This window comes from Furipterus horrens, unplaced genomic scaffold (genome assembly GCF_987537825.1).
Source record: "Furipterus horrens unplaced genomic scaffold, mFurHor1.1.pri manual_scaffold_5, whole genome shotgun sequence".
Lineage (NCBI taxonomy): Eukaryota > Metazoa > Chordata > Mammalia > Chiroptera > Furipteridae > Furipterus > Furipterus horrens.
The window spans coordinates 146,371,660-147,525,092 of NW_028327175.1; the positions used below are offsets into that span (position 1 = coordinate 146,371,660).

General features: G+C 34.6%; 1 protein-coding gene, 2 non-coding genes and 4 pseudogenes across 13 annotated transcripts; 5 read left to right on the forward strand and 2 right to left on the reverse strand.

Annotated features, from left to right (window-relative positions):
• The first annotated feature begins 51,874 nt into the window (after positions 1 to 51,874).
• On the forward strand, positions 51,875 to 52,446 carry LOC150010079 (ubiquitin-conjugating enzyme E2 L3 pseudogene; annotated as a pseudogene).
• Positions 52,447 to 150,838: 98,392 nt separating this feature from the next.
• On the reverse strand, positions 150,839 to 837,799 carry PCDH15 (protocadherin related 15). 11 transcript variants are annotated; one of them, XM_090279289.1, is made up of 37 exons: positions 837,704 to 837,799; positions 749,658 to 749,672; positions 749,078 to 749,143; positions 639,037 to 639,197; positions 628,392 to 628,547; positions 601,740 to 601,859; positions 591,575 to 591,685; positions 577,552 to 577,722; positions 493,540 to 493,648; positions 481,179 to 481,291; positions 467,714 to 467,920; positions 464,309 to 464,329; positions 460,585 to 460,719; positions 458,474 to 458,623; positions 437,485 to 437,678; positions 421,039 to 421,171; positions 396,850 to 396,929; positions 386,892 to 386,985; positions 376,225 to 376,353; positions 331,487 to 331,792; positions 328,934 to 329,158; positions 317,140 to 317,256; positions 297,645 to 297,785; positions 295,798 to 295,910; positions 274,762 to 274,871; positions 272,796 to 272,936; positions 241,094 to 241,221; positions 208,910 to 209,125; positions 200,003 to 200,091; positions 184,482 to 184,658; positions 180,057 to 180,275; positions 171,215 to 171,223; positions 170,219 to 170,368; positions 168,521 to 168,526; positions 152,620 to 152,719; positions 150,976 to 151,651; positions 150,839 to 150,903 (listed from the first exon to the last, which is right to left on the reverse strand). In XM_090279289.1, exons 1-37 carry the CDS (start codon positions 837,792 to 837,794, stop codon positions 150,839 to 150,841), a joined length of 5,244 nt encoding a protein of 1,747 aa, XP_090135415.1. In that variant the 5' UTR covers positions 837,795 to 837,799. The 11 variants fall into 11 exon arrangements, with proteins under 11 accessions (XP_090135415.1, XP_090135414.1, XP_090135407.1 ...); XM_090279288.1 differs by lacking the exons at positions 168,521 to 168,526; positions 749,658 to 749,672; XM_090279281.1 differs by lacking the exons at positions 150,839 to 150,903; positions 150,976 to 151,651; positions 152,620 to 152,719; positions 464,309 to 464,329 and adding an exon at positions 164,922 to 166,413.
• Positions 155,648 to 155,785, reverse strand: LOC150010081 (U4 spliceosomal RNA). The gene has a single exon (XR_016511526.1). It is a non-coding gene; the product is annotated as a U4 spliceosomal RNA (small nuclear RNA).
• On the forward strand, positions 654,030 to 654,589 carry LOC150010082 (SUMO-conjugating enzyme UBC9 pseudogene; annotated as a pseudogene).
• LOC150010083 (TIMELESS-interacting protein pseudogene) lies at positions 694,244 to 695,614 on the forward strand (annotated as a pseudogene).
• Positions 836,773 to 836,908, forward strand: LOC150010084 (small nucleolar RNA SNORA48). The gene has a single exon (XR_016511597.1). It is a non-coding gene; the product is annotated as a small nucleolar RNA SNORA48 (small nucleolar RNA).
• Positions 837,800 to 1,115,576: 277,777 nt separating the features above from the next.
• On the forward strand, positions 1,115,577 to 1,116,288 carry LOC150010085 (large ribosomal subunit protein uL30 pseudogene; annotated as a pseudogene).
• Positions 1,116,289 to 1,153,433: the final 37,145 nt, after the last annotated feature.

Here is a 1,153,433-nt window from a genome sequence, read left to right on the forward strand (position 1 = left end):
ACATACAAGAGTCAAGCAGCAAATGCATAAATAAGTGAAACAACAAATTATGTTTCTCTCTTTCTTTCTTTTTCACTCTCTTCCTCTATCTCTCTAAAACTTAATAAAAGTTAGAAATATATGTCCACCTTAAAAATAGATAAATAAGCTTTTACAAGTTATAGTTCTTTGGGGTCACTCTCCTTTTCCTAAATATTTCATATTACATAAATGAAAGATTCTGACACTCTTTTAATTTATTCCTAGGAAAAAAAAAACATCAGTAGCTTATGAGCTCTGTTTCTAGTTAGATGGTGTATTGTCCAGGTAAATTCTATTCATGTGGCATTGGCTTACTCTATTCCTTTGTAAGGTAACTGGAACCCAGTTTATTCCATACTCCTTAAATTGAGGCTTCAGTGTCCATGAAGGTATAATCTCCAATCTTTCATGGTTCTTTTCAGGGTACCCAAAAAGCCATATAACAAATATGGGCACCTTGTTAAAACACAGAATGAATAAAGGTCATTCAGTTGCACAAGTTCCTGATATGCTGATTTATAGGAATGTTGAAATATTTATTATAGGAAATATAATGTAATAAAATAAAGATATTAAAGGAGAGCTTATTTAAATGTCAAAAGAATACCAAAGGGCATGATTGCATAAGAAATAATCGTAGCTGAGTTGTCTTCTAGTGTGATGAGTCTCCATTTGTTGATCATATACAGTTTTTGTACTACCTATTGGGGAATCAAAAGTTTGGATACAGAGCTAAGTGCTCTGGGTTTGAGAAAGTAACCCTCACTTTGAGTGTTATGACGATTTCCTCTGATTACTTTTGTCCAAGGCAGAACTCAGCCTCTCCACTAAATATATGTTGAATGTGATTATCACCTTTGTTTTAAGTAATGTACAATTATTCATGTACTCAATGTAATACATTTTTAGTTTACTAGATCTTTCATTTGTCTAGATCAATATATTTATACACTAAAATGCAAAGTAGGTTTTTTAAAATAAAGTATGCATATTAAAAGAGATTTTTCCCTGTTACAGTCTCTGTCTTTACAGTTCAGGATACTAATATATTCTCTTTTGCCCTTAGAGGCACTCAATAAAGGAATTGGCAAAACTAAGTTCTCTCTGGCTGGATGAATTTATAATTACTCTCTTTGCTAATTTACATAATCACAGCATGCTAAACTGTGGAACAAAACTTGAAATTAGAAATAATAAGTGTAGGTAAATGAATAATAAATTTAAAGAGTTGAGTTACATTGTACCATGGCAGTAAAATTACAGAACTCATTGCCCACATGTAGATACAAAGTCCATATAGAAAGACATGTATATCAACAAGTTTAACTCATGAATATCTAGATATATGAGGATAATTAAGGATCTATTATTAATTTCTAAATTTAAAGTATATAAACATTCTCCTCCAAGACCATATTTATCTCAGTTAGAAAAGGAATTGTGGGAAATACAAATATGAAAAGTCTTGAGGATTTAGCAAAGTTTTCTCTGAATGGAGATATACTTCTTTTGTCAATGGTTTACGTCCTGAATTTTGGTGTAAGCCAGCAGTCAAAGGTAATTGACTCATGCCAGCTAATTGGATCTTGCTGGTAAACCACAATTGCCATTAGCATCTTTTGTCTAAGCATGCAATTACAATTTACATTACAATGTTCTTATAGACACATTATAGAGATTCTTTCTGTTATAATTCATGGGAAATAACTTAATTTGGAGTCCTTACCAGGGATTGTCCTAATAGAAAGTATAGAGCCAAGGAGTTTGGTTCTACAACTAATGTTTAAATTGTTCTCAGTTGATTGTCCTCACCATTCCAAATGACCAGTTTATGCTCATTATGTGACAGATATTAAGGAGGTCTTTTAATTCTCTGAAATTATAAGCAAAATGCCATGTGAATGCCCATTTTTATAAAATCCAGAAATTAAATCTCAAATGGGTTGATAATTTTTTTAAATGTTAGAATTTTTAAGAACCCTTTTTAAAAAAGCAATTACTTCAAGATTTGGTTCTTCCGATTTAAGGAAGCCCTGATAATAACTGAAAATTTAGAAATATAAACCAAATTACATGAAAGTGTCTCTGTACTAGCAGGAGCTCATTGCAACAATTAAATGTTTCAGTGACAATCTATCCAGTTCAAGTCATACACACATAATGCTAAAAACCTAGTGGTTTCCAGCCCATGTCTTTTTTTGTTAAATGTGTCTCTTAGTTAAATAACCAGATATTGTTTTTCTAGTGTAACAGAGATTCTTGCTGTTTTATCAGGCTGACAGTAATCTTCATATTTATTCATTTGCTTGTTTATTTTTTAAGATTATTAAACAAGCCATGATTCTAGGCCCTTAGTATATATAGGTCAGACTCTTTCCCTTGCTCAGCCTATTGATAAAGAAATGATAATTAAACAAGAAGGGTCATTCAGTTGTATTAAATGCCACAAGAGAAATATGACCTTGTGCTCAGAGTATTTTACTGGTTCAGCTAACTGATATCTAGGAGAGAGGAATACTATACAAGAGAAATAGTATTTCAGTTGATACCAGAAGAGTGTTGGAGCAAGGAGCAGGACAGAATGAAGAATAGAATACTCCATTGGGAGGGAACATAAATGTATTCATACATTTATTATTTGACAAATCTATGATTTCCCATTTTAGAAAAGGTTTAATTATTTTTTCGTAATTATTAGGAGAAAAATGTAATGCTTAGGTAATGTCTTTAAGCAATTCCAGGCAGAATCTAGGAGTATGGGATTTAAAGAGAGGTGCTTAATAACTAGAGTAAAACAATATTATTATCTATTTATCTATCTATTGACAGAAAGAGACAGAGTCTTCACTAATTTATAAACCAATGTACATTATTCTAATTTAAGGGGAAAACATAAGGCTGGTAAACATCAATCATGGAAGATACAATTAAAAAAAAAAACACAAAATAAAATAAATAGATCTCTTAACATCAGAGGGAATCAAGGAGGTTTTCTTTCCTAAGAAATTTTAAGCTGGGAACTTTGAGAAAATGACAGGTCTGGAGGAAAAGAGAAAACTGTTTTATGAAAGACCATTAAAATGACTTTGGCTAGTTTTTTGAGTAAAGTTTTTTTTTTTACGTATTAATTTTAAAGACCTCATTAGAATTTATTTAAAGACATGTCAGTGTAACACCTGACATGTGAAAATTTTATGTATTTAGTTTATAAGATAAATCAACTGAAGGAACATTGAGATAAATTTTGCATTTTGATATAAGATGAAGGATAAAGGGATATGAAATTTTATTGAAAGTCTTCATATACTTTATTCATGTGGTTTCTGTGATTCTTTTTCTTCTGTATGATTAGGCAATAACAAAGACTAAATATTAAAGATATCTGTTGATCTTTGAAACTTTTAAACCAGATGTGTAGTTCTGATTTATTTTATCTATGTAGTTTCAGTTAAAGAAAATCAAGAGCAACTTTGCACTTATTGGTTTATTAGAAGAAATTAATAAAATCAAAATGACTTGATGAATCCTTGTTTTAGAGGGAACAATGCCACTTATAACTTCCTCAGATTTTTATTGCCATTTTCAACTTCTTTTTGAGCCAGCTTTCAAAGCAGAGGGATCTCAAAGTAATTCCTTTTCAAATCATTTTTCCTTTCAACACATCTTTTAATAATATGTTATTCTCAGTGTCAAAATGGCTAGATTGTCAATGTTTTCTTTAATAATTCAGAGTACAGTTTTGTGTATGTTGGCCTTTGCCCATACATATAGCTGGAATGCAAATGTACAATCTGAATAATTTTCATTCTAGAGCGATAACCATGGATAAACAGAAAGTAGTTATGAGGGAGTGGTGCACCTTGACAGCAATGAATCTCAAGTGAGCCTGTTGTCTAACAACAAAAAATTAAATGCCCCAAACAACTAAAGCAGATAGATGTCTATTGAATGTATGATATGGAGCCATCAGACAAAGTGCATGTTCCCACCACTCTTGGGAACCTGTCATTTGACATTGTCAGCAGAAATCCCTTCACTGAAGAAAGCAATTTTGTTTGTACTCTAGTCTTCAAACAGCATCTCTGCATAACATCAAATACATTGATACAGTAGAACTTTATATATCCTAGTGTCTGGCATGTAATAAGCACATAATAAATTTTTGAATGGTGATAGGACCTACTTATTATTATTATTTTTTTTTAGTAATAGCTGATGATGCCACAAATGTATGGGGACTGTGAGGGAATTATCTTTGGTACTTTATGTCACTCATAGGTTAAATTAGATAATCTAGCTGACAAATTCTATGAATCAAGAGAAACAACCACATCTCCTCAAGGTATTAATCTATTTATGACTTATTTTAGAGTTTTGTTTTGTTTTCATTTTAATGACTGGTTAAAGGGTGAGAAACAAATCTGAGAAAACCAAGAGTAACAAGAAATATGGGCTCAGACTCCTTGCATTCAGCCACTAAACAATTGCAAAGGGCATTTTTTGGTGCCTTTCTCTCTCTTGTTGGCTCTTGTTGTTCCCTTGTAAAGGGATGAATCACAATGATGACTCAATAAAAATACAGAACATGGAATAAGGTCAAAGTTATAGTTTAGTTTTATCTTTCAGAAGACATATGAGGACATAGAATTCTAACACCTAATTTTTGTGAGAAAACTTGTAAAAAGAAGAGAAACTAGTGCATCATAAATCCAGCTTCCATCACTGACTGGAGCAGAAGGGAACCTGGTACAATTTAGTCTGTTTCAATTGCAAAGTAAGAATGTAATCTTGTGACATGCAGTCCTGTAATCAAGACTAAGTTTCAATATCATTTTAATAAAGAGCTTTATGATAGAAAATTGTACAGGGGTTTTCTCAAGCTAACTTCATTCCACTCTTTCTTTTAGGGTTTTGGTGGGGGTTGTGAAAAAAATATGAGATGTAACACATTTAAATTTGGATAATTTAAAATTTCTAATTACACGAAGGAAATTTTAGCCATAACTACCAATTTATATAAAACTTTCAATTTATAATATATCTACCAATTTAAAAATATTTTTTATCTAATCAGGCTTTATTTTTAGGTCTTTGTAAATGCAAATTATTTGAAATTATTTGAGAATGTATTAATTTATGCTGACATAATTATCTTTATGGTTAAGTCAGCATTATCTGAAGAATATTGCTCTTTAGATTTGTGTTTTATATTTTTGCTTCTGGCCTGAATAAATTTCCAGTCAAACTTTCAGAAAAGTCATTCCTATTTCAGAATTTTGAAATCCTTTGATGTTCTTTCTTTTCAGTTCTTAGGCTGTTTTCTCTCTTACGAGATTCTCATAATTTCATCCATTACTGTGACTTTATTTGTCATTTAATTACTCCACAATCTATATCTTAAACTCACATTGATTTACACCAAGACCAAAAAAAAAGGATTAAAAATATTCTGGGACATTGGCCTCATTATCTTCTACTCATGTGATTCAATCTTCATTTACTGTATTCCATACCAGTGAAAGGCACTCTCCCCAACCCCAACTCAGTTGTACCAGGAGGAAACCTGAGCCATTTTTATACATTTCTCTAACTACTCATATCCAATTGATTACTGAGTTCTGTAATGTAAACCTACTAAACATTTGTTAATTAGTATGCCAGCTTCCATAACCATTACCTCTTCCATATTTTAGATTATTATCTTGTGCAGAATTTACTGCAATAGCCTCTTAATTGATCTTCCCTTGAATAGTCCATTTCCCTTCCATGCTGAATTAGAGGGGTGTTTATTTAAATCTGAACCTGTTAAACTCATCAACATTTTCTCTCTCTATTTTTCTTACCACCAAAATGTATTTCAATCACACAATTTTTAAAATTCTTCTTTCTTTCCTCTGGGCACATCTGGATGAACCCCTCAAAAGGAATTTATCTACAAAAAATTGTACATTTATTTTTATATATTTAAACTTCAGTCACCTTCAAAGTACTCTCCATTAGATGCAATACACCTATCAAGATATTTTTTCCACTACTCACAACAGTTTTTGAGCTTGTCAATTTTCATGCCTTTTAGTGTGTTTGTTCTCTTTTGTTTTACCTCTTCCACATATACAAAATGTTTCCTTTGAGGACTAGTTTTTTCATCCAGGAAAGCAAAGGAAGTCTCCTGGGGTAAAACTGGGTGAAGAGGGAGGGTGGAGCACTGTGGTCCTGCCATTTTTGGTAAAAAATTACTGAACACTCAACAGGGTGTGAGCAGGTGTGCTTGCAAACCACTCCTCATGAAATGGGCAAAAAGGTTGAGCCTTCAGAAAAATTCACTAAAGCTGAATATAGCCTCTAACAACCATGCCAGCTGGTACACTGATACAGATGGGTTCTTAGAGCACTCACCTAGAGGGGGAAGCCTGTACTACAAGGGGCCCACCCTTCAGAAGATAATTCCCATTTTGGGGGGGTCCCCTTCATAGCTATTCTTTATGCTTTGAATTCCCTTTTTCCCTGATTTTTGCTAATTCCACCTACTATTTTTTTTTTTCATATCATTTTACCCCATCCCAATTCTGAACTGGTCCTGCTTCATTATTTATCTTCTGGCAACTTTTTTAGCACCTAGTTATTTCTCTTCCATAATATTTATTACAGTCTATTATACCTGTGTGATTACATATCTCTACTGAAGACAGATATTATATCCATCTACTTTATCATTACATATTCAATGACTAACACAGGATCTAATACATTTTTTAGCACTTAGCTGCTCCTCAATAAATACCATTAGAATAAATAAATTAGTGAATGAATAAAAAATAATTACATTCAAAATGACATTTGGTTTTATCACAGAATAAAATGATTGTGTCTTTATTTTTTAGACATGGAATCTCATTTTAATTAAATCCCTAAGGATATAAACTATTCACTTCTTTAGTTCTTTGTTTTGTTTTTTCTCATTACCTTTTTCTTTCTTTCTTTTTTTGTCTGTTTTTTTTTTTTTAAGACATGAAATTGGTTTGTTTCTCATGGATAACTATTTTCAAATACTTCTCCACCCTAACATCAACACCAGCTTTATTTTGTATTATTATTTTTAAAATATTCACCCAAGGGTATGCTTATTAATTTTAGATAGGGAGGAAGGAAGGGAGAGAAAGAGGGAGAGAAACATCACTGTAAGAGAAACATTGATTGGTTGCCTCTCTTACATGCACCCGGACCTACATGGAACACACAACCTAGGCATGTGCCCTGACCAGGAATCTAATCTGTGACTTCTTGACTTACTGGGTGATGCTCCAACCAACTAAGCCTGGGCAAAACTCAGCATCCAAATTAAATTAAAGCACCATCCAAACTTATTTTTTTCTTACAAATGGTGCACAAGCTTATATACTTTTTAAAATCAGGAGACTTATTTTAAGGGCAGTTTTAGGCTTACAGAGAATTGACCAGAAGTACATAAAGTTTCCCCATACCTCCTCTGTCTCCTCACCTAGTTTCCCCTATTATTAACATATTGCATTAAAATGGTAAATTTATTTTAAGTGCTAAACAAATACTGATACTTTATTATTATCTAAAGTCAATTATTTGCATTAGGGTCTACTTTTTAATGCTTATAGTTCTATCTACCGTTATATTACCATACAGAATAGTTTCACTGCCCTAAAAATCCCCTCTGCTTCCTCTATTCCTTCCTTGCTCCCTCTCCCTGAGTCCCTGCAACCACTGACCTTTTTACAGTTTCACAATATTGCCTTTTAGAGAATATTGTATAATTGGGATAATACAGTATATAGCCTTTCAGGATGGCTATTTTCCATAGCAATATGAATTTAAAATTCCTCTATAGTTTTTTAAGGCTTGATTATTGATTTTAGTAGCTAATATTCCAGTGTATAGATGGAATATTCCAGCTTTTTTATTCTTTCATACAGTCAAGGACATCTTGTTTGCCCCCAGATTTTGGAAATTATGAATAATGCTGCTATAAACTCTGTGCCCTGGCTGGTTTGGCTCAGTGGATTGAGCGTCGGCCTGCGAGCTAAGTGTCGCTGGTTCGATCTTCCAGTCAGGGCACATCAGAGAAGGAAAACTCTGACTCCAAAAAACCTCCGCTGCCTTGCGGCATACCTCTTCAGGGGAAAGGCTAAGGGAGTAAACCCCGACAGAAAATCCGGAGCCGGAGCCCCTAAGGTGGTTTGACGTTGTAGTCAACACCGGCAACTCCTGCGGCGCACCTGAAGCCAAGCTGTATTGACTCCGTCTTTCCCTTGGACCCTTCAGCTGCGAAGAGAGGGGGGGTCTGATGCATGGGCAACAGAAGACCCTCCATATTACCCTGCCCAGGCTCTGTAGCTTCAGCGTCATCGCAAGATGTCGATTCAACACGGGAGGAGACAGATACTACCATGTCACTCCCGAGTCAGACTGCACAGCCATTCTCGGCGGTGCAGATAGACTCTTAAGAAGCTACACCATCGTCTCTCGAGACGGACGGCTGCCGATGACGGAAACTCTGTGCCAGTATTGTGTGTGTGTGTGTGTGTGTGTGTGTGTACATAAGTTTTCAATACACTTGAGTAATAATTGCTGGGTCTTATGGTAAGAATAAATTTATTTATTCTTGCAAGAAAACACTTGTCTTAAAAAGTGACTATCCCATTTTGTATCCCTACCAGAAATAAACAAGAGTTCCTGTTGCTCCATATCCTCCTAAGCATTCGGCGTTGTCAGTGTTTTGGCTTTTAGCCATTCTAATAGATACTCAATGGTATCTCATTTTTGTTTTATTTTGCAATTTCTTTATGACAAATGATGTTACGTATCTTTTTATATGCTTATTTTCCATCTTTATATCTTTGGCAAGGGTCTTATTTAGATCTTTTGCCCATTTTAATCATGTTGTTTTCTTTTTGTTGAGTTTTTAAAAATTCTTTCTATATTTTGGGCACAGTCCTCTGTCAGATATAAGTTCTGCAAAATTTCTATCTTTGGTTTGTATTAGTATCATTTTCACAGTGTCTTTCACAGAGCAGAGGTTTTTCATTGTAATGAAGTCTAACTTAGTCATTTTTTTCTTTCATGAATCATATATTTGGCATCATACCTCAAAAGTCATTGCCAAACCAAGTTTAGATATATTATCTGCATTATCTGCTATGTTATCTTCCACAAATTTTACAGTTTCGTATTTTAAATTTAGGCCTATGACCTAGTGTGTGTGCGTGTGTGTGTGTGTGTGTGTGTGAAAGATACAAGATCTGTGTCTACATTCTTTTTTTTTTCTTTGACAGAGGCATGTTCAGTTGTTTCAGCACCATTTGTTGAAAATGCTATACTTTCTCCATTGAATTGCCTTTATTTCTTTGATAATGACCAGTACACTATATTTGTCTGAGACTATTTCTGGCTCTCTGTTTCATTGATCTATTTACCTATTATTTTACTAATATCACACTGTCTTGATTATTGTAGATTTATACTAAGTTGTGAAGTCAGGTGGTGTCAGTCCTCCAACTTTGTTCTTCACCTTCAATATTATGTTGGCTTCCTTGGGTATTTTGAATTTTCAAATAAAGTTTAGAATCATTTTATTGATATTCACAAAATGACATGTCTTGGAAGAACAGATATCTTTACAAGGAATTGGTTTGATATCTTGAGTCCAATGCCTTATTAGATTTATGCCCTGTGTTTTCTATAAGGAATAAAGTTATGTATGAAGGAATCATAGTATCAAGTCAGAAGGGATATTTTAAAAATTTAATATATTTTAGTGTTTAGAGAAATTATAGATTTGTAGAAAAATTTCAAGATAGTACAGGGAGTTTTACATAATAAAAGATTAATTTTAATATAATAATAAACAGAATATGCTACTTGCTAAGTACACATAATTATGTAAAATCAATTGCTCTGTACTTGATTTAACAGTGTTAAAGTACTTATTGACCTTTCAAATTATTTTTGTGATATCAATTATACTTAACAGGAAACTTCATATATTTCCCTTATAGTTTTCTTTAATTTATTCCTTTACTCATTGTAAATGTTTTTATAAAATTAAAGACACACATCTAACAGATTGTATATAAAAACTCTTAATACCGGTTTCTTGTGAAGCAATGGAGCTCCTATGTTGGATGCATATATGTTTAGAGGGGTTATATCTTCCTGTTGGACTAGTGACCTTTTTTGTCCATTTTTATGAATTTTGTTTTGAAGTCTGTTTTATCTGTTATAAGTATTGCTACCTCAGCTTTATTTTCATGTCCATTTTCTTGGACTATTTTTTTCATCCCTTCACTTTCAGTCTGTATAGATCTTTTGTTCTGAGGTGGGTCTCTTGTAGGCAATATATATGTGGGTTGTGTTTTCTTATCCATTCAGCTACCTTATGCCTTTTGATAAGAACATTGAACCCATTGACATTTAAGGTTATTATTGATAGGTACTTACTCATTGCCTTGTTTCTGTACCTGTGTTTCTCTCACTTTCTCTCTTTCTCTCTTTATAACAGTCCCTTTAGCATCTCTTACAGTGATGGCTTAATGGAGATGTATTCTTTATCCTTCTTTTGTCTTGGAAGCTCTTTATTTCACCTTCCATTTTAAATGAGAGCCTTGCTGGATAGAGTATTCTTGGTTGTAGTCCATTGCTTTTCATTACCTGGAATATTTCATGACAAGCCCTTCTGGCTTTAGTGTTTCTGTTGTAAAATCAGCTGATAGTCTTATTAGTGCTCCCTTTTATGTTACTAGTTATTTCTCCCTTGCTGCCTTTAAGAGTCTCTCTTTGTCTTTAGCATTTGCCATTTTAATTATGATCTGTCTTAAAGTAGGCCTCTTTCAGTTCATCTTGATTGCTACCCTCTGTGCTTCCTGAACTTGTGTGACTTTTCCCCTCACCTAGTTAGAAAAGATTTCTGTTATTATTTTTTCAAACAGGTTTTCTGTCCCTTGTTCCTTTTCTTCTCTTTCTATTATTCCTCTGGTGTGAATGTTGTTACATTTCATGTTGTCCTGAAGCTCCCTTAAACAATCCTAATTCTTTTTGAGTCTTCTTTCTTTTTATTGCTCTGACTGTGTATTTCTTCCTACATTGTCTTATAGCTCACTTATTCGGTCCTCTGCCTCATCTAGCCTATTTTTAATTTCTTCTAGTATATATTTTCTTTTCTGATATTATATTCTTCATTTCTTCCTGATTCTTACTCATAGTTTCTATGTCCCTTTTCATGCTGCTTTAGTTCCCACTCAGTTCCTTGTAGCTCCCATAAAGTTTCTTATAGTTCTCATTGGGTTTCTTGAGCATCCTTACCACCATTATTTTGAATTCTATGTCTGCTAGATTGCTTGCCTCAATTTCACTTAGCTCCTTTTTTGGGGGATTTTTCCTTTCCTTTTGATTGGGGTTTATTTCTTTGTCTCCCCATTTTAGGTGACTCTTTTTGTTTGTTTCTGAATCTCAGGTTGCTCTGCTTTGACTGCTTGTCATTCTAGGGTGGGCTTCGGTGGTAAGAGTTCTGTGGGACTCAGTGGTACAGTCTCTTTGATCTCCTGATCTGGATGCTCTGGGGTTGCCTTTATTCAATTTATGCAAGCTCTCTTGCTGGACTTGGGCTTTGATTATTAATGGCTCATGTGTTGGTGGGTTCTCCCCTCCAGCTGGCTGACTGGGAGTAACAACTCCCACCATATCTTGTATGCTGTTGTACAGGAGCTGGTTAACAAAGCAATACTACCCAGGACACTAAACCCACACCAGCAAAAATAACCCCCTACTACATCAGCAATATCAAAAGCAATTGAGCAAAAATTAATAAAGGTGGAGAGAGATTAAAAATTTTGTAAATAGGAAAACTGGAATATGAGATGAGTAAATGAGAGAAAAATGATTTTGAGTGGGAAGAGGGAGGACAAATAATAAGAGTAGGAAATAGAAACAAGATGAAGAAAGGAAGAAAGTAAAATTTAAAACATAAGTAAAACAGGGAAAGGAAATGGCAAAATGTAGTAAGAAAAGAGTAGACTTTGAGGTTTGAAATAAAATTTAAAAAGTAGTGAATCAAAGGGAAAAAAATTGCAGAAACACCACAACAAGGTCAATGATGATGCTGATCAAAGATTAATAAAAGTGGAAAGAGAATAAAAACATTAAAAGAGAGAATATGAGATGTCTACAATAAAGAAAAATGATTTTGAGAGAATAGAAGGAGGACAAATTAAGTGTAAGAGATTGAATTAAGGTAAACTATGAGATTTTCAATAAAATAAAATTGTGAACAAGTTGGAATACAATTGAACAAGAACCAAAATAACTTAATATCCACACAAAATGAGTCACAGTTTATAAAAGTGGAAAGAAATAAGAATATTATAAGAAGTGTAAAAAGAATGTGAGTAGATTAAAGTAAGGAAGAATGATTTTAACAGGGTAGAGGGAGGAGAAATAGTAAGATTAAAAAATGGAGGAGAAATAGTAGAGTAAAAAATAGGAATGAGGCATAGCATGAGAAAAAATAAGATTTACAACAAAATTAAGAAAGCGCAAGAAGAAGGCAAAATGGAGTAAGACAAGGGAAGGGTACAATGTGAGATACGAAATAAAATTTATATAAAAATTAAATAAAAAGAATAAAAAATAAGACAAAAATAGTGAATTAGTTGGAATACAATGAAGCAAAAGAAGGAATATTAAAAGGCTATGTGAAAGAAAAAAAAATAACACAAATTCTGAAGAAGAGTAAAGTGGAGTTCATCTCAGCAATTTTGTGTTTGCCTTCTGTCTTCTCTTTCTGGATCCGCCTCTGGTTTTTTATCAGCTCGAGGTCCAGCGGGTGGGTCATCCAATTTCTGTAGCACCACCCGTATCACCTTCACCTGCCTCCAGATGGGGCTTCTATTGCTATTGGGAAGATGGTACCCCTGGGTGTACCCTGGGAGGCAGTGTTGAGTCTTTTGGGAAAATTGTGGGTGTGCTACTCCTGCCCCTGCACCTCCTGTCTTGGTCTGTCCCAGCGTAATTTCAGTAATGTATAGTTTCTGATAAATTCGCTGTCCGTTTTAGGGGAGGAGCCAATCTTTATTAAGAGGGTCAGCTCTTTCCTGCTTGCTGCTGAAGGCAGCTCTGTGTACAAGGTGAGGCTGAGTGGGGCCGCAAGTCCCCCTTGTTGTACTTATTTCTGGTTTCCCTGTTTTGCTGGCCTCCGTGGATTCGGGTCCTAGGAACCGGTGTATTTTGTCTCCCTCAGAGAAGTTCAAAATAGGCCTTTTAGGTATTTGTCTCTCTGTCTTTTTCTTGTGGCTATGCACCCTGTGGGGCATACTTGAGCCTGTCCTGCTTATTTTGCAGCGCTTGCCATCCTGCAGGAGGTTGGGGGCTGGGTGCATCCTTCCATTCCCAGAGATTCGATCTCCACCAGGGAAGGAGGCTCTCTCTGACTGTAATCTCAGGTGCTCAACTGCCACCCTTCCAGTTCCCAGCCCACTGCCCTCGCAGCAGACAGTCCTAAACTCTCCACTCTGCGCAGTCTCTGCCCCACCAGCTGCGCTGGGTTGGGGCCAAGAAATCCCCTCGCTGTGCACTCTTTGATCTCTGCCCAGCTGCACTCAGTGGGAGCAAACTGCACCCTCAATCCTTTCCCCTTGCTGGCAGGGCAGCTGCACACAGGGTCCCTGCCCAGCACGCCTCAGCTCCCCTTTTAAAAAGTCTCTCCGGGCCCTCCCATTGCAGCACTGAGTCACTGTCCAGCTTTCCATACTAACCATCTCTCCAAAAAGCCAAAGTCTCTCACAGTCATGGCTGGTAGCAGCCTGCCTCCTCTGCCTGACCCAGGTGCCGGAAGAATCCCCCCCCCTCCCTCTCTCTCTCTCTCTCGACTCTCTCCTGGTTGGTGTTTGCTGCTGCAGCTATGAGTGTGCTGCTTGCTGTGCGTGTGTGTGCGTGCGTGTGTGTGTGTGTGTGTGTGTGTGTAAGCTTCATATCAGCTAAGGTTCTGTTGAATGTTGAGTTCATTTTTTTAAGATCAGCCAAGTATCCAAGTTGGGGGCAAGAGCAAGTGGACTCAGCTTCCACCTACTTGGCCACCATCTTTTCTGGTCAGCATAAGCTAAGGGGACATGAAAGATCAAATGGGACCTGCGAGCCAAGTGTCGCTGGTTCCATTCCCAGTCAGGGCACATGACTAGGTTGCACATCAGGTCCCCAGTTGGGGGCACGAGTGAGAGGCAACCACACAGTGATGTTTCTCTCCCTCTCTTTCTCCTTTCTCCAAAAATAAATAAATAAATAAATAAATAAATAAATAAACAAATAAATAAATAAAACTAACAAATAGATAAATTAATTTAAAAAAAATCAAATGGGAGTATTTCCCTCTAAGACTCTTTAGAGTCACATATTCTTTAAAGTAATCAATAAAATATGTAGCCTCTTAAATATAAAAATAAAGCCCTCTTCCAAAAAATTTATATCTAGCTTTCTTTTCAAAATATTGCTGCCACTGGAGGTGAATAAAATTAAAATTATCTTTCTTTGGATTTCTTTTTTTTTAGTGTGTTTTATTGATTAAAATATTACATTTGTGCCAATTTCCCTTCCCTCTGCTCCCCTCTACCCGGTGGCCCCCCTCCCTCCAGTTGTCCCCCCCTTTTAGATCATGTCCATTAGTTGTGCATACAGTTCTTCTCAACCTCTCTCTGTCTATTCCATTCCCTCCTACCATGATCCTTAGTTCCTATATCATCTCCCTCCCTCTCCCCATTCCCCCTCCCTGTTGACCTCCCCCCAATATGTTCCCCGTACCTAAAGTTCTTTTTCCACTCTCGTTGCCTGTTTAGTTTGCCTTTGTTTCAATTCCCTAGCTTCTGTTGTTTCTTGTGATGCAGTTTTCATTTTAGATTTCATTGTCTTGATCCTCCTTTTTCTAAACCAGTCCCTTTAACATCTCATATAACAATGGTTTGGATCTAATGAACTCTTTCAGTTTTATTTTGTCCTGGAAACACTTTCTCTGCCCTTCTATTCTGAATGACAATTTCGCTGGATAGAGTATTCGTGGTTGTAGGTTTTGGATTTTCATTACTTTGAATATTTCTTGCCAGTCCCTTCTTGCCTGCAGGGTCTCCCTTGAGAAGTCAGCTGATAGTCTAATTGGGACCCCTTTGTACATGATTCTTTTCTTCTCTCTTGCTGCTTTTAAGATTCTCTCTTTATCTTTAACTTTTGACATTTTGATTATAATGTATCTTGGAGTGGTTCTCCCTGTGTCCAGTTTTTTTGGAATTCTCTGTGCTTCCTGGACCTGCAAGTCTATTCCCTTCCCCAAGTCTGGGAAGTTCTCCTTTATTATATTTTCACTCAATTTTTCAAGTTCTAGTTCATCTTTCTCGCTCTCTGGCAAAACAATGATTCTTATGTTGGGCCTTTTATAGCTGTCCCAGAGGTTTCTGATCCTCTCACCGTTGCTTCCCATTTCCTCTCGCTGCATTGGTTGACTGCTTGTTCCTTCTCCATATTCCAGTTTGTTGAAATGAACTCTGGATTTTTTTTCCTCACCATCTGTCTCGTATGTGGTTTTGTTCCTTTCGTTATGAGTGTTTTTCGCTTCTTTCTCATCTTTTTCCAGATCTTTTGTGAATTCTGTAAGCCACCTGATAACAATGGCCCAGAACTGAGCATCTGACAGGTTTCTTATCTGTTCATCTGTCAGGTTCTCCATCTGTTGCCTGGTGAGCTGTGCCACCGGGATTTCTATAGTTGTCTGCCTCATTTTGACAGATGCGTTTTGTTTTCTTGGGCCGGCTGTAGGGGGCAGTGCCTGTGTACTCGTAATGACCCAGCGACCGGCCGCTGTTTGGCAGCCTTTCTTGCTGTGCCGTGGTGCTTTGTCGTCACAAGCCAGCGACCTGTGCCTGTCCGCGACCTATTTCGCAGTCCTGTGGCACTTTCTTTGGGGGCGGGGGTCCAAGATGGATTCACACAGTTATTCCGCTAGAAGACCGGGATCCGTCCTCCCGCCCCCCTGGGCCTCACTGTTCAAGGCGATGTGGTGGCTGCTTCTCCCAGCATTGGGGTCGCGAGCTGCCGGGGGTTCGACTGCAGCCGGGATTGTTCTCCCCGCCGCTGTCCCAGGTGCGACCGCAAACAGCGCCGCCCTCTTTTGCTCTTACCTGCCCAAAGGGCGCCGCTGGTTTATAACTTCATATGTTGGGCTTCCGTGTAGTTTTATTTTCTGGAATTTCTAGTTATCCTTTGTTTTGAAGTAGTTGTATTCCTCTCTAGTTGTAGAGGGAGACCTAGCGCGTCCGTCTAAGCCTCCATCTTGGCCGGAAGTCCACTCTTTGGATTTCTTTAAGTATAATATATTACCCTGAAATGAGTGGCAAGCAGGGGAAAAAAAGGATTTTTATACTTTGCTATGCATACGTCTTTACTGCAGTAACAATATAATAGTTTATACCATTATATGGTTTCAGGGGTACAACATTATAAATTGCTATCTGCATACACTACAGACATAATATAAAATTTCTGTGTATAAAAGGTATTTCTGTGTTTGCTGTAATTTGTAGATGAAGTTGGTCATGTGTTTAAATGACACACAAAAGTACTTTAATTCTTTGCAAATGACTAGTTTTTGAGAAAAATATTTTTCATGTGCTCTTACCCTAGGGTCTCATCTTGCCATATTATTGGTTGGTGAGACAAAGACAATATTTTTGAATAATTAACTTTTTTTCTTGCATCACTTGTGACTTTAGACCATTGGTTCTTAATTTCATATCTCTTTACTAACATCAAACTGGATATCAGGCCTACTAACCTAAGTGCTTTACCCCAAGAGAAGGATGTGTAAAGGCAACTAACTTCTCATTCCCCTCAACCCCCCAAAATGATGTATCCAAGGTGTTTTTCTTTCTAAAACCAGGCCCTCCTAGGAAATATAAAGATTCATAACAAAGACAGTTTGGAGGTGAGGTAATGTTGACAAGATGAGCAGTTTTGATTTCTGAGGTTACAAAAAAGAAAGGATGTCCTGAGAAATAAGGTGGTTTGGAAGCCCATGCAAAAGAAAAATGAGGTGATGTTATTTCTTTTTGTCAGGCTAATTTTCAGAGGAAGAGAAAAATCACTCAAAATGAGATCTAAATAGAGTAAAGAAATTTAAGAACAGAGGAGTTTATAATGTATTAACCTGTTTATTAGTTCTGCTGTCTCATGAACGGAGTAAAGAGAAGTGGAGGACTGAGACTTAGAATGTGCCCCTCTGCCATTTGATGTCCAATACACTTATTTATACTGAGGGTAAGTCATGTACTTCTAGGATTCACATGGGTGGAGAAAGAGAGCAACAGATTTAAAAGGGGTGAAAGATGGTGGCTCAGTGTCTGTCTATAAGAACTAGTACTTAAAGTCAAGATTAGATCATGTACATGAGGGTGATGGCATGGCAGAGGTCTCTGAAGGCATTCAGTGTCCCCTTTTTTTTAAGTGTATTTTATTGATTATGCCATTACAGTTGTCCCAATTGTTTTCCCTTGCTCTCCTCTGCCAAGTAGCCCCCTTCCCTCCAGTAATCCCACCCCCCTTAGTTCATGTCCGTGGGTCATGCATATAAGTTCTTTGGCTTCACCCTTTCCTATATTCTTCTTAATATCTCTTATTTTGTACCTACCAATTATGCTTCTTAATCCCTTCAGCTCTTCCTCCTCTCTCCCTCTTTCCCTTCCCTGCTGATAACCCTCCAAATGATCCCCACACTTATGATTCTGTTCCTTTTCTGTTTGTTTGCTTAGTTTGTTTTTGTTTTTATTTTTTAGATTCTGTTGTTGATAGTTGTGAGTTTGTTGTCATTTTAATGTTCATAGTTTTGACCTTATTTTTGTTAGATAAGTCCCTTTAACATTTCATATAATAATGGCTTGGTGATGATAAACTCCTTTAGCTTTACCTTGTCTGGGAAGCACTTTATCTGCTCTTCTATTCTAAATGATAGCTTTGCTGGATAGAATAGTCTTGGTTGTAGGTCCTTGCTTTTTATCCCTTTGAATGTTTCTTGCCAGAAAAGTTTCTTTTGAGAAATCTGCTGATGGTCTTATAGGCACCCTTTTGTAGGTAATGCTCTTCTTTTCTCTTGCTGCTTTTAAGATTCTCTCTTTATCGTGAACCTTTGGCATTTTAATTATGATGTGTCTTGGTGTGGTCCTCATTGGGTCTAGCTTGTTTGGGACTCTGTTTCCTGGACTTGTATGTCTACTTCATTCTCCAAATTAGGGAAGTTCTCTTCCATTATTTTTTCACATACATTTTTAATTTCTCACTCTCCCTCTTCTCCTTCTGGCACCCCTCTTATTCCGATGTTGGTTACATTTAAATTATCCCAGAGGTACCCTAAGCCTTTCCTTTTTTTTTTTTTTTTTCCCCAATTCTTGTCTCTTAATTCTGTGCCGGTCAACTGTTTATTTCTTCCTTATGTTCTGAATAATTTATTTGAACCCCAGATTCCTGCCTTTCACCATTGGTTTTGTGTAGATTTTCCTTTGTTTCAGTTAGTGTAGCCTTCATTTATTTTATGCGTTTGCCATACTCAAGCATGTCTATCAAGTCTGTGAGCATCATTATCACCAGTGTTTTGAACTGTGTGTCTGTCAGGTTGGTTATCTCCTTGTCGCTTAGTTCTCCCACTGGAACCTTGATCTGATCCCTTTTGGGGGCCATATATCTCTGTCTCCTCAACTTGACAGGCTCCTGTGTTTTCCTCTGTGTCTTAGGTAGAGCTATGGCCCCTGTTATGTTATAAGGGGCAGAGCCTTAGGGATTCATCAGTTCAGGGCAATCTGTTTCACCACATTGGGGTGCTGTATGTGGGGGAGGGGTCTGAGAGGGAACAATGTTGCTTGTTCAGAACTCGCTCCTTTTCGAGGCATTTCTCCCACTTCACATATGGGACTGAAACCCCTCTAGTTGTTGCCCCCATTGTGGTTCCCAGGGTAGATGGGTTTGTGGATGTCTGGGACTGTGGGTACCCTTTAAATAACCAGACTCTGCTGAGAGACTGGAAGCTTATTCCTCCACACCAACCCCCACTGGTTTTCACAGTCAGAAGCAATGAAGTTTTATTTTCCCCAGCACTGGAACAAGTGAGCTATGTGGTCTGGCCTGGGACTAGGATAACTCCCCAGGAATCCCTCCTGACTTTTATAAGATGTGACTGCACTTTCTGCCTGCCACAACTACTGCCTTGCTGCTGCTGCCACCACCACTGCCACCACTCGATGTCCTCTCTGCCCCAGCTCTGCCCCTCATACCTGTCTGGATGAGTATTTCTTCTTTATATCTTTGTTTGTTGGACTTCCATGCAGTTCAATTTTCTGGTACTTCTGTTTTTTTTTTTTTTTTTTTTTTTTTTTTTTTTTTTTTTTCATTTTGAGGTAGTTTTATTCCTTCTTATGGTTGTGGAGTGGGGCAAACTGTGTCTACCTGTGCCTCCATCTTGGCCAGAAGTCCCAGTGTCCCTTATTTCTTTATGGCATGGTATACTGTAAGGCTTCCTTTGGATCTTAGTAACAAACAGGAAATGGATGAGATCCATTAATTTCAAGAAAATGTTTTAACATAACTCATATAAATGCTCAGAGAAAGTTTTGGCACTACTACTGTGACCATCCAGCATACATGTATTCTTCTGTGACAATATGGGCTCCGGGAGTAGTGCTTGGTCTCTAAACCATACAATTTCCATCAGAGACAGGAACTTAGAGCTTTCCATTCTCCTAAGATAGTTAGCATTTACCAAGAGCTAACTGTGTGCCAGACAGTATGTTTAGTGAATACACTATATTCGCATTTAGGGTAAATATAACTATCCATTTTCAAGTATACACATATTAATAAATTTCACACAAATTTTGAGAGATTGAGCTGAGATTTAAAGTCAGGCAGACTAATTCTAGGTCTTTCTTGCCAAGTCTGCTATTCTACATGGAGTATTGTCAGTACTGCAGCCAGTGATACTTAACACATACATGAATTGACTGGATTTTATTTTTTAATCAAGTTTCATTGCAGATTGAAAGCAGGGAAAATTTAATTGCTTTTAACATTGTTTATAGCAAATACAAAGGATTAGAACTGAAGAGACTTTATATCTACACAAATTTGTTCCAGATAGTAAAATTACCAAAAACATTTTAGCTTTGACTCACAGAGTATTTTTTTGCTCAGATCTGTCAAGAGACATTAGCCCTGAAAAAACTGTTGATATTTTATTTAAAATAATTCACCTTGTAAATGATATACTGTTATTAAAACATATATAATATAAATTGTTTAAAACACAAATTAATAAAATATAATGTATATTTGCATGCATTGGTAGAATTTTTCTATCAAACACATCAACAATTTACTTATTTTAATTGATTTACATTTCATTTCTTCAAATAATTCAGATTTTAATTTTTCTTCAATTCCAAACAAAAATTACATATAGTATTTAGAGTATGTCCTTTTAGGTAGAGAAGTATCTGTCTTAAAAAGGTATAAGCACAACAATTTAATAAGCGATATCAATTTAATAAAATATCACAGCAATAAATTGTCTTAGTGAAGTCTTTATATATAGTTGAATGCATTGAAATGCTAACTAATGTCTCATACATAAGGTGAACTCTCATTCAAAATGAGTGACTTGGTAAAGATTTACTGGAAATTTGGTCATAAATATTGCGATATCCTTTTTCTCTACTAATTTTTTCCCCTTTGTGATTGATAAAAATGATACATTGAAAGTCCCAAATCTCTGGTTGATTAGATGCTCTAGTAAAAGACAACTAATTTATCTTTATGATCATACTTTCTTTTATAATTTAGTTGCCCTTAACCAGATCTTGTCCTGACCTTCGTGTTAAATGGCAAACTCCTTTTCCCAGTACAATTTAATTTCCTGCCCTTATTATTTACAACCCTACCTCTTGCTCTTTATAAGGATTATGTGAGATATTTCAAATAAGGGATGCACAAAATTACAGCTTGGCATTTTGAGCAGGTAGAACAGAGTGTTTGTGGGATTTCCAGAATCATGTCAAAACTGGAGGTTACTCTCTTGCTATGACAGATAGATCATTAATGCTGAAGTTGTTGATTGTTTAGCCAAATGACTGTCTGCACAAGTTTGACAAGTGGTCCTTAATAAATGTTTCTTAAGTAGGAAATTTTCCCTTAGTGTTTGCTTCTGTATTGGTTCCCTAAAACCAACAAATCATTAACTTAGAAGCTGAAAAAGCCATATATTCACCTGCAGAAACAGTCAACACATTCCTGTCATTTATTAACAGTATATTTTCAATTTCTTTTTTCCCTTCTATTTTATGATATTAAAAGTCATTAGTTTCTTAATCAGTTCAGTGATCTTTGGCTTTCCCAGAATACATCATAGGGCATATTCTATGGTGTCTAGCATAACACAATAAAAAGATAAGCAGTATATAGTATATAACCAAATGGAATTTGAGAGCCGATAGATACATACAATAAACCACCCACTTGTGTATGCACAGGTTTTAATAATTGCTGGCTTTTCTACCACAGAACCTCATTTGCAAATGAGAGTAAGAGGTTAGGTTTTCAGCTACTAATGTTTTCAATCAAATTAATGCTCATCCTCTGAAGGACTGCTATGTTTCTAAAAGTCCATAAGTTTCTTTCTGCTGTTTGAAAATAAGGTTATAATATTCTGTTATAAGTAGTTGTTAACTGTAATTGATGAAGTATTTCAAAATTTAGGCACTGAAATAAAATAATATAGTATTTTATTTTGCCTTTTGATGAAATAGTTTCTCTGTCAAAGTGTTCAAATTTATATGCAATATTTGCATCCTCAATACAGATTTAAGGGAATACTTCACTAGTTTTATATTTATTTGACTGTAGAAGATTGTTAATAAACTAGGTTTCACAATTCATCTAGGAAATCATATTAAAACTTTCAATTATTTATTAAGTTCATTTCATAATAAGCTAATCCTTGAAAAAGAAAAATTGGAAAGGCAGACAGTATTAACTCTGAAGTTTCTTATCAGGGTAAATATGAGAAGTGCTTCTGCAAGCACATTATTATAGTTGATAAGGAAATTAAGTTATTTTAAAAGGGAAAATGTTACATATTTAATGTAGGCTTCTGTTCAACACAAGAAATGGTAAATGCTGTATTCAAGTCTGATGCTGCATTAAATGTTAAGACATTTTCATGGCACAGAATACAATTGAAGTAATATCCTTAATTTCATCAGACTTTGGCAACAAGGACCATAGAGTTAAATCAGATTATCTCATTTTGGGGAGAAGAGAGACAAAACGCTATCATTCCTTAAGCTTCAGGTTGATGAGACCTAAAGTTCTGTTGACATTTGCAATATCATACAACGTGCTGCACCCCTGACTCCTGGCCCACTTTACATACCAATGTGAAAGTTGTGTTCAATAATGTTGATCTTCTTGTATAAACTTTAAGATACAGGACAATCAAACAGGTCATTTTTTAGTATATACATTTTCATTGCTTTTTAATAAAATATTTTGCTTTAAAATATTTTAGATTTCTTATTTTAAAAGAGTAAAATACTAATTTAACCTAGAATCATACTAACATTTGGCCACTCCTATTTGCAATACAATTAAAGGAAGGTGAAAAAAAGAGGTCCCTGATCTAAGAAGAAACTATCTCCCTGTTCACTGATGTACTCAATTAGAGATGTTTTCCCTTGGTATAAAATATGTTTGTACTGTGCTTGCTTCCATTACCTGTCCTGAATGACTGTACACTTATCTTCGCCAGTCACTTTGCCCATGATATCAATGTAGTATAGTGTGTTCAATGTGGACACTGGAGTCAAGCATTCTTGATGTAATCTTGGCACCACCTCTATTTAATGTAAAACTTTATTAATTTTTCCCCGCTTTAGCTTTTAAAGCAGGGGTCATTAACTGTACTTTCTGGCTTTATATAAAAATCAAATGACATTTCTCGTTTGATTCCTAGTCAGGGCAGAGAATTGGAAGGTTGTTGGTTTGACTCCTGAGCAGGGTACATACCTGGGTTGTAGGCCAGGTCTCTGGTTGAGGGCGTGCAAGAGGCAACCACACATTGATGATTCTCTCTCTCTCTTTCTCCCCCCCTTCCCCTCTCTCTAAAAATAACTTAATAAAACATTTTTAAAAAATCAAATGAGACTCTGAATAAAGCTTTCAGACACTACCTCAGTAAATAAGAATAATTATTATTATATTGTCACTATTGTTATTAGTATAATTACATTTTGTAAGACAATATATTTAAACCATAAGATAGAGCAATATAATCTCCTTTTAACATTTGATAGAATTTTGTTTCTATTTCTCTCTTCTCCAAATTAACACAGAGATATACAAACTTTTATAAGACATTAGACAAAACTTACATATCTGAATCCCATTTGATTTTTGCAGTCAGGTCCATGGACATTAGTCTAAGAACCACTATCCAAGAACACATTTTGACCAGGACAAGGTGAGGAGAACATGGAAAATTGACAGGAAATATGAGAACATAGAGGAGGGTTTGAAAGCTGCCCATAACTCTGAAGATGAAGACTAAAATATATACATGAATGAACATAAATTTAGAATCAAATAGACATGAGCTATAATGTGGATAATAAAATAAGATGCTAATGTGAACATACATTTAATGAAATTTGATAATATCTTCAGAAAATCAACCCCAGAAAACCAAATTCAGGCTATTACCAATCGTTGCTTCTCACACAGGTTCTGAAGAAAATATTTGTACAGAAACATGAGAGAAAAAACAAAGGAATCCTCTATTGTTATTCAGTACTTTGGCCTCCAGTCTAGTGGATCAGGCTGAATTGAATTTTTTTTTTATGCCACTTAGGTCTATGCAACTAGGCACCTATACAAGTCTTACACATGATAGGTACTCAGTAATTATACATTTTTAAAATTTTATATTTTACCTTTATGATGACTTTTTCTACATGTTTTAAATATGATAAGCAGTTGAGAATTATGGTTGATACACATTTGTTCTTCTCAACTATTGCGTATACTTCCAAAACAAAGACAAACTTCTGGTACAGTTTGTATTAAAGAGACCCTGTTTGGGTATTGTCTAAACATTGTAGTAAAGGTTCCACTGACAAACCTTTAACAGCATCATTGACTATTTTTACATGGCATAGAGACTGATTATTTGTTAGAGTAGAATTAATCAGATGACAATAGTTGTAAAATTTAGCAGGGTCATTATGCTTGTGATACAAAGACTGAGATAGCATCAGTGCTTTTGAAAACTGTTCTCCTTTAATTAATGTAATTAATATATGACATGATTTTATTTTCCAGGAATCTCTTATGAAAAATAAATCTATAAAATTCTTTCTAAAATGCTGTGGGGGAGGGAAAAACTTGACTCTCAGGTTCTTAGCTGATCTAATAACCAAATGGACATGAGACAGATTAGCAAGAAAAAAGGACATTTAATTACATACATATGTGTGGGACCCCCTTTTACATGAAAAGTTCAGAGTTAGAAAGAGAAATTAAATTATAATGACATTCTGAGCTAGGGATAAAGTAAGGCACTTTGGGACTTCCAAAGATAATTGCAGGGAGAGAACATGTTCAATAATTACTAGTTACCTTACATATAGATAGGTAAAAAGTCATTTATGGTGATAACTCTTACCATGGGCCAGACCTTTAATTTTAATTCTATATAGTTAGGTAAGGACAGAAGTTTTTCTTGAACCCTCAGTTTCCTGCATTTAGCTCAACATAATCTGCATACCACTGATGCACATCTTGGGATAGCTCATTCTGAACCCCTACAATGCACAGACATATATCATGTGAAAATTCTCAAAGGCCAGAGGATGTTAAGTATATCTTAATTTCTTCTATAAGGTTGTAAAGAGAGTAACCTCATATTTTGGAGAGCAACCGACCATTGTTTAAGGAATTCATACAACTTTGGGTGTTGTCTTCATTAAACTCTCTATATTAAAAATAATTTGTTTCAACTCATGTAATAAAAGACCCAAATAATAATGGCTTATGTATAATATATTTTTCTCCATATATAAGAAGCCCATGAGCCAATAATAAACATAATATTGGTTCCACAATGTCACAAGGGATTCTACATATATCTTGCCATCCTTTTTTTATTACGATAGCTGCTAGAAATCCATCTTTCACATACACAGTTCCCAGGGAAAAGGAGAAGGGGAAATGCAAAAGTAGTCAGAACAGTGGAGTCCAAGACTACATAGCTATCACAGTAGTCCTTACCAATAATTTGACTTAAAGTTCATTGTCTAGAATTGTGTCATACAAGCACATTCAAGTGCCAGGTAATCTATGAAATGTACTATCGTAGCTAAATACTAAAATATTTTGAGAAAATTGGAGTTCTTTAATGAGAGGAAGCAATGCAGGCCACACCACACTTACACATTTTTATCTTAAAAAAAAAATCACTAGTGTATTATGTACTCTTATGAGCTAAATGTGTCACCCCCAAATTTATATGTTGAAGTCCTAATCTCCAATACCTTGGAAATTGATTGTGTTTGAAGAAAAATCTTTAAAGAGATAAGGAGGTTAAAATGAAATCATTATGGTTGGTCTAATTTAATATGACTGGTCATCTCATGAGAAAAGGAGATTAAAACACACACAGAATTAAAATCATGTCAGGAGAAAGGGAGAAGACAGTCATCAATAAACCAAGCAGAGAGGCCTAAGAAGAAATTGATTCTGCTGACATCTTGATGTCAGACTTCTAGCCTCCATAATTGTAAGAAAATAATTTCTGTTGTTTACAGGCATGTGGTACTTCGTTGTGGCAGCCCTAGACAGCTAATATATCTACTAAAACCAAATCCATATTGAAGAAATGTATAACTTAAAAAATTACAATGTCCTATAATTTCAACTCCAAAAATTAAAACCAATGAGAGATGTTCTGTGTGTAAATTCATATAGTTTGTTTTTCTAATGTATATACTGTAACTTTGGAAGTGGAAATGGCATTGAACAATACACATTTCAACTGCTTGCCTATAATATTATTTTTTATGTTTAAACTTAGTTATGTATCTAATCCCCTATTCTTATGCATGTTCTTTTTTCTTTGTGATTGCAAGATTTTGCATTTTATCTTTTGTTTTGCTTTGTTTTACTGTTTCAAAAGATTGCTGAAATAAACAGCTTTATAAATTATTGTTGAGATTCCCTATTATTTACAATAAACTCTTAGAAGTGTTTTTATTAGGTCAAGTAGTTGGATTCCAAAATCTTTAAGATTATTAACTTATTTAATCATTGATATTCAAGTAGAGAGGTAAAAAATGACATTTAATCATTGCTGTACTCTGAATTAATTTAATTATTAGTGAGTCTTACTAGGGAACTGCTTTAAACTGAACAGGTTATGTGTAAGAATTTTGTATAAGCTACTTTTTTTAATATGAGAGTATTTCATGTTTATTCTGCCCTTACAACTTTAAAAATTATTAATATTATATTTTTCAACTCAAAAGAAATCAAAATAATTTTGAATTACCCATTTGTGCAAAATATTTAAGACATTCGTAAACTTTTGGGTCCATAATAAAGAAATTTAAAAAAACAACAAATATTTATTGGGGGTCTCTATCAGAATCATTATATTAGTTTACCCAAAACTTGAAATATAAAGAAAAATAAGTCACATCTCTAAAAAAGCTAATAATACCATTAATGCATTGAGAATGAATGCAATCAATATGAAGTGCTACAGGTATACTAAAAGCAGAGAGCTTCTAAGGTCATCAAAAATAGCTTCCTTTGTACTTGAAGAATGATCTTTAAAATCTTCTCAGGTTCTGGCTAAATTATCTCTTCTGCTCCCAGGACTCATTAGTTACACAGAACTTCATGAATAAGTCACTTATTCTTCTGTAACTCAAGGTCTTTCTTAAATTGTGGATGGTAATTTCTGCCTTGACTCCTTTATAGGATTGTTTATAATTAATACAAATGTCTTCAATAATACTATTTAAATAAAAATGCTTCTCAAATTCTGGGTACCATTATGTTTTAAACAAAAGAACTTTATTGTATAGCTCTGTACCAAGCACAGTGGCTTTGTTAAAGTGTTCATTATATGTTATATTTGATCTGCTTTTATTTTTAAAGTCATAACTTGGATGCTGTCTGAGTGGACATGATGTAAAGAAAGAAAGAAAGAAAAAAAAAAGTGACAAGACACTAAAGAAAGATCTTCATTTAAGTCTTTTTATGTTAACCAGAGTTTTAAAAGCATGTGGATGGCAGATATGTGACTTTCAATAATGCAACAAAAATTTCAAGCAATAATATAAGAACCATTTCATATGTCTTTTGGATTTATTATGGTATGATTAATAGAGAAAAGACTAGAATTAGCAAAGCTTCTCTAATATTTGTCATGATAAATATTTGTTATCATAAAAAACATTAACCTAGAAATGTTCTTCAAATTTATTTATTTTTTTTTTTGGTTTTTTGATTTGGTATCAGGTAAAGCATATTATGCTCTTGAAAGTTTTGGTTAACAACTTTAAAGCATGCAACATGTGGAAAACATGTTAAATGAATAATAATTTCCCCAGGAAAGAACATTGACTATAAAAACAAATGCAACAGTGCCTTTGATAAAATATGATTTTGAAGTGATAAAGATATTTTAATACATCCAGAAGTGATTGTTGCTATAATAAGGTTTAAATAGTTGGTAATCTGATTTTAGAAATAAATGAAAAAAAATCATTTTTATGTTGACTCAATGTGCTCGTGGTATCAATTTCCATCCTATAGAATCACAGGCAGAGGGATATGATTCTCAGAAGTGAGACAGCCCAATCTGTCATTAGCACTAACAGTGACATCATTCCTGGTAATATCGAAAGAGATCAAGAAAAGTCAGCTTCCTTGATTACAGTTTAGATAAAATGATTTCAGATTACCTTCCAATATTAATGTTGAAAAATAGCAATAATTTATTTTAGAAACAGAGATACTGAACTAAATTACAAGGCACAATAATTATATTTTATTGAAAGTTAGCCTTATAGGTTTAAGGATGACACATTTGAGGTTTAAGTATTTTAAGATATTTTTCAAAAACATCACTGCATTTTGCCCCTGCACACTGGCTCACTTTTCTTATGCAATATGTTGTGCTTTAAGGTGTGTTTGTGTGTGTTCATACATGTGTTACGTTATAGAAGTTTCCACATACTACATACCTATTTCGTGTCAGTGTCTTACACTCACATGTCACACCAAGTGTGCAGAATATAAAATGTTTAAAGGTAAACTGAGGCTTATCGAACATGTCAAGAGTTTATCTGAGCAAAAACTGACTAAAAGTGGGCAGCCTTAAACTGCAAGTTGTTAGGAACGGTCTATGAAAAGAAGCTTGGAGAGAAACTTTCATAGCTAAAAGGCAGAAACAAGGTAAGATGATTATTGATTGGCTATAGCTTGAAGCCGAGTTCGTTGACTGTGATTGATTGTCCTTTAGGTTTCAACTTCATAACCTTGAAGTATTCAAAAGCTTAGGTTTTGCTTTGCTTACACAGGCTGCCACAGCATCAGCACCACCACAGTCCAATGGCCTCCTTGTTTCAATGATTGAACAGCATCCTCATCTTTGTTTAACAGGAATAGGAAGATGTTGAAGTTCAGAGACATTTGATACCTCTAAGGTACCCGACTAATAAGTGGTGGAGTCATTATTTGTCAGACTGGACATTTATATTTTTTATGTAGCATGAAGACATTCGATGACTTGTCCCGAGTCACTGAACTAGGGGTTGACAGACAGAATTAGAATTCTGGGCTTCAGCTCTGGGTTGCATGCGCAGAGCCAAGAATCATTGATCGGAAACCATCTGCATAGCAATAAACCATTTTCCACAGTAGGAAGGAATAATTAGGTAGGTGGGTATATCTTTTCAAAAATGACCCTAAATGTGACTTGAAACAATATCAAAATAAAAATGTATGTATATATGAGTGTACATGCATATATGTGCAGTGTTTTAATGGGATCACATGTTTTTGTTTGTAACCCATCTTATCAACCTGAAGAGGATAGGAACATGACCCTGAAGAGAATAAATTTGAGCCTTGTGCTGGGAAATTTTTACGATATTGGACAAAAACATCAATGCTTTCTACTTCTGAGAACTGTTATTATTTCATCTACCACTTATTGGAGGAAATAAAGGACTCATTAAACTTCACTATCCATCCATCCCTAACCTTTGGAATGGATTGATTAAAGTTTGGGCAGTGTCAAATTGCTGCAATCCATCTGTCTATGGATTTATGTTTGAAAAATTGAAAAAAAAACAGGCTTATTATGGAATATAAACTGGTTGATATAATTTCTAGGTGTGAAGACTATTTTAGCGATAGAGATAATCATAAAAAAATTAGATGTCTCTTCTTTGGTCTTGCAATTATCAGAGAGAGCCTATCAAAGTTCACCAAAGATGTTGATAAATATGCAAATTGCTTATACAAAACAAAATGAGCTAAAATATGATGCCAAAAACTTGCCTCTGGCAAGAAAGAAAATGAAGAACACAGTAACTAAGATGATAATTACTTATAAGATAGTGCGTGGAGTCAGTTACAATATGAAATTTTGATGATGTTAAATCTTCATAAGGCCATTGCCTGAATGATGGTGCAGTGCCCTTTAGTGCTCCACAGGGGGAAAATGTTACCACAAGGCATCCAAAAAGAGGTATTAAATTGCTCATGTAAGAACTGATGTGCTCTAAGTATATGTTAATGAAATAAATATAGACAGTGGCAAAAACAAACAAACCTACAAACAACACATTCTTTTTTACAATGTATTTTTAATTTATGTTTAGAGAGAGGGGAAGGGAGGGAGAAAGGGAGGAAAAAATCAATGAGCAAGAGTAGTATCAGTTTGCTTCCTGTTGTACGTGCCCCGACTGGGGACTGAACCTGAAACCCAGGCCTGTGCTATGACTGGGAATCAAACTGGCAAGGAACCTTCACTTGGTAGGACAATATCCAACCAAGTAAGCCACACAGGTCAGGGCCAAACAATACATTTTTAATAAGAATATCCAGTTTATAGATCCTGAACCCAGTACCTGGTATGAGTAACCTTGTGATTTCCTCCTAGATGGAAGAGTGTGACTTCATTAAGTTCTCTGATGTGCTCTGAGAGAAATATAAAGTTAGGGCAAATGCACTCACACACATTTAGACAGTCTAGAAGGACAGATGCTATGAAAACAAAAAAACAAAACAAAACAAAACATTCTAGGTATACTTTAGAATCACTTGTCCTCATTTTCCTGGTTCACTCTTTAAGAGCTATAATTCCACTTCCTCTACATTTTCTAATACATACAATATATTTCTGATCATAATGTCCATTTCTTTCTTTTCCTCTGGGGAGGTAAGCTATTCCACTTGAGAAAAGCCTGAGCTATTATTGGGTGTGGTTTTCCCCAAACCACAAGACACAAGAAGAGATACAACTAGTATCAAAGCAGCAAAATCTATTTAACAACCAGATTTTAAATTAAGAAAACACAAGGTAAAAGAAAAATAAAACATCCAGTAAACAAATAAAAATGTAAAATAGTACTATCTGCTTCCTAGTTCATACTGAAATTCTTATTTTGACGTATAATTATTGGCATTATAAATAGTAATTATTTTGGGAGGAGTAGTTTGGAAATATGCAATAAGAATTGGAAAAAGTATTATTCTTTTTGACTGTTTGGTTTTAGATATGAACATTTATCCTAAGGGGTAAATCCTAAATAAGAGAACAACTATTCATAAAAATGTTTATTGCTGTATTATTTACAATGAGAAAATAAATGAATGTCTAATGATAAGAGAATAGTATATTAACATGATTGGTTTTTATGCAACATTTCAACTACTAAATTTGTGGGTCACGTAACAATACAGCTACCTCAATTATCTCCTCAGTCAGAAGCATGTTAGCTACTTCCTACACTGCCTATTAAAATTTTGAAGAGCCTGCAAGGCATGAATTGTAACAAACAACACAGCAGAAATTTTTCAAAATATTTTGCCATTTTATTAACACTTCTGCTCCCTAAGTTCTCTCTGCTATGCAAAATTCCTGCCCTATTTCACCTTGATCCTTGTCCCCCAATTTATCACTGTTCCTTTTTTCTGCTCTTAGCTTCCATACTTCCTTTTGTAAACCCCATCCCCTGTAAATTATTTCAATCCAAAGCACAGAAGCCTATCTAGGCACAGAAAGGAGATGTTTTTAGATTTTTATTTTTTAATATTTGTATTTCTATCACATAGTTATAAATAACCTTGGTCTAAAAAAAAAAATAAAAAGACCAGATTAACAAAACAGAAGTATGTTATGGTCCTATTTTACACATAAATATATTAAAAGGTACTATTTCATTTTTAATATTAAAATGAAAGCAATACAATGTAAAGAAAAGTAGAGATTATATGTAACATTTCATAGAAAACCAAGATGTATTGTTTTGAATACATTAAGATGATAAATTGAACATAAAATTTTTGATAATTTTTTATATTAAAAAATAAAACCTAAAAATATAAGGTTGTAGAGTTTTTTTTTTCTATAAAAGATCTTGGAAAAATTGGCAATTAATAAAAATATAAGCTCAACTTTACTCTTAATAACATAAATAAAAATAAATGTAAAATAGTATATAAAAACAATGGAAGTGTATTAAAAAGTAGAAGAAAAAAGTGATAATGATTGATTTAGGTTGGGGAAAACTTCTTAAACATGAAAAGGAGTATGTTGTACAAGTTATGAATATTTTAGACTAGTAAGATAACAAATACCTTGATAATTATTAAAGCAAATTTTAGAACATTTCTTTGTACCAGAGTTACAGATAATGGCTTAATATGCTACATATGTGAAAAGTTTTATAGATTTATTTAAAACATCATAAAATTCCATTCAGGTAAACAGACAATTTTTAGAAAGCAAATCACTTATAAACATAATATTGTTCACTCTCATGAATTAAAGAAAATTCTTAAAATACATTGTCAATTCCCTAGTATAGTTTATGAATATAATAAATAAGTGTACTTCAATAATAAATGAATGAAGAATGTTTTATATGTTCCGAAGATATTAAAGTAGAGATATTATATAGCCAGTCTTAAGAGCCTGCAGTTTAAATGCTACTCAGAATAATTATACAAAGGTAGTATTTGTATTTAAAATGCCAAAAGTTAACAGAAATATGGGTCAAGAACAAGAATATTCTCAAATTTCTCTAGAGACTATTTTTATAAAACAAGTTTCTCAGAACCTCACTTCTAGATCACCTTTTTGAGATTTGACTATTCTATTTTATATAATAGCAATAGATTTTATTTTAATTCAACTGTATCCACTATAAACCACCAACCATCTAATATATACTAATCTTCAACCATCTTTATAAATCCCCTTAACCTGCTGTGAGTATAATTTTATGTTTATTTGCTTATTTAAATGATCTGTTAGTTAAATTATATCTTTCTTACCCCATATTATTTTAATTAAACACTCTATTTGTTCATATGCATACCCATCCTGTAAGCTGATCTCCTCCTGCTGTTCTCTCACATGTCCCCGCTAGTGCCTGCATAATGTACTCGTATGGAAAGTGTTCACATAGCAAATTTTATAACCGAAAGAAATTTATGAAAAGCAGTATATCTCAGGAAAGAGTCAAGGACTAAGGTGCCTACACAGGATTGCTAGTTTATCTCTGCTTTGATCTGATCATCCTGCTTTGTGTACTAGAGATAATCTAATGACATTGAAACTTAAAAAAACTATATATATATATATATTTTAGGCCCTGGCTGGTTTAGCTCAGTGGATTGAGCGTCGGCCTGCGAGCTGAGTGTCGCTGGTTCGATCTTCCAGTCAGGGTACATCAGAGAAGGAAAACTCTGACTCCAAAAAACCTCCGCTGCCTTGCGGCATACCTCTTCAGGGGAAAGGCTAAGGGAGTAAACCCCGACAGAAAATCCGGAGCCGGAGTCCCTAAGGCGGTTTGACGTTGTAGTCAACACCGGCAACTCCTGCGGCGCACCTGAACCCAAGCTGTATCGACTCCGTCTTTCCCTTGGACCCTTCAGCTGCGAAGAGAGGAGGGGTCTGCTGCATGGGCAACAGCAGACCCTCCATATCACCCTGCCCAGGCTCTGTAGCTTCAGCGTCACCGCAAGATGTCGATTCAACACGGGAGGAGACAGATACCATGTCACTCCCGAGTCGGACTGCACAGCCATTCTCGGCGGTGCAGATAGACTCTTAAGAAGCTACACCATCGTCTCTCGAGACGGACGGCTGCCGACGACGATATATATATTTTAGAGAGGGGGGAAGAGAGAGAAAAACATCAATTTTTGTTCCACTTATTTATACATTCATTAGTTGATCCTTGTATGTGCCCTAACCTTGGTGTATCAAGACGATGCTCTAACCAGTTGAGATACCTGGCCAGGGTAAAACTTTTCCTTAATAATCTAACTTCTTTCCCATTCAACACCAAGTATTAAATCATGAGTCTAAATGATGTCATAACTAGAAGTTAATGTGGAATTGGGACCCACATTCAGATGACAGATATAGCTCAGGAAGGAACTGGGAATTTCTTTAAACTTAATAATGGCTGATCCATAAAAGTATATTAATAGGAAATGTGAATATCATTGTTATTTCCACACAGGAAGAAAAAGGTAGGGTTGATTCTGAAGGCCAACAATTTAAGTCAGCTTTTAAAATATTTTCTCTGGTGTTACTATGCCATTCATGTAAGTACTGAAGACAAATGTAATGATACCTCTCTAAAGAACAAGCTGTTTCTTAGTTCTTTTGCCTAAATTGTTAAATCATCCCACAAGCTATCCAGGGTAATTGTTCATTTAATTTAGCATTTTCTGGAACATGGATTCCAAAACAAAGACCTTTTCATTTAAATCGAGTGCCATTTATGTCCAATTTTTTTTTCCCAAGGAGATTTGTTTCCTGTCATGGATCTGGGTTTTGAACCAACCAGCTGAAAAATATTGTAGATCCAGGCTAACATTCTACACTAAACACAGGTACCCTTCTCAGCTCCACTATATGCTCCATATCTTCATACCCACTATAGTTCTCTGATTCACACCACGCCTGCTCACATAGAAAATGGTAGTCCGAAAATAATATCAAAATGCCAATGAAGTAGAATGAATGTATATGCTCATGTCCATGAACACACACACACACACACACACACACACACACACACCCCAAATATATATACCAAACAAAATAGTGAAGGTCTTAAAGATTTTCTTATGACAATATTAATGATATACATCTGTGAAAGAGTTTTTTATTTGATTATTGAGTGGCTATAACTTGCTTAATGAATAAGTTAAAAACCTAATTTCTATTTTGATGGGGTTTAATTTAATTTTAGCTTTTGTTTCAGCCATATAATAATTAAGCCTAGATTTACATCTGCATTACTCTAGGTATGTACAAAACCTATTATGATAGCCATAAAAAGTCAAAGATGTTTTTACTAAAATTATTTAATTTGGTTACATTATAAAATGTGTCTATTAATGTGTAAGCTCTTTCTAGGTGAACAGGAAGCAGTTGTTTCTAAAGTCCTCTTGAAAATTTATTGTCCATTGTATCCTCATCCCTTCAACACATGTAAAAACCTCATGTCTCAAAATTTCAGAAGAATGAAAAATATGGAACCACAGAAAAGATGACAGATAATACAAGGACTCTATGGTATAAACTGTAAAAGATACATTATATATGTAAGTTGTAAAGCAAAGTCACATGTCTCAGTATAGTAAGAGGACAAACAGTGCTTCATTTTTTAAAGTATATTTTATTGATTAAATTGTTACAATAGTTTTAATTTTTTCTCCTTTTCTCCCCTCTGCTCAGCACCCCCCTTATCTCAGCAATCTTAACCCCCAACCCCCAGTCCATGCCCATAGGTCATGCATACAAATTCTCTGGCTTCACTCTTTCCTATATTATTCTTTTTTTATATAATTAATTAATTGATTAATTTTTATAACAATAAAAATAACAATCCCCACCTCTCAGACTTAAGAATCTTTATATTCTTATAAAGAATGATGGGTGAAGGTCTCATGCTCCTCTAGCTGCTTCAAGCTGGACATGGTCATCATCTTACCTATTCTTGGGTCCATAAATCCCTAATAAGAGTGAGGGTGTGGAGGCGGGGGTGGTCTTCCCACATGGGGAAGGATCGTGCAGACTCCAGGTCAGTTGGCTGTCCCTGGACAATGGCGTGCTTGGTTTAACAGGCTGGCATCCTTGTTATATTCTGGGGGCAACAGGTTTGGCAACAGGGTTAAAAGACATCATTCAATCCATAACCACTAGATGACAAGAGGCAGGGATTAATTTTTCAATGTCTCACATTAGTGAAAAGAAGGGCTTCTTTGGAAGAAGGTGTGCAAGGCATGCCACACTTGTCCAAAACCCTTTTGCCCACTATACTTAGTTTGGGCTGAGGGGAATATTTTAGGTTTCTCCCCTCTTAGACCTCTGGGCTCTTTCTGTCCAAGCCATTAGGATAGAAAAAAGAAACCAGTTTTAAAATGAAGCCCACAGACCACCCCATTCTTCACCAACCTAGCGAGTTAGTTCAGCCAAACCGTTGAATCTTAGGAGGCGGTGATGCAGACAGGATTAATTGAGGACTATACATACATACAATCACTCAGATAATGAGATCATAGGTGTATGCCCTTTGAAAACAGAAAACACATGTTAATTTATGTAACATGACCCACAAACCAGTCTCTAAATTTGTAAGACTGTCTTATTGGGAAGACATCCAATTGCAAGGCATTTGACATTCTTCTTGCCTGTAAATTAAGCATCTTTGATGATTCCACAGACCTAGATTAACTTTCAAATGAAAACAAACTTTAAATGAAAAAACAAAACAAAACTTTAAAGACGGTTAGCTGCACTACTTTATAGTGTACCTTAACATTGTAATTTTCCTTGAATCATGATTTTTCTCCTTAAGATTATCCTCCTTGTCATCAAAAGGACTACATTAAGTCCATTTTTAATTTATCCTGTTCATTTGCATAAACACAACAAGAGCAGAAAATGATCACTTATGATCTTTAAGGCAGCTTTGCTGGAACTTACACAGGGAACATTTAGGGTGACCTTTAGTCTGCCATTCAGGGCACAGAAGCTGCAGCATATACCTGCCATTCAGCCTTGCGTGTACACACCTGTCTTTTCCAAGTCCTTCAGGTTTTCCATTGTGTGTTAAAATCCTTTCTAGCCATCTTTCAGGAAAGCAACCTTCGTTCATTCCCTGGAAAGATTGCCATGGACCACACAACCAACCAAGGTATCAGGCTTTTTTTCTCGTGGGCTTTTATTACCTTTGAAAGTCAATTCCTAGTTCCTCAAGGCTTTTTGGTAACAACCAGAGCCCAACCATGTCTCCTTTAGGCATGACATTCCAGTCAAAGTCTTAGTCAACAAAACCTCTATTAACAACTGGTCTTATTAGTTTTATGCAAAGAAACTTATGTCATTGCTTACTTCTTCAGAATGCCAAATTCTGGAGGGATCAGGTAGGGAGAGAAATATACAGTGTGAAGGAAAATCTATGTCCTTCTAATATTCACTAAAATTGCATTTCCAGTCTTTATATTTTCTTTTATTCCCTCATTAAATTTTTTTGATTGTTTGTTTTTCTATTAGAGTTGCCCCACTTATTTCCCTATTGCTTCCCTGCACCCTGACCACCCCTTCTCCCACAGTCAGTCCCCATCCAATTGTCCATGTCCATGGGTCATTTATACATGTTCTTAGATTAGACTCTTCTCCTTCTTCCCCTTCTCTCCCTCCCCCCTTGTCACTGTTAGTCTACTCCTTGTTTACATACCTCTGGTTCAATTTTGCTCATTTGTTTGTGTTGTTCATTGGTCTCCTGTAATAGGTGATAGCTTAAGGTATTTTTCTTTTGTTGCCTGACTTATTTTGCTAAGCATAATTCTCTCTAGTTCCATCCATGTTGTTGCAAATGGTAGAAGTTCCTTCTTTCTTTCTGGTACATAGTACTCCATTGTGTAAATGTACCACAGTTTTTTGATCCACTCATCTACAGATGGGGACTTAGGTTATTTCCAGCACTCGGCTATTGTAAATAGTGCTTCTATGGACAGAGGGGTGCTTAGGTTCTTTTGAATTGATGTTTCAGGATTCCTTGCGAATAATCCTAGCAATGGAATTGCTGGTTCAAAAGGCACTTCCATTTACCATAGCAACAGGAAAAATAAAATACCTAGGAATAAACTTAACCAAGGAGGTAAAAGACCTGTACTCAGAAAACTACATAACACTGAAGAAAGAAATTAAGGAAAATATAAATAAATGGAAGCATATACCATGTTCATGAATTTTTCTTCTAGTTTCTATCTCTGAAGTTTATTGTTGGTGTACAGAAATGCCTTCGATTTCTGAATATTGACTTTGTACCTTGCTATTTTGCCAAATTCATTATTAGGTCGAGTAGTTTTTTTGTGGAGTCTATAGGATTTTCTTTGTACACTATCATGTCATCTGCAAATAATGACAGTTTCACTTTCTCTTTTCCAACTTGGATGCCTTTTATTTCTCTTTCTTGTCTGATTACTGTGGCTAGAACTTCCAAGACTATGTTGAATAGGAGTGGAGATAGTGGACATCATTGTCTTGTTCCTGATCTCAGGGGGAGTGCTCTAAGTTTTTGCCCATTGAGTGTGATGTTGGCTTCAGGTTTTTCATATATGGCCTTTATTATGTTGAAGTATGATCCCTCTATTACCATTTTGCTGAGAGTTGTCATCATAAATGGGTGTTGTACTTTATCTAATGTTTTTTCTGTACCTATTGATATGATCATGTGGTTTTTGTCTTTCATTTTGTTTATGTGGTGATACATCTCATTTTTATTCTGGTATATGGTGTAAGTTGGTGGTCTAGTTGCATTTTAATTATGATGTGTCTTGGAGTGGGCCTGTTGGGGTTCATCTTTATTGGGACCTTCTGTGCTTTCTGGACCTGCATGACTCTTTCTCTTATCAAGTTAGGGAAGATTTCTGTCAGCTTTTCAAACAGGTTTTCTAACCTTTGCTCCTCTTCTTCTTCTTCTGGAATTCCTATGATATGGACATTATTACATTTCATGTTGTCCTGCATCTCTCTTAAAACCTCTTCATTCTTTTTTAGTCTTTTTTCATTTTGTTGTACTGTCTGGGAATTTTTTTCCACGTTGTCCTCCAGCTCGCTGATCCGATCTTCTGCTTCCTCTAGCCTGCTTTTAATCTCTTCTACTGTGTTCTTCAATTCAGAACTTGTATTCTTTATTTTCTCCTGGCTCTTATTGATAGCTTCTATGTCCTTTTTCATGCTGGTGTAATTCTCCGTAAGTTCCTTGTAGTTTCCCTGGAGTTTCTTGTAGTTTCCCTGGAGTTCTTTGTAGTTTTCTTTAAGCTCGCTCATCTCATTGAGCTTCCCTATAATCTATCTTTTGAATTCCATATCTGATAGTTTGCTCCCCTCTATTTCACTTATCACTCTTTCTGGGGATTCTTCCTTTCCTTTTGACGGTTGGTTGTTTTTCTGTCTCCCCATTTTTGTGACTCTTCTTGTTTGCTGCTGCTTTTTAGATTGATCTGCGCTTCTTGGATCTGCTCCTGATGGCGTCAGATCATGTACCATCTGGGCCCACACAGCCTGTTGGAGACTTCCAGGGATCTACTGCTTTTGTCTGTCTCCTTTAGCTATTAATCTATTCAATCTGTAATCAGCCATCAGGCTTAAGGATCGAGGGTGTGGCAGCTTAATTCCTGTAGGCGGGGCTTTTGCTTCCCCTCAGGCTGACGCTGGGAATGGTCTGCCTGCAGTAAGGGGAATGAATCAGCACTGGGACATGGTTGGCTACTCCCTCAGTTCTCCTTTCAAAGCCACCACCCCAAATTCTCCCCAAGCGTCTCTAGTCCTCTCTGCCTTCCCTCTGCTTGAGCTGAAGGTAAGTGGTTGCCAAAATATTTTTGTATATGATCCCCTGAGAGCTCTTTTTCTCCTGCTGTTTCTCTCTGGCTAGCAAGAAACGCTGTGGCTTTTTGCTTTTCACAGCTGATACTATTTTACTTTCCACTCTGTTGCTGTAGGCTAGGAAGCCCAGCTGGGGATTTAGACCCCACCCTTCTCAGGGGGGGAACCCCTGGCTGCTGAGCTGTTTCTCAGTCCCTTCAGCTGCCACCCATGGGATCCCAGCCAGCCCTACCGGTCACGTTGTGATGAAACGGCCTTTTCTGTCTCTCCGTGGTTATAGGACTTCTCTCCAGCTAGTGTTCAGTTGGTTATTCCAGATGATTTCTCCACAATTAAGTTGTAAGTCCAGACTGGTCCTGGGAGGGAGTTAGTATAACTTCCACTTACTCCATCATCACCTTGGATCTCCCAGGGCATTATTTTTATTAATAGAGAAGATAGTTCACAGAATGGTCTATCCTACTCTAAAACTCCTCTATTTGTAATACCCTTCGACCTCTGATATTCAATGAGACAATGAATTATGAATAAAGAATATGATATTGTACTCTGATGCTCTTCCTCCATTAGACACATACAATGCTGTTAGAATACTATCCAAATACCTTTTTGTAATTGTTTTGCTTTTATTACGTGTTTATCACCATATAGTTTTTATCAGGCTGAGGAGCAATATCTTAAAGAACCTGCTTATATTTTCAACAGATAAGACAAAATTTATTAAAGGTGTGGTATAAAATGAAAATTAACAATTTATAATAGAGTGAGATTATAATGTGAACAGATAATTCATAAAATAAAGAATATAGAAAAGAAAAAAGACAAATAAAAAGCAGTTATAGTAAAACTTCATAAAATAATTCATACATTAAACTTGGTGAAAATAAAGATTAGTAAGCCTTCAAATACATTTTTTTTTTCATTATGCATCACATGTCTTTATATGGTCAAGCTCTTTGACCTGGTGATTCTACTCTTAGAAAATAATCTTAGGAAATTAACCATAAAAGCACTCAGATATTTATTTTACAAGATTAAACACTACAGCCTTATTCATAATGAAGAAACACTTTAAAAGCAATGTTTATGTAATTAAAGTACTACAATGTATTTATTCAGGGGAGTAGTATGCAAAAATTAAGAATAACATTTAAAAATTGCTATTTCTTAAATGTATTTATTTAGCTATATGTAATGATGTGTAACTCTATTATGTCAAACAAAAGGAAAAGTTACAGAACCATATACTGAGTAAGGTAAAATTAATTCTGTTAGCTGGATTCCCCTCAGTCTCCAGTGTGATTATAAATGCTGGAGAAGTGGCTGTAAGTTTAATTTCTCTTTGATAACTATTGATAGTTGTTACTAATAATTGCTTTGCTTTTCCACCTGCTCCCAGCTTTGTTACATGCCAGAAGGAATGACAAAACTTAACAAGAATTTAGGACCCTGCTCTCTACTAATGTCTAGCTTGTCTTTCACTAAAACACACAACCACTCTGATTTCATTAATATAATTAAATCAATATCATCTGACCCAATCCCGAACTCAAGATACTTTGAGGATTGCATAAAATAATGGATATGAAGAGAGTGATCATACAGACAGTAGTCGTTATTTATATTATGTATCTTCTCTTTATGTATCTTCATTATTTATTCATCCTTTTTCCTTCATTGTGCTAAAATAATAACCAAGAAAAGGCAAATAAAAAAACCAAATACTTACATTTCTCCTCTTTTAGAAAAATGAGACAAAACCAAACTTTTCAGAACTTTTAATTTCTTGCTCTATAAAAAAAGAAAGAGATTCTCTCAACTTCACTTCTAATTTCTCATCTAAACCTCAGTATGAAAGAAGTAGACTGGAAAATTATTTATTTCAAATATGATACCCATCAATACTCCAGGTGCAAGAGAAGGTATGTAAACATCTGCATATTGGTTTGTATTTCAAACTTTGGAGGGGAAAAAAGTTTATCATATGTGTCAAAACTTGTTCAATCAAATAACTATTTGTGTCATGTATTGTACATAATATGCAGGCAACATATAGTAATTATTGCCAGATTTGGGCATTAGAGTACTCATTTTCTTATATATTTTTATTTTTATTTTTCCAATAAATATACTAGTCTGTATTTTCCTAAAACTAAATTGTTTGAGCATCTCCTGAGACATGTTTAACATGTTTCATACATCCAAAGTTTAATAAACATTCTAGATTAATTTTATTATCTTTATTACTCTAAAAAGCGGAAAAGTATTTGATTTTATTGGTCCAGTAATAGAATGATAAAATATGAAGAGACAAAACAATTTAATTATTTCATGAAATTTGCATTTTTTAAAGAAGAATTTCTGGAAATTTCTAGAAATCCCAATCTAAGAAAACTAATTTTTAACAAAAACCAAATCAGTTATATTTGGTTGTGTAATTAATGCTCAATTTATATTTTTCTTACCTTCCTGACTGGTTTTATGTTTTAATTATAGCTTCTCTTAAAAATTTCTTTTTCTTTTTTATCTTCTGAAGAAACTGTTTGTAGCTATAATAAATATACTGACCAGGGAGTCTGAAACCAATTATCTGCCCTACTTAAGGTAATCCAGATTAGTTTTTGCAGCTGAAACAACACTAGAAATGATATTATGATAAAATGAAATATAAATGGATAGATTATATGACTATATATAACTATATTATCTTTTCATGATTTCTTATGAGACTAGAGCACAGCAAGACTATATTTAATTAGACTAAAATGTAGTATAACCTAGTGGGTTATATATGCACTAACTGAATCAAATATTGCTCTAAATATTTCCTAAATTTGCTTTAATGCTAAGATTTTGGTTATGCATCAGATATACTCAGTGCTTATTATGCACCAGCAAATACCTCAATCTTGACACTTCATTATTGACAGGATAAAGCACAGTTTCCTGATATGTTGCAGCATGTCTACAGAAAAGTCACATATTAATCTTAAATTTCAGCTTTAATTATCAAGGTTGTCTACCTACAGTCTGAATTCACTAGTTAATTTTCACATTCTCAATTTATTATTCTTATGAGGTCTCAATTCAATATTATTCTTATTTCTAGAATTCAAAAGCCACACAACTTATATTTATACATACATCTATATTTTATCTGCGATAGTTAAATGTAAAAAGAAATTTCTCTTTACATTTAAATATGTATTATAGATTTAGCAGAGGTTTTCATATAAATTACACAAACTTTTACTTTTTTTTGACTACTATGTCAGATGCAAAGGAGGCAAAGTGATGAATGCATGGTCCACATTCTCCATCTAATAAATTATTGAAGACACAACAAAACTGGATCATCTACTTAAATGGTGACTTAATTCCATCCTTACTCTCCCTGGGCAAAGGCTTTCTATAAAAAGAGTGAAACCTTCAATATTCTTGATCTTTGTATGCAGTTCACAAAGACCATAATTACAAGCAAATGTTCCTGTTAGTTTTTTCTTCTTTTTCTTCCTTATTGATTTAAACCATTAAATTGGGACCCACACATTTTACAAAGATCACATTAAAATTTGAGCTCAGTTCTCCAAATCCTCCTTGATTGCTATATTCATAAAACTGCACTGCCTTTATCAAATGTCTTAATCATTAAAGTTGCTTACACTTTCAAATATTTTTTGAATACATTGAATCTAGAACATCTCACTTTGGTGTTTATTCCATTCATTATTTTCATTTAAAAAGTGTTCCAAAAAAACTGATAGGATTGTTAGAAGCAAGAAGTTGCACCAGGCAATTTCTTGCGTACATTCAAGATCCACTTACATAGATTTAAAATCAGGCATCAATTTTGCACATCTTTTAAGAGTTTCACATATTAAATATGTTAGATACATTTACACATTTAATCAATGACCTTAATATCAGTTGGAGAATAAAATACTACTTAAGAAGGATGAAGAGGGATCTATGCAATGGAAGACATTGCCATAGTTCAGTCTAGTTTAGTAACAGTAGTTATAGTAGTAGTTTTTAATCAAATAAGTACATCAGCTTTCACACAAAGGTAAAGAACCAGCTGTCAAAGACCCTTACAAATTTTTATTTTATGCTTTTGCTTCAATTACTATTGCTTCTAAACTGTGAAAAAATAATTTTATGCTTGATCATAAAGAATGCATGTGACTGTGCAATACAGGAAAGCAACTGAGGAAAACACTCAATCACAGTTGTAAAATCTGTTCTCATGGCTTTTCTATGCAAGATAATTATCTTTTAAGATATGCATTTAATTCATCTCTTGACAAGACAAAAGTAGCCTTTTCCTTAGAATGTGGTCAGTCTATGAAGTGTAGACACTTGATTGCTGTGGTTAACGCATATGTTTAAACTGCATTTGTACTCAATATTTATTTGATGGTCATAATGCAATGACCTTAGAATATTTGATTTTGACAGATCAAGGGCTATTTATTTTAAAAAGAAATACTCTGTCATCGAGCCAACTATGACCTTTTCTCTCAACAGTCAGTCACACTTTGTGCCTTCCCATACAGTCTGGCAGGGTTTTCCCAGGATTATTTTTAACAAAACAAAATCAATGACATATTGTTATTACCAAACTTTCCTCTAGTTCTGAACAGCTATGTATTCTAAGGAGATATCATATAAGTAATAGATGGAAACATACAACATAGATAATCTCTCTGTTCAACCTCCTAATTAAATCTAATTAAGCATTTTTCTTCCTTTCACAATGACTGCTGTGTTGTAACATGACTATATGGACTTCTTCTGTGATTTCACTATTCCATCATATAAGATAAATATCACAAGCCCTAAAATACAGGATCCTCAGAAGTTAAATTGAGCATGTTAAAGTGAGATATTATAGGCTTGTAACCACAGACCTTTTTAGACTTTCTTTAGAAGAATCCAGTTGATTTTCTGACATGCGGCCTCTTTGAGAAACACAAACCCATTACACCCTTTTCCAAAATCCCATAACTTGCCGACAGACAACCCAACTTTCAAACAAGGAAGTCAAGTTGATTCTGCCCTGTAGCAAAAGTCTCTATGCACTTGACAAATACATAGAATATCTTGAATTCAAAGGATAACACCACTAATTTACCAATAATCTTTTCCAAAAGTATTTTCATTCTGGATGTTACCATGTAAGAAGTCTGAATTCAATGAACTGTTATAAACTTATCACAAAAAGCAGTCACTCAGCCCAGCTTTCAGCTGTGGATCCTAGATGCACGTAGTCCCTCACTCTTCCATGCATCCCTGTGACAGTTAATGGCAGCTTTAGAAGTTTCCTTTGGGAAATATTCATTTATGGATATTTTGAACATTTCTTCTCTGCTGTAGACTTTAAGGCTCAGGTCTTTATAATTAAAAGCTATAACAAATTTTACAAACTTTAAGTGAATGCTTCATGTAAGACTGTAAGCATATTTATTTGAATCTCTGATTGAAATATTTTGTAGAAAACAAATTTGCCATAAGCAACCTCCCTAATTTGAATTCCCTTCATAACAAAAGTAAACATTTTAAATACCTTAAAGTGTAGTCTGGGAAGAAAAGAGATTACAAAAAATGTTAACAACCCTTTTAAAAAGTTGAGTAAACAGCATATGTAATTAATTTGCAGGGAATTTTGGCTAATTAAAACCAAACCGCTCTGTTAGTATACACACTTGCTACTGCACAAACAATCTGTTTCTTACAGAGCTTAATTCTGGAACAGAGATGAATTTTCAGTTCATCTCCTGAAGGAATTTCCACTTTACAATCCAACCTTAGTCTTGCCCATGTTGATTACTGATTTCTTTCACAGTAATCATAACGTGGTACCAAAGGGAAAGCTTAGTTTTTATCAAGATAGTTGTCTCTGCAGACTTTACATACTGGGTGGAAGAGAAATAAAAATCAATCTCTTCTCAAAGTATTCGGACTCATTTATCTCTGTTCTCAAGTCAAAGAATTTTCTCAAAGACCTCAAAACAGAGACAATATTTTAATCAGCACAGGAGGAGAAGTCATGTCTTTCCTTTTATCTTGAGCAATAGTCTTCTGGCGTTTTATTTAGAAACATTTTAAAGGTCACTTCTTTTTTTGAAATCATTAACATGTTAGATGATGTTATTTTCCCACATTAAAAAAATATTTTGTTCGATTTGAACCATATTAAAAAAAGTTATGTATGATATAGTTTAATATCAACAGCAGCAGTAATAACAAAAATAGCAAAAGATTTAAAACATGTAGAATGTTGATTCTATACCAAGAACTATTTAAAATAATTTGCTACTTGCATGCATGTGTTTTCTGAATTGTATGTTTTTGTTAATATAATCATATTTATTTTATTTTTGTAATATAAATGTCAAAATCACACAAGAACATTTTTAACTTATAACCAATCCCTAGTGTCAGTGCTAGTAATAATATATTTCCTTTCATAATATATAATTAGAACACATATTGGATATTTTATTATATAATAAACTACAAAGAAAATACAAATCACCCATAATTTTACTGCCTAATAATCTCTTACTTGCTTAACCAATAATATCATATTATGTTATTAGAAAACTCAAATAGTATAAAAAAAAACACAAAATGAAACATGGGAGATTCTCTTCCCAGTCTTCATGTTAGGTAATCAAATATTTTTTGATTCTTCCAATATTAAATATATACTGGGTGGGGAAAAATAGGTTTACAGTTGTGAGTTAGCAAAACACAGAGTTTATTTTTTTATTATTATTTATAAATTATTGTATTATTTTCCATATGAACAACTGTAAACCTACCTTTGTCCCAACCTGTATATATGTACATATTAAATAACAATATGTATGTACATACATTTGTGTGATATATGTACTTATCTCTTTTCAAATCAGTAAATTAAAAAATCTATGTCATTTCTATAACTGCATAATATATAGTTTTCATGGAGTATTATTTAGTTAAATACTTACCGATGGGTTTTTTTGTCTCTTAAGTTTTAATCATAAAATTGTGGTAATGGGCACATATATGAATGACTGTGCAGAGGTTCCATTGTATTTTTCCTTGAGCAGAGGAGGAAAGGAAGTTAGAGAACATTAAGATAGCTTGCCCAGGATCATTCACTTGTCAATGGAATGAAAAAAACTCATTCAGGCAGTCTTATTGCGGATTTCAGGTTCTTCTACTGTATATATCTCTAGTGGGCAAAGGTGGCTCAGCTGGGAGCTTCATTCTCCAGTATTTCAGGATACGTAATAAGCATTTGTTTATAACTCAATACATGTCATATACCTCTTATCTGCTAAGAATAAAAACAATGGATTTTTATAATTTTATGCTGACAGATGAGACTCCAGAATCAAGATACTTTTATTAGCAGAAATATTAATGAGTTTTAGGAAATCTAAATATGTGTCTAGACCTGGTAATATAGAATTTAATGGTATATTAAAATAAGATAGGATGAATTGATCTCGAGGAAGGAAAGATCCAAGAGAAGAGGGGGCCAAACAAGATGGGGAAATGTAAACAGTAAGCTATTTCTAACAGTTCATAGTGTGATAACAGAGAAACTTTGTGATGAGGTATGTTTCATTTTCATTTTACACTTTTTCATTTGGTACTGTGTGTGTGCTTAATATTTCCTGGAAAAGAGGTTGGGTTCCATACGTGGATTGGCAAGGAGTGGAAGAATAAGGAAAGTTACAGGAAAAGTAAGTGATACAATGAAATGAGACTTCAGCCGCCTAGGATATCCAATGTTAGAAGGGAAAATAAAAGTAATCCCCACCTCCCACCACATGTTAGAACTTGAAGAAATCTTATCGATAATTTAGGTTTCCTCCAGGACCTGGGAAAGAATGCTTGAAACTTTATTTAATTGTCTGCAAGCAACTAGGCCTCTTCTGACATCAGAATTACAAAATGACTGAGGGAGCAGTCTGAGAAAAAGAGATCAAAAGAGATTCAAAAAGGAGGAGAACTTGGAAAAAATATAGAACAGAGCAAGAAGTCAGCTAAGTGCTCCCCACTTCACTCTCCCTTATTAATATTTTTACATAGTTTTAGAATTATGAAAAATCTGAAAAGCAAAAAGTACAATACATTCCCAAATAGCCCTGATCCAGATTCACCAAATTTTAACATTTAATTACAGCTTTTACTACAGATGCTTACTCATCCCTTTTTCTTTGTCACTCTCATGCTATCTATCATATATTTATCCATCCATCTGTTTATATTATATATTTCTCTGCAGTAATATTGTTAAAGAGTAATAATCAGATAAAATACTCCTTTACAAAAGCTGCCCACCCCAAAAAAGTCTTCAGTGTGTATTTCATAAAAATAAACAATTATTTCACATAATCTCAGTACAATTACTAAATTAGGAACTTAACATTGATCCAATACCATTATCTAGCCCTGGGGGAATCAGACATTCTATTAAGGGTCAGACAGTAATTATTTTTGGCTTTGCAAACCACATTGTCTTTGTATAAACTACTTACCTCTGCTGTTGTAGTTCAAAAACAGGCAGATGAAATATGTCAATGAAAGGGCATGGCTATGTTAAATATAAATTCATTTTCAAAAGCAGGTGGTAGAATGGCTTGGCTCATGGGTCATAGTCTGGTTTCTAATCTAATATACAACCCTTATTCAGATGTTCCTAGTTGTCTGTAGAATATCACCCATAAGAAAACGTCACATATAAAACAAGAAAATAGTTTTATCTTTGTGAAGCCCAGACTTGGAATCAGTCATTTCTCCAAAGAAGTCTTTGCTCCTTTTAAAGGAGAATCATCATCGTCGTCATCGTCAGCAGACGTCCGTCTCGAGAGACGATGGCGTAGCTTCTTGAGAGTCTATCTGCACCGCCGAGAATGGCTGTGCAGTCCGACTCGGGAGTGACAATCCCTGCCGCACTTGGTACAGGTGAAGGCAGATGGCTGTTGTTGCTGCTGCTGACGCTGCTTCCGCCTCGATCTTTTCTGGGCCGCCTCCTCGTTGTGCGCAGCCTCTGCACGTGACGTACCTTGCCTGACCGCGAGCCTCCAGGCTAGGCGGTCGTCTGCTTGAACTTCCCATGTGTTGAGATTGGTGGAGCATTGTGTCATGTCCTTTTTGCAGATGTCTTTGAACCGCAGTTTTGGGCGCCCTGTCATCCTCTGGCCTTCTGCTAGCTCGCCGTAGAGGAGGTCTTTGGGAATATGGCCTGCATCCATTCTTTTGACATGGCCGAGCCACCTGAGGCGTCTCTCACTAAGAACTGCATGCAAACTGCTCATGTTGGCTCGCTTCAGCACCTCGGTGTTGGGGACCTTATCCTGCCAGGCAACATGCAGGACGCGTCGCAGGCACCTCATGTGGAAGCTGTTGAGTTTCCTTTCGTGCCTTGCGTAGGTGGTCCACGTCTCGCTGCCATAGAGGAGAGTGCTGAGTATGCAGGCTTGGTAGATGCGCAGTCTGGTTTTCTCAGTGAGGCTGGAATTGTTCCACGCTCGCCGGTTCAGTCTGGCCATAACTGTGGCTGCCCTGGCGATTATCCGGTTGACCTCCAAGTCGACTGACAGAGAGCTCGAGATGGTGGACCCGAGGTAAGTGAAATCGTTGACAACCTCCAGGGTGTATCCGTCGATGGTGATGCATGGGGGAGTCCCCGTGCCTTGAGCCATAACGTTCGTCTTCGTCAGGCTGATGGCTAGTCCGAACTCCTTGCATGCGTGGGAAAGGCAAGTGACTAACTGCTGGAGTCCCTCTTCGGAGTGTGATGTCAAGGCTGCGTCGTTGGCGAAGAGCATCTCACGGATGAGCACCTCTTTGACTTTGGTCTTGGCTCGTAGACGGGCCAGATTGTAGAGCTTGCCATCGGATCTGGTGTGAATGAAGACACCCTCGCTGCAGTCCTTAAAGGCGTATTGGAGGAGCATGGAGAAGAAGATTCCGAACAGCATAGGCGCGAGGACGCAGCCCTGCTTTACTCCGTTGCTGACTGGGAAGGCCTCAGAGGTTGCGCCGTTGTAGGACACCGTGCTGTGCATGTTGTCGTGAAAGGACATGACCACAGCAAGCAGATGTGGTGGACAGCCAATCTTCCGTAGCAAGCTGAAGAGTCCGCTTCGACTGACCAGATCAAACGCCTTCGTGAGGTCGATAAAGGCGAGGTAGAGTGGTTTATGCTGCTCGTGACACTTCTCCTGCAGCTGGCGTAGGGAGAAGATCATGTCCACTGTTGATCGGCCAGCTCTGAAGCCACACTGGGACTCTGGGTAGATGCGGGAAGCAAGGAGAATGGTATTTAGCAATCAAGATATGTAAGCAGGCATTGCTATTCTTGCTAGGTTTTCATTGCTTCTAGGTTTTCATCAATTCTAAATCTCTTTCAGCGGGCAGTGCCAAGACATGTAACACATACATATATATGCATATACCCACATACACGAGCCCTGGCTGGTTTGGCTCAGTGGATTGAGCATCGGCCTGCGAGCTAAGTGTCGCTGGTTCGATCTTCCAGTCAGGGCACATCAGAGAAGGAAAACTCTGACTCCAAAAAACCTCCGTTGCCTTGCAGCATACCTCTTCAGGGGAAAGGCTAAGGGAGTAAACCCCGACAGAAAATCCGGAGCCGGAGTCCCTAAGGCGGTTTGACGTTGTAGTCAACACCGGCAACTCCTGCGGCGCACCTGAACCCAAGCTGTATTGACTCCGTCTTTCCCTTGGACCCTTCAGCTGCGAAGAGAGGGGGGGTCTGCTGCATGGGCAACAGCAGACCCTCCATATCACCCTGCCCAGGCTCTGTAGCTTCAGCTTCACTGGAGAGGACACTCCAGCGTCATCGCAAGATGTCGATTCAACACGGGAGGAGACAGATACCGTGTCACTCCCGAGTCGGACTGCACAGCCATTCTCGGCGGTGCAGATAGACTCTTAAGAAGCTACACCATCGTCTCTCGAGACGGACGGCTGCCGACGACCCACATACACACACATATAGATACATAGCTCCACACATTTATATTTATTTATATATGTAAATATATTTGCATATATTACCATGCATTTACACTGACACCTTTAATAGCAGTCCTACATGACAGGACCCTTCCTTCTTCCCTCCCTCCCTCCCTTCCTTCTTTCTTCTTTCCATAGCTATAACTCTCTGATAGGAGAAACCTGGCTCTTATTATCCATAATATATTTACTTATTTTCTCATACTGGAATTTGCAAAACTAGTCTTGGTATTACTGTGCCTAAAATTCTGGGAAGGAGAATTGGTTTGTGGGAGAAGCTCTGAGAGTGAAATAGGGCACGGGCATCATAGAAGCAGATCAGAGCTCTTGGATTCAACTACTAATTGAAAGAGAGGCTGTAGACAGCCTCTGAGTGGAGAAAAGAAACAAGAGATGGAGAAATTACTCTCTTCAATCCTGCCAGCGCCCATTTAAGCAACATCAGCAGCAGAGATTTACTGATACAAAATACCCTACACAAAATCACATGCGGAACGTAAATCCTTTGCAGAAATTGAGCACTAGGCTTCAGGGAACACAATAGCAGCTTGTGTAAATTTCTGCCAATTAAACTGGTAAAAGTATATAAAAGTAGTTGAGTTAATTTGAATGAATGTTGTGCCTTTTTTTCCTAAAGAAAATAATGTAAGCAGTGTGAAAAGTAGTCTTAAAAGTGGGGGAGTCACTAAGAAAAAATGAACAAAATTATGATGTTTACATGGGCTCTTATTTGGCAGTGGTGTATCAACTCAATACAAGCCTGTACCCAGCTTTTAAAAATCTGTCACATGCTTTTCCATTTGACCACTTTTCATTCTTAGTTCATAGTCAGAAAAATATTAATAATGCATAAGCGCAAATGTTCTCTCTATTTTGGTTAGTAACACCACGATGAAGTTGCTGCTTATTTTGGCAACCACATTTTTCTAAGAATTATCTCTCTGTCTTTTCACAATTTCTTAATATGATGTTTGCTCCCTTTCAAGCCCAACATATGTGTTGTGAAACCATAAGTATTTATTTTAAACACTTAACTTTGTTAAAATAGTCCTCTAGTCTATAATTTTTCTTGGCATTTGTACAATAACATAATAGCTCAACAGTATTGCTTGCCCCATACTTTCACATTTATAAACATTTATTAGGTACTCAGCATATATTACCTGTTTTTATTTAATGTGTCATCTTAAAATCCCAGGCATAGTTGCTATTTTCATCTGCATTTTGCAGATGTAGAAATTGAGGATCAGAGCTATTCAGTAGCTACCTCATGACAGAAGTCAGAGGTGGTAGAACTAGAGTTTCAGTATGACAATATTGCCTCCACTTTATATGGATTTGTCTCTCACCATCCCTTTAATAATGATGTTGATCTTGCAATGTTTTTTACTAAGCCAAATTGTGACAGCACAATATTGGGTTAAAACGCTTAAGCCTCACTCTCCTTGTTGCCCTTACAGAAGTTAAGTAACAGTTGCACTGAAAGAGGTAGACATGGCATTCTCTGCATGATGTTCATTATTTTAAGACCAGAGTTAGAAAATTACCAAATGTAGACCAGATCCAAGATGGCGGCCAGCAGGAGGCTGATGAAGGAGCTTAAAGAAATCTGCAAATGTGGAATGAAAAACTTCCATAACATCCAGGTTGATGAAGCTAATTTATTGACTTGGCAAGGGCTTATTGTTCCTGACAACCCTCCATATGATAAGGGGGCTTTCAGAATCGAAATCAACTTTCCAGCAGAGTACCCATTCAAACCACCAAAGATCACATTTAAAACAAAGATCTATCAGCCCAACATCGATGAAAAGGGGCAGGTCTGTCTGCCAGTAATTAGCGCTGAAAACTGGAAGCCAGCAACCAAAACTGACCAAGTAATCCAGTCCCTCATAGCACTGGTTAACGATCCCCAGCCCGAGCACCCACTTCGGGCTGACCTAGCTGAAGAATACTCTAAGGACCGAAAAAAATTCTGTAAGAATGCTGAAGAGTTTACAAAGAAATATGGGGAAAAGAGACCTGTTGACTAAAATCTGCCACGACTGATTCCAGCGAGTGTGAGCAGAGACCCCGAGCAGTGCATTCAGACACCTCGCAAAGCAAGACTCTGTGGAAAATTGACATGTGCCACCGCCTGGCATTCACTTGTGGCAGTTACTAACTTTCTACAGTTTTCTTACTCAAAAGTGGTATAGGTAACCTGTAAAGAAAGGATTAAAAATTTAAGATGTTCTAGTTCCCTCTTTGTTTTAAAAATCACTGCTTCAATCTACCCTAAAAGAATGGTGTTTCTTTTCTTGGTCCAAATTTATCCAAAATCTTCAACTTACATTTAGACCTTAAGGTTTAACATAAAATGTTGTGGTTCCCTTTCTTCACCTGCCCTTGCAACTCCCACTTCCTTGCATTCAGTTTATTTTTCACTCACTCACTTCCCCAGACCCCAGGCCCTGTCTCCTGCACAAAGGAGAAGAGACAGTTCTGTCCAGTCTGGTGGCTTCTCTTCTCCCATGTTGCACTGCCTGGTGTGGGAGTTTGTTCAAATTTTCCTGGTTCCAATTTATAACATCCTTTTTTAAAAAAAATTAAAAACAACCAAACTACCACCACCACCACCACCACCCAGAAAAGCTGAGGAAAGGGAGGCCCAGCTCTTATGCAAAAATCTGACCAATGTTACAATAACATTGGTTAAATGGCAACCTGATGTCTGTGTGTGTGACTGAACTCCAGCCTGGCCCAGCCTGCTTGGGAAAATCCTGCAATAGGTCTGTGGCCACCCCAGGGGTGGGCCTGCCAGCCAGAGGACACTGCGCTTCCGTGAGGAATTTCTCATCAGAGAGGCTCCTGAGATCAAAGGTTGGCGCTCCTCCCTGCAGCCATTTTAGAAGATGTGCTGGTCATTGCAGACAACGCTAAAGCCAGAATGTCCATTTGAAATTCCATGGTCACCTGTCAGCAAGCTCCATCTGAACGTGCCACCGAGCTTGCTCTCCAACTCCTCAGTGCAGCAGCCCCGCCTCAGCCCTCCCTCAGCACGGTTTGACCTTTTGCGGGGTTGGAATTGGCAGGACTCAACTATAGCCAGCACCAGTCTGGGGTCCCTGGCACCCTGCTGGCCTCTTCTTTCAAAGCAGCCAGCCCAGCCCAGCCCAGGAACAAGACGGCCTTCCCTCTCCCTCTGGACTCACAGCCTTTGCAGAGTCAAGCTCCACTTGAAGCTCACTCAATAATATCCTTTACATGTGTTTTATATTGTTTTGACTGCCTTTTTTTGTAGAAATAAAAATTGACCTTAGAATTAAAAAAAAAAGAAAAAAAAAAAGAAAATTACCAAATGTAAATTTCTCTGTACATTCCAATTTTAAAATATTACCCATTGTATAAAACCTTGTAGTTATTGCATTTATAGTACAGATTAGGCAGTAAGGTGTGCATTAAAAGTGATGTATATCATTTAGCCCTGATCACTGTCAAAACTCCAGGTGTATATATTTAGCCGTATACTTGACAGTAACACTTTGAGGTGTGCATATCCCACCCCTCTGACAACCTGTTGTCTTCTATTCTTCTCCATCTCAGAACTGGGCACCAATGTTGCCTAATTATTTAGACCAATATCCTAACAGTCAGATTTGAGTGTGTTCTTTTCCTCACCTCCTGCATCCAATTTGTTATGAAGTCCTGTTGATTTCAGTTATTTTAAATGTATCTTAAATTCAAGTACTTTTCTTCATCTTTATTACTATCACCCTAATCCAGATATCTACTGGCTTTTCATCCTTACAACTCTCTCTGCCTCCATCCTTGACTCGTTTGCCTCAAGGTAGTATGAATGATCTTTGAAAGCATTCAGCAGATCATATCCATTTCTTGCTTGAATGTCTTCCTATTTATCTTAAATTGAATCCTACAGCCTTCAGCAAAGCCCCTGACTAATACTTCAATCTTGTTTTCCAGAACTTGTTGTCCTTGTTCATTTTCCTCCACCCATAACATCCATCTTTCAGTTCCTTGAAAAGTCTTAAGATTTTCTCGGCAGAGGGAATTTTTATTTGCTGTGCAGTTTGTTTGTTTGTTTTGATTTGGAAAACTTTTCCCCTAAGCTATTTACAGAGAAGACATTTTCAGTTCTCAGAGGGCCTTTTATGGTGATTCTATCTAAAATGATCCACTTGTTTACACACTGTAAAAGCATAGTACTTATAATACATATAGTACCTATAAAAATCTAAGCGTAAGTATTGTTTGTTAATTTGTTTAGTAGCTATCATTGTAAGCTGAAATACATGATATAAGAGGGAAAGGTCATTGCTTATCAGTGTGTCTAACACAGGTTAGGTTTTAATAAATAGCTGTTCAATAAATGAATAAATGGAAACTCACAACTACTCCGTGTGATATAAGTTATTATAACCTCATTGAGGGGCTCAGAAAAGCAAACCTCAGAACATTACATAAAATTTCTGAGGGTCATAAATCTAGAAAATGATAGTGCTATGATTCAGACACAAGTCTGGTACACTCTAGAGCCAATCTGTAATCATTTTAACCATGTCTTGCTAAAAGTGAATCTTCCCCTTAAAAAAAAAAGAAAAGAAAAGAAAAGAAAAAAGACAGTGAGTTGGTAATTTCAAATACTGTAAATATGAGCTTGTACTTGACGGGAAAATGTGTTTGGGAGGTAAGGACATTATGCCAACATAGCTCCATAAGCCTTTGAGATTAAATCTTGTTACTTTGAGTATCAGTTAGAGTCTAGAGTGAGCTGGGATGTCACTGCCTTTCTTCCAGATGAGTAGAGAGTTCTGGAGTGGCCAATTTATTTCTCAGATCATTACTAATCTGTGCAGCCTAGGTATGCAGGTAGGTCTGATCAATCTATGTGTCAAAATAATGAATCACTTTTTATAGTAGCACAGATTAGGGACAAAATTTTCCCACTAAATCTCTAGGAAAACAATTTTTACAGTATGTACAATATATCACTTCACATTATAATAAATTTTGTAATACCATAAAATACCATAGAACCTACCTAGCTAGGAAACTACATTTCTCCCTACTCTTACAAAAGATACAGTGATTTGTCAGCAAGAACTCCATATAGAGCATCTGTTAAAATGTAACTTCAGGACAACATGAAATTTTGTGATGACTCAAGGCAAATAGTTTTCTATTCCAAGATGTCCATTTGATTTATTACCCATATATAGCTTTAAATATTTATTGGATAATTTTTAGAAATTTTGAGATATTTCTATATATCTATCTGTAGATAAATATACAATAAAATAAAGCAAATGGACATTTTATTATTTTTTTCCACTTCCACCAATTTTTACTTGTTCAAAATGGAGGTATTTACAGAGGTAGCTCAGGAATCCTAGATTTATTCTCTGCTCTGCTGATACATAGTTTTCTAATCTTAGATAGACTAATGAAGGAATCAAAAACCAACTTTATAAAGTGGTGGATAAGAACATGACTCTCTTATTTTTATTGAATTTATTGGGATGGCATTTGTTAATGAAATTATATAGGTTTCAGGTATACAAATTTCAATGTGCATTGTAAATACGAATCTTGGAATTTACTCCCCTGAATTTCAAAATGTTCCTAACTGTTGTGGCTTTTTTTGTGTGTACACACTGTACTTAAACATATAGTAAAACATGCTAGACTGGATTATGGCAGCTTATTTACCTGTCTGTGTTGCCCATAAGATGTTTAGTTCTTTTAGGCAGGGATGTGTCTTAGTCATTATTTAATTCAATTAGCTTCATGCTTACTATCTGGCACCAGCTCTGCAATCATTTGTTAATGAAAGGAAGAACAATTTCTCACTTCTTCCAATTGTGATAAATATACTTTTGGTGAACAGTCAATACTATTAATAAATTCAAGTTTTAAGTAACCAAGTAAAAGGGGCCATTGTTTAAAATTAACTTGGCAGACATGACCTCACTGATAGTGAGTGTAAATTATAGGGATCATTTTAGTAGACATTTGCTAGCTAGTGTTTCATGGTTGCCTCCCACTGCCCACCCTCCGAACAGCAGGAACAGCTTTATATCCCATATTTTATGTTAAAAACTGAAAGTAGAATCAAAGAAGCCAGTAAGGCAAGGGGGTTCAGGGTTCTAAATATAGCCATAATCCTGTTTCACCCAATAAAAGAGAGTTACAGATCAGATTTTAGTACAGCAAGGTATTTTCTCACCATTAAAAGTAGAGCTCTCTAAAATACAATTTTTTTATGAGTAAACTTAAATGATCACTTTATTCAATCAGCCAGATTTAGAAGACTGTAATATCAAAATAATCATAGTGCTTGACTTTTTCAAATCTACTCCTTCAAAAGCCAAATTCAGAAGAACTGGATATTTGGAATGAAATTGAGAATGAAACAAGCACTGTCCCTCCATTTCACAAGGGGGCTAATTTATAGAACACTGAAAGGTGATATTCTGTAACTCAAAATGTCTCATAATGAGGTCTCTAATAGAAAGAACCTCTTATTTCTTTAGGAAATAAAAGTCACAGCATGGAAATGACTGAATTAAATTACTCACTGGCAAAAAGGCACTAACAATTTCTCTTTTCTTTTTACACATCTAAGAAAGAAAATGACAATATATGCTATCACATTGCTTTACCAAAAGGATACATTTCTGAGATGTGTTTTTAAAAGGATGATGGATGATGTCGAAATGTGTTTTATGACAGGAGAATGGATGTTAAGCCATAACTAGTGAGTTTGAGAAGTAACTACTTATAATTAAAACATGTCAGTGGTTTCAACTCAGGCACCCTATTTTGGAGACAAGAATAAGTGTTTGTGAAATAAATAAATAAATAAGTACATAAGTAAATAAATAAATAATTTACATCTTATTGTTGAAAGTGCCACATGTAATTAATGGAGAGTGGCATTCTGCCTGCTACTGACCTGACAGGATCTTTCTGGGATGAAGTCAGAAAGTTTCTGCATTAACTGCCAACTAACCTCCTTCTCCAACAGTTAAACTGATGTTGCTGAATTTAGTTTAAACTGGATTAGGACTTTATGCATATTAACTCATATAAAGGGAAGTCTCATTTTTTTACCATATTTAGATGAGGAAACCACAGTATTGAAAGGTCAAGTATCCAAAAGCTTAACTACTTGGCAAGACCATAATTCAACTCTGGCCCCAAAGTCTGTGTGTAAGATACCACTCTATGCCTGTTACTCTTATATGGTTATAGATCTCAGTAGAGCAAGTCCACGTTGAACTTCGGGAGGTTTTATGCTAACAAAACTGTGTAATGACATATAAGAAAAAAGAGTTCTTCCTTTTATTTCGTATTCATTCAGATCAAAGGAAGAAACTCAACAAATAAACTCTAAACCATCAGATGAGTAAAACTACTATAGTAGAATAAATTCTTCATACTTTTAATTTCCCATCCTTTCTCCTTCCCTCCCTCCTTCCGTCCTTTTCCTTCCTTTTTTCCTTCCTTCCTTCCTTCTTTATCTTTAATCTTTCTCTCTCTTTCCTCTCTCTCTTTCTTCCTTTCTTTCATCTTTTATTATGTCTTCTGTTTCTTTTTTCTTTAAACCACATTCTGCCATGTAACTAACATCATTGTATCATCTATAATCTAGAAGGACTTAATCTGTTTCCCAAGTGTGGTTTTCTAATTTGGGCAGAGTAGAACTGTGAATTGAATTGACATCCAGAACAGTTTGGAAATCATGTTAATGGAGAAAATGTTAATGTCCAAATGGAAGCAGTGTTCACGGATGCCTTTAGCAATGTTCAATTCAGTCTTGATGATGCCTTAAATCCTCTCCAACTCTAAAAATAATTTCTCTTTATTTTTCCAGAAGTAAAGGCACAAAGGTATTGACACTTTAAATATAATTACATAAGATTACTTCTTGCATTTCTGTCAAGGCTTATTTAAGTGACCATTTTTCTTCTCTTTATTACATGGCTTTGCCTCCTGGTGACAGCATCATTGTGTGGTTTATTTAAATATGTTTTCTTTGAGCTGATTAACACTCCCAATACACTACACACACACACACACACACACACACACAGTTTTCTTATTCAAACCTTTACTTTTTTGCAGCTTTTATTGTGTCGAAATGTGTGGCTTTTATAAACACCCATCATGGGTAGTGTCTTTTTCTGTAATTAGATTTTTTATTGCTTTTGCTTATGTATCTATAACTCATTTATTTTAGTACAAATAAATCAGACAATTGGGTCCTGAAGTTGGTAGTTCACATGACTGTAAATGTTTTTCTTTTTGAATTCACCTTGTTTCATTTTTTATTTTTGTCATTGTAGGATGGGTTCCTCTTATTAACCTATAAACTCTAAAACAAAAATGGAACTGTGTCTTTCTCTGTACTCTGTGATAGCTAGAAGCAAAAGTCCTCTCCAGACTCTTTCTGTACATATACTAGGCAATGGAAAAATGTTTCTGACAGACTTCTGTGAGTTTCAAATGACCATACTAGGTAAATTGAATTTCATAATATCATAAGATCATATTGTGTCCAGATAATACTGAAATGCCACCATAGGATGGGGTCAATGTGTAACTAGGTCCTAACTTACTTAAAAAAACTCTGATATCAATGTATCAAAGGTTGGTGTTATAAATTCCCAGGCTTTGGATTTACCAGCCTACAAGTTCTTTTACACTCATCCATATGCATACATGATTCTATGGGCCTAACTCCACTTCCACTTATATTTAGGCAGATGAGTGAGAACAGTGATTTTCTAGTGGCAATACTGTAGATTATTTAGCCCATAGACTTTGGAAATAAAATACCTGCCTCTCTCTAACTTGTGACCTTAAATTTTCTAGGATGTTCTTATATGGTTTTGCTTTCTTATACTCTTTTATATATTTGCATTAATAACTTATTTCTTAAATGACACAATCACAAATGTCACTAGAAATTTTTTCGTTTTGCTAGTCATACCATTGAAAGGCCTTACCTACACAATAGAAGGCCATTTTTAATATTTATTAAAAATATGTATTCTGTATTTTTTAAAAAGTAGCTAGGCTATTTGGAACTGAATAGCAATAAAATCTGATCTGAATTATCTAGGTTTTTTTAGGTGTGTGATTATTTTTCTCATTAGCTATTTACCATTGTTAAAATGAATTGAATTAAATTACTGACTTATAATTTTTGGTGGACAAGGAGTCAAGAATAATGAGTCCTGTTTTTAGATCTGTCATTAATAATCTGTATTATCTTGGGCGAATTGTTTATTCAATTAATTTTTCATTAGTGATACGAGATTATTTTACTAGATATGCCCTAGTTTCAATACACTGATGGGGGTCTGACAGGTTCTATTATCAGTCTAAATAAAGAATCCAAAAAGGTCAAGTCAGGAGGAATCTTACCTAATATAGACCAAAGATTGAAAACTGGAATGCCTATAGAGCCATGTAGTTAATTAAGATGAAGAAATTATAAAAACAATAGCATAAGCAAGATGATAAATGGAATTTAATAGACACTGTTGGGAATGTAGGATTTAATGCTTTTTATCTGCAGTTAAATGGTCAAGAAAATCTGTCTAAAGTGGTTACTAACTCCTTGCTTCCTATTTATCATTGCTACAATTAACACAGTACAGTTTTGCCAGATTTACTGAGGTACAAACATCAAAAGATATTCCAAGAGATGTGAGAAATCAAAATTTTCATGTGAAATATTCTGAATTTTATATGTTTGCAAAAAATTTGTTACTTTTAAAATAATATTTTATAGCCAAACTGGTATATCATTTGGGCTGCAGTTAGCCCAGGAACCACCAAATTGCCACCTGCTCAAATATAGCTTCCCATCTAATGCTTGAATTCCTCCACAACATCCCTAAGAAGAGATTAATTTTATGCCTATATAATAAATTTGTATCTTGGTCCACTATTTCATGTTTGGGTAGTTTTGATAGAAAGTTGTTTTGGGTGAAAAAGTAGTCTCAATTATATATATAATATTATATATTATAGTAACATATAATATATTGCTTTTCTTAAACCCATGATAGAAATCTTATATGCTTATTCTTTTATCTACTGAAGAAAATTATCACATTCCTGCTCCCACAATGCCTAAATATTTTCTAATTTCAATTATTTCACATGAAGTTAGAGTTTCTTCACCTTTCTTATTGAAACTGCTAAACTGATATGCTCTCTTAGGAGTGTTTTGGAAGAGCTAACCCTACTGTAGTCTAGTTGTAATGAACCCAACAGCACAGTACTGAAGGGCTATCTTTTTTACCACACCACTGTTAAACGTAACAAAAAATTCCTTTGATTCTGGAATTATTGTAATACTTTACTTAATTATTGCAACTATCATATTAACGTTACTGTTCTTTTGGTTTCCAAAATTTTCTTCACAATATATGCCAATTGAGCCAACAAGGAGATACCCTCAGATTCCTACATCCAATAAAATCTGTTAAGACTTAGGCTCAAATAATGCCATATTCCTCAAAAGTTGAAAAAATTTTTCACGTCATTGTTTACATTTTTAGGCTTTGTATGTTTAATTTGTTTTTGTGGTTATAGACTTGGACAAAAATCTACAAATTATTTTTAAAATCAAAAACATTACAAATAGAAGGTCCAAACAGACAAATAATTGTTTAGCTTATTAGGAGTTTGATGTAGCTTATATCTATTTTGTTTTAAGTATATTTTCTTCATTATGTTGTTACAGTTGTCCCAATTTTTGACCCTTTGTCCCCCTCCATCCGGTATTCACCTTCCTTCCAGCAACACCCGTCTATTTTGTTTCTACTAATTATGCTTCTTAATCCCTGCACATTTCCCCATTTCTCCCCTTCACCATCCCAGCTGATAAACCTCCAAATGACCTCCATATCTATGATTCTGTTCCTGTTCTGGTTGTTTGCTTAGTTCGTTTGTTTTTATTTTTTATGTTCAGTTGCTGATAGTTGTGAGTTTGTTGTCTTTATAGTGTTCATGGTTTTGATGTTTATATTTTTCTTAAGTAAGTCCCTTTGACATTTCATATAATAATGGCTTGGTGATGATGAACTCTTTTAGCTTTACCTGTCTGGGAAGCACTTTATCTGCTCTTCCATTCTAAATGATAGCTTGGCTGGATAGAGTAATCTAGCCTGTAGGCCCTTGCTTTTCATTACTTTGAATACTTCTTGCCAGCCCCTTCTAGCCTGCAAAGTTTCTTTTGTGAAATCAGCTGAGTCTTATAGGAATTCCTTTGTAGGTAAGTCTTTGCTTTTCTCTTGCTGCTTTTAAGATTCTCTATCTTTAACCTTTTGCATTTTAATTTTGATGTGTCTTAGTGTGGTCCTCTTTGGCTCCAAATTGTTTGGGATTCTCTGCTTCCTGGACTTGTATGTCTATTCCCTTTTCCAAATTCAGAAAGTTTTCTTTCATTATTTTTTTCAAATAAGTTTTCACTTTCTTGCTCTTCATCTTCTCCTTCTTCCACTCCTATGATACAGGTGTTGGTATGTTTAAATTGTCCCAGAAGTTCTTTATCCTCTCCTAGTTTTTTTTTTTTTTTTTAACTTTTTGTTTCTTCTTTCTGTTCCTGGTGCATTTTTATTTCATCCTTTTGTTCAAAATCATTTATTTAAATTTTGGTTTCTTTCCCATCACTGTAGGTTTTCCTGTATATTTTCCTTTAGTTCATTTTGTAAAATGTTTACTTCTTCCTTTATTTTGTGGCTATATTCAATCATTTCCCTGAGCATCCCAATCACTAGTGTTTTGAACTCTTCATTAGATAGGTTGGCTGTATCCATTTTATTTAGTTCTTTTACTGGGGTTTTGGTCTGTTCTTTCATTTGGGCCATAGTTCTTTGCCTCCTCAATTTGGCAACTTCCCTGTGTTTGTTTATGTGTATTGGGTAGAGCTGCTTTGACTCCATGTCTTGGTCCTGTGGCCTAATGTAGTTGGTGTCCTATAGGGTCCAGTGGCACAGCCTCCTCTATCACCAAAGCTGGGTACTCAGGGCATGCTCTTTGTGTGGGATGAGTACACCCTCCTCTTGTAACTGAGCCTTGATTGCTGTTGGCAGATCAATGGGAGGGATTATACAGACTAGTCATCTTCCAGGACTGGCTTTGACCACTGACCACCAACCTCTGCCCCCAGTGGAGAATCAGCTGTGCAGGGGCAGGGTGTTGGTGCTCCAACAAGATGTATAGCTATCCACTGCGTATACTGGCCCTGGGGTTTCCTAGGTGGTGCAGTCCAAGGTCAGTCCCCACCTGTGTTTTGTCTGTGGCCAACCTTCCTGGTCTACAAGGCAACCTGAGATGGCTGCTACTTGTGATGGGCTTTGAGATTCCCAGGCAAAGCCAAGCTGTGAATATAAGATGGCTGCTGCTAATGCCAGGTCTGGGGCTCACTGAGGCCAGCTAATGGCTTGTTTGATAGAATTAGGAAGTTGTAAAGAATAAGCCAATATGAGCCATTCATATGGAAAAGCAGCTTGGGTGAACCTATAAATTGGATGGAGCAGAGTCTCCAAAGATCTCCAATGCAGGTCAAACAGTGTTAGTCAAGTTGATGGAATCTCAGATTTGGCACTACTTGCCAGCTCTATAGGGGGATGAATTAAAAAAAGAGAAAATGACCTCTGCTTGCCTTGATGGCAAACACTTCAGTTTCTTCCTGTGTACCACTGGTACCTTTCAAGCTACTATCCCCATGCTGGAGCTCAGTGGGAGTGAGTCTGAGTAGGTGAGTCCATGTATGGGCTCTTTTAGATGAACTGCTCAGGGCTCCAGAAGTTTCTTCCACTGACTCAATCCCCACTGGGTTTTGCATCCAGAAGTTGTTCAGATTTATTTTCCTGGCACCGGAACCATGGGCTGAGGGACCTGGTGTGGGGATGGGACTTTTCACTCCTGAGATATCCCTCCTAAATTTTTATCCACCACATCTGTGTGGGAGACCAGCCCATTCCTCCTCTGCACCCCTCCTACCTATCCTGATGGATGTGGTTTCTTTAATTCCATAGGTGCCAGACTTCCATTCAACTTGATTTCTGACTGATGGGTGTTCTATATTTTAGTTGTAATTTTGATGTGATTGTGCAATAAGGTGAGCCATGTCTGCCTATGCTGCCATCTTGACAGGTTCTTGCTTATATCTATCTTAAGAAGCTGCACAGAGTTTGTGAGATTCTAAGTATGGAATTTGAGATAATGTTGATTAGCATACCAAAGTCAAGTTCTCTCCGTATTCTAAATTTATGCCAGTGTATGTCTGGTAATCAACTGACAACAGTCAATTACATCATTTTTCTAGACTCAACACTAGTTACTTCCTACTGGATTTTTATTTTATTCTAATTTTCTTTATTTTTCCTCCTTATACTTTGTATATTCTTCCTTTGTGGGAAAGATTCTTTGTATCTCTAAGAACAGTTATAGGTTCCATTTTCTGATCTACTAATAAGTCATATAAGAGGCTATCACCCTGTGAAGGACATAAGGATCCTTATTAATTGTAAAGCAGTGAGGTAATGTAACACTGAGCGAGTCATATAATGTGGCATTTTCAGCTCCTGGCAATACATCATCCACAACTTCCCTATATCTCTATGTTAAAGGCCTAATGAGGTCATTCTGTGGCATGCAGTTTTAGCCACAACTTTGAGAGTAATTTATCACTAACTTTACATAGAAGAGTTTTTCCCTCATATGTTTCCTAGGGAAATATATAGTGTGCTGATCATTTATGTATTTTTAATATATTTAAATAAATCCCATTATAGTGGGGGGCAGGTAGTGAGAGGCATGTATGTAATGCCCCATTCCCAGTTTCCTAAATACCTCATTTTGCAGAAGGATAAGGAATGGTATTCTTTCCACTGCAAAACCCAAGAACACATTTGTGGTATGAGTGCTCTTTTCAGGCAGAAAGAACTCAGAACTTCAGTGGATCAACCCCTCTACTCTCTAGCTGTTTACTTATTTATTACCAAATTTCCATTTGAACTGGTCCTGAAATCCAGATCCTCAGTACTAACATATTTTTCTAACCATTCGGCATCCAAATATCTCATCTTATTTTCTTTCTATCACATCCTTCCTGCCAAATCACAACTCTGAATATTTTTATTCCTTTTCCTAATCTTGCTTCTGTCCTACCAAATATTTCAAAAGAAAATTGCATGTTTTTGCTGACTGGTTTTATTCCAATATACGGGACAGTTGAAGAAACTCTGGTCATAGGGCATGAGCTTTCAGTTATAAGTTGAATAAGTTATGAGGACCTAATGTACAGCATGGTGACTATGGTTAATCATACTGTATTGCATACTTGAAATTTGCTAAGAGAGTAGATCTTAAGCATTCCACCCCCCCCACACACGTTTTTCAGTCCTTATCTATAGAAGATATTTTTGCTTACCCAGAACTCTTTGCTCCAATATTTGTCATTGCTCTAAAATTCCCAAACCATTAGCTCTTTTTCTAAAGCCTACTTCATTTCATTATTTTTGTAAAGTTCATTTTGGGCAACAATTCATTTCTATTCATTTGAATAGAATAAGAATTGCTGTTATAAGAAGAAAAAATATCTGTGGAAAGCCTTCTTTTACCCGTAGCTTTAGGTATTCTAATGAAGGGCTAACAATAACACTGAACTAGCTGAATGGATTTTACTGTTTCTCTGTATACTTCTACAAGCCCACTGGTCACCTTAGGCTTCATAATGTAGTTACTCTATTACTCTCCATTTTGAATGCTGGGTTCTAGTACCTTTATTTCTGTCTTTTTGCCTATTATTGGCATCTATTTATCTTTCCAGCCATTAGGATATATGCTTTCTACTAGACTAGTGTTTATTGTAGACATTGCTGTTCAATAATATGAAGTGCAAGTATTATGAATTCTAGGGACAAAGAGCCTTGAGTTGTAAGCCCACATGAATTTGGACAAGTTATTTAATAGCCTTAAGTATTAATTTCTTTACTTGAAAAATTAAAAGAAACTTAAATATACAAAGGCCTTTCATTAGATTTCTATTACTATGCAGCAAATCTCCACAAAATTATCAATTTAAAATAATACAAACCTATCATCTCACAGTTTTTGTTTTCAGAGTATGCAGAGGCTCACCAGGCTAACTCAAATGATCAATCAGGACTATAATTTCACCCCAGGCTAGGAGTCCTCTCCTAAGGTCACAGGTTCAGTTCTAAGCATTATTTAAGGCTGAGATCTTTGCCTTCTGATTTGCTTGTTGTTAATGAGACACCTATATAGCTCCTAGATGTCACCAAATAGGTTCATGTCCATTCTGGATAATCTCTCTTTTCATTAACTCAAAGACAAATAACTGGGAATATGTATATGCCTACAAAATCCCTTCTGCTATATAAAGTAATATGATCATGAGAGTAATATTAATTCATATTTATAAGTCCTGTAAGAGATTACTCATAGACACCAGGGACTGGGGATCTTGGGGCCATCTTAAAATTCTGCCTACTGTAGACATTTGATTCATAAAATTACTGTGACGGTTAACCTATAATGCATATAAAATACTTTATATTGTTTCTGACTCATAGTAGATACTTAATAAACTAACTCTTGCTATCATTATGTTTTTACCATCAGCTAATCAACATCATTCCTGAGACCTTCCTCTATAATTTGTGGGAGAATAGTAACCAACCCATTTTTTCAAACTCAGAACCCTTATCCTAGTTTGGTTCCCACATCTAGAACTTAGTAATCAAGAGACTAGTAATAGATTAATACTTTTTTCAATTTTATGCTCTAGATTTTGGTAGCATCTGTCTTGTTTGTTTTTTTAAACCTACATATACTCTCACAATCTGAATATGGCCAAATTTCTGTTATAGGTTTTAATGAAACAATGAACTGCTAGTCAAATATAACTTTATGGCATTAAGTACCACTGGAGCAACTGAAGTGAAAATCTGAAAAGGAGATTACAAACTGCTTAGAAGTATAGGATTTTAAGTGAGGAGGAGTGAGGCAACCTAGAAAAGGGACGAAACAAGAAAAAGGCAGATAAAACTGAGTTGCTGGTTTTTCCTCTGATTGTTTCTTTTGTCTATTTTTTGCCAACGTCTCCCTTGATTATTTTTGCTCAAATATTAAGGCAAATCCAAACGTTCCTCACTTCTATGTGTAAAACAAGTGAAAAGTCTCTAGGTTTGAGATGAAAATCCATCTTTTCTTTCATTATTTAAATCAAGACAGCTGTAGGTCACAACTGAATGCTTGGCAGGCCACCTTTTGGGCCCTATGATTAATTTTATTGATAAATTGTTACTTTCAACACAGCTACTGCTATTTCCATGCTCTAAATAGTAACTGTTGTGATCTAGGCTTATAGTGGCCTCATCAGTCACACTCGTCCTTGACAGTCTTCAGAGCAAAATTTCCAAACAGAAAACAGGTATCTGTCACACAATATCTCATCCCATGAACTCAGTAATTTACATTTTCATGGTTTGTAATACGTGACATGCTGATCTTAAGCTAATTAATTTCCATTCCAAACAGCACAGCTATATATATTTTTCCTTGGTATTAGGCTCTAAGAAAGTAATATTTTTAAATCATTTACATTCAGTTCATCATGAATGATGGCCCAGCTGTCATGAGCAAGAGGGAACAAAGGTGTGAGCTGTAGCTCCCCTGGTAAAATGAGGATAGATAAAATGAGGTTGTATGTGCTTTGATCAGGGAAACATGTAATTTGGACTCCATGGCAACACAAGTGTATGAGGTGGGGCTGGGCCTTATCCTCTGTCATGAAGAAGTAATTCAACATCACTTAGCAAACTTTCAACTACGTTCTTGTCACTAGAAATGATGAATTAGTAGTAGAAGTGGTAAGTCATGTTCCTTGATTAATAGAACAAAGTTTTTCTGCAGATATTGGAAACTGAACTTTCAAAACTGGACTAAATGATTTGATCAAGATGAAGGCATAAGAAAACATGACTCACCTCCTCACACAATCACAGAAAAAAATTACAACTAAATTACAAAACAGCTATCACCCAGAATCATCAGAAAATCAAGCTCTATGGAAATCTGAAAACCAAGGAATTAGAGAAGTCACATTCATTCAGATGGGTAGGAGGGATGGAGATGCAGAGACAGAGGTGTGGAATGGGCAGTTCCACACCAATGTGTGGTGAATAAAAATCTGGAGAGATACTTCAGGAAGGAGAGATTCTAGCCCTATACCAGACCACCCATCCCAGGATTCCAGTGCTAAGAACATAAGTTCCAAAACTCCTGTCTGTAAAAACCAGTGGGGACTGGGGCAGCAGAAGAAACAACAAGATTCTCAGATATTTCCTGTTAAAGAGTCCACAACAGTCTTAAGACTTATATAGACTCACTGCCTCTGGACTCCAGCTGTGGGGCAACAGCTGTAAGAGTACCAATGGCATATGAGCAAAAACTGAAGTTTCTGGCATCAGAGCAAGTGTAGTGGAACAGCTTCCTTCTGGACAAAACTCAGAGAACAAGCAAAGGCTATCATCCCTTTTCTGAGCCCTCCCCAACACAGAATGGCAACACCACATCTGAGATGCCATCAACCTGGTTCACATGGGTTGCCCCATCCTGGAGATTACCTTAGGCTCTGCCCCATTCAACTTATGGGTGTTCTTTTCTATAATAAAACACACTACTAAGACAGGGAGTCATAGCAGCTCTACCAAATACATAGACACAAACACAGAGAGGCTGCCAAAATGATGAGACAAAGAAACATGGCCAAAATAAAAGAACAGATGAAAACTCCAGAAAAAGGACTAAACAAAATGGAGATAAGCAATCTATAAGAAACAGAGTTCAAAACACTAGTTTAAGGAAGCTCAAGGAACTTATTGGGTACTTCAGCAACATAAAAAAAGACTCAGGCAGAAATGAAGGTTACACTAAGTGAAATAAAGAAATATTTTCAGGGAACCAACAATAGGGTGGATAAAGCTGAGAATCAAATAAATGATTTGGAACATAAGGAAGAAAAAACATTCAATCAGAACAACAAGAAGGAAAAATAATTTTAAAAATGAGGGCAGGGTAAGGAACCTTTGAAACAACTTCAAATGTATGGACATTGAAATCATAAGGGTGCTGGAAGGGGAAGAGAAAGAGCAAGAAATTGAAAATTTATTTTAAAAAGTAATGAAAGAAAACTTTCCTAATTTGGTGAAGAAAATAGACATACAAGTCCAGGAAGCACAGAGAGTCCTAAACAATTGAGACACAAAGAGGATCACACCAAGACACATCAAAATTAAAACACAAAAGGTGTTTTAAGATAAAGAGAAAATCTTAAAGCAGCAAGAGAAAAGCAGATACTTACCTACAAAGAGGTGCCTATAAGACTATCAGCTGATTTCTCAAAAGAAACTTTACAGGCAGGAAGGGACTGGCCAGAAGTATTTAAAATGATGAAAAGCAAGGACCTACAGGCTAGATTATTCTATCCAGCAAAGTTCTCATTTCAAATGGAAGAGCAGATAAAGTGTTTCCCAGACATGGTAAAGCTAAAAGAGTTCATCATCACAAAGCCATTATATGAAATGTTAAAAGGACTTATTTGAGAAAAAGAACAAAACTATAAACATTAAAATGGCAATAACTTCACAACTATCAACCATTGATTCTAAAAACCAAACTAACCAAACAAGCAGAACAGAAACAGAATCATACATATGGAGATTACTTGGAGATTTATCAGTTGGAAGGGAGATGGGGGAGAATGAGGGAAAAGATGCAGGGATTAAGACATACAAATTGGTAGGTACAGGACAGACACGGAGATCAAAGAACAGTATAGGAAATGGAGAAGGCAAAGAATTTATATGCATGACCTATGGACATCAACTAAGGGTGTGGATTTCCAGAGGGAATGGTGAGTACTGGATGGAGAGGGGCAAAATGGGAAAAATTGGGACAACCATAATGGCATAATCAGTCAAATATATTTTTAAAAACTGGGCTAAATAGTTGTCAACTATGCTCTCAATGGGTCACTTTTTAACCATTATCATAACCCTTATTTTCTCAATGTTAATTGTCTTTTTATTTATCTCCCTCATAGATTAGAACTTTGGAAGCCACATTATTTTGACTTGTTTCTCAATTACCCTGTTCCATACTGAGAGCTGGTAGACAGATATTCAATAAATGTGTTTCTGTGTAACATATACTCAAACAAATACAAATACTGCCCTTTCACATTTTACTGAGGGATGTCAAAGCTAATAAATCTTTCAATTATAATTTGCTCAAACAAATCAGTAAATTTTAATGTCTGACATTATGCTTTGCAGGGAAATTCATTGTAACATGCTTTATTACAGCTCTAATTTTAAATTAGTAAGGTAGAGTTGATCTTTTGTTAGAATAGTTTTTATAAGCAATATTATACGCTAGAGCTGATCATTTTACAATGTATACAAACATTGAATCGTGTTGCACACCTGAAACTAATATAATTTTGCATATTAATTATACTTCAGTTAAAAATGAACTGATAAGGGGAGAAACAAGATGGCGGAGGAGTAAGTGGAAGCTACACTAACTTCCTCCTAGAACTAGTCTGGATTTACAATGTAATTTTGGAGAAATCATCTGGAATAACCAACCAACACCAGCTGGAGAGAAGTCTTGTAACCACAGAGAGACAGAAAAGGCCGCTACATCACAACGTGACCGGCAGACCATTCCCGGCCAAGTGGCGTCAGCCTGAGGGGAAGCAAAGGCCCTGCCTACAGGAATTAAGCTGCCACACCCATGGTCCTTAAGCCTGACGGCTAATCACAGATTGAATAGATTAACAACTAAAGAAGCCAGACAAAGGCAGTAGATCCCTGGAAGTCTCCAACAGGCTGCCTAGGGCCAGACTGGTACAGTCTGCCCACCAGGGGCAGATCCAGGAAGTGCAGATCATTCTAAGAAGCACCAACAAACAATAGGAGTCACAAAAATGGGGAGACAGAGAAACAACTCCCCATCGAAAGGAAAGGTAGAGTCCCCAGAAAGAGTGCTAAATGAAATAGAGGGGAGCCAACTATCAGATACAGAATTGAAAGCACGGATTATGGAGAAGCTCAATGAGCTCAGCAGAAACTACAAAGAACTCCAGAAAAACTACAGTGAACTCCAGAAGAACTATAAGGAACTATAAAGAACTTACTGAGAATTATACCAGCATCAAAAAGGACATGGAAGCTATCAATAGGAGCCAGGAGGAAATGAAGAATACGATCTCTGAATTGAAGAACACAGTAGAAGGAATTAAAAACAGGCTAGAGGAAGCAGAAGATCGGATCAGCGAGCTGGAGGACAACATACACAAAAACTCACAGACAGTGCAACAAAATGAAAATAGACTGAACAAGACTGAAGAGGCTCTAAGACAGCTGCAGGACAACATGAAACGTAATAATATCCGTATCATAGGAATTCCAGAAGGAGAAGAAGAAGAGCAAGAGATAGAAACCTCTTTGAAAAACTAATGACAGAAAACTTCCCTAACATGAGGAGAGAAAGAATCATGCAAATCCAGGAAGCACAGAGGGTCCCAATGAAGATGAACCCCAACAGGCCCACTTCAAGACACATCATAATTAAAATGGCAACATTCAAAGACAAAGAGAGAATCCTAAAAGCAGCAAGAGAGAAACAACTAATAACATATAAGGGAGCTCCAATAAGGCTATCATCAGATTTCTCAGAAGAAACACTACAAGCCAGAAGGGAATGGCAAAAAATATTCCAAGCAATGAAAAACAAAGGCCTACAACCAATAATACTCTACCCAGCAAGGCTCTCATTCAAAATGGAAGGTGAAATAAGGAGTTTCCAAGACAAAAGAAGGCTAAAAGAATACATCTCCACCAAACCAGCATTGCAAGAGATGCTAAAGGGTCTGCTTTAAGAAGATGAAGAAACAGAGAGAGACAGAGAGGAACACGAGTACAAAGGGGGAAAATGACAATGAATAAGTACTGAAAGAAAGAAGGAACTTCTACCATTTACAACAACATGATTGGAACTAGAGAGAATTATGCTTAGTGAAATAAGCCAGGCAATGAAAGAAAAATACCTTATGCTATCACCTGTTACAGGAAACTAATGAACAACACAAACTAATGAGCAAAATTGAACCAGAGGTATGTAAACAAGGAATAAACTAACAATAACAAAGGGGGAAATGGGAGGGAGAGAAGGGGTAAGAAAGGGAAGGGTCTAGTCAAAGAACATGTATAAATGACCCATGGACATGGACAACTGGGTGGAGACTGAATGTGGAAGAAGGGGGGGCAGGGGGCAGTGAAGTAAGAGGGGGAAAAAAGTGAGACAACTGTAATGGAAAACAAACAAACAGAAAATTTTTTAGTGGGGGGGGAATAAAAATATAAAGAATAGAAATGCAAGTTCAGTGAATATTAGAAGGACAAGGATTTTCCTTCACACTGTATATTTTTCTCCCTATCTGATTCCTCCAGAATTTGGCATTCTAAAGAAGCAAGTAATGACCTAACATTCTTTGCATAAAACTAATAAGACCAGTTGTTAATAGAGGTTTTTTTTTTTTCTTTTTTAACTAAGACTTTGACTGGAATGTCATGCCTAAAGGAGACATGCTTGGGCTTTGGTTGTTACCAAAAAGCCCTGAGCAACTGGGACTGACTTTCAAAGGTAATAAAAGTCCACGAGATAAAAGGCCTGGTACCTTGGATGGATGAGCGGTCCATAGCAATCTTTCCAGGGAAGGAATGAAGGTTGTTTTCCTGCAAGGTGGCTAGAAGGGACCTTAAGGCACAATGGAAAACCAGGAGGACCTGGAAAAGACAGGTGTTTACAGGCAAGGCTGAATGCCAGGTATGTGGATCTGCTTCTGTGCCTTGAAGGGGAGACTGAAGGTCACCCTAAATGTTCCCTGCGTAAGTTCCAGCAAAACAGAACTAAAGATCATAAATGATCATTTGCTGCTCTTGTTGTGTTTATGCAAATGAACAGGATAAATTAAAAATGGACTTAATGCAGTCCCTTTAATGACAAGGAGGGTAATCTTAGGGAGAAAAATCACGATTGAAAGAAGATCACAATGCCCAGTGGTAGAATATAAAGTAGTGCAACTAACTGTCTTTAAAGTTTCTTTTCATTTAAAATTTGTTTTCATTTGAAAGTTAAACTATGTCTGTGGCATTATCAAAGATGTTTAATTTACAGGCAAGAAGAATGTCAAATGCCTTGCAACTGGATGTCTTTCCGATAAGACAGTCCTACAGATTTAGAGACTTGTATGTGGGTTATGTTACATAAATTAACATGTGTTTTCTGTTTTCAAGGGGCATAAGCCTACCTCACTTAATCCTGTCTGCATTGCTGCCTCCTGAGACTCAATGGTTTGGCTGAACTAAGTGGCTGGGTTGGTGAAGAACGGGGTGGTCTGTGGGCTTCACTTTAAAACTGGTTTCTCTTTTCTATCCTAATGGCTTGGACAGAAAGAGCCCAGAGGCCTGAGAGGGGGGAAACCTAAAATAATTTCCTCAGTCCAAACTAAGTATAACGGGCAAAAGGGTTTTGGACAGGTGAGATGTACCTGGCATACCTTCCTCCAAAGAAGCCCTTCTTTTCCCTAATGTGGGACATTGAAAAATTAATACTTGTCTTTTGTCATCTAGTGGTTACGGATTGAATGATGTCCTTTAACCCTGTTGCCCCCAGAATACAACAAGGATGCCAGCCTGTTAAACCAATCCTGCCGTTGTCCAGAGACAGCCAACCAACCTGGAGTCTGCATGATCCTTCCCCTTGTAGGAAGGCCACCCTCCCCTCCACATCCCCACTCTTATTAGGGATTTCTGGACCCAAGGGTAGGTAGGACGACGACCATGTCCAGCTTGAAGCAGCTAGAGGAGCTCGAGGCCTTCGTCCATTGTCCTTTATAAGATTGTAAAGGGTCTTAAGTCTGAGAGGGAGGGATTGTTATCTTTTATTGTTAAAATATTTAATTAATTAATTATTTTTTAAAAAGAAGAAGAATATATGAAAGGGTGAGGCGGGAGAGCTTGTATGTACAACCCATGGGCATGGACTTGGAGAGGGGATTGTTGGGGAAGGGGGGTGCTGGGCGGAGGGGAGCAAAGGGGAAAAAATTGGAACTATTGTAACAATATAATCAATAAAATATACTTAAAAAAAAAACTATAATAACCAAAACAGTATGTTAGTCAAATAAAAACAGACAAATAAACCAACAAAACAAAATAAAGAGCCCCCCCCCCCCAAAAAAAGAACTGATAGGTAGATAAAAACAATGTTTTCCTTAGAAGTATAGTCACTTTACCCTTTAGTGCACTTATAAATACTTTTGGAAAAACAGTCATGATTTCCAGGCTAAATTTGAGATTAGGTTCACAATCATGTTAACCAATAGAATGAGACATTAGATGAATTAGGTTTTAACTAAAAAGTCATTCAGGATGCAATAAGGGGGTAATTTATTTAACAATAGTTTTCTGTAATAAAATTAATATTTATCAGCAGCTTGTGGGCTATACCAGTCACAACAAAAACAGTTCACTGAGACTGTGTTTCATTCGTGATAATTTCGGACTTACAAATGTTCATTTACTTGTAGAGTAGGAATGAATGGACAAGAGAAAAAGGTATACTTGGTAGGGAGGAAAACAAAGTCCTTCTTATAGCTATGTGCTAAGTCTCTGCAGTACAAACCACCATGTCGGTAAGAGAGATGTACACTCTGTGACTTTTTACCTTACCTGCAAGATCAAACATACATAATCTTGTGCCCTTCTTAGAGCTGAATGATTTGTTTGCATGGTTATGATAAGAAGACATTTAGGGACTGCTGGTAGACCAGTTCAGCCACTTCAATGTCACTGAGAAATGGTCCTAACCCAAGGCTGCTGCTCCCTGGTCATGGGAACTAGAACAGCTAGAAGAATGTGACTTTGGACCAGAGTTGTGAACAGAGCGCTCTGCATGCAGGATATCTGGGCTCCAGGCTCCAGCCTCCTCTCTGTTGTGTTGTGTTTCTGTTACTTCACCCAGGTCACATGATCCATGATGCCTCCTGGGTGAACACTGTGATAAAGCTACAAACTATTGTTTGAAGTCTGTGTATGAGGCACCTGATGGGTGTTAGTTTGCTTACTTTCAAAAATAACCGCCCAAATGAAATGGAAATATAAGCTTTGTCAGTCAAACATATTCCTAAAAATAGCATATTCTTCTGGGATTTGCTACTAACAGTGGACATTTAAATGAAGTAAAATAAGTTTATCACAGCTGCTACATAAAGGTGTATTTAAAAAAAAAACTATGTTGGGATAAAATTAACATATTATAGAATTCATCAGTCATAGATGTTTGCTTTCAATAGCCTTTTTCTGAATAAAAGTAGTTAAGCATTTTATACATGTCACCAGATACAGTAATCCTATTCAGGCAGGTTAGTTAAGAAACTAGGAAAATTCCCTGGCAAGTGGAATGAAGAAGCAGACAAATGGCTGAACAAATGTCTGGAACCACTGAGCAATTAACAGCCAGCTGATAAATGACAAGACTCTATCCTCCCTAATCAAAGATAAGTAAGAGCAGGTGGTTTTAACCTATTCTCCATCACCAAAGATATCTAAGAGCAGGTTGTTTCAACCACCTTAGGGAGACAGATAAAAAACAAAAACAAAAACAACGAGAGCCAGACTAATCATCAAGATAGAGGTGAAACTATCCAGAAAATGGCCCCACAGTCCATCACACTCATTTAATGCATTACCAAACTAAAAGACATACCCAGAGGTCTGATTAATATTCTGTTGAGCTCCTCCTCTAAAATTCCTGCCCATAGAAAACAGATCACACCTTCAGAACAATGCAGCAAGTGCTCCCTCCTTTCAGCACACCTGCATCCCCCTTTCCTCAAGCCCTTGTTTTGCTTCTTCTTTGCTAGGCTGTAAGGGTCTGGAGGAGACCTATACCCAGAGGAGCAATGGGCTGCAGCAGCTCCTTCCAAACTTACCCCAAATTCTGTCTACAGGGGCTCTTCCTTTGCTTCACTCTCCCTAGCTTTAATAAACTTACTCCCACTTAAAAAAAAAAAAAAAAAAAAAAGACAGTAGGGATGTTAATAGAAAGCAATTTGCTTTCTAACGGAACTATAATGTCTAAAAAGAAAAAAAAAACTATAGATATATTTTTGTACATATATGTTAGCCACTCATGGATTGAGTTTTTTTTTTTTTTTTCTTGTACATATGAAGAAGGCTCCTCAGCGAATAGGAGATTATGAAAGGAAAAAGTATTTCTCTGAATGACATAAGAGGGCCTGAAGTTAAAGAATGTCTAAGTCCATGGAATCAAGAATGACTTCCTTGAGAATAAAATTAATTTTAAGGATCTCATGATGATAAAAGCATATGTTTGAGGAAGAGGAAAGGAATCAAGAATAACAGCATTTTGAAAGGCAGGGATAGCATGATGAACAGAAGTCAGTGAGAAACTGGCTGGCAGGAGACCAGTTAACTGCGGATGCTGAGGAGGCTTTCACAGAGCCATATGCTGCTCACAGGAAAGGACTTTGTGTTCTTGCAAAGGTGAGTGGCATACAAAGGGACATTTCTCAATATGATAATAACAGCTAACATCTATGGAATGCTTGCTTACTTACCAAAAATGTATCTTAACTCATTACAAGGCAGATGCTATTGTTAATTCCACTACATAGAAGAAAAATAGCAACACACCAATTTCATAACTTCTCCAAAACAGTGATAATAAATGATACAGTGGGTATTCAAATCCAAACAGCCCGATTCAACAACCAATAACAGTCACCAGGGCATTGTGCTATTCAAAATGTTATTCTAGAATTTGGCATAAAGTTGAGAGGAATTGGTCGAATCTCATTAAAATGAAATCAACTTAAAGCTAAAGGCACTACATACTTCCTGTCCTGAGGGAAACAGCCTTTGGGGGAGGAAAAAAAAAAACTTCTTTACCCTGAATGTACTGCCATCACCTTCATTAAATTGCCGCTGCTTTTGTCAGGGTGAAGAAATGTTCATTCATATTCAGGAGTCGCTAAATTGAAAATAAAGTATAGTTCAAGTCAACACAAGAAAAAAAAAAAATGCAGGGAACAAGTACCAGCTAGAAATTCTTCTCAATATAATAGCATTGATTCTTTCTCTAGACACAGACATATGTAACCAGAAACTAGAAGTGGCAATGAAATATTTCAGAGAAAGGGTAATCTCTAGGAGAAAACCTGGACATGGGAATAAAGGGGAACAAAAAGTTTGACAGGGGAAGATGTCTAAAAGAGAGTTTTTTAATGTCCTAAAATGTGAACTAAAAAATAATTAGTGGTTAGTGAATTATTGCTATCTTTAGGGAGAAAATGAGATTATTTAAATCCTTTCTCTGCCACCAAAACAATTCATTTCAAAGAGACAAATATATTACTTGCCTGCTATATTGTCATATGTTTCTATCTTTAAATAGCAATAACAATGAAACTTTAAAATGGTATGTTCTCATTTATGTTTGGAATTTTGTTTTTTACTTTGATTTTCATGACTCTCAGAATAATCCACATCACTTGATCTTGGTTCCTTTTTATGGTGTAATTCCTTGATAAAGTTTCTATCTTCCTATTCGTTCCTTACTTTATTTCAATTTTCTCAAATTTAACTTTTTTTCAGAACTCTCACTATCCAACACAGTGAGGTGTGTTGGTATCTTTTAGGTCAAGGGAAAAGCTGGTTCTAATTCATCTTTACAGTACATCTCTACATGAAGAATAATGTCTGTCTGGAGAAGGAACTCCAGTAATAAGAGGTATACAGCTGGTGCAGGAGTGGATGGAGAGAGGAAGAGGTGAAGAGTCAGAGCTGGACATGAATAAAGATCTATTGTCTTAACAGCATATTGTCCAATGTAAACATACCAAAGAATTTACACAAGTTCCTCATTAGAGGTCCAGTATTTGAATTCATGTCACTCAATTAATGTCATCCAAAAAGAAATCAGTAACAGTAGAGAGAAGACTGAGATAGCAGGAAGTTAAATGAAGAAATATTTCCTTCAATCTCACTCCAATACATCAGAAAATTATTGAAAAGCCTTGGGAGAAGAGGTATTTCAAAACTAGGCCATGCATCTTACACATTTGTAAGCTGGGTATATTTACATACACTGAAAGCTATCTATTCCAAGAAGTTCACATTCTTGCTTAAACCTGCTCTAGGTTGACAAGGGAAAGAAAATAAGTAAAGCAAAACCTAGTTCATATGTCATAGCTTACATTAAACTAAAGTAATCTGATATTTTGGTAATTTCCCCAAGAGACATTTACAAATAGAAAAGGAGATTCACAAAAGCATGGTTGACAAAAATACGTATTTATTTTTTTACAATGGGAAGGTTTTCAATATTAGACACCAGAAGAAAAACTGTTCCATTCATTTTAAAATTTAAAAGTATTACATTTTAAACATACACACACAATAAATGTAAAGGTAAATTATACGAGAGGATCAATATTTTCAACATACATAGTAGCAGACCTACAAATTAAAGGTAACATTTTTGGTAAAGAGAACACACAAATACAGTAAGACTTTTATTTTAAAATAATGATTATGGGTCCACTGAATAGATATAAAAAGTATCTTTATCCCAACCTAACATCATGCCCCCCCCAAAGTCATTTAAGCATAAATTATAGATTAAAGCCCCAAAACGAAACAGATTTTTTCTAAATATTTTATATAAAATGTAGAAAAATATGTTTAATAAAATGAGTTCTATAAAATATTTTGGAAAAACAACAAAACAAAGCCTAGTATAAAAGAAAAATGACAGATGGACTGGTTTTAAAATTAAGATGATTGGACTATCAAAACATGCCATTTAAAGAATGAAAATACAAACCACAGAGATTTTGGGGTTTAGACATACCTGACAAAGAATTTACATCTAGAATATATAAAGAACTTCTACAAATCAATAAAAGACAGCAACACATTAGAAACAATTAGTCAAATGACCATAATAAGCACTTTATAAAATATAATAGTAAATGATAAACATATTTAAAAGACATGTAATACCTTTAGTCCTGAGGAAAGTATAAATTAAAATCACAATGCAATATCAGTTTATAACTACCTAAAATGAAGAATTGACCTTATCTTATATTAAGGCCATGGAGCAATTGGAACTTCATTTCTGGTGGGAATGTAAACTGGTTTAACCTCTTTGAAAAACTGTTAACATTAGAAAATAAAGAACATTGGTATATTTTACATACAACAACTAACTTATAGCTATATATCCTAACATACATTTACCAAAAGAGATTTAAAGAATATTCATAGCAGCATTGTGATATGCAGTAACTAGCAATAACCAGCAATAGTGTTTGTATTCAAAAACAGCAAGAGGAATAAATTAGTGGTGGTATAGTTATACAATGTAATGTTATGCAGCAATAAGACAATGAATTACAACTACACTCAAGAATCTTATTAAATTTCACAGGTATGATATTTCAAACAAAACTTTTTACTAAAACTTTTTTACTTAAAGCAAAAAAAAAATTAAATGTTTAATCAAAAAATCAAATAAGGCTTTATTCATAATATCAATGGAAATATGCACCATTATAATGATAGCATAGAGCAGGGATCAGCACATTGGCCAAATCCAGTCTGCTGCCAGTTTTTGTAAATCAGATTTTCTTGGAATACAAGTATGCTCATCTACTCACATTGTCTCCATTCTGCTTGCAATCTACAAAGGCAGAGTAGCAACAGAGACCAAATGGCCTACAAAGCCAAAAACATTTAGTACATGAATCTTTAAAGAAAAAATTCACCTGCTTTGGCATAGAAGAACAACTAATATTATGGAAATTGTTAAGAATCAAGTCATATGATTAGAAAAATACATCCAAAAAAGTTCTTTGTTTTCACAAACAAATAAATGCCTAGTAAAATTTCAAATCTGACAAGGGAAAGACGGAGTCAATACAGCTTGGCTTCAGGTGCGCCGCAGGAGTTGCCGGTGTTGACTACAACGTCAAACCGCCTTAGGGACTCCGGCTCCGGATTTTCTGTTGGGGTTTACTCCCTTAGCCTTTCCCCTGAAGAGGTATGCCGCAAGGCAGCGGAGGTTTTTTGGAGTCAGAGTTTTCCTTCTCTGATGTGCCCTGACTGGAAGATCGAACCAGCGACACTTAGCTCGCAGGCCGACGCTCAATCCACTGAGCCAAACCAGCCCCATGATTCCAAGTACATGACATTCTGGAGAGGAAAAAACTATGAAGACAATAAGAAGACCAGTGATTGCCAGGAGCTGGGGAATGAGCGATGAATAGGCAGAGCACAGATGTTTATTTGAGCAGTAAGAGTACTCTGTATGATATCATAAAGATGGATATAGGTCATTATTAATTGTATAGTATAATATTATAAATGTCCAATTCCAAAGAATGTGTAACACCAATAACACACTATTATGTAAACTCTGGCTTTTGTGTGATTATAATGTCAATGAGGTTTATTAATTATAACAAATGTACCTCTGATGAGGGATGTTGAAATGCGGGAGGCTATGTATGTGTGGAAGCAGATGGTAATCAAATACCTCTTTACCTTCCCTTCAATTTGCTGTAAATCTTAAACTGCTCTAAAATAGTAGTCTAAAAATTCCAAATTTCTGGTTTTGTTAAGAGTAGATAACAAAAAAGAATAATTGAAAGTATGTGAATCATTGCTATATAGACAGACTGTAAATTTTAAAGGTGCTACTTTTTAAAATATCAAATAATAAAGTCCCAGAAGTATACTAATTTTAGAAATAGTAAACACAAAATTTGAAATAAATCCCTAATAGAATTAAGGGTTCATATATGTAAAAAGTTTGACATTAAGAAAATGTTAAAGTGTTAAAATTATGTGAAAATTTGATATTTGTTCAAGATGTAAGCCAACTTTAGATTCATAGACTCTCAGTACAGAAAATAAATTTAAAAGACGTTTCAGTCAAGTACCCATCCTGTGCTTTTATGACTACCATTACATCTGTAGAAAATATATATTGAATCTGCTTAAACTCATCAGAAATCTGGAAATTAATTTATCATAATGCAAATTTGTTGCTGGACATTCTCTAATATCTAGGAAATTTTTAGTGTTGCTGAGAGAAAAACTATGTCTTGGTTCTTTTTTTTAGTAACAGCAAATTGCTTCAAATTATTTACCTCCATAATGCATAATTTGCATGCTATCCAGGAGAGCTCTTTCACCCTGAGCTCACTTTCACAGTGAATCTTAAATTTAATTTTTTGACATTATTTCCACATCATATCTAGGCTTTTGAGACCATTTATATAAACATATGAATTACCATTCCCTGGCATGTTTTGAAGAGTGTGATAAATCTGCATTTTACATTCGTATTTTATACCTAAAAGATAATATTTACTTAATCACTGAACATATTTTTTTATTTCCTATTATCATTCCAGAAGATAAGAACATAGTTGTGAACAAGGCAGGCTAAATTTGTCCTTCCAGAACGTACATTTCCGGGCAAAGAAAAATAAGTACATAAATATAAATAAAATAACTAAATAATATAACTTCAAATAGTGATAACACAAAGATAATAAAAATGTACAATGGAATAAACATTTATTGGGTTTGGCTCTTCAAGAAATATATTTTTGAGGAAGGGACTTCTAAGTAAATCTGTAAAGGAGAAAGCGTCAGCTCTGCAGTGCCTCAAGTGAGAGTTCTTCCCACAAAGCATGTCGGCAAGGGCAATGACCCTGGAGCAGGAATGAGTTTAGTGACAGGGAGAACCATAAAGAAAATATTAGGACATTAAGAAATGAAGAAAATATTACTATACTAAGACAAAGAAGTAAATAGATTCTATTCTAATTTCAGTGGAATTCCGACACTGGGTAAGGTATGATTCAATTGATATTTTGGATACTATCTCGAATGCCCAGTGTATTTGTGATCTGTTAGAGTAATTTATTTCCACTAGGAAGAAAATAGACAGCATGTCTCTTTGACATGAATTTTTTTTGTGTAAAAGAGAATAAATAGGTTATAAGAATCCTGAGAATAAGAGCAGGCTATTTAGGAGTTAAAGCCAAAGTTGACAATTTGTCTTGGGTTAGGATAGAAGCTGTGGAGACTGAGAAGTGGACCAATTGAGGATATATTTTATAAACAATAGGTATAATGAAGGGTAGAAAGGCTGAAGAAAAGCATGAAATCAAGGATTAAACCTTATTTGGGGGATCATAGTGTCAGAGAGAATGACAATGACATTCAACTGGACTGGGAAAGCTTGGTGTAGAAAATGAAAGAGCATAGGGGGAAGGTGGTGGACAGGTGTTTTCAGTGGTTTGTTACATGTTAAATGTCAGATATAGGTAATTCATTTAAGTGGATGTATACTAATGCTATTTATAGGTAATCTATGTGAGGTAAATTTAGTGGGGTGTGACTGGGGATTTTTAAGTTAATTAAATATAATAAAATATTGGGTTGGCCAAAAAGTCCATTTTTTCCCCATTACATGAGTCTAGTAGCTCTTAGTTGTCTTTAACTTCTTTTAAAACAGTTTTGTTAGATTGTATTGTCACAGCTGTCATATCAGTGTGCACTTAAAAATAATCAAAATTAGTGAATTTTTGTGAGCCATTTTAATATTAAAGATAAAAGAAATAAGCAACATGTTTGGCATATTATGTTTTATTATTTCAAGAAAGGTAAAAGCCAACTGAAACACAAAAAGAAAGATTTGTGTAGTGTGTGGAGACGGTGCTGTGAATGACCAAGTGTGTCAAAAGTGGTTTGCAAAGTTTTATGCTGGAGATTTCTCACTGAGTGGTGCTCCAAAGGTAGACCAGTTTAAATTGATAGCAATCAAATCAAGACATTAATTGAGAACAATCAACATTATACCATACAGGAGATAGCCAACATACTCAAAATATCCAAAATCAATAAAATTGTTGGTAAAAATAAAAAATGTGTCATTTATTTTATGGAAAAAACAGAAACTTTTGGCCAAGCCAAGATAAAATTTAAGATTTTATCACATGTAATAAGTATTTTATTTGTAAATTTTTTGTTTTAGTTATGAATTCATAGATACATGTGCAATGGATCGTACTATAAAATGTGTTTCTTATTCTGAGTCACAGTCAAGGAAATGTGAAAACCGCTGACAAGATATAATTTATAATAGTGACTTTTACACTGAACTAAAGCACTTTTCAAATGATGTAAAATTTGTTTAGAAATGTTCTGCAATAAACAGCCTAAGTGCCCATCAGTGGATGAGTGGATCAAAAAACTGTGGTACATTTACACAAAGGACTGCTATACAGCAGAAAGAAAGAAGGAACTCTTACCATTTGCAACAGCATAGATGAAACTGGAGAGTTTTATGCTAAGTGAAATAAGCCAGGCAGGAAAGACAAATACCATATATTCTCACTTTTAACAGGATCCTATTGAACAAAACAAACAAATGAGCAAAATAGAACCAGAGGCATGTAAACAAGATACAGACTGAGAGTGACCAGAGGGGGTAGAGAAGGGGAGTAATGGGGTAAAGAAATGGAAGGGTTTAGTCAAGGAATGTGTATAAAGGACCCATAGACATGGACAACAGGGTGAGGATTGACTGTGGCAACAGAGGGGGGGTGGGGTAAAGCAGAACAATGGAGGAAAAATTGGGACAACTGTAATAGAACAATAATAAAAAATGGAAAAAAAAAGTAACAGTTCTGTTACATCCTACTACTTTATATTGTTTTGGATATATGTATTTTTAAATCAGCTGGTATACAGTATTTCCTCACTTATTGTTGGTATTACATTCTAGACCGCCCCCCCCACCCGCGAAGTAGGAACCTTACATTTATTCTACACACTTAAAGCTGCATAACTTTAACAACATACGTATACAGTACCGCAAAATTCACGATATAGAGAAAAATCTGCGATAAATAAATTTAATTTTTAAAAAAATCCCGCGATACAGTGAGGCTGCAATAAGTGAACTGTGATATAGAGAGGGACTACTGTAATTTAATTGTGCAGAAGCATCTTTCAAGAGGCCTTTAATCAACCATAATCTTTTTTAAAGAAAGGAGAGGTATGAATAGGAAATAACAATATAGCCATAGTCATGGTGACAATAAAAATCAGTCATCGAAGAAGCATGATACGTAAGATAATTTGGTATGAGAGGCATGCAAGAAATATAAAAGGAAATAATGGCTTCCAGTAATAAGAAAGAAAAATGGAAACAAAAACAACTTTTGTATTATACTACAAGCTGCTAGCATTGGTTATTGCTTTTGTGTCACTCTAAATCATTGTAGGTTCACCTAACTCCACCCACTGCTCTGGCAACTGTCTCATGTGAGCTTAAAGCAATTTGGAGCAAGTAAATGCTGCTTCCTGCCCAGAGGCTTCTTCGATATTCCCGCTGGTGTGTTCCTCTGGGAATGCAGTCAGCAATCACTTATGAGGAAGCTGGAATTGGTAGACAGTTAATGCCCCAGTGGACAATGCTTGACCAAACCGGAATCACTTGATAAAACTATGACCGTTTCTTCCTTGAGCAGGTGTTTCTGAGTTATTTTTATAAGCCACTTAGAAAGATCCTTTGAGATCAAGCAACAGATCATTTGTAGCTGTGGCCAACATAAAAATACATTCTTGTATTGGCTGTTTCACTCCCCTGTACTCACTCTTACTTCCTGGCATCAAGTTTCAAAATAAATTTCTTTTTTTTTTTTAATGTGTTTTATTGATTATAATATTACATTTGTGCCAACTTCTCTTCCCTCTGCTCCCCTCCACCCGGTGGCCCCCCTCCCTCCAGTTGTCCCCCCCTTTTAGATCATGTCCATTAGTTGTGCTTACAGTTCTTCTCAACCTCTCTCTGTCTATTCCATTCCCTCCTACCATGATCCTTAATTCCTATATCATCTCCCTCCCTCTCCCCATTCCCCCTCCCTGTTGACCTCCCCCCAATATGTTCCCCGTACCTAAAGTTCTTTTTCCACTCTCGTTGCCTGTTTAGTTTGCCTTTGTTTCAATTCCCTAGCTTCTGTTGTTTCTTGTGATGCAGTTTTCATTTTAGATTTCATAGTCTTGATCCTCCTTTTTCTAAACCAGTCCCTTTAACATCTCATATAACAGTGGTTTGGATCTAATGAACTCTTTCAGTTTTATTTTGTCCTGGAAACACTTTCTCTGTCCTTCTATTCTGAATGACAATTTCGCTGGATAGAGTATTCGTGGTTGTAGGTTTTGGATTTTCATTACTTTGAATATTTCTTGCCAGTCCCTTCTTGCCTGCAGGGTCTCCCTTGAGAAGTCAGCTGATAGTCTAATTGGGACCCCTTTGTACATAATTCTTTTCTTCTCTCTTGCTGCTTTTAAGATTCTCTCTTTATCTTTAATTTTTGACATTTTGATAATAATGTGTCTTGGAGTGGTTCTCCCTGGGTCCAGTTTTTTTGGAATTCTCTGTGCTTCCTGGACCTGTAAGTCTATTCCCTTCCCCAAGTCTGGGAAGTTCTCCTTTATTATATTTTCACTCAATTTTTCAAGTTCTAGTTCATCTTCCTCACTCTCTGGCAAACCAATGATTCTTATATTGGGCCTTTTATAGCTGTCCCAGAGGTTTCTGATCCTCTCATCGTTGCTTCCCATTTCTTCTCACTGCATTGGTTGACTGCTTGTTCCTTCTCCATATTCCAGTTTGTTGAAATAAACTCTGGATTTTATTTCCTCACCATCTGTCTCATATGTGGTTTTGTTCCTTTCAGTATGAGTGTTTTTCGCTTCTTTCTCATCTTTTTCCAGATCATTTGTGAATTCTGTAAGCCACCTGATAACAATGGCCCAGAACTGAGCATCTGACAGGTTTCTTATCTGTTCATCTGTCGGGTTCTCTATCTGTTGCCTGGTGAGCTGTGCCACCGGGATTTCTATAGTTGTCTGCCTCATTTTGACAGATGCGTTTTGTTTTCTTGGGCCGGCTGTCGGGGGCAGTGCCTGTGTACGCGTCACAATCCAGCGACCGGTGCCTGCCTGTCCGCGACCTATTTCGCAGCCCTGTGGCGCTTTCTTTGGGGGCGGGGGTCCAAGATGGATTCACACAGTTATTCCGCTAGGAGACCGGGATCCGTCCTCCCACCCCCCTGGGCCTCACCGTTCAAGGCAATGTGGTGGCTGCTTTCCCCAGCGTTGGGGTCGCGAGCTGCCGGGGGTTCGACTGCAGCCGGGGTTGTTCTCCCCGCCGCTGTCCCTGGTGCGACCGCAAACAGCGCCGCCCCCTTTCGCTCTTACCTGCCCAAAGAGCGCCGCTGGTTTATAACTTCATATGTTGGGCTTCCGTGTAGTTTTATTTTCTGGAATTTCTAGTTATCCTTTGTTTTGAAGTAGTTGTATTCCTCTCTAGTTGTAGAGGGAGACCTAGCGCGTCCGTCTAAGCCTCCATCTTCTCAAAATAAATTTCTTAAGAATCAACTTTTGTCTCAGGTTTTGCTTTCAGAAATACCGTGCCAAGAGATCATATTTCTATCTGCTTTATGAAATTAATTGCCATTATTTTAAACTCTTCTGGTGATATAGAAAAATATACCTTAATTAAAACATTGTTGTGAAATTCTTGCTGGAAGACTTAAATGAAGTTTTATTCTAGCTTAATGTTGTCCTTAGTATAAAAATAACACTGCCTTTCTTCCTTACTCCCTTTCAAGATCTTTGCCTAAAAGCAAGTAATCAAGGCACCCTTTGCTGCAAATTGTTCTCTTGTTAAAGTTAGAAGAAGTAAAAACTCAAATTTGGCTTCAGGCCTAAGCCATGCTCGACTAGTCTTTTTTTCCCCCAGACAATATCTGCATTGAGATATATTGAATAGCTTTTTATCCTATACAATTTCAGTTCTTGAACATACTTTGACAGAACTCTTAGTGGGGAGGATGGCTGAGACTTAGGCCCTTAATGTGTAATGATCAAAGAAGCAGATTCATTAATTTGGGGAAGGAGACCTACACAATTATAGCAGTCCCTCTCTGTATCCAGGTTCACCTATCGCAGCCTCACTGTATCGAGGGATTTTTAAAAATATTATATTTAATTATTTATAGCAGATTTTTCACTATATCACGGGATTTTGTGATACTGTACAGTAAATACTAAAATGTAAGGTTCCTACTTCACGGATTTTCTCCTATTGCGGGGAGGGGGTGTGTCTAGAATGTAATACCCGCGATTAGTGAGGGATCACTGTAATCAAAAAATATTTGGATGTTTTCTTTGTGCTTACCCCTATGTTATCCATAGTGCAGTTAATAAAACTGTCAAAATGTAACCAGGAAACTGAGGTTTATAACCTCATTTGAAAAGGCAAGTCATATACCCATAAGACAACTAAAACACATTCCAACTTCATTCAGAGAAGCAGTTAAGGGAGTTTCTCATCAAAGTGAAATTTCTGCTGGGCCTTGAAAAATATGCTGGAATAGTAAATGAAAAATTGGGTTGAGGAAAGTGGCTTGATTTTCATTTAAAATGCAAAATGCCTGCTTCAGAAGAAAGTTTGACTTTGGCTGGGTAGCAAAGTTAGAGTGTTGTCACCATATGCCAAGGTTGTGGGTTTGATCCCCAGTCAGAGCTTAGATAAGTGGAACAACAAATTGATCTCTCTCTTTCTCATTCTCTCTCACTCTCAAATCAGTTTTAAAACATTTTAAAGGAAACTGATTGATTATGAAATAAGTATATACTATATCGTCACGAAAAGAAATACGTGAAATACTGTTAACTTTTTTTCATTGCCTGATATTTGACTCATTGGGGAAAATGCCTTAGGTTAATATTATGAAATCTGCTCCTCTATACTTGCATGCACCAGAAGTCTTCAGATAAAGGCCATTAATTAATCATAAACCAGTTAAAAATTAGTTCCTCCTGGAAATGTAATACAGTGCAGAGTGGTCTTTGAGAAGGTTCATTCTGCTGATATATCTAAGAAATTTAAGGATGGAGAAATCTCATCATCTAACGTTTTCTTTAGTGAAAAGCAGATATAAAATTACAGCCTGAGTTTCTGAATTATTGCATGATTTATGTCTTTAACAGATCAGTTATTTATATTAGGAAAATAAATGTTTTCTTCATATCATAAATAACAATCATCTCGGGTTTAGTGGTAGAATATACCTGTGAATTATAAGAAAGTATGTAATAACTAAAAGGTGATTTGTATGAGCCATGCTTGAATGAATACACGGTTGGGTCAAACGCAATTCTTGCTAGTTGGTCAAGTTTCTTCTTTAGAAGAGTGCTTGGGGGCACAGAGGAACAGAAAAGAAAGAGTACAAGTTACTATATTTTTCAGGACTGCATTAGCTTTGCCAAATGTTTTCATTTGCTCATTATTTCTCTTACTAAGTGTAATTTGTCTAGGACTCTGAAGGTTATCCCTTTCAGACAGTGGTTCTCAACTTTGGCTGCACATTAGAGTCACACAGAGAGGTTGTAAATTTAATATCAACACTACACACTAGAGCAATTAAGTCATCATCTCTGCACATAGGACCAAAGCACTAGTATTTTTTTTTAAAGCTCCCTGATGAGTCCAATGGGCATCCAAATCTGAAAACTAGTATTTTGTAAGTATGAGAGTTTCCTTAGTTAACAGTTATTTAGAACAAGAGTTTTCAACACTATATCTAAACGGGGATTTTTAAAAGTCACGTTTTCATCTCAGCCTTAAAATAGCATGCAAGTATTTTCCATCTATGAGGGATAACCTTTAAAAATAAATGTAAACCAGTCTTTCTCCTAGAGAAAAATTTAAACGAGGTCATCTCTTCTCAGTTTGAGGAAAAAAAAAAATTTGTACTTTTAAGAAGCAAAGCTACCTGGCGTACCTCCCACATGTTCTAAGGACACTGATTCCTCTAATTCACTTTCAGTTGACAGCAAAGATTTGTTTTCCTCCCCACAAATGGAGGCCCATTGACAGTGGTAATACACTAATGTGGTTAAAATGGGCTTCAGCGGGTATGCCTTTACCTGGACAGCCTTAACATTCCTCCGAATGCCTGAATTTTAGACACATTTGTTTCTGACCATAGGACACTGACCTCCTTTTTCTTAGAGCATTCACTTAAGAAAATTTGGAATTGTAAATTCTTTCTCTGAGCCTTTGGAATGTATTTAAATCTGCTCCCAATCTCTTGCCAGTTTTACAACCCAGGAAATAGCTTTCTCAAGGAAGTGGGACTGTTTCTTTAAAATAAAAACTGAAGATAATAGCACTCCTATCCTCCAGGCTCTGTGGGAGGATAGGAGCCTAACTTTGATAAGTAACAATTAACAGGCACGGATGGACCATCACAAAACAACAACAACAAGAACAATCAAACAAAAACAATCTAACAAAAAAACAGAATCAAGAATATGTCAATTCAACCCGATGATCAATCTTCCACCCTGCGAAATCTTTCGTACTTTTTTAGTCCCTAAAACTCTCTCTCTTTTTTTCGTTTCTCTTTAGAGGATATTTCGATCTTCTAAGGAGCTTAGATACAGAGATATGCTGAAAAACAACCTTTTCAAATGTTTTTAGTTTAAATAATTAAAAAATAAGTCATAGGAAAACGTCTCTTGATTCTCCATTTTTACTCTTGACTACTTTATTTTAAAAGTCACATTATGTATTTCTATAAATTTGAGGAGAATTAGTGCCTGTACCTCAGAAACCTGGGCTGCCCACATGTGTCTTAATACTGTTCTACTATGCTCTGTCTCTGTGATTAGCATTTTCTATTCTTTCATCAAAATCCCTGAAGCATTTTATTGTAGTTCCTTCCAATTTGACAATATTTCCATCTAATCCAATGATGAAGTAAAATAATCTTCAAGTTGACAATAAACAAAAAATAAACGCTGTTATTCGAAGTGAATTTACACAGCACAAATATTAAAAGCTTACTTCACATATTTGGATCAACAAATGATAACACATTCAATTTATCCATTGTCCCCCTATAGTGTTAATTCAATAATTATCTGTTTAATGCATATTGTTTGCCCGTAGCTACAAATGTATAGTTCTTATACTGTTTATGGACTATTGGAGAGTCAAAAATTAAAGATAAATAAAACACAAGTAATTATTTAATTAAAATAATAATGATAATAATAAATAATATAGGGATCTACCTTAAAATTCTATGAAGCTATGCAAAAGAAGGCCCTAAACTAATTAAGCATGCATATTACTCAGAGGGAATTTAAATTTCAAAGTTAGGGCATTACACTTGTACACACACACACACACACAAATACACACACATATGTTTCATTGACTGTAAATTAAAATTTCATTGAATTTCTACATGTTCTTTCAAGTATGAGAGGCTCTGTGAGGGATGTAAAAATATTCCTTTATTCAAGTATCTATCCTCATTGGTCAGAATAGAGCCACTCTGCTTGGTCAAAGCTATGCAGCTCTGATCAGATGGGGACAGTCTCAATCCTATTGGCTGAAATGGGATTTCAGGAAACCTTTGTAAAGGCTGGCTCAGATGGCAGAAAAAACAATGCAGGCAGACAGTTTAGCATAGAGGCAGAGAGTTCAGTGCAGGCTTCTCTGTCAAGTGCCGTTTGTGAGAGAGGCCCCTGTGCTGAAAAGGTTGCTAGGCTTTTTTTGGGGGGGGGTTGTTTGTTTGTTTGTTCGTTTTTTAATTTGATTCCAGTTAGCCAGCAAGAGCCCTTAACAGATGTCTTTTTTTTCCCCCACAAGATTTATATGCCTCATTTGAAGTATTTTTACTTTCTTGATTTCTTTTCCATCAGCCTATCAGCAATATGAATGCCAGTATTAACTGATATTGTAAAGTTATACAGTAAAATGATTTATCTGCTTTGCAGTCAGAAACAACCTACTTAAAATGGAAAGCTTTAAACCTAAGTATGTTTAGCAAAACCTTAATTCTTCATCAAATATAAGTGTTTGTACCTTTTGTACAGACACATTATAAGACCACGAATATAATCATAATTTGGTTATAGTAATCACCCATAATAATTTTTAAATTAACTTCGAGCACATACAGTATGCCAAGTATTAGGCACTAGCCAATCACAAATAATTGTATGTACTTCTTAGACCTTATCTACACACATTTAACAGAGTTAGAAAAAAACAAAAAGCTGTAAGCTCTGAAAGTTACAGTATGACTTGCCAAAAACTATATGGATAGAAAGTGACAGATCAATAATTGAAGCAAGGGTTTGTAAGCTATTGCCAAATCATTCAGGGATTCCCATATAGATAAATGTTTCTATTAGCATGTATTATTCATTAGATAATAGACATTGTAAATATCCTAGAAGACAACATTGTGTACATATTACTTTCATTTCAGATTCAGTTCACTTGAGCGAATTTTTCTTCCTCAACTAAATAAAGATGTCCCAGATACAAAAATGGTACAACTAAGTTTATTTTAGTAAGTCATAAGAGGAGATAGCTTGTTTTAGTAGTCAAAGCGGTACCTATAGCAACCTAGTTGAGATCCACTGATGTAAAGGCTAGCATCAGCTGGGGGGCATTTTCCAGTTTTATCTCTTAATAAATATAACCCAAAATGCAAAGAAAATATTTCCTTTAGTTACAAGACTATTTCATATAGTTATAGTTTTTCATATTTATTTATAGGAAAACAAGAACCTCACAGTATAAATATGTCTGAAATAGCTCATTAAAAACAGGCTTTTATAAAATATGGTTATTCAGATGTAATGTGGTGCAACATGTATGGTTCAAGGTACATTATTGACATAAATTTTACTGAAACAACATATAAGCAAGGGCCTATGTGAAAACACAGGATTACTTGAGTACCTGTAGTCAATCTTTTGGCAGCAAGCTTGGACTAGTAGAGCTGGACATGTCGCTAAGAATATTCTAGTAGAAGGAATCTCGCCCTGATACTGCTTTACATGCAGATATTTATTGTTTGATTGTGGAGACACCAGGTGCACTGATAGAGAGAGGCAAGGGGGCTGGATGCCAACATAGCTGAGGAAATTAGAGGGATGGAAGTGGAGAACATGCTGAGGACCATTATTGTTGGTCCCGAAATGTCACTTGGTTGCCAAAACAATCTCTTAGAGAGCTCAATTCAACCTATAAATGATCAAAGCATTTTTTTTGTTGCTTTTGCTTTCCTTTTTCCTCTTCTACTGTCTAACAAATATCAGTTCAGGGTACAAAGCCTGGAGTATTTGTCACATTGCAACAATCCTGTGAGTTTGAAATAATCTAAGCTGTCTGCATGTTATTTAATTTGTCAAAAATATAAAATATTTTTGGAAAAGGCATGTCTACAGGAAGCAAACACATAGGCATAACTCTCCCTAGATGGCCGGAGACCATATAAGGAGTCATGCTTCTGCTGCTGTCACTGTCACAACCAAGGAGCCTCTCGCCAGCTGTGGAAGTCCCTCTTGCTTCCTCACTGCTTTTCTCATTCAAATCATTCATTATTTTTCAGGAAGATCTTACACAAACCATAGTGCTTTTTAACTTAATGCCATAATTTACATATAACAACAGCTCCTGATTTTTGAATATCATGCTTAACATCAGCAAGATCAGAGTCTTATCTAAAGGAAAGAAAAGAATCTGTGCTAAGGTGAACTTGAACAATATTTCTGTCTCCAGCTTTATGTTCAAGGACTCTGTAGCCCAGCCCTGAACTCTAATTTATGTTTCTTCACCTGTGTAGTTCTGACACTGAGTTGGTTTCCAAAGCCATTATCACAGCTGCATTTCCTCTACCTTTTGTAGAGCTCAAAGTCACCCAACATTTTTATCTGTTTAATCCTTGCAGCTCTCCTGGGACACATATCATGGCCTTGTTCAACAGCACATTTTTATTGTATTTATTCTAGTAAAGTTGTTGGTTGCAATGGCAGAAATCTATACAAATTATGTAAAGGGTGAATGTGTTGTTTGGAAATGAATGAAAAAGACAGGTGATGAAACTAACCCTCAGAGCTAGGAAGTTATTGTGATCCAAGGCAGTATCTAATGCTTACGTAAGTTTAGCTAATTAAAAAGACTCACAGACTCCACAGAAGAAATTCATGTAAGACTTGTAAGGTAAACAACATGGTAAAGCAGGACAAAAAAGGACAGGCTAGCATCAGAGGCCGAGGGCCTTCTAAGAGACACTTCCTAGGGTTTTAGTTACAAGAGACATACTTTGTCTCTGGATTATGAAACAGTGTGTTATATGCAAGGAATCTTGGTGTCAGAAGACATTAGACATGAGTGTTCCAGCAGGATTTATTACACACCACTGGTCACATATACACGTCAGGTTTTGTGATCACTTAAATGATATATAGGCCATTGATCTACACACATTGCTAAATAATGTAGGTAAGTAATTAGTTCTGAGTATCTGTAAAAGCTTTTAAAACTTTAACTAGTACAGTAAAAACCACTACTTAGCTGTGTTTGCCTCAGGCGAATACCACTCTTTCAGCCATACTCATAGTTGGAGCTATTACTGCCCAACTATAAAGAAAAAATTATCTTACACACGCAACTGCTTTCTTCTTTTGTCTCATTCTAGAGCAGCGTTGTTTCTTTCATTTCCTCCTTAACTCTTCTCTGTCTTAGCACACTCTCTTTGGACCTGGCCCAATGATATTTGTTACAGGTGCTAACACTAAATGACTTTAGTGGTCTTGTGCCCATAATCAGTGTAGGTTTCATCTTAAAATTTGCATGTGAGGGAAATTTGAGGTTTTCTGGCCAGGGAATGGGCTGTGTCCAGTTGCGGTAGATATCCCCTAACAGTCTGTTCAGCTGTTGGTGAATGTGTTTGGATCAAACATACATCAGAGAAAGTTATGAAATGTGCAGATTCCTTTCCAAATTGCCACTACTGTCTTATCCAGAAGAGTTATTTACAAATGACAGGGGTGTGGAGAGAAGTCGGCGGCCAGAACAAAAATGATGTTAGGTAAACCAGCTGAGGTCTGGGATACTAAACTCATAGAACTCCTCCACTTTCATCTATTTTAATTTAAAAGAAAAATAGATTCATTGGGGAAATATGTTTAAATTTTATTCCTTAAAGTTGAAATATAATTTCAGCCCTCCTGGGAAATATATAAATTTTTTTGATAGATTAAAGCAAATTTTAAAAATTATATATTCTATTAATTAAAAATCTCTAACTTTGAGGTTATAAATTATTAATTACCTAAGAGTACTAAAGTCAATATACCTGCCTAAGCAGTTTACTCATAGACAAATACATTATTCATTATAGATTGTCAATAAAATTTATCTATACTTCTTTGTTATTAAAATTCACATACTTAGGTTTATCTAAATAAAATTAACACAAGGAAACTAAGAAACGATGGTTATTTACTGACTCTAATTCTCTCTTATTCTATTTAAAAAGGGGGAAAAATAAACCCATGTCAACTCTTTCTCTTTAGAAAAGGAAAAAATAAAATGTTATTTTATGCCCTCAAGATTTAACTCCTCTTTTGCACAACAAAGAGAAAACATTAGATGCAATAGATCAAATAAAATTAAAAGAAATTTCCCATAGAGTTCCAATAAAAGATAAGTTGATTACCAACTCATAATAAGGAGGAGTGTTAAGGCAAGGAGGTATAAAAAAAATACGAAAATATCATACCAGGTAACCGAGAAAACATTTTATATTACTCCTTTCCCCTTGCCTGTAATTACAAAGGATTAAACGCTCCATGATCCCATTGCTATAACCTTAACAACAGGCAAAAGCACTATAGCGTGGTAAAAGACATTAGAGTGGTTACGTTTGGGACAGAAGGAGCGGCAATGGCAAACCAACAAGAAAGAGTTCTGAGATAATTGTAATCCTCAGTTTGTTCTGAGTGTGGCTCCACTACTATGTTCACTTTGGAACTTCGTCTAGCTATATTCTAATGATCTTTCTAACTTTCCTAGTTATATGTTATCTTTTAAGTTTATTTGAAAGCATACAAAAAGTAGAGGTTGAATTCCAAGGAAGCAGATGTTTTCCCAAGGCAGCATTCAAAGTGATCACCGTAGTATTTTTAGGACGTGGCTTAATAATGACAAGTATACACTAAATAAATATTTGTGAAAGGACTGAGTGAATAGATGGATGTCAATTACCGAAGAGAGCTATTAGGACTAGGAAGCAATAATTAGATTTTACAAAAAAAATAAGTAACTAAAATGAAGGAAGAGACTAAGGAGACTAAGGCTCAGAGCAGTTATTGAAACTCTTCACAGATGATCAGCAGCTGCATGGAAGGGCAAATGCCTCGTTTCAAATTTGGCACAAAGGGCATGCTTAACAAACACTTGCCAAATTCTAAGTAAAAATAATGAATGGAAAGAGAGAAAGGAAAGAAGAAAGCCAAGCTCTTTGAATATGAAGTCCATACTCTTTTTCCTATGACATGTGTATGGTATATTTAGATTTTCCATGAAAAAAGGAAAATAGTCCTTGAATCTTTAATCGCATATGTGAATGCAAAAAATACCCTAAAAACTAAAATATCATTGCTTCTAAATCATGTTAACATCCAAGATGTGCTAATGTATGCTGTAAAAGTAAAAAATCTCTTTTTCCTTGTGGATATTTTTCTTGCAACATCATTTACTCTATGGGAAAAACCTCTCACTGTAAGCTTCAATTAATACACACAAGACTAATTCCCTCACCCTAAGTCCCACGATAGAACTGGAGTTTAGATTTATAATAAGATAAACATCTTTGTGAAAAGGTAGAAGATGAGATTTTGACAGCTTAGCATTGCTCATTACATATTGTAACAGGCATATGCTGTCTGTGTCTATCAAATAGAGTAAGATAAGGAATAATCAGTTTTACCTCCTATGTATACAGCATTTTATCCTCTTTCATCTTTTAGAATTCATAAAACTACTTGATAGCATTCTTGAGCTTATAGTCTTAAAATTATAACTATTGTATAATTTAATTGCAAATAACTGGGTCATCTCATTTAAATTCTCATTACTTTGACATTTCTAAACCCATGGAGTCCTGTGAGATTATCTTAGTATGCGAAAATATTATCAGACATAATTTGGATCCATTATAAAAGTTTGAGAATTATTACCTTTGAGAGTCTCTTTTTTGTTTGGTAAAAATCCCCGATGCTGAAAACCTTCAGTTGTCTATTTTTTATCTGCTTCTTTAACATTGATCTCAGCACTATAATCTGAATCCAAAAACTCTCTGAATATTAGATTAAGTAATTCTCTGGAAAAAGATGAGTGAGACAGACAGACACTAGCGGTACACATACTTTCATGATTATCTTCATCCTCCTCAGTTATTAGTGGACAAAAGAATTCAAAGAAATTGGTTCCAAGACGTCAATATGGGGAAGAGGAGAGTTGCTATAATTAGAAGCAAAAACACTATATTTTTTAGCTTCAGTTTCTTGGAACAGCAGTCCCAAACACTTCCTTTCAGTGACCCAACTGTTTTTGAAATCAGCAGACATTCAATCCAGCTCCTTCCTTACCTGATGCTCAGTGATTAACTTACAGGTTCACTCCTTTCACTTCCATGTTTGTGTCATTGAAATTGATGAATGAAAAGACTGCTTTACAGAAACTCGTGCTGATACATCTGTCCTGTATGACACTGCAATGGATGAACATTTGCAAGATGATGGTGAAGTTACATTGTTGCCGGGTGTGGAGCAGACACTCCTAAACACCATGAACTACCTTTTAAGGATTCTTTATACAGAAAGGAATTTATATCAATTGGTCTGGTTTGTAAATGCTGCATCTACAACATTGGAACAAATGACCTAAAATTTTGATCACATTTTGGAGGACAGGTGCTTCTCTTTCCAACAATCTATGTTGCGTTTATTGAAGACCATAATTTTAATTCTATTAAATAAAGAAACATGTTTTTCTTTTTTCTTTCTTTCTTTTAAAGATTTTATTTATTTATTTTTAGGGAGAGAGGAAGGGGAGGAAAAGGAGAGGAGGAGTAACACCAAAGTTTGATTGCCTCTCACATGCCCCCAAATGAGGACCTGGCCCGCAACCCAGGTATGTGCTCTGACTGGAAATCGAGCCAGTGACCCTTCCATTCACAGGTCGGCACTCAATCCACTGAACCTCACCAGCCAGGGAAGAACCAACTTTTCTATTGAGTTTGATGATTTTGGCTTCACTTACAAAGACTGTAGATACATATAAAGACATACTCTTAAAATCGTGGAGAGGAAAAATTCTGCAAAATCTGAGAATATCAAAATTATTAATGATGTATTTCTTGAAGTTAGTATAACTTTGATAACAAGGTAAAGTAGATGAACTAACACATTTTCTAGGTAATTTTATTATAAATGTAGAGACAAAACTCCTAAATAAAACCATGTTTAACCAACTCCAAGTGTGTACTTTTAAATATATATATATATATATATATATATATATATATATATATATATATACACATACATACATATTATAGATATGTATATACATGCAATGACCCAGGTGTGTTTATCCCAAGAATGTAAAAATGGTTTAATTTTAGAACACTTATTAGTATAATGTACTAGTTTTTTTGACTAAAGAAGTAAAACAATATAAGGTAATTAAATTTTAAAAAGCATTGCCAAACTTTATACTTATTTTGGGTGTAATATTAAGCAAGTTATTATCTAAAATTTTGTATCTCTTTTCTACAAAGTTTTTAGAAAAATAAAAACTTAAGAGAATTTTCGTAATATGTAAAACTAATAAAAAAACTACAGTAAGCATCATTTTCAGTGGGGATCATATTAAGAAGCAATTTAAGAGAAAGAGGAAAACAAATACTTGCATTGAAGAAGGAGAAAAATAAGATTTACTATTTGGAAAGGGAATATAATGGTATAGTTATTTTAAGATGATTTACAATGTATACAGAATACCCTAAAAGACCAAAAACCTGTTAGAAATATTAGGAAACTTTAATATTGCAAAATATACAATTAGGATATCATCTACACCATCGAAACATATTCAGAAAATGTAGTAAAAGAGCTTTACAAATCAAAACAGCAACAAAAACTTTAAAATACCAAGGACTTGACCAAATAAATATAATTGTAGAGTAAGTTTTATGAAAAATAATGTCAATAAATGGACAGAAATGCCAAATTAATGAAATGAAAAACATAAGAATATGAAGATATTAATTCTCCCCAATGGAATGTCAATTCAATTTCAGCTGAGTTATTTTAGTGGGGTGGGGTTAAAATTTTATTTAAACAATATATTTTTACAGAGAACAAGTGCATTGTGAGAAAGAAGAGCAAAATCAGATATACCTTAATGACAACGCCTATTAAAGAGTCTCAGTATTTAAAATTTGTGACCAAACACATGGAAAATAAACAAAACAGCCAGTTCTCCTAGTCTACAGCAGCTAAACTTTACTTACTGGCAACAATTCCACACCATGGTGTGGAAAAATATTCCATTTTCAAATGGAATGTGGATCTTCAGCTCTCTCAATAATCCAGTGAGCTATCCAATATTTTTATAAACCACTTTTTTCTTTTTCTTAGGCTCAGTCTGCTTGCATTGCTTATAATTAAAATCCTATTGACAAAATACCCATAATTAACAATGAATCTTACAAATTGGCAAGAAAGAGACAAACAAGTCATTAAAAAAACAAATTAGAAATAACAATTAAGTTCTAAATTTGGTGTAGCAAGTCTATTTTCTTGTTATTTTCCAGGATAATCAATCTTAGCCTGAACTATATATTCTACATCTTTCTTCAAGCTCAAAATACATATATGGAAAACATAGTTTTTCCTTTTTATCATTGATAAAAAGATATCATATAATTAATATGTTTCTGTTATTTTCTTAGGAATCAAATTATAGACAGCCTCAAAGTTAGTAGTTAAATATTTCACTTTTCTTTTGTGCCAGTTCTGTAGTAATTCATAGTATGATTTATATCAAGAGGAACTCAATTTTTCTTTTCTTATTGTGAATATTGAAGGCATATATTTTCTTTCATTTTTAATTTCTTCTTTTTCTTTTCTTTCTTTCTTTCTTTCTTTCTTTCTTTCTTTCTGCTTGTTTTCTTCCTTCTTTCTTTCCTTTGTTCCTTTCTTTTTGTTATTTTTCCCCCCATTCTTTCTTTCTTTCTTTCTTTCTCTTTTTTAGAAGAGAAACAGTAAAATTAGTGCTGCAATAAACATCCTGGAAAAAATACTGGAGGCTTTTCTGGAGCATATGTTTTCAAAATGGACTTGCTATGTCATGCCAGTTAGTGAAACAAAACAAGAATATAAAGAAAAGTTTGTGGTTTCCGTCCACATTTTCACTGATTGGTATGACTACAAATTCATTTTTATCCTTAAAATAAATATTTTTAAACCTGGTTCAATTTGTATTTAACATGCAAGAAAGATGTGTGTTAGTAAGAATAATTATTATTGTACAATGCTGGATTTTCCATCATTATCTAATTTATAATTTATGACCACCATGTGATAAAAGCAAGCATGCTTTGCTATTGAAACCTCACTAGTCAACAAATAGGATTGTTTAACTCCAGCATCTACAAGGGAATTTACATTCTGTCATTGCTAAATGTCGTAACGACTTCTACTTTCACATTTCAAACTATAACCAACATGGTTGATTGAATTTCAGGATTGAACAACAATATTCACACCAGTGCTGTTGCTTTCTGATATTCCTAATGATTTCGGTGTACCATGAAGAGGTCAGAACTATAGTAAAATGTCTCTGACCCTAAGTTCATGTCCTGCTTTGTCCTCCTATCCTTAAATTACTGCTTCATGTTCTCTGATTCCATGAAATCTTTCAAGAAATCGGCTCCATCGGTTTCTGTCCTAACCTATTTTTCTGGGCTCAACACCAATTCAAGGAGCTTAGTGAAGGGAACTCATGCTGGCCCATGGGAACTGGTTTTCAAGTAGATATGGAAACAATAAAAATTCTCCCCTTTCAGTTCCAATTATAATGCAACTTTTTATTCATCACACATCATTTAGATGCATTTTTGGGCTCTCCCAGGCCACCCCAATACTTTAGCCAAAGTTTTATATATTGGGATAATAATTTTATTTTTTGGTTGGTGGGTTGGGAGTTTGGTTACTATAGACATGATTTTTAAAAAACATTTATCAAATATTTGGCAGTGGAGAGGTCTTGATAGCTGTAATTTTCTAACTGTATGCAACCACCTATATTTTTATAATAACTGCACCACTAAATCAGGTGATGATAAGCATTTATTGGTTGTAAGCTTTAGGAAATGCTCTCAGCCCTATATTTATGTGAGGTTACGAGTGAATGTAATATTTCCCAATTAAAAATGATCAGAGATACAATGATCAGTTATAAATCAACTTTTTATTTCATAAACAATATTATTCTGAGAACACAAATGCAGTAAGCAAAAATGGTAACTAAGAAAAACAAAAACAGTCAACCAATGCAGCGAGAGGAAATGGCAAGCAACAATGAGAGGATCAGAAACCTCTGGGACAGCTATAAAAGGCCCAACATAAGAATCATTGGTTTGCCAGAGAATGAGGAAGATGAACTAGAACTTGAAAAATTGAGTGAAAATATAATAAAGGAGAACTTCCCAGACTTGGGGAAGGGAATAGACTTGCAGATCCAGGAAGCAAGGAGAGTTCCCAAGAGACTGGACCCAGGGAGAACCACTCCAAGACACATTATAATCAAAATGTCAAAAATTAAAGATAAAGAGAGAATCTTAAAAGCAGCAAGAGAGAAGAAAAGAATTATGTACAAAGGGGTCCCAATTAGACTATCAGCTGACTTCTCAAGGGAAACCCTACAGACAAGAAAGGACTGGCAAGAAATATTCAAAGTAATGAAAATCCAAAACCTACAACCACGAATACTCTATCCAGCGAAATTGTCATTCAGAATAGAAGGACAGAGAAAGTGTTTCCAGGACAAAATAAAACTGAAAGAGTTCATTAGATCCAAACCACTGTTATATGAGAAGTTAAAGGGACTGGTTTAAAAAACAGAAGCTAGGGAGATGAAACAAAGGCAAACGAAACAGGCAACGAGAATGGAAAAGGAACTGTGGGTAAGGGAAACATAGTGGGGGGAGGCCAACAGGGAGGGGGAGTGGGGAGAGGGAGGGAGATGATATAGGAATTGGGGATCATGGTAGGAGGGAATGGAATAGACGGAGAGAGGTTGGGAGGAACTGTATGCACAACTAATGGACATAATCTAAAAGGGGGGGACAACTGGAGGGAGGGGGCCACCGGGTGGAGGGGAGCAGAGGGAAGGGAAAGGGGCACAAATGTAATATTTTAATCAATAAAACACATTAAATCTGAAAAAAAAAAAGAAAAACAAAAACAAAGTGTGCCACTTGACAAATTAAACATGAATAATTTATCTACCCATTTGAGTTGCTAACTACAGGCTGAATAACTTTAAGAAAATATTCATATCAAACACGGAATTCTCACCAAGTCTCTTTTACAAAATTGCTATTGGCAAGGAGAAAGAAAGAACAAGATGGGAAAAAAATAAAGAGAAATATAGAAGAGTGTGCTGACAGGAAGAAGAAAAAAATAGTAGTAGGGCTAGTATCTAGTTCTCTTCTTTGTATTTCATTATTCAGTTATGTCCTTCCTGTTTCATTTACTTAATCAATTAATTTTAAACTAATTTTTTCTTTTGTACCTGGCTCAACTATAAAATTTATCCTCATGCCTATGTAAGCAAAACACATGAAAAGTTGAAATTTTTTTAAATATTTAGTTGCATGTGGCTAATCTTTTCAGGGTCTAAAATGCCCCTCCAATGTTGTATTTCCTGATTTAATATTCTGAATAATTATTATTAATTATTCATTATATACCTTCTACCTTTATTATTTCTACTCAGTATAAATAAAAATAAATATCAGTTATGTAATGCCTGTGATTATTTTTCTTTTTATTTTAACTAATTGAAGATGGTATTAACAAATTATATTTCTTGATATTTAATTGTTTTCCAAACTGGACTTTGTTGTTTATTCTTTCTTTTGTGATTATGAGACTAGATATTATTTATGTAATTTATATATTATGTGGTATGTATCATATAAATATATAATGTATTATTTCTATATATTGTTTATATATAGAAAACTTCTCCTAACTTTCACAAAGATGAGCTCAGTTTAACTTTATTTAAGTCAAGCTAAACACCTTAGCTATGTTCTCCTCAAATGGACCCCCTTTTGTGTTTTCTTTAAGTTAAAATGCTCTCATAACATCTGAACTTTCCTATATATCATTTGTTATTGAATCCCATTATTTGAGCCCATCCATCTGTGTGCACTGGCCAAAAGAAATGCATGAGCAGCAGTTTGCAACGAAGAAAAGAAGATTATTATAGAATTGGCCAATCTGGAGTATTCACGAGCTCATGACCTGAAAGACCCAACTTCCCGATGGCATGTGTAGTAGATTACAGATTTTATCGGGTGAAATCACAAGACATCGTGGGTTCAGTGTTCAGGGTAATGTTAGGAGCTGACTGGTTAGAGGTGGTGAGGTAAGGGTAATTAAATCATTTCTTCAGGTCTAAAGAAGAGGTTTGAGGTCTGCTTCAGACTTCCATCTGACTGCTTTCATGGATAAGTATCCAGCTGTTGTTCCATTTGGTCTATGGCCTGCCAGAGGCCCAGACCTTGTGACCACCAGCCAGGTTCAGGTTATTTGTTCTTTGTTGCCACAGAGGTTTATGATTATCAGGGGGGAAGGCTAGGTCTATGAGATGTGTAGACAGACAGGAAAAAAAACATGATTTCTGAAGCTATCATCACAAAACAAATCAAAATCATGAGAATGCTTGGTTTCACAATTATAATAATAATGAAATAATTGTATACAATATATTGGTTATGGCTCTTCATTTTTAAAAAAATAATTTATTTATTCGTTTGTTTGTTTTATTTTTAGAGAGAGGGGAAAGGAGAAAGAGAGGGGGAGAAACATCAGTGTGGTTGCCTCTCATTTGCGCCAAGTGAGGACCTGATGTGCAACCTAGTCATGTGCCCTGACTGGGAATCAAACCAGCGACACTTGGTTCACAGGCCGCTGCTCAATCCACTGAGCCTCAGCAGCCAGCGTTGGCTCTTCATTTTTAAGAGACAGAAACCCAACTCAAATATCTTAAGAAGAGAGGGATTTCACTGACACATGTAACTGGGAAGTCCAAAGTGGCACTATTTCAAATGATTAGATTCAGGAGCTTCAGTTATGTTCTCTCTCACACAAAAGCTTAAAATCACCTCTTTATCTCTGAACTCCACTTTTCTATATTCATTCTTTCCCACTGAACACATATTTTCTACACAAAACAAGGAGAATTCTTCTCATTCTAAAAATCCCAACTGATGTTATGGACTGTCACTCAAGGAACTGCAATCCAATCATTCAATTTCAAATGTCCCTTATATGTCATTATTAAAGTTTCAAATTCCCCACAAAAATTGGCCAAAGTTGAGCCAATAGCCACATAGACCACCTGAATATGAAATAAATGGTTTTCCAAAGAATAAAGAAAATGTAAAGAAAAAAATGATGAGCTATTAGAAAAAGATGTGAGATTTTATGTGTGTGTATATATATAAAATTATATATATACACATATATATATATATGTATATACACAAGTGTGTGTGTGTGTGTGTGTGTGTGCATATGACGAAAAGAAGAGCCGGATTTAAACCCATTACAGTGAATTTAAGCCCATGGACACAGGGTTTTCTTGTTTTCTATAACATGTTTTTGTATTCATCTCTATTCATGGATATATATTTACCTCTTAACATGGGTACTTGACATATAGGAGATACAAAATAAATAGTTGTTGAATAATTAATGGTAAGTTAAATATCGAGGTACCTCATCCATACCTTACAGTTGCTAAAATGCTTTTCTCATTTTCTTCTGTGACTGTAGTAATTTAGACCTTAGTGACATTTTCCTATTTGTGTCTCACCATCAGAAAAGCATGTCAGATTTCATGTCATCAGTGTGAAATATCAAATCAGTATACATTCTGATTTTCTATCACTATGCTTGCCAAATTAATATTTAGTATTACATTTAATTTATTTTTAAGTGTAATATTTATTTTGTCTTATGCACATTTATTATATCAATAGAGCCCAACTTCTCTAAAACCTAACCTTAGAACATTCTTTACACACACTCCCCATTTTCTACCTTATTTTTTTGGGTGGGGGGAACCTAGATGAAAATCTCTTTCGAGAGACTTTCAAAATCCCTCTCACAATATCCCTCTTTACCTCTTTAAGTTTTTTCCACCAGTACTTATGCTCTTGTTTATACACTCTGGGGTATATAACTTATATCTACCTCCTCAATACAAGATACAGTCTTTTGGGTAACATTCTGTTTTGTTTCAATTCAACAGCCATACATACTTTAGCCCCTACTTATATGCCTGGCTCTAATGTGTGTGAATATGAAGATGCAAAATCAGTCACCAGGAGAAGGTCACAAGTTGTAAGAGAATGTGGTAACTCTTCACATGGACTATGTCTTGAATGCTGTTTGATGACATTACAGGGAAGCATTAAAAAAATTCCCAGAGCTTCCATTCTAAAGTCTGCTTCTCTTATATTTTACTAACTAACTATAGACTTTCTTGTCACTACATGCCAAAGAATAATTGGATTTCTGAACACATTGTCTATAATTCTTTTATTGTAGTATTCTCAACAGAACATAAGCTTGGTTAGAAAATACACTAAGGCCTCTCTATTGCTATATACTGCCAGTGCCTAGCACATAGTATTCAATAATAAGTTTGATAATAAATGAACTAATAAGAAAAAGAAAATGTGCTATAGATGTAAACAGGTAGAGACATCTCTGATAAAGTTAGTGTAAATTTTTTGAAAGGAAATTATGTTTGTGCTAGAACTTAGAACATCATAAGAAATTGGCAGATAGTGAAAATAAGAAAGGGCAAGAAAAGTGCTTAAACTCTGCAAGAATAAGGAAACAGAAAAAGATAAAAAGTAAGGCATATTATATGTCATATATGCACGCAGATATGCACATACAATACACATATTACCCATATATATGTGTGTTAACAGAATCATTTATGTTAAATAAAATTATCTCTGAAGACACAATTTAAATTTAATTTTCAATTGTTCATTCTAGTTCTATTTTCCTTCAGCTTTCCCATGCCAGTAGGTTCAAGAGTTTCCTGAAGTGCTAAATGTGCACCCACATATAATGGGCTGCCAGCTTGTTTTAGCAACAAAATCTGGCATTATGGTACTTTTTGACTACATTAAATGGTGTATTTTAGCAATTACTGTGATGCTTTTCTCTATAAACTTCAAATGTGAGCTATAATCTCATCATTTTCTTAATTTAATAGTTAGGCATCAAAACAAATTAAAGATAATCATTCCCCAGCATGAAACCTGATATTTAACTCTTGTGAAAGGGATTTGTCTCTTGAATGTATGTTGAGTTAGTCTTTCTGGGATGCAAATTTGAAGCCATTACCTCTCCAGAATGGAATTTCAACTAATGAAGCTGGTAATGGAAATTGTCACTATCAAGTACTTATATTTTTTGTAAAAATTTGAATTAAATTACGCTAGTGATGCTAATGTGATTTAAGCATATTTATTCTCCACATACCCTTAAATCTCTGCATGATTAGTCTATTTAATCAACAGAATCTTCAGTTTCATTAGAATGTGTTTAATTCATTTTTTTTGTGATTATTAGAATTTCGTACACATGTAATAACAGAAATGAAAATACTCAGTTCAAAACCAAACTACAACAATATATCTTTTCAGTGGTTATAGATCCCTCCTATTTCCATAAAACCACATTAATTTATTACTGTAAATGTTGGTTGGCTCTTTTATGTAAGGACAAATTCTGCATCCCGTTTGCTTTAGTATTAGCAACAATAAATGGAAGAAATAGTAATGTATAGTATACACATTAATACCTCCTTTTATCCTTACCTCCTTTTCTTTTTTTCTGGAACATCATTAAATAATAGTATCTGTTAATTTGTAGTGGAATTATTTTCATAAGACGCAGGAAAACAAGGTTAATGTAGGAATCAGAGTGGCATGGGCCAGATACATTGAAAAAAAGATTCAGTGGATATCCTGAGTATGTTCTTTAAATCTTGATAGATCAGAGACAATGATATCAAGGATTAAATTAAAAAGTTATTAGGGTAAATTTAAAAGCAATTAAGTTATTTAGTTTCTAAAATCTTTTAAAGACTATCCTTGGTTAAATGGCTATTTCGATGAGGTCTTACAAAAACTCATTGATTACATACAATTTTCTCTATAATTATGCATATGTTTCACAAACTGATAATGAAGTTTTTCTTTAAATAGTGTTGAATGTAATACAGACACCATTCTTAACAAACCATATATAACAGTACAGAGAATAAGTAGTGCTCAGAAATAATTTATTCTCATTTATGGTCGAAATCACTAGTACTTTTCATAGGATAATAATTGCAATTCAATTGCTATATTTAAATCACATATTTTGGCAAATAAACAAAACCAACAAAGAACATTTAAACTATTCAAATATCCATTTGTAAAGTGTGAGACCATGGTTAAGAAATTCAGGATATTTTAATAAGCTTAAGTCATGGTTGCAAGAGATAAGAACAGAGATTTAACACTTAATATGAAAGCAGAGCCTGGATGTTTTTGTGGCGAAGCATAGACTAGTCTTATGTGTACAAGTATAAGAAGTCTAGACTTCAGCATAAAACCAGTGAGGAGCTGTCAAAAGATCTTAAGCAGGGGACTGATAGAATCAGCCGTTCATGCATTATCAAATTTCAAGTAATTTGTGACTCGGTTTAACAGTCAATAGTCAATCAAATTTTCTGATAAGTATCTGTTTTATCTAACTCATAAGATATAGATTATATCTCTGAAGGAGATGAACATAGAAGTAAATTGGCAGAATATGGGAAGAGAAATTTAGCTTCATTTCCCCATCTAAAAGTAAGAATTAATGTAGTATTATTTTTATTGTTAATATCAGGATTTTGTTATATTGATTTAAACATGAAGGAATTTAATATTTGCCAATGAAATTTGAGTACTTTAAAGGAGTAATAATAAAAATATTTTCAAATAAACCAGTGTAAAGTCAGGAGAGTGGTTAACTTTGAGAGATTGTTGACGACTTGAGGGGTTATTGGAGGTTCTGCATTTTTGGTAATGGCATTTATTCATCTTGGTGCTCACTAGCATATGTGAAATATAGATAAATATCAAGCATACAAATAATTGAAATCTCAGGGTTAAAGGCCAAATTAAAAATGCTAGATATACATATAAAAAATATGCATGGAATTTTTTTCCAAAATTGATGGGAGACATCCAGTAATACAATCAAAGCACTGCATTTAAAAAGCACAAAAGCAAGATAAGGTAGAGGAAACCAAATCTAGGCACATTGTGATTAATCTTAGAGATAAATCTTAAATAGAAATAACTATATTATTTTCAAAGACACATCAATGACAAGAACAGCTGACTTATAAACGGTAATAACAGAAGGCAGGGACAATGGAGTCATATACTCAAATTATTAAAAATAATTGCCAACTTTGCATGAAACAATGAACACATCAGTCTTGAGGCCGTCGTCGGCAGCCGTCCGTCTCGAGAGACGATGGTGTAGCTTCTTAAGAGTCTGTCTGCACCACTGAGAATGGCTGTGCAGTCCGACTCGGGAGTGACATGGTATCTGTCTCCTCCCATGTTGAATCAACACCTTGCGATGACGCTGGAGTGTCCTCTCCAGTGAAGCTGAAGCTACAGAGCCTGGGCAGGGTGATATGGAGGGTCTGCTGTTGCCCATGCAGCAGACCCCCCCCTCTCTTCGCAGCTGAAGGGTCCAAGGGAAAGACGGAGTCAATACAGCTTGGCTTCAGGTGCGCCGCAGGAGTTGCCGGTGTTGACTACAATGTCAAACCGCCTTAGGGACTCCGGCTCCGGATTTTCTGTCGGGGTTTACTCCCTTAGCCTTTCCCCTGAAGAGGTATGCCGCAAGGCAGCGGAGGTTTTTTGGAATCAGAGTTTTCCTTCTCTGATGTGCCCTGACTGGAAGATCGAACCAGCGACACTTAGCTCGCAGGCCGACGCTCAATCCACTGAGCCAAACCAGCCAGGGTAGTCTTGAGACCACTGTACTTAAAAAGGTCTCTTTCTAATTTATTCCCTTGGATGACATTTTGAAATATGACTTTTAGGGTGTTGCTAGTAAACAGTTAACTGAAAAGAATGGTTCACTGGGTAAATTTTTATGAAAACAATATGGTTCATGTTGAACACCTGCTTTCCTCTGGGAGTCTGGAGTTTTGGTATTTTTTAGGCAATAGGTGCCATTTTTATAAGCTCTAATAAGGATCTTGGGCATTGAGTCACATATAGGCTTCCCTAGGCAGAAATGTCACCCATATTGCTGCATTTTTCTTGCTGAGGAAAAAGTATGCTCAGAAGAAAAAGAGCATAAGGAAACCTGCACATGGGATCCCCTCCAATCTGTCTGTATCTGTCTCCCTCTAGGTGCATATCCTTACTAGGTCTCTGTGATAAATTTCACCTATGAGCACACTGCATGCTGAGGCTAATGTTCCTTCTGGTGAACTTACAAATGTGAGGGTGATCCTGGGTGACACAACAAGGAAGAAGTGTTTACTGAAATTATCTGTCAAGATTCAGGCTGCATAAGGAAGTTTAAAAACAAACAAAAACTCATAATCACTAAGAGAACAATATTGAAGAAATGCCAAAAAAAATGTTCTTCTAGCAGAAATAAAATGTTCTTCAGGAAGAAATAAAATTTTCTCATATAATTGCTGCTGCAGAAAATAAATTTTAATAAAAAGTTGAATACATCAATGGGTTTGATGAAGAAATTTATTCTATAGAACAATAATATTGGGTATACACATGCTGACTATATCCAACAAGAGTGATATATGTATTTAAGCAATAAATATATTTAACAGAATTATACATAAATATACACATGATATCTGTAATATTAATTTAAAAATATAAGAAAGGAGTTATGATATTCTACAGTTATTGAATTTCCTGGGAAATAGTAAAGGTATTAAGAAAACACAGTGAAGTCTCTGATGTAACCAATAAAATAATAGTAATGGAATGCATAGAAAATAGAAAGGTAAAATGAAATAACAAAAGCAATAATTAATTTGCAAGAAAGAAGAAAAAAGCATTGAACTAAAAAAAAAAAAACAAATAGAAGGGAAAAGAAAATAGTAAAATATGTTAAACATAAGTTCATCAATAATTTTATTAAATCTAAATAGGCTAAATTCTGCAAATAAAAGACAACTTATCAGACTGGATTTTAAAAAGTCAACTGTATTTTAATTACAAGAACAAAACCAAAAATATAATATTATATAGAGAGGTTGATAGAAAAGATTATGAAATATTGATACATAATGCAAGAAATAGACAAGATTAAGATAAATAAAAAATGTCTTGATGGAAAATAATGTATTTCTCTTAGTACCTTATACAACAAGCAGACAAAACAGCACCAAGTTTTAAACTGAAAGTTAATAAATGTCCTCTAATTGACATATTTATATAAAACATCATCCCACAACTTCAGAGATTGCACTTTTTTCAGAGTAACAGTGTTTTTTTAAAAACTGACTAATGTACTGTGTACCTCATGGGAAGGCCATAAAGAATGTCTAAACAAGTGTTAAGTGATGGAAATAAAAATGAGTATGTTCTCTGACTAAAACAGAATTAAGAGGAAAATCAACATCAATAGCTTTTTTAATTCCTTATATTTTCTGATAAGTATATGCAATCTAACCTGAGTATTAAAAAAGTCGAGGAGAAACAAGATGGCGGAGGAGTAAGTGGAAGCTACACTAACTTCCTCCTAGAACTAGTCTGGATTTACAATGTAATTTTGGAGAAATCATCTGGAATAACGAACCGAACACCAGCTGGAGAGAAGTCTTATAACCACGGAGAGACAGAAAAGGCCGCTACATCACAACGTGACCGGTAGGGAGTGCGGAGACGTGGAAGGGCTGGCTGGGCTCCCACGGGTGGCAGCTGAAGGGGCTGAGAAACAGCTCAGCAGCCGGGGATTCCCCCTGAGAAGGGCAGGGTCTAAACCCCCAGCTGGGCTTCCCAGCCTACAGCGACAGAGTGGAAAGTAAAATAGTATCAGCTGTGAAAAGCGAAAAGCCACAGGCTTTCTTGCTAGCCGGAGAGAAACAGCAGGAGAAAAAGAGCTCTTAAGTGGATCACATACGAAAATATTTTGGCCACCACTTACCCTGGGCTCAAGCAGAGGGAAGGCAGAGAGGACTGGAGACACTTGGGGAGAATTTGGCACGGTGGCTTTGAGGGGAGAACTGGAGGAGCAGCTGACTGGGTCCCAGTGCTGACTCATCCCCAGTACTGCGGGTAGACCATTCCCCTCCAAGTGGCGTCAGCCTGAGGGGAAGCAAAAGCCCTGCCTACAGGAATTAAGCTGCCACACCCACAGTCCTTAAGCCTGACAGCTAATCACAGATTGAATAGATTAACAATCAAAGAAGACAGACAACAGCAGTAGATCCCTGGAAGTCTCCAACAGGCTGCCTAGGGCCAGACTGGTACATGATCTGACGCCACCAGAGGCAGATCCAGGAAGTGCAGATCATTCCAAGAAGCACCAACAAACAATAGGAGTCAAAAAAATGGGGAGACAGAGAAACAACCTCCCATCAAAAGGAAAGGTAGAATCCCCAGAAAGAGTGCTAAATGAAATAGAGGGGAGCGAACTATCAGATATGGAATTCAAAACATGGATTATGGAGAAGCTGAATGAGCTCAGCGGAAACTTCAAAGAACTCCAGAAAAACTACAAGGAACTCACAGAAAATTACGTGAGCATGAAAAAGGACATAGAAGCTATCAATAAGAGCCAGGAGGAAATGAAAAATACGATCTCTGAATTGAAGAACATAGTAGAAGGAATTAAAAGCAGGCTAGAGGAAGCAGAAGATCGGATCAGCGAGCTGGAGGACAACATACACAAAAACTCCCAGACAATGCAACAAAATGAAAAAAGACTGAACAAGACTGAAGAGGTTCTAAGACAGCTGCAGGACAACATGAAACGTAATAATATCCGTATCATAGGAATTCCAGAAGGAGAAGAAGAAGAGCAAGGGATAGAAAACCTCTTTGAAAAACTAATGACAGAAAACTTTCCTAACATGACGAGAGAAAGAGTCACGCAAGTCCAGGAAGCACAGAGGGTCCCAATGAAGATGAACCCCAACAGGCCCACTTCAAGACACATCATAATTAAAATGCCAACATTCAAAGACAAAGAGAGAATCCTAAAAGCAGCAAGAGAGAAACAACTAATAACATACAAGGGAGCTCCAATAAGGCTATCATCAGATTTCTCAGCAGAAACACTACAAGCCAGAAGGGAATGGCAAAAAATATTCCAAGCAATGAAAAACAAAGGCCTACAACCAAGAATACTCTACCCAGCAAGGCTTTCATTCAAAATGGAAGGTGAAATAAGGAGTTTCCAAGACAAAAGAAGGCTAAAAGAATACATCTCCACCAAACCAGCATTGCAAGAGATGCTAAAGGGTCTGCTTTAAGAAGATGAAGAAACAGAGAGACAGAGAGGAACACGAGTACAAAGGGGGAAAATGACTGACAATGAATAAGTACTGAAAGAAAGAAGGAACTTCTACCATTTGCAACAACATGATTGGAACTAGAGAGAATTATGCTTAGCGAAATAAGCCAGGCAACAAAAGAAAATTACCTTATGCTGTCACCTGTTACAGGAAACTAATGAACAACACAAACAAATGAGCAAAATTGAACCAGAGGTATGTAAACAAGGAATAAACTAACAGTAACAAAGGGGGAGATGGGAGGGAGAGAAGGGGTAAGAAGGGGAAGGGTCTAGTCAAAGAACATGTATGAATGACCCATGGACATGGACAACTGGGTGGGGACTGACTGTGGGGGGGGGCAGGGTGCAGGGAAGCAAGAGGGGGAAAAAAAGTGAGACAACTGTAGTGGAAAAACAAACAAACAGAAAATTTTTTAGTGGGGGGGGAATAAAAATATAAAGAATAGAAATGCAAGTTCAGTGAATATTAGAAGGACAAGGATTTTCCTTCCGATAAGACAGTCCTACAGATTTAGAGACTTGTATGTGGGTTATGTTACATAAATTAACATGTGTTTTCTGTTTTCAAAGGGCATAAGCCTACAATCTCATTACCTGAGTGATTATCTGTATGCATAGGCCTCACTTAATCCTGTCTGCATTGCTGCCTCCTGAGACTCAATGGTTTGGCTGAACTAAGTGGCTGGGTTGGTGAAGAACGGGGTGGTCTGTGGGCTTCACTTTAAAACTGGTTTCTCTTTTCTATCCTAATGGCTTGGACAGAAAAAGCCCAGAGGCCTGAGATGGGGGAAACCTAAAATATTTCCCTCAGTCCAAAATAAGTATAATGGGCAAAAGGGTTTTGGACAGGTGAGATGTACCTGGCACACCTTCCTCCAAAGAAGCCCTTCTTTTCCCTAATGTGGGACATTGAAAAATTAATACCTGTCTTTTGTCATCTAGTGGTTACGGATTAAATGATGTCCTTTAACCCTGTTGCCCCCAGAATACAACAAGGATGCCAGCCTGTCAAACCAAGCATGCCGTTGTCCAGAGACAGCCAACCAACCTGGAGTCTGCACGATCCTTCCCCTTGTGGGAAGGCCACCCTCCCCTCCACATCCCCACTCTTATTAGGGATTTCTTGACCCACGGGTAGGTAGGACGACGACCATGTCCAGCTTGAAGCAGCTAGAGGAGCTCGAGACCTTCATCCATTGTCCTTTATAAGATTGTAAAGGGTCTTAAGTCTGAGAGGGAGGAATTGTTATTTTTTATTGTTAAAATATTTAACTAATTAATTAATTAATTTTAAAAAAAGAAGAAGAAGAATATATGAAAGGGTGAGGCGGGAGAGCTTGTATGTATGACCCATGGGCATGGACTTGGAGAGGGGATTGTTGGGGAAGGGGGGTGCTGGGCGGAGGGGAGCAAAGGGGAAAAAAATTGGAACTATTGTAACAATATAATCAATAAAATATACTTAAAAAAAAAATAAAAAAAAAAAAGTCAATAACAACTAGATTATATTTTAAACTGAATGATAGTTAAAATAATGACTAAACTATGGACTCCGTAAAAACCTGAAAGAAAATTTATAATTTAAATGCACATATTTTTAAAAAGTGTAAAAGTTTATATAAACTTACATAAAACTTTGTTTTATTACATTCTCAGAACCTTATGCAGATAAGGTTTATTTCTTTATATTTGAAGCACCTACTATGAATCCTAAAAAGATTTATTTTCAATAATTTTTACATAAATGATACCCGAAAAATCATTTTACTGCTTCTGTGATTTATTATTTATAACCTGAAAAGGTAGTTTTACCCTTGTTTCTTTCTAGTTTTCAAGTTCAATGATTCTAGTCTTCTTTAATTAGATCCTCATATAACTTAATTCTGTGAGTAACCTGTAAAATAAAAATGTACTATTTATGTATATGTGACCTTTTACGCTGAGAAATTTTAAGAGGAACCCAGGAATATGCATTTATAACAGGAATCAATATTTCATGTATAGACAGTTCTATGACCATTATTTGAGAAACATTGAACATTACACTTAATGTTCAGCTTATTTACCACCATAGCTAAGGCCCTATATCCAGGTTAATCAAAACTGGTTTTTGGCACTCCACCAACTCCTTTCTTCATCTGCTACTTTATTCTACCAATGTGCAAATCTAACATAAATAACAGTAACCCACATGGGGTTTGGAAGAATTACAGAGCCATAGATATAAAAATCTTCAGGCATAGAAAACTTTTTGAAAAATACAAGGACACTTCTTTCCTCAGATCCTTTAAATTGCTTTCATCTTGACTAACTATGAGATTTGCTGTCTATCCTAGTTTTAGTTCATGCAATTTTTTCTCCAAGGGGAAAATAAAAAGCTCTGGCACTTCTTCCTACGTCAAATCCTCTCCCATCCTTTTAAATGGTTTACGAGAGGAAACATGAATTACTGTACAAGTGGGCCACAAGGAAAGCATACAGAAAGGCTGGTTTCATCTCTCCACTTCACTTCATTAGTTGAGTGTTTAGTACTTTATCTTGTGACATTTGACTGGCATTTAATATTGGAGAAGGACAGACCTTCACTTCCATTGTACATTTAATAATGCCACATACACAGAAGTTTTCATTAAAAAATATAAAATATGTATCAATTTGGGTGTATTTCTTGTCCAGATGTTTTAGAAATATGCTCTTTTCTAAGTGAAATACATTTAACAATAAATAGGTGGAATAATAGCCACTAAGTCACATCTTTATAAACTAGTTCATATTATTTTATTTCACCCACAAAATTATATAGATGATTTATAAATCCTGTTTGCAAGTGATTGAAAATGATAGATGAATACAAAAATTTCTGTCAAAACACTATCCTAAATTTGTAATGAATTTCTCATTCGGTCATTTATTTTACAAAATATTTTCAGAGCCCATTATGTATACAAGGTGAATGTGACAAAATTCAGCCCCTGGAATAGCTCTCAGTTTGGTGGCAGAACACAATACATAAATGAGTAATTATAAAATAAGATAATACATAGTCTGATTGACACATAAGGGAGTATCAGTCTCTGTTGTCTCTGTTTCACTGAGTCAAAGAAAGCTTCCCAGCAAAGGTGACACTTCGAAGAATTAGTAGGAGGGAGGGGGATAGGACACTTTCCTGTACGATAGAAATATAAGCAAGCACACTCATCAAACCTTCCATACATTTTCATGTCCCTGTGAAATAACAGCCTAATATAAAAATGCAGATAAGGAGAGAGTGGGAGGAATGAGATTTGCATAACACTGGGAAGTAGGAAAATAGCAATCTCCCAGAAATATGACTAACCTTTCCATGATACAGAGTAGGAAAAAGGTCTCAGGATGGCCTACAGAGAAGTGAGAAGTATTTATCTAGAGACAATTATAAATGGCAAAAAGGACTCAGTTTAGATGCCCCCAGCTGCAGGGATGATAAGGTTGCGTTTGCTACCTTCTTCTCTCTGTACCAGTGGAAAAACTGTAGACATTCCTGAAGAAGAGAAAAAGTAAGAGCCTACAGTGATTATATTTTTCTAAATTTTCATTGCTAATGAAAAGCCTTTTGTACAATAGACCAATACATATTTATTATGAGGCTTTAAATTGGCTTATGATTTTAGCTCCTGTCCTGCTTAAAACCAGAAAGATCCAGTTTAGCTTGATCCAGTTTAGCTTATCCACGAGAGATATATATAAACTCTAAGCTTGTCAGAGAGTCTGATAGTTACTGTTTTTCCGTCCCTGGGTTTAATCCAGCCAGTTTATGTGTGAATGCATAATCTAGCACTGTGAATCCCAGTTGTCACAAAACAGTTTGCAAAACAGCTTCACTGAACCTTTGTATGTCGATTGCCACAATCCTGCCTGATAGTGTGTGAAAAGATAGACAAAACAAGCCTCCTAATGGTATATAAGTGTCCAAATGCTATCAAGATAGAAGACAAACACAAAAATTACTTCGCTTACATTTTCACAGGGTCATCTGTGCATAACTAGCCTCTTTAAATAGGCTGTTCTTTTCTCAACCACCCTTGGTGAAGTTAATCAGGGAAATCTCTGGACCAGGGTGTCCATTGGTAGCTAGAGGTATTCAGTGCTGACAAGCATATTAACTAAAAGGAATTAATATTACCATGCTATTATTTGGAAGAGTAGGGCTTTCATGAGGTTTTAATTCCTATAACTTTACAAAGGAAAACATCAGAGTGGAAAAAATGTTAAACTAATATAAGGAAGAAAACAAATTGTTCCAAACCATTACTCAATGAAAAGTTCAACACATTGACCAATATTACTATTTTAAAAATGGTTATGGCAATTTAAAATATTAGTCCTAACTAATGAAAGAATCAATGAATAGATTCATCAATTAATATTAATGAACAGACTCAGACATTTTTGAAGTGGTACAATAAAACTTTTAAAAAACTGTAAACTATATTTATGTATATGATTATACTGTAAACCTAAAACAGATTTTTCATGCCATTTCTAACCAGCATGCAAATCTGACACTCACCAGTGACAAAGGGATATAGGACAGGGTCTCTTTGATTATGGATCCTAGCAGAATGCTCAGTTCCAGAGCTGGAGTTATACTGTTGAATAGAGGGCCTGAAACATAGCTTCTCCTCTGAACTAACATCATGCACCTGTAAGTTCTCATTCAAAGACCATTGTCTATATTTGTAAAGTGGTTCAACTCAGGTTCTGAAGTCTGTCCACATGCTTCCAAATCCTGGCTTCATGATGTAGTAGATATGTAGTATTGGGTAAAAAATGTAACCTCTGCATGCCTCCATTAACTCACATTTATTTGTAAAATAAAAATAATAAAGATAACATTTTTGTAAAGTTGTAAAGTTAGTGGGAAGTTCATTACATGTTCAATACATCATAGTTATTGTTATTATTGGTGATTTAGCTTACTGAACATCTACAACCCCAATTCATTTTGAAGCAGTAAAATACTGGGATCAGAAAGGCAAATTAAGGCAGAGACCAGAAAGACTCACTGAAGAGTAATAAAACGGATCAGTAAAGGGAGATGTTATTGTAGGATGTCCCCAAATCTTGGGAATTCTGTGAATACACTTATAGTTATGGGAGCAAACTACTCCTGAGTGGAGAGGGAATAAGAGGGAGGCACTCTCAGAAGAGAGGAATCATGGGAGAAATAATTATGATAGATATTAGTAGATAAATGTTTTTTAAATTATTTAACTTTTCAATTCCAGTTCACATGCAATAATATGTTAGTTTCAGTTGTACGACATAGTTGTTATACATTTACATAATCTATGAAGTAATCACCTTAATAAATCAAGAACCCATCTTACACCATACATAGTTATTACAATATTATTGACTGTATTCCCTCTGCTGTACTTTACAACCTCATGACTATTTTATAACTACCAATCTGTACTTTTTAAATCCCTTCACAGTTTTTAGAAAGGAACAAAGCTACCATGCTTCAGGAATTTCCTGGAATATTTACCCATGTATTCTAATCACAGATGTATCTAAGAAGCCACCTGAATAGCCATCCTGACACCATGACTCAGTTGTAGGTACCCCTTTTCGGAGGCCAGCCTTTTCTCCACCAAATACTTCAGTGAATATTTTCAAGGAAATCTGAAGGTTTTAAAGCTATAGTATTTCCTATTACAAATGGGCTCATCATCAGCTATGAATTTATTTTTGCCACAATAATAAAACACATAGCTCAGAGTTTAGTGTGATTCTCTGTGAGAGGTGAATCATTCAAAAGTCAATTGTTTATCTTTAATAAAATATGTGTTCAATTGAATTGTTCTCAGCCAAGGAAGTCTGGTACTTCATCAAGCACCCAGTATGCTTTCAGTGCTTTACTTATAAATCTCTCTATCTGCACCACCTAAGTGACGGATCAAGTGAGTGGATTTTGGAGTGTGACTGGTGAAGGTGAAAATTACTCTGATTAAAAATAAATATGAAAGAAGATATAAATAGAATTTCTGTTCCTGAAAGTGAAACAATAGTTGGAGAGAAAAAAAAAGGGGGGTGGGCAGAATGTATTTCTGGAGCTTTTACAGAAAAAACTCTTAGTCACACCAAATCAATATTTAAAATGTTATATTTTTGAAGTATAAATTGTACAAATAAGTTTTATGGGGAGGCAATTACTGTGCTTATCAGAAACATTTACATAAGAATTTTTGATTAGGGAAAGTGAGTTCAAGGGGATGACTAATTATGTGAGATCAAATAATTTATTTTGAAACAGAACAGAATGCAAAAACAAATATAGCAAACCTCAGACAGATGATCATATTGGGAGGCCCCTCAAAGAAGCCACCATTTGAATATCAGTCAAGTCAGAAAAGCCTTTTAACTTCATCTTCCCCTTCACCTCACTTCAGTGATTAGTTTTCAGAAATCCTCCAAGGTGTACAAAACAAATTTATTCATGAAATCATAAGCACCACCAACATTTCCTAGTGCAGATTCCCCCATTTAGTCCTCTGCAATTTTATTTTGAATCCCTATCACAAAGTCACATATAAATGATTGCATTATAACTGACAGCATTTCTAGATTGACCAGCCCTCTGGCTGTCCTGCAGCCCACAGCCACCAAACCCACAGAAGCAATCTTTATTCTGAAGAGCAAAACCTGTTAGCTTTTCCTTCCACCCACATCAAAAATGATGCACCAATCCCTAACTATATGCATAATGCTCTATTTTCAATACTTCATGTAGCCACTGATTCCCAGTTCTTTGTACAGAGCTTATTCTCCATCTTTGAGGTTACATGAAATGTGTGCTTCCTCAGTGCTAGTCACTGTACATAGTCTTTAATCACATCGTCGGCAGCCGTCCGTCTCGAGAGACGATGGTGTAGCTTCTTAAGAGTCTGTCTTTAATATATTACCACATTTACCACTTACAATGTGTAACATTCAGATTATTAGCTCCATTTCACGGTATTAGTTAATTTGACCAAAGTTACTTGGCTAGTAATAATAGACCCTTGAATCAGACCCAGGGCAAAAGCTGTTAATTCTACTAATTTATGAGGATAATTATTGCATATAGGAAACTGAGACAATACCTGAAACATATTAAGGAATCGATTAATGGAAGTTGCTATTATTCTTATTTAAAAGAACATTGAAACACAACTTACTCTGTGATATACCCAGGCTAATTATTTATATGTGAGATAATTACTCCAGCTTTGCAGTATATTACATTTTGAATATGATCTGCCTGATAATAACTTATCTTCAGTCACTAACCAGAACACCTTTAATGCAGACGTTCCTTCTATTTCCATCAATACAATCTACTAGTCATATTAGTTAAGCGGAGTTAGAAACTCTGTTATAAATATGTTAAGGTAAATAAATATTCAGTGAAGTTAAAACTTACTTTAGAGGGATAGTTAGTGCCCTTCTAGTTAATTAAATAAGGCAACAGTAACAGTATTTACATTTTCTAGGTGCTCTGAAAAAGCTTTCCTGCTGATCCTCCTCAACAGACGAAAGCATGGCTCATTAAATACTCAGAACCTATGGAGTTTTTGAAGATCTCCAATGGGGAGAAATTGTACATGCACATGTACAAGCTCAAACATATTCTCTCCAGTATTTGCATCAAAAAGAAGCTTTTAAATGAAGTAATAAAATCATGTTCATTTTCTCCTAGTTTGAATGCAATCATCCTGGGATTGCAGGAGGAAAAGCTCTGAGAACAGGAATGCCCTTAGACATAATCATGGAAGGTTTAATTTGAGGTGATTTCCTCAGAATTTTCTTAGTCTCCCTCTGGCACTGAGGACTGAGAATGCCTCTCTGGCAGGAAACCTTGAACCTGCACCTGGGACCTCATTTTTCCTGTTCAGAAAACACTGTGATCCTCTATGTTCCCCCTTGTCAGATTGAGCGGATGCCCCAAGGAGCTCTGGGACTTAAGCCCAAAGAAGATTTCTCTGTGGGACAGCAATTTTAATATTTTTTGAAGAAGCCCATAAAATTGGGTATATAGAATAATTACTAACTGGCTGATGTGAATGATTCAAAGTGTTTACATGGATGGATTCCCTTGATACATTCCTGGAACACCCCAACACACACCCTAGAAATAGCGCTGTTTAAGATAACATAGATCTAATTTATTTTTTTAAATAGTACTTTTAGTAAACTAGAACCCCTAGAAATTAAACATCTAAGATCATATAGCAAAAACAGAGCCTGGACCTGTTATGTAGAATAGCTAGCAGACCAGGGCAGGGAGGAGGAGAGATACATGTAGTATCCATTAATTCAGCAGTCCTGAACCCAGTCAGGTAAGATTGCCAGGTGTTCTAAAAATCACAAGAAAAACCATCATAACACAGGAAGAGGGGAGCCTTTGAAAATCTATGTGTATCATTTCCAATATCTAGGTGGGGGTGGGGTGGAGGCTTTGAAACAGTTTGTTAATCCCAAGGTCCTGAGAATGGAGGAAGAGGGGAAACCTAGAGGTTGACTACAAGCATAAAACCCCTAAAATCCCAATAGTTGGTGCACTCAGACTAGCCGGCTGCCTGCATACAGCTTTGTGCTCAAGTGTATTTTATAAATAAACTTGCTATCCCATGTCTACTATATGTGTTGTCTCTCACCTGAATTCATCTCTCGTGAGTGAGACAAGAACTGAGGAGTGGAAGCCCTCTCACTTGTGTCTCCCAGTAACAGCACTAAATCCTGGTCTCTGTCTAACAGTTGATGTTCTGTTGATCATATAAATTGTTTGTTGTCTCTTACAGATATTAAGGCACAGCTCTGGATAATCTGGAGGAATACAGAGCCCTGACCACTCTGCACTTAGGCCAGTTCCCACAATTGTGTTTACAGTGAGCAACTCTGCAGAATATTCAGGAACCTTGGTAGATTTCCTTTATCAACAATCTACCCTTATATCTGATATTTGAAAATCCTAGAAGTATGCCTCTTAGTTGGCCATTCTAATTAACCTGACTGACAGAAGCCAGGCTCAAATGCTATTATAACACAAGGGAATTATCAATAAGGTGCTAAGCAGCATTATGAAGTCTTCCTGAACTTTGCCTACAGTTATATTCCCCAAGGTACTGGACTGAGCCAAGTAGGAACAAGTCCTATATAGATCCATAAGGTCTAATTTAGATAGCCAATATGTGGTATGAAGTCAGGCCATCATCTATTGTGAACTTTGAGAAAAAAACTTTAGATTGAGAAGCTGATTTTTGGTGTTACTGACCATAATTAAGGAGGCAATAGATGGGCTGAAATGAACCTCAGTTGTATCCAAGATATTCTGCGGTCCATACTTGATCACAAAGAAACACATAACCCCAATGGACACAGGTAATTTTGGGATTTGTTGTACAACTTGATTTGGACTATCATCACATTGGTCTGGTAAAGAAGAATGGGCACTATTACCAAGAAGTTGTAGAGTTGATAGTTATGTATGGTTTCAGGGAGAGCAGAATAATTTAGTTCCTGCCATATCTACATGCATTTTTCTATTTCTATGACATGTGAGAAGAACTGACAAATCCAGGAACAACTCAGATTTTTAGATGCAGCTGACATTTGATTTAAGGACCTTTTTAATTCCCAGGGTCTAATCCCAGGTACCAGGGATGTTGCTCTTGCTCCAACACAGCAAAATGTGTGTGTGCCATTTTAGTTCCTATGCTTTCACCTTTTCTCTAATCACCCCATATCTGCAGCCAGACCATTCAACTGTAAGTGTCAAGTGCAAGAGGAACAAGGGCTTTTTTAATCCAGAATTAAAATCGAATCCTTCTGGCTCCTGTTTCATGCTCCTGCCTAAAGAATGTAAAACCAGGCTAGTCTGGGGTTGCTTTTAGGGGTAAGGAAATATAAACACATTCGTTCTAAAAATTTATAGGCAAAACCTCAAAATTTTAAATAAGCTTATTTTAGCCCCCCAACTTCTTTGGTTCTGCTCATTACTCAGAAAGCAGCCAAGATTAGAAGAATGTTTTGGAGAGGACAGCCTCAATTAGTTACCAAGCTGCCTTCAAGTTATGTGGACTGGAAAGGGATGTAGAATTAGAAATATTTTTGAGTTGGTTTTTAAGTAGACCATCCCAATAAGCTGTATAATTCTATATGTCTGTGGGACATATAAGGAGCACAGAATGTCCCCTTAATACATTGATTATTGGGCCTAGATTATTAGTCTTTGTGAGAAAAAAATGCAAATATTTCTGACTGTGAATGGTCCAGAAACCCAGAAACATAACATAAACAACTTTCAAGGGCCACAGTGTTTTGTCTAGAATAATCAAGCTGGAACAACGGCACTGTAACTCGAGATATGTCAGTAGTGGAGCGATCCCATCTGTAGCTCCAAGAGAGGGTTAACAATCTGAAATAATCAGTCTGGAATAGGTAAAATAATCCCCAAACACTAACAACCTTTATGGTTATATAAACAGAGCAGATTCTGCCAAGAGTTTAATTTAACATGCAGAGATGCCTTTTATATCAGGATTATATGTCATTGCAAAATGAAGCCATATTATAGGTATTTATATGAATTATCCAGACAATCTGATTAGCAGGTATGATATGTTTCCATAATTTGTGGCCCAAGAGTCAGTAAAAAATATAACAAAGCTTGTTAAGAGGACTGCTGGCCAGAACTCTGAGTCTGACCTTAAATTCTGCCCAATGAAATGAGTGAGAATGTTCATTTTCAGTTCTGCATTGCTGACACTGAGTTTGAACAGCAGCAGGATCTCAGTGAACATGAATGGGTCTATGCTCAGCCATATTCAGTGAACCAAACCCTACATTTAGGGGAATCCTTGTGTGTAGAGGGCTTCACTGAGCTAAGATTTTTCTTCAGGTGCTGGAGAGGGGATAAAGATCCCCTTAAAGAAGCAGTTGCTATTAATCTGTGTAAAACCAAGATGGTATGTGGACTTGTTAGTGGAATATATCTTTTTTATTTGACTAGCAAGCACTTCTGACTCTTTTCTTACTAGTCATTAATTCTGAATGAGGACAAACAGCCAAAAAGTCATAAGATATCCATCTATCAGGCAGGCATTCAATTATCCACTGCCCACCCTCACCCCTCCCTAACACCCCACCCCTCATCTCACACCAAGAATAAATAGATAGAGAGGGAGAGAAGGAGAGAGGAAGAGAGAGAGAGAATATACCTGGGACTGCATCAGGCAGGTGGCACTGCTGTTCTAGGAAATATCTCTGAGTAGTCAAGCAGCCACCAAGTCTTCAATTAAGTAGTTGTTTTCTTTTCTCCTCTGAGATTCTCTAAAGTCATTGTTGGACCACATGGGAGAGGACAGGGATTGCCTTTCTGTATACAGTGGATGCTAAACAAAAGGATCTCCTCTGACTCTTTATAAATGTTTACAATGCAAAACACATTATTGACAGCTATACATTTCTCCACAAAATATACTGAATCAACCTAGAAGTCCCTATCCACCCATCAGTTGGATTCAGGCACCATTTCTTTTTTCAAATGGAGCCATGAACCTCACTTTTTTCAGGGGGCTAAAACAGCTGCCAATATATTGTGCACTCCCCTGCTTAGTAAGGATAAATTGGGTGGGGATGGGGAGATGATGGGGCTGGGGGTTTAAAATTGGAGGAATAAAATTGGAGACAAGGGCTTGGTTAGCTGAGAAAGATGTCTGGGGACTGGGAAGGCTTTCTGTTTCCTTTGGCCTCCTGGATGGGTGCCACCTCACCCTCTCTGTACCTTCCAGCTCCGTCAAATGCCTTGGCCCTGGGGTCTCATCTTTAACCTTATCTCCTCCCATGTTTGATATTGTTCATGCAGTCCACAGTGCTGCTGCTGTGCATTTGGTGACTGTCTGTGTACACAGAGGTTATCTAGATTTCTGGATTTCGCCAAATGCAAATATGAAAGCAAGGGAGGCTTCTGGTCTTGTATTATCATGTGTTACTACCGAGATACCCATGATCCTGGTTTATAGGGTCTATGGCTTAGGTGAAATTTTACTTCTCTGCAGCTCTCTAAACATGAAACACTTCAATTTGTCATAAGGCTATCATCCAAAAGATCATAACGCTTCCCAATACCTAAACTGTTTCTCACTATCTAAACTATATAATGAACTATGCTTGCTTACAGGAACTAAGAAGGATTCCCTACCACAAAGGTCAAGGTGCGAAGTGCAAAGACCAAAATGCTGATGGGTCATCATTTGCAAAACCGTGGCAAAAGGCCCAAATGTAACAGAAGGATAACTATGCAAGTCTAAAAGAATGTAATCACTCCATGCCACAGTCCATAGCTAGAGAAGTTTCCTTCCCAGTTGGGCGAAGATGTTGTTATAGCATAAGCTCACCGTTCTCAATTCCTTTATTAAATAATAAAAAGTATGCTGTGCTTTACTGAACTGAGTCTTGTTCACCATCAACACTGGACAGAAGGAACTTGGTTTGGGTCTCTGACCCAGAAGGGTCAGTAACAAATTCTCAATGAGAATTGAAGTTGGTTGTTTAAAGCCATTTCTTATCTATGGCTTTATTACTCCACTAACGTCTCTGCCAAAACTTCCCAAATGTTCTTATCTCTATGAGAACTTGGGAAGGTTAGTTTCAAGTCTAGTTGGAGAAATCTTGCCAAGATACTAAGATGAAATACATGTCTAGAAAGACAGATTCAGCTGTAGTCTAGAAATTCTTAAATGCTATCTATATTGCATTATATTCTTTAAGCAGTGAGAAGACATAAAAAGACTAAAAAATGATGTTATGTGATGAATTTATATTCCACTAAGTTCATTGTGGCAGCATTGGAGTGGAAAGCCATTGGAATAGTCATGGCCAGAGATGTTGAAGGCTGAGGCCAGGGACCCAGCTGTGGAAATGTGGACAACTTTCTCTGTTAAAGGGTAAACCCAAAGGAAGATCAGCAGGTTGTTGTGCCTGTTATTGTCACAGAGAAGAAATTACGGTAGAGGAAGCAGCGAGACAAAAGTGTGGATGCCTTAGAGAAGAGTGGGGACATTAAATAAAATAGGACTTAAGTGAGAAGCAATGTGTTTGATAAGATTTGAGGGAGATGATATAAAATATTTTCTTTTAAAAATATGTTGTTTGAAATCTGTACAAGTTTAAGAGGATACATCAATGGATAGTGTGGCTATCCATAATTTATCTAGCACCCAAATGGGCATATTTTACAGTGAAAGTATGTATACTTATTAATAGCAATTACCATAAACTTGGACTATCTCAGGCTAGTCAGATATATTGACATCCTATTTATTGGGCATTATATGACTATTGATATCAGGAGAGATTAGAGATGACATTTTTAATCATAAGAATCAATGTTAACAATACCCAGGGAAAATGAATAGAGATATTTTTGTGTTACATTTATCTTTGTTTACAGCAATTAATACACTCCTTTACTGTTTACAAAGTGCTTTTTTGTATAATACCTGATTTGATTACTAAATCTATTAGGCAAGCCAGAGGAAGATCTCGTTCTTAACTGGTAAAATATATTTAGTTGGCCTCTTTTCCTATCAGATGTGTAATATTGCTTGAATACTGGAGTAGATAATAACCTCTATGAGGAATTTTCTTGTTCTATTTAGATCTCTTCACAAACAATAAATGTAGTACCCAGCTATTAAAAGCAATCCATGAGTTTTGAATGAACAAATATAGGAATTATCCACTGTAAAAAATCACTGTTTTGGAGACTCCTGTGATTCAAATGATCAATTTGAGTCTCAGGGTAGTTTTTTGTTTCATGTTGATTGTATCTTCAAGTTTACTTTCTGATATGTGTACTTCTCTAAAGGAAGAAGACCAGAGATTTGGTAAATAAAAGCAGGAAGAAACTTGAAATTAGAATGTGTCATGATATCAAATGGAATTAGAAACTTTATTTTCCTTCACTATTTTTTGTAGATCAAAATAGAGATTTTAATTTCTGAAAATGAAGCACATATGCTAAATTAAACATAAAACAATAACAAAAATGTCAAACCACCTTTGAGAACACTACTATATCCAACTTGAACAATAGGGAAGGGGCGAAAAATCCAATATGACTTTAAAATATAGCACTGAGAAGAGACTAGAAGGGTTCACACACCCCACTCTCTCTGCCAAGCAGGGAAGACAGGGAAGGCTCATGATGGGTTGCGGACTCTATATGAACCCAGATAACACACACATGTTCCAGGAGAGCCTTTTGTCTCTGACACTGCCTGCTTTCCCCAAAAGCTTAATTTATTACAAATGTATATTTTATAGCCACAAGATAAGAGTGGATATGGTCACTGTATACACTGTTTGCATAATAGAATATTTTAAACAATAAAGTTAGTTTGCTTTTGACACCAAAACCTCCTTACACAGCACCTACACACACACACACACACACACACACACATACACACTTCACCATGTCATTGCTTGGTTCATTAACCAGACCAGTCCAGCCATGAGAACAGCTCATTTTATGGACTTGAAATGGAGTGGAAAGTACTCATTCCTCAAAGCTGGTACTGGAAGATTGCTATTTTCCTGCTCCTGGCACCTTAGGTGCTCAACAAATTCTACGGACATCACTGGTCTCTAAAACATGAAGACAGACAGCAAGAGTGACAAGGCCAAGTTTAGGACCCATTGAGGTGAGTCCTCATCCACAGCAGGTTATGTACAATATGAGAAGAAGCAAGGACATCATTTCCAAACCAGCCCTAGGGAGTTTCCAAAAGGCAGAGATCTCAAAGGTCAATAAACTTTCCCTTTGTGTGGAGATTGGCAAGGGGTCAACCAATTGCTCCCACAAGAGGCATAGAATGCTGAATCCTGGTAAATGCCCTGGGTCCAGCATAGTTACCCTGAGGTTCACAGAGACCACAGTCTGGTGATGTCAGTTGTCCTGAAGCCCAGGACTGAAAGCAAGGCTGCCCACCTGTGCTTCTAGATGGAGATATACATACAGTACACACATATGCACACAAATACACCACATTCACACATATGACTTCCTCTGTCCACATATTTCTTGCCAATAAAGCTTCTAGAACATGCATGGTCATACCTCTGGAGAGAAACTACCTCTTTTTTTCTCCAGTGGAGGGAATCAGAATTGCTCTATAGGCAGCAGCGTCACAAAACGAATGCTGTCCTCCACTGCCCTGCATGAGGGGGCCTGCCTTTTTTTCCCAGGGCTAGGCAAGTGCCATCCTCTATCTCTGGCCCTTTGCCCTGATGTTGCCGGCTTCTGATGTCTGTGGGAGCCGAGGAACTGCCTAGCAGGAGTGGGCACTGGAGCAGAGCCCTGCAGGCCTTGTTTCTGACTATTTCCTTCAGCTAGCTGATCGGCCAACACAGCACCGGCCACCTGTGGCCCCTGAAGGAAAGAAAACCAGCTAAGGTTAAAGTAAAGTTCCATGGAGAGGCTTGGATTCCATCATCACTTTTGTTTTTTAATTACCTTTAAAAAAAAAAGTCCTTCCTTCTTACTTTGATAGACCGAAGCTATTTTTTTTGTAACTGGAACTGAGGGAGAAATTATGGCTGGTTTAAGTCCTTAGAATCTGGCCCTCTGACACCGTGGGCTCCGCCAACCATTTGATGGGAGTCACCTGTGGATATGTCCTCAATTTTTTCTTTTCAAGGCCTCAGTGGTTTACTAAAAAAAATGGCGCAGGGGACAACCCAGAACAGCCCAGAGAGCCTCTCTTCGCAGAATTTGCACTCAGGAGTTCCCCATGTTCTAGAATAAATTGCAGCACAAATGAATTTCCTGGGCTGAATGCCAACACAAAGGAAGGGGGCTTAGAAGTGCCCTGAGGATAGTAAGAACATCAGCAATACCTTAGGGAGGGAGAGGGACTCACAGCATTCAGGGCCCCCTGTCTACTGGTGAGGCAGACGATGGACCATGGTGGAAGAACACATCCAACTTCTGCCAACAGAGCATGAGGCCAAGATCTGGAGGGACAGAATGACTGAAACAAAGACCTTTAAAAGCTGCCCTAATCCACTCCTAATTTCTTTCTTACTAAGAGAAACTCATTTTCATGGGGGATGGTTCCTAGACTCCTTGCAGATGTAGGGGACTCATGGGACACAGTCCTGACCAACGAGATAACAATAGAAGTCTAGGTGGAGTTTCTGAGGAAGCTCAGGGCAGGTTTAGTTAGCTCATCTCCTTTTTCCTATTGGGAATCCAGATAAAATATCAGAGGTAAAACGAGAGTCTTGGGCCACGAGGTGACTATGAGTAAAAGGAGAGAGAGATACAGAAACCTGGGTCTTGACATCCTTGAGATGAGGAAAGGATGTCAACAACTTCCCACCTCTAAATTTCCCAGGGTGAGGGAAAACAAAGCCCTTCATTTGTTGAAGTCACAGTTTATGGGAAGGGGGTTATGATACTTGTGGCTGAATCTAGAGATTTCTCCTCTGGATAGGAGCCTATCATCAACATTTCAAGTAGCATAGGATGTTCTAGAGGTAACCTGCTTTTTTACCAAAGGTTGGGGGAGGGTGGCAGGGGACCCACTCAAGCTATTAACAGAAGAGCTCTGTCTCCCCCTTGTCTAGCACTCAGCAGTGTCACCATGTCACCCAATGTGTCCAGAAGTCTAACCCCCACTTGTAAAACTAAATCCCTGTATTCATTGGGTGAATAGGAGTTGTTGGGACCTCAGTTTTCTCACCTATAATCTGAGCACAAGTTGGAACAAGACAATCTTCAAGAGTCTTTCCAACTCTGACAGCCTGAAAAACTGGGAAGTTAGTATTTCCTACTTCATTTTGCTTCCCCTAAAAGAGCTACCTGGTAATTCATCTCAATACCAGCTCTCTGGGGTCAGCTTGTCTCACCCAGGTACTTAACTAAGGAACATAAGTTTTTATTAGAACATCCTAATTAAAAAAAAAAAAAAATTAAAGGAGTGGGCTAAAGTTGAGAGTTTTCTGACCAGGGCGGGTGCTGGTATCAGGTAAAGAATGTCAAACAGGTACAGAAAGAAAGACTGAGGGCAGGATGTGTTCTAGGCTTCTCTCCTTCACTTATATATGATAAACAAGTTCAGAATTGTCTGGGCACAGAATTATCTAGATATAGAAAGAAAAAGAAAAAATATTTTCCTTGTGTTGATAACTCTCAGGATTTATTCACATGACAAATGTGATTAATTGATAGTACTGCCTAAAATGACTTTGAAAATGATTATGAGGTCCATTCTGGCTGGAGAGGGAGAGGGGAATAGTTTGGTGATCAATTAGTGATGTCTGCTATGGATGCAGTAATGTGGGTATATATCCACATATCTAATGCTGGGCCTGTGCTCACAGTTCACATACTCGCCATCTCTCTCTTGTTGCTGTCACCAGACTGATAATAATCAGATTAGGGTGACGGTATTGCCTAAGTTCTCATGAGAAAAGGAAATAGGGCATGATCATGACTGAGCCAGGGATACAAGAGGCTAGCCTGAGGTCACTGCACTGCTACCAGTGAAAGACTCTGATAACATACCTCAAAGGAAGCAGCTGCTCCATGTATATATGTCTATGTCCAAATTTATCCTTTTTATAAAATTATTTGTAGTGAAGTAAGGTATAAAGACCCTATTTCCAAATAAGGTCAATTTTGGAAACATTGAGGTTTAGGACTTCAACATTACACACACACACACACACATACACACACACACATATTTGCAGTTGACTCTTTCATGTCCTCCCCCAGATCTATTGAGATACAATCAACATATCATAGTATAAGTATAAAGTTTACAGAATAATGATTTGACTTACACATATTATGAAATAATTACCACAATAAGTTTAGTTAACATCCAGCATCTTTCATATAGCTACAGAAAGAAAAAGAAAAAAATTTTTTCTTGTGATGATAACTCTCAGGATTTATTCTTATAACAATGCTCATATATACTGTACAGCAGTGTTAACTACAGTCATCATGGTGTACATGCCATCCTGACCACCTTCACCCAATCCCTTCTCCCTCTGTCCTCCATCTTCCTTTTGTTCGTTTGTTTGTTTTTCTATGCTGAGTGACTTCCCAGACTAATCCCCCTGACCAAAGTAACTGAGGAGGAAGGGTTCATATTTATCTACACCTTCTTTTCTTTGTGACACTCCTTTTCTTCATGATCATTTAGCCCTGATTTACTTGCCCAACTATTCTGAACATGGCCATCATATATATATGATGAGGCCTGGAACAGATCCTGCCCTCACAGCCTTCAGGAGAAACTAACCCTGCCAATATTTTTATTTCAGACTTCTTGCCTCTAAAACTGTGAGACAAGTATTTGTTGTTTAAGTCACTCAACTTGTGGTATTTTGTTATGACAGCCCTAGCAAACTAGTGCATGAGTCTTTATTTGAACAAGTGAATTATCTAGATATATGAAAAGACATAAATGCATGCTGTCCAAAATATTTATGTATTTTTATTATATCATAAGTACGTTAAAATGTGCATGTATAGATGTACTTAAATTCCTCTTTACGTAGAGGGAGCTCACGTACATCAATAATGTAGACAGTAACCAAAATAAATAAATAAATAAATAAATAAATAAATAAATAATAAACAAACAAACAAACAAATAAATAAATAAAGTGGCTGGTGTCTCAGGACTCAGAGAGCAGGAGGGTGCTCTCAGGGGTCTCCTACCTTCTGTGCTGTCTGGGGTAACAGTAAGCAGAAGATGGGTAGGGACAGGAGCTTATGTTAATTAGTGGACAAGTTGACCCCTGAAACTTATACTACCAACACAGAAACTCTCCAGTGGGGAAGGTGGGTTCTCAGTTTGGTATTTCCACCCACACATTTTTACCATGAACCGTGATTGTTGACTACTGACTGTGCCAGTAATAGAAGTAACAGGACACTTGCAGTATTTGAGGGCTTGCATCTGTGAGGAAGAAGCTTGCCATTTTGAAGCCTGCCATTTTAAACAAAAGCCATCCAAAAGTCTGCCATTTCAAAAGCCTGCCACAAGGCAGCTCTACTTTCCTCCCCGTGCCCCTAGCTACCCTAGACTCAGGAGGCAACCAGGAGGTTGTAACTGGGCCAATTGCCAACCCGTTGGCCGTGTAAGGAGGCAATTTAGCCTATCCTGTGCTGTGTCTGCATTCCAAGACTCAGAACTCCTGAACACTCACCTGCCCTGCCCCTGGTTGCCGGTGTCTGACTCCAAGACCGCAGCCCACACCGTCGCATACTCAGTAAACCATCTTGTTCAACATTTGGCTGCTGGCCATCTCTACCTCCGCCAACCCCCTGAAACTTAACAGCACCCAGTTTGTGGATAGCAATACACCAGGGGGACCTCGGTTGGTACAAATGGCCCTTTTTCTGCTCTGTGTCTGTCATTCACCCTTGGTCCCTGGACTGCAAAGGGATCCCCAGCTTCCTCCCGCTGAAGCTGCCCATTGAGGAGTAAACCCGATCCACTGCTCTCTGCTGGGAACTCCATCCAGCTGCCCAGAAAAGAGGTCATGGGAGATGATGTGGCTTCCATCAACAGGATCAATTTTCTCTATCTAGGAGGGGATCTGGGTGTCAGAAAAGACAACTTGCTGCTGGGAGTTTTCATGCCATTCAACAAACCACAGCTGAAGTGTCTGCCTACGCTGGGTGCTGGGGTTACAATTATAGCAGCCATGCCCAGGACCTCACAGGAGGACACAGGGGTGCTTGGCCCCTACCAAGGACCTCACAGGAGGACACAGGGGTGCTCAGCCCCCAACCGAGCGAGTGAAGTGACTGGTGTAAAGATGACCACAGAGGATCCTTGTGACTGTGTTACTGGTGGCAACTCTTTCCAGAGCTGAAGGCCAGCTGCATAGGGAAGTTGACAAAGAAGCCTCACCAGCCCCATTCCCACAGAGCAGAAGGGCGGAGCTACTTGCTCATGAATCCCAACCCCAAAGCCTGCAGAGGCTGTGCTCTGGTAGAATCTGGTGGAATCCTCCCTCTAACATGGATCTCAGGCTCAGGCAAACCTGAGTTCAAATCCCACTTCTGCAGGCAGAGGCAGATTAAGGTTGGTTGGGGCCCCAGGGGCGGAAGAAAATATTGGGCCCCTTAAAAAAAGAGAGAGAGACAGGGAAAATAAAAATACATGGTTTTGTGGGGCCCTTCAGAAGTTGGGGCCCAGGGCATGTGCCTGGTGCATCCGCCATTAAATTCACATCTGCTCTGAGGTAAGAGAACAATCGAGGGTTTGGACAGAGAAATTTAAAAAAATAAATCAGTATTATAATGTGAACAAAGACTCTTCCCCTTTACTTGACCTTATCAAAGATTCTGACCATGGAGGTCAGATTAAGCCACTTTCCTACTTAAAACTATCCAATGTTTTACTAGACAAATCCTACCCCAGGTGTGCAAACTTGGCTGATACTGCAGCATTTTCATTGTACTCATCATCCCCAGTCTCCCATCTTATAGAACAAACTGACCAGATAGGTAAAATTCAATTGGTAAAATCTGTTGACTCTTTTAATCTACCTTGGCCTAAAGTCTTCCCTTTGGTATTGCTTAATTCAAGATCAGTTCTTTTTGGTGGATATTGATTGTCCCCTTCTGAAATTGGGACTGGAAGGCCTATCCTGTGAGGTTAGATCAGGGAATGTGGGAACTTGCCTTAATAAGGAGACCTTCTAACTTACTGCTAAGAACTTACAAAGGCCTTCAAATTAGTGCAAGTTCATAGGGCAATCTTTCCACAACGCATTTCTGGGAGATGGCAGTGAGCATCATGGCCCACAACATGGGTACATGGTCCATTAACAAAACATGTCCACAAGGACTCCCTCCAGCATCTCTGCAGTGGACTATACTGCATATTGGTAACTAATCCCTGAGTTGCAAGGTTAAATGGTACGAATCCATGAATTTGTATTTTTTTTTATTTGTTTTCCCTCTGGTACTCATTCAACTGTAAGTATGAGAAATCAAGATCTGGGTGCTAGGTATGCTCATTGTTACTATGTGACATTGCTTCTAGTCTCATCTGACAGAGCAGGAACATGTATATATATTATACACTAACTTATGTATATATACACATATCTATCAAGAGTAACAGTATATGTATAAATACCATGAAAATAGTGTAACCACCCATCTCTAAATTAAGCTAAATATGAATCCATACTAGGGTCTCTAATTTGTTAAGACATGGATTGTTCTAGATTTTCCCTTGCTTATCTGTAAACTTCCTCTCCAACAGTGAGAAACCTGTTCCTACTGTGTGCCACTCATTTACTTAATTGCAAATTCAGAATTGTCAACCTGTCTGCTGTGGGGCACAGTGCTTATGCACAGTTTCTTCTGCTTTCTGTCTTACAGACCCCATTCATTTCCATAGCTACTTAGTTCAGCACCTTTTCCCACCATCCTCTTCAGTGAGCTTTTTTTCTCCATACATTTGTAATATGATTGGAATGTTCTTGTTCTGTATTTTTTTAAAAGTCCTTTTGCTTAGTCGTGTTTTATTCTAGATACTTTTTTCAGGCCTATATTCCAGTTCATTAACTCTCTTTTTAACTGGGTTTACTGTACTATTAAAAACCTTGGGGTTCCTTATTTTGATTATTATATCTTTCAGTTATGTATGTTTCAACTGAGTCCTTTTTAATAGTTTCCAGTTCCCTGTGAAACTTTTCAATTATGCCTACGATCTCTTTAAACATATTAAACATTCTGTGTCTCATGACTTTATTATCTGCATCTCACCTGAGTTTGTTTACATTGTATTTGTTTTTCTGTTTGTGATCCCTTTGCATTATTTCTCCTTCTGCTTGGTTAAATTCTTATTGAATTCCAGAAACTGCATTTGAAAAATGATGTCAGGCAAAGTGAGATCTAAGATAGTCTTCCTCCAGAGAGGATATGTTTTTGCTTCTAGCAGGAAGCTAGGGCCACAAGAAGTCCTGGATAATCTTAACCTAAATTGGAGGATGGGATGATTTGAAGCGGGACTTTGCCATTGTAAAGATTTATTTATGTATGGTGTATTGTTCTTTTTCAGGTATCCAAACCAAAACATGGAGAATTTCTAGGGTTCCCCTTCCCTGGTGTCCTCAGGACTCTAATTTTTGTCTTTATAACACAACACTCTCAAAATCTCTGCTCAGCTTCTCAGTCATCTCTCCCGAGATTGACTGGTGCCCATTGAATTCTGTAAAAAGAGGCGGTTGGCTCAGGTGATCCTTAAGACCCTGAGCACAGGGCACTGAGATGATCTTAGACATAGTTCCTATCTATTTCTATTGTAGTCTTGAGACTAAATGTATACATAAGAAACACTAAGAGCCACTAAATGATGTGCTAAATTGCACTATAGATAAATAGAGAAGAAGAGAGTCTAGGTTAAGTAGGTGCTTATATGGTATAATGAATAAGCACAAAACAGATACATAAAGAAGAAATCGGTAAAGGTTGCTGTCTAAGACATGAATTGGAATGATTGAGATTTTACATTTTCATACCAGATATATTCCCTGGTAAAATAGATATGTGGCCCAATCTCACTCAATTTTAATGAAATAATCCCTTTTAATAAATTAAATCTATGTTTATGTTTGAAGTTGGAAAGATACCTCTATTTTTAGATATATTTCCCTTGGGCTTTTGGAATTGGACCCAATTTCCAGTTCCTCAACTTTCCCTTTTCATATTTTGTCATAGCTTTGGTGTGGTTAGAATTTTAGCTTTAACTTTGTGTCTCATTAACTATGTGGTATTTTGAGCTCCAGATTCTTTATCAGTAAATTGAGTGAAATGTAGAAATGAAAGTGAAAACTCAATGAAAGCTGAAAATCACATGTGAACTATGCATTATTAGTATTTTGGGGGCATGTCATCGTATTGGGAACCTGGAAATAATAAGATTAAAAAGCTCTGTACATGGGGTGATGATGATATTCTGTTAAAAGGTGTCTAAGACCCTTAGAAACTCAAACTGTGATTTTTTTTGTTTATTTATTTAAATACTTATTCCTCCATTCCACTATTTGACAAGTAACTACTGAGTGTCTTAAATGGATGTGGCGCTGTGCTGGATACTGGGGTTTGGAGAGCAAATATGCACACTGTTTTGTCCTTGTCCAGTTTCGTGAGTGAGATAAAAGAATAATCAAACAAATCTATGTAAAGTCCCAACTATGATGGATACTTTTAAGGAAAGGACTAAGTTATTATAAGAGTATATAAGGAGGGATGGAGTATTTTACCCGTTGAGCGAAGTCAGGGAAAACATCCTTAAAGCAAGTGATGGTTGTTGAGGGACTTAAAGTGTAGGATTTATCTCAATTCATGGAGGAGGAAGTAAGAGCATTCCAGGCCAAAAGACTACCATGAGCACAAGTCATAAGACAAGAGGAAGAAAGACATGTTCATTAAAGAAGTCTAAAATGTCTGGAAGGCAGGGAGCGAAGAGGAAGTAGAACATTAGATGGGGTGAGAGATATGCCGGGTCCAGACTATGAGGCCGTGGTAAAGAGTCTGGCCTCCATCCCAAGGACAATGGTGAGGCTGGTGAATGAGGGTGATGTAATAATGAGGATACTGTATCCCAGGAATCATTTGGGCAGAGCTGGTTTTAATCAGGCTTCATATCAGCTAGTTGAAACCTCTATTTGTTCTTATCATTATGTTTATAGAGAACAGTCATTTAATGTGAATTTTTTTTCCTACAAAGAGGGATATGTAAGTTTATGCCTAGGAGTGCATTATCAAAAAAGCACTGAATATTATTCCAGATAGCAGTAAGAAATCATCAGACTATGTCCATTTACTCAATAAATAAATAGTGGCTATTTTGCAGAAGTCAATCAGATAAAAATAAGCAAAATTTGGCTTCAAGCTACATCTATTAAATATCCATTTAAAAAAAATAAAAATATTGTTATATACAAACTATTAAATTACTACATCAATCGAGAATATGAATTTCAGTAAAATCCTAAAAGAGGTGAAAGGAATAGGCTTATACGTATATAGAGAATATATTGTGTATTTTCCTGGCATCAGGGCCAGGAAAAGCAGAGGCTTCAGGTGGGAGCAGGCATGAGTGTTAAAGGAGCAAAGTAAGTGAGCAGAAAACTGGTAGGAACTTTGGGAAGAGAGAGAAGTGTGAAAGATCTTTGCAAGCCTCCTAGAGTATTGTGAGGACTTTGACTTTGACTCTGAGGCAGAGGAGGATTAAGGTCGGTTGAGGCCCTAGGCATAGAAGAAAATATCGGGACCCTTAAAAAAAAAAGAGAGAGACACAGGGAAAATAAAAATACATGGTTTTGCGGGGCCCTTCAGGAGTTGGGGCCCAGGGCGCGCGCCTAGTGATTCTGCTGTTAAATCCGCCTCTGTTTGCAGGGGCAAGAGTCTTTATACCTATAAGCCTCAGTTTTCTCATCTCAGAAGGGAGGTAAATTAATACAACACCCTGAGAGTTGTGCGGATTAAATCAAATATGGCTTGTGAAGTACATATATAGGGGGCACCCACAGCACCAAATGGAATGAGCTCATTCTTTGTTTCTGATGTCATCGCTCTTTCTGTCTTCATATCTGAGCACCCCAAAGTCTCCCAGTTTCATCTGCTGCCCTCACTAGTCCATTCCACCACTCCCATCTTTTCTTTATAAACACCTTCCAGATCCCACATGTGTCTTTCTTCACTCAGAGATCAGATGAGGTAGTGGGAGACAGCTAAGCAGGTAAGCAAGTAAGCAACATCTTTGGCCATACTTGCTAGTGTTTTTCTGCCCATCTCTGCTTCTCTTCCTCTCCTCTTCCTCTCTTCCTCTTCTTTTTCCTCTCTCTCTCTGTCTCTCTCTCTTTCTCTCTCTCTCTCTCTCTCTCTCTCTCTCTCTCTCTCTCTCTCTCTCACACACACACACACACACAAACACAGTGATATTCACATTTCTTATCATGGCTCTCACTCTGGGGACAGAAGAAAAACAAACACAAGTAGTTTCCACCATGGTGCCTCTCTCAGGTGGCACTTTGAAGCTCTTCACCACTCTTGTTAAGGAAGCTAGAAATGCAACTAGAAACTTCAAACATGTATTAGACCACAAGATAATTTTAAGACAGTAATGTAGTCTTCAAAAAGTTAAATCTGTTTCTCAGAAACAAATAGAGTGATTGAGATTGTATACAGCATGAATTTTTATAGCAGAATTGTTACAGCATGATGTGGAAAGTGTTTTTGTTTTTCTATAGCTGTTTTTTTTTAATCCACTACACAGATGCTCAGAAGAAAGATTTAAGCTTTCCAATTAATGTCTCAATATTCTTAAACGGTCTGCATTTTAGTAAATGCCAGATGCTTAGCAATCTCCTCTTCAGTTCTAGTCCAAGATGGTGCCTGGGTGAACTGCAGATTTGCTTACTTTTCTTCATGATAATGTGGAAACAGAATCATAGATGCAAGTGTAGGTATTGCAGCTCTATGGGTCCTTGCTGGCTTCTGGTGACAATTCCCTTATCCTCTAATCACTGTCCTGCCTGCTGACGCCTGCTACAAAAGTCTTCAGATAGTACATTAATGAAAGTTTCGCATTTTGGTCCAGATGTTGTGGGCTTCCCAGCTGACTGAGGTTCACCTCGGCATCTGTTAACACTATGTGTCCCTGGAAGTCTCTGAAACATTTGGTTTCTCTCTCTTCCTCCTTGTAATGCAGGAGTCCTGCCTACTGACCTACTTCAAGACCCACTGAGGTTACATGCTGCGTTTTCTCATCCCTTCCACATCCTTGCACAGAACTTGTGGGGACATCTGAACATGTTCCATATATGTGGGAGTAAGAGTGGATTCCCTAGAGCTACACTCAGGCCTCTGTCTGCTACCTCCTCTACTGGCTTTCCTCTGATAAGGTTGCTCATGTTGGTATGGAGCCCTCTAGGAAAGGGTTCTCAAATAAGAACCCATTCAAACACTACTGTCTTCTACCTTGCTTCACCATTCAGGGTCTTGGAAACAAGAGTAGAGAAGGACAGGGGAAATCACAACATATACACTTCACTGCCTTCTCACAATACACACAGGGATGGAGTCAGCATGTTTTCTATTTCCTCTGTCTACATGAGATTTATTCTTATGTCTATACATTTTCTACTTGAAGTGAGTTTTCTCCCTCCACATTTGCTTTTGTTTCACTTATGTAAGAGTCTGAGCCCGAGGTAGGTTGCCCCAAACAATGGCATATTGATTATTTTGAACTAAAATCACCTGAGAAGCAGCAAGAGCAGGAAAAACTCTCTTCTGTCCCCCTAAAAGCAGGACATAAATCTCCATGAAAGGTGCCCTCCCCACTTCTGAAGGACCGAGAGGCAACCTTAGCACAAAAGTTATAAAATCCAGAGTCCAGAAAGCATGTATAAACAAACCTTGTAACATATTTACTAATTTACTATTCAAGCCCAGACTTTAAATTACTCACTAATGAATACTCAAACCCACTCAGATTATTTTTGAAAGAGCACTTTCTTTGTCTTGTCAATTTCTCACAAATGTATTGTTTATCTAAAAAGTGTAAAAGGTGCCTAGTCAGATCAAATTTTGAGCCTCATTTTATTATCTGAACATCATATTGTGATTCTCATATATATATATATAATTTTTCTCCTATTAATCTAATATTGTGTCAAATTTATTGCAACTAGTTCATTCAGGAAAAATAAATGAGGGTAGAATGGGGGAATTCTCACCCTCTCTTCAACAGCAGTGTCTATTATATGCCAGCGTTGTTCAAAAAGCTCTACAAAAATTGGCTCATTTAATGCTTTTAACAACCTACAAGATAAGTGCCATCATTGCCTCCACTTTACAGATAAAGGATTTAGCTATGGTGTGGCACGGCCAGGATTTGGACCAATGTAGTCTAGCTAAAATCTAGACTGTGCTTCTTCCCCATTAGGTGGTTAAGTACTGAGAAAGATGAATTACTAGTGACTAAAAGGTGATGAATTTAATATTTCCAAAATTCTTTCATACTACTTTTTTCTTGAGCTAGGAAAATGAATGAGAGGATCTGGGAAGACTGTATTAGTCCTAAAGATGTTGGGAGATGAGCGAGACGTGAGAGCCACATTATATGAACAGGTGTTAGTACTAACTTTAAGAGGCAAAGGAAGTGTCTGGAAGTAATAACATTATTAGTAGTCCTTTGGTTTAACAACAGAAAGGCCCATTGGTGTGTTCATGGGTAAAATGAGGTTTGAACTCAAGCCTTTTATGATGGAATTTTCTGCTCTTTCTACTACTCATAACCTTTTTCGTATGAATCCTGCCTTTCATCTTATATACAAAACTTCCACATGATCTCTAATGTTTAGATTTTTAAAAAGTGATTGTCTGTATGATAGGATGGAAATAGGCTCTTTAATGATCAAGGTCTAGCCTGACATACAGACTTACCTTTCGATTTCCTAACCCCATTTCCTCTACTGCATTTTACTAAAAGGTAAAATTGAGGATGATTGGTCATTTTTGAATATATAATTTATCTTACATTTCTGGCCTTTGCACAGAATGGTATTTTTGCTTGATTGGTACTGACCTATATTCTTTTGGCCTCTGCTCTTCCTCCATTGCATGCAGACTTGTACATTTGACCTTTCTGTCTCCTTCAGGCATGTCCCTTTGTATAGCCTTTCCTGACTTTAGAGTTTCTGCTGCTTTTTTTTTAGAGTAAAAGTAAGAGTTAATAATTACTCTAGTACCATGTAAACAAGGTCCTTATTGGCTTGAGAAAGCCAATTGTAAAATTTTCAGAAATTTGGCAAGCTCATCATTTAGCCATAAGCTGATGAATATGGTGGGAGAATTTAAGTCATGGTATTCTGTAAAAAGAAAAGGAAAAAAAAAAACAAAAAAAAAACCAACAACAGTAGATCATTTTGATGTGTTTTAATTTTTATTTTATTTTTTTCTAAAAAGCTGCTTCACTGAGATATCACTGGAAAAAACAAAAACAAAAACAATTATGCCCATCTTTGTCCAAATACATTCTAGCTGGTGGAAGTGGAGTCCTTTCATACATGGGACCTCAAAGAAAGCATTCCAGGGATCCATGTATGGGAGTTTGTGGCATGGTAAAATGTGCTTTGAGTGAAAATAAAAAGGATGCCCCCAGGTTCCTAGTTTCTCATTTTCGTTCATTCCACCATGGAAAATGTCTAATCCTGTCTTCATCAAGCCCAGAACAAAGACCAGTGTCCTGAGATTCTGTAAAGCTTGGTCCTTTAGAGCCCACGCAGACTGCTGCAGGCCTCACGTGGCTGCTAGACCTGCTCAGCTCTTAGGGGAACAGAGTGTGCTACCAATGGGGTGAGCTTCTTTGTTAAGCTGATTTGTTAAGCTTCTTTGTTCAACTTCCATGTTAAACTGTTTATATTATCCCAGGCTTGGGTAGAAGTAGGTGTTCTTTCAAGCTAACCAATCAACTTCCCAATTTTTTGTGGGCTTGCACTGGACCCTCCCCCTAAACAATCTCTTTCCTAGATCTTCTGGGTTCCTGTGTCCCTTACCCAATCAGTCATTTTCCCAGGCTAGACAGACAGGCCTTCATGGTCACCATCTTTGCCTCCACTGGGCATGTAACCAATAGAGGAATTTCTCTTGTTATTTTTATTCCTTCCCCAAAATGCCAGCTTCAGGGGTTTAGGTCCTGAGGGTGGAGAATGCCTTGCTTCCAAGTTGATTATATCTGATTCCCTTTGCTCTCACTCTCTCTCTTTTTTTAAAGTATATTTTATTGATTGTTATTACAGTAGTTTCAAGTTTTGTACCCCTTTGCTCCCCTCCTCCCAGTACCCCACTTCCCTCCAGCAATCCCACTCATCTTCGTTCATGCCTATGGGTCGTGTATATGAGTTCTTTGGCTCCACGTTTTCCTAAATTATTCTTAATTTCCCCCTGTCTATTTTGTACCAAATGATTATGCTTCCTAATCCTTGCACCATTTCCCCATTTCTCCTCCTCCCTCCTCCCAGCTGATAACCCTCCAAATGATCCCCATACCTATGATTCTGTTCCTATTCTGGTTTGCTTAGTTGGATTTTGTTTTTCTTTTTCAGATTCAGTTGTTAATACTTGTGAGTTTGTTGTCATTTTAATGTTCATAGTTTTGATTTTCTTTTTCTTAAGTAAGTCCCTTTGACATTTCCTATAATAATGGCTTGGTGATGGTGAGCTCCTTTAGCTTCACTTTGCCTGGGAAGCACCTCATCTGCCCTTCCATTCCAAATGATAGCTTTGCTGGATAGAGTAATCCTGGTTGCAAGTTGCCTTTCATCACATTGAATACTGCTTGCCAGTCCCTTCCTGCCTGCAAAGTGTCCTCTGATAAATAAGCTGATGGTCCTATAGGCACCCCCCTGTAGGCAACTCTATGCCTCTCTCTTGCTGCCCCCAGGACTCTCTCTTTATCTTTCATCTTTGGGATCTCAATCATGATACATCCTGGTGTGGTCTCCTCTGGGTCCAGATCGCCCGGAATCTCCATGCTTCCCAGACCTGTATATCCATCTCCTTCACGAAATGTGGGGAATTTTCCTCATTGTTTTCAATTCTTGCTTCCTCATTCTGCACTGGTTGACTGTTTTTTCTTCTTCTTTATGTTCCAAATCATTGATTTGAACCCTGGTTTCCTTCCGTTCACCATTGGTTTTGTGTGGACTTTCCATCTTTTCACTTAGCATAGCCTTCACTTCTTCCCTTGTGCGTTTGCTGTACTCAAGCATATCTATAAAGCCTGTGAGCACCTTTATCACCAGTGTTTTTAATTCTGCATCTCTTAGGTTGTCTACCTCTTCATCTATTAGGTTGGCTATCTCCTCGTAGATTAGTTCTCCCACTGGAACCTTGATCCATTCCCCCTTTTGGGCCATACTTCTCTGTCTCCTCATTCTGACAGGTTCCTGTGTTTCTTTGCCTCCGAGTCCCAGGTAGAGCTGTCGCTCCTGTTATGTTGTAAGGGGCAGAGCCTTAGGGATTCGTCAGTACAGGGTGACCTGTTTCACCACGTTGTGGCGCTGTATATGGGGAAGGGGTCTGAGAGATAACAATGCAGCCTGACCAGCACTGGCCCCTTTTCCAGGCACCTCTCCCACTTCCACACTGGACTGGCACCCCTCTAGCTGCTGCTCTGGCCGTCGTTACCAGAGTGGGTGGTTCTGCGGACATTCTGAAACCACGCAGGCCCTTTAAACAAGCAGACTCTGCTGAGAACTGGTCTGCACAGTCAGAAGCAATGAGGCTTGATTTTCCCTGGTGCTGGGACTTCGAGCTGTGAGATCCAGTGAGGAGCTGGGAAAGCTCCCCAGGTGTCCCTTCCGACTTTTTAAAATGCATGACTGAGCTTTTCCGCTGGCCTGATGCTGCCGCCGCTGTTGCCATTACCACACCACATCCTCTCTGCCCCTCCAACCTGTCTGGATGAGTGTTTCTTCTTTATATCTTTGTTTGCTTCACTTCTATGCAGTTTGATTTTCTGGAACCTCTGGTTGTTTCTAGTTTTGAGGTAGTTGTATTCCTTCTTAGTTGTGGAGGGAGATGCAGCATGTCTGTCTATGCCTCCATCTTGGCTGGAAGTCTGATCTCTTTTATTAGTATTTAGCTAGCTACACAAACAATATGAGTATGAACTGCTAATAAAGTGGACATAATTAGGCTAAGTTGTGAAACTATTAAAGTGGTAGCATATTCTTTATATTTTTAATTACTTTATAAGAACCAGTTTCATCAGTCCAAATAAGGGTTTCTAAACTCAGGCTCAAGTTTCAAAGGAGAAATAAAATCTATGTCCTGAATAAATAAATAGACATGCATTTACATATTCCATCACCAGTGTATGGCACAGCTATACAGCTGAGAAAATTGCAGACCTTTACAACCCAGTTTCTGATTAATGACTTAATTAAAGTGGAATTACTATAACTCTGTTGGCAATGCTAGTGAAAGTAGAAAATATTCTGGAAATCTACTTTTCTACCAGTCATTATAGGAAACATTGGTAACAGGGTGACAGAGTCAGTGGCTGAAACATCTGAAGATTTGGAAGGAAGGATGATGTTTTGTGAGCTATGCAATCAAAAAATTGAGAAGCAAAGAAATAAAATTTAAATAACTACAACTAAGCCAAGATATCATATTGTGTACTTTTTGTAAAGACTCTTAGGAAACATTTCTTTCAAGTCTCACTAACAAGCAAAGCTGACTTCTCTGCAATAATTGTTTTATAACTTTGTGCACAATATAAATCTTGTAACTAATTCTATTTTCCTTTTTGAATTGACAGCTGGGGGAGATCAGAGCTAAATTTGTCCCTAAATAACTAATGTATAGAACCGTGGGGCACATAATTCTGGGTGCTAATCTAAGCACTGCATTTATTTACTCTTCCTTTATCTTTAATTCCCTTGGTAAGTCACCATAGCCCCTTGGTGTTCTGAAATGGGATATAAATAAATAACCGGCTGGAGATGGGCCCTGAGCGGGTTCTCTAAATCACAGTTACACATTGAAGACTTGCTTATTTCAAGCTGATAATGTGTCCATTATTGCTGCTTCTACTCAAAATGGCCCTAGACTCTAATATTCAGATTTATTTTGTAGCCACAGAAACTGTATCTATCTATCCACCTCTCTACCTACTTATCTATCCATATCTGAGTGGGCTAATATTTCACCTTTTCTCCCATTGTACTATGATAGAAATGTTTATAGGGTCAGAAAATTCAATAACCTTTATAATATGTAGCAAAGGTAAAGAAATCTGCTGATAAATAAATAGAAAGGGGAGTAAGAATATAGAGCCCCAGATATTGACATAATGATGTTTCCAAACCAACTTTTGTCAGTATGGTTATTGATGTAAATCATGCTGTTGCTAATTAGCTTTCTGATCTAATTTTAGGCTATATTTTGATAAAAACCAAGACTCATTCACAAATTCAAAAGAGCCATTATTAATTCATCAATTACTCTACATGAATGGCATGCTTCGGGTGAATTTTTAGATGAAAATGGGACATATTTTAGAGGAGGTTTCTCAGTATTCCCTCACATTCATACCTGTGAAACAACTGAACAGTCCTGCTGTAGTGCAAGCATTGCACATTTCATGTTCTCTAACAATAATTTTTTAAAATATACAGAAGCCCAAATTGGAGGGAAAAATTATATGGGTTTATTTTATTTCTCCGTAAAAATATATACCTTTTATGAACCATAGGGGATAATGCATTTTGTCTATTATGTAAACTAGGTCAGTAAAATTTACACTGGCATTAAGCAGTACAATATTAGAATATGGTCAAAACTGTGAAGAAAAATCTGAATAAAACATTCTAATCTTTAATTATTTACATATGGCATTAATATATGTTATAATATGTACAGATTAAATATACTATTTTCTCTCTCAAGTGAAGTAAATGTTATTGCCATTCACCAATGGAGTAAATTATAAAATAGCCCTGGCTGCTGTGGCTCAGTGGATTGAGCGTCGACCTGCAAGCCAAGTGTCGCTGGTTCGATTCCCAGTCAGGGCACATGACTAGGTTGCACATCAGGTCCCCAGTTGGGGGCGTGAGTGAGAGGCAACCACACAGTGATGTTTCTCTCTCTCCTTTCCCCTCTCTCTAAAAATAAATAAATAAATAAACAAACAAAAAACCAACCAAATAAATAAATTATTAAAAAAAAAATAAATAAATAAAATACCATGCCCAAAGTTATTCAGTGGTAGGGCAAGAAAACTCATTCTATTTACTGCAATATTTTCTCAACCAGTCTTGTTTATGCAAGAAGGTGTATAGACACTGGAAAGACAGGGATAAATAAATCTTCATTTTACAATATGAAGAGCAACAGGGCAAAGGGCTAAGAATTCTCTCTGTATTCAAGTTGCTTGTTTTTGAAAAATTATTCTTCCCAATTCTGACTGTTTGAGATAAAAAACAGTTAAAATTATTATGTCATCAGCTGCATTATAAAGCTACATCGCACATGGCCAGGGAAATATGAGCATATTTCATGTAAATAGGTAAATAGATGAATGGATAGGTAAATATGAATTAATCTAATTATGAATCTCTGAAACATCAGATAATCATGTTAAAAAACATAGTGTAAATTTATGTTGACTATGTTTCTTGATATTTTTATATTTTGCTATCATTTAGCATTTCTAACGTAACTTTAATTAGTGTTTATGTGATTATCATTTTTAAAAAATAAATGGATAAGCAGTATGTTAGGAAAAACTGTTCACTCTTCTTAAACTTTGTGACTTGTACATGGTATACATGACTGAAATGCATAAAAAAGAATGAGAGTTTAAAATATGCTCTTTCATATTGTTCAAGGATAAGAGTTCAAAGAAGAGAAGGCTCTTCTTTTATTATCAAACTGAAATAAACATGAAAATGGGAAAGTAGTTACTAATTTTTATCCCCACCCAACAGAATAATGAGAAATCATATTTTAAATGGAAATTTATTTTTGAAACACTGTGTAGTGAGTAACAATGCATTTTAACTTAAAAGTAATAATTCATATACTTCATATAGCAACATAATATTTGTTAAGGAAAAATATGTGTTTGGATAAGGAAATTGGGAAAGCAGTGAATGTTTTGATAATTTTCCAAACTATAGACAGTATTCAAATCTTTCATAAATGTGCTTAACTTATCATAAATTTAAAGTAGGTTGTGATGACAAAAGAAGTCTAAAAAGTAAAGATTGTTATTGTAAAGGTAAACAAATGTGAAATCAAGAGGAAATTGTAAAACAAAGAAATTAATGTTACCATTTGAGAAGGAGACATTACTGATAAAAGTAGAGGTCACCAATATGATATTGAACCTATCCCTTAGTCATATCACTTTTTATTTTCAGGCACCAATGGGCATCTGCCCTGAGAAGAGATTGTTAGCACTTTCTCCCTACTTTACTAAATTGAAGTGGTGATATAAGTCCCACTTCTGATACAAAGTGCAGAAAGCAAAGGAGAAAAAGAGAAAAAACAAGCTCATGAAATTAAGGGGAAAAAAAAAAGAAGAAGAAAATGTCTTTCCTCAAGAATCGATATTAATTTTTTTCTGGTTCTATGATACATAAACTCAATTAACAATATTTTAATAGTTTCTAGCAATCCCACTTGGAAGAACCACTTAAGATAAATAACATGCTTTAACATTCTTGTTGTGAATGTGTTCTAATAATATGAACAACATATCACAAAAAAATTCAAGGCAAACTTTTTTCTCTGGATTTAAAAAGATATTTTGGCCAACCTACAGTTATAATCCTATTATGACTCTCAGAGTCTATAATCAGTTGAAAAAGAGAAATCTAGACAGATTACATTCTGTGATTTGATGGTCATTGAGTCACAAATGTCTCATATATCATCTTGACACAATTTTTTTACTCTTCCTCACCCTGCCATTCATGCCTATGAGACTTTTTCTTGAAAACAGTAGGTTTAGCGATATTATAGTCATATCAGTCTATCCTCATTGCAACTAGCCAAGATTTGCTGTTTTTACTGCCTGGTAGGAATTTGGTGCTGACTAAGAACAACAACAAAAAATTGCTATTCCTATCAAGAAAAAATAACTACCAATTTCTTATAACATTTACATAGAAGCATCATTTATATGAAGTATGTAAATATACTTGGATACCTTCCCTGGGTTCCACAACTTTAATCCTGGGTCAGAGTTTTATAGAACAGTGCAAGTCCTAAAAATTAACTATTCAATTAATCCAGATTTATGTAACTAGCTGGTAATGTTTTTGGTGCCAAGTATACTTTACCTCAGAGTATACTGACCAAATATTTGATTTTTTGCTCTTTGTAAACTCTACTTATCTCCATACTATCCATTAACTTAGGGACAGATTAACTTCATGATTGCTTTGACTAAAACAATCAACTTTAAATTGTTGAAATATGTCTGCTGAGTAGCTTATAATATTTTGTATATTTTATTGTACAATTGAACTTCAAAATACAGTGACATCTCATATATTAGGACATTAGTCTTTTGCTAAATTCAGATTTCTAGAACATGCTACTACATCAATAGTGATTTACAAAAAAGCTTCTGAGAATCACAAGACTTTGATTTTTGGAATCCACAGACCTGATCCCTAGCTCAGGTTTAATGATTTTTTAATAACAAGCAAAACAAAGAAACAAAGAGACAAAGTTTCTCACCAAGAGACTAGAACTAAACTAGAAAATAAATTTTAGGGAGAGGCACAATGACAGAATTAAATATCACAGACCGAATTTAGAAAAAGAGAAAACAATTCAGAAATCTGTATGTAAAGAGACTATCTAGGGAAAATAGTTGAGATGACCCTGGAACATCAGGAAAACATTAAATTATATTTAGTGACCTCTGATTGATCAAGTAAGAAAATATAATATGCTTAATCTAACTACTATTCAAAATATTTTATAGTAAAAACAGTTGCTTTGGTGCTTCAAAGAGTAAACCCTGGAGTTCAATGGTATAGATAATTCTCAAAATTTAATATGCATATAAGCACCCTTGGGATCTTGTAAGAACGTGGATTCTTGTTTAGTAGACCTGAGAGTGGGGGCAAGATTCTACATTTCTAATAAGCTCCAGTTAATGCTGATAGTGTTTCTAGCAAGATATGTATAGAATGCATTAATTTTAAATAATGTCAGGTAAATGAGATGTTACTGTATTTGATCTCAAATACTTTTTGAAACCTGAAATTAAAATGTACTACTCATATGTTGGCAAGTTTATGTTACATATAATTCATTCACTTTGGAAATAAGTAAATAGCACTATAATAAACTTTTTAAAATATGAAATGTGAGAGCAAAATAAATAGTAGAGTATTATTCAGTCTTTCAATCACATAATAAGCATGCATGAGATAATTTTATTTAAATCTAAACTTGGTCAATACTGTGCAAAATTTGCTGTGAGTTGTAGCTATAGCATACTAAGTCATATTTAATATAATTCTGAATTCTCTTCAACTATATTGCTTCATCCTTTTTATAATTGAAAAGTATGCAACACACAAGGCAAATTTAGGGGACTTTCAAAAATGATACTTTGTTTTCATTTATATTAATGGTAAAACACTGTGCTTTGTTCAATGGTAAACAGTCAAGATTTGCTCTTTGATTAAAAAATGTCTAGTGATCATTTTCTGGTTGTATCTTATACATGCAAATAGTATATGTATTAAAATATTCTATAAATAAACTGGAGCTGGGAGAAGTGATATACTATATTTGAGCTATGGATTTCTAGCCTTTAAGGGCATTTCACGTAATATGTAAATTCTTGAACCTGCCAAATTTCCATATACTGAGTTTATAAAATACTCATGTCCAGTGACATTAATATGAGACTCCTCTGACTAAAATATCTTTCATACCAAAATTGTGTTTCTAGATTTATTATTGCCAATCTGACCCATTTCTACTTCAGTAACATTTTGCTAAGGGTGAGATTTCTGTGATGTTCCAAATACTTATTTAACTTCAGATACCTAAACAAAATTACATATTATGTTTGATATGTATAGAGTGTTTTTAGAGCATGTTTATGTGTGGTGTGTGGGACAGCAGGTGAAATTGTAAATGATATTTATAAAAGAGATATGACTTTAAGGGTTTCTTAAAAGGTCAACATATACATATGTAAGAACTTAAAAAAAAACTTTATACTGGACATTAAGGAAAACAGACTCACGTTTCTAAATTATTTACAGAAGATTCCTACATTTACTATCACTTTGTAATTCTATATTAGATTTAAAAAATCAGGATGATATAGGTAGCAATTGTATAAACCCATTATTTGTAAAATCCTATAATGCAAAGTTTTCCCACTTTTTTAATAAAAAGGACAATGACACGTACTAAAAAAGTTCTGTGAATCTAGAGAGGATGAATAATTTATGTTAACCAAAGAAGGTATTAATGATTACTTAGTAAATTATTTTTGTTTATTAAAATTAAAAAAAATCATGACCCAATAAAACAATTAAATGTTTAAATGATATCTTATCAAGTGAATTGAGAGTCTGTCCAAAAATTTTTTCTGGGAAGAACAAGTAATTGCTACAAATATGAGTGCAAATCTGTGAATTTTTAAATCTTAAAGCATATTGTCAAAGTTTTAACTTGTGCGTGTGATAAAAATTCCATACATTGTTTTCTCAGTGACAATAAAAAGCACAGTTTATTAAAAACTAAAGTAAAAATCAAAATAACATTTTAAAAAATCAGTCACAGTTTTGTCATTGGTATATGGAGGTTGTTCCAGGGGCCCATCCAAAGCTCCTCGTCATCTGACTGTGTGTGGTCACTTTGGAATTCCAAAGCTTCCTTGATGTTCTTACTGTCAACCGTGGACTCCTGTTCAACTGTGCTTTTCAGCCTGCTCCCTAATGGCTTGACCACGTTACTGTCAGTCCCCAATGGGCAAGGGGCAAATGTAACCAGGGTTGGTCTCGTGTTCATTTTATCAGTAGAAAATGGCCCCTTTGATAAAGTGTTCAGGGGGACATTCTCCTCATGTGTCACTGCCAACTTGCCTAGTTTCTTAAAATGCCTCCCCAGTCGGACAGGAGAAGCAACTTGGAAGTTATCAGTGAGGCAGGCACGGCGGGTTCTCACCACGGACCCGTTCTGTGCAATATATATATTGCCATTAATATTATTGTGGATATTAGGGTTGTGAAGACGGTTTCTCTGACACTCAGGAGCACTGTCTTCTCCAGTTGAGCTAGTTTCATAATCTCGATCAACAACTAACTTGATCATTCTTTTTCTTGCCCACTGTCAAAATAGAAAGAAACACTATGTGAGGCCTTATTAAGGGGATTAAAAGGGCAAATATTATAATGCCTGTACAATTCCAAAACTTTGCTAGAAAGCAAAAAAGTATATAACTCAAAAGAGGTAGAGGGAAGCAACTCTTCCTTAGCAACAGTTTCTTTCCCAGCAATTCTTCACTGATTTTAGAGTTTTAGAACTTCTGAAGAAAGTGTTCCTGAGTTAGGAGGCAGGAATTTATTTTAGGAAGCACATGTATTCTTTTAGACAAAATTGCTGCTCTGAAAAAAAAAAAAGGTATATTATTTATATCTGATTAAGGATTGGACCCATTGTTTGACAGTTGCTATACTCTTCAGGAAAGTTAAGTTAAAAGGAACATGCAGCATTAGTATATTCCCTTTATATTCATACTTCCAGGGCAATGTTGTAAAGATATTTTTGAACCCAAGTTAGTCTAATTCCTAATTAATCCTTCACTGTTAATTAATTTTTGTGTGTGTAATTTAGTCCATTAATTCCATTGAAGTGTGCCGATTTTCCGTATCATCTCACTGAAATACATGTTAATTTAAAAGAAAATATCCTTCCCATCGTGATAATTTGTTTAGTAATACACACAACCAAAAACTAATTATTATGAACTTTCCTTTTGTAAGCAACTGGGACACAATGGGCATTATTGAAAATTTATTTTCCTCTTATCATTCCATGTTAGAAATGGTAAGGAGCAAAGGTTAAACAATTCTAGGTAATTCTCAGCAGTATTATATTTTCAGGATATGGGAACCGCCAGCACATTGCACTAAAAAAACCCATGCACTTTGATTTTCAGGTTTATATTGTAAAATTGTTATGTTTACTTACCTATGAAATATTGTATAACTTATTGCAATTTAATTTTTGTAAATTTACTTTAACTCATATCCACAACAGAAAATAAATGGTAGCAAATTTGTTTTAATTTTATTTAATGTAACTCCTAATATTTGAACATGCCAACTACAAATCTTTTTGAACCTGTTCACAATACTTTTGATAATGCCTTTGCCAGCTGAAATGTACATATATGCAAAAATGCAAAAGTAGACTCTTAGAGATTTCATTTGTTGCAGCTTGTCCTAAGGAGGTATTTTTCAGAGATGATATAAAAACCACCATATATATTCATATAACACATTCAGTAGAGGCATCCTTGTCATACATAATGCCACATTGTATTAGCAGAAGTCACACTAGAATATCTTAAATATTGATTAACTGATTGCATGTCTTCTGAATTACTAATACAGGAAAAATGAGACTGGTTTACCCTATACTCTAAAATACACATCTGTTTGGATAGCATATATATTCACTTTTCTGGCATGTTTCTAATCTCAAGCAGATCAAAGTCAAGATGAATTTCCTCCCCTTCAAGTGTCATTTCAGAGAACACACAGAAGGCACTGCACACAAGAGCACTCAGCACTGCAAAACTCCCACCTACTGTGATCTCTTTTAAAGTGCAGTGTTGTAACCTTCAGAGTTTGCTCTCCGAGGCTTCTTTTGGTCTGCATCCCGGTCTGCCTCCCGGTCTGCCTCCCGGTCTACATCCTGGTCTTCATCCCGGTCTTCATCCCGGTCTGCATCCCTGCCTCTGTCATACTCTGGCACCTGAAAGCCCCACGGACCTCCCGACAGACTTTCGATAGTGCTTGATGACTCTGATTCCTCACTTAACACCGAAATTGATTCCATGCTGCCCTCAGGGATGCCTTGAGACTCACTTTCCTCTCCTATGCGGGATTCTTCGTCTTCAGGTAGCTCCTGTTTTTTACCTTCGACTTCTTGGCCCTCTTCAAAAACAGGCCTTCTCCTTGCGATAAATATGTTTTTCCTCGCCTTTTCTCCTTCCGACTCTGTGGATGCCGATTCAGGGGTAGAACTTTCCACCTCCTCAGAGGGTGTCTCTGACTCAGACTCTTCTGTGGTCGCAGAAAAACTGAACTCGGATTCTTCTTCGCTGTATTCAGTGTAGTCGCTTGAGCTCTCCTCTTCGGATTCTATGGTGCTTTCTGTAGCTTCCTCTTCGTCCAGAGTTAGTCTTAAGTAATCTTCACCTTCCTCAAAGCGTCTCCGCCACTCTTCCTCCTCAAGGTCAATAATGCCTCTTCTTTCCGCTAGTCCTCTAACTTTCTTAAAAATCATGGGGAATATCCTGGCTCTGTCCCATGTTAAGGGTATGGGCTCAGCTTCTGGTGGCCTTTCAATAGTGACAACTACTTCTTCCTCCGCACTAGGCTCTATAATTTCAACTGTGGGTTTAACTTCCTGAAAATCATGAAAATGCAATTGAACTGTGAGCCAGGGGTTGGTTATGATGTGACCTTGTCCCACAGAAGTTAAACAGGAATGAATCTGTGGGCTGATAGCTTCATGCAAATTATATAACTAATTTCAGAAAACAATCACACAATTCTCTACTGTTGATCCTTACTGTATATACACAGAAGATGACCAAGAAAAAGTGAATTATTTTATTTTGGCTTGTATTAATGATACCAAATTCTAATGCTTTCTCATTTTTTCTTATACATTTATTTTGTATCTTATATCAAAGGAGAAACCATTAATCCTAACTTCTTCTCTCTCTCATTCAGAGACTTTAATATTTTTATGTATTTTCTTTTATTAAAATTTTAAATAATCAGGAAATTATGACAGTGTATCTGAAGAGCTTGTGAAATTGAACTCTATTCTTATTTTTGAACTGGATAAAGCTATAGTGATATTTCTTTGTTGTGTGTGTGGCAAAATATTTGAATTTTATACACATGACTCATACTAATTTAAACATAAATGCTTCATTAAATTATTGGTGGTAATATTTTATTTTTCTCATAACTGAAAGATGGAGACTATACTTTTTCAAATTTTTAGGTATGCTGAACAATGTAGAAATAAAGTAAACATTGTTTTGCAAAATAGTTTTTTATATGTTTTATTATAATATTAACTTTATTGGAAAACATTTAGGATTTTAGAAAATATAATTTTACTGTAGCTTTATTAAGGTGTCTAACATTTTATAGAAGGATATAAATTAAACTTATATAAAATTAATTTCTTTCTATAGATCAGAAAATGAAATTGTCAGTGTTATTATATTTCTATGGAAAACATGTATTAAGTGAATGGAATTGATGCTTTTTGGAAAAATATGTAGCCTGCTTTTATTAAATAGAGTTAACAAATTGTTCTTAGGTTATTAACCTTACATAGAAACTTATAGTAATTACCTCTGCTTCCTCGGGTGCCCGCTCAGCTTCACCAACCACCTCCTCTTTTTCAGCTGGTGGTAACAAGCGGCGTCGACTTCCATATTGAGGCATTTCATACCTGTAATAGAAACTTACACCTTTAAACATTTTTTTTAATGTGGTCTGGGTAGACTCTACCATGACTGATCTCTATTTTCTTCTTTTTCTTCATCATTCAGTCAACACATATTTATTCCTCACCCATTAAGTTCCTTGTAAACTAGTTACAAAACCATAAGGTAAGTACTACAACCTGGTGACCAATGATTTTTGCCATAATGGTACCCTGGAATAACAATAAAAAGAAGTTATTTCAGATTCGAGTTTTGGGAGAGTCTAGAATGAAGAGAAAGGCATATAGTTCCTTAATTGATTGAAGAATTTAGAACACAAAATAGGTTCTTTGTAAAAGTATAATAGCTTATTCAGAACAAATGGTCTCTCTTTATAGTAAAGATATGTTTCAAACATGATCTGTAGTAGTCCTTACATTTCTCTATGTATTTTTAGAAAGTAGTTAACTTATGTGTGTAGTAACACTTATTACTAAATTCTAAAGTATGTTTCCTTAATTTTGCTTCTCCAGATCTTGAGGAAACTGATTAGATAAAAGGTTAAACATCTCATATAACAATGGTGAATTCAGGAATTGAGCAAATATGTTTGACATTTTTTCCATTTAAGTAATTTTGAATCATTTTTACTGCATTTTAAGAGTTGTGGTCAACATCAACATCAACATCAGAACAGAACTCAATGTAGAAAAATGGTAAAACTTGACGGAAACTAAAACTGGATGTGTTACTTATTTTCAAAGATGAAACAAAATTATGTTTATAAAACAAATGGTAGTAATAATCATTTACTAGTTTTTTATTATTCATAAAAATATTAAGATACTGGATAAAAAATCTGAAGATGTACCCATGCTCATAACTGTAATAATCTTGTCCATATTCCTGGCCAGGATCAATTCCAGACTCCATGGATAACTCCTATTGTTCAAAAAGAGAAATTGCATTTGAAAACAAATTTTTATCACATTTCAGCTGAAACTCAGATTTCCAGACCTGGAATTTGATGACTCTCAAAAAAACTCCTGCCAGAATATCTTTAATCATGAATGTCAGTAAATGTATACAAATATTTTTTTTCTGGCTGTAACTATTTCATACAAAATAAGGTTATGTTGCTAGAACTGAAGGGTAAAATGGGAAATGTTTTATAATGGTAAATCTGTTAAAGGTTACAGATGAGCCTATCTCTTATTCTTGGATAAGTTTTAAAATTCTTAACTGGCAGTTAATATTTTATCTGATTTTTAATATATTATTAACAGAGTTTAGCCTTCAGAAAAATTAAAGTGTTCTCTTTAACACTGTTTAATTTTCCTGCTAACAGTTTTCTAGTACCCAGAACATTTCTATTTATAAAAAACTATTCTTAAGAAATGATCTTATAATAATAACTTATGCATTAAGTGATATTTTTCAAGGATATTTACATTTTAAAACATACTTGGTTTAATGAAATTTAATTAAATCTATAGTTCTGGATGCAATTCTCTCTTTATTAAAAGAAGGAATTTGTTAGAGAAAAACCTTCCAAGATTTTCAGTTCTAATTTCTAGACAATACCCATTTTTGTTGAACTCTACAGAAAGATGTTTTTTCTGAGATATACATATAAAGCTAGTTTTAACTAACAATTAAATTCAATTTCATTACATTACATTTCCCTTTTAAATTCTATTTTAAGTAGAATTGAAAAGGTTAAAATGGTTAATCAAATTAATCTGCAATGAAGAAAGGAAAGGAGGAAAAATTACAGGTATCCACAGGAAAATGGGTTGGTACTCTATTTTTAAAATTACCTATTTTCTATAAAATTAATTCTGTTGGTCCAGGTATAACAATAATTCAGGGGGAAAATTTCTCTGAGACCATATATACCATTAGAAAAATATGAAAATTCACCACTTGCATAACCTTCAGTTGTGCTGTTTGGCAAACACTATTTTTTTAAAAATTGAATTTGTTGCCACCATTCTAATCAGAAAATGCTATTAAAAAGTCTGGATTTTGATTATTTTTGAAAAAAAAAAATAAGATGGCAACACCGGGCTCATATTTTCATTTATGAGTTTAGTTACTGGTACTACTCCTTATAGCAATCATCTTCTCTACTAGCTACTACTATGTTCTCAATCATACTGTTCTACATCTGTACTCATAGTCACAATAGGATCTGCCATCTGCTCTTCTGTTTTTACGTCTAATAAACTAAGTTTACTTACACTATGTCCCTAGAGCAGTGGTTCTCAACCTGTGGGTCACGACCCCTTTGGGGGTCAAATGACCCTTTCACAGGGGTCACCTAAGACCATTGGAAAACACATATATAATTACATATTGTTTTTTGTGATTACTCACTATGCTTTAGTTATGGTTGCGGGTCACCACAACATGAGGAACTGTATTAAAGGGTCGTGGCATTAGGAAGGTTGAGAACCATTGCCCTAGAGGTGTAAGTTTTTAGTCCCCCAGCTCTACTAATGTATTATATCTAATGACTTAGCAGTTTACAAATGCTTTTTGAACCTATTGCAAAGGAATCTATTTTTGACATTAAAACTGCTTCATTTTACCCACCAGAACAGCTAAGAATAAAAAGAATAAAAAAAAAGAAGGATCATTAGCACCATGTTTTAGCAGGGACATGTAGCACTGGAACTCTCATGAACTTCTAGAGAGATTATAAATTAGTAAAATCCTTTGGAAAATGTTTGGCAATAATACTAAAGTCAAATATATGCATATCCTGTTTCACAGAAATGTAATATAGTTCAGTTTGTATACCCAGCATAAATATGCATAATTGTTCACCAAAATACAGCATTCAAAACAGCCAAAACCTGGAATGCATGCAAAAACATTACACAAGAGAGATGAATCTCCCCAAAAATAATGCTGAGCAAAGGGAGCCAGTACAAATGAAACACAGTATTCTGTATTATCTAGTCATAGAAATTTCAAAAACAGAGAAACTGATATGTACATTAAGAGCCAGATGAAAAGTTTTTAATTAGCATTAATCACAACTCATATAAACCTCAGTGGCTGCGATACTGCCACTGCACAATGAACATCTACGTTTAGAAAAAACAAAATCCTGTCATTTATAACAACATGGTTGGATCCTGAGGGCATTATGCTAACATGAAAAAGACAGACAGAGACAAATACTGTATGGTATGGTATCACTTATATGTGGAATCTAAAAATTATATGAATGAAAAGGCAAACGCACAGAACAGAGAGCAGGAAAGTCATTGTCAGTGGCTGGTGGTATGGGAAATAGGCAGAGTTTCGAAAAAGGTTAAAAAAGTTTAGTGATCAGATGAATAAGAAAGGTCTGAGGTTCTAATGGAAAACATAGTGACTATATTTGATAATACCGTATTGTATAACTGAAATTTTCTTAGAGAATGGAATTTGTGTTCTCACACAATAAAGGTAAGATGAGGGGACTATTTTCACAATGTACACATGTATCAAATCACCACCAATTACACATTAAGTATCTTACAATTTTATTTGTCAAATATAACTCAGTAAAGCTGAAATTAAATATATATGTATGTATGTAGAGCATTAAATATTTATGTTGAAAATGTAAAGAGACCAGGTGAAAAGTTAAAGAAAGGAGAAATAATATCTGATTGTTGACCTCGAGAGGCTCTTCTGGCAAGTTAGTAGGATATGTATGCTCTGTAAACACTCATCTAGCTACACAGTACGATTTGTACGCTTTCATACTGCAGTTTAATTTCAACAAAAATATTCTCTATAGGAAGGGGGTGGGAGGGTGGGAAATGAAGTGGAGAAAGACCAATAGTAAATTAGAAAAAAGTAAAGTCTAAATTTAAGTTATTCAAACTAAATACATATATATAAGAATATATAAAATATTGGTAGACTTAGACTTTTGAGACGTCTAAAACCCAGTGTAATTATACTGCTTTATTTTATTTTTATTTTATATCATATTTTTAATCCTCATCAAAAAGTAGGTTTTTTTAAATTGATTTGAGAGTGAGAGGAAGGGGGAGAGGGAGACAGAGAGAGAGAGAGAGAAACATTAATGTAAGAGACAAACATCAATTGGTTGCCTCCTGTATGCTCCCTGCTGACTGAGGATCAAACCCACAACCTAGATGTGTGCCCTGACTGGGAATGAACCCACAGCCTTCTGGTGGATAGAATGATGCTCCAGCTAACTGAATCATCTGGCCAGGACTATACTGGTTTAATACTCTTAAGCCATGTGGCCATTACATGTTTAATCTAATACATATGAACACTGAGAAAAGACCCCCAAATGATTCTGAAGTTGAAACCTAAATGTTCATCAGTGGAAGAATGGATAAAGAAAATGTGGCATATGCATAAAATGGAATATTTTTCAGCCTTAAAAAGATGGAACATCAACCATATGCAACACCATGGATAAATCTGGAAAATATTATGTTAAATGAAAAAAGCCAACCATATAAAGACAAAAGCAGCATAATACCATTTACAGGAAGTATCTGAAATAGTCAAACTCACAGAAGCAGACAGAATGATCATTGCCAGGAGTGGAGAGAGAGGGGAAGGGAACTGCTCTTCAACAGGTATGAAGTTTCCATTAAGAAAGATGAAACAGTTCTAGAGGCCTACTGTACAAAACTGTGCCAATAGCTAACAATATTGTTATATACTTAAACATTTGTTAAGAGAGGAGATCTCAAGGTAGATGTTCTTATAATTAAAAATGATTTTGAAGTTGAATTTTAGTAACTTAGTGATAATAAAAAATAAATAATTATGTAAACATAATGCAACTGAGTGAATGTCAGATTTTAAAAGTTAGAATTAGATAAATTTTTCTAGACACATACTTATTTTTTCCTAAAGGGAGTATAAAGCTCAGCTCTTAGTAGCTATAATATATATCTGGCATCAGATATCTTTAGGAAAATAAATAGAAGAACAGAGGCAACTTGGAAGAAACCCAGGAAACTTAGCCCTTGATTCAGTTAGTTGCTCTGTGATCCAATTTGAAAAGGAGGAACAGGTATTAGTAGAAGGGAATAATCTGAAGGGCTCCTCTTGGAGTCTTATGCCACATATTACTGAAGGGCAGAGTATCACCTCTTCAGAAAAAAAAAAGAAAAGAATCGAGGATGAACCTGGTGATCATTACAATTCCTAATTCAACTGGAAGAGACACTGAAATGCTCCACACAGTCCTTGTTACCCTTATCAGGTGAGTCCTAAATTTAGAAAATCATGCTAAGTAGTATACTAAAAAGTGATTTTATGGGCAGATAAAACATGGAATGTTATTTTTAAAATTTATTTTTCTAAGATAAGATAATTTCACATAGAGAAGGCATAGAATTAGCTTATCTTATTAACCAAAATATAAACATTTCTGCTGATATAAACAAAAAAACTAATAATAACTATCATTTACTGAATTTCTCCCAACTGAGCTGGGAGCTAATATGTTAAATTTTACTGCCACCATTTTATAAAAGATGAAATTTATGCTCAGGAGGGCTCATATCTTAATTAAAGTCTTAGAGCCAGTAATTGATACTTGGATTTTAAAACTGAGTCATTTGACTCACAGAGATTTCATGGAGATGTCTCCATGGAATTTTTTGCTAAAAATGTATGCAAATTAAATATTTCTACCACAAAACTTCCAAATTTTGGAAAGTAAATTTTAACCACAAAATTCCTCTCTTTAGCAAAGTGAAGATACTTTTGTTAAGGAAATGAAATAGCTTTTTTTTAATGCTCACCTGAGGATATGTTTATTGATCTTAGAGAGAAAGGGGGAGAGAGAGAGAAAAAAGGTGGACGTGAGAGAGAAACATTGTCTGTTGCCTCCCACACACGCCCTGACTAGGGAATAAACCCTCAATCTAGGCATGTGCCCTGACTGGGGATTGAACCCGTGACCTTTTGGGCATGGGATGATGTTCCAACCAATTGAACCATCTGGCCAGGGCAAGAAAATTAAATAATTTCTTTAAGTGGGGCTTATAAAATACTAAATTTGCCAAAGGAGATATATTTATATAACTTTTTATTTTCTAAAAACTTGAGATGTATATAAGCCTAATAAATGTAAATAATATTTATTTATAACTATGTATATCTTTTTTCTCATTGCAGAAGAAAATGACATAGGCATTTTGAAATAGATACATGTCCAAAGGCAATATTTTGGATTACATGCAATGATTAAAGACTGAATCATAACCAATTTTTACCTTTTGTTATTTCAGCACAGATGTCTGTATTCTTTCTTCAAACTTTGCCTAATCTAAATCTGATCTGAGGAACAGTTTCTATGACAAGTGATTGATCAGGTTCATGATAATTTCTTTAATGGTAGCTTGCTTTTAATAGGACCACATTCATATCTTTCTAATTCCCAGAGAATGAAGGAAAAACACAATCGAATTTATGCCATCAACAATAAGTAAGGAAATGATTTGCTCACATATTTACTTATCTATTTATTTAAATTTAAAACCACCTTTTCTCTCTCTTGTAACATTATGCCATGTCAGCAGCCACCCACTCTGCCTACCCGCATGATGGACATTAATGTCACATAAAGTATTGTGAAAACAGTGAGGTTGGAAAGAGAAAGAAAATTGATACCTCTGGTTTAAGAAGAGAGGGCCTCAGTAGTTGTTGTTGCTGCCAAAGGAAATTAAAATAGAAAAAGATTTAGAAAATAATTCCGATGCAAAAGGTAGACTATGACTGAAAAGAGAGAAAAAAAGGTGACAGTTTAAAACTGGTTACCTTAGGATTATCACTCATTTTTCATGTGATAGCTACCAACAACATTAAATAATATTCTTACTATTTATGTTGTAACATAAATTAATAAAGAATTTATTTTAACTTCATCATTATTTTAATTAATGCCAAAGTTAACTTCCTTAGATAAAAATCCATAAATAATTTTCTCGGTTTGAGTTTCACAACAGTACAGAGTCATTTATGCTTCTAAAAGCACTTTAAGTGTCACACAATTCTTCTTAACAAATTTAACCTCATTTTCAATTGCCCTTCTTTCTTTCTCCCAACCACATTAAATGTAATCAGGGTTCATTAGGAAGAAGAGGAGTGCACACAAAATAATGATATAATAGTAATATAGTCATCATCATAGTCAAGACATGCTTCCTATTTTTCTTTTCATCAAAATGTGGATTGCCTGTGCTCAAGCATTAAGCATGTTTTCAGAAATTCTTTTGTGATTAGGGAAGTTGTTCTTCCTCAGATTTTGCAGGAATCAATTCCTATCATCTCCCTATTTTACCCATACTTATTTAAAGAAAACACAGTCATCATTGGTTTGTTTCAGGATAATGTATACCTTAATGAGAAGGCAACAGGATTCACAATTCAAATTTTGGGAGAAATAGTTATACAACATGAATCTTAAAGTAAGCAGTGAGAAAGTGGGCAGAGAAGTTCTGAGAGGCACTTCCACCAATGAACCAACTGTTTGAAATGGCTAATAGAACAACTACTTGACTAAACAGATAGGCTTTCCATGATAGAGTTGTTAGAGAGTGAGTTTACATAAGGTATCCATATAAAAGGGTGAGAAGTTTAAATTAGATGTATTCTGAGTCAATTTGTTATTATAATTATCCCCCAAAAGGAGTTATTTTTAAAGTCATTCATCTTAATTTTCAAATAATTTAGAACTTACATTTTCAAACGTATTAGCCAATCAGGTAATATGTTTATTTCATTCCCTTGACTGAGAAACTGTATGCTAAACCATACATAGTAGGTTCTCAGTGAGTTCATTGCTAGTACCACTTACAGGGAAGCTAGCTAAGTACTACTGGCCAGAATGCCCAGTATTTTCACTGTAGGCTAAGAGCCAAATAACAAAATGGAAAAGCCAAAGCTTTCTGATAGTTTTTTAAAAACTCTTTAAGATCTTAAGCTCTAATGTGATAAAGGAAGCCTTGGACTGGTAATAAGGACAAAAGTCAAATCATGCTACAGTTTCCAAATTAGGTTTATAGAAAAATAACTTGGGGGGAATCTCATAATACTGAGTAATAGAAATTCAGGAAAAAATAATTGTGTCCTTGATAAGGTGAGTAGCTGATCTTTGTTCACTTTAAAAGAAAGGAAACAATATATTATACTTGTAAGTTTTGTTAAAGCACCCTAGTTTTGAAAATAGATTTAAATCAGTCCTTGATATAATACCATAATGCCCTTACCTCTGATGTATAACCTCTCCTGCAAGGCAGAAATGAAGAAATCAGTATTAAACATCTTGGCTTCTTAGGTCAAATAAAAATTTTGGTAATGGTGTTTTAAAAAATCCAAGAAAAACTTAGAAGGTAATTTTTACTAAAAATTATATCAGTGAGAAATATATTTTGTGGAAGCATAAAACCAGGAGGAAAGAAGGTTTCATGCCTACATTATTAAAAGCAATTATCATCCCAACCCTCATTCCATATAAACACCAAAACATACACAACCTATTTTATCTCAATGGTGTATAATAATACACTTTGACTCTGTTATAATCAATTGGAATTTAAAATATTCTACCTCCTCTCTGTCCTAAATGTCTTGACACAAGCAAAACACTCATTCGGGGATAGATGTGTTTTATACATGAAAAACATATTGGTTCAGAATTTTTTTTTAAGTCTCTAAAACTAGAATATATTCTCCCAAGTCTTGGGAAGATTATTTGTGTCAATTTGTTCTAAAAATAAGGAATGCAAAATATTACTAGCTTTTAAGAGTTAGACACCAAGTGTCTATTACATTATTAGATGCAAAAAGCAAAAGTTTTTAGAGATGTAATAGCCAAATGTTCAATTTTACATAAAGATTTATAAAGTTCATGGACCACAGGTTGGTGAAACATTTGACCATATTTGAAAGGAAAAAAGTATAGAATGTTTTCAATGGATAATGTCACTAATTATGAATACTTTAAATATGTTATTTATTAAAGAGTTGACCCAAAGCATTAAACCAATGCTGTTGACCATGTCATATGGGATTAATAAACAACTAACTTCAGTAAGGATTATGAAGAAGTAAGTACATAACTTTCTAAAGTTCAATAAAACAATCTCTGTAGAAAACTTCTTTAATTACAAGGCCTTCACAAGATGAATCTACTTATCTTGAAGCATCTTTAGTGGTTAAGGCATTGCTGATTGAAATGGTTGGTAATAACAGTATTATAGTATTAGCTATTTAATCCTATCAGCAATTTACTGCTTGTAATAGTTCTGTAGTGAGATTTACAGAGGGCTTATGTAGTTCTGCCAATAGTTATGGTAATGATAATTCTTCACAACATTTAGAAGTTTAGAGATTTTATTTTTACTCAATTCATATCTTTCAGAGGTATATAGAGAAAGCTCATGCCTAGATTTAAATAATGACAGCTGAGTCACATGTATAGTACAAAATAGCCAACCAAAGCTGGATTTTATTTTCTATAATATTTAAATTGCCTCTTTTCTCTAGCAGTATTTTTCATAAATGTGGGAAATAATCATTTTTTGTTGCATTTCATTTAATTTTGTGTATTGTTTGTTTAGTTTAAAGGCATAAAGGGACTTAGAAGAGGTGTACAATAGAATTAATATGTATAATTGTATGATTTCAATTAGCATGATACTCTGTTGATTCCTCTAAAGCCAGTCATATAATATTTATATATATTTCTGTGTAGTATATATCTAATGTGTTATAATTTTATTTTGTTATTTGTATGCATTACAGATTACTCCTTTAAATAAGGAAAATGTATAGTAATTTGTGTACTTTAATAAGGTATCTAATATAATTCTTTATGCATTAATTGGAGCATAATACATCAGTGAGGGAGAAAAAGTGCCCCTTTTTTTAGAGCCTGGTTGTCTGTTTGTGGAGACTTATGGGTTGAGGAGAGAAAAAATATTTTGGCTTGTGTACTCAAAGAATTTTAGAATAATAGGTATCATTATTTTAGAATAATAGGTAGCCATTTTTCTAAATGGCTTTTAAGATGAAGATAAGAATCTCTAAATATGATATGTCAAAAAAGACTAGATTAACTATAAAACAGGGGTACAGATGTTTCATTTGAAAAGTATAATGTACTAATATATTTTTGGATTATATAAATATTGTAAACATGTTATAGAAAAGGAAAACATAACACTTTTGTAAGACTATAAGTACCTACATAAATTGTTATTTAGATTTCTTAGAATATTTCTTTGGTGATTACTTAGAAATTTAATTATGAAATCTAAGGAATTATCAAGGAATTTCTTTCACATTTCCAAGAAGTTGGTAAAAAGTAGCTTAACCACACACGGTCACACATACACTCTCTCACATTGAAGGTTTACACAATTGCGAATAATACCTTGTTAGAGTCCTCCAAAAAGCACAAGTTCTCATGCATAAGATCAGCTGCCAACAAAAACTCCAACTGAAGTTTTTCAGTGAAAGAGAGAAAGAAAATCATATTCAAAAATCCCAAGAAAGAAATTAATCTTGATTTGGATGAAAAGAATCTGAAGCAGAAGAACTAATAAAAATAATTAAATTTATAAGTTGCTTTTGATCTGATACTATTAATTAGGGATGCCAGACCAAACTCTTAAAGAAATGTCACATAATATAAGAGCTGAAAAAAAACCCTTGAAATGATGCATTGTTGGTCCCTTGAACCATATACACGTACCATGGTAATTATCAAGCAAGACTTTTGCCTATATTTTGGAATTGGGCTTTTCTCTGTGAAAACTTACATGTTCCTAAAGTATTACAATTGTAGAGTAAAAAAGACTATACTTATATTTAAAGTAGGAATTTCCAATAAACAAAATTAATCCATGTGTTTGACAGGAAAAGGAAAGTTATTACTTGAAGGTTAAGTGCAACTTTCACTGGGAAGATATAATTTAACAAGTTGAAATCTAAGATACAAGAACCACTACAATTGCAGAAAATATTTTCTAGAATATAAATTTTTGTCTTCTTTGCCTAAAACAAAGGGTAAAAGTCTATATAAAACTGGTAATATTTAACAGATATATTCCCTCTTGACTTCTGTTTTAATGTTTTATATTTTATCAATGTACTATAGACTAAACTTGAATTATTTATTCATATTAATTAAAAAGTAACTAGGAATTAAGCCAATAAAGCCCTTTTCTAAAATTTCAATAGCTAAGCATGTTTTATATAATTGAAAAATTAATAAAAATATTTATAATTTTCATTAGTGAACTTGTAACTAAATTCATACTAAATACATTTTGACATTTACTTAACCTTCAGATGAAACTGATTAGAATTTCTTTATTAAATGAGATAAGTATTGTCTTTGATAGAGAATCTTATAATAAAATGATAATTAACAAGATAATGTAATAATATGAACAAGCAAAACTAAAAGAGCACTTTAACATCTGTAGAAACAATGAAATGTCTTACAAAAGTCAACAACTCAAGATTTATTTTCATTATAAAGAAGAAAAAAGAAATCACAATGAGAAATAAATAGATAAGACAACAATTGAAAAGAAGTAAACGGTTTATCAAATGTATAAGCATACTAGAAAGATAAAAGCAAACCAGAGTAAAGGATGCTCTCATAAGAAAATAGATGACTATGTCTTATAGCACCTGGGATTTATTTTGAAACACTATGATGTCTGTTGTCTCCTATAAATTAAGATTAATGACATTTTACTCTGGTACTATTTCTTCTTACCAAACACATAGGCTTGAGGGAAATAACAGAACCTATTATATAATTTTAGCTCATTTCTAACAGTCTGTATTTTTCCTGGAGCGCTCATAAAACTGTGATAAAAAAGTAAAAATTACTGTATTAACAAAGTAAACAAGTAATTGGTTTAAATTAAATATCTAACTTTCATGCCCATTTATTCCCATTAAAATATATTGAAATTACTTACTTTTTAAATAAATGTAGACAAATAATGCTACTTCGTAGTTAAGAAAATTAGGGTAAATCTATATGTTAATAATGATGAGGTTAATATTTTAAATAAAAATGAGAAAAAACAGTATTGCATTGAGCTTAAGGTAAAAGAATGAAATCTTCTTTAATGTTCAAATTTGCCTCCACTTGAAGATTATGATCAACAAAAGAGTTGTCCAGTTAAAATAGGAAAAGCAACATTACAGTGAAGTAGATTGACTGTGAGTTTGTTTTTCAAATTCCTCAACAATATTGTGCAAATTTTCTTGGTTATTTCCAGATATCATTTCCATATTTATTATCTCTGAAGGGTAGCTAACTTGAAGTTTTGGGATGTGTGTTGGTGGACAGTTTTTTTCTATGTGACTGTACATATTAGCTACCGACTTTTCAAGTTCTGCTAAGTTTTTAACATGCTTGAGGATTCCTTTTGGTTCTCTTTGAGGATCTGCATTACACACTGTTGTTGATGTTGATAGCTGTACCCCAGAGGACTTTATTTCCTTAGCTGGTGTCACACTGACAGTATGTTGAACAGCTGGTATACAAACACACTTAGTGAATAAGCCTGAAGTTGAAGGAGGTAGTGAAGAAAGAAGAGGACGGGGTGGTGGAGGAAGAGAAGAACGTGAAGGTAGAAGAGGCAGAGGAAGAGAAGAAGTAGACAAAGGAGAAGGGGGAACAGAAAGTGGAAGAAGTGGAGGAAGAGGAGGAGGGTTAGAAGGAGGAGAAGGAGTACAGGAAAGAGCAAAAGGTGTAAGAGAAAGAGAAGGAGGAGGAAAAGATGGAGGGAGAGGGAGAGGGGGAGGAGGAGGAGGAGGAGGAGGAGAGGGAGGAGAGATGTTTGGTAGATGGGAAAGATTTTCAAAAATGTTTCTCTTGGTTTCAATAGTCAACATACAAGTGGGTGTCTCTCTCCTAAAAGGGGGAGCATTTAAAATGCACGGCATTGAAGGAGAAAGTTCCAAGGAAGAGTCAGCAGGAGAAAGGATTATATTAGGTTCTGATTTGAGTTCCACAGTTCTTGAAACAGTTGGCAAAGTAGAGGATGAGGAATGAGACCAAGGAGAAGAAAATGAAGAGTCTGAAGATAGAGATTTCATCTGTTCTGTTCCTTGTGTAATCGGTGATTCACCTTGCCTTATTTCCTCTTTCTCTGTGAAACTTGTATCTTCAGTTGTAAGCAAGGGCTTACTGCTACCTCTTTTGTTTGGATAGATTTCAGTGTTTTCATTTTCAGCTTTCTGTGTATTGCTTTGCCATTGTTCTAGATCTATGGTTTCTGGTTTATTGGGAAGCCCCCATATTGATCTCCTAGGTAAGCAGATTGTCTGTTTCCACAGTCTTTGAAGTTTTTCTCTTGGACCTCTCAGAGACTCATTCTTGGTTTGTGTTCTAGATAAAAATGAGCCTACAGAGTCTGTTTTTACTGAAAAGTCTGAATTTGTTGATCTTTGATCTGTATTTTCCTTATAAAGGGTATCGTGGGTACTTAAGGCATCCTCATCAGATATCAATGTGAATTTTCGTGCAGACTTGGGTTGGTTGTTCTTAAGTGATCCATCTACATAAGCCTGCTTGTGAGCCTCAATAGTATTGGAAGAAAAGGGCATCACAACGTCCTGGTGTTTCCTGTCTTCTGAGACTGACTTATTTCCCCTGCTTTGTTGGAAATGGTAGAGAAGGAAAAGACTTGAAAGAGAAGAAGATAATGAAATGTAAGGAAACACATACATAGCTTTCATGAGAAAGATGTTTTTATGGTTCTCATTACTACTTCAAAATATAAAACACCAAATAACACTAATCTACTAAAGCGAAACATTTCTTTCATGTACCTTTTCTCAAAAAAAGGCAGAAAAGCTTGAGAGCTGTGAGTAGCATAAGAAATATTCATTGTTAAACTATCAATCTGTACAGTGATATTTAAAAATTATTTTGATATAGCAAAGTATCCATGACCACACATAACAGTTCTCTCATGTATAAATCACAATTCTCCAAATTGCAGACTAACATTTTGGTTGGTGGTTTCACATCCTTTGCCTTCATTGAGGATGCTCAGAACTGATCGTTTGGGGGAAAGGAGACTTAGCTGTATCTGACTCATACCTGTTGATTATCCCTCATCTCAATCATTTTGTCCTGGAACTAAAAGTGCTTTCCTATCTGAGATAAATCTTGCAAGAGAATACAGAAAGGAATTTTTTTCCCTATCCTCCAGATTAAGAGAATTAAAATCCCCAAGCATATGTGAGAATTTCTCTTTCAGAGTTCAAAATCACAATTGAGAAATTCACTTTACACTAGAATCTTGATAGAGAATATTTTCTTCTATTTCAAATTTTGCTTAATCAATTAAAAAACATAATATAACTTACAAATAAGAGAGGGGCTGTTGGAATGTCTTTTGAACATGATCTGGATCAAATTTTAGTAAGACTCACTTTACTGAAAATATTTATGCTAATAAAACATAGTTTTGATACAACTGGAAGATTTTCTCATATATGGATACTGGGTCATGGTGGCTGTTCATCATAAATAAAATTGAATAAGTCAGAGAACACAAACAAGTTCCTTGGGTGAAAGCATTGGGACCTTTTGCCCAAAAGCTCGGAGAACAGATTTATTTTTGCTATTGTCTAAAATTACTCACATAGAAGAAATAAATTAAAATATTCTAAATAAAAATTAAATAGCCACATTGAAAAATTAAGACAACAGACAAAGTAATTAATTAAATGATATATAAAGCCAAAGTTGTTATTGTGACATTTTGTAAATATACAAAGTGCAAGAAAGGATTCTCACAGGTGGACTTAGTGTAACAGGACCACTTGAATAATTTAGAAAGTATAGACTATGTAGATTAAAGAGACAGCAAATACTTTTCTTAATATTAAAAACTCACTTTAAAATTGGTTTGGTATTATATAGCAGTTGTTTTGTGTAGATATTTTCTTGGTTTAGTTTTTCTTGGAAAATATTATCTATATAATGATATATCACTTTTTATTGAATATCTTTATATTAACACATTAAAAGCAAGGATAATTTTGCTTTTGGTAGGGATAGGTACTATCCATTTGGTAGGGATAGGTACTATCAGTGGGAACACTTCTTAAAGCTCATATATAGAAAGGGAATGAGGCATGGAAAAATGTAGCTTTCTATTTAAAAGTAAATGACTCCATGATAAAAGATGATTACTCTTTATAGAGTAAAGCAGAACTTTATTCTATCTTTTTTAAATGTTTTTGAATTAGAATAATATTATTTACTTACTTATGCCTATGTATCCACAGGTAAGAAAGAGAAAACATGTGACAGAAAAAAAATTTTAACTATAGTTAATTTGAGATGCTTATGAAAATACTAACAGGAAGTAGCATTAAATACTTAATATGTATACCAAAAAAGAAATGCATATTTTATGTTTTCTTTGTATTTATTCATTGGAATAATATGTAATGTTTTAATAAAATCATATGGCATTTAATTGGCTGTCTTATCACATAAAATTAAGTCTAGCTATCTATTTCATATACATAGGTAAAATTCAACTTTCTTAAACATGAATCATTTTAATCCTAAAAGAGAAATTTTAAGTGAGATTCTAAGAATTACTTCTAAGTCCTATCTGAAAAACAGGTCTACACTGATATATAAAGAAGAGATAAGTACTGTTTGAAAGAAAGTAAATATACAAATATTACAAAAAATATTAGAGTAATTATTAAATTTTCTTTCAAAAACATTTGTCTATAATTTAATTGTCATTCATTTTTCTAGTAACTTATGCCTAGAATTCCTGTAAGTAGTTTTGAATAGATAAACATTCATTAAAGATAATGAAATTGTAGAATTTAAAATACTCAAAAAACATATTAGAATTGCAAAATTCCCTACTAATTCTGTAACAATTTTTCATATAAAAATAGCCTTAAGAGTTGCTATTTGAAAATTATCACCATTAAACTATATTGATTTCAAATGATGTTTCTTTATACCTACTTTTGTTAAATAAAAATAAAAATATATCCCTCTCATTTCATATAAAACAAATATAACTTTACATCTAAATCCTTTTTTTTTTTTTTAGTGCCTAAACATTTTTGTCAGAGAAAGGTGGTTAACATAATCAAAAAGAATCAAATCATATTGGCTCAATTCCTACATTCACCAATAATTTAAAAAGATACCATCGTTTTCAACCTATGAAAAATAATTAAAAAACTATATTTAAGGCATGAATCCTGTATTATATTATCATTTTAGAAATAGAATTACAAACAGTAAGTTTTTTAAAATTTAATTAGAGCATTAAAATATACAACATTGATATCAGTTTTAACATTTTAAAAGCTATTCTTCATATAACCTTCTATAATAGTATTAATGGCAAATTATATTAATACATATGTTTAAAACCAGTTTTCTCATTATGGGTAAATTTTGTAATTTTTTGAGGCTTGCTTTATTCTTTTTTTTTATAATTTATTTATTTGTTTGCTTTATTTTATTTTTAGAGAGAGGGGAAAGGAGAAAGAGAGGGAAAGAAACATCACTGTGTGGTTGCCTCTCACTCGCGCCCCCAACTGGGGACCTGACGTGCAACCTAGTCATGTGCCCTGACTGGGAATCGAGCCAGCGACACTTGGCTCGCAGGCCGACGCTCAATCCACTGAGCCACAGCAGCCAGGAGGCTTGCTTTATTCTTACTAGTAAATGCTAAAATGTAACAGTAGACTGTTTAATAACCTCAACTCCAACCAATTCCAGGTAATAAAATGTTTTATTTATTTAATTGATTATATTCAAAATTTTATAATATCCTTGGTTATTTTGCATGTCATGTCCAGAAATAGTTATTTTTGAATTTTAAAAATATAAACAAGTTAAAAATCATCAAAATAATCAGGTTTTGAGGGTATTATAGAAACAGTTATATAGTCTTTCAATAATAATTTAAAAGTCTCTTTCAAAAATGATGATTTAATATTGCTTAGAGATTCCAAATATTACGAGAAATATTAAGCTATTATAGCAGTCTCGTTTGAGGGGAATATAATAAAAATAAAATTATCTAATTGGTTTGGGTATTTAATGTTTAATCACTTATTTCTATTTAGATATTATTTTATTTTATGATATTGTAAAATAGTATGTTAGAAAAGTCTATGATTTTAGACCATAGAATTGTTTTATGTCACCAAGCAGGAGCTGGATTTTGATATGAAATGAGGAATTACTATATTATGATCATGCAAATATCTCCTTATATTGAATACATATTCTTTTCTCTTAGTTAAAGTAAGTTTTTGTTGTTAATTTTCAACTTATTTTCTTTAAGTTTCTTAAGAATTTTCTGTTTTAAAAATCTAAGAATGCACGCTGCAAACTACATTTTGACATCAAGTTAAAATTCAATACTCACCACACAGCATCCATCAAAACCTATTTACTTCTAAATGCCCCTGAAAGGTCTACTTACGCTGCGCTGTCCCCAACTTCTTCATAGACATGTGGAGGTGGAGGTGGTGCAGGTGGAGGAGCAGCCACTGGTGCAGGGGGAGGAGCTGCTGGTTTAGGCGGGGGCATCGTAGCTTGCAGTTTTGCTGCCTTGGTGCACTCCTCTTGGCGTCTTTAAGAAAGTAAGAATGTTTTTGTAAAACTATTTTAGAAATCATATACTTATCAATAGGCTATCTTTTAATAATAATGTACAGTTATCAGAGAAACTACCTGGTTAAAAATACTTTCCAACAAGTATTTGAACTTATAAACTAATATAATTACAAAAGTATCCCTACAGGATATTAAAAAGTACTCTCTCATAGTACTCAAAAGAGCCCTTAAATAGCAGATAGAATTCATTTGAAATAATTGCAAAGTTAAATTATAGTATTAAATGGAGAAGATAAAATATTTATTAAAATGTTATTGACAATTGGTAGTGGTTTAATGGATCTCTTTCATAATGTGAGGCAGGTAAAAGACACTTTTTAAATTATTTATCTTACATTTATATAAATTATTTATCTTATATAAAAAGGATTTGAAACATTTTTAACATTAGTTTACAGAGGTGGTGTAGATGTGTACATTTAAGAGGGGGATTTATTTCCTTTGTATACCTAGGGAGGCCCATCATTATTGCTATAGAGATAGGCTGTTCTTTTTACTGTCCGGGACGCTGATTGTTAACTTCTTCCTTGAAACCAAGATCTCAAAGAGTAGGAGCCATCAGAGCAAATTATCCTTTTCACATTTCCTCCACTTGTATCCAGTTGTATAAAACTAGCTCAATTATATATATATATATATAAACCACAAGAGAATTTGAACTAAAAATCATACACCTACTGCTAATACAAAGCAGACAAATAAAACATAGTCTAGATAGGGTGACTACTTTAACGGTATCATCTGGCATTTTTCTTTTCATATTACATACACTAATGAGCAAAATATTAGTAATTGTACTTACACTTTAAACCTGTTTTGGAAAGCATTGAGTAAAAGAAGAAAAGAGAGAAAGAGAGAAAGTTACATTAAAAATATTGCATTCATAATAGATTAATATCTGACTTATACTAAATCATGAACAATTTATTGGTTATACTCTGACACAGATTTAATGATATAGTAGAAAATTTATATCAATTCAGAAAGTGAAAATAGTGAGCACTTATTATTACTGTCACAGTCATATAAGTTGTTAAAATATTCATACAGAAAAATAAATGAACTAAATGGAATAAGGAAAACCTTACTAAAATATGGGTATGTGAATTTCAACTTTGATAGAGAAATAGAATATTAAAAGTGATCTGATATTTATAATCAGCTTCTTGGTTTACTAAGCTTGAAGAATATTAAAGGAATAGAGAGAGTAGAGGAGGGACATCAGAGGAATGGTGGCATGATGGATCCTTTTGGTCTCTCCCCTTGAAGTTTTGACAATTTGAATGAATATAATTCAACAATGATTTCTCTGCTCAACACACAAACATGCCTGAGAGATCTGCACATTGAAACATCCAAAAGTGGGCAAGTGGAAGAAAACTGGGGAGACAAGAAGGGAAAAGAGCACAAAGGAGCCATGGATGCTGTCCTAAAGCCCAGAGCTCACTTCGGGGCTCACCAGGGAGAGGGGAGGAGTGAGATTGTGGTTGAAATCCCTTCAGCAGGGAGGAGCAAAGAGATTTAGTGAGCATTCCTGCAAGAGTGGGTAGTATTACCTGCAGCTGAACCCAGGGATAAAGCACAAAGGTATGGGCACAGTTGTCTTGCAATCAGCATTCTGGACAGAGAAACAAAGCCACAGAGCCTGGCCATCTTCCATTAACCTCCCAGAGCTTGCCTCTTTTCAGCTTTTGTGTCAGGCTGCCAAGCACATTATTTGCAAACTCTACAACTGGTACTACAGAAACACCTTTCCTCTGAGCAAAGGGTACACTCTGCCATTATTCCCATGATCAGGCGGAGACACAGAGGAGATGCCACAAAGGTCCACTTGCTAAGAGGGCAAAGCAACAAAAGCGATAGCTGGATTCCCTCATCTTACTCCACCCATACACATCATGGTTGCACTGCTGATGATGTCTGGCTGCAAAGAAACTGCACTGTGATTTCACAGATTTGGAGCCCCATTGCCCACTGTGTTCCCTATCAGGCTGGTTCCTTACAACCCAAGCAACTGAATCACAGGGGAGGTGTCCACCTTTCCAGGGAGCACAGGCCATTTTCCATCACCCTGTAGAGATGTAAAAAAGCCATAGAAGGGAAAGAGAGATTAAAAAACACAACAATGTAATCACAAGTGCTACCTACTGGACAATAATAGAAAAACTTATCAATTTATTATAGAATTGCCACTTATACATAAGATGCCTAGACAGAGAAGAAATCCATCAAATACCATGAATAACCAAATTAATGAGGCAGCTCAGAAAGAAAATAAATAATCTCTAGAGAATAAACTTAAAGACATGAAAATATGTGATTTAAGTGACAGACTTCAAGACTTCAGTTCTAAAAAACTCAACAAGTGCAAGAAAAAATAGGTAATGAACCAAGAAACAAAATCAATGAATGAAACATGTACTTTACCAAGAGATTGAAATTTAAAAAAAGAAGAAATATAAATTCTGGAGAAGAAGAATTCAATAAAAGAGATAAAAATAAACTGGTGAGAATAGTAAATAGAACTGGCCAGATGGTGAAAATAATTAGTGATATTAAAGACAGAAATCTAGAAATGATGCAGAGATAAGAAGAGAGAGACTTAAGCATAAAAAATAAAAGAACTCTGCAAGAACTATGTGACTCTATCAGAAAAAGCAAAATAAGAATAATAGGTATACAGAAGAAAGGAAGCAGGGAACAGAGACCCTATTCAAACAAATATTTGATGAGAACTTCCCAAACCTATGGAAAGAGCTAGATCCTCAAAACAAGAAGCAAAGAGAACACCTAATCACCTCAATCCAAAAAGACCTTCTCCAAGGCACATTTTGTTAAAACTGTGAGAAATTAATGACAAAGAGTTCTCAGGCAACCAGAGAAAAGAAGAAAGTAACCCATAAAGAATGGCCCATTAGGTTATCATTGGACTTCTCAACAGAAACTCTACAAGTTAGAAGATTGGAACCAAGTATTTTAACTACTGAGAGAGTTAACTACCAGCCAAGAATAACACATCCAACAAAGTTATCCTTTAAATATGAAGGAGACATCAAGACTTTTCCAGACATACAGCAATAGAGGGAATTTATCATCAGAAGACCTCCATTGCAGGAAATACTTAATGGGGGTTATTCTATCTGAAACAAAGAACAAAAATGACATGAAACTAAAAGTAAAATCATCAACAAACTCACAGCATAAATAGGGATAATTTGTGACAACAAACACATAAAAGAGGAAAGGATAAAAATCTAAATTTGCAAAGGAGGATGCAGATTAGATGCATTCAAAAGAAAAACTAGTGTATATATGAAACATTTTTTTAAATAAATTTAATGGTAACCACACAAAAAACTCAAAACTAAGACACATAACATAAAACAAAGAGGAAACAGAGGGAAAAATGTGGAATACCATCAAACAAAAAACAACAGAGAGAAACACAAAGGAAAACAACCAAGGGAGGGACAGAGCTACCAGAAAAAAAAAAAAAAAGATAAAATGGTTATTGGAAATCTTTATACATTAATAATAATCCTAAATGCAAATGTACTGGGTTCAGCAATAAATAAGGCACAGAGTAGCAGATTGAATCAGAAAACAAAACCCAATCTTATGCTGCCTTCAGGAGACATATCTAAGCTGCAAAAACCAAGTCAGACTCAAAGTAAAAGGATGGAAAATGATTCTCCAAGCAAATAGCATCTACAAAAAAACCAGGTGTAGCCATACTTATATCTGACTAAATAGATTTCAAGATAACAAAGGTAACATGAGACAAAGGTGGACATTTTATAATAATAAAGGGGGACACTACATCAAGAAAACATACCAGTTTTCAGTATATATGCACCCAATCAGGGAGCACCAAAATACATAAAGCAAGTGTTAACAGAACTAAAGAGAGCAACTGGCAAAGACACAATCATAGTAGAAGCCCAAATGACTCCACTGATAGTGCTAAATAGATCATCCTGACAGAAAATAAATAAAGGAATATTGGCCTTAAATAACACATTAGACCAAATGGACATAATTGACATTTACAGAGCTTTCCATCCCATAACATCAGATTACACATTCTTCTCCAGTGCACATGAAACATTCCCATGGATAGACCATATTTTGGGACATAAAACCAGCCTTAAGAAATTAAAAGACTGAAATCAACCAAGCATAATTTCTGACCACACACTTTGAAATTATAAATCAACTCTAAAAAGGAAGTAAAAACACCCACAAACATGTAGGGATTGAACAGCATACCACTAAAAAGTGACTGGGTCAAAAAAAAGAAAAGTGAGATTAAAAGACAGACAAAAAAGAGCGATAATGTGACATCTCAAAACTTATAGGATGAACTGAAAGCAGTAACAAGAGGGGAGTTTATATCATGATAGGCCTATCTCAAGGAATAAGAAAAATGTCAGGTAAACAACCTAAAGAACTAAAAAAAAAAAAAAAAAAAGAATAACTAAAACAGCTTAAAGTCAGCAGAAGAAAGGAAATTGTAAAAATTAAAGCATAGTTGAACAAAAAAAGAGAACAAAACAACTATACAAAAATTAATACAATAAACAACTTTTTTTAAGTTAAATAAAATTGCCAACCCCCTAGCTAGACTCAATAAGAAAAAAAGAGAAAAGACTCAAATAAACAAAGTAAAAAATGAAAGAGAAGTTACCACAGACATCACAGAAATACAAAGGAATATACTAGAATACTATGAAACACTATATTCAACAAAATCAGTAACCTATAAGAAACAGATAAGTTCCTAGAAATATATATAAACTTCCTAGACTGAATCATGAAGAATTAGAGAATCTAAATAGTCTGATCAATAGTGAAGAAATTGAAACCATCAAAAATAAAAGTATAGGATCAAATGGCTTCACTAGTGAATTCAACTAAACATTCAAAGAAGATTTCATACCTATCCTTCTCAAGCTCTTCCAAAAATTGAAGATGAGACAGTAATTTCTAAAATATTTTATGACCAACATAATCCTGATACCAAAACTTGGCAAGTATAACACACAAAAAGAAAACTACAGATCAGTATCTCTGATCAATACAGATACAAAAGTCCTAAACAAATCAAGTACAACAATACAATACAAAAATAATAGATCACAATCAATTGGAGTTCATTCCAGGGGCACAAGGATGATTCAACATATGCAAATCAATCACTGTAATACACCACATTAACAAAACAAAGAATAAAATTTATATGATCTTATCAATAGAAACAGAAAAAGCATTTGATAAGATACAACTTCCATTTGTGATTAAATCACTCAATACAATAGGTATATGTAGAAGAAAAGTACCTCAACATAGTAAAGTCTATATAAGACAGATTCTCAGCTACTAACATACAATGTTGAAAAACTAAAATCTTTTTCTCAAAGATCAGGAACATGACAAGGATGTCCATTCTCACCACTCATATTAAACATAATATTAAAAGCCCTAGACAGAGCAATCAGGCAAGAGAAATAAAACAGAAGGCATACAGATTTGGAATGAAGAATTAAAAATGTCACTTTCTGCACATGACATGAGTCTGTATATAGAAAACCTTATCAATTCTACCAAAAAATGACTAGAAACAATAAACCAATACAGTAAAGTTGCAGGATACAAAATAAATGTACTGCATTCTTATATACTAACAATGGAATTTCAGAAAAAGAAATTAAAAAACAAACAAACAAATAATTCCTTTTGTAGTTGCAGCAAAAATAATTAAATACCCAGGAATAAACTTAAGAAGGTTTTGAAGGAGCTATATACTGAAAACAACAACACATTATTAAGAGATTGAAAAAGATACAATGAAATGGAAAGATATTCCATGTTCATGGACTGAAAGAATCAACATAGTTAGAATGGCCATATTACTTTGGGTAATATTCAGATTTAATACAATCTTCATCAAAATTCCAATGACATTTTTTAAAGAAATAGAACTAAAAAATTATCAGATTTGTATGGAAACACAAAATACCCCAATTAGCTAAAGCAATTCTGAGAATAAATAACAAACCTGGAAGCATCACACCACATGGCTTCAAATTATACTACAGAGCAACAATAATCAAAACAACATGCATTGGCAGAAAAAAAGATGCACATACTAATGGAACAGAATTGAGAGCCCAGAAATAAATACATATGTATATGGGCAAATAATTTTCAGCAAAGGAGCCAAAACATACAATGGAGAAAAGAAAGCCTCTTCAATAAATGGTGCTGGGAAAAATGCAAAGCTACAAGCAAAGGAATTAAACTAAACTACAGTTGTCCCCATGTACAAAAATTAACTCAAAATGAATCAAACACCTAAATATAAGATGTGAAACAATAAATTACATAGAAAGTAACATAGGTGCTAAACTATGGATTTGGATCATAGAGAATATTTTATGAATTTGACCCCAAAAAGAAATAAAGGCAAAATTAATTAATGGGACTACATCAAACTAAAAAGTTTTTGCAGAGCAAATGAAACTGCCAACAAAACAAATAGGCAACCAAACAAATGTGAGAAGATATTTACAAACAACAGCTCTGACAAGGGGTTAATATCCAAAATATACAAAGAACTTATATAATCAATGCTATTAAAAAATGGGCAGAGGACCTAAACAGATACCTCTCCCAAGAAGACATACAAATGCCCAACAGATATATGAAAATATACTCAACGTCACTAGCTATTAGGGAAATAAAAATCAAAACTACAATGAAATACCACCTCACACCTTTATCAGCCAGACAGGAATAATAAGTGTTGGAGAGGCTGTAGAGAAAAAGGGACCATCGTTCACTGCTGGTGGGAATGTGAACTGGTACAGCCCCTATGAGAAACAGTATGGAGGTTCCTCAAAAAATTAAGAGTAGAGTTACCATATGACCCAGCAATCTCTTCTGGGTATCTACCCAAAAAATTTTAAAACATTTATTCACAAATATATATGTACCCCAATGTTCATTGCAGTATTATTCTTGGTGCTCTAGACATGGAAACAACCAAAGTATCTTTCAGTAGATAATTAGATAAAGAATATGTGGTACATATACACAATGGAATGTTACTCAGTCATAAGAAATACTGCCATTTGGAACAACATGGATGGACCTTGAAAATATCATGCTAAGAGAAATAACTGACTCATAAAAAGTTAAGGGCCATATGATTTCACTAATATGTGGAATACAAAACTGAAATTCATCGACACAGACAACAGTATAATGGTTACCAGAGGGAAGGGCGGTAGGTGTAGCAAAGGTTAAAGGGGGTCAAATATATGTTGATGAAACCTATATAACCTTATTAACCAATGTCACACCAATAACTTTAATAAAAGATAGTAATAGAATAGAATCAGGCAGCACATTCTGATTGTACTCTTGGCTTCACTTTGAAACTGAACAATAAATTCATGATGCTGTCCTGAATCATGTGGCTCAGTGGGTTAGGTGTTGTCCTGAAAACTGAAAGATCACTGGTTCAATTCTGGTCAGGGCACAGGCCTGGGTTGCGGGTCAGGTACCTGCTTGGGGGCATGAAAGAGGCAACCAATCAATATTTCTCTTGCGTATTGATGTTTCTCTCTCTTGCTCCTTTCCTCTCTATCTAAAAATGAATAAATACAATCTTTAAAATATAAAATAAAAATAAATTAATGGCACATTTTTCATATTTGCTTCTTGGTTTTTCCATGCATTGCAAATTTTATTTTATTTTACTTTGAGATTTTATTTTTAGAGAGATGGGAAGGGAAGGAGGAAGAGAGAGATAGAAACATCAAGGTGTGGTTGCCTCTCGCATGCCTCCAACCAGGGACTTGGTCTACAACCCAGGCATGTGCTCTGACTAGGAATTGAACCAGCATCTTTTGGTTCTCAGGCCAGCACTTAATCCACTGAGCTACATCAGCCAGGGCTATGCATTGCAAATTTTAAAGATACATCTTAATATAAAAGAAAAACCATCCATTCTAATTTTATTTACAAGCAGAATATGAAGGTACAAGAGTTGGACTTTTAAAAATAGAATTTTACTTTGAAACATGAGCAGTGCAAAACTCATTTAGTTTAATTCTGTTAAACTATAAAAAGCAATAACTAACATTAATTCATAGTGTTGAACTGATTACTAGACTAAAAATAACTGCATAATGCATCTATAAATGTTTAAATATTAACTATCTTAATTATTTGTTAAATTTCATACTACTGAATTTAATATCCAGTGTTTGATCACTGCATTGCATGTCAAATAAAGGTTTTGTCATTGATAATATTGCTAGCAGAATATAATAAATCTCTTTTGGAAATAGTTGAATAAAAAAAGATAACTTTAATGCAAATTATATTTAATGTGAATATTCATACTGGGTTGATAGCTTAATAATTTAAAACAATTTTTCCAGTATTGAATTTTTTCTTAGGCCTTAAAGTTGAGATAACTATTGATTTGTTAAGAATACATGAAACACCAATATATCAACCTAAATATTATACAGGGTATTTGCAACTTCACATTGCTTATATGGTGGAAAATATTTTTATAGCATCTTGATGCAGAGGACACTTTTTAACTTTCATATTGTAATTACCTTACCTTATTCAATTCAAAAGGAAGTTCTTGGTGTTAGAGAACAAAGATAGTGGTAAAATAATATATAAGGACTTTCCTTGTAGGTATTTTAAATAATGAATAGCAGTTATAACCTTATTTCTTACTGTTTGTTATAACAGCATTTTTTAATATGATTTATTACTCTTATTTGCTATTTATTTTCATTTTGAGCCACTCTTATAGATACTTCTCTTCTTAACCTATTCCCAAGTATTCTTACCAATAAACAGAGATAAAATGTGAAAGTCTCTATCACAATGGTTCCTCATAACTAGTGTCAGATACAAATAGCTAACTAGCCTATCTCAAATATGTATGTTTAAATTAGGTATAATTGCATGACTTCTTTGAAGGGCTTAAATAAGAAAAATTATAGCTATTTTAAATGATTATGTTTTCCTAGAAAAACGTTGGCTTATACAACCAATATATACTGTTAGATGTGATAATACAGGTTCTGTAAAGGCTACCTAGGAAGACAAGAAACACATGGAAAATTACATAGTATGTGCTATAATTTTTTAATGATTTTGCCAACACTGATCATCTGCACAGAGGTAAATTTAACGTTATGGATAAAAACCTACCATGCCAATGTAGTTAAGCTATGGACTTTCCTTTGGAACTGGCTGAAAGGAGTATCTGCATGCCTTTCACTGCCTTTCCCCCAGGAGACCTATTACCTTCTCTCCCAAGGCTCTTATCCTGATGAAGAGCATAAACAAAGACATGGCAGCTAACCAAATATTCCTTTTGGATGAGAGTATATTAAGAGCTCAGAAACACTGAATGATCTGTGAAAAATGCATGGGAAGTTTACCTTGTTTTCCTTTAAAGGAAGATCATTTGGTATAGGAAAGATACAGTAATCCCAGAAGGGCTGCACCATTGATATTTTACAACCACAAAGCCATGTTACCAGAGCTGATTTTTCCAGAACACCTTCCTGAGGAACTATCCACATTTAGCATCTATGAATACTTACTGTCTGTAGCTGACCAAAACCACCAAGACAGCAGGAATACAGCAGATGATAATGATGAAGGCCAGGGCCAGCAAGGCCCCTTCTGTGTAGCCTAGAGTTTCTCCTCGCTTTTTAATGCTGGTCACTGCTGCCGGAGTCCGAATCTCCAGAATGCGTCCTCCTTCCCCATAATGTGGTTGAAAGTCTTTATTGATATCGAGCAGTTTGCCATCCAAAAATCTTTATTGTGAGATAAATAGCAAAATTAATAATATTAACCGAGAAAAGCTTTTTTAAAATAAAATCTTTTGTAATATTTTATATTTCCAATTGAAACACAAACTCAGACAAGTCTTGTTACAAATTAAAAAAGCATATATAAAAGAAAGAGCAATAAGAAGAGTAATTATGCATGTATATGCACATCAAAATATTGATAACAATGGGCCTTACTTAACATGCTTACAGGCTTGGGAAAAGTCATTATCAATACCATTGAACTTACTATCACTATATTGAGATTATTAATACTATTATGTTATTCAGGTATAATTAAATATAATTTTCAACTTTGATAGCATAATTTAAAATAGCGTTCTTGCATTTCATCTCCTTGGGTCATCAAAATAATCCTGTAAAATAGAACATAATAATATTGACTTACTGCAGTTATACAGTTATTGAAACAAATCTGAGGCACCAACTCAAGCTTTCAGACTCAAATATATCTGTGTTCTAGACACTACCTTAAATATCAACACTCTCAAATTCAAAATAAAACAATAGCTTATGGTAAATTTATTTTTTATTTTTTTTAGAGACAGGGGCAGGGAGGAAGAAAGAGAGAGGAGAAACATTAATGTTTGAGAGAAGCATCGATTGGCTCCTTACACATCCCCAACTGAAGACTTGGCCCTAAACCAAGGCCAGTGCCCTGACTGGGAACCAAATCTGTGAACTTTTTGGTTTGAAGGCGGGTGCTCAATCCACCAAGCCACACCAGCTGGGGCCACACATTTTTACTTAAGCTTCTTTACTATAATATAAGGCAATTAGGATTTTTTTTTAAAACAAATATACTTCTGAGGATAAAAGATATGCTTTTTAAAGCAATTTTCTTAGGCTATTTTTAGACATGTTAAAAATATAATAAAGTTTTACAGATTGCTAAAGCACTACAATAGAATGGAATGATGAAACTTTTTGTTTGAATTGTTTATCAGATAAAGTAATAAATTGCAAATAAAGTATAGACTTAGGGTCATTTCACAAGAAATACTATATTTATTAAAAACTGGGAAGGATCAAAAGTTGAGTAATATCATTAAGTGCAGAGAAAATTTTACACCTATTCTGCAAAACCCACTTGAGAGATCACAAATCTATTGGATTCCTGTATTTGATATCAAGTCACATAAAAGAAGATTTGTCAAGCATTCTACACTACAACAGCTACACTTTTTAGATATTTATTTTGGTTTATTTACCAATTTAGGTAAATTTTATAATTGTTTATTAGAAGAAGTTATTGTTGTAGAACCCATGCCTGATCTAGATTTTATTTTATTTTTTCTTTTACATGCAGAACAACTTGCCTAGGTTAAAAAAATCTTGAATTATATTTTCCCTTAAAATTTTGAAACTTTGATTTCAGTACCCTTGACACTTTGCACACAGGTGGGGTGTATAAGGCTTATCTAAGTTTTTTTCCTTTATAATCAAGTCATTTTCATTTCTGTTTCAATGGTTTCAAAACATATGCAGATACTTTTGAAGGAAACATGAGTACCTTTTCACTGATTTTGCCTGTAATATAATATAATAAAAACTTTTAGTTCTATTTTCAGTTTTCATTTCTGTGATAACTACTACAATTCTTACCTCAAGGATACCTATAATTATCAGGCTGTATCTTAATTAACCTCTAAATATTTTTAGATCTCTTTCATGATTTTTGTATCTTTTTTATGTCTGTGTAAATATGCTATTAGCTTCTCATGTATATACTTCATGCTGCCAATTTATTTTTCAGATAATTTATCTTTTCAGGGAGGGCTGAATCTAGACTTTCAATGCATTTTATATTTTCTCCCTGATTTCAGGACTAAGAATTCTTGTATCTCCTAACAAATATATCTGTCTTTGAAGAAATAATTTAATTGGTTCTCCCTGGAACATGGGCTAACCCACAGCCAGTTAATGAAAGCAGAGGAATGGCATACCCCAATTAGTCTTTTCACTCACCACCACATGGGAGAGGACCAATTCTCCCTTTGCAGTATTTTTAGCAGAAACAGGGGGAGGGTTCAGGGCATGTAAAACACATACATTGTTTCATAATCTCATACCATCTTGCTTTCTGCTAAAATGTTAAACTTGCTTTCAGTAGGAGAATATTTCCAGAGATACACAGTCTACCTCTGGGTCATCAGTATATTATCTGCTTTACTTTGTTTTTCAGTATTTATTACTAATCCCATTTTCCTTCTGTCTACTTATTCTTGAAAGAAAATAGATCTGCAAAACTCAACGTCATGAAGAAATGTGATTTCTTTATTCTCATCCAATTTGCTTAAAAACAGTTCTTAAGTCTAAGGGTGAGTCAAAGAGATCTTGTCCCAGTATCTAACCAACATTGATTACTGACCTGTTTTCCTGTGATGAGACAAATTCTTAAATCAAATTTCATGTCTTTTGATTCGGTCAACTGATGGAACACATGCCAACATGTATTCCTTCTCTTTTTACTTGAGTGGGAGGGACCCAACTTTAAAAGTACAGTGTGTTCACCACCAGTCTACCCTGCATTTCACCTTGATGATTCAGGTGTTGTAATTACATATTAATATAGAAATAAAAGGGACTGTGGGCAGGAGAATGTACTCTGTACTTTACAGAGACCCATACCTAAACAGTAGATGGGCAGCTGCCTATTTCCATGATAGGTACACAATATCAGTCTCTAATACAGTTTTACAGAATGGACAATGTTTAACACGTTAACACATCTGCTCACATACATTCATTCCATTTGGATATGTTGTTTTCCTTAATAAAGCCAGTCAGGGCTAGACCACTATTTCCTATGTACAATTCCAGATTATTTTAACCAGATTCTAATACTTAGTTTTCCATTTACTTGACTTTATAGTATTCTAAATTTAAGGCTTTTTTTTTTTTTTTTTTTGGACTTAGGAAGTTGATAGACATTTTGGAGCTTGATAGATTATATTTTAAAGTGTAAGTGTGTTTTTAGACACTGTATTTTAAACATAGTTTGTAGAATACACAGGCTTTCTCTACCTTCTTCATCTCCCATTTACCATCTGAATAGACTAGTGTTAAACAGATGGCATATAAAAAGGTATACAAGCTAAAATTTTATATTCTTTCTTAAAAAATAATTAAGTTTTATTTTAAAGTAATATAATCAGTTCTGAATGTAGTTTACTTTAAATCTGTCCATCAAGAGATTTTATTGCTCCTATTTCAGAAACAATGGAATAGTGATTTAATACAAACTTAATTTTAAATATATAGGTATTAATAAACAAATGGGTAAATAGGCATTTACTAAATAAATGCACCCACACATGCTGTTAGCATATATATATACAAAAAATAATAAATTCTAAACTTATGGATTTTGGAACATATGCGTGAATTTATGTTCACATAAATGAATACACAATTATGATTATAATCAATACATATTTTTCAACTAAAATGTGTTTCAATTTAGATAAGAATGATACTCCAACCATCTATTGTACACTAGGTGTCACTACATTAAAGCACAAACTAACATTAAAAAAAGTATAAACTGTTCTAGAATAACTTCTAAGGGAGAATATGTAGTAGCATTTTGTTTAAGATTCTGTATTTTCTTTATTTTTAAGATTTAAAACTTAAATATTCAAATTCAGACCAGAATAAAACATATCATAGGGTATGGCCTTAGATGAAAGTGATTAAGCCCCCAACCCAAATCAAGGGAAAAACCAGATACTAATTTTTGGTGATTCAATGAAACCTGAAGAAAGCAATATTTTCCCCCTAAATTTTAAACCTAGGGACATCACTAAAGGCAAATTGCCTCTTTAAGAAGAAATCTGTACTTTCCTCTCAAACATCCCATCCTTGGAGCAAGAGTGAGAGCTGATGTTAGCTGATCTCAATAAACTGCTTACTCGTTCATAGCTATAATAGACCCTCTGATGCCAAAAGGTGAAAAGATCCTCTGAAATCACTCAATTCCATGCTTGGAACTGAAAACTTCTATGTGTGTGGACCTCAGGTATGGTCTCTTAGAGTATTTTTGCTTACACTTCACTTTCAACAATAATTTGGTGGGTTTTAAACATTAAGTACTTTTAGCCTTAAATCAGGATTATCTATGGGTGATATTGTAACCAGAAAGCCATTACTGACAATAGAAGTACTTACTTAAAAAGCTCATTTCTGTCAATGGCTCTATTGGTTTGGGGGTCAATAGCATAGACAGTCAAGTCGCACTTTGAGTAGTCTTCTAGAGAAAAGGCATCTCCATACCGGCGAGCACCAATGGACTCCACCACAACTTTGGAACCAGGAATTTGTTCCTGAACATAATGATCCAAAATCCTATAAATCAAACAAAGTACACACATGACATCCTGACAGGCTTTCTAGTGGGAAAAAATCACTCTCAACTTGAAATGACATTTAGTAAATGAAAAATGATGACAGCCTGTTTTTTTGCTAATGTTTACTGAATATGAACCCTTGAAAAAGTCTCTATATTTTTTCAGCATTTAACTCTCAATGATGCTGGAAGCTGAATAAGGTAGAAAGAGGTCACTAACCATGCCCTATTTAAGTCGTGACTTTTTGAATTTATGATGCCATTTGAGCTTTTACATGGCTCATGGGAAATGCTAACTGTTGTGCAAACAAAGCTGTCTGTGCTGTATAAGAGCCATGGGGTCTTAGAATTTGAGTTCATATGTTAGTGTTATAAATTTTGCTTCCCATAAGATTTTGTGATACAGAGCATATAGTTATATGCCAAGGTGTAGATCTAGGATACCTGTTTTCCTAAGGATATAAAGATCCTTAGAGGATTGTAGCAATGGGAGAATGTAGAGATATTTTGTTAAGGCAGGTTTACCAGTTTAAGATAAAAATATTGCATGAAAATCTCAGAAGTTTTTTAGGTGAATTCAACAACCAAGTGCAAATAACTAAAAGCTATATAGAAAAGACAGAAAAAATTGTTAACCTATAGGCAAATTTCTAAAAATACAATATTTTTTCTAATGACATAACTCAATGTTAGTTGAAAGTACAAATTATTTCCATATAAGTATTTGTTTTCTACATTGCTACAAGTAGCAATTTCCTTAATGTTCTTCACCTTATTAAAAACTTTATATCATTAATCCTTGTAGATTAACACTAGATGCATATTTTAAATATTTATACATGTATAAATGTGAATCGATTTTAATAACTATATATGACAAATATTTAAAAAATCATCAATAGATTCAACGATCTTTTTGGAGTTCATGCTTTAAGGCGTTTTGGGGTAGGGAGGGGAAATAAATTTTGAATTATTTTGATACATCAGAAAATAACTTTTACTTCAGCTGCCAAAATAGACCTGTTTTTTTGCTCCATTAAAATCTATTGCCTTAAGGGTCTGGTGTATGCTTGATTTTCCCTTTTTAAAGGAACAACAGTCCACTAAACCTTGGAAGAACTGGCTGTACCACTGAACACAAGTCTAGGGTGTGCATGATAGGGGACATTGCCGATGAGAGCAAAGTGTTTCGTTTGTTGGTTTTTAAATTTGTGTAAACCAACACAGTTTAAGGCTCTCTTATTGGTGTACTGGCCATTCTTTTCCTTTTCTCTCACCACCTTACATCCACTGGTCTGTCTGTGTTACCCACCTTTGTGATGAGATCATTACTGAAAAATAAACAAAAGAAGATGTGCAAAAGAGCAGGAGGAGTAAATCCCCAGGTCAAATACTAGTTAGGAGCTGAATGCAGCCTCCCTGGGAATCTGAAGGGAATGGCTGTATTGCAAGACAGACTAGTCTAACATCATCCAGCCTGTGTTTCTGAATTATTTTCTTGAGAGACTTATGCTCCTTTAAAAATAAGAGAGGACATGTAGTCAAACCACATTATACTCTTGAGATTTTATAGGAGGCAAAAACAGTTTGTGGTAAAGAGAATGGAGGTCTGACTTAAATTTTCAACTCCTTTACTTATCAACAGCATAACCTTAGGCACATAATTTTAAGCTTTTAAAGTCTCAGTTTCCATAACTAAAAAAGTGAAGAAATCATCTACTGCATGGTATTGCTGTGTGCATTAAATGAACAAAGCTTTTACTCTAACATCTTTGCACAGTTTTTAGCAGGTAGTAACTGGTCATTAAAATATTATTATTATTACCAATTTGGCCTAAAATTTGCACTAATAGGCTACTTCCCTGTTTCTAATTCTTTCAAGACATTTAATGGATTTGTGGAATTATTAAGAAAGCATATTTCTCACTAGTACTATTAGTTTACTAATAAAAAAACAAAGAAACGTGAGTGTATTATTTAATATATTACAGACAGTGGCTATTTCAATAGTGTAATTTAACAGTTTATAACTGCTACACTGCATTTACATATTAATTTAAAATGTTCCATGGAAATCCTTTATATATGTACATATAAGTTATATGTTTTCCTATAAGAAAGAAACTTTTCTATAGCATTTGTGTCTTTTTCTATATTTCTGTGCAATAATGCAGACTTGTATGCGACTATAAATGTAGATATAGAATGAAATATAACTATACTAATTTGTTCATGGTAGCAGGGAATCAAATATCAATAAACTCTAAACATCAGTTATGTCATTTAAAGCATGTAACAATATCTTCTCCCTGAACATTTTTTTTTCCTGAAATGTTTAGATATCTTTTGGAATGAAATATCTGTCATGATAAAGAGAAATGTATTCACAGCAGCACTATTTACAATAGCCAAGTGCTGGAAACAGCCTGAGTGTCCATCTGTAGATGAATAGATAAAAAAACTGTTGTACATTTACACAATGGAATACTATGCAGCAGAAGGAAAGAAGGAACTCCTACCATTTGCAACAATGTGGATGGAGCTTGAGAGTATTATGCTTAATGAAATAAGCCAGGCAGCAAAAGACAAATACCATATGATATCATCTAATACAGGAAACTAATGAACAACACAAAAGAGCAAAATAGAACCAGAGGCATGTAAAGAAGGAACAGACTGACAGTGACCATGGGGGTGGGAGGAGGAGGAAAAGGAGAAAGAAGGGGAAGGATCTAGTCAAGGAACTAGTATAAATGACCCATGGACATGGACAACAGGGTGGGGATTGACTGTGGGAGAAGGGCTGGGCAGGGTGGGGGGAAACAATGGAGGAAAAAGTGGGACAACTGTAGTAAAAAAACAATAAATACATTAAAAAAAAAGAGAAATGTGTTCAAATTTGAGTTCTTTCCATCTTTTTCAAATAAATACCTGTGAAACTAAATTTAATACTTTAAAAATGAGAGGATATTTTGTAACAATTAACCTTTTCACTTAGTATCTATATCTGTACACTCAATCATTTCTACAATGTTTATCTCTCCACTACATATACACGCACACATATATACATATATAGATTAAATATACATATATGTATATACATTTACTGATCTTCATATGTACATAGATAGGAAGATGTTTGCTTCCTAAAGAATTTTTTACCTCAGATTTTTAAAAAATATGGCTCAATAGTCATCGACCTTCAATTGACTCATATAAATTAATGATAATGTTTAAATCACCCTTGTGTTCATATTTAACTTTCAATTATTACTCATGTCAGGTTGATTCATACATAAACTTTGGAATCAAGTATCATGAGAATATTGCATATAATTAACCCAGAAAAAACATGCCTCTCCAACCTGAGGAGTTTGTATGCTGCCTGTTCATCATTAATTTATGTGATTATGTTTATTGTTTAAAGCCCTTTATTAACAAAATTTTCTGTATTAATAAATGTAAAATACATTAATATATTACATATTAAATACAGTCTATATTATATATTAATATACTTAAATTATACATAGAGATCTATAATAAATTTTCTCTGATCTGTAATATCTGTATTATACAGATCACCAAGGGAGACATTTTCAATAATGATTATATAATGTCCAATACACTTAAGTCCAGGTGGTATGATTTTGAGTTTACTATAAAACATTTATAAAAACTTTCATCTTTATATATTATGCTACTTGAATTTCTTACAATGCACAAAATAAAACAATATAGTCATATTTTAAACAATTATTTAACTCCCTATTTTCTGTTCTCCAACTTCTGGAGAAAAACACTCTATAAATCTATATTTTCAGAGTTTTAGAAATTTATAAAATTAAGTCAGACTCATAGTTTTCTAATAAAGTTACAGCAAACTCAGGTAAGTGTTGAGTGGGAACTTTTCATTCATTCATTCATTCATTCATTCATTTATTCAACAGTACTAAATGCACATCATGGAGCAGGCACTGTTCTGGGCACTTGGAATATATCAGTGAACAGAACGAAGATCTCTGACATTACAGAACTTGCATTCTAATTGAGCAAAACAAGCGAAATAATAAAAAAAATATTGGTAGGATTATTCAGGAGAAGTGTGGTTGAGAAGTTGATATTTAAACAGACTTCCAGGAGACAATAACTAATATAGATATTCTGGGAAGAAGAACTTGCTTACTGCTTGTGCAAAAGCTTGAGGCAGGAGTATGCATCTGTAGTAGAAAAGGTTGGGAAGCCAATTACATGGGGATTTAAGGATTTTATGGTATTACCTTTTGCTCTGAGTAGAACAAGAATGAATTGTTAAATGTTAATCATTGAAGGAATATAATCTAGCTTACATTTAAAGAAGCACACTGGCCATTATGTTGAGAATAAGCTGTAGTGGTGGGCTGAGAGTAATATTAGAAAAACTGGCTAGTAAGGCTTAAAGGAGAGACAAGGGGTTTATTAAATGCTCAATCTATTCAACAATTTGGAAGAAGACAAGACACAAAATAATTCTTGATCATTAGTCATATATAAAGTTTATAATTGAGTTCTATTATATGCATTGTTATGCCTGATTAAATATGCAACAGGAATAAATTTTATAAAAGAAACCAAGATATGCAATGTTCAACTGGACAAATATTTATATTAATTGAGGGTTGACCTAGATTAGTGATTTTTGTTGTTCTTCATTTTAAAATGCCTCAACTTTCATAGATTATTCTCTGTTTAAAGGAAAACATAAAGGAGAGACTAAAGCTTATAAACCAATTTATGTTTATTATCTTCCTTGAAGTGTGTATCCAGGCATAGATGGCTCTTAAAATAGGGTGGCACTTTTCAGAATTCAGGCTGCTTCTATCATCTTTTGTACTGAATATGGAGCACAGATCCCTCCTCTGCTTTGTCTCAATTACCTTGAACTATCTGAATTGTTTCTTTGTGAAGTCCAGTGTTTTGCCTATGAGGAAAAGTTTTTATGGTGACAATGGTACCCTACACTGTTAAATAATATGGGGTAAAACCTGGCTAACATCTCGAGAATAGCAGAGGTTATGTAACAGGGTGCAGAGTGAGGGTCCCCGGAAAATAAGAAAAAACCCCACAAACCTTGAATAGGGGGAGGGGGACGTGGATGATACCACATGTAAGATAGTTTGCATAATAATGGCCAATTAATAGCCATGGTGTCTTTCTTGAAGGAAGAGTGTTGCTGCGCATGGTTAAAAGTGACTCTGAGAGCATTCAGGGACTCATGACAGTGACATAGTCAGAAGAGCTTATATAGTGCCTGGGTGAGAGGCAGGCGGCCGATGCCCACCAGGAAGTCACTGTGAACCCTTGCCCTGACTAAAGATGGAAGCCAAAGGAAGGTAAAAGATATGGGGGAACTGGAAAAGTGGCACATCATAGTAGGGACCAGATATGAAGTCACATAGGAGGTTCTGGGCCATGCATTTAAAATAAGGGTGGGCTGAGAGCAAAGGAAGAAGAAGCCACTCTGTCTGAAAGGGTGTAGATGGGAGTCAGCTATGAGGTCTGGTGTGTAAGGGGGAAGCTATGTGGTTTGGAGTAAGAGCCTGCCACGAGGTCTGGAGAAAGAAGAAGAACATAGCAGAGCTGATGGAGCTGTACAGGGACCTGCCTAATGCATGGATGCATGGAAGATGCTTAGAGCTGAACTGTGACTGGGAATGTTGAGCTGCAGAAGTCTGCTTCTCTGAAGGACCTGCAGAGAAGCCACTCTCTTGGGACGTGTGCGTTGCTGGACTCTACCATGATATAGTATAACACTGCACATGTTTTCCTGAACCACTTCATGGAGGCTGAGAACAATGTACTCCAGATCCTAGAAGAGAGAGCTGCTAGGAGAGGATGGCAACTCTGAAACCCACACATGCACATTCCGGGGAGGATGGAAATCTGTTTGTGCAGCCAGCTTAAGGACAGATAAGGAAATGGGGAACTTCTGGGCATGGTTTTGCCTTATAGTCTTTTGGGGAGCAAGGGAAGTGCTAGGTCTCGTGGGAAAGGAGGGCTCTGAGCAGAAGTACTCTCAGCACCCCTGACATTGGAATCCTGTTAATAAAAACCTATTTCCTTCAACATTAATTGTTGGTTCATGTGTCAAGGTACCATATGGCCGAGCCCTAGTTTGCCCGGTTCCAGTAATATATGACCACTAGTCATCATAAACATGGTTTGATGAAACTTTAGGTCTATAATATGAAAAAAAATGCATTCCAATCCAATGCACAAGTAATGATAATAAAAATAGAAACAGTTATTAAATACAATATTTCGCAACCTTCCACAAGGATCAAGAATTTTCTACCCTGGCCTACACAGATCTTAGTTCCCACAGGTGTTCCCCCACTTGCACTTGACCTTGATCCCTATCTGCTCCCCTGTACCCCATTTACTCCCCTGACTACCCAAACAGTGGCTGAGAATGCAAAAAGAATAAGCTTTCTGTTCTTAAAAGTAACTGAATTTTCCACCAATCCTCTCCTACTACAGCCCCATAAGACATTTTGCCTTCCTCCCCCAGGAGCCATGGGAGACTTCCCAAGCTTGGTATTTTCAAAGAAAAGCTTGTGCTAATAGTGCTCTGAGTGATTTCATTCTACAACCTTTCAGTCACATTCTCTATCCCTCAAATTGGATTTATAGAAGAACTATTTCAGAGATGTACTTAATATTTAAAAAAACAAAACAAAACAACTTTAAAAGACAATCTAAGATTCTTTTTTGGATAAGGATGGGGATGGGGCCTACATTTTATCCTATCATTATTGTTCAATGGTTTAATACCTGACATAAAATGCATAATATTTTAAGACCTCCAATTGAGTAATACTACCTAGGCACAGAACAAATATCTATGAGAGCATGCTTGCCATTTTTAAAACTATAAGATATGTGTTCACACAATAACCCCTTTTACACTTGAAAATCTTGAACTTTACCTAAGTCCTTTGATCCTGGACAATAGCCAGGGTTAGGATGTTCCCCCACATCCCCACCCCACTGTTATGTTCCAAGAAAATGCTTACTGCAAAAAGCCATTCTCTTCCCTGGCTTAGATAAGGTTCATAAAGACCTTTGGAGGCGCCTTTGTTTACCTAGGAGGAAGCCAGGCACAGAGTCTCCAAATTCTTTACAATATAAGTGATTAACTGAATTGTTTTGTCCTCACAGGTCAACCAAAACAAAATTCTTGTTACCCAAACACTGGTTAAGTCTATCTCCTATCTCAAAGCCCTTGAACTTTGACCTGCCCTTAGCCTGAGGCAGCATACTGCCGCCCTTACTAAAGGCCCCTCCCAGAAGAGGCTGAGGTCAGGGTAAAGCATTCCCTATTTAAAAAATAAAAAAAATGTCCTTTCTGCCTAACTTGTAATTGCTGGGCTCTCTTGGTCAAAGAGTTCTCCCAATTACAAGAGTCTCCCTCCCCTTAGTGCATTAGTTCCTTCCCTCCTCATGCCCCCAAATAATCTTTTAAATAAAGCTTCTTTTCTTCTAAATCCATTTTTTTTTTTTTGACACATGGTACAAGTAGACAGAAAATTGTTTTTTGTGCTTCTAGTGAACCTCAGGGTCCTCGTAATTCTGATTTGATTTAAACTACAGTTTTAAAACTATCCTTATTTTCCTTCTCTTATAGCACTTCACTGACCTGTCTTTAATATCTCACCATCTTTGACCCCTGTGGCAGCATATAGACCAAATCTGACCCAAGTAGGCTAAAGGGAGCATCTTGATCTAAGTTATGTTTCAGTTCCTGAGCTCTAAAGTGGGATGGCCCTCTTGGCTACCTCTCCTTGAAACTAGTTTTGGACACAGGACCTGATCTTGGAGTTGTCCTCAACACCTGAAGAAATGCTTTATTACCCTCATCTCACCTCTGATCATTTAGCTCCTAACAGGACCATGAACTCCTTACCTACAGTGTCTTGTGATTTTCCTATATAACCTATAACCTTTGCACCATTGGGGAGTTTGGTGTTTCAGTGAATGAGCTGGCCTGGCTCCAGATGGCTCAATTCTAATAACACAGTAATTTCTTTCTTTACTGCAAACATCCGCTCATGTAGTATTTGGCCAGAGTGCACAGGCAGATGAACTATTACTGGCCAAAGCAAGTAATATGCAAAGATTTTTAGCAAACTACAAATAGAAAACAAAAGATTATTTATTATTCCCTTTCCTTGATCTCCTATTCCCACAGTGAATCAGCCATGAAGTTGCAAAATTTCCAACTGCATACGCGGCTTTTCTCTCAGTTAATCTGCGTGAATTCTGGTCAGCACTGCTTAATTATAATTAAGACTTGTTCTAACAAACTGTAAATAAGTCTAAATTTTATTTTCTCTGCAACTAAAAATAACAAATACTAACATGTGAGTCTGAATGAAGTCCTCCACTTGGTAATGAAATGGCTCCCTATGTACTGTCTACTCATTGGCAAATAGAAACCACAGTGCTTTAGTTAATCAGTTAATCAGTTATTTACTTCATGGATAGTTCTGTGCTTGGGACTGTGCTCCCTATGCCACTGGAATTGTGTTTAGTCCTCATAAGATGCACGGAAAGATGACATTGATACAAAAGGTACTGACACCTCCATTTTACAAGTGGACTTGGATCCTTTTTGGATACAAAGCATTTATGCTCTTTCCCTAATTTGAAGAATTGGCCTTGTCTACAACAGTCACATCTTGTAGAACTATAATCTGTTGCCCTGTCTTGCCATCATCCAATGCCATCAATGGTTGCATGTGACTCGTTTTTCTCTCTGGAAGTTGGTTATTGAGTCAAAGACACAAGATTTTTAAGTGGTTGGAACTCATGCACTGGACCTGCAATGTTCTCACGAGGTAGAAACTGCATATCTGCCTGCCATTGTTTCTCAGGCCTCTGCTGCTGCCCTTGTTCTTGACTATCTCTCAGCCTGTTTTTCCATCCTCTAATTAATCTTGTCATTTCTGAACAGCCTTCTCATAAATTTCCCTCTGCTGAAGCTTGCCTGAGTCAATTTTTAGCACATTAGTAGTATTATGCATATTTCATTTTAAGATCCAGTTGTACCAAAGTCCGAATCATGTTTCTAATTCTCTCAGGTAGCAACAGCTATCCAATTTTCCTAGTCCTACTTTAATTGGTCCTACAAGAGTCTGAAATTCTATTGACTATATTTTGTATTCTGTTTAAAGTTGCAGGGTTGCTCATGATACGGTTTCATAAGAATCTGTATTATAGAAAAATCCAGGCATTTAAATTTGCCTTGAATCTAAATTCTTAGAAGCAATGTATCAACATAAAATACAAGTAATTCAATTGTACACATAGCAGAATAGTAGCTGATCATGGCAAATTGTTTCAAAACAAAGAACTGCACTTGACGGCTCTTCTAAGAAACAAATACAGTGCATATGAATTAGTATAATAATTGTACTCATTAAACAAAAATTAAAATTTCACTTAGGGCTTATTCTACTTTGGTTTAAAATATATGTAACTTATAATATTTAATAATATGTTAATATGTTATCCTTAAACAAAGTTTTAATAACTAAATTCCTAAGGAAATATATTAATATAATTACATATTTATTTTACAGTATATTTTATATGTATATATTTATATGTAAATATATTTATATATGTTTATGTTATACGTGTCTGTTATATATGTTTATATGTAAATGTATGTATATAAACCATGTTCCACTGTGCTAGCTCATGATAATTAATGTTCGGTTCAGCAATTGTTTATTTCAATGGTTTTCTTAGATAAACGTTGATAGGAACATTTTACTGAAACGTATTTTCTATTCAAAACCTTTTATTTTTTTAAATCTCAAACTAAGTGTACTAATATAAAACTGGTTCAGTTAACTAATCTATTCTCATATAATGTTATTTTTGGTAGCTACCCATATATTTTAACTTACAACATCACTTTTTTTAGTTACCTTTACATGTATCTTCAATTACTTTTAATCAGAAATTGCCTTATAAAAATTTGATGTAGAGTTTAAACTGAAATAGTTTTATAGCTATTTTTCACACTAAAATTATTTTAGCAGCTGTCTTCTCAAAACTACCATTTGATAAGAGTTTCTGGCATTGTGTGCTCAATCATTCCCAAGAAAAGACAGGTTGGGTTTTTTATTAGATTTGCCTCTTAAAGCATCAGCAGAGACCGTGTTTGGGAACCCAGCCTGCTGCTGTCCCATAGATGCAGATTAAAATTAAACCTACACCACTACTATCTATGTCTTTGTGGAAATTACTCCACTTCTCAGAGTTTTAGAGAACCCATTTGTACCATGAAGTAACCAAACCTATCTCCAAGGGTATCTATAAGAAGTTAATTGGATAGCACTAATTAATTGTACAAAACCCAGCAACTAAAAAAAGTGCCATAAATGTAAGACATTTGTTGTGGTGGTTATAGAAACTACTCCTCAGACTTTATGATTGTAAACTCTACTTAGACTTTTGTTCAGGTAAATTGGGTTATATTTAGCTAGTAATATAGGGGGCTCCATCTTAGGTACTTGTCAATATTTTTTCAAACCTGGCTAAAGGAATAAATAGGCTTTGCAGATGGACAAAGTGATACGCAATACAGGCTTTCCTGATGTTCTGAACTTATTTCCTGTTAGTACAGACCCACAGAGACTCTACACAGACCACATGCTAAGTAATGCTCTCGGTACCATGAAACATTTTTTTCGTGACATTAGAAGAACTCTCTCTATGATGACCACAGGATAAAAACATTTTTCTATAATCTGGCATTTAATTGAGAAATAGTTCTGCTTTTCCACCAGTAATGATTTGATTTTGTAACTGATTCTCTTCTTGTTCATTTTTTGCTTCTTTCACTTTGCCTCTGAAATGATGAAAACTACTCTCGTGATTTGGGGGACATTTTTAAAACCTCTATTACTAGCCTCACTCTGACTCATTTAATTTCTTTCTATTTTTGCGTATTTTTCTGACTCATGTTCAAGTTACTTTACCTTGTTTTCTGTATGAATCGTTGTAAACTGACAACATCTCTTTGAATGAGGTGGAACATTAAAAATAAACTTAGTACCTAGTACAACTAAGACTTAAGTAAATGTATCTAAAGCACCAACAATTTGTGTTGCGACAGATACAAATGAAATATTTTTATATAAACCTGAGGTTGAATTTATTTCTCATGTTAAAAAAACAGCAGCACAGACAAAGATGAATTGTGTTTAAATTGGAGAAGGTAAAGAGGGAACCATAAATATAATTAAGAGAATAAAGAAATTGGTTCTTGATTAGGGATCTGAACTAAGTGGCTATTCAATCAAATGGTATATTTACTTTGTACCTTAGGTTGGGATATATTATAACAAATAATAAGCTACTTTATTTGGCAAAACTTTTAGACAATAAAACATAAAAAAGTATTATAGAAAGAAGAATTTTGAAAGGAATAAATATTCATTGTATATTCTGGAAATTTTATAAAGCAACTCTGATTCAAATGTTTTAATGGAATCTTATATCACAATCTTATTTTAACCCTGCATGTGCTTTATAGTTATTTTCTATTTGAAGTAATATTTGGGGAAAAGCAAAGCAGCTATACCACTACGTTTTTCTGTTTCTTTCTCTAATTTCTTTATCAGCATTTCCACAGATTTTTCTGATGAAAAGATAAGTGTTATAGGAGGCTGGAAAATACCCCTTTTCATTGTTTTTATTAATGAATTTTACCTTAGGAATATGAATAACAACTTACTCCAAATCACAGGATAGAATATACCTGTATAAATTAATCTTTTCTCCACCATATACATATAAGCATTTATTTGAATTCTTCTAAAATATATAGCATAAATCATAAGTTAAAATAATAATCTTAGAGCCAATATACTGGTACTTCATAAAAATTATTACTTCTTAGTTATCAGAAGAACAGAATGAAGTAAAAATAAATAATTTTTCTTGCAAAGATGGGAATTTACTTCTTTTTTACCAAAATAAATCCCCAAAGTGAAAATTTCAGAAAAACAACAGATAAATTTCCTTTGTGTCAAAATAATAAATCACTAAGTTTTGAAATAAAACCAAATCGTACTTCTCTTTTTTTAACGAATTATAAATTATACCTTGAATGCTAAAAAAGAATTTTATTTTATAAAAGTTGGGGCAAAAACAAGCTTATAACTCTTTGCATGGAAAACAGTACAATAATTAATACATAATAATACAATAATAAACCATTTCACATACTCACAACTATAAACCTACTTTTGGCACACCTTGTATTGATGTTTTATTTTTGACTAGCCTCAATTTATTTTATAGCTATTATGTGTCAATTACAGAAAATTTACCAAAACAATCCTGTTCCTGCCATACTTACTGTACCAGAAAATTTATATTTAACTATATTAAAAGTAACACAAGCTTGACATTTTTATTCCAATATTCAAGATAAGGAAGTGTGGGCTTACATGTTAAACAAGTTGCTCAGAAATCACACAACTATAATAGAATTTAGACTTGTCTTTCTGAATCCATAATCTGAACTCCATTATTATTCTACCTGCTCTTTGATTACAAAGTGCAAAACTGGGGCCTCTCTCTCATCTTACCCTTCTAAGTTTGGGCTACTAACCTCATATTTGTCTAATATCTATTATTTATTAAATGTTTACAGTTTCCATTGTCTGAGGTGGCTTATTTCATTTAGCTCTCACCACAGTCCTTTAAGTTTTATTAGCTCTTATCAACAAATGGTAAAACCGAGTCTGGGGAAGATTGAATTATATGCTTAAACTCATGTTTCAAAACAAATGTTATATGAAATCAAAGATTCTTTCATAGTGAGACATTTCTCTCAAGACATTCAATCTTTATATTGACTTAAAAGGAATGTTATATAAATTGCTATGAAATTATACTTTTATGTTGCCATTTTTGGTTTTCATAAATTATCTCAATGTTAAAAAAGGGACATTATGATCTTGCTTGTACAAAATTTTTATTTAGTAAAATACATTAAGTGTTTATTATATAACTTAAATTACTTAACCTCATGGAGTTTATTTTCCAGTGGGAAATTGACACATAATTAAAATATTAGATCACACTTTGAAAATATAGAGAATAGAAGGGCAGAGAAAGTGTTTCCAGGACAAAATAAAACTGAAAGAGTTCATTAGATCCAAACCACTGTTATATGAGATGTTAAAGGGACTGGTTTAGAAAAAAGAGGATCAAACCTATGAACACTAAAATGAAAACTGCATCACAAGAAACAACAGAAGCTAGGGAATTGAAACAAAGGCAAACTAAATAGGCAACGAGAGTGGAAAAAGAACTATAGGTATGGGGAGCATATTGGGGGGAGGTCAGCAGGGAGGGGGAAGGGGGAGAGTGAGGGAGATGGTTTAGGAATTAAGAAGCTTCGTAGGAGGGAATGGAATAGACAGAGAGAGGTTGAGAAGAACTATATGTACAACCAACGGACATGGACTAAAAGGGGGGGACATAGGGAGGGAGGGGGGCCACTGGGTGGAGGGGAGCAGAGGGAAGGGAAATTGGAACAAATGTGACACTGTAATCAATAAAACACATTAAAAAAAAAGAATAAAGAATGAAAGCAGCAATTTTCAACCTTTTTCATCTCATGGCACACGTAAACTAATTACTAAAATTCTGTGGTACACCAAAATATATTGTTTGCTGATCTGACAAAAATAGATATGATTTTGATTCTTTTACACTAAACAGGTACTGTTGTGTTGGCTATTGTCATTTTTCTTTTTAATTCACAATCTAAGGGAAAGGCCAGTGCTTCTGACTAAATAGTCTGACATTACAGGTTTTTAAAATTCTTGTGGTATGCTAGTTGAAAATTCCTGGATTAGAGGTTGAAGAGAATGTCATCTCTTTTGGATAATGTAATTAGAGAAAGCCTACCCCAATAGACAACATTAAAGCAACAGGCACACTTCTAAAATTTTAGGGTGTAATCAGCTATTATTTTGATAAAGATTAAGAACTTTTGCAGAGGTAAACAGGATACTTTATTATTGATATTTCCATGCATAATATCGATAAGCACCTCATTCAAAGGTCATTTTTTCAAATCCTCACCCAAAGACATTTTTCATTACTTTTTTTTAAAGAGAGAGGAAAGAAAAGGGGAAGGGAGAAAGAGAAATATTGATGCAAGAGAGAGCATTGATCGGTTGCCCCCTGTATGTGACCTTACCATGATGGAATCTGCAACCTAGGTATGTGCCCTGACTAGAAATCAAACCAGAGCACTTTGGTTAAGGGATGATGCTCCAACAACTGAGCCACACTGGCCAGGGCATTTGTAGGACATTTTATGTGACATCCAACGTTTCAATTTTATAAAATATTAACAAATAATTTTTAGAAAAAACATATGCCTCATTACAAGGGAATCACTCATGCCTTAATCCATATCTATTCTATTTTATTTGACACCTAATTACTAAAAGTTTAGTTATCTATCTGAGGCTTCTTCTGGCAACTTACAAGTGGGAGATATTTTGCTGGAGAGAGAAAGATTAACAGTAATAATTGACATCTGTCAACCTAAACTGAACAGAAGATACAATAATAAATAAATATAAATATAAAAATTATGAAATGATGGCAGGATAGATTAGGGTAGTTAAGAGTGAAATAGTAAAGACATTTTAATAATCCTTGATAGCATTCAGAATATTAAAGAACTGAAGCTTAATAAATTATTACAACTTGGAGTCCACAATAACATTAGTTCAGTGTATACTCTTCAAAGGCAGAAGGGCATGATATATATTTTAGAATAGTTAAATTATCTATCTATCTATCTATATTTTAGAATTAGTCACTTGGTTTTTGAAAATAAGCTTTAGCTACCTAGATATATCACTCTGAGAGATACCATTCCTTGGGCAGGCTAGATTGCTTAGATATTGAGCTATCTGAATAATTTGGGGCCACAAAACCAAACTATGTACTTCAATAATTAATGTTAGGGTTTATTTTTATGTGCTGTATCTGAGATTATGCTGATGTATCAATCAAAGCATTCTGAAATAATAAGATCTCACATCTAATTTTCATTCCTATTTGAAAGTACTCTCAGAATCTTCACATATTTCAAATAAAACTACTTATTTCAGGAAAACAGCAAGCTAAATTATTATGACAATGTATTAAATATATGTTTAACCTGAACATTATAATAATTAAAATAATCTAATCTGATATAATTACAGCTGCATGAAAATACATATATAAGTAAACAAAAATTCATTACTCTGTAAGCTCTTCTATCTTTTTTTCCACCAGAGTGGGAGGCACATTAGAAACAATGACTTGCATATCCAGCTGATTGACAACAGAGACCTGAAAGAAGAAAAAACAGATTTTGTTTGGCTTTTACTCATTAACATTTCTATAACTAAAAACATTTTTATTTCTTCTCTGCTATGCATTTTACTCAGTAGTTTCCCATTTTTTAAATTTAGGAATAAATAACTTTTAATTGCACAGTTTCCACTAGATGTTGGGACAAATAACTTTTAATTGCACAGTTTCCACTAGATGTTGGGACACATTAAGAACAGCAGACCATTAGTTATTTTTACTTAGAAGTTACAGAACTGTAAGTGACTTCAGCTGCTGTTGATCTTATGTCTGTTTGCTTTCTTGATTATTTACTAGGACATAAAATAAGGTATTTCTGTTTGTTTTTTTTTATTTGTGTTAAGAACACTCAGAAAAATAAAAACACAGCTTTTAGATTTTATAAATCTCAAGAAATCATTTATCTATTTTGGCTAAGAATCTGTAGTATAGCTAGTAAGAATAACTCATTCCATAAAAGCATTATAGGTAGTATTTATGTCTGCTTTAGCCAATTTTATGTCTGTGGTTTTTTTTGTGTGTGTGTATGTGTGTGGATTGAGCGTCGGCCTGCGAGCTAAGTGTCGCTGGTTCGATCTTCCAGTCAGGGCACATCAGAGAAGGAAAACTCTGACTCCAAAAAACCTCCGCTGCCTTGTGGCATACCTCTTCAGGGGAAAGGCTAAGGGAGTAAACCCCGACAGAAAATCCGGAGCCGGAGTCCCTAAGGCGGTTTGACGTTGTAGTCAACACCGGCAACTCCTGCGGCGCACCTGAAGCCAAGCTGTATTGACTCCGTCTTTCCCTTGGACCCTTCAGCTGCGAAGAGAGGGGGGGTCTGCTGCATGGGCAACAGCAGACCCTCCATATCACCCTGCCCAGGCTCTGTAGCTTCAGCTCCACTGGAGAGGACACTCCAGCGTCATCGCAAGATGTCGATTCAACACGGGAGGAGACAGATACCGTGTCACTCCCGAGTCGGACTGCACAACCATTCTCGGCGGTGCAGATAGACTCTTAAGAAGCTACACCATCGTCTCTCGAGACGAACGGCTGCCAACGAACGTATGTGTGTGTATGTGTATGTCTGTATATATATGTGTATATATATATATATATATCTAAATTTACATATGGTGTAAAATTAATTTTTATAGCTGTTGATGAATCCATCCTATTCATTTAACATTTATAAGGTTTTTCTCTGTTCTCATTTAGAAAAACAGAATAAAAATAAAAGCATGTATTCTCTGATTACAGCATATGATTTGCTTTTTCCCTCAATATTCTATAGGCTTTAACTCAGTTAATTCTAACAATCACATCAGGTCATTATGACTAATATTTAATTTTAAATAAGAAAACTAATAAAATGAAGAGATATTTATAACTTGGAATCTATTAGCTCAGGCTGTCTGACTCCAGAACATGTGCTCTTTTCTATTACCCAATATGGATATAAAATGTAAAGTCAGCCCTGGCTGGTGTGGCTCAGTGGATGGAGTGCGAACCTGTGAACCAAAGGGCTACTGGTTCAAGTCCCAGTCAGGGAACATGCCGGAGTTACAAGCCAGGTCTGTAGTTGGCAGTGTACGAGAGGCAACCACCCATTGATGTTTTTCTCTCTCTCTACCTCCCTCCCTTCCCCTCTCTCTAAAAATAAATAAATCAAATATTTTTTTAAATGTAAAGTCAAGTCATATATTGTCCTGAATATACACTGGACACTATTAAAGTTTTTTAAATGCATATGTACAAAAATTATGAATTGAATACTCTGGATTAGGTATATTTAGAACCATATATCTGAACATAATTTATACTAGGAAATAATTTCATATTGCAAGTATTTTAGATATAGGCTCTAAGTTGTCTACATATAGTGACTCATAGATGTCCTATCAGGAGTCACAAACTCAGTGTCTTCAGAGACCAGACAGGTAACCTAAATGAGTGAAGCAGCCAAACTTATGAAATAAAATGGAGAAGTGGAACTGTGACAAATCAGAGAGCCTATGACTCATCTAAAGAGGTCAACTACTCACTCATCTCCAGTGACTATTGCCATGTGGGAAAACAAGTCCAGATTTGCTGGGTATGTCATGTTTCAGGAGAAGAAATCCAGACTACTATAAAATATCACAATGAATTAGCAATATTTAAAAACATTCTTTGAGCCCAGTAATTTATGTTCTGTAGTGTGCATTAAGCCGGACATCTGTCTTATTTCCACCTATGAGCAAACAGTTAACATTGGCTGTTACAACCCTGTATCTCTAACTCATTATAGGTGTCTGGGATCAAATGTTTAAATTTTCCTTAAACATAAAGATGAATCTTGATTATGTCTTCACAAAAAAATAATCATTTAACTTCATTAGAAAAGAGATTATCACAGTTTTTTGTATAACTTTCTCGTTTCTTATTGGTCCTGAATGAAAAAAGAGACAGTTACATAAACATAGTTTTGTTTTATTTGTTTGTTCATTTGTTTGTTTTTAGTAGTTTAAATACATGGCAAAAATCTATAGAAGAATGTATGTGACACTTGTAAAATTATTTTTCTTTCCCTTCCTCCCTTCCTATCTCTATCCCTTCCTTCCTCCCTCTCCTTCTTCTTTATCGACTTTCCTTCCTTATTTTTCCCACATTCTTTCAACTTTGGATCAGAACATGTAAAATAATGTAAAATAAAATTGAATTAAATTAAAGTCATGATCAAAAGCAAACAGCCTGGAACAAACAGTAGTCATGGATTGTTACCTCTACAAGGATAGATTTCTCAACCTACTTTGTAGTAGGTGGACCAATATGATGGAGTTCTGACAGATGTGAAGTTAGTGACAAGAATAAAATATGTTTAAATCTTTCCCATGTGTGAACTTCTCCTTTCTTTCCTCATCTATCTAAATAAAGAAGTCATAGATAGGGACAAAGTCATAAGTTGGAAGGAAGTCGAGTCCCTGTTTCTCCATTTGCTGGAAAGCTGTCAAGATCATCACCCAGCCAAATATACACTCTCATTGCTGTCACGTGAGAGAAAAATCTAATTTGTTTTTAAAAACTCCTGAAATTTTGTAGTTTTTTGTTACACAGTCAGTCTACCATTACAAATACCCAGACATCTATTACATGTAGCTGTTAGATTTTTACTGATTGTACTAAATGTAGGACAATTAAAAACTAAAATGTTAGTTATCTGTGGGTTCATAGAAATAGTAGAATTTCCTCATAAAGAAATATGTTTGAAATTTGGAAGCTTATTTAAAGGGACACAATCAATTCATGTGCTAGGACCCAACTTGGAGGAAAAAATTTGCTTAGCAGATATAGTAAATCAATTATTTGCCTTTTAAGGACAGTCAGTGATTTCCCAGAAGGATAAATTACTCACTTAAAGGGGATTTTTAATTTGTTAATGAGTTTAGGGGCTAAATTGTGACTAAATCAACAGAATAAATTAAGATTTAAGATCCTCTGTAATACACACACACACACACGCACACATATACATATATATAAGCTTATAGTTTATTTAAAAGACTTTCTGATTTTAATAACTTTTGAAAACACATTTTTGTATTTTTAAGATATAAAATCAATATAATTCTAATTCAGATAAAATAAGTCTTCCTCTACTTAACTCCAAAAGTAGTTGTCTCAGAGTTACCAGTTAAAAGTTACATTTAAAATTTTAAAGCTTTTTAAAGTGTTAATATATGAGTTATATAGAATGTACACATTTTGATTATGCAAATGAAGAATAAGTTATTATGGCTTAAGTTTTGATTTCTAAAATAAATCCTATATCCTGGAATATTTGATTTCTTCTATCATCTATAGCAAAGACACTTGAATTTTTTAAACACTAGATATTATATATATTACTTATCCTAGTATAGTCTCTATTCAAATAGTTCCAGAAATACATATCAGTTTATTATACCAAACCTTAAAAAATTCTGCTTAAAAATTACTTAATTTCATTATCTGGATATTGATTTAATGAAAGATTTTTAAGTAAATATTCCTATCATTGTGGGAATAAATCTTTGTTTCTAGGTATGATTAAAAAAATAAAAAGAGAAGTAACCTTTGTGTAGTACAGAATTCTAAAACAAGAGATTGTTAAGTTACATGTTTTATCTCTAAGTTTTAAAAATTCTTTGTCATAACCTCTTATCTTCCCTATTTCTCCCATTCAGTGCCATATAAGTTAGACAGTACTGCCCAATAAAAATAGAATTTGAGTGACAAATACATATCATATATATAATTTTAAATGTTGTGGTACCCAAAATAAAAAGATTTAAAAAATAGTGAAATTAATTCAGCAATATGTTTAACCCTATGTATTTAACATATTATCATTCCAACATGTAATCAACATTTTCTCATGCTAAGACTTTGAAATCCAGTGTGGATTGTATACTTACAGTACATCTTAATGTAACCTAACCACATTTCAACTACTCAGAAAATACATATGGCAAGTAGCTAACATACTAGACCCCCAAGAGGCCCTCTATAGCTTTAGAGACCTTCACTATTTCAATGGACTGGTCATTGTCCCTCTTAAATGTTTGCTAGTACAATCATATTTTTCTTTAAAAATAAGGTGTATTTTAATAGCTTGTTGATGTGTGAGTTCTTTAATATAACACCATGGTACAGCACTTGGAGAAGCATTTGAGGCAGAGGCACTACAAAATCTCTAATAAGACCATGGTTGCCTGTTTAAAGAAAATCAACTTGGCCAATATTATTGGGTTTGAGTGAGCTAGAAGGAGAAGAGTAGAAACTGAGGTTACTGGAGACCAGGTTTACAAGGGCCTCATACATAGTCTTTTATAATGACTTAAAGAATTCTCTGAGTAAATTGGTGTGATATTAGAATGTGTTGAGCTAGAAAATAACAGGACCTGAATCAAATTTGAATCACAGACTGTTATATTAAAACCAGACTTCAGTGGAGCAAGTGTAGAAACACAAGGGCAAGTAATGAGTCTGTGCAGCAATATAGGTAAAATATGATGGTGGTTTCTATGAGGTTGTAACAGTAGAAACATTGAAAAACTGTGCATATAAATGTGTGTATACACACACACATACACACACACACACACACACACACACACACACATATATATATATATATATATATATAATGACAATTACTGAGGGATTTATTTGAATGTATGGTTTAGAATTAAAAAGAATCAAGACATTTTTAGTCTAGGGAACTCAAAGATGATTTGGTCATCAGGTGAAATTAATAATACTATAAATAAAATAAATGTGATGAGGAAATGGAGTTCAGTTTAGGAAACATTAAATGGAAATCTTTATTAAATAGTCACATGCAATCGATAAATATACAAAAGGATATATGAGTTCGCTGTTTAGAAATAAGCTTTGGGGTGAAGATATAAATTATTATATATTAAAGTTATGGGACTGAATGAGTTTGTTGAGTCAATGAGTACAAGTAGAAAAGAGAATTAATGTCTGAACCCTAAGAAACTTACATAAATACTAAAAGGTCAGGAGAAGAAATTGAATGAGCAAATAACCAAGAAGGAATAAATAGTGAGGTAAGAGGTGACTAAGAGAGAATGTTGGCCCCAAAGCCTAGTAAAGGTGATTAGTCAAGTGCTGCTGATGGTTCAGATAAATGAATACTGAAATTACTAGTCTGTTTAGGAACAACAAACAATTGATGTTGACATCTTAAGTTTAGATAAGTGTTAAGTTTAGATAAGTGTTACGAGTCACATTATGATTAGTGAGAGTTTTAAATAGATTAAATGGTGGAAATTAGTCAACTGTAATAATGACTTTTCTTGGAAAAAGAAATAGAAATGAGTAAGGAATTAGAAGGAGATGTAGGTCAAGATTTTATAATATTTTTGAACATAAAAAGAGAAAAAGCATGGTTATGGGAATAATCAAATAAAGGATGGAAGACTGACATTAATGATGAATATAAGATATGGGAGAGATGTTGAAACAATGTCCTGGAGATGGTCAGTGGGATTTGGATCTGTTGCATAGGCAGAGATAATGGCTCCAGATAAATGGATAGAGAAATAATCTGAAAGAACAGGAAGTAAGGCAAAGAATATCAGTGCAAATCCTGGTAGGTAGGTGGACATAGTGATGGGAGTTGTACAAGTATCCTTCTAAATGCTTTAATTTTATTTTTCAGTGAAATACATTACCAGTTAATTAGACAACTAATTAGTGAAATGAGAAAAAGATGCTGAGGACTGTAACAGACAAGTTCTTCTAGGAGAGGAGTGTGACTAAACCAGGAAATATAGTGTAGTTACTAGACAATATAAGAGTTCACTGGGGGGTTTCATCATTAATTTAAAGCAAGAATAATTATACAACTGCATATTTTGCAGACATATTCAGCATGGGAGAAAGGAGAAAGTTGCAATAAACAGGAGTTATGGTTTTGCTAAGTGAGTATAATGTAGGAAGAGAAGGCAAGGAAGTTGAATTTTTATGTGACTGAGTGCTTATAAAAATTGATAATGCACTATAAAACTGGTAAGCAGGAAAGAAAACATAGGGTTAGAGGAAGGGTGAAAATACAGCACACTAAATGAATTAAAGGCCCAGAGGAGGACAAATGAGTGCTGACCTAGCTGAAGGCATTTGGCATTATTGTCAAAAGAGTGGGCGGTTCGAAATGGTGGTTATAGAGGGGTTGCAGTGATTGGTAATGGCTAAAATAACTATGGTTGTTAAGTGATTGTAATAGGGTGGATGGTAAAACCTTTAGAAGAAAGGCATTCAAGGAAATTGTGAGTCCAGGATAATGGAAAATTCATCTCTACATATAACAGAATTGCCAAAAATTAGGACAGGGAATTAGTAACTCAAGAGCTAAACTCATTGAAATACATTGGAGATTGACCAAAGACTTAGGAATTCACAATAGTAATGTGATGCAGTGAGTGAGTGACAGAGTCAGACGATGACAATCAAGACTGGATTCTTAGGATGAAGGAAATATCTAGAACATGGTGCACAGCAAACTCTACTTTGCCAGTATGTAGCATGAAGACTGACAAATAAATACAGAACAGAACACAAAAGCCATTGAAGGCAGCAGTAGTATTCTCAGAGGAGAACCAGATTTGCATTAAGCTCGAAGGTTTTATCTTAATTAAAAATCGTATCTTCACTCACCCTTACTAAAAATATACAACATAAATTATTTCTATTTGCTTTTAGGTGAGAGTTCCAACAATTTTAATAAATTTGTAGCTTTTATATGGACCAACTACTTCCACTGTCAGCCCTGGCTCTTACTCACTTTCCTTCTCTCAATCTTCCAAACTGACTAAATATCTATCAGTTACACAGACCTGCCAACATTTCTCTTCCTTCTTGTTTTGGATTCATTGTTGTTCCCTTTGCATAAAAGTTTTACTTCTTTCCATATATCCATTTTCTTGATATAAAGGATTTCAGATCTTACAAACAGTGTTAGCTGGGATTTATATTTATAAATGGGTATTTGTTAATATAGAACATTATAATTTCTTTGAATTTTTCTCAATATATTTTGGACAATTTAAAAAATATACTTCATAATTTCCACACAATAGTTTCTAGAGTCTAAATAAAAATCCCATACACTTTACATTGCTTATATACATATAACATATATAAGCTATATACTTATATTTGTTTACTTTTTATATTATTTTAATTATACCTAAAGAACTTATCATTTAGCCTTAAAGCTAAATGTGTATATCTTAAATACCATTATTTTATATAATGTTTACAGATATTTTTGATCAAAAATCTATGTCAACCTTAATATCTTCTATGTCAAAAGCTTCTTGGCTTAGATTGACCTTTGTTTATTCTATGTAGCTTTACTGTTATAAATGAGAATGTTCTGGCATTCATACCCAACATAGTCATGGTGATTGGGCTTCACCATTGTCTAGAAAGAAAAATATTTGATCACTGATGTCTGCATATATATTAAGGTTAAATTTGTCCAGAGAACTAAATGATGAAAACTGTAAAAAAATAAATATCTAATAAGATGTAAAGAGCAAAAGAAAAATTACAGTTGATTCTATCTTTAAGTGACAAATATCTCCAATAATAATTATTCTTACAATTTTTACTAGATTCACCCGAGAAAGGTCCAAATAATGGTAGAGATCCCATGGAATAGTTGCACTGGTATTAAATATTTGAATAAATGTTAATAGAAAATTGCCCTTGGGATAATCTATCACTGAGCTTGTGAAGAAAAAGTCAGAATTGATTGATGTTAAATGTAACAGTCGCAGGTCATCAATGTCATCAGTGGGGCTTTTGGTGAAATAAGGAATAAACATCCATTGGAAAATAAAGTTGCTCCAATATATTTCCTTTTGTTTTCTTAATTACAGAAGGCCTAAATGTAATTTAAAAAATAATAAAAATCATTTAAATTTTTACAGGGTAACTCTGTATAGCATTGTACAATTTTAAGTAGCACCAGCCTAACAGAGACTGAAAATAAGATCCACAGACCAAATAGAAATCCAACGCTTATGACATTGTTGTCACAATGATATATTAAAAACACCTAATGCATTCCCCAAATGTCAAAAAACCCATAAAGCTCTGTATTTTTTATATCCTAAACTATAGCTATCAATAATCTGGGTGAAAATTAATTACATTGATATCTTAGAAAGCCTATTTCAAACAAATTTAAAAGTTCTATCAGTAGTAAAAACTGACTCCAGACTAGTATGGCATGCATCTCTTATCTGAAGATTTATCTACTCACAAGTACATCTGCTTTGCCACTTAGTCCCTTCCCATAGTCGTCAGTTGCGATTACTTGAAACTTGAAGTAAGACCTCCTCATATTGTGGAAGAGCATAGCAGTTTTAATAATCCCTGAATATGCATGGACCACAAATCCTTCTTTTCCTTCTTTGATTGGTGGAATTATGAGTCTGTATGCCATGGCACTATAATTGCCAGTATCCTTATCAGTAGCCTAGGAGAGAAACAAAACAAAACAAAACAAAACACACGTTATAAATGATCTGAAAAAAAAAAAAAAGACCCTTATTGAAGGTCTTATTTCTCTTTGTAAGACTGATGTTCCTTATGTAATAATGATATTTTTTAAAAATGCCCTCCTAAAAGTCTATTTTTCTGGATGTTGTTAGGTGGATTTATACACTTTGCGTCCACAGGGTTGAATGGTTTCATTAGAATAATAACTACTGAACTGTGAGTAAAGTATATAGACAGCGACAGAGCAGAGTCCACTCGATGAAGCAGGTGTTTTGATTGGCATGTCAGATGGGTTCAGCTCTGAGCTATAATCCAAATTGGCTTAAGGATGGGATTCGTTGTTTACCTAACCATTTTCTTGTGGAAAGACAAAGCATGTATTTGTGTTTTTTATCTAACCTACTTCCTAAAAGGGAAAAAAAATAAGGCACTAAAACACCTCTCATGACAATAAGACAAATCAAAGTTTAGAGCACTTAACAAGTAAACCCAGAGATGCATAAAGAAATTCTAATTAGTTAATATCATACCATAATTAGAAAGGGTTAGAATAATAATCCAAGTTCTTTTCTTTTTTTTTATTTCATACCTTGTTTAACCAGATTTATTCCTGGTGGTAAGTACTTACAAATTACATGTTAAAGTGTCTTAACATTTAGAATTTTTAAATGGTAAATAGTTTCTTAGAATATGTTGTATGTATTTTGTGTTTAATAAAGCTGTGCACATAACATTGGCTTCCACTTCAGGGACATTTTTTATAATGCCAATTTGAGAATTATATCATAGTGAAATATCTGGAAGCAGAATGATTGATCGAGTCTTAGTGAATTTATACCAAGCTATGAATATTCTATTCATGATACAAGATATGTAAGCTCTATGTTTTTATTAGTATTTTATTATTTGGTTTTTCTTGGTTTAATTAATGATATGATTATTAAATATCATGTATGAAGCATTTATTATTTGTCATCATCATGCTAAGAATTCTATAAAAATAATTTTAATAAAATATCTGAAGAATGTATTATTGTATATATATTAGTGTTGTCCAGTAAAACTTTCTGAAAATGCTCTATGCTCTGATACAGTAGCTACTAGACACATATGACTATTGAGCATTTGAAATAAGGCTCATGTGACTAAGGGACTGAACTTTTATTTGGTTTAATTTTAATTAAATGTATACAGCCAAAGGCTGCATAATAAGTGGTAAAGTTGGGTTAAAAATAATGACAATACTAGTATATAATATAAATGCGTATTAAGGTAAAGCATGAGCCTGACTCTCTAGCTTCAAATTTGATGTATGTGTTTAACCAGTAAAATATTTCAGGATAACTCTACTCACCTGTCAGTCAAAGTAACTTAAACAACCCAGCTATTTCATTTTATAATAAAACCTTTCTTGAACTTTCTAAGTTAAAATTCTCAGCTTTAGAATAGGGCAAGCTCTACCAACTGATTGCTTTAGATGACTGGTATGGATTACATAATGGCATAGCTTAGTTTTGGCATTAGAGAAATGGTAATTAGATTTCAGCATAAGGTCATATTATTACTTAATGGGAAAAATAAAATAAAGAAAAAAGTTATCGATTTTTTTCTTTTTTATCTTTGAATCCCAGATATTTAATTCATTTAACAAAGCACAGATAAGAAATAAAAATCACTAAAGTTAAAATCAGAGTTTGAATCAAGTAATCAAAGACATTTCTTTACACATTATGAGCAAATTTGGGACTAATGCCAACCCAATCAAAGACTTAGTTGAATATTATCCTTTAACTGACATTCCCCCCAAATAAAAACTTTAATGTTAATACAAACTATTTTGAAGTATAACAACATGAAAAATGTTAAGTACACAGCTCAAAAAAATGTTGCAACACGTGGCTGAATAGCTCAGTTGGTTAGAGCATTGTCCTGACATGCTAAGGTTATTAATATTTAAGATATTAAAAGGGAGAGAATGAGACAGACCACAAGTGCAGATATAGGTGCTTTTAAAGATATAGGAAGAAAAGTTGAGATTTTTCACGCTGATATTCTCAATTTTAATGTGAATTACAGCTTCCTAATCTCAAAAGCAGACTCCGAAAAAATATGTGATTTGAAGAAAACGATCAACTTTTGGAGTGCGACAGAACATATAGCAAAAAGTTTCCAAGAACAAAGGCACAGTTGAATTCAGACCATAGACTTATAGTAACGTTAGTCTGCCTGATTATTTAATTTCCTTCATCACTTTTTAGTCACCTAGGAGTGGGTTGGTGGTTAAATTGATTCAAGAAAAGGAAGTTCCAGGTGTCGTTAAAGGAAAGAGGGAGAGAGGGAGAGAGAGAGAAAGGGAGAGAAGGAGACAGAAAGAGAGAAACATTATAACTCTATGAAATCTATGACAGAGAGGGAAGGAACATAAACCCTGAAGTAAAAAGAAAAGAAAACATATTTTTGGAACTGAAAATTCACTGATATCAAAGAAGATGTTTTAACTCAATAGGAAAGTAATAGAAGGTGGTGGTCAAAAATTTATATATATATATAAAGTTTACCCTACTCTAAATGGTATTTTTCCTTAGCAGCAATGTCTCCATAAACCAGAAGACTAGAGTATAGTTATGGGATTGAATTCATGCAGTGAGTCAGTTCAAAAACTGGTGCAAGTTTTTATGACTAAGAATTTGAAATGTGTTGTTGGGTGTGTCATCAACATGAACACTGAAATTCATTCAGAAGGAATTTGAAGTCTACAGCTGTATTATATTCATTAACAAGGAATGGTAAAATTTGTACTATATATAAATGCATGGATTTCAGTTGAGGAAAGGGTTTTGAAGGTTGGTTCAAAAGTGACCTGGAAGGAATAAGGGAGCTGAAAAAGAATAATATATTGATATTATGAGAGCAAAGTATATATATCATGAAATGTGAAGGAAAATAAAATGATTGCATTACTTTAAGGGATTTACAATCTTATGACAATATGTTTGAAGTAATAATTGATTTTTAGCTTAACTTTGCATATTTATTATTAAATGTCATGATATGTGAAAACAGGGTGGGGACTCACTGTGGGAATCTTGTATCTCATTTTGACAATTTGTTTCAAATGTACTGTGAAAAATAATAAAAGAAAATAGGTATTTCTGAGTTATAATTATTAATTCCATATCCAAAATTTGTAGTAATTGTTTCAGAAAAAGTATGTTTTAAAAGTGCCTTAAATATTAAAATAAAATATGGCAACTTTGTACTTATCATACTTCAATGCATTAACAATACTGTAAATTAATATTGCTTTTTATGAAATCGAAGTTAATCAGCAAGAACTGTGCAAAAAAGCATAATGTACCAAGCAATCACAATGATTATATTGCAAACACCTTTTCTTTTCTAAATATGACTGCTGTGTTGCAGGGTCTTTTATAACATCTAAACACACATATGTGGAAACCAATGAATAAAATAAGCTGACAAAATGGAACCAGAAACATGGATACATGAAACAGTCTGAAAGCTGTTAGAGAGGAGGGAGCTTTGGGGGCTGGATGAAAGAAGGTGAAGGGATCAAGCAAAAAACTATACACACACACACAGACACATAGACATAAACAACAGTGTGTTGATAGCCAGAGGAAAGGGGGTGAGGGGAGGTGGAAGTGGGCAACGTGAGGATAAAGGGGGATGGAAAGAGACTGCGTTGGTTGATGGGAGCACAATGCAGGGTGCAGATGTTTTGTTGAGTAGGACACTTGAAACCTGTATAGTTTTGTGGACCAATGTCACACCAATGCAGTCAATTAAAAAGAAATGATTAAAAATAAAAACTATATAAACATTTGGAACACCACAACACAAAATTGAATAAAAGAAGTCCGAAAGAAAACAAAACATATATTATGATCCCATGTACAAATGTTAAGTACACAGCTCAAAAAAATGTTGCAACATGTGACTGGGTAGCTCAGTTGGTTAGAACACTGTCCTGATATGCTAAGGCTGCAAATTCAATCGCTGGTCAGGGCACATACGAAAAGCAACCAACAAATGCAAAAATAAGTGGAAACAGGTCACTGTCTCTCTTCCCCCTTCCTCTCTTTCTCTGAAATCCATCAGAGGAGCAAGCTGACTCTTCTCTGCCACTGAAGATACTTATTCCTTGATCTGAATCTCTCCCATTTCTCCTTCATGTATTGCTTCGTCAGCTCTATTTATCTCTGTACTTTTAACCTTTACATCAACAGAATATAAGACATCCAGCTCTTTCTAAAATAAAACTAAACTCGTCTTTTACTTTATACCCACTTCTGACACTATATCCACAATTTCCATATCTATTTTTTACACTTAACTCAGATAATTTTTCTATAATTATTGCTTCCAATCTATTACTTCACAATTACCCCTTAACTGTAGCCAGAATTGTACCACTATTGTGTCATTGAATCTGTTAAAGTCAAAGACTGAAGCTGGTTTTGTCTTAGATCAACTATCAGCCCGGGGCTCCTTAAATTACAATGGCTATTTGCATTATTTGTATGTTATGTATTGCTGATGCTGGAAGCTAACACCCATTAAACACAATTATCCAGGTGTTATGTAAATTCTTTATATACTTTATCTAATGACATTCTTTTTTTTTTTTTTTAATTTTTTTATTTTGGTTTTTCAATTACAGTTGTCCCCTTTTCCCCCAATTTCTCTCCCCCACCCAACCCACCCCCTCTCCCGCAATCATATCCCTCCCCATTGTCCATGTCCATGAGTCTTCTAATGACATTCTTTATTGAGTAAATTTTATTAGTATTTCATAGGTGAAGAAATGGAGGCACAGATTTACTGGTGTAGGTGAACTTAAAATGTAATTTATGAGGCATTGAATGGCTCAGAGAATAGGAGACAAGACCAGAAGTCCACTTATAGAAGTGAGTCCAGTAAGACTTCCCTGCCAAGAGCACTCAATTCTCATTATGAGGGTGAATGAAAGATGCATCTCTTTTTTCTCGCCACCACTCACAGCTACCCCAAAACTACAAAGAAAATTACCTGGCTTACCACTAGATATTAAATGCAGTGGGGAAAACAACGTCCTTGAGAATCCATAACTAAATACAAGCCCTCCTTAGGGTTTTCATCATTTAGGAACATAATACCAATTTGGTCAAATCCAGGAGAAACCATAATATTCTGAATTTGTAGAACAAATAGTCCTTAACTTTGCCTAAATGAATAAAAACAACAAAAAACACAGCTAAGAATTGAAGAAAAGTGATCTTTGACTGATAATGACCTAGCTTTCTTAGAGAAGCAAGTTCTTAAAAAAAAAAAAAAAAGACACTTCCAACCTATAACTCAAATACTTCCAACAAATAAGTTCCAAGAAAGTTGAAAAGTCAGAATAAAGTAATTTCTAAAATGAAAAAGAAACAAAATATCATGAAAAATTATCTGTTGAACTAATAAAAGAAAAGTCACATACACAAGGTTTTAGAAATTTGAATACATGGACATAAAGTATAAAAAAAGTCCATATATTTTTAATAAATAACAGAGAAATTAAAATATGAATAAAGAATGAAAAAAAGTTTAACATAAGTAAAAACTATCTCTTATAAGTGAAAAATGTAATAACTGAAATTTAAAACTCAGAAATGAAGTTGCTAGCAGATTAAGCAGAGTTGATGACAGAATAAGAAAACCAAGTGACAGGGTAAAATAAATGATCCAGAAAGCTTCACAGAGCAAAACAGATAAAGAAATTAAAAACTAGTTTTAGAGAGAATTTAAAGTGATAATTTTTAGCAAACATCTAATTGGAGTTCAAAAAGAGAGAAGAATGGAAGATAATTGTCCAAAACTGATAAAAGCTGGCCACCCACACAGATTTAATACCAACAAACTATGGACAGGGTAAATAACAAGTAACCAACACCTAGAACACACACATCACGTAGAGACTGAAGAACATCCCCTACCCTCATTCTGAAAGTGGAATCTTAGAAGTACGAGACTGACAGTTGACTTCTAAACAGCATCATTAAATGACAGAACTAAGGAAATTCTATCTTCAAAGTGCAGAGAGGGAGTACTGTTCATTTAGAATTCTAGATCTAATGAAAATTTATTTCAAAAATAAAAATGAAACACATTTTTTTTTTCAGATGATCACTGAAAGAGTTTGGCATAAAAAGATAGACATGAAAAGTTCAAAATTGTGTAACTTGAAGTGAAAAGAATATGATTATAGATGGAAGATCTAAAATTAAGGGAAAAAATGGAAAAAATAGAAAATATTAAAAGTGTGAATAACTCTGTACAAGCACGAATTCTACAATGAATAATTATATCATTGCTTGTGGTTAAAAATAATAAATAATGCAAATACCTAGCAACAGTAACATATAAATTAGAAAGGGAATGACTGGAGTTAAATGTTCTGTCTCTAAATAACATTCATGATAGAGCGTCATCGTCATCGTCAGCAGCCGACCGTCTCGAGAGACGATGGCGTAGCTTCCTGAGAGTCTATCTGCACCGCCGAGAATGGCTGTGCAGTCCGACTCGGGAGTGACAATCCCTGCCGCACTTGGTACAGGTGAAGGCAGATGGCCATTGTTGCTGCTGTTGACGCTGCTGCTGCTTCCGCCTCGATCTTTTCTGGACCGCCTCCTCGTTGCGTGCAGCCTCCGCGCGTGACGTAGCTTGCCTGACCGCGAGCCTCCAGGCTAGGCGGTCATCTGCTTGAACTTCCCATGTGTTGAGATTGATGGAGCATTGTGTCATGTCCTTTTTGCAGATGTCTTTGAACCGCAGTTTTGGGCGCCCTGTTATCCTCTTGCCTTCTGCTAGCTCGCCGTAGAGGAGGTCTTTGGGGATACGGCCTGCATCCATTCTTTTGACATGGCCGAGCCACCTGAGGCGTCTCTCGCTAAGAACTGCATGCAAACTGCTCATATTGGCTCACTTCAGCACCTCGGTGTTGGGGACCTTATCCTGCCAGGCGACATGCAGGACGCGTCGCAGGCACCTCATGTGGAAGCTGTTGAGTTTCCTTTCGTGCCTTGCGTAGGTGGTCCACGTCTCGCTGCCATAGAGGAGAGTGCTGAGTACGCAGGCTTGGTAGATGCGCAGTCTGGTTTTCTCAGTGAGGCTGGAATTGTTCCACGCTCGCCGGTTCAGTCTGGCCATAACTGTGGCTGCCCTGGCGATTCTCCGGTTGACCTCCAAGTCGACTGACAGAGAGCTCGAGATGGTGGACCCGAGGTAAGTGAAGTCGTTGACAACCTCCAGGGTGTATCCGTCGATGGTGACGGATAGTTTCACTTGAGAGGACACTCCAGCGTCATCGCAAGATGTCAACTCAACACGGGAGGAGACAGATACCGGTTATAAGCTCATCCGATTGGCGAAGGAAACGAGCGCCAGGGGTCTCCTCTGACGGTGGGAGAGGTCATCGCACCTCACTGGACAGCTACCGTCTCGCCATGGCTCGCCTGCCCCACTGGGTGCGTGGGGATCAGAGAGGCGCCTCTCGAAAAGTGGGCCACAAAACACCCGCACCAGTTAATTCCAAGCAAACAACAAGAAAGAAGCCTCCGGCTCTTCGCCTCGCTAGCTGGAACATCAGGACCATGTGCCCCGGACTTACTGCAGACCTTCCGTGGATCAAGGGTGCCAGGAAAACCGCTGTCATCGATAGGGAACTGGCACGACTAAACATCGACATTGCGGCTCTACAGGAGACCCAGTTGGCCGACAACGGAACTATCAGAGAAACCAACTACACCTTCTACTGGCAAGGGAAGTCTCCGGACCAACCAAGACAGCACGGTGTTGGGTTCGCTGTGAAGAACACGCTTGTTAACTCCATAGAGCCACCCACAGGAGGCACAGAGAGATTACTTACCCTCCGATTGTCAACAACTTTCGGCCCAGTCAGCATTCTTAGCGCGTACGCCCCAACCCTCTGCGCCACCACCGAAGAGAAAGAACAGTTCTACCATGCACTGGACGAAGCGTTATCCAAGATTCCCAGAAGTAACGCTCTCTATCTCCTTGGAGACTTCAACGCAAGAGTAGGAGCCGACCACATGGCCTGGCCCACCTGCCTTGGAAACTTTGGGAGAGGAAAGATCAATGAGAATGGTCAGTGACTGCTTGAGCTTTTGTGTCACCACGGCCTGTGCGTGACAAACACATTCTTCAAGTGCAAAGAGATCCACCAGGTGTCATGGAGGCACCCCCGCTCCCGTCATTGGCACCAGCTTGACCTCGTCATCACCAGAAGAACGGATATTGGCAGCACCCTCCTCACCCGCAGCTACCACAGTGCAGACTGCGACACGGACCATGCCCTCGTGGTAAGCAAGGTGCGCATAATGCCGAAGAGGTTGCACCACTCCAAGATGAAGGGTCGCCCACGCATCAACACCAGTTGTGCCAGCAACCCAGTTAAGACCCAGCAATTCATCAACAAGATGGAAGATGCACTCGGCGAGGGAGTGGCGGCAGATGACATTATCGAATCCAATTGGCCACGTCTCCGCGATGCCATATACAACTCCGCCATTATTGCTTACGGGAAGAAAGAGCGGAAGAACGCTGACTGGTACGAGGCTCACTGGGAAGAAATGGAACCCGTGATCGAGGCTAAGAGGAAGGCCCTACTGGCTTACAAGTTCACGCCCACTCCCAGTACACTTCAAGCTCTACGGGCTGCCAGGAACAAAGTCCAGAAGACCGCCCGCCACTGTGCCAACACCTATTGGCTAAACCTGTGCAGAAGCATTCAGGAAGCCGCCGATATAGGCAACGCACGAGGAATGTATGAGGGTATCAAGAAGGCAACAGGCCCAATCCCCTCCAAGATCGCCCCCCTTAAGTCCAAGACAGGTGAGGTCATCACTGACCAGGAACAGCAAATGCGGCGGTGGACCGAGCACTACCTCGAGCTGTACGCAACGAAGAACACCGTAACAGACACTGCTCTTAAAGCCATCTCAGACCTACCAATCATGGAGGAGCTAGACACCCCACCTACTGCGGCAGAGCTCGGCAAAGCCATCGACCGCCTCGCTTGCGGGAAAGCACCAGGAAGCGACGGAATCCCTCCAGAAATCCTAAAGAGCGGGAAACCAGTCCTGCTACAGCCGCTCCACCATCTACTCTGTCTCTGCTGGAAGGAGGGTTACATCCCCCAGGATATGAGAGACGCCAACATTATCACCATGTACAAGAACAAAGGAGACCGCAGCGACTGCAACAACTACCGGGGCATCTCTCTCCTCAGCGTCGTCGGCAAAGTATTCGCCCGGGTCGCTCTTGCCCGCCTGCAGACCCTTGCTTCCCGCGTCTACCCAGAGTCCCAGTGTGGCTTCAGAGCTGGCCGATCAACAGTGGACATGATCTTCTCCCTACGCCAGCTGCAGGAGAAGTGTCACGAGCAGCATAAACCACTCTACCTCGCCTTTATTGACCTCACGAAGGCGTTTGATCTGGTCAGTCGAAGCGGACTCTTCAGCTTGCTACGGAAGATTGGCTGTCCACCACATCTGCTTGCTGTGGTCATGTCCTTTCACGACAACATGCACAGCACGGTGTCCTACAACGGCGCAACCTCTGAGGCCTTCCCAGTCAGCAGCGGAGTAAAGCAGGGCTGCGTCCTCGCGCCTACGCTGTTCGGAATCTTCTTCTCCATGCTCCTCCAATACGCCTTTAAGGACTGCAGCGAGGGTGTCTTCATTCACACCAGATCCGATGGCAAGCTCTACAACCTGGCCCGTCTACGAGCCAAGACCAAAGTCAAAGAGGTGCTCATCCGTGAGATGCTCTTCGCCGACGACGCAGCTTTGACATCACACTCCGAAGAGGGACTCCAGCAGCTAGTCACTTGCCTTTCCCACGCATGCAAGGAGTTCGGACTAGCCATCAGCCTGACGAAGACGAATGTTATGGCTCAAGGCACGGGGACTCCCCCATGCATCATGATAGAGCAGATATTGATATATTTAGGTATGTGATAGGTTAAAATTTCTGAGGTAACCCATAATTAATAAAATAGGGTATATAACTTCTTTAATATACTAGGGATATATTGGGTTAAAATTCATTCAAAAGAAAATTTTGAAAGGAAATATAGAAAAAAGGACAAAAGAATATCAAATAGGACTTCCAGCCAAGATGGAGGCATAGACAGACAAGCTGCATCTCCCTCCACAACTAAGAAGGAATACAACTACCTTGAAACTAGAAACACCCAGAAGTTCCAGAACATCAAACTGCACAGAAGTCCAGCAAACAAAGATATGAAGAAGAAATACTCATCCAGACAGGTAGGAGGGGCAGAGAGGACTCATGTGGTGGCAGCAGTAGCGGCAGCAGTGACAGGATGGCACAGAGCGCAGTCACACATTTTCAAAAGTCAGGAGGGACACCTGGGGAGCATTCCCAGCTCCTCACCAGACCTTGTAGCCCACGGTTCCAGAACTGGGGAAAATCAAGCCTCATTGCTTCTGACTGTGCAGACCAGTAAGGGTTGGGGTGGAGGCAGAACATGCAGGTCTCAGCAGAGTATGCTTTTTTAAAGGGCCCCCAAGTTCCTAGAATGTTCCCACTCTGGGAACAATGGCCAGGGCAGGAGCTGGAGGGGCGTCAGTCATGTGCAGAAGTAGGAAAGGTGCCTGGAAAAGGGGTGAGTGCTGAGAAGGTGGCATTGTTCCCTCTCAGACCCCTGCCCCACATACAGCACCACAACGTGGTGAAACAGGTCGCCCTGTACTGATGAATCCCTAAGGCTCCACCCCTTACAACATAACAGGAGCAACAGTTCTACCCGGGATGTGGAGGCAAACAAACACAGGAGCCTGTTAGAATGAAGATACAGAGAAGTATGGCCCAAAAGGGGAAAAGGGAGAACGGATCAAGGTTCCAGTAGGAGAACTAAGGGATGAGGAGATAGCCAACCTGACAGATGAGGAGATAGACAACCTAACAGATGCAGAATTCAAAACACTGGTGATAAAGATGTCCACAGACTTGACAGATATGCTTGAGTATGGCAAACACATAAGAGAAGTGAAGGCTATGCTAAGTGAAATGAAGGAAAGTCCACACAAAACCAATTAAGAAGGGAAGGAAACCAGGTTTCAAATCAATGATCTGGAACATAAGAAAGAAGAAAACAGTCAACCAGTGCAGCTTGAGGAAGCAAGAATTTAAAAAAAATGAGGAAAACTTCCCAAATTTTGTGAAAGAGATGGACATACAGGTCCAGGAAGCACGGAGGGTCCAGGGCAAGCTGGACCCAGTGTGGACCACACCAGGATGCACTGTGACTGAGATGCCAAAGGTGAAAGATAAAGAGAGAGTCCTGAGGGCAGCAAGAGAGAGGCAGAGAGTTGCCTACAGGGGGTGCCTATAGGACCATCAGCTGATTTCTCAGAGGACATTTTGCAGGCAGGAAGGGACTGGCAAGCAGTATTCAAGGTGATGAAAAGCAATCTACAACCAGGATTACTCTATCCAGCAAAGCTATCACTTGGAATGGAAGGGCAGATGAAGTGCTTCCCAGACAAGGTGAAGCTAAAGGAGTTCATCATCACCAAGTCATTATATAAAATGTCAAAGGAACTTACTTAAGAAAAAGATCAAAACTATGAACACTAAAATGACAGCAAACTCACAACTACCAACAACTGAATCTAAAAAATAGAAACAAAATCCAACTAAGCAAACCAGAATAGGAACAGAATCATAGGTATGGGGATCATTTGGAGAATAATCAGCTGGGAGGAGAGTGGGGGAGAAATGGGGAAATGGTGCAGGGACTAAGAAGCATAATCGTTTGGTACAAAGTAGACAGGGGGAAGTTAAGAATAATATAGGAAAGGGTGAAGACAAAGAACTTATATGCATGACCCATGGACATGAACTAAGGGGGGTGGCATTGCTGGAGGGAGGGGTGGTACTGAGCAGAGGGGAGCCAAGGGGGGAAAATTGAAACTACTGTAACAATGTAATCAATAAAATATACTTTTTAAAAAGTTGAAAAAAAAAAGAAAACCAAATAAAATAATAGAGAATAAATCTATTATATATATATAATTATATCAAATATCATTCAATGTTCCAAACAAGGTTAATCACACTGGATGGATTGTCCCCTGCTTTACTGATTGAAACATAACTCAAATTATTTTATGCTTTAATTTAGAACTCATTACTTCTGGGTAGAATTTTATCTTATTGTTTTTTTCTTTGGTGGGGTGAAGTAGGAAAATAATTAATATTCAATATTTCAAAATTTTAACAATATTAGAAATTAAATCTGATATATCTAGTTGTCTATGAAGAACCGATCTAAAAAGAAGCTATTTGCCTAAAATGTCATTAGTTAATTTATGCATAAAACAAGTCACATGATATTTAAAAAATAAATTATTATGAATATAATATGCATTGATTTCTTAAAAACTATAGAAAATTAATAGAGATAGTTTATAAAGGGGAAAATTAATAAAAATAAATCTATTTCACTATTTTTTAGATAGTAATAAGGGGATATGAGCCCTGGCTGGTTTGGCTCAGTGGATTGAGCGTCGGCCTGCGAGCTAAGTGTCGCTGGTTCGATCTTCCAGTCAGGGCACATCAGAGAAGGAAAACTCTGACTCCAAAAAACCTCCGCTGCCTTGCGGCATACCTCTTTAGGGGAAAGGCTAAGGGAGTAAACCCCGACAGAAAATCCGGAGCCGGAGTCCCTAAGGCGGTTTGACGTTGTAGTCAACACCGGCAACTCCTGCGGCGCACCTGAAGCCAAGCTGTATTGACTCCGTCTTTCCCTTGGACCCTTCAGCTGCGAAGAGAGGGGGGGTCTGCTGCATGGGCAACAGCAGACCCTCCATATCACCCTGCCCAGGCTCTGTAGCTTCAGCTTCACTGGAGAGGACACTCCAGCGTCATCGCAAGATGTCGATTCAACACGGGAGGAGACAGATACCGTGTCACTCCCGAGTCGGACTGCACAGCCATTCTCGGTGGTGCAGATAGACTCTTGGGAAGCTACACCATCGTCTCTCGAGACGGACGGCTGCCGACGACGACGAATAAGGGGATATCTAACAAGCTCAATTAAATTAATGCCTAAAATTTAAAACTGACACATAGTGAAAACTTTAAGTGAATCAAATTTTCTAAAGAATCAATATCATTTTACTTATTCCACCACCTTCTTATAAGCTACAATTCATAATGTGTTCCTGATAGTTATTATTATCTGGAATAGGTGCCCCTGAAATTTTTGATTCATTGACTTTTGTGAGCTTCTCTTCATGAGCAGATCATGAAAGTTATGTCTAGAGCTGTTTTAAAAAAGGAAAGTCAGAAATGAATATTATAATTATACTTGCTATAATAACATTTTTAAATGAAAGCTGAGACACAGAAAGCCACTAATGCATTTTTAAGACCTCATCTGGAAATTGGAATGCACACAGGTGCCCAACATTAAGAGAAAATCACCAAATAATTGCCTCTATCATACAGGGGAGTAGGTGAGCCCATTAATTTTCTAACAGCCTAAATAACTGTTCCCCTCTGCTGAGAAAATGAATACTATTGATGCAGAAATATTAGTAGAATCGTTAGTGATGTCCGAAGAACTTCCGAAGCCCATTAAATTCCAATAATGGTAACTTTAGCTTCCCAATTAGATCCAATTTTAACACTTAACAGAACTAAAGGCTCACTTTTCCGTGAAATATATATAATGAAAGTATTTTACAATGTTGGGGTGAACATACTCAAATCTCATATTTTTATTGATTAATATAAGTATGTCAAGCTGTGCTTGCAAGGGGCAAAAACAGAGCTTTTGCTTCTTATACTACTTTAACTGGTTCTTGTGTTTTTCAGGAATACAAAGAAACCTTCATTTAAAAACACTTAAAAGCAATATGTCCAACATATAAAATATAAATAAGAAAAATATCAGATAGATTGATCTATTTATAAGACAATTGAAGACTGCAAAAATAAAAAAGAAGAAACAGTTTAAATAAGAAAGGTTAATGTTTGATTTTTTTAATAAGAATATCAAAAAAATATCACTATAACATATTAATAATCCTTAATTTCAATATGTCCTTTAGTATTTGTATTGTTAAAGAATGTCTGATATAATTCAGAAATATTCTAATAAGCAAAATAGAACTTGGTGTATGACTAACAATTTAACAATGGTATGTAGAGACATGCAACATAGTTTAAGTTACAGAGACTTTTACAGGATTTTTATTATTATTAAATTATATAGAATTTTCAAGAATTAATAATTAATTAAAATTAAGTTTACTTTTAATTTAGAGTGATGTCAAATATTATGAGCTAACATCGATTTGAAAATTAAGAAAAGGAACTATGCTGAACAAAAGAAAAATGTTTCTTTTATTGTTTTTTTAAAGTTACACACTGAAATATTCTATATTACAGAAGGCATGAGAATTCAAAATAAGAAAGGCTTGCATTTATGTAATAATTGAAGCATTTTTTAGTTAATTTTCCTCTTCATGTAAATATTTTGGAAAATAAATATTGTTACCTTAAATATAATTATTTTTTTCGTCCCTTATTATTGCTAATAGGACTAATCATGTATTCCCTCAATGATGTTTTAAAGTGAATTCTAAAATTATTTGTTTTCACTTTTTATTCATGTGGGAAGATATGAATTGTGCTTTATTTGATAGACATAGTAACATAAGAAAACTCATGTACAATTTGAGCCCTTTATTTGAAGAGTAAACCAATTTTAATATTTATTTTGAATAAAAAAGTGTTATGCATTTTAACTACAAGCTTATTATTATGAAAATGTTTAAGAAATTTATACTTTGTAATAATTCTTAGTTATAAATCCTAAATCCTTCATCATTTAAAGAAAATTGTGTGACATACCTATTATTTTTAACTCTCTTGTTCATACTTACATTACATTCAATCAATCCAAACGAAATTTAGGTTTTTTTCCCTCAGTTCCCACCCATTCTTTTCTCTTGTGGCTACCGTACTTGTTCTTCCTTCTATATTCTCTTTGTCTGCTAAGGGTGTCACCATCTATGAATTGATTTGAGCTAAAAACAGTATTCTCTTTAGCTATTTTATTTCACTTCTTGTTCTCTACATTCAGTCTATCACTAAGTCTTCTGCATTCTACTTCTGCAATATTTCTCTTTGCAGTGACTATCAAGCTGATGCTGCCCAATTTCAGTCTCTAATGTCTCTCTGTCTCTCTTTTTTTTTTACTCCAGCAATTGCTTAAAAATAACTGATAGCTCATACCTGCCAGAAGATGGATGTTAAGATAAAACCAGTGGTACATTTACACAATGGAATACTATGTAGCAGAAAGAAAGAAGGAACTCCTGCCATTTGCGACGACATGGATGGAACTAGAGAGAATTATGCTTAGTGAAATAAGCCAGGCAAAGAAAGAAAAATACCATATGATATCACCTAATACAGGAAACTAAAGAACAACACAAACAAAGGAACTAAATAGAACAAAGAGCAGAATAGCAGTCAATAGAGGGGAGGGGGGAGGGAGAGAAGGGGGATAAGTAAGGGAAGGGTTTAGTCAAAGAATGTGTATAAATGACCCATGGACATGGACAATGGGGAGGGATATGATTGTGGGAGAAAGGGTAGGCTGGGTGGGGGAGAGAAATGGGGGAAAAATGGGACAACTGTAATTGAAAAACCAAAAAATTAAAAAAAAAAAAGATAAAACCAATAAGCACTCTCAATGTGATCCCACCATTCCAACTTCTGTCCCAAACCATGTTAGTTAGTTATATTTTCCTGAAAAATCTATGTTCTTTCATAATTTCCATCATGTGTACACATGGATTCTTCTGAACTGAACTGAGAGATTTCATTAAAAATTGCAATATAATATTTTTATTTCTTTTCTTCTATTGTGCAAATACTATCAGAGTCCAGTAGGAATTAAATTAAGACAAGTAGCTTCACCTCCCCATCTCCCTTTCAGGACAAAGCAGAAAATGAATGCTGGCAGGGAACAGAATTGTTTATATTCTTGTTCTAGTCGTGCTACTCCATTAAATGACATGTGGAAAGAGAATTCAATGTTTGAATTGGATTAAGTGTGAATCAATCCTTTATAAATGTATGTGAGATTACACATTTTCATTTTCTCATTAGTTATACCTAATTTTCATTATCTTATTAACATAACATTAATATGCTCAGGAGGTGCCAGAAAAGACTGCATCATGCTGTGATTCATTAAAGCCAGAGAAAGAACTACTTATTTTTTCTAATTTTTAACAAATAATTCCTTTTATAATCTTGAAAGATACATTTTCTGCTGTTCAGAACTTTCTATTATTACTTTCTTTGAAAAAATAGCCTTTTTGAGCATATCCAAGAGTAAAAATTAATATTCTATATTGATGTTAAAAGTGAGTTCTAAAAAGGCCCACTATTTGGTTTCAAGGGGAAATTGAGGAATCTTGTTTATATTATTCAATTGCTAACCATTTTATAGATAGCTTTAGTACAATTTGTTCTGAAAAAGTCTATGTTAGAAATTTTACCAAGTTGATTTTTAATTTTATTTAAGATATCCTCAAAATCTTTTCCCCAAACATACATTAATTACTAGAAGATAACCTCATTCAGAACTTTTTTAATCCTCACCCAAGGACACGTGTATTGATTTTAGAGAGAGGAAGGGAGAAAGACAGAGAAACATCTATCTGAGAGAGAAATATCTATCAATTGCCTCCCATGTGTGCCCCAACTGGCCATCAAACCTCCAACCTAAGTATGTACCCTGAATGAGAATTGATCCCAGAGCATTTCGGTGTAAGGGAGAACACTCTAACCAACTGAACCACTTGGCCAGGGTCCATGGTATGGCATGATAAGGAGCCAAAAACATCATTTTTTATTTTTAAATAATTTTTTATTTTTTTATTACAGTTGTCTCAAAATTACTCCCTTTGCCCTGCCCCACTCATCCCACCCTCTGCTCTCACAGTCAATTTCCACACTCTTGTCCATGTCTGTGGGTCATTCATGCATGTTCTTTGTCTAGTCCTTTCCCCTTCTTTCCACCATTATCCTCCTCTCCACGCCCCTCTGGTCACTTCCAGTCTGTTCCACATTTCCTTGCCTGTGGTTCTATTTTGTTCATTAAATTCCTGTTACAGATGAGATCATATGGTATGGCTTATTTCACTTAGCAGAATATTCTCCAGTTCCATCCATGCTGTTGCAAAAGATAGGAGTTCCTTGTTTCTTCCTGTGGTGTAGTATTCTATTGTGTAAATGTACCAAAGTTTTTGATCCACTTATTTAGTGATGAGTAGTTAGGCTGCCTCCAGCACTTGGCTATTGTAAATAGTGCCACTATGAACATAGGGATGAATAAGTTCTTTCGAATCTGTGATTCAGAATTCTTAGGGTATGTTCCCTTTTAAAATATATATTATTTTAATGAATGTTCTCTGGATAAGTTGATACTGGTACTACCTGAAAATGATTTTTGTCCTAGCTGTTTCTTATAACTTCATACCTGTATATAAACAGATAATTTTTTTCTTAAACTTGTTATGGCTTCCTGAAAGGGAAATCCCAAGCCATCAATAATTATTCATGAGGGAAGTATGTGCAAAAATACTCATCATAATGTTAACATAATACTATTTATTTAAAACATAAATATGTCTCATACATATTAATTGGATCATTGCTGATATAAGAGAACTATTTCATTTAACCTTTGCAAATTGAAATAGTTCTATTGGTTATTTCTGAATGGAATAATATTTTAGTTAAAATAGTACACTGAAGTTTATTCAAAGAGAATTTGTCTAGTCATCACATAATGAAGGCAACTGTACTTATATTGACTTTCTTATAAAAGGTTTCTTAACCTTCTTGTTTTGCCAATAAGAACAGAAATCAATATTCTATATTGATGCTAATGGTGACTTCTAAAAAGATAGGCCCATTATTTGGTATCAAGGACAATGACACTATATCTGAACATTTAATAGAATTGTACTTTTAATAATTTATATGCACTGTGTCTGCTTAATTAAGGAAATTTGAGTCTGAGGTTACCATTATTTTATAGGTAAAAAGAAGTATTCATATCAAACAACTAGCAATGTCCACAAACATTTATAGAAATTTCAGGGAGGTAGGCACTGTGCTGTGTTTCATATGTATTTTTTTCATTTACATTCATAAGAACTTCATCAAATAGTATTGTCATCACTTCTAGGCCTGATGTTTACAGATTAGAAAACTCATCCAAGGTTACCAAGCCAGTGGTGGTTAGAAGATAAAAACCTAGGTTTGTCTTCATCATCTGCTTTTGGAAATGAGATCAATACAGATTTAAGTATTACAACTTTGCTTTTATGATCTTTAAATTTTGTATTCATTAACCTTATTTTTCATAATCTTAGGATTTAGCATATTCATGATATTGGATTAAATTTTAATCAATTTTGATTTAAATAAAAAGTTTCCTACTTCCCTTAGTAGTTTTTGTCATGACAGAGGAGCAGGAGCTATACCATTAATTTCCTGCCTACAGATGTGGCCTTTTATTTTCCTTTTTTTGCACCTTTGGTCTCAGCCTCATCTCACCTTCTAATTTTTGCTGAAACCCAAAATAGTAAACTCACAAAGAGCCTCTCCCTCAAAGATGGCTGCCTCAGTATCACCTGACATTGCCCTGTTCAGATGTTACTTAGTTCCAAGTGCCTAAATCCTTCTTCCACTTGACTCTTCTAAAACTTCAATCTACTTCAATCTGGTCCCTTTTAAAAAAGTTATTTGTTGTTTTTCCATTACAGTTGTCCCATTTTTCCCTCATTGGTCTCCCCTACCCAACCCACACACACCCCTCTCACAGTCAATCCCCACCCTATTGTCCATGTCCATGGGTCATTTATACTGATTCCTTGACTAGACCCATCCCCTCCGTTACCCCTTTTTCCCGTCCCCCCTTTCTCCTGGTCACTGTCAGTCTGTTGCTTGTTTCCATGCCTCTGGTTCTATTTTGCTCATTTGTTTGTTTTATTCATTAGTTTCCTGTATTAGATGATGTCATATGGTATTTGTCTTTTGCTGCTTGGCTTATTTCACCATTGCTAGGATTATACCCGAAGAATCCTGAAACATCAATCTTGTCTTGTTCCTTTTCACTTACTGTTCTTTGTGAATGCCCTATAGTATGAAACATCAGAAAGGCTTCTGCCTGTGCTCATGGTCCTTCAAGCACTTATCGATCTGTTTCTGACCTATGACTATGATTACAGTATTTTCAGGTCAAAACCTTGCCATTCTGGCTTTCCAATCTGGATTCTGAAAGCAAGAACCAGATAAACCCATGTGCTTGTTCATCCTAATGTATATCCCTTCTACCAACCCCGTCTTACTGTCATCTCTCAATCACTGCCACCAATGATATAGTGCTCCATTCCCCCCAAACATGCTTTCTTGCTAGAAGTCATTAAAAAAATATGTGGCATTATTTCACCATGATTAAAAATAGGTAATTTCTTAATACTAACTAAATAGAAAGATTAATAGAAAAATATGAACTCTATTTTTGTCAGAATTATTTTATTGTATCTTCCATGAATAATAGCTTAAAATCACTAGAAATCTGAATAAACTTCCCTTTGTTTCTCTGTATTTTGAGTTTTATTAACATTTTAAAATATTATTTTTATAGTTCAAATTATATGTCTGGAAAGAACTAAGTATCTAGATTAAGGAATGGAGCATTATCAGTTGGTCTTCTCCCCTAAATAAAAAGTTTTTGATTGGATTAGTTTTTCCTGTTTATGAACTTCATATAAATGGACTTAGGACATTTATATTATTTCTGAATTCATTTCCTCACATTATATTTCTGAGTTCCATCAATGTTACTGCATGTAGCAGTAATATATTCACTTACAATATAAAATTCCAACATAAAAATATACTACAGTTAATATATTCTATGCACTGTTTAAGTTGTTTTTAGCTTTTTTATAGTACAGATAGTGTACATTTCTATAAATAATGGATTTGTGGTACGTAACTTTTGTGAGCATATGAATGCATTTCTATTGGGTAAATACTTATAAGTAAAAATTCTGAGTAAGGGAATATGTCTATGTTCACATTTAATAAATGATGCCAAACTTTTTTCCAAATGCTGTACTAATTTATATCCCATCAATAATTCAGAGAACTCTAGTTGTTTTGAATTTAACTTTGTCTTTTTAAAATTTAGTCCTTCTGCTGGTCTCTTGTAGTTTATATTACAATTCCCTAATAATTCATAAAGTTGAATGTCTCTTTACATATTTTTTCAAATTTTTATATTCTCTTTATGAATCACAGCTTCCAGTATTATTCCTATCTCTTTATTTTGGGCTTTTTTAAATTCATCAAGTTATTAGAACTTTTTATATACAGGGGGAGATCTTTGATATTAAATTGTAGCATATCTTGGGATCTATTCTCTTCAGGTGGTAATAAAGTATTTCAAGTTAGAACCTCATTTGTCTTTTTATATATTCCTGGGAAAATTTGGGCCATGAAACTATAGGAAAAAATTATGGGAATAAATAAAATGAAACATACAGAAAAGTAATATGTTTATAAAAACTAGTGTAGCTACCATATCAAGGTTCAGAATCTACTGGGTGGAGAGCTTTACTTTAGACTTTATTAGTCCTACTCATTAGAATGATTTTGTGAATCCAGACGTTTCTGTGACTATTTCTGAAAAAAAAAAGAAAATTTAAAGTCCCTTTGCAATTTTGAGATTTACAGTGATTTATGAACTAACTGATATAAATTGTATTTTTATTATGTACACAATCCAGGCTTGTTGGGTTTCATTAACATAAATTAATTAGAACTACTAGGGAGAGTCACCTATTTTTCATGACTTATTTGGAGTCACATTTTCTTAATAATACATTTTAAAGCAATCTAGTCCTTTATTCTTATATTGGCAATATTAAAAGGCAGTTAAAAATTAAAATGTACTTAGAGAAGTAGAAATAAAATCATTTTTTGGAAGCTTATTTACATCATTCTTTTTCTTAAGATTGGTGTTATATATCTCCCATTTCAGGTCAATTGAAAACAAAGTTAAATAGATATTTAAGAAATTACAGGGAATTTTCAGACAAAATTAATTCTTATTTGCCTACATTATCTTTGGGACTGTGTCTTGAAATGCAGTCCTCAATAGCAGAAAAATCCTGAGATTTTTAAACTGAATGTTAATATTCCAGACAGATCTCTGCAAGATAAGGAAAGATACAGTCTCTGAAACATAAGAGAATACACACAATCATCCCTGCTCTACATCATATAAAATCTCCTATAAAAATGCAAGCTTGACTTAAAAGATAATATTCCACATCTATCTGGATTGTTAGATATTAATCATCTGAAAGTCATGCAAGCATTAAATAAATTTCTCTTCCCAAAGGGTGTGATTTTACTTTGAAATACATGAGCCACCAGTAAACTTAGAAAAGGCAAAATAATTTGGCCAGTCACCAAATAAACTATTTTTGCTAATGCATTATGTCCAGTGAGTTGAAATCCATAAAAAGTCTTCAAACTTTCTATTTTTAAGAAAATTTCCACTTATGTGAGCCACTTTTTATCTATTTCTAAGGACCTGAAGTTTTCTCATTTTCCTGACATATATAGACTGGAAAAAATAGTCCTATGTCTATTTTAAGTAATAAAAATTAAGACATTCTTAATTAAATTACACTCAAAACAAGTGTAAATTTAGTTACTGCCATGTGAATGAGATGGTTTTAGATCCTCCTTTTGTAACAATAAAAAACTGATTTGTGTAGAGAAGGGGAAGGTTAAAAGAAATAAGAGTAAAACAAATACGCAGACTATTTGATCTGAACATTTTATTTGCACTACAAAAATATACTTGGTCTCCCCATTCTTACTAATTGCCAAAAGCAAAAAAAAAAAAAAAACAAGAAAAAAAAAAACCCTATAATTTTGCACATCTTCAGACCAATAAAGACAAATATTATGTTTTAGAAACTGCTGAAGATACTTCACAGCTCTCAAACTGTACAGAAAATGAAGGCTTAAAATGCATAGAATCTTAGAAACAGAGTTTTTAGTAATCACAGAATAAACATGAAATCTTTTTTTCTAAAAATACATAGGATATAATAACAAAAATAGATAAGGGGAAAGAAGGCAAAGACTAAAGTGGAAACCATAGAGAAGGTTATGCTACATGTGAATTGCATTCAACTTCTAAAATTGCTAAAGATGAATGAACTATTTGACTCTGAGCTCCAACAGACCAAAAGGAAAACATTAACTACAACATAATTTTCAATCATATAACAAAAATATATCAATTTTTAGAAAACAACAATTTTCTTGGCATTTGCTTTCTCCAGTGGGGTTAAATAAATACAAAACTATCATAGATACATAGCATTCATAAAGATATCATCATATTTAAGCTTCCAATTTTGACAAGAAGGGAAATTTCAGGGAAATAATGGATTATGTTACTCTTAATATTGTAATCAGACCCAAGGGAGTTTAATTGAAGGAATATTTTACTTATCAGAAAATCAATAATTAATTCATGTATTACATGGGAAGTCTTGTTTAAACAGGTTAAAAGACATGGCTATGTGTAAAAATAAATGAAAATAAAATTTTTAATTGATACTAATGTTAAGCAAAATATATTTATAATGTCATGAAGTTTGCAGGAAAACACTGTACCTGCTTGGGTGAAATTTGAAATCTAGCAGAAAAAATTAGGCACATGGGTATATGATAACAGTATAGTGTGTTTAAGTGCCAAATTAGACACAAGGTAATTCAGTTATAGGGTCATAGCCAGGAGGACAATGAACCCTCAGGCATCTATGTATATTCATTTTTTAAAGGTACAAGCCATATGAAGTCAGGTGGCATGGCAATCATGAAAAACACTAGGGTTAGTACAGTCTCTTAAGAGATATCACTCTCTTGAAACAATGGGAAGTGTTTGTATAAAGCTAGGTTTCCCATAGTTGACAAAGGGGACCTTAATACAGACTGATACTTGTTTAGATTTGCATTGTATAGGAAAAAATTTTCATAAAATATATTTCCAACTTCAACTGACATAAATCATAAAAACTGTGAGACATACATTGTGCCTTTTATTTCAGAATTAAGTAATCTAGACTCTTTGACCTACAAAATATAGCTCTCAAATATAATGGTTCTCTTAGGGCACTTGACTTTTATTCTTCCCATGCCATTATTTTTCTAAGGCAAATAACATACAAACCATTAGAAACAATTAAAGATGTTAAAGGGCACCTAGTTCTAAAGCAATATTTGCATAATAGGAGACACCTGTGTGCCAGAGTGGTGGTGTGTTACATCCCACAGGGAGTAAAGAGCATATCTGAGCTGGAATCTGAGTGATTTGACTCCCAGACCAGTGATCATCCATGTGAGAGGCATATAGCGTGGTCTCTAAACTAGAGCACCTGGCTGTTAGTCCAGCTTCACTACTGACTAGCTGTACAGGTTATATGTAATTTTTGTGACTCAGTGTTCTCATCTATAAACAGAATGACAATAGTAGCTACCTCATAGGGTTTCTGAGGGGAATGAATTCATTCCTGAGAAGCATTTAGAGTACCTAGCATGTTACAGCTCAGGGAAGGCCACCCCAAAATATGCCAACGTGGCATACTGAATATTTTTAATTAAAATTACTCAAGAAAAAAAAAGAGAGAAAGAGAGAAAGAAAGAGTGCAAAAAGGGCACTCTGATAATCCTCCATGCCCCAGAAAGTAGGAAATAAATCTCCATTGTGAAAGATACCCTCCCTGCACCAGGAAGAAAGAGGCCCATCCTCATCCCCAGAGACAGAGAATTTAGGCTAATTTACTACCCCAAGCACAAACTCTACTTATCCCTCATTAATTAATCACCCAAACCAAAGTGTCTTTTTCCTGTAACATCCTTTCAAATCTATTGTTCCTTTGTCTAAAAGTATAACAGCTTCTTGCTTTGGTCATTTCTTTAAATGCCATATCTATGAAACCTCCTAACATATGTAGGTAATTAAATTTTATGTTCTCCTGTTAATTTATCTCATGCCAATTAAGTCTTAGGCAAGCCAGAAGAACCTAAAAAGAAGGAGAAAAATTTCTTCTTCCCTGGTAGTTTAAACACAAGGTAAGAGTTCGTAATTAGTACTATTTTGGACAGGAGCCAAGCAGGAGACTGGTTTAGTAAGAGATGCAACACTGGAGCAGCATATACTCAACCTTCATGAATGTGCTGGAATTGTTTTCCATCAGATTCACATCAGCAGGCACAGGAGCAAATTATATTGCTCTCTGCATTGTTAATCGTACACATTTCTATACTTTTACCTTGAAGGAAATGTGCTTCGAACTATGACTGTGGCTTCTCTCAACAGCACCATTCTTCTAAAACCTCTTGTCATCATTTCACTTTTTAGAAAAATGTAATAAAAAGAATTGGAGTGAAAACTCTCCATTTTTGATACTTTTACACAATATTATTTTCTCTGAGTCCATAAGTTTAAGTTTAAATCTGGCTTCTTTACTAACCTAAGGATGCAATGTTCATAGTCTTTTTTAATGTTCGGTAGACATCCAGTCAACATTTTACTTCAATTTTTTTTGATACTGAGTTTTTCATATTTGCAACTTGTAGAAGAAGAGAGTAATCCTTACTGTATTAACTTCTGGAAATTATCTTCATAATTCAGAGATTTTAAAAATTAGTCTTGATCATATTTTACATTTCCCTATATTTTCAAGTTATTAGTTGTAGTAATAAATATTGACATGCACTAAAGTAGAAAAGTTGGATAATAAGTTGGAAGGTGTTTCTAAAACCAGATCTGACTTGGTACCTTAACAGAAGGGCTCATAATTTACAGAACATATCTCAATTTGAAAATCAGTTGGTTGCCTTGTTAATTACATCCTAATTTTTCATACAAATTTAATATGTTCTCTTATTTTCTGCCAACATTCTACTTCTGCCAAGTTTCTATTCCTAGCTTTCCTTGGGAAGCAACATAATCTAGAGATTAAAAGAAAGGTCTTGAAAAAGGGTAAATCTAACTTTAAATTCTGCCTTTGATTGCTATGTAATATTTGGAAAAATTACTCAACCTTACAAAGATTCATTTTTGCAAGAATACAATAAAAAATAATTACACCCACCTAGTAAGTAGGTGTTTCATTTACTTGTTTGCTTGTTTGCTTATTTATTTAAGTAAATTCTGTGGGCTATAAGTAAAGTTTTTTCACAGTTCTCAAATAAATAATATTAACAAATAAATGACAGCAAATATTAGTAGTTAGGAATATTCATTGATTAATACTTCTCAAAGGCTGGAGAGGAATAAAAATAGTTAATTGTGAAAGGATTAGCTTAATTTTTCTTATCTTACATAAAAATTATGAGTTATATGACAAATATACACAACTTTTCAATTTAATTTTTATTGGGCAAGTAGTTGCTTTTACAAAGTTCTTTCTATATTCTGGATACTGTTTTTGAATTTAAAAAGTATATATGTTCTAAATATTTGCTTATAGTTACTGCTTGTATTTGAATCACTTACAGCATCTCTGTCATAGTAGTCTGTTATTCTGATGTGACCAAATTTATAAGTCATTTTTCATTAGCATAGGACACTTCAGTTAGTGATATTCAACTAGTGGCCTGGCCCCAAAGAAGGGAGATCAGAATTTTATGGGGAATTCTGACATACACTGCCTGCAGACTGAGAAAGGGTGGCATGGCCCCACAGTGAGTGGCACTGCCAAACTGTTGCAACTGGTACTGACATCATTGATGATAGATGTGTTAGGGAGTAAATGTTAAAGACCACAGTTATATAATCAAGGAATATAAATAGTCTAACAGAGATATTTACTCCTGAATCTGAATGTGAGATTTACATTCAAATTAACATAAGAGGAATGGATGCCAGTGAAGAATAACAACTTTGGGGAATAAAAATACCTTTGGTAGTTTTCTTTAACTGTGCTAAAATATACTTCACATAAAATTTAACATATTGGCCATTGTAAGTGCACAATTCAATTACATTAAGCACACTCGCACTGTGCTGCAACCATCACGCCCTTATGTATAAAACTGTGCATCTTCTCAAATTGAAATATTGTACCCATTAAACAGTAATTCCTCAATCTGCCCTTTCCATGGTCCATGACAACAACGATTCTATTTTTTGTCTCTGAATTCAACTATCCTAGGAACCTCATACAAATGGGATCATATAATATTTGTCCTTCTGTGTCTGGCTTATTTCACTTAGCAAAATGTCTTCAAGATTTATCCATGGTGTAGCATATGAAAAATTTCATTTTTTTAAAGACTAAATAAAATTATATTGTTTTGTTCATCCTTTCATCTGTTAATAGACATATGAGTTGGTTCCACCTTTAGCTACCATGAATAATACTTCTATGAACATTGATGCATGAATACCTGTTTGAGTCCCTGTTTCCAATTCTTTTGGGGATATATATATATATATATATATATATATATATATATGCATATATATGTGTATAAATGTATGTGTGTGTGTGTGTGTATATATATATATATGGATATACTTATAACTGATATTAATTCTTCTATTAAAGACTGAGGAGAAATATTACCATTTAATTTTCTTCTCCCCCTTCCTGTATTTAAAATGACTGATTTATTGTGACCAGAGAAAATCAGTTTGGTGGACCAAATTGTGAAAGAGATATCAAAATTAAACCATCATAAATATAGTGAATATTCCTAAATTAATCCTTGTGTTCTGTGTCCTTTTGACACCAGCCAAGAATTATTTTAACATGATGTGAATATTCAAATTTTTGAGCCAGAAACCAAATCTCTACAGGTCTTTATAAATAAAGGTCCTGTTTATTTACTTTTTGGGGGGGATGTCTAGTTTACAATATCATTAACTCTTAGGGCAGAGGGATAGTCTGTTTTGTTTGCCTCTGTATTCTCAGCATACACTAGGAACACTATATATTTTCTAAAATGAACTTTCAAGTCTCTAAGCATATTAGATGTGCCACCTTAGAGCATATGTGAAGAACTTTCTTTTATTATTGCTTGTAATAGATAATTTATTTCAATGATACTCATTGTGTTGCTTTTTTCTAATATGCTTTTAATAATGCTCTTAATCCACTATATATTTTTAAGCTAATAAGAATAGTTTTATTCATTGATATTTCAGTTTCATATTTCTTTGTCAATTCTGTAATATGTTTTTTCTTCCCATTTCCTACATATAACACAATTTTTAAAATTTAAAATGTATCATTATGCATTTCATGAGAAACTTAAAATTTAACATATATGTGTATAGATATATAAAATGATGAAATATTATATTACTCCAACATTATATAGTAAGCATTATAAAAGCCTTTTTCATAGTCCTGGGTTGTTTCTCCATTTTTAAATCATCTTTCCATTAAGTGACAGAGCTTGGCTGGCCCTGATTCAGTGCTTAATTCACTTTCATTCCGATTAAATTGGGAAAGGGGAAAAATCAGAGGCTTCAAGGCTAAATGCAGCACATGAAAATGTTCACCAGTTAAATATTTGTAGTAAGTTGATCATCACCTCTAAAGGTACCTGTCTCTTACCACTGTTTCACAAACACACTGCAATTTGTTTCTTGCATATTTGGCTCATTGTGTTTCCTCTGCTTAAATTATCCTCCTTATTTAATATGCATTGCAGAAATCCAACTACCCTTCAGTGCCTTGCCAATTCTTTACCCTCTAGGAAATCTTTTATATTCTTTCAACAATTACATTGTCTCCTGACTTTGAATCCACAGGGCAATTTGTACTTTCCCAATTGAATTATTATAATAGCATATACTTACATCAATACATTGCTAAACTTTTTAAAAAATCTCTCTCTCCTCCAACTTACATAGAATTTTAAGTTGCATGAAATTGGTTACTTAGAAAACACTTCTTTCCCTAGACCAAGGAGCCTACTGATGAATTGAAGGGAAGAATGTCCTGAAGAATTCTCAGTACTTCTAGAAAAATAAATCAATCTCATCCTGTTGTTCACTCTAAGACATCTCTCACAACCCAGATATTTCTCTCTATGTAGCTCTTTACACATCCTCATATGACTCAGTTTCCCACCTCACCTTTACCTCTACCAACAAACTTTCCCTATGATCCCCTGGGATTCATAGACCATCATCATCAATATCCCATAAATATATAACCCCCTTTCAAAATACTGCAATTGCTTTTTCCCACCTGGCACCTCTTCCCTATACAAGACTGTTTTCTGCAGCTGTTTCAAACAGTGGTTCCCTAGGGATAGATGGATGGCAGGTATCTTTCTGTCTCTGAATTGCTGCTGCTAGAATATTATTCCATCTCCTTTGCCACCTTCTACCAATTACTCTGAAGTAATTGCCATCATCAAATTATATCACCCCCTAAATTCTCTTGCTACAGCTGTCTACAGACCTCTTTAATGATCCCCCTTATTAATGGGATGTTTTATAGCATTTGGTCTATTGGTATTTTCTCCACTACAATATATTCTTTGTTTTTTTGGATATAGTTTTATATTATCTTTTTATAATTAAAAATATTTTATTGTTTATGCTATTTACAGTTGTCCCAATTTTTCCCCCTTCCTAATGTCCTAAGTGGTCATGTAAAAACCCACAGGGGCAGTCTATTCACAGGAGTATGTGGCAGTAGATCAATCCCTTTTTTAAACAAATTTGTTCTTTACATGGTGCATGGATTCTGCATTTTCCTAGCATTCCTGCTACCTAATGGCAGTGTATTCTCAGTATCCATTGATGGATCTCTTTCTGATTTCTAAGTGTTGAATACCCAGGACAAGTCTTTGGATTTTTTTTTTTTTTGTCTACACCCATTTTCTAGTTGAGTTCATCCTAGCCAATGATTTCTTTCTGAATTTAGGTCAGCACCTCCAATCGTCTTCTTGAGAACTATGCTTGCATATTAAGAAAACCTCACCAACATAAAATTTCTAAAAATAATCTCTTGATGTCTGCCACCCTAATCATGAAGGAGGGATGGGGACATGATCAGAACAAAAACCTCAGTTGTTTGTTATTTTTTCTAATGTCCCATATATAATCCATAATCAAATCCTTTTTGCTATCTTTTGACTACCTTTTATCTTTTATGCCTAAAACCATGGTTCAAGCCACTATCAAATCTTGCCTGGAAATGATGCATTAGGTCCTGTTACTACTTTTGTCTGATAACACTGATACTTGTCCCCACTCCCAACCTTGCACAACATGTAAAATACTTCTTTTATATAGGATTATATTATTCATGTGGATAAAACCATTCCATGTTTTTTCTTTCTAAAACCTCTAAAGTGTTAGAATTGGGACTTACAGCTAAGATTGCCCTACTCAGCAAAGATATCATTTAGAATTGAAGGTAGATAAAGAGCTCCCAGCCAAAAAACAAAAAACTAAAGGAATTCATCACCAAACCATTATTATATGAAATATTAAAATGACTTATTTAAGAAAAAGAAGATCAAAACTATGAAGAGTAAAATGGCAAAAATATATATATCTATCAATAATTGAATCTAAAAAACAAAGTAGGCAAACAAGAACAGAGACAGAATCATGGATACAGAGAGTGTTTTGATGGTTGCCAGATGGGAAGGGCAATGTAAGGGAATAGGTGAAGAGGTGAGGGGATTAAGAAGTACAAATAGGTATTTACAGAATAGCCATGGGGATGTAAAGTACAGTATAGGAAATGGAGTAGCCAAAGAACTTATACACATGACCAATGGACATGAAAAATGGCGGGGGGATTGCCTGAGGGAGTTGGGGTGCTGGGTGGAGGTGGGCAAAGGGGAAAATTGGGGCAACAGCAATAGCATAATCAATGAAATATAATTAAAGAAACAAAGCCTCTTGAGTAAATTCTCTATTGTAGTTCTGGACTAGATTTTCAATCTCATCCCTAACCAGTCATTTTCAGTCACATTGACCTCTAAGATCCCTCTAGTTTCAGGGAATTTAAGTTGGAATGCCCACAATGCTCCTTATCTAGGCATCCACATGTCTTTCTCTTGACCACATGAATTTTTCTTAAATAGCTACTGATTTTCTTGATACACTGTTTTTTTTTCCACTAGTTTTTATTAGTAGTGTGGCAATATTTTGTTTAATTGTTTTTGAATTGTTCTATGCCCAACTTCTGGAACAGTGCGCACATTAAGTACTCAAAAAAATTTACTGATTAAGTGAATGAACAGAATCAATTAATAGTTAATGGGACTAAAATATAAAATAAGATGAAAGTCATCTCCAAAGGACCACTACTCACAAATCATAATGCAAGTTGTATATATATATATATATATAATGTGATAGACTTAAATTTGTGGACCACTTTTAGTTAGAACTGGTGATTCAGATTAGGAGTTAGTATTTGGCACTGTGAAAAGGCTATTTTTGCAAGCACAATACACAAGCTTCATATGCTTGATTGATTTTTCTCTTTCTTATGGGTGTTTAAGGTGATAAAACTACATGTAAAAGAATCTCTAGTTATGGTCCTTCTGGTAATAAGGAAAGAAAGGCAACTGTTCATTTGTAAAACTATGGTAATCAACACCTGGATTTGCTCAGGGAAATTTTGATTTAATGTTTGTATGTTAATAGCTATTGTTTTAACAATAGACTTATTAAGAACTTCCAGAAAAACAACTGAAATGGAGAATCTAAAATGTTCTAGCTTTTAACCATTTTCCCCAATGCAAGGTAATATTTATAAATTTATTTCTTAGTAATAAAAGTATTGTGATTTCATGCACTGCCAACCATAAAATATATCTTCCATTGTTGATAATAAAGAAAAAAAAACAGAAAGTAATCAATTTTAGTCTTAGACATTGTATTTTTAAAATTCTAATTTAGCAGTTTGTTCTGACATATTCAAGTCTTTTTAAGCATTTAGTAAAGTACTGAAATTAGTGGTGTTGCTTTACATTTATATAACTAACATTGTAAGTTTTAAAAATTATTGCAGAAAACACCGTATTTTTTGCTTCACAAGACACACTTTTTTTCCCCCCAAAAGTGGGGGCAAATGTAGTGCCTCTTATGGAGTGAATATTGCATCACAGACCATGATGTGTATTACCTGACCTGGGGTTCCCAGAAAACTAGAAGAGTACTTGAAACTTAAAGTCTCTCCTCATTTGTTAATGAGAGTGATGATGGTTCTTAATACTGCTGTAGACTGCTGTTCACTTTACATGGTTGAAATATTAGTCTGTTATATTTTATTAAATATTTTAGTACGCCATTTTGTTCAGATTTTTTTTTCTTGTTTTCCTCTAAAACTAGGTGCATCTTATGATCAGGTGTGTCTTATGGAGAAAAAAATATGGTAAATTCAGAATTGATTACATTTTTTCTTCTATTAGAAAATGACAATTAAAAATTCTATGAGGAAAACATATATTTTAATCTCTTATTCCATGTAAAATATCATAAATAATGTGTTTCTTGTTTTGGTAAAAATAAAATACAAAAGTTTGCTTAGTATTCATCTTATAATTAATCTGCATTTAGTTTGACTAATTAAACTCATATATCTCCAAGTTTCAAACTTTGTCTAAACAGGAATAAGTAGTTAATGAAAACTACATCTTTTTAGTTTATCTGCAAAACTGGTTATAATTTATCTAAAACATTTAAGCTTTTTGTTTTTACTTTAGTGCTATGTCTTGATAAATTTTATCATACCTTAACTGTGAGCACAGAAGAAAACATTCTGGCATCTTCAGATACACCTCCAATGTAGGATTTTTTCTGAAACACCGGTGGATGATCATTTTCATCCTGAATCTCGATATATACCTTAGCTGTATTGCCTGGAGGATAAGAAATAATACATTTTTATTAGTGGTTATTAATTGGTAAAAATGCACTGGGATAAATACTTATTGTAATTTATTTTTTTCTCTGAATCAATGAAAATAACTTAAATCAAAAAGATGATTCTAAATGACATGCCTAATACCACAAAATCCAAAGAGGACATATAATGATGCTTTTGACATAATGTTAAGTTGTTGCTATTTCTTTTAATTGGCATGTCCTATTAATTCATATTATTTGATAATAGGCACTAAAGTATTGCATTCTGCTAATTTTAATTAAACAACTGTTCATGTTTATAAACATTTCACACACATTACCTATTATAGAAAAATTACACAATATATAAACATTTTATGAAGTAATAAAAAACTGCCATAAACTTATATATAATTCTTAAGTATAAAACCAGCAATGATATTCCCTTAGCTTAAAATGTACTATAATATTTGTACTTAAGATTAAAAGTAAGCAATGTTTGAATGAGGTGTTTATTTCTGCAAAGGGAAAAGAAGTTGTATCATGTATTAGAGGCTATTTGCTATTCATTACAAAAAATGCATTGGTGAGATAATTGCTATATTATTCATAAATACCAAGTTTTTAAATTTAAACAATAGTAAATGTTTCATAAAGAATATATTTCATCATCAAATATTAGTCTTCACCCCTCAATCATCACACCTTTAATGAGAAATATATCATTTATCACTAATTCAAGAATGGCCCTTTACCAGATAAAATGAGGAATAAGAGGTTAATCATTTTGCAAAAAGTAGATTCAAACTACATAAGCATTGTGATGTATTACTTAAGTGAACTCTCTTGCATTTCAATTAGGATCATATATATGACAACTGATATACAAACTATTTACTCTGGACATTCTAATTTTGCTGCTTTATCATATCCCCAACTATGACTAATTAACACCAACCTATGAGCACAGTGGGTACATCATGGGTGTACAATATATCTATGTTGATTAAATAAATTAATGAGCAACCTGAATTATCTTAGTGAGAACTTAAAACAGGCTGCTTATTGCTTGCCCTGAGATCAGAGAGACAAGAGAGTTAGTTCCAAGGTTGTACCCCATATCCTGCTGCTACTCATTTAGCTTCTCTCTTATTAGCCTCTTTCCCATCATTCTTGAACTGGAAGAGCTAAAATTGAAAGAAAAAATGTGCTGGGTCAACAGAGAACAGAGCTAATGGCAGATTATGCTTCTCTATCCTACAGTGCCAGGGCTCCGAATTGAACCCTGGTGAGCTACCAAGAATCAGAGTTCATCCAAATGAAACCCAATTTCATCTTAGCAGACCATTTTTATTTCTGAAATCAAGGGGCTCAGAGCTCTAAATGTAATCTTTTTAAAGAAAAGTAATCCTAAATTATATTACCTTTCCAATAATTCTATTCATGGTCTTAGTAAATGACCACATTGGTTATGATCCCTATTTGCAGCACTGAAAAAGTAAAGCTTGATTTTCAACTTACTATCAAAGAATAGATTTATGCTCTGAAACCTGTCTACTTTTCTTCTGGTGCTTTAGAAAATGATAACAGAAGTTTAGGCCACTAGGAAAAATTTGTGCTTCTGAAAATATTTTAAAAAGTGATTATTTCCTTAGGTATTAGAAAATCTAATGTAAGAGCAGGTGTTGTAATTTATAGCAACACTTACAAGCTATATAAAATATTATATTTATACATTTTATAAACTCCAGAGAGATTGCAATAAAATAACTATTTATATATCATTTTAGCAGTTACTAAAAATCCCTAAAATTAATACCCTATTGAAACACCTAGATAAACATCTATTTATACAATTGATAGTCAATGAGTATAAGTTTCCTATAAAATAATTTACTCAACTTTAACAATCCAATTAAAGATTTTCAAGGTTTTCACTTATAATATACTCACTTCACAAACAATATTATTACAATATAAGCCATCATGCTCCGATATCAATTGTGTTTAAGCACATATTTGTTATGAGTGATACAGAACTTAACCATATTTAATTTAGCACTTTAAATAAGCCATGAAATAAAAATTATGAGAGTATTTCCATGCCATAAATTACTGTATATTAGGAGAACAAGCATGATTATGAATGATCATGTACATATTCAAATATCTTTCTAAATTCTTTTTAAAATTTTTACCTGCCAAGTTTGAGCATTTAAAACTTTATATGCATTATAATATTAATAATAAAAATGTACATATACTTAACTTATCTACTTATTTCATTTTTTAAATTGATGGCTCTTCTTGCCTCTAACTTCAATATGATTATGTGTTTTCCTCTTGATTTTTTTACGTTTTTGCCTAAATAATTAATTTCTATGATTAAAATGTATTGGTATTGAATCACAAATCTATGTTGCTGAACTGCATAATTTCTAACTCATCTGGCAGAGGAAGAAATGGAAATAAAATACTATAAATATTTTATATATACTCAGTACATAATGCTATTGGATTCCATGTAAGTCTCATCCTGGTTTGTTTTTATACCAAATAAGTTTATACTGTTCACTGCTGACCTGATGTATTTTATGTCTGAGTTTTGTGTGGTCACAATTTTTTTTGAAAATAGAAAATAATAGCACCAAAATGTGGTTAATAATATCAATAATGTTTTCTTATATCTGTCAAACTACTTAAAAATACTTTTTATTTTTATCATGACTGAGTCCAAATTCAAGACCATCAACATATATACATTATTATTTTAATAGTTCCTTATTTTTTTAAGTTGAAGAATTTAAATAGATGCATCTTCATATGTTCTTTAATGTTTAACTGAAATTCAATATTGGAATGTAACAGTTATCGAAGTGTACGTGGCAAGTGTTGTTCCATGATATACAGAGAATCCAGTTCCATGCAATACAACTATTATTATAACTATTCTTATTCTTATTTTTACAGAAGAACAGAGCAGGAAACAGAGAGGTTCAGTTATTTCCCAATGTGTCCTCTAGTACATGGCAGTTGGTGAGATCTGAGCTCATTATTTGATGACATAATCCAACCACTTACATTTGCTTACTATTGTCTCTGCCTCTTTTAGGACAAAGGCAAATTTATGTACCTAACATGGGTACAAAGAAGTTTTCAATTTATCTGCAGGTAACACTTTAAAGGTTAAAATCATAAACACCTTGATTTTCTTTAATTGTTCATAAGGGGTCTATTTGCTTTGCAGTTACCACCATCTCAAAGATGCCTTCCCTGGTGCCTCCCATCCCAGTCATTTCAATCCCACTAATGTTTTTATTTTCTGTACAATTCTTACCACTGAAATTACTTCAGCTGAATATTTATCTGACTCTTCATTTAGGTATTTGATAGCCTATTCTACATCATGTTGAATAAATAAATGAATACATTAACTAATTAATATGTTTTAACATTTTCCTTTGTTACTGATGATTTCAGCCTATTCATCCACTTTAAGGTAATAAATTTTATGAATTTCCAATTCACTGTGTGAATTTTCCTTGAATTCACATATATCTACTTTAATAAATAACCCTGGCTGGTTTGGCTCAGTGGATTGAGCATCGGCCTGCGAGCTAAGTGTCGCTGGTTCGATCTTCCAGTCAGGGTACATCAGAGAAGGAAAACTCTGACTCCAAAAAACCTCCGCTGCCTTGTGGCATACCTCTTCAGGGGAAAGGCTAAGGGAGTAAACCCCGACAGAAAATCCGGAGCCGGAGTCCCTAAGGCGGTTTGACGTTGTAGTCAACACCGGCAACTCCTGCGGCGCACCTGAAGCCAAGCTGTATTGACTCCGTCTTTCCCTTGGATCCTTCAGCTGTGAAGAGAGGGGGGGTCTGCTGCATGGGCAACAGCAGACCCTCCATATCACCCTGCCCAGGCTCTGTAGCTTCAGCTTCACTGGAGAGGATACTCCAGCGTCATCGCAAGATGTCGATTCAACATGGGAGGAGACAGATACCGTGTCACTCCCGAGTTGGACTGCACAGCCATTCTCGGCGGTGCAGATAGACTCTTAAGAAGCTACACCATCGTCTCTCGAGACGGACGGCTGCCGACGACTGACCGACGACGACTTTAATAAATGTCTTCCAGCAGATAGGTGTCAGATTTGGACACAAAATAAAAGAATATCTTAAAGATATAGTACCTAAGGTAATACATTTTATGAATTTATAATTCACTGTGTTAATTTTCCTTGAATTCACCTTTATCTAGTTTAACAAATGTCCTCTAGCTGACAGATGTCAGAAGAGGGGGGCAGCATGGATGGACCCAGAGGCCTTTATACTACACAAAATAAGCCAGATGAAGAAAGACAAATACTGTATTATCTTATTTATATGTGGAATATTAAGAAGTAGAACTCATAGAAACAGAGTAGAAGGTGGTTGCCACATGCTGGGAGTGTGGGAAATGGGGAGATGCTGCTCAAAGGTACAAACTTTCAGTTATAAGATGCATAAGTTCTGAGTGTCTAAGGTATACCATGGTAAATATAGTTAATAATACTGCATTGTGTACCTGAAATCACCTAAGAAAAGAAACCTTAAATGCTCTTATCACATGCACACACACACTCACACACTAATGGTAACTATGTGAGTTCACGGATATGTTAATGAATTTCATTGTGGTAATTATTTCACAATATATGCATATATCAAATAACCATATTGTACATCTAAAATATATTAACTTTATTTGTCAAGTTTACCCTATAAAATTGAGTAAAAATTGCGGTGTGACCAATCAACAATGTAAAATAAATGCTGGCTTATCCCCTCATAGTATAATCACTAGAATAGCATTCCCTTAGATACTCTGTTTCATTAATATAAAATGTGCACAACACAGAAGATTTCCTCGGCTCAAACACTTTCAGTAAGTATGTGAAGACTGAGAACTGGGTCATTATCTTTTGCCAAATTTGGGTTTTAATTATTTCAAAAGCAGGAACTTGAAAGCAACTCTGACTTAAATTCCATGAAGGGAATCAACATTTTTTTTTATCTCCTTGAGTATTTGCAGGTTCTTTTTTTGTCAGTATCACATCCTTTTTTAAGGTAGCTATGAAGCACGTAACAAAAAGACTCAGGGAGAAAAGAAAAACGATGTCTGTGAAATGCATAAGACAAAATTGAGGGAGGAACGCCACAAGATCCCATGTCCTGACAGTCTCCCATCTGGTTTGGTGAGACACTGCCAATTCCCTAAGGGAAGTCACGGAAAATGAAGGAAAATAGAGGTTGCATGGAAGATTTATTTAGCACGTGTTTTGATTAAAAAGCACTGTAATATTTTTATGCACGTTAGGCAAAGTGCCCCAGTTCCCTTCCTTTGTTGACATTCATTTTCTTTAATTTTGTGAGAGAACCTTTTCTTTGGACAACAACATTGGCCCCAGTGAGCCAAAAAGTCCCAGAAGTGAACCTTGACGTGAGGCGATATAAAATACCTTCTTGGGATTTATTAGTTTAAAGAAAGATAAAATAGAACTGCTGCGTTGTACAGCTGGGAAAATGAAGTACCAGTGAGAACTGACTGATTAGCGGAGTTAAGATAAAATGGAAAGACTGTGCAAATATAAAATAATACCCTCTCCTGAGGCCAACTGCAAGTACATGCCTTTAAACTGGGACTCAGTTAAAATGAGATCAAATTCTTAGATTATGTATTGATCATCACAATTTTGACTGAGTTGTTTAAAGCCAGGGGTTCAATCCTGCTTACCCCCACTCTTGCCACTACCTGTTGGTGTCTCTTCCTGACCTCCCCTCAATCTTTACATTTTGTACTCCAACTCCATCTCTAATTATTATTAGCATATATATATATGAGAAATATTAATATTTGCTGTCATACTTAAGAATGCAGGAGCTTCGTCTGATTAGAACACATACACTAGATTAGATTATAAAACCTTGAAGGCAAGGGCTATGTTTTTCATATTGTTTTATATTCTTCATGGTCTAATGTATTAAAGAGATATTTTGAATTGAATTATAATTATGGTAAATGGCTTATACATTCTCCAATGAATCTACTGCAGAGAACTTTCAAAACACTTAGAATATCAAACTTACATTTGTTACTTTGCTGTTGCCAAGAGTTGATGTTAGTTCCTCATTAAATCACACACAGATACACACACACACACACAATTTTTTTATGATGCTTTTCCTTTAATACTATTTTTGTATATGCTTTATTGGCACATATGTTTTCTTAGAAGCAGTGTAATTTCTTCACAGTGTTTAATAAATGTTGAATTAGACTAAACTTGCTACCACTCCACAACCAGGTCTCCACTTAATTAAAATGAATCACTCTATTTCATCCCCATAAGCTGAGATAATATTTTTTAAGCTCTTAAAAATCATATACCAAAGAAGTACACATTGCTGTTCAGATCAAGAGTACATTCCTTAAATATAACAGATTTTTCTTACACAATATTAATGTTAGAAAAATATTGAATCTAAAACCATTTCATTATTCTACGGACCATTTGGAATTACTTTTAATATTCTAGGTATTTGTGCTATTGTTAATTTCCTCTTCGTTAGTATACATGCCAGATAAATGACTGATTTTATAGGTAAAATAATGATTAAAAACAAAATTATCAATCAGATTAGCACAGTCTTACTGTGTGGTTTATAGTTATTCCCTTAAAAAAAGTTTTAAATGAAAAGCATCGAAGAAATATGTTGTAGTGTGTCATTAGATGAAATTTGTATGAATATAACATAAGAGTAGATATGTATATTCTTTTTTGAAAAACAAGTAATAATGTATGTTAGAATGACAAAAATCACACCTTGTTTGTTGGCTATTTGCTCTTCAGGAATTGTACATAGTTATATTTAAATACACTGTTTATATGCAAAAGATAGGCTGCAAGAGAGATTGAATCTTTTGAAGTTCATTTGAATAGTTTTCTAATTTAGTTCTTACATTGGTTTAATTAGTTTTTGCATGACTTTAATTTCTTATATCTAAAACATATTTTTGCATGTGTTTGCTGAAAGGTTAACAATTGAATTAAAAAAGAAGCTGCATATAACTATTGACTTCAAAAACTGACACTCGGATTACTATATGTACTTGATGCTTAGCTAAGTCCTTTAGTGAAGAAAATGACACCGAAGAGGAGGTGACCAGAAGAGTGATATTCTAAATATTAATTAAAGTTTAGCTTTGTATCCATGTTAACATATTTTCCCAGTAGGAAAATTTATTAAGTTTCTCTATAAACAGTAACCATCAAAGTAGAAGCTATGAATACAATAGTTTGTTTTTTTTTTAATTCAGTATTGCTAGCATTTTGTGCTAATTCTGAAACAAACATTAATTTAGAGACCTTTGTAAGGCAATAAATACGAGTTTTAGCTCAATCTATTGTCATTCAGAATAAACAGACACCGTTTTAATTTATTTGTATTCATTATACTGCAACTCTGTTCACAAAACAGTTTAATAGAGGAATTTAAGGACCAACAAAACTGTTATTAAACAGGGCAATAAAAGTTTTAAGTACAAACTGTTGAGCCATTGCCTTGGTAAAATACCAGTAATTCCTCATGAGCACTGTGTGACTTTATACAGGTTACTTATCCATTCTGAGCTAAAGTATTTTTTTTTTTAAGTTTTAAAAATCTATTTATTCTTAGAGAGGGGAAGGGAGGAAGAAAGAGAAGGAATGAAACATCTACGTATGAGAGATACATTGATCAATTGCCTCTCGCATGCCCCCAACTAGGGACCCAGCCTGCAACCCAGGCATGTGCCCTGACTGGACATAGAACCAGCAACCTTGCGGTTCACAGGCCAGCACTCAATCCACTGAGCCACACTAACCATGACTAAGTCATTTATTTTTTTCTAATTAATTGTAAACTTGCTTTTCTCTGAAAATGTGTCTTCATTGTTGTGGAGTTGTTCCCTTACACATTAATCTAATTTACAAATCACAGAATTATCAAAATAAAAGTTTGATGTGTGTTTAACTTAGTGGTGTCATTAAAATAAACTGTCAGTTATTTTTATTTAATTCAAACAAAAGCAATTTTCCATTTATGTTGTTCTTCTTGTTGTCAGGAAAATTACTGACAACCCATTCTGAAAGTTTTGATGGAGCATCTACATTATAATTTTTACAAAGAACGGTGTAAAAAACAAAAAGCTCCTTGGCTGATGAGACAAGGTGGACTTGAATCTTCAAAGAGTTCAACAGTAGAGCAAATAGTGTTGACCAATCATTTTGCCTAGATATCACAGACCCATGCTCACTAGGGGCTTATTTTCTGATTGGCTGGAGGATGTCTGCCTTTCCAAATTTTTCTGAAAGCAAAACTGTGAGCTTATGATGTTCATTTTGTATCATCAGAATACGTGGGGTGGTGGTATTCCCAATTCATCAATGCTACTTGACACACCAGGGAAAACACTTCTTTCCTTTTAATTTTAAGAGTGATTGAAGTGTTTGCAAAGAAAAAAGAGCTAAAATTTGAAAGCAGGCATGTAAGACAGTTTTAAATTGTGATTCACACTTTTGCCAAATGCTGCTAGAGGAATCTCTTGGTTTCTCATTAACATGGAGCAGTCCCTTTAGATTTCACATGTAATTTTATTTATTTATTTATTTATTTATTTACTTATTTACTTATTCTTAGGGGAAGGGAGGGAGAAAGAGCTGGGCAGAAACACTGATGTGTGAGAGAAAAATCAATCATTGCCTCTCGCATGCACCCCATCCAGAGACCAGGCCCACACTCCAGACATGTGCCCTGACCGGATATCAAACTGGCAACCTTTCTCCCTGTGGAGTGATGCCCAATTACCTGAGCCATACCAGTCAGTGCCTGAGCTAAAATTTCTTACCAATAACTTAGTAATTACACATGATTAACTAGATTAAATGAGCAAATACATGTAAAGCATTAAATACATTGTGGCTTCACTATTTCAAATATGACTCAGAGCTTACTGACTCTCAAGGTAGGAGAAAGACAATATTAGTAACATTATTGTTATTATCATTATCATAAACACACACAATTAGAAAGACATATACACAATCTTTCTTGAGACTATAAAGTATTGTATAATTAAGGTCAAATGAGGTCAAGATGGTGGGTTCTTGATCAGAAAGAATCAGTGTCCTTAAAAGAAGAGAAACCAGACAGCTAGCACTCTTTGTTTTCCACTTACTCTGTCTATTTCTGTTTCTCACTGCCTCTCCTCATGAGGAAGCAGCTGCTTACTACTCAGGACAGGAATCACCGGATATAAACCCTGAAATCACCTAGATAGTGGACTTCTAGCCTCCAGAACTGTGTAAAAATAAATTTCTGCTGTTTAAACTACCCAGTCTATGGTATTTTGTTATGGCAGCCTGAAAAGACTAAGATAATGATAATACTCATTAGTTAATAATTGAAAAGTTCCTCATCTAAATGTTTTCTGTACATTATTTAAATTTATTCCCATAAAAACCCTGTTATTGACTATCCACATTTTATGGATGAAGATAGTAGGGCTTAGAGAGATTAAACAATGTGTCTAAGATTAAACAGCTAGGAAGACTCAGACCCAAACCTCTGATAGCATGTATCCTTAATCATTTCACTTTATCACCTTCATTCAGTTTGGGTAATTTTTAAAATCCAGTGTAATCCAATATACTTAGGTATATTTCTATGCCTGAAAACATGAGAAGGACTATCATTTCACTGGGGAATTTCTAAATTTTATAAATGCTCTGCAGTATGAGAATATAGAATGATAGAATAGGGCCATAGAAAAAAGCCTGCTTCTCAACTACAGCAGAAAAATGGTTGATAGACTATGCAGATAATAGGGTTTAAAATTTAAACTGCTCAATGGAAGTAATTCTATATTCCTCTGTTTAGAATATCCTTAATTCCTACTTCATGAGAGCTTGAGACAAAGTAGAAACACCACAAATCCGAAATGAGAAATCTCTGTTTTATATAATTCAGTAATTTTTGAATGATTTGATCAAGAACAAATGCCTATTTTCTCATCTATAATCTGTTGAAAACAATAAGATTATTTTGGTGATTAAATGTTATAATAAACAAGTGTGAGATTATCATCATAAAAATTTAAAAAAATTGTAGTTGATATCTACAAAAAATAAAAATTATTTTGGAATACCTGCTGTTTCAAAACATTTTCATAGTGAGTAAACTATTTAAAAGTGCATAGTAAAGTAGTTAAACATACTATATATGTATCTATTTGGATAAGTATATATGAAATAATAAGATCCTGATACAGAGTTCTTAAAACCCCTTTTAAATAGGGGTGCCAGGAGAACATTTTGTCCTGACATTAATCTGTGACCCCAGTTTTTAATAAATAGCTTCTAAGACTTTTGTAAATTCCCAAGGGTAGGAACATCTGCTACTAAGCTCATAAATACTTGGGAATCCCTAGGAATGTCTTTTGTTCTAGCAAGGTTACTCTTGTTGGGCTTCAGAATGGGTGTTCAGCCCCAGAAAGAACAAGCCGTAATTAGAAGCTTGGAATCTACACCCATTCTCTGAAGAGGGGAAGGTAGCTGGAAATAGTTAATAATCAAATATGCCTCTGTGATGAAGCCTTTTAAAAAATCCCTACACTAGAAAATTTGGAGAGCTTCTAGGTTGCTGAACACATCTACCTACTAGGAGAGTGATGCACCTGAACTCCATGGGGACAGACTATCCTGAATTTGGATCCCTCCAGATCTAGGGCTATGCATCTCTTCATCTGGCTGCTCATCTGTATGCTTCATCATATTCTTTATTACATAATAAACTGGTAAATATAAGTAAGTGTTTTCCTGATTCCTGTGAGCCATTTTAGCATTGATTGACTCCAAGAAAAGGGGTCACAGGAATCTCTGGTTTGCAGCTCAGTCAGACAGAAGATGTATCTTGAGGACCTACAATTTTTGATTGGCGTCTTGAAATGGGAGACAGTCTTCTGGGACTGAGCCATGTCCTGTAGAGTCTGTGCTTCTCTATTTACTATCAGAATAAAATAAAATTGTAGGACACCCAGCTGATGTTGCAGAGAATGGATGGATGAGTGGCAAACCCATATATCTGGTGTCAGAAATTGTGAGTGTGGTAGTAGTGTGAGAGTAAAGGAGAAACACACAGGACAATTGTGTTTTTCCTATATAGCAGGGGTCCCCAAGCCCCTAGGCCTGGAACCACTATCAGAACCAGGCCACACAGCAGGAGGTAAGAGGCAGGGTGAGCGATGGAAGCCTTGCTAACATTACCACCTGAGCTCAGCCTCCTGTCCACCCCTGCATCCCGCCCCCACTAGCCAGTGGAAAAATTGTCTTCCATGAAAGCGGTCTTTGGTGCCAAAAAAGGTTGGGGACTGCTGCTATGTAGTAGTATTAGGAGAGTAGCAAGCTCATTTGATTATTATAATACATCCTTTGAAATTAGAGAAAAAGACATTTAATCTACAGAATATGACTCAGTAGCTGAATTTATCCTCTTTTGATATAAGGACAGCTTTAAAAAAATTATGAAAATTTAGACCAGCTCTCCAAAAAAAGGACCAGTAAGACTAGGAGTAAAGAATTTTCATTTTAGAGCAGTCATGAGCTCTGAGGACTCATTAAGAACTTCTGCTTTCAAATGCTACTTATAAAACAAACTTGATTTTCAGTAATATGGGAAGAGATACCCACATGATGAAATATTAAACCATCACTAAAATTATATTTTTAAAGAATATCTAATGACATAAAATATTTGAGATAACTCTAAGTGAAAAAGAAAAACCCAATATTTAAAACTAAAAGCGCACAATCAAAATTATATGTTTGTGCATGTGAATGTGTAGCCACAGAAGAAAAAAACTGAAAGGAAGTATGCAAATCTGTAAAACACTCAAAAGTATAGCATTATAAATTACCTTCAATATACATCTCCCTTAATTTTATATAATCATCATACTTTTATAATTCAGAAAATAAATGTGAAATATTTTGATAGAGGGAAAAGACAAAACAAGTTATAAAGCATGATAGACAAAAAAGAAATATCATGAAATAAACTTCACTGGTTCCTCCTTATGCTGATACTAATCATATATTTTCCCTCTTAAATAAAAAGAATTTGCCTACTTGTTTACTTGTCTGTAAAATAATATTTCCCCAGGCATATGTGATTTTGTTGTTAAGATTTAACCAAAAAGCAATAATTACAAAGAAGTAACCTTGCAAACACAATCTAATTATTATTATTTATCTGTGTATCTTTGCTTCATTTATTGGTCATCTGGTCAACTGCATGTTTAACTACTAGATTTTTGCAGAAATTTTAGAAGGACTACAAGATGTACCAACATAACTACAACTACTTAGTTCAATGGACATGCTAAATTTAGTTCTTAGGAAGTATTTAATGAATTGTGGCCAAATAGGGATTCATAGTTCTTGCAATTTGTCATTAAATGCAAGCATTATCTTTCGTTTCCCCAAACTGATGAGAGTTTAAAAAAAATTGAAGCAATGTAAGTTTATAAACTTTCAAAAGTTCAAGTAAATCACTATTTTAATTTTCAAGCATTAACACCAGTGAAATGGATGTTACATTTTTATTTATGATAAAAAGTTAAATCTAGCACTGTAACTTTTAAGTAATATGCCACTCCTCCACATCTGTCCCCACAGTCTCACTTATTTTAGTAAACCACATTTTGGTCCTAGATTGATTTTTGGAAAGGTAGTGTAGAATATCTTTGATTTGTCTGGCTAACATCCCTACTTCCCATATTTTGGACATAGAACTTGGTTTTTCTCTACACACTCTTACTGAAACTGACAATCAGAGTGCTCTGCACTCCACTCTTGGCCAAGTGGACATGTATGTCTCAACATACCCTATTCATATTCCCTGCCTGCCTCAGACTCCTGTGCCGACACCATTCCAGCTGTCTTGAAGCACTGCCCCAGAAAAGTAGTGTTTTGAGTTTTTAACTAACATTGCTAAATAAAGCTTATGTGGTTTCCTGTCTCTCCTTTGATCCTAGTGGCTTTTCCTTTGTGCAAGCCACCAAGTATTCTTCTAAGTTCTTTTTTAGCATGAGTCAGTAAAAGATGATTCCTGTTGCTTCCAACCAAATAACAATTTCAAGTACAGCTGGGAATGACCAATTTAGTTCATAATAGAGAATCAGGGCCATATCTCCCTACTTACAAAAAAGAGTTTGCATATTCCTTCCCAAGGTGCCAAATACATTATAAAATGCAAAATTTCCATTTAGTGTTGTTAAAACTTAATCAAGTATTATATTTTATATCTTTCCCTCTTTTCATCAAGAAAGATTACATTATTTTAACTATTCTTTTTGGGAAAAATGTTTGTGTTTTTATTCACACATTGTCTAATTGTCAATTAAGATCAGGTATTCAAATTTAAAAACTCCAAATGATGGTATGACTGTTTTTTTTAACATGTCTCAATCTGCAACCATTGGTTATGTGAACAACTTAAAGAGAAACATGTCGAATCTTATACACAATAATTTAGAGGCATAGATAAATTATTTTTAATATGTGATTGTTATATTTTGAGAGTCACTCAAATACATCATAGCTGGTAATAATAACACAGAATAGTAATAATAATTATAATAGTTTTTAATTGGATGTCGTGTTAATAAGTGAAGTAGTTTGCAGACATAATTTTGCTTAAAATACTCAAACACCCTATGAGGTACAGTAATATTTACCCTGATATAATGTTGAAGATTCTAGAGCTTAGAGAGGTTAGTAAAAATAAAAAATGTATATGGAATCCAGGCCTTTCTGCAATGAAAGTCAAGGATCTTAATTTATTGCATTAAATTTTTAGGTATATGCCATTTCTCTGATGTTCTATTAAGGTAATTTTGAATTTGAGCTGCATCGCTAGTAAATAATCTGAGTTATAACATTGTTCTTAATAACTATTTTTTACAAAATTTCCCTTTACTTCTTGTTCTTGTTTCTCGCATATATCTTAGCTTTAATGGAACATCATCTAATAGGGATCTTTTATTAATTAAATTGAGCTGATGGACTGGCTTAAGTATCCAACCACCTTGTGCATTTTAATAAAATATCAACATAGCAGTCTCTATCAAAAATATTTTTTAAAATATATATATTTTTTATTTATCTTTAAAAAGAGGGGGAAGGAGGGAGAAGAAGAAGGAGAGAAACATCAATTGGTTGTCTCTCATAGACCGAACTTGCAATCCAGTCCTGTGCCCTGACTGGGAACTGAACTGGTGACCTTTTGCTTTGTGGGACATCACTCAACCAGCTGAGCCACAATGAGCAGGGCTCTATTAAGGAATCTTGACAGAAAACACATGCTTTAAATAAATAACTGAAAACAGACTTTGAAAATTGAAAGTGACAGCATTTAAATAATAATTTTCTTTAAATTGTTTGCAATTATTTTCAAGACCTTACACAGGGGACTAATTAGGTATAACATATCAAGAGGAGAAAAAAAAAACAGGAAAAAACTAATTCATTGAACTTATAAAAGCTCCTGGGAATAAAATATGAATTAGCTTTGGAAGAAGGAGTGACTACTAGACTTGTGTTTTGAATAATAACTAAAAAGAATGACAAACTAAGTTCATGTTTCTTATTTCTGAAACATAAAATTCTTAGTTTATGCATTCATGTTCATCATAAATTAAACTGAAATGTATACCTCATAAAAGTATAAAAATTTAAAAATCAAGGGATATTTAAAAACACACTAAATTTTAAATTGTCTGTTGTATAGATAAAACCAAGCAATTCTTTACCTCTTATAATTTCCCTGCTTTCTTACGCATATAAGTCTTCTCTACTTGATACTAACAATAGGTAGTATGTGTCCCGACTGTCATTGAAGATGTCTTTCTTTAGTTGTAAATTTTCTCAAATATTGGTAAGGTTTGATGTTTTCACTATCTACCTCTCTTGAAACTCCTCTTCTCCTTTGGCTAACAGGCCATCATTACACATATTTTACTCCTTTTTCCCATGGTCGCCTCAATGGCTGTTTGTTTCTCTCATTCACTAAATGAAGGGCTTCTCCAAATTCCATCATTTGTTCTTCTCTCTTATAACTACCACAGAGAGACAGAGCCAGATGGTCCTGAAGTCACTAATTTTCCTTTTTTGATGGATAAGCAAGTTAAGTGGGTTATTGGATCTGGTTTAGCTCAATGGATCTTAATTGTCCCTCCTTGATACAAGCTGCTTAGGTTCATCTGCTTTTGGACATGTTTCCTTGACCAGGAAGTTCCCATTGTTACAAGGTCAATGAATCTTTCCTTAATTCATTTCAAAATTCCCTTTAAAGATGTATAGTAGCAACATTTTAAGCCTGTTGCTTTTAGCTCCTTTAATGGTATATTCAGATATGAACAAATTATGTTCTTTTGTCTGTGGGTTATGGAAGCTAGGGAGATGCTTTTTTTTTCATTCGATGCCTTTCTGCCTGATTTTCCCAATTAATTTTTTTTTATATTTATACCATGTGATACTAGTGACCCTTTGCATAACAATAGTTTGGCTTAAGTAATCATTCTATGATTTATTTCAAAACCTAAAAAAAAAAAAAAAAAAAAATCCATATGCCTAATTTTGAACACCATTCAAATGTTTAATTCCATATTTCCAACTATTTTCTAGATTTAATCTATATTACCCAGGATCAAAAATATAAAATTATTTTCTTTCATTCCTTTCTCTTCATGGCCAGTCATCAAGTTTTATCAGCTTTCCTTTTGTTTCCTACATTTCCCCACATTCATGTCTCTCATATATATTATCTCAACTCTACATAATTGTTATTGAGAACACTAACATTAGTCTAAGATTAATAATAATTACAAGAGGACCCACAAAGCCCTTACCAATTCATGTAATGTAATCAAGGATAAGGGATATCTGATCTCAGTATCAAAACAGCATAATCTCAGTATCCTATACTGTATATATATTTTTTATTTTAGAATGCAATGGGTTCTGTTATTTTGGCCATATGTCTAGCATTTTATTATCACTTAATATGTTTATCTCATAAAATGTCTTTGTAAATGTAATACAATTCAAATCACTGAGAGGAATTATAAAATTATGCTTCTATTAATTAGTCCCCATAAGAATTATATAACTTTTGGTCAAAGTCAATCATAAGAAGATCTAAAGGTAAGGACAATGTGATTTTTTAAAATAAAAATAATAAATGTCAAAACATAAAGTTCAGTAGAGCTATAGATAAAATGATAGCGTTTCTTTAACAAAAATTAATCAGAGCATGGCATGGCATGATGGGCAATTTAATTTTGCTTCTACCTTTCAAGTTCTTCTGGTTAGACTAATAATCAAGTTAATATTAGAGATATTCATGGAAGAAAAATAACCAAATCTCTTATGTATATACATATGGGGGTTCCATAAGGATATGAGATCTCAGGGTAGATTGAGCAATTAAAGCTGATATGCCATCTTAAAATGAGGAGGATGGGAGGTTTGTGCTTTGTGACCTCAAAGGGCAGGGAGGCAAATCATATGGAGCTGAAAAAGTAAATATTTGGTAAACAAATGTTTGCAGGGCCATCTTAGCAATGGGATACTGAGAGGACTTTGATCAAATGGGCCTTGCTAGTTTCCTCCTTATCACACCTAGTCCATATTAAATTATAGTTATCTATGATAATAGTACCCTTCCTGGAGCAGGTACTAAATTTGCTTAGGTAGTTAGGGGGAAAGTAAAAGATTTTTCCAGAACCTTTCTTTTCTTAAAAATAATCATCTGAAAATAATCAATATACCAAAATGCATATTTCTGAATGCCAAATTCTCAGTATCAAACATAATTTAGTAGGCTAAATGCTCTACTGTACAGGCAAAAGGGTATTCGCTATTTTCCCCTGAAATAAATATTCTCCATCTCCATCCAGACTGTTATCTATACAATTCTCTCCTTTGGGAACTATCTCAAATTGCATCTTCTCTGAAATCACCCACATAGTACATGTGTTCCTGTGATAGAAAATTGGCACTTTAATATTGTATAATAGTATGTATATCCTTGCCTCTGAGAACTCACAAGCCAAGTGTATTTGTTCCCCATATTACAGGGATAATCGGTGATTCAGAAAAGTTTTAAAGATGAGATGGCTTTTAAATTGGAGCCTTGTTTATCTGGAAAATAAGGAAGGAAGGACATTTTAGAAAATATAGTGCAAGCAAAAACAGCAAGGGGTACTTAGTCCTTGAGATCAAGTAAAAATAACCCGGTATAGAAATTGAGAAACACAGTGACCTAGAAAATGACAACCAGGATCAAGGACCCCTTGAAGTTAAGAAAATGAAAATTTCCAAAGGTTCATCATATCATGCCTTTTGTGTGGTACTTTCTCCCATATTTCTAGTTAATGGGAAATCTTTTCCTTACCATAGTCAATCAGGAAAGTACAGCTGCTTGTTAAGGTTTGTCAAAATCAAATATGTCACTAAGAGTAAAGAATGTTCACTTTCCATTTGTTTTAAGAGGCATAAATAAAGACATTCTAGGAACTAACTAAATCTTTGGCAAAATATAAAAAATACGAGGGCTCTCTTACTTTATATACCTGATTGTATAACAAGAGACAGCAGAGAATCAATACTGCACTCGTAAACAATTTTAATAATTAATGTATTTAGCAGAAAATTCTGGTAAGTTTCCTCCACAATTATAATAGCCAAAATGAATTTTATGCTATGTTATTCAGAGAGTGACTTTAGTTTTTCATATCTGGAAATGTTCGTATTTCTCTAATGTATATGATTTAACAAGGCTCACTTCTTCTGTGCATAGTTCTATGTGTATTTAATAAGGCATAGTTCACCTCTGTTGAAATGGGGCTTCATTATTAATCAAAGGGTTGCTCCTCTCAGAAACAAAACATAAGGTTACAAAAATATTTGTGAGCCAGCTAAAGATCTCTATTTTGAACCCCAATTTAAATTCAGACTAAAATATCTAAGAAAAAATTAAATTGTTAACTGTACTAATTAAACAGATTTTCCTAAGAATGAAAATATGTCTTCTTGATTTAGGGTTCAGATTTTAGTCTGAGGTATATGAGTTTAAAAGAACCATATTTTGCATTGCTTGACTCTTAAATATTTTAATTTTAACTGCACATAGAAGCAATAAAAATGTTTTCTTCATGAAACAGGATTTTTCCCCATCACATTACATATGAAGAGTTACATATTGCAATCAGTTCCATAATTAAGAATGGCTGATCATACATCATTGTCATCAGTTCAACAAATCAATTTTGAGGTCAATAAAAGAGCATTGCCTCAATGTATTTGGTTTTAGAAATGTGTTGATAAAACTTTTTAACCATTTTAATATTGCATTTTCATGCAGAGCTATTTTCTACAATTGAATTGTTTTCTTGGACAGATAAATTTTTGCTTTATTAAAAATATATTTGTTTCAACTGTGTCTTTAAATAAGATACCTAGATGTTTAAGACAAAAAGTAGCATAATGGACATTATGGTATCAGTTTTCATTAAGTAGTCTCTAGTTTTTAAAGTAATAAAGTGTGAATAGAGTTTTTAAAGCTGTGGCCATATACAGGGTTTGGCAAAAGTAGGTATACAGTTGTAACTACATGAAACACAGAATTCATTCTCGTATTGTTATTTATTAATTGTTGCATTACAACTGGAAACCTACTTTTGTTTACCACTGTATTTATAGTACAAATACAAGGTTTTAAATACACCTGGGATTTTCAACTGAAAAACTGACTGTAATATACTGAAATGTTTTATCCAAATTATACAAGGAATTCTTTTGTAAGTCAGTTAATCACCAGTAAAGAGTTATCAGCATCATTTGTCACAGACCTTCTGTTTGGAACTAGAAAAGCCAAGAACACAAAATGTATTACAAGCTGTACCCTAAAGCAAAACCATAAAATGAAATCAATAGTATTTGAGTTGCTTTATCACCAGTTTAAGGTTTATCTGAATTGTTCTTTTATTCCTGATTGAAAGTCTACTTATTGACTCAAAACACAATGACATTATTTATAGAAAGCTATGAGTGTTTCCTTTCACATTTAAAGATAATACAAAGAAACAGACAACAGCATGGAGATAGCTAGAGGGAAAGGGGGGTGGAGGGAGGTGGAAGTGGGTGAAGGGGGGGATCAATGAGGAAGGAAACAGTCTTAACTTTGGGTCATGAGCACACTACGCAGTGTTCATATGAGGTTTGATTGAGTTGTGCACTTGAAACCTGTGTGGCTCTATGAACCAATGTCACCCAATAAGTTCAATAAAATTTAAAAAAAATTGTAATTTTGCTGTAAAAGAAAAAATTTCACTTCAATTGTAACATTCCATAAATCAAAATGAACTATACGGTTGTATATTATTGCTCTTGTTCTACATAAACATATAAGAATGTGGATAATTTATGGCAGTAATATTGATATAAGTTTCTGTGGAGTTCTCCTTAACACAGAATTTTTGAAGCTTCTTTGGTACTGATAACAGTTTATTCTAAACCCTGGAGAGAGCAAGTTAAACTGGAAAGAGAGAGATCATAGACAGGAAGAAAAGAGGACTCATAATTTTGAAATAACATATTTGAAACTTTAATGCACTCACATTTGCGTTTCATTCATAATATGAAGACAATAATTTTATCAAAAATAGGTGTCAATATGAGAGCCGAAAAAGAAAATGTGAATACCTGAAAGACTGGGGACAGCAGAAAAGAAAGAAAAACTGGAAAATGGGGAATCTGGAGGACCAGCGAGTTTGTGGTGAAGGGGGACTGAGAAATTAACACTAAGTTTCTACTTGTATTGGAGGGACAGATATCCTCCAAAGCTTTTCAGCATCTCTATACTATGGAGCAGTGGGAAGCAACTCTGAAGTATATTTCCATGATTAAAACAATTTATTGGCTCCATCTGTTGTAATGACTACCTAAATTACCATGATGAAGAGGCTACAGGTCCGCTGTGGGATAGGAATTATGGGTGGTATATATCCTGCACGTTTGCCTACTGTAAGCATGACATTCAAATTCCCTCATAATATAGTCTTAACTTTCCAGGCCCACTCATCCATCGAACAAATCTCCATTGTGTGTAATCATGTGTTACCCATTTTAGACTATTGAGATATATCAACAAATACAGAAAAATAAAAATTTATCCTCATATAGCTTAAATTCATTACAAATGTTTCGACTACCATCTGCTTTCCAGGCACACTGAAACAGTATGCTTACTATGGACATATGGAATTTAATTATAAAAATATATTTTTTCTTTTCTATTATCCCTTTTAGCCTGCTGATTTGAAGTACTTTTTTTTTCCCTGCTGTTGAATGACAGCTCAAGAAATCCCATGACTTCTTACAAAATGGTTCTAGTTAATAGAAAGTACTATGATCAGAAGTTTTAAAAATAAAAGATTATCAGTTTAATATATTAATCAATACTTTAAATTTTATTTAATGATAAAGCTTCTTCTCCCTTCCCAGCTAAGATGTATTTCTGGAAACTCTCCTGCCTTCGGAAAAGAGGTTGTAAATGAATTCCGTTTTCTCTTTGAAACACCTCCTCACTCATTTACTGGCAGCTGTGCCCTTTTCCACACTAGCTGCCATCCTCTGGTGTTGGTGACTGAGGAAGAAAGACTGGCAAGGTAGTCAGGAAAGTTCAACTTAAATAGTACCACTGTGAAATTACTGAACACTTTGGGTCAGACGTATGTTTAAAACAGACATTGTCAATAAACGAACACTTTCAGCATTGGTGTGCTCTCCTGCAATACCTTGATTTTGGCAGTGCATTTCAATTAATTCTATTTGTCACATGAGTAGAAATTCTGCAGTCCATCTCCAGCTTTTGCTTTTTGCAGTCTCATCACTGCTCCAGGTGACCCTACTAACCGGGATCTGCAAACACTAGCATTCACACGTGTCCCCAGTATGGACCTTGGGTAACATCCACAAGCTCTTTGGCTACAGAATTCTATGAGTACAGGCTTATCTTAACGTAGCTCTAGTGCCCCCCTTTGCACCAGCCATCATAAGGGCATTTCAGCTCTATAGTTTACCCCCTGGACAGGTCTCAGACATTAATCCACTGTGACTGCTCAAACACAGGAACACAGTGGTCTTGTTCTAGTTGCCAATTTTAAGTTGGAGATGGAAGCATATATATTTCCACAATCCTCCTTTTCTGGGAATGAGCATGTTGTGAAACAGAAAGCAAATACAAACTTAAAACATTTTTTTCCCCACAGGACTATTTCACACAAACTAATTTCTAAATCTATATACTTGACCTTCTTAAACTCTTTTTGGGAGTAAGGGTTTTTAGAATGGTTAACTGTTGTGCTGTTTGTGCTCATTTTCACTGTCTTTGATAATCTGTATCTATTTCTTGCATATTGCTTTGTAATTTTAGGTCCATTTTACCACGGTACTTTCATTTAAACTCCCAATTTAATACTTATTTTTCGATCAGTTCTAATGTGTGCTTCCTGTGTTTGAAACTTCATTTCAAAACTTTCCTACTCATTCTTATGAATACAGCTCAAAGGTCAACCTACTTCTCTAATCACTCCTATGTTGGTTGTTCACTCTTATGTACTACATTTCATTGTGTACTACCACAGGCCATCTCTGTAGGTCCTGAACCAATAGTCAGTGATGTGTTAACCCTAGAGTTTGTTGAATAGAAAACAATAACCTAAGAGATATATCATATTTGAGACTTATTGGGAAACATTTCATCCTTACTACTTTTATTTCAGTGGTACTCTAGTGAACTAGTGGACCAAAATTACTTAACCTTTCTCTCTATGTTTACTTATAAATTCTTGGGAAAATGTGCTCCTTAAAAATGTTTTCTGTTAATTTGAATTATTTTATTCACAATTCATTCATTTGATCATATATTTATTATACTACCCACTAATTCCAAAAGTGATTAATAGCTAAAAGATAAAAGGATATTTAAGAAAGGGAGGACTTGTATAAAAGAAATCTAAAGCACTTGTTTGAAAATTTAACTTAGTAACAGCTAACACAATGTGAAAATCAGAAATTGCAGACCTCCCAAATTCATCACCTGTGAAACAATTCCGCTGGTTAAACAAATATTTCAAATATCATTGGATTCAAATATGTATTTAAGGATTTGAGGAAATTGATTTAGGCAACAATGTCATGTTCGAATCTTGTAGAATCCCTCTTATTATAAACAGCCTGAGATTTGGATAGCCAGATACTGGGAGACAGCACACCTCGGGCTCCTTGCATGCCTTTACAACTGCGCCAAGGCTGCACTGCCTTGACTGTTTTTGACTTAGTATGTGGGACTGTTAATGCAGCTAGAAATTCTGAGAAATGAGATAATTTTTGCAGGAATGCCTCATGTAGTCCATCAATTTACCCTATCTTTCTTTATTCTTCTCTATAAAAGTGGCAGGTCTCTACATACAGAGGTCTTCTGTGGTGCACTCTAGGCATGTGCAGGTTTTTTCTGGCCCTAAACTTTGCCTGAAAGTTTAGAGAGTTGTGCCATGATGTTCATTGCTAAGCTGATACTCCTGGTAATGGCTGTGTTATGAGTAATAAGGTCTTTTTATTTTTCAGACTCAGGAATCGTTTGTGTTTTATCAACATTCATGGACCTTTAGTGGGTTAAGTGTCTTTTTTATGGAAGTTCTCTTGTCTCTAGATATTCTCCTCACTATCAAATTTACTTAAGTAGGATAATATTGTAGCATCAAACCAAAAACCTACATATAATATCTAAAACATTGTAGGTTATCCTCCAGTTCAGAGAAACAAAATCTCAGCAAATGTGATGACAAGAGCTGCTTGTAAGGAAGGTCAAAGAAGAATAAGGGTTTCTCTTTGTCACGAGAGCCTGTGAACCTCCAAGTTGCCCACGTACACTAACTGGAAAAGTAACTAAGCTAATATGAAAGCAGTAGCAGGACAAAGCTCCACACTAAGGAGTAAACTCTGAGAGTACAATAGAAAATGACAAGGATGGGTGCAGTAGGGCAAAGGAGAAAACAAAAACAAAACAAAAAAACTTCTCCAATTAAATTGGAAGTACAGAAAAAAGCAAGCAGATTTCTAAATGTAAGATGATACATCTTCACATTCTATGAAAATAACAAAAACAGGAATGCTTGAGCTGTGAATTAGAAAAGCTATCCTAGCCCATCTTACTTCTTAAAGAGGATGGCAAATTAATTTCATTTAAACATGAAAGATAGGAAGGACCATGGTCAAAGTCACAAATGAAAAAGAAAATAGCAAGCAAAATAATGGCTCTAAAAAATAAAAGAGTTTTTTTTATTTGTTTAATATGAAAAATGTACCTTTAGTATTTTGAAACAAGCTAAATAATTTATGGAATAAGAGAAGCTATGAAAGAAGAACACCCACCAGAAAAGCTCATAAATAATGTTTTTAATTTAAATGAAATGGATAGACATTAAAAAGATTAATTAAAAATTATACAAAAGACAAAAGAAGATTCATTACTTATAGGGGTCTCCTAAGATGAAAAACACATTAATGAAACAGAGAAAGTAATAAAATCTAGAATTTAAGAAAACTTTTCTGAAATAAGACTTGAAATGGATGTACCATATAAATGCAGAAAATTGCTCAGAAGAGCCAACATGGAGATACAGTAAATAAAACTATTGGACTTTACAGAGAAAAAGTAAATTTTTTGACATTCAAATTAAGACTAACACCCATTTGACATAAAACACAGTTTGTCATTTGACCTCTTGACAGTAATGTTTCATGGGAGAAAAAAAATGGAGTAAAATACTTCAGTCAAAGAAAAAAGAAATGAGTCAAGGCTTTTATATCTAGCCAGATTAATGTTTGATTTTACAGGCCTCCGATAAACTTCAAATAATGCAGACGGACATCAGAAATGGGGACCCTATCAGCCCTCTTTAAGGAGTCTACTAGAGAACAAGCTACAGATAACCATATGACTAATTTTTAGCATTAATAAGGATAAAACAATGTTACATCAAATTAGATGTGTGACAAATGGAAGAGATAAAGCAAAAGTGTTGCTCATAATAAGAAATATACAAACAGCTGTCCCCCCAAAAGGAGGCTGGGTGTGCTATTATATTAACTAAGCATTAGGACAAGGGTCAGCAAACTCCAGCCCCTTGGTCAAGCCCAGCCCACAGCCTGTTTTAGGAAGTAAGTTTAACCAAGCACAGTCACAGCTATTTGTTGTAGCCCACCATTTTTAAAAAAACATATTGTCTCTTTCTCTTCTTAAAATATCAACACAAGAATTGTGAAGCTGCAACAGAGACCAGATGGCCTCTAAAACCCAAAATATTTAATTCAGTAGTCACATTTGGACAACACAAGGGAATCAACTTATTATTTTGAAATTCAGTAAATGAAAGGAAAGAAAGATACTTTTATTTCCTGCCTTTACCATAGAAGCAGAACTTCAGGGTAACTAGATATGAGATATGAAGAATTTTCTCTTTATAGAAATATTTTGGCTAATAAATGCAGATGAGATGAAAGGAAAAGACTGGCAGATAGGCTATGACTACCAGAGGCTGCTCCTATCACAAAGGGAGAGAGTCAAAGGGACTTGGTGTAACTAATTAAAGAAATAGTGAACACAGTAGTCCACCCTTATCTGTGGGTTCACTTTCCAAGGTTTCAGTTACCCATGGTCAACTACCATTTGAAATATTAAATAAAAAATTCCAGAAATAACTCAATAAATAAATTGTAATTTTTTAATTGCATATCTAGTAGTATGATGACATCCCTGCATCTCAGTCCATCCCATGCAGGACCTGAATCATCCCTTTGTCCAGTGTGTCCACACAGTATACACTTTCCATACATTTGTCACTTAGTAGCAATAGGATATACCAAAGAGAAGCTGTAAAGTGCGTCCTTCAAGTGAAAAGATGAAAGTTTCAACTTAGTAAGGAAAGAAAAAATCATACACTGAGCTTGCTATAATGTAAAAGATAAAAACAAATCTTCTATCCATGAAATTATGCAGAAAGAAAAACCAATTCATGCTAGTTTTGCTGTTGCTCCTCAAACTGCAAAAGTTATGGCCACAGTGCGCTGTAAGTGCTCGGTGAAGATGGGAAGGCATTGAATCTGTGGTTGGAAGACACAGACAGAAAACATGTTCCCGATGACAGCAATGTCTTGTGCTAGGAAGCACTGAGCCTGTATGAAGAGTCAGCAAAGGATCCCCTGAGGCGTGTGAGCACATTCACGTAACTTTTATTACAGTATATTGTTAGACCTGTTCTATTGTATTACTAGTTATTGTTGTTAATTTCTTACAGTGCCTAATATATGTTAAACTTTTTCATAGGTATGTATGTGTAGAAAAAAAAAATAGTCCATATAGAGTTTAGCACTATCCAAAGGTTTTAGAAACCACTGGGGTCTTCACATGTATCTCCTAAGGATAAGGGGAGACTAATGTATCATGGTGTTACCTATAATTTATTTCTAAAAAAAAACAAAACAAAATAGAACAAAACTGAATCTAATCAAGACTCTAGATCCAACTTCCAATTTTAGGAAATAGAGGAGAGAGAGAAAAATATGAAATGACACATTGAAAACAGTCATCAGAACTCTGGCTTCAGAAATCTGGTTTCTTGAACAAATAAATATTATTATATTACATTATGGTGCATAAAAATGGGTGATAGTGGTGAAGCCTATAAATTAAAAGGGACTCAAAAGACATTCAACCAATTGCAGTATATGGATTTTATTTAGATTCTAATGTGAATAAATTTTAATATGAATATTAACTGGAAATTTGTTGGTACTGGGGACTTTTTGTTAATAAAGGACAGTAATAATGGTATTGTGAAAAGTTATAAGAGTAGTTATTTTTAAGAGGTACATATTAGAGTATTTACATATGAATAATTATGCTTCTGCCCTACTTCAAAATAATAGAGTGAGAAAGCAATTGGGAATAGAGATGAAAGATTTCCCAGGACTTAATAAGGTTGAAGCTGGTAATTGATACAGAGAGGTTCATTATGATAGTCTCTTTAAATTTACTTCTGTTTGAAATGTTCCATACTAAAAGATTAAAATGTTTTAAATACAAATTTTGGAAATGAGTTCTAAAATTTTTCTATTTAATTATTGATTTGCATTTAACTATTAAATCCAGTAATAGCATAGTTGTAAAACTTACCTTGAAAATAACTTCATTAGTAAAGAAATCACAATAAAATATTTCTTTAATGAATTCAATTTATTCTGTTTATTAGCTCTTTTCATTTGATATGTGGTAGAGCTAAAGACTATAGGGCAGCTAATTCTGAAGAAGAGATGAACTTTTAAACAATTAATTAACCCTAATTTACATAATGACCTTATTTGCATAGCAAATGGCTAGGAATTGATTATAAGCCATTAAAAGTCATTAATAAATTAAATGTGTTAGAAGTACATGAGTTTGTACTTCAAACTCAGGAGGCAAAGGCAGTCATGAAATGTTAATAACAATACTCACAATACTCAAGAATCAGGCATTAAACAAAGTAACATTTAGCTTTTAGGCTTTATGCATTTCTAAGAGGAAAAGTCATAAATTTGCTATTCGGCCTTACCTCTACATGCCTAATGGGGCACATACAAGCATACATGTGTGCTTTTGGTAAACTATTATTAGTCTTAGATTTCTATTCAAATTACAGTAATGAGTTAGTTGTATTATATTCACATACAAGAATTAAATGTAATTCTATTCCTAGAAATCAGAGCTATTACTTGAGGAATGCCAAATTCTATAACCTAAATATTTACCAAAATTTTCTTTCTACATCTAACTGCAATTGTTTTTGAAAAAAAGTTGACAAATACAATTTTCAATTAACTTTAACATTTATCTTTATTTAGAATAACTTAGTTTACACTATGTAATTTAGACCTACTCTAACCTTTCTATTCCTGATTTGTCAATTAGATTTACAATTTGGGGCATCATAATATTTTGTAAAAATATAATTACCTGCAGTTTAAAGACTTTAAAAACTGAAAGAACTGGCCTGCTTTTTTTAAAACAATTTAATTCTGCAGGTGATGTATAATCATTAGATAACTTAATCCCTTTATCTCCAAAGACATACTGTGTATAATTTAATTTTTTAAATAATTTGGTTGTACCTGTGCAGCCCTTGACACTAGATCAGTCAGTGAAATTTGAAGTAAATTTAAAGGAGTGCTTTATTTTTTATGATCATCAATTGTGGAACTGAGAAAGGAAATTCTATAAAACATCTTTTGACTTTTATTCCCATCTTGCTCTCCTTTCTCCTACAATGCCAGTGTTCTCATGCTCTGATATTCATATTGTACATGTGTGTAGTTTTACTCTGGTTCACATGCTCTCTTCTTTTTCCCTTTTTCTCCTTATCAAAATGTTGATTGATGAAGTGCTGTGATAGGATGTCTAGGAATGGCCCCAGAGTATGAGGTAAATGTTTCACGTTCTGTTTCCCTCTTCTGAGACTATTCTACTAATGGATAAGTAAAATTTGGCATTTCTGGGTCTTCTAGATTCTAAAAGAGTTGATGTGACTGTAAAAAAAAAAAAAGATGGATTGCTTAAGTGCAGAGGAATTATTACCTCAGTGAATGGACAAGAATAGCATTTATCCATTATTGGTAACATCTCTCAGAATCTGTGCTGGCTCCTGTTACAAACTGGCTTTATTTGCTTCTCTCTGTGGGTAAACTACATGACACTGAAATGCTGAAGAAAGAATCTGGAGCTAAAAGATGTGAGCCTAAATCTTCAACTTTTCTTTTAATGACAAATGTTATTTTTAGAAAATCACTTAATCTTTCTTTAGCATGTCTTTGTAAAATAAAGATAATAAATTAGTGTGAATTACATGTAATGCAACCTATAAATTACAATAAGTGTTAGTCATTAATACTAAGATGTGTTTTCCTCTATCCTAAGAAAATATGTAAGTACCAGAAGCCACACAATCCAGGGAATTTCTAGTGGTCATGCAATAACTAACAATACATTCCAAAGAGTTAGTCAGAACCTCACAGTGGCCTGAGGCTAGTGTTTAGTATCTGACATACACAGATAATGATGGTGTTTTACAACATTGTACAAAAAGGTTGGAAATAGTGCATTATCGTTTTGGCAGTTCAGGAGTATGAAATCACTCCCATAATCGTCATGTATTTGTTATTAAAATAAATAGGCAAACACCTCTGAGTATTAATGATCTTTCCGTATTCTTTACTGAGAACTTTTAGGCATAGATTTCATTAGAAGATTAGCAAAGTTCAGTCAAGATGGCAGCATAAGTAAACATGTTCCTCAGAAACTCCTACAAACACATCAAAATTACAACTAAATTACATAACAACCATCATTCAGATCACCTGAAATCTAGCTGAACAGCATTCCTCTCACTAACGTCATAAAGAGGAAACGACACCAAGACTGGTAGGAGGGGCAGAGACACCAAAAGGGGTGTTCACACACCCATGTGTGGTGGTTAAAAATCAGGAGGGATGTCCTGGCAGTGAAGATCCTCCCTGAGGAGCTAGAGATCCTGGCCCCATATCAGAACCCCCAGCTCAGGGTTCTAGTGCTTGGAAGAGAAGTTGGCACAACTTCTGGCTTTGAAAACCAGCAGGAATTGTGGCTGAGTGAGACAGTTGGCTTCTGGACTCACAGGAGTTTCCCTTAAAAGGGCTGAATACTTGCTCTTTATTGAACTCATTCGCTTTGAGCTCCAGCACTGGGGCAGTTGCTTAAAAGGCATCAGGGACATACACAGATAGAAACTGAACTGTCTGGTATTAGAGCAAGAGCTAGAGGGACAACTTTCTCCCAGAAAGAAGTGCTTAGTCTTCCTTCAGCAGAGCTTGGCAGGCAGATGGCTGCCATATCTGAGTTTCCATCAGCCTGGCTAAGATTGTTTTCCCTGCCCTGGTGATTCCCTGAGATCCCACTCCACTGAATTTGCAGGTCTGCCCAAGCCATTTCCAGTGGCTTTTTCATACAACTGGCCTCTCCTGTCTCATGTTTTGGATTTTTCTAAAATCTCTATAACAAGCAGCATCTGGCCTCTGTGTACCCCATACCTCTTAGTAAGTGGCCTCAGGCCCAGCATTAGTTAGAGCCAGTCTTGGTTGCAGGTTGGCCTCACCTGAGCACCTCCCAACCCAGCATAAGTAGCAGCCATCCGCAGATTACTCCGTAGCTCATGCTGAGAGGCCCCTGGCAGGGCACAGGTCATGGCTGACTTTGTACCTCCTGGGAGGCTCCAGAGCCAGTGCATCTGGTGGACAGCTTCAGACCAGGCCAGACTACAATATAACCACACCCACAAGTGACACACTCAAGGGACAAATTTGGTGGGCACCAAAGGCCCACTGAAGCAAGTCCTGCTCAGTGGGGTCAGTCTCTGCACAGCAGGTCCTATGCTGTAGTCACTGCTGGTCCTCATACTAGAATGGCCTGGGAGTCAATTGCTCCCACCAACATGCAGATAACAATCAAAACTCAACTACAACAAGACAGTGCACACAGCCCACATAGAAGATGCACCTGAAGTTCCCAGCTCAGGTGACCAGGAAGGCTGCACCTGTGGGCCTTCAGGGCACACATAAGGCCTCTTTACCAAATTCAGAAGATATAACAGCTCTACCTAAAAAATAGAAACTAACACAGGGAAGCAGCCAAAATGAGGAGACAAAGAAACATGTCCTTAATAAAATAACAGGAGAAATCTCCAGAAAAAGAACTAAGTAAAATGGAGGCAAGCAAACAACCAGATACAGAGTTTAAAGCAATGGTTATAAGGATGCTCAAGGAACTTGGTGAGAACTTCAGCAGCATACATAAGGACATAGAAGCCATAAAAAAGAACCAGTGAGAAATGGATACACTAAGTGAAACACAATAAATTACAGGACATCAATGGTAGGGTAAATAAAGCGGAGAACCAAATCATCAATTGAGAATGTAAAGAGGCAGAAAACACTTAATCAGAATAGCAAAAAGAAAAAAAAAATAATCCAAAAGGAGCCTCTGGGACAACTTAAAGCATACCAATATTTGCATCAAGAGAGAAGCAGTTAGTTTTCTATAAGAGAGCTCCCACAAAACTGTCAACTGATTTCTCAAGAGAAATTTTGCACACCAGAAGAGATTGGCACAAAATATTCAGAGTCATGAAAAGCAAGGACTTAAAACCAAGATGACTCTCTCCCTAGCAAAGCTGTCACAACCAAGGTGACTCTCTACCTAGCAAAGCTGTCATTCAGAATGGAAGGATAGATAAAAAACTTTCCAGATAAGAAAAAGCTAAAGGACTTCATCACCAACAAGCCAGTATTACAAGAAATGCTAAAGGGTCTTTAGGAAGAAGAAAACAAAAATTTAAAATATGAATAATAAAATGGCAATAAATACATATCTACTAACAATTACTTTAAACACAAATGAATTAAATGCTCCAATCAAAAAACATACAATGACAATACGTAACAACATAAGATACTTAAACATACTGTCCGCAACACGCTTCAGATTGAAAACACACATAGACTGAAAGTAAAGGAATAAAAAAAAGATATTTCATGAAAATGGAAAAAAAACAAAACAAAAAAATTAGGGCAACAGTACTTATACCAGACAAAACAGACTTCAAGAAAAAGGTTATAACAAGAGACAAAGAAGGACCACCCAGCAACGCCACTTCTGAGTATTTAGTCACAGAAACCCAAAACACTAAATTGAAAACACACACACACACACACACACACACATATTTATTGCAGCATTATTTATAACAGTCAAGATATAGAAGCAACCTAAGTGACCATAAATCGATGAATGGATAAATAAGTACACATATACGATGGAATATGATTCAACCATAAAAAGAATAAAATCTTGCCAAGTGCGATAACATAAATGGACCTGGGAGTATTGTGCTGAGTGAACTAAGTCAGAGAAAGACAAATGCCAGATGATATCACTAATATGTGGAATCTAAAAATCAAAATAAACAAGCAGAACAAAAACAGACACAGATACAGAGAACATATTGAAAGTTGCCATATGGAAGAGGGGTTGGGGGTGGGTGAAAAAGGTAAAGGGATTGAGAAGGACAAATTGCTGGTTACAGAATAGTCATGGGTTGGAAGCTACAGCACGGGGAATGTAGTCGTCTATATGTGCTTCAGATGGGTACTTGAGCTTTGAGGTGATTACTTCACAAGGTAAAGAAATGTCTAATCATGGGGTTGTGCACCTGAAACTAATATACTACTGTATGTCAACTATAATTTAAAAATTAAAAAATTCAAATGAGCAGAAACACCATAAATTCATATTAAAAAACCTTCAATGACGTAACTTACTTTTCGAAGGGACTCGGAGATTGGCACGGACAACTTCCAGGGAATCAGCTTGGACGCGTAGTACATAGCTTGTCTTTGTTTCATAGTCCAGGGGGGCATTCACATAGATAACACCCGTGACATTATTAATTCCAAAATGATCTAGAATTAAAACACAATTTCTTGGTCATTTTCTTCACACTACAAGGAAAAATAATTCTCTTTAAAAGCCACTTTGATTTCAAAAACATATTTAAAATAGTAGTAATACATAAAAGGGATAAGAAGCTGGCTTTTTGGGAACTGTTACAGCTCTGTGGAAACTTTGTTCCAATACTTATCAACATCAGTGTTAACCTAATTGCAGGCCTTTAACTTCTAGGTTATTTATTTATTTATTTAATATTCTCCTGGAAATGATTGTTTCTGTGATCAATTACATAATTACATTAGGGAACATTGTGTACTATACCCCTCACTCTCGATTCAGATGGTCTTCTACCATATTAAAAATATTCAGAAATTCTGTTTTAAAGAAACTCATTGAAATTTGTTTAACCAAGTATTTTATAATCTTACTAAGTTATTATACTTTTTATGATGTAATGCATTTTATTATTCTGTAAATTTAGTGTTCTGCTAAGAACACCTTAGGGAAAAACAGATAATTTAATACGGTGGTTACTTAGAAAATATGTTTTATTATTCTAAATAGCTTAAAATATTTTGCTCTGATATCCATGTGTTAAATGAATTTTCTTATTTAATATATGAGTTAAGAGCAGGCCACGTTGGTAAATTGTAAAATAGCCCACCTCTTGCACTCATGTTATATTTTTCTCTTTAGTTTTCTCCACAGCATTTATTCCTATCAAATACTATATATTTAGCAGTTGAGTAAGTTTTATTGTCTATAGCTTCCTATTGAATGTTTAATAACTATTTGTTAATGAAGTAATAAATATATGTTAAGCAAATAAACAGTAAAAATAGTCATTGTTGGGGAAAGTGGGTAATAAGTAGAGCCCCTTTTTTATTTCAGGGAGAAGTATCGATAGAATTACAGAAATATATATCAGATGCTGGAAGTTCAAGGATAAGGAAAGTTTAGTGATAATATTCATGGAGGAGGCATAACGGCACAGGGGAAACCAAGAAGAAAGCAATCAGCAATTGTAAAAGTATGGTGTTGAGCACTTGCTTAGGGGCAGCAATTTCTTGTAAAGGTTGGCTGTTGAAATACTTGAAAATGGCCTTTACAATTTCTGGGAAAACTGCATACCAGCATTAACATTCATTCCTTTATTACATACTTATTATCCATGCATTTATTAAATATATTAATTATTTTGACTACCAGGCCATCTGGTTCTTCAAATGGGAAAAACAGAAGACAACTAACTTATGGATATTGGGGAAACAAAAAATGGGTGATAAAGACTGAGCTATGGATTTATTCCTAGAAGCTCACAACCATTCTATTCTTAGTGAAATGTAATGAGTAGACAAAACTTAAATTATTTATTTACTTAAATTGTTAATTGTACATCTAATCTAACTGTTTGAGGAATCAATTATATGATATATATGACTTTTATCATGGATGTATCCTTTGGTAATTTACAATTATTCATGGCTCTAAAATTTATTTAGGATTAGCTAATGTATGACATGAAGTAGAGGCCAATGATGGTACAGGACAGTGGAGAGAGACTCCTGTAAGGTAATAACTATGACTTAAATCTGAAAGCACCACATGTTAATTTTAAAGAGATGTCATTGAAATATCCCTAAATGAGAAGGAGGAGAAGGCTTCAAAAATTAGCTATTTAATATTTCATGGGTGGGGATCACTTTTGTTAAGGTAACTAAATTTTTAAGTTAGAATTTTTTTTTAATCTAGAGTAAACAATAATTCAATTTGAAATTAATTCCAAATTCAAGTTAATCAGTTTATGGTGAAAATACAGACTAACCATCTACTCACCTTCTTCATTTCCAGAAACAATGGAGTACACAATACTCTGATTGATGGCTGCAGCAGAAATCACACCAACCATAGTCCCTCTGGCTGCAAGTTCACTCACTGGAGGAGGTCTGCAGGTTTAGAGAAAATAAGAATTATATCGCCCATTGTGCCAGGATGGAGTTTTGAATTTATTAATAAAATGTGTTTGTTTATGTGTGTGTGTTTATTTAAATAGTACTATTTTCTGAAGTTCTTCAGAAAGTACTACATTAACTTAAGTCCTAAAATAATTTTTTAAAATCATGAAAATGCTCTTTTAAAATGATCTTGTTGCTTTTTTTAAAAATCTAAGATGGAACATACTACTGCTTTAGTATCTGCCAATACCATACAAAAGTCTTTTCATGTGTCTCTAAAATACCTTCTGGACTAAAAGTAATATAGAGATACAATTTGCTCCCTCAACTGCTCAAGTAATATGTTGCTATTGTGCTGTTGATGTTATCATATTTAAGAAAATGGCTTCCAAATGTCTGTCTAGTCCTTATTCTTGCTGGATTGTAAAGCTTTAACTGTTAAAAGTATTTGAATTGAGGGCATCACAAAATTTACATTTCTTTTGAATTCACTTAATTTTCTTAAATCTAGCTGTTTTATGTCCCCAGTACTATGTATTTATTTAATTTCAAAAATATATTTTAATGATTGTATAACCCTCATATAATTCTCAAAACTCAATTTCATTATATATTACTCATCACTCTAACTAGTCTATCAAAATTTTATTTTCATAAATTAATGTAAATAATTTCACTTTTATAACTCACAGATATTTGTATGATCCAGCTCCAATAGATGTAGAAAATTATTGAGTACAAATTTTAACAATATCTCCTAGTCTTTCTGAGTAGAGTCAATCTGTATACAGTAACTCATCTGATTTTTAATAAGCTTTAGTTTCTTTTTTCAAACTGATAAGATAAATCCTATTGCTATTTCTTTTATATGTTCTTTTTCTTTCAGTACTTACACTTTTAATATTACCCCTCGTTTTTATCCACATTTTCTCAGTTTTTCTAACCTAGATTACATAGTGCAATTATATTGTGCTTTCATTTAAGCCTTTTATAACAAATACTGATATACAAGTATAATCTGAAAAACCAATTACATTGAAATCTTCATGAACATCTTTCCCAAATTGCTCTGCTCTTTGGCACTGTAGTCCATAAACTTGTTTCACTCAGTTACCTAAATGTAAAGTGATATATCTTACGGATGCTCCAGCACCTAATGGTGGTCTATATATTCACTGCATGGTCAGTAACTATTTCTTACTTTATTTTATTCCCTGCATCTTTTCTGCCTTCTTTTGTCAATAGCATCCAGGGTTTGCTTTGGATAGCCACACCTCCACCATTCCCAGTGTAAGTGGTTTGGGTACGATTGACCAATGGTGAGATATATAGATACACACGTTAGCTCTCTCTGACCAGTGAGGACACTTTATCCCCTTTACTCAGGGTTTATGTGTGATACATATCTCTCACAGCCAATGAAACTTGTGCCCAGACATTTTACTGTTAACTATTAGGAAAAATAGGGTTTATTTATTTGTTTATTTATTTTGGCTAGAATTTTAATGTTTGTTCTCTATAAGGAGGTTCTTGCTGGTCATGATACCAACACAAATTAAATAATTTGGGGTTGAAAATAGAATCCTTACACTTAGACTAATATTCTAAATGTTTTTATACTTAAATCTAGGTAAGCTTGTTTCAGTTCTGGAAAAAACATTTTATTTTATTTTTCTTTTATCTAATATTTCTATCACTTCCAATCAAAGAGTCCCAACTAATTTAAGAAAAATATGTTTAGATTAGAAAAAGATACATTTGCCTAGGTAGACACTTTTTAAGTAATATCTCTGAGAAACACAATTGTATTCTATAAGCAACTTATTTAGTCACTGTCATAGTGTTAGTTCAGTAAAATAAAAATGACTTCAGTAACTGAATCAAAATAGTCTTCTACAAAAAGCAAAACATTTACAAACGTGACAGTAGGTTGCTTTGGGTGGACTGGTTTGATCATGAACACATTGTTGTATGATATTTTGTATCATAAAGAGACATTAAGACAGTTTGCTATTTGACACTTTGCTTAGTGGTTGTCATTGGTGATTATGAAATAAAAACATGACAAGGGTTGAAAATCAGATAGTTATGGAAACACAATAGTCTTTAAAAAGGTCTTCTGGTATCCCTACTTCTGGTATCCCCACCCTTGAGTATTTCCCTCCTCTTTCATGAGGGGCAGAGAGTGACTTCTTCCTTCCCAATGGAATTCTGCAAAGTAGGTGTGATGTTACCTCAGTGATTACATAAGATTGTAACTTGTAACTTCATTCTTGCTAGTAGACTCTATCTCCTCTGCCATATTTATGAAGTTATTGAACATGGAATTGTCTATATGACAAGGTACTGAAGGTGATGTCTGACCAATTAGTGAAGAACTGAGGCCCTCAGTCCAACATCCCATAAGTGACTGAATCCTACCAACAACCACATGAGCTTGGAAATATACCCTTTTCTACTAAAGACACAGATGAAACCCTAGCTCTGGCCAACACCTTGATTTAAAACTGTGTGAAACTATAAAACAGAGAACATAGGTAACCAGTTCCTAAGATACAGAAATTTTAAGATGTTATATATATGGTTTTACCCTGGCTGGTTTGGCTCAGTGGATTGAGCGTCGGCCTGCGAGCTAAGTGTCGCTGGTTCGATCTTCCAGTCAGGGCACATCAGAGAAGGAAAACTCTGACTCCAAAAAACCTCCGCTGCCTTGCGGCATACCCCTTCAGGGAAAAGGCTAAGGGAGTAAACCCTGACAGAAAATCCGGAGCCGGAGTCCCTAAGGCGGTTTGACGTTGTAGTCAACACCGGCAACTCCTGCGGCGCACCTGAAGCCAAGCTGTATTGACTCCGTCTTTCCCTTGGACCCTTCAGCTGAGAAGAGAGGGGGGGTCTGCTGCATGGGCAACAGCAGACCCTCCATATCACCCTGCCCAGGCTCTGTAGCTTCAGCTTCACTGGAGAGGACACTCCAGCGTCATCGCAAGATGTCGATTCAACACGGGAGGAGACAGATACCGTGTCACTCCCGAGTCGGACTGCACAGCCATTCTCGGCGGTGCAGATAGACTCTTAAGAAGCTACACCATCATCTCTCGAGACGGACGGCTGCCGACGACGACAACGATATATATGGTTTTAACTTACTAAATTTGTTTTAACATTGTTATGCTGCAATAGATTGCTAATGCACATGGCTTGAATATTAAGAGCAATGAATTGTTTAACTTAGGGCAGATCAAATAGCATGCAACTTAAGTTTGATATAAGAAGACATGGTAGTCGTATTCTAAAATAATTTTTATAAGCTAAATTAATTCTTGTGGAATTAAACACTGCTTAAATTGTTTACTTGTTTGTCTTGCATAAGAGCTAAATTTTGTACTTCCAACAATTAATTTGTTTATTGATCCTCTTAAAGTACAGAAATATAAAGTCTGAAGCTAATGTACCTTAAGCTTTAACATTAGAAAAATGCCGTCTTTTAAATGCCAGCTATAAAAATATTTATGCACAGTTTTGTACAATATGGATAAAAATGATTAATACTGAACAAATTAAATGACATGCTTTAAGAAGGAATTTAAATACAATGCATGCCACTAAAAGCATTTAAAATTCTATTTGTTAATAAATGTTTAAAACAGATTTAGTTCTAGGCAAAATATCTCCTTATTAACACTTGTCTTAATTGTTTCAACATACTTCACTCTACCAGAATCAAAACTTCTATCATAAAAGTGCAATTTTTTCAGGCTAGAATTAAATACACTTCTATGATAATGACCATTAGATTACAAAATTTCAATTCTTTTCTATTTATTGCCAGGACCCATTTTTTTAATGCCCTGGAAGGTACCAAAGCATGACTGGGCAAATTACATATTCCCTTTGGAGTCAGATGTAATTTGTATACAAAATGAAGCAGATGGTATAAATCAAGAGCTAAAATCAGATAATAGGATAGAAAAATATCAAAATTGAATCAAAGGAGCTGAGCATAAATTAATAGGGAAGGGGGTGCATGTTCTATTTAATAAGTGTAATTAGTAAAATGCAACAGTTTAAGTCTAGTGTGATTTTAAAGTGGAAAAGTAAATTCTAAATTTTATGTGCACTCTACAAACTTTAACCTTTTGGCCACCATTGAAAATTTATTTGTTGAAACGTCATCTGACTTGGTTTATTTGATCTATGGACTTGATCTAAGAGCTGACTGTTTGATTTTTAGAGTGAACTATCTGAAAGGCAGTTTCCAGCTTTGTTATTCTGAGTCTGATACAATGTGATTTATTAGTCCTTCTTTTCTTTCTGTTGAGTACAATAAAAACCTATTGATTAATTCCAGAAGCCAAAAATCATTGTACCCCTATGTTCATAGCAGCACTATTTACAACAGCCAAGTCATAGAAATAGCCTAAGTACCCATCTGTAGATGAGTGGATCAAAAAACTGTGGTACATTTACACAATGGAATACTATGCAGCAGAAAGAAAAAAGGAACTCTTTCCATATGCGACAACATGGGTGGAACTGGAGAATATTATGCTTAGTGAAATAAGCCAGGCAGTGAAAGACAAATACCATATGATATCACCTAACACAGAACACTAATGAACAACACAAAAAAATGAGCAAAATAGAACCAGAGGCATGTAAACAAGGAACAGACTGACAGTGACCAGGGGGGAGGGGAGAGGGAGAAAAGGGGATAAGAAGGGGAAGGGTCTTGTCAAGGAACTACTATGAATGACCCATGGACATGGACGATGGGGTGGGGGTTGACTGTGGGAGAAGGGGAGGGCTGGGTGGGTGGGAGCAATGGGGGAAAAAGTGGGGCAACTATAATAGAAAAACAATAAATGAATAAAAAAAAAAAAAAAGAATCACAACCAAATAAGAATTCCTCAAAGATAATTTTAAAAAATAAGTCTTTCTCCTACTATTCATTCATACAGTTGCAATTCATCAATTTTATAATAAACAATGTGTCATTAGCCCTCTTCTAATTAACCTTTTAACACATAATTTAAAACAAATAGTTGTTGACTGTAATTCCAGAATTTTACTTTTGAAAGCTAGTTTACTGCTGATATAACTGAGAAAAAACTTTTTACAATAAACGGGGCACTCAGAATAGATAAGTCTCAATATAGTGGAACTAGACAGTTTCAATAATGAAGCTTAAGAGTCAAGAGATTAACTGGATTCCCATTGTTCAGAAAAAGACTGCTAAGAGTAGGCTAAAGCAAATGAATATATCTTTAATAGATACGGAGTTTGGACACTAGAGACAGCTTTATTTTAATTTTTAATTAAATTCATTGGGGTGATATTGGTTAGTAATATCATATGGGTTTCAAGTGTACAACTATTTAACACATCATCTGTACATTGCACTGCATACCATGGAAAGTCAAAACTCCTTTCATTACATATAGCTGACTCCCTTTTTACCCTTTACTAGCCCCTACCCCCTTTTCCTTTGGTAATCACCAAACTGTCACCTGTGTTTGCGAGTTTTTGTTTGTATGTTTGTTCATTTGTTGCTTTCAATTTTGTATCCCACATATGAGTAAAATCATATGGTCCTTAACTTTTTCTGTCTGAATTATTTCACTTAGCGTGATATCCTCAAGGCCCATCCACAATGTCTCAAACGGTAGTTTTCCATCTTTTCCAATGGCCGAGTAGTCATCGTCGTCGTCGTCGTCGTAGTCGGCAGCCGTCTGTCTCGAGAGACGATGGTGTAGCTTAAGAGTCTATCTGCACCGCCGAGAATGGCTGTGCAGTCCAACTCGGGAGTGACACGGTATCTGTCTCCTCCCGTGTTGAATCAACATCTTGCGATGACGCTGGAGTGTCCTCTCCAGTGAAGCTGAAGCTACAGAGCCTGGGCAGGGTGATATGGAGGGTCTGCTGTTGCCCATGCAGCAGACCCCCCCTCTCTTCTCAGCTGAAGGGTCCAAGGGAAAGACGGAGTCAATACAGCTTGGCTTCAGGTGCGCCGCAGGAGTTGCCGGTGTTGACTACAACGTCAAACCGCCTTAGGGACTCCGGCTCCGGATTTTCTGTCGGGGTTTACTCCCTTAGCCTTTCCCCTGAAGAGGTATGCCACAAGGCAGCGGAGGTTTTTTGGAGTCAGAGTTTTCCTTCTCTGATGTGCCCTGACTGGAAGATTGAACCAGTGACACTTAGCTCGCAGGCCGACGCTCAATCCACTGAGCCAAACCAGCCAGGGCCGAGTAGTATTCCATTGTATATATGTATATGCCATATTGCCATATCTTATGTTTTCAGTCATCCATCAAAGGACACTTCAGTTATTTTACAAACACCTTTAGGAATGGCCTTAGCCAGAGGTTTGACCTGTGTTGGTTTGATGCCCAGGTTCCTGACATATTCCTGATGGTGACACCAGCTCCTATGATTCCCCAGGAACAATACTTTGGGCTTTATTGGTCACTTTAAACAAAACCCACAGATTTTGACTAAAGTTTTAAATCAACTAAATTAATACTTAAACAGAGACTAATAATTCAACTAAAAAAATCTTAGTTTTGATAGATAAATGTTATTAGTGTATTATTTTACTATATTTGCATTGTCCTCACCTCCCCTAATTTTTATGTGTAAAATAGTTGCACATTTTAAAAAATTAATAAACTTTGATTTTTAGAGTAGTTTTAGGTTTTCAGAAAAATCGAGCTTAAAATTTAGAGTTCCATATGTACCCCCACCCCATTTCCCCTATAATTAATATATTTCATTAGTGTGGTCCATTTGTTACAACTGATGAATCAATATCACTACATTATTAACTAAAGTCCATGGCTTTTATCAGTTGTCATTCTTTGTGTAGTATATTACTATGGCTTTGGACACATGTATAATGTCATATATCTACCATTACAGTATCACACAGACTAGTTTTAGTGATCAAAAATATCTCCTGTTCTTCACCTATTCAGCGTTTGCTCCCCCTGAACCTGCCACCATTGATCTTTTTATATCCATATACTTTTGCCTCTTCCAGAATATAATATAGTTTAGATAATAGTCTGTAGTCTTTTTGGACTAGCTTCTTAGCAATATATATTTAAACTTTTCTCATGTCTTTTGTAGTTTTGTACTTTTTATTGTTGTGTAGTATAACATTGTAAGGGTGTACCACAAACAGTTGCATTTCAGTAAGGAGAAAATTAATCAAATTAACCCCAAATCTCTTGTTTAGAAATAAATCTTTACAGACAAAGTATGACCCAGTAAATTAACTGCTACAGAATTTATATGCAAAATATAAAAATATCAAAAATACTTAGAATACATTTTACTATGGATGTATAAACTAATTCACATATATCTGTTTAACATTTCAAATTGATTCTCATTTGAAAATGTAGACTACAATAAATCTCCCTTAATTAAATCATTTTTAACATCTTTGCCATTTGTATAATGACTATACTAAAATAAGAAAATTTTAGTTTCCAAATGTTAGACCCAGTTTTTACAATATAAATGTAGATGAAACAATTATTCTATAATTTAAAATCTACTTTTATTGTTGGGTTTAAGAAGCAACAATAAAAGTAAATGTTACATGTGTCACATAAAATCCTAATTATGTTAAATGCCATGTAGTTTAGGATATAAAAGTGTTTGTAAATAGGTGCAATAAAATTACACTGGGATTCAACCTAGTTCTATTGCTTTCTTTCTATTGAGAAACAAATTAATTTATTTTGACATGTCTGACATCAATATATTTGCAAATCAGCACCAATTAATAAACTTTTTATATCTACTCAGAGAGAATTTAATGAATATGAGAAGGAAAAAATATAACACCCACTGGAATTCTATTATTTACATCTTTGAAGTAATTTCATCAGATCATGTAATTTTACATATTTAACGGAGAAAAACAGTTTTAAAAAGACATGGATCAGTAAGGAGACAATAACTCTCCCAGAAATCTTTGGATGATTTGTAGATATGAATTTTAAATTAATAAAGGATCAAATAACTAATCACTGTTTTCTTTACCCTTTTCCATAGAGTCCTTACTATTGTTATGCACACACCTTGCTTTACTATTATGTGCACACTTCCTTTTACTCTTGTTACGGAGATTCTTGAAGTGTCCTCATCTTCAGGACAGGGAAACTGAAGCCCTGAATCTTAAATACCTTCTCAAGTTCACAACAGTATTTGAAAGCTAAATCTGTAATCTAGGGTGTGTATGTTTGCTTAATTTATTGTTCTCATCAATAGAGTTTATCTAATCTATCTTAGTCCTTGGCTTTCAGACTTTAAAATCATAGAGTTAATTGAAGAACTTATTAAAATTTTCAGATTTTAGATTCTGATTTAGTAGCTCCATGGGGTCAGACTCAGAAATATAATTGGTAAAATGTCACTTTTTCAATAGCTAAAGAGGCAAAATCTATTATCTGTAAGGCAAGATTTGAGTAGTGCCATAAAAAAAAAAAAAAGAAAGAAAGAAAGAAAGAAAGAAAGAAAGAAAGAAAGAAAGAAAGGTTAATCTTAGGTAAATTCATCTCTCATATTGGGCAATAAATCTAAATTAAAATAGAAAACAACCTTAGCAAATAACGGATCCTCTCTGCATGTGGGTTTATTTTATATTATAATAACAGCTTATATATAGCTTTTTAAAATTCTTTGAAATCAAGATCAATAATTCTTTTCTCAAAATCCCCAAGTCCAAACTTATGTGGTCTATGTAAAAATGATGGCAGTGTTCCTCAAATATATGGTCATTTAAATTATCTTGAATAATGAGATGTAAACTGAAACTGCTCATTCCCCATTCCTTTGGTCAGTGCTATAAAATTGTTTTATTTTTCATAGTGTATAAAAATAGATTTCTGGATTTTAAATAAATCTTTTTAGTTTTTGCATATCAGGAAGTGAACTGTTACTCCTTTACAGTTCTTTATAAAATCAACTCTATTTTTATTTTTCAATATAAAGCCACTTGAAAAACAAAATTTTAATATAAATTGTATAAAATGTTTGTGTTGTCATTTGTTGCAAGACTAATTGACATTAATCAGCAGTGTCATTTCTTTGTTTTTACTTTAATTAGGAAACTGTTAAGATTTTTTCTCCATGTACGGAATTTGAACTTAAAAAAATAAAAAGTCAAAATATGTATGTATCCTCTTCTTATTTTGGATTCGATACATTAACTTTGAGTAATATTGGAAATTGATAAAAACTATTTTTTTCTGATAGCAAAATATCAACTTGTTCAAGAGGTTAATAAAATACCTTAGGGACATTTGTCCCTTCTCTCTTCTATATATACAGCTACAGGTTTTGGATTTCTGTTTTCATCAAATTTCATTTTAACATACATGAATCCTTATAAATGAATGTAAATGCAGCATTAAATCATGCAACATTTAGTAACTGATGTTGATATATTTCCAATTTAAATAAATACCAAAGATATGTTTATATTGTTAGCATATTTGTTTGGAAAGTTGTAAATAATTGCTTTTAATAATTTTTTTGATAAATTGTATAAGATACTGCATTTACAATTCAAAATCAATATTCACATTTAAATTCTATGTATTGGCCTTTCCATGATATTTACCTCTAAATACTTATGACAAGTGAATCTGTGTGTATGTCTTGGTCCCTCATCCTGAGATGGAGGGCAAAGAGCATTCTTAAGAATGATAACTTGACCTACAAGAGTTACTTTACTCTAATGTAATATTATGTGTTTGAATTACTATTAGAATTTTGATATTTCTTTCTGGATTAAATGAAAAAATATATAAATTACATTTTCTGACTACGACAGTATAACTATTTTCCAAAAGATCCAAGTAGGTAATTGACTAGAACTCTCTTATGAAATAAGGACACGTGGTAGCAATGAGAGTGTGCCTTACAACGTTCTACTATAGCAAGCACTTTGACTATGGTCCCAGTTGCTGTGCTCTGAAGTTTATTGCTGTGTTTATATAAAGATCATGCTACCTAGGGCCTGCTTACACATTATGACTGAGAAAAGCAGAGATGCTAAGACAGGTCCTTCCTAGGAGACACAGGACTTCTCTGATATCTCACTGTGGAATGAGGATTCCCCAATCATCATGCAGAACCTCACTTAATGACAGAGTAGTCACTTAAAAACCACAGCAGGCTAAAATGTGTTTATACAAACACCTCTTCTTCATTTTCACTTGCTGTCAGAGTGCATGTGATTTGAAGGGTCTCCTAGTCTTACCCTGCTTATAACCCATTTCTCTCATACCAATATTTCACCTGATAAAATATTTGCCTGTTAAATCTCATCTTGATGTCTGTTAGAGGGCAAAACTGAACTAATACAAGACATTAATGGGATTTAAGATAAAAAGAAGTATTAGTATTTTAAAATATCTAAATTAAATTCAAAATATTCATAAACATTTACAAAAAGAGTTCTAGGGAAAATAGATAAATACATTTTAAATATTAATATAAATTTTTATATTTATTAAAATAAGTATTAATTTATTATATTAAAATGAAGATGAACTAAATAGATTTAATATATTAATTTATGCAGAAACAAAAATTTTAAAAAAGCAAACCTTGAGGATGATAGTAAACCATTATTTAAATATTACAACAATGTAGAAGAGTTTTCCATCTATTCTAGGATATTTTACACTAATATGAGAAACTGAAATTAACATTTCTTTTAGATCAGCAACTGCATGGTTACTGTCACTCTTTTGTTCCACATTAACGGCACACACTGCAAGTTCTCTTTCCCAGGAAGCCAGACTTTGTCAGAATACCCTCTAATGATTAAAAGGAAAACATTATTTGACATATCCATCATAACGAGAGTTTAGCTCAGTTTCAATTGAAGGGTAACAGAATATTCCACCCCAAAATATGACTGTAGTTTAGTACATGCCACCCCAAAATATGGCACTTTGGTATATTGATTATTTTGAGCTGTAAGTAATTTAAAACCAGCTAATTCAGGGAGAGGCTTTCTCTGAGCTCCCGTTCTCTACCTAAAGACAGATCCTGCAAAAGCAAACCACCTGTCATAGATCTTCGTAGGAGTTTTCATCAACTGGAAAAGATTGATTCTTATCACAGGAGATTAGAAGTGGACACTACACCCAGACACACTTTTTGTCACCAACTGTCATGCCTCCTATCTATTCTTCTGAGAACCCATTCATCCTTCCTGAAGTTTATTTACTCTCCCTAGGAGAATTACATCGCCCCTCCTCTTTCCCCATTAAGATGTTATTTAATCCTGAATTGTAAAGCCACCTCTTTGAATTACTCTAGGGTTACATGAAAGTAAACTTGTGCTTGTTTTTCTCTTGTTAATTTCTTTGTTATTACAGGGGTCTCAGCCAAAAACTCAGAAGAGTGCAGAGAAAATGATTTTCTTCCCTACACAGCCATACTACTTAAAAGAGGGAGTGAATGCTAAAACTGATGAGGACTGAGAAAAATGCATAGAAAATAATTTAAAAGAAAAAAATATAGTAATATCAGCAAAATAACTTTACAACAGTCACAGCTTTCCAAAGATTAAGGAGCACATTTCTCACAACTGTAAGTTTTTCAAAAGAGCCTAGTCAACTTTGTGATAAGCATATTATAAAAATCAAATATTAAATTATTATGCTGATGAAGTGATTTTTGATTTATTTCATCCATTACATGATATGACTTTGAGAACAGTATTTTTATGAGTAAGATTAACCTATTTTCCTCCATTTCTAATGAAAACCAAAATAGGAAAAATGGTTTACATTAAGATGTGAGATTGCATTTGGATATATTTTTTTTTCAATTGCCTCAGTGATAATAACTCAAAATTTATGATTAGTTATGTGAGGAAGGGGCTAATACTTAAACTTAATTCACTGTAAAAAATAAATTTACCTGTGGATGATTTTGAAATGGAAAGAGGTGTTTCAACAACAAAGAATAAGAAAATGCTATTAACTCTTTAAGAAATTTGTTTCAGGAAAAAGGAGAAGAGCAGAAAATAAATAAATAATAATTTGTGCATGTTAACTCAGACAATAAAATTATTGATTTTTCCTTGTTTGTCAAAGAGAGAAAATGAAAGAACCAAATAAAACAGGAAGAATGTATTAAAATAAAAATATGTTTACAATTTTGGAATTCCAGGTTGAGTGTATGCTTCTAAATAATATGAATGTTGCCTGTAAATCTGGCCATTATGAAAGTAAATCTATAAGGGGCAAATTGCTTTCCCATAATGACTAGCCTCCTACTCTGAAAAATTGCTCAAAGCCAGCCATCAGAAAACAACTCCAATCACCAGTTTCTAGAAAAGGCAAAATCAAATCTTTTTCCAACATGTATAAAATATCTCAATATTATAAATTATAAAGAAGAAAAATAATGTGAGAGACTTCTAATCTTAGCAAGCTAAATTATTTTACTTAATATAGGGTGGTCTTTGAAAAATTTTTGAATATATTTATAAACTACATTGTTTCTTATTTAAATAGCAGCAGAATGCAAAGATGTTTTTAAATATGAAAAGAAAACAGGGATGTCACAATTATGTATGTGAAATGAGGGTTTGGTTTTTTGATGTTTTGCTGTTTTTATATTGGCCAGCCAATGCAATTATCTGTCATCTGGCAATCTAATACATTCTTCCTTCAGTAAAGATTAAAGTATTTACTGTGATGTCTGTTATTTGTTGGTTGTTAATGTTCCAGCAACCAAGCAATTATCAATAGTTCAACATTTAAATGTTTTCATTTTATAAAAAGAATAATGAACCGGTACATTGAAAAATGTTTTGCCAAATAGCAAATGTCACCTCTAAAATCTCTTTGATGGTTTCCGCTGAGCTAGTTTATAGCTTGTAGCTCTCATTTATGCTCTGCAATTATGTTTTATTTTCACTATCTTTTTCTTTTGTGAGTAAGGCAATAGACTTCCCTGGAAAATAGAGAAAATAATTGTAATCAAATAGCCAAACTTCAGCTTGAAGTCCACAAAGGCTTAGTTTGGAATATGTGATATTAATACTTGATATGTTAAAATCAATCAAAATAATTTAAAAATCCCAAAATGTACATTTGAGATTTATTTCTAATTCAAAAAGAGCAAGTATTAATTCTCTTATTATTTTAATAAGAATGTATTCTATTTCCCCAAGACATATTTAAAAGTAAAAATGTTTGCGTACTATTATACCATTAGTTCATGTACCCAAATATCGTATATTCTAAAGAGAAACCAACTCATTTTAGAATGACTGCAGCAATTTAAAATCTCTAACACCTAATATTACACATTTAATGCTCGTTCTCTAGCAACATCATTTTCTTTTTTCTCTCAGTAATAGAGGTGGAACTTGGACAGATCTGCCTAGCCAAAAACAGCACTCCTCTACCATTTCATAGCTAAGTGTTGACATTTGCATGGATTTCCAGGATAAAATGTGAGCTGATATAAAATTTGTAACTCTCATCTCACTTGGTTCAGAAAATCTCTGGGTGTGGACCTCTGCTTCCTTTTCCTTCCCATGGACTGAAATGGCAATGATTGAAGTTATTTTGAAACATATTAAGATGGAAGACCCCAAATTTTCCTGGATCCCTTAATGACTGCATGGAAGAATGCATGCAGAAGAGCTATCACCAACCTGAAACATTCACTTAAGAATGTCATGTGAGCCATAAATATGTGTTTCTTTTGGTTCTCTAAACCATTGAATTTTAGACTTCATTTTACAGCAGCCTAATTTATCCTAATTATTTTATTCTGAGATTTAAAGATAATGACTAGCCATTCCAAAAATAAGATAAGATAATTGGGTCCAGGCCAGGTGCCCAGTTGGGAGCACGTGAGGAGCAACCACACATTGGTGTTTCTTTCCCTCTCTTTCTCCCTCCTTCCCCCTCTCTCTAAAAATAAATAAATCTTAAAAAAAAAAAAATTAGTTCAAAATTCTAAAATAAACAAATACTTTATATTTATAATCTCTTTTTAACATCTAGTCATTTGTTGACAACTACTTATTCTCAAGGCTTTAAAAAAAGTCAACATTGAAATAAAGACGTTCCTGAGATGCAATGCTATTTATCTTGGATTACTGCTTTCCATTTGTAACCCAAGAGCATCATCCTCCTCAAACCCTACAAAAAAGAGAAGTTTTGTATTATAATGTTGTGTCCCACCAAATTTGGTCACATAAAGCAGAAGTTTTTCCACTGGGAGCAATTCTGTAGGGGAGGTAAAATTTTACCTCTATCTTCTTAGGATTGTTTGGCTAGGCAGAAGTATCTAAACTGACACAAGATCAATTAACAGGAGAAAGCAGACATATTTATATAAATTTTATCTGACATGGGAGCTCTCATAGTGAAATGAAGATGTAAGGAAATGACAGAACCTACATTCTTTTATAGTAAGATGAACAAAGACAGACAGTTGTGGAAAAGTAACTAAACTATGTAGGGAGGCTAAAGAGAGAGACAAGAATTATTTTAACAAAGCCAGTTGGTATAAAATTCTCTTGGCTTTGATTCCCAAATAAATAATGTTTTTGTTTTTGTTTTTTCTCCCGGTATAGGAAGGGCATCTTTCACATGGGAGTTTTAAATCTCCCGTTTTCATGAAGAAAAGGAGATTAGAAGGACTTTCTTGCATCTGTGGTTTTTAAAGTGCTTTTAGCTTGAAATAATTCTTATGTCAAAATGACACAATTAGGGGTGGCATATTCTGCCATCCTTCAATTCCAACACAAGGGAACATCCTGATAATCAGGCATTATTAACACTGGGATCTCTGGAGGTTATATGCATCCAGATGAAGCAATAAATAAATTAGAAAACAGTAAGGAAAGAGACTTATAAAATTTCCAGCAGCCATTTTATATTCTCCTTCCTTTTTAATATTTTTTTCTGTTTAGAAAAGAGACTGTGTTGGCCATCACAGCAATTTAAAATGGTATAGATACTTTGCCAAAGCTAGTGTTTGAATATATAAAAAGGAAATGTCATACAAGAATAAAAGTATTTTACCATGAATACAGTCTTAAAATGACAAACTGGGAAATACTACAATATAAATGAGAAATATTTCTAAATTGATTAATATGTTTTGTGATTAGTCGTTTCATATTAATAAAATGTTAACCAACTATATTACTTGAAATGGTATGGGCTAACATTATAGATAAGCCCTATGCTTCTTGCTTACGTAATAATTCATTGAGGGCATTCCTAGTGAGGTAGCTCTCCTCCAAGCTGTGATTCAGAGGCCTAAGCTGCTTTTATATTGTATTTCTACTATTGTCAACATAGCTCCAAAGATTTCCTATTTTGTTTTTGTTTTTGTTTTATTTTTCCCATCTAACAGGGAAAAAGGTTAAGTCAGGCCAAGAAATTGTGCAGACCATATTGTTTGCATTTTATTGGCCAGAACACAGTCACCTGGCTCCATATAGCAAGCAAGGTTAGAAAATGAGGTCTAGCCATCTTCCCAGGAGGAAGAAAAGACTTAGAAGGTTTCCAGAAAATCTCTATTCTGTACTTTTTTAAAATTATATTTTATTGATTATGCTATTACAGTTGTCCTGATTTTCCTCCTTTGTCACCCCCCTCCAACCAGCACCCCCAACTCGCTCAGGCAATCCACCCCCACACTGTTCATATCCATGGGTCATACATATAAGTTCTTTGGCTACTTCATTTCCTACACTGTACGTTACATCCCCATGGTTATTCTGTAACTCGATTTGTACTTCTTAATCTCCTCACCTCTATACCATTCCCCTACACCCCCCTCCCATCTGACAACCATTAAAATGTTCTCTGTATCTAAGATTCTGTCCTTCTTGTTTGCTTAGTTTGTTTTTTAGATTTAATTGTTGATAGATTTGTATATGTCATTTTATCATTCATACTTTTGATCTTCTTCATTTTCTTAAATAAGTTCCTTTAACATTTCACATAATAATGGTTTGGTAATGAGAAACTCCTTTAGTTTTCTCTTGTTGGGGAAGCTCTTCATCTGCCCTTCAGTTCTTAATGATAGATTTGCTGGGTAGAGAAATCTTGCCTTCAGGTCCCTGTTTTTCATGACTTTGAATATTTCTTGCCAGTACCTTCTTGCCTGCAAAGTTTCTTTTGAGAAATAAGCGACAGTATTATAGGCAACCCTTTGTAAATAACTCCCTTCTTTCCTCTTGCTGCTTTTATAATTCTCTCTTTATCTTTAACTTTTGGCATTTTAATTATGATGTGTCTTGGAGTGGGCCTCTTTCCATCCATCTTGTTTGGGACTCTCTGTGTTTCCTGGATGTGCATGTCTATTTCTTTCACTAAATTAGGTAAGTTTCTTTCATTTTTTTTTCCAAATAGGTTTCCAATTTTTCATTCTTTTTCTTCTCCTGCACCCCTATGATGTGAATGTTGGACCTCTTGAAGCTGTCTCAGAGGCTGCTTATACTATCTTAAATTGTTTTGGATTCTTTTTTCTTGTTATTCTGATTTGTTGTTTCTTGCTTCCTTATGTTCCATATCATTGATTTGATTCTCAGCTTCATCCAGTCTACTGTTATTTCCCTGTAAATTGCCCTTTATTTCAATTAGTGTACCCTTCATTTTTGTTGGATCTTTTTTTATGCTGTTGAGATGCCCACTAAGTTCCTTGGCCATCCTTGTAATCATGCATCTGATAGATTGATTATCTCCATTTTATTTAGTTCTTTTTTTAGAGTTTTGATCTTTTATTTTATTTGGGTAATGTTTCTTTGTTTCCTTGTTTTGGCAGCATCCCTGTGTTTGTTCCTGTGTATTAGGTAGAGCTGCTTTGACTCTGTGCCTTGGTAGCATGGCCAAATGTAGTAGGTGTCCTGTAGGTACAGCCTCTTCTATCACTCAAGCTGACTACTCGAGGTGCACCCTTCGAGTGGGCTAAGTACACCCTCCTCTTGTAGTTGAGCTTTAGTTGCTGTTGGCAGGTCAATGGGAGGATTTTACTCAGGCCAGTCAGCTGCAAGGATTGGCTGTTACCACTGACCACCAACCTCCATCCTCTTGGAGGATCAACTGTGCAGGGACATGGTGGTGGTGCTATGGTGTGGTCTGTAAATGTCCACTAGATACTCAGGCTCTGGGGTTTTCTGTGTGGTGCAGGCCAAGGTCAAGACCCACCGGTGTTTTTCCTGGGGTCACCCTGCCTGAGCTATAAAGCAGTCTAAAATGGTTGCTACTTCTGCTGGACTTGGAGATTTGCAGGTAAAGCCAAGCTGTGACTCTATGCTGGCTGCTGCTAGTGCCAGACAGAGGCTCACTGAGGCCCACTGAAGCCAGCTGTTGCATGTTTGATAGGATTTAGGAAGTTGTGAAGAATGAGCCAAGATCAGTCATTCATATAAAAAGCAGCTTGGGTAAGCCTGTAAGTTGGGTGGGGTGGGGTCTCTGGGGCTCTCCAATACAGGTAAACAGTGTTAGTCATGTTGATAGAGTCTCATTATGAGTAAGCTTGCCGGCTCTGTGGAAGGAGGGTTTAGAAATTGGGCAATGACCTCTGCTCATCTTGATGTCACAAAATTCAGTGTATCCCTGTATATCACCAGTGCCTTTCAAGCTGCTACCCCAGTGCTGAACTCAGAGGGAGTAAGTCTGAATAGGTGAGTTCGTGTGTGGGTTCTTTAAAATGAACTTCTTGGGGCTCCAGCAGTTTGTTCCACCTGCTGACTCTCCACTGGCTTTTCAGCCAGAAGTTGTGGGGACTTCTCTTCCTGGCACTGGCACCTTTGGCTTGGGGGGCCTGGTGTGGGGCTGTGACTCCTTGCACCTCAGACCTCCCTCCTGATTTTTTATCCACCACACGTGGGTGAGGGACCAGCTCATTCCTACCAGTCTGGATGGGTGTGATTTCTTTAATCCCATAGTTGTCAGACTTCAACTTTATTTCTGATGGTTCTGAGTGATGGCTGTTCTATATTTCTAGTTGTGCTTTTGATGTGGTTATGCGAAAAAGTGAGCCATGGCTACCTCTGCTGCCATATGGAACAAAAGTTGGGGTCTACTCTATACTTCTCCAAAAATCTTTAAAAACTTCATAATTGATGAATGATAAAGACATCATAGGTAAATAAAAGTATTCTTCAGTCTTAAGATTTTTTTTTGTAATAGTTCATTTAATATTTTAGGTCAAATTTAAGCATATATATAAACATTTAAATATAATTATTTCCATTTATTCAAAAACCACTATATTCTTCCAATATTTCATATGACTTTCTATTATCCAAATTTTGGGGTGTCTGATAGAAAACAAAACAGTTCTGTTAAGTACACAAGCACTACTAAATCTATTACCCCAATTATATTGCTTCTTCTGTAGGATTCTTTTTATAAACTGTAAGATACTACAAGATGACCAAATTGTCTTTATGTATCAGAATAACAAACAAACTGGGATAGTTAGGGCACTACTTGCAATTATTAGAAATGTTCCGGAAGTTCAAAAATTCTTTCACACATGCTCATGTGACTGCTCTTAATTTTAGCCCCAAGCAATTGGCTAGTTGCTTCTCCTCTAAGTTAACTATTTAATTAGTAGAATCCATTTGCAGTTAGTAGTTCTATGCAGAGAAGGTAAGAAATGGTAAATTATTCATTGAAAAAATTATTTTTATAAGTGGCATTAAATAAAGACAATTAAAGAAAAAAAAGAAAGCTAAATTAGTGATGCCCTCGAGAGATCACTGATGTTGGCCATAATACCACAATGTTTTAGCTAGAAAAGTTAATGAGCAAGACCTACTCCTATTAATATGGAAGTGGGCTCCAAGTAAAAGCCCAGATATAAGACACACTATTTATTAAGTTTATTTTAAGGAAAAATGTTATTCACCAAACCACTTTTTTCTTCTCCTGGGGCTCCCAAGGAATAAGTGGACTTGGGTGAGAAGTTTTAGAGAACAAAGATGGGAATTTTATTGTGCTGAAAGTGAGGGACTATTGAACCCATCTCAAATAGTAACTATATTTTCTGTGACCGTCTGCTAAATAAGTTAGTGAGAAAGAAAAGTTAGTTTACATTTATCTTGGTTCCTGATAAGATCAAAATGATTATATTTAGGTAATTCCTTCAAGAGTAGAAAACTGAATGTTTGATATCAAAAAATTGGAGGTTACCATGTCAACAACAACAAAGGAAATTGGTAATAGACAAAATGAAAAAAATGGCATTTAAAACATATTAATAAAAATTCATATTGTTTTAATTATGACTTTGTGTGAATGTTTAACATAGGTGTTATGTAGAATATTCTAGTAATTATATTTGTAATTTAATTTAATACTTGAATATTCTAAGGACAGCTTTTTACAAAAGGAGAAAACTACTCAGTTGAGTGTGGTAAATGTTCCCAGATGCATAACCTGCCTCCTCCTTCAGTATCTTAGTCCCTGCTCTAGCTTAAACTTCTTAGGTAGTTCTTAGAAATTATCAGATCAATAAAATCCGAATTCCAGGATGTGATAAAGTGTTCCCCTATATGACATTTTCATTTTTCTTGAACTCCAATTAGTATCATTGTGTAAGTTCCAATTGGTCTCTAGATAGACTAATTGTAGTATATACTATTAATATACTAATAGTAGTATGATCTGGAATTCAATACATTTCCCACATTCCTCATTCATGAGTATACTTCTGCGTATACCGAGTCTTTGGCATACATTTTTCCTCATTTTTGTTGAGTGGCTAATTTTCACTTTTCTTCAAGATACAGCTCAAACTATGTTGATCATGTTCATATACGGTTAAGTGTTTCTCCAACATGCTTCCTCAGAACTGTGAGCTTCTATTATTATTTCACAGTGTGTTGTATATTTCATATAGTTCTTTATTTTAACCCATGGTTGAAAACTTCTGGAATGCAATGACTTGCTACCTTTCAATGCTCTGTCCAGAATAAATAAGTAGTAAATATGCAGTATATAGTGGATCTCTTTCAAATGCTTGTGAGAAAATTGTGTACTGTGGATTCAAACATTATTAAAAGTATATTAATGTTTTATCTTGGAAACAAAAGTAAAATAATAAAGATCAGGCCTTTGGGAGGTAATTAGGTTTAGATCAGACCATGAGCAAGAGTGAAGTTCTTATTTTGGGATTAGCGTCCTTACAAGAACAGACAGCAGAGTACTTGCTTGTCTTCTCTCACTTTCCTCCAGGTGAGGACAAGTGAACAGGTAGCCCTCTGCAAGCCAGGAAGTGAGTCCTCACCAGAACCTGACCAAACTAGCACCTTGATCTCAGACTTTGAGTTTCCAGAAGTGTGAAAAAATAAATGTCTGCTGTTTAAGACATCCCATTCATGATATTTTGTTATGGCAGCCTGACTTGACTAAGATCATGTACATACTAACACTATAGCTACAATATGTAATATACATCATATACATAAACATACATATTCTCTCTCCATGTATCTCCTTCTTTCACTGATTTTTGGGGAAATATTTCAGATACATGTCAAAATTGGATAATATGATGATTTTGGCAATAATAAAAAACAAAATGCTACTTCTTGCCAGAGACAATTAGTGAGTTACATTTTAAACCCAAAAACCTAATATATATTTTTCAATGCTTGTTTTAATTATTTGTAAAGGATCCATTATTAATCAAAGCATTAGTAAAACTAATATTTATACTAAAGTGTCATTTTAACTATACTAACTTTTAAGATAAATATAATCTTATGTTAATTTAGAAAGCTTAAGACTTGAATTGAGAGACCACTTCATTGATAAATTCATATATCACATTGATTTTTAAAGGTCAAACAAAACCAAACTCATTATTCATTACAAAACCTGATAGGAATCAATACCTATATTCCTCTTGTGTGAAACGTGGGATTTCTCCGGGGTGTAAGACAAGAATTTTCACTGTGGCACTGCTGGACATCACAGGCTCACCATCATCAAACGCAATAACCACCAACTTAAAGGGGCAATAAAAATTCATGTTAAAGAGTATTAATGACAAAATACAGTCTCATTTTTCTACATGTGTTTTTAATTACTGGACTGCCTGCCTGGCTCTTGGAGGGGGAACACAGAGTACCAGGTAGCATACATTGTGCTAGTGTATGCCACATATATCATCATTTAATCTCCACAAAAATCCTGCCAGGTAGATGTTATTATTTTCATTTGTCAGATGAAATGACTCAAAGGAATTGAGTTACTAACTCTGTGATAAATAAAACTACCAGAAAAATAAGTATATTATAATACATCTCTCCGATAATAAACTCTTTTCTCTTCCAAAATTCCACTGGTGCATACAGTGAAGACATGTGCCTTTCAAAACACTAGCTTATTGAAAAAGGGTAAAATTCAGTAACATCATTGGCAAAAAGCTAATTAGCTTGCTTATAGCAGGAAATTAATGTTTCCAGTAGATTTATTGTCTACAGGATTATAGGGCAGAAATAGTTACTTTGGAGATGAAATTGGAAGTCTTTATACTTAAACACACTTTGAAATGCACTCACTTAAAAACAATTACAACATATAAAAATCAAGTTCATACTGCACAGCATAAATTGTCCCAGCAATGCAAACTAAAGAAAAGTTTTAGTCTTAAGATGTGATTACTGTATACTATTTATTACTAAAATAAGTTTTATGACATCATTTTCTTTGATTATTTATATCTAGAAGAATTATAATGTTAAATATTTCAAAACTATATGTTTCTCTGGAATATAATTTTGAAAGCTGCAGATTACTACTCTAAACTTATTCAACTTAGAAATGGAACCATAAACAAGGATCAATCTGAGAGCCATTATTTACCTTTATGTTATAATCTTACAAAGGAAATACTTATTTCCAAACAGTGATAATAATATGTAAAATGTAGTAATCATTGATATTTGCAAGGTTAGCTAATTGATGTATTTCACCAATGTAAAACCAAAGGCTTTATTCACAGTGATATTTTTTTTCTAAATAACTATAGAAAATGGAAACATTTAAGCATTTAATAAATGCTTATTATTTTTGATAATAGTGAAGGATGGCATTACTTAAAATTTTCTGGAAGTATAATAAATCACTAGTACATAAACTTAATCCAGCAATTCTTCCTGTAGTTAATTACTTTAAGGAAAAAGAAATGGCAAATGGCAAATGATAATTGCAAAGAGATTTTCATGAAATCAAATATTATTATAGCAAAACATTGAAAACAGCCTAATTATCCAACAAAATGGTATTAAATTTAAAAAAATAAAAATAAATAGTAGAATATAGAAAAATATAGAATACTATATTCATGCAATGAAATATCATACAAGCATTAAAATAATAACATTAGTAGTATTTGTTGGCATGTGTAATTTATTATTAAGTTAAAAAAGTAATACAGATAATATCATCATGTTATTTTACAACATATACCTGTATACTTGTATTTGCATAGAATAACATCATAAGGATAGAGAGTAAAATGGTAAATTCTAGTTATCTCCAAGGTGTGAAATATCAATTTTTAAATTTTTTTACCTAACTATATTTTCTAAATGTCAATGCAGTAAAAATGTATTGCTTATATTTTTAAAAGATCAAAGAGAAGAAAAATAGAAATAAGTGCAGTCATCTGTTAAACCAAACTCTCAATCAAAAGCTAAACATTTAATAGACAATATAAGGAGAACAGTGCACTGACCTTAAAAATGGTCGTAGGTTCTTCATTAAGATTGACTCGAGTTATTACTCTTCCGGAATCTTCTTCCACATCAAAAATAGTGGCAGGATAAGGAGACATGACATCATCTACTCTATACCTCACACGACTTGCAGGTAATCCCTAAAACAAAATTATATATTATCAATTTAAGTCACAATTAAAACAAAGTGTAGTAATAAAGTAAAACTGATTTGTAAAATGCATGGCCTTTTAGAAGTGAAAAATCATATTTCAACTTTTTATAATTTCAGGTTTGAGGTGTCATAGAATCTATTTCAGTAGGATAACAATCTGAATTAGTAAAGTGTTGTTACTACGTTATTTAAAATTGTGTGGAAAAATAAATTAATTGTTGACTTGGCTATCCACTCTTCCACTTTCCTTAAATATTTTATCTCATATCCTGAGAAAAGTTATGTTATTTATTTATTTTTTTTATTTTACTTATTTGAACTCTGTGATGCTCAGCAGGTGTTAGTGTGCAGAATTGTGGTAAAGTGAGGAATGGGTATGGAAATGCAGGAAACAAAAATTATTTACCATCTGCTCTGTGCTATTTACCATGCTCATTTTTTTCATAAATAAATGAATCCTCTCAACAATCCTTTAAGAGAATATTACAAATGATGATGATAGTAATAATAGTAAAATAATAAAGGCTAACATTTGTTGAATATTTATTATGTGCAAGAACCATACCAAAGATGATAAATGTATCCTCTATCACCCATTTTTTAGTTAATGAACTTCAGGCTTATGGAGAGATAAAGAATGTTGAGTTGTAATATCAAATATAAGTTGGAATATCAAATAAAATATTAATTTTTAAAGAAATAAAAAGACACTATTATGAGAACAATTTAAATTTGTTGGATATCTTCACTTATTATATAATAGGGTTTACATTGGTTTTATTGTGAACTATACAAGTGATACTGGGGTGGGTTCTGTAATCTTTTCTGTAAATCTTTTAAGCCAGTCCTAGAAGTCAAGTAAACAAGTCAAGCACAGAGCTAGTATGTGGTAGAGTTTGACTTCAAACCCAAATAGACACTTTATTACACCATTAAACTTTTAAGAGAAAATTACCTCTATTTGGCATTCTGATGCAGAAAAATTAAGGACATTTACCCAATAGTCTGTTTATTTGGTTGGACTTAATGGTACTTTGGTGTAAGGAAGGTTTTTAAAATAGTGTTCTCTGTATTGTTGCTCTTCCTCATAATTCTCCTCAAATGGAATTTGTTGGTCATATTGTTTCCTTAATCACATTTGACCTATGGGACAAAATGTAAGCCTCTGGACTTGTAAAGCTTCCTCATTATTATCTGTAAGCCCAGTCCCTTCATTCATTATGCATCACAGTTGATCACTACCTCCTTGGACACTTTCCTACCCTCATTCACACCTCTGCCTTTTCTTCTTTCTACTGCTCTGTCTCAAATGCTTTCTTTGTTCTTACTCTTCCTGGAGTGCTCCAAGGCTCTGTCACAGAAACTTTTATCTTTTCTACTTCTACTCCAGACCTCTAGAATCTATTCTAGTCCAATGGCTTTAACTACCTTCTATTTGTTCAAAACTCTAAAATTTACACTTCTGACTATAATTTCATCTTTTAAATTCAAAATTAGTATATACAATTGTCAATGTAAACATTCTACTTTCAATCAAGTCCTGCTGAAACTTCAATGAAAGCCCTTTATACATCACTTTTCATATCCTCCATCAACCTACAGTATCCCCACTTTAACCACATTTTAATTTTCTGCAGTTGCAGTTACCCATGCTCAACCATGGTCTGAAAAAATTAAATGAAAAATTCCAGAAGTAAACAATTCATAAGTTTTAAATTACACACCATTCTGAATAGTGTGATGAAATCTCTCACTGTTCTACTTCGTCTGGCTTGGACACTAATTATCCTTTTGTTCACTATAACCATGCTGTTATTGCTACTCACCTATTACCATCTATTTGTCACATAGTAACCATTTTGGTTACCAGATCAACTGTTATGGTATAACAATGTTTGTATTCAAGTGATCTTAGTTTACACAAATTATGAAATATAATCTAATGGAATGCAGAAGTAAGGTCACCTGTATGATCACCAAAAGATTACAACCTCTGAAGAAATACTTTTAGTAGCGAGAGAGAGAGAGAGAGAGAGAGAGAGAGAGAGAGAGAACAACTTCTGATTACAATGTTCTTCAAAAAGGTTTGGCAAAAAACTCCTTTGATGATCAACAATTTCAACCATCAACAATGTCTGGTTCTGGCATGCAAACATCAATATCATGATGTCTCTATGTTCGAGGACCACCCTAAGCAGATAATCCTGTTATTGGTATAAGGTCAGAAGGTCCATGGTAGTCTAAAACTAGATCACAATGCCTATGTCATTCACCTTACTTCCTCTCATCATATAGGTATCTTATCATCTCACATCATCACAGCAAGAAGGATGAGTTCAATACGACATATTTTGAGAAAGAGACCATATTCACATAAATGTTATTACAGTATATTTTTGTAATTGTTCCATTTTATTATTAGTTATTTGTTGCATTGTTCTTAATTTCTTATTGTGTGTAATTTATAAATTAAACTTTATCATAGGTATGTATGTATAGAAAAAAAAACATAGTATACAGGAGTGGGAAAAAGTAGATTAAATTACTAGTCTTCATTATTTAAAATATAAGTCATAACGAAGGATATGAAATAATAACAACAATAATCGTCGTCGTCGTCGGCAGCCGTCCGTCTCGAGAGACGATGGTGTAGCTTCCTAAGAGTCCATCTGCACCGCCGAGAATGGCTGTGCAGTCCGACTCGGGAGTGACACGGTATCTGTCTCCTCCCGTGTTGAAGCTACAGAGCCTGGGCAGGGTGATATGGAGGGTCTGCTGTTGCCCATGCAGCAGACCCCCCCTCTCTTCGCAGCTGAAGGATCCAAGGGAAAGACGGAGTCAATACAGCTTGGCTTCAGGTGCGCCGCAGGAGTTGCCGGTGTTGACTACAACGTCAAACCGCCTTAGGGACTCCGGCTCCGGATTTTCTGTCGGGGTTTACTCCCTTAGCCTTTCCCCTGAAGAGGTATGCCGCAAGGCAGCGGAGGTTTTTTGGAGTCAGAGTTTTCCTTCTCTGATGTGCCCTGACTGGAAGATCGAACCAGCGACACTTAGCTCGCAGGCCGACGCTCAATCCACTGAGCTAAACCAGCCAGGGCCAAACAACAATAATAAGACAAATAATATAAGCGATAAAATAATTAATAAAATAAAACAACATAAAAACAAAGTCTGTGTTTCACATACTCACAACTATAAACCTACTTTTGCCCTCACCTGTATATATATATAGAATTTGGTACTATCTTGAGTTTTGCTTGTATTTGATTAAAGTTACTTTTAAAAATATTTAAATTTTCATTCATCATCACACTAGAAATAAAATCCAAACTCCTTAGTAGGGGCTTTCTGATCCTGAAAAACTCTGGTTTTTGCCTACCTATCTAATTACATCTTGCTTATTTCTGTTTTACCACATTGTCCTTGTTCCTACCTCATTGCCTTTTCTTTATACCTTCTACACCCTTCTCCCAGACTTCTGCCTACTAAATTTACCCTCCTATTCCCCAGGCACTCTTTAACTCATCATTTTTATTTATTTTTCTTCAGCAACCCTACATGAAATAAAAAATATATATTCTCTGTGTTTACTTATGTACTGTTTGTCTCCAACGTAGGAATAAAAGTTTACAAGACTGTATGTGAATTCCTTGAATGGTATCTGATCCACATACACACCCAAGGAGTGTATGAATGATGTTGTGGCTTAGTCAGTAAATAATCATGTGTCAAGGATGCTCATATGCTTCAACTGATATTGAAAATATAAACATACTTTAAGATTTTGCAATATCAAACATTGAAAGACCTTGAGAGAATGTTAAGGAACTGTGGATTCAAAGAATAAAATAAATTAACTTAGCATAATATTCCCCAGGTCTAACCATGCTGTCATAAAGGGTAAATTTTTCTCTTTCTTATGGCTAAGTAGTATTTCATTTGTATATTGACCATAGTTGTTTTATGCACTCATTAACTAATGGACACTTCAGCTGCTTCCATATCTTGCCAATTGTAAGCCAATCAGAGAAAGAAAAAGTGCATATTATTTCACTCATATGTGGAATCTAATGAACATATTGAACAAACATGCAAAACAGAGACAACTCATAGATAGGGAGCAGGATAAAAGCTATAGGTGGGACACGGGGGTTAGGGAAGGGAGAGATCAGGCAAAAAGGAAAAAGGACTCATAGACATAGAAATATACAATAAAAATTATCTGATAGCCAGGTCTGCCCACCCTGGCATGCCCTGGGCTTGCAAGCAGGAGTATCCCAGGTTTGTCCACCTGCAGCCCACCCCACTTGACCTGGGCTGCAGACAAAGGAGGGTGAAGTGAACTAGAGGCACTTTGGAAATTTTGGGGGCTCTAGTTTTGGAAAAAAAGCTGGGGAGCAACAGAACGGGTTCCAGTGCAGACTCATCCACAGTACTATGGGAGAAAACGCTTAAGCAGACTGCTCCCCTCCAAGTGGCATCAGCTGGAGGCAGAAGCTCAACAACTGTATACAAGAAGGTCATACCACAAAGGCAGGAAATAAAAGCAGGCTAATCTATGAAATATAAACAAACAGGAGCCATCTAAAATAGGGAGATGAAGAAACAACACTCCATAAAAAGGAAAGGAGGAATTCCCAGAAGGAGGGATAGATGAAATAGAGGCAAACAAACTATTGACATGGAATTCAAAACAATGGTAATGAGAAACATAAATAAACTCAACAAACTCAAAGAAAACTACAACTAACTTCAGGGGAAATACAAAGAACTCCAGGGAAGCTACAAGGAACATACTGAGAACTACACCAGCATGAAAAAGGACATAGAATCTATCAATAAGAGCCAGGAAGCAATGAAGAATACAATTTCTGAACTGAAGAACACAGTAGAATCAATCAAAAGCAGGCTAAATGAAGCAGAGGATCAGATAAGTGAGTTAGAGGACAACAGAAAAAATTCCCAGACAGTACAACAAAATATAAAAAGACTGAAAAAGAATGAAGAGGTTTAGGAGGTCTGCAGGACAACTTGAAATGTAATAATATCCATATCATAGGGACCAGAAGGAGAAGAAGAGGAGCAAGGGATAGAATACTTGATTGAAAAAATAATGACAGAAAACTTCCCAAACATGAGGAGAGACAAAGTCTCACAAGTATAGAAAGCACAGAGGGTCCCAATGAAGATGAACACAAGGAGGCCCACTCCAAGGCACCTTATAATTAAAATGGCAACATTCAAAGACAAAGAGAGAATCCTAAAGGCAACAAGAGAAAAACAGCAAATAACATACCAGGGAGCTCCAATAAGGCTATCAGCTGATTTCTCAACAGACATACTACAAGCCAGAAGGGAATGGCAAAAGATATTTCAAGCAAAGAAAAAAAAATGCCTACAACCAAGACTACTCTACCCAGCAATGCTCTCTTTCAAAGTGGAAGGTGAAATAAGGAGTTTCCCAGACAAAAAAAGACTAATAGAATACATCTTCACAAAACCAGCGTTGTAAGAGATGCTAAAGGGCCTGCTTTAAGAAGAAGATGAAAAAGAGAGAGGGAGAGGAACAGAGATACAATGAGGAAAAGTCACAATGAATAAATACCTGTCAATAATAATCTTAAATATAAATGGATTAAATACTCCAATCAAAAGACATAGAGTAGCTGAATGGATATGAAAACCTGACCCACATATATGCTGTGTACAAGAGACCCACCTCAAAACAAAGATCTACACAGTCTGAAAGTGAAGGGATGAGAAAAAGTATTTCAAGCAAATGGACATAAAAAAAAAGCTGGGGTATAAATACTTATATCAGACAAAACAGATACGACAGCAAAGGCCATAAAAAGAGACAAAGAAGGACATTTCATAATACTTAAGGGAACAATCCATAAAGAAGATATAACCCTGGTAAACATATATACACCCAACATAGGAGCAACCAAATATGTAAGAAACACCTTGGAAGACTACAAGATGGATATCAACAGCAACACACTCACAGTAGGTGGTTTTAACACCCCATTGTTAACAATGGACAGATCTTTGAAGCAAGGAAACATCAAAAATATTGAGGCATTGAACAATACTCTACATCAAATGGACTTAGTTGATTATATATATATATATATATATATATATATATATATATATATATATATATATATATATATAGAACTTTTCACCCCAAAGAGGCAAAATATACATTCTTTTCAGGTGCGCATGGAACATTTTCAAAGATAGACCACATGGTAGGACATGGAACAAGCCTCAAAAAATTCAAGAAAATTAAAATTACATCAAGCATCTTCTCAGATCACAATGACTTGAAACTGGAAATCAACTTCAAGGAAAAAACACAAAGACTTTCAAACCCATGGAGAATGAATAACATGCTATTAAATAATAAATGGGTTAACAATGACATCAAGGAAGAAATAAAGTTTCTGGGAACAAAAAACAATGAACACACAATAGCCCCAAACCTATGGGACACAGCGAAAGCAGTCCTGAGAGAAAAGTTCATAGCAATACATGCCTACCTAAAAACAATAGAAGAATCCCAAATAAAAAATCTAACTCTACAGCTATAAGAACTAGAGGAACAACAACAAACAAAGCCCAGCGTGAGTAGAAGGAAGGACATCATCAACATTGCCTGCAACACTCATAAATGGCTTGCTCCTCCTAATATTCAGCTATCAAATGATGCTTCTGTATATACCTACCTATCTACTACTCTGAGTCAAATTTTCTTTTCTTTATAGTATGTATCCTTATCTGAGTATGTTATGTATTCATTTGTTTATGAGTTTGCAGCTCATCTCTGTTCACTGACTGTGAGCTCTTATGAGCAGGTGAATTTTGGGCTTGCCATTATTTAAATAAAGTTAATAAAATTACTTAAGCAAATATTTATAACATGAACAGTGCTTATTATATGTGTATCCTGAGCTGCGAGGATGCACAATGCTAGGAGCCATTACCTATACTGATATAATGGGAATGACTGTATTTTATGTCCCGTATAGCTGAAAGTATATTTAACTCATGTTCCTGTTTGCAGTAGCCACAGGTATGTACTTTTGTGAGCAGAAAGGAAGTAAAGACGACGCCAGTGAGTTTGGTTTTGGGGAAGAGGTTTCACAAAAGAGATAATAATATTACCTATAAAAACATTGATCCCCAAAAGTAGAAGACTGGAGAAGACTAAATATTCCTTCAAAAAGACTCCTGAGTAGAGTAGTGAAAAAATGAAACCATCTACCATAATGAAAGTTTTTCCTTTTTTTTTTTTTCTCCCCTGGATTGGCTGAGCGTAAAGTACTATCTCTTCCTTACTTCTCATTTTTTGGCTTATATCCCATGTTACTTCCTATTACAGTAAGTAAACACATCCTGATGTTAAGTCATCATTTAAAATAATGACATAATCCTCTGGATGTTTTTAAATAAATGAATCCTCATATGATCTACAGTTATAGGTTATAGACGATGTGCTCTTATACCAACTACACTGTATGAGGTATGAGGGAGGAGTCAAAAAAGCCAAATTATATTCTGAAGGGTGAGCCCCTTGTAGTGCAGGCTTCCCCAACTAGGTGAATATTCTAGGGACCCATCTGTATCAGTGTACCAGCTGCTGTTGTGAGAAGCTGCATTCAGCTTCAGTGAATTTTTTGGAAGACTCCTTCAAAATGTTTGCCCATTTCATGATGGGTGATTTGTGGTACCTGCACACACCACGCTGAGTGTTCAGCAGTTTTTGACCAAAAACAGTATGACCCCTATGCCCCACCCTCTCTATTCACCCAATCTTGCCCCAAGTGAGTTTTTTTTTTTTTGTTTCCCCAGATGAAAAAAGTCCTCAAAGGGAAATGTTTAGGCTGATGTGGAAGAGGTGAAACAAAAAACAGGCACTGAAAGGGATCAAAATCAGCAAGTTCAAAACCTGTTTTTTGCAGTGGGAAAAACTCCTGATAGGTGAATTGTATCAAATGGAGAGTATTTTGAAGGTGACTGAAGTTTAAACATGTAAGAATAAATAAACACTTTTTAAAAATAAATAAAGTCAGGTTTCTTTTGGGTTTCCCCTCGTATTAAATCTGAGTTATATAGTAGAGCTTATTCTATTGATGAACAAGACTGATATTTTTGAGCAACATTTTTGGTGACTGCAGAAATCCTGGCTACATGAATAATTTTATACATGGTTTAGAGGACCTGTAAAAATTTACTTAATTATGTGGTTAAATTGTTGGCAAGTTTTCAATTTAAAAACCCACCAGTCATAAATGCTCATCCATAGCTATTCATATTTGTCTCTCAAGATGATAGGCAATGGTGAGAAAGATATGCTTCTGTATTTATGGGCCTCATATTTGACCAGATGGGGAAGATAAAAGATACACAGGAAAACACAATTATCTAACATTTATGATGAAGCTATAAAGGAGAAGCATGTGTGTACTAAATGAATGAAAATCTAGAACACAAATCTTCAGATTTCTATTCAGGTGGACTTTACACCTCTATGTAGACACTTACATAAGAAAATGCCCTGGCTGGTTTGGCTCAGTGGATTGAGCGTCGGCCTGCGAGCTAAGTGTCGCTGGTTCGATCTTCCAGTCAGGGCACATCAGAGAAGGAAAACTCTGACTCCAAAAAACCTCCGCTGCCTTGCGGCATACCTCTTCAGGGGAAAGGCTAAGGGAGTAAACCCCGACAGAAAATCCGGAGCCAGAGTCCCTAAGGCGGTTCGACGTTGTAGTCAACACCGGCAACTCCTGCGGCGCACCTGAAACCAAGCTGTATTGACTCCGTCTTTCCCTTGGATCCTTCAGCTGCGAAGAGAGGGGGGGTCTGCTGCATGGGCAACAGCAGACCCTCCATATCACCCCGCCCAGGCTCTGTAGCTTCAGCTTCACTGGAGAGGACACTCCAGCGTCATCACAAGATGTCGATTCTACATGGGAAGAGACAGATACCATGTCACTCCCGAGTCGGACTGCACAGCCATTCTCGGCGGTGCAGATAGACTCTTAAGAAGCTACACCATCGTCTCTCGAGAGGGACGGCTGCCGACGGACGACGACGGACATAAGAAAATGTAATGTGCCTTAAACTCTTTATTTGTAGATACTGTAGTGATTATGTCATATGTGGAGGCTGATATGTTATGTCATTTGAGTATTAGAACGTCAAACTAGAATTTATCTGCCAAGATTTTGAAAAATTTGCCTTATACTTACAGAGATAAAAGTAGATATGCATCATTAAATGACATAAATTAAAGATTTCTATTTAAAAAATATCCCACAAAGTTTTCACAAGAACTTTATTAATATATGTATATACATAAATGGACAAAAGTAGGTTTATAGGTGTGAGTATATGAAACAGAGTTTATTCTTGCATTATTATTTATTATTACATTGTTTTCCATAGGAACAACTTCAAACATACTTTTGTCCACACTATGTTCATTTGGGGAGATTGGAAAAAACCCTATTAGCACGGTGGTTTTATTAAAACTTAATTTTTAAATTTTATAATACCACAGATGACACCAGAGTGGCTTTGTAAGTCCAGCTATTAATATTCTAAAGTTCACAAGTTATGAGAAAATAAGCATTGTCCCAAACCAGAGGCAAAGTTAGGCATGTTTGCCATCATCCTGAAAGCAAGAACGAGGAGCAAATATTAACTAAAATCTATGTTCCTGACATTTCACGAAGTGTTTTCATTTTTCATTAAATGCGAGCACCAGTCCAGTGAAGAAATGATCTTATTATTCTTATATGGAAATGAAGTTTAAAGAAGTTAAGTAACTACTTTATGTAACTTAAAGGATTATGAATACAATCTCATTTTTCCTAGTTAAACACAAACACTAACACTAGTGACATTAGTCAATGGCTTAATGGGACTCTGGGGATGTTTGCCAACCTTAATAGCTCTAAGGAAGGACATGACTTATGACATCTATTAAATAGACTAATTAATGTGTTTGTTCATATATTATGTTTTTTTCCAAATACAATTTAGAATAATATGTGATTAAATATTATGCTGTTTCCAAAATGTGAAAGACATGATTTCAATGTTGTGATGTCCTTTTATTTACTAAATTTGACGTGTAAAACTCTATACATATTAATATGAGACAATACTACTACAATAGTCATTTAATTAGTACATACATAGAAATATGGTGATATACTGATATTCTGAAGCTGGTAATTTTTCTAGATAATAGGAATATGATAAATAAAAAAGTCCTATCATGATAGTACTTATAAAAACCAAAAAGTATAATATATTTCTGTACAATGACCATGTGGGTATAATTAACATAGCTGAATAAATGTAAATTTATATCAAAAAATATTTTGAGATTTTAACTATTTTTTATTACTTAGTACCGCTTTACTTTTGATTTTCATTCTTATAGTGAGTGTCAAACACAGTATGTTTTGACTTAATGATGGTGAGAACATAATTAATTACTATAAAAGGTAATTGGAGATCTGTATGAAAGATGTTCTAAACTCACAAACATAGGGAATTTCAATGAGTCTCTAATGAATCAAAATAATAAATGCTTAATATTAGGGGATACTTTGATTTAGTCATTTTTCTTAACATAATTACCAAGAAATTACTCAGACCTACACAATTTTCTTCATAATAATGGAAATTACATTATGTCAGGAAATACTAAGCCTATTATTATCATTATACACAGACATTAAGTAATTTGTTTTCAAGTACACAAAGATATTTTTCTTTCTGACATGGTTTCCAAAATTCCTTCTCTTAATGTCTTTGAAAGCAACTAATCTGATTTATTTTCTAACAGTGTAATTTACAAAATCTACCAAATATGATTTGCATCAGGGAGTAATGTAAAGTAGTTTGATTTTTTTTTTTTGCACTCATAATAATTTAGTAACTTTTCTAGTGGATTTAACTGCATGCTAAGGTATCTTTAAAGGAAACTAAGAAGAAATGAAGGTCAAATTCTCTGTGTAACCACTGGGAAGATAATATGCTCTCTTTCTACCTCTCCCCAACCCTGTTTTTTAACACTTGCAATGACTACTATATTTTGACAGCATAGTGAGTTGATACTTTTATAAGCAAGTTCCTTATGCCATATATCACTGACTTAATATAATTTCTGCACAGTATAATTCAGTTTCTACAGATAATGTATTAACGTGACTATTAAAGATGTTAAGAAATTTACCTCCAGATTATTTACCACGAACTCTTTTGGGAAATGTTTTTCAAAGGTAAACATAAGTCAATCTAAAAAAGACACCAAATAACAACATATTTCTTTTAAAATATCTTCATTTAGATATTTTTAAATTTTATAAGGTAACAGTGGACACCCATTTAATTCTCTTCACACAAACCAACTCATAAAACCAAGGGAATTTAAAAATAGAGATAAACTTGAACTAGAGCTAGTAATTAGCAACCCTATCTTTTGTCTTAAAATCCTCACATTTTTCTTAGGATGAAACAAAACATCTTAACACTGTCTTTATGGCCACCAAACTCAATACCGTCTGACTCAGACTTACCTCTCCAGCCTCCTTACAAAATTGCCTCCTTTAGTTTTTGAAACTTATTTTTCTTCCTCTTACTTGAGAGTCTAATTCTTGTGTCAGACCATTTTGCCTTAGAAGCAACTATTTCTCTTTCAGACCTCAGCCTTTGATCTCTCCTTCAGAGACAGCCCTGCTTTGCCAGACAAAACCAGTCTCCCTCTTGTCTGCTTACAGCTTTCCACCGTTTGTCGTTTTTATTTACATGATTGATTTTTCATTATTTCTGTCTCTTTATGTTTGAAATTCTAAGGCTGGGAAACATGAAAATTTCATCCTTAACAATTAATGCAGTGCCTTTAAATAATCTTGGGTTCACATATTATAATAAATGAATATTGAGGGATTCTTGTTTTGTTTGGGCCACAGGTACAGAAATATAAGTTAAATATTATCCACAGTTTATAGGAGATTTTCATCACTGAACCTTCCAGGTGTATTTACTTCTCTTTTAAAATTTTGTTCATTAATTTTATAGAGAGAGAGAGGAAGGGGTAGGGAAAGAGAGAGAGAGAGAGAGAGAAACATTAGTTTGTTGTTCCACTTACTGATGCATTCATTGGTGGTTTCTTGTATGTGCCCTCACCGGAGATCAAACCTGCAATGCTGCCATATTAGGATGATGCTCTATCTAACTGAGCTACCATCCCAGGTAAGGCATACTTACATCTCATTTGTTTATGCCAATTTATCCTTACATCTCATCCCTACTTAATAGAATGGCCTCCTTTCCCCATCAAAGGCAGTCATTTTAACACATTTAAAGAGTATTTTCAACTAGACTGTTGTGGTTCGTTGTGTTTTGTTTAATGAATATCCATTCCTTTTTCCTCTACTTCCTGCCCCAGTGATTTTGGGCTTGGCCATGTGACTTGCATTGGGCAATAGAATGTGAGGCACTGTGACACACAACCAGTGGTTTTGCATGTGATCTTGTGGTTAAGCAAGTTATTTTGTAATCCTCTCCTTCACTGTGTGAAAAGCAGGCCTGCTCAGTCATGGATTCCTGAGGAAGGAGGCATGTGGAATAGACATGAACTCAATCTTTACCTGAAACCAAGGCCAGCTACCCAGCTGCCCTAAAGGCCCATGCACAAAAATATATCTTTGTAATGAACTGGGGATATTTTGGTATGGTTTATTCTGAAGCATTTGGGTAGTTAAATCTAACTGATACTATTATGTGCAATTTTGCTTTTTAAAAACTTTATGTGATGGTATTATTTTCTTTTTCTTACTATTTTCACTGAGTATTGGGTTCTTACATTTCAGTCTTGTTGCTATATGTTCATAAAATCCTGCTGTGCTGGAAATTCACAGACTACTTCAACTTAATGATCACGGCTATATGGGAATCCCTCTGATGTGATAGTCTGTAACATAACTGATAATGTTCCTGACAATAAAATTTTCCTGATTGTTTTGAGATTCCTTGACTCAGTGGGAAAGATGGCTTGGCATTGGGCAGAGAAGTGTGGTAGAAGGCTCTATATTATCATGCTGGGTGGAGGAGACAGTTTAAAGCCAGATGAGCTATAGTATTTAGCTATAGTACATAGCAGTCTGGTCATACAGCAACCTGAGTATAGAACACTCAGCTCTGGTTCAGTTAGGAAGAGATCAAGTGATGGTAAAGTGGTCACGGTGACGGTTCAAAGTCCCAGTTTCTTCTTTAGTGCCCCATACATTACAAATTAACCAGATATCCTCGTCTTCCTCATGGTGTTGTTGACCTATGCAAACACATTTTGGCCCCAACCTGCCATCTTCCTCCAGCCTCAGCAAGTGCTATATATTCCTTTGTTTGGTGAATCTATAACTCTGGGCAAGAGATAGCTTCCTACCAGCCCTGGTACTATGGTTCCTGGACAGATATGGAGAGTCTTACTCCTTCACTAGCTATGCTCTGATTTAGTTTTCTTCACTTCCATGTTTGAGGAAGGGAATTGGATGATTTCTATCGTTCTGTAGATGGTTGAACTTAGATGTTTTGAAATAATTTTTAATTTAATTTGTTCTAATTTAATCTCATCATTTTCTCCTTAAAATAGCTTCCTGTTTTTATATACCATATTCCTATTAACAAAAAATCACAAATATCTTTTTACTCCAGCTAGAAAATCTTGAGACACTTCAGATTGTGCTTTTATTCTGTTTGTGACCTTCAGCTTCTGGCCCGATCACTATTAATTCTTCCTTTCCCCCATTTCCATTATCCACCTTATCATTTTCATACTTAAATGAAGGCAGTAGCTGCTAACTCAACTCCTGGTTTCATGTATTATCTAATCCAATGAAGACTGTGTATCACGAGAAATTAATTGTTTTAATATATAGCTTTAATTTTGTCTCTGTCCTAATTGTAAGTTCTTAGTAAGCTTCTATTTACTAGATAATGAAACATGGTTCATAAAACCATATCTGCCATATTTCCTGTCCCTAAATGAGTAGCTAAAAACAGCTTTAATGTATTCTTTTCAATAGCTAACATTTATTGAGTTGGGCATAGTTCAAATCATATTAGACAAATTCATGAACATATGATGCATAGTTTGACTGCCATTTTTGGATACATTTCCAATGCTAATCTCTTCTACCCACACTTAAGTGAATCCCCTACAGTTTTAAAGTTGAATTCCTGTCAATAGCAGGCTCAGACTACACCAAGGTACACTCATTTCTTGGCACCTTTCATATACTTCATCATGACTTTATCTGTTTTTGTCTTGTCATATCCTTATGTTAAATCCACAATAAATGTTTTCTGATTGAATTATTCATTCAGTAGGTATTCTAAAGCATCTGTATTGTGCCAGGCCCATGTTTGGTTGAAGTCCACTACCTACCTAAGTAAAGCTATCATTTATGGGAATGGAATAATTGTAAAATGGATAACAATAAGACCAAGAGTTACCCTGCCTGCCTTTGAGGGTGTTAAGGCCAAGAATTAATGCATGAGAAACCAAGCTACTCTTTCAAAGGCTCTGTTCCCATTTTCTCTGGTAAGAAACTCGAAGGAAATTATTTAAGCCATTAGCCATTTTTTTAGCTCTGATAAGAATGGCGGTTTCTTAATTAGAAGAGCAACATTTACATCACAAACAGTTAAATCTAATATTGATTTCAAGTAATGTTAACAATATAATTGTTCTTGAAAGAAAACTATCAGCTACAACAAGGAAAGAAAATAACACAGATTCTTAAAACACATAAGCCTTTTCTTGACATTAATCATGTATAAACTTTCTTATAAAACCGTCCCTTTTATACTCATTTACACTTTCAAATCTAATTATAACCCATTGTAATGTTAAAGATGAAGTCCCAGCTGTTCCAGGGTGTGCTTTAAAATTAAGTATTTGAGACTAAAGGGACTAAAGCTGGTGTTTTATCTTCTCAATTTTCACAAGCTGACATGCACCATGAAAACAGTTCTTGATTATTTCCTTAATGGCTGTGATGTGAGGGGAAAACTCCCTGAGCTGTGTACGTTCCCCACAGGGTCCTGGGTCAGAAAATACGGTTTGTAGGCGCTCATCTTTAAAACCAGAGTTTTCACAACATTGCTGGCAATAACCTAAATCGATATAGCATAACCATACGAGTCAGTATGTGGTGAGTGAAGAAAAATAGAACTGTGGAAATATCATCTCATGATAAAGGACAGCTTATATCATCAGGATTTAAACATATAATCTTATAACACTCAGCTCTGTATAGTTTTAACTACTGCACACAAAGCAAGGAGGAAATCATGGATAAAGAGAATTCATTGTTGTTCTCATTCTACTGTTATGCTTCTGTTAATAGACCACAACATAATAGCTATGTGAAAGGTTAAGCATTTGGAGAAGATCATCAAAATAATATGGCATTATTTGCTGATGGCATGCTGTTTTAATAAAACACAAGTTATACACAATAAAAGAAAAAAAATGACCATCTTTTTTACTCTCTAGAGATCAACAAAAGTGCCCTTGAATGGCTGAGAAGGATGTAAAAGCCACCTGTGAAAGCACTTTAAATACAATTCCTCAGGTAGCTTGTCTGAACTCTGAATGACTAGTGTAGCACTCAAAATCTTTACAAAGAGAAAAATAAATACCTCATATTTGCAATTATTGTTCTTTTATACAAATACTCAGAAAAAGTATAGTGAGAATACTTACTGATTTTTAAGCCAATTACTATTGAGATCATTACTATACAAGATCATTTTTATGGAATATATTTATTTCATAAACCAATATCAAAACCTAAGAAAAGAAGTCTTCAATGCCTAAATAACTTCTATACCAATATATGAAAATAAACAAAACTTTGTCTAAATTGCTAATATTAAACAAGTTTCAATTACTACTTTACTTTAGAGAAGAATCTTACAAATCCCTAAAATGCATGAAATGAAAAGAATCATACAAAAATGAAAAGGTAATCCTTTGTGGGTCCCTCATACTTTCTTGAAAATGAACATAATGTAAATTTCATTTATTTATTCCAATTTTTCCATGTCCACATTTTCACAAAGGACAGTATTCTGTCAGGCACTCAGCCCACGAAGAGAACTTTTGTATCATGGGGTTTAACCTGTAGCTTCAGAAAGAATAAATATATGCAGATGGAAAATTACACTTGCAGTTTTGTGTTTTGTGAAAGTTTGGAGTGAGACATCTCCAATGATCAGAAAAAAATTATTAGCAATATTTAATATCCAAAATAATTAGTCATTTACTATTCACATCTCTGGTGAACCACATAATGTGAATGCTGCCACAAAAGCAAAGCAGAAAATAAAAGTCCTAACGACTTTAATTCAGTGGGAAAAATATATATATATCCCTTGAATACTTTTCCCTCTAGAGCACTTTAGTTCTGCACAACATGCATTTTATAATTCTTGATTTATATTCAGCAACAATGCTCTCTCTGGCTTTAAGACTTTACCCAGTTTCTCTATCTGATACTTCAAAAGATATTGTTGTGATCGTGTAGTTTAAAATGGGTGGTTCTCACTTCAATCAAAAGAAAAAAAAGATGCCTTGAAAAAGATGTGGCTAACCTCTAGAAATAAATTATTATTGCTGAATTTCAACAATACCTATAGGAGGTTGTAGAAGCTATGCTAAGCATTATATATGCATCACCCTGCTTAACTTTCACAGCCATCAAATGACCAGACTGAGGCTTTACAGACTAAGACATTTTCTCAGGGTCACAAATAACTAAATTTCCAAAGAACTGGCAACTTGTCAATTATGAAGAGCATAGAAATAACCATTAACTAATTTATTTATTCAATTATTCAACAAATGTTTTCCAACAAACTTCTAAGTACCAAGCATAGAGTTAGATGTGGCAATACAAACTGGAGTAAGTTTTGACTCTTGCCCTCAAGGACATTGCTTTCTCATTTGGAAAGAGGCCAGTAAGTACATATAATGTAACCATAGTTACTTACAGCCCCTTGTAGTAGAATTGACATAGGAGTCCTGAAAGGTATGAAATTGAAATTTTCTTCTTATAATTAATAAATGTTTATAATAGGAACAGAGTAGAAAACATGTGGCAAACTCATCCAACAAATACCAACATAAAATAATAAAAGTAAAAATCAATCATAATATTTTTTAAAATTGTGTAATGTAATATTTGTTTTCTGAAAATTTTCATGGAACTAAGCTTTTATTTCAAATTGGTGTAGATGCAGCCAAACTGGATAAAGACAATTCATTTAAGGGACCCAGTTTGCATCAATAATTGGTGAACTCAGTGCTGAATATTAGTTATACCAAAATATTGCTAATGTTTCAAGGTTTGAAACTGAGTCTGATATCATACACATTCACTAACAAATAAGGTATGCTCAATGTTCCAACTGAATGACTGGCATCCACCTCTTATCTATTTAAAAGCCACTAACAGATATTATATTTTAAAAAATATTGGGAATGCAAACCTAATAACTTCTTTTAAAAATATATGGAATTTGAGCCTGGTAAATTTCCATAAAAGAGAGGCAGAGTGTAATAACAAGATCTCTTCTCTACATAATAATATCGCTTTTTAGAACAGACAATGGACTAAGACAACTTCTCTCACAATGGTAGAGTAATCTGAATGTCAAGCCAGGTAACAAAGTCGCAGGTGCCAAAGGTGAAGGATTGGATCTTGCCATCCATACTAAGACTTTGGGGTCTGTCCCACATAGGTGACCAGCAAGCTTACTTTTAGTTTTTCATCATTGATGCCATTAAATTCTACACTAATAAATATGTCTCTGAAATCTGAATATGCTAAATGCTGGGTTTGCTTACATTTATTTAGTACAGTGTGTTATATAGTTTCTATAAGCAGTTTCTTTTCTCCTGTAAGTTTAGAATCAGTTTCTGGAGAGCAAAGATTGGTTTGCACAATGACCACTATGGAATTGATGTTCAAAGCATGTCTTGAATAGAACTGAATGTATATTCCTAATTTCAAAGTTTTATTATTATTATTACTTTTATCTCTGACAGTTTACCTAAAGAGGCAGACAAACTACCAATTTCACATTCACCACCTCTATTGGTGTGTTCAGCACTAATAAATTTTTGCCTATCATATTTCCCAAGAAGCATTAAATATTTTGAAGATATTTTAACACACTCAAAGAAAGGAGCTTCTGAGTGAAAGGTCACTGACTTCATGTTAACATTATTTTCAAGACTTTTTAGTCACAAATGACTTTATGTGACTTGTCACACTTGAAGCTAAAAATTGTTATGTATTCTATTCACCTTTTATTAAATAAGTAGCATTACATAAATATTATTTATGTTAGTAATATGAAGCAGAACTTTTAAATCACTTATAAAATTCAGGTCATTTTCTATTTTCTCACTTTTCTAACATTGTTTATTTGATACCTTTCATTTTTAATAATATGTTAGCCACTAATTTATAGTGTGAACTCACTCTAAGTAAAATAAATAAATAAATAAATATTCATCATTTTGTTATTATGAGAATACATAATTAATATTTATAAAATACTAAAGTTACTTATAGAATGCATTTTTATATAGATACTGTTACTTCTATATGCTCTTTTTAATACATTAATATAATAACATCAGAAAAATTTTACTCACTTCTGCTATAATAATATTTTAATTAGAACCTCTCAGTCATGAAAAGCAATATGTGATATGTAAAAGAGGTAATATCCTAGATAAGAAAATAACTTAGTAAATATGTTCTGAAAGCTATATTAAAATTTTAGTTTACTGAAATTAACACATTCAATGTAAGTATTATGCCATATGTTTATTTAGTTTGATAACAAAATAGCCATATATAAATAAAGTACAAAATATGTAAGAATAAAACCTATCTTGGCTAAACTATCTAAATAAATAACCCAAATAATACTTGTTCCAAATATAGATAATTCTTTACGTATATATTTATCATTAGTACTAGATAAACTAGTAAACAGTAAATTTTGAATTCCAGTGAAACAAAAAACATATCCCTGATAGTCTAAGTTCAAAAATAACTATTTGAAATGTGGTCTGTACCTGTGGATGCAACAGGCAGGAGTGTAAAAAATGTATGAGTGAGCAGAGTGAAACACACAAACCATGTGTGGTGCCTTGGGAACTGGGCCATTCAATTATGAGTGTTAAAGATTTTTCTCACTACAGTTCAGAGTATTAATCGATGTCTTCCACTTACAGGAGGGTCTGCATCTTCAGCATAAACACTTGTGATCGGTGTACCTTTCGCAGCATCTGGAGCCACTATCCCTCTGTAGAGGCGTTTACTAAACACTGGAGGGTAATCATTCATATCCTGTAAAACACAATTAAAAGTTTAGTGCTTGTGTTGAAACTGGGTTAGGTAACTGGTTACTTGACTGGCTCCATTTCTTATATCATACAATCCATTTACCACTGTCAGCCTTCCATCCTCTCAATTCCATTACTCTCACTTCAGAATGGCACTCAGAGTAAATTGCCAGAGCTCCTCTACATTATCAACACATAGGACCAATTTTTTACATAAGAATTTTTTCTTTTATAGACAATAGCATAGCATTTTTTCCTCAAAAAACAAATACAAAATAAGTTATTAACTTGGCTGATTTAAAATTCTTAAAATTATTTATTTTAACATAATTATTATGCCCTGCAGTGTTTTGGGTAATCTGGGTCAAACATATTTGAGCCCAAAGCTACACCTGTTAATTACCTTACTCTCCAGGTCAGCTTTTCTCCCTTGTTATTAAAAAGAAAGAAGAAAATTATTCTACATAGGCTTTGATATTTGCTCTGATACAACAGTTTTCTTGTACCATGTAAATTAGAAACACACTAATTAACTGATTATAAACACCTCTTTGCAAAGAGGTCAGGATAATTATCTATTACAATCCAATAGAGCTTGTTTTACGTTCACCATAAAGTTGACTTCTGAATTATGAATATGAAGCAACCTGTGAACTCTAAGAAGAAATAGGAGACCTTGAGCTGTAAGCAAAACTGAAAAATAAAAAGTAAATAAAATTTTTCTCCATTTTGACATATACTATTAACATTCTCTTTCATAAAACATGAATAGTTCTTTTGTAAATTATAAGCTTTAGAATCTGAACAAGTAGATGAACCAAGGAAGCAGTGATTCTCCATAGTGATGGCAGGGTAAGGTGCTGATCTTGAGGTTTCAGAATAGAGTAAATACTGTATAGAAAACACTTGCATGCACACTATCTCCTGCTCTTTTCAAGAGGACCGATTACTTTCATGCGTGAACCCTATAATTAAAAGGGTGGAAATCCTATTCCACCTCTAAATTGTAGCTTCTGGAGTTCATGTAAGAAGGAGTCCAGCGTTGTAAATCTTCTATATACAGATTCCCAAAATCATATAAACTCAATATGTTATGAATGTTCTTCTTCCTCCTCCCATGGGGCATTGAAAACCTTAATGTTCCAAGTTTTGTTTTGGTTTGTTTTCTTTTTTTTGGATAATTTAATTCTACAGGGGAAATATATGATATTTTTCAATTATGTCAATGTAGCTGCTAACAGTGCTGAATAGATCTGTCTCCTGACTCAATGTAAAGTGTCCATTTCATAATCTGGCCTCACAAACTGATTAGATGCAAATCTGAGGCTCCATATAACTGAAGACCACTAAAAGGTTGTCTCTCTAACGTTAGTTTTCTTGCAATTGACAGGATTATAATTAATCAATACAATTATTGTAACAGTACCTCTTCTCATGGTACATTGTACACATTTTGGGGTTACAATCTTTTATTATAGCTAAGATGGACAGTCAGTTGCACATAGTTCTTGCATAGTGCTTTATATCAAATGATAACATTTATAGAAATGTAATGCCAATGAGCATAATAAATAGTTGGGTCTATGCTTCAGAGATGTCTGAAGAAAAACGTACACGCGGTCTGCTTCTGTACAAGTGTTCTATTACGCATCAAATTAAGGATAAGCTTCCCTCTCCAAAGCTGAGCCCCTTTCTGTTGCCTGTTAGTCCACTAGAGGGTAGTATTGGCAAATAGAAACGTTTCCTTTTCTGTCCTCTTGTTAACCATTTTCTTACTAAGACACTTCATAGCTTGCTTTCTTTAGTTTTATTTTTGTCAGTCTGAACAATAACTAGTTTTCATTTCTCTAAAGCCTATCCTGAATTTTACTGTAGTTCTCAACTAGACCAACACTATGTTCTTTAAAAAAAATTATACTAGTAAACTTAAAATTTGGCCTCATGTAAAACCACACCTAAAGGTGCAGCTAGCTAGGAAGAAAAAAAATAATTTTATTTATTTATTATTCTAAAGCAGAGTCTAAAGTAATCACATAAGTGATTTCTACTTTGGCATATCAGAAAGCATATTTAAGAAATCTTTTTTATGAGCCTATGAAGAAAACAGAATTTTGCAGGTGAGATTACAAATTAATGGTAGGTTCTTCATAAAAAGTAAAGAGAAAGAGATAGCAATTTTTTTTTTCTTAAATCATGGGTAAAAACTGTTCTGAATAAAATACTTTTCCTGATAGAAAATAAATAACTGGTTATATTCTGAACATATTTTTTAAAAATAATGAAAATATAGAGAATTCTGGCCCCAATCTTAAGCTCTCACACAAAATTACTTCTATTACTACTGTAATACTGTCTCATGTTACGACTCCCCACATAGAACTTGTTGGCTGCCCTGCCCACTGAAATCTCTTCAGGCTTATGGTGCTGATGCCAAGTATTCCTTGGCAAACTAAGTAGTTGATTTCTCCTCTGCCTCTTACCAGCTCTGTTTCCCATTATCAGAGACCCTCTATATATGTGTCTCATATATCTGTCTTGTGACGTTTTGTTTCCCCTCTTGGTTTTCATCCTATTCTTTTCTGACCTGTCCCTCCACTTGTGGTTCTGCACATCAATTCAAAAGAGGCTCCATATTCAGACAAATAATTTTTTTTTTCTTTTCCTATTTTCTGTTTTACATGAGTCTCTTTTAAACACAAATCATAAACTTAAATCAACTTTTTTGGGGGGGAATTAAAACTTATACTGGAAGCTTTTTTTTTTTTAAGTTTTCTAAACTTGTCTTTGTTTTGTTTTTACTTAATTTAAGCATTTCTGAATTTTTGCAGGAGTAGTATATCTATGTAAAGTAATCAAAGTCATGTTTTGTCACAAATAGAAAATGTACAGCATGGCTCTCAGTAGAACAAAGATTGATGGGGCTCCTACTCTGGGCATTAGAGGGCCCTTTGGGTGCTGGACACATGGTTACCACCAAGAAACACATACTGCCTGCTGGTACTGAGGTTTCATTTGTGTGTGGAAAGCAAAAGTGAAATAAATAACGTCAAGTGTGATGACTGTTATGAAAGAGGGAGTACAAGGATATGATGAGAGTGTAATTGAAGAAGTTTAATTAACTAAATTTAGCATAGGATATATTTCTGTTATCTGAACAACTGTCCCATCACTCATGAATTCTGGCACATAAAATTGTCTTTTCAAATTGGTAGTTAAATTAGAGGAGGATAACACTGTGCAGTGTTGACAAACCCAGTGATTTAATACAGAATTCCATTGCCTTCTCATTGCCCTGTGTTGCAACAGTCATGTGGAGGAAAAGGAGTTGATACATTTTAGAATTTTTCTAAGCCATGACATTTGGGACAATTGGGAAAATGAGTGTATATTCTGAGCTCTAATCTATGAACAGGCTCAACAATCTCACCCTATTTTACACTTTCTCAAACATGCATAACAGTTACGTGTGTGTGTGGTTCATTCTTACTGTATATCAGGCATATGCTAGATGTATTAAATTTTTCATCTCAATTAATTTGCCTAAAATATGTTAGCTATTATTACTATTATTCCTATTTTAAAAATACAAAAACTGAAGTTTAGAGAGATTAACTTGCTCATCAAGCAATAAAGGATAGAGCTATGATTTATTTCTGGGGATATGTGGAGGAAAGGAGAAAGAGATCTGGCAAAGCCATCAAAAAAAATTACATGTAACATGACCTGAGTAGGATTTTCATTTTAAAACTAAACATATAACTTTTAAAATATCTCTTTCCAGTAACATTTTACACTAAAATTTTTTCCAACTAGTTACCATACTTTTAACTTGGCAATCTAGTGAGCTTCGGATCATTGTATTTCCCTCAAGATAATTTATAATTATCCATAAGCTTTTTTCTTTTAGGTAAAAAGAGAGTTGTTGCAGTTGTATTTGTATTCTTAAAAGTCTATTCGATATTTAGGCCTAGAAATAGTCTTTTTCTTCTCTAAAACCTAGTAATGTTCTTTTCCAGATTGCATTCTTTGAAAAGTTATCCTATCAGAAAGTTTACAAACAAAAAAACCCCACGGTCAATTGTAGAAAATTACATTTTATTTTATTTTTTGAAATTCACAATGTACATTAATATATAAGACTCCTATATGAAGGTCTATGGTGTAGAGATATGTGTACTTCTGTATAACCTACTGTTTCCCAAATCCATTGTCTATTGAAATTCTTTGTATCTGAAACACCCATTACTGTATTGGCAGGCCAACACTTGGTGAAATATAACCCTAGAGACCCTGAAGATATTGAGATATTAAAGGCACAAGCTAATACTGCTTGGAATACTGTATGACTTTCATGAATTAAAGTTTTCAGAGAATATACTGAAGATTTCAATATACCAAGTGTGCCTCCCAAATGTGGCAGCCAATTCATCAGGGTGAAGATATCAGCTACAGCAATGGTGGGACTGGGAAAAAATGGCCGTGAACAGCAGTGACTAACATCAGGAAGGCCTATCAGCATCTATTGTCCCCATTAGGAGGCAGTTCAATTTTGGAGACCTGTGGCAGTAACAAGCCTGGTCTCATTTGCCTTGGCAGGCAGAGGAAAATGTGATAATCCTTGAAGGGAAAAAAAGGTAAGACCTCTGGGTTTATAACTTTTTATTTGTTTCCTCTTGTTTGGATCTTCAGAGGTAATATGTTGTATTTTAGGTGTAATCCTCTTGAATAGCAGAATATACAGATACTTTAAGAAGCTATCTGACTCAGTCCATGACATACCTTCCCTGATGTATTCACATATTTAAACTTCTTGCTTCATATATTAGAAAAATGATACACTAAATAGTAATATAACAGTGCAAAACAGAATAGAGGAAACATTTGAAGACTATAGTCGAAAACAAGTACATCTCCCGATCAACCAACTCCAAGTTGTAAAATATAATGATCACTCTATTAGAACACACTCCCACCAGCTGGTTAATTGAAATCATCTTTAGTTCAATAGCCTCCTTCCAGAGAAGGGAAGGAAATTTTCTGTAAATCTTGAAATGTCCAGAGATTCTTATTTGTTTGAGTCCTGGACTACCTCTGGTCTCTTGTACCATAGCTCCTCTGACCCAGTAAAAACTAGGACTGTACCAATCACCATGGAGTACCACTGGCACATCACCACCTGCTGCATGTCCACGGTTTGGCAAATGACAGCTCGATACTGGACATGGAGTTCCTAACTAGAAAAGATGGAAAAGCCTATTCTCTATATTCTATGGGCATATAAAGATTTCTTTCTACGTGGAGGAGGAAAGCCCTTTGAAAGATGAAAATGCTAGCTTCATCTTCCAAGGCTTATTGTATTTCCAAATAACCTTGGCCCTGATGAATAGTTTTTCATTTCAGATCCTTCTGCCTATTTCTGCCCACTCCCACACATGTACCCACTAAGCCAGGAAAACAAAACCAGGCTGCACACAGTCTCCTTCCTTCAGAGAAGCATTTCCCTCACTCTTTTTCCTGCTCCTATGCAGCCTTCCTATCTAAAATTGCAATCAGCAAAATGACTTAAGTCATCCTTTTTACCTTGAACAAGTCCTTTACACTTCTTTTAATGTTGTCAAGTAATGTCTATCTATTCACATATTTAAAATTTTCTGGCTTGTATTCAGCTTTTGGCTGAAAACAGACCATTTTTTCTATGCATTTTCTGTTATACATTAGGACTCAGTGTGTAAGGTCAGATTTTTCTCTGAATTTTATGTTTTCAACTGTTTAGAGTTTTATATTTATTATTGAGATTTATCCATGTGATCAAACTTTCTATTATGGATTCAACTATTCTAGATATTCAATAAGTGTACAGTAATATTCAATAAATGTACAGTAAATATTCAATAAATAAAATAGGCCTTGTTTTATTAATGTTCTAAAAACTTTTAAATAAAAACTTACTTTATTATAATTGGTTTTGTTTTGGATTCTTAAAATGTGACATCAAGAAAGCTCTTTGCAGGAATTGTCATATAATTCTATTTTCTTTCTATTGTGAAAATATTTCCACTTCCAAATATTACTCCAAATTCCCCATTTTCCCTCAAATTCGAACTGAGTTTGATGGACTAGAATGACTTGATTTTTCTTTTTATTCTTTATAGAACAAATTATATTTCTACTCATTTTCAAGGAAAGATCTTCAAGATGCTGTGGTGGCTCTTTTTGTAGAAATAACTCTTAGCAAATACCATGCAATTATGTTATCAGCAAAGCAGCTTGTCAGTAGTGCAAGTAAACAGACCAATAGCAGGGAATTTGCAAGCTTAGGGAAGACCTACATATGTGGAAAAAAATAAGAACTCTTATCCCATTTCTCTTCAAAACAAACAAATATGATAATATAGAACAGGGTTTTAAAGCTCTCTGTAATAATCTCACCCTGAGTGTTCAGAAGAAAAGAGAGCAAGTGTCAATCTGCATTTGGGAAAATATTCTGCTGATATTTTTATGCTTATATCACTTGAAAAAAGTGGCATTAAAAATGCCTAGAATTAAATATTGATTAAGATTTGGTTTAGGACTTCCAACCAAGATAGAGGCACAGACAGACACACTGCATCTCCTTCCACAACTAAGAAGGAATACAACTACCTCAAAACTAAAAACAACCAGAAGTTCCAGAAAATCAAACTACATGGAAGTCCAGCAAACAAAGATATAAAGAAGAAACACTCATCCAGACAGGAAGGAGGGCAGAGCAGGTGGTGGCAGTGGCAGCAGCAGCAGCAGCAGGTTGGTGGAAAGCACAGTCACAGGTTTTAAAAAGTCAGGAGGGACACCTGAGGAGCGTTACCAGCTTCTCACCAGACCTAACAGCACTGGGGAAAACCAAGCCTCATTGCTTCTGACTGTGCAGAACAGTGGGGGTTGGGGTGGAGGCCGAAACTGCCGGTCTCAGCAGACCCACCCACTTTGGGAATGATGGCCAGGGCAACAGCTGGAGGGGCACCAGTCTGGTGTGGAAGTGGGAGAGGTGCCTGGAAAAGGGGCCAGTACTGGACAGGCAGCATTGTTCCGTCTCGGACCCCTCCCCCATATACAGGGCCACAACGTGGTGAAACAGGTCGCCCTGTACTGATGAATCCCTAAGGCTCCACCCCTTACAACATAACAGGAACAACAGCTCTACCTGGGGCGCAGAGGCAAACAAACACAGGAGCCTGTCAGAATGAGGAGACAGAGAAGTATGGCCCAAAAGAGGAAATGGAACAAGGTTCCAGTGGGAAAACTAAGCAACAAGAGAGAGCCAACTTAACAGATGAGGAGATAGACAACCTAACAGATACAGAATTCAAAACCCTGGTTATAAAGATGCTCACAGGCTTGACAGATATGCTTGAGTATGGCAAACACATAAGAGAAGAAGTGAAGGCTATGCTAAGTGAAACGAAGAAAAATCTACACAAAACCAATGGTGAAGGGAAGAAAACCAGGTTTCAGATAGATGATATTGAATATAAGGAAGAAAAAAAAAGTCAACCAGTGCAGCTTGAGGAAGCAAGAATTGAAAAAAATGAGGAAAGCATCCCAAATTTTGCGAAGGAAATGGACATACAGGTCTGGGAAGCACGGAGGGTCCTGGGAGAGCTGAACTCAGAGGGGACCACACCAGGATGCATCATGACTGAGATGTCAAGAGTGAAAGATAAAGAGAGAGTCCTGGGGGCAGCAAGAGAGAGGAGGAGAGTTGACTACAGGGGGATGCTTATAGGACTATCATCTGATCTCTCAGAGGACACTTTGCAGGCAGGAAGGGACTGGCAAGCAGTATTCAATGTAATGGAAGGAAACCTGCGACCAGGATTACTCTATTCAGCATGGCTATCATTTGGAATGGAAGGGCAGATGAAGTCTTCCCAGACCAGGTGAAGCTAAAGGAGCTCATCATCACCAAGCCATTATTATATGAAATATCAAAGGGACTTACTTAAGAAAAACAAGATTAAAACTATGAACACTAAAATGACAACAAACTCACAACTATCAACAACTGAATCTAAAAAATAAAAACAATATCCAACTAAGCAAACCAGAATAGGAATAGAATCATAGGTGTGGGGATCTTTTGGAGGGTTAACAGCTGGGAGGGGGGAGGGGAAGGAATGGGGATATGGGGCAGGGATTAAGAAGCATAATTGGTTGGTACAAAATAGACAGGGGAAAGTTAAGAATAATATATGAAAGGGTTAAGCCAAAGAACTTATATTTACAACCCATGGACATGAACTAAGAGGGGTAGGGTTGCTGGAGGGAAGTGGGGTACTGGGCAGAGGGGAGCAAACGGGAAAAATTGGAACTACTGTAACAACATAATAAGTAAAATATACTTAGAAGATTTGGTTTAAATGTACAATACTTCAGAAATAACTTTGTATAGGTCAAGAAGACATGACCAATGAAGTGGTATGACTTCTCTAAATAAGATAAAACAATGGAAAAACAAATTAGATCAACACTGTCCTGTTTTTGAAGAAAAGTCAGCACATCGGCCCTGGCTGGGTAGCTCAGTTTGTTAGAGCATTGTCCCAATACAACAAGGTCGTGGGTCTGATCCCCAGTCAGGGCATATGCAAGAATTCTCATTCATACTCTCTCTCTCTCTCTCTCTCTCTCTGTCTCTCTGTCTCTCTCTCTCTCTCTGTCTCTCTCTCTCTGTCTCTGTTTCTCTCTGTCTCTCTCTCTCCCTCTCACAGCAAGACATTTTTTTAAAGGAAAAAGAGAGAAAAATGAGCCCATCAATGTGCAATTCCTTCCCATGACCTGATAAGAAGCCTCGAGTAACACCTCTATAGTACAATTAATGGGTGCTCAGGCAACAGGAAATACATTTTTTAAGAAACTTGAATCCAGATAAAGAATGAGACTTATTTCATGCAATCTTGCTTGTTTATCTTATATGATTGGATTTAATTTGACTCTAAATTCTTCTTCTATCAAAAGACATCAAAGCCATAAAGAAAAAGAAAATTCAAGCAGACAAGAGTCTATAAAAGTTTATAACTTTCTATTATCAACCACATCCATCCTGGAGAGAAGGATACATTATTTGAGTATTCCTCTTTGGATCTGGGAAGAATAGAGGTAAGCTCATTAGACCTGGAGTCTGCACGATCCTTCCCCATGTGGGACGGCCACTGTCCCCTCCATACCCCCACTCTTATTAGGGATTTCTGGGCCCAAGGGTAGGCAGGACGACGACCATGTCCAGCTTGAAGCAGCTAGAGGAGCTCGAGACCTTCGCCCATTGTCCTTTATAAGATTATAAAGGGTCTTAAGTCTGAGAGGGAGGGATTGTTATTCTTTATTGTTAAAAAAATTAATTATTTATTTTTAAAAAATATAGGAAAGGTTGAAGCCAGAGAACTTGTATGTATGACCCATGGGCATGGACTGGGGGGGGGCGGGCAGTGGGGGATTGCTGGGGGAGGGGTGGTGCTGGGCAGAGGGGAGCAAAGGGGAATAAATTGGAACTATTGTGACAATAGAATAAAATATACTTAAAAATAATTTTCTTAAAAAAGAGCAAGCCTTTTCTTCCCCTATGTCCAAAACAGTCAATAATAAAACTTAAAAAAAAAAAATATTTAATGTTCAATTCCACCAAACTATATGGGTAAGAAAGAGAAAACCAGAGTAAGTGGGTCTACATTTTTCACCTGCTCCAGAAGCTATTTTGCTACAGTTAGTTTAGATAAATCTGTCTCATCTTAGTCTTTTTCATCTTCTTACCTAGCATGACATTTTCATAACCTCTTTTTCATCTTCTTATCTATCATGACATCTTCATAACCAACAACATTATCATATTCTTAAAATCTTTATGTAAACAGATTTCTAAGTGTCTAATGCCATACCACTTAGTGTGGCAATATAGTATTTCAAAATATGAATTGAAGCCCCTCTGGCCCTTGGTGATTTGTGTTGTGTCTTAATCTTTCCCCAGGCTGCTGAAACATTTAATATTATTGTTCAGGGGGGGGAAAGATACAAACAGAAAATCAGGTGACTCAAGAAAATATTTTGATAATTTGAATTCTGATTCTCAAAAAGAATTTACTGCTGAACAAAAATTTAACTCCCTGAAATAGACACATTGCCCACTATCTGAAATAAATTTATTAGAATAGACAGACACAAAATGGATGCAGGCATAGAATCATTGTGGATCCCTGAGAAAGAAGGAATTCAGACCCTAATAAAACTCTCCAGACAGTTTTAAGTCTTCTCAGAATCTAAAGGACTTGGGTCCTCCTTTCCAAGGTAGTTTGGTGAAGACAGCAGGACTTTAGGGAAGAAATGGCAGCAGGTGGGTACTGGCAGATAAACCTCAGTCAAGTGTAAAGAAAAAGCAGTAGAATAATCTCTGAGTTCTACTTTGATTGCAGGAGTATTTTAAAACAAAACAAAAACACCCACAAACCAGACCCAAAGATCTTATAGTCAAGATTAATAAAGCATTTACCTGCATGATAAAGAGTTATGCTAATTATATATTGGTTAAATATTTAACAATCTTCTATGTTCTCATATTGATATTTTATTTTCTAACAAAACCAATAGCATTTTTAGTTATTTATCAGTTAACCATTAAACAAAAACTCAAGAAAAAAGATTATTCTTTATTTCATCACTTCCACATTGCAGTGCCCTATGAAAATGAACATTGTAGAAATGTTGCTTATAATGTTGTGTACTTTATAACCTTGTGTACAGAGCCCTCTACTGAGAGCACCTTTCAAGAACTGAAGTCATCCCCAGAACCTGACTTTCTGCGAGGCAGAAAATCATCAGTAGAAATGCATTTGTGATGCTTCCCTAATTGGAAAAGTGCTCCTTTGGGAAAGAGCAGAGAAATTGGAAAATTTTGTGTGCTGCTCAGGTGACCTTTATATATACTTGAGAACTGATATAATATTAAACACATAATATATTCAATATATAGAATATTAAATAGATATTTATTTCTTGAAAACAGATGAATCTTTTTCTCACGTAGTCTTAAAGATGCACTTTAAAAATCACTGGAAACCCATAAGGTTGAAGATGCCATGCTCTTTCAGGCAATCATTTGGCACAGGGTATTTTAACATATGAGATAACAAATGTAGAGAGGTCAAGAAAGTCCCAAAGATTATAGAACTTGAAATAGTTGAACCAGACGTAATTCCAATTTCATCTCATCCCAAAGATTATTTCATTTCAAAATCTTGGGTTCTAAAGTAAACTAAACTAAACTATTTTGTTCTTGAGGATTAGAACACAATCATTCAGAATCATTTTATTCTTTTAATTGGGGGATTTAGAGGAAGTTATTATCTCTGCTGCTGTGAAATTGGACTAAAGTGTAGTCTGGAGAATTTAGGATTTGGTTGAAATCACAGAGCTAATGGAAGCTCAGGCAGCCACAATGTTTGAATTATTTTCTAGTGTTTTCTTCATATTTTTTATAGTTAATATAGTTATTTGTCAAGTCTTCATAAATGTTTCACATTAAAAAAATTATGTTCTGGATCTGATACCACTGTGTTATTATAAATTGTTACACTAAATACTACAGTTATAGTATAAAAAACAGAAGTTACATGTAGACAATGCAAAGTAGGCAACCAGAAGTCACCTGTATTTCTTACCTTTACTATCACTATGACAGTAGCAATACCAGGTGGCATTGTTCCATAAATATCAAAGGCCTCCACTAGAAAAGTGATACTTGCTTCTTGCTCTGGAAATGCCTCATAGTCCAAACTCTTTAAAAGGGAGAGTTGTCCTGTAAATGGATGTAGTGCAAACATGTGTTTCACTTCTGGGCTTCTTATCCGATAAGACACATTTGCTCCAAGGTCTGCATCTGTGGCCTGCGATAATTAAAGCAGAAGAATGGTCATATCAGTGGCATTACCAAACCAGAGGAATGAAAGACTAATGGAAGTCATCTGGCAGTGCCTAGGACAGCATACATTTAATGATGACCAAAAGTCATGTTTCAGAGAAAAGCACTTTTGTTAAGTAATTTACCACAGAGAGGGAGGAGAGAGAGAGAGAGAGAGAGAGAGAGAGAGAGAGAGAGAGAGAGAGAGAGAGAGAGAGAGAGAGAGATGAGATTTTGTTCTCTTGATCTTATTACTAAATTTATTTTACCTGAAAAATCACTAAGTAAAAGAATCATACCACAGTAAAGAAATACATATTGTCATAAGTTATGATTTCCTGCTCATTGTATAGTCTTGAAAAAGAATATTTTGAGTAAAAAATAAATTTATTGAGTGATTTCCATAAATATAATGGATTATTAAAGCACTATAAGAAAACTAAAAAAATGTAAATAATCATTTTACCTGACAAGTATCCTACAATACATTGGTAAAGATCACTCTATTATAACTCCCTTCATTTACCTAATATTCATTGAGTAGTTATTATTGTGAGATGCTACAGAGATGAACAAGATGAATCAAGACACAGTTTTGCCTTCTAAGTTACTATCTCAAAGAAATAAGACACAAATACCCAAATCAAAGGAAAAAAATCTTATATATTACTTAAATGTATTCAGTATTGGAACTGATATCTCTTAGCTGAAAGAATAGGTTTTAAAGTAGGTTTTATAGGATGACTATTTCCTTCAGTAGCACAGGCTGGCAAAGGCCACTCTGGTAGAGGAAATGGAATGGAACAAGAATGGCATTGGGAAGATAAAGGTTTGTTAGGTTGTGCATGCACTCATGCAGTATCTCCTATGTGAATGTCCAGTTTTAGATCCCTTTAATCAGTTATCAAGATCACAATGAGAAAGAGAATGCTAAAGCACAGATTTTATTATGTTCCTGACTAAAATCCCTCTTGTTTTCCATTCCATTTTTGGATCATCTACATTCTCCTTAATGTGGTGAAAAGGACCAACACATTTTCCAGTCTTTTAGCCCCTAGTTCTCTCTTCTGCTCCAGGATTTTGAGCAGGTTCTTTCCACTACCTCAAAAAGTCTATCTTCCTCTTTGCTTGAATAACTCATACTTTTCAAATCACCATTTAGAAAGCAAGGTTCTCAAGGAAACATTCTCTTTGATCTAAAGATTAGGTTAGAGGACTAATTGAGGACCTCCAGTTTAATTATCAGTTTACTTGTCTGTTTGCTACATCAGATCAAAAACTCCATGAAGGAAGAAAATCTGATTTTCATGTTTGAATCCCAAAAGTCTAGCATAAGAGTTGACATAAAATAAACATAAAAAAATGCTTGTTGATGAATGAATAAATGAGTTGAATAAAAGAATAAATAAACAATGCCCTCTCCATGACCAGCTTATGTTGCTTTTTTCAGATTTATTTTTTATAGTCTAAATATTTGCTGAGTTTAATTATGAAAGAAATTTAAGTTTTTAAAAATCCATGCTAGGTTGTAGATTGCAGGTCAAGAAAGGAATAGTTTTCCAAATTATACTTTATATATATATATCACCTGCATCAAAGTTAAAGGGGTAGTTGCTTAAAATGCAAATTTCTGGGCCATCTTAACCTACTGAATCAAAATACCAAGGGTTTCTGGTAATAGCACAGTTGAGAAATGAAAAAAGGAGGCTTAAATATGGAGACACTATTGAAAAAAAAGGTTTAGATCTCTGGAAGAATGTCAGTTGTTCATTGAAAAACAAACAAACAAAATAATGGGTATAAAAATACCCTATTTTCAAAAAACATATATAGGAAAACTTTTTACATATGTATACATATATATGTCTATATGCATATTTACATATATATATCTTTGATATTTGTTTGAGCACAAAGATAAATGTGACAGAATAAACATAAAATATTAATACTGAGTATTCTGGAGGTACAAGGTGGGAGATTATTGACTTTTTATAGACTGTGGTATTGTCCATTGTACCTATAAATATGTAGGATTGATTTTTTAAATTGAAAAATTTTATTTACATGTGTTATCTAATTTTTTACAAATGCAACTTTTCCCCCTTTTATTTTTGGTATATCCCTAAAAGTAGAGCTGTTAGATTTTTTTAATGCATTATTTGAGATATTTATATTAAAATTAACTTATTGTTTACCTGCAATTAAAATTTAACTGAGTGTGTTATTTTTTGATTTGCTAAATCTGTCAACCCTATTCTAATAGCTAATCTCATAATGTGGGATTCATGAAATTAATGCTTTTTCCACACACCTGTACTTGAAGGAAGATGGTCCCAGCTGGCAGATTCTCTTCAACGACAACAGTGTATGTTGAATTGGTGAACACAGGACTATTATCATCAATGTCCAAAACCCTGATGGCCACCGTTATAGTTGAATAACGAGGGTGTACTGCTCCATCAGTTGCCACAACAACAACTTCATAGTAGTCCCTGACTTCCCTGTCAAGCTTCACTTTTGTGAAAATACTCCCAGTGGATGTGATTCGAAAAAGATTATTGAAGTTACCCAAACTGTAGTACACTTGGCCATTTATTCCAGCATCAGCATCAGTTGCCTAAGTGAAATTAAAAACAAAGAAATTTGCACATTACATTTTGTTAAGCTTTTTGCTCATTAAATTTTGTTATGTTTTTCTGTTAAGAGAGAATATTTAAAGAATCATGGTATGTTTCTAGCTGAATATTCTTTTTCTTTAGGAAGAAGATTAAAAAGAAAATGACAATGTAACACAATAGTTAGAACACAAAAAGAAATATAGTTTAATAAATGTTCTTCATTCAGAAGTATAACTTAGAAATCGATATTAGCAATAATAATATTGTTACAGAAACCTGTCATTGTAAAAGTACTAAATTTTCCTATATTACCATTTATTTAATAGAGTTTGAATTCTAAAATATTGCACTAAGTGCCAACTTAAGATTTCATATATATTTTTTAATTCAAGCACTTTATTCATTTTCAGGAATCATATATATTATAATTTTTTATATATGTGTGTATATATAAAATTTTAGTGATATATATATATATATACAACCTAATTTAATCCTCACAATGTTCTTAGGAATAAGTAGAATTGGCCCTCTTTTACTAATGAGAAAACTGTGACTTAAGGAGTTTAATTATCTTGCTTAGCATTACACAAAAAATCAATACCTCAGTGACCCATTTTTTAATACAATGCCTCATATGTTAAACTACTTAATAAATATTTGTGAAATTAATAAACACTTGAATGAATGAATGCATGAAAGTGTAATGTAAAACTAAATCTACTCCAAAACCCAAATGAGGATAAAAGTATAGTAACTGTCAAGCACCTACAAAGGGCTTTTCTTTAATATTACAATACAATCTCCAAATGATAACTGAGAATTATTGATGTTATAATAATAATATATTAATTGAAAACTTTAAGATATATTAATCATTTTACATCAAATAAAATATGGAAATTTTGAGTAAATATTTCTTCATGGAGTGTTATGAGAATTAATCTTACTAAAATGCAATTGTGATATAAATTATAACTTCTATAAAATACTGTGCCTTTTATGTTAAGTAGTTCTATATTATTTTTCTTCAGAGAAACTGGAGGAAATCTTAGAAGTCATAAAATTTTATATAATTATGCTTCAAAATATTGCTAAGGAAAAAAGGAAAATAAGATAGTTGGCTGAATTATGAGCCAAGGACACAATAATCACTTAATATCCACAACACTCTCCCCCTAAGAACACACACACACACACACACACACACACACACAATGTTATCTCTTTGTCTAATATCACTGCTTAACTAACTAGAAAAAATATATAATGCAGTGGTATAAACAGGTCTTATTTCATCACACCATCACTCTTGAAAATTTCAGTGATTTTTTCTGTCTGTGGGAATTCTTAAGGTCGCAAAATCAGTCACTTATGTAATCAGTAATTTAAATGATTCTTGCTCAAGTTGTTTTTTAATTTTATTTATTTATTTATTTTTATAGAGAGGGGAAGGGAGGGAGAAAGAGTGGGAGAGAAACTGATTGGCTATCTGACTGGTCACTGAACCTGCAACCCAGGCATGTGTCCTGACCAGGAACGGAACTGTTGACCTTTTGCTGTGCAGGATGATGCTCAACCAGCTGAGCCACACCAGTCAGGGCTCAAGTTATGTTTTTATTCAGCCATATACTGGAAGATTTATTATGATAGAACATTTAATTTGGCTAATGTGTGTGTGTGTGTGTTGGGGGTGTTATGTATGTATGGTCCTATAAATGTCCAGCAAAACTTAACTACCCTTGGTATCCACAGAAGATTGGTCCTAGGACCTCCCTCTGATACCAAAATCCACAGAGGCTCAAGTTCTCTTTATAAAATGGAATAGATCGGTGCCTACCATCAGCCTTCACATCTGTGAACTCCCAGCTACAGATGGAAAACAGTACAGGGCTTTATTGAAATTAAAAAATCCATGTGTAAATAGACCCATGCATTTCAAACCTGATGCCAGCTACTTCAGCTTCTCCTTATGTACCACTGGTGCCTTTCAAGCTGCTACCCAGGTGCTGAAGTTCAGAGAGAGTAAGTCTGAGTAGAAACCACCTTGTCGCTGATGGGGACTGGGCACCCACTGCCTCAAGCCAGACCCGATCGTCGCTGGTCCAGTGGCTTAACCCGCAGCCTCCGACCACACCCAGCTGCCACCCAACTGCTACACCTCCTTCACCCAAGCTGTCATCTTGCCCTTTCTCTGCTCCAGCCACTGTGGCGGACAAGCCACCTGAAAGCGTCACCAGCCGGAAGGCTCGAGCGGTGTATCCGTGTGAAGCAGAACACAGCTCCGAATAATCTTTCAAAATAGGAGCCATCTTTGAGGATGAAAGCAAGGTGAAGAGATTTCTCTATAAATGTGATATGTACTTCCTGGCTCTTCAGCGGACTCTGGCTCAGGCTCTCAAGCTTGCTCCTAGGCTCTTCTTCCTCAAGGATGCCTGGATGGTGGTGCTGCAGCTGCCTTCATTTCCCAACGAATGGTATTTGGCATGGGAGGGAACTCCAGGCACAGCCTAGGTTTGGGCTGGCCTGGAAGAGGGTGACAGGTTTATTCTTTGGGTGTTCTAGAGGGAGTCAGAGAAGGAAAACTCTGACTCCAAAAAACCTCCGCTGCCTTGCGGCATACCTCTTCAGGGGAAAGGCTAAGGGAGTAAACCCCGACAGAAAATCCGGAGCCGGAGTCCCTAAGGCGGTTTGACATTGTAGTCAACACCGGCAACTCCTGCGGCGCACCTGAAGCCAAGCTGTATTGACTTTGTCTTTCCCTTGGACCCTTCAGCTGCGAAGAGAGGGGGGGTCTGCTGCATGGGCAACAGCAGACCCTCCATATCACCCTGCCCAGGCTCTGTAGCTTCAGTTTCACTGGAGAGGACACTCCAGCGTCATCGCAAGATGTCGACTCAACACGGGAGGAGACAGATACCGGTTATAAGCTCATCCGATTGGCGAAGGAAACGAGGGCCAGGGGTCTCCTCTGATGGTGGGAGAGGTCATCGCACCTCACTGGACAGCTACTGTCTCGCCATGGCTCGCCTGCCCCACTGGGTGCGTGGGGATCAGAGAGGCGCCTCTCGAAAAGTGGGCCACAAAACACCCGCACCAGTTAATTCCAAGCAAACAACAAGAAAGAAGCCTCCGGCTCTTCGCCTCGCTAGCTGGAACATCAGGACCATGTGCCCCGGACTTACTGCAGACCTTCCGTGGATCAATGGTGCCAGGAAAACCGCTGTCATCGATATGGAACTGGCACGACTAAACATCGACATTGCGGCTCTACAGGAGACCCAGTTGGCCGACAACGGAACTATCAGAGAAACCAACTACACCTTCTACTGGCAAGGGAAGTCTCCGGACCAACCAAGACAGCACGGTGTTGGGTTCGCTGTGAAGAACACGCTTGTTAACTCCATAGAGCCACCCACAGGAGGCACAGAGAGATTACTTACCCTCCGATTGTCAACAACTTTCGGCCCAGTCAGCATTCTCAGTGCGTATGCCCCAACCCTCTGCGCCACCACCGAAGAGAAAGAACAGTTCTACCATGCACTGGACGAAGCATTATCCAAGATCCCCAGAAGTAACGCTCTCTATCTCCTTGGAGACTTCAACGCAAGAGTAGGAGCCGACCACATGGCCTGGCCCACCTGCCTTGGAAACTTTGGGAGAGGAAAGATCAATGAGAATGGTCAGCGACTGCTTGAGCTTTCGTGTCACCACGGCCTGTGCGTGACAAACACATTCTTCAAGTGCAAAGAGATCCACCAGGTGTCATGGAGGCACCCCCGCTCCCGCCATTGGCACCAGCTTGACCTCGTCATCACCAGAAGAACGGATATTGGCAGCACCCTCCTCACTCACAGCTACCACAGTGCAGACTGCGACACGGACCATGCCCTCGTGGTAAGCAAGGTGTGCATAATGCCGAAGAGGTTGCACCACTCCAAGATGAAGGGTCGCCCACACATCAACATCAGTTGTGCCAGCAACCCAGTTAAGACCCAGCAATTCATCAACAAGATGGAAGATGCACTCGGCGAGGGAGTGGCGGCAGATGACTTTATCGAATCCAATTGGCCACGTCTCCGCGACGCCATATACAACTCTGCCATTATTGCTTACGGGAAGAAAGAGCGGAAGAACGCTGACTGGTACGAGGCTCACTGGGAAGAAATGGAACCCGTGATCGAGGCTAAGAGGAAGGCCCTACTGGCTTACAAGGTCACGCCCACTCCCAGTACACTTCAAGCTCTACGGGCTGCCAGGAACAAAGTCCAGAAGACCGCCCGCCACTGTGCCAACACCTATTGGCTAAACCTGTGCAGAAGCATTCAGGAAGCCGCCGATATAGGCAACGCACGAGGAATGTATGAGGGTATCAAGAAGGCAACAGGCCCAATCCCCTCCAAGATCGCCCCCCTTAAGTCCAAGACAGGTGAGGTCATCACTGACCAGGAACAGCAAATGCGGCGGTGGACCGAGCACTACCTCGAGCTGTACGCAACGAAGAACACCGTAACAGACACTGCTCTTAACGCCATCCCAGACCTACCAGTCATGGAGGAGCTAGACACCCCACCTACTGCGGCAGAGCTCGGCAAAGCCATCGACCGCCTCGCTTGCGGGAAAGCACCAGGAAGCGACGGAATCCCTCCAGAAATCCTAAAGAGCGGGAAACCAGTCCTGCTACAGCCGCTCCACCATCTACTCTGTCTCTGCTGGAAGGAGGGTTACATCCCCCAGGATATGAGAGACGCCAACATTATCACCATGTACAAGAACAAAGGAGACCGCAGCGACTGCAACAACTACCGGGGCATCTCTCTTCTCAGCGTCGTCGGCAAAGTATTCGCCCGGGTCGCTCTTGCCCGGCTGCAGACCCTTGCTTCCCGCGTCTACCCAGAGTCCCAGTGTGGCTTCAGAGCTGGCCGATCAACAGTGGACATGATCTTCTCCCTACGCCAACTGCAGGAGAAGTGTCACGAGCAGCATAAACCACTCTACCTCGCCTTTATCGACCTCACGAAGGCGTTTGATCTGGTCAGTCGAAGCGAACTCTTCAGCTTGCTACGGAAGATTGGCTGTCCACCACATCTGCTTGCTGTGGTCATGTCCTTTCACGACAACATGCACAGCACGGTGTCCTACAACGGCGCAACCTCTGAGGCCTTCCCAGTCAGCAGCGGAGTAAAGCAGGGCTGCGTCCTCGCGCCTACGCTGTTCGGAATCTTCTTCTCCATGCTCCTCCAATACGCCTTTAAGGATTGCAGCGAGGGTGTCTTCATTCACACCAGATCCGATGGCAAGCTCTACAACCTGGCCCGTCTACGAGCCAAGACCAAAGTCAAAGAGGTGCTCATCCGTGAGATGCTCTTCGCCGACGATGCAGCTTTGACATCACACTCCGAAGAGGGACTTCAGCAGCTAGTCACTTGCCTTTCCCACGCATGCAAGGAGTTCGGACTAGCCATCAGCCTGACGAAGACGAATGTTATGGCTCAAGGCACAGGGACTCCCCCATGCATCACCATCGACGGATACACCCTGGAGGTTGTCAACGACTTCACTTACCTCGGGTCCACCATCTCGAGCTCTCTGTCAGTCGACTTGGAGGTCAACCGGAGAATCGCCAGGGCAGCCACAGTTATGGCCAGACTGAACCGGCGAGCATGGAACAACTCCAGCCTCACTGAGAAAACCAGACTGCGCATCTACCAAGCCTGCGTACTCAGCACTCTCCTCTATGGCAGCGAGACGTGGACCACCTACGCAAGGCACGAAAGGAAACTCAACAGCTTCCACATGAGGTGCCTGCGACGCGTCCTGCATGTCGCCTGGCAGGATAAGGTTCCCAACACCGAGGTGCTGAAGCGAGCCAATATGAGCAGTTTGCATGCAGTTCTTAGCGAGAGACGCCTCAGGTGGCTCGGCCATGTCAAAAGAATGGATGCAGGCCGTATCCCCAAAGACCTCCTCTACGGTGAGCTAGCAGAAGGCAAGAGGATGACAGGGCGCCCAAAACTGCGGTTCAAAGACATCTGCAAAAAGGACATGACACAATGCTCCATCAATCTCAACACATGGGAAGTTCAAGCAGACGACCGCCTAGCCTGGAGGCTCGCGGTCAGGCAAGGTACGTCACGTGCAGAGGCTGCGCGCAACGAGGAGGCGGTCCAGAAAAGATCGAGGCGGAAGCAGCGTCAACAGCAGCAACAACGGCCATCTGCCTTCACCTGTAACAAGTGTGGCAGGGATTGTCACTCCCGAGTCGGACTGCACAGCCATTCTCGGCGGTGCAGATAGACTCTCAGGAAGCTACGCCATCGTCTCTCGAGACGGACGGCTGCCGACGATAAATGTCCAGCTGCTTAACAGATTTCCCATAATATATCTCAAATATACCTGTATTAGTTTTTTACCATAGCCATAACAAATTACTACAAATTTAGCAGCTTACACAACTCAAGTTTATTATTTTATAGTTCTGTACATCGGAAGTTCAACATGGGTCTCACCAGGCTAAAATCAAAGAATGGGCATGGCTTTTTTTTCTTGCTGGAGGCTATGGAGAAAGATCACTTTTCTTGCTCATTTGATTTGTTGACATAACATAGTTTCTTGAGGTTGTCTGACTGATATCCCACCTCTTTTGCTTGACATGTGAGGACCATTCCCAGCTTTTAGAGGCTACGCACATTCCTTGGTTCATAGCACATTCCTTCCATCTTTGAAGCCAACAATGGTGGGTCAAGTATCTCTCACACCTTTAAATCTACTCTTTCATCTATCATGTCATCTCATATAATGAATGAACCTCAGCTACAGGCTGTGAGATATGCAATGTATTAAATAACAAGGTCCAGGATCTAATAGCCTTTGCAGCAAAACCCCTTTTTATCCATAATATGCTTCCACCTGTGTCAAATATCTCAAGTCTAATCATACTGACCACAGCCGCCATCCCCTGTGGCCTAGATTGCTAAATCACTTCTTAATTATTCTTTCAGTTATTTCTCTTCAGAGATATCTTTTATAAAAGAGAAAGTAATGCCACCAGTCCTCTGCTTAACTTCTTTCAATGATTTCCACTGCCTTGGGCAATATTCAAAACTTTAACATAGCCAGGGGGTTCCACATTAAATGCTGCTTTCACTATGTTCCAGAATATTGCATAATGCTCCAACCTCCAAAGTTCTCCAAAAGTCTCTGCCTGGAGGGCTCTGCTATTATTCGCCAGGCTAATACCCACTCATCTTTCAAGTGTCAATTTAACATCACTTCCTCAAAGCCCTTTTCTCTGACTCCTGAAGTGGAAATTAAAACCCCCTGTTACACATGTCAATACCTCTATGTACCTGCAATTTATACCACTTTTAATAACTTTAATTGTATATTAATATTTATCAGTGTGGTTATTTGTTTAATACTGGTTTCCCTTTTTACAATGTAAACCTTGAATAATATGGCCTGGGATTTATGTTTTAGGTTTTACTTTTTTTCACTGAATTCTCAGTATCTACTATAGTGTCTGGCACATAATAGATATACATTCAATACCTAAATGCAAAAATATTTATAAATGTATTAATACTGCTGCAGAATTATTTATTTTTGAAAGCTTTTATTTATTTTTAGAGAAAGTGGAAGGGAGGAAGAGAGGGACAGAAACATTGATGTGTGAGAGAAATATTGATTGGTTGCCTCTTGCATGCACCCCTACAGAGACTAAACCCACAATTGAGGTATGTTCCCTAATTGGGAATCGAACTAGTGGCCTGTAACTTTGCAGGACAATGCTCAACCAACTGAGCCATGCTGGTTGGGGCTGCTACAGAATTCTTAAAATTATTTTATTCATTACATATTTATTGTTTGGTTTATATTTCTTGATTTATCATTTGGTGTGATTTTAATGAAAAATCTCAAAGCAAATATTTTGGAATTACTTGAATTGCATCTGGGACACTGATCATTTTAGCATAAATGCTTATACCTGATCTATATTTTAAAAGTATCATTTTTTAAAGTACATGGTGGTATTTTGTCCTGATCAAAACAAGGATATGATAACAATAAATATCTGTATGCTTTCAATATTTTGTGGAATGACAGACAAATCAGGACTATGCAGGTTAAGATGGAGAATAACCATATTGTATGGAAAGAGATTGCTACATTATAGAAGTGCTGATAAGTTTCAGTGTTTCTAGCATACATATTTTAATGTCATTAATTTTGATGTGTCATTTGGTCACTCTATGTCTCAGATATCTCAACTGTAAAATAAAAAATGTGAAGTAGAATCGCAGTTTTGAATTTCTTTTCCTACTATTACACATGTCAGAGATGAAATTTGCAAACACAGCACAGATCATAAACTATAACATGAGTAAAATAAAAAATAAACTGCAGCTATTGTATTATATAATTCTTCATAATCTAGTTGCAATGCAGTTTTTCATTCCATAGTATGAAACAAGTGAATAGAAATTATTATATAACTAATATTAGAACAATGCAAATGAAGTAAATACATAGGTAAATGTTGACTTAGGAAAGACCTCATATTTGACTACAACAACGCATGTTTGTAAATTGCTGAGCTGGAGGAGTGTTAGGAAACTTACTCTAACAAGAAACTGACATGCAAAACTTCAATTTTAATTAAATCACCTATAGTATAGTGCTTGCTTCATGTTGGCATTTCCCAAACTGCCACATTAACCACATTTGCCCTCGGAAACTTCCCAACTCACATTATCTCAGAGAAGTATTGCATTGTAAAATCCCCTTTATTTAAGATTGTTGAATGGGAACCTCATCTTCCATCCTTCATCTTGCCAAGAGGAAGAACAGTGTAGAAAGACCATTTCTCTGTCTCTGCTGCCTTACTCACACAGGTGGTGAACTTGGTGGAAGGAACTGGGTAAACACACTGCCTCACTTAAGATTTGACTGTTTATAAGAATGTCATTACTGTGTGCTTGTTTAGCTGAAAGTGCTCTTCCCCTGTGGGTGAGACCAACAATTTCAGTCTCACCCACCGGGGAAGAGCTGCATGGGTGACTTAACTTGAGAGATGCAGCATTATCTAACCCATCTGGCTCTCAGACTAAGCCTCCGAATATCACTGTCACCCATCTGCCAGAATCCTGTACCTATCTCTGAATAGATTTTGAACCTGAGTAATGTATACAATATTAGTTATTGATGTACTCAAACCCATGGGTGTTTTTACCACAGTTGCCAAATAAATTTAATCGTAAACCTTTTCATTGCTATTTGTTTTGCAGAATACTTACTAATATTTTGAGGGAATACTGCTATAATTCAGGAAACAATGCCAGGATCAAAGCCTCCTTATAATAGCACCCTCATGACATTTTTCACACAGTATTTCTACTTTGTGCTTCTTGTTTTCCATGACACATCACTCCAGAATGACTACTGTCTGTTCATAGAACCTGTGGTGCCTATTCTCAACCATGTTGGGGTTCTTAAAAGGGTCTATAGTAAAATAATAAATGGTTAAGAAATTATAATAAGAAAAATACAGGTTTTCATCAGGGCTACTAAAAGATTGTTTTAAAAATAACTTAAATTGATAGAAATGGCAATAGAGAATTTAAGTATCGGGTTTTAGTCAGGGCTTTGATAAAGTAACTATTAGGTGTGAGTTTTCCTCAAGATACATTTTGAAGAATATTAGTTAATGTTCCTCACGATGTTACTGTGTTTTTTAAGGGGGAAAGATGAGGGGACATGGAGAGAGAATGGGATGTTATGTTCAAATAAATAAAGTTTGGAAATTAGGAATACAATTTTTAAATATTTCATTAACTTTAGAACCTCTCAAGTGCCATTAAAATTTAAATGAATTAGGTGAAGTTCTCAAGGAGAACACTATACGTACCAGATTTAGAAATACTAAGTATAGAAATATAATCTCCTTTCAATATGCTGATCAACCTGTAGAAAGAATCCCAAATCCAAACTCCAATGTATAATTTAATTCTAACCTACATATTCAGCCTTTCATACCATTCGCTCTCCTTTCCTACATTTCCCTAGGACTCAGCATATACTTTTTTCTGGTATGTCTTATTGATTATGCTGTTACAGTTGTCCCAATTTCTTTTCCCTTTGCTCCCCCCTGCCCATCACTCCCCACCTTCCAGCAATCCCAACCTCCTTAGATCATGTGCATGCATATAAGTCTTTGACTTTACCCTTTTCTATACCTTTCTTAACCTCCTCTTATCTATTCTGCGCCCTCCTACTATGGCTCTTAACTCCTGTACCATTTCCCCTCCACATGCTCCCCATACCTATGATTCTGTTCCCACTCTGTCTGCTTAGTTTGTTTTTGTTTTTATTTTTTAGATTCTGTTGTTGATAGTTGTGACTTTGTTGTCATTTTAATGTTTATAGTTTTGATTTTCTTTTTCTTAAATAAGTCCCTTTAACATTTCATATAATAAGGGCTTACTGATGATGAACTCCTTTAGCTTCACCTTGTCTGGGAAGCACTTTATCTGTCCTTCCATTCTAAACGATAGCTTTACTGGATAGAGTAGGCTTGGTTGTAGATCACTGCCTCTCATCACTTTGAATATTTCCTGCCATTCCTAACATAAGAGGTGCTATAGCTCTACCTAAGTCACAGAAGCGAACAGGGAAAGCTGTTAAGATCAGACAGAGAAGTACGACCCAAAAGCAGGGGTGGGGGCAGTGGAGATCAAGGTTCCCATGGGAGAACTGAGCAACAAGGAGCTAGCCAACCTAACAGATGAGGAGATAGCCAGCTTAAAAGAAGCACAGTTTAAAGTACTGGTAATAAAGATGCTGACAGACTTAACAGAAAAGATTAAGCCTGACAGGGAAGAAATGAAAATTATATTAGGTGGAATGAAGGAAAATTCACATGAAACTAGTGGTGAAGAAAAGGAAACCATGGTTGAAATCAATGAATTGGAACATAAGGAAGAAATAAACAGTCGATCAGTACAGAAGGAGAAAACAAGAAATTAAAAAAATGAGGAGAGGCTTAGAAACCTCTGGGATAGTTTTAAATGTGCCAACAGCTGAATCATAGGGGTGCCAGAAGAGAAGAGGAAGGGTAAAAAATTGAAAAAGTGTGTGAAAAAATAATGAAGGAAAATTTCCCTAATTTGGGGAAGGAAATAGACATACCGGTCCAGGAAGCACAGAGAGTGGCAAGCCAACAAGACCCAAAGAGGACCACACCAAGACACATCATAATTAAAATGCCAAAGGTTAAAGACAAAGAGAAAATCTTAAGAGCAGCAAGAGAAAAGCAGAGAGTTACCTACAAAAGGGTGCCTGTAAGACTATCAGCTGACTTCTCAGCACATACTTTTTGACATTTTTATCAGACCTTGCTATGATGATTCCTTATGTTTACCTTGCAAATCTAATCCTTCATCCATTCTTTAAATCCCAATCCAAATTTCTCCTCTTTAAGAACATTTCTAACATTTAGGATCATTTTATGAATCAGAATTGTACACTTGACAAATGTTTCCTTTTATTACTTTTAGTTTGCCATAAGCCTTTTCAGAATAAGAATATGTCTCATAACTCTTTATATATTAATTTTTTTTCAAACATATAGCTATCTCTATTTAATAGCTGGGTGATTTGTTGAGAGAAAATATCCAAACAGATATTCAAAAGGTAAACTGGAAATAAATGTTAAATGGGGCATTTTCATCAATAGGGTTTCATCGTTTTGTATAAGTCACCTGAAATATAATGGCATGTTCAAAGTCAAGTGCACACACACACATAAACACACCTACAAATGTACATTTTTATCTGATTTACCACAATTTAACTGAATGCCTAGCTTCCATAAATATAACTGTATTTGATACTCATAGAATTTTAAAAACTGTAATATTGTTGGAAAATAGTGTAAACATTTTAAGGTAACTCAGACACACATATAATAGAGACAAAGAAAACAGAATGTTTTTAAAATGCAGGACTATTTCCTTCTTTTTCTACCTCTCAATTAAGAGCATAAATAGAGTTAGGTAAGTTAAGTGACTTGGGCTGGCTCAGCAAGCTAGTTTCATTTCTTTACTATTATAGATGAGTATGTATATGTTAGACAAGATAACTAAACATAAAATCCCTTATTATCAGCAGTGCTGTCAAGAAATTTGCATTGAGCCAAGGAGCTCAGTGTGTAATGCTATAATGAAACCATTTATCTTCCTAGAAATCAATTAAAAGTTAATTAAGATTGTTAATAAGAAAAATCACACATCTCTTCTTCCCTTGTACTACATCAAAGCAATAAACAGTAATAGCTGCAACTTTATAATCACCTGTCCATGGTTAGCACATTTGGTAATATACACCTTACTATGGAGCTTGATTTGCAGCTACATATTTGTGAATGCTTATTGATGTGAAATTGGCTGATGGTCTGTAGTCAAGAAAGACCTTATTGGACAAAATTGTGAATATTTGCTAAAAAAAGACTTCTGGAAAACCTTAATCATTAAAATCAAAGTTAAGAACACATGAAAGACAACTAAATAATTAAGAAAGAAATTAGATCACGTGTAAGACCATTTATTGAACAAGATTAAATGAATATTTGTAGAACACCTTTCTTTTCAATTTTTCCTTTTTTAAATTTTTATTTTAACTTGTTTTTATTAGAGTAAATTACAGTTTATATTCAGAACACAATTTTATAGCATATCATTTTAAAAGGAACCAAGGAAATATATTTCTTACACATAAATCCTTTTTTTTTTCCCCCCCAAGGGGTCTATAATATACTCTTTTTCATCAGTAAAAGTGGAAGTCCATTACTGGGATAACTACCCTGGGGACTACAAATTCTATAGAGATCTAAAAGTTGCCTGAGTGGTGGAATATATTGGGATAACACCTCAAATCTGAGCCCCTTCCATAGAGAAATTTCTGGGTAGATAACATTTATACTTTTTAGATGATTAATTCCAATAGAAAGTGTTTCATACTCATACTCATTCAGGTTATTTAGATATAAAATCATCCTGTTTATTCTCACACCAATCAGGTATATGCTAAGTACTCTGAGAACAAAAAGAAAATATATATATATTTCAAAAGGTGTGAACTACTATGTAGCACCTAATTAGCCAATATGAAGCTGAGAAAGAGCTTAACTCTATTTTTTGCTTGTCTTTACAGCAATTTGTGAGGCTGTGTGCATTCTTTTCTCACCTTGAAGTGGCAACCATAAAATTTGTTGAGCACAAAGGTCAGAAGGAGAAGTTGGGCAATGCATTGTTAATATCATTACTAAGGAAAATACTTTTCTATTTATCTAACAATTTTATTTCTTTAAAGAAGCTGAACTATATCAAGGGCTGTCATCAGTGTAAAAGAAGAGAAGATGTTGGTAAATTTTCCCTCTCTCCACACAAATGCTTCATATTCATTATTGAACAATGGCAAATAGATTTACAAGCTAGATGGTAACAAGTGTACTTGAGCTCAAATCACTAAAAACATAACCAGATAAATAATTTCTCATCAAATATTGGAACTCTCTAATATGTAATCCCTAGGAACCTAGAAAATCTATATATAAACTATCTTCAGGTTAAAAGCCCAGATCTTCCTCTTACTATTTGCCTTTGACGAGTTGATCACTTTAAGCTTCCATCTCTCATTTGTAAAATGATAATGATAATGTGTATTTATCTCACTATCCTGATAAGGATTGAACACACTTAGGAGAATGCCTGGTTATGTTAAATAATGAATAAAAAGATATGTTTATTGTTATTAAGGTGTTCAGTATCTACTTAGAAACTTTACAAAGCTCTATTCTGTCCTAAGTTCTTTAAAAATATTTTTGGTAGAACAAATCACCCAATTTTTATTTGGCTTATTTATACATTTTATTTTCCTTATAATCATGTTTAACCAGGCATAGTGAACCTAGTAGCTTTTATTAACTTTGTTGTTGTCAAGACTTTTTCAGAATTTTCATTTCTGTATTTATTATAATAACTAATTCATTTGTGAAAGATAATTAATTAAACCTATTTGCAAAGTGTTTTCATGTGACAAACAAAAATATAAGAATATTACACAATAAAAGAATAAATAAAAAGAAGAAAAGATCACTTTATTATTATAAGAAATAATGATGAAGATTTAAGGTCACTAAAACATAAATTCAGGCAGTATTAGATAATTGATAGATAAATTCCTATGAAAAAAGTACATCTGGTGATTTAATGTATATTGCCATACTGATAAATGTTTGCTATGTCTGGCCTGAAAAATATCAGCTACATTATTGAAAAATCAAAAATGCATTCCATTTGAAAGTAGAAGAGTTGATAAATTCCAGTTGCATTTAAAGTAATTTCACCAGGAATTTGGAAACAAATGTGAGTGGTCTTGACCTAATTATAGATTGTGAGGCTCTTAAAACCCTTATAGTGAGAGATGAAAGGGGTACAAGAGTTATTTCGCACTAAACATTTCCTTACTTGTCATAACTACAGCAAGCCATTCTTCCAAATCAAAAAGGATAAGTTCTACCCAGAGAAATCAGTAAATAGTATTTTCCCACAGAAAATGTTTGACAGCCGCCCATATTTTTCTCCAAAGCTATGTATTTTTTTTACTGTTTTTAAATTCTTTCCACTCTAGGATAGAGGGAACATCATGTAAACTTAAGGGCTTAGGTAGTTCTGTGGGACTCCTTCTCTGGGTCCCGCAAGTCAAGACAGATGTTCATTCACAGATTCCGCCATTCTGTACCTACTTAGCTCTATAACAAAATACAATTGCCTGCTTACCTGCATGTCTGCTATGCTACATTTCAAAGAATTTGAGGACAAGAAACACCCATTTATGTAGCTGACTTTAATGCCTAGTCTTCAGAAGTGTACAGTGGATATTTGCCAAATAAATGTTCAGTGAAAGACTTTAATGAACATTTTGTTGAATCTATATTTTTATCCTAACATTAAGGCTCCACGTGATCTTACTCTAACCTAGCTTTATGCACTAACCTGCCACAACAAACTCTGACACAAAGTCTATGTTTTAGTCAAAATAGTTTATTTTATCAGTCAGCTTTCAAAAAACTACAAAATCTCAGTGGTTTCCCATCCCTCATGTTTACTTCTCGCCAACGCAGCGTCCATTGTGAACTCCCTGCAGCTCTACTCTGCACCATCTTTACTCCAGGAAGTAGGCTGAAGGAGCAGCCTCTACTGAAACAGGCTGTTCCTGCGATCCAGGTGTTCATGTGAGCCACAGTCCTTAATGCTTCTGCTTGGAAGTGGAACATATCACCTACACTCCCATTTTACTGGTCAAGACAAATCTTATATGGTCAAGGCTGATGTCATCAGGTATAAGTAGCATCCTCTCACAGCGTGGGACAGCCAAAAATTGGAAACTGAATAAACTGCCACCCTCACTGTCCTTGAAATGCACCATGTTTTTCCCTCCTTCCTCATAGTCTTCAGTTTTTCAATCATATCTAATTCTTCTAAACCTACCTCTAATGTTACTCATTGTATTTCTGGGAAGCATCTTCTTTCCATCTAACTCTGACCCCTCTTGCACAGGTACAAACTGCTTCCTTTTATTAGATATGTATGTTGTGCAATTAAACATTAGGCCTAAAACTTACAGTTCATCCACTTATTATATAATGGGAGGTACCAATAAGAAAACGAAAGTACAGTGCATGAGAGGTGGGAAGTTCAGGCAGGGATGAAAATAAAGAGAAGTTATAAAAAATAGACAGTAAGAAAATGGAAATAAAGTATCTCCCTAGAATTGAGTGATATTTAATTCAAGTGAACTTAGTGTGTCAGATTAAGCAAGCTAGTGTAAGTAGTTTCAACGCAGCCAAGAATTCTCTTAATGATAGAATATAAATTAACTCCAAGTGATTAAATAGTAGGCCTGAGGAAGAAGGTATGTAGCCATGTACAAAATTTTGTACATACTTAATCATCATATAATGATTAACAACAATCAGAGAATAAGACTTTGATGCTTTAGGAAAAGAGTTGTCAGGTTCATATTCACACAACAAACAAAAAATGTTTTATGATCATTAGTGTCTTTATTTAGTGAAGCTGACTTTTCTCTTTCTCAAATATTCCCTATGCTATTGGGAGGGGAGAGAAAAATCTGAGAGGACTCATTTTATGATTGCCACATTTTTTCCACTATTGCTTTGCATTTAATAATTCCGTACTATGGGTTTGGCGCTATACATTTTGTGTGATGGTGTAAAGTCATATAGGTACTGGAATTATATTCTGTTTTCTCATTCTTACTTTTACTTCTCCAACATCTTTAGTCTTTTTTTTTTTTTTTCCTATAGGCTAACATGTACTGGGTCCTAAATTTAAGTGCATTTTGCTAAATTAATTATTGCTATCTCATGTCGGCCTTATCCTACCATGAAATCCTTTCCCAACTGCCTGACCTGATTGTTCTTCTGCGAGTGTGTCACATCTCTCAGCATCTGAGTGCGTGAAAATCATCATCCCTATGCTCCTGATGTTTACTGCACATTACATTAGTAAAGGCCTTATTGCTTTTTCTAATAGCCTCATGAAATTAAGACCTACTTAAGAGCAGGCTGGTTTGCTGTGCTTGTTCTTTGCTATGCTTGTTCTTGCACTGACAGGCCATATATACTCAAATATCTTCTGCAAAAATGTCATATGAAGCTATTTTCATTATGCATCTACATAATATTCCTATCCCAACTACACAATCACATGAAGAAATTAAAAATGTCATTTAGTAACACATTTTCCTCTTCAGATGAAAATTAAATGAGCAATCATATCAGTGATGGTTTATTTCTGGATTTTGTTATTATGTTATTGTTCTATTTCTTTCTTTTATTTCATTTTGTCTCTAGAATGCTTTAAGGAGATCCACTTATAGTTCAGTTTGAAAATAAGTATTGCATAAAAATCTTCTATTTTTATGGAATTGAATATAGTAGCTTTATTTTGCAGTACTCTATTCCATTGTTAACTCAAACCCTTTTCATTGTAACCCTGTACAGAGGCTTTTCAGATATTTTTTCTTCCTAATTACACCTCAATGAAGTTGGAGTATCATAGATATATTGTATATCTATTTAAGTACATATGTTTACCTGGACTTCATGCATAAAAATGTCCTTTTTTTTTTTGCCTCTGAAGAACCATTTTCTTCCATTTTTGGAGTGATATGGCTTTGTGGAAAATGAATGTTTTAGTCAGAAGAAAGATCTCTGTAACTTCCTAATGTACCATAGATAAATATTTTAATGAAAGCATTTTTTCTCCATTTACATGTATTTTTCTTCAGTTACTCATTACAATGACATCACCACCTAAAATATTTGCTCACATTATTTAGTAGGGTAGCTCTTTTAGGGTATCTCTGGAGTTGCAGTCAAAAGTCATCACTTTTTAAATTATCAAATAAGGTCAAAATACCATCACCATGAATTGCATTTTATGCATTCATCTGCTTGGCTCAAGCATCTTTCTGTTCGTGCTTACCTTGTCTGTCAAGTTCTAACACAATCTGTTGTTCTCTTTTTATTTTTAAAGTATTTTAGTTTCCTCTATGCTTGTTGGAAATGTCATATTCTCTAATCAGATGTTTTCCTGATCATTGCTACTAATCTCAAATTTTAATTTTACTTTTATTTGGTAGTCTTTTGAGTTAAATATAAAGGTGCCCATGGATTTTCCTAAAGAGTCAAGACTACCCACAGTACTGTCCTTCTCACTGTCACAGAGCTTTCTGTCACTATGTTTTCTCACAAATGATTTGCTCATATCAGTGCTAGAAGAAAATCCTAACTGGAAACTGGAAAAACTTGACAGCAAAGTTGGATACTCTATGAAATTCTCCGTAATTGTATTTTCTGGAGATTATTCAAGTATTATATTATCAGATGCATACCTACTGCAAAAAAACAAAACAAAAAAAAAACCTCTTCTACAAATATGATATTCACTTGATGAGAGAAAATATTTCCTAATAACCAAATACTATGAATAATGCCTTTTACTGGATATTAGTATACATTATTTCCCAAAAACAAGCATAAAATTAAAAGGGCTTTCTCCATTTTACATACATTGGTATAAACTTATTATATCCACCTACCCTGATAGTGCAACTTGAATAGAACAGGATACAGATTTTGACCCCTTGGGTTTGTTTTATCATAGGTAATTACTTGAGGTAGACTTAACATTTAGCAGTTTTTTAGTTATGTTCCATTCCCCTAATCTGGGATGTCACCAAACTGGTTGAGAAATGTATGTTTTACATTCATTCATCTGCTAACTATGCACTGCATTTTCTAAAGATTACATTGTCAACAGTCTTGTCTAACATAGTTGTTTAAATTAGGAGAATAGAATTAATTAGTTGGAATAACTTATATCTCCTTATTTATTCCCTAGCACCATTTATGTGCAGAAGAAAGAATTCATATGTACAAAATGTAGAACTGACCTTTGAGTCAAATGTTGGATTCAGATTCTGCTGTGTTCTTCCTTTCCAGCTGCCTCCTTTCCATTATGCTGTCAGAGTGCATCCCTGTGCACCACTGATTTTATAAATGGTGCCTATTTTGGAGTGATTACCATGTGACAGGCATTGTGTAAAGTTCTGTCTGTTTCTTTTAACGTTAGTGTGAAATGTTACTGTTGCTCACCTTAATATTAGAAATATATGTAGATTTTTAAAAGTTGCAGATTTTATAAAAGACATTTTATCAATGCTTAAGGTTTTTTGTTGTTAAATGAGAGAAAATAAAATAAATTCAATTAGAAACTTTTAAAAGTGGAAGAAAACTTTTGGACATACATTCTTTTATTATTAACATATTCCCAATAAAAAGAACAATTTATATCAATTGATCGTGCAGATATTTTTGTTAATAATAATGGGATTTATTCTATGAAATTATGTTGACAGTTAAAACACTATAATCAATATAATTAAGTAATAAAACAACTGCAGTCTGACATAAAAATAGAAAAAAAAAACCTAGGAGTTAAAATTAAGTGCATTACTCTAGGAAAATAAAACTCTAAAATCTGTTTACCAAGTATCTTTGTGGATAATAAATAAGAAAGTTATTGATTTATTTCAAACTTTGAGCCTAAAGAATCTAAATGGAGACTGAAATTGCTGTCCATTAAGACAAGTTTGAGCCACTTTGAATTGCTTTGTCCACAGGAAGCATTTGCTCTTGGAACTTTCGTAAAGGTGATCACTTTTGACAGAAATCTGTTTATACTGACTTGCATGAGTATGATACGAAGGAGTTATAAAGCCATTAGAAAAGTCTGTGGGCTCAGAAGAGGGCCTCATAAAACTTCCAACTGAAGGAAAGAGTGAAAAAGAGACTGGATTTGCTATATATTCATGTCTTGAATCATGATACCTATAGGGAATACTCCAGCTCTGGGTTTCAGAATCCCAATGACCTAAACCATTTGAGATATTCTAAATAGTGAGAAAACAAGCCAAATAAATACTTCCTGTTTTTATTTATTTATATTGTAGACTGCAACTTGATTTGACAAAATCCTCTCATCTTTGATTCTTGTATGACTGGAGGAAAACCACTGTAGCCCCCTGGTAGCTCAGTTGGTTAGAGTGTCATCCCCATACACCAAGGTTTGGGTTTGATCTCCAGTCAGGTTACATACAAGAAACAATCAATGAATGCATAAATAAGTAGAACCAACGAATTGATGTCTCTCTCTCTATCTCTCTCTGTCTCTCTGTCTCTGTTTCTCCTTTCCTTTGTCTCTCTCTCTCTAAAATTAACTTTAAAAAACACAGCAGTTTATATGGGTCTTTGTTTGCAAGTTGCATTCCCTAGAAGACAAACAATAAGGTAGAAATTAGTTGCAAGTGGTTTATTGGTGCATATCTTTTGGATCAACACATGCAGGAGGCAGAAGAAGAAAGCAAGATTAAATTGAGAGAGAAGTTTTACTACCATTCAGGGCCAGAAACAGCCTTGGCCAACTCTGGAAGGTGTCTGGAATTAGAATTGCATGTCAGAGTTATTCTGAATTGAGTGAAAGTGGCCAAGCCTTTACCTTATAGACATCGGTCAGAATGTGATTACACTGAAAAGGACATGACCATGGGCAAGGCAGTTCTCTGCAGCTGAGGTAATCCCTGCAGCAGCAAACAGCTGGAGGATGTCTGCCTGCATCACTCCCAGAAGCTAGAACAGCATGCCCTTCTTTTAAAGTGGGATCTGGGTGGTACCTCTCAGTCTCCAGTATAAGCCTATACCTGTAATGCCTTTTCATTGAATTATAATTTTCTTTTAACAGAATATAATGAATCACACACATACATACACACATGCATTCCTAGAATCATTGCAATATCAACCATTAACTGTTTTCACAAGAAATAATCAGCTACAGAGCTACAGTATGGCTTCATAGTTACACAAATCTGGGGTTTACTTGTTTTGACCTGAACTAATAATGGTCTGTTTCTACCCCAAGAGATGTGGCCCAAAGTCTCTTTTGAATGTATTTTTCATCTAAGAGCAAAGGCCTAGATATGGTAAATTTTACATCTTTTCTATCTGTTAGTTCTTATAAACATACAGCAAGACAGTTATTATTGTCCACATTTCACAGATAAGAATATTGCAGAATAGCTAAGAAACTTGTTCAGGTTCCTACAGTTTCCACATTAAATAACTTGGATTGGAATTTAGGGCATTCATATTCATCTATTTGTGATCATTGTTAAGGGAGAGGGGCTGTCACAATTGGTGAGGATTAGAAATTATTTTAACTATATGATAGATTGGAGCCCAAAGATAAGCAGTAACATGACATGAAAACAAATTGGAATTCATTCTAAAATAGTTTACTTATTTTAACTATGAAAATTAAGAACCATATCAGAGAAATCCACACTTTGTGATTATTAATACATAGCAACTCAGAATTTAAATATATTCTATTAGAAAAATAAAAACCTAGGTTACAGGAAATTTCACTGGTCCCCTCACATTATTCCTTGCTCTGCTACAAGCTAGTCTAAAGTGATACCAGTGGGAAAAATACTTCAGTAAAGTCAATGGAAGCCATAGTATGAAATCCTGGGAAATATAATATGTAGTGTAATCAAGCCTATGAATTTCACTTATTGTTTTGAGACTCAGAGGTAATCATTTAAAAATAAATCTATAAACCATTCAACATCTATTCCTGTCTTCTCCATTCTCCTGCTTCTGAAAATAAAGAGAAGCTCCATCAATGGATTCAGTTCTCTCTTTCAGTCCCAGAGGCTATGCCTCAGGAACATCTTCTACATCCTGTTTTACTGAATCTATTTCCATCAGCCTTCACAACTGCTAAAGAAATTATCATTACAAAAAGAAGAGGAAAAAAAAAAAAGTACTTCCTACTAAATCTGTTGTCTTGCTATAATCTCTTCCCATTCCAACCAGGAGGGAAAACAAGGTCAATATATGTTATATCCATTGCTCACTCAACCCTCAATGAGTTCTTTATTTAGGTGTTTATTGTCACAATAGTTTTTGTTTTGTTTTGTTTTAGGCTTTGCATTTTCTTTTACTTGGAGTAGTCTTCACAGAAATTGATTATTCTTTAGTTGTCAGCTTACATAGCTCTCCCTCACAGGGGACTCCCCTGGGCTTCTCAATATACAGGAATATCCTTACTATACACTCACTCTCAGAACTCCCTGCCTTCCCTCGCAGTATTATGACCATTTTTTTTTACTTTTGTGCCAAATAGTGTTACAGAAACAGAGGTGTTCCAAAAATCCCCAGAGTTTGTGGCTGGGGGATGGGGAGAAGGAAGCAGCTTTTAGAATGCCTCCACATGCCTGGGGCTGGTGGCTCATGTCTTTCTTATGCAAAATGGCTTTAATGCATCCAAGGTCTCAGGTAGATGGGAGGAGTCTTGAACCAGGGGATGGTATAGAAAAAGCACACAGAGCCTACATGGGGTTTTGTGAATGATCAGAACTGTTTGCAACACCCACTGCGTCAGAGGATGCAGTCAGGGATATATAAGCAGCTGCGGACATTTTAGCTCTCTCTCGCTCTCGTTCGATTGGTCTCTTGCTCTCTCGCTCTCTGGCCCCCAGTCCACACGGCTTGGTGAAGGGGCCTTCTCCATGCGGAATAAAGAAGCTAAGTTCTCCATGTGGCTTGGAGAAGGGGTCTCCAGGCTGCTTTAAGAGGCTCTTGCCATGCAGTTTTGAGGAGAGGAGATCCATGCAGTTTGCAGGAAGAAGGCAATTTGCAAGGAGGCTGAGAATCCAGGTGGTTCTGCATTGAGAGCTGGAGGGCACCACAGCACAGAAAGGACCTCCCCAATCAGAAGAGTGATTCGCAGCTGCTGGTAAAGCTGAACCGTGTTTGGAAAGTAGGGAAACAGTTTCTCTAACTTTTCTAAAACTAGCCTGGTTTGGTAGAGGGGGAGGCAAGAATATGTGTTATGGGTGTTTTAAAGAACATGAGACTTAACAACAGAAATCCGCAAATAACTAAATCTATATAACTGTAAATAAACTATTCTTTTTCTTTTCACTAAATTCTGGTATTGAGAGTTATAATTTTGGCGGCGGGCAATCAGGCCCCTAACTAAACAGCCCGTGGGTTTGTTTTCATTTGGAGCAGCCCAGGGGTTCTGTAACAATAGTGTTTTATTAATTTAATGTCTGACACTTTCCTGGCCGGTGAGGTTAATGAGAGCAGAGACGCTTCTGGTTGTTACAACACAGAGTCCAGTGCTTTGCACACAACAGACACTTCATAAATCTTCATTCATAAATAATACATGAAAGATAAAAAAGATCATAGCCATCCAGCTAAAGTAGAAAATTTTGATGCAATTGATATTAATTATTGTAGGAAAACTTATTGACAAAATGCTGCCATTTTCTCTTTTGTAAGTGAGAGAGAACTTACCTCTTCAAAGGTAGGTAGAGTAAGATATTACTTAATGTACAAGCACAAGAAATTCTTGTAAAAGCCATCTTTGTGTTGGTCAAAAAACAATAATCTGATTGTAATATTCATGCATAGGTTTTTATCTTAAGGTAGTGCAATTAAAATAATACCAAAGTTTTGGCCTAAAGAAAAAGTTCATTATTTTTTATTCTGAGTTCTTTTATTATTAGCTATGTTACAGTTTACTTACTTATATGTTACCACTAATTTATTCTGAGATACCATACCAGTGAAATGGGAGAATAACTTAGGTCTTAAAACTGCTTAATAAGAACATAGGTGCTAACAATCATTGTTTGCAATTAATATCAGAACATAACTTTCATCATTTATTTTATCAGCATTTATTAATCATGTAATATTTGTCAGAAACCATGCTCAAAGAGAGATATACAAAAGCATATGATATTTTTCCCTAATACTTGTACTTAATTGCTCTTAAATATACATATTGCAATTACTTAAAAAATAAAACAAAGAATACAAAGAATTATGTCAAGTCTTTGCTCTCTTCAGTTACTAAATGTATTCTGTGAATAAAGTTGGATTTTGAGTGCAGATGCAAATGAAGTGCTACATGCCAATTAGACAAAATAGGTGTATGTGTGTACATATACCTAGTAACTGATATTTATTTAGTGCCTTCTAATTTGAACACTACTTTATATACATTATCCCTTTTAATCATCATATTGAAAATTAAGAAAGTTATTATCATCACCTTTATTTTACTGTTGGGAAAACTGATAGATAAGAACTTAATAAACAGACCAATTTGTACAACTGGTAAATAACAGAACTAAAACTTCAACTCAGTTTTTTCTTTTTTTTAATATAAAATTGTTGCTTTTCTTGCTACATCAAATTTCCTCTCCCTCACTTTTTCCCTCACTCTATTATAGCAACATATGCTAATCTACATGATAATATACTAAGTAATTTATAACAACATACCATACAAACTTTAAATTTTACCCCTCATGCCAATCTGCTCAGATTATCCAAAAATAACTTCATTGAAAACTGATATAAACATAAAAACATTACAAGCTTTGCTCAACTAAGATAATGACATTAGTCTCAGATCTAAAGGTATATTAGTGTTCATTTGTCTCAAAAAAATACTTTTGCATCTTAAGTAAACCAAAATAATTATATTTTCTGTCTTAATTGATTTAATGTTAGTAGATGTTTTATAAAGGCATGGACAAGGTTCAGAGAAATTATGTAAAATGTGACCATTAGAGTAATATTCACATTTCAAACATGAATTCTGAATTCTAAATAAAATTTTCAATAATCCACATACAGCTTGTAGATTTTTCCCCTTATAATGGCAGCCTTTATAAAAAGTGTGTATCAATATTATAAAGATTTGGATATAATTACTTGCTTTAAAACATACGCAATCTTCTATTGTTGCACATAACTTTTAACTAGGCCTTTGGGATTTTGTACAAATCAAAATTGGCAAGAAATATATTTAAAGAAGCTTTGAAGTAGAGGACACACATGATACTAAATATTGTTTGAAATTAGAAGGCTCAAATTTAAGTGTGTAGAAAGGAAGACTAAACACTAAAGGGATAAAGACATAGGAAATCATTTTAGTCTTTAAAGAAAGCATGTTAAAAACAAAGAACATATTTCAATAAAGCATTTTCCTAAAACATATTTGTATAGAAACAGAACAAATGATTTTTTAGTCAAATAATACCAAATTAACAAATGTAAACAGAAATATATTTAAATAATCATTTAGAACTTCCAACCAAGATGGAGGCATAGACAGACATGCTGCGTCTCCCTCCACAACTAAAAAGGAATACAACTACCTCAAAATTAGAAACAACCGTAAGTTCTAGAAAATCAAACTACATGGAAGTCCAGCAAACAAAGATATAAAGAAGAAATACTTATCCAGACAGGTAGGAGGGGCGGAGCCAGGGAGGAGAGGACATAATGTGGTGGCAGCGGCGGTGGCAGCGGCGGCGGCGGCAGCTGCTTACAGTCCCAGCACCGGGGAAAATCAAGCCTCATTGCTTCTGACTGTGCAGACCAGTGGGGTTTGGGGTGGAGGCAGAAACTACCGATCTCAGCTGAGTCCACTTGTTTAAAGAGCCCCCATGGTCCTGGAGCATCCGCAGACCTACACACTCTGGGAATGACAGCCAGGGCATTGGCTAGAGGGGTGCCAGTCCAGTGCAGAGGTGGGAAAGGTGCCTGGAAAAGGGACGAGTGCTGGGCTGGCGGCATTGTTCACTCTCGGACCCCTCCCCCATATATAGTGCCACAGCGTGGTGAAATAGGTCTTCCTGTACTGACAAATCCCTAAGGCTCCAGTCCTTACAATGTAACAGTATTGACAGCTCTACCTGGGACATGGAGGCAAACAAACACAGGTGTCTGTCAGAATGAGGAGACAGAGAAGTATGGCCCAAAAGGGGGAATGGAACAAGGTTCCAGTGGGAGAACTAAGTACCGAGGAGATAGCCAACCTAACAGATGCAGAATTCAAAACACTGGTGATAGAGATGCTCACAGGCTTGACAGATATGCTTGAGTATGGCAAACGCATAAGAGAAGAAGTGAAGGCTATGCTAAATGAAATGAAGGAAAATCCACACAAAACCAATGATGAAGGGAAGGAAACTGGGGTTCAAATCAATCATTTGGAATGTAAGGAAGAAAAAAAACCAGTCAACCAGTGCAGAATGATGAAGCAAGGATTGAAAAATATGAGGAAAACTTCCCAAATTTTGCGAAGGAGATGAACATGCTGGTCCGGGAAGCACAGAGGGTCCCACGGGAGCTGGAGCCAGAGGGGACCACACCAGGATGTATCATGACTGAGATGTTAAAGGTGAAAGATAAAGACAGAGTTCTGGGGGCAGCAAGAGAGAGGCAGAGAGTGCCTACAGGGTGTTGTCTATAGGACTATCAGTTGACTTCTCAGAGGACACTTTGCAGATAGGAAGGGACTGGCAAGCAGTATTCGATGTGATCAAAGGCAACTTGCAACCAGGATTACTCTATACAGCAAAGCTATCATTTGGAATGGAAGGGCAGATGAAGTGCTTCCCAGACAAGGTGAAGCTAAAGGAGCTCATCATCACCAAGCCATTATTATATGAAATGTCAATGAACACTATGAACACTAAAATGACAACAAACTCACAACTATCAACAACTGAATCTTAAAAATAACAACAAAATCCAACTAAGAATAGGAACAGAATCATAGGTCTGGGGATCATTTGGAGGGTCATTGGCTGGGAGTGGGGAGGGGGAGAAATGGGGAAATGGTGCAGGGACTAAGAAGCATAATTGGTTGGTACAAAATAGACAGGGGGAAGTTAAGAATAATATAGGAAAGGGTGAAGCCAAAGAACTTATATGCACGACCCATGGACATGAACTAAGGTGGGGGTGGGATTGTTGGAGGGAAGGGAGGTACTGGGCAGAGGGGAGCAAAGGGAAAAAAACTGGGACTACAGTAACAACATAATCAATAAAATATACTTTAAAAAATAATTATTTAAAGCTGAGAGTTAAATTAGCTTCCACATTTCTATGACCTATTGCACTTTGTACATGCAGTCTCAGTCCTCTTTGCATTGCCTTATATATAATTATTTGCATTTATCTGTCTGTTAGCTAATGCAAACTCTAAAAAAAGCAGAGAATGTGCCTTGTTCACATCCGTGCATCAGTGTGGAGCTGAGTTTCCATCTCAGTAAATATTAACTAAATTTTTGAGCAGTTTTATTTTTCCCACTCCTATATTAGAAACAACGTATCAATGCATAAAATCCAAAATAACTGTCCAAATTTGATTTGACATAATCAAACATGATTTCATTCATTCATTTATTCACACATATTTATTAACAAATTTGTGCTGGACAGAATCTAAGGGGCTGCGGATGTAAACTAGGGCAAGAACAAAAGGCTCTTTGACCTAATTTCACTTGAACTATAGGAAAAAGTAAATATTAAACAATAATTGCCTTTAAAACTTACAAGAGTAATAATCTCCAGTAATAAAGTAAAGATGCATTGCACAATTGCAGTGTATAGCGGGGCTTCAACCAACCCTCCTGGAAATTACATTTAATAGGAAAGATAAATATTTTTAAAATTCACACAGATAAATAATTTTGAATTTTAAGATGTGTTATGAAAAAAATACAGAGAAGTATGATAGCATATAAATAGAGGCACTTAACATAATCTTGTGGCACCAAGAAAGGAAATGGCATTTAACTCATATCCATCAGTCCTAAACTGTAGCTTTACTAAGGTCAGGAATTGTTGATCCTCATGGTGATTTTCACTCTAAAGCTATGAAGGACAACTCATGACAAATAATTTTATGTTTATACTTTAGTGGAAATGACAATAGATATAGCACATCTTGGTTTCAGTAAAATTCTTGAGATAAATTCTCATTACATTTTTGTGGTTAAGATAGTAAAAAAGTGTTTCTAGATAATGGCATACTAATTTAGATTTGGAGCTGACTGAACAATCATCCCAAGTTGAACATCGAACTGAACAAGACTTGATGGCAAGCAGCAAGCTTCTATAAGTAATGAGATTGGTGCAACATTGTTAGCCATTTTTATGAAGGCATAAAAGACAAGATTTTACAATATACAGATAATACAAAGTTGTTTTTCATATCATGGGTGGCTAAATCAAGATTAAAATAAACCTCAATTTATGTCTCAAAATGTTATTTTGTACACTTGTTGTCGTAAGTGTACAAAATGTTATTGCTGCCACCATACCTATTGCAATTACACTAGGTATTAGAGTTCTCATTATGCTTGACAGATTGTGAATTATCTCCTTTAAGCCTTTGAGGACTTTATAAACCAGAGCTACCCTCTGTTTTGTAGATAAGAAAATGGTTGGTAGGTAGATTAGATCACTTGTCCAAAACCGTGGAGTTGTTAGAGGACATAACTAGAATCTGAACCTCAGATGGCCCAATGTGTGGTCAGTGCTCTTCTCCAGAATTTTAGGCTGCCTTTAATTATAAATACAAGTTCTTTAGAATTTCATAGCGTAATGCTGATACGGCCGCTTGCCAGTAACATTGTTTTGGTAAATAATTCATCTCTTAGAGTCTGCAGATATAGAAATAATATTTGTAACTACCATATCAGATTTTGCAAATACTGGATGAACTAATACATAAAGCACTTGGAACAGTATTTGGCAAGTCTTAGCTAATGATAGATATATGTTGGTAAATAATGCTAATATTTACATTTTTATGTGTCTTTTTACTTTCATAACCATGGCTAAATGCCCACAGATCTTTGTAGAATCTATATAATCTCTCAAAATTTCATTCAGGACTCATTCATTGTCAACTCTTCATTTTCAATAGACCCTAACAAGATCCCATACACTCTTCTCACTTACTCTTATTTCAAATTTGAGAGTAAGCCAAATACAGAAAGAAAATAAATTTGTGAAAGATGTGATGCCAGTAAAACATTTTCTCTGAATGCTTTTATCTATAATATCTCATTAAATATTGAAAGTACCAAGTGCTCCACATTAAGTCTGTAGAAGATTTTATGTAATTATGAATTATTCTAGGGCTACTGAGGTTTGTGATTTATAATTGATTGGTAATCAAAGAGAAAAATCATGAAAACAAACTCACTTAGAGAAGTCAACTAAATTTAGATAACTGATGACACTTCATTTAGTTGGGAAATCATTAAGTTCTTCCTGTGAGTGATGTTATTATTTCAATGTGTTGATACTGATTTTTAGTTTTTATAAGTCAGGCCATACTTGAATGTAAAGTTTTCTAGGTATGAATATTTCTACCAAAATGCATGTTCTGTTAATTAGAGATAGGTTTGGTCAAATAGTCCTGAATTTCAGAGGGGGAGGTAGGTATACCTTTCTTTTCTCTTCTTTCTTTTTTTTATTTTATTTTGGAATTAAAAACAAATTCCTTATATGAAAGGAAAAAGGAGAATCTGATTATTAGCTTCTTCTCACTCTTCTATTACTTATATTTTACATTTTTTCCCTCTAACCCTACTCTCCCAAGTCTTCAACTTATGCCTTCTGGATTTCTCCTATCAGCATTAAACTTTCCCTGATCAAGAGAAAAGACCTGTGATGCAGAAATTGTTCAGAACCGTGAAGTTTGATGAACAGGTTAATTAAATAAAAGTAAAAATATCCATAAATAACCGAGTTTATTTTTTACTATTCTAGGTTTTATTTTTATCTGCAATAAAATGATAAGAGATATCTAGTTTTGATAAATTTTTCCAAATGTGTTATTAGTAACCCCATGATTCTTCTGGCTTCCTTTAACTTCATTATTCCTTTCTGTTTATTATGTTTCTTTTATGTCTCATGGAACAATGACTATATAACTAAATGACAAGAGAAGTGAAAGAAAGATAAGCAGATAATTCCTCAATGCATAATTTTAGTTATTAAAAATGCCTAGTTGGTAAACAATCAGAACAAACTCTGAGCTTCCTGAAAGAAGACTAAATTTAGGACATAAATCTAAAGCCTGTGGGGTTATACAATATGGCATTTTAAAAATATCCTGGGGTTGACTACTTAGCTATTTTAAATTTCTTATAAAATTTAAATTATTTTGGAAAGTACCTAATAGGTCAATAATATTGATATCACATATCATTTTAAGCTATTTTATCAGCATAATCAGAGTTTTTTCTTTTTAATGCATCTTATATCAAGTTTCAAAAGTTAGTTACATATCAGTTGGAGGAATCCTCATGTGTATCAAATAATCATGTCATATACTTTAAATATCTAACAACTTTATTTGTTACTTACATCTCAGGAAAGCTGGAAACAAAGAAGCAAGTTACAAGCAGGCTCCTGCTTCATAGTACCCACATCTAAACTATTTTATTAGATAATTTGTTCATTGTGTTACTGTAGGTAGCAGCTAGAAATGAATAAGCAGAGGGAAAATAAAGCAGGGCCTCCACCATTACAATCGAACAAAGAATTTAAAACAGGAGGTTGGAAACAAAAGGAAGGCATGTATGTCTCTCCAATTAGCTCAACAGTCCCGAGCCTGGTCCGGTAAGATTGACAGGGGTTCTGAACATCACAAACAGGGACAATTCGGGAGGAAGTGAGTCCTTGAGACTCTGTGCTGGAAAAGGGAGCCTTTGTAGCAATGTCACTAACAAAGACAAAGAGTCTTTACTAACTGAGAAAGACTTTGTAGCTGTACATTACTCTCAAAAGGGAAGGAGCGGGAACCTAGAAGCTAAGGTATATAACCCCTGAACCCCAATAGTTGCACATTCATATTAGCTGAGTGCCCACTTGTAGCCTTGGCTCAAGCATATAGAACAAACTTACTAACTCGCAACTTCATTGCTCTATACGTGGGGCATTTAGACTAGCTGGGTGCTTGCCTGTAGTTTCATGTTCATGTGTAGTTCATAAATAAACTTGCTATCTCATTTCTACTGTACATGTTAGTTTCTTGCTTGGATCCTTCTCTCACCAGTGAGACAAGAATTGAGGAACAAGCTCAGGTTGCAGTGTGTCTGTCAAATCAGGTCCTTCCCATGTAACAATTGTACATATGTTCAGCATTTAAAAAATAAACCTTTTAAATATAGTTTATAATAGTTTGTTTTGAAGTTTTGTATATGAAAATAACTTTGTGAGATCCAAGATGGCAGAAGAATATGTGGAAGCTACACTAACTTCCCAGGACCAATCTGGAATTACAATTAAATTGTAGATAAATCATCCTGAATAACCAACAGAACACTAGCTGGAGAGAAGCCTTATAACCATGGACAGACAGAAGAAACTGCTTCACCACATTACTGGTACAGAGAACAGAGGAGACATGAGAGAGCTGGCTAGGCTTCCACAGGTGGCAGCTGAAGTGACAGCAGGAAATTTCAGAGGCCAGGGAATTCCCCTTGAGAAGTGTGGGGTCTAAACCCCAAGCTGGGTTACCCAGCCTACAGCAACAGAGCTAGAAAAAAAACCCAGATAACATTCAGCTGTGAAAAGCAGCAGGTTTTCTGTCTTCCAGGGAGAGACAGCTAGAGGTGCAGAGAGCTTCTTAAAGGGCCAACACACAAAATGTCAGAGCCCACTTACCCTGGGCTCCAGCAGAGTAAGGGCAGAGTGGACTAGAGTCACTTGAGGAGAGTCTGGGGTTGGTGGATCTGGGGAAAGAACTGAAGGAACAGGCACCAGGATCCCCATGCTGAGTTATCCCCCATACTGCAGGAGCCATCTTTCTCAGCAGAGCACTCTCCAAGTGGCATCAGCTTGAGGGGAAGCAAGAGCCCTGCCTGCAGAAATTACTCTGTATCAACTTGTGGATCTTAAGTTGAGCTGCTGATCACAGCTTGATTAGTTTAAAAACTAATCAGTTTGTTGACTGATTGGTTTAACAACTAAGGCAGGAAAGACAAAGCAGCAGTCAATATAGGAAGACAAAAAACAGACTCCATAGGAAAGAATAAGAGAATTCTCCAGAAGAACTGGATGAAATGAAGGCAAGCAATTTATCTGATACAGAGTTTAAAGTAATGATTATAAAGATACTGAACAGCATGAAAAAGGACATAGAAACCAGAAAAAAGGACCAGTCATAAATAAAGAATGCAGTATCTGAAATAAATAATTCACTGGAAGGAATGAACAGTGGGTTAGATGAAGCAGAGGACTGAATCCATGATTTGGGAGATAGGGTAGAAAAAACAAACAAACATCCACCAAGAACAACAAAAAGAAAAAAAAATATTAATGAGGAGAGCCTAAGAAACATTTTGGACAACATGAAGTATAATAATATCTGCATCATGGGAATGTCTGAAGGCGAAGAGAGCAAGCAAGGGACTGAGAACCAGTTTGAAGAAATAATGACTAAAAACTTCCCTAAGCTGGTGAAGGAAAAAGACACACAAGTCCAGAAAGCTCAGAGAGTCCCCAACAAGTTGGGCCCAAAGAGGCCTACGCCAAGACACATCATAATTAAAATGACAAGGCTTACAGACAAGGAGAGAATCCTAAAAACCACAAGAGAAAAGCAGGTAGTTACCTACAACAGAGCACCAATTAGTCCATGATCTGATTGCTCAACAGAAACATTTCAGACCAGAAGGGAGTGATGTGAAATATTCAAGGTGATGAAAAGCAAGGACCTACAACCAAGGCTACTTTACCCAGCAATGCTATCATTTAAAATTATAAAGGAGAAATAGGGATCCGAGTGAAACGAGATTAATACATATGTACAACTAAAATTAAGTCTAAAAGTAAATTACATTTAAAGCATTATACATCTTCATTTGGTTTGCAGTCACCACTTTTTTATTTTTATAATATTTTAACATCTTTACCTATAAGAACTTTTCTTTACTTCTCAACTAGGTAGGATGAGATGTAAAAGTTTTCAATAGTCTCAGTGCAGTGTGGTAGAAAAATATAATTGGCTTTCAGAGTAGAAACACCAAGTGCAAGTAATAGTTAAATCAATACATAAATATATAAAAATAGGCAAGTCACATAACTTTTCTGGCCCCCTTTTACCTTATTAATAAAATGGGGCAATATTATTACTTCCTTTGAGGTACTATGAGAAAAAAATTAAATAAGTATTCATTTATTTATCTACATCAATATTTTAATTTTTTTGTCAGTTCTGATAAACTATACAAACAGATGTTGAAAGTAGTAAAAACAGTAAACAAAACATATTTTAAAATAACAACATTTTTTGTGTGTTTTTCACAACAGTTTACCATAAAATACAATAGCCAAGTTTTATAAACAGCTTAACTCCCCATCAGTAGATGGGTGGATTAAACAACTGTTGTACATTTATACAACACAACGGAATACTGTGCAGCAGAAAAAGAAGGAATTCCTACTGTTTCCTTATTGATTTTTTATCAAGATGTTCTATCTGTAATTAAAAGTGGGATATTGAAGTCTTCTATTTTTACTTTGTTGTCTAAATCACACTTCAGAAAAGTCAATGTTTAATTACATATTTAGCCACTCTGATACTGCATGCATATAAATTTATAATTATTACATCTTTCAAATGAATTGACACTTTTATTATTGTATGATGACCTTTCTTTTGTCTCTTGTTATTGATGAAACATTGATCAAAAAGACAAACATTGATTAAACAAATGAACACTGCTGAAAAGTAAGCAACATAAATGAATAGGAATACTCCAATATTCATGAATTAGAAGACTTAATATTGTTAAAAATGTCTATACTGCCCAAATTGATTACAGATAATATGAAATCTCTATCAAATCCAATGGTATTTTTTACACAACTTTTTAAATGCTAAAATTTTTATTGAACCACAAAAGATACTGAGTGGCCAATGAAATCTTGAGAAAGAAAAACAAAACTGGAGGCAGCATTATATTCCCTGATTTCAAAATATATTACAAAGCTGCAGCAATTAAAATAGCATAATATGGCATAAACACAGACAAATATACAAAATATACAAACTGGAAATCCCATAAATAAACCAATGCCTAAACTGTTCACCAATCTTTGACAAGGGATCTAAAAGTCACAATGGGGAACGGACTGTGTCTTCAACAAATAATCCTGGAAAAACTGGATAGCCACATGAAAAAGAATGAAATTGGACCCTAATCTTACACCATAGACACAGATAAACTCAAAATATACTAATGATTTATAAGACCTGAAAAACTAACCCTCTGGAAGAAAACGAATTGAAAAAAATTTACCAACTAAATAAGTATTTAAATAAGTATTTAGACAGAGTTTCTCACAATAGGTCTAATGTTTACAAATAACAAAACAATAAAACAAAATAATATAAGAGAATATCTTCATGATCTGAGTATATCAAGTAACAATTGAAAAATGATGGATAAAGTTAGCAATCTGAAAAGTAAAACTGAATGTATTTAAAGGTCCCTTTAAGGAAGTAAAATGCAAGCTCTTTAGCTAGAGGTTTGAAATACAAGTAACAAGAAGGGAGTCATATCTTAAATGTGTAAAGAACTTCCACAGATGAAGATTAAAAATTAATGTTAACCTGATAGATAAATGGATATGAAATTTATACAGGCACATTGGGAAAATATCAAAATAGATATTAAGCATTGGAAAACATGTTCAGTCTTATTAGGGAAATGTTTATCTTGACTACAATCATACCAGGTTGGTTCAAATTAGAAAGATTGACACATCAAGAATGCAGACGTGACCTATCACTAACTCACAGAATACTTGGCACAGACACTATAAAAAATTTTGGCATATTCAATGAATTAAATATACTCTTACTCATAAGAGAGAAACTCAGGCACATGAGCAACAGGTGCAATTATATAACAGTATTCACAACATCATTGATTATATAACCTCAAACTGGAAACCACTCAAATACTCATCAATAATATAATATGAAAATTAAATGTGATTTAGTCACATAGAGCAAAAAAATAGCATAAATGTACAGGCAGATATGTGGTTGAATCTCACAAAGAGAAAGATGAATGAAAGAAGGCAGATACTAAAGCATACATACTCTACAATTTTGTTTATATTCATTAAAAATAAAAAATATTAAACTTTATTATTCATGGATGCTGATTTAATTGGTAAATCTGTAATAGCAAGAAACTATTGTAGTGGTTAATTATAGGTGGAAGAAAGTATTGAATAATTGTGAATAGTAAAAATCATGCAGTTTGCTTTCCTGGTGATGCATTATTTTCCTGGGTTGTACTTACATTTCTATTTACTTTATAATAATTTATTAAATTGTACCATTATGTTTATATAACTTTTTTTACATTATAGACTTCTCATAAAGTTAAAGGACAAGATGTGGTCTTCATAAAGGCTTTCAGAAACAGTTAGAGTGCTTCCTATAAAACCTAAAGTTGATTGCCAAGCTTCTTCCTTAGTTGGGCAGTAGAGTCAGAATAAGTAATTGTAGTGAGCTATAACATTTGTAGAGAAGAATAACTGAATCCAACTAAAGTGAATAAGCCATGAATTCTCATCAGTCTATCAAACAGAAGTGCAATTTGTGTAAGGTTGGATCTCATAAATAAGTCATGCAGCATTAAAAGGCACAGCTAGATGAATGGATCAGGGATTTGTAAGCAGAAATAGTTGGCATTTCTTTTTATATAAATATAAATAATTTAAATGGTGTTGATATTTTAAATAGATGAATAAAAACACAATTCTAAAATATAACCAAACAGGCTAGTTACAGTTTTTTCCCACATAATCTTATACCTGTGAACATCCTTCATTATTATTTCCTTGACTCCCAGGTGGTAAATATTCTGCTCTGTACCAACATAAATTTCAACTGTTCTTTGCATTAACACTGCTTTTACTACATGCTAAAATTCTAAAAGTAGATAGATATCAAATATAAAAATTGTTTTTCTCTATTTACCAAGAAAACATATTTACTTGTGAGTGTGTGAGTGAGGTAAGCCAAATATGTATGTTTAGATGTTGAAGTTTATTATATATCTTCTCATTCTACAATGTTTAAGAAAACCAATGTAACATTTATTCTTTGATTATTTTAATACATAGGTCCAGTTTAATATCATCTAAGGGGCAATATTGATCTGAGTAGTGAGGTTTCTAAGATCAATATGACACAGTCTCTGATTTCAAGTAATTTGCATATGTAGGTAACTTCAATATACTTTACTAAGTACTATCAAAAAGTTGTGCATAGTATAATTTGATAATTTGCAGGTAGGAGTAGGAGACACTTAGCACATACAAAATTTCAGAAACAGTTTTCTGGAAGAGATTATGCATGACTAGAATTTTCAAAGATGAGTTATCTAAATAAAGAAGAGAGAAAGGAAAAATCAAGGAGGGGGTATGAGCAGAGGTGAAGAAAGAGACAGAGGAGCATTCTGAGAACATATGATCTATAGTAATTACAAACAGGTTATCATAACTGGAGTAAAGTTGTAAAGTAGAAGTGGGAGGTGTGTCTGATCTGCTGCATTGTGGAATACCTCCAATAATTAAACTATGTTTGTTGGAGATATCATTCCAGCAGTTACACCAAGGACAATTATGAGGTGTTAAGAACGGTGTCAAGATAAGCAATTAAGAGGGTGTAATAACAGTTCAGATGAGAGGAGCCTGTCAAGAAGAGGAGACAATTTCCAGTCAAGATGGAGGCCCAGACTGACATGCTCCGTCTCCTTCCACAACTAAGAAAGAATACAACTACTGTACCGCAAAACCAGAAATAACCAGAAGTTCCAGAAAATAAAGCTACGTGGAAGTCCAATGTATGAAATTATAAAGAAGTGGTGCTTGTGTGGACAGGCAGGAAGGGTGAATCCAGGGCAGAGAGATCAAGCTGTGCTGGCGGCAGCAGCAATGGCAACGGCAGCGGGGCAGCGGTAAGCACAGACACCTGTATTCAAGGGGAGGTGAGAAGTCCCTGGGGAGCACCCTTGGCTGCAGATCAGAGCCATCAGCTTGGGATTCCAATGCCAGGGAAGGCAGACCCCCATTTCCTCGGACCGTGAGGGCCGGAGGGCATGGGGACGGAGGAGGAGGCTCCTGGCCTCTCAGCAGAGAGTGAATGGCAGGAATCCATCTTGGACCCCTGCCCCTACGCAGAATGCCACGGTGTGGTGAGAAGGGTCGCCCGGTTGTGACAAGTGCCCAGGGCTCTGCCCCCTATAGCGTAGGAGGTGTGACAGCCCTAACCAGGAAGTAAAGGTAAACACAAAACTGTCATGATGGCACAGATCATGATAAGAGATCCCAATCACACAGCTGACCAGACAGCAAATATCTAATCTAACGGCTCAGCAGATAGGAAATCTTTCTGAGGCACAGTTCAGAGCTTTGGTTATACGAATGCTTACAGACCTAACAGCAGATCTTAAACAAGATGGGGAAGGAATGAAGGCAAGTCCTGCTGAAATGAAAGAAAACACATATGAAACTAGTGGTGAGGGAAAGAAAACTAAGGAACAAATCAACAAATCAGAACATAGGGAAAGAACAAACAGTCAACCAGTGCAGAAAGAGGAAATGAAAAGAGAGGAAAATGAGGAGAGGCTCAGAAATCTATGGGACAGCTATAAGTGGGCCAACATCTGAATCATAGGGTTGCCAGAAGGTGAAGAAGAACTAGAAATTGAAAAAATATGTGAAAAAATAATGAAGCAGAACTTCCCTAACTAGGGGAAGGAAATAGATGTACAGGTCCAGGAAGCACAGAGAGTTCCAAAAAACTGGACCCAGGGAGAACCACACCAAGACACATTATAGTCAAAATGTCAAAAATTAAGGATAAAGAGAGAATCTTAAAAGTAGTAAGAGAGAAGAAGAGAATTACGTACGAAGGGGTCTGAATAAGACTGTCAGCTGATTTCTCAAAAGAAACTGCAGGCAAGAAGGGACTGGCAAGAAATATTCAAAGTAATGAAAATCAAAAACCTGCAACCATGATTACTCTATCCAGCGAAGCTGTCATTCAGAATAGAAGGGCAGAGAAAGTGCTTCCAGGACAAAGTAAAACTGATGGAGTTCATAAGATCCAAACCACTGTTACATGAAATGTTAGAGGGACTTGTTTAGGAGAAAGAGGATCAAAACTATAAATATTAAAATGAAAACTGTATCATAACAACCAACAGCAGAAGCTAGGGAATCAAAATAAAGGCAAACTAAGTAGGCAACAGGAGTGGCAAAAAATTATAGGTATGGGGAACATTATGGGGGGAGGTCAGCTGGGAGGGGAAGGGGGAGAGGGAGGGAGATGGTACAGGGATTAAGAAGCATAGTAGGAGGGAGTGGAGTAGATAGGAAGATGCTGAGAAGAACTATATGCACAACCAATGGGCATGGACTAAGGTGGGGGGGCAACTGGGGTCACTGGGTGGAGGGGAACAAAGGGAAAAGGAAATTGGGACAACTGTAACAACATAATCAATAAAGCACATTAAAAAAAAAAGTTAAGATGAGAAATAATGAGAGCCTGACTATGGTTGTTTGAAAAAGGATTTGAGGATAACTTGAAACATGTAAAATATCAAGATTGGTGATTGACTGAGTATGGATAGTGAGGAAGAAAGAGGAGACTGAGATGGCATCTCAACATTAGGCTTGGGGCGTGATTAACCGAGATGCACAATCTAGGGAAGTACCCCTTTCTGGGGAAGAGAAAAATAAAGGTTCAATTTTTAACATGTAGAATTTGAGATGCCTATAGGAAACACAAGTTGGTTGGTTTTACAGGTAAATATCTATTTGAGGCTGTAGCTTAAGGGAGCAGAAGGGGCTAATGATATGCCTATGGGAGACATCAGCATCCAAGTACGATTAAAACTGTGGGCTTTAATACGAGTGGAAATACCCAAAAGGTATGTGCAGAATAAGAAGAACAACTGATTCCAAAATTCAACATTTGTTTTGGAGGCTTTGGACAGATTTATTACATTGATAGTGGTGATGTTAACAAAAGTGAATACAAGCATTGGGCTGTGAGCCAAGTGTCGCTGGTTCAATTCCCAGTCAGGGCACATGACTAGGTTGCACATCAGGTCCCCAGTTGGGGGCGCAAGTGAGAGGCAACCACACAGTGGTGTTTCTCTCCCTCTCTTTCTCCTTTCCCCTCTCTCTAAAAATAAATAAATAAACAAACAAACAAACAAATAAATAAAAAAAATGCTTGTGGCACACTAGTATTGTAACATTAAAAAAAAAAAAAAAAGTGAATACATATGTCCAAACTCAAACTCACCAAATTGTAAATGTTGTGTGTAGTTTTTTGTATACCAATTAGACCTCAGTAAATATAGAAAAAATGAGTAATACTGTACTTAAAATAAAAGGTTTAAGAAGCAATCGGTTAAAGGGAAAGAAAAAAGAATAAGACATCCTTAAACATAAACAACAGAAGCAAACATAATAGAGCCTCAAGAAAGAGAGATCTACTTTAGATGCAGGAGATGTCATTGGTGACCATTAGGATGCATATTTTATTGTGCATCTGGGATTATACAGCTGTGACTATTTATATACACACACAAGTGAATGCACACATAGATACACTCATTATAGTAACTGGTAGTCAGACTTAGAACTGCTGAAAGGGTAGGTCCCAAGTATTTATAGTATAAACAAAATCATAACATATTCTAATCCATTTACGAACTGATAACTGAATATCGAAAAGATCACCAAGTTTCAGAAATACTCACCAGTGATATATAAATCTCCATTTTTAGGTAGCAGCTTTAAATGAGTGCCACCCATTTTTCAAATTGGGTGGTTGTTTTTCCTTTACTCAACTGAGAACAGTGTTTGCGTTATATAGTTTGACTTGACAAAAGAAGCCATAAAATTCCCCACTGGTGGCCCACTTAAAAAAGAAGTATTATAGTTTGAGGCACTGGTGAATGTCATGCTGAGCTACAAGAAATAGATAATAGACCATAAAGCTCCCCACCTTCATTTCATTTTTAGAACCCACACAGGGAGATGACAACATTAATCAGACACAGACCACTGAGGGTCAGATTTATTTTGCTTAATGTTACATTGTCTTGTTGAAGGAAACATCATTTTAAAAAATGGCACCATCACTACCTTTCTAAACACTGCAGTTTACTAATGATTTTTAAACTGATTTAAGGGTTTAAAACTAAATCTCTACCACTTCATAGCTGCTGAGATTTGGCATGCAGATCTCACAGTGGGAATACATTTGTGTTTCAGATTAAATAAACTCAACCTCTTTTGTTTTAAAACTGGAAGAACATTTTTGTTGACTCAGCACTCTATTTTTTTGTTACTTAGAGCTAAAAAGTCAGTGCAGCCTAAGAAGCTCTACAAGGTATTAATTGGAAGTTTGTTGGGAAGTAGCTGACTCAATATTGAACACAATACTTAGAACTTGTTCAATGTTAGCAGGCAATGCTGTTTCCAAGCACGCCGCCTCTAACGCATCTGTGTGCACACTCACAGCCCAGGGCGGCTCTGAAAAACAGAGATGAGACATTTCAGGAGAATCTGGGCCCCTAAGAAGCTACTCAAGGAAATGCTACTATGAAGGCTAGAAACCTTTGATATGAGCTCCAAGGCTTCCTCCCTCCACTCCCCCCATGCCCCCGCTTACTCAACCCGAATAAATCTCCACTCACCCCAAACAAGCACACACAGTAATGCATTGAGGCATCTACTGGGACAAGCACCATCTCATTCTCCCGTATGCCAAATTCTGTTCCACAAGTACAAAGAAGTTCTGTTTGTGACCCTGAATCTCAGACAGTGTTTGCTGAAATAGATTTTCATTAATCTTCTTCTCACTCCCCAACCCAATGTCAAGATTAAATACATCAAATATTAGTTTAGATATAAATGAAAATGACACACACTATATTGAACCTTAAGCATCATGGTTACCCACTTCTGAAGACCTATAGTTCATAACAGGTCCAAGCTCATTTCCCTGGCTCTTACATGTTAGAATGAATTATTCCCAGCACATCCTTCAATTTTAGAAATAAACAGAATCTGGGAGACATATCCAAGCAATTTATCAAACTTGTTTAAAATGACATACTTAATTCCAACAATAGACCCAGCTTTACCCTCAACTATTTATCTCATTTAAGAATAATTAATACAGACATACATAGATTTAAAAATATTTTCTCCCTCACTTTCTGCACAACCAGAAATGTGGAATCAACTTAGACTTTTGCAGGAGCTGCTATGAGACCTTATATTATGAGGCCCACTTTAAAATTAACTATTGTCATGTGGTTCAGCGTCAGTATACGCATAGAGCTCTTTAAATTCATTCTCCTGTGAAATCCCGTGAAGGGTACTAAACAAAACTCTATACTGACAAGTAAAGTCTTTGTACCAGCTGCTATTTCGTTCGGCCTTCCTACTTTCCAATCTGAACTCAACATGTTTTAGGTCAATTTTCCAGAATGCCTCTAAACTAACATCCCATTATTGTAAGATTATCATTTGGTTATCAAACTGCCTATTCAGATCAGTTTTGTCTTGTACCCCATTTGCCCTGTATCTTTCTTTTCTTTTTTTTTCAATTTATAACCTCAGTAATCTGTCAAGTTTATGCAGATTATATATATTCCCACAAGCCCTGACACAGCAACTTCAGGCCTTGTGGTGCTTCTCATTCCTTTTAGTAAATAACTGGTATGACACATTTGACACTTGACATAGACACATAATTTATTTTTCATGTGTTTGCTAGTTATTTTTTGGTATACTTTTTTTCTCCAACTATACTGCTACTGCAAATACTTTGAGTACATAGAGAAGATTCTCAAATTTAAGTTTGGTGTACTATACCTGTGTACAATAAGTTCTATGTTAAACAAATAAATACTGACTGGCAGTTTGTTTTTTACTATGCTGATTAAAAAATTTGCTTCGTATACTCTATAAATATTGCCTCATCAGTTTTCTCTATTTAATTAAGCTTGATAGTACAACACTGCCTTAATATATAAAAAGTTCCTTTAACATTCGAATTCAAATTACTGGATTATTCAGACCTAAACACTGTCAGAACAAAACGCAAAGTCAGTAAGTAAAATTCATATATATCATTGTTTTAAGTGTGTTGAAATTGTTTTGGTGACAATTGCAATTAAGTTTTATAAGCAGAGCATGACTCATTTAGTGAAATTAATGTATTACATAATTATCATTAGGCAGCAACAGGAGACCATTATAGTGGATAAAAATTTCATTCTACGAATATCACAGCTTCTCTGGAACTGCACAGAATCTGTGGGATGCACCTGCTTTGGATGTCTTTCTCTTCCTTTGTACTTTCAAAGTCATACTGGTTTTTAAGAAAACACGTGATGCCTACAGACCAGGACAATTACTACTTTATCAAATTATGAGTTCTAAGGTCTGTGTTTCAATTTTTAATTTGAAATAAATTGTAAAGACCATTTCTTACCAAATTGAAGAACCAGAAGATTTAAAAAAGCTTAATGTTGTAATTACTTCAAAGACAAAGAATCACTAGAAAAAGTGGCAAAAATAAGTTAAAAGAAAAAATAAAATTAACTAAAATTAATCATTATGTTAATGTCTACTTTCGTGTTATTGTTTGTATATTCCATATGGGTTTATCACTATGATACGTAGTAAATTGATATTGGAAAGATAATTTCCCTAAAAGATTTCAATACCTGTTTATTTTACCTGGGTAGTTGTAGATATATCTAATAAATTTTTCAGTTTTGTCATCAATGTGGCACCCAAGAATGACAATTGAAACGTAATTTAATTATTATGATTAGAATATTATATTAGTTCAAGCCTCATATGTGTGGGCTATTACAATTGCCTTCTAATTCAGCTTTCTGCATTAAGAATCTCTTATTATAATCTACTCAGGGTAATCTTTAAATAGTAAAAATCTGATGATACCACATTTCAGACCCACCAGGGATCCCCCATCACCTTTTACAACTTGGCAAAAAGACATGTTTTTGATATGACACATCTTGACTGTAATTAGGACATGTCACATATGCTCATTCATCTATGCTTTTATTCATAAATTTACCTTTACCCAGACAGTTTCCCACCATCCACACCCCCTAAATTCTTTCACCAGTATTCATTCTTCATGAGTCAACTTTGGTATTACCCCCTTTCTATGTTTTCTGCACATGTCCCTTTTACCACTTTGCTTGGTGTAAAGAAGCTGCCAGTACCCCATGCATGTCCCTCAGAGGATATATACTCTCTGGACAACTTCCAGCTGCTGGCATCTGCAGTCTGATGAATGCCTTTATATCAGAATTGCAGAGAGCTGGCTGATTGCTTGCATGGGAAGCAGGACATGCTGAAAATGTGCCTCCTCCCCAGCAGCATGCGTGGCCAAGAACTCTCAGGATTTAGTGCATGAATTTGCAAGATCCATCACTTTTTGGGATCAGTAATTCTGGAAAATGTGTTTTGTGCCATTTTCCAGATTTGTCCTCAAAATTAATCTCTAGTCCTCCTAATAACGGGTGGTGGGTAGCAATTTCTTTACTGGCTACTGTCTCTTCTCTGCATTCCTTCCTTACTTCCCTATTGGTATTACTTAACTTCTGGAATAGCTATTTATTCCTGACCACAGTAAAATATTTGACACCAGAGGTATTGTGTAGGGCTTTGGAGTTGAGTGGCTTGCTGCCCACAGGGTATCAAGCCTCTCTAGCATGTTGTAAACAGCACAATTACCAAGACTGTCTCCTGGGATGACATAAAAGTATAAGGAGACATATGCCCAATGATGACAATAATGGCTGTGGAGTTGGTGGTTTTTGTAAATATTATCTATGCTCTGAGGGTAAAACTGAGAAGCTCAAACTCACCATTCCGAATATCAGGGGCATGGTATGGAATCCAGAAGCTCTCTAAAATAGTATTTAAAGAAACCTTCCATTTTTACAGTTAGAGAGAATATTGGAATGGAAACCAGATCCTTTGTCTGATTGTCTAAGTAGCTGAATTACAGAGAAGTCTTACTTCAAAGTGTCAGCAAAACTTCTGTTCAAAAGTCAAGGTTTTAACAGGAAAGAGATAAGGTTCAGAAACATAGACTCAGGACACCTGGGTGACTCACTCCTCCTAGAGGAGGTGTCGTCCTTGCCTAGAGACCATACACATGCCTCAACTAAGGTAGGTATCTCAAAATAGGTACACTGTCTTAAATATCTGCCTTCATCTTATGACTTCTAGACCATTAACTATGGCCTAACTGAGGAAGTACTGTCTCTGTTAAAATAATAATAATAATCAGGATCAGTAAGAAGTCAGGAGAACCTGTTGTTGCCTGGAAATGAGTGTTGAGTATGCTAACAAAGGTTGTGTGTAATATATTATTATAAGGTACACAGTAGATGTTAAAGACATATTTATACACCAAATGAATTTACATCTAAACAATTGCATTTTGAGGTACTCATTACCAAATTTATACTTAATGGCACAGCTAGTTACATATTTATTTTAAATTTATTATAATTACAGAAAATATAATATAAATTAAACAAGAAAATAATACTCTTGAAAGAATCACTGTTAAATTATACAATAGTTGTGAAATGTAAATCAACAAGTCAAAGGGTTAAATCCAAATGGACATATGACTCTTAAAAAATCTTGAAGAGTATCTAGCCCAGTGATTGAGAATGTGCGCGCTTGGTTATCATCTTGCATTATACCCATGCGCTCTCATTGAGTGCTTTAAATAATTCTGATGCTTCATCATTTAACACATATTCCACTTACCCTTACTTGACCCACAAAGGCATTGGCTTCTTCTTCCACCACAGACATATTTCTAGGCAGGTAGGGATCAAACACTGGATCATTGTCATTGACGTCTGATACCACCACATTTATGGTGGCCGTTGAGGTCTTAAAAGAGAACAAAAAAAACTTAATGTGAGAGAAGTTCTTTTTATTTTGATGTCAATTAATTGTGATATTTGTCTATTTCCCATTCCTTAGTTTTCCAAAAATTTTTTAAAAAGAGAAAACTTACAATTTTCAAAACCTCAAAAATAAGTGGAAAAAGCAAGTGACGAGGTTAAAAGGGAAAGTTCTTCAATGTTAAGTATTTTTTGGAGGCTAAGTTTGAGAAAGTGATTTTACCTTTCTTTTATTATTTATTTATTTATTTTAGATTTTATTTATTTATTTTAGAGAGGGGGAAGGGAGAGAGAAAAAGAGGGAAGATCAATGTGTGGTTGTCTCTTGTGTGCCCCCAAATGGGGACCTGGCCTGCAACTCAGGCATGTGCCCTGACTGGGAATTGAACTGGCGACACTTTGGTTTGCAGGCTATGCTCAATCCACTGAGCCACACCAGCCAGGGCTATTTTATTTTTTATATATTTTGTTTTATTTTCCAAAAGTAGTAAAATACTATATACCTCTTACATTTATAAGTACAATTTGGATATCTTTCACATCAGTACATTAATAGTTTCTTTTCTGTATTTTTGTCAAATGTATTGGTGTGACACTGGTTAACAAAATTATACAGGTTTCAGGTGCACAATTCTGTACCACATCATCTGTACACTGTATTGTGTGTTCATCACCCTAAGTCAAGTCTCCTCCCATCACCATCTATCCTCCCTGTACCCTCATCCCCTCTCCCCTCCCCGCCCCAGTAATTCCTACACTGTTTATGTGTACATAAGTTTTTTTTTCCATTTCTTGTTTTCTCACTCCCTCCACCTCTTCCCCACCCCCTCAGCCATGAACACCCTACTCCAAAAGCTATCAGCCTGTTATTAGTCTATGGGTCTGTCTCTATTTTGCTTGTTTATTTTGTTCATTAAATTCAGACAAGAAGAAATGGAAAGAAAGAAGTAAAACAGTCATTTATTTGTGAATGACATGATATTGTATATAGAGAACTCTAAAGATTCCAACAACAACAGCAAAAATACCAGAACTGATAACTAAATTAAGTAAAGTAGCAGGATAAAAAATAAATATCCAGAAATCAGTCCATTTTTATACCCCAAATAATAAACTATCGGAAAGTGAAATTAAGCAAACAATTTCATTCAAAATTGCTTCAAAAAGAATAAAATACCTAGGAATAAATTATCACCTAGTAAGTAAAGGACATGTACTCAGAAAATTATGACACTAAAGAAAGAAACTGAAGAAGATACAAATAAGTGGACATGTATGCTATGTTCATGGATAGGAAATTTTAATATCATTAAAATGTCCATACTTCCTACAGCAATGTAAAGATTCATCATAATTTCCATAAAGATATCAATGGTATATTTCAGAGAACTAAAACAAATATTCCAAAAAATGTATATAGAACTACAAAAGACCCCAAATAGTACAGCAATCTTCAGTAAGAAGAACAAAGTTGGAGGAATCATGCTACCTGATATCAAACTATACTACAAGGCCATAATAATCAAAACAGAATGATTCTGGTATAAAAACAGACAAATAGATCAATGGAACAGAATAGCAAGCCAAAAAATAAGCCCACACCTTTACATTCAATTAATATTTGACAAAGAAGGCAAAAACTTACAATGGGGTAATGATAGTCTACTTAATAAATGGCATTAGAAATATTGGACTTGCAAAAAAATGAAATTAGACCACCTTATTATACTATACATAAAGATAAACTCAAAATGGATTAAAGACTTAAAACTGACACTTGAAACCATAAAAATCCTAGAAAAAAACATAGGCTGTAAAATCTCAGACATTTCTCATGTCAATATATATATTTTCTAATATACCACCCCAGGCAAGAGAAACAAAAGAAAAATAAACAAATGGAACTACATCAAAATAAAATGTTTTTCCACAGAAAAGGAAACGATCAACAAAATGAAAAGACAATCCACTGAATGGGAGAACATATTTGCTGAAGATAATCCAAAATTTATGAGGAACTTACAAATCTCAACAGCAAAACAAACAATCAATCCAATTTAAAAAATGGGTGGAGGACCTTAATAGATACTTCTGTAAAGAGGACATACAGATAACTCATTGACATAAAAAAGATGTTCAATATTGCTAGTCACAAAAAAAAAAAAATGCAACTTAAAACCACAATGAGCTATCACCTCGCACCTGTCAGAATAGCTATCATCAATAACTAACAAAAAAGTGCTGACAAAGATGTGAAGAAAATAAAACCCTCATGCACTGTTGGTGGAAATGCAGACTGGTGCAGCCACTGTGGAAAACGTTATGGAGTTACTTCAAAAAACTAAAAATGGAACTGCCATGTGAACAACACATTCTATTTCTGGGTATTTATCCAAAGAAACCCTATGTTCATTGCATCTCTACATTCATTGCAGCCTTATTTACAATAGCCAAGATTTGGGAGCAGTCCGAGTGTACATCAGTAGATGAGTGTATTAAAATAAATATGTGGTGCATTTACATAATCGAATACTAGTCGGTCATATAAAATAAGGAAGTTGTATCCTTTGTGACAGTATGTATGGCCAGGAGAGCATTATGCTAAGTGAAATAAGCCAGTCAGAGAAAGACAAATACCCTGTGATTTCACTCATATGTAGATTTTGTGTTTATCTTGATCACATTTTACGCTGGTAAGCTTTTGTTTATACATGCACCCCTTTTTCTCTAAAACATAACATTTTTGTAGTTTTAACCACTTAAGTTTTTCAATATTTACAAATAAAACTAGTACAGTATAAAATACTTAGCTGACATTTTCAAGTAAGCAAATGCTACCAGAAATACTACCTTAGTAATTTTCTGTGTTTACATCTAGAACCATGTGTACCACTAATTAATTACTTTATAACTCTACAGCCTAAGGAAATGGTAAGCAGGTAAATCTACTAGTAATATCTACTACATGCTACATGGTCAATGGTAAATCCCTGGCCTGCTGCGGTCAGAGAATAGTATGTAGGTCAATGACCTATGCATAATTAAGGAATTTATTCATATGTGACTCAGGCTGAAACCTGCTGTCTCTAATCAAAGCCTGAGTACAGCACATGCCCTCTACTTGGTTCTGTCACAGTGTGGGGCAGGTCACAGAAGGCAGAGACCAAAATTAGTAAAAGAAAGGACCATCGGCTGGAAAATGAAAAATCCATTCTGTTATTATATTAAATATTTAACAACATATAAATACAAAGGAGGTGGAAAAAAAGCATGATGAACCTGTACAATAGATTTACCAAACTTCCGCTTTTAAAAACATAGACATGATTTGTCCTAATTTTACATGATACAGGGTGAAAGGCTGAAAAGCTCAGCATAAAGAGAAAGTGAATCAGAAGAGATTTTGCAGCAGTCATGGGAATAAGACTTCCTAGCTAACATGGAGATGAAGCGCTGGCAGGTGCCCCATTCTTTCTGTTGGAATGATTGAACTTCTACACTCTATGAGTAATGGTGCATGAAGTATAGACCAGGCCTCATTCAGATTAAAACCAAACATTCAAACTCTGATTGGATCAAGGTGATCTGCTCCTATTTTAACAGAAGCAAAAGTCAATTCTCTTTTGAGCAATATAACTTTATCCCAAGCCTTTATAATTTTTCATAAGCCATGCCCAGTAGTCATTTAAAAATTACTATGCACAACAGGGGATTCTTGGGTATTGATAATGGCTTATTTGTGTTCTGGTTATATCAGTAAACTTATTCTAAAAAAATTACATCACTATTTAGAATGATTTATAAATACTGCAATATTCTAAAAGTCCAATAAAATTTTACTTACGCTCAGTGGATTGAGCGTCGGCCTGCGAGCTAAGTGTCACTGGTTCGATCTTCCAGTCAGGGCACATCAGAGAAGGAAAACTCTGACTCCAAAAAACCTCCGCTGCCTTGCGGCATACCTCTTCAGGGGAAAGGCTAAGGGAGTAAACCCCGACAGAAAATCCGGAGCCGGAGTCCCTAAGGCAGTTTGACGTTGTAGTCTACACTGGCAACTCCTGCGGCGCACCTGAAGCCAAGCTGTATCGACTCCGTCTTTCCCTTGGACCCTTCAGCTGCGAAGAGAGGGGGGGTCTGCTGCATGGGCAACAGCAGACCCTCCATATCACCCTGCCCAGGCTCTGTAGCTTCAGCTTCACTGGAGAGGACACTCCAGCGTCATCGCAAGATGTCGATTCAACACGGGAGGAGACAGATACCGTGTCACTCCCGAGTCGGACTGCACAGCCATTCTCGGCAGTGCAGATAGACTCTTAAGAAGCTACACCATCGTCTCTCGAGACGGACGGCTGCTGACGAGTCTATACCCAGGAACAATATAAATGCTCATCAATGATTATATAAATTGTGTTTGAGCAATACAATGAATTGATATATAGTAGTACTAAGAATGAATAAACTATTGTTACAAGTAATTACATGGATGAATTTTATAAACATGAGACTAAGTGATAGAAGTACATATTCTGTTTCTCACAACACAATACATACTATATGAGTCCAAGTATGTAAATCCCTCCATTGTGATAGAAGTCAGGATGGGTAACTTTTGTGTGGAAGGTGGAAGAGGAAAGCTGAGCTTCTAGGTTCCAATTAATTTTTGTTTCTTGTTCTGAGTACTAATTATACAGCTAGGTACACTATTTGGAAATACATTAAGCTGCACAATTAGAGTTTGTGTACATTTCTGTATGTGTATCTCCATTAAATCACTTAATTTAAAATATGCATGCACAGAAACAAATTTGTGTGAAGATGTATGTGGATATGTATGGAATCAATTGTTATCTCATAAATAAAAGATATAATTATATTTTCTCCTTTATGTTATTATTTTCATAACAAAGAACAGTTTAACAAATGTCATTTCTTTAACAGTTGTGTTAGATTTAAAACCAGTAAGATATGTGTTTTTACAGTAACAGTAGTTCCCAATTTGCCCAAGGGTGAACAAGACATTAAAATTGACAGCCTGGAGCCAGAATGTATGAGTAGCTGCTCTAGAGTTTAATCACTTTCCTTTATGTTGGTTGGTACTTTTGATGACAGCCTGTATGTGGTTCCCTGTCAATTCGTTTTATTGGTTATTATCCTATTCTTCAAAATTCTCTGACACTGTGGAGAATTGGTCTTTAGTCAAAACTGTAGATTATCACTGGGTAATGAAGAAGAAAACTGGATCACTAAGTAAACTGAGAACTATAAGTTTATCATCTCTGGCTAATAGGAGTTAATGTTTATGAACCATGTAGGTATGATGAGGTCTGCCTGGAAAATCCCAGCCATTGTTAATATAAGAAGAATGGCAAGGAAGGCAAGGACAATGAGCTGGAATGAGCGTGTATGAACAATGATGACTTCATTGTACTTGTCAGTGGGGGAAAGTGGGGATAAACTCTGCTGAGTGAGCATGTCATGTACTGTGTGGCCATCACATTCAAAATGACTAAATGAGTAGAGCAACGAATCTACATCAAATTTTGTATTAAGCTTAAACATTTCTCCATGGAACCTACTTGGATGATTCAGAGAGCTGCAGCTATGGGCAACTGGTGATTGGCAGCTTCATCACTGCAATGCACCTACTCATCCATCATGTCTTGTGCAGTTTTTTTGGCAAAACATCAAATCATCCAGGTGACTCAGTCCCACTAGAGCTCAGATTTTTTCCCCCTGCAACTTATGGCTTTTCCCAAAACTAAAATCACCTTTGAAAGGAAAGAGATTTGAGACAATCCATGAAATTCAAGAGAATACTACAGGGCAGCTCATGGCAATTGAAGGAACTGTGTGAAGCCCTGAAGTGCCTACTTTGAAGGGGACAGAGGTGTCTTTGTCCTATGTAAAATGTTTCTTATATCTTGTATCTTCTTCAATAAATGTCTTTATTTTTCATATTGCAAGGCTGGATACTTTATAGACAAACCTTGTATTTCTCCATATCTTAGTGTATTTTATATAACATAAAGAATACCCATGTCTTTGGCAGACATAGTGGCCTGAAACCACTTGCATCCAACTCACTTGGTTAATCATTAAAAATGAGGAATTCTGAGCTACAAAGTAGATTCTATTCTTTTAAATCTATTGAAATTGTTATAGAGTTAGTTGTAGAACAAAATCACATACATTTTTTGATTGGTTCATAGAGATGGCAATATGTTTTAATATGGATCAGTGCCCTATAGAATGTTTTTGTTTATTATCAAGGATAGAGTCTCAGTTGGTTAAGATTATATACTAGTTTAAAAAATCTTCTGGAAGATTCATTTCAGAAAACACTAAAATATAACCTCTTATTCCCAAGCAAGAAATATAAGTCTGTGATTTTCAAAAAGAATGAATAAGCACTCATTCTTTTTAAAAAAATTATATGGTTATTTCTTCTTATAAAAGTATACACCCAACTAAATCTATCAGCTTTTTTTTTTTTTCAAAAAATACCAGAAACATATATGTTTGGGTCACTATGAATGTCAGAGCAAGGAAAAAAAAATATATATGCAACCATCTGTATTGTGTTCTAAAATTTATTAAACCAACTATATTGAAATCAATTACTTGAATTTCACACAATTTTTCTTGCATAAATATTTTTCCTTTGTTAATGTTTCCTGTTTGTATTGAACAGCTAAATATTCAATTTCTTGATTCAAATTATTTATTTATATTGTCATGTTTAAAAGACATTTAGGGAACAATAATTCATGGCCAAAGAGGCTAAGTTTACTGCCAATCTGAAATTGTAAAACATTGCAAGTGTTCATGTAGAAGTTATAATCAAATAATTCAAGCATAATTTTCAGAGAGCAAAAACCATGATAGAACCAAGCTATCTTTCTTTGAGGGGGAAAACAGTATTGCTGAACACATGGAATCTGGTCAGAATATATACCTTTTAGAGCAACTTCATAGTTTGAACATGGATACTTTCCATTTGGGAATTGACAACTGATAACTTTGTTTTTAAACACATAAAAATTCTGACTACAGTTTGCAACTTATATTTTTACTATGATTTGCATATTTATATCTTTTGCTATGCTACTAGTTGATTGACATAACCACAATCCAAAAGCCCTATTTATTAGTTATCTCTCAACTTGTTGTAGTTACTTATGGATGATAAACTGTAAGAGAAAATATGCCAGGTATGGTTTCCGAAAAAGCGTTGGTTCCCTGGAGAAAGGAGGGCATACTTATCTGGCATTCATCTTTACCTTTAGCTTTTCTGGAATGAAGAATAGATGCTTAGAGTGACAAAACCATTTTCAGAACATTAGGTAATGAGAATGAATAGGAAATTAAACACAATATAAATGACAGAACAGGAAATAGAAAGCAGGCAGCCCTGATGATATTGAGTGCTTGCACAAGCCCTTTATTTATACATTTAGTTTGTAAGTAACAGTTGAAAAATCTGTACATGTAAATGAATATCTCATGTAATGCATTAGTGTAAATATGAAGATTTCTTCAGTTATTATGATTACAAATAAAATCATATTTTCTAGATTTTAGCAATTTATATTTAACTGAAATTACTTGCACATTTATGAAGTTGAATATTCCTTAACAAAACTGCTACTATTCTTCATTACAATATTTTCACCCTTTACCTGAAAAAATCTTTGATTGACCATTTTATGTATTCTAAGTTTCTTAAGCAGTTATATTTTACCTAATTCATTTATAATAATAGTAATTAGGCTAGCTCGCATATGCACCTTTTCTTTTGAAGGAATATACAATTCATTTCCTCTTTTAAGAAGCTTTTGTACTTTATTTCTTTTTTAAATTATTTATGTGTTTGTTTGTTTATTTATTTTTAGAGAGGGGGAAAGGAGAAAGAGAGAGAGAGAAACATCACTGTGTGGTTGCCTCTCACTCGCGCCCTCAACTGGGGACCTGACGTGCAACCTCGTCATGTGCCCTGTCTGGGAATCGAACCAGTGACACTTGGCTCGCAGGCCAACGCTCAAGCCACTGAGCCATAGCAGCCAGGGCCTCTTTTGTACGTTATTTTATTTATTTATTTATTTATTTAAGCAAAACTGATTCCGATCAATATGAGCTAAAAAAGCATTTTATTGGAAAATCTGGGCAAACATTATGAAATTTACAGTTATAATCTGATTAACAATCAAGGGGGGTAATTTTTTTCTTCCACCCTCTTAAGGTTCCTAGCTGGGTCTGAAAATTAAACTGACTAAGATAGATTAAGAGGAAAATGCATACACATTTATTTATCATGTTTTACACAACATGGTAGACCCCTGTATTGAAATGAAGATCCCCCCAAATGGTGAAGCTACTTGCTTTTATGTTAGTTTGAACTAAGAGAAGAAGCTGTGGAAAAATGACTAAACTATTTATAGAGACTAAAGGATGATTACGATTATTTTAGTAAGGTCTGCTAGTTAGCATTCCCTTGATCTCAGCTTCTCACTCCTGGTGATAATGAATATTGCTTTCATCTGGTACAGGAAGGGCATCTTTCATTTAAGAATTCTATATCTTGCTTTTAAGAAAAAAAAGATGGTCACAACATTCTTCCTGTATTTACTGCTTTCCAAGTGCCTTCAATTCAAAATAGTCAATATGCCAAAGTAGCATAATTGGGGGTGATATGCTCTGAACTCCTTCCACAATCAGTGACAACATTAACCTTTAGGAATATGGCTACAATAACAAGAAACTCAAACAACAGTAGCTTAGGCAAAGCAAGCTTATGTGTCTCCAATTAAAAGAAACCAAAATTAGTAGATTGAGACTACACTAGATGTTTTAATAAACTATTTCTTTTTAATCTGTTTTCTTGTCTAAGAAATGTTATTCTTAAGGCCAGGCTTAAAAGGTGCCAGCTAATATTAATAACATTATTTTCTGATTTATATTGTGATGTATATCAACACTATGTATTCTAATTTATTTGTTCTATTCTAATGGTTAACCTGAATGCTCCTTATTAATTTTACTTTACTCTAATTATATTCCTTACTGTATGCTGAATAATTCCCCTCCTCTTTAGAATTTTTTCCTTCAGTTATTTCCTTGCCAAATTACCCATTAAACTTGCACCATAAGTCAAGTTCTTCAATTATTTTCTTCTTGAGACTCCCACTGACTTCCTTACATATTTTAATACAGGGACACTATATTAATCAAGGGTATTAAATATATATATATATATATATATATATATATATATATATAAATCTTAGGTTCTATTTTTCTTTCCTCATCTAATATCTAAGTGTCTTATAGTGACTCCACTATTTACTAAAACTGTTATGAATATCTTATTTTCTATATTTGGTTGTTCAGGTAATGTATGAAAAATAACAAGTAGCTTATAATTGGCCAATTGTAATTAACATATTTAATTAATTATCTCTTTTTTATTTTTAACTAAGGTGATAAAACTGTCTAGGTGTAAATTTGATATGCTTTTATTATGGTAAAAAATTTCTCAATAATCTTCTTCAAATAAGTTTAAAAAGAACATTGTAATCCTCCAAACACTTTATCATATAGATCCAATAAATCATTCTAAGAAAACTGCAGATAGGTCACCATTTGAATTGGGTGATTCTTGCCTATATAGCTATACTAACTTTGAAATTATTTCCAGAGAACAGTGTTATGTTGACCCAGAGCACTTCATAAAAGGAAAAAATAAAGAAAGAAAGAAAAAAAGTAAAACCTGTGGCCTGGAAATGGAGAAAAAAATCATCTAATAATAAAACATGTTGCCAAAAATTGAAATGTTACAGCACTTAAAAATTAGAATTGTGGCTGTTGTGGCTGCTGTTATTTGAAGAATACAGTTGAATTAAAAACAAATTCAAAATGACTCAATGATTCATTTATTCTTAAAACTAATTTTTAAGTCCAGAGGAAATAAAATGCATCTTCTCTACAATTAGGGTCTCCTTTAAACCACTTCAATCATCAAGGATTTGTCAGAATTTTGAGTGCTGCTTACAAATAACCTGTGGAATCAAAAAACTTATTTTCCTAAGTTCTTCAATATATTTATCCACTAATTCCCTGGTAACTCCTCCCCACCCACCAAAAGTAACATTAAAGGAAAAAGGTTCTAACATAGTAAGACTCCCAGAGCACTCTGCTGGTAATGATGGACAGAATCAAATACTTCCTAGACTAAGGTAGATTTCATTTTCCACATAAATTGGGTAAGAATGTAAAGCACAAGAATCTATTCTGCAAGGAAAAGTTGCTTAACACCATAACAGATTGAGTATAGGTTCATCTATTATTAAAAGTCCATTGGAGAAAAGAGTATTTCCCCAAGTCATTTATAAGTAGTTGCTCCAGATAAAAAGAGATTAATTCTCGATTTCATGATAGTGATAAATTCTTTTAGAGTGCAAAGACTGCAAGGTTTGCTCAGAGTCTTTAATAGTATTTTTAAAGCCCTTTCCTAGGGAGAGTACTTACCCCATCCGGCCTGCCATCGTGTGCTGTGACGATGAGAATGTAGCGATCGGTGCTTTCCCTGTCCAGCGCTTTCCCTAAGGTTAGAATCCCAGTACTAGTGACAGAGAAAACAAACAAACGATTAAGACATATATTTTATCACAGGAGTCTTCCTGCTATCCTGATCTACTGTTGATATGTTTTTCCCCTTCAGTAAACACATCTTGAGTGTTTAAGATGTATGAATCTAGAATTCGTGTTGAAAATTGTAAAAAAGCTCTTCAGGCTGCTGAGCTTCTTAGCAAAAATGAAAAATTACTAAACTGAATAAGTAAATTGAGTTAATTCTCTATGTTCCAAAAAAAAAAAAAAATACTTAATTCACTCCAAGAAGAAAGATTTATCTCTTGTTTGTGATTATTTTTAAGGTAAAGACTCCATTACAGCAGTTTCATAATCCTTTGAGTCAAGTAATGGTTTCTTATAACTAACCTATTGCACCATTCCAATTCATTGTTACACATGTACCCTTAATCAAACTGCAAACACACAAATCCCATCTTTGACAAATTCTAGTGATTAAAATTTATTTTTCTTCTTTTATAATTTCAAAATAATTGAGGCTTATCATAGAAATACAGAAAGTATACAGTGAAGTATTAAAACTTTTATAAGTATTTCTTTGTAATATTTCTTTTTATTCTCTATTATAATCATATTTAAATACATTACAATTGTTTCAAAAGATAAATCAGACTCCATGTTTTTTATTCTTTAAAAAAATGTATAAGCATTTACTCTTTCATTTGACAGTTAATAAAAACAAACCATTTTGTCAATACACCAGTAATTTTAGCATTATGCTATTCTTTTTTAAGTTAGGTGTCTCTTAAGTTAACTTATTATGTATAATGGGAGATGAACAGCCTCCAGGAAAATTCTCATACTTTGAATATTTTTAATACTACTTCTTACCATTATATTATTGAGCATAAATGCTTCTAACTATTTACATCTTTATTCTCCAATTTAATTTGTTTTATAACAGTTTGGTCTCATACAATTCTCTCTGAGACAAGTTCTACATCTATGCTTAGATATTATGATCTGACACTGTACATGGTATTTTCACTAAGGCCAAAAAGCTTCTACTGTGGAGGAAATATTACATTAATATAAGAAAATATTAAAATATGTATCAACAATAAAAACATAATTTATTTCTTATTGATAAAAGGCTTTTATTTTAATTCAATTTCAATTATTGTTATAGGGAAATTTAAGCAATTAATACCACATCTGGTAGTTGAGTACCTGAAGTCAACACTAATGAATCAAAATCAGTCTCATTTACTGTGTTTTATATTTTGTTGCTGTTCATATGGACTTAATAAATGTTCTAAGCATATGGTATGGCTATGAAAAAACTGACTTTGCTTCTTGTACATTTTTAAATGCTTTATCAAAATAACTGAAAACCAATTCCTAGGGTAGTTCATAACAATCAGGTTTGGATCAACTACCCACACCACAGATGGTTCAGATAACCTCATTCCAAAATGACATTCAAAGAGAAGAATATAACATTTATTGCTTCTGAGACTTATTCACAAGTAACTTAAGAAACAGGAAATATGAAAACCTCATCATAGTATATAAAACAAAGAAGAAAATTGAGTTATTCTTTTTCATTTTCCCCCTCAGTTTTAAGTTCAAGACTCTATGTTCTTTCCTCTACAATGAATAAGCAAATCACTAGACATTTCTATAGTATTTCCATTTATAGACATTTTATACATAAAGAGCTAATTTTTCATGGGCTGGTAATTATTATCATGATAGTCCTTTGCCTAAGATAACATGTACCTGTATCCCAATGTAGTAGGCTGTGTACAGAGTACTTTGGACAGAGAGAGAGAAAAAAGAATAGCTAGTATCTTTTGTTATTCATGTCTGAAAGAGTAGTTCATGAGTGCACACAAGCATCCTTTCATGAAATTCCAGAAATAACTGGCAAGGAGGAATCTTAATAATGGTTAGATTGAAGTTACAGAGTAGGATACATTAAGGTACATTTATGAACAGAGTAAATCTTTTAAGTACATATATTAAAAACATGTAAGAATCGCTTTTAATAAAACATCAATAATAGTGCTATTTAAATTTTACAGGATTGAAAACTTATTGCACAAGATTGATATCAATGAAAATGGTTAAGTAGGTAGCTCCAAGAGAAGATCTCTCCATAAAACATTGAAAAATGAAGCAGAAAGTGTCAGAACAAACTTTGATAGAACTCTGAAGAACAGTCAAAGGTCGACAATAACCAAATAAAGGCAGAATCAAGAAAAATGCAACTTAAAATGGTGAGAAAGATTTGTGGCATTTTTACTATTCTTTGTCCCCAGTCCCTGGCTTAGAGTAGCTTTGAAGATGGCAGTCAACATTCTTACTGTCACATTCTGGTCCCTGTTTCTGGAAGGAGCAGAGCTATCCTTATTCCCAAAGATCTGTGTTTGTCTATTTGAACTAATCTAGAGGCTGTCTGAAGATACAATACATGGGCTTGTCTTTGTTTTGTCTAACTCATAACTCACTCATGTCAGAAAAGCAGTGAGCATTTCTGGAAATGTTGTAAGGAAAGGAGCAACCAGAAGCCAAGGAGCAACCCAAGGCAAAACATACAGGTAAGGCATACAATATAACTCCAGAAGCCTGGAGGGAAAAACTTAGTAGACAGTTTTTGGAAATTAGGGCATTTTAAAGTGCTCATGTATACTGGGGAACAGAATAAAACTGACAGTCCAGAGATAAACCCATACATCTGTGATCAATTGATTTTAACAAAGATGCCAAAATCATTCAATAGGGAAAGAATAGTCTCTTCAACAAATGATGCTGGGGTAATTGGAAACTGTAAAACTGTGAAATTGGACAGCCTTACACCATATGTGGTAAAAATTAAGTCAAAATGAAACAACAATCTAAATATAAGGACTCAAACCATAAAAGTCTAAACAAAAGCATGTAGGGAACCACTTCTCATGGTTTAGGGAATTGTAGCCCCGGCCTGAGCATGACTGCTGCCGACACCCCATCTGGGCTTGTCTTTAAGTCTCAACATAAGGCTGCGCAGGAGACATAACCGAAAGCCACTCAGAGGGTTTCGGTGGGAACTGGATTTGAAGAATGCTTATTATGCTTTAGAACTTGCTCTGCTTTCTTTATCATTAATGTAACATAAACAATCTCTAGCAAGGAAAGTATGAAACTTTGCACCTACTGCCAGTGTGGCGTCAAGATGTTTGATAGACCCTGACACAGACTGGTCACTGTACCCTCTGTACTAGTACATGTAATCTGTTACTGTCAACTGTAATCCTAATGCCTGCAAACTATTGATGATTCATGAATCTTGACCTTGTACCTCTCATGTGTATCCTCCTTAATAAAAGGCATGAGGGAAGAAGGTCTAATGGCTGTTCTCCACTAGAGAGAGCAGCCACCTTCCTTCCCCCAGACATAATGAAATGTCCTGGGTAAAAGTTTGTTCCGCTGTGGTCACGAAGCCTCTGCTGGACAGAGCAACTTCCAACCGAGCCTAGGGTGTGTGAGGCACATCCATCCACCTCAGAAGCATAGGGGAAATTTTTAATAAATCTGGATTTGACAATCCATGCTTAAATATGACATCAGAAGCATGAGCTGTCAAAAAAAATATGCATTAAATGACATTACTAATAAAGTGAATACAATTACAATATAGGAGAAGATATATCCAATAGCAGTTTGGTTCCCTAAACATATATGGAATTTTAACAATTCAATAACCAAAAGACAAACAACCCATTTTAAAAGTAGGCAAAGGATATGAATAGATATTTCTCCAAATGCATCTACAGAGAGCAAACAAGCACATGAAAAGTTGTTTAACACCTTTAGTCATCAAGGTAATACAAATGAAAACTACAATGAAATACCACGTCACACCTTATTAGAATGGCCATAATTAACAAAACCAAACAAAACATATGAGAAAATAGCATGTTGATGAAGATGTGGAGGAATTTAAACCCTTGTATATTACTGGTGGGAATGTAAAATGGTTCAACCACTGTGGGGAAGTTTGGCAGTTCCTCAGAAAGTAGACATAGAATTACAATATTACTGAACAATTCCAGTTCTGAGTATATAACTAAGAAATTGAAAATTGATACTTCAACACATGCACATATATGTACATAGTAGTGTATTCATAATAGTCAAAACCTATAAATACTGTCTAAATGCCCATCAATTTATGAATGGATAAACAAATTGTTGTCTGTGCATACAATGCAGTATTATACATTTATCAAGAGGAATGAGGTACTGATACATGCTTCAACATATCATAACATGAGGCTTATTTAATAAGCCAGACACAAAAGGTCACATGTGTCATTCCATTTTATACGAAATATCCAGAATAGATAAATCCAGAGAGATAGAACAAAATTGTTGTTTGCTTGGGGCTTACAGAAAGGGTAAAGGGGGAATAAATGCTTAATAGGCTTGAGTTTTCTTTTGGAATGATGAATGTATTTTGTAAGTAGATGAATTGGTAATCGTACAACATTGTGATTCCGTTAAATGCCACTGCATTGTTAACTCCAAAATGGTATTTTATGCTATGTACATTTCAACTCAATTCCATTAGTTATATTAAACAGAATTTCCTCAGGCTATATTCCTGAAATGTACTAAGATTTACAAATTCAAACTCTTTAGACCATGAGGTGGATTGCCTAACCATAAAAAATGGTGTTCAAAAGTTAGATAATGTAAATAACAAATAGTAGAGAGTACTTACTTCCAAACAAACCAAGAGGCTAGCATTTAAAACCTGCTTCTATAATAAGTAACTGTTTTCCCAAATTGCCTTGTTTATTAGAAAATATTATAGTTGCAGCATTATGGACTGAGAGACTGTCACACGGTTTTCATGCTTTCTGTTCTATGCTTCCTTTAAACTTTTGAATACATTTTTCTAGTTGCAATTTAACATCATTTACACTTATAAATGTTGGAACCTTATAAGTGACAGATATAGCACGTTGCTTTGGACATTGTGTTTCAGGCCTAACAATACTATTTAGAGAGATTAGAGAATACTTCACAATTTGTGGTCGCTTCAAGTTTCATATGGCATTCCACGTGAAATAGTAACTAGCGATTCACAAACACAGACTGACAGAAACAGTCAGGTACTGGTAGGAATTTGAGGAAAAAAATGATGGTGGAATAAACTAAGGTGGCAGAGTGAAGGGTGTAAGAAGTAGTTTGATTTGAGCATAAATTTTGAAAGTAGAACTGATAGAAAATAGAATGTATATTATCTTCCTTATATTGTTAATGTCCAATATAATCATAAAGCTTGAACTGATATGAACAACAAACTTTTAGTGTCAAAATGAATTTAACCACATAGAAAAGGAATAAAAATTTCAGTGAATATTTAAAAATTTGAAATAAACTTCTAACAAGGAACATAAATAACACTTCAGGTTTCTTCAGTTTAACAGCCTTTAAGAGTTACATTACATACCCTTTGCTACAATGATGACAATCTATAAAAATTCCTCAACCTCTTGCAATAAATAACTTTAATATTTTGCCATTATACTTATTTAAAAAGTTTACTTGTATCTGGTTTAAATGTGTATTTATATGTGAATGTCTACTGAATAAACAGTTGCTGAATTATATGCAACTATCAACACAGGCACTATAAAACTATAAAAATAATGCCTTACACTACAGAATCATAAAGATTTGGCCATATAATACATCATATTGAATGATCTTCATAACAAATGGTTGTCATTTTTAAGAAACAAGAACTTTTACTCAAAAAAGTGAGGTCTTTCTGCCTATTTGGCTACTCCAGTCATTACAATATATTTAACAATTCAACACTTCGTAAATCCATACTAACATTAAAATTAGTATTCATTACTACTAATATTTTTAAATAATTACAAAAATGTTTGGCATATTGTATCAATGGAAAAAGTTAAAATAATACTATTATAATGATGATCATTGCTAAACTTTGCATCATGGCATACAATAACAATATTTAAAGTAAACAAAGACATGTACCTTGGTTTAAAGAAATAAATTATAACCAATAATACTGTTGTATGAATTTCAGTGTCTAATAAGAGAGAGAGTTATTTCCTTGATATTACTTTTTTGAAACAGTACCTGAATTATTCTAATCCTTACAATTTACAGAGAAGTGGTGGCACAAATTTGCACAAATACTCTAGAACTTTCAGAGAGAGAAGGAATTGAAACTTCAATTTTTCCCCATTTCAAATGTACTGAAATGTATTGCTAATGGTCTAGGCTAGCCTATAAATATCAATAGGAACACAGTAGTGAGGAGGCCGAGGTAAAATGAGCATGTGATAGAAAGCAATGGGCCCTGTTTCCTGCACCTGAAATCAGGAACAATCTAAACAAAACCATGCAGTCACACCAGGGACCTGCCCTATTCTCGCTGCGAAGGGGGTGAAGAATATACACCAATTATGCCTCTTTGGGATATTGGTTATTTTAAGCTGGTTATTTTTTAGAAACAAATGACTCAGGAAGAAACTCTGACCTTCCTCTTAACTGCTTAAAAGAATTTAGATAGAGGACTTGCCCCAGGCAGGGAGCTATTATTATAGACAACTATGGTTTAATATGTGTTAGGTGTTATAGGTAGGAATGAACCTAGCAAGCTCCATTTGATCAAAATCTTCCTTGTGTCCTGTTATTAAAATGACCCAGCAGACATTTGTTTACCAATTCCATCTCCATGCGAATTACCTTACCCACTTGAAGTTCCCAACAACTATCACACCCTTTCCTCTTTTGTTCAAGATAGTATACAAACCTCAACTGCCTGATTTGTCCTCAGGCCCCATGTTCTTATGGAATCTCTACAAGTACAAACATAATCAAAGTTTTTTATATTGTCCCATTAATCTGTCTCATTTCAATTTAATTCTCAGCACAGCCAGAAGAGCTAAAAGATGAAGGGAAGTTTTCTATTCCTCCACCCCAGAAGCAGTTTGCATTTAAGGAGATAGCTGTAGGAATTGTCCTAAGAGCTGTAGTATTAAGAACTGAGGTCCGTTTCATCAAAGAGGATGCTGCATGGACATCTTTCACATCTTAAAGAACTTTTGTACCCCAGCTAGGTGACCCTGGTTTTGAAAGCAGAGAGGAGAAAAGTAGAAGAGAAATGGTTGCTAGGGTAACGGAACAAGTGGGGAATTTCTTTTGTAAAATTGGTGTCTCATCAGATTTCACAACCAGCAGCTGTAAAATCCCTCAGCATCAAAGGAAAAACAGGAATGTAAATTTTCAACAAAGAAAGGCCCGGGCTTCCTGCTTAGCAGGACAGGTGAAAAATTTTCACCGTTGTCTCTCTCTCACTCTCTTTTTACAGTTTTACTAAAGTATAATTTGCATATCATCAAATTCACCCATTTAGGTGTATAATTCAATAAATTTTAGTATATTTTCAGTTTTTCAAACGTCACCGCGATCAGTTTTAGAACATTTTCATCACTGTATCTATTAGCAGTCACTTAGTCACTCCCTTTTCTCTGCATAACCAGCCTCACATAAACACTAGTCTACTTTTTGACTATAAGTTTGCCTATTCTGGGTATTTCATACAAATGGAATCATATCATATGTGGTCTTGTGAATGACTTCTTTCACTTAGCATAATGTTCTTAACTTTCATCCATGTTGTAGCATGTTTCAGTGCCTCATTCTCCTTTATTGGAAAATATATCTTATTGTGTGGATATCTGTTACATAATCCATTTACCTGTAGACTGCCATTCAGGTTGTTTCCATATTTTGGTATTTTAAATATTCACTAATTCTGTTATGCACTTTTTGTGTGTAACTTTTTATGTGGATGTATGTTTTTACTTCTCTTGAGTAGATGTGAGTGGAATGGCTGTGTTATACGGTAACTCTATGTTTACTATCTAGAGAAAATAAGTTGTTTTCCAGAGTGCACATTTTACATTCCACTAGAAATATATGATGAGTCTCCACATACTCATCAATCTTTGTTACTTCCTTTCCTTTTCATTAGAGCCATTCTAAGAGGGTGTGAAGTGGTATCTCATGATTTTAATTTGCATTTCCCTAGTGACTAGTGATTATGAGCATATTTCCATCTGTTTATTGGTCATTCATATATCTTTTTTGTAGAAACATTTATTTAAATTATCTGTTTTTATTTGGATTGGTTCTGGTTTTTGAGTTTTAATAGTTTTTATAAATGTCTGCATGTATATGTGTGTGTGTGTGTGTGTGTGTGTGTGTGTGTGTGTATATATATATATATATATATATATATACTTGATAGAGGTTCCTTATCATATACATTATTTTAAAACATTTTCTCTCAGTCTGTGGGTTGTATTTCCCCTTCTTGGTGGTGTACTTTGGAGCACATTTGTTTTTCAAATTTTGATGAAATCCAACTTATCAGTCTTCTCGGTAATCACTTGTGCTTATTATGGCATATCTAAGAAAGCATTGTTTAATCTAAATCATACAGATTTACATCTGCATTTTCTTCTCAGAGTTATATCCACTTTGAGATAATTTTTATGAATAGTATAAGGTTCAGATTCAACTTAATTATTTTGCATGCTGTATCAGCTTCATTTGTTGAAAGGATTATTCTTTCCTTTTTAGATAGTCTTTGTCCATTGTTTTTGGAAATTAATTGACCATAAATATTAGGAGCTATTTCTGGACCCTTAAATTTATCCCAGTAGTCTATACATCTGTTCTTATACCTGTATTACACAGGCTTGATTACTGTTAAAGTGGCCTTTAATTTTTTTTTTTTTTTTAATGATGATCGTAAATTATAGCTCATGTATGATTTGTAAATACCTGTGGGGGAATTCAGAACAGTTAAGTCTTTCCAATTTTTAAATGGAGGTTTATTCATCTACGAAGTCTAAAAGTTTGGGAAATCCAGTTTTCAGGCATATTAAAACATGGTTGTAGCATTCTATTTAATGTAAAATAGCATCTGTTCTTCACAAGACCAAGGGACAACACAGGATTCCCTTGATTGAGATCATGTACCACATGTTTCTGAGATTGAAGTGGTGTTTAGCTCATTTGTCAAATTTTTCATTTTATAATCATGGGCTATGTTTAGGTTTCTATTCTTTCAGGGAGTAAAGCCATTCATGACCACACAGAAAACATCAGACAGGTAGCAAGTGCAGCTCTTGAAGGACCAACCATATGTGACAGCAAAACATCAACTTTGCTATTACAAAAGGAAGCAAATGATCTCTCTGCAAACCTCAATTTCTTCTTAATGCCTGCTCCCAGTTTTCTCAATAGTTATCGCGAACATTATGTTTGATATGTTCAGAGAGGTGAGTAGAATAACACTTACGTAGACCACAAAGTAACTTAGCATGGACGTGCAACATTTTTGTTAACTTTTTAGAATATACCTACATTATTCAAAAATTAAATGATGCTTTTTGGCAGTACTTTAAATGTGTTTGAATTACACTCTGCCTCACAAAATTCCCTTTAAATGAACAATTTAGTGCCAAGTTACTCTTTATAGAAATGTCCTTGTTATTAGGAGTAGCTGACATGCTTAAAGGGATCTAATTAATCTCAGGTTATGCCTGCAAAGGAAATGTTTCCACCTCAGTGGATTTTACCTAGTAAAAATGTTTAAAATAAATACACTCTGGTAAAATTTCTGAATTCAGAATTATACCCTCCCTCGAGCTTCTCATTAATATACATTAAAAAATTATAAATAGAACTACAAACAACTGAAAGCCTCTGATTAGAAGTCTGTTCTGTTACTACTGGTACATTAACATTTAAAAAAGAAAAGGTAATAAATCCAGAAATTATTTTAACTTACGTTTCTGAAAGATTGAAAATTCGTTGAGGATCTCCTTTCTCAATGGCATACGTTATTGGATCTCCTTCTCGATCAGTTGCCTTCAGAGAGAAAACATAATTCAATTAACAAGTGATTGATATGGTTTTCATTCAGTATAGCATAGAATATCTGTGATACTCTTATAGCATAAATATTAAAAATTGAGCTAATGGCAAGATATAAAATAAAGAATTTCATATGTGATCCCAGAGGTTCTTTTTATGTATCTGAAAATAGTAACAATGAATGAGAATATCTTCTAAATGTTTATCTAATACTACCGGTAGGGAAATACAGTAATGATTTTCCTAAGGTTTTTGTATTTAATTTTGCATGAGTCGATCTCTACAATTTAAACAAACGTGTTAAGTTCTACATAAATATTTACACTGTAGAAAAATCATTTAATCCATGTCTTTCTTTTTCTGCTCAGAATATATAAAATCAAAAAAGCATAAATAGAGCCAGGAAGCTTGAATTTAAAACTAGATTCACTTATTAATTCTGTGATTATTTTCCCATTTCTCCATTGATAAAATAAAATCTATAGTACAAAAGTTAATAGATGTTAGAAGTTTTCATTGAAATTACCTATGTTGAGGCACACAGACTATAACATCTGCCATATTATAAGTTTCCAATAAATATTATCCTTTTTCCCCCTCTTTTACTCAAGTTAGAGAGACAAAAGTCTATAGCTTCTGACTTTGAGTTCTGGGTTTATCATACCCAAAATAAAGACACACTCTAATTTGTGACACTGGACAATGGAATTTGATCTTCTAAAGTATTCTTTAATTTCCTTTGCTAATGAACCCTTAAATCCCATTATGGAAGATATGAGTGAAGACAGAATTTTGGATGATACAAAAGGGATGTTAGAAGGATTTACCTAAGTATGACCCAGGGAGAAAGGAAATATCTGAAATGGCTAGAGGAATTTTATTTACAGGCTACTGGCCCAGCAGAGATATTAACATTACTAACAGGTACTGCCCTTAAGATGGTATAGGGGTAGTTGAGTGGATTCCTTTCAATGATTAGACAATTTAAAGCCTGAGTGTGAACTCCCAGGCCCAGACCAGTAGGGAGGCTCTGTTTCTACAGGTAGATCAGATGGCTTTGACATGCATTGCATAGCCCTTCCTGTTCATAGAAGAACAGTTCTATTAGTTACCACAGCTAATGAATGGCCAGACTTCTCCTTTGGACTACTTAAACTCCAGAGTCCAAGGACAGTTGAATAATCACAGATGATATTTACAAGGTGCCAGGTTCTGTGGGAGAAGTTTTCCAGATCTACTTTAATATTTAATACTATTTTTATGGGATGAGATCACTGTAAATGTGGTGTCAATTTATTTATACAAGTTGTTATTGTGTTATGTTACTAAAATAATAAGAATTCTTAGATGAGTCTCTATTTTTTTCAGCCAAATTAATTACTTTCAACCCTTCAGGTACTTTAAAATATTTCTTAATTTTTTTAACTATTGAAATATCTTAGGCTTTTAAGGATTGTGAGAACCAATAATCTTATTACTTTACTTTAATGTGAGGTTATGTCCATATTGAAAACTTTAAGACCCAGGATTTAGGAGGAACTCCTTAGTTGATTGTGTTCTTTCTTTTATCCTCTTAGTCAATTCTTTATTGTTATTTCAGGAACTGTGACAAATGGTGTAGTAATTAGGGAGGATTCATAATTTATCAGTCAACTAAACCATGTGGAATGGTATATTCTAGAAGATGGTTCTTAAATTTATCCATTACAAGTGTCAGCTTTAGTATAAATACTATATATCTCTATTTGTCAATATATAAAGGAAGAAATAACACATAAAACAAATGATGTGAGAAATCAGCAGAAGCAATGATTCTTGGAGTGTTAAGATTTAATCCTGTGCATATATGCATCATAAAATATATTTGTAAAATCATTAGAAAAATTTTTTCTAATCATGACTCTAGCCAGTCTTATGTAAATGATGGGCAGAAATTTTATGTAATATTGCATAGTGAATCTTTAAGTTAAAATCAGAAGATGTATTTCATACATTTTCTTATTTAAGCCTCATAGTAGCCTCATAGATAAATGGAAAATACAAAACATTTAAATTATTTTACTTTTTTTCTGTTACCATTCCCATTAGAGTTCTTTACAAATTATTTAATTGGTAGATATACCTTTTATATTGATAATAGTAACTGATTAATCTTTAAGAAGCAGATTGTAGTACAGATTTCTTGTGTTTTATTTTTGGACTTTTCAAAATAATAAGATATGTTCAGAAAGTATCAAGCCATGTAATATGGAGAATAGAGACATTCATTGAAGAAGATACAAGAAACATTGTACACAGGACAATGACGCCTCAGTCACCTTCAAAGTAGGCACCTTGGGACCTCACACAGTTCTCACAAACAGTATCAGCTGCCTTGTTGTATTTTTCTGAATCTCATTGACAGTCTGAAATCTCTTCCATTTCAAAGGTGATTTTAGTTTTGAGAAAAGCCAAAAGATGCAGGGTGTCAAATCTGGGTTATGGGGACGAGGGGGCAGAGGCTGAGTCACCTGGGTGATTGATATTTTGCCAAAAAACTACATGAGACATGATGACTGAGTGAGTATGTTGTCATGATGAAGCTGCCAATTACAAGTTGACCATAGTTGTAACCTTCTGAATCACCCAAATAGGTTCTGTGGAGAAATGTTCAAGCTTAATGCAAAATTTGATGCAGATTAGTTGCTCTACTCACTCAGTCATTTTGAATGTGATGGCCACACAGTACACATGCTCACTCAATGGTGTCTACCACCCCCACTGACTAGTACAGTGAAGCCATCATTGTTCACACATGCTCATTCCAGCCCACTTTCCTTGGCTGCCAGGTTACATCGATGTTGCGCAAACCATTCCTGTTATATTAACAGTGGGTGCACTTTTTCCAGACTGACCTTGTATAACATAATAATTACTCATCTTTAGCCCAAAAACATTTTCTATATTTTTATTTTTATAAGTCGGGTCAAATCTGAGCCCTTTGTTAAAGGTCTGAGAGAAGGTATGGTAGCATGCTTCTTCCTGGGCCTTCTCATCTAGTTTACTGGGTAGGCTCTGGAGCCAGCCACCTGGGTTCCAGATCTGTTGCACCATCCCCTCTCAGGCAAGATACCCAACTACAAAATAAAGATAATAGGAATACTTATCGTCCTCACTCATTAATTCAATAAGTATTTATCGAACATTATACTGTGTTAAACACAGGGGCTTCAAAGTAAACAACAGAAAAAAATCTTCCTTTGTCCAGTTTATATTGTAGTAGAAAGAGATAGAGAAAAACAATTGTTAAAATTTATAGTTTTCAGATATAAGTAAATGATACTGAAATATAAAATAATTCAGAAAAGACAGAAAGGGTGGGCACAGAGAAGGTTTTCATATACATATGTGATCAAGAAAATTTGAAAATGTGGTACAGTAAACACTTGTAAAGGGTAAGAGAGCATGTCATGTAGAGACAAGCACTCCTGGCAAAGAACATGATGAGTGAAAAGGACATGAGGCAGACACATGCCTAGGCAGTTGAAGAACAGTAGCAACTGGCTCCTATTTTTTATTTGGCCTCATATAAACAACATAATGTTAAATACATAACTCAGGTTACATGACTTAATGTAGCTCACTTGGAATAGCTAGCTGTAATGGAATTTAGTCATTGGTTTGCTGACATATGTTTAGCAACATGATAAATTAAGATAAAGCTAGTTGTTTTTTTTGTTTGGTTTTTTTTTTTGGCTTAAAGGACAAAAATATCTTTAAAAATCAAAGCAACTATTCTTTCTAGTTTGTTCAACCAAATTAATCACTGCTTCAAAATTTAAGCCACTCATTTTTCAGAAGCACCAATAGGGACGCAAATGTACTAAACAATGTGCTTAGACACTGGCACATAGGAATTTTGAAAAAAAAAAATCTTCACTAAACTAATATTCTGTTCATGTTAAAGATGAATGCAGCCATCACATACCATCTGGTAGAGTACATGTTATAAACACAGAATGATTCTATACATTTCATAGGACATTAAGACAAAGTACCTGCTCTTACTGATTCTGAAATAGATAAAAAAGTCAGTGGATTTAGACAATTTTTTCTTTTCTCACTCAGGCAAACAAATTATGATTTATATTATTAATCTATTTGAGAACAAGTATTGCAGTTGTCAGTTCAATAAGGCAGAGTACCCAAAATTGTGTGCTGCCACTGTTGGTGTTAAATTATTGGCCCTTTAACAAAATGTTAACTTTTTAAAACATTTTATTTTTTTATTGTTGTATTATTACAGTTGTCCCAATTTTCCCCATTGGTCTCCACTGCCCTGCCCACCTCCGACTCCCACAGTCAATCCCAACCCTGCTGTCTATGTCCGTGGGTCATTTATACTTGTTCCTTGACTAGACCCTTCCCTTTCTTTTCCCCTTCCTCCCCCTCACCCATTCCCTCTGGTCACTGTCAGTCTGTTCCTTGTTTCTATGCCTCTGGTTCTACTTTGCTCATTTGTTTGTTTTGTTCATTAGGTCCCTGTATTAGGGGAGATTATATGGTATTTGTCTTTCACCACCTGGCTTGTTTCACTAAGCATAATTCTCTCTAGTTCCATCCATGTTGTCACAAATGGTAGAAATTCCTTCTCCCTTTCTGCTGTATAGTATTCCATTGTGTAAATGTACCACAGTTTTTTGATCTACTCTTACTGGTAGGCACTTAGGCTGTTTCCAGCACTTGACTATTGTAAATAGCACTGCTATGAACATAGGGGTGCATAGGTTCTTTTGAGTTGGTGTTTCAGGATTCTTAGGGTACAAACCCAGCAGTGGAATTGCTGGATCAAAACACAGTTCCATTTTTAGTTTTTTGAGGTAATTTCCCCATTGTTTTCCACAGTGGTTGCACCAGTCTGCATTCCCACCAAGAGTGCACTAGGGTTCTATTTTCTCCACATCCTTGTCAGCACTTATTGTTAATGATGGTCATTGTGACTGGTGTGAGGTGGTATTTCATTGTAGTCTAAATTTGCATCTCTCTGTTGGACAGCGACGATGGAAATTCTTTCATATGCTATAGGCCCTATGTATGTCCTCCTTGGAGAAGTGTCTGTTAAGGACCTTTGCCCAATTTTTAATTGGATTGTATGTCTTCTTGGTGTTGAGTCATGAGTTCTTTATGTTCTGGAGGTAAAACCCTTGTCTGAGGTATCATTGGCAAATATGTTTTCCCATATGGCTGGTTCTCTTTTCATTGTGCTGATGTTTTGTTTAGCCATGCAGAAGTTTTTAGTTTGATGTAGTCACATTTGTTTATTCTTTCTTTTACTTCCATTGCCTTAGGAGAGATATTGGCAAAAATGTTGATGCATGGGATATCTGAAATTTTCCTGCCTATGCTTTCCTTTAGGATATTTGTGGTGTCATGGCTTACATTTAAGTCTTTGATCCATCTTGAGTTTATTCTGGTGTATTGTGTAAGTTGGTAGTCTAGTTTCATTTTTTTACATGCACCTGTTCAGATCTTCCAATGCCATTAATTAAAAAGGTTATTTTAACTCTATTTTATGCTCCTGCCATCTTTGTCAAATATTAATTGACCATAGACACATGGGTTTATTTCCAGGTTCTCTATTCTGTTCATTGTTCTCTGTTTCTCTTCTTATGCCAGTAGCAGACTGTTTTGATTACAGTGGCCTTGTAATATAGCTTGATATCAGATATTGTGATCCCTCCCATTTTGTTCTTCTTTCTTAAGGTTGCTGGTATTACTTAGGGTCATTTTTGCTTCCATATAAATTTTTTAAATATTTGTCCTAAATCTGTAAAATATGACATTGGTATTTTAATAGGGATTGCATTGAATCTATAGATTGCTTTGGGTAATATGGATATTTTAATGATGTTAATTCTTCCAATTCACGAACGTGGTATTTGCTTCCTTTTACTTGTATCTCCTTTAATTTTTTTCTTCAGTGTTATGTAGTTTTCAAAGTACAGATCCTTTAACTCCTTATTAAGTTTATTCCTAGGTACCTTATTTTTCTTGTTACTATAGTAATGGGACTTTTCCCCTAGTTTATATTTCTGATATTTCATTATATGTGCACAAAAATGCCTTTGAGTTGTGAATATTGACTTGGTATCCCTGGCTGGTTTAGCTCAGTGGATTGAGCGTCGGCCTGCAAGCTAAGTGTCGCTGGTTCGATCTTCCAGTCAGGGCACATCAGAGAAGGAAAACTCTGACTCCAAAAAACCTCCGCTGCCTTGCGGCATACCTCTTCAGGGGAAAGGCTAAGGGAGTAAACCCCGACAGAAAATCCGGAGCCGGAGTCCCAAAGGCGGTTCGACGTTGTAGTCAACACCGGCAACTCCTGCGGCGCACCTGAAACCAAGCTGTATTGACTCCGTCTTTCCCTTGGACCCTTCAGCTGCGAAGAGAGGGGGGGTCTGCTGCATGGGCAACAGCAGACCCTCCATATCACCCTGCCCAGGCTCTGTAGCTTCAGCTTCGCTGGAGAGGACACTCCAGCGTCATCGCAAGATGTCGATTCAACACGGGAGGAGACAGATACCGTGTCACTCCCGAGTCGGACTGCACAGCCATTCTCGGCGGTGCAGATAGACTCTTGAGAAGTTACACCATCGTCTCTCAAGACGGACGGCTGCCGACGACGATCCCACTATTTTGCCAAATTCATTTAGTAGGTCAAGTGGTTTTCTGGTGCAACCTATAGGGTTTTCTACATGTCATCTGCAAATAATGAGTTTTACTTCTTTTCTTTCCCATTTAGATGCCTTTTATTTCTTTTTCTTCTCTGATCACTGTAGCTAGAACTTCCAATACTACGTTGAATAAAAGTGCAAAGAGTAGACACTCTTGTCTTGTTCCTGATCTTAGCGGGAAATATCTCAGGTTTTGCCCATTGAGTATGATGTTGGCTGTAATTTTCTCATATATGGCCTTTATTATGTGGAGGTATGCTCCCTCTACTCCCACTTTGCTGAGTGTTCTTTATCATAAATGGGTGCTGGATTTCATCAGATGCTTTTTCAGCATCTATTAATATGATCATGTGATTTTTGTCTTTCATTTTGTCTATATAGTATATTACATTTATTTATTTGCAAATATTATACCATCTTTGCATGCCTGGAATGAATCCTACTTGATCATGATATATGATCTTTTAATTTATTGCTGGATCCAGATTGCCACTATTTTGTTGAGGATATTAGCATCTGTGTTCATTAGCTAATTGGCCTGTAGTTTTGTTTTGTTTTGTTTTGTTTTGTTTTGTTTTGTTTTGTTTTGTCTTTACCTGGTTTTGGAATTAGGGTAATACTGGCTTCATAGAAAGAATCCGGGAATCTTCCCTCTTCATGAATCTTTTGGTATATTAGGAGGAGGATAGCAGTTAGCTCCTCCTTAAATGTTTGGTAAAACTAACCTGTGAAGCCATCTAGTTCAAGGGTTTTGTGTGCCAGGAGATTTTTTATTACTGCTTCAACTTCACTAGTTGTTATCAATCTATTCAGGCTTTCTGCTTCTTCTTGATTCAATTTTGGAAAATTATATGTTTCTAAAATCTGTCCATTTTGCTCAGGTTGTAACATTTCTTGGCATATAGGTATCCATAGTAGCTTCTTATAATCCTCTGTATCTATGGTATTGGTTGTAATTTCTCCTCTTTCATTTCTGATTTTACTTGGGTCCTCTCTCTTTTCTTTTTGACAGTTCTGGTTAAAGGCTTGTTAATTTTGTTAATCTTTTCAAAGAACCAGCTCCTGGATTTATTGATCCTTTGAATTCTTCTTTGAGCCCTTATGCCATTTATTCTGCTCTGATCTTGATGATTTCCTTCCTTCTATACACTCCGGGCTTTGTTTGTTGTTGTTCCTCTAGTTCTAGATGTAGGGTCAGGTTGTTTATTTGAGATTTTTCTATCTTTTTTAGGTAGGCTTGTATTGCTATGAACTTCCATCTCAGGAATCCCTTCACTGTGTCCCACAGATTTTGGGTTTGTTGTGTGTTCATTTTCATTTGTCTCCAGACACTTTTTGTTTTTTTCTTTTATCTCTTGTTAACCCATTTATTATTTAATAACATGTTATTCAGTCTACATGTATTTGAATGTTTTTGCATTTTTTCCTTGAGATTGGTTTCTAGTTTCAAGGCAGTTTGATTCAAGAGAATATTTGATGTGATTTCAATTTTCTTGGATTAGTTGAGGCTTGTTTTGTGCCCTACCATGTGCTCTATCTTTAAGTGTATTTTAATATGAAGTGATGTATACTTTTTACTGCAAGTAGTGTTGTTTTTGTCTTTTATGATTCTGATATAAAATTTCCTTTTTGAAATCAGTTTATGTAAAAATACAGTTTATTCAATTTTCTAAAAATATAAAGTATTATAATAAATGATATTCAAATATAACAGACTGAAACTTGGAAATGCAGCTAGTCTAGAATGGCACTGTACTACGTGAGAATACCTTAAGTCCTTTAATCCTGTCCATCTCTTATAATTCATTTTTGCTATAATACTTTATCCTTCTCCCTTTTTCCTACATGTTTAACATTTTGTCCTCGAGCCTCCAACTTAACCTACCCCAACTTTATTCTCATCTAGTGACCTTAATTACTGTTTAACTTAGAAAATTCAAGCAATTTTTCAAAAGCTTCCCTTAGCTTTCATATGGTCTCCATGGTCTCCATTCTTGGTTCTCCTCATCTCCATAGCACCTTAAAATCAATGTTCAATTGTCTTCTACATTCATTGCTTTAATAGCTCCATCCACTCTCAAAGTTTTAATAGTATTTAAATGCTCAGCATTTCAAGTGTACATTTCTAGTCCATACTTCTTCCATGAGTCACACCCAACTATCTATGTGACAACTTTTATTAGATGTCAAAAGACATTTCAAATTTAGTATGTGCAAAATTGATTGACCCTGACATTGTTTTCATTCTGTTTAATGGATACTCAATTCTTTTAGTATCTCAGATTATATTTTAGTTACCTGTTTTAACTTCTATCTTCTATCCCATATCTCAACATCAACAAATACTTAGTTTCTACCTACATATTATAAGAAGATTGAAAATACTTTTCACTGTTTCCTGGATATTACATTAGGCCTTGTCATGACTACTACAATAGCACCCTAATTTTCATGATTTCTCAGATGACTCCACCAAAGACTATTCTCAGGAGAATCCATAATGATTCTTTTAAATTTTAAGTCCATTTATGTCCCTGTTCTAATAAAATTCTTCTAGTTGTACCTCATTTCACTTAGAGTAGTTATGTCAACAACTGTCCCATTACAGGATGCCTTCATTTCTATGATTTTCCTCCTCTCCTTCTTTACTGCTGTCCCACTGGGCTTTTTGTTCTTCCTCAAATACACTAGGCAGAACTAAACTTCAGGGTCATGGTACTGCACCTGATAGACCCAGTGAAATTGTCACTGTCAACTTGCAATTCCTCACGTACTCTGTCCATTTTCCCTTCTGTATTATTTTTCCACATAGAATCTATCACCTTCCAAAACTCTGTGTAACTTACTGATATATTCTGTTATATTTCTTCTCCTCCTACTCAAATGTAAGCTTCCTGAAGTCAGATCTGTTGTCTGCTTTGCTATTGATATGCCTTAGTACTTACAGATTGGGCCTGCCATTATACTTCCTATAACTGAAAGGGTAAATTTATTATAATAAAAAAAATAGTGGACCAGTTTTTCTTGTATTTCAATCAACCATACTTACAGCAATTTTTTTTATCTTTCTCTTACATATTCCATGTGTATCTCTCTAAATTTGTTCTCACCTTGAGAGAGAAAAGATTAAGGGGTACATGTGTGCTAGTTTTATTCTACATCTTAAGAAAAAATGTACTATTTCATAACACATTTTGAAGTAATATTAACAAGCATTTCTTTAAGGCCAACTAGATCTTTTTATTACATTAATAAATGTTACACATGAGTGATAATTGATGAAAAGAGTGCTTAAAGATAATATGGATTATATAAATGAACTGTAGGAACCAGAGAGTTCTTTGTCATTTGGAATGGTGCCAAAAAGTTGATTCCATAGAAGAATTTCTTACTGCCTGATGCTAACTATCACATTGAGTTCTGTCTCTGAAATACTTTCATTTTGAACTTAAGTATAAGATATTGTCAGGCACATAAAAAGGAAAATACTACTTGCCTGTGTGTAGCATATCTAGATGGATACATACTTTTCTAAGCACCAGCAAAGTTATGACAGAGAACACTAGCTCACTCTTTCCACTCCATATTGGTGATTCCTAATTGTTACCAAAGATAATCTAGTTATTGTGAAAGAATATTTGGTTCTGGTCAGTTCACAACATTCAACATGTGGTGGTAAGCTAAATAGATAAATCATTAACATTTAAAGCTAAAATATATCTCTTTATATGATGACTCTTGCTCAGTTTTAAATAAATTAAAATATCCCCCCCCCATACTTGTGAAGATCCAGTGACCTTGAAAGTCTACACTTACCTTCTTGCACTTTAGTCAAGGATTTCTCAAGCTCTGTCTGAGAGTCAAAATACTATTATAACTAGTTAGTTTTCCCAGACATCAGCACATTAAAAACAGGTTTTCAAAATAATAGAGTTAATAGAGTCAGACAAAATATATATAGCTAATGGTCTAAAGGTATTGAGAGGAAAAGACAAAAAACCTCCACTATCATAAAAATGATAGGATAGAGTAAACATAGAGATTAGAGTCGAATTGTCCATTAAGCCTCTTATAACACAGTACCATCTTTTGATATATAGAATCTAACTATAGAACTGCCACTCAGAGTATACTGAGTTCAACAAGCAAACAGTACAAAAAAAAAGTTAAAAAGGTTTGGTCAACTAAGATAAACAAAATATTAATGTTGGTCATTAGAAATGTTATAAGCTATGAAATACAACCCCTGCTTTTGAGAAAATTCCAATCATTTGTGACATAAATAGTGAGAAAGGTTAAATAATCTTCAGTCTACTTTGCTTTACACTTGTAAAAGTAACCCAGACCTAGTAATCATAAGATTGAAGGCTTAGTTCTAATTATATCACTTTTACCAATGTGAGCTGGAGTGTTTCACTAAACCTATATTTCAATTGTAGACAGGGGTAAATAACACTTAAAATGTATATTCTATCTATTTGATATAGAATCAGATGAGGCAATAGGTATAAAGTATTGTTTAAGGAATTAAGTTGGTAGCTAAGATCTTGAGCTTTGTAGTAAAACATTATTAGGGATAGAATCTGTCACATATTGGCTATGCTTTTTTGTTTTTTTGGCAAGTCACTAAATTTAATTATATCTTGTGAATCCAACTATGATACTGACATAGAACAGCATCTAATCTGGGGTTGTCATGATATTGAAATATTCATATCGCAGATATTCTTACCAAAATATTCAAAGCTTAAATGTAGTCATGAAGGAGGCTCAACATATCCAAATTGAGAGAAATTGTACAAAATAGGTGACCTGCAATCTTGAAAAGCCTCAAGGAAAGATTGCTTCAGATTGAGACTAAAGAGGTGTAACTAAACGTCACATATAATTTATCATTTTGCTATAAAGGACATTATTAGGACAACTGGCAAAAACTGAACCAAATCAGAGGGTTATCAAAGTTACTTCCTGATTTCAATGGTTATGCTGTGCTTATCTATAGAAAACCATATTTTTATAGGAATTAGAAATGTAAGTGTTTGGTGGCAATGAGACATTATGCTGGTAATTTATTCTCTAATGTTTTTGTAATATCCCTATAAGCTTAATATTATTTCAAAGGAAAAATTAGCAGAATAAATCCATACAAATTTATGACAATGGCAAAACATCTATATGTGTATTGCATGTGTAGTTTGTGTATAGATGCAAACATACTTACACATATATGTGCCTTATATAATTATGTATAATCATAATGAAAAAAGCAAAAGACACATAATATTTAATGCAGTTAACATGGGTTATATAATGAAGAAGGGTTGGAGTTAATTGGGGGAAAGGAGACAGGGAATGGGAAGTGAAGCAAAAAGGAAAATAAGAAAACTGTTATAAAGGAAATAATGTAATGTGTCTGATGAGACTTCATCTATTAAAATATACACATTAATAGTAAGATTAAAACTAAAGGGGAAATTATATAAATATCTAGGTCTTTTCACCTTGATATTTTTGGTATTAATCTTTGAACTTCTTGTCTTACAAAGGTGACTTCTAATTCAAAGTCACCCAGCACAAGCTGGTTAAATTAGGAGAATTATAATGGCAATCAGATTTTGCTGCTCTTTCTAACAATTTGTTTATCAAATCAAAATGAACTACTTTTATTTCAGGGTAGGTGGAAGGGAACGACTATGTTGCAAAGTTGAGTTAATTTATTGCTAGATAATTCTGCTTCTATCTCTGAAACATGTTTTCTTAATCTAAAGCTTTATACACACACACACACACACACACACACACACACACACACACACACACACATATATATATATATATATATATATATATATATATATATATATATATATATACTTTTGTGTAAAGGAGGCAAATGTAGGTGGAGAAGATCACTAAATGAAGACTTTTTTCTTTCTTTATTTTTTTAAACTGTTATTGGATTTTGTGAACCTGTGTAAGATAAGTATTCAAAACTAGAACAAGAGACATTGAATCCTTCGTTTTCTTAAGTAATTATTTAAATGCAAATATTCTTTGTTTATTTTTTAATCTAAAACAAATTGCTTTCTTAGCTCCAAATCAACTAATTCCTGTTAGTTAAATGTGGATTCACCATAGGCACTTCTCCACATCAATTGGTTTCCTGTTGTTTACCCAGACGAATGACACCTATTATCAGTTTGTTGAGTATACTTCAATGACAGTGTTTTTGTTTCTTTCTACCTGTCAAAATCTCAGGAAATAATGGCATTTGCATAATTAAGCTTTAAACAACAATAGCTGCCAGTATGTGAAGGAATGAACAGCTTCAACAAATGCAATAAAGTCTGAGGTTTATTGCCAAGTTACTAAAGGTAATACTGATTACTGCTATTAAAATACCAGTAGCTATCAAATAATTGCCCAAACATGTATTCAACATTAAACCTATATTTCAAATTAATCTTTTTTTTTAGGAGGAGCACAATGGTTTAATTCTGGTTAATTAAAAAGAAAGACAAACAAACAAGAGACAACAAAAACTCTTCTTATCAAGCAGGTTTAGAAATTATAGCTTTTCTTTGGGTCATACATAGTCTTCTGGCATGAAGGAAATGAAAAAAATTATTTTCTGCTATAGTTATTGTATAATTTTGTTTCAAGATATTTTATAAGAAGGAGTTGATAAAAGTATGTCTCCACCATTTCCACAAAATTTGATTAAAAGAAACCAAATTATATAAATTGGCTATCACCTAGAAAACTAGAAAGAATTACCCAGGGCTTTAAGAAGAGACATGACAGAAATAAGAAGAGTAAAATTAGAAACAACACTAAATAGGGAATTAAATCGATTTTGAATTGTATCTTGCCCTAATCTCCAAAATATGGCATTATTATTAATATAATCCCCCAATGGTTGTCTGTAAAATTCCATTAAAAATAAAGGTCTCAAAATCTCTCTCTTATTGTTCTTGTGACTGAATTCCCCTAAGCTAGAGGGTCTCAGTTTTGGCAACACTAAAATCTTGGTTGCGTAAGTCTGCATTACTCTATTCCTCCCCTAACCCCACATATTCATTTAGAAAAGCATAGCAATAAATCATTTGTAACAGCATGCTATTCTTGGGACAGCAAAACGTATCTAAAGAAAATGTTAAAATAAATGTTTCTGAAATGTGTGCTTCCACTTTAAACACAAGCAAGCAGTTTTTAAAAACAAATTTTGTTATACTTTTGTTAGAATATCTTGGGGTATATATTACATTTCCCCACTTGAGGAGATTTTCTTTTAGACACTTCTCTATCCATCCATTCCCTTTTACCTCATGTTGAGGCTGTATGACCCCAAGTCTTCATTTCAGATTTAATCAAGAATAAGATGGTTTTTTATCACCTCTATGTCCTAATTCCAGACTGCATGACAGTAAAGTCCACACAGAGCTAATCAAAAGAAAGAGGGGGAAAATGCCAGAAACCGATTACCCTGTTTGAAACCTTAATTCTAGCCTTTTCTGAGATCAGACCCATTCTATATTCAGTAGATCTTTATTGATTACGTGGTATATTCCAGGCATTGTTATTGCTTCTGAAGATACAATAGTGAATAAAACAAAGTGCCTTTCATTAAAAACTGAATATAATATTTGGCATAGTGATAAGTAAGATAATACAGAGTAAATTTAAAGAGTGCATACAGGGTGAAAGCAAACAAGGTAAAGTGCATATGTATTGTGACACATTTTTTTTTTTAAACATAAGGTAACGAGGTGAGAGCGTTGTTCTATGAGAAAAAAACAAGGAGCAACCTAGAGGAAGGGGAGATATAAGTCATGTGAATATCTAGGAAAGGAGACATTCAGACAGTGGAAACAACAAGTGAGAGGGTCCAAGGCAGGAGTCGCTCAGTGTGCAGACAGTGTCCCGTGGGGCTGGAATAGAAACATTGAGAGGATGAGAAGTGGGAGATGAGGTCAGGTAGGTAGCAGACATTTGCTTTTAATTGGAGTGTTTTGGGGAAGCCACTGGAAGATTTTCAGAAAGAAGTGATTTTAATTTTTAACTATATCAGGAAGGGGTGAGAGTAAAGTCCAACAGAAGTCTACTGCAATAATACAGGCACACACTGATGGTGACTAGCTCAGGATAAAAGCAGGATGAACAGTGAGAAAAGGTAAAATTCTGGAAATATTTTGGGACCAAACGAACTTGTTGATTGATTATAAATGAGAGGAGGCCATGAAGAAAGAGAAAGATCAGAGAGGAGTTGAAGGGTTTTGGCCTGAGAATTTGGAAAAATTAGGTCATAACTTAATGACTACATGAAAATGATGAAGGACAAGTTATTTTTCTAGGGAGAGGGTGAAGTAAGTACCAGGTTTTGAGTATGGGACACACTAATTTTGAGATGCTATGATAATACTATGATTTCTCTCTCAACTCTACCCGCAAGGAACAAATAAATTATTCCCTTGTATGTTGGATATATTGACTGCTGAGAGGTTTTAGCTCTTGGTCTTATTCAGAATATGCCTACTTTGACTAGTTCAAATTGCTTTCTGAGGAAGCCTGAATCTGACTCATTAATACAGGAATATAAAGGGCCTTCTTCTACCTATCTTCCGACTAGAAAGGGCTATCTCAGCCATCCAGATTTCTAGGGGCTCAACTGAAGCCTTTGTTGGGATTGTATTAAGAATCAACTTCTCCCTAAACCTAATCCTGCTTCCTTCCTCTCATTTTCACAGAAGCTGATTCCAAAATCACTCCGTAATAAACACCCTGCAAATGAATTTCTATCTCAAAGTCTGCTTCTTTGGAAACTTAACCTAAGACAGACGATTACTCAGTGTGATAAAGTAAATATTGATAATACACTTAGACATGGGTCTACAGTTTTAGGGCAGTGAGCTAAACTGGAGATGTAAATTAGAAATTGTAAACATATAACAATTTTTAAAAATACGCTTTTTGATTAGAGAGAGAGGAAAGGAAAGGGAAACACTGGTTGGTTGCATCCCATACACTCCCCAACCAGGGATCAAACCCACAACCTAGGGACGTGCCTTGACGAGGAATAAAACCTGCAACCTTTTGGACTATGTTCCAACTAACTGGGCCACACCAGCTATGGCCATGTATAACAATTTGAAACTATTAAACCAAATAAAATAATCTTAAGAGTAATGTAAATAAGAAAAAAAAAAAACTATTAGAAACTTAAGCCTTAGGACATTTCAACTTTTAAGAACTAGAAGAGCCAGACAGGATGGAGAAAAACAATCCCAGGAGACTGGAGTTCTGGAAGTCAACAAAATAAGTTTTTAAATAATGAAGAAATTATTAATTCTATCACATCTTACTAAGGGTAGAGTAAGATGAGGAATTGATTTGACATTGTAATAGGCTTTGGGACCAGAAAAAGAGTCATATCAATTGACTGATGTGATTAAAAACCTGGTTATAATGAGATCAAGAGACAACAAGAGGAAAAAATCACCAAAACTTTCTTCAGGAAAGTATGGGTAGCATAATTGAGTATTTTCCACAATGAAGGGAAGCACAGAAATGGGTAAGTAGCTAGAGTAGTTTATGGAATCAAGAGAATTTTTGTTGTTGCTGTTGTTGTTCTTTGAATTGGGAGATACGACAGAAGATTTTCATGCTGATGGAATTGAGCCCGTAGAGCAAGAAAGCTTATGATGCAAAAAGGCAAAATGGTGAGCTGGAGCAAGGTCCTTGAACAGGCCAGAGTGGGCAGGCTCTAGGATTGCAGCAAAGGACCCCCACTTAAGAAGTGCTGGTTTTCATTCTGCACTGGGTCTTGCAAATTGTGTAACAGTCCTGAGTGGTATTCAGAGGATGGTCCACGGAGCAGTATCATTCCACAAAGTGCTTGTTAGCAATCATAATAATATAAGAAACTCAGCCAAAATTTCTCTAGAGTAAAATTGAGAGTAGTTCAATTTTTTTTTTTCAAGTAATGGGATAGAGATTTCATATCAGTTGAATCTAATAGTAAAAAATAGGCTTGTATTCTTTGTATTTTGCATTTCATTTTTCTAGTAATTCATTTAAGTGCATCATTACAGGGACTTGAGAAGCATTAGTCTAGTGTGCAAGTGGAGAAAATGGGTTAGATAGGAACAAGCAGTGTAAAATGGTAATCACAGGACTAAAAACAAAACACATGAATACGGGTGCTGAGGTTGGGAGATGTGGTGATGGAAGGCTGTACACGTCTTCATCCAAGTGTGTGATGACAATATGGAGAAGGAGGGGGGGCACAGTAAAGCTAGGGTCTCCTTGCTGAAGAGTCTCTGCCTCTCTGCTAAATACAAACCACAAATCGTTCGCTGTGTCCACCCGTCCAACCAGCCACACTGCCTATGCTTTATGTTTCATGAAATCAGAAAAGGCTATGTCATTTTAGTAATTTAGTTTTAGGTTCTTAATTATTTTCAAAAGAATTTGAGAATATGTCTTTATTTATGGCACCCTATCAAGTTTTCTAAGCTACCAGTCCTCTACGAGTAAAAAATGAGATTATTTTCACCCATTTCCTATATATTCTACTTCTCATTGAAGTGCAAATCAGAGACAGAAGTGAAGTCTAACTCTATTAAAACATGCATTTGAGCTATAGTCTACAGCTGTTCTGGGGCAAAATTTCACATATTTGATATCACTTTTATTCCCTTCTTAAGGAAGAAAGAGTCAATGATAAGATGATTTAGGAGATAACTGTTTTAAATGTATCATACATAGGGTTCTCCTTTTCCTAATTTCCCTGTCACTTCTCTGTCTTTATTCTTATGAGCATGTTGTAGTCTATGGAAGATTTACATGGGACTACATTATTCTTTGAGAAGAGAAAAGTAAACATATGAATAGAAAATACATAAAACATATATTTTCTTTGCTTTGGATAGCTTTATATTTCTAGAGATGAAAAATCATCCCTAGATAATATGCATCCCTTAGTGTCAAGGGCGCCAATTTTGTTTTTTGTTTTTTTGTTTGTTTATTTGTTTTTTTGAAACTTAGACATAACAGAACATCTGCTTTAAAGAAGAAAAATTTACCATATCAATTTAATTTTTTAATAAGCAGATGCTGGCATTGTAAGACATTCTCTCTCTCTCTTACTCTTTCTCCCTCTTCTCTCTCTCTCTCAAATTAGTTATTCATATACCTATCCTTCCTACTAAATAGAAATTATACTTTGGAACCAAGTAACTACTATTAATATTCAATGTATTTTAACTTGCTAACATATATCCAGTGATATTACTCTTTTGATACAACATAATGCAAATGATGAAAGAGCCACCTGAAATATAGTGTAAGGAAAGATTAGAAAATGTAATTTCCACTTCAGGAACTGAAAATAAAGAGGAAAATAAATGACTTTCATTTCTCACACATCAAAATCAGGATAACCTACTAAATACAGTAAGTTACATATTATGAAATTAAAGAAGGCATTGCCATCTTTTTGTATAATCTGCAGTGTTAATCTTTGCAGCAACACATTAAAGAACCAGAATGCTCAAAGAAAAGCTTCTTTAGTGGCAGAAGGGCAAATCTCCAAGTAACATCCCCAAAGTGATCCCCGTAATATAAATGACACTGCAAATTCTGTGGCAAGAGGCCTACGTCTATGTGTACCTGCACCAGCTGTGAACCTTCATGAATAATAAAATCCTATTATGTTATTTCAGGGAAAAGTATGTCCCATTTTACGAGAAATATTCATGGAAGGAAGGAAGGAAAGAAGGAAGGAAGAAGGACGGGAGGTAGGAAGGAAGGACGGAAGGGAAAGAAAAGAAAAGAAAAGGAAAAAAAGAAGAAAAAAGAAAGGAGAGAAAGAACTCCCACAATGCTGAAAACATTTGGAAGATTTCAGAGAAACAGAAGAGCACCTAAGACAGGCCTTATCAATGCAGAAGGGCAAGCTATAGGAGAGCTTGCATTTTATTCAAACTGTTCTGGAAATGGATCAACTCTGGAATGCGATAAAGGAAGCAGGACATTTTCTTTAGGACTAAAAATAATAACTCATTGAGGTATGCAGTTTAAATCCTATAACTTCTGAAACTATTAAAGATGTGAAAAATGGATAAAGACGAAAAGAAAATGCACACTCCAAGTTGATTCAAGCAGTCTCATACTCAAGTAGTTTCATTAGTAATATTCACAATATTTTCTCAGGTAACCAGGGATGGCAACATCCATCTTTTTTATCTGTTTCTCAGCATTGTCTCATTTCTCCTGCTATTTGTGTTTGAGCTGCTTTACTTTCCTTTGCTGTTTACTGAAAGGAGAAGCCAGGAAAAGAAAAGGGACTCAAACTGCCAGCATCAGCCACCTCTTCTGAGAGGTGGAACCAACAGTTTAAAGCAGTGGCTACATTAAGTTTTCCCAGTGTCAATGGACATTTTCTGTAAAATATTTTTCTTCAATTTTGTAGAGAATCAAGAAGCAACCACAGAAAATAAATCCAGGCTGACCAAGTACATCTTAGACAGAAAAGAATGATTAAGTTTGTGTGCAGATCTACTTGCTATTGAAGGACTTGTTCACAAGTTTCAGCAAAGCAAAGGGGACTAAGCAAATCTCAGTCTCTAAGAAAGGCAGAATAAATAATGGTTAGCACATAGACTCTAGGGCAGTGGTTCTCAATCTTCCTAATGCCGAGACTCTTTAATACAGTTCCTCACGTTGTGGTGACCCCCAGCCATAAAATTATTTCCATTGCTACTTCATAACTGTAATTTTGCTGCCGTTATGAATCATAATATAAATATCTGATATGCAGGATGTATTTTCATTGTTACAAATTGAGCATAATTAAAGCATAGTGATTAATCACAAAAACAATATGTAATTATATATGTGCTTTCTGATGGTCATAGGCGACCCCTGTGAAAGGGTTGTTCGACCCCCAAAGGGGTTGCGACCCGCAGGTTGAGAACCACTGCTCTAAGGTCGTACAGCTTGATTTGGAATCCCCACTCTACAGCAGAGTTCTATTTGACATTAAAAGAGTTATTTTCTGCTTTGCTGAGAGTATACAATAAGAGGAAGTTTCAACTGCTTAGTGTACTTCCTGGCTTATAGTAGCATTCAATTAAAATTAGATGTTAATGTTGTTAATATTAATATTTATTGCTTTACCATGCATTTCTTGGGCTTCCAAAGTGTTACTTTGTTCTCTAAATTCCAAGGGCTCATTCCTTTGCAATAGAAGAGTTAGTAAAAATCAAAAAGTGGGTAAATATATTCTTTAAAATGTATCCATTCTACCAAGTTTTTTGACATTCTACTCTCCTACTCATTATTCCAAATGCCCAGTATTTCCTGCTTATTTTTAAAATCTTCAATCTTACTATGAGTTAACAGAAAAAAAAGAATGATAATGTTTCTCCTGGAGACTAGGAATAGAAATAACTACCATAAATTAAATATCTTCTTTTACAGCCACTGAGCGAGCAGCTTACATGCTATCTCATTTAATCTCTGTTTTCCTACACTGACTACAAATTTCCCTACTGTTTCCCCAAGTCTTAAAATTCTGCTTTCTAGTATATACCAAAGAATAAGTTAGTCTCCATTATTTTATTTAACAAAATATTTATTGACCAATATATTGACCCAAATATTTATATATACACATGATATCTTGATAATTAATGTATTGTCTGTAGCTAGCAAATATATGATCCATCTCATAATAAAGTATTTTGACACAATTTAAATAAATTATCCCTTAATTAAATTTAACATACTAAACTAATGTTAGGTCTTAGAGCTATGAAGATATGTTTTATATATGTTTTGTTTTAGAGATGACTTTATACTTTATTTAAACATAATAGATGATATTTTACGGGGGTTTGTTTGTTTTTAAATGACACTCATTAAGCTGTAGTGGTCAGTATATTTTTCCTATATAATATTAGTAAAAAATTAGGCTACTTATGATAGCTAAATATTATTTTATATTTGTTTTATTGTTACCTTATTTAATTTTTATTTATTTATATTTTGTTAACCAACATTTAGAAATGTGAAAACTATTCTCGGTTTACCAGCCATATGAACAGAATGCAGGCTATAGTTTGTCAACCTGTGTGTGCTATACTATCCCCATTCTTTTCTTTAAAAAAAAAAAATTATTTCAAGTAACTTATTGTTTCCACTACCACTCGTTCTCAGAAATAAGTTCATGTTTTAATAAAATAGAGAGTGGTAGCAACATTAGCGCATGAGGAGAAAGACATTTTTAAATCAAGGAAGACTTGCCAGCACTTATTTCCCTATAATCCCAATCCTTAAACCTTAAAGGAACACACTTGTGCAAGGACGGCCATACATACACTGTATTCCCATTTGTGTGCTTGTTTCTCTTTTGCAAAGCTGGGTTGAATTTCCCTTTGGGAAGATATCACCAGCAACAGTTGAATAGGTCATTTAATTCAAAAGTTGTTCATAACTAAAATTTGTTCTTCACAGTTAAGAATAAATTTACTGTCAATAACTGGATATTTCAACTAGTTGTAGCAGTGTAAAAGAATCTAATTATTTCATATTGAATAAACCATGGTAGAAACAATGTGAGTCTTGAGAATAATGTCAATCTTTAGTGACAAAGGTGAATCATGATTTCAGAGAGACAAGGATAGAGAAAGCTGTTGGACTTAATTCATTTCAATATTTGGGAAATTGGCTACATATCCATTGATGGGCTGATAAAGGTTGAAAAACAGGCTCTGGTGTGGAAGATACTGATTTTTTGCATTTGCACAATTCTGTGACATAAATACAACCACCATGATCAATTTCAAGCTAACAAAGGGACGTAATTGAACATGGAGTTGGGGAGAGATGCACGCAACTGGCTCTCTTGATCTCCAGCACAATCTGGCTCCAACGCTCCATTCGAACAAGTTTCGCTAGCATGTCAGAATGAGATAGAAACATTCTGGAAAAAAAGTCCAATATAATGCTAACCGTAATCAGCATAGAAGTTTGAAAAGGAAGAGTTCTGGGTAACATATTAGTTTACTCAACACCATCAATACAGCAGCAAGGCAAAACAGCCTTAATACACTGAGGAAAATGATAGCCCCTTAAACTACTTTTAGATAAAATACAAAGAAAACTAAAAGGGGAAGAAGGGGCAAAGGGAGAAACAATAATTGTTGTCTGGAAAAAATCATTTTGATCACAGTCAAACATGATTATTTTGAAGTCAGTTTGCTCTCTTTTCAAAGATATTATTTCCCCACAAATTCTGACTTTCTAAATTAAGCAGTGATTCAGCAGTATGTAGTATTGTACTGTGTGAAAAAGTGGAGGATGCATCTAGGAGGACTTCTAATGTATTCTGTTAATAAAGGTCTATGGGAGAGTAATTAGATGGAAGCTTTTTGAATTTTAGGTCACTTATTTAAATTCAGTCTCAGATGATCATGAGCAAAGGTGGATGGCTGGTGGTCCATGAAAAATGCCTTGATGGTTCCACCCAAGTTCTTTCTAACAAAGACCACCACTGCAATTGGCATCCTTTTTTTTTTTTTTCTTCTACAAGAAGCACAAGGGTGAATAGAAATGTCATTTCAACCATTTTCTCAGCTTTTGTACTAGAGAAATTTGAGATATGAAAATGGCCAACTCCTTTGATCTTTAATTCTCAAGTAGAAGTATTCCCCTATAATATCATTCCAAAATCTCTCTGGTATGTATTAAATGAAACCTGAGCCATCTCACAAGTAAAATTATATCTTAGCCTATAGAAAGTTACATATAGGTATGTTAATGTGGAATATTTAAATGTAAAACATTTATAATTTTTGGCCTAACTCTAAAATATTTAATATGTATTTTTCTTTATATTTGTTTAAATAAATTCCCCTGTATGTAAATAAAATAATTTCATTAAATGCACATTCTTAATATTTTGTTTTCCATATTTTCTTATTTTAGTGATTAAACTAGCTGTTTTTCCCTTCGTAAAGAAATTGCGGTGTTTTTTCTTTTTTTCTTTTATTTTGTCCATGAAACTTACCCAAATTTATGTATTAATAATTAGTCTACTTTCATATAATTTTGTTTCCATTGTCTTTTAATAGTAAATGAACAACAAAAGCAAACTCCTTCTAGTTACTTGAAGAAAAGAGACCTAGTAAATAGAACAGAGGCACAGAAAAGTATTTGGTAATGCCAACCAAATTTTTAGCAGCCTCAAATAATAAGTGAGATATAATGGATTGAGCCTTATTTTGGAAATGATGAGAATTCATTCAATTGTTCTTAGTTCTCATTTACTTCCTATGGGGTTCACTGTCCACATGTGCTTGCTGTGTTTCATTATTTTTATATCCTTTCCAATACAAACACTCCATGGGATCTTCACTTTTACATAATCATGGTTTCGAGTGAAAGGATGTCAGTATTCAAACGGGATTTGAGCAAGGCATAGCTATGCATTATTTGATCATCTCCTTTGATGGTAAACATTGATAGTGGGATTTTCCTAAATCAACCTTCAAGGTCAGCTTACTGAATTCTCATGTCAACAGCTCCTGTCATTCCCATGTAACAACAGAGGAGGATAAACTCTCTGTCCTTTGATCATCCATTGGTAAAGTAATATGTCATGTCATGGCCCTTAGAATTTTTACAGCAAGTGGCAGTTACCACCACCATATATAGTCCAACTTGAAGCTGCCAATTCAGTTGAAGACACAGCCTTTTCTGACCAGATGTGCTTTACTCAAGAACACACAAGTAGTGAAAAACAAGCTATCATCCCACAAGTTATCGATAATATATGCTCATGACTCTGAATCTGCAAATGAAAATATCACGTAAGCCTACCCCCTTTATCTAAATGAATAAACTGAGGCATAGCAATCACAAGATTTTCCTATGCCATAGAATGAAGCTGTCTGAATCAGAATTAGAATGTCTACCAAGAGCCTGTGCATCTAAAGTTATTATCTCCATACAACACTGTGGCAAAAATAAATCCTGCGAGGGCAAAGGAAGCCAAGACAGAAAATAATAGTCAGCTGCAGACTCTCTAGATGCAAAATACAAAATATTCAAGTGCATGTTTCCATTCCCTCCATTCTCTCTTGTAATGATTGCAGTTAATCCCTGCCAGCTCACATTAGTTCTTCAATTGTGGCAATCAATAGAATAGATTAGCCATGGAAACCCTCCATCCATATTACCCCTGCTTTCCTTTCCAGATGGATTTTTCATTCACTGGAGTGTAAGCAGACATGTGAATTTTTCCCCCGTGCACAAATATAAGCCTGTTATTCTTCAAGGTTTGCTCTATAAAACTTTGTACACACACATACACACACTGAGAAGCATACCTCTAGACTTAACAAAACAGCACCAACCCTCATGGCTTCACTGATTTCAAGGTTGTACATCTGATGTGGGAAGCGAGGAGGGCTTTGATTGTTTGGAGGAAGGACTTCAATGTACACAGTGCAGATGGAGTGCCTGCAGAGAAAGACAAGGCAACAAGATGGGTAAAGATCTAAACCCCATTTAATGGCAGATGACTCTATGTAGTCTGTTATTGGGTTTACAGGAGACACATTTTTGAATTTTTGTAGAAAATAATAACATAATTCAGAACATAAGGATAGAAAAAGAAAAGATACCACCAAAATATAAAGGTTTTATGAAATTATCTTAATAAGAGGGAAAAAATGCCTCAGGTACTAATTTTTCCTATTTATCTTAATAGTATGAATTAAAAAAAAAAAAAAAAAAAAAACGTCTTTCAAATGAAGTTAATAAATGAACTTGCCTTGACCTCCACCTTTATTTTGTAATGCCTCTTTAACAGTAAGAAAACAAACATTCTGTAAATATTAGCTAATATGAGCTGTGCTTGGGGCTCTCTCCCTATTAAAGCAGCAGGGGAAGTATTGATTGAAACAACACACAGTACAAAATATGGGCTGTTTAATTAGTTATGTTGCTGACATCAAAGGCTTAATGTAAGTGCATGTCAAGAGTCAGGATCATACAGTAACCACTGGACAAATAGTTGCAAAAATAATGTGTTTTTAAATCTTCTTTAATGAGAACAATATGATAAGCTAGACATTAGATTTAATTAAAACCTTCCACTGATAGAAAATTTTGGGAAAATAAGAAGATAATATATTATTATAAGAAGAAAAATTTTAAATTGACATAAACAACCCTTTTTGACCACACTGCAATTTCTTTACAGAACAAAAGCTAAAGTAGAAAGATGTTTAAGAATTGTAGAGAAGAAACACTGGCAATTTACAAGGTTTCTCTTTTATCTTGAAGAACATCATTACTGCCTGAGTTGTATGCTTTAACCTTATTTTAACAAAATCATGACTATTTCTTCAAACTACATTTATTATCATTTCTATTTTGGGGTTAGAATTTTCTTAAAGTAGCTCAAAGCTCTTTTTATTAAATGTTCCAATTAAAGACATAGTCACCAAAATAATTTTATGAGATCATTATAATAAACGTCTATTTTTGAACATCTTTTAAGCAAAATACAGATCATAGGCACTAAATATTTTCGCAGCTCATCACCTTATAATATGCCTAAATCCAAATTGTTTCTAAACTTGTCCTCAGTAGACTAGTTTCTTAAGCACTTACGAAAAGCTGCAGTGATTTTAAAAAATCTTTGTTTATTACAATATTGTTCCAAAGTAATCATATTTTAAATTAAAATCTAAAAAAATGTCATTCGGTTAAAATATATGTACTAATCTTTGCCTCTGATTTTATTAACATTACTAAAGATTGCCAATAAAATTAATCAAATTCTAATTTTTCTTTTAAAAATATTTTTAACAGTCAAACTGTTAAAATGATAATAATATTATATGATATCTAAGGTAAACATAAGAATTAATTAAGATTACATATTTATGCTTATATGTATGTATGTTTGTGTTTATATATGTATATGTACATACATATAAAACATATTTATCAGTTATTTTTGATAATTTTTCAAGCTTTCAAACTATTCTATGGAACTGTGTAAATAAGCTTGCACTTACCTTAGTTCTCTTATCCCTAATAATAGTTTAGACATATTAATGGCATCCTTTCACTTTTCTATGCTAAACACCTACAGGCAACCCTGGCTGCTGTGGCTCAGTGGATTGAGCATCGGCCTATGAGCCAAGTGTTGCTGGTTTGATTCCCAGTCAGAGCACATGACTAGGTTGCACGCCAGGTCCCCAGTCGGGGGCGCGAGTGAGAGGCAACCACACAGTGATGTTTCTCTCCCTCTCTTTCTCATTTCCCCTCTCTCTAAAAAAATAAATAAACAAACTAACAAACAAATAAATAATTAATTAAAAATAAACAAACAACAACAAAGAAAACACCTACAGGCATAGTATCCCCCTCCCCCTCCCCAGAGCAGAGTGTGATTGGACTTAGCGTGTGGACACACTGAACAAGAATCTTTTGGTCTGGGATATAAGAATCTACATTTTCCATAGATACACAGGGCTCTACACACACACACACACACACACACACAATTTTGAAGACCAATGCTCTTGAAAAGTAAAACATACAGCCTCAACTGCTTTTTTTTTTTTTTAAATAATTTATTTATTTGTTTGTTCACTTATTTTATTTTTAGAGAGAGGGGAAAGGAGAAAGAGAGGGAGAGAAACATCTCTGTGTGGTTGCCTCTCACTTGCGCCCCCAGCTGGGGACCTGACGTGCAACCTAGTAATGTGCCCTAGCTGGGAATCGAACCAGCGACACTGGGCTCGCAGGCCGACACTCAATCCACTGAGCCACAGCAGCCAGGGTTCTCAACTGCTTTTTAAGTTATTAGCCTAAGGGATTTCTCTACACACTGACCAAAAGATCTCTTCAATAACCCTATAGGTAAAAGGTTCTCTCATTGATTAACAGGTTTTTTTTTAACCTAGAACACATGTGTACTCCAAACTCAAATATTACAATAAAAACGTTAGATCCTTCTTGGATCTTTAGAATTCAGCTTACTGGTCTGGAATACTTTTTTGAAAATCTTTACCAGGCTCTGGCTGGTGTGGCTCAGTTGTTTGGGGTGATGTCTCCTAAACCTAAAAGTCTTAGGATTGATTTCAAGTCAGGGCACATGCCTAGGTTGCGGGTTTGGTAATGGTCAGGGCACATACAGGAGGCAACAGACCGATGTTTCTCTCTTACATAGAAGTTTCTCTCCCTATCTCCCTCTCTCCTTTCCCCTCTCTCTACAATCAAGAAGCATATCCTCAAGTGAAAATACAATTAAAATAATAATAATAATAATAATAACAACTCTCTACCAAAATATGAGTCTCTTTTCACTTGTGAAGTATGTTTTACATTAAACTTACTTGTGTATTTTCTTATTCTCCCCTCTTTGACTACTTTCGCATTAAAGGGTTATATCAATCTAAAACTAAGTTTTTGCACTCAAAGGAAAATATCAACAGAATAAAAAGACAATCCACATAATGGCAGAGCATATTTGCAACACATCTGATAAGAGGTTAATATCCAAAATTTATAAGGATCTTACAAAAGTCAACACCGAAAAAAACAAAAACAAAAACCAAACAATTAAAAATTGGGCAAAGGATCTGAATTGACACTTCTCCAAAGAGGACATACAGATGGCCAATAGACATATGAAAAGATGCTCAACGTCACTAATCATCAGAGAAATGCAAATTAAAACCACAATGAGACACCACTTCACACTGGTTAGAATGGCCATAATCAACAAATCAACAAACAACAAGTGCTGGTGAGGATGTGGAGAAAGGGGAACCCTTTTGCACTGCTGGTGGGAATGCAGACTGATTCAGCCACTGTGGAAAGCAGTATGGAGATACTTTAAAACATTAAGAATGGATCTGCCTTTTGACCCAACAATCTCACTTCTGGGAATATATCTGAAGGAATTTAAAACACTAACTCAGAAGAACATAAGCACCCTTGTGTTCACTGCAGCATTATTTATAATTGCCAAGATACAGAAGCAGCTTAAGTGCCCATCAGTAGATGAGTGGATGAAACAACTACGGGACATTCACGCAATGAACAACTACTTAGCCAAAGAAAAGAAGAAAATTTTACCCTTTATGACAGCATTGGAGAACCTGGAGAACATTATTAAGTGAAAGAAGCTAGCCAGACAAAGACAAATGCCATATGATTTCACTCATATGTGGAATCTAATGAACAAACTGAACTAACAAGGAAAATAGAGACAAACTCATAGATAAGAGAGCAGGCTGACAGCTAAGGGGGGTGTTAGAGGGTGGAGGGACTGAGGAAAAAGGAAAATGACTCATGAACATTGACAACAGTGTGGTAATTGTGGGAGGGAGTGCAGCATAAGGGGACTAAATGACCATGGAAAAAAATACAATTAAAATAAAAAATAAACAGTTAAACTGTTTTACATTGACATTCTACAATAAAGACCTCTCACTCAGATGAGGCATGTCTTTGACACAGAGAAGAAACTTATAAATCAAAATAAAAAGGACCCTAGACCCCAAAACAGAGGACAGTGAATTACTGTGGTCCAGTGTGACTACCTATTTCACCTCCTTTGCTTCTACTGCTCCTTTCCACAATAACTCAAATGCTAGAATTACTAATTATGTTTATACTCCCTTGGACTGGGAGTACAGAGGAAGATCACATTTCAAAGTCTTGCATTTTTCATCTTTAAAATTCTAGGAATTGTTACAATGTGTTTTAACAAGCCCTAGTGTATTTGAGGATTATTGCTTTTTAAAATGCTATCTCCTTTTTATCCCTAATATCAGCATAGTGTCAGCGTTAGTTTCCTAGAACAAAATATCAATAATATTAACAATAAAATAGTACCAATAATTCTGTAATAAATAGTACTAACAGCATCAGTTAAGTACATAATAAAACAGGACTGTCACTAGATAAATAATATTTTATGTGAATATTTTATAAGTGTGTTTTATACCTAGCATTAAATGCATAAAACTGAGCAACTAAGTAATACAATTTTATTTTTTGTAATGGGGCCAATAGAATGTAGATAAATATCTATTTCTAAAAATGGAAATTTTAAAGCTGTTCTTTTTTTCTTTTGATAATGAAAGTTAAAGCAGAACAAGAGAGGTTATATATTTTCTCAGATAATCTTATGATTTTTGAAAGACCTTAAAACCCACTAATTTATCTCTCATTTTACAAAAACAATTAGAAAATCAGAAAGATTAAGTGACTAAATCAAGGTTATAAAACTAATTAGCAATAGCAGATTAACTAAAAGGCAAGGCTTCTGAATTCAAAATCTGCCTGCCCTTTCTCCCTGCATAACATAAGAACAAATTTGGGGAGTATATTGGAGAATTTTTACTTATCTGATATGTGTGTTTCTGTGTGTGAGGTTAAAACATCCTCATTTTGAAATGAAGGGTTTTATTTTTCAGGAATTCATAAATTGTTTTAAGTCTTCGATTCAGGCTAATTATTTATATCATGAATAAAACTTCATCCATGGTACATCTTTTTAAGACACAATAAAATATTAATAAAGAAACAGTTCATAAGATAGACTTAAGATGCTTGAACTCTGCAAGTGGTATAATTCAAAATGATAAAAATGTCATTTTTTGATATGCCAATAATATTCAGTAGTAATGAGATGTATTTAGTGGATTATATAATCTACACCGCAATTTTCTATTACATGTGTCAACACACTCTACGAGGTGTTTAGTTGTAACTCTGTTACATTTCTACCTTGTTTCTAAAATGAAGGTTACAAATGTTTATATTGTTTTCTCCAGTAGACTTGAAACAGAGAAATTACCTTCTTTTTTATTGTTCTTTGTCTCCCAGCAAAATCGGGCTAGAAAAAGCTATATTTTCAGTTCAGTTTTCACGGGTTCTATATTACTATTTTTAAAGTACATAGTGGAATCTGTAGGAAGCAAAGATTCAGATTTAAAATAAACATAGGAGGCCAGAGAAACTTCTCAGGGGAAGTTATGGGGACAGTTTTAAGATGCAAGATGTATGTAGGTATAAAAACCATAGGGTATTATAGACAGGGGAAAACAAAGGTGCAAAGTTAGAGCACAATAAATGAGAAAACCATGTGATTTGTATGACTACAAAAAAAAGGATATAAGTAGGGCAAAGAGAGATGGGCAAGGGGCAGATCACTCATGTACAATAATGATTGATTTACACTTCATCTTGACAACAATAGAGATTGGTTGATATATTTAAAGCCAGTTAATGATATGCTCTGATATGCCAAATAATATATAGTTCCCACAACACATCATGCTTTGTCCTGTGTTTGTGTCTTTGCTTTAATTGTTCCCTCTGCTTAGCTATACCAGTATCACCCCTATCCAAGTTATCTCGTACTTGTAATTCTCTACTATTACATGTCCAGGTTTATCTGTGACTTCATTTGAATGCTATAAGGGTGGAGATTTCATCTTATATTTCTGGTGCCACCCCAAGAAGCTAAGGATTGTGGAAACTCCATAATTTTTGCTAAAATAAATGCCACTTCTATTTTTATTAATGTTAAATATATCGTGCAAAGTTAAAGTATATTCACAATGTAAAGAAACATTTTTATTTACAAATGGATGACTTAATCTTGTGTTTATTAGATACAGCCTTAGATTCCATGAAAAACAAAATTGAGGCTCAAAAAAAGTACATGCCATGCACCAATCATTTTCTAATAATTTTATTATAAGATATTGAGTGGTAGTGGCAGAGACTGTCTTGTATTCTCTATGTCTTCATAAGTATCCAATAGTATTTTAATCACATAAGATTAAATACATATTTATGTAATTTAATTTAAGTACATAAGTATAAGGAGACCTACATATACCAATAAATACTATATGCTTATATTTAACTATTTTTTAACATTTTAGTTTTTTATTTGTCCTCTTATGTTTATCAAAGACTTAAATAAATAGCCCAAAACAAAACAAAAATTATAGACTGTTGATCCTCTTCCTCTCTTAATATTTAGCTAGTGTACTCAATCAGCATAACAAAAAATTAATTCATATCAACCTTATTTTGAGAGTCAATGTTCTTACATTTATGAGTGGAGATGGTCAATCTTAAAATAATAATATAAATTATTATATTTTTATGATATTATTTACTTAGGTTTACATGCCACTCTTGTTGGCTGGGTCAATTTGTAAATCATATCACAATCTATACATTTATGTTCCTAATTTTCCAATAGCATCTTCCTCACATATGGAAATACTAAAAACAAATCCTCACTCTTCAGTTCATTTACAGGATTAATTCAGTTCAATTTGAAGGATTAATTTTTCTACAGAAAAGAACAAATGTCATTAACTATAGGGAACTTGATATTATCCCAGCAGGTAGAATGGAGGTATATTCTTTGCAGGTCTCACCTCATGTTTGATCAAACATTGTTGACTGATTTTTTAGTGCCCAAACCATTGTTTATAAAGGAAACAATGCAGCTAGGTCAACTAAATGCCTAATAGTACCAAAGAGACCTGTATATACGTATTCTGAAGATGGCACTTTATTTCCTGGAGTGGAATACAATTTTATGCAACTAAAAACCTATTATAGTTGACCATGAAAAGCTCCTGTTTAAACTGTTTGTGTCTATTTATATGTATTTTTTTTTTCAATTGACAACAGTTTAATTGATCCACACAATTAATACCCAAGTTGGTTCAGGGTCAGCTCCATGGTTGGGAGTCCATTTATGAAGAGAACAGATGATATTATATGCAGATATTTTATGGTGCTGGAGGTCAGTGTCTCAAAACACCACACTGTTCGAGAGTCAACTGTATTGTACCGATTAATGTAGGCATTAGCTTTTCTAGGCAACAGTGATATGACTTCCAAATAGAACCTGAGTAAGAGTGGATTTTAAAATCTCACTCATTAAATAATAAAGTGGTTAAAAACAATTCATTATAAAATATAAAACATTAGATTAGATCAGATCTGTTTAGTCTAGTACTATCTTCAATGAAAAAAATACAATATAAATTAATGACTACTCAAGAGCGTTACAGTTTAAATGATAAAACAATAGGTGCCTTCATTCTTATAATTAGCATTATTAGTTTCGTTAAGCAATTGTTGAATTTTTTTTCTCAAGAATAATTATTACCCAAGATTACGGATGCGGAACAGAGTGGAGGAGGAGGTTTTAGATTCCAACTTTCTTGAGTTCAAGTTATGATTCTAGCACTTGTTTACTGAGCAGATGTGAGGGTGGGCAAAGGAGGGCTTAGCCAATTTAATTATTCTCTTTCAGACTTATATTTTGGTGCACAAAAATAGATATAGTTATGCAAGAGTCATAATATTGTTAAGATTAGAAATTTTGTACATAAAGTAGCTTGCATGGTTGCTGGTCCTAGTGTGTGGTAATTAAGTAGCATCAATAATGTTTAATTCCTCTTCATAATAGCTCAGCATGAATGAAGCTATTATTTAAAATCCATTCAAACTTTGACTCATATTTTAGATTCTGTAATTACTCACTACATAAAAGTATTCAATATGTCTCTTCACAGGAAACACCCCTTAACTATTTCCTTACCTTCATGAATATACATCCATTTGCTCTTTGGCTACATGAACTATGGTCATGTTGAACTCAATGTGTTCAAAATAGAACTCATCTCCTTCACCCAACCATGTGTACCATTTAATGTCGGCACAATCCAGACATCTAGAAAAAGAACCTGTGAGATTTTTTTGTTGTTGTTGTTGGCAATTCCATTTCTCTATTTCTTCCACTACTTCCAGTTCAAGCCATCAGCAACAATGATTTCCCTGGACTCCTCCAGTGGTGTTCTAATTTCTCTCACTGAAATTCTGTTGCCCTGAAATCTCTCTGCTATAGGGACAACGGAGTGATTTTCCTGAAAGTAAAATAATTTCACTTGACTGTCTAAAGTTCTTCCAAGGATTTCTTCCATTGACTGGATAAGTCCAAGTTTCTTAACAAGGCAAATTAAATGTTCATGATATGGCCTGTTACTCTCTTCCCTACCCCCTCTCCCCCATGTTAATCACAGTTTATGTACTAGTAATGTTACCAAACAGCTACTGGGGTCCTGCTGCATACCTCCACCCTCTAGGCAAAATCCCAGAGGCAAAGGTTTGGTGATTAAGGAAAATAGTCTTTATTCAAAAGTAGTCATTTAAGCCTATCAAGTCACAGCTTTAATTACTTAACCCTATTAATTAAGGCTAAACTCTAACACCCGAGTTCTTCTATTATTCCCCTGTTAGTTTCTGTAGGATTAGTTTACAAACTAAAACAAAATAATACAAAAAAGCTACACAATTCAAGAAGAATGGCAGGCTTCTGCCTCAGGCCCTTTTCCCTCTAGAATACCCAGAGAATAAAACTGCCACCCTCTGCCAGGCTGTGCTCAGAGTTCCTTCCCATCCAAAGTGCCATCCATTGGGAAACACAGGCAGCTGCAGCACGATCATCCAGGCATCCTCAGGGAAGAGAGCCCAAGAGCCAGAGAGAGCCCTAGTCAGAGCCAGAGCCAGAGACTGTGAGAAATAGCCAGCTCAGGAGCCAGGAAAGCTTGACAAAGTTCCAGCCCTCCTTTTACTTCCATTGGCTCTAGTCACATTCAGCTTCTCGGCCAATCCCGTCCTAGATTGCCTGCCATTGCCTTAACAAACTCCTCTTATGGCCCCTCCTACTTCTACCCAGTGATCTTAATCAGATCTCTCTGCCTCAGTAACACTGACTGACTTGTAATTACCTATAAGCACCAAGCTATTTCAGACCTTTAAGTCTAGAAAGTAATGTGGCATACTCTTTTCACCTGACAACCTCTACTCATTTACCTAAACTAATCTTGTTTAGGAGGCCTTCTAAGTATTCCTTCGTTATAAGTGTTCTGATCAATGCCCTAGAAAACCAAGAATTTATCTCAACCTTAAATTTACCCTATAAAATTAATTTAACTTTTTAATATTTCTATTTCTACACTTTACTGTATTTTTTTGAACTGCAAATGATCTTACTAGGTTTATCTTTATATTCTCAGAACATAACATTGTAAATGGTAGTTACATAATATTGATTTGCTGGACTGCATAGGAAATCTTATTCTCACAGGCACCTATGTTTGTTTGTTTATGTGTTTGTTTTACTTATTTGAAACAAAACTAGACAGAATTAATGTATACTAGGAGGGAAGAGGAGAACAATTTTAAATCTGCCTCTGTATTTTGGGAACCAAAAAAGATATTTGAGTTTTGTATTATACAGTCCCTTATTCCAATTAATTTATTTAAAAACAAAACATATCTTTTAAGAACCTAAAAAACAAAGCAAAACAAAACAAAAACATGTTTGTTAAGAATCCAGGACATTCCAAGAACTGTTTTGGCCTCTGAACACATAAGACGGCCAAACCACAGTGAATCTTTTCCCTGTTACCTAGGACTCTAAGGGGGAGGGGGCCAGGCAGACGATAAACTTCATATTCTAAATGAAAGTATACTATACAGCATGTTGCATGGTGATAAGTGCAGTAGAAAAAAAATAATGCCACGAAAGGGGTATGAAAGTACTTAGAGGTTGTTGCAATTATGAATACTTGTCAGAAAAGGCTTTCCAGAGGCAGTAAATTGGGTAAAACCTGGAGGAAAGGAGGCCATGGAGAAATCTGAGGAAGTATCTATTGTACTCTGTGAGGAGATGAAGGTCATGAAAATCAAGTTTAAAGGTTTGAAGGTAGCTGCAAGCCTCAAGGACAGAGAGGAGACCAGTGCTCTGATACAGTGGACTAAGAAAAGCAGGACTAAGCAGAAGACCAGGTCAACAGGAATAGGTGACAAGAGGAAGTGTCTCATGGCCTGTGGCAGATGGCAAACTGTGCTGGCCTCCAAGGACCCTTTAAATGATTTTGTCTTTTACTTCAAAATGAAATGTGAAAGCACTGGAATTTTTGAGCAGAGGAGATCATATTGTTACCAGAATCTTGCAGGTGGGCTCAGAAAAAAGTCTAATGAGACTTATAATTAGAGAAGGTATTCAACACTGAACCAGAGAGAATGGGAGTTTGGACCAGGATGTTAATAATGAAAGCAATAGGAATTGGTTTCTTAGTACGTTATTAAGGTTGAGTTTAGAGTTGTTGCTCAAGATAACATCCAGAGTTTGAAAGAAACACAGGTGCCCTGGCTGGTGTGGCTTGGTTGCTTGGAGCATCATCCTGTAAACAAAAAGGTTGTGGGTTCTATTGCAGGTTGGGGCACATGCCTGGGTTGTGGGTTGGGTCCTCGATCAATCGGAGCATGTATGAGAGGCTACCGATAGATATTTCTCTCTCACATCGATGTTTCTCTCCCTCTCCCTCTTTCCCTCCTTTCCCTTCTCTATAAAATCAATAAACATGATCTTAAGTGAGGATTTAGGAAGGGAGGGATGGAGAGAGGGAGGGAGAGAGAAAGAGAGAGAGAGAGAAAGAGAGAGAGAGAGAGTGTGTGAGAAAGGGAGGGAGGAAGAAAGGAAGGAAGGAAGGAAGGAAGGAAGGAAGGAAGGAAGGAAGGAAGGGAGAGAGGGAGGGAAGGAGGGATGGAGGAAGACACTGAGCGTGGCTCTAAGGATGTTTAACCAGAGACACTGCAAGTTTAGAGATGCTTTAAACCACATATTGGTTATTGAAGTCACCAAGAATTTTGACCGAAGTACTATTGAAGTGCATGCCAGGAACTAAACTCTTCCAAAGTGACCTGTAAGTCTGTAGGTAATGGTGGGAAGTGAGGATAAAGAGATGAAGCGATTGTGGGAAAAGGACTTGTCATCTGTAAATGACAGTGTCAATGAAGGGTAATGGGTAGTGTATTCTTAAGATATTAAAAGGGAGAATATTAAGGAGAAGGTGAATAATAGTCTAGAAATATCAATGAGAAACTAGAGGTCCACTTGCTAAATCTTCATGATTAATGATAAGAGGGGTGTGGAGAGAAAAATCCCTCTTTTTCTCTGCTCTGGGAGAGGGCACAAAGGAGAAAAAAGATATACTCTCAATGGTTTCATTGCAGTTGTGTCAATTTGCCTACTCCTGGTATATTTTTGGGTTTTAGCTCTTAGAGCACTTTTTGTATTTCTTCTATAAGATTGTTCTCTTAATATTTCTTTTTTTTAATGTGTTTTATTGATTATAATATTACATTTGTGCCAATTTCCCTTCCCTCTGCTCCCCTCCACCCGGTGGCCCCCCTCCCTCCAGTTGTCCCCCCCTTTTAGATCATGTCCATTAGTTGTGCATACAGTTCTTCTCAACCTCTCTCTGTCTATTTCATTCCCTCCTACCATGATCCTTAATTCCTATATCATCTCCCTCCCTCTCCCCATTCCCCCTCCCTGTTGACCTCCCCCCAATATGTTCCCCGTACCTATAGTTCTTTTTCCACTCTCGTTGCCTGTTTAGTTTGCCTTTGTTTCAATTCCCTAGCTTCTGTTGTTTCTTGCGATGCAGTTTTCATTTTAGATTTCATTGTCTTGATCCTCCTTTTTCTAAACCAATCCCTTTAACATCTCATATAACAGTGGTTTGGATCTAATGAACTCTTTCAGTTTTATTTTGTCCTGAAAACACTTTCTCTGTCCTTCTATTCTGAATGACAATTTCGCTGGATAGAGTATTCGTGGTTGTAGGTTTTGGATTTTCATTACTTTGAATATTTCTTGCCAGTCCCTTCTTGCCTGCAGGGTCTCCCTTGAGAAGTCAGCTGATAGTCTAATTGGGACCCCTTTGTACATAATTCTTTTCTTCTCTCTTGCTGCTTTTAAGATTCTCTCTTTATCTTTAATTTTTGACATTTTGATTATAATGTGTCTTGGAGTGGTTCTCCCTGGGTCCAGTCTCTTGGGAACTCTCCTTGCTTCCTGGACCTGCAAGTCTATTCCCTTCCCCAAGTCTGGGAAGTTCTCCTTTATTATATTTTCACTCAATTTTTCAAGTTCTAGTTCATCTTCCTCATTCTCTGGCAAACCAATGATTCTTATGTTGGGCCTTTTATAGCTGTCCCAGAGGTTTCTGATCCTCTCATCGTTGCTTCCCGTTTTTTCTCTCTGCACTGGTTGACTGCTTGTTCCTTCTCCATATTCCAGTTTGTTGAAATGAACTCTGGATTTTTTTTCCTCACCATCTGTCTCATATGTGGTTTTGTTCCTTTCGTTATGAGTGTTTTTCGCTTCTTTCTCATCTTTTTCCAGATCTTTTGTGAATTCTGTAAGCCACCTGATAACAATGGCCCAGAACTGAGCATCTGACAGGTTTCTTATCTGTTCATCTGTCAGGTTCTCCATCTGTTGCCTGGTGAGCTGTGCCACCGGGATTTCTATAGTTGTCTGCCTCATTTTGACAGATGCGTCTTATTTTCTTGGGCCGGCTGTAGGGGGCAGTGCCTGTGTACTCGTAATGACCCAGCGACCGGCGCCGATCTGCAACCTTTCTTGCTGTGCCGTGGTGCTTTGTCGTCACAATCCAGCGACCGGTGCCTGTCCGCGACCTATTTCGCAGCCCTGTGGCGCTTTCTTTGGGGGCGGGGGTCCAAGATGGATTCACACAGTTATTCCGCTAGGAGACCGGGATCCGTCCTCCCGCCCCCCTGGGCCTCACTGTTCAAGGCGATGTGGTGGCTGCTTTCCCCAGCGTTGGGGTCGCGAGCTGCCGGGGGTTCGACTGCAGCCGGGGTTGTTCTCCCCGCTGCTGTCCCAGGTGCGACCGCAAACAGCGCCACCCCCTTTCGCTCTTACCTGCCCAAAGGGCGCCGCTGGTTTATAACTTCATATGTTGGGCTTCTGTGTAGTTTTATTTTCTGGAATTTCTAGTTATCCTTTGTTTTGAAGTAGTTGTATTCCTCTCTAGTTGTAGAGGGAGACCTAGCGCGTCCATCTAAGCCTCCATCTTGGCCGGAAGTCTCTTAATATTTCTAAATTTAGAAGATCTATTTTGGTAAATTAGATCTTCAAAAACTATCCACATCATTGATAGTTTCAAATTTTGCATTAATAAAGCAAAGTTGTTTCTTATAATTCATTTAATCTCTTCTATTTCTGTATTATTTCCTCTTAGAATTTATTATGTGAACTCAAATTTATTTTACTTTTAAAATTTGATTAGCTTGTGGTTTATTAATTTATTATACATTCATTTTTGTTTTTTGTTTTATTTATTTTTGTTTTATTTATATATTTATTTATTTTATTTTTAGAGACAAATCATCCACACTTGCTGTTAAAGTTGTTAGTTATTTCTTATATTGCTTTGTGGATTTTTTTGTTTGTTTCTTTCTTTCTTTTATGAGGTAACATAACTAGTATATAAAATCTTCATAAAATTTCTCAAAAAGAAAAATATTCATTATTTTTACCAAACAAAATAATAAACATAATCCAGCAGCTTATTCCAAATTTTAAATGTCACAGAGTAGTGGAAGTCATGACAAAAAATGTAAAATAGATTTATTTAGGAATCAACTATATTAAGATCAATTATCATACCATTAGCTCAAGAAGAAATGTCATTACTGTCTACATAGATGATAGATACTTATTTTACCTGAATAAACCATTATTCTCATTTTTAAAAACTCAATAAAAATAAAAATAAATATTTTAACATTATAAAATATGTTTTTTTTTAAAGAAACAGAATCTAATAAAATGAAGACGCATGGGAAGCATTCCAACTCAAATCAAAAACAAAACAAGCATTTTTACTGGGAGAACTAACAAAATTAAAAGAAATTAATTGACAGAGAATATTAAATTATCATTATTTATAAAATGTGAATCTGGATAATATAGTGTAATCAACTGACAACTGCAAAATCATAAAACTGAACTAACTTGTTTAAACTCAAAGAAAAAAATTAACAGAAAGAATAACCAGGACATTTAGGTAAGGTAGCATCACCATATTATAAAGTACAGTTTAAAATATGTGCAATTAAAACCGTGTGACAATTACTTATGAAAAAATAGGTAAGCTAATGGAGGTCAAAAACAAATTCATGCACATAAAAAATGCATGATATAATAAATGTAACACAAAATTAGTGAGAAAAAATTTAACTATCCAATATTCAGTGCAGGGCTAAAGTATATTTACAGTCTTTGTATGGATAATAATATAATAATAATAATACAAAAATAAACTATGTTTTGCATACTAACAACTGTAAATCTACTTTTGTCCCCCTCCTCTATATTAAGCATGAAAAATGGCATAATATCCTGAAAAAAATCTTGTTGAATCAATACCTCTTACTGTATAGTAGGATAAATCCCAAATGCAACAAAGATTTAAACATACAGTATTAACACTAAAAAAATCGTTAGAAGAAAACCTAGAATAATTGTAACCTGGGCTTAACATATCAATAGAAAAATGGATAATGATATGAGCACATATTTTAAAGAAAGAGTAATAGAACTGGCTCTTAAACATAAGTATACTCAAACTAACTCATAAGCAAATGTATACAAAATATGTGCTATTTTTTACCTATCAGATTGGTGAAAATCCAAATGTTTGATGTTACACACATCTAGGGAGACTGGGCAGAATGAACCATTCTCAACTTGGCAGTTGGAGTTGTAAATTGTTTCAAGCCCAACAGAATACAGTTTGGCAATTACCTCTAAAACCTACGCTTCGGTCCCACTTCTGGGATTTATCTTACTGATATACTTGCACACGATGGAAATTATGTATGTTCAATGCTATTTATTTCTTTATCGTCAGTGAAAGAGAGACTGAAATTTAAAATTCCATCAACAGTGAATTTCTTAAAGTTATATATATATATATACACACACATATATACATACATATACATATATATGTGTGTGTGTATATATATATATATAGTGTGTGTGTGTGTGTGTATGAATATTATGTAGATGTGAAGAAGTTTTGAGGAAATTATCCAGTATTTGTATGGAAAGATATCCCCAGAATTTCTTGTGAGGTGGGGAAAAACCCAGCAAGGTGCAGGAATATATAGATATTCATTCATATTTTCTTTAAATGCATTCTAAAAATCTGTAAATAAGCAAGACATTAATAAAAGATATCTCAGGTGAGAGACTAGCTAAATGCAATAGTAACAGTGAGAAATATTTTGCTTTGTACCCTCTCACTCACTCTATCTACCTGTCTAATTAAATATGTACATAGAGAATAAATATAGATATATTCTAAAAAATTCTATAAATTCTAATTCTAATCTATAGGTGGAATACACACACATATATATGTACATATATACATATATATCTGTGTATACATATATATATATATGGAGAGAGAAAGAGAAAAATAATTACCCAGATATTGAAAGGCGGCTTCAGAACCCTGAGACATTCCATGTTATTATATGTTTGACCTCCCACTATCATCAACCTTGCTTTTCAGTAGTAAATTAGATACATGACTCTGATATTTCCCAGTTTCCACCGCTGAACATAGACCTGCATCCTTCATATCTGTGAAATTATAGTTAATTATTTTGTGGTTTAATCTTGTCTTTACTATCCTTTTCCAACAGTTGAACCGAATAAGAATATGCAGTTCCTGAGAATCCGGTCTCTCTGGTTTTCTGATCTAATTTAGATGTTTATAGGATAAAAGAATGCTTGCTGTGCTTCTTAAATTTAATTATGGGGTTAAATGGGAGTGATAAAAGACTGCTTTGATTCCAATATAAATTACCTTCTCTCTACAGGAGGAGCATTATCCGATGCTTGGACCGTGAGCGCGTACGTCGCCCCAACTACCAATTTCACGTCCGGAGCGATGGTGACAAGCCCTGTTTCTTTATCGATGACGAAGTCTCCCTTACCCCCAACCAGGATTTCATATGAGATCTCCCCATTCGAACCTTCGTCTGCGTCGAATGCAGTGAGCTGGAATTGAAAATCACAACATAAATCCTCTGGGACTCAAATTTTCACTATATATGTAGTGTCGTTTTTATCCCCCAACAAAAGCAGCTTGCTTTCAAAGATAAAAAACAAGTAAGAAGTTTTCTTGGCATATATACTCTTGTTTTCTTGAATTAAGGCAACTGTGTTTTGTTGTGATATGGAAGCAATAACAGCAGAAAGGATTCCTTCTTTTTTTTTTTATTTTTATTTTCTTGTGAGAGTGATTAAAAAAAGTTTTTGGACCTTGAAGACAATTTTTATTTTAATTTAATAAAGGGAAAAGAGGAAAGTTCTAAGTAAATCTAGTATCCCTATAGAAAATTTATATATTTTTTATTTTACCTCTTGTTCTTGACATGTGAACACATATTACAACAGACTGAGACCTGAAGAAAATGAAATAGGTGAAATTTGCCTTTATCACTCTCATTGTCTCTTCTGCTCTCATTTTTTTCCATTCTTTGATTTCCCTTCTGTTTCCCACAGATTCTCTTGTTCTCACGTCCTTTTATTTATATTGAATTTAGGAAAAAACCTTATAATCTGTCCACACTGACTTACAAAGGATTAATAAGGCCTAGAATAGATTTCAACATTTTGCATCTCATGGTACATATAAACTAATTACTACAATAATATGGCATATCAAAAATATATTTTATTTTTTGCCAATCTGACAAAAGAAGTTATACTTTTGATTCATTGACAAAGGATGGCTGTTGTCAGTTTTTAATTTGACAAACTAAGGGAAAAGACGTCAGTGCCCCAGACTAAATAGTCAGGTATTAGATGTTTCTAAAATTCTTGTGGTGCACTAGTTGAAATAGCTGGCCTAGAATATGACCTTTAAAAATCAAAAAAATGCATCTCCAATTACAGAATATTTAATTAGAAAATTAGAATATCAAGCCCAAGAAACATTTTTTCTTTAAGTAAAGGGATTCAATTGAGAGTACCTGAAATAATACCATATAAGCATCTGCAAGGCAAATTCACACATATTTATAATCACTTTAGAACAAATTGTATTTATTAGTTAAAGACTATATTTGGATCATTATTTGTATAAACATAGCAAAATTAAGGTAATAATTTAATATACTAAATAGGCTCCTTGACCCTCCAGATAAACATACATTTACTTAAGAGGAAAGAATAAATTCTTGTGGAAAATCTTATAATATTCATTTTATAAGCATTCACAGAATTTTCCCTTTTCATCATACCAAAAGTGATGGATGGAAAAAAGAAAGGTGGCCTCAGTTTATACATAAGAAAAGCACAATTAAATGTGTTCTATTGATCAAGAAAACACACATGATTGTAATAAATAAGCCTGTAGTAAAATGTTCTCATGTATTGCCATTTTCTTATGTATTTCTCATCCCTGGATTTCACTTCTATAAAATTGTAGTTCTCTATTGCTAACAGACTCCTTGGGGGGAGGGTCTATTGGACACTCTGGTGTACCTGCATAGATAAAATGTGAATCTGTACACTCACCTTCAGACTTGAATTCAGTTTCAGGAACCCAGTGTTCACTAATGGCCCATTCAAATGTTTGTATTTACTATCCTGATCAAGTGTACACAGAGTATTTTATACTACCCCATCGAGCCCAAGGGAATATAGTTTGCATATTTTATTTCTACTTTTAGTACTCACTGCATTTAGAGTGATAATGTTTACAGCAATAGCAACAAGAAACTGAGAGGAAAAAATGAAAACCCGAGAGACTGGCATTAATTCAGCTAAACCTAAGATGAGGTGTTGGGAAGTGGACAGATGTGGTTGCCAGAGGAAAGGCATTTCATGGAATGATTCTGGGGCTTATGTGAGAATGACAGACATAGTCCTAAAGGCAAAGAAGAAGGAAACTATTTCCAGAAACTGTCAAAATGAATGATGTATATTTATGGAGAACTATTCAAGCCAGACAAACTCATTCCCTTTTGTGCGTGGATAAAATTAGAAGATGGGGGTAGCAGAGGAGATATCAATTTTGATTATAGTAAATCACTTAACACAATGTCTCAGGGAATCTTAATTAAAATTTAGCTCAAATTGCACTAAAAATTAACATTCTTTCTGGGATTTAAATTGGCTAAAGAAATTTAATGATAAATGGCAATGCATCAAGTTAAAAAGTGTTGAGGAGTGTGCTTCAGGGATATAGGTATTACGGCTGGTCTTATTTAACATTTTAATAAATGCTGTTGAAAGGGGAAATAAGCTGGATTATAATTAAATTGAAAGAAAGCACTCTTCTGGGAGGTGCCATAAATACCAAATAGTACCACAAAAACAGGTGATAGAAACTCCCCTAAAACTGCAGAGCCAGCTGACCACAGATAAACTAGTATATTTACGGGCCACAGCTAGAGCCATTAGCAAGTACAGCTTTAACAAATAAGCCAATATATATATATAATGTTTAGGTTATTTAAATAGGTTTATACTATTTTTTCAGTCAGTCTTTTAACATTAAATATTAAAACAATGGTTAAGAATCACCATAGTTGAGTTCCTACACATGTAAACAAAAATAGTTTGAAGAAATTTTTCGTGGTTGAAGATTAGAAAAGGGAGCTGAGATACTCACTCTGAATACCCATAAAATGGTAATGACACCCATCAAAGACCCTGAAACTAAACTATGGTGAAGACTTAATTCAATTAGAGCTCCCTGACCCTGTGATCAGTGGTCTATGAGATTACGGCACATGAAGCCCTCTCTTAATTGAGAGGGGAAATCTGTCCCTTAAATAAGAAGAGATTGAAGAAAGGGTTTATTGACACGCAGAAGCCAATGTTGCTTACATGTGATTGCATGAATGTAAATAAAATCTGATTTTAAATTGTTTTACTTAAATGTTATAATATCTAAATGATAAGAAACACTACGTTATTTGTTCATTTGTTCATATATTTCTTTTCTGTAATGTATTATAATTATTTTCAGGAAGTTTAATCTTACCTTCCCACAATTTATTCCTTGCAATATTCCAATGTGTACGTATTTCAAATACAGTATCTTTAATCTTCAACTACCCCTCACTCCCACAGAACACAAATCTATTTGCCACGTCTATTCTTCTTTCTCTTTCTAGTTTTGGCTGCAGTTTATTTCTCTCTTCAATCTCTCTTTCCTATGTGTGAGAAATTAACGAACGTGGCTTTACATAAAAGAACAAATGTAAAGAATATCAAATCATAAACCGAACAAAAAAATCAAATTGTATGACAGAGAGATTCAGGCCTGGGCATTGTTTGGTTTAAGAATTGGGAATTACTGAATTGCTATAGTCATGATGACTCCTGAACTACTGGAGAAGAATAGCTGTTATTTTCTTAGGACTATACTGGTAAAATTACATCTGATATTTCTGCTGATCTTCATGTCTGCATGGGTCTGCTAAGACTAAGGCCTAAAACAAAGACTATGCCAAGTAATTGGGAGAGAGTATTATGGATGTCTCTGTTTCCAGTGATGCCTGAGTCAAATTTATACTGATCACTTTTGATACATAAACCAAATTATTCTTTTAAAAGTAAAAAAAAAAAAGCTAGAATATTATAGGAAAAGAGTTTTATAATTAATCATTCTTCTTGGCTTGCTTTATGACTATTTAGACTTCTGAGATTATTGCACTTTGAGATTTTTCACATGTGGTCATTAATACATAAAATCAGCAATGATGCATTGCATGGTTATTCGTTATCATGAGCAAAGATCATGCTGTAAAAGCAGTAGAGTTGTCATTGTATAGCCCCTGGCTGGTTTGGCTCAGTGGATTGAGCGTCGGCCTGCGAGCTAAGTGTCGCTGGTTCGATCTTCCAGTCAGGGCACATCAGAGAAGGAAAACTCTGACTCCAAAAAACCTCCGCTGCCTTGCGGCATACCTCTTCAGGGGAAAGGCTAAGGGAGTAAACCCCGACAGAAAATCCGGAGCCGGAGTCCCTAAGGCGGTTTGACGTTGTAGTCAACACCGGCAACTCCTGCGGCGCACCTGAAGCCAAGCTGTATTGACTCCGTCTTTCCCTTGGACCCTTCAGCTGCGAAGAGAGGGGGGGTCTGCTGCATGGGCAACAGCAGACCCTCCATATTACCCTGCCCAGGCTCTGTAGCTTCAGCTTCACTGGAGAGGACACTCCAGCGTCATCGCAAGATGTCGATTCAGCACGGGAGGAGACAGATACCTTGTCACTCCCGAGTTGGACTGCACAGCCATTCTTGGCGGTGCAGATAGACTCTTAAGAAGCTACACCATCGTCTCTCGAGACGGATGGCTGCCGACTGCCGACTGTCATTGTATAGAAATCATGAAGAAGTTATGTAAAAAATGTACATGCAGATAAATAACAAGTAAATGTTTTTCATGTAACAATAGTTGGACTTTAAGCAAAGCAATTATCTAAATTGTAAAATTAAGCACTTATAATAATACATATTTCTTAGAATGCTTTTTTAAGTTTAAATATTCAGGTTAAGTTAAACTAAGAAGACAGAAAAAATAGAGCCACTTAATATTTCACAATATTTAGTGCAAAATAAGGTAATGAATACTCAGGTTTGCTTTTTTTTTTTTTTTTTTTTTATGAAGTTCTATTTGCAAAGGGAATTCTGCTAAAATATGTACATCTGAGTTTAGATAGGCCTGGAAAGTATTGTATTCTTTCCATAAGAAGGGAGTTATAGAATTACGTTAGCTGAGACCACTTGGTTGTAATTATAATACCAGAACTAATTTCCAAGCTTGATTTAAGAAAAATTATAATCTGGAGAAAAACATTAATTTCAAAAATAATTTAATGAGAACCTGCAAAGGCCTCAGGCATTGTGCCGGGAGCTGGGTAGAAATTAAAGTTGGTAAATAAAATTAGGCCTTGCTTATTTTTTTAATGTACTATATATAAAAAAATTAATAAAAAAGAAATCTGTATTGACATGTTACAACAAATACTATTTGAAAAATAATCATAAAAAATTGAGTGTGTTACAGAATAGATAACAAAGCCCTTTGGCAATGATTAGATTTAAGCTGGAGTCTCAAAGATAAGAACATGATTCAAGAATATGGATTTAGAGTAGTTCATGGAAAAGGGCGGGGTAAGTGTGCAAATTCTGAGGTAAAGGGAATAGGTAAGGCTCTGAGAGAAGCTGAATGTGATGAACTAGAGAAAGACTAACATGTAATGAAGTTGCAGAGCGAAGTAGAAGATAGGGAAGGCTTTTATGGGCTGTGATAAAGAGTTCAAGAATCATTCTTTGAAGCAAATAAATAACAAAAGGATTTACATTATATTTGATATTTAATATGTACAGTAGTCTCTGCATCCTTTATTTCCTTTTGTTTTTGGTTCTGAAGGCAAAGAATCTGGGGAAAGAGACATGATGTTACATAAGAGGGTTATAAGAGAATGACAGAAAATACTTTTAATCCTTCTTATTTATAATAAAAATTATGATAGAACATGGACTGAGACATTTCCGACATAATGTAGATAAAAAATAAATTTGAAGAAAGAAAAGTTTTAATAAACAGCCTAACTATTGGTCGCACAATAAAGAACAGAGCCATATCGCTTTCTATGATATATTCAGGCTACACCTACTGTAGCCTTCTGCTATCATAAAGGGATTTTCTAATTTATACAGATACAAATAGAACATACTTAATGATAAAAAATGTTTTGGAAACCTCATCATCTAAATATTTGGTTAAATCCAGTGCTTTCTCTTATTAAGGGAGATCATCTGTTAGTAAGGGATTCCAGTTAATTTCACTTAGAAAGTGTAAAGGATGAGAGATGTTGCTGTGCTGAGGATTTGCTTAAGACATATTCATTGGGGAGACATGCTCTGCCCTTTCCAAAAACTCAGATAGTGTCTGAGGCTTGGTTTAGTTTGATTTTTAGCCTAGGTAGAAAAAAGAGCACATTGTAATTCCAGACATTCTCTACTGTTTACAAGTGTATCATGCTGATGTCTTTAATTTTTCAATTTGCATTTAAAAAGGTAGATTTGTTGTTTCTTATTTTGTCTATTTGCAAAAATATGAGAAGTGCAGTTCTTGAAAACATGTAATAGGTTGCAGAATTACTGTCAGATTAAACAATTTGTGATATTCCAATTCCTTCAGACAGTATTTCCTTTGATTATTTTAATTCAAAACAGCAAGAATTCAGTACACCAGCATATCTATTATCTTATAATATTTGATATCTAATATAAAATTTTGGATTTTATAAAATAAATACATTTACATGACAATGATGTAAAAACATATGTAATTTTTCCTTTTTAAAATAAAAATAAACAATAATTCATGGCTTGGATTGATACATGGAAATACTTATTTTACTTATTTCAGTACAAAGAAGAGGCATTTTACCTTTATTTGCTTCTCTCCACTTTTAGCAGAGGAATCCTTCTTTTCAATACTCTGTCCTTTCTTTGTACAATATACCTGATTCCTTCACTAGCAGCTGACTGAAATTGCTCTTTCAAAATGGCAAAGGAGTAGCTAGGGTGTAGGATCCCTTGGTCTGCTGCCATGAAGAGGCAGCTCATTAAGGAAAAATCTAAGTAAAATAGTTAAAACCACTGTTTAAGACAATAAAGATTCACTGAAGTACACAAATTAAAAGAAATTATCCATGAAGATTGCTGCAATTTTAGATTTAAAAAGCAGGAGCCAGGGGTCTTGTTGGCATGTCATCCTACTCCCTCATTGTGACATCCCCTCCCACCTCCCCACAAGAACAGGTGGCATGTAAGGGTTATAATGGTAGGACTGGCCATGAAAAGCAGTCGGTTTGCCTCAAAAGAAAACCGACTGAGTCTGACTTGGAGTTAATAAAGGAATCAAGCACAGTGGGAACTGAATGAACAACCTCACCTTTGCCAATGCAAGTTGTGGTCCTAGTGGGGGTAAGCTGTGAACAAGCCAGAAGTTTAGCAAAAAGAACCAGAAAATGAGAGCCCCATTGAAGGGTTGAACAAGCTTTCTGTTCCTCTCTGAAAGAGCACACATGCAGATAGGAGACATAAGAAGGCCTGAGGAAATGTAAATGCCATTCACAAATCCTGTGACCTGCCTGAATTTTCAAAGCTCTCCCCAGTGTAAACTCATAATAACTCACAAAAGGTGGAAGCCTTAAGGGCTTGAGGTGTTTGCAAATCTTGGTCTAAATGACTGGCTGACATTAAGTTTTGCAGAAGTGGAAATGATTTACAAAAAGCCAGCTAAAAATTAAACATAAGAATCAAACCAAAAATTGTGCAGAGACATAAAGAGCTGCACAGTTAAGGGAAGTAGATTCAGGAGGTAAAGTACAGACATGTGATTAAAAAATAAATCCTCAAGGTCAACATTCAAAATCCAGAAGTACTATTATATCCAGTTAAAACAAACAAACACAGTAATTAAAAATAAATAAATCTAGATATTGTTAAAGAAATAACTATTCTGATGGTTGTAAACATGATAAGGAAGACTTTATTCAGGACCTTTGCAATAGGTGTCAAGACTATTACAATAGAGGAGAGAGATCAGACTCAACTCAGCTCTAAATTCAGTAAACAAGGGGCTGGGTTGATAGGCAAGAGCAGAGTAGGGAGGTCTGTGAATGGAAAATCACTAAGACATGACATAAAGGGTGGGGGAATATCAGATTGCATATCATAATCTCAAAAAAAACAGAAAAGCAATTTATAAAACCAACTCTTACATGTAACGATGAGAGGCTGAATGATTTTCCCTAAGCTCGGGAATGAGAAAACGATGCTCTTACCACTTGCATCAACCTTGTCAGTGCAGTAAGGCGCATAAGGAAACAACAAGGACAAAAACAAAAGCCATCAGATTGGAAAAGCAGGTGTAAAACTCTGTTTGCAGAAGACCTAATCATGTAGAAAATACTAAGGAATCTACATGAAACTATGAGAACTAACAAATGAGTAACGAGGTTAAACAAAATGTATTGTATTTTCATATACACTCATACCTCAGTACTTGTTGGCTTCAGAACTCATCAAGCTCTGTACTCATCGCATTTTGACGAGAAAAAAATGTTTCAGCACTCAGAGCTTTGTTGGGATTCGTGGCACCTACTAGAACTTGTATGAGTCATGACACCACCCCACAAGAAAAAAATGCTTCGTTGTTTTGTACTTGTCAGTTACAACTCCTCAAGATTTCCAGAACAAATTAACAACGAGTACTGAGGTATCACTGTATTAGCAGTGAGCAACCCAATAATACAATCAATTCTATTCACAGTAGCATTAAAAATGAAAGAATAACCAGAAATAAGTTTAATAAAATAAATGTAAAATCTACACACTAAAACCTACAACATTGCTGAGAGAAATTTAAGAATATGTAGTAAGATAGTTCATATCCATGGATAGAAAAGACTCAATATTTTAAGATGGAATTCTCCACAATTTATTTTATTTTTAATTTAATGTTACCCCCTATAAAAATTCTATCAGGCAAAAGTCCAGAAATAATCTTTTATATTTATGGCTGATTTACAACAAAGATGCCAAGGTAATTCATGGGGAAAAGTCATTACAGTAAGATATGATGAGGTATATACACATATACAAAAAATAAAAAACAAAAAATTAAACAGGACAGAGACCTTTATCTCACGGAATATACAAAATTAATTCAAAATGCATTACCTATATGTAAAATGAAAAAGTTAAAACTATAAAAATCTTAGAAGATGATAGAAGAGAGAGTCTTAATGAACTTACATGGGCAAAATTTCTTAGATGTGATACCAACAGTATGATAAAAAAAAAAAGAGAAAAGAACAAATTGAGCTTTCTCAAAATTAAAAGCTTTGGCTCTTTCAAAAACACTACTAAGAATATAAGAGACAAAATGCAGACCAGGAGAAAATATTTGCAAATCACACATCTAATAAGGGACTAGCATTCATAATTGATTTGAAAAATTACAAGTCACTATTAAGAAGATAACAGAAATAAAAATGGGCAGAAAATTGGGATAGATATTTCACCAAAGATAGAGAAAGGGTTAATAAGAACATTAACAATGGCAACGTCCTTAGCGATTAGACAAATGAGAGTCAAATGGCTGGTGCACTGAGATGATACCTGGAAACTTGTGTCAGCGAAAGTGTCTACCTAGGGGACAGTGTATTGCTATGATGCCAGACCAGATGAAACTCAGAGTTGCCAGAGAAATGATTTCTAATGCCTACTCCAGTAATGGAAAGCTGAGAAAATAACATGATAACATTAATTGAATTGTGTTGTGCTAAACATCTAATCTCTCTGCCTTAGCTCTATGATATAATAAATAATTTTTGATTCACTGTTACAGTTAAATGGAAATGAAACTTGAGTAGACACTGCTCTCCTGGACAGCAAGATCATTTGGGCAAGCAACCTATAACTCACAAGCTAGATAATAACTATGGAGACAGATTTGCCACAGGAAGAATTTAATTTACATTTGGAAAACTGACATACACAGTTGGATGTCTCTATCAACATTTATAAAAAAATGTGTCAGTAAGAGGATGAATGAATGAAATAATTTTTCAAATGTTGAAGAAATAGCAGACAACTTAGGGAAAGTTATGGCTATTAATGTATTTTACAGAGGGAATTCCAACTCCTTACTAGATAAAAGATATTCTGGTTATTACTAGTGTTTTAGTAAGTTTACTTTTATGCACTGGATATTGCTGTAGCAAAACTTTTAAGAAAATGCCTCAGAAATATATAGCAAGGGAATAATACTTTTTGAGCGCAGATGATTTAGAAGTCACTAGAAGTTATATCTATAGGGTGCCATGCTTCCACTATGTTATTGCCATAAGAGTAACATTGTTGCACACTGGCTGGTGTGGCTCAGTGGATTGAGTGCCAGCCTGTGAACCAAAGGGTCGCAGGTTTGATTCCTAGTCAGGGCACATGCTTTGTTTGTGGGGAAGTTCCCCAGTTGGAGGCGAGCAGGAACCAACCATACATTGATGTTCCTCTTCCTCTCTTTCTACCTCCCTCCCCTTCTCTCTAAAACGAAATAAAATCTTTAAAAAAAATTAATGTTGTTGCCTGTCTTGTGTCCTTACTCAAAAATAAATAAGCTTGGTATTATAAGAGGCCTATTGGATCTTTCAAGATTGGTTGTCAGTCTGAACCTAAGACCTCTCCTGCTGGTCAGGCAAATTGGGCAATACATAGTCTAGTCATATCCAGATTTATGCTCTCTGGAGTTTTAAAGTAAACCTGTAATCCTTTGAAGCTAAAAATCATACTAGGGTACTGGTTACCCCTCTTCTACTCAGCATATCCTAGAATGATCTAAGAGGTTGGCACCTCAATAGAGCATCTGTTTGGTAAATGTATCTTTCAGGTGCATAATTCAGAAAATGGTATTAATACTGTTAACAATAACATCATCAATTTTTATAAACCATTTAAAGGGTTTTTACTGGAGGTGGATCTCTTACTTAGGAGTTCCACTTCCTAATAAAAAAAGTCAAAGAATAAAATATTAACAGTAAGACTTTTTAAAGTGTTTCTTTATATTACTTGAGAATGTGCAGCATTTGTTTCTTTTCTTTGGCAATGTCATGATCCTGTTGTGGAGGTTCATTGAATCTCATCATTCAAACTCTGACACTGGAAACAGCAACCTTAATTGTTTATTGCTATTGTGTTCTCTCGTGCTCACCTTTTGCCCTCATTACCTCAAATAAAGATTTCCTCAAAGTTGCCTTCCACCAATTCTCATATCACAGGCTTTAACCCATCAATTTAAAGACCTAGTCAGAATTATTTCTTCAAGAAATCTTATATTGTATATAATGCCAAATCTAAATTATTCTGTTATGTAGAATTTTCCTTCTTTAATTATTTGATACATAAACAGATACATAATTCACACCTTAATTCGTGTCAGACACTGGACTCTGAAAAATACATAGTGTGCAGAAAATACAGACAGAATAACTTGTCAAACAACTTGTGGTTTAGAAGACGAGACAAGATAAAAAGCATCTTTAAGAGAAGTGTTAATAAAGAAGGATAAAAAGTATGAAGTACAGAAAAGCCTGTAACAACAAAGAGACTGGAAGAATAAGCCAATGCATATTTGACTAGGTAAAAGAAAAGAAAAGCTTTTATCGCTCAGCCCCTCCCCTCTCCAATGGCAGTCAAATTGGTATCCTTAGTGCTTCATGAAATTATCATGCCTTTGGTCCCAGTCATCATTTCATCCAATAACATATCCCCTTCACTTGCCTGACTGAGTACTAAAACATCCATACAGGTTCATGAGGTTCTAATCAACAATGAAGCCTTCTCTACTATTCTAGTCCTAACAGATATTCCTCCTGACTCACCTTTTATGAACTATCATACTTTTTTAATATGTTCCATCTAATTTAACAATTCAACAATGGTTGTGGTATTTTCTCATTATTTCACTGTGAATAATGCTTATCTCATACAAAAAAATATACGGACCTAATATATGTATTAAGACTTGCCAAATGGTGTTTTTCTTTGTGTCCTTTGCCAAACTGAATAAGCAAGTTTACTAGACTTTCAAGAATTCCTTACTCTTCTATTTAGAATATTATTTTAAAGTCTATTTTATTGATTATGCTGTTACAGCTGTCACATTTTTTTCCTTTGCTCCCCTCTGCCCAGTACCCCCCTTTCCTCCAGAAATACCACCCCCACTTGGTTCATGTCCATGGGTCGTGCATGTAAGTTCTCTGGTTTCACCCTTTCCTCTACTATTCTCAACATCTCCCTGTCTATTTTGTTCCTACCAATTATGATTCTTGATCCCTACATCATTTCACCCTTTATCCCTCTCTCCCCTCCCAGTTGATAACCCTCCAAATGATCTCCATATCTATGATTCTGTCCCTATTCTGGTTGTCTGCTTAGTTTTTGTTTTAATTTTTTTAATTCTATTATTGATAGTTCTGAGTTTATTGTCATTTTAATGTTCATAGTTTTGATTTCCTTTTTCTTAAATAAGTCCTTTTAACATTTCATATAATAATGGCCTGGTGATGATGAACTCCTTTAGTTTTAACTTGTCTGGGAAATACTTTATCTGCCCTTCAATTCTAAATGATAGCTTTGCTAGATAGAGTAATTTTGGTTGTAGGTCCTTGCTTTTTATCACTTTGAATACTTCTTGCTAGTCCCTTCTTCCCTACAAAGTTTCTTTTCAGACATCAGCTGATAGTCTTATCAGGAATTTTTTTCTAAGATAACCTGTCTTTGAAACGCCTCATCATCTATGTACTTTTTTTTTTAATCCAGATGACCATTTTTTTACATTAAAAATACTTTATTATAAAAAAGAGTTGAGAAGAAAAGAATATTTTTTTAAACAAGAGCTGAAAAAAATAAAACCTAAAATACCTCAGTGATATACAGTGAAGAAAAAAAGTATTAAGTATATCATACAGTTTTTCTTTTCTAGAGTATTATTAACTTTCAAGTCAATTATCAAGTAAACCAGCAATATCCAGAAATACAATAATGAGAAAAGTATTGTTAACATTAAAATGCACAACTTAAATTATTTTAAAAATAATCACATACAATTAAACAAAAACTTAATAAAAAATAGAAGCACCTAGGCATGAATTATTACAATTGTAGCATGGATTTTTTTCACTATGCTAACTCAAAAAGTATGCTACCTAAACATAAAATAATTAAATTGCATTTACAAATGCATTTTTATTTGAAAAGCCATACCTCTAAATATGTCAAGAAGGAAGATAATGACTAAAAAAAAATAACAAAAAAAGCAAATGTGAAAATTCTTTTTCTACTTATATAAATTGAAAATGCAGATGTTTGTGATCACCTAATCAATATCATTAATATTTTCTCTAAGTTTATGAAACAGAGAAGTTCAACTTATACACTGCAACTCTTAAAGTTTTAAGAAATAGATGTTAAAAATATAATGTTTATATGAGGTGAGGGGGCTATAAGGGGAATTACATGGTAATAAAAAATACAATAAAATAATTTAATTAGAAAACTTAAAAATACATATGTTTAATTAGATGAGATGAGTCATTTGTCATGTATGATAGAACTAAACTATAATACGCCTTTCTTTCTAATTATAATAGTAGTGTTTAAGGTCGGAAATAAATGTTAGTAGTTACTTGAATCCCTATGACTTGGCACATTGCTCCAAAATTTTGACAGTTGACACCAGTATAATTTTCAAGTAAATGTGTTAATTAATCAACTTTGGCACTTGAAAAGCATATATAATTAATTTCTCATGATATGTTTTCAACAGAATATTTAGCATCTCAAGAGCCTTCACTGGAAAGATTCTTCCAGTTAATCAAGTTTGGAAATGCTGTTCTAATGATACTAACATATATCCGCAGTCCAGTTGATTACTCTTTAAAAACGCATTAACTTGATACATAAGTTATTTCCCAACACTCACACAGAAATGACATAACACTTTCTTTGCCTACATCCATCAATTCCTTTATCTATTCATTCATTTAACAAAAATGTATTAAAGGTCTATTACGTAACAGGTGCTATGCAAGGTATTGAGTACACATAGTAGTGAAAAAAGAAACTAAGGAGCAAAGCTTACAGTCTTAATTCCATTTGCATTTATAACACAAAAAGAGAAACAGATAGTTAAAAATTGTAATTAGAAATGTTAAATGTGCCCATGAGGAAAAAATCAGAATGCTTTGGGATAATATAAAAAACAAAATATATCAAAGAATTTATGGAAGGCTTCTTTGAGGAAGTGGCATTTAAATTGAGATCTAAATGATGAGAAGTATATGACTAGGGTTACCTAGTACTCTAATAAGCATTATAAAGAGATCGGTGAACAAACTGATAGAGCTTAAACACTTCCTTGGTTAGGTTTTCCAGAAGAACAGGGACCCGTTCTGACTCGTGTTTCAGAATAATCGTTCACAGCAGTGTGGCGGAGAATATGCAGAGATAGTTTTGTCAGTCAGAGTCTAGTGTAGTATCCTAACTTATGGCAGTTTCATGGAAAAGGAAATGATGACAGATACAGTTTGAAATGGCAGTTTCAGTAACTGGACCATCATCTGGATGTGTGCAAGTGAAGGAGGAAAATAAGAAGTGTGACTCTGAGGTTGTTAGCCTGAAGCCCATGTAGTCTAAGATTAATCGGACCCTTTATAATACAGGGACCTCCAAAGAAAACAGGATATGTGTATTTGAGTCTCTGTGTGTCTATATCTCTGTGTTTCTGTATTAGAAGAAAGATGATGAATGGTTTAATCTATCTTAGAATATGTCCAGTTCGAAACACCTGCCCAAATCCACATGCAACAGAAACCTGTAATGTCAGCATGATGCTCAGATTATTACAGGGCATTAAACTTTGGGAGACATGAGAATACACAGAGGTGATGATTGAAAATTTGGGAAAAGATGAAATAAAAAGGAATTACATATTGATTTTGGGGAGTGTTAATATTTAAAGAGTGAGAACTGAACAAGGAGCCAGCAACAAAATCCCTACATCACCAGAGAGGTAGAGTGAGAACCAAGGAAGGTTTCCACTAAAGGATAAAGTTGAGTTTTACATAGATTAAGGACTAGTAAATGTTTTTGTATTTGACAATTAGAGATAGACTTAATTAGATTTATGATTTTATATGATTTTAGTGGTATGATGTTCGTAAAGGACAGATTATATAACTAACATATAAATATGTAATAAAATAATCAATGAATAATTAATAAATTAGTAAATTATATAAATTGATCAATCAGTCCAAGAGCCTGGAAATATCAGGGTAGGTTATCAGAGTGGAATAGCAGCAGGGAGTTTTATCTGAGAGGATTGCTTAGATCAGAGGGAATGGGAAGGTTTAAGGATGCTTATAGGTCACAGGGAAAGAATCAGTAGGCAGAGATTATTGTAATGAAAAAAAAAAGGAAAGAAATGGAATAATTAGTGTAGCACAGGTAAAGTTGAGGGGAATATGGGGACTTTAAAATAGTGAATAGGAGTAAGAAGTATGATAGAAGAAAATAAGAACTAAAGAACAACAACCACAAAAAAAAAAAAAAGGTAGAAAAAGGTGGGGTGATAATGAAAGGACTCAGCTCCATCTAGGATTCCATCTTAATGAATTAATTATTCCAATTTTTAGAGATACAAAAATATTACTGAGGTTTAAGTTGGTTTTCTCAAAACTAGTTGAATATCAGAGATGCTTTGTTTTATTACATAAAATCTCTCCAAGTGACTCTGGTAGTGAAGGTCTAGGTCACTTATTTATTTATTTTTCTTCTTTTTTATTGTTCACACTATTAAAGATGTCCTTGTTTTCCTGCCTTTTGCCCTCCTCCACCCAACCCCCAGCCCCTGTCTGGATCATTTAAATAAAAATATCTCAGGGAGGGGTCTTGGCATAGATATTTTTAAAAGTTCCTCAGGTAATCTCTAATATTCAATTAGGATTAAGAATCATTGATTTAAGAGAATTGTAAAAGCTTAAGAATACCATTTGTGGAGTATGGACTGGATAGTTAACTACTGCTATTAAAACCTACACCTTCAAAATATTAAAATCATATATCAAAATCTGTATCTTTAGATAGAGCAATTGGCTTTTCAAGAAAACTAGCAGTGCGTGAAATGAGACCTCAAGACAATAGAGCATAATATCCATTAGCGTCAACTTGTAAGATTTCACTGATGGTCTACAAAATGGTATTTCATGCAGCATAAGATATGCTGCATAGACTGGCAAAAAAACATTCCCATGCATAGTAGTAATTTTCCCTGAAACACAAAATGTGCTAATAATCTCATTACACTTCATTTCCAGTTACAAGAGAGGTCAATGCTGCTTTTGGCACTGCTCCTCTAGTAGTAGTTCATGAGCCATACACACCAAAATCACTCTGTTTCTTTTTACAATAATCAAGTAGAAGGAATATAGATAAAGTGAGAAGACCAATTTGTAACTGAGAATATTTAACAAGGACCTAGTTACTCCATCTTTATGACCAACCCATCCACTTCTTCTAGGAAAGGAGAGCTAATTCCTAATAAGAGCTAGTAAACTCAAATAACTGTTTATTTATATCAGGCCAAGACAGTCTCATGGCTACATTGAAATTTATGGATTAAAAATGATCTGATTATAATACTTAAAATCTCTTTATAGGAGAGTTCAAATTGTCACCTTTGTTTCTAATATTTTACTTTTTATGACATGAGATTACTAACCAAAAAGTAAACTAACTGACCTGTTGAGTTAAAGGGGAAAGGTAGAGCTGATGAGGGATTTGGGGTGGGTGAAGCATAAGAACTCAGTGTGTGACTCTTAAAAGGCATTTGCAGATCACAGTTCTGCAGCATCTTAGTTTGCTTTGTGTTTTGTCTCTCAGTAAGAAACCTATATTCTATTATTTCGAGCCTGTATAGAATGTTTTATAACCACCTCACTCTTACAACACACCTGACGTAACATGAAAAATTCTAATTACAAAGCTTCATTTCTTGACATTTAAATATTTAAAATTAGCAGCATATTCATGCAAACAGCAATCTATTTTCATAATCTGCATAGTTCAGGAAAGGATATAAGATAAGAATCATTAAAGGCAGGTGAGATTTGTAGTCTGCAAAAGCCAGAAATAAGCCTTTGATCTGCTAAAGCAAACATTTTTTGAGATGTGGTTCTACCACATAACTGCTGCTGTTTTCTTAGTTATACTATGTAGTTTCCTGCCGGCGGTTTACCTGGATAAACTTTCTTTCATTTACAATTATGTTATTATAGAGATGAAAATCAGGTCTAGTTAAATTAAGAACATGACAGTAATCGTCATTCCTTTATCTGAGTAAACTATAATTTTGTTTTATAGGAGGGACTATCTCAGTAAAGCTAAATGTAGTTCTCTGAGTCAATCAGTGCCTAGAAATACAGTAGTCCTCCCTTCTCTGCAAGGGATGTGTTACAAGAAGCCCAGGGAATGCCTCTAGCCCTGGAGACTATGACACCCTCATGGATTTCTTCAGTTCTGCAGGAATTGTGGCAGCAGCTTCTTTGACTTTGGATATAGTCTCTCTAGTAATTTTTATATTTTTCAGTCTAAACCATTCCTGAATCTATGTAACCATAACTTACTTGAAGAAAATGTATCATCTCTTGATGAAGTCTTTGTCCAGTCTCCGTGCTTCCTGACACAGCCTGTTGCCATTAATTGAAAAATGTTTTCTTTTTGTGTCATCCACCCACGATTTTTATGCTTTTTTTTTCATCGTAACTAAGTCAATAACGTAGGAAGTTTGAGATGTGACAGCAGAACTAGCAAGGAATACTTTTTCCTTCTTCACAATTTCACGGATAGAAAATTTATTCTTACCTAGATCTTAGCAATCTCAGCAGGCAACTTTTTTCTTTCCTTAACAAGTCAAGAACTTTCGCCCTTTCACATGAAAGAAGCACTTTATGACTTTTCAATAGCATATCAAATTACTCTTTTTTAAATTTATTGGGGTGATATGGGTTAATAAAATTATATAGGCATGTATGTTTCAAGTATATAATTCTATAATACATCATCTCTACATCGTATTGTGTGTTCATCACCCCAAGTCAAGTGCCCTTCAACGAGCACTTTTCTCCCCTTTTACCCTCCTCGACTTGCCCCGCCTCCCTTTTCCTTCTGGTATTCACCATGCTGTTGTCTGTGTCTCTGAGGGTTTTTTTTTCTTTCTTTCTTTCTTTCTTTATTAGTCCCTGTACCAAATTACTCGCATGCTTTGGGGGCATTATTAAGTAAAATAAGAGTTAATGTAAGCGCTGTGATACTATGACTATTGGTCTGGTAGCTCAGGTGGCTACTGACTGACAGGTTAATAGGCTATAGAGCAAGTGATTTATGTCCTGGGTGAGACAGAGTGGGATAACATACAATTTTATCAGGATACTCAGAATGAAGCACGATTTGAAACTTATAAATTATTTATTTCTAGAATTTTCTACATAATAGTTCCTGACCATTGTTGACCTCAGGTAACTGAAACTGTGGACAGCTAAACCACAGATAAATGGGGACTACTGTAAAGTCCAGTGTATTTACGCCTTCCTGTTCACTCATATGTACTTGTCTGTAAGTCTTCCTTTCTTTCATCTGCAAATAAACATTTTATTAAGCATCTAGTATATTAAGCCTGTTACATGCCAGGCACAATGGATGAAGATGCTATGAATACAGAAATAAACTAATTATGTATCTGCTCTCAAGATAAATGGATAAATAGATGATTCTGTCAATATAACAAATGCCATACCAAGATATAAATCTAATGTATTGTGCCTGTTTAAAACTTTTTTCCCAATACCACATACACAGTGGAGAATACTCACCCATGAGATGCATTAGCAAGGTGAATTTCTGGTACCTGGGTATAATGTCACCCTTTCTATATCACTTAGGAAAGCATATATTAATCTAATAAATAAAATATGTATAGCAGTGATTTATTTCTAATTCATATTAAAAGTATATCATGTGAATATATAAGAATTCATCCTTTGAAAAAATATTTACCGCAGAGTTAATATGTCTAGCATGTGAGGGTAAAAAAAACAAAGAGCCACTGATATCTTAAAGTTTTTAGTTCAGGGTGAGGGGAAGAAAAAATAAGATAATTTTCAGTCGGTCACAATGTTATGACATGAGATGCAGTAAGTTACAGAGAATGAATGTGTGAGTGTGTGTGTGCTTGCTGGGAGACTAGCGGCATTAAGATGTTAAGGAAGTTTTCTCTGAGGAGGTAACATTTTGAGCTGATATTTGTATGATGAAAGTGAGTTAGCCTTGTAAAACGCGGAGTAAGAAAATGTTCTTGATTAACAAGAAATAGCGTACAAAAGCCATGCGGCATACTGATAAGTCTTTGTTCCGAACATCTCGCACTGATGAAGCCGCGCCACTGTATCAGTGCCCTGGCTACAAACTACCGAGTTACTGCTAGGTTGCAAGGCTATTAACTGTTAAGTCAGGGTTACTGGGAACTAGCTACAGAAAATTAAGAGAGGCCTCCTTAGAAGGAAAAGAATCTAAAGGATAAGAGAAAGGAATCGAGCCATAAATAGAACGGAAAGAAATCCAGGTATAAGTGACAATTTAAGAAAATGAGAAAGAGCAGGGCGCATTTCAGTAACTAGAGATTGTTCAGTAGGACTGCGACATGCGTTTAGGCATAGAGGGCGGAAGATAAAGCTGGAAAGAAAAACAGGAACCATAACATGAAGACCTAAGTATATTGTGGAGGCATTTTGACTGCTTTTTAAATACTCCGAGTTTCTATTTATTACTAAAATATATCGACATGTAAATATATTTATTATACGCTATACTATTATATCTTATTACATGAAATATATATTATATAACATTATATAATATATATTATATACTATATATTATAAATAAAATTTAGTAATAATTTGAAGTCATTCAAAAATTCTAAAAGGTATGTTGAATCATGGGCTTTCATGGCCTGAGAGTAACTTAAAATTATTAAATCTAACTCTGAAATCTAGAGGAAAATCTTGATCAATGGTTTTTACAGTGCTGGGCAACTGTAATCTTTAAGGTTTCTTTACTTTTATTGTAAGAGTGATTGTCTAAGTATTGCTCATAGAGCTTCAGATCGAGGAAACCGGAAGTAAATCTTAGTCATCCATATCATTAGACAGCTCACTAGATAATTTTGATGTACAGCCTGTTTTTTTTTTTTTACAGCCTGTTTTGAAAGTACTAAAGTTACCTGTTCTCCAGATTTCTAAAACTTCTCAAGAAAGAATATTATTACTTCTTTATGATTAATATTCAGAATATTTAGGATACAAAACACTTTTGAGATAAGTTACAATTTATTTAAATGTAGTACTTATATTAATGACAAAGATAAGACAATTTAAGGAGATTTTGCCAGAGTTTTGTGTTTTCAAAGATAACATTTACTATGTAATTTTAATCTTTCCTGCTGTAATGAATGATTCCATTTTATGTACAAGTAACCAATGTCTAACAGTATTTTTTACCAATTTATTAACATAGTCCTTTGTATCAACAAAGAAAATTAAACCATTTCTAAAATAGTTTCATATATCTGGCTGGTGTGGCTCAGTGGACTGAGCACCGGCCTGCAAACCAAGGGGTCTCAGGTTTGATTCCCAGTCTGGGCACATACCTGGCTTGCAGTCCAGATCCCTAATTGGAGGTGCATGAGAGACAACCACACATTGATGTTTCTCTCCCCCTCTGTACCCCCTTCCCCTCTCTCTAAAAATAAATAAATAGAATATTTTATAAAAAATAAAAATAAAGATAGTTTCATATAAGTTGAAGTGTTAAATGAATGTCTAATATTTGAAACTTCAATGCATTTACTATATTCATTACATTCATCAATTAAATGTAGTCACTATACTAAATAAAAAAAAAAATAAGTATAAGTAGGCCAAATGGCTATTGCATCTAATAGAGTTAATTCTACTTTAAATGCATACATATTTACTTTTATATAAAAAATTAAATATGTATTTAAAGCTTTTTAAGCTATATTATGCCATACAATAAGTCTGAAATTCATTTCCATTTCTCTAAGAAATTCTTAACCAATGAATTATGTTATGCCCATTGACACAACTAATTGGAGTATATCCTCATACAAATGGGTAGTTACCTGTATGACACTGTCCCCAGGGTTCATGTCTGTATAAACATAGACATCATAGGATATTTCAGGGAAGGTTGGGGTGTTATCATTTGCATCCAACACCCGAATATTGACCATAACTGGATCGCTTTCTTGCACACCATCAAAGGCTGTCATCTTTTGGGGTAAAAAAATACATTCCATAGATAAGTCATGCAAACATAAGCAGTATAGAATTCATTTTTTCATCTTAAGTTTCCCATATGTAATTTATATTTTTAAAAGGGGCCACATATATCTTGTCAATAAAAGAAAGTAATAAAACTATAAAAATATATGTAATGAAAGTGTTTTAATTTGCTTAGAAGCAATTGATTATAGAGGATTCTGTTTATTTCCAATGTACTCCATTCTAAGCAACTTTTAAATAAGCCAAATGTAAAATGTTGTAAAGGGGCTTAAAGTGGGTCAATAATGTTGCTTATTCTTAAGGAGTTGACTGCTATTTAATTTGAAAAATTAATAGGAAAATATTCTCTACTTTTACATATTTTTGTATATAATTCAATAGTTGTTTTACAGCCAAAATGCTTATTTGCCCTAGATATATAATATCTCTTCACAAAATGGCAATTTTTAAAAGACTCATAGTAATATCTTAATTACATTATTAACATGTTGAGAAGGTTTAAAAAAGAAATCAGTGCTGTTACACTGTGCTCCTTGTTCTGAATGACTTCCAATATCCAATCTGTATCGAAATTTTAATCGTCAGTTTGGGTTTTGTGGAAGCTCTAGTTTAAGGTCTTGTGCTGTGTAGACTTCCCCAGAAAGAACTCCTATGTAATTACTAAAACCAGTGCTTTTCTAGCAGCTCATTTTTCTCTTATATTGAATTGGCCAAGAAGTCCATTAAGTTTTTTTCATAAAATAAAGGACACATTTATTTTTCCACAATAATTTATTGATTTTGATATTTTGAGTGTGTCAGCTATCTCCTGCTATTAACTTCTAATGAACAGAGGCCAGGGGTGCTGATAAAGATCTTCAATGCATAAAAGAGCCCTGCAGCAAAGAATTATTTGGCCAAGATGTCAATAGTACCAAGAAACTCTGCAAACCACTCACAGCAGCTTCTTCATACTGTATAAATTATTTTTTTTTCTTTTCTTTTCTTTGCATTTCAGTGGCATTTTTACCTTTCTTGAAATAACAAAGCATAATATGCTGAAATTTTTGCACATTTTCTTTCATCTTCAATATTAAAATGGCTGCACAAAAATTCACCGACTTTTGTACGTTTTTTTAAAAATGCACACTGATATGACAGTTGTCACAATACAATCTAACAAAATTGTTTTGAGTGAAGTTAAAGATAACTAAGCACTGCTAGAGCTAACTTATGGGAAAAAATACATAACAATTTTTGATCAACTCAATAATTTTAATAAATCTATTTTAGGAATTTGAAGCCACAGCTTTAATAACCCTTCATTTTTTCTTCATTAATCTAAGTTAATATTTCTCCATCTCAGTAGTACTGACTTTTTGAGCCAGACAATTCTTTGTTATGGGGAGGAGATACTGTCCTCTGTATTGTAAGATTATTATAATATGCTAAACAGCATTCTTGCTATCTACCCAGCAGATGCCAATAGCACCTCCTCACAGTAGTGACAATCAGAAATGTCTCCAGACATTGCTTAAATGTTCCCTGGGGAGAAGGGAGGAGAATGGAGGAGACAGGGTGGGGAGGGAGGTGTAAGAATTTCTCCAGCTGAAACCACCGGCCTAACCTTATGACAAAATTAAAAACTCAATAGAAAAAATACAATAAAGTTTAGGAAATAATTCTTCACATGTGGATTCTAATTTATATCTCAATTTAAGTTAATTTTGAATATATGGTAAGTAAAATTCTCATATTTTTGTTTTCACCTCAAAAAACATTTTTTTTTTGGAAAGAATGGTCACATGATTAAAAAACTTACAAATAAATATTCATTTGAAGACTTTTTTTTACATTCTCTGTAGTATTACTTGAACATATTACATTTTTCATTTCAATTAATTTACCTTTCAGTTTTAAACAGACATTTCTTTCTGATAAATACATACAAATATATAAGTTTATTTACCGAAAAGATGTAAGTGTCCTGTTCTTCTCTGTCCACTGGCTGAAGTAGGGTGAGGAAGCGAATGATACCAGTCGGCGTGATGGTGAACACTGAGGTGTAATCATTCATAAAAAGCTGAACCTCTGGGTCTTTTGTCTTTGGAAAAAAAGGTCATTATTCAAAATGTTAAATAATTGACACAACTATTAATTCATTGCCTGAAAAGTAATTTTTCAAGGTTAGTACAAAATAAGTATAACTGTATTAAGGATTTCTAAAGAAAAAATATTTTAATAAATATTTACTCATAATTAAGCTAAACTATCCAAAAGTCAATGACTTGTTTTGTGGAAAACAAAGTAATAAAATAAGTATTACTAAAATTAATGTGAGAATGATAGAATAGAAAACAACCCAATTAAATATATTTTATTTTTAATTAATATCAGTATTTTCCAGTTCACTGGGTTCAAAAAAATAAGAAATGCAAAAAAAGAAAATTGGAGCAGTGAGTTTTAGCTGTAGTAATCTGCACATATGCATATTACTATACTGTTGCCACATTTAATATACAATAAAAATAAAATTAGTTAAGTATAATTTGTTACCTATAAATATCATCCTTGTTCTTTTATATTTTATTGCTGTCAAGATACTCTAAGGGGAAACATTTAGTTCAATTAAAATATTTCAGATGATCAGATTGAAGATATATGACTTTAACACATGTTTCTGATAGAAGAGTCTAGAATAAAATAGTAACATAAAGAAAGAAGTGATTGCAAAGATTCTAAAGAAAGACAACTAACTAAGAATTGGAAACCCTTCACAATCTGATTGCCATCCCTGAAAGATAAGGCACTAACCTCTGCAGTACAGAGAAAGAACAGAGATGTCAGGTAGGAAGTCTTGAACTGGTCTCTGAATAGTGAAATAGGAAGGCAGGTGAGCAAATAAACGGAATATTGTGAGAGATGGGCTTATCAAGAAGGCTATAAAAATAGCAAAAAGGGATGATACAGGAAGATAAGGTTTCTTATAGATTATGGAAACTTTAAAAATATTATGTAAAGTATAATGTGGAATGTATTTTAATATCAGATTAATTTTCTAAATCTGGTATCAGGGGCTGAGAACAAAGTAGAGAGCTTGGAATGATTAAACATATGTTAATTTGAGAAAACACATAACTCCTTTAAAAACATTTCTGTGTAAAAGTGGGAACTTGAAATGCACACTGCTACATTAAAAAGTGGGCATAATTTGATCCATAATATATTTTATACATATTAAATTTAAATATGTGTTTATTTCAAATAACTTTGAAATGAGTGGTTTTATTTGAACCTGACACTAACTGTGTTCGCATCTCATTACAAGCTGTAACTTAGAGCATGGTAACTTCTGTGTTCATAATTTTGATATGTAAGCCTACTACATTTTTCTAGAATAATAAAAATTAATAATACAGAAAATTGCTCTTGGTCTAGTTATAAAATAACCAAAATTGTTAAGAGATGTCAGAAGTCAAGAAGATTTACACTGACATTTTCAAATAGGAACTTCTATGATTTTATTTTCATCATCGTTGCTCAAATTGTTTAGTATGGCTAGAAAGTGGGGTATTTTGATTAATCAAATGTATTAGTTAATAAAAAGTTAAATAATTTATTTATAAAATGATATTAATATTTACAAAAAAATTTAAATCACATTTTGAAGAACCTTCTTGTACATTAGTTAATTACATAAAATTTAATTATTTTTAAATTATAGAAAGTGTTATTTAGCATGTAGTTTCAAATAATAAAAGCTAACTAAATACAGGTGCCATTTTTTAGTGTTTATCCTTGATTTTACAAATCACTATGTTTTCAAGTTCATAGGTTTTTCTTCTGCTCTCTGCATATCCAACAACCATACCAATGGACCTAGCTTCCTTTACCCATACATGTACACTAGTATTAATTTAAGTTAAGCAAGTTTTGCCATGTGACTTTCTAACCAATATTTACTTCTTTCCCCTATTCAAATCTTTCAGTCATTCTCTACTTCATGATTAATCCTTTCGCAGTTTATATTCTTTCACTCAACTGTAGCTTCTGTTAGTAAGTTTGTTAGATGTAGTCATTCACATACCGCATGTTTTGAACATTTCTTAAATGTCAGATATTGCAAGGAGTGGGTGAGTTGTGAACTAGTATAGATGTATTTCTACATGACTATAGTTTAATATGGTTGTGTGAAAACACCACCATTTATTTTACCAATTTATGAAAGCCACAGATATTCTTGATCAAATGTTTCTCATTTGATAGTGATATAAACATTAGGACTCCATAAAAAGACTCTCATAATTGTTAACTAGAAACATTAAAGACTTGATAATTTAATTGTCTAAATTTCTTGAGCCCTTTATAATAACTAGCTAGGGACTGAAATAGCATTTCCCAGAACAGCAGCTTATTTGCTTTATATAAAGAAGGTAGTATAATACATAAAGCTAATATTGTACGTTGCATATTTAGTACATTCTAATCTGTCCTGCATAATCTGGGATCAAAATACAGCTTTTGAAGTTTACAAGTAAGTAAAATAGTAATATTTTTAATCAATACATTGCATACAGGGATGCTGTTGGCAACTACCTGTGCATTTCTTTAAGTACAAGAATTTGAGAAGGCAGATTGGGAAATGTTCAGCCAATTAGCATTCAAATTTAATATTTTAGATTTATTTGTAAAGATATTACTAGTTTCAAGTGTGTATATTATGAGTGTAAATAGACAGATAATGTTTTGGCTTAATATAACAGATACAATAAATTTTATGTAGTCCTGCATGTATACATTTATTTAAAATAACTATTAATTTTCTAAACTAATTTATACACAGAAAGGTGATTAATAAATGCTCTTTTCCCCTTGACATAAGATAATACTATTTTACACTAAAGTATACATTCAGTATATACTAAAAGCATTACATATTACATCACTGCTTTGTGTATTATTTTCTGGAAGGTAAAATAAAGTCATGTTCACTCACAGCACAAAAAATACGAGTGCAAAACTAAACACATCCACAAATACAAAGGTAAATAAATACATGAATATAAAATTTTAAGATTTCATCACATATAGTAGAAGAAGTATGTTTAAATATGGATACTCTATTGCATTTGAAATCAATTTTTGTTTTCCAGTGGGAATCAAAATATCAAAATATATCACACACACAATATTATATGCATCCTCATATATATGCACACACAACACAGAAATGCATATATTATGCATATATATATGCATACTTATGTTCACACGTCACAAAGCATATCAAAATGACAAAAAATTTATTTCATCTCCCAATTTGAATCAGTTGATAGCAAGTATCTGAAGTAGCTTATTCAAAAAAGTTCAATGTAAGCTTAGAATCTTTCATAAAGAATGCAATTGATGAATTATCAATGTTTGTCAAGAACTAAAATAACATTTAATAATTAAATAAAGTTAAATTATATGCAATTTAGAATGTACACAATTTAACACTACTATAACCAAAAATATAATGTAAATATATTTAATTTATACCTATATACATATATATTTAAAGTAGTTATAGATGTCTTTATAGGTGAAAATGAGTGATTGCCTACTTGTTCGAGTAGAACAGAAAAAGAACAAAGGATCAAACCACAGCAATTAACAAAAGAACAAACAGAAAATCAACACCTAGTACCTACAGGAACTCCACCAGGTGGAACCTATGTGCAAATCAAACATGAAATAAAAAATGTAAATATCAATGACCAGAAACATAGATATGCCATACACTAGTAAAACAAACAAGCAAAAAAACAAAATTAACACATTAAAAAATAACACCTTTTCTAGTATATTTAAACTAACAATACTTTACAAGGAATACTTTATTCTTTAATATTCTGATATATTATAACATACATGATAACATGACAATACTTTTAATACATAATAAATACATTATATCTCTAAGACTATTATATTAAATTTCAAAGATATATTTACTTTAAAAATAATAACACAATATACAGGGATGTGAGTTGATATGAAATTACAACTGAATAATGCCTTTCTACAAGCCAATGTGCAATATCTGTTGATTATTACCCCCTGTTATATTTTTTATAACCAGAATTAAATATTCAACCATTAGTGTTTCTGCCACTGCAAACCTGGTCATTTCAGATATGACTATTAACAATCTTGTCCATTACCAATTCTACCTATATTCTAGACTATTTTGAAACTATGAAGAGTACTTAAAACACATGGTTCATGTATATGTTATTATATGTATATGTTTATATTTATATATCAGTAGAAAAGGAACATTAATAAATATATTTTGTTTACTTTTTTTCAGTTTCACTATGATTCTTATATTCCTTCTGACTCAAATTATATACTTCTAATAACAACACACCTAATCAATCTCTGCTACTATTTCTTAAAACCTTATCTTACTTCCCACTGATTTGAAGAAATGAACACTACTTGAATTTTATCTTCTCCATTTCTGTTGCTCACACATGCATGAGGTGAATTGTCTCTGTCTATATTCTTAACCCTATTATCTCTATTATAATTAATTTCACTCATTCTTATTCAGTATCAGCAAGACTTTACCATATAGTAAAATTCTTGCCTGTGACTGAAAAGGGCCTTGAAGTTTTTGTTGTTGTTGTTGCTGTTGTTGTTAATTTAGATCTTTAAATAACCTCATAATGACAATATTTTATTTTTAAAAATTGAAGGTGCTTGTCCTGAAAAAAAGAAATGATTCAGAAGGCCATAAACCTATCTTCAAATATAGTAATGGCCATTTTGTAGATTTATTCTGTGTTCTGGCAAATGAGAAATATAAGGAATAACAGATGACTTAAAAGAAGGTTGGTTTTAACTCAGTATAAAGAGGTAAGAATTAATTTTCCAACCAAAGAATAGGCCATATTGTGAAACAGTTAATTCAATATTAGAAAATTTTATGTAGATGTTAGATATCCTCTTTCTATGAACTTATTTAAATTATAGATATATAGAAGCTATATATGATATTTTAGAAACCTTTGTCACTTTCTGGGAACCTAATGACAATTATTCACTGTAGATAATTTTAGAAAAAGTATGGGCTTAAATAATAAATAAATAGCCAAATACACATTATTTAATTATCTGACATCTTTTAAACAACCTATTAATTATGCCACTGTCCCTATATATGACATCATCTAAGGAAAATGTTCTCTCTAAGCCCATCCCCACAAGCCCCCAGTACAGGAAGAGGGCAAGGGAGCAGTGATTGCTACCATATACCTTTTGGATCACAGGTGATTGAATAAAATGGAGCAACTGGTGATTATGAGTCTCACAGTATTACACAGCTATTAGGCGGTACAACCAGGACTCAGACCCAGGGCTGACTAACTCCTAAGTACGAACTCCTAAGGACCACAACATGCTGTCTTACCTCCTGGAAATAGCTCAGAGAAGTTAAGAAGTTAACTGGCATTAAAAACCCATGAGTAGAATTCGAGGTAGTGTTTTCCAAAGGTTTTAGACCCAGGAATTCTCCTAACCCTCCTCAGCAATACTGTGCTGTCCTTTTACAAAGTCCCTTAGAACACAATTTTAACAAATTTTTTTCTGGAAGGAGAAAAAGATCTGAAAGTGCCCTCTTAATTTTCTAAATTGATGATAAAGCTCCATGTAAAGAGATTTCAGGGGCATTCTACAGCTGTGCTGCCCAATTATTGACTTGTAACTATTTGAATTTACATTAAATCCAGTTAAGCAAAATGTTAAAATTATGTTTTCAGCCTAGTTATATTTCAAGTGTTCCATAGCTACATATGCTGCCATATTGAATAGCATAGCTACAGAATGTTTTCATTGTCCTAACCAGCGTGGCTCAGTTGACTGGGCATCATCCCACAAAGCAAAAAGTCACTGGTCCGGATTCCTGGTCAGGGCACATCCCTGGCTTGAGGGCCAGGGCACTGGCTGGGGTTGTGTGAGAGGCAACCAATCAATGTTTCTCTCTCACACTGAGGTTTCTCTCCTTCTCCTTCTCCCTCCTTTCCCTTCTCTTTCTTAAAAAAATCATCATCACAAAAATTCTTTTGGAGAGGGAGAAATTACTGATCAGAACATTTTTGAGTTGCAAGTGATAGAAATCAAACTTAAAGTATATTTAAAAAAAAAGATACTTTGGAAAATGTTGTAGTGGTCACAGAACCAAATGACAATATTTAGGATTGATATAGCTTTGGGGAAATCATAATCTTAAGAAAACAGGAACCCAACAGGACTCTTCTTTCCATCTCTGGCTGCCTTCATTCTCTCCCACTGATAATGGATTTTTCTCCAGTCAGCAAACTTGGCTACAATGCCTTCACCTTCATTTCCACTTCTTTAATACATGATGCTAAAATCTTCCAGCTCCTCTTTTTTCTTTCACTTCTTGGGAGGACTTTGACTGGCCTGGTATAGATTTTATGTCTACTATTCATAGCAATTCTTCTGGTTAAGGAAGAAAAATACTGTGATCTAGCCAGTCAGCATCATTTCCCATGCATGTGGCTAGTGTCAGTACCAGAGCAACAGAGGACCATGATGGATGGAGTGGAGGAGCGTCAGCATGAACAGAGCCACTGACAGAAGCGTAAGTGAGTCAGCTGTCCCTGAATGCTTATTCTTTAATAATGTACCATCAGAAAAGTCACCGAATTGCATTCCAGGGCTGCTAGCATGATTCTTTATATTCATTGTATAGTTCCAGTATTCTTCCCTGTTAGCAGTTATATAAACTGTTTTTAACCCATATTAGTAAATAAGAGTGCCCTGATAATGTAGCAAACTCCAAAAGAAACCTTAATTTCCTACCTTATACTGCATATCTGTAAATCAAGAAAAAACAGCTGCTGAATTCAAACATACCTTTTAAATGTTATCCTTGATATAGAATTAAATTATTATACTAACACTCTCATTTATACTTTTTTCTCTATTCTATAGTTCATGTAACCAAGTTTTTGTAATATTTCCTATTGACATGAATATAACAAGACACGTGTTAACAAAATGAGAAAAATTTATATTTAACTTACATCTTCTATATCCTTGTCGAGAACCATAATGTTTAGAGGGGAGGTCAAATTTACACTGTCAGAAATAGTTGATCCCACTGGGGCAGATTCCAAGATATAGCCTTGATAACTGGGCATTGTGAAATAAGGGCTCTGGTTGTTTACATCCAGTATTTCAATATGTAGATTGGCAAAGGCTGGAAGAGGGTGGCCATTGTCCTGTTCAGCCTAGAAAAGAATATAAAAAGGTTTAAAAATTCTCTATTTGGGGATCCTTCTAAGTGTCATTTTTGATACTCAATATAGGGAATCACTTTTGAATTGATATCATTACAGAAAGAAGAAATGCTTTCATGTTAGAGGGGCTTAGAAAACATAAACAAGAAAATGGTTTCATCAATTTTTGGTCTCCTGTCTTAAAAAAATAATAACAATAATAGTTGTAATAAATTATTGTAGCTGTCATCACATATTTTTTGGAAGAGATAACTATTTACATACAGTTAGACAGAAAATTGAGATGTGAAGATATTTGAGTGACTTACTAATAAAATAGTTAAATAACAGACAAAGATTCATTACTCAGCTAAAGTATTACTTATTTTTGTCTCTTCCATATCTTCTTGTGCCATACCAATGATTAAATCCCCAAATAATTCATAATTATATATAAAATTAATAGACTTAGGCCATATTTTAGTTCTCAAAAGCATCCCATAAGGAACAGAGATAATTTCAATGAAATATTTTAATATCTATAGCATTTCAAATAGATTTAACCAGAAATACGTTGTTCAAGCAAAATTAATATGTATTATTATTATGTTTGTTTTCCTGTTTTTTTTTCTATTCAATTTAAAAGCAATGTTTACAAATTATAGTTCCAGTAAATTTTCTTAGGATACCTTCATATGGTCATGTTGTGAAGGAGGAAACACCAACCTTTGATTTTCTGTTTTGTAAAAAATGTGTTTAAGGGAAGTGTTCATCAGAACTGACTTCAGCCTTTAGGAAGAATCATTTTCATAATTCAATAGTATATAAATTTATTTTCATAAATTTTTATTGATATTTTCCCCATTTTTGCAGTAGTTATAATTTGATTATAAAAGTTAAATACCTTTTATTAAATTCTGGAGTGCTTTCCTAAATGCAATAGTGACATTTTGGTAATGGAAGTTTATAACTAGTTCAGAGAGATATATTTCATTATTCAATCCAGAAACAAGAACTAGGTCTCTAGAACATAATTTTGTACCTTTTTTCTCATTGTAATTTAGCATTTTATCAATTAAAAGAGTAGGTAACAAATCACAGTGATGTACTTGTGACAATGTACCAAGAGAAAAATCACAATATATTTTCAATCCATAGTATTATGAATATTGAAGAAATTTTAAAATATTATTTGTGCAAATTACTAATCTGAAATTAAGGTAATTAATAAACCCACTATGAGATAATGTTATATAAAGCATTGATAAAAAACTAATCTTTGTTTTTCAGGATTTTGATAACTGTATTGCAATATATTAGTTTTCCATTGTAAAGATTTATAGTTTACTTTATTCATTTAAATTTCACTTGGCAGCAGATTGCTAAAGGGGTGCAGTGTCCTAAATGTTTATAAGCTCTGCACTAAGGACAACTGTACTGAAATAATGTACAGCCTTTTGTAGAATTATGAATTCCTCTCCATACACAACCATATGTGCTCTTGGCATCACTAGTGTGGATAAGCTCTTTCTATCCCCAGTGGTTGTGATTAATGTGTGCTGAGCCATGGGTGCTCTTCTAGGAGTTCCCTCTGTGACGAACAAAAGGTTTTTTGGACATAGCTAGTCAGGACAAGAGGTAGAGCCTATGATTAGGAAACATCATTTTTACAGTGAATGACATTAATTGGTCCATATGAGCTTCCAACCCAATGACCTTGAGCTGATTAAAGCAGGAGCAGCTCATACACACTGGTCATTCTGATCAGGACTTTTTCTCTATCCCTTTATTTTGGATCTGGTCTAAAAGCCATTATTTAATATGGACATAATAATAATGCTATGAAAAGTAATAAAATCTGTAACTTGTTTGCTTCCACCAATAAAAACACAAATACAATTTACAAATGGTAAGGGTGAAACAGAAAACATTCTATAACAATAAAAGCAGCTTATATTTTGCATTCTACTCTATGTTTTTAATTATCACTGCCAGCTGTGAAGCCAGGAGAAATGTATTATTTGCATGATTAAAACAAAATGATCAAATGAAAAGAGAAATAAAAGCCAAATTAGACCTGTGAAAACAATCTGATTCCTTGTATCTTTAAAAATGCCATGTGAAAGCTCTGTCTGAACATTAGTTTGTTGTTGATATGACTAATATTAACCCCCATGCCATTTTGCCTCTGTACAAACATAATTTTGTAATGATGGGGAAGCAAAAACTTTAGTATTTTGGTCAAGGCCACATAAAACACATGCCTCCTGATTTACGACAGGATACACAGGGAAATTCAGCATACTTTTCTCTAATTCAGAGAATGCTAATGAATATACAAACGTAAGATGATCAGAGAGGTTAGTGACAAGGAAAAATATTAATGACATAGATCCTCCAGATTAAATTAGAGTTAATATATGGCACTTAAAACAAATTAATGCTATTATATTTTGCTCTTTAATGGGCCCATGCATCAAATCTTTCATCCAATGCTATTTTTTGATATAATATAAATAGGAATTCTTAAAAATCTGACAATTTGTTCTACTGTAATCACTAGTGTAGAAGTTAAGTATTAAAAAAGCAGGATAAGTGAAACATGGTGTTATTTTTTAAAATACTTTTATTCTATGACACTATTTATATCTATAATGTCTGCAGTCATAATTTAAACATTATATTTAAAAGCCAGCTTTTGTTTGAAGAATTCCTGGGTATGAGTCTCACTTTCAGTAATGAGACCAAAGTGAAACTAAAGCCAAACAAGCAGAATACACACTATTTAGTTACTTTGGAGGGCAAAACATTGAAAGAGAAAAACCACTTATTTTCAATATTAAACCAAGCACATATTAATAATCTCTTAGCTTCTTGCATTAAAAGACTGAGATTACAGATAACTTTTCTCCTACTGGCTGGCGGCAAGCAACTTAACAAATTCCACAATCTCTAATATGAAGCCTGTCAAATATATATAATAATTTAAGGGAAATAATAAAATGGGGCAGATCAAAACATTTAAATACATTGCAGGGAAAAAACCCAAAAGAAATCACATTTTCCTAAAAAGCCAGGAATTATTTATTGTGCATCTATAATGCCCACTTTTCTCATCTCACTTTGTCTATACTCACTCTTCACAATTTTTCCTGTCAGCTTCAGTCGTCTTTTGCCCGCACCACTCAGATAGAGGTGTGCTTGTCAAAATCACCAGTGATTCCTACATTGCTGGAGCAATATTTATTTTCAGTTTTTATCTTACTTGGCCTACCCTCTGCATATAAAACTTTGTTCACTAGCCTTTCATGACACCATTTTCTCTTGCTTTTCTTCCAATATTACATATCCATTTCTTCTCATTCTCTTGTGCTGGTTTCTACTGTTTTCCCCAACTTCTTAAAATTGAAGTGGCCCAGGGGTCAGGTTTAGTTGTTTTCTCTTCCTATGGCCTTTAAAATGTTAGTAACATGACACCCAATTTATATCTTCAGCCTGAATCTCTCCTCTGAATTCCAGAATCTATATTCAACTGTGTACACAGCAATTCTGCATAGGTATCTGATAAACATTTCAAATGTAACCTCTGTGAAAATGAAATTCTCATCTTCCCCACCACAAACCTGCTCCACAAAGTCCTTCCCACTTGACAGCAGCTCCGTTTTTACAGTTGCTCAAGCCAAGAGCCTTGGGGTCACCTGTACTCCTTGCTCCTTTTCATACCTCACATCTAATCAATAAGGACATTTTATTAATGATAACTTTGAAATATACGCAGGATCTAAATATCTCTTCTATCCTTACCACCTTGATCTCACCTACTATCATTTTTCACCTGATCATTTTAATTTATCCATCAGCTTCTACCTTTGTCAATAGCTTGCTCCCTAATTTCAATCTAGTGTTTTTGTTAAATAATAGCCAGGTCATTTCACTTCTCTCCTTAAAACCCTTCAATATTTTCCAATTTGTCCCAGACCTTATGGCTCTGATCTATTAGTTCTTTTATTATATTACTCTTCTCATTCAATATGCTCTGTACTTTTGCTGGACACCACACTGCTTGCTATTCTCTTTAGCAAAGTTTCAACACACAAAGAATGAAAATCTGTCAATGTTGCCTCTCCTGAGTAATAACAGGCTGCTTATTGGTCATAGGAGGCTGCCTCTGAAATATTTGCAGGTCTTCTCAGCTACTCTTAACCCTTTATTTCCAGTTCAAAATTCAGCTCTCAAGCAGACAATAAAGCGATTGCTTTGAGAATTTTACTGGATGGTTAAATTCACACTTTCATCCTATCTTTTTGATTAGAAATTAAATTCACTTAACATTTTTAATAATCACTTTAGATTGTTACAATATATTTAGTTAAGCTTTCAACCAACTTATTTAGTATAGTGCTTTGATAATATGATTGTTATAACTTTCAAATAGCCAAGAGTTCAGACACATTTGCCTTGGAATTCAAACACGAATTACTTGGACTTTATTTGAAAGCAAATGTTTTGAAAAGCCCACACATTTCTTTGGATAAGGAAAATACATTCATTGTTACTGAGTTCTTTCACTACTAGTAAGTATATGGTTTAGGAACATATAACTTCTAACTTATCTACAATAAAAAAGCTAGCAAACAAACAAAAACAGGAGGGGAGTGCATAAAACTTAAAATTCTAATTTAAAACAAGATAATTTATTCCAAAAATTTAAAATATTAAAAAAAACAGACAAAGTAATCTATACTGTTAGAATTACATAGTGGAGTTCTTGGGTGTGTGTGAGAAATAATGACTAGGAAAGAGGGATGGGCCATCAGGGATGTCTGTAATACATTTTCCTATATCTGGGGGCTTCTCTTTGTGAAAACTCATCTAGATGTAACTTTTCTGATTATAAGTAGCATTTTAATAAAAATGTTACCGAAAATTGCAATATATGTGTTCTCCCAAAATGTGCAGAGAGGGTATAGTAAACTAGAAAACTAATTTATGGCCACTAATTCTCAATAAAATAGTAAACTAGTTATGAACTTTAAAGTACAAATGGTACAGTTTAATAAAGACTGATCTAGGAATTGACTTGCAATACCAACATTATTGAGATATTTAAGCATTACAGATGTTTGCCTCTTCAGAGATATCTATTCATTAAAGGCAGACCTCAAAAGTAGAGTCAACCACTTGTACATTTCCCACCAGTATTTCTCAAATACTGTGGTTTCCAAAGCTCTTCTTGTCTGATGCCTTAGGATCACATGAGGTTATTTTTAGGTGAATTCCTGGGGGCTCATTCAGGCTTTTAAAAACTATTTTATTCATTTAATTTTAGAGAGAAGGGAAGGAAGGAAGAGAGGGAGAAAGCATTGTCTGGTTGCCTCTCACACATCCTCACCTGGAGACCTGTACCACAGCCCAGGCATGTGCCTTCACCAGGACTTGATCAGTGACCCTTCTACTTATGGGACCATGCCCAACACACTGAGCCGTACCAGTCAGGGCTCAATCAGGCTTTCAGATAAGTATTTGTTTATTTTTTGATTTCCTTAATTATTTAAATTTTTCCCTGCCTTATCAGGTTTCCAAATAATTTTTTATATATGGTTAGCTCGCATTTTGGCGCCTTGAAAACAGGCAGGCATCTTCATTCAGTGGGCACCGCTCTGCAATCTGATTTTCCAAAACAAGCACTTCATGTGACCTTGATTTGCCTGATCAATAGCAATTTGGGAACTAATTGGGTATCACTTCTGGCTTCTCACATTCAGGCTTGAAGGAGGCCATTACACTAAAAATAGCCTAGGTTGGACAGCCTAGACCAACTCTGCTCTAGCCTTGACTATGTGATTGTTAATGTTTTTCACCTTTAGGTAAAGTTTCAAATTTCAGATGGACTTAAGAGTTAGAGATGAAAGTGCAGGAATCTCACTTATCTAAAGGATTTCTTGGTAGGATATTGCTCAGTTCACTAAGCTCTGCAAAGATGTTGGGGTCAAAGGTACCACAACTGGCAATATGTTTATTTTGTATAAACATACATTTTTCTTTATGAATGTCTTAGGGATAGATAGATGGCTGTGGGAAGCATCTTCTCCCTGGCCAAAAGTCATATCATTATTGCCAATTAATTAGTAATTAAAAATAAGTGTGTTCATTGCTTTTGGCCTTTCTTAATAAAATTATATTTTCATAAAAGCAACAGGTTTTAAATTTTATTTAAACTTTAATACTCTAAAAATTAAAGAATGCATAAAGAATTTGACAGCAAAGTTATTTATGAAACTTACTAAAATATGAGAACTTGCAAAACACAAAAACAACCAATAACTTATCAGCTAAAATAAAACAAAATTGTCTTGGTGGGAAAGGAATACATTTTATGTTTGACACAAAAGAAAAAAATATCTTCACTAGACAGAATGTAGACAACACACTCCCAAAAAAGCATTTATGATATGACAATAAAATAATATTGATGTACCTCTCACCTAGAGAATATTTTTAATAAAGTAAAGTATATTCTATTTTCACTTTAGGTAAGAATATGTCCATTCCATTTATAATTTATTGCAATGAAAACATGAGTCCTTGACTCCTGTATAACTTTCAATACTAATTTTTTTTTTTTTTTACTTACAGTTTGAGACAGGAACTGATGTTACAATGACTGATGTAATTTTGAATGATTGAGAAAAGAAAAACTCAATCACTTTGGGGAAGACTACATATTCAAAAAATTCTGTCTAATCACAAATACATCAGACTATTGGGCTAGTGTTTCAAACATGGGAATCATCTTGGCTATAAATGTTAAGGAAGGCCAGAAACAAAATTATGATAATAATGATATAGTAACTTTTTTTCTGGAATGAAAAATGTTTTTAGGTTGTGCATTGTCTCACAAACTGAAAAGTTGCTGGTTTGATTCCTGGTCAGGGCACATGCTTGAGTTGTGGGCCAGTCCTCAGCTGGGGGCATGCAAGAGGAAGCCAATTGATGTCTCTCTCTCACATCAATGTTTCTCTCCCTTTCTTTCTCCCTACCTTCCCCTCTCTCTAAAAATATATAAATGACATCTTAATTATGTTTATCCCCTTATTTTGCCCTACAACTTGCCTTCCCATCCAGCGAAGACCAGTGTTGGGTTGATCCCACAACCTCAGCATTTTCTCAACTAGGATGAAACCCACTCAAGTGCCTTATGTGAATCAGCCAATGGGAATAGTCCATCCTGGAATATTTTAATTTAAATAAACCATCATATAAAAATATTTTTAAGTGGGTTGTTGTTCAGAGACTGGAAGAAAGTGAGAGTTTGTTTCTCCTATAAAGTAGGCTATTCTTATGAAAAATAATGGTGATTAGCCCTATTTAGCTCACAAGTTTTTAGATATATCCTTTTGATTTTAGTATTCTAGGCAATGAACAAGATGCTTATGAGGAAAGACTACTTGGCAAGAATCATTTAGGAGGAATAAGATAGTTTATGTGTGTGAAGGCGTGTATTATGGGAAGATATGACAAGGACTGCTCAGAAAGTGATTTTCATGTGGACATTGTACTGTATAATACTTGGACTTGCTATTGCACTCTTACAATGACCTTTGCAGACAAGAGGGTGTTGCCAAAATTAAGGTACTGTGACGAGAATGGATAAATTACTTTTCTTCTTCCAAGTAATTGCAGTCACCTTGCATGGAAGGAAAGAGGTCAAGTAAAATATCACTTCTATGTGTCTTTTGTCAGCATGTAAATTTGGATATCCATTGTATTCAGTGGTTATATTCTATTTCTGTCCTGACTAACCCAGCTGGATGAATAACTGCATGAGACAAGAGGACACCAAACATCCTTTCCTTTTATTCATTTCTATAATTAATTGCACAATAGGCAATTAATTCAACCTAGTACTTAGAATTTTTAGTGGATAACCAGGATGAAATAAAAGGATACACTGTTCTTTTTGAGGAAACAAAAAACAATGCTTTATGTGGTAAACTAACAATTAAAAAAAAATGGAACATAAAAGATGAACATTTAGCAAATATGTGAAATATATCAATGGATTTCTGAAAGTGTGATTCATTCAGAAATCCATGGGACTATTACTATTTCAGTACTAATAAGAAATAATACCTGCCATTTCTGTGGGTTAATTTTCTCTCAGATGTATAAAGGACTTTGTTCCTCACCTTAAAGATCTTGCTCTTGGGGCAGAGGATTAAGCTCATTCTGAACTGAGGTGTAAGGTACATGAGCTCTCCTTTTTTCAGCAGAAATCCATTAGGATTGGGAGAGGAGCCAATGGCTAGCATAGTTCCAGAACTATGAAAGCATGTCATCCATAGCATCTGGCTTGCTTCCTGTGGCTAGACAACATCAGCTCTGATATTTTTCTTCTCCTAAGCATGGCTTACTGAAGGCTCTTATTTGATCTTTCCCAAAGGGGTATTCCATGCTTTTATTTTCTTCCCTTTATTTCTCTTTTTTGATAATTTGTCAATGCTCATTTTACAGCAGAAAGAACAGTAACTTACACTTTACAATCTCCTTAACAGAGTTAATGAATTTTGATAGTTCTTTCATTTTCATGGGAGATGCCATCTTTTCTATTTTAGAAGTGATGACTGATGATCTGTGACTTGCTATTCTGTCTGTCTGTCTTTCCCTGACACCTGTCATCTTTCAATCAACAAAGTTCTCTGTTGGAAATTCATGAAGGGGCAAATGGTCAAGGGACTTGAAGGCAATATGGAGCAGCGTGATCTATTTTTGTTTGTTTGTTTCAGCAGTACTCTATTGGTAACGTGGGGAGAGGTAGGAAGCAAGGAAAAGAGGCTCAGGTTTGGAGATGTGTGAGATGTTGGGTTGTGAGGATGAGAACTTGAGAACTGCAGTGAGCATGGGTAACTGGGAAGACATTTAAGAATAAATTCCAGAAGATTCCAGAAAGAATTTGAAAAGTGACTGGGTGGGGACATAGAGGAGCATATAAATACCTAAGAGGAACTGGGAACTCCAAGCTTGGGTGAGTGGCTGATTATTATATTATTAATTGAAAGAAAGAGGCTTACGATTTTAAAAAGGATCTGTACAGTTTACTACATTCTTAATTTAACACAATTGTATAATAGTAGGAGTAGATACACAGCAAGTATTCAGGAATATGAATGTAGATATCAGAAGGGAAGTAAGTCTGTAAGCATAATTTATAAATTTGTGATTTCCTTGGGGGCAGAGCTTTCATACATTTCTGTCTCCTCAACACCAAGCAAAATGTCAGGCACCTAATAAGCTGTCAGAAAGGATTTGGCCAATTTGGAAACTAGCAAATGCCATTTGCTTTAAAAAGTTTTCCATTGAATTCCTGTGACATAAAGTATAACTGAGATCATTACTAAAATAGAAGCTAAACATCTTCTAGTATTGGGACATTGGAGATTCATGTATATGGTTATAGTAGCTTGCTCTCTTAGGTCTCAGTCATTCTCAGACGCTGCTGTCTTATGACACCCAAATTAATGAACCAAAGTGACTTGCCATGAAAACTGGCACATCAGCACTAATGTTTAAGCTCATGTTTCAATTCTGGGGCTCATTTTTGTGTATCAAAAATGTATCTTTTATTTAGCAGAAAAGAAGTTACATTATAAATGGCCTTAAACTGTGCTGTAACGTGTATTTAAATACAGTGAAGATGTAAGTACTCAATTCCAGCAGCCTTAAAAGAGAACTGGTGCAAATATTTGAGTGCTTTCTATGCACTGTGCATGCAGAAGTACAGAGGCATGGGCCACAATGTGAAGAAATATATTACAATATGCCCTCCTATAAACGTCAGGAGAAAATTAACAGGCAAATCCAATACGGAGTGATCAGAGCGACAATAGGGACATGCGGAATGCAAGGAGGGGCTCCTAACCAATGGCTATGCCTTTCCCGAGGAAGTGCTGTCTTAGCATCTACAGCATCAGTGAAGCATCAACGTGAATTAGTGTTGATAGAGGGAGAAATGATTCAGAAAGAGGGACAGCATCTGTAAATGCTTGGAGCCTAGAAAAAGCACGACGAGTTTAGCACACTGCAAGTGGTCTAATATGGCTGGAATAGAAAGTGTGCCAGGTGGCTGTTGAGAGATTATAATTAGCATGCCCACAATGTGGAAGGACAGGAAGCTTAAGGTTAGCCTGATAGACTGTATGGGTAGGTCAATGAGTAACAACACAAATCTGAGAGACCGTGATACAATGATGTTTGTGATATCATTGTGACCCTTGTTATTAGTTGTTTATCAAATTTAGATAAAAAAAAACACAATTATGTTTGAGCAACTGACAGTAGATTGTTACTAATTTATCCATTTAATTTTTCTATTAGATGCCTAAAGTAGTAAAATACAACTAAAATTTTTTTTAGAAATGGTACATTTATAATAATGAGGGTAAAATTTCTGGGCTGTGTTATCAACACTCCATTCATGAATGAATTCATTATTATCTAGAATCTAAAATGTGATTTTCCTATTTCTATATTATAATTTTTTTTCTTCTTTTCTTTGTAACTCTGGTGATCACATAACATTTTATCCAAACTGGGGCATTTTTGAGAGTGAAGGAGGTATTATGAATAATTATATAATGACAAAAAGCATAAATACAAACTGTACTGGGCAAACCAAATGTAATATTTTTAATTAAAATATGTACTTCATTTTAAAGTATGATTAAGTGATTACTATTATTCAAAATTTAGAATAATTATTTGATCTGAAACATTTTTTTTCCTTTTTTTAACTGACATGTTAATCTTTTAATGTTCTAAAGTGGGAACTACTCCATTTTGTCCTTCTTGCTTCATCTTTACACTTTGTCAGAATACTAAATAAATCACTGGCAGAAAGAGATAAAATGAAGATGCTAAATCTCTAATTCATCATGCTCACTGGCGGTTAAATGAACATACAGCTTTTTAAAGCAGAATTCTTCTTCAAAGTCTAGGAAATGATACTTTATTTTATTTTATTATACCTTGGCTTCCAATACAAAAATTGGGATCAAATCCAATAAAAACTTTTATAGCCACTGAAAAGTGAATCATTATTAAAATAAGGAAAAGGGAAGAAAGTGAAAGCCTTACTACAGAAGTGAACTCCCAGATTGCAGTAATTCAATAGACCCCTATGCAAAGCCACAATATTCAGCTATTTTTCAAGCAGGAGGCATATTATTATTCTTACAGATTGGTGCCTTTGTTTATGATCCTCTTGAATGCACACAAAACACAGTAATTTTAACTAATAATTTCCATTAAAATATAAAGTATTAATAAAAATTTTAAAAACATGATTTTATTCTAAATTAGGTTTGTTTCAATAATTGATGGACTGAGTTTTACTGTAACTGGGTAAACTAGGACAACTGACAGTGATAATGGAGAAAAATTATTGATTTCAGGTTCATATGAGGTAATTTGGAAACAGTGCTTTGCCAAGTTTCTCAGTTCCCCCAGAGAGCAGAACCACAGGGCTCCTGGTGGATAACAACAGACAACGGAGACACATTTTTGAGTTTTATACCATCCATTGGTAGAAAACGTAGTTAATGTAAGAGGATGAATCTCATGCATGACCATTATATACAAATGATAAAAGGAGTCCCTCTTTGTTAAATGACTCCCCAAACTCTACTGAATTAAACCAAGGAAATCGCAGTGGCACAGAAGGCTCTGCTGTGGCCCAGCTCTATAGTGCGTTTCCCTGTTAACTGCTGGCAGCCTGCTACATCGTGCCCCCAAGGTTTTACTTCTGCTATTCCTGATGTTCAAACATATTTTCTACTTTTATTCATTGGAAAAACCCTTCCAATACAGCAATATTTAGCTTGGGGTAATCTCCAGGAAATCTTCCGGGAGTCCTCAGATTAATTTAAACGTCCCTATTCTGTGCTTCATCAGCAGTTGTCTGTCTTCCTGTTAGCAGTTGCTGTGTTTGTTATATTTGACTTATTGGCAAATATGACTCTTTTTCCTTCTAGATTAAAATCTTTAAAGACAAAGGACCACTAAATAAACACAGGATCTGGTATGTATAATGATATAATTGGGTCCTAACAAAATATGCCCTAATTAGGTATGAAATTAAATGTGTGTCTATACATTATTGTCTGTAGTTTCACTGATAGTTCCTTCAGACAACCATTTCTAAGCAACTGCACCTTAGTGAGGTAAAAAGCCTAGATAACCCTTAATTTGAATTTTGATTCTGCTGCTTATTAGTAATGTAACTCTGAACCAATCATTTACTATCTCTGAGCTTTAGTTTCCAAATTTATACTAATTAGCATACTACTAAGGTTATAGCTATAATTCACCAAAAAAGGTACATGAAACACCATATATGATGTACATACTCAGTAAGCTTCTTTACCTTACTTTCTTTTCTTTTACCAATTTTATATTTTAAAAATTTATTAAGGTTGCAGTTCTATAGCTTTATTTTTATATGTTCAAATTTGAAAAAGTTACATAATGCATAGTAGACTTACTGTTTCATTTTTTTATGTGTGTTCTGTTACTTAGAATGCCTTCCTTCCAACCTCCATTTCTACTTGGGAAATTTCTAATCCTTTTTCACTAGCCAGCTCAAATATTACCTTCTTAATTGACAGATCATCTGAGTTTCCACAGTAACTTTTAAATGATTTTATTATTAAAAAATGAGATATTATAATACCAAAATTATAACATAAAATGGATTCCCTAAGCTTTAAAAATATTTCCAGTCTAGGATCATCTATCAAAATGCTAAGAAGTGAGACATATATTAAGATAATTTCTAGACAAGTGAGAAATTTTCTTTTTATGTTAGAGACATATAAAATAATATATTGCTAAAATAAAATATAAATCTATGCACAATTTAAATATATCCCTTGATTAAGTTTTTATGAATAAAATTAATTATTTTTAGTAAAACATTAAATGTTAGAAAATATAATAAAGTGTAGAATGTTAAATTATATACATTTGACCAAGGCATTTATTACATAAGACAATTTTTAGTATTTGACTCACACTGTAAAATAAAGTTATTTAAAATAAAAGCAATAATGTGTTAAAACTACTACACTTTACTTCTTAAATAAAAAAATTGGCTAATTGATGTCCAAGCTAATTTTAACTGTATAACATTGAAGTGCCTACAGTAGCCCCTACAGCTTTCTTTGATTAGCACCTTATAAACACACACACAAAATAAGAAATTAGTTTAATTTACCTTAATAACCAAGTCAAATTTCTGGTGAAAGTCTCTGTTTACTGTCTCCAGGAGACTAAGTTCTGCAGTTCTAGGATGCATATGGAAAAACCGTGGGTAATCCTCAGGAGTCCCTGAAAGACATTGAGATTTCAGCACATAATTGAGAACAGCAAGTAATATGTGTATCTGCTCTATCTATTTCCCTTCATTAACTGAGGAACAAAATCTCAATTTCATTAGTAAATTAAATTTCAAAATTATGCAGTCTAGGGAAATAAGATGTGATTGTAGTATATAATTAATTAGTTTGTAAGTAAGAGGATGAAAATGTTGTTTGGATGATTTTCTAAATATCTTTTATTAAGAGAGCTCTTTAATTTTTTGACACTTCATCACATAAAAAGAGATATTAAGTGTAGAGAGAACAAATTTTGAGTTCTAAAATTGTATATTAATAGTGCATAAATCTTAATTATAGCCTGCATGATCTTTCAGCATATCTTGAAATAAACAATGACTGGTAATTTGTACCAAATATCAAGATGCCTGGAAATTAAAATGAGCTTATTCTGTTTCAGCTGGGCAAATATTTTTTTCTTCAGATAAGTATCAAACTAACAACATCAATTATCTTAAATAAAAATACTTTAAATACTATATACAATATTTTCATGATATTCTTAGTGTTTAGAGATAATATTTCTTTAATGTAAACATTTCAGTGAGTTGAAATATTTCTTTTTGCAGATATTTCCTTCAATTGTATCACCTACTTTTGTATACTGCAACATTATTACTGTACTTTTCCCAATGTGAAGAAAATGTTAACATCAAATCATATAAATGTGGAGTCTATGTATTTGGTCAAATAATAAGCACATGAATAAAGTAACATTGTTTCTGATTATTGAAGTCTAATCTGTGCTATATGTTTTATGTAAGTAATTATCAATAATTCTGTGGCTATGACCAGGTAGCTCAATTGGTTAGAGCATCCTCTCAATTTGCCAAGTTTCTGGGTTCAATATCCAATCAGGACACATGTAAGAATCAACTAATTAATGCATACCTAAGTGGAACAAAAGATCGATATTTCTCTCTCTTTCAGATCAATAAATATAAAATTTAAAAAAACTGTAAATTATTTCCAGATACAGAGGAGGATTTGGAAGCTTTGAAATATTAAATAACTTGTTCAAGGTCAAAGAGACAATGTAACATAGCACTTGCATTCATATACAGTTCTCCAGAATCCAAACATGCCCAAAATGAGTTAACTGTTCATTTGCTTTAACTTTGAGATAAGAAAAGAAATTCTCCTGGCTATTATGTGAGGAAACAACAACTAAACAACAACAACAACAACAACAAAAAACTCCAGAAAAAAATATTATAGTAATGAAATAGACCTAAATACTTGAATATTCAAAATTAATCAAAATTGTACATGAGAAATTGGCATATAATAGTAGAATCAACTCAAAACCTTAGGGAAAATTAAGGATTTGTGAATGAGCATTTACCTAACAGGAGAGACAAACAGTTAATGATAAAATTGCATCCATTCTTCATACAATATACCAAACTCCAAATGGAGAAGATATTTATGTACAATAAATAACAATATAACTTCTAGTAATAGATAAAATATGGGTGAAATATGTTCTCCTGTAAGAGTACATATATCTTTTCTAACTATAGCTTAAAATCAAAAAGCAGTAAGTGAAAAGGGAGACAAACTTGATGGCATTACAAAATCACATGGTATGACACAATAAACAAAGTTAAAGCACAGGTGAAAAACAAGGAGAAATAGTTGCAGCTTACATCTGAGAAGCTACAGAAGCTACAGAGCTACAGAGCCTGGGCAGGGTGATATGGAGGGTCTGCTGTTGCCCATGCAGCAGACCCCCCCTCTCTTCGCAGCTGAAGGGTCCAAGGGAAAGACAAAGTCAATACAGCTTGGCTTCAGGTGCGCCGCAGGAGTTGCCAGTGTTGACTACAATGTCAAACCGCCTTAGGGACTCCGGCTCCGGATTTTTTGTCGGGGTTTACTCCCTTAGCCTTTCCCCTGAAGAGGTATGCCGCAACGCAAGAGTAGGAGCCGACCACATGGCCTGGCCCACCTGCCTTGGAAACTTTGGGAGAGGAAAGATCAATGAGAATGGTCAGCGACTGCTTGAGCTTTCGTGTCACCACGGCCTGTGCGTGACAAACACATTCTTCAAGTGCAAAGAGATCCACCAGGTGTCATGGAGGCACCCCCGCTCCTGCCATTGGCACCAGCTTGACCTCGTCATCACCAGAAGAACAGATATTGGCAGCACCCTCCTCACTCGCAGCTACCACAGTGCAGACTGCGACACGGACCATGCCCTCGTGGTAAGCAAGGTGCGCATAATGCCGAAGAGGTTGCACCACTCCAAGATGAAGGGTCGCCCATGCATCAACACCAGTTGTGCCAGCAACCCAGTTAAGACCCAGCAATTCATCAACAAGATGGAAGATGCACTCGGCGAGGGAATGGCGGCAGACGACATTATCGAATCCAATTGGTCACGTCTCCGCGACGCCATATACAACTCCGCCATTATTGCTTACGGGAAGAAAGAGCGGAAGAACGCTGACTGGTACGAGGCTCACTGGGAAGAAATGGAACCCGCGATCGAGGCTAAGAGGAAGGCCCTACTGGCTTACAAGGTCACGCCCACTCCCAGTACACTTCAAGCTCTACGGGCTGCCAGGAACAAAGTCCAGAAGACCGCCCGCCACTGTGCCAACACCTATTGGCTAAACCTGTGCAGAAGCATTCAGGAAGCCGCCGATATAGGCAACGCACGAGGAATGTATGAGGGTATCAAGAAGGCAACAGGCCCAATCCCCTCCAAGATCGCCCCCCTTAAGTCCAAGACAGGTGAGGTCATCACTGACCAGGAACAGCAAATGCGGCGGTGGACTGAGCACTACCTCGAGCTGTATGCAACGAAGAACACCGTAACAGACACTGCTCTTAACACCATCCCAGACCTACCAGTTATGGAGGAGCTAGACACCCCACCTACTGCGGCAGAGCTCGGCAAAGCCATCGACCGCCTCACTTGTGGGAAAGCACCAGGAAGCGACGGAATCCCTCCAGAAATCCTAAAGAGTGGGAAACCAGTCCTGCTACAGCCGCTCCACCATCTACTCTGTCTCTGCTGGAAGGAGGGTTACATCCCCCAGGATATGAGAGACGCCAACATTATCACCATGTACAAGAACAAAGGAGACCGCAGCGACTGCAACAACTACCGGGGCATCTCTCTCCTCAGCGTCGTCGGCAAAGTATTCGCCCGGGTCGCTCTTGCCCGCCTGCAGACCCTTGCTTCCCGCGTCTACCCAGAGTCCCAGTGCGGCTTCAGAGCTGGCCGATCAACAGTGGACATGATCTTCTCCCTACGCCAGCTGCAGGAGAAGTGTCACGAGCAGCATAAACCACTCTACCTCGCCTTTATCGACCTCACGAAGGCGTTTGATCTGGTCAGTCGAAGCGGACTCTTCAGCTTGCTACGGAAGATTGGCTGTCCACCACATCTGCTTGCTGTGGTCATGTCCTTTCACGACAACATGCACAGCACGGTGTCCTACAACGGCGCAACCTCTGAGGCCTTCCCAGTCAGCAGCGGAGTAAAGCAGGGCTGCGTCCTCGCGCCTACGCTGTTCGGAATCTTCTTCTCCATGCTCCTCCAATACGCCTTTAAGGACTGCAGCGAGGGTGTCTTCATTCACACCAGATCCGATGGCAAGCTCTACAACCTGGCCCGTCTACGAGCCAAGACCAAAGTCAAAGAGGTGCTCATCCGTGAGATGCTCTTTGCCGACGACGCAGCTTTGACATCACACTCCGAAGAGGGACTCCAGCAGCTAGTCACTTGCCTTTCCCACGCATGCAAGGAGTTTGGACTAGCTATCAGCCTGACGAAGACGAATGTTATGGCTCAAGGCACGGGGACTCCCCCATGCATCACCATCGACGGATACACCCTGGAGGTTGTCAACGACTTCACTTACCTCGGGTCCACCATCTCGAGCTCTCTGTCAGTCGACTTGGAGGTCAACCGGAGAATCGCCAGGGCAGCCACAGTTATGGCCAGACTGAACCGGCCAGCGTGGAACAATTCCAGCCTCACTGAGAAAACCAGACTGCGCATCTACCAAGCCTGCGTACTCAGCACTCTCCTCTATGGCAGCGAGACGTGGACCACCTACGCAAGGCACGAAAGGAAACTCAACAGCTTCCACATGAGGTGCCTGCGACGCGTCCTGCATGTCGCCTGGCAGGATAAGGTTCCCAACACCGAGGTGCTGAAGCGAGCCAATATGAGCAGTTTGCATGCAGTTCTTAGTGAGAGACGCCTCAGGTGGCTCGGCCATGTCAAAAGAATGGATGCAGGCCGTATTCCCAAAGACCTCCTCTACGGCAAGCTAGCAGAAGGCAAGAGGATGACAGGGCGCCCAAAACTGCGGTTCAAAGACATCTGCAAAAAGGACATGACACAATGCTCCATCAATCTCAACACATGGGAAGTTCAAGCAGACGACCGCCTAGCCTGGAGGCTCGCGGTCAGGCAAGGTACGTCACGTGCAGAGGCTGCGCGCAACGAGGAGGCGGTCCAGAAAAGATCGAGGCGGAAGCAGCGTCAACAGCAGCAACAACGGCCATCTGCCTTCACCTGTAACAAGTGTGGCAGGGATTGTCACTCCCGAGTCGGACTGCACAGCCATTCTCGGCGGTGCAGATAGACTCTCAAGAAGCTACGCCATCGTCTCTCGAGACGGACGGCTGCCGATGACGATGACGATGACATCTGAGACAAAAGTTCCTATCCCTAACGTATACAGATTTACAAATTAGAAAAAAATTAGTAAAGAAAAGCATGAACAATACATTTAAAACGGGTTTGGGCTAGAGGATGAACAGAGAGTTCACAGAAAGAGAAATGCAAATGAATCTTGACCATAAACCAAGGTGTTCACATTTGTATGTAAGAATAAAAAATTCAAACTAAAACTACATTAAATGTTCATTCCTTAATGTTAGATTAGCAATGGTCCATACTGAAGTCATAGTCTATTTGTGAGTCTGAGAAAACATGCACTTCCACACATTGCTGGTGTTGGTAAAGGAATGTTACAAAACTTCTGATGGAGAATTCCCCATAATCTATCAAAATCACATTGGTATTGAATTGAGGGATTTTGGAAAAGTAGCAGTGCAGGAAAGACCAGGAATCCATCTATTCACTGAGGCAACGATTACATTGGTAGAATCTTCCTGATGTAACTATCTTGGAACTCTGGTCTATTGAAGTCTTGAAACCTTCCTGGGGAAGTGTTGAACAGTAAATTGTGAAGATTTTCTGTCAATTACAGTTCTGAGCACAGTAGCAGTTACTCACACCCCACCACTCAGCCTCTTTGAAGGAAGCTGTATACATGTTCTTGGAGCTGCTTGCACCCTGTTTGTGGGAGCCAGGCCCTGACAAAAAGGACTCTGTGCTCCAAAAAGCAGAGGACTACATACACTCTGTTGAGTGTTTGCTGCTTCTGTTCACAGAGGTGCAGGCAACCATTGTTGTCACACCTTTCATGTTATAAGCTCCTCCTGCTAAGCTAAAGTGAATTCCATCTTTATTTTTCTCATTGTTTTTCCCTTTTGGAAGCTAGACGTTAAAGGCTAGGATATTCAAAAGCAACATTTTATAGGGGAGAGGTGGATAAGAAAGTCACCGTGCATAACTAGAGAAAGACACATGTTCAAAAGATGCTTGAAAAGACCTTAAGTTGACATCTGTAAACTTTGTTTACAATAAAAAAATAAATGCACAAAAAATAACATTAAACAGCATAACCTGAGGAAGTTGGAAAATCTGTTTTAGCTTTACCACATTCTTAGTTTCAAAACTTCAGTTTTCAAAAACACAAACAAACAAACAGGAAAGTATGGTCCATTCAAGGGTCAAATGAATTCATCCACAGAAACTGCTCCTGAAAAACACCTGCCAAATGACCTACTTAGGAAAGATTTTAAAACAATGATTTTTGAGGTGTTCGAAGAACTAAAGGAAATGTAGAGAAAGTCAAGAAACACAGTATTAACAAAATGGAAATATGAATAGACAGAAACTTAAAAAGAAAGTATAAAGAAATTCTGGAGCTAAAAAGTATAATAATTGAAATATAAATGCACTTGATAGACTCAAAGACAGATCTGAAGAGGTCAAAAAAAGACTCAATTAACTCAAAGACATGGCAATGATGATTACTGAGTCTGAGCAACAAAAGGAATGAAGAAAGACTGTACAAAAGTGAACATTGCCCAAAAGACTTTTGAAATGCCAACATATACCTTGTTGGACTTCCAGGAGGAGAACACAGAGAGAAAAAGGGAAAGAGAATATTTGAAGAAATAATGACTGAAATGTTACCAAATTTGATGAAAGACATAACTATAAATATCCAAGAAGCTCAATGAAATCCATGTCAGATGACTTCAAACAGACACATACCAAGACACATTATAACTAAATTCAGGAGACAAAAAAAAGAATCTTAAGGCAGCTAGAGAGAAATACACTCCCTTTCTCTCAATTCCCCATTTTCCATACCACCTTAGGTCTAAATTCATTCCCTTTGCAAACTTATTTTTAAGCTATTTCTGAAGAATCGTAAACTGCATTTTCTTTCCCAAAATATTGCCAACAATTCTATAATCTCTCAAAAAAAAATCTCAAATTATCTTTTACTTGTCTTTTAAGAAAACTAAATTACTATACAAGTAGCCAATTCTCAACCTAAGTAAATTCTACAAAGATTTGACAGGGTTGTTTTTTCATGTATTTTTATGACAGTACTTCGGAGTGTAATTCATGGTCTTCATGCATCCAAAAGACCTAGGTCCTATTCCCGACCTTCTGAATCAGAATCTCTGAAAAGGAAGGTCAGGAATGTTTATTTTGAAAAATCTCAAATCTAAAATTTGAGAATCACCCATTTAGGGAATATGTTCATAGCTGTAATTTAGACCCCCAAAAAAGGTACGAAAATTATGAACTGAATTTTTGCTAACAGTACAACCATTTTTCTGACTAGACAGGTTCAGATCACTATATTCCTTCTTACATTTCTCTGTATACTGTCCACATGATTCTTCCTTGCCTATGTCATTGTCATTTGCTCCAATGTGTTTCTTTTGTATAGTCCAACCTTCTCCTTAGCCGGAATCTTGTCCTTTCTTATTTGTACCACTGTTATAGCTTCCTAATCTTCTGATATTCCATTCACTTATAATCACTGAAATACATTTCTAAAATTCCACTTTAATCTCTCATTGTTCTAAACAAAATTTTACCTATTGTTTACTGTGGTCATCCCCAAAGTGGAATTAAGAGGTAAAAAAATCACATTTCTATTTTTTATTTAGTGGTGTAACTTATATACATTAAGATGCACAGATTAAGATCACTGTTTTTGAGCCATTTATAGTTATCACTTTTACTAAAACTTTAATTTTATTTAAAAATACTACAAAAATTGGCTAAAATAATTAATATTCAGTGACACTTGCTGTTTGTGGTGCATTTGTAGAAACACAGACGAGAAGTCTTGAGGGAAGTGAGGCAATTATACCATGTGGAAGGGGTGATAGCTGCTCTATCCCCTGTTTGCTTTCAGCATGTTGCAGTGGGTTTTGGTTTACATTTGGCAAGTTAAAGTGACCTGGATTTTGTAGTATTCACTTTCCACAAAACTAATACTCACAAAAGTGAGTAACTTGCTGGAAAATATTTCTTCAAATGAACCTGAGATTAAAGATAACACTAATGATGCATGCAAAAGTGAACACTAAGAAAGGGCAGGACACTCATTTTCCATTCTCTTAGTACAAGAGCTTAATCTGTCATGTTATTAGACCAAATCATGAAAATTCAAGCAGTCCTTAAATAAAGCCACACTGACAATTTTTAAACAATAAATAAAATTATTTGAAATGTGGATTTATATCTAATATAATAAATAATAAGTGCTCTATGCAGTTGCTGAGCATTAAAATATTAACACATAATAGTATAGTATACATATATAATTTTTAAATATTGGAGGGTTTACTCAAATGTATTTTTAACTCTTGGGATAAGGGATCAAAACTAATAACTTGAAGTAGATCAGAAATGGCAACAGATTTTTTGCTTCCCACCAAGGAAAAATCTGTTTTCCCTCTCTTTGAATATGAGCTAGATTTGTGCTTGCTTTGACCAGTAGATGGTAGTGGAAATGATTTCATTCCAGTCCCAAGACAAAGCGTTAAGAAGGCCGGTATGTTTCACTTTTATTCTCTTAGAAGGCAACAACCAATGCCGTGGAGAAGACTATTGAGTCAGGGGAAGCCAAATGGAGAGAAGGCGCGAGTAACCACTTTGGATGTCTCTCTGTTTAGTTCCCAGCTGAATACAAACATTAGAGTAAACTCAACTGCATGTAAATAAGGCAGAACTGATCAGCTGATCCTAATCAACCTACAGAAACATGACAAATAATAAATCTTTGCCATTTTAGGTCACTAATTCTTGGACTGGTTTATTGTATAGCAACAGACCACTAAAAGACTACCCACTGTTTCTACAGCTCCCCTTATAGTTTTCCAACTTATATTGTTTTTATGTTTTGGCAATTTTTGTTTCATTTCCATAGTTACTTGCCCAGACTTTATCATGGTTTTTCACTGACAGCCATATGTTAATGATTGGAGTGACAGCAAACCAAGTATTAAGGAAATCCTTCCCACAAACCCAGGCCCACAAACTTTTGGGTGATTACATGAGAAAGAAATAATTTTTTACTGTATTTGATTTATGTCACTGTGTTTTGGAGGCTCTTTGTAAAAGCATTTCAAAATTTACCTTTACAGATATATACCCTACCCATCTCATTACTGTCAATAACATATTCATCTTTGAATCGTCTATGCTCCCATTTTAGGGAAATCTATTTTTATCAGTTCCAACTTTTGTGGCTTACAATTCTGTACTATATGACCCTTATATGGGAAAAATTAAGAAGTTCGAAGTATTTGGAAATTAATAGTTCTTTGAAAGAATTTTCACAGGAAGCCATAAAATATGGATGATAGACATTCAGTAAATATGACCTGTACAGTTAAAAAAACATCTCTCAATAATTTGTGCCATAAAATACAACTTCTTTCATGCATAAGGGATAATAAAAAATAATCCACAATACTTCATTTTATTCACTAGTAATAAGTTCCTGGTCAAAGAGGAAAATAACCCAAAAATCAAAAAAAAAAAAAAAAACAGTTTCCAATCTGGTGGAGTTTATTTAAAGTTAATATCAAAATTCTAGAAACTAGAAAGACACAAGAAAATGCACCTAATAGACTATGTGCAAGGTTACTTAATGTTTGACAGAGAAGGAAAACTCTGACTCCAAAAAACCTCCGCTGCCTTGCGGCATACCTCTTCAGGGGAAAGGCTAAGGGAGTAAACCCCGACAGAAAATCCGGAGCCGGAGTCCCTAAGGCGGTTTGACGTTGTCGTCAACACCGGCAACTCCTGCGGCGCACCTGAAGCCAAGCTGTATTGACTCCGTCTTTCCCTTGGACACTTCAGCTGCGAAGAGAGGGGGGGTCTGCTGCATGGGCAACAGCAGACCCTCCATATCACCCTGCCCAGGCTCTGTAGCTTCAGCATCATCGCAAGATGTCGATTCAACACGGGAGGAGACAGATACGATGTCACTCCCGAGTCGGACTGCACAGCCATTCTCGGCGGTGCAGATAGACTCTTAAGAAGCTACACCATCGTCTCTCGAGACGGACGGCTGCCGCCGCCGACGACTTAATGTTTGAAAGGCCAGAATGTAGTAAAGAATGCAGTCATAATCTGTGTGTGTGTGTGTGTGTGTGTGCCCACTTCTATTCTTACCAGTCTTGTGTGACAGAAAGCATGCTTTATTTTTCTTCATAATGGTAATAACACCTACTAACATTATTTGAGCACTAACGTTTTCTAAATACTGTTACATATTTATATCTATTAGATCAAATCCTCCAAACCCCTTTACAGAAAGAATGTTTTTGATCAACTCCATTTTAAAGAGGAGCAATCTGAGGCAGAGAGGGTAGTAATTTGAATAAAATCACATGGTTGGCAAGTGTTAAAGTTAAGATATAAACATGGATAGTGAAAATCCAGAAGCTATGTTCTCAAACCCTATAATGCCCAGCCTTCTAGAAGTGCAAATGTTTCACTTAACACAGCTGTGAAAGCAAATTTAGTGTTAGAGGTTATGTCTACTCTTTAGGACTATCCACCATCCTAAAGTTAATGGTTGGAGGAACTTAACATCATTATGTCCCTTTTCTGCTTTAATCCCTGCACTCATTTTTCATTTTACTCAGAGTAAATGACAATGTAGGTCAATAGTATACAAAACTCTATATTATCTATCCCCTCTTATTTCGCACACCCTCTTTTTATTTCCCCCTCACTCAATGCTCTTCAGTGCCACTCACCTCCTTAATGTTTCTGAAACAAACCATGCAAGTTCAAGCTTTAATATCTGCCTGGAAACTCTTTTCTCATGCCTTCAATTTAGCTCAAATCTCAACTTATTAATGAGGCATAATACTGCAAGTTATTTTGCAACACCTTTTTGTACTTCCTGTTCCATTCAACCTCCTGCTCTGTTCTTTTCCATAGCCCTGACCACCTTCTATTTTTTATAATATGTATATTTTTTATTTGTGTATTATATTATTTATTGCCTGTCTCTGCTGCCAGAAAACCAGCTCCACAAAATGAGAAATCTGTCTTGTGCCATAGATTAGTTGCTCATTTATTGAAAGAAAGAATAAATTTAATTTTTAAAAGTTAAAAAAAATACTTAGGAATGTCAGTGGATACCAGCACACTCTGAGTACCATGCCTCCCCAAGACTATCTTTAAATTTCATCCTTCGGACTTTAAAATGCTGTATTATCTATCTAGATAATTTGTCTGACATTTTCTACTTGAAATTCCCAGTATTTCTGCTAAAACAACTCTTCCTAAATTTCTAAGTAAGTCTCTTAGGAATCCTTAGTACTCTCATCACATGATATGCAGCTCATACTTTATTTATAGTGCTTAAAACTATGTGTTTTAATTTATCTTTTGACATGTTTTTAGCCATATATTTTACACACATTAACTTAGAACATCTAACTCTCATATTCATATCTACAGCATCTAGCATAGTAATTGATGTACTCTCACACCTTAAATGAAAAATGCCTATTTCTCTTTATGCCAAGGTGCCCAGAGACTTAAAAGAGGTGTATGCTTATGTTCATAAGAGCTTTTAAAAAAATTTAATAGTCTAATATTAGTAACTGGCATATGATATATGTATACTGTAGTTCCAGAGACCAAAGGCTTGGAACAGAATTACTTGAGTTTATTTTACAGACAGCATTTTTAAGTAGATTATAGTATCATATTTGGAAACCTGTCTAATGTCTGCAGGTCGCTTTCTTATGTATGTGTGCATAAACATAGGTCAGATGCATGGTAATAGAAAGAGGTGAGGGTAATATTGAAATCCATTGAATAGTTATTTCCAAGCATACTTCAAAAACAACTCCTTTATTAAGAGATATATAGTCTGTCTCAGATGCATGTTTGAATCTAGAGACTCAAATTCCTGCAAAGCAGCAACATCCATATTTTAGCAAAAGCAATTTGAATGGGGAAAAAGCAGGTTGAGTAACATAATCAAGTTCTCATCATTTTTGCTTTTGGTATAATTAGCAGTATATGCACAAGGATGGATTAAAACAGCTTCTATGATATTTTTCAAGGAAAAATTAGCCAAGGTTATAATGTTTTATGTGCCCTTGGGCTAATTATAATCTTTTTTTCTTTCTCCCATATGACTGCAAATGCCCTTATTTAATTCACTCATATATTTTAAGAATTGTGTAACTGTAGCCACTAAAATAAAATATAAGCAGAGAAAACAGTGTAAGTTTTTCAATTTTTTTCTTAGAGAATTCTATATAAGGTCATATTGAAGAAACTATTGATATGTAGATTAAACTGTAATTTTTTTTTGCTTCTCCAATAGTTTTCCTATTTGTTTTTTTTTTACATATTTCATTGAAACTAATTCTGAGAAAGAAAATAAATGTCTTTAAATTTAGTTATACTTAAAAAATAACAATAATTTCTGAAAAAAAGTCTTTGTTATTAAAGGTGTTTACTCTGCTTTGAGATAACATCCCCCCCACCCCCGATTCCAGAGTGATAACTGGGAGTGTAACATGTTAGCAGATACAAACCAACAAGGATGGAGAAGAGGATGCCTGGCCTATCTGATGGCGGCTGAATGTCCCGGTCCTGATCAATGGCTTGTATTGGTGGAGTAACAATGATGGGGTTCAGTTCTTCCTGGAAAAAAAATAATGCAGAGCATTTAGTTCAGCTTTATTACTAATACCTCATGTAAAACTGACATTCAGATATTATACTTTGAAGAGCTAGATAACAACTGAGCCAGTAATTGAACTCATGTTTTATTTGTAATATAACACCTTAGGCAAGTTAATTTTGAACCTGAAGAGGAAGCAAGTTGTCCTCCAAGTCAGAATAAAAAGACATAATAGTTACATATATAGAAATTTACATCAGTAATTTATCTTAAAGGGAAAACAAGAGAGATATCAATACATTTTTAATTTTCTCTAGATAATTTTATTAAAAGAAATATAAAGCTATCAAATATTGTTTTTTACCTTTGACTTTAAATAAGATTTGTAAGAATACCTATATTCTTTTCTTCCTAATTCATGTTTTCAAGTTTCACATAAATTAACAATATTAAAATAAAAGCTTTAAAAATGGATGCTTTAATTCAATAGAAATCAGAATCCCATTATTGCAAATTTCACATAGTTAAGATTAATTACATATTATCCAGGTATGTAGTTTTAACTTATAATTGTCTGCAAGAAGATTCAGTTTAAAGTTTCAATACATTTCTGTAAGTCAGTGTTTCCTAACTGGATGATCAGAAGTATTCTGTTCTGCTATCAAGACTGGCAAACATTTTTCTATGACAGATCAAATAATAAATATTTTAGGATTTGTCAGTCTCTGTTGCATCTACTAAACTGGGCCATTGTAACAGAAGAGCAACAACTTTAATACAAATAAATATTACAAAAATTAGTAAATAATAATACAAGAATAAACTGTGTTTTGCTTACTCACAACTATAAACCTATGTTTGCCAACCCTGTGTTATTATTGTTATACATATATATTAATAAAAATATGTGAATGAGTTACTGAAATTGGAATAATTAAAGATTATCATTGAAGAACAATTTGGAGCTTGCATATATGTTAGCAGCTCTGTTGAAGTCATAATATCCAATGGGCTCTTAGTGGCCTAAATGCTATCTCTATCTTTCTAAAAATAAAGGGCTTCAGGTAAGGATAACTTACCAATATTCTATTTACTTCTTTAAATGTGGATTTAGAACCATGAAATATTAAATCAATATCAAAATTACTCAGTTAAGTCCAGATGACTACCATTCTTACACAATACTACGCTTTGCTAAACTATTTTCCCCACTACCTGTTTCTCTCCTGCTTTCTCTCAATTTCACTCTCTCCTTGTTTCTCTACCTATCTCCTACACATGCATACATACACCTGCACCTTCCCAACAGTCAGCTGACTTTCTGTGTAATACCTGTATTTCCCTGTAAATTGAAAAAAATCCAGTGCTCTTTAAAGTACATATGTTTGTAGGAGTTAAGTGTTGATCAGATCTTCCTAGTTGTTTCTCAAAGGAATCTGATTATATCAGCCAAAGTTAGTTTACAGCTGAGCTACATTACTTCTGATTCAACTAATTAAATATGCGGTAACTTTCCCAAATTTGTGGCCCTACTCACATCTTGAAAAAAATTACAAACCTCAGGGTTTTCTGCAATTCTATCCCACTTCCCATGATCAGGGAAATATAGTAAAGGCTCCTGGTTTAACTCCATCTTTTAAAAGTAATTTAATTATTTACAATTAAAAAAATAAGATTTGAGCTCTTCTGCTAGAGCTAAATGCAAAAAGATCTTGATACTTAGGGTATCCCTGCTCATCACCTCCACTCTGCTTATTTCTGTGGCCCTGCTAAATAACCAACACACAAGAGGTGCTAGTTTGGGTAATTATTTATGTAGTTTAAAACCCTATTTTTATATTATCTAAAGTTGTTGAAATGAACAATGGAGTTTTAAGCATATTCTTTAAAGTTATATAAACAATAAAAATTAAAAATAAAAGCAAATAACCAAGAAGGAAGAAGTGCTAAATTCCTCATTTTTTTATATATCTCATAGTGAGAACTGAAGAAATAAATAGAAACAAGTGTGCTATTTTAAATTATGTTGGTAATCATCAGAAGAAGTAAAAATGGAAATAGCAAACTGTAAATTTCTCAGGAGAATTTGTCTGGAAGTGAGGGTGGGTGGGATAAATTATGTTTATTTAAATCCACTCAGTCCTATTAGACTATGTAGTTCCCATGGCCTGTACTATTTTTAATATTATAAATAAATAAATAAAGTATTCTAGTGGGAACAAAATAAAATTTACCCTCTTGGTAAAGGATTCAGTAAGTTTCTGAAAAATTGGGAGCACCGTATTATCTTAATTTATTAGAACTCAACCTTTGTCTTGTCCTATAATATCAACAACTAATATAAAAATGTTTTCCTTATGCTACTATTTATAAGTTTTTCAGAAAACTTAGAATTCAGGGCAAAATGAATATACCCTCAAGTATGATTTCTAAGATTATTTGCCAAGCAGTTTGTGATCTTTGAATCTGGAGAATTTTTAACATTAGGAATGGAATACAGTCATAGACTACATAATGATGTTACAGTCAACAATGGACCTCATATAAGACAGTGGTCCCATAAGAATATAGAGAAGTTAAAAAGTCCTGTAGCCTAGTGATGTAGTAGCCCTATCATGTCATAGTGCAAAGTATTTCTGTTTGTGCCTTCTTAGTCTATCAATAGTAGTGCTATGGTCTAGAAATACCTGAGGAAACTCACCTGGGCTCATGGGTTTGCCCCTTTCAAAGCCAGTATTACCACTGGACTGACTCTTGAGTTTTTTATTATGATTACAAGACACATTTTTATTATTATTACCCTTCAGTGATAACCATTAGGAAACTTTGGAGAAAAAGTAGAGTTCATTACTCAAAAGCTGTATGGCATACAAGGCAAGACAATGGGGCTCACAGCGAGGCCCTGGGTAGAAAAAGTGCACCTGTGCTGGGACCTAGGGTTCTGCTTTTATTGGGGTTGATGGATGTGTTCACTCTTCATTGATGAATTTAGAACACAAGAATAAGAATTCAAAGTACAGAAAGAGAGAAAAACAAAACCAAGAAACCCAAAAGGTCAATTCTTGAAATCAACCAAGATTTCTAAAATAAAGGAGCTTCCGTGGGGGGAAGTGACCTGACTATCTAGTCATGTGACTGGCAAAGTATTTATTTGAGATGTCCACCTTTGACGTGCAGGCCCGAGCAATCAAAGCTTAAATCAGGCATTTGCAGTGCAGAAAAGAAAAGCCAGTTTTAAGGGCTTGCACTACAGTTACTCATATTTGTGGAGATGCTGGTGTAAACAAACCTACTGCACTAACGATGATATAAAGATATAGCACATACAATTACAGTAGTAGGCTACACCATCTAGATTTGTGAAAGTGTGCTCTATGATGTCCCCACAATAACAAAATAACCTAATGACACATTTCTCAGAACATATTCCCATTATTAAGTGGTGCACGGCTATACGTAACATTAAAGAATACTATATTTTGTTTAGGGTGATACTGTTAAATATTTAATATATTTTTCAATAAAGATAAGTAGCATTTATCTTAGAAAAGTGTATATATCATAAAAACATGCATTATTATTTGACCTTTTCCACTAAAATTTCTATAGTAGCACTGCATTGAAAGGGTATACACAAAAGCAAGAAAAGTCTAAAGGGAACCATTCCTTAAAGTAAGAAAGAATTGTAATCATTCACAATGTTTGGCAAATAGTACATATTTTATAACTTTTGTCAATTTGTATTATGTTAAAAGGATAAGACTCATACCATAAAATCTCACATATTCTGACCCAACATGAAACTGATTATGTATAAAATTATTTAGCCAGTGTAGGATAATTAAATCTTTAGAATGATCTGAGAAAGTTTCTGGGGGTTCCTACTAAAGGCTCTATAAAATGAAACCTTCCTTGTAACATTCCATCTAAACCATCCTATGAGCTAAGCCTGGTATTGGGTTAAGACCACAGCTCAGCCCGCTGGCAGAGACGGGACTCGACCAAGTGGCATTGGCGCTGAAGGACAGGAGACAGCGTGCTGCCGGGCAAGTGAGAACATAATTCTCCTTTATATTTTTCTCTAGTGGACGGTGGAGAGGGGAGGAAAGTTTGGGTGTGGTAGGCCGTTCTGGAGGAGGCCAGGCGCAGAGGCGCGCTCATCCACTCCCCAACCCTACCCTTGGGTCGCGGGGCGCGCATAGGGAAGTGCTCTCACTCACTGGCCCAGGTGCGTGGGGCCGTGAGTCCAGGCATCCCTCGGACACTCCCCAACGGACATAAGATCAGTGCCCCTACGGGCACAGGGAGGGCCCACTGAACAGGCAGAGAACTGTGCACAGACACCCCTAGACAGCTCCCGTGGGCGCAGGGCCCCAGGCCGGAAAGCAGACCACTAGCGCAGGCCCTGTTTGTGCCCACCCAGACGGGTGAGGGAAGGCGGGCGGCTGCAGCATGAGAACAGCGGGAGGAGGCGACCCACGGACGCTCGCTTCCACTGAGCACAAGTGTCCCCGGCCCTGCCCTAAGAGGCCAGAGACCAACTCCTGGTGCTCGGCTCAGTGGGACTGAGGGCACGGGGTGGCGCGCGAGCACGAAATCACCTCAGCCCGGGGTCAGGGGGCGCCAATCCCGGGGAAAGCTCTCGGGACGCCCACGAGTGCAGGGACCCGTGCAGGGATTCCTCGGCGCGAACGCGGAACTGCCACAGCCCAGCAACAGCAGGAGCCAATCCCGGTGAAAGCTCTCGGGCCGCCCGCAAGTGCAGGGACGCGGGCAGGGATTCCTCGGCGCGAACGCGGAACTGCCGCAGCCCAGCGACAGCAGGAGCCAATCCCGGGGAAAGCGCTCGGCTGCCCGCACGGGCAGGGTCGCGCGCAGGGACACCTCGGCGCGAACGGGGAACCGCCGCGGCCCGGCAGCAGTGGACTCCAACCGCGGGGCAAACTCTTGGGCCGCCCGAGCGCGCAGGGGCTCGCGCGCAAAGGCTCGAGCGCAAGGGCACCTCAACTGGCTCCAGCAGGCAGCAAGGGAGCGCGCCGTGCCGGCAACCGCGGGCGCGCACCATAGCGGCAACTGGGGGTGCACACCAGTCCTGCAAAAAACAAGAACCTCTGACCTGCCACACTAGACCAGCTGTGGACCCAGAAAAAGAAGGCAACACACCAAGGCTAAAACGGAGTAAAAACGTCGCTTTTTTTAAATTTTTTTTTTCCAAATTTTTTCTCCCAAATTTTTTCTCCCTTGTTCTTTCTTTCTTCTTAATCATTTCTTTTCTTTCCTTCTTTCTTTATTCTTTTCCTGGGGTTTTTTTGGGGGGGTTTTGGGGGGTATATATATATTTTTTTTTCAATTTTTTTTCTCTCTCTTTTTTCTTTCTTTCTTTCTTCTTTATTCTTTCTTTTCTATCTTTATTTGTTCCTTTCTTTCTTACCTTTTGGGGTTTTTTGGGGGGGTTGTGGTAAATTTTTTATTTTCTTCTCTTTCTCTCTTTCTTCTTTTCTTCTATTTTCTTGGGGATTTTTTGGGGGAGTGTTTTTCCTTCACCTCTTCCAATAATAACAAACTTTATCACTAACGTGTTGCATATAACCTCTCCTTCTCATCCTTTCTCTTTAATCGTTGTTTATTCATTTGTGTGTCTAGCTTAGCCCCCCTATAACTCTAAATAATATAATATAATTACTATATAAACCCAAATACAATACAATCCCACTTTCTTACTATATTATGTATTTTTTTATCCTTTTCTTCTATTTTTATTAACATACAATGTAAATATTACTAACTGGCTTGCACAGTCTCAAATATTACTAATCTATCACCCCCTCTATCAAAAATTATATTTTTCCTCCCCAAAAACAACTCTTATCTATTCTTCTTATAGTATAAAAGCTCAAATCTCTTTACATTTATATTAATATGGGCTAGTTGGCTAACGATAGCAGGATAGACTGGGGGATACTTTTTGAGGGTGTGGGTCTCCTGCCTGGGCTGTGTGTTTATGTCTTTAACAGCATATCCACAAAAGAACTCAAGACAAAGTGGATAGAGTGATTCTCAACCAACTAGCCAGAAGGAAGATCCTATAAAAGAACATCTGAAATAGAACCAAACAGCATAAACAAACGACATAAAGGGTAACTCAAGACCATCAGGCTCAGGATATCAAAGAGACTGCACCACTGAAACTCCCAGACCTTCGATAAAGAATATTACACCACAAAGGAGGGAAGTCAAAGCAGACTACCCCCCCAATAAATAAATAAATAAATAAATAAATAAATAAATAAATAAAAAAAGAATCCAACATGGTAAGACGCAAAAATAACCCCTCAATGAAAAGAAAAGAGGAATCCTCAGAAAGAGAGATAGACGAAATAGACATAGCCCAAATGTCAGACATGGAATTCAAAACAATGGTGGTAAAGAAGCTCAATATACTCGACATCCTTAAAATCAACTATGACAACCTTCAAGGAAGTTACCAACAGCTCCAAGAAAATTACAGGGAACTTGCAGAGAACTACACCAGCATAAAAAAAGACATAGAAATTGTTAACAAGAACCAGGAAGAACTTAAGAATACAATCTCTGAACTGAAAAACACAGTAGAATCAGTCAAAAGCAGACTAAATGAAGCAGAGGATCGGATTAGTGAGTTAGAAGATAATGTAGAGAAAAACTCCCAGACAATACAGCAAAATGAAAAACGATTGAAAAAATATGAACAAGATGTAAGGGAATTACAGGATAGCATTAGGAAAAATAATTTAAGGATCATCGGAATACGAGAAGAAGAAGTAAAGGAACATGGAATTGAAAATCTGATAGGAGAAATAGTGACAGAAAATTTTCCGAACCTGATGAGAGAAAAAGCTATGCAAGTCCAAAAAGCAATGAGAGTTCCAATCAAGAGGAACCCCCAAAAACCCACTCCAAGGCACATCACAGTTAAAATGGCAACATTCCAAGACAAAGAGAGAATCCTAAAAGCAGCAAGAGAAAAGCAGCAAATAAGATACAAGGGAGCTCCAATAAGGCTATCAACTGATTTCTCAACAGAAACATTACAAGCCAGAAGGGAATGGTCAAAAATATTTCAAGCAATGAAAAACAAAGGCCTACAACCAAGAATACTCTACCCAGCAAGACTCTCATTCAAAATAGAAGGTGAAATAAGGAGTTTCTCAGACAAAGGAAGACTGAAAGAATACATCTCCACCAAACCAGCATTGCAAGAGATGCTAAAGGGAGTGTTCTAAGAAAAAAGAAGGAAAAAACAAGAGAGGAGAGGAACAGAGGTACAAAGGGAAATGAATAAATACACGTCAATAATAACCTTAAATGTAAATGGATTAAATGCTCCAATTAAAAGACATAGGGTAACGGAATGGATAAGAAAACAGGATCCACATATTTGCTGTCTACAAGAAACACACCTGAAAACAAAAGATTTACACAGACTGAAAGTAAAGGGATATAAAAAAATATTCCAAGCAAACGGACCGGAAAAAAAAGCCGGGGTAGCAGTTCTCATATCAGACAAAATGGATTTCAAAGCAAGGACAATAAAAAGAGACAAAGAAGGATGTTTCATAATACTTAAAGGAACAATCCATCAAGAAGATATGACTTTGATAAACATATATGCACCCAACATAGGAGCACCCAAATACATAAAGCAAATACTAGAAGACCACAAAAAGGATATCAACAACAACACACTCATAGTAGGGGACTTCAGCACTCCATTATCAACAATAGACAGATCATCAAAGCAAAGAAACACCAAGGATATACAGGCATTGAACAACACACTAAACCACATGGATCTAACTGACATATATAGAACTTTTCACCCCAAAGAAGCAAAATATACATTCTTTTCAAGTGCACATGGGACATTTTCAAAGATAGACCACATGATAGGTCACAAAACAAGCCTCAACAAATTCAAGAAAATTGAAATCATATCAAGCATCTTTTCAGATCACAATGCCTTGAAACTAGAAATCAACCTCAGAAAAAAAAATCAAAGACACCCAAACTCATGTAGATTGAATAACATGCTATTAAATAATGAATGGGTTAACAATGACATCAAAGAAGAAATCAAGAAGTTTCTAGAAACTAATGATAATGAGCACACAACAACCCAAAACCTGTGGGACACAGCAAAAGCAGTCCTGAGAGGGAAGTTTATAGCAATACAGGCATATCTGAAAAGGCTAGAAGAATCTCAAATAAAAAACCTAACCACAATGCTACAAGAACTAGAACAACAACAACAAACAAAGCCTAGGGCAAGAAGAAGGAATGAAATCATCAAGATCAGAGCAGAACTAAATGACATAGAGACTAAACAAACAATCCAAAAGATCAACAAAACTAGGAGCTGGTTCTTTGAAAAAATCAACAAAATCGACAAGCCTCTAGCCAGTCTAATCAAGAAAAAAAGAGAGAAGACACAAATAAACAAAATCAGAAATGAAAGAGGAGAAATCACGACTGATACCTCAGAAATACAAATGATAGTTAGAAATTACTTCAGACAACTGTATGACAAGAAATTTGACAATCTAGAAGAAATGGACAAATTTCTAGAAACATACAACCTTCCAAAACTGAATCAAGAAGAAGTGGAAAGTCTCAACAGACCAATAACAAAGAAGGAAATTGAAACAGTAATCCAAAATCTCCCGGCACACAAAAGCCCTGGACCGGATGGCTTCACAGGCGAATTCTACAAAACATTCAGGGAAGAACTAACTCCTATCCTCCTCAAACTGTTCCAAAAAATCCAAGAAGAGGGGAAAATCCCAAACTCTTTCTATGACGCCAGTATTATCCTAATCCCCAAACCAGGTCAAGACACAACAAAGAAAGAAAACTACAGGCCAATATCACTGATGAACATCGATGCTAAAATCCTCAATAAAATATTGGCAAACAGGATCCAGCAATACATCAAAAAGATCATACATCATGATCAAGTGGGCTTCATTCCTGGGATGCAAGAATGGTTTAATATTCGCAAATCAATAAATATAATACATCACCTAAACAGAATGAAAGACAAAAATCACATGATCATTTCAATAGATGCAGAAAAAGCATTTGATAAAGTACAACACCCATTTATGATGAAAACACTCAACAAAATGGGAATAAAGGGAGCATATCTTAACATAATTAAGGCTATATATGAGAAGCCTGAGGCCAACATCATACTCAATGGACAAAAACTGAAAGCATTCCCCCTGAACTCAGGAACTAGACAAGGTTGTCCACTCTCTCCACTCCTTTTCAACATAGTGTTGGAAGTCCTAGCCACAGCAATCAGACAAGAAAAAGAAATAAAAGGCATCCAAATTGGGAAAGAGGAAGTAAAACTTTCATTATATGCAGATGACATGATAGTATACCTAGAAAATCCTATAAACTCCACTAAAAGACTACTAGATATAATAAGTGAATTTGGCAAAATCGCAGGGTACAAAATAAATATACAGAAATCTAAGGCATTTCTGTACACCAACAATAAAATAGCAGAGACAGAGACAAAAAAGAAAATAACATTTACTATAGCAACAAGAAAAATAAAGTACCTAGGAGTAAACTTAACCAAAGAGATAAAAGACCTGTATTCTGAAAATTACATAACATTGAAGAAAGAAATTAAGGAAGAAACAAATAAATGGAAGCAAATACCATGTTCTTGGATGGGAAGAATCAACATCATCAAAATGGCCATACTACCCAAAGCAATTTACAGATTCAATGCGATCCCTATTAAAATACCAATGACATATTTCACAGACCTAGAACAAATACTCCATAAATTCATATGGAACCAAAAAAGACCCCGAATAGCAAAAGCAATCTTGAGACAGAAGAACACAGCAGGAGGAATCACAACACCAGATATCAAACAATACTACAAAGCCACTGTGATCAAAACAGTCTGGTACTGGCATAAGAACAGACATATAGATCAGTGGAACAGAATAGAGTCCAGAAATAAACCCAGGCCTCTATGGTCAACTAATCTTTGATAAAGGAGGAAGGAACATAAAATGGAGTGAGAAGAGTCTCTTTAACAAATGGTGCTGGGAGAACTGGATAGGGACCTGCAAAAAAATGAAACTAGACCACCAACTTACACCACACACAAGAATAAACTCAAGATGGATCAAAGACTTAAATGTAAGTCGTGACACCATAAAAGTCCTAGAGGAAAACATAGGCAAGAAAATATCAGATATCTCACGTAACAATCTCTTCACGGAAACATCTCCTAAAGCAAGAGAAATAAAGGAAAAAATAAATAAATGGGATTACATCAAACTGAAGAGTTTCTGCTCAGCAAAAGAAAACATCAGCAAGATGAAAAGGAAACCAACCATATGGGAAAACATATTTGCCAATGACATCACAGACAGGGGACTGATTTCCAAAATATATAAAGAGCTGATACGACTCAACATCAAGAAAACAAACAACCCAATTAAAAAATGGGCAAGGGACCTGAACAAACACTTCTCCGAAGAGGACATACAGAAGGTCCATAGACACATGAAAAAATGCTCAACATCATTAGCCATCAGGGAGATGCAAATAAAAACCACGATGAGATACCATTTTACACCAGTCAGAATGGCCATCATCAACAAATCAACAAACAACAAGTGCTGGTGAGGATGTGGAGAAACGGGAACCCTACTGCACTGTTGGTGGGAATGCAGACTGGTGCAGCCACTATGGAGAACAGTATGGAATTACCTCAAAAGATTAAAAATGGAACTGCCTTTTGAACTAGCGACTCCACTACTAGGATTATACCCGAAGAATCTTGAAACACCAGTTCAAAAGAACTTATGCACTCCTATGTTCATTGCAGCACTGTTTATAATAGCTAAGTGCTGGAAACAACCTAAGTGCCCATCTGTAGATGAGTGGATCAAAAAACTGTGGTACATTTACACAATGGAATACTATGCAGCAGAAAGAAAGAAGGAACTCCTGCCATTTGCAACAACATGGATGGAACTAGAGAGAATTATGCTTAGTGAAATCAGCCAGGCAAAGAAAGAAAAATACCATATGATATCACCTAATACAGGAAACTAAAGAACAACACAAACAAAGGAACTAAATAGAACAAAGAGCAGAATAGCAGTAAATAGGGGGGAGGGGAGAGGGAGAGAAGGGGGATAAGTAAGGGAAGGGTTTAGTCAAAGAACGTATATAAAAGACTCATGGACATGGACAACGGGGAGGGATATGATTGCGGGAGAGGGGGTGGGTTGGGTGGGGGAGAGAAATTAGGGGAAAAGGGGACAACTGTAATTGAAAAACCAAAATAAAAAAAAAATAAAAAAAAAAGACCACAGCTCACTTACTGTGAAAGGATCATTGTAATTATGTATTAGTTGTGTAGTTGATCATGTGTGCATAAATATGTGTCTGTATATCAGTGAATTATTGGTGAATTAGAAGACTTCAAAAAATGAAAGAAAGAAAGAAAGAAAGAAAGAAAGAAAGAAAGAAAGAAGGAAAGAAGGAAGGAAAGAAGGAAGGAAGGAAGGAAGGAAGGAAGGAAGGAAGGAAGGACGGAAGTGAAGGAAGGAAAGAAGGAAGGAAGGAAGGAAAGAAAAAGAAAGAAAAGAAAGAAAGAAAGAAAGAAGAAAGAAAGAAAGAAAGAAAGAAAGAAAGAAAGAAAGAAAGAAAGAAGGAAAGAAGGAAGGAAAGAAGGAAGGAAGGAAGGAAGGAAGGAAGGAAGGAAGGAAGGAAGGAAGGAAGTGAAGGAAGGAAAGAAGGAAGGAAGGAAGGAAAGAAAAAGAAAGAAAAGAAAGAAAGAAAGAAAGAAAGAAAGAAAGAAAGAAAGGGAGAAAGGGAGAAAGAAAGAAAGGGAGAAAGAAGGGAAGAAACAAAGAAAGGAAAGGGAAAGAAAGGAAAGCAAAAAAAGAAAGAAGGAGGGAGGAAAGAAGGAAGGATGGAAGGAGAAAAGAAAGGAAGAAGAAAGAAAGGTTCATTCTGGTAAGAGATCACTACTCTTCAAGTAGACTTTATTTTATGAGGTGGGGAGGGCCCCCCAAAACTGGAATTATTTTCTGGAAGGCAGGCCCCTTGTGCTACAGGCTTCCTCAACTAGGTGAGTGTTCTATGAACCCATCTGTGTCAGTGTACCAGCTGGCATTGTAGTGGGAGGCTGCATTTGGCTTTAGTGAATTTTTGAAGACAACACGTTTACCTGTTTCATGATGGGTGATTTAGGAGCACACTGGCCCACACTGCACTGAGTGTTTAGCAATTTTTTATTAAAAATGGCTTTACCCCCATGCCCCACCCTCCCTGTTCACCTGATCTTGCCCCAACCAACTTTTTTGTCTGTTTGTTTGTTTCACCCCGAGTGACCTTTATTATTTCCCTGGATGAAAAAAGCCTCAAAGGGAAATGTTTTGCTGATGTGGAAGAGTTGAAACAAAAAATGGCAGAAGCTCTAAAAGGCAACAAAATCAATGAGTCCAAAAACTGTTTTCAGCAGTGGAAAAAAATGTCTTGCTAGATGTATTGTATCAAATGGAGGGTACTTTGAAAGTGACTGATGTTTAAACGTGTAAGAATAAATACACACATTTTATAAGTAAATTCCAGTTTTTTGGGGGGGTCACCCCTCATACCTACTACTAAGAAAATAGTCCAGTAGTGGCTACTACCAGAACAACATCCACAATAAATGTGAAAAGGCAAGCAACTCAGAAATGTATTTCTTTTGAGGAACATACTCTCTTCAAGTGGGTAGAAATCACTGCTCCTTATTCCTCTCCTGTTCCCCTCATTTCACTTAGCTTCTAATTTTACTGTTTGGATTATAGAAGAACAATATGCTGAATAAATAAGAAACTTACCTGTGGATCAAATGTACTTGGGTATCCTTAAGGGAAAGATAAAAATGTTCCTCTATCACTGTATAATTGCCATAATTACCTCTTTACCTAAAGTTTTATTGGCCTGTGGGCAAAAACTATATTAACTCTGTTTACAACCTGCAGCCTAGTGCCCGACAGTTTTCAACGTATTTTCTTAAGTTGAATTCCAGGAGACATATAAAAAAGCCCACCGAAACACTAAATTTCTTCAGTACCTTTCCTCTAAAGCAAATATGCTTTCTTTGTAGTCTCCTTTATCTTCGAGATAAAGTCATGTCTCCTGAATTCTGTTCAAGCTAACAGGTGCACTTTAAAAGTGCATAGGATAGCAGACTTGCATTCCACTGCTGTTTGAATTAACAGAGTTAAATGTCCTGACGTATTTAGTAATGGTGATTTATCCCGAAATGAATTTGGTCCATATTAAGAGATTCCTATTGTGAAGATAATCATAGAAACTATTAGTAAGTAACAAAAATAATGTCTCCATTAGAAGTACTGTGGGATTCAATTCCATTAGATGTACATGCTTCACATCCAGTAACCCCCTGGCTGGTTTGGCTCAGTGGATTGAGCGTCGGCCTGCGAGCTAAGTGTCGCTGGTTCGATCTTCCAGTCAGGGCACATCAGAGAAGGAAAACTCTGACTCCAAAAAACCTCCGCTGCCTTGCGGCATACCTCTTCAGGGGAAAGGCTAGGGGAGTAAACCCCGACAGAAAATCCGGAGCCGGAGTCCCTAAGGCGGTTTGACGTTGTAGTCATCACCGGCAACTCCTGCGGCGCACCTGAAGCCAAGCTGTATTGACTCCGTCTTTCCCTTGGACACTTCAGCTGCGAAGAGAGGGGGGGTCTGCTGCATGGGCAACAGCAGACCCTCCATATCACCCCGCCCAGGCTCTGTAGCTTCAGCTTCACTGGAGAGGACACTCCAGCGTCATCACAAGATGTCGATTCAACAAGGGAGGAGACAGATACCGTGTCACTCCCGAGTCGGACTGCACAGCCATTCTCGGCGATGCAGATAGACTCTTAAGAAGCTACACTATCGTCTCTCGAGACGGATGGCTGCCGACATCCAGTAAGTTTTCTAGAGAGGAGTCTTTTGTTTTGAATTGATCTAAGATAATATTTTCACATTCAACTGTCAAATTCGTCTGAGAAGATAACAGTAGACAGAGTTTTGAAGTGAGCAAAGTTATTTACTCCTTCTACAACCTCACTAACAGATTAAAATTGAGTTTCAGTTCAACTTATTTTATATTTACATAATGAATACAAATGTATTAACAAGTAATCACAAAAGAAGATTAAGAAAAATGTAATTTTAAGGAAGTTCCAACTCTGTTATTTTAGGTGTTCCAATGATTACCTTGCATACAAGATACATTCAAGGGAAACCCTCAGATTTCAGAAGTAAGATATTTTCATAATTTTACCTAGCATCAGACAAAAATGTGCCATGGTCTATATGGAACTATAGGATTTGGCTTATGATATCACCCCTAAAATTAAGAGTGCATAATTCATGTGGTTCTTAAATTTGTATTATGTATGAATAGGCTGTATTTTTTTAATTTAGCCAATTTTTATATCTTAAAATTTTTTCTTCATAAGTGAGGTCTAATATCTATTGTTTATCACACAATTCACTGGGGCAGTGAATCTTAAAAATAACAACCTATAGTTAATATTTAGTGTATTTAATTAGTAAAGCATTCAGCCTTGGTTGAAATACAGAAAACTGAAGTACTGTCTCAATTCTAAATATCCTTGACTTAGTATTTGCATGATATGTTATATGAGCAACATACACGTAACATTACACTGAACCTGCTAAAATGTTTTAAATAATATGATAAGTCTCATAAACATTCCAGGAGACTGAGTTTGGTGAACTCCTGTATCTTACAACAAAATATGCCAAACTTACTAATAAGTAGCAATGAAAATTTCCAAAAAACTAATTAATCCCTCAGAGCTTGAATAAATAATTTTTAAAGTTAAGTTAATAATACCTACATTTCAGACTTCCGGCCAAGATGGAGGCTTAGACGGACATGCTTGGCCTCCCTCTACAACTAGAGAGGAATACAACTACTTCAAAACAAAAGATAACTAGAAATTCCAGAAAATAAAACTACACGGAAGCCCAACGTATGAAGTTATAAACCAGCGGTGCCCTTTGGGCAGGTAAGGGGAGCGAAAGGGGGTGGTGCTGTTTGCAGTAACACCAGGGACAGTGGCAGGGAGAACAATCCCAGCGGCAGGGAGGACAATCCCGGCTGCAGTCGAACCCCAGTGGCTCGCGACCCCAACGCTGGGGAAAGCAGCCACCACATCGCCTTGAACAGTGAGGCCCAGGGGGGCGGGAGGACGGATCCCGGTCTCCTAGCGGAATAACTGTGTGAATCCATCTTGGACCCCCGCCCCCACACAAACCACCACAGGGCTGCGAAACAGGTTGAAATAGGTTGCGGATCGCCACTGGTCGCTGGGCAGTGACGACAAAGCGCCACAGCGCGGCGAGAAAGGTTGTGGATCGCCGCCAGTTGCTGGGTTGTGACGAGTACACAGGCACTGCCCCCGACAGCCGGCCCAGGAAAACAAAACGCATCTGTCAAAATGAGGCAGACAACTATAGAAATCCCGGTAGCACAGCTCACCAGGCAACAGATGAAGAATCTGACAGATGAACAGATAAGAAACCTGTCAGAGGCTCAGTTCAGGGCCATTGTTATCAGGTGGCTTACAGAATTCACAAAAGATTTGGAAAAAGATGAGAAAGAATCAAAAAACACTCATACTGAAAGGAACAAAACCACATACGAGACAGATGGTGAGGAAATAAAATCCAGAGTTCAAATCAACAAACCAGAACACAAACAAGGAACAAACAGTCAACCAGTGCAGAGAGAAAAAACGGGAAGCAAGGATGAGAGGATCAGAAACCTCTGGGACAGCTATAAAAGGCCCAACATAAGAATCATTGGTTTGCCAGAGGGTGAACTAGAAATTGAAAAATTAAGTGAAAATATAATAAAGCAGAACTTCCCAAACTTGTGGAAGGAAATAGACTTACAGGTCCAGGAAGCACAGAGAATTCCAAAAAAACTGGACACAGGGAGAACCACTCCAAGATACATTATAATCAAAATGTCAAAAGTTAAAGATAAAGAGAGAATCTTAAAAGCAGCAAGAGAGAAGAAAAGAATCATGTACAAAGGGGTCCCAATTAGACTATCAGCTGACTTCTCAAGGGAGACCCTGCAGGCAAGAAGGGACTGGCAAGAAATATTCAAAGTAATGAAAATCCAAAACCTACAACCACGAATACTCTATCCAGCGAAATTGTCATTTAGAATAGAAGGGCAGAGAAAGTGTTTCCAGGACAAAATAAGACTGAAAGAGTTCATTAGATCCAAACCACTGTTATATGAGATGTTAAAGGGACTGGTTTAGAAAAAGGAGGATCAAACCTATGAACACTAAAATGAAAACTGCATCACAAGAAACAGCAACAGAAGCTAGGGAATTGAAGCAAAGGCAAACTAAACAGGCAACGAGAGTGGAAAAAGAACTATAGGTATGGGAAACATACTGGGGGGAGGTCAGCAGGGAGGGGGAAGGGGGAGAGGGAGGGAGATGATATAGGAATTAAGGATCATGGTAGGAGGGAATGGAATAGACAGAGAGAGGTTGAGAAGAACTATATGCACAACCAATGGACATGGTCTAAAAGGGGAGGACAACTGGAGGGAGGGGGGCCACCGGGTGGAGGGGAGAAGAGGGAAGGAAAATTGGGTCAAATGTAACATTATAATCAATAAAACATATTAAAAAAATAAATACAAAAAAATAATAATAATACCTACATTTCATAATTAGTGAGATTATCATTAAAGAATGCATGTAAACAAAACAGTGACATACTTACTATATGAAAATTATTAAAGTTAGTATTAAAATTAATTTTATTGTTTTATTATGTAATATTATGAAAATGAATTCTAAGTAATAAGCAGAGAAAGATGAAAAACTATTTGTTTCAAGCCGAAATCTTATATGAGACCAAATATTGCATTTTTCTGAAAACATAATACTGTCATGAAATGCAAAGATTTTATGTAAAATTGCATAATTGATCAAATGTTTGAGAGCATGAAGGGGGACTATATCATTATCATTTAAGAATAAATCAAGATTCAGATATAAAAACTGCAAAGCAAATTACTTAATGATTGTACTTAAACATAATTTCAAGACAGTGTATCAGGGAGTTGAATATTTACTTTATTAAAGGAAGCTTCAGTGAATTTACTTTTTATAGATTCATAAAAATTACAGTTTTGTATCCAGTTTTTTAAATCATTTCCTACTGTTTTGATTATAGAAATTGTGTGAAAACTGCTTAATTTATTGGGAGGCAGATGAGCTATATAAATCATTAAGCATTTGTTTGATCAGATCACAGTCATGATCTCAGACTCAAAGTATATGTGTATGTTAATTTAGAAAAATGTTTATAAAAATGTCTATCAAATATTTAGAGAGCCTATATAGAAAACTCACATCTCAAGTATTTTAAGTGAATTAATCAAAATGCCAAGAACCCAAGATATTCAGGCATGTGCAGTTTGAATAAAGTAAATTTTGACCCTTGAATCAAAGATGTGATTGGTAAAGATAAAGGATATGATTACATTTGATAGAGGCTGGATAAGGGCATTACAAAAATAATGACAGATAAATAAGTAGATAAACATAATTTATCAATACTTTGAGGAGAATATTTAAAGTGCTTTAAAAACAATGCAGCTTATATTGATATAGTTGGCAATGGAAAACTTATAAGGTAATAGCAAAAATATTTTTAGTCTTTCTGATGAAAAAGAATTCTAGAATATCTTGTAAGTAACAGAAATGCCAAGTAAGATATTTAAAGTTCTTCAACCCAGTGATAACCATTATTAATATTTAAGGTTAGTGTTTATCATTTCTCTGTATTATCTGGCTATTTACTTGGGGTATTTTATCATTTGCATATATAAATTTTATTGATTATATCATAACCACTGTTGCAAGCTAATAAATGTGCTTTAAAAAACACAATTTGCAATAATGTGCAACTTCACTACTGTTTTAAATAGGCTCAATAGTTAAACATACATGTCAATATTGAGGGTGATATATTTTTAGAGTATTGCTAAATAAGTAAAAGGTTTAATTTTGCATTTCTTTGGTTGTTAGCATTATTCATTTGATATATTTACCTATGCCCCTTCTGTTCATTTACTTTTCATATTTTCTTTTTTAATTTTTGCATTTTAAAAGTCCGTTTCCCTGGCATATGTGCATAGCACAAAAATCAACACTTTGTCATCGCTATTACAAATATTTTCATTCTGCTGTTTCCCTTTTAATGTCATTTGTGTTTGACAGCTAGGAACTTGGTATTTCTTTGTACTCAAATAAACCCTTTTTTCACTTTTTGATATCTGCCTAGTCTTTCATTATCTGAAATCTATATATATGCTGAATTATATTAAGCTTTCAAGTATTATGTTTTCAACATTAAAATTTAATGTTTTACACTCTATCAAGACAATTGAAGAGTAAAGACTTTATATTCTCTAAACTGTGGCTGGAACTTTAATCTTTTGTTTTTAACATAAGTAAAACTAGTTTAAAAAGTCTTTGCTGTCCCTTTCTCTGTCTTTAATGTATATCTGCAAAAAATTTGATTGCCTTTAAAAACCTGATGATGCTATATTTCCATCATATTTTATTAAACTGTTTCTAAAATCTTAACTGTTTTATACTTACAATGATATGTTTTTTTATTTTATTGAATTTATTTGGATGACATTGTATATAGGTTTCAGGTGTACAATTCTATAATACATCATCTGTATATTGTATTGTGTGTGCACCACCCAAAGTCAAGTCTCCTTCTATCATCATTTATTGCCCGTGTAACAGTATCCTTATCTGGTTTTGGAATTAGGATAATAATTCTGGGCTCATAAAATGATCTTGCAAATCTTCCCTTCTCTTGAACTTTTTGCAATTGTTTGAGATGGATAAGTATTAATTCTTCTTTGAATGTTTTAACATTTAAATTGAAGTTTTCTCTATAATATCTATGTAGTTTAGTATTGTATGTGTATATGTGAAAACCAGATATTTGAGAGACAATGAAGCCCTGGTTGCTGTGGCTCAGTGGATTGAGCGTCGGTCGGCCTGGGAGCCAAGTGTCGCTGGTTCAATTCCCAGTCAGGGCACGTGACTAGGTTGCATGTCAGGTCCCCAGTTGGGGGCATGAGTGAGAGGCAACAACACAGTGATGTTCTCTCCCTCTCTTTCTCCTTTCCCCTCTCTCTAAAAATAAATAAATAAATAAATAAACAAAACAAAATAAATAAATAAATAAATAAAAAGAAAAAAGACAGGCAATGACTTAAAGAATTAGAGGCCCAAAATTTTGGACTTATGGAAAACTAGCCACAAATTGTGGGGGATGAAAATGGAATATAAAACAAGAAAATACCACCTGATTACATTTATTAATCCTTTTAATTTGTCAACTTCCACATTTCCAATCCCCAAATCAGATGTACACACACACACACACACACACACACATACACATACCACAAAACTGCTGGCTTATTAATAAAATGTGAGAATTTAGAACCACACTACTATTTTTATATTATATTTTAAGAATTATTTTAGAGTTTTGCTTCAATTATGGGTATAGTTATAGACATAGATAGAGATATTAAAGTTTTATTGGTTTTAAAGCTTATGTCTAAATATTTATATCATGATTTAATTATTTTAAAGTTTATTAAGTTTACAGTCAAGTAATGTCTTTGAGTATTTTTCCATAAACATGTGAGTTCTTATATGTAAGAATATTGATTGCTTCATAACTGAATAAAAATTTGACTGAATTTCAGGCTTTCTATTTACAACTTTTCCTCTATTTGCGAACTTTATTGTCTTTTAGCATTGATTTCTATGAAGCAAAATTTAAAGTTCTATTTAATATTTGGTTCATTTGTGTTTTTTTCCCCCTTTGGACAAATTTACTTCTACCTTGAAATAAACATAGGATATCGGAATTTTCTTAAGTATTAGTCTTTTTACATTAACTGTGTTTCATGCTTTGAATACTTTCTAATATAAACATAAGTGCCTTATAAAATCTTACCATTTTATTTTTCCTTTCCACTCTTTCTTTGTTATTGCATTTGATCACTTTACCTGGCCGATTTCTTTATTAACACAGATTAATTATATTTTTATTTGACCATCACATATTTATAGTTTTATCCCTCTCCCCACCATCAATTCTTCTATAGTCTAGTAGAATTCTCAAACATGAAACAATGCACTATAATATGGTAAGAGTATTCTTTTGTTAACCAGAATGACACAGACTTGTCTTGCCTTTCAAGTTAGCTAGCTTTAGCTAGCTTCACACTTTAAAAATCCATAAAATAAAAAGAATAATATTACCTTTTTAACTAAGAGCTTTGGTAATTAACTGAAGTGATTCTTGTAAAATTCTGCTGAGATACTTCTAGCAAGTTATAAATAAATATTATTATTAGTGACTAACAATATTACATCCTTTGGTTCTATATTTTCTGTCTTTAATCTCTTTAGTTTTATTATTTCAGTTTTGTTTTCTTCTCTAATCAGTCTCTGCATTTCAACTCAAGTTCATGTTTTATATATTTTTCTTTGTTGAGTTTTACTTGTAATTCAAACTTTTTAAAAGTAACTAACTTGTATTTTCTCGAATAAATCTTTTTTTTTTTTTTTTTTATCTTTTAGTTCTATGCAAAGAAACTTAAGTCATTACTTACTTGTTTAGAATGCCAAACTCTGGAGAGATCAAATAGGGAGAAAAATATACAACGTGAAGGAAAATCTTTCTCATAATATTCACTGAACTGGCATTTCCATATTTTCATTTTTCCCCCACTAAAAAAATTTTTTTGTTTGTTTTTCCATTACAGTTGTCTCACTTTTTTCCCCCTCTTGCTTCCCTGTACCCTGGCCCTCCCTTCCCCCACGTTCAGTCCCCACTCAGTTGTCCATGTCCGTGGGTCATTTATACATGTTCTTTGACTTGACACTTCCCCTTCTTACCCCCTTCTCTCCCTCCCCCCTCCCCCCTTGTTACTGTTAGTCTACTTCTTGTTTACATAGCTCTGGTTCAATTTTGCTCATTTGTTTGTGTTGTTCATTAGTTTCCTGTAATAGGTGACAGCATAACGTATTTTTCTTTCGTTGCCTGGCTTATTTCGCTAAGCATAATTCTCTCTAGTTCCATCCATGTTGTTGCAAATGGTAGAAGTTCCTTCTTTCTTTCTGCTACATAGAACTCCATTGTGTAAATGTACCACAGTTTTTTGATCCACTCATCTACAGATGGGGACTTAGGTTGTTTCCAGCACTTGGCTATTGTAAATAGTGTTGCTATGAACATTGGAGTGCATAGGTTCTTTTGAATTGGTGTTTGAGGATTTTTCAGATATAATCCTAACAGTGGAATTGCTGGTTCAAAAGGCAGTTCCATTTTTAGTTTTTTGAGGAAATTCCAAACTGTTTTCCATAGTGGCTGCACCAGTCTGCATTCCCACCAGCAATGCACCAGGGTTCCCTTCTCTCCGCATCCTCTCCAGCACAAGTTGTTTGTTGATTTGTTGATGATGGCCATTCTGACTGGTGTGAGGTGGTATCTCATTGTGGTTTTTATTTGCATCTCTCTGATGGCTAGTGATGTTGAGCATACTTTCATATGTCTATGGGCCCTCTGTATGTCTTCTTTGGAGAAGTGTTTGTTTAGGTCCTTTGCCCATTTTTTAATTGGGTTGTCTGTCTTCTTGGTGTTGAGTCGTATGAGTTCTTTATATATTTTGGAGATCAATCCCTTGTCTGAGATGTCATTGGCGAATATATTTTCCCATATGGTTGGTTTCTCGAATAAATCTTCTTAAAAACTTTTTTTCCCCCTTTTCACCTTGAATACATATTGCTATCCTTGAATGTTGTGGAATCTTTCATGGGCTTCAAGTATGTTTGAACAGTGTATGATGCAAATGACTGATGCCTCTGCAACTGTAATGTTCCCATATTTCTGTGGTAGGGACCTGAAAAATCTATCTTTATCCCAGTCTGAACTTTTCCCCACTCTCTCTTTCAAGACTGCAGCAATCTTACACTAGCACTGACTTAAGAGTCCTTGTTTTCAGTGTTGATGCAACATTTCCTCTTGTTTACAACCCCAGAAGTATTTTTGTAAGGTCATGGATAAAGATAAGCAGATACACATAGCTATCTGCCATTTCAATCTAGACCTTTTACTCTAGGTTTGTGAGCAGGAAATTGACAAGATAAAAGAGGGGTTAGATAAAACTGTGTTTTCATCTATGAATAAGATTGACAATTTGAGGGAAATAATTCTTACCTAACTTTTCCAGATAGAAGGATAATTGCTCATTTCTGATTATTCTCACAGCATTACTCTTTACGTTGTATTATTAAGCTGTTGCTCAGAACTTTCACCTTCTTAGTTCACTGTAGTATATTTAGGGCAGTGCAGTCACAGAGAAGCATGCTGCCATCAGACATAGAAAGGCCAAGTTCTGAAACTATGCTCCATAACTTATTAATTATATGAATATTTAATTTTTCTGAAATTCAGTATTATAAATGTATAGTAGTAATGTTAATTTATACCAAATCATATAAATTTATAACATATCCATTTAACCAGAGAGGTTTTCTCAATTTAAAAAAGTAACTTTTTGCAGTTTCTTGCAGTGACTATCCCAGTTTAACATTCAATGAATATCAATTGTTAAATATTTAATTTTTTTATTTATGTAAAAATTTTGTTCTGCTTTTGAATATAAATATATTGAAGAGAAGGGCTATTAATATCTCTTTCATTGTTAGTGACTTACTTGATGTCTTATTGATTAGACTTTTATTCCACAGGAGAATATCAAGGTTATAAAATTTTCCTACATCTTTTTGGATACTATGCAAAGTGGCCTTTACTAATAGCATGTTCAAACACTACTATTAATGGTAATAATAATAATATCTTTCACTAAGCATATTGTCTGGTACATTGTAGTTGCTTCATGAATATTAAGATTCTTGAGAATTCTGTGATGGAAATGAATCATATATTTTACTCACTTGTAGTTCTATATAATGCATAATACAAACCATATAATGATTGGTCCCTTGCTGTATATACTAATGACATTTTTACAGTGTTATTTATAGAATCATTTCTAAACTTTGTCACAAATATGATATATGTTATACAGCAGCATTTAATTTTGGTATTTGTTTTCCTAATTTTCAAATTCTACTGTTAAAAATGCTAATGTGAATTTCAAGTTATAATGGAAACTTAAATTTCAATAAAAAATAATTAAGAGTAATGATTCATAGCATTATTTAGATACTTGAGCCTTATATATTTCTTTATACAAGTTATTGTCAAATGAGGACTTGTAATGAACATTGATAAATTATTTTATTATTTAAAAACAAAAATATTAATTGTTTGTGTTGTATTGTAAATCTGGATCAGTGAAGAAGAAACATTAGTGATTAGTAGCTTGGATTTATATATACAATTTAACTTTTAGGACTATTTATTAAATAATTTGTCATATTACTATATTTATATTAAATATAGTTATACATTAAATTGTGCTACAAATATATAGAAATAAATAATATAATTTAAATGACTCTTTAAAACTTATTTTATTGTTTTTTAACCTAAGTTATAGGTATCAAATACTGTATTTTTAATTTAACAGATCATATAGACATTTAATACTAGCTAGAGAAAACAATACAAATGGCATTTTCAAGTTATATCTAATCTGATGTACTGAAATTCTTAAATATATTATCCATTTGTGCACCAGCTTCAGGAAAAGTAGACTAGCAGTGATTATATCCACACTCCCAATATTCTTTGTAGAAACATTTCTGAAATTAATAAAATGGGGGATACACACACACACACACACGCATATGTAATTTTGAATGATCATATATATTATATCACAGGCATTGAAGAAACTAAACTTATCTTACTAGGTGTTGATTTGGAACATAAAGTATCTTAAATTTTTTATTTGTTTCATGTTATTGGAAATTGGGTAAAGAAAAAAGAAACTTCCTCTTTTTACCAATTGAACCTATGCCTCACCCCAAAGTTATCCTGCATGAATTAAATGGCTAGAAGAATTGTAAAGATTATGCAAACCTTCTCTTGACAAACAGAAAATTTACAAAATAACATTAAATTGAAAATTCACAGCAGAATACAACACTACAATAAGGTTCTGGTATCTTACAGAGCTTGAATCACCAGAATTTCTTAAAAAATACAAAGTGAGTGAAATAAAGTTTCCTTTTTGTTAATAGATAGGCTTGGTCAAATTGTATCTGCCTCACTGAACAGTAAAATCACTTGACAGAGCATGTATAATAAGAACCTGTATCATGATTTCCCATATACTATTCCTTAACTCCCACAACTAGCTTCTGAAACACAAATCGAAGAGAAAGTGTCCCATTTTGAGTTTATTCTGGTGTGTGGTGTAAATTGGTGGTCTAGTTTCATTTTTTTGCATGTACCAGTCCACTTCTCCCAGCATCATTTGTTGAAGAGGCCATTTATACTCCACGTTATGCTTGTGCCCCCTTTGTCAAATATTAATTGACCATAGAGACATAGCTTTATTTTTGTGCTCTCTATTCTGTTGCATTGATCTATGTGTCTGTTCTGATGCCAGTATCTGGCTGTCTTGATCACAGTGGCCTTGTAGTATTGTTGATGTCTGGTATTGTGATTCCTCCTTCTGTGTTCTTCTTCCTCAAGATTGCTGAGAATGTTCAGGGTTACTTTTGGTTCCATATAAATTTTTGAAATATTTGATCTAAATCTGTGAAATATGTTATTGGTATTTTAATAGGGATTGCATTCAATCTATAGATTACTTTGGGTAGTATGGACATTTTAATAATGTTAAGTCTTCCACCTTCTGAATATGGTATATGCTGCCATTTATTTGTGTCTTTCTTAATTTATTCCTTTAGTGTTCTGTAGTTTTCTGAGTACATATCTTTTACCTTCTTGGTAAAGTTTACATAACACACCAGAATAAACTTAAAATGGATAAAAGGCTTAAACATAAGCCATGACATCATAAAAGTCCTAGAGAAAAACATAGGCAGAAAAATTTCAGATATCCCACACAGCAATATTTTTGGCAATGTATCCTCTAGGGCAAAGGAAATAAAGGAAAGAATAAACAAATAGGACTACATCAAATTAAAAAGGTCTACAAGGCTAAAGAAAACATCATCAAAATGAAAAGGGAACCAAACATATTGGAAAATATATTTGCCAATGATACATCAGAAAAGGGTTTGATCTCCAAAATATATAAAGAACTCATGTGACTCAACACTTGGAATACAAACAACCCAATTAAAAAAATGAGCAAAGGACCTGAACAGACATTTCTCCAAGGAGGACATACAGAGGGTCCATAGGCATATGAAAGGGTGCCCAACATCACTAGCCATCAGAAAGATGTGAATTTAAACTACAATGAGAAACCACCTCACAACGGTCAGAATGACCATCATTAGTATGTCAACAAACAACAAGTGCTGGTGAGGATACCGAGAAAAGGGAACCTTAGTGCACTGTTGGTGGGAATGCAGACTGGTGTAACCACTGTGGAAAACAGTATGGAATTTCCTCAAAAAATTGAAAATGGAACTGCTTTTTGATCCAGTAATTCTACTGCTGAGATTATACTCTAAGAATCCTGAAATACCAATTCAAAAGAACCTATGTATCCCTATGTTCATAGCAGCATTATTTACAATAGCCAAGGGCTGGAAACAGCCTAAGCACCCATCAGTAAGTGACTGGATTGAAAAACTGTGGTACCTTTATACAATGGAATGCTATCAGGAGAAAGAAAGAAGGGATTCCTACCCTTCATGACCACATGGATGGAACTAGAGAGTATTATGCAAAGAGAAATAAGCCAGGCAGTGAAAGACAAATACCATATGATCTCACCTAATACAGGAGCCTAATCAACAACACGAACAAATGAAAAAAATAGAACCAGGGGCATGTAAACAAGGAACAGACTGACAGTGGCCAGAGGGGAGGGGGAAGGAGAGGGAGATAAGTGGGAAAAGAAGGGGAAGGGTTCAGTCAAAGAACATGTACGAATGACCCTGGACATGGACAACAGGGTGGGGATTGACTGGGAGCAGGGGGATGGGCAGAGAAGGGGAGAGTAATGGGTGAAACTTGAGACAACTACAATAGAACAATAAAAAAAAAAAAAAAAAAAAAACAGGGAGAAATTTTTTCCCAAAACTAAACCATTAGCAACATTTAAATCCCCTAGCATCTTGAAAGACCCTGAAAGACTTGACTCATTTTATGGAACCACAAACTGAAACACTTAGTTTTAATATTTGAAAGGTGTATGACCCAGGTTTGCTTTCAGACTTCTGTTTTTCTCCTCATAATAGAGCTACTACCTCTAACCACTACAGGGGAGCTATTGATAACTCTGGATGATTAAGCCTGCGGGGCACTGATAGATGCTTCACAAATCTTTTCCCAGTGGCATTCTTGATATGTGCCCACAGCATCTCTTGGAAGCATTTGATAACTTCTCAATTTTTCTCTAGAAGTTCAATACAATATTTTTTCTTTCCTGTTTCTGGTAGTAAGTCTGTCTTTCACATAGGATGCATTTATTTCCCACTGTAATGACTATTTCAAAGTGGGGGTACCATTACATTATACTTGCATTAGAACATTTGTTTAAAAAAACAAACAAACACAGAATTGTTACACCTTACTTCAGAAAGCAAATATAATCATAATATATGTGGACAGCTCTAAATAATCTACATTTTGGAAAAACACATTAGGAAATTTTTTATAGACAATAAAAACTTATGCACATCACTTATATCTTTCTAACCCCTTCTGAAAATCTTTCCTACTTCCAGACCTTGTTTTCTTTCTTCACATTCTTAAAAAAGACAGAGATGTTGAATAATATCTCACAGAAGTAATGTGCATATATAGAGAGCAGGGTCAATAAAATGGCATTGGTCTGATCAAGATAGCCTAAAGTATATAAAACAAAGGTAAGTCACTCATGTCAACCAACATGGCTGCCAGTCAGCCATGAAATTTTGGTTCAAAAGGTAAACTGCCTAAGTAAGAACAGACACATCTGGTAAGGAGACACACTTAAGATATCTGCACATGCGATGCTGGAAATCAAGGTTCCTAAACTGAGGCATGCTCTCATGGCTCTCGGTCCGGGCGCTCTATGACCCGAGCTGGCAAGCTGGACTCACTGGCGCCGACAGTCTTTGACTGCTCAGGCTAAGGGTTTCAAGACATTCTGTGACTTAAAAGGAATCTTGCTGAGTACTCCATCTTTCCTGATGTTGCCAAGGAAACCAAACAAAGCCAAGAACAGGTGCTGTTTAACCCTGTGTGCTTTCTGTTAAAGTTTAAGGAACAGTGTGGCTGTTCCCATAATCTTAAAAGAATAGATGATTGAATTCCTATTTTTGCTTTTGATAGAAATCATTCTTTATAGTTTATATATTAACCTCCCATTGTTTTAATCCCAAGTAAGTAATTGTATATTGTAATCATTATTGGAATGTACCTGTGAGCTCATTCTTTACCCTCCCTATTGATTTCTATACTTGCAAAACTCAATAAAAGGAGAGGTCTCTGCACAGCTCTTCGCTGACCTGCCAGAACGTGCGACAGCCCTCCATCCGACCCATTCACCTTGCTGGAATTACTTCCGCACCCTTGCCACATTTAATACAACATACATGTGATCAGAATAGCCATGTCTGCAGAGTGGAACCACCCATAGATAGTCTCCTGGAGAAATTACACACTTGCCATTAGGGGTGTCAAGACATTTATCAAAAGACCCAGAAGGGTTGAATACATCACTTTCAAGGTATAACTGAGGCAGGTGTCAGACCACTGCTGAGACAGTCGAGCTCCACACACCAGAGTGTGGCTCCATGCCACGTTGATATCTCTTGGCATCAACCACTAGCGGCTCTGCCTTGCTGGACTGAAGACTTCATCTGCCTTGATGCCTGCCTGGCTCCAGATTTCCTTCCTTGCAAGATGCTGACAACTCCCTTGCCCACTGTGATGTCTCTCAGACCTGTAGACTGAGACTCTGGGACTCAGAATTTTTTTTCCTATTGATTGCTATTTGTGCATGATATTTCTCTTAGCTTGTTAGAGTGTGAGTAGGATGTTATTGTATGCTGAGGTTCTACTTTGAGTGAACATGAACTAAGTAAAACTGGGTGAATAGCATAGTTACTGTGTGTGACTCTTGCCTACTCCTTGGTGCTGAGCTACTCAGTAGGTAGCTAGCAGAGCATTTGCCTGGCTGACTTTTAGGAAAGACTATACCATGAACCCATGCTCATGACAGCTGAACACATTCAACTGTATTGTACCAGCCAACTCTCCTAACTTAGGACTTCCTTGGGTGTTCTTTTTATTCTATGGTTAAAAACCATGATTGTACTCTTGTGATGAAATGTTTAAAATATAAAAATTTAAATTATTGGGCAGCACACTTTCAGAATCTTACTGATAATTTTATACCCAAAAAATTACCTTTTCAAAATAAAGTATTTGAACTAGCAGAAAGGTTTCAGAAGACATCAACACATAGTTCTTTTCCTTAAGTCTATATTGTGAAGATTGGTATTGAAAACATTTCCAATATTTGCCTATATTTTACTCCTTTCCATTTATATTTCTTATTACTTTCATTGACATTCTGCTCTACCCAGACTAAAATATTTACCATTCACTATCAATTACCTACTGTCCCAAAGTTGACTCCTTTGTTCATCACCAAATATCAAAATAGTTAAAGGATCTGCTCACATGCCACTTCCTTTTTGAGTATTTTCCTGAATCCAGCTAAATTGATCCCTTTTTCCCCTGAATACTTATAGAACAGCTATTTCTATATCCAATCACCCATACATACCTTATTTCTTATACTAGACCCTGAGATCTTTGAACATAAGTACTATGCCTTGTTCATTTCTGTGTCCCCCTCAGTATATTAGCATGAACATGTATTCAACAGTTAGTTGTAGATTCATGACTGAACACTGAGGGAGAATGATTCATATTAGACACTTCCTGATGTTGCTCATTTTGGAGTTGCTTTCCCATCCTCTGTTTCACTTCCAATCCATTTGTAACTAAACTAGCTCCCAGTAATAAAATGTTTTCATTTAAACACATGGCATGTGCTCTGTTTCTCTCACTGAACCATGACCAATATAATTAATCTATGGAGTGCACATAAACCATGAGAATTACTGCCACCCACTCATCCATTAAATTACAAGGCAGCAGAGCACTGAGACTAAAAATTCCTGAAGCAGGAAGTTCAATGGGAGGTTTTCACACAATTCTTCTTTCTTAATAAAATATGTCAAACATTTCCATTTAAGTTTCTGTCTCTTTAAACTAAAATGTAAGTTCCCTGAAGGTATGTGGTTACAATGTCTATTTCACTAGCATCTCCAAAAATTGCCATGCAATAAAAGATTCTCTCATTCTTGTAGACAGAGATATAGTATATATCCATCTATAACTGATGGACTGGTTATTTTTCTGAGTGAAAGACAATATTTCCCTTGTCAGGAGGTTAAAATATATTATAAGACAGAATCAATTAATATATGTTATAGTTAATAATTAAAAACAGTGCATCCTCTGGGGCACTAACTTTCTACTGAGCTATTCCAAAGTCAGATAGTTAGATAATAACTGTGAACCTGAATAAGGTGAATACTACTTCACATTTCTGCAGAGTTTTATAGCCTATCATGTATTTTATTTTATATGAGCCTCACAGGAATGATGAAATGTAAAGAGAATTATCAATTATTTTTTTACAGAGAAGTTAAATTACATCAAAAGCATAAGTCCAGAAGTGAGATAAAACTCCCTAAAGAAGATAGAGCTTGTGAAAAATAATAAGCTCTTTTGTTTATTTTTCAGAAATGTAGAATGACTCTTACACATCATTATCATGCCTAAGTCAGTTAATTCCTTAGTATAAAATATCCACTCTGTATAATTTGAAACATTTTTATAAATAATATCAAACATAGAAAAAAATAGAATTGCATAAAAATTCTCATGTACCCATCATTCAGCTTCATCATTTATCAACTTTTCATATCTATCCCCATCTATTTCCCCACTCTTCTGTATTACACTTTTGAATCAAATTCTAGCTATTTTATAATTTCAACTACAAATATTTCTATATACTTAAATATTAAAGACACTTTATTTCTCTTGTGGTCTCCTAAATATTTTTTAATATAAGGTCTGTAAGGTTCATACATCATAATTTTATGCTTCTTAAGTCTCTTTTTTTTTTCTTTTTAAGTCTCTTTTAATCTATAGGTTCTCCCTCTTTTCTCTCTCCTTTTAAAAAACTTCCTTGTATTTTATCTGTTGAAGAAAGATTATCTACCAGGTTCCTAAAGTATAGAATTTGTCTATTGCATCCCTATACATATTTATATACATAATTTGAAACAAGAGGGGATTGTTCTGTTTTTTAGGGCTTTTGAAAAGATTCAGATTCAGAACATATTGTGAATACATTTCTGTGTCAACTATACTGTTCCTTATTTTTAATGGCTTCCTGACATTTGGCCATATGGGTGTCCAACTTTTCTTAATATCCTATTTTCTGACATTTAGATTATTTTCAGTAATACACTATTATAAACAGGTGAGCCCTGAACATTATTATAGCTGACTCTTTATACATTTCCATGTTTACCTCTTTAAGATGAATTTTTAAAAAGGTTTTATTTATTTTTAGAAAGGGGGAAGGGAGGGAGATGGAGAGGGGGGATAACGTCAATGTGAGAGAAACACTGATCAGCTGCCTCTCACATGTGCCCCAAACGGGGACTGAACCCACAACCTAGGCATATGCCCTAATCAGGAATCAAACCTGCAACCTTCTGCTTTGTGGAATGAAGCCACATCGGTGAGGGCTCTTTAAGATGAATTTTTAAAGGTGACTTCTTGGCCAAATGGTTTGTACATTTTTAAGGCTTTGGTTCATATATTGCCACCAATGTTGTATGTGGGTGTTTGTCTCTGCTCACTCTTACCAGCAAGATATTTTAATATTAATTTTGCTTCACAACTCATGATCACAATGAAAAATAGTTAATGTAGCAGGATATGACATAGCGATGCTCTTATGAGCTGCTGATTTGTCTGTGTTGTTTATCCCGATATCAAATTGTTTCCAATGGCTACAGTTTTTTTTTTGTCCCCAGCTGGTTTTAATTTTCATAATCAGCTCTCCGTGCTTCTGTCAATATACCTGCTGAAAGCCATGCACTACTTGTTAATGGCCTTGCCCTGGCTGGTTTAGCTCAGTGGATTGAGCGTCGGCCTGCGAGCTAAGTGTCGCTGGTTCGATCTTCCAGTCAGGGTACATCAGAGAAGGAAAACTCTGACTCCAAAAAACCTCCGCTGCCTTGCGGCATACCTCTTCAGGGGAAAGGCTAAGGGAGTAAACCCCGACAGAAAATCCGGAGCCGGAGTCCCTAAGGCGGTTTGACGTTGTAGTCAACACCGGCAACTCCTGCGGCGCACCTGAAGCCAAGCTGTATCGACTCCGTCTTTCCCTTGGACCCTTCAGCTGCGAAGAGAGGGGGGATCTGCTGCATGGGCAACAGCAGACCCTCCATATTACCCTGCCCAGGCTCTGTAGCTTCAGCTTCAGCGTCATCGCAAGATGTCGATTCAACACGGGAGGAGACAGATACTACCATGTCACTCCCGAGTCGGACTGCACAGCCATTCTCGGCGGTGCAGATGGACTCTTAAGAAGCTACACCATCGTCTCTCGAGACGGACGGCTGCCAACAACAACAAGAATGACTCTTAATTGGGAAAAAGGAGGGCATACAAGGAGCAAAAAAAAAAAAAAAAAATCTGCCACTATTACATGTGTTTGTTAGTATTTAGCTTACTGAAACCATCAAAGACCTATTACCTAAAATAACATAATTTGTTTGTTTGCGTGTATGTGGGTGGTGGGTCTATACATCTGATATTAGGATATTCTAGTGAATCAATGGAGCTACAGGGGGATATTGTAAAATACATTTAGCCACTAATTTAAAATAAATCATATGGCAGAAGCATTTGTTTGAAAACATCACGTGACAGAAATCAGTTTTTGCCTATTTATATGTGCAGATAATCAATTTAAAAGTGTTGAGTAATAGCTTTTATATAAATAGTTTTGAGCATGGGGCCTCCTGGCCCAGAACTGGCCTCTTAAGTCACATCTGTTCAGTATTAAAGCACCTGCAGATAAAAATATAAATTCAGATGTTTCACATGTAAAAGTAATTGGTAAATTGGTAAATTCATAGTCCCTTAGTGATTCTCTTCCCTTTTTTGGGACACCATTATGTGCTCTGATTTTTACCCAATATTTTAGATCCATTCCTGCCAGTGTTGAAAAACTAGAGATGAGGTTGCTTAGATACAGCAAATCCTGTATAGCCAAGGGGAAGCGGAAGGTCAAAGAGTGAATTAGATTGATGTCTTGCTCTTGTTTGAAAATAGAATTTATTTGTTTTGCTGACAGAGTGGGAAAATATGGACAGTCAAAGAAGAAGGTAAGAGGTTTTTTTTGCTCTAGAAAGAAATTCACTAAGAAACCACAGATATAAGAAAAAGCACAGTGAATATTGTTATAGTAATAATCCACTTAGAATAGAGGGACTGTGAAAGTAAACATTCACTATTCTTCTACCAAAATAGATTGAGTGTCAGTTTTGACTGAGGCATAATCCCAAACTAACCCTAACTGTAAATGACTGCTAACGGGCAAGCAGAATTACCTCATAACACTGGGTTAAGGGCAGAGCCCGAAGCACAATGGAGCTAAGTCCTGGGCTTTCTCTCAAAAACAAAACAAAACAAAACAAAATAAAACAAAAAACCCTTTGTGTATAAAATGAACAACACAGATAACTCCTTAAATTTATATTTTGAACACTTGTTTCTGCACTTAATATTTTCTAATAAAAATGAAATAATTTGATAAAATAAATAAACCAAATAAATAATAAATCATATGATTAAAACCACAATTAAAAGAGAAATGTTTTTCAATAACTGTAATAGCCATGTTTCTTCAAAATCTTATCTAGTGAATAATACTATGAAACCTGATTTTTAATGCTATAGTTCACATTACAATATTCTGATATAAAACATTTTAAAACCTCTTTATTTTCCATTTAACATTTGTTCCTTAATTCTACTTGAACTAAAAATGTGTGCTCTCTAATATAAGCAAATTAAAATAGCACTTTTCTTTTTGCCATGTCACCTTTAAAACTTTCTTATTCACTTTACATCTTATAAAATATTTGCATTATATAAAACCTCTTGAAAAAAATCATAGGACTTCTGCATCTGAGGAGACGGTGACCTAGAATTGCATTAAAAGTAATCTTCACTCTAATGGAATGTTGCAGGAGGGCTAAAAGTTTCCCTTTTAAAAATAACAAATTGCATATCACTTAATAGGCCTTGACTAAACAGACCACAACTTTAGAAATAAAATTACTTTCAACACTTGTCCTCTTGCCAATGTACTGAAATCTTCTGCCTGCCCCTGTCAGAAGTCACCTGAAGTTTATAGCTGGAGTTGTGTCCTGAAGGCCCAGAATGGGTTCCTAATCAGAATGCATGGGCAGCATAAAGAAGAGAAGAAATTATCATGAATAGGAGAATCAAATCAAAGTAAGGGCAAAGTGAATGTAACCAATTCCAGCTGTGCTAGAGCAGGAGCATAGTTATCACATAATGCCAAATGAGATAAAGAAAGAGAGGAGATGATAAGAGAAGAGGTAGGAAGCAAATAGAGGTAGAATAACATAGAGTAATCCCTGAGTGAAGTTCATCAATATTTAATTATAATTCTTACAGCTTTCCATTAATATGGCAGGTCATTTAAATAAGCCAGAGTGGAATGAACATCGCTGTAAACTGTTTCCTCTCTGTGTGTTTCCTGAGACCTAGAGGAAGCTATAAAATATAGACCCAATTTAGTGCTAAAATCTCATTCTCTATGGTTAATTCTTGTACCACTTTCAGAAATCGTTGGATCAAGGGGCAAGAAGTCACCATAAATAAGACTTGTTCCTTTACAGAATATATGTCAAAGAAATGAAAATATAATTATTTATGTATGAAAAATAAATATGATCTTAATCTAGACTGAAACGATTTTTTCCTAGTAACTGTAAGGCTTAATATAGCATTTCTGTGACAGTGTCAGGGGAATAGCCGATAAATTCATACCAAAAGAAGCAAGTGTGTTAGCTGTGGGAAAGGCAGGAACCATGTACTTTGATTTACATTGAAGGATCATTACATAATGACAGTAATATATTTCTAAGTAAAATAATATCACAATAAATTTTTAAACAAATACTGAAGTATAAATAATATTTAAGATATTATAAATACCAGATTACCATATATCAGATTAACTTTCCCTTTAAAATTTATTATAGGTTTGTCACCATTATGATTTACATATATGTCCATTCCTAAGAAACCAATTAACCATTTTTTTAAGTGTTTCATTTGTATGAAGCCAAAGGTTACTGACCTAAGGTCATTCTTATCAATTGAACTGACTTTTAAATTAATTTCATATAATATTTTGAATACTTAGGTAGACCATAATATTATTGCTAAAATGTTCCTCTATTCTCAATGTTCAATTTTTTTCTTTTTAAAGTATATTTTATTGATTATACTATTACAGTTGTCCCAATTTTTCCCCCTTTATCCCCCCTTTGCCAGGTACATCACTTCCCTACATTTGAACTTCAAAAATGGTATTTATATAGTTTTAGTGGACATCTTTGTGTTGTTTTTTATGTTCTTATGTTTTTAAATGGCTTTAGGTTTTGTTGTTTACAATGATGTCTATTGTTGGTATTGACAGTTAACCTTTGTAATAAGTAAGGATTTACTTTATTTATGGTCTTAGACTTTTAGAGACAAAAAATTTACAAAATACTTGGAAACCATTTAAATAAAAATTATAAAGAAATAAAATTTTAGAATAAAATGTAGGTCACTACATATAAAATATGTGAAATCTTATCCATAACCAATGGATAAGAATCAATAACAAATGTCTATTAAAAATATATAGATTTTCAATTACATAAAAATTCAAACATTAGTATAATAAAATATTAATATAATCAGTAAATAAATTACAGATTATAAGAAAATACTATATATCAGAATAAAGCATAATATCTATAATAATACTAATAAAAGTAAGTTTAATAATAACAATTATACCCTTTTATACAGATAAGAAAAAGTAAATGATTTTGGGGGGAAAATGGCAAAATTATAAATAAACTGTAGACCAGAAAAGGGGCCACATCCTAAACCTGATAAGCTCAGAGGAAGCCTGCATGGCAATGGTGACCTTACAAAATCAGAGACTTAAATTAACCATGTAGGATGGTCTGAAATAAAAACTTCCTAACTAAAAGTGAGTTATGGTAGGAAGTCAGGTCTTAGGCTGCTATGTTTCTTGACAAAGTTCAATCTTTACCTTAACCAAGCTTATTATTTTTTTAATTTAGTTTTGGCATCTAGAATAATATACCTTTGGAATATCAGAGTAATCCCCTTTCTCCAGATCCCTCAGGGCACAATCTCCCACCAGAGCAGGAAACTAGGGAACTCCTCATTGTCAGATTGTTCCCTTAATACCATCTCTGCAGTAAATGTTGATTGTTAACTTTTGTGTACACACCAATGTAAAATAAGTATTTGTCTCTCCATTTTACTTTTTATCCAAGCTCAGAAATTTCCCTGTTTTCCTTTCTTCTGCCTCCCCAACCTACCACCAATTGATTCCATCTAACCTACTTATTTCTTCTCCTTTGATAGTAATGTATAAAATAAACTGCAAAGTTGCCATTCTCTTGAGCATTTTCTCAATATGTTGAATTTTTGTTTTCCAGCATTCATTGTCAGTTTTGCTCAAAGAAACTCATAAAAATCCTCTACAGGTTTGGACATTTCTTGTGTTGACAGGACAAATCATGGATGAGTAAACCATATGAAAAAAATGCTCAGATTTATCAGATTCTCGAATATAAAGGATGCAAGTGTTCTTAAAAAATGTATTACATTTGTATTTGAGAACCTGTAGGGTTATTCTATTCTCAAAAAATGCATACATATTATACATGTTCTTATATGAACTTTAAGAATGAAATGTTACAGTAAATAAAAATTAGTGTTGGGGAAAGAAAAAAAAAGGAGAACATAAAATAAAAAGGATAAATATGCACAAAAATGGTACCCATTAATAAAACAGCAGGCATGAATATGTAAGAAATTATCTGAATGTACATGTATAATTATGTAACAAAAAATAACTATTTTTTGGCAAGATGTCAAGAAATATTATTTTCTTTCTCACAATCATAACATGTATAATTAAGAATATAAAACAAGAAATAACATGGTGTTGATATAGTTTCCACTTAGAAAAAGTAGTCAACTGATTAAGTATTTTTTTTAATTTAAATGAAAGTTATTTATCAAAAAAAATCAAAAGTCAATACTTTTTCATCATGGGCTTTAAGAGTTCATATGCCAATGACAATAATACACCCCATTCCCTTTCATTACCCTGGTCTTTATTTAACATCTTTGGGTCGAACAGAAATTGGTGAAAGGTGATTCTTCTTTTATAGGCAAGATAGAAATACATTTTGCATAGTCTAGGTCTTAGAAACAACCTAAGACCTTGGTACAGTTTGTTATTTTTTTTTTTTTTTTAATAAAGAGTGAAGAATGGAAGGAGAGAAAGGGAGATAAACAACATTGTACCGTTCCACACATCTATGCGTTCATCGGTTGCTTTTTGCAAGTACACCAACCAGGGACTGAACCTGACTGGTGTATCAGGATGACACACCAACCAACTGAGCTATCCGGCCAGGGTATAAATTGTGTTTTGCATGGTGTTCATCCTTTCACAATGTTTAATATTAGTCTGAGAACAGTTCCTACATTAATCTTGTCAGGGTGTGGAAGTCCAGAACAAGTTCTGCTCATAAAAGCCACAAGCCAGGATGACCACTGATTTATGCCTTTCAATGTTGTCAATCTAGTGAAATCAAAAGAGGTGGATGAGGTATGGGAAATGAGCCTCATTTTTATTGGTTCCTCCTTATTATCTATAAATCTAATAGATACCCTGTGGTAGTCAAGTTAATGTTCTCTGCTTAAAAGATAAATACCTAAATTTCTGTGCCCCATTATAATAGATGTTTATTTCCTACTTAAAGTACAGGACATCACATAGTTACTTAGGCTGAAGGAGGCCCTCCCATTTTTTATTCATGGCTTCCCAGATTGCACTAGGGAGAGTGGAAAATTCTATGGGAGTTTGTATATGTGAGAGATTTTAGTCTCTCATAATTTAACTTCTAATTTACTAACTGAATAATTATTTGTTGGAGTCTAACACACTAATCACTGGGATGGATTCTAGGATAGAAGAGAAATCTTTCACACATGCATTAGCTTCTTATCACAAATGTTTAATTGACTGAAAGAGTTAAAAACACCACTAATTTTGTGGTCAAGGAAATCATCATTGATTTAAGCTGTCCTTTAATTAATAGGATTTTCCAAAATTTATCAGTTGAAGAATGTCTATAACTTATTTTAAGAACATATCTTTACCTGCCTTAAATTTGACACTTTCATTGCCTACCAGCCTTGGATACAATCTAGTACCTGACACTTGATTTCCAAAGATCTATAGAACATATACTGGGCTAAATCTAAGTAACTCTGGGTAATTTTTCCTCCCCTAGCAAGTATAGCCACATTTATCAATATTATAATCATAGTAGAGTGAGCAACAGAAAATTTAATTTGAAGTATATGTAAGAAATATATTCAATTAGTTCGACTTGTTGTTAGGTAGCATATGTTCAGCTTTCAGTGAAGGTGAACAAATGAAGATAAATGAGAAACTGAAAGAAAACAAGCCAATGTGTGCCTTTAAGAAACAACATTACTAAAGAGCATGTGTTTTCTACTGAACAAAGCAAATGACCTTTTCCTCAAATGGATAGTCAGTGAGGCGTATCAAAACAACTTTATAAAGAACAATAAATACAATTTAATAAATCAGAGTGGAATGGGAATAACGTACTTGAGTTTAGCAATGATGTTCTATGCATTGAATGTTTTTTAAAGATGAAAAAAATTGCATAGGTTTCTGATCATGGTGTTTATTAAATCAGTTTTTCTATATCTGACAACCTTTAGAGAAATGTCTGCAAAAGAATAATTCTGTTGAAAGTCAAATAAAATAAATTATGAAATATGATTTTTCACTTAGTATGCAGGTATTACCTCATGTAAAATTCAGGCAAAAGTGAGGAACTCCATAGAAAGTTGCAGTTCTATAATTTAATGATTGTGATTAAAGAACCACAAAAATTTGATATTTTTATGTTTTAGAAATAAGAAATCTACAATCAACTATCTCTGGAAAATCTCTTGATTATATTGACAGGGGCCCAGAAATATTTTTAAAATTAAAAATGTTCCATAATAATTTTTAAATAATATATAATAAATATGTAAATTATTATGATTACTATGCCTGCAATTTTAAAATATTTCACCTGACACATTATTATACATTTTGTCTTAGAAATGTAAATTTTATCTTTGCTTTATTTTACAACAGGGTAATATGTGGTAATAATGTAACCTGACTTATTAGATAATCATTTATCTTTGGTCTTACATTCCTTCCTAGAAAGTTATTCCATTAAAAAGGAGGGCTCTAGCTTTATAACTGTATCAACCACAGAAATCAGCAAATAAGTGTCCAGAACATAGAAGGTACCTGGTTATTGTCTACTGAATAAATAAATACATTCTAATTTTGACAGGCATTCTTATTGATGTCTTAAAAAACTTACTTCCTGACTTGTGTCAATATTTTCTGAATAGATTTAGACATTTCCTGGAAAACAGTGGGATCTGTGTGGGGTGGAAGTGAAGCTAAAAAGGTATTATTTCTCCTTCCAAAACTTTAAGAAGAGTAACTTTATTGTCGTTTGTTTGTTTTTAAGGGAGCTCTACTTATAGTACAATAAAATTATATCAATTTGATTTTCTACAATGATTCTAACTTATGTGGTACTTAAGAACAACAACAAGACTTCTGGCCAGGTTGGAGGCTTAGACTGACATGCTCTGTCTCCCTCCACAACTAAGAAGGACTACGACTACCGCAAAACCAGAAATAACCAGAAGTTCCAGAAAATAAAACTACATGGAAGCCCAACGTATGAAGTTATAAACAAGAGGTACTCATCCAGACAGGTAGAAGGGGCGAATCCAGGGCAGAGAGATCAAGCTGTGCTGTCGGGGACAGCAGTGGTGATAGCAGCAGGACTGTAAGAAATGCCAGGGGAGCAGTCCCACTGCAGTTGAGACCCATCAGTTCGCGATTCTAACACTGGGGAAGGCAGACCCCCATTGCCTTGGACTGTGAGGCCCAGAGGGCATGGGGATGGAAGAGGAGGCTCCTGGTCTCTCAGCAGAGAGTAACGGCAGGAATCCATCTTGGACCTCTGCACCCACACAAAGTGCCACAATGTGGTGAGAAGGATCCCTGGGTAGTGACAAGAGTTCAGGGCTCTGCACCTGATAGTGTAGGAGGTGTGACAGCCCAGCCCAAGAAGGAAAGATAAACAAAAATGGTCAGGATGGCAGGAATAATGACTAAAATGCCAATCACGCAGCTAACCAAAAAGCAAATACGGGAATTAACCGATGAACAAATAGAAAATATTTCTGAGGCTTAGTTCAGAGCTATAGTCATAAGGCAGCTTACAGAATTAACAAAAGATATTGAACAAGATGGGGAAGGAATTAAAGCTAGTCATGCTGAAATGAATGAAAATACATGTGAGACAAGTGGTGAGGAAACGAAAACCAGAAATCAAATCAAGAAATCGAAACAGGGAAGGAACAAACAATCAACCAGTGCAGAAAGAGGAAACAAAAAAGTGAGGAATATGAGGAGAGGCTCAGAAACCTCCGAGACAGCTATAAGCGAACAAAGATTAGAATTATAGGGTTGCCAGAAGGTGAAGAAGATGAACTAGAAATTGGAAAAATATGTGAAAAAATAATGAAGCAGAACTTCCCTAACTTGGGGAAGGAAATAGACTTACAAGTCCAGGAAGCACAGAGAGTTCCAGAAAAACTGGACCCAGGGAGAACCACACCAAGACACATTATAATCAAAATGTCAAAAATTAAAGATAAAGAGAGAATTTTAAAAGCAGCAAGAGAGAAGAAAAGAATTATGTACAAAGGGGTCCTAATTAGATTATCAGCTGATTTCTCAAAGGAGACTCTCAAAGGGGGCAAAAAGGGACTGGCAAGAAATATTCAAAGTAATGAAAATCAAAAACCTATAACCACAAATACTCTATCCAGCAAAGCTGTCATTTAGAATAGAAGGGCAGAGAAAGTGCTTCCAGGACAAAGTAAAACTGAAGGAGTTCATTAGATCCTAACCACTGTTATATGAGATGTTAAATGGACTTGTTTAGAAGAAGGAGGATCAAAACTATGAACATTAAAACAAAAACTGTATCACAAGAACCAACAACAGAAGTTAGGGAATCAAAACAAAGGTAAACTAAGTAGGCAACAAGAGTGGAAAAGTAATTATAGGTATGGGGAACATATTGTGGGGAGGTCAGCGGAGAGGGGGAAGGGGAAAAGGAAGGGAGGTGATGCAGTAATTAAGAAGCATAGTAGGAGGGAATGGAGTGGACAGGAAGAGGTTGAGAAGAACTATATGCACAACCAATGGACATGGACTAAAAGGGGGGACAACGAGAGGGAAGGTGGGTAACTGGGTGGAGGGGAGCAGAGGGAAAAGAAATTGGGACAACTGTAACAGCATAATCAATAAAGCATATTAAAAAAAGAACAACAACAATAATAATAATAAAATATCACATTCTACCACTTTACACTATTGACAAATATTGTAAAGAATTTGATTTTGTTCTCTTCTTTCTCCCCTAATAATCATTAACTCAATAAAGAATTATCTAGTGATTACTTAGTGCCAAAAACCCTTTTAGGTATTTGTGCTACAATAATAAACAAAGTAGGTCCTGCACTAATTAAAAATGAATTTAAAAAAATTTATGGGTGAAATTAGAAAATGACGAACAAAATAAATATGCATTAAGATGTTAGAGAACCAAAAAGTAATGTAAGAGGTGAAGGGAATCCTGGAAAATGAGGAATTTTTATATAGTTGGTTATAATAAGCCTTTTTGCAAAGAAACATTTGAGAAAGCTCTGAAGAAAGTAAGAGAAACAGCCATGGGGATACTCTGAGCAAGACTGGCAAACAGAGGGAACATCACACAAAGGGCTTTAGGGGAAATACTCATGCTGTGCTTGAGGAACAGAAAGGTATTTGGCTTGAGTGGAAAGAAACATGACAAGAGTCACAGAAGAGGTCAGAGCAGTAGTCAAGGGCAAGCTCATAGCGAGCCTGTGTTTAAACAAACAGCCAGCCTTCTCATACAGAGGAGCTGAGATTTCCCAGTGAAGTAAAAATTGCATTATCTCTAAGAATGGTCTCCTACTGGTTGATGGACTTTCCAATGACTCTTGAGTTTATGCACATGGGCTAATACTTAAAAATTGCATCATGTTATGCTTTTGTTTTCACAGAAACCATAACATCATCAACCATTCCCATAGTGTAATTATAAACATCATCTCATTGAAATCTCATATAAAACCTATGTGATGGGTAGTTTAATTTTCACACTATATATTAAAAGCCAGAGAATTAGAATGGTTAAAAAAAAAAATTGCCCTAGAGTAATAGCTAAAAAAGTGGAAGGAACAAAAATTAGGTCTGTCTGATTGAAAATACCAGAGAGTGACAGGAAAAGGAAGAGGGAAATAAAGATGGAGGAAGTGAGGTAGGAGAGAGTATGATCACATCATTTACAGATGACATCACTTATGTTAGATATGATGATCGTCGGCAGCCGTCCGTCTCGAGAGACGATGGTGTAGCTTCTTAAGAGTCTATCTGCACCGCCGAGAATGGCTGTGCAGTCCGACTCGGGAGTGACACGGTATCTGTCTCCTCCCGTGTTGAATCGACATCTTGCGATGACGCTGAAGTGTCCTCTCCAGTGAAGTTGAAGCTACAGAGCCTGGGCAGGGTGATATGGAGGGTCTGCTGTTGCCCATGCAGCAGACCCCCCCTCTCTTCGCAGCTGAAGGGTCCAAGGGAAAGACGGAGTCGATACAGCTTGGCTTCAGGTGCGCCGCAGGAGTTGCCGGTGTTGACTACAACGTCAAACCGCCTTAGGGACTCCGGCTCCGGATTTTCTGTCGGGGTTTACTCCCTTAGCCTTTCCCCTGAAGAGGTATGCCGCAAGGCAGCGGAGGTTTTTTGGAGTCAGAATTTTCCTTCTCTGATGTGCCCTGACTGGAAGATCGAACCAGTGACACTTAGCTCGCAGGCCGACGCTCAATCCACTGAGCCAAACCAGCCAGGGTAGATATGATGATAGTATTTTATATATATCATCTCACTTACCTAGACCTAAATGTGTGTGGACTGATAATTTTAGTCTAGAGATTTGATCAGGAACTATATACTGAATTTCTAATTAGCTCTCAACTACCTGAGATTAGTGGCCTGTGGCAGTGGTTCTCTGACTATTCTCTGAGAAGGCCTAAGATTTCTTTGTCATTGCCTTGATAGCTGGGAAAGAGCGACATTCTCAATGACCTAGGCCACTTCTGCTTCATCAGAGCAGCTCCACTCAATTCTGCTACACATGCAGGAATTCCTTGTAAGATTTAATTAAATGATACTTTTAAACATTTAGCCTAATATATTCTTCAAGATCTGGCAGACTGTCACCAGTATGTCCTTTGATGACTAAGAGTCCTTTTTTTAATGTACTTGGATAGAGTCCTCAGTACAAAACCCCTACTGCAAAGACCTACATTTTGTCAGCTCAAGCTGCTCTAAAAAAGCACAATAGGTTGAATGATTTAAAGAACAGATATTTATTTACTTCTCACAGTTCTGGAGGTTAGAAAGTCCAAGGTCAAGGTACTGGCAAATTTGATTTCTAGAGAAGGTCCTCTTCCTGGCTTATAATGGCTGCCTTTCCACTGTTTCTCAAATGATGGCAGAAAGAGAATGAGCTCTGGCCTTTCTTCCTCTTCTTATAAAGACACTTATCCCATACTGGGACACCACCTCATGACTTCATCTAAACCTAACTGTCTCCTAAATGCCCAGTCTCCAAATACCATCATAATGGGCATTAGGGCTTCAATGTATGATTTTTGGGGAACATGATTTGGTCCACAGTACATTTTCTGCTTCTATTTACAGCTGAACTGAATGCTTGCCTATTACAATATTTATTTCAAACTTCTATCTATATTACTTTTTTTTCCCTAACATTGTCTTTGGTTAAATAAACTTATTTCCTGGTGTTTGATTTTATAGTCACCAATTTTTTCAATACAACCAAATAGTAAAGTTCAATATAAATTATTTTTCCAGTGATGTCTAAAGGTTAAGATTTTCCTACAAGGAACATCAATTAGACATTAATTACTAAAGAAAGAGAACTTAGTTAGAAGGAAAAGCTGAGGAAATTATATGTGTATATATATATATATATATATATATATATATATATATGTGTGTGTGTGTGTGTGTGTGTGTGTGTACACATATGTGTGTGTGTGTGTGTGTATATATATATATATATATATATATATATATATGTAATCTTTGTTTTAGAATTTTCCGAGGGCACAGCCAATAAAAATAGAATAATGTGCTCTTACAATTGCCCACCAAGTAATATAATTATCATCATTAGAACAAGCATGTACCATTCTTATTCCCGTATAAAAATGATAACCTGCTAGCAGACCTCCTACCCAATAAAAAAAAGGTGGATTTTCATATAAAATCACACCTGTTAATATTCATAGCATTTGAGGCCACAGGAACACTGAAAATATATATCTAATTTTGTTTACAGCTATCCACAGATCTATTTTCTATTTATAATTCACACAGATGCAATTAGGTAGTCCATTATTTGATTAATTATATAGTTATCAAACCATTCAGGACTCTCACTGTTTCAACAACAGTGGGAAAATACTCTTTCATAACTGTTATATACAGTTATTTGTGGTCTAAATTAATATTATGGCATTTGATATTGAAATTAAAATTATTTCTATCAGATACAGTAATTTGATGACAAAAATAAATTCCTAAAGAAAAATCAATGAATTTTTGTTATTATAAAACTATTTTAAATATAATCTTTTTAAAGAAAATTGTTTATAGATGAAAGTAGGAAGTAAAATATTTTAATATTTTAAGACAAATCCTAATTTCCATCAAGCTTATTACTGGCTCCTACAGAAAATTACAAAAGCGACTAAGGATAGACAATAACTATCTTAGAAAATCTCCTGAAAATAGTTTGAGTATGAACTTATGAACCTGGTATGATTCTAAGCTATTTTTATTGACAATGAATAGACATGAGAGAGGAGAAATATTTTGAGGAAGGGGGAACAATTTTTCAATAATTTAATAATCACTTGAATGATGTTATTAAGTAAACACAATGTAGAGCCCTTCAGAAGATAAATTGAAAATTAAAATAATTGGATATTACAGTAAATATATCCAGTGTTAGAAATATAAGACAGGTTTTATAAAGTGGGGCAATCCTAAACCTATCTGACACAAATTTAAGATAGTTACAAAGAATTAAGAAAAGAGAGCCAGATAACGTTATGTTTGTAAACTGAAATAAACACTTGTATATAATTATATTACAAAGAAAAATTATAATGGAAATAATAGTATACTTAGAAGTGAATGACAGTGAAAATGCCGCACACACACAAAAAAAGGAAAAAACAACTGAATGCAGCAAAAGCTGCAAATATAAAAAGGACCTATCGAACACAGCAAAACAGCACAGAAATTGCAAGTACAGCAGAAACTGCAAATTATACAGGATCTATAAACATGCAAAGTAAGTGGAAATAACAATATAGGAGCAGAAATAAGTAAAAGTGAAAAACAGGAAAAAGAACAGTAAAAAAATGACAATTCTCTAACAATGCAAGTTAAACAGACAAGCATTTAGTCACATCATTTAAACAGAAAAAAGAAGAGACTGACAGCAAGATATAAAATAATGAATAAAAAGTGGTCCATAACAACAGGCATAGCAGAGGTTTAAAAAAATCACAGACATGAGCACAATTCGTCATCAACCTACATTTGAATATATAGATTAAAAAATTATAAAAAACAATCTAACAAATATGAATCAGAAAGTTTTAAAAGAGAAAAATCAATATAAATCATCAATATGAATAAATAAATAAATAGATAGTCAATATCTGCCCTTCCAAATGCATAGGCCTTTATAGTTTGGTAGGTGAATTTAAAGCACATTTTAATTAAAAATTCTCAATTTTGCAATATTTGAACATACCAGCTATACTCCTCACTTAGGCAGTGCATGGGGTATTCCCTGTGGGAACATCCTTTTCTTTCTCTAATCTTTATTTGAATGTCATATTCTCAGTGAAGCCTATTGTGTCCACTCCATTAGAACATGAGCTCCTTGAAAGCAAGGATTATTGTTTGTTTTGTAATCATTGATGTATCCCCAGAACCCATTATAAGAAACCAACATATGTGCTGATAATTTTTTTGTGAACATGTGTACCATTGATTCTAAACCTGAAGGAAAAGAAATTGTAGGCCAAATTTCATCCAATTTGTAAGTATTAAGAAATTTAGGGAAATGCTGCCTTTCGGAGAGGTAAGATGGCGGAGGAGTGAGGAGAGGTTGCGGTTTTAGGCTCCGGAGACCCGTCTGCAGTTTGGTCTAATTGCAGACAGAACATCTCAGTGAGCAGCTGGACATTGGCGGGAGTTGAGCCAAGGCACTGCTGGATTAGAGAAAATCCATCTGGGAACAACCTGTTTAGTGAGGATAGCGGAGAAAAAGGGGACGAAACGGGATTCCTGACTGGGGCGGCTGCCCGAGCTGTGGCGGGAAGCACACAAAGGATTTTTGGCGACCACAGGCTACCCCAGAGAGGAGTCAGGCGGAGAGCGGATCTCTGCCCGCTGGCAGAGACGGGACTCGACCAAGTGGCATTGGCGCTGAAGGACAGGAGACAGCGTGCTGCCGGGCAAGTGAGAACATAATTCTCCTTTATATTTTTCTCTAGTGGATGGTGGAGACGGGAGGAAAGTTTGGAAGTGGTAGGCCGTTCTGGAGGAGCCCAGGCGCAGGAGCGCGCTAATCCACTCCTCAACCCTACCATTGGGTCGCGGGGGCGCACATAGGGAAGTGCTCTCATTCACTGGCCCAGGTGCGCGGGGCCGTGAGTCCAGGCGTCCCTCGGACACTCCCCAACGGACATAAGATCAGTACCCCAACGGGCACAGGGAGGGCCCACTGAACACGCAGAGGACTGTGCACAGACACCCCTAGACAGCTCCCGTGGGCGCAGGGCCCTAGGCCGGAAAGCAGACCACTAGCGCAGGCTCTGTTTGTGCCCACCCAGACGGGTGAGGGAACGGGGCGGCTGCAGCACGGGAACAGCGAGAGGCGGCGACCCACGGACGCTCGATTCCACTGAGCGCAAGTGTCCCTGACCCTGCCCTAAGAGGCGAGAGACCAACTCCCGGAGCTCAGCTCAGCGGGACTGAGGGCACGGGGCAGTGCGCGAGCGCGAAAACACCTCAGCCCGGGGTCAGTGGGAGCTCTCGGGCCGCCTGTGCGGGCAGGGTCACCTCGGCGCAAACGGGGAACCGCCGCGGCCCAGCGAAGGCGGGAGCCAATCCCGGGGAAAGCGCTCGGGCCGCCCGCGCGGGCAGGGACACCTCGGCGCGAACGGGGAACCGCCGCGGCCCAGCGAAGGCGGGAGCCAATCCCGGGGAAAGCGCTCGGGCCGCCCGCGCGGGCAGGGACACCTCGGCGCGAACGGGGAACCGCCGCGGCCCAGCGAAGGCGGGAGCCAATCCCGGGGAAAGCGCTCGGGCCGCCCGCGCGGGCAGGGACACCTCGGCGCGAACGGGGAACCGCCGCGGCCCAGCGAAGGCGGGAGCCAATCCCGGGGAAAGCGCTCGGGCCGCCCGCGCGGGCAGGGACACCTCGGCGCGAACGGGGAACCGCCGCGGCCCAGCGAAGGCGGGAGCCAATCCCGGGGAAAGCGCTCGGGCCGCCCGCGCGGGCAGGGTCACCTCGGCGCGAACGGGGAACCGCCGCGGCCCAGCGAAGGCGGGAGCCAATCCCGAGGAAAGCGCTCGGGCCGCCCGCGCGGACAGAGACACCTTGGCACGAACGGGGAACCACCGCGGCCCGGCAGCAGTGGGCTCCAACCGCGGGGCAAACTCTCGGGCCGTCCGAGCGCGCAGGGGCTTGCGCGCAAGGGCACCTCAACTGGCTACAGCGGGCAGCAAGGTAGCGCGCCGTGCCGGCAACCGCGGGCGCGCACCATAGCGGCAACCGGGTGCGCACACCAGTCCGGCAAAAGAACAAGAACCTCTGACCTCCCACACTAGACCAGCTGCGGACCCAGAAAAAGAAGGCAACACACCAAGGCTAAAACGGAGTAAAAACATCGTTTTTTTTTTTTTTTTTTTCTTTCCAAATTTTTTCTCCCTTGTTCTTTCTTTCTTCTTAATAATTTCTTTTCTTTCCTTCTTTCTTTATTCTTTTCCTGGGGTTTTTTTTGGGGGGGTTTTGGGGGGTATATATATATATATATATATTTTTTTTTTGGTTCAATTTTTTTTTCTCTCTCTTTTTTCTTTCTTTCTTCTGTATTCTTTCTTTTCTATCTTTCTTTGTTCCTTTCTTGCTTACCTTTTGGGGTTTTTTTGGGGGGGGTTGTGGTAAATTTTTTATTTTCTTCTCTTTCTCTCTTTCTTCTTTTCTTTCTTCTATTTTCTTGGGGATTTTTTGGGGGGGTGTTTTTCCTCCACCTCTTCCAATAATAACAAACTTTATCTCTAACGTGTTGCATATAACCTCTCCTTCTCATCCTTTCTCTTTAATAGTGGTTTATTCGTTTGTGTGTCTAGCTTAGCCCCCCTATTACTTTAAATAATACAATATAATTACTATATAAACCCAAATACAATACAATCCCACTTTCTTACTATACTAAGTATTTTTCTATCCTTTTCTTCTATTTTTCTTAACATACAATGTAAATATTACTAACTGGCTAGCACAGTCTCAACTATTATTAATCTATCAACCCCTCTATCAAAAATTATATTTTTCCTCCACAAAAACAACTCGTATCTATTCTTCTTATAGTATAAAAGCTCAAATCTCTTTACATTTATATTAATACGGGCTAGTTGGCTAACGATAGCAGGATAGAGTGGGGGATACTTTCTGAGGGTGTGGGTCTCCTGCCTGGGCTGTGTGTTTATGTCTTTAACAGCATATCCACAAAAGAACTCAAAACAAAGCAGATAGAGTGATTCTCAACCAAGTAGCCAGAAGGAAGATCCTATCAAAGAACATCTGAAATATAACCGAACAGCATAAACAAACGACATAAAGGGTAACTCAAGACCATCAGGCTCAGGATATCAAAGAGACTGCACCACTGAAACTCCCAGACCTTCGATAAAGAATATTACACCACAAAGGAGGGAAGTCAAAGCAGACTACCCCCCCAATAAATAAATAAATAAATAAATAAATAAATAAAAACAAAAAGAATCCAACATGGTAAGACGCAAAAATAACCCCTCAATGAAAAGAAAAGAGGAATCCTCAGAAAGAGAGATAGACGAAATAGACATAGCCCAAATGTCAGACATGGAATTCAAAACAATGGTGGTAAAGAAGCTCAATATACTCGACATCCTTAAAATCAACTATGACAACCTTCAAGGAAGTTACCAGCAGCTCCAAGAAAATTACAGGGAACTTGCAGAGAACTACACCAGCATAAAAAAAGACATAGAAATCGTTAACAAGAACCAGGAAGAACTTAAGAATACAATCTCTGAACTGAAAAACACAGTAGAATCAGTCAAAAGCAGACTAAACGAAGCAGAAGATCGGATTAGTGAGTTAGAAGATAATGTAGAGAAAAACTCCCAGACAATACAGCAAAATGAAAAACGATTGAAAAAATATGAACAAGATGTAAGGGAATTACAGGATAGCATTAGGAAAAATAATTTAAGGATCATCGGAATACGAGAGGAAGAAGAAAAGGAACATGGAATTGAAAATCTGATAGGAGAAATAGTGACAGAAAATTTTCCGAACCTGATGAGAGGAAAAGCTATGCAAGTCCAAGAAGCACTGAGAGTTCCAATCAAGAGGAACCCCCAAAAACCCACTCCAAGGCACATCATAGTTAAAATGGCAACATTCCAAGACAAAGAGAGAATCCTAAAAGCAGCAAGAGAAAAGCAGCAAATAACATACAAGGGAGCTCCGATAAGGCTATCAACTGATTTCTCAACAGAAACATTACAAGCCAGAAGGGAATGGTCAAAAATATTTCAAGCAATGAAAAACAAAGGCCTACAACCAAGAATACTCTACCCAGCAAGGCTCTCATTCAAAATAGAAGGTGAAATAAGGAGTTTCTCAGACAAAGGAAGACTGAAAGAATACATCTCCACCAAACCAGCATTGCAAGAGATGCTAAAGGGAGTGTTCTAAGAAAAAAGAAGGAAAAAACAAGAGAGGAGAGGAACAGAGGTACAAAGGGAAATGAATAAATACACGTCAATAATAACCTTAAATGTAAATGGATTAAATGCTCCAATTAAAAGACATAGGGTAACGGAATGGATCAGAAAACAGGACCCACATATTTGCTGTCTACAAGAAACACACCTCAAAACAAAAGATTTACACAGACTGAAAGTAAAGGGATATAAAAAAATATTCCAAGCAAACGGACCGGAAAAAAAAGCCGGGGTAGCAGTTCTCATATCAGACAAAATGGATTTTAAAGCAAGGACAATAAAAAGAGACAAAGAAGGACATTTCATAATACTTAAAGGAACAATCCATCAAGAAGATATGACTTTGATAAACATATATGCACCCAACATAGGAGCACCCAAATACATAAAGCAAATACTAGAAGACCACAAAAAGGATATCAACAACAACACACTCATAGTAGGGGACTTCAACACTCCATTATCAACAATAGACAGATCATCAAAGCAAAGAAACACCAAGGATATACAGGCATTGAACAACACACTAAACCACATGGATCTAACTGATATATATAGAACTTTTCACCCCAAAGAAGCAAAATATACATTCTTTTCAAGTGCACATGGGACATTTTCAAAGATAGACCACATGATAGGTCACAAAACAAGCCTCAACAAATTCAAGAAAATTGAAATCATATCAAGCATCTTTTCAGATCACAATGCCTTGAAACTAGAAATCAACCTCAGAGGAAAAAATCAAAGACACCCAAACTCATGGAGATTGAATAACATGCTATTAAATAATGAATGGGTTAACAATGACATCAAAGAAGCAATCAAGAAATTTCTAGAAACTAATGATAATGAGCACACAACAACCCAAAACCTGTGGGACACAGCAAAAGCAGTCCTGAGAGGGAAGTTTATAGCAATACAGGTATATCTGAAAAGGCTAGAAGAATCTCAAATAAAAAACCTAACCACAATGCTACAAGAACTAGAACAACAACAACAAACAAAGCCTAGGGCAAGAAGAAGGAATGAAATCATCAAGATCAGAGCAGAACTAAATGACATAGAGACTAAACAAACAATCCAAAAGATCAACGAAACTAGGAGCTGGTTCTTCGAAAAAATCAACAAAATCGACAAGCCTCTAGCCAGTCTAATCAAGAAAAAAAGAGAGAAGACACAAATAAACAAAATCAGAAATGAAAGAGGAGAAATCACGACTGATACCTCAGAAATACAAATGATAGTTAGAAATTACTTCAGACAACTGTATGACAAGAAATTTGACAATCTAGAAGAAATGGACAAATTTCTAGAAACATACAACCTTCCAAAACTGAATCAAGAAGAAGTGGAAAGTCTCAACAGACCAATAACAAAGAAGGAAATTGAAACAGTAATCCAAAATCTCCCGGCACACAAAAGCCCTGGACCGGATGGCTTCACAGGCGAATTCTACAAAACATTCAGGGAAGAACTAACTCCTATCCTCCTCAAACTGTTCCAAAAAATCCAAGAAGAAGGGAAAATCCCAAACTCTTTCTATGAAGCCAGTATTATCCTAATCCCCAAACCAGGTCAAGACACAACAAAGAAAGAAAACTACAGGCCAATATCACTGATGAACATCGATGCTAAAATCCTCAATAAAATATTGGCAAACAGGATCCAGCAACACATCAAAAAGATCATACATCATGATCAAGTGGGCTTCATTCCTGGGATGCAAGAATGGTTTAATATTCGCAAATCAATAAATATAATACACCACCTAAACAGAATGAAAGACAAAAATCACATGATCATATCAATAGATGCAGAAAAAGCATTTGATAAAGTTCAACACCCATTTATGATGAAAACACTCAGCAAAATGGGAATAAAGGGAGCATATCTTAACATAATTAAGGCTATATATGAGAAGCCTGAGGCCAACATCATACTCAATGGACAAAAACTGAAAGCATTCCCCTTGAACTCAGGAACGAGACAAGGTTGTTCACTCTCTCCACTCCTTTTCAACATAGTGTTGGAAGTCCTAGCCACAGCAATCAGACAAGAAAAAGAAATAAAAGGAATCCAAATTGGGAAAGAGGAAGTGAAACTTTCATTATATGCAGATGATATGATAGTATACCTAGAAAATCCTATAAACTCCACTAAAAGACTACTTAATATAATAAGTGAATTTGGCAAAATCGCAGGGTACAAAATAAATATACAGAAATCCAAGGCATTTCTGTACACCAACAATAAAATAGCAGAGACAGAGACAAAAAAGAAAATACCATTTACTATAGCAACAAGAAAAATAAAGTACCTAGGAGTAAACTTAACCAAAGAGATAAAAGACCTGTACTCTGAAAATTATATAACATTGAAGAAAGAAATTAAGGAAGAAACAAATAAATGGAAGCAAATACCATGTTCTTGGATGGGAAGAATCAACATCATCAAAATGGCCATACTACCCAAAGCAATTTACAAATTCAATGCAATCCCTATTAAAATACCAATGACATATTTCACAGACCTAGAACAAATACTCCATAAATTCATATGGAACCAAAAAAGACCCCGAATAGCAAAAGCAATCTTGAGACAGAAGAACACAGCAGGAGGAATCACAACACCAGATATCAAACAATACTACAAAGCCACTGTAATCAAAACAGTCTGGTACTGGCATAAGAACAGACATATAGATCAGTGGAACAGAATAGAGAGTCCAGAAATAAACCCAGGCCTCTATGGTCAACTAATCTTTGATAAAGGAGGAAGGAACATAAAATGGAGTGAGAAGAGCCTCTTTAACAAATGGTGCTGGGAGAACTGGATAGGGACCTGCAAAAAAATGAAACTAGACCACCAACTTACACCACACACGAGAATAAACTCAAGATGGATCAAAGACTTAAATGTAAGCCGTGACACCATAAAAGTCCTAGAGGAAAACATAGGCAAGAAAATATCAGATATCTCACGTAACAATCTCTTCACGGATACATCTCCTAAAGCAAGAGAAATAAAGGAAAAAATAAATAAATGGGATTACATCAAACTGAAGAGTTTCTGCTCAGCAAAAGAAAACATCAGCAAAATGAAAAGGAAACCAACCATATGGGAAAACATATTTGCCAATGACATCACAGACAGGGGACTGATTTCCAAAATATATAAAGAGCTGATACGACTCAACATCAAGAAAACAAACAACCCAATTAAAAAATGGGCAAGGGACCTGAACAAACACTTCTCCGAAGAGGACATACAGAAGGTCCATAGACACATGAAAAAATGCTCAACATCATTAGCCATCAGGGAGATGCAAATAAAAACCACAATGAGATACCACCTTACACCAGTCAGAATGGCCATCATCAACAAATCAACAAGCAACAAGTGCTGGCGAGGATGTGGAGAAACGGGAACCCTACTGCACTGTTGGTGGGAATGCAGACTGGTGCAGCCACTATGGAGAACAGTATGGAATTACCTCAAAAGATTAAAAATGGAACTGCCTTTTGAACCAGCGACTCCACTACTAGGATTATACCCGAAGAATCTTGAAACACCAATTCAAAAGAACTTATGCACTCCTATGTTCATAGCAGCACTGTTTACAATAGCTAAGTGCTGGAAACAACCTAAGTGCCCATCTGTAGATGAGTGGATCAAAAAACTGTGGTACATTTACACAATGGAATACTATGTAGCAGAAAGAAAGAAGGAACTCCTACCATTTGCAACAACATGGATGGAACTAGAGAGAATTATGCTTAGTGAAATAAGCCAGGCAAAGAAAGAAAAATACCATATGATATCACCTAATACAGGAAACTAAAGAACAACACAAACAAAGGAACTAAATAGAACAAAGAGCAGAATAGAAGTCAATAGGGGGGAGGGGAGAGGGAGAGAAGGGGGATAAGTAAGGGAAGGGTTTAATTAAAGAGCCTGTATAAAAGACTCATGGACATAGACAACGGGGAGGGATATGATTGCGGGAGAGGGGGTGGGCTGGGTGGGGGAGAGAAATTGGAGGAAAAGGGGATAACTGTAATTGAAAAACCAAAAAAAAAAAAAAAAAAAAAAAAGAAATTTAGTAAAATAACAAACTGAAATAAATAATGTATGTATTTGTGTATACATATGTGTGTGTGTAGAAAGTCACATAAGTACACACCTTTTATTTTGGGAATGGGTGGTGTGTTAATACTATAAAATGCATTAATGTATTTTATCATATTCACAGATAAGAGAACCTAACTCATAAACATTCTCAATAAATATAGAAAGAGCTTTCACTTCCCATCTATTCATGAAAAAATTTAGCAAATTAGAAATAAATGGAACTTTAATATGTATTTTTTAAAATACATATAAAAACATATAACAAATAACATAATGATTAAAAATATTAGAAACACTCCCTCTAAAATAAAGAACTCAGCAAAGATGACTATGAGTTCTTTACAAACAGAATAGTGTTATGGATCAAAATCATATAAAGAAAAAAGTCCTGTATCAAAAAGAAAGTATAAAAGGTCATTATTTATAGGCAATAAAATTTTCTACATAGAAAATATAAGAGAAACTAAAAAACATTACAGTTGTAAAGAGATATCAGCAAGTTTGGTAAAACAGACATTAAAAAGTTGTCAATGTTCCTTCCTATGACTCCAATAACCAGTTAGGAACAAAACATACACTAACAACTAACATTAAGAAACAATCAAAATATATATTTTTTTAGCTAGTGGTGAGAGGGAGGGTAGAAGGTGGAGGGACTGAGCAGAAAGGAAAAAGGACTCACGGACGTGGACAACAGTGTGGCGACTGCCATGGGGGGAGGGGTATATGGGGACTAAATGGTAATGAAAATAATACAATAAAGATGAAATTTTTAAAATGTATATATTGACATCAGCAAGAGGGTGAAGTATGTGATTCCAGCCTTCATCTCCCTGACAAAAAAAAAGGCAAAAAGAAAAACAAACAAACAAACAAACAAAAAAAAACAATTACATAGCCTTGGGAGGGCTACAGAATACAATTTAAGAGTCTACAGCAACACAACAAACAAACAAAGAGCAACCTCACAGAAAATATTGCTGAGGAGATGGCATAACTGACATAACTGAAACGTCAGAGATGGTGCGAAACAAAAGGAAGGGTGAGGGTCTCCGTATCAGCCATGTGGTGGGTGCACCTCTGTCCCCTGTGGCTCGCTCTGTGGAGGACTTCGAGAGCACACACAATAGCCATGGCTCTCAGCAGCCTTCACCGAGGAGGACCCGACAGTGTTCGTCAGTGTGCACCTCAACAGCCTGCTCTAGCGAGGACTCAGCAGCTTTGTCAGCGAGGTCACCACTGCTGTTGAAGAGCCCTTGGGAAGGAGATGCTACTGCACTTCTCCCTCAGGAAGCGCTGTGACTGTGCGGCCCTGGGTCAGGGTGGCCAGGCCCAGTGCCTTGTCCATGCCTCAGAGCTCTTGTGCCTGACCTCAGATCCGGACCCCGAGGCCCCTCTGTGCACACAAATGTCTCAGACCCTGGCACTGCAGTCACTCTACATTTGTCTGTGCTCCAGATTCCGGGCCTGCAGCTGCTTGCCGGCCATGTCCCTGCTGTGTTTCAGGCTCCACAGCCAAAGCTGCTGCAGGCTGGCCAGAACCCATAACCCCAGACTGCTGTCACTCTGGCTTTGTGGCTACTTGGCACATCTCACACACAATTGCTGCTGTGGGCTAGTGAGCACCCTGGGCCCTGGAGTCACTGTTAGCGACATGCACACAGTCTCAGCTCCACTGTTGCTCTGTGCAGTGTCCATGCATCAGGCGCTCAGCACATACCATTGGTGCAGACTAACCACACCTGGCATCCCAGGGCTGCCTTCACTCTGTAGGTGGCTGTGTTCCTGTCCCTGACTCTGCAGGTGCAGCGCAGGCACCAAACACCAGAACCAGTTCCACCATCACTATAAATGGGCCTGTATATCGAACCTAAAGCCAAGAAGAATCCCCTCTCCCACAACATATTCCATGCAAGAAAAAAAAAAAAAAAATCAGGTGTTCACCAACCGCCTTTATCACCAGAGACACCAATGGCTCATACTATTGCTACAGACACCCACAGTGTTTGTCATTAGAAAGCTGCCATACTATCTGTTGCAGGCCTCAGGTAAAGGAACTGTATGGTGACTATGCCACCGGGCCCTCCCTGGGGCTGGAACAGGCACATTTCACCCACAAGTTCTCTTCCAACCGCCTGCAGGTGAAGGCTTTCCCCACTAAAATCAGTCTTTAAAGCCTGGAAGAGATGGCTTCTCCTTCAGCTGCACAGACACCAGTGGAGGGCTACAAAAACACACTACACGTAACACCAGCAAAAGAGCACTGGAAAATTTTTTCCAGTAACTCATCCCCCAAAAATGGAAATTTAGAAATTGCCAAAAAAGTTCAAAATAATTTTTCTAAGAAAGCAAAATAAGCTACAAAAGAACATAGGCACATCAATGAAATCAGGAAGACAATACACCAACAAAACTAGGAATTCAACAAAGAGAAATTATTTAAAACAAAAAAACAAAATGAAATTCTGGAGGTAAAGTATACAATTAATGAAATGAACAATGCAATAAAAAATAAAACAACAAATTTGAGCAATCAGAAGAGAATCCATTAACTCAAAGACAAGTCATTTCAAATTATCCAATCAGAAAAGAATAAATAAATACAGAAATCGATCGATCGGCAGCCGTCCGTCTCGAGAGACGATGGTGTAGCTTCTTAAGAGTCTATCTGCACTGCCGAGAATGGCTGTGCAGTCCGACTCGGGAGTGACATCGTATCTGTCTCCTCCCGTGTTAAATCGACATCTTGCGATGACGCTGGAGTGTCCTCTCCAGTGAAGCTGAAGCTACAGAGCCTGGGCAGGGTGATATGGAGGGTCTGCTGTTGCCCATGCAGCAGACCCCCCCTCTCTTCGCAGCTGAAGGGTCCAAGGGAAAGACGGAGTCAATACAGCTTGGCTTCAGGTGCGCCGCAGGAGTTGCCGGTGTTGACTACAACGTCAAACCGCCTTAGGGACTCCGGCTCCGGATTTTCTGTCGGGGTTTACTCCCTTAGCCTTTCCCCTGAAGAGGTATGCCGCAAGGCAGCGGAGGTTTTTTGGAATCAGAGTTTTCCTTCTCTGATGTGCCCTAACTGGAAGATCGAACCAGCGACACTTAGCTCGCAGGCCGACGCTCAATCCACTGAGCCAAACCAGCCAGGGCGAAATACAGAAATACATAAACACATATACAAAAGGAGTGAAGAGAACCTACATAAATTATGACATATGACCAAGAAAAACAATCTTTGCATTATAAAAGTCCCAGAAGGAGAAGAGAGAGAGAAAGGTGCAGAAAGCTCATTTAAACTGAAAACTCCCCAAATTTAGGATTTATATGAACATACAGGTACATGAAGCTCTTTGATCTCTATTCAGTTTCAACTCCAAGAAGACTTCACTGCAATACATTATAATAAAACTGTCAAAAAGTAAAGACAAAGAGAGAATTACAGAAGTAAGTGGGGAAAATATTCAAGGGGACTCCCATACGCTGTCAGTGCGTATCTCAGGAAAATCCTTGCAGGGCAGGAGAGTAGGATGACCTATTCAATGTGCTGAAAAGAAAGACTGTCAAACAAACAGTTAAAAAGGGCAAAGTCCTTCAAAAATGAGGAAGAGATAGACTTTCCCAGACATATAGAAGCTCAGGAAGTTTATTAACTCTGGGCCTTCCTTAGAAAAAACAGAGGCTTCTTCAAGCTGAAATGAAAGGATGCTAATTACTGTATTTTTCACACTGTAAGACGTACCTGACTATAAGATGCACATAGGTTTAGAGGAGGAAAACAAGAGGAAAAAAAAATCTGAACCAAATGGTGTACTAAATTATTTAATAAAATATAACAGAATAATATTTCTACCACATAAACTGAACAGCAGTCAACAGCGGTATTAAGAACCATCATCACTGTCATTAACAGATGAGGAGAGACTTTAAGGTTCAAGTACTCTTCTAGTTTTCTGGGAAGCCCAAGAACTCATCATCGCTAGTTTCATAATTTATGAAGCTCAGTTGCTCGCAATCACTGATAACAGTTTCTTCGCTATCTTCATACTGACCAAATGGCCCAAGATTCAGCAGTAAAGTGGGACATTTAAGAATTCCCAGGGGTTACACGTGGGCCCACTGCTTCCTCTTCTAACAGCTGTCACTACCGCTGACAGGACAGGAAATACACATCACAGTCTGTGATGCAATATTTGCTCCATAAGATACACAGACATTCCCCCCCCCCAACTCATTTGGGGAAAAAAAGTGCGTCATATGGAGTGAAAAATATGGTAGGAATGTGAAAATACATGAAAGTATAAATTTTACTAGCAAATGTAAATATATAGTCAAACTCAGAATACTCTCACACTATAAAGGTGGTACCTGAATCACTTAACTTTAGTATAAAGGTGAAAAGATTAAAATATTCAAATAACTGTCACTATAATAATTTATTAATGGATGTGCAATATAACAAATATACTAATTGTGACATGAAATGTGATGGGAGAGTGAAAGGGTAGAGCTTTTGTATGTGATTGAATGTAAGTTGTGATCAGCTTGAAACAGTGATTTCACACAGTGTGCCACAAGAACTTTAAAAACATGCAACATCTTGGTCACTGATCTTTTTCCCTTTAGACTATTAAGTTTAAAAAGTGACAACAGCCAACACAACAATAGGTGTCTGGTGTGAATGCCTTGTCTTGAACCATAAGGAAATATGTCTTATAATAGAGTTCCATCTTATTGGTCACCTCACATAATAAGGTTGCATCTGACTGGTTAATCCTCGGTATCAGAAATCCTTATATACAAATCTAGGCACCCGATTTTTAAATTTTTATTTATTTATTTATTTATTTATTTATTTATTTATTTATTTATCTTTTATCTTCACCTTACGACTTTTTTTTCACTTCTTTGAGAGAGACAGCGACATCTCTCAGTTACCTCTTTTTAAGAAAAATTATTTAATTTATTTTTAGAGAGAGGGGAAAGGAGAAAGAGAGGGAGAGAAACACCACTGTGTGGTTGCCTCTAACTCATGCCCCCAACTGGGGACCTGGCGTGCAACCTAGTCATGTACCCTGACTGGGAATCAAACCAGCGACACTTGGCTCACAGGCCGATGCTCAATTCACTGAGCCACAGCAGCCAGAGCTCTCAGTTACCTCTTGAATGTGCCTCTACAAGGGATCGAACCCACAACTTTTTGGTTTATGAGACAGTGCTCCAACCACCTAAGCCACACTGGCCAGGGCAGCACCTGATTATTTAAAAAGTCCCCTTGGAGCAAAATTGATAGGTAACTACTATTATTATTATTTTTTTTTTGTAAAGCAATCAAAATGATACCTATTATTGTCAACGTGACAAAAATATATTTTTTGGTGTCCTGAAGAATTTCACTTATTAGTTGATGTGTTCCATGAGATGAAAAAGTTTGAAAATTGCTAGCTTAAAAGAAATTATACCTACAAGATATTTTATGTAAGTCTCATAGTAATCACAAAGCAAAACCCTTTAGTAGATATGCTAAAGAGAAAGAAATCAAAGCATATCATTATGGAAAGTAATTAAATCATAAAAAGAAAGCAATAGGAAGGGAACAAAGAAACTACAAAATGCTAAAACAATGAACAATAAGTCTTGGCAACAATTAAAATTCTGAATACCAGATGATTTTGAGAATGTCAGTAAATAACTAGATACCAATTGGAACATCAAACTGACAGTGTGGAAAACAATGTACATAGCTCTACGACTGAGAAATTCCACAGCTATTTATCTTAGAAAACCTCTTGCACATGTACACAATAGAATTTATATGTACACAATAGAATTTATATAAGAATGGACATTGCAGCATTTTTGAAGTCAATGAAATGTTTGAAAACTTTATTCCTAAATAAGAAAATGTACCGATTATAAACATATCCAGATTATGGAAATAAATAAACTGACAAATCACAAAAATAATTGTGAGTAAAGAAAGCCAGCTACAGTAGACAGTCAGTATATCATATATGCTAGTTAACGAAATGAATATGACCGCATTTTTATGGATTTCTGAATGATCAGTAAAAGTGTAAACATACAAAGGAAAAATACACACCAATGTCAAGATGGTTGTTTCTCATATCTAAAAGTAGAAGACAAGATTGTGAATAGAGGCTGATGGCTATACATATTTCTGAAATTATTCTCCTAAAAATTAAAATGATCTAATTCAAAGTTTAAGAGCTGGTTAAAATTCAGCAAATCTTTTTTCTTGCTTCAGCATGCATGGAAGCACAGAAAAGCTGCCTCTCTCCTCCTGCATTCCTGAGTAAACACAACATAGGGAAATGTCCCCTACTGACCTGACAGTGGAATACAGCATGAGTAAAAATAACCCTGAGTTGTTCAAGCCACTGAGATTTAGGAGGTTTCATTGTCATAAAGTTACCCAGCATATCATGATCTACACTAGCATTTCTGCCACAAATCCTAAAACTGTGGCACAGCCTTCATGATCATTTGGTGATGGCAAAGCAACTATTATTATGGCTGGAAGCAAAATATTCAAAAAACTTTCACTTGCAATATGGAAGGTTGATTAGGTTCTTAATAAAATTTCAGTTTAGGAATAAAACTGCCTGATTCAGCAAAAAGAATAAAAGGCTCCTAGTAAAATTTGAATTTCAGATAAATAACAAATATTGTTGTTTAGTGTATGCCTCATTCAATATTGTAATTATATTAAAGAAAAAAACATTTAGCTCAAATTCAAATTTAACTGGGTGCCCTATATTTTACCTGGCAACTCTATCAAAGAGATCACATATTAAAATAAAAATATAGCAGTATCTCTGTTACAATTCAAGTTATTTTACAAGATTTGATGAAGAACCATGCAGTCAGAAGAAGGGGTAAAACAGTAGTCATTTTAAAAATATGGGGAAACCATTAACACATTTTGAACTGAGGTGCAATATGATTGAATTGTATTTTAAAAGGCTTACACTGGTGGCTATTTGGAAATAAAATAAAGGGAGTATGACAGAAACAGAGAGCCAGTTATGCTATTGAAATATTAAAGGTGAGAACTGTGCCTTAGACTTAGGCAGAAAATGGGTTAGATTAATACATTTTTAGGGGTAGAGATGACCAAATTACACTAAGGATTATGGAATGGGATAAATGTTTAGGAACCCCCAGAAAACACCATAATTTATAACTTGAAAATTGGAAAGATATAATATCTATTATCTGAGACGGAGAAAATTGTAGACATTTAACTTGAAACATTTATTAGACATCTACCTGGAGACATCAAAGAGAGAGTTGAATATATAGGTCTGGGGTTCAGAGAAGAAGTCCAAATTCAAGTAATAAATATAGAAATTGTCAACATATACATGATATGATTCTAAGATTATAAGAATAAATAATAATTAATACTGACATAGAACTTGTTATGTGTGAGTCCTTGATTTAAACAATGTATATATTAACTCATTTAATCCCTACAACAACCTTATAATATTGGTTCTACTATTATCACATTATTTAAAATATCATATTAGAAAGTAAAACTCAACCTATACTCATCCAGAATCTGAGGTAATTGATTTGATCTAAGATAATTTTTACCAATTGCTTAGTCAGTGATCCCTAGTATTGTACATTTCATTCATTTGTTGTAATTCTCTTTCGATATCCATGAACATTTAGTAGCACCTTGTGAAAAAAAAAATTGTATTGATGAACTTGTATTGTGGTGCATAGTTAAAGACCATCTTCAAAGTTCAGGATTTAGGAAGGAATAAATTTGCTCTTGACCCCTCAGACTTCACTACCAGCACAGTAAATTAGCAGCTCACAAGATCATGGTATTCAAAGTGCTAGGGAAAAAAGTAAGACCAAGTAACCTGACAACTAAAAAGCACAACTGAGACATCATCATCTTGGGAATCTTCGAAGAACTACTGAGGTAAAATAGAGTTGACATAATTTCAAAGAAATGCTGGTATGAAAAGGAGTTGAATTGTTTTTTTTTTTTTATCAACTATAGAACTATATTTTGGGCATGAATGTCAAAGTAATTCCATTTCATAGTCTGAGGTGGCTGTCAACATGCTGACTGCATATACATTTTAGAATGGATTGTCATTTATTTACCTTTTCTTATGTTATTGTATTTGCTCAGAATGCTCTGAGTTCTCTTTTCATTTTTTTTTAATTTTATTTTTTGTTATTCAATTACAGTTGTCCCATTTTCCCCCATTGCTCCCCCCTCCCAGCCCATCCCTTCTCCCACAATTATATCCCTCCCCGTTGTCCATGTCCATGAGTCATTCATATACGTTCCTTGACCTGTGAGTTCTCTTTTCTACTCTCAAAACTTTGCCACAAATTCTTCTTTGTTAGAGACCCATTTCAACTTACCTCCTTCGTAGTTTCTGTATTCACTTGTTAAATCACCAGAAGCACGCATTTCGTTTCTCTCTATATAGTATGACACAACCTTTTTCTAGCCTTCTTAATTAAGTATAATCCCATCACCCCTCTGCTAACAAGTATTAGTGAATAGCAAGTGAACAAAATTAACAAATTAAATATAATATATTAATATTGGCTATTGATTTAATAATAAATAAAAGTATAAAATATAAAACAAATAAATTTTAAAATAGCTGGGCATGTTGAGCAGCTTTTTTTCAAGCCATGTCTTATAATATTAACTTCAAATTTCATGCACAGCAGCAAGTTCTGTTGATAAAATATTCCTTGTTTACATGATGAATTTAAGTATATTGATATTAACATGACTCCAACTTTAACATGTTTTATAAAAAGATTTATTTCCAATTGTCTCTCATCTCTTTCAATAGAGCTCAAAATAAGTAGTATTGTGTTTTTTAAAAAATTAAATAACTTTGCAAACACACTACAAAAATTGTTTCTAGTTGTGGGAAAGATCTATAGCAGAGAAGGGTAGTGAATGGTATCGGTCTTAGATAATAAGAGAACTATTTTGCTATTTTAACTCAATATTCTACCTACTTGTTGTTCCAATATGGTAGAAGACAGTTCTTATTTCTAATAAGGATTCCCAGACATAACAGACTCCTTAAAGACATTATGTTACTAATTGTCTTTTAAAAATCACTCACTTTCCATTATAATTAGCAGTAATTTCTTTTAATTATCTCTGCCCTTCTTAGAGCACTCTCAGGTATATACAAAATTAATTATCTGGAACTCACATCTTTATATTTTTAACCTCTTTATGCTTCACTTGGTTACAGTGGCATTTATTTTAAATAGTTGTGAGGTGACTGACTATGGTAGTCATCTCATTTATCAAATAAGAGGGGGAGACAAAAAGAATGTAAGATATTAAGCTTTCTGTGGTATTTTGAGACTTTCCTAGAAATTTTTAGATCAAAACTGGTTTTGACAAAACTGTGAGACATATGCTATTAAAAAGATGTTAATGCAAGATCATTGCTGTCATTAAGCCATCATACCACCTTTTACACATTTATGGTGAAAATGTGTCCAAAGATCCCATTCTGCTACCTTCTAATTATGATAAATTTTGCAGATTATAGCCAGCTAATTCAAAATAATAAAATCAAGGTCACAAGATTTAGTAAAACCCTCTACTGATTTCCTTCTAAATACCTTTTCATTTTAAGAATAAATTAAGATGCCTGTCATGTTGATGCTATATTTGTGTTAGAATCAATTAGCAACATTTCTAGATTTATTCTGTTGAAGCTCAGGGGAATAAAAGGTATTTTCTAAGTTATGCCTCTAACCATAGCTGGGAATCTGTCTTAAAAGATAGTCTCAAGTCTCTGATCTACATAGCCTTTGCTATATAATCCCTACTTGTCTTTACCAATCCCTGATTTCTGACACATGATCTCAACTCTTGACCCTTGATTTTCACTCTTTTTCTTTTATTGCTAAGTATGGGAATGAGTCATCTGTAATAATGCCTTTATTCATTCCACTTGTTTTATAGCTCTACACTTGCTGGCTTTGCTTTGAAATTTTATTTTTAGTGGCCATATATTTTAATATTGGTGAATTATTTTTATATTCTTACATTCTTCTTCAATTTCCTTTGTATTTATATTTTATAACCTTCTTAGATCTACCGATCATTTCCTTAACCCCATCAAGCAATTTTCATTGTTTGCTTTTGTTTATGATCCTGCTGGAAGGGGGTTTTGCATATCAGCACTTTAAAATAAGTAGTTGTCCTGTTTTCCAATTTTTGCTCTCCTATAGATATAACAAATATAAAAGTAATTATGGCAGTATAGTAAAATATTTGTCTATTGTCATGGAACCCAGTGCAGATTCCTTTTGTTCAGCACTTGGAAGAATATATGAGGCAAGGCTGGGATATCTCTGACAGTTTCTTTTTTGCAGACATTACAGTATGTATTCGCGCATGCACCCCCACCTCTTCACTCACTCAGCGCTCAGTGCTGCCGCTGCTCAGCACCGCTCCTCTGCTCACTCACTGCCCGCTCCCCAATAACAAATATGAACATGAACCCTTCCATGGGCTGACCTTTTTCTATTATGCATAGACAAAGCCAGCTACTAGACAAAATATGACATCAATGCTTATATAACTGTGAGTGCATTGCACATGCAAATCTAATTATTATCTCTAATCAGCCCATACCTGGGCACCCAGAATGAAGGAACATGATTAGACTCCATTGTCCTCACATCTATAAACACACAATGTTTGCCTAAATAAATTGTAATACAACCCCCCAAATTTTGTGAAAAACTTAAAAAATTTAAATGTCTTTGCTTAAAACAAAGGTGGTTGACTTTCTAACTTAATTATATATATATATAATTAATATATATTTATAATATTTATATTTATGATGTTTATATATATAGATGTTTATATATATATAGAGAGAGAGAGACAGAGAGAGAGAGAGAGAGAGAGAGAGAGAGAGAGAGAATTGGATGCCACATGCTAATTTTTATGTTACCAATATATCAAGTTTCACAAAACTTGAAGTTAATTATATGAAGGAATATAGTCTTGTCTTCAATTAGGTAGAGACGTTTTCAGTCCACTTAAATGGATTGTTTCCCATGTGGGGAGTGGAGGATAAATTTCTTATTTTAGCAACAAGTTTACAATCTTTTTAATGAAATTAGCTATAACATCAAGTTTCCTATTTTTCAGTGTGAAAAAGAAGACAATAATTCCAGAACGAACTCTATGTGGAATCATGACTAAAACCGTATAAATGCAAAATAGAAAATGTTTATGAGTAAGTCGATGGTTCTGTTTGCTTCTAAAACTTAATTTATGTTCATGATTTTTTTGCAAAACTTAATTAAATGAAAAAAATATCGATTGCATTAATATGTCCTCTTGAACATCTTTAAAAAAAATTTTTTTTTAATTTTTTTGTTTTTCCTGAACATCTTTAAGGTAAAATTATCTTTGAATATTCTCTAGGAATGAACTTCATGTGATCAATAAGAATGTAAGTCATAATTAAATGTATTCAAGGTGCACAATAAAAGCAGAATCTGCCTCTAGGAGAAACTGACCTTTTATTTCACAATTTATTATATAATATTTCAAAGTGTAGTATTTTAAAATCATATTTGCTATAGCAGGTGCCAAGATAAAAGCACAACAGCTAGGATAATTTTAGTACTACCATCTATAACAGAGATTAATAAATAAAGAAGGTAGGCAATCTATAATTAAACTGTACCTCTTGCCATGCCAACACAACCTAACTGTTATGTAACTGCAGATAACAATCAGGTCCTTAATTTGAAGTAATACTGGAAGTATTATAGAAATAAAATATCTAGTAACTCATCAAAATAAGATTTTATCAAGATAATGAGAATAATAACATCTGCCCATATCAATAAAAAGAGAGTAATTCATTTTTAAAATAATTTATTTGTTTACTTATTTATTTATTTTTAGAGAGAGGGGAAAGAAGAAAGAGAGGGAGAGAAACATCAGTGTGGTTGCCTCTCACTTGCACCCCCAACTGGGGATCTGACGCGCAACCTAGTCATGTGTCCTGACTGGGAATCAAACCAGCGACACTTGGCTCACAGGCCGATGCTCAATCCACTGAGCCACAGCAGCCAGGTCTAATTCATTTTTTTTTAAGGTGTTAGAATCAGAGTCTTAAATAACTGTTGACTTTCTGGAGGCAAACATAACATTTGAGTTTCTACGTAGGTTCAGCGCTATTTAGATTTACTACTGAAAACCTTTAAGTTTAGACTTCAGTGAAGCTCTTGTATCTTCTATTTTTATTAGTGATGTAAATTATGTAAGTAGTCATTTAGGACTAGACCAGTTGTTCTCAGTTCGGTCTCAGCACTATGTAGAAACCCACAAATCTTGGGCTTCACTTCAAGTCCACTGAATTCAGAAACTTTAGGGTTAAAGTCCAACAATCACTGTCTTATTAAGCTCTCTTAGTAATTCAAATGTATGATACATTTTGAAAATCACTGGAAAATTATAGTGATTAGTCTGGTGGACATATTTTTATTATACTTGTAGTGAATTACAGATTTTAACACCCCACTAAAAATGATGTTAGAAGCCTGAATGACTATCAAAGATAAATATATATCATAGATGAAAGTGTTGATAGAATTTTAAAATTTTATCAAATTATATTTTGCTAAAGTTCATAATTTTTGTGGGTAACCAATGGTCAGTGTCTTGGAGCAGATTATAAAAAATCCCTATGAAATTGTGAAAAAATATAAATAACTTCAAAGATGAATGAGAAGATAAATCTATTGGATAAAGTTATAAGAAGCAGACTTCCCTAAGAGAAAAATGTAGCAAAGGACAGAAAGTATAGTCTTTATCCGTTGAACCCGTCAAAGGGGTCCAACATATTGGAATGCCTTAGGTAACTAAAAGAGGCTGATGAAGTAGAAAATAGCACAATATTTATGCAGAATTTTGGAAGGCTGCAACTTTATTACTTCACTACGGATGCTGTTTCACTAAGGCTGAACTCTTTGCAGTATTGTCATTTTGTTTGAGGAGAAATAGGATAAGAAGTACTCCTTTTTCCTACTTCACCTACAACTTCTCACTTTTTATACATACACCCTCCTTTTATAATTCTTAGGAGATATTAAACCTAACTTCCAGACCCTCTCATGATTAATTTAACTATAGTTCCTATGTAAATCAGACAGTCACCTGTCAGCTTGTATAAAAACTACAGATACAGGAAAGTTTATAAAAATGAGCTTAATATAGATAAGAGGAGGCTTAGAGGTCAATCTCACTTAGAGCACTGAGATTTTATTATCTGAGATATACATAAGTGATGCACCGCACTCAATACTTCAGACCCCAGGATAAATGAGAGAATCCAAAATTAAAATAATAACAAAGAACTAAAAATAATTATCAATAAAATGGATGAGTATGAACCAAAGAACTCCAGTAATTTGAAGCTTTGAGGACTAGTTATAGATATGTGCATCTGTGTGCATATACTTGTTAAGGCTCTTTTTTTAATCAGGGGAGAAAAATTAAAACATTCTTTGAAATAACTAGCCCCTTATTTTAATTATATTTATAAATAGGAGATTATTGTTCTTCAAGTTTTTAAAAAGCCAGTATTTTTACTCAAGAAATTTTTTTTACTACTAGGTATTTCATGGTACACTTTAAGGTTCTTCTCCTTTGCGTTGTAAAGATATAAACAAAGTGTTATTCTAAGGATCTAAGCAGTACTGACAAAGATTATTTTTGATTAATTACTCTATTCCACAGACACTTTTAATGCCCAAGTTGTTCTGTTTTCATAAAGGTCTGAAATAAATTGAAGGTTGAATTCTTCACAAGAGAAGTTATATGGTGATTTTTCAGATGTGGTTCACACTCCTATGTGTTGGCTGACTTTTCCATTCTTACAAAGCGGTTCATTGTGGTCAAGTTGCCCACTCCTAGAAGCTGATGCACAGTTATACCACTATTAGCATTCTTGGCAAGCCTTTCTCAGTTCAACTTAAACATCCATAATCCAAAACATTATGTAAAATGTTTGCCTTGAAAGAGAACGTAGACAATTATTCAGGAGTAGGATCTCTGAAGGATCCAGTTGCCTGGCTCATGGGGTAACACAAGCCTCTTCACCACCTCTATATAGTACTCAACAAACAAAGTAACACAAGTATGTTGCTTATGAATTATTTGTAGAAAAGAAAGTGTTCTTAACAAATTTTATTCAATAGGTATAAACAACAAATATTTTTCAACTGATTTTATTCAGTAAATACTTACTGAGAACCTACTACTTGCTTGGCCATGTTTTACTAGTTTGGAATTCATGTGAGAGGTAAGTCATCTATAAAGAAAGTAAAGAACATTTTGGCTCCTAGACCCATGCTTTTTTTTTTTTTTTTTTCCCCATTTGGTCTTAAGGTCAGGCTTTCAATACGAACAAAAGTAATTTATTATACCCTTTCAAAATACTGTTTCTCAATAGCATCTGTAGCTTCATCAAGGAGTGAAAGAATAAACAAAATAAAAATCTGAAGAGTTTAGCTATTTTAGAATAGAAATTTGTACTACCAGTCTTCCAAAAAATATGATTTCTTGGCATATGAAAATGAAAATTCATGTTAGATGTGAATTTTTGTCATTATATTTCCTTGCTCTCTTTTTACACCTTTAGTATACAGTTTTTTATATCTTCTTTTAAAATAAAGATAACATGGAAAACAAAGCACTACTGTAAGGCCTGACCCAGATTAATATGTTATATATTAAATATTTCACTTGATTTGTGCTCAAGATCTTTTAATATGTCTTCAGCTTTTGTTGTTTTTAGGAATAGCACATTTACAAAATTTTATTACAGTTTTGATTAAATTTATTGACTCTTCAAAACATTTTTCAAGTTAGAAAAATATTTTAGAAAATTGTTACTGAAGTATTCACTTGACAACTGAAAACCATTAAGCTTCCCTTTAGCTATCCATTGGGAATTTTTACAACATATACCAATTCTTTTGTACTATTTTGCCTATTTGCTTGCTTTATAGTACATGAAGATATACTGGAAATATTAAAGTTCTGACTGGGCGTAGCATATTTTTAAAATGTGTTTTAAAAGGTCATTTTCTGCAAAGTTGACTTTCAATATTTAATTTCTCTATTTGCTAATTTGGTGGGCCTGGAATTCTTTCTAGGTGACTACTGATGTTTTCCTCACAGGGGATCTTTTATAAACTCAGAAACCCAATTTAACATATGGGTACCTATTACCTTCCTTTAAACAAAATGTATTTTTGCTTATTTTTCTTTGTTCTGAGGCTAGTCATGACATGACCTTTTAAGGACTGAGGGTGAGACAGGATGTTTAGAGGGACCTCTTATTTTTGTGTTCATGCAGTTCTGATGAGAATTATACTACTAATTTCCATGCCTTTAATTTAATTAACAGATAGTACTTCTACCTTAATTAAATGCTAAATAAATAGAAACTAGGGGTTCAATTTGATTTGAGATAATTGAGATCTCTCCACATTTAGAGCACAAGTGACATACCTTCTACTGATTCTGGCTAGAGGTGGAAACTAGACACTGTAGAAAACGTCTAAAATTTAAAATTGCCCTTAGAGTTCACCTTCCTAGATGCTTCTCCTCATATGGGGAGAGCTGTAAACTGAACTATTGCTCATGATAAGAATCTTTTAATTGTTTTTGATGATGATGCTAATGAAAGAGAGACAGAGAGTGAGAAACCAGATGGATAGAGTGAAAGAGAGAACTAATTCCTAAAACTAGCAGAAGTTGAAGGATACTGTTCTGATACTAAAATGCCAAGGTTATTGACAGAAAATCTAATAAGAAATCATGGGGTTCAAACTGACCAACTGACCTATCCTAAACTTTTCTGGTGAAGTTTGAAGATTGTTATTTTGCCTCGAAGGGACTTTATGTATATTAAGTTTATTAAAGCAGAACTTATCAAGATGGTAAAAGATATAAATCCATTAAGTCAAAGTCATAGTTACCAGAACTCAGCCTGTGTAACTGATGTTTTAGGACATGACTAAGTACACACTTGGCATGATTCATATTTGCTCACCTGAAAGCAAGAGTAATCACACACACACACACACACACACACACACACACACTCACACACACATACATGTCATGCAAGAATTACACACCAAATCTTTAATTAGTTTTTGTGTCTCAGTATTTCTGCATCATTGAAATTATTTTTACACATTGGAAGTACAAATTTCTAACTTTATTTTATTTGTGGTAATGGTATTTTGGTATGACATCATTTAGAGATACTCACAGAAACATATTCAGATACTATCATGTGATATCTTAGATGTTCTTCAAATAATGAGAGATGGATGAGGAGATATAATTGAACCATGGATATTCATGAATTGATAATTGAGTAGTGATACTCTTTTCTGTTTTTGTATATATTTAAAATGCCCTGCAAAAAAAGTAAATACATATTTTTACCCCCTATCCTGGACATTGAATCACAAGTCCCTAAGATTGAAGCCTTAAATTCTCAGGTCTCATCCAAAACAAGTGGATTCAGAGTCTTGGAGGTTAGGGATGCATATTAACAGCCACATTACGTAAGTCTTATGATCCAGTTAAAATACTAATTGTGTCCAGAATGTCCTCCATTGTTCTTTATGCAAAATAAACTAACTCTTAAAGTATTTCTTTGGAGATCAACATATAGTCCACTGTTTCAGGACTGTTTCCTGGGAAACAGATTCTTAAACAGTTTGCTTGTAGGGAATATATAGGAGAAGAAACCTGCAAAGACATTTAGGAAGTAGGATTAGGAAAATAACATTGTTGAAAAGAAATAGGAACAGGCAGACATAACAAAATCAGAGATCTCAAGTGGGTAACTTCTAGAGTCTCTTTGCATTCAGGCCAGATGATCGGGCTTTTGTACATTTGGCTCAGTTTCATTGACAAGCCATTAGATGTGATTGCTTCTAAGGATGGGGCATGAAGTTGGGTTGGATGAAGTTGCTTTTTCTGAATAAAGGCTAATTTCTCTAAAAAGACTCAGTGATTTCTGTTGGCTACTGACACTTTTAGCATGTGGGAAAGGAGTCAGCTGGGATGGAAGGATTAAGTGTGTCAATTCTGCAGAGATGCATTTAAGTGATGGATGTTTCATAGCACCCACCATATATAAAAGGGCTGAAGCATTTTCACTGGAATTCTTTCTGATCTTTCCTCATTTTTCCTTATGCATCCTTTCAAATCCACACAGAAGTGCTACAGTAGCCATTAGAACAACCACATTGTAGTTTTTGGTTCTTTCTGCAGTGCTTAATTAAATATCATCACTCAGGAATAACATAAAACCAATATTTTAAAATTTTCTTCAATGTTAATGCAACATATTGCTTGTCATAGCAACAGAAGTACCTATAACTGCTCAGATAATTATAATTATCACAAAAATTTTCTCTGTGATCTAATTCAATATAATATTTACTGGTTTAAATACATGAAGCCTAATCCATATCCATCTACTTCCTAGAAATGTGGTATTGGTCATGTTACTCCAAGAGAGTAAATGTCAGGTCAATAACTTATGTTAGATCCTTAGCCATTAAATGTTGTCATATACAGAGAAACTGTAGCATTTTTAATGCATTTGTGATACACACTTCAGCTGTTTTATTCTAGACTCAAAGCTTAATGATTTCTTTGTTGGGATCAGATAGTTTACCTAACACATAGTAGGCATTCAACTATGTGGCTTTTCCTGTGACCCCCAGACAACACTCAAGGAGAGTTTTACAACTTCATTTCAAATAGTTAAGTTCACTTGTAAACATTTATTTTAAAAGCAAAGTAAACTTTATTTCCTCCTGTTTAAATTTTGTTCAATTCCATACAGGTAATAGGAAAAAGAAAACATAGAACAATAATTAGAGTTAGCTTTTATAGATAGTTACCAATGCTAGTATCAAGTTTTCAGAGGGAATTTGCTTTAAGAATTGGTTGCCATCTTTGTCTCAGAGTTGCTCCCACCATCCAGTAGATAGAGTAGTATAGTACAAGGTTATTGCTACTCAGAGTTGCTAAGGTCAATATGCTGCTGTCACTCCGAACTGAGTCCCTATATGTATTTTCTTTCCCTAAGGAAAAATGCCTCTATATTTCTACAGACCAAGAAAAAAAAAATGGAAACAAATAAATCAGTATATTCTATAATGTTTCCCTATGTATCATTAATAACACTGTTTTTAGAGAAAACTATTTCATGTTCTAAACAACTAATTACAAACCAATGTTCGAAGCACAATTATTTTGAAAGCAGATGCTCTCTCACTCTTTTGTCCCCAATATGTATGTGCACCTAAGTTCCTTTACAGATTTCAACATGTGGAAATGCATTGGTCTTTTATAATGAAAATAATTAGAAGTCAAAATTCCAGAGGAACACAAGTGAAAGTTATATCAAACATTTGTCATAAGGTATTTTTCAATGTATACAATAAACATAATTTATAAAGACCTCATCAAACTGATATATACTGTCTCTAGACATTCTGTGGTATAAAATTGCTTCTGGACACAGAATATATTTATAACCTAATAATACAATCCAAGAATTCCTTATTTCTGACAATCTATATCAAAGCAATCAGACTGAGAAATAAGCACTCTGAATAGGAAGTAATGTTTAAAATAACATTACTCGAACCCATTGCATCCATGCCATGCTGACTCTCAAATCATAGAAAAGAGATACCTCTTGGCAAAGATATGTTTAAATCATTATATATCCTCCTTTTCTTCTTATGTAAAAAGGCAACCTTAAAAATATTTTTTAAGAAATGAGTGTTTTCTTCATTTTGTGTATCTTCAGAGAAACTGTCTGCCAAGATTTTATTGATTAGAGAGTTAGAGTTCTTTGGGTGTTTATTACAACTCTGACATCATCAATATAAATGTTTATAGCACTTACAATAATTAATATTTTATTATCTTGACATAAATGTCTTTTTTTTGATTTTACTAAAATAAAAGCATTATCTTGTGCACTAATTGCTAACCTATATTATATCATTATCTCACATTGTCATTGCCACAAAACAGCTATGAGCTTCAAGGAAATCTCATTGAAAATATAATGGAGCTATTATAAATTTTACTTCCCCTTCTATAGCAATTGAAAACAAATAAAACCTCCTATTGATCTGTATGAAATTGTTGTTCTTTAAAAAAACCTACATTGGGGGGGGGGTTGTCAGGAAATGTCTCTTTGAGAAAGTGATATTTTTGCTGAAACCTGGATTTGATTGATGAGAACGTGTCAACCATTGGAAGGTCTGACAGAAGTGTTTTACAATAGAGTGAACAGCAAATGCTGGACTTAAAAAAAATTCAGAAGTTCCAAGCAATAAGGTCAAAGTCCTGGCAGAAGAGTAACAAATTGCCAGGAGTTAAATCATGTGTTGACTTGTAAGCCATACTCTGTGATTGGGGTTTTATTTTCACCTTCATCAGAAGCCATGGGAGTATTTTGTGTAAGAAACTAACTTGAACTGATTTATGTTTTTATAAGATGACTTTGACTGCTGTGTAAAAAATGGGTTGTGGGAAGCAGAAGTGGAAGCAGGAAGAGGAGGTGACAGTGGTTTATATAAAATTACCTCTAAATATCTTGAAGGCATCATGAACTAAAGTCATTTGGGAAGTAAATAAATCATTTGGTTAGTCCATGGTCTGTTTATTCCCTTTTCTGAGTATCTCTGCTGACTATGTTAGTAAACAAATCAAATTGGTTTAGAGTTATCATAGTAGAAAAATAATATGTTTTCAGAAAAAGTTTTACCAAAAAGCCAACTGTGCATACTATGATTTCTAAAAATTGAAGCTGAAGTAAAGAATCTTAAAAACTGTACTTATCAGTTTTCCTAGTATTACTTAATTATTTTTTGTAGCGACTTCACTGAGTTGAACTACCCATTTGATTTTTATCTTTTGGCCACTAATAATCCTCAGCATAGTTTAAACTATTAAAACACATAATCATGCCCTACATTATTCCTTTTAATCAAGAAGAACTAAACAAAGGAATATGTAACATAAATTGGTTTTGCTAACAAGAAAACATATAAAATAAAAATAGAGTTCTTGCAGAACAATACATTATATGTAGGTCTTTTTTAAACATAGGGGTGCTTTTTTTTTCAAGTAATACTTTACACAGAATTTCAAAGTATAAAGCAGGTAAATAAAGTCAGGTATGTTTATACAAAAACATACTATACAGCTAATATAAAAGGTAAGATATATATATATATATATATATATATATATATATATATATATGTATATATATATATATATAAATAATAAGAAAAGTCAATTTATTTTAAATAGGTATATATTTACTGAGCACCCTACATTTGAGGCTCTGTTCTAGGGGTTTGGGATAAGATCACAAAGACTATAAACAGGTTTTCAGTAGTAGTGTGTTTATATTTCAGAGAAAGTAGAGAGAAACTAACCAATTAAACAAATGCATGTACAAGAAATTTCCACATAGCTAACTGACCTACATAAAATATATGTATTCAGTCATGAATTACTGAATTCATTGGGATGCAGGCTACTCTAGGTAGGTAGTAAGAAAGGTTTCTCTGATGAGATAAGGATTGAACCAAAATCAAATAAAAAAGCCAACTACAGAAAAATGTCAGAAGAGAACATTCCAGAAAGTAGCACGTAAGGGCATATGCCCTCATGTAAAAGAGCATTGCAAGTTTAGGACAGAAAGAAGGTCAGGGAGCAGGTGGGAAGGAAGCAGGAATGAAATCGGTGTCTTAGTCTATTCGGGCTGCTACAACAAAACACTATAGATTGGGTGGTTTATGAACAACAGAATTTTATTTCTTACCATTCTGGAGCCTGCGAATTCCAAGAGCAATGTACTGGCAGATTCAGTGTCTAGTGAAGCACTTCCTGGTTCATAGATGGCCATCTCCCTGTGTCCTCACATGATGCAAGAGATGGTGGGTTTCTCTGGAGTCTATTTTATAAGGGCACTAATCCCATCCATGAGGGTTTTATTCTCATGACCTAATCACCTCATAAGAGCCCCACTTCCAAATACTATTACATTTGGGATACATTTCATCAGATTAATTTGGGGGTGACACAAGAATTTAGTCCATAGCAGTCAATGAAAAAGGACCATGTAGGGCCATACGGGATGTTACTGGAAGAAACTTGATAATGATAATTTAATAAGAAGCTATCATAACCTTGATTCAGGAAAGTGACTTGATCTTTTGTCAACTTTCAATACCATTCTGACAAGGTTTCAAGCAGAATGATAAACTCTAAGCAAGAATTTGTGATTATTTGATTATATATTTATATATTTGCCTTACTACTTGGGTTTTTTAGCCTGTTTACCTTTCTTTATAGTATCTTGATTTTGATAGAGAAATTACCTTTCTCATTAAATACAGTTTCATCAGGGGATCTGTAATAGAGTTGTCCAGAAAAACAAGTAAAATACAATGTGTATGTGTATCTCCATCTCTATCATCTATCTATCTATCTATCTATCTATCTATCTATCTATCTATCTATCCCTACCTACCTACCTACCTACCTACATATCTATTGACATGAAGAGGTTGAAATAGATTTACATTAAGGAACTGGTTCATGATACAGTTGTGGGAAAACAATAAGTCTAAAATCTGCAGGGGAAGTTGTCAGACTGAAGACCCAGGGTAAAACACATGTTCCAGTTCAAGTCTAAAGGAAGTCTGCTGGAAGAATTCTCTCTTCTTCGAGGGAAGTCAAGTTTTTTCATAAGGCCTTCAACTCATCAGATGAGGCCCACCAACATTATGGAAGATAATTTGCTTTACTCAATCTACTAATTTAAATTCTATTCTTATATTTAAAATACCTTCACAGCAACATCCAAACGTGTTTAGTCAAATATTTGGGTAGCATGGACCACCTATGTCGACACATAAAATTAACTATCACAGGCTCCCTATCCCCTCTGTTCAAAGAGTGAGCTTGTGATTCAAGCTAGGTCAGTTAGATATTTTCTCCCTCAAATATGCAGGGCAAAAGAAGTACACCCTAAACCTCTAGTCACATCCAGGCCACAAGAACCAGTCCCTCCACACACAACACATATTTCTCCAATCTCCAGTGGATAATCTCTTTAAACAAATTACCATTAGCCCAGAGAACATGTAATAGTTCCCTTTCATGAAGGCCAAACTCATTTGTTTGTTAGAATTGAAAAACTGTAATTGTTTCAGTCAGGCTCCAGATATCTGGAAAGACAAGCATCAGATTACCAATGTTTATCCTGGAATTGGGCTTTGAGAATTGAGGGTTTCCAATTTTCAACATGTATAATTTAAAAAAACATTTTCTGTATAATTTATAATTGACAGCCAATACTTACTTTAATTAAATACTGAAAATCTTTCTAAATTAGCAAGTTGGACAAAATTAGAATTTTAAATATCATTGAAAGTAAAAGTCCTATTTTTCTCGGCTGTAGAAATCCCTGAAATGCCTCTAGAGAACTGGAAGTTTTGTGGGACAATTTTAAAACTTTATTGATAGGCATGATTGTTTTTGAATTCGTAAAATAAGGAAGAAAGGGAGCAGGATATTTGCTTCCCTGGAGGACACTTAAAATTTGATTCATAGATATATTTTTGGCTCAGAGTATTATTCTGTGGCATTTTACATCAGCTTCTGCCTCTTCCCTAAGCAATGATATATTTCATAATTAATGCAGCACAAGCAGGGACCATGCCAAACCTTTATTTTAAAAAAAAGGGGGGGAGTAGAGGCTTCTACTATTCTTCTCAATAAAGGTATTGCATTTTTTAAAGGACCAAAATCATACTGAATTAATTAGGACTGGCACAATAAAAAAAAAAATTAGGTTATATCAACATATACAACTCAATTTTTAAGGCTGGGATTTCAATTAAAAATAACTAGATATTCAATAAATAATTTGAATTGGATACTATCTCCCATGAGTTTCTGAGTAAAAATTCAGCCAGATAAAGAAATTCCAGTGGTAATGATAGCAAAAATAGTAATAACTAATATTATTAAATTCTTAGTATTTACAAGAAACAAGTTAAGTGTACTACATGAATCTTTTTTTATAGTACTTGTGAATATCTCATATATTATATATTTTTATCACCATTTTATAGATCACAAACTCAAACTGAGGTATAACAACATCAAGCAATATTCACAACACCACACAGCATTTAACTTGGATTCTGACTACTTACATATTACCTTAGATTGTGATAGTAACAACCCTTGATATTTTTTTCTACACAATTTAGTAAGCCATTAGGTAATTCCAGGATAAATGTTTATGTAAAGTTATAAATGTCATGTCAAAGTTGAGTGATACTGCTGTTTCTTTCTATGCGTGATTCATAGAAAAACACATCTATAAAATTAATTTAAAATAATATTTTGAAAAACTTCATTTTGAAAAACTAGTAATTTGAAGAGAGTTAGACTTTCATCTTATTGCTGAGCAGAATGATGACCATGTTCTCTTAATTAATATCAATATATTCAATTTTTCCTAAAATTAAAATATCTTCATATTGTCTGTAGATGGAAATTTTATGTAGCTGAGACTATTCACATAAATTTTGACCAGAGATAAAAAGAATAAATAAACCATTTGCTCTACTATAATGCCATGCACCATTTTCAGAATTACTGTAATACAATTTCAATCTCTAGACAATACTTGCTGAATTCTATTTTTTTGTTTGTTTGGTATTTAGCTATTTTTTTCATAAATTGGATCTGAAGTGTCTCTGTTTACTGCTGGTAGAATGTGGGTATTATTGTTGGTAAGAGGAAAAAATGTCAAATAATGCATTTTTGACAGTAGTTATATTACTTATCATTTTGCCTTTCAACCTACTTTGAGAAAATTCTCCTCTTTAAAAAGTTATGGGCAATTTGAAAGTCATTGATTGTTTCCTTTGCCATCCATCACTTTGCTGGCCCAAAAAGAGCTCCACAGTACATATTTTGAAAATAACTTTCTTAAAGATTGAGGGAGGATGGAATTTAATATTTGGGACATTAAAGAAAAGAAAAGAAGGCATTATGAACAATGTGTTGGCACAACAATTATAAACTGGGACTCTATAGGGCAAATATGCTTATTTCATCTACACTATCTATTAGGCCCCTATTTAAAGGTTATCTTTGACTAGACAATGACCAAGTATGGTAGTTCTTGCCATTCTATTCTTATTTGAAAACACTAAAAATATATATTTAAATTATATATAAATACATATACATATATACAATGGCTAATATTTAGATAATATAGAATTATAACAAACATATTACATAAGAAATAAGGAATATTAATGTAAATAATAATATACAAGTATATCAATCTATTATTTATCATATACAATACATATATATGCACTCTGTATATATGCATATTTATAGTTATACACTCTCATTGTGAATGAGCAATCAGGGGCCATGCTTATTCATATTTACATCCAGTATCAGTATCATTGCACAATGTGTAAATATTGAACTTTTAATCAATGATTTAATTAAATTCAATATATATTGAACATTTACTATGTAATGTGAATGGGTTCTTCTTAGAATATAATGAGAAATAGGAAATTTTAAAAATCATGATCTAATGAAAGAAAAACAAGCAAACAACTCTAACAGAATGAGAAGTTAAGGACTTATAGAAGGACTACATGAGGACACGGTGGAAAACTTCATTTTGAAAAACTATTATTTCATATTAACCAAGGTAAAATTTGAATAACAAATATCATCTTAATATGTTAAAGACAATGAAGATAAAGGAAGTTAATTCTCAAAGAAGTTCAAGTACATGTATACAAAGCTCTGTGTTTCAAGACAAGTTGCACTATGCTAGTTAAAGAGATGAGATTACAAAGTGGTCAGACATAAAATTACTTTGAATAATATGCTAAAAGCTTTTAAATGCATTTTGTATATGATAAAATATGTTGAAGTTTTTTTCTTAAGCTTTAATCATTGAGCAATCACATCAAAATTATAATTCAAAAGTAAAAAGTAACCCTCTTCTGTAAGATGATGTTTGAGTGTAGGAGAAACTCAACACAGGTTAGGGGTCCAGGGTTGAAAGTATATTTTCAAATGAGTATTTTAGTAGTGGATATAGTCATCCAACATATTTGAGTGACATTTCATAGCACAGAAAGTATCTTTGGAGGTTGACTGAATTTGGGATAGGGGGTCATTGAGGTCTAGGTCCAAATCAACAATAACCGCCAAAGCAACAAGAGGTAACATGAAAGTAGGCATAGATGCATTAGAATTCACTGGAAAGGATAATGAGGAATCTGTGGAAAATACAGTTAAAAATATCTTGGAAAAGTAATAAACATAAGCTTGGAATTCAGAAGAGATTTCAAATAAGAAAACACATTTAGAACATCCAGATCATCCCTATTTGGAGAAAAATAAAATTCACTGATGTAGGTTTGATAAGTCTTAGTGACAGCTATAGTTTTAAACAAGTTGCAAAGGATAGAAGTCTGAATTTTTCCATAATAGTAAACAAACAAACAAAGATATAAATAAATTCAAGCAGGGAAATTTAGTTTAAAAAAGAAAGCAATTAATGATTTAAGAGGAGAAACCCAGGGCCATACAGGGAAGGAAAAGAACAAGAACAAGTAGTTTCATAAAAGACAAAAGAGGAAGGTGTTCCGAGATTGTAACAGATTTAATGAGTATGAGCCAAGAGGAAGTTATGTTGTACGTCACTGCAAATCACCACCACTCTTGTAATAACTGAGAAGGTTTCCATGGAAGGAGAGAGCATCATAAATAAACAGGGGAGCCATGTTTGGCAGTTACATGAAAACCATAGATCTTTATGACAAAGACTACAGTAGAGATATTTGTATATTTGTAGCTAAACATTCCTCATATGCAACCCAAGGCTTTAAACCAAGACTGAGGAGGAAATTAGAATCTAAATTCTAGCTGCTAAATGACTTGTTTGGTAGGAACTCATGCTGCAATACTGAAAACTTCATGGCACAATAAATAAAGGAAGGTGTATACAGAAAACACAGATAATATGTCAATTGTATCATATTAATGCTGCGGTGTTGTTATTCAGGGGCAAATTAGCAAAAACCAACCAACCAAGCAACTAAACAACCAAATAGTATACACCTGGTTCAATTCTGAAAAAAAAAAATGTGTAAGGATTTACTCTGATTTTGTGCTTCAATAGAAAATGGAGAACATAGAGCTTTGGATTTTATATCTCCAAATTCTATAGAATTTCCTCACAATACTAGAAAAAAATCCAACTACATAGGAATGGTCAACTTTAAGAGGCTCAGAAAGTAAGAATATAAACAACATACAAGAAGAATTTTATCTCATCCTAGTTGTCAAGTCTCCTCAATTAACATTGAATACAAGATCCATTATGGTCCAATAGATACTTAATAAATTAATAAATAAATAAGTAATAATTATCATAGGACTACAAATTGCTTTTGTATCCTTGACACAATATTTATATATTTACATATCCAGTATGATATTAATCTTAGTTTGTGAATATATTAATTTTTCTAAAGATAATTTTCTGTAATAAAAAACATAAAACTTATTAGATAAGTTTATCTCTAAATACATGATTATTTCCATTTTAATAAATAGTAGATTTTTATTTTTATTGTATTCAGGTTCATGAGTTAAACACTGTATTAGACTGCCTTTTAAAGTTTTGCTGAGCTCATAAATTCTGTGAGCATTGTAGTGAAACTTAGAATGCCTTTTCAAGTCAAAAATACCACTGAGGTAATTAGTAAAAAATCTCACAAAGAAGGTGAGCAGGTGTCAAACCTTCAAAATTTATAGAATTAGTTCAAGAAAAGTCAGTAAGTATGTAATTAGAGTCATCATACCCTGTTTAGCTGACATTAATGATTAGTTCTCTCACTCTAAATAGCAATATCTTATGTATTGAAATTTCCAGAAATTTTACAGAATGCACAATGGAAAAATAAAATAAAAAAGAATGAAAGAACAAAAACAGCAATTTGAATGTGAAACTCAAAAAACTAGTTCCCCTTCTTAACCCTAATAATCAGAGGGGATTCAAGATAGCACATGGAAGAGTGCATGGAAACCCGATGCCAGCACTATAACTGATTTTATTTTACCAAAGACTGCCACAAGGCAATTTCCTTCCCCATTAAGTCTTCTTTCAATGTGATTGAGACCCTCCTCCCATTAGGGGATGGTATATAATTGTATTCCTTGAACCTGGCAGAGTTTGGTGACAACAGAAGTAACAAAGTGAACTATAAGGCTAGTTCACAAAAGTTCTGCCTAATTCTCTCAGGAATTTTATTCATGGAACCCAGGGCCTTGCTGTGAGAAAACCAGACAGCCTAGGAGAGGCCCACATGGAGCAGAACTGTAGCCTCAGGTTCACATCCTGGCTGAGCTTGAACCAACAGCCAGAATCAACTCACTAAGTGAACCACTCTGAATGTTGTACTCAATCTCAGTCAAGGTGACAAATAATCAGAAAAACTATCTATGTTGCAAGAACACATATTTACATTTTTTTCTCATGGGAATAAAAATATACCTTTAAAATGACAAATATTTACCATAATTATTTAAGTATGTAAAATTAAAATCCTCCTTTGTTTCACAAAATGTTAAAGAATGGGTCAATCTGCTAAAGTGATGATGAAGCATAAGATTTTATTGAATCTATAGCTCAAATTACATGATTTTAAAAGAAAATACTTTTTACTTGTTGGTTATAAGTCCATGGAATGCTACTTAAACTTTATACCTCATAAACCTCACCTGTAAAAGGACCATAATAATGGTAACTATACAAATGGATCTCAGTTAATATCTTTGTAGGGTTTATTTAGCACAGTTCATGATGAACTGGTCATTCAATATGATCATTAGTCATTATTATAATTCATAATTGTTACCCCAAATCTGGAGCATGACTTCGTCTCTAGCATAAAACTACATCACTATGAGAGAGATGTTTACTCCATAATCTGGAAGAAAGAGGAGAGGGTGCTCAAAGGTCCTTTATAAAGTCAATCCATTCTATTTTCCAAGCAGCAACTTCTGTCTTCCTTACTTCTTTCAATAAATCAAGTACTATTAGATAGTCAAACTGATCACTGATTTTAGTCACGATTATATCAGTATGCCCATTATCTTGGGAGGTCACTGGTATACCAGCTATATAAATTAACTCAGAAAAATAAAATAATACTAAAAATATTATTTTTTCTCATGGTTTCAAAGAAAAGTTTAATATTCACTATCATTAATAGTCTTCTTACTGGTAGTCAACAATATAATGACATATAACTTTAGGTAATCTACAACTATTTATCCAGAAAGAGCTACATGAGCTTTTCTATCTGCAAAATTATACACTTAGCTGAAAATTCATATTGTTTTCTTTATTCAATGCACATAATAGCATTTATTCTTTCTTCTCCAGATCTTTTTTGTTCATATAAGCTAACTAGACTTATCATGAATGTATGAATGTCAGGAGACACAGAACTGATTGTCAACTGTTTAAGATCTACTGCGAATAAGAGCGCTAAGTCAATAGATAAAAATATTGGGTGAAAACTCCTTGAAATGGATAGAATACAGTGTAATTTACATTTAGGAGGCTGCATTTCTGTTTTAGTCTTTAAACATTTCATATACAGAGAGGATCACTAAAACCACAGTTCTCACTGCCTGAGAACAAAAGTCAAATGCCTTCCAACAAATTCTGACATCATGAGCCATGTTACTAACTCAGAAAACTTAATGCTTTTCAGAGAAACTACAAAGCTATTCATGAAATATTTAATTCCTGGGAATCTGAATTTTCTAAAATAGAATTAACAGTTTCAATATTTAAGCCTAAGCATACTTGGCTTATAATTTTTATTCTTAGGTACAAGTATTTATCGTTCAAGGATGTTCAACTTGTGAATTCCAAGCTGACATCAATTTATAGCTCCATTATAATTTTAAAAATCAGATGCAAATTAACTGTAGAGAACATCTACTCATGCCTTACCCTTCTGCTTTTTAAAAATACATATTTAAGAGATAAATATTTACATTTAAGTTTCATTAGCTTCCATATTCAAAGAGCTAAGCATAACTTTCAATAACATTTCAGAACTTTAAAGCGGTAAGAAATATCCTGTTGACCTGCACTTCCTCAGATTTAGGATCACATGTTTACATGTAAATTTAGAGAAATGCTGGAGTTATTCAGAGTTTTCAAGAACACACTGGGAACTTAACTCTATTATAATTTATGGGTGAAGGAAATAAATAAATCAGCGTAAAAATGGGGTGTTGCTTCAAAACATGTTTTCTACCTTGTAAATAATATAATTATTCATTGTGACCAAAAACTTACACATAATCTCAACACCCATTTGGTGAAGTTTGCCATTCTCACCTAATATGCCTACCAAATACTTGAACTGGATCTCACTGGAGTTAAAGAGGTGTAAGTGAAGAGGAAAAGAATATAGTATATTTACCGGAGATGCCAACTCAGGTATGGCAGCTTGATAGGTGAGTGGATGACAATCACGAGTGTTTGGCACAAGGACACAAGGAAGAAACATTGGACCCAAGTCATCTCCATCCAGAACATCCACTGTGAGGGTGGTGGTGGTGGTTAGCCTTTCATTCAGATTTTGTGCACGGTCCTGTGAGAGAGAAAGAAAGAAAAAAAAAAAAGAAAAAAAGAAAAAAGAAAACATGATGGACTTAATGTGTCCCTCAGTTTGATTAAACTCTAGACAAGTTTCTTATTGACAATCATCACCTGACCTCTGTTTTCCCAGAGCATTTACTTTAGAGAACTTGCTACTGAAAAATTTTCTCTGCTCCTTTGAGATGTGAATCTTCTCCCTGATCAATTTTTCTTAGAGTTGACATGCACTGTTATATTAGTTTTGGTGTACAACATTATTACACATTTACATACCTCATAATCACTGTGATAAGTCTAGTAACAATCTTTTACCATATTGTTATTAAAATATTATTTAAAGGTTCCTCAAAAAATTAAAAATAGAAAGAACTATCACACAACCCAGCGATTAGTTCTACTTCTGGCTATTTATCTGGAGAAAATCAAAACATTAATTTAAAAAAATGTATGCACCTCCATATTCATCCCATCTCAAGTTTTTGACAGTTTTACAATGCATGTCTCTTTCTCGAGAACCTGGAAATCATCCTTTTGAAATGTGATCTCAGTTGCTGGGGGAGGGCAGGAACATAACTTCCATAGGAGGCTTGCTCCAAATTGTGAAACTTTCTCTTATATGAAGAAAGAACAAAGTTTGTTGTTGTTGTTGTTATTTTCTTTTACCAATTCCAGAGTGAGGGGAAGGGAGGGAGGAAGAGAGGGAGAGAAACATTGATGTGATACAGAAACATTGATAGATTGTCTTCTGCATATGTCCCAGCTGGGGATCTAAGATGCAACCCAGACCTGACAGAACTGAACCCACTACCTTTCAGTTTGTGTGTCCATGCTCAACAGACTGAGCCACACCCACCAGGGCTTTATTCTCCTTTGAGAAAACCAATTAGCAAGCAAAGATGGACCTTGATTCCTCCAACCCAGGGTTTTTTGTTTGTTTGTTTGTTTTTGTTTGTTTGTTTGTTTTTAATGCTTCAAGCAATTTAGTTTATTAGATAAATACAGGTTATTTTAAGAACATACCTCATGAAAAAATAATGAGAGGAAATAAAGAGAAGGAAAGAAAAGAAAACCTACTAGGTCTGTTGTACTTTTATTAAAGAAATACTTTTATATGTCTCACATAAGTTTTTTCTGTTATAAAGTATTTTGAGAGTATTACTTGTCTCCATGTAGTCTGATGATATCATTAAAACAACCTAGTATTTCAAGTTTCTAAATAAGAATTGTTTTATTTCTTTCTTCATTCTTTGGGACTCTAAAAAGGTAAAATGTGAATTATGTTTCAACTTTTTCTCTTTATCTCTAGGCATATATTGCCAAGAGAACAGTTAATTTGTTTTTGGTTTTCTTTTCCTTTTTTTTTTTTTTTTTGTGTGTGTGTGTGTGTGTGTGATATAACTGATATACAGCACAGTATAAGGTTAATACCTTGACTTGCATATATTAAGAAATGATTACCACAATAAGTTTAATTAACATACATGATCTCATACAGATACTTAAAAAGTCTTTTTCCTTGTGAAGAGAACTCCCATCCCAGATCTTAGCAACTCTCCAGCCCTTCTTTTCAGCAGAGTTGACTCCATTCTGGTCTCCTTCCTACTGTAATGGCTTTGAATGAAATTTGCTTTACCCGTTTAACTTCATCTAGTGCAATTTTTGCTTTGACAATACATTGTTATTAACTGAGATCCATATTTCATTGGGATTTTCCTAGTTTTTAACTAGTGTCCATTTTCTGTTCCAGGATCCCATCCAGAATACCACTTAGTCATCATGTCTTCTTAGGCTCCCTTTGACTCTGGCCATTTAACAGGCTTCCTTTGTTTTTGATTACCTGGATAATTTGGAGTACTATGGTAATAAGGTACCTTGTAGAATGTCTCTCAATAGGGCTTTGTATAATGATTTTCCTAAAGATTAGACTGGTGTTACACAATATGGGGGTGGGGGAGACCATGGAGGTAAAGTCTCAGTTCATCACATTATATCTAAAGTGTATATTAATATGATTTATCTCTTATGTTAACTTTAATCGCCTGGCTGAGGTTGTGTCCATCAGATTTTCTCACTGCAAAGTCTCTCTTTCTTTTTTCCCTCTCCAGGTCTTTGGATGGGAATCACTATGCACAGCCCACATTAAGGAGCTGCAATGATTCCATTAGAAATTTATATTGATTATATTGATCTAAAGAGTGTTTATCATGAGGGCACAAGGAAGAAACATTGGACCCATTCATCTCTAGCCAGAACACTCACTATGAAAGTAATAGTGACAGTTTTCCATCCATTATGGCAGAAACAAGAAATGTCTTTACTTTCATTGTATTTGACTATCTTAAAGAAGCATTACATTTTTTCTGTCTCTTTAAAATTCTGTTTTGTATACATCAAGTACAAAAAAATAATTATACTTACATGCATGTTCACAGCAGCACTATTCACAAGAGCAAAAAAAATGGTCACTGTTGAAATATCCATCAATAAGTGAATGGACAGAAAAATTGTGTGTGTGTGTGTGTGTGTGTGTGTGTTTGTGTATGCAGTAACAGCCGCAGAAAGAAATAAAATACTGATATATATTACACTTTAATGAACAATAGAAACAATGTGCTAAGTGAAAAAAGTCAGATTAAAAAGGTCATACATTGTACGATTTCATTTATATGAAATATTCTGAATAGTTAAATTCAAAGAGACAATACAGAAATGAGTGGCTGCAAGGGGCTGGGAGAACAGGGATGAGAAACCACTGCTTAAGGGGTGTAGAGCTCCTCTTTTGAGTTATGACAATGCTTGGGAAAGAGCTGGTGGGTACCCAGCAATGTGGTGGTGCCAAATGCCACTGAACTGTTCACTTTAAAATGGTTAATTTTATGTTATATGAATTCACTTCATTAATTTTTAATAATTAATATACTAATGTATTTTTACTTATGTTACTTACGAAATGTTTTCTTGTGTGGCATTTACAGACATTAATGTATGTTTACCAATTTTAAAATTGTTCCTCTTTTTTAAGGTTTTTTTAAAACCTATACTCTTACCCCCCTCTCCTTTAAATTATCAGCTTATTCTCCATATCTATGGATCTGTTTTTGCTTTGTTTTGTTTATTCATTTTTTTAAATTACACATATAAGTGAAAGCATATGGTATTTAATTTTCTCTATCTGAATTATTTCACTGAGCCTAACACTCTCTAGATCCATTAACACTGTCGCAAATGGTAAGATTTTATTATTTTTTATTGCTGATTAATATTATGTTGCATATGCATAGCACATCTTTAAAAAATCCTCACCTGAGGATATTTTTTATTGATATTAGAGAGAAAAGAAGAGTGGGGAGAGAGGGAGAGACAGAGAAACAGAGAGACAGAGAGAGAAACATCAATGTGAGAAAGAAACATTAATCATTTGCCTCTTGTACATGCTCCAACCTGAGATCCAACCCACAAGCTAGGTATGTGCTCGGACCTGGAATCAAATCTGCAACCTTTTGGTTTATGGGACAATGCTCCAACCAACTAAGCTACCCAGGCAGATCCACATATGCTTTATATATTAAGTTATCAATGAATACTAGTTTTCTTCCATATCTTGGATATTGTAAGTAATGTTGCAATGGACATTGGGGTGCATATATATTTTCAAATTAGTGTTTTGTTTTCTTTGGATAAATAATTCCAGAAGTGGGATTGCTGAGTCATTTAGCAGCTCTAGTCTTATTTTATTTTTTTGAGGAACTTCTGTAATGTTTTCCAGTGGCTGACCCAATTTACAATCCCTTGAAAAGTGTATAAGGATTCCTTTTCCCCAACATCCTCCAAAGTACTTGTTATTTGTTGATTTATTGATAATGGCCATTCTGATTGGTATAAGGTGGTATCTCGTTATGATTTTATTATGATTTTCCCTGATGATTAGTGATGTTGAACATGTTTTCATATGCCTGTTGGCCACTGGTATGTCCTCATTGGAGAAATGTCTGTTCAGATCCTTGGCTCTTTTTACATTTTATTGGATTGTTTCTTCTTTTTGGTGTTAAGTAGTATGAAATCCTTATATATTTTGGAACTTGACTCTTTATCAGATGTAGTTTATCTTTTCATTTTGTTGATGTTTCCTTCTCTGTGCAAAACCTTGTTAGTCTGATGTAGTCAAATCTGTTCATTTTTCTTTTTATTTCTTAAAACTATACTTTAAATGTATGAGCTTTGAGTATAAATAAAAATCTTAACTTAAAATAAATGTATGGGTTTACTTTAAATTTTATAAAACACAACTGGATCATCAAACCTACCATTTGAAAATTATGATTGCTTAGGATTAAATTTTACAAAAGACTAAATCAATCTCAACTTAAGAAAAAATATTACATATGAAATATTTTATGTGATGTTGAATGTGGCAAGACTATTTTAATATTCCAGAAGCAGCATTTCTACATTGGCATGTTACTCAGCCTTACACCTTATATGTCACCACCAGGACACTTGTAATAGACAATAGAGTTTTTATCCTAAATCTTTTTCTTTTTTCAGTCTTTAAAAAAAAAAATCTCTCAATATTCTCTGCTTTTGGGGTCATTGTCACTATTCCATAAAATGGATACAAGTGCATACACAATTTAGGCTTTTAGCTCATACTGGAAAAGATATCACTTACAAAGTGTTGATCTTTGTATAAAATGTAAATTTTTAAATGGAAAAATAAAAAAAGACCGGAGAATCTGTTGCAATTTGAAGGAAAAGTAATTTTCTTTCCACCTATCTACATTCTTGACTGAGGCTTTCCAGTATTAAAAGATAGATTAAGAGTAGAAAAACAACCAAAAGCTGAATAAAATGTATATCTCCTGTATACATGGGAGATACACGGAAAACCTGGTAACCCCCATGAATAGCCCTAACCACCACTTGAAACACTATCTCCAACTAAAGACAAAAGGAAAAGAAGATATTAAGAGGGGGAGAGACAGGTTTTTGGACAAAGCACAGCAAATTAGGGTATGGTTGTTATTCAGATTTAAGTTCCTGCCTTCTCCATTAATAAGTTTCTACAGAATTTGTCATCCTTCTATTCCAGATACAGAGAGGGAGACAGCCTAACAAATGGAACTTTCCCTTATAAATGTAAATTGTTCTTACAAAAGAGAAACTACTATTTGGTTTTCAGAGCTTCTCTTATATCTGTTGTTTTTTAAAAATATAATCAGACCAAAATAATTCTAATGTCAAAGAGGCATGCTTGAGGTGACAAATTCTGTTCTTCTTCATTACTATGAGCAGAGATACAGTAATGAAAAAATACCAGCGTCGTTTCTACATATGACAAGATTCCCCACAACTTGTCACCAAAATATATAACATAAAGATATAAAAATAGGTCTCATGCACACTTCTAACTTGTGAGCCCATGGAAGGCATTAATCTATGATGATTTTCTCCCATTTCAAACCAAATTGGATCTTAAAAATCTGTCTAAAGCAAAGTTGCTGGCAATTAAAATTAAAAAAAAAATGTTTTGCCATTCTGGGTAAAAGAAATAACATTACAAATTGGAATTGATATAAATAAAATATATTTATTTGAATAAATATTTTATGTTATTCCATTAAGTTTACATTTATATTCATTGCTATGTGAAAATCCAATACATATTTTAAAACTACCAAGAATTCTTCTTCCTCTCTCTTATTTTCCTTCCTCATTTTTCTCTCCTTTTATAAGTAAAATTATATTTAAAAATTTTAAACAGATATAAATAAGATATGTTATTAATTTAGGAAATGTGATGAAAAGCATGAATATATATATATATATATATATATATATATATTTTAAAGTTATCTAAGTTGGTTTAATTAGTGTTTTCACAATGCACATTACTATTTCAAATATCATTTATACATATGCTAATATTAAACACTTGATTACATAAAACCTGCATTATTTCATATATCATGTATACATATGCTAACATTAAATATTTAAACATAACACCTTTAGTTAACTTCCATAATTGTGAGTGCAGCTGTGCAAGGAACTACAGAAAAACCAAATATAAAAGCTGACATGCAGGAATTAAAATCATACACATATCATCAACACAGAATCTAGCAAACCATGAGGAATGTCAATAGAATAAGGGACTGGAACTAGCAGGAGCATTCCTAATGCCTCACAGGGAAGTGGTATTGACCTTGTTTGAAAGTCTTAACATCTTGATTGAAAGTCTCCCATTCTCTGGTGCCATAGGCTGGCAACACAATGTACAACTCTTCAGAATCATACTATAAAATAATATCTGGCACATCAAAGACTTCCATTGCTTTTGTATGAAGTATTTACTACATAAGTAGTCATTTTCATCAATAAATTGCAAGAAAGAATTTTTTTAAAGAAATGTGCCTAGTAGAACTGCAAAGGAAGTTACTTTTCTAAAAAGCTCAGAGATAACTAACTCATTATCACAGTTCACTTTTTCTAAAGCACATCTATATAAAACTGAAAAGATTTAAACTGTGATCATGTAAAGGCAATAAAACACCTCTAACTGGCAGTTGATAAGTATGACTTCAATTCTTTCAAAATGGAAAAAGATCTAGTTTTTAATTCATTCAATACCTTCTCTATATTTAGAAGTATATTAAGTTTAATACTGATTGTATGGATTGGGGCAAGGAAAGATGTGGAATCTTAACAAAGGCTATGAAATTATATGTAACCTGGTTTTAAAATGAGTCTAAGACAAACATGTCAATTTTCTGATTTATTTTTAAGGCAATGTCATGGGAAACTTTGAATAAAGAGACTTCTTACATTTACATAGTCAGTGTTCAACTAATTTGTAATTTAATAAAATGGCTAGAAGCACCTACCAAACTCACTCGGAGATACATATACTAAAGACTTTCATTACCTTATCAGATATTTGCAGTAGAGAAAGAAAAAATAAATATTGTAACATAATTAAAATTATTCTGAGTCTTTTGACCCTAATTCAGTTACCTAAGACCTCGAAGATTTTCTTCCTGCTTCTGTTCACCAATGAAAGATGGGATATCACTAACTAAAATTTTAAAACTTACCGTAGCAACTTGATTCTCTTAAATTTCTATATTCAATAAGAAAAACAGCAGCAAGAAGATTGCCTTGCTCTAAATCACTTTAGACGTGTTCTTTTCTTTTTCTTAAAATTTTATTATTGTTTGAAACATTCACCTATTTAAAAAGTTTCATGCATACTAGTAGAAAGGAAAGTACCATAGTAGGTCCACATGCTTACCTATCCTCATTACTTGAACATTTTATAAATGTTAAACCATTGACCACCCTCCTTCCACTTGAATCTTATCCCCCAGAATATGTCCAAGAAACTGGCAGAGCTAAAAAAACAATGGGCATAAAATTAGCACTTATTCCACATATCAACAGGAAGTACATCAGTCAGAATGGGGCTTATTTTGGAAAAGTCATTTACCTAGATCAGATCTAAAAGTATAGAAGGGATTTTTATACCCAAGCCCATGTAATTGCAATGTTTTGAAAGAGAGCCTAATAGGCCACCATCACATATGCCACTTTGGCATACTGATTTTTTTGAACTAACATTACATAAGAAACCGCAGGTGCAAGAACAACATTCTGACACTCCTTCGTCCTCCTGAAAGCAGGAAATAAATCTCTCACATGAAAAATATGTTACTGTGTTAGAGTTCAGAAGGCATCCTTATCACTAGAAATAGAGATTTTAGGGTCCATAAGTCTGTAAAAAACCTTGTCAGTCCTCACTAATTTACTATCCCAAGTCCTAACACCTTTGCTTTGCCAATTCTTTACAAATTTACTATTTTATTTTCTAAAGCTATAAAAGATGCCTGCTTTGGTAACTACTTTAAGATTTACTTTTTTATGGGTCTCTTTTACATATAAAATTAAATTTGTTGTTCTCCTGTTAATTCATCCTGTTAGGCCAGCCAAGCACCCAGAAGGGAGTTTAGTAAAAGGTTTCTGCCCTTAGATTTTACACACCTTTTAAAAATATGCTTAGCCATTAAGAGAAAAGACATAGCTAAGAAAGAAATAGTAATTCTATTTTAGAAGTTATATTTTGTTATTAAAACAGTTAGTGTTTTCTTTGTTTTTTGGATATTCAATAAAATAAAGAATAGCCCACTAATGATAATTCAAAAATCATTCTTGCTATGATTCTAATAAAATGTTAACTTTTTATTTCTGAAAATTATTTAAGGGCTCTTGAGTTAAGAGCTCTTAGTATTTTCCTCAGGATAAAAGTGATACAAAAGAGAGTTGCTTTGAAGAAAATTATGTATAGAAATGAGTTTTATTCTTTTATGATTTAGGATAACCTCAAAATTGGAGTCTCTGGTAACAGAATGCATTGCAAATTGCAACAAAAGGAAAGCTCATTGATTTTTATACTTTTCTGAAATTCCTTTCTGAAGTTTTTCATTCTTTTCTCTACAATTAGTCATTCCCTCATTGGATGGTCATATTATATTAAAAATTATTCTCAGGAAAACAGTGACTTTTTTTTTAATATGGGTCAACCAAAACTCTTCCAACTTATTCAAGAATATAACATGTTCACATGGATTAAAAAAAAACAAAACAAAATTAGAATGATTCCCTTTATAAATGAATCAAATATTTTTACTATAAACTAAGCCAGGCCAAAGCTGGGTAGTGCTCAGTATTTATCATCAGACCTCCAGCATCTTAGTCTGCTTTTTAAAGTCAATATTGATTGTTTGTATTTCAACTCTCCATGTAACTTGCAGAGGTTTTTAATGTACGTGGTTTCCTTTGTCCATTGGTTTACATACTATCAATAAAGTAATAAAAATATAAAAGAATGAGAAATATATTTTACTTAGTTGGTCAAAAAGTCCATTAGTTTTTTAAACTTTTTCCTATAAGATGGCTCTAGTAGTGTTTACTTGTCTTTAACTACATTTGAAACAGTTTTGTTAGATTGTATTGTGACAGCTGTCATATCAGTGTGTATTATAAACATATCAAAATTGGTAAACTTTTGTGCAGCCATTTTAATACTGAAGATGAAGGAAAATAAGCAACATTTTTAACATGTTAGTCTTTATTATTTCAAGAAAGGTAAAAACACAACTTAAGGGCAAAAAAAAAGATTTGTGCAGAGTATGGAGAAGGTGCTGTGACTGATTGAATATTTCGATAGTGGTTTGCAAAGTTTTGTGCTGGAGATTTCTCGCTGAAGGATGTTCCATGGTTGGGTAGACCAGTTGAAGTTGATAACAATCAAATCGATACATTCATTGAGAACAATCATTATACCATGCGGGTGATAACTGACATACTCTGAATATCCAAGTCAATAAAGTTATTGGTGAAAATGAAAAATGTATCTTTTATTTTATGGATAAAAATATATGGACTTTTTGGCCAACACAGTAGATATATAACATCACTATCCTATATACACACAAAGATTAAGTAGTAAATGTTAACCATCTCTCTGTGATAAAAAAAAAAAAAAATTAATTTGAAGTATTTGTCACTTTTCACACTGTAAAGTCTCCCAATATGGCCATAGACATGGGGTCATTGAACTCAAAGTTGGAAAGAGATCTCCATAATTGACCCACAAGTCAGTATGAGCCAGCTTTTTGGTTCCAACAACCCTGTCTTAAGAAAATTACATATTCAAAAAGTAGAGACTATAGACATTCTTCTTTATAATGTGTGAGAATGTGATGTATTATGACACTGGAAAATAATATGGCATTATCTACTAATATTAAAAGTATATGAAATTTATATATATTTATATTTTTCTTAGTTGTTTTATTTTTAATAAAGCATAAAGTATCAGCATTTAAGTGGTTTATTTAGTATTCTAATAATATCAGAATATATCCCAACCATTAATCTAAGTTAATTTTTTGTTTTTGCTAACTTGCTAATTCTAAGAACCCTATGTTTTATGTTTCATTAATATCCTCATATTTGTTAGGAAACTTAAATACAGAGTATGCCCCAAATCAGACAACTAGCAAATGGCAGAACTGGGGTTTTAATCCAAGAAATGTGGTCCTAGATTTCATACTTTTAACCACTATACTGCACACACTGCCTCTTTTGACAGTCATGAGGGAAAATAACAATTCAATACCCAAATTAAAAAACAAACAAACAATATCTAATTATAGTTGAATATATTGTGATATATCCTAATTTTAGTGTATTTTACTACTTTAAAAAATATATTTCTGAAAACTTTAAAATACAACAAAAACATATGGTACATGTTTTATACTGATGGCTTATTTCATTTAGCATAATACTCTCCAGGTCCATCCATGCTGTAGTAGAAGTTAAGCATTCTTTCATTTTTATGGACATGTAGTATTCCATTGTGTAAATGTACCACAACTTTTTTATCCCTTCATCTCCTGATGGGCACTTAGACTGATTCTAGATCTTGGCTATTGTAAATAATGCTGCTATGAACATAGGGGTGCATATGTTCTTTTGAATTCATTATGCTGGATTCTTAGGATATATTCCCAGTGAATAAACAAATACCGTATGACCTCACTTATATGTGGAATATAATTAAAAAAAAAAAAAAAACTAATGAACAAAATAAAAACAGAGGCATAGATACATGAAACAGACCGGCAGCTGTGAAGGGGAATGTGGGGAGAGGGTAATTGGAAGAAAGAAGGTAAAAGGATTAGCCAAAGATCATAACATGGCACATGGTCAGGAACAACAGTGTGGTGATGATCTGGCAGGTGGAGGATGAGGCAGGGGCTGGGTGGAATTGGGAAAAGGGGAAAAGAGTGGGGATAACTATAATAAACAATTTTTAAAAAGGAAAAATAAACACACCAAAAACTAATTTATTATAGTTATCATTCACATTTTATACCGTATGCTTTAATTTGTATAAATATTATTTTTATAGATAAAAGTAAATCTTTCTGCTTCTCACCTATGCCATTCTTTTCTTTCAATGATTCATGTATATACTTCTGTTTCATAATTTTATCCCTACATGTAACTCCCTAGCAATTCATATTTCTGTTAGCTTGAATTTCTTTAAAAAATTGGCTCATTTTAAATAGCACAATAAAAATTAGCTTTCAAATACATGCCTTAGCAATCTGACTTTTTTGTGAATTTTATTAGAGATACTGAGTCAGAAAAAGAATATTGTATCTTTTATTCACATATTCACTTACATAGAATTTGTTTTTTAATTTCAGTGTTTTGGGATGGTTCTGAGAGGCCCCTTCCTTACAGATATTGCTTTTCCTATATCCACAGTTTCAATTTACTCTCTTCCACTGGAAACCAAGACAACACACATTGACTTGAAAATAAAGCAAAGCAAACCTTAGGACTTTTTAATAAAAGTCTAGAAATTTAGGTTCAAAAATTCTATTTCTGTCTCTATCTACCCAAATACATATATATATATATACTTATACATCCCCTTTCTGATGAAATATCTCTAAGAAAGGGATAAAATGGCTATTTAATGGAGCCTTGTTACATATAAAAGTTACCTCTGGTAAAAAAGAAACCCCGAGGCTCACAGTTGTGTCCCTCATACTAAAGTCCATGATACCAAACCTAGGTTTACTATCTGATCTAACTGCAGTTTTGATCTTCAATAGAAATGTAATCTTAATCAACCAGCCTGGAATTTTCTGGTCAAGCACCAGAAAGGTGATCTGCCACACAGGCCCTCCCCATTTTCCAAAGTAGGAAGAGGCACTCTGCATGATAAAACCCTAGCCTTTCTGCCCCCTAAAAGATGATGTCCTCCTGGTCTAAAAATAATTATTTCTTTTCTTTTGTTAACAGCTGCTTCACTTCAGCCTTATTTCTATAAAAATCTTCCATTTTATACAACTCCTCCAAGCAACCTTCTGTTTGCTTGGCTGTTGCCAGCTTCCTGAGTTGCTTAGTAAAGTCTGTATAGCTCTTCAAATTTACTGGATGGATTTTGGGTTTTGACATCTCTTATCTGCAGGATATATTCCACATCCCCAGTGGATGCCTAAAACCACAGATGATACCAAACAGTGTATGCACTGTTTTTTGTTTTTTTTTTCCCAACATACATATCAATGATAATGTTTAATTTATAAATTAGGCACAGTATGAGATTAACAACAAAAACTAAGAATAAAATAGAATAATTATAACAATATACTGTAATAAGAGTTATGTGAATGACTTTATTTGGGGTCATTATTAAATAAAATAATAATTACTTGGTCATAAGCACTCTGATGTTGTGTCAATTTGATGCTTACTAAGTGACTAATGGGCAGGTAGAATATATGTGGATACACTAGTCAAAGAGATGATTCACTTCCTGGGCAGGACAGAGTGGGACAACATGACATCACCTTACTCAGAAAGGCACACAATTTAAAACTTATAAATTGGTTATTTCTGTAATTTTTCTTTTAACATTTTCAGACTGTAGTTGGTGGAGGGTAACTGAAACCACAGAAAGTGAAACCCTAGATAAGGGGAAAACCCTGTAAACCTGTTCAGCATGACAGATGGAGGATGCTTTCTTTTTGCCACTTCCTGCTGTCCTTCTGTTCTCTCATATGAGTACGGTTCCAATGCATGGAAGTCAATAAAGACCCAAAATGGCTTCGGAGTCTCACTACCTTTTCAGAATATGAATGGCTTTGTCACTTGCTATGGGACTTTCCCAATGTTTAAAGCTATCTGTGGCCAGTCTTGTTAGTTTTTTCCCTAAAATGCTAGTCCCATTCTCCTCAGTGGCAATGTCCCATCCCCTTGCCCAGGTCATCAATGTGCCCAGCCCCGGAGGTGAACCATACTTGCTGTCATCTAGAGATGATTATCTCATCCTCTTTATCACATAGAGATTTCCTCAACTTTCCTTTCTGCTATGCTGACTCATGTGACCCAGTTCTGTAAGGGGAAGTTGGGTGGGACAGGATGCTGGGAAGGTGTCCTCATAGATAAAAGGAGACAGAATCAACAAACATAGAGTCCTAGCTTTACTTCTCTTTCAGCTTGCTTTCAGTCAATCTTGAAGTACAGCTGTTTTGCTTAGGGCTATAATACTCATTAGTACCCAGCAGACAAATCATTGGGAAAATGACCAATTTTCAGGGGAAGGGCAGGATTTAAGGATAGAAGGAACTCAAAGTTGGTGATATGCTTGAGCTGTCAAACCAACCCTTGAATCACATCAATCTAAGGGTTTTATTAAAATAATAATATTAATAATAATAAATATCAAAGTTATATAAGCAGCTTCCCACATATCATTATTTTGGTGATTGTAGCTAATATTTAGTGAACAAACATTCAATAAATCATAGCTATGAGGGAAAAAGTTTCCAGTTTGGCAGTTCCCATTTTCCAGTGTATTTTGGAATCCCCTGGGGGGCTAATAAAAAATGCAGGTGTTCCACTGTGACTCTCTGAAATTTTTATTTAGAGGGTCTGAGTTTCAGTCCCAAGGTGATTCTGCTTCAATTTGTTTGGTGAACCATGCTTTGAGAAATATTTTCGTATGTGCTAAAAACCATTTATTGAAGAGTGGGTACAAGTGATTCAGATAATGAAGTTTACAGTGAGTAGAAACAATCTTCACACCCCATTACATCCCATTTCCCATGCAGACAACTATAATACCTAAACTACACTAAGGGCAGGACTACCCTGTTGAAGCTGCACATTATACTGAGCACTCTAAGAGCACTTTAACACTTTTAGCAAGCTCTTTACTTCATGTGTTCACTGGAGGAGAGTAAGAGAAACTGAATACTCACATTAGCTTGAATGATGACAAAGTAGCGTGTCTTATCTTCATAGTTGAGCCTCTTCCTTAACACCACATCTCCAGTCAACATGAGGGGAATTGTAAAGGTTTCGTTGGATGTCTGAAAACAGGTAAAGATATAGATTCAAAATAATTTCAATATAAGGTGAATTAGACAATTCAATATTGTAGTTTAGTCCCCTTGAAAGTTATAGAGGGCATGCTTATCATCTAAAAATAGAATGTGAGTATAGGCTTCAGATTTAATATTCTTACATCTAAAAACTTTTCATTTTGATCAATGGGTTTACCACAATCCTTCGATAGTGATAACCAGGAAACTCGTTCCTTATGATAGTTTTCTTTTATATTTGTTAGATTACTTCTAAAGCAAAGTCTAGTCATATAAAAGTCTTTCCTGTTATCATATTATCTTTTTGGTATGCGTTTTTATTACCAAAGGGTTCAAACATCCCAATGTGATTTCTACCTAATATCCTTTTTCAACATTGGTGCCTATTCTGTATTCTCAGCATTTTCATTATTAATACAACTATTACCTTGAAACGCTGTTTCTGTGAAAAAGAATCTGTGTTATAGGTTATTTTAAATTGAGGCCTAAGAACTGCTGGTCATTAATTATCTCCTACCCTGTCAGGGATTGAGTTTCTTCCTGGCAACATGCATATGATAAAGGCAATCTCCAACATTGCTTTCTTCAATGTAAGACAGTGTATTCACACCTAGACAACACAATTTATAAGATCAGTTTCTTATCCTTAAAAATAATTTACATTACTCCTGTGGTTTAGGGTTATTTAGAAGATTGATAAACTAGTCTCTCAATAACCACAACAAATTGAGTTCCCTTCCACCACTAGAACTTTCCTGTTTAGTTGATTTGTGCAGTTGCGATTGTGCTTGGGGCTGTGGGCACCAGATGAAATAACTTAGCTCGGATCTGCATTAGACTGTTTTAGGAGGAGGAGGAGTAAAAGGAGGAACAGGAGAGGAGGAAGGGGAGGAAGAAGAGAAGGAGAAGATAAGAGGAAGGAGAAGAGCAAGGGAAACAGGAAAGAAGAGAGAGAGTGTGTGCGCGTGTGTGTGTTGTGCACATGTACACCCTCATCTGAAACAGGAGAGTCACTTAGGAAATGAGACTTAATGAGTGAACAGACTACTCAAATCTCCCACCTAAAGCTCATTCAGAGAATTGTGGCAAATTAAACTTCAATATCTATAGCTGTGATTGCTCCCTCTTTCTTCTTTTGTCTCTCTTACTGCTTCCCTTTTTTTGGTACACAGACACGCACACAGGGTACACAATTGGTAATATACATTTTAAAGTAATCTGTTCTGTGGTAATATAAACAGTTTTGCAGGTCTTTCTTGGATAGAGCCATTTAAAAGTAATAATTTTAAATATAAATGCAGAAAATATATCATGAAGGATATTACAAAAAGAGACAATTTATTTAGGAGTTGATAAAAGATATTGCCATACACTGAAACAACATTCTAATACCTCCAAGAAAGAAGCTACCCACGCATGCTGCTTAAATGTCCCCAGTGTTTTTCTAAGTGGTGTAAGAATGGAGCCACTCAGAAGGCCATCTAGATGCAGCGAGCAGGAAAAAAAGAAGTTTATTGAGGGAATCAGCAAGCAGGGAGGAAGCCATGCTGTGAGTGGCTCCAATTCCAGACTCCTAGGGAAGGAGGGGGTTGCTTTATAGGGGGGAGAAAAAAGGAATTATTGAATTTAGTCGCCATTTTTGGTTATCTTGCAGCTGCAAATAAGACGGGCCAATCAAGGCCAAAGGTGGCTTGGCTTGATGCATCCTGCTATCTTCCAGGCTGCTACAGGCGGGGAACTCCTGGTCCAAAATATCGTCATCTCCCAAGCAGCTGCAGGTGGGGGGGGGGGCATGGGAACTGAGGCTGTCAAGTGGCAGTTGCAGTTACTAAATATGCTGTACTGCTTGCTTCGTCTACCAGAGACTGCTTTAAGGGTTATCCCTTCAGCTCCCACTTTAGCCCTGTAGGCCCAAACACTTGAAATGTTTAATGCACATCACATTATTCTGGCATTTAAAAAATTAGATAAGAAAAGTGATGTGATAACCTATTGTATGAATAGTTTTATTAATCTGACTTAATATGAAATTTAAAACATCAGAATGATACATATTATAATTGCCTTTTTTTCATGTAAAATAAACTCCCCAAAATAAAAATTTCTGCAGGACATATAGTGACAAATTCTTCTTCTTCTCCTTTCTTTAATTTTTAAACAATCTAATTAGTTAAATGTACAATGAATAGCCTTACTTTGTATTACCATGAAGGTACAAAAAATAGTAGTTTGCAATAACTGTGACGAGCATAGTACAAAGACTTCTAGTTCGCTGTCTAGAAGCCATGAATGAGGCATTTACAAAATCATTTTTCTGAGTATATCAGTCAAAAAGGGGTAGATTAGGATGTGGAAACCAAACCCCCAAATGAATGGCTTCACATGAGAAATTTTTATTTCTTACTCTACAGATCTACACTAACACATCTCAGTGAGTAGGCTCTGCTGATGTCACTCAGGGACTCAGGCTAATACACGTTTCAACTCAACGAGTTTTTCTCCAAACACTGCAGCAGTGGGAGAGGAAATGGTGAGCTGTACTTGGTTCTCTGAGGTTACATTTCATTAGTCAGAGAAGCAATTTCCTCCATACAAAAAAAAAAAAAAAAAAAAAGTACACTCCTGGCATGTCTCCAAAGAAAGGAAGAATGAGAACTTTTTGGCAATGGCACAAATACTTTTGCTTTAAGTGTGGTCAATCGGCTCAGCAGTTCCCTATCTCCAACCTATTCCTTCTTTATTTTAGAAGAAGTGCAATAAAAAGAACAGTAAAGAAAACAAGATATCAATTTTAATTATTCTGATTTTGTTCCTAGATTAAATAAAAATGCTTTGTTTTGGTGAAGAGTTTATAACATTTGGCTATAATTGAAATTTTATAATTTGGAATAGTAAAAATGCCTACTTTTTCTCATTTCACACCTCTTTGTGTGCTTGCCCACTCACATCATAAATATATACATATATATATATATATATATATATATATATATATAGTTAGAAATAGTAAAAACCGAAACCAAGGAAGCTGAGATGCAAGATTTATTAAGAGGAACCTGCCGGGCTGTCTCAAAGGAGAGAACAGCAGCTGGTGTACAGGCTGATGACTGGAACAGGCTATCGGGGCGCCTAGTGATTGGTTTGGCCTGGGGGTAACGGCAGGAACAATGGGTTGAGTCTCTGGGGGTAACGGCATGAACAATGGTGGGAACAAGGAGGCAATTGGTGTTCTGTTGGGAGAAGGTACTTGGTGATTTATTGGGCATGTTGCTGGAGAGAAGAATAGAATAAGGGAGTAAAAAATTTTCTACCTCCTACTGGTGTTCTACAAGATTTGAGGAACTTTTCACTAGACTGCTCAATAGCCATTGTTTGTAGTTTTTACTTCCTGCTAATCAACTTATTGGGTGGGGGTTGTGAGGCTCTTACTGAACCTAAGATATATATACATATATGTAGGGTAAAAAGATCTTAATAATTCCAATGACTATCTTCAATTTAGCTTCTATGAAAACCAGAATAGAAACTTCATTCCCTCTCTGTTTTGTAAAATTGCTTAACATGTTTTAAATACTTTTCAAAGTAAATATGTTTATATGACATTCAAAAATTATGATAATCATGCTGGACATTATATTAGATATAACAGATTCTTAAGGGAGCACCCTTTATCCCTATTTCCTGATAAGCAGATTTGCCCTTTTGTAATCCCTTCCCCCTTGACTGTGGGCAGGACCTCTGACTTTTCTTCTAACCAACAAAATATGCTGTGGGTGATAAAACTATCACTCTTGTTACATAGGACTCCATCTTGCAAACAGACTGGCTCTGAATACTCTCCTTGCAGCTTTGATGGATGAAGCAGGCAAGGAACTAAGGGTAATCTGGAAGAGCTGGGTGCGAAAGCCCTCTGTGCTATAATCACAAAGGAAAGCATTCTGACAGAAATCAGAATTTACCTGCAAGGGAATTCTTTAATCAAGCCTCCATATGAGAACTAATCTGGTCAGTTTTTAGATTGCAATCTTGTGAGGGACTAAGCAGAGGACCAGCTAAAGTGTTCTCAGTCTTAAGGCATAAAGACTGTGAGAAAACAAGTGTGTGTTGTCTTAAGCCACTAAATTTGTGAGAGTTTCTTTTTTTTTTTAATCTGTATTTTTTAACAATTTTATTTATTTATTTATTTGTTTGTTTGTTTGTTTGTTTATTTATTTTTAGAGAGAGGGGAAAGGAGAAAGAGAGAGAGAGAAATATCACTGTGTGGTTGCCTCTCACACACCCCCAACTGGGGACCTGACATGCAACCTAGTCATGTGCCCTGATTGGGAATTGAACCAGTGACACTTGGTTCGCAGGCCGATGCTCAATCCACTGAGCCACAGCAGCCAGGGCCTTGTGATAGTCTCTTACACAGAAATAGATAACTAGCTCTGGCTGGTGTGACTTGCTTGGAGCACCATCCCATACATCAAAAGGTCATGGGTTCCATTTCCTGTCAGGGCACATACCTATTGTAGTTTGTGGGTTCAATACCTAGTCAGGGTACACACAGGAGGCAACTGATCAATGTTTTCCTCTCACATCTCTCTTTAAGTCAATAAATATATATTTAAAAAAATAGGTAACTAATAATTATGCTATTCCTGAAAATGTTTCTAAAGGATTGGTGGTAACATAGAATAATGGTTATTGATTACTACAACATCTTCTGAGTCTTCAATTTAATAATTTAAAGTGATATTATATTTTATATTTCCCTGATATTTAGGAACACATGTGAAGGTATCTTTTTGTTGTTGTTGTTAAAACTTTTAAATGCTTCCATCACTGATGCTATTGCCTAATATTTAGTTAAGTCAGGATGATTCAGAAGCAAAAATGAGTAAAAGTACTAGTTTTTTTAAAAGATATATTAAAGAAAGGAACTTTTTTGGAATTAATTGTTCTGGTTCTATGTAATTGATTAACTTCTACTTCAATTTAGTCTTTCCATTAATAACACCTATAAACTCTGGACAAGATACAAGATATAAAACACAAACAAACAAAAATACTTAACATTCCTGGAGAGATAAGTAAAGAAGGCATATTCTGGAGGAGATTAGACACTTGACAGAAGAGACTATGTGGATGAGTTTCCTCTTTTATGGTAATTAGCCTGAGGGAAAACTGAATTTAGCACTTTAAGGGGGCAGTTAAAACTCTGATAGAAAGCCTGAAGTCTTTTTGGTCTGAAAGAGCAGGGTATAGATTTTTGTGACAACTGAAACCGATAGAAAGTGAGAGGGGAATATTGGGAAAGAGAAAGCCAGAAGAACAAAATAGACCTTATAATCTATGTCCAAATCTGAGACACAAGATGGTGGTGGGTAACTGGGCATTATACTCACCAATGATACATCTGATAAGGAGTTAATATCCAAAATTTATAAAAACCTATACAACTCAACACCAAAAGAAAAGAAATATATATATATATATATATATATAATTAAAAATGCACACAGGACCTGAATAGAAACCTCTCCAAAGAAGACATACAGATGGCCAATAGACATGAAAAGATGCTTAACATTACTAATCATCAGAGAAACACAAATTAAAGCCACAATGAGATACCACCTCATACCTGTCAGAATGATTATCATCAATAAATTAATAAGCAACAAGTGCTGGTTAGGATGTAGAGATAAGGGAACCATCATGTACTGATGGTGGGAATGCAGATTGGTGAAGTCACTGTGGAAAGAGTTATGGAGTTTTCTCAAAAAATTAAAACTCTAACTTCCGTATGACCTAGAGATTGAATTTGTAGGAAACAAGAAACCCAAACACTGATTCAGAAGAATACATGCACTCCTATGTTTATTGCAGAGCTATCTGCAATAGCCAAGATTTGGGAGCAGCCCAAGTGTCCATCAGTAGGTGAATGGATAAAATGACTATGGTACAGTAATACAATGGAATACTACTCAGCTATAAAAAAAAAGAATATCCTAACTTTTGCAACAGCATGGATGGACTTGGTGAATATTATATTAAGTGAAATAAACCAGTAAGAAGAAGACAAATATCATATGATTTCATTTATATATGGAATCTAATGAACTGAAAATACAAACAAGCAAAATAGAAACAGACTCATAGGCACTTTGGGGGCTGGTGAAAAAGGTGAAAAAATTAAGCTAAAAAAAAGAAGAAAAAGAAAACCTCACAAACACATACAACAGCTCGGTGATTACCAGAGGGAAAGGGGATAAATAGTGATGGAAGGAGAGACTTTGGGTGGTGAACACATTATACAATACAAAGATGATGTATTATAGAATTGTACATCTGAGACCTACATAATTTTATTAACCAATGTCACCCCAATCAATTCAATAAAAATGAAAAGTAAAAAACCATGTCTAAATCTTCAGTTGATCTTGAAAACATATCTGCATGGGATAGACTACACACAGATAATCTAAGAAAAAATATACACTGAATTGAGATTTGAGCTGCACCTAAGAGAGTTTTCAGTTTAAATCAAACTAAGTTCTCTGTTAAGATAATAAAACAACAAATAAAAAATATGCTCAGCAGAATAAAGTGGAATCGAGAGTTTCTCTATGATATTACATTTACAATGTCCACGATAGAGTCCAAAACCACTTGATATATGCTGAACCAGAAAATGTGATTTCCTTTCAAGGGGAGAAAAAAAATTATGGAAGACCAATGTTAGAAGAAGCAGACGAAGATTTTAAATCAGCTGTTCACAACTACATGTGTGCTAAGAGATGTAAAAACAATATTCTCACTGTAAGTGAAAAGATGAAAAAACACAGTCAAGAAACATAAACTATAAAAATGTTGAAAATCTAGACATGATTTTATACTCTCTGAAATTAAAAAAACAAAACAAAAGAACATTGAATAGGTTTAACAATAGAATTGAGATGGCAGAGAAGACAGTAACCTTCAATACAGGATAATAGAAAATTGTTGCAGATAAGTGATTAAAATATATTGAATCATTTGAACGGAGCCTACATCTGTGGAACAATATTTAATGCCTCATATTCCTGTAGTTGGAGTCTGAGAGGAAGAAGAGTCAGAGAAATGGGCATGAAAATATTAAACAAATGATAACTGATGATTTCTTTAACTGGTGCAAAAGAAATTCAGAGATTAAAGAAGTTCAGTAATCTACCCCAAAATAGATAATTACAACAAATTACACTTTTGTATGACATAGTTAACTTGCCCAACAGTCAAGATTAAAAGAAAATCTTGAAAATAGCTAGAGAAAAATGACATATTACAGACTGGGAAACATGATTCCAATTTCTGCTGACACCCCTTATGAGAAATACCGAAGGCCAGTGTTTAAAGTGATGGGAAGAGCTGACTCAAAAGACTGTATTACTGTAAGGCAGAAGTGACTTTTGCAAAGTTTTACAAGGAAAAGCAGGTTCTATAAATGAATGAAGCACCTTGGGCTATAAGCATCTATACACATATTGTCTGAGTGGCAGGAATTCCTCATGAGAATGCAACAGTTCAACTCTAGCTGACTGGTGTCTTATTGGAAATCAGGACCACTGTTGTCATACTTTTATTTCTGAAGAGAGAAGAGGAACCAAAGTTTGGGTGTGAAATTTCATGATTGGCTCAGAAATTATTTAAAATAACTTGTGGCCAAACAAAGTGTTTGTGATTTGAATCAAATCTAAGTCAGTGATTTTAATTTCTGATTTCTGATGATGAAAAATATAGCAGAAATTGTTTTTGAAAAAAAAAACACAAATTAAACTCTAATATTTTTAAGTAGAATAGAATAATTACACTTTTTACAATCTAACCTAGAGTATAAGATTAATTTGAAAGAAATTATAATTGTGGTTACAGATGAGAGGTGGCCATATTTTCAGGTTAAATATATACAAAAACTTTTTCTGAAATTAAGAAGTTATTAGAAGAATGTTGTGCTGCTATTAATATAAATTGAATTACTACAAATTGAAAAGTAGCAGAATATTAAAACCATCAGGTATTTCTCTATCATAGATCTTATAAGAGAAAAAACTGGTACTGAGGTTTACACTAAGTTTCTATGATAACTAAAGATGGATTCTCTCTGTAAGGACATGACTTGGTTAATACTTTGTCCTCCAATATATCCTAAGTTAAGTACTGTCATGGTGTCTTATCTTGCCTCATTGAATTACAAACCTGCCCAGAGAATGTCTTTATTTATTCCATCATAGTGCTAACATAGTGCTAGCTTGCTAAAGTACATTTTTCTTTCTTTTCTTTCCCCCATAGTTTGGAAACTGCATGTGGCTGACTGGCTTATCCAATTTGTAGGCAGTAAAAAGTATATGACATATCTGATGTCAAACCTACAAATCCCTGAAAGGGAAAAGCATTTAGAAGAAATTACTGAACAGCTAACAAGGAATTTCAGCCTCACAAAATTTCAAAAAAAGGTAGCTTTTCATTTTAAATAATAGATTTTGTTTCATACTATATCTAAACCTTGGATAGTTATTTTTAATGTAATGTAATAAAAGTTTTGCTAATATATACGGTCTGGTCATTCTCTACTTGGATGGAAGGTTTCATTTTTACAGCTTAAGGAATAACGATTAGGAAATGACCTTCATAAAATGTAAGATAGGAACATGGCATACAAGTATAATTAAAAAAAAAAAAAAAAACCTGAATAGTAAAGAAAATAAATGGTTGAGACAGAGAATGTGTAGTCAGATGTCTGTTTCTGCTGTTAAGGAAAACCTGTTTCTCATGCCCTTTTCTCCTCTACTGGATTTTTATCTTTTCCACTCAATTTCTTGGGTCACCCTTCATCTTATTGCCCATCTCTGTCACTTCCTCATTACTGCCCCACCTCTTGGTTTTATTGCCTTTGGCTACAAACATGCAGAGACATACTCTTTTGGGGAGAAAAATGGAGACATACTTTTTATGGGGAAAGAAGAACACTCCGCTCGCTCCCCATTTTCCCTTTATCCTACAATGCCTATGGGATTTTTTTCTTCATTTTTTTTCTCCAATTTTTTGAACATTTTAACACAAACTAGTTAATGAAAACACAATAGAGAAAGTGGAGCACATGCAAGTCTGAAATTGGAGTCCTGACTTTATAGCTTGGAAGTGACACCAGGTAAATCAGTTCACCTATGAGCCCATTTTCTCTGCAGTGTGATAGAGACACTACTAATAGCCCACTGATTTGTGAAAATAAAATGAGAAAATTTACTCACAATTTTATTCTTACAATATATTTGTGAGGTAGATCTTATTGTGAATTCTTAGTCCATATAAGGACAATAATTTCTGTTTGTTTAACGCTTATATAAGAAATATATGATTAAAAAATAAAGAAATAATACTATCTTCACTTTTTATATTTCTAATAGTAATATAAAGGATAAGCATCAATTTAGAAAACTCTCTTCATAAGTAATTTTAAAACTATGCTGTGGTGAGCTCATGAAGTTCTGAGCAGCTGTCTTGGGAAAAGAGAAAGAAAAGATGTCAGGCAGGGTTTCCAGCTTTAGCTTCAACAAAACAATTCTGATTTTATCTGTATTAAACACAATATATCACTGGAAGAAACCTATAACTAGAGGTCCTGTCCTCTTCTCTACCTTAGGTTTCATTGGTGGGGAAGTGGCAGTGATGGTGTTAATTTCTAAATTTCATGAAGCAAATGAATTACATTGGTTATATCATATCCAGTGATTTCTTTAGAATGCTTAGGAGTCCAAAAACATAGTGAAAATTTAGTAAAAGTGACATTATACCAAAAATAAATTTTAAACTCTTACTTACAAATACCACCAAAAATTAGCTTTCCAAAGTATAGCACACATTTAAAAGAACACAATTTTGCAATAATATTTACTTATGCTATTATCACTAATGTGATTCCAGGAATTGAGTAATAGAATGATATAATAAATATTAGGTGAAGTAAACATTGATTTTATTCCTCATAGAGAAATCACATTGCAAGTAGATATTTACATACCGGATCATCTGGATTATATTGAATGACGTATTCTATCTGTCCATTTGGGCCATCGTCTATGTCTGTAGCTCCATTGTCTCCTGCAAATCCTGTAAATATCGTGGTGCCAACTGGAGTGAGCTGAAAATAAAATAAAAGAAAAACTGTCAATTCTCATTTTCATAGCAGCACACCAAAATTCTTTCAGCACAAAAGACAGCCCTTTATTACACAAAGGAAGAGAGTAGGCAGCTGCCCACAACCACAGACCTGAAGTGATTCAAAATAACACTTGCAAACCTAATATAAGTGCTCTTAGAAAATATGACATTTCCAACATGTTTCTCCCTTTGGGTTTAGAGAAATAGAAGGCCCAGATTCAGTCTGAAGCACATTTGGGCCTATTTACAACCATTAGCATCTTAACCCCTATGGAGAAAATGCATGTGTTGTTCCTCCTTAAAAAAAAAAAAAAAAGATGCATTAAGTTACCTACAAGCTAGAATTTAAATTGTATGTGGAAGTGAATTACTTTATTTTAAAATGAAAAACCATTTCAGAGAGATCAATGAAACTCAGGTTTGTGATTACATGCAAGTGACGAGCTTAAGTAAAAGAATTGAAGACAACTCTTCCCATCTACCAGAGGAGAAAGAAAACTGGGAGTTTCTTCAGTGCTCATAATACTAGCTGAGTAGAAAGCCATCATGTGACAAGAGTTGGTGAGGTGGTCTTATATTGACATTTGGATTAAACAACAACAACAAAACTCAATGGGGTATATACAACCAGGGTTTGGTGTTTGGCTTTATTTCTTATTGATCTCCACTATAGAACCACTGTTGTTCTGTCTTACTTATAGATCTTTGCACAATGTGCTTTTACACCTAAAGTCTTCAGTCCTCAAGGTGTAGTTACATTTCAACATACTTATGCATCTCTTTTTCCTAAATCATCTCTGATGTAGCATTTCCCTACACTACTTCAAATACAGTGCTCTTTTTCTTGTGCTTACATTTTACACTTTATATTCTTAATCAGTGCCCTGCTGAAATGAATAAACTAATTTTATCAATATTCATATGATCTCAGCCTCTACAGAGTGGAAACTTCTAGATATTGTTCTGAGATATGTTTTGCTTGTTTTTAAGTGGGATTCCTTCATAGAGAAATAATTTCAGAGAAATAAAAAGCAGTTGTCTCATTAACTTCTATTTTTAGCAGCTAAAAACCCAAATGTCTATGGGGATCCATATGGTAATGTAAGTAAAACAAGCCCGATAGGAATGATGCCAAATGGGGAGCGTGTGCCCTCTCTAAGGTGGTAGTTGTTCCTCAGCACTAGCGAATTCTGGCCATGATGGAATAAGGAGCCAATGTTATTAGGTCTTCTGACAGTCTAATTTGATAAACAATCTCTTGGTTCTAAGGTTGGCAACAGATTTTAGAGAATTAAATTACAAATCTAATTGGGACAAACAAAAGGCATCCTCTGGCATAATAACTCCTGCAGTTTGTAGCCTCTGATTTAGAAAAATAAATACAATTATGATTAAAGAAATATACCAAAAGTACAAAGTACCACAATGGTAGATTTCAGCATCCTCTTTCATTTAGTGGGTATTTATCAAGTGTGCAGCTCTAAAAGGCACACTTTGACTTTCTGCAGGTCAAAGAGAAATAAGAATGAAGTGAGAGGAGACAGCTTAAATAGCACACACAGCACTGAAAGACCGTTTGGGGATGTGCTTAGTGGAAATGTTATTAACTAAAAGGCTTCCAAGCCAACATTTATATATATTTTAATGTAATATCTGTTTCTAAGAACATTGTTCTCTTTCATGAAATTTCATGTTCTCTTTTATGTAGCTATAGTGTTCTCATATAATTATATAAGTCATCTTATATAATATGTTTAGTCTATTCCATTGTAGGTGATGTCTATTGCATTTTTCATTGTGTTTATTGAATTACTCATCTCCAGAATTTGTTTGTTTCATTTTGATGAATTTTATCTGTTAATTTTTTTCCCTTTTGTCTATTATTTTACAAATTTATTGAATTGTCTTTCTGCGTTTTGTTTTGTTTTGTTTTTGTTATTTATTTAGGTTCCCTGAAACAGTTATTCCAAGTTCTTTATCAGGTAAATCACCAATTTCCATATTTTTTATTTGCACAAAAATGTTTTTACTTATAATAGTGCCAACTAGAAACAATACAATTTTCCAACAGTATAACTCCTTCAATAAAATACTACTCAGGAATAAAAATGAATGAACTACTGATGTATGCAATGGCATGGATGAATCTCAAAAACCTTGTGTTGGGCAAAAGAAGCCAGACTCAGAAGACTGCTATATTACTTATATGAAGATCAAGAAAAAGCAAAACACACCTAGTATGTTTGTGTATGGGAAGTAAGAATTAGTTGTAAGGGGCATAAAGAAATTTTATGGGGTTATAGAAATGTTCCCTGTCTTTTTTAAGTATATTTTATTGATTATGTTGTTACAGTAGTTCCAAATTTTTCCCTTTTGCTCTCCTCTGCCCAGTACACCCCTTCCCTCCAGCAGTTCCACCCCCCTTAGTTCATGTCCATGGGTCATGCATATAAGTTCTTTGGCTTCACCCTTTCTTATATTATTCTTAACTTCCTGCTGTATATTTTGTACCAACCAATTATGCTTTTTAATCCCTGCACCATATTCCCATTTCTCCCCCTCCTCCCTCCCAGCTGATAACCCTCCAAATGATCCCCATACCTATGATTGTGTTCCTATTCTGGTTTGCTTAGTTCGATTTGTTTTTATTTTTTAGATTCAGTTTTTGATACTTGTGAGTTCGATGTCATTTTAGTGTTCATAGTTTTGATCTTCTTCTTCTTAAGTAAGTCCCTTTGACATTTCATATAATAATGGCTTGGTGATGATGAACTCCTTTAGCTTTACTTTGTCTGGGAAGCACTTCATCTGCCCTTCCATTCCAAATGATAGCTTTGCTGGATAACCAATTTCCATATTTTTGAGTTAGATAACTGTAGGTTGTCACCTTTTGGTGATGACAGGTTTCTTTGGTTCTTCATCTTTTTTGAAGTTTTGTGTTGCTGCTTTTGCATTTTGAAGTATCAGACATCTCAAAATTTTCCCTAATTATTACTGGGTTGGAGATATATTTTGTTGGTTCTGTTTACATCAGGGATTTTCTGAAACCTTGTTTAAATATACCTGCTCCAGACTTTTTGCTACTTCTGAGGCTGAATTCTTAAGCTTGTATAACTTCTCTGGTCACAACTCCTCAGGCTGGCTGTAGGATAGCTCTTGTTTTCCAGATGGCAGCACTATAGTCAAGTTTGTGGTTTGCCGGTGCTCATAGTCCTTGGCCTGAATTTCTGAGCATATTCACTATTTACCAGAGCTCTCTTTCACCATTATATTGGGGAGTGGGGCACACAAGGAGTTGGGCACACCATGGGGAGTGGTGTAGGCTTAGCACTTGGAGTGTTAGGATTGCCCGCAGGTCAAGTGGGAGGCGATATTTTCATGACGTTCTCCAAGTGGTCTGTGGGCGGGCTTCCTGCTGGAGTCCCGAACAAAGTCATTAAGAACCTAATCCATTTTATGCCCTTCAATATTATCTGTCTTCCGAAATCTGCTCCCTCCTCTGAGTCACGGAGGTGGAGGTCTTGCCTCAATAATCTGGGTGTTGATGGGGAGAAACAAATTTCTCCCGGGCAGCATGTGATACAGATGGGGTAGCTAGGCAGCCGCTGATGCCCTTCCTTTCCTCTGCGGGAGAAGCCCCACCAACTGCTTAGGCATTGCGCAGCCTCGGAGGGACAGCCGGCACTGACAAGGTGAGCCTTAATTTCTTTATTGCTTCCGGATTTCAAATTTGTATTATTTTTGTTGTTGTTGCTGTTGTTGCAAACGGAGTGCTGGAATCTCTCCTCAGGCAGGCTGGACTTTAAATCACAAAGTCTTTCTAATCCATGGCTATCTACCCAAGCCAGCATTCCCCAGGTTTGCCCACACCATTGCCAAGCGGGGTCGGGAGCAGTTTGTTGGCTTCTGTTAATTCCATACCCCTAACAGAGGTTGGCCTGATTACCCAATGCCCAGGTGAGTGGGAGTACTTCCATATCCCTTGTCTTGGGCTGGATCCTGCAGTTACCACAGAGGTATTTTGTTTGTGGATGGATGCTGATTTTTATTAAAAGGGAGGACTAAAAGGAGGAACATCTTACACCACCATGTTGCTGACATCACTGTAACCTGGCTTTATATTCAGCAAATAAATGGCATGTTGTTCATTTTAAATAAAATATTGAGAAGGATGGAAGTTGGAAAGCATCCCACAAATGTTAAATGTATACATTTAGTGATTGGATAATGCCACTGCCATCAGTGCCCTGTATTGATAGGTGACAATAAACTTCTGACATTTATATCTGATGAATATTTCCTGGAGTCTCATGTAATATAATTACACGAAACATTCTTATAGAAGTAAATTGGAAAATTATATAATTTCTGAATATCTAAAATAATATTTTACATATATTTGAAACTGATGCATTCTGATAGGCTTTAATGGCTTTAATAATTAAAGAGAAACTGTGCTAGAGAGTCCAGAATAAAAGAGCATTTTAATCAGTACAACTAATATAAAACCAATTCAGTGGGAAATTATTGATACAGAACAGTAAAGTTGTCCTTTGAAAACTTTTCCAAGAAAAATCTCCTCTAAGCAGTGATTTAAAATGCAACCGATGAGATTTTCTTACATAATTCACCAGAATCCAAAGATTTTGTTTTCTCTTCTTCTCTAAAAAAATGCAAGGGTCATAGAAGTTAGATAAGTTGAACCAGCATTCACTACATGATAATTTTCATATAATAATGATTTAATGACAATGTTATCAATGATAATGGGTGCTCTATTTCTTTAATGGAATGCCGGTCCCATTGCCTGCCTCATCGAAAGCCAAACTGGTTAGCCAGGTACTAGTGAAAAGGAAAATGGTTTATTCAGTTACCAGCAATCTGGGAAGATGAGAGTCTTCTTTCAAAACCAATCTTAACTTCTCAGTGCAGGCAGGAGTCTTTATAAGGAGGGAGAGTGAAGCAGAACAGAGATCAAGGGGAGGGGCTGAAAAGTTCTCTACTTGCAGACCAGCACTGTCCATTCTGATAAGGACCTCAAACTTGATCAAGCAGTGGTCTGGTGTGCATCATCCTGATTTTCATCATCCTAGTTTTACAGTTGAAGGTCAGAAATATTTCTGAGCTGAGATGACTGAAGGTCAGAGTCAGTATCTTTTGAATTTAGTTGCTAGGATTCTTATACAAATATGCTGTTCATCCACAAGCTGCATATAAGTCAGAGTCAGCATTTACAGAAGCAATGTCAAAACAATGGTGGGTGGGTTACAATTCCCTACTGTTACAATTCTATTAATAGACATATTTATTGCAGAAAGAGTATCAGTCTATATTAGATTAGTACTTTTTTTAAATCACCAATATCTTCGTCTGATTTACTCTATATTAGAAAGACATTTCAAACCAATTAGTGTCTTAAGAAAAAAGAAAACAGAAGATAACATTCTGTATCATTATAATTGCTAGTGAAACTGGTGTCAGTGCCCCAAGTCTAATGAACATGAGACCTCAATTTTATGATCTTTCAAATGTGTGCATCATGAATCCATATCTCTTGTGATTGTTAATTTTGAGGGTCAGTTTGACTAGGCAGGGGTGTGCCCAGATATTTGGCTAGACATTATTTGTGATTTGTATGTGAAGGTGTTTCTGGATGAGATTATCATTTAAATCAGGAGACTGAGTAAAGCAGAATGTCCTCCCAAATGTGGGTGGGGCTCATCTAATCTGTCAAAAACTGAAGAGAATGACAAGGCTGAGTAAAGATGAATTCACTCTCTGCCTGACTGAGCTAGGACATATATGTTTTCTTTCCTTCAGACTTGAACTCAGATTGGAATTTACACAATCTGTTCTCCTAATTCTTGGACTTTTGACTGGAACTATACCACCAGCATGCCTGAATCTCCAGCTTGCCAACTGTAAATCAGGATTTTATAGCCTCCATAATCACAAGAACCAATTCCTTATAAGAGATGTCCCTTGCTCTATCTTTCAATCTATCATCTATCATCTATCATCTATCTATCTATCTCCCTACATACCTATATCCTATCTATCAATTCTCTTTCTCTTTCTCTAGAGAACTGGGTGATAGATATAACCTTGATCCCATTTCTCTTCAGCAGACAAATAAAAATGAGTATTTGATTCTGCACTGGTAAGAATTACATTCCCACGTTATCTCTCATTGATGACTATATAGGTACTGTAGAGCACCCTGTAGAACAATTGCTGATTTAACTATAATAGGGACCATGTAGTCTTTTAGAACTTTAATCACCCTATGTGAATCTTTGAAGATTACCCATAGTGCTTTCTATACATGGTATTGTCAATTCTTAAACTCTAAGTTATGTACTGCTACAAAGCAAGACTATTTTAAAATATTAGTTACTTCTCCTTGCTCCTACACTAATTTTCAGAGTGTTCTCAATTACATGGTATGTTCTGAAGATCAGCTTCCATAATATAATGATCATCTTTCCAAATTAGAAGGCATTCATCCTATGACAATGATTCAACCTTTAACCTTCTCCTCAGATAAAATAAGTTTATGAATCTCTCTTGAAAGTCATCCCTGCTCTGAAAATATTTTTTGGAAATAGTAATATATTTAAAAACTAAGGGAGTCTTCACAAATAAATGGAGTTATGAATTTGTAAACAGTTATTATGGAACATTGTTGAGAACTTATGTTTTTTTCTCACAATGATGATATTATATTATCTCTGAATCTATAATTATTTATTGATAAGCTAATATTTATCAGTGAAATCATTGTTTCTGTGACCATTATATTGGTTTTATATTAACTCATTAATATAAAATTTGTTTTATTCAAGCATTTATCCAAGTCAAATGTCTCGTTGAAGTTTATCTTAAATCTCTTTTAACATTGATAGCAAATAGTACACATTTATGAATTTACATTCAGTAGATGTTATCTTGCAGTGATTTATTAAAATCAAAGAGGAAAAATAAGAGAGAAATTACATTTGTTCTTCATGTTCTTTTAACATAAATAGTTTTTGCATGTGTGGTTAAAATCTTCACTCCATTTTGTCATGGAAGCTAAATAATTACTATTAAAATCTACTTGTGTTGAAAAAGTTATTAAAGGCAAATTCACATAGATAAATATCTCCAAAATGAGAGAAGAGATTATTATTATTTGAGAGGGTGATAAGTAGCTCCACTTATCTTTAGTACAAAACTGAAGAACAACTAACCCTTAATTGAATATATAACATGTGTAAGAACTTATTAAATTTAAAAGAGGTTAGATAGTTGAATATTTAAATCATTTAAACAGCTGAAACATTGATTCCCATTTACATGATTAAAGTAGAAAAAATAGTTATGTGCCTTTTTCCCTTGTTTATTCTCTTTCTCTTTTTTCCTCCCCTTACTTGTCTCTTGCTTTCCAGAAATAATGTGCCAAATCATCAGCAGAAGAAAAGCTGTGACTAGTCAAAGAAACTAGGGCTTAGTCTTATTTCTTTCTTCAGAAGCTTTTTTCTTTGTTGTAGATTAAATGTTAGTACTATGTATTTGGAGAAATTCTGTGGCTCAGAATGTCTCTGAAAGTCCAGTGATCTCTATTCCATGAACAGCTGAAGATATTCATCAAGTTTTTAATGGCATGGAATATGTTTTTAAAAAATCATTTAACTTATATAAAATTTACCTAATTATATATAGAAATTATAACAAATATATATATGTAAAATGTTTTATAAATACTTATTTATAGAATGTCATTGTTATGCTTCATCATGGAGACCATCTGTGAACTTAGATCTATCAGGATGACTCTAATAAAAAAACGCTTTTCAAAAATGCATGTTTTAAAATGGAAGATGATACAATCATGACGCAATGTGAAAGAATAGCACAAAACAAAACAAAACAAAAAATTGTTCAGGAAAGTACAGGCTCAAATTGGATAGACCCAGAGATAATATTGTTTTACAGTTGTGAGAAAAGATAAAATTCTTAGTGATGTTCTACTAACTATTAGCCTGTTTACAAATTTATCTTTGAATTTGGAAGACCCCCCCCCCTTGGTTTTTAATTATACCACTGCTTATAAAGTATATTTCCAATACAGAGTTGACTTGCAAGAAAAGACAGCCAAAACTTGTACTGAGTATTTTAAAAGCATTATCATTTTTTTAAAGTGTATTTATTGTTTTTCTACTACAATTGTCCCACTATTTTTCCCATTGCCCCCCCCCCAGCCCACCCCTTCTCCCACAGTCAATCCCTACCACATTGTTCATGTCCATGGGTCATTTATACTAGTTCATTGACTAGACCCTTCCCCTACTTACCTACCTCCTCCCCTCTACCCCCTGGTCACTGTCAGTCTGCTCATTGTTTACATGCCTCTGGTTCTGTTTTGCTCATCTGTTTGTGTTGTTCATTAGTTTCCTGTGTTAGATGAGATCATATACCATTTGTCTTTAGTTGCCTGGCTTATTTTGCTAAGCATAATTCTCTCTAGTTCTATCCATGTTGTTGCAAAGTATAGGAGTTTCTTCTTTCTCTCTGCTGCATAGTATTCCATTATGTAAATGTACCACTGTTTTTTGATCCACTCATCTACATATGGGCACTTTGGCTGTTTCCAGCACTTAGATATTGTAAGTAGCACTGTTATGAACATAGGGGTGCATAGGTTCTCTTGAATTGGTGTTTCAGGATTCTTCAGGTACAATCCTAGCAATGGAATTGCTGGATCAAAACGCAGTCTCATTTTTAGTTTTTTGAGAAAATTCCATACTGCTTTCCACAGTGGCTGCACTAGTCTGCATTCCCACCAACATACACTAGGGTTCCCATTTCTCCACATCCATGACAGCACTTGTTGTTTGTTTATTTGTTGATGATGACCATTCTGACTGGTGTTAAGTGGTATCTCATTGTGGTTCTTAATTGCATTTCTCTGACTGTTAGTGAAGTTGAGCATCCTTTCATATGCCTATGGACCCTCTGAATGTCCTCTTTGGAGAAGTGTTTGTTCAGGTCCTTTGCCCATTTTTTAATTGGGTTATCTGTCTTCTTGCTGTTGAGTCATATAAGTTCTTCATATATTTTGGAGATCAATCCCTTGGCTGAGGTATCATTGGCAAATATATTTTCCCATATGATTGGTTCCCTTTTCATCTTGCTGATGTTTCCTTTTGCTGAGCAGAAACTCTAGTTTGATGTAGTCCCATTTGTTTATTCTTTTCTTTATTTTCCTTGCCTTAGGAGATATATCAGTGAAAATATTGCTATGTGGAATATCTGAAATTTTACTGCCTATGTTTTTTTTTTTTTTTTTTTTTTTTCCCTCTAGGACTTTTATGGTGTCACATCTTACATTTAAGTATTTGATCCATCTTGAGTTTATTCTGGTGTATGGTGTAAGTTGGTGTTCTAGTTTCATTTTTTGCATGTACCTGTCCAGTTCTCCCAGCACCGTTTGTTGGAGAGGCTTTTCTCACTCCATTTTATGTTCTTTTACCTTCGTCAAGTATTAGTTGACCATATAGACCTGGGTTTATTTCTGGGTTCTCTATTGTGTTGCATTGATGTAAATGTCTGCTCTTATGCCAGTATCAGACTGTTTTGATTACAGTGGCTTTGTAGTATAGTTTGATATCAGGTATTGTGATTCCTCCTACTATGTTATTCTTCCTCAAGATTGTTGTGGCTATTTGGGGTCTTTTTTGGTTCCATATAAATTTCTGAAGTATTTTTCTAGGTCTGTGAAATATGTCACCAGTATTTTAATAGGGATTGCACTGAATCTATAAATTGCTTTGAGTTGTATGGACATTTTAATGATGTTGATTCTTCCCACTCATGAACATGGTATATGCTTCCATTTATTTGTATCTTCCTTTATTTCTTTCTTCAATGTTATGCAGTTTTCAAAGTACATGTCACATTATCACTTTTAATCCTTAATACAACCATGTAACATTATTTCTGTTATACTTATTTTATAGTTAGTCAATTGTAGGCTAAGAGAGCTTATACTTGATGTCATAATTTTAACATTTGGTAGATAAGGACTGCAACACAGATCATTTGACTTCCAAGTCTTAATTCTCAGGTATGATGAAATATATTATGTGTTTTTGTATTAATAAATATTTCACATTTTTCTATCAATAAGCTTTTGAGATGAGGGGAAATGAAAGATGATATAACTAGAGCTTGATACATAACACAACCCAAGATACACAGATAATCTAAAATGATGCAATTTGGATGATGTAATCCTTAAAAGGTATATATGTGTAGCCCTAAGGAATAAATGTTTTTGAGATATTTTACAGAAAAGTAAAGAAATTCAACTTAGCTAGCACCAGTATTTTAGAAAACTTATATTGGATAATTACTGCTATTACAACAGTTTAGTTCTCAGCAAGCAAATTATTTCATAAATTTCCATATTTACCATGATTTCAGTATGGTAACCTTTTTATTAGTAATTAATCTTCATTGTTCATGCATTTCATTTCATAATGCCTGAAATAGTACCCAATAACTAGGGCAGAAAAAAGGAGAAAATATATCCAAGCACAATAATTTGCATTTTCATCACTAGTTTTTCAACCAATCAGTGTTTCATTAATCACTAATAAAAGTGTGAGTGAAGATATGATAAGAAACAGGATATTAACAAAGTCTGAAAGTCATCCCTTGCCAGTTTAATTACTAATTAAGTACAAAATAATTAGTAATTACAATAGAAAAGACAGGCAGACACTGACTTACTAAAGCAATAAAAGCTACCATTGCTAGTAATGGAACACAATGACATTGTATGTCTCTCCTGTTATGTACTAGGAAGAATACAGCATCAATCTTGTGGTATTCCTGGGAAAAATCTATAATCATGAGGAAATATTAGGTAAAGTAAGTGAGAAATAATATGCAAACTGTTTCTTTCTTGAAAATTATTAAGGTAACTAAAATCAAGAAAATGTTAAAGAACTGTGAAAACTAGGTAAAAACTAAGAATATCTGAATAAAATATTGATTCGAGTTAATAATGTTTCACTGTTGGTTCATTAGTTGTTAAACAATGTACCATACTAATAATGAAAGACTTTAAAAATAGGAGAAATTCAATATGAGTTATATGGGTATTCTAATTTGTTATTAAAATAAAATATTATTTAGGTCTAAGTAGTTCTAATGTAATTTAAATATACAATGGAAAATATAATTATAAACATACCATTTTCAAAATTATTTTTATTATAACAAAGTCTAAACTTTGAAAAAAATAACGTAGACTTAAGAGTGTGTGTGTGCGATAGAAGAAAAAAAAAGAATGAGAGGAAAAGCGAGAGACAATGAGAGAGAAATCAAAAAAGAAAGCAAGAGAGAGATTCTCATACATTTTTATGGTTTAATTTGGCTGAAATTCAGCTTTTAATCCCTGTTTATTCAGAACATCATTAAAATATTTTATCTCATTCTTTTAAGCGTTAAAAAATTAAGACATTTTAAAAACAATTTTTTTAAAAAATTTAATGAGCACATTAACCTTATGAGATTGTTGAAGGGCATGATTATGCCGTATCAGTAGAAATAAGTATAACAGCATTTAAAGTCGATAAAATAAAAATCCTAATGAAACCCGCATATAATATCAACTAATATAAATACCTTCCCTGTTGTGCAGACTATTCAAACTGATATCCTCATCAGTTTATTACTTTTATAATTCCCCATGAACTGTGGGCATTCTATAGAAAATGTGCAGAAAAGGGAACTGTGTGCACTGTTGGTGGATTGTATAGGAAATTGGTGCACCCCCATATTCTTTGCAGCATTATTTACAATAGCCAAGATATGGAAGCAACCCTAGAGTCCATCAAAAGAAAAATGGATAAAGATGCGGTACACATATACAATGAAATTTTTTTCAGCTATGAAAACAAATGAAATCTTATCATTTGTAACAATATAAATGAGTTTAGAGGTTATTATGCTATATGAAATAAAAGACAAATAACATAATTTCACTTAATACATAGAATCTAAAAAACAAAATAAATGAACAAATCAAACAGATATAAACTCATAGATACACAAGAAAAAATTGTCATTCACCAGATGGAAGGGGGATTGGAGGGGTGAAAAGGGGGAAGGGATTAAGAAGTACAAATTGACAGTTACAAAGTAGTCACAGTGATGTAAAGCACAGCATAGGGAATATAGTCAATAATATTGTAATTACTATGTATGGTGTCAGATGAGCACTTGAAACTAAATATAATATGTCAACTCACATTGAAAAATAATTTTAAAATATATTTATTAGTCTCAGTATGATATGGGATTTACTCTTTTTTCATACTTATATTATTCTACTATACTAACTACTTTTCCTTAGTTTAGAAAGTATTTACTAGCAATAAATTTAGAATGGATATGTAACATACTATTATCTTAAAAAAGAATATAGAGATAATCAAAATAAAATTCAATTAAAAACTTCAGCAAAAATAATGCTTCATGGTGAAAACATTTATGTGTTTTTATTTTGAGGATTAAATTTGGGAATCATGTTTAGGTGGAAGTGGAGACTGCTCTCGTGACCATTCCTACCATTCGCTTTACAGTCTCTGTATATTTTACTCTTCAACAGCTAGCCTATATACTATTCTTTTCCATTAAGAATACTAAGCCTATTAGAAATTAATAGATTTTCTGTGATTAAGCAGCTGGAAAATGATCATTCTGAAATTATTACATAGGTCATGGTACCAGAGCTTTCCTTTCCTTTCCCTTCCCTTCCCTTCCCTTCCTTTTCTTTTCTCTTTTCTTTTCTTTTCTTTTCTTTTCTTTTCTTTTCTTTTCTTGTAATAGCACTACCTAGCACATGGTTATTCTACTGAAGTGTGGCTCAAGATGATAATTTAGGTCAAACAAAAGCAAATGCAATTAAAAAAAAAAAACAAAACTAGAATTAATATTACTAATATTAATGATCTTATTTATTTACTTCTTACTTTTTCAGAAAACTTTATTTTAAGACATCGGGAAGAAACATGAAAGTTTAAAATTGCAAGGAATTGTCTTTATACATCTGATTTCTGTTATTCTCCTGCCTGATACATTTGTATAATATGGTGATAGGACATTCAGTTTTGGCATCAGCCTGCTTCAATTTCTGGCTTTGATCTGCCAATTATTAGCACTGAGATCTTGGGCAAATTAATAAGTTATTTTATATATGCACTTCTTTATCTTTAAAATGAAAATAATATACACACATAATTTGAGTTAGTGTGTAGTTATGAATAGTTTTAAGTGACATATTTCATGGACAAAATTTAGTGTTAATAAATGTACTTAATAAATATATTTTTTAGGTTTAATCTATCATTATTGTAGTCTGTCCTTATTCTATTCATCATCAGGAGATATGACACTATTAAATTGGAGAAGATTTAAGCAGAAATCTTACTATGAACAAAATTTGGATAAGAACAAATTTAAAACTGATCTGATATACAGTTACTTCCTAATGAATACTCCTAATAATAAAAGGAGTCATAAAAATAAATATTAAAAGTATAAATCTAAAGTATATGGACATGTGAGCTGATAATCATTATGTAATTCATGATATACTGTAATGTCAATAATTATGAAACTATTTGATTGTTCCTGAAACCCAAAATGATTTCAACTGCTAATTACCACCTTCCTAAATTGTAAATGACATATAAAATTTAGATTTATGAAGCATCCTTTTAAGTTTCCTGTTTTTAAGAACTTAGAGAATTTGATCAACAGATTTATTAAATTAACTGTGTTATTCTTGGGATGCTTTGCATTGAGCCTCATAACACTGCGTGTAGAAAAATCTAGTAAAGGAATAAAAGACATTTGGTTAAAGGGGAATCATATTAATCTTACTCAATCAAAATGATGACTTTTTCTGGGATGAAAAGTAAGGTAAAGATTCTCAAGTGGTATAACAGTTATATCTGAATGAATAATTTCTCCCTAGAGTTATGTAAAAAGGCCTATAATTCACGTAGTTTATATTTCACAAGTTAAAAGGGAAAGTGCATTTCTTGTTATTACCACTGTTGTGATTACCAATGTAATCTCTCACAGTAATTGGGAAAGTTTTTACTTGTTGCTCAAAAAATTGTACCATGTATGAACTTCTTTTTTAATTTAATTCAAAATAAATTATTTCTATCCAATTCTTATCTGAGGAAAAAGCAAAGTGACCATATATGTTAAATGATACCTCCCTGTTTCATGGTTGTACCATTCATATTTCATTGATAAATCTATTTATAGAACTTCTACAATGTACCAGGTACTGTTCTACTCAATAACAATAACAAAGTGCCAGCCTTTATAGTGATTCCATGCTGCACTGGCCAGCTAGCACAGTTGGTGTGAGCATCATTCTGATATGCTGTATGGGAAGGAATCCATGAATGCATAAATAAGTGGAACAACAAAATGATTTTTTTCTCTCTCTCTCCCTTCCTCTCCCTCTCTATCTAAAATCAATAAAGACAATTTAAGAAAATAGTGATTCAATTTTAATGGGGCAGAGATACAATTAAAAATCCATGCATATATATCTGGTGCAGGTAAGTGGTATAAAGATATTTGTTTCAGATAAAATAATTATAAAATATATAGATAACATACATTTAGGACCTGTGGGACCTTTTCCTTTTTCTGTTTAAAAATATTATTACATTTATTTATTAAACCCTATGAGGTAGATAGTCTAATATTTTCATTCCCCCTCTTTTTGATGAGAAAACTGAGAAATAGAAAAAAAATATTTTTTTAAAAGATAAACACAACTGACAAATATTAAAACAGCACTAGAATAGTTGAAAATCAGATCATTTTTAGTTTTTTACTATTATATAAAATTTTTCAATGAATCTTCTTGTATAATTTTCTTTTCTGGTGGGAATATGTATTAATTTATTTTGTATATATATATATATATATATATATATATATACAAAAGCAGAATTGCTGAGTTATAGGTTATCTATCTGTTCACTTTTGTAGACACTATGGACAGATCTCCAAAGTAATTGTATAAATTTACTCATCCACAAACAGTGCATGAAAATTTGGTTACTCCATATATTTACCAAGACATGAGATTGTATTTTCTTTAAAGTAAAGTCTTTATTTAATTAAAAAATAAATAGATATAATTAAAACTTTACTTTGGTAGGGGCTATTGCCAGGGAATCACCTGTTAAAATTCATTTTCTATTTGTTGCTGCTTTTTGAAAACATACTTCTTTTTAAAAAAAATATATTGACCTTGTTTCCAGCAATCTTTCTAAGCTCATGTAATAACTGAGATGTAAATACTCTTGGGTTCCTGCATAAACAATAATTCCATTTGTGAATATTAAAATATGTCATTTTCCAAACATATGGAAAATTTCTAGAGTATTTATATTATTTTTATTAATTTTAATCTCAATTGCTCTGTGACTAGAAAACATATTCTGTATAATTTTAGTAACTTGGAATATTATTAATACTTTATTTAGAGCCCAGTGCTTGGTAAATTTTTGACAATGTTCCACATGCTTGAAAAGAATGAGTTCTGAAGTTGTTAGGTACAGTGTTTCCTTCATAGGAACTTACCATGTCAGGTTATTCCAAATTTTCAATTTCTTTACTATTATTTTTCTTCCTCTCTATTTTGTCAGGCACAGAGAGTGGTACTGCATTAATTTCTATTGCTGTCATAACAAATTATAGTTCTAGTGGCTTAAATTAGTATCCATTTTTTTAAAAATCTCACAGATTAGTCATAAATCATGGACAGGTCCCACCAAGTTACAATCACGGTGTCAGCAGAGCAGAGTTCCTTTCAGGAGACTCTGGGAATGACTGTACTTCAAGTTCATTCAGGTTACTGGCTGAATTTTTTTATGTTTACCATTGTAGAATGGAGGGATATTGTGTCCTTTTAGCTCTGGGCTAGGTTTGCTTCTTAGTTCTTTGAATATGGCTCCATTTATTTTCAAAGCCAGCAATGTTGGGTTGAGTACTTCTCAGTCTTGTATTCTCATTGATTTCCCCTTCTGTTTCATATTTCCTGCTTTTCTTCTCACTTGACTTTCTGTGACTTCAGCCAGAGAAATTCTCTTATTTTAAGGGCTTATGTGATTAGGTTCAGTCCATCAGGATAACCTCCTGATTAAGTTTTATACCTTAATCATGCCTGCAAAGTTCTTTCGCCAGGCATTAGGGCATGGGCATTCTTCAGTGGCTATTATTCTACTTAGCATAGTTTAAAAATAACCATCTATGATAATGGATTTTTCTATCTCTCCTTTAATTCTTTAATGTAAAATCTACTTTATTATTTCTGAGGTCATATTGTTAAGTGCAATTGAATTCATAAGGCTATAACTTTCTGGCTAATTGAATTTTTATCATTATGAAAAATTCCTTTTATTCTCTACCAATGTTTTTTTCTTTTTCTTTTTCTTTTTGCTGTAAAGTTTGGTTTGTATGATAATAGTACAGCTACAATAGCTTTTTCATGGTAATTGACTGCATAGTGCATCTATTTGCATCTTTTTATATTTAAGATTTCTGAATCCATATATTTGTATTTCATGTCAACTGCCTATATCTGGCTTTACTTTTTAATTCGTCTGAGAAATTGTCCCTCAATTTGAGCTTTTCCTTTTATTATTATGTATTTTTGAACAGGGTGGTTTAAATTTACTCTTATTAAGTGTTTATATTTTATTCTGCCTATTTTATGTTCCTTTTTATTTGTCCCCATGCCTTACTTTGATTGATTAGTACACACATTATTCATTATTTAAATATCCTTTTAAGCAATGAAGACCTTAGAATATATTTATAGCCATCTTCTGGTTAATAACTACACTGTTCTCAAATATTAAGTATGAATCTTTATCTGTATGTGAGATGTATTCCTTAAAAGAAAGCATTATCAATACAGTCAATATTCATTTAGATTGTCATATATACTCATCTTTTCATTTTTCTTTATTTTCATTAGTTATTTGATGTCTTTATATATGTTCCTATACTTATTTTCATTTTATTATTCATTTATTTATTTGTTTGTTTATATTTCCCTAACTCTTTAAGAGAATAATTGGTCCTGATTACATACTCTATCTTAATCAGAAACAGAAGACTTTTATGCTTTCTATGAGTGACAATAATGGAAATTACATGAACCTAAATCTCCCAAAGTAACCACATAGTATCACCTCTGCACATGAGGGGTCAAGAATACCTAGGCAGTATTATAGATATATATTTAAGTAGGTTAAGCAGGAGAAAAGATCAGAGAAATGTAATTTTGTGCACATTTATGTGCTATTATTTAATTTCACAGGACAATATGTGCTTAAATATTTTCTTAACGAAGGAAGAGCAATTTTAGTTTTACTAATACATAATCTATAATTCTCACATTAAAAATTTATATTATGTATTTTAATTAAAAACAACATGGTTATAATTGATACAATAATAGTTTGGGGGTAGTGGTTGCTAGTGTACATAGTAGAAAGTATTCATTTTCACATACACAGATTTTTCATACTACTATTCCTGGCACCAGATTGATTTTTAGAATTTGCCAATAGAACATGATATTTTTAAAGTGTCGGTGTTTTAGAAAGAGAGAACTGTTTTTAAATCTCAGGTCCACAAAATCCAATATATTTGACTATGGGAAAGTATATTAAGTTCTCTATACTGCTTTTTTTTCTCTTTAAAATGCAGATAATAATATGGGTTTGTTGGTCTATTATTGTAAGGGTCAAAGAAGTATCATATTTACAGGTTTGGAATAAAGTAGACATTCAGTAAATACTAACTATCCACTATTATTGTTTACAATTGTTATTTACCAGTTGTGACCTTCACATTAAAATGGAAAAACTCATAATGTGGTTGTAAGTTAAAAAATATACATATATACATATTTCTACCTGATGATCAAGGGTAGCAGCAGGCCAATCACCGGCCAATTAAAGCCCATGGAGGAAGTTCTTCTTCCTGACTTTCTTAAATTTTCACAACTTTAAGAGTAGGAAAGTTTTGATTTACCTGTTCACTCTATCCTGAATTCTTGGGGATAGGGAAGATGGGTATAAAGACCAGGCCAACTCAGGTAAATGATGCTGACCTCAGACTTTGATTCGGATTTATTTCAAGACCTCACACTCAGTTGCTGCCCTCAAGGATCTCTGAGGCTGAAATCCTATTTATGCAATTTGTGGTCTATTGGATTGTGGACAAAGCTCTACCACAATTCTCCTGCTGTGGATTTTTCCAGAACTTAATGCATCAGTTATCAGTTCCAGCAACCACTAGGGCAAGTGAAGTTATGAATGAAAGAGGAAGAAACTTTCACATTCCCAGAAGCCTTCAGTTTGGTGATTTAATGTTTTAATTTTATAAAAATTTTAAAAAGTGATTATTAAATGCCTCAAATAAATGTTAGGATTACTATGAAATTTGATGTGTAGTACTATCATCTATTTAAATGTACTCATGTCTCTTCTATCCCTAAACTTTAAATTGAGCTTTTCATCATCTCCTAGTTAAGCTATTGCTTTTACCTCTGTTTCCCTTTCAGTCAAGCATCTTGAAAAGTATTTCACAGCTACTATTTCTGTTTCCCCACCTTCAACACACTTCTTAATTTAATACACTGTGATTTATATTTTCACTAATTTACTGGAATAAGATTTGGCTTTTTAAATTCAGTACACTTTTTTTCCCACCGTGGCAATGTCCCATTTTTCTCTTGCTACTCCTTTGGTGTGTTTTTCTGTTGAATTCTCTTTCTTTGCTTTGTCTTCAAACAACTTCAGCCCAGTGTTCATTAATTTTATTTAGTGCATAAATATTTGTAAGAATCTATAAAAGCTACAACTTATTTTTCTGAAAATTGCATATATACAAAAGTAGGTACTATTTGAGAAATTTTTTTTTTCTTGATCTGTACTACACATGCTATATTCTATACGTTTTTTTTTTAATCAGGCTATCTTAGGTTAGGTTAAGTGACTCATGATTCATAAAATTTTCTCTTTATAATAGACTTTTTAATATCCAAATATATTCCATGCTGAGTTGCCACAACTGAATATCTCATAGGTATTAAAAACAACAAATTATCCTCTGATTGAAAATTTTCTTCTCCAAAGTACTCATCTATCATATATTCTCTTAACAGGATTCATTGCTGTAATCTAAGTCAGAATCTCAGAGTTAATCTAAACAATTTATGGAGTGTCTACATCATTTGTCTTTTTTACCTTCTATAATCTGCCAGTCATCCTTTCCCATGAAGTTGTCCACCTAAATTTCCTTCCTACTGAACCCTGTTTGTCCATTATCATTAGCTCATTATTTTTTATTTGTGTCTCTATTTCCAACTCACCTCTTCTTCAGAAAATAGAAAATTTGAATGCAATTTTATTGCTTTAAGGCATTTACTGATTACTTATTGCCGAAAGCTCCTCTTTATGACTAATGGTGTCTTTCAGGATCTGGCCTCTACCTTATTCTTCAGTTCCATTTCTTTACATTTTTGTCTTTTTTTTTAATTTTAAGATTGTTATACAGAACTCATTATAATTTAGTTAGCGGCAGTTCAGGATAATAAGATCTGCTAAGTAAAACAAGAACTAAATGCAAATAGTAACTGTTTGCCAAATAAATTCAAAACATCATTAGGAGACAACAATGTTTATATGAAGTACATAATTCTGATTAGTCTAAGGCCACAGTATAAGTATTGCTATAACACAGTAGCAACAAATTTTATTTAATACACTTATTTATAGAATCTTATTTAATTGCCATTTTTAAGAGAAAGTTGAATACTAACAATTTTAATTACTTTTGAATTGTATTTTTGTAGCTTTATAATTGAGTTGATTGTGTCTATATGTACACATACACACAGAGATATACACCTAAACATATATTTATACATATACATACATGTATGTATTTATATGTCAGTGTGTGCATATGTGCTCATGTGTTTAGAATTCACTCAACTAGAAACTTGGAAAAACATAGTTCAGAAGATTAAATATATGTAAATGTATCAAGTCTGATACACATATTCATTATAGCTAGTTGATATCATCTTAACATCTCAAGTAGAGTGATAACAGAGGTGACCAAACTTTTTTGTGAAAAAAGCCATTGAGTAAATATTTCCAGCTTTGTAGGCCATGTTCATTCTGTTGTAACTAGCAAATCAGTAATATATGATGAATGGGTATGGTTATGTTGCAATAAAATTTTTTCTTGGTAGACATTAAAATTTTAGAAAAGGCTGGTCAGACTTGACTTGTGGACTATATTTTAACTAAAAATATAAATTTTATAAAACTACCTTATCATTATTTAACTCTGATTAGGAGTAAAAAAATCAGGTCTTTTAAACCTAATTTAAGACTTTCATTTCAACAAAGTATTCTATATAAAAACACCATCCTCAAGAAACTGAATATACTCTTGGTAAAATATCATTGCATTATGAAAATGTCAGGAATCATAAAATTTTCTTAATATTATTATAGTTGTAGAAATCTAACTCAATCACTGCTGTTGCATCATAAGGCAATTTTATTATACATATAACTTTCTATATTTTAAAAGTAATATCCAAAATGAAGATGTTATAATTTAAAACAATCTAAGATTCTTACCCTAAAGTATTTATTGAAATAGAATAGTAAACAGAATATTTATTATAATTGTTGAAGCAAATTATTTAAGAAATAAAAAAATAAAAAATAAAAGTAAATATTTTAATTAATGAATATAAGATTAAATCACTACAATAAATATAAGAACATAAATTAAGAAAATACATTTTATTATAGTTTTTTAAAAACTGCATACTTGAGGTCTGTCTGGGAAAAGGTACAGCCATTGTTAATACAATGAGAACAGTTTGTGCAACATTGATGTAAACCCCAGCCAAGAGAGTGGACTGGAATGTACAGGTGTGAACAACTTCAACTTCACTGTACTTCAGTGGGGGCAGTAGATGCTATTGAGTGAGCATGTGATCTGTGTGTCCATGACATTCAAAAAATGACTGAGTGAGTAGAGCAATGACTTTGGATCAAATTTTAAGTTAAGCTTGAACATTCCTCTACAGAAACTATTTGAATGAGTCAGAAGGTCGTGGCTATGGGCAACTGGAGATTGGCAGCTTCATCACATCAATGCATTACGTCTCATTCAGGGTTTTTTTTTTTTTTGTTTGTTTGTTTGTTTTGTTTTGTTTTGTTTTTAGCAAAACAACAAATCACCCAGGTGACTCAATACCCCTACAGGCTAGATATGGCACATTGCAATTTATGGCTTTTCCCAAAACTATAATCACATTTGAAAGGGAATAGATTTTAGACCATCGATGATATTCAGGAAATGTGACAGGGCAGCTGAAGTTACTTGAGAGAACTGTGTGAGGTCCCAAGGTGCCTGCTTTGAAGGGGACTGAAGAGTCATTGTCCTTATGTACAATGTTTCTTGTACCTGGGATCTTCTTCAATAAATGTGTCTATTTTTCATATTACATGGCTAGATAGCTCTGGACAGACCTTGTACTCCTGTTATTAGTATTTGAGCTTAACTAATCTAACTAAATAAAATGAAACTATATATAATAAAACAACATTAATCTAAACAACATGTTGATTAGTGAAATATGTAAAAAGGCAAATTTTCTAGAAAACATAGGCAACATCTGAACTAAGCACAAATGAAGCTCAAAGCACAGTTACTCTCAACTGAGTAAAAAGAAAATATCACACTGATAAAGTACACTCCACATACTAAAATGAAACTGCATAGTACTATAAGAATTATAAAACATACTGCAGTAAACATATTTTCAAAAATGAAAGCTAAATAAGCTATACATTATAGACTTAAAATTTGAAGTTTTTCTCTCACAATTTGTCTTTCTCTTCCTTTTCATTCCTCTCTCCCCATCCTCCCTCCCCTTTCTCCCTCTTTCTCAGAGAGTGTGTACTATCTACCCATCAGGAGAAATAAATGCAAGAAAACATTCTTCTAGGAAGTGCCAACAAATAAGTCACATGCTATATCAGCATGGTACATTTAAAGTGAAACTAAAAGTTATACAATGAACAAATTATATTAACTAATAAATTGTCCCATCTGTTAAGAGGTGATTAAAGACCAGGGTAAATATAACCTATATACTATTTTGAGATTAATTCTTCCAGGACAAGGAAATATTATGTCTGCTTTGACTTGCCCTCATTTAATTTTCATATGTCAAAAGAATTGAGAGAGGAGGGGATACCTCGGCTATTAAGGATATCACTGCCAGAAAACATTTTCCTCCAAAATTGCTTAAGAATGGACAGCAAATAATTAGACTGTGCAATTTGTTCTTCAAATCAATCAGAGTAATTACTTAATGATAAAATTGTCCAATATCATTTGAGTCTCCAATTACCCAAAGAGAGAAATATACTTGCAATGTTCTGTCTTGCTCACAAAATGTATAAACCTTATTATAATCCTTGCTCAGCATTTAGATACAAGCATTAGAATATTTGACACACTAATAGAACATGTTTGCAAAGCGTAAGAGACTGAGATTTCATGAATTGATAAAAACATTCATTTTTATTATATTATGATATAATATTATAAGTATAAACCCTGAGATTTATTTTTAAATCAGTTATATGAAAATGGATGTAATGTAGCATAATAGGATGTCTATTAAAAAGCAGTAAATGGATGGTTGAACCAAGAACTTGGGTTTTATTCCCAACTTTGTGACTAGTTTAATGTGTAACACAGGCAATTCATGCTACTGCTCCAGGTCTCAGTATTCTCATAGTGAATAAGAAGAGTGATTAATCAGGACTTAAATTTTGGAAACTTCTTTTATATATCTGTGATAATGATTTTACCTTTGTTTGGGTTTTAATGAAGTGTAAAATATTTTGACACCAATAATCTATTAAACCCTGAGGGATTAAAAAAAAAAGCTTTAGTTGTTTTGGATTAATTCATGCTTTATGCTAAAAGGAGACATAGAATAAAAAAATATCTTGTAATTTTGCACAGAGGAGTAAAATCTATTTCATTTTCTTTTTTATTTTACAGGCAGATTGCAGTTATAGGAGACAGTTACAGGTAGCATTATAGTTGGTACACACTCGTACAAACACATATATACATATATATATATATATATAATTTCAATGTATTTTCCCAATGTGTATGTGTATCTTCTAGCCAAAGAAATTAAGAGAAGTACTACTATAGAAGAATTTATGAAATGAATGAAGAATGAGAAAAATAGCTAAATTTGTTTTTTTCCCTTGTGATTGTCTTGAGTTTTAAACAATTTTTTTATTTTTTCAAGAAAATAGATATGAGAGTTTGAGCAAAATCAAAGGGGGGAATAATATTATCAAACCATAGAAGACATGACCACAGTACCAGTGGAATAGGATTGTCTCATTAGCTATAGGGGAATGCATTGAGAGAAAGAGACACATGGACAGCTTTATAAAAAAGAAACAAGCAAACAAAAAATACGGAGCCTCTCCAAATAATGTTTAAGATCAAATGTTTGATTTTTCTATAAATTTTATCACTGCAAGAAACATTAATCCAGATGGTGAAGGAGTTTAGAGGTTGGAGAACTGAATATTAATCAATGTGAACAGTTAGGGACAACTTTAAAAATTGGAAATAGTTCTTGAGATAAACTTTAAAACATTAACAAAACTTGGAGACTTGCAAAGTATGGAGGATCCCATTCTAAGTAAAATGAACAGTGTGAGCAAAGTCCAGGAAGTGGATACATCTGTGAAAGAGGAAATTATTCTGAAAGAAGTGAGGCTTTATCAGAGAGAATTTGAATTTAAGAATACTTTGACAAAATGTCAGATTATGATACACCTTGAAAGTCAGCCCATGGAGACAGATGGCCTTTTCCCTGACAATACTTTGAAATTACACAGTTCTTCAACAGGACAGTGACATGATTAAAATAGTATTTGAAAAGGTTAGTTTTCAGCAAGGTGTGAAAATATTGGATGGGGTGAGCGGAAGTAGTTAAATCACATTGGATACTTTGAAATTTAAATGGAACATTATAAATATATTTACAATAATTAAAGATATGTATCCAGGATTAGTAAATATAGTACAAGAATAGATTTTACAGTTAATCTGTTGCATAACATAACCCATCTATCAACTTATGTCTAAATGAAGTTAACACTCAACCAAACAAAGCAAAATGTTATTGAAATAGTATACTTCAGATGCTAAAACAATTAATCATGTAATCTGATGAATTACATTAATTAGCATCTTTCTGTTTTAGTAGAAACCAGTCCAATAAAGGTAGCTCAAAGAGGTTATGCACTGACTGACCAATAACTTGTCCTGTTAAACTTAAAAGAGGAGTTTGTGGGGCTATTAAAAAATCACATTAACTAAAAGTCTCAGATTATGATATACACCATTTCCTTTGTTTTTTTTATTCCTTTATTTTATTAAATCATTTTTTATCGTTATTATATTACAGTTGTCCCAATTTTCTCCCTTTTCTCTCCTCTGCCAATCCCAGCCTCTGCTCCCACAATCAATTCCCACAATTTTGTCCATGTCCATGGGTCATTCATACATGTTCTTTGTCGAGTCCCTTTCCCTTCTTTCCACCATTATTCCCCTCCTCTCTCCCCTGTTGTCACTTTCAGTCTGTTCCACTTTTCTATGCCTGTGGTTCTATTCTGTTCATTAGTATATTTTATTCATTAGATTCCACTTATAGGTGAGATTATATGATATTTGCCTTTCATCAACTGGCTTATTTCACTTAGCATACTATTCTCCAGTTCCCTCCATGCTGTTGCAAAGGTAGGAGTTCCTTCTTTCTGTCCACTGCATAGTATTCCATTGTGTAAGTATACCATGTTATTTTGATCTAATCATTTACTGATGGTCCCTTAGGCTGTTTTCAGCACTTGGCTATTGTAAATAGCACCACTATGAAGATAGGGTGCCATAAGTTCTTTTGAATTGGTGACTTGGGATTCTTAGGGTATATTCCCAGCAGAATAACCACTGGGTCAAAAGGCAGTTCCATTTTCTGTTTTTTTTTTTTTTTTTGAGGAAATTCCATACTGCTTCCCACAGGGGCTACACCAGTCTGCATTCCCACCAAAAGTGCACTAGGGTTCCCTTTTCTCCGCATCCTGGCCAGCAAGTGTTCATTGATTTACTGATGATAACCTTTCTGATTGCTGTGAGGTGGTATCTCATTGTGGTTTTAATTTGCATCTCTCTGATGGCTAGCGATGTTGAGTGTGTTTTCATATGCCTATATGCCATCTGTATGTCTTACTTGGATCCTTTCAGATCCTTTGCCCATTTTCTAAATGAATTATTTGTCTTCCTGCTATTGAGTCATATGAGTTCTTTATATATTTTGGAGATCAGCCCCTTATCCAATGTATCATTCTTAAAATTTATTTATGAATCGAAGAATGTTATTGTTGAGATAAATTGGATACATTGTAATAATTTTTAAAATCTTATAGAGTTTAAAGACCCAATGCTATATTCAATACTCAAATTGCACTGATATCCTCCTATAAACTAGATACTTGTTTTTAATGTAAAAAGAAAATGCATCTTGGAGGTAAAGAAGAACTGCTAAAATGTGGTTTATTTTTCTTAAAGTACATATAATAGGTGATATTAGAGGGACTTTAGAAATATTTTCTAATTTAATGGAATAAGAAAAAATTATAATAAAGTAACCACTGTTAAAAAAAATAATACTTTGCTCATGAATTTGGCTCTATGGAAAAGAAAAAAAACCAAACTTATTTAATAAATTGAAAATATTACTTTATAAATATTTTTAATAATTTGATCACCATTTTCTTACAAGAATTTAATTGTGAATTATAATTAAACATTTTGAATCTGCCAAATAATTCTAAGAGTGAGGAAATAACTATAAATTAATAAAATCTTAAATAGGTATTGTTTTCAATATTTAGTTACTGCTACCACTTCAGCAATATGAAAAATATTAGTTTATCACCTTACCATGAGAATAAATAGCTCCTATTGAGCATCAGTAAGCATGCATGTGGATTCAGAGACAAAATTGTCCAAGATGATGATGAATGTTAATATTTTGGTCATTATTATAAATAAGTAATTTTTTCTGTAGTGAAGTGAATTCCTAAAATCACGTCAGAATTCATCCAGACCTTATTTTTTTCTAAAGCATTGTTCTATAAAATTTCCTTGATATTTGTAAACAGTTAAGCATATTATTATAGAGGACTCGTTCCAAACCATATATAGTATACAGTTAGCTAGCTATAGAAAACACAAAGAAAACACAAAGAGAGAGTGGATAGAAACTGACCTCATTCACTGTGGCGTAGTAGCTTTCATGCTTGAATTGTGGTGCGTTGTCATTCCTGTCTCTCACCACTATTCGAACTTCATGGTAGATAACAGTGCCCACTTTTTTGTTAACGCACTGGACTTTCACCACAATGGAGTGTATGTTCATTGGTGGCTGCAATGCAGAAATTGTATCTTAAAAAAAACAAAACTTTTGAAATCAAAGTTTCTTAATACTGTCAAAGCTCTTATTTAATAAAATTTTCTCTATTGTTCATTTTCACATGACAATACCTATGAAAAATGATCCATTTGCACAAGTTTAAGGACAAGATAAGAAAATTACAATTATTTAATTGTTCAATTTTTTGTCTCAAAACATAAGGTCTTAAGTAGCTTCATGTTCACAATTAAAGGACTGGTGATAAATACAATGACAATATTAATGTTGAGATTTGCTTGGCTAGAACAAATTTTTCAAAAGTTATAAAAGCAACAGTATAAACTTCTAAGTTATGTAAACAATGTGTTAATGACAAAATCATTGGGGAAGGATTGTATAACATTTCGGTCCATTTATATTTTTGCTAAAATATTATATGTTAATACATGATAAAATTAAAATGCAGATAAGCAAAAGAGAATCTATATATACACAGTCCAACCAAACACACTCACTCTATATGTTTAAATGTTTATTTTTCTAATTTCCTCCTTCTCCAAATATACGCTTATTATACACATAAGTACACATGCAGAGTGGATATCATAGTAATAATGAGCTGTCTTATGTTGTCAGTCTTCATCATTATAAATTATACTTCAATAAGCATTCTATACATAAACATGTACTAAATTATTTAATTATTTTTATGATAAATTTGGTGGAGAAAAGTACCTTCAAAGCATAATTTATTTACTCAGATCTCATGGCTTAGGACTTGCAGAATTGGGCTGCACACCTATTACTCTTTGATTCTAGAGTCAAAGTGTTTAACACTAAAAAGTGTATCTTTGTGATTTTTAAAATCTTTTTCAAGCTTGCAAAAATTTTCCTCTAAATACATCATTTTATTAGCATGGTCTGTTCCTACCACCTAATCTAAAAAACCATAACTCTAGCCTGAAATCTCTTTTCTACTTTTCCTTTTATTATTCATTTTTCTGTATTGCATTTTTCACCTACCACTTGGCATATTACGTAGTTTACTTGTTTTGATTTTTCTCCTGTTACTAGACTGAAAGCTTCACAAAACCCAGGGTAATCTTTTGGTCATGGCTAAGTCTTCTACCATGAACTAGCACTAGGACAAATGACTGTGTAAACTCTGAGTCTGCTTGACTTCCAGACCTAGCTCTATAACCTACTATAAAATCTAAACAGAAAATATCACTGTTCTTTGTTTTTTCATCTCAACAGATAGGGATAAAAGTAAACTCTGATATGATAGAATTATTATAAGTATTATATGAAATAATTTCATGGTAGGCACATATTAACATATGATGGATATAAAATACATTTTTAATTTATAAAAAATGTAAATATCCACAAAAGTGAGAAATAAGGACTCCATAACATATAGCTTATAATATTTAATTTTAAATAAGTTATTAAATATTTGGATTAAAGTCAATTTAAAAATATATCAATGCTAACTCGAAGCTAGGATAAATACATTAACCCTTTGAGTGCCATGCACAATTCGAAATTTGCATCAACATGAAAAAAACTTATATCAATATATAACCTGAGGTACAAAAAAAGAGAACAAAACATAAAATATGAATTATTCCATTGTTATTTACATTTATAGCCATCGAAAAAAAGAGTCGCTGTGAGCATCGCTGGCACTTTTGCAAAAATTTGTTAGTGTCGCTCACAACAACTTTGGTACTCAAAGGGTTAAAAATGTCACATGTTACATTTTTAAAAGATAAATGTTGTAAAAACTATGTGTAATCTGAAGCAAATATGTTTAATCTGATGAGATACTACCAATAAAGAAAAAGGTAGTTGAATTGATTTCTTCTTAACTGAATAATGTACTTAGAAAAAATAAATAGAAGCATCATTAACAAATGGAAGAGGGTCTCTAGTGATGTGCCATATAGCTCTGTGTTTTAATATCTACCGCATTCCACTTTTAATTGCTGGCATAAATGAAGGCATTAGTCATGTGTACAAAATCTGTGAACATCACAAAGCTCAGAAGGATATAAAATACACTTAATGACAAAAGTCAAGGATTGGATCATTTTAATAAGTCAGAATAACTTATAAAAATAAGTATAGTAGCCCTGGCTGCTACATTGAGGTCTGGCCTGCAAACCAAAGGGTTGCCAGTTAGATTCCCAGTCAAGGTACATGCCTGGGTTGTGGGCTAGGTCCCCAGTTTGGGGCATTTGAGAGGTAACCACACATTGATGTTTCTCACCCTCTCTTTTTCCCTCCCTTCCCCTCTCTCTAAAAATAATTAAATAAACTATTTCTAAAAAATTAAAAATAGTCATAACAAAAATGTTATATTTTAGAATAATAAATTTAAATATATATATTTGAAAATATGAAATTGCTAAAATATAATAAGTGGTTAATGGTTACACACGTTAATATAAAATATAATTCCGAAATATATGAGTGGGAGAAGACTTCCTATGCCAACATTGTAAATGGGTTGCCACAAAAGTAATACAAATTTTATATTCATTAATAATATCAAATGCAGAGACAGGTTTATTACAATAAGCACCATATTCTGGGTGAATAAAATGTGAAATCTGAACACCTTCAAGTATGTGATAAAACGAGGATATTTAAGCTAAAAAATGCAATATTCACTACACATCTGAATGGTTGCTGTGAAATGTTCTAGTGAACATTTAGTTTATTCATTGTAGTCTCAGGAAGGTGAAATAAGAACAATGAATAAAAAGTATTGTGAAGCATTATGTCTTCAATATAAATAGAGGTTTTCAATTAATCTAAAATGGTACAGAATAGAATGGACTATTCTATAAAGCAAGCCCCATCACTAAAAATCTGTAAGCTTGAGGAAAAAAAAAATGATTATTGATAGGTCTTAGAAGTTTTCTGGAAGTAATCTAATTAGATGACCTCCATCTTTACTTCCAATTTTAAAGTGTTTGCTTTAATGTCTATTTAAGAAAAGCCCTGCATATTTCAATTGTGAAGTAAAAAATAATAAATACCAGCACCATTGGCCCTTGGCACACCTTCTGGAAGACAGTCAGTTGAATCATGTTCTTCTAAGGTTATTTGTTTTCTAAATATTGCAAGAGAGACCTATAATACCATTTCATCTCAACCTCTAATACTATATTGAATGGAACCACTAGGACAGGAAGGTCACAATCTTTGCACGTTGCACTGAGACCACTTAGTCCTGCTAAGTGCCCATAAATTAGAGATATCCAGGCCATCTGGAACACTTGTCAGTTTCAACTTTAGCTCTCTATGCAATTGTTAGCAGTATGGATAGAACTTAGCGTGCAATAAATTCCAACTATAATGGATCACGTTGAAGGCAAGAATTCATTGTAGCTAATATATAGCACAGATTGTAATTTTATGTTGGAATATATTCTACTCTACAGTTTAAGAAGATCATGAATATATCAAGTCCAGTTCAACTAAGTCTATTAGTGAGAGTTTAGGGAATCCAAAATGCTTAGAAAAGTTTTAGGGAAATTTGGTTTATCTTTCATAACTGGTGGAAAAAAATATGTCATTGCAATTTTATTTTCTTTCTCTCAAGTTGTTTCATTTATTAAACAAAGAAGAAAAAAGTATGTACAAATTTGGAGATAATTATTTAAAACAACCAAAATCCATTTATTCCTACACATATGAACTATTCTCTCAATTTAAAAATAAATGTTTAACAAAATACTCAATGCTATTTGCATATTTTCATGTTTATGTATATGTGTGTATAGGTTTTGATATGCATAGATAAAGTTCAGGAATAATAGGTTCTAAGAGTTGATGGGGGTTATCCTCGAAAAGTAGAGTTGAAGTAGAAAATAACAGAATAACATTTTTCCAACAAATATGCATGAAAAGACAAAAATATAAAATTGTGATATGAGTTTTTCAGAAAATCACCTAGGATTCAACATGCTAAGAAAAGTTTTTATAGTAAATTTATTGAAGTTATCATATTGATTATAGCACACATCTTCAATCTAAAGGGAATTTAGTTTTTTTAGAAAACATGTTATATGAAGAACTAAATAATTTAGGGGGAAATAAATTTTTAGCAAACCTCGTTAATAATTGTTTTGTTTTTCTTAAAGCAAAGGCAAAACTTATTCAATCCTTACAGGAATAAAATATTTTTTCCCAAGATTTTTCTGTCCATATACTTACCACCTTTAAAAAAATAATCTTCATCATTTCACAAATAAACTGGAAGACAGTGAAAGGAAATAAAACACAGTGTGTTTTAGAAATGATTTTTAAATAATGAAGAAAACTTAAAGGAAATGGCTGATCAGAGTTTTGGCTGTCCTTCACAAATTAAACTTTCACAGTGAATGGCTTACTTATAGAAGTTGCCTAAAGAAAAAAAAAAAGTATGCATTTGAAAATATGACTAGGTATATGTAATATTTAGATATATCTGTAGATTTTTCACCATCAGTTAGTAAGGACATTCTATTTATTTAACTATATTATACAGATAGTTCAATTTGGATTTATATGTATGTAGTCCTTGCACACTAACGCAAGTCACAAAAGAGTTTCAAAGGTTTTGGAGTTTAGAGAAAAATGTACATACCAGTGTTACAATTTGGAAATATTTAATGTACAGTGTAGCATTTAAGACATGTCTTGGTAGTAAATAATATTCAACTAATGGAAGTGAATAACAGTAATTTTAAAGCATAGGTTCAAAAGAGTCTCAGAAAAGGCATAATAAGAAAAAAATTGATGGTATTTAGGTAACAGCACTTGGTTTAGTTTTTCTAGATTAGAGTCTGTATGTTTATAAGTTAAATAAATGAGATAGACAGGTTGCAGCTTGTATCTAGGGAACCTTAAGAGCCAAATAAACCAGTTTGCAATGAAAAGTAATCTACTGTCAAGGTCAGTACTCTGTTGTGGGGCTCTGAATCTAGAATAGGTTGAACCATAAAATGCAGTAAAAACAAACAAACAAACAAAAAACCTATTGGGAGGTTGTTCAAAGTACAAGTGAGAACTTAGAAGGTTTGTACTGCTGTCATGCTAACGATACACATGAAAGATACTCTGTGTAGATAAAACTATGAAACTTAGTTAAATAGATATTGGCCTGAGCAGAGGAGTCAAAGCTTTTGTGCAGCAACCAACTTAGACGCTGAAAGAAGAGATGTAAGATATTTGGGATTGTCATGAACACAATTTTTCTCTATTCGAAGGTATTAGAAGTTTGCCCAGAGTTTTGAGAGCAGTATAATGGGACTGTGCCAGAATCATATTTTTCTTTCTATTATTATTGTAATTATTGATGTTATCACAACCATTACTGTCCCATGCCTTACAGAACTTAGAGAATATTGGTCAAGTAGGACAATAATTGTTAGTGAGACTTAATTTTCATGCCAGGTTGCATTTTTTGGTTGCTTTATCATCCATGACTTGTCTCTCTCCAGTTCCTATCTCTTTCTCGCTCGCTCTCATTCATCTATCTTTCTTGAAGGAAATTTATGTGACTTCAGTGAATAGGAATTTTTAAAAATACATAAAAATTATAATAATCAGGGCATGACATATGGACTAAGCTTGAAAATTGTCAACAGCTCATATATATACAATGACATACGTTTTCTAATTGAGTGCTAATATTTCGTCGTCGTCGTCGGCAGCCGTCCGTCTCGAGAGACGATGGTGTAGCTTCTTAAGAGTCTATCTGCACCGCCGAGAATGGCTGTGCAGTCCGACTCGGGAGTGACACGGTATCTGTCTCCTCCCGTGTTGAATCGACATCTTGCGATGACGCTGAAGCTACAGAGCCTGGGCAGGGTGATATGGAGGGTCTGCTGTTGCCCATGCAGCAGACCCCCCGTCTCTTCGCAGCTGAAGGATCCAAGGGAAAGACGGAGTCAATACAGCTTGGCTTCAGGTGCGCCGCAGGAGTTGCCGGTGTTGACTACAACGTCAAACCGCCTTAGGGACTCCGGCTCCGGATTTTCTGTCGGGGTTTACTCCCTTAGCCTTTCCCCTGAAGAGGTATGCCGCAAGGCAGCGGAGGTTTTTTGGAGTCAGAGTTTTCCTTCTCTGATGTACCCTGACTGGAAGATCGAACCAGCGACACTTAGCTCGCAGGCCGACGCTCAATCCACTGAGCTAAACCAGCCAGGGCCAGTGCTAATATTTAAAACTTGGAAATTTATCTGTTTATATTGTCCCCGGGAATTTTCATAAAAATTATTAGGTTATTAGCTCATTTTTTTATATTTAATCTTAAACTATTTGTAATTTACTTAAAAAATTTCCTTGAGCTCTATGCAGCCATAATTGTTCAAATGTTTCCATTAAAAGATGTTTATGGCCTTGATGAACAAACTGTAGAAAACATGATTTGGAATGCCATCCCTGGAAGATACTCCTAACTGCTGCTGCAAGGGCAGGTATAATTGAACAGTGATCTACCACATGACCTCACTCCCACATCCTTAGCTATAATTGATTTAAGCCAGTGAGTTTTTAGATGCTGTTTTTTCGCTAATCAGAAAAAGAACACAGTGACTATAGTCAGTCTGCACTGAAGTGAAAGCTTATAAAGAGCCAGAGTTGAATGCATATTAATAAAAGCGGCCATCGATGCAAACAAACAAACAAATAACAAAAAATAGGAAAGCAAAATTATATGTAAAAAGAAATCTAATCTGCAGGGACAAAAATGCAGCACATGCACAGAGAAAGGTAGAGATTATAGACTATATGTCCTAAGACTAAGTAGTTTTCCTCTGTCCCAGGTAAATTTACAATTTTGCCACAATCAAATTATTTTTCACATTTATAATACTGATATTTTAAATACTCTACCCATTAATTTGAGTTGTCTTTTCTGATATATTTACCACCAGGTTTATACTATTTTACAATTAAATGAAACTATAATTTGATGAGATTTGGATTAAAAACACTTATTTCCATAACCACTTTTTTAGCGGTAATGATCTATACTACACGTAAAACAGATGGGATTGGGTGAAGAATTTTCAGAATAAAAGCATTTACATACTTATTTAAGAGAAGAAAAGCATTATGGCAGTAGTAAGATAAATTCAAAACAATTTTAAAAAAGGTAATATAGAACATAACTAACTGCACTAAAATTAGAGGTTAAATTAAGATTTATTTTTTTGCAATTCATATGAATATTACTTTCTGTTACGGAAAAGATGGCAAGTATATAAAATCTAAGTATATCATTGAGACTATAGCAAGTTATTCCAGTAAGATGTGACATAAAAATTCTGTGGTAAATAATTATCCTTTCTCTTACTTCTGTTTAGAATTACTAATTTTGATATACAAGATTTTCTAACAATTTGAGACTAAAAAAAAAAAGATGATTATTTAACCAAGGCAAGATATGTAACTTGAGCTCTATGTAATCTAGGTAATTAGTGAAACTCTTGAAATTGATTGCAAACAATTTGTTTATGTGCAAATAAAATTTTCCCTGAGGAATAAATACATAGATTTTATCAGAATCCTATGTGTTACACCTCCCAAAGATGAAAACAATGACAAATCCATAAGTGAAAAGGTGTATTTCAGTCTTTTATCATTCTTTCCTTGATTCTTGGAAACAATATTGGTGAAATGCTTCTTAATGATCAATTTAATCCAGATATAAAGATTTAGTAGTTTCTATATATCAAGTAGTCTTTTTTTCCCACCTTTACATTGTTTTTTAACTTGAAATCCTTCATACCATCTAGCAGCTCTAAACTTTCCTCCTCTTGTTCTTCTTACAACTCTTTTTCCTTCTATATAACTTTTTCTACACTATATCTATATTTCTATTTCTTCTACATGACTTTTTGTTTTATTTTTACATTTACACTTCCAACTTCTTGCTTAAATTCGACTCACACCTTTATCCAAGGAGAAGTCCCTGATATTAAAAATCAAGCTTTGGGTACCTGCCTTTTCATTAATTAGCCGTGTGGACTTCATTTATAGTTTCTAGATTAAACTTTCTTCATATAAACCAAGTACACTAGAGCAGCAGACCAATCAAATGTGTCACAATAACAACAAAAACAGGAACAAAACAAAATACAACAAAAAGAACACGGGAAAGCTAAAAAGTTCCTACTCGTAGGAAGGTTCACGTCCTGCGTCTATTTTAATTCAGGTTTTGTAAGTCCCACCAGCAAGTGAAAGCACCTGTGCTAGATGGTAATGTTAAATCTTTGGTGTGATGTTATTTAACTAAAGTTTCATATTGCTAAGATTTAGAGCATCTACTATTCAATATCTTGTTATTGTTTCAATAAGTTTATTAGCCAAATGATAAACTCATTCTAAGTATGTGAGCATGTGGGTTTTTTTTTAATTTACAAATTTTCCTCTGCAATATTAATGTTACATTTAATATTCTTTAGATGACCTAGTCTCTACCATCTTTAGCTAATTTCAGTTGAGTGTCCACTGACAACACTTTAATTTGCAAACTATCATTGCAGGTTAAACTTGACCATAGCATGGAAACATTTTTTTCATTTTTATGTTAAAGAACCAGCATGGTTTTTTCTTTAAATGATATCTGTGCATATTTTTGTGATTATTACTTTTAGGTCAAATCAATTTTAAGTGTATTCCCATGAGATTATTTCAGTTTAGCCAATGTCCAATAAATTATGCCCATATTTGAAATAAAAAATAATAATACTAAGGAAACAGATATTTGTCTTGAACAGTAAATATAATTTTTGGTAACTAACTAAAATTTAAACAATATTAAAAGCTGAGTGTATGGAATATAATTTCTCAACACTAAAGAATATCTTTTCTCTCTATTCTTAATGCAAACTCAAAATTTGTGCTTTAAATGTTAGAAAATAGCCTCCAAAAAATGCAATTTATTAGTGATTGAGTAAATTATCAAAATCAGCTATAAGGTGATTTTAGAAAAGAATACAAAATATAAAATTACAGTTGTCTCAAATAGATAAGTATTCCATAATTCTCCTAACATGTTATAAAATTCATATGACTTGGATATGGACGTCTCTAAATAGGGCCAGTAAAGGATGTCCATTAATAATGCAGCAGGGGTGGAGGGGGAGGGGTATCCTGCAGCTTCTAATTTGTGCCATTGTCCAGATTATTTTTATAAAACTAAGATTTATGATAATATAAATTAATACAAGATATATTTGAAGATAGCAGCTGTCTTTATTCCATTTTACACCTTAGCCATCCAGCCCAAATGATAAGCTGTGGTGTATGTAAGTAATGTTGCTGTGAGAAAAAACATAGTGTGTGGTGGGCAGTGGTGGGAATGGGGACAACATTAAGGATTACTTATTTTCCCTATATTGAGCCCAACAGTCCTATTCCTTTTCTCCACTGCTACCCAAGTTGTACATCTGCCATCAATGTTCATTCAGCTAAATCAGGGATCTTCCCAAGTGTACAAAGACAGCCCACCCTGGTGGGAGAGTCCTATGTACTGCCCATCTCACCACAAGGCTCTTAAAGTCTCTGAACTTTAGATGTGATGTAGTGTAGGCATCATCTACTCTATGCTATATTGGAAAGTGGCTCATAAATCAAGAGCAAGGTGGTGAGATGACTCAGGCTCATTAAACTGAAAATCTCACATTTGGATTTCACAAACCAGAAATTTGGGATTAGGCATATTTAGATGTACTTGAGTTTTCCCAAGGTCCTGTACGATTACTACCAGTTATTTAAAACTCCACTACGCACACATTCTTCAATGCACACAAGACAGAATTACAAAAAAAAAAAAAAAGAATAAAGTTACATTAAAATAAGTGTACTCAAGTTTTTAAATGTTTTCAGAAATGTTACATTCAATGACTTTGGTAATCTAGATTTTTTAACAAAATATTTAGGTTATGCTGCCTTAAAATGGCTGGGCTGGAACAACTGTACAAGGACCTAGCCAAGAAGTTTGTGCTCACCTTTCACCTTCTTTTAGGTTTTTTTCTTTTTCTTTTTCTTTTTCGTTTTTTACAGCTGTAATAATACATCACCACATACTGATCTTGCAACCAATCCTTACTGCTTGTAGAAGCAACCACCCATGAGTATTGCCACCAAACTCAATACCTAGGTTGCATGTTCAAACCTCACAATGGATTATCACTGTGCTTATTTTACTTTTTCAAGGTTGCCAACCCTTTATTCTAAGCACTCTTTCCTCTCCTAGTTCTGAAATCTGATGAGCTTCCAGGGTGATAGAAGGAGGATACAATGGTTCTCTCACACATATAGTCCCTTACTTTCTATTCTTCTTTCAAGGAGTTTAAAAAAATGTTTTTGTTGATAAGCAGAAAATAAATTCAAGTCGCATAAAGAAAATGTGATATCATATCAATAAACACATACAGATAACTAAAGTATAATACAGTTGTAACACAAAGACAAAGGAAAAAAAATCACTAACATCTCTATCCAGAACTCTGCCTGTGCTGTTCAGGAAAAGCATTTGCTTAATAGGATCCAACAGCACCCAATAATCCACGTTGTCCTTTAAAGAGAGCTCTATGGTGGGGTTTGGTCCTCCAGCAGTCCCTTTGATCAGCATGTTATCCACCAGAATGGTGCCTGGAAACCAAAGAAAGTTACTTGAAAACATTCTACTTGTATGCATTCTTTTTATTATTTTATTTTATTTTCACCATGTATCCAGCATTTATTTTATTAAGAAGCACTCTGTTTAGCACTAAATGTACATTATCTCACTTAATACTCTCAAGGGCCTGAGAGATAGATAATTATTTAACTTTGTATTTATTGTTTACACTCTTATAGGTGCCCCCACATTCTTTCACAAAGATAATATGCTGGCTAATGCAAATCTATTTTAAAGCACAAAATATTAAACTTTATATTTGACATGATATAGAAAAATGTCCTGTTTCAAAAAGGTAAAAATACTTTTGTTATGCTATTTATAAATGATATTTTGGGGAGGTTAGGGTAGGAGGCAGAGATTCAAACACTTAGTGAGTTTCATCTATTTCTGGTTTCCCTTTAACAACATGAATCTGTTCCCCTCCCTGTCCATCACTTCTCAAAAGGGTTATCACTGAATTTTATCCTGATCAAAAGGAAATGCTTGTAATAACAGAAGTGGATACTTCAATCGACTCAGTAAGATTTCTGATATGAAAGAGATATCCCCAAAATAAAAGAAGAAATCAAGAAGTAGCAGCCTCTGTCTTGGTGAGAACTGCTTCTTTTTTCTGTTACCTTAGCGCAAATCCATAAAACATAAATCTTAATGTGAAAGACAAAACTAACATACAGACACACAATAGAAGCCACTCTTCTTTAAGACATGTCTGGAGTGCTTGACTGGAACAATACAGTATTCCAATATAACATTTCAATGCTTGCTTTCTTATCATTTTTCAGTGGGCTGACTTGTAGACATTTGTTGCATAAGAGCTGAAATAGAGTACATCTCTAATCTTTCCTAAGCTGTTAAAGATTCCATGCATTTTACAAGTTGGACACAAACAGCACTGATGCAATTCAGATCCCATTTCCCCCCAAACAGCAATGATCTCTTTGCCAAACAAAATGCAGCATAGCTCAGGGCAATCATTTTCAACTGATTCATTTTGCTAAACTTGAGGCATATAGAGGAAATGCGGTTATGCAAATAAAATGTACCCTCCTGAAGACATTAGGATAAATGGCATAGATCTGGAAAACTCCCTGCCTTGGGATAGCATACAAGACTCTATAGACAATCCATAAATTTGAATCTAGCTTGAAAAATCGTCATGCAAAATGTACCTGCTACATTTTCTTAAAAAATCAGCTTAAATATTATAGCATTGCATAGTTACAAATAAAAGTGTTGGCCCTTTGGAAGATTTTCCCAGCAAATATATAATTAATAATAATAATAATAATAATAATAATATTTCTTTATCATATTTTTATAATAAGCTTTATCAGCTTCGGGAATGTTGAAGGAACCTTTGTTCTTTGTAATAATAAATAATCTTTTAAACCCACATATTCTCATATAGACATACTTTTCTAAATGTCAGATTATTTTAAATAATTTTTCACATACTAGCTCACATAATTTTATATAAATATTAAATGACACTCATTCTTCCATTTTTTACTAAAATGGCAAACAAGTAACCTACAGATAATGCATCCAAAAGTACAGATCAGGTAAGGATGGCGTGTTCTGATGTACAAATATGTTTGAGACCTGAGTACACATTTGTTTACAAATAGATCACATAACTAACACTTGAAAATTTATTTGGCCTGTTTCAATATCAAATTAAAAAATTAAATGAGATTTTTTTCTGATAAAAAAACAGAAATGTACAACAGGTAAGTCAACTAACAATAATGTTTATAACTCAAGTCAATGGTATATAACACCAATAACAGCAGATCTGTCTACAGTGTACATACACACCACACAGGCACATGAAGAGAAGGGGTAATGGGCTCTCTTTTACAATGCAGATGAATTATAATGAGATAAATCAGTAATAGTTATTTTAATTACTATTATATCATTGAAACTGAAGGACTGTATTTGCACTTGTATAGTTTCATAAAGACGATATAAATACTTTTTTGTTATTGCTCTGACCCCATCTTGTCTTCTTTGATGATTGAAACTTAACTATAAGTGTTTCTAGCACTAGTGTGTTGAAAAAGGAAGAGCTTTGTTTTTCTTTCAGTAAAATACTTCATATACATTGCTAAAAACCTCTCAAGATTATCATATGCCATATTACTCTATACCAAAAGTTTTGATAGGAGAGAAGAGAGCATTGCTAAGGGAGACAAGATTTTGGGGGCAATCTGGAAAAGAAGCCATCAACAAAATGAAAAGGCAACCCACTGAATAGAAGAACATATTTACCAATGATCCATCTGATAAGGGGATAATCTCCAAAATATATAAAGAACTTAAACAATTCAACACCAGGGAAAAAAAAAACATCCAAATAAAAAATGGGCAAAAGACTTAAGTAGACACTTCTCCTAAAAGGACATATGGATGATCAAAGACATATTAAAAAATGTTCAACATCACTAATCATAAGAGAAATGCAAATTAAAACCACAATGAGATATTAGCTCACAGGTGTCAGAATGGCTACCATCAATAAATCAACAAGCAAAAAATGCTGGCGAGGATGTGGAGAAAAGGAAGCCCTGGTGCCCTGTTGTTGGGGAAGCAGACTGGTGTAGCCACTGTGAAAAACAATATGGAGTTTTCTCAAAAAAGTAAAAATAGAATTACCTTTACACTCAATGATTTCACTTCTGGGAATACACTCCAAGGATCCCAAAACATCAATTTGAAAGAATATATGCACTTTTATGTTCATAGCAGCATTATTTACAATAGCCAAGATGTGCAAACTGCCCAAGTGCCCATGAGTAGATGAGTGGATACAAAAACGTACATTTAGACATATGTAGCCATAAAAAAAAGAAGGAAATCTTATCTTTGCGACACCATAGATGGACTTGGAGAACATTATGCTAAGTGAAACAGCCCAGTCAGAGAAAGACATATATCGTATAATCTCAAATATATGTGGAATCTAATGAACAAATTAGAAACAAAAACATGGATATGTGGAATAGACTTAGAGTTCTCAGGGGCTAGGGGACTGAATAAAAGGAGGTAAAGAGATCAGCCAAAGAACATATATGCATAACTCATAGGCACAGACAACAGTGTGGTGATGGCCAGAGGTAAAGGAGAGCAGGGGCTGGAAGGAACTTGGCAAGGGGGAATGGGGACATCTTCAATAGTGTAAACAATAAAAATAAAGAAAAAATGAACATAGGTGTTCACTCTTGCTTGCCTGGACAACTGTGTCCTCCACTCACTTCTCAGCACAACAGGTAACACCAAGCTGAGGTTAACTTTAAACCATGGGGCCTTCCTTCTATGCCACCCTAGCAGTGGGCATTGTAACTGTCCACAGGTCAAAGGATTTCCAGATCTGGGCAACTGATGTTCTGAGATAATGCTGGTAAGTTGGCACCCAGCAGAATATCTGGACACATAGGGATAATGTGGTCCCCTTGCCTCCTCTCTATTTTGCAAGCTTTCCTTTTGTCCAGTAAAAACTTTTGTTTAACCTCTTCCATGTGATGTTCAAAATCCATTCTGATCCCCAATATCATTTTAAAATATAAAAACCCAGATTGATAAAAATAAAAGGATAAGATGCACTACACAGTGCTAATAGGAAAGTTGGATGTCTCTTATTACCAGAGAGTATACCAGAACTAGGAATATTACTAGAGGTGAAGACATATTTAATGAAAATAAGGGGGTCAATTAATCAGCAGGTGTTAACTCTGAAGAGACCTTTTAGAATAGGTGGTACACAAGATGAAATTCCCTTCACAGTAAGATTTTCTTTCCATATAATAAATGGTTACAATCAGAGTAAAAGAATTAAAGTTAGTTTGATACTCATGTCATAGAAGTTAAGAAAGCTGGCCCTGAAATAGACTTAGAATTTGACCCTGGACCCACTCTTTACCAGTTATGTTTTATTGGTAGATTGCATAACCCTACTCACCCTCAATTTCTACAAAATTTGTACCACAATAGAGCCAGTGTTTCTATCATTGTTACAGAATGGGGTTGTCCAAAGGTCCCCAGAGCCTGCAGGCTGGGGGATGGGGAAAAGGAAGCAGCTTTCAAGATGCCTTTGCATGCTTGGGGCTGGTGACTAGTGTCTTTGTTGTGCAAATGGCTTTGATACTTCCAAGGCTCAAGAAGATGGGAGGAGTCTTGGAAGTATGGGATGGTACTGAAAGAGCTTACAGAGCCTGCGTGAGGTTCTGTGAATGGTCAGAACTGGGTACCATACCCACTGCATCAGAGGACGCAGTGAGGAATTTAAAAATAAGCGTCAGACATTTTAACTGGGGAACACCATGCAGTTTTGAGAAGTACACACACCATGCGGCTTGGAGAAGGGGGAATTTACAGGGTTCTGGATTAAAAGCTGGTGGGCACCATAACACAGACAAGGTCTCCCCAATCAGAACTGAATGATTGGCAGCTAGCGGTAAAGCTGAAATGTGTCTAGGAAGTAGGGAAACGGTATCTCTTAACTTTTCTAAAACTAGCCTGGTTTGGTAGGGGGAGGCAGAAATATGTGTTTGTGGGTGTTTTAAAGAAAGTAAGACTTAACGGCAGAAATCCGCAAATAATCTAAATCTATATAACTATTAAAAAAACAATTATTTTTCTTTTCATTAAACTCTGGTATTGAGAGTTATAATTCTGGCGGCGGGCAGTCGGGCCCCTAACGAAACAGCCTGTGGGTTCTGTTTCAGTCGGAGAGCCCAGGGGTTCTGTTACAATATCACACCATTTGTATGTACCTGAAAAGAATTGTGTTCCTATATCCAGAGCAATAACAAAAAAATAATTGCAATAAAAATATCAATACTAGTACAGTTAAATATTTAATGTCATTTTTACCAAGTGTCACAGTCATTCAATCTTTTATATCCTAAAATATTGGCATTTGTGCTTCTTCCTTGATGTATTGAAGACCGTTTGCTTTAAATAGAGACCTTTTAGTCAAAATTGAAAATTCAACCTGGCATTTCGTCTTCCTCATTAATCTATTGTTTTAATTCAAATAATTAACTTTGAAGTTCCTTCATCTGTATCCACAGCTTTTCCAGATTAATATATTTACATAGCATTGCCACTAAAGTAGACTCTACTTATACTAAATAAAAGTGCTGCAGTAGATTTCCAGCCTTTTTTCTTACTGTCTTACATAGCTAGTCTTTCGTTTTAATTATGAGAAAAGCTTGTGCAGAATATTTCAAGACATAAATATACTGTAAAATAATCTATGAATAAATAAAATTTCCTCTTTATACCAACTTTATTCCCATACACCCATGTGTATAAAGTGATTTGCATAAAAAAATGAGCCTCCTGGGTTGCTCTGATGACTCCATGAGGTAATGCAGTGAAGTGCTGATTGCAGTCCCTTTTATGGAATAAGGACTTGAAAGTTGTGAATTATAATTATTGTTGTTGATGTGCTTAACTGTACTTTTGGAAGGGAAAGCATCTGATGCTAAAGCAAAATGAGTTATTTTCAAATCAAGTGTAGTGTTCTTGACATAGAGCTAGTGTTGTCAAGTTTTGTTAACACATAGAACTGACAAGCAATCTCCGAAAGTGTATATGAACTCAAAAGATTTGAATTCAAAAGATTCATTCTACCAAGTTGGAAGTAGTGAGAGAATGCTTACACTAAATGAGACTATAAAGAGAACCCCTTGTTTCCATGGCCACGTTCTTCCACACTGCTTTAAAACTGATAGATAACCTGAGGCAGGAAATAGAAGGGAGGAAACTCCAGAGGCACCCCAGGGCTAAAACAAAGCACACTGATATCACACAGAGATCTTGTTCTAATCCACTCTCTGGACAAATGCAGCTTCATGGTGAATAATGGCTGTATCTGTGCAGAAGATGCTACATGACTCCTGCTTCATTATAATGGCATTACAATGAATTAGCATTCCTTCCCTGGTGGCCAATCAAGGAAAATCATGGGAGATTGCATGCACAGTAGCTTAAAATATAACTACTTGTGTTACAGAGTGGGGGTATCCAAAAATCCTCAGAGCCTGCAGGTTGGGGGATGGGGAAAAGGGAACAGCTTTTAAGATGCCTTTGCATGACTCTGGCTAGTAGTTAGTGTCTTTGTTACACAAATGGCTTTGGTTCTTCCAAGGCCCCAAGAAGATGGGAGGGGTTTTGACCATGGAATGGTGCAGAAAGAGCATACAGAACCTGAGCAAGGTTCTGTAAATGGTCAGAACTGTGTACCACACCCACTGTGTCAGAGAACACAGTCAGGGGGTTAAAAATAGGCGGCAGACATTTTAGCAAGAACACCATGCGGCTTTGAGAAGAAAGGATCTCCATGCAGGTTTGAGAAGAGAAGATCTCCATGCGGCTTTGTGAGGAAGAGAGGAAATCCACACAGTTTGCAAGGAGGACAGAGGAGAACTCCATGCTGCTTTGAAAGGGAGCACCATGCATGATCCTGTGCAACATGGCGCATGTTTTCCTGGACTATTATACGGAGGCTGATGACATCGTACCCCAGATCCTGAAGGAGAGAGCTGACAGATAAGGGATGGGGAGCTATTGGGCATGGTATTGGCTTCTAGCCTTTTGGAGAGCAAGGGAAGTGCTGGGTCTTGTGGGAGAACAGGGCTCTGAGCTGAAGTGCTCACTGTCCTTCCCAGGTTGGAATATTATAAATAAAGACCTGTTTTCCTCAACTCTAGTTGTTGGGTTTTACACCCTTTCGCTCTGTAACACTTGTACATGTAAAATAAAACTCTGCCAAAACTAGCCAGGAAATATTTGCCCTATAAAAAAATAGAATCCCTCCAGCCCCTGAGGTCAATCTCCTCCTGGAGTTGGTCTGCTCCCATGTTCTGTGGCATGTACTATTGCTTAATAAATCTGCTCTCTCTCTTTCTGCTATAAACTCTCTGTGTGTTTGGTTTAATTCTTTGCGACCATCAAGAACCTTGTTACCTGTACCCACTTGCATCAAACCCATCCAGCTGGCTATCACTAGGGAGTGATAACCTCTCTTTCCACTTACTAACCTCAGCTAATTTTTATTTTTCTCATATAAATTAAAATTATATATGATGGCCAGAATAAGATCTTTTTCAACAAAGTCATACCAGTGGTAATCTTTAGATTGAACACTTTTTACGCATCTCCAGCCCATGTTTCAGTCTATTAGGATCTATACACACATGCACGTACACCACAGATACATATCCTTAATGTATATTATAGGAACTAAATATATATGGTATAAATCATATTTGGATTTAATGTTTCTCTGCAAAAGTTATTCACTTATTCAAAATGGCAATTAGAACACAAATTATTACTCTCTAAAAATGCTGTGGAGGTGGCAGTGGGAAAGGGGAGAGTCCATTGTCTTTCTAATTAAATTAATTCAATGAAGCTGAAAGAGTGAGTTCTACTGGAAGAGTGGTTGACCATTTGGGTTCATTCCAAACATTAAAATTAAAAAATGACTGTGCACAGAACTCATTACTTGTTGCTATGACACAATCAAACATGTATAATAATAGGAATTGTGTACAATTTCTTATAACAATTTTTCTCCAGTTTAAACCAGCAGTGTCTATTTCTTTCTCTTGCATGTTATCCCCTGCTAATGAAACCATAAACAAAGCTCCTAAATGTACATTATTTGATTAAAATGTAAAAGTAAAATTAAAAAATAAAAATGTAGCTAATATGCTGTTTTCAGTGAGGTAAACAGTAAGCATACCCATTACATAGTTATTGAGTACAAGTTAGATTTTAAAATTCATAGGTTAAAAAAACATTTTGTGCTTGAAACTTTCTTATCAAAACACTTCAAGACTTCCCTGGAAGTAGTCTTTCTATTTTGATTTATCACATTTCTCGGTTTATAATGATATAAACTATACATTCCAGCGAAGTGTATTTTCATATTGTATCTAGATAACTACTTGGTAAGAAGGAATTATATGTGTGCCCAGCAATTTCATGAAGGAAACACAAATTTTGATTGAGTTGTGCTTGAATGTTAGAGATATATTAACCACATGCAATATTTGCTAGAGATGGAAAATGACACCAATCAAGTCAATGGTGATTAAGCAAAAAGTTACAGAAATTAGAAGCATATTCTTGTGCAAAACTATATTGGTCTTTACAATTTATATTTGATTTACTTCAAAAGAACAAACTATTATAAAAAGGCAGCTTTGTTTGAGTGTAATTCACTCATATTATTTAAGTAACAGTATCTTTTACTTACAGTTTTCATTTCATGATGCACAACAGGTGACGTATCAAGCATGATATGGACAGAGAAGTATAAAGCCTCAGTAATAAAGTTTTTAAAAATTTTCTATTTTTAACTTTTTCCTTAGAAATTGACATAAACACCTTGACACTTAGAAAATGGCTGGCATCCATATTCCATTTTAAGTATTAAGTAAATGTGTATATATTATGCATTTTGGTGTAGAAGTCATATCTGTTTATGTCATTTATCCAATGAAAAATAGAATCATAGGATTTTAGAAATAGAAGCGAACTTGCCATCCCTTTATAATATCTATATCTATATATCTATATCATCTATCTATATCTATTCATGAGGAAAATGAAGCCAATCCTCTGGTATCTCCATATTTCCCTATCCCAAGCATTGAAATGCCCTGACCAAGGTGGTATAACTAATAAAAGCATCCAAAACCAAGTTCCAGGTTTACTGCCCCACAATTTAGATCTCTTTTCCCTCTATCTTCTTATTACTTTGGAAAAATACAAACTTTCTTAAAAGTATGAAATGAGGAAAATCCTGCTATCTTTGTTTTGAGTCCATGAGGAACTCACACAAAAATCTGCCAGATGTGTAATCTCACTATTTAGAATACCATGCCCTATAATTTTCTGACAAAATGGCAAGAGTTAAAATGAAAATAACTAAAGTAATTATCAATGATGTCATCGTAAAACTAATTTTTCCAAATTGTAGATGATAGGTATAAATAAAGATACAGATGATATAGAGAAAGATATGATCTCTGATTTTATAGTTTACCCCTTAAAAGAAGGAATATATAGTTGCATTAAGGATAGTTTAATAAAACTTCAGGTCAGACTGGGAGCATCAGGTTAAGAAGTGAACCTGATAACCTAGAGTTCCTTGGAACAACCATGGCACATTCATTTTGCTGTGACAGAGGGAATAATCCTTAATTCACAAACTGGATCCCAAGTTTAGAGAAACTGGAAAGGCTCGATGGTAAATAGACTCTTAAGATGACCCCACCCCCACTCCCCAGACTGTGCTTGCCTTTTAGTTTTATGTGATTTCCTCCCCTTGAGTGTGGGTGGGACTTGTTACTTGCTTCTAACCAAAAAAATCTGACAAAGGTGATGAAAGTTATACTTACATGTACATGGGGTTTTATTACATAAGATTCTAGTGACTATCTTTTGAGGCTCATTCCCTTTTTCTCCCTTGCTGGCTTTGCAAAGTTATTAGCCATGTTGGGAGGTCCACATGACAAGGAAACATGGTAGCCTTTAGGAACTGAGGGTAATCTCAGCTGACAGCCAGCCAGACACAGAAGAGTTCAGTCCTATAATTTCAAGGAATGGGATTGAGGGAGTTTGTAAGCTTATGCTTCCCTAGTCAAGTCTCAGCTGACATTGTAACTCTGACTACTTGATTATAGTCTTGTGAGACCAAAAACGGAGGACCTGGATATGCTAGGCCTGAGCTCCTGACCCAAAGAAATTGTGAAATAAATGCATGACTTGTAAAATGTTTTGTTTTTAATATTATTATGCATCAATATATGACTAATGCAGCTCAAAAGGCAAAAGACCTATGTTCAAAATCTTGGCCCCAATATTTTCTAACTTTGTGATTTTATTCAAATTCTTATAATTAGTAATATACATTATTCTGAGAAATAAATAATGTTTGCAAGAAAAGGCATGTAGTTACTCAATAAATAATACCTTTCATCCTACTGCCACTGGGAGTTCATATAGACTAAAGCATAATAAAGGGATTATTAATTCTATTTTATTAAATTAGGAACTATAACCACAATATTTTAAAATATAGTATCATATTTTGTATAATGGAGAAAAAAGAAGTACAGAATATATCTAAAACCCAACAGGAAAAAAAAAAAAAAAGAAAAGACCATACATATGCAAAACAGAATATAAAAGGGGACAGGCAACAGTTTATTTACAGTTATCTCTCAGAATTTGTCATGAAGTAAAAGGCCATTTCTTTTTGGCAAAAATGAGTGAACAAGATAACAAGTAAGGGAAGTCATATTACTGGTGTCAGAATGTTTATCAACATTTGCTTACTGCATCAGCTGAGTTAACTAGCAAAATATAAAACTCTAAGTGAATTACAATGTATCCAAATAAGGCATATGAAAATGATAAAGTTAACATTCTCAGAATACTGGGAGATTTTATTATTTTTAGACCATTAAGTTGATGTTGTTGAAATATAGAGAAAGACTACCAAACTTTAAAAAAAATACAATGTTTATATAAAGGCAGTTAAAATGAGTCAGATTTCCCTCCTACCCCCATAACCACCCACCATTGAAAACAGTATAGACTCTACCTAATCAGGCAGTTTCTGTTTATAAAAATATCTCACTGATTGAAATTATAGAAACAGAAATAATTGAAGATACCCTTACAAAATGTGTATGAGAACTAATTAAAAAAAAAAAAAAAAAGCTAAGAAGTTTTTGAATAGGCTCAACTTCTTAACCTGTGACTCCTTAGAATCAATTAGAAACCTTGAATTGTGGCCTTTTCTTAAAAGTCTATAACACTATATCAAATCTCTACCAAGATAATGATGACAAATTTTTTTTTACCAAAACTATACTCAAGAGTATAAATTGCTTTCTTTAGTGATATTTCAACGTAGGAGTTTTGATTCTTAAATATGTAATTTAAGTGATTAGACTAAGCTTGTATTTTTTTAATTATGTTTTATTGATTATGCTATTACAGTTGTCCCAATTTTTCCCCCTCTGTCCCCTCCACCCAGCACCTTCCATTTCCTCAGGCAATCCCCACACCATTGTTCAATCTATGGGTCATGTGTAGGTTCTTTGGCTACTCCATTTCCTACACTGTATTTTACATCTCCATGACTATTCTGTACCTATTTGTACCTCTTAATCACCTCAGCTCTTCACCCATTCCCCTACACCCCCCTCCCATCTGGCAAACAATAGAACACTCTCCATATTGCTGACTGTGTCTCTGTTTTTCATGTTTGCTTAGTTTGTTTTTAGATTCATTTGTTGATAGATATATAGTTATTGCCATTTTATTGTTCATAGTTATCTTCTTTTTTTAAAATAAGTCCCTTTAATATGTCATATAATTATGGTTTGGTGATGATGAACTCCTTTAGCTTTGCTTTTGTCTGGGAAGGTCTTTATTTGCCCTTTGATTCTCAATGATAGGTTTTCTGGGTAGAGCAATCTCAACCATGGGACCTGCTTTTCATGGCTTTGACTATTTCTTGCCAATCCCTTCCAGCCTGCAAAGTTTCTTTTGAGAAGTCAGCTGACAGTCTTATGGAAACTCCCCTGTAGGTAATTAACTGTTTTTCTCTTGCTGCTTTTAAGATTCTCCCTTTGTCTTGAAACTTTGGCATTTTAATTATGATCTGTCTTGGAGTGGGCCTCTTTGTATTCATCTTGTTTGGGACTCTCTGTGTTTCTTGACCTCCATGTCTATTTCCTTTACCAAGTTAAGGAAGTTTTCTTTCATTATTATTATTTTTTTTTTTGTCAAATACATTTCTAATTTTTAATGTTTCTCTTCTCGTCTAGTACCACTAGGATGTTAATGTTGAAATGCTTGAAGCTGTTTTAGAGCCTGCTTACACTATCCTTGTTTGTTTAGATTCTCTTTTCTTCTCTTGTTCTGATTGTTTTATTTTTTTCTTCCTTATGTTCCAAATCATTGATTCTTGGTTTCATTCACTCTACTATTGTTCCCCTATAAATTGTTCCTTATTTCAATTAGTGTGTCCTTCATCTTTGACTGGATATTTTTTATGCTGTTGAGGTTCTCACTAAGCTCCTTGAGTATCCTTATAATCAGTGTTTTGAATTCTGTATCTGATAGATTGTTTATCTCCGTTTTGTTTAGTTCTTTTTCTGGAGTTTTGATCTGCCCTTTTATTTGGACTGTGTTTCTTTGTCTCCTCATTTTAGCAGCCTCCCTGTGTTTGTTTATATATATTAGGTAGAGCTGCTATGACTAATTTTCTGGATATCATGACCTAATATAGTAGGTATCCTGTAGGATCCAGCAGCACAGCCTCCCCTATCACCCAAGCTGGGTAGTCAATGTGTGCCTTTTGTGTGGGCTGAATACACCCTCCTCTTGTAGTTGAGCCTTGGTTGAGGTTGGCAGATCAATGGGAGGGATTTAGCCAGGCCAGTCAGTTGTAAGGATTGACTATGACCACTTATCACTAACCTCTGCTTTTTGTGGAGGATCAGCTGTGAAGGGACAGTGTGATGTTGCTCCAATATGGTCTGTATCTATCCACTGAATGTGCAGACCCTTGTATTTCCTGGGTTGTGCCCCTCACCGCTGTTTTGCTTGGGAATACCCTGCCTGAGCTAGAAAGCAACCTGAGATACCTGCTACATGTGCTGAACTTAGATATTCCCAGGCAAAGCCAAGCTATAAATCTAGGCTGGCTGCTGCTAGTGCCCTGGCTGGGGCCACTTAGCAAGAGGTTTCTACCTGGGGACTCACTGAGGACTTGTGAAACATGAGCCAAGACTAGGCATTCTTATGGAAAAGCCACTGTCAACAGCTATAAGTTGGTTGGGAAGGAGCCTCAGGGGATCCCCGGGGCAGGGTAAACCATGTTAGCCAGGTTGATGGAGTCTCAGATATGGCACCTGCTTGCTGGCTCTGTGTCTCTGTATGGAGAGGTTTCACAAAAGGGACAATGATCTCTGCCTGCCTATCTGTCTAGGAGAAAGGTCTCCCCAGCTCTCACCTTAATTCCAGACACTTCACTTCCTCCTATAAGCTACTGGAGCCTTTCAAGCTGCTACCCTGGTGGTGCTGGAGCTCTGAGGGAGTGGTTCTGAGTAAGTCTTGGTGTGGGTTCTTTAAGAAGGACTGTGTGGAATTCCAGAAATTTCTTTCACCTACTCAGTCCCCACTCTTTTTTTTTTGCAGCCAGAAGTTATGGGAACTTATATTCTAGGCACTGGAACCCAGGGCTGGAAGGTCTGGTGTGAGACTGGGGTTCCTTACCCCTGAGAAAGCCCTCCTGAATTTTTATCCACCACACATGGATATGGGACTATCCTGTTTTGTGTTTCCATCCCTCCTACCGGTATGGAAGGATGTGGGTTCTTTAATTCAGTAGTTGTCAAACTTTCATATAACTTGGTTTCTGACATTTCTGAGTGATAGTTGTTCTGTAATTTAACTAATTTTGAGGCAAGCCATATTTACCTATGCAGCCATTTCGACTAGAAATCCCTAAGTTTTCCTATACTAAGTGTTTTAAAGAATTCAATTCAATACATTTATAACTATGTTGATTAAATTGAAATAGTTACTTAACCATCTAGGAAAAACACCTGTTTAATATGTTTATCTACCTCTTCAGAAGTCTGAAGAACTTATATCAAATTTATAAATGTAATTTAAAATGTTTATAGGAGTTCAATAATTTAAAATTGCATATAGAGTTAACAGTTAGAGGAATCAAATTTGTTATACTTATGAATTAATAACATGTTAATAAAAATAAATGAAGGTTTTTTCTCTTTTTAACTAGTTTTCTAATATTTATTATAGAAATAATATGAGTTATGTTTAATTTACAGTAAAATATGTTTTTTTATTTTTAATATGCCATTTAATAAATCTTGCTTAAAACCCAAGCAACTTTTCATGCATAGACAGCCTATGTGTTGAAGAACAAATAAGCAAAGGCACGTCATTTAATGAAAGGCCAACCAGAAGTACTATATTAAATATAAAAGAAAGTACATAACAAAAAGAAATAGAAGCACTTAAATCCCAAGCAACTTTTTATGCATAGACAGCCCACATGTTAAAGAATAAATAAGCAGAAGCACCTTATTTAAATAAAGGCCAACAGGCAATGTTATATAAAAGAAAGGGTATAGCAAAAATAAATAGGCAGAGGGAGTAGAACTGGATGAAAAAAGGTGAAGGGATTTGCCAAAGAACATATATGCATAATCCATGGACACAGACAATAGTCTGGTGATGGCCAGAGGGAGGGGGATGGGTGGGAGAAAGTGGGAAAAGGGGGAAAGTGGGGACCTCTGTGATAGTGTAAAAAATAAAAATAAAGTTAAAAAAGAAATAGGGACTAAATTAATAGTAGCAACAAAATAATGAACATATCTTCCAACAACTTCATTTATTTTTCTATATTTTCTGAGTTTCTGGTTGAATTAAAGGGAATTTATATTCTAGGAAGCAAGGGTAGGTCATATGCATAGTCTTCTCCCATTTCTAAGTTCATATTTAATTTGCAATTCTCTGTAGAACAACTTATATAATTACAATGTGGTTTTCTCAGTACCTCTGCAAGAAATATGAGTGGTCATAATTCTAAAGTTAAATCTGTTTTCTCACCTCTAAAACCATTCCAAGAAACAAATGCCATAAACAATAAGGCAAGGTTCTTTAATGAGAAATAGGACTAAAGTATAAAACTTGCAAATCTTACTATTATACTAACTGTCAATTAAGAATACATGATAGAAGAAAGCTCCTCGTGGCCTCCATCACCGGCCACTCGACCACCTCACTCACTGGGCCGCAGCCACCCTAGGGCTTTGAATAGGTCAGGGATCACTCTCAACAGACTTGGCCAGTGGAGGAAAGCTTGGAGAAAAGATCACCCATTTGGTTTTGTGGCTGTCCCAACAAAAAATATCAAAGACAGATGAACCTCATGAATTGGGAGTGCATCATTCCAGAAAAGAAAGGGACCCCTTGGGAAGGACGCTTGTTTAAACTATGCATATTTTTCAAAGACAACTATCCATCATCACCTCTGAAATGCAAATTTGAACTCCATTATTTCACCTGAAGGTGTAGCCTTCAGGCACTCTATGCCTGTCCATTCTCAAGGAAAACAAGGACTGGAGGCCAGCCATCACGATTAAGCAGCTCTTATTAGGAATACAGGGACTTCTAAATGAACCAAATATCCAAGATCCAGCTCAAGCAGAGGCCTACACAATTTATTGCCAAAAGAGTGAATTATGAGAAAGGGGTTCGAGCACAAGCAAAGAAGTTTGCACCCTCATAAACAGCGACCTGCAACAACATCAAAAGGAAGGGATTGGCTTGACAAGAACTTGCTTACATTTGCCGACCTGTCATTGCTCTATACAATTACTAGTCACCTAGGGGAGGCAGGCGGGTGCCACTTTCCATTTCCACCACTGGTACACAGTTCTCCACTTCAAATTGCCCAGTATTTCATACATGATCTCTTCCTTCAGCCTTTTGTAATTTTGATTGTTACATAAAACTTGCCTTTATTTTAATATTGATATATTTCATCTGATGTAAAATTATACACTCTTTATACATCTAGGAATCATGGGTGCAGGCATGCTTGCCACTGTCAGAGCAACACAGAGCCTCCGGCTGGCTGTATGATAAAGAAGTCAGTCTGCACCCTGCCTTCCTGCCTCTGTCTTCCCTCTACAGAACCCAGGTTGTGTTGCTATGAGCCTCAGATCCAAAGTCAGCCTCTTGTTTCCACATGACTTCCTTTGTGTTTATGTGGAGTTTTATCTGTGTTGCTTTTTAGAGTAAATAAACTGTTTATATATTTTTAAAAAGGATACATGCCAGAAGAATAATTTATTTCAATAAGTAGTTTTCCCCCTGAAGCTGTCAGTTAATTGGGGAACATATTTTACATATTAAATAATGCAGTGTTTGCTTTTTTGGCATAAAAACGGACATGTATTCAGATAGCAAAGTCTTTCTTTTTTTCCCATCACAATGTCTTATAATAGAAAAGTAAATGATCTTCACTTTGATTAATAAAGAGCCACAAATGCACTCAAATGTTTAAATTTTTCTAAAAAGAGTACTTCCTTAAGTGCTTTTCTCTATATTACATTAAATAACATAGAGTTAAAAATAAAACAAAACTGTAACAGGTATAGAAAAATAGGCTCATCATATAAGAAGCTGATCTAGCTAAGTAAATTTAATTTAATATTCTTTATAACTACTAACAAAATAAACTTTCTTAGTCATAGCCCTTGTCCACAGTATAGACAATTTTCATTTTAAAAATTAAATAAACCAAACTAAATTAAATAAGTTTCTTTCATCATTTTTAAAAGTTTATTTTATCTGCTTAGTCTCTATCGTGAAAGTCAGTAAGAAACACTTTATATATTAAAGAAGCTATGTTAAACCCCATTAACAGTGCATTTCCATAATCTGTGTTATTCTGGTACCCTCAAGTTGTTCATTTTGAATTTATCCACTATTAACCAAAGGCCCACTCGAAAGTGATTGCCCAATTTTTATATTCAGCTTACAAGTATTAAAAATAAGATTAAAAGTTGTATAAGTTAAACTAAAAGAACAAAAAAACTATAATTTTGTACTTGTAACTTTTAGTCACCTTATATTATTACCCCCAAGATAATAATAGCTATTTCTAAATAGAAAAGCTGCCTTCAATTAAAGAAACAATACAAAACAAAAACTCTCAGATTAATAAATACCAGAGTAAAAAAATAAGTTTTTAATTTAAAATTGCTCTGTGTCACAAACTGATAAATTCATCAGTATTTATCAGAATTCTTGCCCAGTATTATGATTGAGATTGTAGACACCTTAGTTAAAAAGAACAAATAGGACCTGAACAAACATTTCTCCAAAGAAGGTCTGTAAGCATATGAAAGAATGCTCAACATCACTAGCAATCAGAAAGATGCAAATGAAAACCACAATGAGATATTACTTCAGACCTGTCAGAATGGCCATCATTAACAAATAAACAAACAACAAGTGCTGGCGAGGATGTGGAGAAATGGGAACCTTACTGCACTGTTGGTGGGGATGCAGACTGGTGCAGCCACTATGGAAAAGAGTATGGAATTTCCTCAAAAAACTAAAAGTGGAACTGCCGTTTGATCCAGCAATTCCATTACTAGGATTATATCTGAAGAATCCTGAAACATCAGTTCAAAAGAACCTATGCACCTCTATGTTCATAGCAGCACTATTTACAATGGCCAAGTGCTAGAAACAGCCTAAGTGCCCATCTGTAGATGAGTGGATCAAAAAAAACTGGTACATTTACACAGTGGAATACTATGCAGCAGAAAGAAAGAAGGAACTCCTATCATTTGCGACAGCATGGATGGAACTGGAGAGTATTATGCTTAGTGAAATAAGCCAGGCAATGAAAGAAAAATACCATATGATCTCACCTAATACAGGAAACTAATGAACAACACAAATAAATGAGCAAAACTGAACCAGAGGCATTTAAACACAGAGCAGACTAACAGTGAACAGGGGGGAGGGGGATAGGGGCAAGGGGGGTTATGTAGGGGAAGGGTCTAGTTAAGGAACATGTATAAATGACTCATGGACATGGACAATGAAGTGGGGATTGATAGTGGGAGAAGGGGTGGGCTGGGTGGGTGGGAGCAATGGAGGGAAAATGGGACAACTCTAATAGAAAAACAACAAATAAAAAAAAATTAAAAAAAAAAAAAAAAAAAAAACACCTACAAAACTCCTTTGCCAAAACAAAACATTTTGAAAGGTGGTATAGTTTATGGATCGTCAAAGAAGAACTTAAAATAATGCTAGATACAGGTATCATTATAAACAAAAGACATGCATTTGGAAGGAGAATAAATTTGGAAGAGTAAAATGATCAACACCCTGAGACAAAAGGTATAGAAGGAAGATGTTGGGGCCACAAGTTTGAATTAATGTGGGGCTGGCTTTGCAGTGAGTCACTCGAGAAGTTCTTAGTCAACCTGAGCATCCTATGGAGACACTGACAGAGAAGTCAGCTGAAGTGGTTAGACTGGGACTTGAATTTTCTTGCAGGTATCTTTGTGTATCACCCCAGATTTGGGACTTTCATAAACTAAGACCTAAAGCTTTCCAACCCTTTTCTTCGTATTTATGTCAAATGTGCCATGAAGATGTTAGCTTTAAAGAATAGAGCTGATAATTTATGGCTTGATCTTTTAAAGCTAATTAACCTAGCTTTTTGAAATTAAATAGTTTTTATAATGCTAGATTTACCGAGATTATAAAATTTAGTTATCAAAGAGCTATTCTATATTGCTGAAACAGCTGTTTTGGTCACACCTTAGCTTGGTAAATTACATATGGTTCCTAAATTCTATTTTGCTGTATATAAAACTTATATATGGGATACATGTGGGATCATACTTATCAGTAAAACCAATGTAAACTGTTTTGATCTTCATTGCTTCAGTATTATTTTTATGACCATCATTTGATTACTTATTGTAGTCATATGCATAAATGTGTTTTATGACAAAATTTCAGTAAGTCATATCCATCATCAATTTATTAAGGTTAAAACACATAATACACTTCCTTTTTCAAATTTACCTAAAATGTGTTCATTAAAAATTTTATATAAATGTAAATGATTATGAACTTAGTTATCAAAATATATATGTTCATTTTCTCTGAATTTTTTATTATATTTGGAAAATTAACCACATAGTATTACCATTGTAATATAGTCATGCCCATGGACTGAAGACTAGTTCAAACACACTTGAACTTGTCTTTTCTTTGTTTATTAATATGAATCTGTTATCATTCACATACCTGTCACAGCAAATTGCTGCAAAGGTTTCTTATGGTATATTCACAATTTCTGCATTGATATCATTGAGACCAATGAAAAACAGCTCAAGGACCAGCACATCCTTTTATACGCACTGAATAGACTTGCCTCAGCTACATCAGAGCACAGAGCAAGACAGAGACAAAAGGAAGAGAAAATTTGGGTTCTCCTTAAAAGGAAATATGAAATTCCATCAGCTAGCATATCATTATATTCCCTAAAGTTTAGTCACTATTAGTGTGCTTCATATAAGTTAACATTCAAAAAGAAAAGAAAAGAAAAGAAAAATAAGGGACAGGTAGAGGTTGTTGTAAGGTAAAATATAACAGCTGCAGTCTCAATTTAGCAACTGTCAGGAAACCTCATTTTGTTAATCATAGATGCCTTCTCCCACCACTCATTCCATCTTCTCTTTATCTTCTGTGAGCACCTCTGCTAAATGGTTCTTTCTTTTTCCTTGTACAATGACACAAACATCCATTCATGTATGATCTGTGTCCTTGGTGGACTTGTCTTTAATGGCTTGCCACAATTTTGCATTGCTCAGACTTTGGGGAAAGGGAGAAAGAGCATCTTAAGTAAATTTCCTAGGTTTATATCTGGTCCTTTTGCCTCACTTGTCCTTACTGTCTTTGCGTGAGGTCATCATCAAGACCAATTATCCCCACCCAGTACAGAACATACCTGCACTGGTGAAAGATTTAATAGCACGAGAAGTTCACAAATGGCCAGGGGACTAGCTGAGCTTCTAATTCATCTATAACATGACTAAGTTTCCTGATGAAAGCATTCACCCTCTGGTCATAAAAATTCAAATTCCATTCATCCTGAGGTCCCAGAGTAGGGAGTAAAAATATGCTGACCTCTAATTTAAAACATATGTCACCTACTATAATAAAACAATACAATCTCATGATAAATCATCTCCTAGCTAACCCTGATCTGAGAATTCAGTGGCATATCCCACCATCCTGGCAAGCTAGCTACTTCTGGGGAATGCAACCTGGTGGTAACACCATTGAAAAATTCCATGAATGTGTGGGCTCTCAGCTATGTTCATTTGACTTAACATAAATCCCCTTGTTGGAAATAAGGTGGTATTGCCACAATAAAATGGTCAAGGCAATGGAAAAGGCATATTCTGCACATATGAATGGTGCTTCAGGTAGAAACACTGCAGGCAGGCAATGCACAGTTTATGCTGAACAATGTGTGTCTTTTCCATGATAAAAGAGTGTCTGTGTCACTGTACAGCCAGCTGGTTTCCCTGGGGAATAATGCCACATTAGTTCTCAGATTTGGCCTCTGTTGCTGCCAAGTTGAGCATTTAATAATGGAGGTAGCCAGGCCAGCCTTAGTGGGATCACCTTTTGGAACCTATGTATTAATCATCCATCTAACTATAGTCACTTTGTATATAGAGTCATTTCTTTATTCTAATTAAAATCAGAAAATCACCTCTCATTCTGCATTCTTCACTGCCATTCTTGATCTACAGAGAAGAGTATGCAGAACTCTTCAAGGAAGCTGCATGCTCCCTTTACTAATATATTTATGAAACCCTGTTGCACCGTGTGTTCTCTGGGAACCCTCAGAGGGTGTGGGTAAATGGTGGCTTATCGGGTTACACATAAAAATCAACCCATTTCGCTTTTTCATCATCCCGAGCCTTTACAATCCTTCTTTAAAGTACTGTTTCTGAAATTTACTGTGCATATTGATCTTAGAGGAATCTTGTTAAAATGATAAATTCTGATACAGCCAACATATTTAGTATTTGCAGTAGATCTATTCTAGTTGATGCTGATATTGCTTGCCTGTATATCCCACCTTTAAGTAAATAAGCTTTAACATAATTATTCTCAAGGTATGATTCCCCAGGCAGACTATCAGTTTCATGTGGGAATTTTTAAAAAATCATTACTTGTGCCTCTACTCCAGACTACCAAATACACACCTGGAAGTTAAGGGGTAGGAATCTGTGTTTTAACAAAACAAACATGTGATGTGACACTTGCTAATGTTTGTATGCTGAAAAAGTTTAGCTATTTTCATTTCATTGAGTGTAAGCAACCATTGAGACCTGGCTTTAATTAAAGAATCTAGCAGACTATTTCACAGCACTTCTCAGTGTGATGGCCAACACACTATACCTTGAATCCAGGGTGAATATACTCAAGTAAAAGAAGTCAGCCAAAGAAAATTTTGTATTTCATTTTCCATGGTCTAACCTCTCTAGAATTCCCTCCCGTATTGCTCTCTAGTCAATGTTCTACACCTATTTTGGTATATAGTCTATCTTGTTTTGAAGTTAGTCTTATTTTTGTATTGGAGTCATCGAGAACTAACATTTCTTATGGGAGTAGAGGCAATGAGGGGATGGTAGGTGTGGGTACTAAGAATTTTTTATCTATTTATGAGGATACAGTCCATATATAGTCTATGTACAGCTATTAAGCAGAGGAAAGATGATCCGCTGGGATTTAGAGAAAGAGGGAGGCTTTCGCGTCACTGACCAAAGAGGTTCATGGGATTTAGAGGTTCAATACTCTCAACCTGCTTTTCATTTCCCCATGTCTTATGTCTCAACATCTCTCTCCATTCCCATTCAGTGTTATTGCGTTGGCTTAAGAGAGCAGGAAGTTTGAGAATTGAGGCAGCCCTGCATCTCTGGAACACAATTACAAAAAGATGTAGGGCTCCTTCAAAGCTTCCATAGGGACCTTTTGGTTTTCCACATTTATTTTTATTGCATTTTATAGCTGTAAATTTCACATTTTCCCAATATATATTTCCTAGAGTTGCCTGGAAGAACCAAATATAATTATTATTACTGCTATTGCCATAACGATTAAGTGCTTCAGCCATTTGCTTCCCAAAATTCTACACCTGCACTTCATCTCATGCTATAAATGGCATTAGCCATTTGCTATTTGTGTCCCTCAACCTCCAGGAAGATTATCCCTGACTTCTTAAATATATACATGAGCCAATCCAAGAATCTCATCTCAAGATTCTTTTTACTTGGGAACAATTCAAGTACCAATTCCTGTATTAGTCGGTATAGTGACAAGAAAAATAAGTCACCCTCAAATGAGGCTAATCTAATATAAATTTAGTAAAGAAGTACTTGGCAAAAGTATGGATGAAGTATAGGGAAACTATAAGGGGTAATTCCATACAGAGTAAAAACAATAGATTTACAAGGAAAAGGTCACCAGAAAAAAAAAAAAAAAAAAAAAAAAAAAAAAAAAAAAAAAAAAAAAAAAAAAACAACTCAGATTCCAAAAGAAAATGAAAGAGCCACATTTAGAGAGGAATAAGCCAGGTAGGGGAGAAACTATAAGAAGTAGTTAAGAAAATGCATGCATCTCACTTACTCTTTCTTCTCCCTTGTGTTTACATTGACCGTTGGTGGAAGCCAACAGTAAGCCAGAGGGCTCAGGAGCCTTCTCATGTAATCCATATAGCTCTGCACAGGTGGGGATTTCATGTAAAAGGCAAATGGTCTATATCTGTGGAGTGATTTACCTCATATCAAGGTCCTTCTCCTGAATATATCTTGTTGAGAAAATCTAAGAACAGTGAATTATGGTGCATAGATTCAGGTGGAAATAAGAGAAATGTAAAAAATAAAATTTTAGTGAGTGGCTTAGGGCAGTAAAGAACATATGATATTAAGCATAACAGTTGTGGCATTTGACATTATTTACTTGTAGCTTCCTTCATATGTCCATGTAGAATCAGCTCTTAGTTCTTAATTTGGATTACGGAGTTCATTTCCATCTCCTGATAATCCAGTATCAGAACTGCAAACAACTTTTTAAACCTACCTTTAAAAAACATATTTATTAATTTCTATCCAGACAATATTTATTGTGAGCAAAGAAACAAACAAAAAAAATTTGTACAAATGAGCTCAATTCTATTGACAGCTCCTATAGCATTACATAGTCATACAGCATTTTGCTCCATCATGACATATACAAAGTCTGTCTGCAAAAAAGTCTAGCCATTGTTAATATAATGAAAACAATTTGTATGATGTGGATGTAACCTGGTAGTCAAGGAGAGTGGACTGGAATGTGCATGCATGAACAATGACAACTTTAATGTACTAGTCAATAGGGGCGGTAAGATGCTGTTGAGTCAGCATGCGTACTATGTGGCTGTTGTATTCAAAGTGACTGAGTAAATAGAGCAACAAATCTGCATCAGATTTTGTGTTGAGCTTGAACATTCCTCCACAGAAATTCTTTGGATGATTCAGAAGGCCTCAGCTGTGGGCAACTGGTAATTGGCAGTTTCATCTCAACAATGCTCCTGGTTGTACATTATGTCTCATACAGAGATTTTTAGTGAAACATCAAATCACCCAGGTGACTGAGCCCCCCCACAGCCCAGATTTGGCACCCTGAAACTTCTGAATTTTCCCAACACTAAAGTCACCTTTGAAACAGAAGAGATTTAAGTCCATTGAAAAGACCTTCAATGGGGGCATCTGAAGGTGACTGGAAGAACTGTGTGAGGTCCCAAGGTGCCTACTTTGAAGGGGACTGAGACATCATTGTCCTATGTATGATGTTTCTTGTACCTTTAATAAGTGTCTCTGTTTTCATATTACATGAACAAACCATATTACCTTTTGGACAGACCTCAATTATTAAATACTTCATTAGGCTCTTTTATAGGACTATATAATATTCCAACAGTGCTGCTATCCATTCTAAAAAATTTTGTAGAGAATTTATATGCTACCACTAAAATAGCTTTTTTGTTCTCCAGTGAATGTCATTGAGTATCCTTATTTTCCTGACTGTTAGACCTACTCCTGAATAGGGCAATGTATTCAGAACTCTATAGGCTTACTCACCTAGGGAATACGCTAGGTATAACATACTTTGAACCAAATTAGTTTGGCTGGCAACATATGATATATAATTCAACCTAGGAAAGTCTTTCTCTTGGCTGTAGCCAAATTCTTCTAAAACTTATCATGTGGCCCAGTAAAGTTTTCTTGCTTTTAAGGCTGATGAAAAATGACATTAATATAATGAAACATATGCCTATTATGTGACATGGTTGTGTTAGTAATTAAAGAATTTTTACTTCAAAAATGAACAAAAAAGAATAGCTCATATTTCCTCTTCCACAGCCTGCCTTTAAACATATTGCAGTCAAGTTTTCATCCCTCTGTGCTACCAAGAAAGCTCTTGTCTAGGTTACTAATGCCCTCCATGTTGCTAACCTCAGTGCTCAGTTTTCAGTCTTCAACTTGCTTTATTTATCAGCAACATTTCAGTCAGTGAATCACTTCCTTTTCCATACACCTCTTTTCACTCCCCTTTCAGAACACCATACACTTCTGTACTGCTTCTACATCATTGTTTGTTCAGTCTTGAGTTCTCTAGCTCAGTCATCCCTGCCTCCATGACTTTCTTCTCTGCATCTTGTTTTCTTTTTGATTGCCCCATTCTATCCCACCTATACTCTTGACACATGACTCCCAAATTTAAATCTCCAGTCCAGACCTCTTTCCTGGACTGAAACACAGATTCCAACTGCCTCTTCCACAACTTCACTCATTTGTCTTACAAGTAAATCAAATTGAGATCCAATCAAAATGCCCTCTGGATCTCTTTATGTATTTCTATACTTATGAAGAATAGAAGCCTTGCTCACATCAGTTAAAAGAGATACCGTCTCTCTAATTTTTCCAGGAAGAATTTTTATTAGTCATTGCTGACTCACTGTCCCTCATGTCCCATATTCATTTTGTAAGAAAATACTATTATACACAAGATATACCCAGATTTGGTATTTTTTTTCTTTTTTACCTTTATTGTTACCAAGCTGGTCTGTGGCAATATTGTCTCTTGCCTAGAGTTTAAAATAATTTTCTAAATCATCTTCCTGTTTTAGACTTTTCTCTGCCTCAGCCAATTTTCAACACAACAACCAGTTACCCTTCTAAAAATAAGTCAACTTAAAACTTTCTAGTGGCTACCAATCTCCCTAACAATAAAAGCTAAATTCTTAGATTGTTCTAAAATGCCTGGCTTGATTTTATTCTTTTAACCACTAGCTTACAAGCTATTTCTCCAAGCACATTCCCAACTTTAGTGCCTTTGCCTTGGGTCATCTTTCTAGAAAACTTAATATTGTTAACGTGACAATGTAACCCATTTATTTATAGATTTGATAAAATTTCAAATGTAATCTCTGTAAGACTTTTATAGAAGTTAGTAAACTAACTCAAAAATTTGTATGGGTATGCATATGACCTAGGATAGATAAAAAAATATTGAAAAGTAAGATTAAATTTGGATGTCTTATACTATCTGACATTAATATATACCATAAAGCTATAGAAATAAAGAGAGATTGGCTGGAAACTATACAAGTATACCAGTGGAATAGACCAATTCAAGGGTTTGTGAACTTTGTAAAGGACCAGATATTAAATATTTTAGGCTTTGTGGTTGATATATAAAATATCTTTTGCTGCTTCTTTTTTTATTTGACAACATTTCAAATATGAATCAACCATCATTAGTTTGTAGGTCATACAAAATAGCCCATAAATCATAAGCAATTCTTGGAATAAAGTCACAAAATAAACCCACAGATACCTTTTGACAAACACTTTAAAGGAATTTAGTACAACAAGAAAGATATTCTCAGCAAATGGTGTAGCAATAACTGGGTATCCATGTGAAAAAAAAATTAACTTCAATCTCTATCACATATAAACACAAAATTAAGTTTAAAAAAAAAAAAAAGTCAAGGCTTAAGCATAAAAGCCAAAACTATAAACATATGGAGGACAACAATTTGTTAGAATTGTGCAGTTAATGCTTGTGCCTTTCAATACAGTAAATTTATCCTCAAATAGCAATAAAAGTAATAATTACATGGGAGGTGAGAAATAGGTGAAGGTCTAGTTTAAAAATAGTTGCAGAGTTTTGATCACTGTTGAAGCCAGGTAATGGGTAAATGGGGTTTCAATATGACTTGTAGTTTACATTGTATATATTTAAAATTTTAAGACTCTTCAAGTGAAAATTTGTTACGTAATTTGTTGGAATACTGGATCCTTCTAGCTTTTTAATATTTAAGGAAGACAAATATGTGATTTATCTTTAGTCCAGAAAAATGGGACTGTAATGATCTACTGTGTCACTGAGGGAAACGAGTGATCTAAGATTTTCTTTTTTTTTTATTTGCTGAACCTTAAATATCTTCCCGTTTCTTTTATGAAGAAAAAGAAAAACAAAGGACCAACGAAAATAGAAAACTCTCTTTCTAGAGTATAACTCCGTTCACTATGTTTAAACATAACTCACCCAGGCTTATTTTCCCTATCTATGAAGATCCATCATGCAGAAGTTTTCATGACATTTGTAAGATGAAGATATTTTTCCACAACCAACAATTGTTTTTCACTTAAAGGTACTATAATAAAGATGGGTATCACATAATGTCTAAATATACAGTGATAAATATGTAATCTCATTACAAATAATAAGAATGATTATCCCATTTCTATAAATATGCACTGGTAGCATACATTGTCACAAAAATGTAAACTCAATGTTAATAATTTGCCTAATATGTTTTAAAGTCCAAAAGGATTTTGAAAACAAAATGTTACTCCCATGAGTTTTAGCACACTGCTGCCTGTTACTTAGACTGTACTTATATTGCCACATATGAGACTGGTGACAACATGTCAGTCTGTGACAAATGTGACTGGTGCTGTGGATAAGCTTAAACAATATTTATTCCAACCCCCTTCTTTGCACATGTTTCTGATGTGAAAAAGCTGGGAAACTAAAAACTATACTTAAAAGATTCAATTCCAGCCAAGATTCTATGTATGATTTAGGTTACTCTGATGTTTTTTGCTTAAGACATGTTCAGAATGAATTATATAAGGGAAAGCAGATGTTACGCATCCATTTTTGCAGGTATGGGTCACAGCAGAAATGTATGGTACTGGAGTTGGCAGCTGTGGCAGCAGCTCTTGGGCTTCACTCTCTGGATCACAGCCAAGTCAGGATTTCCTACGGCCAGCCAGTTATGCTGCAGGTGTGTAAGTTGTTTCTGGAAAGTCAAAACAGACTTACCTGTTCTGCCTTTCAATAGTATGTGAGCTATTTACAACATTTAATAAACCCCTTCTGTTTAAAGAAGCTAGAGAGGAGTCTTATTTTTATAACCATGATCACTGACCAATATTACATACTTCACAAAAAAATCAATGTGTTGAAGATGAGTAACTAGAGGTAGAAGATTCTTCCCCCAGAAATATATCATATGAAACAGTTAGTGATCTTGGCAAAGAATTTGATTTCCAGAAGTAAGTGGCTGCTCCTGTGTATATTACCAACCTCACACTCCAAATGTTGTAATGGTATTTACTGCTGCAGTAACATAAATATGTTCATTCTTTTTCTTAGTCTTCGGGAAACCTCTCCTCATCACATTTCCAGTTTTGTGTACACCTTGCGAGAATCCCATAACTGTAATTCTTCTGCAAAAGGAATCTATTAAAATAGACTTAGACAAAATTTCAGCTATGAATGTAATCACTAGAACAGGTCTGAATTAATAATAAGGCCGTAAACTTTGTTGCCTGTCAAAATCTGGAAAGGTATGGGTTTGAAGGAGAGTTTTCTGTCTGCATACCTAGTTCTGGCTTAATATACACAAACCTAAAGGGGGAAATTGGGTTTGTCTTTACTTATTGATGCCTTAAAAGCACATCACAGCCTCTGACTTACCTTTCTTAACAAAACAAGTCAGGGTGCATAATAATCTTGGCTTTGAATGTGGCCACAATTTTTCATTTATTTATTTTAGCCTTTGCTTGGCTGTGAAGCTCTGGGAGCTAGAGTTCAAAGGCAATCATCTGTTCAAAGAAAAATACTTAGCTGGGGATATTCTAATAGAAAATAATGGATTTAATAATTCCTGCAGATATTATAAAATCTTTTGAAATGCTAGCATTTATGTAAATAATTGCACAGAAATGCCTCTTTTTTTTTTTTTTTTTGGAATAAATAACTCAGAGACCTGTTTTTATCTATTTCCAAATAATCTCTGTTCACTTTTTGACAAAACTCACAATATACAAAATTTCTAAGGAGAGTGGAAACAGAGGGTCTCTTGAAGATACAATAACATGATTACTTTTACTTTGAAACCATGAAGGTAGGCTCCTGCAAGTTGGCTAAAATGTAAATTTTACTGAGGTTTCTATTAGAAATGCAAAGGCAACTGTCACTTTCAAAAGTGTCAGACACACTGTGAGCCAAAGAGAGAAACTAATGAGTCTGGCTGAGCTGGTATTGTTGAAACAGGTCTTTGATATACTTCTCAACAGCTGACTCTACAGGCTTCAATTATAGGAATAGCTGTAGTATTACTGACAATATACCTGGTAAAACTTGGAATAACGATACATAGTCTAAGTGTGTGAATGTGTGTGTGTGTGTGTGTGCTTGCACACACATATGCATATACTATGGAAACCTTTGAAAGTTATTAAAAGGAAAACTCTTGGCCTTACTGTGAAGTTCATAATCTCAATTGATCTATGCTGTTTTTACATGTAATGGGTGTTAATAGACTATTTAACTATAAAAATGCTTTTATTTCAATTATATAGGCCTCACTACACTTCTAAATCTAAGTACTAGACTCTTTTCCTTCTTCTTTTTCCCTTTCTTTTTTGCTTTCTTTCTTACTTTCTTTCTTTCACTTTTTTCTTCCTCCTATATTTCTTTCTTTTCTCTCTTTCTCCTTCTTATCCTTTTTCTCCTTCTTTTTCTTGTAATTATACACCAACTTCTAAGATATATTCCAGAATGTTTTTAGTCACAAAATCAAATTTGAAAGAATTATAAATGAAAATATAGTCTCATCTCATTTTCTTTTCAAATACAGTAGAAAGATCAGTATAACTATACAGCATAGTATAGAAAATACTGTTTAAGACTTTAAGATTTGTAATTAGATTGCTGGGTTAGAATCATAATCCCATTACTCATTACCAATGTGATCCTGAGAAGGTTTACTTACTTAATCCCTTTACATCTGGTGTCTAGACTTATACACTAAAAATTATAACATCTTGCATATAGGTGCATCTCTTGGTACTATACATGGAACTTAATAAGTGTTGGTTGTTACTATCATAATAATCAGTATATTTCTGGGTAACTACCAATACATTTTATAGTAGTAAGTAATTTCCTTGATTATAAGAACTTTGTCGTACTCAGTTCTGGCTTGCAGTATCCGAGAAAACACCTGTCCCCCAGCAGTCGCCCAAAAAGCTTAAGGTGAATTGACATGACTCATCAGAGACCAATTCGAGTCCACCATTGCCATACCCTCAGCTTACACTTATTATTTGGACTAGATCATTTATCTTACTCTCTTTTACTGTCCTTTCCTTCTACTTCAGCTAATGTCAGTACAGGGAGTATACTGCATGGAGCACTGAACTCTTTGAAACCAAAGCTTTTGTTTATTCATTTCTCACATTGACCTGGGGCATGATTGAAATGATTAAAGAGGGAAGCTATAAGGTTAAAAACAGAAAAGTGTGTCTTGGGGACTGAAAGCATGTGATCTGCAAAAAGGACCGAGGAACTTAGGTTTTTTAAAAATGTATGTGCATCTATCTATCGATCTTAAATAAAATGGAAGTATTAAAGGAACTGTCACTTTTGTGGGTCTGCTTTAATATTGTATTTTTAAATGGGCTTTACCAGAGTTGTCCCAGAGAAAATGTGATTGGTGTTATTATAGATTTCTCTAAAACACCTAATGAATAATACTCAGCAAAGCATCCCAGACAATTTTAGGCTAGAGGATTCAGATGAGTAAGGCATCTCAGTTTTTTCAAATTCCTCAAGGGACATATGCTAAGGTTAGTTGTGATAGTTGGTATTTTGCTTTTCCCACACGAATTTCTTCCAGTTCCCAGGTTACATATTCTCTATACCCTTAAGTGCAGAACCATAAAACTCTAGCATTACTACCTATTATTGAGAAAACTACCTCAAACAAGCCAGTACACCTAGGTTCCTGGTTCCAGCTACCAATATTGGCACACGCCCACAGCTACATTATAAGGACTAGGCTGCAATTATGTGCTATCATGTTGCATTCGCATAAGGATGTAAGCCAATTGCCACACACCATATATTCCAGGCAAAGGAGAAAATAAGAAACACAGAAACTGCCATGGCCTATATACTTGCTTACTGACATGTAAATTCCATGAGGTCAGGGGTCATAGGTATAGATCAGTCCACCAAGAAACTTTGCACCTAACATATTGCCTGAAACACAGTAGGAATTCTATTTGTTGAACGAACGGTCTTAATATAACAGCATACCTCTCTCAGGCAGTAGTAAACAGCATTGTTGATAGAAAAAATTACTAAGGGTCTTCTCATTGAATGTGTATGGCTGCAATCCGCAAAGATCAGCAACTGACATTGCCATAACCAGAAGATGATCTGGGGATTCCAAAAAGTACTGTGTTGTGGAAAAACCTGTTACGCAGCTTCTGCTACCAGAGCAGAAGCAACATCCTGCTGCAGTTGCTAATGACTTGATTCAAACCGCTACCAATGGACCAGATTTCCTCAAGAAGGTCTGATGGGAGATAAATGGTGGGTCGATCTATAGATATGGTCCAGAAACAAAGGCCCATTCATTCCAATGGAAGTCACCTGGTTCCTTACATCTGAAGAAGGCGTGGCAAAGTTGCAACAAGATCAAGACCATGTTAACTGAGTTTTTAGATTGGGAGGCATTGTCCATCACAAGTACACCCCTCCAGACCAAATAATTAATAAGGAGTACCATCTTAATGTTCTTCGCTTGTTGAGAGATGCAATATGATAGACAAAAACGGCCGCAACTATGGTGATTGGCAGCTTCATCAGAACTATACGTCCATTCATGCATCACATCTCACACGGAGTTTTTTGGCAAAACATCAAATCACCCAGGTGGCGCAGCCTCCTTACAGCCCACATTTGGCACCCCGTGACTTCTGGATTTTCCCAAAACTAAAATCACCTTTGAAAGGGAAGATATTTCAGCCTGTCGATGAGATTCAGGAAAATACAAAGGGGCAGCTGATAGCAATTGAGAGAACTGTGTGAGGTCCCAGAGTGCCTATTTTGAAGGGGACTGGGGTGCCATTGTCCTATGTACAATGTTTCTCATATCTTGTATCTTCTTCAATAAATGTCTCTATTCTTCATAGTACACGGATTGCTACTTTATGAACAGATCTCATATTCTAATACTTTTATGTTTGATCATCTTTGAAAAGACCATTATTCATAAGGAAAATATTTTGATGAGAAGATTTTTTTAAAATTCTCAAAAATTATAAATACAAAAAAGTGAATTTGCTACAATAGCAAATTTTAAATGTTATAGTTAAAGAAGTTAAAAATCACCAAATTGAAAGAAAATTACATAATCTGGGAAACTTTGTAACATTTATGTCAAGGGTTGACCTCCTTAAGGATTTTTTTATATTAATATTATTAAAGGGTTAAATTCATTAACAAGGTGAGGGGTGACAACAGCTGTGGTAATCAATTTACAAACACAGAAACCTATACTAAAACTGTTTGACCTATATATACATAAATAAAAGGTATACAATAATAGTGGTTATTTTACATATCAAACTAGAAAAAGTTAATACAATTGATATCCAATATACCAGGAAGATCTGATGTCAAAAATGGTTTCTCTCATATACTTCTGTAAATGTATCATTATATCAGTTGTTAGAGGACAAAGAAATATATAATTCCTTGTAAAAATCTATACTCTCTGTTAGAACAAATTATATTTTTGACATCTGAAACACACACGCACATACATATACATATGTATATATGTGTGTGCGTATGCACAGAGCTAGGCAAAAGTAGGTTTACAGCTGTGAATTTGGGAAACATAATTTTTCTTGTACTCTTATTTATTATTGTATTTATTTGTATTACAACTGTAAACCTACTTTTCCCCACCCCTCTATATGTGTACCATATATTATATGTAAATATATACATACACATCGGCAGCCGTCCGTCTCGAGAGACGATGGCGTAGCTTCTTAAGAGTCTATCTGCACCGCCGAGAATGGTTGTGCAGTTCGACTCGGGAGTGACACGGTATCTGTCTCCTCCCGTGTTGAATCGACATCTTGCGATGATGCTGGAGTGTCCTCTCCAGTGAAGCTGAAGCTACAGAGCCTGGGCAGGGTGATATGGAGGGTCTGCTGTTGCCCATGCAGCAGACCCCCCCTCTCTTCGCAGCTGAAGGGTCCAAGGGAAAGACGGAGTCAATACAGCTTGGCTTCAGGTGCTCCGCAGGAGTTGCCGGTGTTGACTACAATGTCAAACCGCCTTAGGGACTCCGGCTCCGGATTTTCTGTCGGGGTTTACTCCCTTAGCCTTTCCCCTGAAGAGGTATGCCGCAAGGCAGCGGAGGTTTTTTGGAGTCAGAGTTTTCCTTCTCTGATGTGCCCTGACTGGAAGATCGAACCAGCGACACTTAGCTCGCAGGCCGACGCTCAATCCACTGAGCCAAACCAGCCAGGGTCACATACACATACACCACACATATTAACAACTCAAGTCTAATTCCAGTCCTACTCTAAGTCATACTTTGTCCATGATAGAAAGATCTCCCAAATTCTTCCTGACTTTTTTCCACTAGAGAGCTAGCAACTGTACCTGTAGCCATACTGCTAATTTCTTCATGTATATTTGCTTTTGCTTTTGGACCCTTATAGAATGCAAATATGATTGATGCCTGAACTATCATAACCAGACACATTGCTTTACTTAGTCAACTCAGTCTTGTGGGTTTGAGAATTTAAATGGCAATTTACTTTCTTCTATCATGAAAGTGTTTACTTAAAACTTGCTGAATTCCTGACTCAAGACACTCTTTTTAGTAATTGCTTCTCTCCTCTAATACAATAAATTTACATTCTGATGAATACTATCATTACTGGACGGTTATTTCTCCCCAACCATCCATTTCCCTTAAGCAGAATTTTACTAAAAATAGTTTTATCCTGCTGGGGATAATCAACAAAAGTGGCAATTGGAGGATGAATAAAGAAACACATAGTAAAGGCAGATGGCAGAGCAGGAGTGCAGATTTTTATCACTGAGCCTTGGAAGAAAATAAAGACCTGGAGGTAGAACAAATGTTGGAAAGGCCCCTTGTGGCTAATAGGAAGGAGAGATCAGCCGTGTGCTTAGGAGGTATGAAGAGCCTGACTCTGCAGCTATTTCTCTAGGACCCTTCAGGAACAAGAGGTGTAAGTCAACCACTCTGAGATATAAAATAAAATGTATAGAATAGAATCTGACCAGAAGGAATAAACTCAATAGTCATGTTCCCTACATGGAAATCCTGACAAGCCTCTAGCAAACAACAGGTGATAGGTACAGAGAAAATAATTGGAGAAAGGTATAAAATTAAGACATACATAACATTACTTTCATATTTTAATTACTTAATACGTGGCTTATTATGCTTTATTTCAGAAAATATTAATCTTTAAAAAAAAAAAAGGTTCTTTTGAGGTCTCCCTGAAGCCTCCTCTAATGGAACTTCTATTGCACTTCATGAGAAATGCCAAAATATATTGTTTAAGCTGAAGTATCAAGGAAAGTTAGGCAGAACATTTGGGGAAAGGATGTTTCTGGCAAAGGAATGAGCTAGTATACATGTTGTAAGGCAAGAATGAGCCCAAGATGTTTGAGGAACAACAACAACCAAACGAGCATTGTGCTGGAGAAAAGTGAACCAGGACTATAGTTTAAGTGATGCGATCTGAGTGGGGTTCATGGGGTAGGTCACCATAGGGGGTGTGGGTGTTACTTAAGTGAATGAGTAGCATGAGATCATTTTAAGCACAGGAGTGGTATGATTTGACTCGCGTTGTTTATAGTTCTCTTTGACGTTTGGAGAACAGAATACAGAGAAGCAAAAATTGAAAGAGAGAGAGAGAGAGTATTGCACATTTATAAGCAAGAAACGATGTTGGCCTTGTAACAGCAGATGGGGAAAGGAAGAAGTCCTGAAATTCTCAGCATTGGTGAGAAACCAGAGTTTTGCTTCCTAATAAATATCATAAACATAAACATTTAAAAATGAACACTTCATATACTACCAGTGGGACAAAAGTATGCTTCAGGAAACCTGTCAACATCAAACCATAAAAATGTGATCATAAGCAGACATGGGGTCTAATAGAAATTTACATGCCTCTCCCCTTGGCATGGAATACCATGTAAAAAGGTAAAGCATGTTGCTTCTCATGCTGCATTATTACTGTAACCTGTAGTTTTCTGCCATTTACCATTACATACTTTTATGTTTTGCTTCACTAATTGTGTTGTTTATTGTTTAATAGTATATCTGTGGCAATTATTATTGAAGTTTTGAACACCAATACCACATATAAAAGAAAACAAAGTTCTTGGGTTTGTTTTTTGTTTTTTGTTTTCATTAAAAAGTGACATTATTTTTACAAAAAAAAAACTTGTGTGAGAAAGATTTAAGAGTTGAATACAACGGTAACTATATTTAGAAATAGTCTCTGGCAACAGTTTTTCAATACTGTAAAGTAAAATCAAAATTTGGATTCTGGCTGGAGTTTAAATATAAAAATTATAAAACAAAAGAAATAGCTTAATATTACTTAGGCATTAATGCACATTAAAATACTAAACTATATTAAATAACTTCAATTACATTTACCATTTACGATTTAATTTTTACATATTGACATTATAAAATGAATGTATTATACAAATATTAAAATAGAATACAAGAGAAATAATATGTTAAGTTACTAGTGTAAACTGTCTAGAAACCACCTATCTAAATTTTTTCCTGTGAAATTTCATGATTTGAATTAAGGGTATATATATATATATATAATTTTCATAAATCTGAATTAATCCAGATTTGGGAATGAGGAATGAATCAGTTACCCTTTAACTGAAAAAAAAAAATCTTAACTTTTCAGATAAAGTTTAGTACACCTAGGGTAGAACACTGCATACTGCATAAAACTCTTATTTTCTGAGAAACTTGCAGAATTATAAATTCTTCTGTAACTCGAGGTTTGCAGAGGTGCTCTTATTAAAGTTGCAAGAACATGGGAGAAGTGAGGAAAAATAATAAGCAGAATTTTATTCCCTTTATCACAGTGGCTAAGAGTGGCTTCTGGAGCCAATCCGTCCTTCTTATGAATCCCAGGTTAATCACTTAGTAGCTATGGGATTGCCAGTAAATTACCTCTTCTGCATGCCAATTTCCTCATCTATTAAGTGGGGATTATTATGTCCACATGAGAGATAGAAAAAGGATCTGGATAGAAGACGAAGTTAAAAAGGAGATGGATCATTCATAATGACTTTGGCTCTAGTGAGAGCGTCACAGGTAACTGAGCTAATTGAAACCTCGGTCTAAAGCATTCAGACCAGAGGGAGAAACCCAAATCAGTTTATACGTTGATCTTTCGTGTCCCCCCCAAAAGTTATTCCTAACCTACCTTCAGGGAAGGATAAGTCTACAAACTTGTTCTGTTTGTTTGTTAGCAGAGGGGTGTCCTGGGTTTAAGAACACTAATGAAAGTTGTTTCATAAAAACAGAACAGACCTGACAACTACTAAAACTTTGCTGGATTACTTTCAGGCAGGGAACATGTGCTTTAGCATTTAAGGTCCCAAAAGAACACATATATACATAAAATTAGATTTAGCTTTCATGGTCTTATCCTGAACTTTGTAAACCAGAATTTGCAATTTGTCTTCATCAAATCTATATTTTATAATTCCAAAAATGTTTTGGTTTTGAATTACATAATAAATGGGAGTCATAGTCTTTTCAGCACTGAGTCTTTATATGCCCTTCTCTGGCATTGTGACAAAGCATAGAGTTGAAAGCAGGTCCTATTTGTACCACATGACCTTGCTTGCTAGTTACAGCTCAGTAAATTGGGAATGGGCACCTAACTCAATGGAAAATAATAGACTGAATGTATTTCAGCTCCACACTCAGAAAAGTGTAATGACCCCAGTGACCACATCCTTGCAAAACCAGATAGAGCAATGTCACAGTGAATATCAGAATCAGGTGGAACAACCCACTATCCCCTCTCCTAGCACTGACCAATAACAGTGACTGTGACTCTAAGCATTACTCTAACATCATGATTAAGAATTTTTCCCCCTATGTAACCCACCCCTAACAGCCATCAGGGAGTGAGGTCTTAGAAATATAGCTCACCTATGACTGAGTTTTGCACCATTTCCTTTACTAATAAACACTTTCTTTGCTGCCAGCTCCTGTTTGCATTTGATTCCACTTAGATGTGGGCCGGTAAACACAGCCCTTTAGTTTGGTAACACACTTAAGTTAAAGGGAGCAAATACTATGAGCTTTGCACAGGAGTCCTGTCTCAGAGAGGATGGAAGAACAGATAAATAAAAACTAGAAACCGTGTGGACCCACAATTAGAGAAATAGAGACAAATGAACATCTATCTTCTGATTTTCCATTTTCTAAGAGTACCGGGATTACCTTATCCTCAGTGGAACCCATTTTACTATGGCAAATTTAAATATGTTTCTATCCCTTGTAAGAAAATGATATGCAACACATCTTCACTTCTTATAACTGCTTTAACTATGTTTTACATTATAACATTTCAAATTGGTTATGATGCCAGGTTTCTGATGGTCTTTTCAAGACTTATAAACTGATCCACTGCTTGTCTCTTAAGTCTGGCCTAGCCCTGGATGATGTTGACTTTGAATTCACTTCTCCTGTTTTAGGGCAATTATTTCATTTTAAATATCAAAAAATATCTACTTTTAGATCCTTTAACTTGGTTAAAGATAGTAACTAATTACAGAATATTTAAAGTAGCAGCTTTTTGCACGTGATCGTGATAATAATAAAAGGAAAACAAAAGCAACATTTGTTGAGTGTTTTAAAGTACCGGCACTGTGCAATGTGCTTTGCTTAACCAAATATTTGACTAAATAAAAGGTTTTTAATAAATTCCACCTTTTAGCCGTGGCTGATGTGGCTCAGTGGATTGAGTGCTAGTGTGCTAACTAAAGGATTGCAGGTTCAATTCCCAGTTAGGGGACATGCCTGGGTTGCAAGCTAGGTCCCCAGCTGGGGGCGTGCCAGAAACAAGCACACGTTAAAGTTTCTTTCCCTCTATTTCTCCCTCCCTTCCTCTCTCTCTAAAAATAAATAAATAAAATCTTTATAAAAAGTCCCATCCTTTAAAATGAATGATATTATAAGGTTGAATTTTATATCAAATAAGCATTTTTGTAAAATTAAATTTTTGTTAACATATAGAATTTCATCAAACCTGGAGTTAATTTTATGAAAAGTCTATTATATTCCATGGCTATCAAGTTTTTATTTCTTTCCCAAGTAAGGTACTTTTCTTATTTCTTCAGACTTGTTCTCTCATTTCCAAGAGGGATGTCAGATCAAGCCATTTATATAAAAAAAGTTGAGGGTTATTTAAAAAATTCTTTCTTAAAAATATTAAAATTTATTTTTCTCTGTCCTCTTTCATAATAAAACAGGCAAACATTTTAATGTCTTTTACTTTTATCAAGAAATTCAATTGAAGGAAATTGCATAAATGTATACATTTTCATGGCTTTTTTCCTGACTCGGTAAAAGGTAAAGAAAGGAAGTCTTTTAAGTCAACATAAAATTGTCTGCCCTTTAAATAGAAATTGTCATCTGTAGTCATAATTCTTCAGTTTTCTATAAGAGGCACAAAATCAGAAAATTAATTTTTAAGAGGACAAAGTCATAACAACAACAAAACAATGACATAGAAATATTTCCTAAACATCATTCTGGGAGCTGACATAAGATATCCCATTCAGATCCCTCTTTTGGGAACAGACCCATCCATTCCACAGTCAGGGAATATCAACTGTTGACTGTTCACATCTGTATATTTCACTATGCATTGTCCTAAGGCTGCCTAAGAGGAACTAACTCTCCCAAGGTTTTTGCCTTGTTCGAAACAGTCACTGGCCCTTGACTAGATAATCTAATAATCCAAAGGAGTTACCTTTCCTCTATTTGACAGAATTGGCTGAGGACTCAGTTTAGTGTTGCCAGATAAAATACAGCACGCCCAGTCGAATCTAAATTTTGGATAAACGTATATATTTAAATAACTTTTCTGTTCTCTCCCAAGGACATGTTTATTGGTTTTAGAGAGAAGAGGAGGAAAGGAAAAAGAAAGGGAGAGAACAATATCCATGAGAGAGAAACATCGATTGGTTGCTCTCATATGTTCCTTGAGCGGCTGCCTCTTGTATGTGTGGCAATTGTGGACCCAACCTGCAACCTCAGCATGTGTCCTGACTGGGAATAGAACCCACGATCTTTCAGGTTATGGGACAACACTCCAGCCAATTGAGCCACAATGACCAGAGTAATATATTATTAATATAATTTGTCCCATGATATATTTGGGAAATTGCTTATACTTAACACTATTTATTATTTATCTGAATCCCATATTCAACTGGGCATTCTGTATTTTCTTTGCAAGGTCTAGCCCTATGTCCAGTTCTGCTTCCCTCATTTCCTTACAGGTGTGTGTCCTAAAAGCATCCTAGTGAAGATTTTGCACTCCTTCATCATGAACTCTACTTCAAGGGAATTCAATGCAAAACAGAAATATTTCCCAGTACAACATAGATGAAGACTTTTTGCATAGTTATCTTAAACTAGCATCTCTTCTTATGTTTGCATTTTAATAGCATTAACTGCACTTTACTCATAGAATAACTATAACACAAATGCTGATGCTCTAAGATTTACTTATCAGATTTTATGTAATAAAAACAATGCTGAGTTTGTTTGTACATACAATATCTACACCTAACACATGCATATCAAACTATTTTTTTCAAGATTAGCCTTCCAGCAATTTTACCCTCTAGAACAAAGTTCTAGAATTATTAGTAAGAAGAATCTCTTCACACAAATATTATGTCACAATTTCCTGGCATGTTTTATTCTTTTAGGCCAAGGATAAAAAACATAGTTCTTATTGTTAACCACTGCAATGAATTGGTATTGCTGGAGGTGCTGTGTATAGGACTCTTGAGAACATATCTGTTTCCAGTCGGGCAAAATCAATGCAAACAACTAAAAGTATATAAATAGGATCATTAGGTTTAAGAAAGGGGTTTATGGAGAAGTAATATGTGTATTTATTTGTTGCCTTTCTGCTTTTTAAAACATATGCACTTTTTTTCCTCTTTTTAAAACTCTTAAGATTTTCCAATGATTTTAGGATTCAGAATAAAATCTTTACCATGAAGTAACAATTCTTGAGCAGATTATTTAATTCCTTTCCTGCATCTCCAGTTGCATGTCATGCCATGCATTGCTTGATGTCTACAACATCCCAGCCATCCCAGCCTACTTAGTTTTTAAAATTTTTCCATGTCACAAAGCCTTTTTCCCCAATTACATCTGCCTAGAATTTGCTTTTCCCACTGTTATTCTTCTTCGAGTTAATTACTATAATTTTTTTTATGTCAACTAAAATATTTCTTCTTTAAGAAAGCTTCACCACAAGACGTAGCTTAGTTTGGGTCTCATAGCATCTCCAGGAGTCCTCAGAATTGTGCTTAGACGTTATGGCATCTGCACCGTATTCTGTGCTACAAAGGACAAGTATCAAAGACCAAAGTCTAAAGAATTCTTTATTAATAACTTCCATTCTGGTTCTCACGAACCCTGAGTAACACACAGTTCTCCCCAGTTTATTTTTCTGGTTTTCTAACCTGAGGCAAACTAGAAGCTACAAATAGATACAAAGTAGAAAGGGAATATTAGAATTAGTTACAGCAATGGAAAAGAAGGCCGGTCATAAAAATGAACTGGAATGTAAACTTGAAAAGAACACATCCTAATTTAATTGAGATTAGTTATTGGTTTTTTAATAATTCAGTTAAACAAAGTAAACTCATCTTGGCTTATAATAAAGTTAAATACTATAGAAAAGACAAGGCAATGAGCTTCATATACATTATGTTTTGGTTTACTAGTCAGATACAATATTTTATTAATGAATAAAATAAAAATCTAAGAAAAAGAGAACACAGAGAAAACCTAAAATTTAATAGCATGGTTCTTGAAATAGTAATAAGTTAAGGAATACATACTGATAAAAAATTATTTGAGACATTTAGCCCAAAAAGCATTATAGCTTTGGAAATACTTAGAAGATTCATTAAAATTTCAAGCAAACAAAATAGTTAGTTTGATTGATTTTTATGTTTGTTCTTCACCTTTTATGCTAGTTCTTACTTTCCCTAATCTACACACTAAATATGGTATAATAAAAAAAGGGAGATCTTATATACATTTTGTTTCCCAAACCAAACATTTATTAAGTACTTATTAAGATCCAAATCCCATTTGTGGCATTTTACACACATGTCTTTATGACTAAATAGATAAACTGTTACAAACACAAGATTAAAAATATTATTTTTGGAAAAAAATAAGTATAATAGTCTAATAATTTAAGATATTAAACAAAACATGCCTCTGTCTTGTAGCAACTACCCCACACCCTTGGAGACTAGGTTTGACATTTGATCCACAGGGAATGCTTATTAAAAGTGGACCTGAAAACAATTATGTCAAAACCCATAATGCCCTGACTAAAGACAGGAGAGACTTGAATGAAGTCTCTCTTCCTTTTGGCCGGATAACACGGGTATCAATCAAGGAGGGAAGCCCTAAGAAGAATTTTGTTGTTTCTATAAAAATTTTATGCCATTTACCAGCATTCAGGAAAATGTGTAATCTTTATTTGGAATAGGATTTCATGTCTTTCACTGAGATAGTGAGTAAACACTGCTACACATATCCTGCAGAGTTGACAAGCATCCAAGGCAAAAACATAGGAATTTCTAAATGAAAAGAGTGGCAAAAATCATTAAACATCAAACAAAGAACATTCAGCCAAGATGCTGAAAAAATTCTGTAAGTTATGTTGTGGATGCACATATTATCTCTGGGACCAGATGGAGGGGGAAATGCTATGGATGGGTTTCCTCTCATACTCACCTTGACCAAGACCCAACTTGTAGCCCAGGCATGTGCCCTAACTGCGAATCAAACTGGCAACCTTTCACTCTGAGGGATGAAAGCTAAGAAACTGACCCACATGGGTCAGGGCTATACTGACATTCTTCTAAACAACCTTGCATGTATTAACTCAGTTAAAACTCAAACAGTGATCTATCATTCACCCTTTTTAAATGAGTAATTTGAGACATATAGAGCCAAAGAAGGCAAACGAAGACAATTTCAAGAAAATATTTATTTAACAGATTCTGGTTAACTATGCCTAGCATGGTATACACAATCTCTGTCCCTTCTCTTGCCCATGACAGTCTGAGTTTTGACAAGACATCAAAATCTGTTTTAATATACAGATTCAAATGTTTGTATTAATAAGAGTAGTCTAATGGGGTAAAATCTGTCTGTTAGGCTAATTTAGTAATGATTCCTTTTTCAAGTGAACTTTATAACCAACTTCTTAATATTATCTGAAAAACTGAATCTTTGAAGTTCTTCTTGAATTTAACCAATGAGAACTCTTCTATTTGTGGTTTATGGAGGCTAAAGACATACAGAGATACAGAAATTATGTGCCTAAAATAGTGACTAGCATAAGATCGAGTGTGGGAAAAACTGTCAAAATCAAAAAGATGCTATTTATACACAGTTAATATAACCTGCTTCTTAGTCTCAGATTTTTTTTTTTTTTTTTTTTGATGTCATGGCTTTCTACATACTCTCTGTGAACAAAGCAATTAAATACTAATCCTGCTTTGGTCTTGAAATGCCCTCTAGTTCTTAGAAAAATAGAAGAATAGACTGGGAAATATATTTTATTAGATTACATGTAATTTTTCCTATATTTATAATAATTCTATGTCTTTGATATGGTTAAAATATCCATTAAATTTCTATTTTTAGTATGTCTAGTAAGAAAAAATCAAGTTATCTATTAGGAGAAGAAGAAAAGAAAATAGCCTGATTTTGATTTGTGTTCTTTCTTGCTTCTCCAAACAACCTAACACTCACTCTTCAGTGTCAGGTTTCATTTTTCAGCTGATTAGTCTCCTGTTCCAGGGACCCAAAGTTTCCTTGCACTTCTTTTTATCTATTTCATAATCCTTTTAGGAACTCCTGGGATAGTCTGTTGACGAAGAGGCCACAGGGGGAAGAGAAACAAAACCACAGAAAATTAAGACATTCCCTTCATTAGCATAATTTGGACCTTCTTGTAGGTTACATATATTCATATCTAGAATAGAAGCAAATTTTATTTTTTTAATGACTGTGTCCTCTCTATAATCAATGTAGAAACAACAATCAGCACATTCTCTATTTATTTCCTTAATTCAGTAGAATAGATTTTGTGCCATTCTTTTTGGACAACTCATCTCCCAAAGCACAGTTTAATTCTACAAACCAAAAATACTATCACAACAACAAAACATAAATGCATGTACATGCACACACACACACACACACACACACACACACAGGAACACAGATGTGAGACAAACAGCATCTCCACCTTAAAAATAACAGTATGTTTGAGGAAGATGGGCTCTGTTTTAGCCTGCAGAGATGTATTAAATAAAAGTCTAAATCCACAGTTGAGAGTGTTCCATTCTGTTTGTTTTCTCATTGGACTTTATCTATCGTAAGACTTTACTCAGAACATAGGTTATCTTATGGATTTAGATGCTACTTGTTTGCCCTCAATAAGAAGGAAACTCAGGTTGCACTTTTTTTTCATACACATGGGGACAAAAAAGAAAAAGGAAAACAAAGAGGAAAAAGAAATATAAAGACAGCTCGTCTATTCTACATGAGAACAAAGATATAACCAGTTTTCAAATCATGTTGTCAGCAGGAATAGGTTAGAGAAGGAAACATGATTAAAGAAGCAAAGGGTATTTTTTAAGATTTTCATAATTCTTCTATAGCAGTTTATCAGTCAGTCTGAAATTATGGGTGAAAATGAAGAGATAATGTTTTTCCCTCCCAATACTGCTTTTATACATGCTCATAAGGGTCTCTTTCCCTCCCTCCTTAAAAATGACTCCAGCCAAGCTCTAGCTTTCTAGTAATTTTCAACAAAATTTTAACATATACAAATTTAATTTGTGTAAATTTGACTTTTTCTTAGGTTTTAAAAGTTCTAGTTAAATGTAAATCAAAACTATAACCTTGCAACCAAATCAAAACATTGTCCCTCCCTGTATTTCAACTCCTAACTTAAAATTAATATGCAACAGGAATGGGTCTGCTCAGTTCCCCCACCTTTCCTCACTTATCCAGGCCCCCTGTTGCTTTCATAGCTCTCTCAGAACTTTAATAGGAAGAGCAGGAAAAATTAAAAGAAAAGAGAAGAAAGCTTTTTAAATAATATGACCTTTGTTTCTCCTGTGAGGCAGGCACCCAAAAGCTGGTTCTGTTATAGAGTGCATTTGTGAGTTCTTTGGAACTTGGCCCCTACATATTCTCTAATGTAACAATTTGTTCTCTCACTAATTTATTGTAACAGTCTGACAGTGGAGATAGAAGGTGAGGGTGCAAGCCTTTTACCCTCTATGGCATTTATTTCGCCTATAGGATAGTCACTCAACCAGAAATAGGGAAGAGTATTTCTGATAGCTCTTCCCTTTTCTTGTCCTGCCATCACAGATGCCTCAACAGGACTCTAACCTTCAAAATTCTGAAAACAAAAAGATTCTGATCTGGCCAATGTCTTTGAACTCTCTTCCTAGGTGGCCATGGATGAAAAGAAAACTTAACCTGCCTCCTTTGCCTCCAAAGAAAATGATTGAAAGTGCTCTCACTTAGGCATGCAATTCAATTTCTGTATGATTGGTCTTTGAATGTGTAGTCTTCTCTTTAAATAAAAGCATAACTGATCAAGGTAAGTGAAGATATAGGAGTAATAAAATTCATCTGGTTGTTTTTTAAATTTAATCTGCAAAGACTTGTTCATTCTTCTTTAGAATTTAGGAGTATGTATTCATCATCTATTAGAGATTAAACAAAAATTCTGAGACATGAGAGAACATTTTGAATATCTCCTATAAAAGTTATAAATTATAGATAGAAAATACAAATTATAAAAGGAGTTAATATGAATGTTAAGAAGACATTAAACTGAGAGTGGTAGACAAGAACATAAATATGTATGAGACTTCAACATAATATCAGTTTTAAAGAGACATGAACAAACTTGCAGCTCAAAAATGATAATGGGAAAAAACTCAACTAAGCTGATGACTGGGAACAAAAGTATATATGTTTTATTAAGTTATAAGATCAACAGAGGTTGACAGTTTTATTATGGCTGTTAAGAAAAAAAGGCTATCAAATTATGAGAATCTATTAATAAAAGCCAAAAAACATGAGAACAGTCTTATTATATTTTATAGTTACATCCAATCTGGTGACATATTTTAATAGGCATTGCTATCTCTTCTAATATAAAAAGAGTCCGTTGCTCCCTACTGCAGTAAATTTTATGTAGCCTTACTGAAAAACATTTCCATATATCTGTGGTTAATAATTCTATTTTTATATAGGTGACTTTTTTGCCTTCATTGTTCTTAACAATTGTCCCAATTTTTTCCCCATTCTAGCCCACCCCACTCTCCCACAGTCAATCCCCAATTTATAGGCAAGCCTTTTGAAAGTTTAAGATAAGGAGGATAAGGTCCATTTGGAAGCTATAGGAAAAACATTAATGTGGGATTTTGAATTTTATAGATGTTGTAGTTCTTTATTTTTAAGTTAAGTATATATTTTAAATGCCATACTTCTATCTGTTTGTTTAAACTGTCCTCATCCTCTTTGGCCAGGAGAAAGTCATTAAGATTTCACTCAGTTTGAGTCTAGATTCTTCATAAACTTAATCACTTTATTGTAAGTTTCTCAAAAAGGAGTAGAATTACTTTACAAGGCAAATGCTAAATCTGGTACTGTGAAAACGTTCTTTCTGTAGTAACTATTTTAACTTTTATAGGTAATTGAACATTGAGAAAAGATTTAGTATATGTACTACAAATAAATTTGCACTTCTTTATATTACCTAATAAATGGTTTGTTTCCTTGAAACACAAAATCTGATTTTTTTGCAAAGTCTTGGTTGTTCTCAAAGGTGGAATGCACTTACAATAAGGGAAATTTGACTGAAGGGATGGGAAAGAAATTCACATTTTTTAAAGAACGGTTGCTGGCAATTGAATGTCTACTGTTTATTCATTGCTTGTAGCTCAGCAGCCAGATGTGGCAGAAAGTTGGCAGATTCTTCATGTACAACAAAAACGATGCTGTACTTCATGAACACAGATTTGTTATCCCACCAATAAGGAAATGGAAGATGAAGGTCCTTGTGTTTTATCCCCATGCAAATAAGCTATTTGCAGGTGCTTTTAGACAGGAGGTAAAATATTATTAAAAAACTGGGTCAAGCTTTTCTATGCTTAAAAATGATCAGCTTCCGGAAAACCTCCTTACAGTTTATTATGCTATTTGCTGACTACACTGCATACTAAGTCACTTATGCTTTAGTACTTCAACAGCTATGAAAATTATTCTTCTTTTGATTTGTTCAATAACTTATGAAATTCTATATAATTCTAGATAGGTATCTTCAGCATCAATTTAGCTATGTGCTGTTAAATTTTATTCACATTCTTTAATTTAGAGAATCAAAGCCTTAAAATATAATTGAACATTTAATTTAAAATACCCTTTTTGAAATGTACTCTTTCCCTTGTTTCTTTTACATAGATTATCCAATTTTAAGAATAATATTTTTACAAATAGTTATGACTACTGCTTTCTATTTTTGTTCATACTTGTCAATGTGTTCCATAAATAATAAAATATCACACAGAAAAATAAAAACCTAGTCATAATATTGTTTTATGTCAGAAAAAAAAAGAATTAAAGGAAGTTTATATGACACACACACAGACCAGAATTACAATACCATTGCCCAATTTCCAGCTGTATCATCTACTCTCAATGTGGACTTAATTATTTTACTTACTTCACTTAACCTTTCTTTCATTACCTTTAAAATTCACTTGCTACTAAGAAACATTCTAGATTCAATAGGTATGACTATAAAAGAATAATGCAACTCACACAATGTGTCAAATTTTATTTGAAACATTTTGAAATATCAACTAATCATTTAACAGTACTGTCTTCCCCAAGACTGACAGGCCTGGAGATTGGCAGAATATATTAATATGTAGTAATTCACATTTTCTCATTAATGGAGCACTTCTGCAGAGCAAATGACACCAAAGGTATTTTTATTGCATTACTTTTTTCTACTATGCCTTAATCAACAACAAATTCAACTAAATCATAAACATAACAGTGCTGCCATTTTAAGAAACAGAAGTCATAAGAACTGTTAGTAAACACAATGTGTCTTTATCTACAATGATATAAAGTTTATGAGTCAGCTCTTCTGATCCTCATGGCCAGGCTTCCAGAATCACTAATTCCCAACCTTCTAACTGAGTTCTCACTTGATGTGTGAGAAACACCTATAGAGTATATGGCTAAGCCCTGACATTGCTATTCACCAGCTATAACGCCTCCAAGAAGTTATTACCACATACAATTCAGGCCACAGAATTCATTGAGATAAATTATGTTAAAAAAAGAAGCTAATATCAATAAATGTTGGCTAACTCAGAATTTATAATTACAGAGCTCCTTGTCTCTACAAATTTGAGAACAGTCATCTATAGAACAAGTGTTTATTGTGTTTCTAAGATATGTTTAGGTAAGGTAAGATCCCTGCAGACTCTATTGTGGTGATAAGAAATAAGAAGTAATAGTGATCCCAAGATAAAACAGGCACAGACAACAGAACTGTGATTGTCAGAGAGAAAGGAGGTTAGGGGAGGTTAAAGAGGACAAAGAGGGGATAAATAGTGGCAGAAAGCGCCTTTGGGTGGTGAGCACCCAGTGCAGTGTGCAGATGATGTGCTGTTGAGTTGTACATTTGAAACCTGTATGGTTTTATTAACCAATGTTACCCAGATAAATCCAACTTAAAAGGAAAGACAGGGAGACCTAGAAATACAGAAGGAAAAGCTGATTTATTGACTAGAGAAATAAACTTGAAGTACAAAGTACTAAACCTTAAAAGAGAGCACAGAGAGGGTCCAAGAGAGAGAAATTAATTTCTCACCATCAAGGGCATTCATACTGTATTCTGTGATGAGTGACTGAGAGATGTTAATCTATTATCAAAAATTTATTAAAATGACAAATTTTCACAATATAGTAAAAATATCTAAATAAAAACAAGTAAAGAGGGGTTGCCCTGGAATGCTGTATTATATTTTCCTGCCTGTCTGTCTCAAGGTTCTATCCCACTCATGACCATGTACTTAGGTAAATTATTCTTCTGGCAGAAACTTCTGGGTGTGGTATTTGGTTGGATGTGGAAATCAAGAGTTGGGGTGAGGGAGCAGGATATTTTTATCTTGAACTTTGACTATATTGAAGTAGGAATCCTTAAAATCGTGGAGAAAAAAACAATGGATTCAACATTTCAGAAAGTCTTGGCTATACAATAAGTAGAAGCCCCAACTCACTTTTATAGGAATAATATTCTTTATTTTTTTCATTAATAATCTTTAAAGATAATTTGTTTATGAAAAGAAATAGCAAAAACCCAATTTTGTGATATGGAATTTCTGTATAATTATGTAAATATCTGCCTTCTTTCAGAATGGGTTTGTATTTGCCGAATGTTTCATTTTAGAAGAAACAAAATTGTGTTTTTCTGTTCATTGATTAACTAAAGGGTTGGAGGCCTAAACAGTAATGAAAAACACAGACCTAGTCACTGTCCTCATGGAATTTAAATGTTTAGTGAGAGATTTAGACATTAAGTAAAGAATCGCACAATTAATTTTTCAACTGTTACTACAGTAAGTAGGAAAGACATTGTAGTTTGTTGGCATCAGATTGCTTGTTATCAAGTCATCTATCTCTTCAACTTCTAAAGTATCCCCTGAATTGCAGGAGAAAAACCATGTAGCTACATTTTCTGGGATCTCTTGGCAAAATATTCCAAGTGAGATTATGCTAATAATATTATTTGCTAACTATACTAATGATTTAATTACCAGAAACCAAATAAAAATTCTAATGTGAGATGTGCAAGACAGAGAAAAGATTCATTTATTTTTCTTTGTGATATCCTGCTGATGTTTGATAGGCACCTGAAATCACAGATTGCAACTTCCCTATAATGCTTTCATCTCCAGCTTTCATGAAAATAGCATCATTTTTTCCTTTCTTCACCCATGCAGACCATCAAATCAATAGTTGTCTCCAAATCCCTATATTAGTATTTTTTTTAATTTTGAAATACCTAGTGCAGTATTTTCCTCTTATAAAATTGCCTGCTTGATATATACCATGTTCTTAATTCTAAGATGACTTCATATTTATCTTCCAAAGTCCCTTAAGAAAGGAGATTTTTTTTTTCAGGTTTGATGGTGGAGAAAACAGAAAATTATAATTTCATACACATTTATGTGCCAGGAAATGTACAGGGTACTTGCAAACATTAGTCATGTAACCCACACAGTTGCATTAACAACACAAAAAAACCCTATATGAGATAATAATTTTTAAATTCAAAAAACCCATTAATAGAAGAGAAAGGTGGGATTTAGAAATGATAAACTAGCCCTTGTAAATCAAGAAATGAAGAATAATTAACTTCCATTTGACCACAAAGCTCCTTCTCTTTCCCTAAGAAGCTTCTGATTTTCATCATCCAAATTTATTGATTTTGGTTGATTTTGTTATGGAGCTTTGTATGGGTAGTGACACCCTTACATCTATTTCAATAAAACTCTGGTTTACCTTTCTCATTTATTTTTGTTACAGTGTTTTTTGAGAGTCCTCATTATTGTGGCTGCTCTGGTCTCCATCAGATCACCATATTACCTTACCCCAGCTTGGAATTTGCTTTTATTATTGTGTGCTACCCACCTCTCCAGATCCAAATGACACATGTTGGTCAACTATATATGCATATGTTGAAGACCTTCTCACTGATCCTATCCACAAAGTCCTTATGTGTTTTTCTCCTCAAAATAACAACACCCTGAGAAGAAAATCTTTGTTTTTTTACAATTAATGCAGTCTGTCTAGATAAGTTATTAACCCTCTGGAACAAGAAGAAAGTAGGGAAATGTTTATCTGATAATTATTTCAAAAACCACTTTTCACTCATAAAAGATACCTTGAATAAGTTATTTCATTTTATTTTTTAAGTATCAAGAATAGAAGGTAGTTGAAAAGGCTGTCTTCAGATCTTAACTGATAACCCATTCCATGTACACAAAGGCAGATCATGCATTGCACAATGCCAGCAAGCACTGTTCATATAGATTATAATATAAATGGCAAAAGCAAGAGTACATCCCGGGATTGTATCTGCTTTCATTTCCTTGCAGATACACACAAAGGTGATCTCTGCTTCCTTACCAATAACCAAATAAAAAGGTAGTATTGAGTTATCTTTCTTTACAATTTTCTAGGCATATCTATATTCCTCCAGATAGAATAATTTTGTTCTGTAACTAGTATCACATTGCACATTTCTGAAATTTGATTATTACATTTTCATAGATTTTCCACTCTAGGAAGCACCTGACAGATTGACCTAATTCTGTCTAAGATAAAAGGGACTTTATACTAGACATATAAGCCTGCCAACTAATTGTTAAATGCTTAGCCATTTATCTAAGTAATGTATCCACTCTGCCTTACACATCTATTGGTGTTTTATTAGTTGAGATGACTGTGAGTTCACCATGTGGCAGTGATGGCATGAGAGCTTGGTTTAAGCATTAGTGGCTGGTGTTTAAAAGGACCACTCTACGTGTTTTCTGAAACTTAGGCAATAAGTTTAGCTCTTGGCATATTTTTCATCAGCAAAGTTTTCCATGTTCAGCCACAAATGAGAAGTACAGTAGTCCCTCTCTATATCTCAGCTCACTTATCCTGGCCTCACTGTATCGCGGGATTTTTAAAAATATTATATTTAATTATTTATTGCGGATTTTTCGCTATATAGCAGGATTTTGCGGTACTGTATACATCTGTTGTTAAAGTTACGTAGGTTTAAGAGTGTAGAGTAAATGTAAGGTTTCTACTTCGCGGGAGGGTCTAGAACGTAATACCCATGATAAGTCAGGGAATACTGTATTGTTTCTCATGTTGCACCATATGTCTGCATATGGCCACAGAAATCCATATTTAATCTGCCAATATGTATATAAATAGCTTTCTTTGTCCTTAGGTCAAGGAAAGAATCATTTTCTGCTGTTTCTATGGAGATGTTTCTTCTTTTCTCAACTGTCGATTGGTTACTCTGTGCTCTGGGTTCCATCCTTTTATATCTTGTGAGTATTCTCAGTCCAGTATTCATCTTCTCTGAGTCAAAGACCTTGGACTTTCACTTGCCAATTGTTTTGCTTGCTTTTTTTGTTTTGTTTTTGCTTTTTTTCATTTTTCTGACTTCACACATGCTAGGAGAGGCCAAATGAAAATTTATCCTTTTATGTTTACTCTCACCCTTTATTCTTATACTAAATCATGCAAGAAATGAATATAAGCAAATTTTCTTTTTAGGAGGTAGGAGTAAAATTTAGTTTAAGATAAAGGCAGGAAATCTCATTGTGAGCCAGATGGAACTAAAATGCTGCTGAATTTCCAAATCATAGGTTTCCGTTTATAAGCTTGCAAATGAATATAATTCAGGATCTTAAAATGAATATAAGAGATAGGGTAGATGATATATTTTAGGCTAGACTGCTCTCAGAAAAATGTCATCAGTAATTCTGCCATCAAAATATCTCATTCACAATCCAATGTATCATTATTGCTAGTCAAATAAAGCAAAATTCAGCATCATTTGGTTTTCCCTATAAAGTGTAGAATACTTAAAAGTTTTTCTGTGAAATTAAACTATTAAATGCTACTTAATATTTGTACACTTCTTACTTTTTTAGGATATTGTTCTTCATTACTTCCCTATACACTTTGTACACCAAGTCTTACAGCCCATGTAGCTGGTGTCCATTGTATAACTTCCAGGATGATTTCATCTAACCATATTTCTCCAAAATTCTTCTATTATGCTTCTCCCCTCCATATGACTTATTTCTTCTCTCTTCTCATTGTCTACCTGCATTGGAAGGAAGATGCATTCCAATTTCTTCAGTGCTTTTTTAGACAATATAGTTTATTCCTTATTCCTTCATATGAGATATAATCTGTTGATCACATACCTTTCCTTTTTTGGCATCCTCTGTTTCCTTGGGACCCATGACAAAGACAGTGTCTTTTTACCTAGATTAATAAGGGGCCTTGATTTGTTTTTGTTTTCAGATTCTTCTTTGGCTGAATATTTCCATAAATAAATGAGTACACAAGATATTAGGTATTATGAGCCTTCACATATTATGAATATCAGTTTTCAGCTACTTTCTATGTGTATTTTTTTTCTAGAGATATTGTCTGTTATTAAGGTCTTGACTATTAACTACATGTCAATACTTTCCAAACCCAGTTCCAAATGGATATTGAGCTATATATTATTTTATATTTAAATATATCCTGGATTCTTTCTGTTGTGTCTCCTGATTATTTATTATTTTTAATTTAATTTTTAATTATTTTATTTTTATTATTTTTAATTGAATTTATTCAATAAACATCATCTGCACACTTCATTGTGCACCCACAGCCCCCGGCAAAGTCTCTTTTTGTCCCTACCCCCCTACCTTTGCCCACTTCCACCTAGCCCCCACCCCTCTTTCCTTCTGGCTTTCATTACATTGTTGTCCGTGTAGATGTGTCTCAATTAATATCTATAAAAGCAGATCATTCTTTTTCCTCTACATATTTTCCTTTGCTAACTTTCAAAATTCTTCAAAATATATCATTATTTATTCAATTATTTATATTTATTTGAAACTATATTTGACTTTTCTTTTTTTATTCACCGAGATTTGTGATTCTTCCCATTAACCTTTTATAGAGCTATTACTGAGACAATTATCGGACAATTATATGCCATTTTAATAAGTTGTAAAGATGACAGCTTATCAAGGGTCAAATGGTAGTAATAATCTAATATACATAATTAAGAATCTAATGAAAACATAAAGTTTTAAGATTCTTAAACAAACAATAATCAGAATCTCAGGAACTATCTTAAAACCGAAAAAAGAAAAGATTTATAGTATAATTTATTGTTAAAACTAACACAACAGTATTAGCTCTTCAACTTAATTTTCATCCTCTCTAGTCTTCAAAGACAAACAGGATAGTAACAATTTTTTATGCACGCTAAAGTTTTCTTTGAAAAACTTTAAGATGTTTTATATATAACACTCATACTGTTAGTTAACTAAAGCTAATGTCTACTCCTCTAAAACTGCTCAGTAAATGACTGTTTAGTCTCTATGGCACAATGTAAAATTCCTAAGTATCTAGAGATCATATCACGTTTTTTTCCCCTCTTAGGAGTGTTTTTCACATTGTGATAGACTCTTATTCCATTGTTGATATTGATTGCTAACAACTTTCAATTCATCCCTCCTTCCCCCTTTTCCTTTTGCCTCACATCTAGGCAAGCAACAAGAAAACCCTGGGTCTCATAGTAGTTTTGATTTGCATTTCCCTAATAGCTAGTGAAATCAAGCACCTTTTCATATGTCTATTGGTCATTTGTATGTCTTCTTGTGAGAAATGTCCATTGAGGTCCTCTGAACATTTTTTAATTGGATTGCTTGTTTGTTTGCTGTAGAGACAGAAGATGATTTGAGTTTGGGTGGTGGGCACACAATGCAATCTACAGATGATTTACCATAGAATACCACACTTGAAACCTATGTAATTTTATTAACTAATGTCACTCCCAATATTTTAATTTAAATTTTTTTTTTCCTATTTAGGCTAGATACCCTCATTTTCTTCAAGTGATTGCTAGATTTCTTAATGTCAAAAACTCTAAATTGTTTTTAATTCATGTTACTAATGTCCATCATAATATAGAATACATATATATCATATTTTCCTGAATATCTAACAGTTCAACTTTGGCATCCAGTTTTTTAAAATATTCTGACTTCACAGAGAGACAAAATCATATTTAGCACTCTTTTTGCACTAAGAGAGCCAAAATATTTTGTGTGTGAAAGAAAACACACATGTATGTACACTGTTGATTCTTGTTTATCTTCGAGACAAAGAACACACCTAAGTAATTTTTATATGTGCTCTTGTAAAATGATTATCCTTCATCTTATACTTGATTCATCAAAATTTTAAGTTTATACATAGAATATCACATTCCCCTAGAGACTGGCTTTCTCTGTTTCTTTCGTGATGACTGATATAATTTAATTTATATTTTATTATAAATGAATTAAGCAGCTATATTTTAAAGAACTTAGATGTAATCTTAAAGGCACTCAATCAATAAATTATTGGGACTAAAGTTGGTTGCTCAAATTTCTTTGCTTCCTATCTTTCACCTCACTTTTTATCTTCCACTCTAGGGCTAATACAAAGGAGTCCTTCAAACAGTTAAAAAGATTTTCCTGAAGTCCTCCCAAAAGCTATTGTTAATAGAAGGACTATGAACGGGCTAGAACTTTTAAGGGGTCAATTCTTTTCATAGAACTCAAAGTAGAAATAAGGAATGAGACTAGATTGGAGACTAGGACTAGTTTTTTGAGTCATGACTAAATAATGACACATATACATTTAGATGGGGTACCAGGTTAGATAGTACTGTTCTCCACCCCTCAAATTAATGTCCATCTAGAACTTCAAAATGGGAGCTTATTTGGAAATAGGATCGGCCCTGATTCCAATACCTGGTATCTTTATAAGAGGAAGGAGAGGGAAATCCAGACACAGAGACACATACACACGAGGGAAGAGGGCATGGAAAGACAGAGGCAGAGACTGCGGTGATGTAGCTGCAAACCAGCAATTAAAAGGATTTCAAGGAACCACCAGAAGAAGCTCAGGAGAGGCAAGGAAGTTTCTTTCCCTAGAGCCCTCAGAGGGAGCATGAGACTGCCAACACTTCTGGCCTACAGAGCTATGAGAGAATAAAGTTCTGTTTTAAGTCACTGATTTTGTGATAAGTTCTTCCCGTTCTAGAAAAGTCACACAGATGGTATTGTTCTTTCTAAACTATTGATCTTAAGGAACTCATACATATTTCTAGAAACCTGAATATATATATATATATATATATATATATATATATATATATATATACACACACACACACTTATATATATACATATATATAAATATATATGTAAGATTTTTGTAAATATAAACATATAATTAATATTTGAATTATTAAGAAATTAAAATTCAATCCCAATTAATAAGGCAAAAAATAATGGCCAAACAGAATAATATTTATTCTTTTTAATGTAAATAATGATACTGCTTTTTATTTAGAGATTATAAAGTGTTTTGAAAAATTAAATAAAAACCTTTTCAAAATGGCATACTGCTAAATATAAAGCATTCAAATTATATTAAGGGGTATTTGTTGTTTAAATTTATCCTATTTCAATTATATAGAATGTAAGGTTTTATTCTCATGCTTTAATGTACTTACTATTTACCTCTGTACTCAACATTACTAAAATCTAGGCTTTTATTTTTAACAGATACTTTTGTCTGTGTATAAAAAAAATTATATTTAGAAATTAAAATTCTCAAATTCCCAAGTACAAATTGCTGAAGAGAAAATACCAGATGGTAACATTTAAAAATATTTAATAGGCTGCTTTCTGTGTGAGGAAACCTTACCTAGAACGTCAATATGTAAACAGATTTTTGTTACAAGCTGCTCTGGTTGAAGTTGCTGTTGAGGTGCCTATCCCCTGCATATCTCACACCTATTTGGACATAGTTGGAAACTCCCTGAAAATGCAAATCATTTTATGGTAGAAGAAACTCAACAGTTGAGAAGAAAAGATGCAGGAACCACAGGAGCATGGCTTAATTGACCTACCAGATTATGAGCATGTAAAGATGAAACCCTTCCTCCTTTCCCACCTTCTGCTTCTCTAGAGAGAGAAGATGGTGCCGGAGCTGAACCTGATGATGAGTCAGGAAGAGGACCACCTATTCCTGTACCTCCAAAGAGAACAATTAAAAGGAATATACCCAAATTGGATGCTCAGGGATTAATTTCAGAGAGAGGGCTTCCAGCATTAAAGCATGTGTTTGATAAGGCAAAATTCAAAGGTAAAGGTCATGAGGCGGAAGACTTGAAGACGCTAATCAGACACATGGAGCACTGGGCACATAGACTATTCCCTAAACTGCAATTTGAAGATTTTATTGACAGAGTTGAATACCTGGGAAGTAAAAAGGAAGTTCAGACCTGTTTAAAACGAATTCGACTTGATCTCCCTATTTTACATGAAGATTTTATTAGCAATAATGATGAAGTAGGGGAAGATAATGGCCATGATGTAACTGCTACTGAATTAGATCCCTTTCCGACAAACTCATCTGAAAATGTGAAGTTTGCTTCTGAGTCAACTAAAAGCCTAACCGAAGAGCAACAACAAAGAATTGAGAGAAATAAACAACTGGCCTTGGAAAGAAGGCAGGCAAAGCTACTGAGTGATAGTCAATCCCTAGAAAATGACTTGCTAATGAACACATCGGAGACACAGACAATTGAAGATGTTGATACAGGTGAGGATCAAAACAAGGAGGAGTCAGATGGATTTAACAAAGACATTCTAGATAACCCACATAATGATGTTGCTACCAATATAGTAAATGAAGAGGAGGAATTAAAAATAGAAAAGACTCAACTGGACCAATCCTTTTAAAATTAAAATGTACAGCAGTAACTTTATGCTTTATCCAGAGATGTTACTGAGGTTGGATAGGCCTCAACTAAGAGGAAAGCAACTTGGTATGGTCCAAGTTTGAGATTACTATGTATTTTGTCTCTTGAGTGAAATCCTTATGTAGTAAAACATTTACAGATTCCTTTTTAAAATCTGGCATTATTTATATTTGTTTTTTATTAACTTTAGTTAAGCCTGTTCTCTTTAGTGTTTTTATACACACATGACTTCATAATAATTATTAATAGTTAATCAGCTTCTGTTGCTGGTGTGCCATTGAATGCCTTGTTCTCACTGATTTGGGTGGTGTTTTAAGATACAAATATATAACAAATATTAATATCCATTAAAAAACAAAAATTTTACAAACTAAAAAAAATATTTAATAAAGATAAGTCATCACATTTAATGTATTAAGAATTAATTCAACCAAGGTTTAAGAAAGATTTGTATAGATTATTCCTCTGAAGTATTTTGGTAAACTATTTACATGCATAGACATACATGTACATATATTGCTCAATGTGGTGTTTTATTCTTAGCCTATTAATTTCAGGTAAAAATAAAGCTTATTTGTGTTGAAATAAAATCTCTTACTTTCTAAAAAGAAAATCAAACAAGCACAATTCTAAGTTCAAAGAAAGCTATTATAATACGTTTACTTTAATTTGTCTTTTTACTCTTTCAAGCAATACCTTGCAAGGATATTTTGGCTGCAATTCATTAGTTTTAAAATATTTAATATATTTTGACACATTTTGTGCATATCTTTTTTAGCACTTATTTCTTAGGGACGCAGTTCAGGTAAAGAATAATGAAGTGTAAATTAGCCTTGTAAAGACTTATATAAACCATGAATTCAGCAGCTAATTCAAGCTATAATGTTGTGCAATCTATCACAGATTACTAATTTCAACTTCAACTATCAAAGTGACAAGAAAATGAGCTATCAAAGTCAGTCTCCTTCACTTATGTATGCACTATGTGGCTGACAAACAGTAACAATTAAACAATGAATACTATTAGGGAGACTGAAACACATAATGTAGTGTAACGCATGACAGTACAGGATTATTATGTCATCTCCTTTCTGCCATCTCTCCGTACTTTATTCTTCAGCTAACTTCTGTGTCTTTTCTTTTCAAAAGGAGATGAACTTGAGCGATGAACCACTAACCTCTCATTAGCCATTCCATTCCATTCCTATATTGCACCATTTCAGAATTTCCTGTCCTATAATTGGAATATTATCAGATATTCTCCTGTGTATTGTGGACCATCTGCTGTTGCTCTCAGCTCACATTTAGAGAAAACTGGTTTATCTAAATTTTTATTTTTACTTTCTGGTAAATAAAAAGTAACTTGCAATGTGTTTCTATGAAAAATCCTAGGCATAAAAATTATACAGCCACATTTAAAATACTAAATATTTTAAAATATACTTAAAATTTAATGATAAATCATAGATGCAAGCATGTGAAATAGTATCAAAATGATAATCATAAACACAAAAGTGTATTCTACAGGGAAAAACATAATACAAACATTCCCAAACACACTACAAAGTCTATTAAACCTGTGTATCTAGTTTCTATACGCATTCAGCACTGTCTTATGCACAAGCACAATGCAATACTTCTGACTCAATGAAAAAAGTTTGGGCTCAATACTGGATGCTGGTACCATATAACAATGGTCACTGAATAACATTGAAACTTACATTTTGTTTTCTTGGAAGCATGCTTGTAATAGCTACTGTCAAGTGAGACTTCAGTTTGACAATGGTATGTGTGCTTCTCATGTGTGTTTTATGTACCTCTGTTTTTTAAAGGATTGTCTTCCCATAAGCTTCTGTCTTATGAGAGCTGTAGATTCTGTTCTTCTTTACTTTTGGACAACCAAATGTTATTCTTTACTCTATGACTCTTCCCATCTCTTCCTTATCTGTCATTTTTGGATATAAAGGCAGGTAGAACAGCAGCCCTTAGTCCATGGACAACTATTGAGTTGGCCAAAAAATCCATAAAATAAAATATACATTTTTCACTTTTATCAATAACTTTACTGATTTGGATATTTTTAGTATGCAGGCTATCTCCCACATAGTATAATGTTGATTGTTCTCAATTAATATCTCAATTTGAATGCTATAAACTTCAACTGATCTACCCAGCCATGGAGTAGTATCCATCAAGAAATCTCTAGCAAGAAACTTCGCAAACCACCTTTGACACATTCAATCAGTCACCGCACCTTTTCCATACACTACACTATTCTTTTTGTGTGTATCAGTTGTGATTTTACCTTTCATGAGAAAAAAAAGAGCATATTATGCTAAAATGTTGCTAATTTTCTTCCATTTTCAATATTAAAATGGCTACACAAAAATTCACCAATTTTGATTTTTTTTTTTAATGCAAGCTGATATGACAGTTGTCACAATACGATCTAACAAAATTGTATTGAATGAAGCTAAAGACAACTAAGCACTACTAGGCCCATCTTAAAGAAAGAAAAAAAACCTAACAAACTTTTTGGCTAACCGACACTTTTTCCCAAGCTACCACAAAAATCATCGTCTTATAAATGTCCAAAAGTATGAGTGTAGTGCTTAGAAAGGTTTAATAATTCCACCTGAGCCTTGGCATTAAGATTAAGTACAGGTATCTGGACTGTGATACAAGGGTGGGAAAACGTAGGTTTACAGTTGTGGGTACGTGAAACTTAGAGTTTATTCTAGTATTATTTATTAATTACTGTATTATTTATTTGTACAACTGTAAACCTACTTTTGCCAACCTCTGTATATAAAGCCTTTCACACTCTAAATTTAACACAGGCTTTCTTCTTCTTATACTCCAAACATAACATTTCATATCTGTTAACTGCTCTTTGCCTTCTCATGCCTTTTGCATTGTCAGGCTGTCTCTAACGTGTACTTCGCATTAGATAGACGGTTCAGGTGCCGTCTCTTTCACAGCACACTCTGACAATTGCAGAATGTTCTCTTCTTTCTACCTTCTAATACTTTTAATAAACATCTTTTATTATAGATTCTCTCATGTTTTTAATTATTTATTTATATGCAGAACTTGCTCTTTGACAGGCATCCACCTGTCTGACTCCTTCTAACTGCCTTCAAGACTTGCCTGAGCTTCTGAAATCAGAAGGAAGTGTTGCCTCACCAGTAGGACAATAATCTCTGGAGCCAAGATTCCTGCCTTTGAATCTCAGGGCCACGTACTAGCTACACCGGCTTTGGGCAAGTTACTGAAACTGTTACTGTCCTACTTTAGTCAGTGATATACTCATAATGTACAAACTTGTGAGGTTATTATGAGGAATAAATGACATAATATATGTAAAGCTCTTACAGCTGAGACTGGTATATAGTCAGTGTTTCATGAAGATTATTACTGGGAAGAAGGAGTGGGGAACTAAATAGAAATAAAGGAAAGAAATATAACAAACATTATTCCTATGAGATAATAACTTTTTTATAAGTAGTGATAGAATTCTTGATAGATCAAGACTAGGTTCTTGATCCTTTGCTTGCTCTTTTCTTCTTATGCTGTTCCCAGGATGTGGATGTTGTTATGCTTCATGTTGTCCAAAATGTTTCTTAAGCTCTTCTCATTTTTTTCAATTTTTTTTTATTTTTGCTGTTCTTCCTGGGTGTTTCTTTTCTACCTTACCTTCTAAATCACTGATAAAATATTCTGCTTTATCTAACCTACTGTTTATTCCTTCCAGTGTATTATTTATTTCAGATATTACATTATTTATTGATGACTGGTCTATTTTTATGGTTTCTATGTCTTTTTTTCATGTTGTTGAGTATCTTTATAATCATTACTCTAAACTCTGATAAATTGCTTGTCTCCATTTCATCTGCTTCTTCTGGAGAATACTCTTGTTTTTTTTTTATTTTTTTTATTTTGGGTCTGTTTCTCTGTCTTTCCATTTTGGTTGCCTCTTTGTATTTGTTTATATGTATCAGGTAGATCTGCAAGACTCTGGTGCACACCTAAGTCAATCCCTGCCTGTGGCTGGCCCTGGCAACGTTTTTGGAGCTATCAGTATCCACACTGTATGGCTTCCTCTGCTGGGCCTGGGAGTGTGCCGAAAGAATGAGACTGAACACCAAGGCTGGCTTTTACCACCACCAGGCCCAGGGGCAGGTCAGCTGAAGCCTCAGATCTCCCGGAAATCCACCTCTTCTGCAGGATTTCTGTAGGGTTATCAGTGAAGGTCTTCTAGCTGTACTCTTCATTAGCAGGGCTTAAGCACCACAGGGTAGGGCAAAGTAATTACTGAAGGTGGGACTATTGCTTCCCTTCAGGCTGGTGCCATTTGGAGGAGACTGCTCTAGCTGAGAAAGATGGCTCCTGCAGTATGGGGAATGACTCAGGACAGGGATTCTGGAGGCTGTTACCTCATGTCTCTCCCCAGAGCCACCAGCTCCAGAATCTCCTCAAGCATCTCTAGTCTACCCTGCCCTCCCTCTGCCAGAGTCCAGGGTCAGTGGCTGCAAACATAATTGGTGCATTGGCCCTTTAAGAGGCTCTTGGAGTCTCCAGCTGTCTCTTCCTGGCAGATAGAAATCCCACTGCTTTTCACAGCTGTATATTATTTAGGTTCCTTTCCTGGTTCCGGTGCTGTAGGCTGGGGAGCTTGGCTTGGGGTTTAGACCCCACGCTTCTCAGGGGAAGCCCTGGCCACTGTAATATCCCTATGAAACTTCAGCTGCAGCCTGTAGGAGCCCAGCCAGCCCTTTCATGCCTCCTCCACACTCCCTACAAGTCATGCTGTGGTGATGTGGCTTCTTCTATTGTCCACGGTTATAAGGCTTCTCTTCAGCTAGTGTTCAGTTGGTGTTCAGAATCACTTTTCTATAATTTAGTTGTAATTCCAGTTTGGTCCTAGGAGGAGGTTACGTAACGTCCACTTACTTCTCCATCTTGTGTCTCTACGATCTAATATCAATATTGAAGAAAACATCAATTGAACTAAAACAGAGGAATAAAATGGAATATGAGTAAGCCTAATAAGACATCGTGATTCCATACAAAACTGTTCAAGAATTGTGATTTCCTGTCTAGATTCACCCACTCATTTATTTAACGAACTTTCACTAAATACCTGCTACATGTCTGCTCTGCTCTTGGTCAAAACATGGTGCTTGAATCCTGGTTGTGGCAGATGAGAAGGAAAGAAGCTGAGACACACAAAGTAGATATAATAGCAAAATATCTTGATGCATTTAATGTGGGAGATGAGGGAATGGGAGGCATCAGAAGTGACTTTCATCTGTTTGGCTTGAAGAACTAGGTAGATAGTTCTGACATTAATAAGATAAGGAAACTGGGGGAAAACTTATTTTTGTGTGTGTGTGTGTGTAGAGATATTGAAAAATGATATAAATTTGGAACAATGCATTTGAAGTGCACTTGACAAATACAAGGGGATTGTTAAAATAGTTTTACAAACTTCTAATCAAATACAATTAGCAGCATTCATTGAAAAACATATTTATAGGAGTAAGAGTAATGTCAAACCACAGAAGAAACATATTTTGAATCAATACCAGTTAGAGCAGTGCCTGATAAACAGATAAGGTGCTTAGATGATTGTTTTTCATACTCTATTAACACATTAGTTAAATGCTGTTATAATGAATTGCTACTTAATGTCACTAGGAGTGACAAAATAATAGTCACTGACATTCATGCTCAGCTACATATTTCAGAAGCAATACAGTAGGCTTAAATTTTTGCATGTGTTCATAAAGTCTCTTCTAAAAGAATAAATAAATAACTAAAATGGAATGCTTTACAGCATCTTCTGGCAATTATTCTACAAAAAATGAGTACACATTTGGTTTATTTCAGCACTACATACAACACAGTTAAACTGATAAAATAATTTATGTGCAATAACTTATGTTTCATGTATAGCAGACTATATACATTTTCTTTACTTTTTGCAGGCTTCTTACACAAATTAGCAAAACTGGAAAAAAAAATAGCACTGCTACTAATCATGATAATGTGGATTTCTCCATGTGTGGCTTAACTGCCAAGTCCTTACATCTTAAGATTAGATCATCTCTTGGGCCGAGACTCTATTCCTAGAATATTAAAGCTATCTGAGATTTTTATAGGTATGCACAGGAACACATGTTAATAACAAAAAATGTTCTGGAATTAGATGAACTGTGTGCAAATCTTAAATATTAATTGATCTGGAACAAGTTTTTTCAACTGCCTGCATCTGTTTCCCCATCTGTAAAATGAAGGCAAAGACAATAGAGAGCCTCTCCCAGGGGATAATGTAAAAGTAAACAGTATTGCACAGGCAAAGCGATTAAAATACAGATTAGCATGGATAAAAACTTAGTAAAGTTTAGCTCTTTCTATTATACAGTAATTTGCTTAATATATAAGCATGTTATATGAATTGAAATACTAATACAAATAAAAAATAAACTTAACTGGGTTTATGTTATTAGGGCCTCTATGTCTCATTGTCTCTCAAAGCAAGCATAGCTAGTAGTTAACTTTCAGAATCTGAGAAACCTCCAAATATAATTCTCAGCAATGTTGGCAAGCTTTAAAACTTTTTGTAAAGTTGGTTTTCAATGAGCTCAACTACTCTACTTAATATTTATATCCCAACTTCTGAATGAAATATACATATTTTATGAGTTTCTATTTCATCCAAACTCAAACTACACATTGGACCTAATTCTGGTGTTTATTTTGGTTGCAATTCCAGTTCTGTACCATGTGAATACTGTACAAATCTTTCATAAAATTTCCCAAAGTTCTTCTGCTCCCATTGTATCCTTTGATGTTGTTACATCTTATTCATTTGGGTTGACACATGTTTTTCACATTCTTATCCTTCAGGTTACATTGTGCTGATTTGTTGGTGTGTATGTGTTTGTGTGTGCGGGGGGCATTTAAAACTGATATTAAACATTAAAAAACCTCAAAATAGTTTAACAGAGGTTCCCACACACCTCAGATATTAAAGGAAAACAAATTTGTTAAATGGCCAGTCTGGCCATAGAAAGACTGTCAGAGGAGTAGAGACTCATACCTAAATCTGCTCACCCATTAAAAAAGCTTACATAATACAATATATTCCAAGTTTCAAAAACAAGTTTTTTACAGATGAAAGTTATAAGTTGAACACAAATAGGTCAGTAATATTAATATGAAAAAGTCTTTAAATATTGCTTTGATCTTATTCATATTTATTTTAGATATAGTTTATAAGGTAAAGTTTAAAATATATATCATTAAATGTAATTTATATCTGAACCCAACAATCAACAATAATTGTATTGTAGCCACTTTAATAATAAGGGTAAGAAGAAAACAGCAGCCACTGTTTACCAACAAGAAAACTGAGACCTAGTGAAGATAAGTAACTTAACCAAGGCCACATATTTAGCTGGTCAGAGCCAGGAGTTGAACCTACGTGGTCTTACTTCCCATTCTCTGCTCTACACATCTAGAAACTATTGTCTAACAATATGCCAAATACTTGCTGGGTAGAACTCACTAACTTCTAGTGGAAAGCCAAGTAAACATGTTTTAAAATAAAACTGTCTAAGTATTGTTAGAAAGGAATAAACACACCCACCAGGCGGTAAGCTTTTCACCATGTTAAAAGATCCTCTAGGGCAGGGATTATGTTTTATTTGACTATATATTCCTGGAGCCTCCCACAATTCATACGCCACAGAGTACAGCAATAAATATTTGTCATTGTTTTACGGCAAAGTGCTAACAAAATACTGACAGAGTTAGGGAAAGAAGGCTTTGTATGTGATGTGATATTTGAACACAGTGTTGAAAAATAGTTTATAGGTATTGAAGGTACAAATTTAGGGGCCAAAGACATTTCAGACAGAGAAAATAATATACATAACCAGAGACCTGGAAATGAGAAAACACTTGACCATCTAGGCCATGTGTGTTTGGAGGCAGGCGAAGTGAGAGCGTGTGGGAAAAGATTCCAGATGGGCAGTCATGGTGGTTTAGGAAGGACCACGTTCTGCCAGGTGCACGGCTCCAGCTGCACAGCCACGGTCAGCCCTGGTGCACTAGAGTCAGTTCAGAGCCTGGGTGCCATTTCAGGAAGCTCTTCAGGAACTGGGCACAACACTAAGTCTATTTCATTTGTGACTCGATGTGTTTGGAATGTAGTTTCTCCACACATGAACATTGCAAATTCTAGTAAGATTCAACAAGGGTGCAGTTAGGGGAAAGTTGAGACTGACTATCACAAGGGAAGATTTTAAAATGGAAGAGTATCAAAATAAGTTTTCAAAGAGCTCACAAGCTGCTTCTATAAATATAAATGTGTCAACCATTTATTAAGTTATTGTAATAAAACTTGTAAGATGGTAAATCTCATTATCTGGTTTAAAGAGCATTTAGAAGAATTGGGTATCTACATGCATTTTGAGGAATAACATGTTCGAGTCGTATCTCTGTGTTAAAAAAATTTGTAACGGCTTACAGGGAATAAAACCATAAACTTTGGTATTACTGTCTCTTCTGGACATAAGTCTATAAGTAAACATGTATCTTTACAATTTCTGGGTCCTTATCAAATAGCAAATGGTGGAGGGATTGAGCAATAAGAAGATAAAGGACTCATGGGCATGGACAACAGTGTGGTGATTGCAGGGGGGAGGGGAGCATAGGGGTTAAATGGTAATGGAAAATACTACAGAAAAAGTTAAAAACAGTGCTTAAAAAATAGAGTAAGTAGAAGTCAGTTCAGATACATATGTAGCTCAATTATCCATGAACAGCCTCTTAAACAGTGCCATGTTGTCCCTCACCACTTGTCCTTATTTCCAAGGTTGAGTATCTGTGTATCTCTCTGCTTGTCTATTTATCACCTACCTACCTACCTACCTGTCTACCTACCTACCTATCATCTATCTAGCCATCTATGTTAAACAGGAGTGACCTAATTCCATTTAAGAAAGATAAAGTAAGTCCTTCCAGGAAGTCAGAGTGAACAATTGAAAAAGGGGTTCCATTAAGCTAAGTAAGGGAGGAGAGAGTCTAAATTTAAGTTTTAGTAATTGAGGTGAACTTACAAGTTGTATAGACTAATGCGCCCTAACAGCACGAGTTCCAGTTTTGTCCCTTTATCTTTTCCTGCCTGTGTACTCGTGGACACCAATCACATTGTTATTTTTTCTGCAACATTCCTTCCTTACTTTTTAACTCATTCATTATATATCCCATTTCTTCTAAAAGGACTTCCTAGGCTCTCAATAGTTGAATTAATATTTCTTTCTTTCAAATTGCATAGCATTTGTTGCCTCTAGAGTTATTTAGCAGTTACTCATATGATGTCTTTTAATGGTTTTAATTTTAAGGGAACAGCTATTCACATATATTTTTATGATCTTTCTAAATAATTTGATAGAAAATTTTATACTCCTGGCACATAGTAGGCATTTAACAAATGGATGAGTTATTGAATGGAGCAGAAGCTGGTGTTTTAACATTTATATTTTTAGAGATAGATGTGTTTGCTATAAAATATGGTCTCCTAGATATTAATAAAAGACATGAGGTATGATTAAAAAAAAGGGCTATGACCATATTAATTCTTGATGTGAATCAAGTGTAACACAGTTTTCCCTTAAATCAGAAATTTAAAATACTTAATTTTGTAAATAAGAAATGTATTTTGGTAAGCACTATAAATATTTATTTTAAAATTAGTGTAATATTTTTTAAAACATTTTCTTTTTTACAAAAGTAATTATGTGTTTTTTGTTTCTTTTTGGCCTAATAATATCCATGGCATGAAAAGCAAAACATGGCTTTTATAGGACAATCTGATCTGATAGCACAAATGATTTTTCAGCATCATCAATGAAGTTATGCTGATCCTTTTTCAAATATAAACACAGAGCAGCAAAGTGTAGGCTACGTAATCGAATATGAATAAGGTCTAACAAAAGTGTGGCCTTACATTTCTTATGTTTTTAAAAAATATTATTTAACAAGTGTTAATATGTGAACTTTTTTTACAAATTTGAAGTGTATTTTAAGAGGTTCTAGATATTACCATGTTGTAAAATGATTCTACCTATACTCTCATGTGCTACATTCTGGAATGTATCAAGACGCTGACCCAAACTGTATAACTTCAAACAACAAAAAAGGTATTTGGTTGCTGTTGCACAAATATCATGCAAACAAAGTCATTTTGATAAGGAAACTAGTCAAATCAGTCACTTTGAATTATGTTTATTAATTATGTTTTTTAAGAGTTTTTAGCTAATTTCTATCATTTTCATTAGCTGCAGTTTCAGTTTCATTTCATAAGCCCTAGTCAGAATAGTCACTGTTTTCAAGGTAGATAAGTAAAAACCATGTAAACGACACAAGAAATTCTTTTTCTTTTTTTTTTTAATTGATTTATTTTATTTTTAGAGAGAGGGGAAAGGAGAAAGAGAAGTAGAGAAACATCACTGTGTGGTTGCCTCTCACGCCTCCAACTGGAGATCTGGTGTGCAACCTAGTCATGTGCCCTGATGGGGAATCAAACCAGCGACACTTGGCTTGCAGGCCGATGCTCAATCCACTGAGCCACAGCAGCCATGGCTTAAGAAATTCTTTTAATAAGTAATTATTGTCACTTAGGGTGTGCTAGGCATCAGAATCCCAAAGAAATTCACCATTTAGAGAGACGATATGATATAAATTAAACATATATGGTGCAGACTTTCTATAGATCAGTTATAGGTAATGGTCATAGGAATGATTAAAGCTAGAAAATTTTAAGAAGTCCTAGTTGAAATGAATGAAGAGAAAATGTATGTAAATACTGATTAAAATTTTGCCAGATATATGACAAAAAATATTTTTTGGGGAGAGGTTATAAGTAAGGAAGGAAAATCATGGTAAGCAAAAACATCTTTTTAAGGCAGTATTTGGAACCATATCAAGTGAAAATTGCCGTATAATATATACACAAAGATATGTTCTTGAGAAAAAAAAGATATTTCAGAATTTTTTTAGGATTTAGAAAGATGAAGTTAGCCAATAAAAAAAAATCATAGAGTAAAATTGTGATGGTCATTCCATTTGAGATACAAATGAATCTCTGTCTGTCTGTCTGTCTGTCTCACTCTCTCCCCTTCCCACCCTTTCTTCTGAGAACAATATAACTTGGATTCTAATTTTACCTCTATTTTATTGTGATTACTTCAGCACTCGCTAGTGCACTTGGCAAAATAAGTAAATAAGTGCTTTAATTATTTGTTGGCACAGTCAATATTCAAATAACATGCTTTTAGTTTATTAGAAGACTTTGGATTGTCAAGATACTATAGGAAGTAATATAACAATTAATTGAAAGGGTATCTTTAAATGTGTTGTCATTAATTAGTGCATTGTTTTATATTCTGCAAATAAATAAAAATGCATATATAAACCATGGAGTACATAAAAGTATGTCTCTAAATTTAGAGGATATTTATAAATATAGAATTCTAAAAATCATTTTCATATATGTATAAATATAATTATCTTAACTTATATTTCTTTTCACAGTTATTTTTAATATGTGCAAAAACATAATTGTACAATTGATCAAATAATTAGTCACAATAATTTACAAGCTAGCATTAACTACATAAGCTCTCAAACAATTAAAACCTAAAGTCAACTTATCAAAAACAGAAATACAAAGAAATGAAGCTTTCATTTTTATGTTCAAATTGCAAGGACTTTGATAATCAGAAATGTACTGTTTTTATTCCTTATGAAATATGCACAAAATATATCTGCTGAACACATCACTTATAAGGGTATCCTGATTTTCAATGGAAGAAATCTTATGAATAAAAAATTAAAGTTTAGAGACACTTCAAAACTTATATTTTTAAAAGTGAAGAAAAAATAGTCTCAACACAATCGCTTATACAGATGAAGAAAAATTGGATCCAGAAAGATTAAGTGATTTTCCCAAACTTATCCAGGTAGGTATTTTAGAGTCAGAATAAGAGCTGTAGTTTATCATGTAGAATCTGAGAGGGAGCAGAGTTTACTACCCCAAAATATGACTTTTGGGGTATTGATATTTTCAGCTGGTTATTTTAAAAAAACAAAACTTAAGAAAAACTTTGACTTTCCTCTTAACTGCCTAAAACAATTTAATAGAAGACCCACTCAAGGAAGAGATATATGAGGGGGGAACACCAAAAAATGGGATTATCTTCTAGAGGACATGCCCCTTATAGTACAGGTTCCCCTACTACATGAGTGTTCTAAAAACCCATCTGTATCAGTGTATCAGCTGGCATTATTGTGAGAGGCTGCATTTGGCTTCAGTGAATTTTTTAAAAAACTCAATGCATTTGCCCATTTCATGATGGGCCATTTACTAGCATACCTGCCCACACTGTGCTGAGTGTGCAGCATTTTTTGACCGAAAATGATACAACACCCATGCCCCACCCTCTGTATTCACCTGATTTCCCCCCTAGCAAGTTTTTTTTGTTTGTTTGTTTAGCTAGATGAAAATAGTCCTCTAAGGGAAACATTTTGCTCATGTGAAAGAGGTGAAACATAAGCACCAAAAGGTAACAAAATCCATGTGTTCAAAAACTCCTTTGAGCAGTGGAAAAACCATCTTGATAGGTGTATTGCATTAGATGGAGAGTACTTTGAAGGTGACTGACATTTATACATATAAGAATAAATACACAATTTTTATAAATAAATTCCTTTTTTGTGGGGTCCTCCCCCCCACCCCGGTATCATCACAGATAATTAGATGTGATAGACAAGAACCTAACAAGGCTGTCTGATCCAGGTCCTCTGTCTGATTGTTACAGATGGTCCAGCAAACACATCTTTACCAAACTTTTGCTTTTTATTTCCAAGTGAATTGCCTTTCTGCAACTTAAAGTCCCAAACCACAGCCCCCACCTCTTCTCCTTTGCTCAAGGTGGCATATAAGCAAGGCTTAACTGCTTGGAAGGTCTCATTATTCTTATAAAACCCCTGTATGTACAAACATAAATAAATTTGGGCATTTTCTCCTGTTAATCTGTCTCATGTTAATTTGATTATGAATCCAGCCAGAAGTACTTAAAAGGAAGAACAAATTATTATCCTCCCCCCACATATCCTATGCTAAAGTCACTAGAGTAACTTCTCTTGGGTCATTAGATCCTCTTAGCTGTTTATATAATCATCACGCTTTTTAAATCAAACTGACTAAGGTAATATTCCCCAAGCAAGGTGGAACAGATAACAGCTTCTCAGGACAGGCTGCTTAGGAATAGACAAAGGCCTAATGGCAGCCCAGAAGAAGGATCTTTCCAAGACTGAGTTGGCTAATAAACCAAGTATTATCTGCAGATATTTTATCCATACTTAGAAAATATATCAGTTTTTTAGTAAAAACAAATAAAAATAAATAAACACCTCTCAAGTTACAAATGGCACATGACTATGGTATACTTTATTTGAAAAATTACAGAACAGTTAACATTGATTTTGATAGAGGGTCCCCAGTTCCTTCGTCAGTAAATATATATATTTATGAATATATTTATAATACATTACATAAGTGTCTAAAATGAAATTTAATTACTTTTTGTAGATTGCCAAATCTTTTATATGGAGAGCAATATATAACTAAGCTTATACTGACTGGTGTGTTTTCATAACTTTAAATAACCTAGAAATTATTCTCTGCAATTTTCTTAAAAATATACATTAGTTACATTTTAGATTGGGGTACTCACACAATGAACATTATACTTTATCATAATGTATTTTTCAAATATTTGGTAAAAATGTTAAGTTTTATTATGGAGATTTAAGCTGTACTGCAGCAATTAGCCCTGAACCATTGATTCTACTTACTTATTATTCCAATAATAGCTAATGTCAATAATTAGTTCAATGTATGGAAGTTAAAAATTAAATTATAATAATCACCATTTCTTTTAAAAGGAACCTAAACTGTATCTAAACTCATGATTGACTAGCTAAGTTTACTTCCTCCTAATTTAATTATTATTTTAACAGTATTTGTTTGTAGTATTTATTTAATTTCTTTGAGCCCCAATATCTTTATCTTTAACATTTTAATAACAATTCCTATATCCCATATATTTACATATATGATAGATAATACGTATATAAAAACAAGCAAGATGTTTGGCATATAGTAGCTACCAAATAAATCTTAATTTACTTGTATTTTATTTTTATTTACAGAGATATTTAAACATAATAGCAATTATACAATATTTTTTCTAACTTGCATCTTTCTTATACATATTTACTCAAATAATCAAAATTTAACCTTTTGAGTGCCATGTATAATTCGAAATTTGGATCAACATGAGAAAAATTATATAAATATATAACGTGAGATATAAAAAAAGAGAATAAAACACAAAATATGTATTGTTCCATTGTTAATTTACATTTATAACCATCAAAAAGAGTCACTGGGAGCGACGCTGGCACTTTTGGGAAAATTTGTCAGCGTCGCTCAAAGCAATGTTGTCACTCAAAGGGTTAAGTCAAGTAGAAAAAACAAAAATCACTGTAATTTATTATCATTTCCACATTGCTTACAGAAGGAATTTCTTCTATAATAAGAGGATGATTATTGCAGGGAATGTCATGGGAATTATTTCAAAAGTGATAATAAACTTACATTGATCCATCTGTATGTAAACTGTCAACAAATTCCCTCAAGTCCAGGCCTTAACACAGTATAAATATGCGCAGTGCTAAAATGTCTAGGGCAGTTCCAGCACCTGTGCTAACTGCTTTAACACTTTCATTTCTGATGTAGTATGTGTTTTTTTCATCACACTATGAGGAAGCTATTTTCCTTACTTAGTAAATGAAGTGCTTAAGTTCCTGGTCTAAGATAATGAATAGCAGATCCAGATTTTGAACTAGGTAGTGCATACCCTTTGTTTGTAGAGGGTAGCATAGGGCCTGTTGCATACTAGTTGTTTATAAAGAAATTGTGTTGAATGAACAAACGAATACAGACAAAAGTAAGATATTTGCTTGGCAGAGACCACCTACTTTTATACAATTACGTTCTTAAAACCTGAGACCAGTATTGGATATCAAAGTTCATTTTCGAAGAATTCTGTAGGGACCTTAGAGGTGGTGAAGTTTAAAGGGCCCAAATATATAGTTCTTTTTTAATACTATTTTCAGTATTTTACAAAATCCTGAAACTATTGACCATTTACTTACTACCCACTCCACCCCTGTCATTCAGAGCTTCACAGACCCCTCCTGACCCTCCCCCTCAAATTAGCCAGTTTCTGATGCGGAAATCCAATTGGCAGGTATTTTCAGATTTGAAATCTTTTATTAAATAAATTGTTCAATGTAATGTCTGTAATGAAATACTTTATAAATTTGTATGTTATATATACTCCACTAAATTTCTGAGTTTTGTTTTAGAATGTAATCCAGAAGGAATTCTCTCTATAATAATAACTCATTTCCACAAGAAAAAAAAAAAAAAAGGTAAAAGAATCTCCTGCTCCACAGAAGATAACCGGAAAGTCAAAAGGAACATGTATCTATATCATGTATTTTTGGTAAAATTACTGGCTTTCTCTATCCATGCTTCTACCACTCATGGTCTTTGACATGCAACTTTGCAATTTCATCACTAAAATTTCCAACTTCTCTTAATGAACAAAGAAGAAAGAAGTCACCTCTCCCCATCAGAAAGACGAATTTGAAAAACACAAAACAATACAAAACAAAACAAAACCTCTGAATTTATTTAAACACATAGTAAGCATTTTCTTATTGTGGATATAAATGATATTATCACTTCCTATCCACAATTTACTCCCCACCCCTTAAAGTTTGCAGAATTATTACCAATCTCCCTGAAAATTGTCTTGAGTCACTGCTTTTAGTGACTTGGTTTAGATTGTTGCTATGGACTGAATCCTTGCATTCCCTGCCCCCACCAAATTCTTATGTTGAAGCCCTCATTCCCAGTATTATATTTGGAGGTGGAGTCTTCGGGAACTAATTGTGAAGAGGGCAGGCCCTCATTATATGGCTCTAATGATGGCATGGGATTAGTACCCTTATACAAAGAACACAGAGATGGTCTCTTCCTTGGCCTTGTGATGGCACGGAAAGAAGACAACTGTCTACATTCATAAAGTGAACCCTCTCCAAACATCAGATATACTGGTGTCTTGATCCTGCACTTCTGAGCCTCCAGCACTATGAGATGCAAATGTGTTTTGTTTAGTCACCCAGTCTATGATATTTACATTATAGTAGCCTTAACTAAGACAGTGGGTGTGAAGTCCTTTGGTTCAAAATATAAAGCCTTCATTAGCAGTCAAAATAAAAGTCGCTACTAAAATCAACCCTGCGTGCAAAACTAAGTCCATGTCCAGCATAGTAGCTTTTCTAGCTAGTTGAGAGAATAATGATCAGATAACAAGATGTCATCTTTGTTGTTGTTGTTGTTGTTGTTTTTTAAGGGTTTTTTTGTTTGTCTTTCTTAAGCTTAAAACAATGATTTATTTTTTCTTAGGACTATGTGTGCTGGTTAGGCTCTGCTGATTTGTTCTCAATATGGTGTTGACTGGGTCACTCATTTAACTATATTCTATTAGGAGCTCAGCTGAGCTGACAAGATTCCATCTTGACCAACCGTCGGCAGCCGTCCGTCTCGAGAGACGATGGTGTAGCTTCTTAAGTGTCTATCTGCACCGCTGAGAATGGCTGTGCAGTCCGACTCGGGAGTGACACGGTATCTGTCTCCTCCCGTGTTGAATCGACATCTTACGATGACGCTGGAGTGTCCTCTCCAGTGAAGCTGAAGCTACAGAGCCTCGAGAGACGATGGTGTAGCTTCTTAAGAGTCTATCTGCACCACCGAGAATGGCTGTGCAGTCCGACTCGGGAGTGACACGGTATCATCTGTCTCCTCCTGTGTTGAATCGACGTCTTGCGATGACGCTGGAGTGTCCTCTCCAGTGAAGCTGAAGCTACAGAGCCTGGGCAGGGTGATATGGAGGGTCTGCTGTTGCCCATGCAGCAGACCCCCCCTCTCTTCGCAGCTGAGGGACCCAAGGGAAAGACGGAGTCAATACAGCTTGGCTTCAGGTGCGCCGCAGGAGTTGCCGGTGTTGACTACAACGTCAAACCGCCTTAGAGACTCCGGCTCCGGATTTTCTGTCGGGGTTTACTCCCTTAGCCTTTCCCCTGAAGAGGTATGCCGCAAGGGAGCGGAGGTTTTTTGGAGTCAGAGTTTTCCTTCTCTGATGTGCCCTGACTGGAAGATCGAACCAGCGACACTTAGCTCACAGGCCGACGCTCAATCCACTGAGCCAAACCAGCCAGGGTTTGATGTTGATAATTATGAATAATAGCACATTTTAAATTGATTACACAATTAAATCTTCATTAGTGGCATTGAGCTCTTTTTGGAATATAGGTCAGTGGATAAAACAGGAAGAAATGATTGGCTCACCAGGGGAAACTAAGTAGTCAAAAACTCAATGGTAGTATCATAGCCCAGCAGTGCCTAAGAGGTTCTATAGCAACAACTGACTTAAATAAAATCAAAAGTGGCCTTGTGAGATTGTGGAGGGCTCATAACCTCACCTAAATGAAAGATCATGACCCTAAATAAAAGGGTTATTTACCACTCAAAATAAAAACTCTTCAAAATATACAAAGAGAAATAGGTCTTATCCCAAAATAAAGTGTGTTACACTTGCTAAGTATCAACCTTACCAGAGCCAAAAACTGGCAGGAATGCACACTGAGAATAAATATTCTTGGTAATGTTCCATTCTGTTACCAAACCTTAAAGGAGGAACTCAAAGCTAAGGAATGGAACTTCAAAATATTTTTAGGTACCAAGGTAATTCCTAAAGTTTTCTGGGACATATAATAGTTTGGCCAATTAAAAGAGTAAATAAAATTAAAATCAAGTAACTATGATTATTCTTAAGATAGGTGTCCTTTTTTCAGAGATACATCAAAAGTATTTGCTAAGCACAAGAAAACATATATTTCTAGTAAATATTAGCAAAACTATACAATTATTTTTAAACTTTTATTGAAAGTTTAAAAATTTAATAGAGGCCTGAGAACCTTAAATTTTCTATATCTGGAGAAGAACATTCCTTGCATATATATGATCTATGACTACATAATTTGATATTAAACATAGATTGTAGTGTCAAAAATTTATAAATTAAAGAAAAACTGTAAAGATTCTTGTCAACTCACTGAAAACTTAATTTTCTTCTGTACAAATAAAATGGTCATTTAGCTTATGCTTGAGCCAAGTTAACACGGGCTTAAACATTTTTTGAAGAAACCTTTTGTGCAAAAATTCTAATATTTTGTATTTTTTTCTAATATAAATACATTACACTCTAAATTTGTCTAGCTCTACTAGGAATTGCTTGATTTCAAATTATTTGAAAATTAACAATAACAGTGGTCTGCCTGAACTAATCATATTTTTCATATAAAGAAAGGTTATTTATAAGTATACCACATGATTTTAATTAATAAAAATTGACAATGCCTTAAGAAAATAAAACTAATATAACTAATTATAAACACTTATAATGTTATTATTTTGTATTTTCGTACCAAAAATGGCAACATGTATTAATAGCCACTTTTTAATGAGTATCCACTAATCTAGAGCTTACTCTAATGACTGATGTATCGAATGAGTGTTTTGTCTGGATAACATGCATTCACATGTTAACATTAAAAATTTCTGGCTGATGGAATTGTATATACTTTTATTTCCTTTTTCCTGTTTTTTCTACGGTAAATTAGTATTATAAATATGAAATATGAGTTTAAGAGGTTATAAAAATAATCTTATTTCTCTTGAGCTTTTATTGTTTAATAGTTGTTAATTTTCATATAAGCTTTGGTGAGTATGGTACTTGCATAGAGTTTTTAGATTTCAAAGACCAAAATGAGTTAGTCTATTCTACATATCTGAAAATTCTATCAGTTGAAATTTAATGTCAATGCAGAGGCAAATGCTAACAGGAAAATAATGAAACATCCTACTTAAGATCAGACTGGAAATATCATACAATATCACAAAGATCACCACTGTATTGCAAAAACAAAGTCCTAAGCAACACAACAATTTTCCAGAGTATCACTCATTGGGAGGGGATAAGCTTATTTTTTGGTAAAACAGTTATCTATTTTTGAGGGGTTTTTTAAAGATAAAAATGTAGCAATCAGGGTACTTGTAATACTTATTAAAGAAAAAACTATTTTGAAGTGTTTGGATGGAAATCTAACATGCATTTTTAAGTCATCAGGAAATCTCAAGCGAAGTTGAATACTGTCTTTAGTAATAAGATAATGTCGAAAAAACGGGAGCAGTGCAATGTCAAGTACTTTATAGAAACAAATGTTAAATTTCAAACATACCAATGCAGGTCCAAGCGATAAAGGCTGATATACCAATTATATTACAAAGTTTTTATGAAAATTAGTATAATTTTCAATAAAGGATATTACCCCAAGCTTATTACGAGTAGATAAGCAGAGTATATTCATTCAGGCGCCCTCTACTGGCATCCCTGTAGTAGTGCATGCCATTTAATATTCACTATGACTCCAAAATTATAGGAATATAAACTTCTCGGTATGAAAAAAGTTCAACATCACACAATTCTAATAACCAGTATTTAGAGTCTTCATATATTCTGGAGCACAAAGCAAATGACATTTTGGTAGAAATATACACAGCGTAGTTTATCTTTCCTCCTAAAATTTTCTTTGCTTATACAATGAAAAAATGTTTTAAAAAATTATGACAAATATTTCATGAAAGTTAAATAAAATTATGTAATAAAAACAATTTCAAACTGAATCGAGGTTGAATTCCCAAAGCAATAAGACATTTTCAGTAGGTATATACTTTTATGTCATTAGCATCTAATTGTGGATCAAGGCTATTAAAATATAGGTATGAAATATACTATATTGAAATCATATAATGTAATTCATGATAGCTTCAGGTGCATAATTCTTAAAGAATTATCTCCTTGGAAATATAGGACATGAGATATTGATGTGATCTTATCAGAACTCGTTCCAGATGCCTTATGTAAAGGAATAAAAAATCTAACTCATAAGAAAAAAGGGATTTGAAAAGAAATATTTCAGATTGAGATATGTCAAGTCAACAAAATTAAGGAGTATTGGGAGAGGATAATTTGTGTTCAAATTATTTAGCAGAGCTAAAAGAACTGAAATCAAAGTAATTACTGGGGTAAGGCAACAAGAAGGAACACTACATTTCCCAGAAAGGTCTCAGGGGTAGAGGGCACTAAGTACTTCAACTGACAATGTAAATGAGGTTAGGATTTTTAAAAAAAATTGTCTGAAGCACTTGTAAGGAGATTTAGATGCCAAACTGACTTCAGATTTCTTTCTGCCCATGTATCATTCAGAACACAGAGATTAGAAACAAGTATATATGGTGGAAGCAAGAAGAATAAAGTGGTGAGGATGTGAGGTGAAGGTAGTGAAGGGTAGCTGAATACACCACCCCAAAATATGCCACTTTACTATATTGATTATTATGAGCTGTATTCACTTTAAACACTTTTAAAAACACCAAATGCAGGCAGAGTGTTTTTCTAAACTTGGCTTATCTGCCTAAAGACAGATCCTCCAAAAGGAACTCAATTGTCATAGATGCCCTTCTAGGGAATTTTATCAACTGGGAAAGATTGACTCATGACAGGAGAGGACACTAGAAGTGGGCAGGGGGCACTAGGTATGGACAGCACACTCAGATAAAGTTCATCACAAACTATCATACCTCCCAAGGATTCTTCTAAGGGTTCATTTATCTTTCCTAAAAACATTTACTCTCCCCTAAGAAACCCACACTCCCTGCCTTTCCCTATTACAATAGTATTTAATCCTTAATTCTAAGCCAACTTGGGGAGTTCTTCATTTTTCTCTATGTATCTGCCATGTATACATGAGGCATACAATTTAATAAACTTCTGTTTATATTATCTTATTAGTCTGTCTTTTATTACATAGATGAGAGCTAAAGACTCAGAAGTGTAGAGGAAGAAATATTTTTCTTCCCCACAGGACAAAAATTTGGGAACAAAAGGTTTTAAACATCCAATATATGTCATAAGGTTATAACAAGAAAGCTGTATTGTTACTAATTATTTAAAAATGAGAAAACAAAAGCTTGGGGAGGTTAAATAATTTGCCTGAGATTACATAGCTAGTGTGTAGGAGACCCAAAAAATTACATTTTTTTTTTCTGATATGCCTCCTGTGAACATGATTTAGGGCATGACCTGACATTTCTTGATAAAGCAGAAACAAAACGGTGAATTCATCAGGACATGTAACAGAAATGGACAGAATGATTATGTGGAAGCAGAAGGGCTCCGTTTATTGTGTGTGGATCAGCTTGTGTTTGTAATAGAACATCGTCACATGGACTCACCCCATTCTGCAAACATTTGTGGTCCAGAATCCAAAATGTAGGAAATGGAACAGGAAATAAAGCTTGGATAACAGAGGGACTGCACATGGGAGTAAAATAGGAATTGCTAGGCAGGTGCCAGAATCAGAAAAATAATAAGTGCTATATATTTACCAGCTATCAGAAACAGGCATAGAGATTCAAGGTGGAAAGGCAGGCAGGTGAATAAAAGGCATCAGTAATCACATATCATAAAAATAATCTAATGATAAGGAACAATCGTATTAGACATCATCTTTGAGATTCCTGTAGGTTAGAACATTTAATGGAAAGAAACTAGTATGAGAATTATATTATATTATATCTGTCTGGAGTTAAGTGAATTTTGGACTGCAATGTAGGAGAGTCAAGTGCTTAAAGATCCTGCTATAGATAAAGAAAAAGTTACAAAGAATAGCTAGAAAATTGAGCAACATTTTTTTTCTGAAGAGAAAGAATTGAAAATTAAAATTTTAGTTCAGTCTTTCTATTTTTAGGAATTTATAGATTTTCTTTCTTAGAAGTTTCCATCAGGTCATGTCAGCTCCTAATTTTTTTCCATCCTTTTGTGACTCTGTTTCTTAATTAAAGCCCAAGACGACACTGTGATCGAGGGGCCCCTGGAGCTCTGCTGTGGTGGAGAAGGAGGCACTGCACAAGCAAACTGCTGGGTCTACTGGAAGAAGGTCACAGGACTGCAGGGAAGCTCATGCCAACAAAACAAAACCAAAAGATGTAAATCCAACATGTTGGTTCACTCATTTTTTCATTTTCTTCTCACTTTTTCTTTTAAAAGTTACCCTTCTAACTCAAAAACACATGGGTAAGAAATGAACTAGTTTAGTTTTTCTTTTATGTCAGGTTCTCTGAAAAAATTTTCCAGTTTATCTCTGTCGTCTGCTCTATCAAATAAATATTATGAACCTGGTTTGACAAATAAAAAAAATTAGCATTCAGTTGCTATGTTTTAGATCGTTTAAAAACTGGTTTTGGTGGGGTTTTCTGTTTTTGTTTGTTTTTTAATGTTCTCCATAATATTCAGAAGTTTTTTTACTCCTTTAAAGAGGAAAAGTAATGTATTCAATCCAAAATTGTTATTTCCTATTGCAATAGAACCAAATATGTGATACTAACCCTTTGACTTTAACAGAAAAACAATAATGATCATTTTTGAGAAAGAGAGAAAAAACAATTCTAGTATGTGAACAGACCACAAGTGGCATTTTGGCAAACGAGCCGTTGGACAGTACCTGTGTAGAGAAGCAATGAAGTGGCCTTTTTTGCGCGTGAAGCAAGGAGATTGCTGTTTCTTCCTCTGCTGTTGAGGGGCTCCCTCAAACACCTAATAGTACTTTGCAGCCTTTAATGTATTCCTAATAGAATTCCCTGTTAGACTGCTTTCACTTGCCTGGGTGAGAGGCTCCAGCTGCAACCTCTACAAAAGCACTTCCTCTCTTTCTCTCTTTTTTTAATACTGTTCACATGAATTGGAAGAATCTTCAAAGGAAAGCTGGAATATCTAAATGAAAAATTTGCAAGTAACAGCAGCCAGAACAACACTGAGAAGAAGAAAGAATAGTAGCCATAAATCAGATACAAATCATATTACTTAATTGAGATATGATGTGTGAAGTGAAACCAATTCCAGTTCCTCAGAGGAAAATGAGAAGGTGTCTTTAAATTTGGGGGTGAATTTAAAATTCATAAAAAGTATAAGCCTCAAAATAAAAAATCACATGACAAGGTAGGAAATTAGAAAGAAGTTTAAAGGAAAGAGAAAAAGCATATACCTCTGTACTTCAAGTCTCTAAGCTCCAAGAAGTCTCAATTGATAGTGTTAACTTCACACAAAATGAACACATCCATAGTTTTTTGAAAAATCTCAAGAACTTCGAAGTTGTGTGTGGCCATTTTGATGACAGTAAAGAAGAATGCTTAAATATTAATCTCTCAGGCCAAACATTTTAGATATAAAAGTCAAGGAAGGACATGGAAAAAGTGAGCCTCCTCCCTGAGAAGATATGCCTAATTGTAATAGTGATCAGATGGGTTTGAAACTAGAGGAGCATTGTGAGATTCCACAACAGAAGATCCGTTTTTGTCTCATAAATTTTGTTCAGTATAGCCATTTTTGGAATCAAGCAAAAGTAATCTTGAGTAATAAAATTGTTCTAAGTTTCGTTATGCCAGAATCTTTCATTTTCTTTGTTACCTCAGGGAACCAAGAGACCTCATTTACTGAAAATGGACTCCTGAAAAGATTTCCAAGGAAATGAACCTCTTTGCTCTTGACTAGCAGCATATTGAAAACCAGAGTTCAATATTGCAAAAGAAGTGAGTACAGTCAATTATACATAATGTTTAGGGGAAAATGTAAAATTGTATACTGCTTGCTGCATTTTATATTCGTCACTTTCTAGGATGAACTTTGTGTCTTAAAAAAAAAAAAGAAATAAAAAGAATAGACCATTTGGTTGTATTTTTCATGAAATTAGATGTTGGCCAGTTGCTAGACGTCGAATGTGATGTGTTTATAAGAAGAAACAAGCTGGGAAATTTCAGCCTGAAGTAAACAGAACAGATGGAGTTGCTTTTTTTCATCTTTTTACAGACCATGCGTTTTTTAACCATTTATTTTTCAAAAGTTCCATTCTCAGTAGAAAGCTCCCATATGAATGTGTGCAATTCACATTCAGTTTTGAAAAAAAGGATTATTCATAGATTTGGCAAAAGCATGTTTTTGAGGTATACCTTGGCAACCAAGAGCTTGAAGCAGTCCTTTGAAGTTCTCTTGTATTGGAATGGCATTCGATTTTGAAACGAAAACAAAGTCATGAGAGAAATAATTTTTAATGATTGTATGGAAAGACAATCGTAAATTCTGGTTAAAGATGAGACACTATGGGTGGTCTTCACTGACTTTTATCTTCAATGAGTGGTCAAACAAATCAGATAGTTGGTAATTTGAATCAAGACACCACAGAATGTGAAGCCACACTACTACTGGAAAAATGAATGGTGGTGCTCAGTAAGTAAGGTCACAGAACAATCCAGTCAGCAGCCTAGTCTGGGTCTGGCTGACCAATAAGAACGTCATCAAGGAGAGAAGGCAACTGCAAACATAGACTAAGCTAGCCTTCGAAAACACTTAACAGAAGGGCTTTATTGAGCTTGCAATTTTTACTGTTGATAGATTAAGAACTATATATATATATATATATATATATATACATATATATATATATATATATATATATATGAGTATATAGATACTGAAGCAAACTATATTAGAGTATGGATATTTGGATTCAATGAATATCTGCTATTTTGTAATATTTAAGACAATATATTTTAAATACTTATATTTAAGAATATTTGTCCTTTTGGAGTAGTAACATTGCTACTGTATGATTCAAATTTTATCTGTATAATTAAATAATTTACATTTGTGGTTGTTAAACAGATTTAACGTAGATAATTTCATGCGGTAGAGCCTACTAGTTGCTACCAAATGTCTATTCCTCACCCCTGCTTTCTTTAGCAGTAAAAATCACAAGTTTTAGCTGTCAAAAAAAAAAAAAGAAAAGAAAAGAAAAGAAACCTAAATAAATAAAGCCCTCCATGCTCTGCTCAAGTTATCTGTGACCTTGTGACTTTTAACTACTTCGATATAAGTATTGCGCTGTGCAAAGGTTTCAGAGAATGTCTTTGGAGGGACAGGAGTTTGCTGTTTGTTTGTTTCTTTTTTCTTTTTTCTTCCCTGGACCTAAGCTGTAGTGACACCAGCTCAAGAGGCCATTTCAGATCAGGAGGGTGAGGGTCAGAGCTTAGTGATGGAACAATGGGAAGCTGAGAGAAGCCTTTATTAGTGGGGATTTCAGACAGCCACAATATTAGCTTCTTGTGCCCTATAACCAGCTTTCCTTTACAGAAAGCAAACTGCCATTCCTACTTAAATTATTATTATTTTGAGATTTTTGTTTTCTATGATGTAAGCCATATACTAAACTAGTTTGTATTATGAGTCAGGACATTTCAAAGTCTTAAAAATCATTGCAAAAACTTTTAGTCTATTAGCTGTATAAAAGTTATTTAAGTACACATGAAGTGGTGTCTTTCAGTGAAAATAATTACAAAGGTAATTATGTGTATCAATTATTTTTAAAGATAATTGAGGAGTCAAGTTTGTAAAGGATTCACATATTAATCAAAGCCCCCATGTCTTCTTAGGAACATGGTCAAAAGTTGCTAGAGGTGCTAGATATATAAAAATGTATTACGGTTTTGTAGACTAAATCAAAAAATAAACTGAATTTTTAATAACTTAGCATGCTAGACTTTTTTGAAAAACAACAATAACAAAAATACATATACACATTTCTATATACAAATGTATATACAGAAACCCTTTCTTACTGAAAATAAACATTTTCTAAAATGAAATAAGTTAACGTAATCAAAATGGATCCTTGGCCAAATCAGACTATTTTGATAATTTGGGTTTTAGAACAAACATTTGCCCTGATTTTAAAATATTGCAGGATACTAAAAGTATACATTTTATTTCATTTAAAAATAAGTATATCTATCTCTAAAAGATTAGTTAGTATGACATTCCTAATCTTTTTATGCTGTTTCCTTAATAAATTAAGCTAACATTACTCCAATATAGAATTTAAAAGTGTAAAAATATGTGTTCAATCAGATTATATATCTGACAAACATTTTTATATTAATAGAAGCTAATTTTGAACTAATATCAAGTCAAATTAATTATCTTTGGATACATGGATCATTTTTAAGTAAGATAAAATACTAAAAAATTGTTGTCATGAAGTTTTAAAATATATTCCTTTGACTCTATATGTTATAGAGTAACTATGTTTTTGGGTTAAGTTTGCAAATGTCTTCATTTTGGTCTTTTTAAGAAGTTGTAAAAATAATGTGTATGGCTATAGGGCATAATATTATTAGCACTCATTAGTTTTGCTGGTGTTTCAGACAGACCTAAATCCCATTTCACTCTGTAAAGTAAAAGTTAGTGACCAAAAGTCATGGTAATATAGATGGTTGAAAATGTAATAAGACCAGTATTGGTGTTACAGAAACAGGGGAGTCCAAAAACAAACCCCAGAGTTCGCGGCTGGGAGATAGGGAAAAGGAAGCAGCTTTCAGGATGCCCTTGCATGCCTGGAGCTAGTGGCTGGAAACATTGTTGCAAAGAGCCGCTTTACTTCCAAGACTCAGGAAGATGAGAGGGATCTTGGACTGTGGGGTGGTAGGAAGGAGCAGACAGAACCTGCATAGGGTTCTGTGAATGGTGAGAACTGCTTGCAACACCCTCTGCGTCAGAGGACGCAGTCAGGGATATAGAAGCAGCTGCGGACATTTTAGCACTTGCTCTGGTGCTCTGGGGCTGGCTCTCTCTCTCTCTCTCTCTCTCTCTGGCTCTGGGTCTCGTGGGCTCTCTCCATGTGGCTTGGAGGAGAAGGGGTCTCCAGGCTGCTTTAAGAAGAAGCTCTCGTCATGTGGTTTTGAGAAGGAGAGGAGATCCATACGGTTTGCAGGAAGAAGGCAGTTTACAAGGAGGCTGAGAATCCAGGCGGTCCTGCATTGAGAGCTGGAGGGCACCACAGCACAGAAAGGACCTCCCCAATCAGAACTGAGTGATTGGCAGCTACTGGTAAAGCTGAACTGTGTCTAGGAAGTAGGGAAATGGTGTTTCTGACTTTCCTAAGACTGGCTAGGTCTGGGAGGGGAGGCAGAACTATGTGCAAATAAACAACTATTTTTCTTTTCACCAAACTCTGGTATTGAGAGTTATAATTCTGATGGTAGGCAATCGGGCCCCTAACTAAACAGCCCGTGGGTTCTGTTTCAATTGGAGCAGCCCAGAGGTTCCGTTACATTGGCAGACAAGGAAAATTGTGTATATAAAGAAAGATAATGTGTTTTTGTTACAGTAAAATAGAGTAGCTTTCTCCTAAAGCATCTGATATTTTCAGAATATGAAATAGAATCATGACTAATAAAATCTAAATTAATATAGCAAGTTATACAATTGTGGAGAGAGAACTTAATTATCATAAATTAAAATTTTTGCAAACAATAAGTGTGACTCTTTTATTGCCAGATATTAACAATGCAAAATTAGATGTTTTCTTTTCTATAAAAATAATAAATTAATCTTGGACTATTCAGTCTGATCTTAAAAAATAAGGAGAGGTTATTTTTTATCTTCATTGTAATCTTCCCAAATAGCAGAAATTCTATAGCTCATCGCAATAACTTCCTATGCACTGTGCTAAAGTTGTCATCCTCTGCATTATTCTTTCACATCTGAAAGAACTGAGATACCTTTAAATCGTATTTTTATTTTCAATGTTTATTTATCATATTGTATTGTTTCTTGATCAATAGGTATTTAAGCTAAAATTTTTCATTGTTCTCAAATACTAGTGCTCCTATCTTAATCAAGTGAATAAATCTCCTTTAATAACTTTTATGTATTCTTTTCAAGTTCTGAAATTTAGAATATACAATTTTCAGAATGTTTTTTATATCTAAAATGCTACTTTTATGATGTCTCAGATGGCTACAGAACAATCACAAATGTTTGTTCTTTTACTCTATCAAAAAACAATGCTAAAAATGATATGAGTTTGATATGCTTCACATTTCCTACACTCTTTAACACTATTGTGAGAGTAACAGAGACATCAAATAAAACCCTTTTCTAACATTATTTTGTTCAGGTAAAATGTATATTTGTAAATCTGCAGAGTATATAACCTCTGAAATACATACATTACATTTACATACATACACACTTATTTGAGAGATATATACATTATAGATATATAAATATTCCAGAGACTGTATGCTCTGAATATATGTTAATACCATTATTGTGTCCTGTTATCTTTAGGAAAACATTATTACAAATTCTTATAAATAGTTATTTATATATTATGCCCTAGTAGAGTATTTTATTATACTCCATTCTGATATATTTGCTAATACATATACCACAACTATTTCATTCTGTCCCTAACAGGTAAATTTTCTTACTTTTCATGCTTGCTGAAAAGCTCTGTTATAAACAATAGGCTAGAAATTAGACCTTTAGCAGAGAAGGATAATTTTAGGACTACCATTGACAAAATAGGCAAAAAGAATGCTAGAAATTGAAAGAAAGAAGAAGAAGCTGTTAGTTTTTATTTGACTCGTGAAGAGGATGGGAAGTTTCAGGAAGAGAGGTCAAGATTTGAAATTGGCTGAAGTCAACCTGACAGCCTTCTTTTGCTCCACTAATGCATGTGAACTGGTATATTCTCTCAATAATCCTCAACTCTACCAGCTTCACTTTTCCTTGGGTATCAGATGAGGGAAATAATAACCTAGATAGTCTATGTATAGTGTTTAGTTCACTAACTGACATGTGATAGGAATTAAATGCAGTATTCATTTTATCCTAAAAAGTGAATTCAAAATAGGGGAGCATTAAAATTATATCTCAGCTACTCTGACATGTTTAGCACCATCTGCACTTAATTGTGGAGAAACGCTAAGCGTTCAAGAGCCAATGGAACAAACCTGACTGTTAATATTAAAGTATTAATACATAACATCTTTATATCTGCGAGTCTTTACTTTCCAACTCCTCATATAAAAACTTGGTAAGTTAGCATAAAATATATCTTCAACTCTATATTGATGATGTAAAAACAAGAATTTTAAAATTTTAATGAATTCCAGAATCAACTGTGAAATTAAAAAAACAAACAAACAAACATGGGCACTCCCATGTTAATCTGCTGAATAAGAACGTCTGGATTATATTTGTAAATCACCACCAAAGTATTCAATTAGTAGTAAAAGTTCAAAGACTGATCACACTTACTGAAGATTTCATATGAAGGACTTTGCTTCAGCAGCATTTTATGTTCAGGCCCATTCTGGCAAGGACATATTTCCTTACAGACAATAGAATGGTCTTCATCAAATGTGAGCTTTAGGAAATGTATCTACATATAAAAGAGGGCGGGTCTCAGCAATCAGTCTCTTTGGAGGTAAGTGTAGCTTGTTCAGCTAGTCACACAGAATTCCCAGGAGAGGGCAGTTGAGATAACTTCAAAGTCATCAGACAAAGGACATTTTGTAGGACAAGTTCAAAACAGAACATTGAATTTTAACAGTTACTATGTAACTATTAATCTTTTCTCCCAGGCTGTTTGTATATTTTAAAATTATTAACAAAATCCACTGGACAATTGTTATCCCCAAATGGTGGGGAAAAAAATTTTATTGTAAGTAAGTTCACACTGTTAGCAACTGATAAATTAATGATTTAAACATAGTGTATATTTTTCCAAGTCCTGAGCCATTTTTTCAACAATCTACATATTTTAAAAATCTAAACAACTATTTTGAAGAAGCGTGACATACAGATGGCCAGTATGAAAAGATGCTCAATGTCACTTATCATCAGAGAAAATTAAAACCACAATGAGATACCACCTCACACCAGTCAGAATGGCCATCATCAAAAAATCAACAAACAACAAGTGCTGGCAAGGATGTGGAGAAAAGGGAATCCACTGTGACAGGTGGTGTGGAGATACCTCAAAAAAACTAAAAATGGAACTGCATTATGACTCAGTGACTCCACTTCTGGGAATTTATCTGAAGAAACCCTAAACACTAATTTGAAAGAATACATGCACCCTATGTTCATTGCAGTGTTATTTACAATAGCCAAGATTTGGAAGCAATCTAAGTGCTCATCAGTAGAGTGGATAAAAAAGCTATAGTATATTTACCCTGGAAAACTACTTGGCTATAAAATAGAAGGAAATCTTACCTTTGTCACAGCATGGATGGACCTAGAGGGTATTATACTAAGTGAAATAAGCCAGGGAGGAAAATTCAAGTATCATGTGACTTCACATATATGTGAGATCTAATGGACAAAATAAACTAACAAAGTTAGGGCAGATTAATGGAAACAGAAAAAAAGATTGACAGCGATCAGAGGCGATGGTTTGGGGCTGGGTGAGAAGGGTGAAGGGATTAAGAAAATATAAAAGGGAAGAAAGACTCATGGACACAGACAACAGTATGGCGATTGCCAGGGGAAAGGGAGCCTAGAAGACGGCAAAGGGAGTAAATGGTGATGAAAGGAGACTTGACTTGGGGTGATGAACACACAGTACAGTACACAGATGATGGTTATAGAATTGTATACCCGAAACATACACAATTGTATTAACTAATGTCGCCCCAGTAATTCAACTAAAAATTCATAAAATAAACTATGACCTAGTAATCATCCCATGTGTCATGTTTATAGAGTAAATACTTACAAAATAATACGTTTTAAGAATTAAGCAAAGTATACAAATTACTTTAATATTGCTAGGGAAAACTATGAAAAGCAGTGTAGTTGGAAACAGCCATAACATTTTAATTTTTATCTTACAGTCTCAAACAATGCATAGAAGAGTCAGCAAGTAATGTCTGGTCAGTGGTTGTTTTTTTACTACCTTAGAATTCATTTTGCTAAAATAAAATTTGTGGACATTGTAAACTTGAAAAATAAATAAGGCCACTTTAAGACTCCAAGTCCCTTAAAGCTCATTTGAGAAAACTAACTAAACCTCAAAATTCAGTTCAGTAAATGTGGTTAAGTTCATCCGTAAAAATCAAAGTGACCCTGGCATAATTTTTATGGTCTTTGGAGAGCCAAAATTCTGATTTTTTGCTTTTAATTGTTTAAAGTGTCCCTATTTGTTCATTACTAAGTTCTCTGCAAATAGAACAATGAACTATCTTATTGAGAAATCACATATAACCAACTGAGAATCTAATTTACATGTTTGGAAAAGGTTAGTTATAAAAATGCATTATATATCCAAGCTTATAACATCACCCATTTTTTTTCAAATTTAGTAAGATGTCATTTACTACTTTCTAACATGTAGTATTACATTTTTTTTTTTTAATAACAACTGTTTATGTTTCCCATTAGGGGCAGGATAGTTACAATAACAGCAAAACTTTATATCTTAAGTACAATATAAGACTTCAAGTTGGACCTTAGTCCAAGAGGTAGCTTCAAATGCCAGTATCACACGGAGACTCTTGAATAATGGAAGAAGCAGGATGTGTCAATAGGAACAAACATTTGTCTCTCTGCACAGTGAAGTGAGAGACACATAGACCTCTACCACTCCCAGTGGAGAGTTGTGCTGATATTTGAGTGTCAAAGACACTTAGATGTTAAGGCAGATACTATGAGCCTTCAGGTCTCAGTAAATCATTTCCCAATTGTATATGATTCAAAGTAAAATTTTCAAAATGGTCATAAAAAAAAAAAAAAACAAGGCATGGTGGACTATAGTAGTCATTGCCTTTGGCTATACAACATTATTTATTATCTGGCTACTGACTAGCTCTGATGGCTGTATTTTCTTTCCTCTAAGGGAAGAAATCTTAGAAGGGATGAATTGTGGCACCTCCAAATCCTACCCAACCACGTGAAACCAGGATTATACATTAAAGTACCTTACTTTCACTAACCACAGGTACTGGCACACAGCATCTTGAAATCCCTAATCCCTGCCTAGAATTTTGTAAATTAGAAGAGAATCGATAGATCTTTTTTTTTCTTTATCTTTGAAGCTAACTTTAAAAGTGTGTGTCCAGGGAAAGCAACCGCCAAGAGAAAACTTGTCTGGGATAGATGGCATTGTTGGACATTACCTGAGGCCTGTAATCCTGGAAAGCAGTGAATGTTATGAATTGCCTTCATCATCTTGTGTTCCAAGGAACGCTTTACTGCACAGAAGGGCCCTTCCCCATGACTTAGGTAAGAATCACTCACATCCCCTTGTTTACTTATGCCAAGCCCAGACACAGACCTTTCATATTCTCTGTCCTGTACATGATTAACTGAATTGTTCTATCCCCACTGATCAAGTATAGTAAATGCTTGTTAATAAAACTTTTATTAATCAGCTTGTTCCCCCTGAATTTGGACCCATCTTAAGCCTGTTTTACACACAATCCCTCCTGAAAAGAGCAGGCCTCAGAGTAATACTTTTTTTTCTGATCTAGTATACAATCATGCCAAGTTTTCAGCCCTCCCTTAACACTGTTTTGGCAAAAACCCTTTTAACTTAATCGTTGTGAGCCAATACTTCTGATGAACAAAAATGCTAAAATCCTCAATGAAATCTAGCAAACCATTACATTAAATATACCATACAGCATGATCAAGTGGGATTCATCCCAGGGATGCAAGGATGCTGTAATGTTCTCAGATCAATAGGTGTGATACATCACATAAACAAAATGAAAGACAAAAATCAGATGATTATATCAATAGATACAGAAAAAGCATTTGATAAAATCCCGCAAGCATTTATGATAAAAAACACTCAGCAAAACATGAATAGAGGGAGCATACCTCAACGTAATAAAGCCCACATACAACAAACCCACTGCCAACATCATACTCACTGGGAAAAAACTAAAAGCATTTCCCTTCAGATCAGGAAGAAGACAAGGCTATTTACTTTTATCTCTCTTATTCAACATAGTTCTGGGGGTCCTAGCCACAGTGATCAGATGAGAAGAAATAAAAGGCATCCTAGTGTCTGTATTTAAATTCTTTTTGTTCTGGTACAGAGAATAAGAGAGTCAGGGGGAAAAGTGCTAATGGTAGTCAAAGATCCCCTAAACAAAATTTCTCTTTCAATGTAGTTTCTACATTCATAATGAAATTTAGAGATGCCTCTTTGTTCAAAAGCTCATCTACCAAAAAAGCAAATATATGTGGATATGACTGATAATGTATGTGAGACAATAAAATAGAGGAAGAAGGACATTTCTTTTTGTAGCAATGTGATTGACTTTATATGCAGCTGTGTTATCTTTCCTAAGGTAATTTTTTGCACCTCTAAGGAAGGAATATATTTCCTTTCTTATTAGATTGTTGGGATGGTTGAATGAGATAATGATCAAATGATTTGCATGGAACTTGGCCCATAATAAGAACTGAATAAATAATATTTATTTATATCATTAATATCTTTCATAAATTGAAGAGTGGCATTCAGAAGTAAGAGATTATATTATCATTTTCTTAAGAAGGACGCACATTATAATTTCTGTTCCTTCCATAGAGATCTCTGAAGCTACAGAGAGACTAATTGGGAAATTTCCTATTTCTACTCATCACAAATTTAAAACTTAGCATCACCTTTGTTTCTCTTTTATTAACTGCCTTTGCCTGATCTCCTGCCATTTATTCAATATTCGTTGGAACTAGAGAGGTGCGTGTTCAAAGCTTTTCTATAACATTCCACTCTTTCAATTCAGTCTCACATTATCTAACGGTCTCTCTACTGGATTCTTGAATAACTTGCTCCTTAGTCTTCTACAAATCAGATTTTTCTTCCACAGATTCCTTTGAATGTGCTCTCCCCTTAATATGTAATGTGTGTCTCTCAAGGGAGGTGAGAGGGGAGGATTTTGCTACGCTGCTATAATTTTGGAAAGAACTTTGCCTAAGGATATTGTATAGCCAAAAATGTAGACGCAGGCAGGTACAGTTTCCTGCCCACCCAATGTACACTATTCTTTCCCTCCTCAGTAGTATTGCTTTGATTTCATTGGGAAGTGGTAAAGTTTCCAGGGTAAATTAAATGTCCTAGATTGCCTTGAAACTTAGTTTCACATGACAGGATTCTAGACAAGGAAGCTGCAGAGAAAGTCAGCTAGGGAGTTTTGTTTTCCTTATGCAGCACTACTCTTTCCTTTTTGTTACTTTCTTTTGCCTCTTAAACCCTGAAATTCAGTTGTCATTTGAGGTATAGAAACTATCTGTGTGACCATGAAGACAAAGGCCACACATTAGGGAGAGCAGAGTGAAAAGAAATAAGGAGACTAGGACATGGGTAACATCATGGGACTGCTGCACTGGCCCTCAGTTACCCACATCCATACTGTTTTCTCCAGTTAGAAGGGAATCATTGATTTGATTAAGCAAGGCCCTATCTCTGGAGGTTTTCTGTCCTTGCTTTTCTTTTTTTTTTTCCAAAACACCCAAGGATACTCTAATATTCTTATAAATCTTTTCAGCTTCTCTCCAACAGTTCTACTAAGTTCAGCCCTGAACACCCTGATGATGGAAATTTAAAATTTATAAGGGTTTATCTCAATCTCCCGATATTTCTGTCTCTTGCTTTCTCTTTAATTTTCTTTAAGGACAATTTTCCAACACGCAAAAGCAGCAAAAATACTGCAATAGGCCTCATTTATCCATTACCTAGTTTTAAGATGATTAACTCACGTCCACCTTCATTTCACCCATAATTTCACCCACTCTGCTCCAATTCCCACCACTTGCTTTATTTTTAAAGCAAATCAGAAATGATTTATCTTAAATTGTAACCAAGTATTATTTTACTTAAATAGAACTATATATGCATTAGTGACAAACACATTAGCAAGAAACAAAGTAATCAACCCAAAAGTCAGTTCCATTCACTTAGGAGAAAGCAGGACTCTAGGATAAGATAAGATGACCCCTCCAGGGAAGCTTCCATGCAGCACAGGCAAAAACCAAAGCAAGGATGGTTATGATAGAAGAATTGCACATTCAAGGGTTTATGGATGAAAAAAATAAAAACTTGACAACAGTGGGAAGTTATAAAAGAAATGACCTTGAGAACAGATTAAAAACATCCCTCTATTTTGCCTAAAGTAAACAATTTGTACACCAATAGTGTTTTGTTAATAATTCACAACTCACAACTCAAAAGGCAAATACCATATTATTACATCTACAATGATAATTACTTTGCACAATGTTTATTTCACAACTTTGAAAATAGTATCATAGCGCAACCCAATCTAATACCAAAATCCTTGTGCTTCTTTCTATTTTTTGATACATGTATATTTTGAAGACATACCCAAATGACAGATGAGAAGAAAGGCCACTTATATTTTACATTCTCCTTCCACTCTTTTATTTTTCTATTTTCAATTTCTTTCTTACTATGGTGTTTTCAACTCCTTGTGTACAGATACCCAATCTTATTAAATTTTATGTGTATATTTTTCCATGATCATATATATTCAATATGTAAATGCAGACTGATATATAATTTTAGTTTTATTTTTATTTATTTTTAATTAATTTATTCTAGTTATATTTTTTTCTATTACCATTTTCCCCCTTATGCCGTCTTTCACCTCCACCCACCTCTTGCTCCCCACCCACAATCATTACACTATTGCTCATGTCTATGAGACCTTTTTCTTTTTTGCTCGATCCCTCTTCCACCCAATCCCCACCCCCAGAGTCACCACCATTCTATACATATTAGTGTATGAAATGTTCTTTAAAAATATGTTATGGTCATCCCATATTTTTCCATTTCTGCATATATGCATGTCCATATATAATTTTGCACTAATTGGAATATTAATATATACTAGATTTGTTTTTTTAATGTAATTTATTCGCTGTTTTCTTCCCCTCCTCCTTCTCATGGTTCACCTCCCCTTTCTTTACTGCTTCCTCCTCTGCTGTCTTCTTAGCATTCATCTTTAATCAAACTACTCCTCCCTCTGGCAACCAACATCAAGTTTGGAACCAGATGCTAAGATTCAAATCTTGCGTCCATCAGACAGGTAGCATAGAGTAAGACATCATTTACTCACCTGTAAAATTAAGAATAGTAGTAGTCTTTATATTATAGGCTTATTGTATTAAGAATAGTTACATACAAAAAGTGCTTAATACATAGTCTGGTAAAAAGAAAACTGAAACAAGATGAGCTGTTATTAACTTTCTCCTGCTTACCTTTCCAAATTTTATATTGTTGTTAGATTTTTCACCTGGATCACAGTATTCCAGCCACACTGGCCTTCTCTCTGTCCCTTAAACAGGCCAAGTTTTTTCTCAGCGCTTCATCAGCCTTGGTTGTCTCTCTCCTTCATCTTTCACTATATGTATATCTATCTCTGCATCTTTTTTTCTCATCTTGCCCACTGAAATATAAGTTCTGGGAAAGTGGGAAGCTGGGTTTTCTTGTTCTACATTGTGTCTTTACTCCTCAATATCATGTATGAGACAGAGTCTCTCATTTAACATGCACTTGGATAAATGGATTTTTTCATTTTCTGTTTAGCTTCTGAGCAACCCATAAAATTGGATATTATTTTCTCGATTTCATAAATAATGAAAGTGAGGCTGATCCCTTTCTCAAAAGTTATAGTAAGCTGTTGATTTGGGCTTGAATCCGATTTTCTTTTCTGTATGTTGTGCTCTTTCCACTGTTTCTTAAATGTTATTTATATATTTTAATATATACACATTCAGCCTCTTCAATGAGATTGTAAATCTCTTCAAATCAGGCATTTTACTGGTGTTAGTTTACATAACAATACTTAGCTCACAATAATTACACAATATATATTTGTTGTTGATCATTTTCTCTCTTTCATGGGTTTATGTTTTAGTCTCCTGCTATATATAGTGTTTCTAAGCTTCCTATAAAATCTTACTTGTTTGTGTAGGTGCTGCTGGTTAAATTTCATTTGGCAACAGTTAAGCAAGGAATATCAATGGCACTCTTAGGAAACATTGATAGTTCTGAACTTCAATCTGTACAGCAGATCAAAAGTGAATCACTGGCAAGGTAATGAGAGGCAGAGGACAATGGGAAGAAAATATAGTTAATTCTACAGCAATTCAGGAGCAGAAGACAGTTGCTGCTTGTCAGGTAAAGGAAACTAGGACAGGTGTTGCGCTGGGCCTATGATAGCCAAGGGAAATTAAGTGAGATATTTCAGCCAGATACAGGCAAGATTAGAAACAGAGTAGAGAGAATTTTTTAAAAAATCTAGAAAGCTAGTGCTTGCAATAAGCTTGCCTCACAGAGTTGTACTGAGGTAAAAATATATCAAGAAATCTTTGAAACTTATATTTTAAATCAAACAAGACTGTCCCAAGTGGTATATAGCACTCTTTCAAGTCATCAGCCTGGCAAAGCTAGAACATGTGTAATATTTGACATTGAAAGTTAGTGTCTTGTATTTATAGCTAGAGTGAAATGAAGAGGAACCATGTAGAATGTGAAGCAACAAGAGGTAAAACATTCTTGATCATATATTTTAAACTTCTATTGATGTTCAGAGAGAAAGGGAGAGAAAGAGATGAACATTGATTTATTGTACTACTTATTTATGGATTTATTAGTTGCTTGTAGTATGCACCCTGAACAGGGATCAAACCTGCAACCTTGATGTATTGGGATGACACCCTAACCAACTGAGCTACCTGGCCAAGCCCTTTGATCATATATTTTAACACTTAGAGGTCTGTTCCCCTCTCTTCATTTCTACTGCAATGAATGCCGTCCAACTCTTCTTTTATTTACCCCCTGGATCCAAGCAGCACCCTACTAACCAGTCCCTTTGACTTAACTACAGAGGCCAATCCAAAGTCTCTGGAATTAGCCTACCAAGTGCAAACTGCCCATGGCATCCCACAACTAAAATGCCACCACCAGGCTTCTCTTCTGGTGAAGAGCACCCAGTTCTCAGCTCGCATCACATTTATTTAGGGCCACTCATGTACTCCTAGTTATCTTCTAACATTAAAATACATAGTACCACTTGAGAAGCTCATAAAAATGTCCATCTGTGAGTCTCAAATTCAAATAAATAAATTTCATATTTCTGGAATGGAACCTAGCAATCTAATTTTAACACATGCCCCAGGGATGTGAACTAAAATATCATAAAGGCATGCAAAACAATAGGTTCTCTAAAAACCATGCTATTTCATGACCATTTACCTAGAATATCTTGCATTCCCTCTTAGTTTTTTTTATCTTGGAAAGATTCTGTGACAGTTCTGCTCAGGTATTTCCCTCCTCACCAAGTTTTCCTTTATACCTTCTCTCTACCAGATAGTTAGATGATTTTTCCTGTGTATTAATTCTGTGTCTTGTACTTATTTATCTTAATGTCTTTATATTGTCTCTTTATTGCTATCTTTACAACTAAAGTGCTCTTGAAGGGTTGACATAATGCCATTAATGACCTTTCCTTTCCTAGTCACAGTGCTTGGCACATGTTAGATGAGTAATAGATGATTAGTTACTGTCATTTTTTCTTTTGTTTTTTTTCATTCATTGATTTTAGAGGGAGAGAGAGAACTCTGGCTGCGGAGGGGAGAGAGAAACATTGTTGTTTCACTTGTTTAGGCATTCAGTGGTTGCTTCTTGTACATGCTCTGACTAGGGATAAAACCTGCAACCTTGGCATATCTGGACAACTCTAACCAAGTGAGCTACCAGACCAAGGCCTCAGCATTTCTTATTCTGAGCCTAAGAGTAAAGTGTAAGTCTCTATTCTGAAACTTGATTTTCATCTCTGTCACATATATCAATTTCTACACAGGGTTATCCTAATCCAAGTGTTAATCTGTAGGGAGGAGAGAGGCTTGGATGTTTGGAAAGGTAGAGTTGCCATTATCTTGATTTTTTGATCAAGAAAAACATAAGCCTAGAACTTTACCATCAATAAATGAATCAAGCTGGAGAAAAATCCCTTATAATAAACTAATTGATAATATAAAATAAGTTATGAACTAACACTGTGGACATTTCATTTCAAATAGGGGAGTTAACTCGGAAATTAGAGAGAAGGAAAGAGAAGGCTGAAGGGTGAGTTCAGGGGTCACAAATGTGAAGACGCCTTTAAAATAAAATATCTCCCTTTACCTCCAGTTGTGTTTCCTAAACCGCTATCACATCTTTAAACCATTGTTCCAAAACCATGGAGGCATAAATGATACCACAGTACCTTCAAATTGAGAAGTTTAGCTATGTGGTAAAATGAGCTGCTTTAGGAAAATCCTCCTTATCTCTCTCCCTTCTCCAAGGCCAAATACCCTTTATTAGGGGAACAAAACATGTATACTGTTCTCATGTTCCCGTCAGTGCTTCATATATTCTATTGCTCTTTCTCTCTGTTATATGTTGATCTCTATCTCTATTTCTATCAATGTACATATTTAGAATAAAGTGAAAGGAAGGAAAAATAGTTTTTCCTCAGTCCTTTTTATAAAACCTATTTGGCATGTAAAACATGCAAATATTTATATATGATCCATACATATTTTCATCATATACCAATACATTTTCCCTCCAAGTTCTGCTAGTTTGATCATACAAATATAATTCAAATAATTTAATACAGTTTTATATATACTAAAATGAGGAATGACACTTTGTGTATTTAAATTATTTTTAAGGACATACAAAAATAAGTTGGGAAATTTGACCTACTAAAGTGTAACAAAAATAAAATTCTCATCAGTTTGCAAGGTCTTCCTTCCATAGTAATGATATTATTTAATATAATAATTGTTTAGTGACAATAACAATTAGTTACAAAGCATATCTGGGCTACCATTAGGAAGAATTTTACTAATCCTAAGTATCAATGTGTAGCTTATATCATTGGACATTTTCCATTCTAAACTGCCCATCATGCTGTTTACTCTGTCAAATGCATAGCTCATGACTCAAGTCAGCTCTTTTAAACATTCAATATGTATTAAATATTCAGTATTTATTAAACCTTTGTATTGAAGAATTGCATTTGAGCCACTGGAGACTTGAGAGAATATTGAGGATATAGCACATTTTTTTTTTCAGTTCAATAAAATATATTGAAAATATGCATATTAGCATAAAAATACTTTAGTATATTTATTGATAATTAGAGGGACTGCACCTTATGCAATATAAATATTAAAGACTAAGTTAGAAAGAAAATATAATTACACTGAATACCTCATGTTTGACAATTTTAGATAAGTGATGTGACATATTAAATAAAAATCATTTCCATGTTACATGAAACTTTATGTGAGAAACTATTAATATTTGGAATATTTTTAAGTTGGAGCAATATATCTCAAAATGTAAAGAATGCTTAACTGTATACCTAGTAATTTCTAAAATGGAGCTGGAATCCTGTAATAAATGGTTATCACTCTGCTCTAAAGTTTAAAGGTTAAAGGCTAATACCTTTGAGCTTAGTTGAATAATGGAGTAGAGACACTCATAAGATATTTTTCAATCAACTAAACTGTGAAATGATACTGAATTGCTTGCAAAAACTAGACTAGAAAAACAATTTTTCATATGAGTAAAGTGAATGTAAAAATGTAGCCAATTATTGACTCATCAGTATGCTGCAACAATACTTTCCAAGGGCAGGAAAAAAATAAAAAAACTGAATAAAGTACATAGAAGTTCCTGTTTTTATTCTAAAGATTATGTATAGGTGCTAGCACATAACATTTGGAAACAAATAAATATATAGACATAAATTCAGTAGACCAAAACATGTTTTTTATTAACCAATTTAATGAAATGCAAAGTAATGGGTCTTCCCAATACCCATAGGCTTTTTCTTATCAAGGGCATCATGCTTTTAGGATCCCTTTTATAATTACATGGATACTAAACTACTGCTTTTCCTCATGCATATTTAAAAAAACACAGAAACTTGCTTGCTCCTATTAAGAACATCTCAATGTATTTATGGAAGCATTTCTGCACTTACACTTCACTTGCAAAGTTCTTTATTTCACATTGCTTGGGAATCCCAAAGTGCTGTAAGTCTTTCACTTTTTCATTTTATGCTTAAATAAGAATACACATATACGCATGTATATACAAACACATATATGCACAATATATATGTGCGTGTGTGCGTGTATGCTTTCCAGCTTGTTAGACTATTAGACTATTTTTATAGTCAAATATAAATATCTATATATCTGGAGTATATATTATACGTTATATATATTTATATCAAGAATATATAGTATATATAGACTCATATATAGACTATTATTGCCTTTCAGCCTCTACAGACTATTATAAATATATTTTCCTTCCATCTTGCATAAAGTATTTTATATATAATTGCATTCTATCCTGTCATTCCCTGAGAATGGATTTATATTTACAGGAAAACTGAATTCTGTCTATTTATAGGAGATTTTCCTTGTTTGTCAACTGCTGTTAATATAAATACAATTATATGCCCTACTCTTGTACTAACTCTCACCGAAGACATTTCTCGATATACGAAGGTCTGTCCAGGAAAAGCCCAGCCATTGTTAATATAACAAGAATTGTTGTGTCGAATGTATATGATCTGGCAGCCAAGGAGAGTGGACTGAAATGCACGTGTGTGAACAATGACAACTTCACTGTAGTAAACAGTGGGGATGGTAGATGCCATTGAATGAGCATGTGTACTGTGTGGCCATTGCATTCAAGATGACTTAGAAAATAGAGCAGTGAATCTGCATTAAATTTTGTATTAGTTTTGAACATTCCTCTTTGGAAACCATCCAGATGATTCAGAAGGCCACAGCTATGGGCAACTAGTGATTGGCAGCCTCATCACGACAATGCACCAGCTCATGCATCAAGTCTTGTGCAGAGATTTTTGGTGAAACATCAAATCACCCAGGTGACTCAGCCCAGCCTGCAGCCCAGATTTGGCATCCTGTGACTTCTGGCTCTCCCCCAAACTAAAATCACCTTTGAAAGGGAAGAGATTTTAGACTGTTGACAAGACTCAGGAAATACAACAGGGAAACTGATGGAGATTCCAACAAAAGATTTTGCAGAGTGAACAATGGAAGTGATGCTGGAGGAACTGTGACGGTTCCAAGGTACCTACTTTGAAGGAGACTGAGGCGTCATTATCACATGTACAAATTTTTCCTGTATCTTGCATCTTCTTCAATAAATATCTCTATTTTTCATTATACATGGCTGGATACCTTCTGGACAGACCTCGTGTACCAGGAATATTCATGCAATTTCTGAGTGACTGTGTCACAGAATATAAAAAATATATACCTTCCCAGAGCTTCAATTGTAACTAAATTCAGTTATTTAAAAATTAAAATTTATGTTAAATCAAAGACACACATACCATGAAGGACCATGCTAAATTCACATTAATACTTAAAACACAACATAGCACGTCAAAAATGTTAATTTAAGCAGCATGCTTTTATAAAGCTGAAGTCTAAAAGATAATCTTTGAGGCCTTCTTTTAAAAGCAGATTTGTCTTCATAGGCAGGTCTACACAGTTTCCTATCAATGTTTCATTTGCCTACACTGATAAAGATAAATATGCAAGATAGTGATTTTCAACCAGAGAAATACATAAGGTTGGTAGCTTAATTATGATTATGTAAATCATCAATAATTATCTCTTATTAAATTTCAAATTGCTGGTATTTAGTCTCCTCAAAGTCAGATATAATTTTAGTTGTTTAGCCTTGAATGAAAAAAAAAAAAAAAAAAAAGCAATGAGTAGAATACAGTGAAGAATGAAAGATATGGAGAAAAACAGTATTTTGTAAGAATCAGGCTTTTTAACATAGACTGAAATGAAACTGAAATAATTACTTCTCTTCTGGGACTCAATAGAGTCTAGAAAACAAATGGTATCAACTGGCAAAAACCTGTTCATCGTGAGACATCATTTGAGAGATATAAAGATTCAAGATGTCAAAAGAATGTTCAAATAATACAAATAAAACATTCACCTTTTTATTATTGAATTTATTAGAGTGACACTAGTTAATATAATTATATAGGTTTTAGGTGTAGTCATCTATAAAACATCACCTTTACATTGCATTGCATTCACCACCCCAAGTCAAGTCTCCTTAAATCAATATCTAGTTCCCCTTCACCCTCTTCTGCCTCCCCCTCCCCCCTCTTTCCCTCTGGGTAATCACCATTCACTTTCATATTTGCTACATAACACAGAAAAGCAGAGGTATAAACTGGTCATTAGTAATACAAACATATTGTAGAAAGAAAAACTTTGCATTTAACAGTGTTCAATGAAGCTTATTCACTACAAAGCAATCTAAAACTGTTTCTAAGGTTTGGGAAAAGTACTAAAGTTAGCAGTTAAATTATTCACTTTGTTTTCAATTAATTTATAGTATTGAGTTTGACTGCTGCCAATAAGAGTCCTCACATCCCTAAAATAAACTTTTAAGAATAGTAAATGAACCTAGAGCTATTGATAAGATACTACTTCCTCACTGAAAGGCCCACACCCTGCCTATCCTAAGAATTAAGATAAATCAAGCACATTAATCAACAGTTTCGCCAAAACATGCTTCTTTAAAGGTGGCCATGTTATCAAGTAACATGGATATGTTTGAGAAGATTACTCAGAAATGTGAATCCTATAGTATTAAATTTTCCCTTCTGAAGACAATGTAATATAACAAAAAGATCACTCATAATTTTGATGGCACCACACTATCAAACTCTCAGACACTCAGTAGTCATTTATGACTGAAAACAATCATATTCACACTGACCTTTGGAATGCTTCAGCAATCCTCTATTATGCGTTAAATGAGGCAGTGATACCACCAAGCCAAATTGCATGAGTTAATGCATTTTCTTCTTCTTTTTTTTAATGGAGCACAACTTTTTTTGAATAATAAAATGACCTGAGATTGTAAACATTCATACACATAATAGTTGTCTATTCAGATTTTGAATTATGCAAACTAGGACATTGAGTAAGGAATCAGAAGGAGAATTATTCTTAGTAAATTATAGTTTGCTAGATGAAATCACTATCAAATGATTCATTACCAAATCAATTTAATTTTTTTTTGACTCATCTGCATATATTCAGTCAACATCCATATTCTCTAGTTCTTCAACCACATTTGTTTTCATTAATTTTCTCCAGCCACCTTTTTGCCATATCTTAAAATTACTGGTGGTATTCATCCTTGGAGACTTTGAACTGTTTTTCTTCCATCTATAATGTACATTTTCTAGCTAAATGCACAGCTCACATCTTTGTTCTTAGTTTTGTACAGAATTCTGCTCACATGTGAATGTGATGTCAGAGAAGCATCCCTCGACCTGAAACAGCACCACTGCCTCCACAGCTGCTCATCACTCCCTGTTTTCTTGTTTGCTCTGCTTTACTTTCCTCACTAGAGGTCCTGCCTCTGCCTCCAGGTGGGGAATAGTTATGCCTCTTTCCAATGCATCCTCAATGCTTAGAATAGGGCCTCACACCATGTCAAGTGTCAGTAGGATATCTTAAAGAAAAGACTAAATAAATGATTAAATATTGATTAAGTAATTGAGTGGCTGAAATGACAACACCACAAACCATTATGTGGGTATGTTAGAGGTGGTTTCCAATAAGGAATGAGAGAATTATATTTGGTGGTTTCCATTTACCTTTTATCACAGCTGTTTTATTGTAAAGTAGAAGACAGAAACTTGGGAGGATAATTTTCCCAATCAGCCTTGCCTGGTAACTATTCCTTCCCTACTCAAAACAATTCTAACGTGCAACCTTCTCAATGCATACAAGTCTGACTCTTCAAATCACTGCTTTATAGATTTGGAAACTTTAAAAGCAAACAAACAAGAAGAAAAATACCAGCAAGAGCAGGATAAGGTAAAAGAACATAGTTTAATGTTATTACAATGGAAAGAGCCTTGGTTCCTAGGTGCCTTGAGTTAAGGGGAGTTCTGTGTTAACTTAAGACTAGAGAAACAAAAATTACTGTCTGGCAAAATGCAGAATGTGGAAAACAAAAATGAAGACTGATACTAAAAACATCTTGCCGCTAGTCACCAGGGGCGAGTGGTTTAGGGAGGTTAACAAGAAGGTACCTTTAGCATATTATCATATCTTCACATTCTGTTTAACACCCATTTGTATGCTAACCAAGCTGAGTGTACTTTAAGAATGTATAGCTATGACAATTCTTCAAACCTTCTATTATTGAATACAATTAAGAGGTCCATTTTTATTTGTCATAGGTAATAAGCATGTACCATTTGCTTAAACTGCACCACCTGATATGATATAAATACATGCTGGCCTTTGTGCATAATTCACAGTTTAGGAAGTAGCTACAGATGAAAGGATATCAAGTATTTTCCTACTTATTAATCCACATAGCACACTTATAAGCATATTTAATTAAATTGCATTAGTAATTTCAGTCAGAAATATGTGGCATTTGACCATTTACTTTGAAAACTGTTGTAGGAAGCACTTTAAATTCAAGAAAGTTTCAAATGACCTGGGGATTAGTTTTCATGCAGTGCCTTTACACTACTGTTTCCTCTGCTCAAAAGTTATAATGGCCGATTTCAGATTCCCAGTGTCCTCACAGAGACGAAAACTCTTAGCCCTACTGCCTCAGCAAGAAAGAGGGATAATCTAGCAGCCAATATTTGACCATGAGGAGCAGAAGTGATAGCTATAGAACCATTTGTACTAAAGGGGCACTTTGGGAAAGAGTCTTTGTGGGACAGGGGAATGCTGGAATCTAAAGCCTCAAGAGAGCATTCTGAGGATGAGCAGATGTAGATATCGATTAAGAAATTTCTGGACAGAAGAAACTCCCAGGAGCTTTATTCTAGGACCAGTAATTGAACTTTAGTGCTTCTTAAACACATAAGTTCTTAAATAATTTCCATGAGGGATTCACTCCGCAACTATACTAAAAAATTGCATAACCTAAGAGTAAACAGTATGTTGGATACGCCAAAAAAAAAAAAAAAAAAAAAAAAAAGAAAGAAAGTCAAAGTCCACCCCTTACCCCCAGAAATGTATCTCCCTATGGATTCCCCATCCCCCATTTAGAAGAATATTTGTCTTTTACATCATCCTAATTTACTTCTACCATCCATATGGCCAGAATTAGAAGTCAAAGTACTGGTGGCCTTTGGGCCACATGAAACACTCATATATACCTTGTTTGGCTTCAAAATTTAAATTAGAATGACTCATCTTTTACATATAGAATTTCTTATTCTTCTGAAAAAAATTATGGGATTTTCTTTTCTATTCCGTACATGGTTACAAGTGAATAGAAGCTAATAGGCCTTCACTCCTACCTGCACTCCAAGGCCCATGGTCCATGTTCCTACAATCTGTGCAAATGAAATCAATGCTAGCTTCAGTTGTTTGCCTTAATAACTTATGATTTAGTTATTCTCTCTATAGAAAAAATTATTTATTTTAACAGCATCATTTATGATTAAATGTCTGTGTCCTTGTGAGATAAGTTAATTCTATATAATTTGGATTTATTCCTATTAGACATAAGATTACAATATAGGATTTAAACAAAAATAAAAATTACAGTTATAATAGAATGTCTTTTCTTAAATATGTTTTTAATTTGTTAGAAACCAGGGGTTATTTTGCATGACTGAATCTTTTCATTTTTGTTAATAACACTGACATTCTGAAATTTAAACATTATATGAGGGATCACTAACTTTCAGAGTTGTATAAAATGTCCTAGTTTGCTGGCTTTTTTCCCCCTTCTGTCTACTTTGTCAACTTCTCTTGCTCCTTGTTTTATGATCATTTCATTAGATCTAGCAATATCATTACATATTGGATACTATTTAAGAAGCAAATGAAAAAAGGAATATCATAAATTAAATATATGATTACATGTCAATAAAATTCTAGATGACTTGATTAAATACCAACCTATTTTGTTAATGCTTAGAAACTTTTCTATTTACTTATCAATTAAGAGTTTTACATTCAGAAGATTTTAGCTGCTGACCTTTTAGAAAATGATTCTTTGGCACGAATGCATCCTTGCATATATAGCTTCAGCAGTAATGAGCAGAGTCAAATTGTTTTCTACTATGACAGCTGTCTTACAGTCACAGTAATAAGAAGTTTAAAACACACAAAGAATGGACATGAAGTTTTTTTTACATCAACTTAAGTCTAATATTGGCAGATGTATTTTAGATAGTATCATTTAACTTCTTCATAATTTACTGAAAAATTCTATTTCCTCATCAATGTGTACACCTTTCACTGAAAATAAGCAAAGATGACTTGATGATAACTTAAAAAAGTAAATGATAGAACCACAAAAAAATTGGAATCGTGATTTTTCTGCTATGCAATCTACCCAGAAGGGCACTAATGTCTTATAACAAGATTTAATATTTTGGCAGTTAGAATCAAGTTAGGATGTTATAAAATTATAAAACAAATGGAACATAAAGTATTTTTAAATTTATTTAGAAAAACAAAACTTCTATATTTAGCTAAAGGTCATTTACTTGATGTCAGCACTAACAATCTTACATAATCTTGTACAAAGAATTAGTTAAAATTAATACTAAAATATGAAGACTAATATTAAAATAAGTTTTAATATTTTATAAGCTTGTACAGTCATCTACTTATTTACCTTAGTCTTTATAGGACTTCTATTATTGTTAGAATTGTGGTGTTCCATTAGTGTAGAGCCTACTGCATAAAAACCATATTTTATTTTATTTGTCTTAAATTTTCTTTTTAATGTATTCATGTTTCAGATATATTTATTTGGATATTTGTTAAGGAAAACCATGAAAGGAAGTGACAAATACTATTTACCTTAACAATAAGACAATAACACAGAATAGAGGTGAGAAAAAAGTGCTTATAGAAAGTAATTGTTTAAAATCAAACACTTAGAACTATCCTTCCCATTAAGAAATATACGTATACCAGATTTCCCTCTCCCTTTTGTTTTTATGAGTGAAGTTCTGTACATTTTATTCAAAAGCTTAATGCCTAAGATTTTATCCTGTCTTTCATATTTGATTTAATACATAAATTATATAGGATGCACTTTGTTATGTGCCTTATTTGAAATAACCAGAATACTTACCATAAAATGAGAGAGTGATAAAGATAATGAAATTTAGGAAATCTTAAACAGGTGTTCTAGTTTAGACACATTTAAAAAAAGTCAAGAAGCATGGCCTAAGGACCAGCCCAAATAAGAATTTCAACTTTTAATAACCTGTATCTCAAACATTTACATAAGCCAAGGACTCTGTCTATAGCAACTATTACTGAAACATTTTTCCATCTACTATATATTCCTAGCATCTTCAACCTCTTGGTTGCACCTTCAAACTTTTCACTTTCCCCAGAGGAATAACGTCATCCAAGTTGCCTGATACTTACCACTTGGTTCCTCAGTTCCCTTTCTTCTCAAAATCTGATATAATCTTACATCTGGGGTTCCAGTCATCTTCTACTCTGAGCTATCCTATAGTCTTATCTAGGTCTACTCTGATTGCTTTTCTTGCCCAAATGTTTTGCCACTTTAAATATTGCTCTCTTTAGGGAATAAAGAAGAAGAATAAAGATAAATAAACAAAAAGGGAGGATTGTGAAAATTTGGATGTCAACAAAATTATATCACATCACACTTTGTTTGAACTGTGTGAATAGTAATAAAGATGTATTGGTTATTTAGAGTCTTTCTTTCCATGAGTACAAGGCCTCTTTTACTAGCACTGTGTATCACTCTATTTGGGACGCCCTGGAGGTCTGTAGAGCAGAGTTTGGCTAACTCCTAATTATAAATTGGAAAGATATATAATTGCAACTATAAAGAATAAAAAAATTCAACATAAAATTTTTATCTTCTCCCTTGCCAGACTAGTGATTTTGACAATGGAAGGAAAAGGCAGCCAGAAACAACTTCTAAATGCCTCTTAATAACTTTTTCAAATGAAGATCCAACCTCTATATACTACCCCTCCCTCTTCGAGCTATACGCTTGAACCAGAGAAATTCCAGGGAAGGAATGACCAAATGCATGCATTGTTTCTTTATGTGACCTCTTCTACCTCCCTGGAAGCAGGTAAGGAAGGGCAGTAATATTTATCTCAGTTCCCACTCTGGCTCTGGAACTTGCCCAGACAAGGAAGAGAAAACATTTTCATTGAATCAGCTATGGCATCCTTTACTGGCAGCTGTCTTCAGATAGTAGACACTCAGCATTATCTTTCATTTCTCAAATTTGCTGTGACCTCACAGTATCTTTTTAATTCTACATCCATAAAGGACATTTAGAATGGATCTTCTAATCTCTCACATAGAGATAGGAATATCCTTTTGCTTCTGAATCTGTCCAATTTTGTATAATCACAGTGTTATGTTCATGCCATAACTTAAAAATGTCTGGTTCCCTTGATTCAACACTGCCTATGTATTTGTTCAGTTTCTGAGAACTAGTCTGAACCACTTGTTCTCAAACCTGTTTGAATGCCATTGCATAGTTGTAAAGCAGCCAGGACTCTGATTTGGCAGGCACTTGGAGCAGCTTTGAATAGTTCTAGTAAAACTGCTCCTGCCCTCGTTCCTTTCAGGTAGGACTCGTTGCCATAAGCAACTCAGGGTCCTGTGAAACCAGAACATATATTTCCAGAAAGATCTTCTTAAGACTTAATTTTTAGAGCAGTTTTTAGGTTCATTTAAAAAAATGAGAGGAATATACAAAGAGTTCTCATGTACCCCTTTCCCCATACATGGGTAGCCTCCCCCATTATCAACACCATTCACTAGAATGGCACATTTGGGTTGACAATGTAGGTTGACCCTACATTGACATATCTTAATCACCCAAAGTCTACAGTTTACCTTAGATTTTACTCTTGCTGTTAAACATGCCATGGGATTTACAAATATATAATGACATAGCTATCATTTGAATACAGAATATTATTCTGTTCTAGAGATCTTCTGTGCTCTGTATACTCATCTTTTCCTTGCCCACCCCTAGCAATTGCTGATATTTTTATTTTATTCATCATTTTGCTCTTACCAGAATATCATATAGTGGGATTATATAGTATGTAGGAGTATGTAGCCTTTACAGATTGGCTTCTTTCACTTGTTAATTAGATATTTAAGGTTCTTCCATGTCTTTTCATTGGTTGATAGCTCATTTCTTTTTAGCACTGAATTTGTCTGGATATACTACAGTTTGTTTATCCATTTGCTTACTGAAAGATATCTTGTCTGCTCCCAATTTTTGGCAATATGAATGAAGTTGCCACATGCATCCATGCACGGGATTTGGATATATGTATGTTTTCCAGAAAGAATTTTTAGAAATTCTAATTTTATTAAATAAGATATGTTCTAAGTTTTTTTCTTTGTATACATTTTCCCTTCTAAAGGAAATTACACGTTTAACACGTTCTATATACTTGCCCAAGAGCTTTCTTGAAATTATCAGGACCCAATGTGTGTCTTATTATGTGTTGAATTTGTGTCCTTATAACAAAAACATGCTTTCTGGTAGTTGTAATGAAAATGAACTTGAGACATGGCTCATCTTTTGCACAAGCACATAAAAATTACAACTAAAATAGAGAACAACCATCATTCAGAACTGTCAGAAATTGAGTTGAATGTAAGTCTGACAACTATGGAATTAAAGAAACCACATCCATCCTGACTGATAGGAGAGGTGCAGATGTGGAACTGACTGGTCGCTCACCGATGTGTGGTGGATAAAAATTCGGGAGGGATATCTTGAGAGCAAGGAGTCACAGCCCCAAACCAGACCTCCCAGCCCTGGGTTCCAGGACAAGAAGATTAGCCCCGACAAATTTGGGTTATAAAAAAAATGAAGATTGATTCAGTGGAAGAAACTGCTGGAGCACCAAGAAGTTCCTCTTAAAGAACCCACACATGGATTCACCTACTCAGACTCACTAGCTCTGAGCTCCAGCACCTGGGTAGCTGCTTGAAAGATACCAGTGGCATACAGGGAGAAACAGATGTGTCTGGGACAAAGGCAAGCAGAGCCCAATGTCTTTTTTTTAAATCCTCTCCCTATAGGCTGGCAAGCTTGTGCCATATCTGAGACTCCATCAACCTGGCTAACAGTGTTAGGCCCACCCAAGCAGCTTTTCCATATGAATGGCTAGTCTTGGTTCATGCTTCACAACTTCCTAAATCCTATCAAACAAGCAAGAGCTGCCTCATTGAGGCCCAGGCCTGGCAGTAGCACCAACCAGCCTAGATTCACAGCTTGGCTTTGCCTGTTAATCTCTAAGTCCAGTATAAGTAGCAGCCATCTCAGATTGCTTTTTAACTCAGGCATAGTGACACCAGGCAAATCACAGGTCAAGGCTGACCATGGCCTGTACCAACAAAGAAATCCCAGGGCCAGCAGACCCAATGGATAGCTACAGACCACATTAGAGCACCATCACCTTGCTACTGTATAGCTGATCATCCATGGAGGGCAGAAGTTGGTGGTAAGTGGTTACAGCCAATCCTTGTAGCTGACTGGCCAGGGTAAATCCCTCCCATTGATCTGCCAAGAGCAACCAAGACTCAACTACAAGGGTGTACTCGGCTCACATGAAGAGTATACCTCAAGTACCCAGCTTTGGTGATAGGGGAGGCTGTGCCACTGGACCCTACGGGACAACTACTACATTAGGCCACATTACCAAGAAACAGAGTCAAAGCAGCTCTACCTATTACATACAACACAGGGAGGCTGCCAAAATAAGGAGGCCAAAAACACGGCCCAAATTAAAGAACAGATCAAAACTCCAGAAAAAGAGCTAAAGGAAATGAAGACAAACCATCTATCAGATGCAGAGCTCAAAACACTGGTTATAGGGATACTTGAGCAACTTAGTGAGGACCTCAGCAGCATAAAAAAGATCTACTCATAAACGAAGGATGCACTAATTGAAATAAAGAATAATTTTCAGGGAAACAACAGTAGAGCGGATGAAGCCAAGAATCAAATCAATGATTTGAAACATAAGGAAGCAAAAAACAACCAATCAGAACAGCAAGAAGGAAAAAGAAACCAGAGAAATGAGGATGGTATAAGGAGCCTCTGGAACAACTTTAAGAGGTCCAATATTCTCATCATAGGAGTGACAGAAGGAGAAGAGAAGGAGCAATAAATTGAAAATCTAATTGAAAAAATAATGAAAAACTTCCATAATTTGGTGAAAGAAATACACATGTAAGACCAGGAAGCACAGAGAGTCCCAAACAAGATGGATGCAAAGAGGCCCACTCCAGGACACATCATAATTAAAATGTCAAAAGTTAAAGATAAAGAGAGGATCTTAAAATCAGCAAGAGAAAAGAAGTTAGTTCCCTACAGGAGAGTTCCCATAAGACTGTCAGCTAATTTCTCAAAAGAAACTTTTAAGGCTAGAAGGAGTTGGCAAGAAATATTCACAGTCATGAAAAGCAGGGAACTATAGCCAAGTAGTGAACAATGCAGGTATTATGTATATTATAGAAGTTTTCAAAATATATGTAGGTTGACTTCTATGAAAAACCATGTTCTGTTATATTTGACAATTCTTTTTAAAAAATATATAAATTTGGAAAACACAATGCTTAGAATAGACAGAAAGTACCAATCAAACAAGAGGAATGAATGGTCCCTTCTAGAATTAGTAAGCAAAATATGCCACAGAGCACATTCCCACAATTAGAATAGTTTGAATTAGAAACCAGCATTCAAGAGAAATTATCATTTCATGGCTACCTAATAGAGGATAGTCTTTAAATATTTGTACGTTGAAGTTCAGAGCTGCTAAAAGAGTATTGTGAGTAAAGTACTACTTATATCTATTTTTGTGTGGATGAGGAAAATTATTTTTTTAAAGAACTTAATATGAATTAGGTATTAGTTATTTATAATGGTAGACAACCTCTGTGAAAGCTCATACTTTTTCAGGTGCTCTGTACTTTCTGTCAGTCTTTCTGTTCCCATGCACTTTCAGTTTTCCCATTAACCATTCCCAAATTGCCATTTCTAATAAGATGTGGATCCTGATCCTTACCTGATTCCAACCAATTTAAGTTAGCAGTGTAAGGCTTATCTTGGACGAATGTAAGGTAATAGTCAACTCTACCTATTAACAAAGAAAAATTCCAGCCAGTATCTGGATGCATTCCCAGACTGAACTTAATCAAATGACTTCTTCATAATCAAAACTAAGCAACTATCTAGAGTTTCTGATCATATAGCCCAAGTAAAGCATTGGCAGGGAATGGCAGTATTTAAACTCTTATAGTGAAGAAATCAAAGGGGAGTCATTTGTGAATTTGGGTTGAAGCTTTTATTTAGTTCTTCCACACATAAAAATTAGAGCATTGAGATTTAGAAGAAATCCCTCTTAGATAAGTCACTTGTAAAACATAAAGCTCACTCACCATTCCGACTCTCTTCATCAATAGCAACTATTGTAGCTGGTGGTCCTCCCCTGGCTAATTTGCAATCTAAAGAGAGAAAACAATGGAAAGTAAGAAGACACAACTACAACAGAACTCACCCTGAGATCAAATTCATCAAGATGTATATTGACACTTAAAATGAAAAATCCTATAATCGAATCATGCATCATTAATTTTAACAACTTTTTATTTTTTAAAAATGTTCATGAGCCATGGAGATTGCTTACCATATCATAACACAGTCACTTTCTGTACCATAAAATTACTCAGATCTCACTGAGAAAACACCAGCATAGACCAGGGGAGAACAAAAGTCCTTCAGGACAGAGATAATAGGATGGTAGTTTAACCCAAAGAAATAACCTAAAGAAATGATTAACAAGGATAAGTTGTAATTAAAGCTTCACAACAGAAACAAGCATAATTGAACTTTAATTGTGATCAAGAGACTAATTAAAGGGAGTTAATAAAATTTTAACAATGTTCTAAAGAGAGTAAAACACAGACAGACAAGCAATGCTCATGAGGTTGTTTGAAATGTTTACTTTTGTAATCTTACCCTCATATTGCCAGTCTGGAGTCAAAAGTATAGAGTCATCAATGGAAGCAGATCAGAAAAATAGGAGAAAGGAAGGAAGAGAGAAGATATGTATATATTTAGTGAGGATTTACAGATACAAATAGCATCATATAGTAACAGATACATCACCAAATAATTTGTGGAAAAATATACTAAATCCTTATAACAAAATTTAAAATCCTATTATAATATTAACAGATTAACTTTTAAATATATGCCCCTTGGAAATAATATAAACTACATTTATATGTTTCTTAAAATAAGTAAACACAAATTACTTAAGAGCAGTCCATTGTTCTCTGTTGAACAAACCTTAAGAATAGTGCCTGCCAATCAGTACTGAAGATTAATTCATTATTTCAAACAATACTTATACCCTGCCAAGAATCTTATGATAATAAACATATAAATAGTATCATAAGCTATAATATTCATGATAATGAAAATGTGAAGGCTTTGCTTGCAAGATGTCAACGGTACACTTCTGAGACATAAAGCAATCTCCTAGGAGGTACTTGGTGATACTGATAGGGGTGTATCGTGCAGTTAAATGTACTTTGGGCATCCCGGTGACTGCAGCATAAATCAAATTGGCTTAAAGCCATCCAAGTATATGTGTTAATTGGGAGGTGATTCCAAGGTTTGGTATTTATTTATGTATTTATATATCTATTTTTGTTTTTTATGAAACTTCTATTTATTATGCACATGAGCATGAATAATAAACCCTTTGATAAGTGATATTCTATGTTGTAAGGTATGTGCTCTCTCAAAAAAGCTTAAAATTATAGGGATCTATGATTTTTCATCCTTGTCAATATTCAAGCCAAGTTACAACATTTTTAGATCTAAAATACATGGTACTCATAGTATCCCTTCCCCTTTCTCTCCCCGCTCCCCATATAGCACAGCTGCTCACTGTATGTCACTGTATGTCACTCTTTCAATGGTTTCCTCAACTATCTCCTAGAATATTTGTTCTCATATTGTATCCATTTATTTGTTCCATAAAAATTATTTTCAGGCACCCAACTCAAAGGTATAATAATGGTATTTATTGGTACAAAAACATTACATGTTTCATTATTTAAAGTTTTTCTGAACTAAATAATTTGGGATAACATTTCAAAGGATGTCACAGTCTCCACATCCTTTGTAATTAAGCACTATATCCCCTTGTCACATTAGACCCCTTACTTATGCTGGACTGTGCCTTGTATTTTCTGGAAAGTTTTATTACCTAGATTAATTCCTGCCTCTACTTCTGCCTGGCAAATATTTACTTCTCTTCGTGAAAATAGATTTCACCTCCACCATAAAAACTCACCCAAACCACAACCAGAATTTATCTTTCCTTCCATATTTTATAATGTTTTGTTTATCTAGTTTCTTATTCATTTATGCATTCAAAAATTATTTATTGAGCCAAATTGTACAGAGTTACTGTTGCAACTACTATGTTCTAAAGATGGGAATCAAAATCAACAGCTCCTCTTATCAAAGATCTCAGGTGGGGGGAAGCTTAGAACATAGACAGAAGCAACAACACAGGTTTAGGACAATGTAGTATATGTGGAATCATTTCTTTAATAAATTCACTAACAACGCAGGTGATTACAAGACAAAAGGGATGATGCATATGGGAGTGGAAATGAGATAATGAGAAGGCAGAGATGATTTGTGAGGAGAGAGTGAACACATCCTCACTAGTTCTTATTAGAAGAAATTCTTAAATTACCAAAAACATTTTCCGTTTGTAGCGAGAGGTAAGCTTTGAAGGACTATTCCTATATATAAGGACACTGCCTTAGTTAAGAGCATCATCACTGGAGATAGTAAACAGAAATTGTGTACTTGTGTGTGAATATTGTTAGAGTTCCATATATATAATCAATAACTTTTTGGAGCAGGTAAGATAAAGGAAAAGAAAAGAAAGAGAGTTGGGTATAAGTATTTAAAATGTTTTCCAGTTGGTTACTATTAAATTTGTGGATAGACTTTCTTTATATAGCTAATCCAAGTTCAACTCCCCATACCTCAGCGCTGCCTAACTCCCTGACCCTTTCCACTCTTATAGTTTATTCTCTAGCCGTAACAAACCTAGTTTATGTTTTCAGTGCAATTTCCTGAAACTTCCTTCCTTTTTCTGATTTTCCTGGTGAACTTCTATTTCTCTTTCAAGAATCTGGCAAGGCATCACCTCTTCTAGAAAAATCTTCCTTCTTAGTCTAGACTAAATGTCTCTTCTTTCTATTCCTGCAGTACACAGTGCACTCCATTGGAAAATAGTGTATCTTTCTCATAACTCCTTCAGATCAAGTCTGTGTCACATTCATCTTAGTAACCTCAGATCAGAACCTGGCAAGAACTGGTCCTGAAAGCTTTGCTGAACCTTTCCCGAACTATAGTCTGCCCAGCTACAAGCTCCTATGAACATCCTCCCATGAGAGAAGTCTGTTCTTATTATGCATTCACCAGCAGGAACAGCTCAAGAAGAAAGGCTCAGCTACATTTCCTCCCAGTTAGACCCTTCTAGATGACTTCCACTAAGCTTTATTAACCCAGCAGTTTCCAAATCCCCCAATAAGATGTTTTCATGTCCAATAAATACTTTATCTATTCTGGATCAAACAAAATATAATTAATTTTTAAAAAACTCAAAACACTAATGAAGAGAGATTAGTTAGATGCATAAAAATAACCTATTAATAACATTGTTCACAAGAGCCAGTGTTTTTTTGAAATGATGCATTCATGAAAGCATAATTAATTAGTTTTGAAATGCACAAAAATTTTTAATAACAAGTATATTCAGAATTGTTTTGAAAAGAGTAATTGTGGATGGAATAGCCAGGGACAATTATGTATGCAAAATATCCAAATGAAGATCAAAGTGAGAACTAAAAAGCAATTTGGGGGCCCGATGATCCTGTTCTCTATAGTTTATGGATAATCTGCCACAGAAAACACAGGTTAGTTGATGACGTCTGTACCTTTGAAACTGACTTCCTTAATCTATTTAATTTCACCCTTGACTGTTTTGGTTCAATCACAAATTCATTGTTTTTCATGACTCAAATTTCTAACTTCTCAGGTCCCTACCCGATTTCCACATCCAATTTGTTTTATACCACAAGATATGAATACAAATACTTGAATGCTCAGTGTGATTTATTTTTTTTTAAATTTCTGATCAAGCTAAAAATAAGCCATGTATTTTAAAATAATCTCATATAATGAGTCAAAGTTAAAACCAACAAGATGAGAAAGATATGTAATCATTGGTTTCAGAGACATTAAACCTACGATACGTTGTCCTTACAGTAGCCTAAAGCTTAAGAGTACATTACAGACAGGTCACACAAAGGCAACAATCCAGCATTTTCCAAATATGTTCATTTCTTATTGGAAAAGAGAACAGCCAGAAAGACTTTATTCTTACCCTAGCTTATTTTCAAATTTTCCTTTTAAGGCCAATGTGTTTTCAATAATATTTCAAAACCATTTTCCCCCCATACTAACATGGCAATTAGCAGTAATATGTTAATAATTTGCACATTATATTTCCTGCCCAGAGAGCACATGCACCAGCAATTTGAAAGGTGCCTTAAATGTAATATCACAGATTGAAATTCAAGTGCTACTCCCCAGCCCATCCCTGGCCTCTTTCAGTGTGTATTATTTTAGTGAATGACACAATTTTGCACCATGTTGCATAATCCAGAAACCTTTGAACTTGCCCATCTCCCTCACTTTCCTTGGTTGAATTTATCAATAAATCCTGAATTTAATTCCTACAAAAAATGAAACCAATCAAAAAACCTCATCTCATATCCACCTTCTGTTTTCAATCTCTGGTGTCATTATGTTAATACATAATCAAACAGTTTTTCCTAACTGTTCTTCCTACAGGCAATCTTGCCACACTCTTTAATCTTCTATCTTTAACCACGGTACTTTTTAAAAGTAAAACATTGCTTATCTTTTAATATTTTGCCATTGCTTTTAGGTTAAAAAGTATTTTTATGGTCTATAACCATTTGCATATGATTTTAAGATGAAAACCAAAATATATGGTCTACAAGTTCCTAAACAGTAATGGCCTTCTCCTTCCCCTCCAGTCTCATCTATTTCCATGTTCTTACTTGCTCTCAGCATTCCAGAGAGTTTTTTTTTCTTTTCCTTAATCACTCTAGTCTCCATCCTGAGCTACCTTTCCATATTGTCTTAGTTCTTGTTTCTAGTCTTTACATTCAACCCACCATTCACTTACATGGCCTTTACATTTTAGCTTGTGCTCAAAGAAGCCATTTCTCAAAGACTCCAATTTCTGATCCCCAAGTTTCCTGATATACTCTCATAACTCCACATCCTAGTATCAATTGATGAATATCTGATTCCTCACCATAAAAAAAAATGTCAAACACAGATCTTGTTTCTCTTCCTCAGAGCTGTGTCCCTAGGGGGCTAACTGCTGTCACACAGTTGATGCTCAACAACTATTCATTAGATGCATGAATGAATAATCTCAACCAAATTTACAACAATAAAAGAAAAAAAAAAGAAAACTCTAGAACATAATCTACCTTTTTTCTTTCTAAACTTTGAAATGTCATTCTGATATACCAGTAATAGGGAAAGAATGGGCAACTGGTTGGTTGTCTAAAAATAAAATCATTAATGTCATTTTGACATAAGTTTGAATAACAGGATGTGCCACCCCAAAATATGCCACATTGGTAAGTGGAACTGGAGGCAATCTAGAACCAGCAGACTTAGGGAAAGCAGTTTGCCTCCCCTTTAGCAGCTTAAGATAATTTAGAAAGGAGATCTGTACTGGAAAGAGAGTTACTCTCTGAAATAACTTTTTCATCTGGGAGACTTACTGCCTGGCAGGTCAAACATTTGTTTACCAAACATTTCCTCTTCTTATCTTTCTGCTAATTCCTTTCTTCCTTTTTGAACCTCCAAACCCCCACCCCTTTCTATAGCTCAGGGTGGTATATAAGCCTCAATTGCCTGGCTGCTTTGAGACCCATATCTTTGTAGATACCTGAATTGTTTTTTTTTTTTCCTGTTGAATCCTCCACCCCTCAAATGGATGTCTCAGCCAAGAATTTCAAAGTGTTGAGAAAAATATATATGTATATATTTTCCCTGTTCTACAAGGATTGAAAAAGTGGTAGGAATTTTGGATTTTTTAGAAGTAGTTATAAAAGATTACAGAAAGCTCAGAATAATGGAGTGGAATAATGAAAAGTGAAGGAAGGAGAACTTTTTTCTTGCTTATAATTACCTATAGTTTCTATTAGAATTTTACACTCTGATCATCTACTTGCCTGCACTGAATTACTATTTGGGAGCAATATTACTCCAAAATTCTATCAATAGCAAGGCTGTATTCCAAGCACTTTCAAGACTTTATCAAATGAACCTTAAAAATATAAATCTCAAAGACCTCAGATACTAAAGCTGTTATAATATCAAAGATCACAAATATTTTTTGTGTAACATTCAAATGTTTACTCAGCTCCCTAATATTTTCCCTGTTATTTTCTAGCATGAAGTAAAGTATTTGACATATTTTAACCATTCATTATATTGTTGAACTAGGTAATACCGCCCTGGCTGGTTTAGCTCAGTGGATTGAGCGTCGGCCTGCGAGCTAAGTGTCGCTGGTTCGATCTTCCAGTCAGGGTACATCAGAGAAGGAAAACTCTGACTCCAAAAAACCTCCGCTGCCTTGCGGCATACCTCTTCAGGGGAAAGGCTAAGGGAGTAAACCCCGACAGAAAATCCGGAGCCGGAGTCCCTAAGGCGGTTTGACGTTGTAGTCAACACTGGCAACTCCTGCGGCGCACCTGAAGCCAAGCTGTATTGACTCCGTCTTTCCCTTGGACCCTTCAGCTGCGAAGAGAGGGGGGGTCTGCTGCATGGGCAACAGCAGACCCTCCATATTACCCTGCCCAGGCTCTGTAGCTTCAGCGTCATCACAAGATGTCGATTCAACACGGGAGGAGACAGATACCGTGTCACTCCGGAGTCGGACTGCACAGCCATTCTCGGCAGTGCAGATAGACTCTTAAGAAGCTACACCATCGTCTCTCGAGACGGATGGCTGCCGACGACGACGAGGTAATACCATCTTCAATGGCAAATGAATAAAACAAATAACCCATTTAATCCTTCTTATTAATCATTTCAAATCATTTGGGAGAGTGTTTTAAGATAAGGGAATTGATTCATAGCATAGTATAGAAGTTAAGAACATGTGCTTTGGAGTCAGAATACCTAATTTCAGATCCTAACTTTGGCTTTAAATAGTTGAACAGACTATTAATTTCTTATACCTCAGTTTACATAAATAGGCATAATAGTAAATCCAACTACCTCACAGATTTATTGTAATAATGGTAAATAAGATAAAAATCTATGATTAATTCTTAGATTAGTTCCTGAAAAAATGCATGGGCAGAAAAAAGTACACCTTTCATTTTTTATATTATCATTATTTTCAGAATGAATATATTTGTACATCCATTCCTATTTTTTTGTCCTTTGATCAAAAGATAGTAGAGAATCCATTGGCTTTTTCAAAATATTTAGTGATGACTGATCTTATTTAAGTATGTGACTGTGAAGTGCATTCTCATTAAGTATAAAAGCAGTTACATCAAATGCCACTGATGATCTGTATAAACAGAAATATGTTGGAATTCCTATGTCACATGTCGCTCTAGAGACACTATCTTGGTTTGAATTTACTACACCAAATAGAATCCTTAAGTTTCAGATTTACCAAGTAAAGGGTGCTCACAGTCATCTGCTGACCCCATTGTAGTCTCAAAATTTACTGGTGTCCAGATAATCAAGCAGAAATATCAAGAAACAGTTACAGATTTTTCTGAAATCCCCAATCATTGTGACATTCTTCTATTATTAGTCTGTATGTTCAGTCATCTCTTATTTAGAAGTTTACCCTGTGCACACAGCACACACACAACCACATATGCAGAGTCAGCTGTTCAGCTGAAAGCATTTAGCCTCTCTTTACACTTCACGCTGCAAACATGTTTTACTTCCAACCTGCTTGTCACAATCAGCAACAGAGAGACTATGCTCATTTTTTCCATTTATCTCTGGAATATTCATTTTCAGGGAAACACATATAGAAATGAAATCTTAAGACAGGAACTCCTTGTTTTACATATTGACTCTCTCATCCACCCCTGTAGAGAAAGGAGTTTGACCAAAAAATGTACTGTCTAAAGCTACAGTCAACAATACATGGAGTTAGACCACAAGTGAAAAAAAGCAAAATGAACTGAGTACTTATACTAAAGGGCCTAGCAAGTATAAATCATTTTCAATTCAAGGATAGGATATTCTCTTTATAATCATGAGAGGGAGCAGAGTTTGTCACCTCAGATTATGCCTATTTTGGGATACTGATGCTTTTTAGCTGGCTATTTTTAAGAAACAAACAAACAAACAAAAATAAAACACAGAAAGAAATTTTTTGACCTTCCATTTAACTCCTAAAAGAATTTAGATATAGGATCTATTCATAGAAGTGAGAAACCATCACAACTTACTATAGTTTAATGTAAACTAGTGTGTGATTGAGAGGAGCCCAGCAAGGCCCATTTGAGCCAATGCCTCTCTGTGTCTCAATGTTAAAGATGACCCAGCAAGCATTTATTTACCAAGTACTTGTATTTTCATCTCCATGTGAATTCCTTTTCTCCCCTTTGAGGTCTCAAACCACAATGTCCCCTCTTTATCCTCAGCTCAACATGGCACATAAGCCTAACTGCACTATTTGTCCTCAGGTCCCATATTCTTATAGAAACCCTATATGCACGTTCATAATAAATGTGGTTATTTTTTCCTCTTAATGTCTCATTTTAATCTCATGATTAGACCAACCAGAGGAACTTAGAATGCTAAAATAAAAATCATTTTTCTTTCCTATAATTACTCTGCCAGCATTACCACTTAGAGATTTCAAATTTTACCACAGAGGGAAGAAGGTACATTTTATGATGCCTTAGTGTAATTATTAATTGGATTATATAATTTGATTAAGATCTTCCAAGCTCATGGTCTACTAATGCCCACTGAAGCCATTAGTGATTATTGCTCTACATTACTGCTTTCATTCACCCAATTTACTTTACATGCTATGGCTCTGCCAGTCTCTACATTTTTTAAAGGTTACTATTTATTTCATTTTATTCTAATTGGTCTACTAACAACAGTAGACTTGGCATGGCCAGTGTGGCTCAGTTGGCTGTAGTGACATCTGGTAATGGAAGTATTATGGATTCAATCCCTAGTCAGGGAACACACTTAGGTTGCAGTTATGATCCCCTGCCCAGGCCTATAAGGATGCAGCCAATTGCTGCTGCTCTCTTGCATCGATATTTGTCTTTCTCCCTTCTTCTCTTCATTCCTCTCTCTCTAAAAGCAATGGGGGAGAGGGGAACAGTCCTGGGGTGGGATTTAAAAAAAAAAAAAAAAGTAGACTTTTATATGAATGGCATTTGGTGAGAGAGGAGAAAATTCATATGTATTCTTAAGTAAAAGTATGTTGCTTAGGGTTTTTTTTTGCCATACTATCCAATTATTCTTTATGTTTTATAACTGAAATATAAAAGATAAAGGAAAAGATAAGGGCTTGTGTCAATGAGGAAAATAACATATTCAAGTAACACCTTGTGAAAAGCAGCTGAAGAATTTACATCTACTTCATTTCTGAAGCTAATTTGTAACTATATTTTATAATTATTCTTAATGAGGTAGCTCAGAGAAAATTCTCAATCATGATTCTTACTAAGATACTTAACAAGATCCAACAACAATAAAAGCTACAGCATCACACCACTGTTTAAAATTACATTATTCAGAAAGTTGCTTAAGTTTTTACTTACAGACTATTTAAACTGAAGTTTTTGCCTCATGCCAATTATGAGTATACACACTGTGAATACAATAGCAAACTCTGGATTAAATTACAAAAAATATTTAAGCATTTTGTTACTTATGTATAAAAGATCATATCCATGTAAATATTATATCCATTTTCTTCTTTCTTTCTAGATTTATTGAGATACTATTTATATATAACATGTAGATTTAAGGTATACAGTGTAATGATTTAATACACATGTATATTGGGAAATTATTACCACAATAAGGTTATAAACACCTCAACACTCTCACATAATCACATATTTTTGTGGTAATAACACTAAGATCTACTCTCTGAACTCAAGGATATGATACAGTATTGTTATTTAGAGTCATACCATGCTGTACACTAAATCCTCAGAAATTTTCATTTTAGAGCTGGAAGATTGCACCCTTTGACCAACATCTCTCCATTTTCCCACCCTCCAGCCTCTGGCAACCACCATTTCACTCCCTATATTTTTGAGTTCAGCTTTTTTAGATTCCATATATAAGTGAGAACATAAATATATCACATATTTATCTGTGGATGGACATTAAGTTTTTTTTTTCCATATTTTCAATGAATATGGGTGTTAGTATCTTTTTGATAATAATATTACTTCCTCTGGATATATACCCAAAAGTAGGATGGCTTAATCATATAGTAGCTCCATTTTTAACTTTTTGAGGAAACTCCATACTGTTTCCACTGTGGAATGTACCCATTTCAATCCCCATGAATAGTATACAAAGGTTCCTTTTCTCCACATCCTCACCAACACTTGTTGTCTTTTGTCTTTTTGATAATAGTCATTCTGAGAGGGGTAAGGTGAGATGTCATTATGATTTTGATTTGTATTTCCCTGATGATTTGTGAGGCTGAGCATCTTTTCAGGTACCTGTTGGGCATTTGTATGCCCTCTTTGGGAAAAGCTATTCAGGTTCTCTGATCATGTTTAAAATCTTTTTTTTTAATATGTTTTATTGATTATACTGTTACAGTTGTCCCAATTTCCCTCCCCTCTGCTCCCCTCCACCCAGTGGACCCCCTTACTCCAGTTGCCCCCCCCCTTTTAGTCTATGTCCATTTGTTGTGCATATAGTTCTTCTCAACCTCTTCCTGTCTATTCCATTCCCTCCTACTATGCTTCTTAATTCCTGTACCATCTCCCTCCCTTACCCCCTTACCCCTCCCTGCTGACCTCCCCCCAATATGTTCCTCATTCCTATAGTTCTTTTCCCACTCTCGTTGCCTATTTAGTTTGCCTTTGTTTCAATTCCCTGGCTTCTATTGTTGGTTCTTGTGATGCAGTTTTCATTTTAATGTTCATAGTTTTGATCCTCCTCTTTCTAAGCCATTCCCTTTAACATCTCATATAACAGTGGTTTGGATCTAATGAACTCCTTCAGTTTTATATTGTCCTGGAAGCACTTTCTCTGCCCTTCTATTCTGAATGACAATTTCACTGGATAGAGTATTCATGGCTGTAGGTTTTGAATTTTCATTACTTTGAATATTCCTTGCTAGTCCCTTCTTGCCTGCAGGGTCTCCTTTGAGAAATCAGCTGATAGTCTAATTGGGACCCCTTTGTACATGATTCTTTTCTTCTCTCTTGTTGCTTTTAAGATGCTCTCTTTATCTTTAATTTTTGGCAATTTGATTATAATGTGTCTTGGGGTGGTTCTCCCTGGGTCCAGTTTTTCTGGAACTCTCTGTGCTTCCTGGACCTGTAAGTCTGTTTCCTTCCCCAAGTTTGGGAAGTTCTGCTTTATTATATTTTCACTTATTTTTTTCAATTTCTAGTTCTTCTTCTTCGCCCTCTGGCAGTCCTATAATCCATATGTTTGATCTCTTATAGCTGTGCCAGAGGTTTCTGATCCTCTTCTCACTTTCCTTGCTTTCTGTTTCCTCTTTCCGCACTGGTTGACTGTTTTTTCCTTCTCTATGTTCTGGTTTGTTGATTTGATCTCTGGATTTTATTTCATCACCACTTGTCTCATATGCATTTTTGTTCTTTTCAATATGAGTGGCTTTCAGTCATTTCTATTCTTGTTCCAAATCTTTTGTTAATTCTGTAAGTCACCTAATAACTATAGCTCTGAATTGAGCCTTTGAAAGGTTTCTTATTTGTTCATCTGTCATATTCTTCATCTGTTGCCTGGTGAGCTTCATCACTGGGATTTCTATAGTTGTCTGCCTCATTTTGACAGATGCATTTTGCTTTGCTTCTGGGACAGGCTATAGGGGGCGGAGCCTGTGTACTCATCACAACCCAGCGACCGGCAGCGATCTGCAACCTATTTTGTGTCACTGTGGCGCTTCGTGAGGGGGTAGGGGCCCAAGATGGATTCCTGCCATTATTCTCTGCTGGGAGACCGGGATCCGTCCTCTTGCCCTCTGGGCCTCACCCTCCAAGGCTATGCGGTGGCTGCTTTCCCCAGTGTTGGGGTCGGGAGCTGCTGGGGCTCAACTCCAGCTGGGATTGCTCTCCCTGCCGCTGTCCCCAGTGCTACCGGAAACTGCACGGTCCACTTTTGCTCTTTCTACCTGTCTGATGAGTGCTGCTGGTTTATAATTTTGTATGTTGGGCTTCTGTGTAGTTTTATTTTCTGGAATTTCTAGTTATCTTTTGTTTTGAGTTAGTTGTAGTCCTTTCTAGTTGTAGAGGGAGACCGAGCATGTCAGTCTAAGCCTCCATCTTGGCCAGAAGTCTTAAAATCTTATTGTTTGTTCTTTTCATGTTGACTTGTATTAGTTTCTTACAATTCATACCCACATGAAAACCGATGTTACAGAGCTAGCCTGCACCAGAGTGTGCCAGGAACTTCACATGTTTTCCAGGTGACATACTTCAAAGTGAAGCAGGGGAAGTGTTAGAGCAAGTAGGAAAAGGTACTTGTTTTCACCTTCTGGCAGAGGAAGTTTATTTAAATATACAGAGGTAATGGGAAATTCAGCAATACTTTTCTATTGCCTTATTTTCTTAATCCCATGGAGAAAGTTGGGTCTGAGGTTTTATTATCAAAGGAAAGTCTAAGAATGAAATGGGTACAGGGATGGGACTGAGAGTCATGGAAAAGGAAGACCTAAAAACAACAACAAAAATACCTATGTCCTACTTTTCCATTAGTCTCATCTTGCTTTCACAATGCTTCCTCTGATACAATTCCTCTTAATAACACAGTTTGCTTTGGATTACATCCACAAGTCAATCTAGAGGAAAGTTGAACATAGAACCACAAGCTCCAAATAAACTTCGGTCATTTCCATTGTTTCACAATGAATATGAAATGTCATGGGGGTGATATCTGCATGTGGCAACTTTTTTAAAAATGATGTATTTTTATTTAATAAATAATCCTTTTTTTTTTTTTTTTTTTGTATTGTAAACCTTGCCAAGAGTGATACTACAGCCAAGTCAGGGTAGTGATATGATCTGACATATATTAGGCAGAGAGAAAACTTTGGTTGGCACATATGGCAGAGGCACTATGGCTCCTGGTTGAAACATGTCTATGCACAAATTAACGCCTTTAACAAAGATAAATTAGGACTACAGTTTGACCATGGCCATAAAAATAAAAACATAGTGATAAGCTGATTTTTTTTTGGATTGGAAGTTTTCTTTAGAGTTTTTAAAAACTGAAAATAATAAAGAACTGAAGACAAGTATTTTACCACCCATGCACTTTAGATATATTTTTTATAGTTTGTTATCCACATATACAACATATGATGAAGAAAGCTTTATGCCCTGCAGTTTGCCACTCATAGGTTCATTTTTTGACAATTGTACAGATGTCAGTGGTTTTAAAGATCTGCTGCTATTTAAGAGAACTTCTCAAGGGTAGGGCTCCATAGTTTTCTATTTTCTCATATACACATTTTGCCAACAGTGAGCCTAAAAAACTATTTACAGTTATAACTACTTCCCTTACTGCTTTCTAAGCTGCATTTTTTGTTTTTAATTTTGTAATAAGCCTTCAGTTTTCAGTAGTGTATGTTTAATGGCATACACACAGCAGTTTTCCACATGGTATTCAAAAAGAGAGCAATGCTACAAGTAGTGGAAAGCAATATTTTTCAGGACTTCTGTTACATTCAGAGTATTTCATTATACCTCTTTTCAAAGTAGTTATTTGAACATATGATGAACTTGTTATTCTATTGTTATATTTTTCCCCAAAAACTTTGGTAATATTGCTATCAGAAGCAGATCATTATTTTTAAGAAAATTTTAATTTTCTTAGAGTCGAGAACCAGCAAATAAGATAGACATAGTCCCCAGGATCCCAAATGTCTGTACTGAGCTCATGAACTTGACACTTAGAGAAAGCCCTAGACTTTAACTCAATTTTTCCCATCTTTTTGAAATAAAATTTATTTTTTTCTTTCCTAATACAAAATCAGTTATAAAACATTAATAAAAGTAGAGACTGTATGGGAAAAAAGAGAATGACACAATTTCAATTTGAAAGCAAGGCCAGAGAAAGTAAAAATAGTTAAAAGTAGACCAAGAACTCACAAAACACAGTTGTTTGGTGTAAATAATGCCCTTCTATACTAAAAAGTTCTATTACTGCTTTATGGTACACAGATGTATTTAATAGTTATGCTCATAACCTTAATTAATTAACATAAATTTTAATTTATGCTAACTTTAAATAATGAAACAAGTATAAAATACATTTTAGAAGAATTTACATCATGGGACTTATAATACAAACAAATGTTAATTGAAATAAAGTGATTTTTTTCTGTCAGATTGTTAAAAAATGTATTAAAAGAATAATAGCCAGAGTTGGTTAGAGAAAGGAAATAAAAATTATTAGGTAATTTTGGTGGAGTTTTAATACATTGTTTTCATTAAAAAGAAAGACATACAAAATAAAAGACAGTTTGGCAATAATTTTACAAGAAAGTGCCCTTGACAGAGAACTTTTATTTTGGAAAATAATCAAATCTAGAAATAATGAGACACGTATCCATTACTGTTAAAAGTGCATATAGTGGTAAACCATTATAAAACACCATTAAATCATTATGATTTAAACATACTTCATGGTTGTGGCAGATCTGTGGATTGGCCCACCCACTCCAACCACTTTTCTTGCTTGATATTTCGTACCGTAGAGACTGGGAAGTTTAAAACTGCACTTCCAAATTCATTCGCATGTGAACTTTGCCTTACAACCTGTCAAATGGAACACACTCTCATGACACTTGGAAGAAAGGGACTGAGAGAGCCAAAGGGAACAATGTAAGGAGTGTGTAGTACTTTGTTTTGCAAGGTGGGAGGGTAACTGTAGTAGAAAAATTAGCTTTGGGCCCGGGGTATCCTAGCTGTCATGTTGGGTGGCATACCATGAAAGCTTAAATCAGAAAGCTCAGCCCTGTAGGTAGGTGTTTCTCTGGCCCTCTTGATCTTGCCTCTGTAGAATTGGAGCTTAGTTTTCTGATCCTTCTAAATCACCTAGTTCAAGGTTATACATTGATTCCAGCTAAAAGAAAGGGATCTGTTTGGGTTCTATTGATTGTACTATATAATCTGAAAAACTTAATCAGCCATCCAAAATATATATTTATTATTTTAAAAAAATTAATTATTTTACATTGAATATTACTTTGTATTAGTTTCAGATGTACATCATAGTGATTACACAATCATATACTTTACAAAGTGTCCCCCCTGATATTTCTACTATAAATTTTTATCCCAATGTTACTAACTATATTTCCTATGCTATACTTTATACCCCATGACTATTTTGTAACTACCAATCTATACTTCTTAATCCTTTTGCCTTTTTCACCTTATGGTCCAGCAATTTCACTTTTAGGTACATATCCAAAGAAACCCAAGCATTGATGTATAGGAATATCTGCACCTCTGTGTTCATTGCAGCATTATTTATAATAGCCAAGCTCTGGAAGCAGTCCGAGTGATCATCAATAGATGAACTGTTTTACATACACAAAATGGGCTATTACTCAAACATAAAAGGGACAAAATTTTACCATCTGTGACAGCATGGATGGATCTAGAAGGTATTATGCTTGATGAAGTCAATTAGAAAAACACAAATATCATCTAATTTCACTTATATGTGGAATTTAAAGAACAATATAAACAAACAAAACAGAAACAGACTCATAAATACAGAGGACATACTGATGGTTGTTGGGGACGGTGGTGAGGGCTGGGCAAAAAGGTGATGATCATTGTTATTGTTATTAATGTTTTTCTATTGCTCAAAATTCCTAAACTATGTATGCATTAACATGGGGGAGCCTTCAACTGTGATGGTGGAGTGTAAGTATTGATGTTGAGTCTAAACTGATTTTCTTTGAGTTCCCAAATACTAATTTTAGTTTGTCTACTAGAAAATAGGACATCTTGTATAATCTTATTTGGTTTGAAATTTTTAATGGAAATGTTGCCTTATTACCAATATGAGTCATTGTGTCCTGCTGTGCTCATTATTTGTATGGAGAAAGTTTCTAGGGAAAAATATCAAAAAACAAAACCAGGCACTGACCCTGATAAGTTGATTCCTAGAGCCAGCATTGGGGCAGGCCAGTTCAGAAGACTTCTTACAGAGTGGTATCCTTTGGACAAACTTTGCCTGGGGGTAACATTTCAAAACCTCAAGTGAATGTTCTTGAATCTTATCTTGTTTAGTCTGTGACAGTTTGGTTCTGAATACAATCTTTAAAAAGTTTCTTTTCTCCAAAGATATCAGATTTTTGGGTCTGGGACTTAAAAAAAAAATGAACAGGAACTTAGGGACCTGAAAAACAATGCGCAAAATCAGATCTTCCACAGAGCTGTTGCCAAAGCTTCATGGCTTTGTCTCGTTCTGAATTTAAATGTGTGCCTTCTGTAAATTAGACCCTTGTTTCTTATGTATTCACATTATAATCCAATTCATGTGACTATTTGCAAGAGCCGATTTCACCATGGACAATTTAGAATTGATATGAATGATATTGTTCATTTGAGGGGTGTTTTAGAATAGAAAGGAGCGAAAATTCTGATCACAACTTGAATACTTGAACTCAGTGGCTTTTTTCCTACTCTATCTTTCCCTCTCCTATGTTCTTCATCAATCTCTGCTTTTACTACCTTTTCTGATCTGTTTGCCTTACTTTCTGGCCAGTCTGAAGTTAATATTATCAATATTATAAAATTAAAATATAAATATCTGTTGCCTCTTAAAGTTAAATCCCCTTCAAAAATGGTTAAGCCCATTTTATTTTTAGCTTTCATCTCAGTCGGAACTAAGAAACATTGTGAAAGAATTTCCACACCTAGACAAGAATCACAGAAATGTACAGAGGATCTTAGAATAGTGCTAAAAATATATAATCTAGAACTCATAGATCTATTAAAAATGCTTTATATGTTAGTAAGAAAATTTGATATTAAAAATGTCAAATAAAAATGCAGAGTCAAGATAATCTGAAAGGTGACTAAAAGGCCCTAAATTTCATAGAAAAGCAGAAGTATATAGGAATTTTATGCACATCGTAGAAAAATATTTTGGAGTCTACACAGAAAACTTTTCTGTAAAAATAGATTGTAATTTCATGCAGTCCTGGAAAAAGAAACTTTAGAAATAGGATATTTAATAATTTGAGAAAATAATTAGTAGATATTAAAAGAAATGGGACCTTAATTCTCTCCTCACTTTTTATGAAGAAACCTAAACCAAAATTAAAGTATGCAATACTCAAGAAAAACTATAATTGTAAATAGTCCCAGAGACAGACACAACTCCAGTTCTTTGTTGAACATTTTGAAAAAGATTTGGAGCAAAAGAGGCATTTGACTCAGAATAAATGAATAAAACAACTAGATAAAAATATTTAAAAAATAGATATTTCTACCCAATTCATCAAGCATCAGAGAAGAAAACCTCATAAACAAGACATAGGTAGGTACCGGAAGCAGAAAAAAACATGGAAAAAACAATTATTTTGTACTAAATATAAAAATAAAGAAAAACAAAATAAGAATGTGATCAGGGAGGTTGATGCTGATCTGAAGGGTAATTATGTGCTTAATTTCCCATTTTATAATTAAAGTCATATAACAACAAAAAATTTCCCTAAATATTAACAGAGTTTTAAAGTATTTGATTAGCTCAGGGACAGTAATATAATCTGCAACCTTTGCCCCAGACATTAATTCCTCAGAATCAATGAAGTTCTTAAGAGATGGACATCTACAAAAATCCACACACTCTCCTCTGTCAGTTAATATCTTTTACACTCAGAATTTAACCTAATTTCCAGAGTGCCTTTCTCTTGAGATCCTTGCAGATCACCTATTCACAACCACATCATACACTGTTTAGACAATGGCTTACCAGTAGTAGCCTTGTGTTTAAATCAAGCCAAACTATTTGAGGGGAAAAAAAACAAAAAAAAAAAAAACAAAAACAAAACACTATTGATAATGGCAGAATAATTAAAGAACCCATCACATTCTGATTGTTCTATCTAACTGTACCTACATTTGCCACCTTAAAAAAAAAAAAAAGGGCAAAAGTTAGCAGCTAAAAATCTAGTAGAGAAATAATTCCATATACTTAGCACCAGCTTGGCCACAGTCCTCTTCTCCCACTCAAGAAATCTAATTTGTTTAGGACATTGGGACCAGGAATAAAATATTCATTCACTTCTCAGTGGTCAACAAACCCCTATATTATTTTGATTTTCATGCCACCTCAGGTTATATATTTTATCATTCTAAATCTACATTCTGTTTTCCCTATTGTCCTTCTTAGGTCAATATAGTAAATACTTGTTAGTCTTCTCCTGAAAAAAAAAAAAATCAATCTACCTGGAGATTTTATACCCAAGAGCGCCCTTCTACTTCATGAGTTCTCAACCAAAATCTGAAGGACACAGAATCCCTCTGTAAATCTAGCCTTATCCAAACTGCAGGCACACTTTTTGCTATATTCTAACAATTAAATGAGCTTTGAAGCTGACTCCAAATATTACTTCATAGCTCAGAGAGCATATTACATTTTCCAAAGAAGACTTAAAATTCTGTCCAAATAAAATGCACTGTGGGAAATAATTTATCCCAGGGGAATAAATACATCAGTCCTGAGAAATTTCAAACCATTTAAAACTTTCTTAGGACAGTTGAGAAGATGTTGTTAAAGAGGTTTTTTGGCTCTCATAGGTTATTGCTTGCAATGGGGTCCGAACATTTCTGAAATTGCCACACCTATAAGATTTAACTTAGAGTTTATTAACTGAATTTCTAAAATGATGAGTGTGTGTCTGTGTCTGTGTGTGCATGGGCATATGTGAATACACCCATGTTTCAAAATTAGCTCTTTGGTCTAATTATCTTGAATATTTTTACCAATTTGTACATGGACAATCTGAGCAAGCCAGTGATGTTCAGACTTAACCTTATCAGAATCTTTAAAGACCAATTGTTTATTCCAACTTTTCCTTCACTTTTTTTTTGGCAAAACCTTACTCATCTTGACTAAGGGCAGCAATGTCTGCAACCATTCTAGTACAGACTTAGACTGATTTGATTGATTTTGCTGTACAATACTTTTTTATTTTATGTTTGGTTTTGCCAAAAATGTACATTTCTCTGCAGGCAGGCTTACCTCTTATAAACCTTTGCAAATTTTTTCCTTTATATCTACTACTGCAATATTGAAAATCCTACCACTCTTTTCTCCTTTAAAAAGGAAATTTCCACAAGTGTTTATTGAAAAGCTGATCCTGCCTTAAATATTAGAGATAAAATCACCCCAGGAGACAAAACTTCTAATACTAATCTGACCTTATCAATTAGACGTGCTAAGAGAATGTACAGACATACCTTTGAAACAGCCCATGATTTTGGAATGCAATATCAACAAGGGGGCTTTTGACCTCAGCAGAAACCTCAACTAAAAGTAATCAACAGCTTATTGAACTATTTAAGGAGGCAAGTATTGTAAAGGTATAATCTCATACAAAAATTGTATCTAAAACTCTGTGTAGTTTTTTTCTGCTTAAAACAATGGTATGGTTCAGAGATTGTCAGGGGTCACCGGACAATGTCACTGAGGTCATAGACTTAATCATCTCAGAATTTCACAATATTGGGCAGGTGATGCCTTAAAACAGAAACATCTCATAAATAATATCAATATTTCAGAATGGAACATGAAGCATTTTAGGAGAAAAATGTTTTACTTAAAACCCTACAGATGTTTTTGGTATCTTTTATGTTTCTAAGATAGGGGAAGTTAAAAATAATAACAATAGTAATAAAATGAGGCAATTCGGGTAATTCTCCACATCTCTTACTTTAATTTGGGCACCCTCTCTTCCTGGCTGAGAAATGTAAAATACTCTGGTCATAATACTTCTGTTGATCTCTCTCTGTAATTCAAAATTCATATGTGTGATCTCTATAGTCTTAAATGTTCCTGTGTAGTTACTGTGCCATAAATGATCCAATAAATAATCCTCCAGCAAAAGTGCAGAGAAGTCTGATACATATGTGATAGTTAGAATGTTCCCCACCAAGAACCTGCTATGTGATCATAATCCTTCAAATGGTGGTGTGAATCTCAATTGATCATCTATCTAGATTATATTTGTTTATCATCCAGTTTAGGAGAGACATGAAAAGAAGTCTGAGAAATAACAAACTATCTGTCGTAGCATAACTTTTGCATTTATTTTGTTTCAGAAAATCTTTTCCATAGAAAGATAAGGCCATGATCTAATAAATGACTATATGTTTCAGAAAATTCCTATAGGTCAATTTTTGGAGACAATACTGTGATCATCTGAATAAAAGAGTTATTAAATAACAGTTTACTTATAAGGCCCGCACCTCACTGTGTCCACCAGTCTTCTGTGTCCACCAACCTTCAACTTAGTCCAGACTCAGTCAGCTCTCTGCCTCAACTGACCAACCCTAAATCACATTAGCTCATGTCCATAAATATCTCTCTTCTGACTTTCCTTTTCTAAGATGCTGTTAAACTTTTGTCAGGGTAGTGTTTATACCTACCCCAATAATGTCCAATAAATTTATATTATCTTAGCACAGTGTCTGCTTCAGAGTAAACACAAACAGCTACTATTATAATATCTTATTATTCTTATAACTAGAATTGTGGTAACTCTCCACCACTTACTATTGTAGAAATTGTGAGAGAAAAGTCTGCATATATTCCATTCACTAAAACTACAGTTTCTCTTCTATATATGCTTTCAAATGCTTATTTCACGCTTTTTTTTTTTTTTTTTCGGATTATTTTTCACATTATTTTTACTTAAACTTTTCTGTTTTAACCTGTTAATTAGCCCAGTTCTTTTTGTCCTTTTAATTTTTACCGTGTACCACACAGATTATTATATTTGAAAATTAAAACATGTAACAAGGAACCTGACCAACCTAAGTGCTCAACAATGGTCATTACTCTGTAATGCTCCTGTGAGGCCAAAGGATAATGTACTTAAAGCTCTGTGTAGGTATCCTTTTTTTAAGTTATTAATCTTGTCATTGTTAGAGTGGGATCCCCAAGGAGATGGGAGGGGCTTTGAGCGTAGAATGGTGACGAAAAGCCCCAGGGGCCTGCATAAAATTCCATAAGTGGCTTCGACTGGTCACCATACTCACTGCATCACAGGCCATGGTCAGGGATTTAAAAATAAGGTGGCAATCATTAAGCAGGGGGACTCCATGCAGTTTGCAAGAAGGTAGAAGGGGAGAGTCACGTGGGTGGAAAGAGAACCACGTGGTTCTGAATTAAGAGATGAAAAATGCAGCGACACAGGCAAAACCTCCCCAATCAGACACAAATGATTGGAGGCTGCCAATAAAGTTGAACTGTATCTGGGAAGTAGGGAAACTGTGTTTGTGGGTGTTTTAAAGAAATAACATTTAATGGCAGAAATCTGCCATTAATCTAAATCTATATAACTTTTAAATAAACCATTCCTTTTCTTTTCACCAAAATCTGGTATTAAGAGTTATGCTTTTTGGCGTTGGGCAATTGAGTCCCTGGTAATTGAGCAGCCTGTGGGTTCTGCTTCAATCGGGGCAGCCTGTAGGTTCTGTTTCATTATTGATATTATACATCTGGGACCCCATGTGGATCAACAACATCTGTATAAATGAAACCACTTGCTAAGTTTTGCAAAATATTTTACAAAAATCCAATGATTCACCTTCCGCAAGAAAAAGTCACAACTCTTAAAATGTTAAGTGCAAGGCATTCAGTATGTGTTTGTACATGTGGTCTGATTATTATTATTCTGAAGATACATTACCAAGGTCATATTTTCTGAGTTCCCTTCAGGAATGAAATATAAGATTCAATATTTTTTCCAGCAAAAGTCCTCAGTGACTAAATTAATGTGGATTTGGTCCAACATGAATGTTCTCCAAGACCACCAGAGAAAAAAATCACTTTATATGTGTATAGTTTGATGATATCGAGAAAAAAGTTACTTTATATGTGTATAATTTGATGATATCTTCTTAAAAACAAAACAAAAAAAGCTGCTTGTTTTTTTTTGTTGTTGTTGTTTATTTGTTTTTAGGAAAAAATAATTTCTGTCTTTAGAGATAATTTTCTTAAATGAGAATTTTGTTTCTGCTGCAATAATTTTATTCAACATCCTAATTGTCTTATAGTAAAAAATAGTTGTTAAGGCTATTTAAGTTCAATAAGTAAAGCTTTGTCACTCTATATAATATTGCATATATGTCACTATTTATATCATCATGTCTAATGAAAAAAGAAATCCAGTTATGTAACCCAATTTATTGCCTTTTGAGGAGTGCATTTCTGCATTCAAGCTAGAAATTGGTAGCCTTCACCTTTTAGATTTTGTGCTGACTTTAGTAACCCTTTTGTAGAAGTAACCTCTAAACTTTCGGGCTACTTTCTCAGTGAATAGTCCTAATGTTTGCTCATAAAGTATTTTATTCACATAATGACCTGAGGATTAATCTACATCAGAAACACTTGAATTATCATAATGATTTCCTCTCCAAATCCTTAAGTATGATAATGTTGTTTCCCTTTCTTGGTGTAGATGGGGATTTCTAAAAGTGAGTGTTCTTGAGAGTGTTTTGGATGATACTTAGCAAAGTACATAGATATGAAACTAATTCTTTAAAATCATTGCCAAGTATTGAACTATTTTCCTATTGATGAACATTTAGGTTGTTTCCAATTATTCACTAAACCAATCCTGAGGGACATATCTTTTATGTATAATACTTTGTGATCATATGCAAACATTTCTGCATTAAATATTCCTAGAACTGGGTTCCTAACATCAAATAACACAAAGGTATAACATTTGTTAGAGTTTTTTAAACTGCCCTCTCAAAAGGACATACATATTTAATTTTTCATTATTCATATTTGAGATGTCACCTACATTTTCATAAGTTTAAATGAAAACAACCACTTGCTTCATAGTTTGACTCTTTTGTGCTATAAAGAAAACTTGCTTTAATTTATTGCTAGAAATAATATGCTGTGTATTTAATTTAAAATTTACATGTTAAGATACTGATAAAAAAAATCACCCTCCTCTCATTTATCCCCTAAATAAGCAAGGTATGTTTTATTTTTAAAAATTGATTCACATGTGCTTCCATTAAAAACATCAAATGGCTTACTTATGTGTTCCTGCCAACTAGTAAACTTATTGGAAAATCTCTAAATCCATTACCTTCCACACAATGGTTCTGAGGCAGCTACTATTTAAATTGTTTTCTCTGTTATTGGTTAAAAAATCCTGAAACATAAGTATGGTAAATGAACCTGAATACAGTTAACTATAAGGAGATAAGAGTAAATAACTTATGAAAATAAATTGATAAGCCCAGATTTATCTTTAGTGTAATAAATAGAGCCTGTTTTAAATAAAATGTTCTAACTAAAGTAACAGCAAACTTCAACATCTTATTATATTTTTCATTTATATATTGAAGTTGTGACTATCAATGTGAAATTAGGCGACCAATATTTTATGTATTTATTTTTTTAGCCAGATGTCAATATAATCCAAGAAAAATGAGCACAGCATATCTCATGGCAAGATGGGCAAATACTACATGTGTTACCTCCTCAGTAAAATGGATATATACTTAACTTCTATCTCTTTGGTTTGTCATGAGAGTTAAGTTAAAACAATGCATGAAAAGTCCTTAGCATGCAACCAAGTACAAAGAAAATGCTCTACAAAGTATTGTTCATTTCTATATTACTGCAAATGCCATTCAATATATATTATATATTTTAAATGTGAATATTTTATATTGATAGAAATGTCACATACTTTAATAAAAGCTACAGAAATTGAAGGGAAATAATGTGTCACTCCCTCTGTAGCACTGTCAAGGGAAAGGGTGTTTTCAACAACAAAAACAATTTGAGATATCTATTTCCATAACATAAGATATATTGGGTTACCAAAAATTGATGAACCCAACTGTTATCAGCATTAAAGTCATTTCACTTAATTTGACACTAATTGCAGTTTTTGAGTTGAAATTTGACTTCTTTTTTCTACGTTACTACATGTAGAGAATTTATTACCTAACAGGTTCAAACATTCTAGCCCCATGTCAACTATATTTCTTATTATTATAACCAAGAAATTGGCTTTTTGTCAGATGGATCAGTCTGCAATGAGTTTGGCTAGTGTGATCCCTTTCCCTGAGTCCAATCATCTCTCAGTCTGCAGAAAAAAAAAAATGCATTTCTAGATTTGAGGATCAGCCTCTGGCCCTTGATTTCCCTACCTAGGTATTTCTGTTTATTGAGGCCTAGACTGAACTCTCAGCTAGCCTCTCTAAACAGCAGTCATAGCCAGTCTTTGTTTGAAGAACTATGTGTACAGGTTGAAAAAAATGTTCAATCAGAAACTGAGTATCAATATGGCTATGTGGGAAATTTCTGAATGATCGTGATGCAGATGATGGTGATGATAGAGTGGAAGAAAGAAAGGGGCATGATGTTACTTTCTGGAATGATAAAAATGTTTTATGCTTCATTTGGTCATAGTATTTACACAGGTGTATGCAATAGTCAAACCTCATGAAATTGAAAACTTAATTTCTTGCATGTTATTACCATAAATTATACCTTAATAGATTCATTGAGCAGAAATACTTACAATATACATTGTACATCAATAAAATGGTCAGTGAAAATTTGGATAAAGACTATATAAATTTTTGCATAATTATTATTAATAAAAATGCTTTTCTTAAACAATTTAGTGATATTTATTTTATATTTTCTATCAATGCTTTTAATTCTTACAAACCATTGTGAAGTGGTCATATTTTTATTATGTTATAAAATCAAATGATGACTTACCTTTCCAAATGGCAATGCTAAAAATAATCCTTCAAAGAAGAAGCATAATCTTTTGTATCTATTTTTATAGTTCAAAGATGCTATCCTCCATAATCAAGCATTATAATGTCAAAACTCTTATGTTCCTAACTGTAGAACATTTTATTATTCCAAAAATATTTTTATACTTTACCCATACTTATCATTTATAGAGGCAATGGTAAGAAGCCAAAATGGGTCAAGACATATAAATAATATTATTAAGATGTTGAGATGGAACCAGCAGAAGACAGATATGTTGCTGTTATATCATGGAAGGCACATTTCCTTCAACAGAAAGATAAGCTTTCATTCGGCATGGTTTCCAGAATCTGCTGAAACTCCTTTGAGTGATTTTACATTGTTAAAATTATATGCTACACAGTTATCTGAACACAAAAGCAAACTTATAAGAAATGAAGCCTTGTGCCCACTTACAAAGGAAAATTACAGAGAGATAACTAACTTGTACTCTTTGGTTCATAAAATATTGTGTTACATTTAAAAACACATTTAGAATCTTAGCTCTTTTTTTCTCTCTCTCACCTCGTTGGCTTCAGTAGTTTTGCTTATAATTTAAATATGATAATCACTTTCCCACCTTAGTCTGGCCTTTGCATTTCCCTTTGCCTGAAGTGCTTCTCTTCCAGATACCTGCCTGCCTCAGAGCCTCACTTACTTCTTGTGTCACTATCTCAAAGAAGCCTGTTTTGCCACGTGCTCTAAAATTGTCTACCACCCGTTCTCTCAGGCCTTATCCTTCTCTTATTTTATTTTTTATATATTAAATTTATTAAGGTGATGTTAGTTAATAAAATTAAATAGGTTTCAAGGCTACAATTCTATGATACATCATTTGTAAATTGCATTGTGTGCCCACTACTTGAAGCCAAAGCTTCTTCCATTTAATATTACATATCACAATCTGAAATATTATGTATATATTTGTTCATTCAAAAAGTGAACTTGGTAGACCTAAAACATATCAGTAAACAATCTTCTTCAACTGAGAATATGTATCATTTACTTATTTTTATTATGATATATTAATTATACAGTAAATATGCATTAATCTTAAGCATTACAGTTCAATACTTCTGATAAATGTGTACTCCTGTGGAACTCACTCCACTAGGAAGATACAGAGTACTTTCATCATCCCCAGAGCTTCACTAATGCTCCTCCCCAGTCAATATTTCCTCTCCTTACATGGCATACCACTACGGTATCCACTCACTTGTCATGGGTATTACATTCTAGACCCCCACCGTAATAGGTGAAAATCTGCAAAGTAGTAACTTTACATTTATTTTAGTATTTATATATATTTTAAGGCTTTATAAACCCTTCCCACACACTGATAAACTGCTCGCAGTCCCTTATTATCCTTTCCCACTCCCTTATTAACCTTTGCCACACTTTCATAAACACTACTTATGTTCTTAAACATATTCTACCCACTTAAACTTACATAACTTTAACAACATACATATACAGTACTGCAAAATCCCACAATATTGCAAAAAATCCATGATAAACAATTAAATATAATATTTTTTTTAAATCCTGCAATACAGTGAGGCTACAATAAGTGAACCGCGATATAGCAAGGGGCTACTGTACTGTAGTATTATTTATTTTACTCTAGATTCTTTTGCCTATTGTAGAATTTATATAAATGGGACTTTACAGTTTGCTCAAGATGTTAAATTTATGCTAAATATAATTATCTTTGAAATTATTTTCAAATTTAAAGAGATTTAGAAAAGCAAATATGAGAATATTTTAAAACATATAATTATTAAACTATAGAACTCAACCATTGATGAAAGTTAAGATGTTAGTAAACTTTATAAACCATTGTTTTTAAATTTGCTGTTGTTATTTTATATTTTGTAATATATAATTTTGTTTTTCTTTACATGGGATTCAGATTTGAAATCAGTTTCTTTGAAACAGGTTGTTCTAACATAATTTAAAATTGCTTTTTATATTGCAATAATTATGATATTTGCAGAAAACATGGAATTTTAGCATGTGGCACAAAACTCCCTAAAATCAACATTTCTTGCATATTTGTAAGAAAAGAGAGATATTCATATCTTCCCAAGATAATAAATCAATAGCACATAGAATACTTATTATTTAGATTAATTTATTTTGAAGTGTCTCATTCCACTAAGCAAATGTTGGGGATAATTGTGCCAGAATAAGTTTGGAGTTTTTACAAAAGGAAACACAAAAGTTGTTCTAGCCATGGGTTGGGTTTAGGGGGATTTCCAGACCAAGTTATAAGCCAAAGGACTGGGAAATAGGTCTGATTAAAATAATTTATTCTCCTTGGTAACCACCAATATGTTGACAACACTGAAATAAGAAACCTTCAAAAAGAGAATGAGAGTTTTGCAATAAAACAATTTGTCAAACAAAAAATTCTTTCAGAATTCCTTGAGCAAAACATTACAATACACAATAATCTTGCTAAAAGATTTCTTGGTAGTTGTTGACCTCAATACACACCAGGAGTCAGAGATTATACTTGTACCAACACTCAGGGCTTTTAGATAAAACCTGGAGGTCAAGAGTAGTAACTCAGATTACAAAACAGAGATGATGGTGACCCAGTCAGACAAATCTTTCATAAATAATAGAATCTCTTTGCCAATCCACCTAGAATTCTTAGGCTTAGCACTGGATTGATTGTTGGTGCCAAAGGTGGCATGAAGGCCATCAGAATAAGTTGAAGACACTGAGAACCCAATGCCTCAGATAATCCATGTAGATAGATAGATAATATAGGCATTGGGATTATGGTGGAATTTGAGGTAGAGAGAATAATGTTTTAGCTAGAACTTTGAATGAGGAAGGACAACTAGGAAGTTGGTCGATGTAGGCAATGACAAGGGAGAAGAAATATGGGGCTTAAAAAGCAAGGACTTCAGCAAGTGGGCAGAAGGGAAAAATACCAGTCCTATCATTTAGTTTTGTGATGCACTGGCTATGAGAGGATAAACACAATTTGAAAAGGCTGCAAAGAACTAGCTTTATGGGGGAAAGTATGATTATAGTAAATGCAATGCCTTTTCTGTTAAATATTTCAGCGTCTGATAAATCTCATCATTAAAAGCAGTGCAAATGATTAATATATTACCTTCATAATGCCCTCATTAAAGTACAATTATAACACCTAGAAAGAAAGACAACATACTACTCATTAGCACTCGTTTAACTCATCAACAAGGATTAGTGAGCTAGACTGAGCTAAAAAAATGCTGAAATGGGAAATATTAGAAGCTCTACAAAATAAGTTTTCAGAGGCTGAGAAATAAGTGGGATTCATGAAATGCCAGGTGCATGGAGATGGGGGTAAGCCTGGTACCAGATGAGAAGTTAACAGTTTAACCAAATACATGCTTTACATTTTATCTTATTTCACTAGGTCTGGTCTCAAAAGTTTCTGTTGTATGAGCTCAGATAGAAATTCTTAGACACTGGACCCATATACTAATTGTAAGTATCAAAGGTTTGAAAATGTCCATAGTAAATAAAGTCATGGCTGACTTCTTAGTATATGGGGAAATAGAGGTTAAGAGCTTACGGACATAAGGACAAAGGCACAGGAATAATACACAGCTGGTTTTAAATAGTTTCTGAAACTTATTAGTTAGGGAATTTGGACAAGTTACTTCCACTACTGAAAACACTATGCAGGTTTATTATAAGAATTAAATGATAAAATGCATATTTGTCATATATGAAGGAGTAAAGCATTTATTCATTTGTTGGTAATTATTTTATGAATACCTGTTATATGTTAGGATAAAGCAGATAAGAAGCCAGACCAGAATTCCTGCATTTTTTGGCTACTTACATACTTGTAGGCATTAATTATAATTAGTAATACTATAAATAACATCAAAGGGTAGGAGAATCCCAAAGAGCTATCTCATAGTTCACCTCTAGAAGCAGAATAGCAGCATTAATTCTAATCTCTATAAAGCAGATAAAAAGATTCACTTTGCCAGTTTTAGAAATTTCCAAAAGAAATAACAATTTGAAAGAGAAGCAAAAATAAAAAAATTAAAAGGGAGGTCATTGCCTGTGCACACATATAATCTTGTCAAGTTCTCTTTAAATATAAGTAGAGGTACATTCTTGGATGTCAAGCACTCTGCTATAAAAATATATTAAATGTGTTATGATGATAATTACAATGATCATAGTAGCACTTCCAAATCAAATCCATTATGCTGCTGATTAAGTATTATTACAATGAGTTCTAGTTCTTTACTACTTAATAAATCAGTATATTTTACTTGCTAGCTTGTGGGAAACATTCTCAAAATTCACAATTAAAAAAAATTACATCAAACAGATAACCAGAAAAATAAAAGAGAGAAATAAGTATTCACTGTTCTAATGTAATTCTTGTATTTTCTTTATATGGGATTAGATACAGCAAAGCTAGAAAAGGTAAGTAAAAGCTCAAATCTGATGATAATTTTATATCCTTGAGAAAATGACATACTTCTTCAAGTTTTAATTCTTCATTTAATTATTCATCTACAGATTGAAGATTATAAGTACAGTCTCATGTTCTACTTGGCTATGTATTAATGTTTTATTTCTTCACATGTTCTTCAAATCACATCATGCCATGCATCTGCTGAGTGTGTGTGTATATATATACATGCATATATAATATGCATATATACTATATATGTATGTATAACTATATATACACATTATGTGTAATATGTATATATAATATGCATACATATATAATTATATATACATATTATACATTCATATATACATACATACACACACACACACATATATATATATATATATAATTTCCCCCAGTTTTAGGAAGAGTGGATAAATGAGGACCTTGACTCACAATTTTGCCAAGTCTCCCTAATGAAGTACTGCCCCACATACTCCAAACTTAAGAAATCATAGAATTAGTTTAGTAAAAAAGAGTATGTCCTGTCTCTCCTTTATTTTTCTCGATTTTTAAATAATGATTAACAAAAAATTGTTTAATATGAGTGTTGAGGCTTGGTTTACAATAAGCTTTTTTCTTCTATTTCTCCACTGCCATCAAACACACACACACATATTTAGAAAATAAGGTTAGGTAACATAATTGGGTATTCATAAGCATGCAGTGTTCAGTATTAATGTTTTCTATATCTAACAAAGCATATGGTTTGGATCATTTCTACCTGCTCATTTTCCCTAAAGGTGAATTTTTAATTTGTAAGTCATTTGCTTAAAAATAGATTTTAATTCTGCCTTAGGGTAAATTTCTCTAAATTGAAAAGGCATTTAAAAACACTATAAACAATTACACAGACTTCATTAACATATAGATCAATATCTAGATTACAGCACCTATTAGATGGCCTTATCTTTACTGCTTTCTCTGACTCCAGTTTCTGGAAACCACACCTTATCCCACTCTTTCTGGATTACAGGATGGAAATAGTATTAACAGTAGCCTAAGTACTGATGACATCATCATTTGCAGTGATCCCTAAACTCCATTTTTATCTATAAACTATACTAAATTGTCCTGTTTTATTATTTTGTCTTTCTTGTCAAATCATTTTCTGATATAATATCTTAGATCTAATTTCACTATAACTAATTCCTAAATATTAACCAGATATTACTTGCAAAGGAATGTTATAGCCTAAAATATGTAGCTACATTGTTTGGTCAAAATTTTAAAATACAAGATATGAAAAAATTATATTTTATGAGTGATAACAGAATTTAACAATATATCTTGGAAAGCAAAACCTTTTCCATGTATATCAGAACAATACCTTGGTGCTTCTGTTTCTCCCAATCTTTTAAAGGTTTACATTTAATGCCTTCCTGTATTGTGCTTACTCTCAAGTGTCTTTAGGTCTATTGATAATTAATCCCTGAATAGAAGAGAAAAATATAACAAAGAAATTAAAAACTGATTGAAAGATCATATGGGTGGCAAGAAACAGGTCAGCTGCTTGCTCCTGAGAGTTCTGAAGTAGTTCTCAAACCCTTCCACATGAGATTAGCCTGTATTAAGCAGAAGACTGGCCCTCAATGATGTACATTTTTGTGTGTCACCTTTAATTCCATACAATATTGATTTTAATGGGACTTACTGGTGGGTAACTAAAGTTTTGCCCATGGTCATCAAAATCACAACAGCATTTCTGCAGGGGCAAGAGAGGCAATTAATTTTTCTAGCCAATGGCCAATTTCCAGTCATATAAGTATCTTTACCTATTTTCTTCTATTTTTTTCAACATAATTGAGGTAGAATTTACTAAGAAAAGTATACGTTTATAGTTATAAGGTAATGATTCCATATATGTATCTATTTAGAAAGAATTCTCACAATGGAATTACTTAAAACTTTCACCACCTCACATATTTACCTTTTTAAAAATTTTTGATGAGAACACTTAAAAAAAAAACTCTCTTAGCAAATTTCAAGTATATATTATATCAACTATAGTTGCTATCTTTTACAATAAACCCTCAGAAATATTAATTTATAACCGTTGTTAGTATGCTTTTACTAACCTCTCCCTATTTCCCTACTTCCTAGCCCCAGGCAACTACTATTCTACTGTTTGTCTCTGTTTTCATAAGTTTGATTCTTATTTTAAAGATTCCACTTATAATTGTGACCATGAAATCTTTATCTTTCTCCATCTGGCTTTTTTTCAGTTAGCATGGTGTCTTCTAGTTTCATAGTGCTGTTGCAAGAACAGGATTTCCTCCCTCCTATGGATAATGTTAAATGCTATTGATCATTAAAGAGGGGAAATGAATGGGTTTGTTTCTGGGCTCCCTATTCTACTCCACTGATCATTATGTCTCTTTTATGCCAGTCTTATACTGTCTTGATTATAGCTTTCTAATATAGTTTGAAATTTATAGTTCAAAACTAAGAGTTTGCTATATATCCATCTTTCTCCTTTTTTCTCAAAATTGAGTTGATTATTTGAGGTCTTTTGTGGTTCAATGCAAATTTTAAGATTTTTAAAAATGTCTGTGAGGGATTACATGAAGTTGTGTACTGTTTTGCATAGTGTGGATATTTTATAGTATTAATTCTTCCAATCCATATGCACACGTTTTTATTTGTTTTCATATTTTCTCTTTCATTCATATATTTTTATAGTTTTACTATATAGATCTTTCATCTTCTTAAATTATTTCTATGTATGTACTCTTTTTGATGCAATTGTAAACAGGATTGCTTTCTCGATTCATCTTTCTGATAGTTTATTGTTAGTATAGAGAAATGCAACAATGATGAGATTGGGCATGCTTGTCTTGTGCTTGATCTTAGAGGAAGAAATTTCAGCCTTTTAGCACTGAGTAAGATGCTAGCTGTGAGCCTATTATATATGGCCCTTATTACGTTGCCATAGATTCTGCCTATACCTAATTTGTTGAGAGTTTTGATTGAAAGGATGTTAAATTTTGTCAAATACTTTTTCTGTTTATTGAAATGGTCGTATGATTTTTATCCTTCATTTTGTGAATATGGTGTATCACATTTTTTAGAGTTGCATGCGATGAACCATTCTTGCATCCCAGGAATAAATTCCACTTAATCATAGGCTAAGATTCTTTTAATGTACTATTGGATTTAATACGCCAATATTTTGTTGAGGATTTTTGTGTTTATGTTCATTAGAAATATTGGCCATGCTTTTATTTTTATTGACCTTTCTATTGCCCTTTTTATTTCATTTATTTCAGCTGTGATATTTATTTTTTTCCATCTAATCACTTTGGGGTTAACTTCTTCTTTTTCTAGTTCCTTGTCTTCTTTATTTAGTTCCTTAATGTACAAAACTATTTTATGATCTTTCTTTTTTTAATGTAGGTGTTTAATAATTCTAAACTACCCTCTTAGACCTGCTTTTGCTGCATTTCTTAATTTTCAGTGTGTTGGGTTTATCTCCCTTCTGATTTCTTATTTAACCCATTAGTTGTCCAGGAGCAAGTTGCTTAATCTCTACATATTGGTGAATTACTGTTTTTCTCTTATATTGATTCATAGTTTTACACCATTATGGTTAGAAAACACTTGATATATTTCAATCCTCCTAAATTTATTAAGACTTGTTTTGTGCTCTATTATATGATCTGTCCTAAAAAATGTTCCATGTGCACTTGAGTAGAATGTGTATTCTTCTGATCTGTACATGTCTATTAAGTCCTTCTGATCTGACATGCAGTTTAGGTCTGATATTTTTTTATTTTTATTTTATTTTTTTGTATTGGTGATATATCTATTGTTGAAACTGGTAAATTGATGTCCCCTACTATTTTTATTGTATTGCTGTGTCCTTTATTAGGTAACAATTTTTAAAAAGTCTTAAAATTATGAATTGCTTAAATTTATTTATTTTACTTTTCTTATTTTGCTGACTAGAATTGCTTTTCTGCTTGTATCCAACTAAAGTTGCATGACAAACAATTATCGTTCTTTGAGCAGTTTTTAGGTGTAAATATTTTAGGTATAAAATTTTAAACAGTGTTGTGGTCATAATTGTATTGTATCGCTGTTAGTTTTTTGACACAATATTTTTTTTAATAAGTCTTTCTATTATCTCCTCATGAATTTGAGCTACTAAAAGATGGTTCAGATGAAAAATGACCCACTTTGTATATAAATCAGCATTGAATATTTATATTACTCCATTAAGAATTAGAGTTAGGGTCAGAACTTGAAGAAACAAATACCTAGCTAGGATTAAAATACCGGACTGATGACATCTTCCTTAAAAGTGAGACAAAATGATAATTGATCATTTAAAGAGAACTTGTTGGAACTGAAAAAGAAGATAAAGAAAGCCATTCATTGCCATGCATCAGGGCAAAGCCTACTTGGACTACATTTTATTTTGCATTTTGGGGGAAAATGTTCTCTCTAGTACTATTATGAGATCATCGAAGAGGAGAATTATAAAGTGATATCTAGGTTATATATGTTTTTCTATGGCTTTTAAAATATAGGGAATTCAGTCATACTCAGACAGTGCTAGAAGATGTCAAGTCTTTAAAGGTGGTCATTAAAATTGAATAAAACTTTAGAAATTGATCAACACATTATGTTACACAACATGCTCAAAAATGTTGGTATGGTACCATATTAGAAACTTTTTAAATAAAACCTTCAGCTCCTTTAATAACCAATTATAATTACCATTTCTTAAGTATCTTTCCTTCTGCATTTCATCTACTCAAATTAAAGCACTAATTTATAGCCTTCTGAACGAAGGTATATACATAAAAAATTTAGCATGATCTCAGAATTTGCACTTAAGAATAAAGAGTTAATTCTTTCAAGTAATGTTATTTAATATCTACTTTATATCAGGCACTTGTCAAAAATTATGTTAGTAGTCCTGCCCTTGCAAAGAGTTTCCAATCTGATAGAATTCATTATTTTCCTCCTGGAAATTTGGATACAAAGATTAAGAAAAATGTCTGGTCTGATTCCTGGAAACCTGAAAAACTGAGGTGCAGCCAGGATAGAAGGAGGCAAATAAAGGAGGCCTGAAAGATCTGAAGAAAAATTAAATTTTTTGAATCTTATTCTTTGATTCACCCTGCTTTAAGCATTTCAATGCTTCCAAGCTTAATGTGGAGGCAAGTTATTATGCAGTGTCAACAGTCCTCTTGTTAGAAACTCAGGGCTCAAAAAGTGCCTTGAGAAACCCTCTAATCATAAAGCGTTACATTGGAGAGAATGTAAAAAAGAAAATAATGTCAAGATTAATCTATCATATATCATTTCTCCAAGAAAACCAGGAGCTCTTAAATTATAGAGTCGAAGTTCAAAGCCATGGTTTCCCCTCATAATCAAGGTACCAGTTATAGCACTTACAGAAACCAATAAACAGATTAGATTACTTAGCCCATATGCATGCTAATAATGTATTTGAATAAGTCCCTCACCTCCAGGTACTGGTCCTTATGCAGAAGAGCTCCACTGGGTAAAGGGAGTTCTTTGGTTTCTGGCCTCAAGACTCATAAAAATGTCCATACTACCCAAAGTAATCTGTATATTCAATGCGATTCCTATCAAGCTTCTAATGACATACTTCATAGATCTCGAAAAAATATTTTGAAAATGTATATGGAAGCACAAAGGCCCCACATAGCCATGGCAATCCTAAGAAAGAAGAACAAAGTTAGAGGAACCATGCTACCTAATAAACTATACGACAAGGCCAAGTAATCAAAACAGCCTAGTACTGGAATAAAAACAGATGCATAGCTAATGGAACATAATAGAAAGCCCAGAAATAAACCCACACTTTTATAGTCAATGGATATTCAACAGAGGAAGTAAGCAAATACAATGGGCCAAAGATAGTTTATTCAATAAATGATGCTGAAAAAGTTGGATGATATGTGCATAAAAATGAAACTAGACCACCTTCTGACATTACACACAAGAATAAATTCAAATGGATCAAAGACTTAAATGTTAGACCTGAAACCATAAAAATCCTAGAAGAAAAGATAGGAAGCAAAATCTCTGGTATTGCACATAGAAAATTTTTATCAGATAAAAAAAAAATGGGACTATATCAAAATAAAAAGTTCTTGTACAGCAAAGGAAATCATCAACAAAATAAAAAGACAACCTACAGAATGAGAGAACATATTCACTGATACATTTGATAAGGGGTTAATATCCAAAATTTATAAAGTACTTACAAAACTAGACACCAAAAAAAAAAACCCAACAAATCACCCAATTAAAAAATGGACAAATGATCTTAATAGATTCTTCTCCAAAGAGGACATACAGATGGCTGATAGACATATAAAAAAGTGGTCTACGTCACTAACAATAAGAGAAATGCAAATTAAAACCACAATGAGAAAATTTCAGTTAATGTCAAAAGCTGAGTAACATAACAAATCCATTTGTGTAGTAAATCCCATTCTTCTTTTTTAAAGTATATTTTATTGATTATTTTGTTACAGCCATCCCAATTTTTCCCCCTTGCTCCCCTCTGCCCAGTAGTATAGTTCTTTCCCCAGCAATCCCACCTCTCTTAGTTCATGTCCATGGGTCATGCATATAAGTTCTTTGCCTTCACCCTGTTCTATATTATTCTTAACTTCCCCCTGTCTGTTTTGTACCAACTGATTATGCTTCTCAATCCCTGCACCATTTCCCCATTTCTCCCCCTTCTCCCTCCCAGCTGATAACCCACCATATGATCCCCATACCTATGATTCTGTTCCAATTCTGGTTTGCTTAGTTGAATTTTGTTTTTATTTTTTAGATTCAGTTGTTGATAGTTGTGAGTTTGTTGTCATTTTAGTCTTCATAGTTTTGATATTCTATTTATTAAATAAGCCCCTTTAACATTTCATATAATAATGGCTTGGTGATAATGAACTCTTTTAGCTTTACCTCGTCTGGGAAGCACTTCATCTGCCCTTCCATTCTAAATGACAGCTTTGCTGGATAGATTAATCTTGGTTGTAGGTCTTTGCTTTTCATCACATTGAATACTTCTTGCCAGTCCCTTCTTACCTGCGAAATTTCTTTTGAGAAATCAGCTGATAGTCTTATAGGAACCCCTTTTGTAGGTAACTCTCTGCTTTTCTCTTGCTATGTTCAAGATTCTATCTTTATCTTGCACCTTTGGCAGTTTAATTATGGTGTGTCTTGGTGTGGTCCTTTTTGGGTCGAGCTTGTTTGGGACTCTCCATGCTTCCTGAACTTGTATGTCTATTTCCTTTGCCATATTTGGGAAGTTTTTCTTCAACATTTGTTTACATAAGCTTTCAATTTCTTGCTCTTCCTCTTCTCCTTCTAGCACCCCTATGATTCCATGTTAGCACATTTAAAGTTGTCCCAGAGGTTCCTAAGCCTCTCCTCATTTTTTTCAATTCTTGTTTCCTTATTCTGTAAAGGCTTACTGTTTTTTCTTTCTTATATTCCAAATCATTGATTTGAACTCTGGTTTCCTTCCCTTCACCATTGGTTCTGTGTGGATTTTCCTTCGTTTTACTTAGTATAGCCTTCACATCCTCCCTTATGTGTTTGCCATACTCAAGCATAACTGTCAAACCTGTGAGACTCTTTTTCACCATGTTTTGAATTCTGCATCTGTTAGGTTGGCTATCTCCTCATCTGTGAGGTTGGCTGTCTCCTCATCCCTTAGTTCTTCCACTGGAACATTGATTTGTTCCCCCTTTTGGGCCATACTTCTCTGTTTCCTCATCTTGACAGCTCCTGTGTTTGTTTGCCTCTGTGTCTTAGGTAGAGCTGTCGCACCTGTTACGTTGTAAGGGGCAGAGCCTTAGGGATTCATCAGTTCAGGGCAACTCATTTCACCATGTTGTGGTGCTGTATAGGGGAGGGGTCAGAGAGGGAACGATGCTGTTAGCTCAGCACTTGCCCGTTTTCCTGGTACTTCTCCCACTTCTATATGGGACTGGCACCTCTTTAGCTGTTGCCCTGGCCATCGTTTCCAGAGTGGGTTGTTCTGCGGATGTTCTAGGACTGTGTGGGCACTTTAAACAAGTGGACTCTGCTGAGAGACTGGCAATGTCTTCCTCTGTTCCAACCTGCACTGGTTTGCACAGTCAGAAGAATGAGGCTTGATTTTCCCCAGCATTGGGACAGTGAGCTGCATGGTCTGGTCAGGAGCTGGAAATGCTCCCGAGGTGTCCCATCCCAGTTTTTAAAATGTATGGCTGCACTTTCTGCTGGCCTGCCACTGCCACTGCCACCGCTGCCGCTGCCACCGACAGCGCTGCCACCGCCGCCACACCGCATCCTCTCTGCCCGGGCATCACTGCTCCTACCTGTATGGACAAGCACCATTTCTTCATATCTCTGTTTGTTGGACTTCCATGCAGCCTGACCCTCTGAAACCTCTGGCTGTCTCCAGCCTTGAGGCAGTCATACTACCCCTCAGTTGTGGAGGAGGACCCAGTGTGTCTGTCTAGGCCTTCATCTTGGAAGAGTTATTTCCATAAGTCCCATTCGTATTTTGGAAAATATCACTGAAAAATGAGCCCAGGCCACTGTGGTTCAGCTGGTTGTAGCATTGGCCCATAAAGTGAAAGGTCTTGAATTTGATTCCTAGTCAGAGCACATGCCTAGGTTGTTGGTTTTGTCCCTGTCAGGGCACATGTGAAAGGCAACAGATTGCCATTTCTCAACAGATTGATGTTTCTCTCTGGTGTCCATGTTTCTTTTCCTCTCTCTCTTCCTTCCCACCTTTTTAAAATCAATAAGCATATCCTCAGTTGAATAATAAATATAAATATATATATATGTGAAAAATGTGATTCCCTTTCTATTGATCGAAGATTCTAACCAAAGAATAAATAAGTCTTTTTAATAATTTGAGATTTTAACTATTTTTAATTCTGCTTTGGAACTATATAAGTATGAGCTTTCCAAATTAGCTGACAAACTAAATCTCAATAAATAAATAAATCTAAATAAAATGAAAATCTAATTTTTTTTTCTCCTAAAGAGCTACCCTTTACATTTGATGTAAAAGTTGTATACATCATAATTACTAGAATGGACAAGACCTGACTCTGAAATAGTTCTTGGATTGGAAGTAGTCAAGAATGTTTTTCTTTGAGCTCTTCCTTGTGGCATAAATGTCTTTCTACATAATAGTTATATATGTTTATACTATATGTCTGTCTTTAAAAGCAGTGCTTTGAAAGCAGCTATTTTATCACTCATCTATTATTAATTATTCATATATTCATTTAGTCAATCTACAAAGACTTAACAATTAACACTATGTGTTAGGCACTATATAGTTGGATAATAAATGGACCTAGATAAAAACTAGCACAAGTCCTTGAAGAGCTTGAATTCTATTGAAGAATGAATACAAGTAATTAGTTAATCAATTCATTTGATACAGTGTGAATAGTAGAAAAACTTAAATATAAACTCAACTAATTCTGATAATACAAGAGGTGATTGATTAATAAAGGGTGGTCAAGATTGAAAAGTGTTGCCTGTGGAAGGTTTCCTAACAGAGGTGATTCAACTGAGACTTTATACATGAATCAAATTCACCCCTCGCCCACAGCCCAGCGTCTCCCATCTGTAGATGGATGCATAAATGAAGGAAGGCATGGATGAATGACAAAGTACTCTCAATTGAAAAACCAGTTATGAGGTTTTGTAAAATTTGTGTTTTGTCAGGAAAACCTGAGGAAACAATGAGATGTTAAGAAATAAAATGTTTATGTTGAGCAATAAACAGCATGCCAAAGGGAGAAATATCAGAAGCCAGGGGGCTGTGCACTTGCTCCCACATGTCATCACGTTTCCTCTGCCAGCTCCCAAGGGTAGGCCTGCTGCTAATACACTGCATTTTACACAGGAGACTCACTGCTATTTTGCAGTTTTAAGACATGTTGACTGCTGCTCTTATAATATAATCATGATAGCTATCATTATAAGTTTGTTGATGTTCTTGAAAGATATAGGACAGAAACAAAAAGGTCCCTAAGAGTCTACCTAAACCCATTTCAGAATCGATGCATCATAGTCACAGTTGCACACAAACTGTTTTGGTAGTATGAAAATACTAATAAGTATTTATGGAGTACAATGCATTTAAATATTTGTTAGCTGCTCTATACTTTTTAAAAATAATACCAAAGTGTAATCACCCAAGATCTCTCTCATGCATGATATACAGATGTATTTTATAATCATGAATAAGTAAAATAGAAAAGTATAAGGGAAAGTGACATTTATAGAATGTTGATAGTAATATAGAAAACAACATTTAAAAACAGTTGTAATTTTTAAAATTTTATTTAAGTTTAGCTACCACTTTTCCACAGAGAATTGTTAAAGGGCAATCTTTGAACTGTCTATTTAAAGGAAACTTATTAGATGGTTGGTCATAATTTTGGTTTGGGCCTCAGAAGACAAATGGTATTTTTAATAGTTGAAGATGCATTGTGAAATATGAGAAGTGCACTGTTCTATTTTAAATACAACTTTAAATCACTTTTTGATATATGAATCAGGAAAGTGAATACAAAATATTACCTGGAGAATAATTGTCTTAAAAAAATCATGATGATGATAAAGCTTTATGGATTCTTAAAAACAGAGCTAAACTCACTTTCAGGATTAATTTTATCTAGTTTAGACATTCATTCATTCACTCAGCATACATGTATGGATGCCTACTATTCTATCCTTATCGATCAAGTTGTGTATCTTTATCTTGAGAGTTAAATAATTTGGGAGTTACCCCCATTGCCATAATTTGGTCTTTTTTTTTTTTTTTATTCTCTCCATTGTTTTGAAAATTAGAGTTAACAGAATAAGTAAATAAAATAAACTCTAAAAGACCACACTCCCTAGATTGAGTACATAAGTCATTTTACAATGGAATAAATGAATCTGAAAGGTACTATCAAGAGACCCATTAAAGAGCTCTCTGTCTAGTGTTGTCTGATTTAAAAAAGAAGTAAAAAAAAACCCCACACAACAGAAACTACAATAGAAATCTCTCCAAAAGACATAGCAAGACCTAGTTATATCCTTAAAGCTTTCAAGGTTTTTTTTTTTTTTTTTTTTTGAGAAAATAATATATTCCCTTATAAAAATTGTACTCCAGGAAAGTATTATGAAATCTAGTACATTTTGGGATAGGCGGAGTTACATGGATGGTACTTAGCTGGGATGATGAAAACATTATGCCATTTAAAATTTTATTTCTATATTCTTTTAAAGTATAAGATCTTCATTTTAGATATAAGGAGATAAACATACATAGTAAGTATTTATTTTATTACTCAAAGATTAAAATAAGAAATTGTCAGTAGTTACAAATATAAAAATGTATTGACCAAATGGAAGGTTTCCTTCCATATATGAAAAGTTAATTAGCATATGTGTCTTATATACGTAATTTCAAAATACAAAATATACCAAATAGTACACCTAAAAATATCCCAGGAACAATATAAAAATTTGCTTTGATGTGAGGCCTGTTTTAAGAAATCCACTTTTCAACAAACACCTCACCAAAGAGGACATACGGAGCGTCCAAAGGAATACAAAAGAATGCTCAACATCACTAGCCATCAGGGAGATGCAAATAAAAACCACAATGAGATACCATTTCACACCAGTCAGAATGGGCATCATCAACAAATCAACAAACAACAAATGCTGGTGAGGATGTGGAGAAAAGGGAATCCTACTGCACTGTTGGTGGGAATGAAGACTGGTGCAGCCACTATGGAAAATAGTATGGAATTTCCTCAAAAAAACTAAAAATGGAACTGCCTTTTGATCCAGAAATTCTGTTACTAGGATTACCTGAAGAATCCTGGAACACCAATTCAAAAGAACCTTTGCACCCCCATGTTCATAGCATAGAAACAACCTAAGTGCCCATCTGTAGATGAGTGGATCAAAAAATTGTGGTATGTCTACACAATGGAATGCTATGCAGCAGAAAGAAAAAGGAAACTTCTACCATTTGCAACAACATGGATGGCACTAGAAAAAATTATGCTTAGCGAAATAAGCCAGGCAATGAAAAACAAATACCATAGGATCTCACCTAACATGGGACAGTAATGAACAACACAAACAAATGAGCAAAATAGAACCAGAGGCATGTAAATGAGGAGCAGACTGACAGTGACCTGGGGGAAGAGGCAGGAGAGAAGGGGGGAAAAAGAAGGGTCTAGTCAAGGAGCTAGTATAATATAAATGACCCATGGATATGGACAATGAGGTAATGGGGTAGGAATGGACTGTGGGAGAAGGGTGGGTGGTGTGGGGGGAGCAATGGGGGAAAAAGTGGGACAACTCTAATAGAAAATAAATAAAGAAAGGAATAAGAAATCCATTTTTCAGAAACTCTAGATATATAGGTTCACTGAGCCACTTAAAAGCTGTAAATGACTCACTGAAGTTGGCTGCACTGAAAGTTTAGTTTAAATAAGCCACCCACTATACACCTCAACTGTGAGCTAAACTACTTTAATTGCAACATCAATCCTGGGAGGTTTTCCAGTTCTTGATTTTGGTATTCCCATTATAGCAATTTCCTATAAATTAGCATTTCCCAACTAAGAAAGACAGAAGCTCCCAGGTTCTTAAGGGAGCTGAATATTTTAAAACCCAGCCTTTGTTGAAGTATTGAAAAAAAGTTCTAATTAATCTACACTTTATTAAATGGCTTACCTCTTACATTACAAGTTTTCTTACAGTAATTAAACCTAACCCTCAAAGCAGTTAATAACTAATAAAGAAAAGAAGTGTATTTCTTTTTATTTGCCTCCTTTAATAGCAATCTCACAGTTGTAGGTCAACTGATAGCTTTATTCTCTTATTATCAGCATCATTAGTCCTCCTAGCAATATGTATTTAAAAAAATCATTTTAAAACATGGGGATATCAAAATGTACAATTACTAGTCACTCCTTTTCCACCCTTTAGTACTATTAGCTTAACATATAAAACCATAGATAAGAGCTGCAATCAACTTCAACAGGTTCCCAGAGGCAAGCTCTTGCTTTTGATAATTAGTGCCATTCAATTATGTGTTCTTAATTGTTTATGTGATGAAGCTCATTAAATTTTTAAAAAATTGCTTTCCTATGGGTAAATTACTTGAACTTTGAAAAATATCCACTTTATACCTGATTCAAAGTTACGAGTTAATCTGATGGTATCTAGAAAAGCCCAATCTGGAAAATATTTGTGCAAAGATTGTTCTGCACAAGAAGGAAGAACAGATGATGGCTAAATCAAGTCAGAACCAAAATTACTCCCGGTTTGTCCTTTAAGACTAATTTTCCAGAAAATTCAACTCAGTTTTGTAGTATTTATTATGCTCACACATATTGTATAATTTTTATTTAAAAAAGAACAGTAATCACTGTTTCTTTACTTATTGGATGTGTGTGGGTGTAGAATAAATTTTGAATATTTTCTGAAAATAAATATTGATAGAGTAAAAAAAATGTATCACAGTTTTTGGTTTTTCTTTTCCCTTCATGAAGAGTAGAGAAATTAAGTTTCATTCATTTAAAATAGCTTGATTGCATGCCGTCTATGTTCTAGGCCTTGTGCCAGGTAATGAGGATACATTAGTTACTGGGCTTTCAGTCTGATGAAGTGGAAATAATAATCCAAATAACTATCATAGATTGTGTATTTACTCTGTGGCTATCAAGTGCTTGCTCTACATGCACCATCTTACTTAACCTTTTTTAACAATCTTATAATAAAAGACCATAGATACTACGACTTAGATTGTTTCAAAATTAAATATACAAAAACACAGAAAAAAGTATGTTTTATATAACAGTTCATGTTTCTTTGGCGATTTATTCTTGATGGACCCTAACTGGTCTGCAGGAGCTGGTCACAGGTCTGACAATTAATTCCTGGCAGGTGGAGACTGCTCCCAGAGAATGCCTGCCTGAAGTGGGGAGACAAAGGAAGGCAAACTAAGAACTCTAAATTAAACAACTACTAGAAACGTTTTACAGGGGGTAAGAACCATATTAATTTTGAGATACATGAGAACAATTTCACCTCTTTTGCACAGCACTCACACACTGGCTGAACATGCTTCTCCCGCGGTTGTCTCTCCTGATATCAGAAAAACAAAGAAAGTGGAGGAAAGTTTTTGTACCTCTGTGCTGCGTTAGACATGGAAGCAATGGATTAGGATCAAGCTTATGGGGAAAGGCCAGACTTTAGACTTGAGAGAGCAAAAGCAGAAATGCCCTCAAGGAGAATCAGCAATTAAGAGTGTAATTATAATGAAGAGATCAGAAATTAGCCAAACAAAGAAGTCAGGTTAGACTTTTTGTGTGTGTGTGTGTGTGTTCAGAAAGCATGCAGCAGGGAATACAGATGGTTTGTTGAAAGCACAGTCAAAACTCAAGGCAAAATCCTCGCAAAGCCAATTAGAAACCAACAGTACCGCAGAATTCCCAAGGGAAGGATGAGAGAGGGAACAGAGCAGTGTAAGAAAAGCCTTGCCTCTGTCTTCCATTACAGTCTTAAGAATCTAAGTCTTTTGATTCACAATTCCCAGATGTTATCACTTTAAGGCCAAATTGGGAATGGTTGCAAATACTTAGAACAACACAGTGATTTAGACAGCAACAACAACAAAAAAGATAAACCAATGTGAGTTAAAGAGACATATTTATTATTAGTATAGGGTCTCTTTATGTAACACTTCACTTGAAATAAGAGGAAGTTATCAAATAAAATAATGTCTAGTCAGATGACATACTTTAGGAAGCCAGCACTTAAATTCTCTTAAAAATTCAATTTCACATTGAATTAAATGAAGGGATGACTTATTTAGTGTAGTTCAGTCAAACATAACCATTTGTTTTACAGCTATTGCTTTCAATTAAAAAAAAAAAGAAACAAAAAACGTAGCACATTAAATCCCTAGATAGAGATTTTAAAAGTCAATAATGCTTGAGAAATAAAAATGTACTCTGAAGTAGTATAATTATACCAAAACTTTTAGTCTCTACACTCAATGTTGTAAGATTTACGTGAGTAAAATATCAGAAACAAGATGAATGATTATCATGTATTTCATGCATGTAAATAATGGTACCCTCAAGAGGTACAATAATCACTTATTTTCGGTGGAACAAAACATTAACTGCAACAAATATTAAAGCACTTACCACTGCACTCTCAGTATATTTAACATTATTAAAGCATTTGGAAAAGATAAGTGAGTACTTCTCTTTTTGTTCATTTTTTAAAAAATGAAAATTGTTGGTAATGTCTGACCTAAAGGCAGATATTCATTACAATAGTCAAACACCATAAAGTAAATTTCAAATGTTCTGTATTCTACATAAATTATTCTGGTGCAAAAAGAAGTAGGCTTATAAACTTGCATAGACGTGAAGAAACATTTCTTAGGGAAAAACTGTATATTTAAGAAATTCCTCACTAATGTCTCAGAAAAGGCATTTTAGCATACTGCTCCATTACCTCTGCTTCATACAGAATGCAGCTATCTAATTTAATTTGCTGTGAACAGATTTCTCAGCAGCACAATTTGTATTTTGAGAACATCTCTTAAGAATCATAGCTTGCAATGTATGGCAGTTCAATGAAGAATAATCTGTAAACAAAATCTCCATCTATCAAGAAAGGCCATTAAAGGCAATAAAATAACCCATGCTTGACTGATTAATGCTTCCACTAAAAGGAACTTCAGGCTATTAACATCCAGAAAATATACTGCTGCTGTGATTGCATTTATAATATAAATCATATAGTTATATGTGCTGGTATAAGTAGTGTGTTTTCTTAACCACCTCTGCAATTAATTTAACATTTTCATAGAAGGATACTTTGAAGAACATCTATAGTAAGTAAATAATTGTATTTTCCCTCTGAAGAAAATAAAAGCAGAGCTATTTATAATATAATATACAGGATTGGGCAAAAGTAAGTTTACAGTTGTGAGAACATAGAACAGAATTTATTATTGTATTATTATTTATTATTATATTATTTTTCATATGAACAATTGTAAACCTACCTCTGCCCCATCTGGTATTAGAAAGCAAAATATTTGTTTAACACTTTTAATGTAATTTAAATTTTAATATATTTGTCACTAAAATTATTTCTCTAAAGGTTGTTTTAAAAACTTTATTTCAATTTATATTTATTGATAGTTCCATTATTGATACTAAGGATGTGTCATGGGTACAATCATCATGGGATATTATTTTATCTTTACTTGTATTTATTACATAAAGGTAATAACTTTAAACTCTTAAATTTATATTACTTCATCAGTTTCGTTATCCCCATAAGCATCACTGTCACTTCTCCTACTTTTCAGGAATATAAATAGAACCTGGTCAGATCATAGCCTTAGACCTGAGGAGGCTCTATCCACTCAGATCCTCAATCTTTCAAAGGATCCCTTTTCAAATGCTATGTGTTAGTTCTTATGCCTTAAAAACTACTGTTTGTACTTGTCCTATGGTTTTCACTCTTGAACTTGCTTGTAAAATAATCTTTTCTTATACCGACTATTTAGTACAAGAGATCAACTGTCTAAAAACATTTTACTCACATTATCTCTCTCCATCTGTATACCAATCCCATGAGGCAGTACAATTTAGACATTTTACAATGAAAAAAAAAAAAAATGGATTTAAGAGGTTAACAAACTTTTTCAAGGTTACACAGTTAGTATGCTGCAGAGTATGATTCAAACCCAGATTTATGCCTCCAAAATTTATATTATAAACTGATACTTGTCTTACCCTTATTTTCCAGTTTTTTTAGACAAGAGCACTCCCAAGTTATCATACATCTTTTTCTGTAAATATTCTGACTGAGACTGCTTAATCTTCCCATTATTTTGCCCTCTGAGTAGAGATACTATGGTGTCTCTGCAAACATTAACAGGGTAGTGACAGTATGGAGAAATATTGATGTTTTTATGTTTTTTAAACTTCTAGATAATTTAAGTGAAAGGAATTAGAATGACTGAAGTAGGAAGAAAGAATACAAAAGCATGTACTTAAAAAACCCAATTTAAAATTAAAATTCTAATTAGACATTAAGCTTATTTTTACCTAAGGAGAATAATTTTACCCAAATAATTATATCAATAACTATTCTGTTAGCTGAGATAATGGTACTCTAGCTAGTAAGGAGCAAATATGTGACTAAGAACAGAATTTAAAGCATCTAGTCCGCTGAGTATCTGAAGAAACAATGACATAAAAGTTAGAGCAACCAAATCAGGCTTTAATTACTCTGCATTTAATCCAAGCACTTTAGGGGCAGTCCAGGCATTACACCCAAAGTAGATTAAAGAATAACCTAGTAAATCAGCTTCTTGGCTTCCTGTATTTGTCATCCGTCTTTCCAGTTTAGCCATTTTCCTGCTTTTGTACTTAAAACTTCATCTAACTAGGAAGACAAAAGTAAGGAGAAAAATAACCTAAAAAGCAATGATATGATTGATCTATACTTCCTCTTCTTAATTGTCCCTCTTCTAATGTCTTCTAATGACATGAAAAAAAACGTTAAAAAAAACACAAAATTAATAAAAATGAATTCCATCTTTTTTCATTAATTTTTTTTTCTTAAGGTATACTGTCTTAAAACCCTTCGACTGTTACACCCCAACTAACTAGCTCCATTGGTTAGAGCATCATTCAGAATCACCAAGGCCATAGGTTGAATACCTGGTCAGGGGACACACAAGAATCAACCAATAAGTGTATAAATTAGTGGAACCACAAAGTGATGTTTCTCTCTCTTTTGCTTGTTTTCTCTCTAACATCAATAAATTTTTTAAAAAATTAAAGAAAAAGTCCTTTAGCTATTTCTATATAGTGGGTTTAGTGATTTGGAAAAGTGGGAACACACAACAAATCACTTTTTAAGCATGGAAGAAAACTTACATAATCTCAAAATTAGAAGAGGCAAAATATAAAATGAACACATAAAATAAAATCAGTAATCTTCAGTTTATTTAAAAAACACCGAAAAAGGCCTACCTTGTGAGGACTTTTGCATAATAAAATAAGGAACATGTCTAAAGCTCTATAAACTATATTTATAAAAATAAATTGTTATTATAGAGACTGATATGGAAAAATGAAAGACTTAAACTTAGCTATTCACTAACACAAAATTGTACTATCAACAGAAGACTACTATTTGTATTGCTAAATTTATAATACTTATTTTTGTCTTAAAAGAAAATAAGTAACTATTATTTACCTAGAGTAATTTCAGAATTAGTTGGGTTCAGAGGATAAATGATACTTTCTTATAGATACACCTCTAAAAGTAAAGGTATCAATTTTTAGAGAAAATCCTAATTTAAAAATTTAGAAAACAAAAAGTAAAATATATAATGTGTGTGTTTATTTTATGTTTTAAACTATGAGATTAAAAATTTGCCTTAGACTTACTTCTGCGAAGTAAATAAAACTGATTGTGATAATATTGTATTTTTGTGACCTAATAGGCTAAAGTGTACTGAGATAGAATATAAAGTATTAACTTAGACAGCATTAAAATACATTCCGAGTTTCAGGCAAGTTCCTTACAGTTATTAATTAGATACACTTTGTAAAGTCCACCTTGATATTTATGTTTTTAATATTTATGTTAGTTTTTTTCTGGCTCTTGAAGATAATACTATAAATGTACAAATACATTATCCAATAATAAAGGCATCTCTAGCTCTTGTAAGTCAAAAGAGGGCAGGAGATTGCATCTGATTCATTGTTCTATTACCTAGAATAAAATTGGCCATACAAATGAATTAAATAAGTCAGTGAGGAAAATATATTTATTCTTTAATAATAATATTTTAAAGAAATGATCGCATTTCTGTGTTACATTTTTAGCTGAACTGAGCTATTAACAAAGCTTCCTAGAGATAATATGTATTTACGTATTATCAGTTGTTTCCCTTAAAATGGCAGCAGATCCTTAAAAAATCAAATGAACCTATTTAAATAATATTTTTATTTTTCATGTTTCCCAGTTACATAAAACATACTAGTGTTAGATAAAAAAAGTGCATGTTTCACTTAATTATACTTTAAACATATGAGGCACAATATACTTATACATTTCAATGTATAACAATGACAGTATTTAAAAAAACAAAGGAAACATAGATGATTATACAAAATATGGATTTAGGGCTAGAAACAATATATGAGAATGGATCTTAAAAAATGGAATTTATTTATAAAAATTATGTATTTACGCTTATATGTTTAAACTTCAGTCACCTTCAATGTACTCTCCATCTGATGCAATACACCTATTGGGATGGTTTTCTCCACTGCTCAAAACAGTTTTTAACTTGTCAATTTTGATGCCTTTTAGTGCTTCTGTCATTTTTGTTTCACCTCTTCCACATCAGCAAAACATTCCCCTTTGAGCACTTTTTTCATCAGGGGAAACAAACAAACAAATAAAAAAGTCACTCAGGTGACTAGAGAGGGTGGGGAATGGGATTCATGCCACTTTTTGTCAAAAACTACCAAACTCTCAGTGTGCTGTAGGCAGAAGCACTTGTAAATCAACCATCACGAAATGGGCAAACACATTAAAAGATCTGAAAAAAAAATTTCACTGAAGCTGAATGTGGACTCTCACAACAATGTCACCTGGTACACTGACACAGATCAATTCCTAGAACACTCACCCAGTGGGGAAAGCCTGTACTACAAGAGGCCCTCTCGTCAGAAGATAACACCAGGCTTGTGCGTGTGGGTGTTGTGTGTGTGTATGGGGTGTGTGTATTATATTGCTTGTTTTAGGTAAAGAAGGCATTGCAATGTTAATAAAGCACATTCAGTTCAAAAATAAAAATGAACTTTACCATCTCCTAAAGGCAAGGTTTAAAATACACTGACATTGTGAACAAGGAAAGAAAAAGGCAATCATCCTGGGGAATCTACTTTTGTGGATTAAAAATTATTTTACAGCAAATGTGATTCCCTTTGAGGCATAAATAACAGGAAAACATGTGTCATCACAATTTCAAGGTAAAGGACAAGCTCCAGCCTCTCTCTCTTTTTCTCTGTCTCTCTGTCTCTCTCTGTGTCTATTTCTCTGTCTCTCTCTCACACACACACACGCACGCATGCCTTAGACAAGATAATTGAGACTAGAATGGGAGAAATGTGAAGTACAATGGTTGAGAAGCTCTGTGTGTATTATGCAAATATGTGATAATTTAAATATTTTAGTAGATTGACAGTTTAACTAGGATTAAAAGCGGAGAAGATAAGCAGGAGTTTTATGCACCCCAAAAACAGAAGAGGAAATTAGTGTGATTAATTATCAGGGACTGTGTATAGAAAAAATCAATAACTCAGAGATACAAGAGAGTTTGTGAGCTTCTCAACCTTGGGTGATTTTCTCTGAGTATTGCTTAGAGTAGTTCTACAATGGAGGAAGATAAGGAATCCAAGACCATGTTCAAATTTGAGATTATATAAATTTTTACCAAAGAGCTATCATATGATTATTTTTATAAAAGATGTTTATAAAGATAACTATATATAAACAAAGTGGATAAAAATTATTAGCAAAGGAATTAGTAAGCAATATCTAGTCACACATGCATACATACAGATACATACACACATATATGCATTTATATATACATACATTTTGCAACTCTCTCTCTCTCTCTCTATATATATATATATATTTCAACTATATATAGCAAAACAGAAAACAATTCTTGAAATATATCAAATGTAATAACAGAAATACTGAGCCTTCACAGCCCACAGGGGCTGTGATGTCAGAAGAGATTTTGAGTTTTACCATCTGTTCAGTCATTCAAGCATTTCACAACTTCCTGCCAGTAGCAAATCTATGCTATTTTGCTTCTTTCAAGAATGCAAAAAATAGATGGAAAAGCTGTTGAAAATGTTGGAAGTTTTATCCATCTCTAAGGGGTTTTTATTAAGACAATATTGCTCTTTAAAGAAATGTGAATGACTTGAATTTTAAAACTTTTTGTAAGTCAGAAATTTATCCTTTTGGAAGTTTTAAGCAATTGAAACTTGAATAATTTTCATAATCAAAATAACCACAAAACAATGACTTTACATTAATTTTACTTGTACTACCTTAGATATTAAAGATTTAAATAAAATAAGCACCAATACAGTGCTCTTTTGCTGCAAATGAATATCTTGTCAGATTGATCTTGTGATTCCTTAACTTCTTCCTCAGGCTTTCCTGAATTCTTTGGTGCTTTTCTACAGAAATTGCCACCAGGAGGCCAAATCCCACTATAGAACACTGAGGGCAGAACAAAGGTTTGGGATCAAAAGTCTACAATTCCATCCTGTACTCTGACAATTATTATTACCTTTTCCTTGAACCTATATTTCCTTCTGATGAAGGAAAAATACTCATGCTGAAGGCTTGTAATTGGATCAAATTAGATATTATGCAGGGAGTTCTTAGTATAATGCCTAACATATAACAAGTATTCCACAAATGGTGATAGTTTTCACCATTGTTCACTTGGGTTTGGGTTTGAATTTGTTTACTGGGTGCTGTGCATATATTTATCTATCGACACAACATTTTTTAACTGGTCATTATGCTTGCTAAATGTATGGATAAAAGCATACTGGAAGGTGACTACTACCTTAAAAAATAAGCACACATTAGGTGAGTGATTACATAATCTGAATTAAGTGAAACTAAACACTTAAGTGTTTATTATCAAGTGCACTAGGTAAGTGATAAAATAAAACAAAGTAGAAAATGGAAGGTAAATGATTTCTAGTGGAAGCTATAAGGCTAGAGTGTGTGGGACATGGGAATTATTATGTAACTTGATTGTTCCATGTGGAAGTATGCTCAAAAGATTTTTTAATTTGTGTCCTTTTAACTAAAGAGAAATAAGTGGAAATTATGGATTGGGGCAAAGAATAAAAGAAGTAAGCCATTCAAAAGATAAGCTAACAGCTATACAACAGATCGAAAATATTGCCATGGAAATAATAAAATAATTTGACTTATAAATCCATAATATTGATAAAAATTTAAAAATATGATATTAGTTCATGAAAACACACATATGTCCATCTGTTCTAAGCCTGGTACATCACAGCTAGCTTGGTGCTTGAGTCAGAGATAAATCAAACATAATTTGAAACTTCATAAAAACATCGGAGACTTTCATTCTAGTGAGAAAGAAAACATATAAGTCAGAAATTGCAAACTCTGATGCCTATACATGACAAAATATGTAAAATACTTCAGGTTTTAAAATAAATTTATAAAACATTGAGACTTTCATAAATATCATCCCCATTGTTTGTCTGGAAATAGGGAGACTTTTCTATCCAATTTTATGGTCTATGATTTTTAAAATATAAACATGAGTATAGCATCAATTTCTCGATATTAAAAAGTATTCCTAATGAAAAATGGCCATAACTATTTGGCATCATTGTCAGAGAAATTACAAGGAGTGATGGAGATTAGGTCATTTAGGTACATCGCACTCTGTTTAAAGCAGATAGCTTCTACTCAGAAATTATTGCCATATACAACTATAAGCTCAGCATTACCAAATTATCTCATACTTTTGAAAAGTAGAAATGAATCTGGATTTTGTTTGTTTGTGCAAAGGCTTAATGGTCGGTTCAAGTTAACCACAAAAACTGAGTAGGCAAAAATGAAGAAAAAAATGAAAATCCAAAAACAATACATATGGGTAGGATTAACTTTCAGGCTTGCAGTATTTGATCCTGAGTTAAAGGAATTATAATACAGAAGAGAAGTGTGAAGGAGAGCTCTGCAAAAACTAGAGAAAGTTTGAAAGGATGGAAAAACACTTGAGCAAATCTTCAATTTTCTATGCAAAATTAGGTCAGTAATAACAAAAATATTCCCAGATAGATGAGAGAATTTCAAATGAGTAAATTTACAGAAACTCTTCCTTGATGAGGAACTCTTCCTTAAATTTCAGTCTATTGGGGATTATTTGAATAAAGTCTGTCTAAATATGTCCTGATGTATATGCCTATTTTTCAGAGCATGTCTATGAATTCCCAATGCAGAATTTCCTGTTATGTTTCCCAAAATGCATGTTCCTGGAAATCATTCCAAATTTACAGAATTTAATATTTTTGGATGGGCATAGCAAGTTGGATTTTTAAATAAGTTATCTTGAATTAATTTTAATACAGAGTAAATATTTAGAATTATACCACTGGACTCACAGCTTCATAAACATTAATCCACTAACTAGCCACCGAGGACACTTGTTTAGTTAGATTCTGTGGCCCATGTAGACTTACTGGAATCTCCAGGGACTACAACCCAAGAGATCTGTATTTACAACAAGTTTAACTAGGTGATCTTTGTTCAGGTTCTTAAAGTCTACATTTTATTACATTATAGTATTCAATTTTATTATTTAAAAAAGTTGTTAATCCTCTCCTGAGGACTTTTTATTTTATTTTTTCATTGTTTGTGGAGAGAGATGAATGGAGAGATAAACAAGAATGTGACAGACAAGCATTGACTAGTTGCCTCCCATAAGCACCTGGACCAGGGATCAAACCTGCAACCTAGGTATGTGCCCTGCCTGGGAATCAAACTCAGAACGCTTTGGCTACAGGATGATTATCCAACCAACTGAGCCACACTGGTCAAAGCTTCAGTCTTATTTATAATGTTTCTTTGATGCCCATTTTTACTAAGAAAATCAATAATTTGAAAGTATATCATTTCTTTGAAACTTTTCTATACATAGAATTTATTTACATTCAGCATAAAAAAGAAAATCTAGTTCATAAGCAATGCATTATTATTGTACATATAATTTAAGTGCAACTTTAAAAACATAAACATTTGATGAGCTACAAATGGTCTATGAATATTACCAAGATTATTTAAATCCTCAAGATGACATTATTTAGTAATCTCTTAATTGCTTAACTTATATGTGAGCTTGTTTTAGAGCAAGAGTGAATTTGTGTTTTAGAAAAAATCTTACTCAGAAATATATCATTTAATATAAAACAAAGAGAATTTGCATTTTACTTTATATGTAAAAAAAATGACTCCATCATTGGCCTATATAGCTAAGACTTTGGCACTTGGCACATGGTCTTCACCTAAGTGAGAAAATGAGAGCATATAAAATTATGTTAGTGAGAAGCAATGCATTATGCAATATAACTGGTCATTGTCATTACTGTTTATAAGAAGGCAGAAGTTAAGAGAAAAGAAAAAAGAAGAGTACGAAGAGAAAGAAAAGAATTAGCAGGACCTAGAAGAAGGGTTATAAATGATCCAAATAAGCACCTGAAATGACAGTTGTCAGTCTAACTCTAGCTTTTAGTTTTCAGAAACAACTGAAAGAGTAAGTTCATCTCTAAAGCTGTTTCTCAGTTAAATGTGTTTTGAATTCCTGCACATTTAGTACATGAGAAGTAACATTTTGACATCTCTAGTTTTTCTATAGACAAACTATATTAACAAAACACACGAGTATTTGAGTTTCGATAGATGCATTAAAACACCAGCATAAATATCTGTTTAGCTGGAGCAAAGGTCATACACATCATTCCTAAAGTGATATTTAGTTTACAACAATAGCCCTAATGAGTTCAGCTCTTTCCTCATTTGGTACATTTCCCAAATGCAGATATTTATGGCCAGCCAGCCTTATGCTAGGACATATATCATGAGGCAGAGCCAGGAAAATATTTCAGGTAAACTCATTTTTAATAGCAATGGAATAATAATGATGAAGTTATGTTTCATTAACAAGATTGTTGTGAGCATCAAATAAGAAAATGCAGGTAGAGTGCTTATTAACATAATGTTTGGAGCAGAGGAAGAATTCAATAAATGCATTACTAGGATTATGATGATTACCATTTGTATAATTTTATTAGCCACTCCTATATGTAAGTAAATATATATTCTAATAACTTATCATCCCCTTGAGCGTGTGTGGCATGCACACAGTTGTAGGCTGGGGGAAATTGTGAGTTGCTACATGTTACCTGTTTCTACAAATAGAGTAAGTGGTTATACTGAAATATCATTGTAAAAGCATGTGACTTAATGAAATAAAAAAGACTTAACTCTTTGGTCTCAAAATAATCTCACTATAAACCAAGTATATATGAAGAAACATAGAGTTGGTTTTATACAGAGATATCAGTAGCATGTTATTCTATATAATAAATGTATCTATAGGTAAATATACGGAACCAGACTGCTTGGTAGTTGCGAATATAGCTCAGCCCTGGTCCAGAAAACTGACAGGCGTGAAGTGGCACACAGGACCCAGGCCTGCAGACCGGCTTTCCTGTGGGAATCAAGCTTGCACTGTATCTAGGAAGCTTTAAAGCTTGCTTTTGCTAAAGCTCTCTCACCCTAAAGTTGAAAACAATATATGTTTAACGTATAACCTTGAAGTAACTTCCTAGGGTTTATTCTGAGCTGTTTCAGGGACAGGATGTGGCCAGCTTGCCCATCCTTATCATTCCCCTGCATGCACAACATTCTCTTCTTTTTTCTCTGTAAGCTATAACCATTTAAAGTAATTTTAGTATGATCATGTGACTCTCTTGGAGGTAATTCCCCGAGAATGGTAATAAAAAGTCTGTCTAGGCAAGGGTCTAGGCGCTCTCTCACCTAGAGAGTGGCCACTCTGTCCCTTTTCTCAACAGGATTCACTGAGTTCATGTGTATTTGTTTCCCCCTCATCCGCCATGCCATAGACCCTGCTGGTCAGAGTCCGCGACATCTGGCACCCATGAACAGGGACCTGAAGAGGCTACGAGCCATCATTGTGGACAACACACCAACTTAGTCAGAGTCCACGACAGGTAAAAAAAGTATTCCAGTAAAATATCAAAGTATCCAACAAATATTTTTATGAAAATATTTAATATAAACATTTTAATTGATTTTTATGTCATGCTATTATTGCTGCTATTTTTAATAAAATGTTTTATTTTAAATAGAGAAAGGAAAGCCAAGCACTGATCTTCAATATTAATAACTAAGAGCTTGGAAAAATTTACATTTCATCTTGCAGGTTTAATTCAATTTAAAAAAATAAAATGCTTAAGTAACAACAACAACAGCAACAACAAAATGAAGTCCCCTCTTGGAGAAACTAGTAAGTGTGCCCTGCTTCTTCTAAGTTTATAATTTTAAAGAGGTTTAAAGTCAGAAGTCTTAAAAGAAGGCTTCAACTCTTTTTCAAGGCAGACTGATAAGTAATACCTGTTAATAAGGACCAAAGACTTTTAAATAATTTAAAGAAAAGAAGGTTGGTAACTCATTGATTGTGGTACAAGAGGAAATAAAAGAGAAGCAGAAATGATTCACAGTGGCCTTGTGATGTCTTGAAAGTTGAAGAATTTAACACAGCTATTACACATAGTGAACTTGATGAGAAGCGCATACTTTTCCTCTTAGTTTTCCTTTTCCATGGCCTCTAGCAGGTACTCATATGTAAGTAAGTACTGGGAGTGAGAAATGGTCGGGGGAAGGTATGATGGGCAGTAGGATTGGCCTCCACCAAAGACACCCTAAACATAGGATTTAAGTAAATAGCATACATTTACTTTGCAAAAGTGGCTTCAAAACAAGTATCTAACTGTCCTCATTACTACTATACTCCATTTAATACATACATTACAATCTTTAATTTTCTAGATTGCCATTGCCATGTGGACAAAATTTACAGTATTTTCCCACTTCATATTTGTTCTCTTCCATAGTTCTAAATCTGTATCCTTCTAAAACTGTGACTGGGCTCCCAAGAGTAGGTTTGTTGATTGTGTCTTTTGGGACAAGGGTGGACAAACTATAGCCCGCTACCTGAATTTTGCATGACCCATAGCATATGAATGCTTTTTACATTTTAAGTAGTTGGGATGAATTAAAAGGGGAATAATATTTTTGACATGTGAAAATTAATTAAAATTCAAATCTCACTGTTCACAGTCTTGTCCACATCTTTACAAATGTTGATCATTTTCATGCTACAGGGGCAGGTGAGGATCTGTGTAGAGACCATCTGGACCCCAAAACCTAATTATTTCTCCAGTCTTTTCAGAAAATGTATGTTGACACCTGCACTAGGAAATTATTTTGGATATACATAAATGTGGATATACAGCAAAGAAAATCATATCGAGAACCTGTGATCAAATTATAGAGAAATGGACAAGTTATCTAAGCCAACTTTGATAAAATATCCTTATTACTTTATAATCACATAGAAAATTTTGATACAATGAATTTATTCTCTTATGTGGAAATTAGAGAGAAAAAATATTCTCATATTTCTAGTCCTATAAATGAAACTGAGCCCAAATAAAGTTTATGGGACAATGGTCATTTAAAATAAATTATATGATTTGGGTTTTAAAATTGATTCTTATTACTTCTCTTTAAAAGTCAAGGATACTGAGCATGCCAGGGCACCTTCAGTAAGAAGCCTGTCTCAACACATTTAAACCTGCTTTCCTAGGAAAAGTGAAAACCACAATTTATGATAGATGACACTGAGAAATTGAGAAAGAAATTGTTATAAGTAGGTGATTACAGCAATTATAACAGAATAGCTTTTATTATAAAATTACATTTATATATAATAACATTGATATATAAATTACATATACTTCTATGTATCTGTAAAGTCATCCACATTTTGAATAGAATTCTGTTTGCAAAAGAGGCAGTCTATACAAATGCCAATGTCATTTTAAGGGAAATACTATCCATATAATGCTTCTATTAGTCTCCTGTTCTGAAAACCTCTTCATAGAACACTCTACCATGTCTTTCTAAAAATATAATAATATAAAAGATATAGTACTAACTTTTGGGAAAAGTAAGAATAAAAACATCCAACCTCTGAAGATTCAATGGAGAGAAAACACATCCCTACTTTGGAGGACACTGAAATACCAGATTCAAGATTCTGTTTTGTAAGGTGTGCTGTGTAGGTAGAGAAAAACCATCGGTAATTTTAGGTGATACTGTTGTAGTTCATTTTAAATAAACCCTGTGAACCTAAATCTAATTCATTCATAAAAGCTGAATGTGGTTCTAATTATTTACCTTACAAAACATTAATCTTAAAATGGATTAATGCTAGGATTCCTTTATTTCAAGTAAATAAAAGTCTATTGATTAGTGACCTCCCAAACCTTATGCTAACAGAAATAATTATTAGTATTGATAAAATACATCCCTTAGTGCATATTAAATTTATTAAAAATGCTGATCTCTGTATACCTGTCCAAGATTATTTTGTAAGAAATTTTATTTTGTGTGAGATCAATATGATATATGCAAACAGTAAGTTTACTAGGATTTCACAAGATTTGAGGTTAGAGGCCTATTTTCTTTTCCTTTTTTTAAAGTATATTTTATTGATTATGTAGTTACAGTAGTTCCAATTTTTTCCCCTTTGCTCCCCTCTGACCAGTACCACCCTTCCCTCCAGCAATCCCACCCCCTTAGTTCATGTCCATGAGTCATGCATATAAGTTCTTTGGCTTCACCCTTTCCTATATTATTCTTAACTCCCCCCTGTCTATTTTGTACCAACCGATTATGCTTATTAGTCCCTGAACCATTTCCCCATTTCTCCCCCTCCCCTCTCCGAGCTGATAACCCTCCAAATGACCACCATACCTATGATTCTGTTTCTATTCTGGTTTGCTTAGTTTGATTTTGTTTTTATTTTTTAGATTTAGTTGCTGATAATTGTAAGTTTGTTGTCATTTTAGTGTTCATAGTTTTGATCTTATTTTTCTTAAGTAGGTCCCTTTGACATTTCATATAATAATAGCTTGGTGATGATGAACTCCTTTAGCTTCACCTTGTCTGGGAAGCACTTCATCTGTCCTTCCATTCCAAATGATAGCTTTGCTGGATAGATTAATCTTGGTTGTAGGTCCTTGTTTTTCATCACATTGAATACTGCTTGCCAGTCCCTTCCTGCCTGCAAAGTGTCCTCTGAGAAATTAGCTGATAGGCCTATAGGCACCCCCTTGTAGGCAACTCTCCACCTCTCTCTTGCTGCTCCCAGGACGCTGTCTTTATCTCTCATCTTTGGCATTTCAGTCATGCTGTACCGTGGTGTGGTCCCCTCTGGGTCCATCTTGCCCGGGACTCTAATGCTTCCCGGGCCTGTATGTCCATCTCCTTCGCAAAATTTGCGAAGTTTTCCTCATTTTTTTCAATTCTTTCCTCCTCATTCTGCACTGGTTGACTTTTTTTTTTTTTTTCTTCCTTATGTTCCAAATCATTGATTTGAACCCCGGTTTCCTTCCCTTCATCATTGATTTTATGTCAATTTTCCTTCGTTTCACTTAGCATAGCCTTCATTTCTTCTCTTAAGTGTTTGCCGTACTCAAGCATATATGTCAAGCCTGTGAGCATCTTTATCACCAATGTTTTGAATTCTGCATCTGTCAGGTTTGTCCATCTCCCCCTCTGTTAGGTTGGCTATCTCCTCGTCGCTTAGTTTTTCCCACTGGAACCTTGTTCCATTCCCCCTTTTGGGCCATACTTCTCTGTCTCCTCATTCTGACAGACTCCTGTGTTTGTTTGCCTCTACGTCCCAGGTAGAGCTGAGCTGTCACTCCTGCTACATTATAAGGTACAGAGCCTTAGGAATTTGTCAGTAAAAGGTGACTTGTTTCACCACATTGTGACACTGTATGTGGGGGAGGGGTCCGAGAGGGAACAATGCCACCTGCCCAGCACTCGCCCCTTTTCCAGGCACTTCTCCCACTTCTGCACCAGACTGGTACCCCTCTAGCTGCTGCCCTGGCTGTCGTTCCCAGAGTGGATGGGTCTGCGGACATTCTAGGACCGTGTGGGCCCTTTAAACAAGTAGACTCTGCTGAGACCAGCAGTTTCTGCCTCCACCCTAACCCCCACTGGTCTGCACAGTCAGAAGCAATGAGGCTATGAGGCTTGATATTCCCCAGTGCTGTGACCGTGAACTGAGAGGTCCGGTGAGGAGCTGTGAATGCTCCCCAGATGTCCCTCCTGACTTTTTAAAATTTGTGACTGTGCTTTCTGCCAGCCTGCTGCTGCAGCCCCCACACCATGTCTTCTTCACCCTGGCTCCGCCCCTCCTACCTGTCTGGATGAGTATTTCTTCTTTATATCTTTGTTTGCTGGACTTCCATGCAGTTTGATTTTCTGGAACTCCTGGTTGATTCTAGTTTTGAGGTAGTTGTATTCCTTCTTAGTTGTGGAGGGAGACAGAGCATTTCTGCCTATGCCTGCCTCCATCTTGACCAGAAGTCTAGAGGCCTATTTTCTTGAGTTGTCTCTTCTACATAGTCAGTCAGTCTAAGCAGATGTTCTCACCTTCCTTATTCATAAAGTATAAAATATTCAATATAATTTATATTCTAGGCCTGTGACTACTCTGTCCCTACCCATTTTTATTATTTCCAATATAAAAAGAAAAATTTTTCTTTTATTTTTAAAAATACAGTCCTTCAGCATTGATTTTATTTTTAAACCCACTATCTTTATTCCTCTAAACCCAATCTCTGTGTAATCTCATACTTACTTAGCCAGAATCATCCACCTTATAAGTAATTTTAGTGATTCAATAAATGAAGTTATATAAGAAAATTAGCAAATGCTAAAATATAAGGGGAAATAAAAGGAAATAAATGTTCCACAGGAAAAGAAATAAAACAGAATATCTGGCATGTGTGCAAACATGGAAAGTGAAATTAGAAGAAAGGATTGGTTGACATTGTTGACGCTGTCAGAGGTGTGTAGATGAAAAAGGAAGATATTATAGTGTCATTTCCATGTTGTAAAGAGATAGATTACTTTTTACATTTGTAAGTAGGTTTGTGGGGGTCAGAACCAATGCTGCCTGTTTCTACTAGAGAGAGAAAGAGAGAGAGAGAGTTAGTTGGGGGAGTAAAAACAGTGAGGCATCAGATATCCCTGGCTTCTCCTGTCTCTTAAGAAAGGCACTGTAACCCCAGGGTAACTGAGTGCTAAAAAGGACCTGGTGATGCCCTTGACTTTGAAAAATACAATAATCAGTGATAAGCCTTTAATATTTACTTTCTACACATCCTGAATAATGGAATATTTTGATGGGTTAGTGTCATTTATTCTAATGTTTTTACCTTACTCTGCAAAATTGCTTTCAAATGCTTTATTTCATTATTCCAAATCCTACTGTCAAGTTTCAGTGTAATCTGTGTATCTTTTTTCTTTACTAGTTGCAAATGCATGAGTGAATGCAGTAGCATTTTCCTCTATACTGTCCTACATGTCTGTTCCTTTCTATTCCTATTTCCAGCAGTGTCTCCTATAACCTCTTCTTAACTTGTGCTTGCTTTCAGTCATTTATTTTCAGTCTCAAAAGACCTGATGCATCTTGCTGGGTACTATCAGATACATTTTCTTCAAACATCACAATTGTTTTCAGGTTAGTTGTTGATTGAATGCCTATTTGATTCCCATTACCTTAGAATAAAGTCCCATCTGGCCAGCCTAATTATTCCTAGTTTAGTTCAATTGATTTTACTTTCTTTGCCTGACTTTCTTTCTTTTTTTTTTTTCTGGTTTTTCAATTACAGTTGTCCCCTTTTCTCCCAATTTCTCTCCCCCACCCAACCCACCCCCTCTCCCCCAATCATATCCCTCCCCGTTGTCCATGTCCATGAGTCATTTATATATGTTCTTTGACTAAACCCTTCCCTTACTTATCCCTCTTCTCTCTCTCCCCCCACCCCCTATTGACTGCTATTCTGCTCTTTGACTATTTTGTTCTTTTGTTTGTGTTGTTCTTTAGTTTCCTGTATTAGGTGATATCATATGGTATTTTTCTTTCTTTGCCTGGCTTATTTCACTAAGCCACGGGAGCTGGCTAGGGGTATCTGCGCACGGTCCTCTGCGTGTTCAGTGGGCCCTCCCTGTGTCCATTGGGGCACTGATCTTATGTCCATTGGGGAGTGTCCGAGGGACGCCTGGACTCACTGCCCCACGCACCTGGGCCAGTGAATGATAGCACTTCCCTATGCGGGCCCCCATGACCCAAGGGTAGGGTTGGGGAGTGGATGAGCGCGCCTCTGCGTCCTCCCCTCTCCACCGTCCACTATAGAAAAGTATAAAGGAGAGTCATGTTCTCATTTGCCCGGGAGCACACTGTCTCCTGTCCTTCAGTGCTAATGCTACTTGGTCGAGTCCCGTCTCTGCCAGTGGGCAGAGATCCGCTCTCCTCCTGACTCCTCTCCGGGGCAGCCTGTGGTCGCCAAAAAGCCTTTGTGTACTTCCAACCGCAGCTCGGGCAGCCGCCCCAGTCAGGAATCCCGTTTCGTCCCCTTTTCCTCCACTATCCTCACTAAACAGGTTTTTCCCAGATGGAATTTCTCTAATCCAGCAGTGCCTTGGCTCGACTCCTGCCAGTGTCCAGCTGCTCACTGAAATGTTCTGTCTGCAATTGGCCCAAAGTGCAGACGGGTCTCGGGAGCCTGAAAACTCAGTGTCCCCTCACTCCTCCTTCATCTTCTCTGTGCCTGACTTTCTGTTAGTCTATTCAAGGTAGACTAGTTTCCACTTTGTGTTGATTTCTCTGAAATTGCTGTTTCCAGCCCTCCCCATCTAAGCAAATGACATGAACTACTGAGGTAAAGCTCAAGTCTCAGGTGGTCCATTGGTCTTCTTTGACCTTTCAGGTGAGTTGGTGTCAGAAGTACTGCATACTTTAGTCATGCACCAGGTTATACATGTTCTGTTATGCATAACTTCATTGAATTACTTGCATTTAAAAACTTTTATTGTATTTTAGTCTTGATAAAAAAGATGCATTTAGCTTAAACTGATGTTTTACCAGGAATGAAAGTAACACCATATGTATATAATTGTAAGCTTAAAATATCCTTATTTTACTGAAAAAAGTAATATTTAGAAATTAATAATAATAAATAAAACATTAAATATGTTATATTTAAATTTACTTGGAAAACTCGAATGGATATAGAAGCTAATTTAGAGTTGAAATTGAAATTAAATGTCTATCATTCGCTGTACTTAATAGATGTTAAAAATATCTGCAGACTCTCATTAAATGATCACGAATGTGATCATGGTATCTCCCCTGCCAGGTAAGTATTAACTGATTACGAATGTACTTTCTGATTTTTGTTTGTTGCTAAAAATTATGAAAGAAGTAAACAATAAAGAAAATAATAAATAAGAGAGAAAAAGGAAGGGAGGGAGAAGAAAGCTAGGCCAGTAAGTGGAACCTATTTGTAAGCAAGTGGAGAGCTATGTGTACTGTGGTGTGCAGTAAAATACCAGGAGTTTCGGAATAACATGTACCTGTACTTGTATTTGGGCTGTCTCATCTCATACCTTGGATAGTTTAGTCTCTATAAGCCTCAGTTACATCTGTGGTATTAATAAGGATTAAAGTTAATAGCTGTAAAGAAGCTAGTGAAAAACCTAAAAAATGGTGATCTTTGATTATTCATAAGTGCTATTATCATTGTATTTTTACCTCGTAGAGTGTCTATCAGAAAATAGAATATAGCAAGTGACCGTTGGCTACATGAGTTTATAATAATAATTACCAAAATACCAAGTATATATCTGGCTATTGAAGTATTAGTAAAATTTAAAGTTTGTGAAAAGCCCATGTTTCCTAAATGAGTGTAATAATACTTTCAAAAATTGACCTTATTAAATGTTTATATTGTTGACAATAAAATGGACTTTATGAAGCTTTTATTTGTAGATGATAACAAATTTATTCTCATTTTGTTGTCTTTCCTACATTTGAACAATAATATATATTAATTAATATGTGTGTTTTCTTGTGTGGAACTAAACTGGTTTAACAATTATTCATATTTATTAAATTTTACATTAATAAATATTTAACCAGACTCTGAGTGGAAGCTCTAAGTAGGTTGGCATGTAACTATTCTCAAATTCATTTTAGCAGCTTTTTAATTATTTTTTTCTTAGAAAAAGAAATGAATTATAAATTATAGATTAAAATTACTAACTGCTATATCCATGCATCCTGTTTACCAAGTTATTTGGCTTTTTTTACTATAATTGAGAGCTCCAGAATTTTATAAAACTCAACTATCATTTATTGGAAAAAGAAACTGTCTTATATTCATTAAAAAAAAAAATAAGAAGAAAGAGAGAAAAGAAAAGAAAAGAAAGAAACTGTCAAAACTTGGCTAAGAAACCAACCAATATAAAAGGTTAAAACAAAAGACAAAATAGGAAACCGTGTTCTTTTGTTTTATTATTGCATTTCAGCAGCACATTATCAACACATTTTTAATGAGAGTGTTTGCTATTCCATATTCTTCACAGATAATGCTTCAGGCAACTAAAATCAGCTCTGATTAACTATTATTGTTTGTTATTTGTACTCAGTCTTTGAAATGTCATAAAGCATGTCTAAAAAATAAAACTAGAGATTTGATACCCATGCAGTCTTCTCTCAAAGGAATGAGCAAAAATATAAACTCTGAATTTAAATAATTTTTACTTCTTGTTTATGTATTGAAATAAGAAAAAAATTGAGTGATAAAAATAATATATCTGCAAATAAGAAAATATTCAGGAATTAAGTTATCTATGAGCACATTTTCATCTAACTTTTAACTTATTTAACACATTAATTGGTATAATTGTGGTTCTGTAATGTATCCACCTAGCAGCATGATGAGACTAGGGCTGAAGTTATTTAGGAGTAAAAATGGATGTACATGGCTATATTGGAAAGACTGTACACTGGAAGGTCCAAGAAAAAGTGGCAGTCTAAATAACCATGTCCAAAGAGGGAACACCAGAAACAAGAATTGAAAAGGAGCTGAAAGGTCTGCGATAGAGGGCAGGTACAAAAAACAAACAATTCCATGATTTCAACCATGGAGAAGTCGGTTGAAATAGATGGGACACATCTACAGCCAAGCCCACAGGTGAAATAAGTAGTACTTAAAGGCAATCTACCAAGTTGGAGAGTAAATACCCATATGTAACAATAAATATGACCCTGTTCTTACCTTCAAGGTTTTGGTAGTCTAGTTGGACAAGCAGATGAGTATGTAATTAATTCAGTGTGGTAAGTGTTACGTTGCATGCAAGGCAAGCTAGACATATACATATTGCAGAGAGTGAATAACAGGAGATGACAATGAAAGGAAGCTTCTGGGAAAGATGTCCGAGTTGTTTCCTCACAAACAAGTAGAAACTTTTCAGGAGAGATATGGGTAAACTCTATAAAATATATCAAAGCATAAAATGCATGTTTTGGTTGAGTGGCTCTTAAAGTTGCATGCCATGTTTGTTATTCAGGTAAAAGTTTAGTAGGTGAGCTTGAATAGGAAGGCAGGGTGAATTAAGAAGCACCTTTACTCCAGGCTAAAATATTTGATAATTTTAAAATAACTTTTTTAGTGTTAGTTTTTCAGAAAGAGTACTCTAAAAAAAAATGCAAGTTTAGTAAGGCAGTGAGATCGTTTAAGAAACCATTGTAGCTGTCAAAATAATAGAACATGAGAGACTAACTAAAGAAACAGTAAAGTACATGTAGATAGAGGAAGGACTTGATATAATATATAACTAACAAGTAGAGTCGGTAGAACTGACATATAGAATGGGTATAAACAACGTATGAAAGGTGATAAAGAAAGGAAGTCCACGTTGCTTCTCAAAATTTGTCTTGAACAATTAGGTAAAAGATGAACAGATAAGGGAATGTGAAGGAAATAATGATCATTTAATTTTAGAGATTAGCTATGTACCTATAGGATGAATAATTTCAAATAATCAAAACCAGGCCAAAAAAAGAAAGAAAGAAAGCAAGAAAGAAAAACAGGTCAAAATAATTTACTTAAACATTCCACTCAAATCACAAAGCCTTTCACTGAGTTGTTTACTTGTATCTCTTGTTATATTCTATAATTGATTTTGAATTAAAGGATTTGAAACTATCACTACAATGGATAAATTCCTTCATAATACTCATTCTAAGAAAACAGCTAAAAATATAATGTATCGCATTATCTTATCAATTATTTACATGTGCATTCACTCAAAGAAAAATGACACAGTCAACAGTCACTTAAAAAACATTCAAAACAGGTGAATTTTAACAACCTAAAATAATTACAAAAGGCACACTCATGATATTATTGTGAACATTCAAGCTATGAAGGGCATAAAACTACTTCTATTTTTGGTAGTGGTTTGCTGATGGCTGTCATACAGTCATCAAAGCAGAGCTTAATTAAGGCGTGCATCTTTAAGTGACATGGAGGAAATAGTAAGTGGGAGTTTATTTTGAAAATTCACATATATTTTTTTCTTTTACACACATAAATTTATTAGACATGAATTATTCCATTATTAATTTCTTCATTTCTCCCATTGTTGATTTCTCCTTAGCTACTCCAAGGAAGCAGATTAAAAATAAAATCATAATTTCATTTTTTTCTCATTTATACTCTAATTTGATGTATAACATAGATTTAGATAACATTGTGTAATTTTATAATTATTTATTTTATAAAAAATTAGTGGGGGAAATGTTGACTTATTCCTTTAGTTGGAAATAAATAATGCCATATTTTGGGCTTTTATAAATGACTCTCTTTACTCAAAGACACTAAGCTTCATGAGTTGATCCTAAGTTAAATAGTGAATTATACTAAAAATTCATCTTCTTAATCAGAATGAAGTAAATATATGTTGGGTTGTAAACCATTAAAATTTTCATAAACAATTCTCCATAAAAGCATTTATTGCTAGTATATTTGATTCGTAGTTATAGATTGGGAACCATTAGCTACCTGCTCTCATAGTTGCTGTTACAAACATGGGAAAATTTGGAAACTATTAATGGTTTATACAGTCACTGCACAAAGTAGTGTACCTCTTGAAATTAATTTGCCAGGATCTGCACAGCGATTACAAAAATAAAACAGTAGGTGCAAGTTTGAGACATTTAAAAATTTTTTACAAGCCTAAAAATATTAAATTAAAATGTTTATATTATAAAAAGACATAAGGTAACCAGGCATTTTTTTCTTCATGTTTTAAATATGTTAATTAATATTATAATACTGTTTTTCTATAGAGATATTTGTATATGTGTTTGACTACTTAAAACAGTGTAAATAAATTCATTATAATTCTCCAAATGTAATTTGGCATATGTCACCCTTCAATCTTAGGGTATAGTGGAGAAACACAAGAGAAAAGTATGATGGAAAGGTTTAGAACCATTCGGATAGAGTTAATATTGTATTAAAATATCACAGAACATAGAAATGCTGAGGGCCTTATATTTGTTAATTTATGGCAAATTATAAATATCATAATGCTAGACAAAACAAAAGCTGGACAAGTTAATAATGGCAAGACATTGTACTCAGACTACTGCAGTATGGGAGAAAGGCTTCCATGTAAATTGGGTTCAGCTTGGCTGAAACAAAAGGTAGGAGCTGGCCTGAGGGAGTAGGGGCTGCTGGGTGGAGGGGGGTAAAGGGGGAAATTTGAGACAACTGTAATAGCATAATCGATAAAAATAATTAAAAAATAAAGTCTATACTTTATTCAGAAAAAATAAAATCCTGAACTGTGTTAAAGTAAAAGTACTGAAGGACTTGAAGAGTCACCTGCCTTTGTTGACGGGCAGTTATCCAAGCCAGGTTCCTTCTCCTCCACAGACTGGGAGAAAGGGATCACCCTTCTTTCCTTTCTTCCTCCCTCCCTCCCTCTCTTCTTTCCTCCCTTCCTTCCTTTCTTCCTTTTTTTATTGTTGACATTGTTACAGATGTCCCTATTTTCACCCCTCTTTGCCTGCCTAGACCCATCCCTCACCTCCCCTTCCCTCTGGCTGTCACCAGGCTATTGTCTATGAGGTAGGCTAATCCCTTCGCCCTCTTTCATCTAGTCCTCCCTTCCCCGCTCTGATCCGACCACTGCCAGTCTGTTCCACGTGTCCATGCCTCTCTTTTTATTTTATTTGTCAGTTTCTTTCTTCATGATTTTCAAAAATATGGCTCCCAGGTTCTTAAGAAAAAATATTTCTGGGTTGTTAAAGGTACATTACAAAGGGATAGGAATGGACTTAAAATGGCAACTTTTCTGAAATTAAATGCTCTAAGAAAAGGTAGATAGAAGCCCTTAGTCAGGTTTTGGCTGGAACAAACAGTAAATTCTTTGGCAGCATTGAGCTTTCTCAGACAGCCTTGGGTAAGTCAGCCAAGGGATGCCATCCTGAGCTGTTAGGGACTACTAGTGTTTGCACAAATCTCTTAGTATGTGGGGTGTACAAAATCGTGTGAGCTGAGGGTCTGTAGTTCTCATGGGCCAAGTCTGAGGCCCTGTTTGAGAAGAGGGCTCAGAAGAGCATGACTAAAGTTTGGTCAAGGAGAAAGATTTTGCCATGAAAAACTAGTAACAATGATATGTATAGACCACTAACTATGTGTCATTTGTCATGTTAGTAGTTTGCAGCATTGTTTTATTCATACTGAAGACACACTATGATTACACACTACTTGAAATGGGGTAACAGGTTAGGAGACTAAGTAAATGCTAAGTAACTTTTTGATGACTTATGTTACCCTTATTTCTTTAAATGGTATTTTGCACAGGGGTCAACGAAACAGTAGGGGAAGCTGGAAAATGCTGAATAGGTGGGAAAAGCAAAGAATGGCTGAGACACATGATCCACTAAAAGTTATCACGTGTGAGGAGAAGCAGGGAGACATACCCCCTGTATTATTCCTATATTGGCATGATATTCTTCCCACATGAATTGTATATTAACCTTTTTTCATTTTATTTTTTAGTTTTACGGAGACTCACTAATTTGACCTTTCAGGTATGTTTCTCTTATTCTGGGTTTTCAGTGAAAGAGGAATTTTTTTTTATTATATTGGCACTAAAATTACACGAATCCTGTTTTCCCAAAGCCTTTTATTAAATTCATTTTTATAGATCTTTACTTAGAAGCAGACAAATCTGAAACCTAATGGTACGTGGGAAATAATGGTACAGGACATCTTAAAAGTTATGCTAGTAATTGGTCTAAGTTTAAGTATCAATTAAAGAGATAAATAAAATTTGCCTGATTCATTACTTTAAGTCTTTCATCATTTCATGTCAGAGAAACCAAAATAAGCTTACATGGCTCTTATGTCTTAAATATGATATTAGATGCAAATTACAAAGCAACGAATATGACATGGTCCCCTATCTCCAGGAGATCACTGTCTAAAAGATGGTTTGGTTATGGTTGGGGATGGTGAGAATGCTAGACTGACATTCATTAATAGATTTATTAAATCATATTTGAGAAGTGGTTTGAGAGTGAGAGGCATCGGCATCCTTATTCTTCTTCCATTCTGAGGAAGAGTAGAAAACAAAAATCTGTGCTTTCCCAAAGATTGAATTGAAAGAAGAGTAAACTTCTAGATAGCATTTGAACTCATTTCCTCTAAAAGTATAATTCTTTTTCTGAAGTTGCTTTAACCTTTCAGTAAAAATTCTAAAGTTTGGTGAATTTGTTTTATAAAAATATGAAATAGTGATGACAAAAAAAAAAAAAAAAGTTTGGTTGGGTAGCACATCATTTCTCCAGCTCAGACAGAGCAGGAGAGTAGTACAGAGGGTGGGAAAAAGTAGGTTTACAGTTGTGTTACAAAAAACACAGAGTTTATTCTTGTATTATTACTTATTAATCCTACTCTTGCCCCATCCTGTACTAGGTAAGGCATTTCTCAGTCCAAGGAGGAGATTAGAGAGAACATAGAGCAATTTACAGTCAAGAAATCCTTAACTGAGGAGGAAAGAAGTGCTTATGAGAGGGTGGATGCAAAAGGCAAAATGATGAAATGAAAGAATATAAATTCTCATTTTCCTCATAAATACAGACCCATTGAGGGAAGTGGGAATCTCTGTGATCTCCAAGGTTTCAGAAACAAAGAAGTGTCTATAAATTAATTGCATCTTTAACCTAAGGTTAATAAATATATTCATTGTGAAGAGGTCACTCAATAATAACCATGTAGATCAGAAAAGCTGGATCTCAATCATAAGAGTTAGGCACAAAAAGAGGTTTTTTAAAAAGTTATAAATGAGGCAGCCACAATCATCCATGAGTCTATGCATCCCAGTACTTCAGGACGGCCACACATCAGCCAACGCATGTCTCGGCTGCTCTGAGGGCCATTCCCGCTACTTCGCAGATTCCTTCCATACCTCTGTGTCTGCTTGCCAAGTGGCTATGTTTAATTCATGAGTGTTTCTCACTCTCACACAGCTGTGTCAGGTGCAAACGTTACTCTTAGCAAGACAAGAATCTTAGTGCTTTTCAAGAAAATAAACTTTTTCTAAGCGAAATTATGAGATCTTGACAGTTTTCTATACTTAGGAGTGGTATTTATATTATACAACAATATAAATAAATAAAAATGATTAAAATGTCTTAATTGATGTTGACAGCAGTTCCACTTTGTTTAGCTATGACAAATTTAAAAAATGTATATATTTTACTTACTTTAACTATTGAAGATTATATAAGTCCATGGACTTACTACATTTTATCCATAAATGTATTTTCATTTGGAAAATGGAACATTATTTATTTGGCAATCTAAGAGGTGGCTGTGCTCTTAGCATATGAATCAGGGCTCTGTAAATTCTCTTAGAAAACAAAGAATAAAATGGACAGCAAAATCAATAATAAAAGAGACTAAGATCAAAATTTATATACTTGTTTTTAACATTGGTAATTAAGACAGTTAATTTGAAAAATGCCTATTCATATATGCTTTTTTAACTGCTTCAGCTGTGGCTATATTAAAACAAACATTTAAAGATAAGTGAAATAGAAAACGTATATGGTGAAGGAAGAAAATGTGAGTTATATGGGAGCTCTTAAAGTTTTCATTCAGGGATGGCCTGCATACCTTCACTTTGTATTACCAATATCATGACTGTACATTACTTAAATCAGAGAAGGAAAACTCTGATTCCAAAAAACCTCCGCTGCCTTGTGGCATACCTCTTCAGGGGAAAGGCTAAGGGAGTAAACCCCGACAGAAAATCCGGAGCCGGAGTCCCTAAGGCGGTTTGACGTTGTAGTCAACACCAGCAACTCCTGCGGCGCACCTGAAGCCAAGCTGTATTGACTCCGTCTTTCCCTTGGATCCTTCAGCTGCGAAGAGAGGGGGGGTCTGCTGCATGGGCAACAGCAGACCCTCCATATCACCCTGCCCAGGCTCTGTAGCTTCAGCTTCACTGGAGAGGACACTCCAGCGTCATCGCAAGATGTCGATTCAACACGGGAGGAGACAGATACCGTGTCACTCCCGAGTCGGACTGCACAGCCATTCTCGGCGGTGCAGATAGACTCTTAAGAAGCTACACCATCGTCTCTCGAGACGGACGGCTGCCGATACATTACTTAAAAGATTATTCCCATCATCTCTTTTCCCCTACTCTTAACATTTTAATTGGATCTTAAAGATACTTTATTAGACTAGGCATTGTTTATTATATCCTGTCTTCATTAGCAAGTGAATGGTACTTTAAATAAAAAGGTATGTAATGTAATAAACATTACCAACTTGCTTAACCCCAAAACTACATTACCATTTATGATGTACCTGTAATTCTTTAGTTTCTCAGCCTCCTGCCTCTCCACCACTAGAGGTAATCAGTCACCCAGATGCCAGACAAGGGGTCATCCTTGTAAACAGAAATTTCTAAGAGACAGCAGACACAGGTCTCTTTTCTGTACATAATATAACTAAATTGCATTTAATTTAAATCACATTTTTCCTCACATTTTACAATGCCATGAATGATTTATGAATGTCCTGTTGACAAATCATGAAGCTACCCTAACCAGATGTATTTTCAAGAAACTACACATGACTTAAAAAACACAGTGCCCTTTAAAATTTTAGATTAAGTCTCTGAAATATGCAAAACAGAAAGAATGGGGAAAAAATAAAAACTGATAGAAGAACCTACCTGAGGTTGCCAGGTCACACAGCCTGGCACTACTAGTAACTTTTTAGACTTAATAACTGGAACAACAGAAATATATAAAGGGATTCACTTATACTATTAATGTTTTAAAGTCTTTTATTTTATAACTTATTAATATTAAACTTAAGCCCACCAGGAATATAGTTTTATTGTTTTCTAATACTGGGAAACAGGAACAAGTATTTGGCTGTTTTACCCAAAATCACATAAAGGAAAATCATGGCTATCTTCAAACATAGTGATGGTGAAAAATAAGTAGACGGGATTTCAATAAGCTGTTATTCTTCCATGTATATAACAGTTTTTCAGCTCTTTACATCAGAGCATAATATTTCCTTTGTTTTGAGGTACATTTACTTCTATCACACCTCTACCTATCTTACTCCTAATCAAGAATCAATTTAGAATCATTCATTACAAAACAATTTAGTGGGGCTAACTTCAGTATAATTTAGTTATGTTTTATTCCCATAATATTTTGTGAATGTCACTTTGGCAACTTTATGAGTTTTCTTTTCTATGTCCTTAACCATGCTATAAAATCTTTAAGGGATGTGTTCATTTTCTATGGCTGTCATAACAAATCTACACAGAATATGGTGGCTTAAAACAACATAAATATATTATCTTATTGTCCTGTAAGACACAAGTCTCCTTGACCTAAAATCAAGGTGAAGAAAAGGACTGTGTTATTTTCCTGAGTTCTAAAGGACAACCCATTTTCTTGTCTTTTCTAGCTTCAAGAAGCTATCCACTTTTCTTGGCTCATGGTCTTTCCTCCATTTTTAAAGTTGGTAATAGCCAGGTGAGTCCTTCTCAGAACACATCTCTTGCTCTCTGTTTCTCTTTTTTTTCCCCCACAGTCACATTTTCCTCTCACTCTGAATTAATCTACTTTAGTATTCAACTTTAAAAAGGACCCTATGAATTACATTGGGCCATTGGGAAAATCCAGGATAATCCCTTTATCTTAAAGTCAGCTGATTGATTAAATAAATTTTATCTAAAATCTTAATTGTCCTTTGCCCTGTAAGGCAATATATTCATAGGTTCTGGCATTTAGGATGTGGGAATCTTTGGGGAGATATTATTATGTCTATCACAAGAGCATAGTGAATTATCTGGTATGTGTCAAGAGCTCAATAAATATTGAAACGATCTCAGGACACCTTTAGCTGGTTCTTTTCAGTGCCACTTTTTGTCTGAAGCAGATGAGGACTTTGTATGAGGACAATGCCCAGGTCTACTTGACTAATTAGTTTAATACAAGAGGCTCTTACTAAATAATTAGTTTAAATTAATCTTTTCATGTAAAAGATGAGAAAAGGTGTCTCAAATAAAGAAGTGATTTTCTCAAGGTTATTCAGCTTGTTGGTAGAATTGCTAAAGCTTATGACCCCTCCCATATTAACCCTGTTATTTCTGGGATACCCCTTTGACAAAATAATTATATGGAACTGACCTCACTTATTGATCCTCTACTGTGAAAGCCACTTGAAGGTGGCACCTCAGTCTTATGACTGTCAAGAAGTACTGCATGTCACTGATGTTCATGTCAGGATGCTGTCAACAGGGATCCCCAATTTGCAAACTCCTCAAGAATCAAAACAATATAGTACTTTATTCACTAAAGTACTCCATTCTTCCATCCTGTGTCAAATTCTGTAACTTGCACAACACAAAAGAGCACTAAAATTCTGATGAACCAAGGTCTCTCATTTATAAAAACGGTTTTGTCATCCTTTTATAACCTTATGTTTTAGACATACATTTATGAGACTAGACTAGGTATCAATTTTAGGGAGAAACTCTTTGAATTTTATCCTGACGTTTTTATTTTAATCTCATAAATATATTAAGGAGGACATGGTCTACCCAACAACAGATTTATAATTAAGATTATGGAAGTTCAGAGTATGGGGGAAGAACACCCCCCACCCCCAATCTCCCTACGGTGCTAATGTATCTATAGAGTACATATGGTTATACTCAATTGAAGTATTTAATAATAATTAAGATTCTAAATTTTTTAGGCAAAATATTACCCAGACAGGAACAATGAAGAAGAAAGAAATGAGACAACTAATGGGATTAGGAGAGTGCCTAGCTTCCATTCTCTACTCTATAATAAAAAGCCTACTGTTCCCTGAGAGAGAGAACAACTTTTAGGTGAGTATTACTCTAAATCTTCCCAAATTAATAGCTGTGTTAGATGTTTTCATATGGAATAAGACATGGATGTGGTTAAATAATGCATAACCATTTTTCTTAAATTTCTTCTTAAAAGTTTGCATACATGCATTGATGAATAAATTATAAATTCACATATGTTGTACTATATAATGTAGTCATCACAAAATTTGAAATGATGTTCAGTTTCCATAGTGTGTAACTTAATGTGTAGAGTTTCAGAGGAACATAACCTCAGAAGAATTGATGAGGAGAAATGCATAGTGTTTGGTGCTAGATGCTTAAAATCTTATTTAGTCAAAGGGTTGAAACTTAAAAAGTATTTATTGAAGCTTAATCAATATGTATTCATTTTATAATAAACAACAAAAGGAAAAAAGTTTAGCAACTAATATTTTAGAGAAAAAATATCTGTTCTAGAATGCTAGACTGACATATCTTTATTTCTGTATCATTTTGGCTCTACGACATTTTTAAAAAGTTAATGAAAAACAAAATATAAATGTCATTTTTATTGAAAATATATACTTAATTATTATTCTTGGTAGGAATGCCCAATATATAATTAACTTACATATTGGACATTCCTACAAATAAATATTATTCATTTAATTTTATACAGAATTAAGTAAAGGATCCAGAGAGTAATCATAAGATAATTTATCTTTTAGTAAAAATGAAATCAGAATAAATTAAAAATGGACAACATTCTGCTTTATTACTTTTTGGAAAATCATGGCAAACGTTCTGGATTATTTACTAGTATTGTGGTAAAAATTCAACTTCATACTGAATTAATTACTTTCAATTCCAAACACAATGTGCCCATAGCTAAATTCAGTATCCCCCCTCTAATTGTGGTCCTTTTGATATTTCTATATCAGTGCATTATCTTACTCTGTAACTACTTATGCCCATCTTTGCCTCCCACTACTACCTCTTGGTTTCCAATAAATTACACATCACATATGTGTGTGTCTCTTGCCTCTGTGTAACTTCTTCTTTTTAAATCTCTTAACTAGTCTCTAGATCCAGTTTCCTTCCCTATCCATCCCAACCCCTTCAGAATTTAGGCTACCATCATCCATTGCTTGAACTATGCCATAGCTGTTTATCTTGCCTAAGTTGCTGTTTTTCTCTATCAGTCATCATTCAAATCTATTATTCTCACTATAGCTAGTAATTTGTTTTAGAATAAATTGAATCATATTGTCACACATTTTTCCTACTCCTGCCCTTTATTTTTAAACTCCAATAGCTTCACTTATAATTAAGACTAAATTTACTATCATTGGCCAGCAAACATTGGTCACTACAGAATTCCCCAGTTTCATTAACATTTAATTTAAACTGACTCTCATTCAGACTCGTGATAACACCATGTAAACTTCTGATTATGGAGTCTGACATATGACTTCTTCCATCAGAAAGAAACTCCTTGCCCCAAAACTTTTCATAGTATCTGGCATATAGTATTGACCAAATAAAAATGTGTTGAGTGAATAAATAATTAAATGAATAAATAATGACTGAAGCAATTAGTACGTGAGAAATACTACATATGAATTAGTAGAGAGCCAACAAAATAAAGAAAAATTATTCAGTAGCAGAGATTCAGTGATATATGAAAATTCATTTCTCTGCCTGAAGCATTTATGATTACATCAAAAGCCAGAATAATCATAATAGATCAGGATCAGTATAGAGGTGGCAGTTCATTTTACACTGTTCTTATTTCCTTACATTTTAAAGCAAAATGCATTGAAAATAAAAAGCAGAAAGTACATACTTGGGAATAAATGTCCCAAATATAATTTATTTAAAAAATATTGGTTTTTACCTTGACCTAAGTTTATTCGTTATAAATGTTGTAACCTTCCAATCTGAAGAAGGAGAGGAACTGATGATGAAGCTTGATGAATCTATTCTAATGTATGTCCTTTCATTTACTTTGGAATCATCTCTTCAGAGAACTCCTTATATTAACCCTGTTCAAAATGATTTCCAAACCTCAAATCTGAAAGAATGTTCACCAACTACTTAAAGACATAGTGCAGAAGTGCCGACAAGGATATTTTTATTTTTTCTAGTTGCATATAATTTAATTACGCTATAAAATAAATTTTTTATTATAATTTGCTAATATGTTCAATACATGAGTTGTCAAAATCAGTATCTATCTAGCATTATGAGAAAAGAGTACAGTTTGAGATTCTCTGAGGTTAGAATGTACATACTTTTAAATTTACTTCCATCTCTATAAAAATGTGTCACATATTTTTTTAACTACAGAGTTTTTTCTCTGTTAAATATATCTTTGTAATTTGGTATATATCCAAAAACACATCCATTTGAAATATGGGTGTAGGAATCACATTAGTATAGAATTCTAAATGAGATTCAAATACTTATAAAGTTTATTGAATATGTTTTTAATTTTCTAAGCCATTGACTGAAAATATATATCTATCCTCTTTATTGTTTACTGTAGCAAAACATGTCAGCAATCTTAAAATTGTAGCATTTAATATGACAGTATATTTGTCCAGAGTCAACAAGGTGCAATAGTTGACACTATCCCATTTTGGGGAATGAGGTTGAACATCCCCTGTTTTCAAAGTGCTTTCTCATAACTTTCTTATTATTCTTATTAGCAATTCCATCATTGGCCATTTCTTACACTCATTAATATTTTCTACTGATGGGATAGGGATAAAAAAATTCAGAATTACAGAGTTTCTTTGCAAGTATGTTTGCATAATGTACCCCTTAACATTAGTATGAGTGTGGTACTCTTAAAACTCATACAAAATTTTCAGTAAATAGAAGCTGATTTTTCTTAATTTTAATATGTAAATTAGCCTCTATGTGTATTTTTGTTTCTGCTATGGAATGAAGCAGTTAATGTCATGCAACAAAAAGAAACACATCATGATATCTTCAAATGTCATTCTTTTGGGAGCCTACTGTCAAAAACCACCTTACCTGTGACTAGATAAAGGGCTTCTGCTGTCAAGTTTAATGTATCTGGGAAGCTCTCAGTGATAGATACACATTGCAGGAACTCGCTCAGGTCCCATGTCAGCAGTTCCCTAGTTTTCATTTTTGGGGACTATATCGCACTTTATATATTCAAATAAACCCCAAAAGAATTAAATTGTTTAAAAGAATTTAAACTGCTGTTTGACAACAATCCTACACTGAATTTAAATCTTAGAAATTTAGAGAATTGAAAATCTCTTTAAATTTTATTCTCATTGGGAAAGAAATTGGATGGCATTTCCTTTAAAATGTTCCTGATCTGATAATAGAGGGAAGCTTTGGAGGTATTGAAATATGTGTGCATGCACTCTGGAAAATTTTATATTATAAGAATGCACTCTGAGAGTTTTTCTTTCTGAAATGCTATCCTAATTCCTTTCTGTAACAGGAGAAGCTGAAAGGTCTGGTTAAAATTATCTTTTTAAAGTAGATTTATAAGTGAGAAGTATCTGGAGTGAGAAAATGATTATTGCACTTTCTGTAATTTAAATTAGCTAAAGGGAGGCAGAGAGATAAGTTTTGAGCAAGTCAGAGAGAGAGAATAAAGTGAGAAGAGAAACGTCCAGATATGAGTAAAGAAAAGGTAATAAAATAATAAGAAGGAACTAATGGAAGTTCCTCTGAAAATTGACATAAAGCCGAAGAAGGTAAAAAAATGGAAAAGGTACAGACAGCTACCAAAGACTACTGAGTTTCTGTGCTATGCCAAATACCTTAAAAAATGCAGCTGAGAAATTTACAGGCTACTTAGGCAGAAAATTATACAAAGACTTCTAGTACACAAAAAATAGTATATAGAAGTTATGGGGATTATTTTTAAAAAAGAGTGGTCAAGTGTGTGATTGTGTTTGTGTGTGTAAATGTTTTCAGACAAAATAAAAATAAAAATGTCATTGAGTAATGATAAGAACATGTTGTCTTTCTTTGATTTGAAAATATTAATAATTATTATAATAGGTAAAAACATGTATTTATAATTTTCTATATGATAGAAAGCATGCTAAGCAACTTATTGCATAATATCAGTTAATCCTAATAGCAATCTAGTCAAAATTGCTATCATCTATGTTTAACAGATGGAGATCTGAGCCTTATAGAGATTACATACCTCATCAAAAATTATACTGATTTTGCCAGGATTTAAAAAAGGTCTATCAGATTCCAAAGTCCGTACCATGGACAATCTTCCATATCCAAGAATACCAACGCTTTATCATCTATTAATCTTATGTTTCTTTTTGCTTTGGTGTGCACATATGAATTTATATGTATCAGCTTTGAATTTAATGTAGCTCCTCTTTTATTTTCCAAGTAACTCAAACCTACCTCATTCTAGAAATCTGTATTGCCAGAAGGGAAGGTGCATGAGGAGTGGTGGAAGAGGGCAAAGTGGGGAATAAATGGTGGCAGAAATACTTGACTTTGGGTAGTGAGTTTATGATGCAGTATACAGGTGATGCATTATAGAGTTGTACACTTGAAATCTGTATGGTTTTAGTAACCAGTGTCACCCCAATAAATTCAATAAAAATATTTATATGACTAACTATAACTGACACAGACTTTAGTTTATTCTTATATATTTTTAATCCTCACCTGAGGGCATGCTTATTGATTTTAGAGAGAGGCGAAGAGAGGGAGAAAGAGGGAGAGAAACATTGATGTGAAAGAGAAACATTGATTGGTTGCCTCTCATGTGTGCCCCAACCAGGAACTGAACACACAACCTAGGAATGTGCCCCAACTGGGAATCAAACCTGTGACCCTTCATTCACTGAGACAGTGCTCCAACCAACTGAGCCACACTGACCAGAGCCACAATTGATACCTACTTTAACAACCTTCTAAGTAGGCAGCATAAATGGCATTCTTTTAATCAGCCCCTCAAAATCTACAGTATATTGATTTATACTTGTCATGTATTTTTGTCCATTTTGCTGCTGTCTCATACGAACTAGACAGTAACATTCATGAGGTCAAGAAATGTATCTGATTTATGTTTGCATTCCTAGAATTTAGCACAAAACTGGCATAGAGTAGATGCTAATAAGAAGTTATCACAGCTTGCCTCACTCTCTTAAGGTTTCATGGATCAGAATTTACACTTTGTACCCTCACGAGACCTGTAACACCCTGTATTAAAGCTGTACAGTATAGTAGTTGAAAGTGTGGCAGCTAGAGTCAGGCTACCTGAGCTAAGATCATGGCTCTTGGATATATGAGCTGTGTGACATTAAGCAAGATAGCTTACTTTACTTCCTTATCTGAAAAAAATGAATAGTTATAATTATAATAGAACTTATCTCAAGGGATGTTAGTGTAGATTAAATAAGAGAATATATCCTTTGCTGAACATTCGAACATTCCTTTCTTCTTCATGCTTTGTTAGAAATTGTCTATTCCCACAAGGTGTTTTTCCCATAGCCCTCTCAAAAGTGGTGGTTTTTATCATATCCTTAGATCTCTAGGACTTTAGGTGGGGTATGCACCCTTGAACCTTCCACTTCTCTGTTATCACTGTCATACTACTTTGAAAAAAAAAGAAAAAAAGAGAAAAAAAATTGTATATTATATCTTCAAACTGCCCCAATTTCCTCTTCCTTTTCTTTCTCTTGCAACCATTGCAAAATTTCACTGTCCACATCCTGCCACAGCTAATCCTGCCCAGGTCACAAAGAAACATCACACTGCTAATCTGATACTCAGGTCTCACACTTGACACAGCTGATCACTTTCTCTTTGAAATGCCTTCTTCATTTGGCTTCAAGTAAACCATTCTCTCCTGGTTTTCCTCTCATTTACTGTCTATACTGCAATATCCTTTTTTGATTCTGCCTCATCTTCCTAGACATTTGTGATTAGTGTTTGTATGGCTCAGTTCTAGCTATATTTATTCTTTTGGTGCAGTTGCTGAGCCTCTCCGGATGTTTAGACCAAATGTATTGATGTTAAACCTTAAATCTTACCTTTTTGTCTTCTCTGTATCTGACACACCAGCAAACCCTATTGTCTATACCTTTAAAATGCATCCATAGTCAACAATTTTTTACCACCATTGTTATGAAGACCTGGTCTAAACTTTGTTTTCTGCTTCAAATACTGTTAATAAATTTATCAGTGGTCACCCTGATCTTCACTGCTGATCCTCAACAAAAGGGCCAAAGAAATTTTATTAAAACCTGACTAAAATCATTTCACTCTTCTGCTTGAAACACTAGTAGCTTTCCATCTCACACACACACACAAAGACAATGTCCTTGCAGTTGCCTTCAAGGCTTTGCACATCAGCTTCCCTCATCACCTCTCTGATCTTCTCTCTTCCCCTCGCTCCCTCACTCAGTTTAACATTTCAACATTTGCTTCTGATTGTGTTCTTCAAACATACTATGTACATATATACAATGAAATATTACTTGGCCCTAAAAAAAGAATGACATCTTACTATTCGTGACAGCATGGATATAGCTAGAGGGCATTATGCAATACAATAAGTCCGTCGGATGAAGACAATTATCATATGGTTTAACTTATATGTGGAATCTAATTATAAGCAAACAAACAAATTTGAAACATAGTCAGAGATAACTCTGTATGGTGTCAGTTGGGTCCTGAAAATATCAGGTGGATCACTATATAAAGCTTATGATGGCCTAACTACTATGCTGCAAAGCTAAAATCAATACAAAAGAATATTAAAAGTAAACTGTAATTTCAAAAATTAAAATAAGAAACAAAACCCCTAGGCATGCCCCCATCTCATGGCCTTTTCACTCAGTGCTCTGTCTTCAAAACTCATCCCTAGTAGTCTACATGGTATTTTCCCTCATCTTCTTCACAACTTTTCTCAAAGAAGACCTTCTTAGTACATCCTTTCTACACAATGTTTTATAATTATATTCCCTTAAATATTTCTTCCACATTTACCTGCTTTATTTTATATGACTCCTTTTGCATAATAACATGCTACATATTTTCTTACTGAGTTTGATTATTGTGTCCCCCCTTTTATGAGATGAAAATTTTTCTCAATTTTATCATTTGCTATATCTGCAACACATAGAACAGGGCTTGGCACATAGTACCACTGAAAAATATTTGTTTGCGACTACATAAGCTTGTATGACTGAAATGTTATGATATGTGCATTATGAGTATATATATGCAATGTAAGAAGGGGATGGTGTGCAGTATGTGTATTGTGTTTGACATATAGAAACCACTCAGTAGATGTTAGTTATTATTAGAAAATTCATATGCACATAATAGATGTTATATATATTTGCTATACCTGGATGAATGCATGAATGAATAAATAAATGAGTGAAAGAAAATACAAAGCATGATGTAACAATAATATTCTTTTAAAATGTTGTATTTTTTCCCTTATGAGGATACCCTGGATATCAGGCCAGCTGTGGCCAACTGTGGCCCAATCCTGGATATAGCCACATAAAAAAAATTGATGACAGAGTTAGCATTGTCCTTTCCACACATTATCTAAGTCTAAGCCTGAACAGCTCTTATCAGTATTCCAATTGTTCAATAAAGACACTTAATAAATTCAGAGCAGCTCAAGAGTTGTCACTGAGCAGTCAAATTGAATAGCCCTGAGTACATGGTAGGACCCAAAAAGAATAGGGAAGATTATTAGTATGTATGGGGCACTTATCTCAGGAATAACCACTGCAGTGTGATCCATAGCATTATAAACAAATGCCCAACACATTAGCTAATTATCGGAAAAAGAAAGACAGAAGACGCATCTGAAGAAATGATCAACTGAGTTTGTGTTTTCTACAAAAAAGTCTTTCTAAATGACACACCATCATGGGATAAATCTAATTGAATCTCTAAAAATCATATGTAATATAATGTATATGAAAATAATCATTAAGTTTTCCTAATAGAATGCAAAAAAATGTAGGCTGTAACATCTCCCTACCACAGGCATTTATTGATTGCTTCTGTCCATATGATGATGTTGAACAATGTCATATAAACCAAACTGTGACTAAATATGTTTTGCAATTGTTGTTTGAACTTCAGCTACTATTTGCAAGGCTCATCAATTTACTAAATTGTTACAAAAGACATTTCATCTCTCAACCTAGTTTTTCAATGCTATTTCAATAGTTTTTGCTTTTAGGAATTTATAATATTAAATAAAAACAAACATTATATAACATGTTATAATGTAAAGGGGAAGATGGACATTATTTTTTCAGCTTAATGTATAATTGATGAATAAAAATTGTATATATGTATGGTGTACAACATGATGGAGCAAGAATTACACATTGTGAAATGATTACCATAATCAAGCTAATTAACAAATACATCACCACAAAAGTTACCTTTTTTATTTTATATTTTTTAATATCTACTATCTCAGTAAATTTTAAGTATACATTATAGTATTATTAACTATATTCATAAGGTTCTCCAAAACATATTCATCTTGTAATTGGAAGTTTGTACTCTTTGACAGTCACTACTCATTTAATTTTATTGTAATTAGTAACAACATCAAAAGATAAAAATTAAGTTAATATCAAAGAATAAGAATCTGAAGAAAATCTGGAAAGAAAGGTTAAGATGTTGATGTCATAATATAACAGCATAGCCCAGCATGTGGTAATTGAATGTGGAGCTTAGATAAAGGGTGGAAGTTTGCCATTTAATACTGATATTAATACCATACTGGAAAAGCAGCTTAACCTCTCTTTGTTTCTATAATTTCATGATCTATAAATAATCATAGTAGTAGTGAAATCATATGTGATTATTATTATAATCATTAAAGACCTCATGAATTCTTGGGAAAATAAAATCTAAAAAACCTACATGGAAAAGTCAGTTAATAAATGCTAAATATACATTATTGATTATTATAAAGAGATGCTGTTTACAAATGAAATAAGTATTGTTATAATTTGTGATTTCAAGAAACTTTCAAACATGTCAGAATGCCATCGTATATAAAATACATACAGACACATAGAGTATATAAGAAGACATTACATACAATCAATTGCAAACACTGAGCACTACAAGCAAACAACAGCTTCTAATGGTGTGATACGAAGAGAGACAGAGACAGAGACAAAGTCAGAGGCAGAGAGATAGAGACAGAGAAAGAGATATTTGCTGCCAGCTGGAGTTCCATGAAGGAGATAAGATTATACATGAGTTTGGCCAAATGATGATCACAACCAAGTATTTCTTTCTTTACCTTTGGATATTTAATATCTAACCTTCCCAGAATGAGGTCATAAAACAGCATGTGCATGCCTCAAAGTGCACAGGAATATCTACATACATCTTAAGTCAGAACACAAATTCAGTATTCTTGTTTTTCTGAAATTATCAGGTTCTTTCAGTTTCTCAACTTGAAAAATCAAAATTTATCCTGCAAACATTTTTTTACTATCTCTACCTCAAATTTTTCATCAGATTTCCATCTGTATTATCCCAAAACACAAACACTGTACATAATTCTATTATAACATAGATCACATTGCACTGATTACCTCTCTCATTATTATACTCAAATTAATGGATTACCTTATTCTTGCATCTCTAATATATTCCCCAGAATTAATATTCAACAAAAATTTAATAACTAAATTTTCTTTGGAGAAGTAAAGATGTGGACTAGAGAAAAAGTAGTGATATATGCAGTACATGTATCGTTAGATGAATACACTGTGTGAGAAAAGTTATAGGAAACAGAACATGACCAAAGACAGGATTTAATAATCACAAAAGATCCTAATTTGTTTATTAGAGAATATAGATCCTTATGGAAATACAAAAAGTGGAACAATTTTGAACTCACTATGAGGAAAAGGTAGAATATACACCAGAAAGATGGAGAAGTCTGTTATGAAAATAATAAGAAAAAGTCAGTACAAATAGCCTTTGAGAAAAAAAAAACGTTGCAGAAATGTAGATCAATAATGCTGTTTGCTGAAACACTAGAAAATTATAGGATTTGCTCAAGAAAGTAGTTATTGGAGGCCTTAGAGAGTGCAGCTTTAGTGGAGTTGTGAGAAAAACGAAATTGCAAAGCTTAAGGAAATTGAAGAAGTGATGTTGGTACAGAGACTTGACAGGAAAGGACCCAACTAAGAAAAGCCTCTTTATTATGAGATGTCTGTGTCATTGAAGACTCAGAACCAAGAAAGCATACAATTGCATTTTGCTCAATTTCAATTAAAAACAGTTAAAATCAGTTCTACCTTTAACACAGTATGTGAACGATTTATTTTTAAATGGGCTCAAATTTTTCAGGTTCTTAAAACCACAAAGGGACACATTGACTTTACCAATTATCATTAATTTTATCTGCATCGTTTAGACACTTAATTAGACCTTTTACATCTTTTCCCTGTCTTAACAGGAAGTCTGAGAGTATCTAAAGTACAATATTAATACTTTGATATTCTAAGTTACCTTGAGGTGGGGGGAGAAAACTCTGTGAGCGTGTGTGTGTGCTTCCATGTGTGTGTGTGTTAGCAGAAAGAAAATCCTCTAAGTACAATTGTTCTGATTATCAATTATTTCCCTGGCTCTTTAGCTTTCTGGCTTTCCAGGATATACAGATAGGTTTTAAATGAGCCTATTACTAAAGTAAACAAAAACTATTGAAGTTATCTTTTCAGGCGCAAGGTCAGAACTTAAGTCACAGAGTCTATATTTCTTAACTTGATTTGTGGGAAATTGTTGCTGAAACAAGAAAGACATGCTTTGAAACCTTAACTTTAAAACTGAATTAATTTTGGTGTGAAAGGATCCACAAGATTACTCACCCTCAGAAAAGAGGAGACAAGAAATGTAAATGTGGGAACAACCTAAGAAAGAGTACACCTTCAAGCTTTCACCTGAAGATGAAATTTAGTTTAGGAAAGTTTTATTGGAGTAAGTATTAAGAGTGACAATGCTCTTTTTGTGCCATCCCATTCTAAATGTTACAGAGCATTGTAATATACACAATGTATATAAATCTAATAGCTTATACGCATGATAAAAAAGACAAACTTTTATAAATTTAAGTTATCCTATAGGTAAAACAAAAATTCACTCTTAAGATTTTAATTTAACTCCCCTGAATAAAAATACACTAATTAGAAGAGAATGGCTTACAAAAATATATGCTATATTTCATTTAACCTTTATCTAAAATGTTTATTATCTATGTACTATATGTGTTTTTGTTTGCGTGTGTGCATGTATATTTACTCTATTGCTCTCTATATGTATGTTGCCATAAGAAATCATATTTAAATGAGGAATTTAAAAGTTTCATGGAAAATTACTTAGATATACTCTCCAATAATTATCTTTAATTTAATTATAACTGAAATAGTCTAAAAATGATTGCATTGTAATATGATCAGAAAAGATAATGTTAACAAGAGGAAGATAACTGTATTAAGCTTAGAAATAATGAGCTCAAAGTTTAAGAAATTTTTTAAATAATAATAAAACATACCCATATATTATTTTCCCTTTTGCCTTTCTCTCCTTCCTTATCATAATTTATTTATGAACTCAAAATCAAAACAAAATAACAATAACACAACCCCTGTCCACAACTTGGTTTATTTACCTCATTGTGAATCATAGCATTTGTAAGAACAAAGAGTATGTTTTATAGGTATTGTATCCCACACAACATATGCTTTAGCAGATGGCCCTGCTTCCTGTGCTCCTTATGGCACCTCCTTCCCAGCTCTCCACACTCAGTCTGGGATCAGGTCACATATTTCCATTCAAACAGAATTGTCAATATTGGTAATGCATTAGCTATAGCTAAAATACCAATCCTAATGCTCCATTGAGGGAGGGAGACCATAAACTACAAATCATTAGGTTCTCTAACTTACTGTCAGCTAAATTATGACTTTTTAATTTAATATAATACTATCCATCTCATTTATTACTACTTTCTTAGATATATTGTCATCAAACAAATGAAATGCTCATTATGGGATAGGCCATCTACAAATTTTATTACTGAATCTAAAAACTTGTCCCAGTATTTTGAATGAGAAATATAAAAATAATTTAAAACTTAGACAAAGTTTTCAAGTAAAAGTTATGTTATAACATATTTTCATATAAGGAAAACCTAGACTGTTACACTAATGGCCTTAGGATATTTTGACATTTTCTCCTTTGTGTTTTTCTATCTGAAGTCCTAACAATGTGTGTAAATCAGTTGCCAACTATCAAAATGGGCAGATCCAACCACTGACCTTTCTATGGCAAGGTGTTTTCATTTTTACTTTTCCTTGCATGTACCTATTATGATTTTTATTATAATCATTGTCTTTCTTCATTCAATACATGTACTTGCAACCCCAAGCATTTGGGTAAAAAAAAAAATGTATTTAAGAAATTCAAATCACCTATTCGATTCAAGTGTTAGATTTGTGTTACTCAGTGTTTGCCCAGTTCTGATTTTATCCCTGCATAGTGTGGACTCACAATTTTATATGGATTTAAGAAAACGGTAACTATGACAATAAAATAAAAGTGATGCTTCAGTCCCAAGATGAGGGAGGCCAGAGAGATGTAAAGACCTGGGGGTACCTAAGGGAAGAGAATTGTTGTCTCTGGCAGCATGTGGAAGATGCTAGTATGGATGGAATACTGAAAATCAGATAAAGTTAAGAAACCTCTGTAAAACACCATACAAAATTTATGTTTCTCTACCATAGTTCCTGTCCCTTCAATCTTCCTCAATATTGAGTCACTTATCTCCAGGAGAGACCCAAGAAAGCTTTCTAACTATGGCTATAAAGAAAGTTGTCCATGAGTGCAGTCAATACTTAACGGGGCAGCCTCACTGTGAACTCTCAGTTGGCAGGTGCAAAGTTCCACTCTGCTTCAGAAAGGAGATTATGTGATGGCCAATAGTGACCTGATCATCTTGCTTTGGAGGCGATGCAAGCGCATTTAGAAAGACCAAGAGCTTTAATGATATTATGAAGAAAACCAATCTACAGCATTACAGGTTCAACCAGGAGTCATATCTTCTGATGGCCTGAATTACATTTTAAAAAGTTCAGGGTTTGTGAATGTCTAATGTTAGCAATGACACTAAATCCTTCCCTTCTTGCTCCATGTGAACATTAAATATCAATAAAAAATAGAATATCTTATGACATAAAGAAATAACAACACACACTGATCTGTTATCTATTCCTGGGGCACAATTTAAAATGCATTATGTTACTCTAAAGGCATGCTCGTTTAAGTTGCACTGATTTTTATTTTTGTTTCAAAGTAGGAGATACATTATTTATTTTATTTTTGTTTCAAAGTAGGAGATACATTATTTATTTTATTACTACATTTTTTAAATGTGTTATTAGGCTGGAGATTCACAAGCTCCATCAATGGCAATGACATGAACATTAAATTCACATGTGCTTGAAGTCAACACTGTGTAATTAGCAAAACTTTTCAGGGAAGTAGGCTGTTGATTTTATGAAAATAGTTGCTATTGTAAACTATTCTGCAAATCCCCAAAGAGGCATATTTGTCTGATGATGAGGAACTGGGAATATCTTAAAATATGCACAATTTGAATACTGTTTGGGATAGAGCAAAATTAACTCATTTATCTTCAGTCATTCAACTTAACCAAGCAAAACATAAACAAAATTCACAATTTTTGATGTCACTAAACACAATTAGATAACAGGGAAATAAAGAGGAGGAGATGGTTACGTGCCCGTGTACCTTAAATGCTAAACAAATGTCAGGTAAGAACAGTGAACATTAAAAAAAAAAAAAGAAAAAAGAATATGTCCCTGACCTGGGTAGAGTTGCACCTGGTTTGGTGGTGCTAACCTCATATCAACCAGGGACAAAGTAACTCCTTGTTTATCCCAGGTTGGCTTTTGGTTTGTGCCCATGCCTGGTTCATGCCTTGGAGACACGGATTAGTGGAAAAAAAAAAAAAAAGAATAAAACTCATTTTTTAAAAAATAGCAACTTCTAGGGTGAGGATTTTTGCCCTTTAAAAACAAATTCCTCTATTAAACTTAACATATCCTATATATCCTAACTTTCATTATGCAGTATTCTAAGACAGAGTCCTTCAAGATTGAAATATCTAAGACAGGCACGTTTGGGCCACTGTAGACATCATCTGTTAAATAGCCTCTAAGGAGCCTGATGATTAATATATTTTTCTTAAATGACCAACTTACTGTTAGGAACTGACTTACAAAGTCGAATGTCAAGTCTTTTATATATTTTACTCTTTCCAAATAAAATAGTGGGGGATGAAATAATGCAACAACAATTCAAGTGCTAACACTGAAATCATTTATGGCATCCACTTCTAACCCCTTCAGGGATCTCTTCTCAAACGAAATTTTGGTAATTTTTATATTGCTAAACTTTATCTAAGATAATTGTTTGTGTTTGTTGAAGGGCTACTAAATAGAATCTCAGGTTTTTTAAGTAGAATTCACTTAGAATTAGTAAGTGTTCAAATGGAGGCCTTCATTGTATTAGCTATCATACTGCAATCCTCATTAAGGAACGAAGTGCACTGGAAGCCACTTTTGCAAGATTATGTTATTTAAAGCAAATTATTACATGGAGCTACTAACCTTTAAAAATGAACTACAGATTAGCATTATTCATTTCTCTGGTGTGTTTTATGATTCATTTAATAACTGAAATCCTGACTAGTGATAAAGTTCAGACTAAAAGCATCCTTACTTACCATCTTCATGCTGGCCAAAGCAGATTCTGAAGAGAGAAACAAGAATAATTCCTGAAGCTAACCATTTCCAGAGATAAAACTGTTGTAACATCTTCTGTCAAGTTCCACTCCAGGCTGATCTGAAATAGTAAGAGGGAGAAAGAAACATGTGACAAGTTCATTAATCTGTTATAGTCAAACACAACTGTCACAACAAAGAAAAGCCTTAGTGACTTCACAGGTAACTACAGTTACCTGTGCATGCTATCCATTAACAAAGTAGCAAACTTGCTTAATGCCCTGGAACTCTATCCACGTGAATTTGCAGACAAGTAATCTCTAAGAAAAGACATATTTGCTACTAATTTTGTAAGCAAGAAATTTGAGAATTTGACACACTGATAATATCAGAACCACACTCTTTAAATTGGTGACCCTGTTAGTGAATCAAATGCTAATCAGTTTAAGTTACTAAATTTATCTTGTATATAGCATAATTCAGTCATAAGATGTAAGTTGTTCTGCAACAATTTAAAATGATAAGCCATTTGTTAGTATCCGACATAAAAAAAAGTTCAATGGACATTTGTGTTACACAATTAAATAGAAAATCCCATCATTAAAATGCTAATTCCTTTTAGTACAGAGATACAAGATTGACTTAACTATCCAAGCAAGACTAACCATAAAACATCAGTTTTTACTATATCTGTCTTTTGAAGCACTTGGATAAATTTCATCTTAATTATTTTGTTTTCCTGTGCAACCTCCCAGTAAATAATGAAATGGAATGAGATGTTAGTGCCCAGTGAGTACACCAGCATGTCTTATTGAAAGAATGATGTGCTCAGTTTCCTGGTAAATTGAAGAACTTATTTACACAAAATTGCTCAAAATAATCTTGATTATATGGAGGCACAAGAGGGATAGAAACTGTCTCTCTACTTCAGAAGTTCCCAACTCAAATGCTTCCAGGGAAAAAAAGAGGAAAGAAAAGCGTGGATTAGCCATAAGGGACAATAGGATGGTGGAGGCTGTGATAAATTGTGGAGTACAGGGTTTGTTTGAGGAGCCCAGTTGGTGCTCAGCTTCTGTCGAAGCTTTTCATGTGGGAATGCAAAATGGTGTTGCCAGGTCTTCTGATTTTCCAGAAGATGGTAGAAATCCAAATTGCCATATGAGATTGCTCAGTGTTTGGATGATTGTCCAATCTCCTTTATGGAATAAATGTTTCTGGCAGGTCATACTGTTCTCTGAGGTCCCTCAGTTTATGACTCCTGCCCAGGATTTTCTCTCCTAGACTAGTTGTAGATAACATTCAATAGAATGCAGAGAGCAAATACTTTAATTCTGCTTTTACATGCATTTTATTTCATGCATCATTTTTGTGCTTCATGAAGTTTATTTGCACAGAATATGTAAATACATATAATTTATTTAAAATATTATAAAAGAGCAAGCTCAAAATATTCTCATAGGATGCAAAATATCAATAAAATAAGCCCACTCATACCTCTTCTCTCATGAATCTTAGTAACAACATAAAGAGAGGCAAGTTATATAACGTGTTAAAAGGTAATAAGTGGCATGAAAATAGCAGCCTGCATTTTCAAAATTTTATACTGTCACTTTATACTGAGTTCTCAGAAAATTAAGTAAGATTATATAAAGCAAACAAAAATGCTTTCTGATAACATAACCGAAGAACTTCAGAAGAAAAAACATAAGTATTCCAACAACCCTAGCTGAAAGCACCCTTGAAGATATATACTGTCCAGAATACAGATTGCTATTCATTTCTTGGAAAGAGAATAAAGGCCTTTCACTTTCAAATATAAATCTATAGCCTAGCAACACATAAAGCTCTGCCCTTGACGTGTTTATCCCTGCTCCCTGCATCTGGATTGGGTGTAGTGACACATGAAAAAGCAGCCAAGGTTGACATCATGGCAGTTTTCTCTCTGGTACATTTTTGAAAATGTCATCTTTTTAGTTTTTAAGCCTGTGTCCCTGACTGCTATGTGAATAAGCACTAATTTTTTGATATATCAAAGTTTGGAGCCCATTGCCAATACTGTGTTGAGAAATCCCATATCAGTCCCATGTCAGGAAGCAAGCAGAAAAGCTTTCAGTGAAAGTTATACATATGCAACTGCCCTTCAACAGCCTGTTCAGTCAAACTCTGGTACTTCCAATCTCTGACAAGATCTACATAGAGCTATAAAAATATGAACTGTCACTACTGTGTATTTCTTGGTAGAAATGTATAATATAAAATACAATGATATACATTTATATAATTTTATATTACATTTTTACATATAAAATCTATGTAAAGAGATATAATTATGTTTTATTTAAATTTATACTATACATATAAATATTGATGTTATTTCCCATTTATACATATTTTTTACTCATTAGCTGAATTCTTCTTTAAAGATAGAAATGACAAGATTTTAGTTAATTCTAGGTAAAGGCAGAAAAATGACATGTTCTCTCTGGGCACTGTGAAATCTGAGATGCCTCTCAGTCTGGCACAGACAAACAAGGCTTATATGATAAATCTGAGCATACCTTGTCTGCTGTCCACTTTTAAATGTATATTTATTTATATATTTGTGCTTCTTTCTCTTTATATGTATACACACACACACATATATATATACACAATCTCAATATGGTGGTATCAAATAAAATTGGTAAAAATAATTTTGAAAATGAGGAAGTGAAGAAAGCCATAGAATTAATCTTGCTATCACATGAACTGTTTATAGACAATGTGTTGCATTTCAGTTTTGTACATTTTAAATATGTCCTCAACAGTGTAAGCATTAAGTGAGATTGGTTTAACTAAAAATACAGTTCCTATACCACATGATACACATATGGAGAGTACAAGTTTAGAAATTCTTCTACAAACTTTGGTAGACCTTAGGAAAATTCAAGTAGTACTTTAACATGTCTGTAGGCATTCGATTCTTCTTCATTTTTTAAATCTTTTTTTTTTTATTTTAAGCTTTTTGTTTTACTTTATTTTTTATTTAATTTTTTTAAAAATTTCATTTGTTGTTTTTCTATTACAGTTGTCCCACTTTTTCCCCTATTGCTCTCCTCGACTCTGCCCACCCCTTCTCCCACAACCAATCCCATCCCATTGTTCATATCCATGGGTCATTTATACTAGTTCCTTGACTAGACCCTTTCCCTTCTTTTTGATCATTTTAGTCACAAAACCCTCTAGAGGAAGGAGGGACATTGGTTTTCTTTCTTGGTAATACTCCTCACCACAGAAACAGATTACTGACAAATAAAATTATCCTATTCAGTTTACATTTAAAAATTGCCATGGCTCAGTAGGTTCAGTGTTGGCCCATGGACCAAAAGTCACTGGTTCAGTTCCCTGCCAGAGCACATGCCTAGGTTGTGGGGCACCCCCAGTTGGGGTGGGCAAGAAGCAGCCAATTCAACTTTTCTGTCACACTGATGTTTCTCTCTCTCTCTCCCTTTCTTTCTTCCTCTTTCCCCTCTTTAAAAATAAATAAATAAATCTTCAAAAGTTGTATCCTTTTAGGAAATATTCAATTTAATCAATAACTGCTATAAAACACATTATAATAACCTAGCCATAAATAAATCAAAATTTTAAAAGAGTAGATTTCAAAACTTATATCCAGTATTGTTAACATATTAGGTATTAGAGTGATTATCCATGCATTTACTCAATAAGAATTTACTGTATATTATTACATGTCAGGCACTCTGCAGCTACTGCAGAAATAAATCAGTTTAGTTTCCTCATGACTTTACTATTGAGCAAATATAATATACTTCTTATACTTTTTTAGAAAAATAACAGGAAAAGGCTTGGTTTGAAAGGAGTGAGCACTCTGGAATGAGAAAATCCCAAGCATTACTTTTTCTATGGAGTAATTTAAAAGTATACACAAGTAAATTTAAAACTGAGTTTTAAAATTCAGGCAAGTGCGTACATATCACACTTTTAAAAAGAAGCTTGAAAGAGAGTTCTGTGTAATGTCATTCACTGGCATAGGAAACAGATTATGACTTATCCTCTTCAGTGAAGGTTAAACACCTCAAGCAACACAAATAAATTGAAGAATAAATTATTATTTTCTAAGAGGAAATCCATTAATAAAAAGCCAAAATATTAAGTCAGTCAAGAGAAATTGAAACAGAAAGTGTGAAATGTCAATGACTTGGATGTATTATAATAAAAAGTCCTCGTTTTGGAATGGGAGAGACTCTTGGTGCATTCTTAGTTCAGTCTCTTTTCTGTTGTATGAATAGAAAACTAGGAAAAATGTCTAAGACTTGATTTAAAATTAACAAAACATATCTTATTCTGCTGTAGTTGAGAGGTAAAAACTTGCACAAAAATAATAGGCGCACTAAAAATATTAATTTTTAAAATGTACTGTGTAAGTGGTCTCTGAGTGCTGATTCTGGGCAGGCACTTTATAAAATGGAGAGACTATAGCTGTTTAAAAAACAAGGAAGGAAGAAAGAAATGAAGGAAGGGAGGATAGAAGGAAGGAAGGAAAGGAGGAAAGAAGGAAGGAAAGGAGGAATAAATAAAGGTCCACATGGAAGTTTTCAGGTAATGCTGTGTAAAAATAGTACCCTAAGATATCCCAGGATGAATCACACATTTATGTAATCCTGTCCTAAACCATGATGGTGGAATCTGTTATTTGTTTCAAAAAGAATATACTAAAGGTGACAATATGCCATCCCCTTGATTCAGTTAAGTTATATGAGATTCAGGCTTAGCGCATTGGAATGAGAGAGGTTTGTTTGTTTGAGCTTGAAGATGCAACTATTTATGTTGAAGACTGCTTATGGAGAAGAACAGATGCTAGGGAATACAGTTAACCTCTTGTACCTGAGGAGAAGAAAATAATTCTGCCAATAATCTAATGAGCATTGCAGGGGATGCTAATCAATCTTATAGGCGAGAGTACAAATAGGCAGGCGCTTGAGTGCAGCCTCTTAAAACACCGAGCCAAGGACTCAGCTAAATTGCGGCCAGACTCCTGACTTACAGAAGCTGGGACATAATCAATGGTCTTTTAAGCCACCAAGGTTGTTGTAATTTCTGTCGAGCAATAGCATATTGATATGTGGGAGGATGTGATGAAAAAATGTATATATGTAAAATGTGAGTCAGTTTAGTGTTGGTTCTAAATCTTTAGATAATGGCTGCTTATGGGATTGAGGATGGAAAAGTATTGAACACAAACTGAGAAATACTCAGCCAAAAGAAAAAGAGTGGACTTGCACAGATCAATAGTGTAGTTTTAGTGAAAGAAAGTGTAGCATGAATACTATCTTCAGCATTGTGGGACAACTAAACATTTCTATAAGTGTTGCCATTGGTCAGGTATTCCTGGAAGTCTCATGTATAAACACTGATTTCCTCAAGTTGTAAGATCAAAACAGTAAAGATTAGCCAAAGAACATATATGCATAACCCATAGGTACAGACGCCAATGTGGTGATGGCTTGAGGGAAGGGTGGAATTGAGGGCTGGGAGGAGGTGGGCAAAGGAGGAAAATAGGAATATCTGTAATAGTGTAAACAATAAGAATAAAGTTAAGTAAATAAATAAATGGTTGGTTTTAACTACCTTATTCTATTTTAAGGGTTTTTGAATGATGTTTATAAGAAATTTGTTTAAAAACAAATAAATTAGCCAGAGTGGTATAACTGTATATAGCTTTATATTTTTTCCTTAACTGACAATCCTTTCAGAGAAAAATATATTTTAATTGTATTTATATTAATAACATAACAATTATAATAGCATAAAAATTATAAATATAAAACAATTATGAAGTGTAAATATATTATGCTTGTACTAGAGTGACAAAGAACTGTTATACACCGTAACTAAAAAGTCAGATAAACAATATATGCAAATTATTGTTTTAAACTATAAAAACTAAATGAGCATTCAATTTGCTTTTCAAAATCAAAGAACTAAAATTTTATCTGGATATATAAAATTGGAAAAAATGTTTACTAAATGTAACTATGCAATAAAACAAAAATTTGCAAACTTAATTTTTAATATTTAGAAAATAGCATTCAATATTATAAATTGTTTGAAAATAAGTGTGATGAGATTTAAATTACCTTACATATTATTAATTACACATAAAATTATTTTTTCCTAATAAATCTTTTCATTTTTTCTTTCTGTTTCCTTAATGGAAAAAAAAAATTGACCTATTAAAATTGGGCAGAATAACTAAATGGACATTTTCTCAAAGGATACATAAAAATGGACAACAGACATAGAAAAAGATGCTCAATGTCACTAATTATCAGGGAAATGCAAACCCAAACCACCATGAGATTTCACCCCATACTTGTCTGAATGGTTATCATCAAAAAGACAACTAATAACAAGTATGGGCAAGGATGTGGAGAAAAGGGGAACCCCATGCATTGTTGGTGGGGTTGTAAATTGGTCCAGACACTATGGAAAAGAGAACAGAGTTTTCTCAAGAAAAATAAACATAAAACTACCATAAGACCCAGCAATTCCCTTTTGGTCATTTACTCATCAAAAGCACTAATTTGAAAAACACATGCATCTCTATGTTCATTATAGTATTATTTACAATGCCAAGATATGGAAGCTATCTGGGTGTCTTTAATTTAGCATAATACTTCCCAGGTCAGGTCCATTTATGTTGTTGCAAATGGCAAAATTGTATTTTTAAATATATATATGGAGTGTTACCTAACATATATACAATTTTTTTGGTAACTTTTATTTAATATAAATGAACTGCAAATATGTATTTTATATTATTTACTAAGTGAGATATAAATATATCAAATCAAACTAAGTTTATCTTCCATTGTTCTTATCATGAACTTAGAGGTTACACCTTTCCTAACTTCATTTATAGTTTACATTATACACAAGCTAACCAAGGATCATAAAGTTGAGTACTATACCTATGCAGGTACAGAAACTACATACTCTACATATTTGTATTGTCTTTGCAGACATTTTAGGCAAGGTCCTCAGCAAACTGAATTAAAATTAGTTCATTTATAATAATTTTAAAATGAAAAATTCTATTAAAAACAAAATCTGTATGATTGATGCTGGTAAAATGTTAAAAATGAACATTTTGAGTATTATAGATGATACAAATATTAAAATCATTTTACTTATTTTACTAATTTTTATAAACAGTAAATGTTTCTCTTTAATTTCACTCTGTGTTGTTTTTTCATTATAGTAATAAATTACAAGTAACATTTATTGTCTGATATATTTGCAGAAATATTTCAAATACTAGTTTAATAGTGAAAAACATACAGATAAGGCAGTATTTTCTAGAAATATTTATTAGCTTTGTTTATTGCAATTATTTTAAGCTTTTATTTTATAAATCTATATAATTAAGGAAGAGCTTAATCTTCTCAACTAGCAAATGTCTGAAGATGGATAATTTGACTTAGAAAAATAACTGATTATGTAAGAGCTAAGTAAGCCCTTCATTTAGTCTACAAATCTATCCTAAAGAGACTGCATTTAATGTTATGCTAAGTTTTATTTTATCATACAGAAGTTCTGGAAAGCATCAGTTTCTCTCAAGACTAGAAAAATGATCATAATAGAATTTTATTTCAACATATATCTAAGTTATATATAGCTAAAATAGCTGAAAAGAGATATAGCATTTAACACATCTTAAATGTTTAGATGTTTACAAGTAACAGCAATAAATTTAGAATGTAAAGTCCTGGATATTTAACTATAGTGTTGGAAATAAAATAAATAAAACAAATTATAGCTATGAAACAACTCTGTAAAAGGGAAATAATATTGTATGTTCAATCAATCAATACATTGTAAATTCTTTAATAGTCATAAAGACTGTGGAAGATTATTTAAAAATTGATGACTGCTTAAGAAATACTAAACTAAAGAATAAAATATATACAAGTCAACACATAATGAACAATTATGTGCAGTACAGGGAAGGAATAAAGGTGATTCTTCAACAGAAGTGTGGATGGGACTGTCAGACATTTTTCATTAATATAAAAGAAACTTCCCTAGGGCATTGCTATCTAAGATCTACATGGAAAAAAAAGGAAGGGGGAAATTATTCAGGTGTAAGAAATAAAGTTAAAAAGTAGAGGAAAAGAGATTTAAAAACCAAGTTTACTTAAAGATAAAGACTAAACAGTAGAATAGCAGATGACAAGTTTGGAAGTATATATGCAAAATAAACGAATCAAAACATTTGAGACTGGTAAATCTATGCTAAAAGGTTTATTTTTATAGTAATGTTGATCTACTGACATGTTTATAAAAGAAGATGCTTGAAGAGTATGACATGTAGATTTACTTGCTAGTAATATGTAGAATGGACTTGAAGAAAAAATAAGTAACAGGCAGACTAAGTGCCATTGAATGATATGCTTATGTCTCTGTTTAATTTGTGAAAAATAGCCTTGACTGGTGTGACTCGGTGGGTTGGGTGTCATCCTGCAAACTGAAAGGTAGCAGATTTGATTCCCAGTAGGGGTAAATGTTTGAGTTGTAGGCCAGATCCCCAGTTACAGGCGAGTGAGAGGCAACCATATTGATATTTCTCTTGCACATTGATGTTTCTCTCCCTCCATTTCTCCCTCCCTTCCCCTCTCTCTAGAAGTAAATAAATAAAGTATTTTTGAAATTGTGAAAAATAATGTAAAAGGAGCCACATAAGAATGGAGTTGGAGTTGCAATCCCAGAGGAGTTGCCTTGAAAGTCCCTCAAATCTTTGGAATGTTTAAACTGGATAAAATCACCTTTGGATTGGGCCAAAGCTACATTGTATTTCAAACAACTCTTTGAAAGCTAACAGCAGACTGTTAGCTGACTACCAGACTAAAAAGCAAAGGCATTCTTTAGAATTAGCATCGCTAAGTATAGCTAAAGAATAATCTATCTTATTAACACCAATAGAAATTCATTATTTTATTTATGCACTTATTCCCTTCCCTTTCTCATAAAACCCCCTATTCAAACACTATTTGCGTTTTTGTCTAAATCAGTGCTTCCAGAAGAGCTATTATTTTTTATCTCAAATAAAAGCTAGTTGCTTCTCACGTTGGCATTTTATTTGGGGGTTAACAAATTATATCTAGCAGAGTTGATTAATATTTGCAAGACAAGGTTTAGTCAAAGAACGTGTATAAATGACTCATGGATACGGACAACGGGGAGGGATATGATTACAGGAGAAGGGGTGGGCTGGGTGAGGGAGAGAAATGGGGGAAAAATGGGACAACTGTAATTGAAAAACCAAAAATTAAGAATTAAAAAATTAAATAAAATAAAAATATTTGCAAGACAGATAAAGAAAACAAAAGTAACCTTTGCTAGTCTTAGAGCATTTCTTATGAAGAATAGTTAGTTTATAATTGTATAATTCTATCCTCTAGGTGAATGGTAATCAGTATGATTATTGGATTCTTTACGTTTGGAGAGCAAATAAAATTTTCTTCTTCACAGAGGTTACACTTTGTTAGTTTATCAATAAGCAAATTTCTCCTCTGTGTCTGAGTAGAGATATTAGCAGAGCCCCCTATAACCTATAATATATATTTTTAATATGGGTCTTCATAGAAAGATCACTAAAAATAAATCTTTTAATACTTTTGTTGAAATGGTGAAATTAATGAAAAGTGATAAATAAGCACCTTATTTAAGAATTTTCAAAAAAAAAGCTTAAACAAATCATGTATGGAAATATAAATTATAGCTTTTTTCTACTTAATTAGCATTCTTGTTTAGTTAAGCAATATTCAATATAAAGTAACAGTATTCCCCTTAGAATTATTGTTAAAGTTCAGAGGTTCAGATTTTTAATTACTACTCATAAAAGCGTGCAGTGTAACTTTTAAAACTGTGGAAAGTCTCCATTTCTTCATGATTCAGCAGGACATTTCTCTTAGAAAAAAATATCATTAAAGAGTATTAACTTTCATGCAAATTAATGGCTAGAAACTTTTTCTTCTCACTTTTCAGTTTCAGACATGGATGAATAAATCAGAATCCAGGTATCTTTTGTGGATGAAAGGAAGTAGAAGTCTTAAAACATGAGAAACTTATTAATGTCATGCCCAAGGGCAAAGATGAAATCAAATCTTATGGATGATTTTGAAGTTGCAATTTTAATAATGAATAGGGACTAGTGAAAGGAAAAATTGAAGAAGAAATAAATTTCATCCCTTTGTTCATACCTACCAACCTGTCATATATTTCAAAAGCTGATATGCAAAGGGTATGTAAAGATAAAAAAATAATCAGATATTATTGTGATGGGTAGGATAAAAATAAGGGTCAAGTTACCAAATAAAAAGAAACTGAGGAAAGATGTGTGTATGTGTGTGTATTAGATCATATGTGTTATGTGTTAAATAGCCACAGTTGTTTAAAAAAGGGATCACAAGTGAATGACACTGTAAGACTCAGGAAGATACTGTAAATAAGTGAAGCTGGCAGAGAAAAAGTGGGGAGATGAAGCCTGCTGAATTAAAGTGATAATAGCTTCTTTGTCCAAATATAATCCACCATTTTTTGGTCAATTTCAATATTTTTTAATAAAACAGAGTAACTCGATTTTAATGTAAATTATTAAATATTAAATTGTTTTAGTTAAACTATTTTTAACATACAGCATTGGCCAAAAAAATATAATGCTTTGTGCGTCATGACAAAATTAGTTTGTCATGAAGTGGGAGTTACATAATCATAGCTTTTCCAATAAATTCAGGCTCACAATGCTAACCTCACATTTCACAAAACCTCTTTTTATAGTCACATTCTTTGAAAATAATAATAGAGCCCCGGCTGCTGTGGCTCAGTGGATTGAGCGTCGGCCTGTGAGCCAAGTGTTGCTGGTTCGATTCCCAGTCAGGGCACATTACTAAGTTGTATGTCAGGTCCCCAGTTGGGGGCGCGAGTGAGAGGCAACCACACAGTGATGTTTCTCTCCCTCTCTTTGTCCTTTCCCCTCTCTCTAAAAATAAAAAAATAAAACAAACAAATAAATAAATAATTTAAAAATGGTCTTATAGAAAATAATAACAGTTTAGAGTATCTTTTGTCTTGGAAAAATTATCTTAGTAATATATGCAATATCTATAAAAATGAGGTCCTGGGGTACCCATCACAAAAATTTTAGTTCAGAATCTTCTCAAAAAGAATTTTCAGAAGTGTTAAGTATTTACTTCAAAAAATAATTAAAGTGTGTGAATATATATCTACAAAATTTTCTTAAATGCATTTCTACATTACCAAAGTAAATATGCATTTAAGACACTGTCATCATTATTGTAAATTTTATTCTCACCTCAAGTATTGATTTATGTTCTTAATTTTATAATCATGTGAACAATTTTAAGGATCATACAAAATTGCAGGTTAAATTCATATTGATGACATTTCCATATGCTTTTGAAAATGATTTTTAGAATTTAAAGATGGTTCAAACAATGTTTTAAATCAGCTTTTGTACTTGCTACTTATCTTTTTATGAACATAACTAAGATTGGCTTTTAAATTTTTTCAATGAGAGCTTGTATTTGAATTTAATGTTATGCAACTTTCTCCTCCATTCAAAAACATATATATGTAATCCAGTAAATTGGATTACAAATAAGCCTTCCTAGATGAGTTTCAGACTGTTATCAAAGTTACCTTGTATGTGATCATAATGATAGAAGAAAAGGCCTATATAGCATTATATTTGGAGAAAATGTAACTTTTAAAGTAAAATAATGTCTAAATATGACAAGAAATAATACTGATGTAAAGTCAAATAGAACCATAAAGCCTAGATGATATAGTTGGAATCTAGAAACATCTGCATGCCACTTTTGTCATAAATGTGAATTTCAAAATATATAACAGATAATAAAATACATGATAAGTGAAATATGTGACTTTACTCTAAAAATATTTTTTTCCTGGAGATTATTGTATTAAAGAGAAAAACAAATTGTTTGTGTGCCATTGTACTTACCAAAAGAGGCTTTATGCAAATGAAAGCTCTAGTAATATCTGCTCTGTTTTATAAGGCATTCCTAATTAAAGTGGGAAATACTGTGTATAGAGATTAGCCTCTAAAAATCACTTCTCTTCAACATACATGAGAACTAAAACTGTATAAAGCACTATCTTCCACCAGCCAGATAATACATGCAGAGAGAAAGCTATTTTAAGTGTCACTTTAAGTATGGCAGATGTCTATAATTTTCTTGTAATCTCATTCTAAATGGAGCTTTCTTAAGCAACAGTAATTACAAAAGAGATAGGAGTCTAGCAATAGTGATTTGTTTATAGAACAAACAAAGGAACACTAATAAGAGATTGAGCATAATTTAGTCTTGTAAGGTAAGTTTTGTTTAAACTTCTGTATAGAAGTAAAACACTTGTGGCAAATTGCAATTAAACTCTTTGGTGATTTAAAATATTATTGTTACTTAGTTCCTTAAAACTAAATGAAACAGATAATTATTTTTGAGTAACTTGTAAACTTCTAAACTTTAGGTATAATTTTAATTATTGGGGGTATCACATTGATTAAGACCATTTCTCTAAGCTATCTCCATGTATGTTTATTTATGTACATGATATGTATGTAAAACAGCCAAAGTATTTCTAATCAAAACCTGTCATTAAACTCTAATTAAATATACTCACTTTTTTATAGATTTTTCTCATTTTTGAAAGCAAGTTAGGTTTTCTCCCTCAGAATAACAGTAATGAGTTATCAATTTCTCCTGTATATTGTGATAAATACAGTGATTGGAGATGAATTAAAATAAATAGAAATAAAATATCAATAATTCAGCAATGTGTCTACAGAGACTCTGCAGGGTCAATTTTGAGCTTTTTCTTCCTCCTCTCTTCAGTGAAATTCTACAACTTGTGAAAACAAACCTGAAGTATATACTTGCCATCTTATGTTAAGATGCATGTCTCCTTATATTAACTATTAAAAATACAATGGCGATATATATTTGTCTCTTTTAAAACAATCTAAGAAGAGGTTAAAAAGTATTGTCTATCAAAGCCTTTATGGAGTTTGTATTTTTTTGTGAGAAAAGACAAAATGTACAAATATAATATAGGTAGTATTAGTACTTATAGGTGAGCATAAGGGGAGGGAAAGAGGGCTTGAATAGGGAGAGGTATGCTAGTTATTTAGGATATTCAATAAGAGCTCTTTGATAAAATGACATTTGAACTGGGCTCCAAATAAAGCAAGGGATATTTCAGAAAACCCTATCATTGGGAAGCAGAAATCCCCATTTCAAAAACTCTGAGCTGGGAGCATGCCAAACATGGCTGAGAAACAAATAGTTCAGTTTAACTGCAGCACAATTAATGAGAGGGCATCAGCAGTAGATGAAATGAGAGAAGCAGACTCTCAGGAGACCAGGAGAGGGGAGGTGCCACTGACTGTGATGTATTACAATGGAGGAGAAGCAGATTTGGAGTACAAATCTCAAGAGTTTAGTTTGGAAAATTAAAGTTTGAAATAGCTATTAGACTGCTAAGTAAAGATATTCCACAGGTTGATATCAGTGATGAGTTTGGACGTCAAGGGAGATAGAAAGTTGGCTGTCATCGAATAGTCATGGAACTGACACAGACTACGTCTCAAGTTATAAAGGAAGAAGAAATGGGACTTGCAATTATTTTGTATTCAGGAAAGTAAGTGGGATCTAGCTAAAGCAAATGAGAAGGAATAAGATGAAGACCCTACATCCAAAAGAAAGAGTTTCCAAAAAGAAGAGGATGTGAATATGCCAAGTGCTACTGATGGTGAAAGAAAACAAGGATTCAGAATTGATCACTGGGTATTTGGCAAAATGAAGGTCACTGGTATCCTGAAAAGATGAGGTTGGTTTAGTGCAGTGGTGGGGAACAGATGCTTCCTAGAGATTTTCAAGACATATAGAGTTCATATAATTATTTTGTGTTTTATATTATATTATATAAATAATATTATATTGTGTGTTTTGTGGGGCCATGAAGAGATTGGTGATGGTTAGTCAAAGAATTGGGTGCATGGATACATGTATGCATATGTGAAAGCAGGCTATTGCCAGTGGGATAAGCTACGGGAGAGAGGAGAACAGGCAGAGCAGGACAGCGTTATTGGTGTAATTGTAAGAGAGTGGTCCTTGTGTTGTAGAAGGGAATGGACTCCAGTGAACATGCACTGTTCATTATTTCTAGAGAGAAGGCACAGAATCTGTGAAAGTTTGGGGAGGAAGGTGTATTGGAGGTTTGAGAAAAAAGAGAAGGTATGAAGTACTCGTTTGGAAAATAATACCATGAATTAATTGGGAAAATGTAATACAGTTACTGTCACTTGAAGGTTTTTTGTTTGTTTGTTTAATTCTAGCCACCTTTAGCTATTGGGATACAGGCAACATGCAACTAATTTATTGTTTCCATTTACACTTAATTTACTTTAAAATAAATCCCCATAAAATTTGATTAAAATATTTTAAATCTCATAACTAAATCCTAATAAATATTTTCAAAGGTAGTATTTATTCAAAACACTTGGATAGCAGTAAATAATGAAACTATTCTTTTTGTTATATTAAACACAAATTTGGCCTAAATAAGTGAACTAGAAGTAGGTGTTTAACAACTGCATAAACCTTTATCTAGAACTATGGCTCCCATCAATTACCACTTCCAAATAATAATTTTTTAAAAATTTATTTATTCATTTGTTTATTTATTTACTTTTAGAGAGAGGGGAAAGGAGAAAGAGAGGGAGAGAAACATCACTGTGTGGTTGCCTCTCACTTGAGCCTCCACTGGGGACCTGACATGCAACCTAGTCATGTGTCCTGACTGGGAATCAAACCAGCGACACTTGGCTCGCAGTCCGACGCTCAATCCACTGAGCCACAGCAGCCAGGGTCCAAATAATAATTTAAAAACAGATTCCAACATCAAGTTCCAGAAGCAACTATAATTATTTAGCATCTACATTTTGTTATTAGACACCTTACTGGGTGCTTTAACTAAATGTTGTCTTTTAATTGCCTTATTGAAGTGAAAAAAATAGGTGTTTTCATTTCTTTTGAAACTGAGAGGTTAGGTGGCCACACCAAGATCCCACATTCGAGTCAAGTCTAGAAATGGGATTCTCAAATCTATGTCCAGTGTCTTTTCACAATACTTTGAAACCAAAGATACCTTAAATATTAACATATATATATATATATATATATATATATATATATATATAATGATTAAAAGCTTGGCATCAGTGTTTGACTAAACTGAGTTGCAATCCTGACTCTGCCCATTACGTGCTGCATCACTTTGGGAAAGTTTTGAGCCTTTGAACATCCCCATTTCTTCTTTGTAAAATCTTAATGTGATCATTTTTTTTAAAATATAGGAAGAGACATTGATTATACAATAGCACAAGACATAAAGTTTTCAGTTTGATAATAACATAAATAATGGATTTCTCAAGTTTATAAGATCATTCATATCTGGAAGGGAATTCAGATTTCTTAAGAAAATTTTATCTGAGATGAGCCATATGAGGGTAGAGAATATTTGGATTAGTGAAAATATGAGGGTAGATATTTACAAAAGCAGGAACTGTGGATAATACAAGCATAGTATCATGTTTAAATGTTAATTACTATAATAGTTTAGGCAATATATTCATCGTCTACACTATGGGTTCTTTAACTGTGATCCACTTTTTAAATGCTTATGTTGAGTTGATTAGTGATCCCCAAAAGATATGTCCAAGTCCTAACAATTAGAATCTATGAGCATTGCCTTTATTTAGAAAAAGGATCTTTGAAGATATATAATTAAGTTGAACACACGTTTTCAAACTGGTAGAAAGTGTCTTTACTGAGAAAAATATTAACAGATAAAAACTTTTGTTAGAAACTTGATTACAGCGAAAGGACCGCTGTGTAATACTGCTCATTTGATTTTGCTTATTTGGTAAAAAATGTTGTTTTCTACTGACCTCATGGACTCTAAGAACTATTTTGAAGAAATGTTGTCTTCTCTTACTAACATGAGCCACACCAGGATTCTGAGCCACCACGTTAAGACCCCCTAGACAAGAAAAGGGAGCGCAGGTGTTCCTCTCTGCCACCCAGCAGTTAGGTGATTTTCTGGAGGATATTTTGAAACAATTATGATATAAATTTCTTTGTCTGAAATTTAGGGCTCAGTTACAATATTTTATACTTTTCTCTGAAGTAATGTACTTAGGTTCACCTCTTTACAGTTGACAAACTTTAAGACAAAAATAATAATGTTGGGGAGCAGGTCATTAATGGCTGCCACCTCTATGTAATCTTTCCTAAATAATGAAAATAATGTGACAAAAATGCAACTGAGAATTCTAATTTGGGGGGGGCAGCAAAAGGTGAGTCTCTTCTGGCAGAGAAAATTACATTGGTTATATGTTGCCATTCAAAAAGGGGATTATAAAAATTTGGATATAACAAATGTATGCACATGAGTCACTGACATGCCAAAAAAATTACTAAATATCAATTAAGTATTTTTAAGAGTAGTTTTATTAAAATTATTTTTACTTTTTAAAATTATGTGTAGCATGGCTTTAACCATTTTCAGCAAGCTGACATGAGTGTTTTAAATAAAACAAGTTTGTAAGAACATATATATTGGAATACTACCATATATTCTCTTTCAGTAAAATAGATCCCACCCTTGCAGATAAAAGCTATTTTATATTATACTTTTGTTATAGTTTGAATCTTAATATGTTAACATGTAATATGTGTAACAAAATAAATAAATGAGGAATTATATATTATATAAATTCAAGATGGAAAAAGTAGAGCTATTTGTCAAAAATGTCCTTGAAGTAACCAGAGTGTAAGAGTCAGGGTAGGGAATTCTGCTATCAAAGACTGACAAGATTAATCTTTTCATACATAACACAGAAAAAGAAAAAGCTTATTTCTCATGTTAGAACAAATACAGAGTGAGGCAAAAGTAGCCTTATGATTGTTTGTATGGAAAATAGTACAATAATAAATAATAATAAAAGAATAAACTCTGATGAGTTTTGCATACTTACAACTGTAAATTCATGTTCGCCTTACTCTGTATAATCAAAACACAGAATATGCCACAGCATCTCCAAATGTAAATTTATATAGAGAAAAATCAACACTGACAATTTGTTTGTGATGTTAATAATGCTAAATCTAGAGACATCATAAGGTTTATATCCAGTTTTGTTTAAAAGAAAACATGGAAATCTATAGCAGGGATTGTATATTAGTATGGGCTTGTCATAAAGATAAATCAATTGCATTTTCCATGTGTAAAAGAAATTCAAGATGGTAGAAAACTGCATTTTCTGTGTAAGAGAAATTCAAGATGGTAGAAAATACCACTGTTTACTAATATACATTTCTCCTTTCTTACTGGGAAAATGAGATGCTCTGCTTTCCACATTTGGCAGGACCGTATAGAACATTTGGGACCATGAGAGGAAGTAGTATATGCCATTTCTGGACAGAAGTAAAGATTCTCAGTTCTACTATCTAGGCTCTCCCTTACCATGGATGGTAATCATGGAAAAAGCCTTATATTAAGCTTTGGAATAAAATCAAACCTGGTTACCTGAATCATAATATGAAGTATGGCTAACTTAGATACAGAAAAAGAGAAGACTTTCCATCTGTTAGAAAATAAACTTTCATCATTTTAAGTCATTGTGATTTTGATTTTATTTGTTAATAATCCCCAGGTGCACACACACATATACACATACACTACACATTATATATGTGATATATAGTGTATATTATATATATGCAGTCATTTATGATTTTCATTTAAAATAATTTATAAATTCCATTTTAATACTATTTATAAACTACACTTATCTATCAATACACACAGTTACACATACACTAATATAACATTAATGAAAAAAAAACATAACAAAACCAGAAGCTACTATTTTTCATGTATTAGATCTTCAAAGACAAAATTTGGTTATTTATGGAGAAGGAAGTGCAGAAAAACAAGCACTCTCTCATACATTGTTAATGAATATAAATGCTACAACTTCTGAAAATATTTTGGTAATACCTATCAAATAATAATGCACATGTGTTACAATAAATAACAATTCTATATTTAAAATTATATTGTAGATATATTTACTTATCTCTTCAAAAAACTTTGTATGAGGTATGATGTATCAAAATAATACCAAGGCACTAGAAATAATCACAATGTACTCCAATAAGGAATAGACAATGATGATAGATAGATAGATGAATAGACAGATAAAATTCTATACTATGAATGGAATATTTGAGGTTTTCAGGAAAAAGTCCAGCCATTGTTAATATAATAAGAACAGTTGGCTCAACATCAATGGAACCTGGCAGCCAAGGAGAGTCAACTTGAATGTGCGTGTGGGAGCAATGATAACTTCACTGTACTCATCAGTGGTGGGTAGTAGACACTACTGAGTGATGATGTGTACCATGTCGCTGTTGCATTCAAAATGACTGAGCAAGCAGAGCAATGAACTTGCATCAATTTTTGCAAGCTTGCAAAAGTTAAGCTTGAACATTCCTCTGCAGAAACTATTTGGATGATTCAGAGGCTGCAGCTACGGGCAACTGGTGATTGGCAGCTTCATCATGACAGTGCACCTGCTCATGCATCAAGTCTCATGCAGTTTTTTTTGCAAAACATCAAATCAGCCAGGTTGATTCAGCCCCTCTACAGTCCAGAGTTGGAAACTTTTCCCAAAACTAAAATCACCTTAGAAAGGCAAGAGATTTCAGACTGTCAAAGAGATTCAGGAAACTACAGGGATGCTGTTGGTGACTGGGAGAACTGTGTGAGGTCCCAAGGTGCCTACTTTAAAGGGGAGTTAGCCATCATTGTCCCATGTACAATGTTCCATGTTTCTTCCTCAATAAATATCTCCATTTTTGATAGTACATGGCTGCCTACTTTCTGGACAGACCTTATACTATATCTATTTTTAAGGAAATCATATTTAGTATACTAAAATAGAAAGATTTTCATAGCTATATTGTAAAAGAGATAAGGTATTATTTATTTTAATAGAATTTGAATATTTATATTTAAAGTTTTATATTTTCTTACAAGGAAAATCTAGTTATATGTCTCACTTGACAAAATATATAAAATATGTATTTTCATTTTATATAAACACAGAAATGGCATATTCTACTTGAAATTACACAAAAAATATTTATTTGCATTTCTCTCTTAATTGCACAAGTTGAAACTCTTACAAAGTTTGGTATTCACCCATTAAAGCCAAAACTATCACACTCCAATGGCAAATGTATGTTATATTCTCTGAACAGAAGCCATTTAATATCTCACCATGATAATAAAAGAAGTTTATTTTTTCAATTAATCTGTATACATTAGGATATATAATTAAAAAGTAGCTTTGATTTGTCAAACTTATTAAAATAAAATTGTAATAAAGATGTTTCAAATGTCATTTTCTATCCTAAAGACATACTCAGTAGGTAGGCAAATCATTTAGGTCAATACCACCTGGATAGTTAAATTACATCTTCAAAGTTTGCATTTTCTTCATAGAAAATTTAGTAGCAACAATAATTTACACCTTATCTCCAAATCAAATAATTTTCACAGTGTGCTCCTTCAGAGAATAAATTTATGAAAATAGTAAGTTAATATACATTCATAGTGAGAAGGAGAAATGAATACATTGTATCTATATCAGAAGTATCAGAATAAATACTTCAGCAATGCCTTTATGGTTTTACACTTAAATTTATCTGATATATTTAAATTGAAAATATGCTATGTTAAATTGTTCAACACAAACAACAGCAAGACAGGAAAAGCTAATTAAAATTTGTATTATCCACTTATTTGCATTGCTCACCATGCTGAAATACGTTCTCATTTTCACTCTGTCATCCTTTGTCTTTCTACCATCCTATATCCTTCTTATAAATCTATCATCTTTTCTTCCTGTTCCATCTATTCATGAGGTTATGCTTTCTACTTTCAAAGTACATCCCAAACTCATCTACTTCATTCCATTTCCAATGAAGCCGCCGTGTATGCATATATTAGCATATATATATACATACATATCTTCTATATATATAAGCTATATTATATATGATATATAAGTATTCAGCTATTACATATATATTTCAAGTTAAGGTCACTTCTTTTCTAAATCTTATATGAATATTAAGTCCAAAAGAACAGTATATCCAGTTTTAATAGTGACTCAGTATTGATTTATTTTAGAAAATTAAAATTGTCTACTATTAATTATTATTATAAAGATATGGTTTTTTTCTAGAAAGAAAAAGTTTAAAGACTCTTTACTATTTTGGCAGATTATGAGAGGTATTATTGATTTATATTTTTAATTTAAGAAGTATGGCTTTAGATTATTATTTTTTTTAATACTAATAGGAATGGTTACTGAGTTATTTCCAATTACTTCATTTAGCAAAAAAAAGTCTTCATTGTATTTAAAATGACTAACTTTAAGTCTTTTTCAGATGTTTCAACAAAACTGAAAAAAATTGTCAGCACAATGAACACATAATTTAAACATTGAGGAAAAATGTGGAAAAAAGTAGAATGGAAAGGATAGAATTTGAAATTATAAAACTTATGTTTGAGCCTGACAACTGCATCTATTAAATAGTTTGGTAGTCTGGGTAAATTACTTACTCATCGAAGCCTCAGTTTTACTCCTTTAGAGTTGGGCTAATCATATTAAACCAATTAAACCAAGAGGATTACTATGATGCTAGAACATAGTCCCTAATAAATGGCAGTTGATTCCGGCTAAATACTAAATAAAATGTCGACGAAATTTTCATCATTCTCACATAAGTAGAATTACAGCATAAGCTTTATTTTCCAGAATTCAAAGTTTAATCAATCCAGATGTTGAAGATAAATACTGTATTGTCTGATCTTATTAAATACATCAGAATGTGCATAGAGAGGCATGCTTACATTGTTTTTCTCTTTCCATCTTAGTTCTGAAAATCCAGGCATGTGACCTTACAGTTGCTAGCTAGTATTGATGCAGAGATAAACTAGCCCATACAAGGCCCATACAAGGGTATTTAAATTTCTATTGCAGCTCAAGAACTGCACAGAAGTTAAACTCCAAAAGCATCATCTCTAAATTGACAATAAACGGCAATTACCTGTTTAAGAAGAAAAATTCATGAATAAAGTAGCTGTAGGAAGTTGTGTCTCCACAGAAAAAGGAACTAAGGCTTGCATTTATACTAGGCCATTGTAAATGAGGAAAATTGAACCAGTTCAATAAATACTTATGAGCACTTATAAAATCATGATAAAGTTAATATTTTTTTTAAATTGGATGATTTGACAAAGAGATTTTATGCTGTATAAAAATTCCAGTGCTCCAAGAGTAGCACAGTATTTTTGTATCTACTAGATTGAGTTCTTGCTTTCTCAATGACATTTATTTTCAGAGTATCTTTCTTCTAATAAATTATTTTTCCATGATTATGTAAACAAAATTACCAAAATTGTACAAGAAAAATCCCTGCTAATTTAGTACTTATATTTCTTCATCTACATAAATTATAAATTGAAATGGGTATGAAATAGGTTACTTTTAACTATTTGAGCTAAATGATGGCAATGTAAATTATTCTACAAATACATATAGAAAGTATTGTGTTATTTAGTTAAAACATTAAAATTTGTAGTACACGTTCTTGGATGTGGTAACTATAAAATTCCCAGAAGCAAAGAGGTTAAGTATTATGTAAAGTGCTCATAGAAAGTGTTGGTGTCTAAGCCAATAATTTATCATCAATTCACAAGCATACTCATGTATTAGGATTAAAATTCTAGATCAAAATCTATATTTTGCTTCTAACCCCTTTACATATCATCTTATCAGACATGGAGAGCACTTTACATGAGTAATTAGGGAACAAAGAATGTATTGATGCGATAAATATATCATATTTGGTATATCTCTGACAACTTTATCATTGTTCATCAATTAATTAAATAATGACATTAAATTATGATGTCTATTCCAAAAAGAAATGATCAAATTCTAGTTACAGGACTATGTTAGTTGCAGAACAGATAACAGTGAAGATTGATTCTTGCATTTGAGCTGTTCTTCACCTCTGAAACAAAAAATAAATAAAAATAAAGACAAAAATAACAGGTATATAAAAATAAAATGGAGTATGTATGTACTGGGAGAAATGTAAACAGTTCTGGAGGTGGGGGGAAGGCCGTAGATAGAAATTTCACAGAGGAAGTGATATTGTAGCATATTCCGAATATTCCTAGAGGATGAGTGAGAGGTCATCAGGCAGACAGGAACATTGCTGGCACAGGGCATGGCCAAGAAAAAAACATGGAGATTTGAAGACACAGTATGATCAGGAAATAGTCCATGTTTCAACGGACTTAGGGTGTTTTGGTGTGAGCAGCTTAGAAAAGCAGTCTCAGGCCACATCATAATATATGGAACACAGGGTAGTTATTGGGATATTTCCCAAAACACTAAATTCACTTGTTAACCTATGTTCCAAGCCAGCTGCCTTGCCATGGGGCAACCTGTGGACAGGCCCACATGGCAAAGAGCTGGGGCCTGCCATCAGCTAGTGAGGGAGCACGGAAGCAGGTTTTCTGGGGTCTGCCAAAGGTCACTTGAGTGAGCTTGGAAGCAGATCTTACCCCTGTGACACAGCTAACAGCTTGACTGCAACACTGTTAGAAAGCTTAAGCCAGAACCAGCCAGTCAAGCCACTCCTAGAATTCTTATCCATGGGATGTGTAGGAGAATTTGTATTTGCTTTTTAGGCCGCTATGTTAGACAAGCTTTGTGGTAGATATGTAATACTAGTTAAAGTGAAAGGAATAGTCAAAAGCAGTCATGAGGCAAGTTTTTTCTTTCACGGTACTTCAAGTCATGTGTGCGTGTGCACATGCCTGGCTGGAGCTGTGGGGAACAGCATGGGGAGATGATGGTGGGGACTCATTTCAAAGGTTTCAGATTATACCCAGAGCATTAGAATTTTGTATTTTAAGCTGTGAGAATTCTCTAAACCAATAACAACAACAACAACAACAACAATAATAATGGATTTACTAAAGTTCTTCAGGTCTTCTAACATTGTTTCCTGACTTTTAAAATAACCTATTAGGTTTGAGGCTCTGCTTATCACCTCTATTTCCCTGGAAAAACAAGTACTGCAATAGTTATATATGACATTACCCTTTATAGAATATGAGAATAGTTTAGGGAGTTGAAGGTCATTGATAAATAATTGCATGTTTTTCCCTCTAGTTTCTGCTCATTAGAGAGAGGAGTTCCTCTAAGCAAATGGAGTGGGCTGTGACTTTCCACCGGTGTGCTGCAAGAATTTTTAAAATATGCAATACCTGACTATTTAGTCAGGGGCACTAACCTCTTTTCCCTTAGACTGTCAGATTAAAAAAGTGTTAACACAACAGTAGCTGTTCAGTGTCAATGAATCAAAATAATACCTATTTTTTGTCAAATTAGTAAAATATATATATGTATATAATTTTTGGTGTGCTGCAAAATCATCGTAATTAGTTTGTGTGCCATGAGATGAAAAAAACTCAAAATCACTGGTATATACTATGATGGAAATTAAAGAACAAAATAATTCATGACCAGCAGATATATAACTGTGCATAGAAGAATAAAGAAAAGTCTATTTTCCTAATAAATTTTTATTAACAAACTAGTACCCTTAATAAAGTGTTTTAGATATAAAAATTAGCAAATAAATTGCATCTTTGTTGAAAAAGCAGTTACTTCAAGTGTCTAGATTTGTAGACATGTCTCTGATAACACAACTTCCCTTGATTTTATGTCTTACTGTATTTGTATTTAGGGGTAGCCCACAAATAATCCTGTTCACTAAACATAGTTAATGAATGGCAATCTACCACACATTTCCTTGCTGTGTGACTTTTTCGATGGGTTTGATAAAGTCCAGAGCCACTGTTTTCAGAATAGGGAATGCTCCTGATATAACTCTTCAGCTCTAAAACCCCTTGATTGGGAACCCATTGTGTTTCTATAACTCTGCTTCAATACCACAGCTCCAGATTAAACTACTTTGAACCTCAAGAGTGAAAAATAGTAAGTCAATAATGCTCTTTTGCATCAATATGTTAACCGTGCAAGTTTTCTGCAACAGGAGCTGGGAAAGACTCTTCTGGGTATGGAAGTTAGAACATTGGAATGCCAACTAATGACAATGCAGAATTTTTCAACAATGTCATCTAAAATTTTTTGTACTTTATAGACACTGTAGATATAAACAACACTCCTCAAAAAATTTGAATTTCTGAATAATAAATTTCTTTACACCCTACCTGTAATTCATACATGAGACACAGAGAAACCATTTGAAAGCTTTGGAGAAATCTAGCTTTATTGATTTTATAATCTTTTTTTTGGAGGGGGCAGAAAAACCACCAAATTAGGAATATATTTTAAAATTCATATGAAAATCAAGGTAATATTTAATTTTGACTATATTTCAAAGCAAATACTTTAAAATGTCTCCAATAATTTTTACTTGTTTTCAAATTATTTGCTGTCATGATAGAAATAACAATATATATATTTTAAAACATGGTTTATAGATAGTGTCTTCTGGCTTTATTTATTTGTTTATTTATATACATACATTGAACTGAAATTATAGACTACTTTCTTGATGTAGATAAAGCTCACAACATATGCCACTTGTGACATATATTTCCAGTTCTTACCTATGCACCCTCTTATACAGTTAAATATATCATTATATACATGCATAAAGATAGACAAGTGAAAAGCATCTCAAAGGCAAGATCATATCTATATGGCTACTTTCTCTGTGCCTAATATAGTCATACATATATACATAATATTATATTTATATATGATACAAAGCAATAATAAATTCAGTCTATCTACAGAACTCATCACTGCTTTTTAACTCTCAAACTAGTATATATCTGTTTCCAGCAGTCTTTTAATTCTACTACAATTTAGATATTCAAATGATTTGTTACAGCTGAAACTCTAAAAATCACAATAATTTCTCAGGGATTTAAGTTTTAATTTTCTCTTAAGGCAGATGCTTTGTAGATGAAATCCAATTTGGTAAAATATTCTTATAGTTCTCTGATTTAGTCTTTCCTAAACCAGCCCTTGCATAGTAAGTCGTCGTCGGCAGCCGTCCGTCTCGAGAGACGATGGTGTAGCTTCTTAAGAGTCTATCTGCACCGCCGAGAATGGTTGTGCAGTCCGACTCGGGAGTGACACGGTATCTGTCTCCTCCCGTGTTGAATCGACATCTTGCGATGACGCTGGAGTGTCCTCTCCAGTGAAGCTGAAGCTACAGAGCCTGGGCAGGGTGATATGGAGGGTCTGCTGTTGCCCATGCAGCAGACCCCCCCTCTCTTCGCAGCTGAAGGGTCCAAGGGAAAGACGGAGTCAATACAGCTTGGCTTCAGGTGCGCCGCAGGAGTTGCCGGTGTTGACTACAACGTCAAACCGCCTTAGGGACTCCGGCTCCGCATTTTCTGTCGGGGTTTACTCCCTTAGCCTTTCCCCTGAAGAGGTATGTCGCAAGGCAGCGGAGGTTTTTTGGAGTCAGAGTTTTCCTTCTCTGATGTGCCCTGACTGGAAGATCGAACCAGCGACACTTAGCTCGCAGGCCGATGCTCAATCCACTGAGCCAAACCAGCCAGGGCTTTGCATAGTAAGTAGCTTACAAATAATAAATGGTTAAGTTTTATTATTTCAGTTACATAAAGTCTATAAATAAAGTTTTCAAAGTTTCTAATCTAAATCATATGCCTAAGATTCTCTTGAAAATAAAATGAAATAATTCCAAACATCTCTGATGAAGAACTCAAAATAATGTCATCAATCAGTAAGAACTCCAATCTCAGGTGCAGCACCAACAAAATGAAATTGGTAAAGATTAAATGAGATAATGATGCCACACACTTAACATAAACACAGGCAAGAAATAAGTGCTCAAGTAAATGAGAGCCATTTTTATCATGACATTTCTCTTTATAGCTCTCTTTTTGCAACAGAAAGAATTATAATGTTGAGATGCTTTTAAAAATATTTTGTTGTATTTTCTTCCATTATCCCTTGGAGTAAATATTCAACATTTTAACTAAAATTCTAAGAAAATTTCTTGATGTTTAGAAAATCTGTGGAGTATATGAGTCAGTTAAATGAATCATCAAACTAAATTAATAAACCTATGTTATATGAGCTAAGCATTATTAGGAGACAAAATCTCTGTCCCAAAGTGAAAAAAATAAACTGGGGAGAAATGTATTTAAATGTAACTAATTAAAAATAAGTGAATCAAATAGCTCAAAATAATAAAACAATTGTCATTAGAATATTATATATAATTAGCAGATAGGTTATATTAATAATACATGCTATATATTATTTTTAAGATAAAATAACTCACAGTACATTATCCTTTTTATTAATTGGCTATAAAACATTTTAGTTTAAAAAATAACTAATTTGCAATGTGTGTCAGAGTAAAAGTAAAAAAAATTTAAAAATTAAAAAAATCCTCTATAGCTGAAAGCTAAAACCTTCCCATTAGTCATTTCTAATTTAACTGAGATTATTGCTGATAAATAACTATTTTAGTATTTTAATTCTTACCTTAAACTTATACTTTAAATTCTACTTCAGACTGCGACTTCCATTGGCCCCTCGATTCTTAGCTTTGGACTTGAAATGCATTAGACCATCAACTTTACTGGTTCTCCAGCTTGCAGACAGCAGATCATAGAAATTTTTAGCCTCCATAATCATGTGAGCCAATTTCTATAATAAATCTTCTTTATGCATGTCCCTGTCTCTCTATATTTCTATCTCTGTCTCTGTTTCTATCTATCCTATTGGTTTTGTTTCTTTGGACAACTCTATACAACATGTGTTACAAAGATGTACATGTTGAAGAGTGCAGATCAGTAAATTAACACAGCATTAACATACCCATGAAAACACCATGTAGATAAAGAAAAATAATATTATAGCCCACCAAAAACCTCTCTCATGCCTCCTCCCATTTGGATTCTAATTGCATAAAATAGCTTTGTATGTTTTTTTAATGTTATGGAAATGGTATAAAACAGTGTTTTTTGTGTGTTTCTGGCTAATGTTGCCCATCAACATTTGTTAGTAAGATCAAACAATATTCTTACAGAAGAATGTAGAACATTAATTTACTAATATCATAATCTGTGGCTATAATTTATTCACTTACCACAATTTATTTATTTATTCTAATGTCGATGGTCATATGAGTTGTTTTCAGTTTGGGGCTATTTAAACAATGCTGTTAAGAACATGCTAGCATTTTGTTTTCATTCTGATCATTACCTTCCTAGGACGGAACTGTTGAGAACATAGCACACACATCAATTTAAATTTAGAAGTCAATGTCAAACCTGTTTTTAAGGTGATTTCACACATGTGTGCTAGAAGCAGTCTGAAAATCCTGAATGATTCACATTCTTGCAATTACTTTGTGTTACTATTCTTTCAGTTTTAGCCCTTTTCATGGGTGTGTAGTGGTACCTAGCTGTAGTTTTAATTTTTTTTTTTTCATAAAGTTGGACTCCTTCTCATAAGTTTAGTGCCCATGGGGATAGCCTCCTTGTGAGGCTGCAGTTGAAGTCTCTTGTCTATTTGTTCCCAGGGGTTGTTTATAACTTTCTTATTGATTTGTTGGAGTTTCCTCTAGATTCGTTATAGGTTCTGAAATTTAATTATATGTTATAGAAACATCTGATTTAGTTATTGATTTACTTTTAGTAAATAAGAATGCTATGCTTATTTCCAATATTTCTCACTTATTCTTGAATGGATTGAGGAGAGTGAGAAATAAATCTACTTTTCATGGCATTATATAGGGTGGGGAAAAAGTAGGTTAACAGTTGTTCCTATGAAAAATAATACAATAATTTATAAATGATAATACAAGAATAAACTCACAGGCTCTCTATTGTAAACCTACTTTTGCCCCACTCTGTATATTAGTACATAACTATACATAACTATACATTTCCTTCAAAAGATACATTACTTAATCTCTCCAAGTCTGTTTTATTATCTCTAACATACATATAAGGATAACATTAATAATTCATATGATAATAGTTTCTACCTTCTACTCTTTTATCGAGGAGTAAATTAGAAACATCTCTTAGTGATACAGCTGGCACAGGAAATACTCAAGAAATCTTAACAATTTCAAAAAATACCTATTTGTGCATTATTCCTTGTCTAAAACGGTAATTCACAAAGATAGTGACATAATGCTATCAAGTAAAAGCCCGAGTAATCCTTATTCCTCTGATCACACTAATTCCAACTAAAGCTGTCAGTCTCCAGTCCAGAGGAGAATCAAGAGATGATTCTTCGTAAAACCAGTAAATGAAACATTAGTTATCCAGTGACAAGACCTTGCCTCTGAGGGTCACAAACACTGAGCAATCAATGAAGAGCACTAGAAAATAGTGTGATGGATACTGCTAGTTTAAAAATTAATCATGTTGAGTTTACTGTTATTTAATAACACATGAGTTGATTCTCACTGTTGGTTAAATTTCTGAGTGCAACATTCCCCTCTCAAGACTATATTACCCCCTCAGAATATCAATATATTGTACTGTTAATAGCTCGTTCATTACCTACTGGCCACAGACTAAAGTTCAGCCAGCCTGTGTCAAAGGGATCCTGAATTATACTTTCCTTCTAGCTCCTGCTCCCACCCTGCCATAACTTGTTGCCATAAAGTGGCAGAGACAGAACAGAGCTGTTTTTATAATCGGTGTTGCAAGAAATACTTTGTGGAGAACAAAATGAAACTTTCATTTATGTGAGCAGGAGAAAATAAATGAAAACACAAAGCCACAATTTTAATCTTATTTCTCTTTCTTATTCACTTAGTGACCTGGTCTTCCAATACTTTTCTTCATCGGCCACCTAATTATTTTCATTTCAAAATTTATTATGAGTAGTAAGGTGATTGATTCATGTATGTTCCAAACCAGAATACTTTTGAGAACGAAAGGGGGGTTGGGGGCTGTGTGCTGTTAATAACTGCACAGCAGGCATACACTGGGCTTGCTTTGAGAAAACCAGGATATTGTGTCACCTGCTTTGAGAAACTATATTCCAGTGTTTAACAGTTTGCAAACACTATATTTAAAAGTACCTTTGGATTCTTTTAAAGTTCACTTCCTTGATCCATGTGATTATGTTATCTGCTAAACAGATAAGAGGACTCTTGTCACAACTCAGGCTATTCACATACTAAATCTGAACAAAGAGTCAGGAAAAGTTCAGTTTCATTGATTAATCAATTTATCATTTGAAAGAAAGAAAATGGCTTTCCTTGGATACCTCGGGTCATTGCAGCATATTATTGAAACAGTATTAAGGAGGCTCTGACACCATACCTTTCCAATAATGATAGTGTGACTAGGTCTAGTGTAGTTCCCTTTCAGACATTTAATCTGAAGACCTTTCACCTTTACCACTTGAAAACAAGTGATTCATTATAGAAAGAGAATAGTTTGTCACCATGAGTTTCTTGAACTCATATGGACTTCTACAAGCCATAAATGTCCATTCCCAGGACAATGCAATAGGGAACCAAAATGAATCAAAGCTTCTCAGCTATTACATAGATGAAAACTAAAGAACCAATGATTTAAAAATTGAATTGAACCAGAGAACGAAAAATAGACCATACAGTCTATTATATAGCCTAACATTATAATAAAAAAATCTCTGAGATATGCATTATTTCTAGTAAGCATTTTTCTGTTTGTAAATGTCCAGAAATGTCATATTGCCTCCTTAAAGGAAAACCATGTTAAAATATATACATTTATTAGTTATGTAATTTAACCTTAATTTAAAACCCAAAATATATGTTTGTTTTTTTTTCAACTTTAGTTCTGTTACTTTTATTTATGCATAAGAATTTACTTGACTTTTAAAAAATTCAACTTTCAAGAACTGGAAACAACCAAATATTTAATAAAGCATCATTTTTCATATGTAATACCCTCTCTGTGTATAATAATTTTTCATAGTTTAATTTCCAAACCTTCACTAATGACAGTGTTTAGATTCATATGTTTAATTGGTTCTGGCTTTTTGGCCCTTGATTATAAAAGCACCTATTAACTATTGTTGAATTTTGAAATACCTACAGATATTTCCTTTTTACATATTATCTGGATAATTCAGTTTTCTGAGGAACTCTTATGGTTAAATATTGAGAAAAAATAGAAATTTTTCTTTAAAAGATATTAGAAAAATATCTGATATGTTTTCTCTAGTCACCAATTTTATACACAGATTTTTGAGAAAATGAAGAAAATACATTGTTTCTGAATATTCCAGAAATTACCAGTATAAGAATAGAAAAAAAGGAGCTAAAATCTTTGCTAGCTCATTCAGGTTAAAAGGAAAGACCCATACTCCAAGTTAAAGCAACAAAAGAGATGTATGAGAAAATACTATGCTGATTGAAGAAACAGTGATGGGAAAAAGATTCACTTTAAAAAGGCTTGTGATAATCAGGGGTGTTGTGAAAAAGTTCAAGTACTATAGACAATATCCTAGAAAATGTAGTTTTAATACAGGAGAAAAAGAACTCATACATGAGTAAAAATAAGGAAGAACAAGACTGATGGGTAGACCCTGTTCCATGGCTGGGAGTGATTTCATTGTGGTTTGGATTTCCAAAACCAAGGGAGCAGTAATTTGTCATTCATATAGCTGTAGAGAATAATATTTTGAAATAGAATTGGAGGATCTAATTCTAAGATGGTGACAATATAGATAAATAGTTAACCAATTAAGTTGGGAATTACAATAATATAGATCTAAACTAAAAAAAACTACACAGAATTAAGCACATTATGAGTTATAGTGCACCAAGATTCACATTCTTGGCCCTGGCTGGGAGCTTAGTTAGAGCATTGTCTCAATATGCCAAATTTGTGGGTTCCATTCCTAGCTAGGGCACATATAAGAACCAACCAATAAATGCATATCTAAGTGAAACAACAAATTGATCTTTCTCTCTCTGTTTCTGTCTCTGTCTCTGTCTCTCTCCCTCCTTTACTCTCTTTCTAAAATAAATAAATTAAAAAAATTAAATATTAACACTTTATTTTACTTATAATAATCATAAAATAGTTTAGATGAATTTTGACCTCATTATGTAGTAAAAGATTTTAGAAGTATATGCTTAAAGTAGACATATAGTAGATATATAACTTACAAATATAGCTTTCAATATTAACAAATCTAATACAACAATAAATTTAAAATATAATACATAGCAATCAATCAGGGTTCATTCCAGGGGAACAAGGATGGTTCAACATATGTACTTGATCAATGTACACCACATTAAGAAAGTAAAAAATAAAAATTATATGATCTTATCAATAGATATAGAAAAAATCACTTGATAAGATACATCAATTTATTATTAAAACACTCAATAAAATGGGTATAGAATGTAAATACCTCAACATAATAAAGACCATATATAACAAACCCTCAGATAATATCATACACAATGGTGAAAAACTGAAAGCTTTTCCTCTAAAGTCAGTAACAAGACAAGGATGTCCACTCTCACCACTCTTCTTCAACATAATACTGGAAGTTCTAGTCAGACCAATCAAGAAAGAGAAAGGAAAAAAAGTATCAAATTGGGAAGGAAGAAGTAAAAGTGTCACTTTTTGCAGATTATATGACCCTTTATATAGAAAACCCTAAAGACTACACCAAAATGTATTAGAAACAAAAATAAAATACAGTAAAGTTTCAGGATATAAAAATCAACATACAAAAAAATCTACTGTATTCCTATATACTTATAATAAAATTTCAGAAAAAAATGAAATTAAAATTTTTTTTTTGCAATTGCAACAAAATGAAAAAAAAAAAACCTAGGAATAAACTTAAAAATGTGAAGAACCTATACACTGAAAACTACAAAGCATTATTAAAAGAAATTAAAAAAATGCAATGAAAAAGGCATTCTGTGTTCATGAATTTAAAGATTCAACTTCTAGGAATTTATCCGAAGAAACTCAAAACACTAACTTGAAAGAGTATAAGCACCCCTATGCCTGGGCAGCCTTATTCACAATCACCAAGATTTGGAAACAGCTCAACTGTCCATCAGTAGATGAGTGGATAAAACAACTATGGGACATTTACACAGCGGAATACTACTCAATCATAAAAACAGAAAAATGTACCCTTTGTGACAGTATGGATGGACCTGGATAACATTATGCTAAGTGACATAAGCCAGTCAAAGAAAGGCAAATACCATATGATTTCACTCATTTGTGGAATCGAAGGAACAAACTGAATTAACAAGGAAAACAGAGACAGACTCATAGAGAGGAGGGTGACAGCTATGGGCAGGGGACAGAGTTTGGGTGTAGATCAATTGAGCAAAAAGGCTCATGAACATAAACAATAGTGCAGTGAGTATGTGTATGTGTAAAACATATGGGAGATAAATGATAATGTAAAATAATACAATAAAAATTTAATTAAAAAATAAAGTAGTTAGCTAAGACTTAAAAAAATCGACATAGTTAAAATGTATATTACTCAAAGCAGTATACAGACTTAATGAAATAATCATTAAAATCTCAATGGCAGTTAAAAATAAAACAAAAAATCATCAGGTTTTTATGGAATCACAAAAGACCTCAAACAGCCAAAACAATACTATACTACAAAGTGATAATAATTAAAACATCATGGTATTGTCAGAAAAACAGGCATACAGAACAATAAAATAGAATTGATAGCCCAGAAATATGCCCACATATATATGAGAATTAATTTTTGAGAAAGGAGTCAAAAACCCACAGTGGAGAAAGGAACGCTCCTTCAATAAATGATGTTGGGAAAATTAGAAAATCACATGCAAAAAATTGAAATGAGGACTACTGTTTGTCCCCGTGGACAAAAGTTAACTCAAAATTGATCAAAGACCTAAATATAAAACCTGAAACAATAAACTTTACAGAGGAAACACATAGTTACTAAACTTATGGACCTTGGTCTTAGAGAAGATTTTATGAATTAGACCCTCCAATAAAGAAAAGTAAAGGCAAAAACAAGTGAATGGGATTACACCAAGCTAAATAGCTTCTGCACAGCGAATGGCACTGCTGAAAAAACGCAAAAGCAACCAACAGAATGGGAGGACGTATTTGCAACCAGCTGAATGGGAGAAGGTAACAGCTCTGACCAGCGGTTAATATCCAAAATAAATGAAGAACTCATACAACTCAACACCGAACACACAATCAAATTAAAAAAATAAGCAGAGGACTGGAACAAACATTTCTTCCGAGGAAACATACAACTGGCCAACATATATATAAAAGGTGCTTAACTTCACAAGCTATTAAGGAAATGCAGATCAAAACTATAATGAGATATAATCTAACACCTGTTAGAATGCCTATTATCAACCAGACAAGTAATAATAATTGTTGGAAAGATTGTGGAGAAAAAGGAACTCTCAGTCACTGCTGGTAGGAATGTAGATTGGTACAGCACCTATGGAAAACTGTATGGAGATTCCTCAAAATATTAAGAATAAAGTTACCATATAACCCAGAAAAACCTTTTCTGGATATCTACTCCCCTAAAATTAAAAATAGATATTAGCAAAGAAGTGGGCACACTATGTTAATCACAGCATTATTCACAGTGGTCAACACATGGAAACAACCAAAATCTCCTTTGCTAGATGATTGGATAAAGAAGTTGTAGTACATGTAACAATAGAATGCTACCCATCCATAAGAAACGATGAAATACTGCTACTTGTGACTACTGGAATGGACCTTGAGAATATCATGCTAAGCAAAATAAGACAGAAAATGTTAAGAACCATATTATTATAATGTTATGTGGGATATAAAACTGAAAGCAACAAATGAATAAATGAGAAAAACAAGCAAACAAAAACTCATAAAGACAGACAATGGTATTGTGGTTACCAGAGGGAAGAGGGTAGGAGTTAGTAAATGGTAAAGGATGGAATATAAATAGTGAGAGATGATTTGACTCTGGGTGGTAGACATACAGTGCAATATACAGATCACGTATTATAGAACTGTACACCTGAAACCTAAATAATCTTATTAACAAATGTCACCCCAATAAACTTAATTTAAAAAAAAACATAGCTTTCAGTTTCTAGCTCAAAAATTTAAAAAAATTACCTCTTTATGACCCTAGGCCATGGGCAACATAAATCAGCAATAGCAAAGCAGATAGATTTGAACATTCCCTCAGTGCATTGGAGTACATTTAGAACAAGTTGTTTGTTTAATTTTCTTTTATAGAATTCATTCATTTTGAAATGTGTGCTCAGATATAGCCATTTTGTAACTGGATAAAATTTTAAAATAACAAAGGGAGTAATTTAAAGTTGTTTGCATTTAATAATTCACGTCAAAGAAAAAATTCAACACAAAATTTCAAAACCAGTCACACATGTCTTTCTGCAGTGAAACATTTTGGATGGAAGCAGAAGACTAGCATATTTAGATAAATAAGGCTGGTGCTGGATGGAAGACTTCATTCCATTTTGCATATCAAGTTTTGCTCAAGTTGTTAATGTATCTTAATTTATTCTATGTGTTTTGATGTGGCTTTCTTAAAACTGAAGAACTGACAGTTTAAATACAATCTAGAATAATTGTTCAGAATTCTACAGAACATTGAAGATTTTAGAACCCAGTATATCTTTCAGCTCATGAATAAAACAATGTCTGTATAAGTTATAAATAATTCTAAAAACTATATTATGAAACACTCAAGTATTTCTTGATAAAGCTCTAAGAACATTTGACTTTATTTGGTGACATACCTATTAGTTTTAATTCTATTCTACATGTATCTTATTTATTTATATAGAGAAATTATTCAAAAGCAATTTACCAAGCAAATTTATTTGCTTAGACTCATAGAAAAAAAATACAGTAATTTTATTTTAAAAAGATTAAACACTTCGCCTCCCTACTCCATTTTGACTTTGACTTGATGAATTTTAGTTATATTTTGTATTTTGGTTTCCCAGGAGAATCGACAATTTATTTAATCCCATGTCTGATGCTTGCCAATGAAGTAGTATAGTGTGGTGAGCAGAATAGAGCCTGTGAAGTCGACAATGTCTCAGACTAAAGTTATTTAACCTCCCTGAGCTTCAGTTTTTAAGTTTCACCAGAAACATTGACCACTTAGCAGTCTTTTTATTCTTCGGTTACACTTTATTTCACAATTTCGCAGCTATCTACCACGTAGAAAGAACAATGTCAGACAGACTAAAGTGGGACACAGTGCTGTAATCAGAGAAGGAGATCTCTTTTTGAGAAAGGTCTCAAGTATCTTGTGAGGTGAACTGTCTACTGCAAACATCACAGTTCGGTAAATAGCTCCTTCAGTCACAAACACTAAAGACGCAGACTTTTACAGTGGTGGAGAGGTTAGCAGAGAGACAAGTACATAAAATAGTAGAACGTACACACACACTCAGATCGTATTTGTGTCCAATGTACTATATTTGGGTTCAGATGTGTACACATATGTCTGTAAAACACTTCACTCTTTATCCTCGGTGAGATTCAGTAAAGTTGTTTCATAAAATAATCACTAAATTTGACAGCATTATGATCTAATTCCAGTTTAAAAATCATAATTTCTGACAGGATGCATTGGACTGGGTAACTTTTAACAAACACATAATAAAAGAATCTTGTAGGCTTCTTAAATAATAGGAAATTCATTAAAGACAGCACTTCATTTCACATTAGTTGGGCTCCAGTAACTGGCTATGGGATTTGGGAAGTTAAATTCTTTAAGCCCATGTCTAAGATGTTTAACTTTTCAAGGCTGCCATTTAACATCTCCTCAAACTTCATAAGAGTCCTCCTATCATTCCCAAACTATGACCTTTCAAGGTCACACACATAACCTTTTATGCCTTCATATTTTCTGTTCAATTAATGTTACATTTTTGTAAGTTCTACACTTGTGATGAATGAAAATGCATTGAAGTCCATGTTAATATCTTGTGTAGTGTATTCTTTTATACTCAACTTTGTGGAAGAAGACTTTTGCTTAAAAAGCTAAAACTGCAATGCTTTCATGATTAAGCTAACAGAAATTACTAAACACATGTTTGTTAAGAAAAACATTGAGGTTGGTAATTCCTATGATATTGTCCCTAGTTATTCTGAAACTAACACACACACACACACACACACAGTAAATCTCACAAGAGCAGGAAATATATCTGTTTTAGTTTACTACTTTTCCCCCCATAGTTTGAATTTGAATTTAAAATAATTATATTTTCAAGGGGTCACTCTATAAACAATTTGATAGATTTGATTTTCTTATCCATTAATAAATTACTATTAGATGTAGAGTAGTATACCTTCACTGAAAGATTATGAATAAAATTTGTATGAGTCAACAGAATACATAAAATATAAACTAGTATAAAACTGGTAACAATATAGTTTTTCCTTTATGAAATGTTTTCTAAAACTATTCAGCAGGAGAGTAAAAGCAAGACAGGTCAGCAGAAAACAAACAACAGTTATATAATCTATGCATTATCAATCTATCTATCTTCCTAGTAGCTATAAACACAAAAATGAATTTTATGTGTTTTGCATATCAAAATAAAATATATCACATTGAATTGTAGAACATTACAAATTTGGGGATTCATGAGTCATTTTGAACAAAAGATGATAACAGTAATGGATGTTACTACTTTTGCCACTTCTAAGAGGATGTCCATTTTCTTAGACAATAAATCAAAGTTTAAATTATAAAGTGAAGAGTGAGATGAACTATTAGAAAGCAATTTATTTGTTTGGTTTATACAAAGTTCTAATTTAACAGCTCATTTTCTGATATAAGAGGAAACATAATTATGCATTATTCATAAAGAACTAGCCTGCAGCTTGTATTTCACTTTAAGTCACTTAAGAATTTATTTAGAAAATTGAAAATTCTATTTTTCAACATTTTTCTTTTTTAAGCACAAAAGAGAAGTCTCAAGCTAAAACTGAGAAAGAGGGAATAATAGCATCTATATGAGTGGCTGAGCTTAATAATAGTTTACAGTAAAGATGAGTGTAAAACGTTGGGCTTAGAATTCTGGGGAATTGCATGTCAGACTTCACTTTGTGTGACAAATACTGATGATATGTTCTGACTTAGTTGTCACAGGTCAGCATGTGAGCTAGAAAAATTCAAACAGAAATTTGTCTGAAATCATGAAGGCCACAGTAACAAATATAATCGTGGAAACGTCAGGGCATAGGTGTCCCTTTTTGAAAAGGACTTGCCCAAGTTTGGGTTAAAGAGTAAGGAATTACTATTATTATATATATTATTTCAATTCTTTTTTTTTCCTTTATTATGGCTTGGGGTACATGGTAATATTAAGTTTTTTACATATTTTTTATAAAAAATGGCTACAAGTGCAGAACTATTTAATAAGAAAGCAAATTCTATAGAATAACTTAGTTTAATCTCTCAAAAATACATATTATTACAGATAAAGATAAGCACTTATTAGAAAAGAGAAGTATATGATATTTTTATAAATTAATGGGCTTGAGCTTGATCAACAAACATGTCATGCCTCAAAAATCAATCTCATTATTAGGGATGTGTGTGTGTGTGTGTGTGTGTGTGTGTGTGTGTGTGTGTGTGTTTGAATAGAGAGTAATTAGCTATAGAATGAAAGTGATAGAAAAGTAGATAAGAGAAAGTGAGGAAAGTATATGTATTGGAAATTCTGTATTTAAACTGGCCATAAGGGTACAGTATTCTACAAAGAGGATGGGTTGAGAAACAGACAAACTTAATTTTAAATTCCTATCAGCTGATATTTAGATAAGTGATCTAAGGCATATTAAGTTGGTAAAAATGATTAACCTCCAGCCAGACTGACAAAAGAGAAAGAGAAAGGAAGAGAGATAGAGAGACATAAGCTATCAATATCATGATGAAAAAGAGGATACCATTATAGAATCAACAAATATTAATTCAACAAAATAGAAAATAGACCAGTTCTTTAAAGGACACAAAATCTCCAAACTTAATAAAAAAAAGATAAAATGGACTTTATGAAAAAATTTAAAGTACTCTGAAAAAAACTAAACAGTAAAAAAACAACTCATATACTGGGAAAAAGTATTTTCCAATTATTGATCTGACAAAGTATTTGCAACCAGAATAGCTAAGGAACTATAGCAAGGAAAAATAAATGTGGGTAAAATCTTGAAAGATATTTATCCCACCAAAAAATTAATAATAAGATATATGACAATTAAGCAAGTAATAACATGCTAAACAAAGTAGTCCTTAATAAAATACAAATTAAAAACAAAAGCTAATGGCATTACACAATTACACATATGTTAAAAAGGCTAAGGTTTTAAAAATAAACAAAGAGCACACAAAATAATTTGATAACACTGAGTGCCAGTGAGGATGTATTATGGGAAGAAATGCAAAATGAAACAGCATCTTTGGGAGAGAGTTTGAGAGTTTTTTTATATTACCAAATAACCTTGCATGCTTACATATAGGTGATTGTCTCAAATAAATGAAAATATATGTTCATTCAGAATTCTGTATACAATGGCTATCATGCCTTTATTCAAAAGGTAAAAAAACTGGAAATACTCAAAATGCTCTTCAACAAGTAAGCAGATTGATGTACTAGGGCAATCTATATAATTGAGTATTACTCAGCAATATAAAAGAAACAAACTATAGATACACACTATCCACATGGATGAAAATCAAATGCATTATTCTAAGTGAAAGAAGTAAAACACAAAAGCATGCATATATTATTATCACATTTTTATGACATTCAGAGAAAGGAACAACTATAAAGAAAGAGAAAATTTTTCTATAATGCAGGTGCATGAAAGGGTTTCTTTGGAGTAATGGAACTATTTCAGTATCTTTATTGTGATGTGGGTACAAAATTCTATGTGTTTGTCAAATCTCATAACACTCCACACTCAAAATTGTGAATTTTAATGTGTGAACATTAAAAACAGCATTTAAAATAACTCATCAACTTGTACATCTAAAAATTAATAATTTCGTTACATATACATTATACCTCAATACAACTGAGTTTAAAAAGTCTGGTATATAGTTAGCTACTTTATTATACTATCTATAACCTTTTTACATAGAAAAGTCTACAAGAAAAAAGAATTTTAAAACCATGATCAACTATGACATATTTTCTTTTGATCAATTAACTCCATCCTAATATTTTGTTATTTCAGTACTATAATTTGAAAAACATTTTATGTATCATCTATGTAATATGGACAAATGATTATTCTTTGTAGCCTTCAGGACCCCTATGTTGATTTGAGAATTAAATCACTTTTTAAAAAATCATTAACTGTTTGTAAAAATTAAAAAAATATAAAAAGTACTGTTTACAGCCACACATCTATTGACAAGTATTTCTGAAAAAACAAACATGAGGAAAGATATATTTCCTTCCCATATTCAAATTTCCACAGCATTGTGAAGAGAAGACACGTGGTTTTCAGATGGACTTAGGTTTTAAACTAGTCCTGCTAAGCAAGCCACTGAATTTTCCTCAGTGAGATTCAATAATATAATCTGTAAAATAGTGTATTATCACATTGTACAAAATTAAGGTGGAGATTTTATGAGATAACTAGAATAAAGCAACTAAAATTGAACCAAATCCATGAATGCTGCACCATTTATTGAATAGATATCTTTACACTATTGTATGTTCTTGCTTTGTTTGTCATTATTAATTGACAATATAGTATGAGTTTATTTCTGGGTTTCCTATTTTGTCTCATTGACCTATATGTTATTTTTATGCCAGTAATGTTCTGTTTTGGTTACTATGGACTTGTAGTGTAGTTTGTTATCAAGTTATGTGGTTCTTTCAACTTTGTTCTTCTTTATCAATATTGTGGCTAGCTGTTTTCCAGGTCCATCCATGTTGTTTTCAAGGGTAAACTATTTCTTATTTTTATCTGGTGAGTAATATCCCATTGTGTAAGTGTACCATAGCTATTTTATATGCTAAGTGAAATAAGACAGTCAGAGAAAAACAATTACCATCTCATTTCACTCGTGTGTGGAATCTAATAAACAAACTGAACTAACAAGCAAAATAGAGACCAACTCATAGATAGAGAGCAGGCTGACAGCTCCAGGGTGGGAGTGCAGGGGGTGAAGCTTGAGATAGTGGTGGAGGGAACAAGCAAAAAATAAAAGAGAAAAAACTTATGGAAATTGACAATAGTGTGGGGATTGCAGAGGTTGGGGTGGGTGGAGGTGGCATAAGGTATAGGGGGGATTAATGGTAATGGAAAGATAAAATAAATTTAAGAAAAAATATTGCTGTAGCTATTTGGGGTCTCTTCTGGTTCTATATAAATTGTTGAATTATTTGTTCTAGTTCTGTGGAATTGTCATTGGTATATTGATAGTAATTGTGTTTAATCTATAGATTGTTTTGGAAGTATGGACATTTTAACAATGTTAATCATTTCTATCCATGAATATGGTATATGCTTCCATTTATTTGTATCTTTTTTCAATTTATTTTTTCAGTTTGTTATAATATTTTAATTATAGATGTTAGTGTCTAAAATTATAAAGAACTCATACAACTAAACACCCCAAAACAAAACAACCCAATTAAAAAATGGGCAGAGGACCTGAAAAGATAGTTCTGCAAAGAGGACAAACAGATGTACAATAGACATATGAAAAAATGATCAATCTCACTAATTATCAGAGATATGAAAATTAAAATCACATTAAGATACCACCACACACCCTTCAAAATTGCTATGATCAATAAATCAACAAGCAACAAGTATTGATGAGGATGTGGAGTAAAGGGAGCCCAAGTGCACTGTTGGTGGGAATGCAGACTGGTACAGCCACTGTATAAAAGACTATGGAGTGTCCTCAAAAAATTAAATGTGGAACTGCCTTATGACCCATTATTCTACTTTTAGGTATATATCTAAATAAACCAAAAACACTAATTTGAAAAAAATATATCTACCCTTATGTTTATTGCAGCAATATTTGCAATAGACAAGTTATGGAAGTAACCCATGAACCTGTTAGAAACAAGGTCATAGTGACTCCCAAACCAGTAGCAAAGTCATTGGTAACAAAGGGCAAATGTAATTAAAGGGTCTTAAGGGCAAATGTAATTAAAGGATCTCTGAGAAGGGAGTGGACAGCATTAGCATATTCACAAATCACAATAGGGGCATTTAGATGAACATGTTAGATTGTACCTCCTGAGTATCCAGTCATGGAGAAACAGGGAAGAAGGAGAGGGGAGGGGAAACTAGTTGCGTTAGGGCGGGGAAGCTAATCGCTCTCACTTTAGAATGGCAATTTTAGGGTGCAGAAAATAATCACTTTAGGGTGACAATTTCAGGGTGGGGAAGCTAAGACTATAAAACCAGGTTCCTTTGTCTATTGGGGGCGCACACATTCTCCTGGCTATGAGGGTGCGCCCGGCTCTGCAGATTCGTGAATAAAGGCCTCGCTTTACTGCTCAAGTCCTGTGTCCCGGTTTTTATTGTGAGCGTTTCTCACAAACCTATCAATAAATGAGTGTATAGAAAGATGGTACATAAGTATAGTTGGATATTAATCAACCATAAAAACAAGTAACAAGGGGGTACTGGTGGAGAAAGCAGCGCTAGTGGAGAAGAGGGAAGGCCCTGGGATCCAGAACAGGAGCAGGAGCTGCGGGCCTGGTAGGAAAGTTGGAGTCATACGCTGGGGTCGCTGCCCAGCTCTGTGGGTTTGTCCTTGCAGGGAGCCCCCACAGAGGTCCGCCCTGCGGAAGGAATCTTACTTTAAGCAGGCTGCCTATTCCTCAAAGCTCCTGGAAAGCTGCAAAGCTGGGGAACCGGGGGTCCTGAGGCTGAATGAGGCTTAGGAGGCTGGCTTTGGCTTGGAGGTGTCTGTTTGCCCCCAAGCCTAAGGTCCTGCGAAGCCTGGCCTGAAATCCGAGGCCAAGAGTCAGGTGCGGAGCGAGGCCCAGGGGTCCAGCATAGCAAGCGCTCAATGTTGCTCCCCAGAAACGCCCCTGGTTGTCCTGGGGCAGCTGTGCTGAGCAGCTCCTCCACAAAAGATCTCAAGACAAGGTGGGCAGAGTGACTCTCAATCAACTAACCAGAGAAAAAGATCCGCCAAAGGGTAGCTGAAATGCAACCAGACAGATTAAAGAAATAACATCAAGGACAAGACAGACGGAGATCCAAGAGGGCAGAGGAGTAAGTGGAAGCTACACTAACCTCCTCCCAGGACCAGCTAGTGCTGACTCAGCCCAAGTAAAGCAGACAGACCATTCCCCTCCAAGTGGTGTCAGACTAAGGGGAAATAAAAGCCCTGCCTACAGGAATTAATCTGCCACACCCACGGTCCTCAAGCCTGACGGCTAATCACAGATTGAGTAGATTAACAGCTAAAGAAGACAGACAAAGGCAGTAGACACTGGAAGTCTCCAATAGGCTGCCTAGAACCAGTCTGGTACATGACCTGACGCTACCAGAGGCAGATCCAGGAAGAGCAGATCATTCTAAGAAGCACCAACAAACAATAGGAATCACAAAAATTGGGAGACAGAGAAACAACCCCCCATCAAAAGGAAAGGTAGAATCCCCAGAAAGAGTGCTAAATGAAATAGAGGGGAGCAAAATATCAGATACGGAATTCAAAACATGGATTATGGAGAAGCTGAATGAGCTCAGCAGAAACTACAAAGAACTCCAGGGAAACTACAAGGAACTCCAGAAAAACTACAAGGAACTCACAGAGAATTACACAAGCATGAAAAAGGACATAGAAGCTATCAATAAGAGCTATGAGGAAATGAAGAATACGATCTCTGAATTAAAGAACACAGTAGAAGGAATTAAAAGCAGGCTAGAGGAAGCAGAAGATCGGATCAGCAAGCTGGAGGACAACGTACACAAAAACTCCCAGACAATGCAACAAAATGAAAAAAGGCTGAACAAGACTGAAGAGGTTCTAAGACAGCTGCAGGATAACATGAAACATAATAATATCCGTATCATAGGAATTCCAGAAGGAGAAGAGCAAGGGATAGAAAACCTCTTTGAAAAACTAATGACAGAAAACTTTCCTCACATGAGGCAGAAAGAGTCACGCAAGTCCAGGAAGCACAGAGGGTCCCAATGAAGATGAACCCCAACAGACCCACCTCAAGACACATCATAATTAAAATGGCAACATTCAAAGACAAAGAGAGAATCCTAAAAGCAGCAAGAGAGAAACATCGAACAACATACAAGAGAGCTCCAATAAGGCTATCATCAGATTTCTCAGCAGAAACACTACAAGCCAGAAGGGAATGGTGAAAAATATTCCAAGCAATGAAAATCAAAGGCCTACAACCTTGAATACTATACCCAGCAAAGCTCTCATTCAAAATGGAAGGTGAAATAAGGAGCTTCCAAGACAAAAGAAGGCTAAAAGAATACATCTCCACCAAACCAGCAATGCAAGAGATGCTAAAGGGTCTGCTTTAAGAAGATAAAGAAACAGAGAGAGACAGAGAAGAACACGAGTACAAAGGGGAAAAATGACAATGAATAAGTACTTATCGGTAATAACCTTAAATGTAAATGGATTAAACGCTCCAATTAAAAGACATAGAGTAGCTGAATGGATTAGAAAGAATGACCCACACATATGCTGTCTACAAGAGACCCACCTTAGAACAAAAGATCTACACAGACTGAAAGTAAAAGAATGGAAAAAAGTATTTCAAGCAAATGGACATGAAAAAAAAGCAGGGGTAGCAATACTTATATCAGACAAAACAGATTTCACAGCAAAGTCCATAAAAAGAGACAAAGAAGGGCATTTCATAATATTTAAGGGAAAAATCCATCAAGAAGATATAACCCTTATAAAGATATATGCACCCAACTTAGGAGCACCCAAATATATAAGGAAATTTTTGAGAGACTCCAAGAAAAATATAGACAGCAACACACTCATCGTAGGGGACTTTAACACCCCATTGTCAACAATGGACAAATCTTCGAAGCAAAGAAACACCAAAGATATTGAGACACTGAACAACACTCTAGATCAAATGGACTTAGTCGATAAATATATAGAAGTTTTCACCCCAAAGAAGAAAATATACATACTTCTCAAGTGCACATGGAACACTTTCAAAGATAGACTACATGGTAGGACACAAAACAAGCCTTAACAAATTCAAGAAAATTGAAATTATATCAAGCATCTTCTCAGATCACAATGGCTTAAAATTGGAAATCAACCTTAACGAAAAAACTCAAAAACATTCAAACTCATGGAGAATGAATAACATGCTATTAAATAATGAATGGGTTAATAATGACATCAAGGAAGAAATCAAAAATTTCTGGAAACTAATGATAATGAACACACAACAACCCAAAACCTATGGGATACAGCGAAAGCAGTCCTGAGAGGAAAGTTCATAGCAATACAGGCCTACCTAAAAAAGCTAGAAGAATCTATAATAAAAAATTTAACCGTACAGCTTCAAGAACTAGAGGAAGAACAACAAGCAAAGCCCAGATCATGTAGAAGGAAGGAAATCATCAAGATCAGAGCACAATTAAATGACATAGAGTCTAAACTAACAATTCAAAAGATCAACAAAAGTAGGAGCTGGTTCTTTGAAAAGATAAACAAAATTGACAAGACTCTAACCAGGCTAATCAAGAAAAAATGAGAGAGGGCCCAAATAAATAAAATCAGAAATGAAAGAGGACAAATCACAACTGATACCACAGAAATACAAAGGATTATAAGAAATTATTACGAACAACTGTATGGCAAGAAATTTGACAACCTAGAGGAAATGGTCAAATTCCTGGAACCCTATAGTCTTCCCAAACTGAATCAAGAAGAAGCAGAAAGTCTGAATAGACCAATAACAGCTAGTGAAATTGAAGCAGTAATCAAAAAACTCCCAGCACACAAAAGCCTTGGACCGGGTGGCTTCACAAGTGAATTCTACAAAACATTTAGGAAAGAACTAACTCCTATCCTCCTCAGACTATTCCAAAAGATCCAAGAAGAGGGAAGACTCCCAAACTCATTCTATGAAGCCAGTATAACCCTAATTCCAAAATCAGGTCAAGACACAACAAAGAAAGAAAACTACAGGCCAATATCGCTTAATGAACATAGATGCTAAAATCCTCAACAAAATATTGGCAAACCGGATCCAGCAACACATTAGAAAGATCATACACCACGATCAAGTGGGATTCATCCCAGGGATGCAAGGATGGTTTAATATTTGCAAATCAATAAACGTAATACACCACATAAACAAAATGAAAGACAAAAACCACATGATCATATCAATAGATGCAGTAAAGGCATTTGATAAAGTACAACACCCATTTATGATAAAAACTCCCAGCAAAATGAGAATAGAGGGAGCATACCTCAACATAATAAAGGCCATATATGAGAAACCTGAAGCCAACATCATACTCAATGGGCAATAACTGAGAGCATCCCCCCTGAGATCAGGAACAAGACAAGGATGTCCGCTCTCTCCACTCCTATTCAACATAGTCTTGGAAGTTCTAGCCACAGCAATCAGACAAGAAAGAGAAATAAAAGGCATCCAAATTGGAAAAGAGGAAGTAAAACTGTCATTATTTGCAGATGACATGGTAGTGTACATAGAAAACCCTGTAGACTCCACAAAAAAACTACTCAACCTAATAAGTGCATTCGGCAAGATAGCAGGATACAAAGTCAATATTAAGAAACCAAAGGCATTTTTATACACCAACAATAAAAACTCAGAGATAGAAACTGAAAGAAAAATTCAATTTACCATAGCAACAAGAAAAATAAAATACCTAGGAATAAACTTATCCAAGGAGGTAAAAGACCTGTACTCAGAAAACTACATGACACTGAAGAAAGAAATTAAAGAAGATACAAATAAATGGAAGCATATACCATGCTCATGGATGGGAAGAATCAACATCATTAAAATGTCCATACTACCCAAAGCAATTTATAGATTCAATGCAATCCCTATTAAAATACCAGCAACGTATTTCACACACCTAGAACAAATACTTCAAAAGTTTATATGGAACCAAAAAAGAGCCCGAATAGCCACAGCAATTTTGAGGAAGAACACATTAGGAGGAATCACAATACCTGATATCAAACTATACTACAGGACCACGGTAATCAAAACAGTCTGGTAATGGCATAAAAACAGACATAAAGATCAATGAAACAGAATAGAGAGCCCAGAAATAAACCCAGATTCATATGGTCAACTAATATTTGACAAAGGGGGAAAAACATCAAATGGAGTGAAAAGAGCCTCTTCAACAAATGGTGTTGGGAAAACTGGACAGGGACATGCAAAAAAATGAAACTAGACTACCAACTTATACCATACACCAGAATAAACTCAAAATGGATCAAAGACTTAAATGTAAGCCGTGATACCATAAAAGTCCTAGAGGAAAAAATAGGCAAGAAAATTTCAGATATCCCACGTAGCAACATTTTCACTGATATATCTCTTAAGGCAAGGGAAATAAATGAAAATAAACAAATGAGACTACATCAAACTAAAAAGTTTCTGCTCAGCTAAAGAAAACATCAGCAAGATGAAAAGGAAACCAAGCATATGGGAAAATATATTCACCAATGACATCTCAGACAAGGGATTGATCTCCAAAATATATAAAGAACTCATATGACTCAACACCAAGAAGACAGAAAACCCAATTAAAAAATGGGCAAAGGACCTGAACAAACACTTCTCCAAAGAAGACATACAGAGGGCCCATAGACATATGAAAGTATGCTCAACATCACTAGCCATAAGAGAGATGCAAATAAAAACCACAATGAGATACCACCTCACACAAGTCAGAATGGCCATCATCAACAAATCAACAAACAACTTGTGCTGGAGAGGATGCAGAGAAACGGAAACCCTGGTGCATTGCTGGTGGGAATGCAGACTGGTGCAGCCACTATGGAAAACAGTTTGGAATTTCCTCAAAAAACTAAAAATGGAACTGCCTTTTGAACCAGCAATTCCATTGCTAGGATTATATCTGAAAAATCCTGAAACACCAATTCAGAAGAACCTATGCACTCCAATGTTCATAGCAGCACTATTTACAATAGCCAAGTGCTGGAAACAACCTAAATGTCCATCTGTAGATGAGTGGATCAAAAAACTGTGGTACATTTACACAATGGAGTTCTATGTAGTAGAAAGAAAGAAGGAACTTCTAACATTTGCAACAACATGGATAGAACTAGAGAGAATTATGCATAGTGAAATAAGCCAGGCAACGAAAGAAAAATACCTTATGCTATCACCTAATACAGGAAACTAAAGAACAACACAAACAAATGAACAAAATTGAACCAGAGCTATGTAAACAAGAAGTAAACTGACAGTAACAAGGGGGGGTGGGAGGGGGAGAAGGGGGTCAGAAGGGGAAGGGTCAAGTCAAAAAACATGTATAAATGACCCACAGACATGGGCAACTGAGTGGGGACTGAATGTGGGGGAAGTGAGGGGCAGGGTGCAGGGAAGCCAGAGGGGGGGGAAATGTGAGACAACTGTAATGGAAAAACAAACAAAATAAATTTTTTTAGTGGAGGAAAAATGAAAATATGAAGAATGGAAATGCCAGTTCAGTGAATATTAGGACAAAGGTTTTCCTTCACGTTGTATATTTTTCTCCCTATTTGATCCCTCCAGAGTTTGGCATTCTAAACAAGTAAGTAATGAAATAAGTTTCTTTGCATAGAACTAATAAGACCAGTTGTTAATAGAGGTTCCTTTTTTTTTTTTTTTTTTTTTTGTTGTTGACCAAGTCTTTGACTGGAATGTCAAGCCTAATGGAGACATACGTGGGCTCAGGTTGTTACCAAAAAGCCCTGAGGAACTGGGAATGACTTTCAAAGGTAATAATAGCCCGTGAGATAAAAGGCCTGGTACCAAGGTTGGTTGTGCGGTCCACAGCAATCTTTCCAGGGAAGGAATGAAGGTTGTTTTCCTGAAAGATGGCTAGAAGGGACCTAAAGGCACAATGAAAAACCAGAAAGACTTGGAAACGACAGGTGTGTACAGGCAAGGATGAATGCCAGGTATGTGGCCCAGCTTCTGTGCCCTGAAGAGCAGATTGAGGGTCACCCTAAATGTTCCTTGCGTAAGTTCCAGCAAAGCAGAACGAAAGATTATAAGTGATTATTTGCTGCTCTTGTTATGTTTATGCAAATGAACAGGATAAATTAAAAATGGACTTAATGTAGTCCCTTTAAAGACAAGGAGGGTAATCTTAGGGAGAAAAATCATTACTCAAGGAAAATCACAATGATCAGTAGTAGACTATAAAGTAGGGCAACTAACCGTCTTAAAAGTTTCTTCTCATTTAAAATATGGTTTCACTTGAAAATTAAACCATGTCTGTGATGTCATCAAAGATATTCAAGTTGCAGGCAAGTAGAATGTCAAGTGCCTTGCAGCTGGATGTCTTCCCAATAAGACAGCCTTACAGATTTAGAGACTAGTTTGTGGGTTATGTTACATAAATTAACATGTGTTTTCTGTTTTCAAAGGGCATAAGCCTATGACCACATTACCTGAGCAATTGTCTGTACGCATAAGCCTCACTTAATCCTCTCTGCAGTGCTGCCTCCTGAGACTCAATGGTTTGGCTGAACTAAATGGCTGGGTTGGTGAAGAATGGGGTGGTGTGTGGGCTTCACTTTAAAACTGGTTCCTCTTTTCTATCCTAATGGCTTGGACAGAAAGGGCCCAGAGGTCTGAGAGGGGGGAAACCTAAACTATTTCCCTCAGCCCAAACTAAGTATAATGGGCAAAAGGGTTTTGGACAGGTGAGATGTGCCTAGCACACCTTCCTCCAAAGAAGCCTTTTTTTCTTTATTTTTTTCCTCCTAATGTGGAACATTGGAAAATTAACCCCTGCCTTTTGTCATCTAGTAGTTATTGATTGAATGATGTCTTTTAACCCTTTTCGCCAAATAGGTGGTTGCCCCCAGAACACAACAAGGATGCCAGCCTGTTAAACCAAGCACGCCATTGTCCAGAGACAGCCAACTGACCTGGAGTCTGCACGATCCTTCCCCATGTGGGAAGGCCACCCTCCCCTCCACACCTCCACTATTATTAGGGATTTCTGGACCCAAGGGTAGGTAGTATGATGACCATGTCCAGCTTGAAGCAGCTAGAGGAGCTTGAGACCTTCACCCATTGTCCTTTACAAGATTACAAAGGGTCTTAATATCTGAGAGGGAGGGATACTTATTTTTTACGAACCATGGGTATGGACTTGGGGGGGGGGTTGCTGGGGGAGGGAGATGCTGGGTGGAGGGGAGTAAAGGGGAGAAAATTGGAACTATGGTAACAATATAATCAATAAACTACATTTAAAAAAAAAACAAGTAACAAAATATTACCATATGCAGTAGCATGGATACACCTAGAGGCTATTGTATCAAGTGAAATAAGTCATTCAGAGAAAGACAAATACTATTTAATTTCATTTATAAGTGAATTCTAAAAAGCAATATAAACAAACAAACAAACAGAAACAGACTCATAGATACAGAAAGCAGATTGATGGTTGCCAGGAGAAAAAATGTTTGGGAGACAGGGTGGAAAAGGTGAAGGAATTGAGAAGTACATACTGTTAGTTACAAAATAGTCATGGGGATGTAAAGTGCAGCATAAGAGATATAGTCAATAATATTGTAACAACTATGCATGGTGTCAGTTGAATACTAGAAATATCAAGGTGAACATTTTATAAAGTATATGATTGCCTAAGCACTATGCTGTACACCTAAAACTAATACCAAATAATATTAAATGGAAAATATAATTGAAAAGTAATTTAAAATATTAAAAAATGTAAAATAAAAGATAAATATGCTTTGGGGATATACTGTATAGCATGGTGACTATAGTTAATAACAGGTGTATATTTGAAAAGTTTTTAAGAGAGTAGATATTTAAAGTTCTCATCAATAAGAAAATAAAATTTATAGCTATGTGAGGTGATGTGTGTTAACTAAACTTATTATACTAATTATTTCACTATTTATACATACATCAAATCATTATGTTGTACACCTGAAATTAATACAATGTTATATATATGAATTATATCTCAATAAAACAGGGGAAATATTATTGAATGGCTTGACAAATAAAAAGTTTGTAGATTATTAATTTAGTAGTGAAATTTCTAACATGGAATATTTTTAAAATGTAAATATAATTTATATATAATAAAATTCATACTTAAAAAATTTATTCTTGATGTGGGTTTGTAAGCCACTAAAAGATATGAGAGTAGCAATCCGTCCAATTTGTTTAGAGTTCATTACAGGGCCTACTTGACTTAATGGCTGTTATGTTTGCTCATTTAAAAAAGTCTATTTGAAACACTGACTATACAATTGAATATTTTAACTGAAATAAATAAGAAATTCAGAAACATGCTTCTGAATATCTAGATCTTGACTTCTCTCAAGTCAAACTTCTTTTTTTAAATTTAAATTCTATTTTATTGTTTATGCTATTATAATTGCCCCAATTTTCCCCCTTTTGCTCCCCTCATGAAAAAAGTGAAGGAATTAATTCAGAAGTACAAGTCAAATTCCTTTTAAATATCATTTCCCTTCACCTGATCAAAGTCAAAATAATTCCAAACATTGATATCGTGGGGATGGCATCTAGCTCAATAGCACTTAAATATATAAAACATCATTACTGAATTATTTATCAAAAGTATGGTCACTTGTCATCTTATAAATGCTGTAGTCCTTAATTTAGTAGAGGTTACATTTCACATTTCATAGTCAGGTTTACAGATTTGTAACTTTGTTTTATCAACTTGATGTTTCAAATGATCTATATCAATTAGAATAATTCTCTAGAAAGCAGCTTTGGAAGATGACTTTAACTTATTTCTCAATCACACAAACACACACACACACACACACACACACACACACACACCTTCACATCTCTCTGTTTAGAAATGTAATCAGTCTTAACTACATGTACACTATGCTCGAATCCTAGACACACTATGACCATCACAGCACTATGTACTCGGTTTTCCTCAGCTCTCCTAGAAAAACCCAGTTCATCAGTTAATACCAAAAGAAGTTCACCTTCTTAACAAAAATTATTCTACATCACAGTCAAAAGAGCTCTCTTTCCTCTGAATGTGTGTCATCCTTTATATAGATTTAGTGAGATCTATCACATGGTACTTTGTAGTAATGTTTGTCTGAATGTACCTCTTTTACTAGGTTCAAGGTCCTTAAAGGCCTGTCTCAGTCTTTTCCAAAAAGCAGAGCCTGAGGCAAAGCTTGTTTCCCACAATTTTGTTAGCAGTACTGTCCCAAAGAATCAGGAGCGAGGGAAAAGGGGAGTGTAGCAGGGAACGAGGCAGAGCCAATATCGCCGTATTTCACTGAGCTGGCCCCTGCTGGTGTCTGAGCTCAGTTTTGAAAGAATTGCCTTTAAGAAGTTCAAATAAACTTTTTCCAGGCAGACAGAATCATAGGTCAGCTCCTATTTCTCACTGATCAAATCTTTAACCAATGAAGCATTAATGCCCTGTGCAAGTGGGCTGAATACACATGGGTGGTTAGAGGGTCCCAAAGCATCACAGGCCTTGGTGATAACAGGGGAGGGGAGAGAAGCACAGGAAGGATCTGAGGGTCTGAGGTGCTGTTGGGTGCTGCACCTGTGAACGTGGCTGGCAACTACCCAAAGTTGTTGTCCAGTGGCCATCTGCCTTAGAGACAAGTAACTGAGAAGATCTGAGGGGGCACATAAGAGGGGTCTGATTTAGTATGTATGCATCATAAAGCTGTAATCATAGAGTTGAAATCCATCTTTGCAACACTCACTGTACAAGAGTATTTTACAGATCACAGTTATTAAAATATTTAGTAAAAATTTAACAGCGTTAAGGAAGCATAATGGAAAGAGTGAGTGTCATTAGAAGTGAACAATTCCATGAAAAGTAAAATAAAAAAACAACAATCATGAACACAATAGGTTAGTCATTTCTAAATGTTTAAGACTGGAAAGAGTTTTAGGATTCTACTACTATAAGTACTAAGTTATGTGAATGACTTGTACTAACTTTGTTAAATAGTTTTAAATGTCAGGAATTTTTTTTTAATTTTAATTATAATTTTGGTGAGAATAGCTGTGTGATCTCTCTGGACCCTATTTATTCCATCTGGACCCTCGTTTATTCCATTAAAATTGATTTAATGACATCTATGATTTTTTTCAAATATTGAAACTAATGTGTTTAAGATCATTAATCCATGGCAAAGACATAACTAAACATAATTTAATAAATATTATTGAGCACAAATTATGTATCAGGCACCATAGTTTAGTTAACAAGATATAATAATGAACAGAACAAGACACAGTAATAAACAAAAGATACTTATATCCTGATGTATTGGAGTCTAAATTCTATTCTGAGGAGTCACAAAGCAAAATAAATAAGTGCGCAGTGCATCATAAAAAAAGGGGAGGTGTATAAGGAGTCCAGAGATGTGGGTTACAGTATTAAATAGGGTGTCCAGGGTAGGCCTCACTTAAAAGCTGAGGAGAGGGATCCAGCCAAATGGATAATTAGGAAGGTGATATTAGGCTGAAAGAACAGTGTAAGCAACCTGAGAAGGGAATAGACCTCACAGTTTCCAGGAAAATGATGAAGAACTCTGTGACTTGAGCCAAGTGATGGAAGTGGAGTCTATTATGGAAATAATGCCAGAGATTGAAGGGGAGGTCAGACCATGTAGAACCCGTAGGACATTTAAAACATTTGTCTTTTATTCAGTATAAGATGAAGGGTGGTTGAGGATTCTGAGCACAGAAATGATGTGGTTTGACACGGTCTTTTAAAATGATCACTTTGGTCATTGTGTTAGAATAAATTACAATGTGGCAAAGAGGTAAGTAAGGATATAGTTTCGAAAAGACATATCTGATGATAATGTCTATAAAATTAATAACCTGGCTAAAATTATGGTAATGACTCCACATGTTTTAATTTAGTTTCTTTTTTATTTTGTGACCACCAGAATGGATTATAAGTCCTATTTATCCTAAAGCAGACTAGATGCCCTATCACTGTTATAAATAGGTGACATGAGGCTCTAAGTAATGTGATAAAAAGAAAAAGAAACATATAACTAAATATAACTATATATATTTTTGTGTTCATTACTAAAATATTATTTTTTCCATGTATTATGTCATGAATTCCTCACAATGTTATGAAATCATCAGTGGCTCCATTAACAAAAGAGGTCACATGGTCAAGGTCACATTGGATGTGAAATGGGAGACATATATGGGAGAGGTATAATCATTGGTGTCAGAGAACTCTGGAGAACGGAATATTATTTTTTTTCTTGATGCTGTAAAAAATTATTACAAACTGGTGGTTTAAAACATATTTATTACCCAACAGTTCTGGAGATAATAAATAAAAAGTATGTCTCTCCAAACTAGTATCAAAATGTTAGCAAGGCTGTGTTCCTTCTGTAGGCATGAAGGGACCATCTGTTTTCTTGCTTTTCTCCCTCCTCCATACTGGCCAACTTTCTTGGCTCCAGGCCCCATTTTATCTTGAAAACAAGGAATGGACAGTTGAGTGTTTTGCAATCTGTGCCACTCTGGTATTGACTTCTTCTTCTGCCTCTCTCCTCCACTTAAAGAACCTTTATGTTTACATTGGGCTTCCCTTTATAGTTCAGGATAATCTCCAAATCTCAAGATCATCTGCTAGCAACCTCAATTCCCAACTGCCATGTACCATAACATATTTATAAATTCAAGAGTTTAGGACATTAACATCCTTGGGGGCTCATTATTCTGTCTACCACAAATGACAAAGTAGGTTTAAGGTGATAGATGCTAGGTAAACCTTTGCCTTCATCATGACTTCTGTCAGAATCAATCTAAATATCTGCAGTAGGATATATTTAAAGACTATTCAATTTAATTATTTTTCTTATGACTATCCCATTTAATTATTTTTCTTATCAAATATATATAGAAAAAATAATTCTTCTGCTCTGTCTTTATGAATATATTTCTCTATGTGACAATGAGAGACTTTCCAAATTATGAACCTAGACTATTTAATTCATGTTGAATGTTGCTTAACCTTGGAGTGTGTGTGTATGTATGTGCATATGGGTGTATGTATGTGTCTGTATGTGTGTTATTTTCCAGAAGGTAACTAGGGTAATTGGGAATAGAGAACCTAAAGGCAATGAGATGTGTGCAAGCCTAGTTTTTACCACTCATTAAATAATAAACTGGTAAAAGTCACTACCTAAAAGGAAGACTGAAGAAGCTAGACTTGGAAAATATTCTAATACACTGATCACTGAATGTTGAAGAATCTGCTATGTTGAAGGACAAAAAAAAGGCTATCTACCCATGGTCTTAAAATTCTAGTTATCTCCCTAAATATTCCAGGTAAGAATAATAGGGCTATGGAGGCAGGCTTTATACTAAGTGAAGTCCAGTCTTTCCTCAAAGATTTGTATTTAAGGTCTGAGATCTATAGAGAAGACATTCCCAAGAGAATTTCCAAAGTGGAGTGGTATACTCGCTCCTGTGTTAGGGTGGCAGCCAGGGGTTAGATAAAAAGTCTACCTCTTTCACAGGTATTATATTACCCAGCAGTGCATAACTGTAGAAATTTGTGGATTTATGCTTTTTGAGAACAGCCATATTGCAGACTGAATGCTAACTGTCCTTGTGTTGAAATTTTCATTACTATCTAACAATCTTCAAAATAAGTTTGTTAAGGTTAAAAACTTCCCTTTACTCATACTATATTTGCAGAAAGGATGGATAGGTACCCAGAACTCAGGTGAAGTGTTTAGAAAAGAGCTCCATAAGCATGAAGAAATCCAGAAGTAAATAACTTGCAGTAAATTGGTTAGCTATTTTAATCTGGAAAAGTAGGTAAATAGAGTTGGTAAGTGAAAACCAGGAAAGATTTTGGAACAGATACATGTCCATGGAAATTATTGGACACCTAGTAAATGGTTAAATTCTTACATATAATCAAGTAAGATTAGAGTCAGGCTTTTATTTAGGCATTTGAAGAAAATGTGATTTCAGACTAGTGAAATATGAGCCACGTGGCTAAGACTCCTTCAGAATGGCATGCTACTATTGATTTGTATTTTATCCAAAATTTCCCATTTCAATAGCCATATCTGAAAAGGTGACAAAACAGGAGAAAAAAAATGGGGATTGTAAAAGTTCTCAAAGGACCACTTAGTCATACTTCAATAAGCTTATACTAATACCCTAAGTACAGTTCTTAATTTGGTTTCTAAGTGCACTTTAATTTAGCCATTATAAATTACCACCACCTCAGAGGGAGAGAGAAATAAAAAGAGTGAGAGATGGATGTATCTTTTCCAATTTAGTATACAGGCAAAAGTAACATAACATATGCTATGCTGTGCTCCTAAATATTGATCCTAATATTAATGGTGACATGAAAAAATGCTAAAATTTATCTTTATCCTTGTATGTTGGGCCATAAAATATTTGATATATAAAAAAAATCAAATACATAAAGTCAAATTGTTTTAAGGGAAGGAATTTTATTTTCATAACACACACACTGTGGTAGGTAGTTTCTGATATGGCTCTCAGTGACTCCCTCCCCCTAATATTCATATCCTGTTCCCTCCCCTTGATAGTGGGTTTGAGATTAATCATGCTTAAGGTTAATCACTTTTAAGACTAGTTAACAAAAGCCTGACTTTTTCTTTGTCACTTTTTCTAGCCCTCTTACTTGTTCAGTCTGTTGAAAACTTGCATGCTGTGGGAAACCTCTAGCCAATAGGTAGTAAGAAAACTGAGGGATATTTGTCTATTTTTGTTTTTTTCCTTTGCCTGAGGAGATAGATCAGATAAAATATTGCTGTGAGCAATGTATAAAATTTTACTGCCTATGTTATCTTTTAGGATTTTTGTATTTCTGGGTCTAATAGGTAAATCTTTAATCAATTTTTGGATTTATTATTATGTGTGGAGTCAGAAGGCATGCTAGTTTCATTTTTCTGCATATATCTGTCCAATTATTTCAATACTATTTATTGAATAACCTATCTATAGCCAACTGTATGTGCTTACTTCATCTATCAAATATTAATTGAATATAAAGTTGTGGGCTTATTTCTGGGCTCTCTATTCTGTTCCATTGATTTATGTGTCTGTTTTTATGCCAGTACCCTGCTATTTTGATTGCTATGGCTTACAGATTGATATTAGGGAGTTTGATTCCTCTAACTTTGTTCTTTCTCAGGATTGCTGTGACTATGCAGGGCCTTTTGTGGTTCCATATAAATTTTTGAAATATTTGTTCTAGTTCTCTGAAATATAACATTGGAATATTGATGGGAATTGGATTGAATCTATAGAGTGCTTTGGGTAACATGGATATCTTAATGATGCTAATTCTTCCTATCCAGGAACATGGTATGTGCTTCCATTTATTTTCATTTTCTTTAATTTCTTTCTTCGGTGTCTTAAACTAAATAGTTTTATTAGATAGGATAGTTCATAAACTAAGAGAGGGAGGAGGAGGGTGGCACGTATCACTCACTGACTCGGCAGTTCTAAGCTTGCTCTGGTAAGAATGCTGGGCATTCTGAACATCACAAGTAAAAATAGTGCAGAGGGAAGGGAGTCCTTGAGACCCTATGCAGGGAAAGGGAGCCTCAGTAGCAGTGTCACTAAGACAAAGAGCCTTTACTAGCCACAAAAGAAAGCCTTTGTAGCTGTACATTATTCCTAAGATCTAGAAGGGGGCAAAGAGGGGCACCTAGAAGCTCACTAAAGTATATGATCCCAGAACCACAATAGTCAGGGCACTCAGATTAGCTGAATGCTCACTTGTAGCCTCAGCTCAAGGGTATACAAGTTACTGACAAACTTTCTAACAACTTTTTTTCCTCTATGACTGGGGCATTCAGACTAGTGGATGCCTGCTTGCAACTTCATGCTTGAATGAATTTCATAAATAAACGTGCTATCTCGTTTCCATCATACATGTTGTCTCTCATTTGAATTTGTCTCTTGTAAGCAAGGCAAGAACCAAGGAACTAGCTGTGGGGTTGGGGGGCCCTGACTTGGGTTTCTCCCTGGTAACAATTTTTGCACATCAAAAGAGAATATCAACAAAATAAAAAGACAACCCACAGAATGGGGGAATATATTTGCCAATACAAATGATAAGAAGAAATTTATAAAGAACTTACAAATCTCAATGTCAAAACACACACACACACACACACACACACACACACACATATACAAAACACAAAACAAACACACACACAAACAAGCCAATTAAAAAATAGGCAAAGGACCTGAATAGACACTTCTCCAAAGAGGACATACAGATGGCCAAGAGACATATGAAAAGATGCCCAACATCACTAATCATCAGAGAAATACAAATTAAAACCACAATGGGATATCACCTCACAGTTGTCAGAATGGCTGTCATCAATATCAACAAACAAGTGCTGAGGCAGATGTGGAGAAAGGGGACCCTCATGCATGGAATGCAGACTGGTGCAGCCACTGTGAAAAGCAGTATGGAGATATCTCAAAAAATTAAAAATGGATTCACCTTTTAACCCAGTGATTCCACTTCTGGGAATATATCTGAAGGAACCAAAAACACTAATTTGAAAGAACATAAGCACCCCTATGTTCATTGTAGTGTTATTTACAATCACCAAGATTCGGAAGCAGCCCAAGTGCCCACCAGTAGATGAGTTGGTAAAACAACTATGGGACATTTACACAGTGGAATACTACTTGGCTGTAAAAAAAAGAATAAAAATGTACCCTTTGTTACAGCATGGATGAACCTGGACAACATTATGGTAAGTGAAATAAGCCAGTCAGAAAAATACAAATACCATATGATTTCATTTATATGTGGAATCCAATGGACAAACTGAACTAACAAGCAAAATAGAGACAGACTCATAGAAAGCAGGATAATAGGTAAGGCAGGGGTGGTGGTTACGGGGTAGAAGGACTGAGCAAAAAGGGAAAGGGCTCATGGACATGGACAACAGTGTGGTGATTGCAGTAGGGTAGAGGGAGGAGGCATAAGGGGGTTAAATGATAATAGAAAAATAAATAAACAAACAAACAAATAAATAAATAAAACCAGCAATGAAAGACAGTAAGAAAAAAGAAACAGGCACTCAGTCTAACAGCCCTGGATGAACTGAATTCTACCAACTTGCACCTGAGGGACAGTGGAAGCAGATCCACTCACTCCTCACTCCCTGGTTGAGCTTTAGGATGACTCGAGTCCCACAGAGACCTTGATTGGAGCTTTGTGAGATATTCAGACTCAGATAACTCAGCTAAGCGTGGCCTAGATATATGATCTTCAGAAACTGTGATATAATACATATCTGTTGCTTTAGGGATAATTTGTAAGACAGAAATACATAACTAATGTACACAAATATACACTCACAACAGAGAATATAATTTTCAAGGGAAAAATGCTAGATGAGGGAACAAGATGCAGTTAGCATAAATTATTATCGTTTAACATATTATTTGATTATAGCACTGGAATATCATATAATGTCTTTAACATAAATTGTTAAACATTCAAATAAAAAACTAAAATGTTATGAAAATATGTAGTGTGAAGTTAGGAAACAAGGGTGGAGGGTGATAGTCAAATGTAAAGGGGATCAAATATATGGTGACAAAGGGAGATTTGACTTTGGGGGGTAAATACAATGCAATATACAGATGATGTATTATAAAGTTGAACGCCTGAAACTTAGATAATATTATCAATCAACTTTACTCCAAAGGATTTAATCAAAAATTTTTATCTTTGCTTACAAATGTTTGTTCTTTGAATGTTTCCAAGGAATGGCAATGCCCTTTTCTTAACAGAGTTTCTTTCTCTCTCTCTCTCTTTTTTTTTTTTTTTTTCATTTTGTTCATAAGCACTTCATGAGAAGGGGAAAAATCAAGTATTTTAAAAGCAATTGTACCACAATAATTTAAATCAACTCACCAGGCTTATGATTGTGGCAGATACTAAAAAATTAAATTGCCCTTCCAAAGCTAAGTTGATTACTCTTAGTACATACCTGGGTTCTTTTAAGATTTTATAAATCACATGTGATTGGAACTCAGTTAAGACATACATTGCTGATTGCCTTTATCCATAGGAAAGACTATTCAAAGAAAGGTGAAATTAAAACCAAATCCTTGCATGTATACAGTGAAAAAAGAACATAAAAAGGAAAGAAAGTGATCTAATCAGAAGTTTTGCACAAAACAGACAAATACACTCTACAAATATATAATATATCTTAAAAGGGTAAATGAGTTGTCTCTTTTATTAGGTATTTGTCTACTGATGCATGCTGAATGAATGTGTTACTTTCACAACATAGTCAATGTGGCATTGAACTTGAAATCAGTTAGTAAGATTGACAAGCAGTTTCTGGCTGGATTTCACATAGTGCTTTGGGATTTCCATATTTCAGGCAGGTTTAGAAACTTATTTTTATCAGCTAATTAGAACTACATGTTATAAAAGGGATGGTAAGTGGAACTCACTGATTTAGAAGTTGACAATAAATGAAAGCAGAATGTGAAACCAATCTGCAAGTGAAGGCCCAAGTGTTTTCAAACATTGATCAGCACCTTTCTTTAACAGTTTATAAATGTCTGGGAAGCTTAATCACTAGTTACAATATCATTGAGTGAGCCAGGAATTATAGAAAATAAGATATTTTATTGGATAATTTCTTGTAGTTGTGGTTATTTAGTGAAAAAATATTTTTGGTAACTAATTAGAACAGCAGTCAGAACAACCTCTTCTTTGTACAGTGAGATAAATATATCCAAATTCAATAAGTCCTCCTCTTTAAAATCTTCACTGTTTAAAAAAGTTTTAAAACATGCCCCAACTGCTAAGTTTCATATTCTTTGACATTTTGGGGTCTTTCAACATTTTAACTTCAAACTATAAAATATTTAAAAGAAGACTTGATTCTAGGAATATTTCATGGAGTCCTTAATTTCCAGCAATCACAAGGGCTGTTCAGCTTTTTATTCACTAAAAATATATATTTTGGAACACATGCCTCATCCTATATTTGACTGTTTCAAAATACCACTTATTCTAAGTGAGGAGCCTACTTGATGAGTGATTGGGATGAACTCAGTCTCTTCATGTCTGTCAGCTTCTGTTATTCTTATGTCATTGACTCTCATGTGCTCCCCTTCCCATATATCCACAAAGGTAAATGATACAACTCTGCCAGGAAGTGCTGAGTGTATTCCACACTTCTCTATTAACTCCAGTGCATCATTGGGAGGGAAAAGTCAGCATAAGAACAACAATAGCTAAATAGGTATTAAGCACTTAATACTTATCCCTCATAACCGCACAACAATGTTACAGATTAAGAAGATTCAATGTATGTTTAAGATTTACTAAAGTTATGTAATATACCTCAAGTCACATAGTAAGTAGAAGCACTGAAATCTGACTCCAGATCTGATTCTAAGATGCTTGATTTGCCCCGAACCATCACAAAATATCCACATTTACATAATACTGTTCTTTCATGTCTTGGATGGATTCCAAGGTTAATTTGGTACAATTTCATTCCCCAGAGGACACACACACACACACACACACACACATACACTCACACTATAGTGAACCTGACTGCCATATATATCATATATCAACAGTTATTTGAGAATAAATGTAGCAGACCCTAGACATTCCTATTCCCTCCTATTTTCTTAAGATTTGTCTGTCATACTCCTGTCTACCTTAAAATTGAAGACCAATTTCTTATTGAACTGGAAGTACCTGACACCTAACTCATTCTTTATCCCCCTAAACTCACCATATCGATGTCTTCAGTTTGTGAGCACAGTTAAAGTCTAAATGACTCTTATTTATTTATTTTTGAACCCAGAGCCCTGTCATTGCCATTTATAAGATTATTATTTCTGCAGAATGTAAAAATTTGTTTTAAGATGTGAAGGAGTAATGTAAGGTAATCGCTGCATTGCACATTTCTTGTTAACACTAGGAGTATAATTTGCAGAACCACTGCCAGAATTGCAGCAGAGATAATAGGTATCTGAAACTCTGTGTTCTAAATTCATTTCCTGGTAGCAACAGTAGGATATACATGAATATTTACATACTGTAATTTAAAATACATAGTGGGGTTGTACACATCTTGCAAGGTAGCAATTTTGGTGCTGCTCCTATTGAAAACTATTCTCTATTTCAAACAATCTAGTCATTAAACACCGGGGACTATGTAGATATACAAACTACTTGAGAGGAATATGGATATTCCTAATGGTTTCATAAGCATTCTAAGAAGTTTTAGACTTGGTAGCAACTTTAAATCATATTATTTTCCCTTATACATTTTGCTTTTGTACTTACTTTCCAAATTTTTGTTTTGATATTTGATCTACTATTATCTTGCACTCTTAGATGGGGTTTCTCAAGAACAGAACTATTGCCATTTGTGGGCACATAATTCTTTTTAGTGGAGGATGTCTTATGCATTGTATTATAGAATGTTTGACAGCATCCCTTACCTCTCTCTACCCACTGAATGATTATCCTCCCCAAGTTGTGACAATTGAAAATGTCTCCAGATATTGTCAAATATCCTCTTTTGGACAAAATTGCTGTTTGTTGAGAATCACTGGTTTAAAAGGTTCTGCTTCTGTGATCAATTAATTGTATGCCCTCAGACCAGCCATATGCTTTCACTTATATGTGGGATCTCATGAACAAACAACTAACAAGCAAAATAGAGACAAACTCACAGACAGAGAGCAGGATGACAGGAATTGGCAGGGGGAGGTTAGGGGGTGGAGGGATTGAGGCAAAAGGACTCATGGACATGGACAATGGTATGGTGATTGCCTTGGGGCGTGGGGTATCGGCAGCCGTCCGTCTCGAGAGACGATGGTGTAGCTTCTTAAGAGTCTATCTGCACCGCCGAGAATGGCTGCGCAGTCCGACTCAGGAGTGACACAGTATCTGTCTCTTCCTGTGTTGAATCGACATCTTGCGATGACGCTGGAGTGTCCTCTCCAGTGAAGCTGAAGCTACAGAGCCTGGGCAGGGTGATATGGAGGGTCTGCTGTTGCCCATGCAGCAGACCACCCCTCTCCTCACAGCTGAAGGATCCAAGGGAAAGACGGAGTCAATACAGCTTGGCTTCAGGTGCGCCACAGGAGTTGCCGGTGTTGACTACAACATCAAACCGCCTTAGGGACTCCGGCTCCGGATTTTCTGTCGGGGTTTACTCCCTTAGCCTTTCCCCTGAAGAGGTATGCCACAAGGCAGCGGAGGTTTTTTGGAGTCAGAGTTTTCCTTCTCTGATGTGTCCTGACTGGAAGATCGAACCAGCGACACTTAGCTCGCAGGCCGACGCTCAATCCACTGAGCCAAACCAGCCATATGATAAGCCCTCAAGTAACTATTATTATCCACACCCACCTGCTGAAAACACAGAATTCGTCTGTAGGCAAAGCAATTTTTGCTTCCTGGGGCCGTATCTCTCATTAGCAAAGTTGTGATGTAATATACATCATATTTTAGAAAGGAGAATAAGAGTAGGAATCCAACTGGTCAGTATAATGTACTGGTTAAGATCTTGGTTCCAATCCTCACTTCCACTTCCCATGCCTTCATTTACTATCTCATGCCCTGTTGTGCAAATTAACTCAGAGAGTGCTTAGGAAAGCGCCTGGTGTGAGGCAGGTGGTCCATATATGGTGGCGGCTATCGTTGTTATTCTCTGAACCCTTCCTATCACCTGTAAAATGGATGCAGTAAACAAACAAACTTTATGGAATTTCTATTATAGGGAAAGCTAGAGGTCCAATGAGATCAAGAACCATGTATGTCTTTTTGCTATTGCATTCTAGCACATTGATGCAATAGATATGAGTAAAAATTTAAGTGAATGAATAAATGAATTATATATGTAAAGCACTTGGCACAGTGCCTGGCACAGGGCAAGTGTTTAATAAATGAGGGCTATATTAAGTATGTTTAACTATTTTGTGGGATCCCTTCATAGAGGCTGACCTCTGCCTATAACCTTCACTTTGTGGAACTAAGACCTCCCCAAGAAGCTATATCTAGTGGCAAGATGGACTAACTCCTTAGGCTTTGACTAGGAAACAGTTCTTGGTAATAACATTGGGCCAGAAATCAGGAGATCAAGATTCAAGCCCTGACTTGATGGTTTCTTAGTTATGTAGCCTTAGACTTGTTTGTGCCTATTATTTGCCATTTCTTATATAACCAACTAGTCAGGTGTGTGTGTGCGCCTTGTCTCCGTATATAAGAACTATCACTTCTTAAGCACCTGCTCTTTGCTAGGCACCATCTTAGGGAATTTTCTAATTCTTTCAACAATCCTTAAAGATTACAGATGAAGAAACTGAATATGAGTTCTTAAGTAGGTGATCAAGTTTAAACCACAGTAATTGATGGAGTCAGAATTTGAACCCAGGTCTGTCTTATCAAAGCCAATGCCTTTCTATACTACACTGTCTTTCAAACAGCTACTTGCCTTGTCAAATCTCAGCAGTCTAAACATTTCCCTGGAATAATGAATGTTGAATAAAATTTGAACTCTCTCCACCCCATATGCATATGCAGAGTTGTGGACATAATAGGTGCTTATTAAATTTAGATTGAGCCCTGGCTGGTGTGGCTCAGTGGATCGAGCGCCAGCCCGCAAACCAAAGGGTCGCTGGTTCAATTCCCAGTCAGGGCACATGCCTGGGTTGCAGGCCAGGTCCCACACATTGATGTTTCTCTCCCTCTCTTTCACCCTCCCTTCTCCTCTCTCTAACAATAAATAAATAAAATCTTTGAATAAATAAATAAATAAATGTAGGTTGAGTAAATTGAGGGAAAAGGGGGCACACTGGCCTTGTTCAGTTTTGTGGCCTCATTTTTCTCTGAGAGTTCACTTTTTTTGGATCTAAACAGGAAGTGATAAGGTCATCACATGAATACAAATAATGGAGATGAGCCACACTGACTTTAAGGCATCAAGGAAGTAAAAGCTTAGTCCCCTGTATTTCTTTCCCAAAAGTCAGGGGGATTGAATATCAGTATCCCCATCTTATCACAGCTTCTGAAGATAGCAGCTCACTGTGGAAGGCACAGGGACTGTCCTCACTGGGGCAGGGATCACTAGGCCCTTCCATTGTTCTACACCAAATAATTTCCTCTGGGTGTATCAGTGTATTTTAGATGAAGTTGATTAGTTCTTCGGTATTATTACCACTTACATATATTTTGAAGACTACAAACATGAGAAATTGAAAAAGGTCATTATTTCTGACCATGGATATAAGAGAGTTTACATTTAGATGGAGGTAATCAATGCAATTTTGAAATCTTCTTTACTAGGTAATCTTTTGAAAAATAGGTAGTTATGCTCAATCAAGGACCCTTGTGTTAAATTTAGAGCTTGTATAAGCCACTTAAACTGAAAACTGTAGCAAGTAGTCCCAAACTTTAAGGAGCCTTACACAATAAAAATTTATTTCAGACTCATGCAATAGTGCAATGTGGGTATTCCTGGGCAGCCAATGATCCCTCAAAAAGCATCTCAAGGGCTCAAGCTCCTTCCTTCTTATGGTGCTGCCACCCACTCTAGATCTACATTGTCCTCTTCATTAAGTTGGAAAATACTCCGAAGATGGTGTTTGCTCAGAATGGCTCCATGTCCCTGCCTTCACCAGGAAATCTTTGCTTCTTCTCTTGGCCAGAGAAACCCGGGATTTTCCCAGTTTCAATTACAAGGTGGCTCTTACTTAAGGGTTCCAAGTGCAGTCAAGCGGAAGAATAAATTCACCCGCTAGAGCCTTTTGAGGGAACTTTCAAACACAACTGTGGGGTATAAGGGGGTTAAAGGGCAATGAAAAAATACAATAAAAAATAATAAAATTAAAATCTCTGTTTCTGAATCTCATATGAAAATAAGATTACATCATCTTAGTGATCACAACCAGAACATACAAAAATATTTATTTTTCCTGTGTTAGAGGTTCCCAGGCCACCCTCAAGTTCAATTAGTCACTAGAACTCACAGAACTCAGCAGATAGGCATATTCACAGCTATGAGTTATTGCAGTGAAAGGATGCAAAGCAAAATAAGCAAAGTTAAAAGGCATGTGGGGCAAAGTTTAGAGAAAATTAGGTGCAAGCTTCCAATATTTTTTTCCCCATTGGAGCCCTTTCTAATTCAATGAAGGTAGTTCTTCCAGCAATGAGTTGTAACAACAGATGAAATTTAGTTCATCGGAGAAGTTGATTAGAGACTTAATGCTCACTTCTTAGAATGTAAAAAAGTACAGATTCTGAGAAGGCAAGCAGGTATTTAGTCAAATCCATATTATCTGTTCAATTTATATAACTATGAGGCATGCTTATCAGTTAGTTATTATGGGAATTTTCAATAAATCCAAGTTTCCAAACACTAACCTTTCAAGTAGGTAGATAGTGACCTCAGGATTGCCCTAACTCTTTCTGCATGTTTCTCTACATAAAGTTTTCCTGAAGTACCAACTACATTTTTGTCACCTGAAGACATAGAACAGATAAGTGAATGAACTAAGTAATCTATCTATCATGTTTTCTGTAAGAATCCATTAAACTTCCGATTTAGACTTTTGTTCCTAGAAATTCTTAGCTCTAAATAGAGGAAAATGTTCCAAGCAATGAAGTATAAGCACAGATTTTAGAATTAAAATTTGGAAGAAGATTCTAGTTAATTAAATCGTGCCAACCTTCGAGAGGCATTTTCAGAAAATATTCAAACAATTCATATGCCACAGAGGAGTCCATTTTCAGTGAAAAGAAATGGAATATGGTAATGTTCTGACCATCTAATTTCAAAATGCAACCACTAAGAGAATAAGAAATTTACATCCAATCTAAAAGCATATGAACCACCCTTTTCTGCCAAGAAGACTTTCATTTTTAAAGATAAAACCACTCTTTAGTTACTTTCTGTTTTTGAAATAATTGAGTTGTCTCTGTTCTTCAGTCCAACAGCACCTCGTCTCATCACATGCCCCTCCTTTATAACACATGTCTTAAGGATTAGTTTAGGTCATGTTACTGAATTATTGTCCAGTACTAACTCCTCCACCCTGAATATAATCTTTAGTGAAAACAGAGTCCTTGCTCTTTTATTTCCCCTCTCCTGAATCTCCCTAGATCTTTGCAAAGTATGAAGCAAATAGTAGTTAGCAAATATTAATTGAACGAAAGATCTTAATAATAGCTTATAGGAATCACAGTCCAGAAACCCTGTATTCCCAGGGTATTCTAGGTTCTTAATCAAAGGCAAACAAATATATATATTTTAAAGGTGTAACAAAGACAAAATGGAATGCATTATAAGATTTGTTTCCTTGATTCTAAGATATGCTAAGAATGGGTTTCATGTGGACCTTGATACCATTCATAAGATTTTAATCAGGACTTGGTAAAGCCTTAGGTTGCCAAAACACTAGCAGACATCTCTGACATAAACAGGAACAAACATTTTCCACAGTAAGCCTTACACATATTTTCATCTTCTGTGTTTGGAATTTTTAAAAAACAGAGTTAGAAAGCATTCCTTAGATGGAACACTTAGCTTCTAAATGCTGTCACCATTCCTTTGAACGTACCATTATTTCTGGTTAGACAGATAGGACTCATTGGCCCCATACCCTGACCAAGAGTTTGTTTGTATATTAATTCTTCCTACTCTTCTTCTTTCTCTGTGTGTGTGTTGAGCTAGCTATTTTTGTTTCTTTCTGAAAAAAATTCTTCTACCATATGCAAAGGTGCTTCAGTGACTATTCAGATAACTTTTTATTTAAGACACTTAATAATGATTACAATTTGCAGAAACTGTTACTTTCAGAACTAAAAAGACATACATTGTAAAGTAGCTGGTTTTAAATAAACTGTTTCCTGAATCCTAAATGATAATAGAAATTCACCCCATTAGCACTAAAGAGCATATTAGAAGAATTTAACACTCTAGCTATTCTTTGTCCTCATTACAAGAAGTAATTTATATTTGAAATACTTTAATATTATAGCATCTCTGGTTGGTTTTGTAAAATCCAGAGCTCCACTTATACAATTTAATGGCTATACTTTCTTGGAAGCTCTTCAAATTGGCTCTATGCATTCTTCTTAGATATAAACAGAATATCTAATCAGCCAAGTACTTCTATCCAAGTAGTTTTGCTTATTATTCAATTTTATTGTATCTTTTAGCAAAGGTCAGAAAGGTCAATGCGACTGATAAAAATTAAATGTGTGGTAGCAGAGTTTGAAGTTTAAAACTCTTTGTGTTTGTTTTGGTTCTATTTTTCTAGATGTTTGCTACCCAGCCAGCACTATACAGTTAAAATCATGGACTCTGTAGTAATATAGATCTGAGTTCAAATCTGATTTTATCACTATCTAGATTAGTGACTTTGAACATCTATTTTTAACTTCTCTGATCTCAGTTTCCTCATATATTAAAGGGAGCTGTAAGCTGGATGGAGGAGATGTTAGTGGTGTCACTAGAAATAAATATTAATATTATTACCTTATTATCAAGGTTTCTATTACCCACATAGATCCAATGCCCTTTCTTTCTTTGCTCTTTCTTTCCTTCCTTCCCTCCTTCTTCTTTTTTTTCTGTCTTCCTTTATATTAATTTATAATATGGTGGAGAAATTAATTTCTCAACCATTGTTCTCTCAAGATAATTTTATTACATCTTTTACAATAATTTATTTTAAATTAAAATTTATTTTATTGGTAAATTTGAGAGTGATAACTCATGTACTTAATGTAAAATTCTTAGCTTGTCCATAGGATCAATAAAAGTTAAAAATAGGTTAAATAACTTATCACCATAGCAATGGTTTTTCCTCTTTAATCAGTCAAGTCAACTAACAAAACAAAACAGTCTTTTAAATGAATACAGATCAATTAGGGCAAAGATTTGGCAGTGAGAGTATAAAGAGGCCAATTTGAATGTGATGAATTAAGTCATAAAGAATTAGTTACACTGTGTTATATAATTCATCCTTAAGATGCTTTTTAATTTTAGTTTTTTTATTTTAAATTTAATTTTTAAAACAATAATTTTGGAGACAATTTAAACAATTTTTGTCACGACTGGTCATCTTTTATGTTATTTTAAGTTGATATTAAACATTTTTGGCTACTGTATTCAGAATAAAGTATAAATACATCAAGAAAGTTGTTTGATAAAAATAATATCACAGACATATTTGTTTCACATCCAATAATATCTAAATTTTAATTTATATAACAAAAGATTGAGAATTGCCAGCAGCAACTTCAATGATGCTTATAATTCAAAATGTTCTTCCCAAATCAAACATCATAACCAGGACTAAAAATTTAGTAATTTCACAATTTTATTGATGGTGGTTAGATCTATTTTATATTTGCCTAAAAATATCAGGTCTATGTGAAATGGCAACAGTGATAAAAATTGATGTCTTTATAATAAACAAATGTGTTCAAAACACCTCAAAGAGAAATGACAAGAGTTGAAATCACTTAGGGGCATACAGTCTGTATTAAACGCTGCACTAAGTACTTCGGAACATTTTCATTATTACTAGTATTAAAATATATTCACACTACATAGATGGTTTTGAAAGTATCATTCAGAAATTAATAATAAGTATTCCATGTATAACCACTGTATACAGTAGCTCATTACTTTTTAACAGTATTACTAGATAAGAATTTTCTTTACTATTCTTAAGAATTAAAACTGAGATTCAAGGTGGTTAAATTTTCCCTAATATATTTAACTATTATATATATATATATATATATATATATATATATATATATATATATATAATGGTAGGAGGGTCAGAATTCATAATTAGACTAATGCAATTCTAAGGTCATGATTGTTCCAGTATATCTTGCTGTTGCTCAAACAAGTGTGCTTTTAAAATTGATTATGAAATATGCACAGATGGCACCTATGAACATGTAACCAACAATAATAATATCCTGATATTTTCAAATATTTAAGGGTTTCTAGCACACTGTAAGAACTTTAAAAATCACTTTAGTCTATCACTATATGTTAGAGAAAGCTTGGACAAAGAGAATTAAATGATTTGGCCAATTTTCTATCCAGAAAATTAAAAAGTCCAGAATTGACACCAGTCTCTTGAATTTATTTCTAGAGATTTCTATATTATATCAAGGAAATAGATTTATTTATAATGTTTACAATGTTTCATTTTCCAATCTAAAATGCAAAAGATGCTAATTCTCAATAATAAACAGAAAGAAAATATTCAGAACCACTGAATATCTTTAACACCTTCCATTATATTAGTAAAAGCTTTTAAAAAGTAATAACAGCTGTCAGAGGGGAGGGTGGGGTGGGGGAGCTGGGTAAAATGGGTGAATGGATTAAGCCAAAAACAAAAACAAAAAAGAAAAACACCTCATAGACACAGACAACACTATACTGATACCAGAAGGAAAGTGGGATGGGGCATGAAAAGGGGGTGAAAGGGGGATAGTGACAGAAGGAGACTAGACTTAGGGTGGGGAGCATACAATACAATATAATGATGATGTATTATAGAATTGTACACTTAAAACTTATATAATTTTATTAACCAATGTATTCCCAATAAAGATATATTTAAAAAGTGATAACATTTAGTTATAAAAATTTTACATATATTTTATGAAGAATATAATCCTTTTAGTGCTATTAATAAAATAATATCAAGTACCAATAATTCTCATTGTCATTTTCCAAAAATCTATTAATTTTTTCCCCATTGTTTCAATACTACTTTCTAAAAAAAAAGATTCATTTGTTTCACTAAATTGCTATTGTTCCTTCATCAGAGATCAGTTGACTGTTGTTCTAAGTCTGAGGTCTTTATTCTGTTCCATTGAACTACTTGTCTATTCTTTGATGCATACCATGCTGTCTTAATTACTGTAGCTTACAGTACATCTTGAAATTCTTTTTTTTTGAGTGATAGTTATTTTATTAGTATTACTAATCCTTATTGCATTTTTTACATTACCATTTAGTTTTCTTATACCCACTTTCCCCAGCAATCACCACACTGCTGTCCATGTGCATGTCTATGAGTCCTTTTTCCAAAATCTATAATTACCAGAATGCTTAGAAAAGACTTTATTATAAAACTGTTATTTATAATATTTTATCAACTAAGGAAAATTAAAGAATATTTCTAGTACTTTAAGCTTGCTTTGCAGGTACATCTCTATTGCTAAGAGTATGTATAAGCACTAACAATTGTTGCAGAAGTTTTATAAAGCTAATTCTATTTTAAAAACCTTGAAAAATAAAACAATCTTTCTTGTGTGTTATACAAATCTGTCTTGCTTTACCGTCTTTATGGAGTATATAAATCCCTCAAGGAATACATTGAACTGGCTGATCCTATTATATGCTTTGATGTCTTCTCTGCTCGAAACAAAATGATGCCAATGTATCTTTAAGACTTGTAAGCAATAAAACTGTTACAGCCAACTGATAGGGAAGCTTTGATGTCCTACTGGTTTTTCAGCAGTCAGGAGGGATTTACACATCATTCAAACTCTCCCACCTGTCATTCCTTGTAATCATGGCAAACATGGTTGAAAAATATGAAGGACGGTGCGTAGTCTGAATGTGTAAAACATGGTGAAAGCCAGTGATTCGTATCGAAATAAACCCACTATTTGGGTTCAAATAAATTAGCAAAAGTACCTGAGTAGAGGAAAAAGGAATCTTTAAAAATCCAACACATAAATATACTGACAACATAATTCTATTTCAAAAATCAGTTTTGAATCCAACAGCTGTATATGGACTGTCTAATATTTATCACATATTAGAGCTATATACTTAAGTGAGGAGTTATCCATGTATAAATATTCCATACATGTATGTTAAAGGTATGGAATACAGATACAGATACATCCAGCACGAGAAGATGTAAGTTGGTATCAATTATAGAAGGGAGGAATGAATTTATAAGATCACTTAAACCCTGGAGGGAGAGCTCAATTGGTTAGACCATCGCTCTGATGCTCCAATATTGTGGGTTTGACCCCTGGTCAGGGAAAATACAAAAGCCAATCAATGATCGTTTTATTAAGTAGAGCAGCATATTGATGTTTCTCTCTCTCTCTCCCTTCCCTCTTCTCTAAAGTAAATTAAAAAAAAAAAAAAACTTAAATTACAGTCTCATCCTATTTATTTGATCTTAAGAAGTTATGTAAACTTTGTCTTTTGTCTACATTTTTTTCAAAATTAGGACTTGAGAACATGTGTCTTTCCTCACCACTATGCTATTTCAAAGGAGAAGTAGCAAGAAGCAATATACTAACATACTTCATACTAAGAAATGGATAAAATGGTCTCCCTTCATAACTTATCCCTAAATAGAGAAAGGTGACGTTGACTCACTTTTCCAAATCTGGGTTGTATTTGAAATTTATTACCAGATCTTTACTGCCAAATAAAATGACTGACATAGTAACTTACTAGTGGTTTTGAACAAGACTGGTCACCAAACTTCTTTAATGTAAAATATTTAGATTAGATTCTTTAGGCTGAAATCACCAGAAAATTGCTTTAAACGTTTTTTTTTAATTTATTGGGGTATCATTAATTAAATTATAAAGGTTTCAAGTGTACAATTCATCTGTGTATTGCATTGTGTTTACTACCAACATCAAATCTCCTTCTGTCCCCATATATTTGACTCCCTTCAAGTCTTACTATCTCCCTCAAGCCCTCTTTTTCTCTGGTAACCGAACACTATAATGCTGTCTGTGTCTATGATATTTTGTTTGTTTGTTTGTTTGTCATGTTTGTTCATTTGTTGCTTTCATTTTTATATACCACATATGAGTGAAATCATATGTTTTTTGACTTTTTCCATCTGACATATTTCATCTGGAATGATACTCTTAAATTCACCCACACTGTCACAAATGGCAGTATGTCTTTATACATCTCAAGTTTAAGAGTGCTATTCTAGTGGATTGAGATAGTGCAATCAACGCTGAACTATGGATGCATTATTGTTTTGGCAAATAATGGATCTACTACTTTTATCCATGCCTTGCAATTCATATTAAAATATATAACATCACATTAAGCTAAATATATGAGTAATTTGAGCCTAGGATACTCAAAATGAAATTATTATTAAGCCCTGACAAATTAAAAGCAATGTTTTCCATTAATATGATACACATTCAATTACAACAACATGGGGTTGAATTGCATGGGTGCACTTACATGAAGGTTTTTTTTGGTAACTACTACCAATGTATTTTCTCTTCTTAATGATTTTCTTAACATTTTCTTTTTCTTAGTTTACTTTATTTTAAAAAACACAATATATAATAATATATAACATACAAAATACGTGTTTCTAGTCAACAGTACAGGCTATTAGTAGTTAAGTAAAGAGTCAAATGCTACACGCAGATTTTCAACTGCATATAGGTTGGGGCCCCCAAAACCCCTACTGTTCAAGGGTCAAGTGTATTTCAGTTAATGAGAATTTTGTTTCGATTTTGCTTGGTAATACATAAGTAGATTTTCACATGAAAGAAATTCTGAACAAGAAATTTTATATATCATTTAACTGTTATCAGTTTATCAAAATTTAAAAAATTATATTTTAGCAGATTTTATTAATTTCAATCCCAATGCAAAGACAACATAACATGTACATTTCAATTCTTTTTGAAATGCTTTTTATAAGCATTTGCACTTTATTGTTGTTTACACAATAATTAGATTATTATAAATATGCCAGGAAAAATTACATGGCCAATTCACATGTATATGTTCTTCCCAGAATCAAACTAAACTTAAAAAAATTTTAGGTAGATTGAAGTAAAATTATTTGTCATGTTTGTTCATGCTAATTGTTTCATATAACATAGAAAATTTATTGAGTGTTGATTTAACTTTTCAAGAAATACTAAGTACAGGGAATGATTAATACAAATTTTTCTTTAAAACACAGCTTAATATTACATAGATTTGTTTAGAGAGTAAAATATATCAAGTTTATTCCAACTAAAATACTGCATAAAGTTACTTGAGTTAATATGCTTCATTCTTTAAATACCTTTAAGGCTTTAGCTAAAGTCATATCCATTAGTTAGTCATACCTTAGTCCAAAGGATAATTTCTGAAGAATAAAATTGATTAAAATCCAAGACATGTTTTAGAAAAGAAATGTGAATAGAAAAAGCAAGGAAAAGAAAGACATATGGTCTTAAAATATAAATAAGGTATATTTTTTTATGCTTGCCGGTCTTAACACCATACTAAACATATGCATGAAATAATTAAATCAATCTAAACATAGCCCTATATATAAAGATTCAGCTGTGTAGCATTTTATTTTAAACCAGTTTTCTATGTAATATACTAAATGAGATTAGTAAAATAGACTAAAGATATCTCTTGGCTCATCAGAATAAAGCAGTGTTTTCCTCATTGGGTTATTATAAATATTATTCATAATAATAAATTCAAAATAGTCCCTACCTAGCACAGGGGATAGAGCTAAATCAATGTTATTTGCTCTCTTACTATTATGTAAACTCCATGAGTGCAAGAACAAAAGCTACCTTATTACTTATTAATACTTATTTCTGCCGTAGTGCCAGGTACATAATAAGAAATCAGCCACAGCTATATTTTAAATACACAGATAGAGAGATAGTCCCTGACTGCAGTGCTGGCCTCCACATTTGTTTGGCTTTCTGCTGCAGTTTGACTTTTCTGTCGTAAGTTGAGAACAAGCCACACATGGACTTGGTTCCTAAAACAAAACAAAAAACTAAACTAAAAACCTACAGCCTAATAGGCCAGATGGATTCACACAGATCTTAGGGAAGAAACAAAACACAATTCAATGGACTTGGTGAAATAATAAAGAGCTTACACAGAGATATAGGGCAACCCATATGACAAATCAATGATTCATTAAACAAACCAATCACTTCTTTTATTAATTAAACTTTTTAGAATTTGTCTTTAAAAGGCCTGGCTTTTGGAGATCAAACCCTTTTCTGAGGTATCATTGGCAAATATATTTTCCTGTATGGTTGGTTCCCTTTTCATTTTGATGATATTTTCTTTAGCTGTACAGAAACTTTTTAATTTAATGAAGCCCTTTTTGTTTATGGCATCATGGCTTATGTTTAAGTCTTTTATCCATCCATCTTGAGTTTATTCTCGTGTATGGTCTAAGTTGGTGGCCTGGTTTCATTTTTCTACATGTCCCTGTCCAGTTCTCCCAACAGCATTTGTTGAAGAGGATATTTTTACTCCAATTTATGCTTCTATCCCTTTGTTAAATATTAATTGATGATAGAGACATAGGTTTATTTCTGGGCTCTCTATTCTGTTCCATTGATTTATGTGTCTGTTTTTATGCCAGTACCAGACTGTTCTGATTACAGTGATCTTGTAATATAGTTGGATATCAAGGTTTGTTTTCCCTCCTACTTTGTTCTTTCTCACGATCACTGATGCTATTCAAAGTCATTTTTTGTTCCATATAAATTTTTGAAATATTTGTCCTAAATCCATGAAATATGTCATAGGTATTTTAATAGAGATTGCACAGAATCTATAGATTTCTCTAGAACTAATATGACTCAGCACCAGGAAGTAAAACAATCCAATTAAAAAATGGGTAAATGACATAAAAAGACACTTCTCCAAGGAGGACATACAGATGTCCCATAGACATATGAAAGGATGCTCAACATCACTAGCCATCAGAGAGAGATGCAATTTACAACCACAATGAGATACCACTTCACACCAGTCAGAATGGCCATCATTAACAAATCAACAAACAAGTGCTGGCGAAAAGGGAACCCCAGTGCACTGCTTGTGGGAATGCAGACTGGTGCAGCCATTATGGAAAACAGTATAGGATTTCCTCAAAAAAACTAAAAATGGAACTGCCTTTTGGTCAGCAATCCCACTGCCAAAGGATCCTGAAACACCAACTCAAAAGAACTTATGCACCCATGTGTTCATAGCAGAGTTATTTACAATAGCCAAGTGCTGGAAATAGCCTAAGTGCCCATTAGTAAATGAGTGGATCAAAAAACTGTGGTATATTTACACAAGGGAATACTACACAGCAGAAAGAAAGAAGGAACTCCTACATTTTTTGTGACAGCATAGATCGAACTGGACAGTATTATGCTAAGTGAAATGAACCAGGTGACCAAAGACAAATACCATTTGATCTCACCTATAAAAGGAACCTAACGAATAAAACAAACAAATGAGCAAAATTGAGCCAGAGGCATGGAAACAAGGAACAGACTGACAGTGATCAGAGGGGAGGGGGACAAGAGGGGAAAGAAGGAGAAGGGTCTAGTCAAGAAACATCTATAAATGACCCATGGACAAGGACAACAGTGTGGGGATTGACTGTGAGAGTGGGGTGGGCTGTGCAGGGGAGAGAAATGGGGAAAAATGGGGACAACTGTATCAGAACAACAATTTTTTAAAAAGTCCAGCTTTGCCTTTGGTCAGGGACACCAACTTCATAGTCAATTCTCCTACATATATGTAAGTTAACATCCAGCATTTTAAATAATTGTCTTTCGTTTATTCATTGATATTTGCATTGTGAAATTCATGTTAATAAAAAGTAAAATTCATGCATAAGAAATAGGTTTATCATTTGAACTTTGTTTTATTTTGTATGAAAATAGAGACTGCTTTGGTGAGTATTGGCTTTTAATAATTGGCAACTCTCATTCAATTGAATTACCATACATCTCATTACACATGATTGCAAATGTCTTTTAGATAGGACAAGAGGTAAATGAGAAGTATAAAAAATAACTTAGAATATTCTCCTGAGCAGGGGTAATTTCAGTTGCAGTTGAGATAGTTTTGTTATATTAAGTGAGGTGGGGGGTTGAAGTGGCATCTATTAAAAACATGTATGTATATGTTAAGCTGTTAGGAATTGAGAAGTATATAACACCTGTTGATTTTCTTTGCCCAGTGTCCCTTCTTTTATTTTTTAATTGATATTTCTTTGGGGAACCACTTCCCTGGTTGTTCTTACAGTAATCAAAGTGCCATGCCTATCACCAGTGACAACAAAGGGAACTATATAGGACTAATGGGATTATTTCCCATTAGTTTTATTTTTAACTGCCAGGGGAGAATGGGCCTCCCTTCCTCGGCAGGCACATACACACAAAAACCTGAGCAGACTTAATGTATATATTTGGGTGGACAAACCCTGACTAAGAATAAAAGTTTTACACCATGGGAAACAAAGAGAGAGACATCGAAAGAAGAATCTGAGTCACTAGATTAGCCCAGCCTAAAGAACTCATAAGATTTTTTTATTGCTAAGCTTGTGTCAGATGTTTTCTTTCTCTTACAACTAAAAGAACCCTAATGAATAAAAGAAGACTAGAGTATTGATAACACTTCTGAAATATGAAATGTGAATATGTTTTGATATAAATAAAATTATTTGAAAAATTTAAATAAATTATACCCTATATAGCCTATTAAATGTAATTAATAGTTCCTCAATTTAAAATTTCTGTGTGGAAATATACCAAGTAACTCAGTTTTGAGTATCTTCAAATATTAGCATAGACATTTCTTTTATACTTAAATTGTGGTTGTTTTTCTACTTTATATAATGGAAGGAGAACCGAATCAATGAGACTTTGTGTAGTAAACACACAATACGATATAAGGGGGACTGAAAAAAAAACCAAAATTATTTTCTGGAGTGTGGTCCCCTTGTAATACAAGCTTCCCCTGCTAAGTTAGTGCTCTAGGAACCCATCTGTATTGGTGTACCAGCTGATATTGTTATGAGAGTCTACATTCAGAGTCAGTGAATTTTTCTGATGCACTTGCCTATTTCATTATGGGTGATTTACAAGTGCCCTGCCCACACTGCACGGACTGAGTGTTCAGCACTTTTTTACCAAGAATGTCAAGACCCCATTGCTTCTCTCTCCTTATTCACCCTGTCTTGCTCCAAGTGACTTTTTTATTTTCCTGGATGAAAAAAGTCCTCAAAGAGAAGTGTTTTGCTGATGTGGAAGAGGTGAAATAAAAATGGCAGAAGCATTAAAATTATCAAAATTGACGAGTTCAAAAACTGTTTTGCGCAGTGGGAAAAAATGTCTCAATAGGTGCATTGCATCAAATGGAGAGTACTCTGAAGGTGACAGAAGTTTAAACAGAATAATACACATTTTTAAATAATTAATTCTGGGGTTTTTTGTACAAATGATGTATAACAGAATTGTAGTGAAAACTATATAATTTTACTTATCAATATCATCCCAGTAAATTCAATAATTAAAAAAAGCAAATGATTTCTGGGAGTAGTCCATTTCACTCAACCACTATTATGCAAATACCTGAATTTTTTTTCAGGTTGCAAAATTTAATTTTCAAAATTGGCTGTAAATTTAGCAATTAAACAGAACACAATTTCAAACTATGAGTAAACAATTTAGTTAAAAATGAATTATTTTCATTAAAGTGATATATTAAAGAACAAAGAGTTAGGCCTTTGATAAAATCTTTAAATCCTAAGTAAATTTCCATTTCTATACTTTCCTTTGATATTTCTAAACAATTTGCATGCATGCAGCCAAATTCCTCAACCTTATGACCTCATCCTTACTCAGTCTTAACTTAGAAAATGTCAAGGCTATTCTGTGGCAGAGAATTAAGACATCATGTGCATCTTAATGTATTTTGTTAAACTCCACAAATGAAGAAATAGAAAACATCCTATCCAAGATGTACACTCACCTTTAGCAATAATACAAACCACCAAGACATAAACTCTTCCCCAGTGTTTTGAGATATTCTAAAGTTTTCTCCAGTGAATAGATTTTTGCTTAGATTTTTTCATAAATCCTACTCTTATCTCATTTTAGGGTTGAATTTGTTGAGGATGTGGGTGTCTCTGTGTAGCTGCATCCCAAAATAACCCTTTCATTATTATTCCCCGAGCAAAGACAGCCTTGAGTTACAGAAATGGATAAATGCCTTTGCCTCAGCTCCTGCTTTAGGAGATACTCTTTATTCATGAACTCCTCACATCTATGGGACAAGGAAGGGAAGTAAGTTTACACATAGCTCAGTAGTTAGCAAGACAAAGAGATACATGGCTTTCGGAGCACAGCTTAATATTTACTGAAAAGAACAGTTCCCAAAAAATGGGTAAAATGCGTCTGTATTTACTTTCAGGAGAGTTAATAAGTATATACTTACACATTTTTAAAACCTTTATGATAATTCGTGAAGTGGTAAGCACTAACACACAATTTACTAAGGGAATGATACCTTGATCTGTTTTCCCATATCTGTTACATGTTACCAAAGTAAATAACTGACCATATTTCTCTGTGAGTTTACCTAGCTGGTTCTTTGAAGTTCTATATACTATTGCCTCTTTGATAACCTGATTTTTTTTTGTTTAAATTTTTTAAATTTTTAAATATCTTTCAATTATAGTTTACATTCAATATTACTTTCTATTAGTAATAATGGTTAGAAATCATATATTTACAAAGTGTTTCCCCTGATATTTCCAGAAACCACTGGGACCATGAAAAACAGGTGGTGTAAGAATCTGAATAACACAACCATGTATACACAGACACACACACACACACACACACACACACACACACATGTATATATCTTTCTCAATCAATAACCTTGTTGAAGTGACAAACATCTTATCTCCTTCAACACATACCACCCCTGTGTTTCATCTAATGTGTTAACTCTTGGATAATGAGAAGAGCAGAAGTGGTTACTAAATATTTTATTTAAATTAACTCAGAACTGAGGGTAAATGTGGAAGTACCCATGCAATTCAGAAACTGTTTGTTTTTAATAGCAATTTTTGAAGATGTTGGAACTCTTGATCATTTTCTGTCTTTGAAGTTACTGAATTCAATGATCCATCCTTTGTGTATATTTATCAGGACTGTGAACATCATAAACAATTTAAAATGTTTAGAATTAATGTTGAGTTTAAATGCAGAAAAATGCAAATTTGGGTAAAATCGATAAGTATAATGTTGATGTTGCCATTGTCTTCTTGTTAATAGAAGTTCTCTTTCCCAGACAAAATGGAAGTGATGGGGGAAGGTGGAGAACTATTTGAGTTCAAATTTATAAATGCTAAGATAGAAAAGTAAGCATACCATTTTTGTATATAGAAATCTGATGTGAATATAGTTTATAAGATACAGTAAACATATTGACTCAAGTAACTGGCAGTTCAAATAAAGAAAGGCTGTGTTCTTACACCCTCTACCCTCCTTCCCTTGGCTTTACCAAAAAACAAAAATCTTTCCAGGCATTTTTGACAAAAATTTTAAGATTGACTCTAGTTTTCCCTATCTTGGGTCATGTTAATGATATATAAACTAAACAGAGTTATCTGGGAATAGAACGACCAAGATAATATTCATCTCTGGAACTACAAAGGAAGGTTTTGAAAGCAATGGACTAAGAATAGATTAGAGGTAATTCATCAAAGAAAAACAAGCATTCTTTTACCAAAATAATAATAATTTTTAAAAAAAGATTCTGGTCAGTTAAAAACAACTGGTTTCTGTAATCAAAATGTAAGTTTTACATAAAAATATTTAGTAAAGAAATGAAATATTCTTCATAAGCAGTTGGAAAATTCCAGGGACTAGACAATAGTAGGAGTTAAGGCTATAAAAGGCCAATAAGTGATAACAGAATATGTATTTCCTGTGTTAGTCTAAACACAGTGTTCACACTGCTGACAGCAGGGCTTGGCTGTGGCTGGAAGACCTTCTTACTTACTAGTAAAATGAGGATTCAGATAAACTGTCCAATGAATTTGAACGTAAAATCACAGTTTACCTACTTCTGAGTTACAGCATAATGTCAGAAGCACAAATAATCATAATTACAGAAAGAATATTAGAGTAAAATTTTATAGTTTATTATTTTTAGCTTGCTGGAATGCTAATCAGAATGAATAGTCATGTTTAAAGGATTTACATGTAAATAACTTCAAGAAAAATTATTGCTGGAGATACTAGCAAAACATACTGTACTTCCAAAAAAAGACAAGAATTTGGTCTAGGATGGTTTGAATATAATTATGAGTAAGGTAGTCCTTGGAAGAAAACATTAGGTTCAAATCTATTGAGTAATATCTGATGACAATGACATTAAAATGTTTTCACTGATGGAGTGTGGAAAACACCACCCCAAAATATGACACCTTGGCATACTGAATATTTTAAGCTAAAAGAGTTTGAGAAAACAGCAGAAGCAAAAGATTACTCTATTCTTTTCCTTCCTTTCTCTCCTAAAACAGGTCATAAAACCTTCAGATGAGAGGTACTCTCTACGTGCCCAGAGATTCCTTATTTCTGAAGACAAAGGGACATTGAGAAGAATCTTAACAGGTTTTGCTAAATTTCTCCCAGTTTAATATGTACCTTCTAGTCCTTGACCTGTGTGGTTTTTCTCCATGACTGTCTACACTTCATCAAACCTAGCATAAAATATTCAAGTCTGTTTCTCCTGGTCTTTATTTCCCACAGAAACTCTCATGTCATGTACCCCTTACATTAAATACATTTGCATGCTTTTTTGTTAGTTTAATTTTCAGACCCGACCAGGACCTTTTTTCTCTCTTATATCACAAATCCAAGAGCTGATATTTCTAATTATTATATAATAGAAAATGGGTCCTTCAGGAAAAACACTCCTCAGTCTCTCAAAATAAACAACATACTATTGAGAGCCTAGCTAAAAGTTGATATATGTCTGATATAAAAAGTCTTTTGAAAAATTATATATATTTTTTATTAAGCCATTCTCATAGTTAAAACATTCCTCTTAGAGTAAGCATTTATGAAAGTCTTAATCATTTTAAATAACATTTAAAATATATAATCATGCAAAGCTAATGTTTTCTTTTTTACAATGGAATAAGAATGCTTTTCAACTGCATTCACACATTTGAGCTGTTTAGACATGTTACAATGAAATAAAATGCAATTGCCAAGACACATTTTAAATAGACGATAGTGCCAACATTGTTACCTGGAAATATTCTTTTTGCTCTAGGCTTTTAGAGCATAGATTAGTGTGTCACAATTAAAGGTGAGTCTTACAACTTGCAGTTAATCCTTGCGTACTTGTCATTATTAGATATTCCACCAAGGTATACCGCGCACACCATCTGTGAGAGGACATTATGTCATCTGTCTCTCAGGGAATAAGGAGGCTCATTTTGAGGATGGCCCCACTGTAGTTTTTTGTGAAAGCAGGAGAGTGCCAGGTGGTTGGTACAGATAAGCACAGAGTATAATACTGGAGGGGAAAAAAAAAAAAAACCAGGGCTTTGACAGCAGACCTTTACAGTATCTCTGTACACAACAACAGGTGGCAGCCACTGAGATCCTTATGTCATATATGTGAACAAAGCCTGAACATGATTCACAATTTGTAGCTCAGCTTCTGTGAGGCAGTGAAAACACAGATGTTAGGAAGTTTCAAAGTTCAAATTGGGTAGAATCTAATACTATCATGAAATCCTCCCTTTCTCAAAGTGTCTGTGCTTATATTGCTAATTTCAAAAGAAGAATTCTTGAAAGTAATCATAGGAATGGGTGGTGTTTAATGTTAATAAATGCTATTTCACCTTTTTCTGAGTCAAGAGCTACCTATATATTTCTTTGGGATATTGGATGGTGGCATATTAACATGCAACTGTGCTTTATTGGGACCAGTTTTAAGATGAAAAAAAGACAATTTTAATCAATCTGAAGAAGAGAGAGAACCTTTATCAAGATGTCCTTGTTTTGAGCTCAATTATTATGATTAAAGTAAACTGGAGGAGAGAAAAAGGTAAAGAAAAATACATATATTTAGGAACTGCACCAGGAGAGAAAGGAAGGGGAAAGCTGTTTCATCTATTTCCTTTCTAATTTATTGCATACCCCAGAGTGACAGTTGCTTTTATGAACCACAGTCAAACATATTTATAAAAAAAAAAAGCATTGAAGACAGTAATCACAAATAAAATAGAAAGGCATACTCAAAATTACATAAAGAATAATAACTATAATATAAATTCCATGAGCTCAAAAATTTTGTCTTCTTTTAAACTGCTGTGTTTCCACTACTCATAATTGTGTTTGCACATATTAAGCACTCAACAGCTTTGTCAAATGACTGAACAAATTTTAAATGACTGAAAATAACTTGTATTAGAGTAAATTACCTAATGACCTACAATATGCCATTCTCCATGCAAAGTATTTATACAGATTAGCCTGTGTAATTGCTATGAAAACCTCTAAGAAAGGTGGTATTATCTTTATATTATATAAAAAAATTTTGGAATTTCAGATATATTAAATAAATTGTACAAGTCATGCTGACTTCAAAGTACAAACTCTGCTTTACAACTTGACATGATCCCCCTGAGGGTAATGGTACTGAGAAGACTTTGCCAATGGAAACATAATTTCATAGAAGAAAGGAGAAGGCTATGTTCATACTACCTTTCATGTTTCATATGGCAAGGAAGCTCTGATCTTCATTCTTAGGAGTCCAAACTCTAGGTTAAGTACTCTATCCTCTGTTGTCTACTAATACAAGAGTCATTGCCTTGCCTCTGCAATAGTATGAGCCATGCCTTTGTGTGAATATACTGTGTATATACCTGAGTTGAAGAAAAGCAATCATACACCTGCAATAAGAGAAAAAATATATCAATAAAAATTAGGAGAATAAAAATTAGTAATATGTTAAATTTTCCATTGCCAGAAAAAATGTGCACAAGGGAACAGGTGTGAGAGATAGAGAAGAGCAAAACGAAGTTTGGTGGCCAGTGTGGGGAGTAAATTATGTATCTTTCTGTCTATTTATGTATCAATCTACCAAGGTATCTCAGTGTAGTGAAATAAAGCAAAGTTTTATTTTGTGAGCATGACATTCTGTGAAATATTTTACAATTTTATGCTAAAGAGTTAAAGAGTATACTGAAATGGAATTTTTTTCTGACTTGATTCTTTTTAAAATTATTTCAAGGTTAATATTTTAAAACTTATACTAGTTAATTTATAAATTGTTGACAGTGTGACATTATGTCAAGTATAAAAACTAAGTATAAATTTCTATTACCTAGGTCAATGTGATTAATGCAAATAATGAAACCAAAGATGTCTCTTTTATACAAATGGATATCACAGTGATAAATACTTTTGGTTTATTACAAATAGGAAAAATCAGAGGTTAAATAAAGTACTTTGCTTTTGGGGGGGAAAAATCTAAATTAAGCTTTCTTTACTGTCTTTTATACTTCTTGACTTTCATTCACACTTGAATCCATTCTAATCAGTCTCTTATCACTATCACACTCCTGAACTGCACTATGAATGACCAGATTGCTAAACCCAATGGTCAATTCTCCATACTCATCTTATTTGAATTATTGGCAGCATTTTTATACAATAGATTATTTCTTCCTCTTTAAAAAAAATATCATTGTCCTTCCACACTCAACACTTGCCAGGATTTTCTTTACCTAAATTCTATGTCTCCTTTGCTAGTATTTCTTCATATCTTTGAACTTTAAAAATTGGGATACAATGAGTTAAGTCCTTATGTTTACTCTTTTCTCTGTATACATTCAATATTTCTCTTTATGTTACTTACTGATTTGAAATCTCATTTACAATGTAAATATTACAAAAGTCAGATTCTCCATCTGAACCTTTCCTCCAAACTCCATACTCATACTCTAATAGAGATCTCAAAATAATGTCCAAAACTAAATTTCTCATCATTTTCAAACCATATACTCTGTCATCTTATGTACTGTACTCAAAGGGATCTTCATTTTACTCAATAAATTGAGGACAAATTTGGTTAGAATTATTGTAGAAAATGCCACTCTATTTAGTACATTTTTGTTTTGTTTCATTTGAAAGCAGAGATAATATATTGTTACTCGCGTTAAATTGGATCTTGTTAGATAAAAAAAGTCATGCATGCAAATGATAGCTTAAAAACCTTAATCATCACCTTTCCTCTTGTAGGCCTTACAAATATTTTGTGGCAGGTGAAATAAAAAATATTTTAGCATTACTTCATTTTTATTTTTTAAAAATTGACCATTACAACCTATTCCTAGATCTTAGTAACTATATTTCAAAAATATAATTTTATATCCAAAAGGAACTTTTATACAAATTAAAGAAAAATAAAAATACCAACTTGAATCAATTATATAATATGAACATATAGAATTCTGAATTCAAAGAATCCTAATTTTAATAGAATCTCAGGGGCTACCTAGTAGAACTTATATCTTAGAAATCAATTTTATCCAAGAGCCTAAATTCCATCTTGATAAAAATAAAATGAGCACTTTATTCATTTATTTCATTAAAACATTGTTAATGTTTCAAAACTGGCAAATGTATTTTTGAAACAAATAAGAGTGAGCTGAATTTATTACTATACCATATAAAATATATTTCCTTAACAGTGGAAATGGAATGACTCCTTCAGCATGCAGAAATGTTAGTGTCAGGGAATTATTGAAAGATAGGTCAGTAAGAGTGCATGGTAGTGTGAGTCTGAAAATTGTGTCAATTCTTAATAATTGCTCTGAAAAACCAGCACTGTACTATTACAATTCCTATATTCCAAGATCGTACCACTATTACTGGAAGCAACCACCAAGACATTTAGCACCTCAAAACCTCTGTAAAGGTTTTAGCTATCAAACAGTTTGTAAGTTAACAAATATAAAGAAAATTAGATTTTTACCAACTGTTCTCATTCTTAACCTTTAAATCAATCTGGTATACCTACACAGAGAAGCTCCAAACCTCAAAATAAAATGTATTAAACACAAAGGACAATGCTGTCTTTTTAACAGGGTCACAAGCAATTACATTCCTTAAGAAATTCTTACCCTTGATTTCAACTCCTGTTTATATATAAAATTCTCATTTTAAACTTTCTTTCTATTTGGTCATTTAGATTTGACTTTGGATCTAGACAAGATATATGTTCAGATCTCAACCCTGACATTTAATAGCTATGAAATCTTAGTCAAGTTGTCTTCTTTGATAGTTTTCTCATCTATTAAACAATAATAATAACTTCAACAATAATAATAGGTGTTAGTACTTATTGAGATAATTATCATTGATGTATTTAATCCATAACCCCCTGGCTGGTTTGGCTCAGTCAGCCTGTGAGCTAAGTGTCGCTGGTTCGATCTTCCAGTCAGGGCACATCAGAGAAGGAAAACTCTGACTCCAAAAAACCTCAGCTGCCTTGCGGCATACCTCTTCAGGGGAAAGGCTAAGGGAGTAAACCCCGACAGAAAATCCGGAGCCGGAGTCCCTAAGGCGGTTCGACGTTGTAGTCAACACCGGCAACTCCTGCGGCGCACCTGAAGCCAAGCTGTATTGACTCCGTCTTTCCCTTGGATCCTTCAGCTGCGAAGAGAGGGGGGGTCTGCTGCATGGGCAACAGCAGACCCTCCATATCACCCTGCCCAGGCTCTGTAGCTTCAGCTCCACTGGAGAGGACACTCCAGCGTCATCGCAAGATGTCGATTCAACACGGGAGGAGACAGATACCGTGTCACTCCCGAGTCGGACTGCACAGCCATTCTCGGCGGTGCAGATAGACCCTTAAGAAGCTACACCATCGTCTCTCGAGACGGACGGCTGCCGACGACGACGATTTAATCCATAAATCTTCCCCATTTTAGAGTTCAGGGAGCTGAGAGAATTCAAAACCAGTTATGAAGGGACAAACAAAATTAATTTATTCAACTCTATCATTGTTTGGAGTAATATATCATATTTATCAAGGTTGTTTGCAGTAGAGATAGTGAGCATGAGGTACCTACCATCACACTGCCTTAAAATTGCCAATAAACATAAGTACCTGGTACATAATAAGGAAGTTCATAGTACATAGTAACTATCATTAAACTATGACAATGGCTGCTATGAGTAAAACAACAGAAACATTATTTTATCTCCATTATTAGAACTTACACTATAAATATGGTATATCTGCTTGCTCCAAGTAATTTCATTTTTGGTGCTTCCATCCTCAGTCCTGACCATCTATACCAGCTCCTCTTGTAGTTCTGTGCCAGCCATGTGGGAAAGGGAACTTGGATTAAGCAGGAAAACATTTTTCGTTTAACAGAAAAATTGGAAATTAATTTGGCCTTCATGAGAATAATCTCAACACTACACCATAATTTTTTTTAAAAAGTCACACATCTTACTTGAACTTCAAACTGAAGCTAATTCCATAATCACAAAGAGAAGTAATACATAATGTCATGTCTGCAAGTATTTAGGATGACATCACCTTACTATTTTTAAGAGATTCCAGAAAGCATATAAGACTATTGTAATCTGCCATGATGCTTCAGAGAGTATCGGTAACAAGAGATCCTCCATTTTATTTCTAAAGTGATGAAAGGCTCCTTGAGTTGGGCAAGGTGAAATGCATTACTTTCCACACTTCTTAGAATATTATAATACATCCCTGTTAAATATGTACACAAAACAATCTTTATAAATATTTATACTTTGTATTATTTTGGTTATAATATAAAAAGTGTCTTTTAATGTTCAAAACCATGTGTATGTAATAAATTTTCATGTTTTATTGTGTGAAACAGTAAACTTTGTGAAATATGAACCCTACTCAGCTGCTAGCTGATCTGTGATACATGACAAAATTATAAATTCCTTCACATCCCCTTGTTCCCTCAACTTATCCTGTATGTTATCAGTTATAAACATGGTTGTAATTAAAGTTAAAAATCATGACACAGTGTGATATCCCTTTGTTTTTTGTTTTGTTTTGTTTTTTTGTTTTTTATGAGAACTGCAAAGATTAAATCCTTTTGCGTGCACAAGTTTGAAGGATTAATAAGGAGGGCTTTAATTAAGTGTTTTGGGGAAAATGTTTTAAAATAGCAGAACAACTGAAATAAATAAACTAGGTTTAAAAAACTAATAAGTTACATAAGAACTTAGCAAACTCTTTGGTCAATTTTCTTTTGTATTTGACCTGCAATTTTTAATTGTCTGAAATATGACATTTAATTGCATGAAAACTAAACTATCCATTCACTCATATATTGAACAAATCATCAAGTATCTAAAACAAGCTATGTTCTAATTAGAAGAAAAAATAGCAACAACAGTAGCAACAAGAGATCTTTTTGCTTTGATTAAAATCATTATCAAACATTACTAACATTTCATCTTGTTAATATATACCTGTACCCAGCTTTAAAAGAGTTTAAAGATTGTTGGCAGGAATATTTTCTGTTATAGCATTTAGCACACTGTAGAAACAATTATTTATTTTATTTCTCTCTATTATGAGCTCTTCAAGGGCAGGGACCATACTGAGTATTTAATGATTATTTTCTGGATCAATAGTGTGAATTAAAATGATAAAAATCAGTTAATTTTCAAATGAAAAATTTATTCAAAAATACATTCATTACACAATTATTTTGTTCCTAATATAATCTTTCTATTCAAAATAAAATTATATTTGCTACCTTTTACAACATTAAATGCTATATTTTAACACTGAAGATTTAAGAGCATTTCTAGTTAACAATGAATACATGATAGTTCCTTCATGTTTTCTAATCTGCAGACATCATTTTGGGATTAAAAAAAATTATAATTAATTGGCTCAAAATGTATTAAAATGTTAAAATATTTTCAAATATTGAATAAAAACTTAGAAAATGTATAGGCATTATCATATACTTAAAAAGACTAGGAAAAACTTTAATAATTCTAATAATAAAACAAAAAATATATTAATACATATTCAATGATTATCCAAAGTATAGAAGAAATACTTATAAAGATATATCAATTTATATCAATATAAATAAATGATTGAATAAATTAACAACGGGCAAAAAGAGACAGATTTCCAATTAATAATTCCAAATAAGTACATGGATACTCCTAAAGGAGAGAAAGCATAATTCCTCAGTTCCTGCACTTTGTGTAGTGACTTCCTTCCAAAGAGTACAGTGTGGGAATGAGGGGGAAAAAATGGCTTTATAGTGGGAAAATCTGAGAAATAAAACTGCAAGGTAATCAAAGTCAGTATGTTCAGTTAGTCATAAACCATGCTGATAGTATGTAGCCTTGATACTACCTGCCTCTAAATATGACTGTGGCTATATGCAAATATGAGATGCTTAACAACACGGGGACATGGAGAAAGTACAAAGTATACAGTTTAGAAACTTGACAGAAAGCTATTCTCTTCTTGCTCTGCTGAAAGCTGCTTGTGTGCATATAGATACATCATTTATTCCCTCTGGTCCACAGTTTGCTATTTAATGAATAAACAGGATTCCAAGAGTTCTAAGGCCTCACCTACCTGTACTATTCTATTAATAAATTTGTTGAAGATGTAACCCTCAGAGATATTACAGTCTATGTGAGAAAACTATACTTGCCAACATTGAAACAAAGCAAAACAAAACAAATGTAGGAATGGAATTAAAGGCTAAGGTTATATTCTGTGTGTTTATGTTAGGGGACACCAGAGAAACTGAGCAGCTTTATGAAATAATTAAGAAATAGATGAGACTGAATGACCACTTTGAAAAACTGATGAATATGGATGAGTGAAGGGCACCCTACATCTCAAATAATTGGAATCTGACTCAGGTTAATCTTTCATCTTACTTTAGTTTTGGGTTTTGGAAGAGATAAATCCTTCGAAATCAGTTCCTCACCAGCCCCCATAACAGCAAATGCGAGTGCATTGCATGGCATAGTCCACCTTTCCTGACCTTACTTACCCATGACTGCAGCTCAACCCCACGCCATGCCGCCCTGGAACTGATTTACAATAGCATAAATCTAAATTGCTTAAAGTTTCCTGCACAGGCATACTGTAAGGTAATCTGGTAATTTTGAAAAGCTCTTTCCTTTCTCTAGAACAGTGATTCTCAACCTGTGTGTTGCGACCCCTTTGGGGGTCGAACAACCCTTTCACAGGGTCCCCTAAGACCATCAGAAAACACATATATAATTATATATTGTTTTGTTTTTGTGATTAATAGCTATGCTTTAGTTATGGTTGGGTGTCACCACAACATGAGGAACTGTATTAAAGGGTCACAGCATTAGGCATTAGGAAGGTTGAGAACCACTGCTCTAGAACTTAGTGCCATCAAGAGCACTGAATACCCCCATTAGTCTCTCAGAAAGGTCAGGCAATGCATTTATCACTGCTCTCAATGTTTCAAACACTGGCTAACTTCCCTCTCCCATTTGATGAAAGGGGCCATGTCCTATTAATCATGACACCAACAGCAATAGCTAGCAAATGATAAGGATTATAATGATGACGATGGTGATGGATGTAGTGAAGAATGAATGATTTCTGTTATTGGGTGCCTGGCCTTGTGCCATGCATTGCATTTGCATTTTGAATTAAAACCAGGTTCTCAGAGGTTTATTTTATATTACTTGTCTGTTGAACAAATATATGTACTCAATAAACATTTGTTATGGTTAAACTGAAGGAGTTAATCATATAAAACCTTACATAAATAAAAAAGGTGATGGGAGTTTAGGAGGGAAAAGAAAGGCACATGAATAGGATATGCTTGTTAAAAAGAACTAATGGATAAATATGATAAGCATAAAGATTTCCCCTCTCTCCATGCTATAATATATCTACAATATTATTTTCTGAATCTTTGCCTCATTCTAGTATCTACATTATTTAGCCTTTCTGGAACTACACCAACCAGGAATCAGCAGATACCTTGCCTTATTCTCTCCCAAAGATTACACTTTCATTGATTTTTTTCTTCCCTATGACATACAAGGGAAATGCATCTTTCTTTGATTTCTATCTTTAAAAAAAATTTATGGTAGTATTTGAGGAGTTAGGTAAGAGAGACTAGTTAAAAGCAAAAACATCTCAAGTCAGCAAAACACTTTTTTCCTATTCACCAAAGAAAAATAGAAATGCCACTGATAATATTTTCTCTATTTGATTACCAGGGACAACACTCTTCAGCGTAATTCAAAGAGAAAACCATATCACATTCTTGCAGAGAAAAACATTACTTTAGAATGATAGTTCCCTACCATTTCTTTTTATTTGCTTTGGACTTCTTCAAAATCTCAACTACTCAAACACAATTTAGTTTTCTAAATAGTATGTCATAGCTACCTTTCACACATGTAAGATGTGTGTTTCACAAAATATATTTTTCTTGTTTGGTGACTATTAAACATATGCGCATACAATGTTCCAGGACAAACTGTAGCATATACAGTGTAGATTTTTATCTTCAGAATGTGCATTTCTTCACATTTGTACTGTGGCATTTTAAGCTGTATGATTATAAGTACAACACAGCTTCACCCATAAGTCCTTAAGACCAGTACTTGGAAGGTCAATTACAATATAAATGTACTTTGAAAGCCACCATCTTAGATTTCTATTAATGTTGGATTAAATAATTTTCATAAGCTTATCTTCTGAAAATTATTAGAGAGGCTGTACAAAACATTTTAAAAAATTGCTTGAAGGCATCAGAGTTAACAAACTAGTGAAGAATGACAATGCCAGGATATGGGGACTAATAAGTAGTACAGCAATCCAGGGAGGTGGGCTGAGCATTTGGGCATGACTCAGTCCTGAGGACATTTCCTGATTCCACAGTGGACTGCTGAGAGATTGATAGGGCAAAGTGAGAAATTTACCATTCTTGTGGATCTAGGGAGAAAAACTTACAGTGCTCACTCTCTCTCTCTCTCTCTCTCTCTCTCTCTCTCTCTCTCTCTCTCTCTCATCTCTCTCTCACGCACACACACACACACACACACACACACACACACACAAACACACACACCCAGGTACATGAGGAGAAAGGACAACATAAAAGTAAACAAGACAGTCTGATATAGACAAACAAATATTGGTCCTGGTGAAAATTCCTAATATACATCCAAGATAGTCTCCACTACAGAGTATAATTTATGGGGAATCCAGGTAACAATTATTAGTTCTACAAATGATCAGAGAAAAATTACATGAATGAGATTCTGGATCCAAAATGTGTGCTTTATGGCAGGCAATGAAGATGCTGTGTTGGAGATGACAGAGAACCTATGGAACAAAGTAGCTTATGACTGTAAAATTTTCCCTGGTCATACTGAACTGAGATAGAGTACTGGTGGAAGGAATGCTCTAGAAGGTGGATTGTATTGAGTGTTTGGGACTTATGTGAGAGTAGTAATTATAGGAACAATGAAAATGGGGTGGTTTTTGCTAAGGGCAACTCATGTTTTGAGAAACACAATAATAGGCTGAGAATGATTAATGTGTCCTTAAAGACTAAAGACTATCTGTGATAGTCTCCTGGGAGCGTTATGAGGAAAAGTTAATCTCCTGCAACCAAAAAGAAGACAAAGTTAAAAAAAAACAGGTCTAGGATTTAATCTTAAAATGCCAGATCCCCAGAAAAGTTTAAATCTTAATCATAGATAGATATGTGAAGGACAAGACTCTGAGATGGAAAAGGATGAAAACTTTAAGGCTTAGTGTGGAAATATTCATTAATTTTGATCCGTCAGATTATCTGGATCATCTGAGCCTGCAGAAATGACAAAGTCATCATTTCTCTCAATCAACCAAATAATTTGAAGATAAATGAAATCTCTGTATATAAGAAAGCAGGTTTCTGTGAGTGTTTAGCTCTTATTAGGAACCAAGTGGAATAAAAAATATATATCTTTAGACATTAGCCATAATCAAAGTTGCAAGATACTTCACATTGAGAGCTATAGGAAACAGGCATCAAAGAAGATAACAGTGGGTTCATATTGCCATTCACACCAGGGCTTACACTTATTGAATAGAATGGCAGTCATGTTTGCCTAAAAGATGATGGATTTTTTAAATTTCACACTAATTTTTCTTCTTTACCCAGCATATATAATTGAATCTTTGTAATATAAAAGGTGTAACATCTGCAGGAATACCGCTCAGGGTATGGTGACTGAGGCTATGGTGAAGATTTACTCATGTTTGTAAACAGTGATTTGGGGGAACTAGCTCCCTTCTAAATTTACGTTTGAGTCTGTACATCCCAAGATAAAACATAGAAACTCAATTACGTAGGTTTTCTCACAACTACAATGCTGCCATGCAACATGGACCACAAATGTGGCTATATGCACAGGAGACATCAATACAAAATGCCAAAGTGACAGCAGACACAACCCCTTTGGGAAACAGTTTGACAGAGTTTCTAGAATCCAGTGCCCAAGAATCAGCAGACAAGATGTGGCATCTGTATCCCTCAATATTTTATATGATCTTGTTGGTGTATAATCTACTGTTTGCTACTCAGAACACTGATAGAAATAATCCTTTTCTTTTTCTGGCAATATATTTCTTGAATTCCTTAGCAAATATCATTTTTTTTTTGTATGAGTCTCTAGTTTTGGTATGATTACCAGATGAAAGTAAACACTCAAAGTCTCTGCTGTCCAATATTGTAGTCAATCTACATTTGTAGCTATTTAAATTAAATTAGTTATGAAATAAAATAAAACTTGGTTTCTGCAGTCATATCAGACAGATTTTTAGAGCTTATTAGTCACATATGGCTAGCAGCTATCATATTTGACAATGCAAATATAGAATGTTTCCCTCATTGAAGAAAGTTCTGTTAACAATGCTGATTTGAGGCATAGAAACTTCTAGGGCATGTGTGGCTGCATTTAGATTAGAGAAGCCTGTTTTAGTGCATTGACTGATTCTGTTAACAGTTGCAAGTTACAACCTTGATACCATGTATTATTATATTCATCTTCCACTCCATTATTCTATTTGATTTTGCTATTAAGGTTACAAGTGATCAAATTAGGAACAGAGCTCACTTCATTTTAATGGAACAAAAATCAAATTTCATTAGCACTCATTACCAAACATAGAAGGCTTCCTCACCACTACTTTCTTATGAATGTTATTAAACTCTGTTAGTAAAATCTAAAGGCTGACACTAACAGACTCATTCTTTTATGCATTTGGCTTATGCTTGGGTCTTCATTTTTGTTCAATGATGCCTTAAATGCAGTGTGTGAGGTGGGCATTTATTGTATGTGCCTGCCTAGCAAACCCAATTATCTTTTGGTAAGGGTACTACACTTTTTAAATCTGCCCTGTAACAGGCAACCTTGGTACTTCTGTAGATCAAGCTGACCTACTCACCCCCTATCCCTGGCCTAGAGCTTGACTGCAGAAACAAGTTAGCCAATTGCATTGTGCTGCAGAAATTACTACAAGGAGCACAATTAAATGGAGGAATACATGACAACAGCAGTAACATAAACAAATCTTCATGAGTTACCCTTCTTTAGACCCCCAGGGCTGTTCTCATTTCATATTTCCTGAAATTTAATTCTTCAACTTTTTTTTTTAAGTGTATCCTCCTTAAAGCCTCTAATGATTTTTGAAACTTCACTTTTAAAATAGCCAGTTGTCTTATGGTAAAGTATTAGGGATAGAGCGTCCTAAATGTTGATGTGTCCATATTGAAATTTTCTTGGGATGTCTACTTGACGTTCTGAAATGCCATTCCTGCCTCCCTGCATCCTTCCATGGGAGTTTCACACACTGTCAATACACCCACCATGACACCGTGACCAGACGGGTCTTTGAATTCAGCTGCCGAGCAATGATTTAACCACTACAGTTTTGCCTCCTTCTGCCAAAGTATTGCTTTAGGCTCCCCACAATTGTAAACTCTATTTGAAATTAAATGTCCACCTGTTTGTACTATTAGAGATGTTGGCAAAGAGAAGGAAAATAAAAAGAAAAGAAAAAAAAAAAAACATTCCCATTTTACATAGATTTAACCTTGTCAAGTTCAATGGAATGTTTTTTTAAAAAACCATGTTGCCAGAGTGATCAATTTGGAGAAAACAAATATTTAACTCTTATTTTCTGTGTCATCATATAATTCAAAAGTATTAAGTTAGACATCTGATAATATATTTCCCTGAACTTTATTTTTAAGGTTATTATTACAGAACAAATAAACTACTCTAAAAGCTAATGGTTTAAACCAGAGATTTTCAACTGCAAGAATTTTTAAAACATGCTATTTCTGACTATTTAGTCAGGGGTACTGACCTTTTTTCTCTTAGATTGTCAACTAGAACAATAACAATAGCCAATACAATAGCCATCTGGTGTAAATGAATAAATATTATGCCAACTGGGCAAAAATATAATTTTTTTCTGTGCCACAGAATTTAATAATATGTTGATGAGATGCAAAGGTTGAAAAAGGCTGGTTTAAACTAATAATGATTGAGTGATAAAATTATAGATCTTAATTTATAAGTAAATTTTACTAATAGGTTTGAATTGTTAAGACATTATGAAAAAGTCAGTATGCTAACAATTCTGCAAATTCGAAAGTGCTTGGACTTAATAAAATTGTAAGTGTAAAATAATATCAAGCAAATAGACATTTATTTTAATAAATAAAAATTAGGTACAATTATAAATATTTGTTATATTGATACTGAATCTCAGGATGTAGAAGACAAGTGGATTTAAATTCACACATCCATCCTAAAAAGTATACTAAATGCAACTTCTATTTAGTTATTCATGTACAAGGGTCTGTTTCACCATTTGATTATAAATTAGTAAATGAAAAGTATCTGTATATGTAAATTTTAGCAAAGTTGCGTATAAAAAATTTTCCTTATCATACCACCTTGCAAAAGAGAGAGGATTTGAATTCTGCATATTAAGTATTTGACAGAATTAAGTGTCACAGTACAAAACATGCTATGAATGAATGTCAGCCATTAAATGGAAAACGTCTAATAGGAAAAATCATTCATTAATCTGTCAGATAGGGTGTTTTCCTCTTCCCTGTTTTATAAGAGATGTCTTTAGGAATATTTGAAAGAAAAAGAAGTTTAAGCACCTGAAATCAATAAAATATTCAACATAATTTTATACCTACACATTAGTCATTTCTAATTTATAAGCTGCATTCAAAGCTTAGCAAGTTTACTTAGGAAGAGGCATTAAGTGCACATTCTTAAGCACACTACTTTTTGTACTGTACACATTCAAGCATATTTTTCATTAATTAAATATTTACTTACTGAAATAGATAATAAAAATCGTCGGCAGCCATCCGTCTCGAGAGACGATGGTGTAGCTTCTTAAGAGTCTATCTGCACCGCCGAGAATGGTTGTGCAGTCCGACTCGGGAGTGACACGGTATCTGTCTGTCTCCTCCCGTGTTGAATCGACATCTTGTGATGATGCTGGAGTGTCCTCTCCAGTGAAGCTGAAGCTACAGAGCCTGGGCAGGGTGATATGGAGGGTCTGCTGTTGCCCATGCAGCAGACCCCCCTCTCTTCGCAGCTGAAGGGTCCAAGGGAAAGACGGAGTCAATACAGCTTGGCTTCAGGTGCGCCGCAGGAGTTGCCGGTGTTGACTACAACGTCAAACCGCCTTAGGGACTCTGGCTCCGGATTTTCTGTCGGGGTTTACTCCCTTAGCCTTTCCCCTGAAGAGGTATGCCGCAAGGCAGTGGAGGTTTTTTGGAGTCAGAGTTTTCCTTCTCTGATGTGCCCTGACTGGAAGATCGAACCAGCGACACTTAGCTCACAGGCCGACACTCAATCCACTGAGCCAAACCAGCCAGGGCTAATAATAAAAATACCCCTTGTATTATTACTATGTTCATAGTGTATGATATGGTTAAAGCTAGGAAACATTGTCTTAGGGGGAGAAACAAGATCTAAATGAGCCACTCGTTACAAATGAAATACAAATGTACACAAATATTCAATTCTCCAAATTTGTAGGTTTTTTCATATAAATTAGAACTGTGTTCATCAGCTTATAAGGGCCATGGGAAAATATAAATGCAAGGTCTTCATTTTTCATCTTCACTAAACAAAGTAGGTACAGCTAGCATTCATGTCCCCGACACCTGGCTGCAAGTACCTCATTAGGTCTTGTCAACAATCACCTACATCTGCAGATGGAGTTTCAACTTCCAGTCATTTTCAGCACTGTATAGGAAAGGAGAAGCTACAGCCATTCTCGGCAGTGCAGATAGACTCTTAAGAAGCTACACCATCGTCTCTCGAGACGGACGGCTGCCGACGATAGGAAAGGAGAGATCTAGTTATATCTTTTAACTATGAGAGTTTTAGAGGTGGCAGAAATGATTATCATGTCCCATGCAGGCATGTTGCTTCTAGAACTTCTTGATTCTTCTATAAATATGTTAGATCATTACTAGTAGGTCAATAACTTGCCCTTCTCACCTCTGACTAGAAACACTATTTTTCAAAGTTTCTTATTGATTCCTTCTAGCTGTTTTTATTGTTATACATTTTTTAAATAACAGGTAAATATCACTTAGTGTGCCAAAATAACCTGTGGGGAAAGAAACAGCTGCATCATACAATAAGAATAAGCTGATTTCTTATGTAGTCAGTGTTGTAACTGTGTAAGAGATAATTATAACTCTACAATCTATTGCTTAACACCTGATGTTCAACACCTTAATAAAGTCAAGTCTGGATGAACTGGTATTCTTCACAGTCTCACAAATACATTACTGTCAATCATTAAAAGCAGTAAAAGCAATAAAAGTTTACTATAAATTGACATTGATGCCTAGAATGAATGAGATTATAGAGTATAAATGTATTATACTGTGAAACAAAAGACAAAGGGGAAACAAGTGTTATAGATTTTAAATACACATTTCTCCAGAAACAAACCCTCCATATATATATATATATATACACACACACACACACACATATATACATATATATGTGTATATATATGTATTTATTTATTTATATAATATCAATGTTTATAAAATCCATGTTTAGCGAACCCTACATATATAAGTTAAAAAATGATTAGTTATTTAAACCTCAGAGACCATTATTTTCACTTAAGTTCCACTAGTGGTCAAAATCCAAATGTTATATCATATGATCTCACCTGATACAGGAACCTAATGAACAAAACAAACAAATGAGCCAAACAGAGCCAGAGGCATGGAAACAAGGGACAGACTGACAGTGACCAGAAGGAAGGCGGAAGGGGGAGAAGGGAGAAAAGAAGGGGAAAGGTTTAGTCAAGGAATTAATGTAAATGACCCATGGACATGGACAACAGGGTGGGGATTGACTGTGGGGGAGGGGGAAGGGGGGTAGCTCAGTGGAGAGCAATGGGAGAAAATGGGCCAACTGTAATAGAATGACAATAAATTAAAAGAAAAAGAAAAAATTCAAATGTTAAAATTTAGCAAGTGTTTAATGAGTGGATAAATATCAGAAACCACAACTCTTAAAATCTTAGGTAAGTCATTATTAGGGGCTTACTATTTCAGTATATATGACATTTACTCTTTTTTTCACATAGTTTCAATTTTTGTTAAATATCCTCCTGCTTTGAAGATAAGCTATTTAATAAGGAAGTAAAAAAGTACTTTTTTTTTTAGTTTTCCTTAAACACAGGCATCACCTTTGTAATATGCCCTCTATGGTGATTGGACTACATATAGCATATCCACAATGTATTATTAATTCTGAATGCATCTTAGGATAAAATTATAATCTAATTATGTGGTAAATCTACAGGTATTGCTATTGCTTATCAAAGAAATACATCATTTAACCTACTGACAATTCAAGGGAGATAAATGCCTCAAAAATTTGATAATAAATAGCTGACTAATAAATAGCCTTAGGCAGAAGAGTAATCCTAGAAATAATTTTATTTACTTTCATTATTATATTTTTATCCTAGTAATATTAGGATTTTATACACTGATGTTTTATTGCAATTTCAGTCTATAGGATTGCAACACAGTGAAATTACTTCATCCACTAACATCATAATTCAAGGGGATGATTCATCAAACTAGGTGATAATATTGACCGGGCCCAGCTAAAGTTATTTGGGATCCAGAAGCACAGTTCATTTATCTACTGTTGGACAAGACTGCAATGATGCTATGAAAAAAAAAGATTCATATTTCAGTTTATCCTCTAAATATTAGGGCAATGGTTCTATACCAATATTTTTTAAAGCTTCTGCGTGGAGAGAAAACACTGATATACATGGGGAAAAAGCTGCCTTTGGTAGGGACAATTCATGCATGAGAGGATACCTCATGAAAGTCTTCAGTTTCAGGTCAGATTAAAGGAAATGTTAAAAAACATCCCAAATGGTCCTACAAGCAGAATTTTCCCCGGAAAGGAGACAATTGTGTTATGTGTTAGGCCTGAGTTATTAGGTTTTGTTGTTTGTTTCACATGTCTCTTGCAGGTGGGGTAGGTGAGGCTACCACTGTGGGGTGAGGAAGAAGAGACAGTCCAAGTATAACGACAGGAGATGGGAAGCAGTGTGAGGGATTCAAATGTCAAAAGGAGATCTGCAGGGAGAAAGAACAAGAGATTTGGGGAGAAGAAATATATTTTAAAAGGAAAAAAAATTAACTTTTTGCTGATATCAGTTGTCTCAATCTTTTTGTTCAAACCTCATTAAAATATCAATTTCTGCTTGATATGTTTGATTTGTTTTGGGAAATATCATGAAGGGTGACTTAGGTTGGTTGCTCTGGAAACAGACTTTAAAATAGCTTTCCAGATGCAATTATTTCAGAATTAACACCTATGAGCAGTCTCACCTTGAGTCAATTGCTATGGATCTTTATATAACACCCTCTATCTCAGCCAAACCATCCCCAGACCAGTCACCAGAGGCTGCCTCTTGGCAGCATGTGAGTGTTTTGGTCACAGTTTCTAAACTGGGAATGAGTTGAGGCTGTCAGCAGTTAACACGGTTTACAGATTTGGGGAATGCAAAAGCAATTATACTGATTGTTTCTTTGGTTGTGCAGCAGTTTTTCAGTTTGATGTGGTCCTACTTGTTGATTTTTGTTTTTGTTGTTTGATCTTTTGATGTTATATCCATAAAAATCATTGCCAAGACCAATATCAAGGAGCTACTTCCATATCTTTTCTTTTAGGAATTTTATGGTATCAGGTCTTACATTTAAGTTCTGGATCAATTTCTAGTTAATTTTTGTGAGTGTTGTAAGACAAAAGTACAGTTTCATTTTCTTGCATACAGTTATCCAGGTTTTACAAACCATGTGTTGAAGAAACTATCCTTTCCCAACTGGATATGCTTGGCTCCCTTCATAAATATTAGTGTGTATGTGTGTGTATATATATATATATATATATATATATATATATATATATATATATATATATATAACAATAATATATTATTCACCCATAGAAAGGATGAAAAAATACCTGTTATTTGCAATAATATGGATGGACCTTGATGACATGCTAAGTTAAATAGTTCAGAGAAAGACAAATATTGTATGATATTTATGTGTGGAATCTTAAAACCTAAACTTGTGAAAATGGAGAGTAGAATGGTAATTATCAGGGGCTGAATGGTCAGGAGTTGGAGAGACGTTTAAGGATACAAAGGTGCAACTGGTAGATAAATTAAGTCCTGGAGATCTGATGCACAATATAGTGCTTATAGACAATAATACCTTACTATAACCATCAAACTTAATAAGACACTAGATCTTAATTACCCCCACCACAAAAGAAATTATTATCATGCTATACTATAGAGTAGGATGTTACAATGACTATCACTGTATTCTGTTTGCAATGTAATATATAGTGAATGAAAAGGGGTCATATACTAAACCTGACAAGCTCAGGGGAAGCCTGTGTGGCAGCCTTACAAAGTCAGATACCTAAAATAACCATATAGGATGGTCTGAAATTAAAACTTTCTAAATAAAAGCAGTTCATTGTGGTAGTCGTGTCCTTGGCCGGTATTCTTTCCTAACAAAGGTCAGTCTTTACTTTAACTGATCCTGTCCTCTTTTTGTATCTATGATAACATATCTTTGGAATATCATATTTCCTTTTTCTAGACTTCTCAAAGCACGGGCACCACACTAGAGGGAGACCACAAATCCCCTCTTTGTTATCTCGACCATGTTAATTGCTGACTATTAGCTACCATGTTCCCACCTGTGTAAAAGTGTCTATCATTTTATTTTTTATCCAATCCCAGAGGTTTCTGCCCCCGTTTTGCTTTCTCTCACCTTCCTAATCTACCACCAATGAATTTTCTATAACCTCCTTACACATCATCTTTTGATTATAATGTATAAAATAAGGTGTTAAATTGTCATTCTCCAGAGCATTTCTCAATCCATTGATATTTTGCTTCCTGGCCATTGTCATCAGTTTGGCCCAAATATACACACAAAATTTCTCTACAGGTTTGAATATTTCTTATGCTGACAATAGAACCATTTCAAATTAACATGTTGTACACCCTAAAGTTATACAATGTTATATGTCAAATATATTTTAATTGACAAAAAAAAGATCTTGCAACTTTCCATTAAAAACTGTCAAGAAGTACTTCAAGGAGGGGTTAAAGCATGAGCTAAGACTGCCTGCAATAGTAGTCACTTCATCTGGGTTAGAATAGAATTTCAACAATATGGGGACTGTCCTCACAAAAAAGCAGATGCAAAGAAGGTAACGGGGACTTACATAACCCTTGAGTTGCTTCAGTTCAATAGTACATTCAATTTAAGTACGCTTATCATTTTGTATTTTCACAGTGCTCTTTGTCCTCTATTGTTGCTCATTTTCACATAAACTTTCATTGAGTTTCTCATTTTAAGTAATTTATGTAACTCTCTTTTTTTACTTATTTGAAGAATCATAGATAATAAAAAAGTGAGAAAATGAAAACATTTATTTTTGCCAACAGAAAATATAGGTAATTTATAGAAAAACTGGAAATAAAGTTTCCTTAAGAGTTTTCCAAAGTGTGTCAGCTAGTAGCATGGAGTTTTACATCTTTTCTTTATTATAATCAATCCTGCTGGAAATTAGGAGAGGAGTAGAGCTAAGCTAACCAAAGTGAAAACCCTGAAAATAGTTACTAATTGCATGCATACTGTGTCCAGACAGGATGAGAAGATACAGGCCAAAGCCTTGTGACACAAGGAAAGAGGCATTATAAACACCTCAATTACCACATGCAAGCTGTAACTTCCCTCTATCAGATTCTGAGTGATCAACTGACAATAGGCAAGACAAATGAAAATGCTGCTAACACAAATGTCAGGTGTTTGAATTGGTACGTTCAACATGATGATTTGATCAAAGGGAGATGTATTGATGGATTTCCCGTCTTTACCTGCATATGTTTCTAGTGCAGAGAGGTAGGTGTTTTCTACAGGCTTCCTATTTTATTGTACATTAACCAAGTATTTTGAGAATGTTGTGGTTCCTTCCAGTAAATGGCTGTCATAAAACCTACTAATAGTTTTATGGAGATTTAAAAAAATATTTAAAACATGTTATTGATTTTAGAGAGAGAAGGGCAGAAGAGAGAGAGAGAGAGAGGGAGAGAGAGAGAGAATTATAGATGTGAGAGAGAAACATTGATTGGTTGTCTACCATTCGTGCCCTAAAGCCACACCCTAGGTATGTGCCCTGACCAGAAAGTGAATCCCCAAACTTTTGGTGTACAGGATGATGCTCCAACCAACTGAGTCACACAGCCAGGACTCCTGAAGGTTTAACAGCAGTTGTTCCTTAAGGATAAGTACCTTAAATATGTTCTGCTGTATGGAAGCACTACAAAATAAAATGACCTCGAAATCTGTGAGCAGCTTATTTTCTGCTTACTTTACTAAAGGTCTTAAGGTCAGATTTCATTTCACTTATGCATTTGTTTCTAACTGGTTATTTTCCTTTAATTTTGGAGTAATAAATAATCTTCCTTAATATTAGGATATATCGAGGAACTATTATTTCAGGTTTCATTAAATATAATTTTTAAGGAAATTGTTGATATTGTTTTACTCTTGACTGGTCAGATTAAGTGGCATATTAATACTCAAATAAATGTAAAAGTCCTTGTTAACTGCAGACTGAATACCACACACACAAACTGGCTCAGCTTATAAAGAGGTCAAGAATCTAACATTTGATTCACATTAGGCTGAGATATCAGAGTGAAAAACTGCCTGTAAAGGGACCATTGGCAGTGCCGGTTCTGTAACTCAGAGGCAGATGGGTTCATACTCCCCTTGCCTCCAGTGTATTTGTTGGTTTTAAGAGACTAAGCTGTTTTTGGTGTGTGGAGAGATTTCTCCTTTTACATATTTACATCTTCTAATTCAGGAGAGATAGAGAAATATAATACTCCTTTCAGTAGCAAAACTATTAAAACAAAATAGACCTCATTGCAGCTTCCTAAGACCAAAATTTAGGAAAGAATAACTATATTCTAGAGCCAAAATTTACTGTAATGGAATAAGGAGCCTTCCCTGGTGAGCAAAATTCTCCATCAAGGTTACTGCCACACAATCATGATCATCTCCACTCCGCCAGGGTTGGGAACAAAGAAGACAGAGATTCAGTCATACACAGAAGTACATTTAACTGTAGTTAACTTTTTTATTCTTTACCCCAGAATTTCTTCCATTTTCCATTGATAATTGCACCCTGATTCTCTTCCACTATATGTTTTGATTGAGAATTAAATCAAGAGGTTTGCTCTTACCTACCTAAAAGGTGAACACAACAGAGAATTAGCAGAACACAAGTAAATCCTACTCTCACTCCCAGTAATTTCAATTGTGAGTGCCATTGGAAAAAAGTAGGAAAAATGAATGACTTCAGTCAGTTTTGAATTGTCTGTCAACAAAGTCAATTTGTTTTTGCTATTTAGCCCCTTGATGTTTTACTGCAGTCTTTTCATATACCACCTTCTTTACCAAGCCTTCTTATCAGTTTTGTGGGCTAAAATCCTCCAGATAAGTTTCTTTTATGATTAAATGGGCTAGCATTGGTTTCTGAGATGGATCTGCACTCATTCTTTTTTTTTTTTTTTAATCTTCACCCAAGGATATGTTTACTGAGTTTTAGAGAGAAAGGAACGGGGGGAGAGGGAGAGAGAGACATAGATGCGAGAGAGAAACATTGATAGGTTGCCTGCCATATGCACCCCAACCAGGGATTGAACCTCCAACACAGGTAGGTACACTGACCAGGAATCAAACCCCCAACCCTTCTGATGTACAGGATAATGCTTCAACCAGGCTAGAGCCAGTTCCTTTGTTTTAGATTGGTTTTTTAAGCTACAGATAAAAGCAACATTACTTTGTTTCTCTTATGTTTGTTTCCATAGAAGTTTAACATGTTTCAGGAATGACACTAAGATGAATTATTTTAAAAATTACCAATAGAACACTGGTCAATGTGGTTCATTTGGTTGGAGTGTGATCCTATGCATCCGAAGGTCACAGGTCCGATTCCTGGTCAGTCTGCATTTTTTCTTATACAAAGCAATAGAAAAACACTAAACTGTTCATCCCTACTGTATTTTGTTTGATTTCAGTGATGAATTTACCATGTGTTCCCCAAAGTAGTTCATGAATATGCTCACTGTCATCCATGTAAAATAAGTAAGAAAGTCCTTAGTTCAATATGCCAAAAACTATTTATAGGAAAATACTTGATTAATTTTTGAGGAAGATCAGCAAGGAAGCCCATACTACAAATAAAACATATTTATGACAGATAAAAGTGTAAATCAGTTCTTATACTTTGAATGTCATGGAAAGTTATCAATCTGATCTCAAATATAATACAGAAATCTTGGAGACATCGTGAGATCTCACCATTTAGTTGATTGTGGGTCAACTGTCTCCTGCAAAATGTGTAGGCTTTGAGAGCTAGAAGTGTTTTATCTTAAAGGTAGGTATGAAACCAGAAATAACTCCCTTGAGGATAGGGATTATTTTTGTGCATTACTTTTTATAATTGTAGCTAATAAACTGTGTGATATTTCATTGCATAATCAACATAATCTGACAAAGATGAGCTGCTATGATAATATCAGACATTCTTAGAAATATTTGGAGAAAGGAGACCTCTGAAAACTAAAATCAAGCTTCTAGCCAAGGAGAAGGGCTTGAGGCACGAGAGTTTGTGATGTGGATAAAAACGTGGCCTCTGGAGATCCAAGATGGTGGAAGAGTAAGTTTGAGCTGTGATGACCTCCTCCCAGGACTCATCTGGAATTGCAGCTGAGTTATAGAGATGTCATCTGGAGTGACCAACTAAGTGGTAGCTGGATAGAAGCCTTATAACCATGGACATATAGAAGAAGCCATTTCATCAAAGTGACCAGTACAGACTGTGAAAATGACATGAGAGGGATAGCTGGGCTCCCTTGGGTGGCAGCTGAAGTGTCAGAGGGATATTTCAGTGGCTGAGGGTTCCCTTAAGGAGTGCAGTGTCTAAACCCCAGGCTTGGCTCTGCAGCCTATAACACCAGAGCCAGAAAGGCACCCAGATAATGTCCAGCTGTGAAAAGTGGCAGCATTTCTATCTATCAGAAAGAGATGGTTGAAGACATGGAGAGACTTTTAAAGGACCAATACACAAAATTTCATTTGCAGCCACTTACCCTAGGCTCTAGCAGAGGGAGGACAGAGTAGACTTAAGGTGCTTGAGGAGTTTGGGGACAGAGGCATTGGCAAGAGAACTGAGGGAGCAGCTAATGGGATCCCCATGCAAAATCACCTCCCATACTTCAGGAACCATCTTGCCCAGGCAGACCACTCCCCTCTAAGTGGCATCAGCCTGATGGGAAACAGTAGCCCTGCTCACTGGAATTACTCTGCCCCATCCTGTGGTTCTTAAACCTGACTGATGATTACAGATTGACTAGATTAACAACTGAAAGAGACTGTGGATCACTGGTAGTCTTGAACAGGCTGCCTAGCCCCAGACTGGGACAATATCTGACATCACTAGGGATGGATCCAGAAAGATAAAACAGTGGTAAACACTAGATACTACTGAGATAAATTCTGCCGTGGTCTTCTTCATAATATGCATTATTTTCTCTTGTGCATAGCTTGTTAACATCCATTTCTTGTCCTTTAAGTCTGTGCCTATTAGGTCACTAGTTTCTATATAATAGTTTATTTCTAGTCGTATATTTTGCTCCTCTCTTCCCTTAATCCATGCTATCTTCTACTTTCCTCTTCTTATTTTTGTTTAAAAGTATATTTACTCTCTTGCTAAGACTTGTTTCTGTCCTGAAGTCTTACTAATTCTCCCCCATCCAGCCTCTCAAAGCAACTTTTCTTGTCATTAGTCATCTCACATTACTGTTCATGTTCTTAAAATATCCTTATTGTCTCTCCATCTTCATCAACCTTTGCTTGCAGGTTGTGGATATGGTAGTCACTGTTGTATTTCTTTCATTTTATTTCCAGTTTTTCACTATCTCTGTATTTCAAATCTCAGATTTTACCATTCCCCTCTTCTACTCCATTTGGCCTTCCTCCTATCTTTTTCTTTTTTTATTTTAAACTTAAATTTTTCCTTCTCTTAGCCTAGTTTCCATTCCACATTCTTAGTATTTCTTCTCCCACTAGCCTCTCAAAATCATTTCTTTTTCCTCTAGACATCACTTAAATGTTTCCTTATTTCTCTTTACCCTCTAATTCTCATCCCACCTATATTAATCTTTGCTCTGTTGTTGATATTGCTGTGGTGTATCTCTTTCATGAATTTGATTCCTATTTTACTTTTATTCTTGTTTCATTTAAACCTAATACTACAATATTTCCTTCTCTTACTCCATTCCAAATTTCCTTCTATTTTTTATTTACAATGTAAATTTTATTTTCTTTCTCTCTTTTACTTGTCTCTATTCCCTACACTTAGTATTTCTTCTACTTCTCTGTAAAAGTCATTTTTTTTCAGTTAGTCATTTCATATTCATTTTTCTTTTCTTATAATACTCTTAATACCTTTACACCTTTATTACTATTGGCTCATTTTCTGTTGATAAGTGTGGTTGTGAGTGGGAGTTATTTCTGTGGGTGTGGATATGTTTCCTGGGCTGTTTGGTTTTGAGCTGGCAGCAAATGTACAACAACATATGAGATGTGGTAGGCACAGTGACTCTCAGTCAGCCAGCAGAGGGAGAGACCTACAAAGAATGACCCAGCAACAACCAAAACCCAATTACAACCAGAGAGCTTACATGACTCCCAGGAAGGGTATCCAAAGGACATCAAGCTCAGGAGATCAAGAAGACTGAACCACTGAATTCCACAGGTCTCTTACCACAGAAAATTATACCATGAAGACAGGGAGTCAAAACAGCTCAATCTAAGGCATAGAAACAAATGAAAACCGAAATGGAAGACAAAGGAACAATACTAAAGTGAAAGAAAACTCCAGAAAGAGTGATAAGTAAAATGGAGGCATATAAAATATCAGACATTGAGTTCAAACCAATGGTTATAAGGATCATTAAGGAGCTCAGTGAGAACTACAAAGAACTCCAGGGAAGCTACAAGTAACTTACTGCAAACTATACCAGAATGAAAATGGACATAGGTGTTATCGATAAAAGCCAGGAGGAAATGAAAAACAAAATATCTGAAATGAAGAACATGTAGAAGGAACTGAAAGCAGAATAGATGATGCAGAGAAATCAGAGAGCTGGAGGAGAAGGTAGGAGAAAAATCAAAAACAAAAAACAAAGCAAAACAAAACAAAAAACCCAGAGAGAGCAACAAAATGAAAAAGACTCAAAAAGAACACAGAGAGTATAAGGGAGCTTCAGGAAAACATAAAATGGAACAATACCCACCTCATATGGATACCAGAAGGAGAAGAAGAGGAACAAGGTATAGAGAACCTGTTTGAAAAACTGACAGAATACTTCCCTAACTTGATGAGGGGGAAAAGCCACACAAGTCCAGGAAGTACAGAGGGTCCCAATCAAGATGAACTCAAAAAGGCCCGCTCCAAGACAGATCATAATTCAAATGGAAAATTTTAAAGACAAAAAGAAAAGCTTAAAGACAGGAAGGGTGAAACTGCTAGTAGCATACAAGGGAGCTTCAATAAGGCTATCAACTGATTATTCAATGGAAACACTACAAGCCAGAAGGGAACAGTAAAGATTACTCCAAGTAATGTAAAGCAAAAGCCTATGACCAAGATTGCTCTACCCAGTGAGGCTCTCATTTTAAATGGAACGTGAAAATAAGGAGTTTCCCAGGGGGAAAAAAAAAAAAAAAGGCTAAAAGAATACATCTCCACCAAATCAGTATTGTAAGAGATGCTAAAGGGATTGTTAGAAGAAGGAGGAGGAGGAGGAAGATGAGGGGGAGAGGGAGGAGAAGAAGGAGAAGAAAGAGAGAGAGAGAGAAGAACATAGGTACAAAGGGAAAAAATGTCAATGAATAAGTATTTATCAATAATAACCTTAAATGTAAATGGATTAAATGTTCCAGTCAAAAGACATAGAGTAGTTGCATGGATTAAAAAAAACATGACCCACATACATACTGTCTATAAGAGATCTACTTCAATCAAAAGACCTATAAAAACTGAAAGTGAAGAGGTGAAAAAAAATACATATATATATGTATATATATGTATATATATATATATATATATATATATATATATATATATATATATTCCAAGCAAATGGGCATGAAAAAAAAAGCAATACTTATATCAGAAAAAATAGTTTCAAAACAAAGGCTTTAAAAGAGACAAAGAAGGACATGAAATAATATTTAAGGTAACAATTCATCAAAAATATATGAGCCTTCTAAAAGTAATTATATATGCACCCAACACAGGAGCACCCAAATATATAAGGAAAATATTGGAGGGCTTCAAGAAAGATATTGACAGCAACACACTCATAGTAGGGGACTTTAACACCCCATTGTCAACAATGGACAGATCTTCGAAGCAAAGTAACACCAAGGATATTGAGACACTGAACAACATACTAGATCAAATGGACTTAATTGACATATACAGAACTTTTCACCCTGAAGAAGAAAAATATACATTTTTTTCAAATGCACATGGAAAAATTTCAAAGATAGACAACATGGTAGGACACAAAACGAGCTTCAACAAATTCAAGAAAATTTAAATTATACCAAGTATCATCTCAGATGACAATAGCTTGAAACTAGAAACCAACCTCAAGGAAAAAAAAAAAAAAAACATTCAAATTCATGGAGACTTAATGACATGCTATTAAATAATGAATGGGTTAACATGACATCAATGAAGAAATCAAAAAGTTTCTGGAAATAAATGAAAAGGAACACAGAACAACCTAAAACCTATGGGGCACATCAAAGACCATCCTGAGAGGGAAGTTCATAGCAATACAGACCTACTTACAAAAGATAGAAAATTTTCAAATAAACAACCTAACACTACAAGAACTAGAGGAACAATAACAAACAAAACCCAGAGTGATTTGGAGGAAGGAAATAATCAAGATCAGAGCACAATTAAATGACATGGAGACTAAAAGAACAATTCAAAGATCAATGAATTCAGGATCTGGCTCTTTGAAAAGATAAAGAAAATCAACAATCCTTTAACCAGACTTATCAAGAAAAACAGAGAGAGGAGCCAAATAAATAAACCCAAAAATGAAAGAGGAAAAATTACAACTGATACCACAGAAATATAAAGGACTGTAAGAAATTGCTATGAACAACTATAGGCCAAGAAATTGGACAACCTAGGTGAAGTGGACAAATTTCTAGAAATATATAATTTTCCAAAACTGAATCAAGAAGAAGCAGAAAGCTTAAATAGACTAATAACAACTATCGAAAGTGAAGCAGTAATCAAAAATCTTCTGGCACATAAAAGCCCTGGACTTGATGGCTTCACAGGTAAATTTTACCAAACGTTTAGGAAAAAAACAATTCTTACCTTCTCAAACTATTCCAAGAATTTCAAGAGGAGGGATCACTCCCATAATATTTATATGAGGCCAGTATTATCCTAATACCAAAACCAGATAAAGACACAACAAAGAAAAAAAACTACAGGCCAATATCGCTGATGAACATAGATGCTAAAATCCTCAACATAATTTGGCAAGCAGGATCCAGAATTACATTAAAAAGATCATGCACCACGAGCAAGGGGGATTCATCACAAGTATGCAATGATGGTACAGTATTGAATAATCAATAAACATAATATACCACATACACAAAATGAAAGACAAAAATCTCATGATCATATCAATAGATGCTGAAAAAGCACTTGATAAAGTACAGCACCCATATATGATAAAAATGCTCAGAAAAAAGGGAATAGAGGGAGCTTGGCTTAACATATAGTACATATGAGGTTTCTTATGTCCTAAGGGCCATATGTGATAAACCAACAGCCAATGTTTTACTTAATGGGCAAAAACTAAAAGCTTTCCCCTGAAGATGAGGAACAAGACAAGGATGCCCACTTTCACTGCTTTTATTCAGAATAGTATTAGAAGTTCTAGCCACAACAATGAGACAAGAAAAAGAAATAAAAGGCATCCAAATTGAATAGGAGGAAACAAAACTCTCATTATTTGTAGATGACATGATAGTGTCCACAGAAAACCCTATAGACTCTACCAAAAAACTGCTTGACCTAATAAGTGAATATGGCAAAATAGTGGGATAAAAGTCAATATTCAGGAATGGAAGGAATTTTTATACAGCAACAGTGAAATATGAGAAATAGAAATTAGGGGAAAAATCCCATTTATTATAGCAAAAAATAATAATAAAGTACCTAGGAATAAACTTAACCAAGGAGGTGAATGACCTGTACTTGGAAAACTACAGAACTCTGAAGAAAGATACAAATAAAAGGAAGCATATACCATGTTCATGGATTGGAAGAATTAACATCATTAAAATGTTCATACTACCTAAAGCAATCTATAGGTACAATGCAAGCCCTACTAAAATACCTATGACATATTTTACAGATTTAGGACAGATATCTCAAAAATTTATATGGAACCCAAGATAACCTAGAATAGCCTCAGAAACCTTGAGAAAGAAAAACAAAGTAGGAGGAATAACAAACTCTGATATCAAACTATATTATAAGCCTACCTTAATCAAAACAGTCTGATACTGGCATAAGAACAGACACATAGATCAATGAAACAGAATAGAGAGCCCCAAAATAAACTCAGGTTTCTATGGTCAATTAATATTTGACAAAAGGGGCAGAAGCATAAAATGGAGTAGAACTAGTGTCTTCAATAAATTGTGTCAGGAGAACTGGAATGGTACATGTAAAAAAATGAAAGTAGATCATTAACTTACACCATATACCAGAATAAACTCATAATAGATAAAAGTCTTAAAAATCAGTTGTGACACCATGAAAGTCCTAGAGGAAAACATAGGCAGGAAAATTGTAGATGCCTCATGCAGTATTACTTTTGCCAATACATTCTCTAGGGCAAGGGAAATAAAGAAAAGAAGAAAGAAATGGAACTACATCAAATTTAAAAGCTTCTGCACTAGCTAAAGGAAACATAACCAAAATGAAAATGGAAACAACTATATGGGACAACATATTTGCCAATAATACCTTGGACAAGGGTTTGGTTTCTAAAATATATAAAAACTCATACAACTCAACACTAGGAAGAAAAACAATCTACTTAAAATGGTCAAAGGACCTGAATAAACACTTCTCCAAGGAGGACATACAGAGGTGCCGTAGGCATATGAAAGGATGCTCAACATCACTAGCCGTCAGATAGATGCAAATTAAAAATATAATGAAATACCACCTCACACCAGTCAGAATAATCATCATTAACAAAACAACAAACAGGTGCCAGCCAGGATGTGAAGAAAAGGGGTCCCTAGTGCACTGTTGGTGGGAATGCCAACTGGTGCCACCACTGTGGCAAACAGTATAGAATTTCCTAAAAAAAAAACTAAAAATGGAACTGCTTTTTTTTTTTAATTAGTTTTTTAGAGGGTATTGCCTCTGTGATATTTCAGTGTTTGCAACCAATACATCATTTTTATTTTTATTTTTTAAAATAAGTTATTTATTTGTTTGTTTATTTATTTTAGTTTTAGAGAGAGGGGAAAGGAGAAAGGGAGGGAGAGAAACATCACTGTGTGGTTGCCTCTCACTCACGTCCCCAACTGGGGACCTGACTTGCAACCTGGTCACATGACTTGACTGGGAATCAAACCAGTGACACTTGGCTCACAGGCCGACGCTCAATCCACTGAGCCACAGCAGCCAGGGCTCTAGAACTGCCTTTTGATCCAGCAATTACACTGCTGGAATTAATCTAAAAGAATCCTGAAACACCAATTCAAAAGAACCTATGCACTCCTATATTCATAGCAGCATTATTTTATTTACAATAGTCAAGTGTTGGAAACAGCTTAAGTGCACATCAGTGGATGAAGAGATGAAAAAACTGTGGTAAATTTACGTAATGGAATACTATGCATCAGAAAGAAAGAAAGAACTCCTACCTCTTGCAACAACATGGGCAGAAGTGGAAAATATTATGCTGAGTGAAATAAGTCAGGCAGTAAAAGATAAATAGCATATGATCTCACCTAATACAGAAACATAATGAACAAAACAAGTGAAATAGAATCAGAGACATGGAAACAAGGAACAGACTGACAGTGACCAGAGGAGAGGGGGGAGGGGGTTGGAGGGAGGTGGGTACTTGGTAGATATTGGTCAAAGTGTACAAACTTCCCCTTACAAAATTGACAAATTCTGGGTAACTAAAATACAATATAATAATTATAGCTAATAATATTGAATGCTGCTAAAAGTAGATGTTATATGTTTCCATCACAAAAATTAAATGGGAATTATGTGATGGGGTGGAGTAAACAGCTAATGCTATGGTAATAATCATTTTGCAATATATGAATGTATTACATCAACACATTTTAAACATTAAAATTACACAAAGTTTCATGTCAATTATATCTCAATAAAGCTGTTTAAAAATGTAGCTTCTTTTGTATTCATTAGTTGACAAAGTAATTGCAAAAGGATATTCTGGAACTTAAATTATTTTCTAACAAATGAGAACCAACTATTCTGGAGACATTTGTTAGCCGATCACACAATAACACTGAGAGATATAGACGTTTGATAGGCAATAAAGGTCAAAGTCAGAAAAGAAACCTAACATGCTGCAGCAAAATAGAAAACTCTTAAGAAAACAGCATTGCCATAATGTCCCAAATATATAAATCCAGAGGGAGAGAACTGGATATGCATTATCTTTAGTAAAGAATATTGACAGCTCAACATGGAAAACTCACCTCAGAGACTACTTTCTTTCACATTTCTAACTGAATGAACCCCTTTTAAAAAACATGCCATCGGTATTTTTACATTAGACACATGAAATCTAGGCCATAGAGAAAATATCAAAGATTACATGACATACACATACATCACTCACCAAAATTAATGTTTACGTAGATACTTGTCAACTATAGGAAAAAACCACATTTCTTTGAATATAACATGACTTTTTCACATTTCAATGCTTTTGTCACAATGCACTTATTATCAAAGTACATTTGCATTTAATATATTTATCCATGTAATGTTACTATTAAAAGGATACTCTATTTGACAACTAATAAAACATCATTCATTGGAATGAAATAATCCTTAAGGAGCAATCACACTATCATATGTTTCTAATAAATGTACATGAATTATTGATCCCATGAAGAACATATTTTAAACAAAAATATCAGTTTTTATTTTAAAATAAACTTTATTATTTTTCAATATTTGAACTATTAAATATCAGTTCTCTAAGTTTTTCTACTTATCACTGGATTTAAATATGGTAGCTCACTAACCATCTTTACCATCTGCTTCCTCTGAACACACCCTTTACTCTGGAAGGAAGATAGTGCTTTGAAAGATAATTACCCATATGAAGAAGTGTTTCAAACAAAAAAATCCCTTCTTTGAATTATCTCAACAGCTGGTTTTCTGTGTTTACATTCAGACCAAAGCAGCCTTACAACGACATGTTGTACCACTTCAAGTAATTTAGATTTGCCAAAGTACAGGGAAAACACACTGGCAAATAATTCAAATAAGCTTGTAACTTTCAGAGAGAAGGAACTTTTAAAAACAAAATGCAATTTTTAGTCAGTGAGGTATGGAACAAAACTATTGATTAGAATTGACCAGTCTTTGGAAGAATTATGTGCAGGACAGATGATTTAGTCACCTGTTATGGCAAGGACTATTGATACTCATTCAATAGTAGTAATAATACAGTCAGTGGAAGGGTAAATTTTGAGGGTGCCATATGAATTGATGGTCTAATTATATGATACTGTGTACGAAGCATGGACTTTGCAGTCAGGCATACCTAAATTTTAATCCTAACTTCAAAATTTACCATCAGGATATTTCACTTTAACTCTGTGAACCTCAGTGTCTACATCTTTAAAATTAGGTTAATAATGTCTATGTAAGAATTCTGTTAAATGCTCAGATATGTAAACTTTAAATGGATATACCAGTGTTTCCGTATCTAGCAAAAAACATTGTTCAATTAATATATGTCAAAGTAAATGAAAAAGTAATAAATCATCAAAGCTCCTCTATTCCAATTAGTTACAGAAGAATTCACCGACATTAGTAGCAAAGAGGTCTGGTATCTCTCACACCTGTGGAACTTTTTCCAATCTCCTGAAAGCTCAGGTAGTCCAAAAGAGAATTAGTCTCACTCCCACACCCAGGCAGAGAGAGCTCAATAGTCTAAGATGACACTTTAGTACTCTAGGAAAATGCTTCATTTGCCCAGTTCCCTAGGAAGGATCGCCAGTTTTCTCTGAGAGACAAAGGGTTCATTCTCTAAATTCCAATTTCTTCCTAGAGTGCCCCATGTTGACTTCCACAGTTATAATTCTTAGTGCTTCTTGTTCAGAACCACACTCAGCCATCCCTAAGGACACAGCCAGCCTCCGGAGATCTGGAATAAAACTAGTTTCAACTTTATAAACTCAGACTCATGTTCTCCTTAGGATTATGCAAAGAAGAAAAGTAAAGTTAATGTACATATGTAGGGGGTACATGCTAAAGTTACAACATTGATCTTGGTTGCACTGAAGCTAACCAACACATTTAACCCTGCTCTGGCACATTTTTATATAAATAACTATGCATATAAGAATGCATTAATTATTTTTTAACATGGAATATGCTGGTATTTCTGTGCATATATGCTAGTGAAAATGTTATATTTTTCTTCAGAATTATAGCAAAATTCCCTGATGTGATACAATAAACAAAAGAAATATATTTTGTTTTTTAAAAGTCCTTTAGCTCTATTTAGTCTAGATCAGGACACATTTCCTATGTTGAACAACCACAGTATTTCTGATTCATCATGCCCATTCTTGAGTGAACTCATGAAACAGTTAGGTGGGATATCACTAATCAAACTACAAAAACTAGAATTAATGGTTGGAGAGGGGTGTCCTCCAAGGAAAACTGATGTGATATTATCAGACAAGAAAATAGATACAAGGCAAAAAGGAGATGTTTACCTATATAAATAAGTATAAACATATACTAAAGAATCTTAATGCTTTTTATTTTCCTCATATCCTTACATCATATTGATTTTGGCCTGAGTAACTAGAAGCTTAATTTAGGTGAATAAATTATTTTTATATAGATATTACTTTAATTTTTTTTCCCTCTGACTCACCCAGCTCACCATATCCCACGAGGAACTCATCAATAGCTTTCCATCTGTCAATTTAGTCCAATCTTTCTTTAACACCTGGAACACCTCTGACCAACAAGAGAAGTACATCTGCATTCCAGAAAAGAACAAAACTTCAGCTGTCCAAATGTGACCCAAAAATCAGGTCAAAGGAAAACAAAGAGGAAGAAAAAACAAAAGAGAAGCAAAGACAGCATAAAGCTAGCCCTTGTGTATAAACATGTCTTTTCCTCTCTACTCTCCTTGCAAAACAATTGCTTATTCTAGAACCTTTGGTGCTCGGAAAATTAATCGTTTAATTTTTCCTGATCCACAAGAGTCTGCCCCAACCTCTCCCTCCTTGTTCTATCTGGCTTCATAGCTTAGAATTAACAGTTGAAAAAAAAGGTGTTCTCTTTTGCGTCCCTAAGCCCCTCCCCCTTTCCTACCTTCCTTATCTAGCCCTTTAATTAAAGCTCCCAGATATGGTAATGCCTAATAAGCACCTTATAAATTTCCTGGGAGTCTATTTAAGAACCAGCTGACAGGGTTACTCCCTGCACACCTGTGATAAGTGTAACTGGGTCCCCTTTTACTCTGACTAAATGTCCCTAAGGGAGCACTGGTTCTGCAACATTCTTTAACCCTCAAGGCAGAATCTCACAATTCCTCTATGTAATCAGCTTGAGTATAAACATAAATGTAAACGGCTGCACATCTTTCAAACTCGTCTCTTCTAGTCCTCTGTAAACTCAGGCTGAGGCAAGACAAAAATTAAAAATTGAAAATATGTTTTAATTAAAGACGTACATTGTTCTCCAGAGAAATCTCAAATCCTGCCGTAAGTGCTAAGAACTAACCCCCATCTCTTTCTTCAGGAACAGAAATCTTAGATATGACCTCCTATGCTCAAATATCCACTCTTGTGTATATTTCTCCATCTCAAGTGGAGACATCAGAGTCTTTCCTATATGATTAGGGAAATACTAACAGCTAAAATCAGCATGGGCACAAAACCCTGAAGGTATCCTGCAACACTTACCCATACATTTAGCATCCCCCATGCCCCTCACCCAATTCCTTTTGTGAGTCAGGAAAGGGTACCATCTGTTTCCTCATTATTCTAGACTTAAACTAACAACAGAAAGTAACAACCTTAGCTTTATCAACTCCTAGAGTCTAGAAATCAATTTTTTCTTTCTGTTCTATAACCTAGTGGCAGAGTCACAACTGATGAGGTGCTGAATTTTTTCCTCAAGTATCCTCATTGATATTGGATCTCATAGCACGAGTAGTCTGTGTGGTCTCTGACAAACTGTATCTCCTTCTGCATGTTTTCCAGTTCTGGTGACTTATTCTGGGGTTCTAGAATGTCACTGTGCCCCAATTCCTAATTTACCATCTAGTTACCATATAGGGTATACTAATTCTCCTTCAGAACAAGATCCTGAACTCTATTTCTTGGCAGTTATTGAGGTACTTCCATTCACAGAGAGATTTCTAAGAAATTCTACATGCTTGACTTCCAGGAATGAGCCACCATTTGCAGTCCCTGCCTCCTTGCAATCACTACTAAAAACGCTGTATTAGTCCCTGAAGCAATTTTTGAATATTCTTCTAATTTGAACATTTTAAGGTAATATATTTTATATTATACATAATAAACTGTGCAAATAGCCCCTATTCTTCAACAACCCCTATGTCCTCTCATTTTCTATGTAACTTTGCAGTAATCCTCCCATTCTGACTTCAGCCATATGACTTGCTTTATCCAATAAAAAGCTTGAAAAGCATTTTGAGCTTGCACTATCTTTTGTTCTTTTATATTAACATGATAACATGCCATGTTAGCCCAGAGGATAAGAGACACGTGAAGCACAGCCAAATAGCCCCATTAGTCTCAGTTAAGGTCAGCCTAGATCAGTCAACAAACAGGCAGAACTCAGATGACCATGAGCTCAGTCAAATCAACAATGCTGTCATGGTGACTATCTTAGATACATGAGCAATAATTGCTTAATTTTTTATGCCATTGAAGTTTTGAAGTTATTTGTCACAGCATTATTTTAGCAATAGGTGATTGATACAAGAGTCATATACTGATTTTTAATATTTGATTATTCTTCCCATGTCAGTGTCTACATTTCTTAAAATGACAATTGATTGCTTACAATGTCAAGTCAGAATCACCAAAAATTAGTTGAAAAATAAAGAACCAACTATTGGGTTCATGTCTACATAATTATATTAATAGGTACAAACAGGAAAACAATCGTATTATGATAAAATGTACAAAGACAAAAGTAATTCAACTAAAAAAAATTACTTGTAAAATTTGTAGGTATTACTTTATACAGTATCCAGAGTAAACCAAACAAATTAGGAACATATTTATGGCAGGAGTTGTTTATGTTTGCTCTTCAAAATATTCATTAAAAATGCAAATGTAATAATTCTTAGGCATAAGACCTGGATTCCAGCAATTCAGGTCTAATTTTAGCAAGCCCTTAATAAATCTACAGTATTCCCTCACTTATCGCGGGTAACGTTCTAGACCCCCCCGTGATAGGTGAAAACCCATGAAGTAGGAACCTTACATTTACTTTAGTATTTATATATATTTTTTAAGGTGTTAGAAACCCTTCCCACACACTTATTAACCTTTCCCACTCCCTTATTAACCTTTTCCACACTTTTATAAACACTACTTATGTTCTTAAACATATTCTACACTCTTAAACCTACGTAACTTTAACGATATACATATACAGTACCACAACATCCCATGATATAGTGAAAAATCCACGATAAATAATTAAATATAATATTTTTAAACATCCCACGATCCAATGAGGCCGTGATAAGTGAACCGCGATATAGAGAGGGACTACTGTACTGCCCTCACAGTAACTGCTGACACCAGTGACTGCTATACTCTTCAAAGGTATCTCTTATCTGGGGACAAGGATTTAGTAACTTCTCTGTTTTAGTAACTTTTCTATTCTCAGAGCCAACTCCTCTGGAGCCATCTGCAGAAGGTCACGCAAACTCCCTGCTCCCCTTAAAAAACCCCTGCCTTGCTGCTGTTCAGGGCTGACACCACTTTGGTCTCAGCCTGCATGTTTGCAGCTGGCCAAACAAACTTTTTAAACTCATTGCCTGTTCTCCTGTCATTTCTCCACTCACTGTGCTAAACCTAACAATAATGAAAATGCCAATAAAATTGTAAAATGATAATCAACTGAAATAAATATAAAATCTTCATTTGGATTCAGATGTATATTATTCATACTTATTTTTTCTCATACATATAAAAAGTCATTAGTAGTGTGTACACATAAAATTCTGTTTTTGTTTGATCATTTTCACCAGCTGAGTCTAATCTATGCTTGGAGGAATTTGGCATAGGCAAAGGAGAAAAATAGGAAAGACACAGATAACACTTTTTCTTATTCAAATGTATTGTCCATGATTTTGTGGGTTAAAGAAGGTTACACGTACTCAATTAGAATTCTTGGGAGGCTCAGGAAAAAAAAAAAATTTAACATCAGCATAAATCTTTTAAATGCGGACCCTTTTTTTATTGCCAGTACACAAGAAGGGCATTCTACCTTAGATGTTTACATCTACTCAACATCTCTAAAGACATCAAAGGGTAAATATCCCAAATTTTCACAATACTTTATATAAAGCTTCTTAAATATCTATGTATATACATTATTGGTTCACTGAAATAAAAAGTATCTTTTAATAATATTAACAAATATTGGTCATAAATAACAAACTTTATTATATCAAACTTTAACTGAAGTAAAAAAAACGGTAGTGAAATCTATGTAAGAAGATATATTATTGTTAAAGATTTTCTTCTTTTGCACTTGAGTTCTTATATGCATAGACTGAAGTAGTTTTTGAATTCTATATTTATCCATAAACAAATGTATTAAGTGGCCACATTTATGGCATAAAATGCTCTTTAACTTTTCCATGTATATTAATATAAAAACAGTGACTGATTTCTGGAAGTGAATGTCCCATCATGGACATCAGTCATTGTTCTGCGATTTTAAAATGTATGAAGCGAAAGTGGCCACTAGATGAGAATATGACTTCTATGCTCTCATAAGTATATCAACATTAGGATATACTTTAAGAAAATCACATCACTTGGAAATTCCAGAGTTAAACCCATAATGCAACTTTTGAATGAATCATATACGACATGTATAATCACCAAGCGTAGCCACTTGATTATGATACTGTTTCACCATATGCCACCAATTAGAATAAAGGCTTCTAGAAAAATTTCTCCCATTATAAAAGACTCCGTCAAAAGTCCAGATAAAACACAGACAATATCGTCGTCGGCGGCGGCGGCAGCCGTCCGTCTCGAGAGACGATGGTGTAGCTTCTTAAGAGTCTATCTGCACCGCCGAGAATGGCTATGCAGTCCAACTCGGGAGTGACACGGTATCTGTCTCCTCCCGTGTTGAATCGACATCTTGTGATGACGCTGGAGTGTCCTCTCCAGTGAAGCTGAAGCTACAGAGCCTGGGCAGGGTGATATGGAGGGTCTGCTGTTGCCCATGCAGAAGACCCCCCCCCTCTTCGCAGCTGAAGGGTCCAAGGGAAAGACGGAGTCAATACAGCTTGGCTTCAGGTGCGCCGCAGGAGTTGCCGGTGTTGACTACAACGTCAAACCGCCTTAGGGACTCCGGCTCCGGATTTTCTGTCGGGGTTTACTCCCTTAGCCTTTCCCCTGAAGAGGTATGCCGCAAGGCAGCGGAGGTTTTTTGGAGTCAGAGTTTTCCTTCTCTGATATGCCCTGACTGGAAGATCGAACCAGCGACACTTAGCTCGCAGGCCGACGCTCAATCCACTGAGCCAAACCAGCCAAGGGACAGACAATATATACTCAACAATATTTTCTAATAATGTTCTACTTATAGAAATCAAAGATATGAAGTATAGATTAGTCATAAGAAACAGCAATGTTGAAAAATATGATTTGTTCATTTAATAAAAATTGATGGCATTGAACAGGTCACTGCTGTTGGGAATATAAATATGTAAAATATAAGTATAGTAGCAGAATTCCTAATGAAGGAGATGACTTCTGGAATATGATGAGATAGAGTTTCCTGAATCTATGTCAATACACTGAAAAGACAAACCACAGTTTCTTATTCTTTAATATGTGATTTTATTAGTTTTCTTTCTCTTAGTGTGAGTGTTACTAAGACAACAATTCTTATTATTTTAAAACAATGAGAATAAGATCAAATGTGGAATGGCAGGCCCTGAAATTATCTTACCACTACAATAGTGCTTTTGTAGCTTGTAACCACTGCAGTTATGTTTGCTAACTCCTTCCAAGGCTAACTATGTAAAGACACTAATATTGCTATGCAACATGATTGGAGTTGTTTGTTCTAGATTTTGCTTGTGTATACTAGAAGTGTAACATCAAAAACTGAGTCCTTAAACTATCTGCCTTTGAAGACCTTTCCTTCAGATAGAATGTCAATTTTGATGTAATAAGTAGTACTTAACCTCCTTTTTACAAGTGAATCACATAATTTTGTTTGATTAAACTATTCATTTTTAAAAATTAGAAAGAAATCTCTAAAGAATTGATGACAAATACATGCTAAAAGCAGTTTGTAAATTACACACCGAAGTGTTTAAAATGTTTCTACATAAAGATGGAAAGACAAAAGATCCATTTCACAAAAACGTAAATGATTGAACATGACAACTTATAATACATACCTGAATTTATTTTATTTGTGACTATTATATACCCAAGTATATATGATGCATAGTACAGCCCTTCACTTAAAAAGGATATTATTTTGAATATTTACATTTAACACTTTAGGGAACATGTCTAAAGAGTCACACATCATTGTGTGATTGTCAACATTAGTGTCAAATGACTAAACAATTTGGTTCTAAATAAGGGGCAATTAAAATATTTACCACTTTAGTTATATTCAAAGATTACTTTTTTGCAAGTCATGTCACACTATGTCTATATTTTCTAGATCTTGTCCTTATACAGGAACCAAAAGTACAGCATATAACTTAGAATGAGCCAATCTACATTTTTCATCCTTCACTCATAAGGTAGATGAACCATTCAGGTAAATTAGAGCCAAGTAGACTCAACATAGACATCATTGGTTAAATTATTCAGAATATAAACTTTCTTGTTTTCTCTTGTACAAGGTGCTGTAATGGTGTGAACTCAAAGCTGCCAATAGCCAATATATACAAACTTTGAGAACAGAATCAACGAGGAAAGAAAGAAAATGAAGAAATGCATCCGCAGTTATATGTGAACCTTAAATACTTATAGCAATCCATATCTATATCTTTGGGGTTTCCATTACATAGAACAATGCATTTCATTTTTTTCTTTTGAATAAACTTGATTAGGCAGAGAGAGAGATTCCAAGGAGGAGCCTGGATAAATAGAATGATAAAACATTGGAATATCTTAACAAGGCAGTGATGATGAGATTGGCAACATTGTAGAGTAAAAATGGAGGCAGGAGAAAGGGAAACAGAGGCACAGAAAGTGAAGAAAGGGGAAACAGATGAGTTGGGTATTAGTTGAGAAATGATGAAAATCTTAAGAAAAGGATGAAAGGAATATTTAATTCTAAATTTATTAAGGTGGTACAACTGATAGAAACAGTGTGTTATTTGATGAGATACGAGCAGAAAGGGTGAGAAAGAACTAGAAGTTTGAGGCACAGGTTTTGAGCTTCTGCAATTTGGTATTGGCTGTCATTAGTTACTGAAATAAGAATACAGGGAAATAGAAGGAAAATTTGGGAAGTAGGGGTAGGAAGATATCATGAACTTATTAGCCACATGATTAATGAATTTGAAATACCCAAGAAATATCCAAATGGAAGTTCCAAGAGATAGCTGGTTGTGCAGGTCTGAGCTTTGGAATGAAACTTATAGGTGTTAGAGATATAAGTTTATCTGCCATCTGCAAAAATAAATTAGTTAAGAACTTAACAGTGGTTAAAATAAATAAGTAATATGAAATAATAGAAGTAAGGAAGTATAACTGAGCACATTAATATATGACATACACAGAGGGAAATCAGCCTGAAAATGAACATGCAATGTGTCTTGAGAACTAATATATAAACAGCAACAACAACAAAACAAAAGAAATTTGTGCCACAAAAATTAAGAAAAGAGAGAGAGTTATTGGTCAAGGCATAGTCAGCAATACTGAATAATGCAGATGGGTGAAAGTAAGACAAGGCCTAAAATCTTCCATTGAATTAAGCAAGTAGGAGGTAAGTGGTGATATTGGTATCTAGCATTTCAGATAAGCAGCGGAGGTGGTAGCCAGATCATAATGGACATGATTAAACTGCTTTCATAAATCACTGACTGGATCATTGAATTTGATTTTGAAATTATAAATCTCACTCTTTATAGAATGAAGAACCCCTAGAAACCTGGTCATTTCCTTTATAAGACTTCCAAGAAATAGTATCACTTTCCATATAAGAAAGATCCTAACTACACAGGATAGGAGGACATATTGAGTACCTCAAGAATTTTGGTTGATTTTTCCTACACAATAAAAAGCATCTCTAATATAGTGGGTGGTTTTAAAAATAATCATAACCCAAAGTTGATTTGAAAACCAAGATATTTTATAACATTTACAAGAATCCCTTTGATATAACCACCTGCCCATAAAACAAAACATCCTAAAATATACTCTTTGTGTGAGTGCAGTACTTTATCTGAAAATCTTGTTTCTATTTGTTCTTTATTAAATTCCTACCTTTTGACTTGCTGAAAAACTACAGGAGAGAGAATTTCCTGAGGAGCCATGTAACAGCTTATTTTTCCTTCTGCTATGTCTTCAACATTCATGTTCAATTTAAATTGCACTGCAGTAGAAATATGTATGATAGTAAACCTGTCTGAGTAGGAGAGTGTGTGTGTATGTTTGTGTGTGTGTGTGTATGCACTTGAAGCAAAAGATAAAAGCTTGAGGTGACTTAATTGCTGCAAATATAGTTCAGTGACAGGGAGCTAACATAAACTTATTAAGTTAAAAAACAAATCTTTCCAAAGAAGCAATGATTATAATCCCACTTTTATAGATATGTTTCAATTGATATGTTTCTTTCATCAAGAAGATATTCAATGAACATTTTGATTTTTAGTCCATGTTTACAACCCTATTATTCCCCAAACTACTTTTTATTAACATTATTTTAAAATGTAAATTCATGACACTAAGATGTAGAATAATTAAAAGTACCAAAAGTAGTTATCTGCTGTCCTCTAGAAACTAAGCTTAGTATAGAAGATTAAAAAAAAAAAAAAAAAAGCTAAACCACAAGAACAAAGTCGGCAGCCGTCCGTCTCGAGAGACGATGGTGTAGCTTCTTAAGAGTCTATCTGCACCGCCGAGAATGGTTGTGCAGTCCGACTCGGGAGTGACACGGTATCTGTCTCCTCCCGTGTTGAATCGACATCTTGTGATGATGCTGGAGTGTCCTCTCCAGTGAAGCTGAAGCTACAGAGCCTGGGCAGGGTGATATGGAGGGTCTGCTGTTGCCCATGCAGCAGACCCCCCTCTCTTCGCAGCTGAAGGGTCCAAGGGAAAGACGGAGTCAATACAGCTTGGCTTCAGGTGCGCCGCAGGAGTTGCCGGTGTTGACTACAACGTCAAACCGCCTTAGGGACTCCGGCTCCGGATTTTCTGTCGGGGTTTACTCCCTTAGCCTTTCCCCTGAAGAGGTATGCCGCAAGGCAGCGGAGGTTTTTTGGAGTCAGAGTTTTCCTTCTCTGATGTGCCCTGACTGGAAGATCGAACCAGCGACACTTAGCTCGCAGGCCGACGCTCAATCCACTGAGCCAAACCAGCCAGGGCTTAAGAACAAAGTGGTGGCCAAAAAATAAGTATGTGTGTGATTTTATCAAGTTTGTTGATGTTTGCAAGTGGAAGACCAGTAATTTATTTAGCTGATTACAGAAAATTACATAGCAAAAGCAAATGTGGGGAGAGAATAATAATGTAAGTCAGCCTGTTGACTGCAGAACATATGAGAAGTTTACCAAAACAAATTAAATACCATGAGAAGCAGGGGAGGGTCATGGTGAACTGAGATACCTTAAACTAGGGTATTTGTGGTAAAGTAACAAAATAGAACCACAGACATGAAAACATGGGACAGACTGAGTCACCAGAGGGAAGTGGGGAGGGGATAATGGTGGAAAGAAGGGCAAGGGACTAGACAAAGAACATGTATGAATGACCCACGGGCATGGACAACAGGGTGGGGATTGACTGTGGGAGCTGGGCAGGCGGGTGGAATGGGTGGAGGAGGACAAAGCGAGAAAAATTAGGACAACTGGAATAGAATAACAATAAGAATGATTTTAAAGAAAGAATTCTTTACCCAAGTGCTGAGCAATCTTCCATAAACATTTAAATGCTCCAGAGCTTAGCAATTAGAGTGTTTTCTGAAGACATTTTCACAGATCCCTCAGATTTTGGGTCATCAAACATAAGCCCACCTCTATTTGAATACATCACAGTCAAGCCCAAGTGTGACAAGCCAGGCACATACACAGAAGACTGCCAAAGTGCATTTCAGAGCCTTGCCATTAATGACACATAAATAACTAGAAATGTTCTTTGCTTGAGTATTTCCTCATTCACACACCTTCCACTGACATTACCATCATTGGAAAAAATTATTTGCAACTATGTTAAAGTGAAGCCTTATTATCTAAAGCTCTGTTGAATTTTAGTCTATTCTTAACCTTGATACATGAATACAAAATAGGAATTCATATAATGTATGTTGTTCAGAACTCAGTATATTCTCAGTAAAAATTTCCCAATAATCCTTGTAAAGATGCAAACATTCTTGCTGTTATTTTCTGTAAAGTATTAGCAAACATAAGTAACAACAGCTAATGTTCCAAAACAGAGCATTCTATTAAATGCTTATAGCATCAGGTAGAAAGTAAGGTTGTTTAACAGACTGCCAAAACCTATTAGATGAAGGGACTCATGCAGAGATATTCAGATATAAAATTAACCAGGTAGGAATATTTCTGTTCTGCATCATCTACCTCACACAGGTTAAATGACTGACATATTTAAAAGTACCATGAACAAGTAGTTCCTGGCATATAGTAGATGCTCAATATTTATTTTTTCCTTTATTTATCACACAAATGTAACACATTAAAGACAGAAAAAGACATTCAAATCAAACTCTTGCATATTTCTTTAGAGTGCTTGCCTCTAAATTTAGCCATGTGTGAAGAATATATTTAGTAAAGAGGGCTCAGCATTTAAAAATTTGAGAAATAAAAAAAATTGTAATTGAAATTATGGGCACTTCAGTTTTTTTTGGCAAAATGCTTTAGTTTCTCATAATCTTCCTTATATCTGCAAATAACTTTAGTGCTTTTATGATGTAAATTTTCATATATAAACAATGCATATTTTTTTGTATATTCCTTTGTACCATCTCTTCTTGAAATTCAGAAAAGTAAACACTTTTCATCTCATTTTTCCAAACCCTTTTTCTTACTTCTCACTTTGATGCCTTTTTCTAATTTAATTGTTCTCCCTTCATCTTGTCCCCTACAACATTTTCACTCTTCTTATTACAAACATTCACTCACTTTTTCCAAATCCCAGCCACTTCTGTCTTATACAAATAGTCCCTGTATTAAAAAAGTAAAAATAAATAAATAAATAAATAAAAAGTGACCACAAGTCACCACCAGGAAGAGTTTCCTGGTGGTGACTATTATTTTAATTGGTCTTAAAAAAGTAGAATGGATAGCAGGAAGACCTCCACTATAGCAATTCTGCAAATCAAAACCACCTTTCTCTGCAGAGCAGACAGGAGGAAACTGACTATTTTATTGCACTGCTTCATATTCAAACACCAAAGCATTATTTCAGCTTTTCCTCACTCCACATAAATTAATATTCAGAGCAAATATGCATTCATTGATTAAATATTTATTGAGCACTTAGTAAATTCTGGGCACTGGCAAGTTAGTAGAATTACTAAAATATACTGTGCAAAGCTCCAAATCAAACATACTTTTTCATTTAATTCAGAGCATGACTATAAGGTAGAAAACAGCACCTGAGTTTTATAGGTGAACCAACTGTAGCTTATGAATATTAAATTATTTGCTATATTCCATGTGCAATAAGGGGTGAGGCAGGATTTGACCTCGGCTCTGACTCTGAAGCCTCTCCTGCTGGATTTCCACTTCTGTGTTGTTGATGATGATGATGATGTTTAATATCAGTCCCCATTTACGGAGACATTTCTTGGTTCTGAGTCCTGTGCTAGGGAGCTTTGTGTATGTGGTAATCCTTTGTTCAGCTTTCACAGACAGAAAGCAGGGCTGCGAGGTTAGACAACAAGCTCATCACTAGTAAGGGACTAGTGCAGAACTGAAGCTTAGTTCCATCTGCTCTCCTCTCACCTTCTGAACCCACTCTGTACGTTTTCCCATCTCTGGATTACGGGCTCTCTGCTCTGCCTTTCTACCTCTTGCTCTCTCTCTAGTCTGTCTTTCTCAATCTCCCTTTCTGTCTCTGTCTTCAGTCTTTTTGCCCCTATTCTCCTTTCCCTATCTATAGAGCTTCTTTTTTCAACCAGTTGTCTTTCTGCCAGTCTGTCTTTCTGTTCATTTCTCTTTGACCCTTTGTCTTGACTCCTTTTCTCTCTCTGTCTTTTCTCTCTGTGTATCTGTTTCTCTTTCTGCCCTCATTCATTTTTTGCTCATCTTTCACTTTGTATCTTTTATTTTGTCTCTTTTTAAAAGATTATATTTATTTTTAGAAGAAGAGTAAGGTGAGGAGAAAGAGTCCATGCATGAGAGAAGCATCAGTTGTTTGCCTCCTGTACATGTCTCTGACCAGGGACCAAACCTGCAACCTCAGCATGTACCCTGGCCAGGAACAGAACCAGTGACCTTTCAGTTTGAAGAACGATGCTCATCCAACTTAGCCACACTGGTCAGGGCTATTTCATCTTTCTTTTTGTGAGTCTCTCTGTTTCTCTTGTCCTTCACGTGACTATCTCTGTCTCTCTTTGTGTGTCTCTGTGAGTATGTATCACTTCTCTGTGTCTGTCTCACAGACAGTGACTTAAGGTTTTACAGAAATAACAATCACTCATCCAGTTTTAATGAACCTTCTCTGGATTCCAGTGGTGTGCTGTAAGGTTGAAGAAATCATTCCCTTAAATGATCAAGCAAAAAGAAAAGTCACTGTCCTTGGATAAACAATTTGCATTTCCATAAGGATTCAGTGATGCAGAATCAGAAAAGGCCCATTCTGACACCTCCAGGAAAACTACAGGGAGAGCATTCATTAACTGAGCTCCCTTTTGAATGACGCACTTCATCTCACACACCACTGTCTTCCCCATTCAGGAAACAGAGCTTAATTCTGTCTGAAACCCACCCTTTCACTAGGCATCTGAATGAATGACTTTTCAAAGTAATGGGAACTATACATCTGCCGTGGCCTGAGAATGTTTACACTCCAAAGGCCGTAACAAAGTTACACCTCCTGTCAATTTCTTATCCATCAAGAAACACGATAAACAAGCTTTGAAGTTTTCCATTTACCAGGTCGATGGAAAGAAATACTTAATATTCTTTAGCTTCTTGATGTAACGACTGTTTTTGCCTTTTACATTTATTGCTTCAATAGCCATGATCTGATATTTAAGGTTGAGTGCAACCTTTAAACAACTTTTGAGATAAAAGGAAATTTGTCCATTACAGTGCTCAGGTAGAAACTTTTACTGTTTAAGACCGGAAGTAATTTCATTACTATCATTGTTTGTTGTAGAAAAATAAACAACAAAAAATCATCTTGAGAAGTAACTGCTGGAATATTAGAATTATTAATTGTACATTAGATTATTTAGCAATTTAAAGGTTTCTTATTCATTATTTTGGCTAATCCTTATAAAAACTATTATAGGATGAGGCAACAATGCTTAGGAAAAATGCAAAAGTTTACAAGGAAATTAATTGTTGTTTATAGCAGAATCTGAAGTTCCTGTGCTCCTTACTTCAATGAATAAATTGTGTGTGTGTGTGTGTGTGTGTGTGTGTGTGTGTGTATCTTACTCATTGGTGTGTAGTGCATTTGCAGATTAAGACCAAATCATACTCATAGGCACTGTCTGTAAATATGGCACTTTGATTTATACATTACAGGTGGTGATTGGTTTATACGCTACATGTAATGATTCTACTTCCAGGCCATACTACTCATATTCACATTCAAAATTACCTCCTTACTTTTCACATCATACTTATGTACAAGAAAGGAATGATTGCATTTGGAATTTCTACATATATTCCCTTGTCCTATCTTTATTTCTAAGTGGTTCTGGTATTCTAGTTAAATGAAAGTTACACATTAATTCGGTTTCAGAGTGTTTGGACCTTTGACATTTGTACAGTGACTATCAGGAGAACATAATCTTGCCATAAATTACTCATAATAGTTCTTTTTTCACTTAAAATTGACTATGAATGCTAATGAATTCCCATAGTTCCTTCCAATATCTCCTCAGTGAAATACAAAACTAACATATAAAGCCCCACATTTCATCATTACTTTTAAATCTATAGTCTACTATATTATAGAGTAATAAATAAAAATCTCATTAGAAAACAAACATATTTACACCTAAACAAAGTTTTAGTAGAGAGTAACAAAAACCATTTTGGAAAGTCATCCCTGTCAAGTAAAACTATTTTTAATATTATAATTGTATAGCCTTCCACATATATGTGAGAGACATAGGATGGCAACAGAGTTAAAAAAAAAAAACAGTGATATCAATAGTAACAACAACTCTTTAAAGAAGGGATAAAGAGAAAAAATGACTATTACCAAAACCTACTCTTAAGAGAGCCCCAAGCAAAATTAAACTTTTAGACTATAAACACACCCAGTTGATTTAGAAGCAATCTCTTGGTTGAGATTATTATTTCTGCCAACTTGAATTTCTTCATAGGTTGGAATCCTTAGTAAAACTTAAAACTATTTATACCCACTGTTAAGCCTATATTAAAATGTAAATTTATACTTGGAATTCTGTGCTACAAAGGAGTTAAGATAACAGCTGGTTTATGAGAGAAGTTTTGTAAATAGAAACGAAAGTTCTTATTGTCTGAAATTATATCTGCACATTTACAAGTAGGGGTAGTATGCTCATCTACCCTTAATAATATTCACATTTAGGGGATTACTTTATTATTTTGATTTTACTTTTCTTGTAAAGGCTTATTATTTATTCAGGAGGTGAAAGCCCACCTGTTCAAGGGACTATAGAAAGGTGTAATTAATTGTTTAGCACACCTTTGCCTGACACAGTTTTGTGATCAAAGAAAAATAGTTATTTTCTTTGACAAGAAAAACGAAAATTACCTCTTGCATTTAACTTCAAACTAAGGCTGTCTACCGAAATATTGGAGAATTTTTTTACGAAGGACTTCAGTGTATGTCTTCCTCTACCTATGAAGTTGGATAATAAGAATATAAAGTGCATACTATGCAAAATTTAAATGTGGAAAAACTAAGAAAGTTTGCAATGGACATTTAACTTTAACGTCTTTTCTTCTTAGAATTACAATTATTACTTTTCTTGAACTACTTTTATAGTTCAGACATTCGAAAAGCTCATCAAATATTATCACTAATGGATATATTATTCCAAAAAATCTTAGAAAATGAAAGGTTTTATTTATACCTCTTTATAAAGAACACTCAAAACTTTACCTCATGATATTCCAGACAAGTAGTTAACAGTAAGATAGCACACACTATGGTCAATTCAGGTCTTTTAATGGTTAATGTTTAGGGGTCATTTTTGTGGCAAAGTGAGGAAATTTACATTCCCTGCTCAGTCAATTATTGCCACAGTTGAGAGGTGAAGGTGCCCCGACTCAGAGCAACCAGGTGCACATTAAATTGCCCTTATATTTCATAGGAGAATGAGTACACAGTCAATGGGATCAAGTTGCTGAAATTTGAAGACCCACGTGTACAGATAAATACACTGACTTACACTTAGCCACAATTAAAGAAAACTAAAGAAAGTTATAGAAGAGCCAAATGGCAGTAAAAAAAAAATAAGTTCATATATTAAAAAATTCAAACTTGCTGTGGAAACTACAGGAAGCACTCTATGCTTCAAACATTCTTCTTTTTCAAATAACTTGCTTCTCTGAAGTTAAGCAACACAATAACTCTAACCCTTAAGTATTTGGTTACTACATTTGACAATTAGCTCTATTTGTGAAAACCAATGAGTAAGGACTTGGAGTTAAACTTACATGAGGCCGTTATATTATACTCTAGTTAACAATGGCTGTCTGCATACATGCTACAACTCCAGCAAATCGGTGACCACCTGTGCATAGGACAGCTATACATTAGAGAAGCAGCACAGTGGGCCTGAAACTGGTTACTCAGGGCCCTCCTTCCTTATAGCTACCAAAATATGTTTTTTAAAGTAAAGGCCACACCACAACATGGGAAAGTTGTTAGCACTATGTAGTATTAACTCTATTATAAGAATAAAGTCCATATGGATTCAAAATCTAAATGCTCCCAGATACTTTCGTAAAGGAGTAGATATCCTAATATATCTGTAGTGAAATGTTAGGATACGCTATATTATGACAAAACACAAAAAAAATGATGCTGTTAATTGTGAGGCAGAGTTAGCCACCTAAACTAAGCCATTGACTATAACCTCCAGCAACTACCACATACAAAACATTATACATATATATTTGCACACACACACACACACACACACACAAAACATAGCATGCTGATACTTTTGCTGTTTTTTTTTTCTATATTTTGTCAGAGAGAGAGAAGTGAAGAACATGGCTGAGGAGTGACATTTTTAAAAATGACTACACAGAGTTATTATTTTACACATGTCTAAATATTGCATTGACATCTCAAAACAAAATTACAATACTACGCAGTAATTAGGAAAACTGAGAGGACAAGAAGTTGTGTTCATTCTCCCAGAAGATAATTACTTGTACATCATTACCACTATATTTTTTGAAGAAGCATAACAGAAAGTGATATCATGACAGAGACCCATTGCTCTGAAACAAGCTAGTAACTTTCTTTGTATTTCCCTGACACCTTAAATTTGACAGATAAAGAAAAGGAAGGGTGAAAGAACTACTTACCAGTTTAAAGTTTCATCTTTAGCCCATGTAAGATTATGCAGCAAGTTTTCTTGCCAAGGCTGCCTCCTGCACATCCCTTTCAAAACAACCCGCGTTCATAATCCAGGTCCAAGATGATTCATCCACACGTTACACTTCTTGATTCTGTGAAGCATTAACAAGCAGTCTTGTATCATCAAGAAGATGTAATAGAGAAAAGTACACCTCAACATATTAACCTAGAAGGCATACTGTCTTTCTTTCTCCCCGTTCTGAGATGTATGCCAACTGCCTTAGTTACTACAAGCAACTAACTCTAAGCCGCTAGCAGGAATCCGTCTGCCCTCTATCTGTCGCTATTAGCTCAGCATGTTGATTCACTGGCACTGAAGCAACAGCAATTAGCTGTCCTGCTTCTCACAGCACATACAGGAGAGAGCTGAGTGTGCTAACCACAAAGGGACTGCTGAGCTCTTTGCACCAATTAGTAGCAGGTGCTACAGCTCAAAAGATAAATTGATGTCCTACTGATCATTGGCATTGGCTGCCTTATTGGTACTTTGTCCTCTCAGCCAGTCTGGTGATTCTCTGCTCTCCTGTGTGGTTGTTTTTACTGCTTTATTTCATCAGTTCTTAAGAAGTTTAGCAGCTTACTTCAATGATATATTATTGACAAGTCAAAATGATCTCTTAAGCTCCTTTCATCTCTCTCTCTCTCTCTCACTCTCTCTCTCTCTCTCTCTCTCTCCCCCCCCCCGCTCCCTCCCTCCCTTTCTCATTCCCTCTTTCTCTCTCTCTCAATCTATTCTCATATCAAGCCCTACACATCCCCAAATCTTTTGGTCATAAGGAGACTTTATACATTCTTACAGGATCTTAAAAATAAATTGTTTAGATTTTTATGGGCACATATGACTCAGGGCATTATGGAGAAACATACTTTTAAAAAGTCATAGCATATTTCTTAAATATTGTGATATATAAGATTCTCACAAAAAGTTCTGAAAATAAACTAGTAAACTGGTGAAAAAAAAAGCATTCTGTTGTCTAAATCAGGGATACATTTATTACGGAATCTCCCATGCCTAGGATTCAAGTCCATGTCAAATTTTGCCCACACATTCATATGAGCCTCTAAGAAAAAAAAAATCTAAAAATAAAAACAATTTCAAATTTATTATAGTAATGCTTGTGACAGAGCAAATATCTTGAAGTTGGTTAGAAATGACAAGGTGAAGAATACACAGACAATATCTCCATAACACATGTTTTTTTCATGTATAAAGTGGATTTTTTATTGTGATGGTATGCTAACCCTATTCAAGACAAAAAAACAAAAACAAAAAACCACAGAATGCCTCTAGAATGTTGCCATATTTATACAAACATTCTCAGACTAACATCTCACTTATTGCATAATTAATTTGTCTTGCAAGTTCAGTTTTTCAGAGGAAAGGGAAAAATTCTGAAGAATGTGGAACTAATATGAGGTTAGCTAAATGTGTCATAAATGTCAAGTAGTAAAATGTGAATGTGTTAATCATAAGATAAATCATAGGTGAAACCCTAGAGCCCCTCTATGAAGAATTAGATCATCATAAATCGAACTTATGGATGACAATAGCTGATTTTTTTATATCACCATATTTAGATTTAGGAAAACCTGTATTTAATAAGAAACAAAAATGCACTACAGACTATAGTATAAATGTATGTAAGTTTTAGAGAAACAATTTAAAACACAATAAGCAGAAGAAAAATGTAACTGCAAAATCCAATATCCTGAAATAACTTCTGTTAAAAACAGTGTACAATTCTCTAGATGTTTCAGATTTCTTTAGCTATAACTTTCTTTTTCTCTCTCACACATATATTTTAAAACCAAATTAAATTTTGCTGTCAATATCACATTTTAACCTCCTTTAATCTTTTAAAAATATCATTGATATTCCTTTTGACAATAAATATTTAAATAATCATTATTAGTGATGCTTCATTATAATGCACACATACAATTTATGTAACAAAATACGTTTTGACTTTTAGGCAGTTTATAATTTTAAAATACTTGTAGAAATAGCTTTTACTCTATCCTGATTGTTATCTGCATAACTTTTAGGAATGGAAAATACTGGTCATTCATTATAATCACGTGAGCTCTTATAAATAACACAATGATTTTTACTGTATCTTAGCATCTCTAATAATTTAAGTTTCATAAATAAAGAACTTTGTTTAATTTGTCTTTGTATGTCTTACTATTTCTAGCCAAGAGTCTGACAGATAAAGTAAATGTTTAATGAATTGAATTATTTTATTGACAAAGTACATACTTAACACTCCAATACCTTGATTGCCTAATGTATCATTGAGATAGATTATTTTAAACACTATGAACTACTCTTTGCATAGTAAAGAATAAGATATTTCCCCTTTACTTAGAAATTTAAAAGGTGGCACTCATGGTGGACAGAATATATAAGAGGGAGATTTTAATGTGTCAGAAACAGCAACCAGAATAAGAATACCAAACAGAGCACTCAAATTAAATAACAAAAAGTCTGAAAATTAATACTTAGTGAAAAACACAGATGGAAAAAAGATTATAGATTAGGTGCCTGTTACTCTTAGGAGAATTCAAAAAGAAGGGATTAACCAAAGAATATTTATGCTCAGCTAAAGGACACAGACAACAATAAGGGGGATGGACTTAGGGAGGGGTGAGGGTGGGGATGGTTGGAAGTGGGGAAAGGGAGATAAGTGGGAATAGTTATAATTGCATAATAATAAAAATAAATTTAAAAAAGAATAAGGAAAAATACTTCTGCTTCAGACAAATATATCCTTATAACTTGTGATTTAGGATGACCCTAGGATTGGAATCGTCGGCAGCCGTCCGTCTCGAGAGACGATGGTGTAGCTTCTTAAGAGTCTATCTGCACCGCCGAGAATGGCTGTGCCTCGGGAGTGACATGGTATCTGTCTCCTCCCGTGTTGAATCGACATCTTGCGATGACGCTGAAGCTACAGAGCCTGGGCAGGGTGATATGGAGGGTCTGCTGTTGCCCATGCAGCAGACCCCCCCTCTCTTCACAGCTGAAGGATCCAAGGGAAAGACGGAGTCAATACAGCTTGGCTTCAGGTGTGCCGCAGGAGTTGCCGGTGTTGACTACAACGTCAAACCGCCTTAGGGACTCCGGCTCCGGATTTTCTGTCGGGGTTTACTCCCTTAGCCTTTCCCCTGAAGAGGTATGCCGCAAGGCAGCAGAGGTTTTTTGGAGTCAGAGTTTTCCTTCTCTGATGTGCCCTGACTGGAAGATCGAACCAGCGACACTTAGCTCGCAGGCCGACGCTCAATCCACTGAGCCAAACCAGCCAGGGTTAGGATTGGAATACAACAATGGAAATATGTAATTTATTCAAATGGGGAAAGGATTCCAGCAAAGTGAATGAGTGGTACTATGCGGTATCAAGAACATGCATCAGAGTCCTGAAGCTGTGAAGGGTTAGGAGTTGAACTTGGCTTTGGTTTCTATCTCTGCCCCTTCTAGGTAGTAACCTGACAAACAACCTGACTTACTTAAGTCTCAGTCAGTCTCTTCATTTACAGTGAGCAAAAGATCACAGACAATTGAAAAAGCTGTTTAATTATGTTATTGAAGAGCTTGCTGTTCTCCAAATGTATTATGCTTCCTCATGCTTCTATGAATATGTCTGCAATTTGGGAGATTCATCACATCCAAGTATGTTGAGCTGGCATGCAAGTGCCTGAGATAACCTTGAACTAATTCCTTAACCTCTCTGAGACTCTGATTTTTAATTTGGGTATTAGAATAGTAATGATACCTACTCCTGAGGCTTATGAAGATATTTAACTATGGTATATTATGTGGTATGTTTTGCAAATACTCATAATAGTAAATGAAATATGGTATCTATTTGGTGATTTTTAGGTATTGCTATTATCATTTTAACACAAAGTATGATACAAATATGAGAGAATATACAGGGGCAAGTTCCAGATAAAGCAAACCCTTGTAATTCAAAGCTTCAAAGTCTAGTTTTTATCATGTAGGCAGAAGATAGCATAGGATTTCAGGCCAGAGTGTCCTGACACAAGTCATGCTATGCGTGCTTAGAGTCACAGGGTGGTTGTTACAATGCAGACTTCTGTGGAGACTCTGAGTCCAAGGGTCTCAAGTGAGCCTAGAAGTATGAAACTGAAGCTGTGTCTGGGTCCATCCACTGCACACAATGGGTACAGCGAGAGATCCCTGGTCACAGGTCTAGCTCATGAGGTTCACAGTGATACCATGCACTTTTGTTTCAGAGCCAACGGGAACTGGAAACTATTCTGAAATTTACCAGCCTGCTGAGTTTCACAAGCTGCTTCATTTTTAGGCTTTGATTTTCTCATATAAAAAATAGGATAGAATTAATATTTTAACATTAAATAGAATGTGCATACGTGGCATTGTTTTTCAGGATGTCTGGCATATATTGTGTTCATATAAAGCATATAGGAAATGCTGAATAAATATTAACTCATATAATGATGAGCATCTTTCTTGCAAATGGGAAAGAGGAGAGAAAAAAGGGCCTTAAAGTTAAAGAGACTTGGATTTGAACACTGGTTTGAGGCACTTAACTTCCTGAGCTTCCATTTGTCTATCTGTAGCCAAAGTCAAGGGTAAACGTGACTGGGAGGAGTGAATGGGGCTAAAGTCCAAAGTGCTCACTTTGTGAGTCCTTGTGTTCTGGCTTGGGACTCTGTCTATACAGAGGATGAGGCAGGTTTTTTTTTCTTTTCTTTTTTTTTCCATGAAGGCAATGATGTGCCACCCAGAGTCCACATCTACACAAGATGTCTTTATTTTTAAATCTCATAGAGGTGTAAAAGGACTAGATACCTTGCCTACAATGAGCAGTCTGTTATATGAGGTATGATATGTAAACTGCATAGCACAGAGTCTGACAAGGAAGACATGCTCTTCAAAGCATAGCAGTCAATCACATGTATGTGAACTTAGGTTGAATTTAAACATTTAAACATTAAAAATTGGGATTTCATCTACTTTAAAATGAACAAAATGTTATATATACAGTTAAAATAAATCATTAAATATAAAGTCAATCAGAAATTGAGAAGAGGATATGTAAATTATATTACACAACTTTATAGTTACACAACTTTTAAAGTGCTAATCATAAAATTATTAAAAATGGCAAAATAAAAAAATTGCTAAAGTTTTAAAGGTAAAGAAAAGTAGTATTCACTCTTACTTAAAAACTGCATTCCAGTATGTACATACACATATACACATGTACCAGCAATATTATGGTGAATATAAATTTGGTGATTATCATTGCAGAGAGACTGTGGTAAATCCCTCCCCCTCACTAATTAATGTCCCTTTGAATGAATTTTACTTTTTATATTCCTTTTTAGCACATCATATTCTCATTCCTCATTTCCTTCCACAGATAAATATTTGAATATGTTTAATTCATGTATTTTATTTGTGCTGTACATAATGCATATTTTGTGTGTTATTGTAAAATTTCATAAAACTAATTGTATTCACATCCTGTGAAAAATTTTTCATAAACATGAATTTTACAGAGCAATAAAATAGAAACACATAATGCTCTAGCTGTAGGCCAAAACTCAGTTACATCCTATATATAGCTGTGAGGTTGGCCATAAATTTTTGTACTCATGCCAGTTCATCTGTGCACTGGTAATTAAAGAACAATAAAAAGCAAACAGCTGGCCAAAGATAGAAATTTCATTTTCTGTATTTAATTTTTTGAAATCTTGACTTGCTTTAACAGTAGGGTTATATTATATCTACAATAGTAGATTTATGTTATATTATAATGCAAAGCTACTTCTCTGATTATGAAAAGACTTGAAATGCTTCTTATTCCATTCACTAACTCTGGCAAGTTAATATATTAACTATATAGAATAATTCTTAGAGCCTTAGATTTCAGTCTGCTGTTAGGGAAAATTTCAGAGGATCTGACTAAAGTTAAACAAACCAATAGTAAGTTATATATTATCTCAAATGTATCTCATTGAAAAAGTAAGACATGAGAGAATTTTGTCTGTCATTCTAGAATGAGCACTGAGACATTGAGTCTATAGAAAATGCAAAGAGAAGTCTTATATTAAAAAACCCAATTAAAGTTTTAGTGAACAAAAGCTTCTGCAGTATTATCAAAACAACGCTGCTCATTACAAGCAGGGTTTCACCAAGTTGCCTGAGATCATGCCATTTTAGATTCTAGGCTTGTTACTACCAGGATCATTGAGAGCTGAGGTTCAAACCTGTTAGGTGTAACCTCACAATAAAACCTTAACCAGGTACTTGGGGCTGAGGAGTCATTTGTATTCACACCAATAAATCTGTTATAATTTCATGTTGTACAACCTTATTTTTTATTTGAACACCCCTTTATTGTCAGGATTAAGGTAGTTAGAATTAACATTCTTTGCTATCAATATCTCCCCCCCCCACACTTTTTTTTAACCCAGCACTTGCCTGTTTTACAGTGAGAGACCAAGGGATAAGGAGAGAGACCGAGAGATAAGGAACAGTATAATCTTCTTTTAATACTTAACTGTGCTGATATTTCCAACAGGAAGACTATTACTTTAAAAGAGCAATTTGGGAATATAATACAGTGGTTCTATGACATTGCTGAAAGGAATAACTAATTTCATAAACATATAGTTGTGCATGCACATATACAATGTGACTAAGTAAAATATGTGAAGATGCTGAATTATGTTTTTTAAAACTTAATTCTTACAGAGTATTTAACTTAGAATGAGACTTATCTGCATATACATCTGATGGACTTAAAAATACAGAAATATTTTTAAGTTTGCATGAGATTAGATATTATAAGGTCAAATTATTTGACTATTTCATATAGAAAATAAAAGAAAGTGTAGATAACATTTGCTAGAAATATTTCTAAATGTTATACTTGTTTTTAAACTACTTCATATTTGTCTTAGGGACACTTTATATTTTTAAAGAGACAACTGAGATATTACAAAAACTTAATTGGTTTAAATGGAAAAAATACATTACTTATGCTACCTCTTCTCAATTCCAGTTCTTATATTTTGGTTGTATTGCATGTTGTATAACAAATTGCCACAAAATTAGAAGCATAAAACAACACATATTTATTATCTCATGCTTTATATGGCTCACAGGATCAGGTCAGGGTTCTATAAAACTGTAATCAAGGTAGTGGCCAGACTGACCTACCTTCTGGAGGCTCAACTTGGAAAGAAGCTGTTTATAAACTCATTCAGGTTCTTTGGCAAACTTATTTGGTTGTGACTGTATGACGGAAGGTCCTGGCTTGACTTCTTACTACCAGTTGGTGGTTGCCTTCAGATGCTAGAGGTTGTAATTGTCTGCTCAGCCACGTGACACTCTTCTTAGTTAGTTTACCATAAGGCTGTTTGATTCTTCAAGGGCAGCAGGAGAAACTCTCTGTGTGTACCAGCAAGATAAAACCTTACATCTCCTGTGTGATGTAGCCTTTCATCATCACAAGATTGATATTCCATAATCTCTGTCATATGCTATTGGTTATAAGCAAGTTACAGGTACCTCCCGCATTCAAGGAGAGAGAATTATGTAGGACATAACACCAGGTGGTAGAGATCATGGAGCCATGTTAGAATTCTGCCTACCACACTACATTATTTCTCAGTGTCTTTACTATATTTGGCTAGACACCAAATTTTACCTATGCAGAATTAATGTGATAAAGTAGTTGAAGATTCTGAACAATCAAAGCTTACTTTCTATATTGTTGAAAACTGTATAGGACTTTTTATCATTTAAAATTATACATTATGTTATCAAAGAAAAATTATGATACAACTCCCAATAAATACAACTACTTTGACAATTAGTTGAAATACTTAAAGCCAGAGTAGTTTAGAAAAATATTTCCCAAATCAAAAAACTTAAAAGAATCTCAATATAACCTTAAGTTACATGCACAGAGGTACTTCAGGATCACATATTGAAGGCTAGGACTGGGGAACTTTATTTAGTAGAAAGTAAAATAAAACTTAAATCATATTTGTGTTGTCTTCCTTTAATAGTAAATCTGAAGAAAGATTACCAAGATTTCCTCTTAGATTTCTTGAGCCTAAGCCTATTACTAAGTACATGTTTTACATATATATGTACATATATAAATGCACATATAAACATACATAAAGATATTAAATAAGCAATGATGATATTACTTCAGTCATTTAAAGTTTTCATAATTAGACTTTAGGTGATAGAAAAAAATAGTTTTATGAATCACAGTCATCACTCTTCTATCTTAAAACTTATAGTCATTAGCATAATATTTTGCTGAATTTAAAATGGTCTCAGTTATCTATAATTGCAAAATAAGAAATTTAAACTTTATACACATTTTATATTCCTTCAGGAGTCCTAGTCACAGCAAATATTTGTTGGTACTTCCTATGCCAGACTTTACATTAGATGCATTTGCATAAATCTTATTTTTAGGTGAAGTAAGACAAATCGCAAATGTTTATAATAACTTAAACAAAGTACTTTACTTATTTATTTATACTGGTTTATTTTTGAATCAATAACAGCTAGTATTTTAGCCCATTTTACAGAGTAAAATTTCAGAAGATAAACTTTTCCTCCAAGTTTGCAAATATATTACTTCTGTTTTTCTGTCCTTTTCTGCCTCTTGCCTCTTCTCCAAAAGTAGTCATAGACAAATGTGTTGGTTGAAAACCATCTTTCATTCAAATCTGAGAGCAAAAGTCCCACCACCCCTCCTCCCCAAAAAAACCCACAGAGGAAAGCAAGTCTGAGTTTCTTCAGAGCCAGCACACTGCTTCTTAACATGGCAGTGCAGACTAAATGAGCTAATAAGTGTGGAAAGGATGCAGTCATTTTGTGCACTGGCACTGTATCAAGTAATCAATAAGCCAGGCAGTCTCACCTTTGAGCTCTGAATGCCATCTTTAGAGCCACCACTAGTACCTGGATCTTAAAGAATTATGGCCATTTGATTTATTTATTGAAAATTATCCAGATCTCCAAATCTGTATCCTTTCTTCAAATCCATATCCTTCTGGAGTAAAAGGATTTATAACTGCTTTATAGCTTCATTTAAAAGAACTTCATGACTTCCAGTCAAGATGGCAGTGTAGGCAGAACTAGCTTGCCTCTTTGCACAACCACATCAAAATTGCAACTAAAATATAGAACAGCCATCACTCAGAACCATCAGATATCAAGTTGAGTAGAAGTCTGACAAATATGGAATTAAAGAAACCACATCCATCCAGGTTGTTACGAGGGGTGCAGACGTGTGACCAGCTGGTCCCTCACCCAAGTTTAGTGCATAAAAATTTGGGAGGGATATTTTGGGAGCAAGGAGGCCCAGCACCACCAAGTCCCCCCCAGCTGAGGGTTCCAGTGCCAGGAAGATAAGTCCCCACAACTTCTGGCTGCAAAAACCAGTGGATATTGAGTCACTGGACAAAATTGCTGGAGCCCCAAGCAGTTGCTGTTAAAGAATCTACATATAGACTCACCTGCTCAGACTCACTCCCTCTGAGCTCCAGCACTGGGATAGCAGCTGGCATCAGTGGCATAAGGAAGGAACTGAAGTGTCTGGCATCAAGGTAAGCAGATGTCATTGACCCTTTTCTAAACCCTCCCCACACAGAGCAAACAAACTGGTGTCATATCTGAGTAACCTGCCTTGGGGATCCCCAGAGACTCTGATCCACTCAACTTACAAACTCACCAAAGCTGCTTTTCCATGTGAATGACTGGACATGGCTCATGCTTCACACAACTTTGTAAATCCTCTCAAACAAGCAACAGCTGGCCTTAGTGAACTCCAGGCCTGGTACTAGCAATAGCCGGCCTAGATTCAGAGCTTTGCTTTGCCTGGGAATCTCCAAGCCCACGCCAAAGTAGCAGCCATCTCACATTGCTTTATAATTCAGGCAGGGTGCCCAGGGCAAAACACAGGTGAGGGCTGACCTTGGCCTGTGCCACCTGGGAAACCACAGGTCTAGTGTACCCAGTGGGCAGTGACAGACCACGTTGGAGCACCACCACCCTGCTCCTGCACAGCCGATCCTCCACAGAGGGCAGAGTTTGGTGGTAAGTAGTCACAGCAAACCCTTGCAGCTGACCGGCCTGTGTAAATCCCTCCCATTGATCTGCCAACAGCAAGCAAGGCTCAACTACAAGAGGAGGGTGTACTCAGCCCATACCAAGGATGCACACTGACTAACCAGCTTGGGTGGTAGGGGAGACTGTGCTGCTGGATGGACCCTAGAGGAGACCTACTACATTAGGCCATATTACCAAGACATGGAGTCAGAGCATCTCTACTAAACAGAGGGAGGCTGCCAAAACAAGGCAACAAAGAAATATGGCCCAGATAAAAGAACAGATCAAAACTCCAGAAAAAAAGACAAAACAAGGTGGAAATAAGCCATCTACCAGGCGCAGGGTCCAAAACAATGGTTATAAGGATCCTTAAGGAACTTAGTGAGGACCTCAATAGCATGAAAAAGATCCAGTCAGAGACAAAGAATCCACTAATTGAAATAAAGAACAATTTTCAGGAAAACAACAGCAAAGTGGATGAATCTGAGAATCAAATCAATGATATGGAACATAAAGAAGCAAAAATCAACCAGTCAGAACACCAAGAAGAAAAAAAAATCCAAAAAAAAGGAGTATAGTATAAGCAGCCTCTAGCCCAACATCAAGATGTCCAACAGTTGTATCATAGGGGTGCCAGAAGGAGAAAAGAATGAGTACGAAATTGAAAATATATTTTAAAAAAATGAAATAAAACTTCCCTAATTTAGTGAAAGAAATAAACATGCAAGCCAAGGAGGCACAGAGAGCCCCAAAAAATATGAAGTAAAAGAGGCCCACTCCAAGACACATCATAATTAAAATAACAAATGTTAAAGAGAAAATCTTAAAAGCAGCAAAAGAAAATAAGTTAGTTACTTACAGAGGAGTTCCCATAAGACTGTCAGCTGATTTCTTAAAAGAAACTCTGCAGACCATAAGAGATTGGCAAGAAATATTCCAAGTAATAAAGAGCAGGGATCTGCAGCCAAAATTGCTCTACCCAGCACAGCTATTATTTAGAGTTGAAGGACAGATAAAGAGCTTCCCAAACAAGAAAATTCTAAAGGAGTTCATCGTCACCAAACCATTATTATCTGAAATGTCAAAGGGACTTACTTAAGAAAAAGAAGATGAAAACTATGAACAATAAAATGGCAAAAAGTACATATTCATCAACAATCAAATCTAAAAAGCAAACTAAGTAAACAAGAACAACAGAGACAGAATCATGGATACAGAGAGTGTTATGATGTTTGCCAGATGGGACAGTGTGGGGCAATAGGTGAAGAGGTGAGGGGATTAAGAAGTACAATTAGGCGATTACAGAATAGCCATGGGGATGTAAAGTACAATATAGGAAATGGAGTAGCCAACCAATTTACAGGCATGACCCATAGACATGAACAATGGTGGGGAAATTGCCTGAGGCAGTTGAAGGTGCTAGGTTGAGGGAGAAAAGGGGGGAAATCAGGACAATTATAATAGCATAATCAATAAAATAATAAAAATAAATAAATAGTGAGCTTCAGAATTTCCATACAAACTGGTTACCATGTCACATATTTTGGAACAAGGACAGTTTACCTCTGGACTCAAAGTTATATGACAAAATAATTCTGAAGTTAATGGAAACATGTAGAAATATAGAAACATGGATACCTTCCAAGACACATATACCTTTAGCTACATTCATGTATATTTTATGTTGATTCAGCTCTAAAGAGAAATTAAGTGATTGAAAGGCAACAAAAAATTGCATTAAAATTAGATTGATAACCTGAGAAACAATATTTTTATTCCTAATCTAGATGGTAAAAACTGACATAAGTATGGCCATAGTAGGAGATTAGAGATTACAGTGGAGAATATTCTTTGCACATCATAAAGGTGTGAATATTATTTGGAAGTTATTTAACATAGTGTCTCTTGTTTTAGCATGTTTGGCAAACTGTTAGATTCTAGAATTGTTAGAAGTTACTAAAATATTAATCAAGCTTTTATCCCATTCTCTTCCATTCCATTATCTTCCTAGATTAGGCTCTAATTAAATTTATAGGTGAAAATATAAAATCCAGTCATTAACATCACCGATCCCCTCTATAGTTCCCACAAAGCCCTTAGAGAATCAATGAACATTAGTTCCCAGGAAGTTCATAAGAAATATCCTGGCAAATAATGAAAATATGTAAATATTTCAATATTTAGTACTATTATGCTAAATGCAAAATTAGTCACAAGAATTTATAAGCTGTGCAAACATATTTCTATAAAATTATAGTGAGAATCCAGTCTCCTGTATAGAGATATGTTTATTATACACTCTATGTTATTTCATTTTCAAAACCCTCATCTCCTCTTAATTCAGAGATACTGTATCTGAAGAAACAGTTCTGCACATATATACACTCAATATTGAGTGCTAAAATTGTGCCAGGAAAAGATGTAGGACTGGCAACACAATGGTAAATAACAGTATGAGCAAAACATTAAAAAGAGCAAATACTAAAAAAAAATGAGACTGGTTTATAGAAAAAGGAAGAAAGCAAGCGTGGTGGATAAGGAAGTCGATAATATTGTCAGTTGCCTCAAGCCAGAATTCTCACTTTGAATAGAAAAATTTGGTATAATTTTTAAATCAGTTACTTCTGCTATTAGGAAGAATATGTTAACTCTCACCATTAGTGGTTTAAGAGCTGAAAATACAGTTTGGAGAAGAGAACTCATATTCTAAGCTGATAATATTTCTCAGTTTTAATCTGATCAAACATTTAATGTATTTTCTAATGAATACTTATAATTAACTGGCCCTGGCTGGTTTAGCTCAGTGGATTGAGCGTCGGCCTGCGAGCTAAGTGTCGCTGGTTCGATCTTCCAGTCAGGGTACATCAGAGAAGGAAAACTCTGACTCCAAAAAACCTCCGCTGCCTTGCGGCATACCTCTTCAGGGGAAAGGCTAAGGGAGTAAACCCCGACAGAAAATCCGGAGCCGGAGTCCCTAAGGCGGTTTGACGTTGTAGTCAACACCGGCAACTCCTGCGGCGCACCTGAAGCCAAGCTGTATTGACTCCATCTTTCCCTTGGACCCTTCAGCTGCGAAGAGAGGGGGGGTTCTGCTGCATGGGCAACAGCAGACCCTCCATATCATCCTGCCCAGGCTCTGTAGCTTCAGCGTCATCGCAAGATGTCGATTCAACATGGGAGGAGACAGATACCGTGTCACTCCCGAGTCGGACTGCACAGCCATTCTCGGCGGTGCAGATAGACTCTTAAGAAGCTACACCATCGTCTCTCGAGACGGACGGCTGCCGACGACGACGACGACTTATAATTAACTGATTTTTTTCAAACAATGTGAGCTTTTAAATAGGACCAAAATGCTCCCCCCAAAGAGGAGCACTCAGGAAACTCTAGTCAATTTCCAAAAAATAGTGAAAAAGCAATTCTGGACTCTCTTCATCATCACCCTGTGACAAAATCTGCATATAATATTAAGGGATAATAAGATAATAAGTCTCAAGCTCTCATTCTTCATCTCAGAATCATTTTTATTTTTTTACTTTCCTTTTCATATACCCAAGAACAATTCCACCTATTATCACAATTCCATCTATTATCACAACTCTGATATGTAATATAAAATGTTTCTTATCAAAGTTGTTAGATGTCTCTAATATATGACCCCAGACTTCTATTAGGAGTCTGTGCCTCTGGCATCACTGTTTTGGTGGTTTGGCTGCCCACCTACCAGACATGGACATGTCTTCTAGACACAACATTTTACAATTTCTAATTTATACATTTCTTTATCTGAAATGTCTGAAAATTTGGCCTTACTCTTCCCTTTCAGTTTTATTTCATTTCACTCCCCTCTTGAGTATCTACACGTTATCAACTCTGCATGCTGTTTACTTAGTAAAGCATGACATGGTCCCTCAAGACTCATGTCCTGCTCCCATGCTATTATTTCAGTTGTAAATAAATTATTTTAATATCCAACCTACATTCTGCACACATATTATGCACAGCTAATTCTTCTGTGTTCCTGAAATTTAATTTAAATATTGCAAGCTTCTGGACAATTAAACAGCACATGTTGTAACCTAATTTATGTGCCTCCATCACACTGTATAGTTTGTTACTGATTCCTATATTTGTTGTTCACTGTTGACCTTGTCCACAGACCATAAGTTTAAGAAGATCAAAGCACTAGTTCTTCCTTGTATTATATCCCAGCATCTAGAATAATGATTGGTGCAAGCAGATCGCTGACAGGTATTTGTTTATTTGAATGTATTTTTTAAGTAATGGTTTCATGTGATTGAGAAAGTATGGAAATGACAACAAATAAAGAAATTAAACATCTATATGTAATGTGTAAGGCTTCATAACCAAATATTTGTGTATGATTTTTTATTCTCACAATAGTTCAATGTAGTTGTCTTAGTTTGGGCTGTTATTTAAAAATGCCATAGACTGAGTGTATTAAATTTAAAAAAATATTTCTCATAGAAGCTGAAAGTTTGATATGAGGATCCCAGTTGGTTGGGGTTTTGGAGAAGGTTCTCTTTCTGGTTTATAGGCATCTGCCTTCCTTACAACATGAAGACAGAGAAAGAGCTTGGTCTCTTCATCCATGAATTAGGGCACCAAACTCATCATCCAAGATCTACACTCATTAAATTGTCTAAACTTAATTATCTCTCAAAAGTCCCACCTCCAAATACCATCACATTGGGAATTAGGGCTCCAACGTATGGATTTTAGGAAAACACAAACACTCAGTTCATAGCAGTAGTCATTATTATTTCCATTATTAGAGAAGAGAAAAATTAATTTAGAAAAGTTAAGTAATCTTGCAATGCCTTACAGCTAATAAATGGCAAAGTCCCTTGAATAGCTTAAGAAGTATTTTCTGATTTGTCTACCATTTTCTTCAGCAAAATAAAATCTCTGTCTTTTTTCCCCTTCATATTCTATATATCAACTATAGTATACCATTGCAGTTTCCCCATAAAATATGCTATTATTTCTGAGTTTTTCTACTTGCTCTCTCATATACCTTAGACACTTTGCCATTGACTGTCACATCAATCAGACATTAGAAATTGTGATTACTCCATTGAAACTTTTACATGCCAGTTAAAGTCAACATGGTGACAGTTTCTTTATCACCTAACTCTAAGTCAAATGCTCCTCCTGTGCAGTTGTAGAACCAATACTTATCTTTATCCTAAAATACATCACTGCATAGTAAATATTTACTCTTATTCTCCATGAACTGGAGGCTACAGACTATGGATTCCTAGGCATTATATTTTTTGTACTTAGGAAGAGCCTGACATATAAAAGATACTATATATTTATATAGAATTATAAAAGTGGATACAAGAGATAATGTTTAAACTCAGATTTGTCTCTTTCATAGATCATGACTGCAGTACATGCAGAACAATTGGTAATAGATATAACTGAAATCTAGTGAATCATTGGGGGTTCTACAAAATGCTGAGTGAGGAATAAAGACAAAAGTATTACCTTATAAACACTTTAAGGCACTTTAGTAGTTGTTTATGAAACAGCTATTTCACAACAACAGAACAACAACAGGCTAACATGTAGGGCAGTGCACAAAATAAAATGTAAAGTATGGAAATGCAATTTAGTGAATTTTAGAAGGACAAGGATTTTTCTTCACATTGTATATTTTTCTCTCTACCTGATCCCTCCATAATTTGGCATTCTGAAGAAGTAAACAATGACATAAGGTTCATTGCATAGCACTAATAAGACCAGTTGTTAATACAGGTTTTGCTGATCATGACTTTGATTGGAATGTCATGCCTAAAGGAGGCATGACTGGGCTCTGGTTGTTACCAAAAAGCCATGAGGAACTGCTATTGACTTTCAAAGGTAATAAAAGCCCACAAGAAAAAAGGCCTGGTACCTTGGTTGGTTGTGCAGTCCATGGCAATCTTTCCAGGGAAGGAATGAAGGTTGCTTTCCTGAAAAATGGCTTTAAGGGACCTTAAAGCACAATTGAAAACCCTAAGGACTTGGAAAAGACAGGTGTTTACAGGCAAGGCTGAATGGCAGGTATGTGGCTCAGCTCCTGTGCCCTGGAGGGCAGACTAAAAGTCACCCTAAATGTTCCTTGGGTAAGTTCCAGCAAAGCAGATGTAAATATCATATGTGATCATTTGATGCTCTTGTTGTGTTTATGCAAACAAACAGGATAAATTAAAACTGGACTTAATGCAGTTCCTTTAATAGCAAGGAGGGTAATCTTAAGGAGAAAAATCACGATTTAGGGAAAATCACAATGCTCAGTGGTAGACTATAAAGTAGTGCAGCTAATTGTCTTTAAATTTTGTTTTCATTTGAAAATTAAACTAGGTCTGGTGACATTGTCAAAGATGCTTAATTTATAGGCAAGGAGAATGTCAAATACCTTGCAAATAGATGTCTTTCCTATAAGAGAGTCTTACAGATATAGAGACTGGTTTGTGGGTTATATTGCGTAAATTAACATGTGTGTTCTGTTTTCATAGGGCATAAGTCTATTATCACATTACCTAAGTGATGGTCCATATGTATAGGCCTCACTTAATCCTGTCTGCCATGCTGCCTCCTGAGACGCAATGATTTGGCTGAACTAAGTGGCTGGGTTGGTGAAGCATGAGATGGTCCGTGGGCTTCACTTTAAAATTGGTTTCTCTTTTCTATCCTAAAGGCTTGGGCAGAAAGAGCCCAGAGGTCTTAGAGTGGGGGAAACTTAAAACATTCCCCTCAGCACAAACTAAGTATAGTGGGCAAAAGGGTTTTGGACAGGTGTGACATGCCTTGCACACCTTCCTCCAAAGAACCCTTTCTTTTTTTCCTCTAATATGGGACATTGAAAAATTAATCCCTACTTTTTGTCATTGAGTGGTTATGAATTGTATGATGGCTTTTAACCCTGTTGCCAAATCTGTTGCCCCCAGAATACAACAAGGATGCCAGCCTGTTAAACCAAGCATGCCATGGTCCGGGAACAGCCAAATAACCTAGAGTCTACAAGATCCTTCCCCATGTGGGAAGGCCACCGCCTCCTCTACAGCCCCACACTTACTAGGGATTTCTGGACCCAAGAGTAGGTAGAATAATGACCATGTCCAGCTTGAAGCAGCAAGAGGAGCACGAGACTTTCACCCATTGTCCTCTATAATATTATAAAGGGTCTTAAGTCATAGAGGGGGGAATTGTTATTTTTTATTGTTATAAAAAATTAATTAATTAACAAAAAAAAAAGAAGAATATAGGAAAAGGTGAAGCCAAAGAACTTGTATGTATGACCCATAGACATGAACTAAGGGGGGTGGGATTGCTGGGAGAAGAGGGGGTACTGGGCAGAGGGGAACAAAGGGGGAAAAATTGGAACTATTGTAACAACATAATCAATAAAATATACAAAAAAAAAAAAAAAAGAAGGCTAATATAAATCACTGAGCCAGAACACAAGCCATACTTGTGGACATAATGCTTTTCCAAAGGGAAATGAGAAACTAAGGTATTTTATACCTTTTATTTATATATGTAGGAAACAGTGTGTTTTCAATTCAATAACCTATTTAGTAAGTCATAAGAGAATAAATAAAAGCCAAAGGAATTCACCTTTAGTTTTCTAAAATTAATAAAATAAAATATAATGTGTGAAATTAAGGTAAGCACATTTGAATACCTCCCCACAGGGTATAAAAGTAGATCTCCTGACTTCCGGCCAAGATGGAGACTTAGACGGACACGTTAGGTCTCCCTCTACAACCAGAGAGGAATACAACTACTTCAAAACAAAGGATAACTAGAAATTCCAGAAAATAAAGCTACACGGAAGCCCAACATATGAAGTTATAAACCAGTGGTGCCATTTGGGCAGGCACCGCCCCCGACAGCCGGCCCAGGAAAACAAAACGCATCTGTCAAAATGTGGCAGACAAATATAGAGATCCCGGTGGCACAACTCACCAGGCAGCAGATAGAGAACCTGACAGATGAACAGATAAGAAACCTGTCAGAGGCTCAGTTCTGGGCCATTGTTATCAGGTGGCTTACAGAATTCACAAAAGAGCAGGAAAAAGATATGAAAGAAGCGAAAAACTTTCATAACGAAAGGAACAAAACCACATACGAGACAGATGGTGAGGAATCCAGAGTTCATTTCAACAAACTGGAATATGGAGAAGGAACAAGCAGTCAACCAATGCAGCGAGAGGAAATAGGAAGCAACAATGAGAGGATCAGAAACCTCTGGGACAGCTATAAAAGGCCCAACATAAGAATCATTGGTTTGCCAGAGAATGAGGAAGATGAACTAGAACTTGAAAAATTGAGTGAAAATATAATAAAGGAGAACTTCCCAGACTTGGGGAAGGGAATAGACTTGCAGGTCCAGGAAGCAAGGAGAGTTCCCAAGAGACTGGACCCAGGGAGAACCACTCCAAGACACATTATAATCAAAATGTCAAAAATTAAAGATAAAGAGAGAATCTTAAAAGCAACAAGAGAGAAGAAAAGAATTATGTACAAAGGGGTCCCAATTAGACTATCAGCTGACTTCTCAAGGGAAACCCTACAGGCAAGAAGGGACTGGCAAGAAATATTCAAAGTAATGAAAATCCAAAACCTACAACCACGAATACTCTATCCAGCGAAACTGTCATTCAGAATAGAAGGACAGAGAAAGTGTTTCCAGGACAAAATAAAACTGAAAGAGTTCATTAGATCCAAACCACTGTTATATGAGAAGTTAAAGGGACTGGTTTAAAAAACAGAAGCTAGGGAGATGAAACAAAGGCAAACGAAACAGGCAACGAGAGTGGAAAAGGAACTGTGGGTAAGGGAAGCATAGTGGGGGGAGGTCAACAGGGAGGGGGAGTGGGGAGAGGGAGGGAGATGATATAGGAATTGGGGATCATGGTAGGAGGGAATGGAATAGACGGAGAGAGGTTGGGAGGAACTGTATGCACAACTAATGGACATAATCTAAAAGGGGGGGACAACTGGAGGGAGGGGGCCACCGGGTGGAGGGGAGCAGAGGGAAGGGAAAGTGGCACAAATGTAATATTTTAATCAATAAAACACATTAAATCTGAAAAAAAAAAAAAAAGTAGATCTCCTGTAGGATCAAAGATAAAATTTAAAAAAAAAAAAACTGAATTAGAAATATATAACAAATATCTAGAAATATTCTGAACTTGGCTACAGGATGGATTTTTCTTTCTTTTTTCTTTCTTTTCTTTCTTTTTTAAATTTATTTATTGTTTCTCTATTACAGTTTCCTACTTTTTCCCCCATTACTCCCCCCACATCCAGCTCACCTCTTCTCTCATAGTCAGTCTTCACCCTGCTGTCCACTTCCATGGATCATTTATATTTGTTCCTTGACTAGATTCTTAAATAATGATGTCCCAGCCTCTACATGATTTTTATCTGATGGTATAAAATGCAGTAATTCAAAAGTCTGAGCTCTGGTGATCTCACAGGTCCCTCCTTATACTTCATGAGCTTCAATGCTACTGCCCAAGGGAAGTTCACATATTTACTTTTATATTCATAAAACTATTTGTACCCTTCTGGTTATTTTTTGAATTAACTTGTTGTTTCCTTTGTATTTTGTTAAATAAAAGTGACCTAAACTTTAGCTATCTATCTATCATTTATGCCAATCTTTGTACAGGACTAGTCTTAGCTGTGATCTACCTCATTAAAATACTACTTAATATCCAAAGAAATCATTGAAGTCCTAGTATTAAATATATTCAAATATATTAAAGTAAATTTTCAGAAAAATTAATCTGAGAACATAATGTAATGAAAACTTATCTATATCTCTGTGAAAGTGATCAAAGTATACTACCTTTGAAAAATAGCTTTAGAAGCTATAATAATAACTGCAGAGCTACTTTTCATAGGACAATTACCATAAATCTTTTAAGGCAAATATTATCATCTACATCCCCCAAAATGAGGATATTGAGACTTAACGATGCTAAGTTAAGTACCTGGGATCATATTACCACTAAAAGGTAGAGAAAGATAATCAGTCTGCCTGACTAAAATTCACATTCTTAATCATCTCTACTAATTGTCTCAATGTTTAAAAAATCCTAAATGAGTATTCATTTGTTAAAAAGGGAAAGATAAATCTTTTGATCAAGCTCATCACTTCAACACTGTGACCCTGAATTTTAACCAGTAAGATAATTTTATTGGTAAAATGATAAGTGAAATGGTACTAAGATGAGAAACTTATGGTAATTTCAATCAATTCATTTGCATTACATTCATATTATATGAATTATACACTGTGCCTTTGAGATTACTATCAGACTCATGTATATCATTAACACAAGATATTCTTATAAAGCATGTTCATCATCCCATTTCCATACTTGAAATGCTATAGTTATCAAGAGTATTAAAACACTCACACAATGACACTAACACCTAGAACTTTTTATTTTATTAACCTTATCTATATCTATTACTAATATTACAATTCATCTTATAAATACATATGATAAAAACATATATTTCATTCTTTCCTGAATTATAATGATGTACCTAAATGCCTCAGACGACAGTAAACTATATTGAGGAAGGGACAATGTTTCATTCTTAGTTATACCCTTTGGTTTCTAGCATACAACTGAGTACATAGCTGTTACTCCAAAGTTTTGTCTATCAAAATCTACAATTCATATCCCACTATTCTTTATTTATTCATTTAAAAAATTTGATCCATCTGTCCATTTAGTCTGCATTATTTTTGTTTAGTTTAATCTACCTATCCATCCTATAATCTACCTATAATGCATTAATTAATATTTAGTCTCAAAATGTTAATGTGACAAGTCTCCATTTAGAATGAAATGATTTTTAAGGAAAACATTCTTATTTATTTAGGAAGAGAATTTAATTAAATAATTATTAGTGTCTGATTAGTAAAATCATGTAGTGATTACTAAATGTGGCAAATTGTGCTTTCCAGAGATAGCAACATCAGTATATTTCATCACACCTGTTCCTCTAATAACATCTCTAATAACATGCCCCTGTTAATTGGTAGAGTATATGATACTTTCCCTTGAATCTATGCTGGTTTGTTACTCTGACTGCAGTGGAAGTGACACTATGTGATTTATAATAAAAGAACATATGTGTTCCCTCCAGTTCTCTTGAGATCTTCATGTGGAATCTTAAAATGTCATATAAGCAGTCTGGCTGTTGTCATGCTGTTAGGAAGCCCAAATTAGGCCACCCAGACTAGATGAAGAGTCTATGACATTACTTACAAAGAAAGATAGGCCTGGGCCTCTCTCGGTTGCTGTGTTCCCCCCAAATTTAGCTCCATCTCTCATCTGACTACAACTGTATTCTGGCCCCTGGGCCAGAACCGCTTGCTAGCTAAGAACTTCCAGAATTCCTTTACTCACAAAACAATGAGATAATAAATTTATTTTTATTGTTACTTTTAGTCATTATGTTTTGAGGTTATTTTTTACATAACTATAGTAACTAAAACACTGATTTTTCTGACTATAAATTATTTTAGAACAGCATCTAAGACCAATTAAGTACCTACAGGCACTAAAAAAAAAGTATTTAATGACTTGATCATCAAGTCCATTTCATTTAGGATATGCAGGGACCTTCAGATTACATTTAAAAAATTCATAGTAATTCATACAATAAGGAAATAGTAATTCTCAAATTCTTATATGCAGAAAAATTCAGCTAGTGTACCTTATCTTCCTTGCTTGTATTTTGGGTACTTTAAGTCATAATGCTTGTTCATATTCAACTGACAATGAGAATATGCTGAGATGAATTAAATTAAATTAGAGCAGGTGAGAGGGTGGAAAGAAGATACAAGAAGGGTTAGTCAGCTAACAACTGCAGGGAAAAGCCAAAAAGAGACTGCTTGATTTCCTGAATGTACATTGGAATTTTCAAATAACTTCCCGATAACTGTTTCTAAGGTAATTTAAAAGAGAATAGCTAGGTGCAATCCACCTTGGGGGCTTCCACTTCTTGCTTACACATGAACTTTCTAATCAGTTGCCCACAGCCAATCCATGGGAGTAAACACTTTTTCCTTAGGGATTCTGCGCCTGTTCCTGAGCTAGCCCTGCTTCATTTTCTTTCATCCCCTTTCTCTATAACCAGTGTAAATTCTTTGAAAACAACTCACATCTTTCTTCCCCAAACTGTTTCCATAAAAGAACCTGTCAACTCCAGGACAGGGGATGTGATTGTCTTTTTACCTACCCATGTTGCTGATGGTTCATATTGAAACTGAGGGCCCTTATGACTTTGATTAAATTTAGCATTGAATCCTAGCTCTAAAAAATAAGTTTCTCTTCCTCTCTACAACCTCCATAGACCTAGCCTTTCCCCTAGATAATCAGCAGTCTCATGAGGCAGAAGACAATAGCCAGGACCTGACTAAATGTCCTAAGATCTGGACTTCCTCAGTTCTGGAGATATGATCTTGACAAGTTATGTTTCAGTTCCTGAGCCCAAATATAAAATGACTCTTGAATACTTTCCCATGACATCAGATGGACACAAAACACACTTTAGAGCTGTCCTCAAGATCTGAAGAAGTGATTTATTACCCCTACCTCATCTCCAACCAATCAGTTCCCAGCACTATCCCGAACCACTTAAGGCACATTGTTTTGTGATTTTGCCCTATATAATCGGTAACCTACATGCCTTCAGGGAGTTGGGTCTTTAGAACATGAGCTTGCCCACACTCTGCATTCACCAATTCTCTAACTCTTTTATTTTCTTTTAAGATTTTTTATTGTTATTCTATTATAGTTGTCACATATTTTTCCACTTTACCTTCCCATCCCACCTCCCCTCCCACCCCCCGCTCCATAGTCAATTCCCACACTGTTGTCCATGTCCATGGGCCATTCATGCATGTTCTTTGTCTAGTCCCTTCTTCTTTCCACCATTATCCCCCTCTCTTCGCCCCTCTGGTCACTTTCAGTCTGTTCCATGTTTCCATGCCTGTGGTTCTATTTTTTTTATTAGTTTATTTTGTTCATTAGATTCCTTATACAGGTGAGATCATATGGTATTTGTCTTTCATGAACTGGCTTATTTTACTCAGCATCGTATTCTATACTGCAAACTCCTGCTCATGCATTTCTTTCAGCTAGTGCATACAGACAGACAGATTCAAATATTGAGCTTTGGTAACAAGACTGCATGCCCTAGGATCTGCTTTCTTTTTTTCTTGATAGCAAGGGCCTGATGAACCATTTCTTTAAAAAAAAAATATTTTGGCTGTGAAAGGTTTTTGTTTTGTGTTATTTTATTTTGTTTAACACAATAATTTCCTATGTAAATTGAAAAAAAAGGAAGTTTTTTTTTCATTCTTACAAGTGATAGTTGAGTTGAAAAAAATTAAAATCTTTTATATTTGTCCCTTGTTTTAAAAGAGTCTAGATATTACAATGTGTATAATTTTAAGGCTGTTTTCTTAAGGTTCAGTAATAAAAGAATTCATTGCATAAATTGTTTTATATAAGTTTTTTTTTTTTACATTTCTTAGTTTCACTAATGTTTTCCTATAACTTTTATCCTTAGTTTAGCATCCTACAATATGGAATAAAGACACACATATGAAGGAGACTATATATCATACAAAAATTATAGCAAGATATCACCCCCAACACAGGGATACCACCGCCCTTTATTGTATGACTTATGAGTACTTTTGGGAAGTGATAAATATAATACATTTAAATTTCAAACACATCATGTAACTAAAATCAATGACTTTTTCTTCACATGGAAGGAAATACTTCACATTACATATTTTTCTCAAATACCTTTTTTGTCCCCTTACCTATGCTTTGCTAATGCAAATGAGTGTCCTATATATAACCTAGTGAGAAAGCATACTTTGAGAGAGTGTCAACTGCCATCAAAACAAGTTTTCTAAACAAAATTCAAATGATAGCTAGTAAATCATCATCAAGGTATATGATTATGTTAAATGTGCAAAAAGTTTTTCCATCTTCATACAAATCATTCTAACAGAGTCAAGGAAAATAATGTTAGCAGATCAAGAGGAACTTATTCAATGTGATGCAATCTGTGCTATGACAAATCCCATGCAAACAAGGACCCAACTATGCATTCATGTTCTGACACTCATCATGGCTTTCCAATCACCATGTTCTACATTAAAGGATTCCTTAATCAGCATGAAGAGCAGTTTTGTTCCTTAAAATACACTGACATTCCTTTTACCAACAGCTTCACTTCTTACCATGTTCTTGATCAGTCTTTTTGGATGCAAGAATGTGAGATTCTTTCATCCTTTTCTTTGATTCTTTCTTTGTAAAATATTATTCTTAAAACTGAAAGAAATAATTTTTTGCCTGGTTAAATCATTAAAAAAATTTTTCAAGATAATAAATAGATTTTAATGTTAGCTTTATAAGCTATTTTTTATATTTTATAGCTTTAGTATCCTACTGCTCGCATGTGTGTGTGTGTGTGTGTGTGTGTGTGTGTGTGTGTGTGTGTGTGTCTATAAGTACCATAGGCTACATATAGCTTAGGAAACTAAAGTTTGTTGAACCTGAATTTTATGGAGAATCATTGTAGTATGGTGCTCAAATAAATATAAAAATCTGCATTTATAGTTAAATCTTCATTCCATCAGTTGAGCACACCTTATCAAATAATGAGCTATATTAATTTATATATGGTAAAATTTACTCAAAAAAGAGAGAAAAATGTAAGCATTTTATATAAAATCCCCAAAAGGGCTTTAAAAAGTATTTGCTTACTAATGTTTCTTAGACATTTAAAATAAACAGCTAAATACTTTCATGGAAAATGCTACATACAACATAAAATTCACCTGACAAATGTCTACCTTTCCCATGAAACTAATGCCATTTCTTTGTATATCTTAGTCAATTTTAATTAATTCCAAAAAAATTGACAACTAAATATAATATAACCACATTATACTTTACAATGAAGAGAGATTTTTTCATAAGCATACAACCTATGATTGATCAAATTTATCAGTATTTTCAAGTTTCATGCTTGCGTGCATATTTACAATTGATCAGATAAGCATCAAAGCTTCAACACATCAAAATGTGTTGTGTTTTAAACATGACCTGGTTCATTGATGTATATATCAGAACTTCGCTGTGATAGCGAAAGTGGCAGTTCCATTTTTGTAGGGCCTAAAAACATACAATTTTCAGACTCTAAGTATAATTTTATAAATGAGAAAGTATGAGCAAAAGTAACAGATGGGAGTGGGGTTGGAGGACTGGGTGAAAACGTAAAGGGGTTAAGAAGTACAAATTGGCAGTTAAAAAGAGTCATGAGGAAGCAAAGGACAGCACAGAGAATATAATCAATAATACTGTAACAACTATGTATGGTACCATTGGGCACTAGACTTACTGTGGGGATGATTTTATAAGTTATATAAATGTCTAACCACTATGCTATGAACCTGAAGCTAACATAACATTTAATGTCAACTATAATTGAAAATGTAATTAATGAAATTACTTTCAGCTTTAAAAATGTGAACATTTGACATGAGAAAAATTCTCACTAATTATATTTTTAAATAGTTGGCCTATACCACTAGCTTCACAATATCCAGAACTGTATTTTCAAAATAAATGGGCACACATGGTACAGATCAATAACACTTATTTTTCTTACATGTTCTGGCTTTATCTTTGATTGTTTTTTAATAGGGCAGCAATTTTGTAATATTAATATCTCCAGTAATAATTGAAAAATAATTCAGACTTCCAGTAGCTATGATTTATGTTTTTATTGTTGCTATTGCTAGCTCAGACTTTTCTTAGCTTCACTATGTAAATTTTGTGTATTGTTATCAAATTTGGCAAATTCTCTATTAAGTTTCTACTTTATAGGAACTGTGAAGTTTTAGGAAAATTAAAGTAGGCTTTTGCTTGGCCTATGCCTAATGATGAATATTTTGAGATTAGGGCCAGAATTAGGTAAAGTGAGTGAGCCACTCACCTTGATCACACATTTGAGAGAGACTAGTAATTCACTAATCAAGACAAATAAGATAAATAGTATTTAATATCATATTTTGAAAAAATAAGCAAGTACACAAACACATAGGTGTGCATTTTCATTTGTTTTAGAACCCATCATGGTTTTGCATGGCACTGCATGAGAGTAAGATGTTTTTAAACTCCCATTAGAGGAGCTTCATGTTAAACTTACCTTTGGAGAGATACTACTATGTTGATTTTATAGCCGAGGGAATAGACTCAGAGCAGTTAACAGTAAAAGCTAATAATATTGGTAACATTCCGGCACTGTTCTAAGCACTTCATAGATATTTTGCACCTACTCCCTACAACAACCCAGTGAAGTAAGTCCCTTTTATATTCAATTTATACATGCTAAATTAAATGTAGCATAGAGCAGACTGAGGAATAATCACAGGCCAGAAATATCAGACTTAAATTCAGTTTTCCCTGATCTTGAAACCAGTTATCCAGTTCTGTTGGTATCTTTGTTAGTGAAAATGAAGCCACTTAATAACAAACCTTGTACATAATTGTACTATTCTACCTCATTTTTTCAAATGGAAGCTTACTCCTGCATGTAATTTTAAACTTAGGAAAACCTAACAAAATTGTTTCTATGAGAAAAACAAAGATTAAAAATATGTGTTCTTGAAAAGCTTCAAACAACCCAAGAAATCATACTCTAAAGTTTTGTAGACTCTTCTTTGAACAGTCTATGAAATTTTCTTTCCCGTATGCCATGAGTTATAACACAAAAGACAAAAAGAAACTTACTTTTAATGTGTATAAATCTACAACTTGTCTAACATACTATCAAATCCTACTCTCTTCCTACTATCAAAGCATATCAGTATTATCTCTTTATTGTTCCCAGATATCCAAGGAAAGCTGTACATCTTCTGTGTAAATGCCTGCGGAAGGATTTCCACAGGGGTGCTGTCATGAAACTCTCTGAGTATTTATTTCCTTTTTTCACTTCTCTCTTTCCTTGTATAAATGTATCACTTGTTTATGGATTCCAAAGTGCTGCTTTAAGATTTAAATGTGCATATATGAATGCATGTATTAAAGTCCACTAGGGCAGAGATTGTTAAATTGTAATTAATATAATGAGACAGAAACCAGAAGTAGAAGTTCCTGTTGGACACAAGTTACTGTCATTTTTCAAGGTCCAACACAGAAGAACATAGAAAAAAATGGCCATGACTGAGGTAAAGATGGCAGACAGCTAGGGCCTTCGTTGGGCTCTTTCCCACCTGCTACCTTGAAGAAAGCCCAAGAACAACCTGGCCTTACAAGTGCATCAGAAGGCACTCTCCACCCATTACTCTGATGTCTGGTATAAAGAACTAGTCCCCAGATACCTCCACTATTTATTATGATGTATGTCAACTGGCAATTCTTAGAATAGGAAGAAGTGGGAAAGAGAAAGTATAGAAGGCAAGAAGGTAGTAGATGTGGTTTTGACTTATTTGCCTGACCTTGTGCCTATCACTGAGCATGATTTAGCAGCTCCAATATGTTTTTATTTATCTCCATGGAAAATAAACAAACAAACAAAAATAGAGCTACGTTTAACCCAAAATCTCATAGAACATGCACAGGGAGAAAATATATGGGTGGAAATACTATCACCAATTTTTTTTGCCTCAAAACATGAAAATTTTCTGTTTTGAAAAATGCCCTATTTATACCATTGAAATGCTCTTTGTATGGTAAATACTACTTTAACCATCTTGACTAATCATCAAACATCATTTAATATGTTTTTTTTATGCCAGAAATGAAATTAATCAATGATATTAAAGGCATGTTATGTAGTGCATTAAACATACAAAACATCAGAAAGCACCATATTCTCTATAATTAATGTTCAGTAAGTATAGAGCCTATTCTTATAACCTCTTATCTTGAGTGGTTTCTTGTACATGTAAGTCCATATTCACATGTTTTAAAATTTTCGATGAGCACTTAGAACTTTCAATTAAAAATCAACTTCCATGACAGAGTATTCCTCTCCAGTAAAGCATTGCCTAATGCCTTAATAGAGTTACTGACTCTTTTTGTATAACTTACATTAGTGTTTAAAATATTTACCCCTTCATGGTAAAGACCTTATATTTTTCATATTTGTATTATAACAGCCTAGCAAAGGACCTAATTTCATTATTAGTGACTCCATTATCATTTATTGACTGAATAAGCTAAACAGTCTATAGATCTGATATCTGAGACCTTCCAAGCACCCTAGATTGCTTTGTGGAAATTCTTCTTTACATTGCTAGTTTAATAAAAGTATGGCTAGTCTCACCGAAGTTAATTATATTCAATATAGATTTAAAATAGTAGATGTGTGAGTAGAACATAAAGTGGCAAGATACAACAGAAACAAACAAAAAAAATTTGAAATGAGATTAGTCCACCTAAAATAAGTCATTTGTGGATCTTCTGAAGCAGTATGCCAAATCACGGGTATATATATGAAATATGGAAAAAATAAATTTATAAAATAAAATTTGGTTTACATTTAAAAACAAAATTGCAATGTTGGGGAAAAACTTAGTAAGTAATGACCATAATTTTCTATAGTTTCTACAAAATAGTCTGCATGATTTTAAGCATGTCAAGACACATCTTAAAATCTACAGTAAAAATATGAGGGATGCATTAAAATGTCCTTAGTTTCCCCATTTGGTAAATCATAAAATATAGGCTTACCTATACAAGGGAGAGCAGATATAAAGTAAGTATATGGCTGCTCTTCCTTCTGTAGAAGGTGTAGCTAACAAATGCCAGCATTTCTTTCTACTGAACTTGGATGCAGACTCAGAATTTGGATTTAACACTCTATACAAACACAAGGAGTCACCAGAATTTATCTCTTGAGATGAAAGCAATTTGCTTTCCCTCCTGAAAACACACTAGGAAGACTCTGGTGGGACTTCTGCAAATGCCAGGAGCTGGGTTCCAAGTGCACATATGGGAATGCATGCATTGTATGAAATGGATGCCAGGAAATGTCTTATGGTGGCAGATGGCTGGAGAGCCAGTTCACCTCTGGCTGACAGTGGCTTTTCTAATAAAAGATTGACGTCTACATTAGCAATGTCATTGACATGGCCCAAGTGCTCTCTGAAAGACAGCTACTAGCTACTCAGTATGGAAATGCTATTGTCTCACTTGACTCCACTAGCCAAAAAATATTTATAATGATTTTTAAAATATAACTCTAGGCCAAATGTTTTGTTTTGTTTTATTTTGTTTCCCCACAAACTGTCAAGCAAGGAACATACGGTAACATTCAATAATCCTAAAATAGGCAATATTTCCTCCATTGGAAATATTTTTTATTAGCACCCTGAGTCTTAATCTTAAAAATGTCTGTACTGCTAAATTTTCAATATTGTGCTTTTTAGTTTTAATTATTTATTCCCAAAGTCTGCAAGATAGAAAATGAGAGGAAAGCCAATTCTCAGTTGACAGTTATTTAAATCAAACACATTCCATTTCTTTTCTTTCCATTGGGAGCCAAGTCCAGATTTTCAACATGAAAGGCCTAGTGGAAATCAACTACACCTTATTAAAATTGCTATCAGGCTTATTGAAACTGTTAACATTATTATAATTGCTAGTTTTAGTTATTTTACAAAGATAACAAATATCTATTGTGTTGACCATGTTCCAAGTTCTCTGAACATTATGCTCAACAATGTATGAGAAAGTGGATTTTCGATATGGGTGATTTGGGATGAGATTTCCAACAAGTTTGTTACATGTGATGGAAAAAAAAAAAAAAAGCTTTCATATGAATCACTTATATACCCCCAAAATAAATTACCTTTTCTAGAGTATTTGGAAAACTGCATAGCTTATTTGAAAACTAACTCACTTTCTGTCACTAGAGGCCAAAAAATACACAGACTCATATTATTGGATAGTGTGGTGAATGCTACAATAAATGAAGAAAGAAAGAACATGAAAAAGAAAGAAAGAAGAAGAAAGGAAGGAAGAGAAGGAAGGAAGGAAGGAAAAAAGAAAGGAAAGGAAGAAGGAAAAGGAACAGAGTAGTCAGAAGGGACTCAGGAAAGCTCTTTCTCAGATGTGGAGTAAATCAGAGACCTGAAAGTAGTAACTAGTTTGGGGATCTGATGAAGAGAGTCTATCTGAGAAAACTTCAAGGGCATAGGCCCTGCAGGTCTGTGAATGTAACATTTTCTTTTTTTTTTTTTTAAATTCTGGGATGGGGTATTATGTGCAGAGTTGAGCAATGGAAAGAGAAATATGAAACTAGATTTCCAGAACTATTTTTACACACAGGTTGTAGGTAAATACCTGATTTTTCTTTAGGTATGATGGATAGGCATTGAAGGGTTTTAAAAGATTTACTCTGGCTCTTTTGTAGTGAAGAGAATGTCCTACTGAATAATAGTGGAACAGCGATAGTTGGCAATTTCAAATTATTTATTTTGGAATTTCTGAAACCAATAATAACTCCCACAAGAAAAAGTATTCTGATAGAGGTAACTATTGTTGATTGAATAATTAACTATTTGCATTGATCTAAGTGCTTTATGTACACATCTAAGTGCTTTATGTACACAATCTTACTAAAATACTCTATGATACCAAGAGATGGGCACTATCCTCATCCCCATAATTTAGTGAGAAGTTTGATATAGAAAGATGTTGAATAACTTGCCCAAAGTTGAACATTTAGGAAGCGTGGAGCCAGTAATTAAATTTAGTTAACCCAAATTAAGTTTCTGTGCTTAATTTAAAGGCATGTATTGAATGCTTATTCTATGACATAAAATGGCATCTGTACATCTCATTGCCAGATCACCAGGCTCTCACATGTCCGTGAGTCTCCTAGCTGTCTGAAGCAAAGAAGACAATATGGATCAGATAGCAGTCCTGGTTTATTTCTGTTTATTATAAAGCCCTCCTTCCTTCTCAGACATATCCAGCTTAACCCCAAATTATATGGCCATTGTATCTAAAGCTCCCACAAGCTTCAGAAGCTTTTTTTTTTTTTAATTTTGGTTACTCATTTTCCCCATCAAAAAATTCAGTACACTTAAAAATATGCCTTCTGAAAGTGGAGAAATCACCCCATTCATCTGCAAACATTTCTTTGTTCCTTTGCTCCAGTATCTTTAGTACCTCACAGATGGAGGCTTGCAGGAAGATAGCTTTATCAGTCAAGTTCAGGTCATCCAGTTGTGTTATCTCACCATTGAAACACTGAAACCTATTTTGCTTTTAAACTATAGTTATGTTTTTACCCCCCAAAAAAAAATGTTCAAAGAAAACAGCAAGCTTTTCCATACATAGCAACACACACACAAAAATATATTATCTAATAATGGGTGGAAACTCCAGCAAATAAATTGTCTGCTTTTCTTCAACTTTTACTATCTCACAAAATGAATAGGCAAAGGATGAGTAATGGAGCAGCTACTAACAAAATCAATACAATTATGCACAAATATGAAATAATCTGTATTCCTTAGCAGAAGTTGATTGTCCTTATGGAAAGTTAATTTATTCTTAGAAGAAGTAGGCTCTCACTATGCATATGTAGCCAGTACTTAATTCAATAAATTTTAATAAATATAATGACTCACAGAGCAATTCTATTTGAATTCCTGAAAATAGAGATTTGAGGTAAATGATAACTGTAATGCATTTTTCATTCCTGAGCTAACAAAAGATTATTTGTGTTGATTTTTTCATGCTCCTAAGATTCTTTTTTTTAAAACAGGAATTATGGGAACATAAAATAAAAGAGCAAATTATTGGAGTGAAAATTTAAAAGAAAACATTTTTAACACGAAGTAATTCATGCAGTCCAAACATCAAATATATTTCAAAAAAAAAAGCTTGCTAATTTCAATAAACAGTCACATGAAAGATTTTTACACAGTTACAATTTTTTCCATTTTATCAGTTTTTCAAAATGTGATCTGCTAACTTGTGGAAGTACATTTACAATTTTTTCTGAGTAGAAATTGGTTTATCATCACTCAAAATTTCAGTGCTTTTGTGAACCAAATACTGAAGCTTTAGCAACAGAACTGCTGGTTAAGGTGCAAACTGGCATTCTGTGAACACAGCATCATAACCAAAAGCTAAATCACACAGGAAAGAAATAATCTTGAACTCCACATGTTAATGACTCTTTGTTCACTTCTAGACACAAATTTCCTTTGAAAGAAGTATAATTAAATGCTCATTAGTGGGAAGAATTTAGGAATTATATTATCATAAAACATTTATTTTATTAAGTAGTCAATTTGGTATGATACTTCACTAGACCCCATTAACATAGAAAAGACAAGAACTTTTCTAGTGCTTCAAGCCTAAGACATATACATTCACTTAATCTGGCTTGAAAAAAACCTAGTTACCCACTTCACAAAATGATACAAATGTATGTTCACTTAGGTATATATTTTTTTCAATATGGACATACTCTTAATTCAGAAAATATAAAGTTGTTTACAGATTTTTTTTGGTTCTGTTGAAATATCTACATATCTAAAGCTTCTTTTATGTTTGCATTCTCTGACTTGACGCCAAAGTAGGCTCATGAGAAAACCTATCCATACAGCTGATGTCATTGTTGGCTGTTAACATAAAGAGACTGATTTGGAACAGCTCGAGGAACCCCAGGAGAAGCTTTGGCAATGATATTCCATTACCGCACATCTAAATCAGTCATAGTAGTTTAGTCAGACCTAAATTAACTCTGAACACACACACACACACACACACACACACACACACACACACGAACATGCAAATTAGGCACTGGTTGATTTTGTTTTGTAACATGTCTATTTTAACTGCCAATTTTATTTAGATGAATATATATGGAGAGATTATGTAGGTAGGTTTTAACCAGAAAAAAATGAATATATTAGAAGTGGTAAACAATTGTATTTGCTGTATAACCCTTTTATGAAAGATTTAGATTGCTTTCCTGTTTTAGATACATTCCCATGTACATCCTGAAGAGCTAATATGCCACTCATTCCAAGTCCTGGCCTATATTTTTGTACTGACATAACATATTGTGTTCTCTGGATACTGATCTTATTTACCACAAAAGTATGACTTGAGTCACCAGGGTAACTAGACAAGAAAATATGGATGGTCAGGTTTTAAATTATTATCACTAACAGCAAAATGAGGATGTTGCATTGACTAATCATTATGGAAACATTCCTTCTGTTAACAGGTAGATACAGAGATTAGTTAGAAGTTTTATGAGTGATGAGGTAAACAAATGTCACTGAAGTGATGACACCATAAGCTTATTGAATATTAGAGCTGGAACAGAACTCAAGGACTCCAAAATAGTACGTTTTATAGAAAACTAAAGATGAATAAGAAAGAAATGAGTAGGACTGCACAGCTAAGTAACAACTATTCTATATATGTGCAAGAAGAAGGCAATAAGAAACAAACTATATATACTGTACATATAAACTTCATACATATTAGATATATGCATAGTGCATTTATGTATATATCATTTAATATATATTGTGATAAGTGTGTCATTAGCTACATATTACTGGTAAGAAACAGAGTCTCAGAAAAGTAAGTGTCTCAAGAATGAACCATCACTAAGATCCAGATATTACAAAGTATCACCATTCATTTTATGTGTCACTTTAGGCAATGCTGCCTTGTTGTTTGGTCAGAGGTCACTCTAAATGTTGCTGTGAAGGGTTTTTTATTTGTTGTTTGTTTGTTTGTTTTAATGTGAGCAACATTTATAATCACTAGACTTTGAGTAAAGCAGATTACCTTCTGCAATGCGAGTGGCTTTATTCAATCACTTGAGGATCTTTAGAACACAGACAGATTTCCTGAAGAAGAAATTCTTCTCAAGACTGAACAGGAAATCATGCCTGAGTTTCTACTAGTTGTGCTACACTGTGGTTTTCAGACTCAAGATTCTTACCTGGATTTCAAACCTACTTACCTGCCCTATAATTTTGGTACTTGCCAGCCCCCACAACCCCACAATCATGTAAAGTTACTCTCTCTTCTCTCTCCTTTCTCTCCTCTCTCTCCTCTAATTCAAGACCTTTATTTAATGCAGCATATAAACATATAGTTAAAGATCCATAACCTCCATTGTGAATAACTATCTTGGTGAAGTTCAGTGCTATTAAAGTCTAAAGAGCAAAAAGAATGACAGTTTAGTTGGCTCCTGAATTATCACATAATTTTATAGTATAATGTCATGAATGAAAACAATAGCATGATTAAGAATTTCAAAGTATGCTGTCAATAGACCTATACTGCAGTAGGAATACAAGCATATATTTATGGTTATAATTAATTACCTCTAGAGTTAACACTAGCTTTGATAAAAGTGTCAACATGGATCTCCAAACCTAAATTTCATTTATGACATGAAATTTACATGTCAACTTCCTATTGGTTTTGCCAATATTAGAAACTTCCATTTACAGAGAATTTCTGTCTCTCTCACACGCACATTTCAATGTGTGTATATACACACATAGCCCCCATACAAATATGCATATTCTTCCACATACACAGATACTACCCCTTTTATATACACATTCCCTAATACTAATACACAGAACTCCAAGAATGCACACATCATTTCCAACACACACACCCCCTATGCATACATAGCCTTCACTCACTACAAAGCAGAAATAATTATAAAGGAATCAAAACAGTTTGGCATTTACGTTATGCTCATCAAGTTTCAAAGTCATTGGTAGCATAGAATTCTACATGAAATTTCATGTATGTTTTCCAATAACTTGGAAGGAAATTCTGAATAAAGATGTTTCAACATAGATATGTTATAGATTCTTCTTCCTATATACATGGTGAAATAATTTTTCACTTGTAAGAGAATAAAATACAGTAAAAAAATACAAACAACTAAACAAACCAAAACCTATTTTTAAAAAAAGTAACAAGTAGCCCACAAAAAACAAGATTACAAACTAATATACTCTTCAAAGAAACAGAGAAAATCAATACAAGAAACTAAAGATTCTATTGGAACACGAGAAGTTCATAATTCCATTCCCATGTCTCAGAAATAATCTTGGGAAGTTCAAAAGTTTCCGAGATTTATCACTATTGTCCTTGAATTTGGAGAGAAGAAAAGTACAGTTGTGTGGAAGAAGGAATAACAAATAAGAATTAAATAATAAATTGATTCAATCTGGTAGAATTTTAAAATTCCATGACTTTAATCTCAGTTGATTGACTCATCAAAAATTGAGAGTACTATTGCCAAATGGTGTAGAATAAATATCAAATCTGAGTGAAACTTTTTGTAGTACATTTAATAACATTTCAAAGAAAAGGACAGAATCATGGTCTCATATCTCTCACACATATAACATACACATACACATAGATATGCAAAGTACAGTCACAGCTGAGCTTTATCTTAAAAATTGAGAGAAACATAGTTCATATTTGTTAAACAAAAAATGTAGTTCACCCACTATCAGTGCAGGTAGACAGTTTTCATATTGAAGTAATGTTATAAAAATCTTGGAAATGCTATACATATCTCAAGAGCCATGTAAGGAATCTAGCACAGAATAAAACATTATCCTGGCAAAAAAGGAATTTATCTCACCAGTATTTTTCACATTAGTAACTACTTCAATGGTATCATAAATTAAATATATCAACTCAAAAAAGAAATAATAATAGATGAAAATAAAGAAGAAACAGCAAATCTAACAACTTGATACAAAAATAATATCATTGAAAAACTAATAATTACCAAATAGTATGACAAACTGAAAACTTAATTAATGACACAGGAAAAGTTTGACATAATCAAAGTGAATGTAAAACAGAAAGCATCAAACCATTAGAAGATAACAAAAAACCAGGCAATGATAGGCCAACATAGGAATATTTATTATCACGAAGGTTAGAAACTCTTAAAATGGATAAAAAAGTTGTTCTAAATATTTCAGGAATTTTTTTCTGAAAAGGCTGAAGAGGAGCCCTGGCTAGTGTAGCTCAGTTGGTTGGAGCATCCTCCCATAAACTCAAAGGTTGAGGGTTTGATTCCTGGGCAGGGCACATATCTAGGTTGGGGGTTCAGTCCCTGGTTGGGTTGGGGTATGTGCAGGAAGCAACCAATCAATGTTTCTCTCTCACATCAATATTTATCTCTCTCTCTCTTCCTCCCTTCTCATCTTTCTAAAATCAATGAGCATGTACTCCAGTGAGGACTGAAAAAATAAGTAAATAAAGAGCAGAATGTAAGGTTTAAAAGGACAAATCATTCTAGAAAAAGTAAATATAAATGACCAGTGCAATAACATATCCACATTAAGGTAGTAAAAATCAAGAATAAAGAATAGTTTTTTTCTCTGTTAACAGACCAAAAAATTAAATTCACCTCAAGAGGAAGTTTAACCATCTTAAGAGTTTTCCAAAGTGAAAATAAGAACTAGAAGTTGCCAAAATATGTCTACAAGTATCTATAGAAAAGTATGCCCTAAAGATATAACTATCCAAGATATTATTTATGTATGAACAAAACAAAAACAATAAAAGCATTCTTAAATGTGAAAAAACAAGCTAACACAATTATCATGAGTCTTTTACACACACACACACACACACACATAGATTGAACCAATTAAAATTAAGAAAAATAATGAAGTGATGCCATTTTGGAAGAACTGTATTTAAAAGACAAGGATTAAGAATTGAATGTTATTTAATAAGAATAAAAACTGTGGATATATCATTAAAAAGCAGAATATAATTATTGCAAACTTAAAAATTTTTAAATAATGTGATTATCAAAATTGGAGGAAATGATAATTGACTATCTCAAGTTTTCATATCAAGCCAATTTATGCTATGTAACACTAAAATGTATTTTAAAACATTATGCCTTAACTTAGTAACATTTCTGAAATCATCTCATTAATTTTAAATAAACGTTTAAATATTATCTGAAGTTCAATTGTTTTAATTTTTATTTAACTTTTTCCTTTTCTTAAATAAAAACAGACTTAATTTAATATTTTAATTAATTGTAGCATGTATATTATAATCCATTTTCATAAACACATTTATTGTTTTAGTTAAACATCTAAATTTGTAGTTATTTCTCTTTCTACCTACACATATGTTTACAGAGATGTCTAGATAGGTAATTAGCTGATGTAAACCATGTTTACTTTGTTATGATAGTATACAAGTTCTGCGTTGTTTCACCTTAATTTATTGAATATATATAAATTTTACTAAAGGGAGAAGTTCTGACTTAAGAGACTAAATCATGTTACATATGAAACGCTTTAAGTGTACCAGAGAAGTTGGACTTAGTCTCCTTATGTCACTACAAAATTTATAAATTTTCTTGATAATTTCCAATTTCCAAGGCAGCAGCTAAGGGAAAGGGGAATTCTAAATGTGTGTATAATGTTGTGTGTGTGAGAGAGAGAGACAGAGAGAGAGACAGAGAAGGAAACAGACAGGAACAGACAGAAACAGTGAGATACAAAAAGAGGCAGAGAAAGAATGAATGAATGAGAATAATTTAATTCGCAGAGACGTTGTAATTTTAGTTTCCACCATCCAGGTTTATTCTTCAAATTATTAGCATTCTCTCCTTCTACAATGTATATTTTCTTCAGGTGTCCTTCTGAACATCTTTTTTTTCTTTCTTTCTGATTTTAGTAACTCATTCATACTAATTTGTGACTTGCTCTTTATTTCCATTTATAGCAATACGTTTTTGCTAATATATTCATGTTCAAATCTCAGAAGCAAATTTCTTATTAAGTCATGCAAGGACTCATCTAAGTTTCTACTTTTAAAATATATGTTATGGACTTTTACTAAGATATTTCTTTTAAGATTTGCAAGATAAGCATAGATAAAGAATAGTGTAAAGAACTATATATACAATGTCGAACTGGTCTTAATATATATGAACTTTGCAATTGTGAGCTTACTTACCATCCCGCACCCAATTTCTGTAAATGCATCAAAGAATCTCTTATTTATGTTTGTATACAATTAGTAAATTTGAACATTATTTTATATGATGTTATCTCATTTAAACAAATCTCTTTGAAACAGACTGAAGTATCTTTTGGATAAAATAAACTCTTACTTTCCACAGTAAAGAATGATACCAAAGAATACAAACTATTTTAAGTATTTCACAGCATGCAGTTGTCATCTAGGTATTCCAGAATAAATAATTTGAAATTGCCGAAGAAAGCGGGAGGCAGTCAGACACTGTCTTTGGAGTATGGGAGGGGGAGGTGCCATGACATGCAAATGTAATGAAACTTGATGTTTGGAAAGAAGAACACAGATAGCATTGTTGAAAGAACCCATCGCCAGTTCATACAATCCTAACATAGTCAGGGAAATTTAAAATATAGGTTTTGAAATGTAATACTGAAGCCTATCTCATCAGCCATATCCAGACAGTCCATAAAAAAGGCTAAATAAAACATCCCTTTCATTGTTTTTGCATCATTTAGCTTCATGAACTTCAGAGAGAATTGAACAAGGAGAGTTGTTCCCTGCCAGCTGAAAAACTGGCAAGGAAAAATAATTGCATTGTGCTTCAAGGGAGACAGATTTGAGCCAAAGAAAGGTACATCCTAGATTAATATGTAAGCTTAACAGTCAGGCAAGTCTAATGCTGCCAGATCTCTAGGTCAGAATATTAACTTTTTTTCTTCCTGACATGCTAGAGCTGGCGTTGAATGCCAAGGAAGCCATTTATAACTAGAAAACATCTTAATTGTGATTTATAAATGTCTGACAGGCTGACACTTGATCCTTACTTACTCTTTTACTGGTTGAACTTTCTTTTTATGTCCTGAGAGATACAATTCAAATGGAGGGCTTTGCTTACCAATTTTATACTTTCATATTTACTAAGATTTTTCTCTGTATGCATTCCTTACTTTTTACTCAGTCCTTATAATTTAGCATTTATGTAACACAGAGTAAATTCCTTTAAGATATTTTGAGGCTTGTTGAAATGGTAAAGCTTATTAAATACGTTTGTTTTAACAAATGTCATAAAACTTCTAGATGAGTAATTGATGTTTCAGAAATAGTCCCTAATGCATCATAGACTCAAAACATGAGGATTGGGCTTACAAATCCCCAATTTAAAAATGCCTGTAAGATAAAGATGAGTCAAAAAATTAATATGTCTTAATATTGTTTGTGAAAACAAGAAAATAGTTTTACTACAGAATTGAGTATGCTTGTTTTATAATATAATAGAGGATGGCTGGGGTAACCTTTCATACATACATCAGTGTTACTTCACTGAGATAAGGAAGATGCAATTTAAAATAAGTAAAATTAAGCCTATATATTCAAGAATTCATCATTAAGAAGAGCTGATATAGATGAATTACAATGATATGTAAAGAGCCAGTTCCATCTGGCAAACATACATATTAATTTGCATGAGAGAAGAGGTATTATATTATATAGATGACTTGGAAAGTTACAATACTACCTTTATAAATATTAATTTATAAAATTTGTGTGTGTGTGTGTGTGTGTGTGTGTGTGTGTAGAGAAGGGAGAGGATAAGGAGAGAGAGAAAGAGGGAGTGAGAAACTGTAGTCAGGATGTAAAGATACAGTTTGGGAAATAACAGAACTCAAGAGTATGATCTGTGAATTGGAGCCCTGGTCATTTACATATAATTCTTATTCATCGAACAGAAATTCAGACGTGTGCCTTCACAGTGCCTATGCACATTTGTTTTCCTTGACTCTCCCTCTAGTGGAAGCATTGGTGGCTAGAAAATGGTTTTCTTATTAGTTTTTTGAGTACTATAACATTGTAGAAATATATATTCACATTCAACAATCACTGATAGGTATTGCAGAAATAAAGTTCAGTCTTATTGCATCAGTGTTCACAATTAAAATGCCCAATAAGTTTATGACTTGTGAGAAATTTTTAATAAATTTCCAGAATGAATTTGATGACTATTATTTTACTCATTTGATGTGTTCTGGAAAATTGTTTTAAACAACTTATTTTTTAAAGCATAGCCAAATTTAAATGTCAGATCAGTTATTTCAGTTTTAGCCTCAAAGAGCAGGATTAAAGGTAGCCTTTAAATTATTACTATTCTCCTATACTTTTTTTCTGTTTGTGTGTATTATTTTTAATTAAAAATTCTTAAAAAAAGATTTATATTTTTAATTTGAAGTCACTTTGAATAAGAATTTTTAAAAGATTTTTTTTTTAAATTAGTAAACTTTTTCAATGTGCTCAATTTCCTCCTGGAATGTATATTTTGCTATTGATACTATTAGTTTATGTTAAACTTATTGTGGCAAGAAAATAGCCTGTATTGGAGTTACTATGTCCAAATGTCCACATAATACCTGTGAGGAAACAAAAGATTCCCTGGCATGGTAGGTCAGTTTGTGCACCACACAGAAGACTGGTTGAGATGGCGAGAAAACACTGAGGTTTACATGGAAATTCACTCCTTAGGGTTTGCTCCCTGAATCAAGGCTGAGCCAAATTAGGGAACGGAGTTTATATGTATATATATAATCTCCACCCAAAAGATTGACTTTTTGAAAGTCGGTGCTAACAGATGTAGCAAATAATGTGGTCAAAATTCTGCATCTAAGAGCTTAAATAATACCCAAGTCCTTATGAAGACATTTATTATCTATTATGTTAATATTATTTCATTTTCTTAAAAATTCAATATTTTTCATGCTTTTTCTTCTCTTAGATTGAATTTATTGGAGTGACATTTATTAATAAAACCATATATGTTTCAAGTCTACAACTCAATAAAACATCATCTGCCTACTGAATTGTGCATTCACCCCCCCACAAAGTCTAGTCTCTTCCAGACCCCATTTATTCCAGTTGGCCAACTTCCACATCCCCATACCCCACTGTTCCTCTGGCTATCACCTAATATTCTTAATGAAGTCTCAAAAGAATTCTACCATGGCTTCCTAGAATGCAATGTTAGAGGGAAGGACTCTTACTCCGCTGGATTTTACATTCAGGTGGACATAGCAAAGTGTAATACCAAAGGTCAATGGGCATGAGGGAAGCCATGAGAAAAATGAGGCAAATGGCATGGAGTGTAAGAATAAAGGGGATACGCTACTGTCTTTATACACAACTTCTTTGGAAGTCAAAATAACTGGAAATTGACCCCAAGTAATTAATCTCCTCGATAGTATATTTTAACCACTTTCAATGCCTGAATAGCATGTAAACAACTTGAAACACCAAAATTTTCCTGGACTGCAAAAATCTTACCAAAAATGTATTTGGAAGCTAGTGACTATGATAGTTATATAAATAATCAAGCACAGCATTTATTTTTAAAAATTTCATACAGTTTTGTGTCCTTATATTAATTATTTACATTTACTGCATATTGTTAACACCAGAGAAAATATAGTAATGGCTGAAAATATACTTTTCTCTACCTTGATTGATGTTCTTACTATAAACTGCCACGTCACTAATAACACCACCTCACCTTGACGTTCTGTAACATAAAGCTTCAATGTAATTAAACCCAGACTATAATGTGTAATTAACATTTCTCTTTTACTAACCAAAACAATGGATGATAGTTAAATAGAAAAATGCTGTAAGGTCATCTGTTTAAAATATGTAAATATGTGTGTTTGTGGCCTGTTCAATGATACCTCAGGATTTGCTAAATCTTTGATGAATGAATGAATGATGAATCAAATAATTTTTCTGTTCTAAATTGAAGATAATTGTGTACCTCACTTATAACAGGACATAATTCTTCTACATTATGGATTTTTTTTTGAGGAACAAGAGGGTTACTGAGGTGGGAAAGAATAAAACACAATCAACATAATAGTCTTTAGCAATCTGAAACAAGGATATTATGCCAAATTCAACTTCCTCTTCAAAATATGAAAAATTGCTTTGCTTATCATTTTGTTTATAACAGTATAGTTTTTTTTTAATAGGTGTTACAAGGACAGAGGAAAGTAGGACTATGTGGGGACATATTGTCCCTGCTAATGAATTGAATTTGACATGACTTTTTTTCACCTGTATCCAACTATTAAGCCAGAATTCTTCCCTGTCAATACACTCATTGCTTTAGGTGAAAGGTCTGTTAAGTGTTCTCTATCAAACCTGACTTATCTCTTCAGAAAAAAAAAAAAATACATATAAAATTAAGTTAAAAGTTACCAAAATAGATATGGATGTTATATAGGATTCAGGTGTGATATAATACTCAGGGTAATGCTACTCATATATTATATATTATTTTATTTAATTTTTCATCCATATCATTTATCCTAGTCCACATCAACTTTAATTGTTTAAAAGAAAATTTGTTCCAAGTTGATTACTTAAAATTCAAGGTATCATCTTCATATTAGTGAGTATCTCTAAACAGTTTTGTTGATCATCTACCTTTTCAGGATTTTCCTAACTTCTCCCTACCTTTGTTTCTTCTTGAATCTGTTAAAAATGCAAAGATCCTGTCTGATATTAATGATTTTAATCATGAAGACTAAATCAAATAGTTTCCTTCTGCTGTACCATTTAATTTACATAATTGTGCTCAAATGAACCAAAATTCAAACTGTCTAAATGCAGTCTTACAAAGAGCCTTGCAATAGTGCATTACTTTGGTGTGTTATTGCACATGTACATTATAGTCTTAATTTGTATCTTAATTGTCTCATAGTTTCATTTGTTTTCTAGAATTATATTGGTTCTTTTATGGATATTTTATCTTTTCTTTCTCATTAAGAACAATCTTCCTTTTGCAGTTTAGTTTTACTCTTGAACTACAGAGTTACCTTGTTCTGTAAATTCATACTCTCCCTAGAATCCAAAGAGATTACAATTTGCCTGGAATTAAATTGAATATGCAAGGTATTTATAACATTGAAATCATAAAGTATACTTAAGGACATACTTATTTCCACTCCTCAGTAAGTAGCACACTGAAATTGTACTAATTTTTACATTCCTGCAACAAATTAAACCATTTAAGTAAATGTTAGAGAAGGTTGGCAGAAGGTTGTGTGTGAATAAATATTTATTAAGCAGCTATATAAATATCTTCCAATTTAAACCTTGCAGAAGTAGGTAAATTTTTCCTGGTTCCCTTATAGATGAGAGAAGTAATATTCAGAAATGTCAAGGAAATTGTTCAAGGGACAGACTGTTGCTAACCCATGACAGTCAAGCTTTGAATATGCTGCTGTCTGATCTCCAAACCCATATACTTTGCATGACCCAGTAGTAATCCTGGTAACAACACTATTCCTAATAAAATGCTTTTAGAGCTCATTACACTTATCTCCTTCTCTTAAGAAATCTGCTTTAAAACTGAAGCCTCTTACCTATTTAGACAGGGAGGTTAGAGGATATCTTGCTGAAAAGGTATTATTTAAGCTGAGTACTAAAACATTATTAGGATTTAGCCATGTGAAGACTACAGAAAACTGAGAGAAACCTATTCCAGTGAGAAAATGCTATATAACACCATTTAACAATCCATATGGCATTGATATTGCCAGAGCATAAACCCTTTTTATTGCCCTACATACATTTTTTTGCTGTTATCTGCAAAACTTTAGATAAGTCAAATTATGTTGGGTACTCAATTTTGTTAAATTACATATTTTCTTTGCTTATTAATATGTATGTTAAAATTTCCTCTTTATTGCTTTCAATATAATGTTTAGTGAAAAGTGTAGTTAAGTTTAGTGGATTTTACTTTTTTTAATGAAAAAACTGTACCTGCAGAATATATGTACATCTTGGTTTTTAGCAAGTTGTTAAATCCTTCCAAATACTTTTATGTGTCTTCTGCTTATTTTGAAGCCCGGGATCGGAAATTTTTGAGTCAAGACATGGCAAAGAAATGATGAGTTAATTATCTACTTCCCTTTTATCTTCCCCAACCTCTCTCCAAATCTCTTGGCTGTTATTCTCTGTGATTAAATGCAAAGGTTTAATTTAGGCCATTGGTAAGACACAACGCACCTACTTTTAAGTTGTCATGTGTATATCCAGGTTGTTCTTTACTTCCTCCAGCTGGCTACTTTCCAAAAATAACTGTGCTGCCTCAGCTGAATATTTTGATTCATTGTCCATCGACATCATATTAAAAGTAAAAATAACATTCTAATTATTGCTTTGATCACGAGTGTATAGATATTCATTTAAAGTCATTACACCCCCCCCCAACAAATCAGTTTAGATTAGGGTAGAGATGTAGTTGACTGTAGATTCCTCAAAAGTAGGGGCCATGATTCACATATCTTTTAATCTCTATTACTTATCAAATATTTAGAATATGGTTGAGCTTCCGTGTGTCTTTTATCTCAGTTATTATCATTTGATAACCATAATTATTAAATGATTCTATGACCACTTTGTAGGGCATATTAAAATATGGTTTGTGTTAGAGTAAATAAATGGTAGTTTAAGAAGAAGTATCAAATACTAAGACAGGATAAATAATATTCCTAGGGGTTTTAGGCCACCTAGCTAAAAATTTGTAGATAATAAATTATGTAAAGTTGTAAAATTTACCTGATTTCCAATATGTATTTTGTGCTTAAAATTTTAAAGCAATTCATGTAGCATGATATAGGTTTTTAAGTTTTTAATATCTTTCAACTTGTGACAATATTTTATTTAACTTTCTTAGAAGCATTTATATGAATATTCTATTTGTGGAACAATAAAAATTATGAAGTGGTTTAGTCTTCTTATGAATATATTTAACATTTGAGATTATTTCATAATGCATGTATAACCAAAAAATTTACATCACAAATTTGATGTATTTGTTATAAATGTAAAGTTGAAGAGACAGATTCTAGTCCAAGATGCCAACATAGGAGGTCCCTGAACTCACCTCTTTCCAGGGACACATCAAGTCTACAGCTACACATGAAACAGTTGCTCTGAAAGAAATCCATAAGGTAGCTGAACAAATCTTACGCACCTGGTTGAATGAGAAAATTCCCATATCAAAATAGGTAGCGACATACAATTGGCAGTGAACTCATAATTCCCTGCTCCTCCCTGTGGAGAGGAAAGTCTGGACCCAATATCTAGCACCCCAACATTAAAGACTTCCACATCATCTGTAAGCCAACAGGACTTGCATCTAGGAGACCAAAAACTGTATAGAAGAGTAAGAAACAGTTCTTGGCTGGATAATGAGGACCCACTTTGCTACCTGCCTAGGGCTCAGCACAGAGGGAACAGAAAGAAATGTTGTCTTCTAGCCTTTTCTGAAAGGAAAATGGGTGCTCCTGCATATCTTCAAAGTTTCAACTTGAGGCTCAGGCTTCTAACTGAGCACTCATCTAGGAAGAAATTGAGATCCTCCTAGCAGATACCATCTCCATATTCTTCCTGTATCCCACATCAAATCACTAATATCTCCTGGGAAGGAGCTTATACACACATCTGTCATTTGCACTTTTAAGACTTTATGCAGAGAATAAGCTCCTTGATGGTCTCACTCTGGTGGCCAATGGGGCTGCTGCTCACAGGCCCACAGGAGTGTGGCAAACAAAGAAATAGTTTCTAATTGGCTACGTTCCCAGGACTCAGCACAAAAGGATCAGGCATTAACATTTAGCTCCCAGTCTCTCCCAGAAAGAGGTTTACATGCATATTTGAAAGGCTGCTGCCTAAGGGTCTGGCTTCCAACCGGCTTGCAACTAGGTGTGTAACCTAGTCCCTCTGACTCCCTCTTTTTCATGCCTGCTTTGTTCCCTTGGCCTTTGCATATAGACACACTAATCATTAGAGGATTTCTGTTTGAGGTTTGATGTGTACAAAAACGGCCCCTTGCCCTAGGTGCTTCTCTTGAGGAAATGGAGGAAATATGTACTAAAATAATTATTGTTTATTAAAGATTTGCAGGAGCCTTGTTAATGAACTCAAATCAACTGGATTCAATGAACTTGGAACAAAGAGGTTTCATGGTCTTCCTAGAACCCCTGCTGGTGCTCACATGTCTGCAGTTGTAAATCACTCATTGCCCCTCCCATTTTCTCTTCCCTGGACATAAAATAAGCCTTATTTCTGTACTTTGGTACAATGGACTTGAGGTGCTACTAGGGTGCCCATCTTCTCTGTTGATATTTTCTCAATAAATAAATATTTCCTTACTCCAAACTCTGATGTTTTGAGTTTTGCTTTTTAGAAATGCTGGGTACATGGACTTTGGACCAATAGCTGACTGAGAGTCTTCTCTTTGGGACTGTGACAGGTCTTAGCATACCCTCAATTACTGGCAGTCACTAAGAACAAAGAAGGCAGCTTGGACAATCACAAAGGTTTGATAAACAACAAAGAGTTAGTGCAAACTGAATAATAAGCTTCATCTTCTCTCTGAGACTACTCCATGAAGCCTGGGAGAGGTGGCTATTTTTTTTTTTTTCTTTTTTACTGCAGAGGAACCAATACAGAGTCAAGAAAAATAAAGAAATAGAGCAATATGTTTCAAACAAAACAAAAGATAAAACTCCAAAAACAGACATTAATAAAATGGACATAAGAACTTTATCTGATAAAGTGTTCAAAATAATGGCCATAAAGATGCTTACCCAGGTCAGGAGAACAATGCATAAACAAGAGAGGATTTCAACAAACACAGAGAAAATATAAGGAAATGTAAATATGAAATCAAACGAGGCTCCAACAACACCACATCAAATTGAAATGCCAAAGTTTTGGTTACTCACTACTAGAGTATAAAATTAAATCAGATATGCTACTGAGGTTTTGGCAAATTACATTATAAGTGATTATATTTAGATTTACCCCCCAAAATATTCAAAAACATTTGAAAAAAAAAGAAATGACTGAAAAAACCCTATGTCAGATAAAATGTTAAAATATTGACTTCTGACAAGGAGCAATTGGAATATATTGCCTTGGTGGGTGACTGTAGGAAATTTTAACATGAAAGGGTAAGATGATAAAAGCATAAAAAGGAAGTATTATATAATGAATATTGATTAATATCTTAAATTATATACCATCCATAAATATCTTATATTAAAATAATCAAAAGTTAAGTAGGATAAAAATGCAGAAAAAATACTAAAAAATAGGCAAGTATAAGATAACTTAGAAAATGACAAGAAGACTATCATAGTAAATTTGGACTGCTAGTTATTATAAATGATAAATTAAAGTTTATAGGGCATTTGAGAAATTGGCAAAAAAATCCTTGAGATAATTGAAAAAAAATAATAGTAAGATTATGAAAAGTGTCTGTAGAGGTTATTAATAATAATCAATGTAAACTAAGATAGTCCCTTAAGATATTCTGAATTTCTCATTAGAGTACAACATATATATTTCTGAGTATTATACATATTTAACATAAATTAAGTAATAAAATGAATATTTTAAAGTAACACTTTTTTTTGAAAACTGGTATATTGGTCTCATACTGAGCTAATCTCTATAATAAGAGTTTAAATGAAATACACACACTGCTGTGTATATGGGTGGTAATACATTTTACTCTTTAACAAGTGTCTGTTATATTAGCTGATATATATTTTTAAAAAGCACTGTAGGTCAGCAGTCACAAATGACAAAGAGAAATGTTCACTGAATTATTTTTGGTTTCTAGTGAAGTTCCAAGTTATAAATAAAAAGCATAACATTTGTAAATGAAGTAAATTGTTTTCAATGCTTCTGCTCTTGCTGAATAGTTCTCATAAAAAAACTTCGATGAACAGATTGGCATGGTGATGGCTCATACCCTCCATGAACTGGGACCCTTCGGGATCACACAGTGTGGGGAGATGCAAACCTAAAGAGACCGCTGTGACAGATACTGAAAAGGCCTCAGAGAGAAGATATGAGAAGGTGGTTGAATTGCCCAGGCTCCACATTGATGTTATAGTTAAAGCTTCCCAGGGAAAATGATGCCTGAGCTTTCTATTTTAACTCCTAAAAATATATATGAAAAAATTATGATAAAGTATTCAAGTTGTTATTTTTTTAATTTTATGAGTTTTAGGTACCTCAGGATAGAGAAAAATAAACAAAAATCCTAAGATGCTACTATCACAATAATACCACTTTTTCAATTCCTGCCATCTAAAATGCTCTAAAAAAGCAAAAGTTGTTTTGTTTTTCACTAAGCTTGGTTTAAACATATTTGGCAGCATAACCTGATCTAAGCAGACACAGTCATTGCAAACATATTAATGTGTGCGATGATAGACTATCTGTCTTGAACCCACCAAGGGTATCAAGTCATTTATTGGATATGCATCATATGGCCTTTATTACTTTTTTTTAAATCTGAGTTTAGGCAGCAAGTGTTGAGGAAAAGAGATTGGAGACTTGATAGATTCCACAGAATCTTCTGCTAAGCACTCTTTTTCATCTTCACCTTCTACCAAAACATTTTCTCAAATGTGCATGATGGACTCGACTAAGTTACCAGTCCAAAGAATTTCTAAATTACTCTGAGACTAACTCAAATGGCATATCACAAATATTACTATCAGAGAATCTTTTCATTGCAAATCATCAGCCCTGACAGGTGACTACTGCAGTAAAGGACACAAACAAGAATGTAAAACTTTGTTCTAAGAATGAATCTTCCACTCTGAGAAATATGCGTATTGGAAGAAAATTCATGGCATTATTATGAAAATTTAGCGAAGTATTTTGGTCTTTTCCCCCTTCATTTACTGAATAACCTAGCATAGGTTACAGTCTTTTACATGCTTTAGAATAAATGGGTGGCTCTTGAAAGCAGATGTGAACTCTAGATATACTACGTATAATTACTTTAAAATTAAGTATTGACTATTTTCTGGAAAGAAAAAAATTTGTTCCCTTGTAAGTTCGGCATGTATTTTAGGCAACTAAACCACTTCATGAATTGAAACATTAGTACCTGGAAATCCTCTCTTTGTTTTTTAGTATGGGGTAATTGATATTTATACACAATGATTTGGGGACTTTGTTATATGAAAATTGGGGGCAGATAATGTTACAGAATGGGGGTGTCCAAAAACCTCCAGAGCTTGCAGCTGGGGGACGGGGAAAATGAAGTAGCTTTTAGGATGCCTTTGCATGCCTGGAGCTAGCTAGTAGCTGATAACTTTGTTGCACAAATGGCTTTGATGCTTCCAGAGCCCAGGAAGGTGGGAGGGGTCTTGGACCATGGGATGGTATTGAAAGAGCTTACAGAGCCTGCGTAAGGTTCTGTGAATGGTCAGAACTGATTGCCACACCCACTGCATCAGAGGACACAGTCGGGAATTTAAAAAGCAGCTGCAGACATTTTAGTGGCTCTCCAGGCTGCTTTAAGGACTCTCTCCATGTGGCTTGGTGAAGAGGTTCTCCATGCAGTTTTGAGAGGGAAACACCATGAGGCTTTGAGAAGGCAGTTTACAAGGAGGCTGAGAATCCACGCGGTTCTGCATTGAAAGCTGGTGGGCACCACAACACAAAAAGACCTCCTCAATCATAATTAATTGATAGGCAGCTACTAGTAAAGCTGAACTGTGTCTAGGAAGAAGGGAAATGGTATTTCTAACTTTTCTAAAACTAGCCTGGTTTGGTAGGGAGAGGCAGAACTATGTGTTTGTGGGTGTTTTAAAGAACATAAGACTTAACGGCAGAAATCTGCAAATAATATAAATCTATATAACTGTTAAATAAACAGTTCTTTTTCTTTTCACTAAACTATGGTATTGAGAGTTAAAATTCTGGCGGCAGGCAATCAAGCCCCTAACTAAACAGCCCGTGGGTTCTGTTTCAATTGGAGCAGCCCAGGGGTTCTGTTACAATAATACTTCACACTGGTCAGAATGGCCATCATTAAGAAATAAACAAACAACAAGAACTGGTGAGGATATGTAGAAAAGGAGACCCTAGTGCACTGCTGGTGGAAATGTAGACTGGTACAGCCACTATGGAAAATAGTATAGAATTTCCTCATAAAACTAAAAATGGAACTGCCTTTTGATCCAGCAATTCCACTACTAGGATTATGCTTGAAGAATCCTCAAACACTAATTCAAAAGATTCTATGCACCCCTATGTTCACAGCAGCCAAATTTACAATAGCCAGATGCTGGAAACAGCATAAGCGCCCATCAGTGGATGAGTGGATCCAAAAACTCTGGTACATTTACACAATGGAATACTATGCAGCAGAAAGAAAGAAGGAACTCCTACCTTTTGCAACAGCATGGGTAGAACTGGAGATTATTATTCTTAGTGAAATAAGCCAGGTGGTGAAAGACAAATACCATATCATCTCACTATAAACAGAACCTAATGAACAAAACAAACAAACAAGCAAAATAGAAGCAGAGGCATGGAAACAAGGGACAGACTGACAATGACCAGAGGGGAAAAAGGGAGAGAAAATGAGAAGGGTGTAGTCAAAGGACTGTATAAATGACCCATGGACAGGGACAACAGGGAAGAGATTGGCTGTGGGAGAGGGGAAAGCAATGGGAAAAAGTGGGACAACTGTAATAGAACAAAAATTTAAAAATTAAGAAAAACAAAGAAAATTAGAGGCAGACAGATCTTTTTACATCAGCACTTCTGATAGAAAAGAGGCAAATCATCTCACCTATGACCCAGAATGCAGGACAAGGCAGACACTGATATAGAATACTATACAAGATAATTTGCTTAAGGCCTAATGAAAATACTTCATTACTGTAAAACTGATAGAAAATATGCCAAAGATACAGATCCAAAAGGGTTTCACATAGCTTCAAGCTATATTTAAAAAATAATATGGTCACAAAAGGCAATTATAGAAAATGTTGACCTTTGCCCTTAGTTCTTAACTTCCTTTATCTTCAACCCTGTAGAAACTAGAACTTTACTCACAGCACACTTTGTTTTCCCTGGAAATGCAAAACAAAAACAACAAAAACACTCTTGCAATTCAGATCTGACAACATATTTGTCTCACAGTTTAAGCCATGATCCTTACTGGTTTCTATCCATTACTCCTTGACAACCATTCCAGCTTGTTCTTCATGTTTATCCCTAACAGATCCATATGATTCTGATACCAGAATTCTGATTCTTAGCTCTAAACCTGATACCAGCTTAATCAAATGCTCTCCTGTTGATCCTATGCAGCCTTTCATAAATACTGCAGTGCCTGATACATCACAGAGGTTCAAAGTGCTATTTTTGAAACTCCGTGATGTATCATAACCCCTAGGTGTCTCCATCATGTAAATAATGAAATCACAAGAGATCCAACGATTAAAAACTGCTGTGGCAGATCCTGGACTTTATCCTAATAGGTTTGAATGATACCGCTTAAAGTGTCTTTTTCTGGTGCTGAATGTTGCCTTCTCATCTTTGAAACTGAAGAAAAGTGCAGATATAACCTTCTGCAGACTTACCAGGGGAGGGATGTCAGAACTAACTTGCAGATATAAAATGTGCATGTTCTGTACAGAGATTGTTACTCATTTATAGACTCTGCACTGGAGGTTCAGTGGATGATGAGTTTCCCTCTGCATCCCTATCACATAAACAACCGTCAAACAAGCATGTTATATTTGCCAGATAAAGAAAAAGAGTTATACAATATATATTTTTAAAGAACACCATACTAATCAAGTCAGATAAAATCATAGATACAAGCTAATAGATACCTTGCATTTCACAAAGAATAGAAAGTTATGAAATCTTAAAAGATTTGCACTAGGTCTCCCATTTATTAATAGGTGAATCTGAGTTATAATTTAAAATCCCTAAATCTAAGTCTAGTGATTCCTCATAAGATGTTTATTATTCTTTATTTAAATATATTTTATTAAAGTTCTATTTTATAAATAATTCTTCATTCTTAGACTATCCTTACTTTTTCTTATTTCTATAGCTATCAGGAAACCATTTTAAATCCATTTTTGTGTCTCTTCCTCAAGTACCCTAGTTTTCAGATTTGAACTTAAAAACATAGTAATGGGGATGCTCATCAAATTGGAATCATTTTTCTAAGCTCCAGTCTATTTTTAAAGGTTACTTTTTGATGTTCTATAGGATTAGATTTCCCATTATTGAATGGGGACCCTTCTTGGAACATCAGAATGGGATTGTAATGGCAACAGTTATTAGCACTACCAGATCTACATGTCATTTTCACATTATTCTTTTATAAACTATACAAATAGCTGTAGCTAAGTAGCAAAAGTTTTATTATTCCTAGTTAGCTTTTTAATTTTTTATGAAATAATTATATATATATATGTAGATAAATGTGTATTTAAATGTATGACTTGTAATAAATAGCAAATTTTGTGGTGTCATAACATATTCCATGTATTTTAACTTCAAAATAGAACAGCTGACTTGAAAACAATAACTATTTGATCATTTCACCTACATTGAATAAGAAAATAAAATTATAGTATTATAATAGAACAATTCCTTTCTGGATTTTCCTCTTATTTTTAAAAGAGATGTAGCCTTATGCATTGTATGATACTAATATGGTAGTTAAATCAGCATGGCCACAGATTAGGAGTGTATCATTGATTATTCCTAATGGTAAAGACCTCTTTTAATTATGTTCTTCTAAGGATGTCTCAACTGAATTTATCACAGCACATTTATCCTTATGAATCTTCCTTACCTTCTTGTTTTTTTGTTTTTGTTTTTGTTTTTTAACATGGGAAGAGATATGAAGCTGCTTCTGTTTGTAAAGACACCTTAATATCACTCCTCTATATATCTTATTTTCCTTCAAATTAATATTCTAACTAGTAATAATTCACTTTCATTACAATGAACATAATCCTTTCATATCTGTCCTCCTCAACCTCACTTTTTCTGTCTTCTTTCTCTTTTCCAGTTCCTCTGTATACTTATCCCTAGAAACAATGTAAATTTCTTCTAAGACTTCCATTTACTTTCTAAGAAAAAATTAAACCCCTTTCTGTAAAGTTTGTCTTTTTCCCCTAAAACTTTTCAGTTAAAATTCATTTTCTACATGCACTTAACTGAGAAATGACTTACCAAGTTCTACAGTACTCCTGTAGCTGATGCCCTGCCTCTATCTGTTCTTGTTCTCAATTACATATTTTAATATTTCAATCAAATATAGGAAATGTAATACTTCTTGGATGACAGCTGTGTCCCTTGTGTGCTTCTGATGTAAACATCATTTTACAAAGTAAGTTTCAGCAATTGGAACACTCAGAATGATTAAGTAATTTGTTCAAATCACAAGACCAACAAATACTAATGCTGAATATAGTAATAAAAATCTATAATTCATACGTCTTTCTTTTTATGTAAAAGTCTTAGTTTTTTAAGTTCCAACTAATATGGTTTTCTAGACTTTTACAACATGTTTAAGCCATATAGTTAATGAATTTTTATTCTATTTTAATATTTTATAGATGATCAAAGTTAAAATTTATATTTCTATCATTGATTATAATGATACTTTTAGAAACGATCAATAGCTTTGAAAGGGGGTCCTCATATTTAAGATTTTTTAAATTTATTTATTTATTTATTTATTTATTTATTTATTTATTTATTTATTTATAGAGAGAGGGGTAGGGAGTGAGAAAGAGAAGGAGAGAAACATTGATATGTGAGAGATACATCGATGGGCTGCCTCTAGCAAGCCGTCAACTAGGGATCTGGCCTGTAACCCAAGTATGTGTCCTGACTGGGAATCGAACCAGAAATCCCTCTGCTCACAGGATGATGCCAAACCCACTGAGCCACACCAGTCAGGGCTTTAAGATTTATTTTTATAAAAAATATTATTTTTCATTGAATGTTGTTGTACAAGATATATAAGGGGGCCATCCTTTTTCCTTAATCAGAAAATCAAAGCCAGGATAGAGAACAACTGCATTTTATATACAAAGGGAAGTAAAGCTATGGAGGTGCAAACACTGTAGGAGAAGAAGAGAGAGATTTATAGCTGTATTTGTGAAGCTTTATTATTTTTGATGGTTTATGTTAAAGTCAGGGATAGAATTGGCACTGACCTTCAAGTCAAACCTTCAGTCAGAAAGAAAGCCACAGAGTTGTTTAGGAGACTGTATGAAGGATATAACTAAATTTTGAGTGATAGTTCCTCAACTGTAATAATTTCTAACAATGTCAAAAATGTAGCAGTTACGTATGAATCATTGCCTAATTGGACTTAATCAGTTAAATACACTATCACATTTAAAGTTCTCCTTAATGAAGTCTCTTTAAAAATCCATCATGCTATGTAGATCTGTACAAATCCAGAAAAGAATTTTCAGAGGATGGGCAGCTCCAATAAAGTGTAATAATAAAAGGTTTCATATATTCACTAATACATGTGAGGCTATTTAGAAATAGAAAGAAATGGCTTGTCATGATACGTTGAGTTTTTGCCATGATATGCATATCACATTTTACACAAGAGGGGTAAACATATCAGGAAAAAACAAAACAAAACAAAAAAAAACCTGATACCCACAAAATTCGAGGTCTTGCAAACAGGAGAAGATATTGGTGACCAGAGTGTGAAGTAGAAATTAGGAGAATATAGATTCAGAACAATAAAGAGAGCAAGCCTAAATCATATTTGTTCCTAATAGCAAGAGTTTTCGTATATAAAATGTCATATATAAAATTGCTGAAGGAAACTACAATGTACTATTAAACTTTAAGACTCACCTATGTAGAAACGAAAGAAATAGGGTTAACACATGGAGATGCTACAACAAAATACAGGGAAATTCTATGTAAGGGATAGATGTACAAATTATCTAATGCTATGTAAAAAATTACCCCAAATTTTAGTGAATTAATTACAAGCTTCTGTATCTGAATTTTCATAGGTCAGGAATTCTCAGTTGTGTAAATTTACATCAGGTTTTCTCGGGAGGTTGTAGCCAAGCTGTTGAGTACAGCTGCAGTGCAATCCGAAGTTCTGACGGGTGGGGCGGTGGAGGGCATGCTTCTAAATGTGTCGTGTTGGCAGCCGTCCGTCTCGAGAGACGATGGTGTAGCTTCTTAAGAGTCTCTCTGCACCGCCGAGAATGGCTGTGCAGTCCGACTCGGGAGTGACATGGTATCTGTCTCCTCCCGTGTTGAATCGACATCTTGCGATGACGCTGGAGTGTCCTCTCCAGTGAAGCTGAAGCTACAGAGCCTGGGCAGGGTGATATGGAGGGTCTGCTGTTGCCCATGCAGCAGACCCCCCCTCTCTTTGCAGCTGAAGGATCCAAGGGAAAGACGGAGTCAATACAGCTTGGCTTCAGGTGCGCCGCAGGAGTTGCCGGTATTTGACTACAACGTCAAACCGCCTTAGGGACTCCAGCTCCGGATTTTCTGTCGGGGTTTACTCCCTTAGCCTTTCCCCTGAAGAGGTATGCCGCAAGGCAGCGGAGGTTTTTTGGAATCAGAGTTTTCCTTCTAAATGTACACCAAGGTATTTGTCCCTTGACATCTGTGCTTCTCCACTGTTCTGCTTCACAGCAGGTCAGCTGACTTCTCCCAAAATGAGCATTTTGAGAAAGAGTGAGAGCAAGAGTGAAAGTGAGAGTGAGAGAGAGAGGGAGGGAGAAAGTAAGTGAGCACCTAGGACAGATGCCATGGTCTTTCTAGAAACTAGTCTCAGAAGGGATGATCCATGACATTTGTAGTATTCTGTTCACTAGAATCAATTCAGTATGTCCAGCCTAGAGCCAAGAGGAGGGAATTAAACCTGGTGTGAATACCAGGAGGCAAGGATCGTAGAGGGAAATCACAGAGGCTGCCTTTTAAGACATTCATTAGTGAATATCTCTCAACTGTGCTTTAGGCAGTCTAATCACTTAAAGAGGAAAAACAAAGCTAGAGGAAATGAATATCAATGTGGGTAGCTCATGAGAAAATAATAGGTGTTAAATTTGAAAAATAAACAGAGAATAAGTATATTCAATCTAATGATGTAATGGTTTGGGCACCTGGGATACAGAGAGACGAAAATTTAGAGCTATTCTGAAGTAACCAATGAAGGGTGATGTCGCTGTATATTTCAGAGAGGCAAGACAAAAATTTGGCAGAAAAATGGTACTTCTGTTTAATGAAATAAGGCTTGAAACTGGATGCAAGAAGACAGTGAATAAAAATCTATAGTGGTACAACTGGATATGACAAACATGTTTATAAAGATTCTGAAAATAAGAAAGTTCTCTTCAAAATATGAGTTAATAAAGCAGACTCTGAAAGTCCACTGGATATGATGTTGAGAATTACAGAGCACTTTTAAGAGCACCAGCCATGCATTGAGCCCGGATACGGTTACAGATATAGTTTTGAATATTTTAATATTTTATTTAATTAGAACATTGGTTCAAAAAATGTTATTATTGAAGGCATTATGTTCTATTTCTACTACCTATTATTACCCCAGTAGATTAACTTAAACATTTTATTGTAACTCCAACCCCTTTGCTGCCAAACAATTCAGGACTGGGTTATGATGCATTTTTGGAAAATGATTTATGAGAAGTCTACTTTAGTCATATGGAAAATACATTTTCTTTCCAAAAAAGGGAGTATGGGAAAAACAAGATGCCTGTCCTTTTGTCATGCTTGCATTTAATGCTTTAGGAAAGCTGTAAGTATCTCATTATTGGCCAAAGGATGAATGCAACACCAAAGATGGCAAATCTTGTCTAATTATTTATACTCTAGTTATATTTTCAAAATAAACTATTCTAAGATAAAAAAATCTCATGGATTTCAATTTTTTTCAAAACCCAGATTTTTTATTTAAAAGTTACTTTCCTTTCCTTCTTTTTTCATTAATTATAGAAAGAAGAATATTGAATACAATCCCAGATATATTACAAGTTTTTTTTTTCTCTTTTCTTGTAAGACAGAACATGTGTTATAGCACTTTAACCTCTAAATAGAGAAAGAAATGCAAGAATGAAAAGAGTATGTTGACAGTATGAAATTAACAACTTGGCATCTATAGCAGATCTCTATCCTTACTGCCAAATATTTACTGAAATAAAAACGTTCTTTGTTTTCAAATTTTATTAGAGCTTGTATTGAACAGAACAACAACAACAAAAAGATCTCTTAGGAACATTTCTTGTTTGAAAAGAAATGAACAGAGTGACATTTTGCCTTCTGTTTGTGGAAAGAGAAAAACAAACACCTATTTCTGTAATTGCAATAGTTTCAGAGTTCCTATCAAAAGTAAATTGTGAGATATGGTATAGCATCAATTAACAACTTCAGCTACTCACCACTTATTATTTTGCACTGCTGAGCCCAGAAAGTACTGGGCAGCCAGTTTTGATGGTAATGTGGCGATGAAAATAGTGTGCTTTCTGTAGAAGTTTTCAGAGCTTTCATTGTACAGAGCTGTTCACTGGGATCCATCTCTGGAGAATATGAATTGTCATCTTTCCAAACACGATCACTACAGCCTTTATATTTTCTGTTCTTTTGGTGACTGTTTAACTTCAGATTACTTTCAGCCATTTGGAAAATAGTTATTGGAAGTCTCTTATGTGCTAATTATTGTAATAGATGTATCCCCATTATTGGCATTTCACATTTTGCTGTTCTATACCTCACCCTCATCATATTTGATGTTGTCTAATATACAAACTCATTTTTGAAAATGGTCTAAACAGAATATGGCAAAGGGGGTTAGAATTTAACTTCAAATCCTTTATTTCTAATGATATGTTAAATTTAAATAGCACATACTCCCTAATGAATAGAGATAAATATAATGGTTACTGATAAAATTATACCAGATGCTTTAATATATTACAATTAATTTTCCTTTCCTTCTTATTCCTGACCATACATACCAGACTGGAGTATAAAAAATTTTCTGTAGTTTGCATCCTAACAGCTGTATTATTTGCTAGACCAATACACTCGTCCTGTAACTCAGGAGTGTGATATGCATTGCAAATGGTTATCTTTGTCTGTGTTCCCCAAAGCTCATGAGTCCCAACTAACCAATATAGGTTATTCTAACATTTTCCAATGTACTTGTCAGTCTAGCGCCACTGCAGTCCTTGGTTGTTGAGAACTATGAACAAATATCTTTTTCTCTAAAGCACCTGGGCTACTTTTTCTTGAATAGCTAGCATTTTTGGATAAGTGATTAATTCCCTCTTCCTTGAATTCCCTTCTCTTCCCTCTGTCCCCTGGTCCTAAAGATGATCTGTAACCTCTCCACTTCTTTCTCTCTATGGATATTAAAATTCTAGGTTCTACATTAGATTACATTTGACATTCTAAATCAACTCAGAACCATTTTGAATCGCTTCCCTCCCCACTTCAGCTCACCTCTTCTGTATTCTCCATCCAAAATTATAAACCAGACCTTCTCTTCCTTTATACAATTAATCAGACCACCCTTTTCTCCAAATCTCTTACTCAACAAAATTGTTTTCTTATTTTTTATCACCATCAGTACATCACAGAGGCAGCACAGCTTAGTGGAAAGAACTTAAATATAAACTTTGGAAACAGCTATGGAGCAATCAATGTTAAGTTACTCTCTATGCTATTAGAACTGTTAGCGAAAGTCTGCCATACAGAACTGCTCTGTACAACAAAATCGATAAGTTATAAAAAATTGAGACAAAATATATACTGAATACTCCCCATGTTCCTCCCCTAAAATGTTCCAGAAATCACAGGAGGCATGGCATGAAAGCAAGATTAAGGTTTCAGTGGAAATGTGAAATTGCAGCTAAGGGTGGGTCAGAGAAATATAAAGCTATTTATCATGAGAATTCCAAAATGGTTGTAGGTGGCTCAGAGTTTCAACCAGACATTGACAAATGCTCTGTAGGGTTGAGTAGTATCACTCCTGCCCTTCTTCCTCCGTTAAAGAAAAAAACAAATCATGTTACCCAGAAAGTATAAATGTGATCTTATTTGGAAATAGGTTCTTTGCAGATGTAACTAAGATATGATGTATTCATACTATATTAGGGTGAGCCCTAATTCAATGACTAGTGTTACCAAAAAAGGGAAGATCTGACACTGATAGAAACACAGAAAGCCTTGACCTGGTTGCTCAGGGGGTTAGGGCATCTCCTAATATGCCAAGATTGCAGATTCAATCCCTGGTCAGGGCACATAAAGAATCAACCAATGAATGCATAACTAAATGAAACAACAAATCAATGTTTCTCTCAGTCTGTCTGTCTCTCCCTCTCTCCCTTCTTCACTTTCTAAAATTAATCAATTAAAATATTTAAAAAGAAAAAAAGGAAACAGTGCAAATTCTCTGTGATGATGAAGGCAGAAAATGCAGCTGCAAACTGAGTAATGCCAAAGATGACCAGCAAATTATGAAAATCTGGTATAAGCAAACAATCCTCTCCTATAGGCTTTGAAGAGACCATGGACTTACTGATATCTTGATTACAAACTTCTAGCATGCACAGATGTACAAGAGAACAGATTTCTGTAGTTTAAAGTGACTTAGTTTGTTACAGCACCCCCAGGAAACTCATCCAAGTGTGTGAAGAGTATAGATTATATTTAAAAGATAGGGTTTACATTCAAAATAAAAAAAAACAGGCTTATATATCAGCTCTAAAAATAAGTACTGTGGCTTTGGACAAGTTATTAATCCTCTTTGAGTCTCAGTTTCTTCATGTGGAAAATGGAAATAAAAATGTTATCTTCATTTGTAGCATGAAAAGAAGTTATAAAATGCCTAAAAGACCATCACATTTCCTGGCATATAGTAAGAGTCCTATAATTGTCATCTACATATTTATTTAAATGTCATGACCCCGTTAGGGTGACTCTAAAGATCAGACACACACCCAGTGGCATTGCACTTAGAATAAAAAATATAAAAATTAAAATTCTTTGTCCTCCTACAGAATAGCCAGCAGCTCTATATGCACATGCTATTCCACACACTGACACATTTTCACATCAATTCACCCCAACAGCCACATTTTCAGTAGTGTCTAGATGCACATAATTTTCCCTGGCAATGCTCTTTCCCCTTGAAAAGGGGGAGTTATGTAATGCATCATACCTGGATGGGCTTGGAGGGAAGTTAATGTTTATCACACTTTTGTTGTCCTTTGCTGTATCACCACCATTAATTCATATCATCTGTGTATTTTCTTGCCTTTATGTCTACCAGGTGAGCATACTGTATTGCAGATTGTTGAATATCAATAATTTGTCAAACTGTAAAGAAAATCTACATAAAATCAGGTTCTAGAGGCTAGCTTTACACAGAGATGTTATAATATTAGGAGCAGCCTTCAGAGCTTGAACAGACATCAGTGGTTCTTAAGCTGTGTTGAGACATCATCTGGAAAACAAGTTACCATCCCCAGGAGATCGTGACTGATAAGGTCAGAGCTGGAGCCCAGAAATGTAAGATTTCAAAAGTTCATCTAGATGACACTGTTGAGGACTTTTGGGAGTCACATTTTCAAGATGATTGTCATGTATAAAACAGTGATTTACTAAAGCCTAACAGTTATGTTTTAAGATATTTTTAAAACATATCTGAAGGCATTAACATCTAAAATTGCCTATTTAGTTTCAAGTTCTTATATCAAAATTCCACATAAATATATTAATATATCTCACAATTTCACATGTCATTCCATCATTCCTATCCCCCATTCAGTTAATCTAGATGATAAATAAATAAATAAATAAATAAATAAATGGTTCTCAAGCTGCTATCTACATAATTATTTTGCAAAAAGCATAATTTTGGAAATAAGCCTCTGATCTCAGAGTTTTACCTGTTACTCCTTGACAGTCAGGATTCGCTCTAACTTTGGCAGCCCTATCTTAAGGGTGGCTCTAACTCACCACTGCACATTAGAATTATGCATGGAGCTTTAAAATGGTCACACCAATTAAAGAAAAATAATGGTTCGGTCCCATGGCATAGGGATCCCTAAGTTAATTCTAACATGCAGGAAGGGTTGAGAACCAAGACTTGAACTAAATAGACTTATCATAAGTTACATAAACAGAGTCTCTGCCTAACAATAAGCAGAAAACTCCTCTGATTCTGAACTCTCTGGTTCTCTGGAACTCACATAAGCTCACAAGTCTTCCCAGAATTAGTGTACAAGCATAAGACTGTACACAATGAGATTAATGACTCCTGCGTGCTCCAAATTTCAATATCAAATGACTAGAAAAAATATTGGCCTACTACAGAATCTAGCAATCTCCAATAGGGCAAATATATCCAAAGAAGTAGAGTTTATAAAATTAAATCTTTGACATCTCATTTCTAAGAATTCCATGGGAGAAAAACACTTCCGTATTCATTCCTAGCCAAGTATAACTCATGGTGTTGGGGTGCCAAATCAAACTCTCAAAGGACAAACCTGTCACATTGGAAATTCTCCAGGAGCACTCTACAAATTATAAAAGCTGCCAACCATTAAAGAAAAGTGTTTCAGTTTCTAAAGGTGAGGAATACATGAATTATATCAATTTGGGGGCAGTTTTATTTTCAACAAGTGATAAATTTGACCTTTTAGGTATTATAAATGCTACACAATCTAAAATAGATTGAGACTTCCAGTCAAGATAGAGGCATAGATAAACACGCTTCACCTCCTTGCATAACTACAGCAAAAATTACAATTACACTACAACACAAATTTCACCCAGATTTGTCATAAAATCAAGCTTCAAATACCAAGGATTTAAAGAAACCACATTCATCCAGACAGGTAAGAGTGGTGGAGAAGCATGGAGATGCAGAGGGGTGCAGAGAGACACAGACTTGGAACAGGCAGTCCCACATCCATGTATGGTAATGAAAAAATGGGAGGGATACCTCAGGTGTGAGGGATCACAGCCATAGACCAGAGCACTCGACCCAAGGTTTCAGCACCAGGAATATAAGTCCCCATAACCTCTAGCTGTGCAAACCGGTAGGGTTTGGGGGAGTGGAAGAAACTGCAGGATTCTCAGGAAACTCCCCATAAAGGGTCCACAACTGACTAAGGACTTAAGCAGATTCAACCTTCTGGGATTTGGCATCAGGGCAACAGCTGGAAGGGCACCAGAGGCATACAGGGAGAGGTTGAGGTGACTAGCAGCAAGGTGAGTGCTGGGAGACAGCTTCCTCCCAGGCAAAACTCCAGAGGCCAGGCAATGGCACTGTCCCCCTCCAAGCCCTCCCCAACACAGAGTCATGACACAGGATGCTTCACATGGACAGTTACTTAAGACTTCATGTTATATAACTTACAAGTGTACATTTCTACAATAGGCCACACTACTAAGACAGTTAGTCAAAGAAGCTCTACCTAATATACAGAAACAAACACAAGGAGGCTGCCAAATTGAAGATACTTAGAAATATGGTCCAAACAAAGGAGCAGAAAAGAACTTCAGAAAGAGAACTAAATGAAATGGAGATATGCAACCTATCAGATGCAGAGTTCAAAACACTGGTTATCAGAATGCTCAAAGAATTCACTGGATACTTCAAGAGTACAAAAAAAAGACCCAAGCAGAAATGAAAGTTATATTAAGTGAAATAAAGAAAAATATACAGGGAATTAACAGTAGAGGGGATGAAGCTGAGAATCAAATTGATGATTTGGAACATAAGGAAGAAAAAAGCATTTAATCAGAAGAGCAAGAAGGAAAAAAGTATTTAATAAAAAACAGGATAGATTAAAAAGCTTCTGGGACATCTCCAAATATACAAACATTTGAATTATAGGAGTCCCAGAGAGAGAAGAGAAAGAGCAGAAAATTGAAAACTTATTTGAAAAAATAATGAAACATAACTTCCCTAATTTGGCAAGGGAAATAGACATACAACTCCAGGAAGCATAGAGAGTCCCAAACAAGTTGAACCCAAAGAGGACCACACCAAGTCACATAATAATTAAAATGCCAAAGGTTAAAGGTAAAGAGAGAATCTGAAAAGCAGCAAGAGAAAGGTAGAGAGTTATATACAAAGGAGTTCCCATAAGACTATTAGTTGATTTCTAAAAAGAAACTTTGCAGGCTAGAAGGGATTGGCAACAAGTATTCAAAGTGATAAAAAGCAAGAACCTACAACCAAGATTATTCTATCTAGCATAGCTATTATTTAGAATAGAAGAGCAGATAAAGTGCTTCCCAGACAAGGTAAAGCTAAAGGAGTTCATAATCACCAAGCCATTATTATATGAAACGTTAAAGGGAATTATATAAGAAAAGGGAAAAAAAAAGATTAAAACTATGAACATTAAAAGAGCAATAAATTCACAACTATCAACAACTTAATCTAAAACCAAAACTAAGCAAACAACCAGAACAGGAACAGAATCATAGATATAGATATCATTTGGAGGGTTATCAGCTGGGTGGTGGAAGGGGATGAAGCGAAGAAAAGGTGCAGGGATTAATAAGTACACATCAGGAGGTACAAACTAGACACAGTATGTTAAGAACAATATAGGAAATTGAGTAGCCAAAGAACTTATATGCACAACCCATGGACATGAACTAAGGGGCGGGGGATTGATGTAGGGAATGGGGGTACCAGGCAAATGGGGAAAAAGAGGGAAAACTGGGACGACTGTAATAGCATAATCAATAAAATATATTAAAAGTAAAAAATAAAATAGATTGAAACATTTTTAACATTGTACTTTTTAAAAATAAATCTGCCAATATTTTTATAATGTGTAAAATCATTGCAAATGTATATTATTATTAAATGTCAAGGTCATAAGTAATTATAAACTTTTAATGAGGATAACAAAATGATGAAATATACCTAAAAAATATTAACTTTTGAAATGCAGTTTAGTAAATTGTTAAAAGGACTAAATGTAATTGTGTTAAGTAGCCTCTTAAAATCATAATCTTCCAATATATTCTCTGAAAATTACCTTCAGGTCATAGTTTTGTTATTAAAATACATATAAAGAAATGCCTCTTATTATTTCTCTATAAGCTGGCTCTGCACATACAAGAAACAAAACAATTGTTTCTGGAATGAAAGTCTACATTAGTTAAATGATCACTGTATATTTGAGACAATAAACAGATTTGAAGCCTTTATGCTAACTGATAAAGTAAAACCTCTCACTGTGTTCAGTTGTCTTTAACTACAATGATTAGAGAACAAAATACTATGACAAAAAATGTTACATGACATTTTTTAAAGATTTAGAATGCAAGTCAGAATATCTTAGAAGAAAAATTATTCTATAAAAATAATGATTACCCTAAACTCCCAAAGTGTTGCTTTACTTAAATGACTATTCGCAACTTGGACCACTTATCAATTTATGTTTTACAGTTTTAAATAATTTACTCATATGTTTTATGTTTTATTCTCCTAATAAAGCCACAGCTGTGAGAAATCTCATTTTTTATTGAAAGGGCCTTGGACATTTTTGGTTATGTCCTTCATATTGTATTGTAGTCAGATTTGCAAAAAGCTAATGGATCTACAGTCTACACCTTTTCAAACCTAGCAACTAATGAACATAGCTTCTGACAGATTAAGCTTACAATTATCTAACTTCCATAACACAAATTAAAGATATAAGCTCTATGATATTGGCTCATGGTTATGATGCATATTATTTTTATCCAATTTAGTTTCTTCTAAATAAATTTTGCCTGGTGAATTATATCCCTGAGGTCAACATATGATTGAAAATTTTAAATAATATAATTTCCTGCACTGTTAAACATTGAGCATCTCAGAGAAATACATAATGCATTACTACTTAATAAAGATATGAGCACATGTGCATATATAAAACAGTTTGAATGAAATATATGATTTATTTTGATTTTAATTTATACAGTCTTTGGAGAAGATGTATCGGAGAGGACATCTATATTTTGACCAACAGACAACTCCTTTCTTAAAGGCAATCACTGTTAATGGTGTCTTATGAATTATCAAATAACTTTAAAGAATTATGTAATTGTATGGTGTCAGATGGGTACTAGACTTACTGGGGTGATTGCTTCATAAGAGTTGTATACTTCAAACTAATAGTATTGTATGTCAACTGTAATAAATAATTAAAATGGAAAAACATTATATGGGCATCAAAATATATTAAGCATCATTTATTTGTTCTGTGAGAGATAAAACAATGAAATAAGTACAATGTAAAACATTTATCTCAAAGAGTTTATAATCAAACAGTTATAGGAGAAAGATTATAGACAAAGTATTTACCATCTAAACCAATGGTTCTCAACCTTCCTAATGCCGCGACCCTTTAATATAGTTCCTCATGTTGTGGTGACCCCCAACCATAAAATTATTTGCGTTGCTACTTCATAACAGTAATTTTGCTACTGTTATGAATCTTAATGTAAATATCTGATATGTAGGATGTATTTTCATTGTTACAAATTGAACATAATTAAAGCATAGTGATTAATCACAAAAACAATATGTAATTATGTATGTCTTTTCCAATGGTCTTAGGAGATCCCTGTGAAAGGGTAGTTTGACCCCCAAAGGGGTCGCCACCCACAGGTTGAGACCCACTGATCTAGACCTACTTTTCTATCACTTGTATATAGTATTGGTGCCTATTGGTATTTATAAGTACAAAGATATGAAAATCTGTCTGGAAAAGTCCATCCATTGTTAATTTAATGAGAACGGTTTGTACAACATTGATGCAACCTGGCAGCCAAGGACAGTGGCCTGGAATGCACAAGTATGAACAATGACAACTTTACTGTACTAGTCAATTGGGGTGGTAGAGGCCACTGAGTGAGCATGTGTAATAGGTACTATGTGGCCATCGCATTTAAAATGACTGAGTAGAGCACCATATCTGCATCAGATTTTGTTAGGCTTGAATGTTCCTCCACAGAAACCATTCAGGTGATTCTGAAGGCCACATCTATGGGCAACTGGTGACTGGCAGCTTTGTCACAACAACATGCCTGCTCATGCATCATGTCTCGTGCAGTTTTTTGGAAAACATCAAATCACTTAGGTGACTCAACCTGGTTACAGCCCAGATTTGGTGCCCTGCAACTTCTGGCCTGTTCCAAAACTAAAATCACCTTTGAAAGGGAAGATAGTTCAGACCATTGATGAGATTCAGCAAAATATGATGGGTTCAAACAAAGAGTTCTTTGGTTCTTAAAAATATTTGTTACTTAATAAAACATAAAGACAGAAAACTGTAGTACCATATTCAGGGAAATAAACTACAACAAAAATGCTACTGGAGTGCAGAGAAAGTCCTGATTCATACAGGTTGATGTTATAAAAAATTAATGTTAATTTTCTTTTAATATAAAAAATAATTTAATTAAGTATATTAATTTTAACTTTTAAAATGATTTATGAAGTTACACTTTATTATATATAACCATCATTACTAATATGTTTGTATAAAACCATTAATGAATATTAATATATTGATTCAAATTTATAACTACAGAGTTTCAATAGTTCTTTAAATAAAGTTTTCAGGTCAATATTACCATGATTTTTTAATAACATTTTCTTTACTGGATCTAGATCTCAATAAAAATATAAGAAACAAAGAAAACTTCAGTGATTCAGCTAGTGTTCCGCTTCTTCTCCATTCTTCAGTGGTTATCATTTTCCTGAAGTTAGATGTATGAAGTACATACATGTATGTTGAAAAGTCCAAATTCTGATTAAATATTTTAGACCCAAATTCCATATTAAATATCTTGTATACCATATCTCTCATTACCATCAACCAACAACAGCTAAAATAGAATGTGCATTGTGAAGATCCTCAAACTGCTATTTACATGGCTACCTTGAATACACTGGCTCATGTTTTCTTATGTCATTGATTAAAATGGGTAAATTAATTAAATTTTGTAATAATCCTTAATCAGAAGGAAAATATGTTAAATTATATGTTTCATATTAGGAATTAGAGAGGCACATGCTATATTATGTATACATATATGTTAAATTTAAATAACACATGAAGAAAAATTTCCAGGCTTTAACATGGTTTGTACTATTTTACAGGATTAAAAAAATACATTTATGTAACATGTGGTTGATTTTCTGTTGATTCTGTACAAATTAAAATTTTCTGTACAGAATTTAAAGATATTATATCTAAAAGAAAAAATAATAATTTTCTAGGTTGTCATCACAAATATTTTATATTTGCAATAAGAGTTCCACTAAGATTCTACATGGAAAAAAATGGAAACACATAGGCAGAACTGGATTAAACACAGTGTGGACTTCCATCATGTTCTGGGGCTTTTAAAGGGCACATTTAAAAGTGGGAAGAAACTCTCTGTAACTTACGATGATTTTAAATGTCTTTGAAACTTCTAGTTTTTCTCCAGGGTAAAAAGAGCACTCAGTTTATTTTCCATGTTGGCTCAGTGGCTTCATAGCAGGGGCCCCAATGAGGACTCATTCAATGAGGTCAGCAGGAATTAAAGGGGATTGATACACAGAACTGTACTGCCCTCTGAGATAATGGGTGTAAGAAAGTGGGTTTGCCTAGTCTATTACTGAAGGCATATAAATATGTTCTCTATAGAGTTTTTCAGATGCAATATTTAATTCACTTCCTGAGTTCAGAAATGTGGGTATTGAGTTATTGAGTTAATAGTTTAAAGGGTGTGCTTTTATTTTCTTTATTCATAAAATAATCTGGGAGCTTCACACATGTTAGGGTATAGAAATAGCATAAGGTCCTTTAACCACTATCTAACAACAACAACAAAAACAAACAAACAAACATTTTTCCCCCTTTCTTGTCCTTTACCTCCCAAATTTGGAGTCCTAACAAAGACTTCAAATTCAATTTACTAATTGGGCACCATAACACCTGGCTAGTTATAGAGATAATGATTTCTACCCCAAAAGCCATGGTAACTAGGAGCCTAGTAATCAACAAGAGAAATGAATTAGGATACATTTCCATTTGTAAAGATGAACTTAGGTTATCAGAATAATGTAAAATCTAAGCCAATTAAGTTGTGGCACTTTCCCCACATATCTGTCTTAAGCTAACGTTTTAAAAATAATGTATAAGTTTTACTGTTAAATGTTTTCATAAAGGTGTATTGATATAATAGACATGAATATTCCCAGTTATTTTTTTAAATCCTCACCCAAGGATATATTTATTAATTTTAGAGAGAGAGGAGGGGAGAGAGAGCAATACATTGATGTGAGAAAGAATTGGATCAGTTCTGGGCCTCTCATATGGGCCCAGACCAGGGATTGAACACACAACTCTGGTATGTGCCCTGGCTAGGGATCGAACCCACAACTTCTTGATGTATAGGACTATACTTCAACCAAATGAGCCCTTCAGCCAAGGCATAAATGTTCTGATTTAGAGAGAATGCATTGGTAATACAAATTAGAAAATATTAGTATCATTTAAATGTAAGTGATATTGTAGGGGCACCAAATAGTCCCCGTAAAAAGTTTCAATATGTAAGTATGTAAGGGCTTTAAATGTTCTTTGTAAGAAGTAGCAAGGACTTGCTAAAAGGCCTTGGAAAAAGGAATGTAAGAAGGAGTGTTATAGCAATTAGTGATTTACAAGCTAAAAGCACCTCAGCCTCTATCACCTCCCATTTGCTTGCTTGTGTCTGGTTTATAACATTTGTGAAGGTTGTGCTTTGCAGAATGTCTAGCCCTTTGAAAATAAATTGCTGCACAGGGAGTTCGTCCCTAGCTGAAAAGCTATGCTGCCGCCGAAGATAACCTTATAGCCTTGCGAATTTCTGTTCCTGTTACTGCCAAGACATTCCTGCAGTCCTGCCCAGACCCCTCTTCCTAAGGCTGTTTCCCGCCAAAGAAGAAACAAAGAGACTGCACCAGTATAAAAACCCAGCGTTTAGACTCCATTGTAGGTTGGAGCATGTTAGAGACCTGCTCAGGGTCTGCCCAGCTCCTGGCCATTATTAAAAATCCTTTGCTTAACTTTATACACCGCTTCAGAGTGTTCAATCTCACCTATGTAGCCGTAACAATATGAGGGTGGGTGTCCTTCTGTTTTGTCCATGACTATATTGTCAAAGTTTAAAATAGTGTCTGGCTTCTAGTAGTGGCCACTTTTTGAATAACTAAATCCACATTATTTGATACTAAATCTTTAAGACAAAATTTTATTTTAGCATTAAAAATATCTATAAAAAGTATTAGAGAAAATGTCCATACATTTATTAGTAACACTGGGGAACACAACTTTCATTGAGTTAGATATGACACCTGTTTTTGACTAACTTTTGGCATCTGAATCCAAAAATGACCCAGTTTTATTCTATCACATCAACTTTTCAAGAAACAGAGTACCTTTCCTTTGTCCCAAAAATCATACAAAATGTACATACAAAGGAAAATAAAGAAAAAATTACCTGAGTATACTGTTTATTTAGAGTTATTTCATTCATATAAAGGCTATATATTATTACTGTAAGTCAAATTCTGTACAAGTAGTAAAATTCTGCTACCACACATATATATTAAGTATTTTATCTTTTCAAACAACAGGCTAGGAAATGCCAAAATGAGATACTTGAAACAGTCTCCTTCATTTGGCAAAGCTTTAACAGATTGCTTCATGAGACCCAGTTTTATGTGTAGAGGTGCGAATATAATGTTCTTTCTGTCCACAAGTGGCTCGTGTAGAATGTTTGGATCAGCAGGTTTGAGGTCAGATCTTGGAGGCTAATTCGACTCCACCCAATGCTTCTCTTGAGCTCTGCTGTCCCACATACACAGAAAACAGGGATACTCGGTGTGTTTGTGTTGCTGACCAAGAAGGAAGCAGACCATTTGAAGGTCAATGCAGATGCTCCAATTGTGCTTATGATATTGCAAGAGATCAATGACTCTCTTTATGTCCTCATATTCTTCATGAAAACAAACTGAATGGCCAATTGGGACTGCACCAAATAAATTGCTATTGTGGAGGAGGACACACTTCAAGCTCTGCTTTGAGCTATCGATAAACAGTTGCCATTCAGTTGCATTATAGATTGGAATTCCCAATTCCTCCATTAAACCATGTATGTTATGGCAATACACAAAGCCACTGTCACTTCGAAAGTACTGCAGAAATGCACTTTCCCTTGATCGAAAGTAGGATGCCTTCACTCATTTTTCTTTTGCAGTGATGATGCTAGAACTTCTGAAGCCTTTTTGGATCCTCCCAAATCTCATGCCAAATTATTCAATTCATGCTGATCAAATCCCTTATGAACTGAGTCATTTTCAATTTCAAAATCTTCATCATTGCTGTCACTTAGTTCTTCACCATACTCCTGTTTTTTGAAAGAGGGTAGTTTAATGAAAACTGGCACTGGGATTTCAGCTGAATGAGGCACTAAGCATATAGCTGATGGTAGACTAAGATACTCTATTTTACATTTACTTTTCTTGTTATATCCTGACGTTTTCACTATACAAAAGTAACAGTCACTTGAATGATCTCTGGGCTCTCACTAAACCACAGGTATACCAAATGGCAATTTATCATGTGTTCCCTTTGTCCACATCTGTAAACTCTCAACACACTGCTTGCACACCTTGTGAGGGGCCCAAGACTTATCTTGATCAGCAAGTTTTACTTTAAAATATGCAAAATAGGCTTGCCTGACGAATGAGCTGATGTTTGTCCTTTATCTGGAAATAGTGAAACTGTCACAGATATAACAAATAAATCAGGGTTGTTTAGGCACTTATGATGAGAAATAGCAGAGGCAGACATGATCTGAAGGAAAGGAAATAAGTTACTTATGTAAATAAAGAAATTAATTCTGCTAACTCCTTGTACGCAGACAAGAACTCAGACTACACTTCAGAATATGAAGCAGCACACAACCTCTTACCACACTGTCTCATGTGTAACTGAACAGTGTAGACAAATATGAGCCTATCGCTGGTCTCCAAGGTTGACCCCCACCTGTCCCCACTCAAGGGAGGTTTGCTCTCAGCCAATAGGAGAGCACTAGTGCTTCCCTTGATCCAGGCTTGATCCAGCCTAGAGTGGTCGCATTAAGATAAGCTGTACAGAAAAAAAATTGACACGATAGAAGAAAACTGTAGTTTTGAAATCAGCATGCCTATTTAAGTCTAAAACAGCTGAAATAATGAACTCAACAGGAATGATGTTAAAAATTGTTCCCCCGTGTAATAGATATAGGAAATGGACTTTTAACAATATCAAATTTTTAGTGTTATGAATAGATACACATTCAATAATAACAATTATTTTATCTTTTCAGCTCAAATAATTAAAATTTATTTCATATAACTAATTTTTACTTTTAAAAGTAATATCATATAACCAAGTCTTACATGTTGAATTTTCCCCACAGTCTAATAACCTCAGAAACTATCTACTACTGCACAGTTACATTCTTTTTGATGTTTCAAAGCACAGGTCCCAACTCCCAGGCCACAGACTGCTACTGGTTTCTTCCTACTAGTGACCAGGCCACACCGCAGGAGGTGAGCAGCAGGCCAGAGAGTGAAGCTTCATCTGTGTTTACAGCTGCTCCCCACCACTCATATTACTGCCTGAGCTCCACCTCCTATTAGGTCAGTGGTGGAATTAGACTCTTACAGGAGAATGAACTCCACTGTAAACTGTGCATAGGAAGGATCTAGGTTGTGTGCTCCTTATGAGAATCTAATGCCTGATGATCTAGGTGGAGCTGAGACAGTGATGCTAGTGCTGGGAAGTGCCTGTAAATAAGATTTTATTATCATTAGCAGAGAGATTTGACTGCACAGAGACCATAATAAATCAATTTCCTACAGACTCATATCAATACCCTATCAATGATTGGCAAGTGACAATTAAGCTTCATCTGGTGGCAGGCCTTATAGTAGCAAATGAATTGATGTATGTCAATTGTACAGCTGTATCAAGTGGCAGGCTTTAAGTCAGAATCCAACACTTATTTTAGTCTGCTCATGGCCCGTCCATTGTTTTATTTACCACTTCTTTTTTTTTTTTAATAATTTCTTTTATTTTTTGGTTTTTCAATTACAGTTGTCCCATTTTTCCCCCATTGCTCCCCACACCCAGCCCATCCCTTCTCCCACAATCATATCCCTCCCTGTTGTCCATGTCCATGAGTCATTTTACCACTTCTGTCCACACCTCTTTCCCGCACTGTGCACTGGTCTCAGTCACAGTGTTGGTAAGCCCACATGCTAACCCTGCCAAAATGAGTGAAAAAAAACCATCACTGGAGAACTTCTTAGAAAAGGGGGAAAGACCCAATGATGAGACAGCAGAAGACTCTAAGACTACCAGCCAAAATAAAGCTGCATTTAAAAGAAAATATAAAGAGTCCAACTTAAATTATAGGTTCATTGCAACAAGTGATTCACATTCTCCAAGTCTTCTTTGTATAATATGTAGTGATTAGTTATGCAATGAAGCCATGAAGGCTTCAAAACTTCTTCACACATGGAGAACAGGCACCCTACATTAAAGGACAAGCCTTTGGAGTTATTAAAAATAAAAAACACAAACACAAAAAACAGATGCAATTGTTGAAGGCCAGCACTTTATCAAATGTGTCTGCACTGAGAGCATCATTTTTTTAAGTATATTTTATTGATTCTGTTGTTACAGTAGTTTCAATTTTTTCCCTTTGCTCCCCTCCACCCAGTACCCCACTTCCCTCCAGCAGTCCCACCTCCCTTAGTTCATGTCCATAGGTTGTGCATATAAGTACTTTGGCTTCACCCTTTCTTATATTATTCTTAACTTCCCCCTGTCTATTTTGTACCAACCAATTATGCTTCTTAGTCCCTGCACCATTTCCTCATTTCTCCCTCTCCCCGCTCCCAGCTGATAACCCTCCAAATGATCCCCATACCTATGATTCTGTTCCTATTCTGGTTTGCTTAGTTGGATTTTGCTTTTATTTTTTGGATTCAGTTGTTGATGCTTGTGAGTTTGTTGTCATTTTAGTGTTGATAGTTTTGATCTTTTTTTTTTTTTTTTGTAAGTAAGTCCCTTTGACATTTCATATAATAATGGCTTGGTGATGATGAACTCCTTTAGCTTTACCTTGCCTGGGAAGCACTTCCTCTGCCTTTCCATTCCAAATGATAGCTTTGCTGGATAGAGTGATCCTGGTTTCAGGTTGCCTTTCATCACATTGAATACTGCTTGCCAGTCCCTTCCTGCCTGCAAAGTGTTCTCTGAGCTGATAGTCCTATAGGCATCCCACTGTAGGCAACTCTCCGCCTCTCTCTTGCTGCCCTCCGGACTCTCTCTTTATCTTTCATCTTTGGCATCTCAGTCATGATGCATCCTAGTGGGTCCTCCCTGGGTCCAGCTCGCCCAGAACCTTCCATGTTTCCCGGACCTGTATGTCCAACTCTGTCACAAAATTTGGGAAGTTTTCCCCATTTTTTTCAATTCTTGCTTCCTAACTCTTCACTGGTTGACTGTTATTTACTTTCTTATGTTCCATATCATTGATTTGAGCCCCGGTTTCCATCTCTTCACCATTGGTTTTGTGTAGATTTTCCTTCATTTCACTTAGCATAGCCTTCACTTCTTCTCTTATGCGTCTGCCATACTCAAGCATATCTGTCAAGCCTGTGAGCATCTTTATCACCAGTGTTTTGAATTCTGCATCTGTTAGGTTATCTATCTCCTCGTCGCTTAGTTCTCCTACTAGAACATTGATCCGTTTCCCCTTTTGGGCCATACTTCTCTGTCTTCTCACTCTGACAGGCTCCTGTGTTTGTTTGCCTCTGCATGCCAGGTAGAGCTGTCACTCCTGTTATGTTTTAAGGGGTGGAGCCTTAGAGATTCATCATTACAGGACAACCTGTCTCACCACGTTGTGATGCTGTATGTGGGGGAGAGATTCAAGAGGAAATAATGCCACCTGCCCAGCACTCGCCCCTTTTCCAGGCACCTCTCCCACTTCCACACCAGACTGGTGCCCCTCTAGCTGCTGCCCTGGCCATTGTTCCCAGAGTGGGTTGCAGATGTTCTAGGACCATGGGGGCCCTTTAAACAAGTGGACTCCACTGAGAGACCATCACTTTCTTCCTCCGCCCCAACCCCCACTGGTATGTACAGTCAGAAGCAATGAGGCTTGATTTTCCCCGGTTCTGGGACTGTGAGTTGTGAGGTGTGGTGAGGAGCTGGGAACACTCCCCAGGTGTTCCTCCTGACTTTTTAAAACCTGTGACTGTGCTTTCCACCAGCCTGCCGCCGCTGCTGCTGTTGTTGCCACCACCACACCATATCCTCTCCACCCCAGCTCCTCCCCTCCTATGTGTCTGGATGAATATTTCTTCTTTATATCTTTGTTTGCTGGACTTCCATGCAGTTCAATTATCTGGAACTTCTGGTTGTTTCTAGTTTTGAGGTAGTTGTATTCCTTCTTAGTTATGAAGGGAGACATAGCATATCTGTCTATGCCTCCATCTTGGTGGAAGTCAAGAGCATCATTCTTAATGGCTAACCAACTGCATTGCTAACACTAAGAAGCCCTTCATTATTGATGAAGAGTTGATCCTGTCTGCTGCTAAGGACATTTGCTGTGAATTTTTAGGAGAGGCTGCATTTCAAAAGGTGGCATGTGTTCCTCTTTCAAATGACAGCATAGCTAGACAGGCTGATGAGATAGCAGAGGATATTGAGGCACAATCATTAGGATTAATGAGTCACCATGGTATGCAATCCAGGTTGACATGTCTACCAATGTTGATAACAAGGCAACGATCTTGTTTTTGTGTAATATATTTTGCAGGAGGATGTACATGAAGATATGTTATGTGAACTTTTGTTGCCAAACAACATGTCAGCTGCAGAACTATACAAGCCTTTGAATGATTAGATATGAGGAAAACTGATTTGGTCATTTTGTGTCGGTATGTGCACAGATGGAGCAGCTGCCATAACTGGACAGCTTTCTGGTTTCATTACTTGGGTCAAAGAGGTCACTTCTGAATGTGAATCTATGCACTGTGTCATCCATAGAGAAATGCTGGTAGGTGAAAAATGTCACCTGAACTTAATGTTTTACAGGATGTGATTAAAATTATCAACCACATTAAAGTACATGCACTGAACTCACGTCTGTTCACACAGCTCTGTGAGGAGATGGATGCAGAGCACTCACATCCTCATTTATATGCAGAAGTGAGACTGTTTTCTAAAGGTAGATCACTGGCCAGAGTTTTTTGAGTTACAAGAGCTGCTCCAGAGGTTTATTTAGAAAAACAGTCACCACTGGCAGCACATTTCAGTGACACAGAATGGGTCACAAAACTTGCTTACTTGTGTTACATATTCAACCTGCTCAACTAACTCCTTCTGTCATTTCAGAGGAGAACAACTGTGTTCAAGTCAGCAGATAAAGTGGCTGCATTCAAAGCCAAACTGGAATAATGAGGCAACACGTGAACATTGGGATTTCTAACATGTTGCAAACATAAGCAGAGATTTTGAAAGAGACTAAGCCAGGCCTTCTTTCTCCCAGCTGGTTCTTGATCACCTTTCTCAGCTTTCAAAGGAATCTGAGCATTACTTCCCAACAACAGAAATCCCCTGAACTGGAGAGGAATGGAACCATGATTCATTTGTGAATAAGACAGGTAAGTTTACTTTGTCTGTGCTAGAAGAGGATCAACTGCTTGACATCACAAATGATGGTGGCCTTAAAAGTGTGTTTGAGGCACCTTCAAATCTCCATAAGTTCTGGATTAAAGTCAAGGTGGAAGATCCCGAGATTGCCACAAAAGCACTGAATAGCCTGCTTCCATTTCCAATGTCCTATCTTTCTGAAGCAGGGTTTTCTGATGTGACAACAACCAGAACGAGATTACAGAGTAGGCTGGACATAAGCAACACACTTCGGTTGTCACTGTCTCCGATTACCCCCAGATGGGACCCTAATTGCAGGAAAACAGGCTCAGGGCTCCCACTGATTCTGCATTACGGTGAGTTGTATAATTATTTTATTATATATTACAATGTAATGTTAACAGAAATAAACTGCACAATAAATGTAATGCTCTTGAATCATTCCAAAACCATCCATCCCTCCCCAGTTCATGGAAAAATTGTCTTCCATGAAACTGGTCCCTGATGCCAAAAAGTTTAGGGAACACTGTTTAAAAGAGCCAACAAAGGATCAAGACATCTTATTTTAAAAAGGAGGGCAGTAAAAAAAAAAAAAAAAAAAAAACTTTCATCACCACTTGCCCCCCAAATGGCTGGACCTTCATATAAGCAATCTAGTATTAGGAATTGTATTCTCTCCAAGTATTTAGCATCTGTCGTTATATTTAAAATACTTTTCTTTGAGTAATATTTTTTATGAAAAAGTGGATGTAACATGGGCTTTAGAAACTGTCATTTAGTAATTATGCCAAGTTTTCCACTTTATTGCTTTACAGTCAAAATGTAAAGTCAAGTCCTCAAAAGACAACCCTTTTCAGAGTAGTGATCTTTTCTTCTAACTAATTAAAATATAGAAACCCAATGATCTCTTGTTGCTATCTTGGCAGTAAGTTCCAGGAGAGGACAATGGAACTGAAAGTTAATTAGCAGGATGTATTGTCACCATAGCCACGAGCAGTCAGTTTAAGAATTTAATCGAAATAATCTCTTGGGAGCACTGCTGTCCTCAGAGTGAATGCAGTTCATGCCAAATTGATTTTATTTAAAATCCAGTTCAATGAGATGCAAGGGAATCCATAGAAAAGCAGCTGCAAATACTGCTGGCAGTGAATCTTCCTCTGTGATATATTTTGACTTCCCAAATTGGAGTTTAAGCACACAAAGGAAGTTTTTTGTTTTGTTTTGTTTTTTCTTTCTAGACCCAACATTATCTTGCTGTCAAACAAACATCTGGGGAAGACTGAAGCTAACAACTACCCTCTTGAATTTATTATGGCTTATATTCCAAAGCTAAACTATAGCCCATAAAATTCTTCAGCTTCATTTCCTGAAAAATTTGAAACAAAATAAATAAATGTGGTTCAAAATATTACTTCTAAATAGAAGCAAAACCAATCAGAATTTTTATTTTGCACATCTCACTTCTATGCTACAGAAAAGACATTTTAGAATAAATTTCTACTGGATCATTTAATAGGATGAACATTCTAAATACACATATTCTTAGATTTCAGTGTGAATACCCTAGAATCTAACTTAGTTAAATTTGGAGAATTTTCTCTAAGCAATATGAAAGGGATGAAGAATGTTTAGCATCAAAGCTATATACTTAGATGACAGGAGACATCTTGAAGAAAACACAACTATTCAAGAGGCATTGACCTGCATTTTATATGTCACCGGATATATACCTTTAAATAATTACCTCAGGTAAAGGGGAAGAGTAATGTATAAAGTATGGATTTTATGTGTTATTGAACCACATTATACTACAGAAAATCTCAATCTGGAAAGGAAATGGTTTTAAAATAAAATGTTACATATAATAAGAAACTTATAATTTTCAAATTATGTTTTCTAGCCATGATATTTTTAGAAATCAACTAGTCAATAAAATTAATTGCCATATTTTCAAGTTTGTGGATTCTAAAAGAAAAAAAAGTATATTTTCAATATGATTTCAAACATAATAAATTTATAAATTGAATATAGTAAGAATGGACCCTTATTAGTAAAAAATTTATATGTTCAAGCCTAATATGTTAGCTGTAAATAAATTACTATATTCATAACTTAAAAAATGAGTGGATAATCTGAATACACATTATTTGGATTAAAAATGAGGCAGCACTATTAGATTTACTATCTTGTGTGCCTAAAGAGTATGATTATGCACACATGGCTGTTTTATTACTATAATCAATCACAATTTAATCTTTGGGGTCCTACGTCTAAGAGTGACAAGAAAACAGTAGAATGGATGTACTAAAAACCTTTTTCTTTTTATTTAATGAGTATTACTCTTATATCTATGAAATGCCCTATGTAAGAATGTTAAGCAGTTTAGGTGGGAGATAATCCAAGTCCTGGTGTGAGGAAGTAAGTAACCATTTGAAATTAAAAAACAAACAAACAAAAATGTTATTCACATTACATGTAAAGCAACATATTGAGGCAAATAAGCATCCTCATTCATTTTCTACCTTATAATAGGGTTTGCAGAAGGAAAGCTGAAACCAATAAAAGACCACTGATTTTTTACAACTTTGTTTACAACAGAAAGCAGAATGAAAATAAAAAACAAAGAGCCATGTTGAGCTGAATACTAAAATGGGCATCTGTGTGTGCATATTTATGATTTTTATCAAATAGTTCTTAGACATATTTAATCCTTCAACACCAGACTCTCAAGAGAATAAATTATTTCCATAGCACTGAGTCAGTGATGGGCCAAAGTTTAAAAGTTCCATGTTTCACAGAGTTTGGAGAGAGAATGGATTTTAATTAGAGTTTGTGTGACCACAAAGAGATGCACTGATGTGATTAGCCAAATTATCACTTGAAATGTTTTAAGAGTAATAGTTTTCTCACTGCAATATGAACTTAAAATAAATATGACCTTCATGCTCTGAAAACTAAAGGTAATTTCTGTTATTTGCATATCAATAGAGGGTGTTTCGAACTTTTCCCATTTCAACGTCCTTAAATGTTTATTGAAAAGTCTGGATTCAATTATATTTCAATTAAAATAAAGTATTAATTATACCCAACTTTATACAAAGTACCACCCTAAGCCTCTATTTTATTTTACTTTGATTATTTGTCCTAATAGCTCTAATAATTACACAAATATACATAATGTTTATTTATTGATTTACTCTCTTCTATCCAAGGATGTCAACCCTTTAAGAGCATAGATTGTCTTTTTAACTTGCATTTCCTTTATGAGGTTGAACATCTTTTTATGTTCTTATTTTCATCCATACATCTTTTTGAGTGGAATGTCTAACTGTTCAGGTATTTTACTTTTATTTTATTGGGTTGTTTTCTTAGTATTGAGTTTTGAGAATTATTTGTTTATTCAGAATACTTGTCAGATGTATTTATTAGATGTGTGATTTACAAAATAATTTCTTCCAGATTCTAGCTTGACTTGATTTCATTTAATGGTATTGTGAGAATATAATTAGAATATGGTCTATCTTATTAAATGTCCATGGGGTACACTTGATATAATGTATTGTAAATGATATTTCCAATAAGCCATATATTTTAAAAGAGAAGCCAAGTTATGTGTAAGATGCATCAGTAATCTGTCTCATGGAAAAATTGATGATTCAAAATCTAAGAACTCTAATTTTTTAACTACTACTACAGTCAGCAGCAAAGTAAAATTGGCAAGAATGTAAAACAGAGCTTCGTGCAATGTAAGTTCTGCTAATCATGTATAATTTTGTCTACTTTCCTCACATTCATAGAAGGAGAAATAATGCCTATTTTATAGAGTCTTATTAGAATTGAATAATGTAATTTATGTGAAAATACTTAACACATACTGGGTACTTCCTTATTATCGACAGAATATTGTTGATTATATTAAAAATTCAAGCTTGCCCTAAACAAGTACACACAAAGAAATAATCCGCACAAGAAAATAAAGGTCAGAAGAATGGAAATTGTCAAGTGTCTTGAATGGCTAATTGTTGGAATCAGCCATGATCTGGGTATATTGAATTAGAACAGCACAGAGACATTTTCTCTTTTCCTCTGTATGAAAGAGGAGCCTGATAAATCCATATATGAAAGAAAGAGACACTCTGGCCCATAATATGACAATTGGGGTCCTCAAGGACACTAAAAATTCTGTGATTACATTATCTGTAATGAGGTATAGCATAGGAAGTAATCTGATAAACTTGAGAGGCAAATAAGAGAGATTATAAAATAAACCTTTAATGTATTAAATATATTAAGTTAATAATTCTTAAAAATTTTAAAGAAAATAAAGTATGAATGACAATTTTGTTTATTATGAGGAGAAAATACCAATATTAAAATTTCAAAACACTATTTTTGTTTGAGAGGGCAGAGCATTTCAAAGCCAAACTTCATAGCACACATAGTGTCTTAAAACAAAAGTAAGGAAAGATTAACTATAGAGTCAAGGTCACATTATTTTTGACTCTTCATTTATTGAACAGTTGATTAATATGAAAAAACATTCACATTAGAAAGACTGCCCTTGGTAAGACTGTTTAGGCTGAGAGAACACATATACTCAGATAAAGGTGCCATATACTCAGATATTACACAAACACAGCTCAGGGCAGTCTCTAGTCTTTGAAGTGGGAAGATCAATTTGATACTTAGATGATATGCACTAAATGTGATTATGGATCCTTAGTAGAATATTTCAAAATAAAAATAATATCACCCATCATTAAATGGACCTGAAAAAATATATATAACAGCTTTATATATAAATAGAGATCAAAAGAGGAAAGTTGATAGAGTTTTAAAAGTAATTGTTTAAGAGGTATGATTAAGGCCATCAGGCTCCAAAAATATCCAAAAACTGTGGGCTAGCTTATGAGTTCAATCTATAACTTGGCAAATAAAACAAAATTTAAAAAATGTAAATAATGTACATAAAATTCAATAATAAATATATACAATTGTGCTTGAATTTATAAATGGCAATATCCACTTAACATATACTACGTAGAATTTCTGCTGGTTATTATAAGTATGGGAAAAGCATTATGTGAAGGCTCTGAAGCCTTGTACTCTACAGCTTATTGAGAAAACATTTCTCTCAGTTTACATGGCTGATCAGAACAAATGTTTCCGAAGTTTATTATTGAAGAACAGAGCACCTCAAGAGACCATAAGATGGAAGGGAGGTAGCATCCTACTTTAGATACCATTTTTCTTTATCCATCAAAAATATTCATAATCTCTCGGCATTATATGGAATATACAGAGGTTGGGCTGTCATGAGTAACCATCTAAACTAATTGTATGTTTGCCTTTGGTGCTTGCAGCTATTCCAGATAGATGTTATTGCAACTCATCTGGGCCTAAAACTCTCTATCTCTCTGAAGGATTACAGAACAAGAAATCCAATCTTAGATAAAATACACCTTCACTCTTATTAATCATAAACAGATAATATGAAAATATTTTCTCATAATCAAAAGGATAAACAAGTAAAGGAAAGAAAGGGAGTATATTAGGAAAAATGCTATCAGAATATACAATATCTCATATTAGAAATGAGGAGTCCTTTTGACATAGATTCACTACTGAATATAGAGGAGGTATTAAAAAATATGTTAGCAATTAACAAAATTCAAAAGTTAATTAAAAATACTTTTGAGCTTCTCTCATGTCCTCTGGATACTAGACTATCACCTGTAGTCTACCCAGGATATTAGCATATCTGAGACAACTTAGAATATATTTTATTTTATCTTTTATATTTTATTTACTGATGAGAAAGAGAGACATATTGATTTATTGTTACACTTATTTATGCATTCACTGGTTGCTTTCTTGGCCCTGGCTGGTTTGGCTCAGTGGATTGAGCGTCGGCCTGCGAGCTAAGTGTCGCTGGTTCGATCTTCCAGTCAGGGCACATCAGAGAAGGAAAACTCTGATTCCAAAAAACCTCCGCTGCCTTGTGGCATACCTCTTCAGGGGAAAGGCTAAGGGAGTAAACCCCGACAGAAAATCCGGAGCCGGAGTCCCTAAGGCGGTTTGACGTTGTAGTCAACACCGGCAACTCCTGCGGCGCACCTGAAGCCAAGCTGTATTGACTCCGTCTTTCCCTTGGATCCTTCAGCTGCAAAGAGAGGGGGGGTCTGCTGCATGGGCAACAGCAGACCCTCCATATCACCCTGCCCAGGCTCTGTAGCTTCAGCTTCACTGGAGAGGACACTCCAGCGTCATCGCAAGATGTCGATTCAACACGGGAGGAGACAGATACCGTGTCACTCCCGAGTCAGACTGCACAGCCATTCTCGGAGGTGCAGATAGACTCTTAAGAAGATACACCATCGTCTCTCAAGACGGACGGCTGCCGACGGTTGCTTTCTGTATTCCCTGACTGGCCATTGAACTTGCAACCTTGGCTTGTAGGATGATGCTCTAATGAACTGAGCTACACAGCCAGAGCTAGGACATATTATTGAGAGAATGCTGAGAAAAGGAACAAGGAGAATTTTAACTTCTAATATGCAAAGCCATTTGATAGACTGAGTCAGTTACCTTTGAGTTAGACCACTGTATTGGGGGAAGAATGTTCTGATCTTCACACTTATATTGGCATAAAAGTAAGTGAACCTATATAATTCAGATTTATTGATCTCCCATGTGACTGGAAGAGAGAAGATGGGAAATAAAAGATTGGCCTCCTCCTTTACTATTCTAGGATAATTGTGAGATGAAAAATCTGGATGACAACAGAGTGACAAATATGGACAAACTCAGAGAGAAGGTTTGTTATATAAGGGTGGGTAACACCAAGGACAGAGTAGGTCCTCCTGCCGTCACACACTCTTAGGGACTCTGGAAGCCCGATCACAGAAAACTTCGGAGTTTATTGCTGTCAGGGAAAGGAAAGCTCTGAATTTTAGTTCTTTCAGAGTCAGAAAAATAATCTCACCTGACAATCTAGCAAAGGAGTGGGCCTGAAGGATCTTTGCAGCAAGGGCATGTGTCTTTTTAGAGGCCTGTGGAGTGTGCCTCACTCATCACAGCCAGTGAAACTCAAAGTAAGACCTGATCACAGAGCATGGTGTAAGCCCCAACTGAGATGTTATGAAGACCACAGACCACACAGGCTCTCAGACTTTAGATGAAAAGACCCATGGAGACATAGAGTGTCATATCAAAAACTAGAAGAAGCAAAATGCCTAAAGCTACATTTTTTAAAAAATAACTTCGTGAGGTCTTATCAGTTACACTATACTCCCTATTTCTGGTTCCACATGCCACCACCCATACACACATCCAGACACTTTAGGAGAAAAGTAGGAGGAGGGATTGGCAGCACCAAAACACAGAATAATTTTTATACAGGAGAGACTGAGTTTTTGGATTAATTAAATTTAATTTGTTTATTTATTTATTTATTTCCTCCAAGAAAAACATTGAGACTTACTATGTAGATCAGATTAGTTACAGTCTACAGGAAAGAAATTTCATGTTCTTGGAAGATCTGAAGTTTAATTTTGTCAATAAAATTGTGTGTCTGGTTATAAAAACAATGTGAACTCATGAAGAATAGTGGGACAAAGGAAAACAAGATTATCAAATTAAAAATCATGACAAAAGCAATGATAAGCACATGGAAGAAGGGGCATAATCATCTACTAAGTAGAAGATAATGCAGTAAACTTTCCAAAAAGCTCAAAGAAAAAGAGAAAAAATCACTAAATGAAGAAAAAATAATGAAATGAAAGATTGATACAAAAAATTTAATCCATGGTTTTAAAAAAGTAAAGGAGAAAGGAGCAGGGCAGAAAGAACATGAAAAAATAATGAAAAGGTCACATTTAAAGATCGCATTTTTTTAAAGATCACATCTTTTAAAAATGAGAGTTTCCAAACAACTTAAGTGTTACATGAGACATATCCTCCTGGAATTTTCAAATGTTAATGACAAAGAAAGACAGAAACTTGAGAGGAAAAACCATCAAAGAGATGAGTTAGATTGGCTCCTGAATTGTCTGCATCATTAAACACTGGAATATGAATATCTACAGATCACATTAGGGAAAAACAGTGGTTGTTATGCTCATAGAAGAAATACATTTTCAGCTATGCAAAGACCCAATTAAAAAACAAGGTATCCTTTCTAAATAATCCACATGAAGACTAAAAAAAGACAAACAACAGTCAAGTTAACAGTTAATGTTTCTGGGATTCCTATTAATTGAATACACTATTTATTACACATTCACTAAGTGCCAGGAATTTTGTTAAACTCTTTAACAAACTTAATCTGTAAATCATTTATGTGACAAATCCATAACATGTTTAACTGTCAGAATATGGATATTTCTGAATATGGATATAGCTTTAAACAAGCCAGTAAATCAAAGCTGGTCTTGACAAGATGCTTAGAATATAACTATATGGAGAAAAAAAACATTTTTTAGAAATTCTATATATATTATTTTGTTGTGATATCTCAAACATTTCTCCTCTCACTGTGACATTGGATGTCTAATCACTGCAAATGTGACATGTATAGGAACCTCTTTGTATGCTTATCAGAAGAAGACAATCCTTCAAAAATTATTAATTAATTTTTAACTATTTTATAAAATGTCACCATTTTGATTATTTGAATTCTGAAGTATTTTTTAATTCATCTATCTCTTGTCATAGAAACATGGCCAATCCCACCAGATGTTTGCCATCTAGGTGGGGAGAGACAACATTAATACAATGCAAAATCAATGGATAATGTGCATTCATAAAGCAATACATTACTCAGTGCTGTTAGATGACAAAGGCTTTATAACATATGCTTATTTATAGATCATACATGATAAAGATAATGTACTCTGGGTTAGCAAGGCTATAATATGCAGAAAGGAAATAGATGCACAATTAACAAGTCCTTAAGTGATGGACAATGTAGGTATAGCAGAATCTAGAAGTCACTTCATAAACAACATAAGCCAAAAACATAAAGGTAATGTGGGCTCGCCAGACATAGCGGTGAAGGATAAAACACAAGAAAAAGAACAGAGTCAAAAGGTAATTCAGATCTACCTAAAAGTTAATCTTCAAAGTTGAAATATCCTGGAGTTCAAATATCTGGTATCTAATTATCTGTCTTGCAAATTATAACTAGCATGAGATAAAGATGATTTTTATTTCAGGATTAAAAATCCTGTTATCCCAATGGCCAGCTAGAAACAAAGGTCCATAAGAAATAAAACATGACACCTGCATAAAGAAGCCTGTTTATAACAAAGCATTACAAAAATCGGATAGATGGAATTAGCCAAAGCAGTCATATTCTGCTTGGTCAGTCTTTTCGGCTTGCATGTCAGAAATAGTGAATGTCAAATATTCTAAAAAGCTCTGTAAGCCTGCTGTAAGTGAGAGCACTGACTAAAGGAACTGAATACAAAATGTAACCAAGAGAGTTTCTTTTCATTTGTTTGCTTCTCAGAATACTAAGTATTTTCTTATCTCCATCACTTTCAGAAGTTCTCTTGCTATGTGCCTATCTCTATATATTCATCACTGTGACAGCAGAATCAAGTAGAAAAAATCAGATAAGAAAACATGCCATGCATTGCTTTGTCTTTTAAAATATTGGGACCTTCATAGAAATAGACATACAAAGACAGCTTCTTAGAAATTACAATAAAAATAAGTGCACACAGTATTGCATATCTTTATTTTTATCCTGATAAGCATAAAGCAATGACACACATTGATCATTTGAGTTGTGGATATTATTTATTCCTCTTTCATCTCCTAAAAGTCAGTAACAAAAGAGTCCATTATAAGAATTCCTAGATTTACTGCCTAGGTAATTATACTTCTACAGATTATGCCTACCCCACTGCCAGTGGCATATTGGAGTGGGGGGATTGGTCATAGCAGTTCTTAAACTGCCTGCTTGAACCTTCATTATACACTCAGACAAATACCTCAAAGACAGGGAGCAAAGTCTATATCTGAGCTGATTATTTTATCACTACTAAACTTTTACGACTACCGTTCACTGAATAACATTTTAAAGAAGAGAATCTTGCCACTTGGCATTACTTGGTGGACTTCATTGGCAGAGACTAGTAAAATCCCTTTAAAAATGAAACTATATTTTACCAAGTAATAGAATTCCTAAAGAAGACAAAACATTTCTTCTGAATAGCCTTTTTATCTGGTTAATCCAGGATGCTTTTATTCCAAGATGTTTTTCTCTTTATGTCACTAACTATGTCAGACATTGAAGGAATAATTAGTTCTTATTATTTGAAGCTATATTTCACTAGAAAAGAAATGCTGAATATGTCTAGGAAATATTTTAGTCATACATACTACCCTAAAGTTATTTTTAAAATTTGTATTACCATGAGTAATAAATTAATTGAAAAGCACCAAAGGGTAGCAAATGCATTTTTAAAGAAATAAAAAATAATTGAATATAAATGCAAATCAGTTATTTGTTATATAGCCTTTAAGTTTATTTTACTATATTCAATTAGAAATATGTATGTATTTAGAGCTATACTCATAAAGCACTCACATATAATTTTTCCTCTTTCCAAAATCTGAGGAGAAACAGCTGGAAAATATGAGGCTTGAAAATATTTTAAATTCTTCTACCTAGCTGATGACTTTTATGAAAGTTCCAGTGAGAATCTATAAGAATGAAAACATGACTAAAATAATGGACCTCAATGTTTGTTCCTAGATTAATTTCCTACACTAAGAACTAATTAGCTTTCCTAACAAAAGAATAGCTAACCTCCTTGATCTAGATTTTTATTTGTAATATGAATCCAAGTCACTCCAGTAAGAACTTGAAAAAACAGCAACATGAATCCTGTCACTCAACTTTCCTAAAAGCAAGGGTCTTCAGGCTTGGCACTTACTTTTTAAATTTCAACATTTTTCTCTTTCCTTCCCTCCTTCCTTCCTTTTGAAAGCACACCTGAAGAAGTACACTCACAACAAGTCTCTTCAGAGAGAAACAGCTGCAAGTAAATGTATTTGCATATCAAAATACTTTTGTTGTTAAATACAAAATTTTCTCCCAGAATATATCAAGGAATAAACAACATTTCTAGCATTAATTTTTTTATCTTAGATAATACGTAAACTCTATTTAACATTATTCACTTTTTAATGACTAACCTAAATCATTATATGTTAAAAACGAAGAGCTGAGCTATGTATTAAAATAATGAACTCTTTCAATCTCTTAACATTAATCCACAGTCAGATTTTAGATTTTATGTATTTCTTGATAGTGATAAATTCAAACTTCCCAAGGTATTATTCTTGTATGTGTTGGATTTAAATAAATGTTTTTTACATGAGGTTAACTGCTTCATCAGAGTCGCCCTTTGATATTTAACAAGAACACCTTTGTTGGATAGCAGAGAACTAACTCAGTCATTTTTTTCTTTTTTTCTTTTCTTTTTTTTTTTTTTGCTGCAAACAACTGATACTTGAGAAAAGCAGCTAATGGTAGACATGTCCATACAAATGGGTTTCAATAACAGAAGAATAATCACAAAGTAATTGCCAACAAGTACATGAGAGTTGTAAATGGGGTCCCAAAACTAGTAATTTACTTTGGATTTTATTTAGGAGATGAAACTCTTAGTTACTAAACTATCGACATGATGTTTTAAATGTGAAATTCAGTATAAAATATACTGTACCTTATTTGTACGTCTTGTGCACAGTATTCAGAAACATTGGAAATTTCTGTAAATAGAAAAAACTGATGAGTCAAATGCATTTTTAAATTTGAATCTGAGCAAAGTTATGTAATTAAGAAAAAAATTATCATTGTTAAAAATTTTGGTATAACATCTGGTATGGATTTAATTTTTATAATCACTCTATATGTTTTTACAGACAAAAACAAATACACTGTATATCTATTCCATTAAAAAAGAGATTTTTTCTGATTAAATTTTGTATTAACAAAACTTTCAGATCCAGATATTGAATCATTTTGGAAGCTAATTCTTCAAATTTCACAATGAATATGGATATAATGCATAAGTCATATTTTTGTTAGGTTTGATAAAAAAGATGATTTAACTAAACTGGGTAATTACTTAAATATGCATACTAAAATACATATACAGTGGTTACACCTTAGAAATAAAATGGTGCATAGAAAAATGTCTTCCTTTCTATACATATACTTAATGTTTATTTATTAAAAAATACAAGTGTAGTACATTTCACATTACAATAATATGGCCTTTTGGAAAAGATAAAAATAAGTTTTAGGACAAAATTATTGAAACATTAATAATTTACTTAGTATTATATTTAATATCTTCAAACAAGTAAAAGTTATTGCGTTGGCTTTGGGACAAAATATTAATACAAGACATTAACACATTAACAATAGACTATCTTTAAATTTGTCAGGGTTCTTTTTTTTTTTTTTGGCAACTCCAACTTCTCTCAGTAAATAAGAGAGTGGAGATTGAAATGCTTAATTCAGTAATTAGAACAAGGCAAGCTCCTGGTAACTATCATAGCACATTCCATTTTAAATCATAGTTCCAAGGCAAACATCATAGAAACATTTTCCACTTTTAATATATAAAACATGATTATAACTATAAAAGATAGTTTATAAAATATTTTTAGAGCATATCATTATATACTATATATTTATTACAGAGATAATATGTGGTATAAAATTGTGTCTAATTCTACAACTAACAACAAGTGTACTTTTTAAAAATATAGAAATAGTAAATTACTGTGTTTTAACTAAAAAACAAGATAACACAGTGAAGTAAGAAGAGACACACAATTGAAGAATTGGAAGACACATGTGCACACTATCTTAGAAGCAGAGGGAAACTCAGAGGTCACAGAAATTGAATGGCACATTTTTGGGGGTATAAAATGATGCTTTGAAAGACAGTGTACTGTTTAATGCCATGTAGCATCTTTGTAAAAGGACAGGAATCAGCACCCATAATAAAAGGAAATACTGTCAGTTAAAAAATTGCATGAAAAGGTATTCAACTGTATTCAGTTCCTGTAAATAATACACTTGCTGGACTTGATGTGTGGATATCAGATGAATATAAAGCAAATTAAGTTATGTGCTAATGTTAAGATGATTAAAAGATCTGATGCTGAAATTGTCATTGTTTCCCCTTAAGATGTTCTAAAAATCTTTAATATTTTAGCTTAATGTGTTCTAATTTTATTATTCATCACAAAGATACAAAAATAAAAGTTTATACATGGTTCAGTAATTCTATCTTTGTTTTTCAGTGGAAAACTAAGAATGAGCTGAACAGATTTAAACATTTTTAAAGTTATCACTAAAATTGTTTTACTTTCAGTTTATGGTTGAAGAAAAATTAATACCTGTTTGTATTCTTGTCACTTTTCATCAAACAAGTGACATTTTTCAAATATGTATTCCCATTGAAAACAGAAAAATTTCAGTTTCTTAAGACTTGCTGTGTTGTTGCTGCTAATTGTTTAAATATTTTATTTGTTTATTGAGTACAAATTTATTGATTACTCTGTTTCTTATTTAACTGGTATTTTTCTAATCACCTGGAATATATCATAAATAAATTTTTTAAATCTTGTAATCTGGCAATTACAACATAGCAATAGACAGAAAATAAAAAATATACAATACGTATAAGGCAAGTAAATGATATATAATGTTAGAGGTAAAAGTTTTAAGGATGAGAAATTATTAGGGTAGTGAAAGGGAGTCAAGTGAATGGGTAGCAACAGTTTGCACTATTAAATAGGGTAAACGAAGGGGAGATTTGGATCAACTCTTAAAAAATATTTGTCTACTTGGTCTACAATCTATGAAAAAGTCTGTTGGCTTTTGGTAAAAGAACTGTTTAAGTTAGCAAAAAGAAAATCAAACTTGTCTGAACTTCGAAAGGATGATAATTTTGTTTTATTTCTTCTACACAGAAAAATTATCTGGGTACTTCACATTCTGTACTCTTCAGGATTGCCTTTGACATTAAAAACAATTCTGTCACTTTTTTTTTTTTTTAACACAAACACATTGTCAACATAGATCCCCATCTGGTTTAATAAAAAGGATGCATGGAAATGGATAGAATGGCAACCATAAGTTGCTCTAGGTGTTGGATTCACTGCTATTGGTACAGAGAGTAGAAGTTAACTTTAAGTGGTTCAGTTCACATCTCAGTCGTGATGGAGGAAAATCCCCTCACAAAACATTTCACTGTTTTTTAGCACTTAGAAGCACTTTCATTTACCTTGCAATCAGAAATTAGAATGGCATCAGTCACCATGTAACATTCTAGTTGCCTTAAGAAGTAATTATTAAAAGACACAGCACTAGATTTTGGCATCCACTACGGTAAATATCTTCTTTGGTTCTAGGCCTTTTGATTACAACCATCACGTAGATATTAAAATCAAATGAAGCAATTACATCGATTGAAGTTTTCTTACATTATTTGGTAAATTTTTATTGCAGAGCCTCATCAATCAAGTCTATATGAAATATCACTGCTTTCAAATCTAGATTTTGATATTTATAAGAGAGCTCCATCATCTAATGATAATATACATGTCAACATTCTGATTTATTCAAGAATATAGATTATAACATAGTATCATTCCCTAACTTTTTAGCAATTATTACAAATACACACAGGTATTATTTCATGAGCACATAATTATAGAGATTTCATTCTACCTTAAATGACATATTTTCAGTATCTAGTCATTGCAATTTACCTGACAGCTTCTTTGAAGCACCTATTAAATTCTTATATGATTGATATATTCCATTACTTCTGCAGGAAAATGCCACTGAAAATGACTTGATAATGCTTGTCAAATACATAATAAAGATCCTGATCCTCTTCTAATGAATTGATTTGAGCAAGTAAGAGTGAAATATTTATCATCATTTCTTTTATATCTAACACATGTTCTAATACATCTAATTACATCTGATATCAACTTCTAGAAATAAATTATATAAATTTTATTTTCCATAATTATAAATAATAAACATATTTAAAAATGTTTAATTTCACTGAGAAGCAATTAAGATAAATTTATTTTCTTCAACAAATTATAGCTTTATCATTATGTGTCTGAAGATCTTCAAAATAGTTACTTGTTAATCAAATTTATCAATGTTTATCAATATTTATATTGATAAAATTGAGACAAATTTTTCTAACAGCAAAATAATAAATATTTTTCATAAAGCTGAAAATATTCTAGGTGCAAAGTCACCAACAGTAACTTAATATGACTGAAAAAAACAAAAACTACCACTATTATTTATATCTCAGTACAGATTATATTTTATATCTTGATATTGAGTCACTAGGCATAATCAATAAACTTCAAACATTTATTCATGTATCATCATGTAGAGTAAGAAAATCAAATATGGACACAGATCTTATCATCCTATTTTAATCTGTTGAAACAATGACACCACAAACCAGGAGATGCAGCATTTCCATAGTGAAGAAGCAAATGCTGTTTTTGAGGAGGCATAGTTCCCCATCCCCCAACATGCCTATAATCTGTTCTTAATATGTAGCGCAGTTCATTTCATGCCTGACCTGTGGTTTCACTTTACCATTAGGCATTGATTTCCATAAATGGAGGAGAGGAAGGGAAAGAACTTGGGTTTTAGAGATAGCCGTATGTGTATTTCCTTAGGCTGCACTCTGTGCATTCACTGGACATTGTATACCTGGGTGAGCTGCTTCACCTCCTTCAATGGCAGGTTCCTCTGAACATATCAGGGCGATTATCTCTGCAGCACATGTAACACAGAGCCTAGGGCACTCAACAAATAATGGCTTGTATCCTGTCTTTCTTGTTGGCCAAATATTTATAAGTGTTTCCATTGCCCTTCCTCTGATCAAATGCAAAAAAAGAAAAAGAAGGTGCCCTTCCTAAAGATGTTGGTGGGTGGAACAAAGGAAAAAAGGAGTGGGTACAAAAGAAGTAGTATTATGGCAATAAAATAAACACTACAGTGTACCGGGGGGTGCCCAGTAGCTAACATCATTAAACAGCTGGATAAGTGGCACTTCTGAAAGTAAAATGTCAAATTTTACAGACTTCTAAATGTTTAAGTTAGGGTTTGCAAAGCCTTACTCTTACCTCTATATAAGTTGAAATTTACTTTTTTTAAATTCATTGGTTAAGAAAATGTATCAAATTCATGACCATTGAGACTTTCAAATACAATAGCTGAGAATATAATGATCACTTTCTTTCTCCCTTAGAGTGTATATGTTACTGTTACAGTAGTTCCACTCTATCCTCAGGGAGGTGTGTGCAAGACTCCCCAGGGGATGCATGAATCCATGGACAGTACTGAACCTTATATACTATGCTTTTTACTACACATATACACCCCTATGATAAATTTTATTTACAAGTTAGATAATTTCATGGATAAAAGATTCATTCTTTCTGTGGATCTTTGCAACCTCAGTATACTTTTTATTTTTTTTAATTTCCTTAGGAGGTCAAGAACTTTAACCTTTTCACTAAAAGAAAGCACTTTATGCCTTCTCTTTAGCATATCCAAATTGTTAGTCTCACTACTCTCGCACTTTGGGGCCATTATTAAGTAAAATAAGGGTTTCTTGAATACAATATGAGATGAACACAGCTAGAGCAGTCTCCAAACATGGTATCAAAGAAATAAAATCATGCAGTTATAAATTCTTCCATATAATCCTTTATGTCTAATATAACATCCTAGACATTTCTGAAGCTTTGCATCCATTCAGACAGTGGCCGATTACTTGCAAAGGTAAGAAACGCTAGGTCCTAAGACAGTTACAGGAAGTCTGAGAAGGCAAGGCTTTTCAAGGAAAATAGGCCATGAAAGAGAGAATTGCTGTAATCCTTGGGAAGGAAGCAGGATCAAGTTTTCTTTCCCATATGAATATGAGGCAATTCTCTCCTGTGGGAATAAACAGGAGTGAAGATATTTGGCTTTTGTAAAGATGTTCTATCAAAACTATGTTGCATGTGTATCAGGAATACAGAATTTTCTCCCTCTTAACATTTCATTTTGAATAGAATAAGCCATGTGTAATGCACAGATTAACAGATTTACTTTCTAAATATATTCAGATTAAGCTAATTCGGTTAATCTCATTCAGCCTCACATGTAGTAACAACGTGTATTTCAAAGGTTTGTTTGTACAGGAAAGTCTCGATAAAGACAAAGGAATAAGAGGAAAACTTCCCTTCACCTTAAAATCAAAACAAGCTTCCTACCAGCATTAAACTGGCGAACAACTAAACCCGACATTCTCTAAATAACAGGGAAGAGAAATAAAAAACTAATGGTTCAGGAATTTCCCTTGTAGCAGAAAGAATCCAGTGCCCAATTTGTAATTAAATAGTAACAGAATATTATCCTCATCCCTGAATGTCTGCAACCAGGATTCCCAACAGTGGAGGACCTAGGTGTCTACTCTCTGGAAGTGCTTTCTAGAATTAAGCCCTATCTAGAGGGGGCAGAAATTGATTAGATCATTTTAATCTCCTGTCTATTTTAACTTCAATTGCAACGATTAAAATACACTTCAATTCCAAAACAGCTACTTATTTTACTAAGCTCAAGTTAAAGACATGACTATAGGAATATGTATATATGAAAGAGATCAAATATTTCAAGTTTTATTTTTTGTTTTTCCCTGTTTGATTTCAGAACTAAGACTCCTGGATTTGTGTGAGTATTGCAAAGATAATGTGTGTTAAACACTTAGTATGGCGCTAGCCCTTAATTAATTCTCAATGATTGTCTTCCTCCACCATCTTGTCATCCATCTACTTGGAAAACAACCTTGGGAAGAGTTAAAGGGAGAGAAAAACATTTTTGGAAATACAAAATATGAGGGGCATTGATTTATAAAAGTACACTCCAGTATAATGAACTACCAGATAGCAAGTATGTAGTTACTGACAGTCACACATAGAATATTATAACATTAGATATTTTTTCTTCTGTCATAAGAACATTCACCTTCTGTTGTATGCACAGGAACAATTCAAAAAAATTTTTTTTGCTTAAGTGTTCAAAACAGCACACTTAAAATCTCCATCTCCGAAGCGGCACATATTCTAGTTTATACTGCCAGTAAAGCAGGCAGTAAGTTATAGAAATGTCTGTTTCCTCATAAAATTCTTAGGTCCTGAGGTGTAGAGAGCATGCCCTAATAATCATTGTCTCCTCACAGCCTTGCATATTACCTGGAAAGTAGCAAGTTTCCAATAAATACAGGTTCAACTGCAGTATGTGTATGTCAGAGACCTAATGGATCCACAAGGGAATCATGCAGCAATCCATGTTCTGCTTTGTGTAGCTAAACTATCACTCTGCATTCCCTCTTCATAGCAAATGTCAAAGAGAAAAGAGGAGATGACCAGTGTGCACTGGTTTATCCTGGACTATCCAACTACAATTCAAATGCATATTTTTCTCTGTGGAAAATAGGGTATAATTACCCAAGGAAAAAAATTGATTAGAATAATCATTATTATGCTAAATATATTCCAAATATATTCCAGGTATATGTCCAAAAGAGTCATTCTGGGAATCTCTGATTTTCACTAAGTGTAGTCATACGTCTTTCTTCATTTGCTTTTATTCTCCAAAATATACTGAGAAGAAAATAAATGAAAAAGCACCCTTCTCCCAACACACTAAACACTCAGTCCAAACACTTTTCAGCACTTTGACTTTAAAATTACGTTTACAATACATTGTTAGATAAAGACCTCAGATACTGAATACAGTCTTCATTTAAAATTTTTACTTGTGTTTTCACTGTCTGGTCTGTAGGGCCCTGCCTTTTGGTCCTCGTGAACCCTCGCCATTGTTTTGGTTGTTACTATTATCGTTAAGTTCCTGTGGGGACGCTTGCATCTGTAGGGTTTGTGCTCTCAAAGAAAATATGAAATTTACTCTATTTGTCCCCCAAATGCATTCATGTTTATAAGCACAGTAATAAATCAAATGATGCATATTTGCAATTATGCAATAGTATGAGTTAGTCACTATTGCTTTTTATATTTAAAAAAAATTTTGGATTCTTAATGACATGCTTTTCAATAATCAGTGAGGACTTTGGATAGCTATATCATACCCTATGAGACCTGTGCATTGTCAAGGAACAGTAGAACAACCTCAGTTTAGTCCCATGAAGTGAAGGACCCTGGACCCTCTTTCTGGAGAAGTCTGTTATTGCATTACTGGGATCCTCTGACAGAATTATCCTTCCCCTTTCTACAAAAGGCAGATCCAGGATTCCTCAGGAATCCAAGGCTACAAAGACATCCCTCATACTTGCCTCTGTCATCAGTATTGTCTCCCGTACAACAAGAGGAGTGACTTGTATCTTCCTGAGCAAAGGCATTAATTAACTTTTTATTTACTCTAGTTCTGAAAGTCAGGAGAAGAGAGAATTTTAAGTACTTTGTCTTCATTATATTTGGGTGTCTAAGTTCTCCCCTTAATGGTCTGCACTGTTATTAAGAAAGTGAGGTTTTTCTCAGTTTCACTAGTGAAAACAGTAAATTACTCTGATAATACTAAAGCAGATGTCATATTTGAGAACCCAACCGTGATCCTCAGGTTTGAGAATAACATTCTATCTATATATTTCCTGTACACCATATATTTATCCCTAATAGAGCACCAAAGCATAATAAAAATTTAGCTGACTATACCTCTATTTTACTAAAAGTCCCTTAATAGAAGTTATCAAGTCAATTTTCACTTTTATTCTCAGTATTGAGAACATTCAAAGAATAGGTCTTTATTAAATATTTATTGAATAAATAAATGAACTGCTATCTATTGAATAAATAAGTGAATGAGCAAACAAGTAATAAAACAGTAACTGCAGAACAGGATTCTTGGAGGTCAGTTCTCCCTAACAAGTGGGCTGCATTATGTGGTCAGGGGTCACCAGAATTCAAAGTGTAGGGCAGCTGGAAATGGTTAGCAGACAGTGTAATTATTACAGGGTGAGTCAGACTAGTCAGAGTAAGAGACAGAAAAGCATGTCAGAGGTGGGAAGAGCACTCAGGATATGACTGGTTGAGGTGCATGGAATGAAAAAACAAAACAAAACAAAAATGATTACTCAAAGAATAATGAAATAAAACACCTGTTTTAATGCCTAGTTATCAAGTCTTTATTTTTCACTATTCCAGTTTATTTTTCCCCTGGGAACACCATTCTGAGGATAATCATGTAGTTTTTGAGGTGTCTATATACTATATAAGCGTAATTTCATATAAGGACCTCATATATCACCATGGTTACTTTTGAAGGAAGAGACATTCTCTAATGAAGCTAAACTTCAGCTAACCTTGTATCAGCACAAATTTTCATTGTAAGTAACAGAAATCCTAAAATGAGGTTGAGTTAAGGAGCTCAATCAGTGGCTATAAGTAAGAAGCTGAGACATGGCTGCATACACATATTCAAAAGATAATAAAAGGGCTTGGTTACTCTACTTAGAGAAGTTACTATCAGTTGAAAAAGAGCCAGAAGATATATTTTTAAATGAAGTTTTCATGCATAAACTTTAAAATATTCTCCACAAAACTATGAGATAACAATAACTTAGTTTCCTCTGTTTCAGGTAAAGGAAAATTAGCTAGAGATAGGATAGCTTAAGTGAGCCAGCATTACACAGTTTGACAATGGTAGGGCCAAGAGTACATACAGTCCCTTATCCGCCCCACTGCTCTGACTCTCATCATAACTAGATGAGCTGCAAGTGAAATGTAAAGCTAATTACAAATCCCTACTTATTCTTTCCACTATAGCACCTTAAATTTACTTAGTGTTAGAGGACGAACATAAAAATACAGAAATAAATAATGGAGACAAGGACATAAGAAATATGGGTATAGAAAATAAAACTCAAAAATGGTCATGATGTTCCTTCAGTGTAGGAGAAATATTTATCATCAGACATTGGCTTGACTCCTCTGGTGAAAAATATTTATCTCTTTTCTTCTCTTTATTTCCTACAATCTCACCACCCAATTATTCTGTGCTTGAATCTATGTATTTTCTTATGGGAAAAAGAGAGGGTCACATTACGATAATAAGCCTGTTCATAATAGCATGAGAAAATAAAAATGAGCATAAGCAATCAGAGATGGAACAGGAAGAAACTGATAAATTTTCAAGTCAGAGAAAAGGAAACACTCTATAAAGAATGGCCAGAGAAAAATAATATAAAGCAAGACCATACATATCCCAGTAGCCAAAGAACAAAGAATTACTCAGTGTATTTAACATGTGAGGTCTCAAAAAGATTAGGGAAAGTGTCTTAAGGAAAAAATATACACAGGCCAATAAACTATGAAAGATAAATATATATAATGAGTATAAAGAACATAATTCAAATATAATAAAGGGTATAAAGAGATTTCAGAGTAGCTAGAGAAAGATAGTGAAATTTTCTAATTTTCTAACTCTAGTATCTTCCACATCTTAATATGTTGAAACAGTGATAAAATTTTAATTAAAACAAATTTAAACTTTTTTGCCAAATTTGGCTAGATTTTACTCTGTTAATCATCCACTGGTCTTTACCTGTAGTAAACTATGTTTATAACAGAAATTACTATTTATTTTATTAGTGTAGGACACGGATACTGACCAATTTTCCCTTAGATGGCGATATTAAAAAAATGACAACAGCCGATACATCAATAGCCATCCAGTGTGAGTAAATAAAAATTATACCTATTTTTTGTCAGACTGGCAAAAAATGTATTTTTTTTTCCACAGAATTTTAGTAATTAGTTTATGTGTGCCATGTGTGTCACTGGTGTAAGATGTAGATAGAGCATATGATGTGTCAACTCTAAGTTTTAATACCATTAATTTATTTTCATTTTTGTCAAGAACTGTGTCGATTTCCTGTTTTGTCTGTCACAATATAGTGAGTGCCCTTGCATAATAGAAAATTTTAAGGGTTTCATCGTAATGTGTTTAAACATTATAACAGAAGTGTTACATTAGTTAAAATACATATTTACCAATTAAGTGAAAAGTTGAGTTATGTTGTACCTCTCAAACTTATAGAATGGTATATGTTAATTGTATCTCAATAAAGCTGGCGGGAAAATAACAAGAAAAAGTCTAATAAGCTTTTAAAAATCTAATAAGCTTTATTAAAAATAACATCATTTTAAGATTGGAGTCCGAAACAAAGAGAAAATAAGTTATATGGTTCTGTCTTTATTTACATTTTGAAATTTTTCTCATTGTGCACATTTTGCATTAATCTTGACTTATTTAATTGCATTAAAATGTTATTTTGAAAAATGTTGAGTGCATATATATGTGTGTGTGTATATATATATATATATATATATATATATACTTTTATAAAGAGGTTTTTTATATTATCAGTAAAAAGAGAATTGCTGATTACAAAAGCCATCAAACATGATTCAGTAAGCTTGGAGGTGCAGAAAAGAATTGTCTATTTTTAACATAAAACAAATTGTCCCCTTTGAGGAGATTAAGGCATTTACATCGTTCTCTGATACACAGAGAATGGAGTGTAAAGTTAAAAATCTAATCCTATCTAGCATTTAGCCTACCTGTTTGCGTACTATTTCCTTTCCTTTATTTGAATAAATTGAGCTCTTAGTTTCTGAACTGACATTAGGCAACATTTGAAATTTAATTCTTCTTTGTGTTGTGAGTTTCATTCTGGTGCATTTTACTTTGTTTTGGCACTGTGGTGCGTGTGTGTGTGTGTGTGTGTGTGTGTGTGTGTGTGTGTGTGAGAGAGAGAGACAGACAGACAGACAGAGACAGAGACAGAGACAGAATGAGAGAGGGAGAAAGAGAGAGAGGATATATATTCCTAAAAAAGTATGCAGGCCTGCTGTGCAGAGACATTGACAAGACAGACTCATACTATCTTTGGCAGTCTTCCTAATCTACAGATTTATCAGTTTACTTTTGAATAATCTTAGTTGTAAAAAACTATTATCAATTAAGCATTTCAAAGAAAAGATATGGCCATTAAAGATCCATATAAGTAGTCTAGAAAGTCAAATGTGCAAGTGATGAGATTTATTTTATACCCTGACTTAATTTTGTCTAATGAATCCTTCTTATAATTATTCTCTGCATTTCATCATCCTTAAATTGATTATTTCAGTAAGAAAACTTTATAATCACACTGCTCTGGGTAGGATTTTGATAAGAGAATTACAAGTCATGGGAAACAGAGGATGTGTATTCTCATCATTTGTAGAAGTTTTATATTCAACTACCAGAAATTAATGGAGAAAATTGAGGAGGTGGGAGCCCCTTCTGTTCATAGCATCTCTGGATTAGACAGTGAAAATAAAGTGTATTAATCAGCACATAATCAATGTCAGCTCTCTAGAGCACTTTTATCATCTTTCTTCCACTAATCACAGTTAAGAGTATAAAATTTTGGAGTATTCCACCTATCTAAGAAGCCTTCCAGAATGTTGAGTATAACATTTGACTTACATAAAAATATGTTCGAATTTGAATGTGTTCTACAGGATAGACCATTTCAAAGGCCCATTTGAAATATCCAACAATATAAGTAATTATAAAAAAATTAAATTAAGACACTGCAGGATATGGCCTGGTTTCTAATCTCAACTTGTATACTACTTTGGTATATAAGTATTGGAAAATTACTTTTATCATCTCTGAGACAAGTCACACATAGGACTAGTCTTTAGGCCTTTTGATTACCTAATATAACTGATGCTTAAAGTATTGGAAATACTTAGGTTGCTGAAGACAATAATGTAAAAACTCATGACAATGTTTCCAAATATCTGCATAGTGTCAAGAATGAAGACTTATATTGTGTCACTCTAGAGAAGAAAAATAGATACTATGCAATAAATTTAAGCTAACTGTAAGAAAGAAAACAATGTTAACAGACATGCTCTACAATGGAACTGTCTGCCTTGTGAAGCTGTAAGGCAGTTATCCAACCTCTTTCAGATATTAATGATATTAATGTGTGAGAGAAAGCCTTCAAAATTCTATAAAATAAAGAACTTGAGATAGAAGAGGGCTTTCATAGAAATGGATCTATATGAATCTTTAAAGTTTTTCTAATGAAGAAGGTGGAAACATCATGCACTAAGTAACAAATTCATAGATTACACATAAAATTACAATTCATAATGTGTAAAGCAGAGGACTCTGGGAAAAATGTATCTTCACTGGGTTGTTGGTAGGTGCTATTATGTAGGTGGTCTGAAAGTGTCATTTTGAGAAACACTGGCCTGTGTAAAATAGTGATCTAGTGGAGTCTATCTTCTTAGACTCTAGAGTCTACATAAAGCTTAAACACTGTTAGAAAAGCTTATGTAGAAAATGTGTAATTTGAATAAGTTTTTAAAAATCATGTATATTTCAAAGACAAGCTGCTTCAAACACCAGCAGGAAACTTTCCTCTTTAAACTGGAGTTATCTCTACTTCCATATTCCTATACCATTCTGAAGCACTCTGAACCATTCTTCAAGGTGCTAGAATTTGTATACATTCAATACTCCGAAATTTTCATTTTCATTTATCTAAAACATTTATTCTCTCTCCAAAGATGCACTTACACAATCATTAAATAATTTTGCTTCTATGAGTTTCCTCTTTTAATACATTTTTGGTATAGAGGTGATCACAACAAAAGTGGAATTCTAGCTCAACTATGGATAGAGTGTAATATCATTCTCCAGCTGCTATCTCTGTAAACATCCACACCTATCAAACCTATTGTTTACCTAGGGTGAATGACAAGTTTAACAGGGTAACTTACTAAAAAAGAAAGTTGAAAATAAATGTGTCTGGTTTTTGAAGCTGTGGCATTAATTATGAGGGAAAAATAAATCATACATTTTTGTCTTCCATTTTGAGGAACAGAAGCCATTATTGTATACCTTAATATCTGAGACACATTTCATGGCATTTATATGTCATATCTCCTCCAAATACATAACTGATTTTGTAAAGTTTATTGACAAGGATCAAATTGTTTTTTGCCAAGTCTAAAGAAGATTAAAATCAGTCATTTGAGTTGAATAGAGAGTACCACAAACCCTGATTTATGTTATTTCCTGAACTGGGAGGGAGGTATTCCTGACATTTTTTTCAATTGTAGTTGGATATGCATGACAAAAAATATTTTTTGTATTTGGCAAAAACAAAATATATAATTTTAGAGGATTTAGCAAGTAATTTCTTTGTCAGAAAGTTATGAAGATGAGAAACAGGAGGGTCTATATTCCTGAAGTTGTAAGAATTAATTAAGTGTGCAAAGGACATAGCGGGAGTCTGAACAAGTAGACAAACATTTTTACTAAGAACAGAATGGCAAACACATCTTATTCCTAGTTTGCCTCGTTAAGAGACTACTTCCCCATACAAACAACATAGTAGAGAGCAAAACAGACCACATGTGAATACAGCATGTCATAATCTGAAACTGAATGCATTCATTTATTGTACCACAATTACAGAAACCCCTCAACTTAAAATGGGGTTGCACCCATCATAAGTTGAAAATCCTGTATGTTGAAAATGTATTTAATCTACCAAATCTACCAATAACTGATCCTCTTGTTCCTTAAATGTGCTCAGAACACTAACATTATCCTACATTTGGACAAAATCATCTTACTTCCACTGCCTGGCATCATAACAAAGTATCATACTGCATACACTAGTCCAGGAAAATATCAAAATTCAAAACTGAAAGTGTGGTTCTGTGAATGTGTATTGTTTTAGCACCATCATAAATCAGCGACTATCTCTACTGTCCCTGTATTTTTGCACTATTAGGTCAAGTACACAAAGAGAATGTCAATCAAATATGGTAGCTTCCAAGAAGACCATAATAGTACTTGGTGACTTGATATCAATGCATCCAAGCTTGTGTCTAAAAGCAAGGTGGACCAGAACTTAGGATGAAGAACTTAACACCAGAGGTGGTTTCACAGATTTCTGGATGGTTTAAATTCAGGGATTTTATAGGATATCATGGAAATGGGGAGGGTTCTCTTTGAATGTGACTGAGATTTTGTTTCATTGACAAATTGGTTTGCTAAGACATATATAAGTGGTTTCAATTTTTTTTGATGTGACACATTTTTACTTCTATGTGTTGGTAGAAGATATCAATAACAATTACCTCAGTACACATTTCCATGAGGTTATCATACGTCTATGGTTTTTTGGAGCAAACCAATATTTAAAATTCTCCCACCTGTGATCATGCTGTCCCACTTTTACTCAAAACTTTTCTCTTCCTCCAACGTTTAAGTTTCTGATTTATTCATTGTTTATGCTAAAGACCATAAAGTCAACCTGTTGTTGTTTTTTTAAGTTTTTATGGCTTACTAAACCTTTTATTTTGAGGAAATACCACCATATACTTTTATTAATTCTACTTCTGGTCGTCAGGCCCTTGGCCCATCTATGATTGGAGAATTGTAACTTTTCCTGATCTGAAATTAAACAGAAAATCAGATATGCCATATCTCTTAAGAGGGTGTTGGGTGAGAGGAATCACGAGAGGGGGTAGAAAAGAGGAACATAGTCTGAATTGCAGAAATTTTAAGGTCCCCTGCATATCTTAAAATGGAGAGCTATTCTCCCGGTGGGTGGATGCTCTAAAGAATTATAGAATGTTAAATTTTTCAAATAAATTAGAGTATCAGGACCAACCCTTTCATTAAACAAATGAGATATCTGAACTTCAGTATTCTGGTTTTTGGGTGGTGAGTATTACATTCTGTTATTAAGATGGTCATTGCACTAACTCTGGCATGAGCCATATTAGGCATTTTCATCTCATAATCTGATACACTGTTTTCTTGTAAATCAATGTTCACCTCTTTTTTATGAAAGGCAAAATAAATAAACATACTTGAATGATATAAATGAACAAATTTTCTAATTAGGTACATTTAATAGGGCAGATGCAGTCAAGTGTATAATATATGGATTCCTTAATTGAGTAATAGAAGGTTTTGACAAATTTGTCCCTTATGAATAACTTGCAATGTGTTGCTGTCCAAATTATGAATTAGTAGCACTACTGGCAAGATGGATAGGTTACATAGTTACTCAATTTCCTTTGAAATTGCATTCCATTTTTCTGTAGCATTTTATTTTCAAACTATAGGCCCACTTTATCAAGTAAATTTAATGTTAATTTTAGAAACATAAAATTACTTTAAAATTACATTTATGAACATTTTAGGAGTGTTATGAAGTTACAATGATGAGCTATATTATCCTCCAACTTCAATCTTTATGATAGATTTCTGCTTGACATTTTGCAAATGTTTTCTGAAAGATACTCTGGTGAGAAGAAACAAGTCATTTATTTGAAATGAATCATTGTGTGACTTCGTAGTTATTTTAAAAATAATCATCAAAATTCAACTAAGAAATTAACCACTACATTCCAAAGCAAATGTAATAATAATAATGATAAATGATAATACAATTTCTGATAATTATAAAACATTAAATGGCTTATAATATGTTTGAATAAATATTTTCTCTCTTTTGATCTTCACCAAGACCCTTTGAAGGGTTTGAATTCTCCCCAAGGAAACTGATGCAAAGACAGGTTAATTGAATTTAATAGTGTCATAGTAATTTTCACAACTGAGAAGTAAACCAGGTATTTTTACCTGGTATTTGTTTTGCCACACTACTCAAATTTGACATTTGCAAATTATTGTTCTTTACCATGTTTAGTCTAGAACTATATACTTTCTCTATTGGGTTTTAAAAAGAACTTTACTACATGTCCTTCGGTTGAGTAGCAACAATTAAGTCAGCACATATGTTAAACTCTATGTGGTAACACATAGAAGTGTAGATTTCTGGGCCCTATTCCAAACCTTTGAGATCAGAATCCCCAGGATATTCGACACAGGGAGCGTTTTCTGCCTCACATTAAAGGGCCACAGATGGATTCTGGTTGTACTGAATTATTGATACTGAATTCCCCAGAGAAGATAGTCAACTTAAGTGGAAGCAATCTTGCCCATTTCCTTCAAGGTGCCTTACAAATAGGATCATTTCTATGTGACCACAATCTATAAGTGGGTGGGAATCATTGTTATCCATAATCAATTCTGAGAGACACCGACAATTGAGAGAAAAAAAATGCAACTAATAAGTTAGTCATGTTTTTTGTAATTATATAGCTTTTTGCATTTTTTGCAAGTGACATAATAACCCATAATCATGTAATATGATTAGTAGTTTCAGAAAGCTTTTAATTTATCTTATTTTCCCTAGTTCAAAGATGCTTAGGACTTTGTCTAGAATCATATTATAAAGAACAAATCACGAATTTCAATCCAAGTTTTGAGACAGGGAATATAGCACCATCTTCAAGACCACTGTGACTTCACATTCAGCTTAAACTGTATATAATTAATTACCCACAAAAGGTTGGCTAGTTTCAAGTTAGTTATGAATTAATGTTTTTGATGAATTTGGTGAGAGTGACAATTTTTATATAAAGAAGCATTTTATGTTGCATCCCAGTCCTGACCTCTCTCCTTTTCTTTTTCCCCATCGCTTGCTAAATGCAGCAGGTAAGACAAAAAAAAAAAAAAAAAAAAAAAAGAGAGAGAGAGAGAGAGAGAGAAACTTCTGGCCAAGATGGAGTCATAGACAGACATACTGCATCTCCCTCCACAACTAAGAAGGAATACAACTACCTCAAAACCAGAAACAACCAGAAGTTCCAGAAAATAAATGGAAGTCCAACGTTTGAAGTTATAGGGAGGTGGTGCTCGTCCAGACAAGTAGTAGGGGCAAGGCCAGGGTGGAGAGGTTAGGCTGTGCTGGCGATGGCTATGGAGGTGACAGTGGTGGGACAGCAGTAAGCACAGACACCCATGTTTGGGGGGAGGCAAGAAGCGCCTGGGGAGCAACCCTGGCTACAGATCAGACCCATCAGTGTGCGTACGATTCCAGCGCCAGGGAAGGCAGACTCCCATTGCCTTGGACTGTGAGGCCCAGAGGGGGTGGTGATGGAGGAGGAGGCTCCTGGTCTCTCAGTGGGGAGTGAACGGCAGGAATCCATCTTGAACCCCCGTGCCCACATAAAATGCCACAGTGTGGTAAGAATGGTTGCTTGGTTGTGAGGAGTGCACGGAGCTCACAGCCTATAGCATAGGAGGTGTGACAGCCCCATCCAGGAAGCAAAAGTAAACACAAAACTGTCAGGATGGCACAGATCATGACAGAGATCCCGGTGATGCAGCTGACCAGACAGCAAATATCTAATCTAATGGCTCAGCAGATAGGAAATCTTTCTGAGGCTCAATTTGGTTATAAAAATGCTTACAGACCTAAAAGCAAATCTTAAACAAGACGGGGAAGGAATGAAGGCTAGTCCTGCTGAAATGAACAAAAACACATATGAGCCTAGTGGTGAGGAAAAGAAAACCAGGGATCAAATCAACAAGAACATAGGGAAGGAACAAATGGTCAACCAGTGCAGAAAGAGGAAACAAAAAGTAAGGAAAATAAGGAGAGGCTCAGAAACCTGTGGGACAGCTGTAAGCAGGCCAACATCCAGATCACAGGGTTGCCAGAGGTGAAGAAGAACTAGAAATTGAAACATTATGTGAAAAAATAATTAAGCAGAACTTCCCTAACTTGGGAAAGGAAATAAATTTACAGGTCCAGGAAGCACAGAGAGTTCCAAAAAAACTGGACCCAGGGAGAACCACACTAAGACACATTATAATCAAAATGTCAAAAATTAAGGATAAAGAGAGAATCTTAAAAACAGCAAGAGAGAAGAAGAGAATTATGTACAAAGGGGTCCCAATAAGACTATCAGTTGATTTCTCAAAAGAAACTCTGCAGGCAAGGAGGGACTGGCAAGAAATATTCAAAGTAATGAAAAGCAAAAACCTACAACCATGATTACTCTATCCAGCAAAGCTGTCATTCAGAATGGAAGGGCAGAGAAAGTGCTTCCAGGACAAAGTGAAACTGAATTTAATCAGACCCAAACCACTGTTATATGAAATGTTAAAAGGACTTGTTTAGGAGAAAGAGGATCAAAACTATGAACATTAAAATGAAAACTGTACCACCACAACAACAGAAGCTAGGGAACTGAAACACAGGCAAACTAAGTAGGCAATGAGAGTGGGAAAAGAATTATAGGTATGGGGAACATTTTGGGGGGAGGTCAGCAGGGATGGGGAAGGGGGGAAAGGGAGGGAGATGGTACAGGAAATTAAGAAACATAGCAGGAGGGAGTGGAGTAGACAGGAAAATGTTGAAAAGACCTATATGCACAACCAATGAACATGGACTAAGCGGGGCGGGCAACTGGAGGGATGAGGGTCACTGAATGGAGGGAAACAAAGGGAAAAGAAATTGGGACAACTGTAACAGCATAATCAATAAAGCATATTTGAAAAAAAAGATTATTCTTCAGGGGTAGATTAGTATGATTCAAGGTCACTTTCCAATACCTGACACATGCACCCAGAGACAGAAAAGTAAAAGAGACGGGCAGGCACAGGAGTTCAACCCCAGGCAGGTTACTTTGGATTTGGTGAGAGCAAAAAACAACAGTGGAGCGTTGGAGAGGGAATTCATACCAGTTTAATCTCACTCCCATGGGGGAGGACAGGGGCAGCAGGATCTGCCTTTCAATTCTCATGGCAGCGAGTGAGAACAGGGCCCAAGGGATCATCCACCTTCAGTCTTATCCGGAGGCAGTTGGCAAGGACATAGGGAGCCATGGGGGCTAAAATCACCTACACAGCTTGAACAGCAGGGGCCTGTGTATATACATGAAGTTAACAAAGGTGGCACCTGGCCAGTCTGAACTGTGTAATGCTTTCAAAGAAAGAATTTTCTTAGATAAGGATGACATAGACAAATTAAAATACATCCGTGTGGAGGTGAGGAACCTGGCTATGGTCACCCTGACATGACAATATTCCACTGTTCTATCCTTGAAAATTTTTCTAATTTAGGGAATCCAAATCAAGCCAATTGCCAGCCTAAGACTTAACAAATCTACTTTATTCCCTTAATTAGTATCCTCTTCCCACTAAGGAAATATTGATAAAATCCATTAAGAAGCCAGCCTCTTTTAAAGTCATGTACCATAAATGAACAATATTAACTGAATATTTTAATTATGAATTCTATGTGCAAGCTTCACCAGTGAAGAACTTTTATTATATTATAGCCTCTTATTTTTAAATTGACTCTGTAATAACTCTGAAAGCTATGTAAAGTAAAAGTAAATCCTTAACTATAGACTATCACTTTAGCACTTGTTCCTCTGTTCAGGAATTACCAAGATTAGATTGATGTTACTCATGAATATAAACTGAAAGGTCCATTTATTTGCATTCTTATTTCAATGTATCATGAACACAGAATTAACATGTAGAAAGACAATCAAAATATGATTGTATTGGCAAATGTTTAAAATTTATTTCCTAAATGATAATTTTTATGTAAACTGCAGGTCAGAATTTTAGGCAATCAATTTGCCATCAGTAAATAAACATGTGACTTGATAATGATAGATATTTAAGAACTTTCAAGACACTTTCTATGCCATTTTCTGTTCCTTACAATTTCCTTGTATGTCTGTTATAAGGACACAGGCTTAATTTTCCTATTAACTTAAACTTATCTCCAAATTTGAAACAATTTTAAAAATGCACAGCATAAGAGAAGATCATAAAACAGTGGTGCAGGTATATGAAGAGTTTATATTACTAGTAATAGATTATCAACAGGGTGGCTAAAAGGCTATAAATGAAGAAAATATGAATATTATGTATCAATGATCATATTTCCTCTGGGATATGCTAAAGCCCAGTACATTCAGTAAAAGAGCCAAATGTCATCTTTAGCAACACATCACAGATGTTTTTGCAGAGATAAATGAAAATTCTGCATTAGTACACTATGTTCAATGCAAATTTTAACTATGCATTCGACCCAAGAGACAAAACATCAATCCAAATCTTCTATTGTGAACCATTTGATAGATATATTTACCTATGTTTCTAGACATTAAGGCCACATTGAATGAGGAATTTTGGTTGTTTAAAATACACCCTTCCAATACATCATCATTATTAAGTTAGAGTTGAATTCTAAAAATCAATATTGTAGCTACTTTATTTTCTCCCCTCGGAAACCTCTGGTTTGCTCCCAATTGCACAAAAAATATAACATAAACTCTTTCACTTGGCAGTTTAATAATCCAAATTCTACTCACATATTAATAAACTGAACTTATATTTCATTATTTTTGTCATATCACCCACATTGCTACTTAAGGATTACATATTATTTGCCATTATCTGCTTATTAGCACCTTTGAATTTTTGCTCACATTATTTAACTAGAATTAAAGTTATTAAGTTAAATTAAGTTATTCTTCAATTTCATATCTGTGAAACATGTTACCAAAGGAATAAAAATCACCTTTTATGTTCCCAAAATATTTAATAGTTTTATTGAAATAAAACTCACATACTATATAATTCACCAATTTACAATGCATAATTTAATATTTTTAGTATATTCACAGAAGTTTGCACCCATCACCACAATCAATTATAACATTTTATTCATTCCAAAAATAAATTATGTACCCATTAGCAGTAAATCATTATTTCCCCTCAACTCCTCCAGTTCTAAGCAATCACAGATCTACTTTCTTTCTCTATAGATTTGCCTGTTCAAGACATGGCACATAAATGGACTCATACAATATTTGTTCTTTTATGACTAGCTCTTTCACCTAGCATAATATTTTCAGGTTTATTTATTTTGTAGTATACATATCTATTCATTTTATCACAATATTATATTCCCTTATGTTGATGTACCATATTATATCCATTTATCAGTGAATGCATATTAGATTTGTTTCCATTTTTTATTACTATGCATAATAGGAAGGTGTACACATTTTTTCATAATCATATGTTTGTTTGTTTGTTTTTCTCTTTGGTATACACCTGAATGGAATTGCTAGGTCATATGTTGAGTAATTCCCAAACTGTTTTCTGAAGTGTCTGTACCATTTTACAGACACATATGGGGGTTCTAATTTCTTTACATCTTCACCAATATTGTCTTCAATCTGTTTTTGATTATAGCACTCCTCATATATGAGAAGTTTTATCTTATTGTGGTTTTAATATGCCTATCCTAATGGCTAATTATGAGCATAGTTTTATGCATTTATTATCATTTTATTTATTCACCATTTTATTTATCCTTCTTTGGAGAAATCTCTTTCTCCTTTGCACATTTTAATATAGTTATTCTTCTTTATATTATTGTTTTAAGCATTTTTAAACAATATGCTTAGTATACAAGTCCTTTATCATATTTATGATTTCCAAATATTTTCTCAAATTTGTTGGTTGTCTTTTCATTTTCTTGAAATGTCCTTTAAAGTACAAAAGTTTTAATTTTAATAAAGTTTAATTTATTCATTTTTATTCTGTTCATGATTTTGATGGATTGTTGGATCATGGAGTAGTTCTATTTTTTTAATTTCTTGAGTAACATGCATACTGTTTCCACTAGTGGTTGTACAAATTTACATTCCTACTCAACAGCGAGGAAGGATTTCCTTTTCTTTAACTCCTGGCCAACATTGGTTTTTCTTTCTTTTTGATAACAGTCATTCTAGCAGGTGTGAGGTGATATCTCACTGTTGTTTTTATTTCCATTTTCCTAATGATTAATGGCATTGAAAACTATCATATACCTATTGGCCATTAGAATGTCTTCTTTAGGAAAATGTCTATTTAGGTATTTTGCCCATTTTTAAATGAATTGTTACTGAACCAAAAGTGAGGGTTTGGCTGCCTGCCGTAATTAATAGGCAAATTCCAAAGGCAGAGGATGGTGAGAAAGGAAAGAGGTCTTTATTTAAATGCTGCACAGTGTGGAAGAAGGGCAGACTCTTGTCTCAAAGCCCATACCCTCTGGGAAACCCAGAGGAAACCTCAGCCACCCTCAACCTTACTAAAGCCAAAGGCAGAGTTCAGAGTTCCTTCACCCATTTAAAATACTGGGAACCACAAACAGCTGCTGAGTGGTCATGCAGGCAGCTCAACTTTTCTCCCAGTCACAGTCAGCTTCAGGCTCCCTTCTGGCGCCCACATGTAGGGCAATGCACCACCATTGACCATGTGGCTTCTAGGGCCAGAAGGTCTTGCAAAGGTACCAGCCAGTACATTTGCAAGGTGGGTAAGCTCTCATCCCTTTTTTTCCTTGGTCTTATACCAGTTTCCCAAGTGGGATGACTTTCTGAGGTCAGACTTTCATATACTCCAGGAGAGTCTGTCCCCCAACCAATTCCTTTTTTCCCCAGCTAGTCCTCTATGGTGCATATACCTGCCTTCCCCTGGTTCCACTCTGAATCAGGTACAGAAAGGGGTTAGGAGGGCTTTTCCCTCAGATCCAATTGTCTCACTAGCCTTGTGGGTCCTCAGTATAATGCTTCCTCTTGTCACCATCTTGCCTGGGGGTGGGGACCTGATGTCATGCTATCAGTATCAGAATTTTTATTATTTTTTTTATTTTGCTATTGCTTGTGTGAGTCCCTTATATATCATATATCTTAAATATTAACTCCTTATGAGATATATGATTTGCAAATATTTTCTCTCATTCTGTAGTTGCATTTCTGCTTTATTTCTTTTGCTGTATAGGCGCTTTTTTGTTTGATATAGCCTCGCTTATTTATTTTGCTATTGTTCCCTGTGCTCTTGGTGTTATATTAAAAAACTGTGACAAGTACAAAGTTAAGAAGCTTTTTCTTTGTTTTCTCCTAGGAGTTTTATAGTTTTGTGTCTTATATTTAAGCTTTTAATCAACCTTAAGATAATATTGGTATATGGTGTAAAATAGGGATCTAATTTCATTCTTTTATATACACACACACACACACGTATGTGTGTGTGTGTGTGTGTGTGTGTGTGTGTGTATATATATATATATATATATATATATATATATAAAATTTTCCCAACACCATTTATAAAAAAAAGATTATCTTTTCCTCATTGAGTATTCTTGGATCCCTTGTTAAAGCAGTTAACCATATAAGCATGGGTTTATTTCAAGGCTTTCTATTCTGATACATTTATCTATGTGACTTTTTTATAACAATACCATACTCTTAATTCCTATAGCTTTGTAATATAGCTTGAAATTAGAAAGTGATACCTTCAGGTTTGTTGTTCTTTTTCAAGGTTGCTTTGGCTATTTGGAGTCTTTTGTGATTTCATATGAATTTAAATATTTTTTCTATTTTGTGAAAAATGTTGGAATTTTGATATGAATTCTATTCCATTTATATATAGCTTTGGGTAGTATGGACATTTTAACAATATTGATTTTTCTGAAACATGAACACAGGATATCATCCCATGTATTTGTGTCTTCTTCATCTTCTTACATCAATGTCTTATAGTTTTCCATGTACAAATTGTTTACCCTTTTGGTTAAATTTATTCTTAAGTATTTTTTATGTTACTATTAGTATACTTGTTTCCTTTCTTTTTCTTTTTCAGATGTTTTGCTGTTAGTGTATAGAAATGCAACTTATTTCTGAATGTTGTATCATCCAACTTTTCTATATCTATATATTAGTCCTAATAGCTTTTTGGTGAGTTGTTTAGGATTTCCTGTATATAAAATCTTTACATCGGCAAACAGAGACAAGTTTCCTTTTCCAATATTGACATATTTTATTTCTTTTTATTGCTGTGTTGCCTTAGGTAGGACTTCTAGTACTATGTGGAATAAGAGTGGTGAGAGTGAGCACACTTGCTCCTGATCCTAGAGGAAAAAGTTGAAACTTCACCATTGACTGTGGTGTTAGTTATGAACTTGTCATATATGACCTTATTATTTTGAGGTATGGTCCTTTATACACAATTTGTTAGGTATTAATCATGAAAGGATGTTGAATTTTTTCAAATGCTTTTTATGCATTTATTAAGATCTTATAATTTTTATCTTTTATTCTATTAACAAATGTTATCACATTTATTAATTTGTGTATATTGAACCATCCTTGCCTCCCACACATAAATCCCATTTTATCATAGTATAGGATCCTTTCAATGTGTAATTGGATTTGGTTTGGTAGTATTTTGTTGAGAATTTTTGCATCTATATTCATCAGTAACTGTGATCTGTATTTTTTTTTTTCTCATAATGTGTTTATTAGGCTTTGGTATCAGGTTAATGCTGTTTTCCTAAGATGGTTTTTGGTAGCATTCCTTTCTCTTCAATTTTTTGGGAGAATATAAAGAATTAACATTAATTATTTTTTAATGTATAATAGGATTAATCAGTGAAACCACTTGGTCTTGGGAGACTTTCAGTACCTTCATAACTCAGTCTTGGTAGGTTATAGATTTCTAGAAATTGACTTATTTCCTCTAGATTGTCCTGTGGGTTGACATATAATTGTTCATAGCCATCTCTTTATGATTCTTTGTATTTCTGTGATATTAGTTACAATGTTACTTTTATGTCTAACTTTGTTTTTGCCTTCTCTTGTTTTTCTTTGTCAGTCTAGCTAAAGGTTGTCCAGTTTTACATATGTTTTTCAAAAAAATATATCTTAGTTTTATTGATATTTTCTATTGTTTTCCTGTAAGTAATTTTAGTCCTTTGGGCATAGAGATGCTTTGAATATTTTATCAGCTAAATAAAATAGTTGGGCCTTCTCAGAGTAGTTTCTGTGCTTGTGTTTTAAAAAATTAATTGGTGTTTGGTCAACATTTATTATTTTTGCACATCATGTATGTTTTTTGTTAAAAATTGGAGATTTTAAACTATATAGTAGGACCAATATAAATATTGATTTTCCCGCTACTTAGTAGGGTTTATTATTGTAGTTTGCACATTTATTTCTTTACTGACTTGAATTGAGTATTTTGGGATGTTTATTTCTTCTGTAGTACACAACCACAGATATTGATCCTCAAATGATGCAGCCGTGAATGATGCAGTGTGAGAATTTACACAATCACTTTGTTTTAGTCAGACTTTCTTTGTCTCTTTCACTGATTTCTCTATTAAATTGTCTACATCAGGTTTTTAGCTTCTACTAATTACTGATTAATTTTTTAACTGTACATTAAGGGTTGATATACCTTCACAGTTTGATCCAATTAGATTCAAGCCACTTTTAGGGGCATTCTTAAAGGCCAGTCTCAGTCTTCTTCTGATACTAGGAAGACTGTTCTTAGTTCTTTTGTTGTTGTTTTTTTTTTTTTCTGTTTCTCCCTGATAAACCTCTGTGGTCTCTGACTTAATTTGTTGTCTTATGGAAATTCTTTCAATTGATTTCTGCCAAAAACTCCATTCTTTCCACCAAAAACTCTATTGTTAAGCTTGAACTCCCATATATTTTATTCTAAATAAAGTCACTTCCCTTGCAATTACATACAAAGCCCTCTATTTTTACTACTTTTGTATTAAACCTCTGTGTCACTGCTCAGAAATTACAGACATGGACAGTATTCCTTTATGCTTTATACTTGCATGTGGCTGGGCAGTAGGGAGGTATGGTGGAGGAGACCGAATGGAGAAAATCTTAAAGACTGATAATTTATCTAAATAAGCATTATTTTACCTTTAAAGAATAAACTCACACTAGAAAAGACTGAAATAACTTCAATGGATAAGTTTACTTTTTAAATGTTTTTTGCTTGTTTTTACTCTTTAGCAGATCTGGGGGCACTAGAAATAGATAAACTCAGCCATGGATAAACAGAAAAAGTTACTTTTTCTCATATCTGAATCATTATAAAGTTTGACTCCTGCTGTATAAGACACAATCTTTCTAATATATTGTGCAGCAGTGGAATTTTTTAAGAGTACCTTTTCAATTTTATTGAATCACTGAGTTTTATTGCATTTTTTTGTTGAAAATTATATAGAAAAGAAATACTTTACCATATTTCTCCACTCCCAGAGAAATGTGAAAATGATGATGAAATGGATTCAAAAGGAGAAAAAGACTGAACAACTATCTAAGCAAAAAAATATTGAATTACAAGGATGAAGGGGGCTTTCTTGTCCTTCCTCTTAGAATTCTAACAAATAAATGTTCAGATAAGATACAATAAGATGTGATATAAGACTTTTTAATATTGTGCTTTAATTTTCTTCTGCCTGGGAAGTTGGTAAGAAATTCTATTGATCACTATTAGCCAAAACTATAATTATCTAGACTTGCTGATGAATAGTTACAAGTTGAGTATTGCTATGTTATTGAATAGAATTTTATTATTAATTTATTAAGAAATTTTTTTCTACTCTAAGAACTGGGCTTTCTAAAATGGCCATCCAAGCAGTAACTGAAGTTTTTAAGAAGCCAAAAGTACCTTTATTCATCCACTGTTTAGGGCTTAACTTTACGTCGTGTTGTGGCTGCGTTAGGTTTATATGGATGAGTTTTAAAATGTAAGCAAGTAGTGGTACCTAAAAACTCATTATATAGGCATGGTTAAGCTTAATTTATGTTCTCAAAAATGACTACCTCATACTCTCAAAAGTGTAATGCTTGACCTCTGCCTCTTAAATAAGTATAATGTGTACTTCAATTTCTTCAGTTCATGAATTAGTCATGCATACTGAATTACTAGAGGAATGCCAATTCATTAATTTACCTTGAGAAATATATTGGCCAATTATCCTCTGGTATTCAATTGTCTCTCAGTAAAAGCTATATAAGCCAATATTATTATTGAAAATGTTCTTGATGAGTTGATTGTGGAAGAAAATGGGGTTCTACATAAAGTAACCTCACATGGTAATCTAATCATAAATTCCTACTTAAGCAGGCCATGTTGTTAATCATGCCTGAGGCATATAACTTCCTTAATAAAATGTTTATCTTTGCCTTATATCAGCACTTTCTTTTTTATATTTTTGTACATCTAAGCCAACACGTTTTTAAAATGCCATAGTAATCCTCTTTTTGAGACTCCTTAGAGGCATAACTACCCTTAAGGGGCCATATAATCTTATTAATTGTCCTGTAACCCAATCCTCACCTCATTTTCTCTCACTTTCACTTAACCTTCTTAGTTCTCTCCTTAATTTCAAATGCATAAAAGAAACAGTAAACTGTTATTCTTGAGAGTATTTGAGATCTTGCTTCCCTGCAATTGTCATAAGCCTGACTCAAATAAACTCTTGGATTAGATGTTTCTTAAGTTGACATTAGAATCATAGTAAGGGAAGTTCAATACATAAATTAAATAACTAACCTCATGAACTATGAAAGACAAATTTGTCTCAAAAATCTGTGATATATGTTGCATATAATAGAGTGATGCCATAGCCCAGGTTCTGGTTCTTTTCCCCAGAATGACACCTGGTATTCCCTTTTAAGTTTTACTTCTTTTGCTCTTATAGTATATTTTAATAATCTGCATTTTTACCCTAGTTAAAACAATAAGTGCAAAATAGGGACCACTTGAATACTTCATGGGTCCCTTTGGGATAATTAACAGAGAAAAAGAACAATATTCTATAAATTTAGTTTTTCATTGGTGACACAAAAATATCCAAAACTAAATAACTGTGATTAATGTGTCATTTTATAAACACAGTCATGACCAACTATTAGAAAAACCAATTTGTGTCCCCCCAAATTTAAACTGCTGGTTTGTAGCACAATTGCCTAAATAAAAATATGATTCTTAAATTTGAAAATTAATTCAATTTATGGCATCATTAAATAATGACTTTTTCTAGTAAATTTAAGTACTTTTTAACTTGTTTTACTACGTGATGGGCAATTGTTAGATAAATCCTTAAAGCTGCTGTTGGTTATCAGTATTATTAATAACCACATATAATTCCAGATTTCTTATGCACCTTTAATAGAATGAGGAAAAATATATGATACAATTTCCAAAAAAATTAAAAACACATTTTAGAACTTAATCTGTTGTGCATAATGAGATATATCTATATTTGTAATGTTCTGTTCAGAGTTTTAATACAGTAGTCCGCCCCCATCCACAGTTTCAATTATCTGCAGGCAACCATTGTCTGAAAATATTAAATAAAAATCCCAAAAATAAACAATTAATAAGTTTTAAATGATGTGTCATTCTGAGTAGCATGATAAAATTTCATGCCATCCCACTTCTCGCAGCCCTGGGCATGAATCTTCCCATTGTCCAGAGTATCCACACTGCATATGCTACTATTCGCAGCAAAATGGCACCAAGTGTTAGTCCTTGGTTCAGCAACCTGGGTACTTGAGTTCTGGCTAAGAAATAATTTAGAGTCAAGACTCAAACTATAAGAGAAAGTTTATTTAGAAAGTCACAGAGGTAGAAAAAGCGAGCCATAGAAAAAATGTTCTCAGGAAACAAATTACAGAGGTAAAAGAAGAAGGGTGCTTAGAGCTTGACAGAGAGATGGGGCAGGGGAAAGACACCTTGAGAGACAAAAGAGGAAGGGCATGGGTGTACTCTGGGAAAAGAGAGAGAGATTGTGTAACCAAAGGCAGGTCCAGCTGCCTGCTGCTTCAAAAACTAATACTTGAGAGACAGGTGCTAGTGTAAAGGAAAGTGGTTTATTCAAAAACTTATCACTTGAGAAGAAAGGGGACTCTTATTTCAAAGCCTGTCTTCACATCTTACCAGAGGTTTTTATAAGGAGGGAGAGGGGAAGCAGAACAAAGAGATCAAGGGAAGGGCTTAAAAAGTTGTCTACCTGCAGACAAACATAGTCCATTCCCATAAGGCAAGTGATGGTCCAGTGTGCATCATCCTGGTTTTACATCATCCTAGATCCATGGTCAGCAAATCTCCCAGAGCTGGGATGCCTGAAGGTCAGAGTCTGTATCTTTTGATGTTCCTAGGATTCTTATACAGTACACAGAAATGCTGTTTATTTACAAGTTACGTATTAGTCAGAATCAGCATTCACAGTAACAATGTCAAAAGAATGGTGAGGTGGATTACAATTTCCTGCTCTTATAGGTACATGCAAGAGACCTGTCTTAATTGCTTTTATCTGGAAACCTCAGAGAAGAATATCAATAGAATATTGATCAGCATTCCATGTGTGCCCCTCAGGATCATAGTCTCCATTGACAGATTGGAGCCAGGGATAAAGGATGATTTGTCAATGTCTCTGGTCCTGATGTCAGCCATGGTATGACTCGGTCTGATTTTGTTGCCTCTCTGGTCCTGGAATGTGTGTGTGTGTGTGTTGTGTGTGTGTGTGTGTGTGTGTCTGTGTGTGCACACACGCATGCATTTATAGTAAAAAAAATACAAGAAGTTTTGTACATAGGGCAATGATATCTCAGTCTCCTCACATAGATCTCCTAGTTGCCATCAGCCGCCCCATCATATTTTCCTGACACTCATCAATGGTCTGAAATCTCTGCCCTTTCAAAGGTGATTTTAGTTTTTGGAAAAGCTAGAAGTCTCACTGGGCTGTAGGGGTGTTCAGTCATTTGGGTGATTTGATATTTCACCAAAAAACTGCGTGGGATGTGATGCATGAGTGAGCACATTGTTGTGATGAAGGTGCCAATCTCCAGTTGCCCATAGTTGCAGCCTTATGAATCACCCGAATAGTTTCCATGGAGTAACATTCAAGCATAACACAAAATCTGATGCAGGTTAATTACTCTACTCAGCCATTTTGAATGCGACAGCCACACAGTACACATGTTCACTCAAGGATGTCTACTGCCCCCACTGACTAGTCCAGTGAAGTTGTTGCATGCACATTCCAGTCCACTCTCCGTGGCTGTCAGGTTACATCCATGCAGCACAAACCATTCTCCTTATATTAACAATGGCTGGACTTTTTCAGGGCAGACCTTGTGTATATTCATGGTTCAGTAATACTTGCAGTTTGTGATTTCACACATTAACTGGGGGGAACACCATAAAAGCAAACTGTCTTCTAAAATACAAATCAGCAAAATGTAAATGCAATGATTGTGTTTCTTTTTCTTTGCAGACTGGGTAATTAAAATGCATTACTATAGGTTTCTTGTTTTTTTATTAGTCAACTACTAACTTGAACAGCTATAATGTATAAGGTAAAACTGGGCCAAAAGAGAAAAATAGTAACAAGTGATAGAGCATAATTCTATATCTAGGTCTGTCCGGTGCTTAACCGTTATACTATACTGTCATTAATTAGTTGAAGAACGTTGGTATATTATTGATGAAAAAGCTCCACAGTGAAATGATAAGATCTGAATTTTTGTTACAGTTCTGAACCCTGGACAAGTGATCATCAACACGTTATTTCATTTCTGTAATGTTCATTTTCCTCTGCTATCAAGTGGGCGTAATTACAACTGTGTTCTCCACTTGAGAGACATGTGAAAATGCAGTGAAAACTTTAAAGTAAAGCCTTGTGTATACAGAGTAGATAAAGTGAAAAAAGGAGGGTAAGTAGAATCAGTATTTAAGAAAATAGGGTGGCATTTGAAGGTTAGTAGAATCCCTTTGAGGAAATTGCAAGCAGCAAGGGGAAGAGTGGCATTCACAGAAGTCAATTTATTTGAGATTTGGAGAGCATGAGGCTTGAACTCTTACTTGGGTTCAATATGAAAGAGAGCATTTCAAAGAAATGTGTTCAGCAGGCTAAAAGATTTTTTCCTCCACTACAACAGAGCAGCTTCAGAGCAGTGACGAGATGGCTGAGTAGCATTTCAGAGGGAAATAAACAGGAAAAAACCCTGAGAGTAAGAAGGGTTAGCAGTCGCAATGCTGAAGTCTCAAAAAGGACATCATTAAAACACGGAAGCAGCAAAGAAATATTACAGCTGTTGCACAGAGATCAAGTGAAATAGTAGTGGACTAGGAGCTCTCTCTGTAGCAAGAAGGGAAAGGCCAGAAAACTCAGTGAGCAAAATGAGAGAATGTATTTGAATTAGTCATATCTCCTGTGGATGCAGCTATTAGAAAGCACTTTAAGCTTGCCTCTTTAAAAAAAAGAGAAATGCATGATAACTATATCAGGGTGTCTTGTTTAAGTCAAGGAAAAAGAAAGGAAAAAAAAAACAAAACACAAACACAAACGTAACCTGATAAAATAAATACTTATAAAGTTACCTGAAGAACATAGTGCATAAAAAATTAAACTTTTAACAAAAGCAAAGAAAACTGTCACACGACTCTTCTTCATGAATTAATACACTAAAAAAGACATTTCTAGCTATGAGCCAAAGATTTAAATATTGTAAAAAAAATAGAAATTAGAAATGGGAGCTAAGCAAATGTTAAAGACAAGGAAGGAAAGGTAATATGAACTCAGAATTTATGACAGTTATACCAAGAACAGTACATCTAGATATACAAAACATAATTATATTGAGCCAAGACCATGACAGTGAAGCAAAGAATGAAATAAAATGAATCAGAAAAAGGAAATAAAAAAAAAATCCCCAACTCTAAAAAACAACAGAACTTAGAACTAAAATTCCAGAAAATGTTCATGACATAAGAGATGTCCCGAATGTGTATGCGTAACAAAACGACATGCTGCGTGCCTAGAAAACCTGGCCCACAATCGTTCATACTGCACATAACCCCTCTGGGCTATAGAAAAGTTATAAGTAAACAGCAACATGGGAAAATACTGTACATGCAGGTCCTCTTAAGGAGTCAACTAAAGGGCACATTTTATTCAATGAAGAGTTGATCAGGAAAAAAAATGAAATGATAACTATAAATGAATAAATCCATATCCTTGAGTTAACAGTGATAATATAAAAACATAAGGGAGAGGAGGAGGACAAAAATCAGATTTTCCACTTAAAAGAAAATAATAAATAATTAATGAAAAAGACATAATCATTTACTATTCCTTTTTTAGAAAGAACTGTGTTTTATCCCTAGTTAATGATAGAAGATACTTCTCAGAAGAATACCAACTAACATATTTAGAAGGGATGATAGAATTGGAAAATCATTATTTTGTAACCACTAATCAAGTAATCGATTCAAACAAAAGTCAGTAATGGGTATTATAATACATCTATTAAGTTTTGGAACAGCACAACTATAAAGTGGCAAAGTAAAACAGCCAGGTTAGTTCCTAATATCTAGGGGAAAACATCTTTAAAATGGACACATCTCATAATATTCTCTTAAGTAAATAATAAAAATTAACATCACTAATAGTGGAACAACATAATAGTATGTGCCCATTAGTAAGATGAATTATGAAGGTCATAATATGACCTATGAAACTGAATTGCCAAAAAAAGTTCAATATGAGTATAATCAAGGCTATAGACCAACCTTCCAATTTAAAGAAAATATAGGGAATAAAGGCGCAGCATAAAAGATACACGAGGAAATATCTAGACAATTCAAAAATATCCTACAAGAAAATCTGCTTTTTTTTTTTTTTTGTGAACATGTCATGAAAAATAAAGTGAAGAGATTGTTTAGAACAAAAGGGACTAAAGAGAAAACAGTTCATTGATTCTCATCCTGACATACCACTTTGTTAATTTTCATCTTGTTATACATCAGGCCAAGCCACAAAATGAGGCAATAATGTATTCGGAGGCAATGCATACAAAAGGGCTGGGATAATCATGGTACTAGTAACAGTCTCTTTGTGTTTAGCTATTTTGACTCAAATTTCACAGTTCCAGGCCTATGATTTTTGTACTTCTTACCTTCTTTTTCCTCTTGAAAACGTTCTATTCTTTTATTCAATTGATGACATAAGTATGAATCACTGTCTGTTCTGTATTTATATATTTGACCACTCACCTGAATATCATTAAATTCTAATATTGTCTCTGTCAGTGACTGGCTAGGTGACCATTGCCCAATACATCTAATATATGCCATAGTCTTATTACCTATAATGTAGGAATAAAAATACCTGGCTAATCTACCTTGTGAGTCTGTTCTAATAGACTAATAAGTAAATATATGAAAGACTCTGACATCTGTGAAATAATGTACTTAAGATAATTTACTCACTGGTCCTTTAGGCATATAGACTTATAAGTTTCCCTCGCTGTAGTAGACACTATTTCACAACACTGTTCAATAAGCAAACTACCTGCTTGGAGAGCCAATAAGCAAAATTAATACCATTGAATTTTCAACCCATGCTATTTTCTTGAATTTTATTATAATTTGTGGTTCTAGTTTGAGTCAATATGTATACACTCAAGAAGGATAAGTAATACTCAGTCTTCTGTTTTTCCATAAGTAAAGTTTAAAAAATATCTTTTGGCAACCCACTATTAGGAAGACGTTATTGACAACAGAAAAATACCTTCAGAAAAATAACTATACACTTAAATCTTATACTTGCAGTAGAAATAAATGACAGAATGTTGTGTTAAAAAACTTTGCTCCTTTACAGTAAAAGTAGTTATAAAAATTAAAAAGGTATATGGAGCCAACTCTCCCAGCTGTGTCCAAAAAGATGACAATATATATATTAGGCTATATATCTGCAGGCTGGTGCATTCCAGAATGACAGATCACAGAGCATCTGAAAAAATAGATGCCCACATAATACAAGCTAGTCACCTGAATTTAAAATAGCCCTGATTCTGATGTTCTGCTCTGCTTAAAATATACCAACAAAGGAAGAGAATCTTTTTTTTTTTTTTTTAGAGTAATAGGGAAAAAAAATTGAACTAACAGTAAAATAGAGACAGACACATAGAGAATGGATTATAGCTAAGGGGCAGGAGGGAGGGGGGATGGACTGAGCAAAAAGGAAGAAGGACTCATAGACATGGACAACAGTGTGGTGATTGCAGGGGCAGGTATAAGGGAACTGAATGGTAATGGTAAAAAAAAAATGCAATAAAAAAAAGAAAAAAAAAACTGATTTTTGTCCATGAAACTTGCACACTTGAACATCTGAGATGGATTGGGGCTTTGCATATTAAATTCCTTTCACAGACTTCTGAATATATATTTTTACCGCAAGATGACAACTCTAATTTTATGTCACAATTTTAGGGATGGGAGGTTGTAAAATTACTTTTTTTCCCCTCATAGTGATTACCATTTGATTTATGAAATAGATTCTCTGAATTTTATGCTAAATGATTGCTCCCAGAACCCAGCAAATCTAACTAGTGATTTTCAGTGGTGGTCCTAGCTTCTTTGAAATCAAAATAATGTCTGAAGACTCTCATATTTTAAGTGTGTTTTCAGGAATTTTTTTTTTATCCTTGATATTTTTGGGATTTTTTCATTTCTTAGCTGCCACCATAATCCCAGTGTCCATTTACAATGGCTCAAGGTTATAGAGACAATTCTTCCTGGAAGTTCCAGAGCCAAAAATACTGAAGTAGTGGCATAACCATTCTGACACTTAACAGCAAAGGAGTAAGAACTGTCTTTGATCTAAGTTGTTGGTGCTGGCCAGGGCAGAAGTAGAATGCTACTTCTGTTTCATGAAAAGTGATTATTGGATTCTGATGATACTCATTTTCTCATTTGGGATTTGCTATTTTGGCAAGCAATATATGGGTACTGATGGATAAGTCATTAGTGAAATTCAGAAATAGTCATCCAGATATAAAATAGTGTTTTCTGGACCCTTTTAACTGAAATAGATTGAGTCAAGCCCCTTATTCCACATTCCACGAAAAGTCTTGCATATTATTTCAGTATTACATTTTAATGGCCACTTTGGCTCTGAGTGACTAGATCTCACTAACATTTTACCTCCCACAATATTTTCTTCCATTTACTCTGTTCCAACTCTCTGTGGAAATTAACCAGTATTCATTGTTTCCCCAACAAAATTAATGCAAGGCACTTGACTGAAGACTAAGATTATTTGCTTACCGTGCAGCACAATTAAAAAAAAAACAAAACGCAGTATTTAAAAAGCCTTTAGCTACCAATTAAAAGCTATAACCAGTCACACCTCTGAAGTGTCCTAAACTAGTTGGAGTGCTATAATTCCCCTCTCCCATTTATTATCCTTCCAATATTCCTGTATAGATCAGTTTATCTTTCCAGCGTGTCCATCTGATCTTTCATTAATGTCTTTGTAAAATAAAATGCCAGCAATGCTAGCTGTACATGATGTTAGCACACAAGATGAAGCAAAGATTTTTACCCATTGGTGTATCTTTGATACCAAAAGAGTTAAACAGTACTACTGACTTCAATTGCTTTTGTTTAATGTTTCCACTTTACTAGTATAAGAATAGTTCATGCAAATTTTGCTGAAAAGAATGATGTTCTGGAAAAACATGATAGGTTTTTCACTGGTCCTACTGATTCCACATTTTCATTTCTAAACTACATGTTCCAAACGTTTTAGAAAGGGAGTGGCTTATTTGTGTCCACATGAAGATGCAGAAATGAAGAGAGCTTGATCCCTTTCTATTTCATTAGAGTATAAATATGCAAAAGTCTGTAAGATGCTTTGAAACATTTAGAAGACAAAATCATGCTAATAATATCATTGATTGGATTTGCAAGGGAACTCTGGAAAGTAAGAGGTCATTCCCTCCGGGCTTGAAGTTTTTTTTTTTTTTTTTTTTTTTTATGAAGTCAAGTTCTGAAATGCAATAAAACCCTTAATTATAATTCCCTTTAACCATGAGGTGAAAAAAGTTTTAACAACCTCAGAGGCTACTAGGAAGACACTAATGAATAATAATGTATTCCCAGTAGTCAGAAAGAGCAGCCAACTCTAGGACAATGTGTTGGAACTTCTGTAACTGTTACAAACACACAGGAAAGGCGTGGGAGACTGGTCTGTATGGTATTGGAAACTGACCGCTCTTTGAGCTGGGACTGTCCCATGGGCCCATAAGTCTTAAGGACAGCTGGTCGGCATGCTCCAATTCCTGAACAACTGTCCCCACACTCCAGAGGGTCTTAGGGAAAAAGAGATAAGAATGTATTATACTCTATGAAACAAGTAAAGCCTGCTCTGCTTTGTGTAACTCCTAATCTGTCAATGGAATGTTTAACTCCTGAAGTATAGTCTAAACTTTTGCAATGCACTCTGGCCCTGAAAGTCTGAATCACTTATCACTATATGCTGACTTATATTTCTCTTTGTCTTTCCTAATGTAGTTGGGAGGGGGGCTGCCTCCTCAAGACATGCATTTCTGAACATAGCCAACCCAATAAAAACTTGGACCCAGAGAAGGTTTAGCAGTGTCCTCCTCTAAGAGGAACTCCCCTTCTCTTTCCTCAGGCATTTCATCTCTGGGTCAGTCTCTTCACCTGCGATCGGGGGACTGAGGGGTCTGGAAACTCCCGCAGAAAGGTGTTAATAGTTTGTAGATTATGAGTATTTGAAGTAACATTTCAATGACAGATGAAAAAAATCAAGTTGTACTAAAGGCCTGGCACAAGAGAACTTTAGCTGTAGTATATATACAAAATATGTGTAGATAAATTTGACTTTGGGTGGTGGAAACACAATGCAATATGCAGAGGAGGTATCATAGAATTGTACATTTGAAACCTGCATAATCTTCTTTTTTTAATTTGCTCAATCCCTCCACCCTCTCACCCCCCTACCCACTAGCTATCATCCTGCTCTATGAGTCTGTCCCTTTTTTCCTTGTTAGTTCAGTGTGCTCATTATAGTCCACATATGAGTGAAATCACATGGTGTTTGTTTTTCTCTGACTGGCTTACTTCACTTGGCATAATGTTCTCTACATCCATCCATACTGTTGCAAAGAGTAATTTTTTATTTTTTATGGCCTTGTAGTATTCCACTGTATAAATGTCCCATAGTTGTTTTATCCACCACTTATCTGCTGATGGACACTTAGGCTGCTTCCATATCTTGGTGACTATAAATAACACTGTAATGAACATATTAACCAATGTAACCTTGATAAATTTAACTTTAAAAAATAAATAAATCTAAGCATATTCACTGTAGATTATGACCCAATAGTAAAAAATAAATCAATTTACTATATTTTTGAACAAAATATTATACAGTAAAACAAAAATTATCAGCATGAATTTCACACATTGCTTTTGTAAAACTTTGTTTCATTTATATATGCTTGTTCATTGGTTTGCTGTGTATGTTGAAAAACAATATGAATATTTCACCATAACACAACCACATTTCGATTCAAAAATTCTCCCTCATGGGGTAATCCTAATTAAAAACACCTTTTCCTATCAATATATGGTAAAATAAACTAATTGAAATGATTTCATGTATTTTAGCTTAACTCTCTAAGTAGCTTACTCATTAAAAACAATAAAACTATGTCAAAAGTCACCATCACAACTTATGTCTATCTCTGTGTATGTGTCTCTGTATATTTCCAGAAAGTATCCAGTCATATAATATGAAAAAGAGACATTCATTGAAGAAGATACAAGATATAAGAAACATTGTACACAGGACAATGACACTGCAGTCCCCTTCAAAGTAGGTCCTTGGAACCTCAAACTGTGTGAGCACAGTTCTCCCAATCACCATCAGCTGCCCCATTGTATTTTCCTGAATTTCATCAATGGCCTGAAATCTCTTTCCTTTCAAAGGTGATTTTAGTTTTTGAAAAACCAGAAGTTGCAGTGTGCCAAATCTGTGCTGCAAAGGGGCTATGTCACCTGGGTGATATGACGTTTTGCCAAAAACTCTGCATGATACATGATACATGATTCATGAGCGGTTGAGTTTTTGTGATGAAGCTGCCAATCACCAGTTGCCCACAGCTGAGGCCTTCTGAATCATTCAAATAGTTTCTGTTGAGTAATGTTCAAGCTTAATGCAAAATCTGATGCAGATTTGTTGCTCTATTCACGCAGGCATTTTGAATGTGATGGCCACTCAGTACACATGTTCACTCAAGGGCATCTACTGCTCCCACTTACTAATATAGTGAAGTCATCATTGTTCATGCATGTGCATTTCAGTCCACTCTCCTTGGCTGCAAAGTTACAACATTGTCATACAAACTGTTTTGTTATATTAACAATGGTTGGACTTGTTCCAGACAGAGTATACACACACACACACACACACATAAACACACATTACATATGCATACATGCCATATATGCATGTTATGCACACATAACTATAGTGTTATTTATAACATGAATATTATTACACACATATATATATATACTAGAATGGTAAAAATACAAGTAAAATAGAAATTTTTTTTAAATTTTATTTTTTGTTATTCAGTTACAGTTGTCCCATTTTTCCCCCATTGCTTCCCCCTCCCAGCCCATCCCTTCTCCCACAATTATATCCCTCCCCGTTGTCCATGTCCATGAGTCATTCATATACGTTCCTTGACCTGACCCTTCCCTTACTTATCCCCCTTCTCTCCCTCCCCCCTCCCCCCTACTGACTACTATTCTAGTCTTTGCCTATTTAGTTCGTTTGTTTGTGTTGCTCTTTAGTTTCCTGTATTGGGTGATATCATATGGTATTTTGCTTTCTTTGCCTGGCTTATTTCACTAAGCATAATTCTCTCTAATTCCATCCACGTTGTCGCAAATGGAAGGAGTTCCTTCTTTCTTTCTGCTACATAGTATTCCATTGTGTAAATGTACCACAGTTCTTTGATCCACTCATCCACAGACGGGCACCTAGGTTGTTTCCAGCACTTAGCTATTGTAAACAGGGTTGCTATGAAAATAGGGGTGCATAAGTTCTCTTGAATTAGGGTTTCAGGATTTTTCGGGTATAATCCTAGCAGTGGAATCACTGGTTCAAATGGCAGTTCCATTTTTAGTTTTTTGAGGTAATTCCATACTGTTTTCCATAGTGGCTGCACCAGTCTGCATTCCCACCAACAGTGCAGTAGGGTTCCTGTTTCTCCACATCCTCGCCAGCACTTGTTGTTTGTTGATTTGTTGATGATGGCCATTCTGGCTGGTATGAGGTGGTATCTCATTGTGGTTTTTACTTGCATCTCTCTGATGGCCAATAATGTTGAGCATTTTTTCATGTGTCTATGGACCTTTTGTATGTCCTCTTCAGAGAAGTGTTTGTTCAGGTCCTTTGCCCATTTTTTAATTGGGTTGTTTGTTTTCTTGATGTTCAGTCGTATCAGCTCTTTATATATTTTGGAGATCAGTCCCCTGTCTGTGATGTCATTGGCAAATATGTTTTCCCATATGGTTGGTTTCCTTTTCATCTTGCTGATGTTTTCTTTTGTTGAGCAGAAACTTTTAGTTTTATGTAGTCCCATTTGTTTATTTTTTCCTTTATTTCTCTTGCCTTGGGAGATGTATCCGTGAAGATATTGTTACGTGTGATATTTGAAATTTTCCTGCCTATGTTTTCCTCTAGGACTTTTATGGTATCACGGCTTACATTTAAGTCTTTAATCCATCTTGAGTTTATTCTCGTGTGTGGTGTAAGTTGGTGGTCTAGTTTCATTTTTTTGCATGTCCCTGTCCAGTTCTCCCAGCACCATTTGTTAAAGAGGCTCTTCTCACTCCATTTTATGTTCTTTCCTCCTTTATCAAAGATTAGTTGACCATAGAGGGCTGGGTTTACTTCTGGGCTTTCAATTCTGTTCCACTGATCTATATGTCTGTTCTTATGCCAGTACCAGACTGTTTTGATCACAGTGGCTTTGTAGTATTGTTTGATGTCTGGTATCATGATTCCTCCTGCTGTGTTCTTCTGTTTCAAGATTGCTTTTGCTATTCGGGGTCTTTTTTGGTTCCATATGAATTTTTGGAGGATTTGTTCTAGGTCAGTGAAATATGTCATTGGTACTTTAATAGGGATTGCATTGAATTTGTAAATTGCTTTGGGTAGTATGGCCATTTTGATGATGTTGATTCTTCCCATCCAAGAACATGGTATTTGCCTCCATTTATTTGTATCTTCCTTAATTTCTTTCTTCAATGTTGCATAATTTTCAGTGTACAGGTCTTTTATCTCTTTGGTTAAGTTTATTCCTAGGTACTTTATTTTTCTTGTTGCTATAGTAAATGGTATTTTCTTTTTTGCTTCTGTCTCTGAGATTTTATTGTTGGTGTACAGAAATGCCTTAGATTTCTGTATATTTATTTTGTACCCTGCTATTTTGCCAAATTCACTTATTACATCAAGTAGTCTTTTAGTGGAGTTTATAGGGTTTTCTAGGTATACTATCATGTAAAATAGAAATTGAAATCACCAATCAAGTGATTATCTAAAGAACCATGGTGAGTAGTATTCAAGTAATTAAGTTTCTGCCATGTTGAGTTGGGACCACAGGCTGAGAAGAGCTGGATGACAAAGTATGAAATAAAACTTGTTTAGCATACATTGGAGAAAGAGATAATATAGCAGTCTACAAAAATATATAAAATAGAGCTATTTTTGTTTGTTTAGTTGTTAATTTTTGCTTTTTATTGCTTTCTAGGGACATAACTGGCATGCGTTAGATGGCGCAGACTTTAAGGGTACCACCTGATAGATCTTGACATATGTGTAAACCATGAAACATCACCGCAGTCAAAATAATCATTACATTCATCACCTTCAAAGTCATAATAACTGTTCAGGGTCCAGGTTTACCACTTCTGTCATCGCTATAATCCACAGGTCTGTTTTCATTAGTGTTAGTTTATTTTTAATATACTGTGAGTCATAACTTCTCACTTCTTTAAATATTGAGTAGTATCTCATTGTATGGCAAACATTGTAAATTTTACCTTACTGCATCATGGATGTGTTCCTATTCCCTTTAATACTTTTAAGCATCATTCTAGGAAGCAGGAACATTACTTGGAACTTGTGTGATTCTTTCTGAAATGGTATCTTTGATTTGTTAGCTGTGTCCAGAACAGTTGTTCAGTCTAGAACTAATTATCCCCCACTACTAAGATAGTACCCTTCTGAGCACTCTAACAAGTGTGGAGTTTTTTTCCACCCTGAAAATTAGAGTTTTCCCTTCTGGTGGGAATGTGAATTTTCTTGGTGCCTGTTAGCTCTGAGGAGTATATTTCTTCTTTACACGGCCTCAGGTTGTTTCTATACCTATGAGTGCCAGTCAATTTTCAACTTAAGACTTGGGGAGGACTCTTAAAATCTTAGGAGCTGTTTCTTTTGGAAGTTCTTTTCTGTCAGGTATTCTGTCCTATGAACTCTAGCTGATTTAGCCTTCTCAATTATCTACTTCTCTTTTCTAAACTCAGAGAGGTTGCCAGGCATTACTCAGCTTTTCCCTGAATAGTATAGAGTGGAAAAGTCTCTCCAAACCATAATTCAAGGCAATCATAGTTCTCACTTACTCTGTTTCCCCTCTCACAGAAATTAGTGTTCTGATATCCAGTTTATGAAAAGTGATATTTTACGTATTTAATTTCACTTATGAGTTGTTTAGTGTAGGAGCACAAATCAAGTATATATTATACTCTACTAGCTTAAAGCAGAAACCCTCAGGAATTTGTAAATTTTTTTAAAGAGTTTTTAATTGTTTTTCTGTAGACAGTGTAATGTAAAACCTTTCATATCTTCCTATGAAATCTTCAGCGGAAAAAAAATCAGTTACTAACAAACTGTTGATGGTAAATGTATTTTGACAATGTACAGAAACTCTTAGTCCTACTTCAATAACTAGAATGCGGATACAAACTTCAAATGGACAAGCCATTTGCCTTGTTTGTCTGTATATCTCCTGAATCTACAACTCTATTTACAGATAATAAGCACTTCATAAATAATTGCTGAATAATGTAAAGATGGTTATGCCTAAGAACTTAATATGCACATGCACATATATAAACTTATCAGGTTAACATAGATTTCTAAATATAATTTGTCCTTAAGATCTTCACTGCAGAGTAAATAAATATTAAAGTAAATAAATATTAAACTTCTCATACCTACTTTGGATGTAGTTGTAAAGCTAACAATCATGTCCTGTCTCCTCTCCAGACATTGCTAATTTTTTAATGTCACTAACCCCAGATACAAATATAGTCAAGAGGGAGAGCTTTATAGGTCTTCAGAAGAACTTCTATAGTTTCAGGCTTAGAATATCTCTGACAACTACTGCCCATAGGACTTCAGTCAAGGACAAATCTACTGAACTTACTTTAAGCTATATAGAAACAGTGATTCAAATTACATCAAATTATAAAATATCATGACCTGTACCATCCTAAGTCACAATATTGCCATTTATGAAGCCTTTTAAAGGGGCTTGATGTAGATTATACTCACTCATTTCCAGCTTGTAAATGTAGGCCTTATAATTATTTTAAGAGAAGGTAGGGTAATACCATAGAATACTTAATAACAGTGATAACTTTAAAATGATTGATATAATTCATGATAGAAAAATTCCGTTATTAAAATTATAGATGTGAGTTCTTTGTAGCTGCATTGAGAAAAGTTACAATTTATAAATTAGGTAAAAATATATAGAATATATATGTTAAAATATCTGTGGACATGAATAAGAATTAGAAAGGGATGTAGAATAATTAAAACAACTGATTGTCAAGGTGCATTGATGGTGAACAATTCTTTATACTCAAATATATGTTTAGAGACTAAGTTGCTATTTTAAAAAAAGGCTGTGTGCACATCAAATATATATTTTAGAGCTAGATTAAATTTTGGTTCTATTTCCAAAAATAGAAAATTAGTTTTCACTCCCTAAAATCTCTCTCAAATCTATTGCTTATATGTGAAGCTAAATATTAATTTTTTCTAGGATATATAAAACTTTATACATGTAACCTAAGGGTGTTTTAATTTGCATATATGTCTGTGGCATAAGCTGCACTCTAATAAATTGCTACTATTTTGTATGGTTAGCTTTTGAAGGCTTTGAAACCCTTATTTTATGCTCCTATTTCATCATGTGTACTGACAGTAGTTTCAGAATTGCTTAGTGTAAGCGCAGAAAACAAGTGAGACTAGAAAAGCTTCACCATTACTAACAAGTGGACTGCTGAAGTGACAGAATTAGGACTAATTTAAATAAAATGTGTACCTTGTTTCATGTGAAGGAAGTGTAAGCTTTACTGACAGCATGACAGTTACAGTTATCTCAGGGAGTAACTAGCTTTAGATGACCAAGTTAGCTCTTGAAAAAAGCAGCACACTTACTTGAGGAACAAAGAGCCAAACAGGTCGTCAGCAGCCGTCCGTCTCGAGAGACGATGGTGTAGCTTCTTAAGAGTCTATCTGCACCGCCGAGAATGGTTGTGCAGTCCGACTCGGGAGTGACACGGTATCTGTCTCCTCCCGTGTTGAATCGACATCTTGCGATGACGCTGAAGCTACAGAGCCTGGGCAGGGTAATATGGAGGGTCTGCTGTTGCCCATGCAGTAGACCCCCCCTCTCTTCGCAGCTGAAGGGTCCAAGGGAAAGACGGAGTCAATACAGCTTGGCTTCAGGTGCGCCGCAGGAGTTGCCGGTGTTGACTACAACGTCAAACCGCCTTAGGGACTCCGGCTCCGGATTTTCTGTCGGGGTTTACTCCCTTAGCCTTTCCCCTGAAGAGGTATGCCGCAAGGCAGCGGAGGTTTTTTGGAGTCAGAGTTTTCCTTCTCTGATGTACCCTGACTGGAAGATCGAACCAGCGACACTTAGCTCGCAGGCCGACGCTCAATCCACTGAGCTAAACCAGCCAGGGCAAAGCCAAACAGGTAAATACACACAAAAACACACATATGGACACACATTATTCCAGCTTGAAGTATACACACCACAACACATATACATTTGTAAGAACAAAATAAAATCTTTAATGATTAAACTAATGTCTCCAAGAATCTAAAATAAAAATTGATTCCCAAAACCTAACTTACGAGATAAGAATGCCACTTTTGCGTATATCTTCTAAACCAGAAAATAAAGCAAATGATAATATACTGAAGACATTTCTAAATCGCACACATAGGCATACATGCCTGCACATACAAAACAAAGGGACAATGGCATAGGCTAAGAGAGTAAAACAAATATCTTTCCAATTAGAATCACATATAGTAATAAAACAAAGTTTTGTTATAGTGAGCACAGTCCACCTAAAGAAGTACAGTATTACACAATTCAACATAGTATACTTGACTAAGAAAACCCCAATTATATTGATATCCTATGTCTATAAAACATATATGTATATTAATGTGAAATATATATGCTCTATACTTTGCTTTAAATAATATCCACATGCATCCTGTTTCTTTTATAACATTGAAACATCCTGCCTTTCTATTTCTAATGAAATTCTTCTTTTGAACTCACTTCATAATATAAACATATATTTCTGTCAATATCCTTTAAAATTGTAAAAGGTTGAGTAAATTCTCAAAAAAGATTTCTCAGCAGCCACCAAGGACATACTTTATATAGTTTTACCTTTGTCATGTAATGGAGTTTCCTAGAAATACTACAGTTAACGTTGAACTCTAAATGCAAATGTCAAGTAAATATGAACTTGGTAGATCTTTTCATACATATTTATTTGGTTTTCAAGTGAATCCTAATTCTTGCTTTTACAGAAGGATTTAAAAATTGATAAAAATATGTAACACAAATAGAGGTATACAAGGTCATAGAATGGTTAAATGAGACCTTACATCAATCCTCACAATGTAGGCAAAACTGTTTTGGGGAGGCACCCCCTAATAATGACTAATTCCATCAATTAATATTTTGAATACCTACTACATTCTGAGAATTTTCCTGTGTGCATATAGCCAGTGTTTAGTGTGAAATATAGGAATGTTGCTAAGGTAATATCATTGGATCTATTTGCTTCTTGTTCAGAAAATAAATGCAAAAAGGGAAATGTTATTTCATATCTCAACCATTAGTAGATTGCTTTAAATTTTTGATTTTTTAAGATACTAATTTACTTATTAGGTGCCTACTGCAGAAAATTCTGAGTTCCTTCATTGATAGCTGTGATCTTGCATAAATTACTTAAATCCTTTTTTATTATTTTTATATAACTTCATCGAGATGTTAAGAAAAGTACATCAATATCTATATATCTATATATAAATATGCACACATTTATATGTTTATAGATATTTATATATTTATATAAAATGTACATTTTTATATTTATAAATATAGAAATATATTTTAATTATTATATGTAAGTAAATATATGTATACATGAACATAAAAAACTCTTAAAAATTACAGCTCTATTTTTTTCTTGTTAGGATGTAGTGGAGTTATAGATGTGTAAACTAGCTGTTAAACTACAAGATGGCAGAACCCCCCAAAATTGAATTACCTTCTGGAGGATGGGACCCTTGTAGTACAGGTTTCCCCTGCTAGGTGAGTGTTCTAGTAACCCATCTGTATCAGTGTACCAGCTGGCATTGTTGTGAGAGGCTGCATTCAGCTTCAATTACTTTTTTTTTTTTTTTGAAGATGCTTTCAACTCATTTGCCCATTTCAAGATGGGTGATTTATGAGCACACCTGCCCATACCATGTAGAGTGTTGATCAGTTTTTGACCAAAAAACAGCATGACCTCTGTGCCCCACCCTCCCTATTCACTCATTGTCACCCTGAATAACCTTTTTTTATTTCCCTCAATGAAAGAAGTCCTCAAAGGGAAACATTTTGCCCATGCGGAAGAGGTGAAATAAACAAACAACAGAAGCACTAAAAGGCATCAAAATAAATGAGTTCAAAAATGTTTTGAGCAATGGAAAGAACATATCTATAGGTGTATTATATCAATGGAGAGTTCTTTGAAGGTGACTGAAGTTTGAACATGTAAGAATAAATACACAATTTCTTATGAATAAATTGCACTCATAAAAGTCATGCAAAGAGCTGTGGGAGGATATAGCAGTGACATGCAATAGAAACTGTGTGGATGGATGGTTGGCAAGAGGTATAGGGTTAAGAAGTACAAATAAGTAGTTACAGAATAGCCATGGGGATGTAAAGTACAGTATAGGAAATGAGTAGCCAAAGAACTTATAGACATGACCGATGGACATGAACAATGGTGGAGGGATTGCCTGAGGAACTGGGGGGTTCTTGATAGAGGAGGGGCAAAGGGTGGGAAATGAGGACAGCTGTAATAGCATAGTCAACAAAATATAAAAAATGAATCATTTCAAAAATAAATAAGTTTCTAAAGATTGAACTTCTTTATGTCTTATATAGGGTTAAGAGATAGTAAAGATGATGAGAGCATTATGAGTCACAATGGCATATTTATAATTCAGATGCCTAATAAACTCTTACAAAAACATAATTACTAGGCACATTTTGGCTAACATAAGGACATTTAGATCAATCGTTTTCACAAGGACAATATCTAAAAGTATATATTTGTTCAATTGCAAACTTCAAAGGAGCTTCTCATAGCATTTGTATATCCTTACACTAGATCTTCTCAACTTTTGTTACCTATTATGTGAATTAAAGTTTAGAATATATATTAATCACACACATAACTGTATTTTGATAAAATATTTTTCTTAAAAAACAAAATGCATTAAATGATGAAGTCAGGATTCAATGACATTTTCTAGTGTGAAACAATAGGTTTATACTAATAAAAATTAATGTAAATTAGACCTATATAAAATTCCACACTCAACTGAATAAAGTAAGTGCATAAAGAGTTGCAAATTATCAATTGTGCTTGTGAGTGGAAGTGGAAATTGATGTTGGAATTTTAATAACAATCATTGAGGTGATTTTATTATAGCAGATACAAATCTTCCATGTTAAATGAGTATTTAGAAAGGTCATGATAATTTTATAATAATACTGAGAATAACAAGAGTAATAATAATGCATAACAAATGCATAAGTGCCATAGTAAAATTAACCTACTTAATCTTCATGACAACTTTATGATGTATTATTATCCTCATATTACAGATGAGAAAACAGGCACAGGGAAATTAAATAATAGCACAAATTCACATAGTTAATACTCAATGGGAAATTTGACACTTAACCAGGGCACAACACTTTTAAAAGGTAAAAAGAACATTCAGGAATTACCTTTTATTGTAATAACATTATTAAGGAATTAATGCTTGAAATGGAGACAAAAGATTGCAGAAGAAATTACTAAAGTTTATGACTGACTTCAGATTTTGAATAGGTTTCTTGGGAAAGAGATTGGACTTGATTCTATGGCTCCAAGGAAAGACAAGGACACAAAAGGTAGTATATTTTTAACACAAATTAAATAAAAAAATTCTTTACTATGTATCATCTGCATAAGATGAGTTTTGATTGATAGATAAAATTGCAGAATCACAGAGTTCAAGGGATGAAGTGTAGATAAAGTTATCTTCAATAATAGCAAAAATATTTTGTACTATACTTAATGTGTGTGAACATCTGTAATTGCCCTCCTTAACCTCTAATTGTGCAATGATGTGGTGGCCATCCATTATGGATTTAAAACCTTATTACCAACAGGCAATACATTTCAAAAGAGACATTTAGGTGTTCAAAAAGCCAATTAGCATGCTCTGAGTGTAATATTTGCATATATCTACATCTAATTTTACTTGATGTACTTTAAATTCAGCTAATGAAGATAAAAAAGATATGTTCTTTTTCTCTTAAAAAAATTACCAAGCAGAATATTTTTTACTCTATTCCATATCTCATGTTATTGAGTTGACATTAAATAATTTATCCTAAATGAACAAACAAATTTTATTTATTCTCTGTGTTTTCCTCCTGTATTCTGTGCTTAGTATCACATGAGGCTGCTTACTTTGCTCTAAATACATAGATAATTAACTATCCACCTTCCATTCATATTTAACTATGATTTTGACATAATATAGACTAACAAAAACATAAGTTCGTCTCTATATGTCTTTTACATTGTCTTATATGTATTCTCTCTTTTTATTTCTGTTAGCCTTTATTTAAATACAACTTAAATTGCTCTTTTAAAATTTTAGCAGCATTATTATAGTAGGTAATTTATATAATTTATGTGTAATAGAATACTATGGCATGCCATAAAGGTCTTGAGTTTTCTTTTTCAGACTAAGGATGTAATATATTCAAATAAGTGAAAATCTGCCCAAATGGTCATAGAAACAAATTGAGCTCTCTTCAAATATGAAATGAAATATGTATCTCTTAATATAACCCAAATCTAGTTGGGCCATCTTGAAACATATTTCTGTCCATTAAATTTTTAATAAAATAAACAAATAAATGTTTTACATTTAAACTGGACTCCAGGGGAATTAAGGAAAATATATATATAGTATAGGTCTTCTCATTGGGAAACATAAATGAGATTTATACAATGTATCAAGCAAAAACTTCAAAAGGAACATCTTTAGATACATTTCCTCTTCTCAAAGCTTCTCACTCGTAACAGGAGAAAAAAATCTCCAATTCCTCATCTATTGTCATCAGTGTATTCCTTTTATGTTCATTTCCTGAATTAATAAAGCACAATACACTGAAAATGTTGCATATTTTTTCATCTTAAATAATAAAATGGCTGCACAAATATTCACTGATTTTGATAAGTTTTTTAAAAAATGCATGCTGTTGATATGACAACTGTCACAATACAATCTAACAAAATTGTTTTGAATGAAGTTAAAGACAACTAAGCACTACTAGAGCCATCTTACAGAATAAAAAAGTTTTTGGCCAACCCAATAATTTATGTATTGCTTGATTACATACCAAATCTTAAATTTGGGAGCTACAATTATCACAATTGTTACTCTTAGAAGTTCTTACCTTAGAATAATCTGATACAAATAAAAGTATAATCAGGAAGTTCTTAAATTGATCTTATTATTTCTAAACAATATGATGTTTCAGTTCTAATCGTGGTTGAAATAATATGAAGATTAAATTATAATGTGAAAAACCTGACATGCAGAAGAAATTTTGAGAGAATCCTGATACTAAATATTTATCAGAGAATAAGCAGTGTACATAGTGAGTGTCTCATGATTTTAAAATAAATAAGTCAAAGCATTAGTCTTGAAAACAAATCCCTTGTTCTTAAAATAATTGGGTGTGAATATTAACAGTAATCCAGGTCACTCTTGATAAATTCAGGCTTATGACTAAACCTATCTCTGTCAGAGAGTCTGTATTTATTGTTAATCTCACTAAATTCTATTTTAACATCTGCAGTTTATGTTAATGTAATTTTTATTTAGGATATAAGTCCAGGGGAGGGGAGAAGAGGTTGGGGCATGCTATTAATGCTGCTGGTGTTGATCCTCTGAACTGATGCCAGAAATATAATATTCATTTTGATTAGATCAAATCCCTTTGAAGGACCAGTTCTGCTATAAATTATTAAGAAATGTGGCTCTCTCTATATATCTCTACATCTCCCTACACTTTCCCTATACTCTGCATAAATAGAGAGAATAAAATTGATCAAAAGTGCTCCAAAGTACTCCACTGAGAAAGACAAATACCATTTGATTTCACTTACAGGTGGAATCTAAAGAACAACATAAACCACCAAAATAGGAATATGTAGACAGAAACACAGAACAAACTATCAGTTGTCAGAAGGGAGGGGAGCTGTGGGGTGGCGAAAACCCTGAAGGGATTAAGCAGTACAGATGGGTAGTTACAGAATAGTAACAGAGATGTAGGTTACAGCTCAGGGAACATAGTCAGTAATAGTATGATAACTATGTATGGGCCCAACTGAGTACTTGAAGCATCAGGGAGACCACTTTGTAAAGTGCATGGTTTTCTAACCACTCTGCTGTACATCTAATACACAATAACTCTGAATGAAAGAAACCAATATAGAATGATTTTTAAAGTAAACTGTAGTTGAAAAAAGTTTTTAAAAGGACAAAAGCAGAAATACCATATATTCATGGGTTCCTGGAAACACAAGAGTTGAGGAAGTGAAGAGTAGGAGCCTAGAACATGGGATTAAAGTAGAAATATGAGAGGGATTAAACATGTAGCTCTTGGTACATGCCTAGGGTCTATTGCTATGAAGAAGCTTTATCAATACATTACCTCGATATTAGGCTGAACTACATAATATTGCAGATGTTAGACTATATTTTGACATACAAAACTGGCAATTACATATGATTCAACTAATTGGTTGATGTTTAATATTAGATTTGTGTAAATCATGCTTTTAGTAAATTCTGGCACCTACATACAGCTTGTGAAGCTTAATGACCTTTTAAGAAATTGAAAGGAGGTAGGGACTTCCAGTAAGTGGGAATGGAAGCTTGATGTACACCAATTCATATTTGTGCATGTGCACATGGACACGTGTATATGTATATTCAGTGGTGCTATATCTCACATACATAATAATAGCATATTTACATTTTAAAAGTAATAAAGTGAACACACTTTTACCATCTCACAAGTTAAGAAACAGAAAATGTTGTATTTAAATATTAATTAAAGGTTGACTCTAGATGGTGTTGAGCCTTAGGAGCATCTGATTTAAAATAACATAAGACAAAAATCAAGCTGTGGTTTGAGGAAGAGACCTATTTTAAAAATTCTTTGTCAAATTTCTCCCTCAGCAGCATGACAGGTGGAAAGAAGAGATTTGGAAGAATATCATTTTGTCTTGTGCTCACACTCAATGCTCTCTATATGTTCTTTTTAAAAGAGTGCAGCCTTAGAAAAGTGCTTCCATCCAACCCTCATTGATGGAAGGCATGAAGGGGGAGTGCTGGGGGAGAGGCTTTGCCCTCCAAGACTCTAGGGAGATTTAAATCAGTTAAGTAAACAGGCAAAACTTGAGATATGTAGGTATCACATATAAGCAAACAACTGCCAAAAATTTATCAGGCACCCATTATTAAGAAAAGCAATTTGAAATATATTTTGAAAAACATAGTTCCAAATGGAAAATATGAGAAGTAGTATATTACTTATATCTAGTTTGGTACTTCTCTTGCTCTATTAAATTTTCTCACAAGATTAAAACCTGAAAATTCAAAATAAATCTGAATGTGAATTGCTTAGGAGAGTCAGTTTCTCTATATCATTGTGGGGGTGCTAACTTAATAATCACACCAATTACCTTTGTAAAGCAATTAACTTACACAAAATAACATTTAGGTGCACATATGAGTTATCTTAATTGTTCTTCATAACAACCATGTGAGAAAGTTGCTATGGATATGTTCATTATATAGGTAAACACACTGAAGTCAGAAAACCTTAGACAAAGTCATATGAACAAGAACTGGCAATACAGGGTTTCAATTCCAAGCAGAAGAACTCCAGAGTTTTGCTTATAAACACTACTTTAGAATACCTTCTTGTAATATTTTGATGTGCCTGTATGATCAATAATGTATATTTCTCAAACATGTATAAACATATGTTAAATTCAAATAGTAAGTCTTATCCCTAAAACCACACAGCAACAAATTGTAATTTCCTTAGAAATATTTCACACCTTTTACATATATATATGTATGTTGAATCCAAAATACATACATACATGCATGCATGTAATAGGATAGGCAGCCAATTGGAATAGTTCCAAAAAAATTCACCACATTCCCAGAAAAGTAGAATGTGTTTGAAAACTAGTCATGATAGTGATTCTTTGTTTGTCTGTTCTTACAAAGAGGTCATTTTTCAGTTTTTTGAATCTGTATATGAATAATGTGTTCTTGATTATATTATCGCTACATAGCCCACATAGTAATTCCTATTTTATTATTTTTTGAAAGGTTGGATTATTGTGCTTCTCCCATTTATGCATGATTTAGAAGTTTTTAATATATAGAAAAATACAATGTATGGAAACATTAAAAATATTGACAGATTTAAAGTATGGAAATATTCAAAACATAAAAGGAAGCAAGTTGTGAACATGTTGCCTACACGTTTTGTGTCTTTGGCAGCACTCCCTGTTTGACTTTTCCCCAGAACACTGATTTCTGCTTAGTATCCACGTATCTTGGGACAGCGGGCACACATCTAGTTCTAGGATAAAATGATAAATGATCTTCATCTAGTCAGTGCATGCATTTTGTAACAGCGATTGTCCTCAGTGGTCATGTGATCCCAGTCAGTACAATTAGAGTGTATTTTGGGATTTTGCTGGCAAGTTGGGGCTATATGTAGTCTTTCTCGATCCTGTGCTTGAAAATTTGGTGTACGAATAATATTTCTGAAACTAACACTGGCATTACTCTACATGCAAGAAGGCAGCCTGAAGTCAATGTGAGTTCCCACAAAAGGGATAAGCAACAAAAACCCAGATAATTAAGAGTCAGAACCCCAATCAAGCAATCTTGGAAATAAACCCAAATTCTGGATCTTTATAATTGTGTGGATCAATGTATTTTGTTAATCGTCTAAAGCTATTTGATGGGCATCATATTATTTTCAACAAAAACACGATAAATGTGAAAATAAATTTCAAGGATATTAAAGATTTAATATTTGAAAGGATACAGAAGTAATGTTGGTCTCATCTAAATATAAAGCAATTTCAATATTCACGTTCAATGCCAAAAGTAACTTTAGCAATACTTGTTTTAAGATTTTACTTATCTATTTTTAGATAGAAGGGAAGGGATGAATAAAGAGAGGGAGAGAAACATCCATGCCAGAGAGAAACATGGATTGGTTGTCTCTTGAATGTACAACCCTGGCAATATGCCCAGATTGGGAATCGAACTGGCAAAATTTCACTTTATGGGATGACTCCCAAACAACTGAGCTACACAGATCAGGGCATAGCAATACATTTTTACTTTTTTTTTTTTTTTTGTCTTTTCCAGCTGTATTGTGATTTAATCAGCATATATTATTGTATAATATTAAGATGTACGATATGACCATTGGATATACATATATAATTTTAAATGATTACTACAGTAAGGTTATTAACTATGCATTTTAAAGGACCAGTTTAATGCTTTTAATATTCAAGAATCACAACCTTGAAATAATGTCTAAAATGGACAAAACATTAGTCAATTTAAAAAATGGAGTGTCTGTTATGCACAAAGCACTATGCTAGAATGGTAAAATAGACATGAAGATAAATAAAATATAAAATTTCTAATTATATTAATTATATAATATCTTTAGTGACAAATAATTTTTTAAACACTGGCATTTCTCACGGATATATAAACCTGAAGACTTGAATTCCTTCCCATCCTCCTTTCTTTCTTCCTTCCACAATTCAAAAATACTAAATATTTTCTATTCATGAAAGAATATACCATTGGCTGAGAAAGTTGTAATGAATAATCTAATTAATTTCTAGGAAAGGAACACAATGACCAAGAATCAAGAAGGTAAACACAGAAAGAGAACATATGAGTATGAGTTTGATTTTGTTTTCTTTTTGATTATGAAAAATTAAAATACAATTTCACCATATATAAAGTAAATTTTCTTTTAAGTTAATGTTGATTCAAACAGTTATCACATTAGCATAGCCTTTAAATCATTAAGATTATATTATACTTATCAATTTTATTGTTATGAGACTTTGTTGCCATATTCATTAACAAAATATTGCAGGTATAAAGCTATTAATAAAGCTGAAGAGAATGATTAAACAGAGCACCCAAAATATCTAACAGGTACAATCCTATATAAATTGGCTAGACTTCATTGCAGTTGGAAAGAATAGGTTAAAAATGAGTTTCGGTAAAGTCAAATTATAAAATTCAATTTAAGTAATATGGTCATGAGGTTTCAAATTTACATTATATATTTTAAATAGGGTAATCTAACTATGATGAAAATAAAACTTCTGTCCACATTTTAACTTCTCCTCATCTACAATGAGATTATAACTCATTGGTGTTTAAATTTTCACAGGGTAACAGGATTTAAAAATTGATACACACTAGAATACATTCCTACCTTGTTAAGAAAATGAACAGTGAGCAACTTAATTATCAATATGCTATAGCCTAAATCAGGGGTCCCCATCCCCTAGGCCATGGGCTGGTATCAGTCTGTGGCTTGTTAGGAACTGGGTGGCACAGCAGGAGGTGAGTGGCAGGTGAGGGAACGAAAACTTTATCTGTATTTACAGCAGCTCCCCATCGCTTGCATAACTGCCTGAGCTCCACCTCCTGCCAGATTAAGGTAGCTTTAGATTCTCATAGGAGCACGAATCGTACTGTGTACTGTGAACTGTGAGAGACCTAGGTTGTGCGCTCCTTATCAGAATTTAATGCCTGATGATCTGAGTGGAGCTGAGGAGGTGATGCTAGCCCTGGGGAGAGGCTGCAAATACAGATTAGCATTAGCAGAGAGGTTTGACTGTACACAGACCATAATAAATCAATTGCTTGCAGACTCATATCAAAACCCTACCAGTGAGCGGCGAGTGACAATTAAGCTGCACCTGGTGGCAGGCTTTCTAGTGGCAAGTGAGTTGATGTACTTCAATTGTACAGCTGCATCTGGTGGCAGGCTTTAAGTCAAAATCGACACTTATTTTAGTCTGTGTGTGGCCCACCCATTATTTTACCGCTTCTGTCTGTGCCTCTTTCCAGCACTGCGCTCTTGTCTCTGTCACAATTTTGGTAAGCCCAAATGCTAACCCCGCCAAAATGAGTAAAAAAACAAATGTCACTGATTCCCACTGGTTCTGTATTATGGTCAGTTGTAGAATTATTTCATTATATATTACAATGTAATAATAATAGAAATAAAGTGCACAAAAAGTTCAATATGCTTGACTCATCCCAAAACAATACCCCTACTCAGTCTATAGAAAAATTGTCTTCCATGAAACCAGTCTCTGGTTCCAAAAAGTTTGGGAACCGCTGACCTAAATGACAGCAAGGAAGATTTAATCAGAAGTATCTCAATGACCCATTGGACTTCTGGTGGCCCAAGCATGAGAGTTTGGTAAAGATTGGATAAACACTTGCAAGATTTTGTAAGTAGTCTAAGCACTAAATAAACATTGTGAAAAACATAATAGAAATTCAATAATGAGCAACCCAATGATCATGTAAATCTGTTTACAGGGTCATTATGTTTGTAACTTTTGCCAGGAGAAATGCTGAGACATTTTGTTTTACAGCTTTATTTTTTCAAATGATGAGTGTGTGTTGTTGTTATTTTTAAAGAAAACCCCATAGTATAGTTCACAGCTATTTATATTATTTTCTTAATTGGGGAAACTGTTCCATAAAATGTGGTACAACTCCCCTGAAATCCAATTTTAAATGATTTCCAGCAGTGCACGGCTAGATAGATTTTTTTTCAGAGCATATGATGCATCTTAGTAAACTTGTCTAACAATCATTTGTTTGTTTGTTTGTTTTCACCTCACGTGAGGACATGCTTATTGATTTTAGAGAAAGAGGAAGGGAGGGAGGGAGAGAGGGAGAGAACATCTATTTGAGGGAGAAACATTGATCCGTTGCATCTCATATATGCCCTTACCAGGGGCCAAACCTGAACCTAGGCGTGTGTTCGGTTGGGGTATTAAATGGATGATCTTTAAGTATACAGGGTGATGCTCTAATCAACTGAGCCACACAAGCCAGGGCTCAACATGTTTTTTGCTTGTTTGTTTGTTTGTTTGTTTTTTATTGCATCTTTAGCATGTGTGTATGCAAGGGGAGCAGAGCTCAAAATTAACTATTCAAGTATAGATTATTTTTTATTGTATATTTTCCATTACTGTTTATCCTGCATTTACTCCCCATAATCGCCACACTGTTGACCACAATCATGAGTTATTTTTTCATTTTTGCTAGGTCCCTCTACCCCTAATACCTACCCCTAGAGCTGTCAGCCTGCTCTCTCTCTATGATTCTGTCTCTATTTTGCTTTTTAGTTCAGTTGGTTCCTTAGATTCCATATATGAGTGAAATCATATGGTACTTGTCTTTCTCTGACTGGTTTACTTCACTTAGCATAATATTCTCCAGGTCCATTCATTCTGTTTCAGGCAATAAAATTTTCTTCTTTTTTATGGCTGAGTAGTATCCCATTGTGTAAATGTCCCATAGTTATTTTATCCATCCATCTACTGAAGGATACTTGGGCTGTTTCCATATCTTGGTGATTGTAAATAACACTGCAATGAACATAGCGGTGCTTATGTTATTTTGACTTAGTGTTTTGGGTTTCTTCAGATAAATTTTGAGAAATGGAATCACTCAGTCATAAGGCAGATCCGTTTTTATTTTTTGAAGTATCTCCATACTGCTTTCCATAGTAACTACACCAGTCTTCATTCCCACCAACAGTGCAAAATGATTCCTCTTTTTCCACATTCTCACCAGCACTTATTGTTTGTTGATCTATTGATGATAGCCATTCTGACCTGTGTTAGGTAATATCTCATTATAGTTTAATTTGCGTTTACCTGATTAGTGACATCGAACATTTATTCATATGTTTATTGGCCAGCTGTATGTCCTCTTTGGAGAAGGGTCTATTCAGGCCCTTTGGCCAATTTTTAATTAGATGGTTTGTTTGGGGTATTTTTGTTTTGTTTTCTTTTTGTTTTTTGGTGTTGAGTTTTATAAATTACTTATAAATGTGGGATATTAACTCCTTATCAAATGTATCCACGAATATGTTCCCCCATTTCATGGATTGTCTTTTTACTTTGTTGATGGTTTCCCTTGTTATGCAAACACTCTTTAGTTACCTAGGAATAAATCTAACCAAGGATGTAACAGACCTGTACTTAGAAAATTATAACACACTGAAGAAGGAAATTGAAGAAGATACAACTAAGTGGAAGCACATACTATGTTCATGGATAGGAAGAATTAGAATCGTTAAAATGTCCATGCTACCCAAAGCAATCTATTGATTCAATGCAATTCCTATCAAGACTCCAATGACATATTTCACAAAACTAGACCAAATATTTCAAAAAAATGATGGAACTACAAAACACCCTGAATAGCACCAGGGATCTTTTTTATTTTTTTATTTTTTGGTTTTTCAATTACAGTTGTCCCATTTTTTCCCCATTGCTCCCCCCGCCCAGCCAACCCCTTCTCCCACAATCATATCCCTCCCCGTTGTCCATGTCCATGAGTCATTTATACACGTTCCTTGACTAAACCCTTCCCTTACTTATCCCCCTTCTCTCCCTCCCCCCTCTCCTCTATTGACTGTTATTCTGCTCCTTGCTCTATTTAGTTTATTTGTTTATGGTGTTCTTTAGTTTCCTGTATTAGGTGATATCATATGGTATTTTGCTTTCTTGCCTGGCTTATTTCACTAAGCATAATTCTCTCTAGTTCCATCCATGAGCAACAGTGATCTTGATAAAGAAGAACAGGGTTGGAAAAATCACATTACCTAATATAAAACCATACTATAAGGCCATAGTAAACCAAACAGCCTGGTACTGGCATAAAAAAACAAACACATAGATTAATGGAACAGAGTAGAGAGCCCAGAGATAAACCCAGACCTTTATCATTAAACAAATATGTGCAGAAAAATGAAACTAGACCATATTCTTATGCACACACCAGAATAAATTCAAAATGCATTAAAGACTTAAATATTATACCCAGAAATATAAAAATTCTAGACAAAAACATAGGCAGTAAAATTTCAGACATTGCTAATAGCAATATTGTATCTGATATAACTCCTCAGACAAGGGAAACAAAAGAAAAGATAAATGAGACTATACCAACTATAGACTTTTAAATCACTTCCTTGTTTTCTGTTCTCTATCTTGTCTTTCTACTTTGCAATGCCTAGTGCTTCCAGTTCTCAACTTCTCAGTTTCTGTAGGTTAAGTCAGCCCACTTACATGTTGCACTTCAGGTTGTTACTTCCTTCAACTTAATAAAACATTTGTGTCTACCCTATCCTGCATCCTTAAAAATAAATTGACTTTAGCAATTTTACTTTTAATTATTTTTCCAATTAAAAAAAAAGAAGTTGAAGAGGATGCTATTATTAATGTGAAAATTATATATTTTAAAATAAATATATGGACATGCACACATGTGCACACACAAACTCTGTGTGAACAGATCCTAATCATGTGTGGAGAATATAGTTATGTAAAATAATCCTTGTGCTCTTTTTCAGCTGGAACCATGAATGGTGTAAAATAAAAAGAGGAGAAGGTTTCTACTGTCCAGAAACCCTTAGGAAAAAGTGAAGGAATTTTGCAGAGCCAAAGATCAAGTGCCTGAGAAAGAAATTTGTGCTAAGATGCTTTGAAAGGCAAGGAGGAAGCTTATTTATGAAAAAGCTAAGCACTATCACAAGGAATAAAGGCAGAAGTATGGAACTGAGATTCAAATGGCTAGCATAGCAAGAAAAGCTGGCACCTTCTACGTACCCTCGGAACCCAAATTTTCATTTGTCATGAGTACAAGGGTTTGAAAGGTGCTGCAGCTTCTTTGCCCTCACCAGATCAATGGCACCTTCATTAAGCTCAACAAAGCTTCAATGCTGAGGACTGTGGGACCATATATTTGCATGTGGGAACCCAAACGTAAGGCAGTAAATGAATTGATCTACAAGCAAGGTTATGGAAAAATCAACAAAAAACAAATAGCCTTCACAGGTAATGTATTAATTGCTTGATCTCTTGGTAAGTAAAACATCATCTGCATGGAGGATCTGATTCATGAGATACCTACTGTTAGAAAATGCTTCAAAGAAGTAAATAACTTCCTGTGGCCCTTCAAAATATCTTCTCCACAAGGTGGAATGAAGAAAAAGACCACCCATTTTGTAGAAGTTAGAGATACTTATAACAGGGAAGAGCAGATCAATAGGCTTATTAGAAGGATGAACTAAGGTATCTATGGTAGTTGTTTTTGCAATCTGGTCAGTTAATAAATAGTGACTGCTTTAAAATGTTTAAAAATAAAAAATAAATTTACTCTTGTACATCAACATGTAGTGGAGATTGCAATCAGGATATAGCTAGTCAATGGGTAGATATGAAGAAAAGTGGTGAGAAATGGATCAAGTAAGAGAAGAACTTATTTTCCAAGGTAGAGAGTGGCAACATAAATTGGAAGGTATCAAGAAATCCTTTGGGCAATGCATATATTTCAAGAGATAGGATTAAAAAAAATCCAACCTAAAAACCCATAGCAATGGATTGATGTGATAGAGGCCATCAATGGAGTCAAAATTCAAGATTCCATGATATCAGTAACTTAATATGAGCCAAGTTTTGCTCTATATTACATAAATTATATGACCAAAAGCTCACTAAAATCTCAACACAGAGATATATTTATATCTCTGTTTTATTTTAAAAGAAGCTATGTTAACCCTGATTGATGTGGCTAAGGTAGTTGTGCATTTTCCCACAAAGTGGAAGGTCACCAGTTATATTCTGGGCAGGGGCACAAGCCTGGGCTGCAGGTTCGATCCCTGGTCGGGGTGCATATTAGAGGCAACTGATCGATGTTACTCTCACATCAATGCTTTCCTCCCAATCTTTTTTCTTCCCTTTCCCACTCTCTAAAAAATAAGTTAATAAAACCTTTAAAAGAAAAGGAGTTAAAGAAGTTAATTAGGTTTTCCACAAGATATAATTAAGAAGAGGTGATTCATAGAAACTTCTTCAAAGATCCATATATAATCATATATAGGCTCCTGACAGTCTTAATAGACTATAAATGAAAGTTTTATAAAATGCTTTGTCCTTTCATACAAACTGGCCTACAAAAATTAAAAATAGCAAAAAACTGTTAGATTTTTCAGCATTTAATTTGAAATAAGAGAAAGACAAATATGTAACCTATATACTTTATTGGACACTTCTTAGAAAAATTAGTTTATTAAAGGATCTAATAAATTATGCAACATATATGTCTAACTTCAATCCAGTTTGAGGGGAAAATACATTTTTTTCAATGATATAACATATTTAACTATATATCTTGGATTAGAAAATACCCCCTAAATTATTTTACAGTTCATCTAATGATTAGTAAGATGATTTGACATATGGACCACAAAGTAGGAATTAAATTTACCTGTATATTTATCACTCTCAACTTTGAAAATATAAAAGAAAAATAGATTAATACAATCAAAATAAGTTACTTATTTTCAACTTCCTTTTAATTTCCACCCAGTATTATTTGTGCAAAGATGTTTTTAAATTTAGAAATATATATTAAGTATTTACATAAACCACCATTGCTGATTAGAAATTTTGAGATGATCAAGAAGATGTTTACATCCCAATCTGTACTATTTTAGTCAGTTGTTCAAGGTTCCTAGCAAAATACAAGTTTCTCTTCATCCTTTCAGTGTTACAGTGGATTGGTCTCTAGTCAGGTGAATGACAAATGATTAACTCTGAATGTTAAGTACAAAGGAAAAAATCCCCTGGGGATAGCATATTGTTTTAGTTCTTTTGTGGTAATTCAAGAAGGAACATTAGGTGGTTCCAGTTACCTGCTCTAAACCATTATGGCAATTCAAAGCTTCCTGAATAAAAATTAACAAGAAAAGTATTCCTAGAGATAATCATTTGTGAAACAAAGCTTCATAATATTCTTCTTAAGTTTTGATTTCTTTCTTTGAAGCCCAACTTATTTTCATTTATTTTGCATTTTAACTGCCACTGAACATGATTTTAAAAGACACTATGTACTAAGTGCATGCTCAGCATGGATAATTATTTGTAAATATGTTGTATAAGCAATTCTATTGTCCATTCTCTTTCTAAAAGTGCTAATTCATTGCACAAAAAGACTTCAACAATAGGTATAATTTGTCTTCAACCACATTAACTTAATATAACAATGATAACTGGACTTACATAAATATATTATTATACTCATTGAGTAGACAGATGTAATTATGTAAGGAAAGGTTCCTTTCTCTATCTTAGAAGTTGTTGCAAAAAGAAAAAAAAACTATACATATTCACTATTATATATCACTAAATAATTTAATTTAATAGGTCATAAAAAAGTGAACTGACATAAACACTGAAATTGAAGACTACCTTGGCATTGAAACCAATTACTTATTTCATACATACATGGTCACAGACCTAATTAAAAGATGGTAGATTGGAAGATGGATTTTCTGCTTTCCTGTCCTGTGTGATTTTATCAAAATGATAATAATGTCTCACATGTATCAGGCATTTTCATTTAAAAAAAAAAAAGAGTATTGGTAACATATATATTGACCTCCCCAACATACCTAGCATGGATAAATGAGGGATGTTATTTGAGAAGGCTTGCCTAAAATTACATCACTTATTTATCACTAGAGCTGAAAATAAACTGATGTCTTGAGTTGGAACTGAATGTTCTCCAGTAAGACAGAAGGCACAAATAGCTGCTGATCTACCTACCCTGTGAAGTAGCCTTGAAGCATTAATCCAGTAATTCAGGAAAGCATGAGGAAATTATATAAGAATAGAGGGATTCCTCTCTGCAGAGGATTCCCATGCCTGTGAATACAGTATAAATTTAAGGACTGAAAATTGAAAAATATATGTATAAACTGCCCTGGAATTCTGATTGTACGCAAATGCAAAATTACTTCAAAAAGAATCTTCTTACAATTTAAGAATGAGAATATTATCATGGAAGAAACATCTTCCAGTGCAAACAAGATATTATAATCACATAAATAAATAAGTTAATAATGAGATGCATTTATCTTCTGAGACCTGGAAATGAAATTGTTGATCCATTAATTAATAGAAAGATAGCCAAGTATGCCTGTGTGAATATCTGTGTCTCAAGGGAACAAGGGAAGACTAGAATAATAAGTCAATACAGAAATAAAGATAAGAGATTCTAGGGGAGAACTTGGATGAATTCCAATATTTAAGGTAGTATAAAATATTAATTTTTATTGGCAACAGAAAAAGAAAATGAGGAATACATGGTATTATGAAAGCCATTATATGACAGTGTTTAAAGAAAGAAAAGTGTGACCAATTCTGTTGAATTCTGCTTTGAGTTCCAATAAGAAGTCAGAGGAGTGTCTGTTGTATTTGAGAATACAGACACAACTGCAACAGTGGCACTGACACCAGAGCTGAGTGGCTGAAGAATAAACTAGAAGAAAGTGGTGACAGTCAATGCACATGACACATACGAAACATTTTACAGTGAAGGAAAAAGGAAGAAAGGCTGCAGCCTCAAAATGCCAGATACAAGATGATGCTTGAACACAGAAAATGTCCAGTAATAGAGAGAGATTACTAATACAAAAGCAAGAGATTCTACATTAAAATATATAAATTTAATAATGAATAAGATAGATTTTACTTTAATGTCATGAAAATATCAACCATCTCTCATCCAACAAAATTTAAAGTATGGGTCTTTAAATTGTGATACTGGGGCATTAACTTCAGATGTCAAAAATAGCATCCTAGAATTTACAAACATTTTCTGATGTTAAGGATTTAAGAATCCTTAAAAAAAGGATTGAGTTTTCCTATAATACAAAAATATTAGAAAAATTACATAAATATCAAACGCTTGTCTGAGGTATCATTGTCAAATATGTTTTCCCATGTGGTTGGTTCCCTTTTTATTTTGCTGCTGTTTTCTTTAGCTGTGCAGAAGCAGCTTTTTAATTTGATGTAGTCCCATTTGTTTATTCTTTCCTTTATGTCCCTTGCTCAGGACATATATCATTGGAAATATTGCTATGTGGGATATCTGAAATTTTACTGCCTATATTTTCCTCTAGGACTTTCATGGTGTTGTGACTTATATTTCAGTCTTTTATGCACCTGAATTTATTCTGGTGTGTGGTGTAAGTTGGTGAACTAGTTTCATTTTTTTTTTGCATGTCCCTGTTCAGTTCTCCCAATGATGCTCAATATCACTAGCTATCAGAGAGATACAAATTAAAACCACAATGAGATACTACCTCACAACAGTCAGTATGGCCATCATTAATAAATCAACAAACAACAAGTGCTGTCAAGCATGTAGAGAAAAGCAAATCCTACTTCACTCTTGATGGAAATGCAGACTAGTAAGCCACTGTGGAAAATAGTATGGAATTCCCTGAAAAAACTAAAAATGCAACTGCCTTTTGATCCAGCAATCTCACTGCTGGGATTATACTCTAAGAATCCTGAAACACCAATTCAAAAAAACCTATGCACCCCTGTGCTATCAGCCCAATTAACAATAGCCAAGTGCTGGAAACAGCCTAAGTACCCATCAGTAAATGAGTGCATCAAAGAACTGTGGTACATTTACACAATGGAATATTATTCAGCAGAAAGAAAGAAGGAACTTCTACCTTTCACTTGACAGCTTGGATGGAACTGGAGAACATTATGCTAAGTGAAATAAGCCAGGCAGTAAAAGACAAATACAATATGATCCTACCTATAAGCAGAACCTAATGAACAAAAACAAACAAATGAGCAAAACAGAACCAGTGATATGGAAATAAGAAACAAACTGACAGTGATAGAGGGGATAGGGGAGGGCGAAAACAGTAGAAAGAATGGGAAGGATCTAATCAAGGAACAAGTATGAAGGACCAATGGACAAGAAGAACTGGGTGGGGATTAATAATGGGAGGTGTGGTAGGTGGGGCAGGGGAGAGCAATGAGGGAAAAATTAGGACAACTAATTGAACAACAATAAAAGTTTTAAAATTACATCGAAAATATAAAGCATAATATTCTTCACAGTCTATAAATACAGTAGTGTTAGTAGAGATCTCTATGAGTTCTTATAACTTTATTAATTTTTCTACTTTCAGATTGTGAAAAATCTGAAATATAATATATTGGAACACAAGTATTATTACAGCTAGCATTTAAATGATTAGTATCATTATTAGACAACCTTAATATAAACTAGCAGTGTGTATAAAATGCGTGTTGGGAAGAGAGTGTCCATTATTACTATAAGTATATTTTTAATAGCTATTTATTTGATAGGTATTTTTAAGCAGATTATAATCCAAACTATAATTATTATGCAACTTTTTTGCTATTGGTGCCCCTTCTATTGTCTTTCCCACCTCTTTTCTTGGATTAAATTTCCATAGATTATATGTGATAACTGATATTTCAATGCACTACAGTAAAAAATAATTTATAAATAAAAGACTACTTTTATAAATGATATTCAAGCTCATATCCTTTTTCATAGAACTAAAAAAACTATCTTGACATTTATCAGAAGCTGTAAGGGTATAAGTAGTTATAGTTTTTATGGTATGTTATGTTAGGAAAGTGACTTCAGAATTATTTTAATTTTGGAGAGGATAATTTTTTTGTGATGCTCTTAGAGTTTTGATCTGGTTTATTATACAAATGTCATGGTTTAGGAGGGATCATTTGGCCTAGAAAAACCTTCTCATATTCTGCTAGTTAAATGTGTATCAGTTATAATTTTCATTATCCCTACATGTTAGATACACAACTTTTGAAGTTGGAGTATAGGGATATGTCCAGGTTTTTAATAACAAAACTAAAATACTCATTAGTAGAGTTACAGCAGGATGGGTGGTAAAGTTTACAGTTTTGGCCCCACACAATGAACATACTGGTGTCTCCACATTATAAAACATTTTTTAATCATAAAAATACTAAGATATTGGATCTTGTAACAGGGCAATGAGGAAGATAATGTTAAAAACACTTTTTTGCTTCATCCATAATAACGAATGGAGATTCTTGGTAGAATTGTATTTCTATCACACACTCCAAATTGACCATTATTTTATGAGCACTACTATCTGATTTAAGGGGAGTCATATTTATACAGACATTCTCTTCCATAGTAGATTATCATATGTTCTTCCAAAATTAGTCAATTATTTTAATCCAGACTAAGAAAAAGTTGAACTATTTTGGCAGAAGATAAAAGTTCTAGTAACTTTTTGAACTCTCGAATTTGTATTTATTAAGGTATTCATTCTGAGATCCATTTAGTATCTACTTAGATACACATTCCTTATTGATTGATCCCTGGACTCAAATTATTTCCTGAGGGGCTTATCTCTAATTAGTTTGTGGATTTACTCTTTTCCAGTTATGCAGTTACTCCAACAGCACTTTAATTCTCTACTCACAGATATTTTATCTTTTATTTTTTCTCCTTACCCTCAATTCTTCTCTTAGTTCCTTCATTATTAATAGCAACTATCAGTAATGCCAATTTAATTCTCTTCTTTCCTACCAAATAATCATAACAGCATTTTTAAGTCATATCAGATGATAGATAACTCAGTAAGAAAAGAGATTATAATTCAATCAGAAATAAAGGGTCATATCTTTACCACAACTTTAAAATCTAGCTTTGTTAGCAGTAAAGAAGAGATATTGGTAACCAGAGTAGAACTACTGGTAATATTTCATTATCTTCCTAATCCAGATTTGTTTATCAACATATATTTTAATCTAATACTTTAGCCACTGAATTTATAGACATTAAGTGACCTCTTCAATGTCATGTAATTCTTTAGAGGAGCACCTCATTGAGATAAAAATCCAATGCTCTTCTGGTAAAAGATTCTGCAAAGGATATTTTGATAAGAAAAATAAGAAAGAATTAAAAATCTCCATTTGTACTATAGGGAATTTAATGGAGAACAATATATGAATTTAAACTTCCCTAGCTAGAATTTTAAGCTATCCAAATTAACCACCAAAAGCTTATTTTTAATCAAAAAGACTAAAACTCTAATTATGAAATGCTTATTATAGCTGTTAGGTGTGTTTTAATTTGAAATGTTTGGGAAAAGCAAGGTGTATACACAAGCAAAAAAGTAGAATGAGAACACACTGGATTAAGAGTCAGAGGCAGACATTAGTACTGGAGGGAAATCCATCAATCATTACTAGATGAAATGTTTATCAACTCCTTATTCTGAAACTTAATAATTAAGCCCAAAATTTAACCATTTATTATCATATCTCTTTAGGAGAAACTGAGTGTCATAACTTACTACAGAAGAATTCCGTCCAGTAAAATAGGAAAAATAACAGAATTAGAAAATTACATTTTAAAACCCCTGACACAATACTTGATTAAGGCAAGAATAATCAGTGGATACTAAAATCAAGTTGTGAAAGAAAAAAAGAAAGAAAGGAAATAAGTTATCTCCTAGGTTCCCATGCAAGGTAACTCCTGCATTATACGCTGATTGCAAAGGGGAAACATAGTTTTTGAAAGGAGTTACTTGGTGGTTATTTACTTTAATCAAATTTTCAAAAATCACATCATTGTAGGACAATTTTGATTTGAGGTAATCTCATGTGCAGTGCCATTAAACAGACACACTATTCTTGTCAAAATGACATGAGCATTAACAGGGGTCAGCAAAGTTTTTACCGATAGGGTAGATAGTAAATATTTTAGGCTTCTGGGCCACAATCAATTTACATTGGATATTATTTGATTAACTTGTTTGTCTTAGGCATAAGACCTGGGTTCTGGGAACCCAGCTCCGGTTTTAGCAAGCCCCCACAGTAACTGCTGGTGTCAGGGACTGCCTAACCCCCAATAAATCTGCTGCCCCTAGTTGCTCTAGACTCAAGTGACTATCAGGAGATGGCAACTGTCCAACCACCAACCTGCTGGCTGTACAAGGGGGCATCTTAGCCTAGCCTATACTGCTTACATATTCTACGTCTCATAACTACTTAAAAACTCACTCCACCCTGACACTCACTGTTGGTGTCTGCCCTAACCCCAGTCCGCCATGTTGCATATTCAATAAACCATCATTCAGTATTCGGCTGCTGGCCTTCTCTACCTTCCCCGACCCCCTGAAACATAATTGTTTATTCATTTATTTTTAAAATAATTTTTAAAATATAAAACACATTGTTAACTAGAGTGCTCTAGAAAAACAAGACACAGGCCTGATTTGGCATACAGTCATGGTTTACTGATCCAAAATCTAAAGGAACAGATTGAAAAATCCTATTAAAAAATCACACAAATCTAAAATAGGAAAGGTTCTAAATAACAATTTCACTTTCTTCAAAATGTAAATGGCATAACAATATTAATGGGGAGTTATTCAAATATAAAAGGGACTAAAGAAATAAAATTACATATCATACACAAACCTGGCTAATATACATGAGATTGAGTACAATTCAAAAGTATTTTTAAACTGTAAAAGGTACTTCAGGACACTTTTTACTGATTGTAAGTATCTCCAGTTCTAAAAATCTGAGTACTTAAAGGTATGACTACTTTTCAAGATTCCTTAATATTAGCAAAACACTGTTTTACTTGAAGGAATACTTGTGATAAATTTGAAAGTCTAAAAGTCTGCTGGTTTTAAATAATTTAACTTCCTAAAGAACTAAGGCTACAAATCAAGACTACATAGGTCAGTATTCTACTTGAGGAACCAGATAATTTAGACAGAGATATTCCACTGATATCTTTATGAATCACCTTGCAGATAAGTGTCTTAGAAACATTTTCAACCTTCTTTTGACGTTTAACTCCAGAGGCACAAATCAGTAACAGACTTAGTAACAGAACTACCACAGAGGTAGGATTTGGGGTCAGAATCTTCAGATTAACTACATCATTTCCTGTGGATAGTCACAGGGATATACTGGTTGACTCTTTCCTTCAACTGTATATTATTGACTTGATACAGTTTTGAATAATTTGCACTTTTGCTCAATCCACAGTACTTCTCTGTTCTCCCATTCTAGCCTAACAAAAGATCTATTTTGGTCTTGATAAGATGACATGATTTAATTATGAGTTAGCCTTGATAGCTTTATTGACTGTAGTATGAAAGAGTCAGAGAAGGAAAACTCTGACTCCAAAAAACCTCCGCTGCCTTGCGGCATACCTCTTCAGGGGAAAGGCTAAGGGAGTAAACCCTGACAGAAAATCCGGAGCCGGAGTCCCTAAGGCGGTTTGACGTTGTAGTCGACACCGGCAACTCCTGCGGCGCACCTGAAGCCAAGCTGTATTGACTCCGTCTTTCCCTTGGACCCTTCAGCTGAGAAGAGAGGGGGCGTCTGCTGCATGGGCAACAGCAGCCCTCCATATCACCCTGCCCAGGCTCTGTAGCTTCAGCTTCACTGGAGAGGACACTCCAGCGTCATCGTAAGATGTCGATTCAACACGGGAGGAGACAGATACCGTGTCACTCCCGAGTCGGACTGCACAGCCATTCTCGGCGGTGCAAATAGACTCTTAAGAAGCTACACCATCGTCTCTCGAGACGGACGGCTGCCGCCGCCGCCAACGATTCTTCCCATCCATGAACATGGTATATGCTCCCATTTATTTGTATCTTCCTTAATTTCTTTCTTCAGGGTTATGCAGTTTTCTGAGTACATGTCTTTTATCTCTTTGGTTAAATTTATTTCTAGGTACTTTATTTTTCTTGTTGCTATAGTAAATGGGATTTTTTTTCTAGTTTCTATCTCTGATAGTTTATTGTTGGTATATACAAATGCCTTTGATTTCTGAATATTGACTTTGTACCTGTTCTTTTGCCAAATTCACTTATTAGGTTGAGTAGTTTTTTCATGGAGTCTATAGCATTTTCTATGTATACTATCCTGTCGTCTGCAAATAGGGGCAGTTTTACTTATTCTTTTCCAATTTAGATGCCTTTTATTTCTTCTTCTTCTTTTCTTTTTTTTTTTTTTTTTTTGTCTGATTGCTATGGCTAGAACTTCTAATACTATGTTGAATAGGAGTGGAGAGAGTGGACATCCTTGTCTTGTTCTTGATCTCAGGGGGAATGCTCTCTGTTTTTGTCCATTGAGTATGATGTTGGCTTTGGTTTCCTCGTATGTGGCCTTTATTATGTATGCTCCCTCTATTTCCATTTTGTTGAGTGTTTTCATCATAAATGGGTGTTGTACTTTATCAAATGCTTTTTCTGCATCTATTGATATGATCATGTGTTTTTTGTCTTTCATTTTGTTATGTGGTGTATTACATTTATTAATTTGTGAATATTAAACCATCCTTGCATCCCTGGGATGAATCCCAGTTGATCATGATGTATGATCTTTTTAATGTGTTGCTGGATCCGGTTTGCCAAAATTCTGTTTAGGATTTTAGTATCTATGTTCATCACTGATATTGGCCTGTAGTTTTCTTTCTTTGTTGTATCTTGACCTGGTTTTGGAATTAGGGAAATACTGGTTCAATATTTATTAATAATTCCAACTATGTACACTTCTTCAGAAATTAATGGATTCATCACAAGCACGTGACAAAATGAAAGATGTTCCTTCACTTTTAAGAGCTGGGGAGGGTTAACAGGAGGCATCCATTCTTTCTTGCCACTAGCTTGCTCATTATTAGGTAAGATATTACATGGAATTTTACATTGATGTGTTTGGAATAGTTACTCTTTCATCGTCGGCAGCCGTCCGTCTCGAGAGACGATGGTGTAGCTTCTTAAGAGTCTATCTGCACCGCCGAGAATGGCTGTGCAGTCCGACTCGGGAGTGACATGGTATCTGTCTCCTCCCGTGTTGAATAGACATCTTGCGATGACGCTGAAGCTACAGAGCCTGGGCAGGGTGATGTGGAGGGTCTGCTGTTGCCCATGCAGCAGACCCCCCCCTCTCTTCGCAGCTGAAGGGTCCAAGGGAAAGACGGAGTCAATACAGGTGAATATAGTTAAACATGCAGATTAGTTAATAATTACAACTGTGAATTATTTTTCTTGACATAAATGAAACTAAGAGTTTTTCTAACTGTGATAATTTTGGTACTCTCAATTCCTGATTCAGTGACTTACATATAGATAATTTAAGTTTATTTGCTGTAAGATTGTAAATACCCTAAATAACACACGCTTTAAAACTAAAAAAAAATACCTTAAAACTTAAGAATTAATAAGAAGGCGCCTTACATTTTTTTTCAAATTTTAAATTAAAACAAAACAAACCCAACATTTGAAAAGCAATAAGAAAGAATTAGAGCTGTATTAAGCAGAGGCAGATCATGACCTCAAGGAGGAAGGATGAGAAGGGACAAGAGAATGTAATTTGAAATAGAATGAAAAATTATAGACATCAAGAAAATAGACTAACTCAAAAAAAGTATAATAATTAAAGTCTTAGCCATTGTGTATTATAACACAAAAACAGATGTAACACTCAAAACTGAGGTAAGAAATCAATGTTGGACACTTGTTAGATAGCCAAAAAATACTAAATCATTAATGACAACAGAAAAAGCCCATTACAAATTTCCTCTTGAAAAACCATTTCTCTTTTGGCACAGAGTATATCTTGAAAACTGTGTTGTTAACACCCTCTTCTTTCTCATATTAAGTTTTAGTTTTCATGAATGTTAGCTTGCATCGTACAGTTATTTTTTTTATCTAAAAAACAATCACCTTGATATTTGTTAACTAGTCTATCTCTTACACCATTAGTCATACCTATAAGTTTTGCTAATGATTGAAAATGCTGGGATGTTAAAATAATTATATATGCTCATTAAATAACTCAGTCACATATATTTCAAAGACATAATATTGCAATATAATATTTTTTCTAAAAATGTTCAGAATTAGGAGAATTGGTTACAACTGAATTTTTAAAACTACAGAGTTCCTTTTTCAATGATAAGGACTTGTTTTGTAAGGCACTATCAAAATGTAATTTAGCTATCCAAGTATCTATTAACATGTATCTTTCCTCTCTGGAGACAAATATTTAAAAATTTGCTTCTACTTAATGATTCCATTTCCTCAGTTTCAATGTAATTGGTAGGTTAGTACACCCAGTGTGAACACTTCTCACCAAATCAATAACCTTCATATTTCTAAACTCAATGCTGTTTTTAAGTATTGTCATATTGAGCTTTATTCAAGAATTGTCCAAGCCAAGCATTTTTTCTCTCTAAAACATTTCCCTTTGCTTCCATTAAATATTTTTTTAATTCCACTCAAATGTCTAGCTCTTTTGAAGACTAAGTCATGCTATCAGTCATTAAATACTGACATATCTCAAGAAACAGCGCAAGACCCATTCCATGGAAAGCTTTATATACAATGGTAATATATACATATATATCTTTTCAATACATGGGTGTAGTCTAGATTTTAAACTGAGGACAAAAATAACCAACTGCCCATTAAGCATCTCTTTGCACATGTCAAAATTTCTTCAAACTCAATATATACTAAATTAAACACCTAATATATCCTCTTCCATAAATTTAATCATCTCCAAGTGTTCTCTAACTTGATATATAGGGGCCCAATGAATTTATATCTCCTAAGGTGAAAACACAGGAAACGAATTTGATGACTTACACTTTCTTTTAAAATCCTCACCTGAAGATATGTTTATGATTTTAGAGAGAGAGAAGGGAAGGAAGAGAGAAAGGGACAGAGATGGAGACAGAGAGTGAGTGAGAGAAAATGTGGGAAAGAAATATCAATTGGTTGCTTCCCATAGTGCTCCCACCTAGGATGGAAATGGCAACCTTTAGGTAGGTGTATGGGACAACACTCCAACCAATTGGTTTTACTTCCAAATTATTTCTCACAAATACATCCATGTAGTCTCTATATAGATTTTCTTTTGACTGTTGTCTTTCACATGGGCAATGATACTGCACCCTAATAGACAAATGTTCACTCTCTATTGGCCCTTCCAAATAGTGTCTGTACATGGTACCTAGAAAATTTTCTGAAAATGCAAATTTGGACCTGTCATGCCAATTTAACTGAAAACAAACAAACAAACAAAAACAAACAAATAAAAACATGATTTTTATCAGAATCTTAAGTACCTACAAGAATCAGTACCTGGTTACCACTACAAACATTTTGCATCTCTTTTTCTGTCAATCTCTGTGTTGCCACCACTGTTACCATAACTCTTCTCACATTAGGGCATTTGCATAAATTTTTCTCTTAACTCAGAATATTTCAGTAACTTCACCCCCACTCCTTTCAACTGCAGTATTGAGCACCTGACCTCAGCTCAGCAATCTCATATATAATGTCAACTCTCTTTGTAGCATGCTTTCTTATATATTCATATTTCCACTTAAAATTGATAACGTATAATTAAATAGTTGATGATTACTTGACTAACATCTGTAATCCTCACTAAATTGCAAGGTTCATGAGTTCAGATTCATGATGTTTGCTCAAAATTGGATCCATATAAAATATCAAATATTAGAGGCTTGGCTCAAAGTTGGTGTGCAAACATTTTGAATCAATAAATATGTGAAGAAATGAGTGGGTAAATGAAAGAACACTAAATTTCAATGCTAGAACAATGTTAGAACTATTCATTATATTCCTAAAATTTTGACCCCTTTAATCTCATTGAATTTGCTATCCTCTATGAATTTGATCTCACCACTTAATTTCCTTTCAGGTTTTAGTACTTATTAAGCTATTATGATATGGAAATAAACTGAACATTTTGTAATGCAAAATTGCTTAAAACAAAATACAAATGTAAAAAGGGAATTGAATATCACCCATTAAAATATATTTACCATATTTACATAAATGAGATTGTAAGTTTGTGTACTAAAAGTTGATTGAAAAATGTGTAATGAGTATTAAATAATCCATAGAGATCTAATGTGCAGTATAATGAATATAGAAAATAATACTATGCTACAATGATACCATGTGATAATATTGCTTCAATGGCAATCATATTACAATCTATAAATGTATCAAAGAAAACACTATATACCTTAAATTTACAAAATGTAACATGTCAGATTTATTATTATTATTTAAGTTGATTGAATACTACTTGCTCTCCCAAAGGGGGGAAAGCAGCTTGAGGAAATATTTCATTTGATTTAAAAGTAAAACTTGAAAAAGCAATTGTACTACAATTTGTTTAAACAAAATATAAATATACTTGTCTATAATACAAAAACAGTAAGTAAGGTGAAATACTTAAATTCTTTTTTTCTCAGCTTCGGTAATATTGTCCCCATTCTTACAATATTCACAGTTATTGTCACTATGGGTTTCTCTAAGTGCATTTTAGAAGAAAAAAGATGACATAACTTAATATAATTTTCCTAACTCAGCAGAAACAATTTACCAAGTATTATAACAACAAGAAACAAAAAACCCACAATGCTATAAATTCACGAACTTCCATAAGTAATTTTATATTCTTAATTAAAAATATATATATACAAAGACTCATAGATACAGAGCAGATGACAGCTAGTGGAGGGGGAGGTTAGGGATTGCAGGGATGGAAAAAAAGGAAAAAGGGCTCATGGGCATGGACAACAGTGTGGGGATTGCAGGGGGGAGGGGGATATAAGGAAACTAAATGGTAATGGAAAAATACAATAAAGATTACATTTTTTAAAACGACATATGGAGCCTGAATGGATTAAAAAAAAAAAAAAAAAACAGACCCTTGCATATGCTATTGACAAGAGACTTACTTCGGATCAAAAGACATACAAGCTGAAAAGTAAAAGAATGGAAAAAGGTATTTCATGAAAATAAAACAAACAAACAAAAAAAGCTGGGATGGCAATACTTATACCAAACAATATATACTTTAAAACAAAGATTACATAATAAGATAGCAAAAGATCCAGCAATTCCACTTCTGGGTGTTTATCTGAAGAAACCTAAAACACTAAATCTAAAAGACATATGCATCACTTCTCAGCCTTTTGGCTAAGATCAAGTGTAAAAGATATATGCTCATTACAGTATTATTTATAATACCCAAGATATGGAAACAACCTAATTGTCTATCAATAGATAAATGGATAAAGAATTGTTATGTATATACAATGAAATATAACTCAGCCATAAAAAGAATGAAATCTTGACATCTGCAACAACATGGACGGGCCTAATTTTGCTGAGTGAAATAAGTCAGACAGAAAAAGGTGAATGCCATATGATTTCACTTATATGTGCGATCTAAAAAGCAAAATAAATGAACAAGCATATCGGAAACAGAAACATAGATACAGAAACATTTTGACACTTGCCAGACGGGAGGGGGATTGCAGGGAATGGTGAAAAAGGTGAAGGGATTAAGAAGTATGAATTGGTAGTTACAGAATAGTCATGGGGGTTTAAAGCGCAAAGTCAATAGTATTGTAACAACTATGCACGGTACTAGGTGGGTACTAGATTTACAGGGACGATCATTTCACAAGTTGTATAAATGTCTAATCACTGGGTTGCACATCTTTACTAACATAATACTGTATGGCAACTGTAATTGAAAAACAAAAAAAAATTTAAATTAAAATATCACAAAACATTTTCTAAATATTAAAATAAAATAAAATTCTTTTAAAATAAAATTAAAATATATCTTTCATAAGTTTTTATCACCTTTAAATAAATTTTCTAAATCTTCCTTTTATTATAAGATTATTGTATCTGTTACTAACATAGAATCATGCCATTTTAAATTTACACATGACCTAAGGGCCAATCCCTTCTTATTACAGATTAATAAATTGATATTCACTGAGGTTAAATTATAGAAATAATGCAAAGAACTCTAACCCAAAAAATTCAAATTGTTTACAGAGAATTCACAGCTAGATAATTTAATGATCACTTCAAATATAACACAAGAAAGGAACTCATCTTTTTTTTTTCAAACCATCTTTATCTTAGGAGCTAATTCTCTCTTGCAGTTTGCATGACTTATAAATAAGGTATTGACTGTCCTTTTCGCCTCGTTTTCAGATTTGTTTGCATATCAGATAGCCTTGTGACAATGGGCAGATATACATGCTTTCCAGTAGATTAATGATAATATCTCTCTCTGGAGCAAAGAACAGGCTTGCCTACTGCCAATAACAATACATTGGTGTTCCCTAAGCTAACTGTTTCTCTCCTGGAATATAAGCCACTATCTGTGCAAGTGTCACCTGGTCCTTTTCATGTAAACCTTTGGAAATTGAGTATTGGGTGACTAGCACAAAAGTTCTGATGTGGTTACTAGTGCTCTAGTGATAAACAGCCCTCAGTGTCTGACCCTGGAATCTTGTGTCTGTTACCAGCATCCATAAAACTATGGCTTACTGACCTGTTAGCTTAAAAGGAGGGTGAACCCTCAGACTCTTAATTCTCCTTGCTTTTCTAAATTAACCCAGCTTTATATTCTTAAACTAAAATGATCTGTAATATCATATTGAAGTGAAATCATTCTTGCTCTGATATTCAATGCAACGTTAATATAATAAATATTAAGAACAAAAATAACTATAAGATGAACATCAAATACATAACTGTAAAGGAAGTCAGAGAAGCTCCTCCATTATTCTTGGAGCCCAGGCAAATCAAGGTTATATAAAGGAGTAACAAAAAAAGCAATGTGGAAGAATTGTGGGAGATTTTCTTAGAGAATGCTATGCTTTGACTCAGAGATAGGGTAGTGGGTTTCTACCTTCTAAACCAAGCCTGGTGCAAATATGTTTTTTGGACTTTCTTGGGAACATTTTTAGAAGGTTTTGGTGTAAGTCTAAAATAAGTTGAGAAACTGGCTAACTAACTTCCTTTTTAGCAGTCAGGTAAGTACTGTATTTCAGGAGTTATAAGACAATTGCCCACTTCTCATGAACCCAATGATATTTTCAAAAGTGAAAGCAAGACTGAATGTATTTTAATTAAATATTTCCTGACATAATCTTCTGGGTAGATAAAGGGCTGCAACAATGAGAGTCTGTGGGACAGATCACAATTGAACTAAAACGTGAGGGAGGAACCCAGTCATGGGAAATAACTGCAACACTGGTAATATGAGAATTACAGCTAGAAAAGTCCTTGTGATGAGAGTCTCTAAATAATTAACAAAAATGTCCCACAAGAGAACAAATTAAGATATTCCTGAGACCCAAGAGCATAAGCTTTCAACAAGGAAAAAATGTTCCTTCCTTTTGTTTATGTGGTGTATCACATTTACTGATTTGCAAATATTGCACCAACTCTGCACCTTTGGTATAAATCCCACTTGATTTTGGTGTATGACCATTTTTCAAAAAGTTTATTTATTTATTTTTTAAAGAGAAGGGACAAGAGGAATGAAGAGAGGAAGAGAACCACTGATGTGAGAGAGAAACATCAATCAGTTGTCTCTTGCAAGTGCCCCATACAGGGACCAAATGAGCAAATGAGGCCTGTGCCCTGACCAGGAATCAAACCAGTGAACTTTTGCTTTGTGGAATGCTGCCCGACCAACTGAGCATGGGTCAGGGCATGACCTTTTTAATGTATTGCTGAATCCTGTTTACTAATATTTTGTTGAGGATTTTTGTATCTATGCTCATCAGGGATATTGGCTGATACTTTTGTTCTTTGTAGTGTCTTTATCAGGTTTTGAAATTAAGATAATACTGGCCTTGTAAAATGAACTTACAAGTCTCCTCTCATCTTAAAATTTTTGGAATATTTGGGAAGGATAGGTGTTAGTTTTTTGGATGTTTGGCAAAAGTAATCTGTGAAACCATCTAGTCCAAGACTTTTGCTTGCTGGAAGATTTTGATTACTGATTTGATTTCATTACTTGTAATAAGTCTATTCATATTTTCTGGTTCTTCCTGATTCAGTTTTAGAAGATGGTGTATTTTTAGAAATTTATCCATTTTGTCCAGATTGTCCAATTTGCTGGCATATAGTTTTTAATATTTTTTCCTACATTCCTTTTGTATTATTTGATGTCAGTTGTTACTTCTTTTCAGTTCTGATTTTATTTATTTGGATCCTCTCTCTTTTTTCCTGAGGAATCTGGTTAAAACTTGCCAATATTGTTTATCTTTTTAAAGAAAGAGCTCTTGGTTTCATTGATCTTTTGTATTGATTTTTTTAACTTTTATGTCATTTAATTCCACTCTAATCTTTATCATTTCTCTACTTCTACAGTTTGGGCTTTGTTTGTTGTTCTTTTTCTAGTTTTTCTTAGGTGTAAATTTAGATTGTTTACTTGAGATTTTTCTTGCTTCTTGAGGTAGGCTTTTATTGCTGTGTTTCGCTCTTAGAACTGCTTTTGCTGTGCCCCATAGATTTGGGCTTGTTGTGTGTTCATTTTCATTTCTGTCAAGGTAGTTTTTGATTTCTTCCTTGATCTCATTACTGACCCATTTATTGTTTGGTAACATGTTATTGATTCTTCATGTGTTTGTATGTTTTTCAGTTTTTCTTTCTTGTAATGGATTTATAGTTTCATACCATTGTGGTCAAAGAAGATGCTTTACATGATTTCAGTCTTCTTGACTTTATTGATTTGTTTTATGTTGTAATAAGTGATCTCTCCTAGAGAATGTTCCATGGTCACTTGAAAAGAATGTATATTCTGCTGTTTGGGGGTAAAATGCTCTGAAAATATAAATTAAATCCATCTGATCTAGTGGGTCATTTAAAGTTAGGAAGACATATCAACTGATATCAATGGGGTGTTAACATGCCCTACTATGACTGTGTTATTGTTAATCTCTCCTCTTATGTCCATCAAGCTTTTCTTTTTATATTTAGATGTTCCTATGTTGGGTGTATATATGAGAGGATTGAGCAAAAAAACAAACAAAACCCAACGACTCCTAAACACAGACAATAGTATGGTGACTACCAGAAAGAAAAGGGGATGGGGCAGGTAGATGAGGATAAAGGGGGCTAAATGGTGACAGAAGAGATTAGATTTTGAATGGTGAGCATACAATACAATATAGAGAATATGTATTATAGAATTGTACACTTGAAACCTATATAATTCTGTTAACCAATGCAACTCCAATAAATTCAATTTAAAAATGTTCCTGATCTCCTTTCCCCTTTTCTCTCCCTTTATCCATCCCCAAAGATATAAAGTTTCAATCATTTTAGGGGAGGCAAGCAGTAAAGACAACAACAAGGCATAAACTTTCTTTTTAACTTCATGTCTCTGGTTGCGATAGCTACAATATAGTGGCAGAGGAGACAGAGGGAGAGAGATTTAATGTTGTTAGGCTTGATATTTTAAAGTTATGACATAGTACTAGACATTATTATTTACAAATAAAATTATGTTCATGACTAAAAATAGCAGAAGTTTATTACTTGATGACCTTAAGAACGTTAATGGGTTTGCCACTGTGATTTAAGGATGTCAAATGTTCATATTCTAATGAACAAATTTTTAAAATTATGATAGTAAATTAAAATTGTATATTGGCATGTCACCAGTCTTGTTCAATAGTATGTACTACCTTACACAACCACATGACACGATGACACCAATGATATCCAACTTTCATTTGTACATTTATCCAGCCAGGCATTAATGTCTCCCTTCCTTCCTCCCTCTCTTCCTTCTTCTCTTTCTTCCCTCTCTTTTCTTCTATAATATTATTCTATTCTACCTAATATTATAGTATTTCATTAATTTAAATAAATTTTTTAATTCAGGAACTACTATTGAACCTTTACCATGAACAATACTCCATGGAAATGATAGAGGGAAACAAAGATATTAAACAGTTCCTCTCTTCAAAGAGCTGATGAGGGGATCTGGGCATGTAATAAAATTAATTTAAATATTCAGTATATAACTGCTAAAATGAGACAAATATTTAGTAGTGAGAATGCAACAAAGAGAAGATTTGATTTCAACTGAAAGATAGGTGCTAATTTTTTAGGTGAGCTTTGAAAGCGTTGGATGTATTTCAAATAAGATTGGTATAATAGGAAATAAAAGGACAAGAAAGAGAAAGAGAAGGACAGATACAACGTGGAAGAAGATATTTGAGCCTACACTGCTTATAATTTTTTATTGTAACCTTAGATAATTCCAAAAACTTTTTAATTGTTATTTTTATATCTAATCTCTTGTATTCAGGTTAATCTGTTTTATACGGTTCCATCTAATTCATGTTACTGAACTATTTATTTACGGATTCTCCTCAAACTGTAACATGGTGCTTCCCAAATGTTAAACATTTTACACTTTTTATAGGGACAGTTATAAGTCCACAAAGTCATTTCCTTCCTTACCTTTCTAACATTAATTCCTATTAATTTCCATCATACTGTCATTGAATAAGATGAGTAAGTTTGAAAAAGGGAGTGGAGATAAGAAGGGACTGAAGGAGCAAGGCAGAATGATGAAATACAGGATCTTAATGTAGATTTCCTTCTAATGCTCCTTCAGCTTTTTTCCTTTATGCAAGGTGTTCTGAGTGCAACATTCCTTGATTACCTCTGGAGGAAGTGTTCTTGTCCTTAAAAATACTGACATAATATGATAATTAAATTATTAAATGAAATATAATTTTTTCAAAATGATAACAAGTGTTCTATTAATTGACATATGTGCTGGATCTGTGGGTATGTTCAATTCGTCAAAATGCAATAACCTATGCAAATCTGCATACTTTTCTATAAGTACATGAAACTATATAATCTTTTTAAAAAGCTACTGTCACTTGTGAAGAAAAGCACAATTACTAATAATAAACAGGTGTGTAGGTCTTCTAATCCTTCCTATATAGCCATAATTGCATTTAAATTGAGTTCATTTAGAGCATATTTTAAAATCATTAATTCAAAAAGGAAATTAAGATATTTTATTTGGTAAACTATTGAAGTGTAAATTTTAATATTTTTCAAAGCTTAGAGAAAATTATTCACCATTTTAACAGAAGAGTTTGTGGCTTAAAATTACTGTGAATAATAGTTATAATTTTAATCGATTACTAACAGATAACTAAATATATAATACTAATTGTGTGAAGGAAACTAAGTATTCAAATCCAACAAATGTGCCATGCATAAAATTCCAATAGCATTTAAGACCAATTTTAAATTATCTTAATATTTTATTTTAACCAAACCCTTTTGTGTTAAGTGCTGAATTTTTACATGTAAAATATAAATAAATTTTAGAATTACAACAAAATAAGTATATATTATTGAAAAATATTCTTGAACAAACATCTAGGATTAAAACGAAACTAGGAAAACTATTACCCACATCCCCCCTTTGGACACACACATAAGTGCTAAGATGAAAGGTTCTTCCATTATTCAGATTTCATTATTTGAAATGGAAGAGCTATTGTTAAATACAATATTCTCTGGTTAGTTGCATTCATGAACATATGAGGTCTGTCCAGAAGGTATCCAGCCATATAATATGAAAAACAGAGACATTTATTGAAGAAGGTGCAAGATAGAAGAAACATTGTACATAGGACAATGACACCTCAGTCCCCTTTAAAGTAGGCACCTTGGGACCTCACACAGTTCTCCCGATCGCCATCAGCTGCCCTGCCAAATTTTCCTAAATCTCATTGATGGTATGAAATCTCTTCCCTTTCAAAGTTGATTTTAGTTTTGGGAAAATCCAGGAGTTCCAGGGCGCCAAATCTGGGCTACTGGGGGGGCTGAGTCACCTGGGTGATTTGATGTTTTGGCAAAAAAATTCTGCATGAGACGTGAGCAGGTGTGTTGTGATGAAGCTGCCAGTCACTAGTTGCTTATAGCTGCGGCCTTCTGAATGATCTGAATAGTTTCTGCAGAGGAATATTCAAGCTTAACACAAAATTTGATTCAGATTTGCTGCTCTACTTGCTCAGTCATCTTGAATATAAAGACCACACAGTACACATGCTCACTCAACGATGTCCATAGTGAAGCTGTCGTTGTTCACACATATGCATTCCAGTCTACTCTCCTGGGCTGCCAGGTTATATTGATGTCATGCAAACTGTTCTCATTGTATTAACAATGGCCAGACTTTTTCTGGACAGACCTCATAGTACCAAATGGCCTGTGTGTGTATTTGTGTGCTTGTATAGTCTTTCTATGATTCAACATAAAATACAGACCCACATATCCAATTCTTATTTGATATTATCACTTAGATATCTCACAGGCACATTAAGCTGAACGGGTTTAGAATTGAACTCATCTTCCTCTTTCTTCCTCTATATACCCTCTCTCAAGAAATGGCATTACCATCTATTTGGTCAACTGATCCAGAAATCTGGAAATTATCCTTATTCCCTTATATTTCTTAACATCACATTTAATTGCTACTTAATACCATCAGGTCTAACTTTATAAAATCACAAATGTGGCTCCCACCTGCCATCCCCACTGCTATTGACTCTGCTTTGTTTCAGGCTTTCATTATTTCTAATCCACTTTGCAATGACAACCTTTTGACTTGGCTGCCTGCCAACAGTCACAGCTGTTCCTCTTCAATTCATTCTCCAGGCTATAGCAAAATCTTTTTCTTTTTCAAATATAAAAATGGGACTTTTTGAACCACCTCTCTGACAGCAGAAAAAAAATATCATCCACTACTTAAAATCTCCAGTGTCCATGGACTAAAACTAAATCCTTTAGGAGGCATACAAGCTTCCCTCTGTGTATCTCCAAATTCTCTTGACATGCCACTTTTCATGTTATGCTGTAGTCATACCTTATGGAATACTAAAGTAGTTCCACAGTTCTATGCCTGTGTGTGCATGTATGTGTGCATGTGTATGTATATGTGCACATGTGAGCTGAGAGAAAGTGACATCAACAAAGGAAGACTAAGAAATGGAAAGATGAAGAGATAAAGAGAAGACACATGGACAGTCACAGAAGCCCAAATGTAACTGTAGTTTTATCTGCCTCATGAGATTTCTGATGACTTTCACTTTTTTCTTTCCATTTTCTTCTTTTCCCCAATATTTCTACAAAGACCATGCTAATTTACAATTTGAAAAAACTATTCATTGATTTACTTATATTGCTCAAGGACCATTTTAAACTAACCTATTTTTTTGTAAAATTGAACTCATATATTTAAAGACTTCCTTTAAAACCATATCTAAAAATCAACAATTATTCTGGAAATTATTATAGTCAGCTACTTATAAAACTTTGAGGTTCTTATTTTATAATCAAACATAATTACAAAGTAAATAAATATTGAGTGTTAAACAAAGTGTATATTAATTATAGCTTAGTGTCATTTATACATCTACATGTTTCAATATATACATTTTATCAAATATCATATTAGAGTTCAATAGCATCTTATTATGACTTATGCTTTTATTAAAGGGTCTCATGAATATAATAGTTTATTCAATTTAATAGATTTTTGATGTTTATTATATCCTAGATACGTGTTCTACAATGTAATGTAGAAAGATTCACACAATAAAGGCACAAATCAAGTGCAATGAGAATTCAGGGTCAATATCTAGTGTAATTTATGTTTTTACTTTATTTATTTATTTACTTATTTAGCATTTTAACTCTTCTTGTTTAGACTTTAGTACAATTTCTAAATTGAAGGCATATATGGGGCAAAAAAATTTCCTTTAGAAGTGACAGACCATATATAACACAAAGTAAAGAATAATCAAGAATTCAAGGTGAATAAAATCGAGGGAAAAAAATGAAAGGTATTAGATGCCCTAGCCTAATAGCTCAGTTGGTAAGAGCAGCATTCTCGTACACCAAGGTTGTGGGCTTGATCCCTAGTCAGGGCACAAAACAAGATGCAACCAATGAATGTATAAATACGTGGAACAACAAATCTCTCTCTCTCTCAAAAATTCAATAAATAAAATGTATATAAAAGTTTAGATAAGCTTGTAATTGATGAAGATCAAATTATAGAGGACTGTAATTTTAGACTAATGTGTTTTTCCATTATTCTTTAGCACAATGTAAACCCTTTCAATCGTTTCAACAACTTGAGGACAAAATTAACACTGTATTGCAGGAAGATAAAAGCCCATATAAATACATAAAATAAATTGTAGGATTACAGAGCTGTTGATAATAATTATCTATAATAATATCATATAAGAATGTTTATCAAATGCGTATATGTGTTACATATATATATATATATCTTTATCTATATACATATATGCATACACACACTGCCTGAGACACATGCACACATATTTAATATCATATCATATATTATATTTTATTTAAAACTCCCTTAGAATTAGTGTTTACTCACTGGTTTTAAGATAGGGACACTAACTTAGCTGTGTTAATTACAGGTTCACATAGTAACTTGCAACTTGTTTGGGACACCACAAAAGTATGAATATAGAAATATAGTGGTGATAGTGGGTAAAACAATAACCCAAGTGATCTTAGCCTGGGCTAGGAAAATAGCCTTAGGGATGAGTAGAAAATAATAAATTATAGAAGTAACAAAACTTGATTATCAGTGATTTTAAAGAGAAAATTATTGTGCAAAACCAATAGATGTTCAGGGTAATTCCAAATTTTGTGGATGCATTATATGGGCAATTAGTAAGCTCTTGAATAAAATGTCTGTTTGGAGAGAAATAGTGAGAGAGAGAAAGAGAATAAAAGGAGGATTTGATGTCTAGAAGCTTACAGAAGAGGGAATCAATATCTAGAGAATACTGTGTGTGTGTGTAAAGACAGAGAACATAACCAATCTTAGTTTCAGGAGCCAAATGAATGTCCAGGTAGTAGACTTTTACAATATAAAATTTGAACTTAAGGAAGTGGAAGTAGATAGCATTAAAAAAATAAATGACAGCTTTCTATTGAACATTTTGATTCAGGATGTAGAGATATTGGGATGATAATTAAAACTAGTGTAGTCTGTAAGAAGGAACATATAACAAAACATGTGTGGGCCAAAGAAAATTAACTGAGGAACACCTGCATTTGGAAATTGTGAGAGGGAGAGAGAGGAACCAGAAAGGTGAGTCATAATACAAGTGTAATGGATTCAAAGCTAAGCATTAGTAGTGTAACACACATAGCAAGAAAACTTTTAATAGTTTTTCAATCATGGGATAAAGGAAGGTAGTGCAATAACTTAAGAGATTAAAAAAAGGTAGATTTTTTCCATTTTTTTCTGTATAATATAGGGATATGAACAAGTTTTTATGTTTAGCTAAAGAATAAATTGGTAATGAGCATACTTAAAATGCAAAGGCATAAATAAAAGGTAATTGATAGAGCAAGATCACAGAAGACAAGGGAGTAAATGAGATTAAAAGTCATTGTATCTTGATTTAAACATAGAATTTATTTCATTTTCTGGGCCAAAGAAGAGTGCAAGTAAAGATGAATCAAGACATGAAGAAATGAGAAGTTATGTTATATATCATCACCAGATTAGATAGAAATTCTTTATATAAAAAGAGAACATGGGGTTGGATTATAATTAAGGGCTTATATACAGAAGAAAAGATTTGTAAGATGCATAATGACAAATGTGGAAAGGATCCCTTAGAGATGAGATAAGATATCTTACATAGTTTTAAGTCTCATGATTTTTCTCCCAGGTCCTAATAGGCATTCAACATGCATAAACCATAGCTATAGCAAAATGATAGGACTCTATTTTAGAAAAGTATATTTTAATGAATAATAGGGTGTTTATTTGTTATGTTTATAATTCTTGCTTAAATAAATGTAATTGGCCATTTACCATACCTTTATCATGTAAGATGAATTAGAATAATATTGTGTCAATATTTTCATGTATGTTTTCAATTTACTAATTATTTCAGTAGATAATTATTGAATAGGAACCCAAAAGGGGCAGCTGCTGACCAGCTCATTAGCCGGGATTTGCTTGAAAGTTACCCCTGCCATAGGTGTCCCAACCAGCAAAGTCCTAGAGGGAGTCAGCAAGAAGGTTTGATTGAAACAGCAGGAGGCATGGGAAGAAAGTGAACAGCCCGGACTGTGAGAAACTGTATGAGCTGAGTCTAGGTGGGGACTCCTTTGGTTGGCAACCCTGCATTCACACCAAGGCTCCAGCAAACAAAAAAGCAGAACTTAGCTGGGGAGAGGGACCCATATGGGAAAGCTGTGGCGGAACTGCAGACTCTGTAGGGACTCCAGGCCGGCAAGTAGCACACGAAGGCATACAGTCAAGGACACATGCTGGTGCTGCAGCTTGGAGGCAACACAGAGACTTTTTTGGAGGAGTTGAGAAAAAACCTGTGGCTGAGCAGAGACTATTGGCATTCATGCGCTGGCCCACCAGCAGAACAATGTTGCTAGAGAAGCCTGAAGAGGGTTGGAGGGTGCCATAGGACCAGGGAGGAGGGGACTCAACTAAGTGCGGCTCACAGTAGAGAACTGCGGCAGGTCCACGAGTGAGAGAATAGAAGCCTCAGAATCCAGCTAGATCTCCTCACAGCCAGACAGCCAGAAACGATTTGAAATCAATGGAATTTTGACCAAGGACGGATCCAGAAAAAAGACAGCACTCAAAGGTTGTACTTGGGGAAAAACTCTTTCTTTAAGAATTTGTTTCCTACCTTCACTCCATCCCATTTTTTCTTTAATTTTTTTATTTGTGTGTTTTGTTTATCCTCCCTTTCACACTAAACATATAGCATATAACTGTTATATAAACTTAATACTATACACTTCCACTTTCTCATTTCATTCTGCATTCTTCCCTTCCTTTTTCAATATACATTGTAAATATTACATACTGGTCAGCATAGCCTTGACCCTACTTGCTACCATTATTATTCTACCATCTTCCCTCTCAAAAATCATCTTTCTTTTATTCAAAACAACTCTTTTCTGTTTTTTCTATAGTATAATAGTCTTAACCTCTTTACATTTATATTAATACTGGCTCATTTGCTGCTGATAGTGTGATTGTGGGTGGAGGATATTTTGGAGAGTGTGGGTTTCTTGCCTGAGTTGTGTGTTTATGTTTAATCAGCATTTCCACAAAAGAACTCAAGACAATGTGGGCAGAGTGACTCTCAATCAGCTAGCCAGAGGGGAGGATCCACCAAAGAATAACTGAAATACAACCAGACAGCTTAAATAAATGGCATAAAGGGCATCCCAAAGGCATCAAGCTCAGGTGATCAAAGAGACTGAATCACTAAATCCTCCAGGTCTCCTATACAGAATCTCATACCACGAAGGGAGAAAATCAAAGCAGACAAATCTAAGAAACAAACAAACAAAAAAAAACCCAAGAAGCATAAGCATCCAACATGGGGAAACACAGAAACAACCTCCCAATGAAAGGAAAAGAGGAATCCACAGAAAGAGAGATAGATGAAACAGAGGTAAGCAAACTATCAGACATGGAATTCAAAAAAAATGGTTATAAGAAAGCTCAATGGATTTGACAAACTCAGAGAAAACTACAAAAAACTCCAGGGGAATTATAAAGAACTCCAGGGAAGCTACAAGGAACTTACGGAGAACTACACCAGCATTAAAAAGGACATAGAGACTATCAATAATAACTAGGAAGAAATGAAGAATAAACTGTTGAAACTGAGGAACACAGTAGAATCAATCAAAAGCAGGCTAAATAAAACAGAGGATCGAATCAGTGAGTTAGAGAACAATGTAGAAAAAAATTCCCAGACAATACAACAAAATGAAAAAACGTTGGAAAAGAATGAAGAGGGTGTATGAGCACTGATGGACAACATGAAACAAAAAAATATTTGTATCATAGGGATACAAGAAGATGAAGAAGAGGAGCATGGGATAGAAAACCTGATTGAAAAAGTAATGACAGGAAATTTTCCTAACTTGATTAGAGAAAAAGTGATGCAAGCCCAGGAAGCACAGAGGGTCCAAATGAAGAAGAACCCAAAGAGGTCCGCTCCAAGACACGTCATAATTAAAATGACAACAATCAAAGACAAAGAGAGAGTCTTAAAAGGAGTAAGAGGAAAAACAGCAAATAACATACAAGGTAGCTCCAATAAGCCTATCAGCTGATTTCTCAACAGAAACACTATAAGCCAGAAGGGAACGGCAAAAAATATTTCAAACGATGAAAAACAAATGACTACAACCAAGAATACTCTACCCAGCGAGGCTTTAATTCAAAATGGAAAGTGAAATATGGAGTTTCCCAGACAAAGGAAGACTAAAAGAATACATCTCCAGCAAACCAGCATTGCAAGAAATGCTAAAGGAAACGCTTTAAGAAAAAGAGAGAGGGAGAAGAACTCAGGTACAAAGGAAAATGAACAAATGCCTGTGAATACCTTAAGTGTAAATGGATTAACTGATCCAATCAAAAGACATAGGGTAGTGGAATTGATATGAAAACCTGACCCACATACATGCTGTCTACAAGAGACCCACCTCAAAACAAAAAATTTACACAGACTGAGTGAAAGGATAGAAAACAGTATTCCAAGCAAATGGACATGAAAAAAAAAAAGCTGAGGTAGCAATATTTATATCAGAGAAAACAAATTTCACAGCAAAGGCCTTAAAAAGAGATAAAGAAGGGCATTTCATAATACAAGGGAACAAACCATCAAGAAGATATAACCCTGGTAAACATATATGCACCCAACATAGGAGCAACCAAATATATAAGGAAAATACTGGAAGACTACAAGAAGGATATCAATAAAAACACACTCATAGTAGGGGACTTTAATACTCCATTATCAACAATAGACAGATATTTGAAGCAAAGGAACACCAAGGATATTGAGGCATTGAACAACATACTACATCAACTGGACTTAACTGATATATATATAGAACTTTTCACTCCAAAGAAGCAAAATATACATTCTTTTCAAATGCACATGGGACATATTCAAAGATAGACCACATGGTAAGACAAAAAACGAACCTCAATAAATTCAAGAAAATTGAAATTATTTCAAGCATCCTCTCAGAACACAATGCCTTGAAACTAGAAATCTACCTCAAGGAAAAAACTCAAAGACATTCAAACTCATGAAGAATGAATAATATGATATTAAATAATGAATGGTTAACAATAACATCAAGGAAGAAATCAAAAAGTTTCTGGAAACAAATGATAATGAACACAGAACAACCCAAAACCTATGAGACACAGCAAATGCAGCCCTGAGAGGAAATTTCATAGCAGTACAGGCCTACCTGAAAAGGATAGATGACTCTCAAATAAAAAATCTAACCATACAGCTACAAGAACTAGAGGAACAACAATCAAAGCTCAGAGCAAGTAGAAGAAAGGAAATCATCAAAATTAGAGCAGAATTAAATGACGTAGACACTAAACAATTCAAAATATCAACAAAAGTAGGAGCTGGTTCTTTGAAAAGATAAACAAAGTTAACAAGCCTTTAGCCAGACTCATCAAGAATAAAAGAGAGAGGACTCAAATGAACAAAATCAGAAATGAAAGAGGAGAAATAATGCCCAATATTACAGAAATACAAATTGTAAGAAATTACTACAAACAACTGTTCAACCCAGATGAAATGGATAAATTTCTAGAAACATATAATCTTTCAAAATTGAATCAAGAAGAAGTAGAAAGCCTGAACAGACCAAAAACAAAGAGTGAAATTGAAACTGTAATCAAAAAACTCCTGGTATACAAAAGCCCTGGACTGGATGGCACCACAGGCAAATTTTATAAAACATTTAGGGAAGAACTAATGCCTACCTTTTGCAAACTATTTCCAAAAATCCAAGAAGAGGAAAAATTCCCAAACTCTTTCTATGAAGCCAGTATTACCCTAATTCCAAAACAAGGTCAAGACACAACAAAGAAAGAAAACTACAGGCAAATATCACTGATGAACATAGATGCTAAAATCCTTAACAAAATATTGGCAAACCGGATCCAGCAACACATTAGAAAGATCATACACCACGATCAAGTCGGATTCATCCCAGGGATGCAAGGATGGTTTAATATTCGCAAATCAATAAATGTAATACATCACATGAACAAAATGAAAGATAAAAATCACATGATCACATGAATAGATGCAGAAAAAGCATTTGATAAAATACAACATCAATTTATGATAAAAACACTCAGCAAAATGGGAATAGAGAAAGCATACCTCAACATAATAAAGGCCATATGTGAGAAACCTGAAGCCAACATCATACTCAATGGACAAAAACTGAAGGCATTACCCCTAAGATCAGGAATAAGACAAGGATGTCCACACTATCCACTCCTATTCAACATAGTCTTGGAAGTTCTAGCCACAGCAATCACACAAGAAAAAGAAAAGGCATCCAAATTGAGAAGGAAGAAGTAAAACTATCATTATATGCAGATGACATGATAGTATACCTAGAAAATCCTATAAACTCCACTAAAAGACTACTCGACCTAATAAGTGAATTTGGCAAAATAGCAGGTACAATGTCAATATTCAGAAACCAAAGGCATTTCTGTACACCAACAATAAAATATCAGAGATAGAAACTAGAAAAAAATCCCATTTACCATAGCAACAAGAAAAATAAAGTACCTAGGAATAAACTTAACCAAAGAGATAAAAGACCTGTACTTGGAAAACTACATAACCCTGAAGAAAGAAATTAAGAAAGATACAACTAAATGGAAGCAATTACCATGTTCATGGATGGGAAGAATCAACATCATTAAAATGTCCATACTACGTAAAGCAATTTACAGAATCAATGCAATCCCTATCAAAATACTAATGACACATTTCACAGACCTAGAACAAAACTTCAAAAATTTATATGGAACCCAAAAAGACCCTGAATAGCCAAAGCAATCTTGAGACAGAAGAATACAGCAGGAGAAATCACAAAACCTGATATCAAACTATACTACAAAGCCACTGAAATCAAAACAGCCTGGTACTGACAAAAGATCAGACATACAGATCAATGTAACAGAATAGAGAGCCCATAAATATGGCCAACTGATATTTGACAAAGGGGGAAAAAACATAAAATGGAATGAGAAGAGTCTCTTCAACAAATGGTGCTGGGAGAACTGGACTGGGACAATCAAAAAAATGAAACTAGACCGCCAACTTACACCACACACCAGAATAACCTCAAGATGGATCAAAGACTAAAATGTAACCTGTGACACCATAAAAGTCCTAGAGGAAAACATAGAAAAATTTCAGATTTTCTATGTAGCAATATTTTCACCGATACCTCTCCTAAGACAAGGGAAATAAAGGAAAGAATAAACAAATGGGACTACATCAAACTAAAGAGTTTATGCTCAGCAAAAGAAAACATCAGCAAGATGAAAAGGGAACAAATTATATGGGAAAACATATCTGCCAATGATACATCAGACAAGGGGTTGATCTCCCAAATATATAAAGAACTTACACATCTCAATACCAATAAGACAGACAGCCCAATTAAAAAATGGGCAAAGGACCTGAACAAACACTTCTCCAAGGAGGGTATACAGAAGGTCCAAAGGCATCTGAAAGAATGCTCAACATCACTAGCCATGAGAGAGATGCAAATAAAAACCACAATGAGATACCATTTTAGCCCTGTCAGAATGGTCATCATCAACAAATCAACAAACAAGTGCTGGCAATGATGTGGAGAAACGGGAACCCTAGTGCACTGTTGGTGGGGATGCAGACTGGTGCGGCAACTATGGAAAACAGTATGGAATTACCTCAAAAAAACAGAAATGGAACTGCCTTTTGTACCAGTGATTCCACTGCTAGGATCATACCTGAAGAGTCCTGAAACTCCAATTCAGAAGAACTTGTGTACCCCTATGTTCAAAGCAGTGCTGTTTACAATAGCCAAGTGCTGAAAACAGCCTAAGTGACCGTCTGTAGATGAGTGGATTAAAAAGCTGTGGTAGATTTACACAATGGAATACTATGCAGCAGAAGGAACTCCTGCCATTTGCGACAACATGGATGGAACTAGAGTGAATTACGTTTAGTGAAATAAGCCAGGCAATGAAAGAAAAATAGCATGTGATATCACCTGATATAGGGGACTAATGAACAACACAAACAAATGAACAAAATTCAACAAGGAACAGAACAACTATCAGCAGGGAGCGGAGATGGAGGGAAGGGGAGTACGTAGGGGAAGGGTCTAGTCAAAGAACATGTATAAATGACACATGGACATGGACAATGGGGTTGGGGAATGACTGAGAGAAGAGGTGGGCTGTTTTGGTGGGAGCAATGGGGAAAAAATGGAACAACTGTTATAGAAAAACAATTAAAAAAAGAAAATGAAAAATAAATAAACACACACACACACAGAGAAATAAATATTGAATAAACTTACCTGTGTTCAACACTTTATGTATTGGGGATAAAAAGCAGATTACCTGACATCTCACAATGATTGTAAATATCAGCTACACTCTAGACTGCAAAAGTGTGATCTGTGCCAGATTCTACTTTACATCTCCAAGCAAAGGGCAATATTTACCAGGGTGATTGAACTCATTTATTACTTAGTTGTGACACAGTTTCAGCTAATTATTCCCATTCTTTCCCTCATTTATTCCTCAGGCTAATTTTATGATATAGTACTATTATTTCCCTCATTTTTATAGATGACAAAACCAACTTAAAGGGGTTAATTGCTCAAGATAGTATGGCTAACGCTGGTGGAACCAGGTTGAATCAAGGTCTTTGTAATTCCAAAAGTGGTATATTCCACTATATAAATACTAAAGAAAATAAAAGGTAAGAAAAGCTAAGGAGAGAAATAAAAATAAATGCCTCAGAAGAAAAGTAATATATGACTTCAACTAAATATTGAGTTGGCCAAAAATTTTGTTTAGTTTTTTTCTGTAAAATAAAATTCACATTATTGTTTCATTTTCACCAAAAACTTTATTGATTTGGATATTTTGAGTATGTTGGCTATCTCCCATGTGGTATAACATTGATTGTTCTTAATTAATGTCTCGATGTGATCGCTGTCAACTTCAACTGGTCTACCTGACCATGGAGCATTGTCCAGTGAGAAGTCCCCAGCATGAAACTTCACAAACTACTTTTGACACTTTTGATCAGTCACAGTACATCTTACATACACTGCACAAATCATTTTCTTTTTCTCTTTTTTTTTTTTTTTTTTTTGAGTTTTTACCTTTCTTGAAATAATAAGTCATAATATTCTGGAAATGTTGTATATTTTCTTCCATCTTCAATATTAAAATGCCTACAAAAATACACCAATTTAGTTGTTATTTTTTTTAAATGCACACTGATATGACAGCTGTCACAATACTGTGACAACAAAACTGTTTCAAATGAAGTTAAAGACAACTAGACACTACAGCCATCTTGCGGAAAACAAACAGACAAACTTTTTGGCCAACCTAATACAAATGAACAAGCAAAATGCCCTCAGACATACAAACATACTACCTGAAAAACAATTGTCTTCTAGTGGTTATGGATTGAATGATGTCTTTTAACCCTGTTGCCATATCTTTTGCCATACCTATTGCCTCAAGAATACAACAAGGATGCCAGCCTGTTAAACCAAGCACGCCATTGTCCGGGGACAGCCAACTGACTGGAGTCTGCACAATCCTTCCCCTTGTGGGAAGGTCACCCTCCCCTCCACACCCCCATTCTTATTAGGGATTTCTGGACCCAAGGATAGGTAGGACGATGACCATGACCAGCTTGAAGCAGCTAGAGGAGCTCAAGACCTTCACCCATTGTCCTTTATAAGATTATAAAGGGTCTTAAGTCTGAGGGGGGAGGGTTGTTATTTTTTATTGTTATAAAAAATTAATTAATTATTATTTTTTAAAAAATAATATAGGAATGGGTGAAGCCAGAGAAATTGTATGCACGACCCATGGGCGTGGACTTGGGGGGGATTTCTGGGGAAGGGGGTGCTGGGCAGAGGGGAGCAAATGGGAAAAATTGGAACTATTGTAACAATATATCAAAAAAATATACTTAAAAAAAAGCACTTACACTTTTAGCAAAGACAAGTGTTAAGCATTTGGAAGTTCAAATATCTGTTGTGACTTTAGAAAAACTGCCATGTTTAATTTTACATAAAAAAGCAAATAGTATTAAACATACAGGATAACCAAGGTCATGACTCCCATTTGTTTCCTTGAAATTGTAATCAGTAGTGATCACTCCCTGCTGTTCCTCTTCCAGTGTTGCTCATCTGAACATAAAAGGAATTGACAATATATGCAAATGCAACTATATTTAGGTTTAAGATCTTCTGAAATATCTTTTTACCTTCTTTTATCTCCTATCCTGTGCCACATAAAAATTTTAAAGAAGATTCTACATATTAATTTGCTTCTATCTATAGCTGACTCTACTTACACCACAACTTTGATATGTCACATTTGACTAGATTATAAAATATGATTCCAAATTCTCTTCTGACACACTTTTTTTTTCAGGTAGTGAGGGTGAAGTATAGTGCTTACAAGTTTTAAAATTGTATTCAAGTAATTTTTTAAATATTCACAGTAACTGGAAAAGCAATTAAGAAGGTATCATTAATATTAAATTATAATAAGAAACTGAGTATAAGTAACTTCCTCTTAGCCCACCCTGTATTTTAAAAAAACCAGCAGCTGCAATGAAGAATCTGGGTCAGCATTCTTACTCTCCTGTAGTGTTCTCCAAATAGAAATTCCAACTAGGTTCCTGTCCTTGTCCCTATCCCTAGAACACATACACAGGACAAAGATGTTGGGCTATTCTTTGATGAATTTCAAAAATTACAATAATGTCTGCAAGTTTATATATAAATAGGACAGTTCAATGTTTCTGTAAATTTAGGGTGGTGCGGGAAATCAGGTTTTAATAAATGATACACAATAGTACACATTTTCTGAAGGCAGGCATTTTGAATACCACTACTGTGCATATACTAGATTCAAAATAATACTTTCTGTGCTTACTAAAGTGGAGTAAATAGAGGTGAAACAACAGAGGACAACTGAAGAAATAGGGTAAGTTTTATTTAAAATACTAAGTAAACCTAATGACATAGAAAGCACCCAAACATAGCATTATTCAATCACAAATGATAATTGCCTTTAACTCTCATACTTATTGTCCATTCCTTTTGTGCATTTATAATTCAATAAGTGTTGTGTTAGTTTTTCCCTCTTTTATTTGTGCCACCACTTTGGGTGAAAGAGAAAAGGTGAGAGACTGGCCAAAGAACAGTAGCTGAGGCACCTACTTCCCCAGGGATCTAAAAGAGCTTGGCTCTGAGAAAGAAAAGATTGCCAATAATGATTAATACTAAAGAAAACAGAATTTTCTCCATCTCAAAGTAGGAGAATGATGAGTCAGCCACATATAAGATTTCAAATAAATGAATAAAAGTCCACATCCACAGCATAATCTTATTATCTTTCATTCAAGTATTTTTTTTTTAAGAAAATTAAGGGATTATGAGTTTGGAATATTTTGTTTTACATAAGTTAGGTCGACAAGCCGGTTACAATTTTATGATGCTTTGGTCACATAGGAATGAAGTCTCCTTCCAAAAATATAAACCAAATATGCAGGCAGCTGGGGCAAACTGGCAGGCAGGTGTCAATGCGCATCTCTTTTTTTTTTATCTTGCAATGCTGTGCGTAATGGGAAGGAAACCACAGAGCAGTCATTCTCACCACGTGCAGGACACAAATGGTACCGCAGGGCTGAGGCTGCTGCAGACAGCAGGCCTTCCAGGCTTCTCAGATCATCTGTCTGTTTGACTTTTTCTTTGAGAGATTTCTACAGTTAAACCACTGGATTGAAGGATATCTTAAGGAATAATCCCAGAATCCAAAACTTTTCAAAGATTATAATGAACCACAAAGGACCCTTGAATAATAGGGCATAGCAAATTGAGTTATGTCTTAAGAGATGCACATTGGAGTTTGAGCTCAGAAAGAAACTAAAAAAGACATTAAAATATCATTCGAACAGAAAAAAATCTAAGGAAAACAAAAAGATCAGCTAAGAAAGAATCATATCATAGTCCTCAAAATTATACTTTAAAATAAACCACCATATTATTTTTAATATAAATAATGTTTGAAATAAGTCAAAAATTGCAAAAGGCAGCCATAATGTCCTGTTCTTTTCTCAAAGGACAGATTAACTCCATTAGAAGTTAAGGGGCCAAACTGAATGGATGGATTAGAACTGTAATGACTACAAAAAGTTAAAAATGACAAAATTATATGCTTATGTATGAAAAATGAATGTTAAAACAAGATGTAAATTATATATTTAAACTTCTAAAACAATGCAAAAATATACTAAATGATTACTATTTAGGCCAGTGAGAATTAGAGAAAACTGTAACTTACACCATACGTTTTTTTAAAAGGCAGCTTCTTTTTCAAGCACATTTTATTTATTACTTGAAGTAGGCATATTCAGCCTTGCCCAGTAGAAGTCAGGCACCTTAAACAAATTGATGAAGTTTTAAGAATTGTTTATATTTGCCATTTACAGTTTAGAGGTTTAGAGGTTAAAGGCAAAAACCTAATTATAAAGCCTCCCCCTCTTGTTCGTATTTTATTTAAACATTCAGTTTTAAGTGGGTACATGCAGCATAATCTTCCTAATTGGGTAAACTATTTAAAGATTTGTCCAAAGATACACTAAATACATTTATATCCCCTGCATAAACTCAAAATCGAAATAGAATAGATTTTATAGACACTATACTAGCTAGAATTTGCAGGTCAGAGACAAAGAAAATCACTGACCAAATTAGTGCAAAATATAGAGGAATCATTATTTCATATAACTGGAAGCAGGGTGGGCTTCAGGATTGGTTGGTACAAAAATTGTTTATTTCTAAGATATCATTACAGTCAAAGTCTTTCAACTTTGTTAGGTATAAGCCTTAGACTGGCATTAAAATGGCTACCATAGGGCTTGGGTTCAAATTCAGAAAGGTGGTGCCCAGAGAAAGAGAACTTTTTTAAATTTATTTTTTTAAGGGAGCAAGAGAATTACTTAATTACCCAATGCCCAACACGGAATTGCTGAAATGCATTAAAAATTATCTGTTTTGCTCTGTTCGGGTGTCTATGTGTGTGCGTGCGTGTGTGTGTATGTGTGTGTGTGTGTGTGTGTGTGTGTGTGTGTGTGAGAGAGAGAGAGAGAGAGAGAGAGAGAGAGAGAGAGAGAAAGTGATAGATTAGTTTTGCTAAATGAGAAAGCATTTCTAATGGATATTTCAATGTTATTGCATGAGGTAGGAAGGTAGTACGTCCCCTGCCACTGACATAGTATAAGTTACTA

Bases quoted from the DNA above. Each gene is read 5' to 3' on its own strand.
- PCDH15 (XM_090279281.1), bottom strand. From the start codon at position 837,794: ATGTTACAACAGTTTTATCTCTGGAAATGGTTAGCTTCAGGAATTATT. The intron at 331,793-376,224 runs GTAAGTGGAATA...AATTTCACTTAG, and splicing joins CCTTTGTGGGTCAAGTAAGG to GCAACTGATGCTGATGCTGG. The intron at 317,257-328,933 runs GTAAGAAATACA...TGTGTTTTACAG, and splicing joins CTGTCATAGTGATAGTAAAG to GATATGAATGATTACCCTCC.